The sequence below is a fragment of the Pelodiscus sinensis genome, chromosome 2, assembly GCF_052426305.1.
Source record: "Pelodiscus sinensis isolate ZL-2025 chromosome 2, ASM5242630v1, whole genome shotgun sequence".
In the NCBI taxonomy this organism is placed as follows: domain Eukaryota; kingdom Metazoa; phylum Chordata; order Testudines; family Trionychidae; genus Pelodiscus; species Pelodiscus sinensis.
In genome coordinates, this window is record NC_143053.1 from 108,097,972 (window position 1) to 109,251,404 (window position 1,153,433).

The 1,153,433-nt window shown below is 42.4% G+C and overlaps 3 protein-coding genes and 3 long non-coding RNA genes across 18 annotated transcripts; 3 read left to right on the forward strand and 3 right to left on the reverse strand.

Moving 5' to 3' along the window:
• Window positions 1–346: 346 nt before the first annotated feature.
• Window positions 347–17,680, forward strand: CD83 (CD83 molecule). Its single transcript, XM_075921201.2, has 5 exons — window positions 347–479; window positions 614–744; window positions 13,102–13,333; window positions 13,620–13,723; window positions 15,770–17,680. Exons 1-5 carry the CDS (start codon window positions 437–439, stop codon window positions 15,941–15,943), a joined length of 684 nt encoding a protein of 227 aa, XP_075777316.1. The 5' UTR covers window positions 347–436; the 3' UTR covers window positions 15,944–17,680.
• Window positions 17,681–17,943: 263 nt separating this feature from the next.
• On the reverse strand, window positions 17,944–194,374 carry LOC149525319 (uncharacterized). 3 transcript variants are annotated; one of them, XR_016348840.1, is made up of 5 exons: window positions 193,758–194,374; window positions 150,594–150,670; window positions 148,290–148,418; window positions 77,533–77,599; window positions 17,944–18,165 (listed from the first exon to the last, which is right to left on the reverse strand). It is a non-coding gene; the product is annotated as an uncharacterized LOC149525319 (long non-coding RNA). The 3 variants fall into 3 exon arrangements; XR_016348839.1 differs by lacking the exon at window positions 17,944–18,165 and having other exon boundaries at window positions 68,266–77,599; window positions 193,758–194,372; XR_016348841.1 differs by lacking the exons at window positions 17,944–18,165; window positions 77,533–77,599 and adding an exon at window positions 146,765–146,895 and having other exon boundaries at window positions 193,758–194,372.
• An 84,071-nt stretch (window positions 194,375–278,445) lies between these two features.
• Window positions 278,446–525,173, reverse strand: LOC112545567 (uncharacterized). 10 transcript variants are annotated; one of them, XR_016348844.1, is made up of 9 exons: window positions 516,575–525,173; window positions 482,391–482,603; window positions 479,004–479,086; window positions 457,676–457,786; window positions 433,243–433,333; window positions 429,917–430,029; window positions 335,603–335,745; window positions 314,091–314,173; window positions 278,446–282,173 (listed from the first exon to the last, which is right to left on the reverse strand). It is a non-coding gene; the product is annotated as an uncharacterized LOC112545567 (long non-coding RNA). The 10 variants fall into 10 exon arrangements; XR_016348848.1 differs by lacking the exon at window positions 433,243–433,333 and having other exon boundaries at window positions 457,676–457,783; XR_016348845.1 differs by lacking the exon at window positions 433,243–433,333 and having other exon boundaries at window positions 429,917–430,026.
• Window positions 525,174–525,280: 107 nt separating this feature from the next.
• On the forward strand, window positions 525,281–820,455 carry JARID2 (jumonji and AT-rich interaction domain containing 2). The gene is made up of 18 exons (XM_075921199.2): window positions 525,281–526,345; window positions 654,834–654,969; window positions 686,241–686,382; window positions 737,357–737,526; window positions 762,864–763,040; window positions 772,646–772,875; window positions 781,103–782,186; window positions 787,142–787,638; window positions 794,624–794,716; window positions 795,230–795,348; window positions 795,537–795,607; window positions 797,235–797,349; window positions 801,884–801,989; window positions 804,996–805,178; window positions 810,659–810,789; window positions 813,106–813,289; window positions 816,377–816,484; window positions 818,561–820,455. The coding sequence occupies exons 1-18, from the start codon at window positions 526,301–526,303 to the stop codon at window positions 818,732–818,734; spliced, it is 3,765 nt and encodes a 1,254-aa protein (XP_075777314.1). The 5' UTR covers window positions 525,281–526,300; the 3' UTR covers window positions 818,735–820,455.
• A 587-nt stretch (window positions 820,456–821,042) lies between these two features.
• DTNBP1 (dystrobrevin binding protein 1) lies at window positions 821,043–942,139 on the reverse strand. Of its 2 annotated transcripts, none has more exons than XM_075921200.2 (10): window positions 941,862–942,139; window positions 939,504–939,554; window positions 936,753–936,803; window positions 932,715–932,775; window positions 929,484–929,616; window positions 906,368–906,500; window positions 888,425–888,447; window positions 832,523–832,678; window positions 829,297–829,440; window positions 821,043–821,845 (listed from the first exon to the last, which is right to left on the reverse strand). In XM_075921200.2, exons 1-10 carry the CDS (start codon window positions 941,915–941,917, stop codon window positions 821,589–821,591), a joined length of 1,065 nt encoding a protein of 354 aa, XP_075777315.1. In that variant the 5' UTR covers window positions 941,918–942,139; the 3' UTR covers window positions 821,043–821,588. The 2 variants fall into 2 exon arrangements, with proteins under 2 accessions (XP_075777315.1, XP_089632498.1); XM_089776372.1 differs by lacking the exon at window positions 941,862–942,139 and adding an exon at window positions 941,112–941,440.
• Window positions 841,852–846,454, forward strand: LOC149525320 (uncharacterized). The gene is made up of 3 exons (XR_016348851.1): window positions 841,852–842,575; window positions 843,262–843,430; window positions 846,332–846,454. It is a non-coding gene; the product is annotated as an uncharacterized LOC149525320 (long non-coding RNA).
• Window positions 942,140–1,153,433: the final 211,294 nt, after the last annotated feature.

Below are 1,153,433 nucleotides of genomic sequence, written 5' to 3' on the forward strand. Positions count from 1 at the left end.
TTCCCCATATAGACATGCACTTAAAGCCAGAACTATGGAGTCACTCTGCTATTGCAATCTGAGGATTTAATTATGGTTTCTGAAAAGGCTTGTCCTTGGCTTCACTTGCACTTTACCATATGCAGCACCTGTTGCTGACACCTACTGTCATCAGTGAGTAATTTTATTTTCCTGTTCAGTTCAGTTAAGGAGAGGGACAGTACAGCATACGTCATCAGCAAAGACAATATGAGGAAGTGGGGCAACCCTAGCAGAGTTAACAGAGGAGGAGCCTTCACACTCCCACTCAGGGATTTTCCCTGTGTCTAGGGGACTTCAAACAAACTCAAACTATTTTTCTGGGCACACCACTAGAGCTATTTGTCGAGGGCTGGAAACAACAACTGCTTCATCTCTGTTCACACAGCTCCTCTGCAATTCAAGGCAGCAGCAAGCCATGCTTTTGACATACTACACTCGGCTTGTCATCCTGAGCAATGGTAAACATGACACTTTCATTTTTAATTTTACCACACTTGTTTCTGTGGGTGTGTTTTGTCAGTAAGTCTTCTGCTGGCAGGAACATTTAGGCTTCTCTTTATAAACATGTTTTGTGTGTACCTGTGCCTTGCAGTATGGTGTTTCCTTCGTGGGACTTCTGTGGCCATTCGAGAGGTTGCAGTGAGGTGTACAGAAGAAGCGCTGCTGCCCTGTGAAGCTCCTCAGGATCCACAAGTCATCTATGAGGCAGTGTCCTGGTATAAAGTAAGGAAATGTTACTGTGTTTTGTAGAAACTGTGTTTTTTTGTTTTGCTTCCCCACCTGCTTCTAACTTTCCTCATAGGAAATGCTTGGGTGGTTTATGAAGAAGCATCTTTGTGTCAGAGTAGTGGAGGCATGGATGTAGCCTAGGAATTGCCTGGCATGACTTGAGTCACATGCCATAGGCTATTTATGCACTGTTCTACGTAGACTTGAGCATGAATCTTAGGTGTCCCTTGCCTGTTTTCAGACATCACCAGCCTCCACTGTGCCAGAGTTCTGAGGATGCCCACGGGGGTCTTCTAGAGAAGGCTGCATCTGTAATGTTGCCCTAGCAACCAATGTTCAATCCATGCATTTACATAGGCCACCTCATCTCAGCGCCTCCCCCTCATACACACATCAGAAAAAACCAAGCCCCCAATCTGAGTGGTGTTGCAACCCTAAGCACCACTTCGCTACCCCACTCATTCCTGTTTGGCCCAGCTGCTTCTTCCATGACAAAAGAAAGTCTGGGCCAAACCTGAGGAGTGCAGGGCCATGTGAGTTTAGGGTGAGTGATTGGGAGCAAACAGTTTGGTGGCTGGGACTGGGAGGAGCCACTGTTCCAGGAGAAGAACAGTGGGTGAGTGTCACTGGTGAATGGCCAGGAATGGGGAGAAAGGGAGATGGGCTGGGGACAAGTTGTGAGGGGCTATGCAGTGAATGGGTAGTGTTGGGGAGCTGTGTGGTGAGGGACTGGGATATGGGGGGCTGTGACCAATGGCACTAAGGAGGAGGTATTTCAGGATGCCTGAGAGGTTGGTGGGGGCTGGTGGAGGGTTGTTGGGATACATGTGCCGTGGAAGGGGCATTGTGGGAGCTGTGGGGCTTTAAGAAATGCGGGGGAGGCCATTTCTCCATTTTCTGTACTCCTTTATAGGACAAAATGTGATGTTGTGACTTCCGAACACAGTGACGTTGCATCACATTTGATTCCAAAAATAGGGACTGGCACTTTTTTTCTTAAACGTCTAAATTAGCTATTGCTGTCCTTTTAAAAAAATTCCGAGAGGAGTGGAGAACACAGTGGAGAGCATGAAGCTGGGAAGATATGAGTGATCCCCCTGTCATCTTGTAAAAGGCAAATATTAGCCTCCCTGTTTCAGTATTTCCAGCTGTAAAATAGGAGGGCTACTGCTTGCCAGCCTACTTTCAGAAGTGCTGTGAGGAATGTATGTAAAGCACCTTGAAAATGAAATTGTTACAGAAAGAGAGGCAATATTGGTCAGGGGCTTCTCATGCAACTGTTTGACATTTCTTTGGGCCTGGTTTCCTTATCAAGTAAGCAGGGAATACAGTACTGCCAATTTCTCAGTTCTGTTAAGCATTTGGTGATGATCCTCTCATGAAAAATATAGAGCTATATAAAGTCTGGTATTATTTAAGTGCTATTGTATTAGGTTCTCTGTCCTGCTTCTAATTTAGATCCCACCCATAACAAAGAGATGCCTACATTAGTCAGAATTGTTCAGAGTTGCTCTACTTGTCCATCAATAAATCTAAAGCTTTTCTAACTTCACTTTCACCCCTGAGAGGCTGGGTTGAGTAGAAATGAGTGCTCAGAAGGGAATGTCTTCAACTTGATGGGTTTGGAGAGTTTCAGTTATGGAGAAAGGGGCAACTTGACCCTTTGTTGCTATCTGCTTTTAAACACCAAATAAGCCTATATTTTATGTATAAATATTTACTAAGCAATTAATACCCCATGTTCTATCTGTCTCTATGCACTGGGAGCCTGTACAATGGGGAAAATCCAACTATGTGATCTGCTTCCCTTGATTCCCACCCTGGAGACAAATCTCCACAAGGCTTGATCTTGTTCAGGTTTGTGGGCCTGAAGAAAATGGACAGAGGCAGGCTAAGGGTGGAAGAGAATGGGTGGAGAGACTGGCTCCCAAATCTGCATAGGAAAATCAACGGAAGTGAAAAGAGACTGAACTCTACTTGGTATTGCAGCTTCTCACATGGACAGGAACCCACCTATACCGGGTGAAGATCAGGAAATCAGCTATAGTCAGTGGAGCACATGGAAGCACAAATATTGCCTGAGCTGTGCTTTCCAGAGCAGTGGCTGGTAGAGCCACACAATAGAACAAAGTTGAGAGCCATCTCTGTGAGAGAAGAATTCTTGAGGAAAATTTGTAGGACTGATTCACTGTTTCCTATGGCTCTTATACCTTTCTGGTGGCACTAAGTAAAATCTGGTTCTTGATGAATATTGCTGTATGCTTTCCTTTGGTTAACTGAGTGTTACTCTCACCATCCAGACCACTTTATGGAGAACAAATGGCAAAGTGCAGCTAGGCAACCACATGTAGAATTAATCAGTTGTTTAAAAAACAGCTACCAAAGGATTAATCAATGAACAACACATACAGCCCCCAAAGGGCTAATTAAAAAGTAATTCCAATAAACAGTATGAAATTTCAGACTGTAGAGTTCAAACAGCTGTTAGGCTAAATCTTTTGTACGAGGTCACTTTGAACTGAGCTGAAACTGTGAGCAATTAATCTTTGGCTTCGGCTGTTTTTTTAAAAATGATGTTGATGCTGATAATGTGCCTCTTCCGTTTGTGCTGCCATTTGTGGGGAATTAATGATTAGATAACACACCTCCTAGGACATCATTGCCTTTTCTTAACAATTATTGGAGCACTTTTAGATCTTTTCTGTATGATGCTTTAAAGAAGATATTTTGGAATGTCAGGGTTTTCAAATGTTATCTTAATAAACCCATATTTAAAAAGTGGTGTAAGAAAAGGTTGAACTTTTCTAGTCTGGCACTCTCTGGTCTGAGTACGTCCTTGGTCCAGCATGATTTTGGTTAGCTGGATGTCCACTTATCAAGGATATGGGCAAGTTTCCCACGGTCCCACAAAGTTTATTTATAGCCACCAGTCCTGGCTCTCAGTACTCTGTGTTTTTATTTAGTTCTCATTTACTCCTAAATGTCTTCTAAGAGCCCAGTAAGCGGTGGAAGTGTTGGTAATGCTGCTAGACAATATTGACCTCCCATGGTCTGGCAAATTCTCTGGTTTGGCCCTGGTCAGGTCCCAAGGATGCCAGACTAGAGAGGTTCAATCTTTAAAGTCAATAGAACTACTCATGTGCACAAAGTTATACATGTGTGTAAGTGTTCATAAGCTCACGGTATAAGTGAGTTAACTCAAGTGCAAAGGTTTTTATTAAAAAATACAGTAATGAAGCCTAGTGGATCAGGCACTAGGTAGAGTCCTTGATGTTATTCCTGGCACTGACACAGATTTATTAGGTGGTGTTGGGTAAATTACTGAGACTATGCTTGTCATAAATGGGGAGCCCTAAAAAGGGGCTTGCATAAGGGTGATCTGATTTTCCTGGGATACTGAGCACCTACAAAAGCATTCAAGTCCCTACGATGGAAGATATGGGTGGTCAGCATCTGAACAATCAGGGTATTTTGATTTAAATGCCTCAAACTTTAGGGGACCAAGAATGGAAATTTTGCTTTTGATCTCTCAGTGTCTCATCTATAAAACAATAGTGTGGATAATAAAACGTTATTTACCTACCCTGTAAGGGTTCTGGGAGGCTCTTGTTTGTATAGAAATTTGAAAATGTGAAGTATTTTGTAATGGCTAAGAGACATTCTTTTACTTTCAGTTAATTTTAAACAGGACATGAAGGTATGCTAATTGAAATCCAGTAGATATTTGTCTATTTTATTTGTGCTTTCATTAGAAAAAACCTGATCTAAAAACAAGTTTTGGTAAAGGGGAAATGCTTTTATTTAGCTATGAGAAACAATCTTATGACGCATCTCTTTCTTGGAAAATGTCAAAAGGAAGTAAATTGCTTGGATGAGTATCCAAAATACATATCTGATAACATATTTAAATTAATTTTGTCTGATGATTTTAAATAAACACAAAGTCAGCAGTTATCCCCACTGATGGCCCAATTAGAGCCGAGCAAAAAATTTCTATCACAATCTTGGGAAAATGCTTTTTTGATTACAAGAAGTGGTTTTTTTTCTTGAAAAAAGGGTTTTCCTGGAAAAATTCTGAAAGAACATATTCAAACTCTTTCAAAGAATTTAATTGCAGTGGGAAAAAACACACACACACTTTATTTAAAAAAAATATGTCCCACTGGATAAAGGAGAAAAAAAGGGTAAGAGAAAATGTTTTTTTCCCTCCCAATAAAAGGAAATATTTCAAAATGTCAAAAAATATAAAAGATTTAATAGCAAATTTCAAATTAAATACAAATTTTTGTTTTAGAACGGAGTTAAAGTTTCACAAAATAGACTTAGCTTTTTGGATGAGGTCACGATTCAGTTGTGCCATGTGGGCATGACCATGCATTGGAGGAGGGGCGATGGAGAAGAGTACAGTGAAAGCAGTGGGGGGCATGTGCAAAGAGTAACTTACCTTCTCCACATCCAGGCAATGTGTGTGGATGGGCAAGAACAATGGTTCCATCTCATCCCAGTGCCTTTTATGTGCTTTGAACATAGGGATGGAGAAATCCTTGTGTTTCCGAAAGATGTGGGGGATGATTCCATTCTTTTCATCCTCACTCCACATACACACTGAGCACCATCGCAAGGCCTTGTCATGCTAGGTAAAGATAGTAAATTCAGAGTCCTACACAATAGTTCTCTTCACTAAGAATTAAATTATGCAAGGGGCAAGGAGCAGAATTCTCCAATGTATTTTAAAGTACTTTCATGGATTGGGTCCAGAGTACACAGCACCTTACAGAATAAAGTTTCATGGGCCAGAATCTGTGAGCAATGCTCGTGCTGAATTATATTTCAAAATCGTGGGGAAATAAATTCCTCCTCATAATTTTTATATTACAATCAACAGTTTATTTTAACTTCCCAAAAGTCAAGTTTGTCTGTTATTCATAATGAATTTTTAAGGGAAACCATTGTCTCAAATCATCCCACCTTCAGAAAAATATTAAGTTAAGAGTAATATATCCACCTTCATTATGACATAACTCTTGAAGCCATTCCATTTTGCATGTAATAAAAAGCTGTTTTTATGAGGAAAGGGGATTATATTGTCAAATTAATGTAGCGAGGAGCCAAGGTATCACCTAACTTAGGGAGAGTGCTATGAAAGAAAGCCATTTGATGAGTCCGGAGTGTGTATGTTACTTGAATAGCCATTTTCTTTCAAACATACTAGATAAAAATAAGTTTAGTTGATTATTTTTGCCAAAGTACAAGGAGTTGAGTGTAGATATTTTACACTGGATGAGCTTCACTCATGGTTAGTGTCAATGAAGAGTTTGTTTTCTAAAGAACAGCTAAAAAAACCCCTATTTTTTCAATGTGATCTAAAGAACAATTCTTGTCCCACACTGAGCTTGTTTGCTTTGCTGAAAGAAGGTCCATTACAAAATATTTGCTGAAAGTTAATTTAAAATTTAGAATCACAATTATTTTCCCCTGATTTCAAGAATTACATTCATCCAGTCAGAGAACAGAAACACATTATGTAACCTATATGTGCAAACAAGACTGACAAATGTTGGATATCAAATATTCACAAACAAGCCCCCGTAAACAAGTTACAGATCAAGAGCTATTTGTACAAATTATTTGTATACCCCAATTTAATAGTGTATACATTCGAGAATATGGACATCTGTATGGAAGATTCACTGATAGAAAAAAGACAACATTTATTTAGCAAATTATGCATTACAAATTATTTACCCAGATCTATTAATCAGGGGCGAAAGTAACTTAATTTTTTTACAAGTACTGTTGTATTGCCTTTTGTTGGGTGGGTGGGGCTCAGGACAGGGGGTTGGAGGGTGCAATACAGCAGTACCTGCAAGGGCAGGGTGTGTGTGTGTGTCTGCGCGTGCGCGCAGGCGCTTAGGACACGAAGTAGAGATGTGGGAAGTGCAGAAGTCAGGGCTGTATGTGGGGGATGTATGAGTCAGGGTTTGGGGTGTGAAGAGAAGCTCAGGGTAGGGGATGGGGATAGCGCAGGAGTCAGGGTTGGGATGTTTGAAGAGAAAATCAGGACAAGAGGCTAGGAGTGGTGCAGGAGTCAGGGTTGAAGGGTGAGGAAGGACTCAGGGAAGAGAGCTGAGGTGTGTGTGGAACAGTACAGAAATCGGGGCTAGAGGTATGGGGGAGTCAGGGCAGAGGGTTGGGGTGTGTGTGGGGTGCAGGAATGGGGGGCAAGGACACCCTTTAGAGAGGATGGAGGGCTGAAGCCCCCTTCCCCATTCCTAATGACACTGCCTGTTGCTTGCTCTTCTCTTTCCATTTCTCTCAGGAGTGAGAGGAAAGCACCCATGGTGGGTCACTCCCTCCTCTGACCTCACCAGTCAGGAGGGATAGGAATGCAGGGTTGCTGTGTGCTTTCCTCTCGCTCCCTGACAATGATGGCAGGGGAACTGCAAGCAACAAGAAGCATTGGTAAGAACTGGAGAAGGGAGGGGGGCTTCTCCAGGGAGGCATTGGGGCTTGGGCAGTCCCAAACCAGCGTAGCACAGCAGCCTACAGGAAAGCCCTGGGAGCTCAGCTGAGAGCACGTCACCTCCTCCTGTAGCCGAGTACCCCACCTAGCTCTTACTGGAGGAGCACACTTGGGTACGCCAACGTTCACCTCTGCTATTAACTACAAATTACAGTGAGGGCCTAATTTTTGGAGAAAAGTACTCTTTAGCTTATGATTTCTTTTCTTGCCTATCTCCAGAGAAAATAAATGTTCTCAAATTTTTCTTTCGGTTAAACTGGTGTAACTCCTGAATAATTCCACCAACATAATGGAATTAGTAAGGATTTACACCAGTGTAAGAGAGTAAATATTTGCCCTAGAGAATTATTTTAAAGAGGTAAGAAGTTGCAGCTCTTAGGCACTATGCCAGCTTCCCAGTTATGTTTAAGAACAGTTTTAAATTCAGTTCTTATTAAACAGTGCTTAAACATAGTATAAATGGTGCCAAGATATATGATAAACCATTTGAAAAAAACCTGATCTAGTTTAGAACATCTAAAGATGGTTTTAAGAGCATTCAAACATAACAGTAGACAACCTAAGAGACCCAGTACAGAGAGAGGCCCAAATCCAATGCACTGGGGTACCAATAACCTAATTCTAAAATGACTGCAGAAACAAAATTAAAGTCAATAAAGTTTGATATGTGCATTGGGGAAAGAACATTCTTTCCTTTTCATAAGTCATTGATTTATATTTATGTGCTGATTCAAGTTGTAATTGGGTTGATTTAGCAGTATTTGCTATTTCTCCACTTGAAAAAAAGTTATATTTTGTTAGGACTAAAATTTGGAATAAATGCACCCAGCTTCATGGGTGAAGCCCCATGTATTGATTGCCTCTTGTTTTGGCATTTAGAGCAGTGCATTTTTCTTCATCACCATGAAGGAGATGAAAAACCACAAAGAGAAAGCTGTCCGGATAACTCTGAAAAGTTGGAAGCCTGTCAGAAATGTTGCCCACAGGCCAAAGTAAACATGACAATAAAAATAAACTCAAAATTCTTTTGTTGTTTAATTTTTAATGGGTTATTTCATGCAGATAGGCAAAAAAACCACTCCAGCAGGGCCCTGTTTCCCAGCAAAATTCTTGCCTCAGTAATTCTCAGCAGTCAGCCTGCAAATGAGTCAATTTTTATGTAAATACGCTCAACATTATATATTTCTACAGGTTCCTGCACAATTCATAATGTGCCTTTTGAAACCCAGTAAAGGAAATAAAAGTGGTGTAGGTAAAGCCTAACTCCCTTTCATGACCCTAAGGATTTATGAAGAACATTCAATGAAATGTAGCTCTAGCGCTATCTCTAAAACATGATAATTGAAAAATAAACCTTGGCAGAAAACATTTTGAGGGTGATAAAGGAAAAAAGAACAGGATGGTTTGTAAGTATGTAGACTGCAGCCAAACTGACCTCATGTCAAATTAATTAGCTAAACCCTATGTCATCCACCTTATGCTGTGCAGTTGTAGCATCACCTGGAGGAAATTTGGCATGAATTAACATTGGATTACCATGGGAACCCTATACGTTAAATATTCTGTTTGGCAAAAGTCTGCTAAGCAGTATTCTCTGTAAGCTGTGTGTGTGGGTGGCCACCCAGGTGTCACCCAGCTGATTAATAGAGCACCTACAGTAATAGCATGTGTTTCTACTGGTGGTGCACCTCATCACATGCCTCGATGCACGTAAAGTTTATTCTGCACATGGATGGAAAAATTAGAGGGAACATTGCTTCTGAGTATCATTGGAGGAGGCAAAAGATAACTTCAGTTATGTTTAGGAAAATAAGTTAGTGATATCATAGACATAGCACAATTGCTGCATTCACTCTGAATATTTTGCTGACTTGAGTTCTACAGTCATTTTTAAAGACTGTAGGCTACACAGAGAGCCTATGCAAATATTTACATTCCTTCGGATGTTTTTCTGCTAATCTTACAATTAAAGAGGTTTTTAACATATACATAAAATAAAGACTGCAAGGAGAAACAATTCAGTTAAAGCATCAAAGGAAAACAAAAATTGCTGATGAAATCTATGGATGAATGTGGTGTCTTTTTATGCAAAGGCCTTAAAACTACCACCAGATGTCCCTGTAGCCTAAAACATGCAGTGATGCTGCTATCATGTACAATCAAATGTGAGTGACACCAAGAATTGTATTTTCCAGTATTGAAAAGGAGATCTCATGGAAATAAAGGAAATACAAACTTAATAAGTATAATGTAGAGATGGGCCCAAACTGGAAACATTTATGTGAATATTTCTTTCTCCCAAAATTTAGAGATTTGGATAAAACAAGACCTGGATCCAAATCACTATCAGAGTTTCCACAAATGAGGGAAGAACTGTAGGTGGTTAAGCTACCTGTTTTTGTTTTTTTAAGTATATTATGTATGTACAGACCATACATAGGGTATATCTTCACTGCAAACTAAACCTGCATCTATGAGACTGATTTTGTAGATCTGTCTGGTGTTTCCAAACCTGTGCTTGAGCATCCACACGTTTTGTTAGTGTTTAAGGCGCTGCTAGACGATTCGTTGTTTTTATGTTTTTCCAGTTACAGACTAAGTCGGCTACCCATCTGAAGCTTCTGAGCTTATAGTTGCTGAACCAGGTTTCACAGTTGTGCTAATGCAGCCATACTGCTTTATGCAGATCTTCTGATATGGGTCTGTGGCTTCACCTGCATCCACACGGCAAAATAATGAGGCTTGGAGCCAGGTGACAGCAGGACTTGGACTCTGACTCACCTCCCTAGGACATGGGTTCCAGAAACCTGCTGAAGGCTTGCTGACCCAACTCAGACTTATTTGTGTACAGATGGAAGAGAGATTTGGCCTAAATCTAAGTCAGGGCTCAGGTTTAGTGTACAGTGTAGACATACTCCATGTGCTTCGGTAGATGTAAATGGAAGCTCTCTCTCTCCTGCTCGCTCTAGTGATAATTCTATTGTTTTTGAGTTCTACAGTCATGTCTTACACCTGACCATCTCAAAGACCGTTAGAGCCAAAAGTAAATTCCACTCATGTTGTGAAGCAGAAAACATGATTATCAACATTTTATAGAGAGGAGGAGAGAGACATGGCAAAATCATTGGCTTAAGGTCATACTGAAATTTAGTGTCAGGTCAAGACTAGAACTCATGGGCTTTGCTTAGTTCTCATTTGCACCAGCTTTTGGTTAGCATAATTCCACTGACTTCAGTGACAGTACCCCTAATTGACACCAGCATGGGAAAAGAATCAAGCATTGTATCTCCTGGTTCCTCGTCCTGTGCCTTAATCACGAGACTTTCCAATCTTTCCATTCACTGTCGACTGTCAGAGAATTCACCAATTTACAACATGTCATATGGAAGCCTAGATAATGATCTGTAACTTAAATGTAAAATTTTAAAAGGAGTATCCTGGCTGGGTTTCTGAGATTCTGTGAGAATAGGACTTTTATTTTAGGGCAGAGATTGTCAGCTTGAGCGACTTTCTGTATTGCATTATGGATAATTTTGCATTTCATTAGAGAGCAAAGACCAAATGCAGACTTGATGGAAACCTGCCAATTCCATTTATTATACTGAAGTTGACCCACTCCCACCAGATCTGTATTTATTTCTGTACTAGAAGTATAGACCCCGATTCTCATATACTCCTCTCTGGCAGTAATACAAGGCCTTAAAATACTTACGCTCGTGTAACATGGTGAAGAGCCTATAGCCTGTAAGGGTATGTCTACACTACCACCCTAGTTCGAACTAGGGTGGTTAATGTAGGCAAATGGAGTTGCAAATGAAGCCCGGGATTTGAATTTCATTCCACGAGGAGTAACGATAGTTCGGAATAGGAAGCCTAATTCGAACTACCTATTCTGTGCCGCGTGTAGCTGTGGGCAGGGAGTCCGAACTAGCGGACATTTAAAAATGGTGGCGCCCGGCAATATGCAAATGAAGCCCGGGAAATTCAAATCCCGGGCTTCATTTGCAACTCCGGTTGCCTACATTAACCACCCTAGTTCGAAATAGGGTGGTAGTGTAGACATACCCTAAAAGATTAGTTGGTCCTCCTTTTCTTAGAACTGCTTGGGTGGAGTGTAACAGGAAGGGGAAGATGAGTCAAAGGAGAATTAGGGAGAAGGGGGTGCCTTCTTCCCTACTGCTGTTCAAATGGGGAAGCCCTTAGGAATTTTTGAAGAGTATTTTTCAGATGATTTCCTCTTTCATTTGTGGAAAATAAACTCTGAAGAAGGGGACTTAAAAGGACTGAGGTTTAGAGCTATTTCCATTCCCTGGTTGGTGAAGCTGTTCACAAACTGACAGCCCACTTAAGGTTCATTTACATCACCAGTGTATTGTAAAGGGACTATAAGTGTAAGTGAGGATCTCACCTATAGTCTTCTATGAATGTATGCAAAGCTCCCATATGTAAATGCATCCAAGGAAGACTAGATCCCTGTAGTCCCAGTATCATCATATTAATTTAATTTTAATAACCCAGAGTGTAATCCTGATGTTGCAGCATTAAATATAAAAATAAGCATCAATGCGTAATCCAGAAAGTGCCAGTTAGAAAAGTCATGGTTTAGATTAGTCATAGGTAGCAGGACTGAAAATCTGAGTTTTGAACTGAGCTCTGAAGGCTAATAAACTTTGGTTCTGACAGAGCCCACAGTGATTGATTTTCTTAACCAGGTTTCTTCATTGAGTACAACCTGCCTCCAGTCCCAAAAAGTGAACATCAAAGAAACAAATAACATAGTAGCTAATACAAGCCTTACATAATATTTCAGACTACATTAGCAATTGTCTGTCTTGCAGTTCCAAACCAATTTGCCATTGTCAATGAATTTCAGTTCACCCTATTGGCAGACTGCAAACTGGTTCTGGAATGCACAACATTCCTCAGGAAGGCTCTCAAACAATAGTGCTGTGTACATCTAACAAATGCAGCATTAATTAGGCTGTCAAAGTGCAACAAAATCTGCTTTTGACCTTCATGCAACCAAATCCAAAGACGTCAAATTGATTTTTGTATGTTAGTCACTACAATGAGTCGGGAGGAAAACACGTCTCTCAAGAGAAAAGAGAGTGTTGAAGGGTGAATATCACTGAAACTGGCACAAGGAGGTATACATTCCATCTCAGTGCCAGCAAGGTCCTCTCTGCTTGAAGGCGATTTCATGGCAATGGAGATCAATTTTTGTTGCCACCACTAATATTCCTCTTGTTGTCTGCATGAGAGGGCAGCTTTAATGTCCACCAGAGACTCCCAGAAATTCTGCTATTAGGAATCACTTTGGAAGGTACGAAATCTACTCAATGGCTATGCCTCCTTCTTGGCCAGTGTCACACTCCTGGTTGGAGAACTCCTACAACTCCCAAACACAAGGAAGTCTAGCTGCCACAGGCCTCCCCTCCCTCAATGAAGGACCTCTATTAAATCTCTATTAGCTTTATAGAGGGTGAATTTATCCCACAGCTTTCTCATACTGTAATTCCACTGGATATATGTCCAGATCAAGCAGATTAAGAAATCATGTTAAATAGTTGCATGTTTGTGTATATGCATGCACACATATTCTTAACCACTGGAAATACAGTTAAAACTCAGGTTGGGCAGGATCACTTCATTTGCAGGCAGAAAAAGATGATATATCATCTTCCTGGATTTTTTTCCCCTTCAAATATATTGTGCCTTTTATAAACAAAGCTTGTGTATGTATAAAACATGATTCCCCTAAAACTGAGGAGAACCAACAGACTATGTTCAGTGTAGCCCTATCAGTAAAATATGTTGGTGTCTTTCAGATTGTTGGAAATGGTGAAGAACTGGCAGAAATGGTACGGAAGAACCCTGAGAATGGTGTGGAATATTTCTATTCCAAAGAATTTAATGGATCCTTGCAGCTCTCCAGTGATACCTCCTATTCCTTGAGAATCACAAACACTACTAGGCACAACAGTGGGACATACAGCTGTAACTTGTGGGCACAAGATGGAAAATACAACCAAAGTGGCACAATCATATTAAAAGTAACAGGTACAGTAGGACCATTTGACCTTTTCATGTTTCCTATAGTAATTGAGGGTTACGGGGTTCGCACTAGCCAGCTTTTAAAAATGGCGGCGCCGGCTTTATGCTAATGAAGCCCGGGAAATTCAAATCCCGGGCTTCATTAGCAAGTTCGGGATGCATACATTACCCCCCTAGTTCGAACTAGAGGGGTAGTGTAGACATACCCTTAGAGATTAAACATGTGTTTTACTTTGAGATGAAGGGAGGTACCAATATATCTTTAAAACACTTGATTTATTTTATATTTCAGGTTGCACTGAACAATTAGATGAAAAAATTAAAAAATACAGAGCAGAACTTTTACTACTATCCTGCCTTGGGATCTTTTATTTGCTACTCATCTTTTTTACTTGTGTAAGTAATGTTTTCTACATGTTTGTCTTTGCCTTAAAAAAAATTCACTTACCAATAGAAGCTGATTTTCATATCTAATTTATGGCCAAATTCTGAACTACTTGGATATTCAAAACTTCTGTCAAAGTCACTGAGAGATTTAGTTGCACAAAGAATGTAGGATTGAATCCCTGATAGATAAAATATGTATTCACTCCATATACCTGTTTTACTCACTACATATTGTCCTTCTGGTACACCAAAGCTCTTATTTCTGTTCCCTGTTATGCCAAGTATCCATTCAGAGGCACATACCTACAGGATATCTGCACATTAAAATTCTGATACTTCCTCACTGAAATTCTTGAGATTTTTGCCTCGGTTTCCTTATCTGTAACATGGAGATAATACTTCAGAGGGATGTTGTGAGTCTTAACAGTTGCCATTATATATGTCTATAAAGCATTTTGAGATCATTGGATGTGAAGAAAAATAGAATATCACATACCAAACATAACAAAATCAGTGGTTTGCAACTGACCATGATTTACAATAATTTGAAAGCAAAATATAAATCCCTAGTCTTTGACCTGGCTATATACAAGACTACCACATGTAATCCCAACCCCAGACGAAAAAAACAAAAACAAAAAACTTGCACCAAAACCGCCCAAACCTGAAAAAACACAAGAATACTATGCAATGTAATTTTGGTCCTTTCTATTAGGAGTGAAGAGTGAGAGTGAAATATATTTTTCTCTGAACACTTAACTTTGAGATGGTTATTGGAAATGGAGAGAGAAGGCATGTAAGAAGCTGTTAAACAGGAATAGGATGAAACCTTATTTATGATACCAGTGAAGTCATTCCCTATGGCAGAAAAAACAGGAAGTCCATAGTTCATCACTTTAAGTTGGCAAGTGCCTCATGTTTTAAATGCTAATTAGATTTTTCAATAAGGGTTCCATATCCCCTACCCGCATTGGGACTCTTTCGTGAGAGCTTTGGTGTGTTTTACTGAAACCCCTAAACCCTCCACCATTCACTTTTAAAGTTTTCTTAGTTAAATTTTATTGGTGTTACTGTCATGTTCAATGACACAAATCATAAATGCTATCTGATTGGAGAATTAGTGGCAACTAAAAGTAGCTTTTCATATATCTTCAGGGAGCAATTAAACTCATCTCTCTCTGTTTTTTTTAGATTGACAATCTCTGCCAGTAATTTGTGCCATTCAGAATAAATTTTGACAAGATAAATCTTGTAGAAATTTGCTAAGATGAAAGTATGAAACCAATTATATCATCATTAAAAAAAGGTGCCCCCATTCTGTTCAGTGTCTCAAATGTGACTCATGCAATAGTAGGGAGCTTTGCCTCCCCACATATAATAACTGTAAATTCTATTTGCAGTTGAAGTGGAGGGGGACCATCTTGATGAAAAATTACATGTGACACTCCTCTAGTATGGGAGCCCAATCTCAGAGACACTAAATCAGCTTTTCTCAATGCCTTAATCTCAGCAAAGAACTTTACTATTTAATATGTCTGTTAAATTCTTATAAGCCTCATTATTCCTGTGCACATAATATCCATTGACCTCAATGGCAATTTTGTGTGTGGATCGATGGCAGGATGGGGACTTTTATAAGCTTTATAGTTGACGAGTTGAAGAAGATATTTCAGAGTTTAACTGGTATACAAGTTAGGTGAGAACAAGTTGTGATCTAGCACTAGAATGTCACTTTTCAAGAAGACCATCTACTTGAGGCCCATTTTAATCAAACTGGCATATTTAAAATAAGGTTCTATATTTCCCTATGGTAGCTAGGTCTTACTACTATGTACTGCTTTAGATGAGTGGGTAAAGCAAGATGGTTGAAAACTTTCCTTTTATTGGAGAGCCACAATTGGGTGAGAAATGAACAAACAAGGTGTTCCAATTAATTGTGGTTAACAATGAGCATGTATAAACTCTTCAGAGTAATTTTAATGTATAACCCTTACTTAGTTTGGGTTTTTTTAAATACATTTTAACTCAAATGATCTTTGTCTTTGCTTTTTTTAGACATGTCTAAACAAAGAGAACAATATTTCAGATTACCATAAGCACAGAAGAGAACAAAAACTCACACTTATCCTTGACAATGTGCAAGAAAAGAAGATTTTCCAGTATTTAGGCAGCAACAGCACTTGCAAAAATGGACCTAATTTGAGTTCTGGCCAAGCTGATATAGTTTAAGAAACCATGAGCACATTAATAAATATGTCATGATCATGGATGGTTGGGCAGAACAAAGAAGAAATTCAAGCTAACATACTGCCTCTTCAGAGTAGCTGGATAGCTTGGGTAATCTGTCAAATACCTGCTTGCGCTAGACAAGTCTTCAAAGAACATCTTCATACACTACAATAATTGTTGGATTTAAAGTGACTAACAAACACCAGTGCCACGTTGCAAGGCTACTATAATGTCGGCATGTGCTCCATTTTAATCCATTATACTTTAATCCATTATTCCGAGAGAGGCTAACTATCTCTACCATCTGAGTACTATGTTACAGAGAGAATTTGACAGTGTTAATTTAGGGGATTAAGTTATCGACTGAACTAATATCTCAGTTCTTTTAACCACCATGCACGACTGCTGTTGCAGTATAGTTTTCCAGAAAGCTAAGCATGTGTTCTGGCCAAGCTGAGACTGAGAGCTCTGGACTGAGAGCTCTGATTTTTGATAGCATTCTCCGCCATGATCGAGAAGAATGGCTACATGATATCTTGGAGATTCACCAAATCTGGCTAAATTCGTTTGTTTGTTTGTTTGTTTAATCTCAGTGTGATTGATGGACAGGGGTGTAAGAGAGCTAGACACTATCCTGGAAATCTTTCCCTAGTGTGCAGTCCCTCCCAACACTGCCAAAGAAGCGGGAGTGCAGAGGAATAAGTGGCCCGTCAGTGATTTCCCAAGAGCCTCTTTACTTCAAGGAACATTTATATATATATACTGCTAGAAAATTATTATGCTTTTTATACATACCACATCCGTGGAGAAGCATGTGCTAGTCAAAAGACTTTTCAACAGATGGATTTTTTTCCTATGGTTTTATAAAACACATAAGAGCAAATTTGTCTCTGGTTTAAATCAGTGGAGTTACACTAGGCAAATAGGGCCCATGGCTTATGAAATCAGTTATTTGTGTGTGCAGGAGGGGAGGGGGGGTTAACCTGTCTTTGGCATATACTGAGAAAGCCAAGAGACATGAACGGTGGAATAACTGAGCACCTGCTTTTGGCTGTTCATGGTATATACTGAGTATAGAAAATGAGGGTATGAGGAAAGCTAAGTTCAGGTTTCTTTAGGGCAAGAAGACATGTCACCTTGAACCAAAGGGAGCAAGGGACGTTCCAGACCTTGGATTACAGAATCTAAGCTAAAAGGGTTTCCCTCAATAGCTTGCCTGCATGCAAGTTCGAGTCAGAAGACAGTTTAGAGGGACTTTAGAGGTTTGTGCTAGAGATTAAAATCCATGACAAGAGAAGCATATCAGGGTAGATTTGCAATTGGTTAACAATACCATGACAATAATTTTATACAAACTGGATTGAATAATTTAAAAGCTAAGTGATTAAGTTGTTTAAAAAGGAGTTGTAATTCTAAACTGTGTAAAGACTTTCTTTTGACTGCATTGGAGGCTTGATGGGAAGAAAACACTTTGCATCACTCATCAATGTGCCTTTTGACCAATTAAAGCTCTGTACCAATAAAGTTTTAAGGGAATTCTGTCCAGATGTTGGCCAGAAAGACAGCAGGGGTGCAGGACTGAATGCGTTATTTATTTGGTGCATGCTAGATTACTACCACAGGTTTGCTTTTTGGCATTCAATTTTACATATAAATGTATGTACTGTAAGTGAAATTAAATTAAGAGGTAACCTACGTACCTGTATTCCTGTGTACCATGTACTAGAAATAAAACTAGAAATTCTCCATAACAGTTGTGGCTTATTCTACATCTGAACAATTAACACATTTAGATGCCTGACCTAGTCTTTTGGGTATGTGTATGTGACTGATTATTTTGTGTATTTCTAAGTGGTTACAATGATTTGTTGTCTCTCAAAGTTCAATTTTAGATACATGAAATCTGTTCTATTGTATTCCCCCTATTTTTACTCTACCAGTGCCCACTTTTAAAACACAGGGCACCAGTAAAAGTGATGTGAATGTGTAGGAGATAGAGTGGCTTGGACATGAATACATACAGATAAAAGAAACTGTTTAAACTTTCACTCTATTACCATTCCAGCTGGGGCTAGTTGCAAGCAGACCATGATATCAAATAAAGCCTCTTTACTGACCTTTCTAATTGCCTCAGGTTCCATACTTGGTGAACAAGAATGGTGACCAGAAGAGACCCAATGAGATATCCTTTAGGGTGGAACAGCAATTGCCCCACTGGACCTCTGAGAAAAAAAGAAAGCGTTATTCCATCTCTCCTGGCAAGGGCCAGCACACATGTCAACAAAACTCCACATTTCAAAGACACATGGTAGATCTAAAAGAATCAGTATGGACAATTGATCATCATCCCTCCTCAAGAATCAATAATAAATCAGCCCAGTTGATCATACTCTTCTTGAAATCTTGTCCACCTTTGGCTTCCATGTCTCTGTTCTCTCAGTTTCCCTCCTACATTTCTAATTGTTCCTTCAGCATGTCTTTGGAGGAGCCTCCTCATTCACCCTTCAACTTTCTGGGGCAGTTCAACAAGGCTCTGGCTGTGTCTACTTTGGCAAGATTTTGCACAAAAGCTACCACTTTTGCACAAAATCTTGCCACCTGTCTACACTGGCCACGAGTATTTGCGCAAGAACACTGACGTTGTAATGTACAAAATCAGTGCTTCTTGCGCAAATACTTTGATGCTCCCGCTCAGGGATAAGTCCTCTTGTGCAAGTGTTTGTGTGCAAGAAGCCAGTGTAGACGGGTAACATCAATTTCTTGCGCAAGGAAGCCCGATGGCTAAAATGGCCATTGGAGCTTTCTTGCACAAGAGAGCGTCTACACTGTCACGGATGCTTTTGCGCAAAGGCACATGCCAGTATAGACGCTCTCTTGCGCAAATACTTTTAACAGAAAAACTCTTCCGTTAAAAGTATTTGCACAAAATCATGCCAGTGTAGACGCAGTCTCTATGTTTAGTCTCCTTCTTTTCTCTCTCTACCCATTTGTGACGGGGTGGAGCAACCCCGCCACTCGGGCGAGACAGACGGGGCCGCCGCGGAGCCGGCAATCAGCGCGGCAGGCCCGAGTGGGGGCAGAGGGACGCGTCATCACGCGGCGCCGGGGCACGCCAGTGATGACGTCGGGGGAGCGACGCCAGGGACGGCAAGGGGAGGGGGGATAAAAGGAGCCGGGGAGGCCAGGGTAAAGGGGGCGGAACTGGCGGGACGGGCGGGACCGGTGGGACCAGCGGACCCGGCTGGGCCAGGAGGACCGGAGCCAGCGGCGGCGGGGCAGGAGCCGGCGGCGGCGGGACCAGGGACGCCAGAGTCAGCGGTGCTGAGACCAGCGGCAGCCGAGCCAACCGGAGCAGGGGCCCAGGCGAGGGAGGAACGAGCCGCGGGAGCCAGGCAAGGAGGCAGCGAAGGCGGCGGGGAGCCCGCAGAGACCAGCGGGTAACCAACACAGTGAGGGCCGGCGGAGTGGAGCGAGACCCAGGGCGGGCTGTGGAACCCGAGAGCGGGGGTGTTTTGGGGTACCAGCCCCCCCCCGCTACCACTGAGAGGGTGCCTCTCAGTGTCAGGGCCCTGGGTCGGGGTCCGGAGAGAGGGCGGGCCCGGACCCCCCACTCCGCCCGGCAGTCCAGAATCAAGGGGTACCTTGAGCGCGGCCTAGGGGCAACAGGAGAGGCGGCGGCCCGGACGGGCGGCCTCATGACACCATTACATTTGGGTAACCTCACCTACAAACACAAATTCAGCCTAATATAAGCACTAATAATACCTACAATCTCAATGCTGATGTCTCATAGATTTACTTCTCTGCCTCTAAAATCTCAGCTTGTCTTTCTGGCATCTCTTCATGGATGTCTAATCATCAGCTCAAGGTAAATGTGGCTAACCTACAACTCTTAATCCCCTCTCCCCTGCCCTCTCCTCCCCTTCCCCACCCCCTGCCTTCTCTGGCTACTTTCTTTCCTGATCACTGTCTACAATGCCACCATCCTGTTTACCAGTCAGTTTGTAAGTTGGGCATCAGACCTCTCTCTAGAGCCTCACATCCAGGCCATATTTAATTATGCTGATTCTTTTTACATAATATTGCTAAGAAATAGCTATTCTCAGCCGTCCACAGATCTAAAGCTCTCAGGTTCTCAGCATCTCACATCTCTTTACTGACACATATCTTTCCTCTGGACTTGACAAATGCTATCATACCCTGCTTGTGTCCATTCAGAATGCGACTGCAAGGCTCATTCTTTGAGTTTTTTTGCTTTGCCCATGTCATCCCTCTCTTTGAATCCTTCCACTGTATGGGTATGTCTGCACTACAGCATTAATTCGAGTTAACTTAATTCGAAATAGTTAATTCGAATTAAGCTAATTCGAAATAACACATCTATACACAAACTTTGAAATAGCATGTCTACACGGAGTGGATCGTGAACCAAAGTTAAGGCTGGCCAGAACCAGTGCCGGAAGAGCATCAGATTAGGACTTAGTGTGTGGGGCTACTGCCTGAGGCTATCTGAGCTCCGTGCTTAAAGGGACCCTACCCTCACCCCGGCCAGACAGTTCTCAGGGTTCCCCGCTTGCTTGTCTACCTTGATGAGGGACAGCAAAGCAGTCCTGTCTTGGAGTGCCCTGAGTGCCCGCACTTGGGACACCACAGCACTCGGCCACATGGAGCCAGAACTGCCCCTGGGCACACCTGTGCATCTTGTGGGGTCGTTGCCATCAGCCCGGTTGCACTTGCTGCAGGCTGCTATCCGGAAGGTCCATTGGGGGGCTGTCAGGATCCAGGAGACCCTGCGGGAGAGCATCCACCCCAAGGAGCCCTCAGAGCCACCCTGGCCCTCCCCACCAGGGGCTTGTGCCCCATTCCTCCCTCACATCCTTTCACTTTCCTCACCCTAACCCACCCTTCCTGATGTCAAACAAAAGACACGTATGTTCAAAAATAGAAACTGCATTTATTGAACCAAACTGGGGGGGATGAACTTCTGGGGAGACTGGGAAAAGGAGGTGGGGAAGGAGAGGGGGAAACCTGGGAGGAGGGAGCTGGAAGGAGGAAGCAAGGGGAAGAAGGGGGAGGGGAAGCTCAGGGCCCAGGGTTGGGGGTCTTGCCGGACCAACAGCTTCTGGGTTCACATGTGGCCTTTGGTGGCCAGGCTGGCAGCTATCCTGCCATAGACGGCCATGTTCCTCTATCTAGTACGGAGATCGTGGATGTTGGGGGCATCCCCCCAAACCTGAATAAGGTCCATGATCTCCACCCTGGACCAGGAAGCCACCCACCTTCTCCAGCCCCTGTCAGGCTCCTGGGAGCTGGCAGACTGTGCCTGGGGAGTGGTGAAGGGCTGGCTGCCAGTGGCTTGCTGGCTCATGTTTTGGAGCCGCTGGGTCAGGGGCCTCAGGGGCCACTGCTGGCTCTGGGCTGGCAGGCTTGGAACTGGCACAGGCACTGTGCCCAGGGTCTACCCCTTTAATGGCTCCGGGACTGGGGGAGAGGAAAGTAAGTTTTCCTGGTTGTGCTCAGAGTGGCCACCAGGGCTCCCTGGGAAGGGCTGAAGGCCCCCTATTTCGAATTAAGTGTCTACACAGCACTTAATTCGAATAGGTATTTCGAATTTGGCGTTTCTCCTCATAGAATGAGGTTTACCAAATTCGAAATAAGGGCTCCGCTATTTTGAATTAAATTCGAAATAGCGGTTTGCATGTATAGATGCTATTAAAGTTAATTCGAAATAACGGCTGTTATTTCAAATTAACTTTGCAGTGTAGACATACCCTATCAAACTAAGCTGCTTGTGTTCATGGTAAAGGTCACTGCCCTCTCCCAACATGTATCTCTCCTTCACTATTGTCTCCTGCCACCAATCAGCCCATGAGGCCAGCCTGAATCATCCACTTGATACATTTTCAAACAAGCATTTCTGTACTTTTTCTCAGGCTCCTCTTGACACTTGGGGGGTGCGGCCCTTAAACAGCGCAAAGGTGCTTCATCACCCTCAAATCCCTCCTCAAAACTCTCCTTTCCAATAATACCTACAAGAAACTTGACAGCACTTAGGTTGCTGGTGTGCAGAGGCCACTGCCCAGCATGCTGACCAATTGTTTCCTTGTTGTCTCTTGTGAACTTAGATTGTAAACTCTTAGAGGCAGAGACTGTCTTTATGATCTGTGTTTGTACCAAGTATGATGAAATCCTGGCATATGACTGGGGCTCCTACCCCCAAAATGACACTGTAAAAACTACTTAGCCCATTTTCTTTATTTTCTGGAGCAGCTTGTTTGGCATAGAAAAGTTTAGACCAGAGACAGTATTTGAGGCAAATCACATTTCAAACTCAACTTCAAGTCTGGTTGATTCTGGCGTTTTGGTTCAAGCCCTACTATAGTTTATGAGACATTATTTTCCAAAAGCCCTCTCATGTTTTTGCAGAGTTTAGAAGAGGCAAGGGGGGGGGGGGAGGAGGGAGAAAACTTTATGCTAAAATATTTGATTGTCTGAAAGACCCACAAAGCAGGTAATACATTAGTAACAATTTGAAACTGAATGAATGTACCAGTGCATCCAAGACATATACATGCACGCATGTATCTGAAAGGATAAAACAACAATAAAGGAGATCACAGCATAGGAGCCTAAAACTTGTCAAGCTACTAAGACTGAGGGCCAGGCAGACTCACAACCAAAACATATGAACAAAGATGGCAACGAGACTCAGAAAGATATTTTAAGGTCTCATCCGAAAGCCCCTCTTCCAGTTATCTACATAGTATTTGGTGTATGAATTTCAGAAGATTAAAGAACTGCGATCATTCTGCCGCAATTTGCAACTATGGCTTGAAAGGGGACAGTTATTTCAAACCAATGACAAGATCACTAATTCAGACAGTTGTGTGTATGTGTAAAAGAGGAATTTAACATATATAGCCTAGATGGTTGTGTGTTTTAGCATTGCATAGTCTCATAAGTGTACTTGTTTTGTGGGAACAGTTACTCAGTTGGGTATATTTTTTCCTCCTTTCCCCCAGGCTTCTTGGTTTGGATTATTTTAGCCCTGTGAGATAACAGTGGAGACATAGGAGTGTATGTATATAGCTACACTGCACTTATTATGCCTTTCACCAGAAGATTTCAAAGTATTTTACAAATATTAATGCATTTAATCTCAACACCCATGTGAAGTAGGGAAATAATATAATCCCCACTCTACAGATAGGAAACTGGACCATATGGAGATTAAGTAACTTGCCCTAATTACTAAGAAATCTGTGTCAGAACCAGGAAGAGAGCCCATAATACATGACTCTTCCATGTCTGCCTTTACCACAAGCACATCCTTGTTAATATTTTTAAATAGTGGTCTTTATTTTTCCATTGTGTTGTCCGAGTGTGAAATGGGTGCATCCAATGATGACAATTGTATTTTTTTCCCATTTCACATATAGGTATATATGTAGATGGAGCTTGTTCATCTTTGATCAAAATCATAGTACAGGAAAACACTGTCCCACACACAGAAATGTCTCTAGCAAGAAATTTCCATAATCATATGCTCACTGAAACTAAATGAATATGCAAAATTGCAAGCAGAGGAAGCTAAAAGAAATAATCTCTGAAATGCTGAGTGTATGAATTATAGCCCTTAGCTAAGCCTGATTTGGGTAACCAGCATTTATGCAGCAGATAACCCAGGCTGACAACGACCCTTGGCATTATTGCCACATTAATATTTTCAGTAAAAGGCTGAACTATTCTTGACCAGTTTCTCCTGAGTAATAGCTGTAAACATGCTTGTATTCAACATCATGCACCAAATTCAGCCCTGATGTAACTATGAATGATAGTGGGGAAGAATTTGGCTGCACTGACATGGATTGTTTTCCTTTTTTCTATCCCCTATCTTTTACAATATCTGAGCACTATGGACAATGTGTGAAATGCCATTCTTTCACTTGTGTATGAGTCCTCGTAGATCCCTCTTACAGGAGAGCAGAGACAGGCTCTTTTCCCAAGTCCATTTCACAACTGCTAGAATTTAATGTCCTTCTGCACCAATAAGTCTGCCCTTTCGGGAGTTGAAATTGATTTTCCTTACCTCTGTACATGAGGACAACACCTTTACAGCGTGTTATAGATGCTGAGGGCTGCTATGCATTTCAATATGCTCTGAAGCACATTTTTTTCTTTTGTACATACGAAAAGCTATGCAAGATGTCTAGGTATTAACAGAGTGTATGTGGAGATTTAAAGAGTTACAGGCAGTCCCCAGGTTACGTACAAGATAGGGACTGTAGATTTGTTCTTAAGTTGAATCTGTATGTAAGTCGGAACTGGCGTCCAGATTCAGCCGCTGCTGAAACTGATCAGTTTCAACAGCGGCTGAATCTGGACGCCAGTTCCGACTTACATACAGATTCAACTTAAGAACCCCAAGCATCCCCAAGTCAGCTGCTGCTGAAACTGATCAGTGGCTGATTCCAGGAAGCCCGGGGCAGGGGCTTCCTGTAGTCAGCCACTGGTCAGTTTCAGCAGTGGCTGACTTGGGATGCCTGGGGCAGAGCAGCTGGGGTGCTGCCAGGTTGGTCCAGTAGTGCCCAGAGCGGCGCTACGGGACCAACCGGCAGCGCCCCAGCTGCTGTACCACAGGCGTCCAGAGCAAAGCCGCGGAGCACGGGGGCAGCGGGACAGCCCAGATGCGCCATGGCTGTCCTGCTGCCCTCGGGCTCCGCGGCTTTGCTCTGCTTTGCTCCCCTTCTCCCTGGCCTGCAGACCAGGGAGACGGGGAGCAAAGCAGAGCAAAGCCATGGAGCACGCGGGCAGCAGACAGCCCAGACGCATCTGGGCTGTCCGCTGCCCGCGTGTTCCGCCGCTTTGCTCCCCGTCCCCCTGGTCTGCAAACCAGGGAGATGGGGAGCAAAGCAGAGCAAAGCCAAGGAGCACGCGGGCAGCAGACAGCCCAGATGCTCCACCGCTTTGCTTCCTCTCCCTGGTCTGCTGGAGACCAGGGAGACGGGCCTCGTTCGTAACTGCGGATCCGACATAAGTCGGATCCGCGTAACTCGGGGACTGCCTGTACAAACAAATACACTGCAAAACAAAATTGCCAGGGCCTTTACTTAGCTACCAAGTTGTGGGCAGCAGTGGGAGGAGGCTGTGTCTCCTACCCGGCCCTTCAGTTAACCTTTTACATCCTTCTTTCAAACCAGCACCTTGGACTCAGCCAGGAAACTTTTTAAAAGTCAGCCTGAACATTTGTGTTAGTCACTTTCTGCGTGACATACCACGCAGCAAGTAGGTAGCTGCATTAGTTTGCATTTCCAAGCTCTCCGGGCAGTGTCCTCACCCAACCCAGAGCACACTACAGCAGCACAGGACAAATGTGTGCATGACAGCACAACGGCCCACACGAGAGAGAAAATGTTACACTCTTCCGGGCAGACATAAGTGCAGAAATTGCGCTTGTCAATTCTTCTGGTTTCTTTCGCCCACTCTTCCTCACTACTTTGATCTTCCCTAATTATGACTCAGCCAGTTCATGCTCATTCTCTGGCTTCACAATGACATCATGTTGCTCATATTCATTTTACTGCACCATATGAATCTGTATGTCACCAGCTTGCTAACTACACTGCTGTTCACTAACTCTCCTGGTGGCTTTAGATATGTATTGAATCTAAGAGTGGCATAACTGACCTCATGATGGAAGAGCAATTGCTCAAAACCACCCTTTGAGACGTCTCACATAAGAATGAATAGAGCTACTTGGGAAACATCGGCCCTCAGCCAGTAATGAACAAATTTGTGTCACCAATATCTTGTGGACAATGGCATCAAAGACAAAGGACAGATGTTAATGAAATCAACATGAAAACTTAATCCTTGTCCATTGCAAAGAAAAGATCATTAAACAATACAGTCTAGTTTACAGCAAACCTGACTACTCCCTTCCTATTGGACTGATCTCTTAGCCAGATGATTCATACTGCATGACACCATCACAACTACCTCTCCTAGCTTTTCATCATATTTAGCCTTTCTGTTAGTTGCCAAATATACCCATAGACTGGAACATTCTTGTTTCCGTGTTTCTGAAATACTTGTATCACACCATTTAATAAAGGTACTGCTTTGCATGTATGTATCCATAGATCTGAAAGCACGTTACACTGAAATGTTTGTGGACAAAGGTCCAGACCCTCAAAAGTATTTAGGTTCCTAACACCCATTGAATTCAATATGAGTTAGGCACCTAACTACCTTTGAGGATCTGCCCCAAAGTAACTTGCCCAAATGCATGCTTGTTTTCTACAGCCATTTTGCACTCACTGTGAGATACTTGTCTTTAAGTGGCTAGGGTTAATGTACTTGAAGTGCAACATTATGAAAAGAGTCATCACGGTTGTGAATAAGTCAATGATGGTTGTCCCACACTGGGAGAAACTACTTGGCCTTTGTCCATACAGCTCCTATACTCCAGAACTGAATTGTTGCCTTACCAAACATTTTAACGGCAGTGATATTCTTTATCAACTTTTCTAGGCTTCTACATAGCAGAGGTGTCTGTATGTATCAGTAGGTATAAATCACTCTGGAGTACAAATTAATAGACTTAATTTCCAGAAACTAATAGAGACATTTAGCAAGGTTCTACAGAATTTCATTTAATGACCTGACAGAATTTAACACAAAACAAAATATTTTCTATAAATTTTGTACTCATCTATAAAATTCTATAGCTAGAATATTGTTTTCGGTTAAATGCTACAGGGTGATTGGAAAAGTCTGCAGAAAGGCCATTGCCTGCTATTAAACGCTACAAGAGGGACTCTCATTGGATACTCCCAATCCACTTTATCTCTGTATCACGTCAGGTTCTTCTTCTCTTCCAGGGGTGGGCAAGAGGGCCTCCGCAGGAAAGATTTGGCCCATCAGTTGGGTAGAGCTAGACTGCAGCCACCTTGCTGCTCCCCCGCCCCTCGGGCAATTAGGGCCTGGGGAGCACGTGAAGTCTCCTCCATTGCCAGGGGCATTTGGTTCTTAGAGGGAACTGTCAGCTGTTCTGAACAGCTGGCGGTTCCCTCTGGCGTGGGCAAAGACTTCACGCGCTTCCCCACCCCAGGCCACACAGGATCTGTGGGCAGGGGAGCATGAAAGTGTCCTGGTCCTGCCCTTTTCATCTGAGGCCCTGCCCCTTCCAGGGTGGCCCAGGGCCACTTCAAAAATTTGTGAAGTGGCTCCCCCAAATTATTGCCCACCCCTGTTCTATTAACCAGGCCTGACCCCAGGGCAAGGTGAGCAAGGAAGTTGCCTTGGGCCCCATGCCTTCAGGGTCCCACGCTGCCTGGCACCCACCCAGCTGCTTGCTCACTGCCCTGGCTAGGAGTTGCCCAGCTGCACAGAGCAGCCAACCACAGCGTGCTGCTTTTGGCCCCCACAAAGTCTTTGGCTTGGTTTGCTCTTAGCCCTTTCTTGACACGCCACACATACTTCTCTTGGCCTGTGAGCTTCTCATTTCCACTCATCATATAGGATTTGTCCTTACACAGCTTCCTTACAGATGGTCCACATGATTTAAAATGGAAACTAAGTGCATCATGTACTACATTTCATAAGCTGCTAACTACTGGCTCCTCTTCCATTGATAGCCAAAACCAAACACGAGCCACATGATGGTTAAAGTCCTGATGCATCAATGAGCCCTACACAAGAAGGGCCCTGTATGGATCCCACTGATTTCAAATGCTTCACAGAGAACCAGGTTTCCTGCTCATTGCACGACACAGTTAGCATTATGTGTTAGAAGTTTCCCATTAGGGGCCTACACTGACCAGTATTTAAAGGGATAGCACAGATTTAAATTTTAAAAATTCAGATTTAAATTAAAAATGTATAACTGTTCATACCACCAATGTTATGAGACAATTTGTGAAATAATTTACCTGTCAGTGTTTTAAGGATTTGTATTAACTGTGAATTTCCCAAGGTGAAACAGTGATATTAGACTCATCAATTTTATTTGCTGATTCTGAAGCACTAACAAAATGTTAGTGTTTGCTTTTCCAGCAATGCCCGTGAATGTTTCGTAATTCTTTAAAACTATAACTCTTTTCCAGTTAATTTCTGTATACATTTTATAACGTATTTGTGTTTATATTTAGAGTCATAAATTAAATCTAAATTAGTGACAAAACCTATGGTTTGAGCCTCAGGCATATGACAATACTCAATAATTTGAGATAGTGTTAGTATGGAAGGTGCAGCATAAAAATAAATTCTATTATGCTGTAATTAGATTTTAAAAGGAAATGTAGTGCCTTTACCCAAAGATATTGTGAGTAATTGCATACATACAAAGCTTTATTTGGCATTAGAGAAGTCATTACTCACGAATTTCAATGGCATTATATCATAGCTTTATCTGACAACCAAGATGTTGAACAGAAATAAAACCTATGTAATCACATACAAGTCTATGTTAAACTGCAGAGTATATCTTAAAACAATTTGGGGACTGGTGCGCATAGCAGGATGCACGCATTGCAAGCTGTAAGCAGGGGCCAAAACCTCCACCCCACTCCCAACTCTGTTTGCCATCAATCCCCCAGAGGGATAGGAACTGGAAGGGCATAGAATCATAGGATCAAAGAACTGGAAGTGATCTCAAGAGGTCATCTAGTCCAGTCCCCTGCACTCAGGACCAAGCACCATCTAGATCATCCCTGACAGGTGTCTGTCTAACCTGCTCTTAAAATCTCCAATGATGGAGATTCTTCAGTCTCCCTAGGCAATTTATTCCGGTGCTTAACCACCCTGACAGTTAGGAAGGTTTTTCCTAATGTCCAACCTCAATCACACACGTTGTAAGTTAAGCCCAGTGCTTCTTGTCCTATAATTAAAGGTTAAGGAGAACAATTTTTCTCTTTCATCTTTGTAGCAACCTTTATTGTACTTGAAAACTGTCCTCTCTCAGTCTTCTCTTCTCCAGACGAAACAACCCTATTTATTTTTTCAATCTTCTCTCACAGGTCATGTTTTCTAGACCTTTAATCATTCTAGCTGCACTTCCCTGGGCTTTCTCCAATTTGTCCACATCTTTCTTGAAATGTGGTGCCCAAAACTGGATACAATACCACAGCAGAGGCCTAATCAGTGTGGAATAGAGCAGAAAATTTGCTTTGTGTGTCTCATTTACATCACTACTGCTGATACAGCCCAGAACGATGTTTGCTTTTTTTTGTTTTGCAATAATGTTACAATGTTCGCTCATATTTTGCTTGTGATCCACTATAACACCCCAAATCCCTTTCCACAGTTCTTCTTCCTGAGCATTCTTGTGTAGGGACCAGGAATTGTGATCTTATGTTTTAGGTTCATCTGTACCACGTGACCAGATAATTCCTTTCAGGAAGAATATGCATGTGGTGGGCATGTAGCTCTGGAGAGCCACACTACAGGTTCAGAAAAGAATGATTCACTGGTTATGGTGCTTGCCTACGGGGGGACGGACAGACTTGCCAGGCCCCAGCGCAAAGCGGGCGCTCCATGCTCCCAGAAGGGGTGGGGCTGGGGGCTAGCATCTCCATGCTAGGCGTTCAGTGATGCCTGGGGCTCCAGCAATGATTTAAAGGGCCCAGGCTCTTGTCACTGCCTCAGTAGTGGCAGTCAGGAGCCCTGGTCCATTTTGCTCAGGAAAGCCAGGTTCAGTTCCCTGCCCTATCACAGACTTTCTGTCTGACCTATGGCAAGTCAGAGGTGTGATTCCCAACTCATAGGCACAGCTGTGTGAGCTCTCATTTGAGCTAGTATTCTAAAAACAGTAGGGTAGCTGCAATGGCAGAGGCTAGTTGCCCTGAGTACAAACTTGCCTACAACCTGTGGGTATGCACCCGGGGCTGCTAGCACAAGGCTGTGCTGCTTTTTTTTTTTTTTAATTGTGCTACTTCAAACGAAAGCTGGCAAGAGTATGTGAGCTAGAAATGACACCCCGAGCTCACCATGCAGACAAACCTTTAGTCTCTCTGGGCCCACTTTCCCATTTGTGAATTGAGAGTAATAGTACTTTCTTAATCTCACCAGGGTGTTGCGAGGATAAATGCATTAGGCATATATGTATGATGGATGGAGGCAGCTTGGTGCCATGGCAGAACTGAAAGCTTTGAATACTATATTATTCGTAAACAATTATCTTGGAGCAGCACCTACAAGGCAAACTAGGTTGAGACCCCATTGTGCTAGACTCTGAGCCAGCATACAGTCTGGTGAAGGCTAAGACTGGTTCTTAGCAGCTAAAAAGCTTCTTCTCTAAAACGTTCTTGCAACATTTCCTGGACTTTCTAAACAAAATTATTTGGTAAAAACCTCAACAGACCCAGAACAAGCAATGCCAAACTTTAAAAATATATCTCCTGTCACCTACACCGGTATCAAACCTCCCGAGTTTGTCATCTCACAATTTCTTTCCATTATACTCCATCTTAACAGCTGTAAATGACTTTGACAAACTGTGCTTGTACGTTCCCACTAACATTAGCAAAAATTATGTCAACTGCACTGACAACAAATTGTCGGCATACAAAGATCCTAATCTTTATACAGCATAAAGAACACAAGTCTGCACTACTTCTTCAGTGCATATCATACTGGTATTTCTACAACGCCCCTCCTCTGTTCTCAACTGCCCCTTCTCCAATCAATCAGCTTAATGCAAAACAATTCTATTCTTACATTAATATGTGCACATCACTGTATTCCCTGTCTTCCCAATTTGTGTGGGAAGCAGTGAACCATTTCCCTTCCTACAAACCCCTTAGCAAATAAATTTAGCTTGGTTTGCTGCCATCCTATACTGCCTAGGTCAGGCATGTCCAAAGTCCGGCCCGTGGGCCAATTGCGGCCCGTGTTCCGGTTTAATATGGCCCCCCAGGTAATTTGGCAATATCTATCTTTTATGGCCCCCAACGAATCCATATGTATTGAGATGAATACATTGTAAAATCTCAGTTAATGTCAGTTGGTCTAAATCAGTTATAAATATATTTGGACACAACATGTATACTTGCTGTTATGTTCCTGTTCATATTTTTTGAACTTAAAAGTTGACAGACAACCTTTGTTACCAATAATATGTAATGTACTTTACAATGTTCCTGACATATATTTCAGCTTCCTGGATTTTTTTTTCATCTGGCCTTCAGATATGAAAGGCAGAGTGATTTAACGCCTGTTTAGATTTGTCATCCATGTGACGAAATGAAAAGTATGCCGTTTGCAATAAACTTTGCATAAAATAGTTAATTTGCATTTAATTTTAATGGTTCAAAGAATGTCAGGCAAAATGGTCGGCCCTCACACTTGTTCACTTCATCAAATCTGGCCCTCGTTGAAAAAAGTTTGGGCACCCCTGGCCTAGGTGTTGCCTTTATGAGTGGCTGGGGAGTGCTCAACCCAGGGCCTCCCCCACTCCATACCAAATCCTCAACCCCTCCTCTTCCTTCTCTTTCCCATTCCTCCCCTCCCCAGAGTGTGCCCCACGTTTGCCCTTCCCTTCCTCCTCCCCAGCATGCTATTGAACAGCTGACCCATTGAGGTGCTGCAAGGGAGAGGGGATGAACACACTGGGGGGCTACTGGTGGGTGCTGAGCACCCACTATTGTTTTCTGTGTGCATGCCAGCCCCGGAGCACCCACAAAGTCAGCCCCTATGCCCCACTGAATGTCCTAGGTAACACAAAATAGTGTTGCATTCTATTTGCAGAAATACTGACATACATGTGAACACAGACAAGCTGTCTTGCCTGGAAGTACTCTTGGGTATGTCCGAAGGCACTGAAACTTAATCAATATTAAACACTAACACACTTGAACACACAGGAGGCCTCACTCAATGTATACTTTTCATCATATCTAATGTCGTTGAAAGTGTTAAATCTTTCTCTCTCTGTGTATATATATATCTATATATCTATATATTAAATTAGCACATTTAAAACGATTTCACTTGGGAGCAATTTTGGTAATTTTTTACAAAATGTATTATAAAACTCCCATAGGAAAGCAGTTTTTTATGATCAGTCACACTGGAAAAAAAAATGCATCAACACGTGGCAAAATTGCTTCATCCATAAATGTAAACATTCCTGCAATGCAGCTGGATTTTTCTTTTACAAAAGAGCATATGGAGGCAATTACCTGAATGTAAATGTGATAAAGAATGGATGAAATGTGAACTAAATGATGCCGTGTTACTTAATATAAAGAGACTGGTCTGTGAGATCAAAGTTCTATAACACAGAATATAATGGACACAACTAGAGAGAAATGTTGCTGAACTTTTGGTTTAAAACATGGCTACATTTTGATGAAATATTATGTAGACAAAACTGGGACGTGCTTAAGAGCTAGCCAGAACCAAACCTGATATGCATTAATATCTAAGCCCCACACCCAGAAGAGCAATTTCCAGATGCAGAGGGTTAGTAACAAGAAACTTCTCTCTGAGCAGAGATCCAGAAATCATGGCTACAGGATGGGAACACACTTTACTCTCACCTTTAAGAGAATGTCAGAAGTAATGTCTATTTTTCCCACTCTAAATCCATTAATCTATACTGTGCAACTTTTGCATCCTGTCATGCAGATTGTGAGAATTCTGGGGTAGGGCCTGGCTGTCATCTTTGATACATGTCTGTAAAGAACCTAGCACTTGATCAATGTACTGGGTGTTACTATAATTCAAATCAACAAACAAGAATCTCTGTAAAAGAGAGTGACTCAATGTCAGAGTAGCAAGCACTATTTTATTAAAAAAAATGTATTAAGAAAAGAAAATTGGGTCTTGAGTTCCTGAAAGGATTTTTAAAAGATCTGCTTTTTAAAAGATCACACTGAGAATTAATTTTGTGTACTTTCTACAGCACTGTCTTCTTGATGGGAATATCAATATGCAAAACTCCTCATTTCAGTTTTTGTTTTTTCATTCTTTTATTTTTCAATTACATTTGATAATATGGAACATTTTTTAAATTAGTCTGAATCTGATGTCTGTGGCAGAACACTTGAATGAATAAGATACATCAGCCTGTAATGAAAACAAAAAAAAGGGAGGGAGGGGAGAAAACTTCCTAAACAAATACAATAAAACAAGACACAATACCTTCATCACCAGCAAAAAATTAAGTATAATTTACTGAAATTACATTTTTATGTATTATTTATGCAATGTGCAAAGTGTTCTATATGGCTAACAGAGTCCCATCCCTGATTGTTTAGGAAGATTCTGATCCTGCAGACACGTACTATTTGGTTTCAAGGGGATTATTCCCTCTTCTGACACCTTGTGTCTGGTCCTTCAAGGATAAACCATGCCTCAGCTACATCTAATCCACTGTTTGATGATCGCTCATGGCCCTGTTTGGACAACTCCTTTAAAGAATCTTAATGTTACTTCCAGATGGCCAACTTCATGGGCACGAACAAGCTTCAAACATCACCCAGTGCCTATCTCATGACAAATCCAGTTGACCATTCCCTTGGTTTTGACCTTCTGTGCCATCTGTGGGCAATGCTCCATTATTTCAGATGTAGAGTGACTAGATAAATGCAAATAACTAGAAGTGGAGCCTACGTGACTCTCTCTTTTCCCCACTATAGCCCATTAAAAGATGTAGATCATATACTTGCCAGCTCTATCCATCAGCAAGAGCTTCCTGGTTCCCCCAGGGCTTTGTGCAATTCCTTTCCCTCAGCTATTGAGCGGTTAAGACATTTAGATTAACACGCTTGACTTGAACATCTATGCAAATGCAATAAAAAATAAAATGGAATATTCCCAGAAGCAGATGCTAGCATGACATTAAGTGACCAGACAACAACCTCAGACACAAACATTACAAGTTATAAGGCAAAAAGGGTGTGTGGGGAAGAGATGGGATTCGAAGAATAAGGGTAGTAAAGATGATGCCGTTTTCTTAGGTTAGTTCCATACTCATTCTGCATGCTGGTTTCCCTTGCTCTGATTTCCTTTCCCCTCCATCTTCCTTCCGTCTTCTGCCCCCCTTGCCTGGCAACGTTAAAGAGGGCAAAGACAGGGCTGTATGCAAAGGGGGTGCAAAGGATGCAAACGCATCCTCTCATTGCCCCCAAGTAAGCATGAGGGGGCTCCATTAGGGCAGTGGATCTGCAGCTTGAACTCAGCACCCCCCCTTTCCTTATGCAGCAAGGAGCCCATGCTGGTGCTCCAGCCTTGTCCCCCTTCCTGCCCATGAGATGGGAGCGACAACTTTGGCTTCTTGCTTGTGGGGGCGGAGAAAGTCACAAACCTTGCTGCACAATTTGGCTTGCATGGAAGAAGCCCTCTCCCTCCCACTCCCCCAGCTGGGGGAACAGTAGCACACAGGCATCCTGCCTGGTGGTTTTCCCTGCTTCTCCCATTGGCCAGAATCAGGGCAATGGGAGCAGTGCGAGGCAGTGCCTGGGTCCAGCGCAGGACACAAAGGCAAATAAGTGCCCCCTATCTCCTTGTGCCCAGACCCCCACACTCCCAGGCCCCTCAAACACACCTGGTGAGACCATGCACTCCCAACCTGCTCTTGAACCATCCTCTCTGGCCAGACACCTACCCCCACCCTGCTCCTGGATCCTCCTTTGCTCCTGCACCCTCCCTCCTGGACACACACTGCACCTTCCCTTACTCTTGCCCCCTCCCACTGGCCAGACACTCTACCCCCAGCTAGGACTGGCCTGAGCCATTCTTGCGCCCCGGGCAGTGTGTGCGCGGCATATGCATGGCCCTGCCCCGGGCGCGCGGCACCTGATTGACAACTGCTGCTGCTATAAATGAAGAAGCTGGCTCCAGCCTTTACTCCAAGGTTGGATAAAGGATGATTTGCAGACTGGATCCGGCCACAAGAGCCTCAGACAGCTCCCTGCCTGCCCTGCACCTGGTCAGCACTCCAGAGAGCTGGGTGCAGGGTCATATGTGTTTTTGTGAAAGCTGAGAGCCTGGAGGGAGGGGGCAAGAGGCTTCACATGCTCTCCCACCCCTAGTAGCTCCCATTGGCTGATTTTGGCCAATAGCAACTACCTGATTGCAGGACAGGCAGCATCTGAAGTGCCCCTCCTCTCTCAGGTTCATAGCTTTCAATTCAGAGCAGTAAACATGGCTCCTGCAACTCCCTGAGCACATACAGGGCTGGAAGGCAGAGACTCTGGCTAATGAACCTGCTCAGCTGATGACTGGGAGCCACGTAAGATCTCCTAGCCAGAGCCTCTCTCCAGCACCCCAGCCCTGCCCTCCCTCTGCCCCCCCACCCCATGCATCCCAAACCTTGTACACCCTTGGTCCAGCCCCACTGCATCCTACACCTCTCTTTGGGTCACAACCCCCTCTCAGACCTTGCATCCCAATCCACTATGCCTGGTCACGGCCCAAATACCTGTCACCCCCTCCTGCACTACTCCAGGTCACAACCCACTCCCAGGCCCTGCATCCCTTCTCACCCCAGTCTGTTGCCCCAGGTCATAATCCCCTACTTCTCCCAAACTCCCTCCTAAATCCCACACCCCAACCCCTTACCCCAAGCTCCATTCTGCATCCAAACTCCATCCCAGACCTCTGCATCTCCTCCATTAATATAATAGAAAAGAGTGGCCCTTGACCACTTACCAAATTCTTGGAGTGGCCCCCCCACCAGAAATTATTGCCTACTCCTTGTTAATGGTTTATGGTAAGAAAGAAAAAGATTCCTTTAACAGAATTTTTTTGTGTTGCAGATATCTTAAATTCTGATCTTAATGATTTTTTTAAAATCCCGTGTTACTAATTAATACATGGCAAACTGTACTGCATTAAGGCCAGATCTTTGCTATGTGTTAGAGTTCTGGCTCTTATGAGTCAGAAATAGCAAGTACTAGGTGTGATGTTAGATGTTTTGTAGGGTGAAACCTTATTTGCAAGATCTTTGAAACATGCATTTGTCTCTTAGGAAGGATGATGATACATGTACTCCAAGGTCTCAGGGGGTAGCTGTGTTAGTCTGTAACTAAAAAAATCTTAAAAGACAACAATGGTCCTATAGCACATTAGGCTAACAAAAATATATACAGCCACTCCCCGAGTTGCAAACGGTCGAGTTACGACCGTTCGCACTTATGACCAGAGCTCCCATGGAGTGGTCGTAAAGGCGGTCCCCGAGTTACGAACGCGACCCGCGCTTACGAACAGCACCGTCACGTGTAACTCAATGGGGTCCAAGTTACGAACAGATCGAGTTACGGCCAAGTGTTTGGTCCATTACTCATTCGTAACTCAGAGAAAGGCTGCAAATAGTATCATGAGCTTTCATGGGGGCAGCCCACTTCTTTAGCCAAGTGTAGCGTTAATTTTCTTTTTATTTGATTTCATATTAAATAATCATAAGCATTGCTCCTTGTTAATTATCTCTTATTTTAATATATTTTCTTCCATACCTACAGACTATTTAAAATATATATATATCTATGGGTTTTGTCTGTATGATGGGTGTACATCTGCACACAACCTCAATATTGGTGTTGCACATAAGAAATTTCAACCTGCCCAAATAAAAATTCAACCTGGCCAAGGATGGAAAATTCTAGAGGGAACACTGATGGGAGGGGCTGGTAGCAGTATGGCAGAGTCAAGGGAATGGTGCCCCCCTGCTCCATGAGGAGCAACCTGGACCCAGCACCGCTGGCTGGTAACGCTGCATGCACTCTCCCAGCACTGGCCTCACTGAGCAGGTAGAGCAGCAGCAGGTAGAGGTGTCTGGGGGGGGAGAAAGGGGCCCTGGTGGCCACGCTGCCCACCATAATCCCAGAAGGTAATTTCTATAAAACCTTTAATACTGTATAAATGTTTAGTATGTTACAACAACGTCATTTTACCAATCACTGTTTCCACTCACATTTTTCATTAACGTCTCTTATGCGCACTCATTGCAGGACTATTTTGAATTCCTTTTTATTTAAAAAAATTGCAGTCCACATTTATAAACAAAGCACCTCTCCCTCCTTCTCCTCCCCCTCCCCAAATTCCTGTGTATGGGCCTGAAAGAGGAGGAGGATGAAGGCCAGGAGCATGGGTAAATTGGCAACAGAAATGGAACAATCAATGGTAATGGCAATGCAAGAGGAGCAACTGCCAATAGCAACATCCCTTTGTATAAGCTGTAGCTCAGAGTTTGAAACTTGTGACCTTTATATTTCCATCGGATCATTTTTAATGTTCGCTATCAAATTCAGCTCAAAAACTGAACAAATGAAGGGTTAGAGACTTCTCCCATTGAAGTTAATAGGCATTTTGCCATTCTCTTTAATGGGGGCTGTTTCAGGCCTTAAACTTCCTACTTACAATAACTCTCATCATCTTCATTTGCTCACATGCCAGGGCTAATGGTCAGGTCAAAATAACTAGATGTCATGTGGGTCAGATCATTTGGTGCTCATTGTGTGCACCCCAGTGGACTGTCAGTTTAATACTTCATCAAGTGCTATCTCTTTAGAAAGCAACTTTAAATAATCACCGCCATCCTTGAGCTAACTTTAAAAAGCTATGTCACATTCACAAGGTATCATGAGATCAGCCCCATGTTATTGTGGAACCAATCTATTTCTACACTGTAGCTCTATTTAGAGAGCGAGAGTGTTTTCAATGAGGCGTCTGTCTTGGGAGCTTTCACGAGGTGTTGATCTCTCAGAATCTGAGGCTGTTAAGTTGCAGTTTGCTCTGCACAGTTTATCTGTTCTTTCAGGACTTTTCTGGGGGAGGGCTAGAAGGGAGCCATTAGTGGATGGAGGGAAGGGTTTGAGATTATTCTGTGTAGAAAGGTTTTGAGCCATGGCTGGAATACATTATGGATTTTTATTAATATAGATGACATGTACACACAGAGTCTGAGGCCAGTCTTGCAGGCAAAATTTCCACTAGCTTCTCAGTGGCACCAATGTATCTTTTTTCCAAGATTAACTCACCGCTTTGAGCTCATAGAGCCAGTTTGGGCTCTGTTATACATTTGTAAATCCAAGTAAAAATTCTGACTTCCCCCAAGTGTAACTATGAGCAGACTCTCACGCTCATCTTTGAATTTCAGCAGGATTGTCAGTAACCATCAATATCAAACTGGAGAAAAATTGAATTAAGCACACATCTGCCACATATGTGCTTTAGATAATATGTTAATCAATCAACTAAAAGATTTAGGCCTAAACTGTAAACATGTGTAATGATCCCAGTTGCCTCCATTTTTGTTGCCTAACTTCAGACATCTTCACGCATCTGAGGTTTAAAAGTGGATTATTCTGAATGTTCAGAAAAAAACAGATCCCTAATTGTCTATTTTACACTGCAATAGTGCTTAGAAACACTGAGGGGATGGGGGCCCGGTGTTCTAGGTACTATATGCACATACATACACAAAAAAGATGATCCCTGCCTCCAAAGAACTCATGATGTAAGTAAAATTTAAGCGGTCTTAATTGGCAATGCCTTAATTTAAGCATCCAAAATTATTAGTCACGTTTGAAAATATGGGACTTCAAGTACAGCTGTACATTGAAAAATGATTAGTAAATATAACACAGCAGAGGTGTTCATATGTGTTTCATAGTGTCTCAGTGACTCCAGACCAGCTTTTAATCTTAAAAGAGCATGCATATTCCTCCTTGCTCTGCTAGCAAAATTCTTCCCTTCTCCTCCCGGTCCATTCTCCACCCAGCTGCAGATGTTCAGCCCCGGAGGGTACTGTCTCTGGTGCAGCCCAACCAGGGGACAGCAACTCAATTGATTGCAAATGGGTAACATTTCCATGGGGCAGCTTCTTTCTACTGGAAATTTGTAGGGGGTGGGGTATGGGAGACAAACAATTTGTTACTATACTATTAGTTAGCAATTCAGTTGATTGTATGTGAACCAAAATAGATTCAATCTCTTGTAGTGTCTGTATTGTCTCTGCAGGGCTAGCAGGAGTGAAAATCAGTAAACACTTCGGTCAGTAAAATAAATAGCTAGGACTATCAATGCACACAGGGAATAGAGTAGCCAAGTTAGAAGATACCCCATACAGAGACACATTTTCAGAGCAGAATCACACTTCAGAATGTCTAAGTGTATTATACGAGTTAATTAGCACTCAAGGTGCCTGCTGTGTTCTTACTGGCTAGATGTTGTGGGAGCAGCTCAGAGAGGATACTAATGGACTAGTCAACACCCATGCTTAATTAGTTTGCCTAGAATCAGAGCAGGGCTGACTGGAATGCATGCTGGCTTCTAAACTAGTTAGATTGTCACATTGCTCTGTAGAAAGGCTTTGGTTTTTCCTTTCTTTCTGTTCTGTGTTAAATAAAAGTAAAGCAATAGTCTCTTAAGGCTATCCCAGAAAATGCCTTGTGTGCCTTTGTTACACAATACTTATTTTCAGTTACTCTTAGCTTCTTCACGAAAAGGGCCCACATATTAGAGCCAATGGTCAAGACAAAATAATTGAACGTAGAGTTAAGATCTGAAACTCAATGAAGTACATGCCATGAGGGTATTTATCCTTTCACATAACACAAAACCATGGGGGTTAACCAATGAAATGAATAAGCAGTAGGTTTAAAATAAACAGAAGGAAGTACTTCTTCACACAGTACAGAGTCAACCTGCAGAACTTACTGCATGGGGATGTTGTGACGGTCAAAGTATAACTGGGTTCAACACAAAAGTAGGTAAATTCATAGAGAATAGGTCTATCAGGAGCTATTAACCAAAATGATCAGGGATTCAATCCCACGGTCTGGGTGTGCTTAAGCCTCTGATTGTCAAATGTTGGGACTGGACGACAGAGAATGGATCATTTGAGAATTGCCCTGCTCTGTTCTTTCTTTCTGAAGCAGCTAACACCAGCCATTGTCAGACGACAGGATATAGAACTAGATGGACCACTGGTCTACCAGTATGGCTATTCTTATGTTCTTACTGTAATATCATTCCTCTCTAGGATTAGAAGTGAAATTAGAAAAAAAAAAGCCCTCCCTCTCCTTTTCAAGCATTGCTTCATGCAGAGTTAATCCTTATTCACTCGGAAAGTCACAATTTTATCTCTTTCTGAATTGGTTCTAAGTGCTAGTTTCTTTGGAAATAAAATAAATCAGCAAATATTTGATTTTGAGAGGAAAACAAATACCCCAGAGAAATGTGAGCTAACAGTCTGAGTGCAAGCCAGAGAGCCAGGAGCTCACATGTTCTTTCTTTGGCTCTAGCATTGGCCTGTTCTGTGGCCTACACAAAGAAAAAATTGCCACCTACATTTTCCATATGTTTTTAATTCTTTTTAATACTCATGATTTATATATAAGCACTTTTAATCTTGAAGGATCTCTCAGTGCTTAACAAAACAGTATAAATAATAAAATAAAGTAGAAAATACCTGCACTGTAAAACACAGTCATGACAATTACATACAACACATACTGCTAACCTACTGAATTACTCAAAGATCCTATTATCCTGATTCACTTTTATTGCTCAATTTTATGACCAAGTTATTTGGGCATAAGTAGAGGTTTTCCCTTTTTTAAGCAGCTCCCTACTGCCTAATTCATTCAGTGATGGCATAACCTTGTGTTTGTGACATTGTGGTCATTTCCATGATGAATTGGATTTGTCAGACCCTGGACTGTGGTCTCATAATGTGCCATATCAGTGCATTTGTTTGCATTAAGGCTCCAGTTAACTGAATAACCTCCTTGTATTTTATTGGAAAGAGTCCACAGCTTTATTAAGTTACATAATTTACAGCCAATAGTATAATCAATACAATTTTAACAAACATGTAACCTTAGACAAACCTTGTATATTGATTTATTTAAATATCGTAGAAGGTCTGCCTCTAGCTTGAAATATAGTCCCAGCAACAGCAGCTAATCTCAAAGACACACAGTGTAGGATAGAAAAAAAAAATCTATTTGGGGACACCTCAACCATCCTTTAAATTCCTCAACTGTATGCCTAATTGTCATCTCCTAGAACTTCAAAGGTCCAAATAGTAATTAAAGTTTTCTGCTCTCCCCAAACCTAATTTCAATGTACACCTCCTAATTTCATCACTCCCACAAATTTCAGAGACTCTCCCTGACTTTCTTTTTCTATCTTTGAGGATGGGAATATCTGGGATTCCAAGGACACATAAGGAAATTCATTTTAGTTCAAGTGTAGCCTTTGACTTTGGAAAAGGTCTGATGCTCTCACCCTGGCCTTTTCTCCACTGGGAAAATAGATTGTAAGAGAAAACGTATTAACTAACATGAAATTAAATATGCATTTACTCTTAGCATGCACAAGGGACAGTCATATTTCAAAATGTGTTAGCTGGTCATGATTAATTCTGAGGGCAAGAGGGTTAGACTCTAGACTTAATTAAAATCAGCTAACACATTTTAAAACAAGACTTGTCTCTGTCTCTACCAAGCCACGCTGTATTACCCCACCAGGCAACCTTGGGTGCCTTGCTGCAATAGTTTTCCCCTGGGCCACTCTCAGACAGACTTCCAGCATGGAAGCCACACCTGGAGTGCCTGGTGTAACTTCAATCTGACAGCCACACTTGGGTTACACTCTGACTTTTACCAGCCAGGTTTACATCTGCAGGGTGACATCAACATACTCCCAAGCCTGGACTACCCTCTCCCCGCAAAGATATGTTGTGTTCTACCTATCTCTCTCAAGCAATCCTAATATATTGAATCCATTGTTCCTTTAAGGGAATTATATACACTGACTTATCACCTTAAATAGAATTATGCAGAGACAATGTGGGTGAGGTAGTATCTTTTATTGGACCAACGTCTGTTGATAAGTGTGACCAACTTCCGATCCTCACAGAGCTTTTTTTTTTAAATCTGGGAAAGGTACATCTCGCATCACAGCAAAATGCTATAATTGCACTTTACACATAGGATTACCCAGACACTTTAACTCAAATAATAAACAATAACACAAGATCATTAATTACAAAGAGATCAATAGTATAGTAGCACTTTAAAGACTAACAAAACGTAGATGGTCTCATGAACTTTCGTGGGCACAGTCCACTTCTTCAGATGACCGGCTGTGCCCATGAAAGCTCATGAGACCATCTACGTGTTTTGTTAGTCTTTTAAATGCTACCAGACTATTTATTGTTTTTTAAGTTTTTACTGTTACAGACTAACTTGGCTACCCCTCTGAAACAAAGCTACATCTATACTGCACCTCTCTTGTGCAAAAGCTTATGCAAATGAAGCACAGATTAGCATACTGCCATGCTTCATTTGCATAATTAATTACGGGCCGCTTTTGCTCAAGAGGCTTTGGCGCAAAAACCCCCTCTTGTGCAAAAACTGTTCTTCCTCATTTTTTCAGGAAGAACAGCTCTTGCACAAGAGGGGGTTTCTGCGCAAAAAGGAGCCGTCTACAAAGCTTTTGCGCAAAAGCGGCCCCTAATTAATTATGCAAATGAAGTGCAGCAATCTGCTCATCCGCACTTTATTTACATAAGGTTTTGTGCAAGAGAGATAGCTGTTAAGGGAAAACAAGCAATGAGGCATAAGAGTAAGAAACAGATACAAGAAAAATAAAGATAAAATGCTTTCTGGTGCCTAATATAACAAAATTTGAAGCAATGTTTCTCGCCCCATGCTTCCAACAGGACTACTGACAAACCTCTAGGTCAAGATCCCTCCTCCAGAGTCTAGGAGCTGCTTCTTTTGTCTTAAGTGCAAAGAGTCAGATTTATAGGGAGAAATAAGAGGGGTGTCTGAGGTAAATGCCCCTCCTTTTTTATAGCTTCTTTCCTCCTCTTAAAAACCTTTCCAGCAGAGAATCAGCAGAAAAAGGATCTGTGTGGAAAGATGTTCCTTTTTCAAATTTTTCACGTGTGTATGCTCACATGCAGGTTTCCTTTTGTTTCTTCTCTTTCCCCTTCCTTCTTGAGGACTCTGTTTACTGATTAAATGCAAATTAAAGCAAACACACACTCCTTTCTTCAAGACAGGTTTGTTTGACCAGTTTGGTGCTATGTGAGGCTGACCATGCATTTTTAACATCTTACAGGATAAATTTAATATATAATTCTGCTACACACATTGTACCATGATATTACCAATGGGCAAATTATGAGTTTTGATATACCTCACAAGTCATATCTTCTACAGAGATTATTACAATAGCATGTAGGGGATGAAAACAGGGATGTTTTCCATCAGAGCAGGTAAGACTTTTCTAACATGATGTATCATATTCAATTTATTTTCCCAGGATACAAAAGGCCTCTGCTGTCCTGTGACACGAGTTTAGTGGATGGTATCTGTATGAATGCAGTTATGGAATTGATACAACGTAGAAAGCTAGTATTTTATTATCTCTAATTCCAAGTTTATGAAAAAACCCAATAGATAGTGTCTTCTAGGGAATCTACCTACATGATAGCAAGAGAGTGCTGTGTCAATGAGAATTTCACAAGTAATTTATATCTGGATAAGCCAGAGCACTAGAGAAAGCAATCTACATCCCACACTAGCATTATGCAGAGTAGATTATTTTATAAGTCTTTTCCTACTTCAATCTGAGTGGTTCTGTGAGTATTACTTGGGTGACATAAAATATTAGGAATCATTAAGATGAAGATGATTAATGTTGTTGGAAGCCATATAATATTTTATAACCATTTATTTAAAAAACTGATATAGAGTTTCCTTATAGAATATCACATTCATTGCTAAATGCTTTGAAAGGATTCATTTTCAGAAGAGATGCATGAGAGATGCTGGACCACAGCTTCCCAGGAAATGTTGGGGGTTAGTGTTCAAAGTTCCCATGGACCCTTTGTAGACTATTGTTCAACGGCCAAAACTACTACTTATTAGATCAGTATAAGACAAGTGCTTGGAGGGAGTCAGAAATGAATTGAATTCTTTAGATGTAAATGATTGTGTGGGACCATTTTGGTTTAATAGATACCCTGGAGAGGTATCCTAGTGGAACATGGGAACTTTATTATAAGAATAATTGTTTAGCTAGAGATTTTTATCTCGTTAAATTAATGATTCACTAGGGGCTTATGCTGGAAAACAAAGGGAAATTTTAGATTATTAGATAAAATGTTTTAATGGAGCCATGTACTGAGATGGTCAACAAAGATTTATAGGCTAGGGAGGTTAAATTGTTTAATATGAAAATTGCTATTGCTCTTTAGAGACAGGGCTGCCAGCAAGCTCAGAATCAGACCCCTTGAGTATCTCAATACTGCAGCTGGGAGTGAGCAGACCAGCCTAGGTAGACAGACTCACACTAGCTCAAATTGAGCTGGCTAAAAATAGCAGTGTGGACATGGGCAGAAACTCAGATTCGCAAGCTCACCTGACCCACTACTTTTAAGCTCAGGTGGCTAGTCCGAGCCTCTGCTGGAGCCACAATGTCCACCAAGCTCCTTGTAGCCTGCTAGATGGAGTGAAGCTAGCGCATATCAGTCTACCTGGGCTGGGAAGGCACATTCCCAGCTGCAATGCACTGCTACATGTCCTGCTGTTCAGCACTGTCTCCAATATGTACTTAAATGCAAATCACACTGTAACACTGAGAGTTTAGAGGCTGCACCCAGCTTTACACTGAAGAATATCCCTAGAGACAGATAATTCATATAACAGTGAATTGCAAGGAAAATATGAAAGTTATTAAATTTGGTAATATAGGCTAAATTCAATAGGCAGGCTCATTTTTTGCACTTTGTTAACAAGTATGTATCTCTTTTCCTTTTACAGAAGTCTCATCACTTTGGTCAGCACCACTTTTCCTTACAAAATATCCCAGAATGCATCATTTTTGTGACCCTACACATACCATGGACTCTGCTAGTCCATGGAGCCAGCATAGTGAGGATCTGTTACCTCTTGGATTTCTTTTAGAGCTGTTGATTAATCGCAGTTAACTCAGATGATCAGATCATAAAAATTAATCACGATTAATCACAGCGTTAATTGCACTGTTAAACAATAAACTATCAATTGATTACAAATATTTGCACTGTAAAATTAGAAACAAAACAAACAGTATTTTTCAGTTCACCTCATACAAGTATTCTAGTGAAATGTCTTTATTGTGAAACTCACAAATGTGGATTTTTCTTGTTACATAATTGCACTGAAAAATACAACAACGTAAAACTGTAGAGTCTAAAAGTCCACTTAGTTCTGCTTCTTGTTTAGCTGATCACTAAGACAAACAAGATTATTTACATTTATGGGAAATAATCCTGCCCACTTCTTACTTACAATGACAACAGAAAGTGAGAACAGGTGTTCACCTAGGACTTTTATAGTTGACATTGCAAAATATAATTGACATTGGATGGAATTGTTGTGTATAAAACTGGCCCTGTTTTTTCCTTAGGTTGTGGAACATACACACCCAAGGTTTTTAGGGTTGCACAAGAATCTTTTAACATTTGCAACAATGTGTCAGTGCTCTCAGCAAAAGGTTTTAGGCCCTCAAAAGGTAAATCTTCAACAGTATTTTATATTTCCTTAGGGAACCCTGAGATCTGGAGCCAGGATGTTTGGTGCATAACAACAGCCATTGCCAACAATCAAACTGCTGTATTTGTGAGTCAAGTGAAGCTTGTAACACTGTCTTGGCTATGAGGGAGCCCTTTACCACACTGGATTTTATTTTTCTCTCATGTCTGGCATTTGTTCAACATATGATGACATTTTATCAAACAAGTTGTAGGTGTATTTTGCCTGGAGTGCAGAGTACAGGTTGCACTCTAGAAACTGGAACTCTCTGGTCTGGATCCATGGTCCAGAAGGACCACAGATGTTCCATGCTCAGAGACTCCTGGCATGCTGTGGGAAAGGGAGGGGGCTGGGAGCCTGACATTATGTGGGAGAGGGAGGACTCATGACCCAGCTGGGCTGTGATGAGGGAGGCGAGAGCTAGTGTGCAGCTCAGCTGTGGGAAGGAGGGAGGGGGCAATGAAGTCCATGGGAGGGAGCAGAGTGGGGGGAGCTGGCAGTAGGGGGGGCAGAAATGACCTCCCCTGGTTCAGAAAAATCCCTTATCCGGGACCAGTCAGGTCCCTAGGATGCCAGACTAGGGAGATCCAACCTGTAGTTCACATTGTGGAATTGTAATGAGGCTGACGAGTACTCTCCAGGCAAATTTTCCAAACTTTTCCAGTCTTTACTATACAAAGTAGCTTTATACTAGGTCTGCTTTCCCTGATAATCTAATGTCTCCTCTAGTAAAGAGTTTGGCATTGGCTGTGCGATTAGGAACTCTGCTCCTTTGGCCAAGACAGAATACTTTCTCTCTGAGCATTTGCATGACGGTAGAATAGTGGTCTAGTAACTACCCTATTACTTTAGTCATGTCCATGGCAGTAGAATTGATTGGTAGGGTGATTTTGGCCAAGGGGGATGCCTGCAGTGTGTCAGTTTATGCTGAGTCTCTGGTAATTCTGCTAGAGAGATATTCAAAGAGTCTGCCACCCTCTTAAATAGGTCCTGAATGGACTTAAAGTCGTCACCCGGGGAGACTGGTGGTGGTATGATCGTCTAATCTGGAAATGATGATGAGTGTGGGTATTAGAGTGTCACCCACCTCAGCCTCTCCAAGTTCCTCTAACTCATCCTGTTGAGTTTCAGACAGCAGTGGAACAGGGTGAAGGAGGGAGGCTGTGTATCTGTATGGGCCACTGGAATTTTGAAGAGCATCATGTTTTGGCCTCAGTAGAGTGTCCAGGGATCTCAACATGGTACATAGGAAGCTCTGCCATTGGGGGTAGCATCCGAGGATTGCCAGATGTGTGCCAGTACTGATGGTGGTTGCTAAGGGTGTTTTAGTTTCGGAGAGGAATGACAAGGGGTATAGAAACTCACGTCCTCCCCTTCCTCCTCATCACTGGATAGTGGTGATGCTGAGCTCGCCGGAGTGGCTAACTGACTCAGCACTAAACAGCGGAGTTCCTCATAGGGACAAAAGAGCTAGGTCCACACGAGTGGTAAGTTGCTGTGGTAACAGGAAGCTTGGTGCTGTGATGAGGCAATGTTTAAAGCTGGGGGAACCCAGCATTTTGATGGGTTTCAGTCCTGAGATGAGGAGGCTGAAGTAGAATAAAAATTAATAGATTATTTTTAAATGGAAGGGAAATAAAACTGGCCCAATTACAGATGGGGTAGAGGAAAAAGAAGTTTAGGTAAGGAAAAATATGCTTATCTATTGATGAAAGGAAGATACGGGCACTGCTGTTCATTCTGAGCTAACTGTAAGGCAGTAGAGAAGAAACTAAGGGATGGTTGGTGGTGTGCACCAGGTAACTGCTCAGAGTGGTGCAAGACAGCTGCCATGCATGTGCTGCCAGCCAATGCTACCACAAATCTCCAACTATAGGTGCAAGGCACCAAGATACCTAAAGCAGAGCAGCCATAGGGACACTCCTAGAAGAAGTATCTGAATCACCATCCAAAATTTGAGAGGGACGAGGGGTGGAGCAAACTTTCAGAAATCTTAAAAGAGCAACACTCTGATGTGGAAACTATAAAACCCAAACTACCAAAAGAGAAAATCAATCTTCAGCTGTTGGCATCTGACTCAGATGCTGAAAATGAACATGTGTCAGTCTGCTTTGCATTGGCTTATTATTGAGCAGAGCGAGCCCACCATCAGTGTGGACACATGTCCTTTGGAATAGTGGTTGAAGCATGAAGGGACATAATCACCTGACAGTCCTAATATCCTTCAAAGTGTTTCCACATTTTTGCCATTTATTAAGTTACCATAGGCCAAAACATCCTTCCATTTACCTGAGTATGTGCACATCACAAACAAGTTCAGGCCATCATTTTTAATGGTAAGAGAACAATCTAGCAGAATACAATATAGCGCATTAGATGAATGCAAAAATAAGGATGAACTCATTTTACAAGCATCTAGATTAGCATTTTTTGGCACAAATGAAAGTCAACACCAACTGAAAGTCAACAGACAGTGTGTGGCCCTCATGCCCCTCTGTGCCTTTGACAATCTCCCCTTAGAAGTATAAAGTAAGTAAAAGACAGGATGCAAACACAGACTTCTTCACTTGGGGTGTGTCTAAACTACACCCCTCTGCTGACAGAGGGATGTAGATTAGGCACATTGCTATTGCAAATGAAGCGGGGATTTAAATATCCCATGCGTTATTTGAATAGAAATGGCCGCCACTTTTTGCCGATGTGGCACTTTCCTGGCAAAAAGCGGCAGTCTAGACGGGGATCGGTCGACAAGGAAAGCCTTTTACGACCGATCCCTTATGCCTCATGCAATGAGGTTTAAATCCCCACTTCACTTGCTATAGCGATGTGCCTAATCTACATCCCTCTGTCAGCAGAGGGCTGTAGTTTAGACACACCCTCGGATAGCAAGGTGCTACATCTCTTATTAGGCTTTGAAGATAACTTACCGGCAGAACATGGCAGGACAAAGAAAAATATTTAAGGTTGTATTAAGAGTCCTAGTGCTCAAGCTATACTGGAGGGGGTGGGAGATCTCACTCCTCTGCTGCCTGGCTGTAGCTGCAGAGATGCTTGTAGAAGTTAGGAGCAGGCAAAAAAGCATCCAGACATTCTATGCTGACTTGCTTGCTAACACTCTCCCTTTGTAAAGGTGCAGGATGTATTCTGGTCTCTCTGATGCTGGTCTCTCCAGTGCTCCTAGCAGAATTAATGTCGGTCAATTCCTTGCTTTCAGGATTTTATAGGCAGCCAAATAATGGATATTTCAATGGAATAAAAGGGTATCTCCTGTGTTTTCTTCTTCCTTTGCACACCTGTATTGAGGCAGACATCATTTGGTACTAGGCTTTAAAGGAATCTAGTCTGTTTTATTGTGAATGAGATGATCAGGCTAAATATCATGTCCCGCTATTGTACAGCTTCTACAATCAGCGTAATTAATCCACGTCCATGAGATAGAATGTAATGTAATGAATGCTCCAGTTGACATGGTGCTATCTACACCTGCAGTTAGGTTGGCCTAACTGGACCATGCACGGGTATGGATATTTCATATCCCTCAGTGAGGTAGTTATTATTCGGTAGGGTAGACCTGGCCTAAGAGATGGTATCTGCAATGCCTATTTTGGTCTGAATGGAAACTGAAGGTGCTCCGTATCTCTTGGGATCAGGCCTATTGTAAGTGACAGATAAACTGGATCAAACTCCAGCTCAGATCCTATGAAGACGTAAAAAGCTCATTGCGAGGAGTACAATACACACTTCACTTACTTTAGCTTCAGAAATAATGTCAGAAGAAGCAAATTTAAATTCCTCTAAATGCAATTAGAGTTGACAAGATTTCTCATGGTGAGAGACTGGGTTAAAACAAAAGCTAAAAGTTCCCATCCAGTTCATAAAGCCTTAGGTAGCTATTGGCAATATGAATTAAATTAATCAAAATGGGTAAAAGCTAATGATCCACTTGGGAACAAAATTAGCTCCTTAATGAAAGAAATGGAGTTAAGAAATTATAATAGAATATTAACAGATGTGCCCCTTGGAAATTATAAATTTGCAAAATCCCTTTATGTATATATTAGTTTGAGTCAAATTATCACTAAATCTGACCCTGGAGATGTGATATGAATTTATGCATTAGAATCTGTTCAGAGGAATGTGAATAACCTCCCTCAGGTGTTTTGACTGAAATAGGAAGGGTGTCAAAGAACATTTTCCTGAGTGAGAGTCTGAATATGGTTAAAAATATCTAACTTGTAATTGTATTTTGCCAAATTCTTTTAAATGATCCTTGATCTCTTCTTGTTGGATCCTTCAGAGTAATATTCCTACAATTCAAGCAGTTCAGATTTGAGCAAACCATAGAAGGCCGATCCTACTTCAAGTTTATGGAATCTTGCTGTTGATTTTAGCAGGATCTTATCTCCAGAAACTGAAGTGTAAAGATAATTTATCTATATGGATTAATTTAGTGAGGAACTACAGATTCCTCACAGATTAGAGAAATGTCATTGTTAATTATGATGAAAAATGCAATAAGATTCCTCAAGTTGTGTGAGTACAAAGAATTTATTTAAAAAATGTTATTGTTTCCAGACAAGAACTTTTCTCAGTCATTTATGGAAAACACAAAAGCCACTGGGAATTGCATGGGATAAGAATTAGATCCAAGACCTGCTTACACATGCTGCTCACATCAGTATACAGCTGTTTTTTGGCATTATGAGTCTGTGAAACTTTTAAGCCATTTATATATAACAGCATGTGATTTGTATGAAAAATAGCAAAGAATTTATTTTTATTTAAAAAAGTTACTTTTGCATACAGGCATCCAAAGGCCAAACTGGATATCTACATGCTTATTAGAGAAACAAAACGGGCGAGGCCATATCTTTTATTAGACTGACTTCTGTTGGTGAGAGACAAGCTTTTCAGCTTACACAGCACTCTTCTTTAGGTCTGGGAAACGTACTCTGGGGTATGCTTACTTTGCACTTAGATACCTGCAGCTGGCTTGCAAGGCTCAGGCTACAGAGCTGTTTAACTGAAGTACAGACGTTTGTTTCTGGGCCGCAGCCTGAGTTCTGGGACCCACCCACCTCACAGGATCCTACAGCCTGGCTCCAGGCTAAGCCCAAACATGTACAACCCCAAACAGCCCTTTAGCACGAGTGAGGTGGCATAGGCCTGCCATGGGTTTTTAATGGTAGTGAAGACACAGGCCAGGTCTCCAATATGTCAGTATAATTACATCTACATGAAAAATCCACACCCCTGAGTGTCACCGTTCTACTGACCTAGCCCACATAAGATAGTGCTATGTTGGCAGAGAGCCATCTCCCCAGATTTTGGGGAGGCGGATTAACTGTGCGGATAGGTGAAGCTCCATCAGTGTAGCTGTGCTGCTGAAGCTCTGTACAAGTAGCCAAGCCCACATCCTGAGTGTCACAGCGAATAACTAATGAACATATTTTGAGGGACCATTCATGGTAAAGTCATAGGGAGGAAAGAAAGGGAGGGAGCAGGAAAGGCAGCCGAAGGGTGTGTGTGTGAGAGGCGGGGGGAGGGGAGAGTGGTTATTGGGTTACAGATTGTTGTAATAAGTTATAAAGCCAGTATCTCTAATAAGTCCATGATTTTCAGTTTCTAGTAAAGTTATAAATCCAAGCTCCCAGGCTTGTCTTTTGGAAGTGTTGTGAAGGTTTCCTTTGAAGATGAGAACTGAGAGATCAGATACAGAATAATTGCTTTGTGAAAAGTATTTGCTTATGGCTTTTTAGGCTTTTATCATTGCCCGGTGTTAGTTCATTCGAGAGCATAGCGATTGTCTGGTTTCACTCACACAGCTATTACTTGGGTATTTAGTACACTGCATGAGGTATACCACATGTTGTGATAGGTATGTGTAGGACCCATGGATTTTGAAAGGTGTTTTGGGGGGCGAGGGGTTGATGATCAATGGAGTAGTGGGGATGTGTCTGCAGATTTGCAACTGGTGTGGTGGCAGGGTGTGACTCTCCTTTGAGATGGTATATCCTGGTCTGTGGAGAGCTTGCTTCTGATGATGAGCTTAGAGAAGTTGATGGGTTGGTTTTTCAAAGGGCAGAAGTGGAGGTTCAGGAAAGATTTCTGTCAGGATGTGGCCCCCATTGAGTATGGGTTGTAATTGTTTGACTCCAGCATGAGGTAGTAGGTGACAACTAAGGGTGTGCAGTCAGAGAGGTTTTTATCTCTGTATTGAAGCAGGTTCTCGAGGGGTATTGGGGCAGCTTGTACCATGATGGGATCTACTTTTCTGGTTGAGTGCCCTCATTTCTCCTTAGAACAGTCTGTGGTACAAGAGTACCTTGCTGTAGATAACAGGTTTCTTGGTGTGTTTAAGGTGAATATTGGCATGCCAATAGCTTGTGATATTTCACAGAAGTCCTGATGCTTAGAAGCAAGCCAAAAGAGAAATTCAGTCCAGTGTAGAAGTATTATGCATACTACATCCCCCCCCCCCCACAAGACACACATTTTGAGACTAAATGTTACATAGCCCAGCAAATGAGGCTTTTCTTCCATGTATGAGCTGTAGTCACGGCACAGGTCAGAGCACTGCAAGCTTCCTCACACTGCCTTGCCAGTGTACTTCATCCTTGTTAGACCTGCGAGAAGTCTCCAAACAACATTCAACAGACCGCCAACCATTATACAAGGATTTGATACAAGGAAAATTTGCTTTCAGGGCAAATGATTTCACTTCATACCAATTTGCATGAATCAAAAACAACAAACATAAGCTGAATAAATACAAACGGGAGGAGATAAAGCATGTCAAAGATAAACCGAGCAAAATAAAAAGGCCTCCCTTTGCACCTTAAAAACAGTGGAACTTCTCTGGGAAAGAGATATGATGACATCAAAGGCTGGCCAGGGACTGAGATACTGTAATAATGGGCAGTATATGATCTACTTGTTCAGGGAGGGTAGCCCTGGCTCCGCCCCTTCTGCCTCAGGCCGTGTCTGTCTCTCACCCCTTCCACTCCCTCTTCCCTCCTCAATGTAGCCAGAGGAGCCCATCCCAGCTGCCCCAGATTGGCTGCCCAGAATGCCCCCCAGCCCCTGGCCAGCTGGAATGCCCCTCACCTGTGGGTGGTCCCAGCACCAACCTTCCCACCCCAAAGCGGCAGGTGGCCTGAGATCCAGGTGACTCCAACTACCCCGAGTCCGAGTCCGAGTCCCACCCTAGCTCCACCCCCAGAATGCTTCAGGGAAAGAGGAGCTGCCTAGGCTGGAGTCATGGGGGGGAAGAGGGGACCCTGGAGTGGTGCATGGGTGGGACCACCTTGCTTTTGGGGAGGCTACAGTACACCCTGCCCATGATGACCATAATCTTAGAATTAATATACAGTAATTAGTGCTTTTTGTAGATAGATCTCACAGATCTTTATAAACATGACTCAATATTATAATCCTCATGTTATAGATGGGGAGACTCGGGCACAGAGTGGTAAAGAGACTAGTCCAAAGTCACAGAACAATTCAGCAAGAAAGCCAGGATTAGTGTGCTTGGGGACTGGAAATTCTGTTTTGCAAAGGATTTTTGAAATTTGGATTCATTCTGAACCAGAAAGAAAACTGAAAATGTAGAAAGTCTTCAAAAAGGATAATTTTGAAAAGATTTAGCTTCAGGTTGACTGAAACATTGCTTGACATATTCAAAATGGTTCATTTCATTTTGACTCTTTAAACATGTTATATATGAATTATAATATGAAATAAAAAAATTAGAAATAAACAATTGTTTCAAAATTTAAAACAAATCAAAATGGTACTTGTCAATATTGTCTGAAATTTCCCCTTCTTTTCTGTCAAAATTTAATTCCAGTGAAGTCAACTTGATTTCATAAAGCCTTTTTGATTTTCAAGGAATCATATATTCCAATGTCATATGATTCATTCTTAATTTCTCTGACCAGCTCTATCAGGAATATGACTGAGTGAATGTGGATTAAAAAGTATGGTAATATATTTCTGAGTGACAGCTGCCTTAGATATATAGAAATATACAAAGAAGTTCATTTTCATGCCATCACTAAACTATAATTGTCCAATTCATGGTTACCTCCAATATTAAAATGTACTGAATTATAAATACAGGATCTGATTATTTAAATTTAATACCTGGATTATTTTAGCCTAATTTTGTAACAGGTACATCTGCAACAAGCCATAGAGTTAATAATTGCAGTTACATTTTTCTGTCATTTATTGAAATAATTATTCTGTCTGCATGAAATGAGAAGGGATACATGCACCATTACTTTATTAACTCATACTTTATTCTCTTCATTCTTAATATGGAACTACCTTCTAGTCCTTATGTGTAAAATAAGAATGATAGTACTTTCCTACTTCATAGGTGTGTTTAAGAACGGATACATTAATATTTTTGAGGCATTCAGATACTAATGTGATGTGCACCATATCATTAAGTACCTATAGTAGAGAAAGAGTTTTTCTGAATTTGACTGCTACAAGGCATGTGTTTTCTTTGGCATTCTTCTTATCACAAAAATCCTCATTTGTTTATTGAATATGGAGCCTATTCACTCAAATGTAAGGACTAATATACTTATGAAAATAGATTTAGAACTATTACTAAAGTATTTCCACTCAATAATGAAACTCAGCATTCAAGACAAATTCATGCATAGCAGGGCGGAGTGAGCCTCATGGTATACTGTACAATGTTTTATTATTCTTACAAACTGCCTTTAGGGAATGTTAGAGTTTACAAAACTTAGTTTGAATTTTAGGTTTTACATAATGGTGTCCCTGCCATTTAAATACATGGAGTTGTGATTGAGGTGTACACAGATCAGAAGAGCTAGCTACACACACAGTTTAAGGCAGCAGTCCCCAAATTTTTTGAGGTTCATTCCTCCCCTTAACTGTCTGCACTCCCTGCTTTCCCTAAAGCCAGGGCTGGGCTGTGGCTTGGGGGAAGAGTGGGGAAGACATGGACAAGAATAAGGGGGCCAAAGCTGGAGGTGTGTCCGGGGCTGGGAGCAAGAATGCTGTCAGGGGCTGAGGCTGGGGGTGGAACCCAGTGTTCTCTATAAGCAGCCAGAAGAGGTTCAGGAGCTATCCAGATGACTGGCAGAGTGTCCACAGGTGGCAGTATGTGTTTCTACTGATGGTGCCCATCTGCATATAACTCAGTGCACATAAAATTTATTTTGCACACAGATCGGAAATAAATGTTGAGACTACTCATGGGGGTCATGAACGGGGGTTCTGCTCCTGGCCTTGCCCCCAGCTGTGGCCCACGACAGGAATGGAGCTGCAGCCAGCAGTTAAGTTTGGGGATGGGACAGGACCATAACTTCAGTACTTACAAGTGTCACTTGCTCTAAGGAGCACTAATGGTCTGTTATAAGCACGGAGTCCACTAGCACTTAAGGTCTGACATTGAGTTGCAAGGCCACCTGGGGGCTGTTTTCCCCAGCATCCTTTGTGAGGGGGACCCCAAAACCTAGTGACATCGTAATCTGGCCTTCTCTCAGTGTTTATATCCCTAGGTTCATGATTTCTCAGGGTATTCTCAAACTTTCAGTCTTCAACTTTTGTTAGAAAGGAGAGGGAGGGCTCAGTTTCAGAATTTGCCCCAGGTCCCCAAAGACCTCCATGCCACACTACTGGGCAGGACAAAGACAGTTAGAAAAACTCATTTGGATTGGGAAACATGTTGTTGTCTGTTCTCATTAAAACAATCTTTTTTTTTCGGGGGGGGGGGAGGTTAAAAGGGCAGATAACTTACAGATGCACAAAAGATAATCCATTCATGCCATTCTGTTCATTTGGGTACCCTCTGGGCAAAAAGAATCAAGGATAACAAGCACATTAAATACTAATTGGCACAATCTTAAAAAGTGACATGCATGATTAAAATATTTTTCAAAGCACTTTTTACATTTTATTAATAAAAGTCTCCTTATGAATACCAAAAGGCTATTTTTCATATAAAAAGGCAAAAATAAATGACATCTTGGCCTTATTTCTGGTGACCATGTGAGAGTTCTAACACCTGACCTCTATCTTTTAAATGCTAGTGATATATTTCAATGATTTTGACAAGAATATCAAATGTAAAATATCAGCATTAGCTGATAGTACCAGAATTGGAGAGAGACAGAATAACGAGCAACTAATGTAACTGGATATAGAGTGATGTGGATCTTTTAAGGAACTGGGCCAGTCAATAGAAAATGTAATTTAAATAAGGCAAATGTTACATAATAAATCTAGAAGCAATGAACCAAGACAGAGAGAGTACATTTTAAGTGGAACAGTAATTCAGAATGAGTTGACCAGAATAAGAATTTACTCTCGGGGTTATTTTAGTAAAAACCCTTCAAGTCATTAGGCCAGCAAATGGCTCAAGCACAAAAGGCAAATGGAATACTGGGGTGAATCAGGGAATAGAATATAAATCAAAAGAAGTGATATTATTATTGCACAAGGCACTGCACTTCATTTGGAACCCTGTGTTCAGTCATCTTTTCAAATGAAAAGGGCATTGTTACCCTGGGGTGGGTGTAACCTAGGACAACCAGAATGACTGCAGGTTTGGGGAAGATTTCCTATTAGGGAAAGAAACTACAAATGTGGAACTTATTCTCCAGAGGAGAAGAATAAGGCTGTTCCTACTAATACACAAACTATGCAGCTGCAAAGAGCACTATAAAATTTGGGACACCAAATTGCCCTAAATTCTATGGTGCCCTAGGCACATGCTTACCTTGTATGGGGTGATGCTGGGTCTGGCAGCCAGTCCCAACCCCACCTCGCCCCGCTGCTGGCTGCACCCACCAGCACAGTCCTTAGAGGAGTGTGGAGCCTGGGACACTCCCCCAGCTCCACCAGCCCTGCACCTAAGTTCCTGTCTCTGCTTTGACCCTTCCCACAAGTCCCCTCCCTGGAGTGACATGTCCCAGACCCAGAGAATTACAGTGGTTCTACTGCTGGCAGCAGGGCTTGGGCCCAGTTAGGGTTGCTAGATGGTTTCAACAAACATAGCAGACACACTTGATAAAAATTTGTCGACCAAAAAATATATATACATGATATGGGAAGTTTATTGATGACAATCTACATTACATCTTATATTTTATATTAGATTATGCGGCTTTTATCAATTTTTCAAAAACTCATCATTTGCTTCCAAACAAGCGAAAGGTATATTAAAAAACTCACAAAGTTGACTTCTTACTGATTCAACACTCAATCTGTTGCGTTCATCGGTCCATAGATTACCCATGACACTAAAAATTCTTTCCACACCGGCATTTGACACAGGAATTGAAACAAAATACTGAACCTGTTTTAATAAATTTGGAGCAGCAGGTTCTTTGCTGAAAAAATATTTCCACTTATCAAGAGATGTTGTTCCCTCAAGGGAAGTGAACATCATGTCCAAGGCACCAGCTTCCTCATAAAGAGAATTTGGAGGGAGCTCTTTTTACTACAGTGACAACATCCAGATTTGAATTACTTCATCCAAAGAATAAGATTTCTCATGATTAGCCAAACTCAGAGCATGATAAGGTGAATTTTCAAAAGGAAACGACTTCTCCAGATATTTGAGGGCTCTTGTGTACACATTCAGTGCTTCAGAGGTAAATTTATTGACTATATGAACTGGTAAATAGTCCTTTCGCAATGCTGCAGTCTTGAGCAAGAAAAGAAATGTGATGCCTCACTCCATGGTAAATGTGAGTCAACTCAGCAACAGTTACGTGTTCACTTTGTGAACTGTCTTTGATGACGAAGAAAGAGCTCATTCTCTGGGAAGCAGCAGCAGCTTGCAGTTTTCACATGTTTACAAGAGTCAGTGTGTTGTGTTAATGCAATCATATGCTAAAAGAAAGGATGCATTGCATATTTTACATCTGGCTTTAGCTTTATCATTGTGATCCATGACAACCCAAGAAAATTGGTTTTCTCAGTTTGAATTGTACTGGCATATTCTTCTTCTTTTCTTAGGTGTTGCACTTGAGGTTGAAGGTGTTGGTGTCTCGTTTATTTTCCTGTTGATTCTTGATTTAAGGCAGCCAGACTTTTTTGATAAAGATAACAAATATTCCTTACCTTAAAAGAGCACTGCGAGATATGAGAAAGATGAAAGCTAGACAAAGGACAACACTGTCACAAATCGTACATTTATAAAACGAAAATATTCAGCACTACTGCATAGTTGCATACTGCCTGGCTGGTAGACACGCTCACGCTTACTACGTACTGATACTCGTATCCAAGCGGCAAATTGACATAGTAGTGCATAGGCACAGGTCTAGAGAGTGAGCGAGGATGCTCACACACAAGTCACGTCATAACATGATAATAATAAAACTTAATTAGAAAATACCGGACATATAAATTGGGAAAATAACAAATTTTCTCAATTTGTTTCCTGGACAGAAAGCTCAAATACCGGACTGTCCGGTTCAAAACTGGACACCTGACAACCCTAGGCCGAGCCCTGCACTCACCGTTGGCAATGGGAAGCGGACCCAGGCTACTCCGTTCCACCAGCTCCCAGCTGTGATGCTCCACTTTCTGCCATTGGTGAATTCAGAGGGCTATTCCATCCCTTCCACAAGCCCTCCCCCCCAGGCAATGCTGGGAGCCAGGGAAGTGGACTGAACTGGCGTTGGGTTGCTCCAGTTCTCCTTACCCTCCAGTGAGTGGAGGGGTTGGACCGGACCCCTACTGCCTCCCTGCAGCTCTGGGCCTGCCCCCCACAACTCCTGCCCCTGCAGTCCTCCCCTACAAAGTGCCAAAACTTCAAGGGGCAGCTTAAGAAACCTCAGCTTGCTCCCATTGTCAAAAGCATTTTCTGCATGGGGTTACAGAAGGCTACCAACATCCTACCCCATAAGCAGATTTAAAATGGGGGAAAGTCCCTCATTTTGTGATAATCTCTCCTTATTGTACTACCTTAGGTGTGGTGGGATCAAAACTTCAGAGTTTTTTAAAGATTTTGTTAATACATTTAATATAAACATCTGAGAAACCCTTGGGAGAAAAGAGGCCTTTGTTAAAGAACCAATATATTCAGTTAAGAGCTGAAATTGCTCACAACTCACATCTGAGATCTCTAACAAGTCCAGGCAATGTAAAGAAATCTTTAAAAAGAAATCAAACTAGCCTCAGGCCCAGGCCTTCTTTATACTTGATAAAGAGGCATAAATCAATGTTTTCCTTTACCGGTCACCTTTAACTTTGCGTGTTGTACAATGTTGACACCTAACAACAATACAAGTGTTATGCGTTCCACTCGCCTACTTTCAGTGAAACAGCAATGGAATTATAATCAGAGAAATAATTAAGATTTTAGGACATACACACCAGTTTCTCAGACTCTTCTTCCCTGAAGTACATTAGTGTGAGAGTCACAAAGACCAAGGATTTATATTAGACCGTGGCCACACTAGGAAATGAGGGTGGAATAATTATGTTGCTCAGGATGTGAAAAATCCACCCCTCCTCCTCCCCTGAATAATGCTGTTAGACCTAACCTCTGAGGGGTATAGACAGTGCTAAGTTGACAGGAGAATTCTCCTATTGACCAAACTACTACCTCCCAGGTAGATGGATTTAGTATACTGTAGCCCATTGTGGGGGCTCATGGAGGGGTTCCTCCCACTCTGAATCAGTGGGCAGCCCCTCCACCCATGTCCACAGCGCCCGTGAGTCCTAGGCCCCAGGCCAACAGTCTGTTTGGACCGGTGCTTGAGTCCCAAGCCTTAACTCAGGTTGGAACGGCAAGCAAATAGAAAGTCTCTATTTAAGCAATCTCTGACCCAGCCTTGGGGGTAGGCAGGCTGTAGGCAACTAAGCAGTCTCTGACCCAGCCTTGGAGTGGGAGTGGCGGGGAGAGAGAGGGGACAGCAGGTAAATAACCAGTCTCTGGCCCAGCCTTACTGCAGGGAGGGGAAGTAGTCAAAGCTGCCGGACCTTCACAAGTAAGTACTGGCAACGGGGGGAGGTCTCCTTGTTCAGGCAGCTCTCCTGAGGTGAGATTGAGAGGGTGGCTGCCACCCCCTAGGCAAGGGCCCATCCTACTCTACCACTCCCTAGCCCAGGGCCCTAACCTCAGCAGTGCAATCCGCTGCTGAGCCAGCAGGGATCCCTACTGTTACACACTGGCCTCTAGCTGAGCTTCCCCTACACTGGGGCCACTTCCATCTCCCCCTTTCAGTCTATGTGGGGAGCTTATGTCAACTTAAATATATCTTTGGGGCATGGATTTTTCAGACCTCTGACTGACACAGATGCATCAGTCCCATTTTCTAGTATAGAGCAACCCTGAGTATGAGAGGATCTAGCAAGCTCTTTATAGCTGCTAGTGCTACCCACCCCAAGCAGAACATGGTGGGGAAGTTAGAACTGGTCACAAGACTTGATTCTAATCCTTCTAATTCACTGGCTTGCAGAGTTGGGCCGTGGGGAAAGTCGGGCAGTAAATAACTACAACCTGGAGCAAGAAGGGGAAAAGGGAAGGAACTATGGGTACGTCTAGACTACATGCCTCTGTCGCCACAGGCATGTAGATTAGGCTACCAGACATAGGAAAATGAAGCGGTGATTTAAATAATCGCCGCTTCATTTAAATTCACATGGCTGCCGCACTGAACCGACAAACAGCTGATCAGCTGTTTGTCGGCTCAGCGCGATAGTCTGGATGCGCAGGTGGCGACATCAAAGGTATTTGTCGACCACCCAGGGATACCTCATCCCAGGAGGCATACCTGGGTGGTCGACAAATACCTTTGATGTCGACACCCGCGCGTCCAGACTATCGCGCTGAGCCGACAAACAGCTAATCAGCTGTTTGTCGGCTCAGCGCGGCAGCCACGTAAATTTAAATGAAGCGGCGATTATTTAAATCGCCGCTTCATTTTCCTATGTCTGGTAGCCTAATCTACATGCCTCTGGCGCCAGAGGCATGTAGTCTAGACGTACCCCAAGACTCAGACTGTTCCTTTCCAGCAATCCAAATGGGAACATGTTGCTTCATGCCTCCCCATATTCAGTGATAATCGTAAGCTCTTGATCTAACCCTTTGTTTTTTTCAACATTAGTTACCCTTATGGACAAGTCCTATAGGATATAACAACATATAACAATTCAATGGATTTTAATAGAGAATTCTGTCTTTGTTGAAGAATTCTTTTGGATGCTTCCAGTAACATATAGACATATTCTAATATCTATTAATGTCTATAGGTTTTAAAAGAACTCTGTTGATTCATTCTCTGAGGTTTTGCAAGAAAACCCAATTTATTCTGAGGGTGCACACAGCTTGGTCATTTAACCTTTCACCATGACTTTTTCCCTCAAAATAATACTGGCTAATCTGGACTCCACAACTTTATTATTTATTAATATTATGTACTTTTAAATTAATATTGATTAATTATTATTCATTTTTCCTTTCTTCCTTTCCACCAAAGTGACTGTCCCTAATTCAGGATTCTGACACAAAAAAAAATATAAAGCACCATGATGCTGTTAGTATGGGCTAGAAGCCAAAACATTTTGTGCAGGTTAACTCTCTTCCTAGGCAGAGGACATATGCAGTTCAGACATATGTTTTAACAGCCAGCTACCTTGCCTTTCCCTTCCCAGTTTCCCTCCCCCATGATTCCTCCCACTCAAGCCTTCATGATCAGTCCAACTTGATTAAAATGTTTCTGTCATTTAAAAAAAGTCTCTTTCCTCACAGCAGCTTCCTCTGTCAGATGGCCAATTGTTTTTATACTGTTCCTGACAGGAAGCAGCAGTACTTTCTGGCTTTTCTTTAGTCTCTTCTGTTAAGAGCGCCTACACAGAGATGTTTCCACTCCATAGCTCTTCAGGAAAAATGTCCTCAAGCATGCTCTGTGCGAGTCCCTGACAACATCTTTTCTAACTGGCTGCTGCCTGTTGCTAACACACGTGACCCATTTTCAGAGCACATGATCTTACTGAGTGAAGACTTGTTCCTGTTGTTACTAGCCTGCAAGTTTCTAGGCTCTTAGGCAGACTCAAACAGAGGGAAGTCAGACATTTGTTTCAATTATAAATCAGATTTGGTTCATCCGTACAAAATTACACTGCCGTGAAGTAGCTATACTACTGGCAGACACAAGATGGCAATGTAATTCTGTTTGTTTATTACAAAGGCCAAGCACACACAATACTCTAATCTCTCTCATACTTATCTGAAGAAGAGCTCTTTGAACTGTAGCTTGAAAGCTTGTCTTTCACCAATAAAAGTTGGTCCAACAGATATTACTTCACCCACCTTGTCTCTAATATCCTGAGGCCAATATGCCTGCAACAACATTATAAACACATTTTTCTGATTAGTTTAGAAATAGGCATGAATGAACATTGCAAGTCAGAACGCCCATGAACTTTGAGAGTTTGTTTGAAATTTGAACGTGAATTAAAATGTGAAATACAGCTGGCATCTATCCCTAAAAGAGGTCCTACTCCTAAACCTTGACCCACACACTTCTGAACTTTTGGGGGAGAGGGAAAGATCGAAATTCTACAGATTAAGCCATCTGTATTTAAATTATAATGAACCCAAGTAAGTGATTCAGTTCATTGTCTTTTAGATTGATAATTCATTATTTGGTAACAACTCATATGTCAACCATCTAAACTCAGACAGGGGCTTCTATTTGATTAAGGCATGCAAAATATTGCATATTTATAAAAGATATAATTTTTTCCTACCAAGAAGAAAAAACAAACCAATGAAAGATTTGGGTTACCTTATCCAGGAAGCAGACATTGATTTTGGTTGCCTCAGAGACAATGGCACTGACCTCTTTTGAAAGTGTTGTTGCTGCCCAAGGTCCTGTCTCTACTACAAAAGAATTATGTTTAACAACAATACTGACTCACAGCTTACATTTCACTTAGGTCCTGCTTGCACTTCAATAATAACTGAATGAGAGGATCTGCTAAGCTCTAAGGCCATGTCTACACTACAAAATTATATTGACCTATCTTATGTCAGCACACAGCCACCACAGTTGCTTGTATACATGTGCCAGGCCAGATTAAGAAAGGGGTTTTAGGAGGTACAGCACTGGGGCCCAGACTGAGGGGGTTCCGCAAAAAGATCTCTGGGACACCAAAAGTCATAATCCTTTTGTGAGGTTCCCTTAGTTTAGGGCCCTGGTCTGTAGGCACTAAAGCCCCTATTCATTATTCAGCCCTACTTGGCTGGGAGGACATAGAAAAAAGTGACTCCACTCTCTGCCATTCCTCTTCTACCCCAGGCTAGAGTTGCTTCACTGTGAGCATCAGGGGGAGGCTCTGTTTGGTCCTGCCCTCACCTGCGAGCTCCAGCACTGCAGTTCCCATTGGCCAGGAATTGTGGCCAATAGGAGCTACCGGGGTGGGCAGAGAGGGGCAGTGCCTGTAGGCGAGCTCAGGGCAGCTTAGCCCATGTGTGGCTCAGTGACCTGCACCCCAACCCCCTGCCCAAGCCTTGATCCCCCTGCTGTGCTTCAGAAGAGTTAATTGAGCCCCGTGCATGCAAACTTGACTCTTCCTGTCAGCAGTGTGCATCCTCACCAGGAAACTTGTATTGATTATATTGACAATGTGGACCATTGTGTGACGGCTCCTGAAAGCCAGTAACAGTTGACATAAACAATGCAATATCTACACTGACACTGGATTGACCTAATTACATAAACTATGACTATATGCCCCTCGGAGAGGTAATGTTGCTAAATCAGCATACAGAGGCACTTATATTGGTGGGAGTCATATTTAAGTGAAGACACTGCCACAGCTAGGTAAACTCAAGGCAGTTTACATTGATTTGTGTTGAGTAAATCAAGCCTAAGTCATCAAATTCTCCCGCCATTGTAATATAAATGGAGCCTTAAATAACAGCACCAGGCTCTCTGAACATAAGTCAACTCTCTTTCCTTCAACTCTACACATAGAAAAGATGTGTCTACACAGCAGGGCTTAACTCGAAATAACCTACACAAACTGAGCTACATCAATTGCGTAGCTTATTTTGAAATAGCTATTTAGAAATTGGGAGTGTCTACACAGCACTTATTTCGAAATAGAGCACTCTTCCTCCGACTTTCCTTACTCCTTGTACAATGAGGGTTACAGGAGTTGGAGTAAGAAGTCCTCCAGTTTGACAGTATTTTAAAATAACTGCCTGCTGTGTAGGCGTGGGCAAGTTACTTTGAAATAATGTTGCTGTGTAGATGTACCCTAAAGCAGGTATCAATGTAATCTCTGTTTCCTATTAGTGGATGATCACATTCTTGAATGCAGTTGCAGCATAGTTCTGAGCCTGGATAGACAGGACATATGCATGCTCTTTCTCACCATCTCTTTATTATTTGTGTCTCAGCCCTTTCTGACTTTTATCCCTCTAAACTTCATGGACCTGGTCTCCCTGACTATATTGGACAGAGTTACTTAGGAATTTTGTAAGACAGAGAATCCCAGTTATATCCCAACACATGTTTAACAACAAGTTTAGGAGCAATTATTGCAGTATTGCTAGTATTATTGTAGCATATATGACCTACATTTTAAATGATTAGCAGTTTTGTTTGCCTGGTTTAAGAAACCCTAAATGGGGCCAGATTTTCAGTGACTGGGTGCTTTTTACTTTTTGAGGAATCCAGCTGCATGTAAGGTTTAGGCTACCAAAAAAATGGAGTCACTTAAAACCACTACAGACATTTGAAAATTTAGGTTAAAGGATTCTGTAGATTAGAAAGGACAGATTACAAAAGAATTGAGTCATTGAAGCCATCTTAACCAAAATAAAACCTTGAATTTTACTTTATTAATCTACTTAACTAAATACCCATTCTAGCGCTATTTAAATCATGTGCAGAGCTGGTCAAAATTTGGGATGTTTGTTCCCTTGGCAAAATGTAACATTTCAAAATTTGTTTTTGTTCCAAATGAAAATAACAAACAAATAAAAAACAAACTAAAAACTGAATATTCCTATGAAACAATTCCAAACAAAATATTTAACTTTGGGTCTATTGAAATGTTGTGTCTTGATGAAAGCAATATGTTTGAGTCCAATTTTGACTTTAAACATTTCAAAACAAAAAGTATCAAAGCATTCAATTGTGTTTATTTGAAGAGGAACATTTGAACACCATTTAAGCACTTTTCCTCCATTGGGTTTTTTTTTCCCCCCCAAAATAAATTTAGTCAAACTCTACACAGCCTCACAAAACATTTGGATTTTGAAGAAATGGCATTTTCTGGTGGAAAATTAATTCCATCTGAAAATTTGTGACCAGCTCTAATTATATACACCTGGGTTAGGGAAAGAACACATGTATCCAAGCTGACAGATAGATGGCCAAACTTCATGCTACTAAGACAGTGGTCACCAACCAATAGATTGGGATCTCAGGGCTGGCCTTACCATGAGGCGGCCGCCTGAGGTGTCAGACTGGGGAGAGGGGGTGCCACTAGAACCCAGAGAATTGAGACCTTTCAAAGTTTTGGCCCAAACGAGGGGGCATCATTTGAGCTCCCTGCCTCAGGTGCCACAATGTTGTGGTCCAGCCCCGTGGGATCTACTGATAGATCTTGGAGCCTTTGCCAGGTGGATCCTGACAGGTTTGACCAGGAGGCTGTCAAGTGCTGGCACTTTATCAGCACTGTTGTGCTGCTCCTGCCCTCTGCCTTGGAGCTGCTCCCCACCCCAGGAGCACAGGAAGAAGAGGGAGGGGTGCTGATGTCAGTGTGCCCCTCCTCTCACCCTGTACCCCATCTCCACAGAGCGGGGGGGGGGGGGCAGAAGGGCAGGGATGGAGAGAGTTTTCTGGCTGCTTTTGGGAGTGGTGCAAGGCTAGCATAGGGATAAGCCTGCCTTAGTCCCCTCCACCACCACCCAGAAGCCACCTGTGCCCAGCTGGAGCCCACATTCCAAACCCCGGCCCCAGACCTGAACCCTTCTACACCGCAAAGCCCTGCCCTAGCCCTGAGTCGCCCAACCTCCCTCCCAGAGCCTGCACTCTGAACCTACACCTCAACTCTCTGCCCCAGGCTCAGCTCAGCTCAGCTCAGAACCCCTCCCACAGCTATATTCTTTAGCCCAAGAGCAGAGTCTGCCTCTCCCTCCCTGTCCCCCGCACCCTAGCTCTCTGTCCCCAGCCTGATAAACGTGAGTGAGGATGAGGGTGGGAGGGAGGATGGAGTGAGCAGGGCAGGACCTCAGAAAAGGGGTGGAAAGGAGGCAAGGCAAGAGTGTTTGGGTATGAGGTAGATCCTGGATTGCATTTAAATTTAAAAAGTGATCTCATGCTTAGAAAGGTTGGAAACCACCATACTAGGATATAAAATGATTGATATATGACCTCCTGGAAAAGGGCGAATGGAAATACCAACTGACCCATTTCAGTGACACAGTGATGCTAGAATTACAGAAATTAATACCGATTAGAGGATGGATTTGTTCAAAGAATATTTGCATGGCACACTAATCTCTGGATATCCTGTGGGGGAAATCCTTTGACTCCAGTACCTAATCAATAAATCTGGCAAATGAAAAAACACTCCACAAACCTATTATTGAAATGTTATGCACCTGTTAAGAGAATACTGCTGTGCATTAGCTCGTGTGGTGCCATATCCTTTTTAAACTGATATTTGATATTGAAGTGAGCAAACCTGATACAGGAAACATGCAGCCTTCTTTATGTTACTTTGAGTGTGGTGTGACAATCTGTGACTTCCTATGAACCTTGATTCTTAACAGATTCTGAACATGTTGGGCCTGATTCACCACTGTGTTACTCTAGTTTTATGTCACCAAAACTTTAGTTCCTTTTAACTGCTCTGGGAGGCAAAGTAGTTTCACCCACTGCCTTCTGGATACACAGTCATTCTGAGACTTTTGCTTACACCAAATTTTCCCTAGTGTAACTCCACTAACTTCAGTGAAGTTACTTTAGATTATATCAGTAGAAGAATAGAATTTGAAACAAGGTATGGAACTAGATGATTATGCAGGTGCCACTTGTTAGAATGTAAATCAAATAACCTGAATCAGTGTGGTCTAGAGGATCAGCCATCAATCTGCTCTATGACTTTGGGTAAGGCACTTCCCTACCCATCTCTAGAAAATAAGGGGGGATAAAAATATTGTATTGATTATATTGACAATGTGGACCATTGTGTGACGGCTCCTGAAAGCCGGTAACAGTTGACATAAACAATGCTCTTTGAGATCTACCAATTAAAAGTACTGTATGAGAATTAGGTATTATTATCACCAATAAAGCAAGACAAGAAAGTTCACTGGAAGGAGCTACTTCTATGTGAACCGTAGAGAATATTAATGGAAACGGAACATGGTTTGTAAAATGGAATGTGTGCCCTGGAAATGTAAATCTAAGAATAATTTGTGTAATCAAGAAAGAATACCAAATTTAAAAAAAAGATCTCAAATTTCAAACTGCTTGTGAACAATCTACAGACCAAGAATTAGTCAAAGTACATTCTTTTCACCAAGTAACAAATGAATAAAAGAAAATCATAAACTGCTCATGGGCATCTCTTGAAAGAGAGGTCAAATTCATTGAATAAATTATTTAATATAAATCATTCACTCTGCTCCAATTAACAAGCATTATGTACTCAGCTTCATCTGCAGCATCTTAACAATCTGCCCCTGAGGGTCAGTGTCCCTGAGAAATCCATCCTTTTACAGTAAACTTCCAATAATACGGCACCTTTAGGACCCAGAGGGTGTTGGATTATCAGATATGCCGGACTATCAGAAGGGGGGGCTATGAGGGGTCTGGAGTGGGGTGGGGGAATGTCACCCCAAGCCCCTCATAGCCCCCCCTTCCAATAGTCCGGCTCTGCCCCAGGCATCCCTGATTCAGCTGCTGCTGGTCAGTTTCAGCAGCGGCTGAATCAAGGACGCCTGCGGCAGAGCAGCTGGGGTGCTGCCGGGTTGGTCTGGTAGTGCTGCTCCTCGGCGCTGCGAGACCAACCCGGCAGCACCCCAGCTGCTCTTGGGGACACCTGGGACAGAGCAGCCGGGGTGCTGCCGGGTTGGTCCTGCAGCGCCGAGGGGCGGCGCTACGGGACCAACCCACCAGCACCCTAGCTGCTCTGCCCCAGGTGCCCCTATTCAGCCGCTGCTGAAACTGACCAGCGGCTGATTCCGGGAAGCCTGGAGCAGACCAACCCGGCAGCACTCTGGCTGCTCTGCTCCAGGCGTCCGTCCCCAAGAGCAGCTGGGGTGCTGCCGGGTTGGTCCTGCAGCTCCAAGGGGCGGCACTACGGGACCAACCCAGCAGCACCCCAGCTTCTCTGCCCCCGGCTTCCCCGATTCAGCTGCTGGTCAGTTTCAGCAGCAGCTGAATCGGGGAAGCCAGGCGCAGAGCAGCTCCAATTGTCCGGCTGCCTCGAGCACTTCCAGGTTCCTGATGGTGCGTAAGAGGAATAAGGGTTATTTCGAGAGAAGGGTTTTGTCTCAAAATAACCATGTCTTAACAGCATCTGTTATTTTGAAATAGCGCCATAATGTGAATATGCAAATGAGGCACAGGATATTTAAATCCCAGCTTCATTTGCTATTTTGAATGTCTTCATTTACATCCCTCTCTTGAAAGAGAGTGCAAGTGTAGACATACCCTAAGGGAGTGAGGGGAAAGTGCTTGCATTCTATGCATGCTTTTTACACCTGGATGGTGTGTGAGAGGCATGCACAGAATGCAAGCACTTTCCCCTCACTCCCTTAGCATCCGGGGAATGGAATGAAAAGCTAGCCACGTCCTGAAGCTCACAGCTGCTGCCTCTTCTATCCTCCCAAAATTCCACCCTTGTGCCATATCTTCTATGGATGGGCAGGGGACGGAGAGGGTGGAGCTGAGGAAGCAGTGTGGGCCAAGGGATCAATTAACATGCTGGAATTTTGACTTTTCTAAATCATGTTTGTCCATCCTTACGGGAATCCCTATGGCATTTCTCAATTTATTGTTGTTAATTATTTGTATTATAGCAGTGCCTACAGGCCATAACCACATCTCAAAGTCCCATTGTGCTGGGCATACAGTAAGAGACTGAATAGTTTGCAAACTAATTAGACAAGACAGGCAAAAGGTTGGCAAAACAGATAGCCAAGGTCACAGAAGATCAGTGGTAGAACCAGGAACAGACAACTTGTCTCTTCACTTCAGGTCCCATGCTCTATCCATTGTATCTATTAGATCACTCTGTCCATATTTTCAGCAATGTTTAGATGCATATACATTAGCATACGTAGCTACCCAACCATCATTTAATTCTCTGTACAAATAGGCACTGTGATTGTACATGCATTTCTCTCTCTCTCTTTTTTTCACCGTGAAGGTGGACAGTTGTATTCTTTGACCTCTTTGCCTGCAGCTTGATAATACACTCACAGGTTCTCTCTTTCTTGTGCCATTTTTAACGTGGTGGAATTTCTTTCATTTTCATTGACCAAAGAGAGTGAGAAAGTCTGGCTGAGATTTAATAAAAGTTCATACAGCTAGATCATTTTCTCCTATACAATTACTCTGGAAACTAAATAAATGTCAGAATCTATTGGACAGAATAAAAAAAAACATTTGAAAGAATATTCTCTGAGAAAAAGGCACCCTTCTACACAGTAGTCAAGCTAAGGTCAAAACTATTCACATTAAAGTGACCATGTAATAGGATGTATAGAATCCAGTTAGATACAGATATCATTATACAAATACTTTCAGGTGAGGCACACAAAATTGTAGCTATGTAATTCTGCACTAGTGTCCCTGATAATATATATGATTAACTCATCTGGACGAGTATAAAGTATAAGTATCAAATCTTTTTGCCCTCTTACACCAGGGTAATTCTATTTACTATAGTGACATTATTGGGCAGTCACACCAGTATGAAAAGAGAATCAGGCCATACATTATGCAATTTATAGATCTACACAAACTCATATTTTATATGTAATTATTATTATTTAGTATTTATACTGCAATCATACCCAATGACCCGTGTCAGGACCATTGTGCTGAGTGCAATACATACATTTAAAATGACATGCTGACTGTCCAAAGGGTTTTATCATTTAATTTGAGTATGTTGTCATAAATAAATGGATAGAGGGAGTCAGTGGGGCATGCAAAATTTCCTCCTTTCAGGTGGACTGAAAGGCTGATTTTTTTTCTGTTACCGATGTGAAAGATAACGTGGGAAGAAAGATGTAGTCCGGGCCAAAATTGTCCCTGATTCAACCTTGCTGAAGGTACAAACCTAATCACAAGGATGATTTTAGCCCTATCATTTGTAAATGTGATCTTATTCCCATCTTGACAGCTCACTATATAGTCAGTTTTTCAATTTCCCCCATACAAGCTAAAGCTGATACTGTAGCTTGTATTCACATGAGTAATCCCAATGTAGCTGAAGAGACGGCTCAGTCATTGATAGACTCACACAAAGAGGCATGACTGGGCCCTGCATCTGTCAAAGATGTTACCTAAAATTTTGGATGTATATTTTCTTGTGAAACTGAAGCGGAGGGATTGCCAAAATCATGTAGTATCTGGACATATTCCTAGCTTGTGTTACAAGTGACACTTTAAGAGAGATTTGTTAGCAATGGAGAATTGTTCAGAAGGGAGGAGGGTTGAATCTTTTAAGTGACAAGCTTATTGGAGGTGGGTTGTCTTTAACTGTATTGCCACACTTAGGATATATTTTAAGTGATAAAAAGGGCACGTAGAATATAGGGACTGATGTGCCTTCCCTTTAACATGTCTATAAAATGAACTCGCTAATTAAATAAAAATTACTAAGACAAAGAATTTTATAAACTTTTCATTATTTTTGGTATTTGGTTACTTTTGCATTTCATGGTGTAAATTTGACTGGCTTGTGTTTCTTACTGCCCATTTTCTCTTCTTGTGGTTCTCATGTGCTAATAAATATACTATGGTATACACATACCTACCACTTTCCAACCTCTGTATAGTACTCAAGTTAAATATAAAATTCATGTAAACATTTTTAATTCACATTAGGCTTTGGAAAATTCACATTAGCTCTTTATTAAATTTTACTAATATATACTAATGGCTTAATCCAGAAGATCATCCCTATTTAGGAACTCATTTAAGCTGGTGCTAAAAATTAAGCAGCATGCTCAAGTGCCTTCCTGAAGGAATGGACTTAAGTATGTGCTTAAGTGTTTTCTTAGGACCCATGTGTATTAAAATGAGGATGATGACATCCTTCCTATTTTTAAAAAGCATCTCTTCACTGCTTTCTTCAGACTGGGAAATGGCAGTTCTTTCCTGAAGAAAAATTCTATTTTGTTCAGATCTAGAATGCCTATTTTTGAGTTTAGTCGTTAACTGTTTTCCAGTCCAAAGAAAGAAAGGAGTACAGATCAGTGATAGTACCAGAAGAGCTGGAATGCCATTCCAGCTTCCAAAAACATTTTAGAACAGCATTCCAGAGTGTTCTGGCAGGACTTGAACCATAGCTGTCAAATTCAAATGGGAGGGCTTCATTGCTTGTTCACAAACTTTAATGATTACTCTTGACATTCTAAAGAAAGAACTTCACAATATTAGGTATAGATAATTTGGAGAGTTCAAGTCATGACTTCTGTACATGTATTAATATGAATCTCCTTACCTTTTATTTCATCAGCTTGTTAAATATGTGGCCTTCATTATTCTATGTGATTTTGCATTCAGGCATATATGTTTTTAATATTGGCCACATTATAAAAAACTACAGTGTTAATAAAATTGTCTGGAAATAGACTCTACTCAAACTTTCATCTCAAATTCATAGGCGGAGGCAAATCTGCCCCTCCCCCTAGGGAATATTATCCAAAGTTAACACAGCTCAGTGACTGCTCAACAATTTCACTGCCCTTCTTTATATCATGATACTTGCCACAAATAAACATCCATTTATTGTTAGGCATCAAGATTATTAACTTGACTCTCAAAATAATAACACATGATTTTTAAAAAAATCAATTGTTCAGCTATGAACAATTTTTTTTTTTAAATCTTCTTGACAAGATGGTCCATTTGGATAAGAAAATGAAACTACAGAGTTGTATAATCTAGTTTTGTATGTTTTGGCCCAGAGTCAATCCCACGCTGAGATCTGCTCTATGTAATGGCAGGAAAAGAGACATCAGGGAACCAGTTTAGGCTCCCCTGATGCTGACCATTGCGAAGGTTAGATCAGTCGTGGGTGTAGCCTGGGGGTGAAGAATAATATAATTTATATGTGTATGACACACCAGTCTGACTAGAAGGTTCCAGGTCAGTCCTCCTACTTTAGGTCACAGAAGTTATGGGCTATAAAGCTCTATTTCTGGAGGTACATCTGGGGGCCCACAATAGCAGTCACGCTTACAATGAGAATATTACCAAATTAAAACACTTTTTATTATGACTGGTATTAAGATGGCGAACAAATACAAAACACATAGCATGTTTGTGTTTCAAAGTGGCAGCACTGCACAGCTGCGGCGCTGCCACTTTGAAGTACCCCTTTCTCCCTTATAGAGGCAGTGGTGGTGGTGGGGGGAGGGAAATCGACTAGTCGACTAGTCAAAAGACTGTCTGATAAGCAAATGCTTATTGGATAGTCGACTAGTCTTTAACATCCCTAGTCTATACTGTGCTGTTTCAACGGGAAATGCTCTCCTATGGACTTACCTTACTCTTCTCATACCAGTATAATATCAGAATCAGCTGAGAATGCTCTGCCATCAATTTAATGGGTCTTCACTAGATCCATCAAATTGCAGTAGTGTAGACATGGTCATAGAGTGGCCACATGGGAGACCTTACAGCAGTGCAGCTGCATCAGTACAGTTGTGTTGCTGTAAGATATCTAGTGTAGATATAGCTTTAGGTAATAAAATCTGTCGCAGTATGTTCTCAGCTTTATAGAACCAATCCTGCTTTTAGTTTCATGAAAAACAAAATGTGAAGAAAATATGTGTCAAAAACATCAGCATGAATTCCTTAAGACATGGTTAATTTGGTATTTTGAAAAAATTATTTAAGAAAAGTTGCCAGAAAGACTGCGGACAATTATTTGAAATTGTATAAACTGTTACACAGATTTACAATTACTGTTACTTTTTACTAGAAATGCAGACATTTTTGCACTGCTCTCAGTCATATCCTGCAGTAGACAATTACAAAATTACAATTACAAAATATGGTCAACATATATGAAACCATCTACTTGTTTTTGCTTTGTTTTGCTTAAAAAATCACATTAATATTGTACCTGTATACCTCAACACTGGAAGAGAAAATAATGGGACCCTGCAATATAGTGACTAGCACACAGGACACAGCAAAGCTGGTAAAATGGAGAGTTGTGCCCTCCGGTGGAAATCTCACAGCTTGTAAAGAAAACATCTGTAATCTCTACTCTATAGATGTAGTCTATATTTATAAAACAGATCTGCCCTTAATGTGTAATGCATCTAGTTCTGAAGAAATGCTGACATTCAGAGTATGATGGCAATGAAAAGTGGATAGATTGCTGTTTATTTAAAACTGCAGTTTCTATATAAACTTAATGAGAAGTGGATATGATGAAGTGGAATGGATCATAGCTGGTATTCTTCACTGTGAAATTCACCAAGCCTGAACAAAAGGGCTTTGTATGGAGATCTACAGGGTGGAACAGTAATCACAGCCTGTCTGCACCCCTACATTGTTATTTCTGGCTTCTAGATCCTCAGAGATGCCCACCTCATTGAATCCACTCTGAGTCAAGCTATTCAAAACCTGAGGCTCTGCTTTGGAACTTAAGTGGCCCCAATGGCTTTAAAATGGACCCTCTCTGTTTGAGTTTCACCCCTTGCAAGCAAGTAAGCTTTTTACAGTGATGCATTTCGCCATCCCAACTGCTCTAAATTCTTGTGATGGAACCCTGACTTTTCTATACAGAAAAGCAAGCTGTAATGTACAACTCCCAATTAATTTTCTCCTGCTTCTGTGGAACGTTTACATTGAAACTAAAGCTGAATAATTAATTTTCCTTTGTATTCTTGCACATTGCTCAGACCTGGTGCAACAAGTAAACCATAAGACCGTCTTCCATCAAGTCGCCAACGTAGTGTCGACATAGTGGCAATGTGCTGCTATTTTTCTCCACCTTCCCCTTTGCAATCCACTTTTCTGTTTAATCTGTCCTCGTATTATGGCAATTTATGTGAAACTGTGAAAGATGATTGCATTGTGAATCTTAGCTGCTAAAACTCTTCTGGATCTGAAACAAGAACTGATTCTTGTTGATTTGCTGAATGTTCTAACAAGCAGCAAATACTCGAAAGGGGGAGTTGTGATTGCAAAATATGAAATGGTGAATCTAATACATGTTGGCACTAAGCAAAATTAAAAGGGGGAATTACTGCTGATAAACATAAAATTGAGGCTGTGCACAGATGGCCTACAGTTCAGGCATTCACAAATGTGCAGAGTTTTCTAGGACTCTGCAGCTGTTGCAGAAGGTTTTTTATATGACAAAACCACTGCGTAAGTTGGGAGAGAAAAGGAAAATGTGTCAGTGGTCAGCAAAGCGTAATTTAGCACTTTCAGACTTGAAAAAGGCTCTTGTGACTGCTCCTGTCTTGGCCTATCTACTTCTAACCCCTTCTATACTGAACACAGGTGCTAATAAAAAAAGAAAAGTCTAGCAGCACGTTAAAGACTAACAAAACATGTGGATGGTATCATGACCTTTTGTGGGTACAACCCACTTCTTCAGATAAATGGAACATTAAAAGTCCAGCTCCAAGAATAAATAAGGGAAGGGGGAGGAAGGGAGAAGAAGAAAAAGTGAATTAGAGTGTTCAAGTTACAAGAAACTGATAAGAACAATTTGCACTTTGTCTAAGTACCCAGTGTTTAGTTGGTTAAGTCATTAGGATGTGGAAGATAGTGTGCTAGCCAGCCAATGTCTTTATTCAGGTGAAGCAAAATATAGGACTATGTAGCACTTTAAAGACTAACAAGATGGTTTATTAGATGATCAGCTTTCCTGGGCCAGACCCACTTCCTCAGGTGCTAATGTTTAGCATTTTGGGGACAGAATTTCACCTTGGCTATGGTGAGAATGTAGCTATAAAGTTGAGGTGTTACACAGGTGAATTCCCTAAGTTAACAAACTAGGCAGGGCCCGCCTCAATCAGCTGATACCTGAGACATTTTTAAGGGTTGCTTGAAAGGGACTCCTCCTGTGCTGATTAAAAGTCCATCAAAGGGTGGAAAAACCCAGTCTTCGATGGGACTAAAAGTCAATTTGGGTTGGTTATGTGTAAACATCTTGACAGAAGGACACTGTACATTTGCAGATAGCTGACCCTCTTTCTTTTTATGTTATTACTTTTTTCTGTTTGGGTTGGGTTATGGGGATGAGGAGCAACCCTAAGTTGGAGTGATGTGCTAGGTTAAACTTTGTTATGGTTTAAATTCATAGATCTTTATGATTGATGGGTGTGAATGCACCCTTTAATTAACATAACTGTAAGGATAAATTATTGACAAGCCCCCACTTTAGTCAAAAGGGGTATATGAAGCTGTCCAGGAGTTCTGAACCTACTCTGTGGGTGAACTTTTTTTTTTTGTTCATTTGGGGGTTTTTTGGCACTGAATATAGTTTTTGGAAAGAGGGGGAGGGAGAAAAGGAGAACACATGGAACATGACAGACATGGGAGAAAAACTGAAAAAACCCAAGCAAGCATGGTATGTCCCCAGAAGGCGCTAAAGACAGACCTTTTGGATCTTCTGCTGGCTAAGGAGGGTTAGGGCTGTAAGCTAAGAAATCACTTTTTCCCCCTTTTGGTTCTTCCTATGTTTTCAGAAGCAGAACTTGGTACATTCCCTATAAAAAAACCAGACTCCACCACAAATTTCTGCTCCCATCTAGAACATCTCCAGGGCTTCCCACTTTTGACTAGCCATTTGGGACAAAAGAGGCAACAATGATTCATGAAAGTAGTGGTCCCAGTTGTGGGACATTGAGATACACAACCTTTCCCACCTCCCCTGGTGAAGCCTGTATTACTTAAACTCATTTGAAGCCCATGTTTTTGCAGTAAATTTTCCCGAAGTGTCTATGTTTCCATCTCTGGGAGTGAGCACTTCTCTCTCACTCCAGGCTTATAGACACTTTCTTCCAGCCTAAGCCCCAGAGTGATTCACCTTCATTCTTAAACAGAAAGTAAGTTTCTAGCCCTCATGCAGGGGGGCCAACAGCTACACCGGGGCCCTCGAGCAAGGGAGGGACTCTATATGTTCCCCAAAAGGGTGGGACCTTTGGCAGAAGGGGTGAGACAGCAAGCCACCCCACGCCACCCTCCCCCCAGCTCTCAGCACCACGCAGAGCATGGCACATCCCCCAGTGCTTAGAGATGGATCTCTGGGCTTTTTAGAATCACCAAGCCCCGAAGCAATTGCACCCTTTACCTTCCCCCCATCAGCATCCTTGTGGCTATGAGAAAAGCTTCAAGTATGACCCCAGTGGACCCTAAAGGATCAAAAATCAGAAGACAAAGAAGAAGAACACACAATCTATTATTTTATATAGTCTCATGATCTGAAAGCCAAACTCATTATTTGGGGTGAGCCTGACTCATGTATTTTGATGACCATACTGCACCTCTCAAGAGAGTGGGCGCTAACTATTGAGCTGTGGGATAGTCTGCTCTGTACCTAAACTAGAGGGCTCCCTGAGTAGCATCCTGGCTTTTTGTGAATTAGAGTCTAAGGGACCTCTCTTCAGAGAATAGGGAGCCAAAGTACCTAAGTCAGGTTTGGTGAATTGCAGTGATTTTCTAGGTGCCTAAAAGTTAGATGCAGTGACACTCAGCTTCACAATGCCTAATTCGTTTATGGGTCCAGGCTTTTGATACTAAAGGAGTTGGGGCCATATGAGTGCCTAAGAGAGAAAACTCATTCCTTATATACAATCATATGGATTATTAGCCATTCTGATAGCCCTGGCAGCCTATTGACAGCTAAAACACAGCATAGACATTACCAGATTCACGTCCAATAGCAGCTGGATGTTAGCAGTGCACTGCAGGGCTGGATGGCTGATGGTAACAAGGTGATCCCTCAGAGTTATTAGTCAATGATTAAAGCAACCAACAGGAAAGACAGATAATGAAACAGGGATTTGAAATATGCAGTTGCTGGCTGCAGGCACTTTACCTCATAATGCTGTCAATTGATGCTGGAAACATTCTAAATTGACAGAGTGAACTTGTGTCCGTTGGAAGTATTCTATTTTGGGCTGCTTACCGTGATGGTGGGAATTGGCTTTAAAGCTCAGGTAATCAGTCACGAAATTGGGAAAGTAACCGAAATACTTCTCTGATGGACTGTTTTTATTGAGAGACAACCAATCCTACACACTCAATTACTGAGGGACAATTTACACTCATTACTTTATTTGCTTTGTATAACTAACTCTCTGTATAGCTTTTCATGAATGATGTACCTGAATATTTGGATGCTAGTATCTAAGCTGTATTGTTCAATTTATTAATCTAAATTTAGGTTATTGCTGATTATATATTATATCTATTGTATGACTTTTCAATCAACCTTTGCCCTTTTGGATAATTTAACACTATACCTACATGTGCAGACCCTACCTCCTTAACCTGTTTATAATGTTAACATTAGCTTTAATACAGTTTGTTACTATATTTTTGTCAGTGTGCACCCACCAACTCAAAGTAGGTTACAAAGGTAACCCGAGGTTACCGCTAAAAATAACACGCTATTAACTTGTGGCAGAGGCTAAAGGAAGTAGCATTATCCCCTCTTGAGTACCAACCACATATACTGGTTGTATGTGTATGAATTTTGATGGCAGTCATGACAGTTTGCATAAGATACATCACACACAATTCTATACAATTGTACTGGATTGTGTAAGAATGAGAGAAGGCCAGAGTGTTACATAGCAAATTATACCTGCCAGATGTTTTCTTGTAATATTTAAGAAAAGTATCGTGGCCAGTTGGTTGCATGCTGTTCTTCCCTGAAAGGCAGAGAAAAATGCCATAAATCAAAAACAATAAAGTTGATTATAAAAACAAAACAAACCACTCAAAACCAACAATCCCCTCGCCCAACCAAAACTTTCTCACATCAGCTCTGAAACAAGATGTTTCCAATCATGTAATGTCATCAACACACATGTACATAAGTCATTTAGTTAACTGTATGATATATGATATAAACCAGGGGTAGTCTCAACTGGTGGGCTCCAAACCAAATCTGGACCACCAGATGCTTTTGAATGGCCCGCGAAACCTTTTTCTTTACTTATCATTACTATTATTTTTTTATTTTCTTTGAAGTCTAGCCCTTGACTATACCTTGACAAAAAATAATTGACTGCCCCTGAAGTAAACTTTCCAAGCATTGTCTGCAGAGGCATCCATCTTACAATGACACAGACATTTCTTGCTACTTTCAATACAGACAAAGCTATTGAAGCTTCAGTTTGAAAATGGGGAAATGGGAAAAGATGCTTTTTGGCATAAAGTTTATTTAAAGTGTTTATGTTATAACAAATGAAGCCCAAGACATTTCCAAAGATTAATGACCAGCTGAGAGTTGATGATTCTAAGTAACCCTAAGCAGTCACTAATTCTTCTAAGTACCTCTGGAGGGAAAGATTAAAGGGGGAGAGGGAGCTTTGAAAGTATCTTTTCTCTGGCCATATGCTGTATTTTGCTAGATGTGCATGACTTGTGTGGTTTGACTTTCCCATTTCTGAAGAATTACCGCACAGTCTACTGGCCAATCATGTCTGGTGGATGCATTTCTAAACATTCCAGTTAACTTGTAACCTTATTTATTGCAGTTTGGAAACAGTAAAAGTTCCTACTAATGTATTTTCAGTAATGTAAATGCTATTTTGTGAAAAGCCAAATTTTGATATTTTTGGATAAGCTGCTAATAGAGTTAGAAGAAAACTGCACTGCTTTCTAACAAACAGTTGAAGTAGTGTTTATAGTGGAGATATGCTCAAGTGGACAGTATACTGGTCTGGCAGCCAGAATATCTGGATTATATTTTCAGCTCCACCACCAACCTATGTTATGACCTTGGACATGTAACTTTAAATGACTCTGTTTCCCCATCTATAAAATAGGAATAAAGATATATACACACCTTTACAAACCCCTGAGATTTATAAATGAAAGGCACTAAATATGTGCATGGTATTCTAATTTATATAAACATATAGATTAAAATATTTTTGTCAAAACAGCTTTTCGATACATATCACAGCTTCTAATTGTTCATAATTGTTAATGGTGCTAGTATCACTTAGGGGTTGCCTGCACTACAGTATTTTGTCAGCAAAAGTCAGCTTTCACCAACAAACCAGTGTTCCATCCTCTAACAAAATTTACTGGCTTGCCAACAAAAGAAAGCCACCTTAAGGAGAGGGGCACAGTGGTCTTTGAGGTAAAGTTATATTGACAAAGTGTCAGCGAAGACACTGCGCTTGTTATGTCATGCTGAATAGCTTCCAGAATGTGCCCCATAATAAACCTCATGACTGCTTTGGTCAGTCAAACTCCTCTGATCTTCACCCCATTACAAAGGCTTCTGCCCCCTCTCTCCTTTTTAAAGGCATGGGAATCATTGAAATTCTATTTCAGATTTGCTCCGTGTGGAGATCTCACATCACATCTTCCCAGGTGACCATGACGGCTCCATGCAACAAATGGTCTCCCACTTTGAGAATCCCTGAGTTATTAGATCTGCTGGCACTGTGGAGAAAGGAGACTGTGAAATTCCAGCTTTTAAAGGAATCCTCCAGAGACATCTCTAGACAATTTCCTGGAGGTACTCGCCAATCTTCTGCAGTAGGATTCTTTGTTCCTTTCCCCATTGTAGGAAACTTTCCTGCACCAATTGGCATCACTTATTTCAAGTTTATGGATAGTGGTGGCAGAGTCAAATACAGATGGGGAAAAATGCACGTCTGGCCATCAGTGCTATGTGGAAACCCAGGAGCACCCCCAGACTACAAATGTCTGACAAAAAGTGATGCAACCATTCAAATAGAGTGAGCTGAAATGATCCCCAACACAAACTCCAGATGCTTTCTTCAGCCTCCCTGAATCACTTCTATCTTGTTTGGATTTTGCTTTCATAACCCATTACTGTGTCGTGGCCATATAATAGGAAAGCTGAAAGACTGCACCATCCATAAGTGAGACAAAGAATCAGAGAGGAACATATTTGCAAATGAATGACTCCATAGAATTATTTATTTCAGTCTTGAGCGAGAAGGCTCATATATAGCCCATGTTGTCTAGGAAGAAAGACTGAACTGCACCTTGCATGAGACACTGCTTATGAGCTTAAATGACTCAACAGTACTATCTGCAGACTCTGTGATAGCCAATACTATCCTGCCCACCCAAGCCAAAGTCTTCTGACAAGTCAGGAAAAATCCATATTTAATAGATTCAAATACAGCTGAATAAAGGAATCAGCATGTAACCAGTGTTCACTGTAAGCTGAGCACTTGGGCCGCCACCCAGAAAAGAGTCAAATGCTGCCCAGCTGATTAGCAGAGTGCCAACAGCTCACAGAACCGGCAGCTTCTACAGGTGGTGCACAGAGCAAAATTTATTCTGAACATGGATGGAAAAAATTAGAGAAAACTCTGCATGTAGCCAGCCAATGTAGGGTAATTTTCACTGTGTACCAAAATCTAAATTCCAGATTTAAAGGAATCAGAGTGGTGCCAAAGTTGCTTCACCACAAACTTCTCAATGACCTTTCCCAAAAAATGAAGGTAAATGAAAAAACAACTGTTGGTGGCATTGTTGACAGAAGGAGATGATTTATTGAGTTTGGGCCTCACTCTATAGGGATGATGAGAGGGGAAAGTAAGCCAGTGCACTGTGGTTCGGCACTCCGGCAAGAAGCCAGCCAGCTGGGGCAGTTGGCTGCAGTGGGAGAGGCGGCACACTCCCAGCCTGGCTCCCGGGCTTCCTGCAGGTTTCTGTGCTAATCAGCAGGCAGCCAACCAAGTTAAAGGGGCTGGTTGGGGGTGTACCCCTCGCCATTGGATACTGTCCCAGTCCCAAGCCTCCCACCCTCTAGGAGCCCTTTAGGGAAAGTGTGTGTGTGGGAAGGGTGCTGCAGCTGAGCATGCTGTGAACTTTTCCCTCACTCCCTGATAGGGAAGGGGGAAGAAGAGCAACAGCAACCCAGTATGTGCAGATGCAGCCCCCACTCCCAAAATGGCATCTTGCGCTCCCCCCACTCACCCTACATACATGCAGCCCCCTGTCCTGACTTCCGAATCCCCCAATTGCCACTCTTTCCTTGACTCCTCAAACCTTCTGTCCTGAGCCCCACTCACATCCCCAACCCTGACTGCACTCCACATCCCCCATCCCTCTGTCCTGACTCAAATTTGTTTACTATATTATTATAAATATGGGTCACTTTATATTAAGCCTTTGCAATTACAGAGTTAATATTTTATTTGTCAATTGTTATGGACTATTGTAGAGTCTAATGGGTCCAAAAAGCATGGCTTATAACCATCTAAGGGTATGTCTACACTACCCTCCTAGTTCGAACTAGCGGGGTAATGTAGGCATACCGCACTTGCAAATGAAGCCCGGGATTTGAATTTCCTGGGCTTCATTCGCATAAGCGGGGAGCCGCCATTTTTAAAACCCCGCTGGTTCGAACCCCGTGCAGCGCGGCTACACGGGGCTCGAACTAGGTAGTTCGGACTAGGATTCCTATTCCGAACTACCGGTACACCTCATTCCACGTTCCACGAGGTGTACCGGTAGTTCGGAATAGGAATCCTAGTCCGAACTACCTAGTTCGAGCCCCGTGTAGCCGCGCTGCACGGGGTTCGAACCAGCGGGGTTTTAAAAATGGCGGCTCCCCGCTTATGCAAATGAAGCCCGGGAAATTCAAATCCCGGGCTTCATTTGCAAGTGCGGTATGCCTACATTACCCCGCTAGTTCGAACTAGGAGGGTAGTGTAGACATACCCTATGATACCTACGTAGGTCTGCAATATGATTATGTATAGCCATTAATCATTTACTAACTCTTTCTAAACGTAACCTCAGGATAAAGTGTGCCTCAAATAGTAACAACAGTAAGGGGGAGAGAGACAGACTATGAGAAGGGTCCCCATCTCACACAGATGTGTTGATAACATAATCAGAAATGTTACATGATGGAAAGGGCTTTGGAATGTTTAAAATAAGTTGAAATTGCCTGATATACTAATAGTGGTGTCTTATGCTAATTTAGAAACCCAGGAGAGAAAAGGATGATGATCTTTTCTAAGTATTTCTTACAATGTCTATTTTACAGGAACACCCTGACACACTATGGGGATATTATTATGTTAGTTGAATATTGGAAGTCACTCTGACTTCAGACTTGTTCTTTATAACATTCTTTAGGCAACAACTATTGTCCTTTAGAGGGCTTGAGCTCTGCACCACTGTAAAATACAAGAGTGGTTTGGTTTTCTTTAAGAGTAACTTAAATTCATATGAAGTTTATTTTAATTTTACCTTTAAAACTAACAATCTGCACGGGCCCCATGCCATAACATATTAATTTTAAAATACTACTACAGCAGTTACCCCAAATGCTGCAGTTACATTATTGTATTGCTGAAAACTGGTGTAAAACAAAACTATGCCTCCTTAATCATCCATAGAAAAAGCTAATCGGTGCTACACAAGGTGTCCTGTTCTTGCCAAGGAACACAAGCAGAAAACCCCACATCAAACTGACATCTCCCATTTTGCAGCACAGACCATTACTAATAAGCTGGCTCCAGAAGTTTACATTTTAAAATTAATTTTCTTCTCCCCAGGAGGTGCCACCAGTCTTAATGAGCTGCTCTTTTGTGTATTTAATTCAGACCATGGTAACTATAAAACATGCATAGGACATACCTAAGTAACTGCAAATGTGTACTTGTAACCCCTCCCGGTCCCCTCCTTTTCACCTCCTTCTTATTAGTTTCCCTCAGTTGATGCTTAAGGAGGTTGTGGAATCTCCATCATTTGAGATTTTTAAAAGCAGGTTGGACAAACACCTGTCAGGGATGGTATAGGTGAACATAAGAATGGCTGTACTGGGTCAGACCAAAGGTCCATCTAGCCCAATAGCTTATCTGCCGACAGTGCCCAGTACCAGGTGCCCCAGAGAGGGTAAACCAAAGACAATGATCAAGCGATTTGTCTCCTGCCATCCTTCTCCAGCCTCTGATGAACAGAGGCCAGGGACACCATTTCTATCCCCTGGCTATTAGCCTTTTATGGACCTAACCTCCATGAAATTATCTAGCTTCTCTTTAAACTCTGTTATAGTCCTAGCCTCCTCTGGCAAGGAGTTCCTCAGGTTGACTACACGCTGTGTGAAGAAGAACTTTCTTTTATTAGTTTTAAACCTGCTACCCATTAATTTCATTTGGTGTCCTCTAGTCTTTCTATTATGGGAACTAATAAATAACTTTGCTTTATCTGCCCTCTCCACACCACTCTATCATATCCCCCCTCAGTCTCCTCTTTTCTAAACTGAAAAGTCCCAGTCACTTTAACCTCTCTTTATATGGGACCCGTTCCAAACCCCTAATCATTTTAGTTGCCCTTTTCTGAACCCTTTCCAAAGCCAAAATATCTTTTTTGAGGTGAGGAGACCACATCTGTACACAGTATTCAAGATGTGGGCGTACCATAGTTTTATACAGGGGCAGTAAGATATTCTGGGTCTTATTTTCTATCCCTTTCTTAATAATTCCTAGCATCCTATTTGCCTTTTTGACCGCCGCTGCACACCGTGGAAGTTTTCAGAGAACTATCCACTATAACTCCAAGATCTCTTTCCTGATTTGTCATAGCCAAATTAGCCCCCATCATACTGTACGTATAGTTGGGGTTATTTTTCCCGATGTGCATTACTTTACACTTATCCACATTAAATTTCTTTTGCCATTTTGTTGCCCAATCGCTCAGTTTGGTGAGATCTTGTTGGAGTCCCTCACAGTCTGCTTCTGTCTTGACGATCCTAAACAGTTTGGTATCATCCACAAACTTTACCACCTCACTGCTTACCCCTTTCTCCAGATCATTTATGAATAAGTTGAAAAGGATTGGTCCCAGGACTGACCCTTGGGGGACACCACTAGGTGGTGCTTGGTCCTGCCATGAATACAAGCTATTGGACTCGATGACCTCTCAAGCTCCCTTCCAGTTCTAGTATTCTATGATGCTATGATATTTCTTCTCTTATATTTAGATCAAAAGTTCTTATGGGTAGGAAACAGGTTTATTCTGTCTGTGAACCAACTACAATTTTGGAGGGCTCCAAACAATAAATAACAACACAGTACTACTTCTGCTACATCATAATAATGGAGATTAATCCTCCTGTAGCCAGGCAGAACAGGACATGGCTGTCTTTGGAGCCACACAACACTACTTCTGAGCAGTTAAAAGGAGGGAAGGTGTAATGTAGTGATCAATGTGAGATACCCCTACCTCCTAGATCTAGTAGAATAGTAATAGAGATGTAGCTGTGTTAGTCTGGTATTGCTGAAACAAAAGAGAAGATTATGCAGCACTTTAACCATCTTGTTAGTCTTTAATTAGGTGATGAGCTTTCGTGGGCCAGACCCACTTCCTCAGATCAAATTATGGAAGAAAATTGTCATGCCAATTTTCTGCCACAATTTGATCTGAGGAAGTGGGTCTGGCCCACGAAAGCTCATCACCTAATAAACCATCTTGTTAGTCTTTAAAGTGCTGCATAGTCCCGTCTTTTGTTCCTAGATCTAGTTGTTGTACTTGTCACTATAGTGGCCAGGATGGTGACACCTTGGTTTGGTTCCCGATCTGGAAACATCGATTAGCTGAGAAGTTCATGGACAAGTGGTGGGAGGCAGAAGATCAGGCAAAATTCTCAACTGATCCATTTCAGATTAAATTTTCATTGTGAGTTTAGGGTTCCTTAGAACATGCTGTGTCCTTGTCAGTCACCCCGCCTGCACTCCCATCCATCAGTGACAGAAAGCCTGGTGCCCTAACTCAATGCTGTACAGTAATTGACAGCTGACCTACCAGTGACCTCTCCTATCTTTAATGGTGTCTCTTTGGTATCTTTGAGAAAGCAACCTGTCTGGAGGAAACTGGAACACAATGCAACCTGAGAATTTAAATCCTTTCAGTCTTACAAAAATCTGCATTAAGTACTGTCAGGGCAGTTGTTAATCGGAAGGATATTAATACTATCATTATTCATAAAACTATAACCTGACTATATAACTACAACTATATCAAAGCTAGACTTGACTGTATGTAAAATACAATTCTCAAGTCAATTTATATTTTAAAAAACCCCAAATCCTATTATAGGAATGTCTGCAAGACAAAATCTCAAATGATTTTTTAGTGGTAGACATAACCCTACAATGAGGAATATCTTTTCAGTGCCAGGAATTTGTAGAAAGAAGACTATACCAGTGATAGGGAAATCTTTCAAGGACACACACCTACCTCTTACCCCCAGTATTATTTTTCTTCAATGAGCTTTCACGTTCTTATTTAAAAAATAATGTAGCTGTAGGCGGGCCTGGAGTTTTATGGCCTAGAAATATACATGAAAAGTCAAGAAAGTTTTCTCGTCTCACAGCTACATGATCTGAATCCAACCTCCCAGAACCAAACTGTTAGAAAACTACAACCAACTCGTGAAAGTGACAACATGATTTGCATACTCTTATTTGAGAACTGGTATTGGTATTAGTGTGCTACCAGTTGAATCTTAAGTATTTGTTGATTTTTCTATAGTGACAATCTGTATCCATGTGTCAATTTTCTCTGCAGACAGAGCCAATTATTTTAAATAATATACTTAACACTCTCTGTTCACTCCTGAATAATCTCATACATTTAATTTTATCTCATGCTTTTTTAAATTGCCACTGATAAGAATATTTTTGGCAACTGTGTTGTCAGGCCTCATGCTAAGACTTCAGAAAAGTAATGGATGCTGCAGTTTGACAAAATGAGGCACAATAGCTTTAACTAGGCCTTGCAAATGAAGAAACACAGAGCTTTTTTAAAGTTCCATGACAGAATGATGAAAGCACAGGTGATGGCCTGTTCTGAATCACATGTCACTCAGCAGACTTAACTATATAACAACTGCCAGAGAAGCCCTTAAAGATGGCCTCCCTTCTCAGAAACTCTGCTCTAGCTCCTCTCACAACTGTTTCCTTCTTCCTAAGAGGCTTCTATGTGTACATAGACAAATTTCTGAAGCCTTCCCCATCTCACATTACCATTTAGTTCTCAGTTTTGTGACAGAAGATTTCCTCAGATTTTAAGTGTCAGCAATCCATTTCCCAAAGTACACCAGTGCATTTATTTAGCTACCAAAAATAGGACCAGAGAAAGTGACATTTCTTAAACTCAGTTCAAAACAATAATGCATAGCAGTGGCTTTCAACCAGGGGTATGCATAGATCTTCCAGCAGGTACCGCTACTCATTTATATATTTGCCTCATTTTACAACAGGCTACATAAAAAGCATTACCCAAGTCAGTACAAACTAAAATTTCATACAATGACTTGTTTATACTGCTCTGTACACTGCAAATTATTTTATAATTATATGGTAAAAAAGAGAAAGTAAGTGATTTTTCATTAATAGTATGTTGTGACACTTTTATGTTTTTATGTCTGATTTTGTAAGCAAATAGTTTTTAAAGTTAGATGAAGCTTGGAGGGTACTCAAGACAAATCAGATGCCTGAAAATGGTACAGTAGTCTGGAAAGGGTAAGAATCACTGATATATAGTAATGAGAAATTCTACTCACCACTCCTGTTTTTCTATTGTTTTGAAGGCCTATTTTGTTGCCCATTGTTCTTCAAACTGCTCATACTTCATTAACCTTAACCTTCTATAGCTTCAACAATGTCTATATCAATATAATTGTAAGAATGTATTTCATGTTTAGACTTTATGAAATGCTTGTACTACACTGATTAATCTTACTTATAACATCTGTATCCCATGTTATAAGGCAATATTAAGTGTTTTCTCTACTCTAAATCTGTTAAACTCCTATAACCAGGAAAGCAGCATTACCAAGTACCAGCTAACCATAAGAGTGCATAGAGGTGCAGGAAAATAAGACCTAGAAACCAGACAAATCATTGTGGAATATCAGTGAACAAAAGTCGTTGATTGTTTTCTCTACACCCATGACGTAGGATGTCCACAAACACTTGTCTCATCACAACTTGAACCCTCAGGGAAGGGAATAAAAATTCCTGCCAAGAAGAAATTGTCATTGCCATGTTGCTTGCAATTTGTAGGGGGGGCATAGTTCTAAGCACAAGGTAGGGGGTTTACCTTGGGTTAACTCTAAAGAACATACAGCATTTGCACATGACAGCAGCATCCCCTGTTCCCTCTAAGCTGTGTGCTTAGACAGCCTCCCAGGAGAGATTCAGATGCCACCCAGCTGATTAGCAGAGTGTCCACAGCTTCCCACAGCCCTCAGCATGTGTTGCTATTGGTGGTGCACATGTGCACATGCCTCAGTGCATATTACAAAATTTATTCTGCACATAGATGGAAACAATTAGAGGGAACATTAGCAGCTTCTATTACTTTTTGAAATCTAAGGCTTTGTCTACGCTGCCAGTTGAGTGACAAAACTTTTGTCATTTACAGGTGCTTAAAAAAGCCTTCCCTTTCCTCCCTCCTCCCGCTATAAAGAGAAAAAGTTCCATTAAGGGCAAGTGGCTGTACGAATGGCTCTGTTAGCAGGAGCACTCTCCTGTTGACAACATAAATCCCACTCATACATGGTGGAAGTATTTTGCCGACAAACAGAGATCATACTGTCAAGACTTTAGTGAGACAGACATGTTGACGAGGAATGTAAATAGATAACAAAATAGTTAACTGCTTAAACGATTAAAATTATATTGTTTAACTAAGTAGCTATTGGTGGGCACTGGGGAATTAGGGTTATGGGTCTTACTGGGCTTTGGTGGGGCCATGTCTGAAGCTGTTACAGCACAACTGGGGCCACTGCAGCATGACTGGGTCCCATTGGGGCCACTGCAGCATGGCCAGGGCCACCCGGGGCATAGCCAGTGTCCTGTCTGCCTTGCTGCAGCATGGCCGGTGGCTGGGTCCCTACCGGGCTGTCACAGCGTGGCTAGGGTTCCCTCCCATGTATTTTACTTAACACAGTTGCCAACCTCTCTGAGCTTGGAAAGAGTTAATTTTGTTTAACTAAGGGAAAAGGGAGAGAAACAAAAGAGATCACTGAGTGGAGCTGAACTCCAAGCACTAAAGCAGTTAAGATCAATAATACCGTTTACATTCAGTTCATTAAAAAAACAACAACAACAGATCTTCCAAGTATTTTCCATGGCCTTGTCTAATCTGAGCAAGGTGCTCTTGTGTTTGGTCACACTTGTATAAAAAGGGAGAGCTAGAGAGCAAGCAGGAACCTCACCCTGAAAAGGATTACAGCACGTGTAGCTTTATTTCATGGTCTGCCAAATGCTCCTTGCTGTGTCTCTGAATGGAAAATAGGATAGAAGAATGAACTGGAATTTACAGCGCTTTTGAATAGCAACTGGTGTCAGCATGTGCTCCAAATACGCCAAGTACTTCTTTCAATAGGGGGAGGCCTCTTCTGGCTTTTACAAGCCACATGACATTAGGCAGAAGACAACAAATATTATGCTGCCGTGACCCCTGCAGAGAGAGACAGAAATCTTCCCACATTCCACCTTCATTTCAAACTGCGGTAAAAATGATAATGGGTATGTTTGTATAATATGTGTGTATGTGTCACAGCAATGTTTTGGAATCCATCTCTTTTGTATTTTCTAAGACGCCTATTAAATTAAAAAATAATAATACAATTTGGGCTCTTTCCCTTTGCCTGTTGTTTTCTTAAGGTGCATGTGGGTTGTAAGGGACTATTAGCCCCATCAACACTGGCAGGAGCTGGCAACATTGCTGCTATTGATTACAACACGGTCAGGTTATGAGCTATATGGAGACTGACTTCAATTGGATTACACAGATGGAACTGAGGGTACAATTTGCCTGAGAGGCTTTAAAGCAGAGAACAGTTAAACATAAACAACATACAGTTCCCAGTGGAATACAAAAATTAATTCAATCAAAATGTCGAACTGTGATATCAGGAAGCTGTTGTGTGGCTGATGAACAGCAATGGAATTTGGATTGAATTATGCCTGATGAATTCATGGTGGGTCTGTACATAGTTACTCCTCCTCTGTACAATCTTTTTATAATTTTTGAATTATGATAATGAGAACAAAAATTTGAATTTAAAAAACAACTGGATATAGAAAGAAAATGTGCTAATGAAAGATTTGTGCTAATATGAAATAGATAGCTGGAAAACACAAATATCTATTACTGATGGCCTGATCCTGGAAGCTCTTGTGTAACTTTACTCATATGAATAGTTCCATGACTTTAATAAATAGTTCCATGACTTTAAGCATAGGCTTAAAAGGATTAGATATTTATCAGTAAACATTGATTTCACCATATACAGAAACCAACAAAAATATTTTTATCAATATTAACAGAAAATTACAGATCAGCAAGAAAAATGTACCTTGAGAAGTTAGTTTGATTTAAGGATATTTACTGTGTATGTTCTGGCACTGAAGTTTACAGTTTGTGTTTTAGCAGTTGTAAAGTTTTAACTTTTTTAATCTTAACTTCTGTTGCCACTAATTATTATTTGAACACCTGCATATAATGACCCATATCTGTGAAAATTCAAAATGATAAAAAGAAAAAGGAAATGCTTAAATTCCATAACTTTGCCTACTTGTGAAAATTTAAATAAGAAAGAAAGAAAGAAAGAAAGAAAGAAAGAAAGAAAGAAAGAAAGAAAAAGAAAATTTAAAAACATTGATGTTATTTGTCAAAACTACAGAAAAAATGAATTCCATCAAATGTGCATATATGGTGAATGCCCTGAATCTGAGATTAGTTACTGTAGTTTTAAAAAATTGTGAATGTACAATTTCTTTAATTTTTGGTATTGACACTTACACCATCAGTATTGCACTAATTTGTGTGCTTGAAAGGTATGTGCGTGCTTTAAAAAGGGCCGGGGGGGGGGGGGGGGATAACAAGAAAAATCCTAGTTGTAGCCTATGAAGTTGTAGCCCTGTGTGTTTTTACAAGATATTATATAATTATGCATTTTCTGTGGTTCTTCAATTATAAATAGGGTTGGTAGAATTCAATTTTTTAAAAATAATGTTAATGGTTAGTTCAGATTTTTTTCTATTTTTATAGATTTAAATTTTTACTGTTGCAGGAAAATAGAGGATTTAGACAATTATTTAAAGACATGAGATGTTGAAATTCAAACCATTAAAACAAAACTTGTCAGGATCACATGTCAAAATATGACAAGCAACTGTCTTAAATCAAACTCTAATAAGTTCTTAAGAAGCATTTTACTTATTTCATCTATGTTAGGCCCCACATATTCAAGACTTAGGTTTGTGGAGGGTCCTGAGAGTCATCACACTCCAATCCATCATCTGGCAGCTTCCAGTCAAGACCCTGACTCATGAAGCTAAACTGTGGTACAAATCCCACCCCTATACTATAATTGGGAAAGCTTCAAGGCTCCTGATTGCGCTGCTGCCTCTATGTAAATCAGAGGGCCAGACAAGAACTTGTCTGAATAACAGCCATGGACTGCTTGGACTTCTCTGGTGTTACCTGTTCCTGCCTTCTGATCCTGACCTCTGACTCAGCCTGACTCTTGGTAACTGCCTCCTAGCTCCTGTTCCCTTTAAACAGTTGCCTGCTTGTGACCTCCTGGTAACCTGCCTCTGCCTGCCTCCTGACATTTGTTTCTAACCCTGCAGCCTGGCCAGCTAAACTCTGGCCCTGATAGTTTGGATGACTGCAGCCTGCAGGAGTGGGTTCAATATCAGAAAAATGAGCTCACAACGTAGACACTGCCACCAGGAGCACTGGAGTTCCCCAAACGGGCCACCCACTTTCAGGCAACAGCTCAAACCCTCAGGATCGGGCCACACAGCTGGCCACAGGGAGCCAGCTACTTCAGAGATGAGTAAACCAGCTGCATGAGGATAATGGCAAAGTCATTTCAGCCATGACTTACACTGCCCTGCCCTAATCAGGGGCATATGACTCCTCCGATGAAACATTTTCATAAGCCCTGCCAGTGGTTTACAGGACTTATGTAAAGCTTGCCAGGGCTTTACAAACCAGTGTTGCCATCTGTTCCTGACATGCCCCAGATCTATGCCTCAGATCAGTCCAAAGTGAGCACCATAGTCAGACTGCTAATAGGAGATGCCTAAGCCTGAGGCTCCCCCCTGCTGGAGGACAATAGCCTGGTACAGTTGAATTGGAAAACTTTCCTCTGGTCTGTTTCAGATGACCTGCACCAGTCTTGAACAGCTGAAGCTGCTTTGAGAAGACTGTAGCCCAGGCTGACTGTAGCGGCTACCTAAATACCAAGTATTTAGAGTTCTAGCATGCGCACGGGGCTCTTTTTCATTTGATTGTTTCTCTTTAATTTCTACCTGTCCCCTATCAACTTCTGTACTCTCGTCTTTACTAGGATATAGATAATCCCTGTTAATAGATCCTCCCTCTACAAGTGTCTCTGTCCAAATTGTGTGCTCTTCTGCACCTTTTGGCCTCCCCTCAGCCTACAGTTTAAAAATCTATGCCAAACTAGAGAAGTGTGCATTTGGCCTGTCTTCTACAGAACTTCTGGGTTTTATCCTGACCCTCCAAGGAATCCAGATGAACCCCAGGCTGTCCATCGCTGGTCAATCCACCACACGATCTCTCAGCAATGCTTCTTAGGATTTGCCAATTTTATGTCAGCAGATCCTTCTACATTTCTCCAAACACGTTGAACCCTTACCTCTGCTCTCAAAAAAATGCTGGCTCTCTGAAAACCAGGTCTCATTCGATAAGCTGAAACTTACCTTTACCTTGGCACCCGTACAGACCCACCCATATGCCATGCAAACCTTGCTTGTAGAAGCCAATGCATCCAGCATGGCAATCAGGGCTGTATTCTCCCAGCAACATGGTCCTGAACAAAGACTACTCCTGTAAACTTATTATTCATGAAAGCTTACCCCCACTGAAAAGAACTGTGGGTATGTCTACACTACTGTGGAACGAGGTATACAGGTAGTTCGGAATAGGAAGCCTAGTCCGAACTACCTGGTTCGAGCCCCGTGTAGCCGCGCTGCACGGGGTTCGAACCAGCGGGGTTTTAAAAATGGCAGCTCCCCGCTTATGCAAATGAAGCCCGGGAAATTCAAATCCCGGGCTTCATTTGCAAGTGCGGTATGCCTACATTACCCCGCTAGTTCGAACTAGCGGGGTAGTGTAGACATACCCTCAGATATCCTGGATCAGGGACTCCTCACTATTAATGAGTCCTTTTGAAGAGTGATGACATTATTTGGAAGTGGCACACCATCTGGTACCAGTATAACCTGACCACCACGATTTGGAGAACCTGCACAGGGCAAAGTTGTTAAAGCAACAGCAGCTTCACTAGACTCTCTTTATGGTGATTCAACTTCACTAGCACATATTGGCCTGGAACCAGAAACAGACAAGATGAGACCTTGTCCTATAGCCTTTTTACTGAACCCCACAGCCAGGAAATCACAACCTCAAGCCTCACAACGTCCTGAATGCTGGTCTTCACCGGGATCTATTTGTACTGATCTGTTCCATCTCTGCCTCAGAAATTCTGCCCCATGAACTAGCTGTCATTGATAAGGAATCATACAACATTCAGGAGGGGATCAGATTTGGGAAAAACCATATTTGTGTTTCCTCAGATAAGGTGATTATGGCAGCCATGAATCCCCACTGGCAGGACATATGAAGACTTAGCAACTGATGTCCCGTCTTCTCTGGTGGCCCCAAATGCTCCACCTCCTAGCATCCCTTCCTAGCATCTTGTGATGTGTGTACTCAAGCCAAGCCACCATGCCATCAACCCTATGGACTGCTTCAACCTTTAGACATTGTCTTGGGCCACTATTGAATTATACTTTATTATGGAACTCCTAGGAGTCCAATGGATTTATGGTGATCATCACAGAGACAGACCACTTTAACAAAATGGCTTACTTTAATCCCCAAACTGGTCTACTCTTTCCTGAAGAAACAACAAATATTTCTGCAGCACTTTAGAGACTAACAAAAATGTACGTGGCACCAGGGGCGGCCCGTGAGCCTAGGCGAACTAGGTAGTTGCCTACAGCGCCGCTGGCCTGGGTGCCCAATGATGAAGTCACGGGGTGCCAGGGCGCCCTGTGATGACGTCACCACCATTGATGGCTGTGCGGGGAGGCGGGGGGGCCAATTGCACTGCCCGCCTGGGGCGCCAGCTGCCACAGCTGGCCTCGGGCCACTCCTGGATTTCACAACCCACTTCTTCAGATGAATGGAGTAAGGGGTTCAGGGTACCAATAGCAGAGAAAGAGAGGAGATGGGGAGGGAAAGAAAAGGAAAAAATAGGAAAAAAAACACTGTCAATTAGAGTGTCTGTGCTAAATGAGGCTAATAGAGTGAACTGTAAGTACCCGGTGCTTAGCTTTTGATATCATTAGGGTGTGGAATGTAGCAGTCCATCTTTGTTCAAACCTTGATTCAAACTTTGTTCAAACACCTGTTCAAACAGGTGTCAGACTTGTAAATGAAACCAAGTTCTGCAGCTTCTCTATACAGCTGGTTTTTAAAATTGCTTTGTAATAGTATAGTCACTTTTAGATCCATTAGTGAGTACTGGGCCATGTTAAAATGTTTTTCAGTGTTACCATTTTGAATACCTGATTTGTGTCCATTAGTCCTTTGTTGTAGAGACTATCTAGTTTGGCCAATACACATGGCAGAGATTTTGCTGAAGAGACAGCTCAGCTATGAATACTTTCCCATATTACTCAGTCCTAAATCTCCTTTGTCCTATGACAGCAGAGGTGTTTAACAGCCCACTTTTTCACCTTGGTTTGTTGCAGCATGTGTTAACCCCTTCTGTTTAACAATCTGTTCCACCTTGTATTTAGCTGTGACACTGTGGTTACCTTTCCTAGACCTATATTAAAAAAAGCTCTGTGGAACTTGGAAGCTTGTCTCTTTCACCAACAGAGGTTGTTCCAATAAAAGATATTACATTACTCATCTAGCCTCTCTTCTAATTTTCTATGATTTATATTATTAAAATTACATTGTAAGTTCTCAAAAAATAACCCTTTTTCTGTCAGATTCACATCTGGGCTTAAAAGCTCTGCCTTACTGAGAGGTGTTCTGTAGTATGGAATTGATGCAGTAGCCATGTTGTTATAACCAGTGGCATAGCAAGAACGTGCAGGGGGGCGGTTGCCCCCCGGTGCCACGTTAGGCTGGCACCAACTTAGCTGCCAAAAGTTATGTTAACTTTTTTATGATTATTTCCTATTTTGTATATATTCCAACAGTAGACTGTGAAAAGGTTTCAGCGAAACCTTCAAACAGTAAATAGGAAGTAGTTATGTTATACTGAAAGCGTTGGGGGGCCCGCAAATTTTGCCTTTTCCCCTCAGGCGCATAACACCCTCGCTACGCCACTGATTATAACTGGAAATAAATAAGACTAAAAATGGAGCTAAAGGGGATCACATTTCACTTGGAAAATCTTTTAACTGTAAAGAAATTTGATACTGCATAAATGTGCCAGGGTTATAATGTAAAGGATAGTGTGAAAGTGCAGAAAAGATAGATTCTTTGAAACAATTATAGCAAATCTTTGAAAATAACATGTCCTAACTACAACGATTCTTATTCCTGAAGCATCTCTATATGCCTGAACATATTACATATCAAAACGTATCTAATATAATATCTCTCTCACGCTATATAAAACATTTTTTGAAAACATGAGATCCATTCATATGTGTATAATTGCTATGACAAAATATCAATATTAATACATCATTTCTTTGAAATATGGAATGTAAGCAGACAACATTTCAAATAAACACAAATGAGAGAGAGGAGGGGGGCACTCAAATCTAGACTTCTGCAGACAAATACTGCAAAACCTTTCGAACTTTAAGTCTCTTATATTCCATGGTTGCTATCTAACGTTTACATAAACTCATCCACATTTATATCTAGCTTGAGTAGCACATGTCATAGTGTGTGTATTTATCTATCTATTACTACATATTCTTCAGAGATATTCCTAAACACTCACTCACATATATCCTATTACATGTTCATTGTACACATTATTTCCATAATTTGCTATTCTATAAAGTAAAACTCAAGGAAATGCCAATAACATGATGGTGCAATCCCTAAGAGAAATATATTTCCTCTTGCAGACAAGCTTTTGCTCTTTTCTTAATTAATCCTTAAAACTTTCAGGCCTTAAAGAGAATAATTAGATCTGACAGTTCTGAGCTTAGCGTATGGCTACAAACAACAAAATCTGTGTTCAGTTTATATGCTTCCTAGAGCCTGTTGAAAGACTAGTCTAATGTTATTTACAACAGTTTCTGTTAGGGTCCGGAAGCAAGGCTTGGACTTTAAATGTGTCTGAAGTTCCCCAAGGACAGCACTTCCATGCAGTGTGTTACTATAGTCCCTCCTTTGTGACTTTTGCTCCTTAACAAGCCATGGTCTAGACAGGACTAGGCTAGAAATTCCCATATTACCACTTCAGCCAGACTACATTTATCATCACCTTGAATGCATCGCTAGCTTGAAACCTCCAGGACTCTGAGTTTCAAATAATAAATTGAGGCAGCTAAACCTCTATTGAGAGCCTGCTGCACTTCAGTCAGTGTATGTCAGCTTCTGGAAAGACCTCATTTTATAGAATAGAATTCATTGGTCAACAGAGAAATAAAGTTTAAACTTTAAGCTGCATCAGGCAGGGCTCTTGAGGGGGGATGCTGAGCATTGTGTAGGAGCCTAGGTGACATATGTACACCCTCCCTCTCCCCCCCCCCCCCCCCCCCCCGGCTTCTGGGAGGCTAGTCTCCCAGCCCTGCCCCTTTCACCCAACAGTCCCCCTTCTGCTCCAGTGGGAAGAGATTCAGCCAAGTTGTCCCAAACACCAGCAGTGCTGCCAGCAGCCCAGCCTACCTGTACCTGCCAGTAGAACCCCCTGGGCTGGCCCAAGCCACTGGCCAGCTGAGCTCTGAGCTCCAGGTCACTGGCCTGAGCTGAGGCCCAATCACCTTCAGGGCAGAAGAGGAGCACAAGTGAGGAATCAGATCACAATGTGGGTGGAGTCACAGCAGGGGTTTAGCCTCCCTTGTTCTATTATATCCACCATCCTTGTGTAAGATGAATCCCTACCTTTAGCTGAATATGGCTTGATTCTTATCCCTTTTGTTATGATCTTATAGCTACCAATCTAGCGTGGGAGCATGCACATTTCACATCAGTTGTACATGCATTCTTGCGAGGGCACATCTTAAATGGGAAAGAAATAAAAAGCAGATTAGCCTAATTTATGTACAAAATGGCTAATATCATTTGTAGAAGCACCAGCTCTTCTTCAGAAAACAGGATTTCCTTTCCCCCTAAAGGATTGTGTTTCTTGTATTCATCAGAAAAGTGCTGACCAGCTCAGTCACTTCATCCATAAGAAGCACATTCACATACTCCAGGCTAAGAATAGTGTTTTACCATCCCGGGGGAACTATTCTGACTTGAAAACCTCTGCTGAAAGACAAAATTTTGACCAGCTTGATATAACAAGTGGGAGTCCAAATGATGGGCATTTTCTTCTATTCACTTTTCTTTGTGGAGACTTCCAAAATACAGCAATTACTGTATAATTCTGTGAGGCTCTGATATACAATAATTGTGATAATGCTAGCTTGTATTAAGCATTGACACCTCCTTAGTGACCAGGCCACACTGAGGCTGCAGAATAGAAGCAAAACAGTAAATCCAATAAACAGTTTAGGTTTTTATCAGCTTCATAAGTATTCCCCATAAACCTAAAGTCTCTCTTGGCACTAAAATAAGGCCTCATTATGTGAAGCCTGGAAGTCAATGGGAGCTGAGGGTATTTAGCATCTTACTCTATTGGACTCCTCTGGTAAAATCCTGACCTTCCTGTAGTTAGCTGGGGCTTTGCTATTAACTTTAGTAGTGTTCAGATTTCACCCCTAATCTCCATCACAGTCAGAGGCAGAACCTGGTGACGTTAGATTGCATTTGGAAATAAACCAAAACTCAGAATGCATTATCCTTCACAAATCAAAGGGAGAAAGAGGAAAAACAAAATAAAACAAAACTAGAAAACAGGAACCCTGGCCTCTTTAACGGCAGCAGAACACAGTATTTTTGTTTTAAAATTTCAATCAAGTACTTAAAATAGACTTCAAAGGGCATTTAAGATGACAGTTTTATTTTCTCAGTGAGCAGGACGAAAGATGGATAGCGCAAAGCCAGATCATTCTCAAGATAATTGCATCCTTGACATATCTAAATTTATTTGAAAAAAATACAGTGGCAGTGGATCTTATTAATTAGAGATGTACCAGAATTGTAATATTCTGTTATTCATAGGCTGCCTGCAGCTACTAAAATAAAATTAACCACTTCTCCAGGAAACCAGAATTTACTTCCCCAACCCTCTCTTAAAAAAATAAAATACTGTGTTTGCTTTTTGGGGGGAGAGGGAAGGAGGACAGGTAAGAGCTCTGTTTGTTTCATTTTTTTAAAAGTCTTCTGTGTGTTTTTCCCTTTTCTGTTTCACTGAGTTTGATAGATTGCACTGCCTCCTATAGAATAGGTTCATGTTACAAATGAATAAAAAAACAAGTATCTTGAAAAAAATATGTTTTGTAACATTATTTGTTAGTCCTTATGATTTTATTAGTGACAAGAAAAGGGAAATGGCAGTAGGTACTGGTTAGAGTTTCAATGCTTGTTTTTCCTTTTCCCCCTTCAGATCACATTTCCTTTATTATTATTATTATTAAGGGTCCTCTGTGCTAAGCACTCTACAAACTCATAATGACAGAAGGAATTTACAATCCAAATAGACAAGAGAGAGAAAGAGTGGGAGAGGAAACAGTGGCACCGTGTTGACTTGCCGATGCCCAAGGTCATCCAGTAAATCAGTGGCAGGGTCACTGACTGCCATGGCAGTGATCTACCCACTGGCCCTTGCCAGTAATTAATCTTTAAATGGAAGACAGTGATTGTTGATAAGTGCAGTTCTGTTCAGCAGGGGCAACATTTGGGTTGGCTGAATTTAAGCTTTATATGCATCTTCCTAGGCAAGCCCACTATCTTCTCACATCTTTAGATTTCCCAAGAGACCAAGTGAAAGTACTACATTAAGATCAAAATCATCAAGCGGCCATCAGATTTGAGTGATCAATGTGAACATGGCCAGTTGCCTGGTTTTTCACTGGAAAGTCCAGTCAAAAAGGAGACCTGACAGCGTCCAGTCAGATCTACTAACTGGACACCCAATGTCTGGTTACTACAGATGGGGAGGTGCCGGATCACTGGCTCCAGCTTATGTCTGCAATACCAGTGTACAAAGGTATTGTTTATTTAGGAAGGGCAGGCAAGATAAAAACGGAGGAGGTGTATTATACATCAAGAATATATACACTTGTTCTCAGGTCCAGAAGAAAGTGAGACAAGTTAAAGTCTCTGAGTAAAGATAAGAGGTACAAATAGGGGTAATGTCATGGTAGAAGCCTATTATAAATCACCAAATCTAGATGAGGGTGTGGATGAGGCATTTCTAATACAAATAACAGAAATATCTAAAACACGAGACATGGTAGTAATATAGGGGATTTTAATTCCCCAGACACATGGTGACAAAGTATTATGGCAAAACTCAAAATATCCAGTAAGTTATTGGACTGTACAAGGGACAACTGTTTCAGAAAATGGAGGGAGTGGGGGTTAGGAAAGGCGCAGCCATTTTAAATTTGATTCTGACCAACAGAGAGGAATTGGTAGGAAAGCTGAAGGATTGATGTGATCACAAAATGATATATTTCATAATTCTATAGAAAGGAAGGAGTGGGAGCAGCAGAATAAGGACAACAGACAAATAGATGTTAACAAACTCCAAGAACTTGTAGCAGCGGTCCCATGGGAAGAAACGTCTTAGGAATAAAGGAGTTTAGGAGAGCTGGCAGATTCTCAATAAGACAATATTACAGGCATATGTGCAGACTATCTTAATGCAATGGAAAGTGAGAAAGAATAGTAAGAAGCCAGTATGGCTACATCAGGAACTCTTTCATGACCTGAAAATCAAAAACAGTCTCCAAAAAGTAGAAACATGGATAAATTGCTATGAAAGAGTACAAAAGAATAGAGAAAGTATATGGGGATATAACCAGAAAGACACAAAGTCGGTTACACTTAGCAAGCCACAAAAAGATCCTCTAGTTCAATGGTTCCCAACTTTTCCAGATGGGGATCCATTCTGACAGTTTAGGAAGACTTGATGACCCAAGGCAATTCAAAAACGGGGGGAGGGGGGAGGAGACAGGAGGGGCAGAGCCATCTGGGGAGACACTTGGAGAACTTTTTGAAGAGTAATGGCAACCCATATTTGGGTCCCGACCCATAAGTTGGGAAACCCTGCTCTAGTTATTGCCTTTTAAATAGCTTAGGAGCAAGAGAAAGACAAGCAAAGAAGGAAAGTCAAATAACGGGTGGCATTAAGGAGGCTAACTTGTTCAATGCCTATTTTGCATCTTTTGCCCACACAATGTAGGTTGATGCCTTTGCACATCATTTTTGGGCAGAGGGATAAGAATTCTAGCAGCTTGATGTTGAACTGCAGTCCAAGGAAAGTTCTGAAAGAGCTTTGTTTTTGATTTACATTAAATAGGTAAAATTAACTACCTCTTTCAAATGTACTGAACCCATCACATTATCTCACACTCCTAAGTAACAAAAATTTGAATCAGGCACCTATGTATCTTCTTTTTCCTGCACAAGTTTTCTACGTTTCATCTTTAATACCCAAATTGTAACTTATTTGTGACCTTTTCTGTTTGGTTAAATGGTCAGCATAAATTTGCTGGTAAGAGCTTATCTAGCCATTTGTTGACTTTCTCTGTATCCTCCCTAAAATTCCCCAGAACCTGGGTGCCTCTCCTTTACAACCTCGGTGGTTATCACTCTTGGTAGGGACATTCCTGAGGTGGGGATGCTTTATCAACAGCAGAGCATTCACTTTTGTTTATTTCAGTTTTACTGGTTAACTCCCTGAGTTTCACCCGAGGCTGGTTTAATATATGGAGAGAGGTGATCAGTCCCAGGCCTGCACATCACTCTTCTCTGAAAAGGTTAATGGTGAATAGACACTCAATACACTTAATATTAACAAGGGAGGGAAGGAACACAAGCAAAAATAGGGAAAGACTAGGTTAATGAATATTTGGGTATGTTAGATGTATTCACAGGAGCAGGGCCTGATGAAATTCATCCTATGGTACTTAAGGAACTAGGTAAAGCAATCTTGGAACCATTAACAATTATTTACAAGAACCCATAGAGGACAGATGAGGTCTCAAAGCTTCTGATCTGGCCTGTCACGATCCTCTGGGCCACCAACATAGCGGGGCCCAACAGGACCCTCAGGTCGGCTCCTTGCCTGCTGTGCCCTGCCTGCCATTCAAAGCAGCGCTGTTTCTGTGCCATGTGCCCAGAAACTAGCCAATGGGAACTGCCTGAGCCATGCTTGCAAAGCAAGGCAGTGCATGGAATCCTCACGCCCCAACTAGGGACATGCAGCACAGAAACACACATAGCCCCAGCACTTGAGCCTGGGAATTATAGCCCAGCAAGCCTAACTTCAATACCTGGAAAGATACTGTAATATATTATTAAACAATCATTTAATAGGCACCAGACAATAAAAGACGTATAAGGAATAGCGAGCATGGATTTTTCAGCAACAAATTATGCCAAAGCAATTTCACTTTCTTCTTTGACAGAGTTACTGGCCTAGTGGGCGGGGAGAAATAGTTGACATGATAGATCTTGATTTTAGTAACACTATTGACACAATGTCCCATGAAATTCAAATAAGCAAACCAGAAAAATGTGGTCTAGATGAAATTATTATAAAGTGCATGCACAACTGGTTGAAAGGCTGTATTCAAAAAGTGGTTATCAATGGAAAGTAAATGTTAAACTGGGAGCGAGTATCTAGCAGGTTTCCTCAGAGGTCAATCATGGGTCTGGGTCTAGTCAATATTTTCATTAATGATTTGGATAATAGAGTGGAGTATGTGTGTGAAAGTTATGGAGGACACCAACCTGGGAGTGGATGCAAGCATTTTGAACATCTTTGAGATATTGGATAAATGTCTGGATCTATCAAGAAGAAGTACTATAATAAGTGGAAATTATTTCATTTAAGAAGGAAAAGTCAAATGTTCTACAAAATAGGGAATAACTGGCTAAGTGGTAGCACTGTTACAGGGATCAGAAATGTTATAGTGAATTATAGATTTAATATGGGTAAACAATTTGATGCAGTTGTAAAAAAACCCCTCACATTCTGATGTGTGTTTTCAGGAAAACTGCAGGTAAATTATAGGAGATAACTGCATCATTCTACATGGAACTTGTGAGGCCTCAACTGGAGTAGTTTGTCTAATGCTGGGTGTTGTGCTTTAGGAAAGATGTGGACAAACTGGAGAGAGTCCAGAGGAGAGCAACAAAAATAAAAGAAGATTTAGAAAACTTCATCTATGAGGAAAGAAAAAACTGGGTGCATTTTGTTTTGATAAAAGAAGACTGAGTAACAAACTGATAGTACATTAAGGGCTGTTTTAAAGAGGAGAGTGATTAATTGTTCCCCATGTCCACTAAAGGTAGGACAAGAAGAAATGGGCTTAATCTGCAGCAAAGGAGATGTAGTTTAGATATTAGAAAAACTTTCTAATTATAAGGAGAATTAAGCTCTGGGAATAGGCCCCCAAAGGCAGTGATGGAAACACATCACAGGTGGCTTTTAAGAAGAGCTGGGACAAACATCTGTCCTGAATAGTTTAGGTTTTTACTAGGTCCTTCCTCAGTGCTGGGGGCTGAGCTCAATGACTTCTCGGGATCCTTTCCAGCCTTACACTTCTGTGATAACGCAGTCCTTCACCCATGATTAATGGCTAATAATACAGGGACCAAAGGGGAAAAAAAAGGTATGTAGGGAGTGACATAAGATTCCATCCCCTTTGTGAAAACATGCTTATGATATGAATATGACACAAATGAAATAGGCTTTATGCAAGATTTTTCATGTAAGGTATCATTAGAAGGGTAATGACTTATTGAATATGATTATCCCATTTGGATGCATGTATCATTTTTGTATTTGAAGTTGGGACTCTCTATGTATCTGTATTTCATATCTGCTATTTTGGGTGATTCCCACTGCTGATACTTTAAGAACCACAATGGAAAAGCCACAGAGGACTAATGGCCCATCAGCAAGGATAATGGAGCTTGGCCTTCTAATGGTTGCTCCATGCTGTTACTGACTCATAGATACTACAGAGTCAGGTGACCCAGTCACCTGGTACTAACCACCACCTTGGTCTGTTGCACTTCTCCACCGAGGCGTGGAGGTATCAAACAAAGGGTTCCACCTCATACAAGGGCAGGGGAGGAAAACAATGATTGTCTTCAGTTTGTTTCACCTCTGTCTCCCCACCCAGAGAAATACGTGAAAATAGATGGAAATGAAAGGACTGTAACTGAAGGGAGGCAGGAGCGAGAGGGAGATAGAACTGCTGGACACAAGCTAGAAGAACACTTCTAGCCTGTGCAGGACTATCTAAAACAATATCTAGGATGAGGAATTATTATTTGTAACTGGTTTCTTTAGTGAATCTAGCTTAATTTGCATGTTTTGTGTTATTTTCTTAGTAATCTGTTTTGTTGTGTTTGCTACCCCTTAAGCCACTTAAAATACACGTTTAGTAGCTAATAACACAGTGGATATAATTTCTAAATTGGGGGGAGAGCTGTGCATATCCTTGTCCACAACAAGGGAGGAGACAAATTTCATATACTTTTGGATTTGCACTCAAAAGGTGGTGATCACCTGGGTGTGACAAATCTACTTCCCCATGGCTTCTGCCACCATGGGAAACGGGGGGGCCCAACCGTTGCTGCCATGCCAGGCCCCCCGGTAATCTCTGAGGCTGCGTCTCTCAAGGAACAGGGTACTATTGGGCCAGAGAAGAGCAAGGCAGGGAGAGGTGGTGGGAAGGGAAGGGAAGAAAAGGGGCAGGTTGAGGCTTGGGGGCTGAGAATGGAGATGGCCTGAGGTCCAGGAGTGAGACCCTGATCTACTGTTTGGCTTCACACATTTATATAGGTTTTGCAAAAGGTGGGAATTCTTTGTCTTCGTTTAAGCTTTTTTCTCACTTTCAGTGGAAAAACACAGCATCCGAGACAAATTCCAGAATCAGGTGACATGGTCACATGTAGAACCCACCCTAGCTCCATAGCCCCTCCTCCCAGGTTTACAGGAAAAACAAGTCTTTTGTCCTGATATAGTGAGGTGGCTGCTCTTCTCTGGCTGGAAGGGGTTAAAGCAGGCTGGAGGGAGCCTGTGCAGAGCCCTGGGGAATCAGAGAGAGACTTATAAGTAGCCAATGAGAAGGCGGCTTGCTGAAGTGGCCCTGCTATAAGGAGCTACTCAGCAGAGCAGCGGGCAGTTGGGTCCTGACCAGCGAGGGTGAAGGACTGGCTCCCAGGTAAGGAGAAGCACCTTGGACAGAGGAGTGCTGGGCAAGCTTAGGGGAGATAGAGAGAAGCTCCAGCCTGATACACCTCTGGCTGTGGCCTTGATACACAGGCTAAGAAGGTGAAGTGGCCCAAAGAACAACAAGAGACAGTTAAAGGGGAGTGAAGGAGGGCAGGACAAGGCTGCCACCAGAAAGTCCCTGGGTTGGGATCCAGAGTAGTGAGAAGGCTTGGGTCTCCCCATTTCCCCAGCACTGCACCTAGCCACACTGCTGACTGACCTTTATAGACTGTGGCTTACCCTTGAGGTGAGAGGCTAGACACTGGCTGCAGTTGGCCACAGTGGCAGGCAGAAGACTAAGGACTGCTGATACCCCTGGAAGGGGGCAAGAGATCAGAGTGGTGGGCACTGTTGAAGGACAGTGTCCTGAAGAGGTTGCCAGGTCCAGAGCTAGAGTGTGGGGAAAGTGCAGAGCAATGATGGGTGAGACACACCAGCCAGAAGTGGGTGCCTTGCTGAGGACTGAGCTAACTCCCAGAGTGACCAGTAGGAGTTGCTGTAGCATTGAGTTAAACCCCGCTTCACCTGAGTATTGGGCCATTAAGTTCCTTGTGTATTACTAATGGCCCTCACTTAGCAAGACTACACTAACAACACAGATTTATACTTCATATTTCTAACTTTAAGTAAAGGAATGCACATGCATACAAATGGGATTATTATATTCAGTAAATTACAACCTTTCCAATGATCTCACATGCAGTATCTCACATAAAGCATAGTCCAGTCATGTCATATTCATCGGCATAGTCCCATAAAGAATATGGAATGCCCGGTCTCTGTGGGGCTGAGGCAAATCACATAAATAGAGTCTTCCCGGATCTGATCTCAAGTGTCTATATCATTCTGCAGCAGGGATGTTGCCCTGTCTGTGAGCTGGGCTGGAAGAGGCTTGTGAGCCTGGCCCAGTAAGATCGGGTAGGGGGGACCTAGATTGGCAGAGTAGGCTGACCCAGTGGTTTCTCAGCTCAACAGGTGGCATCCCAGGAGGTCTAACCAGTCACATCAGGGTTGTTTTGGTTTTGATAAGCATGCAATCATTCTTTCCTTTGGAGCACAGACCGAAAACACTAGAGTACAGATTACACACTTTAGCAGCTAAGGTGAGAATTCAGGTTTCCTTCTTTTTCTAGAAGTCGGGCAGCAGGAAACTAACTGTTCTAGCCATCAGATGACATATGTCAGCAAGACAGAGAATAAACAGATAGGGCAAAGTGCAAATCCTTTGAGAAAGAAGGTGCACATTTAAGATTGAGGTACTTCTCTTTGCAAGTAGCACAAGAACTTTTCATCTGAATTTGTATTTGTTAGTCTCTAAGGTGCTACAGGACTACACTTTTTTTAAAGTTACAGACTAAAACAACTACCCCTCTGAGAACAGAATAGGAAATAGCTAATGGTCTGTGTATTGGGATTGGGGTTATCTTCGCTTTATTGAAATATTTAGGATTAGAGCTGTTACAAAACACTCCTTATGAACAAACTCACATTGTTTTCTATTTCAATTTGATTTTTAATGAAAAAGGTAACTCTGAAGCTCAAATGCTATCAAGCACCAGCTCTCCTGGATTTTGCAGTAGCCTTGTACTGTTGGCCTGATCTATCAGGAATTTAGCATGGGCCTATTAAAGGAAAAAGACAAAACATCAAAACCATCAACCCTCTTCAAGAGCAAGCTGGCTTTTTCCTAGTTCTGTTGAGTTGGGTCCTAAAAAGGCTCCCAAAATGGGGTCAGAGATCGTAGAATCATAGAGCTGGAAGAGACCTCAAAAGGTCATCAAGTCCAGCCCCCTGCTCTAGGCGGGACCAATCCCAACTAAATCAACCCGGCCAGGGCTTTGTCAAGTTGAGACTTAAACACCTCTAGGGATGGAGACTCCACTACTTCTCTAGGTAACCCATTCCAGTGCTTCACTACCCCCCTAGTGAAATAGTTTTTCCTAATATCCAACCTGGACCTCTCCCACCACAACTTGAGACCATTGCTCCTTGTTCTGCCATCTGTCACTACTGAGAACAGCCTCTCTCCATCCTCTTTGGAACCTCCCTTCAGAAAGTTGAAGGCTGCTATCAAATCCCCCCTAATCATTTTGGTTGCCCTCTGCTGGACCCTCTCCAATGCATCCACATCCTTTTTGTAGTGGGGGGCCCAGAATTGGACACAATACTCCAGATGTGGCCTCACCAAAGCCGAATAAAGGGGAATAATGACATCTCTGGATCTGCTGGCAATGCTCCTCTTAATGCAACCTAATATGCCATTAGCCTTCTTGGCTACAAGGGCACACTGTTGATTCATATCCAGCTTCTCATCCACTGTAACCCCCAGGTCCTTTTCTGCAGAACTACTACTTAACTGGTTGGTCCCCAGCTTGTAACTATGCTTGGGATTCTTCTGTCCCAAGTACAGGTCTCTGCACTTGTCCTTGTTGAACCTCATCAGATTTCTTGTGGCCCAATCCTCCAATTTGTCTAAGTCACTCTGGACCCTTTCTCCGCCCTCAAGCGTATCTACCTCTCCCCTTAGCTTAGTGTCATCCGCAAACTTGCTGAGGGTGCAATCCCTCCCCTCATCCAGGTCATTAATAAAGATATTGAACAAAACTGGTCCTAGAACCAAACCTTGGGGCACTCTGCTAGAAACTGACCATTGATCACTACTCGCTGGGCCCGGCCACAGAGCCAGTTACCTAATAGAAGCTAATCAGATTGGTGAGATGTATGTTTACTTTTCTAGTAAAAAGCACCACAAACCTCAGAGAATGTTGTAGTTGAAGAAGATCTTTTGAAGAGAAAATCCAGCCTGTTTTCTCTTCGGGCTAAGGGAGCAATGGACTCCATCAGATATGCTGGTGATGTTTTTGCTGGAAACAACAGTATAGTATCTTCTCCTGGTGCTTTTAACAGTATTGTTTCTGTGATTACAGTAACAGAGGTCATTTGGTATGTGCAAGTCTAGCTTTCCCATCAGGACCAGGAAAATCCAAACATGGCTCATAGAAGTAACAAGACAAGAGGTCAACTTTGTTGCACAATGACACTGCTTTCTGTTGCATTCCCTCCCTCAGTTTATTTGCATGTTGTCACTATAGGCCATAATTCAGGTAAACATTGAAGCATGTACTTAAATCCATCCATGTAAGAATGTGCTTGGGAGCCAGGACCTTAGACTATAAGCTCTTTAAGATCATGTTATTCTTGTCTGTACAGGTTGAAATTCTGAAATCTGGTACTCTGGTCCGGGAACATCCGTGGTCCGGCAGGTATTGCTGGACCAGAGAGCCCAGCTGGGAGTGAGGATGGCTAGAGTCAGAAGCACAACCTAGCCTGGAAGCAGAGGGGCTGGCAGCAAGGAGTACAACCTCGGCCAGGACCAGGAGCGGGACTGCTGGCTAGGAGGGGAGCTTTGACCTCCCCTGGTCCAAAATACTCCATGGTTCAGGACTACTCAGGTTTCCAGGGTTCTGGACCAGGGAGGTCCAACCTGCAAAAGTGCCTAGCTGAATTTTAGCACTCTATAAACACTTGATTTCAGGTAATGCCACTGAGCTATATAATGCAATTCCACATAATGACAATTTGTCCTTTTTCTGATTTTGTTCAAATAATGCAATAAAAGGCTCATATAAACAAACAGCAGAGTCATCTTCCAAATCAGTCACTGCTAACATGGCTTCATTTCAAGATTCGTTTGATCTCTGAAGCCACGCTTACTTACAGCTTTTATATATTGTATTTGTTTGGGGGGGGAACTAAAATTAAAACAAAAAATTGATTTGCCCATGTAAAAAAAAAGATGAACTGATAACCTCTTCCTCCCTGCAGAACTTTTCTGCCATAAAAATTCTGCTGAAAAGTATTGCATGGGGCTTTAAAAATTATGTTAATTGTGTGTGACCTACTGCACCTGTAAGGTCTAGAATGTTCTGTGCAGCAGTGTTCAAAAGACCTGTCTGGAATTGCCTTGAGGACTGAAGTCAAGAATGAAATGATGAATAATATAGCCTGGAAACAGGGACCTACTAGTGTTTTTCCCCTGGTATCATATGAAGGTGCGGTTTTGCTATGATACCGAATCTCCAAATAAGTAGATCAACCATGATGGGTCTGATTTTGGAAATGCTGAGAACCTCACACAATGATCTGAATGCATTCTCCGTGTTCATTGACATCAATGGGAGTGGAAGTCACACAATATTTCACAAGAGGTGCTTGACACCTTGCACAGTTAGATCCAATAAGGCCCATTTGCACAGTCCTGTTGTCTGGTGCAACAGCAAGAACAGATGTTATGGTGCAGTTTATATTCATTTGCGATTTACATTCAGAAATATCTTGTTATCTCATGAGTGAACCAGGATTCAAGCTCATATTCTATCACTGTTGAAGTGAGTGATGGTAATGCCATTCTGAAGCTATTCAGATAAAAGGTCAACAGTGAAATAGGATCTGTGGGTATTAACATACTTGTCAAGTCCTTCTTCATCAGTCACAATGAAGAGCTTCAGAATCAAAACTGTTCCCCCTCCCTTCCCTTCTCCTTTACTGACATAATTGAGCTACATCCCACTAAGGAAAGCTGGCTTACATCAGAAATTAAAAACATTAAACTTGAAGGATGTGCTCATTGTAAAGGAACCTCCAAGCCTTTCTAGAGTGCAACCTGTTCATTGAGGATATCACAAGACCAATGTCTCCTTGGCAATAGAATCAGTCACCATGGTAACTTCAAGATTGCCTACATCAACAGATTTTAAAATGTTGACAGTTTAGAAAGTGACTATTTAGGAATTTAAATTAGGGTCGATATTTACACATTGAAAGATACCAAACAGTTTAAAATAATCTAACACAGTGACTTTAAGCAATGCAAGAGTAGAAACTGAGCCCTAAATATAGAGGCCTGTTTAAAAAAATGGCATCAAAATGTCAGACAAAAGGGCAATTAATAATACTGAAACCCTATTTTTAAAAAGGAACTAATTCCCATACCATCATCCAATAAATTATACAAGCTTTCAATGGAATCATGAAGGGGGGTCAGATTATGGCAGATGTACTAGTCAGAAAAACATAAGCAAGACCCACATACTAAACAGTAAGATGGACCTAAATCCTTATGGATTCTGTGGTAATTTAAGATGTATTAAAAATGTAGGTTGTTAATTAAATATGAAATTAAATACAAGCATTTCAGTGGCTTCTGTAATTTTTTTGTTATTAAATACAATATGCCACAGATTTTCAATAAGCCATAAATATTGGTAGTGACACTGCACTACTGCATTAGAAATTGCCAGGGGAAAGATGGAGAATTTTGACAGCTAAGTACTAGCAGTTGGGGGTTTTATCACCTGGGGTGACATGGGAAGCCATTTGGGAGTGTGGAACAAACATACTAGCTGGAGTAGTCTGCAAATGGAATAGATAACAAAAAGCTGACATTCAAATGCTATCTCTAGGTTTTCAGATTTAACAATCCATTGAGCTGAATGAGGCAGTTTATACCTCGCAGAATTATAGTTTCAGGCTGTCTGAAGTCTCAGGAAGATAATACTGTCTCTTTACACTTAATTCAAGTTTTCAAGGTTTTTAGTTGCAATCATAAGAGCTAGAAATATATAATAGAAAGCCTGGCTGACTACCACCCAACTTCTCCCTCCTCCATGGAAGCTTGGCTCCTGGAGCACACTTTTGTTACAAATGTTGAATTTTGTGGCAAATTCTGTGCCTGTTAGTACATGTGGGCTCTTCCCGTAAGTAGGAAAATGAATAGGCACATGCACACTTGTTGCAAATATTATAAAAAAATTGTAACACATTCAAATGTAAACAAATCATATCAATGAGATCCTAAACACTGAACCAGGTGAACAACACCACTCAAAAAACAAAGTGAAAAGGCTAAAGGTCGTGGTTAATTTGGAGGCCTTGTCTTCCTTAGAAGAGAAACCCATGGTTTATAGAAATTTCACCACAGAACCAAGATGTACTCTAGTTTTCTCTTTTCAATAAGAATGTCTGAAGGACTGAAAAACATGCCTTATAGTGATAGACTCAAGGAGCACCATCAGTGTTGAAGGTTCGGGGTGACTTGATCACAGTCTATAAATATTTGCATGGGTCACATATTTCATAACAGAGGTTTCTTCAATCTAGTGAACACAGGTGTAACAAAATCCAATGACTGGAAGGTGAAGCTAGACAAATTCAAATGGGAAATAAAGTGTATATTTTTAATGATAAAGGTAATTAATGCTGGGAACAATCTATGAAGGGTTCTGGTTGATTCTCCATCATTGCTAATTTTGAACACTAATACTGGAATTTTTTTATTTTATTTTTTTAAAGATAGGTACTAATGCAAAAAGTTTTATTGCCATGTTACACAGGAGAGCAGACTAGATTATCACAATGCTCTCTTATGGATTTGGAATTATGGGGGACTCTGGATAAACTTGGAAATAAGATAATCCCAATGCAAAGTTCACTCTACTGTGCTTGAGAACTGTCATACTACAGCTGTACAGTCTGCTTATTCAAGGCAGCAGTCTTTACTCTTTATTCCAAGCACCACTTACTCACTGCTTGCCATTGTCAATAGGATTAAACAGAAAATAAATCATACACTGAAAGCTTGACTTGTACTTATGCACATGGCTATCAGCAAGATTGGAAGACACATTTACAGCCAAGTGAACCTAGTGTTTACACTACATACTTAACAGCATGAACACATTAGAAACACTTCAAATCTATGCTTTTTAATCACAGACATATTGCCCCATCTTTTATTCAGCTAACGTCAATCAGATTCAGCTACAAGCAAATCAGGGACACAAAACAGAGAAACCTTTCTGAAAACCTGCAAAAAATTGTCCTCTCAATTAACAATTACACAGCATTTAGAATACAAGGCTATTCTGTGTTCCAAGAAAAAGAAACACAATGAAAAGTGAGTGCCTTTATCTACACACAGTACTCCATTCATTGGTCAGGAGAGCTCACTACAAAAGTAAATGGTCAACAAACTACTTATTAGTCAATTAAACAACCCTTGCCAATGAATCATGACGCATGCAAATTTGTAGAGGTCTTCTTAAGCACTAACCTCTCATTTATTACACATCATTTTATTAGGCATCTCTTTATAGCATCTCTGAAAAGAATATCTTATTTCTATGCATATATATACAGTTCTTACACATTTCCCCATGGACACATCATGAAAATACCTTTAGTGTCTTGTGCAGTAAGACCATGTTTGCAGAATATTTTAGAAATGTCCCGTGCAATTTCCAAAACCTTGACAACCTTATGTCTGCTGGTGAAGTTGGAAAATTGTATCGGCAACTATATCTAATGTTTCAACTAGGATACATTTTAACAAGAAAACATATTAGGTGATAGTAGACATGGTAAATTGTATTGTAACGTGTTAGCTAATTGAAGGGAATTATAGGACTTATGATGTCCATATATGCCCACGCCAACCCGCATACACACACAAACACCCCCTCAAACTTTCCAGAACTGTCATAGTGGTTTGGCTCAGGAGAAAGCTCATGTTCCAAAAATCAGTCTCTCTTGACCATCACAGCTACTACCATTATTCCCATCTCCACATACTCCTATCAGTGTTCCATCCAGTCCCAAGCCAGTACTGTCTCCATTTCCCATATTTTACCCCCGAAATCCTTCACTTATTGTCATCTTTATTTGCTTATTTGAATGTTGCCATACCTTTGTTTGACCTCCCCACACAACTCCCATTGACACCGATGGAAAGCATATAGCTCATGCGGTATGCTTCTTCCTAAAATTAATTCAATTATCCAGTGACTGTAATAATAGGAAAGAGATCCATTCTTAGCTAAGAATATCAGCTTCTTATTTCAAGCACAGATGCGTAGTAACTGCCATACTGAATCAACCTTTTGGTCTCTCTATTTAGGAACCTATCTCTGACAATGGCTAGAATCAGATTCTTTAAACACTTAGGCTACGTCTAGATTGCAAGCTTCATTTGAAAGAGGCTTTTTTGAAAGATAATTTTGAAAAAGCCAGGCAGTCTGGATGCTCTGTTTCGAAAAAGCACAGTTTGCATTACATAGCGCCTTTTTTCAAAAAAAGGTATTATTCCTCGTAAAATGAGGTTTTCCACGATCAAAAAAACTGCCACATTCTTTCCATTTACTTTTGAAAGAACGTGGCAGCAGTCTAGACGCAGGGGAAGTTTTTTCGAAAAAAGGCCACTTTTTTCGAAAAAACTCTGTAGCCTAAACTACACCCCTCGGTCGGCAGAGGGATGGAAATAAGATGTATTGAAAGTGCAAATTAAGCTGGGATTTAAATATCCCATGCTTCATTTGCATAATGGCGGCCGCCGCTTTTTTTCAAAACAGTGATTTTTGAAAAAACCCAGCAGTTTAGATGTGGCATTTTCAACAGAAATGCCCCATTTTGAAAGATCCTGTACTCCTAAAATAATGAGGAGCACAGGATCTTTCAATGGGGCATTTCTGTCGAAAATGCCCCATCTAAACTGCTGGGTTTTTTTAAAAGCCCCGTTTCGAAAAAAAGCAGCGGTCGCCAATATGCAAATGAAGTGCGGGATATTTAAATCCCAGCTTCATTTGTACTTTCGATGTGTTTAATTTCCATCCCTCTGATGTAGCCATATTCAAGGATCCCCCCACAATAGGGTCAATTGGCATACTTGTAGTTTGAGATTGGTTTGAAACCCTAAAATAAGGTTTTATAGTCCCTTCCAAAAATTTTGTTCACATTTTACGCTGGATAGCTTTCTTATCCATACAAATATGCAATCCCTCTTTGCCTCTTGCTAAATTCTTGACTTTAGCAAGTTCCTGTGGCAATGAGTTCCACCGTCTAATTACATGTTTTTGACAAAATTATTTCCTTTTCTCCATTTTTTATTTTCCACCTTTCAATTTCATTGAACATTGTATTATGAGACAGGGAGAACTGAAGCTACCAATCTACCTTCCCTACACTCTTATTTTACATATACATTATATATATATACACACACACACACACACACACACACACACACACACACACACAGGGCTCAACAAATAATGTAATCTACTTGCCCATGGTGAGGAGTAGATTACAACCCGGAAGAGCCAGTGCAGAGTGATCTGCACATGCGCAGAGCGCAGAACTGCACAGCTGGTGAGCAGGGCTCGCCAACAATTGGCGAGCCGTGTGTGTGTGTGTATATAAGTGTGTGTGTCTGTTTGTGAATCCATTTAATCAAAAACTCCTCCTAAACTGTAAGATCTAGGGCCACCAAATTTGGTAGGCAGCTTCCTCTTACCCTAACTTAAAGCAAGGCTGGGGTTTGTTTGTGTCAAGAGAACCGGAAACCCTGGGAAAAGGACAGTTTTCCATAACATGAAAAGGGAGGGGCTGCTATTCGGAGGGACATGATATTAGTGGCCACTGGGGCAGTGAGCCCTCTGGGGATAACTATACTGCACAGTGTCCACTGGGAGCAGCCGTATCACAATGCGCAAGCCCCTTACCCCAGGTCAGGGGCAAAAAGATGAGCTGGGCCGGGGAGAGAATGAGCCCTGGACTAGTGGCCCTTGGGGACAAGCTGGCAGGTGGGGAGTGACGTCTCCATTGCCCTGGATCATCCCCAAGGAAAAAACAGTGGCCACTCCTACCACCTATCCTGAGCCTCTCCTCTCTCCCTGCCCTGATCCCTGCACCCCCATCCCTTGCCCTGAGCCCCTCCTCATCCGCCCCAGCCATCACTCTTGCACCCTCCCATGCCCCTGGCCTCCTACCCTGAGCTCCCCATATCCCCAAAACCCTGCCCTGACTCCTGCACCTCCCGTACCACCAAGACCCTGCACTGAAGTCTTCTCTAGGACTTTTAGAAACTGCCCTTTTATTCTAAAGTACACATTTCCAATCTATCATCAATTCAAGCACTTATTGTTATGACATACAACGTAATATGATTAGCATCATAACACCAGATACCTAAGAGATACTCTGGATGAAATAATATCTTTTCTTGGACTATCTTCTGTTGGTGAAAGAGACAAGCTTTTGAGATTACACAGAATAATATCCTAGGACCAATAGAACTATAACAACACTGCATCCAGATACTTGGCACACAGGAAATATGAAAAAGAACCCTGATTTTGAGCTCACAGCTTGCATTATCTGCCATAAATTGTAAGAAGTCAATTAAAAAGTTCTTTAGCTGGTATCAGTAATGTGTAATGGGAGCATTTAACTGATTGATAATGGCTGGGTTTACATGATGTCTCACAGCATCAGTTGTGAGGTTTGGAAGCAGCACAACATGAGGATCATGATTATCACTATAAATTAAATTTATGTTGATATAATTAGCAGTTACAAACTAATATAATATTTTTATTGACAGTAGTAAAATCAATGCCATACGAATGAAAACATACTCCGAAAGTTTATACAATGGCTCTGTAAAGTGATTCCAGATGTTTCCATGTCCCCAAACAATTCTCCTCTCTCCTGTAAAAACAAGCAAACAAAATTCCAAAACACCCAACAGTTAAGATTAGGCTATGGGGTTTTAGAGGAATAAAATCTGTTTTCTTGTATGAAATATCTTTGTGTGTTCCTGACAAAGGTTTTGGGAATAAATGAAGAACAGCAATCTTTATGAAGAATCATCCTGGTTTTACACAACAGAGGTGCAAGTGTTGGAACATAATATTTGTGTTTGTGGAGTTCTTTTCTGATGCATGCTTTTAGTCCTAGGTAATTATCTCTTAGTCTATTGTACATGGATTAATTAGACCCCCAGGAGAGCCTGTTATGTTCTCATTGGCTAGAAGTGTTTGGGGATAGGGAAAAGATGGCACACACTGTTGCAGCTAGCTTGCACCTGTGTTTAATTAATTTTCTCACCAGAGGGCTGTTTCCTGAAAAAGGATAGTTTGAGCTTTTATTGCTATAACTCCTGGAAAACATTTTCTGTAATAAAGCTTAAGTATTTTTAAGGCAATCCAAATGGGTGATTTGTTATTCTCCAAAACACAGTTAGACATTCACTATCTTTACTAATATTGGCAGGGCTGTACACTAAGTCTTGGTTTAATTGCAGGATGAAATATTATTAATTAACATGTATATCTTCGGGGTTCCTTGAGGTCCCCATCAAGTCAGTGCCCCATTGTTTCCAGATCTGTACACACATTGGGCAAATGACAGTCCCAGCATCATAAAGCTTACTATCTAAAATGCTAGTTATCTGGCATACAAAACTTCACATGCCTGCACTAGGGATGTTAGAGGTCTCAAGTTAAATTTTTATCAGTCTCTGCCCAACAGACGTCTGATGCCTGGTGAGTAGCTGCTGTGCTCATAAAGCCTCCCAACAGAGTGTGTAAGAGTGGATGGAACAAAGTGCTCTTGCAAGAACCAGCTATAGGGTTGTGCTGTTGGCTCACATCCTCAGAGGTACCAAAGTCTCTCTGAAATCCTTCTGGGGATCTGTGTCCTTATACTTCTAATAGGCAGAGTACACCCATGCTGCATTACAGTATGCCCCAGCAACAGATCATTAAATCACCTGACTACCAGCACTAATTCCATCACTTACAGATGCAAACATTCTAATTTACAACTGACTAACCTAGGTGAGGGTTTGCAGCAGTATAAGATTTGTCATCTCCTTGTTAGAAATAGCATGCCATGCACCCCCACAATCCCTCCACACACATTATACATTATATTAAAAAATAATGCAATATTAATCAATTATATTAAAGCAATCACAATCGGGAGAAGAAGGCCTGAGTAACACCTAAAAACCAGGGAGCTAAATTTTCTGCTGGCATAAATCCATAGGGGTCAATGTTATTCCAAGAGAGGATTTGGCTAAGGATCTCCAAACAGCAAAAGCAACAGTTCTTTACCTAAGTGAAAGCACAGCTATCTCGCTTATACACACCATTATTCCAGCTTCAGACCCTTCCTCTAGGTGAGCCCAAGTCCTCTCAAGAATTCACGACAACCCTAAATATCGGTGTTAATCTCTGATTCCTCAATCGATCAAATTAACGGGGCCAGCAAAGGAAATGGCATGCAACCAGAAAATAATTCAGTGAAAGAGAGTGTAGTCTCATTATTATATATACAAAAACACTGACATTACAGGGCCATACAACCTTTCCATCTGTCACTATTATATGAATAGCTGAAAGGGAATGGTATGGATTAATGGATATCTTCCACATTTGCTTATTTCCAGAACAATCACATTTTCCATTAGAATCTAATCCTTCACAAAAAGTGTAATAAAAATAATTTCCATGTTCCAAATTGCATTACACAATCTATACAATGAAGGATTTTTGCATGCATCTGCTTTTTCTCATGGGTAATAAATCTATTGTTTTTCTGTTATATTGCATTTTGGAGAGTTCTGGTTTTGTTCAGGTGTTTGGGGCTGTGCTGAGTATAGCATAACTGTTTTACGGGTTGGAACTGTTGTCGTTAATGGATGTGACCATTAAAAACATGCCTGTTTTGTGCAGCACCCCCTTACACTGTGCTTTGCTAATTTAAGATGATAAAAAGCAGTAAGGTATAATTTTCAATGCATGGACCTGAGAGCCAGGAGAGCGTCTATTCCCTACTCTGCCAACAACTAGCCATGTGACCATAACAAAGTTACTTAACCTTTCCAGGGTAGACTGAGTGGGTGAGAAGAAGAAGGGGCCTCAAACCAAGGGTCTTATAGCTCCTTCTACTTACTCACTCACAGTCTGTTGCATGTAACTCATGCCAGGGCCTGTCACAGCTCAGCCCCTGAGCTCAGGCAAGTGCAGGGTTTGCTTGTCTACACTGCAATCACAGCATAACTGCTGTTTGGGATAGGCATATCCCCCACACTAGCTTTAATCTAGCTAGTACGGCTAAAAATAGCAGTGAAAAGACAGCTTGGGCAGCAGCACAAGCTGACAAAAGTGCGAACTATCTAGTGTTCCAGACTGGCTTGTGCAGCCCATGGTGGGATCCAGGCCGACTCATCTTCACTGCTACTTTCAGCCATGCTATCTAAATTAAAGATTGGGTACCCAAATTGTATTCACGCCTCTTATTGAAGTGCAACATGCACTGTGGCTATGGCTATGCTAGAGAAATTACAGTGGGACAGGGAGCAACAGAAGCTATGTTGGCAGGAGAAGCTCTCTCACTGACATGGTGCTGTGCACCCCAGTGCTTAGGTCGGTGTAACTTACGTCACTCAGTGGGGGGACTTATTCACACCCCTGAGCAACTTAAATTATACTGTCATAAGTAGTGGTTTAGACACAGCCTCATGGAAAAGAAGAATGGCTGTAGTCCCACCCCTCCACCTAACCTCCTTCTCCTCCATGGAACAGGCCAACTGTCACCCTGTGCAGAGTCGCTACGGGAAAACAGTTGTATTTGTGGTCAGCATGCTAATTATATTCCCAGACTTTTCAAAACAACTAGCGTGTTAATAATATTAGGAATTTACTGGTTCATGATCCAGAGCATTTTACTTTTGCTCTTACAATGTAATCAGAGGAGCAATTCTGAGGCCTGTTAATCAGAAGGGGCCTTGTAAAGTGTCATGCTGTCAATAGGCAGCGGTGTGTCAGTGGAGTACTGTCAATATACAACTTTACCAAATTGTATTCCAAATGTCAGCTTAAGCCAGCTAACACACTGAACAATATTTTAAGCACAGTTTGGATTTTTTCCTCATTAGTGGAAGTGAGATAAATAACTCATGGCTGTCAAAGCTCAGGGTATCATTTTAGAAGAACTGGGGGAGGAAGGGTGTGGCAAAGTTGTAAGTTTTTAGAACATTAGATGGGATTATACTGTACTAGAAGATGTTGCTTGGGTCCTTAACAAAATAGTTTTTATTTTTCTTTAATTGAATCATTGCTCAGAGCACACTGAGAGGCGCACCCACACCTCTCCAGGCAGCTGTACACACTGCCTGGAGTGCACCACATAGTGCTTTGGTGGCCTTTTAAAGGGTTCTGGGCACCTTTGAATCACCAGACCCCTGGGCAATTGCCCCCTTTTCCCCTCTGTTGGCAGGCCTGGCTGCCCACCAGAGAAGGCTTGTCTGTCTACCTGTGTGTTCTCTCCTGTGCCCAGCTCATTTTGACTGGATGTCCCCTCTCTCAGGGCTGGATTACCCAATAGGCAGACTAAGCACATGCTTAGGGCACCAGCAAAGCAGGGGCACAAAAAAAAAAGAGAGATTTTTTTGGGGGAGGGGGGGAATTTGATATTTCAAAAAAAGCATCAAAGTAATCATCATGGGAAAAATCAGAACTCCGCAGAACACTCTTTTTTTCAGCTGAAAAGAATAAAACCCCCTCAGAGAACAACAATGTGTCAGTACAGACTTGATTCACTTTCCCTATTGTGTATGGAAGTGGACGTGCTTCGTCGAGTCAGCTTCGATGAACTTATCCAGAATGTTGCAATCAGAACATCTAGAAAGAAGCTATTTTAATTTCAGCAGACATGTAAGTTTTGTGACATTTCGAAAAATAAAATTTTCTTTACAGTATACAGGCAGTCCCCGGGTTACATGGATCCGACTTACATCGGATCCCTACTTACAAATGGGGTGAGGTAACCCCGCACTAGCTGCTTCCCCCCAGCAGTCCAGGGAGACGCGAAGCTAGCGCCCCCCCTCAGCAGACCAGGGAGACGTGGAGCGGCTTTTCTCAGCAGACACCTCAGCTTGAGAATAAAGGACTAAGGGAAGTGAGGTGTGGGAGAATAAAACTGAGCTCTGGAGAAATGTTTGGCTAGAGTTTCCCCTACAATATGTACCAGTTCCGACTTACATACAAATTCAACTTAAGAACAAACCTACAGTCCCTATCTTGTACGTAACCCGGGGACTGCCTGTAGTATTCTTTTTATTTTGAATTACATATGGGGGGCACCATAATCTTTTCAGTGCTGAGGGCCTCTAAAGGTCTTAATCCGGCCCTGCCTCTGGTCCTCTTCTGCCCTTCGCCCCGACCCTTCTGGGAGCACTGAGCCACCTCCCAGACCTTGCCCAGGGGCCCAGTTTGACTGTCAGCTCTCCTGTGTGCAGCAATGCAGCGGGAGGATTGCCAGAAGCAGAATAGTTCATTTTGAATGGTAATGTGTCCACATTTACATTGAGCATATTCACTTCTAAAGTGGATTGATTAATGCCGATTGAGAGGCAAAATAATACAAAGAAAAAGAAACCCTTGTGGATGCAGATGTTTATCCCTCCAAAATGAAAGTTAATTCAAAAATGTTTCAAGCACAAACAAGCCTTTAGACACTTTCACAAAAGGTCTTTGCACAGAAACACACCACTGATGATTCAGAGAATCAACCACCATGTGACTCAGCAGGTAGCCAGTTTTTGCTGTGGGCTGTAGTCTGCAGCACTCACTGCTCCCCATTTTTAAATGACACTTTGAACAGCTTGTTCCCACCCTCTGCTTATAACCAGAAAAGTACCATGACATCATGGATCATTTTTCAGAATATGGAACAGGACTAGTCATCATTATATCACATACAACTCCCCTCCTGTCTCTCGTATCTAGTAGCTACAGATACAGAGATCTGAACTGTGTATCTTAATTTACTGGATGAAGCCGCAAGTAATAAGATTAATATGACTGTCCTGACATATGGTGCATCATGCGTACATTTTTATATTATGACTATAATATTTAGTCATATTACTGAAGGTATGTCTACACTACAGCACTATTTCGAATTAACTTATTTCGAATTAATGCGAAATAAGCTAATTCGAAATAACGCATCTAGACACAAAAACTAATTCAAAATAGCATTTTTCTAATTCGAAATAGTGCATCCACATTGAGTAGACCCCGAATCAAAGGTAAGGCTGGCCGGAACCAGTGCCAAAGGGGCATCAGGGTCGGACTTAGTGTGTGGGGCTGCTGCCTCAGGCTAGCCGAGGGCTGTGCTTAAAGGGTCCCGACTCCCATCCCGGACAGACAGTTCTCAGGTTTTTCTGCTTGCTGGTCCACCTCGCTGAGGGACAGCAAAGCATTTGTGTCTCGGAGTGCTCTGCTTGCCCTCACTTGGGACACCATGGTACTCTGCAACATGGAACCAGACCTGCCCCATGGGACTCCACTGCATCTCGTGGACACATTGCCAGCAGCAGCTATAGAGAAAGAAAAGAAGTGGTCAGTTCTCCCTGGGGACACAGTGGATGATGCCCAGCCCCAGTCCCCCCACCACCACCACTCCCCCTTGCACAGAGGCCCTGGTCAGGATGTCTGGCTCTCTCCAGGACTGGGAGCTGCCCCAAGACCGCACCCATGCCCCTGTGCCATGTATAGTGTGGCCGGGGCAGGGAGGAGATGTCCCCTGCCTCTGTGTAGAGGTGGCGTGTGAAGGGAGAGCATCCTGCTGGGTCCCACCCCGGGATCGGGAGCATGTCAGGTCTCTTCACACATGCATGTGCCTATTGGGCCACGGCCCCTGGGTGTCACCCAGCTGGAGCCACCTGCCCAAGGGTGGCACGGCATGTGCTCGCACGTGCACAGGTGGCTACGTGATCCATGGGAGGCATGGCCCACGTGCACAGTCCCTGGTCTCTCTCTCCGCCTCCCCCCTGGGTAGGGGACAGTGCTGGCACTTACCTGGTATGGCCTCCCTGGACGACCCTGCCGATTCCGGTGCTGGGACAGCTGGCAGTGGCCCCTCTTGTGTGCCCAGGTCAGGGCTCTCCAGTCCTGGCTCGCTGCCTCCTAGGCTGGTGTGGACCACCCCGCCCCCCAGGAGTCGGTCAAGGGCGGGGAAGTAGGGACAGGTGTCAGCCTCTGCTGCGGCTCCACCCTTGGTGGCCCTGGCGTACGCCTGCCGCAGCTCTTTCACCTTCAGGTGCACCTGCTCTTGGGTGTGCCTGTGGCCTTTCCTGGCCATGGTGGCCGCTATGCGGCCGTAGACGGCCACGTTCCTCCACCTAGTGCGGAGATCATGGAAGTTGGGGGCCTCCTCCCAAACCTCAATGAGGTCCATGATCTCCGCACTAGTGCATGAGGGTGCACGCCGTCTACCGCCACTGGCTGGCCCCTGGGTGCTGGGGGACTGGGTGGGGGAGAGCTGGCTTGTACTGGCTGCCTGGCTCATCCTGGGGCCACTGGGTCAGGGGCAGAGACTGCTGACAGGCCTGGCTCTGGCAAGTGCCATCTGGCCAGAGTCTACCCCTTTAAGGGCCCTGGGGCTGGGGGAGAGGAGAGGAGTTTTCCTGGTTTGGCCCAGAGTGGGAAGGGCTGGAGGCCCCCTAATTCGAAATAAGTGTCTACACAGCACTTATTTCAAATTAGCTATTTCGAATTAGGTGTTATTCCTCGTAGAATGAGGTTTACCTAATTTGAAATAAGGGCTCCACTATTTCGAATTTATTTCTAAATAGCGGTTTGTATGTGTAGACAGCTATTAAAGTTAATTCAAAATAACATCTGTTATTTCGAATTAACTCTGTAGTGTAGACATACCCTAAATTAGTAAGAAAAAGCTGTAATGAACCCTGTTGCCCTTATATAACATCTGTAATACCCTTTCTATAGATTTCTGTCACGTTTGTGAAACTGCCCACGCTCCCTCTGACGGCTAATTCAATACTAAGCAGTTTGGTTTACTTTGGCATCAAGGAGCCGAGAACAGTGGTTCTCAACCTTTCCAAACTGCTGTACCCCTTTCAGGAGTCTGATTCATCTTGCATACCCCCAAGCTAAGTTGTTTTTCTCACTTAAAATCTTGCTTGCAAAAATCAGACATAAAATTGCATTAGTACTGAAAAATTGCCAACTTTCTCACTTTTTACCATATAAATATACAATAAATCATTTGGAATATAAACATTGTATTTGCATTTCCGTACATAATATATAGGTGGGGAAACTATTTTGGATTGGGGGTTGCTGACCCACAGAAAGATCAGTCGGGGGGCCACGCACAAGTGAGAAGTAAAGCAAGAAGCCCCTGACTGAGAAGGAGAAAGACAGTCCCCACATTACCCTTGCACACCAGAGCCCACAGGGGCCCAGGCTAGTAGCTTTTGTGTGCACCAGCCCCACAGGTGTGTGGCGGGGGGCCACCGCAGGCTCCCCATTGCTGAGCCTTGGGGGCTGGATCCAGGCAAGCTGGGGGCCACATCCAGCCCCCAGGCCTGAGGTTCCCCACAGCAGTATAAACAAGTCACAGTATGAAATTTGTAATCTGTACTGACTTTTCTAATGGTTCTTATGTAGCCTGTTGTAAAACTAGGCAATAACTAGACAGAGTTGATATTCCTGCTGAAAGAGCTGCGTGCCCCCAGGTACAAACATACTTCTGGCTAAGCACTGCTGCCTTAGAAACTCAGGAAAGTGACAGTAATACAGCAGACCTTGGGACTGATTCTTTTCTATTGCTATTGTGTTGCACTCTCTTCAGTGGGCCAGATTCTCAGCTGTCGTAAATCAGCATAACTTCACTGAAGTCACTGGATTTATATCAGCTCAAAACCCAGCTGACTATATTCAAGTACAGTATTAATATCTGGTTATGTCATAAATTCTAGTCAGTTATTTTTTTCTTAAACCAATCTAGTGTTATCTAATCCAGAACAGTTAACACACAGAAAAAGCTAAATTGGGGGATAGGGAGGGGAGGAAGACTAGTCAGAAGTTTACAGGTGTGATATGTACAACAAGAGCCAAGTCAGAAAAGTGTTAACCATTAAAACAGCCAAGTTAAACATGCCACAATTAAAGCAACAGCTTCCCTATAATCTCCCCAGGAGTTCCAAGAAATCTCAGGGGACCAAGTTAGCCCTAATTGTGTCTTGTTTAACTTGGCCAATTAAACAACAGACTCTTTTCTCAATTGGCTCTTTTTGCACATATCACACCTTGCTTACAGCTGACTCTTATTCACCTTTTGGCACCCATACAGCATATATTTTTATTAGACCTAGGGACATTTTTTTTAAAATCCCATTGGTCAATACTGATCACCTTCACATGAATAGTTTTTTAATGTCTGCTTCCCCCTTGCAACTGCAGTGACTAGCACATGGAGTTGTGATATCCTCATGCACAGACCATTTGAGGAGATGGCATTGACTGCTTTGGCAACAGGAGAGAGTCACACCTCTGAAAGGAGACAGCATCTGCAACAGTGGCTAGAACTGGCTCTGCGGCAGAAGGGAGATACTGGGAAGTGATGGGAAGAGAGACAAAACAGGCACTGCAGAGTGGCAAGGGCTAGCACCAAGGGGAGAAAGGCTAGAGCTTCAAGTTCCTCTGGAAGTGGGAGTGGGGGGGAGGCAATAAGGAAGGTGATACAGCTGTTTAGCCTGATAGATCAGCTGGAGCACTGAAAGGAGGGGATTTAAGGAAAAGTTTGTGTTTTAAATAATTGACGTTACATAAAAATCCCACTGATATCATTTTTCTCCTTGATTGTGGGGTGCTATTTTCAGACTTGCCCCTTGGATGATGAACTAAAGTCTCAGAAATTAGTTTTTCCTTTCACTCAAAATTTTGCTACTGTTTCCCCCCTACCCCGCAACTAAAAATCACCCAGTAGATAAGGGGCAGAGCCACAAACAGAAAACAGCTCTTTTGTGTCCCACTCAATTGCTATCTCCACTGGATAATATTCCCATTTCAGGGACCCTTTCTGCCACCAGAGCACTAGACACAGTGATATCCACACAGGGCCGCAATCAGAATGCAGTGCAGTCTGATGGAATAAGCCCGGAAATGGGACTCAGGGCAGCCTGAGTTTTCTCCCAGCTGTGCTCCAGACTTAGGGCCAACTCTACGCTACAAACTTACATCAGTATAATTTCATTACTGGGAGGTGAGAAAATCCACACCCTGAGTGACACAGTTATACCCACCTAGCCCCACTGTAGACAGCACTGTGTCAGTGGGAAGCCTTCTCTTGTAGACTTCACTATGCCAACGGATGGAAGTTTCTCTCATGGGCAAAGTAGTATGTTCACTAAAGTGCTACAGCAGCACCATTGCAGCTTTTAAGTGTAGACTTAGTGTTACTGACAAGCCACTTCGCATCTTTGTGTCAGTTCTCCGTCAGTACATGGGGATAATAATATTTCTTTAACTTGTAGGGGAATATTGGGATGAACATTTGTATCGAACTTTGAATAAATCAGATGTTATGCAACTTTTTTTGAGTTATTACTGGATAATAAAAGCAGACAAGTTAGTTTCGTTTTCAGTTCTCATGAACAGCTGAGAGCCCTCAACCCAATGCCCAGCACTGGTAGGATCAGAGCCACAATGAATTATGATGGATTAAGAAGCTCTCTCTTAGCAATGGCTTGCTCTCCATTTCCTAAAAAGCAGATAGAGTGATAGGCTTGTTTGTGAGAATATTTAGAAAATGTTTTGATCCCTATTTGTTAAAATCTCCCTTTGTATTAAAGTGCTAAAGAGTTCAAATGCCAAACAGAACAAGATGTATATAATTTAAGTCACCTTGATCTATCGATCCTTCTACCCTCATATAGTTTGCACTGATTACAACACATCTTTCATTCTTCTTATATCCTAGCCTTCCTTCTCTATGTACAGCCATGCCTTTTTGCAATAAAAGCTTCCCATCCCTTTGGAGGTCGGCTGAGTGGTCATTTCAGTTCTTGTGGGTGACAGCTGTAATCTGTTGATTGTCAGTGAGACTTACATTTTACAGTATCTGCTTTCAGCAACAACGTCCTGCATTCTACTCTGCTGTCTGGTTACTTCACTGGAGATTTAATTGTGGACTGAAATTCCTAGAGTTTTCTTTCCATTGCCCTCTCCATGACAGACAGTTGTTGCTCCTCTATCTTTGTGACTGCTTTACTAAATTGCTGTCTTACTAAATTGCCAGCAATGCTGTTGAACTGAATAGATTGGCACGTGTTGCCTTTTTTCCCCCATTGGAGGACATTTTGATAGAATTAAATGCATGCATGCCAAACCAGATCTGCACAATCCTACCTCAATGCCTCAAAGCAATGCAGAGATGACCCAGGCTTCTCTGGCAGCGATGGAAGCAGAATGTATTCTCCAGTAGGTCCTACCATGCTATGAAGGTATAAGACTGCCAACCAAGGGAAGGGACAGTTATCCTCCAGTTTGAGGTTGGGTAATAACTAAATTGAGAAGGTATACATGTCACTGATAGCATAGACCAGTGGTGCTCAACTTTTCATTTTTGTTGAGCAAAAAAATAATCCTCATCCAGGAAAAAAAAATGTGCCGAATTTGCATATCTTCTTTCGGAAGCTGCGTGTTGTCTAGATGTGCCCTGTGTAACCACTTGATCAACAATCTAATGGAGGAGAAGATAGGGACATCCTTGTTCATGGCACAATATGACAAAGAAAGGAGATGGAAGCAAAAATGGAGAGATGGAAGCACCATCATGCTGAGAAAAGAAGGTATGAGAACTGTTGGAGGATTTTATCATCATCAAGGAATGGTCTTCAAAAATTATGTCCTGCAAGTTCAAGTCATCACACTTTGCAGTGCTGCACCTTCAATCAAACAAGACTAGCATCCTCAAGATTATCCAGATCGTTGCTTCTACAAGTGCAAGATGAAAGAATTCTATCAGGAACATGAAGAAACTCTTGCTCAAAAATCCACATATATGCTTGAAATAGGAGACTTCAACACCAAGGTTGAAGAAGAGGGAAAGAAAGCTAAAAATTCATTTGAAGGTATGGCATCAGCACATAGAATTCACAAGGAGAGCGACTGGTGACATTGACTGAGGCAAAAGAAATATTCATCGGTAACACCTGGTTTAAGAAAAAGGCCATAAAAATGTAAACAAGAACAAGAATGAGATCAACTCTATTCTGGTCGATAGTTGGTGCACTGTACAATACATCTCAGTAATGCCGTCATTCAAATAGTTTAAATAACCAAAAATTAAATACTCTCTAACACAATGCTAAGTAAAATAATAATGTGTACTTCTATATTTCCTAAAGAAATATATATTTTGGGGGGCGAGGGGGTTCACCAGGTACTTCCATTACACATAATTTTCAATTTTTTTCTTAGCATACAAGCATTGTTCAATTTTTTGAAGAAATGCAGCATTGATAGTTTTGTGACACAGTTGTTTTTTGGGGAAGCTGTATCAAGCAGCTGGAGCGTTTGCTCTATGCCTTAACCTAACTAGAGTCAGTCCTTTGGGATGAACCAGTCCTTAGAAACCAAGCTCTGGTGTTCTGGCAAAGGATATTTTGAATGAGAGAACTGCCTATCGGCTGTTTGACCATCTCTGCACAATCAACATTAAATAAGTACTCAGACTCCAAGTCACTGAATAACTCTTCAACAAAAACTGACTTGCAAGCCCTCCATATCGGCTATTTAGGGTTGCCAACTCCATTTGCATCTATTTCCAGGATGTTTCATCTCCTGATATAATGGCATTGATGACTGACCTACTATTCTCTAAATCTCATTCACTACAGAGCCATTATTTTGCCTTAGGTGGAAATAATGAGAATCAGATGAATCACCATTTCACATTTTAAGCACATTGCACAAGTAAATAATATTGCAAAATCTCCACTTGTAATGTGAATCTTATCTTTAAATAGCAAGTACAGGTTTAGGTTACTTTGCTTGTTAATTCACGTTTAAATGTCTGTGTGTCTGTTTGTAATTAATTCCATTATTTGAAAATACAGAAAATAAAATAGCATACTATTAGAAAAGGACAGATACAGCAAAAGCTCGTTGATTAGACTTATTGAGTGGAAAATGCTGGACAACACAAAATGCATTCTGCTGTAAAATCACTGACTTTGCAAAGCCATTTTTAGTGTCAAGGGTCTTTACACATTCATCATTGTAATAACAAAAGTACTGTTTTCCTTTTTATGATACCTTTGGAGCCGCTATGCTTTGAAGAGCCCTTCTAGTGTGTGGTGTTTTGTTTTGTTTTTTAAGTTCAAGGCAGTTGCTGTGTAGCATTTACTAAAGGGACAACACTAAGGTGCCTGTGCGTGCATGTATATCAGTTATGATTCAAAGACTTTACATCATGGCAAAGTTGCAGCCACATAACGTAAAAGGATGCATGCACAGTGTGCAACTGGTGGGCAGGCAAATGCACATTACCATGGCAGTTTAAATACTGGCTGGAGGGACTACTGTATAAATTGGATTCAACATTCAATATTCATTTTCAGCATGCCCAATAATTTATCTCCCAAGCTGCTCTCAGCACACTCCTGGAAATTTATATTTAATTCCTGGAGACTCAAGGGCAATCTTGGAGGGTTGGCAACCCTGCTGCTACTACCTGCAGTGAGGTGATATATCTATTTATCCATCTATACTAAAAATGGGATGAACTGAGGCACAGAGACTTTTCCAAAGTCATGCAATGAATCAGCTGCAGAGTAAAGGCAATGTGAGGAATAGAAACCAGGAGATTCTCTAACAAATAACAAAAGTATCTTATTCCCATCTCAGCTGTTAACACCTACATATTCTAATAATAAATTACTCATTTTTTGAGTGAGAGCTCCAACTATGATTTATAATCACAGTTCCAGTAAATATAAAAGAGCTGCCAAATCTGCCTATATAATTGGCAATGATCCCATATTTTGTAATCAGATGTTTTAGAAAAAAAATAGAGGTCTCTTTTTTTATGCCTTGCTAATGTGGCATATTAGCAAAATGCTCTATTTTGAATTCTGCTGGAAGAGCAAGCATTTCAGACTCACATGTCTAACTAACCGTAATTAATATCAATGAAGAATTAAAGGAGATTTATAGAGAAAAAATATGTACACATCTGGAATTAAACAACAATTTGGCCTTATTACAATAGGCTTTCGCTTACTACTAATTTTATTCTTGGTTGCAAAGGTCAGCATTTGTTTGAACAAAGACGAAAAAGTAGCTGTTAACATAGTGCAAACGAGAGCGCAAATTGGAAGGACAATTATGTTAATGAGTATTTGAATGTTGCATAGTACCCAAATGCAATGAAAAAATACTATTGAAGACCTAATGATTATTTGGCAAGCAAATTAAGGCCCTGGTTCTGCAATCTGCTTTGCATGGATGTAGGGTTGTTTGCAGGATTGGGGCCTATGTAAGAACACTTTTTATACAGAATGTCATGCGCCTCACCCTGCCCTACCTGGACAAAACCAGGTCATTTCTATAAATCAAAGTTCTCTGAAAATCCTTTTCAAGTACCCAGTATTAAGCCAATGAAGCTTGAGTGTCCTACTTTCCCACTACCAAGTGCTTGGTCTCATAAGAGGAGAGAGAAGTTTTGTCCCCATGACAGTGAATTAAAGAGCCAAAAAAATTTTCTTCTGGGATCTATCCTTTAGAATAAAAAACTCCTAAATGGGACATGCAGCAGTAAGATGAACTATAAAGAGCTACTACACATAGGAAGCCATTTGCCATGTACAGCAGCAGATGTTATTGTTCCTACAAGAACTAGGAACTCTTTTACATGTTCTTGAGTTCTGTCCACTGACACAGTCTATATCTATGAAAACAATTAATAGAGATATAGATATAGATGTAGATATAGTTATAGACATTCTCATAACTAGGAGCAGCTCAGTCCTCTAGATTTCAGTGGTGCATGACAAGGAAAGTGGCTATCAATAAAGAAAATATGAAAGATCAATTTGCAGATAATGGATTAAATTCACAAAGCTGGTGAAGGAAAAAAATATGCAGATGTTAAAAGTTGCCGTAGGCACCTCTGTTACATAATACAATCAAAACAAACTAAAACAGTAAAAAAAACAACCACCCACCCCTCGTCAGCCTCCATAAAACAAAGGAGGGAGAAGGGCACAAGGAAAAATCTGTGATAACATCAGTCCAATTTATATTAAACACAGAAGAGAGAATAGCAATGTCTATATCAGCTAAAATAGAGAAACAAGTCTCAAATATCTGGTCTATCTGGCTGTAGTGGAGTGTGCCCAAAATACTTACCTGATACAGAACAGGAAACCCAAACTCTCCGGTACCCAATAAAGGTAGGTTTACATTATATACACCTCAGATACAGGCTTTGAGCAAGGGTGCAGCTCTGTGGGCGGAATGCTATAATGCAGGGCTATTCAACATGCGACCCGCAGCCTGCTTGTTTGTGGCCCGCGGTGCAGTTTGAGTTTACACAAGGCTAACATGCGGCCCGCAGATGGGAGCCAAAACAAAAAAATAGTCAATATAATGGTCTTCTGTTGATATGTGTTTTAGTAGTTAAATTCCTGAACTGTCATTGCTCATTGCAAGTGCTGTCACATGGGTGGAAATTGGGTAGTTATTGCATTTTATTAATATCAGCAGAAATTATTTAAATGGGTCCTGTGTGTTGTGTAGTTTTGCCTTAATCTTTGTATTCATGCCCACCAGTGTGAAAAAAGCTATTTGTATATATTTGCATATATATTTGCATGTATAAGCAACCACACTTAAGTTGCAGCCCTCGGCATGTGCTGTGAGTATCATTGAGTGGCCCCTAGAGCTTCCAAAGTTGAGTAGCCCTGCTGTAATGGAAACTGGTGGAAGCTTTAGCTTAATCAAAAGCCAAACATGTGAAAGGTCCCTTGGATTTGGTGTGTCTCAATCTGGGCGCACAAAAATTGAGGCATGCCAAAATCAGAGCACTTATGAAAATTCAGATAATGATGTTTTGGAAGCCATTTAAGTTCATTTAGGGCACGTCTACACCTCAAGCTGGACATGTAAAATTCCAGCTGGAGGAGTTAATCTCATGCTAGTTCTGATGGAAGTAACACACTAAAAATAGAGTATAGTTGTGATGGTGTGATGAATGGTAGGGACTAGCCATCCTGAGTACATCCCAAGTTGAGATACTATTGAGTGTGTAATCAGGGCAGCTAATCTCTTCTGCCACGTGGACCATTGAAACCATCCTCTATTTTTTAGCACACTAACATGATCAGAGCTACTACAGGTAAGACTGCGTCTAGACAGCATCCAAGGAACGCATCCGCTTTTCCGAAAAAAATGTCGGGAAAGCAGACACTCTTTTCGGCATCCCTGTAAACCTTGTTTTCCAAGGAAGAGAGGATGCTTCGAAAGAGGGTTTTTTTCTGAAATTTGGCCCCATGTAGACAGGCCAAATTTCAGAAAAGCCTCTTTTGGAAGTAAATTGGAAAAAGATACGCAATTTGCGTACTGCACATTGCATTTCTTTTTCCAATTTATCATTGTAATCTAGACATAGCCTAAGTCCCTGAGTGCTGGAATTTACAGCACCAGCTCAAAGTGTAGATGTTCCCTCAGATCCTGACCAAACTGGGATCAGAATCATAGAAACCACATTGAAACACAAGGGCAACTTCTGTAGGCATTAACTGTACTAACTTCAATCTAACCAGCTTAGGTACCAGAGAAGCAAAGCTGTTCCAGCACATGCTTCAACACAGGTGGTCCAAGGCTGTCGGCACCCCTGGGAAATTACTCACATGGATGAAGCATGCAGTGGCACTCAAACTAGTTAGAGTAAAGCTAGCTCAAGTACGTCTACAGATGCTGTAACCACCCCTGTCATTGCAGCATCGACATATCTAGCTTTACCTTCCAGTACAGATGCAACTGAACTGTATTTTAACCCTGTTCCAAGGTGTAGCAAAATTTGAATTCAAGTCTTGAAGAGAGAATAGGACAAAGCTAACAATGCCATGTGGAAGCAAGTCACTCTGGGATATAAGTGAGAGCTCTAATTCAATACTAGCTAAGCTTTGTACCCACCGAGCCATGCATTCCTTCGCATTCCGGCAGATGAGTTTATTTGTATGCTTAGTTTACATGTTTCTATTTCTGTCAAATTGCCAATAAAACGTTCTTGTTTTTGCAACACGCTCAATTGGGAACGGATTGGTTAGAGGGGACAGTCTCTGACACCTGCTTAGGGGAGAGAAACAGAACTCTGAGCTGTAGGAGGCAGAGACAGGAGCAGCTAAAAGCTTGGATTCCGGGTCTGAAATGTTGAAGTCCCTGACTGCACTGCAGGGATAACACATGCATGTTTACGCCCACCCGCTGCAGCCTACACAGGGCTGCTTTCCGTGTCCTCCCCAAATTCCTCCCACACATTCTTTGCATCTTCCTGGGCTGTCACAGTCCCACCATTTGCTGCCCCCTCTCCCCTTTTCACAGCTTACAAAATGATAGTGGTAGTTAAATACAGCTACGAAGTCTTCTTCACGAGACTACCCTTTCCACCAAGTGTTTTCTGTGTGGTGTTAATTGGTATTTAATAAAAACACACTCTCTGAAAGATAATCAATCTTTATTTGCTTCTTACACATGGTGGTTGCTGCCAGAGTTAATATACAGTGGCAACTGGAACATTTGCGGGCTACAAATCACAGTCAGGAAGCAATCCTCAAAATTTTCATGCAAGGTGGCAAGTTAACAAAACATGCCAGAGTGATTTATAGAAAGACATATTAATGGTGCTCATTGTCAAAATGGTGCTTCAAATCCTTCCTGATTTAATCCCCTACCCCTGTTGTGTGCTGGGTACCTGTCTACTCAAAATCAGCTGCCAGATGATCCACCTCCCATGCTCCACTCCAACTTCTTACCTTTAGCCTCACAAATATATGCTATAACCATGGGAGTATTTTCCTCATTTAGGACTAACCTGCCATAAAAGCAGTGCCAACATGCTTGTAATCTGCCACAGGCACATTTTACAGTCATTCTGTGCCTGCTCAGCCTATTGTTGAAGTGCTTCTTGCTGCTACCCACGTTTCTCGGGTAGGGCTTCATGAGCCATGGGAGTAGGGGCACGTTGGTCTCCCAGCATCACTATAGGCATTTCAATATTCCCCCACAGGAATCTTCTGGTCCGTAAGAAAATCCCTGCTGGCTGCTTTCTGTACAGGCTAGTGTTCCTGAAGATGCAGTCATCATGCATCTTCCCTGAGCACCCTACTTTCATGTCAGTGAAACAACCACGGTGAACTACAACCACCTGCAAAACCATAGAGAAATATCCCCTTTTATCGGTATACTCCATCACAAGATGGTCCGGGACAAAAATTGGAATGTGCATGCCATCTATTGTCCTGCCATAAGTAGGGAATCCCATTCCTGCAAAGCAATCCACTATTTCACACACGTTGCCAAGAGCCACAATCTTTCATAGCAAGATGCAATGAACAGCCCTGTATTAACGCAACCCAACAATGGACTTCCTGACTCCAAACTGTTTTGTGACTGACCAGTAGCAGTCTTGTGTTGTCAGCTTCCACTTCTTCTCCAAGAAGGCATCTCTCATTTTGGTGTCCTTGTGCTGCAGTGCTCAGGCCAGCTCCACATACACTTCCTGGAAGGTCACTTTTCACATCTGACATTTCTGAAGCCACTGCTCATCATCAAAACCCTGCATAACAATGTGATCCCACCATTCAATGCTTGTTTAATGAGCTCACCAGCTATTCCGTGAATGCCAAAAGTGATCTACTGTTGTTTCTTTCCATGGCAGACAACAGATCTGGCACCTCTAATTCCTGTTCAGATTGGGAGTTCATGATACACTGCATGACCAACCACAATGTGTTAGTAACAGTGGCCACAGTAGCAGAGAGCAGTGCGAGACCATCCTTTCACACAGAGGTGACAGGTGCATAGTAGAGAGGGTAAAATGGTGTAAAATGCATTTGGACACCTTGGAATGATGGAACAGAAAAAATGGATCTTGGGATGTTGCGCCCTCCGCCGTGATACAGAGATCGATTCTACCTTTTCCACATCTCCTAGCTGCAGAAGGTGGTGTGCAGCCCAGTGGGATAGCTACACACAGTGCACTGCTCTCACTGCCAGTGCTAGAGCAGTATTTCTTAAAGTGTTCCATGGAATCACTCTCAGAAACCCATTAACTGGCCTCCGCGGAGCCAATGGAAGCCGTGAGGCGCCGTGGCCATGGTGCCAGTAAATAAATAAACCGGGGCGGCCAGTTAATGTGCTTCTGAGAGTGATTCTGTGGAACACTTTGAGAAACACAGTGCTAGAGCACCAACTGGGGACATACTCTGCTGTCAGAAGGAGCACTGTGAACATGCAGAAGCGATGTCATTATAGTGTTTTTACTGTCGGTGTAGCTTGCTATAGTAAAGTCAAGACATTCATTTCTCAGCAGTTCTGTCCATGTAGCACAAAGAGTACAGCCTTTTCAGGTGATGTGCAAAGGGAAAAGGTAACCATGTCGCTGTGCTAAGTACCATGTATAAATCAGGATGCATAGGACTGTAAAGGTGTTTTAACTCACCTTTAAAATCACTTCTCTCTCTTCTCTGTGATATTATCATTAACTATTTGTATTCCTGAGAGGCCCCAGACAAGATCAAAACCATATTGTGCTAAGTTTTGTACAAAAAAACATTAGCAGCCATGATCTCTGCCCTGAATATCCTGCAGTCTAAAACCACCCAAGAAGGAAGAAAAGAGCAGAAAGAGGTAGAACAGAAACCAGAATGATGCTAGCCATGCATCTTATACATTCCATTTTTTTGTAGTAAGCCAACTGTCTCCAACTTCTGCTCAGCAAAGTTATGGCTAGTTTTATTATAATTTTCCTCAAGATTAACTATTACTCCAACTTAAATTGCAGTGGGACTTCTGATATATGTGATGTCTCAGTCACTGAACTAGGAAGGACCAAGAGGATTCTACAGAAGAATATGAAAATAAATAAATAAAATGGTTTTCCAAAAGCCAGTACAAATTTATTGCTATGCTCAATACTTTATCTGAAGCTCATCAGAAGAAGTGGGTTTTGCCCACGAAAGCTCACGATACTATATAATTGTTAGCCTCTAAGCTGCCACAGAACTACTTGTTTTTAAAGTTACAGACTAACACAACTACCCCTCTGAGACTCTCTCAGAGAGATTTGCAGCGTTGGATATTCATAATAGAAATCTAGGTTTAACTTCAGTTTTGCTCTGTAGTTCATCTTTGACAGTCGTTAGATGTCAACACATGAATCGTTCTTAGAGCTGAATCAGTACAAATGTCTCATAAGCAGAATGTAAGTCCCACATTAGGCTCATTGGGAAGCAACCATAGTATCAGTTGTGCAATTTTATGAAAGGGCAAGTCGGGCTACTTACAAAGTTTATATGAAATTATCAAGGAAGTAAACAAAAGGAAAGAGGGATGATAACATTCTCTTCAGATGTGCTTTCTTATAAAAGCTTATAGGAGACATCCTCAACATGTATTTATTTACTTATTTGGCTTAAAATATTTATACTTTTTCACAAGCAATTTAACAACAGATGAGATTCCCTTTTTAACATTTGCATGTCAGGCAGGCTTTAGCTTTATTTCCAGATGACAGGCTAGGTCTGGCCAGGGGCCAAATCAGAAGTAATGCAACATTGTTAGTGTTACTAAATTGTCCCAAGGAAAGTTTGAGTAGGTTTGTCTTTAAAGTATTAATTTCTAATAACTTGGCAACAAATCTTATTCGTGTCCTTGACTGCCTGCTCCCCTTGCTTCCTGTTAACCTCACTTGTTACAGGCTCCCTGTTGATTTACAACAGAACTTTGACATTTGATCTGTTACTTAATAAGGTCTTAGGCCCTTGCTCGTCTGAGAAAAAGGGGACTACAATTATGTGGACTAAAATAATATAGCTCTGTTAGAGTGGAGAGAGCAGAAACGCATTTCAAAGTCCAACAAGAAAAATGACACCATCAGAAGACTCTTTGTATTCAACAGGCATAAATCTCCTTTCTGTGATTCCTTATACCACTTCTAATTATTGGAAGCCCATGTATCATATGAACTTCAAAATGTTAGAACCAAAGCAAAGAAATACAGAAGAGGTGAGGAAGAAAAGGAGGGGCTTATCACAATAGTACGAAAGGAGCGCACATGCTGCGGGTCATTCCGCTGATCCTTTTAAAGCAGAGCGCTTATATTTAGTTATCCTTGTATAGCTGTTTCCGCCCTACATAAATCCTATAGTCCATGGTACAGCAAATCCTTTAGCTTTGTATTACAATTGCACCCATGTCCTTGAATAGTGAATCAGAAATGTGAAGTTAAAAAAAATGCACTCAAGAAAGAGAATCCAAAATGAAATAAATATTTCTCCACATCAGACTTACAATTCTCCCTGAAGCCCCAATGCAGAACATAAACCAACCTAAACTCTATATTCCCCAAATGAGAAGTGGGTAAACTCCATTTACTCATGTCTGCCCTTGACTACTATGTTTATGTCTCACTGAAATTAAGGGGAATAAATATGAGCTGAAGCACTTTCCTGAATGAGATGGTTATAAGCACACACTTAAGTGCATTGCTGCACTGGGACCTTAGGAATGTAATGGCTGAAAATATTTGTAGAAACTTTCCTAAGGGGCCAAATTCTGCTCTGATGGACAACCCATTGTCTTCAGTAGGATAGGAGGTATTTACAAGTATAGGCAGAATATAGTCCTTGGTTTTCATTTTGGGTTGTATTCTATTCACCTAATGAGTTATTTTTAAAGCAAGAATCAACATAATATCCAGGCAGTAATTCTTTCACTCCCTTTATGCTCTGTTACTTTCTTTTTTCCTCTGCATTCCCTATAATATATTAAAACAAGTGTGCCTCTCTGATTTAGCAGAGTTTTTTAATTGTGTCAACAAATAATGGCTAAAGAAGAATAGGATAAGTCTTTATTTAGACTTTCAAAATTCCTTTGACTTTAAACAAAAGTTCTTCCCAAAAGACTGTTAAGGAAAATAAGTCTTCAGGGTGGAGGGGAAAGAAATGTCATGGATTTCTTAAACACTGACCAAGAAACAAAAAACACAGAGTGCGAATAAATGTCCCATTTTCTACCTGGCAAATGTTAACAGAGGGGCTATGTCTACACTGCAGGGCTTTTCCAGGATACTGGAGGTATTCCAAAAAAGCACTGCTGCATCCAAGGAATGCATCTGCTTTTCAAAAAAAAAATCAGAAAAGCAGACGTGTTTTTTCGGCATCCCTGTATATCTCATTCTACAAGGAAAAAGGGATGTTCCGAAAGAGAGGTTTTTTCTGACATTTGGCCCCGTGTAGACAGGCCAAATGTCGGAAAAGCCTCTTTCGGAAGAAAAGTGGAAAAAGATACGCAAATTGCGGTTTGCAATTTGCGTATCTTTTTCCAACTTTTCCCTGCGGCGTAGACATAGCCTAGGTGACTAGGACCAGTTTAATCTAATAAACTAATCTATGATCTGGAAAGGGGGATGAACAGTGAGTTGGTAAAACTAGCAGACGACCACGTGTTATTTAGGTCTAATCAAAGGCTGGAGAAGATAATAAGGAACTTGATGGGGGCTGCCAAACTTGGGAAGGCCAACAGGAAACAGGGCTGGTCGTGGGGGGGGGGGGGTCAGGTGGAACGGGGCTGGCCGCGGGATATCGGGGGGGGTTCAGGGCTGGCCGGGAGGGCAGGAAGCACAGTGGGGATTTTGGGGCCACAAGGGTGGCCAGAAGGAGGTGGGGCAGCAAGCAGAGCTGGCGGGGGGGCAGCTGCGCTGGTTGGGGAGATCAGGAAGAAGAATGGCCCACGAAGGTGGCCGGGAGGAAGGGGGAGCAGGAAGCACAGCTGCCGGGGGAGAGGAGTGCGGCGCAGCGGCGCAGGCCGGAAGGAAGAGGGGGCTGGAAGCAGAGCTGGTGAGAGTGGGGAGAGGTGCAGCAGTGCTGGCCAGGGAGACAAGGAAGAGGAACGGGCCAGCAGGAAGCAGAGCTGGGGGGTGGTGCAGAGGGTCTGGCCAGGGAAAATCAGGAGTGGAAGTGGGGGAGAACTGGATGGCCAGGAAGGGGGGGAGTGAGCAAATTGGCCGGCGGGGAACAGGACTGACCTGGCACTTGCTGCCTGTCCCGTGCAGGCTCCCGGCGATGCAGGAGCAAGGAGGAGGCTTCCCCTCCTCACACTCAACCGACTGAGGGCTCCTGCAGCAATTGCAGCCCCGCCTCCCAGCTGGGACTCCCAGCCGCTCCCCCCACAGATGACAGGCTTCCGTCCAGTGCGCAGCCGGAAAAATCAGAAAATACCGGACATTGCACATGTCCAGTATTTTCTGATATTTTTTTTTACCGGACAGAGCGTGCAAATACCGGACTGTCCAGTACAATGCCAGACACCAGGCAACCCTACCCACTCCTCCTCCCCCGCGGTGGCCCGGCTGAGCGCGCAACACTAAGCCAAGTTGCCACGGAGGGAGGGGAAGGGGGCAGGGTGGTGATGTACATGGCCAGGGGTGGGGCTATGTACATCACCGCCCCCCCTTCTCCTCTGCTGTGGCGCTCAGCTAAGTGCTGGCCCCTCAGCCGGGCCGCCGTGGGGGAGCATCAGCACAAGGGGCCATTTGGGCTCCCACGCGGTGGGAGGGGAAGGGGGGATTGGGCGGTGACGTACATGGCCTCGCCCCCTGGCCGTGTACATCAGCACCCCTCCCCTCTCCCTAGTGGTGGCCCGGCTGAGCAGGCAGCACTCAGCCGAGCGCCATGGCGGGAGAGGAAGGGGAAGGGGAGAGACTGAGGGGAGGGAGAGGCAGGAGGAGGAGGAGAAGAGAAAGGGAGAGTGAGAGAAAAGAAAGAAAGAGACAGAGAGAGAGGCAGAAGGTGAGAGAGGCAGGAGGCGGAGGAGAGCTGAGAGAGAGAGGGGAGGCAGTAGGAGGACAGAGAGAAAGAGAGAGACGGCGCGAGAGACCGGAGGCTTAGGAGAGAAGACCAAGGTGGAGGAGAGACCTGAAAATCCCGTCTTATGACGGGCTAATTGGCTAGTTTGAAATAATGGCGAGCTGGAAGACTTCTTACTCCAACTCCTGTAACCCTCATTTCACGAGGAGTAAGGGAAGCCAAAGGAAGAGTGTTCTTCCTTCAACCTCCTGCTGTGTGGATAGTACCAAAAGTCGAATGAAGCTATTTCAACTTAAGCTGTGCAATTGACATAGCTGAAGTTGCGTAGCTTAATTCGACTTCAGCCCTGCCGTGTAGACGTGCAGTGAAAATCTCTCCTTAATGTATAGTATCAGCAAGAAAGAAAAAACAAACAAAAATGGTCAGTTGTATAAGACAGGAATGGTGATGAATATAGAAAAATACTATAGAGCTCTATTATATAAATCAATAATACACTCTCACAGCAGAGCTCCAGGCTGTACATTTCCTTGAGACCCTCTCAGCATTTTGATCTCTCCTCCCTCCCACCCCATTTTTAAGGTTCCCAGGTTCACTCCTTTCCCCCACTCTAGCTTCAGCTTCTATCTTCTGTCCCCAGCCTCCCTCTCCACTTCCCTGAGCTCTCTTTGCTCCTTTCCATCCTAGCACCATGAAATGACCTGTGAGCTAAAAATAATACTTCATGGAATAGGCCAGTCTGGCTAGGCTCTTACAAGAGACACTGTGGTCTTGCATCTGGGGATTAAAAATGTCACATTTTATAAAAAGTTTCTCACGACTAATTTCAACAGCAAGCCATAGGGTCTCTTCACTTTTACACTTATAATTAAATGGCCATTTTTTCCCTTTAAACTACCTGGGTCCCAACAAAAGCAACAAAGGAAATCACAGCTCTTTGGCTACAAAACAGCTCGTTAAAGAAAAGCACAGAGTTATGCAATTAACCCCACAAAACCAGGAATTTCACAGTTATGTCTAGCACTCTGGTTGACAAGGACTGGCTTTAAATTGCACTTCTGTTTATTGGCCCATCAGTATCAGTTAAGGTCAGGGTGTCACACCAGATTTAAGCCATAACCTTCTATTTCCTTGTTTTTGTAAGCTGAAAGTCGGCTCCGTATTGTGATTTAAATTGGTCCATTGGGTGCTTTGGGATGCAAGTTCCATTAAGCTGAAACAAAGAATATGATTGCTTTCAAGCGCAAATGTCTGCATATTTCCCTCTGTATTGTAAGTAATTCTGCAAGAGCTTTCAATAATGTTCTGCTGAATGTGCTATTGACATGCATTTTATAGCTTCATTTGAAGTTCTCATATGCCAATGGCTCTTTTATTCTTGCATTGCAAATGATAGCTGCATGTTCACTCAAGACTTTTTCTTCTGATGAGGTTCTCTTACTTTGCTTTACTTTGCTTTGCATGTTGTACCAGAAATATCTGCCATGTTTATGGAATTTTGCAATATAATTCCAGCAAGTCCAGCACATAAAACAAAATTTCTTACAGCGAATGTAGTGCTAATCTAGACCAGAGCTGACATTAACAATTTCCACTCCCCCCACCCCCCCACACACACAAAGTGGATGAGCAGGGTGCTTGCAACACCACTCTTCTCCAAGTCCTTGAATTACCAAGGATTTTTAGCACAAGTAGTCTTATTTAAGTAAAGGTCATAGGAAAGTGTAATTAGGAGGAATCCAGAGAGAGGGCATTTTCAGGCATATGCCTTGTTCCAGTGAACTTAACATGGGTATGTATTCACTGCAGAGTTCTTTATTTAGGCCAGGGCTACACTATAAACTTACATCGGCATAACAAGGTCATTCAGGGGTGTAATATCCTAACCACGCCTCGAAGCAATGTAGTTATACTAAACCTAACCACATATAGATGCATAGTGCTATGTTGAACGGGAAGGTTTCTCCTGTCAACCCAGGTACTGAAGTACCACCAACCAGAGAGGATTTAGGGCCTCCTGTTGCCATAGTTAGTGTCTTCACTGAAGTATTACAGAGGATCTAAGTGCCCTTTTACACTCAAATTGCTCCTCTCAGGTTAGCACAGCTCAAGCGAGAGGGGCCAGATTATCAAATAACACTTATGCTACTCTGTTTACACAGGTGCCACCGTGCACTCACTCAGGAGTGACCTAAGATTCTTGGGGCTACAACCCATGGCTATTTGTGCTGCAATCAGATGAAACACCCCTATTCTTTCCCAGTAAATTCTGGAAGAATGTAGCTGTCCTTTCTGTGCACGCAGGAGGAATTGTGGGAAGGACTTGGGGGACATTTGGCACCTGAGTGATGTAAACCTATGTTCACACTACAAAGTGGCTGTGTTAGCCGCTGAAAAATTGTGCTCACGTGGGTTGTAGCCTAAAGGCTATAGCCCCGATGGGACAGCCAACTTGATTTACAAGCACACCACATTCAAGTGGTAGGGTTTTATGTGAAGATGGGACTTTGAATTGGGGCAACACCACAGCTATAAGTTGAGTTATTTCTGCAGGGAAGACAAACCCTGAGATTTCATAGCTAGACACCTACTCATTCACTTTTATTTGGCCATCAGTATCCCTGACGCTTTCTGAGGACAGTCTGCTGGCAGGGCTCTCTAATCAGCAAATGGATCCTCTCCAAATAGTTGGGGGAAGCCAGCCATAGAATGAGGGACAGGGCAGTGTAGAAATTTAGTAGTAGATGCTCCCCAGTGCTTGTCTAAGTAATACATTCCATGCATTGATTGGGTTCTCTGAAGTAGCAGATGCTTCACAGGGAAAATGATATTTTAACACCCCTAATTCTGGCAAGGGATTGGACAGAACTGTAATGTAATTGCACAAAATGATACAGAACACAATTTCTAAAACTTGATCACCTAGCTGAGGGTGCCTATTTTTACATTTGAGCACTCAGATTGGCACTTACGTGCTTAAAATGGGCATTCAAGTGCCTAACTGCCTATTTGAGCATTCAAATTTAGAACTGGGTGCCTTACTTCAGGCAATCAAGTTTGAAAACTGGACTGAAAAATGACCTAGGTGTCTATCATTTAGAGTACAGGTTTCCGAGGAATATTTCTGTTGCTTACCAAATTGCTTTACAATTGAAAACCAGACAATGACCAGAATTTTAAAGGTGGAAGAAAACTATATGGTGCAGGACAATTTTCTTGATAAGATGAGCCACTAGGTGATAATTTGCATAATAATATTGTGGATTGAACATGTGCATGCTGTTTTTTAATTTTCTGTCTTTGGAATGCTTAATATTTATCTGTACCTTTGGGCTGATGCCAGGAAGCTCATCATCCATTAAGCTAACGAGGGGCTTCCTAAATTATTGTTATCTGCAGACCAGGGGGACGGGGAGCAAAGCGGCAGAACACGCGGGCAGCGGGACAGCCCAGACGCGCCGTGGCTATCCTGCTGCCCTCGGGCTCCACGGCTTTGCTCTGCTCTGCTCCCCCTCCCCCTGGTCTGTAGACCAGGGGGAGGGGGAGCAGAGCAGAGCAGAGCAAAGCGGCGGAACACGCGGCCAGCTGACAGCCCAGATGCGTCTGGGCTGTCCGCTGCCCGCGTGTTCCGCCGCTTTGCTTCCTCTCCCTGGTCTGCTGGAGACCAGGAAGAGGAAGGGCCCCGTTCGTAACTGCGGATCCGACATAAGTCGGATCCGCGTAACTCGGGGACTGCCTGTACATGGCAGAAAAGCATGGACAAAAAGTAGTGGATGGGTCCCCTCCAGGGAGGGAAACTGGAGTTTTTCTTACTCCTCCAAAATAGTGAAGTAAATATTTTAGACTTATACTCGCTAAAACACAGGAACATCTCTGATAGGGAAAAAGCAATAAGGAATCTCTGTGGCTTTCAAACCATGAAGAGCCAGGCAGTCTGTTCTCCATGAGACGGAGCTATGGCAACGTGAAGGGAAGAGGCACAGATGGGTCATGGCATTATGAACTATTAATAACTGTAGAGCCCAAGTTGCCAGTGCACTTTTGCTTTCAAATCTGTGTTGTCATAATGGGGGACACACACAGCTACCATTAGCAGCATTAATTTCCTCGCTTTTTATTAGGTTCAGTCATTCAGTCAAAGGGGGAGCTAGCAATGCAAATGGCTGTTGTTACCTGTTTCTGACTCTCTTTTTCACCTTTCCCCAGACCCATCAAGCTCCCAATCAGAGAACAAGTGCATGAAGGAACAGATTGTTGGTGTGGGGTGAGCATGCCACACACTGGCTCTGCTTCTCCCTAAGTCCAGGCCACGTATATGGAGAGAAGCCTACCTTAAGCATTAAATAGGAGACAGTGGCCAGAGAGCTCCTTCAGGTAATCCACATAGATTACTTCTGAGCACTGCAGAAGCAATGCTGCTCACTCTTATGATTTGTCAGGACTCATGATAATTATTGTTATCCTTAAAGCCCCAGCTCCTGGAGTCAAGTGGATGTGTGGTGATTTCTATCTTCGTTCTTAAAGAAAAAATGAATTTCTAGCCCTTGTGACTGAGGGAGAAACACAATGTGACCCCAGTGCACTCTAAGGGTATGTCTACACTAGCTCGGTAGTTCGAGCTAGGTAGGCAAATGAGGGCAACCGGAGTTGCAAATGAAGCCCGGGATTTAAATATCCCGGGCTTCATTTGCATCTTCCTGGGCACCGCCATTTTTAAATCCCCCTTAGTCCAAACTCTGTGCCTGCGGCTACACACGGCACGGAGTAGGTAGTTCGAATTAGGATCTCTAATTCGAACTACCATTACTCCTCGTGGAACTCCTCGTGGAACGGAGTTCAGACTAAGGGGGATTTAAAAATGGTGGTGCCTGGGAAGATGCAAATGAAGCCCGGAATATTTAAATCCCGAGCTTCATTTGCAACTCCGGTTGCCCTCATTTGCCTACCTAGCTCGAACTACCGAGCTAGTGTAGACATACCCTAAAGGATCAAAATTGAGAAAGCAAATAAAAGAATGCTCAATGTATTATTTTTCATAATCTCATTATTTGAAAGCCAGTCTCATGATTTCTGGCAAGCCCATCTTTTGGTTTTTGAACTTGTGGGGTTGGCAATACTGCAGCAGTCACTACTCTAAGGGCAAGGTGAGCAGCATTTCTTTTGTAATGGCTCCCATTTGGTGGAATGTCTAATTCAGTTATGCTAAAAGAAATCTCACTTGTCTTAAATGTGGAATACAGGAAAGTCACAGTCACAGAATTGACATTGCTACAAAAATTGGACTGACCGTTTTTAAAGGCATACCATGGAATTCAGTTTATGTAGCATTCATATATATCAATACAGCTCAAAACACATTTGATTTAAGCAGCTACAACGGTCATTAATAGTCCATAATATAAAAGATAATATAATTACTGCGCACCATGATGGAAATGTACTCAAGAATACAGTAAGTGTGCACGGGTACTTAAAGTTAGGTGAAATTGATTTAGCAAGTAGACTTGTAAATGGGCCCCAAAGCACCTGCGTATCTACTTTCACATCTAAATATGATTTTAGGAATCCAACTCTGTGCTCCCAGCTTTGAAAATCGATCTTTCCCAATTAGTTGAGAAATAGAAAGCAATGTGTTAATACATTCATCTTTCTATTCTAAAGATCCGGGTTGAATTCTGACCTCAGTCACACACACACAAGATCAAGTAGTCCTGGGGCACGTTAGAGACGAACAAAAATATAGATAGTATCATGAGCTTTGATGGGTAAAATCCACTTCATCAGATGAGCTGGACATAGAAAGAGATGAGTGGCCTGATCCTACTTTCTTGTGGCCAAAAACTTCACACACAAACCGCTATTCACTTTAGAACAGCTGGAGGCTTTCAGGAGATCTCTATAGCCATCAAAAGGGAGCTGCAGGTCAGGAATGAGGTGAATTGGCAGACCTTTGCACAAAATAATAGAAATTAGTGGCTAGTGCAAAGACAAATCAGGCACATGTCTTCCATGTAAAATTTTCACCAGAAAACTGAAATAACTGAGTCATATTTTTCATTGAATCAATTCTAACACTTTGATCTTCATATTGATTGTCTCCTGCATCCTCGGGTCCTTCTATGAAGGACACTTTATAAATGTAAATTTGATGGATGGGTGGGTACATTTATATTCATGAGAACTTAGCAGGAGCTAAGCAGGTTAGTGTTAGTTTACACTCCAGTTTTGTCAATAATAATCAGTAAGAGGAGGGATTAATCAGAAACAGGCAAATAGATGCGGTGTTATAATCTAATCATATACATGCTGTCCACTAACTCAGACAACATGGAATACATACTTTAAGACAGAGCCACAGCTGTAATATTTTTTTCAAATCCACAGCTAGCGTTTTGGTGATGTTTCCTGTGCATACATTCTTCACCTAGGTTTTGCCACACACATCTTTAAATAAAGCAGCACACATGTTTTTAGTTTAAAGGGGACAATGGAACTAAAACATTTGCATTGATCTTGTTGATTTGAACAAAAAAATAAACAAACTAGCTATGTGAAACAATAGTCCCTGATTTTGTATTACAGCAGAGATTTTCTTCTTCCATGGATGAATAATAAACTTTCTTACAATAGACACAAGTAAAATCAGAGAACAAACTGTAATGAATCCGGGCATAGGTACATTGTGGACATTACAGTGGGACAGGTATGACTACGGTAACCATATTTTCTGAACCAAAAATGAGGACATATTGGCCACGCCTACTTACCCCATTAACCATGCCGCAGACTCCTTATGCCACATCAACCTGCCACAGGAAACCCCACTTCTGGGAGTAGTACTTCTGGGGTCAAAATGGACCTTGATTGGACATTAAGAGTGTCATGTGATCCCTCTAATTGCTCCTCTCACCATCCTCTACCAATAGGAATGGATTTGGACCCCATAGGACCCTCCCCCATGCAACCATACTGCAATTACATTATCTCAGGCCCCAGACCTAGGGTCCCATGATAGTGTAGCACGAGGAGTCCAACCTTGATTCAAGATAAGATCCAGGATCCAAGACCTATTACTTTGCAGTGTAGATGCAGTGCTCTTTGATTCAGGGTTTGGGAGTCATCCAGAATTATCCCACAATTACATGGGACAATTTCCTTAGTCCTCTTAATGGATGATGCTTACCAGTTCCAATTAACTGGTAATCAGAGGGGGCTGGAGCAGCTCCTCACCTGCTGTGAGCAGTGGGCTGTTCCAGCTCAGCAAAGGGCACGCTGCAGAAAGGGGTTGGTCTCGTCTGGAGCAGTCCCCACTTCTGTGGGAACCTGGGGACTGCACCAGTGTCTGGAGCAGCCTCTCTCGGTGGGGGGTCCAGCTTGCTGTGGACACGGCCTGCTCCAGAGGGGGCTGGGAGCCAGAGGCAGCCCCAGTGTGACCTAACATTAACCACTTAACTGATGAATGGGAATTTACATCCCTAATGAGATGGACTGCAACTGCATTTTTTGAAGTTACTGCAAAACTATCCAGTGGCCTCAGTTTGCACAAGCCAGAATGACAATACTGAATTAACGATGACCATTACAGGATGGAAAAGACAATGTCACTGACCCTTACCAGCACTGCTTGAAAGGTACATTTCCCATGGAGGTCAATGGGGTTCAGTAAAGTTACTGAAAAATGCATATCTCAATTCCATGATGGCAATGCTTATATTATGTAAATAATAGCTAATAATAATTGCCAAATGAGACCACTTCCCAGCCTGCTTACAAAGGCCTGATCCAATTTAAACTTTAAGCTAGGATTGAGCTCAGGGCAATCTGTTGACATTATTAAAAAAGATCCAGTTAACATTTAGTCACCCTTCAAAAATATCAGGGACCAATGAGTAAAAGCCCCAGTGCCCAATAGAAGCGATCTTTGAAGAAAATTGGAGAGTCTTTGAATTAACTTATTCTGACAGCAGCAGTTTCTCTCACTGGTCTTGGGATCCTTGGCACAGGTTTCACTTTGTGTATGAAAATAACTCAGAAATGCGTTTCCACAGCTAACTCCATTCAGATCTAGGCAATATGCAGTCCAAAGACAAAAAGACAAATCCCTTTAAACTGGAAGTAAGAACATCTCACCTCTTCACAGAGCTTACAAAAGGCTTGTTTACACATAAGTCATGACAACCTTCTCTGGAAAGAGATGACACCCTGCCTTTCTGTGGCTGCGCCAAGTGTTTTCACATGGCATTTTATCATGCTGTTTTAATCTCAACTGATTTGTTGAAGAAGACTCACAAAAAGTCTGTCCATTATCCACACCGGAGAGGCACAGTGATTTTACCACCGTGGTAACAGACCCAGTCTCTCTCTGGGCTGTTGTGGAGCAGAGAGGAGCCTAGGGCAGTCTCTAAGCTGGGGGGAGGGAGGGCTTCTGTTTCAGTGGTTCTCAAACTTTTTAACCCATGGACCACCAGGCTCAATGTAAACCTTTCTGCGGACCACCAGTTGCTAATGAAAACTCACTATTAATTACACAATTACGCCCAAGCCATTTTGCTAGTGCTGCGGCGAGGGAGAATGGTTAAATTTAAATTATTAAACAGATTAAACATTTTAACTTTCTCCTGTTAGTTTATCAAACTTTAAGTAAAGTAAAGTATTAATGTATGTCCAACACAAAAAGGTTTCAATGTTTTCTTTATTTATGGCAGGGGTGGGCAACCTTTTTTGGATCAGGGGCCACTGATCCACAGAAAAATCAGTTGGGGACCACACAAGTAAGAAACAAAAAAACTCCTCCCCAAACCTCTGACCCTCACTGACGTGGCCCCCAACGGAAACACCTCACTCATCTGGCACTCCACAGGGCAAGCGGAAGGGTCAAGGAGGACTGAGGTTAACGTCTTCCTAATGGCCAGATTTGCTTTTCTGGTGGATTTTATGGACCCTCTCAGGTTCTGGGGTGGGGACAAAAATGAGGGGTTCAGTGTGTGGGACAGGATGGGAGGGAGATGGGGTGCAGAAGGGGGAGAGGTTGAGAGGGCTGGGTGGGAAGTAGGGTGCAGAAGCAGGCTGGGAGTAGGGCTGGGTGGGAGGTAGGGTGCAGAAGCAGGCTGGGAGTAGGGCTGGGTGGGAGGTAGGGTGCAGAAGCAGGCTGGGAGTAGGGCTGGGTGGGAGGTAGGGTGTCGGGCCAGGGGGAGGGAGCAGGAGTAAGGAAGGGTGCAGTGTGCGACCAGGAGGGAGGGTGCAGGAACAATGGTGGATGCAGGAGCAGGATGAGGGTAAGGTGTCTGGCCAAGGGGGAGGGTGCAAGAGCAGACTTGGCAGAGGAGTTGAATCTCCCTGGTTCAGCACCCTCGGGACCTGATTGGTCCTGAATGAGGGATTTTTCCAGACCAGAGGAGATCATTTCAGTCCCCCTGCTGCCGCCCCCTACCCCACAGCCCAGCTGAGCCACGCATCAATTCCCTGTGCCCTCTCCCTCCCCCGCCCCTGCAAGCCAGCTGAGCTGCACATCTGTTTCCTCACCTCCCCTGCAGCCCAGCGTAAGTACCTCTCTCTCAAGTGTGAAGTTGCATGATGCAGTCCAACTTAAGTTTTAGGCATAGACCAGGCCTCAGTTTGTACATGAAGTTAGATTCACTGAGTAATAACTGTAGAGAAAGAACCCCAGATTGAACAGTTTAACTGATTTCACACATTGACCACAAGGTTCAGTGTTTTTGGAATGACAAGTATCACAGTGGCTGGATCTGCCCTAAACTTTGCTGGAAAACCTTCCACAAGCCATGGCCACTATTACTTCTCCACTGGTGATAACACCCTTACGAGTATAGAGTAAGCAAGTACACTGACGTTTTCATCACCTAGTTGTCTAACCTTGCTTAGCACAAGTCTAAAGAATGTGGCGACAATTAGGTGATTGCTGTAACAGTAGAAGAGATCTCAAATAAGTCTAGTCTAGGCAAAGTTATTGGAGCATTGTAAATGACAATCCAGTTTTCAGGCAATTTACTCTCCTCCGCACAGATGTTTATCCATCCAACACGTTTATTTTCAAAATTAATTTGGAGCCTAATTCTACACTTGCCTTCAGACAATGGCAGAAATGCCATTAGCTTAACTGGCAGTAGAACGGGCCCCTTTGTTTTAAAAATAGCTTTAATCCTGTTCTTGTTTGATCTCTGCAGGCCTCTCATTGTGAAGATTTAATCAAGTTCTTGCTGTCGGAAACCAGCAAACTGATTCATAAAGTAACCCCCCTCCAAAGACTGGGCATTAACTTTCTACTATGGTTTAGCCGCTTTCTTTTATTTGCAAGGAAATATTACAGCCATGGTGCTAGCCTTGCAAAGAAAAGTGTGGGCCCGTTTTGTGAGGATTCCAGATTTGCTTCACTCACAAGCAAAAGGCAAAAATGGTAATGCCCTGTTTTCACAAGCACTCCCATAGTTACTACCACTCATGGAGACAGACCACAGGCAGTGGAATGAAGGGAAAATTAAAAATAGCTCTAGTGCAGATACAACCTAAAGTGACCTTAGCAAGCACGGTCTGTGACACAATCATCCTTGTACAGTTGCAGCTGTTCTGAACTGTTATATGCTGTGAAGGCAGACATAATTTTCCAGCAACACTCAAGCTAAATGAGCGGCTACCGTACTACATTAGCATTCCCAGATGCCCTGCCTTAGCTCAAGAAGCCTGGGGGTAAAAAGACAAGAAGCTCTGGGATGCTCTTAGGTTTCTGAGAACCACAGTGCAAATCACCCTAATTGTTTGTTAGATGAACAATAATCACTCTAACCTTCTAACTGACATTGTTAAAATTTGTTAAAAGGAAATTTAACAATATCTTAATTAGAAAGAATTTCTAATTTGTGATGTAGACTATGGTAAACAAACAAGATACCATTCTCCCTTTGTTTTTCAGCTCTGCAACCAGAAAGACTACATGATATGGTAGAACATATTCTGCATTTGCCATTTATCATTCTACATCCTTTACACACTTGTGCTGTATAATTAGTGCCTTAGCTAATTTTACCTGTTATTGTTTGCCCTGTAATTTGGAGAGAAGAGGCAATGTTGATGCTATGTGATTTAGTCTGGGGCGATCAGCTGGCTCTTTGCCATAGAACTGCTGCATACATGTGACTGCAATGAAGTATATTCACTGTAAAATAAAGAGAACCATTCAGTGTCTTAATGTAGTTAATTATATGCTATGAGATTAGCAGCTTTCTTCAATTATTTTTTCCTAAATACAATACATGGGCATCTATCCCTTTCAGGGTTCTGTTCTACTTCAAAGCCATTGTACATCAGTGGAAAGAAAACCACCCTCCCATTATCTATTACTTAATTATTAAAAAGTGTCTACTCTGTTTTTATAAATTATCTATGTATCCCAGTTGTTGGCATATGAGAGAGAGAGAGAGGGAAAGACCCAGACTTAGGAAGGTTACAAAGCCAATTATTCCAGACTGGAGAAAAAAAATCAAGAGTCTAAAGGGATCTAAAAAATAGTCTACAAGAATCATTTAAAAAAATAGTATTGGGAGTTTCATTATGAAAGGTCTTTAAAAGTAACACAGTGAAATCAGCACACTTGTCATTGTTGGCATTTTGCCTAGCAGAAGATTCCAAGCAACCTTTGAATAGAGCATATTTATATCATATTGCAAAAGCATATTTACTAGAGAGCAACATGAGATACTGATTACAAAGGGCTGTACCGATCTTTTTGGTGGCACTGACCTCTGTGCATTGATGGTTCCACACCAGGTCATGTGCCTTGATTATAATGAAATATGCCATCTTCCAATTTAAACTCTTATTTTATGCATATGAGTTTAAAGATTACCTGCTTTTGGTTTAGTCAGCATATAACTGGTCAAGTATCACATTTAAGATGTTGTATCGAGATTGCCCTACTGGATAAGGAATGACCTACTCTTTGCCTCTGATTCAAGTCCCTCTCAGACCTTTTCATCACACAACTATCTTGGGACTCCATTATATACCACCTTTTAGTCCTGACCATTTTATTCTTCTATAGAATCCCAAGAAAGAATCCAGTGTCTTTTCAATATAATTTTCTGTTTCAATGTTATTTCTAACCTTTCCTTCTTTATTTCTGGAGTAGGGGACTTCAAACCCCTCCTCGTTCTACCCCATCCCAACAATCTTAGTTTTGACTATCTTTTTTTCTCCACTTATCTCCTTTTCCCATATGTCCCACTGCTACATCTCTCAGTCTCATATACAACATCCACGATTGCCATGGACTGGAGAAGAAGCTAATATTCATATTTGGATGGTATTTATATTCAAGGGCAAAGTCAAACCCCTCTCCTCCATATTGCATATAGCAAAATTTTTGACCTGATATTCACCAGAAAAGTCAGGGAATGAGAGAGAAACTACCCCTCTCAGTTTACCTGCATGGACACTGTCTACCACATTTAGCTTCATGAGGGGCTTGGCAAGATAGGGTCTGACACTTCACAAAACCCCAGAAAAGTTTTTCAAAGAAACAGATGTCCCTCCCCTACTATCCTGCACATCCTTGCAGCAGTGATACCGAATACTCCTGTCTGGGAAGCCTATAATCTTTAAATCCACCTACATTGCAGGGGAAGTTTTTCAGTTGTTCATTCCCCAGACAGGCCATGCTGCCATTTTGGATTGCCTCAGGTAGCTGTTTGAATCCATATCAGCTCTTCTTCTTTATTCACGTTTTGGCGCCTTTTTCATGCAGTGGCAGGAACAAGTTAGTCACATAATAGACTAACCAGCAAACAAGACTATTTAAGGCCTCCTCCCCAGTCACTCAGGGCTGTCTGATCTAGAAGCAACAGTGAAGCCTGTCCATCCCTGCCCACACAGGGGTAGCTGCTCCCTGACAATCTTGTGGAGGCTGTGGAGGCTGTGAAGGCTAGGACTATAATAGAGTTTAAAGAGAAGCTAGATAATTTCATGGAGGTTAGGTCCATAAAAGGCTATTAGCCAGGGGATAAAATGGTGTCCTTGGCCTCTGTTTGTCAGAGGCTGGAGAGGGATGGCAGGAGACAAATCGCTTGATCATTGTCTTCGGTCCACCCTCTCTGGGGCACCTGGTGCTGGCCACTGTCGGTAGACAGGATACTGGGCTAGATGGACCTTTGGTCTGACCCAGTATGGCCGTTCTTATGTTCTTATGTGCTTAAAGTTGTGCATCTCAGCTGCACATTAATGGGAGGTGTATCTTACTCACATGCATGGGATAGCAGCCCCTTGGCTATCCATCCCTGCTCAGACTTGCAGTCAAGATTACAAAGGAAGGAAGAGAAAAAGAAAAACAATTTACCTGAGAAGTTATCAATCCAGGATCCAGCCCTTTACCTGCCTGTCTGTGTTTGGCCTTGCCAAAGAGGTGCTTCATACCTGCCAATGGGAGATGGTATGGTGAGAATCCATCACACTTAATTTTTACCTAGCTTACTATCTGAGGGCCTGGGCTTCTGGCCCCCAAATTACTTAGTAGCCAAAGTATTTCTCCCCTCTTGTTCACTGGTATAGGGTGTTGTAAATTTATCTTTTGCTTTGTCAATAAATGTTAATCTGTTAGCCACATTCAATTTGTATGTGTTTTATTCAGGGTATTAAATCCCAATGGTACATGTGGGTTGAAGGGGAAACAGAGTCCCCTGTAAGATTACGACATAGGTTGGAGGCTTAACAATATGAAAACGATAATCTGTTTTGTCTTCCTGATGATTTTACCAGCAGTTAGTTAAAATATCTGGCCATGGAAAGAATAGAAAAAGGTGGAGTCCCCTGACCTTAATTTTCTCAGCAACAGGAGAGCACGTAAGAGATGTAATCACGTCCTTCACGGCTCTTTCACCACTCTGAGGTGCTGAAGCAACAGCTTAATTGCAACCCCTTCAGGCAGCTTTGCATACAGTAAATGGCTTTGCATAAAATACATTCCATTCGGTCTAGATCTGTCAAGCTCTGCGAGCCAGTTTTTTGCTCTAGTCCCCCGGAAGACCTGGAGATGCTATTGCAATGGACACCTGGTGTGGCACTCTAATTGCAGTTATGATGGAACACAACAAACAAACAAAAAATCAAAAGGAGGAGGGTGAAACAAAGACTGAGTACAAAGAAAGGAATCTATGGCAAAAGTGAAAAGACAGTTCTGACTCCTGTTAATCTGAGTGTAGCAGAGTGCTCACCTCACTCAGGGGAAATAAGGATTAAAAACCCAGGAAGAGGGTTGGGACTGTGGGCAAATCAGAAAAGGGCTAGAGACAGCCAATCAGAGCCTGGCTAGCCCTATAAGAAGGGCTTCTAGGAGGAAGAACCAGGGGAGTTGACAGTATTGCCTGGCACCTGGGTAACGTGTGTGTGGGGCGCCTCCACACTCCCAGAAGGGGTGGGGCCTTGAGCAGAAGGGGCAGGGCTAGGCATCCAGCCTCTAGTGCTCCCCAGACAACCCACTCCCACCAGCCCAAGATCATGGTGTGGGGCTCTGGTGCACCAGGTGCGCCAGTGGCTATTCTGAAAGGTCTGATGCTGCTGTTGCAATAGCAGCAATGATGACTGTGAGCCCTTGGCCCTTTAGAATCACCAGGCCCTGGTGATTGCCCCACCCCCATCAGTGGGCCTGGGGGGAATACACACACACTTGCTCCAGCTGTGGAGCCAGAAGGACTTGGCTGCCTGTGAAGCTAGAGAGGCTACTTGAGGCAGGGCAGTGCTGAGGAAGAGCAGGCAGTTCTGTGGAGCTCTAACTGGGCAAAATCCAAGGTTGAGGCCTTGCTTACAAGGCCTGAGGGGTACTAGGGCTGCAGGAAGGCAGCCAGAGCAAGAGAAGGCACAACAGGTTTACACCCCATTGCCAATGAAGAATGGCCATTTCAGACTGCAGTTTGCCTCTGAGGCAGGAGCTAGATGATGACTGGCAATAGGTCACTGAGACAAGGTAATATAGGAAATTGGAGTTCTCTGGGAGGAGAGAACTCCAGAATGTGGAGGAACTGCTGAAGGGCAGTTCCCTGAGGGAAGAGTGCCGGGGTATGGAAGGGACACAGGGCCTAACGAGTGGTATAGACATTAACAGAAGACAGGTAAATGAGGATCAGACCCCAGCCAACAAGGCTGGAAGAGCTAATTCCTGGATAAACCAGCAGGAGGTGCCATGACCCCTTATACTAGAGATGAGTGCTTGATCCCTTACACCAGGGGTGGGCAACAATTTTGGAAGGGGGGCCATTTCACAAATTTTGGAAGTGGCTGTGAGCCACCTAGAAGGGGTGTGGTCTTGGGTGGAAGGGATGGGGCCTCAGGTGGAAGAGGTGGGATTGAGAACGACCCTGCTGGGTACAGTGACCTTAGTTTCTGAACCAGCCTCAGCGAGTCAGAATGGTTTAGTTATGAAACAGATGAAGCGTTTTAACTTTCTCATGTTAGTTTATCAAACTTCATTTAAATAAAGTAAAATATTATGTCCAACACAAAAGGTTTCAGTGTTTTCTTTATTTATGGCAGGTGTGGGGCCAGGGGTCACTCATCCACAAAAAAATCAGTTGGGTACCACATAAGTGAGAAGCAAAAAAACTCCTCCAAACCTCCCCAATGCTCACTGATGTTGCCTCAATTGAGACACCTCACCCCTCTGGTGCCTCAGCCTCACAAAGTGAGGAGTGAAAAAGCGGGGGGGACTGAGGTTTAAGGCTTCCTATAGATCAGATTTACTTTTCTGGGGTTCATGCGTTAGTGGATTTCCTTAGGTTCTGGAGTAGGGACAAAAATGAGGGGTACAGTGCATGAGACAGGGCTGCCAGCAAGTAAGATAGGGATGGGGTGCAGGATCTGGGAGGGAGCTGGGGTGCAGGAGCAGGCTGGGAGTAGGGTGCCTGGACAGGTGGAGGGAGCAGGAACAAGGGAGGGTGTCGTTTGTGGCCAGGAGAGAGCGTGCAAGAAGTAGTGAGGGTGTCAGAGCAAACTGGGAATGCCAGATCTTGGGAGGAAGGGAAGTGAAGGGATTGGGGGGGGGGGTGCCATGAGAGGGAACCTTAATTGGCTTTGTGCCCCCTTCCAGCAACAGCTGCAGACATGCTGTCCCAGCTGCCCCAGAGGGAGGCCCTGCTGTTATAGGAGCCATGCAGTCCAGGGATGGCCCCAATGTTCAGAGGCACTGCAAGCCAAGCAACCCCAGAGGCACCACTGCCGCAGTCACGCAGCTGTGGGTCAGCCCTGGAGGCACCACTGCTACAGCCACACAACCTAGGACCAGAGGTGCCACTGCCATGGCCATGCGGCCCCAGGCGGCCCTGGAGGCCGGGAGATACCTACTGCTGTGACCACATATCCCCGGGCCAGTCCTAGATGCTGGAGATGTTGCTGCCATGACCATGCGGCCCTGTCCTGTCCTCAGAAGCCAGATATGCCACTGCCACAGCCACGTGGTCCCAGGTCAGCCCCTCTGTCCAGAGATGATGCTGCTACATCGGTCTGGGGCTGGGGCTGGCCCCAGAGCTGCCACTACCATGGCCACAGGCTGCCCTGGAGGACGGAGGCGCTGCTGCCACAGCCACATGGCCTGGTGTCGGTCCCAACAGCCCCAGGCTGCCCCAGAGGCTGGAGGCACTGAGGCCTGGGGCTGACCCTGGAGGTGCCGCTGCCATGGCCACACAGCCTGGGGCTGGCCCCGGAGGCACCACGACCACACAGCCCCAGGCTGCTCTAGAGACCTGAGGTGCCACGAGCCAGGGCAGGGCCCAGAAGCAGCACTGCCATGGCCACACAGCCTGGGGCCAGCCTCCAGGACTGGCCCCAGACCACGTGGCTGCGGAGGCACTACTGATATGGCTATGCAACCTGGAGCTGGCCCCGGAGGCGCCACCCCAGAGACTGGAGGGGCTGTGACCCAGGGCCGGCACTGGAGGCACCTCTGCTATAGCCACGCGGCCTGGGGCTGGCCCCGGACCACATGGCCACGGTAGCGGCACCACCAGCCTCCAGGCGGCTGCGTGAGGGGAGGAGTGGCGGGGCTGAGCTCCTTCTCCCACGGCACATGTGCCACACTTTGCACATGCCCTTTGGGGGGCAGGGCCTGGAACCGCTTCATGGGCCAGATCCGGCACGCTGAGAGGCTTTTGCCCACCCCTGCCTTACACTGAGGGTAACATTTCTCTGAAACAAAGAACAAGCTCTTTAGAGTTCACCAGCAGTATGAGCCACCCTTTCTCTTAAGCTATATAGGGATAAAGAAGAGCGCATACATGTAATATAAGCTACTATCATTCGGCATTTTGGTAACAAGTAAGTTTCCACTGAAGTAAATGAGAGCTATTGCTGAACATCTTCTATGTAGATCAAGTTTAGTCAATTGAAACTGATTTCTAAATGATGGGAAGAAGTGAGCGTTGAAAGACAGAAGTCCTTGAGGTTTGGTGAAGTATTTATGGCTACCTAACCCCTCAAAAGTACTTCCAAAATAATCATTTTCTAAAGATGCAGGAACATTTTCACAGGCAATAATATATAGGCGCTGTTTCAGAAAAAAATACCCAACATCATCAAAATGTGGAAGAAATATTACTTAGAAAAATAATACATACTGTGCAGTTTACATATTGAAAAGGTTCGACTGTAAATCCCATTTTTGACATTCATCCCAGAGCTACTTTAAAGGCAATACACAGACTCAACAGGGAGACAGTAAATACTAAATCATAATTACCTTATAAAAGGGGAGCCTGTTTCTCTGACTGCTTGAGATCTGGGTTTGTTGCTCAAAAATATCATATATCTACCGGATTCTCTCTTGTTTTATTTAAAGCCAATTAGTGTTTGTATATTAAAACTAAATTAAACCAAAAAAAATTCCTTTCAAAGTTTGTCTTTAGTATAGTTCTGAAACACTGATTTGTCTGCTCTCATTAGAGTTGTTCATTAGAGGACAGCACGTACTGTGAACCTGAAGTCTTACATTTAACAGCGAATTATGGAAAATCTCTCCCATTTGGCAGCTTTTGCATTAACATTTCTTCAGCAATGGGATTTCTATTTAATGCTGTCTAGTGCTCCACACGTTACTGTGCAGTAAAAGAAAATATTTTTCAACACCATCTCAACTTGGTTTTAATATCCCACAGGGTGACATCTGACACTACACTGAGAGGAATAACGCCTCTCTGGGTAATCTTTCCAACAGAGCCTGAAAATGAACAGTCTGTGCCATTAATATGGCCAGTGTAATTAGCAGGAACAATATGACTGATGTTTAAAAAAAAATACACCCACACTTCCTGAAGCTATTTCTGCAACCCAAGTTACTCTAACCATTGCAGTCAGCAAAAGCTACACTTACTAGTGAGCCCAAATGGGTCACAGATTTGAAACACAGGTTGACAGTGTCAAAGATATTACAGAGACACAAAAATGGGTGAGATAATATCCTTTCTGGACCAGCTTTTGAGCTATGCCGAAGTCTTCTTCAGGTCTGGGGCCAACATGGCTACAACATTGCAAACATCAAAAGGTATAACAATGTCTGTCTGCCTTTGACACTGTTTCTGATTAAAGCTTTATTTTTTATCCAATAATAAAGGAGATTTGTAAAAGTACTACTTATGTTAAAAAGAGGCTTCCCAGTGATATCAGAGTGAAGGTTGCAATTAATTGTATAATATGTGGCCTGCATAGGAGTTCTTTGAAAGTCCCATGGGTGCAAGGATGAGAAGAAAAAAATTATCAGATAGCTAAAAGGCAAGATAGTCACATGGGTGCTCAATTTAGCACCAAGTATGCAGCTAGGTTCTGGAATTAAAGCACAAGAAAACAAATTCCTAAGATTATCATCCATCTATCTTCTGTACATTAAAGTGGCCTTAAGTCATTTGTCTAGTCTCTAAACGCCATTTTAGATGTCCAAACACAGATAAACATACACTTTTAAAATCTATCAAAACACACACATATAGCGCAAGTAAAAATTATAGGTTCTAAAATATTTTGCAAAGAAAAATGGCCTTTTTGAATGAAAACCAAGAAATGAAAATAATTGGCTTTTTTAATTAAAAAAGCAAGTTCTAGGATAAAATGAAAGCATTTTGTTACTTTCTATGTTCATGTAAAATATTTACCATTTTATGATCAGCTCCAACATGCACACACACTTGATATATTTGTCCTGCTATAATCAAGGTAACTAATTATGAGAGTCGGAGACTTTTTTGTGTATTTAAAATTTTCATCAGCACGTCTGGGGACACAGGTCACTTTACATTCAAAATGTAGCCAGTTTCTCCTGTTAAAATAGCCGAACTTTCCATTGTAAGGCATAAACGGAAAGTTCATGAAAAAGGAATGTTGTTATATTAATTGTCCTCTAATAGAACAATACCCCCAGATGCACATAAACACCTGTGAAAACAAAAAGGAGTGCCAGGAAATAATAAGATGGAGGGTCTGACATGGGAATATGTGCAAAGTTTATGTGGATATATCTGGCCTATGACGGGATTTCTTGGCAACATGAGAGTGAGTTCATTACCCAGTACTGAAAAGCAATCAGATTATGATGCTGAGTGCCAGCAGGTGATGAGGTGTATGTGCATGCTGCCTGGTCTACCCTGCTAGGATCAAAAAGAATAGGAACACTCTACTCTGAATCAGGCAGAGCAGACACTTAAACTTGGGTGTCCCCCACCCCAGTTCAATACCCTAACCACCTGCCAACACACACCAATTTTATCCCAAAACAGTCACTATGATATGATTCTGTTTTGGGGGAAACAACTGAAAGAAAGGTTTTGTCTTCCTTCTAGTGTGGGGGAAAACAACAATTTTGAAACCTCGAAAGATGCCACAAAATAGAATTGTCCTCCAGTTTGCTCTCATATTTGCTAGTCTGTGGGCCGATGGGCATCTCATAGTATCTTTTGTTAGGTACTCACAACACAATGTTGGCATGCTCTTTCACTCGCTCACATTTGGTACGTTAATTTAGTAGCACAAGAGAGTCAAGATTCCTGGCATGATGCCCACTGATAGCAATGAACAGATTAAAGTCTTCAGCCTCCAGGAGTTCACAATCAATAGGCTGTCAGTCTTATTAAGGGGGAGATGTTTGGATTTGGACAGGTTTTAGGTGGTGGGGTAGATGAGTGAACAGTAGAAGAATTTGCTCTATGCCTAGGTCTCTGATTAGAGTAGTTTCTTGAGACAGAATATCTCCCTGGGAACAGGGTACTGGACAGAGATTTCCTAAATAAGGGATTGTCTAAAAAAATATGCTATTTGACCATCATGTTTCAGGAATGGTGCATATACATAAAGAGAGCAGGTTATACTTGAAACACGTCAAAGCCCATGTCACTGATTTCTCCTTCAACAGAAATCATCCAGCAATGCCCAAGAATTCTGCTATCACTAGGCAGAGAGACAACACTGGTGTCGGAGAAGGGGCAACACTGCTCACTTTCCTCACAGTTATAAATCTTCAGTTAATGTTTGTAACATACTTTGAGAATGAAAAGTACAGCCACATACTCAAATCACTAACATGTGAGAATGTGTAAAAGATACATGAATTGGATAACTTTTTATCTATATAATTTCTTTATGGAACAATATCAGTATATTAGGAAGTACTATTCGTAAATTTGCTATGTAAGGGGAAAAAGCGATGCACAAATACGGATTCAGTACTTGGCCAGAAAAATTTATCAAGCCAATTATGTGCTCTCTTCTACTCATTGATCTATGGAGATAACTGAATGATGAAAAATGTGTTAGCAAATTAGTTGTTCAATAAAAATACCAAAACTCTTAACAAATTCACCTTTAATTTGACCTGTTCTACCCACTATGATATAATTGTCAGTAATACAAGGCTCTGCATACAAGCAGGTGTTCAATACCTACCACAAAATGAAATGCACAGGGGAAAATATTCACAACATTAGCTAATGGGCATAGAGCAGTAGCAGTTTTCAGGTAGATTTAAGTTGATTACTTAGAATGTAAATCCTTGGGGAAGAAACCATCTTTTTTGTCTTGGGTTTGCACATCACCCAGCACAATGGTGTCCTGTCCACAATGAGGGCTCCTGGACAGAAACTGCTCCACACAAAAAATTAACAAAGTAATTAATTAGTTGCAGGAGCAAGTCCTTATCTTGTTAGCAGATGGTTCTTGAAATGACCATTTTCATTCATATTTAACTGTGAATTTTGACAGTGAACATTGGAGCTTAATGGCCAGAAAACAAGTTTCCATTGTCTTTCTGAGGATGTAAACTTAGAAGAGTTTCATCTTTCAAATATAATGTACCTGCTAGGCTGCTTTCCTGGGTCAGAATTAAAATGAGAAACAATAGCTCTAGCCCTCTGAACTGCCCTCACTTGATTTCACTGAGGCATAAATTCTGAAGCATAGTTACAATTCAGTTGCCCAGATTTTTAGTTATTTCACTGCTGATCATTTCAGCAAAAACATCCAGCTAATATGCTTATCCATTCTGGCTGAATATCATGGGAACTAAAGCTGGAAAAGAACTACTAGTTCATCTACATCATATTTTCCAGAGTTTTGTCCAGTCCAGTTGTAGAGTATTTCAGTGATTGAGCTTTACACTACTTCCCATAGGAGACCATTCCAGAGTCTGACCAATTATTATGTATTTTGTGTTAGTACCTCAGTGAGGACTGCAGCAGGGATCCTCCATTGATGGCATTACTTAGCTATGCTGCTAGTGAGTCTTAAGTTTTGAGCATCCTCCCTTCCAAACTATTATTTCTCTTTGCACAGACTCCTCATCCACCCTTAGCCACACTACATACACAAAGGCATCTGAAACAAGCGTGGCTACATACTGAGCACAGCTAAGCTGTGCCTCCCCTGCTGCTACTGCAGCAACCCACTGCTGCTTATACTCGCACTAGCTCAATGAGAGCTAGCACAAGCACGCGTATGCAAGCAAAGAAATCACACTCTTAGTTCATGCTATCGATGTAACCGAAGATAGCATGATTCTTTTACAACATGGAACCTAGCTCTAGAAGTGGCTTGTGCTCACGAAAGCTACCTCTATTTTTTGTTAGTCTCTAAGGTGCTACAGGACCATTCATTGTTTTTTAGGAGAAGAGGGGTTGTTACAGACTAACATGGCTACCCCTTTGAGACTGTTTAAGGACAGGTATTGTACAACTACAGGAAAGTTGCAGCTGGGGGAAGTCTGACAACTATCCCAATGTTCTTTCAGATCAGGAGAAAGCCATTACCATAGTTTTGACAGATGTCTGGCACTCACTAGGGAGGTGAGAGAGAGAGAACAAGAGGAAACTGAATGCATGTCATACCTATTCAAACACAGGATTTTTTTTTTTTAAGTCAGGAAATTCAGGTGGGGAAAATATTTTATACTGACATAACATTTATCAAAATAAACTTTTCACTTTAACCTTGGCTATATTTCCCTCTCTCTGCCTCACACCATGTTTCCATTATTGTCGGCAGAATGAGCTTCATGCATGCCAATCAGGTCATTCATAAATATAGAACTAACGTCTGTCATGACAGATTTACTACTCTGACCACAGCATATCCCTTCTGTCTGTAAAAGCTTGATCCATTAGCGGGTGAGCTCCCAGAGTGCTAGGCCTTTACCTTAGCAGATTGGAGGTACAAAGCACAAACCTTTGTGTGTGTTCAATATTTATGGTACGATTTGCACTATGAAAGTGCAGGATTTGTCAGTCAATTCTCCTATAAAACTCAACTTTCTTAGGTACAAATGTGAAGGAAAAGGAAAACTTGGTGAACTTCTACTACAGTTCTGTGTAAGTAGAATTACTGCACCCAGGAGCACTTTGCCTTTGGTTCTCAATCCTGCACTTTAGTCACTGGATCATCCCTTACCTCAAAGCTGTCACACTATCAGCTTACTATTTTAGATCAGTGTTTCTCAACCAGTGATACGAGTACCCTTAGGGGTACTCAAGAGATATCTGGGAGGGAGTATGTCAATACAACTGAAATTTGAAGAAAACTGAATTTTTGTTTTAAATTTTACAGCACTTTATTATTTTTGTTTTTTTTACACCCAAAAATTTCATTGCCCGCCTGACTACAATTAAGTTGTTTAAACAAATGTACTGCAATGGTATGAGAGTGAAAAATGATCTAAAAAAAAAAAGGTTGAGAAACATTGTTTTAGATCATTCTTCACTCTCATTGTTGAACTTCAAAACAGCTTCATCTGTTTAGATGGAGTTGTACAGAGAGTTGTTCCAAAATACAGGATTGTAAAACACCAGCATTACTGGATTGCTCAGTTTAAAGCATAACCTCAGTGCTTCAAATAACTGATTTGAATACAATACCAAAGTGACAGTCAAGTATGACTTAAATCCTTGTGAGAAAATGAACACTGCCATTTTTCTCAGTAGTGCACAGGACCTGAACTCTACAGGCAAAAGGCAGTAGTGCCTTGACCCTTGGAACTTAATTCCGTGTGTGTGAATTTCAACCCTCCCCAGTTCCACAGTGTTTCTGTGTGGAACTATGCTGAGGAGTCAGTATGCAGCCCATCTGCCTAGTGCATACCTGTCAATCTTAGAGACCCGCATGGCAGTCTCCCTTTCCCTCTTATCGTTGTATTTAACCACTTTACACTCTTTAAAAGATATTTTATCTTCACAACACCCCTTTGAAGTAAAAACATTGCCATCCCCATTTATACATAGTGATAGAAATGTAGCCGTGTTAGTCTGGGGTAGTTGAAGCAAAATGCAGGACAATGTAGCACTTTAAAGTGCTACATTGTCCTGCATTTTGCTTCATTTATACATAGGAATCTGAGGTGCAGAGAGATTAAGTGATGGGCCCCAGATTACACAGGAAGCCTATGGCAGACCAAATGCCCTAGCCTAGAGTGTGCCCTAACTATTAGACAATTCTCCCATTCTGCACACACCTCTCCTTGCTGTAGTGCTGTGGCATGGAGTACTGGCTTTATGTTTTCGTGCACAACTGATTACTGTAACATCACATACAAAAAGATTATTTTAGCAGGTGCTCTAATTAGAGAGAAATGTCTGGCTAAAGTGTAGGGAAAGTCTTGTTTTATCAAAGAAAAAAAGAACAGGAAGAAAATGAAATCTGATTTGCATGAAAATCTGTATTCCTGCACTAGAGAACACATTTTGAGCTCCATTATTTTAACTTGCAATTCCCAAAAGGCTTGTTTGCCACCATGGAGAGCAATGCAGACTCTCCAGGGGACAAAACCAATAGCCTTAGATTGTCACAAATGCAATTAGCTGTAATGTTTACAGCACGTGGAGATAAAGCATCTGGGTTATATATTCAGGGTATCAAGGTCAAACCTTTGTGGGGTTTCACTTATTTGAGATATTTAAGGGTTTTATCATTTGAAAACTACATAAAGCCCAGCTGAAGTGTGTGATGTGATGATGCTGAGCCAGATTATACTCAAGACACAAAACTAGGACAAACCCTGCCACAAAACATTTGTGATCTAAGACTATGCCTACTCTTGCAGAGTTTTTGTGCTGCCAGTTTCACTGCTGGTTCGTGTTCTTACTTCCATTGGCATCAGAACGATGCAGGTTCACATTTGCAGTACTTCCATCACTGACGAAAGCAGTGCCCTGAATACAGCGTAACACTTCTATTTTGAGGATAAGTTGGGAGGGAGTAATTGTGAGGCATCCTGGGTCCCTGCACAATCCCCTTGTCCCAAACACTGCTCGGCTCCAGTAGCTCAACATTGCTTCAAGCAGGGGATGGTTCAGGCATTGTCACCTGGCCAGATAAGTGAGCACTTGCCAAGAAAACAGGAATGGGAGTTTCAGAGTTCCCAGGGCTTTATAGTGAGATGGGCAGACATCTTTTTACCTGGCACAAGAGCAGCAGAGCTGCTGACCAGAGTAGTCACTAGACACTTTGGGATATTGTCCAGACGCTAAAAGCTGTGTCTTCACTTGCACATCAGTGCAAAACCATCCCTGGTAAGAACTTGATTGCCTCTCATGGCAGTAGTTTTCTGTTTGTGGTGAAACTTGTGAGTTTCACTGCAAAAAGTCATTGGCAAGTGCAGACAGTCCTATGGTTTTTGCCCAAAAAAATGGACATTTTGCGCTCTGAACGGCAAGTATAGACATACCCTAATAGGCAGCAGGGGTGGAGAAAACACCATCCTGAGGAGTCTAGAAGACTCGGTCTAGGAGGATTTGATTATTTTCTTGTGGAAATGCCAGAAGCAGTACACTCTTCAATATGACTGTGAAAGAAGGAAGGATAATGGCTTGGCAAAGTGGGAGGGAGAAAATAGCCCATGGGGAGAGGGTGGTATGGAAAAAAGCATGGAGACAGCCTCTCTAGTGACCTGATAGCAGAAACAAATACTATGATGCACGGCATAGCCTGAAGAACAGACTTGATTTTCTTACTCCCCTTTAGTTCCTAGATGTTAGGAATTGCAGTCTGTATTGTGCTGTGGTCAATGGGAAGACATCCCTTGGCACTAAGATCTCCATAGTCAGCCAATTCACAGAGCAGCAGTTAGAGTTACATGATAGCAAACTGTTAGTATGGCCTCACAGATTCTACACCACAGTTATGTCCATCAAGGATGGCGCTTCATGGGAGTTTATCTTCTACTTGTGTCCTTTCACCCCCATCATAGGATTCTCTAGCATGGGGCGCATAACATGGCCGACTCTGTAGCCCTGCTGAGCTCATGCTTGGTTCCTCCAAGAGGCAGCAGATGATCCATGGTTTGTGTTCCACCACAATCACATCTGTTTGGGTTGTGGGAATAGACCCATTGGCTACGTCTACACTGGCCCCTTTTCCGGAAGGGGCATGTAAATTTCAGCAGTCATCGTAGGGAAATCCGCGGGGGATTTAAATATCCCCCGCGGCATTTAAATAAAAATGTCCGCCGCTTTTTTCCGGCTTTTAAAAAAGCCGGAAAAGAGCGTCTAGACTGGCCCCGATCCTCCGGAAAAAGCGCCCTTTTCCGGAGGCTCTTATTCCTACTTCAAAGGGCGCTTTTTCCGGAGGATCGGGGCCAGTCTAGACGCTCTTTTCCGGTTTTTTAAAAGCCGGAAAAAAGCGGCGGACATTTTTATTTAAATGCCGCGGGGGATATTTAAATCCCCCGCGGATTTCCCTACGACGACTGCTGAAATTTACATGCCCCTTCCGGAAAAGGGGCCAGTGTAGACGAGCCCATTTTGCATATTGACTTTTGACAGCAAATTTTTGTTTAGAGACAATTTAAATATCAAGTTGTCTCTGCTCCATAGTATGAACAGTCACGTCGTGGCCTCCGTCAGATTCTAAGGATCTGTGAACTCTACTGACTACCTATCACTACAATGTAACAACTTAGATGGAGTTAAATGCTTAGTTTTCTGTGAGAATGGAGGGGGAAGTTGAGAACAGGTCTCATCTGGATGTATTGGCCTCAAGGTGAACTAGCATCCTGGCTGCCAGGGAAGGAGGAGGGGTGAGAAATACCATTACTACAAAGGCCTCCAGGAAATGAAACACAAAATAACTATTTAAAAATAGCAAAGATATGCAATGAGCCAACCAAAGCTGAGCAAATCAAAGGCTACTCTCAGTGTTTCAAAAGGAGAGAAGGAGTAGTGAAGGACAGAATCTTTCAATGCCATAACATTATCTGTGAATGTTTTGAAAATTATGTAACCTTTTTATGTTCATTTGTTATCAGCATTCCTCCTTTGAAGTATACTAAACACCACTCAGAAGAAAGTTTAATTAAATGAGCTCATTTTTACCTTTCTAGGACTGGTATATATTTAGGATCCTGGATGGATCTGATGGTTACAGGATTGACTATAGCAGAGGGTTCCAGGCTGTGGTCTGTGGACCTCCAGGGTTCCGTGGACTATTTTCAAGAGGTCCATGAAAGACTTAAACTGAAAAAAGACTGAAAAGAATTCAAAACTGTAGATTTCGAAAGGGAGCTGAACCTCTATTTGAAAAATTTTAGGTGTTTGCAAATGAAAACCATTAGACTATGGAATTTATTTCACCAAGACAGAATTGGATACTGCCATGAATTGATGTCCCAGTGAAGTATCTTGGCTCAGATAACTCTGGAGCAGTATAGGACCATCTCACGATTATGACACCCTTGGGCCCTGCTGATGGGGAGGGGAGGCAATTACCCCAGAGCCTGGTGATTCAAAAGGGCCCAGGACTCTTGGCCCTTTAAATCACTGCTGGAGCCCTACACAGTGTGCTCCAGGCTGTGCTGACAGCTGTTGTGTCTGCGGGGGGGAGGGCAGGGAGAGATGGACATGGCGTGGTCCAGGCAGCACTGAGAATTGGCTGCCCCTGCCCCTTCTGGAAGCATGAAACCCCCCTCCCCCCCACACACATACTTTACGTAGCAAGACTGTCAAGCCCCCCTGCCAACCATTGTACTAGATAACATCTGGAGTCTTATGGAAGACAGATTCTTACAACCAGGGCTTGACAAACGGCGGCGAAAGCTGCTCGGCAGCCCCGCACTGCGCATGCACAAGAGCCGCATTGCGCATGCACGCGCCGCCAGTAAACGGGGCGCACGGCTGAAGTCTACTTGTCATGGGCGAGTAGATTCTATAGTTTGTCGAGCCCTGCTTATAACCATAGTCTGATTCAGCTGAATCTTTTTGTCACAAATAATCATTGTTATCTAACTTTGTATTCTGATTTAAAGGGATTTCCATTTCAGAGATAGCCATGATGGTCTGTTTCAGCAAAAAAACAACAAAGAGTCTGATGGTACTTCAGTGCTACATTTCCTTCTTATTCAGGATAACGAAAAATCCTAAGATCCACATCTAAAAAGAAAGAAAACAAAATGTGAAAAATTACACAAAAGCCTCATTTTGGACACCTGTGTTATTTAATGGCAGACACTTATGCCTATGTACATCTCTAGTCTAGCTAGATCTGCCATCCTTTGCTGCATCCCACAGTAATGCATTTCTGTTTCATGTTTTAAACATTTTGATAGCAACTTTGGCACTGGCAAAAGGCATGAAGTGAGAAGGGGGTAGCCTTCTGAAAACACAAGGCCTCCATGTAGCCACACTGTCCCACCAATGTGCCTCACTGTTGCAACCTGCCTGACCATGTCTAGGAGTGAGAGAGAAGTTGCCTGTTAAGTGCTCCACTAGGGTGCCATTTAAAGACAGCTGAGATCGTTTTTATGATGTGGGAACATTTGCCCAGAAGGAATTGGAGTGAGAATTGCCAACTAATTTCAGATGCTAATGACTTTCAGCCAGCCTCAGCCACTATTAGCCTAGGTCAGAGATGAGCCTCTGACCTTGAGGTAAAAGACTGTTACCCATTTTCAATCCCCTGAGCCTTTTAATCCCCTGTCATTTCTGAAACAGCTCCAATGGAGCATAACAGGCAGTAGAATGGACAGAAGTTATCAAATGCTAATGGTTCTATGGCTAGCAGGCCTCTCCATGTCTTAGCAATGGTAAGGGTCTAATAATACTTGCATCCAACCCCTGCATCCTGAAAGAACATACATTCAGCTAAATGTGTAAATATGCATATGTACACACATGTCTATTCAATGTGGGAGAAAAGGCTTAATGTTCTCAAGATTTCGGAGACAATTAATTTATACCTTTGTTGCAAGAGTGCTACTAACTAATGGGTTTGTTTGAACTTGATTCTAGCTGGAATTAAAAACAAGAAAAAGAAAATTGTGGTAAGCAGCCGGATGAGGCTCCACGAGAGAATTCAAGCCTGACAGATTTATGGAAACCTTGTTTCCATATGTATCAGTTTGTCTCCAGAGCTCTAGTCACAGCAATCAGTGAAAACAATGCTAGCTCCAGCCGATATCTGAATGTTTTAAAAAATGTTTTTCTATAGAGGCTAAATAAATATAAGAACAGAACTCCAGTGGATTCTTTGCTTGCCTGCCACTACAGACATCCCACTCTAGGGTATACAAGACTCAGATGTACAGCTGCACTAGTGGACGGCATCAAAAGAATGATCTGATTTAGTGTGTTATGAAACAGTGACATACCTGGCATGAAAATAGAAGGAGATGCATCCTGGGGGGAAAAGACAACATCATTAAATCTACAATCCATTAATTTCACAGTAAACTGGATTTACACAGAGGGTTGGGGGAACTCTTGTCATTCCATTGTATAACTATGTAGCAGCCTGTAGGGGCAGCCTATTCAAACACCTGGTAGCAATTGAAGTCATTAAAACACACTTCTGTCTCTGTTACAGTCAGTGTGTGTGTGTGTGTGTGTGTGTGTATTATTGATCTTCAGCAAATGTAAACCATGATGGAACAAAATTCAGCTGTGGTGTAAAGTCTACTGAAGTCAATGACATTACACTATGGATGAAGCCTATTTGAAAAGAAGATCTGTTTTGTTCTTCTGTGCTGTACATATTGGACAAATTACAGACAAAAATGGGCATGGCTGCATCCCTCACCCTCTGCTAAACATTTGACCTCATCTGAATCCAGCAGCTGCAAGCTTCAGAGGGGAAGGAAATTGCATTTCGATTGGCTAAGCTTCCAAGAAAGAAGGGAAATCTGCAACAGAAGCAGAGTATTTTTAAAAGGATAGACGTGAGCTTTACCACATCACAACTGAGCATAAGGAAATCAAATTGTAGGAAAATGTACAACTTATATTGGGAAAAGATCTCAGCTTACAGAGAGAGGTGCACCCTTCCGCCTATATATAGCTCTCTGATCAGGTTCCCCTCCCTACTCTTGGCATGTGCTCATGTCTTGTATAAACAGAAGTGCTGGGTCTTCCAATAACACTTCTTCCTTCTGATAAATTCAGTAAATTAACATGGCCCGCCACTTTCCTTTGAGAGTGTCTCACACAAGAGCTGTTGAGCCAGACTCTCTTTTGTACAAACAGTGACCCCCAAAGCTTTTCCACACAATGTTGTGGTAGAACACTCCTACATTAGGTCTGGCAAGCTGGGGAATCTGTAAATAAGAAAAGCAAAAGGAATAGTGTTCATAATGTATTGTTATCCCAGAGATATAATATATCGTGGATACACACAAGCTTACATTAATGTTATATAGTGCTATGAAGATGTAAAGAACTATATACTACAGATACTAACTAGTTATTACAGGTGGTTAGGAAATTATTTTTGCTCCTACAACACATTTAGACAACAAAAATTGTTTTCATTCAAATTTTTCAGGTTTTCCTGGAAAAAACCCAAATGGAGACTTTTTGGTTATTAAGTTTGAATTCTTGAAGGAACTCCCCAAAATTACTTTAAAATTGACATTTTTAAAAAGGGTATTGTTTTGTTGAACAAATAAGCAAAACATTTCAATCACCTACCGTATATACTCGAGTATAAGACGAGTTTTTCAGCACAGTTTTTGTGCTGAAAAATGCCCCCCTCGGCTTATACTCGAGTCAGCCTCCTGCTCGCGGGCGGGCTCAGCGCGTCTCTGCCGCCGGCCGGGTCTAGACGCGTGAGCCCGGAGCTCCGGCCCCCCAGCCCCTGCCCTCCTGGCCCTTCCGGCCCCTGCCCTCCTGACCCTCTCAGCCCCCCTGTCCCCTTGTCCCCCCCAGCCCCTGTCTCCTCGTCCCCCCAAGCCCCTGCCCTCCTGGCCCTCCTGGCCCCCATGTCCCCTTGTCCCCCCGAGCCCCTGCCCTCCTGGCCCACCCAGTCCCTGCCCCCTCGGCCCCCCAGCCCCTGCCCTCCTGGCTCTCCTGGCCCCCCAGCCCCTGCCTGCCCGGCACCATGGGCCCTTGCCGCGTGGGAGGAAGGGCGTTTGGGGCCGTTCGCCATGACGCTCGGGTGCAGCGCTGAGCTCGGGAACAGCTGGGCCAGGAGCCGACTCGGCACCGTGGGCGTCTGTTCTGGAAGCGCCCGGGAGCCCTGATCACGAGCTTGGGCCCGATTCTGGGGCAGGTGCACAAGGACCAGCCGCTGCTCCCTGCTCCCTGCTCCCCCTCCCCTCCCGTGGTAAAATCCAGCCAGCACCGGCACCCGCTCCCCCCACTGGCTCACTGGCCCATCGACGCCCGGCCCGGGTCTCGCACAGCCTCCCCCCCCACTGGCTCGTTTAGAGGGGGCTCGTTGGCAGGCGAGGGGGCCGGAATGTGGGGGCTGAGGGGCGGGGGCGGCGGGGGCTGAGCTGAGCTGTGGCCGTGCCTGCAGAACCATATTGTTTTTGTTGACCCCCTTTTCCACTTACAGAGCTAGGTTATTGTTTTTCTTTGAAATAAATATTCATGTAATTTTATTGGTATCTATCTTCATTTTTTACATTTACCAGTAGCTGCCTCATTTCCTACCCTAGGCTTATACTCGAGTCAATATTTTTTCCCAGTTCTTTGGGGTAAAATTAGGTGCCTCGGCTTATATTCGGGTCGGCTTATACTCGAGTATATACGGTAATTATATTTTCCTGATCTTCACACTCCGTGTTTTTACTCAAATCTGTGGAGAAGTGGGAACTCATGACTGATCTCTTGCCCCATACCAGTGCCCCACACTCAATAGGTAAGAGGGTCATAGTGAAAGAGTGACATTAACTGGCATCCTTTCTGGTAGCCCTATTCTCTTATTACAGAAGACAAATAACTTCCAGTATCTACAATAGGAATTACTTGGATCCTACAGAGGGGAGACAGCCTAAAGCTAACTTGACATCCAGTGTATGATTTGCTGCAATTGAAGTAAGTCTAAACCATTTTATACAAGTCTCTGGATCAATTCTCTTTGGCAGTGAGAAGAAGGACAGTGAGTTCAATGGTTAGAGGCACTGGCTTGGAGACAGTTGGGTTCAGTCTCTTGGATGAGGGACAAGCCACATAGTCTCTCTATGTCTCAGGTCTCCATCTGTAAAATGGGGATCAGAGCATTATCTTATATCACAGAGCATTATAGCGAGGACAAAATGAATTGAAGGACTGCGAGGTGCTCCGATGCTGCAGGGCCAGATAAGTACCAAAGACAGACAGGATGCAAACCAGTGTTATTTCTTTTACTCGAATATATTTGATCCATGAGGGGCTATGAGCATGAATAACTTAAGAACTCTCCACTGTCACGTTACACAAACAGGAAATCATGCAGTATGCTTTTCCCACTGTAACTTATCTGAATTCAGTCTTCATCTTCAATACATGCCTCTCATATACTGTTATGGGGTCAATGCCGTTCCCATCGTCACACAGAATCCTGCTTGTTTTACTGCCACAAGTGATCTCAGTGAAAGCCAAGAAACTAGGCATATGCAGCTGCTTAGGCAGGGATGAAAGTAGATGCTGGGATTTAATGATGCTTCCTCACTGGGCCTAGTGTCCTTAGCAAGGGGGGGGCAGGACTCCCCGCCAATTCTTCGTGATTGGCCATCAGGAGCCCCAGTGCTGCAGAGGTGAAAGCTGGGAACCCCTGTGGTGATTTGAAGGGGCCAAGCTCACCCAGCTGTTGCCACTCGGGCCTGCAGTTCATGCTGCTTCCTGCCTGGCACCTCTCACCTGCTCCCCCCTCCAGCCTCCCTGCCCTGTTCCTGCCTCAACAGCACTGGGTCTACCCTACACAGATACTGCCCCAATGACCTCTGCCTGCCCCTCTTTCCCCCCCACTCCAGGATGTGTGTGCAGGTGCTCAGGGCAACAGGAATCATAGGGCCAGCCCTGCCAAAAGAATCTTTGTTAAAAGTAAGATTTGTTCTGTATTTGGGAGAATATTACCAAAGTGATCTGAGTCAACCATATCACAATAAAAGATGGGATGAGACCAATATCTCAGCTCCAAACTTTGTGGAAGTTGGAAACCAGCTCTTAATGTTACACATTGGTGCCCACCCTAATCAGAATATTATTGGCACTTTAAAGGAAGTCCAACAGAGCCAATTGGAGAAACTTTAATGGAATCATATTTCATCAGAATATGCAGTTTCATTGAAATTGAAATACTTTGTGAAATGGTATCAATTTTACTGGAACTTCATGTCAGAAGAAAACCGTGAAAAATGGTTCAACATTATCAGGCTGGTTCAACATTTTCCTATTGAAACATGCAATATTTTGTTTTGAAATTACTTTTAATTTTGAAAGTTTTGAAAGTTGCTAGTATCTAACAACATAATACAAAATTAAAAATCAAAACTGAAACCAGATATTTCGATTGACCTTAATGGACTTCTTTTCAGAATGTTCTTTCACAAAGAATTTCAAAATAGTCAGGTTTTGTTCTGATTTGGATGGAAGTCAAATTTTAAATCTCAAAATTCTTTGTCAGATTGAACTTCTATCCTATACATAACTCTAAAATTAAAATAAAAAAGCTTCACAACAATTTGTACATATGTCCTATGTGAGTGCGCATGAGTATCTACACCTACATCTATATCTAGCTCAAAAATCATTTTCAAAAGTTTCTGGGACACAAAGTAAAAGATAAAACCAGCTTATGATGAAATCTCGTTAGATCTGAATGCAGAATTTTTGTACTTCTCTGAAGAAAGTAAGAAGTTTCATGTAGTTTTGTACACTGCACCGGCCCATCCACTCCAACTGCCCCAAGTACTGATCTGCTGGCTGGCCAGCCTACCTCCACTAATTCCCACTGATTTCAAGGGAGAAGTGAAGAAAAATCAGGAAGGGGAGTAGTGTACGAAGGGCGGGATATGGGAGTGGAATGCAGGAAGAGCCACAACCTGGCTGTTTTGAGAAGGTTTGGCCTCTACTGTCCAACTATATCAACCACCTTGAGAATTGTACTCAAATGTTATATCATATGCTCATTAAACAGAACGTATGTTAAATTTAAGGCAGAGGTAATTGGACTTCTTAAGGCAATATTCAGAATATCAGTGTGGTATTCCAGATATCCCCTTCTATTTACTCTTCATAACCCAGTATGATTAAATGCGGTATATCACAGCATATTAGGATACTTTCAGTATAGGTCACAGAATACATGCAGAACCTGTTCAGCATAGAATCATAGAACACTAGAACTGGAAGGGATCTTGAGAGGTCAAGTCCAGTCCCCTGCCCTCATGGCAGGACCAAGCACCATCTAGATCATCCCTGATAGATGTCTATACAACCTGCTCTTAAATATCTCCAGTGGTGGAGATTCCACACCCTCCTTAGGCAATTTAGTCGAGTTTTTAAGCTGCAATTTAAGCCCATTGTTTCTTGTCCTATCATCAGAGGCCAAGGAGAACAAGTTCTCTCCATCCTCCTTGTAAAACCCTTTTAAATATTTGAAAACTGCTATCATGTGTCCCCTCAGTCTTCTCTTTTCTAAACTCTACAAGCCCAGTTCTTTCAATCTTCCCTCATAGGTCATGTTTATTAGATCGTTAATCATTTTTGTTGCTCTTCTCTGGACTTTCTCCAATTTCTCCACATCTTTCTGGAAATGTGGTGCCCAGAACTGGACATAGTACTCCAATCTGAGGCCTAATCAGTGCAAAGTAGAGCAGAAAAATTCACTCTTGTGTATACATGAGAAAAGCTAGTTTGTGAATGAATGAACACACTCTAGCACAGACCCTCATCTGATGGGAAATGGAGTCACTGCATTTTACTTACCCAAAGCTACACCAGATTAAAAGATTCAGAGATTTTAAGACACACCAGTAGGAATAAAGTTCACAAGAGCAAATGTGAGTGAGTTCTCAAGGCTGCATAATTCTAATTTATATTGGAGCTGATTCTAATTTATATTGGAGGAGTTGAATAAAAATTGGTAAGTTTAATCAACCTTGTAAAATTCCATTCACCTCCCTGCCTGGGGCAAATTAAAAGCTTCTGCAGAAGCAAAGTTTTCATGTAAAACAAATTAAGGGCTTACTCTACTCTAACTCACTCTAACTCCTTATTGGCTGAAATAGAGCTCCACAGAATCAGAGTCAATGCAGGCATTGCCCTTAGGTTTGTAGCTCTTAAAACTGTGAAGATCATCTTCAAAACACAAACCAAGTCTAAGAGATGTTACAACTGCTGGGCAATATGAGAACTAAGCTGAGGCTGCAACATTGGCTGGCTTTTAAAAGGAGCTCCACTTAGAGCTCACCAGCAGAGCAGCTACAACGGCATCTGATCAATTCGTTGGGTGTCCACTGCTTGGATACCTACCACACTCAGTTTCAGGGGTGTCAGTAGTGAAGATCAGCATCTCCCTCTCTCTGAGGCCAGGTCTGTTCCATTTTCAACCCCCTGCGGGCTGAGCTTATGTTTAGGACACTGCTGACTTTTGTGACCCTAAAGCCTCCTGCCATGGTTCACCCCAACAGTTTTCTCCAGGCCTAACACAGCTCCTCAGGCTGGGACCAAAGAGTCTAACAGGTTTGAATGTCAGAAGGTAGAGCAGAACTACAGGGAGTGGAAAAGAGGAAATACAAGTGGAGAAACCAGTAGAAAAGTTGAGGTGCCTTCCACAACGGGAACACTTGAGGTCTGATTGTGGGATAGATACTGATGTGGTCAGAGCTGCGGGGGTGAGAACAAAAATGACTGGTGAAGACTTGGAAACCTGCCTTCTCATCACAGTGATAGATCTGATTGGGCACAGAAAAGAAAGGATATATTTTGGAAGTGGGGAGTAAAGGGGTGGGAGACAAAGAGAGTGGAGAAATTTGGTGCAGTGCAGAGAGAATTGATGAATTAGGAATGTGACCAGTTCATATTTGGAAGAGTGATAAGATAGAGAGCTGCAGGGAGTGGGCGCTAAGGAGCAAGTTAATGACAGAGAAATTTGTGAGAGAGAGTCTGGAGGGGAGGCAGGCAGGCAAAGAACATGTGCTGAGGTGTGTGTGGCTGCGAGGGAGTGTGGACCTGTGTGGGAGTGTATCTGTGGAGAGGAGTTGTGTGTATGCATGATTATGATAAAGGAGAGCTAATAACTTTATTGAGAATTTTGCAAGACTGTTTCAGCCTTATTGTGTGTGATGGAATTTCTCAGTGATAGAAGAATTCTGGCGACAAATACCATTATTCTAATGTATTTTACGCCCAAAAGCATCACTGGCACTAACTCTGCTGGAAACTGTCAACATCTTGGACACTCACTTTTTGATTCCTTTACACCATTTACCTTCAGCATTCCTATTCATCTTCTTGTCAACTACGTGGTGATTACCTCAGAGTGGAAACCACAGAACATCATTGTGACTGATAAATCGTGTGTCATATGACATAAGACTTTGAACACAGTTACACTGGTGTAAGACCAGAGTATAACCATAGGTTCCTAGATACCATATGATTAGCATACTTGAGAGCAAATAAATTAAATTACAGACTTCAGCGTAATTAGTTCTAATTTGTACGTTTTAATGAAATCAGAATTTGGCCTATGGTCTATGGAAAAATGTATCTAATAAAGGAAAATGTATATACATGGAAATATATCTATTCTTAATTAAGTACATGGAAAATAAATTAGCCAGTTTCTCTCCATAGTAGCATCTCTGATGCATAAAACCTGTAACATTGTTCAAGAATCACTAGTATCACTGAATCTGTGCAGTGTCTTGGAAAAATCTCTAAGATTATTTTTTTCCCCTTTCCTGCATTAATAAAAAGGACAGCTTCATCCAAGTTGCTTACCAAGTGAAAATAACGGCTGTCAACAACAGTCGAATATGGTTTCATTACAAACCAGCGACAAACGTCACTCCTTACATTTATCTGCACAGTAGCTTGATGAATGAAATTCTGAGTAGCAGACCATTGATGGCTGTGAATACCCATGGATTCCACAGCTATTGTGAGATTTGGCCTGGAATGTGAAGATAACAAAAATATTTTGCTCTGCCTTTTAATCACACGTGAGTACCTGATCATGAAATACAGAGGTAAGAAAGCAGACAGAATCACAATGCTTGCTCCTGCGTTGGCAGAGAAATGAAACAGATGGATTGAAAATATCTTTACCATTCCCTCACTCCTGTGATTCTCTGCTCAGCTGCAGCTGGCCTTTAATGTCCATGAGGCATGGTCATGCACCCCTCTTTATTTAGAGGATCTCAAATGTCCAGGCCCCTTTTTAGCTTTCTTTTTAAACAAACATGTTTTCAGCCTTTTCCTTTTTGGACACAACCTTGAGAGCACATGTACTATAATGAAAAGTTTGTCATCATGATTTTTACCAAAGGTTATAGGATATCTTGCGGGAACACTCTAACTCCCATATTCCTCATCTGTTTATGTGATACTGCAAATAAAGCATGCCATGTGAGGTATCAGGGAAAGCTTATGATCTGCTGAAAGTAATTTCTCTATCCATATATGTTTATCATTAACACATATGAAGTTATGAGAATTAAGTTGTATGGTTGACACAAAATTGGCAACAGAGACAACAGCAAGGAAAGTAACAACACAGGGGTGGAGTGTAAAAGAACCCATCAATAGTCATTGTCCAGCGAGGGAGTTACAATTCGGTGACTCACCTGCATGTGGCCACATGAGGGGAATTGCTTAGCCTGCCCTGGAGAGCAAGGCCCCCAAACATGCCAGGCCTTGCGCTCCCCAAGCACATGGGAGTAAAATCAAACACAATGGCCACATGCTGGACCTTTCTCCTTCATCTACCTACACTGCATGCAGCCAAACACAGAGAAGGCTGAAGATTCCAACTGAGGGAGACTATCACAGATTTCAATGGGAAAAATCAGTGGCTACGTCTAGACTGTCATGATTTTCCAGAAATGCTTTTAACGGAAAAGTTTTCCGTTAAAAGCATTTTCGGAAAAGAGCATCTAGATTGGCACGGACACTTTTCCGCAAAAGCACTTTTTACGGAAAAGCGTCCGTGGCCAATCTAGACGCACTTTTGCGCAAAAAAGCCCCGATCGCCATTTTCGCGATCAAGGCTTTTTTGAGGAAAACAAATCTCAGCTGTCTACACTAGCCCTTTTGCGCAAAAGCGGCTGATTTTCCGGAAAAACTGGCCAGTCTAGACACAGCCAGTGTGTATGGACTGCAATAGTCAGTGGGGTGAGAAAAATTGCTTGGTCTCATTGCTAAACAGTCTAATAGGGTTGAGAGTTTTGGCTGTGTTTATGTTTTATTTTCTTTTGGTAACTACTCTGACTTTTTGCCTATCACTTCATAGCACTTAAAATCCATCTTTTAGTGTCAATAAACTTGTTTTACAGTTTATCTTTACCAGTAAATTTGCCTGAAGTGTTTGGAAAATCAGCTCAGGTTTCTCAAGGGATGTCTATGTCCACTTTTCATTGATAAAGTGGTGAATCAATTAATAAATGAGATGGTATATTCTTGAGGTACAATGCTGGGATCTGGAGGGATTTGGCTGGTGCCTTTCTCTGTGTGATTCATGAGTGGCTCTGGGTACATTCATGCAATCTAGCTGGTTGTGGTCGCCACATGCCCTTATACTGAGTGGCAACAGCACCTGGAGGGCTTGCTGCTGGTCACTAGCAAGGCTTGTGAGAGACCAGCCCAGGCTGGAGACAGCTCAGGGTGTATAGTCGTCCCATAGTGCACCCCACGGGTATCCCATCACTGAGGCTGTGTCTACACTGGATCACTTATTCCGGAAAAGCAGCCGCTTTTCTGGAATAAGCTGCGAGCTGTCTACACTGGCCCCTTGAATTTCCGGAAAAGCAGTGACGATTTACTGTAAGAAATCAGCTGCTTTTCCGGAAAAACTATGCTGCTCCCACTCAGGCAAAAGTCCTTTTTCCAGAAAACTGTTCCGGAAAAGGGCCAGTGTAGACAGCACAGTAGTCTTTTCCGGAAAAAAGCCCTGATCGCAAAAATGACGATCGGGGCTTTTTTCCGGAAAAGCGCGTCTACATTGACCACAGACGCTTTTCCGGGAAAAGGGCTTTTCTGGAAAAGCATCCTGCCAATGTAGACGCTCTTTTTCTGGAAATACTTATAACGGAAAACTGTTCCGTTTTAAGCATTTCCAGAAAAAGGTGCAAGTGTAGACACAGCCTGAGTGTTTCTTTCTATAAACTGAGTTTGAGGATGTGGATAGGTACAGTCTGTCAGCAAGGGTTATTGCTGACAGACTGTACCTCAAAGCAGCACTCTGCAATCTCCATAGTCACCACTATTCTATGAGTATGATGGGGTTTGTATAACGCATGCTTTGAGAAGTGTCATTTAAGAAGTCTTGATTTGTTGAACCGTAATAGCCTCTTGAATTGTATGAACTATAGTTGTATATCAAGTCAGGACCTTTTGTTTACGTGTGTTACTGAAATACGTTGTGCAGTTGGGAAATGCCCACAGCCAGCCTTTCCGTTGCAACAAAGGACAGCCAGCCATCTCTGATAGTCCCCCAAAAAGAATCCACTATCCCAGAGGCTTCTCAGAGAACTAAAGGCATATATGCTGGGGAGGGAGGGTGTCAGCTAACCTACATCACAGCAAAGATTTTTCTAGCAGCTGGAAGAAGATATAAAGAGAAAGACAGTAACATCATCACCCCTCTTCTCCCAAACACACACCTCAACACCTGGAAGGTCAACTGGAACACAAAGACTGAGACAAAATGCAGGACAATGTAGCACTTTAAAGACTAACAAGATGGTTTATTAGATGATGAGCTTTCGTGGGCCAGACCCACTTCCTCAGATCAAACAGTGGAAGAAAATAGTCACAACCATATATACCAAAGGATACAATTAAAAAAATGAACAAATATGAAAAGGACAAATCACATCTTGTATAAAATACTTATCAGGTGGTTTCTTAAGAGGGTTCAGGCTATGCACAGAAGAAATGTATTCTGTCTGTACCATCTGTTAGGGTGGAACTCTTTGATTCAAATGTGGCTTACTCAGAGTTAGATTTCAGAATGTGAATTTATTTTTATTTCTAATGTAACCCACTTTGATCTCTCTGCCTGATACTTATAATTACTTACAATCTATCTTTCTATAGTTAATCAATCTGTTTTATATTTTACCTAACACAGTGCGGCTTTGTTTGAAGTGCTTGAAGAATCTCAACTCAAATTACAAAGGCTGCTGCATGTTCACTTTTCTATGAAGGAATGACAAACTTATTAATGAGTTTAGAGTGTCCAAGGGGATCATGAGCAGTATCAGGCAGTATATTTCTGGGGTGCAAGATTGGGAAGCTGGTGAAAATTAGTTGAAGTCTCTTTATTGATGGTTCATGAGCAGCTTGGAGACCATTCATGTAATTCAATTAGGCATGTCCCTGCCTGTGGATGGCTGTGTAAGTGCAGTGTCTGACAGAGGCCTGTAGCTTGACATAAGCATCAAAATGAGAGGGACAGCTCAGGTTGGCTAAGTCTGGAGTATTCAACCATCCCACAATACAGATGGCACCCTAGGGACCCTCTCACACCTTCTACATGACAAATAGCAGGGATATTCTCTTTTGAAACTCATTGTGAGGATGCTGATATGATTTGGAAGGGTTATTGCAGTGACTAGGTTGCATTAAACTCTGGCTATGGCAATGGTGGGGATCATTTTATGATGTCTGTCTTTTTGTTCTACAGTCTTAGTCTGGCTTCTGTGAAAGTCCCGTCCCCTGCAGATGTGAGTCTTCTGTTTGTCAATTGCTTAATTTTTCCAGTGGAATGAAGCTGTCATGTGAGGTCACCATTGCAGAAGGAGAGGCAATCTCTCAGGTGACTATGGCCAATACCACTCAGGGTTAGACAGACAATCATCTGTTCATCTTGTCTCATCTGGGATCTAATCTCAGGAGTAGAAGGCACTAAGTTAGCCTAGACATGGTCTTTCAGTTCATGTTACTTAATGCAAGGTCAGTGGGGCATAACATTGCTATCATCCATGTTTTAATTATAGATGAACCGCCCAGATTCGCATATAAGCACATTGTGGCTGAATGAGGCAGCTGGTCCTTTGTTTGTTCAGCTCTCCCCAGATGGGTATGTGGCAAGGCATAAGGCAAAAAAACCCAAACAACAACAACAACAAAACAGAAATCTTAGCTGTTTGCACATAATTTTAAATGTAGAAAACTCTCTTCCCCATACTCAGATGTATGGGTGCATTCAGCTTGCATTTGAGTTAATGCTGGGAATAGCTGTCATGCACAAGTTGTATCCCTGAATTTCTAGCTAAGCTGATTGAGGTGTATTGTCTGTCCAGGCATTGAGGTTACCAGTGTTTATTGTTCTGAGTATCTAATGCCCAATGAGACAAGATCTCTTCTGGGGCAACTTTGGAGCTCCAAAATTGGCTTATTGCAAGCGGGTACAGGTACGCATGAGATCTGGAACAGAGTCAGATTGGTGATTGGCTATAAGTGACTTTATGCTGGTCACACCAGTTCCTCCTATGATTTGGCGACACGCATGCTTTGCTTAAGGTGGTGAACCTACATAATGGTTCCCCCAAGAAGACTGATGTATCTAAGTGGGTTTCAGAATTCTCCCAGGGAAAACATGCTGCATGCATCCCATAACTGACATTGCTCCCGACCCTGGATGCATTAACCACTAAGAACTCAGCCATGCACATGTGCTCACAGCTCTCCTTAGTGCAGAGATAACATCAGGAAAAAAAATTGCTCCTATTGACACTATGGCTACCATGTTAAAGGACCATATCAAAATACTATCCATGGATGCAATTAACACACAGTTTATTCTTTCTGTGCACACTGCAGTGTACCATGTTTTATCCATACATCCAGACCATACTGACTTTGGCAGATCTCTGCCATGGACCAGGAATACATTTAAAATCTGGTTTGGTCTTGTGCTACTGTGTAACACCAAACTACATTTTAACCGTGTCATAGAAATACCATGTTTCAAACTAGTCACCATACATCAGGGGTGGGCAATAATTTTCATAGGGGAGCCACTTCATGAATTTTGGTCATGGGCTGGCTCCAGGTCCCTTGGAAGGGGTGGAGCCTGAGGCAGAAGCAGTGGAGCAGAGGCACTACGGAGAGAAATAAAGTGTGTGTAAGTGTGAAAGTAAAACACTGTGTGAGAGACAAACTTTGTGACACATACTGAGTGTGTCTGGTGCAGAGACTGGGAAAGTGTGTGTGACAATGTGTGTGTGACGCAAAGAGTGTGTGTGCTGGTTGCTGCTGGCTAAGTTTCTGAGAGAAGCCATGTGCTGTCTCTAAGACAGGGAAAGCTGTCCTGCTCTGTTGTCTCCCCCGTTCCCTGCTCTGCAGAGATGACATATGGTTGGGGTGTGTGTGTGTGTGTGTGTGTGTGTGTGTGTGTGTGTGTGTGTGTGTGTGTTCAAGAAAGAGAGAGAGAGAGAGAGCAGGAGCACTGAAATCTTGGAAACAGTGCACTGCCTATCAAGACAGGCTCTCCTATGAGAGCCACTTCCCATCCATGCTTCAGATTGGAGCAGCTACTCTCTGCAGAGGTGGGGACAGGAGCAGAGTGACACCCTGACTTCAGCACTCTGCTTTCCCCTCCCCTCTGTACAGCTAGCAGAAGAATCCTGGGAACAGCTCAGCTGCAGGATGAAATAAGGTTGGGGAGGGACAGCTGAAGACACCTGAAAGTATGCACCCTCTGCTAACCAGCTGGGCAGGCCAGAGACAAATGCTCAGCGGGCTGGATCCAACCCTCAGGCCTGATTTTACCCACCCCTGCCATACATGTTTTTTTCATGGTTATTTATGCAGTGTAGGTGGAAACTCAGAACATGGTAGTGAGAATGGGCTAATAATACGCAACCAATCCAATAGCTGTATTATTTCATCCAAAAGACCAAACATTGCAAATAATTCCATCATAAGATCTGCCTCGTTAATCACATGTTACAAACTACCATAATTAGCTCAGATGTCCAGGACTTGTAGCACAATGAAGCTTTGGAAAAATATAGTGGTGAGATCCCAATTCAAGTCACTTAAAACTAAAATGGAGGGGGAAAAACTGGAAAATACACTTCACTGGCAGGGGATGGACAAGATGCCCTTAAACAATATGGCTCTCTATTGCAATTTCCATGAAGGTAATTTACATCTGTGAAACATGTGTGAACAGTTTCAGTTTTCAATTCACAGGCAATCTCATCTGGAGAAACCAAATAAGAGGTAGTATCTACTACTACCAAATAGGTAATCCAAATGTAGTTGCCTGGTGCTTGGCTATTTATTTCATTAGGATGTGGAATGTAGCGGGTAATCCTGTTCTGGTCTTTGTATAAAGCTCTATTGCAGTTATCAAACTTGTAAAAGAAATTAAGCTCTGCAGCTTCCCTTTCAAGCTGTTTTTTTAAATTGGCTTGTAATAATATGGTAAATTTGAAATCCAATAATGAGTGCCTGGGCATCTTAAAATGTTCCCCAGAAGGTTTCTATGTGTTGCCTTTTCGGATATCTGATTTGTGTCCATTAATTAATTAACCGGCTACTTAGAACCCACTCTATCAACTTCATTTAGCATGAACATTCTTCCTCATAACCTCCCACCCTCCTTCTCCCACCCCCAAGCTTCAGCAATAGAAGCACATCTGACAACTATTGGATAAATGGTAAGATGGCTAGACAGTATAAAGTGTAAACTCAGGTTGCCCACTTACTGCTTTTGCTGGGAAATGTCAAGCTTCTGTTCAGAGAGAATTGACCTCTTCTGTCTCTGATATAAAAGGGATAAAAATCCTCAAAGGAGTAGCCATTTTATATATCTATACACACATACCAGCTTTTCTCTCTCTCTCTCTCATTCACTCACTCACACACTCTTTTTGTGGCCAAAACAGCTCGTCTGAAGAAGTGGATTTTGGCCTGCATCTCTGTAAACAATGTTAAGCGCAGAATAGTGAAAGTATATTGAGCCATTTAATAAAAGGATGTTTACAATAATAAAACAAAAAAATCTCCATTTGCACAGGAAACAGCTAATTGTACTCAGGAAAATAACCATCCAGTCTGGTTCTCACTAGAAAATTAATGGCGGATAAATTTAGATCAAATAAGAGGAAATAGTAACTTTAGCACAGCATGTGGTTAACCTGTGAAATTCAGCATCTCAGAGAGAAGTGCAGGCACCATTTCATTACAGTGAGTTTCAGATACATTTGAATAGTCTTTTGTTTCTTTCCTTTAAAGAGACAGGCCTGGGCTGTGAAGTCTGCATCTGTACCTGGATTTAATCAAGCTCTTCACTCAGTCACCCAAAGTTTGTGGTGTCTAGATTGAGGCTTTCACTTTGGAACATCAGAAAATGGGGCCAGCTGTAAAATTCAGAGCTGTGTCTAGATTCTGAATCTTCCCAAAGTTTTGGTGAGGGGATTTATGACTGTATGACTTATAACTGAAAATGACCCACTGGGAAAAAAACTCATTTTGTATTTCTTTCTTCGTGTTGTTATAGATTGCTTAAATTCAAGGCAAAAGACAGGATTATTATTTAAAGGGCCTAGTTTCGGAAAATATTAATTGATGTTCCTCAGTGCGAGTTTTCCTGATTAAGGCATAGTAAATTACGGCTTTAATATACAAGTGTATATGTTGCATTTATTTATATTTTGTATTACATCAAAAGTCTTTCACTCCAGCATTTATTTAAAAACAAATTTAAAATATTGCACTTGGAATTCAGAAGGTCAAAAATAAGATTCTATGTGGGACAATGAGGCTGAACAATTTTTTAAGCTTATCAACTTTGATGGGATTCTTTTCAGACAGGAAAATGGTCAGTCAGGGTCCAATCCTTCTGGCCTTCCCTGCCTGTTCTAATCTAGCTAATCTGCGTGAACAATCAACCACTCATTCATCCGAAGAAGTGGGTTGTACCCACCAAAGCTCATGATACCATCTTACATGTTTTGTTAGCCTTTAAGGTGCTGCTAGAGCGGGCAGGCAAAAGCCTCTGGGCAAGCCGGATCCGGCCCACCTAGGTTTATGAGCTGGCCAGCAAGGCAGTTCCAGGCCCCGCCCCCTAGGGCAGGGATGGACAACTTTTGGCAAATGTGCCACGTGTACTGATTTTCAGGAGTGTGGAGGAGGGCGCTCAGCCCCACCCCTCCTCCCCCCGCCTCAGCTGCCGGAGAGCGCTTCCTCCTCCCTGCAACAAGTTAGGCTGCAGTAGGAGGTGGCACAGCGCTGGGGCTGAGGCTCCTCAGCAGCGCCTCGGCAGGGACCAGGGCGCTGCAGTCACACGGTCTGGGGCCACATGCTGTCCTCTGGGTTCAGCCCAGGACCACATGGCTGCAGCAGCAGTGCCTCCAGCTCTGGGGCTGGCTCCAGGGCTGCGTGGCTGCCATGGCAGCGGGGCCTCCCTTTGGGGCAGCTAGAACAGTGTGGCTTGCAGCCTTTGCTACAAGGGGACATGAAGCCAGGTAAGGTCTCCCTTCATGCCCAGACATCCCCGCACACACCCAAATCCCTTCATTTCCCTCCCCCCCATGACTAGGGTTGCCAGGTATCCAGTATTGTACCGGAGAGTTGGGTATTTGCACTCCGTCTGGTAAAAAAAATTCGGAAAACACCGAACATGTTCAATGTCCAGTATTTTCTGATTTTTCTGGCTGCGCACCGGATGGAAGCCTGGCGTGGGTGGGGAGAGCGGCTGGGAGTCCCAGCTGGGAGGTGGGGCCGCGATTGCTGATGGGAGCATTAAATTGGTTGAGTGTGAGGAGGAAGGGAAGCCTCTTTGCTCATGCATTGCTGGGAGCCTGCGCGGGACAGGCAGCAAGTGCCCAGGTCAGTCCCGCTCTCCGCCGGCCTATTTGCTCACCCCCCGCTTCCCGGCCAGCCGGTTCTCCCCCACTTCCCCTCCTGATCTTCCCTGGCCAGACCCTCTGCACCGCCCCCCAGCTCTGCTTCCCGCCAGCCCGTTCCTCTTCCTGATCTCCCCTGGCCAGCATCGCTGCACCTCTCCCTGCCCCCGCCAGCTCTGCTTCCCATCCCCCCTTACTCCCGGCCAGCCCTGCCCCCTTCTGGCCGGTCCCCCCTCCACCGATATCCCGCGGCCAGCCCTGTTCCACCCGACCCCCCCCACGACCAACCCTGCTTCCCGTTGCACCCCCATCTACCCCAGCCAGCCTCGTTGCTGCCCCCCCGTTAGCTGTTTCCAGCCCCCCCCTTCCCTGCCAGCACCGCTCCCTTCCTGGCCAGGCTCCTTTCCCACCCCTCCAAAGAAGCGTGTTCGGGGTGGTGTGTGGGTTTGTCTTTTTGTTTTGTTTTTTAAATGATTACCTGGTAACCAGTAGCAGTGATCCAGTTTCTCGGAGGTTGTTTGTTTTTTTTCCTCAACAACTTTGGTTCCCCCCGCCCCTTTTTTTCCCTTCAACAAAAATTTTTCCCGATGATTTTTTTTTGCGGGGGGGAGGCGGGAGGGGATGTTCAGTATTTTTCTTTCAGCCATCTGGCAACCCTACCCATGACCTGGCACCCCCAGCTAGCTCTGACACCCTCCCTTATTCCTGCACCCTCTCTCCTGGCCAGACACTGCGCAATCCCTTGGCCCTGCTCCCTCCACCTGGCCAGATACCCTAATCCCAGCCTGCTTCTGCACCCTACTTCCCTCCTAGATCCTGCACCTCACACCATCTTACTTGCTGGCAGCCCTGTCTTGTGCACTGTACCCCTCATTTTTGTCCCTACCCCAGAGCCTGAGGAGGTCCATAAAATCCACTAACTCTGGAACTCCAGAAAAGTAAATCTGGTCTATGGGAAGACCTGAACCTTAGTCTCCCCTTCCCTTCCCCTTACCCCGTGTGGCTAAGGCACCAGAGGAGTGAGGTATCTTAGGCTATGTCTAGACTGCAGGCTTCTTTCAGAAGAACCTTTTTTCGGAAGAGATCTTCTGAAAAAACTTCTTCTGAAAGAGAACGTCCACACACAAAGGCACACAGAAAAAGTGATCTGCTTTTTTGAAAGACAGTGTCCACACTGAATGGATGCTCTCTCACATTTAAGTTGTGATTACTATGGATGGAGTGGCCATTAGGGCACCTGTGCTTTTTCCTCTTTCCTCGTCTTCTGAAAGAACTTCCTCTTCCCCATCCACACACGCCTATTTCTGAAAGAGCTCTTTGGGAAAAAAGCTTCTTCCTTGTAGAAAGAGGCTTGCCAATGCCAGAAAACCTCCTCTGTTCTTTAGATTTTTTTTCTCAAAAGAACGTGATTGCAGTGTGGACGTAATTGAAGGGGTTTTTTTTGAAAAATGGCTGTTTTTCCAAAAAATTTCTATAGCATAGACAAACCCTCCATTGGGGCCATATCAGTGAGCATTGGGGTTTTTTGGAGGAGTTTTTTGCTTCTAACTTGTGTGGTCCCCAACTGACTTTTCTGTGGGTCAGCAGCCCCCAACCCAAAAAGGGGTCCCCATTCCTGCCAAAAATAAAGAAAACATTGAAACTTTTTGTGTTGGACATACTATTTTACTTTATTTAAAATGAAGTTTGATGAACTAACATGAGAAAGATAAAATGCTTAATCTGTTTCATAATTTAAATCTGCCTCCTCTCCCCACTTCTTCCCCTGGCACATGGATCCGCAAATACATTAAATCTAAGAACACCACTTCTGAGAGGTTGCTGGCCCCTGCACTGAAAGGTAAGATCTGCATCTTAATTTATTTATTAATGAAGCTGCTGTAAGGAGAACTATTATTGACTTTAAAAAGTATCACTGGCACTCAGACCCATAAATAGAAGCTAATAAGTCAAATCTTGGCACTCCACCTCTGAAAGGTGCTGGCCGCTGCCCTAAAGCGTTGCCTGGGAGCTGGAGACACGCGAGCGCTTTCAACGGTTTCTATTTAAAGGGCTTATGCTTGCTGGGAGGCTGTGTTGCCTGGCAGCTGCCTGGCACATGCAAGCTCTTTAAACAGAAGCAATTGAAAGGGCTCGCAGCTCTCGGTCCCACCGGCCCGTGGCCTGGGAGCTGCCTGGGAGGCGCGAGCCCTTTCAACTGCTTCTATTCAAAGGGCTTGTGCCTGCCGGGTGGCTGCCAGGCAACAGGTTAGCAGCGGGGCCCGGAGCTGCCAGCCATGTTATGTGAATTCTAAGCCTCCACTCCGGACAACTCTGGGAGGAGGCACCCTCCCCTCTGCCCCAGGTCCCTTCCATTGGCCAGAAGTGAGGGGGCAGGGACCTCAGGCCAAGCAAAGCTACCGACGGGGTAGTTCTCAACCTCGCCCCCTTCCGCCTGGGGCCCTGCCCTTACGGGTTGGCCCACGGCCACTTCCGAAATTTGTGAAGTAGCCCCCTTCCAAAATGATTGCCCAACTCTGTGCTAGACTATCTGTTGTTTTTGACGTTTTACCTCAGATGGAGTAAATCAGCAAGCTCAATTGACTTCAAAGGAATAATGCCAATTCCCAGCTATGAATCTGACTCTTTATCTAACACACATACAAGATAGAGTGATGCCAATTTACAGCAATACAAATCTGACTATTTAACACACATACACAGGCTGACACTGGGACCATGATTCTTTAGCTCCAAAATACAAGTCTCTTCCACTAGAGTAAAAGGGGAACTTCTCTTGCCTAGCAATAGAGTGGGTTCTCTACTCTGCAGAGCACACATAAAGGGCAATTTATGCACACACACCAAGCCAGCACATTACAGTGAAATCAATGGGAGTCTTCAGTGTGCAATTATTGCAAGACTGAGTCCTTACTGAGAACAACAATGCATATAAAATAGCATAGCTAATTCACTATTTTTTTAAGTCAGCACTTTGCCACTTTTCTTTTTCTTCTTCCTTTTTCTAAAAACAGTGGAATTTCAATACTGGAGGAGAAGCTGAATATGAGGCTTCCTGGCACCCAAGCTACTCACAAGCAGCATGAAAAGGCAGGTGCACACTTGTTCCAAATGTAGTTTGTATAGGACATTTAGAATGAAAGATCTGTTGCTAGCAGCAAAACCTTCAAAAGTCTGTGATTTGGCATGCCTGGAGCTGTGAAGTAGACGTGATGCAGGCAAAAAAGCTGCAGAAGTTATGGGGAAGGAAAATGAAGGGTGCTAATTGCCATCTGCCAATGCCTGGAAATAAGTCTTTGTGATAGACTTTCAGTATGGGAAAATATAACAACAGCAACAAAGTATTTGGAAGAACACCACATTTAACAAAGTAAAGAATATTGAGATTTAAGAGACACTTGGCAGTGGGAAAAAATGTTTCTATAACTTTAAATCCACCATCAAGGCGTCTGTTCTCATGTGCTGTTACTTTTTATTCTTGGGAATCTGGTGATTAGAGGCTCCCTTTCTGAAACAAGACTGGTGATATAATAAAAGGGTAGGCTGCATATAACATATTTCCCATTCTTCTATCATTTACTTTAAAACAGCATTTTCAGCAAGTAAACAGATCTAACATAAGAATGGCTATATTGGGTCAGACCAAAGGTCCATCTATCCCACAATTCTGGCTTCTGACAGTGGCCAAAACCAGGTGTCCCAGAGGGAATGAATAGAACCGGTAATCATCAACTGATCCATCCTGTCGCCCATTCACAGCTTCTGACAAACAGAGTCTAGGGACACCATTCCTGCCCATTCTGGCTAATAGCCATTGATGGACCTAACCTCCATGAATTTATCTAGTTCTTTTTTTAACCCTGTTATAGTGCTGTCCTTCACGATGTTCTCTGGTGAGGAATTCAAGAAGTTGACTAACTGTTGTGTAAAGAAGTACAGGTCCTTCCTGCTGTTTGTTTTAAACCTGCTACATATTAATTGAATTTGGTGACTCCTAGTTCTTGTGCTCTGGGACAGAGTAAATAATTATTTATTCACTTTCTCCACACCAATCATAATTTTATAGGCCTCTATTATATTCCCCCCTTTGTTGTCTTTTTTCCAAGATGAAAACTCCAAGTCTTATTAATCTCTCCTCATATGGCAGCTGTTCCATATTCCTAATCATTTTTGTTGCCCTTTTCTGAATTTTTTCCAATGCCAAGATATCTTTTTTGAAATGAAGTGACCACATCTATACACAGTATTCAAATGGGTGTATCGTGGATTTATACAGAGGCAATAAGATATCCTCGATCCCTTTCTTAATGATTCCCAACACGTATCCATTTATCCACATTAAAATTCATCTGCCATTTTGTTGCCCAGTCACCTACTTTTGTGAGATCCTTATGAAGCTATTCTCATTACGCTTTGGGTTTAACCATCTTGAGCAGTTTTGTGTCAACTGCAAATTTTGCCACTTCACTGTTTACCCCTTTCTCCACATCATTTATGGATATGCTGACTAGGATTGTCCCCCATATAAGCTTCTGTGTGTCATCACCTATCTCCATTTTGAAAACTGACCATTACACCTACTCTTGTTTCCCCACTTTTAACTAGCTATCAGTCCACGAGAGGACCTTCCCTCTTATCCTACAACAACTTTGCTTACAAGCCTTTGGTCAGAGACCTTGTGAAAGGCTTTCTGGACATCTAAGTATACTATATCCACTGGATCCCCCTTGCCCACATGCTTGTTGACTGCCTCAAATGAATCTAGAAGATCAGTGAGGTGTGATTTCCCTTTACAAAACCCATGTTGACTCTTCCCCAATCAATTAAGTTCATTTATGTGTCTGACAATTTGTTCTTTACTGCAGAATGCCACCTGGCCCTAGTGGGTTATTACTGTTTAGTTTATCAGTTTGTTCCAAAACCTCCTCTAATGACAATTCAATCAGGGACAGTTCCTCAGAATTGTCACCAAAAGGAATGGCTCAGGTTTGAGAATCTCCCTCCCATCCTCAGCCATGAAGACTGATGCAAAGAATTCATTTAGTTTCTCCCCATTTACCTTATCATCCTTGAGTGCTCATTTAGCCTCTTGATTGTCCAGTGGCCCCACTGGCTACTTAGCAGGCTTCCTGCTTCTGATGTACTTTAAAAAATTGCCATTACTTTTTGAGCTTTTGACTATCTGTTCTTCAAATTCTTTTTTGGCCTTCCTAATTATATTTTTATACTTCATTTGCCAGAATTTATGTTCCCTTTCTTTACTAGGTTTTAACTTCCACTTTTTAAACAATGCCTTTTTATCTCACTGATTCTTTTACTTGGTTGTTAAACCATTGTGGCACTTTTTTTTTGTTCTCTTGCTAAGTTTTTTTTTTTTTTATTTGGGGTATACGTTTTAGTTGAAAATATATTATTGTGTCTTTGAAAAGTTTCTATGCAACTTTCAGGGATCTCATGTTAGCACTGTACCTTTTAATTTCTGTTTAACTAACCTCCTCATTTTTGTGTAGTTCCCCTTTCTGAAAGTAAATGCCACAGTGTTAGGCTGCTCCGGTGCTTTTTCTGCCACCGGGATGCTTAATTTAATTATATTAAGGTCATTCTTTCCAAGTGGTCCAGCTCTATTCAACTCTTGCATCACAGAGTGAGTCATACACTCAATATGTATGGCATAGTCCAGTTCTGATACTGTACTATAATGAACTGGCTCGGGTGCATGTGAACCACTGACCTTACAGGTTGGAATCAGAACTGCTGACCTGTGCGTCATAGGCCCCCTGCTTCTGCTAACAATGATTTGTCTTTAATACAGGTGGAAAAGATTGTGCGTTTGGAGCAAGAGGCTCCAAGGGATTTCTGTGCATAACAAACCTGCATCCATATAGTTACAGATATTGCTGGGTTAATGCTGCTATAGAACTTCAACTCAAAAAGTACATGACCCTGCTTTGAGTGTCAGATAAGTATAATTGCTGGGACCAGACACTAGAGGAAGACATTACCTCATGCACTAAATTAGTGTTATACAGAAACTCATCTTGTTTTTATAAAGTTCTCTCAAATAGCCGAGGTCTACAGGAGTTGAAGCCCTTTCCCAAATGCCTTTCACTAACAAAGAAAAACATGGCTACATACGTATGGACTCATGCAGAATCAAAACTACGACTTCCATCATCAACAGCACAAGCCTAAAGCCTCTACCAATGGAGCATCTGTCCAGGCCAGCCACTAGAGGGAGACATGATCACACACTTCTTGTCAATGGAGGCCACAATATGTTTACAGGAGGCCACAGTATGCAGTAGAGTATATGCATGAAGTCTTAGCTGGACATAAATTTGTTTCTGTATGGATAAGAATTTGCCAGTGTAGCAGCCCCAAGAAGGAATATGTTACACAGTCTAGTCTACTACTATACCACTCACAGGGATAACCTGTGTAATGTAAGAACTTGTCCAAATGAACCGGGTGACACAAACAGATGCTTTTTTCCTGGACCCAGCCAAGAGAGTATCTTTCATAGTCAAGCTGCAGGACAGGCTGATTACATTGGGATTATCTGGCAAAGCCGGATTTGTCTGTCTTATCTAGTGTTCATTCCAGGTTTTCTTGGTTGAGGGAATGGGACACAGGGGGCAAGAGAGGAAAAAAGCTGTTGAGATGCTCAGATGTGCATGGTATAAGAGCTCAGATAAATCAGATAAGATAAAATAGGGCAGATCAGAAAGCCACCGAAGAAGAGAGAGGAGCTGAACAAAGACTGGGAAATTAAATTCTTACCTTGGTTAAAGGAAAACAGCAATGTAATATATCTACACAGAAGACTAAGTCACTATGAAAAAATGCAAGTATCTTAAATATGTGAAAGAGTAGTAATTTACAGTCAAACCGGAACAAATCTTGGCAGTCTAAAGGAAATGCACCCAGCACCTGCATGCTTAAGACTTTAAAATCTGATGTAAATCAAAAACGGCCCAAGCTAAAGCCTGCCATTCAAACATTCCCAGCCCCCTCTTGAACTCTGAGTGAATTCTGATACAGAACCAACTTTCATGGTCGGTATATGGGACCTATGCTACTAATGGGATGAACTGGCGATTCTCCCCAGAATGATACAAACAATTGCCACTGTGATAACTGAGCTTCTGAAAGTTGGAAAAATTCATATCTGGAGCCAGACTACATGGTTTTGGCCCATCTTGAGTTATAAAGTCAATTCTATGTTTTAAAATATCAGAGAGGGGCCAAAGATTGAGTATCAGAGGGTACGTCTATACTGCATGCTTATTCTGAAATAAGCTATTCTGGAATAGTTATTCTGAAATAGTTTATTTTGAAATAGCACGACTACACTAGAGGGAAGCCTCAAAACTGGCCTGAGGCAGGCTTCCCTAATGTGGATGTGCTACCTCAATTTAGAACCCCAGGAGGCACTGGGGAGGAATAACTTAGTCCCTCACCAGGACCATTCTATTTCAAAATAGTAGCAGTGGAGCGTCTATACACGCCTTATTTCAAAATAGCTATTTCGGAATAGGCATTATTCCTTGTAGAATGAGGTTTACAGATTTCGGAATTAGCCAGCTGTTATTTTGAAATTATTTCGAAGTAACAGAATGGCTGTGTAGACGCTCGCATTATTTCAAGATAACGCTAGTTATCTCAAAATAACGGTGCAGTGTAGACACACCCTAAGGTCCTAAGAAGACTGAACTGCCTTCTCTTCCTCCATTTCAGAAACCAATTGTATTAGTCAATCTACTTCTCGTGGTGAGCAACAACATGCACATAATTGCAGATTCCTTTACATCTACCAGTGGTCTGTGAGAACATTGTCCACAATGTTTGGTGTGGAATATCTATAGCCCCTACAAGGTCCATTTTACTTTGGAGTAGCTTCCCCTATTTTTTTTTTCCTGAAAGACTCACAGATTTTGAGGCAAGAGGAAACATTAGATCCTCTAGTCTGAACTCTTTTGTAATAAAAGCAAAAGAATTTCACCCAGTTACCCCTGTACTGAGCTAATAACTTGTTTTGACTAAAGCACATCTTCTGGAAAGGCATCCAGTCTTGATCTGAAGATCAGAGGGAAGAGCTAAGCAATTGCTTATCTCCCCCAGGGGCTCTCTGAATTGGGATGCGCAAGATTTTTGACATCCTCCTGTTCCGTGGTAGGCTGTTAGGAAGGATTAGTGAGAGGACATAGATTGCACTCCTGCAGTCAAGAGACACTTGAATTAAAGCCCACTGAAAGTAGAAGAAATAATCAGCTTAACTTGAAGCAAGGGAGATTTGGCTTGGATATTAGGAAAAACTTTCTATCTACAAGGGTAGTTAAGCAGTGAAATAGGCTTCCCAGGGGAATTGTGGTGTCCCCATTACTGGAGATTTCTAAGAACAGGTTGAGGTCTTGCATTGGTGCAGTAGGCTGGACTAGATGCCCTCTTGATGTCCCTTGCAGTCCAACATTTCTATGACTCTAGGGCCTGAGCTTACAAACTAAAACAGGAATGGCAGACCAAAGGTAGAACGGACAGATGCCTTGTTATCTTTGCTTTACCGAGGAGAAACTGAAGCAGAGAGAATAAATGGCACTAACATATTTTGTAAAATTCCAGAGATTGGCACTGCTGTCATCACCACATAAATTTGCAAAGCAGAAGCTGGAGCTTTCCCTCACCTTCCGCTCTGCACATCCATTTGGAACCTTCTCCACAATCAATTTGAGGCTGAACTTACTGCTGCTTCGTTAACTCAAATAATATAGAAGCAGATTTCTTTTACATTTGATCTGCTTTTCTGTCCATTTGTTACACTTAAACCATTAAGCACATTTGTTAACTTGACTGGCATTTTAAAAATCACAATCCCATCAATGAAATGAGTTATCCCATACATTAGTTGCTCGTCAATCATTTAATTGGAACGTCTTTGTCTCCACCCAGATGTTGCCTTTTGGCTGATACTATTGTGTTTTAAAACTTTGGATAATTATAGTCCTGTAAATGCAGAGTGCAAGATTTGTTGGCTGCTGCCAGCTCCTCCCTCTGTATGTAATGGCTTTATTGTCTAGTAATTGTCTATTCACAATGGGAAGGGGAAGGGATCCATGTCCAATGGGACATTGATTCAATGTCATACCCCTCTGCTATGTAAACAACAGTGGAAGTATTGCTGATAACAAAGCCACGCAAGGTTACTGAACTGTGCAGCTAAATTTAACTTTGCTTTCCCTTCTTCCTCCTTCTCCCAAACGGGCCATATGAAACAGGAAGCAAGGTACCGAGGCTGTAAGCTTGTTCTCTAAACTGATTTATAGCATGGTTAAATCCTGTCTACACTGGACAGGAATACTTTGTCAGCAGTCTTTTAATAAAAACAGTGTTATCTGGGGACTTGCCTACACTGGCAAAAACAGAACCTGCAATTTCACCTCTCTTACACTCTATACAGGGTAGCACTGGTGAAAAATGCAGTGTAGATGGAAATTGGGCATTTTTACCACAATCCCACTCAGATCAGCTGGCTTCTCCTCTCCACTGTCCCATCATCATTAACTCTGTACTATGCAGCCCAAGCCTTGCTCACAGGAACTAGAGCAGGTCTGTTGTATTTAGGCTTTTCTGCTCTCATCAGATGGTCAGCAGGTGTCAGCACCTTGCCCTTAGAGCTGTTTCACTTGTCAGCATACAGAGTCTTCATCCCCTCTCATGCAGCATAGCTGTAAAAACTCTGAAGTACAAAATCTAATGTTAAACTGAAAAATTCGCCTCTGCTGAATTTGACAGAGCCAGTGAAAAGTACTGAGACATCATATGATCACTTAAAATCAGAGAGTTCATGCACACAAGTTAAACTATTTCTATTTAGATTTCTCAGCACCTTAAGAATTGACAGAGCACCCCAAGTAGTTTATCTTTAAGCCTTTAATTGCTTAAGGATATCTCAGTTAAAGGGAACCTATAAAGAAAAAAATTGTCTTCCTCATTGCATTAAAAAAATATATCTATAACTATTCACTTGAAAAATTAAAAATTAAAAAGTTACTTGGGGGTTTGTGTCTTTATTGCCTCTTAGTTTTCTGAAGAATTTCAAAAAGATTTTTTATGATATTAGTAATTCACATGTTGTTTCCTGATTTCCTGGAAGAGTCTATAGATGACTGGAGAAATGTTTGTTGACATCAGCTATACCATGCAAGTGAAATGAGAAGTGATTTTTATTCAGATTCTTAGTTTTTGTTAACTATTTAACATAAACACTAAATTCTTCAGAGAAATGACATCCATGTTAATGATTTAATGCTGCCATTGCACTTTCAGATATGGAATGAGAAACATCACAAGTAACCATTAAGACCTCTAAGTAAATACTAAAGAAGATCTGAATTGACATTCATGGTATCTCTAAGGTTAAAAAAAATGGAAACACCCTATAAACCACCTCCCTTTTATTTTGTCTTTTGAAAAACAAAACTTACAGGCCATGTTCAGACCTTACAAATAATGTTACAAAAACACAACTCGGTTTTTCCTTTGCTTCTTAAAATAGAGATGCCTCAGTAAAGGGCTGGTTTAGATGCTTTGGCTATACAGTTGCCAACTTTGTAATATTTAAAAACCAAACATTTCAGTAGAAGTGCCAGAACTTGCCCTGCCTCTTCCCCCCAAGACCTCCAACCCTGTTTGCTCCTCTTCCCCTTCCCCTCTCTCCACCACCCGTCACTTGCTACTATTCCTGTTTATCTCCTGCAGAGGTTGGGAGGGACTTACCTGTAGAGCTGGAGCTGGGACCTGTGGCCAGCAGACACAGGAAGGAGGCAGCCCAGGCTGAGTAGAGGCTCACATGGGTTGAAAACTGGCCACCAGACCACCTAATAGTGTAATCTAAATGGCTTTATACCGGTGCTGAAGCACTATCACTGTTCAGCAGCATTTTTTTTCTTTAACAAAGAAAGTTGAGTATGAAAAATAACTGCTAGGGCAACTGTCAGTTTTAGACAGTCAGCACAAGTCATGAGATTCAAAAATTAAGCCACTGATCCACAAAGACTTAAACGTGTAACTTTACAGAGATGAGTAGCCCCATTAAAATCAGTAGGACTACTCATGCATGTAAAGTAATGGAGGTGATTAAGGCTTTGCAGAATCAAAGCTTTTTTAAGGAATCTTCAACCTAACTTGCACAAACCTACTTTGCGTAGCTTGTGCTCACAACTCATGGCAGTAGGTCATACTGGCTATCCTGCCTTGGATCAATTCAAACACCAAGCAAAACCTTGACTTCTGAATGTGGGGATTTGAGTGTGCTGTTCTGTTCAGGTTCATATATCACTCTCATCAGCATATATCTAAACGCCATCCAGTAGTGCATTAAGCAAGATGACTAACATCTGTCACATGTTTGTTCTCTCTTCTTCTCCCCAAGGGAAGAAGCATGTGCACTGGAGTGTTTTGTTTCAGATTATATATATAAACATACACCCTGCTATATGTTTATTAGAGAAGGCAAAGTCAAAGAAATGTGCCTCAACTCTGAGCAAAATGTGATGAGATTTTTGATTTCTCAACTTTAATGTTGTTTTTGTATGAGTTTTTGCCTTTAGTGTGTATGTGTATATATATATAGTTTTTTCTATCAATCATTTTTTTTATATATTTTGTACTGTATTTTTATTCTGGATCTGTATTAGTTATTTATACCTACAGTAGAAAGAGAGAAAATGAGAGCAAGAGATCTTCGTTCATTGCTCCTGATTAAATCATTTGTTTGCATAATATGGAAGAACTGTAACAAAATCACTTACAGGGAAAATCCAAGCTGCTCCAAAACTGGAATAATTGCCTTTCAACTTAATCTCAGGAACTGCATTTAATTTAGTTGATTTAAATGGATTTACTTTGCCAGGAGTAATGTAGTGGATCATGTTCATGGCACATTTAGATAAAAGCACAAATGGGTTCCCTGTAGAAATAAAAAAAAATTGTTTATCTAAAAACAGTGCTTTATTATTGTTGCTTGATTAGTTTAAACAGCAACACAAATGAGTTAAATACAGTAACCTAACAACATTACACATTGCTTGCTACTTCTAAAATGTTAAAGTTTGTACGAACAAATGAATAAAATCAAAAGCTCCATGTTCTCTCAATAATCACCAATATACACAGGGCATTCTCTCTTAATGACTGAATTGTTCTATAACCAATTTAAATGTTATTATATTTTGAACATAGTAATGCTAGAATAATAATGTCAGTAATTAACAGCAGCAATCCAGGGCATTGGAAGCTGCAATAAAATTATAAATACATTTTTAATACATCAGGGTTTTTTTTTAAATAAAAAGCCATCTTATGTTTTATTTAACCTAATTTTTGACTGGGTTATGTTGCCCATTGAAAGTACAAAAAAAATTAATTGAGGTTATCATACACCATCATTTCTAGGTTTAAAGTACAGTCATAGACTGCCATTTCTCACACACCACTAAAACATGGGGCTTATTTCCTGCAGGATGAGATGTTTCTTTTTTGGTTATAATTATTTTAAAGGGATATAGTTCTTACACTGTATCTGATTGGGAATCAAAGCAAAACAAGACGATCCCAAGATACCAGTGCAGGAAACATCTCCGAAATGAAAGAGAAGATAATTTGCAGCCTCTAGCAAATGTGTGATTTTCCAGAGCAAACAAACAAGCTATAATATCCTTAATTAATAAGCAACTGTTTATTATCTAGAAGGAGAGGGATGGGGATTGCTGTTTCTTATCACCATTCCCAATGTGACGAACTCAGCACCATATAGGTTCATTATTTTGCACAGAGCCGTCCCGTCCTTAGGACAATTTGGAGTGGTCACACCAACCCCAAGCTTCTGGGGCCCCCCACGGAGGTTGTTCAACTGTCCTATGGGTAGGAGAGAGCCTGGCACTGCAGCAGCAGGGGTTCCCCCCACTCATCCTGTAGGCGGTGGAAGCTGCAGAAGACCAGCAGCCTGCTCCATCCCGCCACGCTGCCCTCTTGTAGCCTGCTGTGCTCAGCTTCTCTGCGGCCGTGGGAAGCAGAGTCCCCAGAGTGGTCTGCTTCCCGCTGCCATGGAGAAGCTGGGTGCAGCAGGCCGGGAGAGGGTGGTGCAAGGGGGTGTAGGGTTGCCAGATGGTTTCAGAAAAAATACCGAACCAAAACAAAAAACAAACAAACAAAAAAAAGACCCCAAGAGTTGTTAAGCAAAAAAGACCCCAATCAAACAAAAACAAAAAAAACCATCGTGGCCCCTTTAAGAAATGCGTGGTGAGGCTTTTTGGCCCTAAAAGGCTGCCGGTAGCCGCCCACCATCTTGCCTCCCAGTGCTGGGCTGGACAGCTCCGCTGCGGAACCCCCTGAGCACTAGGGTTGCCAGGCTGCCTCCATATTGAGCCGGACAGCCCAGGATTTTGCCTCCTGGCCAGGAAAAAAATCAGGAAGTACCCAACATTTTAGGTGTCTGGTATTTTCTGAATTTTTTTTACCCGACAAGAGACAAAAATACCGAACTGTCCAGTTCAATACCAGACACCTGGAAACCCTAGGGGGGCAGAGTAGGTGGCTGGGCTGTTCTGGCTCCCTCCACTCATGTAGTAAGGGGGGTCCCTGCCGTTGCTATGACAGAACCCTCATAATCTCCCAGGCCGAATTTCTCGTCGGAGGGGGCCTGGTCCACCAATGGGGGGGAGGAGCAAAGGTGGCAATTGCACTGGGGCCTGATGTTTCAAAGGGGCCAGGAGCTCCCAGTCACCACTGCTGCTACTGCCAATCTAATCTAGCACACAGACACAATGCCTCCTAGCTGCATTGCTCAGGTGCTTCCTTACTGTTGCTTCCATCTGCCCCAATACAGCTCATCCCCACAGGAGACATAACTGCTTCCTAATAATCAATGCCATAGAAATGAACAAACCTCAGAAAGTCTAGATGCTGTTTAGATAAGTCCCAAGGGCCCAGAAGTTCAGAAACTGGCCCAGAAATACATGAAGAACAGGTTTTCTTAACAGGAATTCATGTTAAAATTCGACACTTACCAACAAGGACTTAACAAGTCTTTGAACTTTCTCACCCATTACCAAGACAGTTTCCCCAATTATCACCTGTAATACCATTAACTCACAAACATCCCACTCTCCCTACCTTTAATATCAGCAATTCACAGACACTTACCTTCCTTCCTCCCCCTTCCGACCCCCCCGCATCCCCCTTCTGTTCTGCAATGTGATTTGTCCTTTTCATATTTGTTCATTTTTTAAAATTGTATCCTTTGGTATATATGGTTGTGACTACTTTCTTCCACTATTTGATCTGAGGAAGTGGGTCTGGCCCACGAAAGCTCATCATCTAATAAACCATCTTGTTAGTCTTTAAAGTGCTACATTGTCCTGCATTTTGCTTCAACTACCCCAGACTAACACGGCTACATTTCTATCAGGTTTTCTTAGGAGATTTCCAATGCATCTTTGGTGGGGCAGGGTTGTAAACTATTCAAAAATAGCCCCAGTTCCCCCTTTGTGCTGTGTGTTTCCCATCCAGTCTAAAACGGAGAGTGTCACGAAAATGAAACAAACAAAAAAAAAAATACACACACAGGCCTGTTTCTCTACTCTCTCACACCTCATGTGGTCACTTATACCTGCTGGGCAAAGCAGGTATAAAATACTACCAAGTTACAGTTTCCCACTCATGCAGATGGCAGCACATTACACCCATCACGCTTGGGTCAAAGAGTTACAAAATACGAAGCACAAAGAATCAGGCCCAATATTTTTTGCGGTTCAGATTTTGAATGTAAGCTTCATTTAAACTGATTCGTATCTTACTCAAACTGTCCATTTTGAGTATGTCTCCACTATGCAGTTTTTAGAGGCAAGGCTGTGTCAACACAGCTCTGTCACTAAAACTCAGTGTTTGTGAATGTCATTTGTCGGCATTTTTGCAGACTAGATACTTTTACTCCCAATGAGCTGGTTTCACTTTGTTGGCAGGAGAGGGCTCCTGCTGACAAAGCAGCATTCACACATCCTGCCACTAAATTGGTTGTTGGCAGGAGTGAGGGGGAGGGGGAAGCTGGGGCTAAGCATCAGTGAATGACAAAACTTTTGTGGAGCAAGTGCAAGTGTAGACACAGCCCTTAGCTCTGCATTTGGAACATCTCCTTCCCCTGCAGTTCAGTGGTGTGTGTGTCACAGTCCCACAGCAAACTGCCCCTTCTGAGATCCTTTTCCAATACTCTAAATGCACCTTTTTCAAGTAGCAGGCCTGTGCTGCTACATCTTTTCAGGGGTGATCCTGAAATCCAACCTTTCTCTGAGGCTTATACTAGTAGCTGCTGTTTTTCTAATGCTGAATCCGGTAAGTAGGTTGACTGAAGAGTTCTTCCATGAACCCCGTGATATCCAGGCCCACAACTGGGGAGCACGTGGGGGGGAGGGGAATAGAAGGGGGCAAAGAGGGCACTTGCCCAGAGGCCCAGCTATTTGATCAGTGTCACTGTTTAATCCATCGTTTGTTGTTTAACAACCCCTCTTTATAGGCCCCTTTGGGAATGGACCCAGGAGACCAAGTGATGCATAATATTCTTCAGAAATAATACAGACATTTTCCCAATTTGTCACAGTCTTGATCCGGGGTTTGAGTTGACTCATCTCTAATATTTACTGATAGTGTTCTGGTTGAGACACCATGCTTCTCTCTTTGGCAGACCCACATTTAAAAGGCTTCTTAAGCACAGCTGTAAGAAAGGCAGTAGCTATATCAATGGAAGAAGCCCGCCCATCAATACAGTGCTGTCTCCATTAGGCCAGTGTAATTTTCAGAGGTGTGGATTTCACACCCCTAAGCGACATACTTACACCAATAAGTCTGCAGTATTGACCTGGCCTTATATTGTTAAGGGCAGATTTCCAACTCTCTCCTATCATCCCCATGAAGTACTAGCTCTTTATTAGCGACATGGGAAATGAAACAAGACCTGTCTGATATCAGATTTCTTTGCATACCCCCACATTCCAGAGTTGCTGAGGGCTGCGAACCTCATTGTGATCTCGGGCCACGTTGCCCGCAGGACAATTTATGGTTTTGGACGGAAATCATGCACAACTCAGTGCATTTGGCAGAGCTTTGCTGGGAGTTTCGAGTTCACTTGAACGCAAAGCCTGGGAAGTATGAACCCTGGTGAACTGATAAGAGGGAACATGCACGATCCCATTAATGAGAACCATGGCAGTTTCCACTGCCATAGCCACGATTCCAGCTGTGCAATAATAAATATAAAGGGATAGCGACAACTTGCAAAAGACTGATGGCTGAGGCTTCAGGGAAACCTGGGCCAGAACTTTGCCTTGATGTAAGTTGCCATAGGCCAGAACTTTGCCATAGGTCTGGTGGCTTCTGAGATTTATGCCAGGCATCGATGTGCACAGATTTCTCAACCCTATTTTTTTTTCTATTTTTCAAAACATCCAGAACTTTTAGACCTTGTTTACATTGTGATCTGTTTAACGTCAGCAACCCCTCAAGGTAAAGGATGCTCTCTTTCACAAAAGGGGGGATAGCAGCCTTTTGCCCATATCCCCACCCTCTCAGACCCCCCCTCCCCTGCCCAGGACAGGTGGAAGGATCCAGGCTCACTGCTGGTACCCACACGGCTCTCCCTGACCCAGCTCTGGCAAGAGTGCAGGGGCTCAGTGCCATAGGCCAGCCATGGTGGTAACTACACGGGAAGCCACGTGTGGCACAGGACCTCCTCCTACACACAGTGGGGGATGGGATGCTGAGAACAGCCTCTAGCTCATGTTCCTGCACCCTAGGCCTTCTTACGAGGGCACATGGAGGGTCCATGGGACCCCACAGCTACCCACAGCACATCTCTTTATCATGACCAAGCTGAGGCTCCACCCTCTTTTTCAGGCTTTTTCAGAGCAAGGTCAGGCACAGAAGCTCCACCTGCCTTCGGATGGGTGAAGAGCCCAGGGTGCTCTCAGCTCCCCTGCACAGCTCCCACAACTGCAGGGCCTCAGAGGAAAGAGGAGAGGAAGGAGGTGGGGTGGTCTGCCTCAGTGAAGAGCGGACAAGCCAGGCCAGTTTATTTTTAAAAAGTGGGAGGGCCGTGGCCCACCCTTGGTTCCAGCACCATTGCCAGGAGCCACTGGCTTGTTGCAGGTGGTGTTGGAAGTCCGGGTTGGGCTGTGATTGCCGTGTAACGGGTGTCTTTCCGTTCTTTTATGGCATTTTTCTGCAACCAGGGCAAGGTGGATGTTCCCACCTGGCAAGCTACTGTCTTCCAGGATGTGGTGCTGATGCCACATCTCTTGATGTTTATCCTGAGTATGTCTTTAAAGCGCTGGTTATAACAGAGCCTCAAACAGTGTGTGACGATATTCCCTGAGCCAGGGCTGGCTACAGACTTAGCCAAGTGCTGGGCAGTGTGGGGGAGGGTTAGGGTCAGGCCCCCTGGAAGGGGCAGGGCATCAGGCATAAGGGGCAGGGCTAGGAACACCCATCCCTCAGCACCACACAGACTGCATTATGCCCCGCCCCCCGTGCCCCGCACGCCTCTTGTGCCACCTGGAGCTTGCTGTGCAATGCTCCAATGGCATTTTAAAGGGCCCACAGCTCCAGCCATTGCTGTGGTAGTGGCAGCTATGGCCTAGAGCCTTGGGCCCTTTTAAATCGCTGGACTCCAGGGCAACTTTCCCCTTTGCCCTCTCCTGTCAGCAGCCCTACCCTGAGCATGTTAAAGCCTTGGATTTAACACAACTCCAGGTCAGATTCAGGAATGCAGTTATCATGCAGCTTGGTTCTGCCCACACAGCGAGAGAGACTGGTGTTTTGAGTAAGTCAAAGAGTCCTTTGCATAATCACACCCCCATCCTGCTAATGTTGATATTTTTATTCAATGAATTTACTATCTCCTTATCCCCACCTAACACCACAAACCTTGAAAGGGTCTTACAAAACTATATGTGAAATGATAAAATGTCGCTTGCAATGGGGTTGGGTAGTTCTTATGTAGGAAAACACTCCCTCATTCTAATCTATTACACCCTTTCCACAGAGGAAATCAGTCAGCATCTCTGCTTCACAGACGTACTCCGTTATTCTCAAGTTCACATAAAAGGCAACCACAAGCAAGTTTTCAGTTCATATGCCCATTCTCAGCTCTGCTAGTCCTTGTACTGAATTGAAAAACTTGGGCTAAAGCTATTAGCTTTCGGTTTTGTCTGGCAAGTCATTTTATTTGTTTCCTCCAGTGACATTTGAGTGGTTTGCATGTGTACATATGTGCATGTGCCTCTGCTGCAGTTTGCCAGGAAACAGAGCTGATGTTCACATTCACAAGGTGTCATCTCCTCTGGGGCTGCTAGCTCCCCACAAGAAGTGGCTCACTACTTTCATCAGCCCATGCATCAGGAGAAACCTCCTTTGTAACAACAGGCAGAGATCCTAATCTCATTTCACAAGCAGCCTCTAGAAGACTATTTCTCTGAAAGCGAGCACTCAAGTTTAGAGATGTTGTCAAGAAGAACTTGTGGTGAAGTTATTTATAGTTACAGTAGCTTTTGTTATAGTAACTAGAAGAAGTGGCAACATGAAACCAAGCTAAGCAAAATTATTTTTCATTGACAAGTACAAGCCAGCTTTTTTGTATTATAGAAAACGAAAGGACTTTGACAAGAAGCTCAAGAAGTGGTCGGTTTTAAAACTAGATAATCTCTGGCTAGAATGCCTACATCTACTTTTGGCACTTAAATAAAAGTGGCCTGATTTCCCAAGATACTTTATGTCTCTGTTCCCATAATCAAGTGAGAATATCCGAGACACCTCAGAATTTGGAAGTGGTTGGGTCAAAATCCAGATGTAAGTCCAAATGTTGCCATTAGACCCTCTCTCTAAAATGTGTGAAATTCTAGCCCTGAACATGGCCATCCCTGGATGATGGAGATTTCAAAATGTTGTGAGACAGTCCTTTCTCTGATATTGCAGAGATTGGACTGGTATGAACATATGCCATTGCTTTCCAGTGGGTGCACTTAATATTTTCAATGGCATGTCATAGGTGCTCTACTGCTAACGAGTCAAGGAGATTGTTTAGCTCATGCAGCAGTGATCTGTTCTTTTGGAGCAGACTGACTGCAGTTCCAGTCCAGCTGCCTCCACAATATCATCAAAAAACAACAAACAATTCAAAATGCTCAGCTTTTTATTTATGGAGTATGGCTTGTTTTACTTTCCTGCCACATGCTAATGGCAGTTAGCAACAACAAAACATAGGAAATGTAGCTACATTTTGCAAAGATGGCTGACAAATTCATAAAAACTGTATATTTGTTCAAACTGATTTTAAGCTAGTGGGGCTACAAACATAAGATTGCAGGCTGTTAGCATCAGCTAATACATTATTAAACATCATTGTCTTGGCATTTAATAATTGATCATTTAAAGATGTTAACTCATATGTTTAAAGCAATGCACATTTTCCCAATCAAGACAAAGCTTTGAAAAGTTTTCTTCGCCACCGCAAGGACTAGAAGCATACTTTTAAACGGAAGCATAGATTCTGCACTGTCTAAATGCACCCTACAGACCACAAATATAGAGCATGACCACCAGCCACAGTAGGTTATAGAGTGTAGTTGACACCCTTATTCCAGAGTGTTTTCTAGTGTAATTCACTGAGAGAAAGTGAAGAACATAATTAGTAGATATTTAGTTCTGAAAATGGTGAAGTACAAAATCATTCTTCTCGCTTATGAATTATTTTCATAGTTTAGGCCAGGTTTACATTAGAGGAGGTTTTTGCTAGGATAGTTTATACCATTTCCGTGAATGAAATAAGCTATCCCTACAAAAGACTTCTTTGCCCAGAAAACTGCACTTACCCTAGGAGTTTTGCCAGTATAAAGATATCTTTAAAAAAACTCACACCACTAACAGACATCATTAAACTGGCAAAAATTTCCAGTGTACACCTGACCTAAGTCCAGATCTGGAGATAATTCTCTCTTTTATACTTTAAGGCCAGCAGGGTCTATAGACTCACCAGGCCCCTGGACAGGCAGCGGGTTCGGGAGGGGTGGGGGAGAATCTGCTCCACACCCCCAGAAGGGGTGGGTCCTCAGGCAGAAGGGACAAGGTTAGTGCTAGGCAGCAATTAGCACTGCACAGAGAGCACATGCTGTGCTTGGGCAGCGATGTAAAGGGCCTGGGGCTCTGGCTGGGACTGTGGCTGGGAACTTAGGCCCTTTTGTATTGCCGGGTCCCAGGGCAACTGCTTCCTTTGCCCTGCCCCCTTTGGTGCACCTGTTTAAGGCTTCCCCCATTCATTCAACAGCCATTGAAGCAATAGTTCACCTCAGGGAGGGAGGGAAGGAAGTGTCCCATGTAATACAACAAACAATCCCTCTAGCTAAGTAAGCAGTGGACATCTCCCCTCCCCTCCCTGGGAAATGTTGGACATTATGTAATGATGGGGATTCGACAATGAGAAAGCTCAGAAAACTAGGAGGCTCTTTGGGGATCCAATATGGAACCCATGCTTGGGATGGGACAGGGTCAATGCAACTGAACAATGGCTATTCAAGGACTCCCTTCTGCAGTGGGAGAAAGGATCTTAGAGGAAGAGGGAGGTTTCAGAGTGATGATAGTACAAAGAGATCCAGCAAAAAGAGACATGAGAGTCTGGCACACTGGGCTCTTACTCCTGACTCTGCCACTGACCTGGGGTGTGACCGCGAATAATCAACTTCTTTTTTTAACCTCTAGTTCCTCTTCCAAAAGATAAGGCTAATGACATTTATCTGTCTTTGAAGAGTTCTTTGACATCTATGACCAGGTTATATTTGAAAGGGCTCACTATGCCTAAATGTAAGGGATATAACATTTAGGACCAAATTACGTTTTTTTCTGTCTCCACATCAAGACCACATTATGGGAACCGTGTTCTACACCTGTACACTTTATTGAATTGGGTGGAATGTTTCCCCAGTACTTGCCATCTTCTCAGCCTCACTCACACCCTCCTCCAGCCCTAAGAGCAGTCCTTCACAACTCCTGAAAGGAAACAGAGACTGAGAGCTTGCCCATAAGAGGAAAATGTAAGTACAGAATTTAAGAAGACTTCTGGGCTATTCAGTTAATATATTTTCATATTATGTCATGTGCTCTGAGGTGAACAAATATACACCGGGGAAGAGAGCTACTAACAAGAACCCCAGGAACAGTGTCAATCTCCTTGGCTAATTTCAGCAGCAGAGATTATGATCATGTAATGGGTCCTCATAAATGCATTTGTTCCCTTCTTTGCCTTTACCCTTCCCTTGGGTAAGTCTTCACTGTATAGTGAATTAGCCTTGAGACTAGGAACCAGGGCTGAGCACCTAGACCAACCTACCTAAGGCCTGAACAGTCACACTGTAAAACACAATCCAAGAGACCTTGTTCTCAGAGCTGCTCTACTCAACTGCGTGTATTGGTAGAACTTCTGGGGCATATCCCATGGTTCCTTGTGCTGCAGTAATCTGAGCAGCTCTACAATTGATTCACAGTGAGTAGTGGGAAAACATCTCCTTCTGGACACACAAGGGAACCATGGGAAGGCATTGGAGGACAATCAGAGTTCAAGTGGTTTAAACCAGTAGTTTTCAAACTTTTTTTTCTCATTACCTAGTTGAAGGAAATTGTTGATGCCCACAACCCAACATAATTTGACTAGAGTGTGGGCTCTGGGGTGGAGCTGAGGATGAGAGTTTTGGAGAATAGGAGGGGGCGCTTCCTTCAGTGGATATTGGGGGGGCAGGAGGAGCTTACCTTGAGTGGCTTGCAGTCAGCGGTGCCGTAGAGATACTAAGGGAGCCTTCCTGCCTCTCCTGGCACCACAGACCAGAGGCCGCGCAGGCTGCTGGATACACCGCAGGCTGCTTCTGTGGCACAGTGCAGCCTGTGGTGCCAGGACAGGTAGGTAGCCTGCCTTTGCACCCCCACTGGTCACCTGATACCCCTGCAGCAATGAGACCCAGTGCCTGACCCTCTACGAAACAGTATGAATTGCCACCTGGAGTCTGAAAACCACAGGTTTAAACTGCATCATCAGCGCAAAGCGGGTGGGTAACCAGCTTGACTAAAGCAGAACTGGCTCTAATCCATACCTTCAGCCATGTAAACTAAAAGATTACATCTTTTTGAAAGTGTCAGGTGATTGACTGGTAATTGTGGACCTTTCTGGGTTTGGGAGGTTTTAATGAGACCCAATTCATAGGAAGTGCGTTTATCTACCCTTTAAAAAAAATCAGACTTCTTGAAGGGATCTCAGGTTGGACAACCAAAAACTGAAACACCCAAAGTAACATGAAATTTTTTCAACTTTGTTGTTTGCAACAACTTTGTTGTTTTAATCAGAACACCATCCTTCCTCCTAAAGGTCCAAGGGGGTAGGAAGAACATGGACCATGACATGGTCAGGACCAAGCATAAGCAAATCCTCAATGAATCAGTAATAAATCATCCACAGCAGTCCATCATCTAATATGAAGACATGGGAAATAATATTTGGAATTGTGGGTCCTCTGCCTTCTCCAAAAATACAGGCTTCTACCACTTTAGTTATAGGAAAATGTCTATTAATTGCAACCACTTTTAAAGGTTTTTCTATGTTTTTTTCAATCAGCTGCCCAGAGGGTGAGAGAGTCACAAAAGTTCATGCAGTTTGATTTCATCCAGGGGGAGGCAATGGTACAGAGCTACAGTCACCGGTGCACTGCAGTGTTCCAGGTTCTCTGGTCAATGGACCTCTCTGGTAGTCTAGGGCAGTGTTTCTCAACCAGTAGTATGAGTACCCTTAGGGGTACTCGAGAGAAGTCTGGGAGGTACGTCAACACAATTGAAATTTGGAGAAAACTGAATTTTTGTTTTAAGTTTTACAGCGCTTTATTATTTTTGTACTTTTTACACCCAAAAATTTCATCGCCCGCCCAGCTACGATTAAGTTGTTTAAAGAAATGTGTTGCAATGGTAGAAAAAAAAATTGTGCATCTGAAAACTGTAAGTAGTGGGGGTACTTATAATTTTTTTAAAGGGGGTACTTTATAAAAAAAAGATTGAGAAACACTCGTCTAGGGGAGCTGGCTGATCACATTGTGCAATCTACTCCCTATTTCCTGATGCTAATTTGCATTCAACAATTAGAATCATTTTCTAAGGTTACCTTTCCATAAAAGTGATTATTGCAGTTGTTACAGGGATATTGTATAATAAAATGGAGAGGTGGTCTGGGAAACAATCTTAAAAGGTTTGTGAATCTCTAATCAACAACATTTATTATCTATCACACATCCTGTGAAAATGGTGAATTCTGATGGGAGAAATCCCTTTAAGTAGAAAATGTAACTATTTCCTGTTTAGATAGCTATGAAATAACTTCTCCCACTATAAAATTATCCTCCTTTTCTGCAGTTCTAGTAGCTTTCATTTATTAAATCACATTTGTCCTCCAAGCAGCTGTGTTTTCACAGCAGGTAAGAAGTTTGTTTGAATTACTGATTTGCACTTCCATCAAACATCTAGCATAGTGAGTACAGTTTATGGTCTCATGAACTGAACTATGGTTGATGATGGAGTACCCACCACTGGAAGCATATTGGAGCTCATTCTAGGTTTTTTCTAGATGATGAGTCATAATGGATTATGTAAAAAGAGATGTGGGTTACAATGAAGCAACATAGAAATTGTTACATCTCTTGACTAGAAAAAATGTTATACATCACTGTTATAATCGGCTGTCCCATTAATCTTGCAAGTTTGTGTTCTTCACAGACGGGCATAGGAGACCCTTGGGATCACTTTAGAATCCCAAGTTCCTTCATCCTTGGGTTATGACAGATGAGGTGAGCTGTAAAAGCAGCCCCTTGAATGGGCCTCTGCAGTGACTGCTTTGGCTGATGTAAGAGCAGCTTAAATGACCCCTGAATAATGCTGGGTGGGAAAAGATTTTCCTGGCTCCTGAGACTTATCACAATTGTAACTAGTGTTCCTGTCCTGAAGCAAGACAAAAAGTCAAAGTCTCAAATACCATTGCAAATGGAAAATCCCCTCAAATATTTCAGACCAGGGTTCATACTGTTGTGTTCCAATTTTTTACTTTAAACAACATTTCAACATGATAACTGGTTCCAAACCAACTCACGGTACTTTTTGGTTCTGAAAATGTGGAAACGGAGTATTCCGACAATTCTGAAACTGTATTCAAAAAATGTTAATACTGGAAATTTTTTTAAACCAACTCTTCCTGCAAGCAGTTTCGGTCTCAGTGAATCAGCATTTTCCGATAAAAAACATTGTGTCAAAAAATTTCCAGGCAACTCTACCTCTGAACAGACCCAATGCTCTGTCTGAAGATGCATGTGATGTTGTCGTTTAATGGCTGGTCTGCAGAGAGCCTATGGCAATCTACCATTGTTAGCTAAAGTTCTGTTTGTTTCTTTGGCAGAGGTTTGTGTTTTTAGAAATGAAGGACACCAAGGGTCCAGTCTGAATTTTCCAGCTGTATGAAAAGTTTATACTGTGCATACAACAAAGTTTGGCCACTTCCTACACGTTTTAGTTACTGAATAATTCCAGTACTTACTTGTATGAGTAAGGAAAACAGGACAGGACCAATTATCTGTTGTCTGCCCATGAATTCATTACACAACAGCCAGCTCACCTCTGCGTAAGGATGGTTTCTACGATGTGGGGAGGCTTAATGAGAGGACAACATAAGATAAGGAAAGGATATTTTGGCTGGGGAATCCCTTATTCCCAGCCAAATACTCTCTATTATTATTTGAATTGTGGTAGCACATAGAGGGCCCTGCCTCTGTGACTCAGCTTTTTGCAGCAGTCATCCAACCTAAAAATTGTTATAATCAGGTGGGAAATGTTCTCTAGCTTGTGCTTATCAGTTTAAATCAATATAATTGATATTTTTATGGAAACCTCTACAATCCTGCCTGCTTTCACATTAGCAGCAGCAGCAAATTTACAAGTACTAATCCCAGAGCTGTGAACATGTTACTGTGAACACCATCAATAATTTACAAGGAATTAAACAAAAAGCAGCCCATGAGCCCAAGCAGGTTGGCCTTGGACACAAAAGCACAAGATAAAACATACATGTTTGCTCACTGTGTGTGTGTGTGTGTGTGTGTGTGTGTGTGTGTGTGTGTGTGTGTGTGTGTGTGTGTGTGTGTGTGTGTGTGTGTGTGTGTGTTGGGGGGGGAGCAGACAAAAAAGTGACCATGTGAAACTCTAAATTTTACATGGATTTTCATAAATCATCCCTTGCTCACTCAAAAGGTTCATGATCCTTCTTATCAAACCTTTCAGTGAACTATGTCTGAGTTTTGAGTTTGTAAAGAAATCTGAAATGAAGCAAGTTTCAAGTAATCTCATGTTTTGCTGTGAACATTTTGCTTAGCTCTGGTCAGTTTGCTCAGGAGTTTAGGCAAGTTTGACCAAGTATGCAAAAATCTTTTACAAATCAAATATACTATAAAAGAATAAAATTACAAATGGTCTTTCCCTGAATCTGTACTGACCTCCTGCTTTGTGTCTATTATATCATATTTGCAGTACCAAGAGTTATAGTTAAGGTTATAATTCAATTTTCATTTAAACACTTTTATCTGCTCATGATTTTCTCACTCTGGGATCTTTCTATGCTTGCTTTCAATACAAATATGAATTTTAAGTGAGTGCAATGATTTCAGCCATTTATGAAGACAGGCAAATGTAGGGGAAAACTTAAATTTTCCCATTACAAAAAATATTGAAGATTTTCTTAGCATTTGGAGAACTGAAATTGCCTTATTGTTTCCTTGTGCTCCCCAATCTTTCTGTATCCACCTATTCTCTCTTGTTTTATACTTAGATTGTAATCTCCTTGGGGCGAGGATGGTATGCTTGTCCCGTGTTTGTACAATGCCTAGCATGGTATCTTAATCCGTGCCTAGGACTCCTAAGCACTATGACAATAGTGATTAAAAAGAAAACAAAAACCAACCATCCACATTTGAACTTTCATGGGACACCACTCCGTCAATCTAAGCTAAAATAAGAGCTAAATTTTCAAAAGTGTTTTTGGTCACCTGATTTCAGGTGCCTTAAATGGAACTGATTTTGATACATGAGTTCTGAAAGACAAAACAACAAGAAGTCCTGTGGCACCTTAGGAATGTAGTCTAGACGCACCTGTTAGAGAAAAGAAACTGCCCCCCAGTAAAAAAGTTTGGCCAGGCCGCTCTTGACTCCTTGAGAGAAACCGGCCGCACCCTTCTTGCATACCATTGCCTTTAGAAAAGGGGAAGGTGTGAAAAGGGGAAAATAGCCTGACTCTCCCACCCGTCACCTTGGCATGAGAACTGCGGGGCTTACCTGGTTGCATGAAACCTGCACAGTTTCAGCCCTACCCCTGGGATACAGACCCCCCCCCCCACTTGGTGACCATTGGGCCATATATGGTAATATGCAAGCGCGGGAAAGCGATGTGCAGATTTGGGGATAAATACCCATCGCACAGTTCGCTCTAGGAGGTCTTCGCAACACACGTACCACTGTGCGTGTGCCTTCTCGTATACTTCAAAGCGCTGCCGGCCTGATCAACCGACCAGCCACCTCCCCCGACTCTCGGGCGTAACCAAGGCCTTCGCAACCGAACCGGTATCTGTGAAATGTTCCGTGTGATGTGTAAGTTGGTATGTATGATTTGATTTTTTCTTGGTGTATAAGCTTAGTGTTGTAGTTGTTTTGGGTAGTACATAGAGTTTGTAGTTATCACTGTTATTTAATTAGTGTAGCTGGATATTTTAAGATTAGAGACTATTCCCCTTGCCATTCCCATCCTTATATCTGACACGTTTAGCTAGAAATCATAGAATAAATATTATAAATACTGTAAATTCATTATTAACACGGTCTATTAAAAATCTTAGAATAAATACTATAAATTCACCACTGTCATAAATAAATATTTTTTATTTGATAAAACTGTCCACCTGGTTCTGTCCTTCCCCCCTTGGGTATTCATTATCGGACCTGTGATTCTCGCGACAGTACCTTTAGAGACTAACAGATTTATTAGGATATATGTTTTTGTGGGTGAGGCTTATGCTGTAATAAATCTGTTAGTCTCTAAGGGTACGTCTACATAGCAGAGTTATTTCGAAATAACAAAATGTGCATTTACACAGCAAGCCATTATTTCGAAATAATGTCAAGCTGGAGGACTACTTACTCCAACTCCTGTAACCCTCATTTCATGAGGAGTAAGGGAAGTTGGAGGAAGAGTGTTCTTCCTTCAACTTCCTGCTGTGTAGGCAGCGCCAAAAGCCGAATTAAACTATTTCGACTTCAGCGACGCAATTTATGTAGCTGAAGTTGTGTAGCTTAATTCGACTTTTGCCCTGCTGTATAGACGTGCCCTAAGGTGCCACAGGACTCCTCATTATTGCATATGCAGACTAACATGGCTATCAGACTATCTGAATGCCTGGTCTCTTTACGATGTCTGAAGTTGGGCCCCCCAAGATAACACGTTGTTTTGTATGAGGTAGGCTTTACGTAGTACAAAATTCCATGTTTTTTTAAGAAGAATTTTAAAGGTAGCAATGTATTTTAAAAATCTTTGGGAATTTGCCTGAATAGGATCTGTATAAAACCTGAATAAGAACCTCAGGATTTGCTTTCTTGGGATTAAATACACACACACACATACAAAAGCCTATGTTAATGCAGCATTATGGTTAGACATTTAACCAACAGAGTGAGGGAGATTCAGAAGTTATGCTTCTAACAGCAATATTCCAAGTCTAGATTTCAATGACCACATTGTACATGCTACATATACATTTTACCAGCACATGCACATACTTACAGTATCAATTATGTGCCTCAGTTAATATGGCTGATGAAATTTAAACAGTCACTTCCTGAATTTTTGCTCTGTTTATGTATCAATTGCCTTAACATTGCACTAGTGTACACTATGTTTTTTGCATATATTATTGGCAAGTGCCCCCTAAATGCTTCTTTCTGAAATTTTAATGTGTTTTCACAAGCTACTGGAGTGGCATCAACTACATTAAAATCACAGTGCCCCTTGGAATTCCCAAACACTTTATAGTTCCAGAAACGGGATGGCCGGGAAGACCTGAACAACATTCTGTATCAATAAAGAAGTAAAACCATGAGATGCTTTGGAGTTCAACCCAGCCCAGGAAAGGGTTATGATACCATGTGCACTACAACTCTATGCGTCTTAAAGGCTCTAGTGCTGTTGCTCAGAGCTGACACCAACAGCCAGCAGACAAACATGCCAGTCATTCACTGGCTGCTACGGCCCAATGACTTTTTACAGAATGATCCCAACACCCTCCCAGTCCTGAATTTCCCCAATACCATCTGCCAATGTGACAATGCCGTGAGGTTCCCAGAATTGTGTTACCCTCCTCAGAGTCAGCAAGTGAGAGTTTTGCTGCTGCTAGGTTGTTTGACTGCTCCTTGACTTACTAACTTGTCTGCCTATTCCAGCAAACCCTTCAGGACTCTGACAGTCCAAACCTCATCTTATAGGTACCAAACAATGAAGCCTACCTCTGAGTTCCCCAGAGACATCTCCCTGTCTCGCCCAGCCTTCTCCTGGAACGCTCACAGAAGTTATTGGTTGTTGCTCCTTTAAACAGACAATTCACAACAGCTCATACACTTTACTAGGGTTTGACCAACTCTTATTCCAGTCACAGCACTGAATTTGTTTTCAATAAAAGTAAAACAAGTTTATTAATCAAAAAGTCACAGGTCTGAGTGCTCCAAAGTGTAAGGAATAAAGATAGAAAAAGTTATAAACAAAAATAAATAAATAAATAAAACACATTTCTAAAATTGAAACTTAATTTCAGCAATTTACAGTCATTGCCTAAGCAGCCTTCATCACCCGTGTTCCGTTCCCAGAGGCACCAATCCCTCTGGCGGAAGGACCCAATGTTCTGGAGTTTCAAGAGCTCTGGCTCCTTGACTCCCTCATGTAATGGACAACTGAGGGGTGTTCTCCCCTTTCATTTTATGGTCCAGTAACCCTTTGTAATGTATTCTTTGAAAACTAACACCAAAGCTTCACTCTCCGGCTGGAGTGCAGATGCCAGGCTGCCTTCCTAAAATTCACTGACCATGTTTCAAGGGGCAGGATGCCTTCCTGCTGTTCTTCCTGCTGAATTCCTATTCCCCTCATAATTCGTATGTAAATAGGGCTTCCATCATTCGATTCTATAATGCTGAATTTACATTGGAGATAGTTAAATAGCTCCCTTTCCCCTGTCTGGGAGAAAATTGGTTTCTCTCTGGCCTCAGACTTTAAAGCGGCCAATCTCAAATGGTAAGTTGGGACTCCAAAGAGGCGAGTTTTAATGGGGTCACCGGTGTTGTCTTAGACTTGCTGGGGCGGGGCCAGAGTCGAAGGCTGAACACCTCCTCTTGGGGCCAAAGCCCAAGGGCTTCCACCCTGGGCTATACTACTAAGGTTACAAGCTCTTTGCTATGGCTCCATCCCTTGGGCTTTGTCTTCTGGCCCCCCTGCGTAGGACAGTAGGACTTGGACTCTACTCCCCACCAGCCAAGGTTGGGGAGCCCAAGCTTTGGTCACACAATAACTTTTGTTGCCAGAAGGGGGTTGCAGTGCAATGAAGTTTGAGAACCCCTGTTTTAAAGCATACGAACAGTAAGCATCCCTCACTCCTCAGGTAGTGGTAATGCCCACATATATTAGTGATGTTAATCGCTATAGTGTCTCAGATGTTCATAAAAGACCTTACTTAATACACTTGTATAGTACAGTCATATTGCATACCATCAATTCATTTCCATTACTTATCATTTGAACTTTAGCTCTCCTATCTTTAAAGTTAAAATAGAGTCACGCATAGATATCAACCAGAGTTAGCAACCTTTGGCTCTTGGCATATCAGGGTAATCTGCTGACAGGTTATGGGCCATTTTGCTAATGTGGACTATCCATAGGCATGGCTCCCTGCAGCTCCCAGTGGCCATGGTTCATTGTTCCTACAAAGAACCTGAGCCACTAGGAGCTGTCAGGGGTCATGCCAACCCCAGATGAGCGGCTACCAGGGGCCACAGGGAGCTGCGGGGAGCCATGCCAATCCTGGATGTAAAGCAACTGCCTACAAGGTGATATTTTAGAGGAGCAGTCTTTTGGGAACTTTCCACTAAACCCTACCTGGCTCCCTGTTGAGGCTCAGAAATAGTCAAAACAATGTGAGTAAGTATGTGGATTTAAGAGCAATTAGAAGAACTGTCTGTTAAACAATGAGCAAGACACATCCTCAACTTTAGCGAAGCTGGTAGTCTCCAATAATATTGAGTTGCAAAATCAGATATCTGCAGTGCACAAGAGGTTGCATTGGTTCTGCAAGGCCAAGGATATGCTGCATTTTCTTGAGTGACACCTTCTGGCACCTTACCCGTTTAACTACATATATTCAGACAGATTTCTCCTACAATAGATACTGAGTCCTGCTATTTAACAGAAATATAATCTTTTATAACCCTGTCTGATTTCATGTGCCTGGGGCCAGAAATAAACAACAGGCTCTTACCCGCATTCCTGTGTGCGCTACCACACCTATAACACACTGCTGGAATCAGAACATGAAAATTCAACAGGAAAAAAATAATTTATCTATTGCAAAAAAGAAAAAAAAAAGAAAAAGTGGTGGGGGAATTCTTAGGGGAGGAGGAAGTGTTTAAACTATTCATGTGTCCTCTGCTGCAGTCTGCACATTAGGGTTCATAACTTGACAATTATCTATAATAATCTCTTCAACCCTTTTACTGCAGTGGCAAGGATTTTTGTAATAGAATACTATAGTAATTGAAAAATATTCTTCTTTGACAGTGCAAAAATACCTTTTTTGAGGTAAATATCAAATTCCAAAGCTTAGGGGTCCTATGAAATGGGGAAAGGATGCCAAAGAAGAAGCTGCATCATTTGTTAAAGCAAAGTAAAAGTATAGGTGATTGAAGTGGGGGGAGGGAGACAACTGGAAAGAAGTCTTCTGTTAGTCATTCACCAGTTAAACCTACCAGCACTAATTAATTCTTTTCCTTTCCCTTCTTCCCCACGTATATAGTCCTCCTCTCTCACATATCACATCCCTTCAAATTAGAAACCATTCCCTATACCTAGGGCAAGAAAAGTGACAACTACCCAGTTGAAAGTTCAGCCTCTTTGCTCCTGTATGATTCAATGATATCACACATTCTTCTGTTCATTTCCTACCACTCAGCAATAAACTTCTAGCAGGATTCTGTTCCTCTAATGGCTGAAGTGGTAACATTTGCAACATGCCAAACTGTAGCTGTTTTAGCTGACCTCCCCTCCTGATATAAATCAAGTTTTTCAGTATTTATAAAGAAGAGAAACTCAGTGGATTTGAATAGGCTGCCTACAGGTACCATAACAAAAGGGGATGAAACAAAAAACAGGACTATGCAGCACTTTAAAGACTAACAAGATGGTTTATTAGGTGATGAGCTTTCATGGGCCAGACCCACATCCTCAGATCAAACAGTGGAAGAAAATTGTCACAACCATATGTACCAAAGGATACAATTAAAAAAATGAACACATATGAAAAGGACAAATCAAGAGGGGATGGAGAGAGAGAGTGGGGAGAAACAGGCAGAAGAAGTTGGAGAAATCTTCTGAAAACATTTTTGACAACACTGAAAATGATCCTCTGTCCATCCATCCATCTTTCAATATCTCCGCCAAGATAACACTCGAAGATGCTATGTGCAATGTTGGGTAAGTTTACCCACATCTCCTTGTATGTTAAGTTTGCAGAACTTCTTTCTTAGTTCAGAATATAAAAGCAGAATTTGAAAGCAGAAGCCAAGTCTGTACGGTGAGATAAAGGCAAGAGAGTTTGACAAAGTGGGAGAATGGAGGAGAAGAGGCAAAGAGGTAGAAGGGGAAAGGAAAGAAGCTCACAGACAACCTTCTGCTGGTACAGGTCATAAAAGAAAGATGCAAACAAGATCAAGAAACCATTTCCAAATGTTTTAAGACTGAATTTGCTATATGCTGCGCACCAACTGCAGAACAGAGTATAATAGCACACTCCCAAGGAGCATTACATTATATGGAGGAAAAAAGCTAGAAGATGAACTCAGACTATATTTTTACTATGAAGTAAAAATATTTTACATGATATCTAGCCAACCCCAAGTGGAGGACCCTGTCATTAAAGAATTTAAAAGTCCCCATGATTGCCACATTTTCTACTCCTATTTCCCACACGGTCACCTTTGCCTACATAGAAAGCGCAGAGATTCTGCCATCATCCACTCTCCTAGAGCCCTGCTAGCTGCCAATCTCAGACTCAGATGTCACACAACATAGTGAGAAATGCTGCAAAACAACAAGCCAAACACCTGGCAGATTTGAAAACCGGGATCTCTCTCTCCATCCTTAAAAATAAACTTTCCACAAGCCCGAGTAATAACACTTTAATTTATCCACACAAACGGCCTGATTCTCATTTTACAATTTACACAAAGACCCATTTACACTACCAAAGAAGCAAAGTGGCTGAAAACTTAATTTATTTCCATTTATTGCTAGAGATGAGATGGGAATTCAGTTTCCATGCTCAATCAATCCTTGACCTGACCTCCCTGCTGCAACTCCTGATAAGCATGCCACTTCGTATCAGTGATGGTGCCAGTTTTTATGAATTTGATGTGGGCACCTGCCAGCGATGAACAGGATTGAGACCTCCAGATTATAACAATTTTCATACACTACTATCATAGGCATTGATTTGACCATGCAACCTGGACGCACAACAGGTCAACTTACTAGCCAGCCAGCTAAATTAAGGAGGGGAGGGAGGTTTGCTGGCAAACAATCTCCTATATATGGTACCCCTTCGCTGCTTTAGCCCTGACATATTACAATACTGTGTCAGTTTTCTCCAGGGATCTGCTAAAAGCAGATGAAATATTGGGACTGGAATGAGGCCGACTGGCCCATTGGGTCTCTTTTTTTCTAATACCTTCATTCTATCAAAATTACACCTAATCACATTTTGGAACTATTGTTTCTAAATAAACGTACATCACTTCTCCCTTAGCAACTCCATCTGGTCAGTAACATTCTTCATACTGACTGCACTTGGGATAAAAACATGCCCACGGGGGCCTATTTTGAATTATTGTTCTTATTTCCTCCAAGCCCAAGCTCAGCTCTGTAGCATCCCTGACTGGTCAGAAAAAATTAAAGCCCTCTCACCCTACCACTCTACTAATTTCCCTGAAGTACCTAGACATATCTATTTATTTCAGGATTTCCCAACCTACAGGTTGGGACCCAAATATGGGTCGCCATTACATTTCAAAAGGGTCACCAAGTGTCTCCCCAGGTGGCTCTGCCACCCTTCCTGCCCCCGTTTTTTAATTGCCTTGGGTCACCAAGTCTTCCTGAATTGTCAAAATGGGTCCCTATCTGGAAAAGGTTGGGAACCGCTGCTTTATTTTAGATTTTTAAATCTTACATTCTAGGAATACCCAGTCTCACATTCCCAATATCCCTTCCAATCACTAAAACAATTGATTATTAAGTTGCAATGAACCACAGAAATCCACTACTAACCACCCATATAATCACTGTACATCCCCACTCTAAATTGTTTGATATGGTTAAGTAATATATTAACACACCCTGTAATTCCACCCCTCAAATGGCTGCCAAAATAAACCAGCCTTATAGGGTGCCCTGAAGATTAAATCACCAGATCACAAGGAGCACGTTCAAGGTTAAGGTGCTCTAACTTTGCCAGTAGCCACTTCTCTTCTATAGCAAAGGAGTCCAGCTTAAGTACCTCCACTGGTCAAGACTAGCAGTATGGTTTGAGGAAAGAGGCATTCTCAGGCAATATGGATCCAAATAATTTCATCCTAAATCCTGGAGTGAAAAAAAGCATGCCCCCTATCACCTTTTGGGTTCTCCCATTAAAATAAAACCAGAGAAGCCACTTCAAAATGGTTCCCCTATTCATTTCTCCTAGAGACACAGGCAAGTTAATGGCAGCTTCTGGTCAAAGACACCTGAGGAAGTTGTTCTCATCAAAATCCGGGAATGACACTCAAGCAAGGCTACTGGCACAGTCAACAGTCCCATATCCAATACTACTGTAAAGGCTGAGGCCAGCTAAGATGTTGGCTTCACAGTGGGGCACAAAGCGATCTGCATGTTTAGGGCCTAAAATGAAAACCCTCCTATCCTGGAGAAGTTGAGAGAAAGTGTGTTCATGGAAATAAGCTCCTAACCTCCCATGCTCTCTTGTCCTATAACCTTTCCCCTTCTCTTTCCTTGGCCATTGCCAGTGGAAGTCCCGATATGCCCAGAAGGTGAAAGATACAATTCTTTCTTGGATCCCAACAAGGGAGTAGGATCACCTCATAACTACAAATCTTGACCTCTAGGGAAAAGCTACCAACAATATCCATACACTTTTTTTTAAATTATTTTTAATTACCCTTTATGCTCTCTCCCCCAGGCAAATGTAGATTTTTAACAACAGTTAAATTGCTTGGAAAACTGCAGCTCTTAAGCCATTTTTGCTTTGCCCAACTTGTGTTTCTTTGTGTGTACCTGTCAATATTTACGGGCACCACCATTTCTTGGGTTATTTCTTTTCCCTGGCCTATTTCACTGACTGAATAATTTCTCTAGCATGAGAGCTGACAGTTTGTTGCTGATATCAGTCTTCATTAAGTTCACTGCTGAAAATATATAAGATGATGCTCGAATATGGGGAGAAAATACTCCTAGAATAGCTTGTTGTTTTCAGTGTCACTTTTTTATGGATTTTACTGACAGTCACTTTTCACTATTTTTTTTAAACACTAACAGTCAGTAAATTTACTAACAGTTGGCAACAGAGCTCCTGCCCCTGACACCAGGGAAGCAGCCCTACCCCTCTCCTTTCTGTTCACTCTTCTGTTCAGGACTGTGACAGGGAGGACTTTGGCCTAGAGGATTCCCTCATCTTGTTCCTGGCTGATTTCCAAGACAGAGATGTCTGACTGGCTGCAGCAATGTCTCTGAGCCTCTTTTAAAGGTAACCAGCAAAGGGAAACAATTATTTCTTCTTTAGAAAAAAATGCTAGTGAGAATTTAAATTTTCAACATTGTTAACTACAGGTTGAAACTCTCAAATCTGGGACTGTCTGATCCAGCAACATCCGTGGTCCGGAAGGAAGCACGAGCTAACTCGGAGTCCCATGGGTACTGGGGAACCCCAGCTGGGCTGGCAGGGGCTGGTCCTGTGGTTGCTGGGGAGTCCAGCTCTGGGGAGCCCTTATGGCAGCTGAAAGGAATCCCCAGCTCCAGCCGAGAGGAATCCCCAGCCCTGGATAGGAATCCAGGCACCAGCTGAGCCAGCGGCAGGTGTAGGGAATCCCCAGACAGGATCCCCAGTGGGAGCAGGCTGGTGGTGGCCAGAAGGAATCCCCAGCTTGGAACCCTAGTGCCAGCGGAGACACTGGGAGGCCCCAGCCCAGCAAGGAACCCCAGCGGAGAGGATCCAGCAGTGGCTGGGGGGAATCTCAGCCCAAGGAGTCTGACCCTGAGAGCCCCGGCATGGGGCCAGCAGCAGGGAGGGAAACCAAGGCTCTGGGGATGCCCATAGCTCAGAGAGGAGCCTTGACCTCCCCAGTCCAGCAAACTCCATGGTTTGGGACCACTCAAGTCCCGAGGGTGCTGGACCAGGGAGGTCCAACCTGTACTGCATTCATGAAAAAGAGGGATGATTATATTATGAAGGGCTATTCATACTCATTTAAGCAAGGTAACTTTTTGGTGTCATGTGTACCAGACCAAATCAAACCTCACCTCATCTAACTCCTGGACTGGAGAACTAGGCATATGCCAAAATTGCCAGGCATACGACATGTGATTTATCAAGAGGGGAACAAATTACTGTTCTCTGTTTCAGATAGTGACATGCTGCTAACTAAGGGCATTCTCAAAACTTTGCCATCTCAGTCAGTGAAACTCTCAAATCTGGGACTGCAACATAACCTGGGAAAAAAATCTTCTTTTTCTGCCTTCCCAAAAGTATTCATGAAGTGCTAAGTTCTTTTGCTCTCCTCAACCTATCGGTTTTGCTGCTCCTCAACATCTTGGCGCACACTATGCTTCCCATTCGGAGGCTTTCCTAACTTGCTCACAAGCCATGTCTCTATGACCTCCAACTAGAGGTCCAGCAAAACTAAGAAAGCTCAGAGTTCATAGCCTTACTATTTCTAAGATAAGAAAAGCACCTTTAAACACACCTTTAAAAACACCATTCATTGATAGCTCACTGGTCAGAAAAAAGGACGCTTTCCCATCCCGCTCCCCACTCCCTTTTGCAGTTCACCTTTCTTTCCTTATTGGACAGTGTTTGATCCTTGATCACAAACCCTCATTTGCCGTATGTGACTCTGGTTATTGTGACCATTAGAGAACATCCTTTCATAGTCTCTCTGTTCACTGACAGCTGTAGATCAGATGCTCTATCAGTTTATGTGTTACTCCTCCTTAACAGTGTCAATGAGTACTATGAGAGCAGGGGGGCCTACAGGCTTGCTGGGCCCCTGGGCAAGGTGGGGGCCAGAAGCCAGGCTCTGTGCTCCCAGAAGAGGGGTGCCTCAATCTGAAGGGGTTAGACTGGGGGCCAACCAGCCCTCAGCACCACCTACAGTGCACTGTGCCTGAGCTCCTCAGGCAGCCCTGGGAGCCACACAGAGCACACGGTGTGGCTCTCCAGTGGTGATTTAAAGGGTCCGGAGATCAAGCTGAAACTTTCTCCCACCTCCCCCGTCAGTAGGCCTCTATGGGTACATCTACACAGCAATACTATTAGTCCGCGTCCACAAAGCAGGCAGTTATTTCAAAATAATGTTGAAATACTGTCAAGCAGGATGACTTCTTACTCTGAATCCTGTAACCCTCATTGTAAGAGAAGTAAGGGAAGGCAGGGGAGGAGCCCTCTACTGCGAAATACGTGCTGTGTCAATGCTCCCTATTTTGAAATAAGCTACGCAATTGACATATCTCAATTTGCATAGTTTATTTCGAGTTAAGCCCTACTGTGTAGATGTACCCTATGGGAGTCTGAAAGCTGGTGGGCCTGCCCTGGCTTCCTTTTTTTGAAGCCCTGTAGTCACAATACAACTTGTTTGTTTCCAGTTTGGTACACTCTCAATCCAAAGTTATTTCCAAATTTTCTCTCTAGCCACATCTGCCGGCCTTAGATTAATTTTGTCTGGAGCAGAAGATTTGTTGCCTTTGAATCACTTGGGTTCATTTATCTTCTCTGCTTATTGAACTCTAGTTCAGATGGTATTTAGCTAACATCTACTTTTCAGTGCACTTGAGAGCATTCAGAGAGGTCTCACTATCACATCAGCATCTATATAATTTGCTTCTAAATTAAATGTCAAGGCCAAATCATAACTTGTTATTTATCAGCTGAGCACTTTCTGAGGCCAAATTCTTTCTAGTCATATACTGGATTATCACTGTGTAATCTGAGTTCCCAACCCCCAAATCGATTTGGTTCTATCAATGTAAAAGAGTTTGTTGTAACTTCGTTGTATCTTTTCTGTCACACATTTTTTTCTGTTACTGGAGACAGAAAAAAAAACCTACAGCCCAATATCTTGAGCAAAATTTTTTAAAAAGAGTAAGAAGTAGGGGGAGCCAACAGATTTTAAGTACTTTCATGGACACAAGGAGAAGAAATATTGTCCTGTGTCAAGAGGACTCTTTGGCAATGTTGGAAGAGTTGACAAAACCCAGGAAACTAATAATAATAAGAAAAAAAGAGAACAATGACGAGAACACCCTGATCTCTCAATTTTTCTATTTCCTTTGCACAAAATCATTTGGGGTTACAGAGAAAATAAGCAAAGAGAAAAAGAAAAGAAACGAAAAGAAAAGAAAAAGCAAGCACGTAATTCTAGATTTTACAACCCTCTAAATCAAAAGAGACTGTGAAATTCCAGCTGGACATGCTAACAGTGAGATTAAGTGGATTAGTCTACTGTACAGGAATCCAAGGAATGCAGTCCGCATGTGCTTTGTTGTGGATTACTCAGCAGCAACATTATGATTTAACATCTCCAAGAAACATATGGGCATCTGTACTTATGCGAACCAACAAGAAACAACAGTTCGCTGTCATGTCTGATTTCAGCAGATACAGGATACTGTGTTTTCAGAGAGAGCACATGCATAGCTAAATACTATTGCCATATCTGTTAAAAATAAAATGGTAAAATTATTCATGAGAACTACACACACACACATACACATATATATATATATGGATGTGCTTAATTTCCACCTGATCATCAACTATCCACCTTGGGTTGACAAACCCAAACCAAAATTCCTGCATCAGACAGCCCAAAACTTTTGGGAAGTTTGGATTCTGATCTGAATTTTGCAGCTGAGACCCAGAGAGAGAGAGAGAGAACACAGATTATACACACAATAAATAACACAATAAATCTATGGAGAAAAAACAACCCAAAGCAGACCAAGAAAATAAACCAGTGACTGGTAGATAAACAAACAATTACTAGCAAGAGTTAACAGTTTGTATTAGAAGCCAGGAATAAATAATATAGTGCAGGACATATAAAGTCACTGACATGATTTGTCTTGTTTGGCTCTAAATGGAACTCTAGATAACCTACTTTGAACAGTAATGTGTTCACAGTATGGGGGAATTAACTGCTCAATATAATAAGTACTATTGAATTTCACATCTCTGTACAGATAAAGGGCAACTGCCACCAAAATACAAAGTAATAACAGTAACTCAATGACAAAAAAAGCACACAAACCTGTTTTTCATTACATCCTTAAAATATTATAGGTTAAAGTAATCTTAAAGGGCTTAAAAAACAGCAATTAAGTCTTTCCATTTCAGTTTTCCAAGACTGCAGCTGAGAAAACGAAAGAGGCCTAAGTGCCACACCATGCTAGCCTTGCTAATAACTCTCTGTGAAAAATCTCATTAATTCAGTCTGGCTCTTCAGATCAGCCGCTAAGACCTTGTATTGTCAGTCATCCTCTGGCCTTTTCAGGATTTCCATAGCCTAACTAGCAGTGTCTCCATGGAAACCAAGCAGTCATGCTTTGCACATCCCCTGAACTTTTTGTTCCTGACAAAGCTTGAAAAATCACATGCAGCAAGGAGAGTTTAACATAGTGAACTAAATCCTGACCCACACTTATAAATGATAAACCCCAGCAAACCAGCTTTATTATAAATTATTTCCTTACAAGATACTTAACCATGCCAGCAAAATGCTGAACCAGACAACTTACTGGAAACACAGCTCTAAAAAGGGAAAATAAATAAATCAGACAAAGCTGAGATGCAGTTTCAGACTCTCTCAGCATCCGTCAAAAGCACTAAAAATATGGAAAAAAATACACCTGAGCAGGCATATGTTTAAAGTCTCATTTCCCTGAAAGTGTCATCACTTTATCCCTCTAAAGTGAGTTTAGTCATCTCTCCTGGATCGTACATCATGCTGGCACCAAGTTAGTTCTCTGGAACAGAGGCTGCTAACATACCGCCAGGACTGGCGGGAAAGAAAATTAAAGTGAACACAGGACTGGGAGCCAGGATTTCCCATGTTACTGCCTCTGACATTGAGATCTTAGGTGGTTAACTGAAAGATGTGATTTTAACCTAGTTTAGTTTTAAGCTGGTGCAAAAGGCTGCATGGATACTTATTTCAGTTTAAATTGGGCAACTTCCATTCAGCTTATTTCTATGTAAGTTAAACTATCTGAGTGGCCACTCCTATTTTGGCTGATTTTGGTTTAACTAAACAGTGAAAATGAGTGTACTGACGCACAGGGGTGATTTGGGCACATGATTGATCCATCTCTCTGACTTAAAGTATCTCCATCTTTAGAAGGCTCATAAGAAATAGTTACGCACTTCAAACAGCTCTTAGGAGAATAAGTTGTTGGCAGGTTGTTTCAAGAAAAGAACACCACTGTCTGAGACTGAGCAGCCCTGAGCACACACGTCCCCTTGAAGTCAATGGAAGTTACAGGTGCTCAGCAAAGAGTTCACACTAGTCAGAGATTAGTGTCTATAGAAAGCAACGTATTACCGTATTTTCCGGCATATAAGGCGACTGGGCGTATAAGACGACCCCCTAATTTTCTAGTTAAAAGATAGGTTTTCATCTTATACTCGCCGTATAAGACTACCTCCACTTAAGAGGCCAACCGGCAGCGCCCCAGCACCCCTCCGCCTCCCCGGCCTTGCTCCCGGTGTCCCTGGTCTGCTGGAGACGGTCCCCAGCAGACCAGAGGCACCAGGAGCAAAGCTGCAGCCATGGCGGGGTCCCGCGCCTCTGAGGCTTTGCCAGAGCAAAGCCTCAGAAGCGCAGCACCCCGCTGCCACTTCGACTTTGCTCCCGGTGCCTCTGGTCTGCTGGGGACCGTCTCCAGCAGACCAGGGACACCAGGAGCAAAGCCTCTGAGGACGCCGGCAGCGGGGCAGTCCAGGCGCGCCTGGGCTGCCCCGCTGCCAGAGCCCCGACGTGGAGCAGCTTTTCTCGCCCCGGAGTACACGGGCGGTGGGACTGCGAGGTCCCGCAGTCTGTGTCCTCCAGGGCGAGAAAAGCCCCGGCATATAAGACGACCCCCGATTTTGGGGGGATGTTTTTTAGCATAAAAAGTTGTCTTATACGCCGGAAAATAGGGTATTCTAAATGAGGAACTCTACTTACTGGCTGTTAAACACATGTGGAGAATAGGGTAATAGTCATGTGTGCAGTCAGTGGTGGAAGACCCTTGGAGATCACCAACAGTTTGTAAGGAGTTGTGAATGAAACCTGTTCCTCCTGGAGATTGTATTGCTGTGACCAGATACCACAGCCAGTAGTAAACATGCCTCCCTGCTACTTTTCCAAGAAACCAAAACTCTTGGTAAATCACTGAACAGCATTGCCCACTCAACCCTTGAAGGTTATGATCAGCTCTAAAAGAGAGTGAGCCACCGGCTGTTGCCCTTATTGTTGGATGCAGCTAACATGTACATTGCAGACACATATCCCTTTGGATAGCTTGCAGATCTATGGAAACTACAGCAATGATTTTTGGAGAGGGGTGAAATGAAAAGCTTAGCTTAGAACATCCAGACATTTGGGAACTGGCAAAGTAAGTGTAAAAATATCTACTTCTACCCCCTAAGACTGCATTCCCACCTCCCACCCACTCTTCTCTATCTCTCCCCATCACTCACCCTTACAGGCAGTAACAGGTGGGGCAGGAGGACATGTTCCCTCAGCTTCTCAATTCCATCACCCCCGCCTCATAGCACTGAAAACTCTCTGGGCTAATCCGGTGTTGCATTGACACAGGTTGGAGAGATCACCATCCTTTTGGCTGAAGAAAGGTAGATCATGAAGTGAATTGAGAGAACTGAGGAAAAAATGGGTGGGGGGATGGAAGAGAAGGAAGAATTCATTCCTCGGGGCTGGGGCGGGGGAGAAATAGAAAGGAAGTGTGTTCTCATAGCACACCAGAAAGCAGGTTTCTTGTGTAATTCAACACTCCGCTACGTCTAACAATGAAACAGACATGCAGGTTCCTGCATACCAAAACATAGCTGGAAGATCTAATTTTAGATCTAATCTCAGTCATGTTAGAGTCCCTATAACAAGGGAGGGTGTTGGGATTTTCAAATTTACACTCCAGCATACCCTGCAGTTTCTGTAGAGAGTTGCTCCTGTAATTAGGGCAAGGTGCCACCAAGTGTGCCTGGCATCCTAAAATAGGGTACTCACATCAATACAGGATCACAGGGCTGGTCTTAGGATAAGTCTGCACTATTAAACTATGTCGACCTAAGAACATTGACATACAACCATTGCAGTAATGGAATCGCTTATTCATTCCTTGTGTCAGCAGGGCGTGACCTCATCAGGAGAGTGAGGCAGCATGGGTCAGCTTCTGAAAGCCAGCAGTCCTCAATGTAAGACACACAGTCTCTACACTGACACTGCATCCACCTCACATTAACCTAAGCACTACAGCTCTTGCGGTGGTGGTGGAGATTGTAAGCTGACATAGCTGGTGAGTTACATGGGTTGGAGTGACATTCTGGTGTAGATGCTTACAGAGCTCGGTTAACCTAACTCCGTGGTGTACACCAAGGCTTAGTCACAACATAGTTCTCATATTTATAATCTCATGACACATCTTGCACACAATAGCTATTCCTCAGCAGCTCCTCAAAATAGAGTGGTGGGGGGGAAATCAGCATGCAGCTGCTGAGTTTGAAAAGGTTTTTATGGATTACTTACAGCAACATCATGACAAAGTTTCTCTTACCTAGCTCTAGGTGAGATTTCGGGAAACAAAGAGTTAAGTGTGTGTCTATATGTAGGGCTTGAATTCAGAGAAGTGCAGTAACCTTGTTAAACTAAATGTAGCGTGTTTAAGATACAAGAGAAGAGTTAGAAGGGGAAAGATGTTTTTCCTTGTTAGAATAAAAATTTGCCATTCAGACTCTATTTGTACTACGGTCTTGCAGCTGGGCGGAGGTGGTTTTGCAAATCCAAAACCAGGAGTGATTTGGATTTGGGTTCCATTTTAAATGACCTAAAAAAAATTGAGCAAGTCAGGGCGGGTTTCTGCCAAAGCTGTTGGTTTGGCCTGATGTTTATATTGAGCAAACTGGACTAGGTTCTCTCGTTCTGGGTTTGCAAAACCTCCTGGCAACTAGAATCACCATGGGAGGAATGGAATGATAATTATTTTATGTGACCCAAAAGTTCATATGGGTGGGGAAAGTGATTGAGGTAACAGGCTCCAGTTTTTGCCGCTCTCTAATTTGCATATTTATGAAATTTCCTGCTCCTGCCACTTTTTCCTTTATTTTCCATTTGTGGTCCTGATTCTTAATTATGTCTCCAGGATACTGCAGCCCTTGGAATTCTGGGTCCTGTCCAGGTTCTCCAGCCCATTGGCAAAATTTAGACCTGTTTTAAGTTACAGGTTCACTGGATGGCCATCTGTCAGCTGATCTAGTTCAGAGTAACCAGGCTGGAATGCACTCCAGCTAGAATCCAGCGTGCTCTGAGCCTCTACTCTATACTGAGAGGGGCTATACCAATGTATTGCCTTGCATAAAGGCAGTGAGCCAAATTCTGCTCCTGCTCTTGTCCATCAGGAGTCACTCCACTACAGTCAGTAGAGTTACAGCAGCATGACACTGCTGAGATATAAGCATTAGACTGAACAACACACCAACCAGCAATGACTAAGAACACTGAACATTATACAGCCGAGGTGGATAAAACACTGTTCCAAGATTGTCTTTGCGCAGTACATATTAAGGACAGAGACTTGAAAGGATTGATTTTTGTCCTGAATGATTCATCTGCATATTGTGGAAACAGGATAAAGAGAAGGCTTGATGTATAGCTGCAACACTAAGTCCAGCTCAGGGTTGTTTTAAAATGCGTGCATCAGACACTTCTCTAGTCTGTTCTCACTCTGCTAGGTACTAACTTGCTTGACTCTAAAGATCATCTCAAATATCTCATTCCTTCTCTTTTTATTTTCCAGAGGCATCTATCCCATCCTTTACGTAAGAAACCGACTGGATAATTTATGGAAACAAAAATAGTCTGCAACACTGACATAAAACACTTCAATAGATGGTATCAGGAATGAATGAAATAAAGTCTGTCATTACAGAGACATTCTCTAAAATTTTACAAAGCTTGTGTGTACATTCAGAGCAAACAGAAACATGAATGCCACAAGATAACAACAAATAATAAAAAAACACCCTTAGATTTGCCATATACTCCTGGGAGGCTGCAAGATCAAGCAACGTCTTCATCCTGTACAATGTAACATTTCCTAATTCAGTTCTAATAAACAGGAGCCTTCACGTAACAGTCTGTGTCTGCAGGTTAAATAATTCTTAAAATAGTCTGCAGGATGTGCTTTAATAAAAGCTGTATTTCAGCTCTGTTTTCAGCAAACTTTTTTTTTTAAGTTGAGGAATGATTTAATGCTGCTTTTTAGCAGCTGGGATCATCAATCTCACAATTTTCCAGATATAGCAGCAAACATTGAAAAGTATCTTATTCTTTCCATCTCCCCTGAGGAGCAATCTTCCGTATTTGAGCCAGCTTGCAAGTTTAGAAGTTCAAAGGGAGTGCCAAGACAGGCGTGTGTGAGGATCTTTTTCTATTAATGAGCTGTTCACTAACTGCTCTTCAAGTCAAACTGATTTTAAGGCTTATAAATATTTTAAATTGAGAGTTTAAACCAATCCAAGCTACTGTGACCTTTCTGAGCATCATGGTCTAGCCATAATAGAACCACAAAACAGATTGTTAACAAATTGTGTGGAATAAGGACGTCTGAATCAGTTTAAAACAAAGCCAGGTCCCAAATTCAGATACAGATTTTGAGCACCCAAAGTCTGAGGTGTTACGATCAAACCCATTGTAAATATAGGGGTCCCAAATAAGGATCCATGTTTTGATTTTGGCAAGCTTCAGTGTGAGGATACTGAGCATAATATCCAGTGAGGATATTAAGCAAAACTCCAGTCATTTGACGAAGTGGGCTGTGGTCACAAAAGCTCATGATCCCATCTACATGTTTTGTTAGTCTATAAAGTGCTACCAGGCCCTTTGTTGTTTTTTAAGTTTATAATAATACAAGTATGTCAGCTTTGTCTAAAAGACAGGCACACCAGACAGACATAGTCACTATTGTGAACTGGGCCCATTGCAGAAATACTCCTTTAAAATGCCTGCCTTTGGCAGGATTGTTCATTTCTGGGCATAAGCAAAGTCTATCTTTATTCAGGCTGTAGAACACTTAAGGAAATTTTCTCATTAACTTCCATGGAACTACTCACTCAAGCAAATGTGCAGCAACAGAAGTTAAAATTTACACCAGCAGCCCTGAATGAGTAACTTTCAGAACACAATTGTAACCCTTCTGCCAGGTAGGCCTGGCAGTAACCAGGGTTCAATATCTTGGGGTCCATCTCACACAGAACCAGCTTGAGCCCCCACCCACTAATCTGGGAAATTCACACACCCCTGGGTGATTCTGAGAGGCAATGCTTCCCCACTCACAAGCACTGAGTTTGAGTGTAGGAAAGAAACATTTAATGAAACAGAGAGAGAAGTCATACGGCATTAACTTGGGGAAAACACCACAAACAGAGTTCATAACCCAAACATGAGCTAAGCCCCGCTCCCAGTCAAGAATCACCTGAAGTCCAAAGAGTCCAACACCCCAAAAGTCTCTGTCCCTGGTCTGTGCCACCCAAAGTCTCAAAGTTCACCTGCCAAGTTTCACCTCCCAACCTGGGTAGAAATGGGGGTGGGAGGATAGATAGGGAGCACCTTACGACACTCCACCATGCTCCACCAGCTGTCTCATCCCACACCACCGGACGCTCCACTATTCGCCTGCCATCGCTGGTTGCCCTCCTCGCCTGCCACCACTGGTCACCGCTCCTACCAGCCACATTATGCCACCAACCAGTGATTCCCACCAGCCACTCTGCTGGTCGCCGCCACTTCACTGGCTGCAATGGGTTTGGCTCTCAGCCAAACCAGTGATTTCAGCTCTCAGTGATTTCAACTCTTTAGCCACCAGCTTCCACTGAGCTAGCAAAAGAAGAGACTCCTCAGGGAGTCTGCTTTAGGTCTGTCCTTAAAACAAAGGGGGCAGGTTGGGCCAGACCTACAGCTCACACCTGGCAGGTGTGAAGCAGGCTGACTCAAACCCTTTAACCCTCTCCCCCCCCCCCCAGCTCAGCTCAGCTCACTCAACTCTGGAAGGGGGGAGGCTTGTTCCTCCGAGACCTCTTACCATGATGGTGGTGTCTCTCCTGCAAGCACTGGTGGCATGTTTTACAGTTCCCACATTTAGGGGTAGCATGCTTAGTGACCCCCACAACAGTCCCAAATTATTTACAATATACCACATTCCATTCCAACACTGACCCTCCATCAGCCCTGGCTGAATGGGATTTACATAGCCACACCTTGTATTCTCTCCTGAGCTGTATTTACATATCAATAATTAACAGTTAATTACCTTGCAAAGCTAAGCAATTGTAGTGGGCACACCCACCCCTTTTAGCTGACTGATAGCAAGCAGCAGTTCAGCCCCATCTTACACAACATTAATGCAAACATTTTAATGTTACTGGCTAACAGATCAAAATCTCTCAGGGAGGACAAGGATATCCAGAGCCTTATGCATTCCATGATTTTGCCACAAAAAATCCACCCTTAGCAGCAGAATTGTGCCCCACTTTCATGTTATGTTTATAAAATAAATCTTTCAAATATGAACTGAGTGTAAACTCATGAGTGATTTGCACCCAATATTCTTCATGGATATATGCTTATGAATGTGTCATACCTTGAAGATGTTTTATGCAAAATGCTTCATGTAGTGTATCATTAAACAAGTTATAATATGCTGAATTATAATTTCTGTCCATATCGTTCACATATTTGAAGTTAGAAATATGAAGCAGAAACCTGTTTTACTACTCTAGACATGCTAAGTGAGGGCCATTAGCAGCACTCAAGGAAATTAATGGCCCAGTACTCGGGATAAAGATCTGTGAATAGTCTGGCTTTTCCTGTAAACCTGGACTATGGTTGGTCTTGCTAAGACATGTGGCCAGCTCACCTGATGCTGGAACCCATTTTGGATGCTGTACTTTTCCACTGGAAGTATGAAAAGTTTAAACTTAACACAAAGGATTCCTGTACTTGGCAAAAGAGATATAAAGATGGGAAACCAAACAATAGGGGCTGCAGCTAGACTCCAGGGCACCTCTGTTTATCATCTAGGATGTCTGCTGCAAATAACTGGAACTGTCAGAGTTGCCAGGTGTTCTACTGGACAGTCCGGTTTTTTGCGCCCTCTGTCCTATAACAAAAATTCAGAAAATACCAGACATGGATGTAAGCAGGGGCTGAACTGCTGCTTGCTATCAACTAGCTAAAAGGAGAGAGCTGCCCTGGGCGTGGATGTGCCCACTACAATTGTTTAGCTCTGCAAGATAATTAACTGTTAACTGTTGATATGTAAATACAGCTCATGCCAGGAGGAGGAAGGGAATCCGAGGTGTGTCTATGTAAATCCAAATCAGCCAGGGCTGATGGAGGATCAGTGTTGGAATGGAATGTGGTGAATTGTAAATAATTTGGGGCTGTTGTGGGTGTCATGGTTGAGTGAACTGAGCTGGGGTGAGGGGAAGGTTAAAGGGCTTGAGTCAGCCTGCTTCACACCTGCCAGGTGAGAGCTGTAAGACTGGCCCAACCTGCCCCCTTTTCTCCCTTTGTTTTAAAGACAGACCTAAAGCTGACTCCATGAGGAGTCTTTTTGCTAGTCCAGTGGAAGCTGGAATTCTTTGCCAGTCTAGGTGGTGGCTAAAGAGTTGAAATCACTAAGAGCTGAAATCACTGGTTTGGCTGGGAGCCAGACCCATTGCAGTCAGTGAAGTGGCGGCAGCAGGCGAGGAGTGGCAACCAGCGGTGTGGCGCAGCTGGTAGGAGCGGTGGCAGGTGAGGAGCAGTGGCAGGCAACCAGTGGTACGGCGCGGCTGGTAGGAGTGGCAGCAGGTGACCAGCGGAGCGTCCGGTGGAGTGGAACGAGACAGCTGGTGGAGCGTGGGGGAGTGGCTTTTGTTAAAGACTGCAGCAGCACCCTACGGAGAGGTGACCACGTAAGGTGCCCCTAGCTATCCCCTCGCTCCCATTTCTACCAAGGTTGGGAGGTAAAACCCTGCAGGTGAACTTTTGGACTCTCGGCGGCACTTTTGGGGTGTTGGACTTTGGGACTTCGGGTGATTTTTGGCTGGGGGGTGGGGAGCTTAGCTCATGTTTGGGCTACGAACTCTGTTTGTGGTATTTTCCCAAATTAATGCCGTATGACTTCTCTCTCTGTTTCATTAAATGTTTCTTTCCTACACTGAGAGGCTGTGTCTAGACTGGCCAGTTTTTCTGGAAAATCAGATGCTTTTCCGGAAAAATTTGCCAGCTGTCTACACTGGCCGCTTGAATTTCTGCAAAAGCACTGACGATCTCATGTAAGATTGTCAATGTTCTTGTGGAATTACTATGCTGCTCCCATTCGTGCAAAAGTCCTTTTGCGCAAAACTTTTGCGCAAAAGGGTCAGTGTAGACAGCTCAGATTTGTTTTCCGCAAAAAAGCCCCGATCGCGAAAATGGCGATCGGGGCTTTTTTGCGGAAAAGCATGTCTAGATTGGCACGGACGCTCTTCTGCAAAAAGTGCTTTTGCGGAAAAGCGTCCATGCCAATCTAGATGCTCTTTTCCGAAAATGCTTTTAACGGAAAACTTTTCCGTTAAAAGCATTTCCGGAAAATCATGTCAGTCTAGACGTAGCCAGACTCAGTGCTTGCGAGTGGGGAAGCATTGCCTCTCAAAGGCACCTAGTAGTCTGTGAATTTCCCAGGTTACTGGGTGGGGGCTCAAACCGGTTCTGTGTGAGATGGACCCCTAGATATTGAACCGGGCCCTGGTTGCTGCCAGGCCTACCCAGCAGAAAGGTTACATGTGCAATGTCTGGTATTTTCTGTTTTTCCAGCTGAGTGCCAGACGGAAGCCTGGCAGGGGCGTGAGGAGTGGCTGGGAGGCGGGGGCCATGATCGGCAGTGGGAGCCTCTGGTTGTGTGCAGAAGCCAGGTTGGGATGGGGGTGAGTGGCTGGGAGGCGGGCGCAATCAGTGCTGGGAGCCCTCAGCTGATTGCATCTGAGGAGGAGGGACGCCTTGGGGAGGAGGAGAAGCGCTGTCCCTGAGCGCTGTTCAAGCGCATTGTGGCACCAGGAGAGAAGCCTGCAGGTGCTTTGTAGTTGTGTTTAGGCGCCTTCCATGGGCTCTCAGCCAAAACTGACTGGGGTTGAATTTCTGCTTTTTCCCACTGGGACACCAGAAGACCTGGCTATGGGGGAGTCACCTTCCTACCCATGGTCACCTCCTCTCCCCTGCCCCGCCATTGTGTTGCCCCGGGGTCTGCCTCTCTCTGCTTTAGGTAGAAGGCGGCTGCTTTGCAGAGCAGGCTCTGCTGCCTCCCCCTTTGTTCCCAGCTTGGTGGCTCCTGCTAGTAGCCACACAGGATGTGTGTTTGGTGTGGGTGGTTTGTGTTTTTTCGTTTGTTTTTTTTGCTCAACAAATTTCTAGCCCGTGTGTTCGATATTTTTCGGGAGGCCATCTGGCAACCCTAGGAACTGAACATTAAGAAGGATTGAGCCCAGACTGGGAAGGCTACACATTCTGTGAAATAAACTGATTAGAAGAACTTGAGGGTGATATTTTATATGTAATTAATTTCTTAGTATATTAAAGCTTAGTTGGCATGGTCTGTTTCATTTTGCTTAGTAACTTACTTTGATGTCTGCTATTACTTGTGACCATTTAAATCCTACTTTTTGCACTTAATGAAATCACTTTAGTTTATTGATAAACCCAGTGTAAACAAGAGGGAAACAGCTGTGCATAGCTCTCTTTCATTGATAAAGGAGGTAACAGATTTTATGAGTTTGCGCTGTGTAAAACTTTAAAAAGAGTAAGATGGATTTATCTGGGGTTCTGGTCCCATTGGATCTGTGGACCTAGGTGCTATGTCAGGCCCCTGTGATTGAGCCTTCCTAGACCTGAATTGCTTTCAGAGTCTGTATTACTCTTCTGTAGGCTGTGACCCTAACTCTATGCCAATACTGGAGGAGATTGGAGGGTCTCATTCAGCAGGACAGGGTAGTGCAGCGTCCCAAAGGGCAGGCAGGCTCAGTGGTATTTCCAGCACATTAAGTGACAGTCCCAAGGGGAGCTCTGTGACCAAACCCGTCACACCATGAAAAATCTGCCTGAGTCTTCAAACAGCCTAAAACAATAGACATATGACCTATTCCATTCATATCAATAGGGTTTCAGCTTTGGAGCCTGGTGACAATCATTTAAATTTCAACACTGTAAACTAATTCACCAGTGATCATTTAAGCAGAAATATCCAGCTTGTATGTCATCACAAAGTCCCAAATCATTTCTTCTAGGTACTAGACATCTCAGCAGTAGCCTTCCCAACTGCCAAAATCTCTCACTTCACATGGGGCTCTCCTACATTGCTGTTATCTATTTGCAATTAAAAGTCTGCAACACAATGAAAATTTAAAATTTTAAAGTAGCATAAAACTTATGTCAAATAAACCAACAAAGAAAACCTGCATTGATTATATTATTCACTTCCATGTTAATTCAGTAAAACCCGCCTTTTAAGAGCATGGACAGATTTTACAACTTATTTTGCTAGGTATGCCACGGCATGCAGGCTGCCACAGTGCATGCAGAGTCTTTTAGCCTAGAGAGATCAGTGTGGGGGAGGGAGGAGGAGGAAGATTTTGGACATGTCAATAGGATTTCTCTCCCAAATCAGTATTTTCTCTAAATAAAATTTCCTATCCTGCTTTCCTGGGTAACGGTTCCAATCTTTTTTATAACTCATAGAAAACATACATCAAATATTTATTTTCTTATTAAATCAAACTAGCTTTGTTTCTGTTGGATCAAATGTTATAGAACGTCCTTGAAACCATGGGACCTGGACTGTAGCAAAATTTGCAGCTGATGGCAATGTAAACATTATGCCATCATTTTTGTAAAGGCCAATAGCAAATGCATCCACTTCTTATTAAAAAATATGATTGAATTACTGAGTATTTATATCAATTTAAATTTTGCAGTCTTATACTTAAGCACAAGAATGGAACATCAGACAGCTATAGATAAACCACGCCAAAATGGATAAGTATATTAGTCAGATGTTCTTAGTACAATGGTCAGCAATGAAGTGGTTAATAGTGACGGGAAATAAATGTTCATAGATAGGTATTAAAGTTAAAAACCCATTACTGCAAACAGAGGAAGTTCATAATTTTCTTGGTACTGTTCCATGTCCACTTATGAACTCAAAGGAGGAAAAAAGTGCTTTCTATCAAGTTAGGATAGTAAAGGTGTTAAACTGTGGCTATGCTAGGAGCTTAAGAGATGTTGACTTAACCCAATTTTAAAAAGCACCCATTTTCCAAGTCTTGATAAGGCCAGAAAGATAGCACTTATATATAAGGTATAATCCTAGGAAGAAAGACTTATTTTCAGTATTATATTCTGGAGAACATAGCAAAAACATCAGGAAGTCAGTGCATACAGATATGAAACCAAAGGAATTCTGGGAGTTGAACATAAGAAGAAAATGGTTCAAGCTGCAAAATTTGGGTCTAGATTTTTGGACACCTTGCTTTGTTTGGGGAAAGGAGTGGCTGGATCCAGATTTTTGGTTCAGCCTAATGTAAACCATGTGCAAAATTTGAATTTGCTTAAACACTTCTGATACGTATGCCTCATGGAATTTGGGAGACATAAGATCCAACGTTTGAGTTCAGACTCATCTCTAGCATGAAAGTACTTTGCAAAGGGGTAGAAAATTTGTGTTTGAAACTTTTGGGTTTCTTATGATCAGCACAAATAGTGGAGAGAAATAAGTTTGTTTTCTCTGATTTGCTTTTTACATTAAAAATATCAGGTCAAATGTTTCCTGGTTTCACTGGCGGTGCCCTTGGATAAGTATTGGACTGGTAGACAGTTGTGTGTCAAACCTATTCTGTGATGGAAAAATTAGGTTTTCTGTTGAACAGAAGTTTAATAGAAACCTAAGCATTTTTACTTGGAAATGCTGCCACGGTGCTTTATGAGAGTTGTAGTTCAGTTACCCTGTTCAACTGGACTACAGCTACCATAATGCGACATGTCCAGCGACTCCCTGATAGAATCTCTGCTCCTCAAGTGGGGAAGAGTATTAAGCATCGTAAAAGATGTGGCCTGTGGTAGGAGCCAATAATAGAACAAGTGCATGAAGCAGCATGCAGCATTTCTGAATGAAATTTTTTCTGTATTTTGGCTGATTTTTGTTTTCTATTTTTGAATTTCCTCTGGGAAAAAAAATGCAAATTTTCCCCAGGAAAAAAAAAATCCTTTTACCAGCTCCCTAGGCTGCCCCGGTAGTCACCTTGACTAGCTCACACACAGAAAAGCTACAATCGGCCTTGTTCACATAAGATTTCACATTGTGTTACATGAAAATAGTCCCAAACCCGCCATGCTATCCCACCGTTGGGGCCTCCTCATCCTGCGACCTATGCTGCTTACACGAGCTGCCTTTCCTGCTAGCTGTTCTGACCTACAGGCCAGAAAGCAGCAGGAGGGAGGAAAGAAGGTCACAGTGGAAGCTCAGATTGTGGTTTGAAGATTCATTTGGAGATGAAAGTAGGCAAATAGATCAGATGGCAGGGAAAGAGTAGGGAGGAGAAGGGGACCCGCTCCAGGGGACAGAATGCACTCCTTTGTTGTGGGAAGGACAGGAAGGACTTGAGGCTTATGTGTTGAAAGAAAAAGGGACAGCAATGGGATGGAAGTCTGAAGGGGTCACTCTTAGGAGAAGGGAGAGGAGAGGATTGTGCCGACAGTTCCTGAGTGTGGAAGACAGGGGACATGTTGGTACACCTCTTGTAAGAGGTAATACAGCTATCAAAAGACAACACTTCATGTTGTAAAAGCTACTATGAACGAAAACTTCAAGAGCACACACCAGTGCTAGCATGAACTCCAAAGAATGGGAGGAATAATATATTGTAAAGTATAAAATGATTAGGGTTGATGATCTACAGCTTCCACATTTTTCACACTTTTAAGTTGTTTATATAACAGGCTATTCCTGAGACACAACTCTGAAACACAAGGAGTTTTCCGCCAACTCAAGGGGCTGAAGGTAATGGATGCAATGAGAGCAGGAAGTGAAATTAGAGCAAACACTAGGCAGTCTACTATTACAACTGTCTGCATTTCTATTGATCTGAAGGTTTAGTCTGCATTCTGGCTTTATCTGCCAGTAGTATCATAACTGCCATCTATTCTCTCTCATCCTCCTAGCCTGGAAAGAACTTCTGAAGGCACTGAGAGACAGTTATCAAAGATCCAATGCCTAAAAAAAGAACAACATGCCTCAGACGAAACAGCTGCCTGGCACCTTTGAAGAAAGTTTCCTGACATTTTTTTTCTATTTAATTAAAAAAAAAAACCAAACCTCAGAGTGTGCAGGATGTTTTCCCTTACAGAGCATTTCAGAACTGTTTCTGACAGTGGCGGATTATAATGAATCTCTTATCAAGATGTTAACAGCACAAGACAGACAATGTGTGTGCATACGCACATGTGGGCACGCGCACAGACTCCAGTCTTGTTAACATCAGAGACTGAAAGGGACGTGTGGGAAGATTTATTGCAGGGAATTATCCAGACATAAAAAACAACACAAAAACAGTCGGAAATAGCCACCATGGAAAGGATTCAAATTGGCTTATAAACCCGAAGTACTGACCCAATGTGGTGGTGGGGGGGGGAGGATAACACCTGCAAAGGTCTCTTTACCTTTTGCATCTTTTCAATTGATTATTTGTTTTGTATAGTCATTTTACAGCAGCAGCAACAACAAAAGGCACCATCAACAGTACCACAGGGTATGTCTATACTACCCTCCTAATTCGAAATAGGAGGGTAATGTAGGCATACCGCACTTGCAAATGAAGCCTGGGATTTGAATTTCCCGGGCTTCATTTGCATAAAGCCGTCCAATGCCATTTTTAAATGCCGGCAGTTCGAACCCCGTGCCGCGTGGCTACACGGCGGCTAGTTCGGATTAGGCTTCCAAACTTAACTCCTCTCAGGATGTCATAAATTCAAGCTATGAAGTCCTAACGACCAAAAGATTCTTTTGCCCTTCAGGGCTTTTCTTTAGCCAACCCTCTGGGGCCTGTTCCTAGCCCCTAGACCAGGACCCATTCTCTGTGGTTTCTCTCCACTCTGGTATAGAGCACTAGTTCCCCAAACTGGATTCCCCTAGACTATCTAGTCTCCTGAAATGCTAGTTAGTTCAAGGCCTTCCACAGGAATCGACCTGATCCCTGGGGTTCCAACACCAAACTGATCTCAATCTCTCATCCACTTTATAAAGTCCAGCTGTTTACTAATCTATCACCTGATTCACCTTATCTCCCTGCCCCCACCCAAGGCTGGAAAATATCTAAGTATTACATCTTCCCTCAGAGAGGCTAGTCACCCTGTGATACCTGCACCAGAGCTTAAATTCCACCAGAGCTGCCAGGAGCAGATCTCCGGTAAATATTTTCAAACCCAAGAAGCCCAGAGTCTCTGGGCAGAAGCCCCAAGCCCTGGGGATCCGGGGAATACTCTGTGAGAATTGTAAGCCATGCCTGTGTCCCACCACTGCTCTGCGGGGCAGACCTGGCTAACTGTATTGCACATAGCAGCTTGAGAACAGCCGCCTCATGACTCACAGTACATATCTATAGCAACATGTTACCCACATGTACATCTGTTTTAAAAATGGATAAATAACCATCAAAATAGAAAAAACACAAAAACTGAATTGAAACAAATTTATATTAGCTATATGAAGCCTTAAAATGTATTACTCCAAGCAAAATTTGAATTATGGCAGGAGACCTAGAAAGGACCTAAAAATGCTGGGCAAGGAGTAAAGTTCAAGTATTTATAAATACAAACACAAATCACACTCAATTGAGTGGCTCCTATAAACACGAATGGCACAACTTACCATTATCTGAACTAACTCACTCAAGCAGGATTTGGTGCACATGAAAAATGCCTTTGTGTACAAATACTGGAATATTTCACATCTCTCACATTCTTCTGTCTAAGGTTCCTCTGTTGGACTCTATGAGGTGTATGAGCTACATAGCTTTTGCACAGACCTTTATATGCTCAAAATGCTTTCCAAATATTATTGAGTTCATCCTCGCACCACTTCTGAAGTGGAGAAATTTCATATTCTCCATATTTACGGCACAGGAAACTAAGCAGATTGTTTCTCAACCTCTTCCCAGATAGTGCCAGAGCTGGGATCAGAATTCAGGAGAAGACTAGGGGGGGACATGAGAACAGCTTTCAAGTACGTAAAAGGGTGTTACAGGAAAGAGGAAGAAAAATTGTTCTCCTTAACCACTGAGGATAGGACAAGAAGCAATGGGCTTAAACTGCAGCAAGGGAAACTTAGTTGGACATTGGGAAACAATTCCTGTCTGGGTGATTAGGCTCTGGAATAAATTGTCTAGCAAGGTTATGGAATCTCCATCACTGGAATTTTTAATAGCAGGTTAGACAAACACCTGTCAGGGATAGTCTAGAATAGATATACTTGGTCCTGCCATGAGGGCAGGGGACTACACTTAATGACCTCTAGAGGTTTCTTTCAGTTCTAGTATTCAATGATCCTGAGGTTTACAGGTTTGCTCTGAACTACCAGTTTATAATCAGCATAACTACATCACTCAGAATCCTCACCCTGAGAAACACAATTATATCAACCTAACCTCTGATGTAGACTGCACTATGTCCACAGGAGGGCTTCTCCTATAGACATAGCTACTGCCTCTTGGGGAGATGGAGTATGTATGAAGGAGCTGTCCTATCAGCATAGGTAGCATCTTTACTAAATTTTTCTAGCAGCACATCTGACCTGGTACTCCACTTTACAAGATCATCCAGATCTCCTTGTATGATATTCCAGTCCTCCACCATATTGGCTATACCTCCCAACTATTATGTCATCTGCAAATTTTATTAACACACACTGACTTTATATGCCAAAGTAAGTAATAAAAATGTCAAAAAAGATTGGTCCCAAGACCATTTCCTGAGGAGTTCCAATAGTAAACTCTCTCAAACTTGGCACTTCTCTCTCCATTCAGTATGACTTGTAATCTCACTTTTGACCCGTTCATATTAACCCTCATCTTCTCCAATCTAATAATTTCCCATGTGAAAACATATCACATGCCTTACTTGCACCCAAGTACTGTATATTTACTGCATTTCTTTTATATAAAAAAATTAAAAATTATATAAAAATTATATAAAAAAGATTAGGTTGCTCTGGCACAAACTACCTTTTGTATTGTATTTTGTTGTATTTTATCCAAATTATCATTCACCTCTATGTCCTTAGCTACTCTCTCTTTCAAAATCTGTTCCAAGACCTTGTAATACAATTGAGGTCAAACTAACAGGCCTGTAATTTTCCAGATCAGTTTTTCCCCTTTTTAAAATATTGGAAATATATTAGCAATTTTCCAGCCATAGGTAGACCCCTGTGTGGATACAAAATTTGTATCCTCATCCACATTCATATCCTCAAAAATGAGTTGCAGATATCTGTATCCATATCTGCGTATACAGATATCCACAGATATAAAGCAGATATCTGCATATTTGCAGAGCAATAGTCATAGGGTATAACCACCATGTTTAGAAACTCATTAGAAATCCTTGCTATTGGGTTTCCAATGTCACATGTCAGTTCTTTTAATATTCTTGAATGGAAATTATCTGGGCCTCCTGATTTAGTCCTATTAAACTGTTTAAATTTGACTTGCACCTTGTCTGTGCTAATTTCTACCTCCATATCCTTGTTGCCATTAGCCTTCTTGACATTACCCCCTCTCCCACCTCTTCACTAGCCTTCTTAAAAACTGAGGCAAAGTACTTGTTTAGATATTGGGTCATGCCAGGATAATCTTTAATCTCTTCCCCAACCTCAGGGGTCCTACTTCTTGTCTTGTTTTTGTTTATATGGCTATAGAACCTTTTATTACTGGTTCTAATTCCCTTTGCAAGATCCAACTCTGCTTGTCTTTTGACAGTTCTCACCTTGTGCCTACCCTTTCTGGCTTCCAAGAGGTAGTTTTCTTTGTTGATCCATCCCATTTCCCATTCCTTGTAGGCTCTCTGCTTTCTCCTAATCACATGTTTGAGATACTTTCTCATCCAGCTTTGTCAGCAGACTGCAACCCTTCCCTAAGTTCCCTCCATTTTGTTACCCAGGCTCCTTGCATCTGTGCTTAATTGTTGCTGCTGGTCTTAGCCCACATTCCTGATCCAAGTGGGTACAGTGATTCTACGGCCAATATTGCCTCACTGTTTAGCTTCAATGGTATCAATATTATTTTCCCTCTTAATGTTCCTTCTCCTGCCCATTGCTGGTTCTTTCTCTGTTGCTGGGTCTTCTCTCATTTGATTGTCCCTTTTCCAAATGTTAGCCGCCTTGAATATTTTAAATAGAAAGGTGGGGTAAAAATATTTAAATAAATAAATTAAATAAAATCAGGCACAGAGATTACATGAATATCTCCCAACTATTTCCCGAGTTCCTCCTTTAAAGTTAATTTGATCAGTTGTACCAAATTTTGATCCCAGAAATCTATTGCCCTCCTTACTCAGGGTAGTGGATAAATGTGTTTCTTCTCATCAGTGAACATGGAGGCTGCATTTTTCTGTATGTTGACTATTGACACTAAGATAATCACACATAAGTGGGTGGCTTCTCCTTTGGGTGGGGAAAAATCAGAAAGTAGGCCAAAAACAAAGTGATTTATGTATTAATTTAAAATCTCTTCTATTTTTTGATGTCTGATTCATGATTTTTGATGCATGAGGTAGGCGATATTGCTTCTATTAAAGGATCTCAAAACCTCTTACAAAGATTAATTAAATTAGTATCATAACACTTTATGAGGTAAACAATATTACATTCACATTACATTTGGGGAACTGAGGCGAGGGAAAGAGAAGTCAAGTGACTTGCTCAAGATTACACTGGATTTCTGTTGAAAAGATGATTAATATTTGAACAATATCTCCCACATTAGGGATCTCTATTTTGAATCTGGGTCAGTGAGGGCTTGTTTGCTAGTGTGTGCCTTCTCTCTCCCCTCCCTGCCCCTCAAATCCCCCCCCCCATTCACTTTTGGCTCTCAATTAATCATGAGAGATACCTGGGCTTGAAAGAGTCGCTGAGAAACAAATCACTGACTGTCCTTTAGCACGATGGGGGAGAGGGCATGAGTATTGTGGCAGATTCAAAGGAACAGCTTGAAAGCAGCTGGAGAGCTTGCAAAAAAACCCACGGAGAGCAGCTGCATGGAGAATGCTATGCACAATATTAATTATACCCATGTTATGGAGGGAAAATATTAAACATTGCTCATGCAAAGAGTACAGTTTGGGGACAGTCAGTGACACTATTTCACACTCCTCAACATACCTCCACTAGGGTGAGATTTCACCTAAGATTTCAGGGCTGTCAAACTGTGACAGCTTGAATAATGATAGAAATGTAGCCGTGTTAGTCTGGGGTAGTTGAAGCAAAATGCAGGACAATGTAGCACTTTAAAGACTAACAAGATGGTTTATTAGATGATGAGCTTTCGTGGGCCAGACCCACTTCCTCAGATCAAATAGTGGAAGAAAGTAGTCACAACCATATATACCAAAGGATACAATTTAAAAAAATGAACAAATATGAAAAGGACAAATCACATTGCAGAACAGAAGGAGGATGCGGGGGGGTGGGAAGGCGGAGGAAGGAAGGTAAGTGTCTGTGAATTGCTGATATTAAAGGTAGGGAGAGTGGGATGTTTGTGAGTTAATGGTATTACAGGTGATAATTGGGGAAACTGTCTTGATAATGGGTGAGAAAGTTCAAAGACTTGTTAAGTCCTTGTTGGTAAGTGTCGAATTTTAACATGAATGACAGTTCAGAGGATTCCCTTTCAAGTGCAGATGTAAAAGGTCTTTGTAGCAGAATGCAGGTGGCTAAGTCATTTAGAGAGTGTCCTTTCTGGTTAAAGTGGCAAGAAACTGTTTTCTCTTTGTGATCTTGTCTAATATCTGTTTTGTGGGCATTAATCCTTTGGCGAAGTGTCTGAGATGTTTGTCCAATGTACATAGCAGACGGACACTTTCGGCACATGATAGCGTAGATTATATTTCTGGATGCGCAGGAATATGTGTTCTTGATCTTATAACTCACTTGGTTAGGTCCAATAATGGTATCAGCAGAATGAATATGTGGACAAAGCTGGCAACGGGGTTTGTTGCAAGGGAAGGTACCAGGGTTGGTATTAGTGCAGTTACCTACATGCATCCAGCTCCCATCCAGAACACACCACACGATCCATCGTCTATAGCCAAGCCCTTCGATACAACCGCATCTGCTCTAACCCCACTGACAGAGACCAGAAGCTTCAGGATCTCTACCAAGCATTTATAAATCTCAACTACCCACCCAGAGAAACAAAAAAGCAAATTGAAAGAGCCAGACGAATACCTAGAAACCATCTACTTCAAGACAGACCCAAGAAAACCAACAATAGAACACCACTTGTCATCACCTACAACCCCCAACTTAAACCTGTCCAACACATTATCAAGAAACTACAGCCTATATTGGAACAGGATACCATACTCAAAGAGGCTCTGGGAGACAGACCCATAGTCTCCTATAGACAACCACCTAACCTCAAGATGATTCTTACCAACCACCACAGGACATACCACACTAATACCAACCCTGGTACCTTCCCTTGCAACAAACCCCGTTGCCAGCTTTGTCCACATATTCATTCTGCTGATACCATTATTGGACCTAACCAAGTGAGTTATAAGATCAAGAACACATATTCCTGCGCATCCAGAAATATAATCTACGCTATCATGTGCCGAAAGTGTCCGTCTGCTATGTACATTGGACAAACATCTCAGACACTTCGCCAAAGGATTAATGCCCACAAAACAGATATTAGACAAGATCACAAAGAGAAAACAGTTTCTTGCCACTTTAACCAGAAAGGACACTCTCTAAATGACTTAGCCACCTGCATTCTGCTACAAAGACCTTTTACATCTGCACTTGAAAGGGAATCCTCTGAACTGTCATTCATGTTAAAATTCGACACTTACCAACAAGGACTTAACAAGTCTTTGAACTTTCTCACCCATTATCAAGACAGTTTCCCCAATTATCACCTGTAATACCATTAACTCACAAACATCCCACTCTCCCTACCTTTAATATCAGCAATTCACAGACACTTACCTTCCTTCCTCCGCCTTCCCACCCCCCCGCATCCTCCTTCTGTTCTGCAATGTGATTTGTCCTTTTCATATTTGTTCATTTTTTTAAATTGTATCCTTTGGTATATATGGTTGTGACTACTTTCTTCCACTATTTGATCTGAGGAAGTGGGTCTGGCCCACGAAAGCTCATCATCTAATAAACCATCTTGTTAGTCTTTAAAGTGCTACATTGTCCTGCATTTTGCTTCAGCTTGAATAAGTGAGATTTGAAATCTGTCACTGAAACACACACTACAAAATCCTTTGTCACAAGCAAGGGAGACTTTAAAAAAGCTGCATTACGAAATGAATAATAAAATTAAGGGAGTGTCCCTAAAATAAATGAAACAAAATACAGGACTATGTTGCACTTTAAAGACAAGTCCTGCTACATAGTCCTGTATTTTGTTTCAGCTACACCAGACTAACACGGTTACATTTCTATCCCTAAAATAAATGAAATTTGGGAGGCTCTGATTCCATGGGAAATTCATTTTCCCCACCTCTTCTGAGTGAGATTCCTCAGCCATTGCCACTCTTACTGATCTTGCTGAGCAGATAGCCAATCTGTGTTTCATTTACATTATTCTTTCTGGTCTCTGAACTATCACTTTTTAAAAATAGCATTTCAGTTGAGACTGTAGTGAAATGACATTCATTTTACATATTTAAATGAAAAAGCAAAAATAAGACAGAAGGTAGATAGCAAGGGTCAAATTTGCTACATTTTATATATATATATATATATATATATATATATATATATATATATATATATATATATATATATATACATACACACACACACACACACACACACACACACCCACCCTAAGTAGAACATTTAATACTCATTTTGCTTTGTGGCTTGTTTCTAGATTTTTTCCTAAACTACACCAGATTTAATCAGAAACTATATTCATCATGTACCTTTTTGGGGCGAGGCATGCTGGCATGGCTTCAGGTTGTATTGGTCAATATCTCCTATATATTCTTAAGGCAGAGGACTAATGACTTGTGCTCTGTCATTGGTCTTCTGTGTGACTTTGGCCAGTTAGTCAATCTTTCCATGCCTTGGTTTATTCATCTAAAAACCAGATATTTATAAAGGAATTAAGCTTCATTTTTCATATCTAGCATTTCAAACATACCAAAGTGTTAAAAGGCTGGATCTGGTCATTTGGTTCAGCTCATTATAGAAAGAGGGTAGTTTTATGAATATCCAGATCAGATCAATTTTTGAGTGGAGCTGAAAGAGAAATTTTTGTAAGTATTCAAACCAATACTACCAATTTTTGTAAGTATTCAAGCCTGATATTTTCATTTCATTTCATTCTCAGGTGATATATGCATACTTTACAAAGGCAGTCTGTCCATTTTAATTGTTTGTATTATGCTTAGAGATTCTTCGATAACAGAAGTAAAAAGTGTTGTTGTTTAAATGTACCCTCTTCTAATTCAATGCAACTCACATCAGACCAAGGAGATAAGGACTGGGAGCTGACTATTTTAAGCGATTGATTTTACTGTGCAAACATCAATAAAGCAAGTGCACAGGGAGCATGGACATTCACAATTGTAACTGTGTTCAGCTGGTGCAAAATAAAAAGTATGTCTTCATATGCATTAAGAAAAGCCATACCTTTGTTATACAAATCAGCATAATGCACCTAAAAAGCCATCACTGAAAAAATTAATACCATGGGTTCCTGATTCTCTGTTGCCTTGCCCTACACATGTTGCTCTTTACCCATCTGACACAGCTACGGAACACTGCCATTCTTATCGGGTAGTGTTTTATGTTCACTTGGCAAAAGTATAAGTGATTAGAGATGATGTGCAGTTGTGGAGCATCCAGCCCTAAGATAAAGATAAGCCTGTGCAATCAAAAAATGTACTCCGATGTGCCAGCCAGTTACTTAGCAAGGACTCCAAGAGTCACATGTGCTGCCCAATTTTCATAAAGACTCCCTAGCATACCTTTAATATCAATGTTGCATTAAATACCATACACCAACTAGGTATTGGACTCTAGGCAGATCAACAGGCTAACCGATCAAAAAAGCACAACATAGCTTTTAGCACAGGTATCAGGAAGCCTTTCACAACAGTAAACTTGCGGCTAGCTTTCACCCATCACCATTCTCTCTTTTTTTAAAGCCCCTACACACTGTTGTTGCCTTATGGTGATTATTTTTGTTGCCAGCAGAGCCCTTTGCATATTAGCAGCCATTAATCCCATTGCATCAGATGGCTTAATTGGACTAGGCGGCTCTGATTCCCAACCTCTGTTTCTTTTTCCCTACCCCCTCTCCGTGATGTTTAAGGGATATACCAAATCTATAGTGTTTCTATATTTGAATGGAGCACATAAAGGCTACTTGGTCAGGTTTGGTTAATTGGGGAGACTCATGGTTTAGAGGTAAGGAACAGGCCTAATCAGGGATAGAGAAGGAAGCTGGGGAGGGAGGGGGGTGAGGACCCTTTTTTAATGAAAAAGTGGACCTCCCCACAGTAATTCCCCTTCAGCTGCTGCCTCACAGATGGACCTTTTAATTGAATTTTCTTACAGGCCTGAGGGAGGGAGTTCATTTCAGGTCAGGTGAGGCAATTGAATTGAATCTAATGGCTGTCATTTCTTTTCACTGGAAGCACAGAGAAGTGTGGTTTTGTTTTTTTCTCTTTCAGCTCCACTAAAAAGTTTCAATTAAAAACTGAAACACACATGGCGATTTCCAAGGGTTTGTTGTCTTCATTTCACCGCAAGCAGCAGCCAGGTCAGCAGAGGGAGAGATTTGAATCAGTTTGTATCCTGTTTTGGTGGTGTTCCCGTAGTAGTAAGGATGCAGCAAACACTATGTGCAATTAAATGTTTAAGTGAACGTAGGTGAAGCAGGACCCTAGGAATTTTTTTTTTTATAACTCTTCAAACCTGTTCATTTTGGATTACGAGTTATGCATATCTGTAGTATTCTAGTTATTACTTTTACAGCATTATAGATATGCATGGCATTTTACAGGCCCAGAGACAAATCCTCATCCTGAATACAGTACCAGCCTACATCCAAGGGTTTTGAGCATCCCATGTGAACTATGACTTTTGGCACCCTTCCCTCGCCCCCACATTCAATATGAAGAAAAATGAGAGTCTAGAATGAGTTTTTACATTTATTTACTTGGTATTCAAGATAAATAATATAAAAATAATTATTTTATTGATTTGTTCCACTTTTCATTAATCCTAACACAATTACAGTGTATAGAGTAAACTGCCCAGTAGCTAACGCTTTACAGTTTTAACCGTTTTGAGGTGTACACAGTCTTTCTGGTCAGTGCTATAAAGAGCTGCATTTTAAGTTGCAACTATCTTCCTTCCAAAGAAACTGATTTTGGGGAAGCTACAAAAATCTTTAGTCCTTGATACTGAATTAAGTCTGTTTCAGATGGTTTCTTTTTATCTGACATGGTGTTAATTTTCTGAAAAATCTGCAGCAATTGCTTCAACTAAATTATCAAAATAGAGAATAAGGATAGTGAAGTAGAATACTATTTACATTACACTAAAATATAAATTAATCAACGTTAGTAAGAATGATAAAATGTGGGGTAAGTAACACAGGGAAAGAAAAAAATGATGAATTTGAAATGCCACGGGACCATAGAGCATGTAGCTTCCAGAATGAAGCCCCACAGGAGAGGAAGATCCTACATGGGTCTGAAAGGAAACATTCATATCTTGTGAGCATTTGGGCTGAGACAAGCATAGATTAAAGCTACACTGTACAAGGCAGATACACCCACTTCCATCCTTCTCCTCGCACATTTATGAAGAACCATTTCGAGTCTTTTTCTGGGGAAATGACGCTTGGCATTTTGCTGTTTTACTGGTTCATCCTGCACCATCCTCCCTTCAAGTGCTGTGTTATTTCCAAGCCCTGTCTATGGAACAACCCAGCACTAAAACACCTGACAACCACACAACAGAAGCCTTATTATTATTATTAACTTTACACAACCCTATTTCAGGGCCCCAAATGGAAACAAGCCAAGAGAGCAAAGCCAGCAGCATCCTGCTGTGAGCAGAGAGAAGAGGACCATGGGGCGGGCAGAGGATAGATGCAATCATCCATGTCACAGCCGAGTGCGAGGGGCTAAAAGCACTGGTTTAGGGCCAGATGCTGTCCTCAGGAAGAAAGGGAGATAAATGTGCCTGAGATGAGAATTTCAGCTGCATTCTGTGCTATAAGCACAGCAGAGTTTACGCCAGATCCTCGCCTTTCAAAAGCACACAGCAGGGGTGTGTGGCTATGGGAATAGAACTGAAGAGCCACACTAGAAGGAGGCAGGCAGTGTTCAACTTTAGAGCCCTCTATCTGGGGCTAGCTTTAATTGTTTCTTTTGTTCTTATCCGATGCCTCATTGTGATTTCAAAACATACAGCAGGCTTCCTGATAATTTCCTTGTCTTCAGGTACACTGACTGTGGCCCTAAGTGGGACTGCTCTTGTATAAAACATACTTAATATTCAACCTAAAAAACACAGGATTGAATGGATAACCAGAAAGATTTTTACCACAAAATAGTTTGTCCTGAAAAGCCTTCCATGAATCTGTCTCATACAACAGTGCAGGTGCAAGATATGCGCACAGTGCTCTGCACCAAGCAGCCTAATATTCTTGTAACATTAATAGCAATATATTTTAGGATGCTTTAACACTACACCAAATGTGATATGCCAGCAGTATATGCAAGGAGTATATTTATTTCTACAGTATTATTTTTATCTGCACCATTCACCAATACGATATGTGCTTATTCAAAGGTTACAAACACAATTCAAATATACCACCTTTGTCTTCAACACATTTTTCCCCTGCTAAAATCTGTAGCTTGATCCTAATTCTTATGCATGCAAATAACTTTACTCAGGCATACGATGGATATGCACACTTCAGAGAGTAATATACTCATTTTGTTCATTTGAGAAGTTTTAAAAGCTTATGCCTAATTTACTGTCATTGTTTCTTTTCCTTGCAGCAATGCTGTTTATAGATACAAAGAATTATAGGAAACATTGCTGACAATTAGGGAAAATGTTGTTTATGAAAGCTTGTAAAATGTTTAACTTGAACACCAGGACCTACACATGCAACTTATAGTTATGCATGACAGAATACTGTAATTGTACCTGCGGCGCAACAACAGCATCAGCTCACAAGTGTGGTAAAGCAATCAGGAAGGAAGGGGAACATCCCAAGCTCGTTGTTTATAGCAAACTGATTTCAAGTGAACATCCATGGTCCAGCCATGAGAAAATAGTGGACTATTAAAGTTAATAGAGAAACACTGAAACAACTTGACACTGAAAAAAACCTCACCTTGGAAAATTAGGAAAGGAGCACATTCTCCTTACTTGAATAACCGAGGCCATCTCTATACTAGTGAGCTTAGAGCTACACAGCTATACCGCTGTGCCTCTGTAATATCGCTCTTGTAGAAGCTCTGTGCTGATGGGAGAGAGTTCTCCCATAGATATAATTAAACCACCCCCAACAAGCAGTGGTCACTACGGCAGCAAGGGGGTGTCAGGGAAGGACTGTTGGTGTCATCCTGCAAGGGGTAGGAGGCTGGTAGTAGCCAAGATGAGACATTCATACTTTTCAGTTAGCTACTGATGTCAGAGTGTGACATGGTAGGTTATGCCCTGACACCCCTTGCTGGAGGCTTGAAGGCCTTGCCACACCCTGCCCCAGGAAAGAGTGATAGAGAAGTCTTCCAAGCTCCATGGAGTGACTGTGGAAGAAGCAGCCAATCAGAGGAGAGCAAGCTAGCATAAAGAAAGATGCTGGGCTAGAGCCAGTTCAGTTTCTTGCTGGAGCTATAAGAGTGTGGCTAGCTGGCTGGCAGAGTCTCAGACCGGGCAATACTAAAAGAAGTCGGTCAAAGTGAGGAGAGAGCCCTGAGCTGGTTGCTCGGACTCCATTTGGACGAGGCCCTGAGGTAAGCATGAAGATGGTGCAGGGCTATGGGGAAGTGGCCCAAGGAATTAAAGCAGCAGTAGAACTTAAATGAATGGACAAAGCAGACAGCTGCTGCTATCTACAGGGTCCCTGGGCTGAGACCCAGAGTAATGGACAGGTTTGAATCCCTCTCCCCCACCCCCATTAGCCACATGTAGGGAAGTGGCCTGGACTTGGTGGCACTCCAGAAGACAAACCGAATTGTAGCATCCCAGCTGGAGAGCTGTGGTTAGAAAGGTCCTTAGAGGGCAAAGACATTGCCATTGCTTCCAGGGAAGGAGCCCTGGGGCACTGCTATATTCCAGGGACAAACTGAGACAGTAGAGGGCACTAAAAAAGACCCCTGTTGGACTTGTACCCCAGAAGCGACTTGCTTTAGCTTTCCTCACAGACAGACTCAGCCAGAGCTGAGAGAGAGAATATGAGTGTGACCCAGTTACACATAGCATTAAAGTACCTAAGAATACTGGGATGGTGGTGACAGAACACCTTACTGGTCTGAGCAATCTCAAACCATCACATTAATATTCACAAAAATCACTTAAGATTCAAAATCATTAATAAAGTAGAAAACAGGAATCTACAAGACTGAAATTTCAGCAGGAAAGAATCCCCTACTGCAAGAGATTCAGAGTTGTGGGTTGAGAAAAATGGGTAGCAGTTTCCCTTTACATGACAAGAACAATAATAGAGCAGGATTATATGTCATCTGTGAAAATAGTGTATTTATATCTCATTGTAATCCAGTCACTGGTTTATGGATCTGAAGTCTCCCGGGAGCATCACAAATCCACATAATGTCACTGAGTGCTGGATTTTGCATTAAGATCTTTGACGTAGCTGACAAATGTATAAAATCACATGCAACCAGATGAGTCCCTAAAGGCAGTAGATGCTAAAGAGAGAAAGTTATTCCACAGCTCAGGTAAGAGAAGTCCAAGTATTAGTTCACACCCAAAGTTTGTCTTCCATAATCTTTACCTATTTATGATGGCATAAATACTATTAAACAGAGTTCTGCTGGTTACACAGACCTTTGAGGAAAACATCCTATTTTAGAACCCCTTCTAGTGCAAAAGTGATGACACATAGATCTGAAAGTCCATCCTGTTAGACAGATAGGAGCTGATGCTTATCTGGGAAAACCTCCAAAACTCAGTCACGTCCCTCCTACTTGTACATAATGCAATCACCTAAAATTAAGTAACAATTTTAAATGTCATAACCAGGTTTATTTACACTTGGATATTCATTTCTCAGTATCTACATGTATACATGTACGTTTTAGGGTTTCCTTGAAATCTTTCTATAGTAATTATTTGGCTAGCTGATCATCTATCTTAGCTGATCATCAATCTGTTCCATCTAAGCAGCTTGAAATCTATAGTTTGCTTATATCCTCAACAACCCTGTGAGGTACTGAACTGCTATTTTTCCTGTTTTTGTGGTGGAGAACTAGAGATTAAGTGACTTGCCTAGGGTCATACTGAGCATGAAATTGAACTTGGCTAGTAAAAGTTCCCAGCAAGCATCCTAACCACTGGACCATCCTTCTTGTCTTCAAACACAGATGTGCACTACTGCCTACCTGGGGCATGGAGAGAGGCATCTCTCCCCACTGCAGCTCTGATCCCCTGCACAGAGCTTAATAAGCAGCTGTGCACTGCACTGAGCACCATGTTAAGTACAAGGCATGCTACTCAACAGGACAATATAGAAAGACAAACACTCACCGTGTTGTGAAGATCTAACACTGTAAGCCGGCAAACAGAGCAAATAGACACAAAGGGTATTGCAAGAGATGAACAGACGAAAGCACAGTGAGGAGGAAACAGCACAGCATTTTTCTTCAACTGACACCGCTCGTGGTAAAGGTGCTGTACCTTGGCCTGCCCTTCTAAAGGCAATTCCTTTTGAGGCTAATAATGGAGGTAGTCCCCTCTACAGCCTGGGTCCTCTGTCTAAACTAAAGACCACTTCTGGCTAGAAGCATTCAGCTTAAGTGGGGGATTAAAGGAGGAAAGAACTAAGGTGGGTAGAGGACAGGGAAATGTCCTCAAAGTTAAACAGAAGAATAGCAAGATCCCAAGGGGGCATTGCCAATGAGATAAATAACAATTACATTAGGTAACTAAACAATAAATGGTCTGGTAGCACTTTACAGACTAACAAATCATGTTTTGTTAGTATATAAAGTGCTACCAGACCATTTGTTGTGTTCTTCTGTAAGCGTATCTCTACACTACAATGTTATTTCAAAATATCTTATTTCGAAATGACTCGTCTACACACAAAATGCATTTCAAAATAGCTTTTTGCTATTTCGAAATAGTGCATCCACACTGAGTGGACGTTCAATCACATTTAAGGCTGGCTGGAACCAGGTCCGGCAGGGCATCAGGTCAGGAGTTACTTTGTGTGGCTGCTGCCTGAGGCTATCTGAGGCCTGTGCTTAAAGGGACCCCCCCACACACACCCCTGGACAGCCAGTTCTCAGGTTTCCCTGCTTGCTTGCCCACCTTGATGAGGGACAGCAAAGCATTTTGTCTCTGTATGCTCTGGTTGCCCTCACTTGGGACACCACAGCACTCTGCAACATGGAGCCAGAGCTGCCCCTGGGCACTCTGGTGCTTCTCATGGACATGTTGCTGCGAGCCTGGCTGCACTTTCTGCAGGCTACCATCTGGCAAGTCCATCAGGGGGGCTGTCAGTATCCAGGAGGCCCTGTGGGAGAGCTTCCACCCTGAGGAGCACTAAGAGCCTCCCTGGTCTGCCCCACTGGGGGCTTGTGCCTCATTCCTCTCTCACATCCTTCCACTTACTCCTCCTTAACCCGCCTTCCTGATGTCAAATAAAATACATGTATTTTCATGAACACAAACTCTATTTATCAAAACTGGGAGGGTGGAATGAAAATCTGGTGAGACTGGGGAAAGGAGGAGGGAGAGAGGAGAGGAGAACCTGGGAGGAGGGAGCTGGAAGGGGGAAGCAAGGGGAAGAAGGGGGAGGGGAAGCTCGGGGCTCAGGGTTGGGGGTCTCGCTGGACCAACTTGATTTTCATGCAAACCTGCTCCTGGGTTCACATGTGGCCTTTGGTGGCCAGGCTGACGGCCGCATTCCTCCATCTAGTGCAGAGATCATGGACGTTGGGGGCATCCCCCCCAAACCTGAAAAAGGTCCATGATCTCCACCCTGGACCAGGAAGGCACCTGCCTTCTCCTGGCCCTGGCAGGCTCCTGGGAGCTGGCAGACTGCTCCTGGGGAGCGGTGGAGGGCTGGCTGCCAGTGGCTTGCTGGCTCATGTTTTGGAGCCACTGGGTCGGGGCAGTGACTGCTGGCTCTGGGCTGGCAGGCTTGGAGCTGGCGCTGGCACAGGCACTGTGGCCAGAGTCTACCTTTCTAAGGGCTCCAGGGAGGGGGGAGGGAGAGGAGTGTTCTTGGTTGAGGCTGGAGTGGCCACCAGGGCACCCTGGGAAAGTTGGAGGCCCCCTATTTCAATATAAGTGTCTAGAGAGCACTTATTTCAAAATAGCTATTTTAAATTTGGTGTTATTCCTCGTGGAATGAGGTTTACCAAATTCGAAATAAGTGATCCACTATTTCGAATTAATTTTGAAATAGCGGTTTGGCTGTGTAGACGCTAGTAAAGTTATTTCAAAATAACAGCTGTTATTTCGAAATAACTTTGCTGTGTAGACATACCCTAACAGACTAACTCGGCTACCCCCTGAAGATTTAGTAACTAGTCTCCTAAAATAGTTTTTTCTGAGATTGAGGTGTTAAACCAGAAGTTTTTGAGTAAAAACTCAGGAACTATCCAAAGACAATATTTGTCTGCTATTGCCCTTAGACATAGCCAGGAATGCATTCAGGTACTGTAAAAGCAGAGATGTCGTCTACATGGCATCTCAATGACGCCCCACTCTCCACTTTAGTTTGGAGTTATCTGCACCAAAAAGATATCTGGTTGCTTCTGATTCGTAGTGTGGAGTTTTGTGCTAGAAATCACACTGGGAGTGTGTTTGGTTGCCCTGACTAACAGGGTTGAATTTGGATTTGAGAAGTGTAATGCTCTCTAAGCAGTGTTTGTTGCTCATAATTGCAATATGAGCAACAGTACATAAAAGAGAGAAGGAAGCAGGCTAGCATGACTGACCTCCTAATTAGGGAGATAACCTCAGCCCTGATCACGACATGCAAGAAAAAAAAGGTTATTTGGTGTCAGTGTAGTGTATTATATTTTCTCCTGATAGTGAAACCACGTACTCCCTAGTCACAGTCAAACATAGGCAGTGCAAAAGTCAGCAATAACATTGCATAATCACTTAGTGAACTGTCTCTAACAACCTACAGAAAGCAGACACTGAAGCAGAAATGTATCTATCTGTAACTAGTCACACTATCTGGATATATAATCCAAACACATATCACAAAGTAAAAGTTGCCATTACATTTGCCTTCCCCAACAAAGAAATAATCAACAAATGGCATAGCCACGTGTAAGTTAGTCATCTTTTTCCCTGTGAAGTAGTCCCACCAGACCTAGATCATCAAATTCTGTGTAAAATTAAGGGTGGCTAGGGATTAAGGGACCAGACTGAACCCAGAGAGTTCAACTCCTGACCTTGCCACAGAATTTCTCTGTGGCCTCAGAAGAGTCATATAATCACATTGCGGCTGGGTTCCCCATCTGTAAAATGGAGACAAGCACTTCCCCCTTCTTCCATCCTAGTCTATTAGTTTGTAAGCAACTAAGGACTGGGACATTCTTTCTCTGTGTGCCTAGCAGAGTGGGGTCCCCTAGTTCTATTATAACTATTAATCCCATTTTTTCCATCTGTAAAATGGGGATAATAAAGCTCAACTCATTTGAAGAGACTTTACGTTCTGCTGACGAAGAGGAACTGTTATTAATAAATACTAATGGGACATAGTTCATCACCGTCATTGTGTACAGAATGCCAACATGTGACAACCATTTGCAGGAGCACAGCATTCTGTGATGAGCACATTATGTGAGGACTTTGTAAAAAGGTTGCCCCAGTAAATGATTAACTAGAGTTATAAAGAGATGAAGGAAGTTGTTCAGGTTGCATTACAGAGCCTTTAACCCTCTGAAGCTCATGAGAGTCTTACCCTCCCCGCCTCCCCCAGGTTCCCATATTTTGAAAATAGTTTGTCACATTACCTAAAAGACACAATTAAAGTGAAGTTGTTGGGAACTGATCTCCGAAGGGCAATTGTAGGAAAGTAATTAAATACTTCTTTCACTCTGTGTGTGTAGATACTTGATTAGTCAATATAAACACTGCAGTAACAAACGCTATTGGCTGTAATTTATTATACAGCCAGCAGCATGAGCCTATCATGTTGAAAATCACATTACCTTTATTGTGCTGTAACTGAATGGACTCAAATGAAAAACAACAAAACAAAACCAAATACAATCTGTGATGCTGAAGAGATCATGCCTGCAGCATGCTTTTTTGGTCAAAAGTAAAATAAACCTCTCTACTATGATAAAGTAAAGCAACCCATACAATTGTTGGTATTTCTACTACCCATTTTTGTTCAGAAACAGCAAATCTCTGTCCATGCAGCCCAACTAGGAATAACTCGCTGTGCAGATTGATAGATGAAGCATTTGACTTTTACCTTGGGATTAAGATTCAACTCTGCTATCTTATCCCAAAGGCCCGAAGGGCAATGTGCTTTCAGCTCATTGTCCAGTTATTTACATCACAAAACTAGCATAGCCCCAGGCCTGGTCTATACTATCAGGGGCCACTGATCTAAGTCAGAAGTGGGAAAAATACAGCAATACCACTGGATCTGGCCCTCCAAAGTCCTGTGGCCCAGCAGGAGCTTCAGGCAGGCTCCCTAACTGTCACAGCCCCACACACCACTCAAAGCAGTTGGCTACAGGGGTCATGTGCATCTCTGCATGTCACATGCCGGGGGGAGAGGGGAAAGGAGATCTTTGCATGCTGCCCTGCCTCCAACACAATCTCAGAGCTCCCATTGGCTAGAAACCAGCCAATGGGAGCTGCCTGGTCCATTCTGGTATAACCCACACACACTTCTGAGTATGGTGTACTGTCCCATGTAGTGGCACTTAGACCACTTACAGAGAGAAAGAATATGTGTGCTCTACAGCCTTAGCAGAGAGCCAGCTGCCTTTTAGCTCAAGCAGTAGAGGCTCATGCACTAAGCTCCAGAGGTCCCAAGTTCAGTTTTGCCTGTCAGCATTACACTAGCAACACAGACAGCATATGAAAAACACTCCCCAACCCATCAAGAGATGCACAGCATGTATAAAGCACAGACAGGGAACTGCCTGAGGGTCCCAGTGGGCTGGGGGGTTAGGAGATGCCTAAGGTAAGCACCTCCCAACCAGAGCCTGCACCTGGCACACCACCCCCTCACACACTGCCAACACCCTGCCCCAGATCTCAACCCAAACCCCCTGTACTCCCACTCGTGCACTCATAATGCTCCCAGATCCTGCACCTCCATCCCCTGCCCCAGATCACAACCCCCTCCTTCACCTAAACTCCCTTCCATACCCCACAACTTCTCCTGCACCCCAATCCCCTAGCTAAGCATCCTTCTGCACTCAACTTCCATTCCAGACCCTGCACCTTCTCCATTATATTGCAGAAGAGTGCGGCTCTTGACCACTTAACCAATTCTTGGAGTGGCACCCCCATCAAAAATTATTGCCCTCCCCAGATGTAAGGTAAACAACTTCAGCTATGTGAATAACTGTGGTGTCTTCACTGCAGTAAGTCGACAGCTGGTGCTCTCACATCAATGCCACCAGCATTTTTCATTCCAGTGGAGTATCAGAATCGACAGGAGAAAACTTGGCGGTCAATTTATCATGTCTATACAAAGAAACAATAAATCAACTCCTACTGAATGAAATGCTGCCCATCTGGGAGTATTGTAGACATAGAGGGTGTTACCTCCAGCTGTCTTGATAAATCCTCTGATCGACAGCTGTACCCACACCTGTGGTTTGAAAATAAAAGGTCTTCAAGCTTCCATAATTGCCAGAAGATCCTTAACAAGAGGGTCCTCCACAGCATGTTACTGAGGGTATGTCTACACTACAAAGTTAATTTGAACTAACAGCCATTCGAGGGCGCCAAACCCCTGGATGACCGTGTCCGGGTCGGTGAGGCAGACCACCCTGCGGAGCAGCACCCGGTTGATAGCCTTGACCACCTGCAGAGAGACACACCAAACCGCGAATCACTGGGGCGCCTGGGTGGCTGGGAGTGTTCGTTCCCTGGCACTGCCCCTCGCCCCACTCCAGAAGCAACCTCCCGCGGGCGGTGTGTAGTACGGCCGGGACAGACCAAATCCTCCTGTGAGGGGCACTTTCGCCTCCTCCACCCCGTTTTCCCTGGGGCGGCCCATCCCCTCCTTGCAGCCCCTCCGGCCCAGTGGCCAGTGAGGCCATACCTGCATGAGCACTGCTCTGATGGTCGATTTCCCCACACCGAACTGGTTCCCAATGGATCGGTAGCTGTCCGGCGTGGAGAGCTTCCACAGGGCGATGGCCACATGCTTCTGGAGGGGGGTGGCGGGCCTCATGCGAGTGTCCCGTCGCTGCAGAGCAGGGGCGAGCCACTCACAGAGCTCCAGGAAGGTGTCCCTCCTTCATCCTGAAGTTCTGGGTCCACTATTGGTCTCCCCAGCGCTCCAGGATGATGCAGTCCCACCAGTCGCTGCTGGTGTCCAGATGCCAGATGCGGCAGGGCACGCTGGTATCCAGGCACTGCTGCAGCTCCTCCACGACCCTCAGGGAGGCCAGGGGTAGAGGCAGGGGGCTGACGTGCACCAGATGGTGCAGGCAGCCTCCAGCCATGAGTGGCAGGCTTGCAGCAGCAAGTCCAAAAACTGGAGCAGCATGCCCAGGGCGAGCTCTGGATCCATGGTGCCAACTGCGGCGGCGTCCCCAATGGGAACCACTGACACAGGCAGGCGGAGAGGAAAACGCTTTGCTGTCCCTCGGCGAGGTTGGCAAGCAAGCAGGAAAAGCTGAGAACCGGCTGTCTAGGGAGGTCCCTTTAAGCACGAGTCTCAGATAGCCTCAGACAGCAGCCACACAAAGCAACTACTGACCTGATGCCCTGCCGGAACCGGTTTCAACTGCCCTTAAATGCAATCCAGCGTCCAATCAGTGTGGACGCGCTAATTCAAATTAGTTTTTGGGTCTAGATGCGTTATTTCGAATTAGCTTATTTCGAATTAACTAATTTGAAATAAGTTAGTTCGAATTAGTGCTGTAGTGTAGACATACCCTAAGATATGTTTTCTTTTCAGAGTAGAACCACATTGTAAAATTGACTCTCTACTCTTAACTTATTACTTGTGGGAAAGAAAAAGAGAAGCAACAACTAGGGTTTGTTTGAATTCCCCAGCTTTTTTATTTATTCTCCAACCTAACTGTTTTCAAGTGAATTTAGTGCTTGTAAGGGTGGTAGACTGGCAACCTGCCAGTCTGAAGTCATCTAGCCACATTACACAGATGTCTGCCTACAACGTTTAGTCTTAATTCTACCATTTCACATAGGCCGCTCAATAGCCTTCAGACGATACATGTTACTACTTACAGACTAGTAGCTGGACACTGGAACCTGGGGATGGATGAGGGGTGCAAATGAGTTTGCTCAAATAGATAGTACCAGGAAGTTGTTACGATCAGATACCCATTTAGTGACTTTTGTGACATGAGTTCAGTGTCTCAGCATACTTCCCGGTGGGTGTCCACACCACAAAGCAAGCTGCCCCTCTGTGTGCAGGGAGTCTTCCTAGTGAGACAGAGGACTGAGTGGGTATAAAATTAATTATCTACTCGTGTGGAGATGGTGCTTGCAGGAAAGGACTGAGGCACTGTGGCAGCATGCTATAGAGCACTTCTGTTCTGAAACCACCAATGCAAAGCCACCGTTCAGATCTTAGAGGACTTCAGTTACCAACGTGTCATCCCAGCACCTTCCACAGTAATTAAACTCACTAATTAACACAATGGGCCAATCCTGCCAGCCAATTTGGGCAAAATTCACACAAAGAAGAACTGCCTGTCCTGAGCTGGATTTAAACTGGCATTTTAGGCACTTTACTGCCTCTTACCCATACCCCGGTTATGCAGTTTCCCTTGTTAAAACCTCAGCACCAACTCAAAAAGTTCTAAACATTTAACTTGGGGGGAGGGAGGGAGAGGGAGTGAGCACAAAGCTATAAAACACAAGGCACCATTATCCTTCCAGGATTTTGGGCAGGGATTTAGACTCAAGTATAATAAATACTTAGTTATGCCTTAATTAAACCCTACAGAACCAGCATCAGCTAGACTATTACCCTCTCATTTTGGACCAGAGCTGTAAACTGCTCTGAGCAACTGATGAGAAGAACCACAAACACACAGGGGCTCCTTCACAACAATAGTTTGATCTGAAATCAGCTTTCTTGCCACCCTCTGACATCTGCCTCACCTTTTCTTTTCTCCTTTCATCCCTGCTAATGAATTTTCAAATTCCTTCCCCCTAACATCCTCAGACCCCTCCTGGACTCCAACCCCTCATCCAAACCTCTTCCACCCCACTCCCAAATCTTCTATCCCAACCATAACAAACGCCAAGACCTGAACCCTTCTGCTGCTGAAATCACCCCTTGATCCAGTTTCTCTCCTGTTCTTCTGTTGATTTGCACCCAAACTACAATACAGTCTCCCTCCCAATCACACTCACTCTTTCACTGCTGACCAACACACATCATTCATGAGTGACTTTTAAACCTTCTGCTCAAGGCCTGCTGTGGAACACTCACTGCTCCTGACCCCAGTGATGAGCATCTCACTCCCAGAATTCCCAGTGTCTACATGTGAGATCCACCTGGAAATGGGCATTTTAAGGGATAGCAAGTGGAGCATTTCCACCCAGAAGTCTGTACTGGCTCCTTTGAAGCCATCAGTCTATTGTATAAATCCTTCCCCTAGTTTTGAGGATTACAGACCAATTACATTGTAATGACTCTGTAGCAGCCTATGGGGCCACCTTGGCTGCACTCTCTCATGCAATATGTCCCAAGTGACAACAGCCCAATCCCACTAAATGCATCTTTAAAATATGCTGTGTGCCAGTGAAATATCCAGATTCTTAATCTCAGGAAATTTAGCATTGGCTGGTTTATTTCTACAATACCCCAAAGCACTCAGATCACATTCTGGCTTAAAAATTGAGCTGATTTGAAGTTCAGATACCAAACTTGGAAGGGAAAATATTCAATCTATCGGTAAAACCTCACCCGTCTGTATCACTTCCATTAAGGATCTATCTTCGGGATAGATCATTTGTGTAGATGAAACTCAGTTCAGAGAAACTATCTTCTTTGCATCTAAACACAGAACACAAGTGACGTTGGCAGGGAACATATTGCTGGACGATGAGCTGGCAGGATTCTTGCCATCTGACACCCTCTCTGGGGTTGTCAGAACAACAATGACATGCACTTGAGGGAAGATTTAATAAAAGTATTTCTGTTTTGTTTGTGAATGTTTAAGCCACAGCCACGATTTCTCACACTTCCTTGTGCTACGACTCCCTTCTGTCAACCAAAATTACTATATGACCCTGGAAAAGGGGACTGAAGCCTGAGCCTCATTACCCCAAAATTTGAGGGCTTCAGCCCTGGGCAGCAAAGCTCAGACTTTGGCTTCAGCCCTGAGCGCCAGCAAGTCTAACGCATGTCTTGGAAACCCCGCTAAAATGGGTTCCTGATCTACTTTGGGGTCCTGATCCACAGTCTGAGGACCACTGAGCTAAACATTCAGATTACAAAGTCTAAATGGATCAAGTTGTTAGCATGCCAATATATAAATAAAACACCACACGTGAATTATTCCCAGCTGCTAAGGAACTTCCTGAAAATCTCCCTGAGCTCTGACTGGCTCTGGTTCTTTAGTTTTTAAGCAGAACTGCAGGGATATGAGAAGCTTATGGAGGCTAATTAATTTCATCCACAACTCAGCATGCTCCATCTTACTTGAGCCACCTGTTATATGAATGGAGATGGAACAAATTGGCTAAAGGTGTTAACATAACCCAGTCACTGTCTAACAATGAACAGAATTAAGCAAGATTCTCAGTTTGGTATACAGAGACCTCAGCCTGCTTATTACCATGGCGCAAACACCAGTCAAAATCCTTTTAACCTTCTATGATCAACACAGAAAAAAAGAAGAAACAACTGAAACATTTGAAAAAGTATTAAGGAAAGTGTTCACTTTAACAACATTTCTTGTTCCCTTTTGCTGTAGCTGAAGAGAGTTTTAGAAAGAAAAAAATCCCTTTGTTTGACAATCTCTTAGACAGTATTAAAGATGAGATGGTAAAATAATGATCCTTTCAGAGGAAAGAAAAGGAGTTACTTGAGCTGGTTCCTCTACTCCACTGATGATTAAAGCCAGAGTGTTCCAATATATGATGGGGGGTGGCAGCCATGATGAAGCTTGCTCCAGTAGTCTCTATCTGTTTTAATCTCCCCCCACCAAAATTCTCTTTCTTTAAGAACCCAGAAGAGAGTGATGAGTAGAATAGTCCATCCCCTCATTTTGTCCACCAATTAGGCCTAGTTTCCAACAAGCCAATTTGATTAATTAATTCCTAGTTCTCCATCATGGCTGTGTCTACACTGAACCCCTTTTCCGGAAAAGGGATGCAGATTAGACACTTTGGAATAGGCAAATCCGCGGGGGATTTAAATATCTTTCAAGTAGGAATAAGAGATTCTCCGGAATCTAGACTGGCGCTTTTCTCCAGCTTATCCCCAAGCCGGAAAAAAGCGGCAGCCATGTTAATGCAAATGCCGCGGGGGATATTTAAATCCCCCGCGGATTTGCCTATTCCAAAGTGCTACATTAGCATCCCTTTTCCGGAAGGGATGCCAGTGTAGACACAGCCCTTCTGTTTTCACCAAGCATGATTTCTACATAGTCCTTGAATCGTGTCAAGGTGGCCTTCTTTTGTTTGGATTAATTTAGATTCTCTGATTTTCTTGAATCTGTTAATAACATTCATTATTAAAAGCAACTTGACCTCCTGTCAGGGCTGTTGCCCACTCTGGCAGTTGGAGTGCAGAAGGTGGGGGCCCACAGAAGACCTTAAAAATATCTTTCCTCTATAGGTTTCTGCTTAAAAGCTCCCAAAGATCACAGATTCCCTGGCCTTGGGAGGTGGCTGCCACCATCAAGTGATTTAATCCCTGAAAACCAGGAAGAAACACTTGAATTTCTTCCCAATGGGGTTCCCCAAGCTTTTTTGCTACAAGAGAGCTTGAAAAAAACAAACACACACACACACACACACACACACACACACACACAGGAAACAAACTGCAGTTCGGATAGCTGGCTCTTCAGTCTAGGCAGGCACCCACACAGAGCTCCTGTTACCTTCCAAGACACAAATCAAATCAAATCATCGCCTTAAAAAAGGTAATTTTATTACCAAAACAAAAAGATAGACTTGATAAAGCATACTTGGTTGCTAGGTGTTACAGAACAACTAAGGAAAGATCAGATTAAAACATAGAGGAAAAAATGTTATCTCTGGGCACAGGTTGGGGTATAGTGGATTTCACACAGAGCAGTTTTAGCAAACAGCAAAATAAAAGAAAAATAACCTGATCGTGACTAAATATGTATATATATAGAATAACCTGATCACAACTAAATCATTTTGCCTCTACTCACAATCCATATTGACCCAAACCTCAAGGCCCAGTCTATTGCCATGCCAATATTTCTTGAAGGCATGGAAATTCTAGTTGATTATTTCATCTTGTTCCTCCAGCTGCTAATTTAGAACTCACACAAAGAGAAAAGGCCGCAGGATTTAAATTTCAGCACTGTATCCCAAAGGTTCTTCTGGCCCCCCGACAACACTCTTAGCTACCTGAGTTTAACCCTCTTATCCATCACACCTCTTATCCATCACACCTTCTTTCAATTGATCTTTGTTATTGTGAGTTATTGTAAAATTATATGAATATTCATATCCTTTTAACAATTAAGCTTAAAATTAAGGAAAATGTGTAGGTCCACTTATAGCATCAGTTTCTCCACCTTTTGTAGCCTTGAGTGAAAAGGTGAGAGGAAGACCAAAATACAATGTACATGCTGCAGTATTATTTGAAATAAAAAAGTTACATATGTGGATATTAACTAGCGATGGTTGAAAGTATATATCAAATACAACATTTTCTATGGCAACTTTTATTAGGTTTTTTTTTTCTGTGATGGGGGTCAGTTTTGAGAGAGTTCATTATCAAATGATTGCTTAGCTTAGTCATATTTAGAGGCTTTCAAAATTGAGTACTTGTTTGTAAAGATTTTCAATTTCATACCAGAAAAGGTTAATTTGGGAAAATCTAGATTTTCAAGGGGAAGTCTGTCTTAAAAAAATGTGCAGAGAATTTGGAAAAATGAAAAGTTGGTCCATTTAAAAAACCAACAGAAAGAAACCATATTCAAAATTACATACAAACTCTTACTGATGCTTGTACTAGTTCCAGTGTTCACACAAACAGTGGAAGGTGTCTCTGTAGTCAAATATGAAGATTAATCTAAAATAGCACATTGCCACCACAGATCATCTATAAATTAAAACCTGGACAATTTCAGCACTAACCTAAATGTGAAAAAAGTATCTTAAACCATTACATTTCAATTTTCTTTGTAATATGTAATTCTTTTCTTCCTTCCATCTAAAAAAAAACCATAACATTAACACTGATGGTGTGTAATTTTAAAAGAACCCAATAGATTTTTTTTCCAGATTCTCTTAAAAAAAAGAATGCTTCCCAAGCTGAGACTCAGAGCTGTTCCTAGAAGTTTTGGTGACCCCTGGATCTCCATGTGAGGGGAGAGGAGGAATGTAGTGCGGACTGGGAGGAGGTGGAGGAGGGGCAGAAAGAAGTGGAGCTGGGGTAGAGCAGGGACAGAGGCTTACGGGAAGGGGTAGCGTGTGGGTGGGATGAGGATGGAGCAGGGGCAGGGTGTGTCTTGGTCCTGGATCCCCTTAAGGACAGCCCTGCTAGGTGCAGCCTGAAGGAGGGCTAGCCAGGAGATGGAGCTGATCGCTGGAGCCAGAGCTGCCCCAATTAAATGATGCCCTATGCGGCTGTGTGTTTTGTGTACTGGTAGGGATGGCCATGCTGATACTTTGCCAAATCAGCTTCAAGGGACTGTTTACTAACAAGTTAATATCTTGCTACAATAACACCATAACAGCTTTATTCCAGTAGGGGAAAGTAATTCACTGAGCCCTGTTTGAAATCACAAAACATCCCCACTTCCTTTCCGCATTAGAAGTTTTACTTCAGGCGCTCTGTCTCCTTCTCTCTACAAGTTCCTGTAAAACAGGAAGCTTGGCCAAGTGGCCATAAAAGGAGGGAATGTTGTCCAGAGTTTAAGATACAGCACTGAGAGCTAGGACTCCTGGGTCTGTTTAAAGATTCCCCCCCCCCCATCCCCCTTCTGTTCTGAAATTTGATTTGTCCTTTTCATATGTGTTCATTTTTTTAATTGTATCCTTTGGTATATATGATTGTGACAATTTTCTTCCACTATTTGATCTGAGGAAGTGGGTCTGGCCCATGAAAGCTCATCATCTAATAAACCATCTTGTTAGTCTTTAAAGTGCTACATAGTCCTGTATTTTGTTTTACCATGGGCAGTTCATGTAATCTAAGGCTATGTCTGCACTACAGGTTTCTTGTGCAAGAAGCTTTTTGCGGAAGAGACCTTCCACAAAAACTTCTTGCACAAGAGTATATCCACACAGCAAAAGTGCATCCAAAAAATGATGCGCTTTTGCGCAAGAGAGCGTCCAGACTGCATGGACGCTCTCTCAAAATGAAACTCTGATTGCTATTTACGGAATGGCCTCCAGGGCACCTGTGCTTTTTTGATTGCCTCTTTAAAACCCCTCTTGCCCTTACACACACACACACACACACGCGCACACACACACACCACAACCAAGAACTCTTGAGCAAAAAGGAGTTATTTCTCATAGAAGGAGGAATAACTACACCGAAAAAAACCCTCTATTCTTTCATTTTACTTGTGCAAAAACGTGCCTGAGGTGTGGACGCTCTGTGAGCTTTTTGTGAAAATCAGCCATTTTTGCGTAAAAACTCTATAGTGTAGACCTAGCCTAACTGTGAAACTGAGTTAACAAGATCGCTGACTTTATATGGGTGCCACAAGTACTTTGAGATTCTTGGAAATAAAGTCTCCCTGAAAATTCAAAGTAGCATACAAAGCTTCTTTTTACATAAAAGAGGGACAAGAAGAGATTCTCAACTACACTGAATTCAGCCCTTCTTCCTTTCAGACTATGGGATTAAGTAAAAAACAGAAATTCAGTTCTCCCACATAGCAATAATACAAGCTACTTTGTTTTCAGAATGACTATAAACATTTCAATTTTTCCCTGGACAGGCAATTCCTTTTTTTAAAGATAAGTTCCATTATTTTCCCTGCTCCATCTTGCTGTACAATGGTTTTCCCTACAGTATGATGGCAGCAGCTGGCATGCTATTTTTTTCTGAGCAATAGTCAAATCCTGGCTTTTTGGAAGGGGACCCATTTTATCTCCTTTCACTGTACACTCCTTTTGATTAGGGTTGCCAGGTATTCGGTTTTGAACCGGACAGTCCAGAATTTGAGCTTTCTGTTCGGGAAACAAATTGAGAAAATATAAATGAGAAAATGTAAATGTCCGGTATTTTCGAAATAAGATGTAATGTAGATTGTGATGTAATGTCAAGTGTGTCCGGCATTTTTGTTGAAACCATCTGGCAACCCTACTTTTGATTAAAGAGTTCAATATTTTTTGTTTTTTGCAGTAATAGTTCAAAGGTCTTTTCCCCCCTCTTCTGTGTCTATTACAGGAATGACTGAATGATGGCAGCAAAGATAATACACCACAACTTTTTCTGGGCAGGGTTTGGATTTTTTTTCCTTTTTTACATTTTCCATAAGTCTGTGCCCATGGCTCTCTTTGTGGCCCAGAGTAGGAAACCATGTCCACACTAGAAGCTTCATCACAGTTCATGGCAACTGCAACCTGCTCCTACCTCAATGGTCCAAAAGACCAACTTGGGCTTCTGGCTCCCTCAGCTGTCACCTCTCTGGGGTGACATCATGTGTCTCACTTCCTCCTGATCAGGGCATTTCCAAACTGCATCAGTCCCTGCCTGCATGGTACATTCCCCAGCAAATCAGGTTGCCTAAGCAGGCCTTGTTCTCCTCAGAATCTATGGAGAGTGTAAGTATTCACCATCTGATAACATACCATGCAGCTTTCCTAGGGAACCACATTTATGCTTAAGGTGAAAGCACAACAGAGAAAACAAATTGAAACAATAGAAGACTCTATACACACACATGCTAATAAGGTTACCAGACATCATCCCAATGCCAAGAATTCCTATGGTAGACCTCAGTTCTTCAAGCCCTACCAACAGGGGGTTTTGTGGTTACAAGTTCATAAACGCCTTGGCCAAGAACAAGCCCTGCTCCCCCCCCGCCATGCATCTGAGTCATTCATTTATACAGTTTGGGCCTCTCATCTTGTCTTCGTGTAACAGGTGATCGGCAAACAAAGCACACTCCCCAAGGCCAGGCTTCCAAAGGCTGAACTCTAGCATAACGGGAAAGGGCATATTTGTAGACATCTTGTCCTAGGGATTTCCTGAGAAGACCACTTAGCTTTAAGAGCTCAGTCTTGGTACATTGTTTCAGATAGTCCTTGAAAGCTCACATTTCCCAGGCTATAAATGAGCCCTGTCTCCATCCTAGAAACATTACATACAATCCCACAAGAATACATAAATATTTGCATTTGTAAACAACAAATTACTCAGATACTTAAACTTAATTCAATAAGCTTTATCCAGGGTATTGCAGGAAATTGCCACATCTGTCGCAACAGTCTCCTACAATAACCTGTTGTTATTCAGATCTAGGGCTATGTCTATACTCGCGTCTTCTTGCGCGAGTAATATGCAAATGAGGCTAAGCGGTGAATATCGCCGAGCCTCATTTGCATAACTAATGAGCCGCCATTTTGCAGAAGAGGTTCTTGCGCGAGACGGAGCTGTCTACACTGCCCCTTCTTGTGCAAGAAAAACCCTCTTGCGCAATGCCGTTACACCTATTACTTGAGAGGAAGAACGGCATTGCGGAAGAAGGTTTTTCTTGCACAAGAAGGGGCAGTGTAGATGCTCCTTCTTGCACAAGAGCCTCTTCTGAAAAAAATGGCGGCTCATTAGTTATGCAAATGAGGCTCAGCGATATTCACCGCTTAGCCTCATTTGCATATTACTCGCGCAAGAAGACGCGAGTGTAGACATAGCCTAGGAGTTCCTATAACAGGTGAAGCTCTTTCCAAACACAAAAGAATGCATCTCTCTTGTCTAAAGATCTGAGACCTGCCTCTTACACTGTTATAACAATTTTAATTAGGTATTAATTGGTACCGATAGTAACCCAGTAGTGTGACCACAATTATACCAATATAAAGCAATTTTCTATCAATACAGTTTATTCCTCATAGCTATACTGATAAGGCACTTTTATACTGATCTAATTGTGTCCACAAGGGTTACAAGGCTTTAAACCTCTTACACTGTTATAACAATTTTAATTAGGTATTAATTGGTACCGATAGTAACCCAGTAGTGTGACCACAATTATACCAATATAAAGCAATTTTCTATCAATACAGTTTATTCCTCATAGCTATACTGATAAGGCACTTTTATACTGATCTAATTGTGTCCACAAGGGTTACAAGGCTTTAAAACTTTACTGCTCTATTACAATGGTCATCATAACCATAAATTGTGCCATATTCCATACCAATAAAACCATTTTGTTATTTTTCTGCAGGGTGGGATAGTTTTATTGAATAACTTCAAGTTCCACAATCTAGCTATCACCAACCAATTTTCTATAAGAATTCCAATTGAAATGAGCCTTTCGGGAGAAATTGAATGTGAAAAGGGGTCACTCAGGAAGAATGTTCTGCATGTAGGGGATGAGCTATGTTAAGGTGTGACATTTTGGGGATCACTCAGACAGGTCAGCCATCACCTGCCCTGTAAAAACTTATTTAGAGTAGCCTTTCATATGAAAACAGGGTCTGAATAAATGTTTCCCAGAGAGCTAGCTGGCAGGGAAGAGACTTTGGGTGCATTTATGTCAATATAATTTGCTCTTGCGCTGCCTTACATATTCATCAGATAGAGCAGGATCAAAGGGTATATCTACACTTGCACCCTAGTTCGAACTAGGGATGCAAATGCAGGCATTCAAAATTACTAATGAAGCGGGGATTTAAATATCCCATGCTTTATTGGCATGATCTCGCCAGCGTGCTAGTTCGAATCACAGCTGATTCGAACCAGGATGTACGTGCCGGGGCGCGTTAGTTCAAACCAAAGTCCTAGGTTTGAACTAACGTTACTCCTCAAAAAATGAGGAGTAACGTTAGTTCGAACCAAGGGGGTACAAATCTTACCCAATGGTCTTTCTTGCTGTGGTTAACCTGTTTCCCCTCACTGTTCAAAGAAAGAACTAAATAGGCTTCATTAGGAGCCTCTTTATGTTATATCAAATGTTCAAATCACAGCTGAACCATGTTGTGATAGGACTGTGTTCCCGCTAAGAGCTAAAAATCACAGAGTGGAAATCAGTTGAGCTGGTGCACTGTGTCTGCCCAGCCTGCAAAGAACTGAACATTCCTAAGAGAATGACGTGCAGAGGTCACATTAAAGGGCAGATGGCAGCAAAAGGTGACTGACAGCTGGTGAATAAGTCGCTGGAGAGGCAGAGACACAACAAGCAGCCAGTAGGGCAGCCATGGAGAAGTGTGATGAGTCGCTGGAGGAGATGCACGGTGAGCAGGCAGCCAGCAGGGCAGCTGGTGGAGAAGCACAGTGAGCAGGAAGGAGGGTGGCGGATGGAGATGTGTGGCAAGAGCAGCAAGCAGCCATCCATTTGGAACAGTGAGCAGGCCACCCATAGGAACGGCCAGCAAGGTGGCTGGTAGGGAGGGGCAGCAAGTAGCCCAGTAGCAGAGCAAGAAAGGTGCATCTTCTCTCCACCTCCACTAAGGATGGGAGGTGAACTCTGCAGAAGCATCTCGGAACTCTGGATCTGCACTAAGGAAGGGCAGCAACTGTAAGTGGGTGCAGAGAAGGGTCAGACACATGAAAGGGCATGGGCGCACCGTGGCTTAGGGGGTGGGGAAGGCTTTGTGTTCCCAAAACACCAGTCTGGCCCCGCCCACACTCCCCCCTCAGAACACCTGCTGTAGGCATTCTGGGGGCGGAGTGTTGTTGCCCCCAGCACCTGCCCCCCTGTGCTCCGGGGCTGAGGAGGCTGGAACCATGTGGCCTTCTCCCTCCCTCCCTCTGTCCTCCGGGGAAGCAGGGGAGCCATGCTGCATGCACGCCCTCCCTCGCCTCTCTTCCCCTCCCCCGCTGCTCCGGGGAGGTGGGCACACACACCCCTCTTCCCCTTCCTAGTGCTCCAGGGAGACTGGGGGACACTAGGCATGCTGCCCCGCCTCCTCCCCTCCCTGTGGGGGGCGGAGCTAAGGGCCTGCTTCCCCAACTCCAGCTGCACCAACTGCCCACGTGAAAGGGACTTTGGATTGCTGGACTTAAGAACTGGAGATGAAAAGGACACTGTCCAACCTATTTGGGGGTGGGTCTTTTACTTGTGGTTTCTGTTTATGAGCCCTGTTTGTGGTGTTTTCCCAAATTAATACCAAATTGCTCCCCTCATTATATTAAAAGTTTCTTTTCTATGCTCAGACCCTGTGCATGAGAGTGGGGAAGCATTGCTTCTCAGAGGCACCTAGGAGTGGTGTGTAAATTTCCCAGGTTACTGGGTGAGGGCTTGATCTGATTCTGTGTTGTATCAATGGAAAAGGATTCCTAGACACTGAACCCAGCCCTCGTTGCTGCTGGCTCCAGCTGGCAGAAGGATTACACATAGTAAAATCCCACTTCTACCAGCTAACAGCAGTTCCCATCACCATCACACTCCAGCCAAAGCAAGGTATGAAATGAAAGTTCAGAACAGGTCATAATCAAGGCACAACAAATCCGTTTATCTACTCGCCCGTAGCGAGTAGATTTCAGCTGGTCGCCCCGTTCACTGGTGGTGCACACATGTGCAGTGCGGGTATAGCGCACGCACAGTGCGGGGCTGGCAAGTGGATTTCGCTGTAGTTTGTCAAGCCCTGGTCATAATAATACTCACATGATGCTGTATTTACCTTCACTGATTGGGGTTGCCTCTTTACTCATAACAACTGCCAGGTCCAGGGGACGACAAGAGAATAGAAAACATGGCTACTCGCACCAAATGCAAATACATTCCATTTCCTCTGCATTGCACTGGAATGGGTTACCTAGGGAAGTAGTGGAGTCTCCATCCCTAGAGGTGTTTAAGTCCTGGCATGACAAAACCCTGGCTGGGTTGATTTAATTGGGATTGGTCCTGCCTTGGGCAGGGGGCTGGACTTGATGGCCTTCTAAGGTCTCTTCCAGCTCTATGATTCTATGATTGTTATTACATGTTTGACTCAAATGGTTCTTACTATTCATTCAAATGGTTCTGGCTCCTAGCAGCTGCCCTTTTTAGGTTCTCACTCTTAAGGCTCTCCAGCCTCGTCTTTCTTTGCGTCCCTCCAGTTTTGCCAGCTCACTGCTGCCTCTTCTGAACCTGGTTCTCTCTATACCCTTCTCTTCTGTCCCTGTCTGCACTGGCCCTAATTCTCTTCCCTGGTCCCCAATCTCTCTCCCCTTCCTGCTCCTCCCCCCAAAAGTTGCTCTTCCTGCACTGTGCCAAGAAGCAAATTAGTTTAAAAGTGAATGGCATTTGTGCATGGAGAAGAGTTTGCTATTCTCCCTACGTGCCTGTCGGCTGCCTGCGTATCTCCAGATATCCTGTGTGACCTAAGGAGTTTTATACTTCATATATTTCCTTTTGCCCCAGTGCATTCACAGCAAGTGGCACCTCAATCTCCAACAGAGCTGCCACTGCGAACACGTCAGTTTCATGATTTTCACATTTTTTGACTTGTGCATGTTTTCAAATCCAAGCAAAATCCCTAATCTCCTCAGCTCCCTGCCGAAGGCCACTAGGCTGGAACAAAGAAGTCCCCCAAATGTCAAACATGATGAAAACAGTGAGGGGGGAATTGCCATGGAGACATCTGATCACATTCACGGCTCTGGGTTCCGTGCTCTGGGAATAAGACAATTCCCCTGCTCTTAATATTTCCCTCCCTTTTGAAAGATTTCTGCAAGTTCAGAACAGGAGATACCAGTAGAACCCTCACTCTCTTTCTAACAGGTAGAAGTGTTTAAGTGTTCCAGTGTAAAAGGGCCTGCTTCTGTTCTGTCACTTTTGTGAGAGGTCCCCTCTTTCCTTTACCTAGGGCTTCTGTTCCTTTCATTTCACACACTGTTTCTGAGCAATCTCACCAGCTCACACAGATCCAGGTACCATGTGCATTGCTGGTGATGGCTGACAAATCCAGGGCTGTTCACCACTGACCTGCCTCTTTCCATCCTATCCCATATTCTCAGCCTCGTTCTCACATCTCTTGGATGTCTTGTCTCCAGCTTCAACCAAAGGCCCACCAGCACCATCTTCAAAGCTCACTATAACCCACTAAACCCTGCCTCTCCTACTTATCCTCCCTTGTCAAGTGTCATGTTCCCCCTCTCCTCACCCTTCCACCAGTGTTGCTGTCCTTGACCACCCACTTGACAGCTTCTTGCCTTTGTGCTTCCAAGCCTCCTCCTACACAGCCCACTATGTATGGTACAACCTCCCTGAGCTCCACAGATCCCCCTACCCTACCCACACTAAAATGTCTCAACAGCCCACTGCAGTCTCACTGCTCACAGTCAGTCTAGTTGATATATCTCTATCTGTCATTCCCTTAACCCTCTAATTGTGGGTCCGCACATAGATTGCTGCTTCCTCAAGGCAAGGCCTGTCCTTTCTTCAATGCCAAGAAAGCATTTAGCAAGTAATGGTTGCTACTACACAGAAATTAATGCCACTCCTATTGGCACACATTAGCTGGTAGATTGCCCATCAAAGGAAAACCAAGAGAACGTAAGTGCCAGCTTTTCAAATTACTGCACATGTATGCTCAAATCAACCTACTGATTTAAGTGAATCCCTGGAGCAGTGAGTATTTTGGAGGTCCATGACAACTGATGAGGTTCACATATGTGCCTGAAGAATGCCATGTCTCAGTGCTAACTGTCAACCTGAGAAAAGCAGTCATACTACTGAATACCATCCATAGTGTCAGTGGCAAGCCTCATTCTCTCTCCTTCACTGAGCAAACTGCTACAAGGCGTAGAGGAGCTGTTGCAGTGATAACAATTGTGAAAGTATTTGTGGTATGTGCAACACTTGGTGGTGGCAACAGTTCTTGGCGACATTTCAGAGGCAGTCTGATAGTCAACAGAATCAAGCCACAAATTGCTTGGTTTGTATATGTATATTCTTTCTCTGTGTTTCAGAGAAAAATGAAAAAGCAGAAGGATCCCACATACCCCTAGTCATGTGAGCAGTCATTAGAACTAGCCATGTAAGAAAGAGTTCTCAGAATCAGGCTATATGATTGCTAAAATACACACCCATTACAGAATCATGGTGAAGAATAGGAGAATGAAAAGAAATTGAATGACTCATTGCCTGTAACAAATTAACTGATGTACTAGAGAAAATGGGTTGAGCTAGTTAAGAGTAAAACATTGATAAGACTTTTTGAGCCATGCATACTACATCATATCGGGCCTTATCTTTGTATTTGACACCCTCACATCTAGTGCTTATGTGAGAAATTAACTTGTAGTGTCAGCAATTCTGCTGGTCTAATAAAATCAGGAGCTCATATGTCTTATGAAATGGTTAGTGAAAATACATTTCATCAACACTGGTTCAAATGTTCCTGTTATTGACTAATCTCTTCCAAAATGTGGCTTTAAATATTAAAGCGTTTCTAATGTATTGGCAAAATAAATCATTGTATACTGCTTATTTTTTATGTTTTTTATGTGTGTCACTCAAAAATAAGTGGTCTTCATATTTTATTAAAGAAAATACCTTGTGTTAAGTGTAGGTGTGGTTTTCGGTTTGTTAGCTTGTTTTGGTTTTTTTATGGCTAAGTTTCAACCTACCAAAAATATTTATAGCCAATTCCTAAGCTTTTGAAAACAGGATGTTATTAAAGGAAATGGTGAAGAATGTCTTCTTATTGGTAATGTTAACACCACTTTTTATGGGTGGCATTGCACCATCATGGGAGGCAGACAGAGTTCACTAAGGGTGGTTTCAGAAGTGAATAACTGCTGATTACATTTTCCATCTCCTCTCTTCCTCTCCAGCAGTTCAGTTAAGAAACATGCTTTGCTTCTCGTATCTCTCCTATTTTAATCTCCTTTCCTCTTCTTTTGCAGCAGAGGGGGACATTCTCATCCCTTACAAAGACAAACAATTCTGACACAACAGGAGTTACCTTAATTCCTCACCTGGCCAGTTTTGGCAGTAATTCCTCCATTTACTCAACTCCATGGCCCCATTTTTTCAGGTATCTGACAGACATCATGATCCTATTACTCACTCATGGTAACTATGGGTGCATGAACAAGTTGGTTATTTCAATACCCACCCACATCCGATGATAAGGAGGACAATTAGATTAGCTTACTGGAGGCAAAATCAATACCAAACATCTGTGGGGCAGATTAGCCATTGCTAATTAGAGCTTTTAGACATTAATCAAATCAAATGTCTGAAGCTAATCAACCAATGTGGAAAAAAAATCCATAATGTCCTAAATCTACCCTTGGTTTTCCAACCTGGTTCACCTTGAGACTGGTAATGCAATTATATGACCCCAAAGTAGAAGCAAAATTTACTACATTGGGAAATGAAGTATATTCACATATGGCTAGTCACTCCTTTATCAGATCAAAGGCGTTGCCATATTAGCCAGTATTATTATCATTAAAACCGAGCACTATTAGCTCCTAGATATGGAGCAAGACCTTGAAAGTACTTTGGAATTTACTTGAATAAGGATGACAGAATGAGGCCCATATAGCAAATATATTTACAGATTAATGAATTATATTAACTGTTATAGCTACTCATTTTATGTGTGTGTAAACAGTTATATAAAATTTTTTTTTTAATTAACAGATGCATGTATATATGAATATTGCTCATATTAGTCATTTGTTTATATCCACTTAAATAGTTCTTTAAAATGCAACAGTAATAGGACTATATAATATTTTGCAGCTATAAATACATAGTCCGTATATAAACTCTCAGACTGTACATTTTATCACTTTAACCTAATCCTTTCAGAATAGGTTTGAGCATATTATAGGTTGAACCTCCCAAATCCAGGACTCTCTGGTCCAGCAATATCTGTGGTCCAGTAAGGTCATGGATGTTGCTGGACCAAAGAGCCCCAGGAAACCAAGGTCTGCAGAGTCCCAGTTGGGCCAGCAGCAGCTAAGCAGAGCAACCCTGGAGTCAGTGTCTGGGAACCGCCACCCTGGCCGGGGAACCCCCTGCATCAGTGGGGTCAGGCGGCTGGGGAGTTCCTGGCCGGAGAATGCTGAGAAATCCCTGGAAGCAGTGGGACCACACAGTGGCTTGGGAGCCAGAATAATTTTTGTTGTTATTTTTCCACAGTTCAGCACGACTGTTCTGAAATTTCATTCAAATTTTTTTTAAAACCACTTGGTGCCAAAAAAATGTTCATTTTGGGGTCAAACTAAACATTTTGTTTCATCTAGAACTTTTTTTTCTACAACATTTCAATTTGCCAAAAATGCTTTAAAACGTTTGGTTCTGGTTCAAGCCAAAACAATTCATTTTTAATGTATGGCATTGCCAGCAAACCAAAACGCCTGTATCTCACACAGCTTTTGTTAACGGTTATCTATAAGTATTATCATGAGAGTGAGAACACTGAAAATTAAATATTTCTGGGCCCACCTGCCCCAGCTAACTCCCTTTGTTTTTCATACAGAAGCATCCAAGGGAAATTTTGGAAGTAGAAGCATGCATTTGACTGTCAGTCTGGAACACTGCCAACATGGAAAAGGTTAATGCTTCAGTAAAACTGCCAGATTTCTAACTGAAAGGGGATCTTTCAGTCCTTGTTTTTTTTAATTCATTGATCAAGGTGATGATGGGTCTCTACTGTAATTTAACTACTATTATTATTAACTAATTACAAATGGGGCAACCACTGGCCATCCGACCATTGTTAAGTATGGCTAAAATACAGAACTTCCTGGGGTGACTTGCATCATGTAGTTCAGTCAGTTCCCATTATTCTTTTGTCCCTCATATGTCTGACATGTGGATGAAACCCTCTCCATTGTGCCTTTCCTTTCTCTGAGAACAAAGAGAAATTGAGAATGAAGTGTCTGCCAGCCCATTGCCACAGTCCATATACTCTCACAGCTGTCACTACGTAATCAAAGCAGCCTTACCCAAAGAAAAGAATAAATGGCCTATCTGAGAACAAATGATTTGACTAGAAAAGTTATATCATATGTATGGTGTGTTTTTAAAAACCCCTATAGCTGCACTTTTGTTACAAGGTCTGAAAAGATTCTCTTATGTTTCTTTTCCAAGAACAATTTTTAGCAGACACTTAACCCCTCACCTGAAGAAAAAAATATGCAGCTCTTCCACTGCGTAGATTTATTGATTTATTAAATTAGAAAAGACTCATCCGGCTGAAGGCCATCAAATTGCTGCAGCAGAATACTTGTTTGCAGAAAGTGGAGGTTGTTAGAGATATTGAACATTCCAATGTAATGTAAAGGCAAATACTGTGATGCAATGAAATCATACCACACAATTCAGTTGCTGGAAATACGCAGTGAAGCAGCCAGGCCCCTGCTGTGGTAATGCTGCACATAGCTATGTGACAATCTGAGCTCAAGATCAACAAGCTCCACTAAGGTCCCCTCTTAAGCCCACCCGTCCTGCCCATCAAGGCCAATAAAGAGTGCCCAAGCTGTGGATTCATTGTTTCTGGTCTCCTGGCAGGTGACGAGTGGTGGAAGACATGCAACAGGAGTATCAGTAAATAATAAGCAGTACAGAGTGAAATCCCAGACTATACTTGTGACAAAATTGGTCACATGACCTTACAGGTAGATAATGGCAACTCGGTCAAAGAGATGTAGATTGCATGTTAAATTATTTTATGGGAGAGGAAGAGATATTGTGCTATACACATTGGATATGGACTCTAGAGATCCAGCTTGAATTCTTGATTTTGCATATACTGTCTGTGCGACCTTGGTCAAATCACTTAATCACCGTGTTTCAGTTTCTCATCTTGAAAATGGGGATAATATTTCTTTGTCTGTCTTGCCTCTTCTAAGCTCTTTAGGATCAGACATTGACTTTTAGAAATTGTATGTATGGTCCCCATCACCTTAGGATCACAGTCTCTGTTGGGCCATAGGTGCTATTGAAATACAAACAATCAACACCAACAACAAAAAACAAGGGGCTGGGTTATTTTATGGCTGCAAATGACATTTATAGCTAGGCAAGTTCAGAAAATGATAAAAGTAATAAAGTCATTACAGCATAAAATCAATTCACATGATGCTCAGGAAGGAAATTTTCCATGTAGAGGCCTATGCAAATTATCAAGTAAATTCTGAACAAGGGTGGCGAAGATGCCTTCTTTGAAAGCATCTGGTATGTCGTGTTGACCAATCTCAGTAACAGATTAGAGAATATGGGCAAAAAAAGTTGATTAAATCATCTTACCTGACAGCCTTTTACAACACCGGTCATTTTACAGAGTTATCTCTGTATTGAGCCCTGTAAACTTTTGTCTTGCATTCGGGATCCCCTCTTAAATGGGTCATTTATTTAATCTATTAGATAATGTCCCTATATAAAGGGATAAAAATGCACTTACAATTATATTACAGACCATATTATGCAGCCATCTGGGTTAAAATAAATTAGGCTAGAATATGAACCACGCTTATCTTTATCCCATAACTTAAATTTGCAGGTAAGTATGAACTTCAATTAAACATTTTCTTTTGCTTTTATTTCAGTATAGCTCTGCTCTTTCTACTTTGTTAGGCCAGGAAGGACTAAATTACCACAAATCGGGATTTAGATGTACCCTGATACAGGTATTTCCAGCCTGGGCCAAATGGAGAGGTACTGTAGCTTTTCTGAGCAAAACCTCATCTGGCCAAGGCTTCTAGCAAACAAAGACCCAGCCAACAACAATTAGAGTAACCATTGCCTGTTAGGGTGCTTATTTTAACTTCAGTCCAGGTCTTTTGTGGTACACCCACCACTATAATTATGGAGTGAGGCTAAGGAAACTAACATCCACTTTAATTAATTTAACACAACTTTTCTAAGTGTAAGCCTCTAGTTGAACGGGCTACGAAAGCAGCATTATGTGCTGAGATTCAGTTCTTTGACTGGCAACCCAACCCACTTCCATAATTATGCACCCATCGCTGCTCCTTCTTACCAAACCACTCACTTCCTCTCTATCTAGCCATGAGTTCACCTTTGCCCAAGACCCCTCTGTGGCACCTCACAAGGTACAGCTCTGGGTCTTCCTGTTTTCCCTTCCATTCTCCTTTTTTGGTACTTTGGCAATCAATTTACACACTTGCTGAAGATCTGGCCTCTTATTTCTATACAGGCCCGATCAGAGAGGGAACCAGGAGGGTCATTTGACCCAGGCCTCAGGAGACAAAGGGCCTCAAATTTTGTCATTTCTCTACCAAGTCATTTCCATTTATTATATACCTTGCAGTTAGAGACAACAGAAGCTATATATACAGCTGCAAAAAATTGATTTAAATCATTGTGGGACCTTGGGGCCTTCGCCAATTTTTCAGTCACATCCAAGTTTTCATCTGTGTGACTGGAGATGGAGTAGCTTCTGTGATTAGTGATTCTACGTTATAAAACACTGTTTACAGTCTTTGCATAGTTTAGAGGTTTTGAAAGTCGTAATGAATTCTGCTACTGTAAAGTGATTTTGCTTGGTCTGAGGGTGAGTTTAACCTTTAAATTAGATGTTTATCTCTCCATAGGAGATTTTTGTATTCCTGTTTTTTCTAATGCATCTCTGTTTACAATAATCATATCAGACTTAGCTGTAAGCTACCTATTGGTCCAGTTTTAGATTCACCTTTAAAGGCATTTTTTGTGTGATAAACTTTTAATTCTAGTTGTTTAATAAACTTTATATCTAATCTGGCTATCACCCCATATTCATATTGATAATAATGCACCAGTTATTAGAGGAATTTATTAGCTGGAACATGTTAGCAGACCAAATTTCACGACTTTGAAATAAAGCTCTAAAGGTTGTGGTAAATAACACCCCCAAACAATTATTATATAGTATTCATTGTGAAGTACATAAAATTAAAAATTTGTATAACCAATAGCCTTTAGCCAATTAATGTATTGTGTGTTCCTGTGTTTTAATAGAACCCCTTTATAAAAATGAAATGAAGATCTGAAAGTGGTGCAAGTACAAGATAGTGAAAGCAACAGAGTGAAGCAGCAGTTAAAAGTGTAAAGCCAAAAACATAATTTCTCGTAGAAATGACACATTAGCCATTAGACAGTGACTATACTAACAGTGACACTTCTGATGAAAACTTTGTATCCACAATTGACATTTTAATGCCACTGTCTCAGAATGAGGAGGTCATTAATTAAGACACAGAAATGCCAACTATAGCGATACAGAATCTACACTTGATTTAGAGCCTGTGAAGGCAGAAACTGAGTACCTCGGAGATGCTGCACAGCAAGAGCAAGAATTTATGACTAGCACAGGATACAGCACAACAACAGTGGCATCAGAACCTGATATTGGACTTCTTGATAAGAACAATGTTGCACGAATGTAATTGTTTCTCAAAGTTAGTGATTTTCAGATTCCAAGCAATATACCAAAAGATGCTGAAAATCACGTTTTTCCCACTTGTTTGCTGACGAAAACTCTTCCAAATGGAGAGACCTACACAAGAGACTGGCTCTGCTAAAGCATGGGAAAGCGGGCTCTGTACACTGTGTACCTTGTTTTATTTTTAACAATAATACTTCAAATGATCCATCTGGCTGGAGCATCAGTACAGGTTGGAGTAAGCTGAAAGATCAAATACCTTCACATGAAACTTCAGTATCGCATAAAGATAACTGTTACATGGAAATCAGCTAGAAGAGCAGCACTAGCTGACAGTTCAATTGAAAACTTACTCCTGAGTGAAATGAACACAGAAACTGATAACTGGAAAAAATTCCTTAAGTGCATATTGAATATCACTTTTTCTTTCTGAATAGCGATTGACTTTGTTTGGTTCCAGTCAATGTATTGGTGACTCTACAAACTGAGACTTTCTTGGTATACTTGAGTTTCTTAGCAAGTATGACCCACTTTTATCAGGACATGTTAAGCATGTTCATAAATCATAAGAGTGCAGAAAACACATGCAAATCCATTATCTGTCTACCAGAATACAAAATGAGTTTATTGAGCTATGTGGGACATTTGTGCAAACAATCCTTGAAGAGATACAATATGCAAAGTACTTTTCAATTACTGTTGATACAACTCCAGACTGTAATTTCATTACAAAACTGGAAAAGAATTCGCCACTCATGTTAGAAATTCTGGAAGGCTTCAAATTAAATTTTAATGTCTGCATTGGCCAAGCCCATGACAATGGATCCAATATGGCTGGGAAGTACAACAGAGTCCGAGCAGTCCTTCTTGAGCAAAAGCCAAACTATATTTTCTACAGTTGTGGCAACCACATACTAAAACTTGTCGGCATTGATTACACTCAGTCATGCAAGGAAGTAATCACAGACTTTGGAACAATTCAGCAATTGTATAACCTCTTCCGTAGTAGTTCTTGAAAGTTGGAAATTCTGAAGCAGAATCTGCCTGTTTCCCTTTATGGCATGTTGACAATGAGATGGTCAGCATAAACTGATGGTGTTAAACCAGTTGCACAGCATTTAGACTCTGTGAGAAAGGCTTTACATGATCTTGAATCTCTTGCTCTCACAGCACAGGGTCACACTGAGCTTAAGTCAATTCAGAGGTATACATCCAAATTTGAATGCATTTTAATGTCATCCATGTAGATGAAGCTGCAAAAAATGATCCACGGAACTAATCTTGTAATTGAAGTATGCAATGCTATATTAGATGTCGAGAGGGATAACACGGAATGACTTCTTAAAGATTTCAAAAGGTTTGTGATTAATGGGATGCAATCTTTTCTGAGTCCAGATCAGTAGCACAGGATATAGACATTTCATCTGAGTTTTCCACCAATCGCAGCCTAACTTCTCAATCTGATGCAGAAAGGCACTATTGAGTCAATTGTTTTTGTTATTGTTGACTCCATCAAATCTGGTCTTGAACATCGATTTGAGTCACTGTGACAAATGTATACACATTTTGGATTCCTTTGGGAGTTCAGAGAAATAAGCAGTGAAGATCAATATTCAGCAGCTGATCAGTTTCAATGAAGGTACTACAACAAAATTTCAAGAGATCTCTGTGACAAGGTGGTCTTTCTGAAACATATACATTCCACCAACAGAACTGCTTCAAGAAATATTCAATCTCGGCCTATCAACTGTATTTCCTAATATCACAATTGCATTACGTAATTTCGTCGGTCTCCCTGCATCAATGGCTTCAGGTGAATGCATATTCAATGTGTTAAAACAAGTAAAGAACCATCATACTTCTATAATGGGACAAGAACATTTGAATGGGCTCGCTATGCTTAACATTATCAGCGATGTTGCATCTAAATTAGATTTGTCTTTAATTATAATCGAGTTTGCACACAACAAAGCCAGAAAAGCATTCCTAAAATGAAGAGTTTTGCTTGCAGTGGAAATTCACAATTAAAGTTGCATTTTTAATATACATGCTGTTGGTATAATGACTTAATTTTTAATAAATAAATGTCTCAAGTGTTCATTTTCAAAATTCTTTTGGTTTTAGTATGACCCAGTGGATAAGATGTTATGACAGTGCTGTAGCATCAATAAGCCAAAGGAAAAGCTTTCATTCCTTATCACATGTTATTTAATATCAGTTGAAACAGGAAACCCTCTGTGTAAGAATGTTATCCTAGCCTACCCAAGCCCAGACCAAAACAGAAGCACAGACACAGAAACCCTCACCAGCCCTCATCTCCTGCAAAATATTGGGGGGAGGGGAGGAAAAAAATGTACATGTTCAGAAGGAATTGGAGGCTTAATTTGTTGTAAGCAACATGAGTGGCTTTGTGAGATACCTGTGGGGGGGGGGGGGGGGGCGGGGAGAGGGAATCACTAGCAGTATGAATTTTAAACCAGGTTAAATGCCTCTGCTCTAAAGCTTTAAAAAACACACATCTAAATGCATAGTGACATTGTTGGTTGTGAGATTGCTTCCAAAGAGCCTTAGCAGGCCACTGGGTTAAAAAAACAAAAATAAACAACCTTACTGATTGGAGCTATGCCAACTTACTCCAGCAATAAAGTATATTTATAAGATAGACAGCACTAATACAGTTTACTGGCTTGCATCATTTGTACAATGCATTTACAGTCCACAAGTTGATGAGTTCAGAATGGTGCTTCATTTGCAGCCTTGATCTGAATCCCTGGGCTTGTCACCAGCGGCTATGTTTTCAGTAACATGCATAACAGATATGACTCTCAGCTGGCATTAAGAAAAAATAAAAGTTGTGGAAATGTCCAATGAAACTAGCATGATGCAACTTCTAAGGAGCAAAATCAGGAAAAAAAGAAAACATTTATAGGAGTCTTTCATTTTCTGGCCCCAGGTTGGTTGTTTTTAAAGCTGTGCTTTATAAGCCTGGAGTTTTAAACATCCACAGAGGTCAAACAAATTGTTTGCATTTTTTACAACAAAAGGGTTACGGTGTAGGGGAAAAAAAGATGGTAAACTGGTTGCTGAGAAACAGAGTTTGAACTTTTTCAATAATGTTTCTCCCTTAACCCACAGCCAATAAAACTGCAATTCTGTGGCAGGTCTTTTAGTGGTCAGATCAAACTAACAACATAAAAACAAACCTCACCAGGAGCCACACAGGGTGAGAAATTATTCCCCAATAAAACTACAGAAAGAAGAACAATTGCTGAGCAGTGGTGACAAGGACTGTCGTCTGGTATCGAAATCGCTTTATAAGCCTGCTCAAAGAACAGAGCTGCAATTGGTCTTTGATGTCCTTGTTCAAAGAACTTTTCACACAGCTCCCACCAGCAATAAGAGAGGGGAAGGGTAGGAGAGAGGTGAAAAGAAATATCTTGTGGCACCCTTTTATTTCCTAAAATACTACCAAAAAGGTACCACAGCTAACAAATCACAGTTCAAATGTCAAACTATGAGAACAGGTGCAGCAGACTGCAATTAAGTTTGAGGTAGGCTCTTCAGATCTGGAATTTCTTGACATCACCCAGCAACTTTCCAAGAGGAAAAGTAATGAAAGGGAGGTGTAATGCTGCAGAGTTAATTCCAATGATCAGCATTTGGAGTTAGCCTAGTCAACCCAGGTGTGAGCAGTCCCATTGCCAAGTCCTATCCATATTGCTGTGTCTTCATGTATGTATGAGTACACCACCAATATCACTAGGGCAACTCCTAAGGTTCTTTGTGTTGCAGCAACCTTTCTGATTCTTTCCCGTTGAACTGTGGGAGAATTTCTCTCTCCTTCTGGGTACATGAGGGAACTGTGGAAAGACAATGGAGAACTATCAACACTCAACTGTCACTAATGTCTGTGTCCTCAACTCCAAAGAGGAGTTACCAGCCTGAGTGAAAGTAATACCCAGGTTTAGAGCCACATCCTCAGCCAAACCAGCAAGCCCAGATTTCAAGCACCACTCAGCTAAGGTAAAACAATTGTGTGCGGACAGGAAGGGAGTTAGAGACAATACCCAAGCAACAGGTTGGATTAATTCTGTAGTGAAATCATATCCAGGATGGATGAATGTGAAAAATAAGTATATAACGTGATCCCAGCGAGGTTCAGTTTGGGTAAAGGATTGAATAACATCTCTCGGACTTTGTGAAAAAGAGTCCACACCTTTATGGAGAGGATGACAGTGCATCCAATTAAAACAATCAGATCGTGGATAAAATTTTCTAACGTGCCTACATGTCCTATTTTCAAACTTTATTTAGAAATTTAAGTGGCCTAGTCACAGAAAATTTTATCTCATACCACACACACCAGAAACATCTGGAAAATGCAGTGCAATACACCAAAAATATTGCTGAGTTGGAATTTGTACCACTGTAGGGTAGGAACATGCATCTGCTCACATGAATTCATGATCAAGTAGAGAAGAACAAGTCATGTTTACCATCATGCCCACTAGTGCTGGTTAAGCACCATTTAACCAGAACATGGGTTTAAACTGTATTTAAGTGAAGTAACATAGGCAAGTTGAAAGTCTGTTATTCTTGCTTATATGCTCTGAGCTTGATTAGACAACACAGAAGTAATAAAGCCAGAGTGAAACTCCAATTGTCCAGCATCCAGTGGTCCAGCACTCCCGATAGTCCAGGTTCCAGTTGGTGCCGGAAGTGCTCCGGCCAGCTGGACAATTGGAGCTGCTCCGCGCCACTTCCCCAAGTCCGCCGCTGCCGCTGCTGAAACTGATGAGCAGCGGACTTGGGGAAGCGGCACACAGCAGAGCAGCTGGGGTGCTGCCAGGTTGGTCCCGCAGCGCCGCCCCTCACCCCGCTGCTCAGCGCCTGGCAGCACCCCAGCTGCTCTGCTCCACGTCACTTCCCCAAGTCCACCACTGTTGCTGCTGAAACTAACGAGCGGTGGACTTGGGGAAACTGCAGAGCAGAGCAGCTGGGGTAATGCTGGATTGGTCCCACAGCACTGCCTCTCTCCCCCCTACTCGGGGATAACTACTGCAGTCTTGGGAGTGGAGAGCCCACTCCCCTCCCGGAAACTCTCAGCAGCAGTGCGGGGCTTCCCCCGCCTTCCTGCAAAATGGCAGAGGGTTCGCCCCTCGCCGCACTGTTCCCGCCCAGCCCCCGGACGCAGTGCGGGTCCGGAAGACCCGTCAGAGCCCCCCCACCAGAGTACCTCCCGATACTCCAGCATATCTGATAATCCGGCACCACCTAGGTCCCAAAGGTGCCGGATTATCAGAAGTCTACTGTAACTGGAAGCAAAAGTGGAGCTGTATAAGAGTCAGGAGGCTTCTGACCTTGTACTGTGAGAATTAAGGATTTTTCCAAGTCCTACAAAACTGTCTGAGTAGCCAACAGAGTCAATTAAAATTAAATTAATACCTATATAAAACCACCCTCAAAGCCCTGTTCAAAATCATTGTGAAGATGTTGCCAAAACACTACCACTTGAATCCAAACAACCTGCATGAATCTTGGAGAAATAAGGTTTACAGGCACTGCCCTAATTAAAGGGGGACCCCTTTTACTCCTAAACTCAAATTCAGTCAATCTGTTACTAAAATCTTCAGAGGGGTAAGCAGAGTTCGTCTAACAGGAAAAACTGAAAACTTAACAAATAGACTAGTAGCACCTGAAAGACTAACAAAACATGTAGATGATACTATGAGCTTTCGTGGACACGACCCACTTCTTTCGATGACTGGAGTGTAAATAAGCATTCTTGGATCTGGACTTCTAACACTCCAGTCATCTGAAGAAGTGGGTTGCGCCCACGAAAGCTCATGATACCATCTACATGTTTTGTTAGTTTTTAAGGTGCTACTAGTCTAGTTGTTGTTTTTTAAGTTTTTCCTGTTAATAAAAAAACATTAAAAACAAAACCTTCGGTAAAGCTGTAAAATGCTGCACTTCCTAAACAATGTCTAGGTACAGCAAAAGCTCAATGACTCTGAAGAGGGAAACATACTATTTACTACATCTACCACAAGTATTGTTGGGGCCCTGCCCAAAACAATTTGTTCACAAACAGAGCACAAGATTACTTTATTCTTAATGACGACAGACGTTGCAAAGCTTTTGCTTATTCCACATTTTTCTCCCCCTGTTCAAGGCACTGGGAAGGAACCGTCATTCTCTTGAAAGTCAGTCTCCCTCTCTTCAGTCAGTTGTGAGTCTCACATGGTCAGATATGCACTGCAGATCGTGTTAGTTTTATGATTAGAGCTGTCTGCTGCGAGACACATTTTAAAATTCATGACCTTTCCTGTCAGGGTTCAAAACCAGACCATCCTGAAGATGAAAGCCTAGCTTTGTCTCCTGCTGCAAGCAGCGTTCCTCTTCCATCCTGCTCTCCATCTTTTCCCCTGCACATTTACTTCCAATTATTTTACAGTTTGTTTTGCCTCAGCGGTGGTTTTAAAATCACTAATGAATTGAGGTAAATTAAAGTTCATCGGTATCTGAACCAAACATGTGTTTCAACTTTACAGACATGCCTGGCTATCAAAGGTATCTTCCTTTGTCAGGTAGAAGATGCTCTGGTGAGGCTGCAGCTGGGTAAAAGAGATAGAGCAGAGTTTTGAAGAGAAAGAAAACAAGAGGGAGTGGGGGGTGGGGGAGGGAAGGGGACTGATATATTTCCTGGAGAACAAACATTTGCTGAAGGAGGCGATAGCTATAAAACCATTTGGGGAGGAGGGGAGCAGGACACCAGACATAGCACACTTGCTGGCACCAGCACAGCAATGCAGACGCTGCCAATGGAAATTAAAAAGGAATGTGTTGCTCCTTACCACAACAAAAAACAGCAACAGCAAAATCCCTCCTCTCAGTGGGACTGTTGTCAGGCATTTTATTGTATCATCTTCCTATATTCCTGGCGTTGGCCTTCTCTCAAGGAAATGCATGAGAATAAACACATATATTCCTAATTTATACTTATAGTCCAGGATGTTTCTGCCCTTTCCCAAGGCCCTGTCAGGATGGCAGGAAAATAACAATTCTGCTTCATAAAACATTTTGAGGTTTTGGAATGTGTTTTCATTCAGGTGTGAAACAAGAATGAGACTTATTGAAAGAGAGAGATGCTTTTCTCTCTCTCACTATGGCACGGTTATTAAAGATGGCCTGGTAGGCATTTGGGAAACGCAAGTTTGAGGTCCTTCTCCAAATCAGGCAACCGCCATATGATGTAAGTCTGAGATAGGATGGACCAGATTAATCAGTGATGTAAATAGTGAGATGTGTTACATGCCTGGTATAAACTGCTTACAAGATGAACATTGGTGGCAAAACAGTGCAAACACCATTCCCCTTTGGCATTTGGTGAGTGTGCAAATGAGTGTACTCTTATCAATTTAGCATTCCATGTGCACCTAGATCACGACCTATCATAAGCAGGAATAGCTCCACCTGAAGTCAATAGGATTGCAGATATTTGTCCTAGGACTCTGGAGATTTTTGCACTGTAAATCCAAGTAAAGGGGCCCCAATAACATTACGCCCTCTTATGATTTGCTTTCCTGCTACTACCCAAATGAAAATGTCCTAGAGAGAATGTAATGGAGAATGACTACTATGCTCTAGATATTTGAAAACAACCTATAGAGAATTTGATCCTTGCAACAGAACTCTATTCTCTAGTATTCTTCAGGGTAGTTTAAACTTTCTATAAGAAATGATCTTATACCCTACTCTATAGGATTAATAACTATTTTCATGGAACCCTGCTACAACCTCTCACTAGCTTCATCCCTGTTATGTCATACAAGTACCCAAAATCCCAGGCTGTTGCATGGGTGTGGCTGTTAGGCAAAGTAACCCACCATCTGTGCAGACACCAATGAAATTCTTGCATAGAAATTAGCTACAGAGAAAGAAGCAGCAAGGACAGTGCACTGGCAAGGCAGTTTTCCCTTTTCTTGTGTGTGCTGAGTTCCAGATGCCTCATGTAAAGCACTCTGGAGTCTAATGCTCTCTATCCACAGAACAGATGTTGCATAAGGCAGCTAACAGCAATACAAGCTTCCCTGTTCTGCCCCGGCAAGATAGTTCAGTCCGTTCCTGGAGGGACCTCTACTAAGGATCAAAAAGTGGTCAGACACCTCCGCCCTTTCAATCCTTGGACAGTCTGCTGAGCTGGCCAAGGATGCCAGTGAGTGCCAGTTGTTGTGATGTTTTCCGTGCTAGAGACACATCTGTTGGGGATGGGACAAAGATAAGTGCTTAGATCAAGTGGCAAGAGACAACATTTCATCTTCTCCTTGTGCGAGATAAGGATCTGAAAATCAATGGACTCTGAAAAGCAAGAGGAAAAAGCTATAAAAAAACTAAAAATATATGTTATGTTCCGTATTCTGCCCCATATTAGACAATACATTGAAATCTAATGCAATAAATATATAGGTTATGCATCTATGCATGCGTGTCTTGTCTCTTCCATTTCTTCTTCTAATGGATCGTGAAATGTTGTTTACTTCATCTTATATCTCTTTCACCACCAGAGACTCAATTTGGGTATCTCAGACATCACTAGCAATTGCTTTCCAGGGGAACATCTTTCCTGTTCTTTTTCCTCTGCTGGTCAGAGATTTATCCCAAGTTGCACATTGATCACTTGCATAGGCTTGTTTTTCTTGTTTGTATTGTGAAACTAAGCACAGCCTGTGCCTCATACAAAAAAAGGAAAGAAAAGGCTGCCTAAATTTAGCACGTTTGGTTTATCATCACCTTGTCTTCCCTTCTCAGTGTAACCCTCTATACCTCACCTTCTTAGAGCTGGCTAAATAATGCAAATACGTTTAATTGAATAACTTATTTGATAAATTAAGGCAAATGTTGGCAAATATGTTATAGATGGGATAATATTAAACCAGTTCCACTCATCCTTCAGAAACTTAAATGTCTCAAATTCATTTATATTTTTTGGCTTAAACTGCATCCCCCAGTAATTTATTAATATGACAGTAGCACTTAGCCCCAACTGTGCTCAGGGTCCCATTGTGGTAGATGCTATACAAACACAGAGAGAAGGCAGCACAACCCTAGCCATAAAAAGCTCAGACTCCAATGCCTTGTCTACATTTAAAAGTCTCTGTCACTATTGATATATTGCTGGAGATATACTAGCAAATTCCCCTAACAGAGATGCTAACTCATAGCAGCAAAAGGGTACATCAGTGTAGTTTAAACCAGTTCACTGAAAGGAATAAGCTATACAGAGGCAAAAGTTCTTTTGCCTATATAACTCTGTTTGTATTTGGGCTTTTGCCAGCACATTATATTGGTTTATTATTTTTTCACAGTGGGAACCCATAAAATTATTATGTAAGCAAAACTTGACTGTAAGCTAGCCCTAAAACAAGCAAAAGGCAGCAGGAGTAATGGCTTGATTGCCCAGTGTAACATAACTGGTCACAGGCAATGCTGGGAAGAGCAAACAGATCTTCCGGGTCTCAGTGCTGTGCCCTACCCACTGCCTCTACTGTTACTCCATATCCTTATTATTCCTTCAGGTTTTGTCTAGGCTGCAAGCTATGGGTGTGATTCACCTGCTTTGTATAAGTAATCCTGCTAGCTGGCATCAGGTCTACGGGCGGGGGGGGGGAGGAGATGCCAGCCTTTCTGGGCTCTGGGCTAAGGGGGGCCCAGGCTCTGCACTACCAGAAGGGGCAGGGCCAGCAGCAGTCAGCCTTCAATGCTGGCAGGAGCATGCTGCACCTTCTCCACCCCAGCTAGTCCTTTGCGCGCCAGCAGCAACTCCAACGATCTGGGACTTCAGCTGCCACAGCAGCAGCAGCTGGGAGCCCCAGGTCCTTTTAAATTACCAAGGCCTGGAGCAACTGCCCCTGTGCTCTCCCCCTCCCCTCCCCTCCCCTCCTCTCTCCTCCACACACACACACACGTACACACGTTGGTGGGCCTGTTTGCAAGAGTATAAATAGCTATTCCTGGGGGAATTCTGTGCCAAAAATTCTGAGCAGAATATTTTACAATTCTGCATATTTTATGTGTCAACATACAATATAATCACTCCACATTCAATTATTCTGGTCATTTATTTCAAAATACCTGTCAGCAAGTATGTCTGTAACAATACAGACAACAAAAAAGACTCTCAGGTGTTTTTTTTTTTAAATAGATTACTTGCTGGGCATATTAATACAGAACTTTGAATAACTCCGTTGAAGTACAATACAGAACCATATTTGCCAGACGCCTCAGAGGCAGCAGCGCAAAGGGTCAGGCAAGTTGTAGGTAATGGAGAAGCTGAGAGAGAAGGAAGTAATTGGTGGGCAGGAGACTAGGAGCGAACCTGGAGAGGAGTTGCGTGAGAGTGGCAGAAGTATGGAACAAGTTTGTGGGGTTTTTGTGGAGGAGGGATTCTTAGGGAATTCGGGAGCCTCCACATGCAGAACATGGCTGACCCTTAGTCTATCCCTTTCAGTCAGGCATATCTGCTCCTGTCCCCATGTGTCTATGTACTCCTCCTATCCCATCCATCCCTGCACCTCCACTCAGCCACCCTCCAGCCCACCCCCATGTGTCCCTGAACTCTCTGCCCCCCTCCCCGTTTCCCTGTGCCTCTGCACCCCACTCCCATTTAGCCCCTCAATCAATGCTGTCACCTAGCTCCTGTACAGAGGCAACACTTATGGAGGGCATGTGGGGTCAAGTGTTCCCACCCCAAGATTGGCCTGCTGGAGATTCAGGGAAAGGGGATCCCTTTTCAAATTGCATCTGCCCCACTGCACACACATCCCATCCCCAGCGTATGCGCTGGACAGGGAGTAAAGGGAGAAGTGGCTGCCTGAGAGATCCTGGCTGGGGAAGCAATGGCAGCAGGCTGCCTCTTGTCCTACCCCACAGATAGGAACAAAGTGCACTAGAATGCTCCTGTCCCTGTCCCCAGCACCATTGCGGCTCACTTGGCCCTATCTCCTGCAGGGGAGAGGACTGCTGCCACGAGGCTCTCTCGAGCAGCTGCTGCACTGCCGAGCAACTAGCTTGAGCCATGTGAAAAGTGGCCCTGTCCCGCTCTCCCCCCAAACTCAACTACCAGAGAGAGCAGCTCAACATGCTGGGGAGAGGAAGGATGCAGTGAGAGGAGAACAGAGCCACAACCCACAGGTAATAGGTGGTGGTCCCTGGCTCAGTGCAGGGCTGGGTATTTGGGCAGAGAAAACATGTGGGGCATGTATATCCTCCCCTTTAGACTGTGAATCATCCATGTCTGTACCCCACCTCAATCTGTCCCGCCACTAGCCTTTCTGAACCCCGGTCTATGTGACCTCTGTCTCGCAAGGCTATGAGTCCTGTTGCTGTCCATCCCCCCCATATGCTTTGCCTCCCACAGGCAGCATAGGAAGGCAGCCTCTGCCCCCACCTCCGCTGCAGCTGGCTGCTCTGGCCCTTAATTGGCTGCCCTCTCTTCTAGCACCATATAGCTCTTGGAGGGCAAAAGGTGTAATTGCAGTGCCTCCCCCAGCAGAATCTATTTTCTGCAGGGAAAAAATCTGCAAGGGCCATGAATACTGTGCATGTGCAGTGGTGCAGAATTCCCCAGAAGTAAACAGTAACCACAAAAGCACAGGCAGTGGTGGCAGCTGTACAGCTGAGTTGTGCCAATTACCTACCATGGCTACAGTGATATTTACATTCACACAAGCTGGATGAGCACTAGCATGAGCATGTAAACATGAGCAGAAGGATCCTATGCCTACTTCAAAATGTAGATGTAGCCTTAAACGTCAGTTATGCTAGCCCTATCTGGGTATCCAGCAAGGGTCAGATCCATGGGTGAAGGGTATCAGAAGCAGGGGAAGGCAATGTCTCCCCAAACTGCCAGCCTGGCCCTGCCTACATTCTGCCTCAGCCCTGCCCTCTTTCAGCATCTCTCCCCCAGTCTGCTGAGCCTGTCTGGACTTCAGCCCTGCAGAGGCTGGAGCTGTGCTGCCAGCTTTCTGGGGACTGGGGAGGCTGCAGCCAGGACTGGCCATGCTCCAGAACCAGGGGCTACCCTCCCCCCATACTCTGGGGAAGGCTGGGGCTGCATGTCACCTACCTTCTCTCCCTGTGTTCCCACCAACCACACACCAGCCTGCCTCCTTTCCCTGTGTGCTCCAGCCAGGGCCTGGGAAGGCTGGGGCCACACATAGCGTGCCCTCTCCCCTGCTCCTGCCAGGGCTGGGGAAGGTTGGAGCCATACACAGACCGCCCTCCCCTACCCTGGAGCCACCTTGGCCTACCCTTCTTGCTCCTGCCAGGGACAAGAAATCTGGCCTCCTTCCCTCCCCTCCTCCATGCTTCTAGGATGGCGCTGCAGTGGTCTGCCCCTACAGTAGAGGGAGGATGCTCGGCTCCCACAGGGCTCTGAGAAGCAGGGTGGGGCCTCAGGCAGCAGGGGTAGAGCTTCACCCACCACCCATGGACAGGCCGTAGCGAGCTTCTTTTCTGGGGCACGGTTGCAATCCTCGCACTCAGCAAAGCAGATGCTGCACCCTGACAGACCGTAGCCAAGGGACAGCATTCCCCGTGTACTCCCAGGAGCATACTGCCTGTAGGAGCACAGTGGAGCAGCACAACTCTGCAGGGCTCCATACCCTAGTGCTTGTACCCAAAATGGCACAAATGCAGCCCTTTCGATGAAGCTTCTCTGCTCCACTGCACATTTACACCTAGTTTCCTCGTTTTGACTTTATGCCTGACATAATACGAGAATGCTGTCTATCAGTCTCAGTGAGCCTATTAGAAAAAAACAAACCACCACTCCCTACATTCCCCGCCCATACCAGAGTCTGGGGGCCAGACGAGTCCTTTGGGGGGGACCAGTAGGGGGTCTGGAGTGCTAGCACAGGCTCCCTAATGCTAGGGGTGGGGTGGGCCTTGAGGCAACCCGGGCAGCTACATTCGGCCCCCAGGCCTGAGGTTCCTCACCCCTGTGTTAGAAAAAGTCCCCTTCCCCTCTACATGCTTATGTGAGTCTCTTGCATAAATGGTCAGAAAGTGACAGTCAGCACTTTAGAGTCCTCAAAGGAACTCTCAGATTGCTGTCTAAGGCCTAGTCTACAGTACGGCAGGTCATCGATCTATGTTATATCATTTCAGCCATGTGAGTAAGTCAACATACATAGAACTACTTACCGGGGTGTAGTCAATGGCAGATGCTCTCCTGTTGATTCCGCCTACGTTTCTCATTTAGATAGAGTAACAGAGTCAAAGGTAGAGTTCTCAATGATCAATTTAGATTAGATGCAATAAATTGACCCCTACTGGATTGATCACTGCCCATCGAATCAACAGGTAATGTAAACATGTCCTAAGAACACTACTTCCTGCCCTTTTTGAGAGGAAGGATTACCAACTTATGCATATGCTGAGATGACAGGTAACATTAATTGATAGAAATTCTTCTAGATGTTGCACTATAGACATCTTAATTATGTGATCTGTGGGGTCTAGTACAATGTGCTTAGCTGCATCAAAATTGAAAATGAATAGGAAATAGATCTTGCTGCTAAAATGTGTCAAAAATCTTTAAAGAGCATTAAATTATGGTAATAAAGGAGAACAGAACTAACATTACAAATTAAGGCCTAATAAATGTCTGCAAATTCATACATAACTTTTTTCAACAAAAATAACTGAAGAAAAGAGAGTAAGAGCTTAAACTTGAATTAACCAGAATCTAAATGAAATGCTACCTCCATGTAAATATTAAATAATAATATTATTTTAGAAAAATAAAAGCAAATTGCCATGAATAGTCACAGAACTCTTGGGAGTTACAGGTCCTATGGAATAGCCACTACTTAATATATATCTGCATGGCTAGTATGGATGAATGGATGGATGGATAGATGGATAGATAGATAATTTGTAGCATCATGCGGACAAAGTAAACTATAACTTCCAAATTGACTATTTTCTGGGAGTGGGGCAGAAATCTAATTGTACTGATTCAAGCTCTTGGGATGAAACCTACTGAATCTCCTGTATAAGGTAGATCAATTTATGTAATTACTTATCTCAAAAAGACCCCACCACATAGGGGTCTGGTGTGGGGAGTCCTGCTTGTGTACACATACTACAAACAGCAATGTAGTCCAGCTAAGCTGTGCTGACTACAAACCTGCCAGAAAACAAGTGAGGAGGTACTCAGCATGGCTAAGCTGTGCACATTCTTGTTTATTCTTGCACTAGCTTCTGAAGTGCTATCCAAGTTGGACAACAACTTGTGTAGGTATATCCACACGACTAGTATTAAAAATAGCATGCAGATGTGTCAGCATTGGTTGCAGCTACATGAATAGATACCCAGAGTCCCAGGGAGACTTGTACAGCCCGTGCTGACGCCTGTGGCATCTCATCTATGCTGCTATTTTTTGCTGTGCTAATATGGGTAAAACTAGTGCACAAGTATGTCTACCTGAGCTGTAATCACACCCTGGGCTGCAGCAGACACACCCAAAACACACTTTCCTCTACATAGAAACAATTCAGACTTGGGGGAGAAAGGCAAAAAGAATGATAGACTTGGCATAACAAAGATTAATAGAAAGTTTAAGACCAGATTTGAACAAAAAGACAGATTCATATGCAGAGGGTAGCAAGCTTTTCCGAACACGGAAGCAGCATGAAAAGGTGGTCCAGAGCCAAAAAACAAAAAAACTCAAACAACAATAAAAAAAACAAAGGGCCTAGTATGCTAAGAAAGTATAACTGACAGCTATATTTTCAAATACTGGTGTCTATGTTGTTGCACTCATGAAATATATGCAAGAATATTGCAAAACCTGTTCTCAAAATACACATTTAAACAAAAACGGGCAACATTAATCTATGGTCACAGGTACAAATATCTAACACTGACTAATTCATGCCTCACAAATACATATTTTGTTGCTGCATCCTTGGTTATGAGGTCTAAAAATCTGGCACAGAGACTCTTATACCACACATTTGTATATATAATGGAGATTGCCTATCTTGTAGAACTGGAAGGGACCTTGAAAGGTCATTGAGTCCAGTCCCCTGCCTTTACAGCAAGACCAAGTACCATCCCTGATGAATTTTTGCCCCAAATTCCTAAATGGCCTCTACAAGGATTGAACTCACAACCCTGGGTTTAGCAGGCTAATGCTCAAACCACTGAGCTATCCCTCCCCCTGCAAGCATTCTTCCACAGCTTTTCATGAATCTGAATGTGTACAATATTTTAGGACATGTCAGACTCTAGGTTTACCTGAAATGCAACACTAGTATCACAGTAAAGTTTATTGTGACAATGTGACTAATAAATCTATTTCAAAACAGTGAACCTTGGCTTTATTGTAAATGATTTAGATTAGAAAGCTGTACGTAGCTACGTTAATATGCAATCAAACAGCAAAATGCTACACACAGGGCTGGTAGCACAAACTCTTTTTAAGGTAACCCAACACCTCCCATTTTCAATTGCTTATAACTTTGCACAATTTTAATCTTTCTGAGTCACTGACCCATTTACCATGCTGGGTGTCTGCTTCAGGCTGGATTTCATCTGAAGAATCTCAGCCAATATGGTTCAGTTATTTCAAAAAAATGAGGGCAGGGGAAATGCATTGTTTTCCCCCACAATAAATTCTGGCAACCTTTTCTTCAAGAAGCTCTGGTGTTCCTCTGTGCTTTGGACTGGGTTTGTAATTTGTGCCTTTTATGCCTGTAAAAATCCACTCATGTTTGACCTAGTTATAAGTCTTTGAAAAATCACCAATTGCACATGCGCAACAGACACTTGCTAGAGCTTCACAACTTATATTCCTTTAGAAGATTCAGTTTGTATTGAGCCTGGTCCAGCCTGGGGCTGAGAAAAAAAATTCCCTGCAGTTCCAGTCCCTAACTGCTCCTCAGGGCTGTGCTGGCTCTAGGGACTCTCTCACCCAGGACAAAACTCATTCCAATGCAGATAGGACAAGAGCCAATCTGAAGAGGAGGAGGATGAAGATTGGAAATGGAGGCTGGCAGTGGGCAGGGGAGAAAGGGAAGCTGGGAACTAAGGTAACAGGGACACCAGGGAGCCAAGGGGACTTGGGAAAGGAGGCGGGGTGAGTAGAGAAACCTCTAACAAAGGTCGTGTATAGGAGAACTGGGATCAGGTGTGGAAAGAGCATATTAGGGAGCATTAAGAGGAGCATTGCCAGCAGATCTAGAAAAAGAGATTATTCCCCTTTGGTCAGCATTGGTGAGGTCACATATGGAGTATTGCATCCAGTTCTGGGTCCCCCACTTAGGGCCGGTCCAAGCCCCTTTAGTGCCCCGGCACACAGCGCCGCCCCTGGGTGCACAGCGTATGTGTGGGCCCGCCCATGGCCAGGGTGTGCAGGCCTGCCCCCGGGGCACACGGCACATGCACGGGCCGGCCATGGCCACTGGCACGCAGCCCAGAGCCCGCCCCCGGGGTGCAAGGCGCATGCGCTGCCCAGCCTGGCCCAGGCAGCGTTGCTGGCGCACGCGCCGGGCCATACAGGGCCCCGCAGCCGTGGGGGGAAGGGCGCTGCTGGCCGGCACCACGGGGCTAGTGCTGCGGGAGCCAGGCTCCTGATGGCAGCTGTAAGGGACACTGCTCACCCCTTACAGCTACCATCAGGTGCCCCCCATTGGTTGGCACCCTGGGCAGCTGCCCGGCTCGCCCATGCCTCTGTCCGGCCCTGCCCCCACTACAGAAAGGATGTGGACACATTGGAGAGAGTCCAGCAGAAGGCAACAAAAATGATTAGGAGGATAGAGCACATGACCTACGAGAAGAGGCTGAGGGATTTGGGCTTGTTTAGCCTACAGAAGAGAAGAGTGAGGGGGGATTTGATAGCAGCCTTCAACTTTCTGAAGGGAGGTTCCAAAGAGGATGGAGGGAGGCTGTTCTCAGTGGTGACAGATGGCAGAACGAGGCACCATGGTCTCAAGTTACAGTGGGTGAAGGGCGTGCAGGTTGGATATTAGGAAAAACTACATCACTAGGAGGCTGGTGAAGCACTGGAATGGGTTACCTAGGGAGGTGGTAGAATCTTCAACCAGAGAGGTTTTTAAGTCCCAGCTTGACAAAGCCCTGGCTGAGATGATTTAGTTGGGGTTTGGGCAGGGGGCTGGACTTGGTAACTTCCTGACGTTTCTTCCAGACCTAGGATTCTAAGAGACTAGGACAAGGGGTCAGGTAGAGGGGATGGATGTGGAGATTGGACCACAAGCCTGTGCAGAGAAACTAGGCCTGGGAGCTAGTTAGGACATGAAAGGTGGGTAAGGGGGTCATGAGTTGAGATTGCACAGGTGTGGGAGGAGAGACAGATTGGAGTGATACTGCATAATGTGGACTACAGACTGCTTTCTGAGAGGATTAGTTACGTGATCACGTCTGTTCCATGAGACACCTACCTCATTCAGTGCACAGAATGTACCTGCTCTGCAGGTGAATGCCCCCCGTCCCACATCCCTCTGCAACAGGGTCGACCTGGTACCCCTATCGGACTTAGAAAAAAGTCTGCCCTGTTCCCCTCCCTGGGGTTGACCTTGTGCCCAATCCATCCCAAGGGTTTACCTCATGTGCCAAAATGGACTTAAAAAATATTCCTCATTCCTCCCCACCACTATGTTTATCTGGTACCCTGAATAGACTTAAAAACATTTCTGCCCTGCTGCCCCCTCCCCACACCCACACACTCCTCCCCAGGGTTAATCTGGTGTCCCAGGTATCTGCTTCATTTGCTGCATAAGCTGAACTGTAGTGAATCAGGCACGGGATTAGAGAATGAGAAATCCTGGGGGACTGGATTCTATCCCTGTCTCTGCCACTCTGTCCCTGTGTAATGCTGGGACAAGCCAATTAACCAAACTTAACCTTCATTTTATGAGGGCACTTCTAACGCAGCAGGGCTAAAGCCGAAATAAGTTACGCAAATTGCGCTATGTCAATTGCGTAGCTTAAGTCAAACTAGCTTATTTCAGCTTTTGGTGCTGTCTACCCAGCAGGAAGTCCAAGAAAGAGCACTCTTCCTCCGACTTCCCTTACTTCTCATACAATGAGAGTTACAGGAGTCGGAGTGAGAAGCCCTCCAGCTCGACATTATGTCGAAATAACTGCTTGTAGTGTAGATGCGGATTATGTTACTTTGGAATAATATCAGTTATTCTGAAATAACGCTGCTGTGTAGACATAGCCTAAGTCCCTGGCTTCTTACCCTACGAGTCTGACTGGAAAAGTGCTGAACAGTTTCAGCTACCACTGGAGATGGTGTCTGGAACATACAAATGAAAGAACGGCCAAGCCAATGGTCCACCCAGCTCTATATCCTGTCTTCCAACAGTGGCCAGTGACAAGTGCCTCAGAGGGAATCTACAGAATGAGGCAATTATCAAGCAGTCCTTGCCCCACTTGTCCACTCAGCTTCTGGCAGTCAGAGGGTTAGGGATATCCAGAGGATAGGGGTCATGCCCCTGACCATCTTGACTTATAGCCATTGATGGACCCTCTCCCCCTATGGACTTATCCAAAATAAAGCACTGGAGAATGCTAAATTCTCTGAAAAATTAGATCCTAGTTGTCTCAAACTGGGTATTCCAAATGGGTGTACACTTTTGACCTTAATGTGCCTTTGCCTCAGTTACCAACTATAAAATGGGAATAATAAAACCCCTTCCTCTCACTGGGGTGTTGGAAAAATTTATTCATTCATGTTCATGAAGCTTTCAGATACTATAGTGATGAGTGCCATAGACAGTCCCATGAGGAAATTAATAATTCTGTCTGCAGAGCAGGATTTGATCAGCGTGCAGTAAATAAGGCCATGGGACACATACTGAACAAAGAGAAGAAAGCAAAATATTGAATAGCTGCTCATTAAGTGATAGAAGCAGGACTCCTGTGGGAAAAAACAATGTGAGATCAGGAAATAAAAGCCTGTCTCAGGGCATATGCACAAGGGTCTGAATTAAGGTTAAACAGGAACCTTAATTCTGGCATTAGCTAACCTTTGAGAACTGAACCTTAATAATGTTCTTCTAATATGAGGGTGGGTGAGGCGATTAATAGAAAGAAGTGAACTTCACTAGCATTATAACAAACAATGACTTTCCATCCATTGCTTATCACGTGATTTTAAATTTATGCCGGTTGGGTGGTTGGTTAAGACCAGTGCAACATTGTTTATCCCAGATTTTTTATGAAGTTTAATTATTTGAGTTTGAAAAACTGTCAAGAAATGAGAGCAGTTTACGCTCAATCCTAAAATCCATATGAAATCTCAACCAGGTTAAAAAGGGAGGAAGATGGTGGGGGTATCTATGAGAGGCTGGCTGCAGGACTCTCAACACAGGATTGAGAGCTAGGGTCTCTTTTCCTACCTCTGTCACTGACAGTATATAAATATTAGAAATATCTGGTGACACTTCATAAGACTACTACTACCGTGCATAAAAATGAGACACTTGGGGCTAAAATCTCCTCCCAATTACACCAGTGCACATCCATTGACTTAAAATGATCACAGGCATAACCACCGTTATGGCTTCTTTTTCTCCTCTAAAGCAAGGGCACAAGATTATGGGAAATTTCAAATTGCAGAAAAATATTTTTTTCACCCATCCCTTAATCCAACTATTCAATATAGACTATGCCCACTCTCCCCCACATACACCCTGACACATACATCTTACATCACTGAGCCATCCTGACCTCAAATCTGCACATGTTCAAGTATATTAATTACTACCAATATAATAAGCATTTATATGACACTATGGAGAAAACCTCAGCCCCATTTAAATCAATGGCAAAACTCCCATTGACTTCAATACGGCAGGATTTCTTCCAATAGGTTTTCATATATTGAAAGAGATGTTCATTGCTCTGGCAAGCTTATGGTCTAAGACAAAACGCTCACAAAAGATAAGACATAGGGCAACAGTTCAGGAGGGGGGAAGGTGAAGAAGTGAAACAGGATTGCTCAAAGAAGTTGGCTCTACGGAGGGATTTCAAGGAGAAGGGAAGAGGTTGCTTGGCAGATGAAGATGGATGGTCTGGGCAGATGAGGACAGTGAGAAAAAGGTGCATTCAGGTGGAAGGACAAAAGAGCTAGGCAGGGAGACAGAGGGAAATGAGATCTGAGCTGTAGGTAGAGGCAAAATCTCATAGGGCTCGCAGGGTAGAACAGAGCTCGTGAATTTGATGCAGTCAGTGTCAGACAGGACACAATGTGAGGATAGGGGAGAGTCCATGCAAAGCAGAGAATCAAGAGGATAGCTATCAGAACCACTTCAGACATGCTGAAGTGATGAGAGCCTGTGAGATCAGAGACATTTTCCTTTAATGGGAAATAGATTCCTTATAAAACAATCAGAATGAAACCAGTAAGTTCCTAAGGAAATGTCTTTAAAGGCCTACAAAGTTTGAGAGAGAATGGGATTCTTTGTAGATATTTAAATAATTCCAAAAAATAGAAAATTACATCCCTGCTATTAAATGTCATAGACTGGTTTCTGAAATCCTACAGAAAGTTTATTAGTAAGGACTTCTTAAAGTACTGTAGTCATAGTGAAACATAACCAGGTGCCAAACAAAGACTGAATCAGGCTAAACTCTTCTCATAGATGGAAAGACAGAGCTTTGGTGAACATAACTTTGTTATGAGTGTTGTGAATGGTGCCCCTCAATTATATTACAGCATTTGCAAACTTGATGATTAGTCAGCTGATCAACTTTATTGGATGCAACAAATCCTGCATCTTGACAGAGGATTCAACTAGAAGACTCTTGCTGACCCTTCTAACACTATGTTTCTATGCTCATTCACAACAGCCTCAACTCCTTCTTAAATTGTCCCCAAAGGCAGCAAGGTTTCTCCCAAGCCTTAACCTTTTGCATGACAGTGCAAAGAGCTTTTATCTAACCCAGCAGGTGTGGGACAATGAATTAACATCAGGCAAAGAGGAAGTAAAGCACTAGAAATTAGCACTAGTCATAAATAAATCATCCCAAAGCAAACAAACCCCAGGCCACATTTCCCCCAAACCTAAAACAGATAACTATTAACATGGAAAGAGTTGCTTTGTGTTTTCCTGTTAACATGTTCAAGTTTTAAATGCAGATATCAATGTTCAAGTTTTAAATGCAGCTTTCAATAAATGCCCATGCTTTCTAGGATGTGCACTTTAATTGAGGTGATTGTTACTCTTTGCAAATGACTAGGGAATTAATTAATGTAAAGCCAACTGGGTTATAAATGGCTAGCATTGGGAGCAGCTGGAGGATCATGTGGAGAGTGGTTCATGTGCACAGAGCGACATTCAGTGTTATATGCCAAAGACAGATATTTATCATCACAGCTGGTCCCTTTCCTAAAGTTTGCAAGTGCTGTAATATAATTGAGGAGAATCATTCACACCAGGAAGTGAAGTCAGTGCCCTGTTTCTTCAGGGTTTATTCTAAATCCTAATTTAAAAAAATCCAAAACTGTCTGAAGCTTCTAAAATGAGATTTCAAAACAGGAGCATGTTTTCTTCCAAACCTAGGTCTTAGCCCCAAAACAATTTTTTAAATAAATCAATTGTTTTTTACTGTATCTTCCCTGATTGCTAAAGCTTACCTCTCACATTACAGCTAATTACAGAAAACAGGTGCAGCATGGGCCTATCAAATAAGATTATAACCTATACATATCTGTGAGTGCTTGCCACCTCTGAAACCCAGGACTGATTTAAAAACAACAACAAAACACAAATGGTCTGGTAGCACTTTATAGACTAACAAAACATGTAGACGGTATCATGAGCTTTCGTGGGCACAGCCCACTTCTTCAGATGACCAGAGTTATGAAGACATGGGCTGTGCCCACGAAAGCTCATGATACCGTCTACATGTTTTGTTAGTCTATAAAGAGCTACCAGACCATTTGTTGTTTTTTCCTGTACAGACTAACTCGGCTACCCCTGAAGCTTAAAAACATCAGTGAGACTGTTAGCTCCTAGAAAACTACCCAATCATGGAGGGACTTAAATAAATCCCAGTTTTGGTTCCACAAAACTCCTGTCAAATCTAGTAGGCCCCTAAATTCACATAGCACATCAATTGCAGGATAAAAGCTCCCTAGATGCCCACGTTTCTGCCTTTGAGAAGAGACACTGTTGCCTCCTTCTTGGTGCTTGGACAGCCATCTCCTACCTCAGTCCCAGAGCGATTCCTGAACTAAGGGAGGATGAACCAAGTTTAATCTGAAGAAGTGGGTTGTATCCACAAAAGCGCATGATACCATCTACTGGTTTTGTTAGTCTTTAAGGTGCTGCAAGACTATTCGTTGCTTTTAAAGTTTTTTCAAGGGAAGATAGGCATTCTCCTGTGTAAGCGACATGTAGTGCCCGATCTAGTGGGTGACCTCTGAGCATTCAAATCTGTTGTGCCCACCTTCCAACTTTTAGTCCAGTGGTTACAACACTCACCTGCAATATGGGAGACTTGGGTTCCATTCACCCCCCTGCCTGAGGGAGAGGATCTCCTGCCTCTTAAACAAGCACTTTAATGACCGAGCTCTGGGATATTCTGATGTGAGGCTCCCTTACTCTCATCTGTTGATGCTGGATAATTAAGGATTGATTGCAGCAGGGGATCTGGAGCATGGATCTCCCAATTCCCAGGTGGCTGCTGAGTTATTCCCACTTTCTCTCTCATCCAAAGACTGTTGCACTGTGGAAACATACTTCAGTAGTCATTGGGCCACAGTGAGAGAGGCTGTATTGCCAGGATCCTGAGTCATGAACTGACTTCACCTAGCAACTCTCCCCCAACTCAGAGTTGCTCACCCTCAGTCCTGCCTGGCTCTAGCAAATGGGGAGACTGATGCACATCTCTCTCCAAGAGCCAAGTGGCCATGGTGGAGAGGAAAGGTGTCAGGGCACTGCAGTGCTGCAAGAAATGGGTGGCTATCACACATCCATCAGGTACTTCTATAACCCCTGTTTCTATAGTATCTGTGCACCTCACCATCTTCCTCAGAACTCCCATGCTAGCATGATCATTTTCCAGTGGCAACTGAGACGTGGAATAGAAGTGATTTTTGCATCACCACACAAAGTTCAGAATTGAACCTGCATCTCATGAGTGCAGGCTGGAGCCCTAGCCACAAGGCCAGCTTTGCTTGTGGATCTAGAAAGCAGGAGAGAGGAATGCCTTCACTGGTGGGCTGGGTTACCAGATTAAGGCCTGCACAGGTTACTTTGCATAGGGCTCCGCAAAACCATTGGGGTCAGCCCTCAAAATCAACAAACCCCTCTGGAGCAAAGGTTTCCTACATTACTCATGAACACAAACCTTTGCTTCAGGTTGGTAAATGGGGGCAAAGTCCAACCAGCACTTAAAAAAAATTCCAAGAGCTATTTAACTGCAGTATTATCAGAGATTTAGGAGTGTTAGAAGCCAGCTCAGCTGTGCCCTTGCTAACAGGTGTCCACAGCAGTGAAATACAGTTTATATAGAGGAGGTTACTAAGACAGGAAGAAGGGGGGGAGGCAGATAGGTCAGCCAAAACAAAAAAGCACATTAAAAGTAGTGGCTCATTTACAGCTAGCAGCTTGAGGAAATTTGGATACAAATAGGAACCATTCAGGGTCTAGCTGCATTTGCTACATGGCTTAATAATAAAAATTAAGCTTCTCACATTGTAGTGGTGCTGACATGTCAGTGATACCCTGCCTAGGAGCCAGTTAAACAAAAAAGCCCCAAACCAATGTGTGACATTTTTCTCATTCCTTTTTCTTATCTGAATGTTCTGGTCTTCTCTTTCCTTCCCTTCCCTTCCTTTTGATCTAGTTCTCAAGAGAAGAGCCAATCGTACTAATCTCAAAAGCACAACAGCAGTGGGAGGCCCATTAAATTTCATTTTCAGCTTGTCCTGAGAAACTGAGAGGAGGGAGCAGGCAAACAAGAGAATAGTCAGCATGACAGGTACCATAAATAAGAGAAAATAGAGGGCAGATCAAAAGTGAAGAGGTTATCAAAGAAGCATCAGTCCCAAGACAGAGATTATTAAAAAGGGAGAAAGGAGAGAGAACGCAATTGGTTTTCTCTGTATAGCAAATGTTTGTGATGATGGAAGTATGAATTGAAGGCCACAAGCTATACTAATGTAACGTCAAGGTTATAAATATGACTGCAAAGAGTTAGGAAACGCAAAATTAAGATCCCTCTAGAAAGAGTAATCCACCTTATTGCACATCTTGCATATAAAGATCAAAGTTGGACCAGAACGGGAATCTTGAATCCAAACCCCTTCAACTTTTCTGGTGGCTCAGAGGTTCACTTCTGAACCCAACCCTTCAGCAGTTTTAGTTCTCCAAAAACTAAAAGCTCAAAGCTGCCTTTACTCTGGCTTGGATTCAGATATGGCCAATCTCTATGAACCATTAAATTCTGTTCATGAAGCAGCTAAAGGGAGAGATGGGAAAAGGGTTTTATAGATTAAAAAGACTACACACGTTGCTCCTGGTCTTCAAGGCAAGTCTGGAGCACAACTGACCGACACATCTAGGGATGAACAATCCTAAAAGGGATTATGACTCTGTACATAACTCTGGCTAGTACATGTCTGAAAAAAAAGCATGATTGAGGCCAGATCAGCACTTCCTGTTCTCTCAAAGCTTCCAAGGCAGCTGATAGGATTTAGCAAATTCTAGTCATTAAAAAAACAGGTGGAACAACATAACACTATGACTCTGGAATTTAGCAGGTTTATTGTCCTGTGGGTCCTTCTAGACAGAGTCACACACTTTCCCTTTCATATCCCTAGTGTAAAATTCATTTTGTGCTACAGGAACTGAGAGTTTAACAGAGCAAAAATGTCACCCAAACTTACTAATTCATAAAAGAAAATGCACAGTTGGTGAATTTAATCATGTCCACCAGTTTAGTGAGAACACGTTAACTGAACAAAAACAGTGTAAACCATATATAAAACTGGAAGATTAAAGTAACTAATAGAAAACACATAAATAACACAATACTGAAATACACGAGGTTAGTAGAGAGAAGGTATACAAGCCAGATATAACTTGGCTTGGTTCCAGTTAACTATATACAAAAAACTGGCAGTTTTATGCGTCATAATTTAGTCAGTATTGGCTTTGATCAAAGTGGCAAGAGAGAAACATTTTTTTTCACACATTTGTCTGCACAACTTTTTTTCTCCCACTGATTGGCCTTCAGACAGCATTGAGACAGGTGCTTAATCTAGCAGGTTGTGTTTAATTGGAAGTGACTGGTTGTTACTGATATGCCTATATGAACTTCGGTTCTGACATGACAATCTTTTTGCCCTGTCCTATCCAACAGCAGATAACAAGTACCCAATCTCCATTTCCAATTCAACTCTCAGACATGCTATAAAAGGATTTGGATAAATAGAGGACTTCATTCTCCAGGACTGAAAGATAGAGTGATCTTGAAGTTCTGACACTGGCCTTAGATCAGTGGTCACCGACTAGTAGATCGGGATCTATTGGTAGATCTTGGAGCCTTTGCCAGGTGATCCTGGCAGGTTTGGCTGGGAGACTGTCAAGTTCCGGCACTTCATCTGCCCCTCCAAGCACTGCTGTGCTATTCCTGCTCTCTGCCTTGGAGCCGCCCCCCTCCATCCCCAGGAGCCTCTTGCTTGCTGTGCAGGGCACAGGAGGAAGAGAAGGGGGTGCTGATGTCAGGTTGTCCCTTCCTCCACCCTGTACCCCATCTCTACAGAGCAGAGGTGGGGGCAGGGATGGAGGGAGTTTGCTGGCTGCTTTTGGAAGTGGTGCAGGGCCAGGGGATTAGTGAGCTTGCCTTAGTCCCCCTCCCCCTCCACACCACCACCCAGCAGCCACCAGTGGTATAAGATGCCCAGCTGGAGGCTGCATCCCAAACCCCGGCCCCAGTCCTGAACCCCTCCTGCACCCCAAAACCCTGCCCTAGCCTGAGTCCCCCTGCATCCAAACTCCCTCCCAGAGCCTGTACCCTGCAGCCATCCTGAACCTCAACTCCCTGTCCCAGGCTCAGCTCAGAATCCCTGCCACACTCCAGACCCTTTAGCCCAAGAGCAGGGACTGCATCCCCCTCCCTCACACCCCAGCCCTCTATCCCCAGCCTGATAAAAGTGAGGGAGGATGAGGGAGGGAGGGAGGATGGAGTGAGCAGGGGTGGGGCCTTGGAGAAGGGGCAGGAAGGAGGTGGGGCAAGAGTGTTTTGGTTTGAGGTGGAGCCTCGACTACACTTACATTCAAAAAGTGATCTCATGCTTAAAAAGGATGGAGATCACTGACTTAGATATAAGAGACTTGGGTTGGATTCCTAGTTATGTCACCCACTTCCTAAGTTATCTTGAGCAAACCATTTAGTGTCTCTGTGCCCCAATCTCCCACCTGTTAAATGGGGATCACACCACTTTTCCCCAAGCTTTATCTGCCTTTTCTGTTTACACTGCAAGGTCTTCAAGATAGGAGCTATGTGTTTCTACATAAATGAGCCCCAGACTCCTTCAGGACCTCTACTGTGCAGCTAGTGTATTTTGTTGCAGAGTTCCAAGTTGCACTGTGTATTTCACAGATGCATATTATTAGTCTGTGTGAGTTTGCCCTTTTAAGGGCAATAGTGCAAGCCACTTTCCAGGGTATGAACCTAAACACAAATGCTTAATCTTAGTTGTTGTTCTGGGCTTCCCAAGACTACAACTTCAAGTGGTATGTCCCAGAAGCTGAGGTGCGATTGGTTTCCCATTGGAGCTGGGATGGAATTAAATCATGAAATGAGACAGAGTGGGGCTGGTTTTCCAATCTACCATTAGTGGGAAGATGCCCTTTCCTGCAGGCAAGATATCAATATACCTTCTCTGACATTTATATTATTCCTGTCCTGTGCCAACAAGAGTTTAATAAATCAAAACCACCAATCTCTTCAAACAGTGTTTGAAGACGTGACCTAATCAGACCTAAACTCAAGCTCTCAAGAGTAGAGATTCCATCAAGTCCACTAAGGGACTTCATTGTGATTGGCTACATTCAGAAGGTGATCTGACATGACAGTGAGGGTTAGCAGTACAAAATCCTAAGAGGGGAAAAAACAACAAAAGGTCTGGTAGCACTTTATAGACTAACAAAACATGTAGATGGTATCATGAGCTTTCATGGCACAGCCCACTTCTTCAGATGACCAGTGTTAGAGTGGGCTGAAGAAGTGGACTGTGCCCACGAAAGCTCATGATACCATCTACATGTTTTGTTAGTCTATAAAGTGCTACCAGACCATTTGTTGTTTTTTTCTGTAACAGACTAACTCGGCTACCCCTGAAGCTTCTAAAAAGAGGCAAGACACACAGAGAGAAACTGATTGTGGCACACTCATCAGGATGTGACATTGAGTGATCTGGCTTGGCCTTGGCAAATTTGCTGCAGTACTAGAAATACGGGAGCCAAGTGATGATACCAGCAGTTACCGTCAAATATTATCAATACCTCTTTGTCTTTCAGTTCTATCTTGTTAGGTTACATTTAATAAAGTTGTGGTGTCGTGACTCCACGAATGGATACCCCCTTCCTCCCTCTGAGAGTCAGAGGTCCCTGCTCACAGCAAAGGCTGGTATGGCAATTCTGTTTCAAGCCTCTATTTGTCAGATCCTGCTCATGCTCCACAGAAAAACACACACCTACGCACACACTCCCATACACCAGAACTCTGATTATAGCTATACTACCAGATGTATTTGCATTTAACAAGCCAAGCACAGCTGAACCCCACCCCCGCAAAAGTGTAAGCATTGACTGGCAGTTCTGTCCAAAGAAACAGTCAGAAATTGGTTACCAGAGAGAGTGGAGAACAGACTCATTGGCTGTTGGGGCTCTTTAGTTTGCTCCCTCTTGTTTCTCTTGGCCAACAGAGGAGCAGGACTACCAGGGCATCCTGACTGCTGGACAGCTTTTATGTCACAGGTATTTATAAGAAGCACAAATTATAGCTCATTTCAAAATCCTATGATAGGTTACTAAAACTGCCCAAGGTCAAAAACACAACCTAGCAAGGCCCAAAGAGTAACTGTCAGAAGGAAACTTAAAATTATCTACCTAAATATAGATATGAGAGAAACCAGACATTAAATAAGCATAAATTGTTGTCATAAATATTTGAGTAAGATACAAAGTGAGACAGTCTCTTTAGTCCGTTGGCTATAAAAATGCTGTTAAACATCCAAATCTTGCTCTCTCACTCTCTCTACTCATGGTTCTTTGCTCCCTGTGGCTTTTACCACACAGCCTTTACATAGAGCCTATAGTTACTGATGTTTAAAGCTCTTCCTAATTTGCAATAAAAACAAATGCAAATTAAGCCTCCCATTTTTAGTACTTGGAGATAAAAGTTAAGGTTGAAAGTTTACATACATACAGCAGCAGAGAGAAATGCCCTGTCAAAGCTACTAGCTATCATGTTTGGTGCAAATGATTTGGAGATGGCTCAATGAAAGAGGCTTCAATGTACAACCACTTCTCCCGGTCTTACTCATGATTGTTTTGCATACATACACCCATACCTTCTAGGTGTAAAGTCCATAGTATACAAGAGCCATGCAAATATGTTAGAGCAATGCACGGAACAAGTCACTTAACATTTTTATACAAAATGAAACTCAATTTAGTTGATGTAAGCTAGTTTCCAGGGAAGCCCTATTTTCATGAAAGAGCTGCTGCTTTTGTGCCTCCTTAAATCAGCTTGACAAAAAGACAAACACAGAAACATTATTACAACCACTAACGAAAAACATCAGAGACAAATTCAGTAAATAAACGTCAAACACATCTTGCCCACCCCAAAATATAGTGTCTGCAAGTTGCTATTTCTGGTAGGGACAAGAAGGAGAAAGTGTGAACTTGCTCAATTAAGTTGGAAACTAACTCAAACTTTCAGCATTTTCCCCAAATGAGAACTAGGAACACTAAAAAAGCACCTCAGCCTAAAACACAGCAGTAGAAACATCAGTAAGGATAGGTGTAAGAAAGTGTCACAGTGATTACTTATGAGAAGACCAAAATATGGACATCACTAAGGCCGTGTCTACAACTGCACTTTCTTCAGTAAAACTTTTGTCAATCAGGGCTGTAAAAACACACACACACACCCCACCTGAAAGTGTTTCCAATAAAAAAGTGCTGATGCAGGCAGCACTTAGTTTGTGGAAGACACTCTCCCACCAGCAAAGCTGCAGCCCTTCACTAGGGGCGGTTTTATTTTGTCAGCAGGAGAGTTCTCTCCTATAAAGAGCAGCTATGCTGCTTATCTTACAGCAGCACTGCCCTAGTGGCACAGTTATTCCCATAAAAGGTGCACAGAATAGTCATATCCTATGTTAATGCCTGTGTCAAGCCTCTGACCATGCCCACTGTGAACTAAATGTTTCCAGAAATCTAAGCAGATTCATTCTCAGCAGGATGCTTGTACAGCTAACAAAGTCATTGCACCTTCTCTCCCGTCCTAAGGAGCCAGGTCCCAAACCATTTACAGCTTTATAGGTTAACACCAAAACTCTGAATACCAGCCAGAAATTTATTGGCAACTACTGCAGATCTAGCCCATCAATTTAGCCTGCTCCCAGCATGGAACTCTCTTAATAAGTTGATCACTGTGTTCTGCATTGGCTTCAGTTTCTGAAGAGTCTCAAGGTACGGCCCCATGTACAGCATATCACGGTAACGTAATCTCAGGGTGACAAAAACATGCATAATTGCAGCAAGGTCTGTATTGAAGAGAAAATGCAACCTTTTTCTCACCAGGTGGGGGGTGGGGGAGGTATTAAACTTCTGACAGCCACAGTCATTATCTGTGCACACGGAAACTGTCCAATTGTGCTATAAACATTGGCGATGCTCTGTCAGCTACTTGTGACTATCATGCTTTAAATCACAGAAGTCCTCTGGGGTTATCCCCTGGTGTGCTGATCATGTCACTGATGTCCCATTCCTGTTCTCTGGGGGTACGTCTACACAGCAAAGTTATTTCAGAATAACGGATGTTATTCCGAAATAACTATGCAAGTGTCTACACAGCCATTTCATTATTTCCAAATTATTTTTTGAAATAACAGGCAGCTTATTCCAAAATCTGAAAACCCCATTCTATGAGGAATGAGGCCTATTCCAAAATAGCTATTTCAAAATAAGGCGTGTAGTAGACGCTCCACTGCTGCTATGTCAAAATAGCTCCTCACCAGGGCCAGTCTAAGGGTACATCTAGACTATAAGCCTCTTTCGAAAGAGATCGTCTAGACCTCCACAAGACTTTCGAAAAAGCGATTTGCTTTTTCGAAAGAGAACACCCAGGCAATCTGGACTCTTTCTTTTGAAAAAGCCCTGTTTGCATTCAAGAATGCCTTTTTTAAAAGAGCTCTTTCAAAAAAAAAAAGGGCATTCTTCCTCGTAAAATGAGGTTTACTGCTGTCAAAAAAACTGCCACATTCTTTCGATTTAATTTTGAAAGAACACGATAGTAGTCTTCGCCAGGCAGGTGAAGTTTTTTTAGACTGTGTAGTCTAGACCATAGTCTAAGTTATTCCTCCCCAGTGCCTCCTGGAACTCTTAATCAAGCACATCTACATTAGATAAGCCTTCCTCAGACTAATTTTGAGGCTTCCTTGCAGGGTAAACATGCTATCTTGAAATAAGCTATTTCAGAATAACTATTCCGGAATAGCTTATTTCAAAATTAATGTGCAGTGTAGACATACCCTGAGGCTCCCCATCATCTTGTCCCACTAGGCCAGATTCTTTGCTCTTCCCCAGCCAAGCACAGAGTTTAAGTTAATGCCCCCATGCAGAGCAACACCAACACTGAACCAGTTCAGCTTTGGGAGTGTTTAGCTATAAGGACTCAGCACCCAGGAAACCAACCCCCAAAAAAGACCAAAACTCCAAATAAATCCATCTTACTCTGTATAAAACTTTTACACTGTGAAAGCTCATAAGGTCATCCCACTTTAACAATGAGAGAGATGCACAGTGGTTGCTTCCCACTAACAATTATTTACACTGGGCTTGATAATAAACAAAAGTGTTTTCATTGAATATAAAAGTAGGATTTAAGTGGTTGTAAGTGACAACAGTCAGATCAAAGTAAGTTACTAAATTAAAATGAATAAAAACACTTAGCTAGTTCTAATCCACTAAAGCGTGTTAAATGCAAATTCTTACCCTAAACATCTGTTCTTATCTCAGGTAAGGAGTTTCAAGTTGGAGTTGATCTTTACTCTGGCCTGGATCAATAGCTTTTCAGAGTTCTTCCTTGTCAAGTATCCTCACTGAGTAGGCCAGGCAATTTCAAAGGCTAGCTGAAGACAAAGCACTATTGGCTTCCCATTGCTTAAACAGGCTTTCCTCCAGGCTGGGAACCATTTGATCAGCACCCCAACTCCATGAAAAAATACCAGGATCAAGATGGATTTCAGTGTCATGTGGCATAGTTACATGTCTTTCTAGACCAACCACAATTCAGACTTATAGAACAAACACGGCCATTCACAAGTCATTGATTTGTGTAGTGAATCATTACATACCTGAAGTACCACTAATGGCACTTATTAGCACATTTAGAATTATAAACAGATCCACACTTTCATATTTCTGACTTCACATACAAGAATTATACATGTACAAAAATAGGATATACATATTCAGCACATTCTAAAATTAAAATTAGTAGGTATTTTGTCTAAAATGTCTTTGAATTGTGCATATACATTAGCCAATTTTCATAAAGTATGGGTGTGGGGAGTGACAGTGACAATATGAATTCCTCCAATATTTCCGGCTGCTACCAACCAGCATAATCTTCATCTTGCCCAGATTTAACTACAAACAGCTAGCCCTCAACCAAGTTCCAATTCACGGGAGGAGCAGATGAAGATCTATAGGCATCACTTCAGAAGTGTGTTTTCAAGGAGTGACTTGAGGAGGAGAAGATGAAAGTGTGATGACGAGTTTCAAGAAAAAAGGGTTCCAGGGATGGGGTGCTGCAAAGGGCAAGGCATTGAAGGGTGTGGGAGGATGCCAGGAAGGAAACAAATAGTCATGAAACTTGAAGGATGAAGGCAGAAAGAGATGAAAATTTAGAGGTCAATTTTGCAGGTTAGGGCAAGGACCTGAAATTTGAGGCTGATGGCAAGAAGCAACCAGTGAACGATGAAAGAAAGGAGAGATGTGATCAGAAGTCTGGGCAAAGAGGATGATTTCTAAAGGCTGCATTTTGGATGAACAGAAGTCAGCGTGAGGGAGAGGAAATGGAAATGAGAGAGAAGAGAATGCTTTAGAACAGGAGTCGGCAAACGGACTTCCATGGACCAGATTCAACTCGCCAAGCAGGTTCATCTGGCCCATGGAAGCCCTGCCACTCTTCTGCCCCTGGGCCAATTAGGGCCTGGAGGTGGGGGGGGAAGGCACACAAAGTTTCCTCCACCCTGCCAGGAGCACACAGCGCTTTGAAGTGCCACATGCTCCTGGCAGGGTGGGAGGAGGCTTCATGTGCTCCCCCGCCCCCAGGCTCTGATTGGCCTGGGGGTGGCAGAGCACAGGAAGTATCCTCCTACCACCAGGGGCATGGTGCTTAGTGGGAAGAAGGACAAAGGGGCTTCCCCATCCCCAAACCAATCATGGTCTGTGGGTGGGGAAGCCCACAGCATCCTAGCCCTGCCCCTTCCGGTGCAGCCCAGGGCCACTTCAAAAAATTTTTAAGTGGCCCCCTGCAAAAAATTATTGCCCACTCCTACTTTAGAATGCGGTGGCACTTTTTTGGAGCTTCTCTAAAACATCTGAGAGGTTTGCATATCACACAGACTGTTTTCCCGTACTAGAGAACCAGTCGCGGTAGGTGCCACATGTTTAGTGTTCTCAATGTAAACTTTCCATGTGCAAAAGTAAACTTTCCACATGTATAATGGCATATTTGAATAGACCCTATAGAGTCTGACCTGCGGCTCTGTGACTAGCCATCTGAGATGGAAATTAATTTTTCTTGTGTATATTCTTGCATTTTAGCACTCTGGAGTTACTAATTGTGAAGTGAGTAATTAACTACTGCTCTAACATTTTTTAAAATATAAGCTAGGTGTCATGGGGCTTTCTATATTTTTATGGGACTTTGTTTATTAATATTAACATGACATAACTGGACAATGCTTTATGTGAGATATTTCAGGTGAGATATCATTAGAAAGGTTGTAATATACTGAATATGATTATCCTATTTGCATGCATGTATCATTCCTGTATTTGAAGTTAGAAATATGAAGTGTAAATCTGTTATTAATGTAGTCATTCTAAGTGAGGGCCATTAATAATACTCAAGGAACTTAATGGCCCAATACTTAAGACAATGATCTGTGAATAGTCCTGTTTTTCCTGTAAGTCTGGAGGAGCGGCTATTGTGTGTCCTACCAAAACATATGGCCACGTCACCTGGGATCCATCTTGGATGCTGTATTCTTCCACAAGAGCAGAGGGAAAGCTTACAATGAACACAAAGGATTCCCGCCTTTTGAAAAAAAACTACTGAAAGTTGGAGAGTGAGGTAATCCAGGTCATCAGTTCTCTCCTGGAATCCCCACTGAAGACTCCTGCTAGAAACAAACAATATTGAATGCTGGAAGGCTTTCCAGTCTATGAAAGAAGCTTATTAGAACAACTTCAAGTGTGAAATCTTATGTGATAGAGATGTAGCCGTGTTAGTCTGGGGTAGCTGAAGCAAAATGCAGGACAATGTAGCACTTTAAAGACTAACAAGATGGTTTATTAGTTAAATCCTACCTTTTATCCTTAATAAAATCACTTTTGTTTATTAATAAACCCAGTGTCAATTATTGTTACCGAGGGAAGGGGCAAGGTGTCTGTGCATCTCTCTCTTGACACTGAGAAAGAGGGCAAATTTCATGAGCCTAACTGTACTGATCTCTATATAGCATAAGAAAGATTTATCTAGGGCTCAGCTCCCTGGAGGGCTATGTACTTGAGTACTGAGAAAAGATCTTATAATGTGCTGCTTACAGAGTATGTCTGCAGACTTGGGGGTGTGGCCCTGTCCCTGCATCTGTGCTGACACAGTCCAGAGATCTGGGCTCAAGAAAAAAGGGTTACAGGCTGCTCAAGCTGCCAGGAAAAGCAGGCTCAGTGGGGTTTTGACACATTACGTAATAGTCCCAAAGGAGTCTCAATCCAGCATGCTAGGTTTGCAATAAAAACCTGAAATCCATTTGTTTTGAATGACAATCATTATTTGTAGATGTTTCAGTCCACTCAGCCTAGAAAGTTAAATGTGTAGGCTATTCATAGCTAAGGAGTGCCTCCCCTCCAGTCTTCTCAGTGCTGGACAGCTATAGCCTTGTGTCAATATTATTACAATAAAGTCTTTCATTACATGATCACTTGATTGTGGGCTGTCACATACTAGTTGGTAAACACATTGTGATGCATTAAAAAGGATATAATTCCTGGCTATACAAGTATGATGGCAGTTGTTATGAAGTGGGATTTTTTCTTGCCCACATCAAGAGTGGATCTGAGTTTTTCTGGACCCATACAGTATGGCTGTCTCTAGCCAGTGATTAGTAATCTTGGGCAGAGAAGAATTAATAGGGCTGCCCCTTCCAATTCTGGTGCCCTACACAGCCTGGGCACTTGTACACATCCTTCCATGGTAGGGGACACAATCAAAAGCTGTGGGACTATGAGGGCTGAATCTGTGGACGGCAGGCCCAAAGCTGCAGGAGCAGGGCAGAAGTAAGGCAGGGAGACTGGCTGACCTGACGGCCAGGGCAAGTGGCTTGAGCACTGTGCAGTGTTTCTCCTTCTGCCAGAAGGGGAAACAGCTGGTGAGCAGTGGCTGAGCAGCCCACAGGAGGCAGGGGAAATGGGACAGTGTGGGGGATAGGGCTGTTGGTCAGAGCCAGTACCAGTGTGCAGCACAGAACTGGCTAAGACATCACAAAATTTGGGGCAATTTGGTCCCCCAAACTTCATGGTGCCCTACACAGCTGCGTATTTTGCATATTGGAAGGGATGGCTGAGGGAATTAAATCTTGCAATGTGAAAGGCCTCTGACCCAAATGCAGATAGTTGGTGGACAACATGGTAGAGACGATATTGAGGAGCATTGTGCTAGAAATGTATCTGAGGCTTACCTGACTTTAGATTTTAAAATCTCAACCATACGGTTGTAATAGCGCATCTTCTCAACCATAACTTTGTATCAATAATTGACTGTTACCCTGCACTGTAGTACGACACTGGTTTTCAAATATTTAACTAATTTCTATTTTACCCCATAAATAACAGACAACCTGTGACCAAATTGAAATTTTCTTTGCAAGTTTCCTCCCATTGTTGCTTCCCCATGCTGAGCAATAGTTGTTCAGTATATTAGTACAAAGTCTATGTAAAAATTAAAGCTTCCATGAAGAAACTCCTTCTTTCCCTCCTTTGAGTTTGCTTTTCTACTTAGCTGTGCTAGCCTCCCAGACAGAAGCATCTGGAACTTGCTGATAACATTGGGTTTTAGTGGGTAGCCCAATAAACCAAAAGCTTACTGCCCATCTTACCAAGGAGTTGTTTAATTTAAAAGAGTAGGAGCCAGAGTGATATAATAAAATCAAAACAGATATTTAAAACAACATTTTCAACTATTTTGGAATTCAAAGATTACTCACTTGATTTGATTTAAAAATCTGACTTCCAAGTGTCTTCAAGAATGAACAACAGACTGGTAACTTGGTCTTTGGGACAATCAGGGCTATAAAAACATAACAGATAGTCATTGTAGTTAGGTTGTGTCATGGTGCAAATGATCATTATCCATTTAGTTCATATGGTCAAGTTTTCTGTATCAGATACCATTAAAAGATAAAGGAATGATCTATTGTATATGTACTACATTAGGCTCTTCATTAAAAGCAAGGCTAACCAATTTATGGAATTCATGAAGCAGTAAAATTATTACTATAACGATTAATGGTAAATTAACATACAAGAGTGCACTGACCCTCCTATCCATCTTCAGTAGCTGCAATTCATGCATATCTAAAGACAGACTGTGGTGGACAAGGACACTGGTCTCTAACTATTCATTGTATTTCAACTCAACTCAACTACAGTAATTAGTTCAGTTTAATGCAGGGTATGAATTTACTTTGTAATGAGGAACTGTACTGTCAACTCTAAGATTCCCCTGTAGTATGTGTAGGTAAATTAATACGTCTGTTAGGCATATAGATGAAAACAAGACACAAAATTAAGATTTTTTTTCAAACACAAAGATGTTTTGCAGATGCAGGGGTATGGTTTGGCCCATTGCAAAGAAATGGGTCAATTGCAAAATTCTGATTCTGACCAGTCTGAGATTTCAAAACCGATCAAAGTTTGAAGATGCTGGGAGCCAAGATTTTCATTTGGACCCAAGTTCAGTTAAAAATCAAAACAGAGTGAGCCATGAAGTATGATTATCATTAAAGTTCCAGTGATGGATTGTGCACAACACACAAGTCTCCTGGTTCTGTGGATGAAATCCATTTGAATTATACAAGTCTGCATATTTTATATTTGTTTAGCAGTTCCTCACCATGACTGCAACAATAAAACCAGAGAATCTGGGCTGAAGAAAATCTAAAAAGAGACTATCATTCTCTATGTAATTTCCCAGAACTTTTCCACAAGAGCTCTTTACCGTCTATTACTCTTTTCTCTACTCATTACTGTACTCCTGGCCTAAAATCTGTATGACAACAAGAGAAAGGAAGTGGAAAAATAGGTTAAAATGCATACCTATGGAAAGCATTGCACTTTGGAAAATAAATTTACTCTACTTCAAAGGTTAACTTCTTAGGTTTTATTATAAGAAAAATATCAAAACACTGTTCACTTAGTGTAGTAACCTCCTGCTTGCTGCTCTGTTTCTGGGTCATGTAAGTGTCACAGAGGATCAGCTCTACATTGCTTACAAGCCCAACTTGCTTAATCTGCAATCTTTTAAACATTTATGTAGCCGTTAAGCATTGTTACACAAAATGTCTTCAAAATTAACAAGGTCCACATAGGTTAGTTATAAGCACTAAGACAAAAGCATCTCAGTCTCACTCCACAGTATCCACTGCAATTATCCTCCTTTCTATAGCACCCAATTCCTGCCTAGTACAAAAGGAAAACAGTGTTCTCAAATGAAAACAAAATGGCATTCAAGAGGCAACTAAAGCTGCACGAAAGTATTTCTAAGCTTGTTAGCTTGGCTCTTTAATTTGGAAATTGGGCTAGAAATCTCACAAGAGATGAACCTGTTCAAATGACAGTATTGAAAGCTGTTCATATACAGCATCTACTCTTAACCCTCTTGATAAATATATTCTCTTCACTGTAAACCTAATCTTTACCATCCATTTTCGACTACTGGCTCTATAATCAAATGCTAGTAAATGAGGCATTAAATAGGTTGAACAGCAATATCCAGCTGTTTGACAAACCAGAAGTAATGCATCAAAAGCTATACGTTCTTACTGCATTACAAACAGGTGCTAGTTAAGGACATTCTTTCTCCCCTCTCCACCACTTCCTCCACACTTCTTGATGTGTCCGAGTTATTAAAAACACATGCACATTTGTATTTTTAAAATCAAGTTTAGCAATAATTAGCACTCTCCAACTCTTCTACTTCCTGCATTTAAATTTACCTTTATCTCACACAAATTAGTGCTATGTTGTACATTATCTATAGCAGAAATTTTAATTATATTGGCATATAAATACAGTTTTTAAAAAGAATCATTGACTTTTAATATAGTAAAGGCTCAATCCTGTGAGATGCAGAGTCCTCATCTCTCATTGAAATGAGTGGGTGTGTTGGTCTCTCGGCACCTCTAGCTCAGAGCACTGAGTGGTAACTCCCCACAGGTAATTGTGGTAATGCCAAAAACTGTACAATGATTAAAAAGCATCTGCTACTTCATATTGACAGTGGACAGTAAGTCTGAAGGGAATTGTCAACTCTAGGAGCACAGCAGATATTTGTGAATTACTCCATACTGTGGTGAGTTTCATCAATACTACTTTAAATAATAATGCTTATTAGGATAGAAACTGCACTTGTGGGGGGGGGGGGGAGGTTATATTTAGATGCTTGCTCATCACTTCTCAGATAAAGTAGGTGCCAAGAGTTAGAAAAAGGAATTTGGAATCAGAATTCAATTTCAGGTTCTGTTCTTAGAGTTTTACCATTGTAGCCCCTTCCACACAAAACCAGTTGCAACAGTGAAGTTCCTAGCCGACTTCGTGGAGTTTCTGGCATACTCTGAGTCTCAAACTGACTCCACTTGATCTCATACACATCCCTTAATGAACCTGTGCCAGTTTCTCCACCTGCATAACACTTCCCTACCTGAAAACAGCAGGCTTTGAGGTTATCAGATGAGCGGCGCTGGGATAAAAGTCAAAGTAGTTGTACAAAAAGAAACCTGCCTGCATTAAGCTTTTTCCTAGGAAAAACACTTCTGCAGCTCTACTGTGCTAGTGCTTGTGTAGACAGGACAAATGACTGCTACCAGCATTTTAAACTTTGCATTGAGAGCAACTCTGAGTAGGATTAAACACCCCACTGCCTGTGTCTTCTCTGCACTAGCTTTTCTACCTCAGCTACTCCCTGTAGAACTGGAGGGGGCACAGAGCTCTTGCTTGGGAAGCTTCATGAGCAACACAGGATCAGAGGAATTTATTCTTCAGACATCCTACTGTCAGTAAGGAATAGAGTCCTCTTAGGCCAACAGTGCCAAGCAGCGATCTCACCCATAATCTGGGCCAAGGTCTGCTTTGGATGAGATACTTCCAGGCTGAAGGGCATGGTGCGGATGATAAATCTGTACTACAAAAAGAAATTTTGGCAGTGAATGTCAGAGCCCAGATCTGAGATCCCCTGTCACCCATTCCCAGTTTCTCACAGAGGCTAAGGATACCATTCCTGCCCATCTCAGCTAATAGCCATTGATGGACCTATCCTATTCCACTTGGCACAAAGCCTACTCAGATAATTCTCCTCATCTTAACTCCCCAGCACACCTTTCCCTTACCTCAGAGACTCATAAATACTCAGCTGATCAATTAAGTAAATTCCCCTTTGGGAAGTCTGACATGCACTTTGGAATCTTTGAATATAGTTTACTATACAGATATCGGCTGAGTCTTTTGTACATATGATTAATTATCAAAAATTACAGATGATGGTGTCAGGCCTCGGAAACTGAGGACTAGATTGAAATGAAAAAGGAAAGGTATTTATGAAACAGGATTGCTGCTTCAGTATACCTCTCCACCATCACTTATCCTGACCAGCAATTCCACTTTATAGAATTCTTCCCCATCCCACACAGGACTGACAGTCCCTCACTTTTTTGTGGAAGGAAAGCATTAATATCCTCCCTGTAATTAAATCTGAACCTAGGACTTTAAACATCTTCCTTTGAACATAAGAAGTGGTTACCATTGTTTGGCTGTTTGCAATACCTATGTTTCCACATTTGGGCAATTTGATTCTCTTAGTCTGAAAGCGAATAAACCATATTTCTCCGTCGATAATCTATTGAGAGGCTCAAAGTGATTGCAGAAATTCCAAAAACTGAAAAGCGGGCAGCCTCAGGGCAATAGCACAGTGACAAATCCCCCATGGGTAGGATAAAAGTCTCAGAGAAAAGAAAAACAAGAAACAATAGATTCTGAAGTGGATCCAAACAATGATAGAAATATAGGCAGATACGTTTTTTTGTAAAATTGGTACTAGAATTTTAGAGTGTATAGAGATACTATAAGTACACACACACTTCCAAATCCATCTCAAAATTGCTGTACGTTGCAAACTGCCTCCCAAGGCTTAATAATAAAAAAAAAGGCTGCAGTATTTTATATTTCTCTGGATCTGTCCTCCATCACCAATATTTCACATCAACTGCCCAGAAAAATCAAATAAAAGGGATGAATTCTGCTTAGTCCCTCAGGCATTTGTTTTTAGATTTGTTTGGTTGGGGGGGGGGCTTGGTCACTACTAAAAAAAGAGCAAAAATGTTTTCATTCAAGCAATCAAATAACACTCACATCCTATTTATTTCAACTGCTATGATGGACTGCCAGCATTACCCTGTGGCAACACCAAAGTATAGAAACCATACATAAGCATAAGAACCTATTGGCTTAGCATTTCCTCTTATCGTCTTACTTCTCAGAAACTCATATACGTGGACAAAGGTTATACTACTCCTTCACATGCTAGCCCGAACATGCTTTTATTGCTTCCTGTGCCTATGAAAACGTGAACCGAAGTGCACTAGCGTTCAACCACTTCCTTGTTATATAGCACAAACTTGCATGGAACTGATTATCCCAGCCTCTTTTATGTTGTTTCTCTACAGACACGCTTTACAGGGCCATGCCGAGAGTTCTCATTTTTCTTTGCACAATGGGTCATCAAAACAGCTTTTCAGTTTGTCAGCAGATGCTGTGCATGTTTCATAACCAATGGACTGTACCTGTCAGACAGGGGAAAACACGGAAAAGATAAGATCAGTTTTCCTAGTAAAAAATGGCCCTGTCACAGAAAGCAATCACACCGATTAACTTAGAGGCTTGGGCCAGCAAACCATGAATGCAGACTCCTCCTCCTTACTATTTGCATCTTCTCCTTGCTTTTCTATCAAATATCTCACTAATCATAATAAGGTACAATGGAAACCTCTTCAAGGATATAGATTAAACATGAAGTGGTTACTTTTTGTAATGACAACTGTACATTTATTGACCTAATATTTTTACACCTCTTCCCAATTTTAAGTTTTGTATGCAATTTGTTTCCATAAGCATAGGGTTAAGTTTCTGACACATCTCAAGGTAGCTAGAGAGGTTACATGAGATCTGAAACTTTGAGCAATGAAGAATATTTTGTTTTTTGAAACCTTACTCTTTCTACAAAGCCATAGTGGCTTGATTTAGAAATTTCAGATGCGTTTTATTTACGAACCCTGAACAAAATCCAATGGACAACACTGCATCTGATAATGCGGGATGTTTTTAGAGCACTTCTGAAAGGCCCATCAGGAAGACAGTGGTGTTTATAAAGATTGACAAAAATGACTGACTTTATAATCAGTACTGGTGGCCATCCTCACTAGCATAATTTGTAAGCACAGCCAGTCAAGCTGCTTAGATTTATTGGGCTTCAAGTTACTTGCAGCAGGTCTGAGATATCTCAGTACAGAGCGTTAGAGTGATTAGGGCTGTCCAGAGGCTCCACAGCATAGTGGGTCTGTATTCAAGGGAAGGCTTTCAATCTCCACTCCAGTTCCTGTATAGATATGCTCTTTCCCAAAACTAGCTTTGATAGATATCACAACACTTTATTTTAATTAAAATGCAATAACCAGACAGATATTTCAGAAGGAAATGTTCCCAACAATAACAAACATCCAGCAGACTTCACTTGGGTCAGCTGTCAACCTCCAGTACAGTAATTCCTCATTTAACACTATAGATGTGTTTCAGAAAATGATCGTGTTAAGTGAAAACGTGTTCTGTGGGGTCAATTTTCCCATTGAAAATAATGGAAAAGGTGGGGGTTTTGTTTCAGGTGGTGGTGTCTGTTGGAACATAAGGTTGGGGGAGAAAGGGGACTGGATTACAGCAGGGAGGGGAGGTGTTTGGCTCTGGGAAAGGGAAGGGGAGGAGAGGGAGGCGGATTGAGTTGGGAGTATGTCCCTGTGACGGGTCTGCTGGGACCCGCACTGCGTCCGGCGAGGGGGGTTCGGCAGAACAGTGCGGTGAGCGGCAAACCCTCCGCCGCTTTGCAGGGAGGCGGGGGAAGCCCCACACAGCCGCTAGCGATGGGCCGGCTGGGGAAACCCAGCCGCCGGCCTGCAAGCGAGGGCCGGGAAGAGGGAGCAAGGCGTCAGGCAAGAAGGAGTCAGCGGGGAACAGCACAGCAAGTGGTGAACTCAGCGCAGCCACTGGCAATGGGCCGGCTGGGGAAATCGTGTTATTCCGGGGACGGTCGTGTAATTCAAAAAACGTTCCCTAAAAAAAAATCGTGCTATCGCGAAAACATGTTAAGCGGTCACGTGTTAAATGAGGAATTACTGTACTAAACTTTTTTTGGGAGGGACAAAGGAGACACATTGGCAGGCAGGAGTTTATATGATCTCCAAAATTTCTCTTAGAATTCACCTTCTTCTTCACTCTTCCCTGAGCCTGCTGCTTTTTTTCTTTTTTTTTAAACAGAACTATGACCCATTTTTGACCTGAGTAATTAGCTGATGTTTGGAGTCTAGCAGATTGTTGCCATTTGGAGAAGAAATTGATGGACTCAGGTATATGTTTGATGCAATCCTGTTTATTTACAAAGACTGGACATAAAGTCTCATGTCCCTAAACAGAACACAGAAAAGATGCTTTTCTCTTCAAGCAGAAAGAGACTTCTTTCCTCTCCCTTCCAAGACTCTCAGACAGCACTATGCCCAAAATCTCTCAGGCCCTCTCAGAGCCACACTCCCAGTGTTTTTACATACCCCACAGTTAATTTTTTCTGTCCACATATCTTGGATTTCTGATCAGCATTTCATGTGGCTTGTATTTTGGGTGGTAACTTTTATATTGTTTCAGCTACCTCATTCCATATAGAAGCTTAATTGCTTTTTTACATTTATCCTGAATAAATAACAGCTGTTACATCCATAATTTTTAAAGAAATTTCACTCAATCCCCATCATAACTAGATTACAAAATATGTACAGTACCTATATTTGAAGATAAAATATAGTGTGAAAAGTATCTGAAAGACCTCTCTTTGGTCGTTATTATATGGCTGCTAATCAGTGTGTTTTCTGAATGTATATTTCCTAATGAACACCACTTCACAGTATAAAAAGACAAAAATAAAATAATTCACACAAGAAACTGATTGGATCAAGCCCTCTCCCGCTTCACACAAGTGTGGTATTAAGCAAAGACAACATCAGACTTGCTGGAGAAAAAAATATAATGGCCAATGTACTTCTGAACTTGTTGCTTCCTGCTTGAAGTCATGCAAATATCACTGATATATTTTACAGATGTGCAAGTTATGTTTGGATCAAGGCTCCAGTATCTCACAGCTTTCAGCCATACATAGAGCTACAAAGTCAGAGCCAAAATAGTTCTTCTAGTTTCCCACAGCACTGATGTCATTCACCCTAGCACTGGTGGTCAGAGTTTCTCAATTCCCAAGTATCAAAAGGGCTCTGAAGTTTGTGTGCAATATCCCCAGTGATTAGGCCACATGTGGAAGAAGCATTTTACAAAATCTTGTAAGTTTAGGGAGTTGTCCAGCCTTTCTAAATATATTCCACAGTCAGGCTAAATTCCTTTGTCTTTCCTTATACCTGAAATAAACTATTAACATTCTAAGAGGCATTATCATAACTTCATTCAGAAAGCTTGCTTGTTTTCAGCTACCGTAGCTCCTCCACATTAACAAAGCGTAAAGCATATATTTATCTACATCTTCTACAATAAATATGTACACGAAACACCCTGACACAGCAATACAAAACAAGGGAAGACTAAACAAAATTAGATTAGATTTTCTTAGGCACTTCATAGGCAATGGCCAGATTTATCAACAACTGGAAGAGGTGGGGATAGGAGCAATGGGATGGGAGGATTTAAAGAATCCCTCATTTCAATGTCTCCCTCCTTTTTGGTTTCTGTGATCTCCATCACACAGTCAACCAAAACTCCAAAGAGGCGTCCCTCCACCCAGCCTTGTCCTCTCCCGGTGCTGTCCCCTATTAGCACACTGACTCTTTACACAGCCAGCGTGTGTCTACACTGGACCCTTACATCGAAATAAGCCATGCAATTTGCGCTATGTAAATTGCGTAGCTTATTTTGAAATTTGGTGCTATAAAAACAGCTCCAAATTTTGAAATAAAGAGCTATTCCAAAACGTCCCTTAACCCTCGTAGAATGAGGGTTACAGGGATGCTGGAACAACACATCTGTTATTGCATAGGTTTTTTGAAATAACAGGCGCGTTTAAAGACGCAGAATAGCTATTTCGGGATACTTCCCAATATCCCAAAATAGAGCCGTGGTCTAGACATAGCCCCAAAGAGCTGCTAACCAAAAAAATGCCTTTTTGAATAAAAAAGCTTGAAGTGCAAAGGCAGACCTTGGTTTGAGAAGGGCTAAGGAGAGGAGTTACTCCTCCTTGGGACATGTTCTCCTCTCAGGCTACGGCTAGACTGCCGCTTTTTTTCAGAAAAAGATACATAAATTGCATACCCTTTTCTAATTGTTTTTTCGAAGAGACATTTCTGAAATTTGGCCCATCTACATGGGGCCAAATTTTGGAAAAACCTCCTCTTTCAGAAGAGCCCTTATTCCTCATAAAATGAGGAATACGGGGCTTCCAAAAGAGCATGTCTGCTCTTCCGCAAAAAAAATGTCAGAATAGCAGATGCCTTCCCTGGACGTGGTGAAGTATCCTGGAAAAACTCTGTAATCTAGACATAGCCTCAGTCGTGCTGTGGTTGCATCAGAGGAAAAGAACCGAATTTGGCCCCTTGAGTGAATGCAATTACTGATGTCTTTAAAAGAGAAAGTAAGGGGTCATATCACAGGTTTTCTGAAGCAGTCTAATATACCATACAATCTCCTTGTCTCAGATGACAAAAGACAGGCTTTAGGTATAATTAAGCTTTGAGAGATACCTAACTTGAAATCTGGCCCTGTTAAAATGGGACACCCGGCACTGGCCACTGTTGGCAGACAGGATGCTGGGCCAGATGGACCTTTGGTTTAAGCCAGATGCTACGTTCTTATGGGAATACCATTGGTTCCAGATGACCTCTATTGCTCCAGTAATACCTCTGTAGATGAATAAACTTTTTAAATATGCCTGCTATAGTTAATTGAGAATGCAATTCCCTCCTTTAAGTCTGCAAAGGCTATGAAGGATCGGTGGATATCTCCATGGACTCTTGAGGCCTCCTGGCATCTTTGCCACAAAGGATGGGCTTAAAACAGCTCAAATAGTGAATGAAGTGAAACTACTGCCCATCCCGAACACTACTTTCATGAAAGTAGCACTGTTTCTATAATTGATTCTGCATGCAAGCACGGAAGCTGGCTGGTGGTTCTCCTTTCTAGCCTGATCCTCTTTAACCACTGCCTCAGTGGAGTCAAGATAAACCAGAACTTGCAGCAAGCTTGAGGAATCTAAAGAGTCTGCAGATCAAATCAGCCAATAGTGTCAGCTGCACTCATGAGCACTGAGCAAGCTGATATCACATGGCTCTGATATTAAATGAACTGAACTTAATTTATATTAAGCTGTATCTGTTTCTGCGTAGATGGGTTTCTGCCTTGGTCTGATTATCATTTAGAGAAAAGGAGCGAGAATACAAGCTGAAGCCATGGTGAAAGTGAGAAAAGATGGCCCTCAGTGATCAATGCAGCTGAGTGGGAGGAGATTGAGATTTTATCACTTTAATTTTATCTCCGAGTTGGCTGCTGCAAACTGAAGTGCGCCTATTCTGTCAATTGCACTGTAAGAGAGGCCTCATCTCTTACTCTTTGCCTGCTGAAAATCCTGCACATAGATCACATCAAATGAGCTGCGGTAACATTCCAATATCCTTAAAGTGAAAACAAAAACCTTAATTCAATTGCTTACCACCAACAGAGTTGCATCCACTTGAGAGAGTATGTTTGTCTGTCTGTCCAAGAACTCCTCCTAACTGGTTAGAGGTACGACCACCAAATTCAGTATACAATGCAGCTTCCTCTTATAACAAACAAGGTCAGAGTCTGGTTGTGCCAGGACAATGGGATGTACCTGGAGTGGGATTGCTTCTCATAAAAACAAACAGAAGACAGACAGACTCACCAAGAAGGTAAAAAGGGCTAGCTGAGACCCCCTATCTGGGACTTCCCAAGCCACCTATGCCCCAGGCACCCTTTAGGGAAGATGAGGGGGCTGAGGCTCTCCCCCGAAATTCATACAGGGCCATTGCTGACTGTTCCCCTTTGTCAGGAAGTGAGGGGAAAGTGCACAGTTTTTTGCATTCCTCACTCTGGCTGGGGAGTACAGGGGGCGAACGAGCTGTGCATTTTGCTCTGGCTCCCTGTCAGGAACAGGACAGGGAAGAACAAGCAGCCTTGGTACAAAACTTGGGGGTAGGAAGTGTGCCTTCCCCACACATACCCCTACACACACAGAACCTCCTGCCCGTAGCCCCTCCTCATCCCCAACCCAGACTCCTGCACCCCACACAACTTCAAGTCCCGGCCATGGCTCTTGCATCTTCCAGATCCCCACCCCTGCCTTGAGCCTCCTGCACTCCACCTTATCACAAACTAAGGATGTTAAGAAGCAGGTAACTGACTAATTGTGTACTTGATACGATTTGTATCGACTACACAATTAGTTGATAAGCGTCACCTTTGCAGTTTAAATGTTGTAGGAGCCAGTTCCGCAGGCAGCCCTGCTCCTATTACATTTAAACTGCAGAGCTGCAGCGGGAGTAGGTTCGGGAACTGGTGCGAGCCAGGACGCAGCAGTCCTTGCTCACGCTGGTTCCTAGACAGCTGCGGCTCTGCCTTTTAAAATGTAATAAGAGGCTTTTACTACATTTAAAAAGCAGAGCCGAAGTGGTCCCACAGGCGCCAGGTCCCCCGCTGCGGCTCTGCTGCCCCTGCCCCCGCTGAGACGGTGCGGGGGGGAACCTACTTTTAAGCTGGCTCACACCCCTGTCTTGCTGCCTATGATACAACAGGGGTAGAGGTGAAGCGAGTAGTTGAGTAGTGATTTGACTACCTGATAACCCTAAGCTTATCGAGTAGTCAGCTACCTGAGTAGTGGCTTACATCGCTTTCACAAACCCCCAAACTCCTGCACAGAGGGTCCCCTTGGAGGTGGGGGTACAATAAGACAGCATCTGTAAGAAATATAAGTTACTTTCACCCCTGGATTGAACCAAGATGAGTCAGAAAAATAGGATGAACCTGGAATAGGATTGCTTCTCAATAAACCTTACAGAAAAGAGATATAACAGATATTTGGAGCAGTGCTCTATTTTGGCACAGCCAAATCAATACTTTCAGTTTAAAAACTAGATGAAAATGTTATTGCAAACCACAGTGATTATAGCCCTTTTTTGTTAAAACATGGCAAATGATAACAGTTTCTAGCAGGGTTTTTTTGGGTTGGGGGCTATTGAGCCACAGAAAAATCAATTGGGGCCCACACAGAAGTGAGAAGCAACCAAACCCTCACTAACATGGCCCTTGGGGCAGGGGATAGAGGGGCTCCAAGCCTTAGGGGCTGGATCCAGGCAAGCTGGGGGCTGTATCCAGCCCCCCAGGCCTTAGTTTCCCCACCCCTGATTTATAGGGATCAAGAAAAAATACACTTGATGAAATTCCCAGTTAAAAATAATTCACTAAAAAACAATTAAACAGAAAAATTTTAACAATCCCCTTTTTTAAGCAATCCTAAATAAAAGTTAATTTCATAAAAATAACCTGGTATTTTTGAAAAACACAAACATTTAAATAAAACGTACATTTTCCTTTTATTTAAAAAACATAACTAATTAAGTTAAGGACCTGAGCAACGCCCTGTAATAGTGCCAGTGAAACCCACTCATGAAATCTGAAAAATAAAAATAAATTATTTTAGTCTACCCTTCAATTTCAGAACTATGGTCCCAAGTCAGCATGTGTTTAAGTCCATATCTATATTTAGCACAGCTCTTAAGTATGTATTTAATTATAAGCACATGCTTAACTCCCATTGACTTTAATGGAATTTAAGCACATGATTCAAGCTAATAAGTATGTGATTAAGTACTATGTTGAATAAGAATTGTCTGTTGAAACAGGACCTATCCTGGGAAATGAAAAAAGCAAGCAGAGATAAATTTATAAGAGTAGAGGGGAGCTGCCCAGTCTCTGATGAATAAGGGGTTAACTTCAGCTCAGCTTCTCTCTCCTCTATTGCTCAGATGACCAATAGATGTGATTCCGGTGCCTACCTACAGGAAGGAGAAGGCTTTGGTGAGTGTAGTCCCCTTACTAAAGGGGCCTCTGTTTTATTCTAAAAGACCCTGTGTGCTACAATCCAGACTACAATTCCCATGAGCCCTTGGAAAGAAACAGGAAGGCAGGACTCTGGGGGGAGAGAGGACTGCTCTCTCCATGTGCTTGAAGAAGAGGCCCAGCAGTCTGGGACTCTGCCTTGGAGTTTGGACCCAGAGGGGGAGCCAGGCTGCTGCCAAGGACATTAACCCAGTGCAGGGGCTGTTGGAGTGCAGCTACTAGATACCTGTTGGAACTGGGAACTAGCAGGCTGCTTCCTATAGGCACAGCATGAGGCAGTAAGTTTGGGCCTTGTTGGAAAAGTGCTGCCTGGGACAGAGCTGCTGTTTAGTCTGGACCAAATCCTCACTACAGCTGCAACATCAGCGCGCCAACGCAAGCACGTGTCTGGGACTGAGTCTAGGGGTGTGCACACTCTGGGGTGGGGTCACTGTTGTCTAGCTATATAAGCTTCCACTATGGTTATGTGTTTTGTTAATGCTATTCCTTGCTATTCTGTTAATCCCTGATTAGTTAAGTTAAGTAAAGATTGTTTATTTTAAAGTATTCTATTAGATCCAGCTTTATGTTGGAATGAGTATATTCCTGGATGCTCTCAAGGCACACCAGTGAGTGTGTACAAGGCCAGCCAGGTGGAGGCACCGCCAGCAAGGGACTGCAGCAAGGGGGTGGATAGGGCTTTCCCCATCTAAACACCATCACCAGTGGGGTGCTCAGGATCTCTTTTAGGTTAAAACATCTGGCGCCCAGGCACACCTGTGAATGTGACCTGCTCCCCAGTAACCCGGGAGGAAAAAGGGGGTTACATGAGTATATTCAGTTACAGGGCTCAGCTGAACCCCAAGCTAGAGGCATGGTTCAGTGTTTTTGCTCATGTAATTTATTTTGATTTCATATTTTAAACTGTTTGTTTGTTTTACAGTAAAGATCTTGCTAATGTGACTTTTCTTCTGCATCATTCCATCAGTTTACATACATGACTTTTTATCCCCTGAAACTCACTAATCACAAGGAGTAAAGTGGGACAAACGTTTTTGAGATTAGACCCTCTGTCCTAATCCTACTGATTTTTCTGTCTGATCTCAACAGTAAACAAACCAGCAGTAGAATAAGATACAACCACTGCAAATGAAGAAATCTCTCCAGCAAACCATCTGAGGCCACAGGGAATGTAAACCCTGGCTTATAGGAATGACATAGTCTGAGTGCTGTTCACAAGGCTGAAACAGTTAAAAGCAATTACCACCAAAGAAGGCAGCAGTTCTAGTGAGACCTGAGAAGTTCTTCATTTTAATACAGGATAGTGCTACAAATGACCTAGCAAAAGAAAATATTGTATTCACCCTGCATTAGGTACACAGGAATGGAAGAAGACTAGCAAAAATATATGGAGACTGGGTTTACAGGAATTTATAATTGAGCACTAGGGAGAAATCTTGCAGAGCTCTGCATGTAGTGCCTGCACTGACATTTATTGTAAGTAAGGATCAGAGCCCAATAGAGACTGTTCTGAGTGAGTTTCAGTAGCATTCATTTACAAAGACCTAAAGCAGTTCCTAAAGCAGAGCCCCCTGCTCAGAACCCAAACACCACAGTTGTGCATTCACACAACAGCCAAGCGGAATGCTGCAGACATAGAAATGTCTGATAGGGCCAGAAACACTATCACATCACTTACATTTTCCACTAAACCACACACACACATTTTGTTTCCCTGGCTGAGCCCAGATTTCATAGACTGACCAACATCTGAAAGAAGAGGAGGAACAGAACAAGAGTACTTAACCCAGGAAAAGAAATATTCAAAAGAAAGAAGCAAACAACATATTCTCAGGACCAAACAGCTTGTATGAGAAAACTCAACCATCACTAAGGCTACGTCTACGCTGCAAGGTTTTTGTGCAAAAACAAATGTGTTTGCGCAAAAACCTGAGCAGCGTCCACACCTCAAATGAGCATTTGCACAAGTAAATCAGCAGTTAAACGGCAGAACAGAGGACTTTTGCTGGTGTAGGTAAACCTCCTTTTATGAGGCATAACTTCCCTTTTGCGCTACAGCTATTGCGCAAAAAGGCAAATGTGGACGCTCTAGGGCTTTTTTGCGCAAGAAATCCCTATGGGAAAAAACACAGGTGCTCTGATGGCCATTCTATGAATGGCCATCAGAGCTTCTTGCACAAGAGCCTCCATGCAGAGTGGATGCTCTCTTGCGCAAAAGCACATCGCTTTTGCAATGTGCGTTGAGGTGTGGATGTGCTCTTGCGCAAGAAGTTTTTGCGCAAAAACTCTTGCGCAAAAGACTTCTTGCACAAGAAGCATGTAGTGTAGATGTAGTCTAAATCTGACACAGATGGAGAGAGGTTTGCACTCTGATCTTACTTTTCACCTGTTCCTATAAACATGCACATTGACCTGATTCGACCATGGGATGAGACAGTGGGAGGGAGACAGAGAAATGCCATTTTCATTTTAATTAAAAAATCTGCATCATGAGCCTGTAGAAGGCAAGTGCAGCACAGTAACACAGCATGGTGATGTGATGTGGTATCAGCATGCAGAAGTCTGAGGCAGTAACCTAAACCTGGGAGGAGCCCTGAAACAAATTATCAGGTGAGCCTTCAGAGAGGAAGGGTACAGTCTTGTTACCAGTAGATCAAAGGGAGTTTTGGAGTTGCCATTGTTGGGAATAGAATTTGGTCTTGTTGACACTAACCACTGTGTGCATACGTGGCCATCAATCTAAGCTGTAATAGTGTAGCTGAAGTTGACAGAGTCAGCACAGTGTCTTTCACACAATAAGGTTGGGGGGAGGGGCTGCTTTCCCGTTGGTTCCAGCTACTTTTCTCGTCCTGGTGGAGTACTGGAGTCAACAGGAGAGTGCTCGGAGATCAATCTATCGCATCTAAACAGACACGATAAATCACCCACTGGAGGATGAATCATTGCAGCATCAATCCATCATCTAATGGAAACGAGCTCCAACGTACCCGCAGAGTTGACAGGTTCAGTGTCCAGCTCAGGGAAGGTATAAAACAAAGCACAAATGTAGAGGTCAGAGAGAAAATGAGGGGCCTCCTTCAACAAGTTCATATTTGGCGAGAGGGTCAGTTAAGCATCAGAAGGATGAGATGCTTATGGAAATGACTCAGACTGTGAGAACCATACACATTTGAGTAACTGTACTGGAACTCTCAGGAGAAAGCCCTTTCTCATGAAACTTCAGGCATTTCTAGTTCCAGCTTGGCAAGAAGTAACATGAGAGCAGCCTCCCTCCTGGAATTTTGTATTTCTGGTTCCAGTCTAAGCCAGCAAAACAAAGTGGAAAATGGATTTGAGTAGAGACCCTTTACATTATCTGAGTGTAATAAACATCTGAATTTATTTCCATTTTTCTGACAACATGGCTTCCAGTATTTCAGACCACAGAGGCAGTAGTTTTCATCAATGTGAGTAGATTCTAGAGGTGACCCGATATGCCAATTTTATAGAGACAGTCTCAATATCCTAATATAGCTGCCAATTACCACCTGATTTTTCACACTTGCTAGCTTTTCACCCTAGTAAATTCACATAATGTACATTTTAAAATCTAGCAGCTGAGCATGGAAATGCCACGGAAATATGTATTTTATAAATCATGAGATAAATATCACATGGACAAAAGATTCTCAGAAAACTTTACTGTAGAAAACCCTTCTTACTGGTGTTAATGGAGACACATTATTGGGAGATATAGCCGACATCTTTGGAAATCCCTCACCTTTAACAGTAGGAGGGATACCTAGCATAGATGTGGAGCAAATACCAGGATTTTAATAATCACAGCAGATCTAGATAACAGTATAAAAAGCTTGGGTGACCAGCCCATCTAGAGTAGTCTGCCCAATCATTCCTGCCCCTAGTGAAGCAACAATGGTGAGAGATTTCAGGAAAAAAAAAGTCTAGTGTGGACAGAGTTCAGGAAGAGGTTAATACACTCCATCCTACTTGCTAGAAGAAAGAGCTATTATTGGGAATAGGAAGGAGGGGGAAACAAATAAAGTAAATCAACGGTTTCTGGAATGTAAGGCAGGATTTTACCTGGAGTCTGATTTCTGAAGAGACCCACAGTGGCTCAACAGGATAATTTTACAGTAACTCATATTATACTCACACACTTTTCCCATATTGCTAAAAGCAATTCACTCTATCAGCAGTTGACCATCGCCAAATTTTCCTCCTTTGTATCGGTCTTCCTCTTGGGGAGTAGCAAATAAAGGCCACGCAGCTCATAACTTTTATTTTTTTTAACCAATGACATTCTTATAAAAAGGAAATAAAACTCAGAATTTAATAGCCATTAACTGTTCCCAGCACAGCTATTGTGATCAGGAGACATAAAAAAATCCCTCCATGGCCATAGGGCAGATTCTCTAGTATTAAACGACTATGGCATGATTCCAGGTGCAGAAAGAATCATTGAGGTTGGTTCTTTCTTGTTGTCAGCTACTCCTCTCGTGCTTTCAGATCCACTGCTCCACCTCATGCCAGCAACACAGTTCCAAATAAGTTGCCCATCTGCCCAAACTCAGGTTCTGAACCCCGCTGTGCCAAGTGGCCTTGTCGCGTACGTTCACAATGACGCAGAAGCACACTACCATCTCACCCTCAATATGGACGTTCCAAGAAAACCAATATTAAAAACTGTGCCTGTGACTGTTACATCTGAGACCATATTTCTGCTATGCCTGCTTCTCAGATGGCTTTCCCTGCGCTCCCACTGCTAGCATTCAACATCTAGGTGAAACCTCATAGGCACCTACTTCAGCCTGGCCTTGCAGGGCACACAAGCGCTGACTTTTCTTCTTCCAGCTGGGTGTGCCGTTCCCAGACTCTGCCCACCCCAGACTCTGCCCACTCCACCTCTTCCAGCCCCATTCTGCTTCCTTCCCTCGGGCTCTCCAACCTCCCGCCAGCCACCACTACACTATTTTTTTCTGTGGGTACTTAAGCCCTGCAGCACCCACAGAGTCAGCCACTATACAGGTATGCTCCATTTCCCATTCACAAGAGCTCCTCCCTTGCCTCAAAACAATTTCAGACCCATCAGTCTCATTAAAATCAGGATTCATTAAGAATAAAGTGAGAAAAATGGATTAAAACAATAAACAAACGGATTGCATAACACATCTTGTGGGCAACTATGCCAAAGGACAGCTAGGTATGTACAATTTGCATTAATACTGTAGAAAATCACCTTACACTTAAAAGAACGCATCCTGTATGGTCAACAGGTCCTTGCCTTCTTGACCCTACTTCCTCAGCGAGAGACACTCTCTCCTCTAAGTAGCTGTTATATTTCTCTCACTAGAATAATTGTATTTTCCCCACCTACATGCCCTTGCAGATTCAATGGACTAGATATCCTTCATTTCCTTTCAAATTGTTATATCATGTTATTGTGCACTAGCAGCTTGTTGTATTAAGCTGCTACTGTATTCTACTACAAAGGAAGCTGCATTTCACTGTTGGGTGAAGTGATTACAAACTATAGAGAATATTCAGGACAGTGAGTTAGGGTCTTTTAGGATTAGAGGAGTGATGAAAATGTAACACATTTGTAGCTTTAGCTAGAGAGCTACCTCCTATCAGACAGCATAACTTTATAACTGTCGATATAAAGACCCTGAAATAGTCTACCAATATAGTCATTGTCACATACTAGAGATATATGAAGAGATTAACTACAGTCGGGGGAGGGGAGGGGAAGGACAGGGGACCTTCAACTACTGGGTAGACATATTAAAATGTAAAAGATAAAATGCCCTTATCAAAACCAGCATAATGGTTTTTCAGATCCTAATATTTTGATTTCTCAACATATTGCCTCATTCTGAAGTAGCCAAGATATGAAAGCTGTATAAAACTGGAGGTGGAGAAGACAGTGGGTTTTTCTCATGATCCAAACGTTGCCAGTGACTTTCCCAATCATTCATTTATTTCCTTAGTTGTCCAGGATGCCCTATCAAAAAGTTCTATTTCTGGAAGGGACACTGAAACACTGTGCCAAGAGAATGGAAGTCCTGATGTGCCATTCAAAGTCCCTGAAATATCACATGATTAATTTGTCAAGGACTTCACCTGAGCAACATACTAACTTTTTTCATAATCTGCAGAGATTCTCAAATAATTGACTAATAACTACTCAGCAGTGATTATTGCTATGCTACATTACTTTCTAAGAACAGCATCACAAGGCAGCTGCTTGTTACGTCTATGGCAGTTTTATGGATAATATCCACAAATGAAGAATAACTATTTTCTATTATTACGAGCCACTTATTTATAAGTCATGAAGGCTGAAGAAGCCTAGTGGAGGATTGATACATTCACCCTTCACCTCTTAGTTTAGCATGCTCCTTGTGACAATTAATTTTGGTTCAAATCACAAAATCAGTTCTCTGTAATATGACACAGTTAGGACACACTGGCAGCCCAAAATTAGAATAGCATGAGATGCCGCAAATCAGGATTCAGGTGCTTTGGCAGAGCTGTTTCAAAAGTATGCATCAAGCTTGACTACACTAGTTCTGACTGTAGCTAGAGTTCATCTCCTGCACGTGTGGGAAGACAAACATTTAGGGTATGTCTACATTGCTATTTCGGGATACCTGCGGTATCCCGAAATAGCTACCCTGTGTCTACACAAGCCTAAACAAGCCACCCATTATTTCAAAATATTTTCCAAAACAACAGGTGCACTATTTCAGCCTCCCAGTAACTCTTGTTCCATGAGGGTTAAGGGATGTCTCAAAATAGCACGTTATTTTGAAATTTGGCACGGTCTAGATGTGCCAAATTTCAAAATAAGCTATTTCAAAATAGATTCACAATAAGATACGTAATTTGTATAACACAAATTGCGTATCTTATTTTGAGTTTAAGGTGCCGTGTGGACGCACTCTTAGACACCAAATCACCGTGACCCAAATCACAGAAACAGCAAATCTTGAGATTATGTGAAGGAGTCACTTAGCAGCAACGGGATCAATTTAATACTTCAGAGAGAAGCAATCAGTTAATTCAGTACATATGTCTCTCCCTTCTCTTCTTCTTTCATATATGTCTGGTTCTCCTATCTGTTGCTTTTAGTCTTTTCTGAGTGAAACATATTAGGTGCCATTCTATAGTCATGTGTCCCGGGTCTGTCTGTCTGTCTCTCTCTCTCTTTTTTTTTTTTATTATTAAGTAAACTGTTTTATCTCCTTTGGTGACTTTTTATTGAATACATCTTTGAATACTTTTGGAGGCCATACCAAAAATGCACATATGGACCAGAATGAAAATGGATGTTCATATTTTAATACAAATATTTTCCTTATATTCACAAGGCCTTGAGTATCCCCTTCATCAGCTTTTTCTCTAGTCCCACCCTCCTCTTTAATCCAATTCCCTACAGACACACAACATACTGTCACAATTGTACCCTCCTGTCTTTGCCCATATGCTTAGACAGCTACTAATGTCACTTAGGGGACAAGGAAGTAAGGAAGTGCTCCAAAAACAGTGCAGGCAGAACCTCCCTTTCTCTTGAGCCAAGTGTATCGTTCTGCCAACACATCTGTTTCCCCACCAAGCCAGCAGTGTGTGAAGGTCATCCCTGAACCTGCACATGTACCAAATGGCAGTGCAGAATGCTAGGGGAGAGAATTGCAACAAGGACGAAGCTCCCCCCACTGACACCCCCATTGATTAGAAAATGAGATCACGCTATCTTAGAGAAATTCCACAGCAGGAGGCAAAATTCCCCCCGAAGATGGAGGCAAATTTCTTATCTTCCAAGGAAACCCATGTTTTTGAGGAAACATGAGGTCTTACTACATATGAACTCCCGGCCTGTTAAAATGCAGCACACATATACCATACAGATTTATTACAAAGGACAATGAAAAAGGAGAGTGTTTTCTATTCATAAAGCCTTCTTTCCACAGGAATTTTCCCGGGGGATCTGAACAAGGGATAGCATGCATAACAGGATGAGGCAACTCTCAAAATACATTCTCAAAAAAATTAGGTATATTTGCATACAGACAGGGGGCCAACAGACCTTCCAGGTCCCTCGGCAAGGTGTGGGGTAGCCAGCTCTGCCTCAGGCAGAAGGGGCGGGGCTGGAGGCAGCCAACCTTCAGTGCTGCCCGGAGCTAACCATGCCATGCCTGCCTCCCCCGGGAGCCCTCAGAGTCACCCAGACCGCACCAGGTGGCACTCCGGTGGCAATTTAAAGGGCTCTGGGCTCCAGCCACTGCTGCTACCGCAGTGGCCAAAAATCCCTGAGTCCTCTTATAGTGCTGGGCTCCTGACAGTTGACCGCTTTGCCTCCCCGTGTCAGCAGGCCTGCATATGGGGTCCCATTGATTCTCTTTGGGAGTAACCTCAATAATCTAAAGTGACTTCAAAGCTGAAATTGGGTTCTTCAAAGTTTATAAGCCACATCCTGAGGGCACACGAATGGTCATACTGGGTCAGTCCATCTAGCCCAGTATCCTGTCTGCCAACAGCGGCTAATGCTAGATGCCCCAGAGGCAGGGAACATAACAGGGAATCCTCCGTGATCCAGCCCGTCACCCATTTGTCCTTCATTTGTTTTTCTTTTCCTTAATTTGTCTTTACTCAGGCAACAATCCAATGAAAAAAATTAGTGGCATTTTAGTCACAGCATTCATTGGTCAGATTTATGGCAATGTGAACAGTGTCAGTTAAAGATGGTTAGGGTGGGCTGACAGAATACAATTACAATTTCCTATAATGGGGCAAGTTAAACAGACAAGCTCTCCTATCCTGAGGAGACAGAGACAAGAGGTCAGTCCGGAGGGCTTTGAACATAAATGCCTCTTCCCATCCCACCCCTTTTCACATGTGGCACCATAACAGTAGCAGACAGATGCTACACAAAGACAGACACACCTGATTAACCATGAATACAGCAGCTGTCATTTCCCCATTGCCACCACTGCTCACACCCCAGTCATTTCCGTTTTGGTTTTCCTTTTCATTCTGCTTTCACGAGGAAAGTAAAACCTACCATTAAAATCCAAGTGAGTGGAGGCGTAGCAGCGTCATGGGCCTTTGTTTCTTTCCTTGCAGACACGTAATAGGTACCTTCTGATTCGTCCTTTCATCAGAGGAAGGGGAGGCCTACTGCTGAGAACACAATCAATGCTTAACCTGAAGCATGAAAAAGGACAGCAGTGGGTGAGAGCTGGAGTTAGTCAAGTGAGAAGGAAAAATAAAGTTCACCAGGAGCAACATATTTTTGGGGCATGGAGGAGCACCTGGATCTCATAATGGACTCTCCCCCTCTTAAAGCCTGAAAAACCTATTCAAAACACTCACACTTTTGCTTTATTACTACTACTGTAATTTATTTGCCCAGGGAAAAATCAGCTGAGATGCAGCATCTGGTTTTCTGTGAGGTCCTGCTAATATGTGACCCCCTTTTCCAGCTGGGACAAAAAGAGTTATTGAATTATTCTGCCATGGTGGAGGTCGTGGGGTGGGGAACACATGCTCCCAACACGTGTTTTTTGGCCTGTATGTATTATTGCAAGGGGGAAAGTTTCCCATTCCCTTTCCATTGAGAAGCGAGCTGCCTGGTTAAGGTGTAAATGATGTGTAATTAACATGATTATAGCTAAGTTTGGGTTGCACAAACTTTTAATGAGATTCCTCCAGTTCATCAGTTTAGATGAAGAAACATTATGATGCATTATTAGACGTACCCCCCCCCCCCACTCCCAAAGTGCTCCGACTATGAGCTGTTTGCTGACAATGGCCCAAATCCTCCAACTATACTTGATGAGGCTCCACATGAGCACAACAGTCACCCAGACTGGAGTATATCTGATTGCCAGATCAGGACTAAATACACACAGGTCATTTTATCACTGACATGCGGCCCCCCCCTCTGGGGTGGAAAGCAGCAGTCTGAAACAAAGCACATACAACACTTTTCCAGACAGGAAGTGAAGACTTTCAAATTCAATTAGACTTACAGGAGACTATTTAGTTTTATTTTCAAAGAAGGCAGAACCTCACTGCACACGCAGCAGCAGCCCTGGCCAGCAGCGTATGCCGAGCATTTCACAACTGCCCAGCTCAGCCAGTGCTCGGCGCTGATCTCGCTCCCTGGCCAGCCCATGGCATGGACTGGGCTGGGCTCACCCACCAGGATCAGGGCTCTTCTGCCTTCTACCATTCTAGGAGCAGCACCCGGGAGCCCCTCACGTCCTGCAGCCTTCTGTGTCCGGGAAAAGACCCTGCCCCTGCTCAGTGCTCATTGGCTGAGTGGCAGGGCAGGACACGCCTCTCCCAACATCTGCGGTGAGCAGGGAGACACTGGGCAGTATATCCCTGCCCTGGCCCCCCAGAGCCACTGCAGCCTGCGGTTCGCAGCCCAGCACTGGTACACGGACCGGTGGTTGGGAACTGCTGCTGTAGCTTAATCTATGAGCGGCTTTTCAACTGGACTCTTATTCTTGATTTTGGAATCGAATTAAAACAATTCAGAATAAGACACAGGGAATTCATCTGGAATAGTTAATCTGCTTTAAATTCACACCCTGCCTTATTCTGGACAAACCCTCCCTTATTAGAAGGCTGAAAGGATTAAGATCATTCAGAATAAGGCACTCTTTGGCAGTTAATCAGGAATGGCTATTCCGGAATAACCCCCTCTATAGACAAGCTCCTGCCAGTTGGCCTACCAAGTGATAACTGCATCTAATTGGCTGAGAACTCTGCACAACTAGTGTTCGAAAGCATCAAAAGTATCTTTCACCCCTGCCTACTTGTTGATCTCATCCACTTGTTATGTTTTGTTTGTTTGAATTGTAAATTCCTTCAAAAAGAGATTGTTATGCAATGTACATTTGTACAGTACCACCTACAATGGGACCCATTCTGATTGATGCCTCTTGGAGCTACCCCCATATAAATACTGAAGAACAATATTTGCCTCTTATTTTCTACTAGCAAAAGCATATTTTTCACATTAAAAATGACAACATTCCCATGCTGGAATGAATCTTGGAATTTTTTTTTAAACACATTTACACAAAGCAGTTTTTCACTTGAGAAAATTTGCTATTAAATTTTTTTTTTTTTTTTTTGAGAAAGAGCCAAATAACTGATATGAAAAACATTTCGGCTTTTAAAAAAAACAGCAGCATGTAACAGGAAAAATTACAGCAGATGAAGTGGCCAAGGAACTTAGATGGTCTCTCATTAGGGACTGGGGGAGCGGCACAACCCCCAAGCATGAAAAAAATCAGACAGACAACACTACTGAGTCTCTTCATGCATTATGTCCTGCTGAATAACTACCACAAGGGAGACAAGGTCACTCCACCTCAGATAATGTGCCAATACACTAAACCCTATGGAAATTTAGGTTGGTTTGGGTTATTTAAAATGCCAACTCATTTCAGTAAAAGTCTCAATATGCAGAAAAATGTTTCCTTTGGCTACTCTTTTCCAGTCACAGATAGTTTTCTCAAGTACAAAGACAGAGGTAGGGGAAGGAGAGAAAGAGAGAAACAGACACTTTTGGGTGAATAATGCTCTGTGACTAATAGCTGTGGTTTGACCTGTCTGAAATAGCTTCATGTATCCCTAACCTTCTGAAGTGCCGTGCGCTAGAAACTAACCAAAAAGGCAACGTGTAATATGAATTCTCACAGTCCAGCTTATCAAATGGGCATTAGAATGAATAAAATGACAAAATAAATAAACAGACTTAATCTGAGGAGCAATCCACTAATATGCAGCAGTGGTTTGGCTGTAAGTTTGAAGCATACTGACTGCAGATTTACAAAGGAACTGCACTGACTTCATTTGAAATGACAACTTCTCATTAATCACACACAAATACTACATGTTGTTCCACTGCTCACAACAAATAGGAACGGCACTTAAGTTATGACCAAATTGCCAAGCCCTCTATATATCTCATTACATGATTTCACTAAGAGGAAGGGAAAGTACTTAGCCAATCACTGTAAACACCACATCCTTTGTTATCAACCTACATAACTTTACACAGAACACTCCCCGCAATGAAATGTAAACATCTTTAGATATATTGTGTTCTCCAAAAGCAATGCTGTAGTAAACTTCATTTTTTAAAATTTTTACGCCTCTTCTGTGAATAAATACCACCCCACCTATCCTCTCACGCTGAGATCTTATCAGATCTTACAAGCCTAGCAAAAGTAGATTAATAACCATATGCAGCTCATATGTAATGCTGCTCCATCCTAAAAGACATTAGTATCATTAATGCCACTTTACCTTTGGGGAAACTGAGACATGGTACAATGTGACTTGCCCAAGTTCACACAACAGATGAGCTGGGAATAGAATCTGGATCTCTCAAGTTCCAGGCCTGAGCTCTAACCACTAGGAACACTGACTCCCAGAGATAATCGCTCTTTAGGTGAGAGGACCTGTACCCGAGGGAAATACACAACAGTACAGGGGAGTTTGCAGTGATTTGGTACAGATGTTGATCTTGGTGTCTTGACCATTCTGCAACAAAGCCAGTTACATTTTGCTAATCTAAATTCCTCCAGTAGTTATAACCAGGGCTCGACAAATAATGCAATCTACTCGCCCGGGGCATGCGCAGAACGATCTGCAGATGCGCAGATCACCGGAAAACGCAGCTGGCAAGCGGGGCTTGCCACGTTTCGGCGAGCCCTGGTTATAACCAATATAGTAAGTTTCATTATCAGTTCGCGTGTTCCTTAAATTCCCACCAGTTTCCTGTGAAGAGAGTATTCTCCTTCTACCTGCAAGAAGTGTGCTTAGCTCCTAGAATGTCTGATATCAAATTGCAGGTAGAGATGACATATTCCATTAAACTAGGGATGGAGAACCTAAGGCCCATGAGCCAGACACAGACCTTGGCTTGCCTGGATGCAGCCCCCAAGGCTCAGGTCTCTTCCCACAGCATTGGGGAGCCTGCACTGGTGCTCCAGTCCTCCACCAGGCTGGAGCACACAAAATCTACTAGCATAGATCCCCTCCTCCCCCCCACAGGCTCTGGTGTGTGAGGGGAATGTGTGGACTGTCTTTCTCCTTCTCAATTGGGAGCCATGAGGACATCCTGGCTTTCCAGGTAAGGCTCGCTGAGTTCATGGTCCTGGCCAGAGAGACCATGGGCAGAGCCCAAGGGAAGTGGAAGGGCTGGTACGACCGCAGAGAGTGGGCCTACACTGGTCCCCTCAAAGCTATGCAGCAGCCAAACAAGGGGGAGCCAGCTCCTGCAGGGCACCGCCGTGGCAGGCCCAAGCCATGGGGAGCGCCAATGTCACTGCTGTGGCTTTACCCGGCAGGGGGCCCGAACTTCCCCAGGTCACAAGCGGAGTGACCCCGCTCAGTTTGCTTTCGGAGAGGGGAGAGATGTGACATAGTGGGGGTGCTGTCTGCTCTGTAACCCGGGATTCCCACTGACTCACCCACACATGTATTGGCCCAGACACCTAGTGCCAGCATGAGCAGTTATCAAAACTCTTCTCAGGGGGAGAGACAAAGGAAGGGAAGCGGAGATGAACACCTGGCTGGGTGGCCGGGTCTGCGAGCGAGGCAGTATCTGGTTGGGAAACATGAAGGGAACAGACTAAGCTGAGTGCTGAGGAGGCGATGGACCCTCTAACCCCGTGGTCACCAACCAGTAGATCGCGATCTACCGGTAGATCTCAGAGGCTCTAAGAGTAGCTCTTGAGCCCTCTCTGAACTGCGTGCCTGCGCAGTACATTTACATTAGATTTCCTCATTTGAGGAGCAGCTACTCACCGAGCAACAGTATAGGTGAGTAGCTGCGAGGAATGGTGGGAATTTTTTTTTAAAGTAGCAGTATAAGGATTGGGGATAGCAAGTGATGGAGAGGAGGAGAATAGAGAGGGCGGGGCTTCAAGGAAGGGGCGGAGCAGTAGACCTTGGCTTGGTCTGTCATTTAAAAAGTGATCTTGGGTATAAAAAGGCTGGAGACCACTGCTCTAACCCAAGGGGTCTGAGGCATCCTGGCCCTGACTCCTGTAACCACATCATGTCTATGCTGTGCTGTATCTTGGAGAAGCAATAAACCCTCTCTATACTACTGGCAGGTGGAGTCTCATCTTGCTGCTATGGGGGGCAGGATTGGGGGGTCCCCGACGCACCGCCCCATCAGTGTGAGGTTTAAATGTTTGTTTTTGGTTGGTTGGTTGGTTTCTTTTGCTTCTCACTTGTGTGTGGCCCCCAACTGATTTTTCTGTGGGTCAGTGGCTCCAACACAAAAAATGTTCCCCACGCCTGCATTAAATCCATACATCAAATTTCAAATCAGTGAGGGATGAGAGATTTGTTTGTATATATAGTTTATACTGTGCTTTGGGACAAAAAGACATTACAACCATTACACTATTATTAAAACCGAGTGAATCGTTCACAGAACACAGTTTATTCAATGAATTAATCCTCTTTCAAATCATGGAATAACCCCATGTAGATCACTATTTCCTACCTTTGATTGTTATTTAAGATCCTTTCAAAACTTTTTACTCTGAATTAAAGATGCACAACCTGCATTTCAACTTTGTCATCAAGTTGTAACGGGTCAGATATTCTCCTAGCTTTTTATTTCTATTTCCTGACTAGACAAGTGCACGTGCCATGCATTTCTGATGTAAATATTGAAATTCATTTAAACATTTATTGTCTCCAATATATCAATTCAGAAATCTGTGATTTGTTCCATGCGTAACACAAAGTTCCTACCAGTTAAGGGTATGTGCACTTTATATTTTAAAAGGTACATTATTACATAGCTGGCAAAATACACCAAGTTCCCATGAATTAGTTGTAAAGAACACTTGTGAGATTCAAAAGAAAGTGCCCAAACCACTAGGAACCTCTGAAAATCAGGCTGCTTTTATTTAGAGGACTAATTATTATTTAAATAGTACTTCAGTTAAAAATTATGGTCTAGAATAAAAAATAGTTGGGTTGGAACGAAAACTTACTATGTAAACACCACTAAAAACGATACAAAAGTCTGCAGCTGAATCCAAAATTTGTGCCTAGTCCCTATGTTTATAAAGGGAAACTCTGAAACCTTGAAACAAACCATTTAAGTTTAGGGGAAATTCCAATGCAGATATCAGATCATTCTACTAAAACCAAACTTATTTACATTTGTGATCAAACCTCACATTCACACAACAGGGCAAAACAAAGAAAAAGTTAGGGCATCCATACCATCAACAGAGGGATCATATAGCAATGAAGTAGAACTTGGAGTTATGACTTGAGGACCAGTACCAAACATCAAGGTCATGATGGCCCTGAGAAAGGTTTAACCACTTAAAACGTGAATAAACATAAAACCATACAGTTAAAACCATGTATAAATTGGGAAACTTTCCCCTCAGTGGAGATGGGCAAACTGGAGACTAGAAACTGTGAATGAGAACAGAACAAGTGTGATGCAAAAAAAAAAGGGGGGGGGGGAGCAGTTGCTTAAGGAAACACATTCACAACTCCAAAGTTGAGAGGTGACAGGGAAGATTCTGAGGATGGAAGCTGAGTAAACAGAAGAGTTCCACATAACACAGCTGACAGACAGAAACTGTTTGGATTTTAAATGAGCTCAGTGGACAGAGAAGGGGAAAGATCGTTGAACTGTTACCCATGAATGACAAGGATAAGAGCGGATCTCTGCGAAAGAGAAGACATCCAGTAAATTTGGCAGCAGTAGCTTTAGGAAGGTCTTGAACACGGACATCGCAGCAACTGATACTGCTCGGTCGTGACACATATCAAAGATGATGGAGAGGATAAATGGGAAAGTGTCTGACTCAGGAAGAGAGATGGAGAAGCAACAAGCACCAGAAGTCAAACAAGGCAGAAGAGGACCATAAAAGCCTGCTGATGAAGTGTTTATAATAATGATGAGGTGGTGAAGGAATCTCATCATGTCATTTCAACAGACCAGAGGCGCAGAAAAAAGCATGTCAGGATTGGAAGGTAGCAGAACAATCAGCAGAGCAGTAAGCATGATTAAGGGACTTGCTATAGGTACAGCGCTCTCAAGCAGGATACAAGGAAGCATGAATGCAAGTTATAGCAAACTCCATGGCTCTGCAGAACAAACCACTTTTAAGCAAAAATCTGCAAATGCTATTTCTCAGAACCAGATCAGTCCCTTAGTTTAAGCTTGATCTTGTAAATATTTCTGTCCATAGTGAGTGGCAAGGAAAGCTGGGAGGATAAAAGGGATCATAAGACAACCTGCTCTGTTCCTCAAAACTCCTGCTACTGCACGGAGGGATGGGGACAGATTTCAAATATGGAGCACCATGAAAGCCCATCTATACAGAGGTTGTCTACACTAGCAATTGAATTCGAAAACTTATGTTGATCAGAGGTATTAGCTGCCCCCAAAAGAGACAAAAATTTCGCCACAGCAAGTGCTGCGGTGAACAAAGCATTGTCAGCAGAAGTGCTCTCCTGCCAACAACGCGAGCGCCTCTCCTGGGTGCAGTATTTCATCCGTAAAAGAGCAGACGAACAATGGCTACACTGCCCGAATTTTAGTGGCACAGCAAAGACCTTTGTTCAGATCAGATGGTGCCACCTTGCAACAAGAGAACTAATCTCTTTTCCCTGTTAGCCATCTCCATCTTCTTAGATATTTTTACACCCCTTCTAAGAAACTTAAGGGAAATGCAAAAGGCCAGGGGTGCTGGAACAACATTTGTAGTGGTGGTGCTGATTGACAGACATTGAACCAAACTGTAGACCCTGCATATAATGCAAACCACTACAACAGAGGAGGTGCCACAGCACTGCCAGCACCTATGCCAACAACCAAACATGTTGTTGGCTCTCTAGGAGGCAACAGTTGACAGGACAATCTAAAAAAGTTCTCAAAAATTCTAGTGTCCCACTGTTTGCTTCTGTTTAAGTGGGATGTAAACAAATCTTTTGCCTCAGTGGGAAAAATTCTTCACCCTTTTTGTGAATTTTGAGTTGCTTTTCAGTTGGACCATTTCATACCCCTTTTTGTTATGTATGTCTGTTTGTCTTAGTCCCCCATTTATTGCTAACTTCTCCATTTTAAGATGCAGGTATTCGGTCTTTCAACTTCCTCCAACCTCTACTGATGCTCCAAATGGATGGATCAGATAGTGCTGATGCATTTGAAGTATTTCTGTTAAAAATGAAACAGGGTACACAGTACAGAGCCTGCTTTCCCATGCTCCAGCAGAGCCAGTCTCTTGTGAAGATTTCTCCATTTTGAACAGTTTTTGTCAGCAGACAAGTGGGAAAAGCATGATTGTCAGCCTCTTTTGGTATGTTACTTGGAATCTGAAAACCACTAACTTTGAGGAATGACTACATTTGAGCAACACTGTTCTTATCAAGAAGTCCAATATCAGGTTCTGACACCACTGTTGTTGCACTGTGTCCTGTGCTAGTCATAAGTTCTTGCTCTTGCTGTGCAGCATCCCCGAGGTCCTCGGTTTCTGCCTGCACAGTCTCTAACTCAAATGTAGATTCTTCATCTATTGCTACTGCTGGCATTTCTGTGGCTTGATTAATGACCTCCTCATTTTGAGGCAGTGGCAATGAAATGTCATTTGTGGGTACAAAGTTTTCATCATCAGAACTAGAAGTGCCACTGTCAGTATAGTCACCATCTAATGGCTGAGGTGTCTTTTATATGAGAAATTATGTTATTTGCTTTAAACTCTTAACTGTTGCTTCACTCTGTTGCTTTTGCTATCTCTTACTTGCACCACTTTCAGATCTTCACTTCATTTTTATAAAGGGGTTCTTTCAAAACACGGTAACATATAATAAATTAATTCTCTAAAGGCTATTGGCTATACAAAAATTGAATTGTATATACTTTGCAATGAATATTATATAACAATGGTTTGGGGATGTAATTTACTATGCTCTTATGGGTCTTATAGCCTTATTTCAAAGTCTTGACATTTCATCTATTAACATGTTCCCATTATTAAATTCCTGTAACAACTGTAACGTTATTATGAATATGAACATGGGGTGATTGCCAGATTAGATATAAAGTCTATTAAACAACTAGAATAAAAATTTATTATCACAAAAAAAGCCTTTGAAAGTGAATCTAAAACTAGACCAAGAGGGTAGCTTACAGCTGAGTCTGATATGGATATTGTAAACAAAGACACATAAGAAAAAACAGGAATACAAAAATCTCCTATGCAGAGATAAACATCTAATTTAAAGGTTAAACTGAATATCAGACCAGCAAAATTATTCTGCCTTAACAGAATTAATTACAACTTTCAAAACTTCTAAACTATGCAAAAACTGTAAACAGCATCTCATAACGTAGAATCACTAATCACAAAAGCTACTCCAGTCATGCAGATGAAAACTCGGATGTGAACAAAAGCCTGGCGAAAGCCCGAGATCCCACAATGATTTAAATCAATTTTTTGCAGGTCTATGTAGCTTTGTTTGTTATCTCTGTTATAAGCGCAACGTGTCAAAATGTGAGGCCCCTTTGTCTCCTGAGGCCTGGACCAAATGGCCATCCTGGCCGCTCTGCTGATAGGGCCTGCTTCCTGTTAGGTCAGCTTTAAGTCTCTTTTTCCAGTTGGAGTAAAAGCCAAGTTACTAAACCTTTCTTTTATAAGTATATTGTATAATTTTAGATTCTTAAGGGCTGGTATCATCTTTGCTCCTCCAGCTCCAATCTCACAGCAACTATTTCATGCCTCATATCATAAACACCAACCTCGTAAAGATAGATATTGAGGCCAAGTTAGTTTATTGTCTATATTTAAGTGACTAAACACACAACTGCAAACCTAAATTTAGGCTCCCAACTTTGAAAAACTTGGCCTAACGTACAATTGGAACATTTGGGCAAAAAGAATGCTGTAATATTTTTGTAATCATGACACTGCTAATGTCTCTTTCAAACTGCTAAACATTTTTTTTGAGCTAGCAGTTTTCAGAAGCATGAGGAGACACTATCTGAGCAGAGTGTAGTTAATAGAAATGACTAACAAACCTGCCCCAGTACTTGGTACAACATTATACAGGTTGAACCACTATAGTCTGGCACTCTTGGGACCTGACCAGTGCCAAACCAGAGTATTTTCCAGACTATGGGAGGTTAACAATTCCACTACTTATTTAGCTCTTAGAAGACATTACAAGTAAATTAGAGTTAAACAACAGCACAGAATACTGAGAGCCAGGACTGGTGGCTGTAAGCAAACTTTATGGGACAACGGGAAACTTGGCCACACCCATGATAAGTGGACATCTGGCTAACTAAAATAAAGCCAGACCACAGATGTTGCCAGGCCAGAGTTCACCACACTAAAGAGGTTCAACCTGTACTTTGCGTCAAACAAAAGAGTTGAACATCTCTCTCCAGAGGCAGTCCAGAAGGCTTGCTAGAAACAGTGTACTTCCTTCCCTCTCCAAGGAGCTGCACCACAACGCACACAGCATGCAAGTCAATACACCTTTTTTTCCCTTTTAATGACGTCTCTTAGCTTTATAAAGATTAAGCACCCTGTATGAAGAGCACTGGGAAAATGCAAGATGGTACTGTATCGTATTAATGTCACTTAATGGTAATTGTCAATGCTAGTGATGGAATAAATATGGAAAAGGAAATTATTGTAATTGATTGACATTCTGGAAGCTTCCACATACAGTCTAATGAGAGAGACTACAGCTATGAAGGCTATTAATGCAAATCATATGCACCATGCCTGCTCTCTGAATTATGCAATGCCATGTGAATGTCTAATCCGTTTCACCAGGCTTGTCTTTATCCAGAAGAAATATTCCACTGACATGCTGATTGGTATATTAAGAGAGTTTTAGAAGTTTGGCGCTAAAGTGGGTGCCATCGCAGCATTATTATTTTATTTGAGAAAAAGACAAACAGCTCTGTGCAGCCATCAAAATCACTACATAAGTCTACAAGATAACTTTGTCAAGGCTGATGGGATTTTACAGGAAAGCCTTGTGATATGTGGTAGGAATTAGAAAATATAGAAGGAGGATATCAATTTTCAAGGCAATAGTTGTTGAGGTCTTAGGAATGGTATAGAATGAGAGACCTACTAAGATTCTTGGAAACTCTTTCTGATGATATTTTATAGGTATTTCCAGAAAGAATATTGGGAGAATTTATAACAGAAAAGGAAGGGAAACTTGAGGGAGCAATTGGCATATTTATATTGTGGTAATGCCTCAACTATGCTTGGCTCTTTTTCCAGCTTGGAAAAGAGATGACTAAGGGGGATATATTAGAGGACTACAAAATCAAAATTGGTGTGGAGAAAGTAAAGAAAGCTGTATTATGTACTCCCTCTCATAACACACGAACTGGGAGTCACCAAATGCAATTAATAGGCAGCAGGTTTAAAATAAACTAAAGGGAGTAATTTTTTTTAATTATGCACAGTCAATCTGTGGAACTCTTTGCCAAAGAATGTTGTGAAGAACTAGACTATAATAGGGTTAAAAAAACCCCAACAAACTCATGGATGGCTACAGGTTGAACCACGAATGAATGGCTACTATGGATGGCTACTATGGTTAGGGGTGGTGTCCCTAGCCTCTGTTTTGTCAGAAGCTGGGAATGGGTGATGAGGAATGGATTACTTGTTCTGCTCATTCCCTCTGGGGCACCTGGAATTGGCCACTGTCAAAAAACAGGATACTAGGCTAGATGTACCTTTGGTCTGACCCACCACAGCAGTTCTTATCTTCTTACCAACCTGCATAAACACATAGGAAGATTGTGCCTGTTACAAAGAGCTTATAGAGTTAATGCAATTGTCTTTCAACTCTGAAAACCTAGCGTCAAAGCCTAATTAGGTTACTGATTAAAGTGATTTTGATGAGCTAATTCTAGTCCCTGGTGGGCATTTGAACACCTCACACAATTAGCACCCCAGTATCAGCTAAACGGATAAGCATGGGTTATAACGGCTCAGGATTAAGTTCAGGTATGTGAATGAAGTGGGCGTAAAACCTGCATTTGCTGTGTCTGGCTCAAACCAAACCATTTCTGCCACTCCCTCATTTTCTTGAAGAGAAAAGACACTCTTGGTTATAAAATGAAATCATCATCATCATAGGAGACCGTGGCATTTGCAGCTTTGTGCCAGATTTCTAAAACAGTCCTTTAACATATTTGAAACTTGGTATCAAATACCCAAGCACCCAAAGGCTAAACACTTGTCATTTATCCAGTATTCAATGAATGCCTAGAAATAGAGCAATTATTTTGTCACAAGCCTTTTTTTTAAAACATAAGTCAATAACTAACCATAGCAAAAAGGGACAAATAGCTCAAATGTATGAAGTAGCAAAAATGAAAAATGTCTTGAGTACTGCTTTGTGATCAATATTTGTTTGTAGTGTAGTTGTAGTTAGTCCCACGATATTAGAGAGTGTAGGTGGGTGAGGTAGTATCTGTTATTGGACCAACATCTCTTGGTGAAAAAGACAAGCTTTAGATCTACAGAGAGCCCTTCCTTCAGGACTTGAAATATGTTAATTACATTATTTGGGGGCCAAAGGGCTAGAAGAGGTAAGGTCAATGGAAAGAAAATCAGCTCAGGGCAAAGAAAGTCCAGTCAAAACTGCAGAAAGTTATTTGAATGTTCAGAGGTCTTAAGGTCCCTTTTTTGTCTGCCTCTGCTCCTTCTATCTGAAGTCTGCAGTTTTCTCACAAGGACACACCACAGTGGGGCTAGGAGGCACTATCTGGTTGCTAAGTGACTCCAACGTAAGGCGGATGAGCTCCATTTTACCCTCACCCCATCGTGTGCTGTTCCTTACCAGGACCAATGCCAGTTTTAGAAGTGGACCAGTGCTCAAGTAAAAGAATGACACAATATAAGACAATGGTTTACTTCTGAAAAGCACATTGTACATTCCTGCATTTAATGAATTAATCTTGTCACTCCCCAAAACACCTGCAAACCTTGAGAATGGGTATGTTGCAGAAGTGCTATTAAATTGCTCTGTAAAACATACACGAGTATGGAGAGTTCCAAGGATCCATATTTGATCAGGACTATCCATCATTACATTTGAAAATTGTTTCAGCGGTTTGACATCAAGCTCTTGATTTTTCTGATTTTTTTTATGTGTATAATGGTTACTCGTGGGGGGATTCTAAATCACTGCACATGAGCAGAATTCATGTCCCCCACAATGTTCTTTGTTTCCCTGCAGAAAAATGAATTCTGACGGGGAAGCAAAGAGAAGCTCCACCATGACACTGCAATTTAAATAAATTACCCACATAGTTGGAACCAGTCTGTTTGTATTGCAGAATTTTAAAATATTGTGCACAGAATTTTTTGGAGCAGAATTTTTTAAAATGTTGCCACAGAATCCCCCAGGAGTAAATGATTGCGCTGATCGGGATCCCAGTGCCGTAGACACAGTGCACACATGAAATACAAATGGGGGGGGGGGGGGAGAATTGCTAGGTCAGAGTTTGCCTTTTGGACAGACCAGCAACCCCCTCTTGCAGTACAAATACAAGGCCTGCCAATAGGTAGGGGGAAAGGGTTGAAATTGCACTGGGGTCCAAGGCTCCAGCTGCCACTGCGCGTTCCAAACAGCTGTGCGGGCTGCAAGGGAAGGGAGGCGCAGTGCGGCATGTTCTGGGTAGTGCTGAGGGCTGGCTCATCCAGGAGCGCACAGCAGCCCTCCCCTTCTCCCCCTCCCCCCCCTCCCCCCCCCCCCCCCCCGCATCTTGCCCAGTGGCCTGGCGAGGCGGTTAGCCCTGCTGACAGGTGTCATAACTTTAGGTGTCTTAAAAATGAAGTTGGGAATGGCAAGGCTTCTGTGGCTTCTTATGATTAATGTAGACTTCTGTACCAGCTGTCTGACTTTGACAGTATAAACAGCTCCCACGATCAATACGTTGTTGGGAGGCCTTGAGTCTCTTTTTATAACATTTTTGGAAGTGTGTGTTTAAAACCCTTCATAGTCATTTAGGGAAGAGATATATGTCGGACTGTGCACCTTCAATACTGCAATTTTTCGCCTGTTAAACCAATTCTGGGATCTTCAGCTCTCTATATAGCTGTATCCTCAAAGGGTTAAACAGCAGTGAGTATGCTAGTATAGCACATTCACATGCTCACTGGCATGCACTCCCTGCCCCAAGGTTTGTCTAGGGAGCCAAAGACTGTTGATGTTACAAGGAGACTCGTGTTGTTAAGCAAGGAATGTACCTTTAGTGGTTTGGCTTTCAAATGTTTTGAATTCACACCACAGAAGTTTATTAAAGTTTCATGGGGATTTGGAGTTCATTTGGAGTGGATGTGAGCTTTGTGCAGTTGGGTAGAAGGGTTCTGTGGGGCTCATAACAAACTGAGAAATATTCTTTGGCTTAGGAGGAATTGTTTGTTTGCAGCATTCGCGGTTGGGAAGGGGGTGTCAGGGCTCAGAGACTTGAGAAGATTGATGTTTAGAAACATTAATGGTTTCTACTCTACAATGAAGCATTTCCCAGGTGTTCGGCTTCCAAGACTTAGATTCTCTCCGTGTAAAATGGATTCATTTTGTGCATGCTTATTTAACAGGAAGTTTACTCTGAAACAGGACAAACCAGGAGCACAACATTTGGATCCAGATTTCAAATGCTTCCAAATTTCAGGCATATTGGGATTTAAACCCTTGTATACATAGAAGCCAGCTGTGAACCATCATATCTCCTCCAAAGATTTGTGGTGTTCAACTTTAGTGTTTTTGCTCTATTTCTGTAATCAAATTCCAGGAACACAGCTAGTATATGGTCTTGCACTTTGTACCAATGTGCAACTTTACTACACAGAGCCTTTTAAAGAAGGTGTGCTCTATTAACATTCCAATCAAAACAATAAAGAAGAGAAGAACTAGTATGTATATCTGGCGTCAACTCCATTTAGGGGGAACAGTAGCCACAGATGAGAAATAAGAAGCATCTGTATGGGAAAGCATATTTAGCTTTGATGCTGGTGTGGGAATATTGGCTTAGTCCTTATTTTCCCCAAGTGTTATGTCATCTCCTGTGTAATGTTGACACTTACAGAGATTACTTGTTAAATAATTCCTTTGCAAACAACAGGGAATAATTCTGGCTTTTGATATAGACAGATTACAATCTTGCAAAGATACTATAAAGATTTTATGTTCATATGAACAGGCTAAGCAGATTCTGAAACACAGAAGAAAATATACAAATGCAAATGATGGAAAAGAAACCAAAAATCCTCCCAATATAGCACAATTTTCACTTGGAAAACAGAAGATACCACAGAGTAAGTCATGCTGCATCAGTCTCAAATTTAGCAAAATATGAATTTTATGCCAGTCTCAACTTTAAAGGCTGATTTTAATTTAAACCTTCAATCTGAGTAAGGTCTTCAGAAAAGCAGAGGGTGTAAATATGGCCAAGCAGATATTTGTTTGACTGCATCCCCAAATCAGGTAACAGCCCCTACACAGGTAAACTGCATGCACAGTTGATAATCTGCCCTACCATTTTGTGGGCGCAGAGACCTCTTTAAAAATCAAGTTCCTGAGCAACCTGATCCCCTAAGTATCTCCTACCCCCCAAAAATAAAATAAATACAAAAATTCAAATCTCTTGACATTCACGTTACATTCACTGATGGTCAAAATAGCACAACATGAAAGAGAACACACTCATCTGTTTAAATCTAAGGCCTGCTCTTCATGTAAATAGACTTGCACAAGCCCCTGCAATTTGGAGGGCCCTATTGCTCTGAACATGTGCCTAGGATCATCTGACCTGCACTCCAGGGATACCACTCCTGAGAATGCACAGAGAAGGGTGAGGTTCTTCAATCAGTTGGCAAACTGCAGCTGGGCCCACAACCAATGCTCAGAAAGCTAGCATCTCAAACTGTGCATTTTCTTAAAAAGGTGTCTCGGGAAGTTTTAGGGAGTCTATCCTTGAAGCACCACAGTGGCACAGCTTCATGTCTGATGAAGATGCTTTGTGTGGACAGAACTCTCTCATTGGTATAATAAAATCACCTTTGTGGAAGGCAGTAGCCACATGGGCGGGAGAAACTCTCCTGCTGACACAGCACTGTCCACACCAGCACTTAGGAAGGTGTAACTTCCATTTCTCAGAGGGGTGGCTTATTCACACACTGAGCAATGTAAGTAATGCTGAAGTAAGTGGTAGTGTAGAACCTACGCTTTCACCCGTGCAGAATTAAGTATCTGATTTCCCTGTCCTGTTTGTGCTTGCATCTTCCTTAAGCAACAGTAATACTGTACCTTGTTGATCAAGTGACCAGCAATTGCAAGCATAGTACAGGCAGTCCCCGACTTACGCGGATTCGACTTACGTCGGATCCGCACTTACGAACGGGGCTTTCTCGCCCCGGAAGTCGGGGCGAGAAAGCCTCGTTCGTAAGCTGCTCCGGTGCCCCTGGTCTGCTGGAGACCGTCTCCAGCAGACCAGGGGCACCGGGCGGGTTCCCGCGCTTCTGAGGCTTTGCCAGAGCAAAGCCTCAGAGGCGCGGGGAACCGCCGCTGCTGCCGCTTCAATCTGGGTGCCTGTGGTCTGCTGGGGACCGTCCCCAGCAGACCACAGGCTCCCGGACTGAAGCCGCAGCCGCGGCGGGGTCCCTCGCCTCTGAGGCTTTGCCAGAGCAAAGCCTCAGAGGCTCTGCTCCCCGTGTCCCTGATCTGCTGGGGAGGGGGGGGAGGCAGCTAGTGTGCTCCCCCCCCCCCCCCAGCAGACCAGGCTTTTGTTTTGGACTCTGGGGCAGAGCAGCTGGGGCGCTGCCGATTGGTCCTGCAGCGCCCGCTCTGGGCACTACTGGACCAACCCGGCAGCACCCCAGCTGCTCTGCCCCAGGTCCTGATTCAGCCGCTGCTGGTCAGTTTCAGCAGCGGCTGAATCAGGACGCCTGGGGCAGAGCAGATGGGGTGCTGCTAGGTTGGTCCAGTAGCACCCAGGAGCGGCGCTACTGGAGCAACCCAGCAGCACCCCAGCTGCTCTGCCCCAGGCGTCCCCAAGTCAGCTTCTGCTGAAACTGACCAGCGCTGACTACAGGAAGCCCCAGGCAGAGTTGCTCTGCCCCGGGCTTCCTGGAATCAGCTGCTGATCAGTTTCAGCAGCAGCTGACTTGGGGACCCTGGGGTTCTTAAGTTGATTCTGTATGTAAGTCAGAACTGGCGGTCAGTTTCAGCAGTGTCTGAATCTGGACGCCAGTTCCGACTTACATACAGATTCAACTTAAGAACAAACCTACAGTCCCTATCTTATACGTAACCCGGGGACTGCCTGTACAGCTGATCAGCTTTATCCTCACCCTGAAGTCACTGGGAGAAAGCATCAAGGCTACAAGCTACATTTTAAGTGCTTCTGAGTTGTCTTCATCCCTGAGGTCACATTTAATAGACAGCTCCTAGTCCAATGATTATTGTGAGCTCTATAGCGCAGTAATACAATAAAACAGGACATACACTTCTTAGAAGTGCTTCATATAGACATAAGCTTGAGCGGCAGAAGTTAGAACCAAACTTCCCCAACGGGAGTGTTTGGATTCACTGACCACATTAGGACTGAAGCCAAACTTACTCAGAGTTTGGGGAGTTCAGATCCAGTGAGTGCTGTGCTTCCAGTCTCCCTCTGCGTTCATAGAAAGCTTGTGGAGAGATAAGGACTTTATGCTCTTATAATATTTTACAGCACATTTGGCAATTTTTCCTCCCGCAGTTCTGAATGCGCGAACATAAAGGGACAAATGGATCCCTGGCGTATATTCTCTTGACTTCAGTTAAATTACACCAGGAATTAATTTGGCACCAGCATTTTACTTTACTGTCCCTTTCACGGAGACATGTTTCCAATCTGTCTCCATCTGAGCATCTGTTATAAATGGATTCAGGGTGAATGACTGTTTTAAAAAAAATTGCACAAAAAAAGGAAACAGCGTTAATTTAATTTGTTTTCAGAAACTGCAAATCCTGTATATGCTGAGAGCAAATGAGGCATTAAAGCTGTGGAAATGCATTGAGGCCCTTCTACAGTATTTCCTTAAGTAGAAGGAGAATGGAAAAAGCCCCTTTCATACTGTCACATTGTCTTTTAAAACTGTTAGGTTTCTGGCCCTGGAGTTCTAACTCTTGGCACAGTATGGGGTTACTGAGGGCACTTGGCTACAAACAATTTAAAACTTTTACATAAATCTAAAAAACAAAGAGGCTTTTTATCTGGCTAGTGAAAAGAGTAAACTGGCAGTGCCTCTCCTCCCCACCTCCAAAGCCTACTGCAGGGCAGTGAGCGAGGTAATCAAGCTGATTGTCTGATGGCACCACTGGCAGGGGCAGGAATTAAAAATCAGTAAGAGAGATTTCCCTACCTATCTTGCCATAATGCAAAGAGAGGCACTGTTCCCTTCACAATACCACCCTGCTCTTCTCCACACACGCTGGCTGTTACTCCAAAGTCAAAGGACACTTCCAGATTTTCACGGCTGTAACTGAGAGCAGAATTTGGCCCCTACTTAGCCCACTCACTGAGCCCTTAACCTCACTATGTATTTAAAATAAAGCAAGCTAATAAAAAAATACTCAGAGAGGATCAAGCAGCAAAGCAAAGACAGAAGCAATTTTCCAAACTACAGGGTGCTTTGGGGGAGAGGGACTTACACGGCTGAAAGTCTGTAGACTGTTTTATAAAACAGTTATTTTCCCCCCAACAATGCTACTCTGTCCCTGACATGAATCAAAAATGTCACGAGGCAGTTTGGTGTCGCTGTGGATGTGAATGCTGGGTATTGAGCTGCCGCAGCTGCAGGCAGACTTTGTGGTTAACCCTGTGAGACTTTCACTGCTCCAGCTGGCTTCAACTGTGTCACTGCATCCGTGCAGCCTCTCATTCTGACTGTGTGCTGCTGCTAAATTTAATCAGGGCCTTATCTGTATAGCGTCTTCACTTCCTTCCACCTAATCGTCAGTGGGCTGGCTGAAAGGTGAACTGGATTTCAAATAAAGAAATACAAGAAAAAAACCTTTCCAAGGTCTTATCTACTAACCACTGCAGAATATTTATAGTAGATATAATTCTAAAAGCTTATTGTCCAAGTGACCTGGACCTGTTCAGGTTTCTGCCTCTCTCCAGCAAGAGTCAATTCACATAATAAATTCTTAAGTGCTTTGAGGAACAACTTTCTTGGCTCTACTTTCAGAGCTTCTCTCCACCAACAATTGGAAAGAAATAGCCATTCTTGCCTTTCCAACACAGACATCAGCAGTGCCATTTTTACCACTATGTAATCCAGTTCTGCACTGGTACCTCAGCAGTAGCAGGTGATTTTTCTAAAAACATCAGTATAAATGAAGCCACAGATAACCTCAACAGAGGTGGGACAGACACAGAAAGTATGTTGATCAAAAGGTATTAGGAACAATATTTTTCCCAAACATTTTCATTAATAGTTTTGAAATTTTCCAAATTTTGATCTAACCCCAAATATTTTCAGTTTTTAAGGGTTTCTTTTCCACCTTCTGTCTTCCTTCCCTACCCTCTTTCTCAGTGGACAGAAAAAGAAAAAAGGGGAGAAATAAGAGCAAGGGACAGAAAAAAGTTTGAACAATATCAAAATCAATTTTTCCATTTCTGAGAAAACTCTTTTTTATTAAAAAGACCTCCAAACAATGACCTGCTTGATCTACCAGCTCCTTCATGAGAAACGTGGAACTCTGAATGGAAGCTTTATCTACTATGGAAAACTTGCACCTGTGTCACTACATTGACTCAAAATAAATGTAATGACACTGCTGTAAACTTCTAATAGAGACACTCTTAAAGCAGTTTAAATCAGGGTTGAAGAAACGTAGCTTAAAGCCATTGGTTGCCTGCAAGGACTTAAGGGGTTGTTTGGCATTAGTGTAATTACATCCAGGGTAACAGATTAGATCGGTGTTTCTCAAAGTGGGCCACGGGCCTACTTTGGGAAAGCTGCAAATGGGCCCAGGCCATTTTGTTTACCAATAGGTTCCATAGCCACAGAGCCTCACAGCACCCATTGGTTCTGGTTCTCCTTTTCCAACCAAGGGAGCTGCTGGAAGTAGCAGCCCAGGTCATGCCACTTCCTGTGGCTCCCCTTAGCTAGAAATGGTGAACCTCCTTCCTCTTCTGGTATGCCTGCTGGAATTCCTTCATCTTGGCTCTCCATTGGGGGGTGTCTTGCTCCTTCTCACACAGGGCTCGAGAAATGAGACCGTACACGTCCCAGTTCCTACAGGTCAGATGCAGCTGTGACTGCACTGATTTGTCACCCCACACACTGATGAGATGCAAAAGCCCTGCATTACTCCAAGCAAGAGAGCATTGTGAGCAATACCCATCCCTGGTGCCCTGAGAAGATGCCACAAAGACCACTACACAATGAACCAGGAGCACTTCTACACAAGGAGCCAGGTATAAGGACATTCATTTTTAAAGTTCCCGGGGTTTGCCAGTGGAAGGGGCACATCTGCAGCAGAGTTCAAAGTGCTGCACAAAGTGGCTAATTGGGCATTGTGGGAAACACGCTGGAGTTCAATAAACTCTAGAAAAGAACCTGCTGCAGTTCATGCTGCATGACTGTCGACAGTAACAGCAAGTGAAGACACAAAAGTCTCCTGCAAAGGGGAAAGGTTTTTTGTTTGTTTGTTTGTTTTTTAACAAAACTTATATTTGTCACAACTTTTGTCACATTGCAATGCGAACACTTTCTGGCTTTTGACACCAAAAAGGGGGTTGGGGCAACAGAACTTGCAGGTGTAGACAAGGTCTTATTGCAACTATCATCTTTCCAGAACGTGCACAATGGCTGACTCTCATAAACATCCTCCTGAAGTCTCACATCAGCATAAATCAAAGGGGATTTTAGATGGGCCTCTCAGTCATTGAGGTTTTTACTCTTAGAACATACCCTCTTTTTGTTCTTCAACTGCACTGTTTTTAAAAAAGCGGCAAGAGGACTATACAGGCCACATTCACTTATACTGCTGGCAGGAGAACTCTGTGTGGGTTGGCATGACAGGCAGGAATGCAATAAAGGGCAGGGTATGATTCTCCTATCCATCATCACCCCCTATCCACTGCCCTGACAATATTTTAGCCTGGAGCATACCTAAGGGCTACAGCGCAAGCTGCCCAAGAGGGGAAAAGCCACATCAAAGGCATTATTTCATCATTAGGCCACAATTTGTGCTAATCTCCCCAAACTCTATGGGAGAATATGAGCATCTAGAAAAGAGGCTGCCTTTGAAGAGGAAAAATCAGGGTTGGAATTAGACCACCTGGTCATCATCTTTCTCTCTTCCCACCCTCATTTCCCTAGCCCCAAACACTGGCAAAAAATAAAGCTCCTTCCCTGATTCTACTGCCAGCCTCCGAATGACAGCAGCAGGCATGTTTTAATGAGCCCGCAAAGACTGCCAATTTGTGTTCACACACAAGACAAAACATAAAATCAAATCAAAAGAGAGGGAAAGAATGAAAGAAAGAGGAACTCTGGCTTGCGTGTGAATGGGCTGAATGGGAAGGTGGAACGTGGTACTATTGTCAAGTGCGCGGATCTGTCCTGAACAGTCAAAACAAACACAAAGTGCCGCCACGTGGGACTTCGGAGAGCCAGCCAGGAATCTGTAAACACCACTAAGCGAGACAGGAACGTCCATTTTCAGACAGAATGATTGGAAGGCGGGGGGGACACTCCGGAAAAAAAAAGAGAGAGAGAGCTACGTGCTTCACCGGAAGGATTTTAAGTGTGAAAGAAGGCTTACAAACCTGTTTAGGGGAAGGGTTGGAGAGCCTGGCACTATTAGTCACACAATTCTTCCCCAAACCCCCACAATGAGAAAGGAAGCCAGGACATCTGGCAGCATTCCAGGTCAAACCCATATCTGCCAAGTGAGTGTTTGGAGCAGAATGCAAAGGGAATACCAGGCAATGACACAGAAATCAACTTTTTTCCCCCCCTGTTCCTAATGATGGCCTGGCAAAGGCCACTTCACAGTTTATAAACAGTTCCAGAGACATGCTTTTGTGCTCTGGGGAGGTGTCAGCCTTCAGATAAGGGGCAAAGCAGAGAGGTTCTGGCTACTTGTGCGTTTAAAATATCCCACAACATTTTCAAAAAAGAGCATGGATGTTACTCTGTGATGATGGCCAAATTCCAGTTTGGGTAATTTGCTTTTTGCCACCTAAATTCTCCCTGCCATTTCAATTGAATACTTTATTCTACTTTGCTTTCTCACCAACTCTGTTCTGTTTCTCTACGCTTTAAAGCAGCTGGTATATCCCACTGCAGAGATGCAAAGTAGGGAGGGAAGGAGGGAAAGGGGGTGTTCTTTGGTAAAATTCCATAGAATCCCACACCTCAGTCAGTGTGCAAAAGCAAACACACTTATACTCATAAGAATACTTAAGAATATATTATTAATCATTAAGCACAGCAGGGATATTATGTTATCAGCAGAGCCCTGAAAGAGCTTCCTGCAGAGAAGGAAAAAGTGAACAAGTGCCATTTTAAGTGATACTGTTTGGTCCAATTGTTAGTATCCACTCTGCCTCTCAGCACAAGACTTTCTTGTCAGCTACCACAGAAATAATTCGATTGTAGAATATTTCTAAACATGCATTATTTTATTTGTCAATGAGATGAGGGCTTCAGAAAGGAGAAAGATGCTTGCAGACATGAAAAGATCATCTTTTTTGATCAGCAATTTATTATCATCACTGTTCTTTATGTCTATTCTACACTACAAAAGGTTTGCCATTATAGCTATACTAGCAACCCCCTAACACACTTTGTAGGTAGGGTGGGGGCAGGGCTTGGAAAAGTGGTAGAACGGAGACAAGGGTGGGAGCTTGGAGAAAGGGGTGGAGTAGGGGGTCGAGCACCCTGCACAGCTAGAGGGGAAGTGAGCACCTACGTACAAAAGTATGACCACTGTCATCTATGTGGTTTTGCAAAACAAACTCTGGTCTTGGCAGGTAAAACACTTTTCACAGTTTGCTTTAGAGAGTAAGTATGTAATCAGGAAACTGCTTGTGAGAGTGGACATAATCATAAGCTCTGTTACAGGGAACAGAGGGTTCCTAAATGCTGTCACAATACAAATAAGTAAATCAATAACAACAACAACAACAATAATAAGTATTATAGCCTCCGTTGAAGTCAATGATAAAACTCACATTGATGTTAAGAGTCAGGATTTCACTTCAACTGTTTGTTAAAAATCCTAATAAAGTACTCCTTTTTCACTTAAGAAGCTTGCTGAATTCTAGGGATAATACAACAGGCAACATTTCCTACACTACTGGTGATCACTAAATCATTTTTAAAGGTTGGGTTTGTGCCCTTTTTTGTTAAGGCCCAAAAGATGTTTTTCAAAGGAAAAAAAAGTTTCTACTCCTTTTTTACCTTAGGAACGTCAAGCTTAGGCTTGGTCTTAGGTGTCCATTATAGACTTTCATACCTTAACTGAAGGAACACAAGGACTGCACTTTCTGCTTCTCTGCCAGAAACTAAACTTGCTTGGAGAGATGAGATTCAAAATGGAGGATGGGGTTTTTATAGAGTAACTCCTCTCTCCACTAGGATTAAGCTAATTAGGTCCCACTGCTGGTAATTAGGGTATAATTTCAAACTCAAGTACTGTTAGTGTTTGGATAATTGACTATAAATATATCTTAGTTGTGAGCACCCCTTTGAAAAGTGAGTGAAAGTTCATAAAGTGTCATCAAACCATCTTGTTAGTCTTTAAAGTGCTACACAGTCCTGTTTTTTGTTTGAGGTGCAACAGGTAGTCAGAAAGACAGAGTATAACCAAAAAGACCTACTGACATAATTCAAAAACTATCTTGAGATAATGGGTAGCAAGGAAGTCAGGTTCTAGAAATCAATGAACTAAAACTGGTGTTGGAAATTAGACCTAATTGGTGGACTAAACAGTGAAGAGATGGACTTATTCCATGATTCCAGGAATCCTTTTTGGTGTTCTTAAAAAGAAGATACTTTTAAAGGAAAATTGGTAGCGATGTAGCAAAGGGGGACAATTTTGGACTGAAAAAGAGGGAAGGAATACATTTCACTGTCATAGCTATAATTTCCACAGTCTCCTGGACTGGACAATAACATCACTGAGTATTGTTGTGATCCTGAGAGATGTCCATCAGGGTTAGGGAAACTCAGATGACATTGCAAACTTTACTGGTTCTGTCTGAATTCCATATCCCACCTGGAATGTGAGACTTTGTCACGTGCATGTCTATCAGTGTCCGATTCCTATCTTGTTTTTCTTTTCTTTCCTTTTCCTTTTCCCTCCTGAAAAGAGTCTGGCTTAGCCATCCAAGACTGCATACTTTGCAACATTGCTATAAGCCTGTGACCAGAACCCCAACTAAAAACAATTTTCTATACAGCATAATGTTGGTTTGAGTTTTCCAAGCCTTAGAGTAGCTAATAAGATAAAGTATCACACCAGTGTTTTTCCAGCCGTGAGGTTGCAAGTAAGAAATGGAAGCTGCCATGCTGTTCTTTTCCTTTCCCTTCTTGGGTATGCTTGTCTTGTTTTGGTTTTTTGGCAACAAGATTGAGCTTGAACAAAAATAACAGCTCCAGTCCAGTGTCAAATACAGAGCTAACAACCACTGCTATCTCCCATTCCAAGCACAGTCCAGGAATGGGGCAGGACTGGAACTGGAATAAAGGGAACGTAGTATAGAGGCCCTGGTGCTGCATCAGCCCTCATCTGCACTTTCAGATCTATAAGGTTATTGCATCCTGACAAAAGTTAGAACAGCCATGAGGCTGCACTAATACAGCTCAGAAAGCTTGGCCTGCACAGAGTAGCACCAGGACAACCTTTTTACTTAAACACACATGCCCGAGCTCTGTGAATTTCAGCCAAACACCAGGCTCTATACTTTCAAAGCATTTTACAAACATGTAACAATTGTAAACCTCACAACACATCAGCAAGCCAGAGAGCCATTATCCACATTTTATAAAAGGTAGTGTGGGGCTGAGACACATACAACTGCAACGATTTGTCCAAAGTTGGTTGGAGGAAAGCTGGAAACAGAACCCAGATCTCCTGCCACTTCAGGGTTTGGTTTAGCCACAGTAACATCATTGCCTTCCTATACTGTATGCTAGCCCCCCGGGGGGCCCAAACAGAACCAGAGTTCTATTGTGCTAGGCAGTTTACAAGGGCTTGTTAAAACTCTGCATCCACCTTAAACAGCTTCTGTGGCTGTGTGTTTGCACAGAAGAAACAAACAAACGAAACAACAAAAAAGCAACCTGGATATAGGAACTGGCTGCACGGTAGCGCCTCACAACTGGCAAGACCTGAACAGTGTCTACACTGATATCACTAAACAACAAGAAGTCCCTTGGCACCTTATAGACCAACAGATTTATTGGAGCATAAGCTTTTGTGGGCAAAGACCCACTTCGTCAGATGCCACTAGTGTCCAAGATAGCAGAAAGAATCATCTTAATCCCAGCATCATTGATTCTCTCGTCTCAGTCATGTCAGGGAAGTCACACAACTCTGGACTCCAGTAAGTAAAGGAGGAATTCACTTGCAAGCATTTTGATTTCCTTGTACACATATTTGTAAATGTGGGGTTTATACAGGCAATATTGCTTCTCAGGGGGTGCTCTGTACATCTATTCCAAGGGTCTCCAAACTACGGTCCGCGGGCCGGATGCGGCCCGCGAGGCCCTCTCATCCGGCCCGTGGAGACCTTTTTGTCTACGGAAACAGTTTTGGCATCCAGGAAACAATTTCACCATTCACACTAATACAGGTGTTCATGTGTAGTGTATCAATGTGTTATTAAATAATAACTGAATAAAATAATATTAAATAAATAATTAAAAACAACATCCATGTTTTGATTGTTTTTTATTTGGACCTCAAGTGTGTAGTCGGCCCCCGAACTGCTGTTTGATAGTTAATGCGGCCCTCGGGCTGAAAAGTTTGGAGACCCCTGATCTATTCCATTGGAGATGAGGGTGTTCAATACCTGGTAGGAGCGAGAACTAGAGTCTAGAGAGTTTTACTATTTAATTACTTACCCAGGGGTACTTACCAAAGGACAGAATACAGGCCCCATTTTACCAGGTCTCTGAGGCTACATCTACACTGCAGCGCTATTTCGGAATACTAGAGGTATCCCAAAAGAGCTATTTGGCATCTTTTGAGTGCGCCCATTATTTCAAAATATGACAGGCTTGCTATTCCGATGTCCCACTAAGCCTTATTCCACAAGGAGTAAGGGACATTTGAGAATAGCAGGTTATTTCAAAATTTGGTGCTGTGAAGACAGCACCAAATTATAAAATAAGCTATTTTGAAATTGACTTGAAATAAGCTATGCAATTGGCGTAACTCAGATTGCATAGCTTATTTCGAGCTATAGGTGCAGTTAGACTGTCTACACTGCGGTGTTTTTTGTTTTTGTTTTTTGCGGAAGAGGATATGCAAATGGAGCACTCATTTGCATATCTTCTTCTGATTCTTTTTGCGGAAGAGGTTTTGCCGCTAAAAAGCCCCATGTAGATGGGGCCATTTGTCAGAAAAAAACCCTTTTGTGCAAGATCCCTTATTCCTCAAAAATCGAGGTTTACAGGATCTTGCAAAAAAGGGTTTTTTTTCCGACAAATGGCCCCATCTACACGGGGCTTTTTAGCAGCAAAACCTCTTCCGCAAAAAGAATCAGAAGAAGATATGCAAATTAGCATGCCATTTGCATATCCTCTTCTACAAAAAAACTGCAGTGTAGACATAGCCTTAGTGTTGTAAGTAAACTACCTCCATGAGGAGCAGCTAACAGCACCAGCAGGAGTGCGGCTCCCAGCACGGGGAGCCTGTTTACACTGGCGCTTTACAGCACTGTAACTTGCTGTGCGTGGGAGAGCGGGTGTATTTTTATACCCCTGAGCAAGAAAGTTGCAGCACAGTTAAGTGGTAGTGTGGCCAAGCCCTTTGTTCCAACAGAGTGAAGGGAGCTCGACATCTGGGGGTGTGTCTAGACTACATGGCTCCATCGACGGAGCCATGTAAATTAGTTTATTCAGCATAGTCAAAGAAGCAGGGATTTAAATAATCCCTGCTTCATTAAAATAAATATGGCCGCCGTGCTGTGCAGACAGTCAGCTGATCCGACACAGCGCAGCAGTCTGGACGCAGTGCGGTCGACAAAGGAAACCTTTGTCGACTGCTCCAGTATGCCTCGTGAATCCCCACTTCTTTCACTATGCTGAATAAACTAATTTACATGGCTCCATCGATGGAGCCATGTAGTCTAGACACACTCTGGGTGGGGAGGGAAGAGTCTCAATTTCTACCCTGGGCTGGGCGTCAGGGGCTCTCACCATTGTTACCCCCCCCTCAAATCCAGACAGCTCCCACCACTTCTCCCTTTTTCATTTTTCAAGACTGTGGCTTGGCGTTAAGAAGCACATTTCTGCAATCACCCCCATTTCCTACCCTCTTGCTCTGTGTTCTCTCCCAACCATCTCTCCCATTTTGCTCTGCCCTGATGCAGAGAGCAGGCTGGCTGATGCCTGTCAATAGGTTTCCTCACATTTCTTCCACATGCTGCAATCCCAGAACCTTTTTGGTTTCCTTCACCACACGCTGCAGTATTTACATCAGGGTCCCAGCAGCGGCAGAAGCGCATCCCTCTGATGACCAGCCCAGTCCCAGCACGTTTTACCACTCATTGTCCCCCTGTCATTGTCCTGGTTTTATTTCTGCTGAATGATCACAACAGCACTTTTCATCCTTTAAATGCTCCACACAAATGGGAGCACAAGTCAAACAAAAGCGGCAACTGCTCTGTTTACTAGAAAAAAGATCAATGGGCTTAAATGAAAGGACAGGAAGCTGATGTTTTCACTGTAATTTGTTAGTAAGATAGTGAATAGACCAATCCAAGCTGACAAAGGCTTTCCTTTTTAAAGGAATCTGATGTAGAGGGAAAGAGTAAAGTTATCAACAGGCCATGAAATGGGGGACCTCAGCAAGTTTTATTCACTTCCTTTGTTTTTTGAAGTAGAGTCAAGCTGAAACCTAACGAAACCTTTCCACCTCATCCATGAAAACAGAGATCCCACTAGGAAAAACAGGTGGGAGTGCAAGTTTGATAGATTTCCAGTGACATTTATTCAATATCCTTATAGCAATTTATTTTTGATTAAAGTTTAGGCATGTGGAATATCTCTGGGTTGAAAAGAGAGGTGCAACTAATGTGCACCTTTTGCTAATAGGAAGCAGCAGGGGGTAGTAAATTGGAGAGCTGACTAAAAAATCTCAGAAGGGTCACAGTGTTAGTCTGTAACTTCACAAACGAGTAGTCCTGTAGCACCTTAAAGACTATCCAAAATATATAGAATCATGAGCTTTTATGGGCAAAACCCACTTCATCAGATGAATTGGAGTGGAAATAACAGAAATAGATAGATAGATAGATAGATAGATAGATAGATAGATAGATAGATAGATAGATAGATAGATAGATAGATAGATAGATAGATAGATAGATCAGCAGAGGTACCTGTCAATTGGAGCACCCATGTCAATGAGGCTAATTACACTGCTCTACAGTCAAAATGCTTCTGAAATAAATGTAGTCAAACTTTACTAATTCTGGGTCACTGAGAACGAAAATGATACTTAAAATTGTTGATTGGCTCTAGTTTTCAAGATATGCTATTGGGTCAGTATATACGATCCTTGACTTGCAAATGGCGGAGGATAAGTGAGTTATAAAGGGAAGGAATCTCAATTTAAACCAGAAATGACTAAAATACATCTTTGACTGGATCTATGAATAAATCTATGACTGGGTTTGGACAGTACTTGCTTTTTAGGCAAAACAATGAATGATGCAATCTGAAGCTGGTATTGCATCATACATGATATGAATTGCATCATGTTATTCCTAGAAGTCATGGATGGCACACTTTATCTCTGAAGCAGACGACTTCTAAAAAATTGTAGACCAGTGTTATGTAATGTGTCCCATACAAAGTTTTTTATGTGGAAATGCAAAGGTTAATGGCAGGAATTTTTGTCCACCAAAGCTGATGATTGTATATATTTTGGTTAGTCTCTAAGATGCCACAGAGACTACTTGCTGTTTTCAGAGAGCCGACTGCAACTCACTGGGGGGGAATAGGAAGGAAGTTGTTTCACCTCTTCTCTGGTATGTCAGCATTGCAGCTAGGAGGTTCCCAGCACAGGTAGACAGATTTATGCTAGCTCAGCTCAGACGAGTGCTCTAGAGTAGACCTTACAGCATGGGCAGCCTGACCTTGGACGCGGAGGGTCAGGCAGGTTCAGGCTCAGACTCAGGTGGCTAGCCTGGGCTGCTACCTACACAACAAGATCTAGTTGGTGTGCTAGTTGGAGCCAACATGAGTCGGCCTACTCGTACTGGGGATCATGCCATCCAGCTGCAGTATAAACATACCCTTCTAGTGACACTGCAGCCTGGCCTATACCTGACAACTAGATCCAACCAGCTACACCACAGCATTGTACAAAATGCAATGCCCTGTGTAACATTGTTAGGTCAACCTAACCCCTGCCGTAGCTACTGCAAGTGACCTGGTTATCTCCTCTCAAGGGGGTGGGTTTATTACAGCGCAGGACTAAGCCCTTCCGTTCCTGTAACAAGTGTCTAAGCTTTGTAGTGCAAACATGGACTGGGAGCCTGGCAAATGAGACAGGGGAGTGGTGTCGAGACGTCTCCCTTCTTTCTCAGGCCCACCGGTCAAGTAGCTAGAGTCTTGGTTCCTAACCTTTCATATGCCATGCACTGCTAAACCCATTCACACATGTTTGGTAAAATTTTATTTGCATATTTGTGTATTCATTATGCAAACAATGAATATGCAAACATGCAAATAAAATGTTACCCGTCTGCCAAAATATGAACCCCAGGCAGGGCCAGCCTTAGAGAAAATAGTACCCTGGGTAAAATTCTATGTTGATGCCTTTGTCCCCCTACCCCAGGCATGGTGCCCCCCATTTCTCTTGGCTCCCATTGGGTAACCCACCCCTGGATCTCCATCCTGTACCCCCTTTGCCATTAACTCCTGCCTCTCCTGCATCTTAACTCCTACACTGTACCCCTAACCCCAACATTTTGTCACCTTCACCCCAACCTTGGCACTTCCCTCCCACCTGCAATCCCAGCTCCAGCGTTGCCAGTGTACCTACCACATGGCCTCCCTGCCCAGTATCATCCAACACCTTATGCCAGTGGCTCTCAAACTTTTTGGCCCGTTCTCCACCTGGCTCAATGCAAACCTTTCCTTGGACCCCCAGTTACTAATGGAAATTTGCTATTAATGACATAATTACGACCAAGCCATTTTGCCAGTGCTGCAGCTAGTGAGAACGGTTTAATTTAACCAGTAGTAAGGAAATATTAATTTAAATGATTTAACAGATGAAGCGTTTTAACTTTCTCATGTTAGTTTATCAAACTTCAACACAAAAGGTTCCCATGTTTTGGCAGGGGTGAGGAAACTTTTTTGGATCAGGGGCCACTGACCCAGAGAAAAATCAGTCAGGAACCACACAAGTGAGAAGCAACCCCCCCCCCCAAAACAAAACAAAACCCCAAGCTTCACGGATGTGGCCCCTAAATGAGACATGTCGCTCTCTGGTGCTCCAGCCCCTCCAGGAAAGGAGGAAGGACAGGGAAGTTTCCATAGTCCAGATTTACTCTTCTGGGATTCCTGGGTTACCGGATTTTGTGGACTCCCCCTAGGCTCTGGGATTGGGACAAAAATGGGTGGGTTCAGTGTGCAGGACAGGAATGGGAGCAAGAGGAATGGGAGTGCAGAATCTGGGCAGGAGGTGGGGTTCAGGAGCGGGTGAGATCTGGATGGGAGAAAGGGCACAGAAGCAGGCTGGGAGTAGGGTGTCTCGCCGGGGGGGGGAGGCTGCAGGAGTAAGGGAAGAAGGAGGGAGGGCGCAGGAGCAAGGGAGCGTTCAAGAGCAGGTTGGGGGTAGGGTGTCTGGCCGGGATGAGGGTGCAGGAGCAAGGGAGGCTGCAGAAACAGGCTGGGGTTAAGGTGTCTAAAAATCAGGTGTCTTCAAGTGGATGCCCAAATTCGCCTGTTGCCCCCATCCCTCCCTGCCTCAGTTTCCCCCATGGAGGTGACAATGGGTGATGTCTGGCTCAGGGATGGGGTGAGGATTGAAAGGGGTTAATGGTTGTAAATCATGGCTTTAAAACATGTACATGGGTTGTCTGACTTCCCCACCCCTACCAACTACTATAACTGCTAGGTTTGTCTTGGGGCAGGGGGCACAGCAGAGACATCTGTACAGCTGTCATGGGACTCCAGTGCCTATCTGTAGTGCACTAATTCCCTGCTTCTCTGGTTACCTAGCTATCTCGTTTGTACTTGCAATTCCTTGTGCCCTGTTAGGTCCTCACATCTTCTCTGGTCTGCCTGTCCTTATGCCACACCCAGGAAGAAGTGCTGTGACCCCAGCTGGACATACAGGGAACTCAGGAGCAGACTAGGGAGTCAAGATTATCAGAAACAACTCAAACCCAGCTGGTGGAGCAGCTACATTAGCAGCTGGAGTAGGGACCTTCAGACCCCAGTAACATCAGGAGCCTCCCACTCTACCCCCCATGGTTGGAGCACCAATGCTGGCTTCCCACTGTGGGGTGGAGAGAAAGCCCCAAGCCTTGCTCCACGATCCAGGTCCTGGGGAAGAAGCGCTGTCCTCTTCTCCAGTCGGGATAGGGGGAGGAGCAGCACTTCTTCCCCATGAGCTGGATTGTGGAGCAAGGAAGGCTCCAGGCTTTCTCTTCCACCAACCCCTGCAGCAGGAGGCCAATGTTGGTGCTCCAACCACATGGGGGTGGGAGGGCAGGTGGGAGGATAAGGCTGCAGTGCCCTGGAAACTGGCTGCTATGCGGCAGCTAAGGGGCCAGGGTGTACCCCACCCATGGCCCCGAGAGCTGCCGCAAACAGCCGGCTTCAGCTTTGGCAGCCCCTGCAGCCTGTCAGCCAGCGGTTCGCGGACCAGCACAGGTCCACGGACCATCAGTAAAGAACCACTGAGTTAGAGTACCCAGGAGCAGTCCTTGCCCTTCTTGACACAGATGCAGCTGCAATCTCAGCAGCCTTTATTGGCCCAGCAGTGAAATACATGGGGCATTACTCCTCCTTATCTGCTACATGGCTGAGTAAGAGCTGTGACAATGTAGCTCTCAGGGCCCAGTGAGAAACACTACACCTGCTAGTAAGAGTTTGCACAATCAGGCCCTTTCTCATAGATGCTTAGAGCACTTGGATACTGTGTATATAAAGATGTATGTGCACATAATGTTTTACACCTGACCTTACTATTCACATAGGCCCATAAAATGTGCACTGGGCTTTGCAGAACATAGACTGAGATACCTACACCATCGATGCTCAAAACAGCTAGATCTTTAGCTACAAATGTGCTCACTTGCTCTCTTCCATCTCCTCCTCTCTCTCTCTCTCTCAGATTTTTGGTGGAGAAATTAGCAGCAATATTTTTGAACAATTTATCATTTTAAAGGATTATTAATATGAGATCTATCAGCATTTGCTATTGATTTCAGTAGAAATAGGCCATGTATTATGTAATAAGTTACATGAACACAAAGTATATAGTATATCTGTGCTTTTGGCTTCAATGTTACATAGGGTATACCCACATATATCAATGTATTGCATGCTGTATATATATCATGTATTATATAACTCTGCTGGTAGAAGTTATAATGCTGTCATTACAAATAAATCATAGGGTTTTGCAAGAAACTAAAATCTTTTGGTCTCCCTTACTATGTCCTATGCATGAAATTTGAGATTTCACATCAAATGTGAAGCCTAACACAGGGGAAATTGTGATATTTTCCTAGAAGGCTCAAAAGAAAATTCAGGATTATGTTAGACATGAAGTGAGTTATTAGTAAAGCTGATCTTCAAAGGACCATAGGAACCGAGAGAACCAATGTCATGGGAAATCCCAGTAATTGGTTAAAAAAAAATTAAGAATTAACCCTTTCTTTTTCCGCTGTTCAAGAGGAATAGAAGTGCTGTAATAAAGACCTTCTTCCTGTTCGCTTTGGGATTTAAACATGCTTCATAATGCTCAGTACTTGCAGTGATTCTGATTTTGCTCCCACTGGAATGCTGATATAAAGCTATTGAAAAGAACAGCACAGTAAGCCTCCTGAAGCCAATGCAAGATGTACCAGCTAACTAAACATGGCATTACATACAGACTAGATCTTAAGATCTCTTGCTAACCTTTATTATAAATATAAGATAATTTTCCTACTTTCCATATCTGGGAACTTGCTTGTTTATATTTTTCTCACTATGAGCATATTTGCTAACATTTCTGGTATTCGCTTAAATCAGGGGTGAACAATAACACAACGACAGTTCACCAGGGTTAGCCCTGGTGGGCTGCTGCAACTATATTTACTTCCACAGCCCCAGGTATGGGCAACCACAGCTCCTGTTGGCCGCGGATCACCGTTCCCAGCCATCAGGAGCAGCGGAGAGCAGCACAGACCAGGATACCACTTCCTGAACTTCCCATTGGCTGGGAATGGTGATCCATGGCCAACAAGAGCTGAAATCACCCATACCTGCAGCCATGCAGGTAAATATAGGAGTGTGGGGGCCACCAAGAGCTAACCCTGTGGAACCAGACCTGGCCTGTAGGCTGATATTTGCCCACCCCTGACAAAAATTCTATGGGCAAAATGTGGACATGTGCCCTTTGGCCAAAATCGGAGCATACTTTAAAGCTGGAAAGGCAGTTTCACTATATGGTAGAATTCTGTGCAGCCTCATGGACAGCATCCATGCATGAATGATTCCCACTAGCAATGTGAGTACCATGATCTGAGATGTACAGTTTGGGGCTATAAACATACAACTGTGAGGTCCTCATGCCCAGGGCTGGCTTTAGGAAGCGCGGGGCCCAACTCGAACAATTTCGATGGGGCTCCACTGCAATTTTGGTTGAGGAAAAAAAACGCACACAAAAGTTTCAACGGGGAGGGGGACCAGACATTTTTTTGATAGAGCAAAATAAAAAAACAAAAAAATTCCCAGCAAAGCCCTTGAGGTAGCTAACACCCTCCACCCCCACTCCTGCGGCGCAGGGAAACCCTGCGCTCAATTCACACCTCCTGCGGCGCAGGCAGCCACTGCACTCCTCCTCCACAGCTGACATCCCCTCCTGCAGCACACCCGGCATACTTCCAGGTTCAGGGTGCAGGGCCCCTTTAGGCGCAGGGCCTAATTCAGGGGAATCAGACGAATCAGCCTAAGGCCAGTCCTGCTCATGCCCACACTCAGCACGTCCTTCTTTGGTACCTATGTTAGAGTCCTTCTGGAGTGCCTTTGCAAAGATGGTAGGCAAGCCAGAATTGAAATACACAAAGCCTGCCCCATCCTCCCCTGCAGGCTTTACAGCATATGCCCATACCCATGATCAGCCAAAATTTGGTCTTATGCCTAGTCATCCTTTTAATAAGAATTGACAAGCTACTGCCTCATTCTAATAGAGTGACTTGCTCCCATATGAAAGAATGTGTAAATCACACCGACTAAGACACACAGGACCCTTTTATGTTCCTTGTAATAAAAAGGGTTGCTTCTGCAAGTCATTAATTGCAACTTCCATAGTCACTGGATGTGGTCCTGGTAATACAGCACTTGAGGTTTTTCACTAAATATTTTCATAAACCAAAATGATTATTGTGAGTTATTTCACTGTGGCTATACTTGAGACTAATTTTTATTAGGACATGTGAGTGAATTACTGAATCTGGCTGTAATAGGTTGCTGAATTGGTAACAAATGTGTTATTCCTATAAGTAATCATGTTTCTTAAACCAAACCCATGCCTAAGTTGTTTAGTTTAGAGTCTGTACCTGGATTAATTTGGGGTAAAGACTTAGAATGTCAATATCAATACAAGAATGACTGCACATTTGCAACAGTGTAGGAGAACCATAACTGACTTAAAGATAATGTGTATACAAAAAATATGTTCAGAATTTAAAGAATGCCAGCCAATTTTAGGGCTAGAGTGTGACTTTATAATCCTCGAATAAGGACAAAAGCCAAGCAGGAAAATAACTGTTTCTCTAAAGAAACTGAAGAGCATGTGTAAGATTCTCTGATCTCTTCCCACATTACTTTTAGGGCAGCCCTTTATAAGTTACTAGCAGATTTACCCAGCATTGCTCAGGCCCTTAGCTCACCTGGGTTTTTTTTTTTAATAAAAGGAAAATGTAAATTTTTGCTGAAATGATTGTATTTTTTAAAAAAATACAGTGTTATTTTTATGAAGTTAATTTTAGTAATTTTTTAAAATGGGAATTCCATCATGTTTATTTTTTTTTCTTTATCCCTGTGATGGGGTATACCAACCCCACACAGACCTGGAGTGAGGAGGGTGTTAATCAGGCTCCCTGGGCTGAGAAGGCCCCTCCTCCATAGCCCTGCTGGGCATGGTCCAACTGCAGGCCTAGTATAAAAGCCAGAGGAGCAGCTCAGTCAGGGTTGACCATGGTGGAGGAAGGCGCTCCTGCCTGAATACAGGAACAACTACTTCCATTTTCACCTTCTCAATAGCTACCGTGGCAAGTGGATGACCGGGAGAGCAACTAACCTGGAGAATGCAGGTGGGGAATATGCCGGGTGGCTGGTGGGCTGGGGTAGGAAGTAGCCCAGGGTGGGGATCTGGAAATCTCCTGGCAAACTCAGCATGTTTTGGGTGGATTTCCTGCTGAGCCAGTGGTGGGATACACCTACCATTGACAGGGCCCTGAGGTGGGGCCTGGTGGAGAGGGAGGGTCCAGGCCCCCTTGCCCCTGCCATTCTTGATCTGCAGAGAGGGACGAATCTATCATAATCTAGACTGGGCCTAATTGCCTCACAGACTGGGGTCCCATAGCCATGGCCACTGGGCTTTACTGACTGAGGGTATTACAGACTAAGCCACTGAAACCTAATGCCTGGTCAACTGAGGCTACAGCCAGGGCCAGATTACGGGGTGAGGCACTCCACCCGGTCTCCCAAGGGGGTTGGGCTACCCACCCTGTGACAATCCCTATAAGCCCTTATCATTTGTTCTGTTTTAACAAATATGGGCTATAGTCAATTTGACTTCCAATATTTTTTCTAATTTTCAAACCTGAAGTATTGATTAACTGTGCCAAAACAGAGCACTGCTCCAAATTTCTCCATTTTATCCCTTTTCTGTAAGGTTTATTGAGAAGCAATCCTAGTCCAGGTTCATCCAATTTTTCTGGCTCATTTTGGTTCAGTCTCTTTCAACATTTGCTCAGTTATATCAATTTTGAAAACTGTGCTTGCTTTGGCGATTGTCTCTTTTCTGTTTGGTTTTATAAGAAGCATCACATTCTAGGCACATTCTGTTTTCCTGGCACAACCAAACCCTTACCCTTGCTTTAAGTTATGATAAGAGGAAGCTGTATGCCAAATTTGGTGCTCTTAGTATTTAGGAGTTCTTGACAAATAGACAAACTCTCTAAAATATATAGTAGGTGACAGAAATTAAGAGCTTAAGGGAGTAGGCACCCAACTAACACTGAAATTCAGGTTCCTCTGAAAATCCAAGCTGACTGACTTGCCCATGGGAGAATGTTAGGCACCTCTTTGGATGGCCTTAGAATAACTTTTGTGAGACTATCTCTCAGAGGCTATGTCTAGACTACACTGATCTGTCGGAAAAAGGTACGCAAATTACGCTCCGCATATTGCTGCCCCATAGTGTAGACCTTTTTCCGATAGTTTTGTTGGAAGAAGATTTTCCAAAATGTGGCCTGTCTACAGTAGGCCAAATTCCAAAAGAGGCGGCTTTTCTGAAAGAACCCTTCTTCCTCGTGGGAGGAGGAAGACAGGGCTTCTGAAAGAGCGTGTCTGCTCCTCCGCAAAACAAAAACAAATGAAAAGCAAACGTGTTTCTGGACGTGGTGGAGTTTTTCTGGGATACCTCTGGTATCCCAGGAAAACCACATCGTGTAGACATAGCCTGAGACTTCTTGGAGAGAGTAAAGTTTGATACTGACCATATAAAACTAAATGTCATATGGTTTGTAGGATAGTTTATTGGAAGCATATATTAGTACTCCTCCTTCACAAGTAACATTAAAGTTTGGGTTAATTTCATGTATGAAAATAGCTGGTGCTCCAGCATTTGATGCAGAAGTCTGCATGTGGTCTTGTTACACCAGACACTAGCAATTGAATCATTTCCCTGTTTAGCTTCATCTCTGAAAAAATCATTAACAAGTGAAGGGATTTAAAAAAGCTTTAGACCAAAAGAATTTTCACCCATGTTAATTGTTTTATTAACATATATTAAAGCTATTAAGTCTGCTTTTTGAAGAGAGTGCAGCACTTCTCAGTTCCTTGCAGTATAAGAATGTCTTAGATGCCTACAGGTAATGTCTACACAGCAATTAAAAATCTCCAGTGACCCAGGCCAGCTGTCTCAGGCTGTCTCAGGGATTTTCACTGCAGTGTAGACTTCTGGTTTTGGGTTGGAGCCTGAGCTCTAAGATCCTGCATGATGGGATGTCCCAGAACAGAGGCTGCAGCCCATACCCAGAAGTGTACACTCCAGATAAACAGCCCTGAAAGTCTAACTGGTGAGCAGACCTACTCTAAATCCCATTTAAACCTAGGACAATGGTGAAAATGGGACAGTCCAAGATAGTGCTCGCAGATCATGCCCCACCACATTTCTCTGGGATTTTTGGCTCAGTTGTTGCATTTATTCACTTTACCCCTTCCATCCCTTCTTCATGAGGCAGTGACACAGATCATTAGCACCAACGGACAAAGGGTTCCCCGTTTATTACAAGCAAATCCTGTCTCTGCCCCAGCAAACTCACTACACCTACTAAACCACTTGGCTGTGTCTACACTGGGCCACTTATTCCGGAAAATCAGCCGCTTTTCCGGAATAAGCTGCAAGCTGACTACACTGGCCCTTGAATTTCCGGAAAAGCAACGATGCTCTACTGTACAAAATCAGCCGCTATTCCGGAAAAACTATACTGCTCCCGCTCGGGCATAAGTCCTTATTCCGGAACACTATCAATAGAAAACCATCAAAAATTTTCAATCGACATTGAAACCACATGGAAATAAAAAGGAACAACATGGCTTCAGGAGTAACTCACTACCCCCACCCTTCTGACCCCCAAAGAAGCTTGCTGCCCCCACTCCCCAATTAGCCACAACCCAAAGCTCCATGGACTGTGACTCTCTCTGCACCACATCCCTGGAACTGAGGGAGTACTGCATCCCTCGCTGAATATTGTGTGTGTGTGGGGGGGGGGGGGGGGGGGGCTGTGCTCCTACTTGCGTTCCCCCTTGTGCATGCCCCGGGCACTATGTGAGATACCGGAGCAGGGTTGTAAGGTAAAACTGGTAAATGGGGTGTCCTGTTCCTTTGGGAACCAAGGATGGGGGATTTCTGTGAGTAGCCAGGGATCAGGGGCTGGATACCACACAAGGGGACACTACGGACTGACTCCGAGGCCAGAGTGCATCTGCTGGCTGCCAGCAGGGCTGGCATAGACTAAAGAGGAGTGATTGAGGGGCTGACTGGCCGGTTGCTCTAAGGCAGTTAACACAGAGCTGACAGGTAAAACTCCTCAAGTTGGAGGCAGGTGGCAACAAGGTGATTCCCGGCTGTGGGCGCCCCAAGAAGCATCAGAGAGGATCTGGCTAAAGTGGCATGTTAGGAATCATCCATGTCTCCTGCATAGTGGGTTCAACACTAGGCCCTAACAGGCCTGGTATTCTGTGGCCTATCATGGTGGGCCCGAAGGAAAAGCGACTACACCTGTGATTAGGATGATCCTCCAGCTCAAAATCTTTCCATACTGGGAACACAGATTAGAACAGGGTCCGCAACTCTGCACCCTGCCAGGGGCTACTACAACAATTGAATTCACTGCTCAGCACAGTTATGTGACTTAGGATTTAGGTGGCAAAGGGTGAATATAAATATCATACAGATCTATCTTATCAGGGATAACTCAAAATGAGGCCTTTTAAATTAATTTTCTCTTGGTGTATTGCCCTTCTAGGACATCTCAATCTTCCCCCCTCCTTTTCACTGCCACCAATACAACCCTGAAGTATTTATTCCAAAGGACTGTAATAAAGATTTATTTTCCTTTTCCAATATAATTTTGTTATCAGGACTGCAATAAACCAGGGATAGTATCAATAAAGTGGCATATTCCACACATGAGCACAGAAAATTGTCAGCATGGGTGTTGATTCTGTAAGGTTGACAGGCATTACCCATGCAGCAGAGAGAGATGTTCATTTCTCTTGTACTCCCCACCCCTCAAAAGTCCTCTCTCCTCTAATCTGCTCTTAAATGATGTGTTAACTTCCTGGTGCAAATGTCCCCTCGATGTTAAGCTTGTACAATCTCAGCATAACAAGGGATTTTATTTTATTTTTATTTTATTTGCAAACTGATGCGAAGCAACCAAGTCTAAATGTGCCCAGAAATTACTCTCTCGTTCACAAAATATGACACTACACCCGCTGTGCACATAAACCACTAACTTCCTGTTCCCAGTGCTGTTCCTAAGCCCAGAGAAAGAGACGTTTGGGTGACACAGATGATTTACAGGGATGACTTGCGAGGCTAACGTTGACCCTTGGAAGAAAAGGCCATAACAGTTTCTGCAATTTCATCTGAACTGGCAGTTTCATCTTCTGCTTATCATGGAACCATCATGTTCAGGATTCATCCAAATCTTCTTCTGCATTCAAAGGAGTCAGATTTCATGATGAAGATTCTTCCATAAGCCAGAGACCATAAGCCATAAGCCAGTGAGAAGCTCTTGGAAAAAATGACTGTCCTGGCCACAGAACTGGAAAGACTGAATGTTGATTTATGAGGCACAAAGGAGACATGGTGGAATTTGAACATCAAAAGTACAGCTCTGATTCACAGTTTAATTGTTGCATGCCTGTGATGCATCTAATAGGCACACTGGCATTGCTCTGGTTTGTCCCCAAGACTGCAGTCTGCACAACTGACTTGGTAGGTTTATTCTCCAGGCTTAATTGCTGCCATTTTCAATTTGAAGACTGGAAATATGGTAGTTATTAGTGCATATGGCTCCACATGATGAAGTACCTAATGCAGAAAGATGTCTTTTATGCCCCCTTTTTACACAATATTGAGTGTCTGCATGATACTATCTTACCTAGAGAGACAATTCACCGACTATAGCTAATTCTAGGAGAGCTGTAAAATACAACAGAATCTATGCAATTTAAGATCAATGGTGGTAAAACCAAAATTACGCATGCCTGGAGATGGCAATGATATTGTATGGGTGAATGGTTTTATCTATCCAGGTAGGGTTATCAGCGAGGGGCTCTATGACCAAAAGACACAATTGGGATTGGTGTTGTGTCAAGGGCATTTGCACATCTTCAAAAGACATCTGTGAGATAACGAAGATATGAATGGTCAACACAGCATGGCTGACAACTGTTATATGGAACAGAAACAAGGTAATTAAGAACAGCTGAGGAGAGGAAACTAAATAGTTTTCAATGTTAAAAGGTGTGGCATATTCTTAATGTACATTGATTTGATTTTTGTCACAAACAAGATGATACTTCTATGATCCCAGCAAGCTGAGGTCTTACATAAGTTGAGAACAAGATGACTGCAATAGTGGGGTCATGCCCATGGTGCAGAAGGAGATGCGCTTTTACAGAAGGCTGATAGAGCTGAGGTTGAAGGAAGTAAAGCATGAGGCCAACTACAAAAGAGGTTGGGTTTAAGAAGCCTTTATCCTCCCATGCTGACTTTTGCTGAAGGAAGAAGAGTCGCAAGGGAGCACTCAAGATGGAAGTCCATTCTAAACGCCACCATGACTACATCATTGCCACGTGAATCTGCTGTGCACAGAGCTTCATGAATATATGAAGGTTTTACCCCAAACAACTTGTTCTGGAATCTGCCAATGCTCTGAAAGTTGCAATTAATTGACCACAGCTGTTCTCTCCGCTCAGTGACTAGTCTAGCAAATGTGTGAGCTGTAAGGATGGGGATCTCAGTACAATGAAGCATAACGCATGATATATTGGTTTCTGAAATTTTTGTTTACTGAACTCAACATAGAGCTCAATGCATAAAAATTCTTCTGTTTGTGTGCGCAAGTTCCTTTGTTCATAAGTCACAATGGCTGCATCTAGACTGGCAGGTTTTTCCGCAAAAGCAGCTGCTTTTGCGGAAAAACTTGCTAGCTGTCTAGACTGGCCGCTTGAATTTCCGCAAGAACACTGACGATCTCATGTAAGATTGTCAGTGTTCTTGTGGAAATACTATGCTGCTCCCGTTCCGGCAAAAGCCCTCTTGCGCAAAAGCATTTGCGCAAGAGGGCCAGTGTAGACAACGCGGTATTGTTTTACACAAAAAAGCCCCGATCGTGAAAATGGCGATCAGGGCTTTCTTGCGCAAAACCGCGTCTAGATTGGCACAGACGCTTTTCCGCAAAAAGTGCTTTTGCAGAAAAGCGTCCGTGCCAATCTAGACGCTCTTTTCTGCAAATGCTTTTAACAGAAAACTTTTCCGTTAAAAGCATTTGTGGAAAATCATGCCAGTCTAGACGTAGCCAATAGGTTTATGAGAGAGGGTGGTGTCGGCATCTCAGACTGATTTGCATGGTAGGAATACTTCAGGATTGTCTGCCATGATGTAGGGCAGACAGGGATTCTCTTTATTGTCCCAGGAGAGTGCCTTGAGACAATCACAAGTTTTAGCAGTGGCAGTCCCAAGACTAGGTACTGTAGTTATAGTGGCCCTGATTACTCTGCTAATATTTTAGCACAATAAGTAGGGCGATCCCTACCAGTGTCGATGCTCTACGCAGCCCAGCACCGGCAAACCCTTCCCCGCCTCTCAAGGCAGAGCTGCCATTTTGCAGGAGGGGGCAATGGGAGCAGATACATGCAGCAAATGATGTCTGGTCCAGGAGAGTTGACAACCCTGCTGCAGGGTAGGGAGGGAGGAGGCTGCGCTGCCAGCTGCAGAGAGTCAGTGCTTTGAAGGAGAAACCATCACTTCTCTCTTGCTACCAGCTGCACCCTGTGCTTCTGAGTCTGCTGACCCATGCTCACACCACTTGCCACTGCCTGGTGAGCAGGGCACTGGGCACAGAGCCTGGGAGGGGAAGGGAATGGGGCTACTGACTGCCAGAGCCAGCACTGAACCCATGGGGGTGGGCATCAGAAGGAGTGGGGGCTTCTGGAGCCCTGGTGCTGAGCCCTGGAGGGGCAGGGCATACACAGCATAGAGCACCAGGTGCCCCAAATTTAATGGTGTCCTACACCACTGCATGTGTCTAAATTCACCTGTTAGCTCACTAGTTAGATCCTGCTAGGAGTCCTGTGCTAGAGGACACAGGAGCAAGTACAGAATCCCCCTGACTTTTGTGGATCTCTGCACAGGTGCAGGGAGCTGCCTGCATGGAGCTCCTTGGGGCCTAGCAATATTCACTGTAGTACCTGCGTTAGGGCTGGAGCTGGAGCCTGCTGAAGGACATGCTGCCCTTCAGAGGCTATCCATGCACAGATGGAGATGCTGGGAGGCAGGCTGCTGAATAGCTTGCCCAGGGTCACCCAGTGAGCCTGTGGCATTGGCAGTGTGGTGATCAGGTATCACGGCGATGAGCACAGTATAAATATCACAGCACAGGGCCAAGTCTCCTGATTCACAGTCCCCTATTCTAGTTACTAGACAACAGTTCTCCTTACGGCCATAAAGGACCCTCCCTCAAATCACTACCTCTCTCTTCTTTAGTGCAGTTGTGTCACCATCAGGCAGGGCTTTGTCCCTTTATCTCCTGGAACGCAGCAAAACCTTCTGAGCCACAATGAAAAACTCTGCTCACTCTGCTGCAACAGAAGCTGTTGCAATTAATCCTGTCACTCTGCGTGAACAGCACACAACAGAGGAATCGCAATAAGCACAAGGAGAAACAAAGCCGCCATATAAGGCTGCTCTTGCAAGCCAAACTTTTTTTTCTTTTCCACATGCTGGAGGTGTGAGGTTCAAAATCTGCTCAAATGTACTCTGGAAGCAGCAAAAAGAGCCAGTGCATCAAAGGGGAATTTGGACAGAGATTAGTTTATTGTAAAGATGTTAAAAACTAGTCAAATATCCAGTAAGCAAATGCTTATCAGATAGTCAACTATTCTGTTGACTAGTCACTTCCCCGCCCCCCGGGGCCTCTATCAGAGGAGTCCCCAGCTGATCCTGGGCTCCGTGCAGCACTTCCTCTTTGAAATGCCACAGCGATGTTTCAAAGGGGGCAGCGCTGCTCTATCAACCAACCAAATAGTTAATGCAAAAATGCTTGACTATTTGATTAGTGAATTACTCGATATTTAACATCCTTAGTTTATTGCAACGATTTTTAAAAAAAATAAATGGATGTAATGACATCGGATAAGGGTTTTTTTGTTTTTTTTTTTTCCTGGATTGTCCACCTTCTAGCCAATCAGCTTGAAGCATATTGCCTGCCCTTGGATTAATGTGTTCTAACACATGAGCACACATGCAGATGGGACATATGGCTCCCATACTTGCCATGGTTCAACAGAATAAAACATTGCACATTCTGAGTGCCTCTCTGATATTTGTGCACAGCACACGTACAAAGCAAGGCTCTACTCCTTTTGGCCAGAAGACAGAAATGGCCCTTTTATATTTACATGCCTCCTAAATATAGCACACAAGGGCCTTTAATGCAGACAATGCCAGTTAGTGGTTCTGGGGAGTACAGCTGTAGCTGACGTAGGGCGCCCGCTGTGCAGTAAATCTGAATTCCAGTGCAGGATGCTGCTGGGTGTTCAATTCTTTCAAGCTACTGAATAATGTGCACAGAGCTGATTCCCTGGCAGCAGCCCAAGAAAGCCATGCTGACATTACCGATTAGAACCTTCCCTCGCCTTATGTAACTGCCAGCATCATCTGGCTGTGTGCTGAGCTCCAGTGCCTAGAAGGGATGGTGCACAGACAAGATACAAACTTCCCTAATTTATCCAAGCAGAATTCATTAACTCGGGCTCAATTGCATTGGTGGGGTTCAGTGATGTGCAAAGAGCACTCTTGGAATTCACACCGTAGGAGTCACGGCCACTGCTCAACATGTGATTGAATTTTCTCTTTGCGACATGTGCGAGAGCAAAAGATTTAAAGGCCCAGGGTAAATCCTTACCTAACTGTACCATGCAACCTATAGATCAACAGCTGGCTTGGATCACTTTATAGTTCACAGAGAGGAAGGGTGGAGAATAGCATCATCAATACAAGTCAGTCATTAAAAAAGTTGTGCAGACTTAGAGCTAAAGATTTTATTGTGGCTTATAAGCCTGGGCAGAACTCTGCCCTGAGTTACACCCTGCAGTTACACCTTCTAAGTTCCCCAGAGAGATGTCTGGGAAGCAGCCATTAGGCAGGCACAATACTCCTCAAAGACCACCATGGGGTAAGGCAACTCTGCACCATCCTTAAAGGGAAATTAGGCTGTAACAGCACAAATCTGGCCCAATACCTTTTTGTTCATTTCCTCGGTGTTAACTGACAAGCCCAGGCCTATGTTCTAAAGAGCAGAAGTCAAAGTTCTAAGGTCAGGGTTTAGGGCTCTAGGAACTTCATAAGGGTTTGCAGCAATTTTTTTTCTGAACACTAAAACTTGCATTGGTTCTGCAAGGTGGACCATACACTGGTGTACACTGGCTTATTTCCTGTGGGTACGTCTACTCTGTGGCGCTATTTCGGGATACTTCTGGTATCCTGAAATAGCTATTCCGTGTCTTTGAAACAAGCCCGTTATTTCAAAATAGCTTTTGAAATAACGGACTCACTATTCTGATGTTCCTGTAAACCTTGTTTCATGAGGATTAAGTAGCAGTTTAGAATAGAGCTCTATTTCAAAATCGGGCGCTGTGTAGACAGTGCCAAATTACAACATAAGCTATTTCAAAATTACCTCCAAATAAGCTATGCAATTTGCATAGCTCGAATTGTGTAGCTTATTTTGAGCTAACGGTGCAGTGTAGATGCACCCAATGTGGGCTATAACATTTTACACCAGCTAATATTTTATTAATAGCTGACATCCTTCAGATCATTTTCTTGAGAAGGACAGAGGGTCCTCACTATAAGTCCAAGATACGTTACAAAAAACTTGGAAACAACTTAAAGTGGGAACTTTTTTTCCTGCAGCTGACTTCCATTTAAGCAAATTTGGGGGGAGTGTTTCGCATGACTTATAGCGGAGAATGGGAGAACTTATAACGCATCAGTTCCTACAAACATCAAGAACTTTAGTATGGAATTGATGTATACTGGGGCGACTTATAGCAGAGACCCTGGGTGAATAAAAGGATGAGAGGGTGGTAGAAGTGAGGGAAAAACAAATTGTGTTCAAAGGCCTAGAAAAAAGAGGGTGTCTGTAGTGTTCTTGTAGCAGTGCTGCTCAGACCTGAAGAAATGCTCTATGGAAGCTCAAAAGCAGGTCTCCTTCACTGACAGAGATTGGTCCAATAAGATATTGCCTCCCGCACTTTGTGTCTAGAAAAGACATATTCCAGGTGAATGTTTATCCTATATCTTTCTGTAGCATTCACTGCAAGCACTTGGGGTGTGGTGGTTTCCCTTTTGTGCTGCAATAGCATTGGATTCTGATCCTAAAGCCTGCACAGCTGGCCAGGGGGAAATCACAAAAGTGGAGAGAGATCATACTGCAGCCAAGAGACAGGTCACTTTCTCCCACACTGCTTCCTCCTTGCTGCTCGTGTGGATGCACAGCCAAGATGAATGATTGTGGGGGAGGTTGTATTAGAGGTCCCCCATCCCACACTGATTCCAAACTGCTGTATTGGGCCCTCGGGACCACTGGCAACCAGGGTAGTGTCATAGATTGCTCCAAGCTATGTCATGGGACTGATCCAGAAACTAGCCAACCCAACCAAGATCCAGGGAGTGCAAAGGCTTGTTTTGCATATGTTCTACTGTTCTATCTGCTTGACTATAGCCAGGGATCCAAGTCTTCCTTCTTGGTGGGAGTTTCAATTTCTTCTGCAGGCACACAGAGTGCTTACAGTGTTATCGATTGTACCATATGCAAGTTTATCTCTAATGAACCACAGTTCAGACGATGTAATTCAAACAGTTTTTGTTCTTGTCTCCAGGGAACAAGCCTACATTACCAAAACAATCCCATCTCTATTACTATCCTCACTGGCAGTCTTAGCAGGAAGATCAAGGACTGAAAAAGCCACAGGCAATGGACTTGCTTCTCACTCCTGGAAATATGGCCTTCAAATCCAGGTTGAGGCTTATTAACAAGGTACCATGGGCAGCTTGTCTATACAGGACACACAAGCATATAGAGCAGATTTCAGTCTGGTGGGCTGTCAGTCTGGTACACAGTGGTTGTTTTTTAATTGTCTGTCCCAGAGTTAAACAGGATCATCTCACTAGTCATCTGCAACAACACATCGACTGGAAACACAATGTTCCCTCATTGAAGACGGACGATTACATCATACAACGATTGATATGAAACACTCCTTGCAGCTGCCACAACCGGCCTCACCCTCCAGTCACACACACCAGCCCACACAAATATAATTGTAACAATAAGGGATCTATAATGTCATATGTTCTGCCAAAACCATATTGCTGCAACCTGAAGCAAAATGTCATACATGTGTGTATTTTCAGTACTGTAATATTTAGGAAGCCAAATAAGCTGGATAGCCCCAGGAAAAAGAAACGGTTTATCCAGCCTTTTGCCTCTAGGTCAGTAGCCTGAATCTGACCTGCCCCATAGATCCCACATGCTTTTACCACAGAATAGCTTTTTGATTGCCAAGATTTGAGGGTCTCAGTCCAGTTCCTTGTTAATAGTTGTCCAGCTAAATAAAACCTCATGGGCCTCCTTGTTGGTTATCTTAAACAGGCTAAGGATTAAACAGACAAGGAGATTCAAGTATCCATTGGCCAACCTAGGTGGTCTATCCAGATCAAGTTGGAGGCATGTTAATGGAGAAGCTTGCCCTGTTCTGCATCTAGTCTCCTGGGCTATAAGTCTGGCCCTTGTTATTGAGCAGCCTCAGTAAAACAATCCTTAAACGTGAAAAAAAATGTCCTGTAACATAACATCTGTTGAATAGTCCAAGCTGGAATGTCATTCAGTTGATCAGGCTAGTCAGAAATTCAGTTGTGTTTTTTTTTTTTTTTAAGACCAGTGCGTGTGAAAAATGATAACGCTTTGGACAGCAAAAGCTATTTAGACACAGAGCAAAGCAGCAAGTTTTCCTCAATGCTACCATGGAGAGAGCCCTAGTTTGCATTAGAGAGTTATTTCAAAATAACCTCCCTTATTTTGAAATAATAAGCAGAGCATCCATGCTATCAACCCATTTTTTCAAGCTGCCCCGCCCCACATCCTTCCTGCAGGCTCTGGCCTGGCCAGCACCTTCCCATGCCGGCTTACCCCTGAGCTATGGATGTAGTGATGCTTCTCTGGGACAGCTGTGCCCCTGCAAGAACGTGCCCGCTGTCTAGGCAACATACGGCCTTGCTCAAAGCACAAAGCAAACAGGTGGAACGGAACCTGGGACTGCTGGAGCTTAGTGCATGAGCCTCTACAACAGTGGTCCCCAATCATTTGACGCTACCAGGTGCCAGGGGGCCATTTGCCTGCCGGGCACCAGAGGGCGGAGACACTCATGCACCCGGGAGCGGGGCCGTACATACGCCATACCCCCATGAGCCACATTCCTGGGGCCAGGAACCCTATGCGCCATGTGGCTGCCTATTTGCAGCAAGCCTGGGGCCAGCATCCTGCAGAGCCATGCGCCCAGGGCCAGCACCCCCCCACAGCCACGCGCCCAAAGCCAGCACCTCCCCCCCCATAGCTACATGTCCGGGGGTGGGGATGCCAATTTGCCACACTCCCGGAGCCGGCACCCCCCATAGCCGTGCACCCGGGGGCCGGGGAGGCCAATTCACCATGTTCCTGGGGCCGGTGCCCTCATAGCCGCGTGCCAGGGGGCTGAAGCAGCCAATTTGCCGCGCTCCCGGGGCCGGCGCTCCCCATAGCTGCGCGCCCGGGGCATCTAATTTGCCATGCGCCCGGGGCCGGTGCTCCCCATGTGCAGCGCCCCCGGGACACAGGTGGCCACTTCACCGCGCTCCCGGGGCTGGCACCCCCCATAGCTGCGCTCCTGGGGCCGGCGCCCCCCATAGCCGCGCACCCGGGAGCCGGGGTGGCCAATTTGCTGCGCTCCTGGGGCCGGCGCCCCCCATAGCCGTGCACCCGGGGCCGGCGCTCCCTGTGCGTCATACGCCCAGGGCCGGCTACAGCACCGCACATGCGCCATGTGCCCAGGGCGGGGCCAGCCCTGAGCATTTGGTGGGCACACACAAATGCCCCGTGTTGGGGACCACTGCTCTACACCTTGAGCTAAAAGACAGCTGGCTCTCAGCAAAAGCTGTAGAGCAAACTTATTAGGTCTCTCTGTAAGTGGTCGAAGTGCCACTACATGGGACAGCGAACTACACATGGGACAGCAGGTGTGCGGGTTCCATCCATATTGTTCCATTGTCTCACAAAGAGCACTGAAAGATCAGAAGAAGGTTGGAAGCATTCTTGTGACTGCAACATGAGGTTTCACGTGTCAGCAGAGAATCCACAACAGTTATACAGTAGAGTCCAGATTATCCTACTTTCGGTAATCCGACATTCTGCTTTATCTGACCCTGCAGCTCCCAGGGACAAAGCGGCACCGTCAGGAGTGGCATCAGCGGCTCCTGGGTGCAGGCCAGTAGAATGGCCCCGCTCACTGCCCTGTCACTCTCCTGGAGCCGCTGATGCCACTCCTGCTAGCTCCCCTTCGTCCCCGGGAGCTTCAAGCATCAGCGGCTCCAAGGCGCAGGCCGGGAGAGCTGCCCCATCACTCTCCTGGAGCCTCTGATGCCGCTCCTGCCAGCGCTGCTTCGTCCCCTCCCGGCAGCACCCGGGGACGAAGCGGTGCCGGCAGGAGCAGCATCAGCAGGAGAGCCATGGGGCAGCAAGTGGGGTCGGGCGCCTGGAAGCTGCAGGGAGGGAAGGGGCCAGGGCCAGGCAGGGATGGGGACAAGTGGTGCCGGCTACAGTAGAGTCCCTATCAGCCAACATTTTCAGTAATCCAACCACCTGTCGGTCCCGTTTAGGTCGGATAATCAGGGCTCTGCTGTATTGTTCATGACATGCATCATGCCCATAAGCACTAGAAAATTCCCTTTGAGTTATTTGCTCAGGAAAATATTTCAAAGTTATAAAATCCCAGCATGTTCTTTTTGGATCTCTCACTTGTTGTTCCATTTTCTCTATCAACATAGGCTCAAGCACATCCTGGTCCTTCCGATCTGAAATTTCTCCTCTCCCACAATGGAATCAATCTTCTTGTCATGCTGCAGGGCAGCATGCCAAACATGAATGTGGTTCACCTTCCCACGCTCCATATGCTCTGATTCTCCACTTAGTCCAGACATCACATCCACAACCCCAAACTTCTCAGTAATCAGCTACTTCTTCATGTGAGCCTCACTGTTAGCAACCTTCACATCAATTTGCACATCCGAGTACCCTCTAGTTTTAGAGGGAAAACTAGGGAATCAAAGGGTACCTAAATATCCTATAGCAGATTCTCACATGTTCAGTAACAAACCCAGACATATCATGCATCACATACATGTAGATTTGAGTTGCTGGAAGTTCTAGGCAGTGATGTTTGAATGTAGAATAACGTGAATTTCTGAAGGGGACAAGTCACAGCAGCTGCATAGGACACTTGAGTGATAGGTATGAATGCACACGGAATTGTACAATAGACTTGAGCCTGTGTATTCATTCTGAAAATGCCACCACACTAGGGGTATGTCTCCACAGCAGCGTTATTTCGGAACCTTAAAGTTAAAGGCATGTGAGGTTGCTTTAGGTTAGACTTTGTTAGTAGGCCTATACTTTTGCTATTGAAAGGACCATAGAGAGCAGCTCTACTATTATTTGAAGACTGCAGAGACTAAGGAAGAATCACACTAATAAAGAGAGGAAGGAAGATGAGCTCAGACTAATAGAGACAAGAAGGTGTACAAAGGCATCAGGCTGAAACATAACTGTAGTCTTCATATTCTGAAACCAAAAATGGCATAAAATAGATTTACAATTAATGACCTCCATGTCCATGTCCCAGCAGCATTCACCAACATAACAGAAACAGGGTCAGGAATAGTCCTTGTAAGTATATACATAGCTAGATTAAACAGTGAAACAATAAGAACTATTAAATTGATCACTCCCATTACAACACTAGCCAACGTTTTTGAACAGATTATTGTTACTTGACTGGACAAATAAGGGAAAAATAGAGCTTGAGGGCCCTCTCTGAACCACAAGCAGATTGTTGTTTGCCAGGGTGTATAAAGTGAACAGTAAATATAAGGCCTGAAATACGTGCACTCTCTTATTCATTATAGTCAGTAAAATGTTAGAGCAATAAACAAATTGTACTCTGCATCTGGAAAGAAAAAACATGAATATTTTGCTGACAGTTCCATAACCAGTCAGACTAGTGATTTGGGCATTTAATAGCCCATGTTTGTAGTCAGATTTGTAATATTTACAAGCTCAACTATGGCATAAGAGTCCCAGTGAGCTAGGAAAGGAGATAGAGACACTGCCATACCTGAAGAGCATCATCCTATATGAGTAAATTGACACACTTGACAGTTCTTTAGGAAGGCATTAAGACACTAATCTTGTTACCACTGAAGTGAAATGCAAAGCTCCTATTGTGTGCAGGATTGGGACCCAGTTACTATAGTCTTATAGTTTGAAGGTGGTTTGATCTAGCCCCACAGATGAGACTAACCCATTTTGAAATACGTCGGGGGAGGGGGAGACTACTGTGTTATATCATGATGCTCGTCAGGGTAAAAACAGCATGTGCTCAGCTCCTGTAGCTATTGTTTCCGGCTATACTGCATTGCTTCACATTTGAAAGGTTTTCTTCATGTCCATACAAGCTTGGGGTACCACAGAATTTGGAGCAATTTTGGTACCCCAAATTTCGTGGTACCCTATGCAGTTGTGTATTGTGTTTATTGATAGAGACAGCCTTGGGTATTTTATTTTCCCCTGAGAGGCATTTTGCATAAAGACAAAGTTTTGATTAATGTTGATTTAAGAAAGATAGTTACTACCAAGATTTCAATTCAATTCAGTGAGGATCTCATGGTATGGTAAGATGCACAAATGTTGGCAAATGTCAAAATAAAGAGGTAAGCCATGTCCAAGAGTTTATTCTCAGTGTCCATTTGTCATCATTGTCCATTCCTGACACATTGCTACACACAAATCTGGTCACAAATACATATGAGTATATGGCTTTGCTTCTGAAAAGTCAAAAAAGCAAACAGAATGTTAGGAATCATTTAAAAAGGGATAAAGAATAAGACAGAGACTCTCTTATTGCCTCTATAGAAATCCACGGTATGCCCACATCTTGAATACCGCAGACAGATATGCTCACTTCATCTCAAAAGAGATACACTGGCTTTGGAAAAGGTTCAGAAAAGGGAAACAAAGATGATTAGGGGTATGGAACGGGTGTCATAAGAGATTAAAAAGACTGGGACTTTTCAACTTAGAAAAGAGAAGACTATGTCTACATTGCAACACAATTTTGGGATATAGGAGTATCCCGAAATAGCTATCCCGCATCTTCACAGCAACCCGGTTATTTCAGGCTTGCTATTCCGACATCCCTGTAAACCTCATTCTATGAGGAGTAACGGACATTTCGGAATATCGCTTTATTTCAAAATTTGGTGCTGTGTAGACAGCGCCAAATGACAAAATAAGCTATTTCAAAATAGCATCGAAATAAGATATGCAATTTGAGCTACGTAAATTGCGTATCTTATTTCGAGTTATGGTGCAGTGTAGATGCACCCTAAGAAGGGATATGATAGAGATCTATAAAATCATGACAGGTATGGAGAAAGTGAATAAGGAAAAGTTATGTACTTGTTCTCCCAACATAAGAACTATGGGTTCACCAAATGAAATTAATAAGTAGCAAGTTTAAAACAAACAAAAGCAAGTTTTTCTTCATGCAGCAGAGTCAACCTGAGGAACTCCTTGCCAAAGGATGTTGTGAAGAGCAGAACTTTAACAGGATTCAAAAAACTGGGTAAATTCATGGAGGTTAGGTCCATCAGTACTTATTAACCAGAATGGGTAGGAATGGTGTCCCCAGCCTCTGTTTGTCAGGGGCTGGAAATGGATGACAGGAGAGGGATCACTGAATGATTACCTGTTTCCGTTAACTCCCTCTGGGACACCTGACATTGGCCACTGTTGGACAACAAGATACTGGTCTAGATGGACCTTTGGTCTGACCCAGTATGGCCCTTCTTATGCTCTTATAAAGAAATAAGATCTAGATCCAGCTTCCATGAAAATCGATGGCAAAAGCCCCATTGATTTCATTTGGGACCTTCATAGCAGTTCAAATACCATTATTGTTAAATCAGCGCATTTACTTGTCAACTGTAATATCTATGAGAATTTTTAAATGGAGCATTTTATCAGTTTTCCCTCTTACATTTGCACTGCCTCAGACACTTGCCACCTTTTTTTTATTTAATTAGCATCACAATTGTATTAACACCACATTTTTTATTTTTAATTATGCTCCGGCAGTATCCCAGCTACATCAGCTTGTTTTGTGTAATTAGCTCTCTACTATAATACAAATTAATCTCACCAGAGAATGTCACCAGCCATAGAAAAAAAGAAGAGACCTAATTTAATGGAAATAACACCAAACAATGACACACATATCTATCCTTCGCATGCTGTTAAGCAGACAAGGTGGATGAGGTAATATCTTTTACTGGACCAACTGCTGTTGGTAAAAAAAAAAAAAACTTCTACATGAGCGCCTCTTCTCCAATAAAAGATTATTTCACCAGACTTGTCTCTCTGAAATCCTGGAACAGACATGGCTACAATATGCAAACACCATGCTTACGACATGCAAACACCATGTTGTTAAACATGTAGTTTTGGGGTCTGGTTCTGTAAGACATCCCATCAATTTACTTACATGAGAAAAACCTGCAGAACTGGATTTTTTTTAGTAACTTTATAATATCATGATTATTTCTCAATGAAACAGTCCAAAGAGTCAGCTTTGTCTCTTGCCATATCAGTCAATATAATCTGAAGAGAATGGAAGGAAAATTGGTTGGGGTAATAGGTAAGCATTCTTTTCACCATGCAGTTTAGGAGTACATGTAATAGGCCTTCCTCACTTTGGCTATGTCAACACTGCAGGTTTTTTTGCGAAAGAGGATATGCAAATGGCATGCTCATTTGCATATCTTCCTTCGATTCTTTTTGCGGAAGAGGTTTTGCTGCTAAAAAGCCCCATGTAGACAGGGCCATTTGTTGGAAAATCCCCCTTTTTCACAAGATCCCTTATTCCTTTACAGGATCTTGCAAAAAAAGGTTTTTTTTCCTGACAAATGGCCCTGTCTACACGGGGCTTTTTAGCAGCAAAACCTCTTCCACAAAAAGAATCGGAAGAAAATATGTAAATGAGCATGCTATTTGCATATCATCTTCCACAACAAAAAATGGCAGTGTAAACATAGCCTTTAACTACAGTCACAGGGAGTTTAAGGAGCATTTATATTATTTGAAGTGACTGGGTATGCAATCTTTATGATGTTCTGTTCAACTCCAGGATTTGTTTAGTGTTTCTCTCTTCTCCACATAAAAGGCAATGAACCACAAAAAAGTTAGTGAACTTTTTTCTCCGGTTTGCTCATGGGAAATGCAGCTAATTCCTGAAGGTGAGAAAAAAACAACTTTGCTTGTAATCCTTATTTGAGTCATGTACTTAGAAGTGAGCAATAATACAAATAAATGCACCCTTCTTTTGCAGATATATTTGAATGAGTTTTACCAGAGAAAATGTTTGTGGATAGAAAGGATGAAAGCTAGACACACAAGTGTTATAACGTGAAGTGGTTTCACATTCACCAAATCACAAAATAAAGAGACAATGTGGTAAGATTTATCTGACCATTCATTGTTAAATAAAACATCTTGATTTTTTAATAGTGGGCATTCCAGATTGCAAACATTATAACAAGGTATCTGTTGAATACATTAGAGACTATTATGGTCTACCTGCCTATCCCACAAGCAGAAAAATATGGCTCAACTTGCTGAATAAGTTATTCACTGGATTCTATTTAAAATCAGTCATTAGAAATAAAAAAGACTATTGAGTTATACACTTATTCTCTATCAAACCAGGAACATAACCTTGTTCCAAGTGCATTCTTGTATATTTAACTAGTGCTAACAGTGTGAGATTCTTACCATTGCCTTTTGGATACTGTTCTGCAACACAATAGACCTCTTCACTCACCCTAAATTTTCCTTTGTTCAGTTTCACCCCCGCATATTTCTTAGTTTAGTCCACTACTATTACCCTCAACCAGCCAATCTCAAATTTGATCCACCAACCTTTTCCTGGTAGACCTCAAAGGAAAAACAAACAGGGGAAACTGGGCATTTAGAAGAGGAAGGAGTCCTTGGAGGCATTCTATCTTGTATGAAGTTGTCCTAATGAAAGAGCTGGAAAACCACTGTGGTAAATAACAATTTGTGACAGCCAAACCTCAGAAAGTTCAGAAGTTCAGTTCAGATATTAATCTAAACTTCTTTGTTCTGCAGAATCATACTAGAAATTCTGTGACAACAAAATCTGAAGTGCTTCCTGCCCGAGCAGCAAGAACAGTTTTTCTTCTGCTATTGTTTTGTCATTTCCGGTTCTGGTTCTAAGTCACAGCCTGGAACATGGGAAACAAAAAATGGAAAATAAAGGGGAATAAACAGAAAAGTTTAATCTATAATTGAAAAAAAAGTTCTATAGCAGTACAGCTGGGCAAGTAATTTCTTTTTGTTTGGTGGCCAAGATCTAAATAGTTGCACTTCAGGTCCCATCAAAAGTAACTTCTTTTTTTTAAAAGCTACCTACATTTCTAAACAAAACATAATTTTAGAAAGAAAACAAATGAAAACCTTTAGGAAATGTAAAAAGAAAACATTTCCACTTTTAGAGTATTTTTTCTCCCTTTTCTTCCCCCATCCAAAACTATTTATTCACAAATGTGGTTTGAATTTTGCAGTTTCTGTTGACGTGAAGCTGCATGTTTTCAGCAAGAAAATTCTTTTCACTCATCTCCATATAGCAGATAACAAAGCCCAGACTGATGACAAACAGGAATGCAAGAGGTTAAAAAATCAGATAGACCAATTAAAAATACAAGTGAATAATATTAGTCCATAATCTCACAACCATCTGGAGAATTCTGCAGGGTAAAAAAAAAAATCAATCCAGAGTTAATACACATATGCAAATTGTTTAGATTTCAGCTGGCAACCAAAATGCCTCCAAGCCTTTACTCACAAGCCAATCAGTTTGAATTTATTGGGCATTTGACAACAAACTTTCCCTTGTACAGACACAAAGTCAAAAAAAAAAGTCAAAGAACTACCAAACACCAGGCTTTCCCTGACATTTTCAGGGTTTGGAGATAGTTAAACATGGTAAACTAGATTAGGAAGTAATCTTGTCATACCCCATAGGCACCATGACAAAGACAGCAGTTCTAGAGAAGAATTGACAAACTGTATTTAATTTAGTGAGTGATGGGTAAGCCTCAGAAGCTTCAGAGATTCAGTTCAGTGTGGAAAAGTACCTTAAAAGATGTTCAGTGGACAGCTTCAGCCATTAATTCTGCTGCCAGATATTGCCCTGAAGACACTTAGGAGCTGTTAGCAGCTGCTAAGGACTAGTGGAGAATTCCCCAGCACAGGCATCTCACTGGGCCACCACAAGTGCCCATATGCCAAGTTCTGGCATGGAGAATGTGCAGCCAGGAGGAGCACAGCTGTAATACACTCGAATGTGTCCATGCTAGCTTGTGCCACAAGCCATAGGCGGTAGGGGAGAGGGTTCTATCATTCAGAGCAGTGCCACTAGGCTAAAGAAGTAATACTCTGAGCTGGGGGAGAGGTTCTTCCTTTAGGCTATGTCTACACTACAAGGTTCTTGCACACAAAAAACGGCGGAGCGTCCACACCTCAAGCATGTTTTTGTGCAAAAAAAAAATACAGTAAAGTGACAGGACAAAGGACTTTTGCTGGTAGAGTTAGTCCTCTCCCCACGAGGAATAACTCCTTTTTGCGCTATAGCTCTTGTGCAAAAAGGTGTGTGTGGATGCTCCTGAGGGGTTTCTTGAGCAAAAAGAGCCTATCAGAAAAAGCACAGGTGCTCTGATGGCCATTCACATCCATGAAGTGTGGACGCTCTCTTGCGCTTTTGCAATGCACTTTTGAGGTCTGGATGCACTTTTGGGCAAGAAGTTTTTGCAGAAGATCTAGGTTGTGAAGGTCCCACAGCAGCTCCCAACAAGACTTGGGGATCCAGCCTGGATCCTGGCCCCTGAGTCCCCGTGAGCAGAAGCTGTGAGTCACATCCTGCTGCTGGGCCTGTCCCAGTGATCGCTTGCCCCAGCTCCTGCTGCAGCTGGGAGCTAGCATGACACTTCCATGCTGCATCTCTTTCCCAGAGGCCCTGCCAGCTGCTGCTGGGTCATCGCGCGACATCCCCGCCGCAGCCCGTCAGCCAGTGGTTCAAGGCCTGACACTGGTTCATGGACCAGCAATTGGGAACCACTGATTTAAGCTGCAAAGCTATCAGTCTCTTTGTCTTTGGATAGTGTGACACACCCAAAAGGATAGCCCATATCCAGGTCAGAGTAAAAGATCTTTTCTGACTTGAAGGCTTGCCTGAAAGTGGGCTGTGCCCATGAAAGCTCATGATCCCATGTACATGTTTTGTTAGTCTATAAAATGCTACCAGACCATTTGTTGTTTTTTATACAGACTAACTCGGCTACCCCGTGAAGTTGTGGGTAAGTTTGCAATAAGCTTTAGTGTATTGGAACTAGCTGTTACCTGGTAGAAACAATCAGTGTATACATTCTCCTTTCATTGTTAAAGGGGGCTTACCTAAATGAGCTTTCAATGTGCGAAACTCTCACTCAGTGAAAGACAATTTGGGGTTTTGATCCCATCTGGGATCCCATGCTGTGCCCTTGAACTACATTCCCCCAGAGCTGAAGTGATTCAGCGTTTGCAGTGCTCTTCAGGGGGCTGTCATCTCAGCTTTTTGCCTTGTCTGGGGGAGATCAGGGGGACAGGTTGAGGAGGAGCCCCACAGTGCAAGGCGAGTGTCAGTGGCTTTATGAGCACACTAGGAAACAGCCCCAAGAGGCCTTCTGTGACTGCACCCCGTCACAACTCCATTTTAAAGATTTCTTTTTAGTACGTTAAAAGCATTCTGAGCTAAAATACCGCTTAACACTCTTGTGATGGGGTGCCCCAACCCCACAATAACCGCACCCCCCCCAGGAGGCCAGGGAGATGTGGGGCGGCTTTCCCCACCACGAGGGAAGCGGCGGCGGAGGTGGCAGGGACATGCTGCCCGACTGGCGGCTTGGCCGGTGCTCCCCCGGACGCATCCGGAGAGGCTTTTCCCGCACCGGGAGAGACAGCGGCAGCGGCGGATACGCGCCACACAGGCAACATCAGAGCCAGTGCCCCGACTGACGCCCCAGGGAAACTCCGACGCCTGCTGATGTCGGCACTGGGGAGGACACTGGGGGGGAGCAGGGGCAGCAGGAAAGGGGGAGGAGCCGCCCGTGGGACGCCGGCGTCTCCACAAGGTAAAGCCGACAAAGACATTGGGACCAGAGAGGCCAGGGAGAGCGCCGGATGAAGGGGCTCAGGGCCTCGAGGAAGCAGTGTGAGAAGCACCCTGGTGAGCAGGAGTGAGGAAGCAGCCCAGGGCGGGTGCAGACAGTGGCCTGCGGGCTGATGAGTTGCGGCACATAGCCCCATCAGCCAGGTGAGGGGAGAGAGGATATTCTCCCCTGCCTTAAGGCCCTGGGCTAGGGTCTGGAGAGAAGGAGGTTCCGGACCCCCCTCACCTCCCTGCTTGGGGGATTGTCGGGGCGACCAGAGAGAGCAACGGAACCTCTCGATCCAGCGGGACAGGAGGAAAGCCGGAGCAGAGAAAGGGGCTGGGGAACATGACCAGAGAGGTCCGTGTCAGAGCCCCCTGACAACTCTCTACAGAGAAAATGATCACTTCAGTAACAGCCTGAGTTACTTTAGAGATTAATGATATAGGCTTCGTCTTCACTGCAAGGAGGTTTAACGGTAGTTCGAATTAGGAGCTTTAATTCGAACTACCTAGTCTGTGCCATGTGTAGCTGTGGGCAGGTAGTTCGAACTATGGGGCATTTAAAAATGGCAGCGCCCGGGAACATGCAAATGAAGACCAGGATATTTAAATCCCAGGCTTCATTTGCAAGTTCGAATGCCTACATTAGCCACCCTAGTTCGAACTAGGGTGGCAGTGTAGACATACCCTGAGAGTCTGTTTGTTCAAGATCTCCTAAAAAGTAAGAGGTAGTACCACCACATTTGCCATGCAGCTTCCTCTTATCATAACTTCAAGCAAGGTCTGGGTTTGGTTGTGCCAGGACAATAGGATGTGCCTAGAATCTGATTGTTTCTCATGAAACATAAAGGGAAGGCTCTGATTGTAGGAACAGTTATACCCCTGTAAGTACCCCATCCCAGGGAAGCAGCCACCGGCCAGGTGGCACAGCACTCACCTCCCTGTGCCAGCCCCGGGGAGCAGTCATTGACTGGCCAGCGTGGCCCTCATTGCTCTAGCCCAGGACTGATTCCTGCAACCCCCACACCCCCAATTCCCTGCCCTAAGTCCCTCATCACCCTCCAACCTTGATTCCTGCATCCTCTATACCACTAGCCCCCTCCACTCTCCCAGCCCCCTGCCCTAAAGGACCCAAGCAACACTAGGTAAATCTAGTAATAAATATGGGAAAGAAACCTATTCTTCAGAACATGGCTGCAGGAGATAAAGTTAGAATGACATGCAGAGGCATTCAGCAAGACTTTCTGCATAATCTGCATAAATGTACAAATCACAATACAAATTATGTAGTCAAGAAATTAATAGATGCTTTGCCACTGACTTTAAAGGAAGTGGGATCAGGCCCTGCCAGAACTAAGCTGTTGAAGAACTTCTATTACCAGAGGTGAACTGTGCACTGCGGGGGAGAGGTGTCAGGGGAGGAGGGGGCAGAGTGAGTTCACCCGACTTCAGCAATTAAAATCTAGGAAGATACATGACCTCATGCTCCCTTACATGTCACCGATGTTACTAAACAGGACATTCTGAAATTTCTACATTTGCTAATCAAAACAAAAAATTTTAAATTTCCTGGAAAACAAAAACCTTTTTCAAACACAGCCTTTTAGGTCAAAATTCTGCATTCAATAAAATCAAAATATTTTATTTCAGTTGCAACATTATTTAATGTTATAATTTGGAATACAACATTTCAAAATGAAAATAGGTTTCAAAACAATCATGAGGTTCCATTCCAACAATATTTTTACCTTATCAGAGCACTTCATTTTAATTTATTTCCCAAAACAAAATGTCATCAATATTGACATCTTCCACAGACCATTTTGATTTTGACAGATCAGCATTTTCTAATAGAAAAATGTCGCATTGGAAAATTTTTAACTGGCCCTAATTATGACATATTAAGGTCATCCTTTATATAATATATTTATATTAGCCTTTACAAAAAAGAATTAACAAGTGATTAATGGATGTTATAAGCATGTTACAGACATGAATAGTGTGTTTTATAGATGGTTAAACACATATAAATAGGAGGTCTTATGGATAGTATAAGCAGCTTATTGACAGCTCAGACTTTACAGTAACTATTTAAACTTAGTCTATTTGTAAATGTATCCTAAATCTAAAGTATGACCACTTACGTTTTATTTCCATAGTGTCACAAACTTGTAATAAACAAATAAAAACCTAACTCCAGAGGTATCCCGGAAAAACTCTGCAGTGTAGACATAGCCACAATGACCAGAGAGGGAGAAAAGTAGGGTCCTACCAGATTCGCAGCCATGAAAAACATGTCACACGCCATGAAATCTGGTTGTTTGTGCACTTTTACCCTATACAGATTTCATGGAGAGAGACCCGAGTTTCTCAGATTGGGTATTCTGACCGAAACGGGAGTTGCAGGAGTGTCACAAGGTTATTTTAGGGGGGTCGTGGTATTGCCACCCTTACTTCTGCACTGCCATCAGAGTTTGGTGGCTGGAGAGCAGCAGCTGGTAGCCAGAAAGCAGCAGTTAGGGGCCTGCCATCCAGCTCTGAAGGCAGCACCTTGCCAGCAGGATTGCAGAAGTAAGGATGGCAACATTATACCATGCCACCCCCACACATCCCCACACACCATAACCTTGCAACCTCCCCCACTCCTGTTTGGGTCAGGACCCCTATAATTACAACACCATGACATTTCAGAATTTGAACAGCTGAAATCATGAAATTTATTATTTTTAAAAATCTGATGACCATGAAATTGACCAAAATGGACCATGAAATTGGTAAGATCCTAGATATAAGTGTCAGTCATCCCCTTTCTGAGAGGAACTTGTCTGAGACATGCCATCTCCTGGTTACCTGCCTTAAGAATATAATTTTCAGTAAAAGTATATAATGTCTTAAATATTATCTGCACATACATTGTGTGATGATTATGATGACCGGTGGGTAGAGAGACCTCTTGTGCTCTTTTAATGAATTATTAAGCATACATCTGACCCAAGGGAGCCCTGTAAAACACTTGTGCCCTCTGCCAGTTGGCACCAAGGGTCTGTAGATCACTGGAGAGACATAAGTACATTTTTTTAAAAGCAAAAAATATAAAAAGCAGTGAGCATGCAAGCTTATGCACATCAGCTTGATTCAGATGGGCCAACACTAAGAAAGTAAAGCAATTCGGAATCTATGTTTATTTCAGTCGATGGATATGTCCTTACCAGAGTATCAATGAGTACCAGTGATGCTGGCAGCTTTTGTAATGTGGACACTATTAAAACTGAGACCATTAAATTTCATGTAGGTCTCTCAACAGCCAGCAGATGTCTGGGATTTTAATTTCTACCAAAGTAAGGTCTGATCATGAAAACCGCACACAAGTGGTCTTTGCTTACACAAGCTGGCCAATTGACTTCTGGGGCATGTGAACTGCAGGACTGGGCTTAAGATTTAAATTGCAACCAAGGCCCTTACAGGTGAACTGAGCTGTTTCCCCTTAACCAGTGCCTCAGCCGTCCAGACACCTTTTTTGAACCCTGACTTTGTTAACAGATTTCAGAACGCACAACAATGCTGTGTCCAATGTAAGATGCCGTATAACAGAATATAGGGAAGCTCTTCAGAAACTCCAGCGCTGCATGTGTAAGGGGACTGTTAGCCCCTTACTAAAACTCTGTGGGAGTTTTTGGTTCACCAGCTCCCAGTATCAAAAGGGGAAGGGTCCATGAGACTGACAGACCCCAGAGACAATGGAAAGCAGCCAACACTCCAGCTCAGCCTGATTGACAGGTTGGACAGGCCAGTGAGGAAAGTGAGAGGCCAGGCCCTGTCCTCCCTGTGAGCTGGGATTTTTCTGGGTATCTCTGAGCAAGAAGAGAACTGAGAGACAGCTAAGAGGAGCAAGCTGTGCTGAGGGGCAGTTTTGCAGCAACAGAGCCAGGCACACACAGCTCAAGGAGCGCAGATCCTGTGTTGAGCAGCAGACTGGCAGTGCTCAGAGAGCCAAAAGGGACAGAGAAGCAACGCAATGAGCCGGAGACTGGCAAAGCAGAACAGCCTGCAGCTGGGTGTGGTGAGCAGCTGGGACCAGCAAAGTGTGGGGAGAGGCTCTGGGCAGAGAGATATCACCAGCCAAGAGGCCCAGCAGGCCAGACTGGGAGAGGGGTCTGGCCACTTAGAGCTTGAGGCTGTGTGGTCACTGCCAGAGAAAGCGTGTCCAGCCTGCAGCCCCCCTGCAGCACATCCACGGCCTCTACAGGGCCTATAAAGAAGAGACTGTGAACTGTCCTTACACTCTGCAGACTGCTGTTTTGATGTCCCCGTGCTACAGAGCAGGACTGCGTGTTCTCATTTTACCATTTTCATTTTTTCTTATTCTTTTCTCTTTAATCAGTTGGGCTGTGTCTACATTGGCATCCCTTTCCGGAAAAGGAATGCTAATGAGACACTTCGGAATTGCAAATCCGTGGGGGATTTAAGTATCCCCTATGGCATTTGCATTTACATGGCTGCCGCTTTTTCTGGCTCAGGGTTTTTGTCGGAGAAAAGCGCCAGTGCAGACGCGATTCTCCGGAAAATAAGCCCTTTTCCGGAGGATCCCTTATTTCTACTTTCAAAGAGAGCTGAGAGACAGCTAAGAGGAGCAAGCTGTGCTAAGGGGCAGTCCTGCAGCAAGAGAGCCAGGCACATTAGCTTTCAAAGTAGGAATAAGGGATCCTCCGGAAAAGGGCTTATTTTCCGGAGAATCGCGTCTACACTGGCGCTTTTCTCCGGCAAGAACCCCGAGCCGGAAAAAAGTGGCAGCCATGTAAATGCAAATGCCGTGGGGGATACTTAAATCCCCCGCGGATTTGCAATTCCGAAGTGTCTCATTAGCATTCCTTTTCCGGAAAGGGATGCCAATGTAGACACAGCCTTGATGTTTAATAAATTGTATTTGCTTTGAACCTTATGAAATGATCACTGGGCCAAGAAAGCATGCAGTGTAAAGAGAGCACCTCGGAGTGGGGACACCCTAACTCCTGCCCCTAGTGACTACAAGGTCGGGGGTTAAGCCCCAGGAAACCTGGGCCCAGCCTTGTTGAGGTTTTGAGGACTCTGCTACTCAGGAGAGTGGAGATGGAGCCCTCAGGATCAGGGAAGCCATGGGGTAAAGGAAGTAGGAGTGGGGACTCAGATCCTTTCACTGGTCCATTTTACCGGGGTGGTATAGAAGCCAGGAAAGTTCCCCACAATAGCGGGACCATTCCCCCGCTTATTCATGTACTGGGTTAACGTCTTTTATTCATTAACATATACTGTGTTAACTTCTTTTATTAGATTTAGAGCGCCAGTAATATCCTCAAACATTTATGTATTTCTAATATGGAGCGCAAGCTCCCTTCTATCCCACTTTCAAATTTCCTATCATAACAGTGAAAACAGAATATCACTCTCTGCATAGCGGTGACTGTGATTTGAGCTGTAAAGCTTTGGAGACCGCAGAGGCTCAGTTGTTAAGAACACCAATTTCCTACTCAGGAATACAATGCAGAAAGAATGAAAGATAACCTACAGCACAATTTATTGCCCCAGAACAACCTTCTCAACTCCAGGCACAACTATAATTATTGGTAAGAAAGGCACTGTCTGTTAGCAGCATAATAATGATTTACAATGCCGTCCCCTTCACGATGCAAGGCCTCTTAGCAGTCATAAATACAGGGTGCATATATTCTGAAGTAAAGCTTGTAAGAACACAAGCAAGTTAAAGGGATGTTTCACAACAAGAAGTATGTTCTCTTCCATTATATTTATACTGTTCAGTCACAACACAAAGATTTTGATGCACATCAGGTTTAAAAACACCCATGGTTATGATAACGAGAAAGAAAAGAGTACATCAGAGTAGAAGTTTTATCATTGGCGATATCCCAATAATAGGATATAAGATAATAGGTATTTCTGGTTTACAGAATGAGAGAGGACTTTTCTGTATCAGCAATGTTTGATTTAACTAAATCAATTGATTTAAAGTAGGTCTTGTTGGTGAAAGTGGAGCTAATCCCAAAAGTAGACACATTTAAACTGATTCAAATCTTGCTTAAAATGGTTTAAGTTAGCAAGGCTAAATTAACAAATTTAGCAACACCAATTTAAGCAAAGGTTATAGCAGTTTAAGTGCATCTACACTGTGAGTTTGCTCCAGCTTGAAATTGCTTTATTTAAACAGTGTAATTTTTTTATATATAGACAGGGCCAGATTTTATAAAAGTGACTTCCTTATAAATCCCATTTCAAAACTGCCTGAGACATTTGAAATTCAGAGAGTTCTATTTACTGCTACAGATGTACAGGTTGTAAGAAAAATGCAGGACAATGTAGCACTTTAAAGACTAAGATGGTTTATTAGATGATGAGCTTTCGTGGGCCAGACCCACTTCCTCAGATCAAATAGTGGAAGAAAGTAGTCACAATCATATATACCAAAGGATACAATTAAAAAAAATGAACAAATATGAAAAGGACAAATCACATTGCAGAACAGGAGGAGGATGCAGGGCGGGGGGGGGGGGGGGAGGAAGGAAGGTTGTAAGAGTTTGTCACACTTTAAAGCAAGAACACCACTGTAGTATGGGCTGGTATCATAATAAAGAGGGATTGCATATTACATGAGATGCAAAACTAAAGCAAGAGGTATAGAGAAAATGTGTAGGGAATGGGGTCTGTGTTGTGACAGAGCACCCACATAGAGTTCCAAGTGAAACTGGATTCTATATTCCCATGTCTTGTCTATTTTAGTCCCCAGTCCTATAATTCGTCCATATAGGTGGACCCTGATATCTATGCTGGGCTCTGCTTACTTTAATGTGGCTTTGCACTGATCTGTCCACACTGATCCAGTTGTAGGATCAGGGTCAGAGTGCCAGTTTCTTTTTCTTTAAAGCACAGTATTAATGTAAAGCACCATAATAGTTATTTCTGGTAATAGTGTTCCATAGGCAGGGCTCGACAAATAATGCAATCTATTCGCCCGTGGCGAGTAGATTGCAACCCGGAAGAGATGGGTTCGGGCAATCTGCGCATGCGCAGAACGATTTGCGTATGCGCAGATCGCCAGACAGCTTGGAGAGCCCTGTCCATAGGGATATCTAAGGGAACTTTAATCCATTGGCCCTACTTACAAAAATGGTAGTTAAAGTGAGGAACAGATGGAGGACACCACAAGTGGTCAAAATATATTCCTATAAGCCAGCTAGGAAAGAAACATCTGTCAGGAGAGCTACCCAGTCCTTCCCCAGAAGCCCCCACAATCCTGAAACTCTAATTTTGAGGCTCCCTCCTCCTTGTTCCAACCCAAGTAATCTCAGAAGGGCTAGGATCCATCCATGGCCCGAGGACAAGTAGGCATTGGAAGGTGCTGGCCAGGCCAGGAGCCTGTGAGCGGGAGGGGGCAACTCAACTTCCTACTGTGTCCCACACATGCTGAGTCCGGCACTGGTGTCCCACAGAGAGAACGTCTATCCCTGCCCCCTGGAAGGGGGCATTTTGGGGGAGGTGTGTGTGAGCAGCAGATGCCACTTGCCAGAGAGTGTGCTACTGGGGTCCTCTCTTCTTCCTCCCCCTGGTAGGTTCCCATGCACAGGATCAGTCTCCTCTGCATCACCACTCTTGATGGAGAGTGAATGTTGCCTGAAGGCAGGTGTGAGCCTGTGCCATGTGTGGCACTGCTGTGTCATTCCATGACTCCAGACTCCTTAGTGGTGGCTTGTTGTGGAAGGTGTCCCACCACGGGGGCTGAAGTAAGGCAGGCCTCTGCAAGAACTTTGTGAGAAGGACCAAGGGGTTCCTGTGTGAGAGTGACATAGAGCTGAGCGCTCTGGACTGGTGCTCCATGTGCACACGTGCACAGGCTGTTGTGCGGCTCCCAGGCTGAGTAGGCTGAGGGCTCCCTTGGCAGCCCATTACCTTCCCCTGCATGTAGATAGGGAAAGTTATAGAACTCACCTGAAATGCCTTCCTCAAGTTCCTCTGAAGCCTGGGAGACATCCTGGGAGGGAGAAACTGGCTCCAGGATGAGGAGCAGGTCCTGGCTGGTGGGTATGGTCACCTGGCTGGCCTCCTCCCCCTCATCATCACTGTTCCTCCACCCCACTCTTCTGAAGGCTGACACTGGGCATATCCTGGCCGGACTCCATGACAATGGTGGGGAACGTGAACGCTCCCGCACCTCCCAGAATGACATCCAGCTGGTCATAATAGTGACAGCTGTGTGGTGCCACCCCAGAGCATCCGCTCTGCTCCCTGGCTTTGTGGTAGGCCTTTCAGAACTCTTCTATTTTCATCCAGCACTGGGCCAGTGTCGAGTGTGGCCTTTGTCGGCCAGGCTGGCAGCAATTTGGCCATAGACTTTGGCATTCTCTTTCTGGTGTGGAAATCATGGAGGCTGGTCTCTTCCCCCCCGGAATTTGATGATATCCAGGATGTCTGCACCAGTCCAGGCCGGAGCTTTCTTGTGTCCCTGGCCAGTGGCAACCTAGGGAGCAGCAGGAGTGCTGGCAGCCGTGGGAGGGTCTGCTGGAGCATTGGGGTCACTCATGGCTGCCTCAGTAGCTGCTGTATAGTATGAGGCTTTCACAGCTGGACATGTGGAACAAGCCCTTCTCCTGCTGCCAGGACTCTTAAGCTCCGCAGGAGGAAGGGAGATGTGGAAATGCCAGGTGTGGTCAGAGCTGCAGCTGCGAGAGGCCTCTGGGTGCCAATTATTTCAAATTAGCAGCACTGGAGCATCCACACTAATGCTATTTTAAAATAGCATTTTTTTTTAATAGGTCTCGTCTAGCCCTAGAATTCTATGATACTATGAAATAACTATTTCAAAATTAGCGTTATTCCCCAAGGAAAGCAGGAGTACAGATTTCAAAATAAGCAGCCTGTTATTTTGAAGTAACAGGCTTGGTAGTGTGGATGCTCCACTTGTAAATTCGACCTAAGAGGAGTTATTTTGACATAACACCCTAGTGTAGACCAGGGCTGAAAGGGTATAGAAAAAAAATAATCCAGTTTACATGGTCATTTTAAACATTTCCAGTTCCAGGGTATCTGTTGCTAAAAGCTGTTCAATATTACTGTAGGGCTTGAGAAACTCCTTAGAGCACACCCTTTTGATAATCCTTTAGGGCATGTTTACACTAGGAAATTATTTCAAAATAACTTATTTTGAAATAATGATTCCACGCTACAGGGAAGCCTCAAAATTAGTCTGAGATAGGCTCCCTTAATGTGGGATGCACAACCTCAACTTAGAGCCCCAGGAAGTTCTGGGGAGTAATTACTTCATTACTTCGAATGACTCTGGGGAGTAGTTATTTCAAAATAGTAGCAGTGGAGTGTCCATACTACCGCTATTCTGAAATAACCATTTGAAATAAGCATTATTCCTTGTGGAAAGCAGGAGTTATTATTTTGAAATAACCAGCCCCTTATTACGGAGTAACAGGCTCCATAATGTGGACACTCCACTTGTTATTTTGAAATAAGGGGAGTTATTTCTAAATAACTCCCTAGTGTAGACCAGGGTTAAGAGATTAAGTAACTCCAGACACATTTCCCTTAGGGCTGGGTTCCCTTTCAGTTTGGCACTGAGAACAGGAAGCTGCATTATTTATCTGGTAAGAGAAAGAGTGTTAACCATCTCCCTACTAGAAATTGCATGAGGCCCCAAGACATCCTTTCACAATGCATTAGGGGTCTACATTTAAAAATTAGATCAACGAAGTTATATTCTTCAGGACTATGAAAAGATTTGACACCGAGAGGACTGTAATTAGCCCAGCCTAATCCCTGGTGTGGATGCAGTCAGGTCAATAGAAGGATTATTCCATCAGCCTAGCTACTGCTTCTCAGAATGACTACCCACATTAAAGGGGAAAAAAACCTTTGATGGAGAAGGTGTCTAAAAATCAATGAGTTTAGCAAGTAGGTCTCTCAGTAAAAAGGCTGGCTATGCTTACAAAGTTCTGCCAGCACAGTTATGTTGGCTAGGAACATGAAATACTCCACCCTTCACCCCCTGGAGACATAGCTATGCCGGAAGAACTCCTAGCACTGAGGCAACAAAGCCAATAGAAGAGTACTTCTGTCAGCATAACTGATATCTTTCAAAGAGGTAGTGTAGATATGTGAAGGAGTTCTTCCAGCAGCATATACAGCAGATGTATCTACACTAGGGGGCTATGCTGGCATAAACTCTGTTGTGTAGACATGGCCAAAGAAAGCTTTGTTGCATCTGCTATGTAGTTTTACTGTGGAAAACATGAAGTCGTGATATATCTCCTTTTGCAGTCATTAAAGGCAACAAGGCACCTTCCATGATGGGTGCTAGAACTAGAGATATTGGGGAGTGCTGCCCCACCTCCTAACTGGAAGGGGGTCCCACTATATATAGAATTGATTGTTTGGTTCAGTGACTCTCAGCATGTCCACTATACAAATTGTTCCAGCACTCCTGCTTCAGGGACGACAAGAGAAACCAAAACATCGAGAAAATGGTCCCTGTACTCTCTGAAAGCGATATCACAAGCTTGGGGAGGGATAACCGGAACGTTTTGTAACAAACTGTATAGGCTCACTTGCCTTCATTAATGGATGCTCCAGTAGTATCCTTCAGTTGCCCTCTATTAGTTTTCTATTGGTTTCTGTTGGTTCCACCTGGAGAACCATTAGCTCTAGGGAATAGCAGATCAATAAACTTAGGAAGTTTTTTCATACAGAAATTTACCCATAGTAACACCCAGGTTACTGCTTTGTTTATCCTACAGAATATAGTGACTATTCTTAAGACTCTCTTTTGAGCTACCACTGAGTTCTTTGTTACAGGACGGCCTAGGTCTTTTAAGGTCAATTGTGCAAGCTTCAATCAATAATTTTCCTCTTTCTTGGTACCACTCCTATGGATTTAGATATGAGTTCTGGATATCAGCTAAGGTACCTTTAAAGCATCTTTGACTTAAATCAGCAGACAACTTGCTCTAACCCTCCTCAATTCTTTGGTAACTAGCTGTCAGACAAACCAGTCTGCAGATTTTATGAGGAAAAGCAGGAAGAAGCCGATGCAGCATGGAAAGGAGATCTGAGAGAACCAGTCTATTATGGGTGGTGTCCAAAGCAAAAGCTTTGTATATAACACTCACTCCAAAACTTGTCTCTGGCATATTCTAGGGCAAGAGAAGCATCTGCAACCATTTCAGAAATACGACCTGATCAACTCATAGCCATAATGAGCATCTGAAAGATGTGGCACTGAGACATTCCAGAAATAGTATGTTCTGTTACCAATAAAAAGTGAGGTCTGGTGTTTGCAGCAGCTAAGTTTAGTTTTTGCAGGTTAAACGAGATTTGAGTATTTGCTATGACGAACCAATCTGGTAGAGTTCTCAACGTTCACATTACTGCAAGTGGTGTGCAACCAGTGTCTTTAAACTTATGATTAACAAAAGATGAATTAGTCTGTGAATGATTTTTGTATTATGATTAAGAGGAGAGATATCACAGCTGAAATAAGGAAAATATGTACATGGAGCCTATATGTTTCCAGGATTGTCACTCAGTAGCTTATGTCTGTTGAGTCCATATGAAGTGATGAAAACAGCATGGCTGAGGTGGTTTTCTTCAGAATATCACAGCTGGGATCATCACTGGGATTAGCTGCCTGTATGACTATCAAGTTTTTAAATTCGCAACCATTTTTTAATATAAATACATGCGAGTTTATGAATTACACCCATGCAATAGTGCAGGCTTTCAGATACTAGTTGTATATAAAGTTTATCTCTACCACTGTTATATCAGAGTATTTTCTAATTAATTTACATGACTAATATATGTCACATGGGATTCATTCTTTCTCTCATCTTCTTTTCAGGGAGAGAAATGTAATGTTTCGCTTTGGTACGGTTTTTGTATGTGCATGCTGCTCAATATTTATTATACGTCACACAAGGTAATTAAGAATGAATAATATATATGAATATCAACCTTGTTTATTAGCATTAGCCTGGCATGGGTGCATATTTCTGTTGCAATACATGGTATCTTGTATACTTCAGATTTATAGGAAGAAATGAAACCATCCAATTTAGAACAAACACAGCCAAGATACCTTTTCCTTCATGTTTTACAAACATAGTTACCCATATCTCTGAATAATGAAAATAAGATTATTTTAAATAAAACATTAAGCTTGGATTTGTCTTCATTCTGTGCAGGATATGAATACTCCTGTTGAAGGCAGTGAGTTAGTCATATGCTACAGTAGAAACATATGGCCCTTGGCTTGTTGATTAGAAAATGAATACCGGTATATTAGTAGAGCAGTATTTTAAGATCATGTGAGTAAAATAAGCAGAATTTCTTTTCTGGACATCTACTAGTAGGCCCAAATGAGAATGGCTCTGAAAGGATCAGTTATGGTTTGTTGTGACTGTGACACATACTGCTTAACCATTTTTTCCATAGACTGTGAAAGGTAAGAGTGTGATTACTCAATAATTCTAACAAAAAGCTAGCAGCTGTCTACCCAGCAAACATTAGGTAAAGTATCTGCAAGATACTTATGTGTAAAAGTTGGACAACGGTACCCAATATCACATGCACTGTTGAAATTCCTGAAATTCTGAAATTCATGGTGGTGAAAAATATCAAATAGTTACAAATGAATATGCTAGTAATGATGTTTCAGTTATATCATCCATCCAACCTGGAGATACCATATTTAAATAGACTACACTTAGGCTGATATTTTCGCCAATGCAGAAGGCCAGCACAAGGTCCAAGTGCTTAAGGTTGAAATGATTCTCAAGTCCTTGAAAACCCAAGGAGTGAAATGAGTCCATAGGCCTTCTGCTGGTCCTGTGCAATAGAGTGAGTTTCATTCCATTTAGACTACAGATGCTTCAAGCATGGCAAGGACCATTATACTAAATGTATTGTCACGCTGGAGAGACTCAAATAGAGGGAGCAAAATCAAATGGTTCCCCAAAGGATTCTAGAGACTTCTGTGGAAAGCACTACCTTATCAAGATTTTCCTGTATCTATGCTTAAAATATAACATCCTTAAGTCAGGATTTTATAGCAGATAAATGGATGGGGAGAGCCTTAGTCTTTTGAAGAGAAATGGGAAGCTGACTGGCCTGACCAAATTTCCCAGAAGTGTCACAGTAGCAGTCAGTCAGGGAAGGATTTATTGCAGGAGGAGCCATTTTGAAAGCTAGGCCTGGTCTCCACTTACCGAGAGATTGAGAACGATCTCCCAAGGGGGTCGATTTAGCCGGTCTAGCAAGGATCTGATAAATCGACTGCTGATCATGCTTCTATAGACTCCAGTACTCCTCTGGGTCATGAGGAGCAAGGGAAGTCAATGAGAGAGTTTCTCCTGTTGACCCCCCTCCCCCCCCCACACACAACAGGGACTCCACAGAAATTTGAACTAGAAATTTGAACTAGAGCTACATGATTCATGTAGCTAGAGTGGTGTATTTTATTTAACTTTGCCCCCTGGTGTAGATCTGGCCCTGGAGTGTCACATTCTAGCTGGTTCCTTTAATGGTGTTAGTATATTTGTCCTGTTTTTACAAACTTAACACAGGAAAAAGTCCATTTTCTTCAGAAATACAATTGTGATATTTTGTGGCAAAGGGTTTTTTTTTTCATTTCTCAATGCTTCATTTGTTCCATCATCTCACAGTACTTGTTAAAGTGACAGTCACTAAATTTAGCCACCAATTCCACCCCACTTGATAAAGCCTGTGTCTTTTCTCATATAAGAACTATGACAGCAGCTATGCCTGTGGCTAGCACAGTACGCTTGTGTATACTCCCTTAACTGGCCATGAGCTTAGCCAACAAGTATTCCTGTCTGGCTCACACTTTCCCAAGTCCCCTCCAATATTAACATGTTGAGAGAGAGGAATTATGTGGAGAGAATGAATGGGAAAAGCCCACTTCACACCCCTCCAGCTGTTCTACACTAGCAGCAGGCAGCGGTGTAATAATAACACACTGACTGTAACTTTGAATCTTGATTGTGCATTGTTTGTGCACATGAAATTTTCATTTAAGCCAATGTAAATTTGAGGTCCATGAGGAATATAGACTGGGACCTTAACAACTATGTTTTCAAATGCAAGAGTCAAATTGCAGTAGCTGAGTTTAAGCCAAACCAGTTTGTACACTACAATATATAAGACACTTGCAAAATTTTGCTCTCTACATTACAGTAATATTTGTTTTGCATTAAAACAAGTACAATATTGTCATCCTTTAATTAACTGGGGAGAGGATAAACTCTCAAAACCAAGAACACAATGTATCTTAATTCATGTTAAAGAGTGTTTTAAACTATAATATGTTGAAACAGCCCTACACATAGAATTATACATATTTGAAATTTGGAAAAAACATAGGAGATGCTCAAGCATTTTCAGCTCAGTAAATTAATAAAATATTAGTCCATGGATGAACTTCAAAAACTTTGGAAGCTCCATTTCAGATAAGCAGCCAAAATATGCTATGAAGTATCCTGTGTCTGTAACCCACACACCTAGGCTATGTCTACACTCACGGCTTCTTGCGTGAGTAATATGCAAATGAGGCTAAGCGTGGAATATCGCCGAGCCTCATTTGCATACCTAATGAGCTGCCATTTTTTTCAGAAGACGCTCTTGCACAAGAAGGAGCATCTACACTGCCCCTTCTTGCGCATGAAAAACCCTCTTGCGCAATGCCGTTCTTCCTGAAAAGTAATAGGTGTAACGGCATTGCGCAAGAAGGGGCAGTGTAGACGCTCCTTCTTGCACAAGAGCCTCTTCTGAAAAAAATGGTGGCTCACTAGGCATGCAAATGAGGCTCGGCAATATTCCACGCTTAGCATCATTTGCATATTACTCGCGCAGGAAGCCGCGAGTGTAGAAATAGCCCTACTGTGATTCACTGTCCCATGTAGTGGCACTTAAGACTACTTACAGGGAGCCATAAGAACAAGGAAGCTCTACAGCCTAAGCTGAAAGCCAACTGTCTTTATAGCTCAAGCGATAGAGGCTCCTACACTGAGGTCCCACGTTCAAATCTGCCTGGTGGCAGTTATACTAACTTGCTATGAAATAGGATGTGAAGGACTAGTTGACTATCTATGCTTATCGGATAGTCAACAGGATAGTCAACTAGTCACTTCCCCCCTCCCCCCACCCTCTGCTACCTCTAGCAGAAAGAGACAGCAAGGGGGTAAGCGGAGGGGGTACTTCAAAGCTGCAGCGTCGCATGGAGCCTGGGTCCAGACCCCAGGCTCCTTGCGGTGCTACCCCTTTGAAACACTGTGGGGAGCCCAGGGTCAAGCTCCTCACGGCATTTCAAAGTGGCAGCGCTGCACAGAGCTGGGGTCAGCAGGGAGTCCCTCACTGACCCCAGGCTCCACATGGCGGTTTCATCTCTAAAGTGTAGCCCTAGGGCTGTTTCTACACTTCAAAGGCGGAGATGCCCTATCGACTAGTCGAATAGTCAATTACTTGCAATTTAACATCCCTACTATGAAACATCCAACTAACCACCCCTGTTGGTCAAATCAGACTTGAAACATGTGAACAATCTGTATTGTTAGAAATCTGTCTTTCCACCTGTACTACTAAAATGCTTGTGTTGGTCCAGTAATTCCTTCTTCCAAAAGATGGATCTAGGACCAGAGCTTTGACAGGGTCTGATGCAGCAAGGAGTGAATGAGGAATCAGGACTAAATACACCCTTTCTGTTAGTGGATGCAACTTCATTAGTCCCCAGTGAGTTGTGTTCACTTATCCCAGGGCTGAATTTGGCCAAGGGCTATCTGAAGAGGTAGACAAGAAGCCCATGTGGACAAGTGGGGCAAGGGGGAGAAGTTAATGCCCTGAGAAAGGACTGTGCCATGTTAAACAATTGTTCCACTGAATCCTCATCCACTGGCTTTCTACTTCACAGACACATAAGATCTCAGCTGGAGAAGGGAAAGGATTATAAGAAAGCAAGAGCATATTGCACAGCTGCCTCACCTCTCAAGATGGCAGGACTTGGGATTTCTAGTCCAGCCCCTTTCCATACTGTGTAAAACAAGGAGGTGATCCTAACTCCAGATACTTATCAAATCCCATCTCAGGGACTGATAATGAGAGACAACACCTTTTATTTCAAGTCATGAGTTCAAATCCCTTCAGCCATTACTGTATGATGGCTATTTGGAGCCCTGTAGAAGCCAATGTGCCCTTTCATCCTGATAGACATTCCCTTCATACCACAGTCAAAGCATTGTAGAGGAAGAGTAGAAAAGTATGGAGAAGCTTCCACTGACTGTCAACCATTCGATAGATGAATGCAATGAGATTCTGTAGCACAGTTAACAAGTAAGAGGGTGTGTGTGTGTGTTTAATCCCAGTTCATCAGTAATAGACAGATGGAATCCTTGCATTTCAGGTCAATTTAACACTCCCAGCATTCAAAGGTCCAAGTCAGCATTGCAGAATTTAATGAGGAGCAGTAACAATGTCTCAGCATTATTGAACTAATTACTAGTTTCCCAAAAGAAAAGAAAAAAGAAAATTCTCTGAACCGATAAAACTTTAATTAAGATGTTACTTATTATGGAACAAATGCCACTACAAAGTGGAAAATAGCCTCTAGGAGGAGAATAGATCTAATGAAAGGTGCAGGAGTGAATTTTAGTATTAACTTGCTTCACATATGTGGCTTTAAGCCTTTAAAATACTCAGACTTCAACGCAACAGCCAACACTAATCCTCATGATACTAAGTTTCTGTTTTTACACAGTAGACAATTTAGGAGGGTCATGCCCCTGCATTGTTCAGTAGCAGGTGGGTAAGGTAGCCCAGTTTGCTGCAATATGCATTTTCATTTCAGAATTGTGCACAGTGGGCAGTTTTGACAGCAAAACTCCAGCTTTACAGTTAAAATGATTATAAATGTGGTTGGCTTCTCAGATGCAAGAATCAGATATAACCTTGTCAGAAAAAAAAAATTAAGGGGGAAGATTCTGCTCTGAATTATAGTGTGTAACTCTTCTGAAATCAATGGAATTGCCTCATGGTTATACCTGTGTAATTAATGTCAGAATTCATCCCCAAATAAATGAACTAAATGTAAAGCTCTTGTCTGAAAATTAGCTCTTTCTCAATAAAACTCTTTCACACACACATACACGCACCCGCAAATATATAAGAAGGTCCATAACCTTCAGACTTTTTTCCTATAAGCTGAGAAGATTTATTGCTATTTCTATTTTTACATGCTTGGAAACCTCTCAATTATTACAGTCATGAGAGGCCAAGTAAATTCCCACAAACTGGATTAGATAACAATGAGCTCTGTGCATGCTTCCCCATCCTGTATATGAGGAGAACTCCATTAAACTATTCAGCCCTGTCTACATTAAGAAAATTCATATTGGTGTAACTACACCGATAGTTATGCCAATGCAAAACCCCCATGCTGATATGCTGGAGCAACACCATGCAGGATTTAAACCACCAGTGCAGTTTAATCTGGTAACACACTGAAGTAAACTGCACTGGTATAAGCGAATTGGGACATTGTAAACACATCTACATTAAGCATTTGCACTGGTGCATCCACATCTGTGCAGGAATATTCTGAGTGAATTTCAATGTAGACAAGGTTGTAGCAGGCTAATAACACTGGTCTACAATTTTTTAGAAGTTGTCTGCTTCAGAGATAAAATGTGCTATTTATTATGTATTTTGATGTGCTGAATTCAAATATGACAATTAAAAAAACTGATTGGCTACTGTTTCCAAGATATTTAAGTTTTTACATTTTACGTCTAGGTATATTGTGTAGATAGTAGAGTTTTAATCTTAAATTGTAAACCTAGGTCTTTTCATGTGTTTATGGTTGCTTTACATGATAATATTTCATCTGTCCTATTTATGTAACACTTTAAAAATCAGCAAAAGGGTTATATAAATAAAATTTATTATGAAACAAAAGGCAAAAAACTATTATGTACATAGTTTAATCCTATTCAGTGTCTACTCGGCGCTTCTTGGCTTGTCTCTTGTATTCATTAAATGGAGCATCTCTTGTCACTTTCCAGCAATAGTCTGCAAGCATTGATGGGTGCCATTTGCCCTGATAGTGTTTCTCCATTGTTGCAATGTCCTGGTGAAATCGCTCGCCATGCTCGTCGCTCACTGCTCCACAGTTCGGTGGAAAAAAATCTAGATGAGAGTGCAAAAAATTTATCTTTAGTGACATGTTGCAACCAAGGCTTTTGTATGCCTTGAGGAGGTTTTCCACCAACAACCTGTAGCTGTCTGCCTTGTTGTTTCCGAGAAAATTTATTGCCACTAACTGGAAGGCTTTCCATGCTGTCTTCCTTGCCACGCAGTGCATGATCAAATGCATCATCTCGAAGAAGTTCATGAATCTGAGGACCAACAAAGACACCTTCCTTTATCTTAGCTTCACTTAACCTTGGAAATTTTCCACGGAGGTACTTGAAAGCTGCTAGTGTTTTGTCCATGGCCTTGACAAAGTTCTTCATCAGACCCAGCTTGATGTGTAAGGGTGGTAACAAAATCTTCCTTGATTCAACAAGTGGTGGATGCTGAACACTTTTCCTCCCAGGCTCCAATGACTGTCAGAGTGGCCAATCTATCTTGATGTAGTGGGAATCTCTTGCACGACTATCCCATTCGCAGAGAAAACAGCAGTACTTTGTGTATCCAGTCTGCAGACCAAGCAAGAGAGCAACAACCTTCAAATCGCCACAAAGCTGTCACTGATGTTGGTCATAGTTTATGCATCTCAAAAGTTGTTTCATGTTGTCATAGGTTTCCTTCATATGGACTGCATGACCATCTGGAATTGATGGCAAAACATTCCCATTATGCAGCAAAACAGCTTTAAGACTCGTCTTCGATGAATCAATGAACAGTCTCCACTCATCTGGATCGTGAATGATGTTGAGGGCTGCCATCACACCATCGATGTTGTTGCAGGCTACAAGATCACCTTCCATGAAGAAGAATGGGACAAGATCCTTTTGATGGTCACGGAACATGGAAACCCTAACATCACCTGCCTGCCAGGAGATTCCACTGCTGTAGTCTGGAGCCCATCAGCTCTGCTTACTCTTGGGTAGTTCCAAATCTCTGACAAGGTCATTCAGTTCACCTTGTGTTATGAGGTGTGGTTCAGAGGAGGAGGATGGGAGAAAATGTGGGTCCTGTGACATTGATGGTTCAGGACCAGAAGTTTCATCCTCTTCCTCTTCCTCGTCTGACTCAAGTGAGAATGATTCTGGTGCATCAGGAACCGGCAGTCCTTCTCCGTGGGGTACTGGGCATATAGCTGATGGAATGTTTGGATAATGCACAGTCCACTTTTTTTTCTTTGACACGCCTTTCCCAACTGGAGGCACCATGCAGAAGTAACAATTGCTGGTATGATCTGTTGGCTCTCTCCAAATCATTGGCACTGCAAAAGGCATAGATTTCCTTTTCTTGTTCAACCACTGGCGAAGTTTTGTTGCACAAGTGTTGCAGCATATGTGTGGGGCCCACCTCTTGTCCTGATCTCCAATTTTGCAGCCAAAATAAAGGTGATAGGCTTTCTTAACCATAGTGGTTATACTGCGATTTTGTGATGCAAAAGTCACTTCACCACAAACATAGAAGAAGTTATCTGCACTGTTCACACAAGTATGAGGCATCTCTGCTCACTTTGGCTAAACAGAAATGTGTCCCTTTGCAAAATCAAACAATGACAAATAAGAGAGCACGACACTGTATGATTTCTAGAGCTGATATAGGACAATTTGTTCAGCAGAGTGATGTAAGCTTTGTTATGATTGCATCATCCATGACTTCGAGAAATAACATGATGCAATTCATACCATGTATGACGCAATACCAGCTTCAGATTGCATCATTCATTGTTTTGCCTAAAAAGCAAGTACTGTCCAAACCTAGTCATAGATTTATTCATAGATCCAGTCAAAGATGTATTTTAGTCATTTCTGGTTTAAATTGAGATCCCTTCCCTTTATAACTCACTTATCCTCCGCCCTTCGCAAGTCAAGGGTCGTATATACTGACCCAATAGCATATCTTGAAAACTAGAGCCAATCAAAAATTTTAAGCATTATTTTCGTTCTCAGTGACCCAGAATTAGTAAAGTTTGACTACATTTATTTCAGAAGCATTTTGGCTGTAGAGCAGTGTAATCTCAGCGCTAATGCAATCTTGCTAAAATCTGCAAGTCAAATCCTGCACTTACCTATTCCCCATTTGTTGAGCATAGATGTGGGTAAAGATCAACCCAATCAGATTGCTTGGGGCATAAATCAGCTGTGAATCTGGCCTGTCATACACTTGATACTTAAAGGAAGAAACTCTTAAAGTAATGAGTCATAGTCTTTGCCAATAAAATATAATTAACCTAAAGATGGGGATTGGAGGAAGCTATTCCCTCCACTCTTGAAAAGCTTTCCATCTCAGTGCTCATCTTTCCAATTAAAGTAGTTTGCTCTGGGAACAAAATAGAAAGCATTGTGCTGCCCATGCAAAAACGCAACAGCCTCCATGGATCAGAGCTACCCGGAATGCTGCTAAATTACAGCCATGGCTATCAGATGGACTCCAAATAAGATGATGTCATTGGAAGGCTGTATCAGTGAACTCTCCAAGGCAGCCTCAACTTAAGGATGTTAAGGACTAGTCGACTAGTCGATTCCCCCTCCCTTGCTTCCTCTATTAAATAGAGGTAGCAAAGGAGGGAGAAGAGGGGGAACTTCAAAGTGGCAGCACCACATGGAGTCCCCAGCTGACCCGGCTCCGCGTGGCATTTCAAAGAGGCAGCGCAGCATGGAGCCCAGGGTCAGCAGGGAACTCTGAGTGCCCTGCTGACCCTTGGCTCCATGAGAGCCCTTCCGCTTTGAAATATATAAGAGCCCCTGCTGGGGACTCTTGTACATTTCAAAGCTGGCACCCGTGCGCAGCCTGGAGTCAGCAGGACTTCCTGCTGGCCCCGGGCTGCACACAGAGTTCCGCACTCCTCCTTTGAAACGTACAAAAGCCCCAGCAGGGCTCTCATACATTTCAAAGGAGGAATGCGGAAGTGCCTATAGACTAGTCGAATAGTCGATGGAAATTCCATTGACTACTCAACTGGTAAATTACTCAATATTTAACATCCTTACCTCAGCTCTCTCAACAGCCAGAGCTGAAAACAGTTTCTGGGGGAAGTGGTTCATGCTGTAATAGACATCGGGCAATGAAGGTGTTGTTGCAGAGAGAAGCCTGTAGATGTCATGTCTAAAAACAATGCCTGATGTAGAGTCTGCGAAGGAGCATGATCAGTAGGGTGGTGTTTCAGTGCATTCATTCAACAGTCTCTCTCAGTAAAAACCTGGACTAAAAACTACAGTTGGTTTCATAATGGAAAACTAAAACCCTGAGAGCAGTGGCACCCGCACTGCTTTCACTTTTGGGGGGATGAATCACCCATACGGAGCAGGGAGACAAGCTGGTACACGGAACAGCGATGCACAGCTCTTTGCACTGGCTTTGTTGTACCAGGTGTGTCTACCTTCAAAGGTAACCCATGCTATTTCCCCACTAAAAGCACAGGTTATGAGTTCAAAAACAGTCCCAGAGAGCAGATTCAGCAATTTAACTGGTCAGTATCCACGTAATTGCAGCCTACCTTCATAGTTCAGTTAGCAGCCCATACCCCATTTCTACTTCAATATTTAAAAAACCTACAACATTAAAAAGATACAACAAGCTGGCATGTTTACCACACAAAGGATTTCCATGCTTCCTTGAGAGACCCAGTGCAGGGACAGCCCTGGCCTCTCAGCATCCAGCTGATGTAACCTGAACATATTCCCCAGAAGAAATAGCCTTCTCCAGATTAAAAAAAATAACAATCTTGGCAACACTGTCTGAGCAGCCATTCAACAGCAACTTCAGCTAACGGGAAGCAAACAAGAAGACAGGTAAACCTAGGCTATACAACAGGACAAATAAAAAGCAAGAGGCTACTCTACACTAAGTTGCAACTTCCATTCTCATACCCATTTCTCCTTTCATAATCTCACATGAAGATTTGTATTGGCATTAGTGTGCATGTCTGGTTTATATGTATATACGTAGTGGAGAAAGCAAAATATGTGACTGGTCTCCTCTTAATTGAACATGTTATTATCAGGATTAAAGCACGATAAAAATTATTATTAATCAGATTCATGCTATAAAATACTGATCCAGACCTCTCTGGCACAAAGCCTCAGTAGGGTTTGGTTCTAGATTTGCAGTCTTTGCAAAATTTGGACTTGTATCCAGGCTCTCATTTCAAACATCCCCAAAATTCAGGGATATTCAGATCTGCAACTGTTTGGATTTACATCCAGTATGCATTTCTTAAATTAATATATCTCTTACTATACAGAGAGAGGAAGAGGAGCAGGAAAGGCCTTATGAAGTAGATCAGAGAGATTTCTACACCCTGATTTACTTCAAATCCCTGAAATTATTTTACTGAAGTTACAAGAGCAACAATAAGAATAAAACCACTAAGTGTGGTCAGGGACAAAAAGCATTAGAGGGCAGGCTTTTCAAACAACCTATCACTCCTTGTGTGTTATTTGAGGATCCCCTTGTAAACTAGGATCCTGGCTCTGTTTTACCATCTGTCCTCTCCACTCCTGCCTAGAAATCCTTAAAGGATATTGTATATTCAGGTTCAATGAGACCCACTTTTGTAAACAAATACTCCATAAAATATGGTAGGGCCTGCTCTTTGAAGAATGTCTGTATTTATCGTAATAACCTATCAAAGCAAATATGTAATCTGGGAATAAACCTGGTAAATGAACAAAAAGTCCCATAGAGTAAAGCATAATGATTAGCAGATCCATTCAGCAAAAGGAAACATCTGCTATCTTCCAGTTTGCATCAGTGCAGTTCTCCATAACAATCCTTTTTAAAGCAGACACCAGTAATATTGGGGGGATGTACAACCTAAAAGGTGCGAAGACTTCTACTGCATGTCACTTGTTTTTGAAACATTTCTTAAGCCCATGTCCTATTACCTGCCAGACATAAACAATGTTATTTACAGCATGTATTGGTGATAGCTTACAGTCACGCAGTTAAAATTTTAAAAACTGTCAAAAAACCAACAAAAGTGACTGAAGCCCAGCATGGCATGCTGAAGCAAAGGTTAGAGTGAAGAACTTAAACTCAACACATGTGCACACAGGCACAGAGAAACATGTTTTGCTTTAAGCCAATTGATTAAGGTATAAAAGTGGAATGTATATAAAAGTAATGAGAGATACATCCGGTACAGAAATAATCATGGTGTATAATTAATGTATTTATTAGTATACGGTACAACCTTCTAAAATGTAGGGATTACTATTCTGTTTACCTTCTTGTTAACCATAGGTTTCCTTTATACATATAATATACAATTGTAACTAACTATATACACACTCTCCTCCTCACGGGTCTAGGAAGTAATCACGGGGGGCAGGGGAGGAGGTTTCCACACTCTCCTCCTATTAGTAATATTTTCTCCCATATTTTCCAGTGTTGGTTGCCCAACCTTCCCCATGGAATTGTTAATTAAAACTTCAGTCCCCACAGAAAGCGCTGGCAAAAGTTCCCACAACTGATGCAACTTTGGAAAGTATTGTACCAAGCACTGATGTAACCCCCTTGAGAGACCCAGAGTTACTCCCAGAGAGTATGTGCAATGGGAGAGGCTATCTTCTTTCAATCTGATTCCTGACTTCTTTTAATGAAACAAATACATAAGGCCAACATCTTATCAGGCCTTGTCTTTGCAGCTAAAAAAACCCTGATGTTTAAAAACAAGCAAACAAAGAAATACCACTCATGTAACTAATGTGCATGAGCTATCTCAAAGTTAAAAAACATAGCAAAGTCCCGGCACTTTAAGTTTACCACAAGATCAACTTAACAATGTCAGCCCTATCCCCAAAGAGGGCTGTCCTTGTGGTAAAACTGAAGTGCCTGGCCTTTATTGTGTTTTTACCTCAGAATAGCTCAAGTGTGTTAGTTATCCCCAGGGGGAAATTATTATAGTGAAGACAAGGCCTCTGTGTCCACTGGAAAACTAAAAGATAGGCATCCCATCTTGTTTCACATCCCCAGTCACAGCATAAAATACTGCACACTACTGCACTATTTGTGTGCTAATTGGCAAAACATGCATAGTAATTTGCTTCAACGTGTGCATTGAAACTGATATGTATCTTTTGCAAATTATTACCAGCAGAGACTTGCTGACTTGTATGCGTATGACACATATATAAAAGTTTAATGTATTCATATTGCTGCACTTACTGACACTGCCTGATGACATTTTAGTGTTTTTTATTGCTTTTTCATAGTTGACATGATTCTGATGGTACATAATTAAATATTAGACAAAGATTGGGTCTAATCCAACATCCTCTACTCACATGAATAATCCCATCAGTTTCAATAGCACTACTCACATGAATAGCAGTGGTAGGATTGGGTTTGTATTTTCCACGAAAGTAATTTTTTCCAATTTTCTATTGGGAGGTTTGATAGACTTGCCATAAAAATGTGTCACAATCCTTCATCATTATTTTATGCACTCATCTCTCCACCCCCATCTACTATAAAAATGCAAGTACACTGGTGTGGCGGTTATATTCTGGCAAAGGGAGGAAAGAAGTAGCAGTTTGTGTTTTGTCGGGGACTGAAAGACATACGGCATTTTCCCCAGTCTATATCTTACTGTGGTTTCCTGAAATGATGAAGGGTCTGAAGTGGGGAAAATTTTTCAAGAGTTTATTACTCACTTAAAAATGTTACAAATACATAAAATATTGATCTTACGCATTTCTTCTAGTTACATATAAAATGGGTCACTATCATAAGCTGTCATCAAGCTGGGTTCTAACATACTAAAGCAATCTTCTCCATGCAAATGTGCATGCACTATTTCCAGTTGAATTGACACATTTACATTTTCACAGGGATCTTTCTTTCAACAGACATTGGAGATGCAATTACAGATCTGGATCAGCGTGTGAGACCGTTGTGAGTTGAACCCATTATAAAGCAAGGCTCTAAATTCAGATTCAGGTGCAAGCCTACATCTACACCTACATCTACACTACCCAGGCCCACTGACGGGGTGGCAAAGGGGGCAGTTGCCTTGGGACCTGGGGCTCTTGGCTACCGTTGTTGTTGCTGCAGTAGCATCAGCAGCAGCCAGAGCCCGAGCCCTTTAAATCACCACTGGAGCACCACACTGCACACTCTGTGCAGTTTTGAGGGCGGGGGCGCATGGGGCAGCATGGAGACCTGATTGCCCCTGACCCTGCCCCTTCCAGGAGCATGGAGCCAGGCCTCCCTCACCTTGCCCAAGGGCACGTAAAGGCTGTCCGCACCCCCCTGTCTACTCTAGAGTGTGTTGCAATCTCCACTTTACATTTGGTCCCCTCTACTGAAACTCCCACAGCTCAGAGGAATTTGGGTTTGGGCCCTATTTTAAATAAAAGTGTGTTCAATCCCTTAGTTTATTTCTCCAAAACAAAACTGAAAAAAAGCCAAGGGAAGCTAAGTCAAGATTTACCCCACTCCCCAAAACTCCAGTCACATCCCATGCAGCTTCCTTTCCTGGGATCCTTCCATCTCTGCTCTCACTCTTTTACATCCTAATGTAGCATTCCTCCCCATTCTCCCTAGCGAGGGATGGATTCACTCCCTGAACTCAGCCAATGAGACTTTGTGCCCAGGCTACACACAGCTCCTTTTACACTTTATTCACTTCAAAGCCAGGGAAAATCCCATCCTCTGTATTCAGATAATAGGAGACAGAACTTTCTTATTGACCCTGACTCCAGTCAACCCAGCTGCAATGTCTGTGGCGATGAACTCAGACCAATCAGAGTTTAGACAAAACACTGGCCTTTAAAATGAAGGCCTAATGCACCATTAACACTATATGAAAAATGAGACATTACAAGCATACACCTAACCCAAAACTGTGAAAAACTAAATGTGTTCATGACATTCTACCTCCATAAAGGTAGACAGCAGGGGAAGGAGAGTGGAAATGACTTATTTTGGATTGTCAGGGAACTCCCCTCAACTACTAACTTTAAGAGTCACTAAATCAACACAAACCATAACATGAGATGAAAACTTTTCAGCAGACCAAGGGCAGAACAATTTTGGTACCCCTGACAACCATACAAAGCCCTCTCCCATTCCTGTTTACTCAGCAGGGGTCACATCACAGGGTAATCTCATTACATTTCAGCTGCTGCATGTTTGCAGTGATTTACTGCACTACAGTGGAGTTGTTTTAAAAGGAGTTAAACCCAAATATAAACTCCACTCACAGCAGCAATTGCAATTTGTGTGTGACCCACATTGAAGGGAAAAAGAAAAACAGTTGCTGAAAACTGATCTGTTAGCCTTACTATAAGTCTGTAAGGGAAGGCCAGAATCTGTTAGTTGTGTTTCATCTCTCTGGATGCTAATGCTTAAGCAGGCTCAGAAGTGCAATGTTGGACATGGGATGTGCCTTTCTAGAGTAATCACCACAATGCAGCTGTGTTCTCTTTGCCCTGACAAAGATTTTTTAGGATCCAGTTAGAACAGATTTGTGAAAGGCATTATCAGTCCATTTCTAGTTTGTCTCTATAATCTCTTCCTTCAATCAACTGAACTGACTAGTTTGAGAATGTGTGTGTTAAAATGAGACACCCATTTTATTCTCCCCACACTAAGCTTTAGCCAATTTTTAGAATTACTTTAATTACTTTTTAAAGGTTCTCAGATGTTTGCATAATTTCTTTTTTGAGCTGTTTGGTGCTGTTTGGTTGCATTCAAACTGTTTGGTTGCATTCAAGCCCAAATCTAGAAGTGCTAAAATGATAGCGGGTAAGGACAACTCATAAACCAAGATCTTTTGTAAGCAAACACTGTACTGTAATTTCTAGCCCTATGTGAAGATGTAAGACTTTAAATAATGTTAAGCTAAGAATCCAGACATACAGGTATTTTATCCGTAATAAAGCCAAACTCTGAACATTTGAGTTTTGCTCAGCACTGATTTTGAGTCTGTATAATATGACAGTATCACAAATGAAGATGAAGATTTTTCCCTCTCTTTGTATCCAGACAGGGTATTATCCATTTCGTTACAGCTGTTATCCAATGTCCCTATTTCATCGTTTGTAACATATGCATTAAAGCACAATGACACATCTATGATCATACACAAAGATAAAAAGCACATTCGCTTTTTTAACTTATTTGTGTTTAAATTTAACTCTACTTTAAAAAATAACAGAGAAGAACTTAACCTTTTATGTGCTTGGGAACAGATAAAACTGAAACTTCTACTTTCAGTGATCTTCTTTAAGTACATTCCAATCAGACACTGACACTCAGCTCAAATTCATTTTCTAAATCCAGAACACTACCCTGACTCTTATCCATTTTATTCTAACGATCTCTCCTCGCTTCTTTTCTAGAACATATTGTTATGTGGCTATCCATATTCTTTAGGAAAAATGTTAATTAATATGAATATGATATAACTGGAATATACTTTATGCAAAATACATCTTGTAAAGTATCATTAGAAAAGTTATAATCTGCTGAATATATTTCCCATTTGCACGTGTGCATCATTTCTGTATCTGAAATTAGGCACACTGACTAGAATCACAGACTCCAAGATAAGGAGAGGAGCCTTTCTGCAACCAATTGCTAAGAAAAGAGATGGGCAAAAGTAAAGACTGGAAAACAGACATGTGACAAATCCTTCCCCAGGACTGGCTACACTATAGCCCATGTTCCAAGGATGCAGTCTTGCTAACCATGGCCTGTGTGCTGAAGTGACTATGCAGTACTTTTCCATTGCTTGCATTTCTCCCCCAGTTTCTCAATAGTTGTTCATTGGAAGGGGTTTGTAAAAGATAGGAACAGTAAGACTTATCTTCTGCCTTTTTTTTTTTTAAGTCATGTTAGGAAACAAGTTTTAAAACCATTTTACAAGAAAGTATTATTCATCATGGAGGTTCCAGCAATGTGCAAATTACAGAGTTAAAGAGATTTTCAGAATCCATTCAAGACTTGGTCCCCATTAGCTTATTTTTCATCTAACTTTACTCTTCATAAATCAATCAATTTGAAAGCACCTAGAGGATAAAAGGATTATAAGGACTATCCAGCATGGATTTGTCAAGAACAAATCATGCTAACTTAATTTCCTTCTATTACAGAGTTACTGTCCTGGTGGAAAGGGAAGAACTAGCCGATGTGATATATTTTGATTTTAATGAGGCTTTGGACACTGTCCGATATGATATTCTCATAAAGAAATGTAATCTGGATGAAATTACTGTAAAGTGGGTGTACAGCCTATTGAAGATTGTACTAAAAAGTAGTTATTGATGGTTCACTGTCAAACTAGAACAGTGTATTTAGCAGGTCCTGCATGGTCAGTCCTGGGTTCAGTATTATTCTGTATTTTCATTAATGCCTCAGCTAATGGAGGAGAGAATGTGCTTATAACATTTGCAGATGACACCAAGTCAGGAGGGGTTGCAAGCACTTTGCAGGACTGGATTAGAATCCAAAAGGACCTTGTTACATTAGAGTTGGTCTGAAACCAAAAAGATCAAATCCAATAAGGATTAGTGAACAGTATTACATTTAGGGGGAAAAAATTTAAAAAATCAAATGCACAACTACAAATTGAGGAATAACTGGCTAGGTGGTAGTACTGACGAAAGGATGTGGGAGCTATCGGGCATCACAAACATAATGTGACTCAACAGTGTGATGCAGCTGCAAAAAACCCTACTATCATTCTGGGGTGTATTTAAAGAAGTGCCATATGTAAGATATGGGAGGTAACTGCTCCACTCTATTAGGCACCCATGAGGCCTCAGCTGGAGTAGTGTGTCCAATTCTCGATGCCACACTTTATAGGAAATAAGTAGATAAATTGGATAGAGACCAAAGGAGAGCAACAAAATGATAAGAGGTTTAGAAAGCCTGACCTATATGGACAGGATAAAAAAAAACTAAGCATGCTTAGTATTGAGAAAAGGAAACTATTTTCAGGTGCCTCCCTTTTCAATCCTCAAATCTGTTAAGAGCAGTTACAAAAGGGATGGTGATCAATTGTTGTCCATTTCCATTGAAGGTAGGACAAGAAATTATGGACTTAATCGACATCAAAGGAGATTTAGCTTGGATGTTAGGAAAAGCTTTCTAACGATAAGGGTTGTTAAGATCTGGAATAGGCTTCCAAAGGAGATTGTTTTAAGAACAGGTTGGACAAACACCTATCAGAGATGGTATCCTCAATCCTGTCTTAGCTCAGAGGGCTGGACTTTTGGTCCCTTGAGGTCCCTTCCAACTCTACTTTCCTAGGTTTCTCCCTGTTCTTGCCTTTCTTTTGTACCTTTTTCATTCTTCCATATCTCATTTGTTTCTGATCCCTCCATTTTTCTTCCAAATTAGGAAATATTTAAACATGGCCTCAGTATTGAATGCATTGTATGACTCATCTATTTTACAATTTTACACTTTAAACTGGGGGGTGGGAAACCTTTTTGGGTCAGGGGCTGCTGACCCACAGAAAAATCAGTGGAGGGGCCGTACACAAGTGAGGGGAAAAAAAGGCCTCACTGATGTGGCTCCTGACAGGAGGAGAAGAAAGACACTCCCCAAATTACACTAGCACACCAGAACCTATTGGGCCCAGGCTAGTAGGTTTTGTGTGCTCCAACCGCATTGTGGGGTGATGGGGTAGGGGGAACTGGAGCACCAGCACAAACTCTCCAATGTTGGGGAGGCAGCCCTGAATCTTGGGGGCTGAATCCAGGCAAGCCAAGGACCACATCCGGCCTCTGGGCCTGAGGTTTCCCACCCCTGCTTTAAAAGTTTGTTTAACTTAAGTAACAATAATCCTTGTTTCCTGCCCCCTTCTCTTTTTCCTCTCCCCTCCCTCCCTATTTATTTTGGGTCTGCACATCCTAAACTCATAACTCCGGTCATCTGAAGAAGTGGGTTGTACTCACAAAAGCTCATGATACCATCCACATGGTTTGTTAGTCTATAAAGTGCTACCAGACCTTTTGTTGTTTTTTAAGTTTATCCAGTATCACTGATCTCTCTTATACATGGTTAATTGTTCTTTTTTTGGAGTCAGCACACAGCTGGAAGAGTGACTTTTGACAAGTGATTTGAATTCACTGGGCCTCATAGTGTTCTTTGCTAATTTACTGCTTTGTGCACTATGAGTGAGTCATAATTAAGCGTGGAGGCCGTGTGTTCTGGTGGACAAAGTACTGACTGGGATTCAGGAGACTTGGATTCTAATGCTGGCTACATGATCTTGGGCAAGTCACTTCACTTCTATATCCCACCTCTCTTGTCTATTTAGACCAGAGATCTGAAACACTTGGCCCATGGGCCAGACTCTAGCCAGAATGATTATGCAATCCAGCTCAGGATTCCTGGCAAAACTGGGTACGGGTGGGGAGTTGTCCATTACTGGCCTCCAAATCCCACCCCTTACCACTCTCTCCCTGCCTCACAGCACCCATCCTTGAGGATGCGAATTTTGGGGGTCACTGGTAGGGAGGAGCCTGGCTCTGCATTGTGGCACTAGTCATGCCCCTACGCTCACCCAGTGTACCCAACTTCCCCATGGCTCCCGCTACCATTGGAATGCAGGGGTGGGGCACAACCCCCGCTACCATGCCATGCCAGGACCCCCTCCCCCTGGTGATCCCCAAAGCTGCTAACTTCGTAAACTTTTGGGGGGCAATGTCTCTCAATGTAATAGTACAGAGCCTGGGGGCCTTTATCTTGATTGGGGTCCTGAGGAGCTACTGTCATATAAATAAATAAATACATAAATAAATAAATAAATAGCAGTAGCAGCAACAGGCTAGGCATTGATTCAGTGGTGACTCAGCTTACAAAGGCCCCCGTTTTGTGAGTAACTCTGCTCACTTGCAGGACTGGCATCCTAAATCACAGCCCACCTTACTGCAGACTCTGTTTTCCTTCCAAAAATGTATCAGGTCCATCGCTGTTAAGCTTGTGAAATAAGATCAAAGCTGATGGTAAAAGCTTCCTCAGTTTTAAAACTTCCTGTGAAATCCTTCCTCAGTGTTTTCATTTGTGAATTAGTGTCTGGCTCCTAATCTTATGTCCACTGATTTCAGTGGGATTAGGAGTTGCTCCTCAGTGAAGGAAGAGGCTTCATAGGGATCCCAGCTGTAAAACTCTGAAAAACAAAGTAAGATTTGATCCGAGGAGGGGTTTTTTTTCCACCATTTTTCATCAAAGTTTTGTTTTCATGGACATTTCTGACCAGCTCTCCTGAAAATAATTAATAGAGGAAAAGATCAAGAAATGTAATTAAAAGGGAAACAAACAGAAAACAAAGAGAATGAATGGGCATGGGTCCTGGGGTCAGGAAAGAGAGAAGCAGCTGGTGGAACTGATGAGGGAAATGTAATGAACTGAGATTGATGTGACATAACCAAGGAGAAGGTATCTAATCCTAACTTTGCATCTGTACACATATGGCCTTACAATAACAAATGGGTGCCAGCATGGTAATCAATCCCTCAGCACTATATTTCAGATAAGGTGGGTAGGAAGGAAGGAACCAGGTTTTCTTTTCCGCCAAATTAACCTAAATCTATTTGCTTGTATCCATTTCAGCACTGTTTGAGTTAGTGTCTGTCATCTCTCAGCCTCACTGACACCACAATCAGAAGGTCTCTTTACGTACCAGCTCTGGAATTTAAGGTACTGATTCTATAGCATATCCCAGGTTCAGTGATTTCCAAGTTGTGATTGCAAGAATGAGCATTCAAGATGCATGTTGAGTTTTAATCAAATGCACATCACAGATTGTTTTATCCTACTCCAGAATACTGAATCTGCAGAACTGCCAAAAAAGAGCATCCCTATGGATTCCTGTCTCTTTCCATTGTATCATTTTAGCCCTCACTTGCTCATCGTAGAAGCACTGCAATTATATTCAGAGCTTTGTCTGTTATTTAACTGTTTAAACCAAGGGGGAAGTTAACTTGATTTTCTAAGCTTGTACTAAAAATGGATGATTTTATAATGGCTCACTAAATCTTTCTCTATATGGTTACAATACTAAGGCCCTGACGCTGCAGAGAGATCATTATGGTTGAACACTTCCCATGCAAATTGTACCAGGAGTCTGTCTACAGAGCAGTCTTTGCAGGATCAGGGCAACATTTGGGAGAAGATTACTCCAAGCTGCAAATAAAGGCCTACACTGTGGATTTTTTCCAAGATACCAGGAACATGTTTGCAAACATGCTCTTTTGGGGAGCCCTGTATACCTCGTTCTATGAGGAATAAGGGCTCCTCTGAAAGAGGAGGTTTTTCCGCCATTTAGCCCCATCTAGGCGGAAAAGCCTCTTCTGGAAAAGCAATTGGAAAAAGCCTATAGTATAGACCTAGCCCAAGAGTTTTTATCTTGTACAGAGCCAAGCACATCTGTAATAAAAATGTTGTAACAAAACATTTTAAATGATCAACTTGTGGACAACACACAAGATTGTGAGTCGGGAGAGGTGGTTTCTGTTCCCAGTTCTGGCACAGACTTCACATCGTTTGAGAGATCTATACATCAGTTTCTCCCATCTGTAAAAAAGCTGAATGAGTCTGGCCTACCTTACAGGCATGTCCAGTGAGTCAATTCAAGCACTTAACAAAATGTGATGGTGATCCTCAAATGGAAGGTGCTATCCAAAAGCTAAATGTTATTATTACCATTTATTGATATTGCAGTTACACTTGATACAAAAAACACAAATTTGTGACACCAGCATCATGTCTGTCCTCTTCCATGGAACAGACCCATGGAAATCCACAACAACTGATAAGAAGATCAACTCATTCAAAAGTAAATTCCTGAAGAGGATTTGCAGAGTGCATTGGAAAGAGCTCATTACAACATCAGACATGATGAGGAAGACAAAAATGGACATATTTAGGACATACTTTAAAAGATGCCACTAACATAAGTTCTGCATCAAGTGATAACAGGGACGCCAACTGGATAAAGAAAAAAAAACGGGTGACAGAGAAGCATGACATACAGCAACAAAGATGCTAATCTACCAACATGCTGGTCAAAGCCTGAACAGACCAGCACAAGATTGAAATAAATAGCAGAAACTGGTGACCATCCTATGCATAAGAGGATTAAAACAAAACAATTCCCCCACACACACCTCTTGAGGCGCCATCATGGACTAGGCCCCCATTATGACAGGTACTGTACTAATATAGAACAAAAACCATACCTGCCTCAAAAAGCTAATGCTCTAAATTGCTAATCTCTGAAAAAACAGGTTAAGAATTGGCTGTGGGGTCTACTAACTGGAGGCAGCAGCACTCCGAGGGAAATAAAAAATAGAACCTCCTCCTGCCCACAGCAGAATAAACCACGTTAAATCTGTCTCATTTGGAAATCATCATTGGCATGTCACACAGCCCATTTCAGAGTTAGGCTAATCCCAAATCTGTAGAGATGTCTGGCAGCAGCTTTTCCAATGAAAAGAACCTGGTTACTAGAACAAAAGTATTTCTGCCACAGCTACTATTTGAATAATGCATTTGCCAATTAAAATAATTCAAACAAATCTCTTGTATCTCGAGGAAAGGGCAGACAGAAAAGAAGAGTGTGTAGGCTTTACCCCCATCAAATCAAACCAGGGAGAACAAAGGAAAAAATTAAAACCATGTAATTATAGCAGAAGTTAAATTACTCTTGCTATTTATGGCTGTACTTGAGGAGTACAAGCTTCATCCAGTACACCTGTAAGTTTAAACATACATTTTCCTGTTTGTTGTGAGCAGTATGAACTTGTAGATTGATAACTCTCAAAATCCAAGTCCTCAAATTTCAATGAGCATTATCGGAATGGTTCAGGTGGGTACTCCAGACAAGCCACCTAACTAATTCTCTGCCTGCTTCGAACCACCCACAGTGACTGTTTCACCAGAGAGTTAACTCCTCCTTCTGGACAGGGACCAGCAAAGGTAAATTGACCAATGGCCATGGAATTATATTTCAGGCCCTAATGTGACTGCATCCAAAACCTTAGGAACAAAGTCTGGCAGCTATTGCTACTACACTGTTATTTGTAGCATGCTGGCTCAATGAGAGCTAGTATGGGTACTGTGTGAGCTTGAAATTATACCTCCAACTTCAATCATGTTAGAGAGATAGCACAGCTCAGCAGATAAAGCCCTAGCCTATATTTTAGAAGAACTGGGTTCTAGTCCTAACTTCTCATTCACTTGAAGTGTGACCTTAGACATTAATGACTATTTAGATGGTATGTTCTTTGGGTCTGGGACCGTCTCTATGTCTTTTTACAGTCCTAGCTCAATGGAATGAATCAGTCCCACTGGGTGCTTCTAGGTACCATTGTAATACAAAACAACCACCATTGCCCCACTGAGTCTATTGGCAGGGTAGAGTTGGGTAGGATAGGAAATTTGTACAGATGTTTATCATGTATACTTGTTCTTTGGAAAAATAGAGAATGCCTTTCTCCGAGGCTGTAAGCATGGCACTTTTCATGAGGCCTAAATTTATAGTGAGAAAGAAAAACAGGTCTATACAAATGGAATCAATTCCTACTACAGTCCCACTCTTGCTCCATTTGTCTTTAATCCTTTAGGCCATTTTAAATCTCTGTCAGATGTAGTCACTGTAGTACTGCCTCTTCCCGACTTACGAACCAGTTACGGACCAAGCAATTGGTCGTAACTCAGTTTGTTCATAAGTCGGACCCCATAGAGTTACACGCGACTGCGCTGTTCATTACGCAGATCACATTCATAACTCGGGGTCCGCCATTTACAACAGCTTTGGTCGTAACTGCAAACGGTCGTAAATCAACCGTTCGTAACTCGGGGACCAGCTGTACTTGATTCAAAAGAAGTACAAAGAGATGGGCCCTTCTTTTTCCCTGTGATGATTTGAAGACAGACCAAGGTATTTCAGTGCGGTAAGTACATAGTAGGAGGAGATTCTATGGTGATGTTCTGGGGGAGTATTGACTTGTACAGACACAACCAGCTGTCGCCTGTTTGTATGGGTAGTTTATAATTTTCACACGCAGGCACACACACTTAACAGGTTTATCATCATCTCCTTTATCTTCTCTGATGTGTAGCCTTTAAATACAACTTCTTTCTAACAATCCACTGACCACCACCCCTGCGCTCTCTTGTGATCCCTATGGGATAAATATAGTGTCATGATTCCCATGGATCACATAGCCCTTCTCATGGTTCCTCACCCCTCCACTAATCACCCCACAAAACAACAACAACAACAACAAAGAGGACAACAAAAAGGAACACATTTCTACAATATCTATCAGAGGAATAAAGCATTTATATGAAGTGCTACTGTCTGATGGTTGCTTTTGCTGTTTCTCACTCTCAGTTCTTTGTAATGGTCTATATAACATATATTCAATGGAGATTGGACCTGGGACCTCCAGCAGCTAAAGGAATAGATCTTTAGTGGCTAACACTAAAGGACTCCCTTCTATGTGGGCCAGCCACTACACGTGATCTTGAAATACTTAAGATGTGATACTGACCCACTTAAGTCAAGCGTTTTATTGAGTTCTATGGCAGCAGCACATGCATTAGCCAACATTACATTTTTCTATACTGCTTACCTCTAAGGTATCTCAGCTCTGACTGTTGCTTCTCCCCATTCCCTTCTCTGCCAACTCCTGAGTCATAGTGAGATCTCAGTGTGAATGCAAGTCTTTCAATTCAGTAGTTCCATCGGACCCTCGGAGATACTGATATTTTCTACTCACTCTTTGCACTCATCATGAAGAGCAAGCCCACTAGAAGGGCACATCAAGTTTCCCTAACTCCTACAGGACTTGGTTTGTGTTATCTGCATGGCCTCTGGAGTAGATGGGACCAGGCTCATAAATTCATTGGTTATGGCTCACTATAGGCAGATGCTGTTACACCACCACCAAAGGGGACAGCTCCCCCAGGCCCACTGAACCATGAGAGGTATCAGGTGTCACCACCAATAACCAGGTTGGAACTTTACATACAGATCAGAGCACTGTATTACCTACCTGCTCCTGCTGCTTGGGAAGGCAAAGAACAGAATTCCTGGAAGGCCATTCAGGGTTGTTTTGTGGAATATATGTCTGTCGGTAACCACTCCAGAATCCTCCCATTCCTCCTGCTAGCAAAGAGTTTGTGTAAGATTAAACATGCCAAGCAGATCTCTTTCATGTTTACTTTTCAGTGGGACCCGGAGATGGAGCATATGAACAATAAACAGGGAAGGGACTATGTGTCGACATGGGGCGGGAGGGGGAAGGCTGAGACCTCAGATCAACAGACTTGGTCTGGTGGGACTCACACTACAGGGCTAAAACTAGCAATGTAGAGCTTCCTACGCATTTTGGAGCCCAGGCTCTGACACCCAGCCCAGCCTATGCGGGGCCATCAACATTGCTATTTATAGCCTGTCACACCAGCCCAAGTCAGCTGACCCACACTTGTTTTAAAGCACCAGACATATCCCATGAAACCAGGAGGATAAGACATATAATCAGATTTTGACTTTAAATATTCAGGCCTTTCTCCTCTACTTTTCACCTACAAAAATCTGGCTCCAAGCCACAGAATTAGATATAGTAGTGGGGGAAAGAAGGGAATAAGGCTTAACTTTTATTTATTTTAGTACAGTACTGTCATTAGGATTATGTTGAGGGGGAAAGCATTGATGCATAATCTTTTCCCTATGCTACACAACACTAGCTGCTTTTAATTTGGAATTAAATTGAAATACTCCATTTGGAGCAGCTTTGAACAGCAGCCAAGGCATTTTCTTTCACTGGGTTAACAGCCAGCTAGCCCCTCCCCTGCATCTGCAGTGCCTTTTTCAGGCTAGTGGTAAAAGTTGGTCACTGCATTGAATGCTCTTGTCACACTTCCAGAACATCACACCTCTCCTTATCATCAAGCTGACGTGCCAATGGACTCAGAACACAGGTGAACTGAAGGGCTGGCCTGCAGAAATGTGTTTGGAGTCCCCAAATTGCACTCCAGCAAATAAAACTCCAAAGACACCAGCCAATACTTCTGCACTGATGGGAATACTGGATGAGGAGCATAAACTTTTACATTTATAAACAAAGGCAAGGACACGTTAAAAAGCATATGAAAGACTAAATAGTACCTTTTTTTTGACAGTGTGAGTATTTTATTATGGCTTGTTGCAAATGATCAGACAAGTTTAGACAAGGGGAATACAGTTTGTAGAGAGATACAAACAGGCCAAACTAGGTTGGGTGGGGCAAAGACTAATCCTATTAAATGAATGGATGATCCTGCTTTGATCATACTATGAGCCTGTTTCACAGGGTACTTACAAAACAGCTGAAGATGCCTCTGTCTCTCTCTCTTCACTTTACTACATATAAACACTAAATTTTTCTAAGGCTAAAGAATCCACCACAGCCTCCAGTCTTTTTCCTAATTATTAGCATTTACTAAAAGAAAGGGTGAGGGGGAATTGCCATTTTTTCAATGTGAATGTGAAGGGAGAGCTGCTTATCACAACAGGTGCAGAGGCCACTCACAAAAACAGAAGCAGCACAACACTGAAAGGCTAAGAAATTACTTGTTCTCTTTGTCAGCTGCTCACAGAAGCAGTGTTAAGCCTACTTGGGAGGAGATAGTGTGTCCCTGTAAAGGCACAGGGTGGGGGGAGGGACACAAAAGACAGAGCCTGCATGTTTTCAGACGAATTTTGAAGATACGTGCCAGAAAAATGAGACAAAAATACATCTTCTAGAAGCACAGAGGTGACCGCTACCAGTAGGTTAAATAAACTTAAATGATCTAGCATTTAATTTGAATGGTCACCAGTACAATAACTGATGAAAGCAAAACATTCCAGTTGCAGTGCCCTCGTAAAGAGGACCTATACAGGCCTTTCTGATGTCTCCCTCCCTCTAATTACGCTTTCTTGTGTATGGCAGTTCACAACCAGTTCCTAGTGTGTACTTGTTCCTTGTCAGACAATCGATCTGTACAACACACTTATCCAGTCAAAGTATTTTGTTGTGGGGCTTTTTCCCCCCTCCCTCCTTTATTAAGAAATGTCCCCTAGTGAGGAGCCTGGGTTTTGCAGGATTCTGTTTAGTTTTGTTTGGGTTTTTCCCACTCACTTCCCCTTTCAAGATAAAACATCAGAGTGGCTGAAACTAAGATCTCACTTATAACACCCCTTTGCTAATCCCTAGATCTCTCTCAAGTGCTGCATAAATTTCAGTCTGCCTTTCCCTCAGCCTGAATTTGCTTGACATCTGGTGCATTTTATTTTTCTGGAGAAGGATGGTTCTGTTTATTTTAACCAGGCACAGAATGATGTGCAAACCAGTTGCGCCTGTTAGACACTGATTACTCCCAGAACCAGATGGTCAAACCCTCCTCTTTAAAGATAGCTGACTCAGAGCCATAAAAGAAAAACACCAAAAATGAAAACAATCAGCAACATCAAAAACGCACCCTGTGGTGGTGAAAAAAGGTTGTCCTGCTGGCGCTGAGCAGAAAACCTTGGAATAAAGATTGCCCTTGGTCTCCAGACAAGAGAGGCCCACAGTGTGCTAGAAGAATTCTCTCATCAGGAAGTTTCATCAGTTTCAAACTAAAGGAATCTCCTAGCCTTGTGGAGGATGTTTTAGTGCATTCTGCTTTGCTGCCAGATGTAGTCTTTCAAATAAAATGTGTAACCAACATTGTGACCTCTTTAGAAGATCCCCATGCAAGAATTAAAGTGTTAGCCTCACTAAACTGTTTATATTTCAATACTCCTCCATTTACTTTGGAAGTACAGTACTCTCTTTCCGCCTCTATTACCCAGAATCAGTAATCCCATCTGTAATTCCTCCCATTATTGTTGGCAATCCTTTGAGGTCGAGGATGCTCTCTTTCACAGGTTATATTTTTTAGTAGTCCAATCCTGAAGCCATTGGCATATTGGCAGATGTTGCAGCTAGTGTTGGAAGTTAGTGGTTTGTTCTGTGACAGTTGTTTTTCCTTCCTTTTCTGGTATTTCTCTGTGACCAGGGCAAAGTGATTTTCCTCAAACGTGGATGTTCCTTTGCTAACAAGTCTTTGCCCGTTATCCCTATCCTAGTTATCCATGCCTCCCACTACACTAGGAATTGAATGTCAAGTAAGAGTACTAGTAAAATATAGCTATGTCAGTTGTTGCCCCCAGTCTTAGGCTCTCTATTATTTACCAGTTTCTCTTAGTAAGGGGTATAATGATTTAGGCCCCTGTCCAAAGTACTTAAACGTAACTTTAATCATATAAGTAATGAGTAATCACCTTGCTTAAAATTAAGCACATGCTTATGTGCTTTGCTGGACTATGACCTACCTTTGTGGCAATCCTTCCTCTAAGGCCTTTTTCTTCATACTAGTTTAAGGAAACCACTTCAGTCTCTCTGTGATACGTGCTTAGGTATTAGCTGCACAAAAACATGCACCAATATAACCAATGGTGTGATTAACAAACAGTTTACAATGGTTGGGCAAAGGGGACAGGCTAAACTGCTACAAGGCAGATTTAAATCAAGAGTGTGTCCACTTGCACAGTTTTAACTAACCAGGTGCAGAACAGGTCTACAGTTAAACAAATCCAACATCTGTGTGGAAGAAAGCCTGTTTTAGAGTTAAGAGCCACTTATTGGAATTGAGTTTCAACCTATTCCTAGTTTACTTGATCTAAACTAAAGTAAGAGTAACAACACAGCCATTTTCTCTAGTTTATGTAAATTGGTTTAATAATCATTCCTTAAGTTACACTGGCCTTAAGATAATAACAGTCCAGGGCCCCATAATATACTGTGCTACCAGAGGTAACCTTTCAAATAAAATGTACAGCCAAGATTGTGACCACTAGAAGTTCCTGCAGCAAGAATAAGGGTATGTCTACACTTGCACCCTCTTTCGAGAGAGGGATGCAAATGAAGACATTCGAAATTGCAAATGAAGCCGGGATTTAAAGATCCCAAGCTTCATTTGCATATTTGTGTTATGGTGCTATTTCAAAAAGCACTATTTTGAAATAACAAATGCTGTTAAGACGCAGTTATTTCGAGAGATAACCCTTATTCCTCATACAATGAGGTTTACCAGTTATTTCAAGAGAAGGGTTTTCTCTCGAAATAACCACGTCTTAACAGCATCTGTTATTTTGAAATAGCTCTATTTCAAAATAGTGCCATAACGCAAATATGCAAATGAAGCGTGGGATATTTAAATCCTGGCTTCATTTGCAATTTCGAGTGTCTTCATTTGCATCCCTCTCTCGAAAGAGAGTGCAAGTGTAGACATACCCTAAGAGTGTTAGCCTCACTCCTCTGTTTGAATTCCAGCCTGAGAAAATAGCATGTATGTACAATTGCTCCTGCAATTACTGTAGCCACTTCCTGTTCTGTAGTGTTGCTATGAACTATTAAACAGCTGTTATGTCCTTTCATTCTAGACGGGACTGCATTTCAGCAGTTGGTGAAGTGATAAGTTTGCAAATCAATTTGTAAAGTACTTCGAGATCTTTGGACAGAAGTCACTATGTAAAAGATTATTTATTAATATTACCCAGCAAATTCTTTCATTCACCTCACAGTACAGAATCACCCTGTCCAGCACATGGCTTCTTTTCAAGATACTGGTGCCACTGAGTCATTCTTTCTTAACTTCAGGTCAGCTTCCTCTCCTTTGAGCTTGGCTGGTCCCAGAGTTAAATAGGATCTCTCCAACATGAAAGCATGCCCAAAGCTTCCTGTTCCCTGCTCTGTAAGTCCCTCATCTTTCTATGTTTCACCATGGGCAGCTGGTTCCTCTGTTTTGCTGTGGTGAATTTTTCACTCTTCAAACTCTAAGCCCTTTACCAGGGGTTGAGAGAACTGGTTTCCTCTTTTGTTCTCCCCAGGTAAGTTCTATTCAAGTGCTCATAATAGTCCTTAGCGGTCTGCTTAGCCATGTATAAAAATGCCTATTGCCACCCATCCCGTTTAGCACCAGGAGCATGGGGCACTGAACAGTGTTTCATAGGACACAAGGAAACAATTCATAAAGTCAAACGGGAGTTCATAAATTGTACTCCCAGTCATCATAGGGAGTCTGTCCCTTTACTTCAATAATAATGCTGTTGGGATCCACTTCTATGCATAGTGAGGGCACCAGAGACAATCAGAAACTACCTCAGCTCAGCCCCTCTTCTGCACAGAAACATATAAGAGAATGAGAGAATAATTATGCATCTTAATTAACTATTTCGATGTGTTAGGATAATTTAAAAATAATTAACATTAATACATATGAAATACATTATCGCAGCATGCAAACAAGAGAAAAGCATGTAATGATGTTGACCAACTTTTTATAAATGTCTAGTGAAAACTGCAGTGCTTTACACGCTGTTTGGAACAGGAACTTTATTTACAATAGATTTGCACAGTACATAGGACAATAGGGCCCCAACCTGCTTGAGACCTGTGCATAAAAATGCCTATTGCCACCCATCCCGTTTAGAGATATAATATAGATGTTAGAGAATAACTGCTTGCTCGGTATACACAGTATTGAAACTTCAGTGTCTTGAATGCTGTTAAATGTTTTCTCTCCTAATTAGCAATAACAGCAGTTATTCACTGTAGAATAGCTCTTTTACAGACTTCATTAAAAAGCACTTAGCCATATTTGTATCAGACAAAATGCAAAACGCATTTGTTCCCCTTTGCCTTCAGAGGACAAATCTCACTGGAGAGTTAGAGTAGCTTCAGTAAAACAACGTGTGAAAGGGTCAGGCACTCCCTCCTGAGCAGAGACACTGCCTGCCAAACTTTACCTTCTTTACTTCTGAGCCATTCCCTTGAAAACAAGGGAGTTGTTGTAAATAAAATCTTGGGTTTAGGAGGCGCTTAAGCTTGTGCCCATGAGCGGCCAATAATATTGACAAGGGAAGGCACAGCCTTCCCAAAACTGCCTATATGCCCAACTGCCTCAGGCTGGGGCTACTGCCGCGGAAGGCTAGGGTCACGGCCCGGCAACCCAGTTCCCCCAGCCACCAGGGAAGGCAGCCCCGCTCAGTGGGAGAGGGATGGGGCCATGGCACAGCAGCCCAGCTCCCCCTGGCCACCAGGAAAAGCCGTGACTATGGCACGGCAGCAAGGCTCTGCCTGGCTACCAGGGAGGGATGGGGCTGCAGTGCAGCAGCCTCGCTTCCCCAACCGCCAGCGAGAGCTAGGGCTGCAGCATGGCAGCCCCAGCTCTCTACATGGCCAAGATGGAATAGGCTGGGAATAGGCAGGGCTTGGCTCCAGGGGCAGGGCTGGGCCTTACCTTCCCTAGCTGGGCTTTCACCTGACGCACATGCTTGTGCCTAACTCAAAGCATACTTCCAATTAGACAAACACTTAAATACGTCACTGCAAATGTTCCTAAAGGATTAAAACACAATTAATGATTGTGTTACCATAATGCTGCCGCAAATATATAGGAGGGTATATAAAGATGAAGATCCTGAGGAGCTGAAGTGGGGCAAATGCCCCACTCTGGAATAGAAAAGGTTAAAGCAGGCCATAGGGAGCCTGCACAAACCCCAGCCAATCAGGAATGAGCGTATTAGGAGCCAATCAAAAGGCCACTTGCTGGAGCAGCCCTGATATAAGGGAGTGCTCAGCAGAGCAAAAATGAGTATCTCCCAGAATGGCTAGGGAGAAGGACTGGCTGCCTTAGGAGCACTCAGAACAGACAGTGTTGGGCAAAGTCGGGAGAGGCAGATGGTGCTCTAGCCTGATAACAGCCAGATTGGGCTCCTGATATAAAGGACAGAGAGGGTGTATGGGCTACAGGGAAAAGAGGGAGTAGAGGGGAGTGGAAGAGGGCAGTTGGTGGCTCCACACAAGTGTCCCTGAGCTAGGGTCAAAGTTTTAAGGGGCCTGGGTCCCTTCCCTCTGCCCCACTGGCTGCTTAAGGCAAGGGCTACAGTTTGCCCCTGAGGGAGAGGCTAGACTACTTGCTGCAGTTAACCACGCTAGCGCAGGGCCGAATTGATAACTAATGGTTCCCCTGGAATGGTGGGGGGTCATCAGGATTGGGACAATGCGAGTCCAGAGAATCGAGGTAACTAAAACAAGAGTGATGACAGGTGAGACAATCCCAGAAAAAGGCACATGGTTGGACAAGTGGGCTAATTCCTAGAAGGACCAGCAGGAGGTGCTATGGGGGTGACTCTGTACTCCATTACAGGAGCATATTTTGAGAAACAAGAGAGTATGCATAATTACTAACACACATTGAGTAGTATAAGCATCTTTAACAAGATGGCAGTTTTCATATCTTCAGTCACCTATTCTAATGATTGTTTCCAATGACTTTAACCCATTGGTTATTATGGTAAAAGTCTAGAGCCTCCCATGTCTGCCTTCCTACCATTTTGATCAGGTTGCCCCCACATGGTATTTGTATCTTTTCCATGAACAGTGACTGCCAAAAGAACATTGTGGAACAAGGACATATCTATTATCTCCCTCCCTGCTGCAGCACAGTGTGTGCATAGGGTACATTTGGGGGCCATGTTTTTATCAGCATTTTTTTTCCTCTTTCCCCTCTCCTTCTTTAATGAAACTTGCATTCAGAACAAAACCACAAACTTTTAGCACTTCCTTCATGAGATAGGGACTCATCTAGAGCACATGAGGGAGTATGATTTTCTCTTTTGTTTGTTTGTTGGGAGAGCACGAAAACCAAGCAACATACTGTTCTGTAAAGTATGACAATATGCTCACTATGATGTGCTGCAACTGGCTGAACATTCACTATGAGCTGATTTTTCAATCATTATACTGGTGTTATGTCCACAGTAACCCCTGCTGAAGGCAACACAGTCACTCCTGATTTACACCCATGCATATCAGTGCAGATTTTGGTTATTCATTAGTCCTTTCAGCATCAGTCTCACCTCTCAACCCACCGAGCCATATTGCATACAATAGTACAGTGCAGCCCCATTACTCCCATTGCGCAAACAACCGTATGAGTCCACCCACCACACCGTCATAGAAGCAATGTTTCACTAACAACATATGCCACCTTTCCTGGAACACAAAGTAATGGGGGGGGCAGTCCTGATGAGTTCCCAGAGCTCTGTACTTAAGATAAAGATAAAAAATTAACACTCCTGAAGCCTCTGAGCATGCTTTGATTTTTTGTTGATGTTTCTCGTTTTGTTTCTATTTCCTTATAAAATAAATATATCTTTAGAATCCCCATGGCTGACACTAAATGCTTACAGGAGACCAGATGTTTGAGTTGGTCCACTTAAAAAGGCCAAATTCTCTGCTGGTGTTAAGAAGTGCAGCTTCACTGACTTTAGTTGAACTATGCCAACAAAAAAATTGACCTGATATCTATATCTAGACCAAGAAAATACATAAATACTTTGGCAGCAGAAGCTGTTTTAATAATATGACATTTCTGCTTTTCAAAGAGATTTTGTGAGGAAGGGTTAATGTCTTCTCCTTTGAAAGATGATGTTACAGCTGCGGATGACATCAGATTTTCTGCCATACTGGGTTGTATCAACACACAGGCAGCATCAAGGGAAGGCCAAGCACAGTTTGGAGCTATAATGAAAAGGATGGACAGAAATATCAAAATAAATGACATCATGAGAGATTTCCCCATCATATGGTTGTATTTAAAAATAGGAATATCTTCAGAGATTATTTAGAGAAGTGTAACAAGAGCACATGCTTTAAAACAGATTGAAAGAACAAAAAGTCCAACACCCTCTAAGCCAAATTGTAACCTCAATTATATGTAACTCTCTTAACATCAATTGAGGGCACAATCTAGGACTTTGGTTGTAAATGAGGTCTCTCTATCTTTATATTTTATCCTACAAAGCAAACCCAAAGAGAAATAGGTTCATTAACAGAGAAGCCATGTGTACATTTTCATTTTCTGTTGCATGTACACAAGGCTATTTAGTCTCACCAAATGTTACTATTAATTATTATAGAAAGAGTGACAAATAGCAATTTAGGAAAATTTATCTGCTCTTTTTCTGTGAACACAGAAATCCTGAGGTAATTTAAATTAGGCTCTTGAGTTGCAACTTGAACAAAATAAATTGGTTTCAACTCAGCATAACAATAAAAGATTATCATTGTCTATTTTAAGCCAGAACATTAGAGAAGGAGTATTGATGAGTTATTTTTCCAAGCAGAGACAAGAATACTTTTCAGTTAGCAATATTCCCGTTTGATCTCATTCAGTTAATTACCTGGAAGCCTGTTTTATTAACTCTCAGGGGGGCTTGCTTGATGCAAACTTTACCTTGCTTGCAACAGCTGCTTGCAAAACACATACCTGTTGCAGAGTTAGCACTAAGAAGTTGGCTTCAATCCTAACTAAGTAGTGTCATCCAATGCAAAATCTGGATTGATTAAGCAGCAGCAACTCCTACAAAAGTCTGTGGGCCAACAGTGACATAAAGGGAATGAAATTTGATTTAAAAAAACAGATGAAAATGGTAAAGTAATATCTCTTGAGATATTTGGGGGCTATGCAAAATGAATATAGATTTACATGCTGAAGGGCAGAAGATGGAGAGTAGCAGGATAAGCCACAATACCCCTCCTCTCATGCCTGCTTATATTAGGGGTTGTCTTCAATGTTAACAATGCTGTGTTTTTAACCTCATGGTAATCACCATACATAAGCTATCCTGAGGTAAAAAACCACAGTGAAGTCCAAGGTCAGGCCAATATCCTTGCCCCTGTTGTTTTTCCGAATAATTAACCCCACCCTTTCATGCTTTCTGGTAGGGACATCATTTGCTATAAGGTGAAAGGGAGCAGTTGTGCCCCTTCCCCTGACCTTGGTTTGCTCTCCCTTCCCCCGCAGATTTTTCATAAGTTTATATGCTTCCATGCTCCATTATGTCTTCGGCTATGTCCACACTACAAAGAAAAGTCGGAAAATTATATGCAAATTGCAAATCACAATTTGCGTATCTTTTTCCACTTTTCTTTCGAAAGAGGCTTTTCTGAAATTTGGCGCATCTACACGGTGCCAAATTTCAGAAAAACCTCCTCTTTTGACAAATCCCTTCTTCCTTGTAAAACGAGGTTTACAGGGATGGCGAAAGAGCACATCTGCTTTTCCAAAAAAAAATTTTGGAAAAGCAGACGTGTTCCTTGGATGCAGCATAGCTTTTCCGGGATACCTAAAGAGCTGCAGTCTAGACATAGCCTTCCACTCCCCAACTGACCCTCACAAATGTTTCTGCTATGACACACCTGCCTTCTGATAATATAAACTAACTTCATTTTGCATAATCCCTGAATAGCACAAATGATAGTACATAATCGCGATACCAGTTTTCTCCCACCAAATATTTAACTCACAGCACCTTTATATCATGGCTAAACTTGGCCCACATTGTGGAGGGAAATGCTGTTTTGTATCTGTTTCTGCTCCACAGGAAATCAGCAGTCGCCATTGACTTCAGTGGCAGCAGGATCAGGCTCTTATGCAGGAAATAAAGTCTGTTCATTGTACTTTTGACATTGTTTCCATTAAACAGATGTTGGAATTTACTGTTATTCTACTTTATATATATTATAGCAAGGACAGATCTGTGAGTCTGAACAATTAGAGAAACAAGGTGGGTCAGGCAATATCTTTCATTGGACCAGCTTCTGATGGTGAAAGAAACAGGCTTCCAAGTTCACATGGGGAGGAAGAAGAGCTCTCTGTAGCTTGAAGGCATATCTCACTCACTAATAGAAGCTGGCTCAATAAAAGATATTATCTCACTAATATCCTGAGACCAGCATGGCTGTGTTCCACAACACTACATGAAACAATACTCGAAACAATCAGGATTTAAATTTTTTAGTAGAGAAAAGTACATCAATGCGATAACTATAATTCCAACCCTTTAGAACAGAGATGGCAACTATGGCCCATGGGCCATATCCCACCCATCAGACCCTTTAGACCAGCTCCTGCCAGAAGCCGGCCTAAATCCCAGGTAGCTCAGCAAGCAGGGGTGGCTAGCCTCTGGCCCCTCTTCTTCTGCCCCCCCCATGCCTCATAACCTCAGCTCCCAATGCGTGGGCAGCACACTCACTGCGCCACCAGCCCCACTGCTGCAGGTGGTACTGCTGGGTGGGTGGTCAGGAGGTGGGGAGCAGTGAAGTTGGATGGGGGCTGTCAGGGGTGAAGAGCAGGAGAGGTTGGATAGGGGGCAGAGGTCAAACAGGTGGGGGGGTGGAGGGATTAGATGGCAGGGAGACTGGACAATGCCTGGCTGTTTGAGGAGGCACAGTCTCCTCCAGCCTTCCCTACCCAGCCCTCCATGCAATTTCCAAACATGAGGTGCCCGTCAAGTCAAAAAATGTGTCCACCCCTGCTCCAGAAAAACGGTGTAGCCACTGTGGAAGTATATCATCGATTAGTGGCCTTTTCCCCCACCCTCACAGCATGGACTATGAACCAATGTCCTGAGAATTTACTTCTAAATCTTCAGAGTAGTTAGTGCATGAAAGGGTTTGTCATGCAGCTCCCATTAATGTCAATGGGGGAAATCAGCTGCTAAATCTTCACACCCACTTTGAAAATGTCACCCATTACTACTGACCTGACAGTTCCAATTTGCAGAGTTTTTTTGGAGCTCTTAGAGCCCATTAGGCAAATAGAGAACATTTGCTTCGACTACAACATTTTTTTTCAACCTCAAGAGCAAGCTGATGAATACTTACTATTATTATTAGAGCATCACAGGCATTTATGGTACTTTTCAGACAAACTGAAAAAGGAGTAAAGCTAATTCCTGGCCCCAAGGAACTCTGAGGGCCCAATCACACTCTCACTAAATTCAATGGCAGAGTTCCAGGTGAGTACAATGGGAACTGGATTAGCTATCAATCCAGTAAATAAAGAGTGGGAGTAGGGGGTATGGGAGGAGTAGGATTACAACTGCAGAAGATCATGCAATGTTTTTTTGTTCTTACATAAATATCTCGGCCCTTTCTCTTTGTTTTTTAATTAACACTGAGGACGCTTCCCCAGGATGAAGGCTGGGGTGAAGATTGGCAATAGAACTGCCACTTTTGTAGTGGCATTAAGAAATCAGGCCTTCAGCTGGTTTTTGTATAGCTCCACTGATTTACACCAGCTAAAGGGCTTCCCCAAACAGCCAGGCATGGCCCAGTCCCTGCCCCCATGCAATCCCTCCACCCCCTAATTCCTGGGACCTCGGCTCCCTATCCAACCTCTTTTGCTCTTCACCTCTGACAGCCCCCCAAGCATATAGCCTTTTCCTATACTATAAAATGTTTCTCTTATTAACCTCTCTCTCGTGCTATACCACAGACATCACATACCCTTTGGACAGAAGTAAAGTTCACTCTTCTCTTTAATACTCCATTTCTTTGCACTCCCTTTCTGAGATATCCGGTAGGATAAGCATGGAGCCAGGAAGTTCTGAACTCCAAGCCCAGCTCTGCTACCACTGACTAGGACAAGTAACTCACATTGCTCAATTCTCCATTTGTAAAATAGGGAAAACATACCCCTCCCTCACATGTGTCTCGTGAGGATTATGCAGTGTAGTTGTAGCCATGTTGCTTCCAGGACATTAGAAAGATAAAATGGGTGAGGTAATATCTTTTATTGGCCAAACTTCTGGCAAGAATTACTTAGCTATTGTTTATAAAGCATTTTGAAAATGTCGTAGAATCACTGTTATCATAATATCAGAACAGTCACTTCCAGCTGTCCATGGTTTTTAATTTTTCTAATAAAAGAACTAACCACACCCACTACAGAACCTTTATTTTCAGGGCTGACAAAGGGCCCATGGAGCCATGAGCATGGGCATGGGCATGTATCTGGTGCAGTTCATGAACTCCCTGGCACATGTCCTTTCTGTGGCAAGAGGGAGACTCTGGTACACATCTGTGTAGGATCCATCAAGTTTCAGGTCCTCTTCTGGATTCTTATCTGCACGTCTCCCCATAACTCCTCATTTATGCATATTCCATTCATGGCTTCACAAAGTCACAAGACCTCCCTGACAACCTCCTTCTGGCACTGGCAAGGTGGAAATCCTGGTGTGCACCAGGAGGAGGACACTGGATGGGAGGGTGCTCTGAGATTGTGTGGCCTATTTCCGATCCGTTGTTCAGTCACACTTCTAAGTGACATTCCTCTGGGAGGTGTTCACTGACTCCTTAGGTGCCTCTGAGGAACAGTAGACGTTGTTGGGAGATTCTCTGCTTGAGAACTTTCTGGTTCCCTGATTTTTAATAATTCGCCTTCACTCCCTTCCCTGTATTTTACTTGTGTTCTGTGTTTAATGACCTCTCCCCTTAGTTGAGAGGGAAGGGTTTGGGTGGGCTTATGCCCCTAGTCTCCTAGCAACCAAAATAGATACAGAGGGCCCACACAATACACCCCTTAAGCCTGTGGTTCTCAACTCGTGGTCCATGGTGACTTTTTTGGTGGTCCACAGGAACATTGTCCAAAGTTACACAGTGTGTGATCTGTTAGTAAGAAATAAATTTCAAACCAAAAGGTTCGTTGTCTGCTCTTTTTTATCATGTCTCAAAAAGGAGGTGGTCCACGAAAATTTTTTGATTGGCCTAGTGGTCCATGGACTGAAATGAGTTGAGAACCACTGCTTAAGCCCTTAAAGAGCACATAAGGCCTTAGTCAGCCCTCATTTTTCCATAAAGTGAAGCACTCTCAGTCTCAACACATTTGTCACACACACAGCTGCTCATATACATTAGTCTTTGCTCATCTGCACCATCCACGGGGTAAGTCAGCCAACCACATTTTAATGCAAGAGGATTTTTGTGAGGCGAACCATGGAAAAATGATCAAGGAGCTGTTCTGAGGTATATAACAATGACATCTACTTTGATTAAATGTATTTGAAAACTAAAACATTCTTGGATTTGAAGGAATCCTTTCACTACTGAAATGATACTAGAACAATTTGTTTTAGCTTCAGGGGGAAACTCCCCATGTAAGCACAGTGATACGAGTTCCACTGCAGTATGGAGTAGACTAACACAGCAAAAATTCAACTCCAGTGACCCCTCAATTATTGAAGGAAGGCAAACAGATCAAAAGCCACAGAAACCCTTTTCTCTCTGAGACTCACATGTCTCACAGCTGGTCACAGAAGGTCACGAGTGGATGGGACATAGCCAAATGAAGGGGATGTAGATACTTTACATTACAATCATCTTCCATCAAACCCTGGAGAAATTCCTGCAGGGATTAGTCCTGACCCTGCATCAGCATTAACATCTGCAGAGTTCCACTCTGTACCTTTCACTTCCTCTCAAGAGAAAGAGTCTCATTCCCAGGGCCCATCAAGGAAGTGTTGGCTGTATGGACACTATGGACATTAAATCAAAATGGAGTCTATAGACTAAGCTGAAATCAAAATGGAACCTAAGAAGACCTGAGAGACTTTTGCCACCAAAACCATCAGTTGCACACAGTACTATCATGCTGCACACGGCACAAAGTCTGCACAAGGACTTCTAATTTTGCACTCAGGACGCTACTCCTTTGCAGTAGAGACATTTGGTGTTTTCCCACGTAGGGAGCTTTAAAAGAAAGGACCCCGAGAGGATCAGGTTGGTTCGTGTTCCTGTTCATTGGCAGTTTCCATCTGGAGGAGATTTGCTGTGCTGTTATCGGAGACAGTGGTGAAGGCCGGGACCAGCTTCATGACAAACCAGACCCCAACTCCACCACTGCCAACAGGGTGCTCCGGTTCACTGCTGTAGCGATTCCTCGGTGCTGTGGACCTTAGCTACCTGCCAGACCAAAGCCCACCACCCAGTCAGTCCTTCTCCAGTTATTGTGGTGAAGGCCCGCTCCGGAGACAAGAACTGTTCACCATCATGGTGTGTGTGTGCAACTTACCATCAGCTGTTGTCATAACATCGGCAGATCATTACTGGACTCCTCAGTGTTCCTCCCCTGAGGCTACCCCAAGCCAACGGGCAGAAGGTCCTGAGTCTTGTGCAGTCATCAGACATACTGAGTATAGAGTCGTCCTGTTTATTTTGCTGTTCTATCGTCTATTATATCTGGGGTGAGGGGCTGGTTTTATGCAGTGTTATAGCCTATGGTTATTGTTTGTTGTGCTATCTGTTGTATGCTACAATATATTCTTAAATTCTTACATGTCTCTGTGTTTATTCGGGCTGGAAAAATCCGCTGGTGATAGATATGGTGATTTCCAGGTCGGACCACCTTCTGGGACAAAGGCATTTTACACCAATTCAGATCAGGCCCCACTAAATTTAGCTTGCTAGTGTGCCTTTGCTAGTAACAGAAGCGATAGCAGCACAGCACTGTGCTTCTAGTTCCATAGAACAGTGCAGAAGGACCAACTTTCCCTGTGGATGCTCCAACATCCACAGTATTTCCCTGTCAGCCAGATGTCAGGACATCCGTGCAGCCACATTCCTGCCCTGTCTGCAAGATGTCAAACTCCTTCCATCCTGACATCACACAAGTACGAGATCACAGAGCTCCCCATATTTCTCTTTTCTCACCCCACTTTCTTCCCAAGAAAAGGTAATGATATAATCAGTATACTTCATAGCAGGCATTAGAGCTTTGAATTTGGCCTTGCACCTTCTAAGGTCAGTGGGAGATGTGCCAATGATTTTAATGGAACTAGCAGGCCATTTTTTGGTTCTCAAGTACTCTCTGCAAAATCATAGATCTAGCTTGCAATTAGTGCTGATTTACAGCTCGAGACAGACCAGTATTGGTCGGGCTGCCACAATTCATACTTGAGATTTGCCAGTAAAGGCAACAATTCCTTTGATCTTCCTAATAGAGAGAATGGTAGAGACACAATTAGCTTTCCATCTAATGGTTCTGATAAGTCTGAAAGGGGACTGATAGGACAGGAGAGAGAGAAAAGCTCTAGGCTTTGAACAGAAGGGTCCCTCAAATCTTGCTTGCCTCACACCATCAAAATATTTAAACTCTCCTGGTTCTGCTCCTAAACATGCTAAACATACATTGAGGCAGGCAGACCTTGATATAAGGCTGAACGAGTCCCTTCTTTGGAATGGATGGAGGCATACGATGAATAGACTTTTTTTTTTTTTTTTTTTGGACTGAGAAACAGCTTGACTTTCTATCGGATGCTTAGAGAGACAAGGTGGATGAGGTGATATCTTTTATTGAACTGAAGCTGGTCCAATAAAATACATTTCCTCATCCACCTTTTCCCTCTAATATCCTGGGACTCAGATGGCTACAACAACACTGCATACATAGGTAGTTTGTGCGTCCTTAGGTCAGTGATTAGAAGAACGTCTCAAGCAAAGGGGCCCGCTGGCCAAATATGACTCTATCATGAAAGGCTGTGTCTACTAGGTTCCCATCTGATTTGTAAAAAACAACAAATGGTCTGGTAGCACTTTATAGATTTTACAGTCTATAAAGTGCTACCAGACCATTTGTTGTTTTTTTCTGTAACAGACCTACTCGGCTATCCCCTGAAGCATCTGATTTTTAGTTCCTCTTGTATCTGCTCCCCAACATGGTTAAAACAGGGTTTGGTTTTGTGATGACTGAACCATGCTTGGCTTATAGGCTACCACCCCAAAGCATACAAGGTAGCTAGGGATGGAGAGTGCAAAGGTGGCCTTTGTGCTGCCTTGAGCTTGGGCCCACTGTGTGCTGATTTGGTCCTTCGGTGTAACTCAAGGTACATTTACACTGCAGACTAAAGTTGAGTTAAGATACACAACTTCAGCTACGTTAACTGTGTAACTGAAGTTGAAGTTCCTTAATTTGGCTTTTGGCACTGTCTACACAGCAGGAAGTCGAAAGAAGAACACTTCCTTCAGCTTCCCTTACTCCTCATGAAATGAGGGTTACAGAAGTCAGAGTAAGAAGCCTGTTATTTTGAAATTATTTTGAAATAACGGGCTTGCTGTGCACTCTGTTATTTCAAAATAACATATGAGTTTTTTAGAAATAGGTGTGCAGTGTAGACATAGCCTCAGAGCAATGCAATATGATTAAAAGATGCCAGCTACCAATTGCCTCATGGGACTGATAATGCAGCCACAGCTCAGCAGGGTGTAAAGAAGCTCCAAAACGCACTAGTTCCGGAACCTCCTTGACTTTCAGCAGCAGGATTGCTATGCTGGCATCCCCAGAAAGTGAGGATTTTTCTATAGTTTGCTAGACTATAGTTAAGCAGGGAAAAATTAATGACTGGCATCAAGAGGGTCTTTGAACTATAGACAATCACAGAACTAGTTAAAAGCTGTTGGGTGTCCTAAGCATCTGATTTGCAGGTTCAATTGAAGGAGCAATTAAGTCCCTTATGGCAAGGCCTAATTGGAAACTAAGGCCACTAAACTAAGGTCTACACTATGTGGAACATCGAATTAAGATATGCAACTCCAGCGACATTAATTACAATGCTGGAATCGATGTATCTTGTTTCGAGTTTCCTGTCTGCACAGCGGGAGGCCAACAGGAACAAATGTTCCCATCAGTTCCCTTACTCCTCACAGAAGCAGGAGTACCAAATCCCAATTGGGTCACCCTCTGAGTTCGATTTATGGAGTCTGAAATGTAAATGTGCCCTATCTTATTACTCTTTAATCATTAATCTAGGTTAGGACAAATTCACACAGCAGAGAGTATATTTACATTACTACATACAAAGCCTATTCAATCCTGTTGAGAACTGAAAAGATATATCAAAAAGGTAAACAAATGAATCTGTTCTCTCATTTAAAAAAAACACACAAAAAATCCAAATTCCAGTTTGTTTTAGTTATAATAATCTAGGCATAACATTTATATGAGAACATAACTATAACATACAGCTATAAGTAAAACAATATGTGTATTCTTGAATTATAGAGAAATAGCTTGCCAATAAGGATATATTTTAACCTAATGAAAGATGACCTGAAATTGACTTTGTAGTTACAACTCGATTACTTATAAAAATAGGAGGTGGGTGGTGGGAAGGCAAGAGAGGGGAAGCAGTGGTTGGGAATAGCTTATATCATGTGTCATATTGATGTATTTACTTTGAAAAGTTTTTTTTCCTTTTGATGAATAATAAAAAACAATACAGTAACAACTACTTTCATGCCAAGAAAGAAGATTATCTAGGGATTTTGGATCTCATATTCCTCTGTTCTCCAAGCCTTGCAGTGTTGGAAAGCCACATTTTAAACTGGTGAAACTAAAACAAATAGATTGAAAAAAGAACTGCTTTTAATTAAAAAAGAAAGGCACCTCGGAAAAGAAGTGCAGTTATAACAGAACATTGATTAACTCTAAGGCCGTAAGGCGGTGCATCATGCAGAAGGCAGGTTACTTCTGTGCTCACCATCAGAGCTAAATCATCTCTGAATAGACATTTTAACCATCTTCTCCATTTATTTATTTTAATTATTAAATTAAATTCAGTGTTCATGAAGGACTAATAGCCTTGTCAGTTGAAGTGATCTATTTGTTACGTTGGGCAAGTCACAACCTCCATGCCTCAGGTTCCCCTCCTGTGAAACATAGGAGGAGATGCCTCACTACTTTGTTGTGAGAATTTGTTCTGAATGTTTGCCAAATACTTGGAGGTGTCTGATGGAATATGATTTAAAAATATACAACAGGGAAGTGGCAATGCATGTTTTCCCTGCATCACCCTGCCAGCTTGCGCCAGCTGCCCCAGAGACACTAGCTCTAGGATTGAGACTCGTTTGCTCACTGAGTTCTTGCTCTTTGTTGAGACTGCCAATTGATGCTTAACAAGATGGTGTTTTCTGTGCAAGTTCATTCATCTAATCGGAAATAGACTGAGATCAAGAACTCATTTCACTGCAGCTTCTAAATGCCTTCAAAGTTATCCTGATGATTCACAAATATCTCCTTGGATTCTGACTTCACATTCCCCATCTAATTACCATTCTAATTTTGGCCTCTTCCCTGCCGTGGCCCCAAGAAATTTCTACTTGTGTACAGGAGAACAGGAGAATTCTTCCCTTAGTTCTCACATCCTCTGAAACTTACCTTATCCTATTTCCCAATCATTTCTCTCTTTTTAAATCTCAGTGCAAAAGATTCTCATTAGAGTATGGCTGGTTTGGTGACTGACTGACTGGCTGTCTCTCAAGGGTGCTGCATTTCTGCCTTTTCCATGTATGCTAGGGCACTTCCTTGAAAAAATACCCCAGCCAAATACTTTCATGGTTATGAGGCAGCCAGCTCATGGCTTGTCCTGGTTTCCAGTTAATCTTGAGACTTTTAGAAAAGCTCCCCGTGATATACAATGAAATATTTATTATACGAATTCGAGCAACATTTCATACCTTGAAAAAACAAGATTGATGTTTATGCAGTGCTTTCTTTCCAATATTCTTCTGCCACACAGTGTTTGTAATGGCATCCTGACAGCATAGACCCAAGTTCTTGCTTAACTTTCTCAGCTGGACCTGTTCACAGCATATCTCAGGACTAAGATTTACAGAACTCAAAGCAGCGCTTTGTTGCTTGCTTTTCTTAACTAACTCAATGAAGTCAAACAGTGAGGAGAGAAAGGAAGGACATATACAAAGCTAATACATGGAATCAAGCCTGATTATATAAGATTTGTTTATAGTTATTACTTTTATTGGAGAAAATGAGGTTTAAAAACTAAGATGAAGCTGCCAATGCAGTGTTGGCTAAATGTGGAATGTAATCAGCCTCCATCTTTAATAGAGAGAACTGTGTGCACTGAGAATGCAATGAGCCATGCAGAAGGCCACCCTTATCAAGATGGAGGCTTGCATTACTTGTTCGCTAGATTCACGTCTCATATAACTGCCTAAACATAACCCTCTCATCTTTCCGAGCTCATGTCCCTGTCCTTGTTTTGACTTAGATTAGACTTTTGGGGGCAGGAAATTCCTCTTCAATTTTATTATAATAATATGTGGTATGTACACATGATGTAAGTAATAACTAGCAATAATCACATGCTGAGACCTCATTCTGCTATTAAAAATGAAGACAGCTGCAATTTGTTCCACGTTGTAAACTGGGTATGGTCATCAGGAACCATATTTTTGACAATGATTTTCACTGGTACTTACATGCTTTGTTTTCAAAAACATTTTTGTTTTAAGATCACAGACCACATCTATTCACTCCATTTAATCATATGCTATTTTTACTGTATTTTCTTTTATAGGGAATGTTGGATTTCCTTATAATCTATTCCAGAAGCTAGTTCAGGCCTTCTAAGAGGGAAAGCAATAAGAAAACTCAATAAATTTCAGTTGTCTTCAGGCTATGTGCAGCTCCAACAGAACAAACCACTTCAGATTATAAACGCAATTTTCTTTGTTTTACCTCACAGTGGATCTCATGTAGGAAATCTGTTTAGGGGGAGCATGCCAAATACTCCAGTGTTACGGTGCAGTTGAGATTAAGTAGGCTGTGAGTTGATACTTTGGTCTTTCAATGGAAGAGGATGATCTTGGCAAATTTCTTTGTGAATAACAGATCTCAGAGCAGTCTGAAAACCCTATAATCCCAAGTGAAAGGAATTTCTGGTTGGACAATAATACATAGTGGGCAGTGTTCTCTCTAAGATTTTCCATCTGTGAGTGGAGTGAGTTTTGTCTTGTGCACCAAAAGTGACGTCCTGTGCACTTGTTTGAATGTGTGCCACCGTGGCACCCACTAGTTACGAACAAATATATATGTAACCCTTCTGCTGGGTAGGCCTGGCAGTAACCAGGGCTGGGTTCAATATCTTGGGGTCCATCTCACATAGAACCGGCTTGAGCCCCCACCCAGTAATCTGGGAAATTCACGCACCCCTGGGTGCCTCTGGGAGGCAATGCTTCCCCACTCGCAAGCACTGAGTCTGAGTGTAGGAAAGAAACATTTAATGAAACAGAGAGAGAAGTCATACGGCATTAGCTTGGGGAAAACACCACAAACAGAGTTCATAACCCAAACATGAGCCAAGCCCCCCCTCCCCAGCCAAGAATGGCCCGAAGTCCAAAGAGTCCGACCCCCCAAAAGTCTCTGTCCCTGGTCCACGCCACCCAGAGTCCCAAAGTTCACCCACAGGGTTTCACCTCCCAACCTGGGTAGAAATGGGGGTGGAGGGATATATAGGTGTCACCTTATATGAAACTCCGCCACGCTCCACCAGCTGTCTCGTCCCACGCCACTGAATGCTCTGCTGGGCGCCTGTCGCTGCTCCTCATCTGCTGCCGCTACTGGTCGCCGCTCCTCGCCTGCTGCCGCTCCACGCCAAGCTGCTGGTCACTGCTCCTCGCCTGCCTCATCTCCACGCCACACTACAGGTGGCCACTCCTCACCTGTTGCCACTCCATGCCACGCCACTGGTCGCCGCCACTTTACTGGCTGCAATAGGCCTGGCTCTCAGCCAAACCAGTGATTTCAGCTCTCAGTGATTTCAACTCTTTAGCCACCAGCTGGACTGGCAAATGAATCCAGCTTTCACTGGACTAGCAAAAGAAAAGTCTCCTCAGGGAGTCTGCTTTAGGTCTGTCCTTAAAACAAAGGGGGAAAGGTGCAGGCTGGGCCAGTTTTATAGCTCACACCTGGCAGGTGTGAAGCAGGCTGACTCAAGCCCTTTAACCCTTCCCCCCAGCTCAGTTCACTCAACTCTGGAAGTGGGGAGGCTTGTTCTTCGAGACCTCTTACCATGATGGTGGTGTCTCTCCTGCATGCACTGGTGGCATGTTTTACAGTTCCCACATTTAGGGGTAGCATGCTTAGTTACCCCCACAACAGTCCCAAATTATTTACAACTCTCCACATTCCATTCCAACACTGACCTTCCATCAGCCCTGGCTGAATGGGATTTACATAGACACACCTCGGATTCTCTCCTGAGCTGTATTTACATAACAGTTAACAGTTAATTACCTTGCAGAGCTAAACAATTGTAGTGGGCACACCCACCCCTCCTTTTAGCTGGCTGATAGCAAGCAGCAGTTCAGCCCCTGCTTACATATAGTTATGGAAGAAAAAATACTAAAACAAGGAATAATTAACAAGGATCATGACCCTGCACACACACCCCTAAAAACCTATCTTGGCATCCAGTCTTGCTCCCACCCAGCCTTGCTCCCACCATTCCTGCATCCATGGGCTCCCCAACCCCTGTACCCTCATCCTGTGCACCTTTTACCACTACCATCACTATTCATTGCTGGGCATCTTGAAATGGCATGTAGAAACAAAGCTGGAAGGAAAACCTCTCACAATCTTTCTCTCAACTTCCTCTAAAACTCTCGTATGAACTGCTCTCTGTTCAGGGCTCTTGAGTTTGCCTTGAAAGTGAACAAGTCTCCCCACTCTGCCCCACACCACCAGGGAGCAATTAACCACTCAGATTTCAAACTAGGCCGATCAAAGCTTCAAGGGTTGGAATCTCGTGACCTTTACGACAGCCCCAAGCAACAGATCCATGTCAGCTGCTTACCTAGATACCTATAACTCAGCTGTGCAGACACTATACAGAAAGCAAAGTCAAAGAACCAATAGCTAGATCAAATGCACCACACATCATGCTCTGCTGCTACCTCCAAGCAGAGATTCCACAGGGATACCCTCGGGAACACCTGCTAACTGTCTCTGTTCAGGTGACAAAGAAATACTCTATCTGCTCAGTGAACAATCACATTAGGTACCTTTGACAGAACAAGTGGCTTGGGATAGGTGGGCATGAGAGGAATCTCTGCATGGGATCCCCACTCAGAGCACCTGGGAAATGCGACTGGGTGGATAGCACACGGGTAGAGCCCTGCAAATCCTCGGATATCCACCTTAAATCTGTGGGTATCCACAGATATGGATGTGGATATCTGTGGCTCATTTTTGCAGATATGGATGTGCATATAAATGTTGTATTTAGAGCTCTACATATTTGCAGATAGCCACAGGCTTCCACATCTGTGGGAGCAGAGATCTGTGGCTCATTTTTGTGGATACAAATTTTATATCTGCTCAGGGCTGTTCACATGGGTGCAAATGAAAGCATTTTTTCTAGAGAATCCTTGCCTGCACAGATGGGGAACAAAAGGGGGGCCAGAGAGAGGGAGGTGGGGTGAGTTCAGTAAGTCACTCCCCACAGGAGCAGAAGAAAAAGGTGAAGGGGTGAGCAGGGGCAAGTGCAGTCTCTCTCAGGTCACCCCACTGGCATCTGGGAATGAAATCCCCACTCTCATTCCCTCGCCCTGGACTCCCCAAATCCCTGCCTCTAGCTGAGGCAACACACGCCCCTTGCCCTGGGCCAGGCGGCCATTACGGTCTTTGGGAATCGAGCTCAGCTACACCAGCATTCCACCGGTGAGATCTGAAATACCCGCTCCCTTCCCGCACAGAACATCCCACCCCACTAAACAATGACCGAGGTCTGCACACGCCCCTCCACTCCGCCTATGCAGAGGGTGGCTCCCCTCTCACAAGGACCGAAGATTAACCCGCAGTTAGTGATGGCACATCTAGAGGAAACCTGGAGAACTGCAGCTCCTGCCCTGCCCAGGGTGCTGTGGGGCAGTGTGTTGGCTCAGCTGTGTAGCACCAAAACCTACCCCCACCTCCCAGCTTACCATGTATCCTACACACACATAGAGGAAGTTCCCATCCACCACAGCCCAGTGGCCACTCCATTCCTCAGCCACACAGCACTGTTGAAGAGGAGGAGGAGAACCCTTTGCCATGTTATGAAAGGGGGGGGTGCTTAGGAGGTAGCTGCTCCGGTGACTGTCCCCTGTCATCACGTTCTGGAGCACCACCTGCTTGCTGCCACTCAGTCACCCTCTGGCAGATGGAAAGCAGAGAAGGTTCAAAGTGTGGGGAGTCGTGGAAGAAATAGCACAGCAGTGTTCCCTGCTCCCTCTCCCAGCCCAAATCAGGCAATTTCTGTGTGCTCACATGGGAGGGAAAGAAGGGGGGCTGTGGGGTTAGTGCGGAGGACCGGCATGAGGTACAGAGCTGGGGGGCTCAGCTCTATCCAGCTGGGTGTAGTTTGCGCTTCCTATGCAGGCCACATAGTGGCTGCCCAGCTACTCTTGGGGCAGGGCAGCTGTTACCCGCACAAATTTCTCTGTCCCTTCCACACTTTAGGGACACACCCCTTTACCCAGTTTCTAGGGCTCAAGGTGCAGCCCTGTTCATTTACACACCCACCCTTACCCAATTCCTAGGGCTCAGGGCGTAACTTCCTTCGTGTTTGAGGGATCTTTTGCCACTGAAAGAGCCTTACACAGTAACATTCTTATCCTCCATTTATTGACAATTCCCAAACAACTAGAATACCCATGCTAACCACACAGTGTCATGCTCACCAATCCTGGTAAAAGCAGGCAGACTTCCCTTGTTGGCCAGGCAAGGTCAGTCTCTCTGGATCTTTGGGTACGTCTAGACTACAGGGTTTTGTCGACAGAAGTTTTGTCGACAGATACTGTCGACAAAGCTTCTGTCAACAAAGAGCGTCTAGACTACATTCAATTCTGTCGACAAAGCAAGCTGCTTTGTTGACAAAACCCTGTAGTCTAGACACAACCCTACATGCAATAACACCTTCTGTCGACAGAACTCTGTCGACAGAAGGCGTTATGCCTCGTAAAATGAGGTTTACCAGCGTCGACAAAACTGCTGAGTTCTGTCAACATTATGTCGACAGAACTCAGCGGTAGTGTAGATGCAGGTATAGTTTTGTCGACAAAAGTCCACTTTTGTCGACAAAACTCTGTAGTCTAGACACACCCTTAGCTGCTGCACGTCACAGTCATGCAGAGGAGGTTGTGACTTGGAGGTGAGTTAATTCCTTCCTTCCTTCCTTTCCCTTTTGCTCTTCTTGCTGGTCTCCTTCTTGGATCCCTGTTTATATAGTATAGTGAAACTTGAGTCCTGCTTAGCTGTACCGTAACCAATTATTTTAATATAATTTTACTAACCAATCATAACATACTGTAACAGAATTACCTAACCAATCATACCCCGCCACCTTAGTTGATTTACACCTAGCAAAATTAATTATACTGCAGACAGAAACAGTTACAAACCAGGCAGAGATCACACTAACAAACAATAGGAAAGTGAGGACAATAATCATAGAATGAGGATTCCACAACCTCAACTATTGATAAGCAGTTTCTTACCAGACGAAATGCTGTTAACTAAGTTTTCTCTATCCATCTTGATATCTGTTTCTTTATCTGGTGACAGTGGGTGCCATTAGGACAAGGTCACCTTCTCACAGCCTACAGTGACACTATTTTAATGCAATTTAGATGGAATGTGAGTATGACACTGCAGGCTTTACAGTTAATGGCTGCTGCTCTTCAGTCTGGCTGCAGAAGGCGGCTTTAATTTAGGCTTACCAATATGGCTACAGGCCTTCCATCATGATTACAGAAAAATCATATTGTTACAGTGGACACTCAGCTCATAGTGCTCATCGTGGAGTAGAAGTCGGCTTTAGTTTAGGCTCTCCAATATGGCTACAGAAAAAACATATTGTTACACAGCTATCTGCCACACGGCCCCACTCCCATGGCTTTGCTGAGGAGGTTGGTGGGACATACATTTTTGGTGTACATCCACACAGGCACAAACCTTAGAGGGAACCCTGATTGTGGGTGTTGTTGATGGTAGATTCGTTATCTCTCTGTCAACAATGAAAATTAAAGCATTTCCATTGTGATGCAAAGTGGTAGGCTAGATGATTGGCTAGAAGTTTCTTTCAACTCAAATGATTCTGCAATAAAGATTGCAGAAGTGACAGTTGCTACAAGGGGGAAAAAGGGATATTGGGTGTTATGTAGAAAAGAGGAAGATGAAAGATGGTGGCTCTAGAGTGAAGAGATGAGCAATAGCCAACCATTGAATGTGCTGGGAGGAGACTGACACAAAAAGAGGAATAGGGCTTTTTATAGCAACTCTAATTTGATACAATTTCCTTCCTGCAGTAGGCTCTCTGGCCTATTTTGCAAGTACACAACACCATGAATGAACTTTCTTTCGTAATTTTTGGCATTCATGTTTAAACATTTTGTTCACTGTTATGTCTTTGCCTTCCAATGGTGTCACAACGCAACCACTCGCTTTTCTCTGCTCTATTTAAGCCTGTGAGGTTATGGCCAATACATTCTTCTTTTCCTGAGTCAGCATCTGTTTACTCTGGATGCTTTAATCGGGTTTGCTCTTTTGGCTGCAAATCTTTCTCTGTCCATTTCCTACGCCTGTCAATAATAATACCTCAGGAACTGGGCATCAATTATAGCTATCAGAGCTATGTCAAAAGATATCTGACTCTTCATTAGAGTTACTGCATTTTCATATCTGTTCATACTGAATTTCTTTAACTATCTACAGATTTGGGAGCATGTTAGTTCTAGAGAGCTAGCAGAGGGAAACGATCTTAAATATACTATGCAGCATATTGCTTGCTCCCTTTTAGCCATTGTTTAGTAACATTTTTCCATTAAAAATACATCTGTCTTTATCACACACATTGTTGCTTCATTGTGACAGATGTATACCCATATGAGGGAACCATTTACAACTGTGGTTATGAAAAGGCTTCAAACCCAATCCATTTCTCATAAAGATCCTTGGGATAAAAGGAGGATTAATGTTCAAAAGTAAGTTAAATGAAAAACCGAGGCTGCTCAGAGGGAGATGTTAAAGACTGACTGGCACAAAAAAGTTCTTTCTGGCAAACCTCTGGAAGTTCTAAAAGAAAGGGGTCAAGCGTCATCTGCTTAAGTAATGGTCTCCAAGGCAAAGTATTGGCTGGCCAATCTTATTATTACAATGAACTATTATATGTATGTTCTAAATGCCGAATGCATCAATTATACTGATCATGTGGTTTCTTAAAAATGCTTAACTTGCTTTTTCCTCCTATGCAGCATGATAAGATATATTATAAATTAACACAATGACATACATGAACATATTTTACACCTTCTCACCTCCTTTATTTTAGGCTTCAAGGTTTAATGATTTAATTAAGAATGATTTACAAGGAAACCTTTCAGATCTGAGGGAGCGCATGCCTTTCTCTCAGAGAGGTGCTAGTCACCAAACACAGTTATGCAGAGCTGAGAAAAAGGCATTATCAGTCAATACAAAAATAATAATTCATCTTAGACTAGGAACTAAGAATCTCAGTGCAATGATACTTTTAATAATAATGCATTTTTAAACCACCAACATTTATTGCATGATGTAAATCAGAAAGTTGAAAATGGTTTAGGCTCTAGTACCACTATCATACTATTGGCCAGGAATGTTTTGCTGATAATAATAATTAGAAGCAATGTTCTTTTATGGTGAATAACTTTTAACTGTAGTTCACGTGAATGTTCTGACAGACCAAAGTATTTATCCCTGTCTGATTATTTCCTCAGAGCCAGGAGATAATTGATGAGTATTTGGAGACCTTATTCCAGTATGACCTCAGCACAGAATCCCACATCTTCACCTATATTTACAACTGGATCCAACGTTATTGTAATTACTGCTTGAACACTAACAAAGTGTCTTCTTTCCATTTTCAAATCTAAGAGTGACATCCACCTTGCCTCAGATACATATGGTCTCATTGCTTTAAAAGATAAAGCTGTAGTACAGGCACCCACAAGTGCAATAGCAACAGAGCTTAACTGGAGAGTAGGGTTGAAGCCATAATGTTTCTGAACAACCCTGCTATACTAGTGGTGCTGCTCTGTACTCACCACTTCTGTCTCTTCCTGGGCTGCTTTTCTCCCCTTTGGCTCTTGCACAAGTGCGCAGAGGTTGTAGGACAAGAAGTTCTCTCCTCCCTGCATTGCATGTTGCGTGCCCTACTGGAATGGAACGAATAATCATTTAAGAACTTATTGCAATGAGGCTATCAGATTTAAAACAGAACATCATTACATTGTTTTACTCTGCAATACTCAGGTTCCTTGCTGGGAGGGACAAAGTACCCAGATTTCCCATGTGTCTTCTGTCCATTCCAGGAGGAGATGGTTTGCATTTGGAAGCTACTGCAATAGTAGAAGATAGGGGAAAACTGGTAGGGGGTTTTTTAAACTCCAAATGGTTGTGAAAACTAAGAAAAGCAAAGAATTATTGACTTTTTTTGCCACAGTGAAAGACTCCAGCAACAGGAGAGGGCTGAGGCAGCAAGGAAAAGCTCCAGCAGCTTTCAACTGCTGGAGTCTTTCCCTGCCAAAGGCAGCTACACACTGTTTGTGTACCCACTGCAATACGAGCACAGCCTGCTTTTCACTGTGGCATGTGGCTATACATACCCTGTATGGTACCGCCAAGCTTAGGGTATGTTTAAACTGCAGCTGTGAGTGAGCCCAAGTAGACAGACAAGATTCGTTCCAGTTTGAGCTAGTGAGCTAAAGTTAGCAATGTGCACACTGCAGCCTGGCTCAGGCGAGCTGCCCAAATTTGGATCCACGGGCTCAGGCTGACTTGGACCTGTGTATCTAGCCAGAGCTGCTGCCCACGCTGCAACATACATAGAGCCCTATGCAGATACAAAATTTGTATCCGCATCTGTATCCACAAAAATGAGCTGCAGATACCTGCATTGACATCCATGCATGTGGATGCCCACGGATATAAAGTGGATAGCCGCATGGATTTGCAGGGCTCTAAACATACGCACAGCAGTGAGGCTCACTACCTGGGCTGCAATGTAGACATGCTCTAAGTTGCTGTGCCATTATCTGTATCATGGAGATAACAGTACTTCTCTACCTCACAGGGGTGTTATGAGGGGTTCAGATGAGAGCCAGATAAGTGCCTGCATTAGGGATGTTAAGAAATGAGTAATTCATTAATCATGTAGTCGACAAAATTTTTGTCAACTACAAAATTAGTCAATAAGGGGTAGCATTGCTACCAGTCTATCCCAGCTCCTGCTGCATCCGGCAACTACCTCTCCTGCGGCTCTGCACTACATGCACTTATACTGCAGAGTGACAGCAGGGTTTGATATAGGGTCCTGGCATGAACCAGGACTGAACCAGCCTCCCTGTGTGACAGCTCAAAAATTCACTAGCGGGGGGAAGGAGGGTAGTGTTGCATGTAGTTGATAACGCTAACCGATAAGCACCCGCTTATTTGTTAAGCGTTTAGTTGAGTACACTGTTACATCCTATCTGCAATATGCATTAAGATTATGAGGTTTACTTGTGTTTTAGCTCAGCATGTCACAAAACATATCCCATGAAATCTCTTGTTGTGGTTTTGTTATTCCACTTATAATAGAATTGACAAGGGTGGCAAAGGCAGCCATTGGCAGATATCTAGGTCCTGTGTTCAAAAAGGACCTCTGAATTTGGGTGCAAGTCTCCAAGAATCCATCACAAGGAGTCTGGGAACAGCATAAAACTTTGGGAGCCAGTTCCCCTGATGAGAAAACAGGTTGGCCCTTGTCTCTCTCTGCCTCAGAACAGGCCCAAGGCACTGAACACTGAGCTGCAAGCTGAGCTGAAAGATACCACAGAACTGTGTCACTGCTGTGCCTTCTCCCACGCAGTCTGGAAGGCATAAAAAGGAGCTGCTGCTTTGATTCAGGAGCAGAAAGAAGATGCTGAAATACTCCCTCTCAAGTGGGAAATAAAGGAGACAAACCCTTACTAACACTTGAGGTGGAGGATCCCCTGCACCAAGAGATGAATATGGATAGAGACTCTCCTAGGTCATGTCTTCACTTGCCATGCTAAAGATTGCACTAGCACTGCCACTGAAATTATTCCTCCTCCTAGCAACCTATTCAATTTATTATTTCAATTAGTCCCCGCAGTGGAGCAATTACAATTAAACATACATGAGTTGGTGGCAAAAAAAAAAAAAAGCCAAAAAGGCTTGCTACCTATAGCTCATCTTATCCAACAACAAATGCAAGTAGAAAGTGTGCAAAAGGAAGTGGAAACACCTTGGTGGACAATCCCAGAGGATGTTACCCTACACCCAGTAGTCAAAAAACTTAGTTTAATTCTCATGGCAATACAAGCCATAACAATAATTGCACTAATGGGAAACAATGTTCCTTCTAATCTTTTTCATCTATGTGCAGAATAATTTTATGTGCACCAAGGCATGTGCAAATGTGCACTACCAGGAGAAACAAAAATCCTAGCAGTGGACGCTCTGCTAATCAGCCTGGCAGCATTTGAATCTCTCCTGAGTGGTTGTACAAGCTCTCAACCTTCAGGGAACACTGATGGGAATGTGTTGCTACATGCAATGTCGAACCAAAAAAGCCAAATTACAACACCAGGTTAAAAAAAATAAAACTAGCTATCGACACTGCCACTGTAATAAATAATCATTATAAAAATACTTATTAAAGTTTTAAAAGCAATTGTTTTTACTTAAATAGTTTGTAAGGGCTTTTGGACAGCTTTATTCCTTAAAATGCTGTAAGATGTGTCAAACCAAATGTGTCATGAAACAAGTGTTTAAGGTATGAACATATACACGTGTGTATAGTTATAACCCTGATCAAATGCTAGCTCATGGACCATTTAAGTATAAAGGCCTCCTTGTGTCACGCACAGGTTATAAAGCACAAGTCTACACTCCAGTGGTACTGGAAAAAAAATTAGGGTGTGGATGGTGAGCTACGCTCTCTCACCCACCTGCTTTACCTCGTCCACACCCCTCGCCCTCCTGGGCTGAGGCAAGATTGGGGATGGCTGCAGAGTCCTGGACACAGAGCCAATGGTAAGGACGCAGGGGCCTGAAATATAGCTGCTGGGTCTCTAGGCAGCAGTGCAGCCCCCACAGTGGATCCTGTGGGCCAGTGACCAATACAATCCCTGAGGCACCAGGGCCAGCAACCAGGACTCCATGGAGGTGGCAGCTGGGACTTCAGGTGGCAGTGGGCCTTTAAGCACAGGCTGCTGCTTACTCTCACAAGGAGAGGGAAGAAAAGTGTTGAACCCTCCCCCCTAATTCTCATAAACACTTTAAATAAGAAATGCTGGTTTCACGAGGCTTACCTGTGTCGATGAAGAAAGGCTTCTTTGTCGGGGCATCGCGTCCAGACTCTCCCGATCTGCCGACAAACAGCTGATCGGCAGATCGGGGCAGCCATTTAAATTTAAATGAAGCCGCGATTATTTTAATCGCGGCTTCATTTCCCTCTTCCGATCTGGCTAATCTACATGCCTCCGTCGACGGAGGCATGGAGTCTGGACACAGCCTACATGGGGCCAAATGTCAGAAAGAAAAAAAAACCTCCTTGGACGCAGCAGAGCTTTTCTGGGAGACCTCCGGTGCCCTGGAAAAGTGCTGCAGTTTAGACGTACCCTTACTTTGAGCTATTCCAGATTGTTGCTACATTTACACTGCAAGGGACACCTTCAGAATGGCACAGTCGACAACTCTGAGCAGTAAGCTGAATGTGACCCTAAGAGCGCCCCAAAGCCCAATGGCACCCTATTGTCATGATATATAGCCAAAAGGTGGCATGTAATATATCACTGGAAAACTGTTAACTGAGTGACCATTAATATTCTTGAAGAACATATGTACAGCAAACCCACAAAGGACTTTATAGCTACATGCCGGAGATATGTTTTTCAAATGTATTTGGCAAGCAATGGCTAAGCAACACCTGTTCCATACAAAGGGAATGTAGTCCCCACCTGCTAGAAAGTGTTTTCAATGTAAATTAAGAAGATGTGACAAAGATAAAGAAAGGCACATTTATATGCAAGGTGAACAAAGCCATCAGGAGAGCAAGCGGGAACAGGTGATCACTTAATAGTCTTGACAAGGATGGAGATTGCACCAGAAGCCTTCTTGCCTCTTGAGACAGGGTAGCTGAATTTTGGAAAGACTGCAGAACATCTACAAGCCCAGCAAGAGAGATGCTTTGTTTGGGCTCACTTCTCAAAGAATACATTTCAAAGGTTTATTTGGCAAAGTATAAAATGAAAGGGGAGACAAAACCCAAGACTTATCCGTCTCTTGATAGATCAAAGAAACCAGCACTTTGCTTCCTTTAAGAGTGGATCCTGGCTAGAACAGTCATGTTGGAGAAGTTGCTGTAAGTAGGGAAACTATCTTGAACAAGAACTTTAGCTGATTAAGTTAAATTTTAGTCTCGGATAATTTTTTTTTTTTTACTTTTGTTAGTTTATAACCATTTTCTTTCCATTCTTTGTGCTTGACCTCAATTAAACGTATGTCCTTTTGTTAAAAAATCTTGTTTTACTTTTTCCCTAAGCCAACCCAGTGCTTTGAATGAAATAGAGAATTTATCAATCCCAGTTATGTTAATAAGCTGCAGTGTGCTGTCTCTTTAAAGGAGCAGCAAATTTAACTTCTGCAAGTACAAGAGGACTGGACACTACAGGGCAGACAGTTTTGAAAACATTTGGGACTATGAGGATGTTGGGGTAATTCTGCAAAAAGTAACTAGGCCATGAAGTCAGGGTATGGCCTGCCTGCTTGTCTGCCAGCTGTTGGTGTCAGGGTTATAAGCCACCATTTAAGAAAGCCAGTTTCAGGGCATGCAGTGACATTACCCCTTTTGGGGCTAGGTTGAACCCTAAAGTATCACAGTGGGTAACCCAGAGCATTGCCCATACAGTGAGGATTCTTAGAAATCATCTAAAAAATGAAGCCAAACAGATACAATACCAAATCACTGAGAAGTAACACAACACTCGGGTATGCTAATTGATTATTGTGCATTGCAAGTGAGTCAGCCTATCTACATGACTTTCAAATGACAAAAGTCACATCTTTAATAGCCACTTTAAGGTTCTGGATTCACACAACAAAACTAGTTTTATTATTTGCAGTGGAAAAACTAAAATCTCTGTAATTTAAGAAAGAATCTTACCCATGAAATGGCAAAACTTAAAATAAGGAACTAATCAATGCTATCAAAATGGCTTCAACCTTCTTTGAAAGCTCTAATCTTTTCCATATGTTAACATGAGGATTGGATGTGTCTGGCAGCAGTTCTTATCAAGGTCTGCTTACAACAGCTACAATAAAACAATTGGTTATGCAGCATTGGCCAAAATGTGGTCTGTGGAGATTTGCAGTTTTCGCCGATCAAGATGAAACATTGTAAAACTACTTCAACTTCTGATGAAGGTTGCAAAAGAAGGCTGTAGCCATGAAAGTGATTTCTAAACTATGACAGAATTAGAGCTAATTAGAAAATTTTTGTTGGAAGTTTTGTTAGAAAATGCCATCTTGACAAAACCAAACACTCATGTAGAAAAACAGGGAAAACACGTTTTGAATTATCTTGTTTCAACATTTTGGAAATTATGTTTCGGTTTTTCGTTTAAAAATCACTGTATTTAGAAATGTACTTTACTTTATATATTAACAAATTAAAAGGTTGAAATTGAAATGAAACATTTTGATTGACCCAACAGTTTTCCCCTTTTCTTGTTGTGAAAAATGTCACAATTTTGGCTTTTATCTTGATGTGGGATGAAAATATTCTGAAATTTCAAAATTTTTGGTCAGACAGAAAATCTGTTTTTCAACCTGTTTTACCTCTGCTATATCACAAATTCAAGCAACTACCAGTACAAGAAAAGTATCCATAGTTTGACTTCATGTTGAAGATATGTTGAACACATCTGCAATTACCTTCAATGCCCATGAACTGGCAAATGTCACCAAAACATTTGTGTTTCTATGCAGCCTTACTTGTTCCCTGGCCCTTAAGCTACTTTTTCATTGCACAAAATGTTAATGGTACCTAAGGAATCAGCAATTTCATTGCAACAATTCTACTTGAAGAGTTGTAAGAAAATAGCACAATTTGTTACTCATTATTTGTGTGGTCAGATACATGATTCCACCCCATCCTTCAGTCTGGGGCTTCTTACACTTCCACAGAGCTCTGTCTCCTCTGGCTCTGGACAACTGTAGCCTTACTGGGAAATATGCTGAGAGTTCTGCTCCTTTCCCCACTGGGAGGGGCAGCAACGTGCAGGAAAAGAAGCAGAACGCTGGCAGCTCTTCCAGCTGCTGTACCACTTCCAGCTCCCCTGGCCCTGTTCTCCTGAGAGGCAACTCCATGGAGTGGCTAGAACAATACCTTTCTAGTACGCTGTACTGGCTATAAATAGCTTGCTGAACTGTACTAGCCACTTTAATTCCAGCACATCGTACCTGCCCATACTGGCTTACTTTCACCTCTGCCTAGAACCTGATTTTTGTCACATTTCTGCCCTAGAACCTGAAACCACCACATGCAACTCACCCAGTTTCATCACAAACTCAAGACTCAGCCCTAAAGTGACAAAACTTTTGAGAGAACCTGGTTGCTTTGTTGTTTCATGTTACAACATGAAGAGCTTGTTGGCTTTGATTCAAAACCAGATGAAATTCTGTTTGGATTCACTTGAGATTCTGGAAATTCAAAGTGCAACTCAAGACATACCCCCATTTGAACAGAAAAAGCTTCGCAAAGTCCCTGAAAACACTTAATTTCAAATAAAACTAAAGTACATCCACGCTACGTCCATGCTAAAACTGTGGGCCTTATACTTTTGAGGGCACTGCCACTTTCAGTATGAGGGATAAATAGGAGATTATACCAAAAATATATCATCATCTGGTATAAACTGGCCAAGATATAAAACAGTAATGGAGGTTTGGTGTCTTGAACAGGATACTGGGACTGAGAAATCTTGGTTTCAGTATACTAGCTGTCACTGACACCATGTAGATCATGGAAAAAACTCTGTGCCTTGGTTTATCTATCTGTACAACAGACAGAATATTTACATAGAGTACCTTGCTTATGTATTCTATGTATTAATGAGCATTACCGAAGTTCTTTCAGATCCTTGGATGAAAAATCTGTAGTAAGTGAAATTTATACTTTTCACATAGTACAACACCTCCCTATTTGGTATGCATTGCGCCTATTGTCTCAGCAATTACTAATTCTTCTGTTTTCAGATCAGAGACTTCCAGAGACTTTATCACAAACCAAACTAAACTAAACTAAACAGAGAATGGCATTCTGTGAATTCACTGTTAACACACCAAGGGTATGACTACACTGCAATGTGAGCACAAGGTTAGTAGAACCTGAGTTAGCAGACCTTGTGTTTGTTAATCTATGGCTTCAGGACCTATATTTATTTGTATCTCCAGGTTAGGAAATGATGAACCAACCTGGAGCTGTAGCATCTACCCAACATTATACACAGACCCAAGGCTACCAAGCCCCATCACAAAATGTGGCCCTTTGTTCGTGATGCAGTATAGGAAAACTTGACTGTCCAGAGAACAAAGAAATTAGCCACTGGGCGCATGAGTCCAATGGGGCTGTGTCTATAATGGAAAGCAATAGGGCTTGAACCGTAGGTCCCAGCTTGACTCAGGTTCAGATCCTCCACCCACACAGGATTCTGGGATCTTGGGTCTGTCTGATCCCTTAATGTGATTTTTGTGTAGACAGAAGGGAGGGTTAGGCTTGTCCCTGAACTCGAACCTTGGGCTTACATTGCTGTGTAAACATGCCTTTATACCACATGTCTGCACTGAAATAAAACACCTGCAGCTGGCCCAGGTTAGCTGACTTGGGCTTACTGGGTTACAAAATTCTAGTGGAGGGGCTCAGGCTGATCCTCCCCGCTTGCAGGGTCTCGTCCCAACAGGGGTCCCAACATACTACTATAATATATACTTACTTAACAACAATATAATAATCATCCTTATCAGCTAGCACTGGAAAAAGTAAATAAATTAAATACATCTTGTTCAGGGCGCATCTCACAAAATCCCTAATGTGGCTGGTATTAAGTGGAACCTACCTGGCAGTCTCCGCACAAAAAATAAGGATGGGTATTGAATTTCCTTCTTACTCTTACAGGTGGCTCCAGGACAGATTAGAAGATCACTGGCAAGGTGACATGGAAAAGATAGCAACATTACTCCCAAGCTGCTCATGTTTTGGGGACAGATAAAGGTATATATTCTTTAGGACTCTCAAACTTTCTTTCACACTGAACAGTCAACTGTGTTTGCACCTTGATCATATGACACTGAAAAGATGAAAGCTTACTTAAACCCTATAGCAAAGAAAGGAAAGACCCTACCAACCAAACCCCAACAGGGTGTAGGTCTGGGAAAGGAATCAGGACTCTTTGTCAAAGGGACTTTCTGAAAGTGAAACAAACAACATTTTATTTAAAAATCAGTAGCCTGTTATTGCAGTCACACTATGCACTGAAGATCCATTGTCATTTTAAGGTCAGAGCAGCTGAAGAAACTGCCACCCAAGTATGCATGTGCGGAAATCCTATTATGATGAGCGTTAGTGTGCATTGCTATGAAGGCTGAAGAGTGGATTAATTAATGGAATTGGATTTGGAAGGACAAACAAAACTGACATTCCCCTATGATTGATGTTCATTGATCTGACGCTAATTAGTAATTTTAAAAAATCTCTTAAAACACTTAAGTACTTATGTTTTCTTGGTTAGTCATGCTATTTCAGCATCAGTTGCCTCACATATTCAACTCCAATCCTCCCAAAACATTTAATTTTTAAATTGTTTTATGTATTCACTTTTCCATCGTAGAAGTTAAATATCTGAGCAAAATTAACTTCTTCCCTTGGCTTTGTTTTATTTTGTACAATGCATTGCATAATGGGACTTCATCCTGGGTATTAGGAAAATATACATATTTGACAACAACAGCAACCTACTTGTAGGATAAATTTCTTTTCTAAACCCATAAATTAGGGTCTTGCTTACGTATTTGGAGCAGGAAATTAATAGTCTTAATATTTTATCTTCTCTCATGTAACCATATATAACTTTTCATATAAATGTCTAAACTTTTTTGAATCCAACTAAGCTCCTGAAGATTACTGGAGTTCCATAGGTCAATTATTCACTTTGTAAAAAGTATTTCTTTTTATAAATTTTCAAATGTCACTGTCTTTTAATTTCATTGCATATCCTATTTTTATATTTAAGAAAGGGTAAATAGAGCACCAGATTAACCATCTGTACCACATTCATTATTTCACATCTATCTATGACCTCCCCACTCATTCATCTCATCTGTTAAACAGTCCCGGTCTTTTCAATCTGCTATTGAAACGGTCAGCTCCAGTTCTTAGCTTTCTTCCACAGTCATGTAAATACTGCTCTACAGAGCCACTCTAGAAAGATTCTGGCAACACACTTCAGAGCCAAAGGAAATTGTCTATCCATTTTAGCTTATTGAGATTGTGATTTGTCCCAATGTATGGCATTCAAGAGCAATCAGAATACAGATTTAGACAAGTACTGCCATCATACTGCAGTCCAAATTTAGCCTTAAGCTAACTGAATGTATTGGTTGTTCTTAAAAGAAATACACAAGAATAGTTAACAGTCAAGATAGTGACTTCAGACCTATCAGATAAGTAGTAGATATTGTTCCTAACTATATAAACACAAATGTGCTCCAGAATCTGCAGCTTTGCCCTGAAAAAATTAAACAGTGGAATTTTCTTTTGTAAATTACTCTAGCAGTGATGTTGCATTAGTGACTTGTGGCATCCAGTGCCCCTCATGTACCCTTTCAAAGCAGGTATAAAATAATTACATTTTTCTGGCTTTTTGGAACTTGTCTACTTTGAAAGCTTAGCAGAATTGGATACAATTCTGCCATGGAGTCTGGTAAAGACCTGTGATTATTTGGATTCCCTTAAATGATAAAATGAAGATACTATGCTTAGTTATGAGTTCAAATCCCTGTGCTATATACAAGGAACACTTGATTTGGTTCCTGTGGTGCAAAACAAGATGAAAGAACCTCAAGAGCAAGTTGAAGAACAGTGAGGGGTAATGCTGGTAATAACTGGTCTATATAATTACACTTGGTAATACTATGTACTTTGTTAAGCTTCGAATAGCACGGGATGAGCTGCTATACTGCATTGTATACTTAAAAGGATGCCTGTTTAAAGCAGCTTTAATTTTTTTAATTGTTTTCTATTTATTCCCTCCTCCTTCAAAAGAGAGTTTAAAATCTGGTAGTACTGATTTCTTCCCCTTTAAGTCTGAAATGAATGAATTATTTTTCTTCCATCCTTTTTCCCCTTCCCCTCTCCTATTTATTTTGGGTGTACACATCGTAAACTCATAACTCTGGTCATCTGAAGAAGTGGGCTGTGCCCACGAAAGCTCATGATACCATCTACATGTTTTGTTAGTCTATAAAGTGCTACCAGACCATTTGTTGTTTTTTTTCCCTGTAACAGATTAACTCAGCTACCCCCTGAAACTAATACTATACTCAGTAGTCTGGAAATGTAATGAGTTTGCATTGTGATGCTACTGATCTGTAGTGAAATTCGCCAGTTGGCTGACATAGAATTTATGTCATTGACCTGGAATGAGTTTTGGCTATCTTAACTTGACAGTCCTGCCTGAAACTTTTGTGGAGAAAAAAGCTTCATGGTTTTTTAAACTGTATTTAATGACTCCTGCTTTTATCATACAAAACTTAATCATTTTGCTGTTACTTCATCTTTCATCCTGTTTGCTGTTACTTCATGTACTCGCATCTGTCATAATTCAGGACAGTAATAATCTCTTTGTGTTGCATATTGCCTTTGTCCAAAATCCTAGGCAGTACATAGCACAATGGGGTTCTGTCCGGGTCTCCTCAGCTCTGTTTCAATATAAATTATACTAATGACTCCTTGGACCAACGTTCAAGATAACTTTAGTTACATGACATTGTATCACATGTACTGTGTGAGTGTAGGGTACATGCCAAGGGGAAGGAAAGGCAAGGGTGTAGCAGGAAGAGCCACAAGAGAGTGATTACAGTGTATTATATAGCAAGTCCCTTACTTTTTATGCTTCTGCAGTTCCTTTTTCCGTAACAACCATGCCCTTCCCCTTCCCAGGCTGTGAAGCCCTGCCCCATCTAACAGGGTATTTTTTGAGTTTCCTACCCTTACCAGGAGAGTCAGCTTCATCAGTCTTAGCAGCATGGCGTGAATGAACTGTTATTTGTGACTACTGTTTTCAGCCCTGCTCAGAGGAAATATGGCTAACACTGCGTTGATGAACTGGTGTTAGCAAACAGCAGACAATTTTTGGGAAAGTGCCCTTAGTGTAAACAAGGCCTATGCTACACTATCATAGCACTGTGTCTTCCTAAATAGGGCCATTTAAAATCTCCACTGGTCTGTTTTAATACAATAAACATCTCAGCTCTCTACAATTGACCTATTCTTTTTCTAACTATTTTTTTTTTTGCACATTGTGTAGCTGATTAAATATATACTATACAATGGTGTTCAGGTGTCAGATTTAGATTTATTGCTACAGTGGACTGTACAATTTGCCAGCAGTCTAGGACAGATTATATAATGTCTGAGAGCTTAATCCTTTAGTAGGAGAGGAATCAAGCCTTTTGTGTGTTATAAAACTTAAAACTATTCTTCAATGACATAAACATTTGATAATGTCAATTGAGCTAGGCAATGGGCTAAATAAAATAAAATAGCACAGAAATTCCCTACTCCTTTCCCCAAATGAACTCCTGGTTTTGTACATCTAGTGGAGAGAAACTACAAACTATGAGTTACTTTTAGATATTGATCAGTCCAGAAAGTTTTGATAATTTAGTGCCATTCATTGTTAGGAGATTACAAATGTGATGGACCAGATCTCCAATTGTTACAAATCATAAATTGCATATGATGTAAATACACCACTGAGGCCTGGCCTTCATATTTCAGGTTTGACTTACAGGAACTATTGCTAACATGTTGTTGGATAGTGGCTAAACGCACATTCTTTTAATCAGTAAGACTGTTGCATCTTGGGGCATGCCTGCACAGGGGAGTTATTTCAAAATAACTCCCTTTATTTTGAAATAACAAGGCGAGTATCCACACTACCAAGCCCATTATTTCCAAATAAGCTTTGGAATAAGCTTATTTTGAAATAGATATTTTGGGAGTTATATTTCAAAATAACCTGGGAGGGTAGACATAGCCTTGGTGAATGTCGATTTCTTTGGTCTTGCACAATTGAGAAGGTAAAGGACAAGTAGATGGAGGGAGTATACTTTTTATTTTCTCTGAACTTCACCCCATTTCTCTCCATATTTCTTTGTGATAGTGTTTACAAGGGCTGTAATTGCTATCAGTTTCAACATCAGTAAAATATATCATTATTTAGGAGAGATGCATCAAATCAAGAACATTTACAGGTATAAGAGGTCCCTCTGGCCTTTCTGTGGCAGCTCCATGGAGTGAATCCTCTTTTCCTTGCTCATTAGGACTCAACTATATAAAAAACCTAATGAAAATGAAATATGCATGTCCTGCATAACAGGGAAAGAATCAACTGCTAAGAAAACAAAACAGGTGTGAAATTACAGTGAAAGTGTGAGTGTGAGAGAGATGAGCCTTAGTTTCTCTGGAGAGAATTTGAAAGTGTATGAATATTTCCATTCACAAACTGCATTCATTGTAGGAATTTTTTTAGGGGAAGAGGTTACTAGAAGGGTGATAGAACATTTACATGTGAAACTAATATTGCTGGCATTAAAAATTTTTATGGAGTAGACAGGGCAGGAGGTTTGTGTCTATAAACTCAGCCCCTGTGTAAGCAGATGTTGCTCTGGTTGGAGTAAATATGAGTTGTTCCTGCTTAAACAAAGTCTGGCTCTTACTCCTGGTCTTTTCTTTCTGAAGAACTGAATTCATCCTGCTTGAGTCACAAGCAGAAATGAGTGGGTGTAATTTTTCATTCCAGTCCCTCCTGTCCATCTCAAGATCATGGAACAATTAAGTGCAGAGTCACATGAGGAGGAAAATGGCTGGATCATGTCTGACTGTGGTAGATGATCTCAATTTCTCACTCTCAAGAGAATCTAATTTATTTTTAAAGAGCATTTTAGTATAGCATAACAATATTACCACACATCTTGCTCAAGCAAAGACTTTTTCCAATCTGTACTCCTTGCCAGATAGAGAGACTGCAAAATGAGTTAGCTACTGTACCTTAACACTCTGCCTTGGCTGTAGTGACAGGAAGTTAATTAGACAAACTCCAATGGTGTCTTCCAGACCTCAATTCACATTACTTGAAAGGAAGAGAATTATCTGCTATGTCAGAGTTAATGCTTTTGGAACTTGTTCAATGAACAAGAAATAATGGGTGAAGTAGCAAAGACCACAGTCACGCTAGAGTTCAAATCAAGTTAAGGAACAGACTAGTGTTTAAACTCTGTTCCAGCAAAACCACTTTCCAACAGTCAGGAAACATGCAGAAAAATCAAGTTAGAAATATGTGTAAAACACATGCTAGACCAGAACCATGTGTAAAAATAACATTTCTAACATAGTTTGATTAATCTGAATTAGTGGAGTGGAAACATGTTTAAGAGTGGGGATGCTGATATCACCCCCTTTTCTCCTGTCCTCCCCACCCCTGAGACGAGGAGCAAAGCCATGGAGTGCAGTGCCAGAAGCCAGGACCCTGAGCACGGGGCTTGCAGTATATCCTCTGGAGCATGGGGAGACATCTGGGACCCTGGACACTAGGCAGAGAGGTTGGGGTGCTGCAGAATCCCCAAATCTCCAGTTCTCATGCCTATGATCTATACTATTCCTAAATTCCTCAAGCTAGATGGCACCAGCCCTGAATCGATATTGTGATCTTAGCTTAACTGATGACGCTTTTCAATAATTTACACTGATAGCACCCTATTCACATTTCTCAAGCTTGATTGACAGTAACAAATCATATTGTGATCTGAACCTTTGTACATATCAGGCTTCTCCAGGCCACAAAGCAAAATTTTGAAGTATGTGGTTTCAATTTTAAGGTTTTGGGAGGTGCAACCTGTATAAATGTCCTTGCTATCATACCCCTCTCTTTCCATTTGATGAGAAACAATCGCATTCCAGGCACATCCCATTGTCCTGGCACAACCAAACCCTGACCTCGCTTTAAGTTACGATAAGAGGAAGCTGCCTACCAAATTTGGAGATCCTAGCTCTTACCGTTTAGGATGAGTTCTTGAACAAGCAAACTCATGGACAGACAGACACACTCACAGAGGCAAATGCACAAAACTCTTTCAAATATATAGTAGCCTATTTGGGTGGGATAGATAACATTTAAAAGGAACATAGTTTTCAAAACTGTTTCCCTAGATATAAAGGTCCAGGGCCTTTGCTGATTACTGGTGTGTAATGGGATTGTGAGGAGCTTGAACCAAGACTTCTGTATCCCTAAAGGGGTGGCCCTGCCTCTAAGCCACTGCAGAACGTACCCTACCTGCCTAGTTTGAGAGTGTCCCTTATCCTGCCTTCTTATACTGGAGTCAGCTGTATACTTGGTGCCACCTGGAAGGTAATGGGAGGTCTGTGTGTGTGCCTGCCTAGCCTGAGGGGTCAGCTATCAGAGACACAGTTAGGTTTTTGTTTCTCTTTTCTCAAGCTCTCTTGTGGCAAAAGGGCTTGGGGTATCCCTTCAAAGAAATTCACGAGTTTCTTCCTGTTTTTCAGGGATTAAATCACTTGATGGTGGCAGCTGCCTCCCAAAGTCAGTGAATCTGTGATTCTGGGGAGTTTTTGTAAGCAGTGAAAAAAGTGTATGTGGTTGCGGAAGAGGGAGTTCTTTCGGAAAAAAGAAGCCTCCAGAAAATAACACAGGTGCTCTGCTGACCACACTGTCCACATTCATCACAACTTTATAGTTCCTGCCTCCTGGCAGCTCTGAAAGCAGCAGACACTGGGAACAGGGCTTGAGGCAGGAAGCAGGCCCAGAGAGCTTTCAGACACCATGCATCTGCCAGTGCCTGATGTCTGGCCACCAATGTCCCAGCCACATAGTCTTAGTGAACAGTGCATACGCCTAGACTAAGTAACCACATCAATCTATAATCTTTGTCCTTCATTACTCTCTCACTCCTATTCTATTTGTTATCCTTACTCATCACATTATGTGTAAAAGAAGACTGTAAACTCTTCCAATGAAAGGCCTAGACTTTTCATTTATTCTGTGACATACACACCATGGTTTGAGCAATGTGAGATGATAATAATCAGGGCTCAACAAATCTGTGTATCTACTCGCCCGTGGCGAGTAGATTTCAGCCGGTCGCTCTGTTCACCGGTGGTACGCGCATGCACAGTGCGGGTCTGGCACATGCACGGTGCAGGGCTAGCGAGTGGATTTCGCCATGGTTTGTCGAGCCCTGATAATAATCACATTAAAACATTAAGGTAAATATCTTCCAACAAAACAGCCAACTTACCAAGCCCTGGTGCTATATTCTGCAGCTTGTAATAATCAGATTATCAGGATGACCCTGGTTGATACACACAGAGGCTACTGCAGAACGACATACTGCCGATTGAATATGGAAGTAGGTGCAATACATCGCACGGTGATTATCTAGATTTGCAGATCACCAAAGAGATATACGCACTAATCTAACAGGCTTCTTGTATCCATCTGACTCTGAATCTTAAATAAGCCCTTTCTAATCTAAAAGAAAAAAAAAGTGTTTTTTAAAACACTCTATTGGAGATTTATAAATAATACAGCATGTAGGTTTATACAGAGGAGCAAGGATATATATAGTTTAATGGGACTCTTCACTTCTGTTTCTCCACTGGGCTAAATGGACTTGACCGTCAGTTTCAAACGCTAAGCAATTCTTCCTCACAGGCTTGTAAACTACAAGCTTAAAATGAGGAAGCTGGAGCATATAATAAAGATAGAATCCAAAGCCCTCCGAACACTGCTCTGCTTCTCCTCTTTTGAGAGAGCAGATGCAGGGACAAAGTTTAGCACAGCGTACTCCCCAAAATAAAAGTATGCAGTCCCACACTCTGCAGGCACTAAATACCACAGCCATACTGCACACTTCTGTTTCTATAGGGGAGGTGGGGGAGGGAGCTCCTTCACAGTTCAGCAGTCAAGGCTGGAAGCTATTTGGATTGGATGAGGAATTTCAAGTGGAAACCATCTGAGTATGTGTGTGCCTGTGTGAAGCTAAACTATATTTAAAGAGAACAAATGACTTATTATAGTGCCTCCACAAGGTCTTATTTGAAAGGGGCATAAGTAAGCCTCATTTTTCTTACCATTATAACCTTAAAAAGGATACAAGCTCTTTTTTATCCTCTTCTGAAAAGTGGTTTGTGCTAATCAGAGGCCAAACCCATGAAAGCAACAGTATGAATAAACTCACAAGATACACTGTAAATAACGTTGATGTTAAACAAAAAAAGAACATTATGTTGTAGGTCTTCTAATATCTGCCATCTTCCTCACACCCTTAAGATATTACAGGAACAATTTAAATGGATATCAAAAGAGTTAAAACAAAATACAGGACTATGTAGCACTTTAAAGACTAACAAGATGGTTTATTAGATGATATTATTAGCCTTTAAAGTGCTACATAGTCCTGTATTTTGTTTCAGCTACACCAGACTAACACAGCTACATTTCTATCACTATCAAAAGAGTTAGTCACTGTCAAGTCTTTTCTGACTGAAAACGTAGCGGTAGCCTCCACCTGCAGTCAAAACCACTCAGGGTGTTTCATCATTCCATTCCATTCAAATTTGCAACCCAACTGGACAAACGTTAACAGAAATTCCTGGGGTGTAATTTTCACAAGAGATTATTGGTCATAACAGAAGGGTTGGCAAGCTCATCTCACCTCACTGAATTTTGTTCATGAAGAGAGGGCAGACACAAGACCTTTTGAACCATCTTAAATACCACCTTAGAGCTGTTTGAGGAGCTAACACGGAAAGTCAGGATGGGGAAGCTGCAATTTCAGTACAAAAATAAAACCACCCTGTCAGGGGGTACGCCCCCGTCAAGGGGCTCGGCCCCCTCCGACCGGGCCTGTACAGCACCCCAAAGTCTCAATGCAAAAGTCCCGGCCCTTCTATCAGGGCATATACAGTATGAGAGGCCTAGCCGCTCTGAGAAGCCTCTCCTGGCCCAGGGAAGGGAAAAATGGGTGGTAGGGGGACCCGGGCCCTCCCTCTCCACCGGGTCCCAGCCCAGGGCCCTTTAGGCAGGGTCTGTGGCTCCTGCCGGCTCGGCGGGGGATCCGGCCGATACAGGCCGAGCCAAACTTTGTCTCCCCTGCCCTGGGCTGCTGCCTACTGCGCCCTGGTTGCCCCCGGGCCCCTTCGCCTCTCAGGCAGGACCTGTCGGGGTTGTGGGCGCGCTCCTGCCGCCCTGGGTCAGCGGCTGCTTCCTCCGTGTCAAGGTCCAGCGCGGGCGGCGACTCTGGTCCCAGCGGCTGCAAGAACACTGGCCCGGCCTGGTCTCCTCCTTCACCCTGGGGCCTCCCTGACTGCCGGGCTCCTTCTGCCTTTATACCCAGCCGCTGTTGGGAGCATGCCCAGCAGGGTCGGAGGGGCGGGGCCTTCTCTGCCAGCTGGGCCTGGGCTATCCCCTGCTCATCAGTGCGGGGCCTGTCCGCCCCGTCACACACCCCAATGAGAGTCTTTTTCCACCGATGTAGCAGTGAAGACTCTTATTTGCTTTTATCGGTCTAACTGCCCTCCAGAGCTATCTCACAATGCAGAGCAGAAGTGGCTGCTCTTTGAAATTCAACAGTCCTGTCTTCAGGTATATGCTCCTCCCCTTATGCTCTGTTCTGAGGGCCAGTGCTGTCACTGTACTGGGAGACAAATCATTATTGTGGAATGCTCCTGCTGCCTCTCACACTGCGAACAGAGGCCAGCAGAGAGAATGTGCTGTGCAGAGTCAAGAAGAGAGGCAAGAGATGAGCTCCGGGTGTCCCCCATCCTCGCCTGTGACTGGTTGCATCTGACACCGGTCACACGCACATCCACTTCTGCCACAATAATGATTTGCTTTATGTCCCTGAATGACACAAGCACTGCGCATATGTAACTATGTCCTGACAACTGTGGAAAACAATGTCAACACAAACAAGTGCTTTTTTATCATTGACAAAACTGTCCGCGAAAAAGCTCTGCAAAGAGGCAGGGGAAGGACCATTCATACTTATGGGAATCTGTGGCCCACACACACTACACAAGAGCATGGGTCAGGAGGAAACTGTATAAAGTCAGGGGACTCCTGTATATCAGTTGGAGACTGTATTTAGTAGCATCCCTTCCTTCTCAGCACTTTGCCCACAGAAATCAATTACCTGGTCTGTGTGGGAATGGAGTACATTTTGTAGCTTGAAACTGACAGGAATAGACTCACATTTCACTCTGCCAAAAACATTATTTTCTATAGAACTGAAATCCAGATATTGTTCTACGTCCATAGTGTTCTTCCATGCAAATGTTCATTTGGAGACCTTCACATTGGAGATCTGTAAAAATATGTGGTATTCAGGCCAAATACCATTCCCCAAAATGGAAAAATAATTCTATTCTTATAATTATGTCCAGAGGTTGCAACAGGTACATTTTATGATATAAAAATGTAAGTTAACTTTCACATGAACTAGCCAGTGCCAGGATAGAAGACACTTTTGTAATGATGTAATGTTCTGAGATTTTTGCCTCCAGATTTCCAATCAAAACTTGAAAATCAATCAAAGAGTTTTTCCCCACAAAAAATACACCATGAATTTTACCCTAGTACATGCTGTGGTACTGTATTAGTAGTGGAATATGAGTATTCTCATAGCATGCATAATCAGTGGAGCCATGCTCATTAAAGCTTACAGTTCTCCTCACTCAAGCCTTGGTGCTTGATTTAAGGAGCTCATCATTACCTAGCACATAAACATACTGTACTTAAAATGCTCATCTTTGGCAAACCATGTTTCCTTTTGGGAATCCATTAGCTCCAAAATGAATTTGATCTAAAAAGGTAGTCAGTATTGAGAAAAATCTTTAAATTCCCAACTATGCATTTCAGACTCTAAAATGGGTAGGGAACCTCGGGCGTACTAGCCACCAGCATTCCCTCTAAGCTAAGCAGCAGCACAGCCCCGTAGGTAACTAGGGGATGTGTCCCTACAGGTGGGAGACACTCGCTGCTCTATCCTCAGTAGGGAGCTGCTGCTGTTGCTGGCGGAGAAATGCCTCTTCCCACAGCCAGGCAGCTCCGTGCATGGGTCCTGAGCCCCTAGCTAGGCGGGTCTAATTGAGCAGCTGAGGGGCTGTGCGCCTATGCAGTTTAGAGCTGCAGGGCTCGGTTTATGCTCATGTTTATGCTCAGGTAAACAAACCATCTGGCAGCCTGGCCATATGTGGTTCTTCAGGGTTAGCCATTGGCCAGGCTGCCAGATGGTTTGTTTACCTGAGCATAAACATGAGCATAAACTGGGCCCTGCAGCTCCCAATGGCCAAGATTTGCTATTCACAGCCAATGGGAGCGTCAAGAAGCAAGCTAGAGGCTCCCCACCCCTGCCCTAAAATATTTATGTTACGTTTCTTGAGAGCTTGTCTGAGCTTTGCCCTGCAAGGGTGATAGCAGACATTTGCCCCTTAGTATTGAACATAATCATTGTTGGGCTTTTTGTTATCATTTTGTAAAATTAGCATTGTGGATCTATTTGTTAGGTGCCTCAATATTATGCAGTATCACGCTGCAGAGTATATCAGTGGTTACCATCTGGTAGTACAATCTCCCTGGCTCACCACAGATGAGAAGAGAGTTCTAATATGTTCTTGAGTTTGTTTTTCATGTGTTCTCGTAACTGTCCAGCTAGTGGTATCAAAACAATTTTCTTTGCATAGGGATGTTTTTCTGTTCAGTAATATACTTCCAAGAGGACCCACTTGTGAATATGAAGTTAGATAAAGTATTTGTGAATTCAATAGCAACTATGATGCAACATTCAATAGGAATCAGGAAAAGAAAATTGAAAACTACATTACTTAAATGCATCTTTAATCCATCTCTGCATCTTTTTTTCTTTTCAGCATCTGAGGAAGTGAGTTGTAGCTCACAAATGCTTATGCCCTAATACCCTAACAAATTTGTTAGTCTTTAAAGTACCACTAAACTCCTTGATGCTTTTGTAAGAACTATCTAATAGTTTTGATCATTCTGTTGGTAACTTTTGGAGAGAAGAAGAAGAAACAAACTACCATTCTATAAAAGCAAGGTGGGTGAGATTGATAACATCTTTTATTGGACCAACTCTGTTGTCAAGAGAAAACTTTGAGTTTACACAGAACTCTCCTGAGAAGTGGAATTGCCACTTCTACTTCTGAGAAGAGATCTGTGTAAGCTCAAAAGCTTCTCTCTCAACAAACAGAAGTTGGTCCAATAAAATATTTTACCTCACACCCACCTTGTCTCTCTAATATCCCAGGATCAACATGGCTACAATATCACTGCAAATATTCTTAGAAGTCACAGTCCAACTGATTTATCAACCATTGCGAACCCACAGAACTGTCTTTTGTTGTGAGGTGTATTTATCTCTTCAGTTCAGTTCAGTTCTCCTTTCCTTTCTCTAGAGAACTGAAAATTTGGTCTAGCCAACCCAGCTGGTTCCTTTAATTTTGAAAACTCACTCCTTTAGCATCGACAAGTACAGATTAACCATTTTAACTGTCAAGTCATGTCCTTGAGCTATTTAATTCTAGTTCCCACTTATCAAGTGGCAGATTCTCTATCCTCAGAAATTCAAAGAATATATATGTTAATACCCAACACCCTCCACCAAGCAGCTTCTTCAAAAGAAGCTAAACTTGAGCAATTAAGGCCTATATAGACCCTCCTCTCACTTCCTTGTTCAAAGCCATTGTGGAGATGCAGCTGAAACCTATTAAATTCAATTGAGCCCAAATGGCCCATAAGTCATGTGAAAACTTCTTTTAAATTCCAGGAGTAGATTAAATCTCTTTAGCTATCATAAAATAATTTAAAATGAGGAAAAAAAAACATGTATAGGGTTAAAAACGCATCAATTCATAGGGACAAATATGAAAGAACACACCCTGCACCATGAAGAACTTAATTTACATTACATTCTTATATTAATGTACTACATTCAATCATGCCAACCTTTTTTAAAAGCCTTGATAAGAAAAGAAGATTAATCAAATATTACCTCAGACAAGGTCAGAAATTGCTAGTGTCTCTCCATAATCAAAAATGCAGAAAAGGTTGTTGTTGTATGGAAAACATCAGGATCTGAAGAAAGAAAATAATCAAGGCTTGTTATTTTACTATTCATTTGTTCCATTTTTTCAAGCTATTTGTAAATTTAATTTCATGTTGGAACTTTTAATTGATGCTATATTTAGGATCAATTTATTCACCATATGATCACAAAACATAAGACTCAAAACACTGGAAAGTAAGACTGGTTTTGAATAATCATTAAGCTAACCTATTCCATAATACGGGCTTTATGCTCTTTAATGATTATATTCACTCCCGAAGAGCAGAGTGTCAGGTGAAGGCAGAGGTGGGCAAAAGGGCCTTCACAGGCCGGGTTCGGCCTGCCAAGCAGGTTGATCCAGCCTGCAGAGGCCCTGCCGCTTCCCCAACCCCAGGCCAATCAGGGCCTAGAGACCAGGGAGCGTGCGGCGCTTAGAGTCAACCCTGGCAGTTGACTAAGCGCTGTACGCTCAAAGGCAGGGAGTGAGAGACTTTGTGCACTCTCCTATCCCCAGGCTCTGATTGGCTTGGGGGCGGAGGGAGCGTGCAAAGTCTCCTCCCACCTTGAAATGAGCGAGGCGCTCCTAACCGCTGCGCGCTCCTTGCAGGACAGGAGCAGGGCGGGAGAAGACTTGGCCTGATTGGCGAGTATGCAGGGGGGAGTGTGCAAAGTCTCCTCTCACAGCCAGGGACAGACACACCTAGAGAGAACCGCCAGCTGTTCAAAACAGCTGATGGTTCTTCCTGGGGGAGAGGTGGGGGCAAAGACTTCATGCGCTCCCGCACCTCCAGAGCAATCAGGGTCTGTGGGTGGGGGAAGTACAGAAGTGCCCTGGTCCTTCCCCTTCCGCATGAGGCCCCACCCTTTTCAAGGTGACTCCCGGTCAAAAATTATTGCCCATCCCTGTCTTAGGCCAATATCACACTGAATTCCCATATATTCCTTATTTTGGGGTGTTAAATGACATATCAGTGCTACACAGGCTTTGTGCTGAACCTCTGTTCAGAGATGCTTTTCACCCGAAAGGTTTGGAATAACAAGAGGCCAAGAACTTTGGGGCTGCACATTTTTTTTTTAATTTTATGATTTTGTATCTAAATTTTTAGGTTTTTTTTTAAATAAAAGCTTGTATTAAAAATATCCTGCATGATTTTGTATCTTTGACATCATAGTAAGGAATCCTAGGAATTATTTGACAATGAAATATACTTTGTAATTACCAACTAATTCTTGATAAAAAGCAAACCATAGAATAAGTTACCTGAAATCTTGCATATCAAACACATGCCATCAAGAAACTAATTGCAATATTAAACAACTAATTACATTTTAAAAGAACTCTCCAGAAAACTCACACTTAACTCACACTCAGCACTCTGAAAAGTGCTTCTGTAAACATGGCATGCTGCATGGAGTTCCATATGTCTCTCTCATTCATATTCATTCAAGTGGGCTCACTTTACATGTTATAAAAGGGCTTGTTGTTGTTAGTTGTGTTTTCCCCCTTAAACGTGAGCTCTGCAAATTCACTCTGAGATCTATAAGAAGTTGGATTCGTCCTCCATAATTAAACGTCTGCAGGCCAAAGTCAACATTTGGTGATACTTGTGTTACCCCACTCCCAATACTGCACTTCTTTCCGCTTCGGCTCCTTGAATTGACAAGAGGCTAGAAAAAGTGCAACAATGATTTTTTCCCCCATTCTGGAAAGGTGTAGGTTAAATATGCCTTGGAATAATAACTTTTCCTAAAGGCACCAGATTAGTGAGGCAGGCTCATCTTGCACACATGTACATTCCATATAGCCGGGTTACCATGCTGTGACAGGGTGCAGTCACAGCACTTCAGTGCTTCTGAGAGTGCTGACAAAACACTGACACTTGCCTCCTTGTTCTCTAGGGCTTCTCACCACCCTGTTCTGCTGGGCCAGATCTTCTGGTCTCCTCCAGCCAAGCCACAAAGCTGAGATCACCACCCCCTCCCCAAGAGCAATACAGACACTGAGTCTTTTTAGGTCTGAGGAGAATGTAGTTTCAGGCCCAGCTTCCAGAAAACTGACTCCCCAAATGGGATCAGAACTCCAAATAAATCATTCAGGTAAGTTGCCTTTAACAATGAAAGGAGGATGTACACACTGATTGCTCCCCCAGGTAACAATTATTTGCACTGGGCTTGACAGTAAATAAAAATGATTTTATTAAGTGCAAACAGTAGGATTTAAGTGGCTGCAAGTGAAAACAGGCAGAGCAAAATAGATCACAAATTTAAAATGACAGAAAATGCATAGCTCGTTCTAACATATTGAAGCTTATAACAAACTTACCCTAAAAATCTTCTTATTTCTGCTAAATCTCCAAGCCAGGGAAATTCTGCTTTTTGCCCTTGGGTCTCTGGGGCTATGTCTACACTGCAGGCTTCTTGTGAAAGAAGCTTTTTGCAGAAGAGATCTTCCACAAAAGCTTCTTGTGCAAGAACACACCCACACTGCAAAAGCGCATTGCAAAAGCAATGCGCTTTTGCAGAAGAGAGCATCCAGACTTCATGGACACTCTCTCAAAAGAAAGCTCTGATTGCTATTCACAGAATAGCCACCAGAGCAACTGTGTTTTTTTTGATTGGCTCTTTTTGTGCAAAAACTCCCTGTTGCCTATCCACACACACCTTTTTGCACAAGAACTCTTGCACAAAAAGGAGTTATTCCTCACAGAAAGAGGAATACCTATACTGCAAAAACCCCTCTGTTCTTTTGATTTACTATAAATTTACTTGTGCAAAAACGCACTTGAGATGTGGACGCTCTGCGGGTTTTTGCACAAAAAACAACTAACCCTGTAGTGTAGACTTAGCCTGGTTCATTCTCTTGGGAGTGACATGCCAGCTAAAGACCAAGAGACTGCTAGCTTCCCACTATTTTATAGATTACATTTTGGGGGGTGGATGGGAATTCTCTCCCCTACTTTCTATGGAAAATTACCTGGCCAGACACTACAAGTTGGGATGGTCACGTGTATTCCTAAGACCAACCACTGCTTAGACTCAAAGGACAAGAGAGGCTGTTTACAGGTGATTACCCAGACAGACATTGAGGAAACACCCTTGATGGCTTTCATTTTCACATTTAAAACCATAAACCATTCCATACCCCGTACGTCTAACTTTACATGCAAAAATAATACATACACCAAAATAAGATGTATAGATCCAGCAGACTGAGACATTAAAATGGATAGGTTACATGAGATATTTTTTCCAAAGCATCTTCAAGTTATGCATATTGGTATCCATAAGTTAATTTCATAAAGTCGGGGAGAGGGGGCGAGGGATCATACATACATCCAGACATTGTCTCTTTTTTGATCCTCTGCCCTCTGTCCCGGAGGATTTTTCCAATAAGAGATAATGTTCAGTGTTTTTTTGTGTGGAGTAGATAGAAAGAGGAACAACTGATCTGGTTCCTAATTGGTTCTCATCTGACTGGTCCAGTGCAGGTCCTTGCTCTTACACATCCAGGCGTCTGCCCTCCAGCAGTGTCCTCTTTTTGGGAACCTGCAACAAGGTAACTCTAATTCTAGCAGGATATTAAACTGAAAAAATAACAGTATACGTTCTCCAAAACCCACCTCATTTTCAAACAAGTCCTTATTCTATTTTGGTGGTCAGGTGGATCCAGCCCTTCCACACTGAGTTAGTCAACACTAGGGGCTTCTCTACGGCCCTGCAGTATGGACTGTGGGCATGTGAATAGCAGTGTGCACCAAAAAGATTATCTGGAATTCCTCTCTCGTGACAGTGCTGGTGAAGATTTAAAACTCCTAGTTCACATTGATGTAGTCCTCTTTAAACAAGATTATATTAATGCGAACTAGGAACTCTTAAATTCATCCTGGTAATGTCCATCGAGTGAATTGCAGTGCAGCACTTTCATACACAACACTTTTTACAGGCAGCAGAGAGGTAGCCTAGGAAAAGTGCTCAAGATGAAAGTTAAATGTATTAATCTGTATCTAGGCTAATGAGAAGGAGTAGGTTAATTGGGATTAGCTAACATTTGTTAGCTAACAGCGATCTAACTTTGACCTCTTAGCCTAGTCTAAACAAACCTGCTGATATTCAGGATCTCACTCCAGAAAAGATGGACAGGAAAGTTTTAAAAAGCTTAAGGCTGGGCAAGTCTGAAGATTTTAAATAGACAATAAAATTCATAATTGTTGAGGGAGTTTGACAACGCTTGTCAAAATTGCCAACCTGTGTTTCAGAGAGTCTCCTTTATTCTCCTGTTTCTAATTCAAAAGTGGGGAAATTTCTTGGATTATTTTAGTCATTCTGGGACAAGAACTAAAACCGAGGAGGAAAGAGAGAGGCTGAAACACTTACTTGGAAGAGCCATGTGTCTGTTTATAAAAATGTCAGTATTGAGTTAAAATAGGTATTAGACTGTAGTAGCCTGCAAAAGTACATATAGGTTGCGTTGCAACTCAAATAATAGGGGGAGGAGGAAGGAAAAATCTCTTTTTTTATTCTGATTCCCCACTACCAGGCAGCAGAGAAGTAAAATGGTCTGAGAAATTAAGCATGCTGTAATCATCCTTCTGAGAGATAAAAGTTATCTGAGGACAGATACATCCCTGTGGCCGTTTACACTCACTCCCTCAGCTTCCGAGCCCTTCAAGTGGCAAGAATTAAATTCAAAACAACAGTAGACTATATTCTTGCTCTATAAAAGAAAATGCATCAGCATTATTTAGTCACTGCCACTTAAGTAGTAAGAAGTTTAACATACCATTAAAGCTGCAAGATATAGCTATTGTCTAGGGAGCCGGCCAACATCAAGTCTGCCTAGATCCATTTTATTATGGGGGTGAAGTGTGTGACCACTGGAGTAATAACTCTGAGATGCTGGCCTCAGGCACTGGCTCTCTGCAAGTGCTGCCACAATGCCCTCTGTCACACATTGCAGCTGCCTCACTGCTGCTTTTCAAAAGCACTGTCTTTCTAAGTGAGAGTGCTGGCTTCCATTTTGAGAAAAGAACTTGGAAAAGAGCTGATTTCTGGGAATTGACAGGAGTTTCCAAAAAGTTCTGAAAGTTCAAATTCTCTTCCCACAAGTCCCCTGAGATTCCAGAAAATGCCACTGCTTTCGCAAACTGTACCACGAACTATGAGGTAAATATCCAGAAGCAGAGTGCCAGTTTGGATGCAAAGCAAATCTGCATTCAAAACAGCATGACTAATGTGGACAAACTGATATTTACTGCTGATGCTATTCGACTAGTTCAGTTATTAATTCTTCAGTGCTCTTAGTGCAGACATAGCTGATGTTACCTTAAAAAAGAATTAACCCTAATTTAATTTTATACATGCTGTTAACTGAGAGGTTCCTGGAAGAAAGAAAACTATACCTCGGTACTAAAGAGAAAAAAGAAACAAGGAGGAAGAGGGATGTTCCCTTCGGTGGAAAATGTTGGGAAAGTTTTGAAGCTAAAGCCAGATATCTTGAGGACACAAATATCTCTTGTTTTAAACTCAATTCAGTTTTGTATTAATTCTAGTTTAGACCATAAAGTTATCATGTTTACAGAAAATGGTATTTTTAAAAGAACAACAGGATTTTATCATGGATGATGCTGTTATGGGGACTAACCTTCCAAGTTTTATTTTAGTACTGACCCTGAAGCAGTAGGGAAAAGAAAAGGTAGTCACTCTTGTGTGGTTTAGAAAGGGCAATAGAAGATACAGATACTTTTAGATTTCTAATTACTTTACTGTGTAATTCATCCTAACTTAGCAATTAGTGATAAAGCTCAAAACACTCATGCATTATCCTGATCCTGACAACACTTAATTATGACATTAGATACAGTACACTTCATGAGATATACAGCTTAGTGAGTAATAAGATATTTGCACATAAGGACAATATGTGGTAAATGACAGCACAATAAAAGTAAGGAACAACATGAATTTCTCAAGCTGCCATAAAAATGAAGCAACCGATGAATTTTATGTAATTTTTGTTATACCAAGATGCTGAAAGAACACAATGCTGACTCATTTGGAAAACTGAGAAATCTTAAAAAATTCTGAAGTTCTGTTATTACATATTGGTTTCCTGATTTTAAAATATTGTTTAGTTTTTAGGCAGTATTCATGTGCATTACATTAATAATTTAAGAGTAGTTCAACTCTAATTTATTTGTGTGGAATTGTGTTGCTTCCAATCTAAATATTCTATCTGAATATGACAAAATAGGAAAGTCACACTTTTGCTCTGATTACCGTAAGCATTTGGTTGTGCCAGGAAAATGGGATGTTCCTGGAATGGGATTACTTCTCATAGAACCAGCAGAAACAAGACAAAATCACCAAAGCAAGTACACTCATGAAAATGGACATTAATTGAGTGAATGTTGAAAGACTGAACCAAGATGAAGCAGAAAAATAGGATGAAACTGGAATAGGATTGCTTTTTAATAAATCTTACAGAAAAGCTGTTTTTCCCAGGGGCTGTAGCTCAGGAACACCTTTGTGAAATGGCTTGGATTACTGACTATATCCCTTGCCCCCATGAGGCACATCAAATTTCAAGGCAATCTGAGTAACCACATGAATTTTAGAGCACTTAGAACAGTTGAGATTTAAACAAAACAAGTCTCAACTAAAGCAAAGTAAAACTCAACATGCTTTTCAAGAACTATCACTAAATATTTTGCATGCATTATCTTGTCCCCCATGCAGCTTCATGAAAAACTTGAGTAAAAGTTTATTTTTCTAATTTGAAAGAGCAAAGTTCAACACCTATGAACTCCCTGAGCCTTACACTTATTTTTACTACTACATAAAAACAAATTGATGTTTGAGATAAACTTAAAGGAGGGAATTTGAAAAGTAAAAAAAAGTTATGCATGTTCTTCAGTGGAATCAAGGCACATTCCATTTATTTACTATGAACTGTTTTATTATAAAAAATGAGCATATCCCTGTTCTGTATATTTTTGTAATACTTGAGAGTTAATCTTTTGGGCTGTGTCTAGACTGGCAAGTTTTTCTGCAAAATCATCTGCTTTTACAGAAAAACTTGCCAGCTGTCTACTCTGGCCGCTTGAATTTCCGCAAAAGCACTGACGATCTCATGTAAGATTGTCAGTGCTTTTGCGGAAATACTATGCTGCTCCCATTTGGGCAAAAGTCTTTTTCCGAAAAACTTTTGCGCAAAAGGGCCAGTGTAACAGCAGAGATTTGTTTTCCGCAAAAAAGCCCCGATTGTGAAAATGGCAATTGGGGCTTTTTTGCGGAAAAGCGCGTCCAGATTGGCCACAGACACTTTTCCACAAAAAGTGCTTTTTTTCCGCAAAAAAACTTTTCCGTTAAAAGCATTTCTGGAAAATCATGCCAGTGCACCTCATTCCTGACAAGTGTTCCTTGATACATAAACTTAATACATAACTTTTAATCAGGAGAAGGTTGTGTAAAAAAATGCTGGTATTTTTAATGGAAACAAGGCTGAGACCTGCAACAAATTTATGGTGCCTGTGACCAAGAGTCTTATTTAAAGCCTAACTTCCAACTTTTTAAAAACTACTTTTTAAAACATTTTCCACAGATTTTTATTTTAAAAAAATCTCTCTTCGAAAAAATAATACCAACCAAAATCCTCAGTGGCAGATATCATTAGCTATGTAAGGCTAATCTACTATGTCCCATTTGATACATACAATTAATCAAGGATGGGCAATAAAAAAACGGCAGCCCACAGAGTTAGTCCCTGGAGGGCCACTGCTATTATATTTACTTACACCTCTGCAGATTTTCATTCGTGGCCAATGCAGGACCAGGATGCTGCTTCCCGACCACTAACATTGGTCACGAACAGTGATTTGCAGCCAATCGGAGCTGCAATCCTCTGATACCTGAGGAAGTACAGATAAAGATGCAGGTGGAGGCCATATAGGGACTAACCCTGCGGACTGGATTTGGCCTGCAGGCTGGAATTTGCCCACCCCTGCAATTAATACAGCATGTCAATAAATGCAATTCAAATCCAGTAACTTGATAAGGCATCAGAGTGGAAGGCAAGAGATCTAGGTTCTAATTCAAATTTTGTCATCCACTTACAGTGATGCTCTGGGCAAATCACTATATGTTAGTTTCCCCATTTACAAACCTTTACTCACCTTTGCTAAGCTCCTTGAGATCTATTATTTAAGTGCTAATTGTTACTGCAGTTAATAGTAAATAGACACTATTCTTTTGCAAGTCATAAAGGGTACAGCTAGACTATGATCTTTTTTAGAAAGGAGATATGCAAATTTGGCACTAATTTGCATATCTTCCAATCGCTTTTCTGAAAGTGTTTTTTTTTTTTTAAATGAAAGCAGTTCAGAAGGTTTTTTTTTAAAAGAACCCCCCTTTTTCAAAAGAATCCTGTACACCTCATTTTTTAAGGAAGAAGGGTTCTTCTGAAAAGGGGGGGTTCTTTAAAAAGAGATCGGAAGAAGATATGCAAATTAGTGCCAAATTAGTGCGAAAAAAGAATGTAGCCTAGATGTACCCAAAGAGAGATATGGAGAAAACCTATTAGACAAATATTTTCCAACGACTAATAACAACAGTCTGAATGGTATTTATGTTAAGAGTGGAGGAAGGTGTATTTTCTCATCCTTTAAAAAATGCATATAAAATAGATTACAATATGCCCCCCATTAAGTAGTGTGTTGCATTTATTACTATTTTACATGACACCTTGCTTCTCCTGGCAGGATATTGATTGAGCTGCCTAAAATGTCATGTACAGAAAGCTTTTTCTGTGGTGATGTTTCTATCACACTGAAATTCCTCTCTCCTTATCCAAGGAGAAAAATTGTTTTGAAGAAAAAACAGCAAGTTGTTCAGTGAATTAAGGAAAAGGATTTGACATTCCTTTCCTTTAATGCAGTTATTTCATTTTTGAGAATTTGATTGCCTATGTTATAACTAGAGAGAGCTCTAAATAATTCTATATAGTATATATACATATACAACTGCATTGAAAACATTAAGGTTACAAAATCAAGCTTTCGAAGATTAGGATTGCCTAAGGTTGCCCATGCGACTTTAATTCAGTTTTCTTCTGCATATGCATTATATGTTCACATACTGACTCCCCCCCCCCCCCGGATCTCTGCTTCATTCAACTCAGGATGGGCAGTACTCACTCAGGGAACATGTACACAGCAGGGCTAAAGCCAAAATAAGCTATGCAACTTGGGCTATGTCCATTGCGTAGGTGAAGTCAAAATAGCTTAATTTGGCTTTTGGTGCTGACTACACAGCAGGAAGTCCAAGAAAGAGCACTCTTCCTTCAACTTCCCTTACTCCTTGTACAATGAGGGTTACAGGAGTCAGAGTAAGACGTCCTCCAGCTCGACATGTCGAAATAACTGCTTGTTGTGTAGACACGTGTAGCAAAATGTATATTTTAGTATTGGGTATAAGACTGTAAGAGTGATGCATAATGAATTCATGTATAATGCCTTGCTTATACATTCAATATGCTTTTATTTCTCTCTCTGTCTCTCATAAGTAAATAATGTTTACTGTAAGACCTTGCTCCCTGTTAGCATTACAAATTAAGTTGTACCTCATGTCTGAAACACAAACTAAGTTTTCTTCTAGTAACTATTGATCTTGTCTGAAACTTTTACAATTGTGTGGTGTGAGTGGAGGGTGTGTGTGAGTGTAAAAGCCATCACAGATGCCCAGGTGATTAAGCACAAGTGGAAACTTCGAAGATAAGGAGGAAACATGCATTGTGTCTTGAGGCTGAATTAAATTGAGAGCATTGAAAACCCTGGAGACAGGCAGAGACCCTCCCGACAGTGAGAGACAACAATGGGCAGCCTGACAATCACCATCCAAGGATAACTCCCAAAAACACAGATTAACACCTCCTAAGGGTGGGTGATTGCAGCATGACAATATCCATAGACCCAAATGGAAACTTACATGTATAAGAAGAGAATCTCTTGCCATGGGATTCTGGGTTCAGTCCTGCAAGCCAAGCCTCAAAGGAATCTCAGAGGAACCCCGACTCCTTGCTCAGTCAGCCTTGCCTGGTCAGTAAAACTGACTTGAGCTACCATGGATTGGTAACTGCACCATCTACAGGACCTGTGTGTGTGTCAGGGGTGGGAGGGAGGGTTGTCTTTATAAAGCATATGCTAACTGCTTCTTTACTGTATTCTCAATAAATACAGTGTATTGCCTTTTCCCGTGAAAAAGATCCCGTGTGCTTCTTATAAGCATAACACATGTATTTTGGAATAATGTCAGTTATTCCGAAATATAGCTGCTGTGAAGACATAGCCTTAATAAGCAGTTCTTCAGAATTTTATCTTCACTGCTCAATATGTGACCCCATATCTTACTTACTACACACTATTGAAACTCTGCTCTGAATGTAATTATTAATTTCCCCATGGGCTTTTTTACAGTGCTCATCACTATATTATCTGAGAACTTCACAACCACTGATTAATCAATCTTTACATCACCCCTGTAAGACTGAGGAGGAAGGTGTATATGTCCATTTCACAGGATGCAGAACAAAGGCACACGGAAATTAGATTAAAAGTAGTCATTCATTTTCCTTAGCTTAGCACCACTATTACAAGTGCCCTACTAAATTCATGATCCATTTTGGTCAATTTCATGCTCATCAGATTTTTTAAAACGGTAAATGTCACTAGTTCAGATATTAAAAGCTGAAATTTCACATAACTGTAGGGGTCCTGACCCAAAAAGGAGTTTTGTGGAGGGGTTGTGGTATTGCTGCCCTTACTTCTGTGCAGTTGCTGGCAGCAGCATTGCCTTCAGAGTTGGGCAGCTGGACAGCAGTGGCTGCTGGCCAGGAATCCAGCTCTGAAGGCAGAGCTGCCACCAACAACAGCACAGATGGAAGGATGGAATGGCATGGTATTGCCACCCTTACATCTGTGCTGCTGCCTGCAGAACTGGGCCTTTAGTCAGCAGCCATCGCTCACTGGCCACCCAGCTCTGAAAGCAGCAGCACAGAAGTAAGGGCAACATGGGTATGGTATTGCCACCCCAATCTGAAAAATGCTGATGTCCCCTGTGGCGGGGTGAAGTAACCCCGCCCCTGCCATGAGTCAGCGGAGGCGCAGGACATTAAAAACACCGGCACCCGCCCAGAGCAAAAAGCGGCGGGACCGGCTTTGAAAACCCCAAGTAGGGGAAGGGGAGGAACTGGGCAGGGAGTCTGTACCCCGGGGGAAGCCGCCAACACGGCACAGGGGAATGAAGTCACGCGTCTGGGAGACATGATGTCAGACCAGCGCCGGGGAACCCACGAGGGGGAGAGGACCGACACCGGGGGAAGGGTGACATCTCCTGGCGTGGCTGGAGACGGGGATAAAATGGAAGAAGTGCAGGGAGGAAAGGGAGAGGAGAAGGCAGAAGGAGAAGGAGAGAAGGAGGCTAGTGCCGGAGGTGTCATTGGGGACTGAGTTCAGGGCCTCGGGGTAAGTACCCCGACAGCCGAGTTAGGAAGTGGCCCAAGGTGGGGTTGCAAAGCCCGCGAGCAGGCGTGTTTAGGGGCAACACCCCCATCTGCTATAAAGGGAGTCTAACTCCCTACATCAGGGCCCTGGGCTGGGCCCGGGAGAGTGGGTGTGCCTGGGTCCCCCTCTCCACCGTCGAAATGCTCCGGCCAGGACATTTATTCGTCACATGTGGCAACATAACCGTATTCCAGTTGCCAAAGTAGACTAATTGGGAGTAAGGGGTGCACAATCAATAAAAGGGTGGAATTTATATAAGACATGAGTGTGGACTCGTTACATCGTCCATGAAATGTGTATAGCAAAGGTAAAAGCACACAAAAAGCCAGTTTTCATGGTAGGACACCAGATTTCATGGTCCATGGTGCATTTTGCATGGCTGTGAATTCGATAGGGCCCTACCTATAATTAATATCTCCTGTGACAGGATTGTCTGTTTCTCAGTGTGATGGGGTGGGGCCCCGAAGCAGGCCCACCCCGCACGGACCCTGCGATCATGCTCTCGCTGTTGGGGACAGCAAAGCGGGAGCTGAGGAGCTGCGAGCAGTGCAGCGCCGCCTGCATCAGCTGAGCAGCGGGACAGCTGGCATTGCTAAGCAACGCGCCCCGCGCGCGGGGAGAATCATGGCGACCGGAAGTGACACCGAAGGAGGGGGGAAAGGAGTGACGTCAGACGCCCGGGGGGGGAGTCGGGGTAGTATAAAGCCCCCCCCGAGAGCACTGGGGGGGGGAAGGCGATTTGGGATAAGGAGCAAGGAGCACGGGACGAGGGATAGGGGGAACGAGAGCAGGTAGGGTGGAAGTAGCCCAGGGCAGGGCACGGAGCCGGCGCACCGGTGGTTAAGGGGCTAAACCCCTCCGGTGGGACAGGTCCGAGAGACTCTGTCCTTAGGGCCCTGGGCTGGGGTCTGGGAGCGAGGGTGGGCCCAGATCCCCCACCCTGCGCACCCGAAGCGCAGAGGAATTGAGAAACGGTTAACCACTCTCGGCACGCAGTTCAGGAGGGCTGCAAAAAGGGAAGGGGGGGCATCGGGACCCCCACACTCAGGAAGAGGAGAGCCAATACAACAATTCTGTGGATACATACCACAAAATAGCCAATCAGCACAGCATTAAGAGGTCCCATTCAAATTCAAGGCCTTTGATGACATGAAACAACAGGAATCAAATTATTTAAACCATATCATAAGTGTTCAAAACCAAAGCAGCATACCTAATGCAGCACAGAAACAAAAATAAAATGCCTAACATGTAAAGGAAATAAAACAGATCAATAACATCTTCCTTTCCACAATCCAGCATACAGACAACCTCACTTGTAAATGATTCCTTCCTTTTACCCGGTTTGCTAGCTCAAATGTGACCATAGCAAAACTACCTGTTGTCTTGGCAAGTGGTTGCCAGATATGTCCCTATAACCGTGGTCACCAACAGGTCGATCGCGATCTACTGGTCGATCGCAAGGCCTCGACCAGTCGCTCGCGAGGCGTCCTGTCTGCCCCGCCCCCATTTCCCTCCCACCCTCGAGACGCCCAACTACTTACCTCAAGGAGGGGTGAGTCAGCTCTGCGGGAGGCGCACAGGGGGTTTCCTGGTGCGCGTGTGGGGGGGGGGGGTTGGCCTCGGGGAAGGCGTGCACGTGGGGCTTCCCTGCACGGGGGGGGTTTGGTGCTGGGACAAGCGCGTGCGGGGCTTCCCTGCACGGGGAGGGGGGTCGGCCCCCTGGGCAGGCGCACGCGTGGGGCTTCCCTGCGCGGGGTTTCGGCCCCCTAGGCAGGCGTGCACGGGGTTTCCCTGCACCGGAGGGGAGGGGGGTCGGCCCCCCTCACAGGCATGCGCGGGGTTTCCCTGCGCAGGTGGGGGGGTTGGCCCCTGAGCAGGCGCACACAGGGCTTCCCTATGCGGGGGAGGCGTCGGCCCCGGGGCAGGCGCTTTCGGGGCTTCCCTGCGCCGCGTGGGGTCGGCCCCGGGGCAGGCATGGGCTGGTTTCCCTGGGGGGAGGGGAGAATCCTGGGAGGAGGGAGATGCAGGGGACTCTCCGCCTCCACTGGCACCCCACTCCCCAGCCCCCACTCTCCAGCCCCAGAACGCTGTCCCCACTCCCCTGGCCCCAGCCACAGAACTCTGTCCCCATTCCTGTCCCCACTCCCTGAACTCTGTCCCCACTGGCACTCTGTCCCCAGCTGCAGAACCCTGTCCTCTGCCCTCCCAGCACCCTGTTCCCTGTTCTCCTGTTCTGAGATTTAAAAAGTGATCTTGGGTGTAAAAAGGTTGGAGACCGCTGCCCTAGAACATTGCCAGCAGTAACTCCCAAACACATCTTCCTGTGGCTGTCATTCGTGTGGTAGTCACAGTAAAATCTTTCCTTCACAGGAGGACCATGCAGTTGTCCATGCTACAAGGCAGTGTGACACATAAGAGCATGACTGCTATTCTGCACCTTCTGCTTACCCCAAATTATATCCCCCTTTTTCGCAGCGCTGATGTGACTGACAACTGATTTATCTCAACATCAGCCTCATGGACATCGAGTGAAAGTCCAGCTGGGGAAGACAAGACCCAGCCCCACCCCTTCTCCCCGAGGCACAGCCCCTGGAGCCAAGCTCCCCTCACCCCAGCCCAATTCTGCCTGGCCAGATGGTGAGTCAGGGCTATTGTGATGCCCTGGCCCTCCCCAGCAGCAGGGGGAAGCTGCACTGCCCCCCCCCCCCCCCCCGTGGCTCCATCACAACTGGTGGCCCACGGCCGGGGAGAGCCGGGCTGCTACGCTGCATTTCCAGCCTTCCCTAGCAGCAGCCCCAGAATTAGCAGCTGGTCATATAGGCTCTACCTTCCCTTGCCTATATTACCGACCGCCTATGATCAGCCTTTATTGGTCTTTGTACCATATGTGTACATTTGTGTGTGTAAATGAATGTTCCATTCGGGTGCCTTTATTCAATACATTAGAATGTAGTCAGAGGTGTCAACAGCCTCAGGAGGCCTCCAAGCAAGGTTGGGGAGCAGCTCTGTGCTCCTGGAAGGGGTGTGGCCTCAGGTAGAAGGGGTGGGGAGGGTCAGCCAGCCCTCCACACGATGCTGGCCCTCCATCTGCCCTCAGAGCTGCCTGAAGTGTGCAGGCCTATGCTCCAGTGTCAATTTAAAGGACCTGAGGCTCTGGCCACTGCTACTGCCACAGTAGCAGTGGTGGCCCCATGTCCCTTTGAATCACTGGACCCTGGGGTAGCTGCCCCGCCCATCCATATATATATATCTCACACACACACACACACACACACACACGCCTGAATTTAATAGTATCACAACCTTCTTAAGAATTCTAGAGACGTTGAAAGTCTGTAATATGCAGTGCTTTTACATGTAGCAGGGCTATAAAATACTTTAGTTAATAATTACTTTATTTTTCCTTGTGGTAACTGCAGGAAGCACATAAACAGTTAATTATTTTTATGGAAATTAAAACCAAAACACTACACTTTTTAAGGTTTTTCTACCCTCCTTTTTAAACTCAAAAAAATATTTTTCAGCACTCATGGTTTCAACAATGTTCTGACATCTGTTCTTAAAAGCACAGTAAAAGGGATGCTTTTAATCACAAACACAGATAAAATAGAGTAACTCTCTTGTTTCTGTTCTAAGGAACTGCTAAGTAAGGAATTTGCATGACCACCTTCTGTTAAGCTGACACATGCAAACTTAGGAACAATCATTCATTCTACTCTGAAAACATTTAAAAGAGAAACACTATCTATCTTCTAGGATAGATGAACTCTATCATTCAACCGTATCAATTAGAAAACAGATATTTAATGTTGTGTTCTCAAACGAGATGTTTGGTAGCAACTTTAGTATGTGAACAAAAGGACAGTGAGGCCTTGACTATGGGTTTTTCAGACAACTCCCTCGAATCCTTCTATACACTTCTCCCCAGACCAGAATACTCTCCTGCACCCATGCCCCCGCAACCTTGTACCCCAAACACCTGTCCCAGATCACAACCCCCTTTTCCCCAAACTCCCTCTCAGTCCCCACACTGTCTCCTGCACCCCAGTCTCCTACCCCAAGCTCCCTTCTGCACCCAACCTTGATCCCAGACCTTGCACCCCCTCCACAGAAGTGCAGCCCTTGACCACTTACCAAAATCTTGGAGTGGCTTCCCCATTAAAAATTATTGCCCATCTCTGGTCTAGGCTCTCCATTAAGAAATAAACAAGCACTTTTATCCCGACAGTTAATAAAAAGTATTTTTCATTGATAATACTCATACCCAACTGCAAAAAAGTTTGGCCATCTATTGTCATCATGCAGCTAGCCTGCCAGCTTCCACGGTGTGATACGACAAATAAGGTGGATAACTGATGGTCTACTAGAGTGTTTCTCTAAGTGGTCCGCAAAACCACTTTGAGAAACCAGCTAACTAGCTGCCTCAGTGTACTTATCTACCGGCTTCCTGGTCACAGAGCCTTGTAGCTCCCATTGGCTCCATTTCACCATTTGCAACCAACGGGAGCCATGGAAGCGGCGGCCTGGCCCATACCACTTCCTATGGTTCCCTTCGACTGCAAACAGCGAGCTGGAGCGAATGGGAAGCCGCGAGGCTCCATGGCTGCAGAGTTGGTAAATAAACACATGGGAGCGGCCAGTTAGCAGGTTTCTCAAAGTGGTTTCATAGATCACTATGAGATACACTGGTCTGCTATATATTTGAAAGAGTTTGTCTGTCCGTCCATCTGTAAGTTCGCTTGTTCAAATACTCCTCCTAAACAGTAAGAGGTAGGACCACCAAATTTGGTAGGCAGCTTCCTCTTATAACTTAAAGCAAGGTAAGAGTGTGGTTGTGCCAAGACAATGGGATGTGCCTGGAATGTGATTGTTTCCCATAATAGAAAGGAAGAGGTCTGCTAGCAGGGACATTTTACAGTATAATGACCACAGGCAGGCAGCAAGGGGCCAAAGATGGGGACCAGTATAGCTATAACCCCATTGAGGCAATAGGGAGCAGTGACAGAGAAAGGGATAACTATCTACTATATATTTGAGAGAGAGAGAGAGAGAGAGAGAGAGAGAGATTGTGTCTGACAGCTGTTAGACATGCTCCCCAGCTGTGCCAGCTGCAGCTACAGTAGGCATGGACAGGTGCTTCTCACCTGGCCCCAAGCTGCTGCGGTGATAGAGTTGGCGTTGCTCTGTCTCCCTGGATTAGCCTACATACTGAACCCCTTATCCCCAACCCCACCGCAGAGCAACAATTTAAATGAAGAAAAACAAAAATGATTTCAGTTAGAGACCCGAGCAATTCCAGATAAATCTTCTAGTCGTATATACAGAGCACTTTTAGTTATAGGCAAAGACTGCCTCTGCAGTTTTGTACGAAAGGGAATTCATCTTTATTGCTGGAGTAACTTTGCTGAAGACAGTGGTACCTCAGGAATTAATTTGGGCAAAGGAGAAACAGTGTATAGTAGGTTACCCAGTTAACAACCATCCAGATACATGAATCTTTCCAGACACTGAACAAATGGTGCCCAGGGGCAACTGCTATCAGTAGAGGGATAAGAGGTTAAAAGTGAAGGAAAAAATCTGCTAGAATGAGGAGGTGAAATCATAGGTGACTCCTCAAAAATACTATGGTTGAATATGCAGTTTCATGATCATTTTAAGTTTCCCTTCTCTTCAGCATATTGAGTGTTGCTCTGGTACTGAGAAGTAAGAATTTTCTTAAACCTTATCAACAGTCAGAAAACCAATTGTCCACTCTTCAGGTAAATCCTTCCCTCAGAATAGGCATATGCTATTAGCCCCTTGGCAATAAGTGGTCCAATTATCAGTGTAGTTTGTATTGATCTTTGTCCTGAGAAATCCAGACATGTGCCCATGAGGAAATCAAATGCATAAGAAAAAAAAAATCTTCCTCTAGCTTAATGGCTTGGTAACATACTCTCTTACAACTTAACATTTAATAAATCATTTGTGAGTGTTGCAATGCAGCATTCTTTTGATCTTCCTATTGGGAGCACAGAGTGGTGGTGAGATCTTATGCACAAGATCCCATCATCTTACCATACTGGGAAGACTAAACTTAAGTAGCTCCTTCCAAAGCGTCCTACTACTGTGAAGCTGTTTTGCCTGTTTAAATTTGATATGTATTCTCATGCTCTTACCAACTAAACCTGCAAGAAAAATGAAAGTTGAAACTACAGCTAAATAAGCTCTAATAGTCCTAAGCAGAACAACATTGAAAAAAATTCTACAATGTAATTAAGAATTACAGCTGCTTGGCTGCTTGTAACATCGGACATACAGTGAACAAACGTAGGCCTTTAACTCACAGTTCTTTACTGTTAATCACTGAAGAAGTAGTCTTGCCATTTCAGAAATGCAAGGTAGGACTGATTAAAAATATGTACTGACTATTGCAAAGCAAACAGTTTTAAAAGACTTCCTTTTTGAAAATTTGCAGTTTCTTCTCATACGTGTGGATTTCTGTGTCTAAAACTTGGCCCACCAAACTCCATACTTCACATACACATTCTGATACCATCTCAGGTATAAACCATGTTTGTAATTTCATTGTGTTTAGTTAAGTTGAACTATGCAAAGCTTAGCTAATGGAACTGCTCACTAGCTACTGCCATGTTGTGAAACTGCCAAACTATTTCCTTTTCTCACTAGCTTTGCACCATACAGAGAGCCTAAGGAACCAAGACGACAGGATAAAGAGTGGGGGTGGATTCTGGGGAGAGATGGAGCTCTTAAGTCTCACCGAGGATTGTGGGATGAGCAGGTATATGGATCGGCACAGGCACAGTAAGTAGAAGTTCGGTGGCTGGGTTCAGCAGATCTGAGGAGAGAGAGTGAGATGCTTACAAGAAAAGTGGGAAATGGCAAAGGCATTTGTAAAAAGAAGTCCTAAGGTAGGAGAGCACGTGGCTGTTTGAGGGGGATGAAGTGAGGGAAACCCTGCCTAGTGTCTCCTATCTGAGACCTGTTGTCTCCCCTCCCCCACCTCCAGCACTGTGGCCTAGGGCTAGGAAGGGGGGGAAGGGTTTGGGGCAAGGGGGCTACTTACTGGTCTGCTGGCAGGTAAGATGGCAGAGCCTTAGCCCTGCTGGCCACTCCCTTGGTGGTGTGGCTGCCCCCAGGGGCCACTCTCCAGGATAGCTCCTCTGTGGGTTTACCGCCCCCAGTGTCTATTCTTATATATGGGCATGTATAGACTTGTTTTCACTTTCGAAAGATGATATGCAAATTTGCTCCAAATTTGCATATCTTCTTCCGATCGTTTTTTTGAAAGAGGTTTTTTTCGAAAAAGCAATCTAAATGCGATTCTTTTTTTAAAAAAAACCTTTTCAAAAGAATGCTGTAAAACTCATTTTTTGAGGAAGAAAGGTTCTTTCAAAAAAAAATTTTTTTTTGGAAAGACCCATGTCTAGACTGCTTGCTTTTTCGAAAAAACCTCATTTGAAAAAGCAGTCAGAAGATATGCAAATTTGGCACAAATTTGCATATCTTCTTTAGAAAGAAAAACGTGGTCTAGACATGCCCATATTGTGTCCCTCTAAAAGCAGCCTCTCTCTCTGCATGTTATGGAAAACTGTCCTTTTCCTGGGGCTTCTGGTTCTCATGATACAACCAAACCCTGACCTTGCTTTAAGTTAGGAGACGAGAAAACTGCATACTAACTTTGGTGGCCCTAGCTCTTACTGTTTAGGAGAAGTTCTTGAACAAATGGATTCAAAGACAGACACACAGATGCACTCTAAAATACACAGAGAGAGATGAACAAAAATCAGGAAACCTATTGTTAGCCATCTAATATGTTAAAAAGCAGAGCTCTGAGGGAGTTCCTGTATTAGTTTTGGTAGACTTCCAACAGGTTAAAGATTAGAATATGGACCTGGTATACATTGGATCCATTCCAGTATCAGCCCTGGCAATCCTGTATAACATGCAGTGTCCCTGACAAAGAATCCTTAATGACTAGTTCTTTTGACTCCATCCATGCTGAATTTTCTGTTTAAACTTATTTCTCAAAGAAAGTACTAATAGTTGAAAAATCTAGCATAGATGGAGGCCTTAAATAACAAGTTTCGACACAGCACACAAAAGAGGCTATGGTTATAGCAGGTGGCATGTTTACACAGACCAATTACTCCCATGGGAGTGCCTGATCATTCAGGAAATGTAACCACCAGGAAAAAAAAAAGTCATGTGATATAAGACTAAATTGTATGTCTATGCTGCAATTAAACACCTTTGGCTGGCCTATGTCAGCTGACTCAAGTTCCTGGGGCTCAGTGTGGCCATTCCCATTGTGAATACCTCCAGCAAATGGAATGGGGTTAAAGAAGGAATGAAATTTACATAAAATAAAGTTGTGAGGGTACACATTTTTGAAGAGTCATAGATAACATGTTCAGTCACTATCCAACATTCTAACCCTTACATTTCTCTCTATCACTGTACTTTTTCCCCTGCCCAAGCTTGCACCTTTTGTTTTCCACCTTCTTTTAGCTGTTCCTCTTTCCCTTACCAATTCCCCTCCCCTTCCAATAAGAAAGGCCGAAGAAACATCTAAGCCAGATTCATCTATGCAAGTATCGTCTCTGTCATTCATATATAGGGAATCTCCCTGTACCAAAATCTGAAAAGAACACCTTTTCCATTTATCTGTTTAACAAATTATTGTGGTTCTTATACCAACACATGCAAAGTTTCTGTTATGTCAAAGGGAGCATCTACACTGCACCATTTTTCTGGAATAACAGCCTTTATTCTGGAAAAACAATACTAGCGACCACCCAGCAATTGTGTTATTTCGAAAGAAAAATCAAAATACCGGAGGGCTTTTTCTGACGTTGGTAAACCTCATTCCATGAGGAATAAGGCCTCTTCTGAAAAAGCTCTCTCGGAAGAGGGAGTGTGTGGACGTCCACTGCTGTTATGTCGAAATAGCTCCTCCCCAGGGCCATTCTAAAGTTATTCCTCTCCACTGCCTCCTGGTGCTCTAAATCAAGATAGCACGTCTACATTAGGGGAACCTGTCTCGGACTAATTTTGAGGTTTCCCTGTAGTGTGGATGCTCTATTTCAAAATAAGCTATTCCAGATGATATCTTCCGGAATAGCTTTTTCTGAAATAAGATTGCAGTGTAGATGTACCATATATAGACAGACACATAGGAAAAACTGCAGGATATAGCATTCTATGTTCTATCAATGATAACTAACTACAACTTTGTCAAGTGACTACAAAAGTTCTTATAAACTGCCCTCTAACACAATACTGATAAATTCAAAATACTGATCCAAAATAAAGTACTGGAAGAGCACATGCAACTCCAATAAAATCAAAAGAATTGTATCCATTAATACCAGATCTGAATTGGACTCAGTTTTAAAATATACTTTCAGTTAACTTACATCATGTGAACTCTCGAAGGATCTCTCTTGGTTCTCCTTACATTTTAAAGTACTTTACTTGCAATTTAGATTTAGGTCACGTCTGCATTAAGGAAATTTATACTAGTGTAACCACACAGATGCAGTTTCACCAACACAGACTCTTAATAAGATGCAATACATTAAGGAGGAGTTTACATCAATGCAATATATGTCAATCAGATTAAGTTGCACCTATACAAGACATTTTTTCAGCCAATGCTGTACATCCACATTAAAAATTTACTACTGTAGCAGAACCAAACCTGGGACCTCTGGGGCTTAGTGCATGAGCCTTTTGAGCTAAAATGTTGACCTCACCTAGCTAAAACTTCAGGTATTATGACTTCACTTGAATGTGGAATTACAAAACATGCGTTATCCTGATGTAAAAATAAATCAGATTTCTGCAGTGATGACAAAGCCACTGATGTAGCTACACTGGTGATAATTTGCCTAACGTAATTTCTTATCTGAACACCTCGAATGCACAGTTCTGGTGCTGGAGGGAAAAAGCATTGGGACAGCATAACTCACTGAATGATTCTTAATCAGCACCAATATTAGGTGTTAATAACTAATAAAGGGGCTACTTAACCTGACTGCTAACACAAAGATATATCTGCCAGAGCTATTATTTAAACAATACATTTGACAATTACATTACTTAAAAATAATCCCTTGAAGGCCAACCAAAACACAGAAATCTATGTGAAAAATAAAATGTCTAGACTCACCCCACCACCCAAAATCATATTAAAGAACAAGTGGAAGTACGGTTATCCTTAATTTTTTTTTTTAAAGTGAATTTTTTTTAAATCAGAAATTAAACTCTTCTGGAACACTGAAATCTTGAATTTGTTGGTTGTATACATTTGGGTCTAATCGATCCTGTCACTGTATACTAAATAGTACAATGTTTTAATAAGCCAGATGCAAAAACAAACTACAGGACCACAGAGTCATAGTAAAGACATGGGATATCACAATTATTTATTTAGATGACAGACTATTGCCCAGGATTAGAATGTTTTAACTGAAAGCAGAACAGTTGGTAAACCGCCTAGATATGTTAGAAGAATTTTTGTCTCTCTCTGAAAGAGAGTTTAAAGAAATCTTACCTATAAATATTTTAGGCTGTAAAAAGGTATATTTTTATTGGGCAGCAAAAAGTTTTCAGCCACACAACTCCATCCTAGTTAAATTGGAGGAGACTGGTTAAAACCACATACCCTGATTTTAAAAATTTAACCTTTCACGTTGTAGAGATAGCAACAGAATTTTTAATTCTTGCCTTGCAAATGGTCCCTAACACACACAAAAATAAATAAAATGAGAAAGTAACATAATTTGTATCTTTAAGTACAAAATGGTTCACCCCATAAGTGTTTTATTTAACAAACTCACTATTTCCAAGTTAACTCCCCACTCCACTCCTTTCTGAAGGGTGGGAATGGAATGGAAGTATCTCTGAAACACATCGCCAGCACTAGGGACATGAACTTAGGCTCTGATCCTGTACTCAGATCTGATAATGCTTGGCACAGGGATCTGCGCTATTTAGATCAGACCCTCCTGTGGGCATGCCTACATGGCAGTAAAACACTTGCAGGTGGCCCATGTCAACTGATGGAGACTCACAGGTCTGGAACTGCAGAGCTATAAAATTGCAATATAGTTGCCTGGGCTTGGGCTAGAATTCAGGCTGTGGGGCTCTCCCCCCTTGCAAGCTGTTTTATTGCAGTGTAGAAACACCTGATGGGCCTCAGGGCCTTGGTCTGTTCGAACAGCAGTTTTGAGAAGTGACCCAACAGCCTGATCGGAGGGAGCAACTTGTACATCCCCATTACCCTTCCATGGAAGGAGAGACATTAAATAAGCATCAAAGGTTGCTATGTTAAAGTAAGTTTGACAAAAGGAGAGCTTTAGACCAAGTGTCCATTTCAGGGAGGGGAGAAATCAAATGGAAATAATTTCACTAAATACTCATAACACTTAGGCTATGTCTAGACTGCTTCCTCTCGCGCGAAAAAAATATGCAAATGAGGCAAAGCGTGGAATATTGCTGTGCCTCATTTTCATAGTTAATGAGGCTCCGTTTTTGCGCAAGAGGCTTTTGAGCAAGAGCTGTTCTTCCTCTTTTTTTCAGAAGGGGGGGGTTGTGCAAAAAGGAGCCGTGTAGATGGCTCCTTTTTGCACAAAAGCCTCTTGCGCAAAAACGGAGCCTAATTAATTATGTAGATGAGACGGCAATATTCCATGCTTTGCCTCATTTGCATTTTTTTTGCACAAGCAGGGACAATGTAGACATAGACATGGTGTTTAAATATACTGCTTCACTGCATGGAGCACTTGTCTTTAAACTACATACCAGAACCTAGTTGTGTCTACATATACAATAAAAACTTTGGAGCCAAACTGCATAACTGATTAAAATGATGTAAGCATTATTGTTACTAAAGCTGGAACCATTTACAACTAAGTCTGAATCTGAATCATGCATTTAGTAGGGAATGTAGGAATTTTTTTTCTTTTTGTGGGTTTAAAGCCGTCCTTAAACATTCTCTTAATGAAGTTTTGTTAAGTGAATTATTTATTAACCAGATACTCCCATTGATCAACATGCAAAATTCCCACTGAAGTCAATGGGACTTCTGAGTGCAAATCAATAGCAGCATGTAAAGAGATAGTCTTCCTTTGATGCATGTATGTAACTTACATTAAGGAGTTACACAAGTAATGTTCTAAAAAAGAGATGGTATAATTTGGGGGGAGAAGGGAGAGGATTTAAAATAGGTTAGGGAATTTATGATGGTTTCTTTCTTGTAGTTAAGCCAGTTCCTCTGTGCTTGCCTTGGGTAACAAACTGGAGATGCTTTGCAATATAACCTTCTGAATCCTTTACTGAATCATGACATTTCATGAAGAAACTATTGAGGGAAAACTGCTTCTTCATAAGACTGATTAAAAAATAATGGAATCTTCCTTACTAATTCCCAACATTCCCCATCTGCTTCTGTATGTCACAAAATTGAATTATGCATTGGGAATCTATTAGATAGGGTTAGAAATGAAAGCATGTGTGCTTTCATTGACACTTGTATACATGAAAGAGACTAAGGCCTGGTCTATACTACAGGCAGTCCCCGGGTTACATACAAGATAGGGACTGTAGGTTTGTTCTTAAGTTGAATCTGTATGTAAGTCGGAACTGGCGTCCAGATTCAGCCGCTGATGAAACTGACCGCCAGTTCTGACTTACATACAGATTCAACTTAAGAACCCCAAGTCGGCTGCTGCTGAAACTGATCAGCCGCTGATTCCAGGAAGCCCGGGGCAGAGCAACTGTGCCTCGGGCTTCCTGTAGTCAGCGCTGGTCAGTTTCAGCAACAGCTGACTTGGGGACCCCTGAGGCAGAGCAGCTGGGGTGCTGCTGGGTTGCTCCAGTAGCGCCGCTCCTCAGCGCTACTGGACCAACCCAGCAGCACCCCAGCTGCTCTGCCCCAGGCGTCCTGATTCAGCCGCTGCTGAATCTGACCAGCAGTGGCTGAATCAGGACGCCTGGGGCAGAGCAGCTGGGGTGCTGCCGGGTTGGTCCAGTAGTGCCCAGAGCGGCGCTGCGGGACCAACTGGCAGCGCCCCAGCTGCTCTGCTCCAGGGTCCACAACAAAAGCCTGGTCTGCTTGGGGGGGGGGCACACTAGCTGTGCCCTGCCCCCCCCCCAGCAGACCAGGGACACGGGGAGCAAAGCCACAGCGGCGGGGTGCCTCGCCTCTGAGGCTTTGCTCTGGCACGGGACCCGCTTTGCTCGCGGTGTCCCTGGTCTGCTGGAGACGGTCCCCAGCAGACCAGGGGCACCGGGAGCAAAGCCGCAGCCACGGCGGGGTCCCGCGCTTCTGAGGCTTTGCCAGAGCTTTGCCAGAGCAAAGCCTCAGAAGCGCGGGACCCTGCCACGGCTGCGGCTTTGCTCTCGGTGCCCCTGGTCTGCTGGGGACCGTCTCCAGCAGACCAGGGACACCACGAGCAAAGCCGCAGCCACGTCCCGCGCTTCTGAGGCTTTTGCCAGAGCTTTGCTCAGAAGCGCGGGACCCCGCCGAGGCTGCGGCTTTGCTCCCAATGCCCCTGGTCTGCTGGAGACGGTCCCCAGCACACCAGGGGCACCGGGAGCAGCTTTTCTCGCCCTGGAGGTCGAGGTGGCTGACCACTGCCTGCGAGCTCCGGGGCGAGAAAGCCCCGTTCGTAAGTGCGGATCCAACATAAGTCGGATCCGCGTAGGTCAAGGACTGCCTGTACTAAGTTAGGTTGACAAACTACCCTATGTCAGCCCAGTTGTGCATGTGTCTATCCTAAACATTTCTCCCACTGGATATACATGTCCCATTATAGCAACAAAGTAACACCTCCTTCCTCAATGATGTAGAGCCATGGGTTGCTGTGTTTAGCATAGTTGCTGCATTACTCACATCAACCCTAACCATCCTCCAGCAGCTGTCCCGAACGCAGGCTGCCCACAGCTGCCCAGAAGGCTCTCTATGACTCCGCTCCAAATGGGGGGCAGGGCCTCTGAGCTGCTGCACACCCATGGTAGCATGGACACTTCACTAGCCTGCAGTGCAGGGGTCCCAAAGAAAGCAGCCCCTGGCCCACGTCCTTACCTCCTCAGTCCCACCAACTGCAGGTGAAGGGTCCGCACGGCTCCCTGTACCTGACTTTGGCTGGGCTACAGCTCTGAGGCCCCAAACCCTCCAACTGGAGCCAGGTCAGAGGGAGCCAAACAAGCAACTGTGGGGAGCCAGTGTGAACAGCGAGGAGCTGCTGGGATGGGCGGGGAGCCCTGGAGGGCAGGGATACAGGCTAGTGGCTGTTCTCAGTCCCCTACACACTGTGGGCTCTATGCTGGCCTGACTGGGGGTGGGGCCTCGAGGGGAATAGGAGGGGAAGAGGAAAATGGCTGCCCTGGTAAGTGGGAGGGCCCTGCCTCCCTAGGTTCCAGCACCATGTAAAGAGGAGAAAAAGGAGATGTGAGGATGAAATATTTGATGAGATTCTGCAAGCCAGTGCTGCATCAGATCATGAGCACAGGCCCTGGAGGGTGAATATTTCAGACTGTATGGAGAAGGAAAAGGTGGACCGGGGAATAGGCCAGGAGTCTCAGCAGGAAAAGGTGGACAGGGGAATAGGCCAGGAGTCTCAGCAGGAAAAGGAGAGGGAGAAGTATGAGGATATAATGGGGCTTCTTCAGCAGCAAACAGATGCTGGAGACTCTTGTGGATCTATAGGTTCAACCATCACTGGCCTGAGAGAGCTACGGTTGTACATGTAGCCCAAATGGATACACATGTTCTTTTCCTTTGTTAAGTTCTATTCCATTTGGCTGTGTCTAGACTGGCCAATTTTTCCGGAAAAGCAGCAGCTTTTCTGGAAAAACCTGCCAGCTGTCTACACTGGCCACTTGAATTTCCGCAAAAGCACTGACGATCTCATGTAAGATTGTCAGTGTTTTTGCAGAAATACTGTGCTGCTCCTGTTCGGGTAAAAGTCTTTTTCCAAAAAATTTTTGCACCAAAGGGCCAGTGTAGACAGCTGTGATTTGTTTTCCGCAAAAAAGCCCCGATCACGAAAATGGTGATCAGGGCTTTTTTTGCGGAAAAGCGTCCTGCCAATCTAGACGCTCTTTTCCAAAAATGCTTTTAACGGAAAACTTTTCCGTTAAAAGCATTTCCGGAAAATCATGCCAGTCTAGACATAGCCTTCATGTAATAAGTTTTTAATAAATTTGTTCTTAATTGCACAGGTTTTTCTTTTCACTGGTTTTGTTGCATTGTAAAAATCTATTCTATGAATATAATTTATCGTTATTAGTTCACAGTATAAGTTGTAGAATGCCTAGTGGTAGTAAAAGCCACCCCTTTCTTGGTATTATACAATGTGACAACTCACAGTATCAGTGCCAAAAAGTGTAAATAATTATAAGATGTACAGAAAGACCACTAAATTAATAGGTGCCTTGGCAGTATTATATTCATAGATGCATACCAAGCACCACACAATTTACTGTGCTTGGATCCTACAGCTCTCCTTTGAGCACTTCTACTAGTCCTTGAGTCAGGCTCTTTGAAGTTAGTATAGAGCTGCTCCACCTCTGCCCTCCACCCAGGTGTCAGTTTTACCTGACAGACATTATACAGGGCACAGCAGCTAGCTATAACCATTACAATGTTTTTCCTCACAGAGATCCAATTTTGTGATCAAACCAATGCCACTGTCTCATCTGTCTACCAAAGCACACTACACAGTTATTCTGCACCTGTGGAGCCAATAGTTGAATCTCTCCATGGTGCTCTCAAGACATCTGGTGTATGGTTCCATGAGCTAGGAGAGCAAAGGGTGGTCCTCCAGGATCACTTCTGGCATTTCAACATCACCAACAATAATTTGCTGGTCAGGAAAGAAAGGCCTTCTCTGTAGCTTTCTGAATAGTCCTGTGTTCTTAAAAAGAGATGTGTGTCAGGCACTCATCTTGATCAAACAACACTGATGTCAGTTAAGTGTCCCTGAAGATCTACAGGTTGGACCTCTCTTGCCTGGCACCCTCAGGACCTGACTGGTTCCGGATGAGGGAATTTGCTGGACAACAGGAGGTCTCTTGATACCAGCTCCGCAGCCCACTGCCCCTCCCCACTGTCGGTTCTGCCAGCCTTGTGGGGCAGTTTGCAAGCTAACCCCAGCCTCAGCTCTGCTGCTAGCCAGGCAGCTCCAGCCCCACTGCTGAATGGTATGTCGCTTGATCAGGCTGCTGCAGCCCCAACCCCGCTGCCTAGCCGTGGCCAGCTTCCCGTCCTGGGCTGCCACAGCCGGAGCGTGGCAGGAAGCCCCAAACATGCTGCTGCTGCCACCTAGGCTGTTACAGCCCCGCCACCTCCCAGCCAAGCTTTCCCTCTTGGACTGCTGTGGTCCTAGCCCCATTGTGGGGTGGCAAACAACCCAGATCGTGCTCCGTCCGTGATGCTGCGGCCCCGCTGTTAGCAGACTTGCGGGGCTTCATGGGGTTTCTAGCTGTTGGTCCTCCTGGGAAGGGACTCTCTCATCCAGGAACATCTGTGGTCATGCCACTTGCATAAACATGGAAGAGAAGCCCCTCCTGTTGATGTACTTTGGGGGCTAGCATAAGGAAAACCCACAGCCAGAACAAGGCTGATCACTGTGAAGCCAGGACTCACCCATCCAATACAACCTGCAATCACTCAGCTCTCAGGCATGCAGCAGCATCTTATCCCTGAGCAGGGCCCGAATCAGATGACCACCAGGTACAAGTATATAATCAGAGATGCAAGTTAGTCCTGTTGCACACACTTCTTAGCCACAAACTACTCCTGCTGCCTTACAGTGTCACAGATTCCCTATGCTTCCAGCCTGTTTTTGCTCTGGTTTCTGTTCCAGCCCACTCCAGCCTTGTCCATGCCCAGCTCTGACCCGCTCTAGCTCTGCATCCGACTCCTGACCCTCAGACTCTCAAACTAACCCCAACCTGGTTTCAAACTTTGGCCTACATCTGGACTATGATAATGGCAGTGGTTTGGCTCTGTCTAGACTCTGATATTGGTACTTAGCCACAGCCTGTCCCTGGACCCCAGTTTTAGTGCTCCCCTTGACATTATCCCAAGCCCACCTCCAGCTTTGACCACTGCTCCAACCACCAGGCCTGATTGCCTGGAACCAGAGCCCAATAGCTGGTGCCAATATAGGTATATGCATGCCATCTACCATGCCACTGAAACTTGGGAATTCTGTTGCTACCAAGCGATCCAGTATGTTCTGCTCATTGCTAAGAATCACCGTCTCATGTAGCAAGCAACAATGAATTACCCTGCACGACATGGCCCTCACAGTGGATTTTCAACTCCAAACTGATTTCCTGCTGATTGGTGGTAACCCAGTATTGCAAGTTTTCACCATGCAATTGACAGTTCCTTCTTCACTGTCAGTGCAGCTGTTGTTCTGGTGCCCATGTGCTAGAGAGCTGGAGCACACTGAGCACAGAGATCTAGGAAAGTTCTGCAGCCATTGTTTGGTTTCCCATGCCTACATTATGATGTGATCACACCGAGGGCGCCATTTTGCTAAGGGATGCTGCTTCCTCTTCCCCTCATGATCAGGGAGAAAGAGAAAAGCACACAGCTTGTGTCATTTACTCCTCTGCCCCCTCCCCTCAGCAGCTGAGAATGAGAGGAGTGCACACAAGCTATGTGCTTTCCCGTTACTCTCTGATCATGAGTGGAAGGGAAGAGCTAGCAGTGTCTCAATACCCATGGCTGTAGCGCCCCTCCTGAAATGGCTCCCTTGAAATACACTGATTACTGTTTGTTTCTTGGGCCCAAAGGCAGTGCTCCACAGTCCGCAGCTACAGAATTGTTTTTTGCTATATCCCACAGCACTTTGTCCATGAAATTGTCATGTTCCCTGCTGATTCTGTTCTTCTTATAGCTTTGCAAATACTGGAGGATTGCATACCCCATGCCTGTAAAGCTCATGACAATAACAAGTGCAGAGCTATGCAGGTTCCATGCTTCCATCAGAGATACTGGACAGCAAGAAGGGCAGTGTGAGTTTGTGGTATTTTTAAACAAGGTGCAAAAATTAGGGGTTAAAAAGGACATTATAGGATGGAGGCAATTGAATGCTGGGAATTTGACCCTTTGCTCCCAGTCACTCCTGCACAACTTGTTTCTGACCCACAATATGCTGCTAAAACTTCCAAAAAGATTGTGTGGTGACAAGATGCATTCTGGGAGACCTTCCCATGGTGCACTGCACCACACGGTCACATCAGCACTCCTGGGGCATGTCTACACTAGGGAGTTATTTCAAAATAACTCCCAAAATAACAATTTTGAAATAGCCCTATTCCTCTTCACAAGCAGGAGTTATTTTGAAATAACAAGCCCTTTATTTCGAAATAGCATGTTGGTAGCGTGGATGCTCCGTTTCTTATTTCAAAACAACAACTCTGCACCCATAGCTCGAAGTAAGCTATGCAAATTGAGCCAAGTATATTGCACAGCTTATTTCAAGTTAATTTTGAAATAGAGCGTGATTCCAAAATGTCCTATACGCCTTCTGGAACAAGGTTTAGAGGGATGTCGGAATGGCAAGTTCGTTATATTTCGAAATAATGGGCTTGCTCAAAAGACATGGAATAGCTATTTTGGAATACTTCCCGTTTCCTGAAATAGCTCCTCAATGTAGATATAGCCAAAATAACTCTCCAGTGTAGACACGCCCCTTGTGACTATACGCAGCATGGACACACAGAACCAAGCATGGATGCACAATATAATAATTGCAGCAATTTTATATAGATGTAACTTGTGTTAATATAGTATAGATATGACTTATGAAAGTTAGCTGGGTTAAGCTGGATGTTACCTGTTATTTAGCAAGGGGAAATACCACAGTGACAGCTGAAGACTAGCTGCATTTCTGACCTCTTTCTGGTCTCTCTGAGGTCACACGTACATGTCTGGCTTTGTAACTTTATCTTATCCAGAATGGAATACTGCAATTCTCTCAACTTTTAGACAAAGCACTGGGTTAAAGTAGTATCCTGAAGGTCAGCTGGGTTTTTTCAGCAGATCTGAGTTCAGGTATATAAGGTTCCTCCCTTCTGGAGTGTGACCAGTGATGTACAGTAGAGATCACCAAGAATTTTCTGTCAGAAAGATTTTCCTTCAGAAACATATTCTTAGCTCCCCGGCAACCTCTTAGGCAGGTTTCTGCATGGCTAGAGCTTCCAGAGTCCCAACTCTTTGGGAGCCAGTCAGGTGGGCAGCTGAGAATTCTGGGGAGTGCATTTAATCTTAGAAACACCAAGATGTTCCTCCCTGCAGAAACATTTTCATATTTCCATGACAAATTAAATTGCTGGTTTCCCTGAAAATTTTTTTTGTGGAAATGAAATTTTGCTTCCCTATCAGCTATAGGGTACCATGATAAGGCAGCATTCTCAAAAATAAAAACATTGTTTTCAATATTTGGAACAAAGCATTTAGAGAAAACAATATTTAAAATAGTCTGCACACTCGACTATTTTACAGAAAGGCTTACTATCCCCAATGATAAGCTGGACAGGCCAAACAACTTCAGATACGTCAGTGAATGCTTGCCTTAGTCTGGACCTCCTAAAGAACTCCCCCACCTCTTGAGACAGGGACCTTTTAAATCCTACCAGAATTTGAGAACTGTCAGGCTTCCACCCTTCTCTTCCAAATTAGTGCTGTAGGCTCAGGGGGAAATCAAGGCAGCATTCTCAGAGTCAGGGGTCCAGACACTGTCTCTTAACAACTCTCAAGTGTTTGCTGAGGGGTGGCGTATCTTGAACAGTTATTTTCCATTTTTCTTGTTTGTCCTGACGGCCCCTTATTAAATGAAACCATTATACCCATAAAGCAAACCTCCCATTAGCCTGGTCAACATGCAATGCTCCCAAAATTATTACAGAGCCGCTTCATTTCTGTCACAACCTCCTATGTCAAAAATATTAAATCACCAGGGAATTGCAAAGGTTTTATTACTCCCATATTAACTAGAATAATTTCAGACAAGGCCAAGTTTAGTTTGACATTTTTATGTCTTTAAAGAAAACATTACTTGGAAGCTGGTTAGATTCCAACAGCATTAATGTTAATGACTGGTTCAAGTAACAAAAATAAGAAATGTATATGCTAAGCTGAAACTCCATTGTTCATCTATTAAGTTAATATTATCTTTATATGGCAGTACATATGCCATTCAAGAGGATCTGAAATCTAATTGCTTCCCCTATCCAAGTACAATGGAGTCAATTAAGAATATTTCATCTTTCAATTCAGAATTGTCTTGCTTTTGTAGGCTAGCATCAGACCCCTACAGCTGTAGGACATGGTGATCATGGCTTCATGATCTAAGATGATTGGGTCTGAAATACCTATACTCCCTGGAACCGTAAGTTCAAACATGGAATGGCTAATACAGCTACTGAGATAAAATATATTACAGTTCATGCAGTTTGAGTATTTTGGCTTAGATCTTAAGAACTGAAGTTTTATCTGTTCCACTTGGATGCTAAAGACTTGATTTTCCCGTAGCTAGAGCCTTAACTTTATGCACAAAGACAATATTTACATTAGAAAGTCATTCTCATAAACCTGTTATGGTACTTCTCATAAGGTTGCAACACTGACCTGGGCTGAACATCAGAGGTGCCTACAGGAAGCTGCATGTTAGTGGAGCTGCATGTATATTTTTTGTGAAGTGTTTTAGAACCCTAACCTGTATTGTCTCATGCTTTGATTATTAAATTTCTTCAGTGAAAGAGAAGTGTTTATGACTAACTTAGCAAAGCAAAATAATATAAAATATTGAAACAAAATGTATATATTTTCTGACCGTATGGATAACTCTCTTCTAAGAAGAAACTTCTGATTTTTCAGTCTGAACATTAATCAATTTAGTATCAGATCCTGTGTTATTTCCAGCTAAACTTTGTATTGCTGATGATAGGAAGACATATTTAAGGATATACTGACAAAAAAACTTATTGTAACAATGTTTATTTTATTACAAGAGCAAAAAATATATATATATAACAAAGGAATATATGAATTTTTCAAATTTAAATGAAGATTTATTATTATTCAGGAATAATCTGAATTTTGTTTTCTTTCTAAGACACTGGATTTTCACAAGTGCTTTGCAAAATCTGGGTAGGTGTGTCTCTTTTTCCTCTATAATTGTTTCACACAAAGTGCTATCAGGTAAGTAGATTCATCCTATTGTGATAAGTACTGTAGTATATAGCTCAACAGAAAAATTGCCCACAGTGGGTGTTTCTTGGTCAAAAATAATTTTGCTTTGACAATTGTTCTAACCATGTGTTATATTGTGTCATCTAACTTTGATTTGTCAGTTTGCTAGTATTTTACTATTGATGCTGTTGCTTGAAAATCTAAATATAATATTTAAAAAAAATCTGTGTTCAAAAACAAAATCTATAACTTCTCATACTGTGGTTAAACTATGAATGCAAATATTAGCCCTGGGTGAATTTTTAGAGCTTTGTTTAATCACGCTGAGAAAGGGGATGAGTCTCTTGTACAGTGCTACCAGCCCACATTACATAATGGACCTAAACTGTATGACAAATGTGCATCAATGCAGTTCTCAGCTGAATTGACTCTTACTTAGCTGTTAAGCAGGGAAAACAAGGATACTGCAGAACACAATAAAGAATCATGCAAACAGTCCCAACACCAACAACTGGGGTAGAAGCAGCTTATAAAATCAGTTTGGTCTAACCAAATGCCCATTTGTCCTGACCACCACAATGACCTTCAACTAAGGAGAGAACAACAGTTGGAAGCAGCAGACTGACTGTTTTATTTGTGAATATCAAATGTTTTATTTTTACCATTAAACATTTTCTTTTAAGTCTGTGATTAAATTGCTGTACAGTGCCATGCTACTACATTTAAGTAAACTACATTTTCAACTGTTCAGAGAGTTTCTCTATCCTGTGTTTAAGAAGGGTTTAAGAGACTTCTTAGTAGAAAATTGAAATTTCCCTCTTCCCCCATGTTGCGGCAATGGCACCATGTCATCTATACAGACTATTGGGAGCTTCTTGGTTTGACTGGCAAGAGAGGCTTCGCTGTGACCTGCAATTGGGTTAAACCAGGAAGCTGCCAGATGTCAGGCAAAGAATACCCAAGTCTGCCACTATAAAAGAAGGATGGTTCAGTACTTAAGGCACAAATCTAGGATTTAGGAGACATGGATTAAATTCCCTGCTCTGCAACAGACTTCTTGGGTGAGACTGGTCTCAAAGGTGCTAAAAGGTTTCTATGCCTCAGTTACCCATCTGTAGACCTTGCAGGACAGTGATAGAAAAAAATACAGTGAAGAGTGTGAGGTGCTCAGATACTAAAGTAATGGAGGCTTTAATAATGTACCTAAAATAGACACTAACAGACCAGGTCGCCGCTGCCAGAAGCAGATGGGACAATCCAGATCCACCTGGAGAAGCATGAGTGGGTGGGCGGGATGGGGAGACCCCTCTATTAAGGTATGTCTACATAGCAGGGCTAAAGTCGAATTAAGATAAGTAACTTCAGCTGTGTCAATTGCATAGCTTAAGTTGAAATAGCTTAACTCAGCTTTTGGTGCGGTATACACAGCAGGAAGTTGAAGGAAGAAAACTCTTCCTCTGACTTCCCTTACTCCTCATGAAATGAGGGTTACTGTGAGTCAGAGTAAGAAGTCCTCCAGCTCAACATCATTTTGAAATAAAAACTTGTAGAGTAGACACACTCTTCGTTATTTCAGAGTAACGGTAGTTATTCTGAAATAACACTGCTCTGTAGATGTACGCTAAGAGACCAACCTTGAGCTGTTTTATAAAACAATGTTTGTGCAGGAAAGTAGGCTGAGTCAAGTGACAACAATGTTCTCCTGAACAAACTGCAGGTGCAGAGGAGAGGACGGCGAAACTGGATGGGGGAACAGTACTGATGAAAACATAATTACAAAGTGGCAAAAAGCAGGGGAATATTTAAGTGATTAGAAACAATGGGTTCTGTAGAAATATAGACATAAGATAGGGAGTGTAAAGGAAAGACAAATATTTCCCACTGGAGAATGGAGCAGCGGTAGCAAATATTAGGAAAAAAATATAATTTTAAATTCTGAATTGTGGGGTCATGCGAGGTTTTTGGGAGTCATAATAAGTATAATTTTGAAGAGTATCAGGTCCAAAGGTTTAGAATATGTCTCAAGAACTAGTAGCAGCACAACTGCTGAAATCTACTACATTTTCCTTGTAAATAAAACTGTTTGGCTTATTCCCAAACAGCCAATTGTTTATTAGTAATTATTTTATTTTATTTTATTACCAGTCATCTGTGGTAATATAAAGCTGAAGAGGCTGTAGGGTTAACACCAATTGCTCTGTTCAAGAGATAATCAAGTGGCCAAAACATAGTCCCTTCACAACATAGCAGAAAAATCATGACACACTATAAAAGGGATGTGCTATATGTGCATTTCTCCCAAGGGCATAATCTAACTTTTGAGGAAGCTAAAGGCCTTTCCCACACTAACATTCATTTTATTTCTTCTTTTACACTGATTCTCAATAATAATTATAAAGACTTCCTCCCTCTGCCAGTTTCAAATGCCTTAAGTTTTCAGAAGTTTTTTTTAAATTGACTCATGATTAATAATAGCCCCAGGCTAGTCATACCCCAAAGACAAGTTCTCACACTCTGAAATGATAAAGCATTTCATCAGTTTTTTTTGGGAAAAAAAACCTACTACCCACAGAGTTGCAACATCACATTATTCGTGCGTTGCTGAATGTTTAAAATCCCACCGCATCCCCAACAATGATGTGTTACACAAAACAACATTAGAAGTCATTGAAGTGTCAGATAGTGATTTCATCGTGTGTCAGGCCTCCTACGAAAAAATGATTCATCTTTTAAGTACTGACACCTCAAAGAGTTATTAAGGCAGAAAAGAAATTCACAAACTTTAAACTGAGAAGTGTTTTAGTGTTACTTTACTCCCAGATAAAGAAAAGGCTTATGCAGGTACTGAGAATGCAGTGGAATCCTCACAGTATTAACCATTCATTCTTTTAAAATGTAGGTCTAACTTTGAAAAGTGACTTTATAAAAGCAGTATCATGGGGTTTCATGTTTATTACATCTCAGTGGCTTCCAAATCAATTGTGCTCAATTTACATCTAAAGATATGTTTTTTCTTACCACCAGCCTTGAAACTCAAATTGGAATGGGAGAATCAGGCTGTGTTTTCTGGTTTGTACACTACTACCAGTCCCAAAGATTATGTAGGTCAAAGTAAGTTGGCCCTTAAAATCTATTCCTTGATTACAATCCAACCCCCACAAAAGGCAATGGGAGCCATACTGACTATTTTAATGGAAACTGGACAGGGAAAGAATTTGACCTCCTTATACGAAATTACATAATCTTTCTCCGGTATTGCATGAGCCAGAATAGAATGCAGCTCTTCTATATCTCCCATAAATAATACTTTTTAGTCTTGTTAACCCTGCAGAGTGAATAAGCCAAACTCATTTTTGTTGCAAAAAATGGGCCTGGAAACATACAGAGGAAAGATGTATTTAACAAGATGGTACCATTTTTACCTAGTCACCTTTTCTTATCATAACTGCACTTTACAGCAAACACTGATCACTCATTTATAAAATACTTTCAAGCTACAATGTTATCATACTTTACCATCACTGGGGCCTAAGAGTGACACACAAAGACAATTTTATCTCAACTATGAAAAATCCTTAGGGTGGTAATCTTCCTCCAACACTGATCATGCTGGATGTGTCTACCCTGCACCATAGCTAGAAATAAGATACGCAATTTGAGCTATGCAAATTGTGTATCTTATTTCAATCTTATTTCAAAATAGCTTATTTCATAATAGTGTATGTCTAAACAGCACCAAATTTCAAAATAACCCGCTATTCGGAAACGTCCTTTACTCCTCATGGAATGAGGTTTAGAGGGATGTCAGAATAGCGAGCCCATTATATTTCAAAATAGCAGGCTTGCTGCGAAGACATGGGATAGCTATTTTGGGATACTCTGGTATCCCAAAACAGCATTGCAATGTAGATGTAGCCTCTATCAGAAATTACTGGGATAGCCTGAAAACTTCTGTAGCAAATATAAGCCCCAAACCCACACGGTCCTAAGCAGGTAATTAGCTTGCTTGTACCTTGCTTTGAATAAGAATTCCAGAGGTAATATTGTGTTGAATTTAAAAGTTAAAGAAAATAAAACACACACAAAAATCACCTAAATTCATATAATAAACCTATCTGTTCATATTGCATTCTTCCACACAATTTCAAAAGTATTACTTGGCTAATCTTGAGTATAAATGAAGTCCAATCTCTTCATAATTTCTGATTTAGCTTGACCTTTTCTCTAGGAGCAGTGAAATATAAGTTGTATTGTAACCCTTCCACCAGGTAACACCAGCAGCAGCCAGGTGTGGGTTCAATATATACGGGTTCTTCTCTATCCATCCATCCATCCATCCATCCCAGAACTGTCTCAAGCCCCCACCCAGTAACCTGGGAAATTCACACCCTTGGGTGCCTCTGTGATGCAAAGCTTCCCCACTCGCAGGCACAGAGTCTGAGTGTGGAAAAGAAACTTTTAATAAAAGGGGAAAGAAGTAACCTGACATTAATTTGGGAAAACACCACAACCAAAGTTCATAACCAAAAGCACAAGTAAACATTCCAGCTCAAGTAGGCTAGGCAATGTCCTTTTCCCCTCAAACTCTTAAGTCCAGCAATGTAAATGTCTCCTTCACATGCCCAACTCTTCTCTGAACCCCACTCACAGTCGCTTCCCTTGGTCAGGGCGGACCAGAGGTTATCTGCAGAGTTTATCGCCTATCTTAAGTCGGGGGAAGTAGGAGGCATTTTACTCACCCTGCTGATCACTCATCATCCACCTGCTCGCTGCTTTCTTGCGCCATTCTGCTGGCCATTCGTCATCCCTTGCTGCCGCTGCTTTGCTGGCTGTTCATCACGCCTCTCCATTGCCACCCTGCTAGCTGCTCATCACATCTTCTGCTGGCTTGTGGTGGATTTGGCTCTGGTGCAAACCTAGTGATTTCAATTCTCAGCTCAAAGCACAGTCCAGCCACAAGAGATCCAGCATTCACTGACGTAAATTTACATACAAATTTATGGAGCTTTTCTTTAACTCTATCATTGAAATACTAGAGAGAAACCCATTGAACCAGTCTCATAGCACAGGCCTGGAGGACATGCAGTCTGCTGACTCACCTTCCTCCCCAGCTTAAACTATAGGGCTCTGGAAGATGAGTCTCTGTCCTTCCAAGTATATTTACACTGACAGGGCCTCTCCTTTGAACTGAGTTAAACACAGTCTGACTTTTCTGCGTTCTCCCAATAACTGCAAGCATTGGTGGTCATATCTTACATTTCCTGCACTTAGTATTAACTCAGTTTGTGACCCCAAAACAGCCAAATTGGTTACAATGGGCAAAACACCTTCTCACAGATGAATATCTACCATGCCTAAGTGAACTGAGTGAGCTATATTTACATAAAATCATATTCTCTTTTCCTTACATTAAATTAGGTAGAAAAGTATGGTAACGTTAAAGCTTGAATCAAATTTAAACAAATTATTTTTTGTAAACATTACATCATTAAATGCATCATTTGCCCCTCCCCAGCCCAGTCCTAAATTATACTCCAATATATCTGGATAAGAAAAAGTGTGTATAAATGTTTATTAAACATGATAATTTCTTTTTAACTACATTAAAAGCTAAAATGTTATGTTGCAACAGTTGGTAAAAAAAAATTATGAAATAATCATGGGAATTTGCACAGCAAACATAATTCTTAGTGAGTTATTTCTTTACAAGCTACCTGCAACATTTTATTGAGCATTTAGGGGTTAGAATACTGTATGTCTCTCCAATGCTCTAGAAAGCATGGCACTGTTCTTGCAATTGTTTATATACATATAATCCAATGACGTATCAGGCCTCCTTTACACAGTACAACTATACTTTCATAATAGGTATGTGCCACTTTCATCTGACTAAATGTCAAAATACATGTTTGATTTGTATCCACTTCCTCTGGATAATTATCACAGCCAGGTATATCTGTGTTTATTTGTACACATTTACTATGCATCCAGAACCAGGTTTGTATCAGTGTGTTTTAGTAAAATCTAGGTTAGCTAACCCACAGTGGCTCATCAGAGGATACAATTATTGGAAGACATGCATACACACCTGAAGCATGTGGGACAATGAATTCTGGGATGATCCCCCCCATCTCTCCCCCTGGCCCATGAAGAGAGCTCTGGGAGGAAAATACGACAAACTGGTTACAGAATAAGGGGTTCTGTCTACATTGCCAAAAACCCACTTCCAAAAACCACAATGCAACAAATTGGTTATCATGACTACCATGTACTAGCCTGAGCCACTAGCAAGGGAGAACCACAGACAGATGCCAAAAACAACTAGCCAAGGATTAATCACATTGCATGTTCAAAGAAGCTGCTTTTAGAATCAGCCATGATATTATTAACTGGTTACAAAACCCGTTAAATATTTTTGTGAAATATGTTCAGTTTCCATTGTAGGTACTTTAGACTCCATATACAAATTGCAGAATTAACGCTCTTTTTTGCTTCTTCATTTGTGGGACAGTATCTGGTAGTATCCATTTTCTCTTCCTCTACAATCAATAATTTTTTTTTTCCTAAAAAGAAACAAGAGACTGCCCTCATTTTACAGTCAGTAATTATTATTCTGTTGCATTTGAACTACTATCCCTAGATGAATTATCTAGTTATAAGGAAGAAAATTAAGTTTGAGGGCTTCATTGCATAGCATACACTATATATCTTGGAAAACATGATTACCGCTATAAGCCATTAGGCAGGAGGAAAGTAGAACTTCCTTGCATCAGTCAGTTCTTACAAGGATATCAGGTATACAATACTAATAACCAGTTATAGTTTAGTGGCTTTTGCCATAACTTTTTTGCTTTATAGTATGTAAAATATATGTAGTATGGTTATAAAGATTATGTAACAAACACTTTATATGCATACATATTACACACAGAAAATTATACTGAAAGCACATTAAAGTTGCAATGTCAGACTCTCAAAAGTTAGGAAATGTCAATTTAGTTTGCTTGGGCAACCTTAATTTGCCTCCTTTGTGCATCTGCATTATGACACTCTTTAACTGCATGATCACATACTATTTTTCTCCTCAGAACCTTACTCATTCGCTGCACAAGAAGGCTGTGCTCTAGAGAAGAAACTGGGTCATACAGTGAAAGACACTGTAGTCTCCAGGACAAAATTCACCTGCTTTAACCATGAGACCATGCTATTCTTTCTGTAGTCCTCAGCCTCATTCAGTCCATGCCTTGCAGTTTCTATAAGTGAGACAAGTTTTAATTTGATGCGCCGATGCCTGGTGACACAGTACCCAAAATCAGAATGTTCACAGAGACTTGCTCAGAAATGATGACGGGTATAAATTAAAACCAACGTAGTTATATTGGTGTAAGTTTCTGTATATATAAAGCCCACATGGAGAGTTTCATGACTTCAAAAGTCCTTCATTCTCCCCTTTAGAAGTCTCCTCAAAGGTCCGCCTTTCTTCCCTGTTGAAGTCTGAACAGTTAGTTGACTCTTTGAAAATGCAGTTCTACTTTATCCTTTTTTGGTTCCTCAAGACAGAAGGACTTCAGGGACAAAATATACTATCAGGTTATGTCCACACTCTAGACGACAAACTCAAATGAGATGTTAAAGTAAGGAAAGAAAATTCTGAAGTTATAGAAGGCTACTGCATATAAAGATAAAAACTAACAAAACATGTAAATGGTATTACGAGCTTTCGTGGGCACAGCCTACTTCTGAGAGGAAGCCATTAAAAATAATTTTTCTATGTATAAGGTCACAGTTTTCCTATATGGTGTTTTGGGACCTCCCTGGATTAGAAGTGAAAGCTGTGCCCCAGTGGGAATCTGAAAAAAAAAATCACATTTTTCAATTACATAAAAGTTATTTCTAGTCTTACAGAAGCTTAAGATGTTAGACTCAAGTCATATCTATTTTAAAAAATGAGTTCTGTGGCACTTTAGGGCATCTACACTGTGGAGTTATTTTGAAAAACTCCCCTTATCTCAAAATAACAAGGCAAGCGTCCACACTACCAAGCCTGTTATTTCCAAATAATGGGGTTACTTAGAAATAACTCCTGCTTATGAAGAGGAATAAGCTTATTTCAAAAGTTATTTCAGGAGTTATTTCAAAATAACCTGGTAGTGTAGACATAGCCTTAGAGACTAGCAGATTTATTAGAACATAAAACCCACTTTATTAGATGAATTGGTGTAAAATAGGTGTATCTACTTTAGGTATAGAAAACTAATTTATTTTGGGCAGGCATAATTTGGGGGAATATATGCTACATTTGAGGATAGGTATCCAGAGGTCATTTGTATGAAGTGGTAATCGGCCATCTGTTCACATACAATCACAGATTACCCTGGATACAAGGTTCCTTTTATGGTTAGGAAAATTTGGCATCATGCCCTTTGTTTGCAGGCTGTTATCACATAAATTCAGTCCATGTACTTTCTGCCTCTCCTGTACGGGTTATACCAGTTTTCTGTTGAGAGAGAAACCAGAAAATGACTAATTTGGTCTGTAGATCATCTCACTGTGTTACTAGATATACCCTGACCCTACTCATTGGCTTCCTGAAAAATCTTGCCCCAGAAGAACTTTAAAAGTCACCAGTAAAAATTATGCCTGAATATTTGCCTTCCAAGTTCAAAGGCACATCAGAGCACATGACCCTCCCTGGCTGTGGTGGGGGAAAGAAAAAGAAATGAAGCACTTCCATAAATATCAGCTATGAATACTTCTCTTTTGGAAAGAGACACCAGTCCATGGATCTTTTTCCAGTGTTTCTGAAACAGATTTTGTCCATGCCAGGGCTGCCTTCAGTCATCAACTGGCTACAGAATACCATGCAGAATTCCTACTTCACAAACAAAGAATCTACTCAGTTTTCAATAGGATCCTTGGTATAATACTGCCCTATATGAGAATTAAAATATTTCACTATGGAAGAAAAAGTTACATCTGCCTTAAAGGTAATCAGATTATATTGGTTTTGCTTTACATTATAAAAATACGTTGCTTGCCAACTCAAAGCACTTAGATCTTGTAGGAAATTCCCATTTAGATTTGGTTGGATTTTCCAGTACCAAGCTGAGAGGAGTACCTTGACCTAGTTTTCACCCAGAAAGAAAATATTTTCTTGTTTTTCTCTCTTGCTCTGGGAACTTGTCAAATGGAATGTCCAAGACTGAAAGTACCATGTAAGCATTGTCTCAAAACAGTGTAGAGCAAATAGCTCATCTTGCCTTGCCTCCCTTGGGCTCCAGTTCAGAAAGCTGTTCTTCCTACAAAGAGGACTCAAAACTCATAATGTTTCCTGTATTTTGCATGCTCTTCTCTCCCTCCCCCCTCCCCCAAGTCAAAGCTATTGTACCTGGAATTATTCATTACAGAAGAATCCAAAGAGCATAAGAGTCTTCTCCTTTTGTATCTTGTCTTTCCAGAGACTAGTGCCATTTAAAAGGCATATCCTTCAGAAAGCAGATCTTATGCCTTGCCTGTGATTGACAGGTCTGGTTCTGCCACCAAGGTGGCAAGCAACAACAGAATATACTGATCTTACTGACGCAGAAACTCAACTTCACTTTCAGATTTCTGTCTGGAAGACAGAACAGCACTTTTGATAAAATGAACAGATTTGATCTAGAAATCAATGACACACAAACACAGGACTCCACAATGCCATTTTTGTCACTTTTCAAACATGTCCAAGGTGGAATAAGTTGATGATAGCTAAAACTAAGCTCACTATTAAGTTAAGGTAGCCATAGGAGCCCCAATCAAATTCAGTGGCAACCACTGATGTCAACAGCAGTTAAACCAAATACATGATATTGACTACATAATCACAGTACCAGTGTTTAATAAGTCATTTATGTAAAACAATCTATCTTAAGTCAGACAACATAGTACTGAGGTAGTGAAACATAGTGGGATAAGGGCAGGATTCCAGAACAACCATGGATGTGTAACTTCTCCCACAACAGCTTGTGAGAACATAACATAGTCTTCAGCAACAACTGCTCAAATCTCTACCAACTGAGCTAAAAGAGAAACCACAATAGCACTCTCTTATCTGTTATGTGGAACAGACACTAGCTGGAAACATGACACCTTGTGCCAAAGCCAAACACTAAAATTTCAGGGGTTAGCCAAGTTAGTCTGTACAGGAAAAAAAACAACAAATGGTCTGGTAGCACTTCATAGACTAACAAAACATGTAGATGGTATTATGAGCTTTCGTGGGCACAGCCCACTTCTTCAGATGACCGGAGTTCATATGAAACTTATTATTAAATTTAAATTGAGTTCATATGAAACTCCGGTCATCTGAAGAAGTGGGCTGTGCCCACGAAAGCTCATGAAAACATGTAGATGGCATGTTAGTCTATGAAGTGCTACCAGACCATTTGTTGTTTTTTTCCCCTTGCCTAAAAAGCAATCTGAAGGTGGAAAAATGGGTTAAACCTTCTATTTTTTTTGGCTTTTTCATGTTGTACCACAGAAAACCGGATAGATTTGTTTTAAAATGTTTTGATTTTTGATAACTTAGAAATATCAGGAATGTCTAGCCCGATTTAGCTGGAGGTCTCCTTGGAGGATGAAACATTATATGGAATAGGACCTTTTACAGTCCTTCAAGAGGCAGAATACTTTATCTTTGAAAAGTGTTTTTTCTTAAGTCTTTAAGTTGAATAAAAACCTTAATATAAACAACGGAAAAGTAAACAGTGTATAGAGAAATTACTTGTACATTAGTTAGATTGCAATTCCTTGTTTCCGATAATGCAATAATTCTACTATTTTTCAGTTTTCAATAGAACCCTACCAGAAAAAAAAAAGTAGTTGAGATCTGAATTTGTGAAGTAAAGCACAGAAAAAGAGACTTTTATTTTAAAAAAAAATAATAAAACCTAACCCGACTTGTACGCCCACTGTATACGTCATGAAGAACCAAAAAGCAGGCGTTTTAGCCCACTTCTAGCATAAGAACATTCTATTCAAGTGATGAGTAACAAGCCAGCTTATGAGTATATTTCTAATTTAGGATGAAGCGTGCTAAAATGAAGCTATCACTCCATTTGTGTATATAAATGCTATAAATAATCCTATGTGGCTTTCTATAGCTATTTGCAATGGAACTTAAAATGTATTTTTATTATGATTACAGTTTTTAACAGAGTTTATGTTGCATAAAGATAATTTTAAACTTTATGAAACTGAGAACTAGAACTTAAAAAAATTAAAAAGTGGCAGATTAGAGGAAACCCTGATATAAATAGCAACAAATATGGAAAAAGATTAAGGGAAAATTAGGATATTAAAAAGTAACCGTTTTACATTTAACATAATAAACACAGTTTGTGAATTAATTCTACAGGATGTGAGTAGATGTTCTCTTTTTAAGGGAGGAAGGATGGTTTTGTGGGTAAAGCATATGATTAGAGATCATAAGCTCTGGGTTCTATTACTGGCTCTTCTCCAGACTTTATGTGACATTGAGTAAAATCACTTAACCTCTTTGTACCTAAATTTCCATATCTGTAAAGTGAAAATATTATTACCTCAGAGGAATGATGTAAGACTAGATTACTATTCAGGAAGTGTGCTAAGAGCCTCACTTAGAAGATGTTATAAAGTATATTATTTGGTTGCATGGAAAGGGAGAAACAGCCAATGGTCTGAATACAAAATTAGTAACTAGAAACATCAAAGTCTTTCACAGACTTATAACATTAGCATAAAGTCACTCAAATTTCTCTATTCCTGTCACTGTTTCTCATCTGAAAACAGAAATAATTCTCTGCCTCTTAAGACCTAACTAAGGTGTTATGTTTGAAAACGTAAGCTTTCTTATCACTGTTTTCTCTCCACTACTCTTTCATAAAGAAATTAATGTATTTGAGCAATCCTCAACCACACACGCATTTAAAATGTGGTTTTAATAATAAATTTCCTAGCTTGTATACACTGCTATGTCCATTTATTTACATAATTAAATCAGGTGACCATTTGATTTTTGCTTACAAACAAGGGGAACCCACCCCCTTCAAACATTCTGGAAAAAGCAAAAGGCACAATAATTTAATGAAGACTCAGGAGATTAAAACATCATATACAATGAACTACAGTAACTGCTGCATTTACAAGAGTGTGTTTGTTTTCATTCCTGGGAAATTTACCTTGATCAAACATTACAAATCTTCCCCTTTGCAACACACCTTGGCACCAGCAAAACTAGGGAGGTTTTTAAAATCTTTCAAACTATAGGATTATTATGTGTGTTATTTTACTAGTCCTGCTGTTGCTGCCTACAAGCTCTGGCTCTTCAGACTAATCCAGTGCAGCAGCAGGGATTTTGCAGCATTACAGGAGGAGGGACAGCAGGGGAGGGAGAAGTAGTGACCTCAGAGTACCTTGAGCAAGTTTTATATAAACCAGGTAAGCTGTCCTGAGGTGACACTCACTGAAAAGCTAAGAAGCAGACTCCCAATAACTAAAAGGAAAGCAAGAGGTCCCTTTAGATAATATAGGTAACTTTCATTTTTACTGCAGTTTCCTAGCCCAATCCAGGCACACTAATCCTCATTCCACCGCAAAGGAAAACCGCCCTGCTCTCCCCATTGCGCCTGCTTCATCCCCACCCCCCACTTTTGTAGCTTGCCAAGAAAGCCCCATTTCTCCTCCCTCTAGCATATGGCTCCTCTGCCTGCTATAGCCTACCAAGGAAAGGTAGTACCTGCCTCCCCCAATAGCCTTCCTTTCCTCCCATCTCCACTAACGGTATCCCTCTCCCACTGGCTCTTAATTAAACAACCCCCCAGCATTTCCTCCTCCCTTCCAAGGTCTCCCAATTAAGGGCATTTTGGAGTTTTCCCTCCTCCCCAGTTCTCCAATGACAGGAAGAGCCCAGAAGGGCTTGAATGCAACCTTGCACCACTGCAGTCTCCCCGTAACAGATGCCATGCACCTTTTTTCCCCACAGGCTCGTGCATAGCGGGGCCCCCACTTCCTCCAGCCTCTGCTGCGCCTTCTTCCCCCCCCCCGTTTCCGAGCATTGCAGTTCCCTTCGCCCTCAACAGGATCCCACCCCTGGAGCCTCCCAGTCAGAAACCCCCGCTCCCCGCAGGCATCTGCAAGCGACAGCCCCGCGCCGGCCAACATTCCACGGCTCGCGCCCCGGCTTCCGCGCTCCAGTCTCTATCGAACGTCCGCCGCCCGCGGGCAGGAGAGAGTCAGGGATGAGGAGGGGGGAGACGTTCCACACGGAGCATCCTCCCTCCCAGGCAAGGCAACCAATCAAACAGCCCCGGCGCCTTAGGAGAGGAGGGGGGGGCGGGGCGGAGGCGGCTGAGAGAACGCGACGGCAGCGACACGTTCCTGCCCGCGCGGGGCAGACTGGGAAGTGTAGTTTCTCCTCTCCCAGCCGTAGCCATTTTGTGGTGAAGGGAACTACAACTTTCCCAGCGCTCCGGGAGCGTTCCAAGGGGGCACGCGGAGAACCCGCGGCGCGCTGGCCGGCGAGGCCCGGTGCTGGTGGCCCGGCGCGTGGGAATGTGACGGGGCGAGCGGCTCGCGGGGCCGGAGGATCATTCAAGAGCTTTGCAGACAGGCCGGGGGGGGGGCAGGCGAGGGGGCGACTGAGCGTGCCGCGCTAGGGATCATCGCCCAATTCCCCGCTTCGCTCCCTCGCAGTGGCCGCGGCGGCGGCTCGCCTGAGGCCAGCTTTGAATGCGAAAAGGGGGGCCGAGGTGTTTGACGTTTGCCCTGCACGAGGCGCTGTGCTGGGCTGGCTGCGGCTGCTGCATGCGGCTTGGCGGGGGCTTGCGGCCAGGGCCTGGGTGAGAATTGAGGCCAAGCCCTAACTGAGAGATTAAAAAAAAGCCCAGGTCCATTTAAAGTTGCTGTCGGAGCGCTGCTCTCATTGGTTAGGGGAGAGCTGGAAGAGCAGGGACACACACAGTGCGTGCAGCCTTCACTGCTGCTAGAGGAGCTGCTGCTGCTGGAGTTGTCTCTGTTGCTTTCCCTTGCTGCAGCAGCATAAACGTGACTTCCAACATTTTTATTTATCTTCTCTTTTCCACCCCTTCCCTTTTGCAAGATGTAACTACAGCTCAGACACTAAGGACCTACAGATCGTGGAGGTGGCTTGGGAAAGAGAAAGGGGGATTTCAAGGGCGTCGTTTTTGTGTTAGGGAGAAAATTTCCATTATGAGTGTTTCTCTAAAGTGATTTTTTTTTGTTTGCTTCGCATTCGTCTCTGGTTTTCCCCATTCCCCATATATCGGATTTATGGCAAGGAAAATCACATTGTGAGGAAAGAAAGTCGGATTACAAGATACTACTACAAACAAAAACTGGATTTTTGGGGGTATTTGAACAAAAAAATTGTTTCGGCTTTACTTCATGAAGCAAGTGTCCCCTTTTGCAATCAGAATTTGGATACCAGAATGAGTAAAGAAAGACCCAAGAGGAATATAATTCAAAAGAAATACGTAAGTGGTCATAACATATATCATTTGACTCCCAGTTTTAGGAAATGGCAGTGAATGTCAAGTTTATAGCTAATCTCGCAGCTATAAAGGTTTGGAACAAATGTTTAGTAATGCTGATTTTTATTGTGCTCAAGTGTGGGGGAGTTTTTTTTAAACCCTTTTAAATAGCAAAACCTGCTGACCAGTTTAGCTATAAAGCCAGATTTGTGTAGCGATACCTCAAGTGAATAAATGTATTGACCTCAAATGACACAATCATAATCTAGTTTTAGATGAAAGGCTGGGGCGGGGGGAGGGAGAGACACTGCTGCGATGTTACTAAACTCTATTTTCAAATGCATTTATTAATAATGCACTTTACATGGAAAATAATATTTTATAGATGTATATTTATAGTTCTGTTTAGTGAGGACACTATGGATGTTGAAAGCCCTTTAAGTTGAAATCGAATGTCTGGTTATGGCGAGCTTGTTTCTTGCACTACCACATCAAATGTAATATGTGATCGTTTGCTTATCTGACTTGCAATAGAAACCAAACCAGTTGGGGGTCATCTTACAGGGAATGTGTTTCTTCTTAGGATTGACTCTAATAATGGGGAAATGGCTTGGTTTAGTTTAAAAATGCATGATGGTGTCTCGAAATGCTGGAAGAATATGGTATAGTTCAGGCTGTACACCTACCTCTGTTCTTATTCAACTGCTTGTAACCAGATCCTTGTAATAGTCTAATCCTTTAAATATATACATTTGCAAGGATAGTTGGGTTTTGGTCCTGCTTCAGCTATGTTTTGATTGGCATAGGGGCGTCTTTAAGTTTGGAAAAACTGAGGGGATTCGTCAGATATGCTGCAGAACTAATTATTTTTATCTGCGCGTTTAAAAATAAAATATATTTCACTTTGTTCAGAAAATGCTTCAAGATATATTAGATGCAACACTCAAAAGTTGTATTATATATGTATTATATCTGGCTTTTTTCCGTGGGGGGCATATAGATGTATTTCCTTAGGGTGATGACCTTCGGGACCCTTTGCCTTGTTTTTAAATAGATTTAATAAAAGATAAAATAAGGCTTAAGAATCCTGTTTCTGTTGATGCTTGTCTCTTTAAAATATAATTTAGAGAAACGAGAGGCTAGGAAAATATTAAAAACGTAAAGGGTATTCTGCACCGAATTTACGAATTAAAAATACATCCGCATTGCAGAGGAATTGGGAGTCTGAAGCGGACTAGTTTAAAGTATTGTATCGAAACAGGAACATTGTCTAGAAAGTCTAACGAAACATGTAAGACGTGCACGTTTACCAGGCAGTGAAACAAAGCGGAATGGGGGACGCATTTGCTGTGTTTAATTAATAAAGTAACCTATTATTTTTAAAGCGACTCCACGTCTGGACGAGTGAACAATGGTACCTTCCTCTGGTTTTGCCTATAGTGCTCGTTAAAGAATTAATAAAACTACTGTCACCCCTCCCCCCTTTAACCCGAGAGGAAAGGTATGAGAGACACATGTGAGCGTGGTAGGGAGACAATGTATCCTGTGTTCACAAGTGTAACTCAGTGGAATGGAGGGAAATCGCTTTTTTTTGGGGGGGGGGGGAGGAGTGCAGCTTACTGTGTTCCTCAGTGTGTGTGTGGGGGGGGTGAACGTGGGTTGCTGCACTATTGCAGTAACTGGCACAGACGCAAGCATGGCTGCTGCTGCTGCTGCTGCTGCTGCTGCTGCTGCTGCTGTGGGCCGGCCTGGTCGTTTTCCCATGCATCCTTTAGAACTGCGGCAACAGGTTAAGCGGAATGTCAGAACAAGCCCCCGGGTTCCCGGCCACTCAGCCCAGTCGGGGCCAGGTTCTTGTTGTTCTTGTGACGTCACAAAGGGAAGGGCCTGGGCTCAGTGGAATCTTCGTCTCATCGATGTTGTGATTTCCCCTCCCCCTCCTGTGACGTCAAAAGTGAGGCGGGCCGTTTGGCTGGGGGAAAGGGGGAGTCACCAGGGCACTAGCTGCTGCTACTGGGGAGGATACAGTTCTGGCACCTAGCACTGTTTTCTCCAGGTGAGCAGGTGTACCAAGCATGGTGTACACAGCAACTTCTCTCCAATCCTTCTTCCTCTCCCCCATCCTATTAAGTGGAGTCTAAGCCTATTTAATTTGGTTCAGAGCAGGGAGCTAATCACCTCATCTTTGGGTAGGAGGCATATTTCCCTGATGCCCTTTAAGAAGAAATGGTTAGTCATTCTGCTTTTCCTGCATGGTATAACTTGATATGGAAAGGTAGAGGCACTCCTGTGTGTGTTGGTGACACAGGGTTGATGTTGTACCCACAGACCGTGGCACCTTTCTTTTTTTTTCTGATGTATTGCAGTCTCACAGTAAAGCATCCTTTAACATGCAAAAGTGTGCACCCACTCAAGTCTTTTTTGTCAGCATGTTTCAGATTCAGGCACAATCACTCACACCCCACATTTCAACCACAACTTTCAGAATGGGCCTCCTGCTCCTAGCCTCTCGTAAAGGTAGTTTTGCCTTTGTGCAAACTATTTTTTTCCCCATTAGCTTATTTCTTCATTTTCACGTAGTTTGGCTACCTGAACTTCCTGCCTCAGAGGGATGCAGTTTTATTGCATGCACAATTTTTCAAGCATTTCACAAATTGTAAGTCTGATCCACAATCCAGATGCTTTGGAGGTTTTTCTATTTTAGTGGAACTGGAAAATTTGTGTGTTGTACCTTAATAGGCGCTCATCAGTCACTACGCATTTTGCTGTGCTAAGCAATCTCCTGATCTCGCTCTATAGAAAAGCTGGTTTGTAAGGGATTGTGTGGCATTCCTGGACTAGAGTATAACAATGATCCTCCTAGTGTCATAAATTGCCTGTATTGCTGGCTACATATGATGCTTTACTGTAAGATAAGATGTTCCTACACCACCAGTCTGTGACACAAGGAGGCAAAGGTCAACTAATTGCCCAGTCAGTAACCAAAAAAAAAATATATATATAAAAAATAACCCCCCACCTGATCAGTAGACTACCAAGCTCTGGTCTTCACCACAAAGACTGTCACACTGCAACCAGAGCCTTTTGATGCATGCTGATAATTGTCTAAAATGTACTCTAAAAACAAAGAGACTCTGAGAACAGTGTTAAGGCTATTGCCTTGAGGCTTAACTTGATGTTATGCAAATAATCATCATTACCAAAAGTTTATTTAAACTTATGATGTACTACACTGGGAGTTGTTAATCCATGAAAAAGGAAACTTGTAACTTATTTTTAAAATGTTTTCTCTTAGATTTGTATGAGTTAGTCATGATTTTTGAAAATTGTATCTATCTTCTCTCTCCTCCTTCTCAAACATCTTTAAATATCAAATTAGTTTTTTGGCTCAAACCTCAGAAAACTGACAACATTGTAAAGCATCAGCTGTTAAGCCAGACTCTGTTCGCTATGTGGTTGGAATTAATAGTTCTTAAAAGCTTTGATGTCTTTAAATATAATTTCATAGGTGTGTTTTTTTTTCTATCCCCTTTTTGTGCTGTTAGAGCAAATCCAATGGTCATTGTGGTTTACTTTTTGCAGTAACCTTTATAACTGTAATGAAGTACACGCGTAGTTCTGCCTGGGTAACAGATGGCGAAATACAATTAAGTAGTAATGACACCACAGCATCCTTGTGTGATTTGTTTCTCTGTCCTTGCTGGGGTAAAAGTGCTGCAGCTTGCCATAAGGTGACACACTCCATATAACAGCCTATGTTTGTCAGGTCAGGGATTTAAGGCCTGTGGAAAATTAGTACTTGCTAGAAATCTGAAAAGACATTGATGTTTTTGAGTAATGCTTTGGATGATGTAATCCCACAATATCCTTGTGACATCAGTAGCAAAAAAAAAAATTTGCTTCATACATCATAAACATAGTCTTCTCTGGGATGGAACATGGCAATTGTGTCATAATGCACAACAATATACTGTGGCTTGGGAAGTATGGCATACTGGAGCCAACTGAAACTGCAGGGAGAATTTATTTAGGAATAATGTAGCTGTGCTGGATTTTGGCAAGTCAATAAGCATTACCAGTCCTGCACTCAAGTACTATGAGACTTCTAACTTTCTCAGTTGGGTGTGTCCTCTTGGGTAAGATACAGTACAGGATATTTGATTTGTCATTGATGTGGAGGACAGCGCTACCTTCTAAATTACTGGAACCATATCCTTCCAATGAAAGGAAGTACAGAATTGGATGAGCCCTGTAGTCTTGGGGGGATAGCTTTCACAAATACGGTGGGTTTTGTTGCCTTATTCCTTATTAGCTCCATCAATGCTCTGCAGATAGTCGGGCATGAAAAAACACGGACTTTTTTTTTTTTTAAATAGTTCTTACAACAATTTGTCTACCTCTTGAAACAACTCTGTCAGCCCTGAGTGGGCCCTGGGCTAGCATTGTGGAAAAAAGTGCTATTCAGTACAGTACCTAGTGCTGCAGCTACAGGTATTCCACTCTCCCTGCTGGGTCCTCTTTGTCTAAGAGGCCTCGTATCTTGGCCAGGAAAAAAAAATCACAGTATCTTTCTGCACAGAATAACACTTGTGAAGAGTTGTAGCTTCAGTTGTAAGGGTGTAACCCCAATGGAAAAATCTTTCACTCTTCAGGGGATCAGGTTGAGACCAGGCTCTGTTCTGAGCACTGTTAGGTCCCTGGAAACTCCTAATATAAGCCTCTGCTCTTCTAGGTTTGCAGACTTTCTTTTTGCTCACATTTGCACTTCTTACGCTCTGTTTAGACCTCTTTCTCAGATCCCTGGGAGCAAGGAGAGGATGGATCATAGGGCACACTGTTAGCATGCCTCCATGAGTTAGGGAGACATCACCTAGTTTACAGTCAACACTGGTTGTACACCTGTATTTAAGAAATGACTAGAAATCTGATGTCTTGCAAGTGACAGAGCTAATTTCTTATCATTACTCAGTGGGAGCACTTGCCTCTTTCCTCTGGCACAGCCCTCAACCGGCCCTGGGAGCACTCGCGCTGTGCTGGATGGAAGCCCACTCTGGACATTTTTTTGCTTGACAAAACCATCGGGCAATCTTAGTACTGGCACCTTTATTACAAAAAAAGCACTGGGAGGAAGTATTTAAGGAGATCCCTCTTATACTCTGGAGCAAAAGGGACTGTAGGTTTAAAACTTTGATTTTTGACATAAGAACATAAGCAGGGCTGTACTGGGTCAGTCCAAAGGTCCATCTAGCCCAGTAACCTGTCTTCGCAACAGTGGCCAATGCTGGATGTTCCAGAGGGAGTGAATAGAAAAGGTAATCACATGTGATCCCTCTCCTGTCATCCATTTCCAGCCTCTAACAAACAGGCTAGGACACCATTCCTACCCATCCTGGCATTTTATGTGTACATGTTGCTAATACCACCCAATTTATAAAACACTAAATGTGCTGGAAGGATATTTATTTAGTGTTATTTATATGGCTACTTTTTATTTCATTCAGCTTGGATGCTGAAAAGATAGTATAAAATACTAGTCACTTTCAGCTCTTATGCACTGAACAATTGTTCAGTATTTGATTTGCTATAATACGGAGAGAAACATGTTTTTGCTTCTTTATGATCAGGAGACTGTGTCTTGTGACTGTGCAGATGTGGAAAATAAATGCATTGCAGCAGAATCTAATTTTGCATTTAAAACTAGTATTTTTGTTCTAGGCCTTATGGCTGTGGAAAAAAATCCACATGTACACAGAGTTTAACTCTCTGCATGAGTGTTCAGGCAGCCTGAAACATAGCTCTGCTGGATTTGATTACTTTTCTTAATCTAAAGGGGATGTTAACTTTCCAGTCTAATAATGCAAATGTCTGTGTTGTTTTGCCTGAAATGCCTCCACATATTCCCAGAGATCAAGAGCCCCAAATATCTCTAGCCAACTACCCAAACCTTCATCGTTTCTGAAAATTGATTCACCTATACATTTTCAACACACAGTTCTGCAGCACATAAAACTTAAAATTTAGAGATTGTGTAAGATGAAATTAATATCAATTGATTAAACACCAGGGATCAGTGTACTTATCTCACACTTTCAAATTTAATTTGATTAAAAACAATAAAAATGATCTGAAACTGCCTCAGTTTGTATGAAATGTTCAAATTGCCTTTGGTAAAACTTAGTCCAGTTTTCTGTTTAGTAGTGCTTAGTGCTTAGTGTAAGGTGTATATAAAGAAGGTGTATAAAATATCTGGGGTTCCCTTTAGGAATACTGAATACTCTCTTGCCTGTTTTTTTTTTTTTTTTTTTTTTTTAAGAGAACTGGAGAACATTATTGAGAGCTTTCTTGGCTCACATTTCAGAAGACAAATGTACAGTATTTCAATCTTTCATAGAAGTGTTTTTTCTTAAGCATTTGTAGGTGCAAATTAGTTTTAAACTATCTGATTGAAAAGCTCTTCTTTCAGTTGCTCAGGTTTCACTTTTTCCTTTCTTGTAATGATGTTCTACTAGTTCACATTCAGGGTTTTCGTGTAAAAATAGAGCAGATGACACGTATTTCCCAGTGTGAGGATAGGAGGGGGGAGAGGAGGGGAGTGGAGTGGAATAAAACTTTTTAAATCTTATTTTCAGGATACTTATTCTAAAAGCTTGAAAACATTTTCTTCTTGTTCCTCACTTTAATATGCAGCTAAAGAGTCTGAGTTAGACCTCTGTTATGTCTGCATATAGCCACTTCAGTTACTAAAGTGTGTGTGTGTGTGTGTGTGTGTGTGTGTGTGTTGACTTAAGCAACACAATATGTAAAGTCTAGACTGATGTGTCAACCCAGTTACATTGGCCATGACTCTGTGGTTCTTGGGTAGGTGATGTTACTAAATCGGCATAGAGAGGTGCTTATGTGGGTGGAAGCCACATTTAAGTGAGGATGCTTCTACAGCTAGCTCAAAGCAAGGCTGTTTATGTTGGCCATAAACCAGGCCTGAATAACTAAGAGTTCATACCTGTGTGTAGTGGCAGTCTGCCTTTTAAAAATACAGAAGGGAACCTCAGGGAATTGAAATGCAGCACTGTAATGAACCTCACATGACATTCAATTACTTTTGACAGCACTACTTCTTCTTTCAAATGTTAGGAGTCTGTTAATCTTGGACACAAGTTAGCTTAGCATTCAAACCTATGAAATGTTTGTAATAATTTTTCAGTGGTTTTCATATCTGCTATCTTAACTCTGAATGTTCTGTTTTGTCCAAAGAAGCTGTTGTTCTAGAAGTTGCATTTGGGTTTCAAAAATTGCTGTGACTTAAACCAGCTTATATTATATATTAGTGTCTTTTGGTAAGAGAGTGTGTATATATTCAATGCATTACTTTCAGTTTCTTCCAGCATTTCTTCTCTTCTCTTCCTCTCCCCCCCCCCCCAACACATTAATGTTGTAAACCAAAGCTCAAGCTCTCCATAATACAAGTTTCCAGGCATGCTTGTCTACCAGATCAATTAACTCTTAGCACAGCTAGATGTTGAATAGAATTGCATATGCTTCTGCTTCAAGGTTACAACAGGCAGACCAAACTTGGAGTTTGCCAAGCTTTAAGCCAAATGAAGAGAGTATTTTCTGTTGTTGATTGTAAAGCTGTCCACTGGTCAGGCACATTCTTAACTGCAGTTCTTCTTTGATAGAGGAACAATACCAAACTAAGGGTGCTGAAGTGAATTTTCACTAAAGATAAAGATAGTATAGATATGAGTTGAAAGGGAGTGTGTATGTATTTCTTGCCTCCCCACTCCCCATGGTTATGAAACTATCATGGCTCATTACAGACATCTGGGATTCATCTTGGGTGATTAAAATATAAAGCAGAAGTTAACATGTTTGATTAATAATCATTTTAATAAATGATTGAAAGAAGAAAGAGTGTCTACTATTGACATCATTATCTTAGATTTGAAAAGCTTTTATCACAGTGCATTGTTTGCTTATTGTTAATTAATATAATGGGTAGGATCTGAAGAAGTGGGTCTGGCCCATGAAAGCTCATCACCTAGTAAACCATCTTGTTAGTCTTTAAAGACTACATAGTTTTCCCTTTTGTTTTAGCAAGATCAAACTAACATGGCTAGCTTTCTATTACTATTCATAATGGGCATCTGATATTTATAAGAGAAAAGGCTTTGTACCACTTTAAACCTGGAGATGGTTCTTATAGATGTGATGTCCGCTTATCTGATTAACATTTATTTCTTCCATTGTAACAAATCATATATTGATTATTGTCACTGGTAAGTAATTCTGAACTTGTCTTTTCCTTACTTCAAGTATTTACCTATAGCATGGTATCTTCATTTATCTGGCTATGGCTTTAATTAGGAGAGACAGACATCTTTTTAAATATAAAAAGGACTTTAAATAGTTGGAGAAAGATATGTCAAAGAGTGTGTGGCTCTAGGAATTTTTCTGCCCAGCTGGGTTTCAGTATGTGAGACTTGTTGTCTCCACTGCAGATAAAACACTCTTGGCTGGCCCATGTCCTCTGACTGGACTTGAGGCTCAGTCTTTGGGGCTATATAATTGAAATGTGGACATTTTGGCTTGGACTGGAATCTGCTTGTATGTGTGAGAGAGGAATAGTTATTGTGACAGTTTTAGCATCAAGATTCTCAAGTAATAGGGTGAAAGGAAAGGAAGAATGACTTTGTGGCAAAGGCCCAGAAATAGGAGTTGGAAAATTGTGTTAGCCAGTAAATGGAAGCCGATCTCCTGCTGATCCAATTTTATATTATTTGCCTTGATGTTAACTATTTCTTACTCATGCTAGTGCTATTTTGGAGGGAACTAGCTGTTTTGCAGTCTTCCCTATTCACTTGTCCCTCTTTCTCCCTTGCAGAGGGTATACTGCAGCACCTGCTTTCTTTTTTCTGCCGGCTTTCAAAGAAAGGCAGGGAACAGGGCCTTGGACTCATCTTTAGAGGCACTGCCACTATGAAACACATAGCTAAAGGAGAAAGCAGAACGTTTTATTTGCATTCCTGTCCTTCAGATGTGGCTCCAGATGTGATTCCAGAATTGCAAAGTGATAATATAATTTCCCCACGACTTGCATCCTTGCGGGATACCATTTAGAATTAAGTGAATGCTGCTAAGTTCTTTGGTCAATCCTTGTTCACTTAAAAAAATGGATTTGCTGTGGCCATGGTCACCCTTTTCATATTCATTTTATGAACACTACAGTAAAGTACCTTGGATATGAATGATTAGAGAAACTGAATTTCATAGACACGTAACTCGGGTTTTGCATTTTTTTTAGATACACATATCAAAGTATTGATTTATGCATCCATCGAGTCAGGAAACAAATAATAATCCTGTGAATTAACAATTCCAAGTGCGAGGATAGTTATGATGAATGGACTTGGAATAAGAAAGTCAATAAACAGTGGACAATAAAATCCACTAAAAGCTGAACATGGTTTTTAAGGACAAATTTAAGGAAACTGTGGCCTAGTTGTGGATATTTTACCAGCAGAAAGGTTAAATTATTGGAGACAAATATAACTCCAGAGATGAATGGACGCGTTTTAATATTTGATGCATACCTCAGGTATGCTTATCTGAGGCTGCCAGCATATTAGAGCTGTTAAATTGCATATAATCAGCTAATCAAGTAGTCAGTGGAATTTCTATTGACTACTCGATTAATGGATAAGGGGGAAACTGTAGTGCCGTAGCAGGAGATAACAGTAGGCTCTTAATACATTTAAAAAGCAGAGGCACAGCATCTGGGACCTGGCGCGAGTCGGGAATCAGCTTGTGCCAGGTTCCCTCTCTACACACCTGCCTCTTTTGGTGCCCCCCCCATGGTGTTGGGGGGGAACTGGCTTTTAAGTCAGCTTCCCCCCCCCCCCCACACTGATTTCTGCTTCCCCTTCCTTGCTGCCTGTCTCTTGATAGAGGCAGCAAGGGCGGCAGGGGGAGGGGGAAGCGACTAGTCCAGTCACTGCTGGATTATCGGATAAGCATATGCTTATTGGAATCGGGTAGTTGACTAGTTGCTTACATCTCTGCTGCATACTGGTATTTAGAAACATAGATCTCTTCAGGCAGGACTTTCCAGTTAGGTGCTTTTTCTGTTGAAAGAAGTCATTTGTCAAAAGCAGATATTCAGTCTTCTGGCAAACTGCCACAAACTGATTTGTAAAATAAAAGGTAGTTGTTAGTGTTTGTTTTTGTTGTTGTTGATGTCCTTAGCCCCCCCCCCCCCCCAAAAAAAAACCTGCATATAGTATGTATTTAATTTAACCTTTCTTTCATGTTACTGAAATTTTAAACTGAAACTAGCAAATGTGTTATGTAACAAACTTAAGTCTGGTTTTATCTGTGTTAAGCCCATGATGTAGTATTTATTAAAGCATTGTGGTTTTTTTTAGGTCAAATAGTTTATATCATTACTGCTTAAGGGTCTCGTGATATGCATGATACAAACGTAAAGAGCCTGTGCTTAAATAGAAGATGGAGAACAACGTACAGAGAGTGACTGACCTTGTCCGGGGGTCACGTACAGTATGTCTGTGCTGCATTACGAAACCTGCGGCAGTGAATGTCCAAGACTGGGTCTGCAATCTCTGGCTTCCCTAATGGTCCTAAAAACAGCTATGTAAACGTTCCTACTCAGACTCTGAATCCCATCCTTCTTACCAGGCTTCAAAACCTGAGCTCTCCTACTCAGCCCAAATGTCTACACAGCTGTTTTTAGTGCTGTAGCATGAGCCCAAGTATGAAGACCCGGGCTCTGAGACTTGCTGTTGTGGTTTTAAAATACAGTGTAGGTATACATATTACTGAGATGTGAATAAAACCAAGGTTTACAATGCTCTGTCCAGTGCCCTCTCCGCTAAACTGTCCTGGCTGCCAGTGAGTTTATTTTACATGATTCTCCTGTCCGGTAATTTAGAACAGGTTTAGTAGGAAAGCGAACAATTAATTGCATGCAAAAGTTAGGTAACTTTCTTTTTTAAAAAGCATATTAAAACATTCAGTTACATTTCTCTCTTATGGAACTTGTCCTACTGCTCTGAAAATAGGATGGCAGCTGATCCCTGGTTTTCATGTGAGGATATAAGAACTGGGGATGTAAAATCCTGTTTAATTGGTTAACTGGTTAAATGGAGGGGGAGGGAGGAGAAGAGAGAACGCCTCAGCCTGACTGGGCTGGAGCGGCCACTCCTTCCGACTGTGGCCAGGTGGAGCGCGCCCTGCCACAGACGGGAGCTGCTCCAGCCTAGCCAGAGCAATCTCTGCCTGTGGTGGAGGACTACTCCAGCCTGGGGGAGCAGGTAGGCTGCAGGTTCCTGGCCCCACGTGGCAGGCTGTGGGTAGGGGGCTACTCCTGGGTACCAGTTACCTGGTAAGCATCACCCTAGTAGGTGATTCTTATCAGGTACTGGTTAACTGGCTACCCATTCACGTTCCTAATAAGACCATCTCTTAGTTCACTGTTTATGAACCGTGTTTGTTTTTCCACATGTGCACCCCAAGTTTCAGGTTGTGTCACTAGTGCAGTCTCTCCCCCTGCCCCCATGGAACCTTCCAGAACTTTGGGCACTTGTGAGTCTAAAATGTGCTGGATAAGGTGTGTTTTTTTTTTTTTTTAACTTTTTGATACTTTTATCTTATTGTTAACAAAGGGCATTATGTGCAACAAAGGAAATATTACCAGTAGCTAGTGAACAGAATTGTTTCTGTTCTTCATGTCTTTTTCAGAGCTTGTAGAGTTTATCCTCTTGTGCTTAGCTTTTATTAATAGATTTGAAGAACAATCTTTCCTGCTTCAGCTCCCCATTTTTAAAAACAACTTTTCATAAACAAGTCATTGAATTACTTTAATTCACTGAGAGATTTTCTCTGCACCTGTAGAAGAAGCTACTGCTGTCAAAAATGATTTTGCAGTTCAACAAATGTTGGTTCCAAATTCTTAGCCAGTTGTTTCCACTATTTTCACTTTTTAAAAATATGGCAGCAAACAGCTGCTGCTAAATATGATTTTTGTTAAGCTTCAAATGATTTTAATAGTGAGCTTTTAATATAACAAGTTTATTTATTTATTTAACATGTTAATTTATTGCTAATCAGTATATGTAATTAAAACTAAGGATGTGACAGTGTACACGTTTAAATGGTTAACCGATGAGCCTGGGCTCATGGGTTAACTTTCAGTTACATGCAAAGGCCTCCGCCCCCATCCTCTTTGCTGTTGCCTCTGCTGCAAAGGCAGCAGCCTAAGGCAGGGGAGGCAGGTAGGAGCAGGTACACACGGGGGAGCCGGCTTTAAAAACCAGTCCTGTGCTTACGGGCTCCTGTGGAGCCACCTCTTCACCCCTCCTCCCCCCGACCCCCATATGTAAATGTGTAACCACTGAAAAATTCAAAAGTTACATGTTTACCAACATCTGCATTTTAACATCCCTAATTACTTTTTTTTTTTAAATAATTTTAAAATTTAATGTGCCCTGCTGTTGGGATCTGCTTGCTTATTCCAACAGGGAATTAGCAACAGCTTTGTTGAATTCCTGTATTTTTGTATCCTGCTGCCCCTTCTGGAATATTGTAGAATTGACTGTGTGGATCATAAATCAGTGCCCCTGTTGCAGAAATCAGAAGTATGCTTTCTTTGGAGAGCTTTTTTCCTATAATCATGTTCTTTTTTCTCTTGCCTCACCGGCCGCATGTACTTGGGCAATATTGTATCCTGGTTCAATGGGTGTAATAAAGGGTGTCCTACAGGAACTAAAGTCTCTGTGGGGGTAATTAATGCAAATCCCCATGGCAGGTAACAAGTCTGTGAAAGTTCCGTCCCCTGGGGAAATAGAGCATAGTGGTTTGACCTGTCCTCAAGAGACCTGTCAAACAGACAACTTGAAATGGTATTGAGTGATTGTCCTGACATAGGAAGTGGAATGCAAGAAGTGACATGAAACTGTGAGAGAGGCCCTGTGTGAAGGTCCTGCAGTACTTTATTCCGATCACGGTCTCCATGTGGATATGGGTGATAGCTGGTAAGCTGTACATCTGCATATAAACTTAACAAATGGTTTGGTAGTACTTTATAAACTAACAAAACATGTAGATGGTATCATGAGCTTTCGTGGACGTAGTCCACTTCTTCAAATGACCTTAGATTTGCTTATTGCTTTGCTGTATGAAAGTGAGGTGATCACTAGTTAACCCTGTCAGTATCTTCTTGTGAGACCAGGTCTGTAGGTGTTGAACTCAAGTCAGATCTGCTGAGGTAATCCTAGATTGCAGAGCCCTGACATTCGAAGTTCCTGGTCTGGAGGAAGAGGATTATGGGATATAAAGGTGACCGCTAGAGGCCTGATACCGAAGTGGAACACTCTTTGAGGCACAACAAATGAGTCAGAGGTGTAATTAATTCTCTAAATAGGAAAAACTTTCTTTCACATCTCTTGAAAGAGAAGTTATCCTTGTATATAAATCCTAGGTTTATAATCTTGTCGACTACACATATTTGCTTCTCCACCTCTTGCTGCATCTTTGTCAGAGGTGCAGGAGCTGGTGCTTGGGGGAGCTGGCTTAAAAGCCGGTTCCCCCCCAGCACCGGCTCCACAGTTCCGCCTTCCCCATCACGCCCACACTGCTGCCTCTATATCGGGGGCAAGGGAGGTTGCTGTGATGCAGCCTCTGCCCATGGCAGTCCTGAGCACTCTGCAGAACATCCTCTGTCTGTGGGGAGCTTGGACCCCCCCATGGACAGGGGCTGCTGCCACTCCATGGTGTTCCCTTTGATACAGAGGCAGAAGCACATGGTGGCAGGACAGCTCCCCAGGAGTGGGGCCTGGAGTTCACTGGCTGCCTGTCCTGCCCCCCTGGGACTACTGAATTTTTGCGTAACCACTAAGATTTCATCAGGGTTTCAAACTGTTAAAAGATGAAATAAAAGCTCCCTGAAAGGGGGGTTTGAATCTCTCCCTCTTTGTCAGTGTTACTATGATTTGCATGGTTAAGGCTGTTGCTGTTCTTTGTTCAGCCTGTTTTGCTATCTGTTCATGCAAGGAAGTGTATGTAGAGAGCTAGAGAACGATTCCATAGTGGCATGACCTTTACATTCAGGAAGATACGGATTTTAGCCTTCTTGAGATATAGCGCAAGTTTGGAGCTGTGTGTTTTTGCATTTACATGCTTTGGGTTTACTTCAAGCCATAGTATAGGGAAAACCCTTGCTCACACAAGTGGAGCTAGGGTTGCCAGGTGTCCGGTTTTGAACCAGACTGTCCAGTATTTGAGCTTTCTGTTCAGGGAAACAAACTGAGAAAATATAAATATGAGAATATAAATGGCTGGTATTTTCTAAATAAGATGTAATGTAGATCGTAATGTCAAGTGTGTCCGATATTTTTGTTGAAACCATCTGGCAGCCCTAAGTGGAGCCTGAACTTAATGATACGAGGCCTCATTAGGTCACCCTTTCAACTGATGGCTAATGTCTTTTTATTTTATGTCTATTTAAAGGTAAGCTTTCTCTTATCAAGTATCTTTGTGAGGCGATCAAATTGTTTAGACATGGTTTCACTACAACATCTTCATTTACAGTTCTTTCTGGATAAGGTAGTATAAAGATCTATTCCTGTTCCATACCAAAAACCCAACCCCATCAGGCTTCACCCAAACCAGCCCCATGTTCTTGACATAATTTTTTTCCTAGTTCTAAATGTCCCCTGGAAACACTAAATGCTCTGCAGGTTGAAACTTAATAATCTATCTTTGGCCATGGAAAACACTTACTGTTTCTTTCCTTTTCTATGAGAGTCACAAGAAGGAATATAATAAGATTGGCTGCTTATTGGGTTATGTCAACCATCTTTTGGGCTTAAATGACAGTTAGGATAAACCCTCTGAAGGCCACCCTACTGCTCACTTCAAGAGGTGCTGCCATATTCAGTGCTGAATTGTAACTTCTGTATAACAAGATTTATAGTAGTAGTGGGGTGTCCATTCATTTCTTCACCAACAATTATAAAATTGACAGCTTAGCATGAGAGAGCCCAGCACTCAAAAGCTGCTAGTCTGCTTTTATTTCATAGTAGTTGAGCAAAGTGTATGTCGGAGTAGGGAAAGGGAGAGGTTCCAAATCTTATTTTTTCTTCTGTTTTATTTCCCTTCAAACGCTTCCACTTCTGCCACCCCTCTATTCAGCCCTGAGTTTTTTGGTACTTTTATAAGCAATGGCCTGTGATCCAAAAATGTCATGTTTGAAAGTAATTTTAAGAAGTCTTAACCGTAACTTTGGTTTCACCTAATATGACTTTCACTTCTCTGGCCAAATCCTGCATTGAGGAGAAATAAACATTTTTTTAAGATGAAAAATGCAAGGCTCTTTCTTTCCCTTTCTTTATTTCCAGTAGATATGGTTTTTCTCTCTCAAATTAATCACTTGTTTTCAAACTGTCTCTTGTGGGTTCTTTCCTAATATTTTTTCATCAGTTGTCTATATATAGGTCTTCTAGACTCTCATCCTTGCAAGCTATCATATGACAGATCCATGCAGTTAGTTCAGTAACATGCCAGGATGAGGGAAATAAAGGTATGATTGAGAAAAGGTGCCTTTGGACCATGTGAAATGGGTAAGCAGATTGTAGCTTTAATGCGAAGAACAATTGTTGCTGTGCAATTGGAAATCATGATTACATATTTTAAAAAATTCAAAAACTAGTTTTCAATGTCAGTGTGACTACACCTTTAATTCTTCTTGCAGTTTTATCCACCCCATTTTTGAGCATGCATAATTACATATTCATGCCCAATTACATTTTTGCGTAGCACTTTCAGTCTTTGAAAACCTGTACAAATATTCATTTGCATAGTGCTCCTGTAAGCAAGCTAAATAGCCTCCTATTTATAGATGGAGAAAACTGCATGCAGAGGTTAATTGAATTGCACATAGTCACAGTGAGTCCCTGGTAGACTTTCAAGTAAAATGCAAAATTCCTGACTCCCAGGCAGATGCTCCATTCTAATAGAACCTTGTGTGGATAGCTTCTATTAGATCTCTCAAACTTTGTTTTAAGAATTTTGTTTGGTAATATGAAAGAATAGGCTACTTTTACCCAAGTTACTGTTAATTTTTAAACAGTAAATATTTCACATGAGAACTTGTTCTTTACATAATTCTTAACCCATCTCTCATCACACACGTGCACTATCTACTGGTCGACTGTGAAAAATCTATTCCAGTCAATATCTTGCTGATTGTTACCATTTTAATGCTGTTGTAAGCCCTGTGGCTTAATGCCAAAAGAATCTCCTAACAATGGTGCTAATCGGGGCTCACATACTTTTGGTTACTTACAAGAGTCTCCATTCCAAACTGCTTCTGGTCACAGGGTCAGTAATTCTGAGGGTCCAATAGACAATATTAAACATTTTGTTTTCTTTATGAACTTGTTGAGAGAGTTTTTTTGTTCATGAAACATTTTAGCAAGGTTATTTTGTAACTTTTTTCAGTTACACCATGTATTGCAATTATCCATTTACCTAAGCAAGCTGTCTATTAGCAATCAACATGGCATCCATATTTTTAAATGTTATGTCATAAAATTGCTTTTAGAGCTAATTTTAAAGGGCATTTCTATCTCAGTTATTTAATGTCATGCAGAATATTTTACAATAATGCCTAGGTTAACAATGATCGTCTTGCGGTATTGTGCAGAAAAAAGGCTTCTGTTCAGACCCAGCTGGGTTTCAGGCTTAATTCATTGCTCTATGGTGGGATCACCACAGCTGCTGTGGGGCCTTTACAAATGCAAAAAAGCTGTCAGTGTTTGTTTCATCAGATGCATACGTGATGAGGCTAAGTTGAGGAATCCATTCCGATGTGCATGTTTTAGACATTGTTTACAGAATTAATGTATTAGAGTTTTAAAATATTTGGCACATACCTCAACTTAAAGCAAACAGATCTTTAGGAATAGGACTGGTTTAAGGTTAGTCTAGCTTAGACTTTTCAACAAGACTTAACTTGAGTTTATAAAAATGCTATGGTGTACCCAGCTTTTGCTACCAAGTAATGTAGTTCCCCCTTCCTACCCACCTCCCAAAAGAAAAATCTGTTTGGATTTTAATTGTTGCAAGCAAGCACAAGATTAAATTAGCTAAAAAGTTTTAATTTAGATTTTTTTTTAACCATAGTCTGGACAAGATGCTCTATAAGTCATACAATCAATCTCTCTCTAGGGCCCCAGAAGTCACTGCTACCTTTTTTCCTTTTGGCAGACAGAGCTCCTTCTAGCCAATTAAGGAGTAATGTTGGTTAATTGGCTTCAGAGGTTGCTGTTTAACATGGCAAGGCATGCCCCCATGCCTAGGGGCTCATTGTACTGCCTCTGCGCCACTTCCATTTTCATTTGGTTGAGACAGTAGGACTATAGCCCAGAATAGACTTCATGCTTTGCACTAGGCTAGCATGGCATGTTTTTCAGTCTTAAATTCTTTCTCACTCTGTGCTCATCTGATCTTTTAATCCTACTGGAGTGTACTGACTGTGCATACACCACTTCTTTCTTTCTGTGCAACATGGCTTGCAGTTGTGTAGACCATAAGAAGGTATTTTAACCACTATGTAGTTTAAGCTCATATCAAGGTGACTAAGACCCTTTCTATAGTGGAGCTAGTTGAACGCTGAACAGTAGTTTTTCCCAATTATTATACAAACTGAATGCAAGTACTGGGCAGTGGAAAGTAGATCTTCAAACTGTATTAAATTATCTTTAGATTTGGAATAAAGTGTGTTAAATGATATGTCAGCTTGGTTCAAAAATGCTCCTTGCAGCTTTTTGAGAGTTCTGGCATAGAAATATGTATCCAATTAACAGTGAAGCATATTTGTAGAGCCATCCAAAAACCTGCTTGTGGATAGTGCTAGCCAGTGCTTTGATGGTGTAAACAGAGGTTAACATGCACTTAGCATGTCTTAATCTGATTTGCATACAACTTCATTTATGAAATTTATGCTGGTTTAAGACTGATGCACCCTAACTAGATTAAAACTTGATGCCTTAGCCCATGTTGGGGAGACCCATTGAGGGGAAAGGTAAGAAAAGATGCCTGCTATGACTTCGACTACACTATACAGTTCTGTGGATGACCTTGTGTTGATTTAGTTGTGCATGTGTCCATACTTAGATTTGTGGGAGACAAATGTAAGTGCGCTGTTACAGTGACTCTGTAATACCACTTTCCCAAGTGACATTGAGCTACGGTCAAAGTACTGAGGTTGACACAGCTTGAGTGGAGACACCGTATAATTAGGCCAACCCTAACAGTCATCTAGCAGCTGACTGATGTAGATTGCTTTGGTTACAGTTGTGAACACCATTGGTCCCCATGATCTCTAGGCAGAAGGCTCCCCTGCCATTCAAACATCTAGGAATGTTTTAAGTGCCTCTTCCTGATTCTCCAGCTTGGCAAACAAACCTAGCAACTTTCCCCTAGCAACTCTCCCTTGTTGTGTGCAACTGCCCAGCAGGCCATGCCAGCTACACACTTCACATGCTCTTTGGGTTGAAGTACACTTTAGGTATTGGATTTCCTGGGCCAGTGGGGAGAAGAGGCTGTACAAGCACAGCTATGGACCAGTTGTAGAAACATGAACATGTATGAGCAGATTGCACAAGGGATGTAGTAGGCGGAGTATGACCGGGATCAGCTGCAGTGCTGTGTGAAGGGGAAGGAACTGTGTCAGGCATATGAGAAGGCCAGGAAGGAGAACAGGTGATTTGTTGTTGATGTAAAAGAGCCCCATGTTACTTGGCAGACAGTCATGGATATCTCTGAGGAACCAAAACTACAAGCCCCTGGTGTGAACATCCAGGATGAGATGGAGGAGAAAGAGGGGTCAGATGGGAGACATATGACAGGGTGGTTCAGCTGGGTCATGATCCGGGATCTGTTTGAAGCTCCATGGCAATCCAGTCAGTCTCAGCAGTCAAGCATGGGGGAACCTAAGGTAGGGGAAGGAACTTGAAGTGTTAAGTATGAAAAGGGGCTCCACTGGCAGCAAAAACAGACGCTGGAGACGCTTGTGGTCCTACAGGTTCAACAGTCATGAGCTCTCCCTTCACATTCGAAGGCAGACTTCATTAAAGCACTACCCTGCACTGACCCTTCACCATCCCACGAGGCATCAGGGCTGCATCTCTGCACCTTTCCCTACCGCTGCATACCAGAGGACTAAGGACAACCACAGCTTAACATACAGCGACTATGGTTTCCATAGGTCATCGTCTGTGTAGCTAGAAAGGACAAGGATGTTCTTTCCCTTGTTAAGTTCTGTTCCATTAATTCATTTTTATATACTTTTAATTTATACATATTTGTTCAATAAAATTCTATTTGAAAAATAATTCATCTTTATTAAGTCATGTCACATACTCATAGACCTTAAGGTCAGAAGGGTCCACCGTGATCATCTAGTCTTACCTCCTCCTGTAATAGACCTCTAATCTCTGGCTGGGTTAATGAAGTCCTCAAATCACAGTTTTAAAGACTTCAAGTTAGAGAGGATTTACTATTTATGCTAGTTTAAATTGGCAAGTGCCCCATGCTGCAGAGGAAGGAGAATAACACACACAGTCTGCGGAGTGCCTAGCAATTTTGAAAGCACCCACTTCCTTGTTACTGTACAGGTGATGCAAGTCATAGAATCAGTGATGCTCTGTGTAATCAGAAAGGTACAGCAGGCACCCCAAAAATAGGTGCAGTGATGTATGTCAAGTACCACTCAGTTTCTAACAGGCCCCAAAACAGTGCATTTCTGTGGTTCATTTTTAAAGTGCTCTTTCAAAGCCTCCCTGAGATGTATAGTTCCACATTGAGCTTTTCTAATGGCCCTCTTCAAACTCATCAGACTGATGCTCCACCTCTGCTTTCCACCCAGATGGCACATTTCTTTCACAAATATGATTCAGGACACAGTAGGGATGTAAATGGTGTTTTAAAAAGTAACCATTCGGTTACACATTTAATGGTTAATGTGTTTATAATGCATCTACTCTCTCTCTGTGTGTCTATATAGAATGTCAAATGCCTTTAACAACAAAAAAGGCAGTCTCACCTAAAACCCCTTGTTTAATTTTTTTATATAATATCGCTGAGCCATCCAAAAACATAGGAAGTCCAATTAGGATTTCAACTCTACTGGTGATTTTTATTAAGAATGAATGCATATGTTTACATGCTCTGGTGTCAGTCTTGTGTGCAGCCAATTAACAGTAAGGCCAGCGTTCTGCAGGCACAGATGATCCTGCAACACACAGGTAATGCTTTGCATGGCTTGGAAAAATGGCAAAGTGTTGGGCATTGATCTACCCCCATTGCAATGGACTGCATTCCAATGGAGGACAAGGATCCCTGAAGTAATTTTCCAGTACATTTTCTCCTTTTTGGTATAATCTCTGCCTAAAAGTCTTGTACTCTCCCTCCTTCCTTTCTTCCTCTTCTCTCCCCTTGGTGCTGGCTCTGTGAGATCATCCAGTTCAGAGTGTCTCAGTTCAGCTCTGGCCCTCGGAAGTTCTTTTCTTTCTAACAGTGATGCACGTTTCAGAAGCTTTGATTTACCAGCGATCTGGACAACAAGCAAAAGAAACTGCATGTGTGTTATGGCATGCAGGAGGGAGTAAGTGCAGGTTTGATTATTATGGCAGGATAGCCGGGTTTCATGCAATGCTCAATAGAGGGATGAACAGCAGCTTTGAAATCATCAACTTCTCCATTTTCAACTGGAGGGTCACTTCTAAGGTGAATTTGGAGAAAACTCTTGCAAACTGGAAAAATATTATACAGTCCTGACAGTTGTTGCACACACAGGGTATGTCTAGAGTACATGCCTCTGCCGACAGAGGCATGTAAAATAGGCTACCTGACATAGTCAATGAAGCAGGGGTTTAAATATCCCCGGCTTCATTAAAATAAAAATGGCCGCTGTGCTGTGCTGTGCTGGCTCAGCTGATAGTCAGCACAGTGTGCGAGTCAAGACGTGGATCGGTCGACAGGGGAAGCCTTTGTCGACTGCTCCCTTATGCTTCGTTCCACAACAGAGGCATGTAATCTAGACATACCCACAGTGGAAGCATTTGGGCATCAGATAGCTCTATAACAAAAATAATCTGAAAGTTCAGCTGTTGTAACCCACCTTTGCTTACTGAGTCTTTCTCAAAAATGTCACATACCAAATTCCAGTGAGTTTTACATAACTAGATCAGATAGTGTTACCTCACCTGAAGCTGTGTTTTGGTTCCCTCCCCCCCCCCCTTTTTGGGTGCTTTTGCAGCCATAGTGCTGTTGTGAAAGTGTGCAGCTAGTCCACTTGCAGCTCCAAGAGCATAATCCATACTACTTGATGAAAACTCATCACTATGACTAGCTGCAAAATATGGGCAAAACAATTGACAGATTCCTGTGTAACATATCTCAGTGTGTTGACAAGAGCAGTTTTGCTTGCGTTGTTGTATACGCATGCCAAGAGACAGTCTCCTAGACCCCATCTTTTCACTGTAGTGTTAAGTTATTCAGCAAGGTTTTCCACTTTATGTAGTTCTGCCATAGTTCGAGTTTGTAAGACTGTGGATCAAAGCTCCTAATTTTCAATATAATGGCAAGTGAGCGTAATATAGCTTTCAGTAGTTAATGCTGACCAACAATCAGCTCTGAAAGCTACTTTAACAGTGTTTTCCAATTTTTCCAAGACAGACTTCACATAGTCTTCATAGCACTTCTCTAGTAATGAGGTTCTTGTGGGACAGACTATATACAGGTTCTACAAAACTCATCAATGCACAAAAACCTATGCCCTCAACAACACTTGCAGACAGCACATCTGTAGTGATCATGGTGCCTAATTCCGTTTTGTGTCACATTGTATATTGCATTTTCTTTACTTGCCAAAAACACTATCAGCATTTTGATTTTTGCCACATTTCTCACATAACACAGAGGGATGTTTCAGCTTCATATGATTCCACAATGCTGCAGTGCTGTTTGCTTACCTTGGCTCTGTCTAACACAGTTTACATTTAAAGGCATCTTCTGTTGGTTTTTGTGAAATGATTCTAGGCATTGCTCCTTTTTGATCGCTTCATCTTCACTTTGGTACAGTAGTTACCAAAAACTTGATAAACCTACATAATGTTGTAAGAGTCACAAGAATATCTGTGTGTGTGTGTGTATATATAACAAAATGTATGCATATGTATGAAACCTATTCTATTAAAGCAAAAGCCTTAGAATGCATTATTACCAAGACACGCACACGCACTTCCCCAAAAAACCAAAACTCCAACCCTCCTGTAAAGATGGCACCAAGCTCAGCTTAAGGTAAGCCAACTCCAGGTACATTTATTTAGGCTTGGGAACCTAGGATATCCCTGATGGCAGTGGGACTGGATTGGGCAGCCCTGACCGTGGAACATGGGGCTGGCAGAGGCGGGCAGCACTTCTGGAGAAGCCCAGGGTGTTCCCAGCCGCTGGTATGGCTCTAGCAGCAGCACGATGTGCCTGGGTGATCCCGGCCATGGAACCCCTGGTAGCAGTGGGGCTGGTGGTGGCTGGGTGGCCCCAACCCAGAAACCCTGAGGAACACTGTGAGACAGCTTGGCTGGCAGTGGCCAGGTTGTCCTGTCCGGGAACTCCAGGAGACGTTTGGGCAGCGTGTGGGCAACAGGATGGGGAGCCTGTGCCAGGCCAGCGTTAGCAAGGCCAAAGGCAGGGCAGGTAGCCTGAGGGGGAGGAGCCCGGGAGTGGAGCATCCAGCAGGGGAGCACTGACCTTCCCGTATCTGGCAAATTCTCTGGTTTGGGATTGCTCAGGTCCAGAGAGTGCTGGACCAGGGAGGTCCACCCTGTGTTTCAGTAAGGTTCTATCTAGGTATTCATTTCATGCTTATCACAGTAGTACAGTATTGGATGGCTGCTTTTGCTCACAATATTTAAAAACCTGAGGTGAAATTCTGGCTCTGATGCAGTAAATAACAAACCTCCAGCTGACTTCTGAGTCTGGATTTTATCCCTAAATAGTTTTACCACCTACGGTATGATCCACTGCCTATTCAAGTTAAAGGCAGATGTCCTTAACTTCAGAGGGTTTCAGCTCAGGCTCTTAGAACAGTTGATACAGCTTAATAAAGGCCTGCATAGGTTTTACTTCTGGTGTCTTAAATATTTTTCTGATTCAATCTTTTTATAATATTCTATCAGAGCAACTTGTGGCTCCGTGCAATCTGTAATTTAAACCTGTAAAAAAATGTTGTGGTTTTTAGCTTTCTAACCTGTAGAAATGCTTAATTATTTCAGGTTTTAATGTGGTGTTGGGAGTTATGAAACTGAAATTGAGAATAGCCATAACATTTTAGGGTAATGCAGGGATGGTAGAGATATTGACTACACTGTTTTGGTAGTGTAACAGAATGAAGAAGCTTGGTTATTCTACCCACCTTAGAAAAGAGCAATAAAATATAAATATACCTAACTGGTTTTCCCCCCCCACCCCCCAAACAACTGTAATCATTTTGAGTTCGTTGGTCTGTCTAATTCCTGACCTTTTATATGGCTCCACCATGATAAAGTAGGTCATTTACCAGCTGAGGCTCACTTAACCCTGTCTGTATCAGAGAATTAAAAATCCTGGTACTATGGTATTAACTAATACAGTGGTAAAAATGCTGGAGCCTTGTCTACTTTAGAAGCCAAGGTTTCACTTATGCAATACTTTGTAAATTTCACCGATTAAACACAGTTGAATTTTCTCTATAGGGGTTTTCCTTATAGGAGGGGTGGGCAATCATTTCTGCAAGGGAGCCACTTCACGAAGTTTGGTTCATAGTTGTGGGGCGGGGCTTCGGTCAGAAGGGGCTGTTCCCTCTAGGTGTCACACACCCCTGGCGGGGGGAGAGAGCTACCAGCTGCTTTAAACAGCAGATGACTTTGTGCACTCCTCAACCCCCAGGTCTTGATTAGCCTGAGGTGGGAGAGCAGCAAGGTGGGCCATGGGCCAAAATATATGGCTTGGCTGGCCGGATGCTTTGCGTTACAGGTTTCTAGGAATCCAGATGAAACTCTGTTTATCACTCTTGGGTTAAATTTTCATGTTCTTATAATTCCTTGTTACAACCCACCTTCAGTGACTGATTTAAAGCTGAAGGTAAAAAAAAAATCTTAACCTGCCTATTGTTACCACATCAAAATTGAGCACATAGTCAAAGAAATTAGACTGATCTCTTTGTTTCTGGTTCCCATGAGCTTACATAATGCTACAATATTTAAATTACATTACCATATAGGAATATTTTAAGAAAGTCCAAATTATTTTCTAATAATTGCTTTAAAACTTTGTTTTATAAAACCTTATTTTATAAAAACATAAATTGTTAGCCATAATCAATCTGACAGTTTGCTTAGTAGCCCTTCAACTACCAGTGTTTTTCAGAAGGAGGCTAATGAAGAAAACACAAGTTGCATATAATCTTCGGTGTAAATTATGTTAAATATGTAGTAGTAATATTTTGGCCATAAGCAACTTATTATTATTAATACTTTAACAAAAGTAAAGTGTTTTAAACTCTTAATGAGAAGGAGCCTTCATTTTCATTAAGACGGCAGCTTTAGATTTGTAAATACCTGCAGGGCTTAGCTTTCTGGAGGCATCCAAGAAAATTAATCCAAATTCATTTTGGAAATGAATTAAACTGAACAAAATTAAGACTGTATTAATTGTGAGTGAGGGTGTTCACACAGGGGTACAATTCATTTTAACATTAGTTAAAATGGTTAACCAGCGACCTCCGGTGGTGGCCAGCCTTACCAGCTTGGGGCCACCCCAGCTGTGGAAGTGCCAGTGGGCCTGGAGGCGGGATCCTGCAGTCGTGAAGCCGGGTAACGGGTTGGGCAGTGAACCCAGAGTTAAAACCATTAAATGAGTAACTTTTTTAACATCCCTACTTCAAATTCATGTGTCTAGATAATTTGGATTAATTTTCCTGGCTGTACTTGTGTAGACAAGCCTTCATTATCAAATTTAACACTGTCCGCATTAAACACTGAAGCACATTAAGAAATATTGTATCATGAGTACATTGGTGTGTTCACCTTATTAAGTGTCGCTTAATACAGTAAAACCTGTGTTATCCGGCATGCTCAGGGATTAGGGTGTTCCAGTGATCTAAAAACTCTAGTTAACTGAAGGTACCATCAACCTAGGAAAAACCAATGGATGATAATAGTAAAACTCAAGTTTTTAATATTGGTATTTCTGTAGTGTGAGGCAGTTGGTCTCATGTTTGTATTTTGAGTTAAAGATGATTAGTACTTCTTAATTTTTTATTTAAGCCAATCATGGTAAACCATGCCAGGCCTGTGCACCTGAAGATGTGACAGTATTGTGGCTTGGGAGCAATGCCGGTTAACAAAGTTTTCTGGCTGACAGAGTGTCGGATAACAAAGATTTCACTGTAAATGAGATGGCCATTGCTTAACAGAGGGCTCAGAAAAACCAATTTTAATTTAATTTGAAAATACAGCTCCCTTTCAATCATAGGTGTGCTACTTAACCACTGGGCCTCTGGCAGAGGTGGAGCAAAATGTGTGAAGTTCTCTTTTTAAACTTTACTACTACTTTAGTATTTATTGGGTAAATAGGAGGTGGTAGTGGGGGAAACCTGCAATATGTTTTGTGTATGGAACTAAAGAAACGTTGCTCCAAAAAGCAGGTGTCTAGTTATTAATGTTACATTGCATAGTTCTGTTGGAAGGATGGATTCCAGTTTATGGATGCTATGGTAATGAGGTGCCAGTACAAGAAATTCAATAAGGAGATGGAGGCGACATATTGAGCTTAGAGGGTGAGCACGGCATGAAGCATATGAAACAACTTGTATTTCTTTCCTTGGCATACATCTGCCTTTCCTTTCTTCCACCCTCATCTGCTTGCTCAGTTCTCCATTATGTAATTTTAACATAGGAGATTGTCTTTCTGTGCTTTAGTTGGCAGAAAGTTCATTCACATGCAACTGCAAAATTGGTGTTTCTTTTTCACAGCTTTTCTCACTTTAAAGACCTTGAGAACCACAAAAATTTCTGAACATGGAGATTTTTCAGAACTTGAAGTGTAATTTATTTATTTATTTATTTAGAGGAAGTTGAGGTTAGAGTCTCTTTGTTCGCTGGATCATCTTACTCAAATGGGTAACATAACCAGTTAGACTGCAACATGGAAAATGCAAGTGATTGTGTCTACATTAAGAAAATTTAATTTTTCATCTGTATTATGTTGAATATTCCTCCAGGCTGTTTGAATGAAGTCCATCTAGAGGTGTGCAGAGGTACATCTTATCACTTGACAGCCAGCAAGACGGTATGCTATGACTGGCAGACATATCTTGCCTTGTGTAACTGTCTGATCTTGTCATATGATGACAAATGGAGTGATGAGTGTATTAAACAGAAAAGTTCAAAGTAGCAGAAAGGGTCTGAATAAATCCACAAAATCAAAGAGATTCTCACTTGACAGCATGTCAGAATGTTGTTTTTATTTTGTTTGAATTAATGCTGTTTTAGGAAAAAAATAAAAATGTACAACTGTATAAAGTTAGTCGGTCTGTTGATCAGAATTTTTAGCTTAATTCTGAATTTACTTACAGTTGAGGGAACCAAGTCCCTTCAAATGTTCTTAAGAACTGAAGTGCAGTTTGAGTTTTTTAACATCACCCAGAGCCATATGTCCCAAAGGTTGGTAACTACGGTATATTTGTGCAAATCAGACTTTAGCAGCTAAGAGCTTATTTTGAAAAAGCGATGTCACAAGGAGGAAGGTACAGGTTGAACGTCGCTAGTCTGGCTTAGGGATGTGAGAGTAGTTGAGTACCCAATAAGGTTATTGGGTAGTTGAGTCATACTTGAATAGTTGCTCCCTCCGCCCCCCACACTTCCTCTATCTGAGGCAGCTAGAGTGGGAGCAGGAGCCGGTGCTGGGGGGAGCTGGCTTAAAAGCTGGTTGAGCACCATCTTCATGTGAGAAGGGAAGGGAGGGAGCAGGGGAGGCAGAAGCCCACAGCTCTTGCTACATTTCTAAAGCAGAGGTCCAGCAGGGATAGTGAATAGTTGATATGGGGGAGGGGGGGGGGGAGGGGAAGCACTCGAGTAGTCAAACATGAATTACCCTTTTAATTAAAATTTAATATCTCTAGTCTGGCACCCTTTGGACCCAGACCAGTGCCGAACCAGATAATTTTCCAGACTACGGGAGGTTAGTATTTTTCTAGCAGCATTACTAACACTTCCATTGCTTACAGGACTCTTAGAAGACATTTGGGGTAAATTAGAGCTAAATAATAGCACAGAATACTAAGAGCCAGGACTGGTATCTAGAAACAAACTTCACGGGATGGCGGGAAACTTGCCCACACCCATGCAAAGTGGACATCTGGCTAACTAAAATCATGCCGGACCACGGCTGTTGAAGCACTAGAGAGTGCTGGTATAGAGAGGTTCAATCTGTATTCGGAGGGGGAAAAAAATGAGAGCAGGGCTGAGCATAGCATTGATTTTTGAGGCAAATATGTGTGAAAATAATTTGCTTTATTTTTTGTGTATACTTGAACTGTTACCAAAGAGAATTCTTTTTTGAGAGTCTGAAAACTTTTTTTTTTTTTTTTTTTTTTTGTAACATCTGGAACTAAATGCAGTATAGCGATAGTTTGGAGGTTTAATTCAGCGCTGTGTTGCATCAAAACAGCTGCAAAGTATAGGCCAAAAGCTGAATTTTTCACAGGAATTGAGGCTGCTCATGAGTATGGTTAGCACTTAACCATGGGGGGGAAAAAAAGAGTCTCAAACTTCTTCACACCTTTTGTTGCCTGCAGTACCGCCAGTCTGCATTTGGTCATTTGGGGGCCCTTACTGTAAAGGAATTGCTGTGAAAAATGCTGCAGACAGTGTTAATTTAAACTTCCATTCTTTTCAGTCTTTATATCTTGAGATAGGAGACCAGATTTTCAGCAGATAATGACCGTCTGTGCTGCAGTTTGGGGACAATACAGAAGCCATTCCTTTGCACTTTTCATCCATAGGCTTTCTGGGGAATTGCCTCAATCCTGGGTTCTTCTGTTGGCTATCTAGTTTCTACACTTTAAATACTACTGGTGTATTCTGAAGAGAAGCTAACACTTTTAGAGCGGCTGCCCTGGAGCTTAGAAATGCCTGTGTGTGTGTGTGTGTGTGTGTGTGTGTGTGTGTGTGTGTGTGTGTGTGTGTGTGTGGCAATATACAAACACGGTGGGATGTCGAGAGTTCACATTTCAAAAGTTAACTGACACTGTGACTTTGCTTTTCCTAATGCTGAAGCACTCCTCCTATTGCTGGTTCCCTCCCCCCACCCCCCCGGTGTATAATATGAAATGGTAAAAGCTGCTTGTAATTTTAGTCTCTGATTTAAATTTTTTTTTTTTTTAGGCAGTTGGGTTTTTTAGTTGTTGACAGTGGTTTTGTCATTGATGCAACTAGTGGAAAAATTGCATTTTGCATGGAACTGTTTCATTAGGTGGATATAGCGGGGACTATGATTTTCAGTGAAAATGCATTAATGCGAAGTCCTAGTCAGAAAAGTGACTGTAAGAATGGCACTGCTATATTTCCTGAACGTCAGCCTCTACTTAATCAGTTGCATCTATTTAACTGCAGTAATTATGGTACATTTTTATTCCTCTTGGCACTTTGAAGCCAGCACAACTAAGGCCATGCAACGCTGGCAAAATGTTAGAAAACTTGTTAATTATTGTGTTAAACATAGCTTAGTTCCTGTCCACGCTAGGCACTTTGACCAGCTGATATCTTTTTGAATAAGGACATGTTTGTCCACAGAAAGGGTGAAATTGTACCTGACTCTCTTTAAATGTCCTCTCTTCTCCCCAACATTTTTAGGAATAGAAGTCTGATTATAAAAGGCTTGAGGATAGCTCTGTGCCAAAATGCATTTAGTGAATGTCTCCAATTGCTGATGTTTTTTGTTTTTTTGGTAATTGAATTCCATCTTAATTGTAGCAGAAAACTCCATCTTAATAGAATTGGGTAGTATTTGGTAACTACATCAGGACACAAAAGAAGGGAAACCTTTTAAAGACCCAGCGGTTAGAAGCAGTAGACAAGCCTAATATAATGTTACTGCATCTCCTTGTGGTGTTAATCTGTGAGATGACAGTGATTTGTGGTCTTGATGGATGGTTCACTTTTAAAAGGTGTGAAGAGAGACTGTTTTATTTTTATATATGGAAAGCTCAATTTCTGTGCCAATGGTCCATCTATACTAGGGCTATCTGTACAAGAGGAGCTGTATCTGTCAGTTACACCACCAGGTCTGTCAGCATGACCAAGTTGCACTGGTAGAACTTCATATATATGAAGTAAACAATGCAAAATGCTATGTGAACACACTCTTACTTTGGCATAAGGCCTGGTCTACACTAAAAATTTACAGCAGCATAGTTTTGGCATATGGACTATATATGAAAATGTCACGTATGTGAGCGCTGTTAGTTATGCCAACCTCATTTCTGATGCAGACATGGTTAGGCTGGTGGAACAATGCTTCTGTCAACCTAGCTACTGCTGTGTGGGAAGGTGGAGCTCCTTCAGTGACATACAAGCTGCAACCATAATTGTGCTTCTGTAGCACCTGTAGTGTAGACACTGCCTAAGAGTGGCTTATTTCAGTGATGTTAAACTAGTTGCTAATCCATTTGTCTTATCTTAAAGTAAGCCAAGATTGTCAGAATAAAAGCATCTGCTATGCCTCTTGTTCTTGTTTGACTAGATCTGTTTTAAAGTTGATGTATGTTATCGGTACAACTCTTCCATGTAAACAAGCTCTGCATATCCCCCTGTACAGATAAGCCCTAATTTATTGTGATAAGGTAAATCCTCAGGTTTAAGTGCTTCACTGGTTAATGATAAATACCTTTTCTAGACATTAAAGGCATCAGAAGTGCCTGGTAAATTTAAAAGATTGTATTGGATTAAAGATTATTGAAATAAGGCAAGGCAAATGGACTAAGGCTTGTATTCTCACATGCTCAGTTTTCAAAACTTAAAACAAACGTGTCTGATTAAGAAACTTGAAAATGTGGACTTAAATATCAAAAGCCTAATCATTCCATTAGTGGAATGTGAGCTTTCCCCATTGAAACTGATGGCTATGATTGCAACACAGGGGGTTAGTTTAAATTGGCCCTTTTTATTAATGTTGTGGAACATTGTGAAACAGAGAAACTGGACTGAATTTCTCTCCTTTCCTTTCCAAGAAAAGAGTGTGCTATCAGTTTAATCTTGTCATACTATTATTTGAATTACAGTTGTTGTGTCTAGGAGTCCTAGTTATGGACCAAGAGCCCATTGTGCTAGGTGCTGCCCAAACAGAGACCAATAAGATGGTCCCTGCCTCAAAGAGCTTATCTAAATATTAGAAAAGAGATGACAATTGGGTATGAACAGGGGAGCACAATGGAGGGATTGAAAGAAAGGGTGACATAATCAAAGGGGCAGGATAGGAGATTAATTGTGCAATCCAGGCTATGTCTAAATCTTGTCGATAATTTCTGTGTGGCATCTGCGTGGCATATACAGCCTTTCTTATCTGTACACGCAGCTAGAATTATACTGTCCAAGCTCTCATTTTATTGAGTCTCAAATGTATCATTGTGTTGTTGGGCCTTTAACAGATGCAGTCTTCCCCACCTACATCCTATTCAGAAAGCTTTTGAGAAGAGACTTTCTTAGCCTGCCACTCAGGCCACATCATCCTTTCTCTGGTTTCACCTTCAGGTCTCAGAGTAACTATAAAGCAGGACTTCTTGGCTGTGTGCTAAAGCCATTAGACAGCATTACCTTTATTTATAATTAAGACCGTGTCTAGAGACTCCAAATGCTTCTATGAGAAAGTGCTTACATGCATGACTCCAAACTAATTTTCTTCTCCAACATACTGATTCATGCTAGTTTCGCAGCATATTCCAAGCTGCTGTGGATATGATTGACAGTTCATGTGGGCATTCAAGCACTTGCTCTGCTTGAGTTAGTGCACTAAAAATACAGGCAGTCCCCGGGTTACGTACAAGATAGGGACTGTAGGTTTGTTCTTAAGTTGAATCTGTATGTAAGTCGGAACTGGCGTCCAGATTCAGCCGCTGCTGAAACTGACCGCCAGTTCTGACTTACATACAGATTCAACTTAAGAACCCCAAGCGTCCCCAAGTCAGCTGCTGCTGAAACTGATCAGCGCTGATTCCAGGAAGCCTGGGGCAGAGCAACTGTGCCTCGGGCTTCCTGTAGTCAGCGCTGGTCAGTTTCAGCAGCGGCTGACTTGGGGGGTGCTGGGTTGCTCCAGTAGCACCGCTCCTCGGCGCTACTGGACCAACCCAGCAGCACCCGAGCTGCTCTGCCCCAGGCGTCCTGATTCAGCCGCTGCTGAAACTGACCAGCAGCGGCTGAATCAGGATGCCTGGGGCAGAGCAGCTGGGGTGCTGCTGGGTTGGTCCAGTAGTGCCCAGAGCGGCGCTGCGGGACCAACCGGCAGCGCCCCAGCTGCTCTGCCCCAGGGTCCGGCAACAAAAGCCTGGTCTGCTGGGGGGGGGGGGCAGCACACTAGCTGCCCCCCCCCCCCAGCAGACCAGGGACACGAGGAGCAAAGCCGCAGTGGCAGCGGGGTGCTGCGCCTCTGAGGCTTTGCTCTGGCAAAGCCTCAGAGGCGCGGTACCGCGCCGCTGCTGTGTCTTCGCTCCGGTGCCCCTGGTCTGCTGGGGACCGTCTCCAGCAGACCAGGGGCACCGGGAGCAGCTTTTCTCGCCCCGGAGGTCGAGGTGGCGGATCGCTGCCTGTGAGCTCCGGGGCGAGAGAGCCCTGTTCGTAAGTGCGGATCCGACATAAGTCGGATCCGCGTAAGTCGGAGACTGCCTGTAGCAGAGTGGCCGTGAGGGAATAAACAGGGGCCTGAGCTACCCACCTGAGCTACTCCACTCTTACTCTACCTGTGAATTTATACTCAAGTAGCTATTCTAAGTCATTGCTTGTGCGCCAATAGCCACAGTACTGTTTTAGCATGCTCTCCCACTGAACCTGGGTCCATCTCTGTGTGTCCAAAGTAGTTCACATAGAATTTGTTGCTTCTGGTCATAATTCTCCACTTAATGGCTGATAAATAGAAGTTTGTCTGGCATTTTTGTCTAGTTTGACATCAAGATGCTGGATTGATAGAGTAGGGGGAATAAAATTCAATGTGTGGTGGCTGTGCTGCTCTACCGAAGGTGTATGTGCTCCCTTGTCTAGTAAAACGTTACTGTGTACCTTGTAAGGAAGAATGAAGTGAGTATAAACATACTGTTTTTCATGTTGCAGCACTTCAGTAGAATTAAAGAGAAGGGGTGGGAGAGGGAAGAAACTTCAAGGAGTCTGCCTATAGTCTGTCAAAGAAAATGTTGGCTCAGTATCAAGTTGTGGTAATATAGTGTTTCTCTAATTTTGTTTGAGTTAAACTAAAGCCAAGTAGAGAGAGAAATTTCTCCATCTCCAGTTCCAAAACACTTCAGTTTCCCTCAGTTTTCCTCTCCCCTTTAATATTAAAAAGCATCGAATGAAACTGGCTGGTGGAAATTGCCTAGGCTCCATCAAACACTTGTGGCAAAAAGATTTCTATTGAGCTTGTCAGTGGTGTAGTAAGTAGTGGTGTCTGAGCAGAAGGATTTTGTAGTTGTATATGGGATCTGCTAATATTGTGGTAAGGTAACAGTTTAATGCATATTATTTGGTGTGAAGAATGTGTGCTGGCATTAGTATCTGCCTCACTGATATTCCACATCTGGATTTACTTCTGGATTTGCAGGCATGAATTCAAAACGTCTGGATTTATGGCTTGGAGGCTCCACTGCTTTTAAAAATACATATAAATATGGAAACTGTTAATAGGCAGCTTCTGATACACATTGGGCAACTATTTTAATGAAGATGCTTTGCTCTTAAATGTGTGAAAGTGCATGCATAAGCTTCATTTCCTTTGTCAGTTTTGGAATAGGAGGGAGAAGAATCTCTTCACCAAATAAAAGAAATTAAAGGTTTTTAGAGAGATTCTTACAGATGAAGGTGGTGTGTTCTTTTTAATAAACTATCTTTAAAACATCAGCCCTATTCCTATTCCTCTTCTCTTCAGCCAGTTTAAAATAGTGCTTAGAGTGAGTGGCTTGACAAACTCTGACAATCCTGTTCCACTACCATTTTCACAGCTCATTATGGCTAAACTGGATGGGTTAGGGACTTGGGTGTAGGGAAAAAGGCAGAGACTAACCCAACAAGAGAACGTCAGGGCAAGAACTACAATTGTGGGTTGTTTTTGTTTTTTAGTTTTGTTTTGTTACAATGCAATTAATAATACTCACTTAATTAGACTGGAACACCAGACATAGAAACACACTTAATTCCTGGGTCTGGCCCACGAAAGCTCATCACCTAATAAACCATCTTGTTAGTCTTTAAAGTGCTACATAGTCCTGTATTCTTTCACCCTCTGTGGCAGGAGTGAAGATGAAGACACATTTCATCCACATTTTTGAAAAATGAAAACATGATTCAGGTGTCTAAACATGGATGTAGAAGCGTAATAGAAGGTTGTGGCTTTGGTCTTCATGATGAGAGAGAGCTTCTTGTAAAAATGGGACTCTCTTAAACCTGTTCTTGCTAATATTCTTGCCAGTGCTGCTAATTACATCTGCCTACCTAAGCTTTCTCTAATTTCATTTGGCTTTAGGGCCAGCTTTTCAAATAGTGTAAACTGGCAATTGGAGTCTAGCACTAACATGCCAGATTACATCTGTTGAGGACACGGGCTGTGACTCCAGTGGTGCTCTGGACTGAGCACCCATGAGGAAAAATTAGCAGGTTCAGAGAACCTGTTAGAGAAAAAACTGCCCCCCTTTCCCCCCCAGTAAAAAGTTTGGCCAGGCCGCTTTTGCTATAGTGGGCTGCAGTACTCCTTGGGAGAAACTGACCGCACCCTTCCTGCATACCATTGCCTTTAGAAAAAGGGAAGGTGTGAAAAGGGGGAAAATAGCCTCACACTCTCCCACCCGTCACCTTGGCGTGAGAACTGCGGGGCTTACCTGTTCGCATGAAACCTGCACAGTTTTGGCCCAACCCCTGGGACACAGCCGCCCCCCCCCCCCCACTTGGTGATCATTGGGCCATATATGGTAATATGCAAGCGCGGGAAAGCCATGTGCAGATTTGGGGATAAATACCCATCGCACAGTTCTTGCGAGGAGGTCTTCACAACAGACATACCACCATGTGTGTGCCTTCCCGTATACTCCAAAGCGCTGCTGGCCTGATCAACCGACCAGCCACCTCCCCCGACTCTCAGGCGTAACCAAGGCCTTTGCAACCAAACCAGTATCTTCGAAATGTTCCGCGTGCTGTGTAAGTTGGTATGTATGATTTGATTTTTTTCTTGTTGTATAAACTTAGTGTTGTAGTTGTTTTGGGTAGTACATAGTTTGTAGTTATTGTTATTTAATTGGTGTAGCTGGATATTTTTAGAATAGAGACTATTCCCCTTGCCATTCCCATCCTTATATCTCTGACACGTTTAACTAGAAATTGTAGAATAAATATAATAAATACTGTAAATTCATTATTAACTCAGTCGATTAAAAATCTTGAATAAAAACTATAAATTCATCACTGTCATAAATAAATATCTTTAATTTACTAAAATGGTCCACCTGGTTCTGTCCTTCCCCCCCTTGGGTATACATCATCGGACCTGTGGTTCTCGTGATAGAACCCACCAGCAGCCTTGCCTCCCTACTCCCTATTCTTCTCTCCCACAGGTAGTTGTGCTGGTCAGTTCCCCTCCCACTCCCCCTCCCCCTCGGCTTTCAGAATACTGCTGACAGCTGATTTGCTGTGCTTAGGAAGCTCCGGGTGGGAAGGGGAGGAAGAGCAGGGACAGGGCACACAAGGGGGAGGTGAGGCAGGGTGGAGTGTGGGAGAAGGGATGGGGTGGAATGGGGGGGTGTTGGCACCTATGATCTTCACTTTCTGTCGTTAATATATCAAGTATTGGCACTATGTAGTTAAAGACCCCTTAAATGTAGCAGCTTTTTGAGTGATTTATGGGTGTATAAAAAGTTTGCTAAGCACTTTTGGGATTGGTTATGATGAAGTATAGTATAAATTAATTTTACTGAAACTTTTAGCTCCGCATTAGTAAAACATTACTGTTTAAAAATCAATTAAGTGTAGCATGGAGGATTACCAGTAGTAGTTGGGTTTTCTCTTCTGTAGTGTTGGTAAATTTATGTGCTCCTTCCCAGTAAAACATGCCTATTCCATGTCTGTTGGTTTGGTCTTCTGCATCTGGGTACTCTGATTGGAGACAGGATTAGTTTTGGGAACCTCTGTTTTCCACATGTCACTCCACCATTCATGAAAAAGCAATCACTGTAACTCATAAATATGTGCTCTATATCTCTAAAGACATGTAAAACATATTTAAACTAGAAGGCTATATAAACATCAAGTAATTCTGATGATGACATGCAAACCACAAGGGAGGAGGTTGGCTTGATCTCTTCAGAACCTAAAAATGTTTGCATAGTCTTGTTGTTCACCCTTTTCTCTCTCTCTCTCCATCTCATGAAAGAATTAAACATGAGAATCCCATTCCTGAGTTGTGTAATAAAAGAGCCTCCGGCCTTGTGATCTCTCTCAGTGGGTTAAGAGACCCTTTGTCCAGTTTCTTGGGTTACTGTTTGATTCTCCACAGTTTTTCACTTTATGTGATCATTTACATGTGTGCAAAGTGGATGTAAAAATGACTTGGGGTGCAAGGGACATTGCAAATGCCTTCTGGTGAATTTTAGCGCTCCTGAGTTGGAGCTTGGTTGTGCTGGAAATAAACATTGGCTTGTTTTGCACTGCTTGTATTTGTTTTGGAAAACAAGTAGTTAGTCCCTTTTTTAAAAAAGGGTTTATCTCACCAAAAATAGCAATGTTACACGGCATGTGAAATGACAGGTGGATACTTTTTAAACAAAAACAAATAATTTGTGTTACAAACAAGACCAAAAGGCATTACAAGAGAAAATAAAAAAAACCCTTAAAGAATAAAAAAGTTTATGCTAATTGTTGACTGAGCTTGGACAACAAAAATGGACAAGATTAGTTGTACTTGTGTGTCTAATCTTTTTCAGGCTGTTGTACGCTAACACAATGCTGTATTATTTCAATTGAAAACAGCACAGGATAATTTTTGGGAACCTTCAGCTGAAGCAGGGCAAGCCCTCTTTCCTGATACTCATTTTGATCATCATGGAAACCATCAATCAGCATTTGTCAAGTCCAAATATTGTCTTTTTAAGGCAGCTCCTACCTACATTATCATTAGACTGGCTTTAAATATCCATAATTTTGCTGTTTTTCCATATGAATTATCTGACTCTCTTGAGGCACTCGTGATGCACTTGGGTCATTGTCTTCTCCCCTGGCCAATCCCCCCTTTAATTGGTTAACCAGTTCAGTGGATTTTTACTTTCCTAGTTCTGAGGGTACATTGCTTTCCAGGTAGCCTGAGTAAGGCAGGATCTTACCTGAGGTGTTCTATCTGTAGGGTGTTTGGGGCAAACACTCTGGGGCTGGCGCTTTGTGTCCCCTCACATTTTAGGGGGACACAGAAGAGTGGAGACAAGGTAACCTGGGAGATTAGCTAGTGGGCCTGGTGCGAGCACCAGGGGGTTGGGCTAGACCCTGCACTCAGTGGTGGCAGCAGGAAGTGGAGAAACCTGGCCTCAACCCACTCTGGTAGCTGTTAGAGATTGTTCCCTCAATCTGTAACATAAAACTTAAATTTATGATTTTTTTGAACCATAATTTGCTAGAAGAAAAATTTGCTTGCAAGTACACTAATTTGGATATAAAAATGCACCTATTGTTTTTTCTCTTCCTATTTGTAGCCATGTTCTTTCTCTGATGAAATACAAACAAATCCTAGATAAAATTCTGTGGGAGTGTATGTTAGGGATATCAACCCATGGTTGACTACACAATTAACTGACGAGCCCAAGCTTATTGGTTAATCTTGTCCACTACATGCGCTCTTCCCCTTCTCCCTGCTGCCTCAGAAGCAGGAAGGTCACGGGAGCAGCAGCTGGTGCCCCTGAGGAAACAGACCCATGTTCCTTTGCCCCTCCCACCTGAGGGAGGCAGGCTGGAGCTGATAAGTGTGAAGAGCTGGCTTTCAAGCAAGTTCTCCACATGTGCCGGCTCCACGAACCTAACTGCCCCCCACTCCCTTCCTGCCTCCTACAGAGGCAGTAAGCAGGGAGCAGGCAGGATCTAGTGCTGTGGGGGGAATTGGCTTAAAAGCCAGTTCTTCCGCAGCACCAGCTCTAGGGAGCCACCTCCTTTCCCCCCGCGCTGCTACGTATATCGGACTGGGTTCACCACAAACAGAGACTGGTCTGTGATATCAGCCCCTATCTGCAGGGGGTCTGAGCTCCCTGCAGACAGAGACTGCTGCCACAGACCAGCCTCTGTCCACGGGGAGCTTGGACCCCCATGGACAGGGGCTGCTGCCACCCCACGCTGCTGCCTCTGTATGAGAGGCAGCAGCGCAGCCAGTGCACTCCTGGATCCACTCCTGGGGAGTCCCTGTCAGCCCACACTACTGCCTCTGTATGAGAGGCAGCAACACAGGGTGGCTGGCAACTGGTCCACAAGGGGAGCTGGATTTTTGAATTGGCTTCCTTGACAGACCAGCTCCAGCCTGTCACCCCACATTGCTGCCTCTCATACAGAGGCAGCAGTGTGGCTGGCAGGGGGCTCCCTGGGGTGGGGCCAGGAGTGCACTGACTGACGGCCCTGCCCCTGGGGACTGTCAAATAATTGTCTAACAGCTAAGAATCCATGTGGTTACACCACTATTCAATTACACTATATGTAACATCCCTAGTATATGTTGCTGAATATCATGCTCCATAAATCCAGTCTACAGAGAAAAGCAATTAAAGCAAATAGTAAATATAAAAGCTTTAAGGAACTAAAAATACTCAGTACCTTCTGACTGAAGTTTTTTACCTTGTAATACAAAGGGGCAAATTACTATCGACTCCTTGAACAGAAGCAAAGCTTTTTTTGGTTTTGGCATTAAATGAGGAAGGTGCAATCAAGAGGAAGTGGCTACTGAAAGATGAGTGGTGAATGTGCAGAAGGTGACTGGCTGTACTGCTATTTTCAGCTTATTCTATGCACTCAGTTTTCCTTTTTATTAAACATTCAAGACATTTTCAGTGATCATGAAGGTTGTTCTCTGGCAGTTCCATGCTTAAGTAATAGGGGTTGGTGATGAAACATGAGTGCTATCTATCTCACTGTTGTTGTGTTCTTTTCCCCAGCCAGAACATACAGGGTGTGTCTGGTGTTCTGAGAGCTCCAAAGTGACAAATCTTAAGAACTATCCCAGACTGAGTAGGTTTTGGAACAAATTGATAAACTAACTAGTAATAAGCCAATAGGAACTGATGACAATGTGAAATTTCAGAATTACTGACTATGGTTTGTTACTTATCCTTTAAATGAACTTCTGAACTAAATGACTCGAGGCCAGATAACATGATCCCAGTTTTTAAAAAGAGCTCCAGAGGTGATCCTGGCAATTACAGGCTAGTAAATATAACTTCAGTACCAGACAAACTTGTTGGAAACTTACTGTAAAAAATAGAATTGTCAGGCAGATGCACATAATTAATTTGAGTGTCAATGTGGTTTTAATACAGGAAATCATGTCTCACCAGTGTGCTAGAATTCTTTGAAGGGGTCATAAAACATGTGGACAAGGAGATAAATTCTGATCAGAGGACATTGTGAAGGCCAATACTATATTAAGGTTAAAAAAAATAACCAGATGAAGTCATGAAGTTTAATAAGTCCATTAATGGCAATTGGCTAGGATGGGCAGGGATAGTGTCCCTAACCTGTGTTTGTCAGAAGTTAGGAATCGGTGACAGGATCAATCTCTTTATGATTAATTACCTGGTCTCTTCATTCCCTCTGGGGCACCTGATATTGGCCACTGTTGGAAGACAAAATAAATGGGATGGATGGGGCTTAGATCTGACCCACTATAGCCCTTCTTATGTTCTTACATATTTTTGAAATTCATGTCCAACATGGCGAAGCAACATCTATTTGGCTTTTTCTGTTAAGGGAAGAGTTGTTTTTTGGGGGAAGCATGAGTGAGTAAAAATAAGTGAATCAAAATACTGATGAAGGGGAAGAATTTGTAGGGAGTTGCTTGAGGAAAATGTATTGTAGTCAAGTGTTGAGTAAGCTTCACTACACACATTCTTTGTAGACTCTCTTACCTCTGATTTTCAGCATTCCAGATAAGCTGTACTAAGTATCATTTTGATTAGAAATTGAGCGTACTCCATTTCTACAACTTTTTATGTATCTTTGTCCTCTTGGATTTTAATCTTTTGAAGACAAGGTGATCTATTCCTCCTTTTTAGAAAGTATTTGACATATTTTGGGCACTTTTCTATTTCTAAATAATTTATAGTAAGATTATTTCAAACAACTTTTTAAATACTTAGTCAAATAACATCCTTTTCCTGCTTAAGTAAAGATACAGCCAAACTCTATAAGCTGATTTACTCCTTGCAGCAGATGAGGTATTCATGGAACCTTAATCCTCCATAATTGAGTAATATACTTTCAATGATGTCCTCAAAAGACTCTCTTTTCCATAAATGGAACATGTGCAATTTAGTGGCTGAATGTGTTTGACTCCCTTCCCACAATTGAATATCAAGAAGCAAAACCAACAGCCATAACATGCATTAGGGAACAGTTAGTGTGCACCAACAGGGTCTGTGTGGCCCAAATAATGTGCAATGTGTTTTGTGTACTGTGAACATTTTATGTCTGTAGTGCACATTATCCCACTGTAGAGACAAGTTCTCAGCTGTATTTCCTTCTGAGTGCTTATCCCACAGTTTTGAGCGTAGGTCTCAGACTGACTCTGGAGAGTCTAAAAGGTCAGTTGTACATTGTGGGACAAGAGTGGAAATACTGTTACATAAGAGACCTCCGTGAGTTCTGATAGCTAAACGGAGTTTTGGTATGCACCTGTATAACTTGGGCGTCTATTGTGTGTGGATCACATGCATTTTTAAGCCTGTTCGGAGTCTGTTCTTAGAACATTAAATTTCTCTAAAAAATGTCTTATGTCATTCAGCTAGTGATACACATACCTTTGGGAGTATGTAGAAGTCTTCTGAGGGTACATCAACTCATCTAGATGTTTGCCTAATTTTACAACAAGCTACATAAAAAGCATTAGTGAAATCCGTGCAAACTAAAATTTCATATAATGAAGTTGATTAAACTCTCTATATAATGCACACCGAAATGTAAATACAATATTTATATTCCAATTGATTGATCAATTTTATAATTGTATTGTAAAAGTAACACAATGATTTTCAGCAATAGTGTGCTGTGGTGCTTCTGTATTTTTTTGTCTGATTTTTTTATTTTATTTTTTTATTTAAGCGAACAGTTTTTGAATGAGGTGAAACTTAGGAAGATGAATCAGACTCCTAAAGGGTGTCTGGAAAAGTTGAGAGCCAATGAACTAGAGCTCAGTTTGGCCTTCTCCAATGCTAGCTAACAAAAGTCAACTTTTTTCTCTTTTAACTCCCTCTTTTCTTCCCTCTCCCCCCACAGACTTTCTGTTTGATAGCCTTCTGTTTCCTTGGTTTATGTTCTAGCAAGACAAAATAGTGTAAGTGTTTTCTTAAGATATCATCCACTGAGTAGGTAAATCTCTTCTCATGAAGTTGCTTCCTGGGCCTAAAGCTTGAAAGAATACGAACAACAAAACTCCTTTCACCTTGAATTGTACAGGCGCTGCGGGCAGGCACATAAGAACTTGCTGTGGCTATGTAAGAAATGCATTTGTTTTTCTCTTTAAGGAAGCACACGAATGAAGTGGCTGAATATGAATTGGCTGGCTTTTCTTCAACTTGAACTAGAATTCTGCAGTTTATGGTGAAACTGAAGCTTAACTGAAATCTGCTTCAGAGCCTTTAAAATCTCTGTTGTGCCTCTAAACTTAGGGAAAAAAGTTACAGACCAAAACGTGTCCATACTAATGGACTATTAGTCTGTGATATGTGTTGGTTAAATATTAAATACTGTATCTTCAAAACTGGACTTTCCATGACCTCCTACGCACATCTTCATTCCTCAGTAGATATTCCTCAGTGTGCATGTGGTGAAATCTTGAACTCAGTGTCTTTTGTCATTAATTTGTAAAACCTACTGCAGGTGGGCATTTTACTAGTTGTTTAAATTAGTCCTCAACTCTTGAACAATTAATGTCCAATATATCATTTAAAATAAACATTAAGCCTTGCTCTGAAATGAAGTTTGCTCCCCCCCCCCTAACATTTTCTCTATTCCCATTTTGGAATGAACTTGACAATCGTGGTCAGAAATTTTTGTTGTTTTTTTTACTAGTATTCAGTTGGAACACACACAGAAATGCAAGGAACTCTAATTATCTAGAAACACTTTATGTATCCACAGGGCTTGACAAGCGGCGGCGAGCCCCGCTCACCAGCCATGCAGTTTGGCATGCTGCATGTGTTCAGGCTGCGCATGTGCTGATTGCACTGTGGCGCCGTGCCGGGCTAAAATCTACTCACCATGGGCGAGTAGATTGCCCTAATTGTTGAGCCCCGTGTATCTACATCTGCCATTTGGTCAATAGATCAACTAGCTTTAGTGTGTGTGTCTCAAAATTTTCCTTCGGATTGACAGAATGACATCACTATGTCATCGTCATCAGCATCCACAGGCTCCCTGCTCCAGATACTGTTCAGGGCCCGGCAAAGCCGACTGGCAGACTCACCTGGGCAGGTTCTGCCTCCCAAGGGTCCTGTCCGCTCAGCTCTGGCTGTGGCTTTTTGGGCAGCCTGTCTCCCGGCCCAGGGGCTGCTTTGGCTGGTGTGAGGCCTGGGATGTGGCCCACTCATGCTGGGAACAGAGGCAGACTCCCAGTTGCCCTTTGGCTCTGTCATACACAGCCCCAGCAAGGGAACCGCTAAGGGTGTCTCAGAGGAGACCCGAGCCCAAACTAGCTCCCTCCTGCCCAGGCATGTTTAGGGCTGTAGCAGTGAGTGGTGCTTCTGCAATGTAGGCAAGGAGACACTTGGCAGCACTGACCTGCGGGTGCTTGGCTCATGCTCTGGGGCGGAGGAGACACAGGCACAGTGGTTGCTGCTGGTCGTGTACTGGGCCCTTGCACCCCACTCCTCAGCCTGAGTGGCCTGGCTGGCCTCTGGCTGCCTGAGTCTCCGCTCCAGCACCATTGGTTCAGGGGATGGAACTTGCAGGCAGCCATTGTTCCTGTGTGATGTGTGGAGTGGAAATAGGGGGAGAGATGAGAAGGAGTCCAGGCCCTGGCTTGGCAGCAGGTCTTCAACAGGGCCGTGCAGACGGGAGAAAGGGTTGACTGAACACTGGAGCAGTTTTAGCAACACTGGATGCAGGACCCAAAGGGAAACCCGAGTGGGTTCTGTTTCTTTGCTGGTTACGTTGCCCGTTCATACAAGGGGACCGGGTGTGAGTGGGCAGGGGGGAGAATAGGGTGTGTATGTGGATGGGTGGTGCGGTGAGGGGGCTATAGGAATGGAGGCAGGGGGTTTGGCAGTGTGGGGATGTGGAGTGGGAAGGGTTAGGGAAGGATGGGAGTGTGGAGTGGAGGTAGGTGTAGGCAGTGTGGGGAGGGGTTAGAGAGGAGGGGTGGATGTAGAAGTGGAGAATGAAGGTAGGGGTTAGGGATAGAAGGAAGTGGGTGGGCTGTGGGCTATGGAGCTCTAGGATAAGGATTTGCAGTCCAGGTTATTCCACGAGGCTCTCTTTCTGCATGACCCAAATCTCAGTACGGGGAAGGTGCGAAAAGCTGGTGGCTCCCCCATGGTTCCATTTCTTTCCATTGCGCCCTGTCCGCATGGAGCATGACCCAGCCTCGTGGTGGGAGCTCGCTTGCCAGCTGGAAGGGCACATCTGGCTCACTGCCACCCTACAAAGAAGGGTAGTAACTGGGTGTGGAGAGTGGGGAATTTTCTCCCCACCTGGCCACTCGCACGTAACCTCGCTCCTGCCCCTTGCCAGCAAGCCGGATGCCCAGGAGCACCCAGAACAAAGGGGATTCATTTGGCATTGGGCCCCATTTTACTGATTTTTGTTTGGTTTTAATTTACAGGTCAGGCCCACAGAGCACAGCCTTCCTAACAGGTCATTCCTCTGTAGCCCCATGTTAACTGCCAGGAGAGGCTCCGAACTGTGCACATGAATGAACTATTTTATTGTCAGGTGGGGCAGAAGCAGGAATGGGGGCTGGCTGGCAGTTGAAGAGCGTGATTAGGCAGGATGGGCAGAGAGCGTTTGGATAGAAGGGCCTGTCTGGGGTGTGGTGGGGCGGGCGCGGAGAAGGGTGCGAGTGACTTGGAGCCATGGAGAGGGTAGCCAGACTCACTGCAAGTTTAACAGTCTCTCTGGCCACAAAAGTGGCCAGCGAGAAGGCGGTTGGCGAGAGTAGCAAGCAGGGGGCACAGCCCCCTAGGTTTTTTTTATTATTATTAGTCTATATGTGACTATATGGTAGCTTTTCAACTTCTCTTCCTTTATTTCTTCCACCCAGTCTCTATTTCTTTCTAATAATGAAAGCTGCTTTTGTGTGTGTACTGAGTGATGTGAAGACCAGGCATGGCATGGAATTCCACTTAATGATACTGCTCTTTTGTGCCAGCAATGCCCCTCTGCCATATATATTGGCCAAACTGGACATTCCCTACATAAAAGAATCAACGGACGCAAATCAGATTTCAGGAATTGTAACATACAAAAACCTGTAGGAGAACACGTCAATCTCCCTGGACACACATTAGCAGATTTAAAAGTAGTCATCCTGCAACAAAAAAAATTCAAAAACAGATTTCAAAGAGAAACTGCAGAGCTACAATTCATTTGCAAATTTGACACTATCAATTTAGGATTAAACAAAGACTGTGAATGGCTAACCAACTACAAAAGCAGTTTCTCCTCTCTTGGTGTTCACACCTCCACATCAGCTGGTAGAAGTGGGCCGCATCCTCCCTGACTGAATTGACCTCATTATCTCTGGCCTGCCTCTTGATTGGCACGTCTTTCTTTTCATGTGCCTGTATATTTATACCTGCCTCTGGAATTTCCACTACATGGCTCTGATGAAGTGGGTCTTTGCCCACAAAAGCTTATGCTCCAATAAATCTGTTAGTCTATAAGGTGCCACAGAACTTCTCGATGTTTATGCAGATTCAGACTAACAGACTAAAAAGTACCCCTCTGGTACTTGCTCTTTTGTGCGTGCGTGTGTGTAATTATATAATATATGTAATATAATCAGTGCCCGTGAGATAACTGTTCCAATCCACTTCGCAAGAATTTGCATGGGAAGGCTTTTATAGGAGGGGTATGGCGTACCATAGTAATTTAAATCCAAGACTGTCTTCACCCTCTGTCAGTCTTCATTAACTGATGATTGATCAAGGAATCCTGTGTTTGCAAATCCTATTTGGAGAGATCCTAGTTGTACTTGACTCCATATGAGCTATAAAATATGCCACTAATTCAGTGACACCCCACATGGTTCCTTTTAAATGCTTGCAGCCAGGATACCAATGATAACATTTAAAAATACATAATAGTTCATTGCACGTTATGAATGAAATGTGTGAACCAGTCATAGGATAGCTGAGAGTTTGAAAGGCTAAGTAGCCCCATGTTCTCACTGACTTGTTCACGAGCTTGTAACTGTGAGATGAATCTTGAAGATATGAGGAGGGGGTATGGTTGAGATCAGAGTAGTCTTTTAGCATAGATTAAACACTAAACTCTTAATTTTGTTGTTCCAAATAAGAATTCTGTATTTTGTTTAAGTGGGTTTGGTGGTAGTGGTGGTTGTGAGGTGCTAGTACAGAAATATATTGTAATGCTGGTAAATTCCTCCAGTTGAGACATCTGACAAGATATTGAGATATTAAGTGAAAGGGACTTCACAGGGGACATCTTCAGCTGCAGTGACTTTACATTTATAGTTAGAAGTTTCTCATTTCAATATTTATAATACTGTTCATCAGGGCTTGTCAAGCTGCAGTGAGCCCCGCTCGCCAGCCGCGCGGTTCAGCACACTGCGCATGCGCTGACCGCACTGCATGGCTGTGCCGGCTTGTAATCTACTCGCCATGGGCGAGTAGATTACATTAATTGTCGAGCCCTGCTGATGATTATCAAGATTTAAGTTTCTGCATGTTGGGAATCATGATCCTAAAGAATGACAAAAAACTGGCATAGTATGCAACAAGGGTAGGGAATAAAATGGCGACCCGTCACCAGGATTAGCCCCTTATGGGCCACTACTGCTATATGTACCTGCATCTCCACAGGTACAGACAGTTATCTCTACAGCTCCATTGGTTGGGAACTGTGATCTGTGGCCAACAGGAACTGCAATCCCCTGTACTTGCAGAGGTGCAGGTAAATACGGTGGTGTGGGTGTCCTTCGATGGCTAGCCCGGGCAGACTGGATTCGGCCTGCATGCTGGTGTTGTCCACCCCAGTAGAGAATGAAGCTGAAATAAGCAAGAGAATTGCAGAATGCTGAGGGTGTGGTGCAATTGAGAGAGAGTTACTTCTAGTGAGAGAGAAAAAGTTAAGATTGGGGGGTAGGTGGCAGTGTTCCCTGGAAGCTGAGCACTTGGCAGCCACCCAGGAGAGTTTCAAATGCTGTCTAGGTGGTTAGCAGAGCGCCCGCAGCTGGCAGCATGTGTTTTTACTGGAAGTGCACATCCACGCGTGCCTTGGTGCCCCATATTAATTCCACGTGTGGATGGAAAAAATTAGAGGGAACACTGGTGGGTGGGTGCTTGTTTTTTTCCCTTCTAAAGATTTTTAGAAATGATCACATTGTGGCTTAGCCTTCACTGCTAGAAAGGGTAGGTATGTTTATACATTGGGGTAACAACTGCCTTTATAGCTTTTGTGAGATAAAAGACCTGGTGCTTCAGTTTTTCCATGATGTAAACTCAGTGAGGACCAGATGGGGAATAGGACTATTTTACCTCACAGTATAACTAAATGCTTGGTCTTCATTGCATCCTTTCACTGCATCCTTTACCTCAGGATAGCTATGAGTGGTTAGTTACCCTGAAGTAAACAACAGCCTTTCTAAGATGTAAAGAGAAGGCACTACATTGCAAACCTTCACTAAATACCCATTTCCAGTTCCTCATCAAGCCTTTCCCTGCTGTCTCTGACATATTTATAATGTCCTTGTAAGAAAACATAGTATCGTGTTCTCCTGAGTGTTTCATTTAAGGCTTACTCAGAATTTTCTTCATTTATAAGATCAGGCAATTCCAGGTTTAAAATGAGGGCATTAAAAAAATGCAACCTAAATTCTGTAGCCCTGTGCTAAACTAGTAGCAGATGGGTTGACCGATGACTAACTGGGTTTCCCCTCTGTTCTTTACAGCACTTTATAAATGCTGATTTTTTTTTCAGGCTGGAATTTGTTTTAACATTATTGAATTTTATTCATGCATTTTTGAATGCTTAAAATTGTGGCACATCTCCCTCCCCCTAATTTAGTTTACAGTGTGGGAGAATATCATTCTCATCAGATGTAATATTTTCAATAGTGTGCACATGATAGTCAAAGATATTAAAAAAAAATCAAATGGGAAGCTGCAGACAAAGGTTTCATGTAAATATTGTTACTCAGTTATTCTGTTACTAGTCCTTTATGAATCTTGATCAGTTGGATCTTTCAGGCAAATGCCTGACTGGCCTCTGTTTGGCTTAGTGATAACTAGAAAGCATTTGCAGATCAATCTTAGAACACAGAACATGCGTGATGGTTGTGCTTAACAAATCCCAGCTGAATATTTGGTCACCTTGTGACCATTTCTGTGTGAGGGGAGAACAGTGATCATTTTGTTGTTCCCATGTCTATCCCTCTCAGCTGATGAATATTCAGCTGGGATTTGTTAAGCACAATTTTAGTTTTTTTGCATAGCACTTGTGAATTTTAGACCTACTTTCAGAGTTTGCTTAAAATCTTTTTTTTTTAAATGTTCTTGCACATAACTTTTCACCTTCTGTTCTGCCTTTTATCAGTATGTCTCTTCTGTTACCCTAATTTGACACCCCTTACCACTCCACTACATCCTCTTTCCCAGTTTGGGCTGACACGCTGTTACTAATTTGATCTGTTCATAGACAAGTATCCTGTTTCTAATTGTTGTTAACCTTGTTGATGCTTTTCTGCCGAGTAGGGATGTTAAAAAGCATGTCATTCATTAATCATGTAGTTGACACATTTTGTCGACTTCACGATTAATCAGTAAGGGATAGCACTTAGTCCTGGCTCCTGCCAGGTCTGGCAAATACCCCCACTGTGCCGCTGAACTGAAAGTAATTTAGAAGCCGGGTGGGCAGGCCGGCTTAATCCTGGCTTGCGCTGGTCCTGGGAGTTCGGCTCGGTAAAAAAAGTAATTTAGGAGCCAGGCTCCCTGCCTGCCTGGGTCCTAAATGATTTTTTTTTCAGAGCTGCAGCAGGGTTTGCTCCTTAGACCTGACGTGAGCCGGGACTGAGTAAGGCTGCCTGCCTGGCTCCTAAATTACTTACCCCTCTGTAGCTCTGCAGGGAATCTCCTGGGACTCAGCACTAGCTGGGACTGAGCCATGCTGCTGGCCAGCTCTCTAAAAAAATGTACTGGAGGGGTAGAGGGGTAGTGTAGTCGATCACATTAATCGATAAGCTCTTGCGCTATTACATCCCTACTGCAGAGTGCAAAAATGAACACCATTTTGGAAGTGCTTTTTCTTTCACTTCTCTTAAGCCAGGGGTCTCCAAACTACGGCCCGCGGGCCGGATGCGGCCCGCGATGCCCTCTCATCCGGCCCGTGGAGACCTTTTTGTCTGGCCCCGCCTTCTTCCGCGTGCCGGCGAGATTATCCCTGAGGCGCTTGAGTCCGAGCATTGGTGTCAGCGGGAGAAACGGATTCGCAGGCGGCTGCGCGAGGCCCCAGCGCGCGCACGGGACAGCAGGTAGCCCAGGTCAGGGACGGCTCCGCGTGCCGCTTGGCCGGGCGGGCGGAAAAGGGGGGTCTTGAAGGCGGGCTCCGGATCAGACCCGGCGGCAGAGGATCGCGGGAAGCTGGACGGAGGGGAGGAAACCCGACGGTGGTTTCTCAGGGGCTAGGAGCGAGGGGCTACTTCTCCGGGGGCGGTGCTGAGGAGCTGGTGCCCATTGCAGGAGGCGGTCTGGTTGCTGTGGCACAGTGATAACGTGTCTGTTTTCAAACCAGCTTTTCCCATTAAAATGCATGCCCCTTGTTCCATGAGGCTATGTTACAAATTGTCACCTCATTCCCTGCATGATAGGAGAGCAATCACATCTCTTCAAGTGTGAGTGTCTTAGGCTGAACATATTGAACCACCCCCAATTTCAAACAGTGATTTCTAAAGCCAGAAATGTCTGCTATTTTGGCATCCAGGAAACAATTTCACCATTCACACTAATACAGGTGTTCATGTGTAGTGTATCAATGTGTTATTAAATAATAACTGAATAAAATAATATTAAATAAATAATTAAAAACAACATCCATTTTTTGATTGGTTTTTATTTGGACCTCAAGTGTGTAGTCGGCCCCCGAACTGCTGTTTGATAGTTAATGCGGCCCTCGGGCAGAAAAGTTTGGAGACCCCTGTCTTAAGCGAACTAAATTTCGCTTAAATCGGAGAGAGACTGGTCTTTTTTCACTAACGTAACTAATGACAGTATCTGATACTGTTCTAGATATATTACATTTGTAATATGTACAAACTCCGTGGTGCAGATGGAGAAAATGCATGAAAGCTTTTGCTATTCTTGTGGTATTTGTATGGAGTGGATAATAGATAGGGTTTGCTTCCTACATTTTTCTAGTAGTTTGTGCATAAGTTAAATGTATTTATACTTGGCCTCTTGTGGCTTGCAATTCCTCCAGTCTAGGTGGTCTTATAGGTTTTTTTCAGGAAAAACTGCGGTGTACATTCTCAGTTCTTACAATTATCCTTCTGTAGGAATGAACAGTAACAATAAGGCAGTTGCACCTGTTCACATGTCCACTGTCTTTCAATATCTTGATGAGGAAAGAAAACAGTTGTGCTGGAAAAATGTCTTCTAAAATACATGGTGGTTTTTCCTGCTGGGTAGATTAATCTAGATATTTCTAAATATATTAAAGATGATGCTGGTGTTTTCTGAATCCTAAACAGAGCTTTTGTCGATTCTGAAAACTTAATTGTTGGATGAATTTCCATAAATGGTCTGTACGTTGGAATGGAAATATTATCCCTACTAATAGAAATTGCATGAAGCATTAGAAGAATAGGCTAACTTCCAGGATTTAGGATGAAGTTCAGGAAATACTTTAGGTTGGTTGCTGGTAGGTCATGCTTCTGTAAAAAAAATTACACCAAATTTCCAGCCTTGCCATGACCTTTTGGGGAAGCAGAAATTCACTTGGGAATTGCTCTAGTGCAGAGATATATTAAAATATATTTATCAGTCTGGACAGAGCCATGATTTTATAGTGTAATGAGACCATGAGAGTCTCTAGTGAAATGAATCGAAGATGCCTAGCAAAGGAAGTTCAACTCTATTAGTAAATTTCCAGTCTACCCACAGCCTCAGTCGTATAGCCCCAGATTAGAGCATCTCCATTCCTTTTGGGCTATAGTCAGCTTTTGGTGCATGGGAAAGCTGCTTTGGAGGCCCAAAAGATAAATTTCACTTCCCTGTTTGCTTCCCAACTGAGAAGTGTTCATGGTGCGGGGTTGGTCCTTTCACGGTACTGCTGCTTCTGTGTGCATTGGTGGGGGAGTGAAGGCCCCTCCCCCACCCATAAGAAGACTAGTTTCTTAAGAGTTGCTAGCAGCAGAGGGTGAGCAGATGAAACATGAAGGAAGAAGTAAGCTTATTTTGTCTGCCCATATGAAAGGGTATGAAAGATAATAGTAATACCTAGCTTTTATATTCTGCTTTTCATCAGCACACCTCAAAGGAGTTGAGTATCCATTACCCCCACTTCACAGATGAGGAAATGGAGGAACACAGAGAAGGTGGTCAGTCAGAATTGCTGCATAGAACCAGAAATAGAACTCAGATCTTCTGAGCTCCAGTCCAGTGCTCTGTACACTAAGACTTGTCATATATCTCTGTGCATAAAATTTTAAAATTTAGTTAAGTCAACTGATCTGAGAGTAAAACAACTGTCCCTCCCCCTCTTCATTTAGTAATTGGCAAAAGGAGGAAAGTAGTTGTTGCCTGAGAATAAACAGATTTAAAGCATTCTGAGACTGGGAAACTTGCTTAGCTTTCCAAAATCAGTTTCCCTGGTGCTCTGCTAAAAACATAATTGGCTGACGTTTTGCATGTGAGAGATTTATTCTGCTGGCCCAAATTCAGTTACTTTGTGTAAATGTTTTTGTGGGGTTTATAAATTACCTCTTCAGACCATGTATGTGTGTGTAAACTCTGGAACATTTCTTGTGAGAGAGTAATAACTAGTCTTGTGGCTTTGGCATAGAGAAAGATTTAATGAGGAATTCAGTTTACACTTTTAGTTAACCAACACAATCCTTCATGAGGTTAAAAATTAAATATCTACTTTTTCTGTCGAATAGCTGTAACAAGGAGCTTGGCTTCCCCATGATTCAGAAAGGGGATGCATGCTTTATTATGTGTTTGAAATCACGATGGCAACTTTTCTTAACAATTGCAGTAGTGTTCAGATTCTGTGATGATAGATTTTGCATAGGTAATCAGATTTAATTAAAAAGTGTAATGGTTAATTTTCATATCTGAGCATTTAACAACTGCATTAGCACTAGATACATAATTTTATGTGTTGCTTTTAGTTTTGAATACCACCTTTGCCCCCATTTGGATTCATTCATGACACCGGACAAACATTTCTGAAGAGCCCAAGGCCCATTTTCAGAAGTTAATTGTCAAAATCCATCAAACTTCAGTTAGACTAATGGCCAGATTTTTAAAGAGATTTACATACCTAGCTGGATTTTAAGAATTACCTATGTCCCTAATGCCCATTGAAACCAATTCATTTTAGATATTTATGTGCTTTTAAAGGTCCCATTACTCACCTAAATATTTTTAAAAATCTGGTTTTTAAGTGCTTAAATCAATTTTGAAAATATAACTTCATCTCCTAAATCACATTGGCTAATTTTTTTCAAAATGCCTACATCTATTCTAGATTATATTTGTATTTATCAGTAAATAGTACAGCTTTTTGAATATTACTACACATCCCAGCTATAACTGGATGAAACATTTTGCACATGGATATTCCAGGTAAATATAATACTGTGTATTTCTGAACCAGTGAGCAGGAATGATGGGGTAGATTAGAATAGGGGAGGAAAACCAATAAACTTAGCTAGTATAATGTTTTTTCTTAGGCTTTTTGGCCACTTGTAGAAGCATGTGAATTGGTTCTCACTAGGGGTGTAATAGTATCGTTGATTAAACGTTAAACAAAAGCTTATAGGTTAATGCTATAGACTATAGGCATTTCCCTCCCCCCACCCTTGCCAGTACCTTTTATTTAGCAGGCTGACCAGCAGCCCAGCTTAGTTCTAGCTTGCACCAGGTCCAGAACCTATTCCTGCTGAGGCTCTGCATTTAAAGTGTATTCTGAGCATGGCTGCCTGGCTCCCTTCTGGCTTACGCTGTGTCCAGGAGCTCAGACCCACCTTAGACAGGGGCTGCTGCCACCCCACTGTGCTGCCTCTTTATCAAAGGCAGCAGCACTGGGCAACAAGCAGCTGGTCCCCAAGGGGAGCTGGGTGTTAAACTGGCTCCTCTCATGGACCAACTTCTGCCTGACACCCTGCACTGCTGCCTCTGATACAGTGGCTGCTGGCCCCGCCCTGGGACTATACAACAGTCGACTAACCAATAAGAATTAATGAGGTTACTCGATTATTATTCAGTGAATGAATATTCAACATGCCTAGTTCTCACTGCTTAATAGAAAGGAAGATCGGAACTTAAGTATTAATGGAATGTAGATAATTTCCATTCAGTTGTGGTTGTCTAAAGTATATTTCCTTGTTCTGTTCTTAGTATATGGCAATTAGCATTTTCATTCAAGCTTTAATATTCCTTGGACCTATGCCTAGGAAAGGACTGTGTACATTTAACCCAGGTGCTGTAAAAAGTTCCACATCATAGTAACCAGGAAATTTGCAGGTCCGCTTTTGAATTTGAAGATCTGTATAACTTACCAGTCAGTATGTATTCTTTTATTTAATGTTAGTTTTCTTTCCTCAAGCTCTTTGTGCAAATTGCCATATACTATCAGACAGGAATCTGTTTTGTACTACCACATGGATTTAATAATGTGAACAGGTACCAATTTTTTTAAGGTGCGCTCTCTTGTTGCTAATAAGTGGGATATATTTTCATGAATATATGTATGAAATTATGGTGTTAGAACTTCTACATTCAAGATCTTTATAAAACTGATGTTTTATTTGAATAACGTAGACTTTCTTTTTATTTGAGTAACGTAGTAACACATCTCCAATGATTAAAAGAATGCTTAAAGCAGTGCTTTCTGGTAGTCACGAAAGCTTATACTCCAATACATCTGTTAGTCTATAAGGTGCCACAGGACTCCTCATCGCTTTTTCAGTAACTTAATAATTTTCTGAATTTGCTTGTTGCTACCCTGAACGAACATTTTATGTAGTTTTTTGGTTTTTAATGTCTAAATATTTCAAATTGATTAGGGTAGTAGCAGAGGGCTATGCTTTTTCCAGTACAGCTTAGCAGATGGTCTGAACCAGTGGTTATAGTGGTCACCAACCAATGCAGGTACCACTCCTGCAGCTCCCACTGATCAATAACGGAACCGTGGCCAGTAGAAGCTGTGGGCTCAGTGCCTGTAGATGAGGGGCAGCACATGGCGCCATTGCCGTACATACCAGCTGCTTTCAGGAGTAGTGCAGGGCTGGGGTAGGAACCTGCCTTAACCTTACTGCTCCACCATCCAGAAGCCATCTCAGTTAAACAGTGCCCATCCAGAATCTGTATCCTGAACCCCTATCCCAGCCCAGAACCACCTCTTGTGCTCAACGTCCAGCCCCAGACGTGAGTTCCCCTGCACCCAAACTCATTCCCAGAGCTTGAACCCTGAAACCCTTCCTTGACCCCAATCTCCCACCCTAAGCTAAGCCCAGAGCCCCTCCCACATGCCAAATTCCTTGGACCAAGACCAGAGTCTGTACCCCAACCTGCTACCCCAGCTGGTAAAAGTGTGAGTGAGGATGGGGGAAGGAGGGGAATGGAGTGAGCAGGGTGAGGCCTTCAAGAAGGGGTGGAGCAGGGGCAGGGCCTCAAAGAAGGGGTGGGAAGAAAGTGGGGTCCAAGGGTATTTGGGTTTGAAGTAGATCTTACATTGCACTTAAATTGAAAAAGTGATCTTGTGGTTAAAGAAGTTGAAGATGACTACTCTGAACAGTTTCTGCTTGTTGTGTGTGCGCATGTGAGAATTTACGCATATAGGGGTGTTATATGATGGATTGCTGTAACACCCTCCATCAGTGGACCTTGAAATGTTTTGCAAACATGAATTAATTCTTACAACATTCTGGTCAGGCAGGAAAGACTGTTATCTTATTTTTGTAGATAATGAATCGGACACAGAGGGTATTGATCCCAGTCTCATACAGTCTGTGGAAGAGCAGCAGAGTACTTTCAAGCTTTCTGATTCTCAGGTCCTGAGCTTTTATTACAAGATCCTCTTTCCAGCAGTAGTTTAGCCTTATCAAACATGTATTCCATATTCAGTAATTTCAGGGGGTAGCTGAGTTAGTCTGCACAGGATAAACTTAAAAAAACATCAGTCTGGTAGCCCTTTAAAGACCAACAAAACATGTAGATGGTTTCATGAGCTTTTGTGGGCACATTTGAAGAAGCAGGCTGTACCCACTAAAGTTTATGATACCATCTACAAGTTTTATTGGTCTTTAAAGTGCTATCAGACTATTTGTTGTTGGTTTTTTTTAAGTATATTTTAAAATGTCATTCCAGCCACACAGTGTTGTTGTAGAAAGTTCTATTATGGGAAAGTCAGTCGTACTTCTGTACTGTGATGTATTTAAAGTTAAGGCGGGGAGCTATGTAAAACACAGAATGGCTTTTTGCAAGATTGTGTGGTAACATTGCAAATAACAAATCTGTCATTAAAGACAAAATTTGCTTTCCCCACCCTTTTTTTCAACATGTGTAAACATAAAAGGGAGTCGGGTTAAGAAATGGTTGTGCCTGAATAAAATGCCAGCATTTCACACAGATTGTCAGCTATTGACACTGGAACTTGTTGGGTTAGCAAATTTGCATGTGTCAGTGTTCTCTCTCTCCCCTCCTCCCTTGCCAAACTCCCCCCCTCATGTTTCTGAAATGCAGGGTGAATAGTATCAATAGTCTCTTGTTTTGAATTATGGTGATTTGGCATTGAACAGAAAGTGTTATGAGCAGGCCTACTCTGAGATGTTGTGGGAAGCAATAAAAAGAAGTTGCATGGCTTCACTTTATTTCTTGCAGAACCTTTTTTTAAAATGATTAAAAGCACTAAAAATAGCGACATCTTCTCTTTAAAATCTGCTGTCAAAACAGAAATAAAACATAGGATTCAAAGAAAACCAAATTCTGTTTATGTAACAATGACCTGCCTAAGTTGTCCACAGTGTGTGGTCTATGGACTGGATGTAGCTTCTGTTTAATTTAGAATATGCACAAACTCTGCAGAGTGCACTTTTTTAAAGGGGGGGGCGGGAGGGGAGAGAAAAGCCCCATAGAAGGAGGAGGATTAGAAGCAAACTGACAGTGTATTTATTACACAGTGTGTAATTTACCAAATGGCTTCATTTTTCATAGTGTTCCAGACTTGTCACTTCCATTTGGCAATCCTGATAGTAAAAAGTTTGAAAGCAGCTGTTATTGGCTAACCTCTGACCTCTGCTCAATTTTTACATAAATTTGGTGTCAGTTCTTTGTTCACATTTCAGAAAAACATCAAATATGGCCAGTCCCTAATTAAAACAATATTTATTTGTTACCTCAATAATAGCGTGCAGTACAGGATTTCCGTGTGTGTGTGTGTGTGTGTGTGTGTGTGTGTGTGTGTGTGTGTGTGTGCATGCATATATGGCAGGGGTGTCCAAACTTTTTTCAACGAGGGCCAGATTTGATGAAGTGAACATGTGTGAGGGCCGACCATTTTGCCTGAAATTCTTTGAACCATTAAAATTAAATGCAAATTAACTATTTTATGCAAAGTTTATTGCAAACGGCATACTTTTCATTTCGTCACATGGATGACAAATCTAAACAGGTGTTAAATCACTCTGCCTTTCATATCTGAAGGCCAGATGAAAAAAAAAATCCAGGAAGCTGAAATATATGTCAGGAACATTGTAAAGTACATTACATATTATTGGTAATAAAGGTTGTCTGTCAACTTTTAAGTTCAAAAAATATGAACAGGAACATAACACCAAGTATACATGTTGTGTCCAAATATATTTATAACTGATTTAGACCAACTGACATTAACTGAGATTTTACAATGTATTCATCTCAATACATATGGATTCGTTGGGGGCCATAAAAGATAGATATTGCCAAATTACCTGGGGGGCCGTATTAAACCGGAACACGGGCCGCAATTGGCCCCCGGGCCGGACTTTGGACATGCCTGATATATGGAGAGAGAGAACATAACTTTGCCTCAGACGTTTAAAGCACTTTTCTTATTCAATACCTCTTTTTATTCTACAACGAGGGTTGCAACAACTAATGGCGGACCAGTTATGTAGAAGGAAACTTTTCAATCTGAAAAATTGAGTGTAATGGTGATCGAAGTGAACAAGAATTACAATTAAATTCTGGGACTTTCCCGATTGAGACTAATCACTCCAGAGAGCAGTTAAAACCATGTTACAATATTTTCATAGTTGGATATCGCCTGTTAGGGTTCCTTCACAGCTGGTAGAATTCTCCTCAGTTTGGTAGTCGAAATTGCTCTGTTGAATTTCCCTCCGTCTGCTCACTCATTTACAGGATATTCTGTTTTGATGAAAGATGACCACTGCATAACGCCACAGTCCTGGTTCCCAAAGGCTTGTCTAGCAAGTCTAGTGTACTGGAGCAAGAAAGTAGCAAACTATTCTGTTAATTTTCCTATTCTTGAGAGCTATTTGATCTCCTGCCCTCCTTCATTCAAGTTCTGAGAAAGAAGGTCCTTCCTTTTCTGCTTACAGGCATAATTATTTTGGGCTCACTTTGCAGCAGGCAGGGCACCCTGTCATTTTGAAGGTGTGTGGGTTTGGTTTTTTCAAGTGCTATGCACTGAGCAGTACCAGTCGAAGCATGAGGGAAACCTGCTGTGTACTTGATTCACGACATTAGCTCCTGAACGCCTGTCAGTCTGTCTGCCTTCAGAGCTGAATCTCCTAACCAAAAGCAGTACATTGTAGCTCACAGTCATTCTTGACACTTGCACTTGTCTTAAAAATATGGTGAGAGGTGTATGTGTGGAATCAGATACACATACCTACTGGGGTTTATCACATTGTGTACTGATGGTTAGCTTCTTTTTCCTTCATTCAGCCATCTGGCCCCAGGAATCCTAGTGTCTTGGTGCCCTTTCCTGACCACTTTCCCTTCACCCCTGCATAAAGGGTACTCTTCCCTATTCTCAGGCATGCAGTCCCATGCTCTGGATGTTCCTGTACTTTGAATTGCCAGAAGCTGGCCTTGGATGACCGCAGAGGTCACTCAAAATGGCTCTCTTTTGAAGTATCTGGCAGAGTGAACTGTCAGAAGACAGGAAATTGGAGTAGGTCGACTACAGGTCTCACCCAGTATGACACTTCTTATGTTCCCTTTTACGCATCTGAGACACAGGCTCCTGATACGCCAGTGGCTAAGTGTCAGCCATGTGGGCTCTGGAAGACCCACATTTGTCTGATATATTTTTAAAAAATCTGTGGTTTGACTTTTCTATTAGATTATAAGGGGGTTCAGATTTCCATTTCCACCCCATCCCACTCTGGGACTTGCTCTGATAGAAAACTTCCTGTATCAATGATGATTTGCACAGGTGAATTGCATACTCCCATAAGAGGTCAAATTTTGTGTTGCATATATTGTACCCCCTACAGCCTGAAAGATCGAGGACCTTTCTTTTTTCTGTGGAAAGACTTAGATATATATTCTTTGCTTCCCTTCCTTTTACTACCAAGATAGTTAAGTAGGAAACTCAGAGTTTCCTATGTATTAATCATTTACCGTTCCTTTCTTTTAGCCATTGGTTCCCTGATTGTAATGAAGAGTCCAGTTGCAACTTGTGGGCCCTTCAGTACTCAAAGGTCTCCTATGCAAGGTCCTTAGCTCCCTCGGGAGCTTCAGACACTTCATTTAATGGCACAGAACTTGATCAGGAGTCTCTTGAGCTGGCAAACATACCGAAGTCTAGGAAAGCCTTTACTTAAAGAATGCAGTGAAAAACATTGAAAGGCTGATTTTTTTGGTGTGTAGTCATAGACTTAGATCCACGAGAATGACATTAAACATTCTAGTTTGTCTTAAGAGCCTTCTTTGAGGCCTGATTTATTCAAATATATTGGCACTATGCGCTGTTAACCTGTGACTTTTCTTTATCCATTTTGCTCCTCCATTCTCCCACTACATCATTCTTTGAAGGTAAAGAGAAGAAAACATTTTTTTAAAATTGGGCTTCTGCCCTGTTTGCTTCAACATCATGAAGAGACTTGTACTTTTTTCTGCCCTCTCATTTTTCCTAAAACCTTTCTTCTTGGGTGTCCTATTTGTTTCTGCTTTTTTAAATAACCAGCCATATTAGCAATGTCAAGCTGATTCTTCATCAGTTTTGTGGCAAGTGCTCATGAAAGGGTTCTGTGCTGAAGAATGCCCATACTTTTTATTGACTGAATAATGGTGCTGAATCATTAACCAAGACCTCTTTATTCCCAAGTTGTCATTAAGCATTGCAGTTCAATAAGTGTAAACAAAAGAGAGCATGGAGAGTTTTAACAGCCTATCTAAAACTCACCTTATTTCCCCTAATATATTTTTAGTCTGCCCTGTGATACCCTTTTAATAAGTATTTCATCACGTTTACTTGGTAAAGATGACCTGAAATTCTAATATGAAAACCCCCAAAATCCAGAATGTTTTGTAACAAGATTTCTTTCCAAACTATAAATAAAGGACACAAACCCAACTCAGTTGTCAAGAAGAGCCCTTCAGGGAAGTGATCTGTGCCTTCAGTTATTTCAGGGCAAAACAGTTCTCTGTCCAGCTCCTGGGTTTATCCTTACAAGAGCACAGACTTTCATTAGACCCAAAACATCTGTGCCCTAATTTTAAGCAAGCTGTCCTCCTGTTTAAGGCAGGGCTTATATAATCTGATTGTTAAAAGCTGTTCTACTAAATTTGTATAACTTCAGATAGTGGAAAAATACTGTTCTTTACACTATTTTGGGACGGAAATCATTTATAAAATCTGCATTATTTTAATACACTGCTAGCTTGCTTTGTAGGTATCTGGTCTATTTGCCATTAGTGTGTGTCGAAGATTGTTTGTTTCTCTCTGCAGATTGTTTCTGTGTGTGTGTGTGTGTGTGTGTGTGTGTGTGTGTGTGTGTGTGTGTGTGAAGGTTTAGTATGAAGAAGATTATAATATTGAGGTGGGGAGCAGTTTTGGTTTCTCCCAATGATAATGCTTATTGATAGGTGTGATGGGCCAGTATCCTCTTGGGACTTCTACCTGATGTGCTGTGACCCCGCTTTTCTTGATAGCCTGGGCACCCTGTAATCCTGTCCTGCTGATCCCAGCTCTCCAGCCTGTGTCACCACAGTCAGGGACAGGGACAGGGCTGCACCCTGAAGACACACTGTAAGCAGCACATTGAGACCTTTCCCAGTGTCATGTGTTCAAGATCTTGGATACAAAAGGAGCCAGTAGACACCAAGGACAAGCTCTACCTCTGCACAAAATAGTGAAGAAAAGCAATGCAAAGTTGCATATCTCTAGTCCAATAAATGGGATAGTTGGTACAGACAATATAATAACACCTATACCTAGGACACTACACAAGATATTCAACTTTAAGGATATGGATATACATGTACTTACTTCTATAAATCACGCACAGTCCAACCTTAGCAAACCTGCAACTGTCCGCCGGGAGATCGCGGCCTCTGTCTTTTCCCATGAAGAAAGGTGCCCACAGGTCCGACTTCTAGTTGCAGCAGACAAGGTACGTGGGGATACCTTGCCCAGTCTCTCACACTGATATCTTTTTTTTACACCTATATTTATACTAGTTTGGACTTTGTTGTCCATGACTATGATTAACACTCGTTGTTTAGAACAACTTTTTTTTTCATTCTACACCACTGATCAGCTTATCCATCACTGTTTTTATTTATGATACACTACTTTTGTAAATTGTTTACTTCTTCATGACTAACCGTTTTAGGACCGCCAGGTCATATTTTGTACTTCTGCTTATCTTTTAAAATGTTCCGATCTAGTTCATTGTGTTTGCTCGCTGTGGTCATGCTCTACCCAACTCCCTTAAAGCACAGGAAGCCATATTCTCACATGCGTGCTGCAGGCCTTGCCTGTGTGCACATATGCACCAGACTTTATCCAGGCCTAAGCTTACCTGATCACATAACTGTTCTTCAGTCAAGACAGGCCTATGCAGGCTTCCCCACATCCAGCACTCAAGCAACAGCCCTAGCCACACTGCTTCTTGTGGCTCCTCTTGGCTAGAAATGGTGAACCGGAGCCAATGGAAGCCACAAGGCTCTGTGGCTGCGGAGCTTTTAGATAAACAAAGTGGACCAGCCCATTTAGCAGCTTTTTTCATACTGTGACTATAGCCCACTTTGAGAGAAACTGCCTAGATAAATCTGTCTTATGCTATATAGAGATCTATAGAGTTAATCTCATGAAATTCACCCTCTTTCTCAATGTAAAGAGAGAGATGCACAGAATGTTGCCCCTCCTCCATAACAATTATTTATACTGAGTTTATTAATTAACTAAAATGATTATATTAACTATAAAAGGTAGAATTTAGTGGTCACTTTGCATGACTACATTAGTAACACAGGTTTATACCTCATTTCTATCTTAAAATACAGGAGTGGTTTATGCACACAAATGGGATAATCATATTCAGTAGATTACAATCTTTCCAGTGATATCTCACATGAAGCATAGTTCAGTTATGTCATAGTTATAAGAATATTCCAATAAGGTATATGGAATGCCCTGTCACAATGTGGATGCATTCTTAAGTTGTACAGTGACTAAAGGCTTGCCTGCACTACAGATTATGTTGGTATAACACATAGTGTAATCTACTCGCCCGTGGCGAGTAGATTACACCCCGGAAGAGCCCGCGTGGATTGATCTGCGCATGCGCAGAACGATCTGCACATGTGCAGAGCACAGAACTGCACAGCTGGCAAGTGGGGCATGCCGCCGCTCGGCGAGCCCTGGGTATAACTATGTCTCAATCCTGTGAGCGATGTGACTTACACAGACCTAAATGCTGGTGTAGCCAGTGCAATGTCAGCAGGAGAATAACTGGTAGGTAAGAAAATGGGGAAAAAAATGTGACTCCTATGGGTTAAAGAGCAGGAGCTCGTCTATAGAAATACTCAATTTCTAGCTTGCCCAGATCATACAGGGGACATACCAGTTCCCTTAACCTGTAGAAATACAAAAGCTGATGTGGCGCAATAGTTTAATATAGGGCCAGATTGTACTGTTGGACTGATGTAAATCTGTTTTTTTAAAAAAGTCTCACAAGTCAGTAGTGTTATTTCACTTTTAAGCTGCTGTAACAGAGAAGAAACTTGTCCAGAATGTTTGGCACAATATGAAACTGGAGTTCCTTGAAAGAAATTACTTTTCCAGTCATGCATCATCAAATCCTAACTTTAATACTTGCGGTAGCAACAATAAGCCTAGAACTTGTTGCTCTCATAATAAGTATAAATGGTAAGTTCACTTAGAAGTGATTGTAGGTAAATTTACAAAGTTTTTGAATTTAGATTTTACAAGAGGCTGGAATGAGAGGAATGTGAGTGTTGACAGTTTGCAGTAGCATTGCATTTGTCACAATGTGAGACAGTCAGTCACCTCCTCTGGTTGTGAGGTGTCTGAGCAGCCAAATTGCTAGTTCCATGTTGATGGCAGTGTTGCATGTGACATCAGTAGGAAGTAGTATCTGAAGGGTCATTCTAACTAGATGTATTTTCACTACTTGGTGAGTGAACTCACCAAAGTAAAATATTTGAAAGAAGTTATCCATAACCTCATCCCAAAATGGGACTTTGTTGTGGTGTTGCTCTTAGAAAGCTTTCAGTCCCATTTCTGGCGTGGGAATTGGGATTTTATTTCAAATTTGTCAGACCTGCCTGGTGTCCTAGACATGCTAGTCTTGAATGAATTAGAACAATTTATTTAAAATAAAACCCTGAAAATTAAAAAAGGAATATACATTATGGCCCACATGCAGGTTTTGAGTTTTGTTAAATTTGTCATTTTGAAATTTTTTACCAAAATATTATTTTTAAAAATTCACAAAAATGTTTTAACTTCTGTGGAAATTCTTTTGCAGAAAATAATTACCATTTTCTGACCAGTTCCTCTTAGCATTTCTTCAAATCTTGAGAATGATTTACAGATTTCTCAATCTACCAATGCGAGGCATGAAAATAGTGTTAATCTTGGAGGGAGGGAGGGAGGGAGAATATATATATATGTATGTATGTATGTATATGTGTGTGTGTGTGTGTGTGTCCATTGCCAATCAGTAGCGGAATCAAGTTTAAAACTGTATGGTTTCTGCCTTGCTGTCTTGTATGGAATCCCAGGCTGCCTTGCTCGCAATAGAAAATAACACTTTGGTCATATACAGCATATCTTCATGACTACTGCTGGTGGAAAAATGGGGATGGAGGGAAACCAATATATTTCCTTTAGAAAAAGCTGTATAAAAATATCAGTATTTTCAACCATGTCTAATTTTGATTTAGTTTTCATTTTCAGTGGCTTATAATAACTTGTTTAATATATCTGAAGGAATTTGTTTGCTTCTCTTCTTGAAGATTAAAGCAATGGTAAGTTTAAAGCCAAACCAGTCTTTGAAAAAAAAATGGAGTTATCCAAATGCAAAGAGGACTTCATTTTAAAAATAGCAATACAAAATGGTTTTCACATTCAGACAGTTGCTAACTTCAACACTGACAGAAACCTCAGCCTGAAAGGAAAAGGTCTTTTTATTTAAAGTCACCACGTGAGGGAATATAAATAAGGCTTTAGGTTGGAAACCTCTTTCATCCAGTGTCGGGAGTGGTTGGGATGACATTTATTCATGTCATGGCATTGCTGAGTTTGTGGCTCAAATTCCTTTGGATTTGAGAGCACAAATTAACTGAAACATAGTAGTTAAGGTACACCAGCACAATTTATATTTATAGATATTTTTTTCCTTTTTGAGGGGTATTTAACCAACAAGCCCCTAATTTTAAACAAAATTATTGCTATTCATCTCTTTAAACTGTGCTCCAGAAAACATTTTAGTTCTAGTATTATTAGAATTGGAAGAAGCTTTATATATATATATATATATATATATATATAATATAATTTATATTTTTTCCAGTACTGTATGTAGTTTGTTAAACACTTTTTTTTTTCCAACTGTAAAAGACTTGTCCCTCTCTCTGAGGGATAAAATATGACATTTGTGATGAAAGCAAAAACTTTAGAAGCCTATGTAATTTGGTTTTTAATTAAATTTTAAAATATCGTTGACTTTGAATTTTATGTGCTTTTTATACATCAAAGCACAAAACTTACTAGGTTGTGTCTGAAGGTTTGGATTCATAAAACTATTGGCCTAATTAGAAGGGGAAGTTAGGGCAGGCCTACACTGACAGCCAAAGGTCAGCTTAAGGGATACAATTCCAGCGACATAAATAACATAGCTAGTTGAGCTTTGGTGCCGTCCTCAAAATGCAAGGTTGATGGGAGAAATGCTGAGCCAGTCTTTTTAGGTGACACATCCAAGGAATTGTCCCTGATTGAGGTGGCATTAGAGGAGGTTTTGGAACAAATTGATAAACTTAAAAACAGCAAGTCACCGGGACCAGATGGCATTCACCCAAGAGTTCTGAAAGAACTCAAATGGGAAATTGCAGAACTATTAACTGTGGTTTGTAACCTATCCTTTAAATAAGCTTCTGTATCTAATGACTGGAAGATAGATAATGTGATACCAGTATTTAAAAAGGGTTCTAGAGGTGATCCTAGCAATTACAGACGGGTAAATCTAACATCAGTACCCTGCAAATTAGTCAAAACTATAGTAAAGAATAAAATTGTCAGACACAGAGATTAACATAATTTGTTGGGGAAACGTCAAGATGGTCTCTGTAAAGGGAAATCATGTTTCACTAGTCTACTAGAGTTCTTTGGGGGGGGGGTCAACAAATATGTGGACAAGGGGGATCGAGTAGATACAGTATATTTAGATTTCCAGAAAGCCTTTGACAAGGTCCCTTGCCAAAGGCTCTTAAGTAAAGTAAGTTGCCATGGGATAAGAGTGATGGTCCTCTCATGGATTGATAACTGGTTAAAAGACAGGAAACAAAGGGTATTAATAAATGGTAAGTTTTCTGAGTGGAGAGAGGTAACTAGTGGTGTCCCCCAAGGGTATGTCCCGGGACCAATCCTATTCAATTTATTTATAAATGGTCTGGAGAAAGGGGTAAACAGTGAGGTGGCAGAATTTGCAGATGATACTAAACTGTTCAAGATAGTTAAGACCAAAGCAGACCGTGAAGATTTTCAAAAAGTTCTCCTCAAACTATATGATTGGGCAATAAAATGGCAAACGAAATTGAATATTGATAAATGTAAAGTAATGCACATTGGAAACAAATAATCCAAACTATATGTACAATATGATGGGGACTAATTTAGCTATCACTACTCTAGAGAGATATCTTGGTGTCATTGTGGATAGCTCTCTGAAAACATCCACTTGGTGTATAGAGGCAGTCAAAAAAGCAAAGAGAATGTTAGGAATAATTTAAAAAGGGATAGAGAATAAGATGGAGACTATCTTATTGCCTCTTCATAAAACTATGGTACACCCACATCTTGAATACTGCATACCGATGTGGTTAACTTATTTCAAAAAAGATATATTGAAACTGGAAAAGATTCAGAAAAGGGCAACAGAAATGATTAGGGGTTTGGAACAGGTCCCATCTGAAGAGAGATTAAAAAGACTTGGACTTTTCAGCTTAGAAAAGAGGAGACTATGAGGCGATATGATAGAGGTCTATAAAATCATGACTGGTGTGGAAAAAGTGAATAAGGAAAAGTTATTTACTTATTCCCATAATACAAGAACTAGGGGTCACTAAATGAAATTAATAGGCAGCAGGTTTAAAACAAAAGAAAGTTTTCTTCATGCAGCACACAGTCAACCTGTGGGACTCCTTACTAGAGGATGTTGTGAAAACTAGGACTTAAGCAGGATTCAAAAAAGAGCAAGAGAATTCCATGGAGGGTAGGTCCATCAATGGCTATTAGCCAGAATGGATAGGAATGGTGTCCCTAGCCTCTTTTTGTCTGGAAATGGATAACAGGAGAGGGATCACGTAATAATTACCTGTTGTGTTCACTCCCTCTGGGGCATTGGGCATAGGCCACTGTTGGCAGACAGGATACTGGGCTAGATGGACCTTTGGTCTGACCCAATATGGCTCACTAAATTGAATGCCCAATATGGCCGTTTTTATGGCTTTTCTTGCGACCGCAAGGGGTACTGGTGCTGACTGGGGGAGCCCTAATTGTTTGATTTAGTGGGTCCATACTAGACTCACTAAATTGAATGCCAGAAGATCAATCTCCGGAGCATCGATCTTTTTGCAAGTATAGATGTGCCCTTACAGAAAGAAATTACTGTGGCAAAAATGAAAATACTTTTTTTTTTTTTCCTGGGCATTGTCTAGGTCAGCAACGGGCCACCTACGCTAGCAAGTGGGCCACATAAATGACACTCCTTCATTCGAGTGGGCTGCAAGATTGTTGTCACTAGTCTCCCAGGTTAGGGTAGTTTTGCTAGCTGCATGTGTGTATTTAGAATTTGAGGGGTATGCTATTTGAACCATGGAAGTGTTTTGGGATGCAGAATGAGTGCATGGTTCTCAGTCAATATTGTGTGCAACCACATGCACCTCACTTTACGTGCTCTTGCTTTGTGAGTGAGTGTGTGTTAATTTTGTAATACTGGCAGGAAAACAACTATGCAGATGGAAACCAGTGGAATTTGGCAACCCTGTGCATGGGTAACAGTAAATAAAATGTCTTGTGGGCCGCACACAATCATGATGGGCTGCAGGTTGCCCATGATGGATCTAGGTATTGACAGTAGACTTAGGGCAAGAATAAGAATTACTGTTGAAGTAGAACTCTGTGGAACCCCAGGAATGTAGGGGCCAATGTTTACAAAAATTTGACATTGTATGGAAGCTACACTGTTATTGGTGTTCTCTAGAATAGTGGTTCCCTGCAGTCTGTGGACCTCTGGCTGCCAGGTTGCGGTGGCTCTGGGGGACAGGGCTGGGGTACACCACTCCCACCCCAGCTGTTGGGCAGGGGCGGGATCTTCTTCCAGACACAAAAGAGCATATTGCTGCGTGACAGGAGGGTTGTGTGGAGCCTGCCATGGCAGCCTTAGAGCAGCTGTGACCCAGGCAACAGTGCTCAGCTGGCAATCCGGAGACTGTGCAGGGCTAGGGGAGGGGAGCGGGGTAGGCACTGGGGGCTCCGGGAGAGGGGCTAGTGCTGGGGGACTGTGGGGGTAGGGTTCTCTAAGAGGCAGGGGCTGACACTGTGGGGCTCTGGGGATGAAACTAATACTGGGGAGCCCAAAGGGAGGGGCTAAAATAGGGAGCTTTAAGGCGGGAGGCTGACACTGGGGGGCATTGGGATGTCTGGGTGGGGAGCTGGTACTTGGGGGAATCTTAGGGCAGAGCTAGCAATAGGGTGGGGAGTGCACTGAGGGGGTTGAGTGCAATGGAGCTCTGGGAACAGGAGGCTGGCACTGGGAGGGAGGGGAGTCTGGTAGTGGGAGTCTCTAGAAATTAGGGCTGGCACTGGGTGGCTGTGGGAGCCAGGGCTTTGCATATTCATTATTGGCATAACAACAAGGTTGGGAACCACTGTTCTAGAGGGGTAATACTGGTATAATGGTGTCCACATCTACTCTATGGCACTATAGCCTCATCGTAGGCTGCTGTAATCATCTAGTGTAGGTACAGACTAGTGGAATGGAAGGGGTTTTTCTGTTGCTATAGGAACTGCACTTCCTGGAGCAACAGTACGATGTTAACAGAGGCATTCCAGCTGCACCTCTACTGGGGGTTAGGTCAGTACAGTGTGTGCTAAAGCAGTGTTTCTCAACCTGTTTTAAAAAGTACCCCTTTAAAAAAATTATAAGTACCCCCAGTACCTACAGTTTTCAGACACACAACTTTTTTTTTTCTACCGTTGCACCACATTTGTTTAAACAACTTGATCAAAGCCAGGCAGGCGATGACATTTTTGGGTGTAAAAGTACAAAAATACAGTAAACTCCACTTGTTTGGCATCCAGTGTTCCGGCACTCCTGATAGTCGGGCACCAACTGGAACCTGAAAGTGCTCTAGCCAGCTGGACAATTGGAGCTGCTCTGCCCCTGGCTTCCCCAAGTCCACCGCTGGTCAGTTTCACCAACGGCAGATTTTTGGGAAGCCGGGGGCAGAGCAGCTGGGGTGCTGCCGGGTTGGTCCCACAGCGCTGCCCCTCATCTGAGCGGCGCTGTGGGACCAACCCGGCAGCACCCCAGCTGCTCTGCCCTCGGCTTCCCCAAGTCTGCCGCTGCTGAAACTGACCAGTGGCGGACTTGGGGAAGCCGGAGGCAGAGCAGCTGGAGTGCTGCCCACACTGCGCAGTTCCCCACCGACCCCCCGCCCCGCCTTCCCCCCATGCCCAGACCCCTCATAGCCCCCCTTCTGGTACTCCGGCATATCCAATAATCCGTCACCCCCTGGGTCCCAAAGGTGCCGAATTATCAGAATTTTACTGTAATACAGCGTTGTGAAACTTAAAACAAAAATTCAGTTTCCTCCAAATTTCAATTGTGTTGATGTACTCCGCAGGCTTCTCAGGTATCACTGGTTGATAACCATTGTGCTAAAGCATGTGGCTTTTTCACCTCTCCAGTGCTGTAGCTATGCCAATCTAAGTTATAGGTGTAGACCCCAGGTCTGTGTCAATCAGGAGTGTATTTGTTGTTTGATTGCTAGAAGTTCCAGTTGAAGTAGATTAAGTTTTATACTGGGGTGGTGCTGGTGTATTCTGGTATAGTTTACTCTGCTTTCCAAACCAAAATATGCCATACAAGTCAGTATAAATTTATGTTGGTATAACTATTTATCCACTATGGTATATAGCTAAAGCAGCAAAACTAACTAGCATCTAAAAGCCCTTCCATACAGGTTTGAGGTTAAAATTTAGAAGAGGAAAGAACTTGAATTACGTATGTAAGAGATGGAAATAATGCTGTGTAATATCTTCTGTCCCTTTTTTTATTTTTTAAAAAAACCCTCAGATATGTGAGATAACAGTGAAGAATAATAGGATAGGAAACATTGCTGAAATTAGAAGAAGTTAAAAACCTCATTGTCATCTTTGGTCTCAATTATAAGCTTTGATTTAGAGAAAAAGAGTATTACATGTGTGACTGCATAAAACCTGCTCAGTGGTTTTCGGTGAAACAATGAGATGAACTTAATATGTTTCTGACAAGTTATATGTGCTGTAATTTATTCCATGGAATTGAAATAAAAGGTGTTGATGAATGACATAAATGAAAGTGGACAAAGGCTTGTAAAATCTTCAGTGTAGAAAATGTGGAGACAAAATATACACAGAGCAGATTCTTAGAACATCCTGTGTTTTTTAGCAAGTGTTGGCATTTAAAGGGATAGTTGGAGGTGAGGGGGAGGCACTGTAATGACAAAGTGACTTAAAATGAGAGTTGCTGCTTTAGTATTATGCACCATCAAGTAACAAATGCTGTTGCTGGGAAATGAAGACAGACTGAGAAATGACACTCTCATGAATCTTTCACATTTGTAAATTAAAAACCCAAAACAAATTTTGATTTTTTTTTTATGCGACACTTCACATGTAGTAACTTTAAAAGGGAGACAGTTGACCTTATTTCTCTTTAAATCCTCCTGTAGCAAGTTGGCCTCATGATGATTATAAACTCATAAAGTATACCAGCTTCATTAAAAACAATCTGTTTTAAAAGAGATCTGGGCAGGAGGTAGGAAGCAATGCCTAGTGAGATTCCTAAATTGCTCAGGATGTTGTAAACACAAATGCCTTCTTTTGATCTTGTGAGGGGTCAGTGAGATGCAGTAGTTTGACCCAAGGATGTTAGAGGCAAGTGGCAAAAATCACATAGTTTCCGTTCTGCTTCCCATTTCACCCACATTTCCATTTATTTTTGCTTGCGGCTGGCATGAAGAATGTGTAAGGAAGCAGCCCAGACGAGCTTTCCTTTTGGCTTTTATCAGTAGCGAATTAGAAAATTTATTTGTACTTTTGGTCTGTTTTACCAGATGACGTGGGGTCATCTTGTTGCTTGTTGGCTAGCTTATGTCTCTTTAAATACAATATGTCTATTGAGGAAGGGAAAAAAACCCACATGAATAACAGGAGAAGCTGAAAGAGGAGATAATACTTCAAGATTGACATTTTTGTATGTGTGTCAGGAAGAAATGTATTCTAGTTACTTTATCCGCATAGCTGAGATAGGGAAACCTGACATCTCGGAGGTATGTGTATGTACCTAAGATAAAGATATAACACATGTATATGCAGCATTTTTTTAAAAATTTGTGTGTTGGCTCCCTGTTTCCTTTCTCTTCCTTCCAAATGCTTTGAGAAGACAAACATTTGGAGTTTAAATTAGGTTGAAACAGAAGAGGGATGTTTGCTTCACCTATGCTGATGATTTTTGCTGAAGCTTTGTAAACCTGATAACTTTTTCTCTTCTTTCACATCACCCAAAACCTAAACATGTTCTTACAGTATGTCTACACTACTCAGCTTTTAGCGACAAGGCTGTGTCAATATTGCCTTGTTGCTAAAAGCCAGCTTTGGTGAACATTGTTCTTTAGCACTAGAGATGTTAAAAAGTGGCTAATTAGGTAATCATTTTTTTTAAAAAGTTTTTTTTTTAAAAAAGGTTGCTCTTTACATTCTGTACACCCATCGAATTCACTGTTACATGCAGTTCGCTTCCCCTGCACTCCCCTGCCTGTACAAGTGTAACCAGTGAATTTTTTTTAGCAGTTACACGTTTACCTAAATGAATGCATTTTAACATCCCTAACTCCTACTGTATGTATGTACTGTATCTATATGTATTTATAACAAACCATGGGAAATACCATTCACATGTGTATACCTATATACAATGGAAATATTTTCACATTTGCTTAGGTTTGTAAATTCTGAAAAAAATGCTGTTTGCTTAATCTGTGTGCCTGAAAGGATGGGAGCAAAGGCTAGAAAAATGCTCTAGATAATTTACTAAGAAAAAATTATACATATAGTGATACAAAGCCAATGTTTTGAAGAAAGTTTGGTTTTGAAGGCTACTGTACTTTTAACTGTCTGGTGTGCATTATGGTGTGGCTGCTCAGCAACATGAAACTATGTCGCCAGTGACATGAAATGTTTCCTACTTTGATCTAATCAGAGGTCTGTTTTGAGCTGCTGGTTTAGATCTTCATCAGAAAATAGTATAGGAAACAAGGACTTAGTGTTTCTCTTTGGCAGTTAGCCTCATGAGCTCCATTATTACTTTTTCTATGGATCAAATGAGGTCAAGGGAAAGAGCTTCCTGCAAGAAGTCTAAGAAGTCAAAGTTAATGTCTCTGTTTATAGCTCTCTAATATGAAAATGAACATGGAAGGTAATCTAGAACCTGGGTAGAGAGTTGGGTATGAAAAGCAATAGCATGATTGCTTTAATCTTGCATATTAAATGAAACAGTTGTCTAGATTCCTTTGAACTAAAATACATGTTAGTGGCATTCTCAAGATTTGTGATCATGTTATAATATGCAAACTAGAGACCTATGAGCTGATTTGATTATTTCAAAATGATAAAAGTGGCAGCAATCTCAAATTTGAGCTAGTTTTGTGTTGTGATGTGATTTTTTGAGGATAAAACAGAAATTTGATAAGAAAAAATTTATAACTAGGAGAGTGCAAGAGCGAGATGCAATTTTCTCTATTATCTGAATTTATACTAGCTTGCATTGTTAGGCTTTATAAAGCTATGTTGCAGGAGACAATATGATTCTCATTCTCTCTCTCTCTCTCTCTCTCTCTCTCTCTCTCTCTCTCTCTCTCTCTCTCTCTCTCTCTCTCTCTCTCTCTCTCTCTCTCTCTCTCTCTCTCTCATTTGCATCTTTAAAAATAGCTATTTTTAAAGTCAGCTAAACGTGATCATCCAGTTCAGTTGCAAAGCTGCTGTGGTACAGTGTCAGAATGATGAAATTAAGATATTTTATGGGTTTTAGTTTTGAGTTCACATTCATTTCGGAACAGGTGACCATCTTCCATGAAACCTGGTGAACTTGAAGAAAGCCCCCATACAAAAAAGTGTTTTGTATGAAACCTGAAATCTGATTGTTTGTGTCACTGTAGTGTCTGTACATCAAAGTTAGGGAAGCGCTCAAGCTAGCTGAAGGAAGGACTTAGGTAAAGTGGGAGGGAAGAAGCCTCTATAATCTGAAACTAGCAGATAGCAGTCAGTGTAGGTTGTCCTAATATGAGGCCTTTTATTTACAGAGGTGGGAAGAACTGGAAGAAATTGGCATGCTGGTGTTGCCAGCTCCCATGATATTAGGTGATTTTCTTATCACCCCAGCTTCTGGAGTTGTGTTTGTCATGTGAAAATCTTTTTTTTTTTTTTTAAAGTTGGCTTCTAATCTTTGAGCATTTTTTATCTTCTCTTTTTCACAACCGCAAAATCCAGAAGACAAAAAGACATTACCAACCTATTTTTTTCCTCTCTGACTTTCTTTAAATAAATCTTCTTTTGGGCAGGAGGAGGGAGTTATGTGAAGAAAGCTTATGTTTTTGGTATGTTTAAATTTGGCAAAACTGGTGTAAATAACATAAAATATGAATTGGAGATCCAATAGAAAAGAGAAGAACACAATATGTTATCATGGTATCAGAATAAAAATCATTTCAATCTTGTATTTCCTTAAAGATAGCCTAGCACTTGCTGCTGAGGATTGTGGTTTTCTGATTAGCTGATCTTTAAGAAATAAGGACACAAAATACTAGGAGGATATTGTCTTCTGTCTCTGAATGGAAAGAAACTATTACTTTCATATGCACTGGTATAAATGTTAATTAAACTCAAGCAAAAAAAGCAGTGCTGACTAGACTAAAGCAAAATGCAGAAAGAAGCAGAAGAGTGGAGTGGGAGGGAATGGTGCGTGTGGAAGATAAGGAAACAATACTATTCATGTCTGTGGTTTAAATGTTTATATTCTGAAATTCTTCAGTAAAACCCAGTTTTAATGGGAGTGTAAATTTCAATGATTTACAATGTCAAGAAGTCAAAAGGTGGAAAGGAAATAAAATCAATATGGTGAGGAAAATATCCGGTAATGAAGGAAAGGAGAATTGTAACCACGGCTATCATGCTGTATTTTTTCTCCACTAGTTCGGATGACTGGCTTAGGAGACATGTGCAAGCAAATGTTCTTTAATTTTTGTTTTGGTAATTCCTTCTCCACACCCCTGGCTTTCTGTCATATGTGGCTCCAACCTCTGATTTATATGCATGGCTGCTTGCAATTACTGCTTGCAGGGGGGCTAGAGAAGTCTCCGGGAGGCACATCAGCTGGCAGTGACCATGCACAATGCAGCAAATGATGTAGTGTGGGAGCTGTCTGAGGCTTGGTGCGTCTGCAGATATGCTTTAGAGGGATAATTGACAGCATGCCTTATTCAGTACAAAGAACAATGTTTAAGCATGATTGCAGTGATGTGCTGAAATAAACTCTGTTATGATTATGCTGCTACATTCTTGGCAGGCTTATTGTAAACCACAGTGTGTGTGTTGGTGTGTACGTGGCTTTTTTTCTTCTTTCGGGTAAGCAGATTAGTTGATGTCTGCCTTTCATGAGCAGAAGCTTTCATTATTAATACTAGGGTAAAACTGAATTCAAGCTGTCTATATTCTATGAAGGTCAAACTACCATTTTGATTTCATCGTCTTGCATTAGGAGCTTGTACTAGAGTTCATAGCAATATGGCTAAATGTGTTCTTTCCCTTACTCTGTTTCAGTCACAGCTATTTTAATGTGTTTGGCATTTGTGTAAGAGGGCTTGGCATTGCCTCTGCTGCCCCCCATTTAGAAGTGTTAATACTTATGTGCATCTTATTACATATTCAGCTCTGAAATGAGCAAAGCAGACTTCTCTCATGTCCCTCCTTAGAATACCGTGCCTCGATTTTAATGAGTAACGAAATCCTGCCTATCAGACCTTAGCGAAATGGAATGTAGTGAAATTTCATCTCCAATAGCCTCTTACCTGAGGCCTGATGTTCTAAAGGAGAATTCTAATGAGTGTTCCAAGAATTAAATATGCTGTGTGACAAATAGACAGCCTTTTTCTTTTCTGCCCCCTACCCTCTTTTAATAGGGCTGCTTACATGTTATCCACTAAATGAACCATTTTCAGACTGGTTTAACATTCACCATATGGTTCCAGAACCAAATTAGAACAGTGCATTGTTTTAATTATTTTCTACTTGTGTGGTCAGGAGGTTATTTGGTCTGGTGAGCTATATACTTCAGGCCTTTTTTCTCATTAATACCACCTTGTGCACATCCTGTGCAAGTGCAGGAATGGATAGGTTATCCACTTGGGTGGCCAGCTCCTGATATGACATAATGGCCAGTATTTACAGTTACAAAAAGAAACTTATGTGACTTACTCAGTATTTTTTCTAATAATGCTCATTATTTTATTTTTTCACTCACCTGTAAGGAAAAGGTTTTGCTAAAATATATGTTGAAAGATTCCGTTATTAGAAACTAAATTTTGGTTGTTCGAGTTTATGAATGGTATTTATTAAAGAACCTGTTTTCTCATTCCAAGGAAGGCAACTCCTTGTTGGCTCTGAAAACTGATAGGCTTACAAAAACACAGAAGTTGATGGGGTAGAATCTACATATATTATATCAAGTACTGCCGTATCGGTGTTTGAGGATGAAAAGCCAGTTTTCACTCTAACATGATGCAGGTACTTGGGTGTTGAAAAATGGAAACTGGAGATACTGAAACTAGACCTTTCATGTGACTTGAAGTTTAATGCGCACAGTTGCACTGATGAGGAAAGCAAATCAACTAATGACATCCAGTTGGAACTCCTACTAGTTTATTTGAATATATTGCAGCTTTAAAAAATTTTCTCCTTCATGTTAGGTAGTGATGTAATTGCTAATTGTTGACAAAAGCCCATCAACAGTCACCAGTCGGACTGGCCTCAAGGCAGTACAGAAATCTGGACAGAGCATTGTTTTCTTAGAGTTTTTTTTCCTCCCTCAACCTTCAAAAGTACAGAAAACAAACCCTGAGGGAATATTAGTAGAAGAAAACTGCATGGTAACCTAGGACACAGCATTTGCAACTTTGACTGGGATTATGAAGCTGTGTCTGCTTCAAGACACTGCTGTAGAAGTAGCAGTCACCTTAAACAGCTTGTGTGTATCTTTAGAGATATAGCAGAACTGAAATGTTGACAGGGACGTTATACATGGATGAAAGGAATTTACATTGGGTCTTAGGAAGAGACATATATTGCATCTGAGAGCAAGAACAGCAATTCTTGGCATTTGTATGAAATTGATTTGCCTCCCAGGTCACCACAGAACTTCCAAAGTGTCACTATATAGAGAGTGAATATACTGTGGTGGTCATTTGAAAATTAATAATTCCTTCAAGTATTTCTTTAGCGCTGCCAAACCTAGTATTACATTTCACAGAATTTTGTATGTCTATAAACTAAGCAATATCAGTTATCGGGATGCCGTTACTTTCTAAAGATGAGAGCTTTACTCTTATTAATAGGTATATTCCTAGAAAAGTAGTAGTATTTGTTTCTATTGCCACAGTGCGTAGGAGGGTAGGCATGGACCTGGACCTAATTATGCTAGGTGCTGTATAAACACATAACATGCAGTCCCTGTTCTATGGAGTTTATAATCTTAACCACAGCTCCGAAGCATTATCCATATTGGAAATATGGAAGAAAAAAGACAAAGAATCCAAAAATCAGCAGCACAGAATATAAAAAAACCCTCAAACTGAGTAACTTCTGTGTCTTGGACAAGTGTCAGAGTCCTCTTAAGGTCCTAGATTATTGACCTCTGTAACGGTTAGCTGAACAAGAAATGGTGCAGTCTTCTATATATTTAATTCCTGGTCAAGGTTGTGCAGTTTGGTAATATAGCGCTACTTTGTACTCAGATATGAAAGGGTTTGACAGACAGACATCTCCTCCTCCCCCACCCCCCATCTTCTTAAAACTGAGATTGTTCTTGTTTTTTTTTTTTTGATGTGTTGAGAGGGTTTTCTAAATAATTCAGTATACTCCCATAAATAGCTTTACCAAATTACTTTGTAGTCTCATCACTGATCTTTTTATGGGGGATTAGAGAGTTTTTGTTGAAATGAGCCAATGTCATAATGCAGGCTGCCCCCACACTGTGCCTTCTTGTGGTCATGTGTGAGACCACTGTTGAGGCCTACCTTGATTTCCCTTCATCTGTCATATTAAAAAAAGGGCCCTAAAATCCATGGTCCATTTTGGTCAATTTCACAGTCATAGGATTTAAAACATAACGAATTTCATTATTTCAGTTAGTTATTTAAACCTGAAATTTCATGATACAGGCAGTCCCTGGGTTACGTACAAGATAGGGACTATAGGTTTGTTCTTAAGCTGAATTTGTACCTAACTCGAACTGGCTCCAGATTCAGCCGCTGCTGCTGAAACTGACCAGGGGCTGGCTACAGGAAGCCCGAGGCAGAGTTGCTCTGCCCCCAGCTTCCTGGAATCAGCCACTGATCAGTTTCAACAGCGGCTGAATCTGGAGCCTGGGACAGAACAGCTGGGGCGCTGCTGGGTAGGTCCCCCCCCCCCCCCCCCCCCAGGACCAACCCGGCAGCATCCCAGCTGTTCTACCCCAGGCGTCCACAACAAAAGCCTGGTCTGCTGGGGGGGGGGGCGGGGGGAAGGGGCGAATTATCTGCGCCCCCCCCCCCCCAGCAGACCAGGGAGACCCAGAGCAAAGCCGCAGAGGCGCGGGACCCCGCCACCTCCAAGGCTTTGCTCGTGGTGTCCCTGGTCTGCTGGGGACCCCCCAGCAGACCAGGGACACCCGGAGCAGCTTTTCTCGCCCCGGAGGACGCGGTGGTGGGACCACTGCGCGTCTGGGTGGTCCTGCCGCCCGCAAGTTCCGGGGCGAGAAAAGCCCCGTTCGTAAGTGCGGATCCGACATAAGTCGGATCCGTGTAACTCGGGGACTGCCTGTATTATAACTGTAGAGTTCCTAACCAAAAAAGGAGTTGCGTTTGCAGGTTAAGGATGTAACCAATAGTATTTCTAACGGTTAACTGCTGGCCTGCCGTGGATCCCTGCCCCACAGGTCTGGCAGCAAGTTTAACTGATGCCAATAAGCATAAGCTTATTGGTTAACCAGTTAACTGATTAAATACTCACATCCCAAGTGTGGGTTCAGAGGTTATTGTAGGGAGAGTTAAAGTACTGCTACCTGTACTTCTGTGCTGCTGGGGATGGTGTTGTCTTCAGAGCTGGACAGCAGGAGAGTGGTGGCTACTGTCCAGGAGTCCAGCTCTGAAGGTAGAGCCATTGCCAGCAGCAGCACAGAAGCATGCTATGGTTTTGCCACACTTACTTCTGCGCTGCTTCTTTCTGAGGTAGGTGCCCAGCCAGTAGATGCCACTCTCCAGCCACTCAGCTGTGAAGGCAGTGCAGAAGTAAGGGTGGCAATACATGTGCAACCGCCATTGTAAATCTCCTTGCCTCCCCCCCGCAACTCCTCCTTTTTTTGGGTCTTGAGCGGTGTTCCCGCTAAGATTTTTCCATCCGTGAGCAGAGTAAGTTTTGTCTTGTGCACCAATATTGACATCACGAGTGCCTGTTTGTGTGAGCACCACTGTGGCACCTGCCAGTTACTAATAAAATTACACACACTTGCATGTGCACACATATGCACTATATATAGTAACAATAATAACAATATTAATAACAAATAATAATAGCGGTGTACGTGCGTGCATGTGCACGCACGCATGTGTCGGTGCGTGTAATTTTGTTAGCAAGAAAAATACTAAAACATCAGCTAATTAACAAGGTGCATGACCCTGCATCCCCCCCCCCAATCCTGAAAACCACCCAGCTTGCTGGTCCCTGCCCCCAACACACACTGTGTGCCCCCCACTGCCTGTTCCCCATCAGGATCACATACAGCCAGCTGGTGCCTGTATAGGCCTGGCTAACTGACCCCTACCCCCATACCCTATAGTTGTGCCCAGCCTTGAAATCTGCTCCCCCCCCCATATGCAACCCATATATATATATATATATATATATATATATATATATATATATGCCAGGGCCTGGGCCTCAGGCCCACAACTCAAGCACCACTGCCCACAGACCTGTGCCCAGCCCCACATCTCACCTGCCTCTCGCCCATTGCCCAGAGACCTGTGTCCAACTCTGCACCTTGCCCTTCCCCCTCCCACTGTGGAATTTATCTGTGCCTGATAGATACCTCCCACCACCACCACAGACAGCTGGTGTCTTTGCTTCTCACCCGGCCAACTTCTGTGCCGGATCTCTGTTGTCCTTAGCCCCTTTGCCTCCACTGCTGGTACGACGCTGTTACGGGCTTCACTGTTCTTCCATCCAGGCTCCCTCATGTCTCCACCAGCCCTGGCTGCCACTGCAGTCTCCTGCCGCCTATCACGCGGCTGCGCAGCTCTGCATAGGAGGTGGGTGGGGTGGAAATGTAGAGGGGACCCTGGTCATGACCCCCAACTGGAGAAACACTGATCTCCCCCATGAAATCTGTATAGTATAGGGTAAAACCACACAAGACTAGATTTCATGGTCCATGACCTATTTTTCATGGCTCTGAATTTGGTAGGGCCCTACATATAAAGAAGTCCATGTAGGCTTCAAGTATTAAGGAGCTCCCACTTTGGCAGGTTTCATTTACTTGACAAACATTCACCACAAAGCACAAATGAAATCTTCATCCAGTTTCCTGTCTGAGAGAATGACTTTGTCCCCATCTGTTCCCAATCGTATCCACTATTTCCTGTCCTGTTCCAGACTCCGAGTTTGTGGAGCTCTGTCAAGGGCAGCTCTTGGATAGCTTGTAGTTCATGGCAGGCCAGGAGTTTTGCCACTATTTGGCCTGCTGAGGCCAAGTGCTGTTAGACATCTCCCAACTAGTAACTGAATTTCAGCTCTTTCTCTGGATCTGTCCTGTCTTTAAGAGCTGCCCATGCATTTATACCATTGAATTCAATGATAAAAGATCTTCTGGGATGTTTTGACCAGTTATAAGTTTTGTGCTTTCCTTGGTGACCAGGTCAGCAAGACATAAGCTAATAGCTTACTACAGAAATAATTTTTAGAACCAATTCTGTTTGATATTTACACCCAATTTTTCCCGGAACATGTGGATGGAAATGTATCTATGCAGATGACATGGTTCTGATAACAAACCACAGGATTTGCAATCCTAAAGGAGGACTCTCAAAAAGTAAGAATATTTACAGCTGAAACTAAACCCCACCATCAATGTGGGCAGACTGGGGCCCTAATTCCTTGTACAAGGCCAGTTGTCCTGTGACATACAAATTTTGGTTTATTACAATCTCTTTGTTTGCTTGCAAAGTAGACACTGCCTCACTAATAGAGCCCATGGTTAGCAGGGAGATTGATACATATACCTTTATTAGACTGTAAGGCTTGATTTTTCTGTTTGAGTTATTGATTCACTTGGAATCATTTACATAACTGAGAGGTTTCTGTATTTTTTTGTTGTTGTTGTTGTTTTTTAAGATCTGTTTGAGTCATACCTGCATGTTCCTATTACCAGGGCTTGCCAAACCGCAGTGAGCCCTGCTCGCCAGCCACGCTGTCTGGCGATCTGCGCATGCACAGATCGTTCTGCACATGCACAGATCGCCCGAACCCGGCTCTTCCAGGTTACAATCTACTAGCCCCGGGCGAGTAGATTGTATTATTTGTCGAGCCTTGCCTATTACTCCATTCCACCAAAATTCTAATTTTGCATCTTGAGTGAACAGTGCCAGCACAAAGGTTTCCCAATGAGTTTAGCTTTGGTTGTGAGAGCCTTTATTGAGTTTGTTTATCCTTGCAGTAGCATACAGAAATGAAGTATTTATCAATCCCTGGCTCAATAAGTGGCCGTGACAGAATGTCTACAAATGCACAGGGAAGCTTTGCAGCCGTTCTCTCTCTCCCCCCATTCCCCATGCACTGTTACGTACAAACTGACTATTCACAATTACGCCAAACAATTTTCTTTTGCCACCCCAACTTTGATTTGCTGTTTGAACCCAAGTTTCACCACATATGACTAGTTATAAAATCAGACAAAAAAATACGTAAGTGTAACAGCACACTATTACTGCAAAATTGCTCATTCTCATTTTTACCATATAATTGTAAAATAAATTAATTGGAATATAAATATTGTACTTACATTTCAGAATATAGTATCTAGAGCGGTATGAAATTTTAGTTTGTACTGACGTGGCTAGTGCTTTTTATGTAGCTGTTGTAAAACTAGGCAAATACCTAGATGAGCTAACGTACCCCCAGAAGGCCTCTGCATACCCCACAGGGCTACAGATGCCCCTGGTTGAGAACCCCTGTAGTGTAGCATGAGTGAGTGTGTACATGTGTAGATAGAGCCCTGCAAATCTGCAGATATGAATGTGAATATCCGGGACTTGTTTTGATGGATACAATTGTCAATACAAATTTTATATTGAAAACCCTACACATTTATATCCAAGGATATGGATATGAATGTCTACAGTTCATTTATGTATCAGTTTAGGGTTCTAAATATAGTGTGTATAATACAGGTTGTGGCTCCAAAATCCGGGACTCTCTGGTCCAGCAACATCCAAGGTCCTGCTGGAGCAGAGAGCCCCAGAGCCTAAGGGCGGGAGGGCCAGCGGGGTGGGACATTAGAGTGAGCAGCTTGGCTGGGGGCAGCCTGGCACTGGGGCTGGAGCCCTCCAGCAGCCCCCAGGAGTGCAAGGCTGGAGCCCTGCAGATCCCCCTAGCTGTGCGGTGCCCCAATGTCGGAGCCCTGCGGCTGGGGCTAGGGCTGGGGCTGTGCAGGGCTGGAGTCAGAGCCCCAGCCCCAGGGCTGCTCTTGGCTGCACAAGAATGGAGCCCTGCAGCAGGAGCCAGGTTGGGGGGGGGAGGGAGAAGGCAAGGGATGGTGAGGCAGGGTTGCCTGCTGAGGCAGCTTGCCAGGAGAAGATGACAGGCCTGGGGGCCAGTGGCAGGAGACTTCCCCTGTCCACCAAATTCTCTTGTTTGGGACCGCTCAGGTCCCAATGATGCCGGACCATAGAGGTCCAACCTGGGTAGGTCAGTATTAGAAATTACAACCTGTGCTCTCAGTTCTAAAGCATTTAAAAAAAATCATTGGCTGCACTGCTAATAACTCAGAATACCAAACCAGATCACTTGGAAAATCTTACTTGCAACTTGCAGTATTTCTGGTTACTTTCTGTGTTTCATGCAGGTGGTCAATGAAATATTCCATTTCATTTTGTCATCAGAGTCTTTTTCCTGTTGTCCAACACTAGGACAATTTTCATTCACTATGATTGGTCTACCAACACAGCACAGGAATGCTGTTTAAACGCAATCTAACAAAAAGCCCCCCTCCTTCCCCAGTTTTTATTGGTTTTAAATACTGTAACATCTTAATCCCCTCCCCTCAGAACTAAAATTTTGAGGTCAAATTTGAACTGAACTTTTAAAATTAATATTACAGATTTAACTACACAATTTTGGCATTTTTAAAAGAAATAGTTAAGGACTATAAACTTGAAGCATTCAAAAAAGTTAAACTACAAAGATTTTGTTCTTGTAGGTATAACCTGAACTAAATTTGCTTTTGACCTGAAATACTATGTAAGAAATTCAGCCTAAACATTTCCCCTCATCCCCAGTAGAGATCATAAAGCCTTCAAAATGCAACTTCTTATGAGGGCAATGCTGGCACAGTGCTAACTTTATTGCTACTACTGGCTAATCTGCTGTAGCATTAAAAAAATCCTGTTTGCCCTGTTGCTTTGTTTGCTTTGTAAATACAGCCTTGCTCAGAGTGCTTGAAGATTGACCCTTGATGCCCTTTGCAATTGGGTTCTTAAAGAGTAGAAGCACACACACATCTTGCTTTGGCTTTTTTCTTTTATGCAAAAGAATAGGAACAGGTGCCTTTGTCTAAGATTGGAAGTGAAAAATATTGTTTTTGTCTACATGGTTTTCCATTGCCTAAATCTCTGGATTTTTTTGGGGCATGTAGTAAAATTTGATTTACGAGCTTTTGTAGTCTTTGCAGTCAATAGAATTTAAAAAAATGTTTTGATTTATTTTCCAAATAATGTGTCCTCTCATGCACATTTATGCAAATGTATAAATTGACAAGCCAGTTTCAGAGAGAGCAACTGTTTTTTTCCTAACAATTGTGCAATTGTTGTGAAGTCTTTTATAATGCTCCATAAAATAGAAGAGTAAATAAAAATGTTTTACTTTCTTTTTAAGCATGTGCGTGTGACTGCTCTAGTGATGTTGACCATAGGGAAATTTCAAGATTTTTGGGCTCCTTTCTTTCATCTCTCTCTCCCCTCTGATTACAAGTGTGTTCTGTTATAGGATTCATTTAGTCTGAGATCAAGACTAGATCTTATCTTTTAAGTCTGTTACCCTTTCCCTTCAGGGCAAAGCCAAATCATTCACCTTACAAATCCTCTAAATCTTCTGAGGTGTTTTGTTTGTCTTAGTTTCTTAAATGGTTTGAGTAATCTCAGTAAGAGATGTCTGATAACCCAGAAAACCTTGTTTTGTTTGTGGTGTTTGGCTAAACTCTTTTGCCTCTGACTTGAGATCTTAGCCTAGGACAGTGTTTTTCAAACTGCGAGACATCTCCAGGGGCTCCACGAGGTTGACAAACTGGAAACATCGATAGGTACGACACATACAATCAGTGGAATGCTGGGGCTCCACATAAACTTTTACGCATGTAAAGGGCTCCCGAGCCCAAAAAGTTTGAGAACCGCTGGCTTTGGTAGATCCAAGAACTCACTGTTTTAGGCTTTGTCTACACTTGCAATTGAGGGACAGAATTTTTGTCTCAACGGAAGAACTTTTTTTGTCCTTCACAATTGTTAATTCCTTCTGCCCTCCCTATCCCTAAATAACATTTGGGGTGGAAATATGTTGTCCGTACAAGTGCGGACAGATAACATTTGTTACCTGACTTTTAGAGACATGACTGTAATGCTAAAAACTATGTAGTGTTAACAAAACCATAGTCTTATTTTTGTTGGCTTGTTTTTTGTTTTTTGTTTTAAATTCACTGGACTGTGCAATGGCTGTGACAGCTGTATCTGCAGGAATACTGAGATACAGTGGCTGAGTGTTTAATGTGCTTGACTATAGTTGTAAAGATTGTGGGTTTGAGTCTTTCTCGATCTATCACTGAAAAACAAACTGCAGTTCACCTAGCTGCAAAAAGGGTTACCTGATCCATCGGGATAGGAAAGCCAAAGGTAATAGGTATTGATGCTGGTCACATTGCTCCCATGCGAACTGTTGACTATGGAAGCGACCTGCCTTCACGGTATCTGTTGGCTAGGGGGAACTTTGACTTCAAGTGAATAAAAAATAGTTTTGACAAGACCGTTTAACAACATGAGCAAAACTGCCTAAAAAGTGTCATTTATGTCTAATTGCTTTGAGAGGGGCAATCTCTCAACCCTTTTTAGATACTCTCCTCAAAATACATAACCATCTAGTCTGCAGTCCTATAATTCTTCTTATAGGGCATTGGCTGCTCTTTATGTTTAATTCTAATATTGAGTAGCATTCTAAAAGAATGCTTTGAAACTTATGGTCTAAACTGACCTCTTGCTTTCCTTCCTTTCTGTTCCTATTGATAGCACCAGCCTCAGCCCAGTCATTCATTTGATCCTTGTTATCTGTGTCTTGTGTTAGCCTTCAACAGCCAGGCTATAGCAGCTTCTTCCTCCATATCATCCTTGAAATCTGGTTTTGTTCTCTGTCCAGGCCCTCACTTCACTTCTGTGGCCTTCCTGAAACTCATCTTGCCCCTTTCAAGTCTATTCTGTAACAATGCTGCTAAGATCTTCCCTTTCACTCCATTACACCTTTGTTCATATTGACAGTGTCCTCGAGCCCCTGCTCCTTATTCAAGTCTCTCCCTGGTTTCCTACTCTTCTAACACATCAAATTCCTTGTTGTCACCTTTTTAAGGCTCTATTTTTAGTCCTCCTGCTTATCTGAATATATAAATTATTATGGCAATCTGAGGCCCTAGGCACACCTCAATTTAGTGTAACTCAAATTGTCATAGATTAGATCTATGTATCGTGGGATCCACACCGTGCTATGTTGACTGAAGAAACTCTCCTGTTGACTTCCCTTACCCATCTAGCTTTGATGGCATACCAGAGTTGAAGGGATAGTGATTGGTGGTGTAGATGTGATAAATCTACCCCTTCTGGATTTATTGATGCCCTGTCAGTCAGCCAGTAGTGAAGACGTGCTCTCAGAGAAACAGGGGAGGTGACACGAGGATCCTTTTCCCCTTCCTTTGAGTTGAAGGAACCCCCAGAGTAGTGGCTCTTGGGCAGTGGTCTCCAACCTTTTTACACCCAAGATCACTTTTTCAATGACAGACCAAGCCAAGATCTACCGCCCCGCCCCCCTTGAAGCTCCGCCCCTTCCTTGATCCCCGCCCTCTCTATTCTCCTCCTCTCCATCACTTGCTATCCCCAATCCTTATACTGCTGCTTTTTTAAAAAGGGTTTTCCAACATTTGGAAGAGGTTTTTCAACATTTGGAAGTGGTACTCAGCCAGGGTGCACCACGCTCCACGTGGGCTGGTGCAGAGAAGAAGCTGCCTGGCCAGTTGGCTGTGGCCTTCAGCCCGGAGGAGGCTGAACCGCACTCCAGCTGATCGGGCGGCTTCCCCTCTGCGCCTGCCCACGTGGAGCTTGGTGCACGCTGGCTGAGCGCCATGGCCAGCTGGCCGGGAAGCTGCTTCTCCTTGCTCCTGCCCGGCTGCCCTGCGCTCAGCCCGGGAAGCTTGTTCCAGCACAGCTGGAGCTAGACTCAGCCTCTCTGGGCTGAGCGCAGCGCAGCCGGGCGGGAGCGAAGAGAAGCAGCTGCCCGGCCAGCTGGCCATGGTGCTCAGCCAGGGTGCACCAAGCTCCATGTGGGCAGGCGCAGAAGAGAAGCTGCCGATCAGCTGGAGCGCGGGGCAGCCTCTTTCAGCTGAAAGCCACAGTCACTGGCTGGGGTGTTTCAGCCCTCCCGACCTCCCAGCTTCCACCATTACTCGCAGCTACTCGCCTGTGTTATTGCTCGGTGAGTAGCTGCTCCTCAAATGAGGAAGTCTAATGTAAATGTACTGTGCAGGCGCGCAGTTCAGAGAGGGCTCGAGCTACTCTTAGAGCCCTTGAGATCTACCGGTAGATCGCGATCTACTGGTTGGTGACCATGGCTCTTGGGGATAACATACCATGGATGCATGAGGCTGTTCACACTTTTCGGAGCTCTTCTCTCAGAGTTTCTGTGGACTCAGGCAGACGTCACTATGGATTATGCTGGCTTTACATTCAAGACTTTTCCTTCACTACCATGAAGGCTCTCAACTTTATTTTTAATTGAAAACAGACACTCAATCTGTGACTTAACCTGATCTCTATCTTCTGTGCTCTTCCAGAGACGTTAGTTGTCAAACTTCAGTAAATCAAATCTTACTACAAAACTCTTAGTGTACGGTAGCTGTATTCACATGGCCATGGAATGAGAGAGCTGGTGCACTGTATATTATTCTAGTGTTTAGTTATCCTCACTACTAAAAATTTAATCCATATTTTTGGTCTGAATTTGTCTAGCTTCAACTCCAGCCACTGGGTCATATGATATCTTTCTCTGCTAAACTGAAGAGCTCATTGTTAAATATTCCCCATGTTAGCTAGATACAGCCTGTAATCGAGTCACCCCGTAACCCTTTCTTTGTTAGACTCAGAAATCTGTCTCTTTAGTTTACAAGGCATATTTTCATGCTTCTCCTCTGAACCCTCTCCAATTTATCGACATCCTTGTTCAATTACGGGCACCAGAGCTGGATAAAGTATTCTAGCTGTGGTCATACTAGTGCCAAATATAGAGGTGAAATATCCTCTATTTTGTACTCAGTATTCCCTTGTATATGCATCCCAGGATGACGTTCACTCTTTTGGCTGTAGTGTCACATTGGGAGTTCAGCAGATTATCCACCACAACCACCACATTTTTTTCCAGTGTTACTTTCTTCTTGGGGTGGAATCCTTCATCCTGTTGGTATGGACTATATTCTTTATTCCTAGCTTAGATTGTAAGCTCTTTGGGAGTAAGGACTCTTTCTTCCTACATATTCATACAGTACCCAGCGCATTAGGGCTCCAGTCATTATTTGGGTTCTGGGCTGTATTGTAATAAAAAATGTCTACCCTGATCACCATTCTAAATAGGTTTTCAAGTGAAGATGAATTTTATTCCTTTGCTTCTAAGCATGATTATTTTGCTAACTGGATATTAAATCTCATAAGCTTCCAAGTGTTTCTGTATTAGGTGGGTGTCTAGTAGCTTGTAAAAGAAAGTGTAAAGCTCATTTCTGTAAGTGTTGGGTTAAAATGACACTTTCACCTCTCTGATGATGTCTGTCAAAGAGTTCTGTAGTGTCTGAAAGAGGTGCTTGGCCTGTATGGAGGGAGAAACCACTGAAGTGACTAACTCGAGTGACGTTATAAATTACAGCTGCAGTAGTATCTACATTAAAACTGTTTTCAGCAACATATAACTTCCCTCAATATAAGTTCTTGAGGCTCAGTTGTTTTTCTTCGGAGTTCAGTCTCAAAGGAAGTCAGTTCAATCATTTTTAAGCTTGAAGTATGAAAACAGTGATTCACCTACTAAGAGAATTATTCACACTTTCTGTGTTCATAGCTCACTAAGTTTGCATTTAAAATCTTAAGCTTGGCAGGTGCTTAATATTCAGTAAGGAATCTGTACTTTGGAAAAATTTGCTAACACAAGTTATGAATGACTGAAAATTATACATAGTTAAAGTATTTCCCCTTAATTTCAAGTGTTCAGGGAGGACAGATCTATTTGTGTATATACAGATGTGTGCACAGAAATCTTCATCTTAAGGACTCTTCTATGTGACGCACTATTTTAGAAGCAGAGGAGAAATTATATCCATTTTGAGTAGCTTGGATTTTTTGATTCCCCGTTATTGCCACCACCCCAACACAGAAGGAATGGACTATCATTCAGTGTAAAGAGATGTAGGAATGATCACATAAGCTTATCTTTGGTATTCCTGGTCTCCTAAGATAGTCTTTCCAAAAATAAGTAGGAAAGTAACTTGATTCAAAGCAGCATTTGAACACAGCAAATCCTACTTTCCTTCCCCTGAAATATTGCACAGGTGTAAACTACAATTTTTCTAGGGTCTTCTCTCCTAGAACTCTTTGTTTTACAATATGAACTGGTGGTAAGTATTGGAGCTAGTATAGGGCTACTGATTCAAAATGTTTTAGTCGTCGGAAGTCTTCAGAGCAATCCATGGAAATCTAATAGTGCCCTGACTTTGTCAGTATTGAATTCTGAAGCAATGCAACTCATTCCACTGTGGACTGAATATAGCAATGTATATTGGGACATCATGCTGTAATTATTCTTATAATTCTCCCCAAGTTTGACGCACTTAGCTTGAGCCACATTCTCCTAGCTGCTGAGGGAGAGGAGATTTTGGTGATTCTGATCCTCCCCTGAGAGAGCAGAGCAGCTCATAGTGATGTGTTGTTGCTGCCCAGATTTGTTCGCTATGTTCCTGATAATTTTATGTGGGTAGAAGCCATATAAGGTATGCTGGTTTTGCTCTTTCTGAGATGAACGAAGAACAAGGATAACCAACGGGTTCAGTGGATCCCTGGTGTGGGTGTGGGTGGTTTGAGAGCTTTGAATTGAGCACCATGGGTATAGCTTGTCAGAAACACTACTATACCCTCTCTTCTACTTGTGCCAGTCCCACAAATTGAGATTCATAGAATTCTCTCTGCTATAAACTCACTCATTATGAGGTAGGATATCTTGTGGTGAGAGAACATTCTGAAAATGTCTTGTTTTCAACTTTGTTATCATGCTGTGACATCGTTGAGCTATGAAATAGTACCTAGTATGAAGCAGGGATCCATTTGGCAGCATCTTGTTTCAATCTGGATAGTGTTTTTGATTATGTTGAACACAAATTATGCACAGGCAACCAACGTTTTCCTTTTGCAGCTAGATAATTGTTTTTTTCCATTGAGTACAGAGTGTCTGCTAGAATCACCTTTAAGTGAGTAAACAAGTTTTAAATGATGCACAACAATCTGCTTTTCATGATACAGAGTACATTGACTCAAAAAAAACCTATTCATCTCAAATAAAACCCTCCATCCTCAACCGATCCCAGAATATCTGGATAAAAGATGTTCATTACCAAGAGTTGGGAAAACCAACATCTGACTGAAATTTGCTTCCTTCAATTGATGGGGCAGAGTTGAGCACTTTGCATGGAAAATGTGTTGCACCCAGAGCCAGATGTGGAAGCCTAGGAAAGGATTCTCAGCTTGAGTAGTTGATGAAGATTGTCGTTTTCAGGGCCCAAACCTTGAAGAGCCTTTAAGATTAAAACCAGCATTGTGGACTGCACCTGGCAAGAAATGGAAATCTGTATGATTTATGCAGCACATGGTTACCATATTTCCTGTACCAATAACTCTAAGCAGATAGTTAGTTCCTTTTTGCACAACCTGAAGGTTTCAGAGTTAAAATTTTCCCCTTCAACCGCTGTTATACGAGCACTTGTAAAACACTGTTGCAAACAATGAATAAATGTGTTGCGTCCAGACTCCTGTTAAGTTTGCCCAGGAGTATTTGGGAATGTGCATGTGAGCAGCTAAATGCACTACTATTAAATGGCTAAAAGAAAAAAGCTTTGATGTTAGAAAAGTATCTCCAAGATGGCTTGTTTGTATTCACATTGCAGCCAGCTAGGTGTTTTTATTTCAGTTCATGTTATCTAGAGGACCAGGTGATACAGAGAAAGCAAGAGAGCTATAATCTAGGTGTGTGTAACCTACTCACTGGTAAGATCCCTTGAGATTGAGTTTAATGTGGTATTAGGGAGGTAAAATGAGGTTACCTTTGTATATTAGTCTTGTAACAAGTGAGAGTCTATTGTCATTTTAAATACTGACATACTGGATTTTAACTTTTATGCCTTGTCACTTGGCCCTCCAGTATTTAGCAGATATTTTCTGAGTTGTTATTGCTCCTCAGTTATCTTTGACAGTAGCAGAGTCTGTTTAACATCTGAGGTTTAGACTAATGTCCATTGATCTTGCCAGACTGAACACGGACTTCCTGAGCTTAGTAGGCAACACAGGCCTCCAAATTGTTGCATTAACAAACCAATTAATTAATAAGGAGGAAATTGATGTAACCCCTGAGGCAGTAGTCAGGATACTGTTTGCTTATGTTTTAAAAATAGATGCTGCTTTTATACATAACATAAAGTACTCTGCATGTGGGCAAAGTCTGAATCCAGAAATGATTTTTCTTTTGTGATAAAATCAGGGTCTGAGCTAGTTGTCACTGGTGAAGATGTGGGAGAGAGAATGTGGTAGGGGGAAAGAGCTGTTTCTGGGCAAGTACCCATAGGCTGTGTCTACATTGGTGTGATCTTGCGCCAAAGTGGCTGCTTTTGCACAAAAACATGCTGCCTGTCTACACTGGCTGCGAGATCTTGCGCAAGAAAACTAATGTATGAAATCAGTGCTGCTTGCGCAAGAACTATGATGCTCCCACTCAGGAATAAGTCCTCTTGCACAACTGTTCTTGCGCAAGAGGCCAGTGTAGACAGGCAACATGAATTTCTTGTGCAAGAGAGCCTGATGGTTAAAATGGCCATCGGAGCTTTCTTGCCCAAGAGAGCGTCTACACTGGCACGGACAGCTCTTGCACAAAGGCACATGCCAGAGTAGACGCTCTTGCGCAAATACTTGAACGCAAGAACTCTTGCGTTAAAGAGTATTTGCGCAAGATCATGCCAATGTAAACGTAGCCATAGTGTTTCTCTGATTATTACAGGAAGTAGTTTCACAGATAGGGCAGTTTGTACTGCCTCAATAGAAACTGAATTGTTGCATTGTTTTTCTGCAACTTCATTGGTTGCAAAGCTGTTGTCACTTTTAATTTGCTTTCTTATGTTAAGCCATGACTTTGAAAACACAGCAGATAACTATCATACGAAAGGGGATATAGATATATGGGAAAGAGGCCATCAGTGAAGGGTAGCATTTTGTGAAGTGTAGCATGATTTTTCTTCCTCATTCTCCATAAGTTTCTGGGAGAGAAGTAGTGGTTTAATTCCAAACAGGGCTCTGCCTTTGGATTCTACTTGGTGGTTAAATTTTTCATTTTCTGCTTAAAGCTAGTAGGTGGCTGATAAACTTAAAAATAATACCCTTCACTCTCTCTATCTTTCCAACTGCTGGAGGGCATTCAGACTTTCAGTCTGACTGTGTACATTCAGTCAGATCCCTCTCATTTTGGAGGTAGGGAGTATTTGGGTGGGACAGCAGACAACATCAGGCACAGGTTTAGTATCAGATTTTCCCCTCTTGTGGTGTTTTTGCAACTCTGAACTGCTTGGGATTGGTCTGATCATTGTTGGATCTTACTCCATGATCCAAGAACCTCTAAATATTCCATGTCTTTTTATGAGGTATGGGCATCTCCTCCTTGTAAATTGGAAAAACAGATGAAGAGGTGGTTGTTAACATGACCTGAGGAAATTTCATCTGTATCCTTAGAGAGAATTTCTAACCACTAAGAGGCTTACAAGGGAAGGAGGGAAACCAGATAAGCTTATAGTTTAGTTTCCTTTCCTGCATCCCTGAACTTATTTTATTTGTAGTAACTACATAAAGTCCAGTGGTTAATTTCTACTGCTTACCTATTTCATCTATAGATCTATATCTATCTCAAGGGAGGGCAAATACCGGCCTGTGGGCTGGATTCAGTCTGCCAGGGTTAGCCCCTGGTGGGCCCTCACACCTCTGTATTTACCTGTGTCTCCGCTCTGGGCCAGTGAGAGCTGCGATTGCCTGTACCCGTGAATGTGCAAATAAATATAGCAGCATCAGCCCACCAGGGGCTAACCCTGGTGGTGAACTGCTACCATTTTATTGCCCACCCCAAATATGTATAAATAGGTGAGCAGAAGAAGTCATTCACATATATATATATATATCACACACACACACACACACACACACACACACACACACACACACACACACACACACACACACACACACACAAATTAGGCTGGCTTTTGTTTGTAATTTAGAATTTTGAGAGATTTTTGTAGTGCCTAAGCTCATTTTACCCCCACAATGAACTTAATTAGTAAGTCAGGTATTACACCTTTAAAGAGAGACTGTTTAGATTTATGGCTCTGGTTACATACTTATTTTTTTCTTTGTATAACCTGACCCAGAAGAATAGAAGTGTTGGAGAAGGAAGAGTACAAGTTATGTTTGCTTCTATAGCAATTTAATGACCACAAATACAGGTGTGTATGTTTGTAGAGTAAATTTCTCAACCAAGATTAAATTTAGGAGCCACTGATGCCTTTGTTTGAACTGTTTAGGGAAATGCTGCAAAACCTTCTTCAAGAGAGCCTTTACTTTGTAAGAATGACAGCTGTAACAATGACACCTTCCCTTTCTAACCACTCAAATCACTACTAAAACAAAAACCAAAGAATCTATTCCCAGGGGTAGGGTGACCATATTTTCCTATGCTAAATACAGACAGTTGGTAAAATTATTTATATTCAAGTGAGTTTAATAGCAATCAGTCAGAACTGTGTGGTACAAACATTCAAATTAACATGAAGTTGGCTGAGCCATCATTAAAAAGGAAATGCTGTGTAGTTGAACTCCATACCCCTTCTTCCCCGCTTTCTCATACATACCTCTCCTCCAGCCTTGGCTGGAAGCAGTTTGTCTATTCCTTCCTGCATAGTGTCAAAAGGCAGCTGGCACCTCCAGGCGGCTTCTGGCCACCGACATAACCCAGCTGCCTCTTGTCCTCTGGTTACAGCATGGGCACAGAGAACCTAACTTCAGGAGCTTCAGTGACCACAGAGCTCAGCCAGAAAGGTGGCTCAGCAGGGAAGAGTACTAGGGGTGACAGAGAAACCTTGCATTCCCAGGGGGTAGGACCCAAGGATGTGCATGTGTGAGAGGTGATTGAAGATGGTGCAAAGCCCCTGCCTGGGGAGTTTTGAGGGGAAAACAGGCTTTACTTCCCCTCCCACTCCCAAAGCGTAGCTGAGGGGTTAGTGCCTTGCTTTTGCCAGTGCTGTGCATATGCAGGGCTTGGGTCCTTCTGTCCAGGACCTAGGGCCTAAAAGTCTCAGGTTTTCCCAAGGCACCACTTTGGCTAGAGGCAGTGGGGGAAAGATCAGGCTGCTAGCGAGCTGAACACTCTGTCTAGAGTCTGATTCTCTGCACAGTGCTGGGAATGGGATGTGCCCCACTGGCGAAGAAGGGATATGGAGGAGCAGCAGGGCTGAGGAGGGCAAAGGAGGAGAGGAAAGACAGTAAGAGGGGGAGCATGTAAAGGGCCTACCGGTGAGCAGCTGAGGTGACTCAATTGACTGGCGCCTGCCCACGCTCACTGCTTGCTGCAGCTTGCATTGCACAGCCAGTGCTCTCTGAAAATGGGATGGGAGGCGGGGCCTTACTGGTAGAGAGCCTCATACCCTGGGGTCTGGGCTGATGGACCAGTACAGGGAGTGGCAAAGCCCTGCACGCTGCAGTTTTGCCCCACCAGCCAATGGGAGCTCTGGAGCCAAGGGTGGGAGCAGCACGTGGCATAGAGATTTGGTGGGGGTCAGATGAAATGAAGTGATGGCCTGGACATTCCCCACCCTTGCTCCAGGGATTTCATTAGTGCTAATGAGTTTATGGAAGTCATTATGATGATGGGTGGCAACATAAAACCCTTTGTAAGAATCATTTGCAACACACTTCAGTCTTGGTGTATAGATTGCAACTACATTAGAAAAGTCTGGATGAGGAGGAGGAAAGATCTTGATGGGGGGCGGGGGAGGAGGCCCTGTGGGTGTACTGAGAGAGACAATAACAGAGTACAGAAAACTTGGTTGGGAAGATGAATGGTGAAATGGCCTCTGTACTCTTCTCTTTTCCTCCATTCCACCTCCAGTTGTGTCTGTAATTGATGACTTAGCACTGGGCTAGGAGAGCTTTGTCTTAAACAGCTAGCATCTGAAAAGGAAAGTCAGTAGTATTACAACAGAGACGTTTAAAATACGAGGAGGCTTGCAGAACTTAATTTAGAAAAAGTTGGAATAGGATTTCATACGCTGCCTAAATAAGGGGGCCATTTACAGTTCACACTAGTGATAAATGTTTGACTGTTTTGTATTAATGCTCTAATCTGATTTCGCCCCATTAATTTTAAACTAGCAGTGGAGGTCGTTAAATCACAAGTCTCTCTCTCTCTCTTTTTGTGTGGTGGTGGTGGTTCTAAATGCTTGCATCTCCATGTTCTTTTAGCTTTCAGAGATTCTGGCTCTAATTAGAGTGGTGATGTGGTTCATGGCTTGTCAAGCAGATTAATGTGCATTTAAAATTTGTTTTCTTCTTCCCCCTCAGTCCTTTGCTTGTCTTCCTGGCTTTTTTGGTTGTTGCTGCACCTGTATACAAAGTGGTGTGAAAAGGTTTTAGCTCCCACTGTGCAGGCTTGGGTGAAGTGTAAAGAGAGGGGAACAAGAGGGAATCTAACACAAATCTCTTACTTCACAGAATGTCACATAAATTCCAGTTTCTCTCTGAATTTGCATCCCTCGAGTGACAGGTGCATGCTTTTCTTGTGTTTTTAGTCATTGTAGCTATGAAAGGTTTTAAAAACTGATAATTTAAAAATCAATTTTTATCAGAAAAATACAGAGATTAATTTGCTAATTCTTATTGCAGTGGTGCATAACTTTTGCAGAACCAGGGACTGGGTTGGCAATTTGCCAGGTGGCCTGTGGGCTGCTATTTACATGTCAATTTGCATAGGATTTTAATTGGAGATAAATGATTTTTTTTTAATTTATAGAGCACTGTAAATGTAGGCAGTGCTTTTTACACGCACGCGCACATACACGCTCTCTCTCCCCCCATTTTGAGCAGTGCTTGATGATTATTAAATGGAATGTTGATCCAGTCCAGACGAAAGACACCAGCATATCAATTCTGTCCTCCTTTACTCCTGGATGTAAACTGAGTCCATGAGTCTCTTGCTGGTGCGGGTATACAGATGCTGTCTTGATTCATCTTTGCTTGTGATGGGATGTAGCTTGTGATGGGATGTAGTTTATTCCTACTATCTGTAGGAATAAACTGTTGCTTCTCTGACACCAGTTTCACATTGAGGTGGCCACACACAACAGCTGTTTTGTTGTTGGCCTTCAACATTTTTAGCACCCACGCCCAAGCACCTTACTTCCCACCTGAACACAGCTATGCTGCTTTGGTGACATTTGGAAGCTCCATGTTATAGATTGGAGACCAACTAAATCTTTTCCTGGATGTCATCTGTGATATGCAGCCATAATGAGCTGGGTGGGAGCCCTTTGGGAATTGTTGAATAATGTAAGGTAATGCATACTGGAAGTGATAATCTGAGCAAGGCATATAGATGGGCTGGTTAAGAAGTTAACTGTAACCACTCAGGAAACAGCTCACTGAAAACCTCTGTGCATCAGCAGTCAAAAATCAAAATGTTGGATGAATGCACAAGGGAATGGAGAACAACACTGAAGATATTCTGATGGCATCCTATAAAGCAATTGTGTGCCCTTATTTAGAAAACGGTGTTCAATTTTGTCCAAATTTTGGTGTCAAAAAAAGATTTTGCAGAAATAAAAGGGGTCCAGAAATGAATGGTGAAAATGAACAGAAGAGTGGAGTGAAAAATCCTTATATATGATGAAAGACTGAACAGATTAGGACCACGAGCAGCTAAGTCTCTCCCTCTCCCCCCGCCCCCACAAGCACCTAAGTCTCTCTCCCCCACAAGCACATAAGAGACACACACACTCCCTACCTTGTTCCCCAGGCAGAAATAACATTATTCTGTGTATGGGAGGAAGGGATAAACTTGCATGGTTAAAAACGTATAATGCTATCGCTGGAGATGGATATGTGTGAAACCAGTTACAAAAAACATTGTTTCATATTTTCTATGCCATCTCTACCCTGTGAATATATAGTATTTGCTCTGAATTTCAGATGCCTAAGGCTGCAGCTTTCAAGTATCCCTTTTAAAGTCTAGTTTCTCTCCAGCATGTATCTAAGGCCTGGTGTAATTCTGGTAGAAATCTGAGATCCTACGGAGGCTTGTGAACTGGCCATATTCAGCCCAATTTCTACACAATTCCTGGCTTTGTCAAAGTTAATAGCCAGTCTGAAAAAAAACACTAACATTTTGATGGCATGTGCTGGTGTTCCTATTTCAGAGGTGAATAAATATTGAAATAAGGTGACTTGCATTGTAGGGCTGTTCAATATCGGTTAATTGAATAGTCGAATAAACTCGTGAATTCTTACTCGTTACTCACTCCCAAAGAGTCCCCTGTCACTCTACTCTGCTGCCTCTGTATCAGAGGCAGTAGCTTAGGGTGCTAGGTGGGAGCTGGTCCACGAAGACCAGTTGAAAAACCAGCGTCCCTTACGGAGTGGCTGCCTGTTGCCCAGTGCTGCTGCCTTTGATAAAGAGGCAGCAGTGTGGGGTGGCAGCAGCCCCTGTCTAAGGGGGTCTGAGCTCCTGGAACCTGGTGAAAGCCGGGAGCTGAGCCGGGCTGCCTGCCCGCCTGGCTCTTAATACAGTTTAAATGCAGAGCCACAGCAGGAGTAGGTCCTGGACCCATTGCAAGCCAGGACTGATGGCTGTTAGCTTCAGCAGGTGTAAGATCAAGGTTGTAGAATTACTAGAACCTTCACTGGAAATCCACTTAAGAAACTAAATGTACTGATAATGCGGATTGTTTCTTTGCTTTTGACCTTTCTGGGCACAGAGAGACAAATCCAATCCTTTGAACATGGATACGAGGGCTGGAATATTTGAATATGGGGTACATTGAGATCTATTTCCATCTGTCGCCTGGAATTCATTCTACTAAATTTGCTTTAGCACTAAAGAAAGTAATTTCATTTTAATTTGACCTTATTCTTTAATTTGGATTTCACTTTTTGATGCAATATGTAATGTGATTCTCAACCATTGTTTTACTGAAAACTGCCTTTAATTCTTACAGTATTGAATAGTATACAGCATTTTTCTTTTCAAGGCAGCTGGATAAGTAAATAGGTACTTATCAGCATGAAACTTGTAGAATACTATGTACCTCTTTGTTTTCAGAGATTTTTCTTCTCCTGCTTGTATAATACTTTTGTTTGCTAGACTGTGAGATGTCCATATGCTGTCAGATGCCTTTTTGTTCTATTTAGTGAAATACTGACAGGTTTTTTTAAATTGAGCTTTTATTACCATTAATAGAAAATATGGTTGATTAAAGATTCACAACATGTTGCTCATCTGTGTGTGATATTTTTTTAGTTATGTTGGTGTTGTGTTGGGCTAGGCAGCAATACCTATCTGAAAGGACTTCTAATCTGAGAGTGAAGTGTTTTTTTTTTTCTTTGACTCTTGGAAAATGTGTGTAGTTTCTTTAATGTAGTAATTTTATTGAACAGTTTTATACAGAGTTCATACATGTGTATTATATGTGCACACTTGTGAAACAAAATTGTATTCCTTTCCAGAAGGGGAAAGAAATAGCTAGGAAACACATTCAAGTTGAAATACTATTTTCCTTGGGGACTTTCATAGCCACTGATGTAATTCTTTCTCTGTGTTTTGTGTCTAGTACATCTGTCTCTTTTTTTTTTCTTTTTTCTTTAAAGGCAGATAGTTTCCATTATGTTCTGCATTTTTAAAGCCTGATCCTGACGTGTGTGTTAAGCTAAATATCCCAAACCTTCTGAACACTTGCTTGTTTCAACTACCTTGGTTATTTAGCCTTTTCTAACTTGACTGTGTGTTTTCTCATTGTTCTTTAGCAACTTAATAAAGACAGTGGTAAATATTCCATTATTTGAAGACTTTAAATGGAGACTGGCTAATTTTCTCCAAGCTATGCTATGAATGTGAGTTTATTTGCATGAGGCAGGGATGACTGGGTGAAATCCATGGCCTAGTATGTTATGTCAAAAGGCCAGACTAGGGGTACGTCTACACTACATGCCTCTGTCGCCAGAGGCATGTAGATTAGGCTACCAGACATAGGAAAATGAAGCGGCAATTTAAATAATCGCCGCTTCATTTAAATTTACATGGCTGCCGCGCTGAGCCGACAAATAGCTGATCAGCTGTTTGTCGGCTCAGCGCGGCAGCCATGTAAATTTAAATGAAGCGGCGATTATTTAAATCGCCGCTTCATTTTCCTATGTCTGGTAGCCTAATCTACATGCCTCTGGCGACAGAGGCATGTAGTCTAGACGTACCCTACGTGATCAGAACAGTCCCTTCTGGACTTAAATTCTATGGGAGTATGAACCTCTGTGGAGCAAACTGTGGTATTTCACCATGAATCTACTTTTGGGAAGAATAATAAAAATATCAAATCTGGCAGATTCTTTATACTTTTATTTAAAAAAAGTTTTGTTTTTAAAAATTCTGAGCTCTTCCAGACTTCAGCAGCATGTTGCAGAAGAAAGTGAAGCTGAATAGAGATGAGAAGCAGCTGTAGTAGAAGTGGGATGGAAAATCTAGCCTTGCTAATGATAGTATCTTCACGGCTGAGGTCTAGATTTAAGGGACATTTACCATCACTTTCAAGTAAATGTAAACAAAACATATGTTGTATACATCTTTGGGGAGTGGAAGATAAAAACTCCATAGCTGACAAATGTGGGATGCAAATGTTGGGTATTGCTTTAAAAAGTGATTATTTAAGAATTCAGGTTTTTTTTTTTTAAATTCTTGCTTCTAATAGCATTTGCTATTAAAACTGAGTATCCTCTTTTTTTTTTCCTTTTTTTTTTAAACTTCCTTTCCCTTTATTTGGATAATGAAAATGATAATGGTCCTTTTTCAGTTCTCATTTAGTTCATAACGCCGTAACATCTTATTTAAATGTGTTACAGGAGAATGTTTTTAAAGCCATGTCATCACAGCAGCCTATATTTCCTAGAACAAAAAGTATAATGAAAATGTTCTGAGACAGTTCACAAAAAATAATTAAAATCTAAGATTTGAGCGTAAAATATCTAGCTATGTATCCCATGACCCAGTGAAAGAAACCAAGTGGATATGTACTGTATGGTTGCATTTGCAAATTAGTCCAGATTTACTAATTAATAGGTCTTCAGAAGGTGGGTGGGGGAAGTCGGGGGAGAGAGAGAGAAAAAACAAACATAAGATTTCTCCAATGTCTTAGTATAACCTGATTTAGGAGACTGCAGGTTTAAACCTCTGTAAACCATGACTTTCTGGTCCAGGAACATGTTGAGTCCCTGTTGAGGACTGGCAACTGGGTGCCCCACAGTGGGACTGCTGGGTGTAGCAGGGAAAGAGGGCGGGGGGAGACTGGCAGGGCAACAGGACTGGCAGGGGAGGGAGCTGGCCGGGAGGCTGGTGGCTGGTTCAGGGCTAGGGGGTGAGGTGTTAGCAGGGGGGCCATATATGACTTCCCCATGTCTGGCAAAATCCCTCATTCAGGACCGATCAGGTCCTGAGGATGCTGGATCAGGGAGGTCCAACATGTACTGCAGCTTCACTTTTCTGTTTTGACCTTGCAGTTTGTGTTGCTTCAACATGAACACTCCAAGAAACTACCCTTATACTATGATTTTTGGCTTAGAGACTCTGCAGCATTGTAGCCCAGTTGATTTATTGACAACAAAAAAAGTTTGAAACTGGAGTCTCTGGTGACCTAAGCAGAATCGTGCCATTGCAGAAAAAGTAAGATGGAAGGTGAGGAAATGTAAGGATTGGTTTTCAGTACTTTTTAGATACTAGCATCTGGAGGTGTACTGAACTAGAAAAAAGTGATAAATTCATCTCACTTTGAGAAGAAAGTTGGTACAAACTCCAGATGTCTTTACTTTTAATCCTTTCTTTTACCTAGTCTAGCAAGCCATGCTTTTCTGCTCAATTCCTTGTAAAAGCAGAACAGCCGGGTCAACCAGAGGGAATTTGGAGCTAAATAATTTTATTCATTGAAAAATATTCCTTTTCTATTTCTAGCAAGCTATTTAATCTAGTGGTAAAGCAAAAATGTAGAAGTAAGTCTGAATTCTGGCATTGCAAGCTTTAAAAATGTAGTTTTGGCCAAAGTTAGTTGATATGTTCTGGCTTGCAGACATGAGAGTAGCTCCTGGAGAACAGCTGAATGAAGGGAAGGATACCATAAAGGGAAATTAAACTTGTGAAGAAAATGCCAACATTTTATTCTTTAAACTGCAGTTCTGTATCAACTAAACAGTGGAAAAAATCAAGTATCTGAAAAAGCAATTTTCATTGTGGAGCTCTGGTTTTAATCTTTAAACATCCTTCTGTGTGGTGTTATTTTTTTTGCCAACTGCTAAGGATGACAAGTATGTGCAGAGTTTCCAGTGATTGTAATTCTATTTTTACAAAGCTTTATTGATGGGATGATGCTATTCACCAAGACGAAAACCATAAATAGCTTTCTTTGTACTGAGCCCTCTCCTCCTCTTTACTCCCACATGCACTTCCCAAGGGGCAAAGGAACTGGTACGTTTGGATATGAAAATGTGATGTCATGGCATAGCTTTATGTAATGCCACCAAGCATCAGTGGGAGCAATTAAGGCACACAGTATGTTGTGAGCAGTGAATCTTAACCAGATGCATTCACAACACCGTGTTCCTTGCTTCATCTTCCTGTTGGTAGTCATGCTTCTGGTTAGAGAACAAAATTGTCATCTCTAAAATGTAATTTTTGTTCTCTTAACGTCATACTTGTCATTTTGGGGGGGAAAAAAGTAATACCGAGTAGCAGACTTATTAGAAATTAGAAAAAATACTGTTACTTGGCTCTTTCTGCTTCCTTTTGAACTACAGTCTTTTTCAACCCACACTAATCTATTTCTGCTAAAGTGTAGAAGCAGTGCACAGTATTACAAATACTAAACGTTCAAAAATCATGTCAAGCCCCCAAAAGTGCAAGATTAGCTTTAATATCATGCCGGGGGAAGAGGGAAACCTGGCCCTATTGAATGAATGAGAATTTTGCCATGGACCTTAAATCGGGAGGTATTTCATCCTATGAAATTACAGTACTAAATGTATTTTTAAAATGGCAGAATTATTTTGATTTACCTTCTGATTTTTAAGTGTCTTTGGGTTCTAGTTTTACTCTTTCCCCCCTTTTTAAAAGCCTGCTCCCTGTGTGCACTGGCTCTCTGGGAGCCATCTGTTATCCCACATGTAACCATGTAACTGCTGAAATTTTCGATGGTTATATGGTTACTTAATTTAACTCATTTTAACATCCCTAGTAAGCAGAAGAAGTGTAGAGGACTAAGAATACTTCAAATTATTCAGGTGATAGTTCCTATCTGCATTAAACTTACAAGGCAAATATTGGGTATGGTAGAACATTCCTTTAATCTAGATTGGTATGAGTGAGGTAGGAGAAACAACATCACTGCTAGGCGCAAGAATTTTTGTGGGTTTTTTAAAATTATTATTTTAGAAACAGGATGTCTATATTGCTGTGTAACTATAAGAGTACTTTCTTTTAGGGTGGCAAATCTGTTTTAGGTTTTAATATTTATCAATAAAGAAAATTGCCATATCGCTTTTAGAAATAGGTTTTTTCCCCCTTAATTCGCACATCTTCCTTTCAGGAAGCAGCAGAAAAACATCTGTTTTTGGCAGTTGTTACTTGGCTTTAAATCACGGTCTTCCTTGCTGTCCCTTTTCTTGCCCTTCACTTCCTCCTGGAAGAATCACCTATATTACTATCCCAAAAATTGTGTAAGAAGTAGCAAAGCTAGTACTAATCACTGATTGTTCAGCTTTGCTTCTCCACATACAGCCCCAACAGGAATGGCAGAATTAAACCAGCCAGTAAGTTGCTGGTTTCGTTTTATAGCTGCATGGGGGAAACATTATATGGTCAAGAGTGAAAGATGGTGGAAAGAGTAATGGGTAGGAAGGAGCATCTTTAATAAAAGATGTGAGATGAAAAACACATACCTTTTCCTTTAGAATACAGCCTGTCTCATTTTCCTCTTGGCTATTATTTTAAAGTTGTAATTAATTGATTTGGTAACCAGAAATTCAAATATCTCTTTACCAAGTGTGAAATGAGTGCATTTAAAAAAAAAAAAGACATATTCATTAAAACTGTGCAACAGTTAGGGTTGCTAGATGGTTTAAAAAAAATACTGAAACACCCCCTTCCCCTTCCCGCTCCCTCCCAAAAAAACCCAGGAAAAAATTCTGTTGGGGGAGGAGGGGAGGGAAAGCCACAACAACAACAATAATAATAATAATTAAACACACGCAACCCAGCAAAAGCAGTTGAGGGGGATGGGGAAAAAAGGGCGGGGGGACTGACCAGGGCCGAAATATAGTCACAGCCCCTTCAATTCTGAGCCTGCTCCATCCTCCCCCAGCCCGAGCTGCACTGCGTCTTCCAACCGCCCTTCCGTTGGATGCCCGAGCCGGGAAAAACAGTATTTTCTGATTTTTTTTTTTTTTTTTTTTTTTTTTTTTTATTGGACCGAAGGCACAAATACCCAGTTGTGTGGTTCAATCCTGGATACCTAGCAATAGTCCAATGTCAAATCTATTTTTACACAGCGGATAATAAGAAACATGTTATGGTCTGGACACTGATCACTGTGGCTTTCAGTTAGTTGGTTGTAAAATGAAAATCTACTTTTAAACAAATTTTTAAATAATTTTTAGAGTGTTTGAAACTTTCCAGGCTCTGTTTTTATAAAGTGTATTGCAATATTAAAAAGTATTGCAGAAATGAATGCAAAAGTTATTGTTTTTGAAAACAGTTTTTTGGTGGGGAAGAAAAACGTAGCACTTCTTGGTTAAAAAAAAAAAAATTATTTCCATAAAAGTTTCATTTTCAAAACCAGGTAATTTTTTGTTGAGAAACTTCACCCAATTCTGCTTTCAGTGCTTCAATTAGAGGTATGAAATTCTATAAATCAGCATAGAAAAGGAACCTCCCACTGTTTTGAATAGGTTTTAAGTTACTTGGAAAACTTCTGTGTTCTGAGAGAGGGTGAGTAAATGCAAACACCACCCTTGCTCTTTCTAAGTTGTTCTTCCAACTGTTTGGCTGCAGTCAGAGTTCTGATTTCACTATAATGACCCAGACCTGTTAAAATGAGCCTACAAGTTGTTTGGGGGAAGACAATAAACATGAGCACCACCACTTTCTCTGAAAACTTGAGACTTATTTGTAAATGGGCAATAATATGCCTAGGTCCTTTCAACAAAGAGCTGTTTAGTAGACAGGACTTCATGTTCGACCATAGCTAAATATTACTACCTTCCTTCCTGTATAATGTTTCTAAGTTCTGTCTTTTCTTCTTTGTCCTCACTAATAAAACTCTGTTCATGTCCTTCATGTTTACATTTGACTCCTAGTTCTTGTGTTATGGGAAGGAGTATATATATATAACTCTTTCTTACTCACTTTATCTATAGCAGTCATGATTTTATAGACCTTAATCATATACTCCCCTCCCCTTAGTTGTCTCTTTTTTCTAAGCTGTAAAGGTCCAGTCTTATTAATCTCTCCTCATATGGCAGCTGTTCCAAATCCATAATATTTGCCCTTTTCTGAACCTTTTCAAATTCCAATACCTATTTTTTGAGGTAACCAGACCTGCACACAGTATTCAAGATGTGGGCACACCACAGATTTATACATAGGAAATATGATATTCTCTGCCTTACTATGTATATCTTTCTTAATTATTCCCACCATTCTGTTTGCAGTTTTCAGAGAAATATCCATAATGACTCCAAGATCTATTTTTTGAGTGGTAACAGCTAATTTTATATATATAATTGGGGTTATATTTTCCAGTATGCATGACTTTGCATTTATTAACATTAACATTCATCTTCTATTTTATTGCCTAGTTGCCCATTTTTAAGACAGCCTTTTGAAGCTCTTTGCAGTCTGCTTTGGTCTTAACTATCTGAGCAGTTTTTTTCATTTGCAAATTTTGCCACCTCATTCTTTACCTCTTTCTTCAGATCATTTATGAATATGTTGAATAGAATTATCCCAGTAGGGATGCTTGGGGGACACCACTAGTATCCTCTCCATCTTTTGTTTTCTTTTAACCAGTTACCAATCCATTAGAAGACCTTCTCTCTTATCCCATGACACCTTACTTTGCTTAAAATCCTTTGAAAGACTTTGTCAAAGACCTTCTGAAAATCTAAGTATACTATGCACTTGATCCCTCGTCCACGTGCCTGATGACCCCCACAAAGAATTCTAGTTGATTGGTGAGGCGTGATTTCCTTTACCAAAACCATGTTGACTCTTCACCAACAAATGATGTACATATGTGTGTCTGACAATTGTGTTCTTTATAATAAGTTTCCAATAAGTTTGCCTGGTACTGAAGTGAGAGTTACTGGCCGGCAATTGCCAGGATTACCTCTGGTGCTCTTTTTAAAAACTGGCATCACGTTAGCTGGCCTCGAGTCAATTGATAGCAAAGCTCATTTAAAGGATGTGTCACAAACCATGGTTAGTAGTTCTGCAATTTCGCATTTGAGTTTTTTCAAAACACTTGGGTGAATGTCATCAGATCCTAGTGACTTGTTACTGTTTAGTTTATCAATTTGTTCCCCCATCTTCTGCTCATGGATGTTTTATTCCAACAAGCTCCAAAGTCTTTTTTTAAAGCAGATCTTACATCAGCAAGGAAACGAACACGTAGCAGATCCAGGATTAGGTAACAATGGAAAGGTTTTATGAAAGTAAAAGACTGATAGAAGGAAATACTGGGTCATCTGAGGTGGGTTCTTCTTCCCCATCCCGTCCTCAAGTCCTCACCCGTATGTGAAGCTGGAAGCCACCAGAGTGGGCTGACGCTAGGTTGCTCTTCTTACCACTGCCACTGGCAAGTGTAGGAGTTAACCCAACCCATGGTGTTGGTGCCAGGCTCCCTTGCTAATCTCCCAGGTTATATGTCGTTCCACACTTCTGTGTCCCCCTGAAGCATGGGGACTCCCAAAGTGCGGGCTAGGGATGTAATAGTGTAGTCAATTAACCAATGAGCAAAAGCTTATAAGGTTAATGCTGTAGACTACACACATCCCCCTCCCTGCCAGTAAATTTTTTAGCAAGCTGGCCAGCAGCCTGGCTCAGTCCTGGCTCACACTGGCTCTGCATTTAAAGTGTATTAGGAGCCAAGCAGGCAGCCCAGCTGAGTTCTGACTCATGCCAGGTCCGGGAGCTCTCTCCCCTCCCCTGGACAGGGGCTGCTGCCACCCCGCGCTGCTGCCTCTGTATCAGAGGCAACAGTGTGAGGCGACAGGCAGCCATTCCATGAGGGGAACTGTTTTTTTCAAACAGGCGGCCCCCCTTGCAGACCAGCTCCCACCTAGCACCCTGCTCTGCTGCCTCTGATTCAGAGGCAGCAGCGCAAAGTGGCAGGGAGCTCCTCGGTAGTGGAGTTGGAATGCACTAGCTGCTGGTCCTACCACCAGGGATTATACTATAGTCAAGTAACCGATAAGAATTCATGAGGTTAATCAACTATTCAATTAACTGTTATTTAAGATCTCTGGTGCAGGCTCCAGGCAGTTGTCCCAAACAGTCCTGCTGAAAGGCACCTCTGAGGAAAGATCCTGCCTTATGCAGCCTGACCAGAAAGCAATGTACACTCAGAACCTACTTAGGAAGCACAGGGGAAGGTCACAAAGGAATCAGACACTATTCAGGAGATAGCTATCCCAAAAAGTGTTACGGCCTTTCACTACAACTTCCCCTTTACAACTCCTGCTAGACTGTTAACTAGTTTGCTGATTTTCACTGCTATTTACCTATATGCATTCCACCCCCCATTTTCACAGATTAGAAATTACCAATACAATAAAGCTCAGAAGAAAGTCCTTTCTTTCAGCTACCAAATCAAGCATGTGTGATGCACACGAGGGGACTCCTTTAAAATATGAATATGGAATCCATTTACGAAATGTTTGTCAGGTGATGAACTAAGCTGCTCTCTTCAAAGGGCAGATCCTATTCTCAACAGTAAAGGAGATTTGAACTGATTTATTGTTCCTAACAGCATAATACAATACAGTAGTTGGAAAATTGTCCAGACTCTTGTAATAATCTGGTGGAAGACTAAAGTCAATGCGGTTCAAATGCACTCCAATTGAATCTGACTTTTTTTTTAAGACACTATATAAACACCGTGCTCATATAATCAGCTAAAGTGCTGAATTAGTTTAGAAAGGCAATGGGGAGGAGGGAGGGTAAAATGTTGAAATAATTTCTGTCAGTTTCTCTGATAGTTGTGGTCACGAGAGTTCAAGATTCAGTCACACTTTTCAGCACAAAAGGACAGGCAGGCCAAATGTTGCCCCATATTCACATTGTGAAAGAATATACGATATGTGCATGCGGAGTACTTATATATGCATGAATATGTATGTTTCTAGTCCTCATGATTGCAGAGGAAAGCTTGAAATTGTAACCCAAGTGATTCACAATGTGACTACTGCTGTCTACTTTCTGGCCGTTTTAAATGCCATCTTACTCCCTTTTAAAGCAATTCAAAACCCAGATACAAAGATAAATGTCCTGACTCATTTCCCCAGTTATGCTTTCTATTGTATCTTCCCCCCCCTCCATTCTCTGCTATCCACTTTATCAAGTTTGAACCGTGTCTTCATTTATAAGGTCTTCTTTCATATCCCCATTCTACCTACTACACTTACATGCTATCAAATTGTGCCTCTGGCCCTTCCCTGCATCATTTATCAATGGTTGATTGAGTTTTTCAAGAAAAAGATTTTCTCCCATGATGACCATTCCAGTCCTTACACCAAACAGAAGCTTTCTGTAAAGATCAGCACCATGTTATCCTCCTTTGAAATTGCCTCTGGAAACTCACCTTTGTTGTGATACCCATAAAACACTTGGAGTGCAGTGATCACTGCTAATTACACTGATCATAGTTATCTTACTGATACATGATACTCCCTACTTCTATCAATTGTATCTGTCCTCTATTTCAAGTGTATGCTTTTTGGGGCACTGACCTCTGTAGTTGTTTCCCTGGGGAAAGGTCTTAAATGTTAAGCCTAACCTGGGCTCAGGCCTACTGGACCTGAGGCCAAGAAGGTTGAGTCGTTTTCTGACCAAACATTGTCCCGTTGTCTCCTTCCCCCCAAACCTGAGCCATCACTGCTGTCTCCTGCTGTGTTGGCATCTCATCTCCCCTCCTCTCCCAGGCCTGGGCTGCAAGTACAATTTGTGTGCACTTTGAAAGCCCCACCCTAGAATGCTAACCAAGGATGTTATTTTATATTTTTATATTCTGGCTACACAGGAGGAGAGGACAAAATGTTAAAGTTAGGACATGTTTATTTAAGGTAACTAGCTTGTTGGCATGTGTCTCCAATAAATTGTTTGAAATTGAACAACACAACACTGCAAACCTGTCAGTGTGTCAGTTTGACTTCTTGAGAAATCCCTCTCCTTTCTTATGTCAACAGAACAGCATCAGTTTAGATATTAGAAAACATTTCTTTACGTTTACAAAGATGTGAAATCCTGGTTATGTTATGAAGGCATTCAACATTTCCATAATGTGGTGAAGCCTCCTGTAAATATAAATGGTTTTCTTTGTACCTCAGAGAGCATATGATGAGTTCTGACATACAAATCCTGCACCCATTTGCCACTTTTTTTGGTTCAGTACATTGAAATTGAACAAGAGTCCCCATCCCCTCCACAGGGAAAACACTTTATATAAAGAAAATTGGTTAAGATTTCTTTAATGTCTCTGACACTCTATGTATTTGTGTGGGGGATATGGTGCAATTTGCAGTTTTGAAAAGAGAGTGCCTAATAACTGCAGTTATGAAATCTTGGACAACTTGTAATAGAGATGGTGGTCTCTAAGGATGCGTCTACAGAGCAGAGCTAAAGTCAAATTAAGTTATGCAACTTCAGCTATGTCAATTGCATGGCTGAAGTTGAAATAGCTGAACTTGGCTTTTAGCGCTGTCTACACAGTAGGCAGTCGAAGGAAGAAAACTCTTTCTTTGACTTCCCTTACTTGTGAAATGAGGGCTACTGTGAATCAAAGTAAAAAGTCCTCCAGCTCAACATTATTTTGAAATAAAGGCTTGTAATGTAGACACGCTCTATATTATTTCAGAATAACATCAGCTGCTCTGTAGATGTACCGTAAGAGTCAAGCTAATCTTACTCCTATACACTGTTTATATGCAATATCTCTCTGGCACACTGAGTCAATTTTCTATTTCTATCTGGACTTCAGAGTATTATGCAAAAGCTATTTATTTGACCTTTAATCTTTCCTGCCCATTTCCACTCTCCCAAAACTACATCTTTTAATTTTTTTCTTAACTCCCCACAAATAAACATGTAAAATATACCTCAGCAGTCACTGCTGACAACGAGCGGGAGAAGAGCTAAAAATATGTGTGCGCGCATTCTTTATAATTTTGGGGTATGTTCAGACACAGTGATGACTATGGCTTACAGGAAATCTAGGGTGTTGTTTTACACAAGTTTTGTATAGGAAACATATCTTCATGTGGAAAGAAGGATCTTGTTTGGAAGAGAGAATCTTAAGATATGTAAACTACATTCAAAGGCATTTGGATTCTATGGTGATGAACAGGATTCAAAACTTAGCTGTGCTTGCTCTATTCTTCATGAAGGAGAAAACACTGGACTAGGGCTAATCAATAGGAGGACTCTGGGCAAAATCTGGATTGCTAGATGCTTTATTTAGTGTGGATCCCACCATCTTATTACTTACTTACCATTATTATGGTTTATTATTTTCTCTGGAAGCTGGGTCTTGACTATCCCACGACCAGGAAATCTGGACCTTGACAAAAAATAAGTGACTATCCTCTCCGGGACTGGACATATGCTGGAAGACGGCAAGGGTGTTAATAGGTAACGAGTTAGATATGAGGCTGTTAGTAATGTTTGCAGCAAAAAAGGAAGCTGCAGTTTTGGTGTTACAAATATGGAGGTATCACAAATATGGAGGTATTAAATTGCAAGAGTAGGTCTACAAATATTCATAACTATACAGCATTTAGGAATATGAGAGGTCAAAATGTGAAGACAGGAGGAGAATGGTGCGTATTGCTAAGAGTGGTATGGCGAAAGGGAAAATTCCAAACGCATGTTGGAAAAACATTCAGCATTCAGATTGATAAGGGCGTGGTATGGTTTCCCAAACGGAAATAGAGGAAGCCCCTTTTATCTGGAGTATTTTATAAAACAAGACAATGTACTACAGAGAACAATTTTATGCTCACAGGGGATGAACAAAATGATTTAAAGTCTCCTCTCTTCCCTAATTTTTGTGATTCTGCAAGCTCTCCTCCCACGTTCTCCCTGTGCCTGGTGTTTGCAACAATTATGCAGGCATGCTGTTGTGCATTTGTGCATCAAGAAGAATGATGAATGCTGCCATTGGCGAAGATGTAGCTGCTTATGGCTTCCTTAAAGTTTGTCCACTGTGGGAACTGAGATGCTTGCCATTGCTCCAGAGCTTGATTTACGTGGCATTTGTAACTGGGTCCTTCGTGCTCTGCTGAGAAGAGAGAAAGTTGGTACGTTTCAGGACTAAATTAAGGTGATTTAACCTGTCCTCAGGGGCATGAGGCAGAATTGGGGTAAGGCAGGTAGTAAGAGGTGGAGGAAAGGGGGATAATTGGCTGCTGCTGAATGCAGTGTGTAAGATTAAAGCGTTCTAACACATGATACCTAATTCTTTTTATTAGGTCACAGTGTATGAACGCTGTGTAAAATACATCTTTTATTAGTCTCTCACATGATGATATAGCAACCACAGAAACCATTACCAATTCGTCACATATATTGAATGCTATTTCTTTTAGCAAGTGGAAGGAAAAAAAACACACAGTTTTCCAGGGGAATGTATGAACCTGTTTCCAGTAAGCCAGTAAGTAAGTAAATAGCCTCCATTTTTATTGCTCAAATGCAACAGCTAGCCACCAATGAAACAACTGGCATAAATGGGAAGAGAGGGAGAGACATATAGTGGCTCTCAACCTTTCCAGATTAATGTATGCCTTTTGGGAGTCTGATTTATCTTGCTAATCCCCATGTTTTAAAAACGACTTGTTTACTAACTCTGATATAAAAATACAAAAAGTGTCACCGCAAACTATTTATGAGAAAAATTGCTTGCTTTCTCATATTTACCATATAATTGTAAAATAAATCATTTGTAATATAAATATTGTACTTACATTTCAGAGTGGCGTATATAGAACTGTATAAACAAATCATTGTATGAAACTTTGGTTTGTACTGACTTTGCTAGTGCTTTTTATGTAGCCTGCTGTACAACTAGGCAGATATCTAGATGATCTCATTTACCTCCTGGAAGACCTCTGTGTATCCGCAGGGATATGCATACCTCTGCTTGAGAATCCCTGCTTTAGGGAGCCAAAGCAGTCTCAGAGGGAATCCCATTATGTTACAGATAGTGGCAGTCAGGCTAATGCTGAATGTTTTCTTTGTCCCTTAGGAATTAATGCTTATTCCACCAGGAGGCTTCTAAGATAACGAGCGTTGGCTGTTATGCTATCTTTTAAATAGTACAAGCCTACTAGTCACAGCTCTTCCCCATATGTCCACCTCATCACCCTTCCAGAAAACCAGCACGTGGCTGATAAAATGGTTACTTCACAGGTTATATCCGGTCAAATATTGTGTAAATCTCTGTAAAGCTGCTTTTTGGCTTCTTTTTGTGGCTTTTGCTAAGCACTATAAATTAAATATTTTGGTGTCTGTGAAAGCTTCTCATGATAGGAGATGTACCACAGTCTGTAATGTCTGAATCAGTTTCCTGAGAGCTTCTCTAGTTTTTTCTCATTGCTTCTCTCCATTAATCTTATCCTCTCTGTTCTTTGCTCTGGACACTTTCCTCAATCATTGTATTCACATCTTTCACTTAACGGTTCTGTATATGCTAAGAAAGGCAATATCAAAATGTTCAACAATAGAAGTAGTTCCTAAGATTGTGGTATTTTGCATAAAACAAAAGACTTGTAGCCAGGGGTGAAAACAACTTAAGTTTCATACAAGTACGGTCCTGTTGCATCCCTTCAGGGCAGGGGGATCGGAGAGGTTGTGATCTGACAGTACTCTTATGAAGTTTTACGGCAGGGAAGGGTGGGCTCAGAGGAGGTGGGGATGTATCAGGAGTCACAGCTGGAACTTGGGGTTGAGGAGGACCTAAGGGCAGCGGTCTGAGGATGTGTGGGGTGTAGGAATCAGAGTTGGGGGTATGAGGAAAGGCTCAGGGCAGAGGTTTGGGGTGGAGAGTCAGGCAATAAGCTGCAGGAGTCAGGGCTCAGGGCAGGCACCTGGGTGAGTGCAGGGGGGGCCCAAAGGGACATTTTGGGGGGCTGCAGCTGCACATACCTGGTCTCTGTTGCTTTTTTTTTTTTCATTCCCTGAACTGTAAGAGAGTGAAGAGAAAGTGCACAGCACATTCCTCTTGCTCCTTGCTGCCCAGGGAAGGGACAGAGGAGAGTGCACAGCCTGCTGTGTTTTTTCTCCTCACTCCTGACCGTCTGGGGGTAGGGATGATGGGGTACAGTTGAATAAATGATTAACCGATAAGCCTTGGCTTATCAATTAATCCTATTGACTACATGCACTCTTCCCCTCTCCCCCCCCCCCCTTGAGGAGCTGGCTTTAATTAGGCTCCCCATGAGCACCAGATCCGCCTGCTTCTCCACTCCCCCCCCCCCCCATAGCAGTGTGGAGGGTGAGGGGGAAGGCGGGAGCAAATAAGCGCAGGGAGCCAGCTTTCAAGCCATCTCCTCGTGGGTATCGGCTCCTGTGGACCCGCCTGCCCCCCACCCCTGCTACCTCCTACTGAGGCAACGAGCGGTGCTGGGGGGAGCCATATTGAAAGCTGGATCCCCCAGCACTGGCTCTGTGGTGCCACCTGGTCCCCTGCACTGCAGCCTCTATCAGAAGCAGCAGCATGTGGGGAGGGGAAGGGAGGAGAGGCTGCTACAAAGCAGCCTCTGTCCATTGGGATCCAAGCTCCCAGTGGACAGAAGCTGCTCCACATCCCGTGGTTCAGAACCCAGTGGACAAGAGCTGCTGCTGTCGTCCCCTGTATCAGCAGCAGCAGCGTGGGGTGGCAGGCAGCCGGTCTGTGAGGGGAGCAGCTCCCCTCATGGACAAGGTCCCACCTGCCACCCCATGCTGCTACCTCTGATAGAGGCAGCAGCGTGGAGTGGCAGGAGGCTCCCTGGAAGTTGGGCTGGATTGCACTGGCTGCCGGTCCTGCCACCAGGGACTATAGAATAGTTGTGTAACCGATAATGTTTTATGTGGTTACGCAGTTATTCACTTATATGATATTGAACATCCCTAGTCTGGGGAAGGAGAAGAAAAGCAACAGGGACCCCGTCCTCCTGGAATGGCACATGGGGTGAGAGGCTTGGGACTGGGGCAGTTCCAGACAGGGTGGAGGGAGCTGCCTCCAGTCAGGCCTTTTCAGCTGCCTGCTGCTTAGTGCAGCAGCCTGCAGGAAACCCTGGGAGCTTGGCTGGGAGTTTGCTGCCCCTTTCACGGCAGCTCCAGCGGGCCAGCTTCTTGCTGGAGCACTGCACCAAGGCGTGCTGGCTTACTTTCACCTCTGCTCACAGCAGACATTCCCCTTCTTTGCTATTTTCCTCAGTTGTATTCAGGTTTTGGTCTTATTTGTATTCTTTTCTTATCTGTGTGAGGCAAGAGATGCTCTTTTCACAGTATTAGCAATTTTTAGGGGGGAGAGAGAGAACAATTTCTAGGATCCCTTTTAGAGCCCCCAACCTTTATGGCTTGGCCTTTCTTTTGACCACTGGTCTCTGTAAGCTGAGCAATTGGGCAGTCGCTCAGAAGAGATTGAAATGCCGCCTAGAGCTAGCTTTTTTTCCTACTGGTGGTGCACATTCATACATACCTCGATGCACATAGAAAACAATTATTCTACACATGGATGGAAAGGATTAAAAGGAACATTGCTTTGTACTCTTCCTGTTTTCCCTTTTATTTTGCAGAAGTAGCTTTCAGAATGATAAAGGTCAAGGAGCCCTCTGTAACATGGGTAGACTAGGGCAGGCTCTGAAACTGCTCCCTCTTCTTCAAATCTGTGGCCTGGACCTATTTCACGCCATAGTCTGCTGCTTTGGATAGTGATTACAGAAGGGAACTTTTCAGTGTCCACCCCACAAAGGAGGAAAGCAAAGAAGACTGTAGTTACCAGACTTTGTGTAGACCTCTTCTTGCTGTTCATGTTGAAGTCTGTGGTGACATTTGTCACATCCTGTTCCTTCTATTTGCACGTGCTATTGCCTGTTTGTAAGGTCATAGAAAACATTTAGTTGTGATCTTGGAACTCATTAAAACCAAAGAGGTTTAGTGTAAAAATTGTGTGTGTGTGTGTGTGTGTGTGTGTGTGATTCTTACGTCTAGTTGAAAAACAAGGAAGGCCATTCACTACTTGTTTTTGTTTGTTTGTTTGTTGATTTTTTCCAATCGAAATACAAAATTTTCTAAACTGTAGAAATTAATTTTGATCACTTTACATGTTGACATTTTATCACCTCGGCCGGCTGAATGGTGATCTAGAAAATGTGGATTTGTGTCCTTCAGCATGTGAATTAGATATAGCGTTTTTTTTGTCTTTAGACACCTGATGCAGGTTACAATTTTGTACTTTTTAAGCTGTCCAAAAGTGGATAAAAATGTTAAGCAACACGAGAGGAAAAAGATATGAGAGCACTTTTTCAGTAAGCTTTCAGGAGAGTTTGGGGGGAAGGGTTTGGCAGTTCTTCTTGATAGCAAAGCCAGAAGAAGCTCTGGGAGAGTGAACATCCAGGGAAGAAAGTAACCAATACACCATTAAAAATTAATTTCTGGGAAGTAACATTTACTAATGGGAAATATAGATTGTTCTGTGGTGGCAGAGTGCTTGCTGTCATTCAAGGCTTTTATTGTCCATACATATAAATTATCAGTGCATTGGTGAACTTTAAAAGAAAACTTTTGGTGGTCAGGGGAGAAAGACAAAACACGGTGCTGTTGTGAGACAAGTTGTTCTGAGTGAGCAAACTATTTGTGACTGTTCAGAGCCCTATTAATTTTTTCAGGAAGACCATGTGTGGATGTAAGACACTGGAAGCCTCGTTAGCTGCAATGACTAATGGATACAAGACTGTGTGGAAGTGCCCTGTATTGAACAGTCTGTTACTTGCTTTTCTTTTTAGTTGGGGCCCAGGGAAGAGCATATGGTGCCTTGCAACAGAAAAGTCAGATATCCTGAGTGAGCAAGTTTTTTTTTTTTTTTTTTTTTTTGAGTAACAAAGAATATTTGTAGGAGCTTTTTATTTCCTGGTATAATACTATTCATATTTATAATCAGAGGGATCTTCTGGCTAACTTCTATTTGTACTTTGTTGTCTAACTTCCCAGATGTTTTAAAAAACAGTCAAGCTATAAATTGGTATGTAAGGTTAAAAGCTTGTTACCAAATGAGGAGGATGGCTGTAAAAGGAAAATGTTTAATCTTTCATCCTTACCATTTTTTAAACTTGAAGAAGTTAAGTGAATTTCTATTAAGAAGCTTACTTTGCTCTCTTATCACGTACTGAGCAGACAATTGATGGCATATTTCCAGCTGGCAGAGCTGTTGAAAGGTAGCATGCAACTTCAACTCTGTCTTTTCAAACGTATGATTGTGCAAGTCTGACTAAACTCGCTGGAGAGTAAATATTCATTCAGTACACAAAAAGAAGAGTAAATCTGCAAATTGGATTGAGAGAGTAAACAGTGTCACACTACAGTTTTTTTTTTTTTAAACACAGCAACAGGTGCAGTGGGCTTACAAATTTTCAAAGCTGATGTGATGTTCACCTAAGGTACTGACTATTTGTTAAATGAAGTTACTTTTCACCTTTTTCATTGTAACTCAGTAGATGCAGCTGATCCATTTTCTGACGCCGAGATGGAAAAATATTTAAATTCATTTTGATTGTGTTCATTTTTATAAGCAGAGGAAAACAGGATTTGCTACGTATTAGTGGTTTTGTCTGATAATATTTTGCACTTACACAGCATTTTACATATTGATATTTTGCATGTAGAGATATTAGCTACTTCTCACAATATTCCTCTGAGGTAGGTAAGGAAATAATAGAGTGATGAGTCTAACCCTGTGAAGTCATTGGCAAAAATGCCAGTTGATTTTCAGTAGAAACAGAATTTCATGCACTCCTCTTAAACTAGGGCAAATTCTGACCCCAGTTATATCTATGAAACTCCATTTTGCTCAGTGAGATTCAACACTTGTCACTGCAAACAGAATTTGGATTATTATGGATGGATGAGGCAACCATTAAATGAATTGCTATGTTTCAAGTTTGGGTTTAGATATTTAAAGTTCCTGGCTTCGCCATCGTAGGATGTACTATTGGGAATGCCCTACGTCGCCCGCAAACTTTTGACATATTGGGAAAGTTCAAGAAGGGTAAAACAGAGGTAAAGTGACAGAACATTGGTAGCACAGTGAAGTCATTCATGTCATTTGACCTTAAATTATGGAATTGCTAATTATGGGCTCTGGCACTTGCCTTGTAACTGATTCCACATGGATGGATGTGTTTTCACATGGAACACTATTTAAGTTAATGGTGCTCCATGCTGCAGAATTGGGGCCAAAAGGCCTATTTTTAAAGATTAAAGGTTACATATGTTGCTCATTTGTCTTGTATACTCTGCTGCTGTTCATGTTCAAGTGCACTAATAGATTATTGCAAAATATGCTATTATATATATTTATATCTAAGGAAGGAACATTTAAAGGGAAAGTAACTTCAGAAGTGCATTTCATCACAGAATTTTGTATATGCTGTACTCTTGGTGGGTAAAAGTACGGTGTGACTGAGCAGGGAAGATACACCTCAGAGAGATGACAATGTACAGTTCACAGTGGTGATGCAACTGTGTAAGTCTGACTCATGCAAGAGCAGGTGGTATTGAGACTTGCTGAGATGGGATGCAATTCTATGGATACTTCAGATGCTTGTGCAAGGTTAGAAGCAATCTTGATATAAGCTAGCAGTTTTATGATTATGCACTCTGCTTTTATGATTATAATCTGACATTGAACTCCTGCTTTAGGAGTTGAAAAGCTTTGAGGAACACAGGAGCATGGGCATAGCAGTCAATCTCCTTTGAGTAGTGTGCTAGTTAATTTGAATTATATACATCTTGGATGCTTCACTGACATTGTTGGATTCATTTGTGTGAGAAGCAATCTATTTTCCGTTCACATTGTCACAGAGCAGAACTAATATTTAATCTTCATTATAGTATTTGAAGCATAGAGGGGAAACATTCAATACAACTTCAATAGAAAAGGTGCTTTGTCTGTTCAAAGGGGGGGGGACATGGATATTTGAACTACAGAGAGTATACACTATGTAGTATGATGTCATCACTTGGATCCTAAAAACGAGTCTCTATTTCCACTGTAGTTACAAAAACATAGTGGTTTTGTGTGTGGGGGGAGTTTGAGGGGGAGTTAGGTTTCGCTACTCCATAATTTAATCAAACACCTTTCTATGATAGGGTGGAACAGGCATTTGCCTTAGACCTATGGTAACTAGCTGCAGCAGCCACCCAGGGTCAGTGGCTGGGGAAACCAGTGAGAATTTGATTTCCAGAAGTGGAAGGGCTAGAAGCAGGCCAAAGCCATTTGGGGTTGAGCAGGTGAAATAACAAGGGTGAAGCTGGCACAGGGGGAAGGATCTCCCTTATCTTAATCTAGGAGGCCTAGTCTGATTAAGGCTCTACCTCTGAACTGCACTGTTTTGGTTGATCCAGCAAAGGATTGTTGTTTTATGTTACATAATTAAAGCCTCTTGTGGCAAAACTGATATTTAACTCAGGTTGCAGCTGTACAGTTAAGGCAAGTTGACTTTTCGATATATTCCAGTGGGTCAAGAAAACTTGACAACTTCTTAAATACTAGAACCTGAATGCTCAATTAATGGCTTCGTTCCTGTGTGCCTTCATTGTGGTCGGTTTTTTTTGAAGGGGGGAGGAGGTCCTGAGGTGATGGCTCTAGGTGACAGAAATTTTTCTGACTGAAGGCACATCAAAATCCTTCAGTGGCTACCTTTAGCATATGATACGAGTCCTATTTCATTTAAGCTGGCCTTTATTTTTTTCATGTCCTCCACTATAGTATCTTAGAGCATACTAAATAGGAATGCATCCAAGGGAGGGTGGGACTTTCCAGGCATACTGGGTTTGCCATGTTTAATAGTTTTTGTTTCTGTCAGGCTGTGTATTGTATTTGCCTGCTGTTGGATCCTCAGTGTTTTTTATTTGATTTCTGCCGCACAGAATATAAACGCTGTCCAAAAGACATGTTTTGTGCTGAGATTCTATGGGTGTAAGAAAGACGAGAAAACCGTAACATAGATCTAAACATGAATTAAGTAGTTAAAACCCATATTTTAATGTATTTTTAACTCCCTGTTCTAAATACCAAGTTTGAATATGTTTTGTTCTAACAGAAAAAGAATACAAGTGTATAAATACCTAATTGTAATAGAGTAACTGGATCCCAATCTGCAGTAGTTATTCAATGGAAGAGCTCCTCTGAACTTGGAAGGGCTAATTAGGCGATTATGGCTATGATTGGGTCCTCATAGATTATGTATTACACATCGGTATCCAAAGACTGGAATTTTATGCATCTGAGATAACCGTATTGTGCTCAGTTATTATGACGAGAGTAATTTGGATCTTATGATGATGGGCACAATAGGCAAACCTAAAATAGACTAAACTCAATTTTCCTGGTGTTTTATTTTGACTTATAAAGCCAGACAGACCAACTAACGAACCAAGCAAGGAAATGAACCTGTAGGTTATTAACATTTTTTTCCACATTGCTCTATATGGTTCACAATATACGGGAGGACTGTTAAATAATGAAAATAGCAGAGCATAGCTTGCAGTTTGACGTTTGGCAGCAGCTGCATAATTCATTGAATTTTAGGAGCTTGAGAATTATAGCTATGATGCTGTTTGCAACTTTTATGGAAAAGCCGTTAAGTTTGTGAAATGTGTCTTAAATTTTTGAAGTACATTATATTTTGTAGTTTGACATCATCTGAAATCCTCTCACTGAGAGAAGATTTTGAAAATAACCCTCCCTTTAAAATGTGGAGAATTCCAACAGGAGTTGAAGCAAGTTTCTTCTTAAATTGAACAATAAAGCATAAAGATGGATATAAAAGGTATTTGTAAGTGACAAAATATCCACCAATACACTTAAATGTGGGGATGTAATAGGATAACAATTTACACGGTTACATGCAAGCTTCCACCCCGGTCTTGGGTAACAGGCTGCAGCCTCACACTGCTGGCTCTGTATCAGAGCCTGCAGCATGGATGGGCAGCTGGCTCTGTATGAGTGGGGTGGGAGCCAGCTTTTAATATGGCTCCTGGTGTATAGCGGTTCTTGGGGAGCAGCCTGCAGGTGCATGTAACTGCTGAAATTTTCAGCAGTTACACAGTTACCCAGTAGCATCCAACATTCCTACTAAAAGCTTAGTGGTTGTCATTAATGTGCTTTTCATAACTTTTTATCAGACGGGGAAAGGGAGAGCGTAAGAATGATAATTAATCAATTCTTGTCAGCCTGAGCAATTTATTTTGCATTTTGTGGTCTTAACAAAAGCAGGATAGGAAATATTTTCTTCAGACATATTGTGTTAGATGCAGGTTCTCTTTTAGTCTTCAATTTCCCAAATAGCAGAGTTGGTTTGAAAAATGCATTTTTTTAAAATAAAATTCATTGACATTTTAAATGTTCCAGAAAGCATGCCTAGGTCCCAAAGCTTGTTGAAAAACGTGAAAAAAATCTTTATAGGAAATTTAAAAAAATAAAATAGTTACCTCTACCAAATAGCCATTTTTTTAATGAACTATCTATGCACTAAACTGTCTTTCCAGGCAGATAGAAGAACCTATTCCCCACAAAGTTTTATAAGAAAACTAGGGGGCACATCCCCCTGCTTGCTAAGCTCACCAGCCCACCCCTCTCTGTGGGTAGGCAGCCCTGGCTTTCCATCAGCCATTGGGGAGGGCCAGGCTGAGGCGTGGCAGCCCTGGCCTCCCCCCACCCTTTTGGCCGCTGGTCCGAAGCCAGCCCAACCCCGGTTCCCCACCCCTCCACTGCCGAGGAGGGCAAAGGCTGTACCAGCACTGGCTCTTTCCCTGTCCGCCAGCTGGGGAGGGAGAGACAGACTGAGGCCTCGCCAGGTCCTGCATTCTCCCCCCACCTGGTGGGGAGGGAAGCCCGAGACAGCGGCACAGCAGCCCCGACTCTTGAGCACTGGGGAGGGACAAAAGAGGTGGTAGGCGGGATGCAGAGTGACGTGATGACATCACTTTGTCGTCCCGCAGGACATTTTTTTTTCTATATATAGAGAGAGATTCGTCATCACTCATCTCACCACTTCAGCTGCCTCAGTGATGCCTGTGGCTAGCAGCTGCTCCTGCTACCATTGTTTCTAAAATATATTTTTATCATTGCAGATCACATATGACACTCTCTAGTGTTGAGGAAATGCATATGCATTCATCAGCTTTTCAGACATCCAAATGTATGGCCATATACCTCAGCATATTTCAAAGTACTTTAGCTACAGCATACCTAGTATGCTGCCGTAAGTGCAGTGCTAGGTATGTACCATGATAACATTTTAGGCCAAATTAATTCAAATAGATTCCCTGCCGTTAGTCTTGAAAGTTACTGAATAGATTCAGGAAATAGTAAGTAACAAAAAAGAAATTCTTCCATGGTTCGTTTAGTTATTCGTTTTCCTAGAGCACTGGATAATGGTGGTTTGTCTTTTGGGAAGTTATTGGATGTCAAAACACAACTTTGAAAGTAGAGACATTGCCACTTTGCTGTTGGTGGGTGCAAGCCCTCATTGCCCGAAAGACAGTAAGGGGGTGTGTGACAGTTGGGAAAAAACCCACATTTAGTTGCAGAACCTGGGTCAACTGACTTGGGCTCATGGTGCTTGAACTGCAGAGTTCTAAACAGCAGTATAGGTCATCGCTGGGTTTCAGAGGCTAGGGTCAGCCCAAATGTTTACATAGTTGTTTATAAAGATGCAGCGCAAGGTTCTCCAGCCAGAATCGCTTGACCCAGGCTCCACCCTGTTGGGTTTTTTTTTTATGTTTTTCTTTGCTGTGTAGGCAGACCCCTTCCCAGCTCCATATACAAGGCATGGTCTTCATACAGAAGTGCTTTCAACTAAATAGTTTAAATATTTTAGCCCACTTTATGTAGCTGGTCTGAAATTGGTTTGAGTAGTTCATGTTGATTTAACTTGGGTTGTTACTAGCCCTACATTCAGTCATCTTCTCCAGTGTGTTTTCAAAGGCATTTGGATACCTAGGAACATGGAGAAGGCAATAGATTTTTAAACTCAAGAAATCAGTTTACTAAATTAACTGAATATTAACACTCTCTCTCAAACCAGTGTAAGCATGTCCACATAAGGAAGCTGCATGACTTCAACTAAATCAGTTTAGAAAACAGTTTAGTTATATTAGTGAAAATTTGGAGTGTAGACAGGCCTCAAAATCTTAAGAAGGGAGATACATCAGAAGTAGTCTTGGAATGCTTTAGTTAACCCCCTGTAATTACCTATAGTAGGAGAGAAAGAAACAGTAATCTTAATTTTGGGGATTGGATGAAAAAGATCCCATGGACTAATTGGAAGGCAAGAAGCCTAATCAAACATTTCTAGGCCAACGGAAGGAATTTCTTGTGGCTGATGTAGGCCTGGTGTACAGAAGTTTTGTTGGCATAGCTGTCTTGGTGAAGGGTGTGAAAAAACATGCTTTTTTAAACAAGCCAGTTTTTAAAATTCAAATGAATGCCAGATTTGTAAAATGAAAACCCTGCTGTGGTTCTAGGCCTTTTATGGTGTAATAAAAATTGTTGCCTCAACAGCTGTAGGAGGTTTTACCTCTGTGCTTAATGGCTTGCACTGCTTTATTCTTGGATTTTATTCTTCCCTTTAAACATAAAGGTGAGTAGAGCTGTGGATGTCACAGCAAATGTGGATGCCTTGACTACTGTCTCATACACCTCAAATTCCTCAGCTTCTAAGAGCTGAACTGGAAGCTCCCCAGCAGATTTTTATAAAGACACGCTAGGTGGTCAGAGATTCAGGCTGTCAGAGCTGTTACACAATAAATTATTTTTCAGCAAATGATCATAATCTGATTTCAGATGTAACATTTTAATAGGCTGTAATCAAAGATAAAGTATGCATTATTTGATGGTGTTTTGTAGAAGTTAAATGTGCTGTGTAGAAGTCCCCATTATCAGTTTTATTTTAAACTGAACACTCTATATTGGAACTGTTCCTTTTCCAGAGGGAGGGAAGGAGAGAGGGAGGGACGGAAGAAAAGAGTCTGTCCGTCCATCACAAATGACCCATAACCAAAATTCAGTAAGGAACTATAACAGAGCTTTTGATAAAATATCAAATAATTTCCAGAAATAAGCCTGTAAGATACTATACATTGTGCTAAACACGATTTTTTTTATATGACTAGCATTTTGGGGTAGTATCCTTGGTTACAAATTTTAAAAGTTCTCACTTTATATTTATTGTAAATTTGCCTAATTCAGCCACATTTTCTGAAGCTGTATCAACATTACCACGGCGCTGTTACAGTCATTCAGCTAAGCTGCTATAACAATGCAGTATAGATGCTTTCTGCCTTGGTGGAAGGGGGCTTTCCATGGATGTAATTAATCCGCCTCTTTAAGAGATTTTAGTTGGTTTCACAGAAAAATCTTTCTGTCAACCTTTTGTGAAGGATTCTTCTGTGAAACCAACTATCATCTCTTAAAGTGAATTAATTACATCAATGTCTATGCTAGAGATTAGATCAACTTTACTACAAGCATTCAGGCCACAACATTTTTCACTGCCCTGAGTGACCAAATTAGTTCAATCTAATTTTCATTAAAGAGCAGGACCAAGAGTGTAGGTTTCTAGGAATCGTAACACTAATAAAAAAAAGATGTGAAATGGTGTTTCCTTAGGCTCAGGTGGGCAGACAGAAAGAAAGATTTCCCCCCCCTTTTCCCTCCCTCTTCAGCAATCATGAAAAGATGATTTTCCTCCAGATAAACCCTATAACTACTAACCCAACAGGAGCCTCATACCATAAGTTCCTAAAGGAAAAACTGATGCATTTTTTCCCCCCGAGAAAATTTCCTGTCTAAATACCTAAAGCACTAAATGCTAATCATACCTATAAGGAGAAATCTGCTCCCCCCCCCCCATGTTAGCCAACACTTATTTAAAAATGGCTTTGCACCTAACATAAACATGGTTTAACACCTTTTCAACAATGTCAGTTGGTCATGAATGACTCTAGCTGTTAGTTTATTGAATACATAAGCCATTTTTAATGTCAGACTGTTAGGTCCAAAATCATATTTGATTGTGTGCTAGGTGACATTAAAAATGTTAGTTATTTTCCTACATTAGAAAAGCCGTTAGGTTTCTCAACAGACCAAAATCTGAACCCATAAAGATAATTCTCATCAATTTAACTCCTTCCCAAGGTTTTACTTTCTGCATTGTATTTATATAAAACTTAGTTTTAAATGAATAACTGTTGCATCCTCTGGATAGATAAACTCACTGAAAAGGTTAACTCTCCCTCCCCCCCCCACCTGCACCAAGACAGTACTGGGGAGAATTGGCTTTTAAGCTGGCTCCCCCCAGCACTGACTCCTACTCTCACCCTTGCTGCCTCTGTTTGATAGAGACAGCAAGGGGAGGGGGAGGCAAGTCGTCGAGTCACTAGTTGACTATCCGATAAGTATTTGCCTATTGGATAGTCGACTAGTCGCTTACATCCTTTAATGCATAATAGTAAAATAGTGCACTCTCCCATTAGATTCTTATTGCTGTTGAAGATTACTGAATTAAGGCTCACAAACACCTGCATATAAGCATTATAATCCCATTACACAGATCAAAAATCTGAAGCACAATGAAAACTACTCAACTTGCCCAAAGTTGAAAATTTGTGGCAGCATTGGTAATAGAAGCAAACCATTAGACTGTCCTTCTCCTCTTGTCTTTTAATGTGTATTTGTTGTCTTCACTGAGTCTATTGAAGGGTTCCATTTATTTAGTCAACAAATAATTCTGTTTTAGCCCAACTATGGTGGTGGATGGGAGGGAGTGGTTTACAACCAGCTGTTCTCCGAAAAATTTCACTGCACTAATCATGCAGAAGGAAGAGTCTTTCTTTCTCAATAAAACTGTCTTTTAAATAGTTCTTCTTTTAAAATATCTCCAGAAAAGGACTAAAATGCATGGCTTATTTTTCCTATTGCTTCAGACTGACCTTCTTACCTCTGTGGGGTGACCCCCTTGGGGCTGCTAAACCATGAATGCATATTCATTTAATGCAATGGCTGCCATGGTAATCTTTACCAACTGCTGGCTCCTGTGCTGGGCTTTGTTTATTTGTTTTTGTTTGGTTTTTTTGATTGGATTTGTTTTGTTGAAGTTTTGCTGATTGCAACTTGGCATGAGAAGTGAGGTCAAAAAGTGCTTGCTGGGGAAAGACCCAAGAGAACTGGAAATGTGCCAGATGTATTGAATCATAACATACGTGCTTATAGCTATCTTTGTACCCTATGAACTCTTTAAATAAAGTCATTCTTGCTGTAAAGCTATTTACAGAAAGCAAAACACATATCCTTTTGTGTTACATGCATTTGCCCTTGCTTCAGCTGCTGCTTTACCCTGTGAACTATTTGCTAAAGGCTACACCAAGCTTAAGAATGTAGTAGCAGTTGATGAATGAATGTAGAAGCAAAAGTAACCTTGATTTTTGGTGTGGGGTTTTTTCCCTCCAAATCAGCAGCATTCAAAGAGTGGGTGAAATTTAATCCCTGAGAGGGCCAATTCATCACTTTATATTTTTTGAAAAGGTGTTTAAGTGGGTGCATAGTCCTTCTGCACGCTCTTTGAGCACGGTTGAATTTCAACCACGGTGAGCAAGTTGTAAGCAGTGGTTGGGTTGTAAGGTGCAAAGTGGCACAGGTAAAAACAACTTAACATAAAACCACTTCAACCTTAATTGTGACATTAGCTTGTCACTTAGCTCAAAAAAGTTAGTACAAAATTTTACAAATACAGAAAAAAATTACAAACCAGTTTAGCTTTGAATGGTTTTGTCCCTGCTGCGTTTAGCAGAGCGCAGTGTTCTATAGAAGCTTAATAATCATTGCTGGCGGATAGAGGGTTGTGTGCCAAATTATAGGAAATGGCGTGTGTGGTTTTTTTTTTTTTTCAGACTGTATCCAGCAATCTGTCACTAGCATGCACTTTGGTATCTGATGTTTAGATACTAAATGTGTGATGTAAAGTTCCCTCAAACTGTTTAGCGTACAAAAAATGTTTGTAACGATTTTAAAAGAAATATTGCAATTAACATTTTTTAACTCCTGTGATCTGTTGGGATTTCTCCAGATTTTTACTTCTGCTACTTGAATAATAAGTAAAATTAATTCATAGATTATAAAATCAGAAGGAACCATTGTAATAATCTAATCTGACCTTTTTAACACAAGTGATAGAATTTACACTGATTTAATTTTTGTTTGAAATGGAGCAATTTATTTTAGAACAACATTTAGACTTAATTTTAACATGTCCAATATCACAATGCTTTGTAAGTTGTTGTAATGGTTAGCTACCCACCTTGTTAAAAATGTTCCCCTTATTTCTAGTCTAAATATGACTAGGTTCAATGTCCATCCATTGCATTTTGTTGTACATTTTTCACTTCTAGATCTATTGTAGCATTTCTGTTTTTGTTACTATTAGACTAGGATCAAGTCACCCCTTAGCCATCACTTTACTAGATTGAGCTCCTTGAGTCTTTCACTATAAGTCATTCCAAAATAGTGCATTAAAAACTCTTTTATCAGGTGAGCTAATTTAACTGAATTGATTGGAGGCATATCTTTCACTGACACTTTGAGGCAAAAAAGTTGTGAGCTATGCAGTTGTAATTAAATATGTCAAGAATTGGAACTTATCTGAAAGAATGAAGTTGAGCTCCAAATCACTGCTTTTACAGTGGATGCCTGAGGGGAAATGCAGCTTAAGGTGATGCTATATGTTTATTACTTTTTAGATATGGATATGTGCAACCTGGTTATTGGCAATGACTTTGTCCCTTCTTTTGTTGTTACTTAAAGACTGTATATTGGAGATATTGAAGTGGGGTGACTGCTTTGTTATGGCCTGCTCATACTTCATTGTGGGTAGGACTCTAGGCAAGTGGAAGTTTTGGTTGTGAAGAGAACGTCCTTCTGGGACGTATCAATTGCAAGTGCTGTTATGGTGTGAAGATTAAGCCAGTGTGATTTGTCTTGGTTCTGCAGTTACACAGAGGAAAAGATGGCTCTGTAATAGTGTGAAATGTAATCTTACACCTGTAGTGGTTTCAGAGAGTTATCTTTGTAGCTTGTTTTTGGAACCCATTTGTTCACTGATGCAGCTCTTGCTCCTGCTTTAAAAGGAGTAAAGTAGATTAGACCTGTCCCTCCATTTACGATTTTTCTTTACTAGTTCCTCTTGACTGGGGTCAGTAACTCAGATTTTCCAGAGAATATACTACAGGTTGAACCTCCCAGATCCGGGACTCTTTGGTCCGGCAACGTCTGTGGCCTAGAAGGAAGGACCATGGATGTTGCTGGAGAAGCGAACTCCAGAGGTGAGGAGAACAACTCAGCTGGGAGTCCCACAGATGCTGGGGAGCCCCAGGTGGGCTGGCAGGGGCTGGTCCTACGGGTCGTGGGAAGTCCAGCCCTCAGGAGCCCCTGCGGTGTCTGAAAGGAATCACCAGTCCCAGCCAGGAACCCTGGCAGCAATGGGGCCAGTCCTGACTGGGTGGAATCCCAGGTCCCGGCTGGGAACCCAGGCAGACACTGAGCAGTGGGTGCAGGGGGGAAATCCCCAGCTGAGAACCCCGATTGAAGCAGGGCCAGCAGTGGCCGGGGGAGTGGGGGAAGAGTAGGAATCCCTGGTGGGAGTGGTGGGACCAGCAGGAAGCCCCTGCCTGGCTGGAAGCCAAAGTGGAGAGGGACCCGAGGAGGCTGACCCTGGGAGCCCCAGCATGAGCCCAGCCTTGGGGTAGGAAGCCCAAGCTCCAGGGTCGCCCACAGCCCAGGGAGAAGCTTTGATCTCCCCTGGTCGGGCAAACTCTGTGATTCAGGACCAATCAGGTCCCCAGGCTGCCAAACCAGGGAGGTCCAAGCTGTATACATTTCATAGGTTACTAACTCAGGTGTAATCTGCTTATTCATCAATGTGTGCCAAGAACATTTTCAAGAAAAGTGTCAGCAGATTTCACTCGAATGGGCATTCAAACAAAGGATGCTGCCAAGTCCTTTCGATAGCAGTCAGCTTCCGTAGCATGTTTAAGTGCATTTCAGTAGGATTTCTTTAATTTAAACAAGCTGCGTTCTTAGCAGCCAGGATTAGTGTAGGCCCTTATTGGAGTTTTCTGGTAAATTTCAGGTCTTTGGAGGCATGGAGTGTCTGTTCCAATTGCTTGGGAGAGGAAAAAAGTGTGAAGTAGGAGCCAAGCGATTTTTACGAGTGGTTTCTCTGTTAGGGTCGGTGGATCTAAAACAGAAAAATGTCACGGAGTTTCTTGACTTAATTATATAGTTGTATTTGTTTCATACCAGTAGTTGAAACAAAATATGTAACTGTGTAGGGCAGTGGTCTCCAACCTTCTTAGCCGTAAGATCACTTTTTGAATTTAAGTGCAATGTAAGATCTACCTCAAACCCCAATACTCTTGCTCCACTTCCTTTCTGCCCCTTCTCTGGGGCCCTGCCTCTGCTCTGCCCCTTCTCCGAGGCCTCACCCTGCCCACTCCATCCTCCTTCCTCCCCATCCTCACTCACTTTTACCAGGCTGGGGGAGGCGGTTGGGGAGCAGGCTCTGGTCTTGGGCCAAGGGGTTTGGAGTGTGAGGGGGGCTCTGGGCTTAGCCCAGGGTGGGGGATTGGGGTCCAGAAGGGGCTTCAGGGTACAATCTCTGGGAAGGCAGTTGGATGCAGGAGGAGGTTCAGGGCTGGGACAGAGGTTCAGGATGCAGGCTCTGGCTGGGCACTGTTTAACTGAGACTGCTTCTGGGTGGTGGAGCAGTGGAGTTAAGGGAGTCTTACTCCTGTCCTGGCCCTGTTCCACTCCTGAAAGCAGCTGGCATGTACAGCAATGGCTCCATGGTGCTATGTGCTGCCCCTCATTTACAGGCACTGAGCCCACAGTTTCTACTGGCCACAGTTTCCTGTTATTGATCAATGGGAGCTGCAGGAGCATTGCTGTTTTTTTCAGGGGCTGCAGGGACATGCCAGCCACTTCCAGGAGCAGCATTTAGCATGGGGATAATGACTCCAGCCACAACAGGTTAGGCATTTTAGAACTCACTACTCAAAGAATTAAATTTAAGCATAAAAGAGAAATGAAAATGATGAAATGCGCAGACCAGTCAGAAACAAAAAAATAACACACTTGGCAAACAGTAAAAAGTAACAACAGTCCCCCACATGTGTGTTTGCTATGATGGAAGTTGCTATTTAAAAAAAAAAAAAAAAGGTTAGTTTAGCTAATCCTTATGGTTTGTTTAATTAGTTAACCAAATTTTGATTCTGTCACCCAAGTATGAAATGCAAAAAGCTTCAACAAGAGAAATGTAGAGTTGCCAGTTGCCACTGAGTGTCTCTTCTTCTTTTGTATTGTGTAATACATGCCTCTTAGTTTGGAACATCATGGTCACAGCCCACAATGGTGATCCCCATAAGTCTGTTCCCTATTTTACTTCATGCATAAATCAGCTTTTCCAAAGAAATCCCCTTCTATACTTTTTTTCAACAGAGCTTAAGTGGTTATTACCCACGAAAGCTTATGCCCAAATAAATTTGTTAGTCTTTAAGGTGCCACAGAACTCCATGTTTTTTCCAAAATTAAGTGCACCGTAAACAGAGTCAAGCTCTTTTTGGTAACTTGGAATTGGAGTTGCATCAAAATGACAGTGGGAGTGGGGAAGATAAGAGCTAATTGTAGAAGTTTTAGGGACATCATACATGTAGTGCTCTGAGGACTTGTCTGTTAGAATTAAAATTTGTAAATTTAAAAAAAAAGTCATCTGGCAATTCAGGAGATGCTGCAATTGCAAATGTGAAACATTCATGTAACATTTAAGATTTAGCTTAATAAAATAAGTGGTGTTGTGTTTGTGTGTGATTTAGTTCTTAGTATTCCTAATACAGTGCTGCTGAACCTGCAGTTTGATGCAGGTAATGAGCATTATGTACCATTTCTGAAATTAATAAAAATCAAGTTATCTAAAAATACACAAAGCATACCATTTTAGATGTTGTAAAATGCTTTTCTGAATTGTAAGTTAACATGTTTTAGTAATCAGATTTGCACCGTTGTTTGAAGAAATATGTGAGGGAGTATCACTAGGAAACTTGATTTAAAACAATTATTTTTATGGTGATTTCGATTGTGATTTAAAACCGTAATTTAAATCCGTCCACCCTGATTGGCAGCGAAATGGCAAACTGAAATACAATTTGTGTGAACATCTGTTGTCAGCGTTCAGATCACCATTCTCTTTAAAGTACTTGCCTAGAGAATATTTCCATTAATGTTTCAGTTCAATTACAAAGTCGGCTTTTTTGTCTTGAACTTACATATATTTATTCCAAAGCTATCTGCACATAGTTCTGTGTGTGTTTGTGTTATAGTAGTATGTCCCTAGTGTGAAAGGAACATCCTGCTGTCATTGCCAGGATACGAACTTTTGTTTGGCCTTCATGTATCTATGTATTTTTGGTCAGGTAATCAGTAACACAAATGGGTGGAAGAGATATGTGTAGTGTTCAACAGCCTCCCCTCAGCCTCAAATATCACACTGGAGTAGGTAGGAAAAGGTGTTGATAGTCACCGTAAAATAAGTTTATTTTTAAAAAGTTAATGTTATTGGTCACTTCTCTCATACAATGTAAACCGTTTTGCCCTCTGGAGTGGCTCATTGATAGTGGTGTTTTGGTTTCTCAGTGAAGTGTGACAGCGCAGAGGGGTATGCTTACCTAAACAAGGGCTGTCCAGAAAACTCTAATCTTCTCACTTGGCAGCGACACAGCCCTTGAGGAATGCTAGGGCTAGAAACCATAAATAATGATGGTAAGAATCCTGAAACGACAACAAGGAAACTAGAGCATAAGAAAATGAGATGTAAAAAGACTTACCTTACTCCCACATGCACCCTTAGAACAATTTCCTAACTATACTTACTTGAATGCTAAAAGCTTTAGGGAAATAATTTTACAGGGAACTAATCTTTTACGTAAAGCAACTACCAAGTATTATCTATTCTATTATTCCTTTTTGCAGTATAATACATGTGTTTGTCTCCTAGAAGTAGCAAAGAAAACAGTATGCTCCACGGGAGAAATTCCATGTTTGCTTTTCTCTGATATTAAACCACGGTATTTTTATTGTAGTCAAATATATTGTATTACTAAATCCAGGTACGCTACTATACCAGAGAGCAGATGATATTGCTTCAGTATATAAAAATCTTAAGGAAATCTCAAGACACAAAAATGCCAACATGTTATGTTAGTACAGTGTATTTACTTAAATGTTTTCTGCTGCTTGGTTCAGTGTTATTTCTACTTTAACCAGGTTCTGAGCTTGGGGGAATATTTCCCAACTGTGATAAATTTCTCTATGCAGTAGGGTTCATTATAGGGATTTATAGACAAATTTTACTACTTCTGTAGTACCCAATATTGGCTCTTGCTAGGTGCAGAATAATGGGATTAGATCAACTAGTGGTCTGATTTTTTGTGATCCTGTCATGTGTTGATACCTCTGATGTTCAAATTATATAAGGTTTGCATGCTACTCAGCTTTTATTCTTTACCATTTCTTAGTCTTGGTATAAGGTATCTTTTGAACTCCGGATTTGTTTAGATCCTTCCGATAAATGTTTCCTTTCCATTATCCTTTTCTCTAGGATGACAGTGATGGAATCCCATGGTCAGAGGAGAGGGTGGTACGAAAGGTCCTTTATTTATCTCTAAAGGAGTTCAAAAATGCACAGAAGAGGCAGCATGGTGATGGCATCACTGGGAGTCTCAAGACTGTGAATGGTAAGTCTTTCTTTTCTCTGGTACAGCTGGAAGAGTTCTGTCATTTTAAGTGTAATGCTAGGTTGGAGAAGCAAACAGACAATGTGCATACTGGCAAACACGTTATCTTTTTGATATGCACAGTTCAGGAGAACATGGTTTTTGAATACTTAACCTGTACTGACTCATTTTCCCCCACAAACTGTGTTGACCCAGGGTGCAGTGAAAGTAGGATACTGGGGCCAAGCCTACACTACAAACTTTGGCTGACACAAGTTAGTGTATAGCTGCCAAAGACAGCATATTGCTGATGTGCATGTGTGGTTGGCTGCTTGTGCCAGTGCTTCATGTACTTGCAGGAATGTCAATACGAAGTGTGGTGTCCTGTAGTTAGGTAACCCAGTGTGCCATGTGCCACCGACTGTCACAATGCCTTTTGGGAAACATTAGCAATTTGTCATGGGACAGAAATGAATGACGCAGGGATCTCTTTGAGCCAGGGATCATGTTCTCATCTCGCAACTTTCTGCACCCTATAACGGAGGCAACTGGGCAGGAAAGGGATGGGGAAGAGGGGAAAATAGAGAAGTGTTGCTGAGATTGGAAAGTTTATTTTTTCATCTTCATTCAGCCCTTTAGCCAATGAAGGAATGGTTTCACAGTCTCGCTGTACTCTTGCTCTTTGAGTAAGAAAAACGTGATTCTAAAATGTAGCTCTTTTGGACTCCTTCATTGACAGATGACACTTCTGCAAATAGCCGTTATCATTCTGGGTGGGAAATGAGGGACAATAATTAGGTTTCTGGGCAAGTTGTGTTTTTCTCTTCACTGACAAAAGCTGATGGCTGTCTTTGTAGAGACTTAGTGCAGATGTTTGTCAGCATATGAATAGCTGTTCATGTGCTAATACATTAAAGCAACAACTGGCTGCTTACTTGGTAGATTATTCATATTTTTATGCAGCTTGCATTTTTGACATGGTGTGTCAAATTTCACTGCAGTCTCTGTGAAGCTGACTTATTCTCGAGGAGGCAGACACTAGTGGAATGCCTGGATGCATGGATATAGATAGTTACAGACTGTGTAAATCTATATTATTGCATCTGATACACAACTTTAGCCTCTCCAGTGTGATTAAGGAATACCCTCTGACTTCTGAGTTTGGCAATAATATCAAATACTAATCTGGAGGGAAGGGTCACTCTAGCTTTAACCAAAAGCCACTAATAAGCTTGAAGGTGTATGCAAAACAGCATTGCTATCTTTTTCTTGAGCACCTCTCCAACATTTATCATTTGTCAAGTTTTTTTTTTTTTTTTTTTTTTGGCAAATTTCTTATTCCATTGTGGAGGAGTTTTCTTTAGTTAAAGAAAAAAAAACTATAGGCGTGAAGCACAATAATTGTGTTAGAAAGCTTTGATAGTGTGCCAAGTTACAGGATGACTGAGGTTTTTATGGTGTCTGGTTTCTCCAAAGGCAGCCTAGATGAAAACTCAGTTGGCTGGGAATGCTGTGTCAATGCAGGCACCAGACATGGAACATGCCATAATCTTCTCTGGCAACGACATGGCCTATGTCCTAAGCATATGCCTCACTAATTTGGTATTTCATAATATTATCCCTTCCCTCTACACACATGGGTGACTAAGGACATGTCTATACGGCAGCTGGAGTTGTAAGCGCTGCTTAGATAAATGTGTGTATTGTAGCTTTGATTGAGCTAGCTTGCTAAAAAGAGCAGTGTAGCTACAGTGGTGAAGGTGGTAGCAGGAGCTAGCTAAACCTAGGATCTTGGGAAAGTGTTGTACTCTAGTGACTAGCCCATACTGCCACCCATGTCATTGTGGCTGCACTGCTATTTTTAGTGTTCTAGTTTGATCAAAGATAGTGAAGGTACGTCTGTTGGAGTTGGAAATTAAAACTTCAGCTGAAGTATAGACATGCTCTTCTTTTTTTCTGAGCCAGAAGAGTTCCCTTTTTAATTCTTTCTGACCATGAAATGTTTCACAAGGTGCCCAGCTGTAGAACGGGTTGAATTTTAAGGAAGACCACTGTCTTTTATGTGATATGTTTAATCAGCACAATTTAAAAGAAGGCTGGAGTTTGGTGGAAGGGAGAAATGATCTCATATGGAGGAAAAGATATTTAAGAAAACATTCATAACATTTGTTTTTAAAAATATGGCCACATTAATTAAATTTAAATCTCTTACAATGTGGGAAATAAGGAAATTCAGATCATACTTAATTTTCACCAGGTTGCTATGCGTTGGGGAAAAAAATGGTGTAACTGCATTGGAGAGAAAAAGCCTTAGACATCTTTGAGAGTTAATTGGGGTTGTTCAAGAGTTGTGTGGCATAAGTCCTATATGGGACAGAATTTGATGTAATTTTTTTTATATGGATGAGACAGAAATTTCAATCTTAAGGACTGTAAATTGGGGACCTAAATGAGGTGCTGATTTTACAAAGATGTCGAACCCTATCAACACTCAGTGACTTCAGAGGGAGTTAGACATGTTCAGTGTTTAAAGAAAGGAGCCCCCCTTATTAAGTACTTAAACATTGTTTTATGTACTTAAATTCTGGGATGCGTGTTACACGTTTTAGCCATGACTTATGTGCTCCATTCCAGCAGTGGGCACATTCGAGGGAGACAGCTTTTGCTTCTGCATAATAAAATCATATTGCTCTTACCAGATGTTGCAGGCAGTGGAGAGCATCCTCCAGCAAACTGCAAAACTCATGTTTTTGAAAGTGGAAAGTGACACTTATACTGTAAGCTCAAGCTCTCAGCTCACTGTAGAGCAACAGATTATCATCAAGCACTTCTAGGTCTTCTGATTTCCATCCCATGTGGAGAACCCCAAGTTAGATTTGCATACCAGTGGTTTCAGTGTCCAGGTTGCCAGGAGATATCTCACTATTTCCTTTTCTTTTTAGAAATAGGGTATGTATGGTGGAGGAAGAAGCAAATGAAACGTTCAATAACTTCATGAAGCCACTGTTTCTAAAACTTTTTTTTTAATGGGTTACAAATAGTTAGTCACAAACAAATCCTCAAAAAGTATTAAAACCAGCTTGAGCTATAGTCTATGTAATGTTTTGGCAGCTGGAACCATTTTAGCTTACTGTGTGAGAAGCAGATCTAGTGGAAATGGCTCCATCTATGGGAGCCTATTACTGCAGTAGGGCTTCTACTGGTTCTGTCTAGAGGAAACAAACAGAAAATTAACTGGGCTTTGCAAGTATAATAGAAGACTCTTAAATGAATACATTGATGTAAAATTGTATGTTTAAAATAGTCTTCAAAATACTGAAAGTTGAATTATATTAACTCTCTATCCTGCCCCTACATCACTGGTTAAAAAAAAATTCTTGGTGGATAGTTATTCCTAAAACAACCCTAGCGTTTTCATTTTGTTGCGTAATAGTGATGTTTGTCTGCTCCTGGGCAGTGTTCAGTAGTCTCTTTGAGGACTTCCTTGCTTTTCATACTGTTTTCTTTTGGCCATGTAATGTGCTACTAACAAGTAATTTGTTAAAAATATTTTGTGTGCTCAGTGTTTGCCTTCATGCACTTCCTATAATACTCCCATCCCCTGGTATTTAACCAGTGAGCTTTCTGAGGGAAGGATATAGGAAGCTAATTCAACATAGCCGCTGTATCAGTATGTTTGAGGACTCTCTAGATATTCAGAGTATATAGCATGTCCCACTGTCATTTTGGTACAATATGCCTTTGTTCAAGACGTTGTCCTCCAACACATGGGAACAAAAATTTAGAATGGGATGTTTCAATAAATTGTCAGGACACCCTTTGTAGAACTAAATAGGATAATTTATATCAGATTACGGTAACCAGTTTGCATGCTGGAAAACCCAAAGAAGACCTGTACTGTGATTTTGATGATGATTGCCTTTCATTTGGATTAAGATTATAATGATAGAGACTGGTGTGGATTGAGACACAAATTTTCAGTAGTCCCCTTACAAGAGGAAAGCTAATTCTCATTGAAATTAGTTTTTTTTATGTAGCCTTAAATGTGAAATATGGCTGTAAAAGAAAAAAACAATGCAATTATTGCTTGCATTGTGTTTACAAGAGTAAATTTAGAACCCTCAAAAGAGCAGCTCATGAAGCAAGCTTTTATTCTGTTTTACAAACTTTCTTTTTTAGATTTATGGTAGCATTATCTTCATAAACTATAAAAATGGCAAATTTTTTACTGTTAATCTTAAGATGATCAGTATTAGTCTCTATATACATTTTAGAATGCATCTGTCTGTCTCTGTGATTGTCTGTCTGAGTCCGTTTGTTCAAGAACTGTTCCTAAATGGTAAGAGTTAGGACCACCAAATTTGGTATGCAGCTTCCTCTCCTAACTTAAATCAAGGTCAGGATTTGGTTGTGCCAGGAAAACGGGAAGGGCCTGGAAAGGGATTGTTCTCTATAACATGTAAAGGGGCTGATCGGAGGGAGAGCTATATGCAGAGTGGTCACTGGGGGCAAGTGCCGGGGACAGCTTCACTGCACAGTGATAATTGGAGGCAGTCACACCAGCAGGGAGTAGGCGGATGGGGCTTCCCATGTTGCTACTTCTGGAGCCAGCCAGTGTAGCCCAGCTCGTAACCAGGAGATGCCAGGATCAGGAATGGTGGCCAAGCTGCAGATCAGCTGCAGGCCCTTTCATCCCCTCCCCCTCCAAGCAGCTGCGGGAGTGGAGTGAGTGAGGGAGCTAGTGGCTGGGGCTGGCCACAGGCCAGCTGAAAGGGATGTGTGTCTGTGGGGGAGGAAAAGAGGCTGGAGGCCAGAGCCAGCTGCCAGAGGCCTCCAGACAAGTTCCAGGGAGGAGGCTGGGGCAGGGGGCAGCTTCAGCCAGAGACTGACACACCCTAGGAGCTGCTGGCCTGGGAGCACAGCCCCAGGAGAAACCACCCTGCCACCACCTGCCCTCACTGCAGCACTCTCAATCCCCTTTCCTAAGCCCCCCACCTCCCAAACCCTTGCCCCTCCCCACAAGCACCAGCTCTGCCTGTCCCAGTGCCTATGTTGTTAGAGCTGCTTCCCCCTCTTCTCCCCCTCCTCCCCCCGGCATGTAAACGTGTAACCACTGATAGTTTCAGCGGTTACACACTTACAAAAATCCCTGCTTTTTAACATTCCTAATTTCAACAACATTGGCCTTTATTTCTTGGAACACTGAAATCTTTGGCTAAGAGGTGTCAAATGAGCCTGCAGCCATATGTTATTACAGGGCTTTGGAAGCCTCAGGGGCCACAATGAAGCTCACAGCACATGTCGAGGGCCACAATTTAAGTATGGTTGCATATATATGCAAATAGCCTCTGTCATACTGATGGGCATGAATACAAAGCACTTCCCACAATGCCCCGGCGCTCCCGGCACCTTCTCCCTGAGGGCTCGACACCCTGTACCCATCTGTTCCAGCCCACCTGTCCGCTTGCATCTTTCGGTGCTCACCCCACCTGGGGGAGATACTCCACAATGATGAGGTATTTCCAGTGGAGGTAATGTTCAAGGATCCCAGACACAGGCCACGTGTTGAGCCCTGTGTAAACCCAAACTGCACTGCAGGCCACAGACAGGCCACGGGCCACATTTGACCCGTGGGCTGCATGTTGAGTAGCCCTGTGTTATTAGCTTGGGACTTTCTTCTTAATTTCTTCTTATCTTGGATACATTTGTGGCATCGTCTGTGACCAACCTTCATACTAGACATTTGAATTTTGTTGTCACTGTTTTAGCTTTTACTGCTGCTACTTGTAAGTATTCTTCTGTGTGTGCACTTTCTGAGGTATTGATCATTTCTGTAAGGAAGACATTCCCTTCTTCTGTTGTCACACAAGTACACAGGATCCTTGAGGACATTGCTCCACCCATCTGGTTAACAATTTTACTATTTAGAGCTTTTGCACACTGCTCGGTTTCTCTTTCATACACGTTATCCAGCAATTAACCATGTTAATAAAGTGTGGGTTCTCAATCACTTGGAAAGGAGAGTTTGTTACATAAACAAACTGGGCAATTTTTTCCACCAATTACCTCTTCTTGTAATCTTCTGCTTCTTATCACAAACTTATCTATGGTTGTTTCTGGATGATGGGATTTTTTTTCTTTTTTCTGAAGTTGAGGTGCTGTGACTTACATGATGTGACTGAAACCCTGCCATTGGCAGATAACTATGAAACTATAGTAAATTATGGTGATTTTGAAGGTGATAGTCTTCTGAATCCTGTGCATGGAGGATGGATTTTCCTAAACAAAATAAGTCAACACAGTTTGTTTAATTATTATTACCATTTTGCTCATTTAATATTACTCCTTGCATTATTGACACCCAGTACTACTTTAAAGGTGAAATTGTGAAATCAAGAGATCTGCCTATTTCAGCAATTTATTTTTTTATCACAACTGTATCAACTGTACCATAGAGCCATAACTTTTTTTTTTTTTGCTCAAACATGAGAATTCAAGAACAGTCCAGAAGGAAGACCGACAGTCCTTAAGAAAGAAGTATGAAATATAAAAGTTTACCAACCTGAAGATCCTGCACATTCAGACATGTTCCTTTCATCATCTTCAATGCAACTTCCTTCTCAGAAGGAACACTTCTCATGATGTTGTTTCATTCAGGCAAACAGGCCTTGCATTTCTTGGTTGTGGTGTTCGCATTTTGCACGCGGCCCTGTCTTACCTAGAGTAAATATTCCCAAATTGGGTCTCTTATGGCCTGCTGCCATTATTAGTTTTCCCTTCTAGTGAGAGAATGGTGTGGTAGATCTCAAATCAATTAGACAAACCTCAAGTCTTATGGAATATGCTGCTTAAGCAGTTTCACTTGTGTGTCTACTTCCTGTCCCACCCTTCTCGCATTTATCTCCAGTTCTTATCCTTGTCCGGATCTATTCCTCCCACAACAATCTTCTGTTCATTGAACTTTTTGCAACTTTAAACTTTTAGAGAGAAGTAAGAGATTGACTCTGTATGCAACTTTGCAGAGGGACAGTAGGATGAAGGTCTGTTTTTTCTTGACACTCTATATTTATTTATTTAAAATATTTTGTATGTTAACACGCATGTTATCTCTAGAGAGACAAATCCATAGTTTGAGAACTGCAAAACTAAGCATCTGTGATGGTATCTTCTAAACTAAGCACTGAGTCCCATTGAGTAAAAGAAAGATTAACCTAAATAGTCCATAGAGAAGGTTCTGGAACCCCATGAGATTGGCTCCCTAATCCATGAACTATTGGAACTCATTTGCAAAACTTTTTTTAAACATTACATGAATATATTGTCTCATAGTATAGAATTAAAATTTATAATCCTTGTTCCATGAGTTGTCTTTTAGCTATAATGTATCTTAATCAAAATGATCTTTAGATGGTTTTTTTAATCAAATGCTTTCGAGGGGGGGGGGGGGGGAGAAAAAACCTCGATTTTTAAATTAAAAAATGTGATTGTTTTGACTTTTTTCAAAAAGTAATTGATTTTTATCCACCTTGCCTCCCTGTTGGCCTCAGCAGAGAGCTGCAGTGGCTGAGAGAGCTTTGTGCAAGGCCAGTGGGAAAAGGTCCCTCCCCGCCAGCCACTGCAGCTCCATGCTGGAGGGGCCCTTTTCCCCCCTACTGGTGCAGCTCTTTGCTGGTTGCATTGGGAAGTGGCTATTGCAGCAGGGGGACCAAAGGGCTCCATGTGCTGCAGAGCCTCATGGCCTCTCTTCCTCCTGCAGCTGGGTCTGCTGGCTGCTTCCAGGGTGCAGTGTGACGTCTCAAGATAGGCAGGCACCAGAGACAGCCTGCCTTAGCGCCGCGGACCAGGAGCCATCCCAGTAAGCCCAAGACCCGACCCACTGCCGCACCCTGAGCCTCCTCAGCCCAGAGCCATCTCCTGCATCCAAACACCTCATCCCCATGCCCATCCCAGAGCCCTCACAAACACTCCTGTACCTCAGCCTCCTGCCTCAACCCACAGGCCCCTCCTGCATTCTGAATTCCTCTGCTGCACCCTGAGTCTGGAATCTCCTTATGCACCCCAAATCATTCAACCCCAGAGCCCCTGTACCCCAACATTCTGTCCCAACCTAGAGCCTACACCCCTCAGCAGAACCCCAAGCCTGAGACTCCTCCCACACTCAGAATCCTATGGCCTTGCTCTGGTCATATGAATTTTGTTACGTGACCAATATGAGGGTGATGTGTTGAACATTACTTCCACATTGCTGCGCATAACAAAATTCATTCTGCTTTGGGATGGGAAAATTTAGGGAGAACAGTGGTGCTGGGGCACAGTCTGAGTCTAGTACAACATGAAATGTATGGCAGAATGTAGTATGGGTAAAATAGAATAGGAGACATACAATTCTTCCTCAGGAGTTTAGTCAGAAATTTTAATTAACATATTTTATTAATGAGAGTCATCAGCATAAAAGTATGTCCTCTGGAGGGTGGCAGAAAGACGAAGGGTTATACGAATGTTTAGCATATATAGCACATAAATACCTTGCAGTGTCAGCTACAAAAGTGCAATTCAAACTCATATTTTCATTTTCAGATGATGATGTAAATAAGAAACAAGCGGGGTTCTCTCCTGTAAATGTAAACAAACTTGTTTCTATAAGCAATTTAGGGCATTTTGTAATTGAAAACAATATGTTTGAAAATGTAGAAAAACATCCAAAGTATTTAATAAATTTCAATTGATATTCTGTTTTAAACAATGATTACAGCTGTGATTAATCAGTTTTGATTTTTTTAGAATTATGATTAATATTTTGGTTAACTGCGACTATTTGACAGCCCTAGAGCAAACGTTGACCTATTTGATGGAATTTGTGATCCTGAGAATGAGTTCTGGTTGATGCTGGGTTGGGAGATTCAAAACCTTCATGTATTTTTTGTTTTAAATTTTCAGTCTGGTTTTTTGATTCACTAATATAGTATGCCTGCTGTTATGTTGGAATATTCATTTGTCCCCTTTATATTAATGGTTGTTAGACAAGCTGTGCCCCAAAGAGCTTGTTATACGTGCACGTGCATTTGTACATCACCCAATATAAAGAGGTCCTAGTCCCGATGACCTTCTAGGTGCTACAGTAATATAAATAGTAAGAATAAACATTTAAATAAAAATACAACATTATTAATGCCCAAACTTAACAGAAGTGCATTGGTACAATTCAGTGTAATTCACTGTCAACCAACAAGACTAGGGATGTGAGTAGTCAAGTTGCTCTCTCAGCCCCCTGCTGCCTCTATATCAGAGGCAGGAAGGTGGGGGGAAACAGGAGCTCTGGTGCTGGGGGGGAGTCAGATTAAAAGCCGGTTTCCCCCCAGCACTGTCTCCATGGTGCCATCTGCCTCACCCCGGTACTGCTGCCTCTATCAGTGGGTGGGAGGTGGGTGAGAGGAGGCTGCTGCAAAGCAGTCTCTGGCCGCGACCAGCGGCTAGGGCTGGCTGCCAACAGGAAATACTGACAGAGCGGACTCTGTTTGTGGCAGCTGAGGCTGGCCTCGGACAGGGGTTGCTAGACCCGGGGTGACCCAGAATGGAGCAAGCGTGGTTTAGTCCCAGCTCATGCCAGTCCAGGACTGCTGCAGCTCTGCATTTTAAATGTAGTAAGATTTACTACATTGAAAATGCAATTGCAGCGGTCCTTGCTCTGTCGTGGCTCACCCCAGTCTGGAACCTAGCCCTGCTGTGCCTCTGCAATTTAAATGTATTAGGAGCCAACTACTAATTGTATTGATTACACAGTCAATTTACCCCCCTTCTTAACGTCCTTAAATGAGACTATGAAGCCTAGAATATTGTGTTTTCTGCCTACATATATAGCCCTCGTGTCGGGTCCAAGAATCAGGATACACAAATAGTTTAGTGTTACAAATAATTTGGGATTCATTTATTTCTGATAATTTTTTTCATGTAGACTCTATGTATGCAAACTCTGCAAATGCAAGAAAGGTAGTATAATAAAAGTGAAGCACAAACATATTCTGTTTATACTAGGATTCTTTCGGGGGCAGAATACTGCCTAATAAGGATGATCTCTTTTACTGGTTTCTTAATAAACTATGTATGTTTTAAGTGATAATTACTATTAAGAAATGCATTATAGTAACTTTGTATTTCAAAATCCCTTCCTAATGAATAATAGTTACTGTGCAGTTCTATTTTGAACAGTTTGGGTTTTTTTAATTTTTAACAAATAATGTTGGTTCCCATCTTTGTCACACTAATTTAATATCACATCTGCTCAGTTTTTAAAGGTGCAATTATTGTTCTAAATGCCAAGCTCTGTACACTTAATTAGGTTCTGAGAATCTAGATGGGTTCTTCCTGTGTATCCATTGTCACCAATTATGAAGATCCTCTGGGCTAAACCATGATGTCCAACACACTAGTCACATGTGGCTATTTAGCCAGTTGAGTGTGGATAGTTTGCTGTAGCAGTAGCCACTATAGTGGCTACTCCTTCAGAACTGGTTGGACTGGGTAGGACTAAATTAGGCCCTTAATGGCATTGTGGAGGTGTCACTGTATTCAAATATTTCCCCTGCTGCAATTTCATTTTTATGAGTTGTGGCTATGCAAGGAAATGATACTTTTAAAAAATATCCTCTGCTAATCCCCCACCCATTTTATTCTCCCTTCCACACCTAAAAGGCAGAGAATACCGAAATTCCATAGCTCATCTCTTTCTAATCTTGAAACCTTGCATAGAACTTAGAAAGTTAGCTGCTGTTTTACTTCAGTGTGTTTATAGTCAGTGATGCTAAAAATATCACTTTACTGCAGCTACCTACTCCCCAGAAGGGGGATCAAACCCATCAGAAGTTGGGCCTTTGAGAAGAGGCCTCTCCATGTAACTGGGTAATCTTGGAGGAGTCCTTTGTGGCTTCTCAAGGTGTACCCGCTCCCAGTTATGCACTTAGCATTTCTGTAATGAAGCAACAGTGACACTCGGGGAATGGGATGTTAGTGTATAGTTGTGTAAACAATTAACTGATAAGGTTGGGCGTATGGGTTAATTCTAACTACACATACTCCCTCCCCCTTTAGTCTCTAATACAGAGGCAGCAAGGGCTGGGGAGGTGAGAGCCTGTGTCCATGGGGAGCTGGCTTTTAAGTTGGTCTCTTTTAGAAGCATGGAGGGTGGGGATTATGGTGTATAAATTTTAAAGGTCTAGCACAATGGATGGGGGCCTAAATTAATAAATAATATATCTTTCAAAAAATGTGGGAGAGGCAGAAAAGAGACCAAAGGATAAGGAAGAATAATACACCACGTTTCTGTTTTGGGATGGCACTGCCTTGAAGAGGAAGACAAAAATAAAGAGCTGCTAACTGGGTAACAGGAAAGTGGCCCAGGGCTGAATCTCCATAACCCAGATGTTGTTTAGATGGAGGGTGTCTGCATTGTAGTGTCACTGAAGGGATGAGTGAGAAAATAAGGGATGGGAAAGCAGGAACCTTACAAGACAAAGGGCTTTAAATAAAAAGTTTGGGAGTTTTACATAGATATCTGTGTGCTGAAGAAAGAGAAATATGTGAAAACAAAGGAGAGGATAATTAATAAAAAATAAAATAGCAACCTTCAATGAGGGTGGAAGAGAGCACAAAAGCTAAAGGTATAGAGGAGAGAGCTACCCAGAACAGTTACATAAAGAATGTCGATTTGCTTAATTTTTAGGCTTCAGAAACTTTAATTTTTCTCTAATGGTACTAGTTAATTGATTATCAAATGTTATACAAATGAATCTTCCCTGCCCACAAATGGCAGAGCAAAATCTACTATTTCAATTTTCAGTTTTTTAAAAAGTGATTATTAAAAACACATTTAAATTAGATTACAAAAAAGCCTATTTAAATTTAAACATTTATGGTAATCTGTTAGCCCTAAACCCCCACTATAGTTTATTAAAATGGTTTAATTTAAACAATTAAGCTGTTCCTGTCTAGTTGCCAAGTTTTAAAGAAAGTCAGACCACTGAATTGGTGGAAACCACTTGGAACCAGAGTTAGTTGAAGTGCTAAATCAGCTTTTTGATAGCAATAGCCTCTTTTGCAGGAGCAGAGCCAGCATTTTCTTCGTTTTAGTTTATTCAACTAGTTCATTTCAGAACTGGTTGATGGGAGTTGGAAGAAGCAGGAAAGTTTGTTTTTCTTGCAACCTATGAATTAAAAAAGGTAAGAAAGGATAAGAGCTACTATTTCAAAGATCTTGAAGTAAAGGTAACCAGAAACAATCAGTTCAGTTCACTGACTGTAGATAATATTTTCTTTGTCTATTAAATCAACTAGTTTAAATGTAAAACATATTTTGGTAAAGCTTTTCTTATGTATTGTACACATTGAAGGTAGTTTAATTATTTTAAAAGGTAGGTGGTTCATTGTTAATTGAATTTTAAAAATCACCATTTGGTAAAATAAGAAATGGCACCATTAACTATTTTCTAACATAGTAAAACAATTACAAATTTAGAAACTGCTAAATGTAAATAAAGTTACATAATTTATAAAATCAAATGTGTGTTAGGCACAGTTGATTCTGTTCTCCTGTTTAGTTAAAAGAAGCACCACATTTAATGTAAAGCTGATCTTTAGGTGCAAATCAGTGTTTTTTTCAAGATTACCAACTAATGAGATTCAGCCTTTCTTTAGGAAAATAACTGGAAAGTACAAATGTAAAAACAGATTAACATGGATGATTTAAATCAAGGTTTCCTGCTTGTTGATTTAAATCAGGATTAAAATTGGTGATTTAAGTGGCTTGGATTTAAATCAATCCACCATTGCACACAGCAGAAAACAAAAGTATGTTCTTGATTCAGGTTAATATGTGCTTCAGTTTACTGCCTAAGACATTTTTGTCTGATGCTGTCAGCTGCGCAGGACGCTGTAGTCTAGGGAAAAGCAAATTATATTCCGTTCTGCCTCCTGTAACAATAAAATTGCCAGGTAAATTCAGATTGTGGAATCTTTTTATAGCTGATGTATGCAGGAGGAAAAACACACCTTACATTTTCATCTATTTGGCAGAGCTTGCAGTGGTGTCAGAAATCTTATTCTCCATCAATTTCTGTATATTATGAGCTTGTTTTAGAATCAAAACAAGATATCACTTCTCCTGTAGATTTTCTTTTCTGATTACTGTCCTGCTGTCCATTTAGCTCTGTATCTAGATATAGATACATCCCCTCTATTAATAGATATAGATAAACCCCCCTCAATTAATCATACAAAGACATTTTACCATAGGTAATTACTAGATAATCTGACTAGTTAACTTCCTAATATATTGGTCTGGAGAACACCCATTCTTCTGGATGCAGATAGCTCTGTTTTATACAGATTGTGGGTGACTGGGTTCCATTAGAATATTGACATTTAAAAGGACTTGCTTAGAGCAGTGATTCCCAACCTTTTTCCCATGGAGGAACCCCTAAAATAATTTTTCATATCCTGAGGAACCCCTACCTATAAAAATGTTTGCTTGGCCAGAAAAAGTTGACAGAGGGGAGCGCAATTCAATTACTGTTAAATTATTGTCAAGAAAATGTATTTGTAAAGAGTGTGTGTGTGTGTGTGTGTGTGTGTGTGTGTGTGTGTGTGTGTGTGTTTACATTGTAAGAAAAAAAATTATTTATATGTTCCACAATTTCTTGCAGAACCCCTGACAATGGTCTGTGGAACCCCAGGGTTCCATGGAACCCTGGTTGGGCAACACTGGCTTAGAGCATTAGTCTTCAGTTTTTGACAATTTGGGATCTATGGAATGCTTTCTGGTAAAGTGTAAAGCACTTGGACAGTCTCATGATGCTGGCAGTTTTTCTTTTATTCCCAGGTGCTAAATTGCATTAAGAGAAACCAAATTTACTTGCTGCTCATCTGTTCCTTCTTCTAAAGAAGTGTAAACATTTATTCACATATCTGTTTTATCACTGTTGCAGATTTACAGCTATGTGAGAGCAGAATTAGTCCTACTCAAAACTGAATAAATGCAGATTTTGCTCTCACTTTATCTGATTCTCTTTTCTACCCATCCCCAATGTCTGAGTCATGCAGGCCCGGCCCAGGAGCAGCAACCCTCCCCGCCTGCTACAGGGTCCCCGTCCCCCCCGCCATGCAGTCCCAACCTCCGGCGGCAGCGACTCGCCGTCACGCAGTCCCAACCCCCTACGGCAGCCGCCTGCCTTGCCATGCGGCTTCAGCCCTGGTGACAGCTGGCTGCCAATGCAGCCCAGCCACCAGAGCAGCGTCTCCCCATGGCGGCCCTGGGCCCATCCCCGCCAGCCACATCACTCACCTTTAGGGTTGCCAGATGGTTTAAACAAAAATACTGACCCCCCCCCCCCCCAAAGGGAAAAAATTCCGTTCAAGGGGGAAAAAAGGAGAGGGGGAGACCAACGTTGTTTTTGGCAGGGGGCGGGGGAGAAGGACTCCAAGTAAGCCAAAAAATAAAGCAGCATTAAAACAGCATGTCCCCTTTAAGAGTTAGTGCGGGGGTAGTAACGGGGGAGCGGTTGAGCACTAAGACCCAGGGTCTTCCCCTGGGTCTTTTGGCTGGCAGCCAGTTTGTGCCAGCAGCCTTGGGGAACCAGGAAAGCATGGGAGCTGGAGGGGTTCGAAGGCGGGGAGGGGGAAGCCGGGAGCCAAGTGTTTGTAGGGTTGCCAGGTACCCGGCATTTTTGCCTCCTGGCCAGAGAAAAATTCAGAAAATACTGGACACTTTAGGTGTCCAGTATTTGCTGAATTTTTTTTTACTGGGCAGTAGCTGAAAATACCGAACTGTCCGGGTGAATACTGGACACCTGGCAACCCTACTCATCTTCCAGATCCAACAGGAAGGTGAGTGGTGCCTCGCAGTTCTGAGAAGTAGGTGGGCGGGCTTAGAATTTTTTGTGAGTCCATGCAGGTGCACACCTTAGAGGGAACATGGTTGTGCAGTCTAAGGCACATGCACACAGAAAGTCCTGCCCCCTAGGACACAGGAATCAAATCATAATCTCAAAAAGGTGATTTTTTTTTAAACAACAACAAAAAACGAAACACACTTGGTGAAACATTACTTGCTTGCTAGATGTTACAGAGCAACTAAAAAAGAGAGAGAGAGAGAGAATTAAAACACAGAGAATTACTTCCCTGATGTTTCAGTTTGGAAAAATGTAGTAGAAGAGGATAGTTATGTGTGTTCAGCACAGAGAAGTCCAACAAACCTGACCACATCTGACTAAATATTCCCTGTTCTACTCACATGTCTGTTGTTCTAAGATTTAGTCCTTACTAGGCATGAATATTACTGGGTACTCCATGCTTGGCTTCCTGACTAAATTCATGTCTCCCAGGCTCTCCTCTGGTCGCACTAACAGGAAGGTCACTGCTTCCAGTCCAAAAGCCAGCACTCTGTTTCCATTGGCTCTCCTGGCCTCCTGCCAACGCGCTTCCTGCTTCCCTAACATTCTTCACTAGGACTCTCTAAAACTCATTGTTTATAGTTTTAACTCTTACAGGAAAGACAATTATGCCTGGATTCCAAGAGTTAACTGCTGGGATAGACCTGAGTTAACTGAATGGCTGGAATGTCCAGAAAAGGATATTACCACTCTTATTCATCACGCCATCCATGACAGTGTTCCAGTCATGTGAGTTACCCCAACAAGACTCTGTTGTTCCTAACATGTCCTAGTTCCTTGACAATGCTGGGATTTCCAGATCTTTCTTTTTGTTTCCCAGGCTTCTTACGTTCGTGTACAGGCACCTGAGATAACTAGCCAAGTGTCCTACTTTCTCAGTGTGAATGAGGAGGCTTTCCTTGTTGCACTCTCCTCCTTGTGTTTCCTCTCAGTATTTCACTTCCCCACTTACCATAAGGCTTAGGTTCTCCAAGGGATGGTGACCCAATTTAAAACCCTTGTCACTATGTTAGCAAGCCTGCCTGTGAAGATGCTCTTCCCTCTCTTTGTTAGGTGAATCCTATCTGTTCCTAGCATTTCTTCCTAGAACAGTATCCCATGGTGAAAGAATACAAAGCCCCTTCTCTGACACCATGGGTATGTCTAGACTACATGCCTCTGTCGGCAGAGGCATGTAATCTAGACATACCCCATCTGTTCAACTACACATCTACCTCTACAATTTGATGGTCTTTACCTAGGCCTTTTCCTTCAACAGGGAGGATGGACAAGAACATGACTTGCACCTCAAACTCCTTTATCCTTCTTTGCAGAGGCACAAGGTTTGCGTTTTTGCTATTCCTGTTCAATCTCCTCTCTTTCTAAGTTTTGGCCTGTCTCCTCCATGCATTGACTATATTCCCTTTCCTCCTTAAACTTATGGTCTGCTTAGTGAAATTGCCCAAAATTTGTGTGTAGGTCCAGCCTACCTGGGATACAGCATTGCTGGTCATAGGCCTTTCTGCAAATTCTTTAATCATCCTGCCTAGGGTAAGAACAGACTGGTCTTAAAATTTGGAAAGCGTCTATAGTAAGAACTGGTAGCATGTTGGCAAGAAGCATTAACATTCTTTATGCACTCAGCCACAGCATTGACTCTACATTAAATCTCTGGTTTGCAATGTTTCTATATTAGTTCCTTATAGAAAATAAAATTTATTATAAAATACTACTTATTTTAGAAATATCAAAAAATACAAGACAGTAAAAGCTTCATCCTATTACGCTTTTACCCTTCAGAAGCACTCCCTATCGCAACACCCCGATCTACATTCTCTTTGCCTTTTCCAAGAGACAATGTGTGGATTTCAAGTTCCAGAGGGGGGAGAACATTTTTTTTGCATGTATTAATGCATGAAGTTTGGGGTAAGGTAATATAGCCTTTATGTCTCCAATAATTATGCACTTTACTTCTTTAAAATATTTCTCTATTGTTTACAAGGAAGAGTTAATATTGGGAAAAAATTAAATTTAAAAAACGGATTTTTCACTCTCATTCCCTGGCAAATGTACTACTTTATTGTAGGTGTTTGCTGAGCAGTTCTGCTGCTGGTCCTGAATTCCCTTCCCACTAACATCCTGCTTTCTAGCTGGGATCCGGTAATTCTTTTCTTTCCCCCTGTCCTGCTTTAGTGGCAGGCACTTGGCACTCTGAGTGTTTGCTTTTTGTGTTTGATTCAAAAAGTAAGCTTAGTGTTCACATTCATTATTGCAGTTTTTGTAACCACATTTTTCCTAAAGTCCTTGTACACACTGCCCAGTTTAAAGGTTTGTCTTTAATTCTTACCTAACCCACAAGGATTGATTTTGCTGATTGATACCACCACAGCAGTCAGGGTCATGACCTGGTTTCCCATCACCGTATATCTTCCCCAAGCTATTTAGCACATGCTGGCTGTGGAAATATGTCATTTCAAAACATACTGTGGGCCAGGTATGGTGTAGCTTCCAACCTGATCCATCCTCCCCTCTGCCTGAAGGATGGCTCTGGTAACTACTGCATCTCGTGGACCCCTGTATCTTCTTCATCCTACCACGTGTGGGTCTAGCTCAGGGTGAGCAATAATTTTGAGAAGGGACCACTTAAGAAATTTCTGAAGTGGCCCCTGGCCACTCTGAAAGAGGACTTCCTAGGGGCCCCGGGTGGAAGGGGCGGGGCCAGGAGACTCCTTGTGCTCCCCCCCCCCCCCCCCGACAGACACATACATCCTGATTGGCCTGGGGTAGGAGAGTGTGAGAAGTCTTCTCCCTTCCTTCCCCAGCCCGGTCCCTAGAGAGAAACACCAGCAGTTTTTAAAACAGATGGCAGTTCCTAGGAGCCTAGCGGGAGCAGACCTCACATGCTCTCCCTGCCCACAGGCCAATCAGGGCCTGGGAGTGGGGGAGTGCATGAAGTTTCCTTGCCCCCGCAAGAGCATGCAGCAGTTAGAGATGCTCTGGGTGTTTTAAAACAGCCAGCATGTATCTTTAGCTCCTGTGCACCCCTGGCAGGTCAGGGACAGGATGTGAGAGACTTCGCGTGCTGTCTGCCTCCTCCCCCCTCCTTCCCCCCCGTGCTTCCTGGAGCACGGTGCCCTTGCCTCCCTAGGCAACCCTAAGAGCTGCTCAAAATGCAGCGCTCTAGCGGCGATTTAAAGAGCTTGGGGCTCTGAGTATCACTGTACCTGGAGCAGCGGCCAGAGCCATAGGCCCCTTTGGCTGTGTCTACACTGTGGGGTTTTTCCGGGATACCAGAGGTATCCCGGAAAAACTCTGCCACATCCAAGAAGCATGTTTGCTCTTCTGCCTTTTTTGTGGAAGAGCAAACGGACTCTTTTGGGTGGGGAGCCCTGTATGTCTCCATTCCACGAGGGATAAGGTCTCTGCCGAAAGAGGAGGCTTTTCCGTCATTTGGCTGCGTTGAGACCAAAGCCTCTTCTGGAAAAGCTATCGGAAAAAGCTATGCAAATTGTGGAGCGCAATTTGCATAGCTTTTTCCAACAAGGGACTGTAGTGTAGACCTAGTCTTTGAGTCACTAGGCCCCAGGGCAGTTGCCCCCTATGCCCACTATCCCCATGGCTCGCCCACCCACATTGGTGGGTCTAGCAGTGTTTATAACTCCATTTTGGTCCATGGGATAGTGCTTTGAGGTTACACAGGGATTGCATTGTGGTACATTAAAATGGGAACTTTATGGGGTCAAAGGCAGTTTGTCTTGACTGATTATTCCCCCTGAGCAGCCCCTGCCTTCCTGTTTCGTTAACTGACTTAAAATATGCAGAAGACCTCCAGTTTTTGTTTTTCCATTTTTTTCTTTCATTGTAATTTCCTAAAACAGTTGAGTTTAATGGGCTTACCTGAATGCCAGCTACATACAGTTAAGCCTAAATCCATTGTTTCAAAAGCAACAATAAAAAGGCAAAATTTGACCCACACAGAAGCTTTTGAATGTATTTTAATGTTTCATTTATTGTTTACATTCTGCATTTCCAGAAAAAACAATTGAACTGAGTGGTATATGCTGTAATTTACAGTGTGTTGCATGAAAGGGAGATGCATTCTGCTGAAAGTCCTTTTATGTAAACCTTGCCCTTTTCAGTTTTTTTGGTTTTAAGAATATATGCACCAACGTTTAAATGGCAACTGATACTATGTTACCTAATTTGTTTAATTAAAAAGGCAGAATCTTTAAATATACATTACTGAATCTGTTGGCAAGTTATGTCTATTTACTAAGCAAGTGTTTTGATTTAATGTGTATTACCTCCCTATCTCTCCTGAAAACAAGTGCACAAAAAAGCTTTTTTTTTTTTTTTTTTTTTTTTTTTTTTTAAAATGTCAGTGGGTTTTCTTTAAATCCTCAGGCCAGGGTAAATCTCCTCAGAACTCCCTTCTGTAGTGTCAGGTTTTAAAATCATTGGCCTCCTGCTCCTTCCCCATATATGTTCCCTTTATGATTCATCTATGGCGCTCTCGCTAAAGGAGCGGTGAGAGTAAGGTTAAGCAGTTAGCCACAACTTCTACAAATAGAGATGAAAATTGCTTGGCAAAGGCTTCCTTCAAAAGTGGTGAATCAATGGAAGGGCATTTGCTTTTATTTCAGAGGATTTTATCAATCTACATAGGAATAAGTCAGATCTACTAAATAAACTTGGAATACTCTGTACACGTGTTCTTTTTTAGCTCTGGAGCAGTCTGCTGCAGTTTATATTTTTATTATCCAAAGCCTTTCCCTTTAAGCACGTCACTCTTGAGTCGACCTATTCTTGATTCCCGTGATGAGACTCTCAAAGATTAACTGACCACTGAGCCTGGGCTTCTCTTTCTTTGTTTCCTCATCTGCTCTCAAATCACCAAACACATTATTGTCAACTGATACTGCAGTGCTGAAGCCAACACTGGACCTCCCAGCTATAAATTTATTTCTTGATGTGTTCTTTGAATTGCACATGCCCTGTAGGTAGACAGCAGCTCTGGATCAAAAAGACATCAGACACAAGCCCCTCCCACTGCTGTCAACATTTAGCTGTGGATCTCTGGAGTTTTATGGATGTTCATTACCATAATAAATATACTTTTATCAGTTTACTTTTTTGTAACTTATGAGACAAAGGATATCCTTGAATGGCTCTGTTACTTATACCCTTCTTAAAATTAAGGATAGTCTTTATTTTGGAAGCTGGGGACAAGCTGGAAATAATGCACTTGAAGGTAACTCAAGTCTAGCACTGGCGCTATTTAAACAGAAGTTTTTCTGTAGTTGAGGAACAGTTGCTTCCTCTGAAGAAGGAAAACTAAAGCCTCTGCACTGGATAGTTATTTCCGCCAAATGGAAATGTTCACCTCCTGTGAAAGAGCCACTGTTACATTTGTCATGAAAAAAGCTGCCCTTACACCCTAGGAAGGCAGAATAAATGTAATATTATAGACAAAGGATTGGCATAATACTTGAAGAAATTAGAAATTTAAAAGCTTTATTGGAAAATGGACATGAAACACTCAGGGTACATCTGGACTGCCAGGCGGTATCCTGAAATAGCTACCCTGCATCCAAGGAACGTGTCCACTATTTCAGAATAATTTTTGAAATAATGAACGCATTATTTTGGCATCCCTGTAAACCTCATTCCACGAGGAATAAGGGATGTCTTGAAATAGTTCCTTATTTTGAAATTTGGTGCTGTGTAGATGTCAAATTTTGAAATACTTGATTTTATTTCAAAATAGGCTGTCTTGAAATAAAGTTGCGTATCTTTTATTTCAATTTTAGAGTGCAGTCTAGATGTACCCTCAGTGTCCTTCATGTCTTCACCCCTGTTGGGTAGGAGTATTTTGCATGCTGGCCAAGAGTCTAGTGGCAGCACTTCATTGAGGTTCAAAACTGATGTTTGCGGTCCCACTGTGGCAGGGAATTAGAAACTTTGCATCATGCGTCACACATCCATTGGTGTGTGTGTAGGGAGCCAAGTGTCTGGCAGTGAGCCTTTCTTCTCCCCACCAAATGCAAGCAGTTATGTTTATTGTTGAGTTCCAGAGGAAGCCACATCCCACATGGTTGAGACAGAAACGTGGGATCATTGTTGCAGAATCTTCACAGTTTTTGGAAAGGAGGTTAATCTGACCTGGAGGTCCTTTTCTAGGTGAGGAATGAAGGGGAATTCTTGTCTCTTGTGCATCTCTTGTTTTCTCTACTTGTTTTCTCTACACCTCTTTCTCTCTGCATTTTAAGGTTCCTATTTACAAGTATATTAACTTAGTAATAAGTGTTATAGAATTACTATAGCTTGATTTATAAGGTTGGTGAGAAGTCTAGTAAAAAACATTGTTTTAAAGTAAAAAAGCGGTAAACATCATTGGGTTCATAATTCAAACATTTGGTGAAAAGTGTAAGATGAAGAAGAATAACACACCATATTTCCAAAAAACGTTTTAATTAGCTAAAAAGGTTTGATGGATAGACCTTGTATCTTATCAACAAGTTTAAGGATGTTAAGGACTAGTTGACTATCTGATAAGCAAATCAGATAGAGGGAGCAAAAAGGGGTGGGGGAGAGAAGGGGTGCTTCAGAGCAGCAGCACTGCACAGTTGAGCTGGGGATCAGCTATGAGGTGCTGCCCCTATGAACACCGTCTTAGGCTGCACACGGAGCAGGGGCTCTTGTACATTTCAAAGGAGGAATGCTGAAGAGCCTATCAACTAGTTCAGTAAATTAACCGAGTAAATTGAGTAAATTTAACATCCTTAAACAGGTTACCTCAAGACTATGTAGGGATAGTTCACTTTTAAAAAAAACTTTGAGTGAAATAAATTAGAACGGTTCCCGTCAAATCTTAGTTATATTTATTGGCTGCAATTTGAGTGTTCTTTTGTGGATCATTTAGCCCAACAGTTTCTAGGATGGAGTAGAATTTCTATGCAAACCTCCCTCCCTCCTCTTTAACTGAAAGCCAATATAACTACATATGCAATTAAAAGGGCTTAAATCAATATTCATACATTCATTGTGTGGGCGGGTCAGAACTACATTACCGGGTCATGTGTAACTACAGTAAGGGTGATCTTCAAAGTGTGCACCACATTGGAAAAACATTTCTTCAGTCTTTCTGGAGGGCTGCCCATGCTCCTGGCAAAAAACATGAAAGACAAACCCTCAATGAATCACATTACAATATCAAATGAGGCTATACAATTGGAAATATGTCATTCAGCATTTGCCTTTCATGGCTTCTCTTTTTTGTCTCACACAGGCAGAATTATAGTCAATTAAATAGAGAGTAACCTCCTCAAAAGGTCGTTCTGACACCTTTGCCCTCTTTTTCAAAGTGTATTCTATTGCTAGGATTCTTTCTCATCCTTAGCTGGTGCTTTGCTCGCTTTCTTCCTTCTCCCTAAACGTCTGTAACTATATCTATATCCTCTTGTGTTCTGTAATTAATGCAGCTGGACATACTTAATGAAATATGTAATTCTGAATACCTTTTCTTGCCACATACAGATGATTCCCTTCCACAGAGGGGAAAAATGTGCACTAATTTGTGCTTCGTCATGTTGTATGGGCACCTAATTTTACTTTTGGAGTATTGAAATATTGGGTCCTCTCTGCCAGCTCATGTTTGCTTCTGTTAGGGATCTAATGGAATCTCTCTCAGGCCTTCACTTCTTGATATTTAAATCACTTCTTCACTTCTTGATATTTAAATCCCCCGCGGATTTCCCTACTACGATAGCTGAAATTAACATGCCCCTTTCGGAAAAGGGGCCAGTGTAGACGAGCCCCAAATGTTCTGTCCCTTCTCCCCCCTTGCCAGTATCTTCCCCCCCAGCTCCCAAGGCTCAGGCCTAACATGCATACTAGGTAGCTGGAATATTTTTTCTGAGCATTGGTTGCCGAGGCCCATGAATGAATGATACTAATACTCAGATGCTGTTGAATTTAACACTCAAAAAATCCCAGACAAATATTTGTTTTAATGATGAAATGCTCTTAATTTCACTCAGACACACCTGTTGGCACCATTTATGCTCATGTGCAAAATATAACACATAATATGCAACATCCCATATAATTAAATCACATGAATGCTTTTGTTGGGTTGCTCAATCTTGTAGCCGTCTTGGCTGGAGGTAAACAGCTTCCCTCAACTTGCATTGTTAACCTAATTCTCTTTGGTGAGCTCTTCTTTTGACAGGCTGACAAAAACATCTTATGCTGTAATGTCATTCATGCTTGGCTTCCATCGTAATGATGTATATCTACATATAAAAGCACTGTTCTTTTCATTTATGAAGACCGTAAAAGCTATTTGCTAACAGTTTTTGGCACAACAATACCACTGCGTACATATGCTCTGCTATGTCCCATAATCAACTTAATGTCCAGTGGTTTATCATCTGAAAAATCTGAGTACCATTAGGGAATCTTATGGTGGCAACACAGAACCTGGGGTGGCATAGATGCTGACTTTAAGTAAAAACCTTCAAAATCAGGCATAATTTCAAGATACTGTTGTAGCTTTAGATGCTCACTAGAGGCTGGAAGTGCATTTTGTTCACTATGAAGTCGATGATAAATACACAAGGATGGGATTTTGTCCCAGAGAAAAATGTTTTTAAAATTATGCTTATTTGAAAGCAGGGTTTTTTCAATCTCTAAGGCAACTGTGGGCCTTACTTTTACAGCTTGCTGTCTAATACATGATATGATACTGTTGTCATAAGGCGATTGATAGCATTTGCACAATAAAACTAAATTATGATCTGTGCATAGGTATACAACAGCTAAATAAACTATCTCTGTACAATACTTATTAAGACTTACAAGTATTTTAGAAACATTAGAATGTTTTAACTTGACATTAAAGGATTCACAATTTTTAACATGCCTACCAGATGTATGGTAATGTGCACATAGCACAATTTTTTTGTAGCCGTGTCACAATTCAGTTTACATCTGTTTGTCTTCTACTAATGGAACAGGGAAGAGGTCTGTAAGATAAAGATAACTAACAGCAAGTAAACTTGTGGATGAAACTGTCTCATAATACACTGATAAGTGAACTGTGTCTCGGGCTGAAAAAGCAAAGGCAAATAATTTAAACTCCATAATTTGTTTGACTGGTCTTTAATTTCATTTTTGAGGGAAATGTCACCTTGAATGTAAATATAGCATATATTCTATAAAATGCTTATTTTTAATCTTTACGTGATATTAGTAAAACTATTGAAGTTTTATTGTTACCTTGTTTTTCTACATTGTGTATATATAGGACTCATTTTTGGCCTCCTACAATGCAATTCCTATATAAGTTAGTTGCACTTGTATATACCCACAATAATCTCAGGTCAAAAATGGGTCAACTGGGATACACTTAAGAGTTTAACTTGTGAGTGTATTTTATTTTCAAATGGACGTGGTTATGGGATAACAGTAATTTGTGTACTGTATTTATTGACTTGAATGTTCACATTTGTAGCATTACTGTCACACTAAGCTTTTATATGCAGATTTGTTATAAGTAATAATGAAAAGAGAATGAAGTAAATTACTCTTCTTTCCAAGTAACTTGACTGTATACTTCCAAAATCTCACAACTAAAATCCTGGACAGCTATTGTATCCACACGTCAATAGGAGCCCTGAGCTGTGCCCACATAGTCAAAATCGGCTGTTGTGTATTTAGAATTACGACACTGTTATAGGACTGTGGAATAATGTAATGTGGTGAGAATATTGCATTGTATGTAAACCGTCCCCCTCCCAAATATTTGTAACTCTGATATTTAATTAAAAATTACATCGGAAACAAGGCATCATGTCAACCTAGGTTGTTTTCAGTTTGTAATGTTCAGTTAACGCACAAAAATGGCTCAAATTGGCTTTATAAGACAGAGTATATGTGCTTGTGAGAGCAAGAAATATGAGGGCACTATTTATAATTTTTCATATTCTAGTGCACAGCTAAACAGCAGAAGATATGTAATCTCTTCTCTTCTTTCCAGCATGTTAACTATTCACTCCACATTGAAGATTATGAATATAATTGTGACAAAATTTTCCTGTGTCACTATTGTTTAGGTCTATTTATGCTCTTAATATATTTGGCTTGTGTTCTACATTGTTGACTATTATTAATGCTATATCACAATCACTCTTGTCAGCTGCTTGTGACCGCAGGCACTGGGCTGGAAACACAAATGCATCTATTTCAACCTTCCAGGCTTTCTCAGTGCAGTGAAGTGAAGTGTGCACAGAAATCTTTACTATGTCACTGTCCTGTTTCAAGAAGGAATTGGGAACTTTAATTCCAGATGCCTTATTAGTTTTAGGATGAGAAATGCATGTAGTGAGTTATAGAAACATTATACAAATCCCCTTTCAAACATTTTTATTATTTTTTTGGCTAATATTCTGCCATTATGATCTATTTGGATATTTTCATGGCTGCTTCAGTGCCCAATCACTTTTTTGTAATGAAAAATAAATGAAAGATTATACTCTTAAATGAACTTTGAAAACAAAACCCAAACTTTTCCAACAGCTTTTCCCTGTCTCCCATTGTTGTCACTGTACTGTTTTCACTCCTAATCTTCAATCCTTCCAATCTGATAATTCTTGTGTAGAGTCCATATATAATTGTAGCTTGGCTATACTAGAAAAGTCCAATGGTTTAATTCAGGGATAGGGAATCTCTTTTGGGTCAGAGGCCGCTGACCCACAGAAAAATCAGTCAGGAGCCAAACACAAGTGAGAAGCAAAAAAACAAAAACAAATCCTCAATGACATGCCCCTGGACTGAGAAGGAGAAAGATACTGCCTACATTTCACTCGCACACCAGATCCTAGTGGGGCCCAGGCTAGTGGATTTTGTATACTCCAGCCCCGCGAGCTCCCCAATGCTTGGGCGGGGGAAGTCCTGATCCTCGGTGGGCTGGATCCAGGCAAGCCAGGGGCCTTAGGTTACCCACCTCTGTTTTAACAGGATTGATTTTTAAAATTCATCTAGTTAAAATGGTACAAATCTCTAGTGTAGACTCACTTAAGCTGATTTAACCCTTGCTTACTCTCAGAGCTAAGACAGGGTATGGTGGTTAGTGTGTATAGGTCAATGAAGACCTCAACTCAAGATGTGACTGGTTCAAACATCAAACAATGTTAGAATGCTTCCGGGGTGGGATAGAGAATACTATGGACAATATTAGATCACTATATAAACTCATAGTATGGCCTCAACTAGAAAATTGCTTGCAGTACTGGTCACCTATTTAAAAAAAAATATATTGCAGATTTAATAAGAGTTCAGAGAGGGGCTGTAAACAATTAGGGACATGAACAAATGTTCATGAAAAGAAACTGAAAAATTTAGAATATTATAAAATATATAACTATGAATGCTGCAGAAAAGGTAGGTTGGGATTTTTGGTCTCCCTGTTTGAGGAAGAAAGAATGAGGTGTTCAGTATACCGTATATACTCGAGTATAAGCCGAGTTTTTCAGCACATTTTTTGTGCTGAAAAATGCCCCCCTCGGCTTATACTCGAGTCAGCCTCCTGCTCGCGGGCGGGCTCAGCGCGTCTCTGCCGCCGGCCGGGTCTAGCCGCGTGAGCCCGGAGCTCCGGCCCTGGTAACCGAGGCGCTCGGGGCGGGGGGCGCTGCCGGGAGCGGGCTGGGCTCCGTGTGTCGGGGGCCGTCGCTGCGCGGGGCGCTCGGAGCCTCTGCCGGCCGCTTGGGTTGCAGGTGCGCCCGCAGGTGCTGCTCGGAGCCAGCGGCCTCGCCCCGGGGCCGCCGGCAGGGAGGCTCGGGGAGCAGCCGAGAGGGGCTCTGGCCTGGGAAAGGTCCGGGCGGGGGCGGCGGGGGCTGAGCTAGTTGGGCCGAGTGTCCGAACGTCTGTTCCCGTGTGTGACTGGTGCTGGCGCTGGGCGCTTTCTTGCAGGCGGCCCTTCAGGGGCTCATTGGATTGGCGGGAGGACTTTGAGCGGGAGTTACGGTATTTTTGATACCATATGGTTTTTGTTGACCCCCTTTTCCACTTACAGAGCTAGGTTATTGTTTTTCTTTGAAATAAATATTCATGTAATTTTATTGGTATCTATCTTCATTTTTTACATTTACCAGTAGCTGCCTCATTTCCTACCCTAGGCTTAAACTCGAGTCAATATTTTTTCCCAGTTCTTTGTGGTAAAATTAGGTGCCTCGGCTTATATTCGGGTCAGCTTATACTAGAGTATATACGGTAATGAAAATGGCAGTGGTAAATCCGTTTCACTCATGTATTTGGACTGTGTCACTCATTGCCCCAAAATTATTTTGTGCCCATGAAATTAGAAAGATTCAAAGAGGCTACCTTAAGTTCTTGGATGGAGCATTATTAAGCCTCATTATTTCAGGATTTAAGTCTGTCCCTAGTTGCTAGATATTAGGATGCTGCTTTGAATTTTCTTTGAAGCAAGTGCTGTCAGAGAGAGGATGCTGGATGAGATGGACCCTAGGTCTTATCCAGTACAGCAATTCTTGTGTTCTGTGTTCCTAACTTAAAGGGTAAGTTATCAATAAATGGTGATTTTAATAATTTTTAATTGATTTAGTTAACTGGTGCATGTGTCTAGTATAGATAAGGCCTTTAACAGTATAGATAAGGCCTTGCCTTATTTTTGGAGCAATAAATTGCCATCCACCATTCTACCACTATAGGAAAGGCAGGGAAACTTGTTTTTGGGTCAGAGGTTCCCAAAAAAGGAACGTACACCAATGAATATTGCTTCATTGCCAGCCCCGACGCTGCTGTATGTATGTCATATTTTCTAACTTGAATGATAAACAATAAAGTTACTGCTTTGTATTTCTGCTAGCTATTCAGATCTCAGTACATCTGATTGTAGATGATCTGCATTCTATTCCTTTTTCTGCTCCAATGGAATTGTTAACTAAGGCTGTATCTTCACTACACTCCTTACAGGGGCACAATTGTACCTCTGTAAGGTATCTGGTGTAGCTGCTCTATGCCATTGGGAGAGAGTTCTCCTGCTGGCATAATTAAATTACCCTCAAGGAACAGCAGGTGAAGCACTGTCTACACTGGCAGGTAAATCAGTATAGCTGCATTGTTTGCGGTGTGGATTTTCCACACCTCTGAGTGATGTAGTTTTTACCAGTGTAGGTTACTAGTGTAGGCCAAGCCTAAATTTCAGTTTACTTCTGTACAAACTCACTAAAGGCAAAGGGATTAGACAGGGGACCCTGAGGATATTGTCTGAAGAAACTGAGATGACATAGGTGTTACGGGGGCCACATTTAGTCTGCAGCACTTCTTATTGATGTTGCTTTATGTAAATGATGCAGGCTTGTGTCTGAGGGACCAGGCTGAGATTGGAGGGCTGGCAGTTAGGAGGAAAATGTGTATCCTTATTGTTTGTAAACTTATTCAGAAATAACAAGTGGCAATAAACTCCACAATGCCGCCGTTAATTTATCAATCCGAATCTTATTTGAGTGTTGTTTTCCGTTTGCACTTTGCAAGGAATATATGATTTTTCCTGACAGCTGTCTACTGTGGACAGCAGTCATCTATGTCTTTTGTCATTTTTGGACCAGATTTTATAGTACAACATATACTTCAAGAGATGCGGAAACTGATGGTAAGTTTATTTAGCAGTTTTATACTGGAGCTGGAGCTGATCTGGCTTTGATTCATTTCAGGTTTTAATTTAAGGTGTTTCATTTACTTTTGCTAGCATTGGTTATCTGATGTATTGAGTTTTTTATGATAAAGAACTTAGTATAAATGGGGTTTGTTGGAATAGTAATAGAGCCAATATTTTTTCTAGGAGGGAAACATATCATACTCACCTTCCAAATACAATAATGGTTTGGCAGGTTAGAAGGATGAATGGAAATCACTTTCCAAATGCAAGTGGGTTGACAGCCCAGGAGGTGATTTTCTTGACTCCAACACTTCAAGTTCCTGGTAGTGACATATGGCATCTCTCCAGGATAAATATTAGTTTTGGAAAAACTAGTTGAATTCTTTCATAATGGTTAACTTACTGAAAATCTGGCCCCAAATAATATGTTTAATTCAGACTTCTCTGGAGTTTACAGACTGTAAATTTTATCATTAGCATTTTAAAGTTAAAATGCAAAGTGAAAATTGAAACGGAATTAAAGCCACATTTCTGTGCTGAATGTCTCCAGTGAGGATATTCTGCATGTAAATATAATCTAATTTAAGGTTTTAAAATATTTTCTCCTCCGTGTGACGTCCTTTAGAAAGAAAGATGCCAAGTTCTGTACCGCTCTACCAGCCTCCTCCCCAGCAGTGCTTGCTGCAGGATCTGCCAACAGTAAACTGAAGTTTCTGAGGTTATGCAAAAACTTTATAAATATGTAATTTGTGTCTCAATAATTTGCATGCCCTGTCTCATGCAGAGGCACAGAAAATTTGGCAGCTGTGTTTGAATCTTGCTGAAGGGAGCCCAAAATGCATAATTTTTTACATAAAAAATGCTATAGGTTGCATACATTGCAATAAGATTGTTATTTGTTGATGTTGCAATTTAAAACCTATGGCCCAGAAAATATTAAAGGGATTTAGTAACAAAGGGAAGTGAATATTTAAGCATAGTTACTTAACTTATTTCTGTGCTGTATCTACCTTGAAGACTATCTAATGAGAACATTAAGCATATAAATCTTAAGTGTAACTCAATTTACTTGTGCAGTTTCTCTTCACAAAAAATCAGAGTATCCGTCTTAATTAATTTTCCCCAGAGTAGAATTCAGGCTTCTGTTTTTATAAGGGATGTTCAAAAGTAGTGTTTAAAAATATCACATACACACAACTGCAGCTCTCCAGCTGTAGCCACCATGTCTATGCTTTTGATCCCATGAAAAATGTAGTGTGATCTAAAATGTAATGACTAAGTGTAGGCTTTGGAAAAAAAAGGCAGGTGGCAGTATGAGGGAGCCCTTGAATTAAGTTATTTTTGAAAGGGCCAGCTATAGCTGCTAGTGTGGAGTCAAACATCCCAAAATATTTGAGAGTCTAATAAGAGATGTCATACCAGCTCACAATGTCAATGTGAACACTGAATAAAAAGTGCGCAGGAGAGTAAAGGGCCTTTTGTCCCCTTTCCCATCTTAATGCTGTTCATATACAGCAGGTTGAGTGGGGATGAAAGTTCCTTCCTGACAAGCTATTTACAATCAGAAGCTGCTTTGAAGATGTGCAGAGTTGAAAACTAAGCAGTGGGACTATTGTATATTAGTAGTTCAGCACTATGCTATCTTGGCAATGGCAGTTTTAAATGGATTATTACCATATAATGTTTGTGATTAGTTTTGAAGTGTTGCTGTTGAGGTAATCACCAGTGCTGCTACATGGTATGCAGAATGCTGCTGCTACCTGCTGCTTGACATATCTTCAAGGGGGACAGATTGAAGTAGGAGGCTAAAATGACAATGGGGAAGGGTTGTTAGATTGAGGGAAGAGTGCCGATAGTTGCATAGTGGAGACAAATATCTGGAACAAAACTGTTTTTGCCACAGGAGTATATTGTTGGCTCGCAAAAAAGCGGAAGCATTCTTCCAGTCAAAACTGGAATTTCTATAGTGATCAGTTCTTAAAACCTTAAATAAATACTGACCTGATAGCATCATAATTTTTCCAAGTTCTTTTGAAAGGTATCTGTCACTGTTCTACTGCTCCTTCTCAGCATCAAGCTTCTCAGCATGCTCTTATGTGAGTGAGAAGCAAAATTTGATAGTTAATCTACATATTTGGCCCCTTCTCCACATACATAGCTCTGCTGTGTAGGACGCTCTTGAAATGGAGATACGAAGTCACAGAGGGGAAAGGCAGTTGTGGTGTATTCACCATGTCCTTGTGTAGCTTTCTCTCCTCTTCTACAGCTGTTGTAGTTAAGTGGAACTTGGAAGTCAAAGGAAACAAACAGTATGTTACCACACCTTTGGGACTTACCAGTGCTTAACACATCATAAATTGCAATGATTGGAAACAGCAGAATGAAGAGGAGAAATAGAAATTTTTCATATAACTTATTTTTACATCGATGCAGAAGTGTATACAAATTATTCCTGTTAATGCCAAATACAGAATTTATACGAATAACTGAGATTATGCCAATAAAATTATACTTTTTTTTAAAAAGGATGGGAAAAGATTTTTCAGTGTGAACCAAATACTTTTCTTTACCGATTGTTGTACATCGATTTGGAATGTGTTTGCTGTTGGTATCCTGTGTGAATGTTCTCTTGGCCTATTCAGTATTTGTAATACACATTTCAAATACTCTATGCTGTTTTTGTCTACCCTTTGCAGGACTTCTCACTAATGGCCCATCAAAGGGATTGGGACCAGGATCGGAGCAGTCAGAGAATGAGAAGGATGATGCATCCCAAGTGTCCTCAACTAGCAATGATGTTAGTTCTTCAGATTTTGAAGAAGGGCCATCAAGGAAAAGGTTAGTGGTGGTTTAGAACTCAAGCTTTCAAGAGTAGCATTGTTGCCCTACGTAAATTATAATTAAGTCAATTAATAATGCTTGATGGTGCCAAAATTTCCCGTAGTATAAACAGATTTTCAAGTGTAGAGTGTTTCAAGCAGCTGTAAAAAGTATATGCTTGCATTTTGGGTTCACTTTGACAAAGTGGGTGCTCTAAGTTTGCCAGTTTTGGTTGGACATATTCTTGGAGGTTCAATGAACAATCTTTAATTAAAGGTCTTTAATCTCAAGGGTAGTCCCAGAGGGGTGGTAAGTCTAGGTAGTTTTTTAGTTTAGTGGCAGAAAACATGGCAATCTCACTGTCATTTTGTTGTGGTTGGTTGATTGTTAAATTAAATATTTACTCAGTATTTTGGGGGGCTGTCAATGCAACATAACAAAATTTCAACAAACAGGTTTTAATAGTGTAATTAAATTAGAATTACTTTTAGATTTATTTTGAATATTAAAATTGCTGCATGTTCTATACTAACATGATTTTAAAATACATAGCACCTCTGAGAATAGTGGAATTGTGAGCCTCACTATGAAGATGCGGGTTATTGTCTGTGAAGACTGCTCTGAGATAATGCTCCGGCAATCTGACTCCTATTCCTTAGCAGGCAGTTATGAAATCCGTGTTGAACTCTGCTACGATGCCGGCCAAATTCTAAATGTGTAAAATGTAGGTTAAAATTGCAGGATTTCTTTTTTTGGTAACAAAAATAAAGAAAGTACAGGCAAAGGTCGGTTTTTTCCCCCTCTCTTGTATAAAATAAGAACTAAAATTAACTGTTTCAGAAATGTCTTATAAATAGGCTTGTGGTAAAATTTGATTTTTGTATTTTGTGCTATCATTGGATAATATTAATTTGTATTGTTGGGTTTTATTTTCCTCGGTTGTGTGAAATTATGGGTTTTAAGTACTTTATTTTTTTAATTGATTTGAATTTTCATGGTTTTGGTAAATTAAAGGGGATCATTGGGTAAGGTAACACTGACTGGGCTCTCAGCGCTTCTGAGTGCAAGGTGTAACAGTAGCTGAGGTCCTGGCTTGGCAAAAAGAGACCCCTAGATAGGGTGACTGGGGAAGGATGAATCGTTGAATGCAGGTGAAGTTATCCTTCTGCTGAATGGCTCCTGCCCAGGGATAGCTCCCAGCTATTGAGTGAGAGAGTAGGACTGTGATAAGGGGCTGAAGAGCTCTCTGAATTGCATTGTGGCTGGCAATGACCCTGGATTCCTGCAGTCACTAAGGCTATGTCTACACTACAAGGTTTTTGCACAAAACCAGGCATTTTTGCGCAAAAACTGGTGGTGCGTCCACACCGCAAGCATGTTTTTGCACAAGAAAATTGACAGAATAGAAGGCGTTTGCCAGTAGAGTTATTCCTCTCCCCACGAGGAATAACTCCTTTTTGTGCTACATCTCTTGCGCAAAAAGACAGGTGTGTACGCTCCGAAGGGGTTTTTGCACAAGAAACCCCCATCAGAAAAATCACAGGTGCTCTGATGGCCATTCTGTACAGTGTGGATGGTATCTTGCGCAAAAGCACATTGCTTTTGTGATACTCTTTGAGGTCTGGACATACTTTTGCTCAAGAAGTTTTTGCGTAAGAACTCTTCCGCAAAAGGATTCTTGCAGAAAAACCCTGCAGTGTAGGCTAAGCCTCAGAGTAGGGGAAGCAGCTTTTTCTGCCTGTTACATATTTTTTTTGTCTTTTTCTACATGTTAGGTGAAATCAACATTTACCAAGGACTAATTATTTAAATTTATAATCCTTCATAGAAATCACCCCCCCCCCCAATCCAGAATAATCTCCTATTAACACATTCCTATTAACACAATCCCCTTAACATTTGTTTGGGGATTTCTTGGGTAGTCTGAGAAAAGCAGAAAAGAGAATGGTCCCCTCTAAAATTAAATGAGCAAAGTTTGGATATGTATATATGCTTCTGAATGTTCCATGACAAAATTAACATTTATTATTTTGCATTGATAGAAATGTTGCCAAGGCAGGTTGCACCGTAGAAGGAGACCTGCAAAAGAGAAATACAGGCAGTCCCCGACTTACGCGGATCCGACTTATGTCGGATCCGCAGTTACGAACGGGGCTGCCCCGGAGTACACGGACTGCGGGACCTCGCGGTCCCGCCGCCCGTGTACTCTGAGCGGGAAAAGCTGCTCCGTGTCTCCCTGGTCTGCAGACCAGGAAGACACGGAGCAAAGCCCCGGAGGGGCTCGGGCAGCGGGGCAGCCCAGGCGCGCCTCGGCTGCTCCGCTGCCGGCTTCCCCGAGGCTTTGCAAAGCCGCAGGTGGGGGAGGGAGGGACAATGGGGCAGCCCAGGCGCACCTGGGGTGCCCCGCTGCCGGCTTCCCCGAGGCTTTGCAAAGCCGCGGGGGAAGCCGGCAGCGGACAGCCCAGACGCCCCGCGGCTGTCCCGCTGCCGGCGTCCTCAGAGGCTTTGTTCCCCGTCTCCCTGGTCTGCTGGTCTCCAGACCAGGCTCCGCCGCTCGCGTCTTCCTGGTCTGCGCAAGGGGGGGGGGGGGGGCGCAGCTAGTACCCCCCCCCCCCCCCCCCGAGCAGACTAGGCTTTTCTCCGGACGCCTGTGGCAGAGCAGCTGGGGCGCTGCCGGTTGGTCCCGCAGCGCCGCTCTGGGCGCTACTGGACCAACCCAGCAGCACCCCAGCTGCTCTGGTCCTGATTCAGCCGCTGCTGAAACTGACCAGCACTGACTACAGGAAGCCCGAGGCAGAGTTGCTCTGCCCCGGGCTTCCTGGAATCAGCTGCTGATCAGTTTCAGCAGCAGCTGACTTGGGGACGCTTGGGGTTCTTAAGTTGATTCTGTATGTAAGTCAGAACTGGCGGTCAGTTTCAGCAGCGGCTGAATCTGGACGCCAGTTCCGACTTACATAGAGATTCAACTTAAGAACAAACCTACAGTCCCTATCTTGTACGTAACCCGGGGACTGCCTGTATGCCTTTTATTTCCACATTGTTTTAATGTGAGGTATAAAGAAGGCTGCTTAGAAATTTTTGTATCATATTTTTCCTGGGAGACTCAGCGTGAGATTCAAGAACCAGTTGGATTGTGACATGACAAGTACTAAGGTAGTAAAACTGGACAATTGAGAGGATTTTAGAAATATTAAAAACTTTTTTCCAAATACCTATTTAATGCAAACACCTGATACATCATTGGGAGGAGAGCTTTGTGAATGGTTCAACAGTACCACTATTTCCACATCCCTTAAAAAGGGATGTGGAAACCCCCACTCCAAATTTTTGGGTCTCCAAGGAACAAGAATAAGCAACTTGAGATCTTTGAAACTTGTATCTCTGTAAAAAAAAAAAAAAAGTCAAGCTGAAAAATCCCTAATTTTTTGCTTTTATGGAAGTGAAAGAAACATTTCTGTTTTACTTTACATATCACAGAGAAGTAAACCTCCACACCAAAAACCCCCCAAAAACCAAACAACCCTACACAATCTTTTTTTGTCTATAGAATTGGCCTTTATATAGAACTTGACTGTTTTTGTCTTTTACAAACCCTTTTTTAAAAAATCGACTTTCCTCATCTCCTGACTCTCTCTCCTCACATTATATGTCTACCTGATTTTACTCTTCTGCTCTTTGTGCTTCTGTCCCCTACCTCCAACTAACAACATTTCCTTTTTTCCATTCAGTGTTATATCTGGTGCCATTTTGTTCCTGTGTTTCTGAGCTCATGACCCTTTAGGAAATTCTACCCCGCGCGGGCCAAACTTCTCAATGTTCCTTTTCAGCTTTTAAACTTGACTGATGGTCCTTGTCATCTGTAATACCCATTTAAACGATCAACATGCCAATGCTAGACTACCCACAGTTTTCTCACTCCCATAATTAGAATGTGCATTGTTCCTGGTCCTCAAAAAATGCCATGCATTATCACTAGCCAAATACACATAGGGGAAGACATTTAAAAGTTTGTATAGATAGAAAAGTATACACCTTTGGAATCTGTGCTATTTAATAATGTAAGCTTCGTGTGTGTGTTGAACTATGTATGTATGCAAATCACAATTTACCCCTCTGTAGATGTGTTGCAGAGGAGGGAGGTTTCAGGAAGCTTCATCCATCTGCTATTCAGTGAGGGGTCACTTGTACACGGCTGTTGTCTTGTAGCATTTAAGTAGAGAAGAGAATGCTAGTTGGCTATTGAAATTAATATGGACACCTGCTGTAAGATTTTCTGGTTATATAGTTTAGTAATCTAAGAAGTCTTTCTATATGAATTTCAATTCAAATTTGTTTCTTAAAAGATTTCCTCTTTTCCCAACCCCCTATCTGAGTATTCTTACAATTCTATTGTTTATTTTGCGTTTCTTATTGAAGTTGAAATAGTCTTTGTTACCTGAACTGCACTGCACTTGCTGATAGTTCAGGGTATATTTGGCAATGCTTTGTATTCCAGCTGGTGTTTATACATAAGGTATAAGCAGGAGACTAACTGTTTAGAAAAGGAAATGCTGTTTCACTTGCCCAACCGCATATTTTTGGGGGATTTTCTGAGGACTTCCTCAAAAGTGTGCAGAAGCTGTGGTCATGAAAGCATAACATGAATGGAGATGCAGTATCTGGATTTGATTGATGATCATAAGTGTTGTCATAATGAAGGTCTGGAAGTGACTTTTGGAAGTCATCTAGTTCATCTCCTGACAGGTGTGAGTTTCACCTTTTCTTAAAAACTTTTGGTGAAAATTGCACAGCTTGCTTTGAAAGCCTAGTACTTAACAATCCCTATTCAGCATTTCCCCTAATATTTTAAACTGAATTTCCCTTTTTGCGAATTATTATTTGTGTGATATTCAGTAGATGCAGACAACAGTTGATTACTGTTCTTTTTATAACAGCCATAACATATTTGAAGACTGTTACTAGATTCCTCTTCCTTTCTCAAGACTAAGGTGGCACAGTTTTTTAAACTTGCCCCATAGGTCAGGTTTTCTAAGTCTTTTATCTCTTTGTCCATATTTTTCCTTCAGTGTATGACCGAGTACACAGTACTCTGGCGAGGCCTCAGCCTGTGTGGAGTAGAGGGGAATAGTTATTTCCCATATTGTGCGTACAAGGCTCCTGTTAATATACCACAGGCTGATATTGGGCTTTTCACAACTGTACCACTTAGTGTGCCTAAGGCACTGAGCCACCTTATTAGGTGGAAGACTTTCTTGTGGTAGCTGGGTGTTGCTGCCTGTAACACCAGCCTGTCAACAACTTAAGCATTCTCCTCAGGATTCTGGTGGTCCAACTTTGCGTTGCAGATTAATATTAGGTGCATCACAATCTTTGATACCCATTGAAGAGTGTTTTCCTGTACAGGCAGTCCCTGGGTTACCTACAAGATAGGGACTGTAGGTTTGTTCTTAATTGAATTTGTATGTAAGTCGGAACTGGTGTCCCCGATTCAGCCGCTGCTGAAACTGACCAGCGGCTGACTACAGGAAGCCCAAGGCAGAGCTGCTTTGCCCCTGGCTTCCTGGAATCAGCCGCTGATCAGTTTCAGCAGCAGCTGACTTGGGGACACCTGGGGTGGAGAGGCTGGGGTGCTGCCAGGTTGGTCCCCGCAGCGCCGAGGTGCGGCGCTGCGGGGACCAACCCGGCAACGTCCCAGCTGCTCTGTCCCAGGCATCCAGATTCAGCCGCTGTTGAAACTGACCAGCAGCGGCTGAATCGGACACGCATGGGGCAGAGCAGCTGGAGTGCTGCTGGGTTGGTCTGGTAGCGCCGACCCTTGGCATGGCAGGACCAACCCGGCAGCACCCCAGCAGCTCTACTCCAGGTGTCGCCAAGTCAGTTTCTGCTGAAACTGATCAGTGGCTGATTCCAGGAATCCTGGGGCAGAGCAGCTCTGCCTTGGGCTTCCTGTAGTCAGCCACTGGTCAGTTTCAGCAGCGGCTGACTTGGGGACGCCTGGGGCAGAGCAGCTGGGGTGCTGCTGGGTTGGTCCAGTAGCGCCGCACCTCGGCACTGTGGGACCATCCCAGCAGCCCCCCAGCTGCTGTACCCCAGGTGTCCTGATTCAGCCGCTGCTGAAACTGACCAGTGGCGAGAAAAGCCTGGTCTGCTGGGGGAGCGGGGGTGCACTAGCTGCACCCCACCTCCCCAGCATACCAGGGAGATGTGGGTGGCGGCACTGCCGAGACATGCCGCAGTCCCGCTGCCTGCGTCCTCCGCGTCTCCCTGGTCTGCTGGGGGTCCCCCCCAGTAGAGCAGGGAGACGCGGAGCGGCTTTTCTTGCCGCGGAGGACGCAGGCGACAGGACCGCCCAGACGCACCGCAGTTCCGCTGCCCTCGTCTTCGGCGGCTTTGCTCCGTGTCTCCTTAGTCTGCTGGGGGGCCCTCCCCCCAGCAGAATTGGGAGACGCGGCGCAGCTTTTCTCGCTGTGGAGGACGCGGCGCGTCTGGGCGGTCCCGCCGCCCGTGTCCTCCGCGGCGAGAAAAGCTCTGTTCGTAAGTCAGATCCGTGTAACCCGGGGATTGCCTGTAATATCCAGCCCCTGTCATTGGGCGCACTCAGAAATTATCAGGCAAGCTGCTTCTTTAAGAGATGGTGAACATGCAGTTTGAAGGTTACAACTTGGGTTTCCTACTTTGCCTTATACTAGAGCACTGAGATGTATTCCTAATAAAACAAGAATGTAATCTCATTAACAAAGGTAGGGATTTAAGAGAGAATGAGTGATGATAATGGAAACAGAAATTGTTACCAATAGAACGAAAGTATCACAGTCCTTGTCTAAAGCATTCTTATCTCACCTAAACGTTCTCTTGCAGTGTTTCATCTGAGCTTGGTTGAGATCCTGTTTCCACACTGCCTGGTTGCTTCCCCCCCCCCCCCCCCCCCCCCCCACCAATACAGGATAACAAGGCATCAAAACTCCTCTTATACCCCCCAAATCCACCATTTTTTGACCCAGGATGACTCCTTGGGATTCCGATTCTGATGTGCTTTTCCCTATTGAGTTTACATCCTCTTGTCTACCTTTTTTACATAGAAATGGGGCTTACTTTGTGTTGGATTTACAATACTTAATTTATATGGGAGACAAGGTCTATAGGACATTCTATGTCCCTTTGACTGGTAAAACCTGTTTGTCTACCCTGCATGGGACATAGATTCTAAAAGTGTGTTTTCAATACATAAATACAACTTCTTAAACATCACCCATACACAGATCCCACTTATTTGAGTACTTATTTCTCCAACCCATTGTGCATCCACTTTATATCAATTTAACCTTGTCTGTATCTTCCTAGTTTGTTTATTAGAATATTATGGGAGTTTGTCAAAAAGTTTACTGAAGCCAAGATAAATCCATTCTGGAGTTTCTTACTTGACCACTGGGCCAGTAACACTATTCAAGAAAGAAATTAGGTATGTTTGATATGATTTATTCTTGACAAAACCACACTGGCCATTATTTATCACTCACTTGTCCTCTAGGTGCTTACAAAATGGCTGGTTAATAATTTGTTCTAGTGTCTTTCTAGGTATTCGACTTACGTTTCGGTACCTTTTTAAAAGTAGGCGTTATGTTTGCCGCTGACCTCAAGTGCTCACCAGAAGATAATTGCTAATGGTTCAGCTAGTTCTTTAACTGTCCAAGGACCAATTTATCAGACCCTGCCAACTTGAATACATATAACTTCTGTAATTTTTAAAACTTGTTCTTTCCCTGTTTTGACTTGTGGTCCTTCCCTTTGTTAATATTCTGTTAAGCATCTGGTCACCATTAACCTTTTTAGTGATGACTAATGCAAAGTAGATATTAAACAGATTAGCCTTCTTGATGTCATCCTTTATTAGCTTTCCTACACAGCTAAGTAATGGGCATACATTTTCTTCCATTTTTTTCTTATTCCTAATGTTTTTCTAAAACCTCTTTTTATTGTCCTCTGTGACCGTTACTGAGTGTAGCACATTTTGTGCTGTGGATTTTGTGATTTTATGCAATTCTTTTGTGTTCATCCTTAGGAATTTTTCCATGTTCCCACTTTTTGTAGGATTCCTTTTAATTTTTTTAATCATTAAGAAGATTGGTTTCTTCTTATTCTTTCTATCTTTCCTTCACATTGGGATAGTTGTCTCTTTTGCCATAAATACTGTCTCCGAGAAGCTCCTAGCTCTCATGAACTCCATCTCTCAAATTTCCCTCCCATGGTATCTAACCTATTAGTTCTCAGTTTGTTAAAGTCTGCTTTTTGTGGAAGTCTGTTGTCCATATTCTTCTGTTCTCACTTCCTCTTTTCCTTAGAATCATAAACCCTTACATTTCACAATGACTTTCATTTAAAATTATCAATATTTTTCAGATTGCACAGGGAAAACCTTGCATGAGTGTGTCCAAGGCCTGCTTTTCATTGTCTAGCTGTAATAAGTGGGTTACCAGCATTTCCCAGCAGTTATTCTTACACTGTACTCATATAGTGGAAGTGCAGATTTTTGGGGGGCAGGGGGAAGATTGGGAAATCGATTTTTTTCCAAAAGGATGAATAGGAGAAAAGGCTAATCATGTTGCTGCCAAGATGGCATGACAAAATTTTGCTTTAAAGAACTAGTGAGTTGCTCATACTCCAGGGCAAAAATGAAAGAGGGAAATCATAAAGGGTGTCTAAAACAGAGACTCCAGCTAAGCATTTTTTAGGCCTTGTCTACGCAGTAAAGTTCCGCAAGTTATAGTAGTAACACTGCTCTTTTCCCCACCAATGTGGACACTCTCTAGTTCTTGTTTAAGGGAGGCTCCAGCCTACCTGCCTATCTTAAATCTTTTCCCAAGCAATACAAACAAAAAAGTCTCATGGAGTGGAGGGGAAATTTAGCAATTATCCAGGTTTAAACTCAATTGATGTTCCTCAGCAATATTACCCCAATTAACCTTTGAAGTTATTGCCTCAGTAAGGTAACTAATATCTTTGCTGCAGATTGGATGGAGAGTTTTCTATATAGCTAGATTAACCGGGAAACAAAGAAATTTGTCTTCACTGCGCGCGCGCACACAGTTGGAACTGTTTTGTGTCTGTTCTGAGGAACATTGCAGAAATTGTAGGAAAAGGACAAAAATGTAGACCTTTGAATTTTTTAATGCTACAATTTTTCACTGTTTCAACTTGGTGTTAGGAAAGGAAGGAAATCAATGTAAAGCTCAGGGCTTATAAAAATCTGTTTTAAAATGAGGAATTCTTTATATCACATTTTTATTTCAATTACATTTTTAATTTGCATTATATATTTTGTATTTAAAAATATGCATTTTAAAATTAAATTTCAAATGTTAAGGCCTCCAATTATTATCCCCTAAAACAATTTAAAGTAAATTCTCAAAATAATATTAAGCAATACATGTTTTCTGCCATGTTCAAACCACTGAATTGGTGGAAATCACTGGCTAGGAACTGTGAAACCAGTTTTTGAATAAACTGAAATGAAGAAAATGTTCTCTTTGCACCTGCAATAAAGACTAGTATTGTTTCAGTCTGTATAAAGCCTAAAAAATATACAGTAGTCTTGGTTGTCCTCCTATGTTTACAGCACATTTCAGGTATTTTTATTTTAAATAAACATAAAATAAAATGCTGGATGTGAATATTTTCATTGAATTTCAGTTTCAGTCTGTATAAAGCCTAAAAAATATACAGTAGTCTTGGTTGTCTGACCTAAACGGGACCGGAGGATGGTCGGATAACCGGAAATGTCGAATAATAGGGACGGCAGCAGCGGCAGTTAGGGGGGTGGGGGGGAAGCCTCCCAAGCGGGCTCCGCTTTTTGTCTCGGGGACGGTTGGTGCATGTGCTGCCCCCTCCCTGGAGGCAGCGGCGGATTTGGGGCAGGGTGAGCGGGGCGGCTGTCCTGGGCCCCACGCCCCAAGACATGGGCCCAGCATACCTGAGCACCGGGTGAGTCTGCAGCACGGGCGTGAGCTGCCCTAGGCGTGGGGTGGGGAAGTAGGGTTGCCGAGCCTGCGCTGCGTGCCATTGTGGTATGAAGTGTCCTTGGAGCCCTGTGCCATCATGTGACCGACGGCACTGTCTGATAAAAGGGAAGGTCGGATTAGTGAAAGTCGGATAACCGAGACTTTACTGTAAATACAAAAGTAACCATCATCCATTAAATAGGAAATACACGAGTTACTATTTTTTATAAAAATTAAAAAAATAAAAAATCTGAATAAATGTAAACTAAACTATATAAGTTCTTAAATAAATGTTAATTCATCTAGTGGGTCCTCCTGATTAGCAAGAAGCAGCGCTACATTTCTCTCCCCGTGTAGGAACGTTTTTTTCCTGCAGGATGATAGTGATGTCATCACGTTACTCTGCATCTCTACAGCCCACCTCTGTCCTCAGCTACTGGCTATGGCCAGCGGCCCCAGCTCCCACTTCGTGCCTCTGGTCCCTCTGCCTTCCGAGCCTGACATCCCTGCCCCTGGGTCGTGCCTCGCCCTGTCCCCTCCACCCATCTGAACCCAATCAGTGGTGAGGGTGGGGAGGAGTGCTGGGGCTAGCGCGGCCTCTGTCTGGTGGCGGGGTAAAAACTGGGGCTGGCGCGGCCTTGGCCTGGCCCTGCCCAGTGGCCAGGGGGAGAGCCAGGGCTGGCGTGGCCAGGCCCCTACAGTGGCTGTGGGAGGATGGGGGGAGAGCGCAAGTGGCTCAGCCATTCCCAATGGCTGGAAAGGGGGGGGGGGAGGAAGAGCCCAGTTGGTCAGAGGTGGGAAGAGAGAGCTGGGGCAGCCCCAGCCTCCTTACTCGTACGCCGCTCCCAAGCCAAGACCCCACATCCCCAGCCCCCTCACTCACCATCTTCCTCAGACCTTGCACCTCCAGCCCCCTCACTCACCACCCTGCTGAGACCTTGCACCCCTAAGCCCCTCACATACACTCTCCCCCAAGACCCTGCACGCCCAGCCCCTTCACTCACCCCTTTCCATTGACACGCTGCACCCAGAGGGGGGGGTGTGTTGGCGAGCGTAGAAAGCAGGAATCAGAGCCCCCAGTCGTGTATGGATATTTAGTTGCAAAGAGGCATGTTTTCATGTTTACCTCCTAATGTGAATCAACCTTTCTTTAGAAAAATAATTAAAAAGTATAAATGCGAAACACAGTTAAGGTAGGTTATTTAAATCAAGGTTTCCTTCTTGCTGATTTCAATAATGATCAAAACCAGTGATTTATAGCACCTCAATTTTTAAATCTACTCACCCTGGTAGAACTTTACTCATAAGGAATTTAGACCAATTTCATAATTGGAAATTAATTTATAGCAGAATAAGAACATGGGATCATACTTTTAAAATATGGTAACTTGTGCATGTGGTGATCACTCCAGTTTACTTGAGAGTGCCTGTGTGTTTGTATGTTACATTTGCTAAACCTCATCATTTTTGCCTCCTGCCTGAAAATGTATAGAAGTAGCTGAGTTTTGTGTGCCAAGAGAGGCTGGGCTGAGTCCATTTTGAAAAGCATGACCCATCTTGTATTTCTAGGTACTTAGAAGTTTTTATTATCTTCAATTTTGTGACATCTGGCTAAATTACAAAGTTTTTGTTGGTCTTGCCAACAAATGTATAGTTGGTTTCTTGAATGGGTTATTAAAGGGACCATCTGCATGTGGATATTTTGGTTTACTTTTGGTAATAGCTATGTCACTTTCCAAATGTATATGAATAAATAGGTATTGAAAATATTATAATATTTTGGCAGCAAAAATATGTCAATGAAGTATTGCTTTTGTCCTTGTATGTGTTAGGATTTTTGTTAAACGTTTCAAAATGCTGTGTTAAAACACTACTTCTATTGTTTACTGGGTTGCATTCCAGTTCCCATGTAAGCAGAGGCAATTTTGGCCTCTTTCATTCTGTTGGTGGAGATGGTCTGAAACCCTGGCAAATGACTAAAGGACAGCAAAATACTGAGACTCTTCATCTGTTGTGCAGGACCATCCTCACAGACTCAGACCTAGAAGTCTTAAGAAAGCTGCTTCTTATCACCAAGGGAGAAGAAAGATAACTTGCATGAGGTTTTGAATCCTGTTACATGGACGAGTGTCTTAATTTCAGGCAATATTGTAGTTCTCAGTTGAGGAGGTTATCGAGTATTGTTCAAAGTAGTATGACCAGTCATGTCGTGGCAGATGATGATGTCTTCATCAGATAATTTAAAAGTAGCTTTAGGAATTCATGGGCTTCTCAGTGCATAGCAATGCCCAATGGTGACTGTACACTTTCTAGTAACAGTAGCTCTATTTAATTAAAAAGGGAAATATGTAGAGGAAGTTTGCAATGAACGGCACATCAATCCTCTGGGTCTTGGCCTTGTTTTATGTTAGTAATCAGGTGGTTAATCATTTACTTGGCCTAAGCAAAACACATTTGTCGAAAATTGCCAAATGTATTCATGCATTTATTTTTTGTGCAGCACTATTTATAAAATTAATCCACATGTTTAGTAGACGTTTGCAAGATTTTTAGTTTTTCTTTCAAATACTTACATAAAAGACATTGTTTCTTTCTTTCATTTAGAACAAATACAGTCTTGTTTGTGGGGAGAGGGAAGAAAAGTATTATGAAAGTTTAAGCTAAAATTCTGGGGAGGAGAACTAAAAGCATTCAGCAGTCACTAATTTCATGCCCCATTGCATTTCCAGTAGGAAATGCACTTTTTGTGTATATTAAGCTGTTCAAGTTGCACTCTTCAAGCAGTGCTTGCAATTTTATTTGACATGGCAGAAATGATTGTGCATGCTGGTTTATGAGCGGGACAATCTGACTAGCCAACATATTTAATGTTAAAATGAATCACAGGAAGAGTAGAGTAGCTAGTGCACTGGACCATGTTTGAGTGCATTCTGAGTTTCCTGTGTGCAGATGTAATATCATTGGACTGTCCGAGTTGTATTTGTCGAATTGAAATGAAATTGTGGTTGAGGGCTCTGGAGGGAAGGGAAGGGGTTTATGTGTGTAACACAATTGCACAAGTAGTCAACCTGGTGGTCTTCATTTCTTTGGGACTTACAAAGCTTTTTACTTACACAGAACCTTTCCTCTGACAGATGCAAAGCACTTTACAGTTAATAGATCTGGTGATGGTAGGTAAGTATGTAGGCATTGTTCTCCCAATTTACAAGGTTTTATTTTCTTTTAGCGGCTGATGGATTTGTATTTAAATACTTAGCTTGTTGTGAGAAACAGTTCAATTTAACAAAGTAATATCCATGAGCGTTTGGGATGAACTGTGTTCCTAGTTAAGGATAAATAGTTTCATTAGTGCGTTGCTATTAACACCACACACACAAACCATAAATGAGGGTTAATCTCTTCAAGTGTCTGTCATTATTGATGTGGAATGTAGACAATAATAAACAATGGGCAGCGATGCAATGGATCTCAGTACGAAAGGGAGGGAAAATTCATAATACCTCAGGTTTTCTCTTTTTTGGACAGAATAATTCATTCACTAGTGAAAGCAAAAATACAAGATATTTTTGTTCACCTTTTGCTCATTGCAGCGTACTGTAATTCTTTTTATAGATCCAGGTGCCTTTGATTCTGAGAGTTATGCAAAGTTGTTTGCTTAGGTCATTTATCCATGGGAGAAAGAGGAATGGAGACTAAAATCTCTAGATACTCCCCCCCCCCCCCCCCTCCGGAAATCTTGAAATGGGTAGAATTTATTTAATGTAGTTCTGTGACGGCGCGTTGGGGTCCCCCATCTCCTGCACCCCAAAATGGCACGAACACACTCCACCAGCCAGTAGAATGGAGATAGTTTATTGCTTCTCCAGGATATAGCACAGCACAGATGTAATCTGGTTACAGGAACTGGGGCTAAGAGGCCTCAGTGCCCCCCTTGAGATAGGGGAGTCCCAGCCCCCCTCCCCAGCTCCTTCTCCCCTGCTTTCCAGACAGGAACTAACTCACTTTCCTCCAGCCCTGCACCCCAGCCAAGGCAGCCTTCCACCTTCCTTTATTCCTCTCCATGGGGGTTAGCTGGTCGGACCGGTTGAGAGATCCCTTTGCATAATGACCCATCCCTGTCCTTCTGGGCTGTGGTACCGGCGGCAGCCAGTGGGGTTACCACAGACCCATAGAAACCAGCAGGTTCCCCCCCACTACGTCACAAGTTCATATATATTAAAATAACAAATTGTATAAATAAAACAATTGGCTGTTGGGCTGGATTTCCATGAGGATGATTAAAGGAGTAAAGAACGTGCCTTTTGGTAATGAGCTCAAGGGGCTCCATCTATTTAACTTCACAAAGCGAAAGTGAAGGGGTGACTTGATCTCAGTCTGTAAGTGCCTTCATGAGAGGCAAATATTTAATAATAGAGAGCTCTTCAATCTAAGACAAAGACATAATGACATCTAATAGTTGGAAATTGGAACTAGACAAATTCAAGAGCAGAAATAAGGGTCAATTTTTGTTTAACAGTGAGGAAAATAACCATTGGAACAGTTTCAGCTCTGTGGTGAGTTCTCCGTCACTAGCAGTTATTTTTAAAATTAAGATGGGATGTTTTTGTGATATCTGTGCTCTAGTGCAAGCAGGATACTTTCAGGGAAGTTCCGTGTCCTGTTTTGCAGGAGGTCAGACTAGAATGGTCTCTTCTGGGTTAAAAATAAATGGACCTATGATTCACAGGATATAAAACCTGTAACTGCCAGCTCATTTGAATTTGCTTACTCCTCCTCCGTCCATTTTCTTTGCAAAAGCCTGAGAGAACAGACAATTTTTTTAAGAGTGTCTGAAATGTTGCCATCTTGCACTCATCCAGATCAAACTTGGGTGGTTGGGAAAAGGAGCCAGAGGTGTTTCTCCAAATATGTGTCATTGTGGATCCCACTACAGAAATGTGTACACGTCATGCTCTTGAGATCAGAACCTTATTAACAGCTGTATGTGTTGCTCTGTGCCTGAGCATAAAGAACAGACCCATGTCCAACTTGCTACCGTCTCAAGTGCTTCAACAAATGTGTTTTCACAAAGAGTGTAGATCATAATTACAGGATGGGGAATTCTCTGCTTGTGGTTGTGGTGGATAGTCAACTGTACATGAACTCCTAATGTGACACTGTGGCCAATATATCTAATGTGATCTTAGAATGCATAAACTTGGGAATCTTGAGTAGGAGGAGAGAAGTTATGTTACCTGTGTATTTGGCAGTAGCGTGACTGCTGCTGGAATACTGTGTCCAGTTCTGGAGTCTACAGTTTAAAAAGAGTGTTGATTACCTGGAGAGGGTATAGAGAAGAGCCAGGAGATAGACAAAAGGATTAGAACACATGCTTTATAGACTCAAAGAGCTCAGGTGTTGAGTTTAACAAAATGAAGGTTAAGGGAAACTTAATTACAGTCTGTAGGTATCTGCATGGGGAAGAAATTTTTAATAATGGGCTTTTCAGTCGAGCAGCGAAAGATGTAGCACTGTCCAACGGATGGAAGTTGAAACTTAGCAATTCAAACTATAAATAAGGCATACACTTTTTAAAGAGAGGGTAATTAACCCTTGGAACAATTTACCAAGGGTCAAGGTGGATTCTCCATGACTAAGAACTTCTAAATTAAGACTGGATTTCTTCTAATAGATCAGCTATAGAAATTGTTTTGGGGAATTCTATGGCCTGTGTTATTCAGGGTTGGGGTTGATGCCAAGGATCATGGCTACCCCAGCCAGGCTGAATTACCCCCTGCCCATGGGGAGCCCCCTGAGGCTGGAGCAGCCCTCTGCTTGTGGCAGGTAGGGAACTGCTCCAGGCCCCACCAGTTAACTGGAACCAGTAAATCTCACTTGTTAAGGGTGAAGCTTACCAGTTAATCATTCACATCCCTATTTCAGACTCATGGGGTTTTCATCTGAGCCGCTTTGACAATGGTCCTTACTTACCTTACTCTGAAGACTGCCACCCTAGTTGCTATCGCTTTGGCCAGGGATAACATGGTATTGAAACTTTATCCCAAGTTCATCCCTGCTAAAGTGTATTAGGGATGTAAGCAACTAGTCAACTACCCAGTAAGCAGAAGCTTATTGGATAGTCGACTAGTGATGTGACTAGTCGCTCCGCCTCCTCCCCCCATGCTTGCTGCCTCTATCAGACTGCTTGAGTCCCCTCTTGCCTTGTGTTTCCCGCTGCGCTTCTGCCTCTTAAATGTACTAAGAGCTGCAGGCAGCTCTTACTGCATCTAAAAGGCAGAGGTGCAGCCGAGATAGTGAGCATCCCACCTCTCCCTTATTGACTAATCGAAATGTAACATCCCTAGGATGCATACCGACTAATACACCTCAAAGAACACAGGTGACTTGAGGGTAAATAATAGTTCTTTTAGAATAAGCTTGTGACTGGGGTCCCAAGAGAGCCACACAGTGGTTACTTAATTGGGGAAAACTGCAAAGAATGGGGCAGACAATCCCCAAAGCTGGTGGTTATTCCAATACTTAGATTTACCAAGCTGTCACAAAACAGCATCTATATCTTACTGGTTACTCAGATGCCAACAACATGGTCCCCTTAAAGCTGTCGTGTCTTATGCAGGATGTGTATGCATGAGCCTGGGGGGCAGATCCAGGCAAGCAGGGGCTACATCTGGCCCCTCGCCTTAGGTTCCTCATCTCTGTTTTAGATCTTACCTAAATACGAAACTGCCAATTCTTACCAACTAACTTTCATTTTAAAAGAAGAGAGTACCTGTTTAAAGGTCAGAATTCATGCCGAGATGAGTACAGTTCTTAGATTAGATTCATAGCAGAGATTGTGAGCTTTGTAATTGCAAAGACTTCTTACAGAATTAGTCCAGAGAATATAGTCCATTGCCCATATGCAGGGTGTTCCAGATGGAACAAGAGATCTAAGCTTCTCCTGCATGAAGCATCAGGCAGATTTGAGATGAAAGGATCAAGACAGATCCAGAAAGGATCAAGACAGTTCCTACTCTTGACAGCTCAGAGTTCTTAGGCGAGCCACAGGTAATCATGGTGTCTGTGAAGCAGACTTATTTCCTAATCAGTTGCCCATTTTCCGCCATTCACAGGTGATTTCCTATACACTTCGAAAGGAGATGAACGCAATATAAACAAAAAGTGTTTGATTACATGGTTAACCTTTAACAATATGTGTGTGTAAACACAACAAAAAACATAACCTACCAGTATGTCCCTATAGGATGAATTTGGGTCGTTTATTCTGCAGGATGCTTATCACTTTCTAGATATGTGTCACAATGTCTGCATTGCAATAAAAATCCTGTGGCACCAAGTCTGAGTTCAGGTCAGCAGCTGTGAAGCTGTAAAACAGGGGTGGGGAACCTTTATTGGGCTGGGGGCTGCTGACACACAGAAAAATCTGTCGGGGACCACATATAAGTGAGAAGTAAAAAAATTGAAAACAAAACCCAAAATCTACATAGCCCTCACTGAATGTGGTTCCTGACTGAGAAGGAGAAAGACACTCCCCACATTTCCCTCACACATCAGAGCCTCTCGGGCCTGGGCTAATAGATTTTGTGTGCTCCAGCCCTGAGAGCCTTAGGTTCACCACCCCTATTGTAAAACGCGTGTAGATGTTCCCGCTAGGGCTGGAGCCAGGCACAGGGATCCTCCTCCCTCATGGTGCGAGCCTAAATGACTACACAGGAGTTTGAGTCCTGCCAGACCATCCCCATCAGACCAAGTCAGCTGACCTGTGCCCCATGTCTTTTATTGTAATGTAGATATTCCCTAAGAGTCTTCACTGTTAGCATGGGGGGACACGAAGAACACATAGAAGAGCTGCATGACTACAGGTAGATAAGGTTCATAGCCAGCTTTCCTCCCACAAAAATAAAGGAAATACAGCACAGGTGAAAGAAGAATGAAAGGATTTGCTCATTCACTCTTCCCTTCCCAGTCTGCTGAAAGTCAAATAAATGAGTGGTCAAAGAGAAAAAAATCCCCATGGAAATTGTATCACACACCCAAGATAGTCATTAGAATATGCACGTTTCCAATATGTTTAAAAGGAAGGAGATTAAATACTGACTTGTTGAAAATGAACACAACCCTCGTAAGGATTTTTCATTACCGTATCTTCTTCTTACTTAGGGGAGGAAGAGGACATGTAAGAAAGAAATCCTTGTTACATCCTAAGCATAGATCTAGCTGTCATAATTCATCCAAATTCATTCCATTTTCTAAAGGTGATCGTTATAAAAGCGGCACATTTTTATTGTTCCATAAAAATAAGTCTGGCGGAATGCTGAAATCCCTATTAAAACAAAACAAACAACCCCCCTCCCCCCCAAAAAAAAACCCTATCCGAGATTTCACTCAAGCAACACTTACTTGGCTATAAGAGGTAAAGGAAAGCCAGTTATTAACAGAAGTCTTAAGCGTTAGGAAATATAGAGGGGGATATGACGTAGGAGCGTCAGACATTGGGTATTTTCTTCTCTCGGGCAGTTCTGAGGAAAAGGATGGTCCAATGGTTAGAGAAACTGGTCAGGATGCAGGGGGCTGAGGAGTCAATCTCCTTCTTTATCATAGGCTTCCCATGTGATTATGGGCAAATTACTTAACAGCTCTTAACTGCCATTCCCTATGTGTAAAATTAGGGCCCAGGAAAGAAGACAGTCAGTGCTGGGATAAATTATGGTCCTATGACTGAGTCAGTCACAAGACATGGACACATACGCACCTGTGCATCCTCAACTTCCCTCCCCCAATATTGGAATTTTTAACTCTGTCTGGCAGTTAGGAGTCCAGTCCCCTGCCTTCACAACAGGACCAAGTACCATCCCTGATGAATTTTTGCCCCAAATGGCCTTCACAAGGATTGAACTCACAACCGTGGGTTTTAGCAGGCCAATGCTCAAACCACTGAGCTATCCCTACCCCTAAGAGTGGTGGTGGGAAGATGATCGGGCCTGGAGACATAGAACTACTGCTCTTTGGCAATGTGCATTAGTAAATTCTGGCTCCTTCTTCAATAAGGCTATGTCTACACTCGCGGCTTCTTGTGCAAGTACAGCGGTTCTTGTGCATGAACCCACAGAGCATCCACACTGCCCGCCTGCTCTTGCGCAAGGAAATTTACAGTACAGCGTGGTAAGAGAGGGCGTCTTGCGCAAGAGCTACGCTTATTTTCTAACAGGTGTAGCTCTCTTGCACAAGCCTGTGCACCGCGAGCCCATATAACTCACCGCCCATGGAGACTTGGTGTAATATAATAGGGGGAAAGCTCAGGAAGGAAGGGAGACAGTGATGATTGGAACAGCTGGTAGGATCAAGGCTGATGTGTTTCGTGGTAGTGGAGAGCAGGGCATAGTTCTAATTTGAGGAGACTAGACTAAAAAAGGAGCGTAAGGTTGAGGATGAGGACTGAGGTATATTTGGGTTAGGACAGAGAAAGGTTCCCCGCTTTACTAAGTTAACCAGCTAAAAGTTATGCAAAACTGATGTTTAACTTGCTAACTGATTAACCAGGATTTTACATCCCGAGCCAAAGAGTATTCAGTTTTTATTTTTTGTGGCTGGTTTCGAAGCTACTCAGTATTTGTGTGAACAATTATGTAGCTGGCATGTACTTTCAGTTTGAAAGCAGGGATGTGAAATTTTGCTGAGTCAAGAAAATAGCTTTAGTTAGCCTTTTAGTACCCTACAACAATTAAGAAGTAACCCTACAAATTTTGAATTGAAGGAGGTTGAAACGGGGGGGAGGTGATCTCAAATGACTTGATTGGATAACGTAGAGGGGGACAGGGTCGTGGCCATATTAGTGATTTTTGGATCCATCAACACAAACACCAGGGGGATTTTTCTATTTTTTAAATTCTGATTCAGAGCCAGAATGATGATATAAATGTCCATTGTGGAATCTAATCAGGTTTTAAATCACAGGTGTCTGATATTAACATAAAATAATTTTGGAGCTGAAAATAAATGTCCCAACCTCAGCTGGTGTAATGATTCTGTTTACAAATCTGTTGGGAGGCTGCCTAATGGTTTATGTCTAGGAACACTATTTCCTAATAGAAGCTTAGTGAAGATTTTGCCATTTTACTGTGAACGCCTTTCCCTACTTTATGGTAGGTTTATTGATAAATCATTTATGCCATCAGTGGTGGTGCTTTGTATTGTTGTCTTCACTGTGTGTTTTACTTCATCACCTTCTCTCCATTTATGCTTTAGTTTGATTTAAATAAGCTGAGACTTTGGGGAATCATTGCTTGTGTGGCCTCCAGTTTACCACCCTCTGCTGGTATTTTATGTTGTGGATCAGCATCTGCCCTGCAAGTTCTGCCTTGTATCCTTAACTGTTACCATGGAGACTGCTAGCCACTATTCTCCCTCCTCCTCCTCTTTCCTTTACCACCAGAGCTCCTTCAGCAGTTATCTCCCTTTTCATTAATGTCATCATTTTTGTACAAATCTTGTTTTCCACTGTCCCTTCAATTGAAAAAAAATGTTTGTGGCCACAGTTTACTAAGTTTATATTTCTGAAATGGTATAGATGTACATTTTGGTAGCACGCAATTTTTGTTTCTGATTATGAGGTCGGAAGTCCTTAAGTGGAGGGATATTTTCTAAACTGTTCTCTGGTTTTCATTTATATTCATGGCTGAGTTACTTACTAGACTTATGTTTTATTGTAATTTCAATTGACCTGTGCATTTACCAAAAGAAATCAAATACGAGTGTGTTCGAACCCAAAATAGCCCTAGAATTGAGATTGGTGATGTGTTTGGATTAATTATATCAACTTTTGAAATTTTGTTTAAATATGCCCTTGTGCAAATCAAATTTTTCATCCAGAGAGATGAAAAAGAGCCAAATCTGTTTTATCCTTTTAAAATCTGAGGTAGACTTCTTTCACAGTGCACACCATTTAGATAGCTCCTTGTACACGGTTTTTTAATTTCAAACATTTTGGCATGTGGCCGCTGTCTTGGTTGCCTGCCTTCCTGACCTGAATAGAGTAGTTTAACTTGTGTGTACCCATCACCTGTGTATCCATTTTATTTCCTGTTTTTGGGAAATGGTGCCCTAATTGAAGTTAGCACTTGATCTACTGATGCTTGGAGGGACAGCCTCAGAAACTCACTCAGGATATCCACACTAGCTGTGTCTGAGTAAAATAGTCTAAGATTTTCTTCATTATAGTAAATGGAGATGAAGCTGGTGGATGTTGTTACCTTATTTTATTAGGAGCTTCATATGGGAGCAGTTGCACTGTTTCTTTAAGTACTAGTGATTCCAGTGTGGATGCATCCTGAGAATTTTGCCTTTGCAATCACTGGGGGAACGGGATTGTGCCCTACATGACTGACTGACTTGAATCTCTACTTGTACTTGGCTCACAGAGCAATATATCATTGTAATTTTTCTAGAATCTAGAGCTTGTGGTTTGCCTTCTGTGTGTGCATGAATATCTCATCCAGGGCTATTTGTTGCCTTTCCGTCTATTAGAAAGCTGTTTCATCAGAGATGTTACACAAATATTTCAAAATATTACCCTGCTCCTCCTTTTCCTACTGTAAAATGAATGGGTATTCACACTTAAGCCAAAACAAAAATCTTCTCGTCAAACAGTTGTTCAAATATTTACTTTATCTGCAAAGCTGCATTGGCATTGATTTAAAAACATTATTAGTTAATCCTGAGTCCACTGAAGTCCTTGGCAAAACTCCTATTGATTTCTGTGGATCCAGTTTCACTGTAGGTGTTTAATGTCTTACGTGAGTGTATGCCATGTTAGAGCAGCGCTGCCTGATCTGGCAGTAATGATAGTGATTTCTCTTTCTATCTTCCAGATTCACCAATGAAGATAAGTTGATGATTGTTTCCTGTCAGTGTCTGTCTTTGTTGCCCCTGCCTGTTGCAGTGTGAATGTGGGTTCCCCATTGGGACTGGAACTTTTGTCCACTAAAAGCCATAATGAAGGATTTGCCCAATCATGTGGTACCTGAGGGATTTCCATACAAATCTGTTTTCTCTTATGCCTGGTTTTTACATTCATTGATGCTGGTTAATAATATTGGAGAGAAAGCAAGTCTGGCTACCCATATGGCTTTCAGCTTTCTTGGTAGCTGTTGAGACAGCCATAGCATTGCCTTTTGAGGCTACGTCTACACTGTAGCATTTTGTTGGGAGAGGCAATGCAAATGAAGCACTCATTAGCATTTCTCGAACTCTCATTTGCATAATTTCTTCTGATCCGTTTTGCAAAAGAGGTTTTTGCGGGGAAAAAAGCAGTGTAGACGGGGCCATTTTGCGCAAAAAAAAAAAACCCTTTTGCATAAAATCCCTTATCCGTCATCCCTCAAAAAAGGAGGTTTACAGTATCTTGCACAAAAGGTTTTTTTTTTTTTTTTGCTCAGAATGGCCCCGTTTATGCTGCATTTTTTTCTGCAAAAACCTCTTCCACAAAATGAATCGGAAGAGACTATGAAAACGAGTGTGAGAAATGCTAATGAGCGCTTCATTTGCATTTTCTCTGCCGACAAAATGCTACAGTGTAGATGTAGCCTGAGACACATTCCTCACATGCTTGTATAAAGTGTGTGTCAGTCCTTTCCAAACTTTGATTGTGTCCCGATCGCGTTATCCTTATTGAAGTTATTGTGCCTTACAGGGATGTTAATGATTAACTGTTTAACTGGTAAGCCTCACCCTTAATGAGCAGCCCCTTGTCTATGGTGGAACTGACTTGCTGCAGGGGGAGGGCTCCAGCCCAGCTGGACTGTAGCAGTTCCCCTTCCCCACCCTGCTCACCCTCATCTAATTGGTTAACTAATGAAATGGGGTTCTAACTCCCTAGTGCCTTACTCTGCGTACAGGCCCCCTGGGATCAGTGGGAATATAAGTGGAGTAAGGCCCTGCTCAGCCTGAGTTAGGGTAGCAGAATTTGTCCCTTTGTCTTTTACTTCGTGCTACAGTGTAATTCGAACAGTTTAGTTTTCTAAAGGGTAGTGGTAGATCTCAAGAGCAATTGCAGATATATTGGGTTTCTGTTTCCCACATTAGAACTACATAGTGGAACTTTTTTTTTCATCTCTTGGTTCATTTCTTTTGCTTTTTACTCTTTACTCATGTCTCATTGGATTTTGTATTCCCCCGCTCCCCCCCACAACCTGTTTGTCTTAAGAAATATAACGGCTCTCATTATTTCTAGCTTCTCTCACTCTGGTGGTGGTGTGCAAGATCTTCAGACTTCAAACCTTTGGCCTGACAGCTAACATAGCTTATCTGTTTGTGGTGTTACATACTGCTAATGCAAGAAGAGTTCAGCCCAGTTTGTGTGCTTGGTTATGCATCTGCATGCTAATCACCCAACCTACACTAAACATTCCCAGGTCAAAAGCCTGAAGAGTCATCTTACAGGCCACCAGGGAGTGAGGGAGTGTGCTGGGCTTGGGGAGAGGGAGCAGGATAGTGAATGGCCCTTAGCTCTGGTTTACGTCCATATTCTTTTTTCCCCCCAAGGCTGAGCTGTCATGTTTGAAAACTCCACTTTGTTACAACAGTTCGTAAAATTCCAGATTGCAAGTGGATTTGTCACGAAGAGCTAATTTTCTAGCCTTCTAGTAGAAAGTGTTAACATATGATACAGTCCATTTTCATAAACCACATGTTTATATGCTGACATTTAAAAGCATTTTCAGGTTTTAGGTGAGGCATTTCAATAGGGCAGGCAGCTCTACTTCTAGATCTGGGCAGGTTTACAGAACTTGGTGCCTGGTTGGTGTTCGTGTCTTCTCTGCCCCAAGCAAATGCTTTCATGCAAGACCCTTGTGGTTTCTGTTCCTGTGCTAAACAACATGTCCTCTAGGTTTGTTGGATGGAGTGCTGAAGCAACAAAATTATTGAAATGGTAGCTGGAGGAGGCATATTTTCCACAACAGCCTCTTTTCAGGAAGTGGAATGTTTGATAGACTGATGCAACTTTTTGTGTGGAAACTCAGGGGAAGTGTTTCTATTAATATAATTGCCAGAAGGTAAGTCCATTCCCCTACCTAGCTGGTGGTGGTATTATTTAGTGTTTGAGGAAGGTAGCCATCTCAAATGGATTTATTACAGAATGAAAGTTTCCCAGTTTTAAAAAAAAATAGTGGGCGAGAAAATATTCCCTTGTTTTGGGCCTTGGATTTTTTTCAGGGTTGGCTGTGATAGAGAGAAGACCCTTTTATTTCCCCCTACCTCTGTGTGAGCACTCTATGGGTTCAGGTTTCCATGCTTAGTATAATGGGAATGATGGTAGAAAGTTACCCCTAGCTTTATATCCTCTGGCTACAGCTGTGCTACAGAGGGCTCAATGCTCTGAGATCCATCCTCCGGTGGTCAGTTTAGTGGGTCTAGAGCAGGGGTAGGGAACCTTTTTTGTGTTGCGGGGCTACTGACCCACAAAAAAATAATTTGAGGGCCACACACAATGACAAGTGTGGGGGGGAAGCCTTTACTGTGGCCCTTGACTAAGAAGGGAAGGACACTCCCCACATTCACCTCACACACCTATGGGGACCCAGCCTAGCAGATTTTGTTCACTCTTGCCCCTAGATTTTGTAGATCACTCTGGAGAAGGTGACCCTGTACTCTGGTCCCAATGAGAAGAGTAAGTGAAGTCAACGTGAGAGTGTCCCCCTCTGACTCCTGAGATGTAGTCCTCACAATAACTCTACTTATGCTACATCAACTCCAGCAATGTTATTCACGTAGCTGGAGTTGCATACCTTAGGGTGACATTCTGCAGTAGTATCGACGTAAGTTCACTTTCTTGGGGCTGGGATTGTAATTTGTCTTTTATTTTTAATTACTGGTGTGTTGTTGTGGCTTTGGACCATCTGGACCATTATACTTAGTTTTTTTTTAAAACTGGGTCCTTGTGGGGAAGAATCTGTTTTGTTTTCCAATATTTGCCTTAATTCATCCAATAAAAAAATAGAAATTGTGGAATTTCCTGGGTTTCGGATCAGCTTTTTAGTTTGGTTAGAAAGGACTTGGGAGTAGGGAGGATAGAAGAAGAAATGCACTTGTCTTTACCTGTCTGATGCTATTGCCAGTGAAGGATTCTATAACTACATTTAGTTTGATGAATTTGGTGCGCCACATTTTCGAGGCATATGAGAGCTCTTTATCCTTAGAACGCTCTGGTTTATTCCACTAGTTAACCTCCTCCCAAATTTCCTTATCTCTCACACTAATAAATAGCTACTAACTCCATACTCAAAGTACTAATTTAGAAGGTTCTGAGTCATGTATACGATAGAACTCTTTAAAGGGTAGAGGTGGGGAAACCCACGCATAAAAAATCATGCTAACTTGAGCCCCCTAATTATTTTAATGATTGTAATAATACAAATAAAAAAACTCCCAAATGCTGCAGGGAAAAGCACCGTGCCACAGCAGCTACTCTTCAGATTTGGGGGGAGGAGGGATTTATGTGAATATTTCAGATAAATTAGCAAGGTTGATGAAACATGAAGAGTCCCACGAACTGGTTGTATTCAACAACAGATCTCACTAGCTGTAACAGCTCTTGAGAATTATTTCATATCTAAATCAGTTGTATGTTGCTGATGCAGTAAAAAACCTGTAATTACAGTTTTCACCTGCACTCCACCAACTTGATAGGCTGATGTTTGAGTTTCATATCATGGGTCAGCACAAATGCTTATCCGGAGAATGGATTATGCACTAATGCTCATGAGGATTTTAGGAGTTATTGGGGTGTCGGGAAGTGCCAACCTTTCCAAATGTATGTAGTATTCTGATCATCATTAATTCTTTCTATAAGACATCCACAAGTTAGTTGGATCTGTGTTATAGCCACCATAAAAGATGCTGCTGAATGCGTAGTGACAGGTTGCATGCTATCATTGCATTACAGAAATGTAATCTGTTCATTGCTCTGGAAATGTCATTATGCAATACAACATGGTATTTCACATTCTCTGTGCATGTAGCGTCATTCTGGTTTGAAAAAAGGGTACAGCACTAAGTTGGATATTTTAGAATAAACTCTGCATTGTTTAATAACGACACTTGATAAATTCAGTAAAATGTCCCATCACTTCATCTGTTTAGTTTTTCTGGCCTCATACAATGAACATCTCCAGGGATAAGCTTCATTCTTCAAAACCCATTACTATATACACCTATAAATATAGACAATATTAACAGAAAAATAATACTTAAGCTTGAGAAATGCCATGCCGGAAAAGTTAGGACTTTTGCATATTGCAGGAAATACCAAGCATATGAAAACTGGGAATGTTCCTATCAATTTATAGCATTAAGAAAAACCAATATCCAGCTAATGTGTGTGTCCATGGTAGGGATGTTAAATTTTGTTTATTCGTCTACTCGATTAGTTGATAAGTGGGGGAGCTGCAGTGGAGGAGACCCAGTGCGAGCCAGGAATCAGCTATCCCATCTTGGGCTGGGTCCCCCCAGCTGTGCTTCTGATCTTTAAATATATTAAGAGCCAGTAGGCTCTTAATACATTTAAAAAGCATAGGCGCAGTGTCTGGGATTGGGCGCAAGCTGGGAATCAGCTGTGCCCGGTCCCCGCTATCCCCCTGTGGAGATGGTGCTGGGGGGAACCGGCTTTTAAGTTGTCTCCTGTTTGTCTCCTTGCTGCCTCTCCTAGAGGCAGCGGGGGAAGGGGGAGTGACTAGTTGAGGAGCTAGTCAACTGTCCAATAAGCTCTTGCTTATTGGATAGTCATCTAGTTTCTTACATCCCTAGTCCCCAATTTGAGGCATGATGGTCTTCATGCTTCACATGACAGACAGAATTTTTGGTCCTCAGATTCCTCTTTCTATTACAATTCTGACCATTTCTTCAGGCTCTTTTACAGGTGGTCAGTTAATGTGGGGATAGTTTACTTAAGATAAAAGGAATCAAAGAAATGGCTACCTCTTTTTTAGAGTTGGGGTGATGCAGAGTTTGGGACACTCGTACTGTATAGATGAAAAGTTCTGTTCTAAGCACTGAAGAAGGCCTGATTATGTTACCCAGCAATACAAGCGGCGGGATCTCCCTATGCTATACAGGCTCTATACCTCCAGCATAGAGACTATGGCTGAGGAAAAATTGACATAGGAAGTGTTGTTTTTTAGCCTTTCCTTTCTTGGCTGCTGAAATGGTCCCTTTGTGTCAGTAGGCAGACAAGTTAAAGTTAGAGCAGCCCTGTCACATTTTCCAAGGGGACTTGAGGTGGGTCAGTGAATCAGGCACCTTGTCTGTGGTGTGGTAGACTTCCATGTGGTAATGGAGGCTACTTTAAAATGGAATGCTGCAAGTAAACTAGGACTCTCTGGCTGTGTCCAGACTCAGGGTTTTTTTCGAAAAAAGTAGCCTTTTTTCAAAAAAACTTCACCTGCGTCTAGACTGTAGCCGCGTTCTTTCGAAATTAAATGGAAAGAATGCGGCTTTTCTTTCGACGGTGGTAAACCTAATTCCACGAGGAAGAACGCCTTCTTTCGAAAGTGCTCTTTCGAAAGAAGGCGTTCTTGAAAGCAAACAGGCTTTTTAGAAAGAGAGCATCCAGACTCACTGGGTGCTTTCTTTCGAAAAAGCGGCTTGCTTTTTCGAAATTCCGCGTGCAGTCTAGACGCTCTCTTTCGAAAGAGGCTTGCAGTCTAGACATAGCCTCTGTAAACTGGGACTCTTTGGTTCGGCAACATCCGTGATCTGGCAAGACCACGAATGTTGCAGGGTTAGAGTGTCCTGGTGCATTGTGGGGGCTGGGTGGATCCTGGAGCCCAGTGCAGGGGAGGTAGGAGCCCACTGGGGCTGCATGTGTGTTTGGGGGGGGTGGGTGGAAGCCAGTGCATGGCTCAGCTTGGGGAAGAGCGGAGGGACAAGGAAGGCTGGTGCCTGGCCCAGCTCGGCTGCCAGAGGGTTGGGAAGCCCAGTGGCTTGGTAAGGCAGGGGTGGGGCTGGCAGCAGAGGGAACTCAAATGTCCTCCCTGTCTGGCAAAATCCCTTATCTGGGACCACTCAGTTCCCGAGGGTGCTGGACCAGGGAAATCCAACCTGTAGTGCATAAATGCATACACTGAACTTACTGAGGCATAGTGTTACTTCCATATGCTTTTGAAATAATAAAATTATACAGTTTAACAACTTAATTGAAGCAAATCCCCCACTAAGAGGAGACCATTGGGACATTTATAATGTCCCTACTGCTATATACTGTGGTATATAATTTGCTGGTCCAGTTGGACTCTCTCGTTCCTGGGCCATTGAAATGGTAGGAAAAAAATCATCCCTCGAACTAACATACGTCACAGAAAGGAGTAATGGGAAGTTTTGGGCACTCAAGTTGTGTGCTGATGGGTGGGAGAGTGTGCTGGCTGAGAGCTGGTACAGGGTTGAAAAATTAGGTAACAGTCTTATAGAGACTGGGAATAGGGCTGTGTTTGGTGCTGGTTGAGGCTGGCTGAGGCAGTTGCTTCTCTTTTTCCATCCTCCCTTTCCTACGGAATGCGCTGTGAGAAGGAGGAGGTGAGGAGAGGGAAGGCTCTGTTATCGCTTTGGGTTGAGGCAGGAGAGGGCAGAGAAGGTTCAGTGGGAAATTGATGTCTTTCCCACCCCACCTCTGCCCTCACATTTGACTTAGCCCACCCTCTGCTGTGATAGAGGTGAGATCTGAGTGGTCCCCCAACCCCATGCGGTCATTTCCAATAGCTGGGGGCGTCCCGGAGAAGGCAGTGCTATACATGTGCACTGAGTACAGATTAGTCAGTCTGGGCCTGAGCAAGAGTGGAGAAGGAATGAATTGCAGCTTCTTTTCTTTCCCTACTTTATACCAACAAACACAGGATTTTTTTTTATTTTTGTCTAGTGGAGGTAGTGTGACCTGCTGAGAGCACCCTTGCGACTTACCTGAGCATCTCATTCCAGGAACGGAGAAACTCTGGGTCTATTTTCTCTGGAGGTGGTGGGTAACAAGGGGAGGGATCATGTGAGGATTACATGTTGTGATCTCTCCCTCTGGGGCATCTGGTATTGGCCACTGTGGGCAGACAGGATACTGGGCTAGATGGACTTTTGGGTTTGACCCAGTATTGCCATTCTTATGGTCTTATTCCTTTGGCTGGCTATTTCTAATATTATGAAACTTTGTCTAGCCTACATTTTCTTTATTTAGCTTCTGTCTTTGTTCAGCTGTGTTCCGAGACCGAATGGATAATTCTGTCTCCATTTGTATTATTACCTTGAAGTTAATTATAGACTGATAATATCTCTCCCTGAATCTTCTTTTCTAAAGTCTGTAAATTTAGTTCCCATAGTTTCTTTTCACATGTCTTATCTAGGAATGTGACACATCTGAGGGCTGAGGGTCAGGAGGGAGGAAGGTAGTACAGCGTTTATTTAAGTTCTAGATTTTCTTCTCTGTTTTTGAGGAATGGAAGATATTTAATTGCGATCATTTTTAATATTGGTGGATCCCAGGGTTGGGTTTGGTTTTTTGTTTTGTTTTATATCTATCCTGATCCATTCCACAAAGCAGTTATTTAGCTCAATCTAATGTACTAACAGACTAATGTTCTGCTCTAGTGCTAATCCAAAGAGGGCATATTCTGCTTTATTAATTTACATCTGACGGTGGTGAGCACTGGTGCTGCGTTAACTTGCTAAAGGACCTGGAGAATCCCCTATCATTAGCTGTGGAGGGGAAATTTCAGCATTGAGAACCAGCCTGACTACTTGACCACAGTGTCTTGAAAAATTTGACACCCAGTAGCAGAAGGGTGAAAATACCTAGAGATGTAGGTACAGAAAAAAGGATGGGACTTCAGCAGTGGGGTCCACTTATGACTTGATGAGATGCCCAAGTTGTATTCCTTCACCGCACAACACCCTCAGCAGCTGACAAGAGCTTCAGTTTCTGCCAGTATGCTATCTCTGGACCCTGTTTACTTTGCTGTATAGGAGGAACCTCAGGCGAATCTGTTAGCTAAAGAAGGCCAATGTGTTTGTACATGTGACGGTCCACAGGGAAGAAGCTCTGTCTGTGAGAGCCCCTGGCCACTATGAAGTTGGGAGATTGACCATTCTCTTTCTAATTCGCTTTTCTGCTGACTGACAAAGCTATGAGCGCCGAGGAGCCGCGCTACTGGAGCAACCCAGCAGCACCCCAGCTGCTCTGCCCCAGGTGTCCCCAAGTCAGCCGCTGCTGAAACTGACCAGCGGCTGACTACAGGAAGCCTGAGGCAGAGTTGCTCTGCCCCAGGCTTCCTGGAATCAGCCGCTGATCAGTTTCAGCAGCAGCTGACTTGGGGACGCCTGGGTTTCTTAAGTTGAATCTGTATGTAAGTCAGAACTGCCGTCCAGATTCAGCCACAGTTGAAACTGATCAGTTTCAGCAGTGGCTGACGCCAGTTCCGACTTACATACAGATTCAACTTAAGAACAAACCTACAGTCCCTATCATGTAAGTAACTTGGGGACTGCCTGTATATATAAGGAAGTTGCTTGTGCTAATGAAGTTAATCAAGGCAGGATTTAAGTGGGTCACTCACAGCATTTGGTCTGAAGAAGTGAATATTCAGAGAGGGGAAATTGCCTTTGTAATGCTTCAACCAGTTGAGATCTTTATTCAGTCCTAAATTGATAGTGTTGAATTTGTAAATGAATTCCAGTTCAGCTGTCTACCTTTATAAGTGGTTTTTTAGATTCTTTTGTAGAAGGATGGCTACTTTTAAATCAAAAAGTCCAGGGAGGTTAAAGTATTCTCTTAAAAGTTAGTGTTTGTTCCTGTTGTCTGATTCGTGTCCATTTATCCTTTGACATAGAGAATGTCCGGTTTGGCCAAGATGCATAGGAGAGGAGCACTGTTGGCACTTGCTGGCACAAGTCAAGTATCACATTAGCGGTTGTGCAGGGTGATGTGCTTAAGTCCTGTGATGGTGTTGCTTGTGTAGTAGATGTGTGGACAGAGTTGGCAATGGGTTTGTTTCAGGGATAGGTTCTTAGGTGAAGGTTTCTTGGGTGTGTTGTGTGTGTGGGGGGAGGCTGTCTGTAGGTGAGGACAGGCCTGTTTTCCAAGGTCTATGAGAGAGAGGGATCATTTTCCAGGATAGGTTGTAGATTGTCAATGATGTACTGGTAGGGTTTAATGTAAGTTGTAGGTAATGACCAGTGGTATTTTGTTGGGCCTGTCCTGAAGCAGGTGACTTCTATTTGTTTGTCTGGCTCTGTCAGTCTGTTTCTTCATTTCCCCAGGTGTGTTATTTAAGTTCTAAGAATGCTATGTTGAAGAGTAGTTATGAGTTACTTTTTTAAGCTTGTAGGCCTTGCTGGTAGTAGAGAAAGAATATAGGGATATACGAATGTAGAATTACTTGACTTAATACTGAAATGTGTATTCAGGATTCTGGTATCCTGTGGAAATCAGCTATTTTTGCTGTCTCTTTTTGCACTCTGATAGCTACTGTTATGTATTGCCAAGTTTGTCTCTATCCTTCTGAAACTCTGGGGACCAGAACTGTACACTCTGTTCTACCTGTGATTGCGCTATAGCTATAAAGAACATTTCTGTTACTGCCCTACTTTCTTTCCAGTGCATCTTGTCTGGACTTGTAGATTTATGTAAGAAGGCCATCTAGGTGTTGAAGAATGTAGCTGCCTGCCTCCTAAGTGGGGAGGGTGTTTGAGTGACGATGGAAGTCATCTAGGGATGTAAAAACTCCTAAAAAATGTAACCACATAACCAATTAAAATTAAATTGGTTACATGGTTAAACAAGACAGGCAGACTGCCAGCCTTGGGTGCTCCTGGCCCCGTGGGCGTTGAACCATTAACTAGAACAGATAAGCATTAGCTTATCTGTTAACCAGTTAAATTTTTTCATCTGCAAAATTTAGATCTAGATATTGAACCCTTTGCAAAGTTGGTACAGGTTTTTAATATGGATCTTTAGGGCCATTGATATATTTGTATCCAGATTTGAACTCTTAATCAACACCTTCTCCAGAATACAGGAGTAGTCATATCTGGAATTTAGAGTCAGGCCCATAACTAACGTAAAACCCATGTTCAGCTCTCTGTACTGAGAGAACAGTTATCTGAGATCGTTAACTGCTGGTGTATAGGAATTCTGGGATGCAGGAAGTTTCTGCAGTTAATTCTGGATTTAATGGTCCAGGATCTTGGCTAGGCAGGGTTTCGCGGGGCTTGTCAGTGCATATAGTTGCATCAGTTTAATTGAAGATGTGCTTTTTAAAGCAACTTATGTAAACCAATGCTACAGGCTGTGTGGACATTATATTTTGGATTAGTTTAAGCTGACTAGAAAAACAGGTTTAAGGAGTGTCAAAATATTACTCAAATGAAAATAAGAGTATCCACACAAGCATTTCCACTTGTTTAATTTATTTAATTTAATTGGTGCATGCTTAAGTGCGGACAAGGCCTAGAGAAAAGCCTTTCCTTCTCTGATTTTTGATCCTTCATTCCCTTGGCAGGATGAAAGAAAATTGTTTTTATTTTTATTTTCGTTGACTGTTTACAGTATTCATCCCCTCTGATAATTAACATCTGAGTGCAACTAATAGCTGTCACTCAATGTTGCTCATTTTGGTTTGCCTCTAGACTAGGGAAGTTAGCCTTTAGTTGTTTAAATGATTAACTGATAAACCTAGGCTTATCGGTTAATCCAGATGGAGCAGGATCTCCCCTTGAGGACCGGCTTGCCTGCCACTCTGCGCTGCTGCCTCTGCTACAGAGGCAGCAGTGCTGGATAGCAGGGGGCTCCCCAGGAGTGGGGCCTGGAGTACATGGGCTGCCAGTGCTGTCTCTAGGGAGCATTTTAGTAACCATGTAATCCAGGGGCGAGGAACCTTTTTGGGGTTAGGGGCTGCTGACCCACAGAAAAATCATTTGGGGACTGCACACCACACAAGTGAGAAGCAAAACCAAAAAACCCCTCACTGCCATGCCCTCCCCAACTGAAAAGGAGAAAGACACTCCCCACATTTCCCTCCCATGTTAGAGCCTGAGGGTGGCCCAGGATAGTAGATTTTTGTGTGCTCCAGCTCCACGGTGGGGCAGAGAGGACCTGGAGCACTAGCGCACACTCCCCATGCTGAGGGGGAATGCGGGGGGCTTTAGCCTTGGGGGCGAGATCCAAGCAAGCTGGTGGTCACATCTAACCCCCAGTCCCGAGGTTCCCCACCCCTGGTATAACCGATTAAATTTTTCATGGCTACATGATTACTAAAATAAACATTATCTAACATCCCTATTATAGGCAGTACTCCATTTTTTTTTTTTGAGCGATACCATCTTTGCTTACCCTTTCTCAGGGTTTCCCCTGTGGTTGGCTAATTTACCCTCTTTCTTAACAAGGCTTCTGTATTGTTTCAGTATTCTCTTATTGGAAAACTGTATGCAACTGTTGGCCATTTTGGAAATTTCATGTAGTCTGTTTGCGCCTATAGTGCTTCTATTTTTTTTTAAGCATCTTCTCCTTTGGTGATTATATTCGTAGAACTTTTAAATTTAATTTTTCACTTATGAGCATTTCTTTACTTTATCATTTTGCCCAGGTTCATGACAGCTTAGTTTATAATGGGTGGGGAACGTCAGGTCCAGGGGCCAGATACTGCCCCAGGCCTGTCTGGATCCAGTACCCAATACTCAGAACCCCCTCCAGCATTGGGGAGCCCAGCTGGTGCTCCAACTCCCCCCACACTTCCACCCCTTGCCCCACGGCAGGGCTGGAGCACACAGACTCTACTAGTCTGCCCTCCTTCCCCCCCATAGCTCTGGTGTGTGAGGGGAATATGGGGAGTGTCTTTCTCCTTCCCAGTTGTGGGCCACATCAGTGAGGGGTGGGTTTTTTGCTTCTCCCTTGTGTGCGGCCTCCAACTGATGTTTCTCTGGGTCAGTGGCTCCTGGCCCCAAAAGGTTCCCAGCCCCTAGTTTATAACATCATTCCAGTTTCCTCTGTTTTTCATTTTCAGACTAGTTCTTTGTTGCAAACAAATTTCACAAATTTTTGTTTTTTAGCTGCATGAGTTTTTAAGTTTGTGTTAACCTAAGATTTTACCCTAAAGCTCTAACCTTATTTCTTTGGATGAAAAACACTTGAACTTGTGCAAATAGTGACTCATATTGCTATTAGGACCTTACTGTTGTGGGCTATTTAGGGTACTTAATATGAAGTGGTCTGCACTATTACAAGCAATAGTTGTCGCATTTGTGCTGACTCAAGCAGACCATAAGGGAGCATGGCGGAAAGGGATCTAGGGGTCATAGTGGACCACAAGTTGAATATGAGTCAACAGTGTGATGCTGTTGCCAAAAAAGCAAATATGATTCTAGCTTGTATCAACAGGTGTGTTGTAAGCAAAACTCGTGAAGTCATTCTGCCGCTCTACTCTGCACTAGTTAGGCCTCAGCTGGAGTACTGTGTCCAGTTCTGGGCGCCACATTTCAAGAAAGATGTGGAGAAATTGGAAAGGGTACAGAGAAGAGCGACAAGAATGATTAAAGGTCTAGAGAACATGACCTATGAAGCCAGGCTTCATGAACTGGGCTTGTTTAGTTTGGAAAAAAGAAGATTAAGGGGGGACATGATAGCGGTTTTCAAATATCTAAAAGGGTGTCACAAGGAGGAAGGAGAAAATTTGTTCCTCTTGGTTTCTGAGGACAGGACAAGGAGTAATGGGCTTAAAGTGCAGCAGGGGAGGTTTAGATTGGACATTAGGAAAAAATTCCTAACTGTCAGGGTGGTCAAATATTGGAATAAATTGCCAAGGGAGGTGGTGGAATCTCCCTCTCTGGAGATATTTAAGAACAGGTTAGATAGACATCTGTCAAGGATGGTGTAGGTGGAGCTTGGTCCTGCCTTGAGGGCGGGGGGCTGGACTCGATGACCTCTTGAGGTCCCTTCCAGTCCTATTATTCTATGATTCTATGATAACAATAGCAGTTATATAGTACTTTTTCTGTTCAAAATACCGTACTGACATTAACTAATGAACTCACAAACATCACTCAGAGAGGTTGGTAGGGGTTACTATTTTACATATGGGGAAAACAGACAAATAGGTGAAGTGATTTGCTCAGAGACACTGCAGATTAGAAATGAGGCCTTCCTGGTTTTCAGGCTTGGCTACCGCACACAGAAAACATTCTGTGTATTGGAGAGAAGCAAAGAATTCAACAGTAGGCACCAAAGGGTCATTGTATCCATTGGGGAAACAGGATGTTTCTGTTGATCTCTTCTTCCTTCCCCCCCATTAGCAGCAAAAAAATTTTGCTGACTGCCTAGTGCAGGTGCAGGTTGTCAACTCCATCAGGATTTGAGCATTGGGCATGACCATCTGGTCAGAAAGAATTAAGGACTGGACAGGAGCTGTTGCAGGGAAACTTGATAGATACACAAGCTTGTGGAGAAAGTGTAGGCTGGGCTTCATATTTGTTATTGACTTATCTCCTTTTGGTTTTGTTTTATTGATACATTTGAATTTATACAGTGTGTAGTAAACTGTTTAGATTAGGGGATGCCGCTTGCTTGTGAGGCCTTAACGTAGTGCTTTGGTGGAATATCTTTCTGTGCAAGAATAATTGATTTTTTGGAGCAGGGAGAACAGCAGTGTATGTATAGAGTGACTGTGGGGTGTGAGGTAAGAATACGGTGAGCTTTTGCTGATCCGATCTAGTGCTGGGCCTATGTTGTTCCTGAAGATGGATTTCTCTTAGGCTATGTCTACACTGCAGGGTTTTTGCGCAAGAAATCTTTTGCCAAAGAGTTCTTGTGCAAAAACTTCTTGTGCAAAAGCACGTCCACACCTCAAAGGGCATCGCTTTTGCAATGTGCTTTTGCACAAGAGAGCATCCACATTGCATGGACACTCTTGTGCAAGAAAGCTCTGATGGCCATGTGCTTTTTCAGATAGATTCTGTTTGCGCAAGAAACCCCTGTGGAGTGTCCACACATGCCTTTTTGCGCAAGAGCTGTAGTGCAAAAAAGAGTTATGCCTCGTTGAAAGAAGTTTACCTACACTGCAAAAAGCCCTCTGTTCTGATGTTTTACTGTTGATTTACTTGTGCAAAAGTGCGCTTGAGGTGTGGACGCTCTGCGGGTTTTTGCACAAAAACCCTGCAGTGTAGACGTAGCCTTTGAGTATGTTTAGAGTAGCGGAGTCACGGCAAGTTACCCTAACATGGGGCTGCATGTCCTTGAAAAGTAGAAATGCCACTGTTGCAGTTCAGTGTTTCTCAACCAGTGGTACGAATACCCTCGGGGTACTCGAGAGGAGTCTGGGGGGGTACATCAACACAACTGAAATTTGGAGAAAACTGAATTTTGGCTTTGTTTTACAGCACTTTATTCTTTTTGTACTGTGTACATCCAAAAATTTCATCACCAGCCCAACTACGATGAAGTTGTTTAAACAAATGTGTTGCAATGGTAGAAAAAAAATTGGTGTGTCTGAAAAATATATAGGTACTGGGGGTGTACACACACACACACACACACACACACACACACACACACACACACACACACATATATATATATTTAAAAAAAGGGGGGTACTTTATAAAAAAAAGTTGAGAGACACTGTTGTAGTTACTCATTTGAGCTGGTGAAATTGATAGCAGGCTAACTGAGCACAGCTGTATGCTATGGACCACTCCGAATGGGCCTGTTGCTTGCTGGTACCTTGTCGTCTCCTGCTCAGTTGAATATTTCGCTATGCGTAGGAAGTACCTGCATCAGTGACTAGACTTTTCCTTAGTCATTTTGCCTGAGAAGTGAGAATTTATTTATAACTGGGCACAGAATGATGGTGTGTGTGTGGGGGTGTGTGTGTGTGTGGGGTGTGTGTGTGTGTGTGTGTGTGTGTGTGAATCTGTTTCTGGGGTGAAAGAGGAGAAACCAAGGACACAGCCTTTGTCTTTCCTGCCCCGCAAAAGTGTGGTTTTTTTTTTTTTAAAACCTTGGGATAACTAATACACAGTAGCTATACTGCTGTTAAATCCTAGTGGAGACAAGGCATATTAATTTTCCTATTGTTTAAAAGCCCCCTCTTTGCAGTGAATTATGTAGGCTAAGAGTAAATATTGGGAAGGTGGATTGGTGCCTTTTTACCCCAGCTGACATAATTTCCCTGTCCACAGATCTCCCCAAAGACACTCACTTTTGCCATTTCGCTGTTATTTCTTTTTACTTTGAAGAATCTAGTCGCCATAAGTGGTTCCCTCCCACATACGGTGCTTTACACACACATTTCAATATCATCTTGTCAGAATTTCTGCATATTAAGCAGAATGGAGGCTTGCTTCAAGGAAGAAAAACATCCTGAGCTTACTGTTGCAGGTAAGGAAAGCGAGTCTGCGGAATGACTGTGGATGGCGATGGCATAGGATAGGTTGCCATAGTTTCCATACATATCATTAGTTTCTGACTGCTTTATCCAGCAGTCAGGGAGAGCAGGAGGAGAGCCTGCTCAGTCAACCTAGCCATCCTCTTCGTAGAGCTTAATGTGTCTCAAAAGGGAGGTGTGTACAGGGGGAATGGCCTTTTTTCTTTCCAGGATAGTTTGGTTGGTGTTGGGTTATGACACAGCTTGAAAAGAAAGTTAATTTGACAATTGACTGGCTGCCTGGATTGATTCACAAGAATAGGGTGTTGTCTGAGGACGGAAATGAGGAAAAGGTAGCAGTCCCAAGAAAAGGTTTAATAAAAGTGATTACTCTAGTTTAAGAAAAGAAGGGTGACCGACCATAGCATGTGACAACTGCTTAAAGGTGGCGTCTCATATCAGATTTGTACAAGGAATAATGCGGGTTTATTTGTTGATGCTGATTTCATAGCCCATGTGTGGGGTTTTTGTTTGTTTGTAATCTTTTTTGGCAAAATTGTGAATGTGGTTGGTTGGCCTTGTATGCAAAATAGATCATTTTGCTGCTTATCAGAACATAAACATGCAGCCCATACAGTGTGTTTTGTGTCTGTCTTTAGCTTTCTTTTACTGCAGCATTAGCCATTTTAGTTTCATAAAAGACTGTCAAGCAAGTGTTGGCAGCCAGATGGTAGCGAAGCTTTCAAAAGGCACAATGAGTGATGCAGGTTTCTGGTTTCTAGTGTGCTTAGGCTGTAAGCAGCAACCTTCATGAGGTTAAACTGCCCTGACCCAGACTGACATTGCGACTTTTATCACTTCCTGACAACAGAGAGAGAAAATTTTACTCAAAACAGTTGGGATTAATTAATGAAGAAGCTAATTAAATAGGAAGTATTTCATATCTTTAGATGGTGGCTGAAATGAACTATCCACGGGGCACCATTCTTACTTTTTATCTCTGGCATCCTGGCTTATGTTTGGTTGATTTGGGGGTGTCATGGTAAAAGAGGTGTTTGGGATTTGCATCTCTTTAATGAAGAAGAAAGCAAGTAACTATTCAAGGGATAGTCATCTGGGTGAATGGAAAAGTCAGCTCAGGAAATAAGAGAACTTGGTTTTTTTTAGTCCCAGTGTTCTGGTCATGCACCCTCTGCTTCGTTAGCAACAATCCAAATTGTTAGGGTGTGATAGCTATTGCCCTAGTGTGAGGTGCTTCCGATATCATCTGTGTTACCTTGCATCTCATATGAATATCTGCAACCATCCTGGAGAGGACATGTGATCTCAGATGGCACTGAATCTGTACTTGCAATTTTACATTCCAGGAAGAATGCTGAAGCCATGTAGTCTTATGATATGAAATGCTTGAGAACAGTGTCTGACAGCCCAAACCATTTTAGTTTTGTTTAATTTCTTCTGGTTAAGAGGAAACTGCCTTCAGCCTGCAGGTGTTCCAAAAAAATCCATCACACATGTGAGAGTGCTGAAAATGACAACAGAAGAGTGGCTCAGTAAAAAAGTGTTTGCGCAAAGATTAGCGTGTTGGCCTTGACAGTAATTAAATGGAAAAAAAAAAGTGAAGTAATTTTTCATAAAATTGATAGCCGTGCTTTTCTAGGCTGAAATATTATTTCCTGAGCGGTCAATCATATGAGTATTTTTAAGTCCTCCTCTTATACCAGTGCATACAGTAGGCCATTGCCAATACCTTGCCAGTAGATGGGAGACAGGGCAAGTGATCTTTTCAGTGAAATCTTCCTTCTCCTAAAGATGGGACTTGCCAGTTCAGAATCTTCCATTGTGTATTTCCAACAGGTGGAATGATGCGGTGTTTGAAAAAGAAATACATACCTGTAATTTTTCTACAGCAGAAGGGCCCCCAGAACGTAAAATTAATTGAGGTCTCCATAAGATATTATTTTAAAAAAAAGCCCCAAAACAAAAACCCCTAAAACAAAACCGTGCAGTACCCCAGCCCCCAGGTTTTCCCCAAAGAGAAAACTCACATTCTGTGGATGTGACAGTGTCTGATTCTCTCGCTTTATTAATGATGAGGGGATGAGTGGTTATGTGTTCGTTTTTTTTTTTTTTTTAATTCTTGCTGGTCTCACTGACTGATGGGGTGGGTGTGAGAGAATGTAGGGAGGCATGAATGTAGCATTTTTTTCACTTAATACTGAAATGATTAGTATTCAGGGTTTTTGGTATCCTGTGCAAATCAGATATTTACCATCTCCTTTTGTACTGTGTTAGCTACTGTTTATGTATTGACAAGTATGTCTGAATCCTTCTGAAATTCTGGGGGCCACAAGCCAGGACAGAGCATCTTTCCTTATTGACTAATCATGTAGTTTGATACAAGTTGTATCAACTACACCCGTGGTCACCAACCAGTTGATCACGAGGCGTTCAGGCAACCCCATCCCTGAGAAGCCCCACTACCTACCTCTAGTGAAGTGCCGGTTTCCCGCGGGGTGGACAGAAGTCCTGTCTGAAGCCTGTGTCACTTCTGGGGGTTCTGGAAATGGGCGGGCTGCTCCCCTCCCACAGCTCTGTTGCGTGCTGGGGGAGGGGGTGTTGGCCCTGACGGAGAAGTGAGAAGGCTTCCCTGCGCCGCCGGCACCAGAGGGGTGAGTTGAGCGCAGGGGTTTCCCTGCGCCGCAGGAGCGGGGGTCAGCCCCGGGGTTTGGCTGCACTGTGGTAGGGAAGGGAGTTGGCTGGGCCACGCCGCGCCGCGGAAGCGGGGTTTGGGCCCGGGGTAGGCGCACGCGGGGGTTGACCGTGCTGCGGCGGGGTTGGCCAGGCCATGCTGTGCCGTGGGAGGCGGGTTTGACTCCAGGGTGGACGCCTGCAGGGGTTGGCCATGCTGCAGGAGGGGGTTGGCTGCGCTGCGGGAGGAGAGGGAAACGGGGGGATGGGCTGGGCCCCACCGCGAGGGGGGGGGGTTTCTCTGGGGTAGGCTCCCACGGGGTTTCCCTGTGCTGGGGAGGAGGGGTTGGGCCCGGGCCTGGAGGAGGCATGTGCTGGCTTCACTTGGGGGGTGGGGGAAGAATCCTGGGAGGAGGCAGATGCAGGGGACTCTCGGCTGCCACTGGCACCCTGTCCCTCTGTCCTCACTCCCCGCTGCTCAGACCCCACTCCCCTGTCCCCAGCTACAGAACTCTGTCCCCACAAAATGTATAATTATAAATGCTTCATTTTAGATTTAAATCGCATGAATAATAAACAGACCATTTATTTCATAACTATAAACACGTGATTTTAACTTTATATATCACATAATTTAAAAATAAACTGTTTATCAGTGTGTGTAAGTAAGAGCTGGGGATAGCAAGTGATGGACAGGAGGAGAATAGAGAGGGCGGGGCTTCAAGGAAGGGGCGGGGCGGTAGATTTTCGCCTGTTCTGGGATTTAAAAAGTCATCTTCGGTGTAAAAAGGTTGGAGACCGCTGAACTACACGATTAGCTAATTACCCGCCTCTTTACATCCTTAGATAGGCATCATCTGCAGAATTCAGGTCTAGATATTGAACTTAAGTGAATCTTTTGCAGCTCTAGAGCTTCCATTCTTGAGTGGTATGAGGCTGTTCTAATGGGTGCCCCAACATGGTAGATCCAACAGGCCAAAGGCAACTTCTAGAAGATGTGCCCACTATACAGTAGGACTATAAAGGGGTAACTTTTTTTGCTCAATGACACTTTTTCCCCTGCCATGTTCAGGATTTTTGGTGGAAGTATCTGGCAACCCTACAGTTAACTGATAAACATAGTTTAACTGATTAACATTTTAAATGGCATTTTACATCCCTACTATACAGCCCTTAGATTAGTGGTTAACCATTTACTTACATTGAGACAGGAACACAGACCTAGATATATATTGGGGGAGGGGAAAAGAGTAACTTCATTTAGAAAGGGCTCAGGAGTGGACCAGTGCAGTCACTCCTACTGTAGTGTTATCTCAGCTTTCCTGGATTGTATTGTCAGCCTTGTGCTCTGCTGATATCACAAGCTAGTGCTAAAGCCACTTGTGGTAGATTCATGATAAACTTCTTGATATTTAGGTGACAAGAGGACTGTGACCGCAGATGCTTACCATGCACTTAAGAGTCCTCTCCAGAACTGCATAAATAGACTCATATGCAATTAAGAACTAAAACAACTTCTTGTCCCTCCCTTCTGGGTTAGAACTTCTGGTAAGTTTCTTAGCTCAAAAGAGTCTACTACAAAGTAGGACGATTCTAGGAATTGTCAGAGAACAATGAAGGCTCCGTACCCCTTCCCATGATGTTCAGAAGGATCTCTTCTGCCATCTGTTGTTGTTTACAGGTCAGCACAGGTCCTTATGGAGGAAAGAGAATTACTCTCTAATTCCAGTTTCTAGGAAATTGGAGAGTTTAGATTTTAAAAATATTTTGGGGACATAACTCTTGAACAAATGCACTTCTGATCTTTCCGCTACTTATGTCAAACATGCTTTAAATTTTCCCTTTTTATATATTGCTGAATCTTAATCCTGCAATCTCCAAAGAGATCTGATACTGGATAAATTGGTGTAGTTTGAATGCTATAGTGTCTACCTTTTTGTGGCCAACAAATTTTGCTCAGAAGTCTGTAATTTAATCCCAGGAGTTATGGGAGTCACATTTAGTGTTTAGTACATATGTACAAGTATTCAGTTGTGGTTTTAATTTATCAGATGGGGGTAAGATCAGTTACTTTCATTTGATCTAATTTTCAGACACATTTTTTTTCCATAATTTTATCCCGAAGAGAATTTTACAGACTTGTGCTAATAGTGATTTCTCTTTAAAAGTAAAATTAAACATGACTCTTTTTATGTTTGAAGGTTTAGAGCAAAAAATAGAATTAAATAAGCATTCATTTAAAAATGAAGGCTGTTTGCATTGTGCAACCAATTAGATTATGTGTACTAACTTAAGAGAAAAGGCTTATGGTGAAGCAGAGGAAGGATACTTGGATAACAAAAAGCTGCAGGGATAGTCAGGAGGAGGAGAAGTAAGAATTTCAGAATTGGTTTCCTGTTAAATTTTACTTGAAGGTTTTAAGTACTTTAAATCAGTGTAAACTTGTATTCCAACATACAATAAAATTATTTTTGTCAGTAATATATGTTGAAAATACCATGCTTTGTTTTACATGGCTATTATGAGGCGAGATTGTGATCCAGGATATTTTGTCTATGTGGGCTATCTTCATCTTGAATGTGCAGGTGCATTGAATTAAGTTGGGTTCATGCCCTCTTACTTCCTCTCCTGAGTAAGTAGATGGGGAGGGACAGGAAATGGTTAGAACTTTGAGGGTTTTTTTCACCTTCTACTTGCTGACCCTAGATGATGATGATAGAAAAGGATGTAATGCTGGTATAGGCAGGTAATTAATTGTTATCCATTGGAAGCAAGAAGGATGCAGGAGAGAAAATGCGACTCAGAGGAACGCTTCAAGGTTGTGTTCACTGCTTTAAAGTTCATTCCCCCCCCCCCCCCCCCTTCATGGTGACCAATGTGCATGAGTTATCCCAAGGTGAATAACATAAGTGAAGACAAGGCATTTGAGTTTTAGCATGAGATAAACTTGCTGACTTTGGCCTTTTTCCCCCACCTAGGGATGACTTGAGTTTACCTCGCAGTGAAAATGAAGAGAATTGTCTTTATTGTGTTTTTACCTCATGTGGTTCATGCACATTAGTTATCCTGAGGTAAAAAATAGCTTTTTAGCAGTGAAGAAAAGCCCTGAAATTATCCAGACTGCCCTGGGGAGAGAGGACTTGGGACCAGGTGAGAGGTACTTCTCCAAGGCTCTGGCAACTCTAGCAGGCTCAGGAGCACCTATTCCCAAGCTGCTGCAGGTGCAGCCATTTTGTATGTATGTTAAACAAGATTTTTTTTTTCAGATAGTCTTAAAACAGAAGGTTTATCCTCATGAATTAGTAATTTTTACGTATTCTGTGTGTCTTTTACATTATCATTAACAGCAGTGAAGATTTATTTTGATAGGATTCGCTGCCATTCTAAACCCCTGCTTTCATGTGCTGATAATGTTCTGAAAAAAAATTACCCTTTAGGCTGAGGATTCCATGGTTGTTCTCAGAAAGGGGTGAATATTTTTGGAATATGTGATAAAATTCCATACAGCCACATTTGTGTGTGAAAGGCCGAAAGAAATCTTCTAGTTGTCCTGTGAAGAATGATACCTCCACTGGCATGTTTATTGCACTTGCCATGGTCTTGGCCCACAACGGCTGAAGTAAGTAGAAAATAAGTACTTGAAATAAAATGTGAAGTGGTGGATTATTTGAAACCATTTTACACCATGTTCAGAGGCTCTAGATATATTCAGGTGTCATTATGAAATGCCTGAAGAATCTCACTGGCAGGTGCACTTATTGCAATAAGTGACCTTGTGTACATTAGTGGTTTTTGTATAAATGAATATTCTGCACTAGTGTGACACTCACATTCTATGTTGAAACAAACTTGAGGTTTGTGTCACATTTGATGGGCTTGAAGGACAATGCAATTTCTGCCTGTTCTGGAGCAGCAACAGTTAAAGATCAGTGTAGGATCTTTTACGTAGTCAACAAACGGTTAGATTAAGGAAAGAAATAGCAACAGGCAGACACATGGACAAAAATTGATATTAAACTTTTTTTTATATAAGGTCAAAATGAGGTGAACTAGAATTCTTGGCTGTTGAAGAAACACTTGATACAATAAGCATTATTGAAACATGTTGGAATAACAAAAATCAATGGGATATTTTAATGCTTGGCTATAAATATAGATTATACATTACACAGGAATGACAGATTAGGATTAAGAAATTGACAGGTGGTGGTAGATTTAAGATTCCATATAGAATCTAGTGAGATGACACAGTTGAATCTGTATGGCTGCAAATTGCAGGCTGTAATAATGCAAGTGTGCTTTTAGGTTTAAACTACTACCCTCTAGATTTAAAAAAAAAAAATATTGTGTGTGTGTAATACTGAGAGAGATCAAAGAGACAGCAAAGTCTAACCAAGCTGTAATGACAAGGGAACTCAACTATCTACACACAAACTTGTCAAATACCACAATGGAACAAAGTATGGGGGAAGCAATTTCTTGACACCTTAAATGATTGCTTCTTGTAACAGCTACACTAAGAACGCACAAGAGGAGAGGCTTTGCTTTATTTAATCCTAAATAACAACACAGGAGTTAGTTCAAGAAATAACAGCAGCCTACTCACTAAGCAATGGTGACTATAATGTAATACCTTTAAATATTTCAAAATCCAATGTTTACAACAATATACAGGAGGGAAGAAAGGTAACAAAAACTAACTCAGTGACACTATACTTCAAAAAGCCAGAGAAGAAAAATCCATAGATTTGGCATGATTGTTTTTACACACAATCTTGACCCAGTAACAGAATTTCAGAAAAAAATAAGAATTATGCCAGTGTGGCTAAATGGGATAGTTCAAGATGTTGTCTGAGCCAAACAAAGAACCTTCAAATTTTGGAAATCCTAACTAATCCCAGCAAAGTCAATAGTAAGGAGCATAAATTATAGTGGAAAAAGGCAAGAAGGAAATTAGGAGGGCTAAAACTGAATTCAAAGAGCAAGTAGCTAAAGTATAAAAACCAACAGCAAGAGACTATATACATATGTATATCTCACATTTCCTGTTTCAGAAAGAATAGGTGAGTCCTCTGGGTCAGTGGTTCCCTTTTTTTATGCCACAGACCGGCAAACCCATTCACGAACTTGGGGGGGGGGGGAGAGGGGGGTTGGTAACATTATTTGCATATTCATTATGCAAACAAAATGTTGCTGCCCACCTTGCCCCTTGCTTCCCAGTGCCTAACACTCTTTGACCCCCGCCCTTACAGGCCATGCCAACATCCTCTTGCCCGGTGACCCCACCACACTCTCACCCAACGCCCTTTTGCCCCCACCCCACCCTCGTGCAGGGTGAGGCTGCCCCCTCTAGGGAGCATGGCTATTATTGCCGTGTGGGCAGCAGGAGTGGACCTCCTCATTCACACCTCCTCCCTTCCCAAGTGCGTCTTGCACCCTCAGGGTGGGAGGGGAGCATGGAACCCTGGTCAGGCCGCCTTACCAAGGAGGGAGGGATGCGCCTCCTGCTTCGCCGCCTCCTGCTGATTATTTCATGGTTGTATTTTTTTTAAAGCAATCTGGGTAGTAGTAATTGCTAATTTGCATGTTTCTAGTTGCATACATTTTATACAGTGCCTATTTGTATTTTTGACGATTTTCCCTTTCTTCACCCAGTGAAATATTTTTGAGAGTATTTTTCCAGCTCTGTAATGTATCTATTTTGGCCTATAGTGGAAAGGGTAATTATTTTGGAAATAGAAATGGCATTTTTTTTCTTTAAATTGACCTTTTAGGAAATTGGCAATTATCAGGAATTTGCTCTTCTAACTATTCAAAGAGGGGCAACCTTGTTGGTCATTTGGTTTTTACCAAATGCAAAATAAAATGTCTTGCTCTGAAGTGAGCAGACCACTCATTCTGTCTTTGTTTAGAATTGGTTTATAATCTAAATAATTGGATTTACTACTTTATAATTTTTCATATTAGAAAGTAAAGTTAATAAGATTAAATACATTAATGAAATTAAATCAATAAGGAGCCAGCTTCATGTTATCAGTGCTTTGGCTTGTATTGTACATTTTGGTTTTCCCTGGGCCATATTCTGAAACTTTGTCCTTTTGGTAATCTGTGAAATTTAGGAAGGAACCTGATTTTAAACATTTAATCTAGAATCTGTAATTCCCACAATATTAAAACTGCATGACATACAGATATTAGTCCCTATCTGCCATATGTTGACCTAGTCATATACTCTCACACCATGGTCCCCAACCCAGTGCCCGCGGGCGCCATGGCGCCTGCCGGGCCCTTTACGTGCGCCCGCGGAGCAATCTGGTCTGGCCCTGGCCCGGGCCCCGGGATTGCGGCACATGCCGGTGCCGGCTTCGGGTGTGCGGCGCATGCTTGGCCCCGCCCCCAGTCACGTGGCCTGTGAGCGGCCCCGCCCCCGTACACGCAGTGCGTGAGCAGCCCCGCCCCCAAGTGCCCGGCAGCCCCAAAACGTTGGGGACCACTGCTCTCACATATCAAAACTGATGCCTCTGGAACCCAGGCCAGCTCATAGATAGTTACAGGCAGTCCCCGACTTACGCGGATCCGACTTATGTCGGATCCGCACTTACGAACGGGGCTTTTCTCGCCCCCGGAGCTCACGGGCGGCGGGTCGCCACCCGTGTCCTCCGGGGCGAGAAAGCTTCTCCCGGTCTCCCTGGTCTGCTGGGAGGGTCCAGCGGCTTTGCTGGACCCCCCCAGCAGACCAGGGAGACAGGAGCAAAGCCACACGGACGGCATCCCGCCGCCTATGCGGCTTTGCTCGGGGACAAAGGAGCAAAGCCACACGGGCGGCGGGGTCCCTCCGCCTGTGCGGCTTTGCTCGGGTCTCCCTGGTCTGCTGGGGGGGGGAGGGAGCGCAGCTAGTGCGCCCCCCCAGCAGACCAGGCTTTTGTTGCGGGACGCCTCGGGTAGAGCAGCTGGGGTGCTGCCGGGTTGGTCCTGTGGGAACCTACCGGGCAGCGCCCCAGCTGTTCTGTCCCAGGCTCCAGATTCAGCAGCTGTTGAAACTGATCAGGCTGATTGCAGGAAGCTGGGGGCAGAGCAACTCTGCCTCTGGCTTCCTGTAGTCAGCCCCTGGTCAGTTTCAGTGGCAGCAGCTGAATCTGGAGCCAGTTCTGACTTACATACAAATTCAACTTAAGAACAAACCTATAGTCCCTATCTTGTACGTAACCCGGGGACTGCCTGTACTTTGGAAGCCCCACCAGGTACCAGGGTAAAAAAAGCTGTGGGCTTCTTTGTTTTAATTCACTGAATTGGTCTGGCTTTTAGTTAATAAAACTTGACCTTTTGGACATTGATTGTCTGGTTCCCTGGCCAAGAGGTGGTGCACGACAGGACTGAGAACAAAGCAAGAGAGAACAGGGAATGCCTCAGAAGTAGTGCTAAATTCTGCATATCAGGAAGAGAAGGAATGAAGGAAGAGTGGTCATTGAGATTTTGTCACTGTATGATCAAGTGTGCCATCTCACCTCCTCTGGTAATAACAATGATGTCTTCCAAATGGACTGGCGGAAGAATTTCAGCTCTAAATTTCATAATAGATAGAAGTGTTCTGCTGGGGTTGGGCTGTTGTGGGGTAGAGTTGCCAACTATCTGGTTTTCAGCTGGATCAGTGCAGCTCCTGGAAGTGGCCAACATGTCTTCTGGCTGCTAGGTGCAGAGGTGGCCACAGGGGCTCTGTCCACCGTCTCCACTCTGTGTACCAGCTCCACAGCTCCCATTGGCTGGGAACCGTGGCCAGTGAAAGCTGTGGGGTGGCACTGGTGAATGGGGTGGCATATGGAGCCTCAAGATTCTTCTGTACTTAGGAGCCAGAGGGACATAGCTACTGCTTCTGGAAACTGCCTGAAGTAAGCGCTGCCCAGAACCTGTACCCTGAACCACATCCCCTAGCTGTGAGCCCCCCTCCTCCCACACTCCAAACCCCCAAGTCCCAGCCCTGAGCACCTTTTTTCACCTCAAACCCCTCATTCCTGGTTCCTCCCACACCATGATCCTTTCATTTCTGGCCCTCTGGACCCCGCACTGCCAGTTGGAGCCCTCACCACCTCATACTTCAACCTCCTTAGCCCAGTACCCCTCCCACATTCTCCATCTCCCAGCCTGGAGCCCCCTCCTGCAACCCAAACCTCTCATCCCTGGCCCTGCCCCACAGGAGCCCTCACCTTCTGCACCCAAACCACCCGCTTCAGACTGGTGAGAATGCGTGAGCGAGGGAGGATGGGAGAGAACGAGCGATGGGGTGATGGAGTTGAGAAGGGGCAGGACTTTGGAGAAGAAACAGAATAGGGGCAAGGCTCAAGGGTATTTGGTTTTCTGCGGTCCAAAAGTTGGCAACCTTCAGGGTGGAGCGATGATGTTACTACCTGGTGACTGGGTGAGACTGGAGAAATGTAGTACCCAAGTCAGAATATGGGGAAAGTGTGTGCACTGGAATGGAACAAGGACGGGACAAAAAGCCCAAAATATAAATGTCAACACATTTTGAAATGTACTTGTACTTTACTAATTCAATAGGCATTCGTTTTTAATATAAATATTTATATTTATATTATAAACAATATAAATATTTAATATAAATATACTGGGTATCCACCACTCCCTCGTCAGCACCTCACATGCTGAAAATATTATTTTGCTCCTGGGATGGGAAATATTGAGTAGGGACACTCTGACTCATATGATGGTAGATTGTGCTGTAAATAACCAGATGAGCAGTCCTTAATGTAAAGGGTTAACATTAAATCTTAGCACAGGTTTCAAATGTGCATTTCTTGTATTTCTGTTCAGGTGCCCTTAGTGTGGCTTTTTATCTGAATCTCTGGTTGGGGGGAGATGTGAATAGGTAAATTCAACAAGCATTTGCCCAATTTAGTGACTAGATCAGGGTTGGGGAGCCTAAGGCCTGGGGGCCAGATGCAGCTCCTGGCTTACTTGGATCCAGCCGCGAAGGCTCAGGGCTCCCCTCTAGCACTGGGGACCCCATACTGGTGCTGCAGCCCTCCTGCCATCGCCCCTGTAGGACTGGAGCACACAAAATCTACTCTCCTGGGCCCCCCCTACGCTCTGGTGTGTGATGGGAGTGTGGGGCACGTCTTTATCCTTCTCAGTCGGAGGCCATGCCAGTGAGGCCCTGATCTGAAAAAGGTTCCTTACCCTTGGACTAGATTATTTTCAACCGTATGCTTGAAAGATTGAGTACATCCTTTCAGGGCAGTCACTCTGTGTTACAGAAGCAAGCAAGGTTTTTATCCCACGTAACCTTAGTAGTCTGTTTTTAGAGAGCGTACATTTTGTGCAAAACAGAATCCATAATGAAAAATTACTTGTGGCTGCATATGTGCTTTTGGTGATGATAATATAACCAGTTGAAATTAAAATCACATTTATCTTCTGCAAGAGCTCAGAAATCAGTACTAAATCATGAAGTCCACACTGGTTTGTATCTAGAGTGTAGAAAGCTCCACGCTTCTCGTCAAGCTGGTTTACCTAGAGCACAGCAACTGCGGATCTAGTGCAATGCTAGTGAACGTTAAGTACCTTGCTAGTATTGAACATTTCAGAAATTACAGCGGGGGGGGGGGGTGAAAAGAGGAGGGAGTGCTTCAAAGTGGCAGCACTGTGTGGAGCCCTGGGGCCAGACACCGGGCTCCATGTGGCACTGCTACTTTGAAATGCTGCTTGCTGCTCTGGGCCAGCATGTGGCATTTCAAAGTGGCAGCACCACGTGGAGCCTGGGGTCAGCTGAGGACTCAGAGTACCCTGCTGGCCCCGTGTGCCCCACAGCGCTTTCTCCTTTCTCCAACCCCAGGGCTGTTGCTACACTTCAAAGGCGGAGGTGCCCTTATTGACTAACTGAAATTTTACGACCCTATACTGAACCCACTTTGGATCTCACCTACTTTAGCTCCAACATTTTTAGTGAACTGGAATAAGTTAGAACCTTCAATTTAAAAATGCTCGATTATAAAGTAAGTACGGTGTTAACTAGGGTAGAACCAAAGTAAACAAAAGTCTTTGTGCCTTTCTAAGGGTATGTCTACACTACCCCGCTAGTTCGAACTAGGAGGGAAATGTAGGCATACCGCACTTGCAAATGAAGCCCGGGATTTGAATTTCCCGGGCTTCATTTGCATAAGCGGGGAGCCGCCATTTTTAAATCCCCGCTGCTTCGAACCCCGTGCAGCACGGCTACACGGGGCTCGAACTAGGTAGTTCGGACTAGGTTCCTATTCCGAACTACCGTTACTCCTCGTGAAATGAGGTGTACTGGTAGTTCGGAATAGGCACCCTAGTCCGAACTACCTAGTTCGAGCCCCGTGTAGCCGCGCTGCACAGGGTTCGAAGCAGCGGGGATTTAAAAATGGCGGCTCCCCGCTTATGCAAATGAAGCCCGGGAAATTCAAATCCCGGGCTTCATTTGCAAGTGCGGTATGCCTACATTACCCTGCTAGTTCGAACTAGCGGGGTAGTGTAGACATACCCTAAGAGAGTTTTTCATAAAGGAAAAATAGCAGATATTATTACGTGGTATAATTTAATTATATGGAATGTGTGAAAATGATTTGAACATATAACATGATAGCCACACTTATGGATGAAAATGTTCCTGTTTGCTATACTGATTTGCTGTAAGCAAGGTAAAAATCACCTAGAAATACTTAAGATTTCAACAGATACGTTAAGATAACTGGTACAACAAATTTTCTCTTAAACCTAATGCATTATAATTTTTATACTTCAAAAATACTTTGCAGACTAGGAACAACTAAGGAGGATGTTATTAGTATTTGATTGATCCCTCTCTTCTCTCAGTGAATTGTTAAATTTTACGTCTCTATTCTTGGTTCTGCCTAATATGCTTGTGGTGTTCTCTTGTTTTCACAGGCCAAGGCTGCAAGCACAAAGGAAGTTTGCTCAATCCCAGCCAAACAGTCCCAGCACAACTCCAATAAAGATAGTGGAGCCATTGTTACCCCCTCCAGCAACTCAGATTTCTGACCTCTCCAAAAGGAAGCCCAAGACAGAAGATTTCCTTACGTTTCTCTGCCTTCGAGGTAGGACTCTTATAGCAGCCTGAGGGAACAATCTCTGTAGTTCAGTGAACAGGCTGCAGTACCGCACAGTACAGCCTACCTGAACACAGTGGTGTTGCACTTGAACATATTGTACACATTTCCTACTCAGTAGCCTGACTGTATACACAAAAAAAGTCTCAGAAGGGTAGCCGTGTTAGTCTGTAACTTTAAAAATGAGTAGTCCTGTGGCACCATGAGAGTAGCTAAATGCTCGTGTTTCATGTGCCAGAATGGTAGCTCTTACCATTGCCCTTTCCTTCCTGTAGCTTTGTTGAAGGATTGTGCCTTCATTACAGATAGTCCCTGCCCTGCTGGCAGACTCCTTACGTGAAGAGCTAATCCCCTGAGCTTTGCTTACTTTTGCCTTACAACTACCACTTTGCAGATTCCTGTTGCTTTTCTTAGGGTAGAGTTCCCTCACTTGGAAGTGAGCTGACCAGTATCAGTCCTAGCTGCCTGGCTTGGTTTTCTCCTCACAGTACAGCATGGTTGATTTTTTTTTTCCTCTTCTTATTTACTCTGCTGCTAATGGCTCAAAACCAGGCTGCCAAGTTCTCTGTTTTGACTCTCATCCAATATGTAAAGTTCTTATGTAATGGGTAGATAGGGATGGGAGGTTCAATTTTTTTATATAGATTGTGAAAAGTAGTATCCAATGGAGACTAAAATGCAGATTCAATCCCTGGCTACATTTCTGTGCATTAGATCTAATTTGCTGAGTGGCAAATTGCTCTGTATGTTGGCAGCATGCTGCCAGAGTGCTCGGGCCAACTGATGCATTTTGTTTGTGGGAAAATTCAGTGTGTGCATATGGGTGTATTCGTAGAGCTATATTTTCTGTATCATACATGTGTTTTTAAATATCTCAAGACCACCACACCTATGGAGAAGTGACTTGAGAAGGGGTGTAAACCCTCCTTCCTCACAATCTGGCTTGACTAAAACAATATGAGATACAGGCATCTTCTCCTGACCCAATGCTTCATGCAACAAGATTTTTTCTCTTAATAGTGAACATTTGCATGTTTTGTATCTATAATTTTCTTTCTATAGATATTCTGCTGTAAAGTAATAGAAGTTTTGTAAAATTCTTGAAGGTCTGCAATCAATTCTGAAGTTCTTCAAGATTCAGAAATGTAGGGTTTTTTTTCAAATAATACACCCATGTAAACAGAAGATTCTTCTTCAAGTGATGTCTCTGTGGATGCTTCACTGTTGATGTCAGGGTCGATCTGGCATCACAGATTGGAGTTTTTCCTAGCAGTATCTGGTCAGGTCGCACATGTGCAGTAGGGGCACGTGTCGTTTGCGCCTTTGCAGTTCGCATTCATGGCCTGACTCCTCTCAGTTCCTTCGTTACCACCCTTGATCGCAGATGGAGCTCAAATCCCTCTCCTCCTCTTCATTTACCTTTAGATATGAAATTGAGTTAGTTTTAAAAATGGTCTACTGTTGTTCATCGTCTATTAGTCGTTAGTTAAAAAAACCAACCTGTTCTCAGTATAGGTAATTAGTTAGTTTTAAAGGTTCCTGAGGGACAGCGCTCCATGGGCATAGGCCAGGCTGTGTGTCCTTCGGGCCTCTAGTTCGTTTTTAAAAAACAAACAAACCAAAAAAACCACAAAACAGGGAGAGGATAGTGGAGGATAAAAAGCCAGCAGCGGCAACAAATGGCAAGACAGAGACCATAAAAAAGCCTCAGGCGTGGCGGAGCAGTAAGCTTAAAAAAAAAAAAAAAAAAGACAGACAACAAAGTACTCAACTCCCTTGGTTTTAAGAAATGTGACAAATGTCACAACCCGATGCCTGCCTCACATGGCCATGGGTCTTGTATTAAATGCCTTGGTGAGGCACATGTTCCTCAGAAACGTGTGCACTGTCATAGCCTCATGGCCAGGAGGCTCTTAATAAGTTTAAGAACCAACTCTCTTTTAATACATTTAAAGGCTGGTGCACAGAGGGGGGACCCAGTATGAGTTGGGAATCAGCTGTCCCGGCTTGTGCTGCGTACCTCCTACTGTGCTTTAGCCTTTTAAATGTATTAAGGGCAAGGACCTTGCGTGAGCTGGGAATCAGCTGTCTTGGGTAGTGCCGGATCCCCCCTGCTGTGCTTCTGATTTTTAAATGTATTAAGAATCACCAGGCTCTTAATACATTTAAAATGCAGAGGCACAGCATCTGGGACTGGGCATGAGTCGGGAATCAGCTTATTCCCGGCTCGCACCTGGTCCTGCTACTCCCCTGCCCGCTGCGGGTGCTGGGGGGGGGAAACCAACTTTTAACCCAGGTTCCCCCAGCACCGGCTCCTGCTCCCCAAGTGCAAAGGCGGGGGAAGCGACTAGTCGAGGGACTAGTTGGCTATCTGATAAGCTTTTGCTTATTGGAGAGTTAACTAGTTGCTTATATCCCTAATCAGATGTCTCTCCGACCTCCTTACCCACTTCTGAACCACCCAGATCTCGTCAGAACGGAGGCACCTTACTCCATCCTCAACCATAAATGCCACATCTGATGGCGTAGCTTCTCTATGGTTCTCAGAAGTGGAGAAAATATGCTCACAAGTAAACAATATCTTACTCCAGAGTAGAGGACAGGCCACTTGTAATACTTACTTTTATAAATGGAAGCACTTTAGAGCCTGGTGTGTGAGTAGCAGGATCCAACCATTTACCGCCCTCTTCATATGATCCTCATCTACATCATACATCTGAAACAACAAGGTTTGTCAGTTACCTCTCTGAGTACACTGAGCTGCGCTGGCAGTGTTTTCATCCCCCGATTGATGGGTTCTTGGCATTTGCACACACTATTTTCAAGAAGTTCTTCAAAGAGCTACATAACCATAATCCTCTGTGTAGACCTCTAGTCCCCCACGTGGTATTAGGAGTTTAGTACTCAACACATTAACTGGGCCACCATTTGAGCCCTTGGCTTGTTTTATTAACAGCAAAAATAGTGTTTTTAACACATCAGCAAGGTGAGTTAGTGAGAGTACCACTCTCACAGCATCTTAGCCCTATGCTGTATTTCATAAAGACAAGGTTGTCCTGCGACCCCATCCCTCTTTTTTTTTCCTAGAGTCTGCACAGACTTCCACATTGAGCCAATCATCCTCTCTGCCTTTTATCCAAAGTCTCATGCTTCTCAGAAGGCGGCTACTCTACATACCTTGGATGTCCTAATGGCATTATCATTCTATATTGACCGCACATGACCCTTCCGGAAATCACAGCCATTATTTGTTTCAGTTACTGAGTGGTCTCGGAACGCCACTTTCGTCGCAACATATTTCCGAGTTGATAACATCTTTCATCATCCAATGCTTCTCCATTCAAAGTAGCCCACTCCCTGTGCCCCCCAGGGTGTACTCCATAGAAGCTGTAGCTGCATCAACCACTTTTCTGAAGGGAGTCCCACTTGAGGATGTCTGCTACGCAGCCATTTGGTCATCCAACCACACTTTCATGAGACGTTCTGCAATCTCCACATGACAGGATCAGCTGTTGCCAATGCAGTCCTTTCATCCATGCATAAGCGCTAATCCGAAGTCAACCTACCAGTTTTGGGGTACCACTATGTAGTCACCAACAGTGAAGCACCCATGAGGACATCACCTGAAGAAAAGGAAGATATTCACTTTGTGCAGTAACATGGTTCTTCGAGATGTGCATCTATGTGGGTGCTCCACAACCCTCCCTTCCTCCCCTCTTCTTCAGATTGACTTTTACGCAATAGGGCGTACATGAAGAAACTGAGGGGGAGTTGGGCTGCACGTGTGAACATCAAAGGCACAAACTGCACACACCCCCTACTGCGCATGTGTTGCCCGACCAGATACTGCTAGAAAAACTCCAATCTGTGGTAATGGGATGATCCTGACACCAACAGTAGAGCATTCGTGGGGACATACACCTTGAAGAACGGTCATTACTGCACAAAGTGGGTAACTTCCTTTTATATATAGATCTCACTCTACCTAATCCTGGAACTACTAGGATAAAAATACAGTATTAGGATTTAAAAAAAAAAAAAAAACCAGTACACAGCTCCACTGCTACTTTATAGGGTCTGAGAACAACACACAGGGACTCGAGAGGGTGAATTCGTTTGGCAAAGGCATCGCCTTGGATTGTCTTCAACAGGAACATGTCAGGGGTAGTAGTCTAAGGCAGAAAGGGACCATAATGTGTGTCACTATGTCCATTCTGGCTTGTGCTTCAAGCCAGAGGGAGCACCAGGAGTATGCCATAAATTAGAGGATCCAATCTCCTTTGAATTATGCTGGGCCCATTTCAGTGCAGATTCTGTGTATCTGGGAGACAACAGAACTTAGGGAGATTGAGCATCAAATCTGGCCCTTAATGCATGTTTTACACCTTCATTTTCATGAGATTTTTTTTGTGTGCATTGATTTTTTTAATCTATTTTTTACACCTATAATATTAAAAGTTACAGAGAGAAGAGATTTGACAAACACTTGGTTAACCTCCAGTGGAGAGTTAGAAAACTTAGATTAGGTATCTCAGAGGGGTAAGCATGTTAGTCTGTATCTGCAAAAACAATGAGGAGTCCTGTGGCACCTTAAAGACTAACAGATAACTATTATGAGCAAATGAATTCATTCTCTAAGGTGAATTCATTCTCATTGTTTAAACTAGTTGGTGATTATACTTGTGTTTTTCCCCCCCTAATAAAATCTTTCCTAAAGTGACAATGATGGGTTACAATTTTTACCTTTTAAAAAAAATTCTTACTTGTGTCACTAATAATCAGAGATCCTAGTTTTCTGTGATTAATCCCCCTCCAGCTTATCTGCTTTAAAAATAATAAAAATCCGTGTTTTTCTTCAATTGGAATGAAACGCTGAACTTTAGTTTCCCTCACCATAATTAAGGCAACTTTTCAGTGTCAGATATTTTTAATAAAAGTCATGGACAGGTTATGAGCAGTAAACAAAAATTCACAGCCCGTGGTCTGTCCTTGCCTTCTAATATACATCCCTAACTGCAACTTGAACTGTGAGTGTTCTCTGGGGAACGCAGCGGGGGGGGCCCTCAGGTACTCTCTGGGGCGGGATGGAAAGGGCCTATGATCTTTGCTGATGCTTTAGAAGTGGGGAGGGGGTAGCAGCAGTACATGGCCTGAGATCTACACTGGTGCTGAGTCAGGGAGGGAGAAGGAAGATTGGTTGAGCTGTCCTGCTTTGTACAGCTCCCTGAAAGTGGCTAGCATGTCCCTGCAGCTCCCGGGGGAGGGAAGACTGGGGGGGGGGGAGGGGAGGCTCCTCTGCACAGGCTACCTCTGCCATGACTTCCAGCTTGGCAGTTTCCATGGGCTCCTAACAGGAACTATGGAGGCAGAACTTGTGGTTGGGGGCAGCATTTCAGAGGATCCCTCCCCCCTGGAACTTCAGAGATGTGTTGGCCACTTCTGGGGAGCTCCCCTGAAGTAAGCACCATCCTACACTGCAACCCCCTTCTCTAACCCTGAGGTTTCCCTCAACCCTGGTGCAGCTGGCCCAGGAGCTACCTGATCTGCTTGGGCAACCTTGGAGCCAACCACACTGGTTGCTGCAAAAGTCATGGAATCTGTGATGTCCATGGCAGACAGACATTTTGGCTACACTCTATGTAGGCTTCATTTGAACATGTTTTATTGGTATATTGACAGTATTTAAGCAAGTCCAAAACCTGCCAGTGCCATGATCTATAATAATAATAATAATAATAATCAAATGTATAGAATGATCCAATCACAGTGCATAGGTTCTTTCTTCTTGTCTTGTTCCTCTTCATCCAGTTTATGTAGCGCACTCTATTTGTTCTACAGATGTCTGTCTTCAAACGTAATCTACGGAACCAACAGCAGGTTACCATCAACATGAAATTTGTCCTTGCTAAATTCAGAGACATAGTCTTTAGGGAGATAATGTGTAAAGTTTTCTGTGTCTTTTTTCATAACTTTAATTATTCAGTGAGGCTGAAGTGACCTTTGAGATGTCTTAAAACATCTACCTTTGCATGCTATTGAGTGATTTCTATTTATGACTGAAGTAGTTCACTGGAATATGTTTAGCTAAGTAACTTTAAAGCATATTTAAAAAGTCTACCACAAGAGGGCGAAGTTGCATGCATTGAATAAGTGACACTAGTACTTTAAATTCAATCTAGCTAATAGTTAATATATGTATTTATTTGTTTAACAAAATGTAGAAACTACGTATTCTCAGTAAAATCACAAATTCTGCATTTTTCCATGTTTTTAGAGGCAAACAAATTGCAAGGAGCCTTGCTTACTAACAATGATTATTGAATCTAAAATCATTTTAAAAATATTACTTGCTTACCTTTCTCATTTTATGTAGTCTTGTATATTTACTTTTTAGACAACACGGACAATAATGACATAATGGAAGTAAAATTGAAATCCACCTGTCAATTTCTGAGTAGCTCTCATAATGCCTGTAAGAGTTAAACCTAGAGACAGTGGATCTTAGAGGGTCTCCAGGGAGTGTTGGCAGGGAGCCAGGAGAGTCAATGAGAATAGTGTAAGTGTTGAATTGAAGCAGGACCTTTCTACTGCAGTTCTTGTGTGATCAGAGCAAGAGTTAGGAGAGATGAGTTAATCCAGGAACAAGGCATGGAATTTCCAGTGATACCCTGCTTAAGGAAAGACTAAACCTTGGAACAACAGATATGTATGTAGAACAGGGAATGTGTAGTCAGATGCGATCAGGTTATTTTCTTGGGTTTGGTCAACTCTCCTGCCCCCGTACACTGTTACTTTTAAACTGAATTCCAGTAAAGCAATTATCTGTGTTTTTTAATCTACCTTTTTTCAGTTGCTCTGGAACACCTAGCAACCAAATATGCTTTACCAAGTATATCTTTTGTTAATAAAAATCACTTTTTAAAGACTATGATCCAGTTCCTGTGTCCTAGAAGGGAGGAGGTTCTGTGTGCACGTGGCTGAGACTTGAAAGGTCAGCTATTAAGAAATTACAGTCTGTTTTCAAATGCTCTCCAGAGGGAGGATTAAAGAGTGTGACAATACCCCTGCAGGAAGAAGTTCCCATGTGTCTTCCTGAGTTCTTAAAGGGGTTTTGCATTTAGATGGTGGCAGCATACCACCCAAGGTCAGGGAATCTGTGACCTCGAAGTTTTTAAGCAGAAGCCTTTAGTGGCAGGGTATTTTAAAGTTTCTTTCTGGCCCTCTCCTGCACTCGCACAGCCAGAGTGGGGAACTGCCGTGACAATGCCAGATTACAGTATTCTGAAAATGAGAAAGTGTTGCAAGATAATTTTCTTTGTTTAAAAATAACTTTTCTTCATTTTCTTTTAAATTTCTAGCCAGTCTTGTTGAAAACATGTTGTAGAAAACCTCATTCTTAAGCCATCATGTAATATCCTCTTAACATTTGGTAACCACAGTTTTCAAAAAGTTTAAGAAATGGACAATTTCCCAACATACTACAGTTGTGATCCACAATGTTTTCCCTATGAAACAGTTGAAGGTTAAGGTTGGCATACATTTGTAACACTATTTCCCTTCAACGTTTTTCTAAATAAAATTGAGTTGAACATCATTTTTCAACTAAAGTTTCAGAAATATTAAGGTTTGATATGATGTAATAGTTGATAACATAGTACCACGAGAGGCTTAAACATTTATTCAGGTCTTTTGAAAACTGTGCAATGGATCAGCTAATGACTCAGTCCTGCACGTTGATCCAATTGAGTAGATCCATGAGCATGTACATAGTTCTGTTGATTTCAGTGGGACTTTTGTCACTTTGCAGGACTAGGAACTAGTTTGGCTAATAAGTAAGCAGTATGGGTATGTCTACACTACCCCGCTAGTTCGAACTAGCGGGGTAATGTATGCATACCGAACGTGCAAATGAAGCCCGGGATTTGAATTTCCCAGGCTTCATTTGCATAAGCCGGCCGGCGCCATTTTTAAATGCCGGCTTGTTCGAACCCCGTGCCCCGGCTACACGCGGCACGGGCTAGATAGTTCAAACTAGCAAGCCATTCCGAACTATCTGTACACCTCGTTCCAACTAGCGGGGTAGTGTAGACATACCCTATGAGCTTTGTTGGCTCAGTGATGCAGTCTGCTCCATGATTGCTTGACCCTTACAGTGGGATACTAAGAATGTATGGCACTCTGTAAATGTTTGATATGTAGGTCGCAGCAATCCCTCATTCTGAGAGAGGTTTACCACTTGAACTAAATTAGACCAGATTCACAGCAGTGGAGTTTTACACACTTCTGGCATGCCTCGAAGTGTTGCTGTTCTGTGGGCTGGAAAGTGTATTTAGAATAAATTGTATGCTATGTCTCATCTATTTCATAAGACAGCGGGGAAAGGAACCCTATTGGGTTTCCTACTCAAATTCCTTTTACAGATGGAATATCGAACATTGATGTTAAATTCCAAGAGGATCTAAACTACAGATTTGTGTCCCTTCACACGTCTTACAGTCCTTTAAAGTATTGAACAAATGTTCGTATAAAGTGAATGTTCCCTGACAATAGACGCTAATGAGCTAGTTTTATTTCTCCATGAAGCTGATCTTTTTCTCTCTCTGAATCACTTTGGGAAGATGCATTGAGCTTTGTAAACTTACTGCTATTTATACTTAATCCTATTTATACTTTATGAAATGAACATTTATGCCACAATTTCCCCTTTAAGTACAGTCATTTAAAAGTTACAACAACAGCAAGAACTTTACTCTTTCTCTGTGAGGATGGGAGGTTTTTCTTTATGACTTTTAACATTCAAAAATATAGCTGGAAAGTCTAATTGAATTCCAAGAACATGGAATATTAGATACAGGCCATTGGTGGAAGACAGTGGGACTCCACAAAGGGAGAAGCAGCCCATGCTTTGAAATCCCTTTGTAGTTATTCCTTATTTCTCTGAAAGTTTATAGACTCATAGACTCCAAGGTCAGAAGGGACCATTATGATCATCTAGTCTGACCCTCTGCACAGTGCAGGCCACAAAATCTCACCCACCCTTCCTAGAATAATCCTCTCACCTATATCTCAGATATTGAAGCCTTCAAATACTTTGAAGACCCCAAGATGCAGAGATCCTCTAGCTGTGATCTGTACCCCATGCTACAGAGGAAGGCGAAAAACCTCCAGGGCCTCTGCCAATCTACCCTGGAGGAAAATTCCTTCCCGACCCCAAATATGGCGATCAGCTGAACCCTGAGCATGTGGGCAAGACTCACCAGCCAGACACCCAGAAAGTTCTCTATAGTAACTCCTATCATCCCTCCATTGACCTATTTCCCACTGATAATGAATGGTCAACTAGATACCAAGATCCTGTTACCTCATCAAACCATCCCCTTCATAAACCCATCTAGTTTAATCTTGAAACCAGATCGATCTTTTGCCCCCACTACTTCCCTTGGAAGGCCGTTCCAGAACTTCACTCCTCTAATGGTTAGAAACCTTCATCTAATCTCAAGTCTAAACTTCCTACTAGCCAGCTTATATCCATTTGTTCTTGTGTCCACATTGGTATTAAACTTAAATAATTCCTCTCCCTCCCTGGTATTTATCCCTCTAATATATTTAAAAAGTGCAATCATGTCCCCCCTCAGCCTTCTTTTGGTTAAAGTAAACAAGCCAAGCTCCTTGAGTCTCCTTTCATAAGACAGGTTTTCCATTCCTCGGATCATCCTAGTGGCCCTTCTTTGTACCTGTTCCAGTTTGAATTCATCCTTCTTAAACATGGGAGACCAGAACTGCACACAGTATTCCAAATGGGGTCTCACCAATGCCTTGTATAATGGCACTAACACCTCCTTATCCCTACTGGAAATACCTCGCCTAATACATCCCAAGATCGTATTAGCCTTTTTCACGGCCATATCACAATGGCGGCTCATAGTCATTCTATAATCAACCAGGACTCCGAGGTCCTTCTCCTCCTCCGTTACTTCCAACTGATGTGTCCCTAGCTTATAACTAAAATGCTTGTTATTAATCCCTAAATGCATAACCTTACACTTCTCACTATTAAATTTCATCCTATTGCTATCACTCCAATTTACAAGATCATCCAGATCTTCCTGTATGATAACCCGATCCTTTTCTGAATTGGCAATAGCTCCCAACTTTGTGTCATCTGCAAATTTTATTAGGACACTTCCACTTTTGGTGCCAAGATCAGCAATAAAAAGATTAAATAAAATTGGCCCCAAAACTGATCCCTGAGGAACTCCGCTAGTAACCTTCCTCCAACCTGACAGTTCACCTTTCAGTATGACCCGCTGTAGTCTCCCCTTTAACCAGTTGCTTATCCACCTCTCAACTTTCATATTAATCCCTATCTTTTCCAATTTGACCAATAATTCCCCATGTGGTACTGTATCAAATGCCTTACTAAAGTCGAGGTAGATTAGATCCACTGCATTTCCTTTATCTAAAAAATCTGTTACTTTCTCAAAAAAGGAGATCAGATTGGTTTGGCACGATCTACCTTTTGTAAAACCATGTTGTAATTTGTCCCAATTGCCATTAGCCTCAATGTCTCTAACTACTTTCTCCTTCAAAATTTTTTCCAGGATCTTACATACTACAGATGTCAAACTAACAGGCCTATAGTTACCCGGGTCGCTTTTTTTCCCTTTCTTAAAAATCGGAACTATATTAGCAATTCTCCAGGCAGATGGTACAACCCCTGAGTTCAGAGATTTATTAAAAATGTTTGCTAATGGACTTGCAAGTTCATGTGCCAGTTCCTTTAATATTCTTGGATGAAGATCATCTGGGCCCCCCGATTTACTCCCATTAAGCTGTTCAAGTTTGGCTTTCACCTCGGATATGGTAATATCTACCTCCTTATCCTCAGTCCCATTTGTTAACTTACCATTATCCCTAAGCTCTTCATTAGCCTCATTAAAGACTGAAGCAAAGTATTTGTTCAAATATTGGGCCATTCCTAGATTATCCTTAACCTCCACTCCATCCTTAGTAATTAGTGGTCCTACTTCTTCTTTTTTTGTTTTTTTCCTATTTATATGGCTATAAAACCTTTTGCTATTGGTTTTAATTCCCTTTGCAAGGTCCAACTCAACCTGACTTTTAGCCTTTCTCACTTTATCCCTACATGCTCTAACCTCAATAAGGTAGCTTTCTTTACTGATCCCTCCCATTTTCCACTCCTTATATGCTTTCTGCTTTTTCTTAATCACCTCTCTAAGATGCTTGCTCATCCAGCTTGGTCTAACACACCTGCCTATAAATTTTTTCCCTTTTCTAGGGATACAGGCTTCTGACAGCTTCTGCAACTTTAACTTAAAATAATTCCAGGCCTCCTCCACTTTAAGATCCATAATTTCTTTAGTCCAATCAACTTCCCTAACAAATTTCCTTAATTTACTAAACTTAGCCCTTTTGAAATCAAAAACCCTAGTCTCAGATTTATTTTTGTTTATCCTTCCATTTAATTTAAACTCAATTAGCTCATGATCACTCGAGCCAAGGTTGTCTCCTACAACCATTTCATCTATGAGGTCCTCGCTACTCACCAAAACCAAATCTAAAATAGCATCCCCCCTTGTTGGTTCAGCAACTACTTGATGAAGGAATTCATCAGCTATCACATCTAGGAAAATCTGAGCCCTTTTACTATTACTAGCACTTGTTCTCCAGTCTATATCTGGAAAGTTGAAATCTTTCATGATTACACAGTTTCCATGAGTATTTACTTCATTAAAAACATTAAAGAGGTCTCTATCCATATCCAAATTGGATCCTGGTGGTCTATAACACACCCCAAGCAGTATCCCAGGGGAGGATCTGATAGTTTTCTTCCCCAATGTGATTTTTGCCCAAACGGACTCTGTCTTTTCCATTCCATCACTTTTTATTTCTTTACAATCTACCTCATCTTTGATATACAATGCGACTCCACCACCTTTACCCTTATTTCTGTCTTTCCTAAACAACACATACCCTTCAATACCTGTACTCCAGTCATGCCTAGTATTCCGCCATGTTTCTGTTATTCCTATAATATCTGGCTTCACTTCCTGGACCAATAGCTCTAGTTCCTCCTTTTTGTTACCTAGGCTCCTTGCATGGGTGTACAAACATCTTAATTTTTGCTGTTTGGCCTCATTCACATTCTTTACCCAATTTGGCACAGACGTTATACCTCCAATATGACCTATTAGACTAGTATCCACCCCACCCTTCCTCATGTTCATTCTCCTATCCCCAGCTATACCCTTTCTTACTTCGTTTTCCTCCCTCTCAGTGTTAAAATCTGGCGTAGAGATTACCTTGGCATCTCCCAATCATCTCCCCCAAATTCCTAGTTTAAAGCTCTCTTAATAAGTTGAGCCAGCCTCCATCCTAGAAGTCTATTTCCCTCCCTACTTAGGTGAAGTCCATCTCTAGAGAACAGTCCTCTGTCCATAAATGCCTCCCAGTGACCATACATCCCAAAGCCCTCCTTATAGCACCACTGCCTAAGCCATCTATTGATCATCATAATCCTGTCACATCTTTACTGTTCTTTTTAACCATATTCTAAGAATTTACCTATTCCTACTTCCTTTTGTTATGACCAGTTGTGAGGGATATTTTTGAAACTAGTATTCATTTCTTTTTTTCCAAACTTTTCACTTGAAAATGAGTATTAATGGACATTTTACATTTTTTTAAATCTAGCTAAGATGAAAAAAAAAAAGCCCTCTAAACAAGTGTGTGTTTTCAAGGTATTTAGAATACAGGATTGACCAGGGTTGGCAGAATTCCCATTCACTTATTTTTGGTTTTTAAATCATGCCCCACAATTTCCAACATGAGAAGGAATGCAGATACATCTGAAATGTTTGCCTGCAGTGCTCTTATCTTTAAATAGATTCTTTGAAGGAGCCCTTGTGTCCTTTTCTAGAGGCATAATTAGTATCTTTCAGAAGTGCATGTAGAGAGGAATGTGTCATCTTCATGCTGTAGTACAATGGCCTGTACTTTTACTGTATTTTCTGTGAGTGAGCTCACATTATTCTTAATAGCTGCTGTTTAAGTTTTCTTTACCTCTCCCTACAATTATTTACAGGTTAAAAATGTTACAAGTGAAGCAATAAAAGTTAGAGAGATGGTTTTCTCTCCACTCTTCCTCCATCCTTTAGATGAGATGAGTTCTTCAGGGAGTGTAATTGCAGCAAAGTCTATGATTAGTAGCCAACATTAGAAAACTTTCCCAGGGTCCAATGTCAAAATAAGCTGGAAGTCTGGGAACAATGTTCTGTTGACTTTTTTTTCCTTAAGGATTCCTCAATAGAAGCATCTCAATAATTAAGGCCTCAGCTTTCAGGCGGTGCTAACTTTTGCCTTCTCGTAACACAAAACTCTTCCAGGTGATTTAACAATTTCACCAATTTTATGGTGTAGCAGTGTTGCAAAAATGTGTGCAAACAGCACCTCTACCTCTGTGATTTCCCCTTCATGCATCTGGCTAAGTGTTTTTACTCACAAAAGCTTATGTCCAAATAAATCTGTTAGTTTTTACAGTGCTACAGGACTCCTCGTTGTTTCAGTAGTGTCCACTGTCACTACAGCAAATGTGCCTATGTGTCCAAATTTTGGCACCTTTGCAGTGATCCAGTTCTTCAGAGATGACCTGCACCTGCTGATAGTGGGGTGGGACATCATTTAAAGATTCAGCTTGAGTCGCTCCTGCCTCCTCCCCAACCTCACCTTCAGTCTCTGATTTTGAACCTAAACTTGTTGCCAGTCAGTTTACAGCCATTGGTTCTTGTATGCACATTGGAGATTAACTTAAATAACTCCTCCGCTTCCCTGGTATTTGGATCTCTGATGTATTTATAGAGAGCAATCCTATCACTTTATAGTCTTCTTTTGGCTAGGTTAAACAAGCAGAGGTCTTGAGTCTCGTCTAATAACAAATAAGGTAGGTTTTCCATTACTTGGATCATTCTAGAAGCCTTTCTGTGCACCTGTTCCAGTTAGAATTTAATTTCTTAAACGTGAGAGACCAGAATTGCACACAGTATTCCAGATAAGGTCACACCATTGTACAGTAAACTTCCGATAATCCGGCACCTTTGGGACCCAGGGGGTGCCGGATTATCAGATTTGCCGGACTATCAGAAGGGGGGGCTATGAGGGGTCTGGGTGGGAGGGGGATGCCACCCCAGACCCCTCGTAGCCCCCCCTTCCGATAGTCCGGCTCTGCCCCAGGCGCCCCTGATTCAGCCGCTGCTGGTCAGTTTCAGCAGCGGCTGAATCAGGGACGCCTGCAGCAGAGCAGCTGGAGTGCTGCTGGGTTGGTCTGGTAGCTGCTCTTGGGGGCGCGTGGGGCAGAGCAGCTGGGGTGCTGCCGGGTTGGTCCCGCAGCGCTGCTCCTCGGCGCTACTAGACCAACCCGGCAGCCCACCAGCTTCTCTGCCCCAGGTGTCCCCAAGTCAGCTGCTGCTGAAACTGATCAGCGGCTGACTCCAGGAAGCCTGGGGCAGAGCAGCTCTGCCTTGGGCTTCCTGGAGTCAGCCGCTGGTCAGTTTCAGCAGCGGCTGAATCGGGGACAGCAGGAGTGTTGCCGGGTTAGTCCTGCAGCCCCGAGGGGCAGCGCTATGGGACCAACCCAGCAGCGCCCCAGCTGCTCTGCCCTGGCTTCCCCGATTCTGCCACTGGTCAGTTTTAGCAGCGGCTGAATCGGGGAAGCTGGGGGCAGAGCAGCTCCAATGGTCCAGCTGCCTGGAGCACTTCCGGGTTCCTGGTGGTGCAGGACCATCAGGAGTGCCGAACCATCAGATGCCGGACCATTGGAGTTTTACTGTATAATGGCAGTAGTTGTTTCTCTTGGAAATACCTCGCCTGATGCATTCTATGACCACGTTAGCCTTTTTTTCCACAGCTGCATCACATTGGTGATTCAGAGCCCTACTATGATCAACTAGTGCTCCCAGGTCCTTCTCTTCCTCTGTCACTTCCAAGTTCAGCCTTTGAGTGACTACATAAGAACTATAGAGACAGGTTAAAGAAAGCCAAAATAAGATCATTCCAATCAAATGACAGGTTTACCAATATAGTTATGAAAGAAGGGCATTAAAATGGTGACACTTTGGGAAAAGAAGTTTTTTAATTGCTTCATATTCTTGATTAGTTTAATTCTAAAATACAAGGAATTGCAACATGAAGACTTGAAGTGGTTTTAAAAAACTGGAAAGCGATTTTCATAGCTGGTTTGCAGTACAAAATGGTTAGGACATTTGAAATTGGGCATTTGGCATGACAAGAAATAGTAAGAATTAATCCTGTATCCTTTGTGTAAGCTTTGAAGTGAACAGATTTAAATTGCTTGAACTATTCCATTAGTGATTTTAAACTTGTATGTGACAACCTTTCATCCCAGGAAATCCTTATGTAGTATAAAAAATAAATGTATGTCGTATATATGCGATCACTTCATCCACCGGTGAAATACAGTGCTATACACTGTTAACAGAGGTTTAAGACAGGAAGTAACGAATAAAGAATTGATTTATGCTGTAATGGTAGAAGTGTAAAAATGTACAAAGCACGCATAAGCCAGAAGAACATATACAGGATAATGGTGGAAACTATAAAAGTGAGGTATGAATGATGAAAATCTACTGGCCTTCCTCCTTCTGCAGGTGATGGATCTTCTGCTAGGATGCTGCCCTTGAATCTGGTTTACAGACCTCTGTCTTCCATACCAACCTCTGACTAGTAGATGTTTGATAAACTGGTAATAGAGCTAGAAGGAAGAAAGCACTTTTCTATTTTTTTTTCTTCTACTTTATAGCCTCCCGAGTACTGCAGAGGAGTCAAGATTCTCCCATGCACTACTCCCCATTCTGCCCTCCAGTGCCTGTTTCTATGGCTGTTACTATATTGCTGCAGCAGGATGAAATTGACTTCATTCTATTAACAATAGGGGGCTGGTCTTCTAGCTCTTCTCCTGTCTGTACCATTGATTCCCTGTGAGACTCTAGGCCCACCAATTAGGCTTTCAGTACCTATTTGTAAAATGGGGATAATATTTCACTACTTTATAGTGGCATTGATATCACTGTGGTTTCGACCTTGGGAAGCCCATATCTGAGAGCCCTTGGAATTTTTTTTTTTTTTTTTGTAATTCTAGAAGTTTTATGACTATTTTTTACTTTCACTTGAAAGAAACAAAAATGTCGCTCCCATCATGCGATGACAGACCTGAAAATGCAAACCGGGCTCTAGGGTTTGATGTCTATTGTCAGTGTGAAAATGTTAGAAAATACAGCAGTGCCATGTGTGCTGCTATTAATGGTGCTAGGGCTAATACAGATTTACTCCTTCTGCCATCTTGATGCTGGAAATAGCTTTTCTGCTGAGCAGCAAAAAGGAGCCTCTGACCCCAAAGGGAAATAGTTTAGTCACATAAAAATATGGCCTGGTGAATAAGCACAAGAATGAGTTTTAATTCTAAACTAATCCGAGTTCTTAGACTTGTTCCCTCTGTTGCTTTGGTATGATCAAGTCACTTACTCCTTCTGCCTTCGTATCCCTGTTTTTAAAATGGGGACAGGGGCTAATGCACCTGCATGGATTCTGTGATGAGTAGCTAGTAATAGTTTGTAGAACAGAGAGGAAATACTTTGGGAAGGCAAGGGGAAGTTGTAGAAGAGAGTGCAGGAAATAAAGGGGAGAAAGTACAAGAAAGGAGAGCAAAGACAAGATAAGATATGAATGGGGAACAAGTGGAAGAGCTGGCTGACTATAGGGTGAGTTGTTTCATCTCTGAAGAGTGGCAGTGCTGGTGTATACCAGGAGATGACAGCATTTTATCTCCATGCTGTGGAAGGGAAGCACTAGGAGAAAATTTGATGCTATTTTTCAGAGACGGAGAACAGTAAATAGAAATGAGAAAAGTTATGGTACATTATACCAGCAAAGTTCTTGCTGCTTAACTGTGGCAAGTGTGGCATGGGTTACAATATGTCCATGCATGTTGCTGTCTGTACGATAAGTCCTTGTTTGAGATTGTACTCCCTGAGTTTTGAGGACACTCATATTTTTAAGGTAACGAACACATGATTTTATTGAAAATAGAGCATGTGCTCCTCCCTACTCCCTTTGGGTATGTCTATACTACCCTGCTAGTTCGAACTAGTGGGGGTAATGTAGTCATCCGCACTTGCAAATGAAGCCCGGGATTTGAATTTCCCAGGCTTCATTTGCATGAAGCCGGCTGGCGCCATTTTTAAATGCCGGCTAGTTCGAACCCCGTGCCGCGCGGCTACACGCGGCACGGAGTAGCTAGTTCAGATCAGGCTTCCTAATCCGAACTAGCTGTACAGCTCATTCCACAAGGCGTACAGCTAGTTTGGATTAGAAACCTAATCCGAACTAGCTACTCCGTGCCGCGTGTAGCCGCGCGGCACGGGGTTCGAACTAGCGGCATTTAAAAATGGCGCCGGCAGGCTTCATGCAAATGAAGCCCGGGAAATTCAAATCCCGGGCTTCATTTGCAAGTGCGGATGACTACATTACCCCCGCTAGTTCGAACTAGCGGGGTAGTGTAGACATACCCTAAGTTATATAGTCAAGGCCTATGTATAAGACAACCCATGATTATAGTGCTGTCAGCTGAGGGTTGCCAGGTGTCCGACATTCAACTGGGCAAAAAGAGACACTGGTGGTATCCGGTTGCCTGCAGTAACCAGCCTTTGCCACTGTGGGAGAAAAGAGCTGCAGCTGCAGTATGGAAGAGGAGTGGAGCACTCAGTAACGGCTCCAGCAGAGAGGTCTTAGTGGTTCCACTGTCCTGCTTCGAGCACCGCTCTCCCTGCCCCACTCAACCTTCTGCCCCACCCTTGAATGTGACTCTGTCTTGCCTCTCTCTGCCCCACTCACCACAACCCCTTTGAGGCATGGCTTTCCCTTCCAAGCCCCGTCCCAGTTACCCCCTGAGGACAGCGCTCTCTCCAACAAACTGCCCAGTCACCACACCACCTCTAGAGCCCTGATTGGCTGGCAGAGAAAGGGGGTGGAGATGCTGGCAAGTGACAGTGGGGGTGGGGAGGAAGGCGTGAGGGTCAGGATCTTGAGGGAAAGAGGTAGAGGAAGGGATGGAGCCTCGGGGGAAGGCATGGACGAGGAGTCCGGGGAGGTTCTGGCACTCAGCAGCCGTTTCCCCACAAATTAGAGCAAACATATGCCAGGTCCTTGTATACGCTTGCATTCCCACTCTGCCAGGGTGGAGCTGAAACAATGGCAACAATGACGGGAACATTTTAGGGGTTGGGAAAAAGCAAGTGTGGAGAGAACCTGGGCAGACAACCTGAAAAGCTTAAAAAAAAATCCTTCCTACATTATAACAAAGCAAAAGAAGACACAAGCTTAGTTTGTTTCACTGATAGGTCACCTGTACCACTGGCTGTTCTGGAGTCACTAGTTAAATAAATAACCTCCTGTTCATGAGAGAGTATCCCTTCTGGTAACAGAGGATCCAGTAAATCATCAGAATCCCAACATTGTTGAATTGTACCTTGGAGGGGAAAATGTTGGCAACGGTGCATGATTTTGAACCAGGCACAAGCAGCTGCTATGCACCTTTGCCGTGAGAGAGGCTGGTGACAGAACAAAGATGCCTCCTGTATAAAAGGAGTCTGTTAATATTTGTGTAAGTCTGAAGGAGAACAATCTTTGTGGTATTGTAACTGAAATCCAAATCTTGTTCATCGTGAACTGATCATGGTAGGAGTGTTAAGTTGTGAATGTGTGCATGAGATTGCTCAACACTGGAGCAGAATTGCTCCAATTGCTTTGAAAGCCTCAGACACAAAATCTTATATAATAAGTCCCCCTATTTGTTTTTACCATCCAGTCAGTATCTTATTGCCTACCCTGTGTCTGTGTGTCTCTCATCTACCAGAAAGATGAAAATTATTTTTGTTCTGAAAACTCCCATTGATCGCCAGCTTTCCCTTCTCCTTCCCCCAAAGGATAAACAATTGTCCCATGCTCTGCTGCTTTCACAAGCTGCTTTAAAAGGAAAAAAGAAGAAATTGGGCTGTATGTCATAGCTGTAGCACCAGGCAGTTCATGGTCCGATGATGATGGAAGGAGTATGATTTGAAGGGCAGTGTGTATGTGTGCTCCTTGCTTTGCTTGCGTACTTTGGATATACACTTCTCCAAGTTATTCAAGCACCAGAGAACTCTGTCCCATATGATTATTCCGCCATGTGGAGTTAAATAAATGAAATATAGTTGCTCTCTCCATTAGATCTTACCTATCTGATTCTCAATAAGGTTCCATTATGCCACTCTCACAGTGTAAAGGGGCCATGAAATAGGGGTATAAATTAAGTTTACTCCCTTTTCAAGGATCATTTACAGTGCCTGCCAGAGCAGAATAAAGGGGCCTTATTGTAAATGAGAATTGGGCCCTGTATTTTTAGCACAGAGGTGCAGGCATGTCATTCCTATTTAGAAGGCAAGATTTTCCACCTGTATGCAGCCCCAAAAGGGGGCTTTATGTCAAAGGCAGGGAAAAACCAAAGGCTCCACAAAAGGCTAGTAGTGAAGTATTTGGCGTGCCACATATTTATTGAGTAAGACTTAAGGCGCACATACCTTGACCTCCCTCATTCTTAAATCACTGTGACAGCTTAAATTGTTTTAGTGTTTTTCAAAAGCACAGCTGGGCTATGTTTAATTGTTTGAAGAAATAAGAGAAGGGGTTAAGGGGGAGTCTGTGTAAATAATTCAGGAAGAAGAATCCAATTTTATAGAAACCGCAGCCCGAATTAGAGAGAAAGTTGTTGGATTGAAATGATTTCTGTTGTGGTTATAACATACCACAATTTGATTTCTGTCCAGATGAAAACATTTGGTTTCCACTTCAGTAAACATTGCAGAAACACTGCCAACTAATTCTGAACAGTAACAAAATACTGCTTTTGGCAAAACACAGACTCTTTCCATACTCCTGACTCCATAGTTCTGACCCAAATTCATGGGGGTTCACTTTGTTAATGGTCTTGTCTAATTTGAGATGAAAAATGCTTATAATTTCAGAAGAAACAGTCTCTCATTTTTTTTGGGGGGGGGGGGAGAGGCGGAAAGGAAGGTGATGAACTAAACCTTTGGCAGATCAAAAATATTAATCCTCACATTGTCCACTAAACTTGCCAAAAAGAGAATCATTTTATTTTATTGTATCAGTCACTTTCTTCTGAGCTTGCAGCGTTGGTGTATTCAAGTAGTGTAGGCGGTAGTTGCCTGAGTTGAAAACCCCCTACATCACCCGTATACTGCATTATATGCAAGTCTAAGTTTTGCACATGAAAAACTCACATTTTTTTCTGAGATGATTATTAAAGGAAATCCATCAATTTAACAACTCACCTCAATCTAACTTTATTCCTATTATTATACAAATAACACTTAAGATGACTAACTGAAGAAGATTAAATAACATTTAGCTTTATGCATTAGGCAGCATTTTGTGTGTAGTCAGTTTCGTTTGGTAGATCTTTTTCACAATATCAGAGAAGAGGAAAACACAAGAAAGACAAATTTAATTGTGAAACCACAGATGTTGATGGGAGGTTACCTGAAAATATGCTTAGCTGATATTTAATAAAAGAACCAGAAGAGATGGATTCTCAATTATCTGTTCCCTGTCAAGAAAGAGTCACTGTAAAAAAGTCACCTTAGAGCACAGTGGTGGTCAAAAATGCTCACAAAATGCTACTTCTTATCTGTGTACAATCTTGCACATAGATAAACTGTTTTCCTTAAATTAGTGCAAACTTTGGTGTGGGCATTATTTCGTTATAAAAGTGGTTTATCTCAATGCAATTTAAGCTGATTCCTAATACACCCAAATAAAGTAAACCTAATTTAAATTTGAATAAGGGTGGTGGAACAGCCATTTGTATCTGTTTAAGTAAACTGATTTAAAATCACACCTTCAGTCAAACCAGGACAACCTTAGATGTAGTAGAGTCCATGTTTTCTAGGCTATACAGAACTTGAAGGTTTAATGTAAACAGAAAGCAGGGAAAAAACCCAACCCTTCCTAAATTTAAAAATAAAAATCCCAATCAGCCTTCTCTATGTATATTTAAAAGTGCATAAGGTCTTCCTCCTTTTTTTGAAAGGCACCTTAATAAATCTCTGGTAAAAGGTGGAGGGGGCACTAGATTTTCTGTGATGCATTATACTCCTGACTCGTTAGATTAGTGAAGTGAGAATTAGTGCAATTCTACCGCATGATTTGGAAGCTGCTAGTCTAATTTCCCTGAACTGGAAATATACTCCCCCACCAGTTCCAGCTGTCAGAGGAATGTGGTTTAACCCTTATTGTTCATAGTTTGCAACTGAAAATAATTTAAAAAGTATTCCGACGAGAGATGGCATGTTTCTGGGATGAATGCGGCCAAGAAAGGTGGCTGGCTGTTGCTGTGCCTTCCACTGGGTTAGCCCCTCCATTCTTTTTTGAGCAAATTTATACTGTACTATAACATGCTCTGAGCTAAAGTGTGTGTCTGTCTGTCTCAGCTTGGTTTGGCCTGCTGTGCCACAGCTTGGTACACTCCAGCCCAGGCAAGTATGATGCACTGTGACCTGGCCTAACTTGAGTCACCCCTGTCTGCAGCAGGCTCGACCCAGCATGGCTGGAGCAGCCTGTGCTGTAACATTTAACTGGTTAATTGATTAAACGGGATTTTATATCCCTAATTGCTTGCTTGAGACAGTTACTGCAGAAGAGATGGGCCAGTCCAAAAAGAATAATTTATTTTCCACCCAGCTTGGGTGAAGAGATGCCCCGATTTTATAGGAACAGCTGTGATATATTTGGGAGGTTGTCTTACATACCACCTATCCTGGTTTTTCATATGTGATGTCAGCTCACCCTACTCCTAAGCAGTTCTTCCCTTCCTCAATGATTGCGTATGGCGTGACACAAGTTTCTCTCCTGCAGAAAAATGCCCTGTTCCTTTTTTGTTAGCTGGTTCCATTTTCATGCCTTGAGGCACATCTGAAATCCTGTTCTTGTTGATCCTCATTCTGTAGAAATGCGATGGTCAGCGTTTGTAATAGACCAATGTAGGTGTTTGGGTGTGTGTGTATAACATATTATAATTTAGCAAAGAAAAGCACCATCCTGTGTTGCGTGTTGCTGGTCCTATCTACACCGTGCTGATGGTATCAGGGGACAGCACTGGCTGCCACTAGGTAGAGCTTTAGCTCTTGCTTCTAATGGCAGCCTCAGCCTTAAGGAAGACGTGGCCTCACCTACGTGGTCTCTAGTCTAGCAGATAATTGCCATGCCTGCCGGAATAGATGCAAAGCTGCGTATGTAATAGTGATGAAGTGGAGAGGAGATGGGAGTATAGGGGGAATGATGGGAGTATAGGGGGAGTGAGAAACTGAACCCATTTAACTGCTTCTGCCTGTATGGTCCTATGGAGTAGCCTTTGACCTGAGGTTCTTCACTTGGCTACAGGTCTTTACACACTGCAGGAGGGTTCCCTCGCTGTCTCTCTTTTTCTTGTGTTAGGGGTGAGTGTGCGGGAGAGGAAAAGAGGTAGCTGCTTGTTGCTCTCCCACAGCAGACCCAAAGGTTGCTGAAGAAGCAGAGGACAGAGACTACTACATGTGGTTAGAACCCAGGTGTCTTCAGTGCCCTACTTGAGAGCCTCACGTTCTCCACCTGTTCCCCACGTGAGCAGCTACTCCCTGCCCCTTAGCTCCTTATCTGTTTGGGGGAGAAGGCTGGTTCTTCTTCAGTTTGTCAGAAATATTTTTGGGGGGGATACGGTTGGCAGGCCCCCTACAGCTCTTCTTAGGGCTACTGGAGCTATTGAAATCAGGTGTGTCTTGCTGCTATAGCTAACCCAGATGACAAGGCCCAGGAGGGGAAATAGGGTTTCTTCTTAGAAAACAACTTGCCTTCAGGATCGCAAAGCAGCCAGCTCCCCAAAATTGTTTTGTTTTGTTTTTTGTTTAGTTTTATTTTGTTTTTACTTCTGAGGAGACCAGGGTTCAAATGCTAATCACAGTGACCCTCACTGTGAGGTTCATATTCTAGCCACTATTCCAAAGGGGTATCAGATAATATGTATAGGTTCATTACCCTCTGCCAGCATATTTTTGTGGTGAGAAACACTTTTCTGATGTCCAGTTGAACCAGGAAACATTTAAACTCAAGGATTAATTCAAACTGTAAGGCTACATCTATACTGCACCTCTCTTGTGCAAAAGCCTATGCAAATGAAGCACAGATTAGCATATTGTCATGTTTCATTTGCATAATTGATTAGGGGCTGTTTTTGCACAACAGGCTTTGGCGCAAAAAGGAGCTGCGTCGAGGGCTCCTTTTTGCACAAAACCCCCTTCTCGTGCAAGAGCCGTTCTTCCTGAAAAAGAGGAAGAACGGCTCTTGCGCAAGAGGGGGGTTTTGCACAAAAAGGAGCCATCTACACAGCTCCTTTTTGCGCAAAAGCCTCTTGTGCAAAAAGGCCCCTAATTAATTATGCAAATGAAACATGGCAATATGTTAATCTGTGCTTCATTTGCATAGGTTTTGCGCAAGAGAGGTGCAGTGTAGATGTCGCCTTTGTCTTTATAACAATGCATCATTTCTATAGTGCAGAAACTGTAGGGGTAGCAACACACAGCAAGTCACAGCAAGTGAACACTAAGGCACCAGAAACATTAAACAAGTGTAATAGCTGCTCCAAAGAGTTTACAGTTAAAAAGGTTTGCAGCGAAGCTCTCATACCAAATGGCAAACTCCTTTTTGAAGCTCTGTAGACCTCCCAGTCTTGATTAGCAATAGGACAGTAGTGTATTAACAAGCCCCATTTCCAGGAAGATATATTTTTTTTGAACATCAATAAACCGTTCTGTGTATTAAAGATGTTAAATGGCATTTAATCAGCTAATTAAGTAGTGGATGGAATTTCCATTGACTACTTGATTAGTTGATGAGAAAGGGGTGCTTGCCGTGGCTCTGCAATTTAAATGTAGTAGGAGCTGGGTGCGCAGCAGCCTGGTCCTACTACATTTAAACTGCGGAGCTGCTGTGGGGATGGCTCCCGGGGATGCTAAGTAGTCCCAGCTCACGCTAACGTCACTGCGGCTCTGCCTTTTAAATGTAGTAAGAGCCCAGGGGCCCCCCCGAACATCGACTTTTGCTCCTCCCTCTCTCTCCTCCCCCGACAAAGAAGCAGAAAGGTAAAGGGCAAGCAAGTAGTTGACTCAACTACTCGATAAGCATATGCTTATCAGGTGGTCGACTATATCCTTACAGCCTCAGTGTGTATACCTTCCTAGAATAGTCTTTGGGTATCTGTCCCTGATGGGATCAAACAGAACACTCTCTTGACTAATACTCATACCTTTAACGCATGAGACAGAAGATTGTTCTTCAGGTGTCACTAATATTTGCCTTTTACTAGAGTGAGATGATGTATCCTTGAGAAGTACAGGAAAACCCATGCACTCACATTAACAAGGAAAGGAATGTGCCAGGATTTTAAATTTTAATATTGGCTTATTATTCACTGCACAGCTTTTGGTTTCTCATATGCCCCTAACTGAATTGTGCATTTAAAAATACTTGTCATTTTGTGTGCAAGTTAGATGAGATGGCACATCTTATTACATAAAGGAGATCTGGGAGGGGGCATGTCTAGAGGACTGGGCACTGGACAGGGAATCAGGACACCTTGATTCTGTTCTACCCTCTACCACTGATCTTCTGGGTGAACTTAGGCAAGTTACTTAGAACTTTGTGCCTAATTTTTTGTTCTACTTTTGTAATGGCGACATTAATCCATCTGTGTAAAGTGCTTTGAGATCTGTGGCGGGAAAGCACTACAAATACTAAGTATTATTACTTTAAGATGTTTCTGGTTTGTAGGTTAGCTTATTCATACTCTGTTTGGCCCCAGTTCAGCAAAACATTTAAGCACATGCCTAAGACCACCACTGTCCAGCAAATCACTTAAAGACATGTTCAGTTTTAGGCATGTGCTTAAATGTCTTGTTGAATAAGTAGGACTGCTAGTCAGGGCTTCTAGGAAGATTTTTTTTGTTTTGTTTAACTTAGTAATAGAGTCTGGAAGTGTGGCCTTTGTATACATCCCTTTTGTAATAGCATTACTGAAACTGAAGGCATGCATTAGTCTGACCTCTCTTTCTGCTATGTTTAACACTAAATTAGGTTGTGATTAATGCTGGTAGCGCAAAAGAATAATGGAATGACATTAATGAGCCTTTCTTCATAATGATCAGGTTCTCCAGCTCTGCCCAGCAACATGGTATATTTTGGAAGCTCTCAGGATGAGGAGGAGGATGAAGAAGAGGATGAGGAGACAGAGGATACAAAGGCAACCACAAACAATGCTTCATCTTCATGCCAGTCAACCCCCAGGAAAGGAAAAACACATAAGCACGTTCCAAATGGGCATGGTAGGTTCTAAATCATTCTGTCTGTCTTCCAGCAGTGTACAGTTGAGAAGAGAGGGTGGGGGTTGCGGGGGACGCTGCCTGCTAAAGAATTCTAAGAAGTGAATTATATTCTCAGCCCTGCAGAGACTTCACATCTGTGAGAAAACTGATACTGTCCATGCTAGGAAAATGGTTAGCATCTTCCCTTTTATCCAGCAGCGTCTGTCTAGAGGCGGCAATTCTTTTTGTTTATGGGAGAAATACAAACGAACAACTAAGAAGATGGTTAGAGCGACATAGTGAAAATGGTTTTCCTAATCCCTAATGCCATTGTTTGGCATTTCCTAGCTGCCTTGTCTTAGCTATTTAATATGGAATGATTTAATGTTGTTGAAGTTAACTATAAAACACAAAATAATCAATAAATGTCACCAAAATATATCCAGGACGGAGCATTTTAATTTCTGGTGTGAGATATTGCTAGCATATTGGCCAGTGAGTTTCTAAGCTGCAGTTTTAGCCTTGTCTGTAGCATAGGACTCCACCCCTACATATGATGTTTTTGTGCAGATCATCAGAGCTTCATTATTTGCAACCTGTCTTATTCCATATGGTCTTCGTATCATATCCAAATAAATTAATCAGTGTGTGTCACCACACCATTTACTCAACACTTACTAACCTCGAGATCTTACTAGCCAGGGTAAAGAGAACCTGAGTCTCCATGTCCCGTTACCACCAAAAAACATAAGGGATAATTGACATCAACATCGTCAAAATCAGGGGTGTTCACTTCAATAACCAAATTCTGTGTTCCCCTTATCCTTCCACAATATCTCTTTGCTGTTAAGAGCTGCATCTGCAATGTCTGCCAGATCCTGTCCCCTCCTTTCTTCAGGAGGGTACAGACTGTTTGTCATAACCAGCTTTCCATGGAAGATGGAAGTGGCTTTGCTGTCTGCACCTGAGTTTTTTGCTGTTTCTTTCTTCTAAGGAAAACACGAGGAGATCCAGGCTTCTCCACTGTCTCTTGCCTCGTTTACATTTTGCACAAGTGTTTTCATTATGTGGAACGGTTTGTAGTATCATTGCCCCTTTTTGACGCAAGCAAGCAGTCACAGTTTAGGACTCGGAGGAGATTCTATTTGGAAGTAGAAGTCGATGGAGTCTGGTACTTTGATGCAATTTGATTTATTTATAAGGAATATACAAAATTCTGCTTCTCCAAACATAGGAGGAACCAAGTAGAAAAGGAACAATTTTGTAACTTGCCACCCAAGCCTCTTTAGCCAACATCACACCCTAAAATGTTTGGTTTTTTTCCTAGCTCTCTTTTCTGCTTTGCCACTGTCTCTCTTTTCTGTGTATTCTCAGTTTCTGTTTCTTCTGACTCTCCTCACGTATACATCCACCCGCCTGGTCACAATACTCAGTCAAATCTCAACTCCCATAAGGCACTCGTTTCTGGGTAAACTCTATGAAGTCTTTTATTATGTGTGTCATTTAAGGTGTTTCTTACATGACAGTGCATATTTATTTCTTTGTTTTGGGTGCCAGTTGCAGAAAAATAGAACGGAAGAGGATACCTGGCAATACTATAGTTCAAGGCCTGAATCTTAACATCGTTGATTAACTTGAATCAAAGTCTAGAATTTACAAGTACAGAATTATGTGTCGCACAAATGAGACTCTTGGCTTCGTAAGATTCAGGGCTCTGAATGCATGCTGCATATGTTGTGCCTAAAGGGTTACTGTACATTAGTACATTTTCTTTGAGAATGCCCTGAAGTGCAGTCATGTTGAAATTAGCTTGAAACTAGACACACCTGAATCCTCAATTGGGGGTAAAGTGTTAATTATTTTCACCCTTAATAATGACTTGATATGCTTCATCACTAATCAGAGTCAATATAAGTGAGGCTTATGCATTAGCAGTTATGCTGAAGACCTTTATACAGTACATGAGGGATTAGGTGAAATGCTTTGTCAAAGGTGATGAAACAGAATCTCCCGCAGAAGGTGCTTTGGGCTTTAAAAACTATCCTGCTTGAGAGTACCTTAGATTTCCCAATGTCTGTCATATTTGTTGGCAGCCAGTAATGTTTTTGATTCCTGTTGCGTAAAGCAGGTTCTGGTTTGTGTGTGTCTGTTTTAATGAGACCACATTCAAAAGCAGACAGGGATGGCTGCTCCAATTAAGCTTAATCTAGCATGAGAGTCAATTTTTAATGGACCAAAGTCTTTTTATTTTTACAGTACTATGTGTTGACAAACACTATGGGCCGGAAAATGTTAAATATTTGCTATAACATAAAACAACAAAGGTTCAAAGCTTGATCAATGTCATTAGATAACGTCAAATTGCTTCCTCATAAATACAGGAAGACGTGTTACATTTCCAGGATGGCATGAACATTTACCAGGATGATGGCACTGGCCTATAGCAAGTAATATGATGTGCTGTTGGAGTACCCCATTCTTACATGCTTTTTGTGACCTCTTGAGCCTTTTGTTTGGTGGTTGCCTAACTAGAAAATAGACACACATTAGAAACTTTTATACATTTGAATTAGAGATATAAAATTCCATGTAAATTGTTAACCGGTACAACTATACATTTAACTGGTTAACTACCTGCCACGCCGCGGATAGAGAATGCTGGAGCTTGGGAGGGGGCAATAATGTTCCTGCACAGATGGGTTGGAGCATGCTAGGCATGGCGGGCCCAGCTGGGCTGGACAGGGTCTGCTGCACTGCGTGCCATGGGCGCGGGTGGGAGGGCTGTGCTGGTTAACAGTTTACCCAGTAAGCACGATGATAAGGCAATGCTTACTGGTTAACCAGTTAAACTTTTACATCCCTAATTTTAATTAGCTGCACTTATATAAGAGAAATGAGTGAATTGACTTCTCTCCTCCTGCCCTGCTGTATTCTCAAAGATAATTACAGCATTGCACTATTACACATATCGTTATATTCCCACGTCCTTGGTATTTCCAGCATGCCGTGAGTATCTATGTACAATATAGAGTAGGAGAATGTAAAGGGAAATAACTATTTCTCCCCCCCGCCCCCCAAAAAAAACACCTCTCATGCTAGAGTGGTAAAAGAAATATGCAGTGGTGTGGTAGGCATTGTCCCTGATGCAATATCAAAGTTCAGGCAGCAATAATTTTGTGGTTAAACTGTTTTCTGAGAGATTGCTGCAGTTGCCATGAAGGAAAATGGTGGAGCTCTACTTTTAAAAATTGGTGCCATATTGCAATCACTGCCATATTGCAGTTCATTAGTGGATAATGTAGCAGAGTTAAATGAGTTAAAATGAGTTTGCAGTAGCCCCTGTTAAAGGCTTGGATGATCTTAATGAAATCTTTTCCAGGCTTTTTGTCTTGGTCAGACATTAACATTTGGTTGAAAAAAAAATTAATATCTACATCCTTTGTACACTGTTTAAGGTTTATCTTGTAATGTGTCGCCATACACACCAGATCTAGCTTGTTTTAGATTTGTTCATGGGAACTTCAAATAATTTTGCTTTCTAAATTATTTTCAAATGTGTAGGAGGCAAGATGAGCCAGATAAGAAAGCAAGCTGGTTAAAATGAACTTAGCAGCATTTCTTCTAAAGGAAAGTATTTGTAGCTAGCTGCTTGTGAACAGTACCATAGAATAAAAGTGATAATTCTTGTATCTAGCATGGTCATGGACTAAAGCACAGACAACAACAAAATTCCAAAGACTTTTCCCCCTTCATTGTGTGAATCTTTCAGGGGAAGGGAAAGATGAGTAACCCCTAAAGCTAAATGTGGCATTGAGCTCTGAGTGATTTTAATTGCTTAAGGATTCATACCAAGGTTAAAATGGTGAAGCTAGAAGCTAATCAATAGAATCCCTTGGTTTCCACTCTGCAGCTGACTTCAAAGGCTATCTTACTAGCTAAGAGGCGATATGAATCTTTAGTAAGAATATAAAAAAAATCTCTCTTGCTGTTATAGTATTTTAAAACTGTTTAAATAGATTTATAGAACATGCATCAGGCATCTCTCTATTCTTTTAAAAGCATGTGATTGCCTTTTAACTTCAAGTTTCCTGCTACATGTTATAAAAAGTTTGTGGTGAATTTCAGCATTAATTTATGGAAAACAGAGCACACTCTGTGTTGCACGAGTTAGAACAGAAGTTCTGGAGGCTGGATTTTAATCTCAAGTGAACCATTCACTCATTTTGACCTTGAGCACATACCTCCATAATTGCCAGTGCCTAGATGTGCATTGCATTTAAAATGTCTGCCAACTCCCCCAAATGGGAGAACCATGTCAATTAGATTGTGGCAGACTAAGAAGCTTAAATGATTGGCTAATTTCTTATAACATGAAGGTTTCAGGTTCCCACATTTTTTTTACAAGGAGGTAAAATCCTATTTAAAAAATTAACCAGTTAAACGGGGTCCTGTGGCTGGGGAGCCGCTTCAACCCTGCTGGGCTGGAGCAGGCCTGCATCTTGGCAGGCCTGGCGAGGCTGGAGCAGTGCCCTGCCCACAGTTGGCTGGACTGGTCTAGCCAGGCTGGAGCCAGACCCCATCCATGGTGCAACACAATGAGCCTGGCCGGGCTGATCTCACCAAATGGCGGTTGGGGGCTGCTCCAGCCCACCCGGACCCTTCTGCACCATGGGCTGCTCTGATCAGGCTGGGCTGAGCCTGGTGCACCACAGGCACCATGGGCTGCTCTGCTTATGCTGGGCCCACTGCACTGTGGGCAGCAGCTGTTCCGATTGGGCCTGGCGTAGTTGGTCCAACTGGGCTGAAGCACCCAACTGCTTGCCCGGTAAGCATCTCAGTGTGCTTCAACCATCCCAGGTAGTTTTTATGGAGAATAAAAGTCTATTTCTTTTGCTAGTGAAGATTGAGGCTAACCGCATCAGAGATCATTATAAACTATTTTTTCTGAAAGATGTTCTCTAGAAGGTGGTTTGTAAAACTTCTGCTGTTAGGACTTTTGCCTCTAGTAGGCAGAAGGAAAGAAAAAAACCTGTTATTGTAATGGCAACATTTAAAAACATTTCTGGCAAATACATTTTTACTCTAACGTAGAGCAAGCCTTCAGATAAAGCAAGGAGACATCACCGCAAATACTATATTGGATTTTAGTGCAGCCTGCTCTTAGAAAAATAAAAAGTGAGGAAAGAAAAACACTGAAGAACACTTCAGGTCTCAATTTGCAATGGGTAATTTAGCAAAATGATTCTCAGTACATACACAGAGTTGTAGAAACAAATTCCTTGTGAGAGCTCGGGGGTGGCTATTATTCTTCGTTTCAGTGTATTGGTCATGTGTGCTATGCCATAAGTAGAATCACTTATGCATATCAGTGTTTCTGAATGTTTGCATGGGAATCTGGAATGTATGGTTGAAGCAAATTATGCTACTCAGTTTTATTTTGCATTGAGTTTGATATTTTGGGATATATGCATGAGGTACAACTGTCACATCAAACTGGATTTGTCTTGGCAAGGAAAAAAACACAAAAGCGTATCTGCTGTCCCCAGCTACAATGTAGAACAAGAATATTTTAGAGGGCATGGTGCTAGCCTAGAAAGTAAGTTGCCAATTATGTCTGTGATATGCAGCCTTTTGTTGAAATATCATAAAACCAGTAATTGTTGCAATAAACATATTTTTGCATGTGTAACTTTTCTGCAAAAATATTGATAACATGAAAATTACCCATTCTGCAGTAATTTGCATATCCTAAATGCAAATTAGACAACACATTTTGGAACTCTTGAGGATTTTCTGTAGCTGAGATACCTGACCTGAGGAACGGAGTAGAGGAGCCTGAAACCGAAAAAGAATGGAATTGAAATCAGAGTGAAAGACTTATTACTTCACATGGGCTAGTTTTATATGGACTGACTGCTCTGTGAAAGACCTTGCTTACAATAGGTGCCAGAATAGAACAAAACTCTGCATTTTAGCTTTGAAGGCTTGCAAAACAAAAATATTTTAAACCCATAATATTCCTCGTCTCTCACAATACATACTTGTTTACCCATAGTTTTAAACTACCGGTTGAACCTTTCTAGTCCAGCATTCTCTGGTCCGGCAACATCCATAGTTCGGCATGATTTATTTAACTGGATGTCCATTTATCATGGGTGTGACCAAGTTTCCCACAGTCCCATAAAGTTTGTTTACAGCCATCAGTCCTGGCTCTCAGTGTTTTATACTGTTATTTAGCGCTAATTTACCCCTAACTGTCTTCTGAGAGCCCAGTAAGCAGTGGAAGTGTTGATAATGCTAATAGTCCATATTGACCTCCCGTCCTGAGGGTGCCAGACTAAAGAGGTTCAACCTGTACATAATTGGTTGCAAGAAACTTACAGCATAAACCACTGTAACTGCTGTCTAGCCCACAGAATGGACCAAGAAATTATGTACCTATAACATCAGCCAGTGTAGACAAAGCCTTAGTAAGCAAACTGCTATACGAAAAGCAGAAATTTGACTAGCGGGCTGATGAGAGTATTTCTGAGAATGCAGACACTGTCACTATAATGACCAAACATGTATATTCGAGTTTTGTTGAGATCAGCTATAAATGTGTGACCTTCCTACTTTCTTAAACAGTCATAGCTTAAGTATTGAAGTGCTAGTAGGCATGAAGGGAAGTGGAATTCACTGCATATGAGCAAACCACAGGAATTAGTAGCTGTTTGTTTTAAATCAGATTTAGTCTTAGTTTTATTTCAGTTTTCTTTCCCATAGGCAAGTGCGTATTGCTTTCTTTTAGCCAAAGACTCTTTGGCATTTTGATTTTTCCCTTAATTTTTTGCTCATCTGGTGAGACATTTACCATTTCCTTTTGTCTTCAGGCCTGAATCTTATTTCACTTACACCAATTTACACTAGTGTAACTGCATTACTTTAAATGAATTTACTTTTCACTTTCATTAGATGAAATCAGAATCAGGATTTTTATGTTTACTGTAAATGTTTGATTTTCTGTAGCGTTAAAGCCCAATGTAACTGAGAGGTTTGTATACAAATATGTGTATTTTCTTGTATTCATTATTATAGCAGTGTTTTATATATGGGCATAATATGAGTTCTAAGTGTTGTTCCAAGTAATGAATAGTGATCTTTAAAGAGGCTGATACCAATTATTGTTTTAATTAGGGCTGGTGTGACTAGGACTGCTTTGCATCTAGTTTTCTCTCTCTTTCTTTTATGTTTTCAGGGTTTAAGCTTTTCCTGTGAGACTGAATACATTTTTCCTCTTCTACTTCTCCCTTTCCCACTTTCAAGAATCTTACAAATTAAGACAAAAGATAATTACTCAGAAGGGTAAAACTGGCAGGGTTCCCACGACACTTAAAATTAATGAGCCATTGAGTACAAAATATACCTTCTCTCTTGCTCACACACACAGTTACATATATACGTATAGCATTTGACTTTTTGGCTATGTTTTTGTTTATATCTGCAAAAACATATATATAAAGTGGCAACTGGATCCAGAATATATATCCTCTGACTTATGGTCTGTGCATGCAGATCTATTTATGCAGTGAACCCAATTACCCAGTTTCCCACTGACTAAAAATGCACTTATATCCAGTGATAAAATATGTTTTTAACAAAGGTGTCACTCATCATTTATCTATAGTGCATCTTATTTTAAAAAACAGTATTTTTGCACATTCATCCTCAGTTAATAACATAGCATTTTTATTGTGCCGTCTGTGTGATCTTAGTATTTCATTACAAGTAAAAATAAATTTATCCTTCTGATGCCTCTTAAGACATAGCGATATATTATCACTCCCACTTAACAAATAGGGAGACTGAGGTACAGACTCGAGTGGATTTGCCCAAAGTCATACAGGAAGTTTGTGGCAGAACTGGGATTAGAAATCGGGTGAAATCTTGGCTCCATTAAAGTCAGGACAAAACTTGCAGTAATTTTGTGGCAGTCTAGATTTCATCTCAGTCCTTGTACATCTCGCTCTGATGCTGTTAATCCTGAGATCATCCTTTCAGGGTTTTCTAGCATAAGAGTAGCTTCCACTTGCTCTGTGCACCAGGAAATGGGAGGTGCAGGAGATGTAAGAGTAAAGTTACGCAACTCATCTCAGTTTTACAGTCATCTTCTTCACCATTACCGCACAACTCAACTTGGTAAATAATCCAAATAACCACTCCATGCTTGATGTTTTGAACAAATGCTGGGAGGGGGCGTAGAAGAGGGGAGAGCGAGCAGTCAGCATTGAGGCAGTCTCTAGGGGTGTGTCTGATCTACAAGGTTATTTTTGAAAAAAGTGGCCTTTTTTTGAAAAAACTTCCCCTGCATCTAGACTTCCGCCGTGTTCTTTCGAAATTAAATTGAAAGAATGCGGCATTTTTTTTGATTTTGGTAAACCTCATTTTATGAGGAAGACTGCCTTTTTTCAAAAGTGCTCTTTCGAAAAAGGCGCTATGTAATGCAGACAGGGCTTTTTCGAAAGAGAGCATCCAGACCGTGCTGGATCTAACAGAAAGCATGGCAAGCATGTGTGCCATGTTAACAGAGTAGAAGCATTTCATTTAATTCACCTAGACAAGTTTTTCAAACAGGTATCACTCCTAGTAGTTATGGATGTATACCTAGAGTGTGTTATAAACCAAATTCAAAATAGCATCTTTGCGAAGTAATTCATTTTCTCGTGTCAATAGTAGGGAGGTAAAATCCTGTTTAATCAGTTAACCGATTAAGCATTAGGTTAGACTGGTTAACCGATTAAACAAGATCCCGGGTGGGGAACTGCTCCAGCCTGCCTGGAACAAGTTCCTAGTCCACAGGGATGCCGGCTCCTGGCCCCTCATGGGGCAGCTGGCTCTGCCAGCCCCATGGTGGGTGATACTTATTAGGTAATTGGTTAACTGATTGCCCCTTAACATCCCTAGTCAATAGTATTTTTTTTCTTTCTTAATAAGGCATCTTTTTCTATTTGCAGCATATGATTGCTTTAAGAAAACACATTAAAAGAAAGTTGTTGAACCCATTTGGGTTAACAGGTTATTTTTGTTGTTTTTGTTACTAGAATGTTTTCCAAAGAAACCCTCCCACAATTTTTAAAAATTGCGGTGGAAACGTTTCTTTTTAAACCAGCGCTATTCTCTTGCTTGTCTCCCCAACAGCGGAACTCCAGAAAACAGATTAGAAATTTACTTTAAACAAACATGAAATTGGTGGGTCTGTATTTATTCAAACAATGAAAACAGGAATATACCTAGGGAACGTTAATTTAAATTTTAAACTCTCTTTGTTTTGGTAATCTCTAAGATTCTAGCTGTTTCCAGGAAATCTGTTTTGATAGGTAGACAAAATGTAACCTGACAGTCCTGCTAGTGTTTCTATTTCTCTTTATGCTGATTTGTATATAATGAGGTACCTACTAAACACCAAGTGCTGACAGTAGCTTGCATTTTGTGTAATCTTTTTCAATGAAGAAGCTAGTTTTAAATATATTTTGGGTTTTTCTTTTGTGTAATCTTTTTCAATTAAGAAGCTAGTTTTAAATATATTTTGGGTTTTTCTTTCTCGCACCCAACCCATCTCTCCCCTGCTTGCCCTTCTCAATTCCCAGTCTTCAGCGGGTCCAGCAAATCGTCGAAGGAGAAAGAGCCTACCCAGAAACACAGAAACAAAGAGACCACACCAGGAAAGGAAAGGAACAATGAACACAGGGCTGAGAGCCGAAAAGACCAGGCTGCTGCTAATCACCATCATACTACAAATACTGGCTCCTCAACGAAAGGGCTTACTGCTAACAACCACCACACTCTTCATAAATCGGCTCAGGACTTAAGGAAACAGGTAATGTGTTGTACTCTCGTTTGGGCACACACAAGGCGTGTGCTCAAAGTGCTAAACCGATTATGCTCCCTCCCCACTGAGTTAACTTTTGGAATCTTTAATGTGTGATATGAAGAAAGCAGAGAGTTGACTTTGAGAGAGAGAGATAAGTGAGAGAGAGGGGAAAAAAAACATTATATAAAAGGACAGACCTCCCCCCCCATTACAATATAGTACACGTTATTACTACAGCTTTGGATTGCACAAGGGTAAAGTTGCAACATGCAGAAATTCACATTTAGTTTTATGAAAACTTGCACCCTTTTGGCCTCTCTGTTGATATTGCCAAGGTTGGCTGATCATAGAAGCATGATCTTCTTTCTACAGATGGCCCTTTCAGGTTATGTTTGGGAGTCTTCAACATTGTAGGGAAGTTTGTGTGTTTTCATTGAGTTTACTGGCCAGTTGAAACTCAAGAATCTGGTAGATTCCTTGGAGCTCTTGGAAAATTATCTCCCCCTTTCCTCCATCCAAATATGACATTCCAGACTGTCCCTACGCACAATAGTGGTACGACCATGCTCTTCCTATGGCAGCAGGCTTCCTGGCTTTCACGCTGGAGACGTTTTAAAGGACCAGTGGCCTGGTAGTTGTCACTTGTCATTGACTAGCATTCATTTTTGGCAGTTGGAGAGGAGACCCTAAAACAGCAATTTTCAAGTAATGTCATTTCAAAACCTGGCTCAGTGCCCTTTTGAATCCTCCCATTGGTTGCTGCATGTAAATCAGTCTAGTCTTAAATAGGGATGTGAATGTTAACCAGAAAAAGCTTCGCCTCTAACAGGTGAGGCTTACTGGTTAAAGTTAATTGGTGGGGGCTGGAACATGGGAGGTTGGAGCGGGGGCCCCACTGCTGACAGAGGTAGCTCTGGCCCACCTAGAGCAGTCCCTGCCTGTGGAGCACCCTGGCCAGTCAGTGTTGCCCCTGCCTGTGGGGGGGGGGGGGGGGGGGGAATGGTAGGGGAAGGAGACCTGTTCCGAGTGGCGCCTGCCACCCCTTTTAATCAGTTAACTGGTTAAACAATATGTTTAACTGGTTAACCCATTAAATGGGATTTTACGTTCCTAGTCTTAAGGACTGCTGAAGGTAGAGCATGGGCTGAGAGTTGTGAAGCACAAAGAATTTGCAGCTCCTACGGCTTAGTTTCTTTTTTCTCTATGGGTTCCCCATTTCAGGGACAAAGTATGTTTGTTGGTGTTTCCAGGTTTATTCCGCTGGTTAGACTGGTCTCCTGTAGAGCTACAACCTGGGTCTTGCATGGCCCTGAGACCTTGGATGGGCACCTGCTAGATTGGGCTATTAGTGTTTTGCCTTCTATTGTTTCTGGTATCTGTGCCAAGAAAATACCTTCTTGGCGAAATGCTATGTTCCAGTGCCTCTTAAAATAGCTCAACCAGTTCCCTATTGCCTCCTGAATCAAATTCAAATTCCCCATTATTGCTTTCGAGGCTCTTCACAATGTATGTCCCTTCTAGCTCTGCTCCTGTTCCTCACCACCTCCCCTTACATGTTTTAGCTCATCAAGTGCTTCTTGACTGAATGCCCTCTTCTTCCTTTGCCTTCTTCCGTGTAGCTATCTATTACCTCTCTGTACTCAGACACCTATGTTCCTTTCAAAGCTTATTGCTTTGAGGCATAAATTGTGTGTCTATGACTCCATCTGCCTTTGTAACCCTTTAGATATTTGAGCTAGGCTGCAAACCAGTTGTATGATCATTTTGTGTTTTCCTCCTCTTCCTACTCATACCGCCCTCCCTACACACATACACCACGTCTCTGCTGCCATGGTCTCTTATTTTTACATTAATTTAGCTAATAAATTCTTTGGGGGCAGGCTTAGTCGTTATCTTTCTGCTAGCATTATGAATATCTAATGATATATACAAGTAATAAAAGCTACAAGTTGCTCTCAATGTCCTGCATATGATACATATTTCGATTTTTAAGGTTTGATTTTTACTTGTTCTGAATGAACACTTCGCATATTTACACTTATTATCAAAACTTGATAATAGCAATACGAACCAAATGCATACTGACATACTATTTAATCTTTGTACAGTACAAACATCTAATTCGTATTCTTTAATTTCATTATAGTAAACTTTTTATATTATATGAATAGCATTTGTTTTGAATCACAATAATTGTAACTAAAATCAGATTTTTATAGTGCAGAGTTTGAGCCCAATATGATTGACCCAATATGATTTTAACAACAATAGGGATTTTGACATAGATAATGGTGAAATACTTTAAACTGCAGTATAAAACAAAATTAATAGTAGCATCAGTGTTATTCCTAAAGCACACTATTGTTACCGAGGAAAGTAACTCTGATTCTGAGATTGCCAAACAGCACACAATGTACACAGACAGTAAAAAGTGAAATACAAATGTGTCCTATACTACTATGAGAAATAACTTCCTCCAGTATTCAGTATATTTTTATTTGAACTGAGTAGTTGTATGCATTCAAAATAATAGACACTTTGTCATGCTAAATAAGGAAGACACACATTCTAAAAATAATTTATTCCTCCAATGTTCATAGTGCTATGCAAACATAATGTAAACTGCCTCAAATATAGTGATTACATTAAAATTCAAGAAAACACAAGTGGCTCAAAGTTGAGGGGTTTTTGTGAGTTTAAAATTAAATAATTAAAAAAAACCTTAATTTTCATTCCACATCCTAAAATTAGAAAACACTTGGCTCCCTGTTTTTATGAATGTTGGCAACTTAACTGTTACTTTAGGTACGTCTAGACTACATGCCTCTGGTGGCAGAGGCATGTAGATTAGGGTACCGGACATAGGAAAATGAAGCGGCGATTTAAATAATCGCCACTTTATTTAAATTTACATGGCTGCCGCGCTGAGCCGACAAACAGCTGATCAGCTGTTTGTCGGCTCAGCGTGATAGTCTGGACGCTCCCCTGCCGACATCAAAGGTATTTGTCGACCACCCAGGGTAGGCATACCTGGGTGGACGACAAATACCTTTGATGTCGGCAGGGGAGCGTCCAGACTATCGCGCTGAGCCGACAAACAGCTGATCAGCTGTTTGTCGGCTCAGCGCGGCAGCCATGTAAATTTAAATGAAGCGGCGATTATTTAAATCGCCGCTTCATTTTCCTATGTCCCGTACCCTAATCTACATGCCTCTGGCGACAGAGGCATGTAGTCTAGACGTACCCTAAGTGAGCTATTGTAATAGAGCTGGTTATTCTGTATAGCATATACAGTGATTGGGCCTCTTGCAAAACATTGACCTTGCCAGTTAGCAGGGACAGCATTAAATTTCTGCTTCTGATGAATCTTGGTTGAATTCTCTAGTGTTTTGCCGGAAAAAAAAAAAAGGAGAGTTGGTTCATTAGGTGCCAGTCACAGGGCCATTCTATTTTCAGCATGGTTTTGCTGGTGGTGACAGCGGAGGTTTGTGATAGGGTTAGTTGTCCTCTAAGAAACAAAGGTAGAGAGCATTATAGGCACACAGATGTTTCTCTTTCTCTCTCTCTCTCTTTCTCTGATGTTCAGTTGAACTCTCACTGCCTTGTTGTCTTCCCCCAACCTCCTCCTCCTCCCCCAACTCAAAAGAAATTGTGGGGAGAAGACATGTAGTTTAATAGGGCCCTCTGTTGGTCTAATAGGGTAAGTTAGCTCAGCAAGACTTCAACTCTGCCAGTGGTAATAAATGCATAAACAAATAATAAAGCTTGACATGTTATGGAATTCACACAATTAAAATTTTTTCTAATAAGCTTTTTTAAGAGCGTGTGTGTGTGTGTGTGTGTGTGTGTGTGTGAGCGAGAGATTATAGTAAGCTTTTTTTAAGAGAGTGTGGGTGTGAGGGAGATTCTAACACTTTTTTAAGTGTGTGTGTGTGTGTGTGTGTGAAAAATATTAATGGAAATCTAACAAACAGTCTTGAAGGAATACTTACACTCTTTGCTCTTTTATTTATTTTTTTTGAGAGGGGCCCTGTGGAATCCTTCAGGATTCTGCATCCATTGATGGCTCCTCCGATAACTAAAAGATATTGCTGCAAGACTGTGTGATGGCCCTGTACAGTTAAACATTAAAAGAGCTAACAAAATTTCATGTGGTAGGAGAGTTCTTTGTCAGTACTGTGAACAAGAATGGTGTGAGGAATAATTATATACATCTCAAATAAAACTTAGAGGGTAGCTGAAAACTAGAGACAAGTATATTGGTATGCCTGGTTTCACTGTAAGCACAAAACTTTTAACGAGTGATGAAGGCTAATGTCAATCACTTTGTTACTATCTGAATTAAATTGACTTCTTTCTTATGTGCTCAGTGTAAGCACTGCCTCGGGACGGAGCTGTGTCACTAGACCTCATATGGTGAACCTGAGCAGCTGGGAGCGCGGTCAATTTATTAGGCTGACTCTCAGTGTGTGTATTTTTGATTTGGCGGTTATTGGGGGGAGACATGTCACCTGTAGAAAGGTAAGAAAACGCCTACCACAATTATTTTGTTTTCTTTGGTACCAATCATCTGTTGGATCCTGAGAGACAAATACAGGCAAAGGAAGTTTAGGTGGGTGCTAGCTGGACAGAATTTCACATCTGCCTGTGTGAAATCCTGAATCCACCAAACACTCTGTTGATGACCATGACCACGTTCTTTGTTCCATGTGTTCCCACTTGAAAGAAGCTTGTTGCAGCCTAATACAGTTTAAAGTGTGGTCTATTCTGGTCCATAAATATTTCTGTATGTACATACACACAGTGCATGGCTTTTCTTCACACGGGAGGGAACTGTGAGCTTCTTGGGAGGGAGGACAAAAGAGTAAATGAAGCAGCTCAGAACCATAAAATTGTAGCTAATGTAAAAAGGTGACAGTTTAGAGGAAGTTCTCTTTAGTTTCATAGGGTTGGCTTAGTGCTGGGGAATCTAGAAGATATATGCATTTTCAAATGTAGAAGACACTGGTATATTAAAAGCAGCCTGAATCCTCTTTGAAATAACTTTGTTGGGTGAAGCGGGATTTAAAGTGTTGTGCACAGATGTAAGGTGGAAGGTTAGATAGCATTAGGTGTATGAATCTCCTCAGCTTCATAGCTGGCTCTGACAGATCTATGCTCTTGCTATGCTGAGGTATTATAATGGCACTAACTGGTTACAGAACATTTCAGTTTTCATGGTAAACACAAATTTCCAGGGATTTATATCTTGGTAGTTTTAATTCTGGCCTAAAACTCACAAAGGGGTTCAAGGGTTTTGTACCCCAGGGAAGGGGGATGGCTTATCAAAGTTGTCAGGGCCCGTCCATTCTCCTTCCATATGTTTTTCTGAGACTACATGTCTCGGCTGCCCTCCTAAATGATTGCCTAGGATTTTCTTTGGAGATGCTACTGTTTATAAAGCTAAAAGAGACACTTGAGGTACATCCTGACCATCAGGGGTGCCTTGGAAGCTCTCCCAGCCACAGCTGCTCCAGAGAGTGAGAAAAGAATTGTACCCAGGACTCACTTTCAGCACTTCCCAGGTCACAGGGCAGGCTTGCAAATGCATGTTTAATTGTAAGGGGTTAGTTTTTATACATGGTAAAACCCCCATTTATGTAGAATGCTCACAGAGAAGCCTGAAACCATTAGGTAAGTGGGTTTTCCATAGAAGAGGCTGGTGTTTGGTTTCTCTAATTGCTGGGGCCATGTGAAGAAGAGAATGCCAGCAGGTTTTAAAAGGGCACCATTCCAGCTCCAGACTCTGGAGAACAGTAGGGAAACTGTGGAGCGTGCGTGTGTGTGTGTGTGTGTGTGTACGTAAAGTAAAACTCCATTAGTCCGGCATCCAATGCTCCGGGACTCCTGATGGTCCGGCACCATCAGGAACCCAGAAGTGCTGGGGCAGCTGGACAGGCTTCCCCCATTTAGCTGCTGCTGAAACTGACGAGCAGCTGAATCGGGGAAGCCGGGAGCAGAGCAGCTGGGGTGCTGCCGGGTTGGTCTCGTAGCGCTGCCCCTCGGGGCTGCGGGACCAACCCGGCAGCACCCCAGCTGCTCTTGGGGACGCCTGGGGCAGAGCAGCTGGAGTGCTGCCGGGTTGGTCCCGCAGCGCCAAAGGACGGTGCTGCGGGACCAACCCGGCAGGACCCCACCTGCTCTGCCCCAGGGGTCCCTGATTCAGCCGCTGCTGAAACAGATCAGCTGCTCTGCCCCGGGCTTCCTGGAATCAGCCGCTGATCTGTTTCAGCAGTGGCTGACTTGGGGACCCCTGGAGCAGAGCAGCTGGGGTCCTGCCGGGTTGGTCCCGCAGTGCCCAGGGGCGGCGCTGCAGGATCAACCCGGCAGCACCCCAGCTGCTTTGCCCCAGGCGTCTGGATTCAGCTGCTGCTGAAACTGACCAGCAGCGTCAGTTTCACCAGCAGGCTGAATCCAGACGCCTGGGTCAGAGCAGCTGGGGTGCTGCGGGGTTGGTCCCGCAGCCCCCAGGGGCAGCGCTACGGGACCAAACGGGCAGTACCCCAGCTGCTCTGTCCCAGGCGTCCCCAAGAGCAGCTGGAGTGCTGCTGGGTTGGTGCCCTAGCGCCGCCCCTTGGCACTGCAGGACCAACCCGGCAGCACCCCAGCTGCTCTATTGTAGGCATCCCCGATTCAGCTGCTGCTGAAACTGACCAGCAGCAGCTGAATCAGGGACGCCTGGGGCAGAGCCAGACTATTGTAAGGGGGGGGGGGGGCTATGAGGGGTCTGGCGTGGCATCCCCTCCCACCCCACTCCAGACCCCTCCTAGCCCCCCCTTCTGATAGTCCGGCATATCTGATAATCCGGCACCCCCTGGGTCCTAAAGGTGTCGGATTATCGGAAGTTTACTGTATATACAGTACAATCCAAGGGACATAACTAAGAGAGAGGCTTATGTTAGAGAGGCTAGAGCAGCGGAATGGGAATCAAAACTCCTAGGTTTCTCTTATTTCATTGTGACCACAGCAGTTCACTTAACCTTTTCTGTGTCTCTGTATATTCAGTAGTCAAGTAGAGATAGTACTTGTCTTTATTACAGAAGAATTATAAAGTTTAAATATTTAAAAATAGTTTAGAAATCCTTGGAAGAAGTACATGATAGGCTATGTCTAATCTACATTCCTCTTCCAAAAGAGGAATATAAATGAGCCCTATTGAAAACGCAAATGAAGAGCAGATTTATAAATCTCATGCTTCATTTGCATAATTGCGCGAGAGTGGTTTTTCGAAAAAGAGACCGCAGTCTAGAAGGGGTTCTTTCAGGGGGGAAAAACCCCTTTTTTGAAAGAACTGTACACCTCATTTTTTTCTGGAGTATGGGTACTTTGGAAAAGGGTTTTTTTTCCCATTAGAAGCCAATGATTGCTGCTGTTTAAGCTGTTATTTTTAATTTCCTAACTGGGTGTAAATGCACAACTTAAAGCACTTGAGTTGGATAATATGATGCAATTAAATATCCTGTATAGAAGTAAAACTGCCCAGATATAAAACTCAAAAAAAGTATCTTTGCGTCTCAGAACTACTGTACAAACTTGTAATCTGTATCAACAATTTTAATAGAGTGCCTCCGAGAACTCAGTATACATGGTAGACTGGATCCTTCATGGCCATCCTGAACTGTCGGGTATATAAAGGGTTTCAGATACATAGATAGACAATAAATATGAGATTTGTAGATTTATAAATCTCAGGTCAGTGAAGAGGGGAGTTGGGTGGGTATTCTGTGCACCTTCCAGTGAGATTAATCAGCCATGTCCGTCTCACTAGGTATAGTAGATACAATACAGTGGTTAATTCTTTTTTTGTTACAAACTCAAGCATCTGTCTTCATGATGCTGTCAGGGACTTGAGGGTAGATAAGAAATGGAGTAACGTTCTTAACTAGAGCTGCATGAGCCGGGTGACCCTCTCCTTAGGGCAAAGGCACCTGTCTTATACTCCATGAGAGCAGACTTGACTATTTGTTTTCAGTTCTGGCTTTATTTTAAAAAGTGTCCAGATCCTGCTCTTTGGGTGAAACCCATGATATGGAGATTGCCCTCAGGGGACCATATCCTGCAGCCTTGCTTAGGAGTCAGGACTGCATGATTTGGTTCTTTGTGTGTGTCTCTATTCAAAAACTTTTATTAATTTACTTTTTCTGTTTTCTATTTTCTTCCTTCTGCTTCCTCTACAACACTTCCGGCTTCCCAGGTTTCTAAGGTCAACGGAATCACTCGAATGTCATCTCCAGGTGCAAATGCAGCCAGTGCCAAAAAGATGAGAGAAGTCAGACCTTCACCATCCAAAACTGTGAAGTACACTGCAACAGTGACAAAGGGAACCGTCACATACACCAAAGCCAAGAAAGAACTGGTTAAGGAAACCAAACTAAATCACCACAAACCCAGTTCACCTGTTAACCATACAATCTCAGGGAAAACAGAAAGTAGCAATGCAAAAACCCGCAAACAGGTGCTATCCCTTGGAGCGTCCAAGTCTAACAATATTGCTGTTAATGGTGTCAAGGTCAATGGCAAGTTGAACCAAAAGGCATGCACTAAGGAGGTGGGGAGACAGTTAAGGGAGGGGCTGCGCAATTCTAAGAGGAGGCTGGAAGAGACTAATCATATAGACAAAACACAGTCACCCACCAAGAAAATGAAAGGGGCGGTCAGCTTGACGGAAGGTGCAAGCAAAAAGGCAGCTGTGGAAAAGCCTTTGCTGAATGGACATGTGAAAAAGGAAGTGCCAGAGAAGATTCTGGAAAGAAATAGGCCGAAAAGAGCCACTGCTGGAAAGAATACGCCAGGGAAACAAGCACACGGCAAAACTGAAAATGCCTCCTGTGAAAATCATTCTACCTCTCAAACAGAGTCCTTGCACAAGCCACATGACTCAACAGGAAAGCACGAAAAGGGTAGTAGTAGTTGTAATAGTAGTAGCAGTAGTAGTAGTAGCAGCAGCAGCAGCAACAACAGCAGCAGCAGCAGCAAGTCTGGGTGGGCAATGATGGATGAGATTCCCATCCTTCGGCCCTCCGCGAAGGAGTTCCATGACCCATTGATATACATTGAGTCAGTCCGAGCTCAGGTAGAGAAGTATGGGATGTGTAGGGTGATCCCTCCTGCAGACTGGAGGCCTGAGTGCAAGCTGAATGATGAAATGCGGTTTGTGACACAGATTCAGCACATACACAAGCTCAGCAGGCGCTGGGGACCCAACGTACAGCGACTGGCCTGCATCAAGAAGCACCTCAAATCTCAGGGCATTACCATGGAGGAGCTCCCTCTCATCGGTAAGGGCTATGGTTCCTGTTGGTCTTTTGCTTCAGTTTGTAAGCATTGTGCAGTAAGCGTTGTACTTCCTTTGATGTTGTGATTAATTGTATCCCTGTGAAACTGCAGGATGCTGGATTGTCCTCTGTTTATGCATTGACCAGGTGCCAGGCAGGTGGGTGCAGTGCAGGCTTCTCCATGCTGATTCACTTAAGTACATCAATTCTGCCTGATTCTTCTTTGATTTTTACCTAAGGCAAAAGGCTACATAGAGCTCTGTACTCAAATTTCAAGATCCCATCTGCTTTCCCTCCCACTTACTTGTAAAATAATAAATATAAATATTATGATTCTTGGTCTAACGTTACACTGGAAGCTTTTAGGGGTTTTCAAAAGAGATATTCTGTTACAATTTATGTAGTGCTGCTAAACTAGTAAATGAATCTTTCTTTTCCCATCTCCAGGATTCCTTCTTTCAAAAGGGTTTAAGCAAAACAAAACAAAAAATCAACCAGCCAAACAAAAAAGGTCTTCTGTTTGGATCACCAGACACTTAAGATCACAATTTTCTAGTAACCTGCAGACATTTAACAACCATTAAGTGTCAAGAATAGGCAGTAAAATGTGGTTCATTGCAAAATAGTAGTTTCATTATTTCTCCCAGCAGGTAGCTGCCATGGCTAATGCCTGAGTGAGAGTCGGTTATTTAAAAGAATTCTTGGTTTATGATCTGTTGTCAGATATGACACAAGTAATAGAAATGAGACAGTGGTTTGTAAAGAACATACATACTAGTTAAGAGAAACATTTTAATCATTAGGAAAATTATCTAAGAATACTAGAAAATAATAAATGTATCTTGATGGCTTCAAAGGTTTATTCAACACTTTTTTAGGAAATACTAACCAAGTTAAAATTTAGAGATCTTTAACATTACAATTTGAGGCTCCTTTCTTTCAGTCTAAAGGGGGCTATGATAGAGGTCTATAAAATCATGACCGGTATGGAGAGAGTGAATAAGGAAAAGTTATTGTTTCTATAACATAATAACTAGGGGTTATCAAATGAAATTAATAGGTAGCAGGTTTTAAACAAACAAAAGAAAGTTTTTCTTCACGCAGTGCACACTTAGCCTGTGGAAATCCTTGCCACAGGATGCTGTGAAGATCAGGACTTTAATAGGGTTCAAAGAGAAATAGATAAATTCATGGAGGTTAGGTCCATCCATATTTATTAGCCAGGATAGGTAGGAATGGTATCCCTAGCCTCTGTTTGTTAGAGGCTGGAAATGGATGACAGGAGAGGGATCACTTGATGATTACCTATTCTGTTCACTCCCTTTGGTGCATCTGGTATTGGCCATTGTCCGAAGACAGGATACTAGGCTAAATGGACCTTTGCTCTGACCCAGGATAGCCAATCTTATGTTAATCAAAAGTGTGCACAACATACTTTCTACATTAAAACTTTTATTTCAGTTTTCACAACATAAATACTTGAAAATGTAAGAAAACAATGGATTCACAGGTGTTGCAAACTCCATAATTAAATGAGCTCTTCTGCAACGTGCAATACAATATACCAACAGGATTTCAGAAAAAGAATAATGATTAGTATTCTGAAGTATACTGCCTGAAGAAAAATCAAGCTGCTGTACAACTTAATTTGTGAGATCAAATACAGGTTGAACCTCTCTAGTTCAGCACCCTCAAGACCTGGCTGCTGCTGAACCAGAGAATTTGCCAAACTACTTGAGGTCAGTATTCACTAATAGCATTACCAACACTTCTGCTTCTTACTGAGCTCTTTAGAAGACATTTAGGAGTAAATTAGAACTCAATAAAAGCAAGAACACTGAGAGACAAGACTAGTGGCTATAAACAAACTTTATAGGGCCATTGAAAAATTGGCCACACCCAGGATAAGTGAACACATTCAGCTAACTAAAATCATTCTGGACCACGGATGTTGCCAGACAAGAAAGAGAATGCTGGATTAGAGAGGTCCAACCTGTACCCAAAAGTTAAGGGAATTCCAAAAGGTAAGATTTCTCTAGCAGCATTAAATTGACTTTTTGGTATTTCCGATAGCTGTATGTTAAGTAGAAGTATTATATTCATGTTTACATTGTCAAGGGAAAGAGGAAGATCATACATATGTGCAATATGGCAGAGTTAATAATCTGCTGATACAATGTTAACTTTTTATGACATTTTCTGGTTTTTGTGTACCTGGTCTCAGCTTTAAGATTGTTACTCTTAGGAAATTAAATGGGTAAAGATTATGTATGTTAAGTTTAAAATTAAAACAGAGTTGAGGGGAAGATGAATCTTAAATCCTAGTGCATGGATTAGAGACTTTACATTCTTTGAGCTAACAAGTGACACACGTGCATCCTGCTCTCAGGATCAAATCCCATTTCCACTGGAGATCATTCATTATGAGTGTTGCTGTTGACTTCAGTGGGGCCAGGATTTAGCCTTAAATGCTAACCTGAAGATTTTTTTCCACAAAATTTGCTCAGTGTGCAATTTTCAAATAATCCCAACACTGTCACATTGTCAGCCATTTGCTTTGATCCCTTTTTTAAAAGAATAAAGGGTTAACATTTTTTCATAACATTTAAAATATATATTAACCGGCAGGCAGAGACCAACCTTTGAAAGTTTCACCCTAAAATGAGAGCTTCAGAAAGTTATGACCCATATGAAATGGGGTTGTAATTGAAACCATTTAACACTCTCTAATGAGGGCAGGTGTTCTGGAGCACCAGCTGTAATATAGCATACTTACTGGGTGAAGGAACTTGAGCTCTGACATTCCAAAGTAACTTCCATCTTATGCTCGAGAACATTAACAATTTTAAGTGTGTGATAAAATGTTTTGAGATTGGTGATTTAAACTGAGCATGCAGATATTTGTTGTATTACAAAACTATTTAATACGAAACTGAGCCATTAACAGTCTTTCAGAGTTGGAGGGTTGTTACTCATGCAGACCACATACCTTCCATTTGTTTGTCAGCTGTGTGCATGAGTAAAAAAGCTGTGTATTGCTGGAGTGCTGTTTTATATGAAACATTAAAGGTAGCAAAACTTAAGCTACCTCTCAGATTTGTTTCCTTTCTCCTGTTGTGCTGCTCTCACCATCCCTGTCCTCTGGGCTGGAAGTTGTACTATTTCAACTAAGAATGATTGCTATATAGGACAGACTTTTTCTGCACTTTGACCTACCCTAGGGCATTTGTGAAACACTTGGAAAATTGTTACCTGTTGTTTCAGCACCAGTACAAACTCTTCTGCAGTCTAGGGAGAGGCATTTTTATCTTCTAACCAGTGATGCACTATTCACATTTTAATAAGGGACTCTCCCCAAAATTGCAGCATTGTTGAAAAATTGCACAAACTTTCCATGTGCCTCCAGGTATCTGAGCCTCATTACTGAGTTTGCCTCAGTAGAAGGTGCTGAAGTTTTGCAGTGGGGGGAAGACTCTAAAGGAAGAGAATGGAGGAGATCAGAAATCTGAAAGTGGCTATGAAATACTGCAAGACAGTATGATTTATTTGCAGGGGATGTACACATCCAGCCACCTGCCATTTCTCAGATGCTGTACTATTTCCAAGCTGTATTAAATTAACATTAAGAAACTTCTAATCTTTAATGTTTCCATGACTTTCTTAGGATGGAAAGAAGAGATAAGGGTGACTTTGGAACAGTGCTGATGACAATAGTGTTGTGGGGCTTTTTCCCTATAGCAGTGTCCTCCCTATTTATAAGCAGTTTTTGGTCAGTTTGTTTACCTTTTCTGTTGATAATTAATTCTGGCCTTTGACTAAGCATGATACTGAGATTTTCTTTAAACATTTTTTTTATTTTTGAATTGAAAGTTTATCATTAATTTGACTCTTTATGCTGCCATTTAAGTTTGTATAGTCTTCATTTTTTTTTTGACTAAAGTTTTTCAGAGTGTAATGTGTAATTCTCCTGGTAATTTTAGAAACTGTAAGATTAACACACAGTGTAAAGTGCAAAAGAGCATCTTAAAGGGTTATTAAATTACTAGAAGATGCCACTCTCTGATCTAAAGTAAAAAGCTTTAGATGGGCCCAAACAAATGAAATGTGTGACTGAGTTGACAGAAACATATTTGTGATGCTGATGGAAATGTGAATCACCATTTTCCTCATTTTTACCTCCTAGTTTTCTCCTTGTGTTTGTTTACTACTGTAGAAAAATGGTTAATGTTAATAGTAATATTTAGCTCTTATATGTTTTATATTTTGAAAGTTTTATATAGACGTCAAACTCTGCACTACATCTATAAAAGGTGGTTAGGAATTTGACACAACTGATTGGGTTTGTGTCGGTGTAAAAAATGCTGATTTTTTTTTCAAAACCAAAATGTTTTGTGGAAACTAATTTTTGACTAAAAATTCACTGGGAAGGTTTCTCAGGTTCAGGAATGAAATTTCAGGGAGGCTGGGAATGGGACAAAGAGAGAGATTGGGAGGCATGCTTTCAGAATAGCTGAATACCCATTAGGATACCCATCTGGAATATGGGAGACCTAGATTCAACTCCTTGCTTTTAATAAGGTAGAGGTGGGACTCAGACTTGTCAAGTGACAACAGATGGCAACCAAACCTATAACAGAGGCAAAAAGTACATGTGGGGAAGGTTAATGTGAAAATCAAAATAAGATCTCCTTTATTAATAATCTTAGCAATTCAGTTGTATCTTAACTTGAGCAATACTTGGGTTACTTTTAAAATGGAAATACTGAATATATGACTGGTCTATTGTTTTACGTATTTGCATTATTGGGGATATTGTGAGAACGGAATGTCCCAACTGAACAGAATCTGGTATTGTACGAGTATTGAAGAAATGTTCAATGCAGTCTGCCAACAATTTTCCTAACGGCTCCCTGTGTTTCCCTCTTTCCTCCCCACCCTCCTCCACACATGGACTCCAGGAGGCTGTGAACTAGATTTGGCCTGCTTTTTCCAGCTGATCAATGAAATGGGCGGCATGCAGCAAGTAACTGACCTCAAGAAATGGAACAAACTGGCAGATATGCTGCGCATCCCCAAAACCGCACAGGACAGGCTAGCAAAGCTGCAGGAAGCCTACTGCCAGTACTTGCTCTCCTATGACTCCCTCTCCTCGGACGAGCACAAGAAACTTGAGAAGGAAGTCTTGCTGGAAAAGGAGATCTTGGAGAAGAGGAAAGGTCCTTTGGAGGGACATTCAGAAAATGCCTATAAGTTCCATTCCTTGCCCCGGTTTGAGCCCAAAAATGGACTCATCAATGGTGTGGTTCACAAAAATGGCTTCCGTAACAAGTTGAAAGAAGTTGATATCCCGTTGAAAACGGGCAGGCGGCGACTCTTTGCTCAGGAAAAAGAGATTGAGAAGGAGGAGGAGCAGAAGAAGGGAGTGCTTAGCGACTTACACAAGTGTATATACAAGGTAGTAAAGACCACTTCTGCTGATTTATTTTTATTTTTTTCTTCTGTGAAAGCATTGAAGCAGATGTTCTCTGAGCTGCATGTGCCAGTCAATGGGCCACAGTGTTATACCCATATTAATTGCTGCAGGTACTTTGATGAGGAGGTATTAACTCCCTCCCGATCTTACTGGGGCTTGACAAATTGGAAACTGTTAGTTTTGTGGATGTACTACCGTGGAGTTGGCTCTTTGTAAGCAATATACTAAGCAATTACCCTAGCAGACACAATGTTTATTTTCATTTTTAGTGAAAATGTAATTTTTTTTTTTTTAGTTTATAGTAACATACCACTCTTTCATGTTTGTTTCTTGCCAGTTGCTCAATGCGCAGACAATTGCTCCCCTGATAGACCCATCAAAACAAATGTAGCTGAAAATATACAAGGTTTAGAAAGTGCAAATTGAAATGCAAATATTTTCAACTGTGGTGCCAAATTTTGCTAAAGACAAATAGTCATAATTTTGTTCCTCCAAACTTTAATCGTATCCATTGACAAAGCATTGTCGTCTTTTTTTTTCATTGTAGTTTATTCGCAGCCTCCCACTTTTGAGCAAGAATTGGTGCAACAACTTGCAGTGCATTTTTTATTTAGATTGAATTGTTTAGCAGTGCTGAGGGAGAAATACAGTACTTACTATTTATGCCTAGTAATCTGTTATACCTCTCTTCCCTGCCCATTTTCACTACTGTCATTGTGAAACGGATAATAATACTCCCAGTGTTACTATCCAAAGTAATGTTTGTTAATCTGTTTAGAGACTCACTTAAAGTCATGAATTTCATTTCAGAAAGTTAATTCACATTTCTTCTACACAGCAAGGCATTTGAATTCGTCAGCTGAAGAGCTTTCAGTTCTGGGGCATCTCTGTTAAAAAAATCTGTTAATGGTGTTTTTGTTCCACAAAAGATTACAGGCCCATATCTAATGGCAGGTACACTAACGATACTCCCTGTACATAGCTAAAAGGCCTTTTTTGTATTTAATATACTGAGTTTAATAATAAATGAAACCTGAATAGAACATACTGAGCTGCACATATAACCTTAAGAAAAGGGAGAAAACACCTCCACACTAGCATAAAGTCCCCAAGTTACATTGTAGAGGGAGATGAAAGACAATACAGAAAAAAAGTGAGTCTATTAAGAGAAATGTTCTAACCAGCCATTAGAATTAGGAGAAGTCCAGGAACAAACGCTCTAATAATGAGCCTGAACCTGCTAAGTTCAGAGTGCCTCCAGCAAAGTGCTAAATCCTTTGAAATGCTCATTGATGCACTTTCAGTACCTTGTGGAAAGCTTTAACTACTTTGCACTATCAGACCCAGTATAGAATCTAAGAAACCTAGGACTTGAATGGTTCTTGAAAAGGAATTAAATCCAGTTCCCAAAACTGGCAGGGCCACATACAGGTCCGATGAAGTTCAATAAATGTACTTTACAATATACACATGCTATTTAGCATGTATATTGTTAAATATTAGTGAATTTCAGGGCTGACATTATTCACACGATCTCCATCTAGGAAAGGCAGCCAAACTGTAAGACCCAAACTAGACCATGAAGCCTTGAATGATAGGGTGATACCATAAGCAACATTGCAGTGTGTTTTCTGCTTACAATCAAACTTGCAAGCTTCCTTAAAATCTCAGTCAAACCTATGTGAAAATTAGTAAGGGTCGGGGTAGAATATATGGTGCACATTTGGGAATATGGGAAGGAAGCATGCAGTGAGAACTGTTGTCTAGCACTGAGAACAAGCTCTGTAAGTTAACTTTTTTTTTAAGGTTATATTTTGTTCTTAACTGCAGAATGAACAATTAAGAGTCAATTGTAGCTCCCAGTTAAAGTGTACAGATTCCTTAGCTGAGCTGTGTTATTCATAGATTAGAGCTAAAGTTGTGTGCAGGTCTCCTGACTTGCATAAGAATGATTGTTTGAGAGTAAGGGGAGGGTGGCATTTCTTGTCACGCTAACGTTCTTTTGAGGATATGTGAGAAGACCTGAAGTGAATAATTCATATTTGAGTTTTGAAGTCCTACGTTCCAGAGGTGTATAGGAAAGATCCTATTATGTGACAGCAACCTTAGCTCCATGTTAAGAGAGGTTTTTTTCCCCTAAGGGTACGTATAGACAGCAACCTTCTGTCAGAATAAGCTACGCAGATTGTGCTACACGTAGCACAAATTGCGTAGCTTATTCCGAGTTTAAATTGAAAGAGCTTATATAGAAATTTGGCGTTGTCTACATAGTGCCAGATTTCAAAATAAGGCACTATTCCAACAAATCCCTTAACTGAAGGTTACAGGGATGCCGGAATAGCACTCCTACTATTTTGGGAAATAGTGGGTGCTTTTAAAGATGTGGCGTTGCTATTTTGGGATACTTTCAGTATCCCAAAAGAGCAACGCAGTCTAGATGGTACCCTAAGTAGTCAGAAAGGATCAGTGTGTTCATGTCCTTGCCAATGTTATGCAGGTCACAGAATTTCACTCAGTAATTCCTGCATTGAATATATTATCTTGTGGTGGTATTGAGGCCTATTTTTAGGAAGAGACCACCAGTTTTCCAGTACAGTTCTCACCAGTGCCATATACAAAAATAATAAAATATTTTGATAAAATACTTGAGTAGTCATTGGGCCAGGGAGAGAACATGTGTGACTTGTGGCCTGGTAGCGCATTCACCTGAGAGGTGGGAAAGGCCAGGGTTCGACTCCATGCTCCAATTGCTAATTGTTTATACAAAGTGAAACTGCTTCAGCAAGAGATATTGGTACCACCTCCTCCCATCCCAGAATAGACAACAGTCATCTGGTGGTTAGAGTACTCATCTGAGAGGGGGAGACTGGGTTCCAGTCCCTGCTGGGTTTCCCACACCACCGCTATCTTTACATGTCTAAATCCCCTGGTGAGTGTACCATGGAAAAAAAAAATCTGGATTGTGTGTGTGTGTGTGTGTGTGTGTGTGTGTGTGTTTAAAGAATGAAAAAACAGTTCATTTAAATCAAATCAGTTCATCCAAAATGGCACAAATTCATTAAATGTTTGGCTGACCTGGATTTGTCAGTTTTTATCTGAAAAAATTCTGATTTTTCTGAGTTGGTCTGAAAAATTTCATCTAGCCCTAATCTTGACACTCCTGACCTGAGTTCACTTTCAGTTTTTTCAGAACTCTTGGATTACTGACCTTTCCCTTTTTTCTCCCTAAGAGTAGAGTGAAGTATCATGATATAAATTTCCCATTCACTCTTCTTCTGTAAAGGCTCTCAAAAATTCTGCTTCATATTTCTAAGTTTCTAGAGAAGGCTTAGTATAATTGTTCAGATCTTCTCAGTGGGCCTCAAAAGATGTTTTACACTTCTGTGGTAATTTTGTATTGTGAGCCTGTTTCCAGCCAGCTCCATTTCAGAGCACAGAGCCTTAAAATAGTTTTGCTCAATGATCTAGAAAAAGAAAACCATGTCAAATTTTTCATGTAGAAATCTCTTCAGCCCTTCTGACCTTCAGGCATAGACTGAAAGATGTAACCTTTTTTATTGAGAAAATCAAGAACTTTAGATTTGCAATGGTTCTGTCTACTGATGTACAGAGATGTCTTCCCTATGAGAGGGCCACCCATCTCAGAATTTGGAGGGCATAGTTAATTTTGGAGGATCAGCCCTGAATTCCATTCTCTTTTGTATGACAAAGTGGCAGGCACGCCATCTGAAGAATCATTACAGAGCATTTGTTAGCAGCTGGCTATCAGGAAGGTGTATGTACAAATTTGAAGGCTGTTGGTAGGAAGCAGAACAATTTAAGGATTTGTTTTAACAGCCTACCTCAATAAAAGATTCAGAAGGGCAGTAAAAATGAAGGAAATTGCTCATTGTATCACACAGCAGCCAACTCTGACATTTGAATGCCTAAGGCCGTGACCATTTTACAAACTTCTTGTAGCAGCTAATTGCCCTGCATTCAGTTTAAAACAAAAACAAAATGTTAGGACCCTAGTTTACTCTTGGGTAGAGTTCTTGCTAAAAATAAGCATAAACACAGTCTATTTAGATGATCATGTTTCACCATTTAAAAAAAAAGATAAACAAAATTCTCCAACTAATTAAGTGTTCTTTTTCCAGCAGTTTAGATCCTACGGTGCTGGGTTTTAGGTTTTTATTTTTGAGGGGGAAAGAGTTGGCAAATGTGAAGGAAGATAGTTTGGTGTCAAGAGGAAAGAGAGATAGATATGGGGACAAAGGATAAACTTAATGAAGTTTTGTATATGGCCTGGCCTATTAAAATCTCTGTATACCACCTCTTGCATGGTTTGATGGCAAAAAGGCTGTCATCCTTCACATCCCTTAGCTTTTCAAGGTTATTTTGTCTAGAGTGATGGAAGAACTTGAAGCATCTAAATGTAGGCTGCATTTTCACCAGAGAATACAGGCAGGTTCCCATGTCCCCAACCTCCGAGCCTTAAAAGGCCATGTTTCCTGTCTCCATACAGTCTCTTTTCCTCTGAGCCTTTAATTTGGCCTCAAATAATAGTATCATAACGATACTTTAAGACTGTTTTCCAAATTTCCAGCTTTGGGTCATATGCAGAGAACTTGACCACCACATTTTACTAAGATCTTTGGCAACTTGGTTGCAGATACATGAAGGGCCTGTGCTGTCATCTTCTGGGTCGTTGCGTTTGTGTTGTTGTTTTATGCGTGTAAGCGCATCTAATAATAGAAGAATAATATACACATGCAAGAGACTATTCAAAAGTTTGCTACGTGCGATATAGAAACAAAATAAGATGGTTACTTGTCCCATCCAGCTTACAATGTAAAGGACATTATGCAAACAAGGTAGTTGGAGGGCTGAATCAACATATATTTTACTATTTTTGCTTTTGTAAACACCGTCAATACCAATCCCTGGCCTTAATGTTGTTATGGTTTTTTTGTTGTAATATACACAGTTACTGAATATAAAGTATAATATAGCTCCAGCTCATCCTTTTTGTGTCCTCCATATAATGCATGTTCTCTTCTGGACAGCATGTTTTCCTAAGCTAATTTAATCTATTTTTCTATGCAAAGTATTTTCACAAGTAAGGCCATAAAAATGAAACAAACTTGGCGCAAGTTTTAAAATGTAATTGGGTCAAAGAACTTTGTTGTCCCTATTGTTAGAGAACATTCTGTCCGTTCCCCTCTCCCCATCTTGGGCTGAGGAAGGTAAGGGTACGACTAGACTACATGCCTCTGACGACAAGGCATATAGATTAGACTACCCGGCATAGGAAAATGAAGTGGCGATTTAAATAATCGCCGCTTCATTTAAATTTACATGGCTGCCGCACTGAGCTGATCATCTGTTTGTCGGCTCAGCGCGGTAGTCTGGACTCTCCGCAGTCGACATCAAAGGCATTTGTCGACCTAAATGAAGCGGCGATTATTTAAATCGCCGCTTCATTTTCCTATGCTAGGTAGTCCAATCTACATGCCTCTGTCGCCAGAGGCATGTAGTCTATACGTACCCTTAGGTTTGCACAGTGAATAACAAACACTAGGAGCAAGGGGTGTGGTTACCAGTTTTATTTTAGTCCTGGGGGAGTTCTATGCTAACTAATTTTACACCAAAAAATGAAAAATTCTGTACATGATATTTTAAAATTCTGCATATTATTATTTTTACTATAGTGCAATGAAATCATACTGGTGTCAGTTATTTTGGTAATTGTATTTAAATTACAGTACAGTGGATGGAGAATGGAGTTGGGGAGCATTAGAAGAAATCATAGAATCATAGAATAATAGGACTGGAAGGGACCTCGAGAGGTCATCGAGTCCAGCCCCCCGCCCTCAAGGCAGGATCAAGCTCCGTCTACACCATCCCTGACAGATGTCTATCTAACCTGTTCTTAAATATCTCCAGAGAGGGAGATTCCACCACCTCCCTTGGCAATTTATTCCAATATTTGACCACCCAGACAGTTAGGAATTTTTTCCTAATGTCCAATCTAAACCTCCCCTGCTGCACTTTAAGCCCATTACTCCTTGTCCTGTCCTCAGAAACCAAGAGGAACAAATTTTCTCCTTCCTCCTTGTGACACCCTTTTAGATATTTGAAAACCGCTATCATGTCCCCCCTTAATCTTCTTTTTTCCAAACTATCCCTAAACCCCCTTCTCTCTAGAAGTAATGTAGTTAGTGCTGACCCTTTATTTCTAGTTATTAGTCAGCACATCTGTGCAGCCATGTGCTCAGTGCTACACCATTGGCAATGGGAGAGCAAGTGAGGAGTGGGGACTCAAAACTCACAATTTATACAGGCTACTGACCATCTCCAGAAAGGTCAGTGTCAGATAGTTAATGGACCCCATTTTGATAGGAAATATTTTCAGTCAAAAAATTTAGACTAATTCTAATGACTATAATGTACCATAAGTATTTATAAGGGCATGCTGTCCTTTAAAGTAAGGCTCCTTTACACCACTCTGGTAATGTAAAGGAGCCTTAAAATATTTATATCTGTTTCATACTCCTAGGGAAATTCACTAAGATTAATGAGAACTATTCACTAAGCAGGCAGGCTTAGTGCTCTGCCTGAGGGGACAGAGCCTGCCCCAACACCTCCTCAGAAACACCACAAAGCTCTACCCCTCCATGCCAAGCATGCTGTGAGCGTACACCCGTGGCCTGTCCCAACTCCCCAGCATGATATTACGTCTTCACCAACTGCTCTGGGTGTCCAGATTGTGCTACTGGGGAGTGACCGGTGACCGATCTTTTGGCTTTCCTTTATTTGCTTGTCAGAAATATAAATATATAGTTATTTATTTATTTATTTATTTATTTATTTATGGGGAAGCAAAGAAATCTGCAGGGGCCATGAATTCTGCAAACATACAGTGACGCAAAATTCACCTAGGAGTATTATTTTCATGGGTTAATTGTGCTCTTATCTTTCACAGGGTAGGTCTGTTTCTTTAACAACCTTTTACCGGACGGCAAGAAACATCATGAACATGTGCTTCAATAAGGAGCCTTCAGTAGCCGAAATAGAGGTGAGGAGCAAGGGAGCACGTAGGCATGCAAAATCTTTTCATATGGAGAATTTTGGGATGGCTCTGCAAAGTTAAATCGCAACACAGTACAGTAGACTGTTTGAAAGTATCTGGAGCAAGAAGAGAATGAAGATGTTTTCAGGTTTTCTTTCAGACATTACTTAATATCTTCAATAAAGGCACTGACTAGTTAAAGACAAGCAGGAGGGTTTAGCTGAAGCACCAGCATGGAGTCAGGGGAGCCGAGCTCTTTTCTAGTCTCTGCCAGAGTCTTCCTGTGTGAAGACTTTCCATCTGTGAAATGGAAATAAAGTGTCTTCAAAAAGGGATGTTGGTCTTAATTCACTGTTATTTTTAAAGTTCTGTATACCCATCTCTAAAAGGAGGTGTTTTGTTGGAGCGTAATAGTGCACCAGAGGACTGTAATCTTCTGTTGATTAGTGTTCATTTAAAGGAAATTTCTCAATCTGTTCATTGGAACAAAAAATTTACAACTGCCTTCTTCTGCTATAGCAAGAGTACTGGAGGTTAGTGGAACAGAAAGATTGCCATGTAGCAGTGCACTGTGGGAAAGTGGACACCAACACACATGGGAGTGGCTTTCCTGTGGGAAAATCTGAACCATTCTCAAGGTAAAGTTACAAAAATTATGAGGATTTTATAGAATTTTGCATGTTATGCAATAGTTATTCTGTTCAGTGCAGAATCAATACAAAACTATAGGTCAAAACAAGGACTACAAATGTTTAGATGTGGAGCAACTGTAAGACCAGTTTGCTTTTAATGTTGACCCATAACAATGTTAAATTTCATTCAACAGGCATGGGTGGAACCTTACAGTCCTTCCTAATAATACAGGATCCATCCTGCGACATCTTGGTGCTGTGCCTGGTAAGCAGTTAATTTTTTTTCAGCGTTGTGTGTGGTATTAGCAGTCAATAGTTTTGGCAGTGCCTGAAGAGGCCACAATGCATGGTCAACTGTGAACTCTTTGCCAGAGGACATTGTGAAGCTCAAGACTATAACAAGGTTTAAAAAAAGGACTAAATAAATTCATGTTTGTCAGAAACTAGGAATGGGCAACTGGATGGATCGCTTGATGATTACTTATTTTGGTCATTCCCTCTGAGGCACCTGGCAGTGGCCACAAGAACAAATACTGGGCTAGATGGAGCTTTGATCTGATCCAGTTTGGCCGTTCTTAGTCCAGTCTGTCTAGATTCATATTTCCTGATTTCACATAACTCTGGACTATCTGTGAGCATGTTAAGGGGTTATGTAGCAACCATCTCAACTCTCTACTGCAAGATGTTTCTACATTCTCACACCCCAGATTTGTATGAAAGTTGGAGAACCTCCCCCTCCTTGGGGGGGTTAAATATTGTTCTCACAGGATTAATAGCTCATTTCTTGGATATTTTGCCATGTGTTCTTTTTCATCTTTTCATAAAAACAGCCCTCCTGGTAATGAGAACATCAGCCAGAAGAGAGAGGGAGATACAAGCATTCATGTTAGGGCCCCAGCATATTTTTCATAAAGACACAGGGTATTATTGAGACTTCACCTTAAGTTTTTACCGAAAGTAATCTTTCATTTAAATCACATTATTCTCTTGCTGGCATTTTTGTCCTATCCAAAATACATTAAAGTGAAGGTGAGGTAAAGCTTCACACTCTAGCTGTCCTAAGAGTTTTCATTCTCTATAACCTAAGCCATTTAGGGTATATCCCCTAGATTTTTCATAACCAATGAAGACAGAACTAAAGGATAAGTCATTTCAAACAAAGACTTCCATACACATTTCTATAGATTGGTAAATATAGCTCCATCAAGGAAGGTCACAAGCTCACTTAAGTAAAGCACAGGTAATCTCAGTTGCTTCTTTGAGAAACATTCCCATCCTAGATGTTTTATAGGGCAGCTATTTTGGGAGTTCAGTGCGTACATTTATCCAGTGTTATTCTATTACAAGAATTTTGACAGAGTTATTCTACACTGATTTTTTTCAGGTAGAATGAAGTTATCAACAGTACAGAATATACGGAACTGCATGCAGTTGGTTTAATTATAGTAATTGCTTCTTTGAGATGTGTTTTCCATATATAATTCCTCACGGTCTTTGTTTCCTGTTGCTACAATGTCTGATAATATCTGAATTGTGTATAGATGAAGGAACTGCAGGGTAGTATGACTGCCTTGTCTGTTCTGCTCTTGGTGGAAGGCACAAAGACATTAAGGGTGCAGCATGGCCCCTACAAACATAGTTGGCCAGAATAATACAGACTCAGAATGCACTCAGTGTACCAAGAGTAGATTATATGTGGACAAAACACCTTGAAGAACTATAGTTAATGTAATGTTAGTGACCAAGTCATTTAAAACTCCTGGATCAGCTCAATGGAGAAGCAGGCTTTTGGATGAAAGGTGCTCTAAAATTGTCATTTATTTATTTATAATTCATAGTAAAATTATTTCCTTATAATCCATTAACATTTATTTCTAATTCCTATATTTTAGGAGTGACAATTCCTTGGCTAAATATTGGCATGGTCTTTTCTACCTCATGCTGGTCTCGAGACCAAAATCACCTTCCATACATTGACTACTTACACACTGGTGCTGATTGCATTTGGTGAGTATCCCAGTGGTTTGTCCCATTACTCTGAGCTCCATTGGCTCTAGGTAGGAGGTTGGAAGCTATTGCAATGTGGCTACTGCATTTTGCCCAAATCAGTCACATCAGGAAATGGAGTTTCTGTGATTACGAATTTATGGGGAAATCCATCACATTTCATGACAAGTGGAATAGTATAAACTTAAGTGAAAAATCTATTCTAAAGGAAAAGTGTTTAATGTTTCTTCCATTCTTTTTTAGGCTATTTAGTAGCAAACCATTTCTGTCTTGTGTAGATTTCACTCTGCAGAATGTTTCTGAGCACCCAGCATCTAAATGACAGCTAGTCAAGGCAGATTTCCTTAGACTGATGGTGTAGAGAGATTTTTTTTCTAGACAGCTCCATAGTCTCATTCCTTAGGTGATTGTTCCCATCCTTCTGCTAAATTGTCCCTAATCTTCTACTTCAATATTTTGAGACTCTGTAGATATCAAACCACATACATAATTTAATTTGTACCCAGTGATGCTTGCCTTTGAAACCACAGCCTTCTAACCTTTTGCTGTGGATGGTTTAGAGTCTGCTCCTTATTGTTGTCATCACACAGGACTGCTCAGATTGTTGTGGAAGAACAAAAGCTGATAGTGGAATCACAGGAAGCAGATGCTGCCAGCGTTTAATATACTTACACACCACTGTGTTCTTCTGAAAGGATCTGCTCTCCAATAAGAACAGTAACAAACAGCTAAATTGTAGCCCTTGATTAAACAAAAATGTAATAAAGTAATTAAGAAACCCCCCTTGATTATAAAATTTCCACGCATGGAGGCTGAATTAGAATAGCCAATGATACTTGCACATACCATACATAGTTCTTTTAAAATGCTTTATATGATTTCAAGAAAACCAAACATACAAAGTTACCCTCTGAATTACTTATTAACATTATTTAAACTCTTTATCATTTTTAATGCAGCTAAACTTGAGGTGAATTTTGTCATACCTAAATGTCCCTATCAGGATCAAAGTCCCACTGACCTAGGTACAAACTTAGAATAAGAGGCTGTGGGATGAAGAGTTACAGTCTATGACAAGTCAGATCCATAACTGGGGAAAGAAACCGTATACAAAGCAGTGTCAATTGTAGTGTCTTGCAATTCATGTTAATTCCATTTTTAAAACCTGTTTTAAGGGGTGAAGGGTGAGAGGAAAAAAGGATTTGGTTTTTTTTTTAATCATTTTATTGTAGGCAGGGCAGGTGACACGCTCTCTACAGTTAAAGTGGCCTAAGATACTATTTTGTGTATAACTTTTATAGTTTTAACTGTTTGGCCTGATATTTTCGATGCTGACTGTCTGCCACAAGGTAAATGTATTTGAAAGGTTTCAGCAAAAGCCACAAAGATGCTCCTGAGAGTGAGATTAGGGGAAAAATACATTGTTTAGTACATTTTTTAAAATGTTACAATTTCTTATTTTGGAGAAGCGTTAGCACCTCCCCGCTGCTTTTGACCAGGGATTTTATATTTGGCAGGGCATAATCCTGATGTTGGGGACATGCCTGTTGCTGTTCCCTTGAAAAACCACCTACCTTGGCTGAGTTGTAAGCCTCTGAAAACTGCTATTTGTACATGCTTAAGCTGTGAGGGGCTGCAGCTGCTCAGGAGGATAGGGTCATAATTCAAAATGATCTGGACAAACTGGAGAAATGGTCTAAGGTAAACCAGATGAAGTTTAATAAGGACAAATGCAAAGTGCTCCACTTAGGAAGGAACAATCACTTTCACACACAGAGAATGGGAAGCGACTGTGTAGGAAGGAATACTGCAGAAAGTACAAGCTAAATATGAATCAGTGTGATGCTGTTGCACCCCCCAAAAAAACTCCACCGCAAACATGATTATGGGATGCATTAGCAGAGTGTAGTGAGCAAGACATGAGAATTTTATCTACACAGAACAAACTCCAGGCCTAGACTGAGGACTTGATGATCACCCTGTTCTATTCATTCCGTTAGAAGCATCTGGCATTGGCCACTGTTAGAAGAATGGTATTGAGTTAGATGGCTATTGGTCTGATTCTATAGCTAAGCCTTGTGTTCTTATAAGACCCATAACTTACACCAAAGACTGTTCTGTACAGAAGAAATTGGAGAGTATGTAGCTGTAATTTCACAGCTTTTCTTCCCCTCTGAAGGTACTCCAATGAAGGAAGCATTTGGATCTTTTAAAAATCATCCATTCTGAACTTGTCATCTTCACCAGAGGTGTTTCAACTTTTTGCATTTATGAAAATGTCATTGATCACATTTCCTGCATCTCTCTTAGGGCTTTAATTTCAATTTTGCCTGTGAAGTTTTTTGGGGTAGGGGGATTAGGTATTCCTTATGCCTACTCAGGCAACAGGAAAGCCACACTTCTTTTGAGGAGGAACAGGGAAGAATGGGTTGCCGCAGACAGGGCTTGGAAAATTTCTATACAGGTGTGCCAAGACCACAGTTTATTATACCAAACATAGTTTTCACTATTTCTTTATCCCTCTTCCTGTTTGTTTTACACCTGTTATTTCATTGTGATACACTAAGATTGTAAACTCTTTGAGGTAGGAGGTGGCCTTTTATTGTATGCATATACAGGCAGTCCCCGACTTACGTGGATCCGACTTATGTCGGATCCGCACTTACGAACGGGGCTTTTCTCGCCCCGGAGCTCTCGGGTGGCGGATCGCCACCCGTGTTCTCCGGGGCGAGAAAAGCTTCTCCCGGCCTCCCTGGTCTTCTGGGGGGGTCCAGCAAAGCCGCTGGACCCCCCCCAGCAGACCAGGGACACCCGAGCAAAGCCGCCCAGGCGGCGGGAGTCCCGCTGCCTGGGCGGCTTTGCTCTTTTCCCCGGAGCAAAGCTGCCCAGGCAGCGGGACTCCCCCCGCCTGGGCAGCTTTGCTCCTGTCCCCCTGGTCTGCTGGGAGGGGTCCAGCGGCTTTGCTGGACCCCCCCAGCAGACCAGGGAGACAAGAGCAAAGCCACACAGGCGGCATCCCGCCGCCTGTGCGGCTTTGCTCGGAGGCAAAGGAGCAAAGCCGCACGGGCAGCGGGGTCCCTCCGCCTGTGCGGCTTTGCTCGGGTCTCCCTGGTCTGCTGAGGGGGAGGGGGCGCAGCTAGTGCGCCCCCTCCGCCCCCAGCAGACCAGGCTTTTGTTGCGGGACGCTTCGGGTAGAGCAGCTGGGGTGCTGCCGGGTTGGTCCTGTGGGAACCTACCGGGCAGCGCCCCAGCTGTTCCGTCCCAGGCTCCAGATTCAGCAGCTGTTGAAACTGATCAGGCTGATTCCAGGAAGCTGGGGGCAGAGCAACTCTGCCTCTGGCTTCCTGTAGTCAGCCCCTGGTCAGTTTCAGTGGCAGCAGCTGAATCTGGAGCCAGTTCCGACTTACATACAAATTCAACTTAAGAACAAACCTATAGTCCCTATCTTGTACGTAACCCGGGGACTGCCTGTAGTATCTAGCATGATGAGACATTGATTGGGGACCCCGAGTGGTGCGTGCTACTTCAATATAATAACAATCATGATAATATCGATGTTTCTTTGCTGCACTTCTTTCCCCTTTCCCTGTATGGTGAATGTGTCTTTACTCCTTCCCCTTCAGTCTTTATCCAGCTCACACCTATACATCTTGTACAGTGCCAGTTCCCCAGCTTTATAAAACTAAAATAAGGTATCAGTTTCATACCACTTCTGCTGGGGAAAGCACTAATGGCCATGAGCACAGATGGGACTGTGCATAACTTTTCTACTTTGGTGGCTAGCAAAATATGGGAGGATGTGAGAGATTATGGGATGCCTGTAATTCTGCACCCAGTATAAACCTCTCTTCCTGCGCTGCCTGCTGTGTTTTAGGCATTTGTGATGGCTTCTGTTGCAGGGAAAAGGAGAAAAGGTGAACTTAAGACTCGTCAAGTAAGTGAAGGAAGAAGATCTTGGAATATTTTGTTTTTATTAATCAAATATTGCTAATGTAAGTGCCAAGATCTGTATTCTGTTGCTGATTTGGGGCCTCAGACATCTGTTTTTATTAAAGAAAAAATGTGGCTTACCGATGCTTAAACCAGCGTAATATGTAACAAACGTTGTCATTTAAAGTAAGGATTAGTGTGGCTTTATGTAGTGTAGGGTCTGAGAAGATGGAAACCTCTGATTGCTGATGTTCTTGGTACTGTAGATATCAAGCTGTTGTTAATTCTTTTTCTGATTTTGTAGACTAGTGAGTAGTTACATGTTCTGACTTAGGAATAGCTTGTCATCATTTCAACTTTCTTTTCCTGTGACTGTGGTAAATACTGTAGGTTTTGAGTCGAAATAAATAACTCCATGAATCTGAAGTACTTTGCCAAAATAGCTGGGGGTGGAGGGTGAGGTAGGCATGGGGGCCTTTTTATTTTTTTCCCACTTGTGTGTTGCTTTGGAGCGGATTTGCTCAGCCCTTCTCTTTGCTGCACAAATTGGAGGAACACCATTTACTACCTAGTAAGCACGCTATTTTCTCTTTCAAACAAACAGGTATTGCATTCCTGCTGCAGAGGAGAACAAACTTGATGATGTGGTACATACCCTGCTGCAAGCCAATGGCACTCCAGGGCTGGAAATGCTTGAAAGCAATGTAATGGTGAGTTGAATTTTGTTTTGTATCTGATTAGCACTGCATTCTCACAGAAGGGTGTTCTATTGCTTTTGATTTTAAAAAATAAAAACAGTACCAGTAAAGTCTGGACTCTTCCTTTGTGCAGGAGCATTTACCACATACTATTTCCAGTATTTTCCAATTGTGTAGAATGCGAAAATGCTGAAATAAAGGTGAACCCTGCAGTGCAGTAGATGTCCATTCTTAACAAAAGCATCCACAATCCCTTTAAAACATGTAACACATACATATGCCTAACATGTTTAGTAATGAAATCTGTCATGGCAGATGAGTTCCTGTTGTTTTTTACGACTGGAGTCCTGGATATGAGAAATTAGAGGTGAACATGGCTGAAACAATTGGTAAAAGTGACCATACGTTTTAACATCCCTGTGGAGAAGATTATACCCAAAAATCACACCAGAGTAGCATTACATTTCAGAAAGGGGAACTACACAAACATGAGGAAGGTAGTTAAACAGAAATGGAAAGATACAGTCCCAAAAGTGAAGTGTCTACAAGCTGCAAGGAAACTCTTTAAAAACACCATAGTAGAGGCTCATATTAAATGTATACCCTAAATTTATAATAATTTGAAGAGACACCAAGTTGTAGGATCACAGACAGAGATGTTCATAGCATGTTGGAGATGATTTGATTGGTTCAAGAGGCGCTTTCACTTGCAGAATATCAAGATGTCTGATGAGTCTGCTAGTGCTTATATTGTAGCAGCTAAAAATTCCCAACCATCTCAAGAAAATAACTGAAGAAGGCAGCTGTTCACCTAAGAAAGTCTTAGATGCAAATGAAATGGGCCTCTACTTTGGAGGAGGATGCCAGAACAGACTTATATATCCCAAGAGGAGAAAACAGCACATGGATTTAAAGTAGTTAAGGACCACCTAACCTTGCTTCTAGGTGGTAATGCTGCCAGAGATATGAAGATGAAGCATGATAGTGTATCAATCCAACACATGAACTCTCAAGGGATTTTCAAAGGAACATGTTCCAGTCACTGGGGGATCCAATAAGAAGATAACTGGAACTATTTTTTACACTATGGCTGGCTCTCCGTGCCATCTCTGCATGGAAGCAATACTACTACAAGGAAAATCTTAATTTCAAGATTTTATTGCTTATTGATAATGCATCGATTTATCCAATCATCCTGGGAGACCTGTGAGAAAATGTCAAAATTGTGTGTCTGCCACCTGACACCACATCACTCATCTAATGCATGAACGCTGGAGCCATTGCTGAATAGAAGGTGTATTACTTGGATCTTATTTTCAACCACCTCATCAGATGTACTGATGGAGAAGGCAAGCACATGTTTTGGCAATATTGGTGTGACAACAACATCCTCAAGTGCATCAATAATACTGGAGAGTCCTAGAGTTCAGTTACTCATAAGAACATCATACTCGATGAATGAATGGTCTGTAGGGGAAGTTGTATCCTGAATGTGTCAATAATTGAAAAGGAATTAAAGATGTCCCTGCTATGAAGAAAGACATCCTCAGCTTGGCCACGAAAGCAGGTTTAGATGAGATGGAAGAAAGTGACGTTACATAACTTCTGCAGTCACACAGAGAGACGAGCTAAAAACGATGATCTGATGCAAGTGAAGGTGATGAGAGCCATGGAGGAAGATGGCCAAGAAGTACAAGGAGAACCAGCTCATTGAAATGGGATGGCCAAATGTTTATCTGAAGCTTTCCAAATGATTGAAGCTGGCTTGCAAATCCTTAGTTATGCTACTCTTAACAAGGAACTCAGCTCCAAAGTGATTAGGGAAATTGGTCATGAAATGAACTGCTATAAAGAAATTTACCAAAGGGGTGGGGAGCAAAACAACAATCCCTAGATTTGTTTTTTTTTTTAGTTGGAAAAGTTCAGCAAGAGGAGTAGCCTGATAACCCATCCTCTGACTCTACAACCACAACCAAGCTTCACAATCCTTGCTGAGCACAATATTAAACTGCTTGTTCAAAATTGTTTAAAACTTATACTTAGTCTTTTAAAATTTATCCTGTATATGTATATAATATCTTTTGTCTGGTTGTTAAAAAATCTTGGGAACCTACCCTTCTCCCATTTACATTAATTGTTATGGGGAAATTGGATTCACTTAACATTGTTTCACATTTTCCAAGAACATAACTACAACATTCAGTGAGGAGTTACTTATATATTCAGCATACATATAAATGATCTTGAGAGAGAACAGTGAAGTGCCAAAATTTGGAGATGATACAAAATTACTCAAGATAGTTAAGTTCAAAGCTGGTTATGAAGTGTTAAGGGATCTCACAGGTGTGTTATTTTGGGGGCCTTGTTTGTTGAAACCAGGAATTCTGTGTAATATTAAATTCCTTAACTCAGGGGTTCTCAAACTTTGTGATATCGCAACCCCCCTCTAAGTTGCTCGCGACCAAGCAGGGGACCCATAGTTTGAGAAACGCGGCTTTAACTCTTTCCTAGCTTCCAGCATTTAACATGTCTGTCTTAGCACATATATAATATCAAAGGCTTTTAGATGCTAAATACGTATTATATATAAAATAGATCTGCTTAACCTTTAAAAGGCAGATTTATTAGCTGACAGTCTTTAGAATGGCTTACATATTTCAAGAAAGGCAATTGTATTTTTGTAAAGAAAAGCTAGTCACATGAAGTGCCAAACTTGCTAGTTAAATCTCAGCATGTTTTCATGTCATATGGCTGAAGCTGTTGGCAAGTGGTATTTTAAAGTGGTTACACCAGTGAGGGCTTTATGTGAAAGTACTTCACCTCCACCCCAATGCTTGACATTCAGTGCATTGGCAATTCAGTGTTTCATATTGGGCATGATGGAGGAGGTAAAATTAATGAAGTATCAGTATTTTATGTGATCACCCTTCTATAGCAAATACTGCGTGGCGGTGCCTAACAAAGAGGAGATCTAACTGCAAGAAGGATTCAAACTTTTCCTATTTTTATTCTCTCTAGATCTCCCCAGAGGTCTTGTGCAAGGAGGGGATCAAGGTGCACCGTACTGTACAGCAGAGTGGGCAGTTTGTCGTCTGTTTTCCAGGATCTTTTGTGTCTAAAGTATGTTGTGGCTACAGTGTTTCTGAAACTGTGCACTTTGCTACCACCCAGTGGACAAGTATGGGTTTTAAAACTGCCAAGGTAAGTCAGAGGAGTAGCCGTGTTAGTGGGTAACTGAAAAAACTTTAAAAAAAACAATGAATTAATGGCCCTGTAGCACCTTAGAGACTTCAAACAAACAAACAAAAAAAAAAAAAGTAGATGGTATCATGAACTTTTGTGGGCACAGCCCACTTCTTCAGATGAATGGAGTAAGAGATCCAGAGTACAAATAAATAACAGAGCGAGAGGGGATAGGGAGGGAAAGAGAATGGGAAAAAAAATAGGAAAAAACATTGTCAATTAGAGTGTCAGTTAGCCTCATTTAGCACAGACACTCTAATTGACAATGTCTTTTCCTATTTTTTTTCCTTTCTTTCCCTCCCCATCCCTTCTCTTTCTCTGCTATTTTGTATCGTGGACCCCTTACTCCATTCATCTGAAGAAGTGGGTTGTGCCCATGAAAGCTCATACCACCATCTACATTTTTCGTTAGTCTCTAAGATGCTGCAGGACCATTCATTGTGAAAAATGGGTTTAAAAGAGTTCATAATCGTATCAGTATCCAAACCAAGCATTCCAGCATGTACTGTGCACAACGATACAGTTCTAGAGGATTTGCAGATTATTTTAAGACCTCTATTTCTGAAATGTATGTGATACTAAAACTGTATCATCATTCCAGAAAAGAATCCAAAATTAATTCGTAGTAACCAAAGACTATGTAGGTCTGAAAGTGGCATAAGATTAGTTTAGAGGTAGAATTGTAATAATTCACAAGGATACTTTGGAAAATTCCTAAAGAGCTGTCAACACTATATTCTATCACGCTTATTAGATCTGTTTAAAACAACTTGTCCAAGGACAAATTTGACTCAAATATAAATGATAAAATATGGCTAATTTGGGGGTTGAGGAGCAGGCAAAATCAATTAGTTTTTAGTTACGTTATGATGCTTGTTACGTCTGTTTGACCCAAACTTAAAATTCCTAGGGACACTGACCAACACATCTGAACTGAGACTGAAAATAAAAATGGCTTCTTGTGTCCTGTTCATATCTCTGAGTGACATGCCATTGAACTGCGGAAACAAATGGTCAATGTGTATGCCCCGCATGCTGTTTAGCTAAATTTCTCTTTGGCCTTCACATCATCAGTTTTTGGGAATGAGAATGTTTTTACTAATTCTGTCCTTTCCTGAAATGCAGTATGGATTACCTATGTATTTTGATAGTATTTACAGAGAAGCCGAGACACATCTTCATTTTCAGTTTCAAGTCAAATGGTCAGGGTACTCATGCTTTTCAGAACAGCAACATGATTATCAGACAGTACATTTCATTTGTCCAGAACAGACTTTAATTCTTTTGTGGTCTCAGTAAGTAGCATTCTTGTCAGTCTGTTTTACATTAAATAGATTATTAAAGTAACCTTTGAAAGTAACATAGTGGTATGATGAAAGCCATCTCGCATTTTTTTTATGTGAATGGAATCGGATCCTGATATAACCAGTTAGTGACTGGAACAACATCAAGTGTGCATTGACTGTCAGTTGTGAAAAAGACAGTGCCCTAAGGGATAGAGATTGTTACTTAGGGATGTTTGAAAATCTCTGCTTGGTGTCTCCAAATCTGAAGATTGGTTTCTTTTGATTAGTGAGCTTGGCATTGGATGAATTTAACTTGATTGAAAATTCAGCAGATTCTAACTGTGATAACCTACCTTGGAATCTGATGATATGCCTTTCACAAGCTTTAAAAGAATCTAGATATATAGTATTATCAAAATAACCTTGGAAACCTACTTTTTGTTCCCTCAAACCATGCTACCTTTTCAACTCCTTTTAAAGCCCTGGAAATTCCTCCTTGATTCTTTCACAGTGAGGAGACATACTTTGCCACTTTCAAAGACCAACATGGTGCTTTTCAGAGGTCTGTTATGTAGGTATCAAAATTTCCCCTTCAGATTGTTTAATGAACTGACTGACAGCTATATGCATATCTAGTCATCTTACAACTCTGGACAATAACACTGATAGTTTGTCATCTCCTTTGATTATTTTTTACTTTGCTTTTATTATTAACTGTGATTTTATTTGATATATATTGCACTGAATAGCATTGGTAGCTTGTTCCACATTCTGTTTTGGCTTAATTCCTCAGAAATTTCGAAGGGATTAGATTGTGATCTTTGACTAATCTACCAGTTGTTGTGAAGCTGAGAGAACCAAAATCAGCATCCTTCTCTGAACTAGCAGATTTCATTTAAGGGAATCTGGCATTGAGAGAGAAGAATCTGCTTGAAATTTTTGTCAGCTGGTCTGACAAAGGATTTAGAAGTCCAGTCCTTCATCTTGTAACGGTCCTGTGTCGCAAACCACACACTGTAGGACTGATACTTCAGCAACAATCTATGGAACTGTCATTCCATCAATTGCAGATCAGTCACAACATATGACGACTCTATCTTCCTGTTCTCCTCTTTCCAATTCAAATATGGCCTCTTCTTTTCAATCAAATATGTTTCACAAGGTGGACCAGTAACTGAATAACAAAACATGTAATACTTTCCCCTCCAACTTCCAGCTGAAAAATATCTGCCATACCTCACAATAAAGAGGAACTCAATCGCTTCACTAACAGTATGTCTACACTACATGAGCTACAGTGGCACAGCTGCAGCATTATATCAATGTCACTGTAGCACAGACACTTAATAATGGAAGAGGTTCTTCACTCACTCTAAAGCACATGGATTTACTAGAGATGGTAACTAGGTTGATGGAAAAATTCTTCTATTAATATAGCTGTATTTACAGTGGGGTCAACCTAATTGAATCATACAGGATGCAAAATTTGCCACGGCCATGAGCTATGGCTCAACTTGTGGAGCTCCTTGCCAAAGGATGTTGTGAAGACCAGGAATTTAACAGGGTTCAAAAAAGATCTAGGTAAATTCATGGAGGTTAGGTCCATCAATAGTTATTAACCAGGATGGGTAGGAACCGTGTCCCTAGCCTCTATTTGTCAGTTAGAGCCTGGAATGGATGACAGAAGAGGGATCATGTGAGGATTACCTGTCCTGTTCACTCCCTCTGGAGCATCTGGCATTTGCCACAGTTGGAAGACAGGATACTGGGCTAGAGGAACCTTTGGTCTGACCAAGTATGGCCGTTCTTATGTAGATCAGCCTAAGACGCTGTTTCTCAAAGTAGGCCATGGGCCCGCTTTAGGAAAGCTGCTAGTGTTCCCATGCCACTTTGTTTACCTTAAAGATCTTTAGCCATGGAGCAGTGTGACTCACAGTGTCTCCAGTTTGCCATTTCCATCCAAGGGGAGCTGTGGGAAGCGGCGTGGCCGGGCTGCCATTGCCTGCAGCTCCTATCGCTAGAAACGGCAAACCGGAGCCAATGGGAGTCGCAAGGTTCTGTGGCTACGAACCGTTCAGGTAAGCAAAGTGTCATGAGCCTGCTAACAGCTTTCCCAAAGTTGGCCCATGGCCCATTTTGAGGAAAACTGGCCACAGAAGAATGGCCTATATGCCATTCCTACCAACATGCTCATCCCAGCTATACTCTGACTCCAGCATAGAGAATCTGGTTTAACAGGTATTTTTCTCATTGCTTGAATTGAGTGAATTTTAGTGTTTCCATGCTCACTGAAATTATCCCAGATAGTGTCATTACTCATATGAGAAGTCTCACTTGAACCATGCAATCTGCAATATTTGTTCTGCATTTTGGGGTAATTTCAGTGAGAGAGCACCAAGAGCATTTGCTTTAGGGTAGGGTAGGAGAAGGAAGAATTATTAAAATTAAATTAACTTGTATTTTTTTATTGCCCCATAGATAGGGTAGTGATGACATTCAGCAACCAAACCCGGGTTTAATTCTTTTTCCATTTTTGTTTTGCAGTCAGCCTGTAAGCTATTCCTTATTGGCCTAAATCAGAGGTTTTCAAAGTTTGGGTCGTGGCTTGTAAGGGTAAGCTGCTAACTGGCCATGAGACACTTTGTTTACCTCAGAATCCACAGGTATGGCTGCTCTCAGCTCCCAGTGGCTGTGGTTCATCATTCCTGGCCAATAAGGGCTGTAGGAAGTACCGTACTGCTTCCTGCAGCTGCCATTGGCTGGGAATGATGTACTGTTCCCACTAGGAGCTGCAAGTGGCCATGCCTGCAGATGCTTAAGATTTAAAAAAAGAAGCATCTTGTGTCAGCTAGTGACTTACCCTTACAGGCTGTGACCCCAAGTTTGAAACCCCCTGGCCTAGATGATGCCAGTTTTGTTACTCTGTATCTTAAAAATGTTGTTCTGTCACAATCCTGTATTGTATGAGATTCTCTTAAGATCCCAAACATTCCCTTTCTGCAAAAGGAAAAAGGAATAAGCCTGCACTGAGATATGAAAAAGTTTCAGCTATCAAATGGCGACTTTGTTAGCCTCCTGATCACAAGAATCAATGCAAGACACTCTCATATACAATAGTATCAAAATTCCTATTTTGTGATTTGACTTACCGCTCCTCTTTGCTCATCATTCTCTCCTTTCATTCTGTTACTTACCTGAATTCCCATTCATTGTTTTGTATTTATTATTACATGCTTGATAGTACGAAACTCAAACTAATTTGGGTCCTGCCCAAGACGACAAGAAATGGGGAATATTGACCATACTAGGGAGCTCAAAGGAAGGAATATTTGAATGATACAGTTTGGGTTCTTGCTAGTGGCCACTGCAGAACAAATGTATCTTTAGGAAAGGGTGTTCATTTAATGACCCAAGATGGATTTTATATTATTCTGTGCATAGGGGTCCGAATCCAGATCCTAGTAAGGTCAATAAAAAGATTCCCATTGACTTCAGGAGGTAATACTGTGATTTCAGTGTCTCTGGCCTTCTTTTTCTCAGTTTGTTGACATCTATATCCACTCTTCTTCCTGCTAATTTCTTATAATTTTCTGTATCTAATAAGATGTGTGCTTGAAATGTGGGAAAAGCCAGTTGGCACTGGAGTATCTGCCAAATACTTTAAATATTTTATTTCTTTGAATAAATTTATCCTGGATGGATTTTGTCTAACTTAATGGCTTCTGTATTAAATTTGAATCCTTTATCATTAAATCTAAGGGGAAAAATAAGTAATAAAAAAACCCAACAAACTTAAGACTGAAGACTTAGTGGTAAAGAGCATTATGTTTTACAGACACATTCCTTACCTTGTATTAGTCATCATTAGTTTCAAGGTATATAAAATTCAACCACTAGGATTTCTCTGGAGGGAACACCACTCTATGATACCTTTTTTTTGTAGCCTTAACCTGGTTTAGGCTTTAGTGTTTTGTTCTGTGGCATTGCTTAACCTAGAGCAGGTACAGGAAGTCTTCATTCACAATCCATAGAAAACCTATAGCCTTAGAAACAACCAAAGAAAAATGTAACTTTGTTTTGAATCAAATTTATCCAGATTTTTTTTTCAATTTAGTTTTATTCAAGAACTAACTTGGAAATCTTTTAACTCAGGAAATGAAGCGGCGACATATAGCCAAACCATTTTCAATGGAAAAGTTGCTTTACCAGATTGCAACGGCAGAAGCAAAAAAGGAAAATGGACCGACTCTCAGTACAATATCAGCACTTCTTGGAGAGCTCAGGTAACAGAAAAAGGAGCCTGTTTCATGTATCTTGTGTTTCACAGAGAAACTCTGAAGATGATGGTTTAAGTAACAATCTGAGTCAATTCTAGCTGTTGCCGATCCCACAAACCTGTTTGAGTACAGCCATGTGTTGAAGAAACAACTTCCTTGGTTGTCTTCAGTGTCAGAGTGCCAGTGGTTAAGGAATCTTGCTGTAAAATATTTCCTACTTCTGGCACCAACCAGGATTTTAAAAAACGAATTTTAATCTTTTATGTACGTATGTATGTATGAATGTATGTATGATTCTTGTTGCTGAGAGTTGAAGGCATCCTGACGTGCTAATTAATGTAAGATGCGCCTGGTGTCAAAGGGTTAAGCCTGTCTTTTAAAGTACTTTTAATATCTTGGCACCAATAACCTTTGTCAATCCATTAATGGATTTTGCATCAGGAAGTCCCTCTTGTAGCATCAAGGGGTTTATATATACAGCTGTAAAATATGCCATTGGGCAAACTCTTTTTACCATTGGATAAATCAGGAGCTTGTGTACTCATCGCAATGTGTTGTGCACTAACAGTTGGATGGGAATAACTACACACTCCTTAACCTTTTTTCTCCCTACAGTGATTAAGAACCATATTTAGGGTTTCTCTTGAGGTAGGAAGGTTTAAGAAGGGGGGAAAAGGAAACATGATACGATGTCACCTGGCTTCCTATGTAATGATCTTCTCTTTTGTTCCCTACCATGTAGTGTCGCTACCTATCTTTCAAGTATGACAACTGGGTAGTACTGGTCGTAGTACATCGAGTACTCAAGATGTCCATAGAAAGCTTTGATGTCTGGAATCTACAAATTGTATTTAACAAACTAATATTAATAATGTCACTGGAAATTTTTCCAAATTAAGGGGTGAAAATCCCCATACACAGTTACTTGTACTAGTGTTCAGAGTGAACTGCAAAAGGGAAATTTATTTTCAGGTGTGCTAGACATGCCTCCTGAAGCCTGTTCCCCTGTGGGAATAATAGTATCCACATGCATTTTTTTTTCCTTGAAGGGAAGAAAGTCTGCAATTGTGCAATGGGGAATAAAAATGTTAGTGCTTGCTGTTGAAATGCCATGTTGATCTTTATCAGAGTGGTTCTCAAACTTGTGCATATTCTGGATAACTTCTTAAGGTCAGGATCCTTTGGAGGATCTTTGTCATTTCTGCATCTGCTTATGTGAAAAAACAAACCCAACCCTAGCGGCTATGTTTACTCTACTGCTGGGAGTGAGTTTCCCAGCCTGCGCAAACAGACTTAGCCCTAATTCTGCTTGAGGTGTAACATGCTAAAAATAGCAGTGTAGATGGTTTGACTCTGACAGCAGCTTGGGCTCTCAAGCCCATTTGACCCTTCTGGGTCTGTACTTGGGTTACTAGACTGTGTCTTCACTGGAGTTGCAACATCTCCAGTGCTGTTCATAGCATGCTAGCTCAAGTGAAACTCGTGCAAATCTGTCTACCCGGGCTGCGAGGCTTGTTCCGAGCTCCAACCCAGAAATACCCAGGGTCTCCTGTTTGTCCTGGTTCTGGGTTTCTTGTTGCTCCATTCTCCTGATTGCTCAATCTTCCCATTGGTTTAGCTTAGCTCTAACCTACCAAATAGCGTAGCTGTCTCTGTACCTGTGCATAGTTTCTTCCTCTGATCACTCCACACCTCCTCTTCTCACTCAAACACAGCTCGGACCACCTCAGTGCTGCACAGTTCCGCATAGGAGGTGTTGCATACCTTTTTACAGTGCCTTCATTATAAATGCTAGTCACTTTCTCTTTCCCCTGGGTGTACAGCAAGATCTTTATCTTTCAGCACAAGCAGTGGGCCTGCTCTCCCTTTCCTGCCTGAAAGGCTGCAACTCCCTGACTCATCTCCACCTCCTGTTGAAGGCAGCTATGCTATTCCCCCTGGCAGTTGTGGCTCCTCCTTATGGTGGCTCTTGGCAACTTTAGGAAGCCACTGCTCCTGACTTTTCCTGTGAACTTGCAGCTCCTGACCAGACTTTCAGGCAGTGTTGTACCGTCCCAAGTTTCTGTGTATCAATTTGAGAACCACTGAGCTGATACAATGATTGCTGTTAAAATCTCTGGAGCTGCTTTTGCAATTAGCCATTCTGTGATGTTGGCTGCATTTCCCATACCAGGTACAGGGAATAGCACCAACACTGAGATGACGCAAACGGTTTGGCTGTGTGTGCAAGGTTTCAATGGTGATCATTGTTAGAGATCCGAGACTAGCTTTGCAGGATCACGTAGGAGATGCCAGCTTGCTAACTTCATAAAATATTCACAGGGACACAGAACTGAGACAACGGCGGCAGCTTTATGAGGCAGGCCTCCATTCTTCAGCCCGCTATGGGAGCCACGACAGCAGTAGTTCGGGGATGGATGGAAAGAAAAAGCCTCGAAAGTGGTTGCAGTTAGAGACGTCGGAGAGGAGGTGTCAGATTTGCCAGCACCTATGTTACCTTTCTATGGTGAGGAAACACCCTTAGTATGCCTATAGCACAACTGCCTCGGTAAACATTGCTTCATCTTCAACCTGGGTTCTATTATACTGTAAGCCTTAGACAAACAGACACAATGGGCTTCTCCTCATGGTCCAGTGAAAGGATGCAAATTTTAGTGCGTACTATCATGTTGCATGCAAACTGGTCCATGAGGACCCTGCTGGTGTGCATTAAAAGTTCCCTTCTGTACATTAATATAGTCCTGTTGCAAACAGTACTCTGATAACATGTATTAGGGAACTTTTAGTGCTCACCAGCAGCTTCAACATAAGACTGCTAATGCATAATTTACTAGTGTGCCATAGAATTTATATTCCTTGGGTGTGGACTAACACTCCATATAGCCGAGTCCAACAGCTACTAAATACCAAAAAGAATACTGCAATACAAATAGCCACGTCCAAAGAAGATCTAAATTTAATTTTTCCTAGAAAGTATTTGAAACCAGGGTTGCTAACTTAATCTCTAATGAACAGTGCATTAGCCTCAGCTCACTTCCTCCTCCCAGTAAAGGGCTGTAATTGGACTGAGTATGCAAGAGAGGGTGACTATCTCTGTTAGGATAACATTCAGTATTGTCAATGCAGGTATTAAAAAATAATTTGATTGGCTAAAACATTAGGTTGTTAAAAATAAATTTAGGAGTCTGGAGCCCTCAGGGTGCAGTCATGTCACATTCTCAAGCTTTATCCCTCCTGGAGGTGAAGAGAAAACTTGTAGTGATAGTTGTTAAATTGAGCTACGTTTCTCATGTAATCCTGTGACTACAGGAGCTAAGACTTAACAATGCCAAAGTCCCAGGCAAGGTCAGAGGTGAGGCAGAACCCAGAAATGAGGAAGTTGGTTCTCCTTTCTTGTTTGGTTTTGTTTCTTTGAAGGAAACAAAACAGTCTGTTGCTATTTAAAAATAAGGTTTCTTAAGCTGAACATGTTGGGGTTTTTAAACTCCCTGGCTGCGTCTAACCTGGCATGATTTTGCGGAAATACTTTTAACGGAAAAGTTTTTCCGTTAAAAGTATTTCTGCAAAAGCACGTCTAGATTGGCAAGTGCCTTTGCGCAAAAGATTTGCTTTTGCGCAAAAACATCCGTGGCCAGTCTAGACGCGATTTTGTGCAAGAAAGCCCCGATCACCATTTTAGCCATCGGGGCTTTTTTGCGCAAAACAATTCTTCCCTGTCTACACTGGCTCCCTTGAGCAAGTATTCTTGTACAAGAGGGTTTTTTCCCAAGCGGGAGCGGGAAAGTATTTGCGCAAGAAGCACTGATTTTGTACATTACGAAGTCAGTGCTCTTGCACAAATTCAAGTGGCTAGTGTAGACAGCTGGCAAGTTTTTGCGCAAAAGAGCGCAAAATCTTGCCAGTCTAGCCGCACCCCCTCTGTACAAGGACAGGGTTGTTGTTGGGCTAAATCGTGTTTAAGGAGAGTTAGCCTGAACTAGCTTTGAAGAGCAATTTGCTCTGAAAAATTACTGTGTAAAAATAATACTCTTTCTTAGCAGATTTCCCAGTACATATTCTATCATAGCAATTCAGTTAGAACAACAGAAATGCATTTTCTTCTGGTAGCACCTGGATAGCCAGTAGATCTGAGACAGTCAACTCTAGTTCAGGGAGCAGCAACAAAATATTTAAGAACTAAGTTCTAGTTACAGGCCCAAATTCTTTCTTCATTTAGACTTGTCCAACCTCACTGAAGTCAGTGAGGTTACGTAAGCATATGTGAGGGAAGAATTCATTTTGCAGAATTTTTATTAATTTAAGCAAGAACCCAGCTGATTCTCAACTGCAAGGCTGACTTTGAAAATACAATGATGGTTTTATAACTGCTAGCCCTGCAAACTGAGCAGCTTTTATCTGAACTCAGTGAGGCACACTAAATAGGAAACCCTCTGATGCTGTTTTTAGTTATTTTTTTTTCAGAGCAGAACTACAGCTTAACATTGTGTTTAAAAGTAATGCCTCTTTTTACCCCCATTGAAGAGATGGTTTGAATTAATGGCTGAACTACCGTTCGAAGGAGCTGCCCTGCAAGAAATCATGAGGATTAAATGCAAAATGCTGATAGAACTTTATTACTCATATTGTAGCGTCTGTCTGTTCATTATTACTGCTGTTTTATTATTATTTAGATTGCTAATGGTACCCAAAATGCAATAGGCACTTTTCCCTTCATCTGTAGCTCATCCCATCCTTTATATTATCTATTACTATCCTGCATACCAATGGCAGAAGGGTAAGCAACAAAGAGCTACTTTGTCAGGAGCTGAGCTGTCTTGACAAAGCTCTAAGAGTATCTTATAATTCTGTAGCACTTTCCATCCAGAGATCCCACAGCATCTTGCAACTCAAGCCTGTATTCAGAAATATACCTCTGGACCGAATACATCAATAGTTTAATACTAGGAAACATTAGAATGCTAAAGTGAACACTGTTCTTTCCTATTGAAACGGTAGGGAGAATTTAAGTAGATTCAATGTAAACAAACACCAGAGTTTGTAAAGAATTTCCCTTGGGAAAAGGGCTCTAATAGAACTCTCTCAGGAGGACCAGGTCTTACGTTATGCTTCCTCCCAACGACTGATTCCTGCCATAGAACAGTATCCATTAATGGGATACTGGGGGTTCAGGACATCTGAAGTGGAAATGCTGAGCTCTGACCCACATGGTGGTGAGCATTTTGGACAGCCCACTTACTCTGTCACTTAAGGCATGTTCTTATAGTCTCCCTCTCTCCATTTGATCTTAAACTAAGATTGTCTCATGAAGAATGTATACAAAATACAAATTCATAATTCTTAATTTTCTCCTGGTCACCCCCAAAGGTTTTTTTTTTCTGTGGTGGGGGGAGCATTGTTTTTTCCTTATCTCTTTTTTCTTCAGTTGCTTTCTACCCCTATGTGTCAGGTTTAGTCAATGGCAGAAGAATATATTTGTAGAGGGATCACAGTCTTAAATCTTTTTCAAGTTCAGACATTATGGATCACAGTGAATTATACCACATGTGACTGTGATTTAACTGAGATTAATATTTTCTATCTGTATTTTTGTTAGGTCGTACAGGAGAATGAAAATGTTGTCTTCTGCCTGGAATGTGCCCTACGGCATGTGGAAAAACAGAAGACTTGTCGGGGACTGAAAATGATGTATCGTTATGACGAGGTCTGTACAATATAATTTGCATTCTTGAGGTTGATGATGCCAAATGCCCTCCAGAGTTGGGTATTTGAACCTAGACTTGGCTTAGTACCTGGAGCGTCTGTGAGACGACGTAGGAGCCAGGAACTAAGAGAGTTTATTTGTATGCAATTTTTGTAGAGTGGGAGATTGTTTGCTGCTGGTATGTTGGCCATCAAAACACTATAAATAAAAAGAGAAAATACAGGATCATATAAAGAGAGAGCTGTAATTCATCATCTATAAAGCTGATCATTTGCAGGGGAGGTATTTTGGGGGGTTGGGATGCTTGTAAATTATGATATACAGTAAAACTCCAGTGGTCTGGCATCATCTGGAACCCGGAAGTGCTCTGGACAGCCGGACAATTGGAGCTGCTCTGCCCCTGGCTTCCCTGATTCAGCCGCTGCTGAAACTGACCAGCGGCTGACTCGGGGAAGCCAGGGGCAGAGCAGCTGGGGTGCTTCCAGGTTGGTCCCGCAGCGCTGAGGGGCGCATCTCCCCCATTCCACCCCAGATCCCTCATAGCCCCCCCCTTTCCGATAGTCCGGCATATCTGATAATCTTGCGCCCCTTGGGCCCTAGAGGGGCCAGATAATCGGAAGTTTACTGTACTTTAATTTAGTGAGCACTTCTCCTGAAGTTACTGTAAATTGACAAACAAAAGTAAATTTTGACTTACCCTATTTCCAATCTGAAACTTTATTAGGGTAATTCTGTAGTGTGGGTGGACAGAATCACAGTAGTGATTTGAGGCAAATTAGAAATCAGGTCAACTCAACACAGTGCAATTCAGCAGTTAAAATTACAGAACAATATCCACAAATGGTGCTTTCTGAAATCCCCCGTTTGTTCCTGGAAACTAACAGTGGCAGCAGCAGAGTGGACTGCTGGGATAGTAAGGATATTAAATATCGACTATTTCACTGGAGCCCGGGATCAGCTGGGGACTCCATGTGGCTGGCTATCAACTAATCGAATAGTCGATGCAAAATGCTTTCTAATAGATGCAGCAAGGGGGGGAGGGGAAGTGACTAGTCAACTATCCGATAAACATTTGCTTATAGGATAGTCAACTAGTCCTTCACATCCCTACTGGATAGAGGGAGAAGTGGAAACTGTACTCGGTCATACATCAGGAGGAAGCAGTTTGTTAGCAAGACCTGTGGGTTGGCAGTAGCAGCTGCAGGAGCAACTTGTGTAATCCATCTTGAGCCCAAAATGCTTGGAACACTATCTAGACTATGCGGAAGATTCAAAAGAGGATATGCAAATTCTGTGGTAGAAAGTAGTAAAGACGCGAGGTTTTTTGGCAACCCCACCCTTTTTAGAAAAGCCACTTTTCCTCAAAAAAATGAGGTTTACGTGGCTTTTCGAAAAAGGGGGAGGGGTTGCTGAAAAAGTGTCGACTACTTTCACTTTCAAAAGCGAGATCGGAAGAAGATATGCAGAATCCTGCGGAATTTGCACATCCTCTTTAGAATCTTCTGCATAGTCTAGATGAGCCCTTTGAGAGGTAGCTTTGAGCTGTTTCTAGTTCATTGTTAGGGCAGCATGTTTGGCACAGTCATGAAAATATCATAGGTAGCGTGACTACATTTTTGAGTCCGCTGGAGAGGGAGCTTGCAGTGGTGGCTCCTGTCCTGAGTCTGGGCCTGGCTCTCTATTTCAGGCATTTGTGCCCCTGTGCACCAGGGTCTGTGTCACTCATTTGGCCAAACTGGGACCAATAAAGAAACTGACAAGTACTGAGGTTTCCTCTCTCAGCTCATGTCTCTTTACTTTGTTGCCAGATTCTCGACAATCTACACGCTGTATTAATAGCTTGAAATTTTGCGCAATCTCGCCTTTTTCATCTCTAAGATTGTCTTTAAGTCTGAGGAGGTGCTAAGACACCAATAAGACTGTTTGAGAACCTTCTGAACCCTCAGTTTTAAGATAACAGAACCTTGGCAGAGATGTTAGATTCATTGTTAGGATTGCTTTTAGAACTTCTCTCTTAGGCAGTTAGGGGAAAAAGAGATAAGAGGATAACTTTGTTGTTTTTCCCTCCCTAAACAGGAACAAATAATCAGTCTAGTCAGTGTCTGTGGGAAAGTCTCTGGTAAAAATGGCAGCATCGAGAACTGTATCAGCAAGCCTACACCAAAAAGAGGACCTCGTAAGAGAGCAACAGTCGACGTGCCATCATCTAGGCTTTCATCCTCCAGTTCATCCAAAAGTGCTTCAAGTTAATCCTGAAGATGCCAACACTCATTTTGTCGATTTATATATATTTTTTTGTAATTATTATACCATAGTTTGAAGTACTTGCTGTAGAATACAAGCTGTCTTTGCACTAGCTCTAAAGAAGATTTTCTTCTGGTTTTAGAGAACTAATTTTGTTTTAGCATTAAACTGTTGAATTTTTTTTTTGTACTTAGGATAGTTATATACAGCAGTCAAATTTTTTTAAACTGCTGTATGTTCACTGTTTTAAAATCGGCAAGGGGCTGATAAAATATTAATTTGTATTGTCCCTATGGCTGAAAAAAAGCCTTTTTTGATAATGGTGAAAAAAGGCTTTTAACCCATTTTTGAATAGGTTACAGTTTGATGTGTTTTATAATTTGTTCTCCAGTCATGTGAGCAGATTTTCTAGAGAGAAAAGGGATAGGAGACAAAACTTGAAAGAAATTGCTTTACTTTGGCTGTCTTTTATTCTGTCACAGGCAAGATAAGTTTTGTAATTTTTTAAATTGGAGAATACAAACTTTCTTTGGGAGGTTATGGCAGCTGAAGATGGACTTTGTTTCCTAACCATAAGCAAAATGAGGAGATTTGGAGTAAATATGTTCTCTTTTACCAGCACATCACTATGCATCTGTTTGAGGGAGGGGTTGTGGGTGGGGGGGATGGGAAGGAGAGATGGAAAAGAAAGACTGCCTGCCTTGAGGGAGTCAAATGAGGGAAAACTGTGCCTGATTTCATTAGGAAATCCATTCTGTTATTTTTTGGTGCTGTTGGCTACTTTATCAAAAACCCTTCAATAGCATCCTTTAAAAAAATAAAAAAAAGTGATTGAAGCCATAAGTGCTTCTTTGTCATAGACGTGCAATCTTTCTAACATTCCATTTCCATTCCACTGCTGTTTTTCACATCTCCACACAGTCAGCATTAAGTTTTGTTTTGAATTTTTCATTATATGATCACATTTAGAGCCACTAGCAGGTCTGCATATTTCTTTTGAATGTGAAAATGCATTTGCTCTCATCTTGTCTATTTTTTCCTCTTCATATTGTAACAAAAAAAATCACATCTTTTGTACATATGCCTGTAAATTGTTTTAAATACTTGAGCCTTTTCTTGGGGTGGGAGGGGTGGGGTGGTATAGAGACAAGATGAAGAAAAGCCTTACGTTTCACTTTCTTCATCGGTTGGATTGGATGCTTACAGGGTTTTTCTTGTAACATTTATAAGTGCTGCTTACATCACTGAACAACAACAAAAAATAATAATGGAGTAGCTGTTGCCCTTTTCTGGTTGTGTGTACAGTATGTGTGGAATAAAAAAGGGAAAATGTTTTCACAAACTGTTTTGTTTCATAATTGAATTCAACAATACCGTAGCTACCCATATTGCACTGAGCTTGCCAGTGGTGACTGTCAGGAAAGTCCTATAATACAATTTGTTGGTTGTTGTTGCAGAAGACTGAAACTGTTTTGGAATATTTAACAATAACATAAACAAAGTCAAGTGTTTTTTAAATGTGGTTGTCTGGTTTTTATGGCCTTGCTGTGTACTTTTCCCTCTTGACAGTAAACTTCTGACAATGGCTTACAGTTTGACATTTAATTTATTAGCGCTGCTCTGCTCTCTTTCCTTGTAAGGAAAGACTTCATGTTGTTTATTGCCAGTTTTTGTTTACTTTTCAGGTTTGTACTACAAGGTTTAATAAAAACAAAACTTTTTTTGGACATTTTGTCTGTCTTCTGGGAGGTGAGTTTAAAAGCCAAAAGAAATAGCTTATTTATCTCAAACTCATGAAACTGACAGTTTACCAGGCAGAAGATTATTTCCAAATTTAATTTCACTGAGGAACTGTTCTATGAAAAGCAAGCAAAAAAACAGCTGAATCCTTGGGAAACAGGGCAGCAACCAGCTGGCTGGATGTGGGATCTACCCCAGTCCAAGCCCCCTCACCGCCTTTTAAAGGTAACTTCTGTCTGTTCCCAATCTCCTTTTTCTCTTGCCAGGCTAGATTTCCCTGTCCCTCAATGCAGGCACAGCTCTTCTGTGGTAAGCAAAGTGAAGTTCTTCAGCTCTTTTTGTTAGGAGGGCAGACACATTCAGATGTTTAGCGTGCTCCTTCCATGACTTTAGAGAAGTCACTTTCTCCCTACAATCTTCAGTTTGACCACATCTTGATAACGGAAGTGACATAAGTACATAAGACTAAGCAACAAAGCAAAAGCTGCATGATTTGGGAGAATCATTAAGGGATTAGAAAACCTAAACAAAATGGAATCGCAAAAATGTTTTGATATAAACAGGAAGACAAGGCTGGGGTAGAAATACTTTATTAAAAGAAAGGAGCATGCTTCAAGTACTACCATGGCTGCTCCAGCAGAAAGGTAAGATTTCAATATGCAGGGCCCACCTCCTGGAAAATATCTGTTGTTTGTAATCAATGCTACCCGGAATAAATTCAAAACATTAGGAAAGTAGACGATGCTGCATCAGTGTCTTAGGTAGCATGTAAGGTTTTGTTTGAATCTTCTAAATATAGCTCAAACATGCAGATAAGGAACATTGTAACATCAGTTTTAAAGAATTTCAAATAAGGAATTTAAAGGTTAGTCAAAGTATCCAATCTCCTTGTTAGTTTTATACACAGTATATACAAAGCTTGACTGCTCCAAAAAACCCCAATACTTTATTATTAAAGTGTGTAGTTTAGGCAATTAAAAAAAATCAATGACCGGCAACACTGTAAAATGTTATAACCTAATAAAATGATCTGGCTTGCATGATTAGTTAAACTAATTCCTACAACACGGGTGAGATTCATTCAAAAGTCAAACATTCATAGAGGATAGGCTGGCAGGATTCAAATAGTCTGAGAGTCACTTTCATCACTGACATCTGAAGTACCTTTTCTTTCAGTATTTGCAGCAGCAGCCAGGGCCATGTCCACTTGAACTTCTTCCTCATCAGACTGGATGACAGGGGACTCTCCCACTTCAGTGGCCTCCTGGTTGGCAGAGTCAGTCCAGGTTGATGATAATGAAGACAATTTTTGCCTCAATTCAGACTGGCTTGGAACTTGAAGGCTTATTTCATTCTGACAGGTTTTGGATTCAGGCCCTTCAAATAGAAAGAAAAATAAAACATTAAATCCATCTGTTGAGCCATAGTTTGTATGATCTTGATTGAGGCGGCTTATACTGCTTTTAAGGTTAAAATGGATCACTATTCAGCAGAGTGGTTAACATGTTAGCTGTGGACCACCTCTTAACTAAGCTGGTCAGTAATTGCAATAATGTCTCTGTACTCGTACATCCAGGCTAAGGCATTTTACACATCCATGCTATAGCCCGAAGTCTCCATCCTAAATGACACCTAATAAAGTGCTGACTCATAACAGCTTCAGAGACTATTTCTTCCCATCTGAATTGTGCAGATAAGTTAAATCAAGTGTCACAGATGAATCTTTGTTTTGCCTGCTAAGCTAACTGTACTCCTTTAATTTTCCCTGTAATGATTAGTGATTCCAGTATTTACTTTGATATTAGGGCTGTCAAGTGATTATACTATTTTGGATGTTTTCTATATTTTCAAATACTGATTTCATTCAATTGGAACTGAAAGTGGTGGTGCTCACTTTTTATGGTGCAAATATTTGTAATAAAGTATTTTTCAAGCCACATCATAGAAGTACTTCTCTTTATTGTGAAACTTACAAATGTAGATTTTTGTGTTCTGTAATTGGACTAAAAAAATAAACAATGCAAAACTTTAAAGTCTACAGATCCACTCAGTCCTATTTGGCAAATTGCACGAGATAAAATGCTTCCTGCTTCTTGTTAATGTCACCCGAAAGTGGCATTTGCAGGGCACTAAGGATGTTAATTTAGTTTAATCAACTCATCGACTGGCTCTTAATACATTTAAAAGTCAGGGGGAGAGGGAGGTTGGAGATCAGGTGCAAGCTGGGAATCAGCTGTCCTGGCTCATGCCAGGTTCCTCTGCTGCACTTCTAATTTTTAAATGCGTAAAAGCTGAAAGATTCTTAATACATTTAAAAAGCAGAGGCACAGTTCCTGGTCCCTACTGTCCCCTACCTCCTGCGGAGACCGTGCTGGGGGGAAATCAGCTTTTAAGCCAGCTCCCCCCAGCACTGGCTCCTGCTCTCCCCTCTTGCTGCCTGTGTGGGGGAAGCGTCTAGTTGAGGGACTAGTCAACTATCCGATAAAGTTTTGCTTATCGGATAGTCGACTAGTAGCTAGCATCACAAGGTTTTACATGCCAGATGCACTGAAGATTCATGTCCCTTCATACTTCAACCACTATTCCAAGGGGGATGCATCATGCTGATGGCAGGCTCTGCTTGACCGTATCAGAGTGTCTGCTTTAAGAATTTTGAAAGTATGCTTCATATCCCTCAGACTTAGGAATCTGAAGGGTTTTCCAAAATGGTGGGTTGAATGTTGTAGCAATCTTTAGATATCTCGCATTTAATAAGGTACCAATCTGCAATGAAAGTGTTCTTAACATGTAGAGAGTTATCATCCAAGGTTACTATAACATGAAATATGGCAGAATACAGGAAAAAGGAAGCAGGAGACATAGAATTCCTCCTCCACAGAGTTCAGTCACAAATTTAATTAACTAGTATTTTATTAACGAGCATCACCAGCCTGGAAGCATGCCCTCTGGGATGATTGCGCAAGGAAGAGGTTTATCATATCTAGCGCGTAAATATAAATACCTGCAATGTTGGCTACAAGAGTCCAATGTGAACACCTGCTCTCACTTTCTGGTGACATTGTAAATAAGTGGGCAGCATTATTGCCCATAAACAAACTTGTGTCTCTTCGCAACTGGCTGAACAAGTAGTAAAACAGAGTGAACTAATAGGCTGTCAGGTTTTGCATTGTTTTGGAGTGCATCTACATTTGTAAGTTGCACTTTCACAGTAGGGATTATATCGTAATTGCAGACAACACTGAGCTCGGCACCATCTCCACAGCAGGAGGTCAATGGGAGAAAACACTCCCATCAACTTCCCTTACTCCTCGTGAGTCAAAGAGTACCAGCATCGGCTCAGGGTGCCCTCAGCGTTCTCTTTGGCAGGTCCTTACTAAACCTGCTAAATGAAACACCAGAAGATCAATCTCCAGTGTGTTATAGACTTGGCCTTGCTGTCTCAAACTAATCTCACAGAATTAGCACAACCAAAAAATGAGAAAATACATTTTACAGTATCACCTGGAAGTTGCAACAGAGAAGTGGAGGCCATTTTGCCAGGGACTAGGGCAGGAATTGTGTGTCTGTACAGAAAGCCTGTACTCCAAACTGACAAGACAAAGGATAGGAAGAGAAATGGTGGCACAAACCGTGGAAGTGATTTATCAAACAGCATGTCACTGATGAACCCAGAGCTGCATACTCCTCTGCCAATATATCCTATTCCTTAGACCACACTGCTTCTTCACACACTGAATTTTTGCTTATTTGTTTGAACACAAGCTGACTTAGATAGTAGCTGGAAAAATTACACGCAGCATGCATGATGTTCTGGAACAGGCTCCCAACAGAACTTAAGGGTTCCTTTGCTTTTGGTTTGTCTAATAATAGGTGGCTGGTTGTTGTTGTTATGCTCCAAATCTAAATGATTCAGAGTCAGGAAGGAATTCCTCTCACCCCCCTGGTCAGACTAGCAGATACAGGGTGTTTTCCATCTTCTGTAGCATCTGGGTATGGGGTCACTTGCCAGGATCATCTCGTTTTTTAGTGCTTTCTCATGTCCATTCCCATGTTGGTGTGTGTGCACCATGTCCATAGTTGCCAGAATATTTTTCCCCTCAGTGGTATCTGTCAGGCCAGCTCCGATGGAGTCACAATCTCATGGTGCTATACATAAGGGCCCGCTGCCTTCTCCCCCCAGTTCCTTCTACTTGTGACGGTTGCTGGAACTCCTTGCTCTTGCTCTCAGTCCATCTAGAGGCTTCCTATCATTTGGGGATACAGAACATGTTAGTGGATCATCTCAGCAGATCCGTCTTCAAACCACAAATGGTCCACTTGCCTAGATATAGTGAGGGACATTTTCCAGAGGTGGGGAACTCCCCAGATAAACTTGTCAGTGACAGAGTACAACAGGAAGAGTGCAGTTCTGCTCCATCTTTTCTTTGTATTTCCATTTCACTCGTAAACAAACTCTTGTATGGCAACAGGTTGAATGTGTGATCCTCATTTCAGATAACCCTGAGAATCTCCAACAAGTGCTTGATGTCACCAACCAGGCTGCCAACTAGATGGGGCTCTATTCAATGCCAGGAAAATGTGCATCTCTACATATCAAATGCAGTAAAGGGTACTGAATCCAGGTGATGCTGTTCCAGATCGGAGGGGAACCCATGATCTTCGAGGTTGGACAAGCATGCTAACATCTTGGCATATTCACAGGTTTCCACATCCAGTAGACACCTCAGGATACCATTGTCAAGGTCCTGTGAGACATGGCCAAGATTGCCTGTTCCCTATTGGCTCTGTGGCAGAAGATCGACATCTTCAACACTTCCCAATCCCCAGTATTTTACTTTATCCTGAGGGGTCCTGCCATGGCAAAGATACCCTCTTATTAAGGAAGCCATCACCAGACAGCTAGTGAAGAAGTGGATGTTTCTTACCCAAAGAGCCAGCAATGAACTGGTGTATATCTTGCAAAGGCAGGGTGGCACTAATGTCCCTTGAATGGGTGATCTGTGTGATGTTGCAGTGATCACTTAGGCCTTTTGATGTGCCCAGATGATGTGGTGAGGAACATCATGAAGAGTGCTATGCATGATGGCATTAGGAAGCAAATCACCAGGACGCCTCCAACCAAGACGTTACAACCTATGTGAGTGGTTCCCTGGAAGACAAATTTGGAAGAGGTAGGAGAGACTTTGCTTCACTCTGGACTCCTGCCACGTCAATCCCTGTGCCTGGGACCCCAGTGATGAGTAAGTGTTGCAAGAATGCAGAACTGATCAGCAATAGCCTTGGTTGATGTGGCAACTCACATTGTTCGATATCCCTCAAGCACCTAATGGCATCTATCCAAAACACATTGGCTATGTACAGTGCAATCAGGAGAGAAGAACTGGAGTGTCATCAAGAAGTTAAGTTGGAAGTGTATCTGTTACTTTCCCCGATGGATTGTATTTTCTAAGGGACAAGCAATCCTAAATTCTCAAATACTTTAGATAGTCTTTACTTATAGCTATATTTACATCCTTCAAGGTACATTTAGGATATCCTTTATGAGTGAGGTATCCAAATAATTAGATGCTAATATTTTAATTGCATCACAAATTATTAACCTTGATTTGGGATATTGCAGATTACATTCTATATGTATTTTATGAGTTTCAAACCAACCTTTTTACTTTTGGATAATTTACTCAGCTTTACAAACACTCTTCCCTTAATCTGCACATTATATAATCTTAACTTTAATTTTAATAAAAAAAAGTGTAAATCTGTAAGTACTGTCTCTACTAACCATGATTAAATGTAAATAAATACACTAAGGATGTTAAGGGGGATACTTCAAAGTAGCAGCACCACACAGAGCTGACCCAAGGCTCCATGCAGCACTGCCCCTTTGAAATGCCACTGCACCATTTCAAAGCAGCAGCACTGCATGGAGCCTAGGGTCAGCTGGGGACTCTGCAGCTGATCCCGGGCTCCAGCGCAGCATTTCAAAGCACACAGAGCCCCGGGTCAGGTGGGGACTCCCCAGCTGACCCCGGGCTTTGCATGGCATTTCAAAGCAGCAGTGCAGCATGGAGCCTGGAGTCAATGGGGAACTGAGTCCCCTACGAACCCCAGGCTCCATGAGGGCGCTTACCCTTTGAAATGCACAAGAACCCCCACTGGGGACTCTTGTACATTTCAAAGCTTGCACGCCCCATGTAACCTGGGGCCAGCAGGAAGTCCCCAGAGGGGCTCTTGTGCATTTCAAAGAGTAAGTGCCCTCATGGAGCCTGCAATCAGCGGGACTTCAACCCGTGCTGCACGTGAAGTTCCATATTCCTCCTTTGAAATATACATTTCAAAGGAGGAATGCGGAAGTGCCTATCAATTACTCAACTAGTAAATTAGTCATTAGTTAACATCCTTAAAATGCACAGATTAGATGATGCTTTATAACAGGACCCTGTGAATTAAGTTTTAGCAATAAGAATTCAGATTCTTCATACTAAGTAACCCTGTTATAAGTAAGTATTTTTCATATCCAAGGCACAGCTAATCTTGATAATTAACCGTAGCAAATTTTATTTTATCCTCCTTCCCCCACCCACACACTCTGGTTTGTGACAACTTATACTCAGATAGAGGATGGTTTCAAACAATCTTTTACTATCAATGCATTAAGTAAAACACCTACTTTCCTCTGAAGATGCAGTTTGAATATCATTAGGTTTAAAGACAGTTATTCTTGACACCACTTTTCTTAAGAAAATTCTAACTGATTTCTTTTGTGAAATGCATCTTGGTATAAGAACAAAGATTTTTTTACATTTTAGAATAAAATTTTACTATAGAGCAACCAAATATCAATAGTCTCCTAAAACCAACAGCTTGACTGCACAGACATGTTACTATTTGTCAAAAATCTAAGTTGGGGTTTGTTGATCACAAAACTTGAATTAAGTTATCAGATATTCCCAACAATAACAAATATCAGATTTAGTAAGAGGTCCCAGTATATCTCCGTATGTCAAAATATATTGAGAGTATATTAAATAATACTAACAAATTTCAGAAAGTATATAAAGTAATGTAGTTGCTTAAGAATACCAAGTTAGTGCCTGAAAAGCAAAGAGAAATTGAGTTTTGATTTAAAAGTAGGAATGACAGCATTCCTCAGTAGTTTTTAAAGAAAAGTTTATAGCACTACCTGTAAGATGGCTCAGATCAACATGGATCAAAGAACTATATTTTATAAACTACTTAACTCTCTGAATAAAAATTGAGTACAAGTTGAAGAGTACCAGATCATGAAAAACAATTCTGAATGTCTCTGTCTTAATGTAAATTATTTTCTTCAATTAATAAAGTAATATACCTGAATACACCAAGGTACAGAAACTCTAGAAAGGCAATACTGAGTTCCAGCCCAACCCTCTTCCTGTGAGTTTTGACAAACACACTACATCTTTGAGCAGATTCTGTGATGCAAGTGGTCATAGCTTGCTTTTACATGCCAAATTGAAAGCGAAATATGGGGAAAGTAACTAAAGCTGCTATTGCTGAGCTCTCTGCGTGTATACATATGTACATATAAATATTATATACTAGCAGAAATACCAGGCGTAGCCCAGGGAATATATAATAAAAGGTGTGATGAATGAACTACGTCAATTACATTAACATAGCATATTTTATTGGAAATACTTTTCTTATATATTACAGTAAAACTCCATTAGTCCAGCATCCAATGCTCCGGGACTCCTGATGGTCCGGCACCATCAGGAACCTGGAAGTGTTGGAGCAGCCGGACAGGCTTCCCCCATTCAGCTGCTGCTGAAACTGACCAGCAGCTGAATCGGGGAAGCCAGGAGCAGAGCAGCTGGGGTGCTGCCGGGTTGGTCTCGTAGCACTGCCCCTCGGGGCTGCGGGACCAACCCAGCAGCACCCCAGCTGCTCTTGGGGACGCCTGGGACAGAGCAGCTGGAGTGCTGCTGGGTTGGTCCCGCAGCGCCAAAGGACAGCGCTGCAGGACCAACCCAGCAGGACCCCAGCTGCTCTGCTCCAGGGGTCCCCGATTCAGCCGCTGCTGAAACAGATCAGTGGCTGATTCCAGAAAGCCCGGGGCAGAGCTGCTCTGCCCGGGGCTTCCTGGAATCAGCCGCTGATCTGTTTCAGCAGTGGCTGACTTGGGGACCCCTGGGGCAGAGCAGCTGGGGTCCTGCCGGGTTGGTCCCGCAGCGCCGAGGGGCGGCGCTACGAGACCAACCCAGCAGCATCCCAGCAGCTCTATTGCATGCATCCCCGATTCAGCTGCTGCTGAAACTAACCAGCAGCGGCTGAATCAGGGACGCCTGGGGCAGAGCCCGACTATCGTAAGGGGGGGCTATGAGGGGTCTGGAGTGGCATCCCCTCCCATCCTACTCCAGACCCCTCATAGCCCCCCCTTCTGATAGTCCGGCATATCTGATAATCTGGCACCCCCTGGGTCCTAAAGGTGCTGGATTATCGGAAGTTTACTGTACTTTAAGAAATTAACATAGCTAGTGATGTGCTTACAACACACATTTACATTTAACTCATTTCTTGATAATAAAAGGTGTGGAGAATGAACTATGTAAATTACTTTAACAACATTTAAGTAGAATTTTTTTCTTTTATCATAGGGAAAGAATCTCCCAACATGACTGAGATTCTGTAAAACATGCTAACTTTTAGAGAACAGATTAGTAAAAATTATAAATCTATACACAGTGTGAAACAATATACATTATATATTAAAATAATCCTGTGTTATATTAGTGAAAGTACAACTATATAATTTGAAAGGCATTCTCTAACTGTTCATTTCATACCCAATAGGGGAGATAGCATACTATCGTCCTCTCCTCCTGAGTTCAAGAAGACATCTAATGCTTCTTGGTCAGACATGTCCATCAGGTCCATTTGTTCCAGCATGTCCACATTCACCTCCATGGAAGACATACTTCCTATTGGCTCTGCAGCAATAAAATATGAACGAATTGACAATACAGTACATATGCTAGGCAAAGTCCATCAACTTTGTAATGTTATTGCAAAGACTTCCACAATTACCACATTACTATATTGCATCTTTGAATAATAAACAGCTCTTCACAAAATGTAAATGTTGAATATACTGTTAAACAAGGAAACTTGACTATTGATAGGAAACAGCTTTAGTAGTCGCATAGGCTACATCTACACAGCGATCTATTCCAGCATCGCAAAATAGCTATTTTGCGTCTTAAGTGCTCACTGTTCCAAAATCCCTGTAAACCTCATTGCATGAGGTATAAGGGACAGTCTGGAAAAGAGCCTTATTTCAAACGAATATCGAAATAAGCTACACAATTTGCGTAGTGCAAATTGCATAAGTTTATTTCGAGGTAAGGGTGCTGGATAGACACACCCTTAGAAACAAAACAAGGTATAATCTTGATAAAGCAATATCAGTTATATATATAACTTTTTTATATTAACTCTACCACTTTTGATGAACATAGGAAGAGGTCTACCACTTGATCATAAAATACCTTCTCAAAGGCAGTCTCAGAACCTACAAAAGCAGAAAAGAGTTTTCTTGCTCATTGTTTGGGAACGGGCTGCTTTCATTATCTTTGCAAAAAGGTATTTTATCAGCAGTAATATTTGTATTGCAGTAGCTCCCAAAGCTGGGGAGACAAGGATCAGCATTCACATTACACTCTCCCTCAATATCTGCCCATGCAAGGGAAGCTAATGAGTCAAACAGCAGACCAAACTCTGTGATGAATCCTGGTCACATGCCACCTGAAGGATGTTGCGCATATGCTAAGATGACGAAGCCACAATGGAGATCAGAACCCTGTCATCTGGGTACTATAGAAATTCCTATGAAGAGACAGACCCTGTCCAAAGGTGCTTACTATGCAATTTTTCCCCTCCCTGTCACAACTCTATTCCCCACCTCCACAAACAAAAATCTCAAGAAAGAAAAAGTACATGACCAGACAACATATAAGTATCAACGATTATACTTGTGGAGTTGTGAAAGTTGTGAAAACACAAGGAAGAGTTGTAATTCATAGAAGGCAGGTGTTCTTTCTTCCCCCTCAGCCCACCACTATGATCAATGGTAGCAGACAACAGTGCATAGGTGGTGGCCAAAATTACCGACCCTCTGAGTCACATACGGCGATCTTCAGAAGATCAAGAGCACGGCAAGCAGGGCTTGGGGCATCAGCCCTTTGACAGACACCTGCTAGGGCTCAAGGCATCAGCTCTGTGGGTAGAGGGGTCTCCGGGCTTTAGCTCCACTCCTACTGAAGCCCTGAACCTGAAGCAGGTACACGTTGTGGTCATGTGCCAACCCACAGTTTTTGCCAGGTGTGCTGGTCACATTCAGGCACTGGGTCCCCTTCCTGCATGGCAGCTGCTGAGGCTGGCAAGGAAGGAGCTGTAGCCCAGTCAAGGCAAACAGCTGGGAGCTGCAAGGAGAGCCACTGCCACAGCTGCTGCCTCTCCCTGTGGAGCTAACGCAGTGGCCCCTCCCTGTGGTTCCCTTTACATGTGGCACTAACACCTGGGAACTGCAGGGAGGGGCCACTCGGGTAAGGGGAAGGTGTGACTCAAGCTGTTGGGGGCAGGAAACCTTTAAATTGTGTCCTCCAACTCTCAGGAGGAACCAGTTGTCTCTGTCAGAAGACCCTATCCTCACCATATAACCACTGCCTCCCCTCTCCCCCGTAGGTGGACAAAAAGGAAGGGGAAGCCCTGCAAGTCACACTTAAACTGTAAAAGAGCTGTTTAGCCATCCTGACCTAGACAAATGTCCAATGTATTGCCCCATATGGAAATATTAAAGGAAAGTACAAACTTTTTATCAGAATCAGTATAATGCCAACAGTTAACGATGGCACCAAATTTTCAAAGAAACATCTTTCTTTTAACAACATTTTAAAATGTTCAGGTACTCGCAGCTGCCCCCAAAAGAAGTTTGTGCTTTAACTCTGCCTCAATAATAATACCTCAAATAGCATCAAATGTTAGTAATGACTAACATTATCATTTTATAGCTTCATATGAAATCTTATTTACTCTTTGTTTTGCAATAAAACTCAAGACTACCTGAAGTATGCATATTACTACAGTCTCAAACAATACTGATGTTATTAGGAGGGATGTTAAGGACTAGTCGACAATCCGATAAGCAAATGCTTATCGGATAGTAAATCGACTAGTTGATCCTCCCTCCCCTCCCCCCCCGCTGTCTCTTATCGTATAAAGGAAGGAATGGTAAGGGGGGGAAGAAGGAGTACTTCAAAGCCTCAGCGGTTCAAAGGGGCAGCGCTGCACAGCTGAGCCCGGGATCAGCTATGTGGCTGTCACACATGGAGCCCAGGATCAACTGGGGACTCCCCAGCTGATCCCGGGCTCCAGTGAGGCACCCAGCTGACCCCAGGTTCTGGGGAAATGTTGCATGGAAACTGCAGTCATCTGGGGAGTCCCCAGCTGATCCTGGGTTCCGCTGAAATGCCACAAAGAGCCCGGGATCTGCTGGGGAATCCCCCACTGACCCTGGACTCCATGCTGCGCTGCCACTTTGAAATACACAAGAGCCCCCCTAGGGACTCTTGTACATTTCAAGGGGGAATGCAGAATTGCCTATCTACTAGTCACTGGAAATTCCAATGACTACTTGACTAGTAAATTAACCATTACTTAACATCCTTAGTTAGTATGTGAATGGAAATGCAACCTTACTCCTTCCTTTGATCAATTTGTTTTCCAAGTACAGCATATATACCCATCTTTCACATCTGCAGCACAGTAAGATACTGTACTCAGCAATAATTATGTTGTTCCTTGACTAGCGTTGGTACTGCATTAGAAAACAAAGAACAAAAAGATATGCCCATTTCGCTCGCCTAATACATTGCATTGCAACATTTACTTACCATGCACTTTACCAATAACAGTGTCAAAATAAAACCAAGTGCCAAAGAAAACAGAAACAATCCTCTTGCTACTCTTCTAGTTGTGGGTCTATGGATTAAGTGGGGGCATTTCAAAACTTGCCTCGTCTATCTGCTATCTGCAGGTATCCTGTAGAAAGGTATTGCTCCATGTCCTGCTGGAAGGCTTCTTCAAAGAACTTCTGACGCTCCTTTAGCTTCATCTGTTGGGTATGCTCCATATCCAAAACCTTCTGGGCATGCTCAGCATCTAGCTCAGCTGAAGACAAAGAAAAAAAGAGATACACCATTAATAATGTAGAAACTTTTGTAAGTGTGTCTCTTTTCAGAACTACCTGGACATATATTGTGTAAATACGTCTTCTGAATCATACAGAGTCATATTTAAGAGAGTGTGACTATACAATAAAGGTATCTCCTCACCTTGAAACATTTTCTCTAACTTTCTAGGCAATTTGTAAAGTACACATTTCTTATTCAATTCAACAGTTCAAATTAAATTTACCTTATCTGCCACACAACTGATCACTCATCATCATAGTCATTGAATTGTGAGACCTACAGGTTACACAGGTTTGAATCTTGATATACAGTAATTTATAAGGGCAATAATGACAAGATGTTATAGCATCATTTCTGCACTTCCTGAGTATTTGAGAGGCTGTTTTCAAAATCATAACTCATCATCTACATAAGTCAGATATGCTATGCTACAAGGTACTACAACCAAATGCCCTTTACTAAATTGACAGTATCACTTCAGATTTCTTAAAATGAATAAAGCGCAAGAATTATTGAGTACAGACTTCAAGTAATGACAGTGTCAGAGTACTGCTGAGGAAAAAAAAATCAGCAATGATGGCGGCATTATGCATATTTATTAAACAAATTAATGCCAGGATGTTATAGTCATAATTTTTGTGTCTGCAGAGTGGATACAGCTGTACCCACTTTGAAACTTCAAGGTAATCATGCTCACATGAAAAAATAACCCATCCGCTTACTCCCCATTGTAACAGGATAAGGAGGTACTCTTATTATAATTCTCGTAACAAGAACTTAGCTCAAATATTGATGGATGAGATGACTTAACTTAAAATATCAGTAGAAAGTAATATAATTACAAAGAAAATTTAAAGGTTTAAAGACTGAGCACTTTTCACACCAAACTTAGAGAAATCTTATAGGAAGTCTAGAAAATTAATACTACTTGTCACCAGTGCTCTACGTGTGCTCAAGACTTGGAGCAAATGGAAGAGAGATGCTTAAAACATCCCAAATTTCCAAACATATAGGTACTTTGAAAGATATGTCTAAGAAAGATATGCATGTGACACACCATGCAAAAAGGCAGTTTAATGTGCCCATCAGAAAACAAACAACCTCTTACTGTACAACTATGGAGAACCTTCATGTAGCAAATCTCATTTTTCCACTACACACAGAGTGGATAAGAATAGGAAGAACCTATGAAGATGTACAGACCTGGTGTACTTTGGAGCCAAACTATATGAAGGCTGAGAGTTACAATGCATTGTGTATTTGGACACAAAAGGTAAGGGAATTACATAGCATGGAGCCTTTCCCCTACTCATGTTGAGTCCAAGTGATTCACAGTCCATCCTACGGCTGAAGTAGCAACTACAGAGTTCAACTGAACCAATGAATGGTCAACTGCAAATGTGGAAAAAGTCTGTTACATTCTGACCGCTACGTACAAAGTATCTGAGAATTCACACCTCAGTTGTTTCAAGTTGCCTGTTTGCAGTGCAGGCTCGGGGGGGGGGGGGGGGGGGGGGGGGAGGGGGAAGGGAATGACATATTTGTGAATAATCTCTTAAATGTAAGGACTGGAAAAATAATCTTACTATACCTATAAAAAAGTTTTTCCTGCAGGATGACAGAGTGACATCATCTTGTCACTCTGGCATCCTATCCCTCCCCTTTCCCCAATGCTGGCTGCACACCATGCCTCCCTACTCCCCTGTAGTTGGTAGCTGGGAGGAGAGTGTGAGGCACAAAAGGCTTCAGAGCAGCTCCCCCTCTGACAGCCGAGAGGAGAGCACGGGGCATGCGAGACCTCAGAACAGCTCCCAAGCCCCCGGGGGTTAGAGGCAGAGCAGAGCCTGAGGTGGCCTTGGCCTGGAGAGGGAGGGTTAAGATTAGCCTACAGCAGGGTGGGGGGAGGAGAAAGGGTGTGGGATAGTGTAGCTGAGGGAGACTGGGGAGGGAGGGGGAGAGAAAGGGCACTGGGCAGTGCAGTGGGAGGTGGTGATGGGGGAAGGAGAAGGGGCCTGGGTTGGTGCGGCCAGCCCAGCCCTCCTTGGTGGCAGGGGGGAGAGCATGGGGCCTGACAAGGCCTTGGAGCAGCCCCTCTCCTGCTCCCTCCAAGGCTAGAAGGAGAGAGCCAGAGTAGCACAGCCCTGGCAGCCAGGAGAGGGGGGAGAATGAGAGGCCAGGGCTACCGCAACTGCCAACCCTCTCCCTGCCTACTGGTGAGCATAGTGAGCAGTGGGCACTGCCCCATAGTGTGTTAATTAAAAAACTGGATTCAGCAGAAACTGTTGGGTAAGCTCCCTATTTTTCAGGAAATTTTTCTATTTATTAGTAGAATCATAGAGCTGGAAGAGACCTCAGGAGGTCAAGTCCAGCCCCCTGACCAAGGCAGGACCAATCCCAACTAATCAACCCAGCCAAGGCTTTTTAAATCTCGGCTTGACAAACCTCTAGGGATGGAGATTCCACCACCTGTAGCCAGACACAAAACCCCATCTTGTTTTTCCACGAGCCCCATCTTGTTTCCCCCCGCCCCAGAGAGCAAGAGAAAGGCAGTCAGCCTTTGATGCCCTGGGAACACAGGTTTGCTGCCTGTCCCTGACTCTACCATAAACAGAAACCAGACAGTAAATGGGCTAGCTGACGACCCGGGGCCTCCCGTCGCCCTGATGGCTAGTACCAGTAATTGACACGCCTGCACTGTCCCAGAGAGGAATCTTCGCCCATCACATACTAGAGGTGCCCATTGTCTGCATTTTCCCAGGTGTAAATTATGCTTTGCACCCTTCGTGGGAAACTTGGCATTCAAAGCCATTTTTCCTTAATGGCCACTTGAGCCCAGGAAGAAGCCTACATGACCCAAGGGGTATAAAAGAGGTTCAGCAGCCCACCCTATTGGAGCTCCAATCATCTATACCTGCTGGCAGGTATTGATTGTCTCCCGAGGTCTGTGGGACACCCAACCTCGCCCTACTTCTTCCCGAGGGATTGAGAGAAAGACGCTGGCCACGCCAAGTCTGGAACGCAGGGGTGAGAATATATACCTGCTATGTGTCTATTTTGCATGCATTTAATAAGAGCTCAGAGAACCAAAGGGTTTCATGGTACCTGTAAGTCTTATTAGTGTAATTTCTGTCCTGTCCTTTGTAGTGTCTGTGTTATCTGTAACACAGTAGTAGCATTTAACAACTAAGTTTACCCTGTAACAATAAATAGTAACTGTTTAAGCTTTAACCTGACTCCTTCAGTTGCTGTAACAGAACCAAGCACAATTTAAAAGAACTTCAGCCGGTCATAAGGGACTTACTGCCCTGACCGTCGGCTGACACCACCTCCCTAGGTAACCCATTCCAGTGCTTTCCTAATATCCAACCTAGACCTCCCCCACTGTAACTTGAGACCGTTGCTCCTGGTTCTGCCATACGTCACTCCTGTGAACAGCCTTTCTCCATCCTCTTTGGAACCTCCCTTCAGGAAGTTGAAGGCTGCTATCAAATCCCCCCTCAGCCTTCTCTTCTGCAGATTAAATAAACCCAAATCCCTCAGTCTCTCCTCAAAGGTCATATGCTCCAGCCCCCTTATCATTTTGGTTGCCCTCCGCTGGACCCTCTCCATATCCTTTCTATAGTGGGGGGGGCCTAGAACTGGACATAATACTCCAGATGTGGGCTCACCAGAGCTGAATAAAGGGGAATAATCACTTGTTTAGATCTGCTGGCAATGCTCCTCCTAATGCAACCTAATACGCCATTAGCCTTCTTGGCTACAAGGGCACACTGTCGGCTCATATCCAGCTTCTCGTGCATTGTAATCCCTGGGTCCTACTTAGCCAGTCGGTCCCCAGCCTGTAACAATGCTTGGGATTCTTCCATCCTAAGTGCAGGTCTCTACACATGTCCTTGTTGAACCTCATCAGATTTCTTATGGCGGCTGGCCCAATCCTCTAATTTGTCTAGGTCACTCTGGAACCTATCCCTGCCCTCCAGTGTATCTACCTCTCCCCCTAGCTTAGTGTCATCTGCAAACTTGCAGAGAGTGCAATCCATCCCCTCATCCTGGTCATTAATAAAGATGTTGAACAAAACTGGCCCTTGAACTAATCCTTGGGGCACTCTGCTAGAAACCGAACGCCAACCTGACATCAAGCAGCTGATCACTACTCATTGGGCCCAACAGTCTAGCCCAGCGTTTCCCAAAAAATGCCGGGCCTCAGCGTACCTGGTGGCTGCCGCCCTTAGGCCGATTGACCCATCTGGTCAAATCGGGCCCCGCGCCCCTGCACCCGGAAGTGCCGGCGAGTTAAGAGCCGGGCCCTGCTCCAGCGCTATGTGGAGCTGGGTCTCTCCCCAGCTCTGCCTGGAGTGGGCCCCGCCCCCAGAGCGTCCCCTCGGCCCCGGATGTCTCTGCCACGCGCGGCTCCTCCTCGCCGCCCATGCGTGGCGTTGCACGTAGGCGGGGAGGACGTGACGTCACGGCCTGGGGTTTTGAAACCCGCGCGAGGCATGTGGCAGGGCCTGACTGGCTCCGGGTTCGGCCTCCGGGGCCTGAGCGCGGACCCCGGCCCCGCAACGGGGAAAGAGAAGGTGGGAACCGGCTCGTCCGGCGGCAAGGAAAGGAGAAGGGTGGGGAGAGGGGCGGAAGGAGAAGGGGCTTGGGAGGGAAAGGCACCAAGGGACAGGGGTGCAGGAGAGAGACACAAATGCCAGGGGGCCAAGTGCAGACCATGAGGGAAAGGGCAGGAGGGGCGGTGTCAGTGGGAGAGGGGACATGGTGATGCTGGGAGAGGAGAGGGGAAGGGCACTGGGGGCTGGAGGGGGAGGTGCTGGGAGGAGGCTTGAGAGAAGGGATGGGCATGAGGAAAGTCAGGATGGAACAAATTTTGTGTGAGGGCACAGAGGGGCAGGAGGGGAATGGGGCAGAGACTGGTGAGGGGGTGGGTATTAGGGGGAAAAGGAGGCACCAGGAGGGTGCAGGGCTATGGGAAGGTGCAGGTGCCAGGGGATTCTGGGGTGAGGAGGAGGAGAGAGCTGGCCACCGGAAGCAGAACTGGACGGGGGAATCAGGGCAGGCTGGGGATATTGAAGGGCCGGTGGAAGCAGGGCTGCCGGGGGGTGTGAGGTTGGGGGCAGGGAGCTGGCCAGGTAAGATGTGGGCGGGGTGGGAGAAGTGGCCGCTGGAAGGAGGGCTGGACGCAGGCAGCGGGGCTGGCCAAGGGGGATTGGGAGGAAAAGCTGGGGAGAACTGGCTGCCAGGGAGGGGGTTGGGGGAAGTGGGGCTGGCCAGAGGCGCAGCAAGGGGAGCAGGGGGGAGGAATGAATCAGCCTGCAGGGAGTGGGACTGACCGACCCCGTTCACCCGCCTCCCCACCCACAAAGCACGAGTTAGTCTGGCACAGGGATTCTACTGTCGTCCCCCCCCCCCACACACCCACACACACAAACCCCTCGAGTAGTTGTGAACTATTTGGCTGGTAGACACACTCATGCAGCCTGAGCACATTTACCAGCCAGGCAGTTTGAAACTACAAACTGATACATCTAGTAATAATACAACTTACCTACTGAGAAAATACCAGCCATGTTATATGTCTGGTATTTTCTTAGTTTGTTTTTCATGTGTTTATATTTTTGGGCTGCAAAAAGCAGAACTGAAAAAAAGGTTTCCAATTAAAGTAAAAAGTTTGAGAAACCCTGGTCTAACCAGCTTTCTGTCTGTCTTACAGCCCATTTATCCAATCCATATTCCTTAACTTGCTGGCAAGAATATTGTGGGTGACCATATCAAAAGCTTTGCTAAAGCTGGCACTGGGAGATTTGGGAGAACCAGAAGCAACTTATTTGAATATTCATAATTTGATTAATGAATATGCAAATATGCAAATGAACATTGCTGGTCCTCCAAAAGTTTGTGAATGGAGTTACTGGTCCCCGTGTCAAAAAGTTTGGGAACCCCTGGTCTAGCCAGCTTTAAGTCCATCTTACAGTCCATTTATCCAATCCATACTCCCTTAACTTGCTGGCAAGAATATTGTGGGAGTCTGTATCAAAAGCTTTGCTGAAGTCAAGGTATATCACATCCACTGACTTCCCCATATTCACAGAGCCAGTTACCTCATCATAGAAGGTAATCAGATTGGTCGGGCATGACTTGCCCTTCGTGAATACATGAAGGTCAAGTCTGAGTTGCCATAACAAAAACCATGGGGTGTCTAACATCTGTTAGGAGGGTGCTTGAAAATACAGTGGGATAGCTATCTTGCAGCATGATTGTGGATGAGGAAAAGGTGCTCCCCAGATTGTACAGAACCAAAACAGAAATTTGTAATTTACCTAACATTAGTGAGAGGGATCTAAGCAAAGGATCAAATACTAGTTCCAGATGTATTAGATGGGGTTTGGTTTAGTAACAGCAGTTTGTAAGCTAATATGTAAAGTTTTATCAGGGTCAGTTGGTGTCTGATCTGCTTAAAAAGTAAAAGACGACAACAAAGTTGTCAAGGAAATCTTTAAAATTATAAGTAAAGCTATGTGGAGATAAAAGGGCAGAGGTGAAGTGCACGCAGGAAAAAATTACAAGGTAGCTTTGAATTTTCATTTAAGTTTAAACAAAAGACAACATTACACTGTCATTTTGTATGATAAATATCACTCAAGCTAGATTCTTTGTCTTGACATTTCTTCTCTTTCAAACAGAAGATTCTGCTGGCAAAGGGTGTCAATTCAGTGAGTTAAACGTGATAGCACTGATGCTGTTAAACCAGGTGCCAGCTCTTGCCCAGTCTGTAGGGGTAAGCTGAGTACTAACAAACTCAAAGATAGAAACCAAACCAGCTCTCTTATACGTTAGTTTTGTTCAGAACAGGCATTAGTCTTATAAAACAGTATTTAATGTTTAAACTCTATGCAATGCTCGTAAATTGCTCCATGCATTAATCCCACTTCTCATATCCATATTCCATGCAAAAAAAAAAATTAAAAAATTTGCATTGCAGCTTTGAAAACATTTGCTTCAAACTTCTGAATCCAGACAAAAATTATTTGTGCCCCCATCCATTCAGGAGACCTATGAAGATTAAACAGCTCATTAAGGAACATCATCATGATACAAAGGATTGGTGAGTGACCCTATCACACTTTTGGAATGCTTCAGGCAAAGGAGTTATGAAACCTTTTGCTTAAGTGATCTGCCAAACTGTCCTGGGCTTTTAGTTCGATTCGGTGAATCAACAGAAACGACAGAATCATCATTCCACAGATTGCTTCTTGACATATAGGAGAAGGTCTTACACCCTCCCCCTCAGCTTATATAATGCATCGGTATTATATTTTAAAATCTGGGTATTGGTGTCCAAAAGCATGGACTGGAATGCCTTACAGGCTAAACACATAGCTTTTAATTCAAACCTATCTATGTATAACCAAGACTCCATCCAAGATCACATGCCCTGAATCCAGACAACCCATAATATTTTCTGACATTTTTTACTCTAATGGTAATGCAGGGTTTCATTTTGTACTTAAAATAGAGAAGTATCCAAGCAATAAATGACATTTACGCAACCTCTAATGATTTCAACTTTCCAGTTTTTCCTCTTTGCCTGAACTGCACTTCTGCTGTTTAAATCAACACTGATCAAAGCTAACAGTCACATGCAGCAGTGACTTAATTCTAATATTTTTCCCCAAAAGGGAAGAATAAAATCAGAACATTTTAGTTGAAGTACTATAATAAGCCTGTTCTCTAAGCCCAATTACTGAGAGTTCACTGTAAAACCTTCTGATGTGATTTCACACTTCTGCCAGTTACAATAAAATTCACCTAGGCTAAGCAAAAGGAAACTGCTGCACCAAAGATTTGTTTGTTTTCAATAATACTAGTGATGCATGAAAACATTCAGCAAATGTGGAACAGAAAACACATGCATTGTTCCCTTTCCAAAACCATTTTGAATCCAGTTTGCATCTTATGGGCTGTACAAAAGCAATTTATAAAAGAGCTGAGTGGAGCTGACATTCACCTTTCAAATTCTTATATAAAGAAAAATATGGGTCATATATTGCCATAGATCCATACATGAACTCCCACTGATGTTTAACTCATGCTTCTTTAGAGATTATGGCTTCTTTTTCTCCACCATAAAAAAAGAACAGTACTTTAGCATTATAATTCCCAGCAATACTTCCATGTACAGAGAAACAAGATGGTACAAACAAAATACTACCTTGTAATTAGATCCAGGCCTGCAGAAACCGTAAGTTTAGAACAAAGGCAAACAATTACCAGTGCAATTGTATTACCTAGTATGAGACACTGTTTATGATTCTTTTTAATTTGCATTTCTAATATCCTTTAGGATTCTGAACATATGGTTTCACTTTCACTATAAAGTTAAAATCTTTGCAACCAAGGCTTTCAAGACTATTTTCTGTTTCATGCTATTAAAAGCTTTCCTTACAATTGAGCTCCATTCCTAAAAAGTATAATATATATCCCAGTGCTTTGAAGAGTTCATGATTGAAATGGGAAGCAGCAACTACAAACATTCCACACAGCTGCTTATCCATCTAGCAGGAGATCAAATGCATCTTTATGATACCATATCTCTGATTAAGAAAAGTTAGTTCTATTTCCAAATTTCCAACATGGCAGCCCAGTGTTCTATGAAACTAATAAATGGCTTTAATATTTCTGACTTCAATTTGTAAAACAAAACAAAAAATGTTTGACGTGAACACCTCTGAGAGCATCCTGTTCTCAAGGTTGTCAATATGCTTCCTCTTATCCCTATTAGGGAAGTGAAAAAATATCAAGCTACCAAAATAGTAGAATTTCTACAATGCAGAAAAAGACAAAAGTGTTTAATAAATATTTCTGTTCTATATTGGGAAAAAAACAAGATGATATTTCATCATACAGTGGTAGGTAACACACTTTCCATTCCATGAGTATCTCCAGAGGATGCTAAACAGAAGCTACTAAGTTGGACATATTAAAATCAGCAGATCAAGATACTGGCATCCAAGCATTTTAAAAGAGCAGGCTGAGGAGCTTGCTGGACTATTAATGTTGACTCTCAATAAGTTGTGCAGCACTGGGGAAGTTCCAGAAGATTAGAAGGCAGAGTTACTTAAGGCATTGTTTAAAGATGGAGAGATAATACAGGCAGTCCCCGGGTTACGTACAAGATAGGGACTGTAGGTTTGTTCTTAAGTTGAATTTGTATGTAAGTCGGAACTGGTACATATTGTAGGGGAAACTCTAGCCAAACATTTTTTTTAGTTTTGGATAGCATAGGGAAAGGTTAACTCCCCTCTAATGTTTGTTTTGCTGTCTGTTCCCCTGTTCAGAAGATTTCACATCTATTTCTGTCCCTGTGACAAACTCAGGACTAAAGGAGTAACTCATCAAATACCAAACAGCTCTGCACCATGCTTTGAGCTAATCGCTTTATTTCCACACACCACCCAGGGTTCTAGGAGGAGGGTCCTTTTTTTGCTAACACAATGAGGCCAGCACTTTGTTTGTTTTGGTGGAGTCTTTGTTTGCCCAGGGAGCCCAGCATGTATAGGGGGAGGAGGGGAAAGGTGGGAATAATAGGGGGCGGAGAGGCTGCTTTTGTCCGCTGATTTGGCAGCCTGTTGCCGGGGGCAGCCAGGTTGCTGGGGGGAGGGAGGCAGCTTGTTAGTTGGGGGAGGAGGGCACCTTGTTGCTGGGGGAAGGAGGGCATGCAGGCTGCGAGGCCGCAGCAGGCATGGGGAGGCACTTTTCCTCCGCTGGCAGCTCTGCGGGACACCTTTCCCAGTGGCCAGTTGCTGCTGCAGGCAGAAGCCAGAGCCGGAGGAGCCAGCCAGAGGAGGAGGAGGTGGATCCTAGGATCCAGGTGAGTGAGCCTCTGGGATGTATAGAGGGGGGGTGGAGAGGGAAGAAGGGGGGTGGAGGGGGAAGACGGGCTGAGGCTGGCCAGCGACGGCCGGGGGGGGGGGGGGGGCAGGCTGCGAGACCGCGGCTGGCAGCGGACTTGGGGAGGCGCGTTTCCTCCGCTTTGCAGGACCCCATTCCCTACGGCCAGTTGCTGCTGCTGCACCTAGGCTCCACGTGTGAGCGAGCCCCGGCATGTATAGAGCGGTGGAGGGGGAAGAAGGGGGGTGGAGGGGGAAGACGGGCTGAAGCTGGCCGGCGACCAGGGAGCAGGCTGCGAGACCGTGGCTGGCAGCGGACTTGGGGAGGCACGTTTCCTCCGCCCAGCAGCTCTGCGGGACCCCATTCCCTAGGCCAGCTGCTGCTGCAGGCGGAGACCAGTCAGAGCCGGCAGGAGGAGGAGATGGATCCCAGGATCCACGTGAGCGAGCCCCGGGGATGCTGCTGCGCATGTGCGGCAGTTGCCTCACCCCCGTTCGTATCTAGGGATCCGACGTAAGTCGGATCCACGTAAGTCGGGGACTGCCTGTATATAGCAAAGGGAGGAGGCAGCATAGAAAGGAACAGTGGAGTGTACTGGAAAGAAAAAGGGTAGACATTATTTAGTACACACACAGCTTCCTAGATTCCCCCATTCTTTTGCCACAGATAAACTGTCTTGGATTCTGGATGTGGAAGAGATCCTATCTAGGAATATTTTGAAGACATTCTTTCCCTGGGTAAAAAAGAAAAACGTATCAAGTGTAAACAGTGCAAGATGATGATGCAGAGGCTACCTGCAAGAATGATCCATCATAAGAGAAACTACTTATTTAAAGTAAATGATGTGCATGATGATGCAGATATGTCAGGAGAACAACATAGATCAACTTAGCAGTGTATCACTCTTCAAGACACTCTTTATGCCTGTGGTCACCAACCTGTAGAACACGATAGACTGGTCAATTTTGGGGGTACAACTAGTTGATCACGAGGTGTTCCAGCCCCCCCCCCCCCATTTCCTCCAAAAAGGAGCCTGTGCTGGCGCTACCTCCTGGGAAAATGGAGGTAGCACTGGCTTCCTGCAGCACGGGGGGGGAGCGGGGTAGGAGGAGGAGGTCGTCCCTGGCTGCACGCCAGATCCAGCGTCTTAGCAAGTGCGCATGCTGCTCCTCCTCACCCCAAAACAGCCGGCATACTTCCTAAAAAGCCGGATCTGGCATACAGCTGGGGACTTCCTTCCCCATACTGCCTGCCTGCCTGCACCAGGGGGAGGATAAGTCTCTGGCTGCGCGCCAGCTCTGACTTCTCAGGAAGCGCACTGGCTGTTTTAGGGAGGAGAGGAGCACTCGCGCATGCCACAGGATCCCCAGGTACTGGCCAAGCTCTCCCTGCCCCCTTCCTGTGGCCAGACCCCGCAACAGCACCCTGCCCCAACCCTCACGAGTACCCTTCACAGGCTCCCACCAGCAACCTGAACCTTACCCCCTGCCCAAACCCCCACCAGCACCTTGACCCTTGGCCAGACACACACCAGCACCCTGATCCTGCCCCCTCCCTCCTGGACAGACACCTACCCCCATGCTTGCCTCTGTACCCTATTTTTCCACCCAGATTCTGCACCCCACATCCCTATCCCACTAACTAGCAGCTCTGTCCTGCACACTGGATCCCTCATTTTGGCCCTACCTCAGAGTGTAGAGAGGGCCCACAAATTCCACTAACCTTGGAACTCCTGAAGAGTTAATCTGGCCTGAAACTCAGCCCTACCTACCCTACCTACAGGACTGAAGTGCCAGGAGAATGAGGTGTCTCAGTTGGGGCCACATCAGTGAGGCTTTGGGGGTTTGGGTTTTTTTTTGCATCTCACTTGTGTGGTCCCTGACTGATTTTTCTGTGGGTCAGTGACCTCTGACACTAAACAGGTTCCCTGGCCCTCTCATAAATAAAGACAATGCTGAAACATCGTGTGTCTGACATACTATTTTATTTAAAAATGAAGCCTGTCCAATAAGCCCCCATCTGGCCATAGCATCTTAATACTCCTGCACACATACCCAGACTCTGAGCCTACCATACACCAGAACCCCCTGTCCTGAGCCTCTCACACCCCCAAACTTCTGCACCCCCACATCCCCAGTCTTCGGCCACAACACTCCTGCACAATCCACAATTGCAAATCTGTCTCCTGAGCCCATCATACTCCCAACATCCCTGCCATGAGCCCCTCAGATCCCCCCAACACAAACTCCTACACCCTCACATCCACAAGCCTGTGACTTGCTCAGTACCCCAACCTTCCACTTGAGCCCAACACTCTCCAGCCTGGAGCCCCCTCCCTGAGCCAGCATTCCCTTCTCCACTTCCTCCTCTACCCAAATTCCCTTCCAGAGCTTGCACCTCTCACCCCTTCCCACACCCAAATCCCTCATTCCCACCCCAGAGCCCACACCTCCTGTCAACCTAGTGAGAGTGAGTAAGGGCTAGGCACAGCAAATGATAGAGAGGAGGGAGACAGAGAGGGCGGGGCCTCAAGGAAGGGATGGGGTAGATCTTGGCTTCCCCTGACATTTAAAAAGTGATCTTGGGTGTAAAAAGGTTGGAGACCACTTCTCTAAGCCTTTTAGTATAAGTGTAATTTAATAAGTAAATTCCCAAGCTATTTGCTATTTTGGATGTTGCTACAAAAAAAAAGTTTAGCTTAGCTAATTCTTATGGCTTCTTTAATTATTTAACTAGATTTAGAATCTATCACTCAAGTGTACAGTACAGAAAGCTGCAGTAAGAGAAATCTAGAGTTACCAGTTGCCACTCAGTGTCATTTTCTTATTTTATATTACAAAATACATGCTGCTTATTTTGGAACATCATAGCCACAGACCGTAATAATGATGCCGTAAGTCTATTCCCTATTTTACTTCAAGCACAACTCAGCTTTCCCAAGAGAACCCCATCCTACACTTGTTTTCAGTTGGGCTTACTTGAAAATTAAGTGCATTCTAATCACAATCTTAGCTTTTTTGGCAACTTGGAATCATATCTGCATCAAAATGACAGTGGGATTGGGAAGATAAGAGCTAATTGTATACGTTTTAAGGACATAGTACATTTAGTCCTGGTCTATGCTAGGAGTTTAGGTCGAATTACACCACATAAGATCAATTTTCTAAACAATGAGTCCACGCTACCAAGCCTATTCGGTTGACATTAAAGGCCGCTAAAGTCTATTTCAGTACTCCTGATTTTTTGAGAAATTAAGCTAAATTCGACCTTGTATGGTCAACTTTATGGGAATATGGACCAGTGTGGCAAAAGTCAACATTCTCAGCCTCCAGGAGACATCTCAGTGCCCCACTGTAATTGCTCTGGCGAGGACTTGTGACTCTACTGCTCTCCAGGTGAATAGGAAAAGCCCCAGGAAAATGTAAATTTCACTTCCTGTGCATGTAACCGTGTAGCTTTAGACAATGTAATGTGCTTCAGTGTACCTTACCAGCTATCCTTTCTGACTTGCAGAAAGGTACAGCCTTGTGTTGCTGGTAAAGATGCATTAAGAAGGCTGTTTGTGTGGGGTTTTTTTTATTAATATTAAACCAGAAATAGACCAAAAGGGTCTATTTGTCACTATTGTCACTCTTTTACCATTAGGCTGGTTTTCTTTTTTTAATGTAAGAATAGGTTTTGTACTAGACCTGTTTTTACAAAAGCAACAATGTAATTTTTATTTGTGTGAGTGCAGAATGAGAGCCGTATGTTAAAAGATAAGTGTGGAGGCTATCACTGGACCAGATGTTTAAAGGAGGAGCCAAGGACAGACAAAGGATCCAGAAGATTGTTGTATATGCGTAGTGAGATGCAGATGAAGGGCAGATTGATGACTATAAAAGATAAGGTAAGCACCTATCAATTGGGACAAGATAGCCATGATATAAGACCATCTTAAGAAAACAAGCACTCATCAAATGGTGATTGATTACAGCATGATGATGTAAAACTTACTGATCCCAAAGAAGGAAAACTGCTATAAAAAGGGGATGCTTTGCCAGTTTTTGTGTCACATCCTGCCGAGACTGGAGCATCGATCCAAACTAATAGAGCCCCTCTCCTTCCTATCTGCAATCAACCTAGTTGGCCATCCGGACTGTAAACTGGTAAATATAACATCAGTTGGTGGGATAGCATGAGCATCCGTCTGTGTAACCATATGCTAGCTGCTTTACTATTGCATTCTTAATAAACACAGTGTATTGCCTTTTCCCCTAAAAAGGATCCCGTCTTATATATATAACATGTCAGCAGCATGGAAATTACACCTCAGAGCAGACAGCACACCTGACCATGAGTTCAAGTTCTGTTAGCTCATGGGCTCCATGGCCTAGGTTCATAGACATTCACCAGCATGTAGCGTGTAGGAGACCCTGAACCTCACTGGTGTGTGGGGAGGGGAATCTGTTCTCATGGAGCTAGGAATCAGGAAAAAAAAAGTGAAAAGTGGACATTTATTCCAAGATTGCAAAAGGTGTGTTAGAGAAAGGATACATAAGGGATGCCCAGCAGTGCCACATTAAAATAAAGAAGCGGAGGCAGTCCTACCAAAAGGCAAAGGAAGTTAACAGACAGTCTGGAGATTCACCATGAACATGCTGCTTCTATGACTAGCTATATGAGATCTAAGTGGGGGGGACTTGATCATGCTCCCAAGCCAGACCATGGATTGCTCCCAAGATGCTCCACCAGCTGCAGTGTGGAGAAGAACATAGATGAGGAAGAGAAGAATCTGCTGGTGACTGGGGCAACCGATTTCTCTGGGAGCCAAGAATTTCTCATAACTTTGGAGACAAACCCCTCCTCCCAGAACGTGTCTCAACAATTGGGCATTGATCCCAGAGATAGCACATCTGGTGAGTTCATGTTTGTACAAGAAGGTTAAGGAAAATGGGTGTGAGGAGGTGATCAAGACCCTCTCTTGCCTGCAGAAAAGTGCTCTGGCATGTCCCTTATCACCTCTGCCAACAAATCGAGTCCAACTGCTCCCCTAAGAACTTTGTTGTGTACCTGCTGCACAGTGGTCACTTAAAGGCATAACTGTGGTCTTGCACAGAATACATCCCCATTGTCTTTAAAGAGGCCCTCACTGTATGTTAACAGAGCAAGTTTTACGCTCCACAATGTATCTCCTGAAAACTCTGCTGTTCACTTTGTTACAGTGGAAACAGCAGGGAGTTTGCTGCACTCTCCCCTCTGCTCCGCCCGCTAGCTGTCTGGCGCAAATCTGCAGGTGAAAATGGACAAAGGATGAAATGCTCAAAAACCAGGTGCAATCCACCTGCATGGACAGGGAGTGATTAGGAGAATAGAGGAACACACTCCTGGAGGAGAAGCGCACTGAACATGAGGACAGGGGAGTATGCAGGGACCGGGAACTGAGGGCAAAAACAACCTCAACTCACTGAGTTTTACTGTACCACTCATTCCTCCTCACCCCACTCCTGCCCGGAATTACTTTTCTATTTGTGTTCCCAAAATAAAAATGCATAATTACGAAACAACGGTATCTTTATTGCCTTTTTTTGAGCTGGGGGAGACAGGATGAAAATGCAAGCACACTGAACGCTGCGGTATCTCATTAAGAGCAACCTGCATGACACTCAAAATCTGGCCACTCAAAGCCATCTTTCAGCGTAGCTCTAATTACCATTGTTCCTTGCTAAACTCTCCTTCTTGCCCTGGTGTTTAGTTGCTCAAAATCTCTGGCTAGGTGCTCTTCCTCAACCCCCCACATTCATAAATTTCCCCCTCGCACTCACAAATATTATGGAGCACACAGCAGGCTGCCACCACAATGGGAATTTTGTTTTCACTGAATTATAACCTAATCAATAGACTGCAGCACTTTCCCTTTAACATCCTAAATCACATTCTACCATCATTCTGCACTTGCTCAGCCTGTAGCTGAACTGCTTCTTGCTGTGGTCCTGGCTGCCCATGTACGGCTTCATGAGTCACAGGAACAAGGGGCAGGCTGGATCTCCCAGGATCACTACCGGCATTTCAATGCCCCCAATGTTAATTTTCTGGTCTGGAAAGAAAGTTCCAGTTTGTTCCTTTGAACAGAGAGGAATTCCTAAAGATGTACGTGTCATGCATCTTTCCTGACCATCCCTTGTAGATATCTGGTGAAATGGCCCTAGTGATCCACCAGTGCCTGCAACACAATTAAGTACCATCATATGCAGTGTATGTACAATTTGGCAAGGTGAACAGGAACCAAGGTAGGGATGTGCGTTCCAGCTATTGTCTCACTGCAGTTGGGGAATTCCAGCTCGGCAAAGCCCTGTACTATGTCTTCCACGTTTCCAAGGATCATTACCCTCAATAGCAGGAGAGTATTGACTGCCTTGGCCAATTGGATCATGACAGCCCCCACTGTATATTTCCACACTAGGAACGGATTTCCAACTGACCGGTACCTGTCTGGTGTTGCAAGCTTCCAGGAGGAAATTGCCACATGCTTCCCCTTCAGGTCTCATTCTGGCTTTCTTGTGCTTCAGGGCAGAAGAAAACAATTTGCAAAGTACCATGAAAGTGGACTTATGCATGTGGAAGTTTTGCAGCCACCACTGTTCATCTCATACCTGCATTACAATGTGATCCCCCAAGTCTGTGCTTGTCTGATGGCAGCAGAAACAGCGTTCCACTGTGTTCAAAGGATCAAATACCTGAGGCATTTGCAAGTCGCTTAACTCAAGTGCTTTGCATTGGAACATTGATGCACTCTGGATATACTCCAACATAAAGTACATGATGCTTACCATCGTTATCACAATGCTTTGCAGCAAAGCACATTCCACTGTGAGGTCCATGCTTGTCCTGCTATGGTGTCTGCATGGATAGGCAGATAAAGAAAAGGCACTAAAAGAATGTTTGCCATTATAATAAAGCAGGAGTGGGTTGTGTAGGTGAGTGCATTATGGGACTCTGACAACATATACCCCTAACCACCCACCACATGGTTTTGGTCCCAGTGTCCACCGGGAACTTAACTCAGAATGCAAAGAGGCACAGGCACTGTGGGATAGCTACCCACAATGCATCACTCTCAAAGTTGACGGTAGCCTCCAAACTGAGGATGTGCTACTTTGAATAGCACTGAATTCTCTTGCGCAGTGGGGACACACACCTTCGACTTAACAAAACTGGGTGGTAAGACACAGACAAATAAATTCAATCTAATGTCATAGTGTAGATATGATCTTAGTGTTCTCTAACAGACAAGTCCTCAGATAATAAAATCTGAAAATAATTTTAAAAAATTTCAGGGACAATCATCAGCTGGAAACTCAGAGGACTGCTACAATTGCAAATGTGAAATATTTTTGTAACATTTAAAATTTAGTTTAATAAAATACGAGTGTGTGAGTGTATGATTTAGTTTTTACCATTCCTAATGTACTGATGCTGCATCTGCAGCTTGACACAGGTATAGTATGTTGCGTTTCCTAAATTAATAAAATCTAGTTACCTAAAAATTACACAAAGTAAAAGTACTCTGTCATGTTATAAAATGCTCTGAGTTGTAAGTGAGGTCTTAGCGATCAGATTTTCACTATTGTTTGAGGAAATGTGTGAAGTAGTATCAGTAGGAAATTTGATTTAAATCAATGATTTTTTTTGTTGATTTAAATCGCCTTGATTTAAATCAATCTACCCAGTTACAATATATTTATAGAACTATACATGACCCGATTCATAGCACATTTCATTTGCATCACTGAACCATTCATGGGTTCTTTTAACTCCTAATTCAAAAGCACTTGTCATCACAGCAAAACAAAATCATGTATTCAGGAAAGCAACTATTTCATTTAAATATCTTGTCCTGAAATGACATGGTAACAGTCATGTAGAACAGGAGAAATGTCTTCATTCACAGCATTTTTCAAGACAACTTTGGAGCATCTCTCCCCCCGAGTCTCTTTTCTGTTATGCAGTACAATGGCCATAAAGTAGAATGAGAAAAGAACTTGCAGTATGATTTAAATTTCAGAGGGGTAACCCTGTTAGCCTGTATCTGAAAAGACAATGAGGAGTCCCGTGGCACCATAGAGACTAACAAATTTATTACGGCATAAGCTTTTTGAGAACTTATACCCTAATAAATCTGTTAGTCTCTAACATGCTAGAGGACTACTCAATGTTTTAAGTTGTTCATCTTCCATTTGCAAAGAGATGTATTTGTGGCTTTTTCTACCAAAAGTGGAACACACAAAAATGAAGAGGGAAAGATAATCATTCACAGGTAGTCTATAAAATGTTGCAGAGGAATCAATATGATCTGAACAACTGGCATCAAGTAGGTAAGTGGTTCTTAATCAGGTTGTAAATTGGGGTTAAATTTTAAACTCTTATCTTTTAGTACAGAAGCTACCAAATAAGTACTTGATTCTGTATGCCAAAAAGTGCATGCATTGGCCAAAGAGAGAACTGGTACTGATCAAGCCTAATCATAATCTATATTGTATAGCATTCACCATACAAATCCACAGAAGTAGATTATGGCCTGCACTAGCTTTGTGTTGGGGGAATTTACTTGTGAAACACATACATGGAGAATCCTCCTCCTGATTTCCTTGGAATTCAATCCATAATACCCAGTCATACTCCTAATCCCCCTTCCATGCGAGCATCCTTCCCACTGCTTTTCCTGTTTTCCACTGGACCCAGACTCAAGATGGTCTGGATTGATAAAGGGGACACTGGAAAGTATACATATAATAAGGTTTATAGTTTTAGGAGAAGTCCTACCCAAGACTAGCCACTGCACAGCTTCCAAGCTATTTTTATAAATAAAATCTCAAAAGGTCCACTGACTTTTTCTTCATTTAAAAAAAAGCAAGAGAGGCCTCAAATTAAAGCAATGCTTGAAAAAAATCACTGAATTGAAGTTAACAATGTAAATACACACACACACAGGAACATAACTTTAAATCAGTACATTTTAGGCATGTTTTTTACATCTAACTGAAATACAGGTAATTCACAGTTATGGTCATACTCTCAAAATTCAAAAGTAATGAAATACAAAGTTAGTGTACCCCAAAACACCATCTCTCTCCTCTTACAATGTAAAGCACTTAATTTACAAATATAAAAATAAGATGAACTATAAAACATCAGTTTTTAAACTGACAAATGCCTTTCATTTAATAGAGTCCATAATCCAACTGAGGATCTCTATAGTTGGAAACAAATGATAGGCAAGTGTACCAGACAAAAAACTCTGAGGTCACAGAAGGCATATTCAGAAATGCGTAATTTCTTTAGTAAATGCTCACAGTTAGTGAATCATAGACAACAGTCAGTATGAGCAAATTGAGAGAAGACTGAATTATACAGCACAGTTGAAGTAACAGATGTTAAGGCTTGGTCTATACCTAAAACTTACGTCAATCTAGGTTACATTTGTCTGGGATGTGAAAGATTCTTACCCCTCTCTGAGAAACACAGTTAAGCCAACTTAATCCATAGTATAGACACTGCATGTTCTATGGAAGAATTTTTCTGTCATCCTATCTACCGACTCACAAGGGATTAACAGACGGAAACTTTTTCTGTTGCTGTAGCTACTGCCTACACTACAGTGGCATAACTGCAGTGATTACATATTCACAGGCTATGTCTACACTTAAAACACTGTTGCAGCTCACGAGCACTCCAGTGCAAACACTCAACTACTGCAATGGGAGGGGTTCTCTCACTGCTGTAGTTAATCCACCTGCCCATGAGGTGGCAAAGCTAGGTAAATAGAAGAGTTCCATTCACCTAACACTATCTATACCAGGTGCTGGATCAAAAGAGCTACATTACTCAGGGGATGTGTTTTTTTCATAACCCTGATAGACATATGAATAACTATGTTAATTTTCAGTGCAGACCAGCTCTAAGTCTCAAACTGGATCATTTTGTCAGTTGCACTGTGCTACACCACAGTGAGAATGTTTGATCTTTGAACTAGGAACCCATCTGAGAGTTGTGATGAATGTCTTCACTGTTGGGGAATTTATAGTAGTAACACTCACACATTTTGTTTGCAAAAGAAACAAGATGCAGATAATTTAACTGAAATCAAAGCAAAGGTTTAAAAATACCTTTCACCTTTTCTAGGATCCATCTGCTTTTTGTATGTCTGTTATGATAGGACTAATAGGACCAGGGAAATTAGGACCAGGGAATACTTGAAAGAGGAGAAAAATTTAAACTAAAACCACTATGCCTTTCCTGTAATTTGTGTTTCTCTTAATGTTAGTAAAGATATCTGGGTTTGAGTAAAAGCTTTCTTCCATACAAGCTAGCTTTCCAATAGAACAGAATTATGGCAGTCAGTCACATATCTGTAGCCAGCTATTCTAGAAATAATTGAAAGTCACACAAATCAAAATGATTAATTCTTTAAGCTCAAACAGAAGAACTAAGAAATTCTCTTCCTAACAGTCCCCTCTTTGATACAATAAAAGCTCACAAATTTGTACTTATAACTGGAAGACTCATGGATTACCCAAATTTTAAGAGGTAGCAAGTAAGCAAACATTACAAACAATCTAGAAGAGTATACATGAACATATATTATGAAAAATATATGCTTAGTTTCATGTAGTTATATTTGATGGTATACTATCAAGTATACTGGGGTACGTTTTGAAAAAAGTAAATCTCAGTAACAGGAAACCTCACATAGCAATGTTCTGTTGTATCTTCGCTAGGAAGTAGGTTGAAAAATAAAAAAGTTTCAAATTTATGTTCAAGTGTTTAAACACTGGTACAGTAAAACCTGCACTATCCGGAACTCAAGCATCCGGAAAACTGTATAAACTGGCAAATTTCTGACACCGGAAAAAGCAAAAAGGAAACTGGCCCTTTAAGTGCCAGGCCACTTCTCAGAGGAGCATGCAGCACATATCTGGGGGAGGGGCTAACAGCAACTGGAAGCAAGCAGCAAACATATTGGCTCCCCCCACAGCTCCTGGCACCCCCAGCAAGCCAGCACCCCCCCCTCCCCCCCCCGCAACTCTCCTTCCCCTCCAGCAGGCCGCCCCCACCATCTCTGCTACCTGGCTACATCCTGTCCCCCCACCCCCTCTGCAGCTCGTGGTCCCCCCCCTCTCCAAGCAGGCCACATCCCAGCCCCCGCATGGCTCCCATGCCCCCCCCACCCCCATAGACCCTGGACGGCTTCCGACCCCCCTCAGATAACCAGAATTTTTAGTTTACTAACACGCCATAATCCCAGGAGGTGCTGGATAACACAGGTTTTACTGTATTCCGTTCTACTCAAATGTCAGCTTCCTTGCCAAAGGAAAAACACTGATGACAGGCAGAGCCATTTGTATAGAAAAAACTATATGCAAATTAGAAGTATATTGCATGAGCACTTTAAAAGGCCTCAAATTTCCATCCAGGTGAAAAGTTATTCTACCATTTCACAAGCAAATCTCAATTACTGATTACCTGACCAATTTCTTTTAAAAACAGTTAAAATATAAAGTACAGTGAAACTAGAGTTCCTATATTTACTTCTAGTCTTCGGAGATGCTTATTAGTGCAGAATTATGCCCTTAATTATCAAGACTGGAGAAAAACAACATGATACCCTCCTCCTTCCCATTCTTCCCAGCTAGTATCCAAAGCAATAATTCTTAATAAAAATCTTCTTACTATACAAGCTAAAATTATCTTGCAATTGTGATGCTATTAACATAGGCAAAACCAAAGGGAAAAGAAATTAAAAGTGGAAAATAATAGTGCAGCAAAGATACTGATCAGCTGCATAGAGACACTCAAAATTACCAGGCCAGCAACACAAAGAAATTCACTTACCTTGAGAACATTGCTTAAAGAAATATTCTGTTCAGAGGATGTGTTTGCTAGTGATGATAACTAATCTAACCAAGTCACAGAACACACACCTGAAAACAACTGATTTTTTTTTCTATTAAGATTTAAAATTTTGCAGCTGGAGGAAAAGCTGCTTCCTAATGAACCACAGGAAATACAGTGTTAAGAGTCACATGGAACCCTTTTTTCTGGCTTTTTCACAATTGACTTGCAGGAAGTTTAGAATTTAGAGACACTAAAGATATGCTCTGCAGAACAGCAAACATCTGAACTAGGTATTAAAAGACCAAAATCTCACACAAAAATCAAGACAAGCTTTAAAAAAACCAACAACCTATATTTCCTTTTGGATCTTGCTGAGACACAGCACACTGGTCTACCACTGTACATGACAGAAAAGCATCTTACGTGCAGATTGATGGTTAGCAGCTGCTGTCTGCTCCCAGAACCTTAAGGACACTTCTGATGGTTAGTATAAAAGCTATAAGGCAACTGTACATACAAGAACTGTCACAAGCCAACAGTAAACAGTCTTGAGATTTCCTTTTCCTATGCCTTGGCCAAATGCAGTTTGTTGTTTCTGCAACAAATCAGGTAGAAAATATTATAGAAAAATACCACTAACACAGCATGTATTAAGGATGTTAAGGACTAGTTGACAATTCGATAAGCAAATGCTTATTGGATACAGGCAGTCCCCGGGTTACGTACAAGATAGGGACTGTAGGTTTGTTCTTAAGTTGAATCTGTATGTAAGTCGGAACTGGCGTCCAGATTCAGCCGCTGCTGAAACTGATCAGTTTCAACAGCGGCTGAATCTGGACGCCAGTTCTGACTTACATACAGATTCAACTTAAGAACCCCAGGCATCCCCAAGTCAGCTGCTGCTGAAACTGATCAGCGGCTGATTCCAGGAAGCCCGGGGCAGGGGCTTCCTGTAGTCAGCCACTGGTCAGTTTCAGCAGCGGCTGACTTGGGGACGCCTGGGGCAGAGCAGCTGGGGTGGTCCAGTAGCGCCGCCGCTCCTCGGCGCTACTGGACCAACCCAGCAGCACCCAAGCTGCTCTGCCCCAGGCGCCCTGATTCAGCCGCTGCTGAATCTGACCAGCAGTGGCTGAATCAGGACGCCTGGGGCAGAACAGCTGGGGTGCTGCCCGGTTGGTCCAGTAGCGCCCAGAGCGGCGCTACGGGACTAACTGGCAGCGCCCCAGCTGCTGTACCACAGGTGTCCGGAGCAAAGCCACGGAGCACAGGGGCAGCGAGACAGCCCAGACGCGCCGTGGCTGTCCTGCTGCCCTCGGGCTCCGCGGCTTGGCTCTGCTTTGCCCCCCCGTCCCTCTGGTCTGCAGACCAGGGGGACGGTGAGCAAAGCGGCGGAACACGCGGGCAGCGGACAGCCCAGACGCGTCTGGGCTGTCCGCTGCCCGCGTGCTCCGCGGCTTGGCTCTGCTTTGCCCCCCCGTCCCCCTGGTCTGCAGACCAGGGGGAGGGGGGGGCAAAAGCAGAGCCAAGCCGCGGAGCGCGCGATCAGCTGACAGCCCAGACGCGTCTGGGCTGTCAGCTGGCCGGGCGCTCCGCGGCTTGGCTCTGCTTTGCCCCCCCCCCCGTTCCCCTGGTCTGCAGACCAGGGGGATGGGGGGAGTGCGCAAAGCAGAGCCAAGCCTCGGAGCGCGTGGGCAGCGGACAGCCCTGTCCGCTGCCCATGTGTTCTGCCGCTTTGCTTCCTCTCCCTGTTCTGCTGGAGACCAGGGAGAGGAACGGCCCCGTTCGTAACTGCGGATCCGACGTAAGTCGGATCCACGTAACTCGGGGACTGCCTGTATTCAAGTCAACTAGTTGATTCCCCCTGCCTTGTTGCCTCTATAGACAGAAGCAGCAAAAGGGGGAGGTGGAGGGGAGGTAGAGGGAGAGAGTTTCAATGGGGCAGTGCTACACAGAATTATGTAACAACTTTTCAAATCCTTACTCAGAAAAGTTACACCAGTTTAACTAAATCTATTTTAAATTAGACGGCTAACCCAGTGCAAAGCACTCATGTAGACACACTTTTAAATCAATGTAACTCTGGCTTAAATTGGTTTAGCTTGTGTTAGCACTGAATTAAAATTAAACCAATTTATCAAGTCAAAGTCGGTTTAAGTGTAGCTACAGTAGTCATCTGCACCAGTTTAACTAGACTGATGTAAATTGGATTTAGCTAAAACCATGAACCTTTTCTATTGTAAATAAGCCTCAGATTTTGATAACTTGAGAAAACAGCATTGTGCAAATCTCACAGTGAAGCAATTAAATGTGTTCATAGGTCATAATGAATATGCAAATAAAATGTTACTGGTCTGTCAGACTCATAGACTTTAAGGTCAGAAGGGACCATTATGATCTTCTAGCCTGACCCCCTGCACAGTGCAGGCCACAGAATCTCACCCACCCCCTCCTAGAATAATCCTCTCATCTATATCTCACATATTGAAGCCTTCAAATACTTTGAAGACCCCAAGATGCAGAGAATCCTCCAGCTGTGATCTGTGCCCCATGCTACAGAGGAAGGCGAAAAACCTCCAGGGCCTCTGCCAATCTACCCTGGAGGAAAATTCCTTCTCGACCCCAAATATGGCGATCAGCTAAACCCTGAGCATATGGGCAAGACTCACCAGCCAGACACCCAGAAAGTTCTCTATAGTAACTATCATCATCCCTCTGTTGACTTATTTACCACTGATAATGAATGGTCAATTAGTTACCAAGATCATGTTATCTCATCAAACCATCCCCTTCATAAACCCATCTAGTTTAATCTTGAAGTTTGTGAATGGGTTTGCTGGTCTGTGGTAAAAAAAAAAAGTTGGGAACCACTGACCTAAAGGATCCGCAGCTACAATTGCCACTCCCATTGACCCAGGCCACACCATTTTCCACGGTTCCCCTTGGCTGTAAACAGTGAACTGGAGCCAATGGGAGCCACAAAGCTCCACAAGCAAACAAAGTGGCGTGGGTCCGCTAGTGGATTTTCCAAAGCAAGGCCAATGGTCCACTTTGAGAAACACTGCCCTTCGGCACTAAACGCTGTGTGAAATTCACGAAGAGCTATCACAGTCCTAGTGAATGCCACACTGCTAGCAGAACTGTGGGACAATTACTACTGTGAAAAAATATGGGGAGACGGTACAAACAGCATATTTTCTCCTTAAGTTGTTGGAGCATCTCCGCAACAAGAAATGCAAAGGAAGATATAAATAGAAAAGAAATGGTGAAACAGGAAGGAGGCTGGAAACTAAGGAGAGAAAAGGGTTATTGACAACTCAGATCAGATGTTGAAAGAACTTGTAAATAAAATATGCCTCTGCTATTCTGGATTTCTCCAGTATAAGATTAAGGCTCTGAGCAAGATATCATGTTTAACCTAAGGAAAACAATGTACTGGTCTCTATGGTCTGATGTTATCTCATGGAACACTTCAAATCATTTTGACATCGTAAAGCTAAACACTGAAAAAACAATTCTTAAATTCACTAGCAAATAAGATTGAAAGCTATTGAGAAAATATATACCACTAAAAATACTGAACTGCACTAGAAAAAAAACTGTGGGAACAATTACAGAGCTATCTGATGAGAAAAGATATGAGTGAGAAAACATATTATATTGAATGACTGGTAATGTACACTATGCCTTCTGTGAAAAGGACCAGACAACTTCTGGCTATTATGCAATATCCGTTATCTTCCTTTTCTCCTGCAGAGCTTGTATGCTTCAAAATAAGAAGTGGGAATGGGTGGGGGACAGAAATTTAAGAAGCTGAAATTGTTTTAGTATTTCGTATTGGAAGTAATGTAATTAGGAATGTGGCTCTAAAGACTTATCAGGTCATTCTTTCAACTGACTTCATTTTAAAAAATCTACTATTTTTTAAATTTGTCTTTATAGCACTAAATTGGAAGACCTAGCTTCAGGTTTTATTTAAAGCCCTCTTTCTGGAAAATCATCCCAAAGGGTACTTGGGTTTCTGATGCGGTCTACCTCTTAAGGATCACACTTTCGTGTCTTAGGTCAGCATTCAATCATGTTTTTTGTGGTGGATTCTGGGATGTTGCATTCACTCCTCCCCCAGCATCTGGGTAAGCCAATTTCAACACATTTTTAAATAGTTCAAACATTTTTCCTCAAGCATTTTAGCTGGATTAATGTTAAGACCATGTATAATCTCTTCCTTTTTCATTTCATGTGTTTAGATCCCTCTAATTTTCTCCTTTAGATTTTACCTTTTTATGTATATTACTGTTAAGTATTTTGGCATCAAATAGTCCACGGTATCAAACCCAACAATATGCATTTGGCTTTGCTGACAAAGAAAGATAGGGTATGAAACAAATCTTAAGTTAAACAACTGCTTAACTGATTGCTCATACCACCTTTCTTAGAATACTTTTAAATTTGATTGCTTCACTAACATAAAGGACTTAAGAGATTATATTAGCTTTATAAAATTTTACTAAATATCCTTAACAGAATCAACTAATGGTATATATCTATAAATATTAGAGTGTATCCATCCATCTGTGAGAGTCCTTTTGTTCAAAAACTCCTCCTAAACAGTACCAACTAGAGCCACCAAATTTAGTATGCAGGTTCCTCTTCTCCTAACTTAAAGCAAGGTCAGAGTTTGGTTGTGCCAGGACAACTGGAGTCCCCAGAGAAAGAACAGTTTTCCACAATATGCAAAGGGAAGGGCTACTGTTTGGAGGGACATGATGTGAGTGCGCCCATCGGGGAGGGGGGGGAAGAGGGGAGGCACAGTGAGCCCCCACAGAGAATGGGGGAGAATAGGCTCCTGGCAGATGAGGGAGGGCCTGGGAGAGAGAGAGAACGAATAGGTGCCTGGCAGGAGGCTGGGGGGATGAGAGAGAACAGGCCCCTGGCCTCATGCACATTCCTAAGGCCCTACCCTGAAAGACCCAGGCAACACTGGGTAATTCTGCTAGTAAGATATAAAAGGACCAACACTCCCTTCTCCCATTCCTCAGTATTGGATAATGATTTGATTAACAAACTAGAAAAATTATCACTCTCTCTCAGAATCACATCACACAACCAAAACAGAAAATACTTATCCTCAATCAGTACCTTGTGAAGGTGACTGGATTTTTGAAAATCATTATCAACTGCATTGTTTCACACACAACAGAGGGAGGGAATAAAGCTAAAGCATAACACAAGTTGGTCAACTACTTACATGCCAATTCACCAACATCTCCTTCCAAATGAACATACTGTAATAGTCAACCTTTCTAACCTACTTTTCCACAAATTATATTATCCCTGGATTCAACTACCAGTCCTATGACAAACTGTATAGGTTTAGCGCAGTTCAATAGGCTTTTATAGTAGGGTCCATTTTATGTTTGTATGCATATAGAACTTGAAATACAACACAAAACCATTTACTATGGTAGATACTGTTATTAGAAAAGATTGTAGAAAGTTACTTATAACTTGGTCCAAAGCTACTTTACAACAGTCTTGAGTGGAATCTCTTACAAAACACACACTAAGTTTGTGACAATATTTAAAGCCCATACACAAGCAAGTACATTTCCATTCTAATTAAGTACCCAGCTCAAGGAAGTGGTCTATTGACCGATCTAGGTCATCACTCAAGAGAAAAAATTCACAATGTAAATACAGGTGGCGTGAAGGATAGACAAGACAATAGTGTTCTCTGAAAGCAGACAGGCCAAATTGCTAGAAAACAGAAAAACAGTTAAAGGTGACTCTCTGAGATATGTATTTGATGCTATAATCCCCCAAGGCAGTCAGTCCAGGACCTCAGTCTCTTCTCTTCTGGATCTCTTTGGCTTTCAGAAAGCAATGTGCTGAAGGAGACAGGCCACATGATTCCATTTCTGCAAAGTGGACCCACCTGGTTTCTCTTCTGTGACGTGCAGGCAGGACCAATCAGATGGTGATTTATGATTCTAATGAAGATTCAAAATGTCCAATCATAATGAAAATAGTTCCATCCAATCAGGGAACTAAGCATCACTTCTGAATTCTTGCAGCTGGGGCTGAAATTTTCCAGTCTTCCTTTGCAATGTATTTTACAACAAAATCTGTAATACAATCTACACCACAGCTGGTGGTACAACCATCTTGGGACCTACCTTGAACACTGACCATATAGTTTGCTCCAGTCAGCCATTTGACTTTACAGATTGTTTTCTGTGGGCCCTTTTGCAACACATCCCTTGGCCAATTTTGCAATTATGATTGCTCAGGTTACAGTTTCTCCATCAACATTCTGCTAGCTGCTGAAATGTCCAATTTAAAGTTCATTTAATTTATACAAAGTCCATCCATATTCTTTGATGCTCTTTAAATTTATCAAAGTACAATGCTAAATTATGTCAAGCACTGCTTTTCTCCAACAGACCAGAACGGCTGTGTAAATCTTTCTTTTCTGTCCTCGTTTTAACAACAATGGTGGCACCTTGCTACGTAGTTTGTACATTATTAATCAAAGTTACACTTTTGTTGTGCCACTCTGATCAAATGTCTTTATAGATCCACTATTTGGTTTCAGTTTCATTTCGTTACTTCCTCTGTCATCACAGATATATTTCACTAACCCGATAGCATAAGTATGCTTGAATGCGAATACTAGCCTTACTTCTTCACTTTGTAACTTAAAAAAACAAAAACCCTAATATAAATGTACCCCTCCCTGCTTTTTGTTTGTTTGTCTAACAGGACTGCCTACGATGTAAACCCCATCTTTAAAGTTTACAATATCTTGTTCAAAGCTTTATCACTTACAATTGACTTATTTTATGCATAAGGTTGGACTTAATTACAGGTTGGACCTCCCTGATCTGGCACTTTTGGGATGGATTTGGCCAGACCAGAAGAAGTAGTCATATCTAGCTCCCCTGCAACCAGCTCCCCCCAAGGCCTGGACCAGCCACCGGCCTCCTAGCTGACTCCGCCTTGCCACCAGCCTTGTCCTGCCAGTCCCCTCATCTCTTTCCCTGCTATGCAGGGCAGCCCAGCTCCCTGTACACGGGGCTCCTTACCCCTCCAAGCAGACCCGCTACAGCACACCTGGATATTCTCCTTGTTGGAAACAATGCTCATTGGGAGAAAAGAAATAAAATAAACTTTTTTTAAGGGAAAAGAAACAGCAACAGAAACCTACCACCTAAGAAGAAAATGTGAACAAAAACACTAAGAATTATTATGATACCGGATTTCTAAAGTCTCCGTGAAAAGACTGCATAGGAGAGGTTGAGAAGGACTTGAGGATGGTTCACTCCCACAGTACTACTTAGCCTCCAGAAAGGTGGGGGAGAGGAATAGAAGACAGCGCATGTTGTAGTTGAACAGACACTGCTATCAAAGATGTCCAATCAGAAGCACCGACACACACGAAAATCTACAGTGGAACTCCCAGAGGGACTCTTTTCAAAGAAAAATCTTCAGTTGCTCAATATTTCTGTGATGAGCCTAAGTCAACAGGTCACAACTATTATACGTTTCAGGAGAAGTGCTTTCTGCCACACTGAATTGTACACAGAATAGGAATGGTAAATTTTGATTAATCTGCTACTCTGATAAGGAGGGCACTTGCTATTCAGCTGCGCTGCCTGCACATTTTAAAGGAAGAGGCGCAGTGGTGAACCTATATGAGCAGGGACTGCTTTGGTCCCCACTCGTTCTGTTTCCCCCACTGCACCTATGCCTGCCCTGCCACCCCACAGAGACTCCTGCTCCCCTCCCCTTAGTGCCTCTGATATAGAGGCAGCAGAGAGGGCGGGGGAAGAGCGACTAGTCAAGTAGTGACTCAACTACCTAATAAGCCTAGGTTTATCGGGTCGTCAGCTAGTCACTTCTAACATCCCTAATGCAGAACTAAACTGAAAGAGTCTCTTTCACCATGTTTCACTCACTCCTCCAAGTTCTCCTGCCTCTACTTCGCTCTCTCTTTATAGGATCTCTCAGATTTCTTGAGAGAAATTTGATAAAATACGTGACCATCCCTCTCTCTCTGCTTGTCTGTCCTTCCCACTTCCTCTCCAACAACCCTCTTGCTCTTTCTCCTCTGTCACAGATACACAAGTTTCAAATCTGCTCACCTGCACCAATTCCTCCACTTGTTCCAGTGATTTCATCCTAACTCCTCTTTGAGGCAGTGTGGCCTAGTGGACAGAACACTACACCGATACTCAGAAGATCTGTGTTCTATTCCTGCATCTCTCACTATCCTGCTGGGTGACCATTCTGTGCCCTCAGTTTCCCAATGAAAATGGTGACAATGCCACTAAACTCCTTTGTAATCTATTAATGAAAAACATTATATAATAGCTGGGTATTATCTCTTCCATACTCTCACCTTTACTCTTCTCCAATTTTTCCCTCAACATAAAATGCTGTTGTTACCCTCACCTTAAAAAGCCTGCCCTTTGGAGGCTACCTGTCTCTTCAACTACCATCCCATCTCTTGCTTCCCTGAGCTCACTGAATATGCTATTTACAATCACTCTCCAAAGTTCCTCTCCTCCAATTTCATCCTACACTAGAAATGCAAAGATAATTTTAAAAACTGTTTAAATGATTACAAATATTTTGTTTAAACAGTTAACCAATTAGAGAAAGGGTTTGGCTAGGGTTCAGCCAGCCAATGGGGCCAGGTCCACTCTGGACAGTGAGCTGGCTAGAATGAGACTGTTGGGATTGGTAGGCCGGCCAGCTTGCATGCTGTGAAACAGCTGATCTGTGACTGGTGGAAGACACTGGGAGAGATGGAGAGGAGCTAATCAGCAGAGCTGCTGGCAGGCGGGAAGTGGTGGGAGGAGGGGAGTAGCTTACTGCTAGTAGGTGCTAAGCACCCATTGAGTCGGTGTGTATGCTTTGGAGGATTCTCCTCCATCTCTGCCTAACAATGTGGTGTTACACAAGATTTTGTTCCCCATTCTTCGCTTTACTGTTGGATAATCTCATCTTCAAGCACAAATTCAAATACTGTCTCTATGCTGATGACTAGGGATGTGAACGTGTACACAGTTAACCAATGAGCCTGGGCTCAATGGTTAATCCTCAAGGCTACATACAGCACACATACCCTGCCCCCGCTACCTCTGTATCAGAGGCAGTAGAAGCTGAGGAGCCCATGCATGTGGGGAGCTGACTCCCAAAGGCCGCACCCCCCCATGCCTCTGCCTCTAACACAATTATGCTTTTTGGAATAAGACAGAGTAAATAAAAGATCTAAATTAAGGAAGAATATTTAAGGTAATCCTAATAAGATAAACATACATTTGCACATCTATACAATAAGCATAAACACACCTGTAACATTGTAAGTTACAGCTTTTATATGCAGAGCCAATTACATAAAGTATTATTTCAAGGGCTATTAGAAACTGGTATTTGTTTGGCTGGAGTATTTTTCAAAACACCATTTTCTACCTGTTACTTGAAACAGGGTATTTTTTTATATTACATGTTAAAAAACCAGGAAGTGTTATTGTTTTTATCAGGAATTGAAATTAGAAGTAGTATTTGAATATATACAGGATACAGGACATGATCACAATACATAAAGAAAAAGTCTGAAAACAGTTAAAGATACCAATGGAACTTTAGCTAAATTTTCTGATTTTTAAAAAACTCAATATAAAATTATGATTACATAAATGCATTTTTATATTAAATATACATCATATATAAACACAGATTATTACATATTACACATAAAAAGAGCAATGAAGAAGATATACACAACAGAAATGTCTGCCTTTCAAATCTAATGGGAACAGAGATTTAGATTCAGTGCCCTATATGCTCTGAGACAAGGTGAATATAATATTTTGTAGCAAGACCCCTTGTTTCTAGGGCATATTAATATTGCATCGAGCTAAGCTTAAAAGAGAATTTAAAATAAGTCATTAACTGAATTAAATATGAAAATGAACATTTGATCCAATGATCATTTTTATATTAAAAAACTTTATATTGTCCTCAAATCTTTATTTTAAAAAGGCTGTCAAATTGTATATTTATAATGTACAACTGCACTATTGAATTTGTCAGAGGAGAAGCTAGCTCGTTTGACAGCTGGAAAAGGAGTATTTGTAATCTAAGATGACATGTACAATCATTTTGTTTTTTGGTACTCAAGAGGTTGCCAATTCTTGTTAAGATCACAAATCTTCCTTTTTCTTGACCCTTCTAAGTGACCTGTAATGTTTGGGACCTTACATTCTGAGTTCTGTACAGCTAACTCTGACAGCAGCCTACTTGTCATGTTGCCCTCCACACCCGTATCAGCTATTACATCAAATAATGATGGGCAAAGCACATTAAATGAATATTTCTGTTAAAATGAGCAAGTAGTGAGGAGTAAGTAAAGCTGAAAGGTATGTAAATATCTTCAGATTTAAGAGCATACCATTTGAGATAAATGGAGGACATGTTATGCTTCACCTCTGAGCTATGATTTCAGGCTGTCTGAAGATATACAAAACTGTGAATTCAGAAGGCTTTCACAAGAATAAGCTAGAAAAGAATTCTTTTCCCCATCTGTAAAAACAGCTTTTTACAAGAGTGGCTCCCCCTACAGCCACAGAGGCTGATGACAAGAGATGACAAATCAGAAGAAACAATAATTTCCCATGATAAATGATCACTGTTACTAATCCACACGGGAACTAAGGAAGCCTCTTCACTAGAATTAACACTATAACAACAGGTCAAATAAACAGTATAGAATAACCAGATAAGCATACTGATTATTTATGCTACTTTAACAAACCAATTGTACTGGTAGAGAAAATACAGCAAGTAGCTCAAAGAACAGTACCAATCTACCTAACACAACCTCATGGCTTTTTATACAGCATCTTTATTACATAAGAAAAGCTCTTGGAATGCAACAAGCTGAAAGCTGCTTCCCATAATTTGGGTAGTTATTTTCACCTTTAGGGGTTTAAAATTGCTGATTCTAAATTATAGTAGTGCTGAAAAATAACTATTTGAAGCCAAACAAGTCTAATAATTTCTAATCATCATGAGGGGTTGATCTATATGGTGAAGCTTGTTTTTTTGTTGTTGACCATATCAGTGACCAAGGAGGCCATGTGTATACAGGAACTCTGACCCTTAGCAGGAACACAGTACTTCTTATCCACTCTTTTGCAGGTGGGGGTATGGTAGTTAGTGTAGTACAAAGAAAACCTGAGATCTAAGCCCTTGCATGAGGCAGGATCTGCTCACAGAACCTGGCAGGAACAGGGCCAGTATTGTAGAAATACATTTTGATATTAAGTGGAACTAGAATATTCCAATATTAAGGCTGGTACAAAAACATTTTTCTAAAATAATGGAAACACACAATCTTTTTAAAAGATAAGGTCAGAATGACAATACATAATAGAGATGTATGATTGAAACGACGAGTACAAGGCAACGTTAAGAGGCAGCAACTGTGTCAGAAGGGCAGTACTAATTCATTTGTATTGCATATAAAAATGTACCTCAGAGGAAGCATTTTTGTCCACCTGCCATTGACTGTGTGCATGGTCATGGGCATACACGTTCTAGTATCCTCATAGTGTCAGTCAAGTGCCATTACCGGGCTTCCTTGACAAACATGGCCCGGTGCAATCCTTCATGAAGAGATCTTGTGGTCACTGGGTGGTTTGCTCAAGGTCTTCAATACCAGCTGTCTGGGCAGAACTGGGGAGAGCACACAGAAGGAACACACTTGCAGTCTAACATGTATCATCATCTCACCACCATGATGGCACTTGCAGGTTCAAGTGAAGTCTCAACTATAAGCAGGGTTACCCTCCCAGAGATGGCAACTTAAGTGTCAGCCCTCAGAGCTACCTGGAGCAAGCTGCATGGGGCTCAGGCAGCCATTTAAAGGGACCAGGCTCCAGCTGCTGCCACAGTGGAAGTTTTCCCTTTTGCTCTATCAGCAGGTCTAAAGATAAGGGGAGGCACCCATGAATGTTTAGACCAAAAGAAGCGTAGAATGACCAATCCATCTGAGGATTACCTTATGGACAAGGTTTTGATAGATGCAGCATGGATTCATAACTAGGCAAGTCTTGAACACAGATCTAGGAGTCAGAGAACAGCATTCATCATAGTTGGGGGTGAGGGAGAGAAGATGATGGTGCAGCTGAAATAAGTAGTTTGTCCATACGAATGGATACCCAAGAGCATGTCCATGCTGGAAATCACTAGTTACAGATTAGAACCAATGTTCCACTATTGTCAGCTTTTCAGCATCCATCAGTAAAGATGATTTTGACTTCTCCAAAGCCTTTCCCCTCCCCCGGCCAATCTTTGAAAAATCTAAAAGCCTCCAATATCAGGTAAATCCATGCAGGAACCTGGTGAGGTATAGGACTTGCAGGGTAGTGGTACGGTATTGACTCTGACCTTGACCAGGCTGGACCGTTGTGGTACAGTTTGGGATATTGCTGGTAGTGCAGGAGTCAAGGACACTGAAGGCAGTCTAATCAATGAAGAGTGCTTAGAATGTCTAGCATCATAAACCTGCTTGGAAGATACTGATCCTAGCTTATACAGGCAGTCCCCGAGTTACGCGGATCCGACTTATGTCGGATCCGCAGTTACAAACGGGGCTTTTCTCGCCCCGGAGGATGCGAGCGGCGGGACGCCCAGATGTGCTACGGTCCCGCCGCCCGCGTCCTCCAGGGCGAGAAAAGCTGCTCCATGTCTCCCTAGTCTGCTGGGGGGGAGCCCCCCCAGCAGACCAGGGAGACGGGGAGCAAAGCCTCAGAGGACGCCGGCAGCGGGACAGCCGCAGTGCGTCTGGGCTGTCCCGCTGCCCGCATGCTCCAAGGCTTTGCTCCGCGGCTCCCTGGTCTGCTGGGGGGAGCCCCCCCCCAGCAGACCAGGAAGATGCAGAGCAAAGCCAAGGAGGATGCGGGCGGGACTGCGGCGCGTCTTGGCGGTGCCACCACCCGCGTCTCCCAGGTCTGCTGGGGGGGGCGCGCAGCTACTGCACCCCCCCCCCCCCAGCAGACCAGGCTTTTCCTCGCCGACGATGCCTGGGGTAGAGCAGCTGAGGCGCTGCCGGGTTGGTCCCGCAGTGCCGCTCCTCGGCGCTACTGGACTAACCCAGCAGCTCTCCAGCTGCTCTGCCCCAGGCGTCCCCAAGTCAGCCGCTGCTGAAACTGACCAGCGGCTGACTACAGGAAGCCCGAGGCAGAGTTGCTCTGCCCTGGGTTTCCTGGAATCAGCCGCTGATCAGTTTCAACAGCGGCTGAATTTGGACGCCTGAGACAGAGCAGCTGGGGCGCTGCTGGGTAGGTCCCTGCAGCGCCGCACCTCAGCGCTGCGGGGACCTACCCGGCAGCACCCCAGCTGCTCTACCCCAGGTGTCCCCAAGTCAGCCGCTGTTGAAACTGATCAGCGGCTGATTCTAAAAACTGCTAATTTTAAAACTTACAGTTGTACTGAATACTTACATTAATAAAACAGAAGGTTTATGTTACAGCAAACAAAAGATCGAGTCTTAGTTGGGGTTTGCAAGCTGCAATTCCTAGGCCACCAGTGGGCCATGAGCTCGTCAAAACAGCTATATGTAAAAGCAAAGCATACAGCAGAGTTATCATTGCCATCACAACCAAATTTGGTTGATCAAAAAATAAAAATAAAAATAAAAAAAGCAGCCCCTTTAATTGTTAGGTTGCTCTCCTGCCACTCTCACATCCCTGCCGCATATATATCAGGTGCTGAGCTGGGAAGCCACGGAAAGCGGCCAACCGGACCCAAGCACTGCCACTCCCCAGGAAAGAGTTGCGCACTAATGATCTATACTACCTTAAGATAAAATCTACTGAACTCTACTTCAAAAAAAAAAAAAAAAACACAGACATAATGGAAGCAAGGACTTCTACTAGTTAAAATGATCATCAGTTAATTTTATTCAGCATTACAATCTCCCATTATAATATTTTTATATATGTATTTTACAGTAAAAATCATATAATTCAGACATATCTATAATTCAGCAGTCATGCACATTATAGGGTGAAATTTCTAAAGTGTACTAACTTGTTGCGCATTAATCGATCTGCTAGACCCAGCTGGTACACACTAAAATTCCCTAGTACACTTTAATATAGCACAGTTTTAAAAAGCATTATATTAAAGCACGATTTGGAAATTTTAGTGTGAAACAGCAGTGCCTACACAGTCCAATCACACCCGATACTGTGCAAAGGTGTACTGTAATGCACAGGGCTCGCCAGCCGTGCTGTCCGGCGATCTGTGCATGCACAGATCACTCTGCGCACGTGCAGATCGCCAGAACCCAGCTCTTCCGGGTTACATGCAAATCCTTGGGGGGGGGGGGGGGGGGGGAAGAGAATTACAGTACAGAATCTTTTTGTGACTGACTTTTTAAAACTACATCACTAGTTTTGAAGTATTTCATTTTTAAAGGCATTCAAATTCACTCTTCTGGAGATTAAGCTTTTGCTGTGATCATTTGTGCAACTATTCTCTACAGATTAACAAACACTATGTATCATGCTAACCAAGCTCTTCTATCTAGAGACTGTATTTGTACATATATTTGAAACTTAAATAAATAGTAATATTTGAACATTTAAGACCATGTATCAAGACAATTAAAGCTGTCCTTAAATCCATCTAACTATTGTTCTTATCTATGTCCAGTTAGCTAGAAGACGGGAAGCATATATCTACTACCTATTTTGAGGTCATGCTATATGAAAAGAGTAATTCATTTCTAAGAACTACTACTGAAATATTTAAGAAACACACAGTACTTCTATCTCTGTGATGCAGGCATAAGAACTATACTGTATTTTTTTTTATGGTGCTACTATGAATATATCAGTCACCATCCTTGAGCTGATAATTAAAATATACATTTATCTATAAGTTCACCGTTGCTCTCTGGAGGTCCGCTATATATTCATTCATATGTTTAACTTTCTAAAATCAATTAAGTAAGCAAACCAATAAAAATAATATTGCATTAGATAATTATAATGGTTAAAATGAATTTTAAATATTTTTTTTACACAATGGGCTCACAGTCATTTACAATCACCTATAATTTCATGTATTTCAGCCTTGCAAAATGTTACTTGCAAATCGTACCATAGATAAAAATATTCCTCTACCCCCATTAACTTCTAGCTGTTAAATTACATGCCTATCACAAGTGGTAGGCTAGTCATTTTCATGAATATATAGCAGCCCCATCTCAGTTTTGCAAAAGGTCATGTATTTGTACTTCAATTTTTGCAATATAATTTGAAAAAAAATCAAGTAAGCACCCCTTACATACAACAGGTATGCTCAAATTTGGTTTCCAAAATAAATACAATACAGCTAGAAAGGGGTTTCTATTTCCTTTTCTGAGGTAGTTGTGGAAGAATTTGATAATACTTGGGACTGCATATCAGTAAATGCATTGAGATTTCATGTTCTAGTCCTTGGAGACTCCAACTTAGTTTCCAATTGTTTAGACCACATAGGTATGAATAAGATAGCAATCCTGAGTTTCAGGATACTATTATCTAGGATGGAAAGAGTTTCAGGAAGACTGAAATTAGAATTGGGGGTGAGGGAGAGCTTATGATACATTTCAATCCAATCCAACAAAATAAGATGAGGTATTTTTGAAGGATTAGAGGAAAAAGAAAGGTGTTGTAAACTGGATTACACATACAGTAAGTACATATGCTTTTGTTAACCTGGCACAATGTTGTTTGCAATGCTGCTATCATAAGAAACTCATGTAATGACACATGGGATAAATTCTGCCATCTTGAAACAAGTAAACAGTCAACTCATCTTTTAAGTTTAGAGGAAAGCAACGTATCCCACAGAGCAAAATATCTGCTGTCAACCTGAATTTTTACAAATTTCCCTCTGCCACATTAACAGTTTAAGGACAAAATTTTCTATAGCAAGTTTAGCAGTCATGTAGTGTATATATCAAACCAATTTTACTGGTTATATTTACAGTAGTAATCTGATTAAAGCATATCCTTTTGTCGAACAAGTGTCATTTTTAAAATGGCAGTTTGATGCCTAGGGCTGAAAGACTGGAAAACTAAAAGGGGGGAAAAAAGGAAAAATTCCAACTGTACAAAATAAAATCCAGTCAGCAGCAGATTAAAAGAATCAATAGCATGAAAGTAATGAGTGCAGTTATTTGGTTTGTTTTAATTTTCAAATTGCTAACGTACAAATCGCACCAACTTAGTTAAAACTACTCAGTGACATAAAATGACTAGTCACGATTTACAGTGCAATTTCATATGGTACACAAATAGCTCACATTAGACTGCTTTAATTTAAAAAAATGTAACTGAACTAAAGAAGAGTAAATGTTAGCATTACAAACCTGCATCCAGAGAAACTAATTCATTACTAATACTCTTAGCACTATCTTTTCATAATACATCTCTCTTTCTCTGTAGGAATGTTTTAATATTAGAGAGAAAGGTCTGTGATTAATTTAATCCACCGAGTGGTAATATGGACTCTCATAACAGTGAAAGCCCTTATGTATCCGTGCATTTGTGCTCTTTCATTAGACTTGATTCACGAATGCTACCTCATGAATATTACTTAGTTAATAATACAAAGGATCAAACAACACTCCTGTGAAAACTGACATTCTTTCTGACCCCATTTCATTCTGTTTTGCCAAATCAAGTCGATATCTAACACCTTATTCATAGCAGAAACAGTACAAGACAAGCTATGGTACTTCAATGCAAATTATTAATCGATTTAACTTTAATTTTGTTTTGTATTTGAGTTAGCGTTCAAAATGAGCTTGACTGATGATAAAAATAAAATAAAGCGGCACCTACAAGAACTCCTTTGATTATTCTCGGTGGCTCCTGGAGATGACATGGCAGTGAAAAATTAGCAAGTAAACAGAAGCACAATGCTGGTCAAGTGAGACATCCAGTTATAAAGCAGCTCCACTGATGTGTATCTTCAATGATGCAGAACAAAGCGTTGTTATAAGCCCGTTTCTTCAAAGGAATAATACCGAGCCTGCCAATTTTCAGTTTGGTCACTCATACATAGATACACAGACATTGACACTAACTCACTGCCTTTCCAAAATCTTAATGCAAGCTGTCAGGAGCCATGGTGTACCAGGATGCGATCATGTATTTGGGAACATACCACATGCTGTTCAAGAAAGGGGTGGTAAGAACAGTGTGACACTACAGATTTTTTCAACCCAATAACTCAATTTACACTATACATTTCTTTGACAGAGGATCACATTTTGAAGCAAGACGGTGCTTAAAAGGATTTCTGCTATGTCTCTGATCAAACATTTATATAGTTCTACCCTTCATATTTTTGCTTAATGTATCAGCTCAAAAATCCTACACACCAGATTATATACAATAATTTTAATTCAGAACTAAAATAGTAATACTTCAATATGATTTTTGAACAAATGAGAATGAAACTATTATTAATTATGAAACTACAATAATGTATTTATGCATTACAAATCCAAATTACTATTAGACTGCATGTATATTAAAAATAATGCTAATGTTTCTCCCTATTCCTAACTACACAGCAAATTTACAAAGAAATGAACCTTTTTACACTGCCCACCAAAAATGCTGCACAACCTAAAATTTTCAGGATATTTTTTAAAAAACATATTTAAAAACTTCATTTTAAAGGCTTTTATTGTAAACAAACATTTAAGATAATTTCATTCTTTATTTTGAATACAGCATACAATTACTATCTCAGTTTAAGAGTGCGGGAGTACTTAATGATACCATGAATCAAAACAGCAATAACCACTTAAAAACTCCCTAAACATATTGTAGGCTTCGATAAAGAGTTCTGATATTTTCTAAAAACCTGTTACAGTTAAGTAAAGTCACAATTTTAAAAGAAAAATATATTTAAATACTGCATGTTTTAAAAAGCCTCAATAGTTGTGTAACTCCTTTGGCATATGAATTTTTATTTTTAATTAAGTGGTGCGAGCTAGGTCACCACTTCCTGCAGCTCCCACTGGCCAGGAACGGCAAACCGCAGCCAGTGAGAGCAGCAAGTGCCCATGCCTATGGACATGTAGATAAATAAAGCGACTGATGACCTGCCATGGGCAACCCTGATGAACTGTGTCTGGACTGCAGACTGCATATTGCCCACCTCTTCTCTCGATACTCAAACACACTTACAACTGCTAAAATAAGATCCGTAAATGCTTTAACACAAAATAATGACAAAATGTAGAAAGTATTTCCTAAGCAGAGGCGGGGAGCCTCAGGATGCGGCCCCTAGGTTGCCTGGATCTGGCCCCCAAGGCTAAGTGATACCATCTCCACCAGGACTGGGGAGCCCATGCTAGTGCTCCAGCCTCCCCACCATCCCACCATGGGCTGGAGCACACAATCTACTAGGCTGGGTCCCCCTCGGCTCCGGTGTGGGAGGAGAATGTGGGGAGTATCTTTTTCTTTCTCAGTCAGGGGCCACGTCAGTGAAGGATTTTGTTTGTTTATTTTTCTTCTCAATTGTGTGCAGCCCCCAACTAATTTTTCTGTGGGTCAGTGGCCCCTGGCCCAAAAAAGGTTCCCCACACCTGTTCTAAAGGCAGAAATCCTTTGTTTATCAAAATGGAACTGGGGGGGGGGGAGAGGGGGAAGCATAGCAATTCCAAAATTCCTTAATGTTGTCAGATATAGAGTTTCTATTCCTCATTAAACATGTCACTTGAAAAGTCTAGTATGCATCAAATAATAAATCTATGTCTAGAGGTCTTGAGGACCTTGAAAATAAAAGTATACTCATGTGACTATTATATACAGGCAGTCCCCGGGTTACGTACAAGATAGGGACTGTAGGTTTGTTCTTAAGTTGAATCTGTATGTAAGTCGGAACTGGCGTCCAGATTCAGCCGCTGCTGAAACTGATCAGTTTCAACAGCGGCTGAATCTGGACGCCAGTTCTGACTTACATACAGATTCAACTTAAGAACCCCAGGCATCCCCAAGTCAGCTGCTGCTGAAACTGATCAGTGGCTGATTCCAGGAAGCCCGGGGCAGGGGCTTCCTGTAGTCAGCCACTGGTCAGTTTCAGCAGCGGCTGACTTGGGGACGCCTGGGGCAGAGCAGCTGGGGTGCTGCTGGGTTGGTCCAGTAGCGCCGCCGCCCCTCGGCGCTACTGGACCAACCCAGCAGCACCCAAGCTGCTCTGCCCCAGGCGTCCTGATTCAGCCGCTGCTGAAACTGACCAGCAGTGACTGAATCAGGACGCCTGGGGCAGAACAGCTGGGGTGCTGCCCGGTTGGTCCAGTAGCGCCCAGAGCGGCACTACGGGACCAACTGGCAGCACCCCAGCTGCTGTACCACAGGTGTCTGGAGCAAAGCCACGGAGCACGGGGGCAGCGGGACAGCCCAGACGCGCCGTGGCTGTCCGCTGCCCGCGTGCTCCGCAGCTTTGCTCTGCTTTGCCCCCCCCCCCGTCCTCCTGGTCTGCAGACCAGGGGGATGGGGGGGGGGGCAAAGCAGAGCTAAGCCGCGGAGCGCGCTGACAGCTGACAGCCCAGATGCGTCTGGGCTGGCAGCTGGCAGCGCACTCCGCGGCTTGGCTCTGCTTGGCTCTGCTTTCCCCCCCCCATCCTCCTGGTCTGCAGACCAGGGGGACGGGGGGGGGGGGGGCAAAGCAGAGCCAAGCCGCGGAGCGCGCGATCAGCTGACAGCCCAGACGCTGTGGGCTGTCAGCTGGCCGGGCGCTCCGCGGCTTGGCTCTGCTTTGTCCCTCCCCCCCCCGGTCTGCAGACCAGGGGGACGGGAGGGGGAGGGGGCGCAAAGCCGAGCCAAGCCTCGGAGCGCGTGGGCAGCGGACAGCTCTGTCCGCTGCCCACGTGTTCCGCCGCTTTGCTTCCTCTCCCTGATCTGCTGGAGACCAAGGAGAGGAACCCCGTTCGTAACTGCGGATCCAACATAAGTCGGATCCGCGTAACTCGGGGACTGCCTGTAGTTACTGTTCTAATCCTCCAGACAATTATAATATTTGATCTACCACAATACTCTTTTGGTACTGCCTCAAGCCTTATGAAACTTATTTCTGAATTACAACAAATATTTTGTACAAAACCATGCTTTCATGCTATCTTTGCTTTTATTTAAGCAACATCAGTTTCCCAACTCTATTCTGTGAGATGCCAGACTAAGAGCTGCCTCCTCAGATCTGTACTCTAAGGTTAAAAAAGAATGACTCATGTTGGATCTCACTTGCTTAAAGCATTTAAATAAAAATAATTCAGAAAACTCAAAGGAGTATTAACGGCTGACTAAACTCAATTGCATAACAAAAACTAGTAAATAACCAGGCAAATACAGACTAAATTTGACGCTTGTTACAGAATCTATGGAGAAACAGACGGCATAATTCATGAACCCATTTACAGTACCACACAAACCTTAGATTTAATATTAATATTGTGTCTTGCACCCATAAGGTGAACTACAAGCTTATTGAACTTTACAGTTAGATACTGAATTCCATGACACTTGGTAAACCGCATTTCAGGACACTAAATTTAAAAATATTGTTAGTGTTTCAAATCTCCAAATAAACAAAAGTGATCATTGGCTACTCTATTACAGCGCCATAGTGTAGAAGTAGGTATTAGTACACAGTCAGCCAGCGATGTCACAACTACTGAACATTAAGGATGTTAAATTTAGATTCATCAACTAATTGAATAGTTGATGGAATTTCCATTGATTACTCAATTAGCCGATAATGGCCCCTCTGCCTTTGAAATGTACAAGAGCTCCGTGGGGCAAAACATTCAGGGAGCACAGGGCCAGCAGGAGGCTGCTTGACTCCCTCTCTCGTCCTGTGTTCCCTGCAGCACTTCTGCTTTTGAAATGCAGCAAGAGCCCCGCTTTTGCTATACAGGCAGTCCCCAGGTTACATGGATCCGACTTACATCGGATCCCTACTTACAAACGGGGTGAGGCAAACCCGCATTAGCTGCTTCCCCCCCAGCAGACCAGGGAGACGCAAAGCTAGTGCCCTCCCAGCAGACCAGGGAGACGCAGAGCGGCTTTTCTCAGCAGACCCCTCAGCTTGAGAATAAAGGACTGAGGGAAGTGAGGTCTGGGAGAAGAAAACTGAGCTCTGGAGAAATGTTTGGCTAGAGCTTCCCCTACAATATGTACCAGTTCCGACTTGCATACAAATTCAACTTAAGAACAAACCTACAGTCCCTATCTCGTACGTAACCCGGGGACTGCCTGTATTTTGAAGGCGGAAGCACCGCCCGTTCCCTGCTGCGTGTCTGCCCCCTCCCCTAAGGAGACAGTGCTGAATGGAATCAGCTTTTAAGTCGGCTCCCCCCAGCACCAGCTCCTGCCCTCTCCCTTTCCTGTGCTGCCTCTCTCTGATGGAAGCAGCAAGTCAGGGGAAGCCACAAGTCGACTATCTTATAAGCATATGCTTATCAGATAGTTGACTAGTTGCTTACATCCCTACTGAACATTACTAGAGTTTGGAGACTTAGGGATGTAAAAAATTGTTTAAAAATGTAATTGTGTAACTGCTAAAAATCTAGTGGCTACACGTGCTGCAGACTGTGCAGCATAAAGTTTACAAAGCTGGGAGTGGGGCCGGCAGACGGGAACCAGTGTACACTAGGAGCCAGTTTATAAGCCAGCTCCTAGCCCTGCTTCTAAGCAGCTGGCTTTGCTGTGAGCTCTGCAGTATGAGACTCCTAAAACACATTGGCTCCTGTATACCGGCCCCACTCCCAGCTTTATAAGCTTTATATTGCATAGACTGCAGCATATGTAATTGCTAGGATTGTTAGCAGTTACACGATTACATTTCTAAACTATTTTTTACATTCTTACTGCTGAGGTGATCTGCTAGCATATTCTTGACACCAAGGAGATTCCAAGCTTCCAAATGGATGCTGTAGCAGTGCAGTCAATGCAGAAGTCCCAGAGACAGAGTACATCATGGCAGAGAGCCAACAAACATGCTCCTCTTGCTTCTTGATGTAGAGCACCAAGGCTGTGTTGCTTATGAAGACACTGACCACTTTATCTGACAGATGAGGCAGGAAGACCTCACATGCCAGGTAGGACGCGCTGAGTTCTCTGATGGTTGTGTGTAATGTCTACTCCAGGGACAACATCCCTTGGATCTGGAGACCTTCGATATGAACACACCAGCCAAAGTTCAAGGCATCTGACACCAATTCTATGGAGGAAGAGGCATTGACAAATGGAACTCCCTCCAGGACCTTCTCAGGATCCATTCACCATTTCAGGAAGGCATGTACTACCAGGGGCACAGTGACAATTTTTCCCAGCAGATCCCTGGACTGGGAATAAGTCCATGCCAGCCATCGTGAGGGCAGGGAGGAGATGGTTTGCCATAGGGCATTATTAATTTTCAATACCCCTTCATGCAGGGACAAAGCCATCATGGTAAGCTGATGTGCTCAGAGCAGCCAATGGTTCTCCAGTTCCTCTGCTTGCAGCCCTAGCTTAAAGATGACCTATTTCAGGAGTTCTTTATTTATCTTTCTGTCACTTTGTAGAACTGGGTGAGGGGTACCCATAATAGCCTTGTTCGGTGACAAAGAAGAGGCCAGGGCTGCGAGCTCTGCCCCTTCCTCCTGCAGGGTGACAGGCTGCTCTTCTGGAGCCACCTGAATCTGGGGGTTCTTTTCCTCAGTGGCTTGCACCTGCTGGGGAAGATGGGACACTGAAGCTGATGGCCTTTCTGAAGCTTTTGAAACCAACCAGGTGACTTGGGATGACTGAATGAAACCTCAGGGATTCTATGGATATCAGGGGACTGGACACTGCACATGCGGCCAGGAAGGAAACTACTGAGACAAAGTTGAGGATGATCCCGGTATCCATGCCTGCCCCATTGGCAGGGAGTTTAGGCTCAGTGCTGGCCACCATACACTGGCATGCTCACTGTATGATGATCAGGAATTGGACTGGGCTCGGTAGGTGGACCTGCATGAAGGAGACGGTGACAGCTTGACAGTGAAGTCGGCAACCATGCTCGAATGGTCTCTCAAGCAATGCTGAGGCCACCTGAAAAGAAAGAATTGCCTCTAACCAGGGGCTGCATGTGGAGGAACTTGAGACGAGCTTAAGGAACTTGAGGTGTGAGCCTCGACAGGTCTGTGCCCAGATTCCAGCAAGCTGTATCCTAAGTCTCACTTTTGGTGCCTTGAGTCCAGGGACTGAAAGGGCGCCCACGAAGCCTGCATCCCAATGTCCAAGTTATGGACACTTCGCTCAGGGAACTGCTGGTGGAAAGGCCCCGTATAAGGGGAGCAGGGTCTCTGGGGAGGAGATGCCTGAAAGGAGCAATGTGGGCTCGTCACAGCACCATGACACTGCCTGGGCCAGCGAGGCTGGTAATGGCAAAGACAAGATGTCCTGCACCAACCACATGGCCTTGGAGATTGAAGGCACCTCTAAGTGCTGGAGGCCTTCATCACTGCCTAGCATGGGAAGGGCTGGACTGCTAGGTGTGAGCTGGGACCTAACACAGAGATGATGATGAGCTGCCCACCATAGGTTTTGGCTCTCCTGCTCTCCTTTCCATCTGACATCTTTCTTTCATTGATCCCTTTGGCTTCTTGGTCACAGCCGGAGTGGGGGGAATGGTGTTGGCTTGAAGCCAGCACCAGCAGAGCAGTCTGCACTGATGTTCTAATGCTTGGGGCTGAGTTCAACCTCTGCTCCGGAGCAGAGGGGTTAGTGCAGATTCCATTAGAAGTGCCCTGAGGTGAATGTCCTTCCTTCTTTGTCTAGGGTTTAAAAGACTTGCAAATGCAACACTTTAAGTAATGTGCCCCTCATCAAGACCCCTCAGGCAACTATTGTGCAAAGTTATTAATTGACATAGGCCACTTGCATGAGTCACAAGACTTGAAGTCTGGGTATTTCGGCGTGCCATCCTAGACTCAGTACCATGCAGGACAACTAGCAAATTTACAGACTAATAATTACTATGCTCAGGTAACTATAAAACTGTGCACCCTATGAAAGACTTCCATTCTTAAAAAACGAGAGAACAAAATTGGCCAAACCCACAGAAATCCCATGCAGCACCACTGGCAACAATAAGGAAGTAGGGGGAGGAGAGGAGAAGCCACTCCAGAGAGTTGCCAGAGCCTATGGACACTGATGAGAGAAAAATTTCTGGCACCTGTTCTTATGGCACCCTGCTAAGCAAGGGTGTGAACTAAACTTCAAGGACCAGCTTTACAAATCTCTGAAACTGGGACATCTCAGAGATTCAGCAGATGCTGCCTGGATAGAATGAGCCCCAACTTGCTAAGGCAGGTCTAAGTGGGACAGCTCATAACATGTCTTAATACAGTCAGACTCATTTTGACAGTTTCTGAATAGAAATAAGTTGTCTCTTCATTCTGTTAGCAAATTCCGGGAAGAGCCTTGGAGAATGCCTGAGCAGCTTCATTATGCTCAGATAGCACGAGGTGCACCTAACATCATCCAGAGTATAAAGCCTAGCTTCTCTCTGAGTAGTGAGAGACTCAGGGAAGGAGAAGGTAGGCGAATTCTGATCTGATTAAGAAAGTCAAGAATCTCATGAAAGGCCTCAGCCATCTTGGCCTTGTGCAATACTATGTAGCGAATAGTGCTAAATAAACATTACTCAAAAATATTATTTTGATCATCCTGAAATCACTGATAAACTCAACAGAAATTCACCAACAGTTTCAAATGAACTGAAAAATAAAAAAATGTTTAGCAAATGCTGAATCTGAACAGTATGATTCAACATTTCCAAAACAATTGAATTTTTGGACTACACATTGACAAAACAGGTAGAAGGGGGAAGTGGTACCCTCCTTATATAATGTAACTCACTAATTAAGGCACTCTCTTGGAATGTGAGAGACTTGGGTTCTATACCTCCTCTACCTAATGTGGAAAAGGGATGGATGTGAAGTTAGACTTCCCACATTGCAGAAGGGTGGGCTGGACACGGGCTACGGGATAATCTGGCTTGGGTCTTAACACCTTTAGCAGGGGCTATTCCACTCTTCATCAATAAATTGTCACTGGAGTCAGGGACTTGAATTTGGGTCCTAGCTGAGTGCTCTAGACATCATGCCAAAAAGTCATCCTCAGTCTCCATGGCCTAATGATTGTTCATTATTATTCACAGGGAAAATTCATAATCACTGAATGGTATATGTTCAGCACCTCTGAAAGTTATGCCTTTAGTGACTGAAGAAAATGACTTATAAAAATTATGTGAATTTTCCAAGTGGTACAATGACCTAATGTTTGGCAACATCTGATCTTCATGAATTAGAGTTGTTATGAATTAGCCCATCTAAACCATTTAGAACTTTTGCCTTTTGTTTTTCTTCTTTGATTACTATTGCCTTCACTTTGTGATATAAACTTTTCCCTGCCACCTTTTGTTACATACTGACAAGTAAAAAGGCCAAATTATGATGTAAACAAAATGTCTTATTAAACACAGTAAACTACTATCTGAGAAACCAAGGCCTGAACTCCATTAGATCCACTCTTAATAGGATCCAGGATTATGAATGGATCATTGTTATTAAATTAGCCAGTGTGCCTTACATCAACAAACACCCCTAGCAGCCAAGATACAGTAGAGCGAGAGACTTGAGGTTATATATTAATGCATGTAGGCATGTGAGTGCTTTGTTAAAAGCTTTTAAACGCAAACAAACACCACCTATTAATTATTTCGTACTGCCAGAGAAGACTCAGGAAATACCAGGTTTCACTGCAGCTGAATGAGGCAAAAAGCCATTGGCAACAACTATAGTGGAGTTGTGCTTTCTAGAGCAAGATTATTTTCCCCTCAAGTCACTATCAATAACAATGCTTCTGTGACTCAAATGGCTGCAAACGTTTTAGTCAAAATATAAAAATATATAGCTAAATGAATGAACTGTTTTAAAAGAATTATTCAGCTTAATACTTGGAATCTTTGAGCTCTTTTAGTCATGAGCAGGATTGTTCTGCACGGGATCTGTGAAGATGGAAAGAAGACAGATAGTGTGTGTTTTAGGGACTGTAGTTTTATAAGAATGCACAGAAACAAAGGGGGAAAAGCCACTCTTCCAAGTCAAATGAATATACAATGTTTAATACCAGTAAGAATAAAGATAAGGACAGACCATGTTTCAATTGGCTCAAACTTTTAAAAGCAATTATGCAAGTTGAGGAGTCATTCCTATGATAGTTTCCAGTCAACTCACAAGCCAGGTACTGACCTAGTGACTCTTTGGATAGGTTTATAAACAGCACAGGAGGAACAGCAACTCAGTCTAATCAACTCATCATTCCAGAGTTTGGAAATCTCTCATGTCTGAAATCAGCAACAGAATCCCTAAATCTAAGCCAGCTCCTTACTTGCTCTTGCTCCTGTCCTGTTCTTAGTCCCACTCCAATTCTATTCTGGACTCCCGATTCTGGCTCTGACTCTTACACCTGGCTGCCACATCTCCAATCATTAGACACAATCATCCCCATAACAATTTGACACCTGCTTATTTATTTAACTGAAGGTATTACCTTCAGTAAGTTGGAAATGCTAGTGGATTCAACTGACTTTTCAATATTGCAAAAAAAAAAATCAAAACAGTGTTCAAATTCCTTCCTTATGACATTTGGTAAACTATGGAAAATATGTATAATGGATAAATAAATTATTGCTCAGCACTTTGATAAAATAAAAACTGTTCTGATTAAATTCTTTACATTAGCTATAAGAATGTTTGCGGATTAGGATTTCCATAATGTTTTATTTGTCTTTACTTAATGTTCTTAATAGAGGGACATATGGAATAGGTTTCAGAGCATAAGCATTTGTTCTAATGAGCTATACATTGCTCTCAAGTGCCAGCAATGCCCCTCTGTCATGTATATTGGCCAAAGCAGAGAGTCTCTGCAACAAAGTCAATAAACAAAAGTCAGACATCAGGAATGGTAACACAAACCTGTATGGGAATACTTTAACCTACCTCAACATTCAATAATGGATTTGAAAGTATCCATTCATCTGGCACCAATGTTGGCATTATTTCAGCACCAGGCCAACGCCACCCTTTTTACTCACTTGGACTCTAATAAAGATATATGGTTGTGACAATTTTGGTATATATGGTTGTGACAATTTTCTTCCACTATTTGATCTGAGGAAGTGGGTCTGGCCCATGTAAGCTCATCACCTAATAAACCATCTTGTTAGTCTTTAAAGTGCTATATAGTCCTGTTTTTTGTTTCATCTACACCAGACTAACACGACTACATTTCTATCACTATTCTAATAAAGATATTAACTGGTTAACTCACTACAAAGGCAGTTTCCTCCACCTTTGATATTTGCATTTCCACATTGCATGCTATGAACGGGACACATCCAGCCTGTCTTAACTTCATTAACACTGGCCCTGCAACTGATGGGTAACTGCTTTTGCTGTTATATATACCCTGGATTCTGTAATTTCCACTCCAACTCATCTGATGAAGTGGGTTTCACCCACAAAAACTCACGATCTAACATACTGATTGGCCTCTAAGGTTCCTTAGGACTACTCTTTGGTTTTATAGTTATATAAAAAGTTAAGGATGAGTCCAAATTCAGCATCTGTCCTCTTTTACATGAGAACTCGTGAATTAAGGAAATCAGAAATTACATACATGCACTTAAAAAAAAGTCATTAGTGCATACATGCATGCAGGATCAATGAAAAGTCACCTTATTACAAGGTGCCAACAGACAAGACTCCTGCCAGTTTTGATCTTACTCACAATTTTTAGGATAAAGAGGATGGGCAGGGATGATATATTACATTGCATGACATCATACTTGATGCTTTTTTTTATTCATGCGTGTGGCAGGCTACTCTCGCCTGGCCCTTCCGCAGGACCTCTTAAGGTCAAGGCCCTCCAGCCTGAGTCCAAAACACAGTTCAGGGTTGTGGCGGGGACGCACCCTAGGTAGGGGGACCTGGGCCCACCCTACTCCACCAGGTCCAGGCCCAGGGCCCTGTGAGTGACCAGATAGCGTGTCACTCCCTCAGCGAGGCAATCTGGCCAAAACGCGCTGAGGGGCGGCATCTGCTCCTACACTGGGCCACTTCCTACCTGGTTTGCTGGTGTTCCTTCCCACGTACTCGTCCAGCCTGCTGCACTCTCTGGGCTGCACCAGCTCGCCTCCACGTCCCCACCTGCATCTGAGTCTCTGGTGGCAGCTGTGCAGGAGCTCCCACCACAGCTCCTCCTCCTCCAGCTGCCACCCGACTGAGTCCTTCCCCCGGCTTTTATAGTGGAGCTACAGCCTGGGAATGTTCAGTAGGGCTGTGGGAGAGGGGCCTCTGCAGCCAGGTAACCCTGGCTGGGCCCTGCAGGCTCAGTGCGGGGCTGCCTCGCCCCGTCACAATGTGCCATCATTAGACAAGGAAGCAATAATGTTATGTAACTATGTCACCATATATTTAAATAATTCTTTTGAACAGACTAAAATGGTATCTTGATTATATGGCATGATCTTTTGACACCAAGTTAGTTTGAAATCAGTAGAAAAATTAGGCCTCTAGTTTTAGGACAAGATTTTAAAAAACCATTCATATTTACAATGAATTGTGTCAAGTATTTTTACTCATCTATCAGGGTGGTTTTTTTTTTTTTTTTAAGGGAAAATTACGAATTGTTTTCAAATATAAAATTGTTCATTTATAGGAATCAAAACACACAAAAACAGAGCAACGTGTTTTTAAAAAGCATAAATACAGATCTTAAAAACCTTTTAATTTATGGTGTTCTTCTTCAGCTACTGTCCATTCACTCTTGGAAGCTCCATGAGCTTGTAATCTTTAGCATGCAGTATAAACTTGGGTAAGGTATTCACCTTCACCCCTACACAATGTGCTCTAGACAAGGGCATGGCTCCTAACCACTCCTCCTTTCTTTCCAACTCCTAAAGGAGTGGTCCCCAACATGGCACCCACTGGGGCATTTATGTGTGCCCACCGAGCGACCAGGGCCGGCCCAAGCCATTCTTGCGCCCCGGGCTCTAGGCATGCGGCGCATGCACGGCCCCGCCCCTGGGCACCCAGCAGCCCCAAAAGGTTGGTGACCACTGTCCTAAAGTAAAAACCTCAGATCAACTAGTGGTACACCTTAGCAACTTCTGTCAGTTTTTAGTCTTTGTTTAGCTAGCTTTAAATTTATCATTTGACATCATATCTCACACAAAAAACAAAAAACAAACTTTCTTGTACTTCACAACTGAGTTTTGACAACTGACATCCAGTTGGGATGTCCCACTCTCTCTTAGTAACGCCGACTGCAGATACGTTTTGCATTCTATATTATTTTGGCCTGAATGCAGAAATATCAAAATATTTTTAAACCCCTGTAAATTGTGGCCATACTGTCCATTAAAAAAACAAAGACAGTGCACTCCTTTTATAAGAATCATATGCATCCTAGATTATTCAATTCTTATAAGAGGTTGATTCTTACAAGCTGAGCATAGAAATGATTTTGATCACTATGTGGTCATATAATCTGTGATTCTTACAAATGGAGTGCACTGTACAAAGTATCTGAATGAAGGGCACAGTATGGAGAGTTTTTACACATCTTTCCTTCACTGTCATGATGCAGAAAAAACCTGAGAGAGAAGCCCCAAATTCCTGTATACTGAAGAGGATTTCTAGTGTCCCGTCAACCAATACAATTGTAAAGCATCTAGAGTCATCAATACAAAAGGGTACAGAGATGCTGAAAGTTAATGGTGAACACCCAAAGTAATACACCAAAATCTTATCAGAGGCTTTATTAGGGGATTTTAATAATGCAGAGACACAGAGTGGGTAGTTGCCAGGACCTGGCTCGAACTGGGTCTGAGCCACCTGTGCATCAATTCTCAAAATGCTTCTAATGCAGAACTGCAGCAGGAGTAGTTGGTGGGCCTGGCTTGAGCCAAGACCGAGTGCTTTCAATGCTACCCCTTATCAATTAATCAGGTAGTCAACAAAATTTTTGTCGACTACGTGATTAACAAATTACACACTTCTTAACATCCCTACTTCCAAATCTGAAATGATGTACACTGATTGCTCAAGCTGGTGTAGTTTGGTTTGTATATGCATTGCCTTGTGAGTTCTCAATGAGAAGTAAGTACACACCTCAAGCTTATTATGGAAATGACTTTCCTTAGACAGAAAAGGCATCAATTATGCCCCTTGACTAGGGAAATGAGCATGTGCATGCCAGACAGGCTTTAAATCTGGAAGGCATGGGTGAAGGGGAAGAAGGTGGAAGGGAGTCTTAAACTTGTCTCTCGCCCTATGTTTTTTTTTGCATGTCAATTTTAAAAATGGCATAAATAAGTTGATGAAAAGATTAAAGAAAGAGTTCTTAAAAGAACAAGTATGGAAGATGAGTTTGAAACTTAAGAAAAACAACAGGTCACACACTTGACAGGTTGCATCAATTCAGGAAGAAGAAACTGAAGACAGGCTAAGGTCACTGCATTCTTTACACTCCCACACAAGAAGGTACAGAACTCAAACTTACCAAAACAAATCCAATTTTGTACATTAGGCACATGTCCAGTTGAAGTGGGATCCATATTGACACATTCAAAGAAAAAAATTCACCTCTGGTTATATTTGAATTAGTTCAGGATTGATTATATTGCTGAAAAATATCCTTTACATAATTGGTAACATTTATATATCACTTTCAAAATATAAAGTTTATTTCACAAACTGATCAAAGAATCTCTATTTTACAGACTGCAAAGCAAAGAGGTAAACTGATGTATCCAGGACTACACAGCAAATCTCTCAAAAAGAGCTTAGAACCTTCTGGAATTCATTCCTTCATGGTACAGGTTGGACATCTCTTATCCAGCATCCGGACCCGACTGATCCCAATCCAAGGAATTTGCTGGATTAGAGATGGGAGGGTGGAGGGAAAGAGGTGGAGAGATGCCCTCCAGCCCTTGCAGGGCTGCCTGCTGGGTTGCAGACCCTGCTGCTGCTGCCCCAGCTGGAATGCCTGCCGGGCTCCAGTAGCCCGCTGCCATATGCTCCAGCCCTGCGCTGTCATGGGCTGCTGGTGCTGGCTATAGCCCTGGTCAGGCTGTCCGGGACTCTGGCCTCACACTGTCATGGGCTGCTGGGGCTTTCTCCAGCCCTGGACTCGGGTCCCTCTGCCGAGGGTGTGGGCTCCTGCCCTGTGGCAGCCCACAGGCTCTAGTTCCTCTTCCAAGGGCTGTTCGTGGTTCCCAACCCCAGCACAGGTCCTGCTTCCACAGGTTGCTCAAGGCTCTGGCATTGGCCCTGTGCTGACATGGGCTGTCGCTGGCCTGATCTTGCCCCAACCAGGTCCCATTGTCGCAAGCTATTGGAGGCTGCCACTAGCTCCTGCCCTGTCCTGCTGCTTCAACCCGACCCCTCCTGGATTGTCCTCCTGCCACTAGGCTACCAGGGCTCTCTGATCAAGAAACATCTGTAGTCCTGCCAGACCACGGATGTGGTCAGACCAGAGAATTCCAATTTTGGGAGGTGCAACCTGTATTCTGTTTTACATAAGCATGCTAGAGTTGGTTTGAAAACAAGTTCTTACCCCTTACTTAGAACAAACTAGATACTACTAAAAATCATTACACAAAGGATACAAAGAGTAGCACTCATACTGCTTGTATGACTGAAAAAGCACTAAGGGTATAACATATATACTGATATGGACAGTAACATTACATAAAGTTTATCAAAAGGCATTTAGAGCTGTTCAAGACATAACAGAAGCTGATCCTGCCTGTTTTCCATATCTAAATGAGGGCTCACAAAAACAGAGATAAAGACACTTTATGCTGTTTCAATTACCAAATCAGAACTAACGTAAGCTGTAGTAGTTAGTCAGGTCAAAAACTTTTTCATTAGTAAACATGAGCTAAGAAAAATAAGAATCATGCTGTCACGTAGTGGGAACTGTTTTCACTTACGTGCTGGGTGATTCCTATTGTCCTGTATTGTTCTGTTGTAACTATGTGTGTGTGCCTCAGTTTCCCTGGGCACTGCACTGGCTGGCGATGGGAATGTTGGGTGTGGTTCTCACTGAGGGGAAGGCTGCCCCAGACTCCCCATCTTAGCACATACACAATAACAGCTCAGGCTGTCTGGTAACTTGAGCCTGGGTGGGGGGAGCAACCAGGTGACACCTTGCCCGGAAATCTGAACAAATGAGGAGGCAGGGCTGTCTAGAGAGGTAGGACCAGTTTCTGGGTGCATGAGTTAGTAGTTTTTCGGATGGCTTAGGGAGAAGGGAGTCTAGCTGGCTTAGGGAACTTATCTCCATGATGGATAGTACATAATGTTCCTGCTTACTGTAACAAGAAGTCTATGCTATGCTGTGTCCCTGCAAACCAATACAACTTCTGTTCTATACTTGATGGCTGAGAGTAACATTTGACTGTGAATGGGGCTGCAGAGTCCGGTGACTCCCCACACTACATAACACATGCCTTAGTATCAAAATGAAAAATTATTCAAAGTTAATTTTTTGTGTCTGCATCTGCCTTTTAACTAGGTGCATACAGCTAACGAGTCTGAAGAGTAATAATAGATGCAATGGTAAATATGAATGTCTCAGAATTTAATCAGTTAAATCTTTTGCACTCTATGCACCTGAAAGCACTAGAAAACTTCCAAGACCACATGGCAAACCTAAGCAACCACCTCACTGATTCAATGTTTACAAAATAACTCCAGAAATCACTTCAGCATCAACACAAATAAAGAGAATTGTGTTTTTCAGTCTTTATGTGAAAACATGGTATCATAAAACTAACTGTGCTGCCTTGGAACAGAATCAATTTGGCATTGTCTGGCTATCTACTGAGTCAGTCTGCGCTTAAAGCTGTCAAACCAATGAAAAGAACTGTAGTATAGCACTGCAGAAGAGGTGACACTTTACATAATCTGTGTCACTTGTTGTCTGGTAATTTTAACTTGATTGTGGTTTTTTTTTTCCACATTATATAATAAAATAAGCTAAGAACAAAATAGGCAAAGAGTGCATTCTGCAGAAACTTTCAAACATACTTTAAACCACAAAAGACAACTAACTTGTATGACTCAATAAACTTAACTAATAGCTTACCACTTGTATTTTACCAAGATCAAAAAGGTATAGGTAATTTTAAAACTGACCACACATTTAAGATTCTTAAATAATAAATAATAAGTCCCATGAACACCAAAATCCTCTGCCAGCTTACTACAATGATAAAGCACTGTCACACTATGTGAAGTTCCCAACCCCTTTGTATTATGTTGGATTGACATATAGTACAATCTTGTTGCAAAACAAACCTAACTGGGAGTAAGGGGAAAAAAATAAGCTGTCAACCATCGCAGTCTTCTCTCTGATATAGTGGAATATAGTGAAAACTGTCACAATTCTGCATAGCTGTTTCGAGATAAAGTGTTCATGGAACATGTCAAAACACAATACAATTTGAAAAAGACATCTTAACTACCCCATGACATGAAATCTTTCACTTTTAGATAACCCTCCAGAAGAGAGACTAGGTTTGGAAGCTTTGAAATTTAGCATTTCCCTCAATACTTTCAGAAGAAAGTCTCATCTGTGTTTCTAAGATAACAGGAAATGAAGTAAAGAAGTTAGTAGCAGAAGCAGTTCAAGTAACGGAGTAACAAATCTGTGTTAGTCACATAAGATGAATATTATCCAAAATAAAATACAAAACCTTTACCACTTTCACTATTAATATAATAACTGAGAAAATGACAGCAATTTTGAAGTATAAAATTAAATAGAGAAATTACCTTTGAAGGTTTCAAGTTCCTTCCTGTAGGAGAGAAATCAAAATAGAGTCTCAGATTAAAAACAGATATGTTGCATACATTCAAACTGCAACTGGGATGGTCATGTTTTGTAATGGTTTAAAATGCAAGAAAAGTTGACCTGCAAAGGATTTTTGAGTATTGTGATATTTTTAGGAACTTGGTTAATGGAAGCTTCTATATAAATATATAGAGCTTGAAAAATTGCTTTTAGTGGAGCAAGTGAGTGATAGTTCAGTTCCAAAGAAATCAATTTCATTTTACAAATATACATTACAGATTTATGTATATTCTCATTCTGTATTGATCTCATTGCAAAGATAATATGAATATGAACCAAGTACAATCAATTAATAAATGAAAGCTTCTTAAATCCACTGTCAGACAGTAAGACATCCCTGCTGCCTCAAAGCTTTGTCAAGCTGTAAGAGTGAAAACTGAATACTGTCTTGCCAGGTTTCAGGACTGACATTCAAAACCCTATAGTTAGCAGTGAAACAGACAAAAATCTGGTAAAATTCACTGTGCTGCTTGAGAAATCTCCAAAGGCACAAGCTAGATTTTAGAGCTATACCCTGAAGCAAGAGGATTCAAAAATATGGAACGAACAGTGACATTCCAAAACTCTGCAACCTGGAAGAAGACAGATTGAGCAGCAAAGAACACTCACTCATCCTCTCATACACATACGCTTCTCTTTGAGAGGGGAGTAACAATAATCTAACATTTTCTTCCTTCTAGCTACTGAGGTATATGGGGGGGATTTAAAGGAGTTGTGTCTTAGAATTATTAACTGATTAATTATTTCAACTTAGGTCCTGCCTCCTGACCTGCTGAAATGATGGCATAAGAGGAGAAAAAGTAAATAGGGCCTGCAAAATATTATTCAATGAGTATTTTAGATTAATTTCAACTATATTCATAGGATAATTTGACAAATATTTTTATATGTTCTGTATCTGGTCAAATACTACGACAAACATATTATTCAGTACCAGTGGTATTTAATGAACATATTCAAATATTTTCCTATTGACCAGCCCAAATACAGTAGGCTTCCGATAATCTGGAACCTTTGGGACCTAGGTGGTGCCAGATTATCGGATATGCTGGACTATCAGATGGGGTTTTTATTTATTTTATATATATATATATATATATATATATATATATATATATACACACACACACACACACACACTAAAGTGTTTTTAACCCCTTTTATTGTAGCACAAGCACTGTCCAGCATTACACAATGCCAGTGGCAGACTGACTCGGTCCCGTCCAGTTTCGCTCGGTTCACCTGCTGCCTTATGACTCGTTTTTTGCAAAAGCTCACTCACAAGGCTCTTGCCATTTTGATGCCGGACTATTGGGAGTGCCGTACAATTGGATGACAGACTATTGGAGTTTTACTGTAGTAAGTTATAATTTTAAGACTTAAATAAAGAAATATTAGAGACAAGAATATTACACAATATAAAAATATATTTGACAATGTCACAATTAGATACAGCATACAAGTGTTATTTCTTTAAACTGTCAGACTGTAGCAACATAGGCATTTAGTCTGTCTGGTAAGCTTATTTGAGTCTAATATATTATGTGTAAGCTTTAAATCTGCATTTTAGTTTTTATGAATAAAAACATCTTCATGCTATTTTTTAAAAACAATTAAGAAACCTATTTGAAAACCAGGGCGTACTTCTCATAAGCTCCGTGATATCACCCTTGTTCTTCCCCTATAAGTGATGGGGAGGAGGAGGGAAACGTGATTCAGCAGTAGGAACTCAGGTTACTTATTCATATACAAGTGATATATTATTAAATTCGGTTTCCTCAGTTACATAGTAAGAGAAAGCAAGTCAGAAATGTAAAGTTTCAAATGATAAATAAAATACAAAGCAAAGGTCACTTGCATTTTCAATAGGACAATTAGGATTTGATTAAGGAATGCTTCTTGCATTTCTTTTAAAATATCTCAAATAAGTAAAAATTATTTTCAGTTTCTATACCTTTCATCCACAGAGCTACTAGAATCATTTTAATTGTCATGTAGTAAATTACTTCTTTTGCAGGAATTACAGTCATCAATTACAAACAATTAATTATATAAAAATTATCTACAGACCAATAAGAATGTCCTTCCATCATGAAATGGTTACAGAAGAGGTGAAAACCCAACATGAAAAGTTGATTACAAAGCCTTTTTTACCCTCTAAAGTACCAGGTCTAAAGACATTTCTGGTTCTCAAAAGGTATGTCTACAATACAGTGTTATTTATTTCGAATTAGCTTATTTTGAAATAATGCATCTATACACAAAATGCATTTCGAAATAGCTTTTTGCTATTTCGAAATAGCGCATCCACATTGAGTGGATGCTGAATCGCATTTAAGGCCGGCTGGAACCAGTTCCAGCAGGGCACCAGGTCAGGACTAACGCATCTACACACAAAATGCATTTCAAAATAGCTTTTTGCTATTTCGAAATAGTGCATCCACACTGAGTGGATGCTGAATCGCATTTAAGGCCGGCCGGAACCAGTTCCAGCAGGGCACCAGGTCAGGACTTACTATGTGGGGCTGCTGCCTGAGGATATCTGAGATCTGTGCTTAAAGGGCCCTCTCCCTCCCCCGACAACTAGTTCTCAGGTCTCCCTGCTTACTTGTCTACCTCAATGAGGGACAGCAAAACATTTTTGTCTCTGCGTGCTCTGGTTGGCCTCACTCGGGACACCACAGCACTCTGCAACATGGAGCCAGAGCTGCCCCTGGGCACTCTGGTGCTTCTCTTGGACACGTCGCTGTGAGCCTGGCTGCACTTTCTGCAGGCTGCCATCCGGGAGGTCCATCAGGGGGCTATCAGTATCCAGGAGGCCCTGCGGAAGAGCTTCCATCCTGAGGAACACAAGAGCCTCCCTGGTCTGCCCCACTGGGGGCTTGTGCCTCATTCCTCCCTCACGTACTTCCACTTACCCCTCCCTAACACCCCTTCCTGATATAAAATAAAATACACATTTTAATGAACACAAACTCTCTTTATTTAACAAAACTGGGGGGAAAGGAATGAAACTCTGGTGAGACTGGGGAAAGGAGGCGGGAGAGGGGAAAGAGAGGGTGGGAGAGGGGAGGTGGAAACCTGGGAGAAGGAAGCTGGAAGGGGGAAGCAAACCTGCTCCTGGGTGGCCAGGCTGGCAGCTATCCTGCCATAGACGGCCGCGTTCCTCCGACTAGTGCAGAGGTCATGGACATTGGGGGCATCCCCCCCAAACCTGAATGAGGTCCATGATCTCCACCCTGGACCAGGAAGGTGCCCGCATTCTCTGGGCCCTGGCAGGCTCCTAGGAGCTGGCAGACTGCTCCTGGGGAGCAGTGGAGGGCTGGCTGCCAGTGGCTTGCTGGCTCTTGTTTTGGGGCCACTGGGTGAGGGGCAGTGACTGCTGGCTCTGGGCTGGCAGGCTTAGAGCTGGCACAGGCACTGTGGCCACAGTCTACCTCTAAGGGTTTCAGGGAGGAGGGGAGGAAGAGAAGTGTTCTTGGTTGAGGCTGGAGTGGCCACCAGGGCACCCTGGGAAGACTGGAGGCCCCCTATTTCGAAATAAGTGTCTACACAGCACTTATTTCGAAATAGCTATTTCAAATTTGGTGTTATTCATCATAGAATGAGGTTTACCAAATTCGAAAGAAGCGCTCTGCTATTTATTTCAAAATAGTGGTTTGGCTGTGTAGACGCTAGGAAAGTTATTTTGAAATAAGGGCTGTTATTCTGAAATAACTTTGCTGAGTAGATATACCTTAAGAGTGTGTCTACACAGCAGGGCTTAATTCGAAATAAGCTACACAAATTGAGCTCTGTCAATGGAGTAGCTTATTTCAAAATAGCTTATTTCAAAATTGGGAGCGCCTACACAGCACTTATTTCAAAATAGAGCACTCTTCCTCTGACTTCCCTTACTCCAGCTCCTGTAACCCTCATTGTATAAGGAGTAAGAAGTCCTCTAGCTTGACAGCATTTTGACATTATTTCAAAATAACTACCTTCCGTGTAGACGCGGACGAAGTTATTTCATAATAATGCTTGTTCTTTTGAAATAATGTTGCTGTGTAGTTGTACCCTCAAACAGTAAGCCTGCTCTCCCCAGAAAGCAGTTTTTGAAGCTTGATTTGTAAAGGAAGCCAGTGTCATCAATGTATCTTAAACTGAATATAATGCAAGTCTCTGCTTGTTCATCTTGTGAAAGCCAGGAATTTCAATGTCAATCAAGAATTTGAATCTTGCCTCAGGAAGAACAGAGCTGGAGGAACACAGACATTAATGTAAAGTAAAACTGCATTTTGGAATCAATATAAAAAATAACCAGAACTAGCAAGCAATCAGCAACTCTTTAACAAGAACAAATATTGAATATGGATGGAAGTGAGAAGGATATGCTATAACTGATAGAATCATGGTGTTATCTAAAAAACATGCACTCACTATCCACAAACTAACGTCAGTGTCTTGATTCTCCCCCCATATACACCATTTAAGTATAAGCTATCCTGCAAGATTTCTTCAGCTTCTAAACAAATGACTGATTGGTGAATTCATTCTTGCACGAAGTACTGCAAATTCCTTTATATTTGAATGAATATAGAAAGCAGTCCTATAATGAAGGTCAGAGAACACACCCAAGTTCCATGGCCAGTCCTAAAACTATTTTGTCCACATACAGCAATGCAACTGTGCCACCAAATGAGAGACCTGGATTTCCAAATATTCTAAACAAATTCAGAAACACTCCCTCAACATTACCACAGGCAGTGAATTCCGTAATACTATGTGATTTAAAACACAATTAACAGGAAAGGAAACAAACATTTTCCAAAGACAGAAATAAACCTATGCAGAGGAAACATCTTGTAAAGAATTTTTCCTCTTATTTTTCCACACTAGCTGCTCCTAAAATTAGGAGCATGGATATTGCAGATGTCCAAAAGGAAAGCAGCTAATAGCTGATGATGGCTATAGTTGGATGGATGTGGAGGCAAAGCAGGATACCTTTTCTTGGAAACACCACTCACTCTTGTCTAACACCTGAAAGTATTACTCACTTAATCCACCAACTCTTCTAGTTGGTCCACGAAAAATTGTGTCTGTTTCCAATATGAATTAGAACAGTTTCAACCTCCAGTCATAGGTTCTTATCACATCTTTCTCAGACTGAAAAGTAATGTATTATCAAAGTACTTTCCCACATATAGGTAGCTATAGTAAGAAAGTCACTCTTAACCTTCTCAATACACTGCACTCCTTAATTCCCTCTCCATAAGGTAGACTACCCAATCTTGTAATCATTCTCACAGTTCTTTTCAGAACCCTCTCCATTTTATCAATATACTTAAGTGACGGCACACAGTATTCCAATAGCAGATGTACTAATTGCAAATACAGGCAATATAATCCTCCTATTATTAATCAGTGTTCCCCTACTTCAAGGATCACTGTAACCATGCCTTCATGGATAGCTGAGAAAGCAAAATTCAGATCACACTGCTTAGAAACAGAGTACAGCTATTACAAAATGCTAGTGGTTACTACACATAACATAAAACAAAACAGCCACAAAGAGCTACCACAACCAAGCTTTGCATGGGGTAACCTTTCCTCCAGGAAAAGGTTTTTTAAGGTACTTTTGGCAGTGCAGGGAGAAGCGGCTTCCCGGGGGAAGCGGCGGGGACAGTCACTCACTAAGGCTAGCGGTGGAGGCACAAGGGGAGGGGCAGCGCTCCGAGCAGCAGCTGCCGCACTCACCTCTACCAGGCTGTTCCACTGCACAGGTACATCCGGGGCAGGGGAGCCCCCTCCTCCCTGCCACCCATGATGTCACTCGGCCTGGGCCCCTCTCCTCCAGCAGCAGCCGAAGGTTGCCGAGTGGCGGGCTGGAGCTGGCGGCCGCCACTAGGGGGCAGTTGCAGGCGAAGCAAGGCGAGCCCAGCGGGGAGGCAGCAGTGCTGGGAGAGGCCTTGGCTCTGGTGCAGCTTCCTGTTCACGTGGCGGAGATCCTGGCACCTGCTCACTGTGGCCCACAGGAGAGGGGAGCCCACGGCACAGCCCCATGGTGCGGAAGGTAGCGGGGCGAAACTTTCGGGGTGGATGGTGGGGTCATTACCCCCCACGACACCTGCAGCACCAGGTGCGAGCTGGGCCACCCCCGCCCACTATAGGTCCCGTGCTCGCCCTCTCCCGCTCCTCACACGGGGCATCCCCAGCAAGACCCCACCTCCCGCCCCGAGAAACTCCAGCAAGAGAGAGAGAGAGAGAGAGAGAGAATTAATATGAAAGAAATGTGCATGTTGAAATTGGTTATAGGAATCAAATACATACAGACATAAGTTAAGCTTTACGAGAAGATTCACAGAGTTATTGAGCTTTGCAGTTGCAGACTGATTTTTCCACATTATTCTGGAGTTATTAGGTCAATGTCCATTATAGGAGCACCAGGATATTCTAGGATCTCATTCTTTATAGCTTGCAGCTTTCCCCATGAACATCCAAGCAGATATGTGATGAAAAAGATCGTGTCCAAAGGGACTTTGTATTTTATTTCCAGCAGCCTCTTAGCTTGGGAGAACAATAGGCTTTCGATGCAACCTTCTGTCTCCCAATCACCATGACAGTTAGAATAGGATAATTTATCCATTAAACAGTTCGTATACAAGTTACCACAACTTTCAAAAAGAAAGACTACTAGCTACTTCAATCAAGTTTTATCATAAATGTTAATATTCCTTTTTGATCTTCACTCAAAGCTATATACAATAGACAAGAACTGATTATTGACATCACAAAACCTGAGAAAACACCTACCACTGCAATGGTCTGACCCATGCAGGTTTGCATTTCAAAGATCTACTCTAACAATGTAATAACCCAACTAACACTTACGTATCTTCCTAATGAGTCTTCAGAGGTTGATCCTGTATCAGCCAATGAGTTGGATAACCCTTTCTGGCCATCTGCCACATCTTAAAACAAATGTCTAACATTTCAATCAGAATGTCACAATCACATTACCTATCATTTAGCCTCAAGGTCACTCTCAGGAGCTCATGTTCAGTTGATTATCCACCAGGACATCCCAGTCTTTTTCAGAGTTATGGTTTCAAAAGATAAAGTCTCCCATTTGTCTGTACAGCATAGATTCTTTGTTTCTAAAAATGTACGAACTTATATATGGTCATATTTACACACAATGTATTGCTTTGTAAGATGGGTGCAAGTAAACAATCTGTGTCATCTGCAAAATTTCAGTTTTTTTTTTAAATTGCTGATAAAAACATTAAATAGCAAAAGCCAAAAACCCATCCCTGTAGGACCCAATTAGAAACACTGCTGCTATCTGATGACACCCCTTTTGAAATTATATGGTGAGACTAATCATTTAACTGTTTTAAATCCATTTAATGTGTGCCACATTGCTCCTGGATTGTTCTAGTTTATTAATGAAGATGTCATGCGGTATCATGACAAATGCCTTCGATTTCTTTAAGTGATTGGGACAGTGAGCTTGATAAGGGAAGTGACGCAACCAAGATGTCAAAAAGCACATATGATATTTCCTAAATGACCAGGGTTTTTATATTCACAGTTATTGCCACACACCTTATCAGGACCAGACCACAACATTTTGGCACCTGAGGTGGGGAGCTCAAATGACACTGCCATGCCCCCTCGCTTGGGCCAAAACTTTGAAAGGTCTTAATTCTGCCTTCTTCCTGTTCTACTCCCCTCATGGTACTGCAGAGAGAATATATATGCACCAGCAGCAGATACAACTTTCTACACTCTGGGTCCTAGTGCCCCCTCCTCCCCAGAGTCTGGCACCTGAGGCAGCCGCCTCAGTTCGCCTCATGCTAAGGCCAGCCCTGCACACATTAGAGATCCTGCAAGCCCCAAATAACTGCTAGATAGGAGCTGGTTTGACTGTCTTGTCCAGTGACAATAATTCATTTACAAGACTTTTTAAAAAATGGTTAACTGGGATGGGTATCAGACTTGTTGGAGGTATTTGCCTGCAGTTATTAACTGATAATATTTCAATCAGCTACTGTGCAGAAAACCCTTATCTACAGAAAAATATTGACCTGATAGAGACGATTCCATGAGGGAAGGGTCCATCACAGCTTATAGGCATGCACATAAGTTCTCTGTCTACATCAACTTCTACTTTTGTTGAATAATGGCTTAAAAAAAAATCAAGGTAGACAATACTGTTGACCTCTCTCAAAGACTGAATGGTTGAACTACCAAGGAAAAATTTCAGCCAGGCTCACTGCAAACTTCTTGCAACTTTTTAAAAATAGGAAGAGAAGCCACAGCTGCATGTGAAACATCCTACCTAAAGACACCTACTTTGAAAAAGAACTAAGGATTTATCTTCATGTTAAGACAACTTAATGATATACTTTATGGCTGTGTCTACACTGGCCTCCCTTTCGGAAAAGGGATGCTAATGTAGCACTTTGGAATAGGCAAATCCGCGGGGGATTTAAATATCCCCCGCGGTATTTGCATTAACATGGCTGCCGCTTTTTTCCGGCTTGGAGATAAGCCGGAGAAAAGCGCCAGTCTAGACGTGATTCTCCGGAAAATAAAGCCTTTTCCGGAGGATCTCTTATTCCTACTTGAAGTCACTTGAAGTAGGAATAAGAGATCCTCCGGAAAAGGCTTTATTTTCCGGAGAATCACGTCTAGACTGGCGCTTTTCTCCGGCTTATCTCCAAGCCGGAAAAAAGCGGCAGCCATGTTAATGCAAATACCGCGGGGAATATTTAAATCCCCCGCAGATTTGCCTATTCCAAAGTGCTACATTAGCATCCCTTTTCCGAAATGGAGGCCAGTGTAGACACAGCCTGGCTACGTCTACACTGGCATGAATTTCTGGAACTGCTTAAAACGGAATAGTATTCCGTTTTCAGTTTTTCCGGAAAAGGAGCGTCTACATTGGCAGGCTGCTTTTCCGGAAAAGCCCTTTTTCTGGAAAAGCGTCCGTGGCCAATGTAGACGCGCTTTTCCGGAAAAGAGCCCCGATAGCCATTTTCGCGATCGGGGCTTTTTTCCGGAAAAGACTACTGGACTGTCTACACTGGCACTTTTCTGGAACAGTATTCCGGAATAAGGACTTATGCCCGAGCGGGAGCAGAATAGTTTTTCAGGAATAGCGGCTGATTTTGTACAGTAGAGCATCGTTGCTATTCCGGAAATTCAAGGGCCAGTGTAGACAGCTCGCAGCTTATTCCAGAAAAGCGGCTGATTTTCCGGAGTAAGTGGCCCAGTATAGACACAGCCCCCTATGAGTACAGCTACACTGCAGCTCAGAGTGTAATTCTCTGCTCAGGAGACAGACAAGTACTAACTCTGCTTGAGCAGATCCACTAAAAATAGCAACATAGCTAGGCATAGCTCAGGGAAAGCATCCGAGTACAAACCCACCTGCATCTCCTGAATACATATTCGGGCTGCTCTTCTGAGCCACCACACAAGCTACCTCCAGCTATGCTGCTATTTGTAGCATGCTAGCTCAATGCAACATAGTGTAACAACTTATTGCCCAGCATGCTTGAACCCTTTCCCATGTAGCCACACCCAGACAGGGAGCGGGCCAACACTGTCTCCCAACCCGGCTCTCAGGTATAAGTGGCTCCATCCTGTTCCCTGCCTAGCTGCCAGGGAGAATGGCCAAATGTCACAGAGAGAGGGGCATGCACACATAGGAAGATAAGGACAGAGAGCTCCCCCCCCTTTAAAATAATGTGGGGTGGGGAGAGTGCTGCAGCCCCAGGCTTGGTGGAGGGCAAGAGTCATCATTTGGCAGAGTAGAGGCACTGGGAGAAAAATACAGAGCCTGCCACCCTCCCTACCCCCCGAAAGGCCAATGGAAAGTATTTCTTTCCTCTGCCCCTCCTCCCCCCATGTCCCACCTACAAGTCACCTGTGATTTGTTATATCAAAATCCTTTTATCTGGCCATTCATTTTTACTGATCAACTATTTTTGCTGTTAAAACTTTTCCACAATTTTCCATATCTGGTCCACAGCTCAGTCACAATTATTTGACCATCATCCCACAATTCAAGTAGGGCTTTGTTATTCTTAACAACTCTATAGTTGGACATTTCCCATAACTTACAGTTGTGATTTCAATTTCAACTCTACTTGATCCATAAGTTCTATTATATCTGTCACAGGATGAAGAAAAGAGGGCATTTGATTCTTTACCCACTCCTTAGCATAACTAATTAATGCAAATACAGCTCATCTTGCCTGTCTAGGGAAACCTGGAAGGTGGAAATAGTGTAAACTTGACATACTTGTGCTGAGCACTTAATAGGCTTCATATTTAAATTAAAATATACATAAAATGTTCATAAGCTAAATACATGCTTGAGATGTGTAATTTTTTGGAACTTCAACTCAAACATCCCTTTTAAAATTATACAGTTCTTTTAACTTGGATTCCAAAAGCAATGAGAATAATCACTTCATTATATTTGATGCAAGAGTTCAGTGTGAAATGGTATGTAGCTGTAGCACTTCCAAGGATTAAAGTACTGCAAGCAAGCATAAATTTTACTATTCAACAACTACATTGCTAGGAAGCAAGGCTGTATTGGAAAGACCTATTAAACTGATATTTTTGTGCTAAATTTTCAAAGATTTCCTCTGTAGACTAGCTCATTATGTAAATAAGACAAGAGAAAGCTGACTTCTTTAATGGGATATATCAGTCACCGGAGGAATAATATTAAATTGAAGAAAAAGCTAAATCCCTGTTCATGTTGCAGAAACACAACCTGGTATTCTGGCCAACATCACAAAGATGGCAGAAACATAAAAAAAAATTACAGAAACGCTTTGGAAAACTTCTGGGTCTATTTTTATAGCATAAGTCATAACTGAGTTCTCCAAAATGAAAATATCTACTTACTCTGAAAAAATGTTCTTCCCTTTCCCTCAAAGACTACCAAAATACTTTGGAAAAGATCCCAGTACATTTTATGAAAAATGCAGTGTCCTATGAGATTCACTTCATATTCATATTTATTGCTTCAAAAGCATTCATGTATTGTCCAAATTAAAAGCCTGCAGTTTTTTAAGTAGAACAGGTCACCAATTAAGTCCCCTGTCTACTAACTTACTAGGCCTACACTCTTACTGTCTTTGGTAAATATATCACTATTTTGTTTGCTTTCTTAGCATCTGCAGTATTACAAAATTTCAGCCAAACAATTCTGAATGTCCTGAAATATTCCTCATGTTGAGAGGGCTGGAGAGAAATGCACTTTTCTTAAAAACGGACAAATCTTTGAATTCATCTCTTTTGTTGTCCATGATTTACTTCCACATTTTTTCTGTCAGCTTGATGCAATGAAATGTGATGCAGTCTCCATAATTTTCTCTGTATCCTTGAATGACAATATTTGCAATGTGGAGCACCACTCTGCAAGGTTTTATTCCAGATCTAGAAAAAAAGAACTGAATAGAAATACATTTTCCCCCCTATATCCGTACTTATCATTCTGAGGTGAACTTCCATGTTCAACTGACCATCTTTGTTTCTTTTCGTTCTTGTTTTAATTTTCCCCCTTCCTAAAATGTAACACAGTTGAAATCTGGAAGAATACATGGAAGGCAAAATTGTTCAATCATCTTTAAATTGCTAAATTGAAGGGAATACTATAATTTCATGTAACAATTTTATTAGCAGTAGAACTCTGTGTAAAAAATAAAAATTGTTCCTGAATTAACTGATGTTGCAAGCTACTGAAAAGATGGTATAGGGACTTTAGAATTATTTATGTATATGTTTTGAATATCCATAAAAATAAAAGATTTCTCCTCCCTCGTAGGCTCATTAATCTCCTATCTTCTACTTCACCAGACAAAAGGTTCTACATTTGATCTTGAAGAATCAAAACAACTATTTTCTGCATCCTTTGGGAGAAGAGATTAACATGAACCCTTTTCTGCTACATACATCTCGATTTTTGAAGTTTACTTTGGAGAATTCTTTTAATTACGTCAGTCGATTCCATCTCATTTACAGTATTTATGTAAGTACTTCAAAGTGTCATTTGAGCTAAAAAGAAAATTAGACCACACGGGGGGAAAAAGAGCCCACTGTGATCTTCTTCGAGGAAAAAAACAAAATATTTTTTCACAATCCTGTCAAATATTTCCCTCCACTGAAGAATCCTGGTTGGCAAAATACTTTTAGAAAGAAAGGATGGATGATAGTCATGGAATATGAATATAGAAAACACATCTCAAAGAACTCCAGCTACTAAACAGATAAGTAACCTTTCTTTCTTTGAGTGATTCCCAATTCCACTTCCAGTGTCGCCCAAGAAATGGACCATTGCAATGAAGATGGAAGCTCAACAAAACAGGGAATGCAGAACAACCTTCATAAATACAGCTTCTGATCTGTAGGCTTCAATGATAGCACCACACTTTGTGGAAAGAACTAGGGGTGTAAGAGTATAACCATTTAAAAAGTTAGATAAACCTTGGCTTATCGGTTACCGTTAACAGTTACATGTGAACACCCACCTTGCTCCTGAGGAGCCAGCTAAGAACCTGCAGTACTACCTCTGTATTTAAGGATATTATGGTATACTAGTCATAAAAAAATAAATAAAGCAGGAAAATGAGAAAAAATAGAATGGTAAATAACAAGGTAAAAACGTATTCAAACCGAAAGAAATCCTTCAGAAACTGAAAATCCAACGCTCCTGAAATCAATGAAAGTATAATTTACTGTGCAAAATATAAGATGGCTATTAGGATATAGAGGAGGGAGTCTGGCAGACAAATAGCCAAAATAAAAAACAAACAAAAAATTGTTTAAGTATATTAGTATATTTTGTGACAAATACAAATCTAACTTGAAAACAAATTTCAGTTTTCAAATGTATTATTTTTAAAGCTATTTTCCCCTTAGCTAAATGGACTTGTCTCTTTAAATGTCTGAAGACCAACAATAAGTTATTCTACCAAAGATTTCTATAATCTTAAATGTCCAGCTCCTAAAAAGATCCCTCTACCAACAATAAAACTAGAATTTTACATTTGTTCTAATCAAGAATAGCCTCCTTTCTTCATCTTTTTGCTGGCTCTGTTCCTGTGACACTATATTTAATTGTATGTGTTACATTAGCCCCACCTGATTTTGGAAAAAAGCTAGGAAGCGATCATAAATTTTTTTAAAGAGAAATGTGCAAATGTATGTAGTGTGTGGTGGTTATATATTTATATAAGTACTTCAAAGTGTCATTCGAACTAAAAAGAAAATTAGACCCCAACCTCTGGAACTTCTAATAGAAAATTAATGTCAGCAAAACCTTTGAAGTTTTCTTATTCCTGGCATTGCTACTGACTTGTCACCTAAATTTTACCTGATTTCACCAGTGATCAAAATTGTGCGTTTTTCTGTATGGTTATTTCTGGTTATTTTATTGCATTACTATTTTATGCCTTGAACTTGCAGCTTGTTGCATGTAGGTATATTCCTATGCCTACATGGAATCAACTGCAGGATCAGGGCCTAAACAGACAAAATAGTTATCCATTAGAATGAAAACTTCAGAGAGCAGTGCTCTGATAAACTAATCAGGCTCTGAAATGCATTATAACATAACATTTAAGCATCTTGCTGGAGTAGTGAACTTTGAAACAGTTACTCAACACACAATGGCAAAACATAAGCCATTTGTTTGGCATGGACTACATTTGCTCTATGAAAGAAGTCTATTTATGAGACCATTCCCCCATAATTACAGTTAAATTAATTTTAATTATCTAAAGCATTGCGTCTTTCCATTCTAAATGTTATATTACAGTGGAATCTTCCGAAAACATACATTGTGCATAATGCAACTCATCATTTAAAAATTGACTATATCACTCATCAGGTATAATCTATGGTGTTAGTTTTTTTCATTTTGGCTACAACTGACCAAATAACTAACTTCATTTAATCATCTAATATTAGCAAACTAACCAACTTTGGCATCTGATGAAGTGGGTCTTTGCCCACGAAAGCTTATGCTCCAATAAATCTGTTAGTCTATAAGGTGCCACAGGACGCCTCGTCGCTTTTGCGGATTCAGACTAACACGGCTACCCCTCTGATACTTGACACCATGCAAAGCAAGTTAAGCAATTTATAGAATTAATTGATGGCTGCTTAGAAAACTTGATATTTAAAACACCTATCAAAATTAATGACTTCCAAGGAAACTTCTTTGAAAAATACTTGGATGCGTCAACACACACACTGAATAAAATACTACCTGAATGCTTCCGAAGAAGAAATACACTTAACTGGAATCAATAATCTACTCCTTTATATACAAGATTTTGAATAGCTGTGTGCTAAATTAATTCGTATCTGGGAATTATTAAAGACTGACACTATTCGGCACTATACCTGTGCCAAGCAGAATGCTGATAAAAAATATTGAGTATGCAATGGACAATATGGTTCCAACAGAGAAAAATGTAGGGCTGTAAATTAAAAACAGTAACTCCATTAATTAATGCAAACCAAATTAAAAAAATTACTCACAATTATTTGCCGTTTTAATTTCACAAATAATAATAGAACACCAATTTGAAATTATCCATTTTTGGAACTTTTCTACATTTCTCAAAAACAAAAAAGTCACCTAAAAGGGAGAACAAGTATTTGCATGGCACTATGTACCTGGGGTTGCAAAGTATATGAAAGCTAGATACCCTAATCATATTCCCCTTCATCCTTCAACCACCATTCCAGAAGACATGCTTCCACGCTGATAACACGTGCCAAAAAAATGCATTAATTAAATTTATGACTGATATTGCAGGTAAGGATGTGAAGGACTAGTCAACTAGCTGCTTACAGCCCAGGGCCAGCTGGGGTGTCCCCAGGCTGCATGCAGTGTTTCAAAGCAGCAGTGTGCATCGAACCTGGGATCAGCAGGGGTCTTCCCCACCGGTCCCCAATTCCGTGTGGTGTGCTGTTTTGAAACGCCGCATGGAGCCTGATGCTGGAGGCACCCTATCAGCTAATTGTACAGTTGATGCAAAATGCATTGGCTATTGGATGAATTACTAGCATTTAACATCCCTCATCTCCTGCTCCGTGGTTTTTACCCACATTCTGACATATATTTCATGATATGATAGTCCTGGATGATAAACCAGCATATGTTATTCGATTTCCATTGCAGATTTGAAAAAAACAAAACAAAAAAAGATACCAATATGAGATTTCTAAAAATAAATACAGTCTTAAATCTCAGTGTGATTAATCTGAAGTGACTTCCAAAACCTGAGATGGACGAAGTGTGAAACATACCAGCAGAAGTTTTAAAAGAACACTACTCTCATGTGTAAAGTATAAATGTGAACCACCTCAAAAAAACCCAACAAAACACACAGTATATTGGTGTCATCTTACTCAGATAATGAAAATGAACATGCATCAGTGCACACCATATTAGATAACTATGAGCAGAACCCACCTTAACATGGAAGCATGTCCTCTGGAATGGTGGTTGAAGTGTTACATTGTTTTGGTTTTGAGTGTAATTATGTTAAAAATAACTATATTTGTTAGTTGCAATTTCAGATAAAGATACTGCACTACAGTACTTGTATGGGGTAACTGAAATATACTAATTCTTTTATTCTTTTTATATGAAAGGAGATTGTTAAAATGTCCATTTAATTTTTATCAGTATTTTTTTAAATGGGAATTCCATCATCTCTCTCATCATTTACAGCTTTGTCCACATAGTCACTCTGCTGATACCATTATTAGACCTAACCAAGTGAATTATAAGATCAGGAACACATATTCCTGCGCATCCAGAAATATAATTTATGCAATCATGTGCCAAAAGTGTCCGGTCTGCTATGTACATTGGACAAACGTCTCAGACACTTCACCAAAGGATCAATGCCCACAAAACAGGTATTAGACAGGATCACAAAGAAAAAACAGTTTCTTGCCATTTCAACCAGAAAGGACATTGTCTCAACGACTTGATTATCTGCATCCTGCTTCAAAAGCCTTTCAAGACTGCACTTGAAAGAGAATCCTCTGAACTCTCATTCATGCTTAAATTTGACACTTTACGCTTAGGTTTGAACAAAGAATCTAATTACCTTACCCATTACAAAGACAGCTTCCCCAATTATCACCTCTAATATCATTAGCTCACAGACATTTACCTTCTCCCCCTCCCCCATCTGTTCTGAAATTTGATTTGTCCTTTTCATGTGTGTTCATTTTTTTAAATTGTATCCTTTGGTATATATGGTTGTGACAATTTTCTTCCACTATTTGATCTGAAGAAGCGGGTCTTGCCCATGAAAGCTCATCACCTAATAAACCATCTTGTTAGTCTTTAAAGTGCTACATAGTCCTGCTTTTTGTTTCATCATTTACAATGTTTTTATCAAAAAAGGAATACTATCAAGTGGTTTCCAATAACATTGTCTTCTATTTTTCAAACCCTGAGCATTGATCTAGCTGTGACAAAACAGAACTGTGCTCCAAATTTCTCTGTTTAATCTCTTTTCTGTAAGGTTTATTGAGAAGCAATCCTATTCCAGGTTCATTCTATGTTTCTGGCTCATGTTGACTCAGTCTCTTTCAACATTTACTCAGTTATGTCAGTTTTGAGGACTGCACTTGATCTGGTAATTCTGTCCGTTTCCTGTTTGGTTTTATGAAGAGCAATCACATTTTAGGCATATCCTGTTTTCCTGGAACAACCAAACCCTTATCTTGCTTTAAGTTATGATAAGGTTGTTTTCATGTTTAAATAGACTTTTTAGATGCTCACTTGAAAAGACACAAAGACCAAGAAAGAAATTAGTCCATTTCTAATGGGTTTCTGTTGTTGTTAAGACTCTGCACACTCTTAATGCTGCAAGTGTAAGTCTATAGCTGGGGTTCTCAAACTTTGTGATACAACGACTCTTCCCCCCCCCCCCCAGTTGCTCGTGACCCCCCGGGGAGTTGGGACCCATAGTTTGAGAAACGCGGGTCTATAGGACTCTGAATAGTCTTGTGGCACTTTAGAGACTAACAAAATATATAGAATCATGAGTTTTTGTGGGTAAAACTGACTTCATCAGATGAACTAGAGTGGAAATAACAGAAACACACACAAAGTCCCCCGCCTTCTCCTGCCCCCTCCCACACCACACCAGAAGTACCTGTCAACAGTCTCATTAACACAGGTCCTATAATTGATAGGTACTACTTCTGCTCTATATCAGATGAATTGGACTGGAAACAACAGAAACCAGGATAAAGTGGGTTTTACCCACAAAAGCACAATGATTCTATATATTTTTGCTAGTCTCTAAGGTGTCACAGGACTACTTGTTTTTAAAGTTACAGAGTAACATGGCTAACTTTTGAGACTCTCTAGGACAGTCAATGTAAAACAGTGATAAGTGAATAGTGGTATCAGCAATATCCAATTTGGAAGAATATTTATTAAAGGCAGAGATGGAAGAAGGATAGGAAGAAAAAAACAGTCTCTGCTTTGTATGAGCAATACAAGTATGGGATAAAAACCAAGAACTTTTTTTAAAATGACAGTTAATTGAATGTTTTCTTATGCAGCCTTTATTCTTACTGTGTATGGCAAACAACTGAAATTCAGAGGTATCATTTTACCCACATCTAAACACTAATTATACACTGTATGCAGAATATAATTATGCATACTCTGCATTTGTCACTAACAGCAAAATGGACCACATTGTAGATAAAGGAAAAGCACCAGGATCATTTTACAAGAAGAATTAATTTATAAATGAATGACTTTACAGCTATTTTTGTGTTTTTATTCAAATCATTTGTATTTTAATTACCTTTTTGTTTTCTTATAGTTTTCCAGCTGCAGTATGTGCATACGTTTGTACCTTTCCAGCTCACACTGTCCACATAGGTGTTCAAGATGCAACAGATGATTTTCCATTTCCTTAAAGTTCACCTCTAGTTGGGCTGTAAGAAAAACAAACATATATGAAGCTTGGTTAATTATGAAACATATACAACATTTTTCCCAGAGACAGTGAACCAGTTGCAAATATAAACGTTTAGTAATATGGTAAAATTATGCATGAATTTGATTTCATCATCCTTTTCTGGGTTAAATTCCACTTCAGGTAAACAAAAGAGGCACAATGAACGAATTAATAGATATTACAGACATGATTAAGTTGCTCCTTGTGGTCAAGATGCCAGGCTGCTACATTGGATTTAACCTTTGGATTCCATGTATTTTAAACCCAATTTCCTAAGCGTACTACAAGGGTCCAAATTGTTGACCATGTCCCGGGACCCGTGCTGTTCTAACAAAGATTTCCCAGTAGTGTAACACCGTGCCCTCAACCGCATGGACATTTCTATTTACAGTTTAATTCACTGTGGACCTTGTGACAGCTAAACCAAATGGAATACGCAGACTTTTCAAAGAAACTTCTAAAACCACAGTTTACTTATTAGACAAAGCAAAAAAAATACAAATCTAATCTAAAAACATCTGCACATAATATCCATCTTCTCCTCTGTCCTCACCATTCAAAGACCTTGTTGGGTTTTGGTTAGTGTTCTTTCAGGGGTTCCAGGACCTTCCTGCATCCCACACACCTATTTAATCTTCTCTTTCTGTTCAACAGATGGCCCATGACAGCCACACACTCAAGAAGCTCGGCCCCTTGAAATTCTGGACACTTTTTTCAGGTGACTTTCCAGGCAATTTCAAAACCTCAGCCTTGGGTTCCAAAATGAGAGAACTAACTCCCCTGAACTCCAGCAAGCCTAATGTAATAGGGTGGACACATTTGAATGAAGGATGACCAAGGTTGAGGGCTCTTGCTGACTTTCCCATTGTCATTCTCTGTGAGGGGAAGGGATTTCTTCCATAACCTCCTGGGTGCTCCAGCCCAGGAGAAAAGCTACACTGCAGAAGAGAGGGTAACTCACCTTGTGCAGCAGCTGAGGTTCCTCATAATGGTTGTCCCTGTGCATGCTCTACCTTAGGTGTTTTCGGCACCTCTACACCTTTAGTCAGTGATTTACGATAGCAGTGCCTCTGTAGGCTGCACACATAGGTAGCCGGCACGTGCAGTTTGAAATAGCTACTGTGTGTGCACAGCCAACTGACCCCCTTAGTTGCTTCTCTGCCCAGAAACAAAGGAGTTCTGAAGCAGAAGGGAGGAAAAGTGGGTGGTGGAGCACCCATAGGGACAACCATCTCAAAGAACATCAGTTACTGCACAAGGAGAGTAACCCCCTCTTCTTCTTTGAGACGTCTTCCTGTGGGTGCTCCATCTTAGGTGATTATGAAGCAGTATTTTTGTCTGATGGAGGGACCTCTGGTAAGTCTGTATGTACTATGGACAATATAGTATGTCCAAACTGGGTGTCAGTAGCTGTATAAGAGTCTATGGCATAATGCTGCGTAAAGGTGTGGACAGAGGCCCATGTGGCAACTCTGTAGATGTCTCTCAGAGGTACATTTTTGAGGAATGCAGTAGAAGCTGCCATTGCTCTGGTAGAACATGCCCTTATATTTGTTCGGGGCTCACGGTTAAGTAAAGAATATGAAAGGCAGATCCAACCAGATATCCATTTGGATAACCTCTGTTTGGAGATGGCCATGTGCTTTGATCTTTCTGTAACAAATATAAAAAGTCTGAGAGTCTTCTAAAAAGGTTTGGTTCTTTGTAGGTAAAAGGCTAATGCCCCACAGACATTCAAGGTGTGAAGCATGGTTTCACTGTTGTTGGAAGCTTGGGAAAGAAGACTGGTAAGTATATGGACTAGTTGCAGTGGAAAGAGGTAGGTACTTTGGGGAGAAATGTAGGGAGTAGGCAGAGGACAACCGTGTCGTTATGGAATATAGTGTATGGGGGCTCTTTCATCAGGGTGTGCATGCTGAAGGAATACCTACTAAAAATGGCACCTTCATGGGTAAGTGCAATAAGGAGGATCTGGCCATGGGTTAGAAGGGCTTCCCCATTAGTGCTCTTCGCACCAGGTCAAAGGCTGGAGTTGGAACTTTAATTAGAGGGTACGTATTTTCTAGTCTCTTCATAAAATGTTTAACTGTGGAGTGTGCAAATACAGAGAATTAGTTGATTGTTGGCTGTAACGCTGTAATTGCCATAAGAGGCACTGTTCTAGAGCTGAAGGAGAGCCCTGTGTCCTTGAGTGATGATAAATATTGTAGAATTTCAGGCAGGCTGGCTAGCGAGGACAAAATGATGTGCAAATCACACTACAGAGTGAATCTATGCAACTTATAGATGTATGTTTTTCTTGTTTTCTGGTTTATGAAGATTTAGTAGAATCTCCTGTACAGGGGCTGAACATGTTGATTCTAAGGGTGTTAGCCAGCAATGAGCAATGTTTGTAGGTGAAGGTTCTGGATACTGGGATGGAGAAGCTTGCCCCCATCCTGTGAGAGGAGACTGGAGACCAGAGGAAAACACCACAGAGGAGCCTGAATCATCTGAAGCATGTAAGGGAACCAAGCCTGTGTGGGCCAGTTGGGAGCTGTCAGGATAACCCTGGGTCTGTCCTGCTTTATATTGAGAATTACTTTGTGAAGCAGGGGCAGTGGTGGGAAAAAGCATACATCACTGTGTCCCACTTTATAATGAACACGTCTCCTGGGGATTGGAGGCTGAATTCTGCTCGGAAACAGTACTTGATGCGTTTGTTATTTGAGCAGTTTGCAAACAGGTCTATAGTGGGGTATCCCCATTGTTTAAATGCCAGTTTCAACATACTTGGGTTGATCTCCCATTAATGGTTTAGAGTAGGCCTGGGCAAAATACAGCCCGCGGGCTAGATTCAGCCCACCAAGCCACCAGATCTGGCCGACAGACATTGCAGGGAGCCCCAGGTAGGCTCCCCACTTGCCTCGCCCCACCCACATGCTGCTCAGACACGCAGCTGAGAGAAGGGTTTTCTTTAAAAACTGTGAATCTAGAAGGGAAGGGGGAAAGCTTTAGGAGTTGCTCCCATATCCAGCACAATCCCATTCTTTCCAGAAACTGGCCAAACTGGCCAATGAGAGCTGCCTGTTTCAATAATAGGCAGCCACGAAGCACAAGGGCTCCAGAGCACATGGCTGCAGAACTGTGCAGGGGCAGGGCAGGCAGCAGTGTTCCCTGTAAGCTGCGGGGCAGCACAGCTTCACAGGTGATTAATCAGCCCCTCCCAGTCAGAGACTCAGGGCTTTGTGCATGGAGCTGACTGGGTAGGGTTGATTGTGAAGCTGTGCTGCCATGCAGCTTAGAAGGAACATGGGCGGGCAGGCAGGGATGCTGATTCAGGAACAGTTGCTAGCTGGTAAGTCTCCCAGTCAGAGCCTGCCTCTGGCACTCCAACCCCTCCCTTCTCCAACCCCTCCCTTCTCCAACCCTCTGTCCCCAACTCCACATAGCCAAATCCTCTGCTCCCTCCTGTGCCCATATCCCCTCTCATATCTGGCACCCCAATCCCCTGCCCCAGATCACAACCCAAATCTCTGCACCCCAGACCTGTGCCCCAGGTCACAACAGCCTCCTTCACCCCAAACTCCCGCCCTTACCCCAAGCTCCCTTCTGTACCCAACCTTCATCTCAGACCCTGTACCTCCTCCATTAATATCATGGAAGAGTGCAGCCCGCGACCACTTTCCAAATTTTTGGAGAGCCACCCCCACCCCATCAAAAATTATTGCCCACCCCTGGTTAAGAGTGAAGTAAACAGCCTGCTGAAGTTGTCTGCCAGGACATTGTCCTTGCCTGGGACATAAGATGCCTTGAGGGTGATGTTTCAGGAATGCAGCACTCAGATGGACTGCTTCTCAACATAGTGAATAAGATCAGGTTTTGCACTGGCGGTTGATGTAAAACGTTGTTGTCAAGTTGTCTAAGTATGTGTACTGATTTGTTGTGGATGAGATTGGCAAATTGGTAGCAGGCATCGTGAACCACTCCAAGTTCCAAGAGGTTGATGTGAAGTTTGGACTCCTCTGGTGACCACCCACCTTGAATGACTTGGTGACTGATGTGAGCTCCCCACCCTAGTAGTGACACATCCATGGTTACTGTCATCGACAGCGGTATGTGATGGAAGGGAACTCCTTTGCAGATGCTGTCCAACTCCGTCCACTAGCAGAGGGATTCTTTCACTATAGGTTGGCGTGGATAGACATTTGTTCACGTGTGGTAAACATGTGGCTTGTAGACAGTGTGGAGCCATGCTTGTAATGGCCTCATGTGGAGGCGAGCGTGTGGTACTACAAATGTAGCTACCTCCATATATCTCAGGAGCTGGAGACAAAGTTTTGCTGAGAACCTTGGGCTGTGTTGAGCCTTGCTTATCAAGCCTGTGAGCACTGTCGCTCTGACCAAAGGTAGTGACGCCACAGCAGTTGTACAGTTGAAGTGGACCCTTATGAACTTGGAGTCAGCGAGCACTTTTGAAGGTTGAGTTGCAGACCCAGTTTGTGGAATAGTGCTCTCGTTAATTGACACTACCCATTGTGCATCCTGAAAGAGAACCCTCTCAGTAGGCAGGCAAAGTATGGAAAAATGGTAACTCCCTGTTGAAAGGTGGCACACTCACCCGTCCTCCAGGGGGAGCCTGTCGAGTCCCTGGGATTTTGAAATCACGCCGCAAACCCACGTGTACTGTAACTCAACTGCTGTTCTAAATAGTGATGCAAGTGACTAGTCGGGTAGTCAACTACCAGATAAACCTAGGCTTATCAGGTAGTCAAGTCCACTACTCGCATTCCCTCTCCCCACCCTTGCTGCCTGTGTATCAGAGGCGTGTGCAGGGGCGGGAGGGGGGGGGGGGAAAGAGGGGAGAGAAACAGGAGCCAGTGCTGGGGGGAGCCAGCTTAAAAGCCGGTTCCTCCCAGCACCATCTCTGTGGTATCGCCTGTGCCCCATCCCATGCTGCTGCCTTTAGGCAGTAGCACAAGGGGAGGCTGCTGCAAAGTAGTAACCCCCAATCAACAATAAGAAGCAAGGAAGAGGAAAGAGAAGTGGTTCAAAGGCAAAATCTCCCTGTGTTTTTGGATGCTCAGGCAAAAGAACCATCAGACTGAAAATGCATCCCTATCTTCTTGTTTGGCTGTCAGCTTCATTTCGGCTGTATTAAGCTGGGAACTATCTTGGGATATACAAGCTTTTCAATTTTCCTGGCTGTCACTCAGGCAGAAATTGAAGGTCCCAATGCCCACTAGCAGAGCCAGAAGCTACCATTTCACAAGCAACTCACATGCATGCCATTTATGGCAGTCAGACTCTCATGTTCAGCATAGCTTCTGCCCCGACAAAGGAGTACGAGAGGGCAGTCACTGGCTCTGCTCAGCAATCTCTGAGGAAATCACAGGATTCAGAGCTACTGAAATGTTCTGCACTGCTGCTGTTACCAGCATTAGGAATTGATAACTTGTGAAAGAAAGCCATTTTCTTTACACTATATGTTTGTATGTACATTTTTAAAATCTTGCTTCATTAGGAAGACAATTGTTACAATTGGAAACCTTCATTCTAAAAAAACTATATTGTTGAACATTTATCTGTCCACCATACAATATGCTTATATTAGGGATGTCAATGCATATCTGTGCACACAGTTAACCAATGAGTCTCTGTATCAGAGGCATGGCGGGGCAGAGGGAACAGGCAGGAGTCTGTACACAGGGGGAACTGTTTAAGCCAGCTCCCATGGAGCCCTGTCTCCCATGCCACATGGAAGAGGAGAACAAGAGCCAGTATGTGCGGGGAGCCGGCTTTTAAGCTGGCTCCCCACAAGCACTGCTCCTGCCTCCTATGCCCCATGTAAACTCTGAAAGTGTCAGCCATTACTTGTTCACAAAAATAAACACATTTTAACATCCCTGACTAATACATCCCTATGCTTCACAAAGTATATGGCATGTATATATGGTGCATGTGTTCAAACTAAGTAGCCTGAAAACCTATTTGTGCATCTGCAGGCTCCAATAAGCTTTGACAGTAATATGCGTCAAAATAAAAAATAGAAAATATACACAGTATTTATGTAGGGCATTATTTTCTGAAGCATGCAGTATATCACCTTGCAGTGGCACCCTGGGAACAAAAGCAAACGAGGGGACTGTATACTGACCTCTCATTTGTTCTCTGGAGTCTCAGCTTCCATTTCTCATACACACACACAAATCAGTCTCTAGTTCTTATGGTTGCAAATAATAAAATGAAATAAAACCACCCCACATCAAACATAACCCAAGGAGTGTTCCCTCTAAACTATGGGACAGCACAGCTTCACAGGTGCCTCTGACAGGGCGGGGCTGATTAATCACCTGGGAAGCTGTATCACTGATATCTGTCTCAGTTTGCAAACAGCCATTCCAAAACCAGTTCTGAAGTGTCAAAGTAGTGGGGAAGGTAGGAGGATCACAGCATGTACAGGCAGTCCCTGGGTTACGTACAAGATAGGGACTATAGGTTTGTTCTTAAGTTGAATCTGTATGTAAGTTGGAACTGGCGTCCAGATTCAGCCGCTGCTGAAACTGACCAGCGGCTGACTATAGGAAGCCCGAGGCAGAGCAAGTCTGCCTTGGGCTTCCTGTAGTCAGCACTGGTCAGTTTCAGCAGCGGCTGACTTGGGGACGCCTGGGGCAGAGCAGCTGGGGTGCTGCTGGGTTGCTCCAGTAGCACCGCTCCTCGGCGCTACTGGACCAACCCAGCAGCACCCCAGCTGCTCTGTCCCAGGTGTCCTGATTCAGCCGCTGCTGAAACTGACCAGCAGTGGCTGAATCAGGACGCCTGGGGCAGAGCAGCTGGGGTTCTGCCGGGTTGGTCCAGTAGCGCCCAGAGCGGCGCTGCGGGACCAACTGGCAGTGCCCCAGCTGCTCTACCACAGGCGTCCGGAGAAAAGCCTGGTCTGCTGGGGGGAAGGGGGGGCGCACTAGTTGCGCCTCCCTCTCCCCCCCCCCCCCCAGCAGACCAGGGAAACGTGGGCGGCAGACCGAGACGCACCGCAGTCCCGCCACCCGGGTCCTCCGCGGCTTTGCTCCGCGTCTCCCTGGTCTGCTGGTGACCAGCACGCGGAGCACGCGGGCAGCGGGACAGCCCAGATGCACCGCGGCTGTCCTGCTGCCGGCGTCCTCCGAGGCTTTGCTCCCCGTCTCCCTGGTCTGCTGGTCTCCAGCAGACCAGGGAGACGGGGAGCAAAGCCTCGGAGGACGCTGGCAGCAGGACAGCCGCGGACCAGGGAGACGCGGAGCAGCTTTTCTCGCCCCAGAGGACGCGGGCGGCGGGACTGCGGCGCATCTGGGCGTCCCACCGCTCCCATCCTCCAGGGCGAGAAAAACCCCGTTCGTAACTGCAGATCCGACATAAGTCGGATCCGCGTAACTCGGGGACTGCCTGTATATGTAGAGGCTGCCCTGATAGAATAGGCTGTTACCCTTGAATGAGAACAGACCTTTGCTACATCATAACTAAGCTAGGACCAAACAAAAAACAAATGGTCACTGCTTGTCCTGTTACCTCAGTTGTTTCTATGGAATGCATTTTTGGCTCAGAGCCTGACACCAGCAGCATGTTCGCAGCATAATGACATCACCCTGACTTCACATCGCAAAGAACAGTTACTGTACAGGTAAACAACCTCCCTTAACCTTCAGATGACACTGCACAAATATAGTCTGCGTTAAACTCTCACCAATAGTTTCCCTGCAGGTGGTGGTGGGGGGGGGGGACGACTATAAATTATTTGAAGGACAACAGTATAGACTTGCCAAAGTTCCCTTTTTCCCAGGATACTTTTCTAATTGCATAGCATCTGAAGAAGGTTTGCACCAAGCTAGTCCTTTGCAAATGTCCACAACAGGTATTTTGCCAAAAAGCCTGCCCACGTAGAATAAGCTATCATCCTTGGGTGAGAAAAGACCTTTAATACATCACAGCTTAGCCTGATCCAGTCAAAAATATGCTGAGCTGTAATAGGTGGCTCTTTAATCCTTTATGAATAGACTACAATGAAGTCCAGGAGAAAATCTGAAAGACTTCATATGGTCTTGGTTAAATGATAGAGCCCTTCAAACATCCTAAGTAGGAAAAAGTGTTCGGCCTTGCTAGAAAGAGCACTGGAAGATGGTTGGTTTAATTGAAGTTGGATACCAAAATAACCTACAGCACAAACTAAGGGTGTGGCTTAAAAGAGACCTGGTCTTTGTAGAAAATCATTGGTTTGGCCAGGCAGAAGCTATAAGGATTAAGATTGCCTTGTCTCTTGGCTTCCTAATTAACCTCAGAAGAGAACTAAAGCGAATGTATATAGTAGGTTACTCAACTAGGGAAGAAATGAGCATTTATCAAGGAGCCAGGGCTGTGACCTGCCCTGAAGCAGAACTTTGGGCATATGTTGTTCAGGATAGCTGCAGAATAGATCTACTACCCGTTATCTTCAGAGAAAAAAAATCTTGGCAGAATTTCCTCCTTTTTCCGACGACTGATGTTCTACAGAGTGCCTGCTGAGGGTGTCCGTTATACAGTTTATCACTCGTGAGAGGTGAAATGCCTTTTGTGATGTGTTGTCCTTTTATACAAAAGTTCAACTCATTTTTGCCATGAAGTGATCCACTGTTGACCCTGTGCCTCCTTGCTTGTTCTGATAAAACACAGCAGTCTGTCTTCAGTAAAAACTTGAATCACCCGATTCCCAACGATAGAATGAACTCTCACAGGCCTAATGAATGGCTCAAAGACCAAACATATGTTCACAGTCTATGACCCTAAAAACTTGCCACAGATGGGCAGCCTACCACCCAGTGGATGGATCTGTTACAAGAGTAATTGCTGGCTCTGGTAGCAAGAGCCCGTTTGCAGATGTTTCAAGGATCTATCCACCAATTAAGGAACTGAAGCACTTGTGCAGGTGAGCAAACTAGCATGCCCAGACAGCATGTGCTTGGATGGTACATCAAGTGAAGCTCAGCCTGTGGATACCTGAGGTAAAATCTGAAACCTTAACATGGAGACATCCAAGGCCATATGGCCCCCAAAAGCTGAGAACAAGAATGCACTGTTTTTGGGTCAACTTTAAGGTTTCACACAGGAAGCCTGAAATCTGGCTGTTGAAAGGAAAACCACCATCAGCACGGTGTCAAGTTATCAGTTTTTCCGCATTCAACTTTAGCCACTGATGAGAATAAATTTTTGGGAAGGATGCTGTTTTGAATATTTGCATTTGACATTCCTTGTTCTAATTATTCATCCAGTCAGGAAAATATGTGCACTCCAAAATGATACATATGGGCTGCTACTAGGGATGTAAAATCCTGGTTAGTCAGTTAACCAGTTAAACCTTAGGTTTAACCAGTTAACCAATTAAGCTAGCAGCCCCATACACTGGAGGAGGGGGGGGGAGCTTAACTTCTGCTTCCAGCACCACATGTGTGAGGTTCCTGGCTACCACTACCCCCCAGCATGCAAGGCTCAAGAGGGGTGGAGGAGGGGGGGGAGAAGCAGGAGCCTGCAGCCACACATGTGGAGACTGGTTCCTGCTCCTGGCCTCACCACATGGCTGGAGCCACGGGCAGGGGACTGATCCCGGGTACTGGTTAACCAGCACCCATTATCTGTTCACATCCCTAGCTGCTACTACTGTCATATGCTTGGTGAACATTTTCAGTGTTGAGGACAGACCACTGGGTAGCACTATGTATAGCCAGTGCATATTTTGAACTAGAAATCAAACACTTTTTGTGGCTTGGATATACTGTCAAGTAATTCACTGAAAACGGCAGGAGAAGAGGAGGGAAATAACCTAGGTGAGGTAATCCCTCCTTTTTGGTGCTGAGCACCCATTGTTCAGACTCCAACCTTTGTAAAAGAAATAAATGCCATAACAATTTGGCGTTCATCCAGATAAATGAAAAGGATAGTCACAGCCTGTCCTGTAACCTCAGGTGTTTCTGTGGGGTACAGCTTTAACTCAATAGCCTTACACCAGCAGCATATTCCCAGCACAAAGGTATCACCCTGACTTCACTATCTTGGTTACTTCCTGCCAGGTGACACTAACAGCCATTTCCATCTCAAAACCATCCAATCCCTCCTCACTGAATCCTCACAAAAGTCATCAAGTTTACTGCCTTCGAAGAGACAGAACAGAATGCACATCAGATTTGTAGTTTACCTCAAGATTGTACCCCGTAGTTCAATATACAGAAATAAAATGATTTTGTAAAAGTAACACAAGTTTATCAACAACAGTATCTAGATTTCTATAACACCAAGTAGAAAGAATAGGGATAGAAATGATTACAAACAAAAGTAAAAATATGATTCAAAGACTAAAATACAACTGGAGCCTTTTGTTCCAAGTAGTCTGCTAACTACAGTCATTGTTCCAGCGTGGCTGGCCAGTCTTTAGAATCAGTCATAGGGCTAGAAGGACAACAAGGGCCATCTAATCTAAGCCACTATCAAGATTCAGGAGGTTTTTTTTAGCCAGGATACACCACAGAACCTAGTGCTTGAAGTTTCTTGTCGTCTCAGGTGACATCGGCCAATAGATTTATCCCAAAGTTAATTTGTGACCATGTATATTGAATCAAGTTACATCAGCAAATAACGCTGCAGTTAGAACATTGTCTATATTTGGCCTCTGGTGCTGTGGGTGCATAAGCTCACCAGGAGGGCTTGTGTCATTGCGCAGCGCTGTATCCCATGAGTAGGTATCTCACTCCATCCAGCACACTGTTTTATGGGGATTTTGGCAATGCATGATGTGGCTGAAACAAGTCATGGGGGCAGGTGACTTGTCTCCATCTTATAATGTTATCTGCATACCACTTTTTTCTTCCCCAAAACTTTTGTAGCCATCTTCACTGCCCATGATGTCCAACAAAAGCAAGGAGCCTACACAACTCCACACTATTGTCATGAGCATTGCAAGCACAGTGCATAATATCAGGAGCATTGGCAGAGTCATAGAAAAATCACCAAATGAGTGGAAAACACGATTCCTTGGAGGACATAGAACTATGGAACATAAGTACCAAATGAAGGTTACTTGATGGCATTCATGGACCTGCTGCAAATGGTAGAGAAGTATTTCTGGATCCAAGAAACAAGCACTGACTGGTGGGATTGCATCGTAATGCAGTCTGGTATGACAAGCAATGGCTGCAGAACTTTCAGGTTTGCAAGGCCACATTCTAGAATCTGTATCAGCACACCCTAGCCCTTCAGTACAGGTACACCAAAATGAGAACTGCACTGACAGCAGAGAAGCAAGTGGCAATTACACTGTGTAAATTTACAATGCCAGATTGCTACTAGACAGTCAGGAATCAATTTGGAGTCAGGAAATCCACTGCAGGAGCCATTGTGATACAAGTGTGCAGGGCTCTTAATCACCTCCTGCTATGCATAACTATGACTCTTGGCAACATGAAATACATAGCAGATGGATTTGCAGCAACAGGGTTCCCAAACTGCAGAAAAGAGACTGACAACTCATATCTGTTTTGGCACAAGAGCACCTTGCCACTAAATATATCAACAGAAAAGGCTACTTTTTCTATGCTTATACTAGTGGATCACCAAGGATGCCTACTGACATCAATGTGCACTGGGTAGGGAGGGTAGGGTGCCTGATAAAAAACAGGATTATTTAGAAAGTTGCAAGAAAGGATTTTCCTTCCCAAGTGGCAGATTACTATAGGGAATGCTAAAATGCCAGTAGTTACCAATGGCAATCCAGCCTACCCCTTGCTCGCCTGGTTTATGAACACATATACACCTGCCACATCAACAGCACCAAGGAATGTGTCTTGCACCTGCTCAATGGATGCAAAATGACAGCAAATGTGTCATTTGAAGCAATACCAGAATTATTTACTCACAAGACTGGACTTCAGTGAGAAAATACCCCAATAGTTATAGCTCCTGCTGTGTGCTGCAAAAGGTAGTATTGTAATATTTCTGTGAAGCAAAGGGAGAGATGGACTCTTCTAGGATGTGTCTACCTAGCAGTGCTTAACTCAAAATAAGCTATGCAAATTGAGCTACGTCAATTGCATAGCTTATTTTGAAATAACTTATTTCGAAATTGGGAGTGTCTATACAGCACTTATTTCGAAATAGAGCACTCTTCCTCTGACTTCCCTTACTCCTCATACAATGAGGGTTACAGGAGTCGTAGTAAGAAGTCCTCCAGCTTGACAATATTTTGACATTATTTCGAAATAACTGCCTGCTGTGTAGATTCGGACTAAGTTATTTCATAATAATGCTAGCTATTTCAAAATAATGTTGCAGTGTAGATGTACCCCTATAGGACTATACATATATACATCTCTAAAAGCTTCACAAGAAGAGGCACTCTATTTTACAAACTTGGGAAAACAGAGTTTTTTCCCAATGAATTGCCCAAAGTCACACAACAGGCCAGAAGCAAAGTATTTATTTATATTAAAAATATTATATTTTATTTTATCTTATTGTAACATTATCCTCCCTTTCTCTTCCACCTCCATCCTCTATTTGTTTCAACTCACCCCTTATATCTTACTTTTTAGAAAATAAGCTATTTGGGGCAGGAGTGTCTCTTACCTAATGTCTGTACAACAGCTAGTAAAACAGATCCTATCGTGGCTGGATAGCACTAAGGAACATCTTCAGTAAAATGCTTCTCGGATTACAAAGTTTTGCCTGTGAATATAAAACTATTCACAGCAGTTTGAGGAGTTCCTAGAGGTGCCCGAAACGGAAACACTCCCACATAATATTAGGTAGTACTTAGTGTGGTCAGGAAAAAGGGATGGTAACAATAAGCATTCATGTATAAATATGGAACTTCCAAAGGTTCTCTGGTGTTTGAGACAATAATTAGGTATCTGAAGGATTTAGAAGATTGAACTTATTGAGACAAGCACAACCAAGATAGTCTGAGGACACCGTTTCATGATTCAAGTATTTTTTGGTCATTTTTAAAATCAAGAGACACTTTTCAGGTACATCTGAAGGCTGGTACATTAGGAGGCAGCACAACCATGTCTCAGATCTGTTATGATTGTTGTTCCAGTAGCGAAATAATGTTGTTTCTTGCTATATGCAAAGAAATTACAGTGATGGGATTAGAAATGTAACTGGTTAACCAGTTACCAGTAAGCATCATCCTTGCCGTGTGATAACCAGTTAACTGTCGGCTTGGTTTACATATAGGGATGTAAAATGCCATTTAATCAGTTAACCATTTCATTTAATCACGTAACTATTTAACTGGGATCCCGTGGTGAGGGACAGCTTCGGCCTGGTCCAGGCCCCTGTCCGCAGGATCCCAGTTAAGAGGTTAACTGATTAAATGTAAGGGTTAACTGATTGAACGGGATTTTACATCCCTATACTGGATTATCTGAAAGGCTATTCTTCCATTTCAACACAGGACTGAAAGACTTAAATTAACCATTTTGTTTTTTTAATGTAAAAGGTTATTTCAGTCTTCTATGATTGAAGCACGCTACACTGAAAGTTATTTATATCAAATGATTTGTTATTTACTTGTAAAGACCACAGCAATTATGCTTGAAATTTAAGTTGTTATATTCTACTGCATTCTTCAGTGAAATTGAACTCATTAGGTCTCGTTGTTAGAATTCAATTATTTGCAATACTATACAGGCAGTCCCCGGGTTACGTACAAGATAGGGACTGTAGGTTTGTTCTTAAGTTGAATCTGTATGTAAGTCGGAACTGGCGTCCAGATTCAGCCGCTGCTGAAACTGACCGCCAGTTCTGACTTACATACAGAATCAACTTAAGAACCTCAAGCGTCCCCAAGTCAGGTGCTGCTGAAACTGATCAGCGGCTGATTCCAGGAAGCCTGGGGCAGAGGCTTCCTGTAGTCAGCCACTGGACAGTTTCAGCAGCAGCTGACTTGGGGACGCCAGGCCCAGAGCAGCGCTACGGGACCAACCGGCAGCGCCCCAGCTGCTGTACCACAGGCGTCTGGAGCAAAGCCGCGGAGCACGGGGGCAGCGGGACAGCCCAGATGCGCCTTGGCTGTCCTGCTGCCCTCGGGCTCCGCGGCTTTGCTCTGCTTTGCTACCCGTCTCCCTGGCCTGCAGACCAGGGGGACGGGGAGCAAAGCGGCGGAACACGCGGGCAGCCCAGACGCGTCTGGGCTGCCCGCGTGCTCTGGGACTTTGCTCTGCTTTTCTCTGGGCTGTCCGCTGCCCGCGTGTTCCGCCGCTTTGCTTCCTCTCCCTGGTCTGCTGGAGACCAGGGAGAGGTCCCCGTTCGTAACATAAGTCGGATCCGCGTAACTCGGGGACTGCCTGTACACAAATGCAGATCATGAACTGCACAGAAGCCTTATGTTCAAGGAGAATTCAAAATCCTAAATATTTTTAAAATATATTCATTATTAAACCAAGCAAATGTATAGTTATTTTGGAGTCATGATCACACACCCCACACACCCTCTCTTTTGCTCAAAAAAAAAAATCATCATTCTAGTTTTACAACTTGTTAATGGTCACCAAGTCAAATACATCTAAATGTTAAGACTTTTAAAATATTATTTTATTCTGTGAAGTATCACAGAAAACCAAGCAAGATTTTCAATTCTAAAACCAATATAAACATTGATGAAAAAGTTTAGTGTTTAAATGATTTATGGTAACAGGTGCTGGTTTCCATTTTTGCAAGCAACAGCTTATAATTTTAGAAGTCTGCAATGTACAGGTAAGATGTCTGATCTTTAGTAGTACCAAAGGCTCATCATACTGATTTTGTGCTGTATTATTTCAGGAATCAGCACGCTGAAAACAGTTTAAAAGTTAAAAAAAAAAGGGACAACTTAACTACTTAGTCGTTAAGAGACTTAAGCTTGCTTCAGTTAAATATATCTGAAATTGTTTATGAACTAAATATGTGCAATACCATATACCTTTCACCCTAAGAATATAGCAGTAATATATCAGGATGTAAAGGTTCAATTTTTAAAATTTAAATCACAATATATGTAATCATTTCATTTTTTAAGTAGACATGAAAAAAAAGCCTTTCCTTTTTGGCATTCTGGCCATTTCAAAGTATAAAAATTACAAGATACATTGCATTTAAGATGGAGACAAGAAGCTGCTAACCACAGAGTACATTTATACTATATACATCAGACAAAGGCCTGCATAAACATAATGTCCCTTTTACTGGAACATAATTTAAAAAGTCTCATTCTTGTAGCACTTCCAATGACTACTAGTTTTTTTGCTTATGATAGGAAAATAAAAACTACTAAAACACAGTTTGTTAGTAGCTAGCAGAGTTGATACTAAATATAGCTTTAAAAGTTTTGTCTATTTTCCTAAAGTTCCAGGATTAAATATTTTATATTTGTGTCACTAAAAAAGCTGTGTTTAAATTTTGAAATTCATGGGAATGGTGTACATAAAGTGCCCTATCTTGAGTGTTTGTACATGACCTGAATAAAACATACAATTTCAACTTCACATACCAACATAAAATAGTTTAAAAGTAGAATTTCATTATTCCACACATTTTATAATACTGCAATAAGTAATCCACCCTATCACCTAGCAAAGATTTCAAAGACACGATCAAGATATTCTTTTATTTCTCATAACCCTTTTTATTTTGTGAAACCCATTTCCAGTACTAGCTCAAGAAGCATAATGAACCAATTTTAAAATAAATCAAAGGACACTGGTGCATTAACTTGTTTTTTAAATTAACTGTTCATTTACTAATTCACAAAATTTACTAACATAACAGGTCTCCCACAGTGTAATTTAGACTGGGTACTATTTTACTAGTATTCTTCCTGAAGAGGAAATCACGTAATAAAACCAAGCAATTCAGATTTCACACTCTCTCCTTTCTTTCCAGTTCAGGTTCAGCCAGCCACTTCTGAGTAGCTGTATTTGAGCAGCCTCTAGTGGGAGCCTAGAAAAAACAACTTATTTACTTGACTAAAGAATAGTGATTTTATTCTTAATCTTTTAAATCCCAATTAGAGCTCTTTAGAGGACAACAATTCAGTTTTGCAGCAACTTTCAAGGCTTTAAAATTTGTATACATGACACACTAAAAGTAAAGCAAAAGCTTTTGACCTTTTTTACAAAATCATAATCAGGAGGAGAAAAATTCTATTGTTGAATGGTTAGGGCACTGATCTGGGATTAGAGCTGTCTGGGAATTTTTCAACCATGAGTTTTATCACATGTCAAATTCTGAAACCGCTTTTGTGAAAATTATGTTCTCAGGTCCAAGAGGGAAGGAGAGGGAAAGACAGTGAAAAAATTTCACTGACCTACCCCAGAATAGCCAATGAATAGCCTGGTGGTTAGGACACTCATCTACAATGGAGGAGACCCTGATTAAAGTTCCTACTTTGCCTGATTGGGAGCAGTTATTAATCATGGATCAGAACTAGGCACTAACCATCAGGGTAAGGCATCAGAGTTTCTGGGTATGTCCACACTGCAATCAAAAACCACCACAAATGTTGCAAAAGTGTCAGAGCTGGTTTAACTCATTCAGACTTATACTATGGGCCTAAAAATCAAGAAGTGTAGATATTTCCACTCGGGCTGAAGACAGAGCTTTGAGATCCATTCCTCCAGCCCCCAATCCTCAGGTTTCAAATCCTGGGCAAACATCTACAATTCCCATTTTGCAGTCTGTTATCCCAAGTCAGTTGGCCTGGGTTCAGCTCTGCCGATTTTGTTTGGTTGGTTGGTTACATAGATGTACTCTCTCCCTTTCATAAGCAAGCAACCAAGCACATGCAGACCCTGAACCAAAAACATTAAAAAAAAAGTATAAATTGTTAACATTTTATTTTAGTGAAAATATTGCAAAACAGCTCTAATTCTTATCCACAGGGTTGCCAGATAGTTTCACAAAAAGAGAGTCACGTCCCCTTTAAATCCTCACACGCTCCCACACTCCCACCACCCCATCAGACACAGCGGGGGAAGAATGTCCTATGCAGCCTTCCGTCCAAGAAAAACAGAAAATACCGGACATTTTACATGTATTTTCTGGGTTTTTTTTACCGGACACATGTCTCAAATATCGGACACCTGGCAACCCTACTTATCCACCGTAAATTCTAGTAAATCCATTTTGCAGTCACAGATACCAAACAGTTAATGTTCTCTTTGCAGTGCAATATTCTATAGACCCGAAATATAAATACTAGGGATGTGATAGTGTACACATGTGCATGATTAACTGATGAGCCTTGGTTAACCTTCACGGTTACACACCCGGACCCCTGCCCCTGTACTGTGCCTCTGTATCAGAGGCTGCAGCATGAGCGGGGGAGGGGAAGGCGGGAACCAGTGTACGCAGGAAGCTGGTTTTTAAACTTGCTTCCCATGTACCAGCTCCCAGGGAGCCACCAATCACATGTAAATGTGTAACTGCTGAAAAGTTCAGTGGTTACACATTTACATAATACACACATTTTAACATCCCTAATTAACACCCAACTCTCGCGATCCTTTTAGTTGGCTCCATACCTCCAAATGCTCTATTTGCAGTTGGGCTCAGAAGAGGAAGAAAAGAAGGGTCACTGAGTCTCCATTGATAGAATACAATCTAAGAACAAGAGCTACTGATGAAAAGTAAACCCTTTTTCTTTCTTGCCTTCACCAAGTCTTACTGTCAGCAATGAGGTGCAGCTTACCAGAGGAGATAAATAAGGAACTTTTCAAAAAAAAAAAAAAAAAAAAAGGGTTGAAATAGTACCTATGATGTAGTGTAAAAGAATACTGAATCATAAAGGTGCAAGCTAGATCATCATACAGCATCTCTACAAACTACACAAAAGGTCAGTGCACGTACATGCTATTAAGGTTGCTCAGACATATCAGCTGGTTCCTAATTGAGATGGTTTATTGTTTAGGTATTTGACCAAAAGCCATAAATAAATCTCACATTTGAAACTGAAAGGGTTATAATTGTTCATACCTCAAAACTCAGGCCATGTATCTTACCTCACATAGTTCAGTGGTTCTGAAATTTTTTGGCCCACTTGGTTCAATGCAAACCTTTCCATGGGCCACCAGCTGCTAATGGAAACTCGCTGTTAATGACAATTACCCCTGAGCCATTATGCTAGTGCTGCATCTAGGGAGAATGGTTTAATTTAACCAGTAAGAAAGAAATATTGATTTAAATCATTTAACAGATTAAGCACTAACTTTCTCATGTCAGTTTATCAAACTTAATTTTAAATAAAGGAGATATTTTTGTAGCATTTTCAAGCATGTCAGCACAGAATTTGCCCATGTGCCAGCAGGTAGCAGGAATTTGAGTGCCCACATCTGGTTAGGAGTTTTGAGGAGAAAAACTTGAAGACAATGAAGAAACAAAGTTAATTTTTTACAAATCTTCTAAAGGCTCTCTTACAAAGGGAGACTTATCTGTCACCTGTGCCATTTCAATGCAAAGAATTCAGAAGCATTCTTCCTGAGGAACAGTCTATGCTCAGAGCACAGCTTTAGTCTGCCTCCCTATGGAAATGGGGAATGCCCACTGTGAAAACTGACATGGAGGATACTGAGAATGAGTTAGTTCTAAACACCTATAAACTTTGAAATACACGACAGTGGTAAGTAATGCTTGCTCAAATTTACAATATGAAAGAAATACTGTACAAACCCCTAGGAGGCAGAAGAGTTGCATTTATGAACTGCATTCTATATTTGCCTTAAATTCGGAAACGAAATAGACAAGAAAACTGTGGCAAAACTAAATTCGGTATACTATTTAAAAGAAGAATGCTCTCTATATTAAAGATGTTACATATCAGGTAATAAAATAGTCGAGTAACCACATGAATTCTTATCAGTTACTCAACTATTCTACAAAAGCAGCAAGGAGTCCTGTGGCACCTTATAGACTAACTCAAGTGTTGGAGCATAAGCTTTCGTGGGCAAAGACCCACTTCGTCAGATGCACGAAAGACCCACGAAAGCTTATGCTCCAACACTTCAGTTAGTCTATAAGGTGCCACAGGACTCCTCGCCGCTTTTGCAGATTCAGACTAACACGGCTACCCCTCTGATACTCAACTATTCTATAGTCCCTGGGGGCAAGGTCGGCAGCCAGTGCACTCTGGCCCCAGGGAGTCCCCTGCCACCCCACACTGCTGCCTCTGTATCAGGGGCAGCAGCAGCAGGGGGTGGCACATAAGAGCTGGTCCGTGAGGGGAGCCAGATTAAAAGAGCTTCCCACAGACAGAGGCTGCTGGGAGGTAAGGGGGAAGCTGCCGTGGAGCAGCTTGTGTCTGCGGGGAGCTCAGACCTGTCCCAGACAGGGGCTACTTTGCAGCAGGCTACCCTGCCCCCCTTCCCCGCTGTACCTCTGATAAGAGGCAGCAACACAGGGGGGCAGGCAGCACTGTGGAGTTGGTGTCAGGAAGGGGTGGGGGGGGGGGGAAACCGGCTTCTGATAGAGGCAAGGGAGAAATGCAAATAGTCTACAAGATTTATCGATAAGCCAAGGCTTATTGGTTAATTGTCTAGTCAACTACTCATTGACATTCCTACTCTATATTGTATTGTTTATTTCCTAAGACTCTTCTAATTCTCCCTTTACTGCAAGCAGTTTATCAGATGTCCTTTACAAGGCATTAATTAGAAAGCTGAAGCACAAACAAGTTTTTCAAAAATATCAGTCTTCAATGTTGATTTTTCTTTTCTAAAACACCAAAGATCATAACTCTCTGAGAAACAAATACAGACCACATATATTCCAGTACAGGGCTACTCAACACGTAGGCCATGGCCTGTTTGTTTGCAGCCCGTGGCACAGTTTGGGTTGATATGTGTTTTAGTAGTTAAAGTCCTGGACTGTTCTGAAGCCAAAACAAAAAAAATAGTAAATATAATGGTCTTCTGTTGATATGCGTTTTAGTAGTTAAATTCCTCGACTGTCATTGCTCATTAAAAGTGCTGTCACATGGGTAGAAATTGGGTAAATATTGCATTTTATTCATATAAACAGAAGTGACTTAAATGGGCCCTGTGTGTTGTGTAGTCTTGTCTTAATTTTTGTATTCATGCCTGTAGGTGTGAAAGAGCCATTTGTATATATATCTGCATGTATATGCCACCACACTTAAATTGCGGCCCTCAGCATGTACTGTGAGTATCATTGTAGCCTGCAAAGCTTCCAAAGTTGAGAAGCCCTGTTTTAGTACATAGTTATTTTCTGAATTAGTGAGAGTACACTCTAGTGGGCACAGAATTCTGCCCATTTCACACTGCCCAGTCTTCCTGTGTCCTCCACAACCCATCCCTGTCTTGCTCCTGTCTATTCCTGATCCTGGGATTCTCATCCCAATCTCAGTCTCCATTCCCCAGTTTCTGTCCAGAAATCCTAATTTTACTCACCCGGTTGTTCCAATTCCCCCTCCAAATCCCATTGTTCAAACCTCAGTTCTCCATCCCCATCTCTTTATCCAATCTGTGACTCCACCACCATTATGATATGTTTCCCATACCTCTGACTCCCAGTCCTAATCTCCCACCTCAAATTCCCTTGTATCTCAGTTCCAGCATCCACAGTCCCAGTGTATCCCCTAGTTACGTGTCCCAGTCTCTTTGCCCAGCCAGTCTCATTTCTTCACCCCACCCCAGAACTTGTTGTCAGATGCATTTCTCTGCTCACCCACTGGTCCTCAGTAGCGATGTGAAGGACTAGTCAACTATCCAATAAGTAAATGCTTATCGGCTAGTCGACAGGATAGTTAACTAGTTGCTTCCCCCTCCTTGCTGCCTCTATCAAATAGAGGTAGCAAGGAGGGTACTTCAAAGCAGCAACTCTGCACAAAGCCCAGCATCAGCTGCTCTGTGAGGTGCTGCCGCTTTGAATGCTGTGGGAAGCCTGGTGTCAGGCTCCTCATGGCATTTCGAAGAGGCAGCGCCGCATAGAGCCCGTGATCAGGTGGGGACTCTCCAACTGATTACGGGCTCCACTTGGTGCTGCTGCTTTGAAATACTGCAGGGAACCCAGCTTCGGGCTCCTCACGGCATTTCAAAGCGGCAGCGATGCAGAGAGCCTGAGAGATCCCAGGCTCCGTGTGGCACTGCCACTTTGAAACGCCGCCACCCTAGGGTTGTTGTTACACTTCAAAGATGGAGGCGCCCCATCAACTAATCGAATAGTCGATGCAGAAATGCATTGACTATTTGATTAGTCAATTACCCAATACTTAACATCCTTAGTCCTCAGTACCACTCTCTCTCCACACCCTCATCTCATCTCTCAGTCTCCATCCCTCTAATACACACCTATTTGGTCCTATCCCACCCTCACACCATTTCTTTCTCTGGCTCCCAATCCTTGCCCAGCCACCACCACCACCCCACCAAGTGCACAAAGTCATTCGCTGTTCAAAGCACCTGGACGCTCCATCCTCCCACCGGGGTACAAGATGCCTAAAGGGAACCACCAGCCATTCTGAACAGTCAATGATTTCATGCACTTCCCTGCCCCAACATCCCAATTGGGCTGGGGGGGGGAGAGCACATGAAATCTCCTCCCACATGAGGGGCACGCAGCACCTAGAAGGAACTGCCAGCTGTTCAAAATGGCTGGCGGTTCCCTCTCAGCGCTGCATGCCCCTGGCAGGGCGCGGGTGAGTGGGGCAAGAGACTTCACATGCTCCCCCATGTCCCAGTTGCCCAGGGGCGGGGGAGTGCACAAAGTCTCCTCCCCTTCCAGGGGCTCACACCAAAGGGAACCGTCCCTTCTGGGGACCAGAACCGACACACAACCCATGCACCAAAGTTTGTGAAGTGCCCCCCCCCCAACAGATTGTGCGCCCCTGCAAAACTATTGCCTCTTCTGCATTTGAACCAGGCAGTTTCCTCCTCCACATCGCCTACTTACCAACAGGAATGTCACTGACATGACAGAAAAAGAGTTTTCCTGCTCTCACTTGTGTTGCCCAGACAAACTTGGGCCACAGAAGCCCCAAGCTGCAATTGCTGAAAGTCCTGCTTTGTTTTAGGCTGCAGCATGCCCAGTACAAACAGAATCTTTTGGGGAATTTAGTTGATAAAACGTATTAAGTCTCTACTGAGCATGTACAAACTGTACTTTTTCTAAATGCTTATAAACTTGACTGAACTTCAGCAGATTTTAAGGAGGACAACGTAAAGGCACATCACTGAATCAAAAGCTACTCTCCTCCTAAATTTCAATGCCTGGGAACACAAAGAGTTTTTTTAAAGAAAAAATTACCAGACTTTTTTAACTTGATCAAAATTTATTTTTCCCTAGTTATATGCCTGGAAACGGGTGAACGACTTTGTCGGCCACATGCTGAATATCTTGAAAAAAAATGAGCTAGTCACAGAAAACTTCTATGCAAAAGGTTACTGTTTTGAAAAGTTGTAAGAAGCTGAAAAACAGATAAAAGGGCATTGTTGGACAACCTTAATGATAGGCAGGGCTGGAAACACGGCTTATGATAAAACCAACACCTTTCAAGAAAGCCATCCCTACACTCCCTAAGTGTCTTAGCTACTGAAACTAAACCCACAAATTTTGTAGCTATAGCAACCAACAACAACGTACAATTAAAAATACTCCTGCTTTTATTTTAGCTATCAACTGAAGTGTTCCAAATTAAGGAAGTCTTTCAGAAATGCAATTTACAGATAACACAAATTCTCTAAGAGTATACAGATTCAGTATTCAAATATACTCAAATTATATATGGCTAGTTAGTTAGTTTTCAGGCAACCGTTACAAATGTGTAAGGATTTAAGCAATAGAGACCGTCAATAAAACAGTGAAATCATTTTAGTAGAGAGTAAAAATAGCTTTATAATTACAATTCTCAGAACAGCTGAACTCTAAAAAAATTAGTCAGTAACAAAACACTGTTTTTTACTCCTGTTAAAAAGAAATATCACACACAGCTTACCTATATTTGCTGTCATGGACTCCAGATCTGCCAAAAACCCTGGAACTTGCTGGAGCTGTTCCTGCAGCTCTATTAGACTATTCCTCTTCTTCTCCCAGTGTGCAGAAAGCATCACAACTTCACTATCCACTAGCTGTAATATTTACAATGAAGGACAAAACATACTTTATGTTTACTTGCAAAAGTGATTATTAACTTATGAACTTCAGCCTTATGCATCCACAAAGTCTATGACTAGACCAATGAAGTTTCAGTGTTGAGAGAGAAGATGTTCAAAGTATGCTTTAGTAAAGGTTATGGGTTTTTTTAATGTTTAAGTTCAATATGCACTAACAAGAAGTTGCCATAAAATGTATCTTTTGCCATTTAAAATCAAATATTTATTTCTACTTATTTCAGGAATAAAAATTTACAAAACATCTTCTCTGTGACAATTCTGGCCCTCTTCTCCTCCAGTTTACAATCTTTTAAGATTCTTAATACCCTGTCCTTAAGGGCAGAATGATTTAAATAGAAGATTTTAAACCAGTATTTAAACCAGCATTTTATATTAGGGATGTAAGAGTGTAGCCATTTAAACAGGTTACCCAAAAGGCTACATGATGCCAACTTCCTGGTCCAACTTCCAACTTCTTGGAAGCCACCTGCGCCACATGCTGCTGCCTCGCGCCAAATCTGCATATCTTCTTTTGGAAGTCGAGGGTAGTCTAGATGTGCCCTGATACAGAGATAGCAGCGCGGGGCAGCAGGCAGGAGCCGGTAGACATGGGGAACTGGCTCAAAAGCCAGCTCTCCACATGTACTAGCTCATAGGGAGTCACCTTCCAGGGAACTGGCTGCCACCCCGCATGTAACTGCTGGAATTTTCAGTGGTTACACGGTTAATCAATTACACGCATTTTAACATCCCTATTTTATATATGTACTTTATTTTTCTCTCACTGATTGGTAACCATTAAAATAAGTTGATTTGCAACTAAATATAGCCTTTACACTAAATTGTGTTTCATTTTTCTTAACCAAGAGAATATGCTTTATCTATACAGATTGATTTAAGCAATTATATAGCTCAACATACATTTATTCAGATTCATACTTTTCCTGATAGAAAAAGGTGAATGATGCATTTTTTATTTGAGTATGTCAAGGGCTACTTCAATGAAATTTCAAGTTCAATTAAAATGGACAAAAACAGCATTTAAAAACTTGTATTATTTTACTCAGAAAAATTCTGCACCATTGAGCACACACAAAAACATGCCCCACCCCCACACAGATTCTCTTTGCCTTCTGTACAGAAAAAAGATTTATGTGGGGGAAGCAAAGAAATGCTATACCAATGCTCATTCACCCCTCCTCAGTAGAGATGGCACATCTCTTTGGATACCCGGAGCAGCCAGGGGAAAGGTAAGTCACCATAGAGGTAAGTCTGGGCATGTCCCTGCCACTTAGAAGCATTAGTCCAGCTGGAGGAGAAATACAAAAATAACTGAAAATGGTTGTAATTATTTCAAAATACTTGTCAGGAAATAATTGAAATGATTTAATTATATTGTTTTATTTTGCCAAAAATATTCAGAATTTTTATTTCTTGATGCAGAATTCTCTCAGGAGTATTAAATTAAATAAAGCTACCCTAAATGGCCTTAACAAATAAGAAAAGGTTTATCAAAACAAGTTCTTCTTTTTAAACGAGCTGATTTATTAATCAAAAGGGAGAAATATCCATAGTAAATGAACTGAACAAAATGTTTCCAGACACTACATCCTTCAAAATTTTATAACCAGCTGATCTCATTCTCCTACACTCTATACATAGATTGGAAGCAGAAAAGGATTCCCTGCTTTTTCAACTGCAACCGGTTACTTAACTCTGAATGAACTAGCTGAGTAAACCAAAATAAGAAAAATTTTCTTCTGTGGGTCTTCAAAAGCTAGCACTTAAATTTTGATTTCAGATACTTAGCCAGTGATTTCCCTGAGTGCAATGATAGACTCTTTAAAACCTGGCAACAAACATTTGCTACTTAGTATTTTTATTTAGTTTACATTATAATGTATGGCTTTAATTTAACTGTAATAATTTCACTTTTTAAAATCTGGATTTAATTTAAATTTTAAAAAACTGGATAATTTTTATTTATTTTTTTAAAACAGTAATTTTTATTTGCCCTGCTGCCCTTGCAATAAAGAGCTAAAAGCTCCCAATTCACATCTCTGGATCCTCCAAAGAAGTTCTTAAGGAAAGATAAACTTGAGATTCCAGACATTTATAAAGTTAAAAATTATGCTGCTCTAAGGGGGGGAAAATTTTTAAGTCTTTCAGAACTCTGTAAATATTGTAAAGGAAAAGAGGGCACAAAATTATCACCAACTGACCCATATCATCTTTAAAATATAAAGAATAAAATGTTGCATGAACACAAATATTGGAATTAATATTTGAAATTAATACTAATATGGGAAACTACTGAACATTAAATTATTCACAGATTACTTTATTAACATTCAAAGGCCAAATGGTTCTTATATAGGAGTCAGGGATGTAAAAAAATCACCCAGAATGTTTAAATGATTTGCTTAACTGGTTAACCACTGACTGCAGGCAACAAGGGTTGCCCCAATTCAATTGTGACTGCACCATGGGCAGCAAGGACTACTCCTTCCCAGCACACTGCCACCAGCAGTGGGAGCTGCTCCTTCCGCACCGCCGGGCCCACTGCGGCCCTGTTGGTTGATCCACCGGAGAAGGGAAAGGCTCTGGTTAAATGTAACAGAACCTCATAGTTATGAACACCATAGTTATGAACTGACCAGTCAACCACACGCCTCATTTGGAACTGGAAGTGCACAAACAGGCAGCAGAGACACAGAAATAGCAGACACAGTATTGTTTTAAACTACTAAAAACAATAAAGGGAAAACAGCATTTTTCTTCTGAATAGTAAAATTTCAAAGCTGTATGAAGTCAATACTCAGTTATAAACTTTCAAAAGAACAACCCTAATATTTTGTGCAGAGTTACAAACAGCCTCCATTCCAGAAGTATTCTTAATCTCTGAGATGTCACTGTATCGGATTAAACCAAGTAAAAATAGTCGAGTCCAATTTAACAATTACCCAACTGTAATGTAATTTGAGTATTTTTTCAAAATACTTATATATATATTAAAATTTTTGCAAGTTTTGCACAGTTCTTCAGTTATTTTAACTGATGTAATTTTTTCTTACCTCTCCAGCTTTTGCACATTCCTTAGCTCCTCTGTGAAGGGCTGCCCAAGAGTCTTCATACCTCAAAAGAATAAAAAAAAAAAATTTGTGGTTATGCTTACCATAAATTCAGCTCCCAATTCAAAACAAAGATTATGAATGCTGGTGTTTCATCTTATCTGTATATATCTAAATGTAAGTTCCACATTAGTAGAATATTGTCCCAGATGAAAACTATGCATTTGCCGTTTAGTGCTTCATGGCTTTCCTAAATTGCTAATTAACGTGGCTAGAAAACACAGCCAAGTAAAACTGTACAAAGAGACAACTAAAACATACTATTGGAAATAATAATCCCAGGAAGAAAGCAATAAAACACTAACATTACAGCTCTTAGAATTGTATATAACACAAATAGCATTCAGAATAGAATTTTTAAACAAAGTATTTGGGCATATGGCATCTTGCCCTTAAAATACACATATCCACATAAACTCTTACTGGAATATTCAGTAAGACCACTGACCCCAGAATTTTCTAAGTTCTTCATATCCATACAGTGAGTGTTAATTAAAATGCCAGGTGCACTTCCAGATGCTGCAAGCTATTATTTTTTATTAATTTATTTAGAATAGCATCTAAAGACCCTTAGAGGACTGAGGCCCTACTATAGTAAATTCTTTTGGATCGAGATACCTAAGATATACAAGTAGGTGTAAAACAAATCAGAAGACATTATGGAGGTACAATATACCTTTGCATAGTGCAGGGTGGACTGATTTATATCCAAGTGATTTAAAGCACCAATTTTAATCATGATTTAAATCACAGAAAATCTTGATTTATATCAATTTGTATTTTAGTTATTTACTTACGAGATCAATTCTCATTGGTTGGTAGCCATTAAGCCATGTTGACTTACAGCTAAATACAGTATTGCCTTTACCTAAATTTGGTTCTTTGCTAACCTGGAGGATACATTATATCTATACACATTTATTTAAGCAGCTATATAGCTCGTGTTAGAAATGGTGAATTATGCATATTTCTTATGAATTCTTTGGAATTCATACACACACACTTGTCAGTTCTGTGAAGCTGCAACTGGATGAGATTTAGATTAAAATGCATAAACACAGCATTTTCTAATAATTAAATTTAACCAAACTAAGTTAGATATGCTAGACACATATGAAAAAAGAAGTTGATCAAAATATGTTCTGCATTTAAAACTAATCAATTTATTAAACAAAGGGAGTATCTGTAGTAATGAACTGAACTGATTTTTTCTAGTCTCTGCCCAAACGCAGAGAGAGACTTAAAGTACCTCAGTGTGGGTTTAGTGCACCTCTGTGACTCTCAGAACTCTTGCCTAACCTCTATTGGTGACTAAACTCACAAACACAGATGTTAAATATCAGTTAATTGAATAGTCGATTAACCTCATGAATTTTTATCTATTACTCAACTATTCTATAGTCCCCGGGGTGTGGCCAGCAGCCAGTGTGCGCCAGTCCCACTCCTGAGGAGTCCCCTGCCACTCTGCACTGTTGCCTCTGTATCAGAGGCAGTAGTGCAGAGTGGCAGCAGCCCCTATACCGGGAGGTGGGAGTGGGGAGACGCGGAGCAAGCTGAGCTCCCAGACCTGGCATGAGCCAGAACTGAGCCAGGCTGCCTGCCAATACACTTTAAATGCAGAGCTGCAGTGGTAGGTCCCAGACCTCGTGAAAGCCAGAACTGAGTCAGGCTGCTGGTCAGCCTGCTAAAAAATTTACTGGTGGGGGAGGGAGGTGGGGAATGCATGTAGTCTATAGCCGTGGTCACCAACAAGTCGATTGCGATTGATCTGTCGATTGTGAGGCCTCGAACCGTGGCGCGGCGAAACCTACCCGGCAGCACCCCAGCTGCTCTTGGGGACGCCTGGGGCAGAGCAGCTGGGGTGCTGCTGGGTTGGTCCCACAACGCCGCTCCTCGGTGCTACTGGACCAACGCAACAGCACCCCAGCTGCTCTGCCCCAGGTGTCCCCAAGTCAGACACTGCTGATACTGATCAGCGGCCGACTCCAGGAAGCTCGAGGCAGAGCTGCTCTGTCCCAGGTTTCCTGGAGTCAGCCGCTGGTCAGTTTCAGCAGTGGCTGAATCGGGGACACCTGGGGTGCTGTCCAGTTAGTCCCACAGCCCGAAGGGGCAGTGCTAGGGGACCTATCCAGCAGCTCCCCAGCTGCTCTGCCCCCGGCTTCCCCGATTCAGCTGCTGGTCAGTTTTAGCAGCAGCTGAATCGGGGAAGCTGGAGGCAGAGCAGCTCCAATGGTCTGGCTGCCCGGAGCACTTCCGGGTTCCTGATGGTGCCGGACCATCAGGAGTGCCGGACCGTCAGATGCCGGACCATTGGAGTTTTACTATAGCAATGCTTTTGAAAGAAGCCTGTGTCAGATATATACATTCAGAAACAAAGGTGTACAAACATAAAACTTTTCATACACTAACAACTACTTCTATTTTAAGAGATAAAACATTGTCACATTTGGACTACTTAAACATAGACCAGATGAATGCAGTGTCCTTTTCATCCCAATTTCAAAAACTATGCAGACCAATGTTGACGTACAGTTTATGTTTGGCATTTACTAGACAATCTCAAAGTATATCAAACAAAGCTCTGGGGAAATAAACAGCTGAACAAAGAACACTAGGCAATTTATGATTTTGGCAACAGCTTCCAAAAATACAACATGAGCAAGAACAACAACAATCATTTTCAGCAGTTACACATTTACTTAATAAAATTAATGTTAACATCCCTAGTTTATACCAGGCCAAAGAGTAAGACTCCCAGGAAGGTATGCAGTGTACCTGCACAACTGCCATGCCAAAATGAGGCTCAGTCAGACCTGGATTCCAAACTGATATTAGTACTGAATAAAATACATGCACAGAACTCCAGCTAGTATAAATCTCCAAAAGTACAAATCTCCAAATTAGAGATGTAATAGAAACACACCAATGAAACTGCCTTACTTAGCAGAATGACCTTCAAAACCCTTAATTACTGTCATCCTACCCAAAAAAATTCTCAATCAACATCTGAATAGTTGTATAACAAATAGTAGTCCCTCTATTTTCATAGAGCGGAAAGTTACAAAAACAGTTGATGAACTTTATAAAAATCATAGCCTAGTTTTTAAAAAAAGGAAACGGTAGGGGTTTGGTATCCCCCGCTGCCTCCAAACACACACACACCCAGGACGTATGGAACATCTCTTCTTCAAAGACAGATTTGGGGAAAGAGTAAGAAATTAATGGCTTACTTAAGAATAAACTTAGTTACCACTTACTGAGACAAGATTTCAGAATCACTTCATACTAAAAGGAAGGAAAGTGACTTGAGATACTGTAGGTTAATTTAAAGCTTTCAACTAAAAACTTTTTACTTTCAAAGCAAACTCCTTTTATAGGGATTTCTGGAGCAGCTTCTAATAAACTGGTTTTGAAAGGTGGCATGGAAGCCTGATTTGGGGGGGGGGGGGGAGAGGAGCTGTCCCTTAAATAACTGGGACCCAAAGAATTAGATTGAGGGGATATTAATTGGATCATTGTATAACTATTGCCATCTAATTCATGGAACCTAAGTATATATTTACACAGAGATAGGTTAGAAGAACTGTTGGATTTGAAATATAGTAGAATGAATATTTGCTCTTGCAACCTTAAATTAGGAAATGCTAAAATTAAGGTTGCCTGGGCAATCGAATTTTATGAGATTCTTATTTAACATAATTATATGATCACATAGCATTCCCCCACCTCACAATATTCCTGCTTCATTCAGTGCACAGGATGATCTGTGTTTGAGGCACCTGTCCCATGTATCTGTCCTCACTATTCAATTAGAAGCACATACATACTTGCTGTATTTACTATATATCATTCAGAACCTGCAATCAATACAGAGTTTTCATTTTCTTATTATCTTATTTACTACTTGTTCCTTCTGTAATATTTTGACTGGAGAAAGAAACCAACTGAAAAATACATTAGATTAAAAATCAAAGGACATACCTGCTGAGCAATTCCAATCCAGCAGAAAACTTTGGCAAATACTGAACACTTCTGTAAATAGAATCATACAATTACACAAGTTAAAAATGGAAGAGAAAAAGGTCATCCAATCCATCTCCTTGTCAGTGCAGGATTAATCACTGCCTATTTGCTACCATTTGGTCTAGCCTAGTTCAAAACATACTAAGCAATCTACTTTACAAGAACATAAAAAAACAAAACTACAAAATTTCACTGCCAAGCTGATATCGATCCAACATTTTCCTTTTTTCCCCCACTCATTATTGCATTATACAAGGTGGTAAGTTAAACTAGGCATCTGTTTATAGAGTGGCTGTTTATAAGGTGCACAGCATTCACTGTTCAAGGCACTTAAAGTTTAAGTGGCATTCTGGGAGCTCATCTCCTGTGTAAGATGTTCTGAACACACTGCAAAACTATGCTTCCTGGGAAAGATCGATGTATTTACTCTTTCCTTTCTATACTGTTAATACCTTGTCTTTTGACAAAAAAAAAAATCTGACTTAGCTTGGTTATTAGATTTCTTAAAGATTTTTAATATTGAATCACAAGTATAGTCAATTAGTTGGCTATAACTTTTAGCCAATAGCTTAAGTATATTTTATCAGCAAGAATAAGCTTAATATGAAAACAATGATAGTTACAATGCTTCTAACACATACTAAATATTAGCAAGACCACACTTTGTAACTGCATTGTACTACATCACAGCTTTCCTCACTTCAGATCCTGAGACTCTCAGAATGGACTGAAACAGCAGTTATACGTTTGAATGATGGCATATGTGATGTAAATAATATGACAACAGTTGCTTATTAGTTAGACTCAGAGACCAAGCTGATTAGATTTGCTTCAGAATCTGGCCAATAGGGAGAAAGCAGATGCGGTTTAAAGTCATATTTGTGTTCACCTGGCGAGAGACTAATATAGCTTTAAGATTGCTCTAACCCAGGGGTGAGCAAAAGGGCCTCTGTGGGCCAGATCCGGCCCGCCAAGCAGGTTGATTCAGTCCATGGAGGCCATGCCACTCCCTCACCCCCAGGCCAATTAGGGCCTGGGGGTGGGGGAGCATGCAAAGCTTCCTCCTGCCCTGAAGGACCATACAGCACTTTGAAGCGCCATATGCTGCTCCCGGACAGGAGGAGACATCACATGCTCCCCTGCCCTCAGGCCCTGACTGGCCTGGGGACAGGGGGAATGTGTGAAGCCTCCTCCTGCCCTGCGAGGAGCATGTGGCACTTTGAAGTGCCGCGGGCTCCTGGGGGTGGAGGGAGGGGAGAAAGGGAGGCTTCTCTGCCCCCAAACCCTGATTGCCCTGGGGGTGGGGGAGCATGCAAAGCCTCTTCCCACTCTGCCAGGGGCATGGGTGCCTAGTGGAAAGGAGGGGCAACGGGGACGTGGAAGCCCAGAAGCATCCTGGCTCTGCCCCTTCCAGTTTAGGCCCTGCCCCTATCAGGCAGCTCAGGGCCACTTCAAAAAATTTTGCCCATCCCTGCTCTAACCCAATGTTTCTGAAAAAGTGAGACCTGATCTTATGTCATAGCAAGTACTAAAAGACTTAGCCAGCATTGCCTGGGTCCTTCAGGGCAAGGGTCTGGCGGCATAAGTGGTACAGAAGTCAGATCAGGCCCCTGGGGATATGGGAGGCACTGCACTCCACTCTTGGCTAGGAGGCTCCACTCCTGGCTCCGCTCTCGGCTGCTAGCCCCACGGGCTGCCCCCTGCCAGATCAGCTCCACTCACAGCCTAGAAACTCTGCAGGTAGGACTCTCTGGTCCTACCTGACCATAGGTGTTGCTGGAACAGAGAGGTTCAACTTGTATTTGTACCACTATAGCACTTACAAACAGAAGGGAGTTTCCTAAAATTACTAACTGAACCTTCCTCCAACAACATATTTTAGCCTTGGCCGACATTATGGATAACTAACTTGCAAATTTTTAGTTATAAAAAAACAGATGTTCCAAATGTTAACTTCTGAATTGCAAGAATGCAACAATTAATTTAATTGGTTTAAAAGTCCTCTGTTTGGGTTTTTAAAGGAAATTTGTAACACTCCTCCCTGAACGAAATACAACCAAATTATATTTGAGATGTTATTAACTATAAAGCAAATTATATTTTTCTTTAGTTGAATATTGTACAAATATGCCATTTGTTCACACTGAAAACAGTGACATTTTAAAATGCTGACTTGAGAAACATAATTGAAGTTATTTTCAACTATACTGCAGAATGATTTATGATTTCTCTTCAGCAATTATCATCCCTTTGTTATTTTTTTAAGCAACCAAAGACTCTTACTTCTGTTCTTATACTTCAAAACATAATATAGGAAGAACAATTGTGGTACTTGGCATTCACATATAGAAAGATAATAAATTGAATATAAATGTTTTGGCCACTGATACTGTATAATTTACTATATTATAAAGGACAATATAATTTAGGCACAGCAAACATCAATCTTTATACTGAGTTTTGAGAACCAAAAATAGCTACTTTATAAAAATGGGAACAAGAGAGTTCTATGAAACTATAGGTTTTGGATAGTCCTCTTGTCAATTAGAGCAGCAGTATAGTCTCCATTAAATGTCTGTGTTATGTAAAACAACACTGAAATAACGTATCACATGAACAGTTTTGCCAAAGTATATTAGCTATATTTAAACAATGGTTTTTTATAAATAAAATTATGACAAAGCTGTATATTTGAGCATACAGAAATACCTTTGTTTGCTTATTTTTGCATCCCTTGATTTGTCGCCCAAAGTCTTCAACCTATAATTCAAAACAAAACTATCAGGCCTTTGCTAACTATCACAACTTTACCAGAAAAACAGCTTGACACAGTAGGTGTTTAGGGTGCATCCAGTGGTTTATAACGGTCAATTCTGATTCTGTTCCTTTTGGAAGTGAAAACTGTCTCTCCATGTATTGTATGTTTCAAAACTATTATTCAAAGTGATTTTTCTATGGATTTTATTCCTCCGTTCCTTGTCTCCCACAGTGCTGTACAAACAGCTGCATATGGGATTTTCAATTGCACCTGGTATGATTTAGAGGTTCAAGTCCCAATAATGCCTTTACGGTGGGACTTATGCTCCTGAGTCACTTGCATCTTTTCTACACAGGAAAGTTTCACCTAATTGTACTTGTATAACTAGAGTCCTGTGCAGACACAAAATTTGTATTCACATCCGCAAAAGTATGCCACTGATCCCTGCATCTACATTCATGGATGCAGATACCTGAAGATACAAAGCAGATATCTACAGATTTGCAGGGCTCTACGTATAACTCTTGTGTGGAAAGTCTTATATAAATAAGCATGATTTTTTTTTGGTTTAGCTTAAACTCTTTCTAAGTATAGGTAAAACCAAACAAATTCACTAAATCATAAGGGGAGGGGGATGTTACCAAATGGAATTAATACACAACAGGTTTAAAAACAAAGAAAAGAATGGTTCAGTATCTGTATTGATGCTAGCTTGACCTAATTACATTGATTGTGATTCAGTGCCACTTGTACAGACACTGAAGTCAGGGGGAGCCAAATTTAAGTGAAGACATATTTATAGGTAGATCGAAGCAAGGCAGCTTATGCTGGCCTAACCATATAGTATAGACCAGATCATTGTCTTCACTTAAATTTGGCTCCCACTGACTTCAATGTCTCTGTACAAGTGGCACTGAATCACAATCAATGTAATTAGGTCAATTTAGCATCAATACAGATACTGAACCATTTATATCAACTGATACTGCCTATCAAGAGCTGTTCCACAATTTCCCACATTGACAATACAATCAACACAAGCACTCTTGGTAAGTATGTACACCCTGCAATTTAACAACTGAAGTGGCTATACGTGAACTTAAGTCAGATTGACATAATTTTGTAGCATAGGCGTGGCCTGCGCTATTGAAGATCCTCCCGCTATAGTCATATCAGCATAGCTCCTCTCGTGTACATGCAGAATAAAGTATGTTAAGGACTGACCCCGTGCTCCGCATGGCATTTCAGATGAACCCCAGATGAGCTGGGGAGTTTGTTGGGGCTCTCCATGCAGTGCAGCATGGAGCCCGGGGTCAGCAGGGGACTCTGAGTCCCCCGCTGACCCCAGGCTTCATGGCTTTGAAATGCACAAGAGCTGGCACTGGCGAACTCTTGTACATTTCAAAGCAGGCACCCACATGCAGCCCATTCCTCCTTTGAAATATACAAGAGCCCCAGCAAACTGGGATAGTCAATTAACTGCAATTTAACATCCTAAATGCAGAAGGGCTTTTTCCCTTATCAAGTTAGGAACACAATCTCTCCAAATGATGACATACCTATGTCTACATGAGATGTCACCTCAGCACAGCTATGTCATCAGGGTTTTGGGGGGGTTCTTTCAAGTGTAGGCCAACCTTTTTGCTCCTACATCCCACAGACGTTCAATGAGATTCATTTATCAGACCGCGAAGCGGCTGGGTAAGTCCACAAGATGTAGCCATAAGTGAGGAACCACGGTGAATTATAAAATTCTGCTAGGAAGTGGGGTCTTTCTTCAGTAAAGACGATGCAGGGCAGATTGAAGTGCTCCGCTTTCTATTTTTGGTTTTCCTTTCCCACTCCTTAACGCACAGTTGGAGCCCTTCCTTCCTCCCCCAGGACAGTCACAACTGCTCCGTCCAGAGACGGCTCGCAAGCATTTAGTGAGCTGGGTAAGCTACGGGGCCACTCAGGAAAAGAGTCACCTTCGACTTTGGTCCGGCAAGTTCTGCGGGGCAGGGCGGGGCAGGGCGGGGCAGGGCAGGGCTGCCACCCCGCCTGCCAGCGCGTCTCCCTCCCCATCTCCCCCGCACCCCACGACATGAGCACGAGCGGCATCCCGCCCCCACAGCGCCTCCCGCCGCAGCGGGGCAGAGACCGGAGCTCGCTCTGCACCCGCCCCGGGGAGGGGCCGCGAGTCCCGCCCGGCTCCCCCAGCCCGGCCTCGCTCGCCCCGCTCCTCGGAAATGACTTGGCGGAACTTTCTCTCTCCCCCCGCCTCCCCCCGGCTCCGCGCGCGCACGGAGGGCGACACCGGCCCCACCCACCCCGTGGTGAGGTCCTGCTGCACGCTCAGGAGCCGCTCGCGCAGAGTCTCCAACATCTTCCCCCTGCCGGCCGGGCACCGCGTCTCTTGCGCGCGCGCGCGCTGCTTCCCCCCCACCCCGCGGCACGAGCGCGGGGCCGTGCTAGGGGGCGGGGCCGCGCGCAGAGTGAGGCGGCGGTAGGGGCTAGGTGGGTGGAGCGGGAGGATACAAGCGTCTCGCGTACGGCTGGGAGGGATAGTTACTTCCCCCTTCCGACTTTCAGGCTGTCAACGGAAATCCCGCCCCAAGGAGCGGGGGGGGCGGGCACTGAGAGTCCCGCCCCTTCCGCCTGCGTCGCTGGCCGCGCAACGGTGTTATGACGTAGGCGGAGGAGCGCGGGGAGGCCGTTGCCAACGGGCTTCTGCTTGTGTCGCTGCGGTCGCGCGTGCGGCCTTCCCGAGGGGGGGGGGGGACGCAGCGTCACGCGCGGGGCTCGGGGGGGGGGGATTGTCTGGCCTGGCGATGCCTTGTGGCCTTAAGCGCGGTGCCGTGATTGGCCGCTGAGAGGCGCAGGGTCTGGTCTGTGCCCCGCCTTATCCGCCCCTGGGATCTGGCCGGTTCATCGGCCCGGGTCGTCTCCTCTGTTGGGAAACCGCCAAAGAGCAGCATGTTGCGGGGGGAGGGGTGGTCCCCTCTCTCGGCGCGCTCCCCAGGAAGCTGGGAACAGGTGGCATTTTAAAGCACCTGGGGCATCAGTGAGGTGCTTGCACTTTGGGGGTGTCATTCAGAACTGAGGAACTGGCCGGATTCCTTCTGAAGGAGCAAGAAAAGCAAGAGGAGAATGAGAATGGGGAAATGAGACAGATGGTACAACCTGGGCCTGCTGTGCTGCCATAACGCTCCAATCTGGACTGTGGCCCTTCAGAGGTCAGCCAGTGACAAGCAGCAAACCCCTCCAGGTGCTGTGATCTGTCAGTCAGCAACATGCAGGGACATACCCAGCTAAATTGTATGCATGCCCTGCCACTCATGAACTCTGCAGAAGAAGCACATCCTGTCACTCTGGCATCCCAGAAATGAATCCTCTTACACTGCTCAAGACCTTCTCTTCCACAAGACAAGTTAACTGATGAAGTGGTGAACTAATTAAAGGTGGACATGTAGCAGGCTTTGTAATCTGAGCAGATTTCCCAAAAGCTTTGCTATGTCTACACTCGCGGCTTCTTGCAGAAGAAATATGCAAATGAGGCTAAGCATGGAATATTGCTAAGCCTCATTTGCATACCTAACGAGCTGCCATTTTTGCAGAAGAGGCTCTTGCACCAGAAGAAGCTGTCTACACTGCCCCTTCTTGCGCAAGAAAAACCCTCTTGCGCAATGCCATTACACCAATTATTTTCAGGAAGAACGGCATTTTCAGGAAGATAGCTTCCCCAATTATCATCCCTAATGTCATTACCTCACAGACATTAACCTTCCCCCCTCGCTCCCACTCTGTCCTAAAATTTGATTTGTCAATTTCATATGTGTTCATTTTTTTGATTGTATCACTTTGGTATATATGGTTGTGCCAATTTTCTTCCACAAATTGATCTGAGGAAGTGGGTCTGGCCCACAAAAGTTCATCACCTAATAAACCATCTTGTTAGATAGAAGAAAAAAGAGGCCCTGGTCTGATGTCATAGACTCCAGTTTATAAAGCCCAAACCATAGGCATGGAAAGATATCGTCTTAAACATACTTGGTGTCGCATGCTCTATGTGCCCTGTTGAGACTCTGGAACTCCACTGTCTGTGCTTTGGGAAGGATCTCCTAGGAGAGTGGATTCTGCAGGTGAGTCCTGAACCACACGGCTCTCCTGGGAACTGCAGCAGTTACAAGAGCAAAATGTGGGGCCACCAGGTGGCTTCATGCTGGCAGCTCCTCCAGCATAACTGTTTCAGTACCACCCTGACCCCACTCCAGCCCTGTCTTCCAGCAGGGCTGTACAGATATCAGGAGACATAGCTGCATATAAGGGCTGGAGGAGATACAGTCATGCAGGATGAGCTGCTACCAGCCCCGTGTTCTCCTTTTGCATTTGTGTGCTGAATATTCCCCTGCCCCCAGCATCGCAGGAGGGGATGTGGACCTTCTTGCCCCTCCCATGTGTTGTCTGGAAGAGTTTTCTAGCTGGCATTTTTTTTTGTTTGTTTTTATGTTTTTGCTCAGTAATGAAGCCTGGAGATCTGAAGAAGGTTGGTGTTCCAAAATCACTTGAGCTGACCAGTTGGTGTTTTTTTGCTTTTGCAATAGCAAAAACAAGATGTGACATAGAGCCTGAAATTACCATAAAATCTTAAGTGAAGTGAAAAGGGCTTCTAGTAGTTCACAGAATTTATAACTTGCGTTGGCTTGTTTGCTTAGAATGAAGCCAAAAAGATTTTTGCCATTGTGCCATATTTAATTTAGTGTCTATGGATGACAGAACAATGTCTCAGCTTGCTTGCAGCAACTGTTGTCAACCTGAGCAAAATAGAGCATTACATTGCTCTAATTTAAATACATGCTCTTGTTTTACAATGAAGGCATAAGCTTAAAACAGAAAGACCAAAATTATTTTAATTTAGGAAAATAAGGTTGGAAATCTAAATATATATTTGGTCACATGTAAATGTAACTTGATCTCTAGAGAGAGCAGCCACAATATGGACTGATTTTAGAAATTATTTAGGAAAAGCGGTCAGTGTGTGCTTTTCATTACACTCAACATTGGTGCGATTCACACTTGCATCTTACACTAACCAGTCACCTGCAAGATTCTGATATCAGTCCTTTAAGCTATTATGAAATCTTTGATACTAGAGTATACCTTGGGCAATTCATTTCACCATTTACTGTCTCTATTTCCCCATCTTTAAAACAGAGATGATAATATAGATTTCCTTTTAAAGTGTTTGAGATCTACAAAAGAAAAATGCTACATAGGAGCTGTGTTTTATTATTTATAGACTTCTGATATATGCTTAATAAATATTGTGCATGACTTCTGCATGAACTTTCCCTCGCTTTTCTTAATATTATCTTTGCCTGCACCAACACTATAGAATTATGTCTGCGGTTTTGAAAACAGCCTGAGGGATTTGGGTGTTTACCTGCCTTAGGCTCTTTTGAAAATTATAGCCTAAACCATAAGTAATTGAACAGCAACCTACTTGGTGTAAAGATAAACAAAAAGTTCACTTAATAAAAAAACACGGATTCACAGATAAAATAGTAAGGAAAAACAAATATAAGTTACACAGAAAATAAAGAGACAGATGCAGCATCAGACTTTACACTTCGGGTACATCTACACAGCAAGTCAAAACTTGAATTAAGCTATGCAACTTGAGCTTTGTCAATTGTGTATCTTAAGTCGAAATAGCTTATTTCAGCTTTTGGCAGTGTCTACACAGCAGGAAGTCCAAGAGAGTACTCTTTCTCTGACTTCCCTTACTCCTCGTAAACTGAGAGTTACAGGAGTCAGGGTAAGAAGTCCTCCAGCTCAATATTATTTTGACATTATGTCGAAATAAACTGCTTGTAGTATGGACAAGGAAATACTCCGAAATAACACTGCTGTGTAGTAGGGATGTAAGTGACTAGTCAACTTATTGGGTAGTCGAGGTAGGTACTCCACTAGTTGCTTCCCTCCCCCCTTGCTGCCTCTATCAGAAAGAGGCAGCAGGGGGAAAAGGGGTATGAGCTTAAAAGGTGGTTCCCCTCCAGTACCCTGTCCGCAGAGGGCAGCAGGGAAACAGGGCGAGTGGGGATTGAAACAGTCCCACTCTTACCAGTTCTACTGCTGCTCCTCTCTCTTTGAAATGTACAAGAGCCACTTGTGACTCTTGTACATTTCAAAGGAAGAGGCACAGAGGGGAACCTACCAAGTAGGAACTGTTTCATCCTGCTGGCACAGGTTCCCATTGCCTCTCTCCCTTTGAAATATACAAGAGCCTCAGGCAGCTCTTGCACATTTCAAAGTGAGAGGCCGGGAGGAATAGCTGCACCTTATCAATTAATCGAGTAGTCAATGGAAATTCCATCAACTTCTCGATTATCTGATTAATCTATTTTTAACATCCCTACTGTCTAGCTGTACCCTTCTATAGTAGCTAAATTCCCTTTTTTGATAGACGTTACCTTTTGCCTCTGAATAGTTTCCCAGAATAATCTCATGCTCTCATAGAGGAGCTCCCATATTTCCCAGACAGCACCCCAGTTTGATGCTGGACCTCCATTTTTGGATAAAAAATCCTATGTTGCCTCCTTGGTCTGTTTGCAGTCTCTCCAAAGCATAATATCATAATGTATCCATGCTTTCACATGTTTCATCATTACCTACATTTCACAGTGATTAATGTTCAGCATGTTGTTACTATCCAAGTTATTTATTACAAGATGCCTTTTTATTAAATATCATCATGTCTGAGGTGTACTGAACTGGTCAGACCAGGTGAGTTTTACTGTTACATACCAGGGAGCTCTTTGCTGTTTGGCACAGTTACTCATAGGGTCAAAACTGCTCAGAGTCCACTAATGGGGACATAGGCAAATAAGCACCTATAATAGACAAAGATGTATGTAAGATGTTCAAGGTTCCCCAAGGTGAAGGAGTAGTTTTGCAGGAGTAGAGCAAGCACCTCACATGCATCCAATGGAAGAATGCAATTTGAAATTCAGAGAATTGCCTCTGTTCTGATCAGGAGCTCTTGCAGTAGTGTATTGTACTTTAGGAACAGCATTTTGATAATTTTAATGGCTTTTTTAAAAAATTTCTGAGCTTTCAACTTCAAAGACTACTTTCAGAGTTACGAACCTGAATCTGTTGTAGCCCTCTTACATTTTTAAATGCAGCCCAAATCTCTCCTAGTGCAGACAACTCTTGCAATTTAATCCCATTGCACAATTTATTGGTGTGTTTTTTAAAAAACCCATAGCCCCTGAAGTCAGGAAATTGCATGTTGACTTTAATATTTTTAAATTTAAATATTTAGGTCTCATGGTTGCAGAGAAAAACTCGAAAGTTTTAATCCTAATCTCCCCCAAAACTAGAAAGAAAATGAAAAGAACCCAGCATTTTTTAAAAAGCTCATCTCAGCCAGTATCATGATTTTTTGGGGCCTGTCTCTGATTTTTTCCATTTTTGGCATTACCGATGGTGTACTCCTCAAAACATTTTTACTTTTACAGACAAGCATTCTATCTTACCTTCAGAATTACAATTTTTTCAGTATTCTTAGGTGGCATAATTTCTATGAACAGTAGATTTATAGGTGTATAAGTAAATCTATATGAAGTTTTATATTGCATCTGAGATTTCACCAGAGCACTGCTTTTGGTACAGAATAAACAAATGTTATATACTGACACATTTATCAGGTATTTATACGATATTGAGCACTACCATCTGTCATTAAAACTAGTGTCTTTTCTTAAACAATAGCTTTTTTGTAAATTGTCCAAATAATTATTTTATTTTACAATTTTATTTATATTGGGTTTTTATTATTTCTAATATTTTCTCCTTCTTTCATTTTCTCTATCCCTGGGAAAAATTATTCTGATGAAAATATCTTAGACATAAGGTAGATATGAGAGGTGAGATTCATATACAGGTTGAACCTCTCTAGACTGGCATTCTCTGGTCTGGCAACACCCGTGGTCCAGCATGTTTTTAGTTAACCAGATGGCCACTTATTATGGGTGTGGCCAAGTTTCTCATGGCCTCAAAGTTTGTTTACAGCCACTAGTCCTGGCTCTCAGTGTTCAGTGCTGTTATTTAGCTCTAAGAGCCCAGCAAGCAGTGGAAGTGTTGGTAATGCTGCTAGACCATATTGACCTCTCTGGTTCAGCACCAGTCAAGTCCTGAGGGTGCCAGACTAGAGAGGTTCAGACTCTATATGCATACTTTTTAAATCCTAATTCACACTCCGAGGGCTCAATTTTCAGCAGTGTTGACATATCAGCATGTCCCCACTGATATGTCCTAGTGATTGAATTATGATTTTTCTTTTTGCTAAGCAGCTTAAATTAAATTGCTTAAATGAGAAACACTTTATCTTTTGTCTAACAGCTAAGGCCACTAGAGGGCACAGCAGTGTGAGGAAAAACAAAAAAAAATATCAGGGGAAAAAAATCACATCATTTCTGGAAGCAGCTAAAAGTTATTTGTAATATGTCAAATACTGTTCTTGCAGTACTGCAGCATAAAACCACATTGAAAAACTTTTCATTTCAATGATAGTGGTATTGGGCCCCTAGTAAATAGAATAAAGTATGTAATAGCCCCACCATCCTTAAGTTGGCTTGGGCAAGAGCATCCCCTCTAACCCTTCATGCAGTGCTCCTTTCATAAGCAAGGGACCAAGGGAGATGCTGAACTTCATATCATCATTCCCTGATGAGCCGATAGATATTCTAGCAGAGTGATAGTTTATTGCTGCTTCAACTCTTTTTTGGTTTTCTTTATGATTTCTAGTGAGCAGACAATGGCTGTGTGACTTGAAGATGAGCCATGCTGCTACAGATAGGACAAAAGTCACAGCGTTGTAGGGAGAAAGTATCCATGCAGGACAGCTTCTGCCTGTGTTGCTCTTGAAATGTCCTTCAAATTCAATCCCCAGTGCATCTGTAGATGACCCCTTCTTATCAGATGACTGCATGAATCCAAAAGAGTGCAGGATGGGGAAAGTGTGTAGTGTATTCATAAGAAAATCAGGGAAATGTATTAAATGAGTGGGTATTGAACAGTAATAACGAAACAGTACAGTAATTCATGAATTTGTGTTTCAGCTGCCAATTCTGTGGTTTATATTATAGTGTAATTACTTAAGTAAATATTACATCATTTGGCTTTTCTGGCATCCTAGACTACACACTTCTTCCATAAATGCTCTGTAAATATCATCAGAATATAAGATGTGCCATGAAGAACAGGGTATTGTGTGTACAGTTAAATATATATTTTCTCCAGTGTTAATGATTTATACCAAACTGTTCTATTTTACTTTAACCTTCTCCCACTTCTCTTTCTCTACCCTCCTTCCTTCCTCCTGCACACCAATAACAGCCAAAGTCCTGCTCCAGTAGAATTCAGAAACATGATTCAATGGGAGCAGGCCCACACATTTTGAAGGATAAATGAAGTACCAGTCAGTTTTACTGATCAAAGACAAATTATTGCAACCAATTAGGTCAATTTTAGTTTTATGTACAGAAATGTTCATTATCCAAATGGGATAATGACAGAAAGGGGATTGTGACAGAAGAAAGTGACTTCCATCTTCACTGTTAACATTTTTCTAAGTTTGTGTTTGGTATTAAGCTGCTAATTGGTTGATTTCTTACATTAGCTGCTGGTCTTATTTTTAAAAACAAGATTTCGATCACCTGTCATTGTCTTTTTTGTAACAAATATCCTCTCATGAGTGAATTTTAATTGCCTCTTTTGCCATGAAATCCCGCCTGTGCTGTTTTCATACTTCAGGGCAGCGGTTCCCAACCTTTTCAATACTGTGGATCAGCAAACTCCATTCACAAACTTTTGGTGGACCAGTAACATTTTATTTACATATTCTTTATTTGCATAATGAATATGCAAATAAAATGTTATCAGTCCCCAATTAGCCCCGTCCCTGTGCCCCCCTGTACCTTCCCACTACTAGCCCCCCCTCAAAACCCGCCAGTGTCAGCTCCCCACCCAGGATACCCCAGTGTTAGCCCCCACCTCCTAGAGCCCCCAAACAATAGCCCCACCCCACACCTACCTAACCCTGCGCTGCCTCCCAGCTGCCTGCTGAGCACTGCTACCCAGGTCACAGCTGCTCTAAGGCTACCATGCCAAGCTCCGTGTGGCCCTCCTGCCATGCAGCAAACCACTCTTCCGTGTCCGGGAGGAGACCCCGCATCTGCCTGGTACTAGTTGGCTGAGGGATGGGACAGGACATGCGTCTCCCAACAGCCACAGCAGAAGGGGAGGTACAGAGCAGTGTATCCCAGCCCTGGCTCCCAGAGCTGCCGCGACCTGCTGGCCAGTGGTTCACAGCCCATCACTGGTTCTGAGCCTGATGGTTGGGAACCATTGCTTAGGGAATTTCTACTGAGCTAGTGTGGTGAACTGCCTAGCACTTGGTTGTTATCTTTGTGGAGTTGTCAGCAGCACTCTGTTTAACTTTTTAAAATGGAATTGTGTATCCTCAGTCTGTACAGGTCTTCTGCTTACTAGTCCATTATGCAGAATAGCTAATCCACTTACGTTTTAAGCAGCTTGGAGACTTTATTTCATTTCGTTCAAACTGAATTATACTCAATAAATAAAACATAACGTGATCAAAAGCTAGTCAACAACTCTCATATTGTTGCAGCACTTTATCAGTGTTTGTCAGTTTAATTTATTTTATCTACCCAGCAACAACAGTATTATATTACTAGTTATTGTGAAAGTGAACTTGTCCCCTTGAAAAGTTTTCTAAGTGACACAGTCAACTTCAAGAGCAACAAGTGATTTATAGGTCACGTCTAGACTACGTTTTTCTTTCTAAAGATATGCAAATTTGGCACGAATTTGTATATCTTCTTCCAGTTGCTTTTTCGAAAGAGGTTTTTTTCTAAAAAGCAATCAGTCTAGACGCAGTTCTTTTGGGAAAAAACCCTTTTTCGAAATAACTCTGTAAACCTCATTTTTTGAGGAAGAAGGGTTCTTTCGAAAAAAGGGTTTATTTTCTCGAAAGAACCCATCTACACTGCTTGCTTTTTCAAAAAAAAAAACCTTTCGAAAAAGCGATTGGAAGAAGATATGCAGATTCATGCTGAATTTGCATATTTTCTTTTGAAAGAAAAATGTCATCTAGTCATGCCCAAAGAGATCTCTTTTCCATTTCTTATAGTAAATGTTATTTATATATCTAACCCCCTCTTTCTTTCCTGGGTTACTCAAGAGCAAGCAATGCTCACCTGGCACCTGATGTTTTTAATACTAAAGGAGATCCTGACTATTCCTGTGGTGATGTGGGATAATTGGGGATCCCATATTCATCTCTTTGCTGCAGTCCCTTTCTTCTAAAGGAATATAAAATGGCAGTGCCTCCACCTCACTGGCCTCTGTACACACTTAATAGTGTGCCTTGGGAACCTCCAGGAATAAACTTATTCCAGTAGTAATTTGGATCTCACTCCAAAACAACAATTATAAATAATATACATCTAATTGATTAAATTAGAATTAACACACCTTCACTTAACAACTTAAAGAAAAAAGGTTTAACAGACTAAAATTGAGTAAAACAAAATTTAAAAGTACACAGAAATAACTGATACACTTATCTGACTGCCATTTACCCTGCCACCATTTAGCCCACCTCAGAGTGTGCATTCCGCTGGATCGCAGAGTCCCAGACGCTTGCATGAGCACACTTGAAGATCTTCACTTGGAGTGGAGACAGCTCTGTGCAGGTTCTGTGTGTGTCAATCCAAGCAGGCAACAAACTGCAAACTTCCTCTGATGCTGGAGCTGGCCCCACCAAATGTCAGCAGCTCTGGTTCACTGGGCAAATCACTCGCCTCTCTTCGGACCCAGAGTCAGTCTGTCTTCTGTGCTCCATCCCAGACAGCGCTTTCCCAAACAGCCACAGTTACTTCTATGCAGGCCCTTCTCCGTGACAGGCACAGCCAGGGTCTCTCTCCTTCAGGGAGAATCATGAACAGCCCTCAAGCAGGCTCTAACTTCCAGCAGCAGCTTTTTGATTGTACAAGGCTCCATATCAGCCATCTGGCTCCTCTCTCCAAAAAATGGAGCCCACCCTCTCTCTCTCTGCACTGTCTACAAGAGAGCAATAGTTTCCCTCCTTTTTCCCAGGCCATTCTGGGAGTCATAGGGTATGTCTACACTATCTGGCTCCGTCAACGGAGCCATGTAGATGAGCTTTGTAGACATAAGAAAATAAAGCGGCGATTTAAATATTCGCCACTTCATTTACATCAAAATGGCGGCCACGCTGTGCCAATCAGCTGTTTGTTGGCACAGCGCGGTAGTCTGGACGCTCTGCAGTCGACATCAAAAGCCTTTGTCGACCGCCCCGGTAAACCTCACAAGGCATAACAGGGCGGTCGACAAAGGCTTTTGATGTTGACCACGGAGCATCCAGACTACTGCGCTGTGCCAACAAACAGTTGATCGGCACAACACAGCAGCCATTTTGATGTAAATGAAGCAGCGATTATTTAAATCGCCGCTTCATTTTCCTATGTCTACAAAGCTCATCTACATGGCTCCGTCGACAGAGCCATGTAGTGTAGACATACCCATAGTATCTAGGGCTAGATTGCAGCATAAAGGATCCTCCCAGTAAGTCACAGCCCTGGTCTACATTAGGGAGATATTTCAAAACTCCCCTTATTTTGAAATAACAAAGAGCGTCCATACGACCAAGCCCAATATTTTGAAATAAGGGCCTGGTTATTTAACAATAATAACTCCTGCTTTCCATGACAATCCACTACTGCTATTTCAAAATAACTACATCCCACAGCCATTCAAAGTAATTACTCCCCAGCACTTCCCAGGGCTCTAAGTCTAGTTAGTCCGAAGCAGGCTCCCTTAATGTGGATATGCTAATTTCAAGGCTTTCCTGTAATGTGGGCACACTATTTCAAAATAGTTATTGTGGAGTTATTTCAAAATAACTTATTCTGAAATAATTTCCTAGTGTAGACATGCTCAGAGGCTCCAATAGTAAAGGGGGCCTATATATATAAATCATATCTCATTCTAGGCACTTGGAGTGTTTTGAATTAATAAGTAAGCTTTATAAAGATTTTTTAAAATGAAATACAAAGACAGTATAAACTGTTCATACTTCAATGACTATATTTAAGGCACCTAAATAAATGGCCCAATTTTAAGCCAATGGGAGCTGTGAAAGCTCAGCATCTCTGAAAATCAGGCCATTTTATTTATGTGCCTATCCTTGGATTTAAATGCCTAACTTTAGGCACCCAAGATTGAACATTTGGTCCCAAGTATACAAAGTCAAATAGTGAAAGTGTGAAAGTGGGGCCAGTCCTTTGGTGAAGTACTGCAATTAACTTTAGTATCATCTGCTCTGGTTGTGTAGGTTTTCCTTTATGGTTTTCACTTCCCACATAAGAGGAAGGATGATCAATGGTCTTCAGACAAAAAATTTGCTAAGAAAGGTCTGATAACTAAGGGTAGCTTCAATAAAAGCTGAAAAGGATAAGAAATGTTATCATTAAGAACAGTTTCAAATTCATTCCTGAACTCAGTATTAGAAAAATAGCTGCAGATCACAACAGAGGAGGGAAACAGATGGTAGCTTACCTTGAGAACAAAAAAACCCCAAAACACTTAGAAATATCTTCCAGATTTTACTCACAATGAATAGATAGTCTTTTCTAATACAGTCTTTCAAGAGCTGCAGAGGTGTCAGGCATCCTTTTTTAATGTGAAAAAATGATAAAAATAATACTAGACAAAAGTTACCAATATTTTCAATAAATGAAGAATTTGGATTAATTAGAAAGCATTGTCCATTTTCTCAGGTATCACTCACTCACTGGCAATGTGTTTCAAAGAGTTCCACAAATGCACTTCCCACCATTTTCTTAAAAAACAACAAATAGCACCATAAAGACTTAACAAAATATGTAGATGGTATAAGGAGCTTTTGTGGGCACAACCCACTTCTTCAGATGACCGGAGTGTCCTTGTTTTTCATCATCACCAGTGTTCCCTCTAATCTTTTCCATTCATGTGTGGATTTTCTATCCTTTTGCAGAATAATTTTATGTGCACTGAGGCCTGTGCAAATGTGCACCACCAATAGAAACACAAAACCTAGCTGTGGGCACTTTGCTAATTAGCTACACAGCACTTGAATATCTCCTAAGCAGTCGCACAAGCACACAGCTTACAGGGAACACTGATCATAGCTCTTATTGTATATATAGCAATATTATTATATGGCAGTAATGTGTGTGTGTTGATCACTTAATTCATCTGTTCCTGGTGTGGGCACTTGTCATCTTTCAAGCGCTATGTCAAGAATTGCGCTGATATGTCCATGTTTTTAATGTTGCTTTATTGGATAACTTCATTTCTGTAGAGCATTTGTATTAAAAAGGTGGTAGGGTGATATGAGTTTACCCAGCCATATAGACTTCTGTCAGATCATCAGGACAGAGTGGAATTTTACAGTAAGAACATAAGAATGGCCGTACTGGGTCAGACCAAAGGTCCATCTAGCCCAGTATCCTGTCTACCGACAGTGGCCAGCACCAGGTGCCCCAGAGAGGGTGGACCGAAGACAATGATCAAGCGATTTGTCTCCTGCCATCCCTCTCCAGCCTCTGACAAACAGAGGCCAAAGACACCATTTTATCCCCTGGCTAATAGCCTTTTATGGACCTAACCTCCATGAAATTATCTAGCTTCTCAGTAATGAAGGTTTCTATCTAAGATAGATTTAAACCATGTCATTATTTTGGACTGAAAATTAGATCCTTAGTTTTTTAGGCATTTTTGTTACAGCATTGTTTTGTATTGGGCAGTCTGCATGGTTCTCTTGCTTCCTGAAAATCTACTGTCTCAGGTAGTAATTTGAATTGATCTCATTCCGTATCAGTCTTGAGATTTTAAAAGGTTTACTGAATATTAATGAGCACAGATTAAATACATATGAACATGAAAGTGTTTTAGTTAAACTTGATTTTATTGCATAACTATATATGAATATTCAAGCTTGAAGACTTGTTAAAATAGAGTATTAGTCCAGAGGAATACCTCTTATTCAGCTGTCAGTGCTTTATAAAATATGGAAGCACTCTTTACATAAATATTTTTATCAGACAGACTGTGAAACCTAGCCCCATTTTAAAAAGCAGTTTGAATTTTAGATGCAGTTTAGTTTCTCTGACTAGAAACTGATATAATTACATTATCAGTTCTCTCATATTTGGCATCTTTACTGAAAAGAAGGAAAAATCCTACTCAGCTGATTTATACTGGAAATACTAATTGAGCTTATCACAAAATATACTTACTATTGTGGCTTGATCTATTGGTTCTGTGCTCATTGTATTGACTACTTAAGAATTCCCAGTTAGAAGACTAAGGTTCGCTAGGTTCTAATCCCAAAATCAGACCCAGCGTTAAAATTACTGTTAAGTGGAGAACTAAGATGCACATGGTTGCAGAGTTCACACTTTGGAAGAGCCCTCTGTATTTGCATTAGTTTTATGAATACAGTTAGCAACATTACACTCAAACCCGGTAAGGAAGGTAGAGATAATCTAACATGAGCATCCATATACTCACATCATCCCTTGCAGAAAAACCTTAAGGGTGCATCTAGACTGGCAAGATTTTGCGCAAAAGCGAGTGCTTTTGCGCAAAATCTTGCCGCCTGCCTACACCGGCCGCCAGTATTTGCACAAGAACACTGACTTTGTACTGTACAAAATCAGGGGTTCTTGCGCAAATACTCTGATGCTCCCACTCAGGGATAAGCCCTCTTGTGCAAGTATTCTTGCGCAAGAGGGCTAGTGTAGACAGCCAAGTTAATTTCTTGCACAAGAAAGCCCGATGGCTAAAATGGCCATTGGAGCTTTCTTGCGCAAGAGAGCGTCTACACTGGCACGGATGCTTTTGCACAAAAGCAAATCTTTTGCACAAAGGCACATGCCAGTCAGTATAGACGCTCTCTTGCGAAAATACTTTTAACAGAAAAAGTTTTCCGTTAAAAGTATTTGTGCAAAATCATGCCAGTCTAGACACAGCCTAAGTGTTAATCATCCTCGGCACTAGTGGCCATAATCCTGCCATCTTCTAAGGCACAGGATGCCAGGACACAGCTTTTATGTTGTGTTTACAGTGATGCCACTATCCTAATTAATATTCAGTAGAGGGTTCAGCCCTTTTCCTTATTAGAACTTCCACACCCCATTAATATTGGGGTGCCCTTCTCTCTGCATTACTAGGACTTTTACCTCAAGCTTATTAGCATATATATCAATTAGTCTAATGGTTACCTGTCAGAAGTTTCATTATTACAGCATTCTGTCTTGTGATATCTTATAATCCAAGGCAGTGGTTTTCTAAACTATGGGTTGCGACTGAATACTGGGTTGTGGAATGTCAAGCACTGGGTCTCATCGCTGGAGGGGTATCAGGTGGCTAGTGGAGGTGGTAAGGCAGGCTACCTGCCTGTCTTGGCACTGCAGACTGCACTGGGCCCCAGAAGCAGCTAGCAGTAGGCCCAGCTCCTAGACGGGGGAGGGAGGAAAGCACACATGCCTCTGTGCTCTAACAAGCTGTTTGAATGAACAAAAATGTATATATCATAAACTTTATTGTCATAGCAAGTTAGTAGTATATCTGAGCTGCAATCTGGTCCATTATTTCCACTTCTTTGTAGTTCTTCATATTGCATTTTCTCAGAAGTGGTCTCTGATGCTGACATCTCATTAAATCATGCAGTTTATTTATATCTTAAGAATATTAAGAATAAGAGGGTTACTAGTGATTGGATTAAAGTCACATTCCCGCTAGCATCCAAAACTAAGCAAATCTTCTCCCCGTGGAAATCACGTTACTTGTAATGCTTATTTTATGTTTTTAATCAAACTCATCTTCCTTATTAAGATCTATAATTATGAAGCAGGAAGGCATAACAAGATTGGCTGATTAGAACGCAAGGAGCCCAGTCAAGTACTTTTAATACCCCAAAGGATGTAGCTCCCTGATGATGGCCAGAGTCCTCTTAGAGCTGCTACACTGCTATTTTTAAACATCTTTATTTTGAAAGAATTGTTTATGGAAGATTAATTGTTTAGTTTAGAATGCTTAATAGCGTTTATTGTCATTGTTTTTACATTCATTTGGCATAAATGTTTGCCTCCAGAATTAAAAGAATGAAAATCCTCTTGTAAACTGGATCAGCTTCTCTGATGTTTCTACGATTGCAGTTTATGAGTCAAATCTTGTAAATCTTTACTGAGGTGATTATTCTCACTGTCTCCAATGGGTCAGTTCACATGAATACAATTTGGAATATTAGACCCCCTAATTCTTTTCTTCCCCTTCTTTTGATCATACAAATCTAGGTGGTACTGACTTCAAAAACAGTCTGAAATTTAGATCTTAGTGACTGTCTAGGAAGCAGTACTGCAGAAAGGGATCTAGGCGGTCATAGTGGACCACAAGCTAAACACGTCAACAGTGTGACGGTTATAAAAAAGAAAACATGATTCTGGGATGCATTTACAGGAGTGTTGTGAGCAAGACACGAGAAGTCATTCTTCCACTCTACTCTGCACTGATTAGGCCACAATTGGAATAGTGTGTCCAGTTCTGGGCACCACATTTCAAGAAAGATGTGGAAAAATTGGATAAGGTCCAGAGAAGAGCAACAAAAATGATTAAAGGTATAGAACAAAATGAGCTATGAGGCAAGGCTGAAGGAATTGGGCTTGTTTAATTTGGAAAGAGAAGACCGAGAGGGGACATGATAGCAGCTTTTAGATATCTAAAAGGGTGTCACGGGAAGAGGGGAGGGAGGCCTTTTCTTGACCTCTGATGATAGGACAAGAAGCAATGTGCTTAAACTGCAGCAAGGGAGGTTTACCTTGGCCCACAGAAAAAACTTCCTAACTGTCAGGGTGGTTAAACACTGGAATAAATTGTCTTGGGAGGTTGTGGAATCTTCGTCGCTGGAGATATTTAAGAGCAGGCTAGCTAGACTTCTATCAGGGATGATATAGACCCTACTTGGTTCTGCCATGAGGGCAGGGGACTAGACTTGATGATCTCTCGAGGTCCCTTCCAGTTCTATGATTCTATTATTCTATGAGTCTGCAGCATTGGCAGTTAAAACTAATGCATATTTTTGTAAACAAGTACTGTTATTTAATATGGAATAAAATTCATATGAAAATTGCATTATGTATACCCATCATCTTCATTTCCATTTCCAAGAGACATTGAACAGATCTAAACTAGCAAACCAGAGACTGTCTACTCAGTCAAGGATTTAACATGAGAAAGGAGGTTAATTAACATCCTCTCCTCTCAAGGATGTAAAACATTTCAATGAATCTATTGTGTCTATCAACCAAGTTTTAACAGACAACTCTGCATTGCATACCCCCTTGAATGGATTAGGAAACAACACTTTGTGGACGGAAAGAAAGGCTATCTGATAGGAAAATGAATCAGTTCAAGTGGATACACATGTTTAGTGACAGATTTCAGGTACAATACACTGCACAAGCCCTCTTGATCATCACTGGACTTCTCACTTAACACATGCCAATGAACTGATATAGGTGGGGGGAGATGAGTGATATGGGTCAGACAATATATGTACACTGCAATTAGAAGTGTGATTTGCAGCTTGTGTAGACACTACCTTTAATCTAGCTAGCTCACTAAATATAGCAGGAAATACACAAGGGTGTAGGCTTAGAAACATGAGTATGCACCCAGAATTCCAGGTGGTTTTCACAGCCTGTGCTGAAGCCCTGCCACCACTCCTTCACTGCTATATTTAGGTTAAACTGAGTGTCAGTATTTCTGCTCATGTGGAAATCACATCCTCCAACTGCAGTATTGACATAACCTAGGACACAGGAGAGAGTGCATCCGAGACTGGCCAGAAGAAACCATGAAGAACTGATTTCTGGAAATATTATGTACTCTCTCTTTTACTTGAACTGTAACTAAACTTATTTTAAGGAGATTTCTTCCTCAAGTAAGTTCCGGTAGGAGTATTACTCCTCTAAGGAGAACCAATGACTGGAACTTTGCCCCCCTCAGGATGTGAAACTGAAATGCACCAGGCCCACCAATGGGGAGGAGGGGTGGGCAGGGATAGACAAAAGGAGTGGTTGCTCTGGGCCTGGAGATTCAGAGGCCCAGGGCTCAGACCACCACCGCAGAGGCTTGCAGGGGCTGGCAGCCCTGCTGAAAGGCACAAACTAAAGAGTATTCTTCTCCTAGGGTATGTCTACACTACCCCGCTAGTTCGAACTAGGAGGGTAATGTATGCATACCGCACTTGCTAATGAAGCCCGGGATTTGAATTTCCCGGGCTTCATTAGCATAAGTGGGGAGCCGCCATTTTTAAATCCCCGCTGCTTCGAACCCCGTGCAGCGCGGCTACACGGGGCTTGAACTAGGTAGTTCGGACTAGGGTGCCTATTCCGAACTACCGGTACACCTCGTTTCACAAGGAGTAACGGTAGTTCGGAATAGGAACCTAGTCCGAACTACCTAGTTCGAGCCCCGTGTAGCCGCGCTGCACGGGGTTCGAAGCAGCGGGGATTTAAAAATGGCGGCTCCCCGCTTATGCTAATGAAGCCCGGGAAATTCAAATCCCGGGCTTCATTAGCAAGTGCGGTATGCATACATTACCCCGCTAGTTCGAACTAGCGGGGTAGTGTAGACATACCCCTAGAAAGTATGTTATGAGCAGAGGTGTGGTTCTGGTGAGCACAGTGGGGAGATGCCAAAGGATGAATTCCTGTAGTACCCATTTGCCAGGCACTATGAAAATGCAGATTACTAGACAGTCCCTGTCCTGGAGAGTGAAGAGTTTAAAGACAAGACAGGCACAGGTTAGGAAAAAGGAACATACTAGGAAAATGATGGTTACAGTGGGACTGTTACTGCCATGATTTTTCCTCCCAGGGAGGGTTTTTTTGTTTATATAAATTCAAGGGTTATGTTAGGAGAGGATGAGCTAAATAGACAAAGGAAGGGAAACGGGGCTGGAAGGTCAGAGAAGATGGGGGCAGGTAGAATAAGGCTGAAGTGGGAAGGGCAAGAGAGGGGTTGCAGCAAATAACCAGCCAACAGAGGGGAGATAATGTCCAGATTCGGACTTTAGAAAGCAGCCTAATTAATGATATCAGCGTGGTCCCTGCTGCTGAGATTGTGCCTGAAAGCTTGAACTGGCTCAAGAGCATGGGCATTGGGTGAATCCCTGCTTTGGAGAAATGAGCCTGCTGGCCACACCCAAGGTTCTTCCCCTAGCCCTTCCTCCTCCCAGTAGCTTGAGCTGTGCCAGCACATCCCAAGCCACCCCAGAGGCCCATTCCCCACCAAGCCAGCCCAACCTGCCTTCCCAGCCAGCCCAAGTAGCTTTTGAGTGCCCCATCGCCTGGCTGAGACCCAAGCTCCTGGCCACAACTAGAGCTGACTCCCGCTGGTTTCAGAATAAGGAGGATGGAGCATGAGCTGCCTGGGCCAGTAGCCTTCCCTGGCATATGATACCCACTGCCCCTGCCTGAGAGAACTGAGTTGGAGAGGAGAAGTTGGTATGAGAACCTCAGGAAATAAATCATTAGACACACACACCACAAGAGGGGGAAAAAGAGAAAAATCTTGGTTTATTTTCTGATTAGAATAAGACTAAAGCTTGGTCTATACTACACTTGGATTGATGTAAGATAACTTACATCGAACAAATTATGGAGGCATCTCTACTACACTGTTCCTCCTGCCTCCTGGCAAGAGGATAATGCTTAGGGTAGAGACAGGGGATCTCAGAAAGGAGTGAACAGATGTGGGGCTCAGGGGAATGACTGCAGAAGAAGGGGCAAACTGGGGTAACAGCCCCAGGGTGGCCCTGACCAAGCTCTCAGAACTCCCCCACCAGGGGCCATTGGGAGAGAAGGGTCAAACTCTCAGCTCTGGGCCTCCCCTCATGCTCCAACAAGGACCACGGGGAGTAGGGACGCATGCTGAGGGTAGTGAGTAGGGCTGCCACCTTGACTGGAAGAGGTAGAGCAAGGGACTAGTCTCCTCAAGGAGAAGCTTCAGCTTCTGCCCATGAGTATAGTGATTGGTTCCACTATAGTAACTGGACTGGGTGAGGTAGACCATGTTGTGGTGGGCATGTGTAGGATCCATGGTAGGGATGTAAAAGTGTAACTGGTAAGCACTGCCTTACTGGCAGGCTTTCTGGGGTAACCAGTTAACTGGCACTAGGCCTGGCCAGGCCCTCTGCACCACACTACAGGGAGTGCTCTATCCCATGTGGGCCAGAGCAGCTCCCACCCATAGTGCAGAAGACCCTGCCCGGCCCACTTTACCTAGTTGCTCTCCCACTCACAGTATGGTGCGGCAAGCCCCCCTTGACACCACCTGAGCAGTCTCCCACCCACAGTGTGCTGTGGGCAGGGGGCTGCCCTGGCAGAGCTGGAGCACTCCCCGTGCCACGGCACAGAGGGCCTAGCCCTGCCTAGCCAGAGAAGCACCAGGCCCACTACACTACGGACGGGGGACTGCTCCAGCATTTAACCATTTAAACCTATAAGCTGTGTCTATACTGGCCAGTTTTTCCGGAAAATCAGCCGCTTTTCTGGAAAAACTTGCCAGCTGTCTACACTGGCCACTTGAATTTCCGCAAAAGCACTGACTTCCTACTGTAAGAAATCAGTGCTTCTTGCGGAAATACTGTGCTGCTCCCATTTGGGCAAAAGTCAGACAGCTGAGATTTGTTTTCTGCAAAAAAGCCCTGATCGCGAAAATGGCGATTGGGGCTTTTTTGCGGAAAAGGGCGTCTAGATTGGCCACAGACGCTTTTCCACAAAAAGTGCTTTTGCGGAAAAGCATCCGTGCCAATCTAAACGCTCTTTTCTGAAAATGCTTTTAACGTAAAACTTTTCCGTTAAAAGCATTTCCAGAAAATCATGCCAGTCTAGACGTAGCCATATAGTTTAACCATTTAACAATTTACACAGGATTTTATGTCCCTAATCCATGGATCTTGAAAGATGTGTTGGGTAGAACGTGATGATTGTGATCAGTTTAGCAGTGGATATATGTCTGCAGGTTTTGCATCTGTTGTTCTGACAGTATCTAGCATCAGCTTATATTACCTTTCCCAGATCCAAAGAGCCCTGTGTGGCTCAAAAGCTAGTATCTCTCACTAAAACAAGCTGATCCTATAGAAAAAGGCTTCTCACTTACCTTGTCCCCCATTGATGTCCTAGGTTTTTGACCTCCTCCTCTGCCTATTTTTATTTTCAGCATGATGTCCTAATTTTTATTTAGTTGGCTTCCGAATGTATTCTTAATAATCAAAGCTATCTATATTATGTGCTTCCTTAAAAGACAGTGCCAAAGCAGATAGCACAAAGGATTCTAAGATGTCAGGCCCAAAGGTATCTGTTATACATGAATTAATGGAAACATAACATCTCGAGGAAGAGCTTTGTTAAGCGGAAATCCGTCCAACAAAGGTTACCAATTTGAGTGGTGACTATGACAATCCTAGGATTATTCTGACACTCTCAGAAGCCTTATTTGTATAGTCTGCCTATATTTCAAGAATAATTCTATCAATACATTCCTAAAAAAGTCTTTGAAGATAAAATACAGTATTCTAATTTTTGCATCATAGAAAAGAAATGTATGATACCTTAAAGAGCTCCTTTAGGTTCCAGTATTTCTGCTGATGGAAGCCTGTGAATTCAATCTATCTCCTGTAGGTTAGTTATTTGCCAGCAGCCACATTATTTGCACCATATCAACCTTTGTGAAAATGTATATTATCAGGAATAAAATCCCATGCTCAAATAATGTAATAATTCACTGGCAACTGTAATTAATTCTGCTTGTTATTTCTATTTCTTTATGGTAAAAAAGTTAATGCTTCTATTTGGCAATATCTTCCAGAAGATTTGCTTATAAATTAACATATTCTGCATCTTTTTCGTCATAATCCAATTTTATTTAGCTAGCTTTGAGTCTGCTCAGGACTTTTGTAATATTGAAAGATTATTTTATGTCAAAGAGCTTTCAAAAATTCAGAAGCCAGGATGCTTTGTAATCTCTTCATACACAAAAAATTCATTTGATCAAAATCAAACAGAGCTATTTTCTTAAACAAAATCTTTTTAGCCTGGATAAACATTTCCACCATCTTTTATATTTTCATATGGTTCTCTTAGAGTATCAGTGATAACAAGTGGCCTTATTTTCATGAAAGAGGCTTATGGCTGCCCTTTCTGCATTTTTCTGTTCACTGCAAGTGAACTAATTCCTAGACCTATGGGGAGAAAAAAATGACATAGTGAAAATTCAAAATAATTTTTAGAGCAGATTTTTTTATAGTTAGGTAGGTTTTAATATTAATAATTGAATATAAATAATTACCAGAAGATATTTAGAAATGTTTTATAGAGGAATTTTTAAAAACAAATTCTAAATTAATATTGTCAGGATAGTCAAGTTTTATGTAGACTCCTAGCTTCCAGTAGATGTATTTGATTGACATAATTGGTGGATCAATTATGCAGCCTTTAACGGGATGCACTCACCTCTTGTTAGTGCTTGCTGGTCAAGAGTGCATGTGTTCATTCTCTGTTTCTGGTGGCTCCTCAGTGATTTACCCCTCTAGCCAAGTCTCTCACAGTCTGTATGTGAAATTAAATGAAGCAAACAACTTCCAGATTACAAGTCCAACTGGGGCCTCTCTCAGTGCCTTCTGTAACATCTCTGTTTGTCCTTGCTCTGGAATACAGTGGTGCCTCCAGGGAGGCAAAATCTTCACCCTTTCATGGCCTTTCTTGTCTCAGCTCGTCAGTTTGGTCACTGTAGTTCAGTTCCCCTCTCTGGGGTGCCTCACTGTCCAGGCTACTTCCTCCAGTGACTCCTACATGTCTGTCCCATCCTCTACTTTGGGTTCCAGTTCAGGGACCCTGTAGATAACATCTGTCTGCAATGTCCCTTTAAATAACTGTGTTGTTGCTATAATTCTCTGGGCCGCTTCTCCATGGCTCTAGCACATTCTTCTCTCTTACCTCAGGGTTTTGTCCTGGTGGAGTCCCAGCAGCAAGCCCAGAGCACTATCTGCTCTCCTCCAGCTTTAACAAGAAATTGAATTCATTTTGGCAATATAGTTCCTCTTAGTCTACACTGCTTGACCCTGATTGGCTGGGTCCAAGACTCCACCTTTTCTGGGATGGGATGGGGTGTGGCAGGGAAACAAGGCCTCCAGCAGGGGGCCTCAGGGCTTAGTTCCCTCCACACAATGGAATGATACATCAATAAGGTACAGTGATTCCTAGCTATAAGCTATGTAGGAAGATTAAGCTGCAAGTGACTATTTAAGGATAATTTATTATCTTAAAAAGAGATCCTAGATGCTGCCCAAAGATCATTAGAGTAGAAGTGACCACAGGCCCGATGACTGAAGAGTTAGGTTTAATTTCCTAAATGATAATGATCCTTTAGCAGTAACTAATTGTTTTAAAAGAAAATATTTTAAAAACCAAGAATGTGATCAATCACCTGAAGGGTAAATAAAAAGATATCTAAACACTACAGTCAGCGTGCCAATTTCCGATGTCAGATACTTCCTTGTAAATCCAGAGTAACCCCTTTTAAGGTATTAAAGTTACTTCAGTTTTACATGGATATAACCAGCACTTCATCTTGAGGCTTTTTAATGAACTGTATTGCAGTCAGAATGTGTATTTTTAGCAAAAGAAAGTCAAAAAAATAACAGGAGAAGAGCACTCACTTCACACAGGCTTAAACAGCTACAGAGAGTGCTAAGCACTGGGGCAGGGGGGGAAGTCAGACCTATAAAGTGCAAACATGGAATTTTGAAATGGGCACACTGTAAAAGTGTCTTTATGTAATTCATACTCATTTCTCCCTTCCACTGAAACTACATATAGATATAGATATAAACGTTTTTTCCTGCCGGGCAACAGAACATTCCTCCCAGATGACAGAATGACGTCATCACATCAGCAGCATCAACGGGCTCTCTCAGGAAAGCAAAAGCAGCCAGAGAGAGGGGGTAGGCAAGTGTAGCGAGCAGAGGGTACAGCCCCTTAGTAATTTCTAAAACACCAAAAGCCCTAGAATATAATTAGTATATACTATTTTGTTCAGGAAACACACATAGGCTATATTAGAAAAAGCACTCTTGTTGGGATAAGTTACACTTGAGAGTTTGGTAGTATAGCTGTATCAGTATGGATTTACTGGCAAGTTACTTCATATACTGCTTCAATGCTGAATCAAGTTATTTTAATGGCCTCATTATATTTGTATTATCCAGCCTTAAAATCACTATGTGGTGTCAATAAATAACTTCAGAGTACTTACTATCCCCTACAATATAAATAAGAATTAATTAAGGATAATTGTGTCAATCATAAGCATATTGGAAACATGTTTAACAATTAGAACATGAGCTTCAAGCCAAAACTGGCAGTTGCTTGATTGCTGACTAGAGCTGGGATATTTTATAAATTCATTGCTAATAATTCTAGCATCACAAAGCTGAATAATCTATTTGTGAAATATGACTCTTAAGTGTCTTATCTGTTTGAAATGCATTATGGGAACATTTACCCTTATTAAGGAACATAGCAAGACCTATCACTTTGTTACTGGGAGGATAAAAGTATTAGTGTAAAGTAGACTGTTTTATTGAGCTGTTATAATGCAATATAGGAAGGGTTACATAGAAAAGAAAGGGCAAGGAAAGTTACCTACAAACTATTGGTGTAAAAATCTACAGCTCTTATTCCCTCAGCTCCTATTTGTCCTATTAAACTTGGTGTGTTACTTGTTTGTCCTCTGCGAGTGGCAGCCTAGGAATAAAGATGCAATAGTTTTCCAGCTCAGTTATTGAAATAACATTCAAATTATTTTGTGACAGATTGCCCCCCTTGGGATGCCAGCTGATGTGCTGAGATACCACTGAACTACCACAACTTCCTGTTGTGAAAGCCTGGACACCCTTTCTGCTTGTCTTGCTGTGCAAGACTATTAAGCCTCCTCCAGAACACACACATACACACCCAACTGTAGAACGACAGACACTGAGATCAGCTCTGGGAAGACTCAGTTTAAGGAACTTACCCCCGCACTTAGATATCCATCTCCTTTCAACTACAGAACCAAAGATATATTATGAAATCTGCCTCCTCCCTCAATGTGGAGGAAGGTATGCAAAGTCTCTCACCCAGGGACAGGCAGCTGGATCCAGCCCACTGAGCCACCAGATCCAGACCAGACCCCAGCAGAAGCCTCAGGCAAGCTCTCTGTCTGCTCCACCCTCGCACGCCACTCAAAACATCCAGCTGTGGCAGCCATATGTTTCTCTGGGTGCCAAGAGCTGGGGGTGAGGGAAGTATCTTTGAGCGCTGCCCCACCCTCAGTAAATCTCCACCCTAGCCCCTCCTCTCTTCAGACCCTCCATTTTCATAAAAAATATGTAGTGTAATGACATACCCTTTGTCAAGGTTGATCCCCACTTGAGTGCAGAAGGTGGGGGCCCATAAGAGATCTTAAATACACCTTGCATCTAGAGGCTTCTGTCTTAAAAATGCCTCAAGATTCCTTGACCTTGGGTGCTATGCTGCCACCACCCAAGTGCAAAGCCCCTTTCTTTTTGAACCCAGGAAGATTTACTTGTGAACTTTTTCCTGTGGGGTATCCCCCAAGCTCTTTTATCACAAGAAAACTTGAAAAAAACACCCTGTAATCTCTTATAACTGACCTCTCAGTCTTAGGCATGCATACACAGACCTCCTATTAACTTCCAGGACACAATAATCAGATCATAGACTTAAAGATGATTTTATAAACAAAAAGATATTCTTGGTAAAGCACACTTGTTGCTAGGTGTTATAGAGCAACAGAGAAGAAAACGGATTAAAGCACTGAGAATTGCTTTTCTGGGATCCAGATTTAGTTACTGTGTATGGGAGTGACAGGACATGGACTCAGCACAGTGGAATTTGACTAAACTACAAAACAAAGAAAGTAAACTGATCATATCTAGCTAACCTTCTCTACCATTTATATATCTATAGCTTCAGAGTCCAGTCCATTTCTAGGCATGGGTATCCTTGCTTGGTTCAATTAATCTTTTCCCCTCAGCTTCTGGTTCAAACTTACAAAAGAACTGCCACAGGCAGATTCCCTTTCCATTCAAATCTCAACACTTTCTTCCCACTGTTCTCCTGTCTCCCTGCCAACACTTCCTGGTCACCCACTGTCCTGGGTTTAACCATTTAGTTACTGAATGCTGGGATATTTAGAAAAAGGGTAGTACTCCTCCCACTGATTACATGTCTCCCAATTACAGACAATGCTGGGCAGGCTGGTCCACTCTGGCTGTGATTTCTTCTTGGAGGATTCGGAGAAAACATAATTAACTCAGACCAGCCCATGCGAGGGCATGAAGGAGGAAGGAGGGGCAACCTCCATCAGCCCTATGGAGTGTCCCATTCCCTGTGGTAAAACATGGTCACCCTAGCTACTTTCATTCTTATTGTTGCAATTAAGTTGTGAATTGTAGTATGGATTTAACTTTCTCCCAGACACCAATGATTCTACAGGTTGAACCTCTCTAGTCTGGCACCCTCAGGACGTGACTGGTGCTGAACTAGAGAATTTGCCACACCACCGGAGGTCAATATTGTATAGCAGCATTACCAATACTTCCACTGCTTGCTGGGCTCCTAGACGTTCAGGATAAATTAGAGCTAAAGAACAGAACACTCAGAGCCAGGACTGGTGGCTGTAAACACACTTTATGGGACTGCGGGAAACTTGGCCACACCCATGGTAAGTGGGCATCAGGCTAACTAAAGTCATGCCGGAACATGGATGTTGCTGGACCAGAGAGTTCCAGACTAGAGAGGTTCAACCTGTAGTATTTTACTGTAAACCAGCAGTCCACTAAATCATTTAGTTACAATTGATTATTTTGTTAAGTTTTTTGTAATGGAATATTATAAACATCTAGCACCATGAGCTCTCTTTGGCATGTTTGCATATACCTTAATAATGTTTATGTACAATCATCTGCTGTCGCTAGCTATAATGATCTCTTTTTGTTGTGAGAAAATCAGGAGGGGGGAATCTAAGATTAAAACAGATTTGAACCCTTCCTATTCCACCCATCCCGCATGAAATGATGCATTTTTTCTTTTCAGTATGAGTAGTCAGAATTTGTGGAATTGTGGTTTTATGGCCCAAATTCTGCATCCAATATTTCCAGAGATTTGTGGTTCTATTTTTTTCAGTCTAATTTGTTTGCCAAATCTTGGCCAGAGTAATGTTTAATGTTTTCAGCAATCTAAGCATGCATGCATTATGCTGTTTAAAGATGAGCCAAGAGCAAAGCTTTGCATCCAAACAATCTTGAGCTTTAAGAAAATTTGGTTTTGTAGTCAACCTTCATGGGCCTGTTCTCTCTCTTCAACTGTTACTCCTGATTTAAAAAAATAAATAAAAAGGAGTCAGGTCCTGCAGCTCAGGACTATCTTTAAGGCCTCGTCTACACCAGAGTTTTGTCAATAAAAGTCAGCTTTTTTGTCAAAATAGTGTAGGTATACACACTTCAATGCTCCTTCCGCCATCAGAACTCTAGAGGTGGTTTTGTTTTGTTGGCACAACACCTCAACCAGAGACATAGAGCTTTTTGCAGCAAATTTATATTGACAAAGTGTTAGTGTAGACACCATACTTGGTTATGTTGCTTTAAATGGCCTTCCGGGAGTATCCTATGATGCCTTTCTTGAACATTCTAGAAAGCAAGTCAAACTCCGCTGCCCTGCACCCAGATACATACACTTCTGGCCCCCCACCTTTAAAGACCTGGGATTTTTTGAAATTCCATTTCCTGTTTGCTTAGCATGGACAACTCACATCTCATCTTCTCAGCTGACCATTGCAGCTCCATGCAGCAAACATTCTCCTAGTTAGAGCAAACTTGGCTGGTTGGATCTGCTGGCACTGTGGGGGGGGGGGGGGGGGGGGCTGTACAGTCCAACACCACTCCACCTGTAGGAACTTCGATACCTACAGTCATATTTATCATATCACAGATATGACACACCTCAGTGCAGAGCAAAGATACAAACGGGGCACACAACAATGCCATGAAAAGATAAAGCAGAAAAGGTAAGCATTACAGGATGGGGGATATTTAAACTGGCAGGCAAATGTTATATAAGGAACTGGATGCCATGCTCAGCAACAACCCTACCTTCACCTCCAAGAGCCCCATGGATACTTTAGTAGGGCTGGAGACAGAGGGGCAGTAGACTCAACCCATGTACAAAGTTGTGGATGAAGAGGTCAAGTTGGAAGATGACGTGGAACACACGAGTTGTCTGATGGCACAGTGAATCAGGATCTCTTTTCCACTCTGGAGGTTTCTAGCCAGTCCCAGCAGTCCATCTCTGATATGCATAATACAGGAGAGAAGAGATCTAGTAAGTGATCTTTTTGAGCTGATGTTGCTCACTTATATGAGGTAGAGCTGTCCTTCTAGAAGTGGGCAGGGGGATAAAAATGTACAAGACTAGCTGTATTTGCATGTGGTACACGTTCCCCTGTGCAGCTAAGCAGTACAACAGATTGGTGTACTGATGCACACGGAGAGGTCACAGAAATCCTCCAGAGAGATCTCTAGAAAAACAAAACACTCCTGAAGGTACTCACTAATCCTCTGCCACAGGTTCCTTGGCAAAGATGCTTTGTTCCTTCCATCAGTGTAGAAACTTTTCAATGTCAATTAGCAATCACTTGTACAGGGACCAAAGCAGCACCCAGGCAAGCAGCATAGGGACCGGATCTGAAGCTGCATGCATGCAGGAGATGCATCATTTTGTACTCTTAAGAATAAGATTTTGGTTTCAATGACCCTGGCCTGTAGAAGTTGGTGGAAAAATTCATAATATTGTCCTTGGTTGCTTACAGTGATTTCCTTAAAAACCACCAAGATCCTTTGTCCCATTTGGAGTGCTTCCCCTGCCCCCCCTCCCAAGTTGAACTTGCCAAGTTTAAGGTGTTCATCAAGCTGTCAAGAGACAGCAAGAAACGGATTTTTTTTTACAAGGTGAATTTTACTACAATGATTTGTTGTGCTGTGTGCACTAACAATCACGCTTCTGTTTGTTGTTTCTTCTGCAGATGTGGCCTCCAGTGAAACCCCTTCCATATTGGCAGAGTACCTGTGCCAGATAAGGAAGTGACAAAGGCGGATATGTTTAGAGAGCTGCTCCAATCTTCATAGGTCAAAAAACAAGAATGCAGGACATGGAGAGTAACTTTAAGAAGAAAGTTAAACTAGAAGGCAGAACAAAAAGGAGAGCCAGGAGTGAATTTTAAAGGGCCAAGAGCAGATAACAAAAGTGATAGAGGAGCAAGTAGAGATGTTGTAGGCTAAATTCTAATGCATGTAGGCTGTAGGCTGAATAATGCTGTAGGCTGAATTCATGCATGCTTGTCCCTCTCTACAGGTGATATAGAACTGCTTTCTATGCCCTCCCCTAACTTCTCTCACACTTTCCTTGAATCTTCTAGGCCTGTTGCAGTTCTCTGTTTCACAGCTTTCAGAAGGATAGCTTGACTTACATACAGCTATAAGAACCTACACTGCCTTTCATTATTATCTCCCTTCCCATCAGCCTTTTGTGTGTGTGTTGATAATACATCTTTCTTATAAATATTTCTGGAAGTTTGTTTGTTTCTCCCGAAAGATCTCAGAAACGATAAGAGCTAGAAACACCACATTTTGAATGGATACTACTGATTTCCTAACTTAAATAACTGGATTGGTTATATCTTAAATTGTTTCCCTCAGAGCCCCAATTGGGCCACTAATTAGCTTTTATTAGTGCCTGATCATAGGCATTTGCTGGACTCTTCTGTTGAGCGTGTCACATAAACTGCAACTACGAGATCCTTTCCCTATGATCAAAGAAAAAGTATTTCCAATAAAATATGTTATGTTAACATAATTTACGTAGTTCATTCACCACACCTTTTGTTATCAAGAAATGAGTTAAATGTAAATGTGTGCTGTAAGCACATCACTAGCTATGTTAATTTCTTAAAGTAATATATAAGAGAAAAGTATTTCCAATTAAATATGCTATGTTAATGTCATTGATGTATTTCATTCATCACACCTTTTACAATATATTCCCCGGGCAACGCCGGGTATTTCTGCTATTATTTAATAAAAACACTCACAGAAAGATAACCAATCTCTATCTCTTGCCCACACTGTGGGTACATCTACACTAAACACTTATTTCAAAATGCTTATTTTTATTTTGGAATAAAAACTGCAAAATAACTTATTTCAAAATAGTGGATCCACACTACAAATTTCATCAAAATAGAGCAGAACTATTTCAAAATAGAGCAGCCACACTGATTGGAGCCTGAAGCACTACAGGCAGGGCATCAAGACAGTAGTCACTTCCTATAGCTGCTGCCTGAGGCTATCTGAGACTCATGCTTTTGGGGACCTCCCTGTCCAGCTGTGTCTCAGGCTCTTCATTTTTGCCTACCTCCTCAAGGGACAGCAAATTCTCACTGCATGCTCTGGTTGCTCTTGTGGACACCACAGCACTCCAGCCATGGAGCCTGACCTGCTGGAAAGCTCTTAGACCTGCTGCCGCACCTCCTGTTACAGTTACTGCAAGCTGCCCTCATGGCACTGCCAGAGCAGGACCCGTGACTCCCTTGCAGGGCACCTCTCCTCTCTCCATGTGCTGCTCATGCAGCACAGCCCCTTCTGCCCTCCCCTGCACACCGTGCACCACCGCTTCTGGTGTCAGGACATCAGTTCCAAATGGTGGGACCAGATTGTCATGGAGTGGTGGGATGACCTGCAGTGGCTCCGGAATTTCCGCATGCAGAAGGACACCTTCCTGGAGCTGTGTGAGTGGCTCACCGCTTCCCTCAGGTGATGGGACACTTACATGTGACCCGTCCAGAAGCAGGTCACCATCGCACTTTGGAAGCTCGCCACCATCGGGAACCAATTTCTCATGGGGAGCTCAACTGTCGGGGCTGAGCTCATGCAGGTGTGACTTGACTCTCTTGCTATTGTCCCAGGAGAGTGGTGAACTTCTGGAATGGGCTCCCCGATGGAAGGGGGATGATAGAAGCTCCCTCTCCAGAAGGTTTGTCAGTTCCGTTTTCACAAAGTCCTGCTGGGGATGGATTAAGTTGGTGATGGGCATGGTGTGTGGGAAGGGGACTTGGGCTCAGGGAACTCCCAAAGACTCTGGCAACCCTGTGGTTATCTGTGTCTCCTTCTACAGGAGTGAGGGCCATCAATATCATCCTGCTGTGCAGAGTTGCTGTCCTGGGCGACGTGAACTCCAATGTGGCCGTCTTTGCTGACAGGGGCTTCACCAACTACAGGGGGCATTGACAGCACCCACACTTCCATCCGGGCCCTCGATTGTATCAACTGGAAGGGGTACTTCTCCATGGTCTTGCAGACCCTTGTGGACCACCAAGGCCAGTTCGCCAACATCAACGTTAGGTGGTCAGGGAAGGCACATGATCTTTCACAACTACGGCCACTGCCCGAAGCATGCCGGCACTTTTTTCCCCTGACCGCACCAGGGCTTGTGAAGCCCTACACAGGACACCTGGACCAAAGCAAGGTGTGTTTCAACAGCAGGGCCCACATCATTGTGGAGGGCGCCTTCAGCTGTCTCAAAGGGAGATTCCACTATCTCCTCACCCGGCTGGACCTTGGCGAGCGGAACATCCCCCATGTGGTTGCAGCCTGCTGTGTCCTCCATAATATTTGTGAAACTAAGGGGGAGACATTCCTGCCAGGGTGGGGACCAGAAACCATGCAGCTCGCAAGGGCCTTTGGGCAGCCATACACCGCTACCATCCAGTAGGCCCACCAGGGGGCTGCGTACATCCGAGAGGCTCTGAGGGAGAGTTTCAGATTAGGACACCAGTAAGATTCTCCCCTGGGCCTGCCCACAAGGGGCCTCTGCAGTGCCCCGGTGTGCCTATCCTCCTCCAGCCCTCTCTCCCCACTGATAAAACAAGCAAGACTTTGTTTTGGAACAATAAACTCTGTAATTTTTAATTGGGGTAAATATTACTGGGGAAAGAACCTGGGAGGGGGCAGTGGGAGGTGAAAGGGGGAGGAGAGAGCAGGAAAGGCTCAGGGATGGGGCTGGGCCTGGCACCTGCCTCGGGCAGTCTCACCGCCTCATGTGCAGGGCCCTGCATGGTCATGGGGGGCTAAGGGGAGAAGCCAGAGGGGCAGGAGGACGAGCAGGAGTGGGTGTGAGGGGGTGGCTGCTGGACCGCCCAATTGCAGTAACCAGGCAGTTGGTGGCAGTGCCGAATGCTGTGCACATGCTCTGGGCCTCCTGGGACAGCTCCTGCCAGGTGGTGTGATGCAGCTCCCAGTCATCATGGTGCTCCTCCAGGTCCACATCCAATCTCTAATTCTGCCGCTCCAGGGATTGCTGTAGGGAACAGCACCTTCCTGCAAGGGCACAGACATCCCAGCAAGGAGTCTCACTACCCCCACACCTTGGGGACAAGCAGGCATGGTGCTGGCCAGGCCAGGAGCTGGGGCGGGAGGGGGGTGACTTTGCTTCTCTCCATGCTGTGCACATTCCAGGTCCAGCAGTGTCTGCATCCCACAGAGAGAGGACTTGTATCTCTACCTGCTGAAGGGAGGGAGGGGAAAGAGTATGTTGGAGGAGGCATGTGTGAGTGCAGACACCACTTGCTGGGAAGGGTGGTATTGGGGTCCCCTCCACTTCCTTCTTCCCAGCAGGTTCCCATGCAGGGGCTCAGTGTCCTCCATCTCGCCTTGCTTGACCCGAGAGTGTGGGCATGCCAGTGTGCCATGTGTGGCACTGCTGTGTGTGTGCCCATGACCCCAACCTCCTTAGTGGTAGCTTATGGTGGGAAGGTGTCCCACCACGGGGTCAGGAGTAAAGCAGGCCTGCACAGGAACCCTGTGAGCAAGAGCTCAAGGTTCCTGTATGACAGCATACTGTCCACACACACCCTATTTTGAAATAACTATTTCAAAATAGGCATTATTCCCTGTGACATGACGGTTACAGATTTCGAAATAAGAAGCCTGTTATTTCTAAATTATTTTGAGGGAGCGCTCCAGGGTCTGGCCAGGCTCTGGGGTTTGCTCCCTGCCTTCAGCAGCCCCCTCCCCCACCACAGCCTGTAGGCAGTCTTGGGGGGCAAGGTTCCAGAGGCTGCCCCTGGCCTGCAACACATCCTTCATGGCCTGCAGGCTATCTGGGAGGCAAGATCTGAGGGTAGCTTCCTCCAGTGGGGCCCTCCCTTCATGGCCTGCAGGCTGTTGAGGTGGAGGCGAAGCTCTGGAGCCAGCCCCCAGTGGCTCTGCTGTGGCCTGCAAGGTGTCTGTGGGGACAGGCTCCATGGGATGCCCCCCCCTCCAACTGCCTTCTGCAGTCTCTCCACGGGGGGGGAGGGGGAAGGGTGCAGGCTCCAGGTTTTGGGGCAGGGGAGCTCCTTATCCCATCGCAGGCAGGATAGCATAGCTCCAGCCCTGCTGGCTATTCTCTTGGTACTGCAACTGCACTCTCAGTATCACATCCCTCCTCTCTGCCCCTTCTCTTTCCATGTTATGGAAAACAGTCTCATTCCCAGCACTTCCCATTTGCTGGGCATAATCAAACCTTGGTTTAAGTTAGGTTAAGAGGAAGTTGCATACCAAATTTGGTGGCCCTAGCTCTTACAGTTTAGGAGTTCTTGAACAAAGAGACTCAGAGAAAGATCTTCAGGGTCTTATTTCTACTTCATTTTTTTAAAACACATTTTTCTTAATCTAACTCTAATTCCTTAACTTAATGTTTATCCTACAGTGCACAAGTTATTCTCAGAACTTAGTTTTGATTGGTTCTTTATATAGCTTACAACTCTTTTTTTTTTTAGTTTTGTAAAGTATTGGGTCCCAACTTATAGCACCCTCCTCCTACTGGACCAGGTTTTGCTGTTGCTGAGCCAGAATTGCCTCAGGGAGTGAGCTACCTGAGCTCAAGGAATACAGGGGAGCAGCTTCCAGCAGGGTTAGTTTTTTTAAGCCTTTTTATCAAAACAATCAAAGACTCACCCGGATTCTTCCTTCAAAAGGTTTTGCAACCTAAGTATTCCTTTGCCCCTCATATGTGTAACATAAGCAGCCCTTCATTTCTTAGCTCTTAAATCCTTCTGCTGAGGCTCTGAGGTGAACCACAGCATTGCAATCCTTCCATTTCCAGTTATCCTCTTTTATAAGGGTCAGCTAATTAAGTTCCTGCTCTAGCTGAACTACTGCAGGAGGGGCTAACCAGCCAACCATCTTCAGGCCCCTACCCCCAGAGGAATGATATCCGTTATGCCTTCACAACTCCCTCTTGTATTTCTGCGACTTCAGATCAATTTTTCCTCATTCTAACACATGAACCTCTAGTGCTGATAAGAAAATATTGGAACTGCCTGAGCCATTTCACAGTTAGATGATTATGAATCAGTACAGAAATGTCTGGCAGCAACAGTAGCTATGAGCTAGTGCATTCAAAGGACTATTTAGCACGAACTGCTTCATGCAGCTACTAACACACAAATGTATTTCTTCCAAATCTATAGTCTCTGAATAATATGAGATAAACTTTCAGAACTGTGTGTTATGACCCCCCCCCCGTGTTTTATGAAAATTGGCAGTTATGTTGTCATATGATGTGCCAAATGTCTTAGCTTCACTGTCAATGCTGACATATCGTTACAAAATGAAAAGTGCACTACAGCCACTCCCCAACTTACGAACACCGACTTATGACCATCCGTACTTACGACCAACCTCCCATTAACCCAATTACAATGTTTTCGAGTTGAGAACTATGTACATCAAGCTTTTCGAACAACGTGGGCAGCACGTTTAAGGGTATTAAGGGTATTTCTGACTTACGACCAAATCGAGTTACGACCAGGTGTTTGGAACGCAACCCATTCATAAGTCGGGGACTGACTGTATAGTAAAAATGTGACCTCAGGCGTCATACGTATCTGGGGCCTGGCACAGATCCAAAACAAGCACATTGTTATTGTATAACAGGATACCAGTTCTAGAAAAACATCATTTAAGATAAAATATGGGAAACCTAATGATAATATGTTGTGCTATAGGATTAGAAACAACAAAGTATCAATAATGCAAGGTATAGAGGAGGGATTGCCAGTTTACTGATCAAACCAGTCCTTCATATTCAGCCTCTTCCAATGGCAATAAACAAATATGGGAACATGTATTAGAACGGGGCATCTTGTTTCCCATGACTATAGACATCATTGCCTTTTGCAACAAATGGAAATAGTAAATGAAGACATCATCTAGCAAACAATACAGAGAACCTTTAATTGTTGTGTATGTGTCCCGGTGACGGCAGACCTGGTAGTAGGCTTGGGGTACAACTTTATTTCATGCAATTCACTTAAAACCAAAAAATAATTTTTGCCTGAACTAGATGCTGTCCTGTTCTGAGTGGGAAAACATCCAAAGAATCATCTTCATGTTATGTGATGTTATGATCTAAATAAGGTCCGTTTCCTCATATAGGCCCAAAAGCCATATGCTCTGACACACAGTTACCAACTCTCATGATTGTATTGAAACTCATATTTGGTATTTCCCTTATAGCCCCAACTTCTGAAGTAAAATGACTATAGTAGAATATCAACTTTCATTTAAAGAAAAAAAAACAATTTCTGGCCTTCATGGGTTAGATAAAAAAGTTTAAAAACATAACCTAAGTGCTCCCTGAAGGCCCAGATACTAGAAAGCAAAGGAAAAGAGCCTAAATTTGTTTAAAGAAACACCTGATTTTAAATGCCAAACTTGTGATTTTTGAGCTTTTAGTCATAAAATTTGACACTTAAGTTAGCAATATGACACTGTATTGTATTAAATCCTTTACATGGGCACTGTGGTCTCGGAGGAACATGGGTCCTCATAGGTGGTGGAAATAGAGGGGTAGGTAACAGCAGGGAAACACTGCCCAGAAGGGGGCACTCCAGGCTAGAAGAGAACTTATTCTCAAGACTGGACAGCTGGAGGTGCCAACCTGACCCTGTTTAATTCCCCTCTCCTCCTTCCATTAGAGCTTATCTGAATTCCCGAGGTGGGCTGCCTTGTGGCACAGCTAGATCTGTATATCACTGACATCTGCTGGCAAGCCAGGGAGGGAATTTACAGGCTCTACCAGCTACTGTCGCAGAAAAGGGGGTAAGAAAGACAGCTGGGTAATAGGATGCTATTGAAACAAGCATCTCAGAAACTAACTCCAGCAGGCCATTGAGACCCCTATCAAACTAGGGGAACTGGGGCCAGATCCTGACTTCAGTGGGAGTGGAGGGTTCTCAGCATTAGATGCCATCAGTGAGATGCGATATGTGTTGCCTCAGGGGCGTAGGCAGGTGGGAAACATGGCTGAAGGAAGAGACCTGAACCACAGAAGTTCTACCTAAGACTGACAACAGCTGGACAGTGGGATCCCAATAGAAACAAGGTCCCACTTTTGAAACTAACTCCAGTGGCACAATATATAAAAAGTTGCCTTTCTTTGAGACTCACACTGCCGGGCAATGGGATTCTACAGAAAGAAGCTCCCTCCTCTGACTGACTCCAGTTTAGATGATGATTCTGTCTAAACTGAATTAGGAAAAGATACGTGCAAAAGTGCCAAGGAAATTTGGCTCTTTTATGTCAGAGCCCAGCTCTGTCCTCTACACCAGGAAATCAGCCCGTCCATGGGGCTGTCAGCTAGTGAGGGGGCAAGAATGGAGCTTTTGAGACACATAGAGGGAAAGATCCCACTGTGAGGGCTGGGTCAGGATCAGGGACCAAATGGAAAGGACTTCCAGGGCGCACAGACCATAAGGGTCGCATGATTTCTGTGATAAATGGAAAATATCCCCACTAAAATGCCTGGTGGAGACACTGTGATTCCATTGGGCCATGGGTGCTGTGAGGGTCCTGGCCAGAGTCCACCCCGCAATGGAAACAGAAGGAACCAGGCAGTGAACCCAGAATGGCAAACCCCACAAATGTGTTTCTTTCCCAGGGCTGCACATCAGAGAGGCCAAAGAGCTGTGGTGTCGGGAAAGGTTCCAGGACACCAGGAGCTTTGGCTATAGGAATATGCTGTGGGTGAGGGAGATAAGTACTCTGAGACAGTGCATTGCAGGGGTGGAGCCTCTCGGGGAAAGTCACTCCTATTCCCTCCCCCTGTGCCTGGCTACAGGACAAGAGCCTGCTACTTATTTCTAGCTGGCAAAGTTCAGCTGTGAAAGGCTGAGGTCCTATTTTGTGGCCCTGCTAATGACCCTGGTTTGTGTGTGTTATATGGATCCATTGCTACGTGGCAGCAAAGGAATGCCCCAGGGAAGATTAAGTTAAGGCAGCATTGTATCTGGAAGGAACTGGCTCTACTCACTATCTCACGACTGACACCTCTGGGTCAGTGAATTGGGACGCTCAAACCCAGCAATTGCCTGACCAGATCCTCATAGGATTCCCTGCACCATGTGGAAACACAGGCAGGGTGTGTGGGGTTTGCCCCGCACCACTGCAAGTCTGGAAGCAGGAAGCACTTGCAGAGAAATTTTCTAAATAACTAGTGCCTGTTTTCCCCTTCTCTCCTGGAGCCTCTTAGAAAGCTGTGTTACACAGGGCCACTCCTAAGGGGCATGAGGCCTTGGGCAACCCCACAACCAGTGCCTTTGGCGTAGGGTAAAAGTCGCCTGCCCCATCTCTGCTCTGAGGCTCCAGAGACCTCCCACCCTATCCACTCCATCCTCCTCCCAAGTCCCACCCCTGCTCCACCTCCTTGCTCAAAGCCTCTTCCCACAAGCAACATGAGCCAGGGGATTACCACACAGCAGGGCTCTGTCCTCGCCCCCCATTCACCACTGTTGTGGGAGCTGGAGTGACCTGGAATCCTGCTCCACTGCACCCTACCACTCACTTCCAACCTGCTGCTCTCTGCTTCACTGCAGTGGTAGGAAGTAGAGTATCCTGGGGCCAGAGGTAGGACACTCTGCTTCCTGCTGCCACAGTGAAGCTGAGCACAGTGGGATGGGAGATGGGCAGCAGGGAGAAGTGGAGCAGGCTGCCAGGTTGCTTTGGCTCCCGCCACTGTGGTGAGTAGCGGGAGACCGACCCCAACTGCTGCCTCATGCCATACCCCCCACATAATCCCTTTGGCCACCCTGGAACCCACCTATAGTTTGGTTAAGGCAGCTGCTATGGGGTCCCCCAAAGTGCGGGACCTGGGGTGGCTGTTCCAAGGTGTTCTGTGGACAGGACGGCTCTGATGTTACATTTGCAGCTGTACTGTAGACTAGAGTAGAGTGTGGGAAAATGAGAAAACGTCTCCCATCAGTTCTGGCACCTCCTTGGCATGTGTTTTTCAGGTCCCAAAAGCTGGCAGTATCAGTAGCTCATATATAAAAGCCATAAAATACAAGATCCTTCTTGCAGTATTGCGGCTGTATCCAAAAACTTTATTTAATCCACATAAAATAAACAACCCTGAAATGCCTGCTACCCTGTGACACAGAATGTGACAACAAAAATTGCAGTCAGAAGGAAAAATGCAAGGTGATTGTGCACTTTAATAGTGGAAAGCAACTGAGATACTTCTGTTTTAGCCTTAGTCTTTCAGCACAGGAGAAAAGATTGTATCCATTGTAGAAAGGCCTAGCAGGCTAGTTATAAGGGTTCTTTTGCATACCAAACACTTTGCAAGCATTTGAATCCAATTGCTTGGCACGATGGTTCTTTTATCTTGAAGTAAGTATCCATCCTCTATTCCAGACTCTGTGCTTTTATTAAACAAAAGTCTCTAGCACTTACAGTTCTGATAATCATCTTCAAAATCTGAGCCAAGTGAAACTAGAACAGTGATAACAAGGAGTTGGGTGACACCGTAAAGACTAGGAATTTTATTATGGCATAAGATTTTGTGAGTTGCAACTCACTTCATCAGATGCATGAACAAGCCAATATAGTAGCCTGTCTTCCCATCTAGTGTTCTCTTTGCAATATGGAGAGATCATGTCCTGTTGTTTCCAAGAGAGTGGGGCATGAGGCGTTCTATCCTCTTTTTCTCCCATTGTGCAATAGTAAAGTTGAAGACAAGTTTTAATCCCAAGTTTGAAAAAAAATCTGTGTATCACTACTCCCCTGAGGCTGTAACATCACTTGTGCATGCCATTTTTTACTCCACCTCTGCTGAAATCTTCATCCATATCTTCATCTCCTGTCTGCTTAACAGTTGCAGGTGCTATCTCAGTAACCTCCCTAAGCTCAGCTCTCCAGACTTCAACAACTGCAGTATTGCAGGCTTTCTAGCCTTAGGGTGCTCCAATTCAAAATCCAACTCAGAACTGTCTTGTCCTCCTGGCTTTCTGAACTATTCCTCCTGGACTATCTACCATACCATGGGCCTTATTTCTTTCCTCTTTCTCCTCCTTGTTATTTCTTCACACAATCTTGCCACTTAAGGGTATGGCTAGACTGCGAGGATCTATCAGAAAAAGATATGCAAAATGAGGAATGCATTTTGCATATTTTTTCCTATATTTTTGTCAGAAGAAGTTTTCTGAAATTTGGCCCAACTAAACTGGACCAAATTTCGGGGGAAAAAAACCCTTTTGAAAGCCCCTTTCTTCTTCGTGGAATGAGGAATACAGGGGCTTCCGAAAGAGCTCATTTGCTCTTCTGCAAAAAAAAAAGTGGAAGAGCAAATGTGTTCCCTGGATGTGGTGGAGTTTTTTTGGGATACCTCAGGTATCCCAAACCCCCCCGCAGTCTAGCCGTACCCTAACAGTGCAAGCACCTTTTCATCTTAACTTCCTGCCATGTGGAACAGACTGTCTCCATCTCTCCAATTTCTCTTTTCAAATCTCAGTTGAAAATATGTATATTCTCCCTAGCTTATAACTCTTAATTTCCATCTTTCATCTGCTATTGGCCTTATGCTTGAATACGTTAATTCATTCACCATAGAATAGTTTTACATCACTGCATTCTATAATGTAGAATACTTTCTTGAATTTAGTTCTAAGAGACATTTTGGGCTATATCCTGCATGACAAAATCAGGATAAAATATAGCTGCATTGTATTTTTTTGATCTTCCTATAAATCAACATATTTATAACAAAGTCATTGTACAGTATATGCTTAAGGTAAACTCTTGATAAACCAACTTCCTTAGGATACATACATGAAATTAGATTGTGTAATGAGCATTTCAAATAATCTTTGGAATCAGTGTAGCTAATAGACTGTGACCAAGGAGCATGCTCAGCATGAGAGGTGGACTGCACATTGAAGTATATGCAGAGGAGACAGGTGGAAAGGATGGATGGGAGAAGGAGATTAATGAAGATCAAAAGAAGAACAACTGATTGATATTTTTCATAGTGGAAAAAATATCATGCTAACAGATAAAGACATCTGCATGCATCATAATATTACTTTTCCATTTAAGCCACTGCTGTATTTGTCACAGATGTTGTGTGACTGTGAATGGGAGGTACTCACTCCACTAAGATATGGTCCATACCTTAAAAATGTGAGTGAACTCCATGCCTAATGCATGCCTTCTTGTTTTGTTACATCCTCATTGTCAGAAAAAAGGCTGATTTCGCCTATGGAAAAACAAATTTTGTGCAACTTGAATAAGACAGGCAAGTCTAGTCCCCAGACCAGTTCTGCTGTTCATTTGAAAGCTGTTCCATGCAACCGCTGGAACAATATGCCCTATCATTTTAATACTGTATTTACTATTGAAACAAAAATATTATTAAAACAGATTCAAATGTTACATAACGTTGTAATACATCAGTTAGAATTGAATTACATGTCATCTATTAGATAGAAATGTTAAACTTTCTGGGAAAATAATTTCCCTTTTGATCACAGTGCATTAGATACTGCCTTAGCCCTGAGTCACCAAGGTAACACAAATAATCCATCATGCTTAGAATGTTCTAAAGCAGAATCATATAAACTTTTATATTTTTGTAAAACACCATGCAACTGGATCAAATTTCTGACATTTGTTAATGTTCATGAGAAAGGAAAACGTGCCCCCAGCAGTTTTTCACATTAATAAAATATAGCAGTGCACAGCCCTGAGTACACACAGTGTTGTACATAGCAGTGACAAGTGACATGTGAGTTGACTGAAAAAAGTCCAGGGGAATATAAGCAGAATCCATTTGGCATCTGAGAGGATCCAATTGACCTTGTTGTTTTGCAGTTAAATTTTATTTGTCATGGAAAGAAGATTCATGTCAGGAATATGAGATGAACCACTCTGAAGGCTGGCATGGTCAACACAAGCCAGGGATTGAGCTAGAGGAAGAAAGAATGCCTGAGTACAACATGTTCTCACCTTCTCTGAGCTGCTATTTTATTTTCCAAATGCTCAGATTTCGTTTAAAACCAAAAAGCAAGTCTCTAGTCTTTATGGTAACAAACAAAACAAAAAATGAGCACAATACAAAAAGTACTTTCAAGATATGAACAGAGAGCAAGTAATGATCCTAACCTCCTGACTTGGCAGAGAGCCTTGAAACAATAGCTCTGGGAAGATGAATAGTTCCATTAATCTCAACTGAATTTTAATGCTGAGGCCCAGTAATAATGATTTAATCCTGTCTGCATTGACTATTTCCTACTTACTAAAGCACATAAGGAAGGAGTGAAAGGATGTTATTGTGAAGATCTGTACAATGGACCTGAAGTGACAGCTCATTTTAGTGCCATGTGTGACATTTGAGAAAGTACCACCACTTATTTCATTCTGTAGACAAGGAGCCCAGTGCAAGAAGCCCTGAAGAGCAGCTGAAACCCAATAGAAAGCCAAGTCCAAGGAGTCTAGTTAAGATTATAGGTTTAATACAGCTATGGGCAGTGTCACGGGGCGTGACTCATTGAGGCAGCACCTCCTGCTTGTCACTCCAGAAATTAGCTCAGTCCTCATCAGGACACCTCCTTCTGAGACCTCCTTCTCATGTCCAGCTTACCAAGAGGATCCCAATTGCTCTGTATTAGTGGTCTGTCCTCTTCATTGTTTATCATGTCCCTATATTTGTGTCATCTGCATATTTTTTCAGTAATGTTTTAATGTTTCTTTCCCATCTTAAATAGCATAGTTCCAAGAACTGATCTCTGTGGGACACTACTGGAAACATAACCACTCAGGCTATGTCTCAACTACAGAGTTTTTTTTGGGATACCTTTGGTATCCCGGAAAAACTCTGCCGAGTTCAGGGAATGCGTCTCCTCTTCCGACATTTTTTGTGGAAGAGCAGATATACTCTTTCGAAAGCCCTGTGTTCCTCATGCCACGAGGAAGAAGGGCTCTTCCGAAAGAGGAGGTTTTTCCGAAATTTGGCCCAGAGCGCAATTTGCGTACCTTTTTCCAACAGAAAGTAGCAGTCTAGACATAGCCTCAATGAAGATTCCCTGGTTACAATTACATTTTGAGATCTGGCAGTTAGCCAGTTTTTAATCGATTTAATGTATCATATTAATTCTACATTGTTCTTCAGGGGATTTTAATCAAAATATCATGCAGTGCCAAGACAAGCACCTTGCAGAAATTCATTTAATCAATATTTTGACCTTAACAATCTAATGTGTAATCTCTTCTAAAATGAACGAGGGGCAGAGGAGGAACGCAGCAGGCTCTGTACTTTCCTCCCACTGCTTAGTCAGAGGAAGCAGGAGGCAGGAAGCAGGACAAGCAACAGTGACAATGTATGTGCAGCTGCAGCCCCTCCACTCCTGCTTCCTAAAATGGTGGTATGGGGGCAGCTCAGGGATGGGGCAAATACCAGAAGAGGAGGCATGCTCCCAGCCAGCTCCTTTAACCAGCCTGACTGCCTACTGCTGAGCATGGTAGCCTGCAGGAAGTTGGAAGCTGGGCTGGGAGCGCCCTGCCCATCCCACTGCAGCTGAGTGCCCAAGCTGGTCACCTTCTTGCCAGAGCGCTGCACTGGCCTACAAAAGAGGCGCAAGTAAGGTACATGGCTGGGCAACTGCAGTTCAGCTGCCCTTCCCCTCACTGCCATGCTGGCCCTGCCCTCTGCTTTGGAACTGCTCTAGGAGCCTCCTGCTTGCGGTGCTAGGAGGAAGAGAGAGATGCTGATGTCAAGATATCCTCCCAATCAACCCCTCTCCCCCGCTTCATACTCCATCTCCACAAATCAGGTTACAAACAGCTACAGATTCCTAAGTCTAAACTTCCTGATCCAAAGGACTCCTGTGGCATCTTAAAGGCTAACGGATTTGTGAAATTTAAAAGGGCAGTGTACTTAAAGGGGAAATGCATCTCACTTTCTCTCTCTCTCTCTCTCTCTCTCTCTCTCTCACACACACACACACACACACACACACACACACACACACACACAGTGTCTCTGTCTCTCTCACACACAGCCCTTGGCACTGTGCAGCTGTGTATGTTCTGTCTGGAGGAAAGAGTTGTGCACTCCAGCAGGACAGTGTGGCTATGCCTAGACTGCAGGTTTCTTTTGGAAGAAGCTTTTCCGGAAGAGATCTTCTGGAAAAACTTCTTCCGAAAGAGAGCATCCACACTGCAAAAGTGTATTGAAAAAGCAAACTGCTTTTTCAAAAGATAGCGTCCACACTGAATGGACATTATCTTGCATTTCAGCTGTGATTACTATGGATAGAGTGGCCACCAGGGCATCTGTGCCCTCTTTCATCTTCTTTCGAAAGAACTCCCTCTTCCTCGTCCACACACACCTTTTTCCAAAAGAACTCTTTTGGAAAAATGCTTCTTCCTCATAGAATGAAGATTACCAATGTTGGAAAAAATCCTGTGTTCTTTCAATTTTCTTTTTGATTGGCCAGGGCTCTGTGCGGGCTCCCTCCAGGCTAGCTAGGAGCTGCGTGGGTAAGCTCTTCCTGACCTGCCTCTGGCACTCCAGCCCCTCCTTCCCCAACTCCATTCCAGACCCTGAACTCCCTCCCTTAAGTCTTCTGCCAGGCCAGAATCCTCTCCTGCACCCATGCCCCTTCCTGGACCCTGCATCCCAATCTCCTACCCCAGGTCACAATCTAACCCTCTGCACCCTCCTCTCCCCATGTCAGGTCACCCCCCCCCCCCAAATCCCTCCCTCAGGCCAGAATCCTCTTCTGCATCCCTAGCAGCCCCCACATCCCAATTCCCTTCCTCAGGTCACCCCCCCTCCTTCACTCAAACTCCCTTTCAGACCCCACACTTTCTCCTGCATCCCAGACCTCTACCTCGAGCTCCCATCTGCACCCAACCTCCATCCTAGACCCCACAACCCCTCCATAGAAAAGTGTGGCCCTTTACCACTTACCAAAATCTTGGAGTGGCCTCCCATCAAAAATTATTGCCCACACTGACCTACCCTGTACTTGTCTTCCTCTTGCTTCTAATATATTTGTAGAATGTTTTCTTGTTATTCTTTATGTTTCTAGCTAACTTGAACTCATTTTGTGCTGTGGCCTTTCTAAATTTCCCCTGCATACTTGTATTATTGTTTGTATTCATCCTTTGTAACTTGACCTAGTTTCCACTAGCATACACTAGGGCATGTCTACACTGAGATTTATGTCAAAATAACAAGGCAAGCATCCACACTACCAAGCCTGTTATTTCAAAATAACAGGCTTGTTATTTCAAAATAATAACTCCTGCTTGTGAGAGGAATACGCTTATTTTGAAATAGTTGTTTCAGGAATTTTAATTTCTAAATAACTTATTTTGAAATAACCTTGTAGTGTAGACATAACCATATTGTAGGCATGATAAGAGATCCTAGTATTCAGTATGAGCAACCAAGAGGGAGTGAGATGGAGAACACCTGCAGGATCTTGTTTGTAACTTCACAACTCCAAGCAGCTGTAAGAAATGCAAATCAAATGTATTCCATAGATCCTCTCACACCCAGATGCCTCTTTTTGCCTTTAAAGAGCACACAATTAATTTTACTGCAAGGCAACAGCATTCTTTTGTCTAGGTTTGCATAGTAAATTTTAATGCATTCATACTCATACCGGCTGGCTCCTATATCCGCAGGTCCTGGTTAGCTAGGCAATCAGCCTTCTTCATTTAATTCCTTTTCTTAGAAGAAATGGGTTGCAGATTGGCAGGTGAGTAATTGTGGCCTCTATCAACCTGATACATTGTTAAGCTAGTGGCTAACAAATAGAACTGTAAAGCTATCATTCTGCCCATTGTGAATCTCTCAGTGAAAGTGGTTAGCATGACAGCTTATGCTCCTCAGTGATTATTCTATTCATGGGAAGATATTTAAACAATATCGATCATCTTCAAAAGGAACAATTTACTTTAAAAATGTGTCAGTGCCTTAGGGGGGAAAATCCCTTTTCTCCATTTGATATTAACAAATGGCATTGCTATATGCTCAAATTTTTTAAATGTTTTAATTTTTAATTTTTGCCAAAAGGCAAATGGATTGAAGAGACTGTATGTAACTTTTTAAATGGGCTTAAATTGTCCCATCTTTTTTATCTTAGTAATAATTTCTTTGGGGAAAAAAGTTTGAATTTACTGAAACAGAGACGGAATTCTCAAGTTAGTGGGTAGCTTTCTGGGTCACTCAGGCTATGTCTAGACTACAGGCTTCTTTTGGAAGAACCTTTTTTCAGAAGAGATCTTCTGAAAAAACTTCTTCCAGAAGAGAGCATCTATGCACAAAAGCGCATTGAAAAAGCGATCTGGACACTATCTCGCATTTAAGCTGTGATTACTATGGACGGAGTGGCCACCAGGGCATCTGTGCTTTTTTCTCTTTCCTCTTCTTTTGAAAGAACTCCCTCTTCCCTGTCCACACACACCTTTTCCCAAAAGAGCTCTTTCAGAAAAAGGCTTCTTCCTCATAGACAGAGGATTACCAACACCGGAAAAACCCCTCTGTTCTTTTGATTTACTTTCGGAAGAAAGCCATTGCAGTATGGACATAAATCAGGTTTTGTCGGAAAAACAGCTGTTTTTCTGCCAAAACTCTGTAGTGTAGACATACCCACAGATGCTTTTTTTAAGTTGATAAACATTAGCATTATTTAAATCCTGCATTCAACACAGAAGGATGTCTTGATAGCTATCATTTCGGACTTTTTTGTCTGGATTAATTGTATATTTTTATTCATATTAATATTAATTCATATTAATCCATGGAATGACAGAAGACCCTATTCAATCCTAAATCTACCTGTCTGCTAGAGAAGAATTGTTCTCTATGGTATGTTCTCACCTTTATTTCTCCAGTCACCTTAAAATGTCCCAAAATATTAGGCTTTCCCCACTGCCAGTTGGAGACTATCCCACAAATTAAAGTCCTGATCCTGAAAACACATATCAGATCCTTGATTTTTATGCAAACATTGAAATAAACAAAACTATTCACATGTGTAAAGCTAAGTAAGTGTGTACATAACTGCTTGCAGGATTGTGGCCTGGCAGATATTAATGCTAGGAAGACTTCTTGATACTCAGTCCATTCATCCTCAATATATTACCCTAAACTCCTTTCCCTTTTTGGCATTTTCACTCACCAACTCGTGGGAAAGACACTTCAAAACAAATGACCCTTTTCCAGCACAGATGTGTGAATCTACTGGAAATATGTAAAATAAACAAACTAAGGGATTATTCAGTTGAGATTTAACCTCAACTGTTTTTAGATTTTAAGTAACTAGAGGCAGGACCCACATTCCCTATATTCTGTTGCTATGCACAAAGAGTGCATCTACACAGTTATCTCAAAATAACAGCTGTTATTTCAAAATAACAAAGCGAGCGTCTACACAGCAATTCCATTATTTCAAAATAATTTCAAAATAACAGATGTCTCATTTCGAAATCTGTAAACCTCGTTCCATAAAAAAACAGCCAAAATAACGATTTAGAAACAGGGCGTGTGTAGACGCAGCAGCTGGAGTTATTTCAAAATAAGGGGCCTCCAGAAAATCCCACAGGTGCCTTGCTGGGCACTCTATCCACACTCATCAGGGCCAAAAGCCCTGGCTCCCAGAGCTGCTGCGAGCAACTGGCTTCAGGTCCTCTATCCCCTCGCCCCTTAGAGCCCCCCCAGTGCCAGCCTCCTGTTTCGGTTCACGCGACCCTGAAGCCCCAATCTCCAGCGGCAGCCATCACCCACCATGCAGCCATGGCCATGGCAGTAACCGCCCCTCAACACGGCCATGGCCCCAGTGGCATTCAGAGCAGCCACTTGGCAATGCAACCCTGGCTCCAGCCCCATCTGCCAAGTGACCCCACCCCCAAGAGCAGCTAGGGCCACAGCTGTATGGTGGCTGGGGCCGGGACCATAATACTAAAAAGAGCACCATGGCCCAGGCTCCAGTCCTGGTACATGGGGCATGCTGCCACGTGTGCCGGGACTGAAGGCACAGTTGTGGTGCTACTTTTAGTACCACGGTCCAGCCCCAGCAGCCGCAGCCCCAGCCCCAGCTGCTCCCGAGGGCAGGGTCACATGCGGATGGGCATGGAGCCAGGAGTGAAGCCAGGGCTGCAGTGCTATTTTTAGTACCACATTCCAGGCTCCAGCTCTGGCAGCCCCCACATGGGCTGTGTAGTGGCTGCCCATCTAATCCTGGGTCAGGGCAGGGTGGCTCTGCTGAGGGTGTTGGTGGGGGAACCCAGACCCCAGACCCGGCTCTCAGAGCTCCTTTGGCCCAGCATCCAGTGGTTCATGGCCTGGCGGTGGGCCATAGACTGGTGGTTAGGAACCACTGCCCTGTCCACACTCTGTCCCCAGAACACCTGCTGTAAGCATTCTGAGGACGAAGTATTGCTACCCCCAGGACCCGCTCTCCCAGTGCTTTGGGGATGGGGAGACCAGGCGTGGCCGTGTGGCGCGCTCTCCTCTCTGCCCTGGTACTGCAGGGTTGGTCACATGGCAGAGCATGCCCCGCTGCCTCACTCCCCCAGTGCTCAAGAGGCTGGGCTGGGCTCGGCCGGGCAGGGCCATGCAGTACAGTGCACCTTCCACCGGGGCTGGGGAGGCTGAGGTGAGCATGCACCCACTTACCTCCCCTCCCCATGGCTGGAAGGGGGGAGCACATGCATGGTGCACTGCCCCATCTCCCTGTGGCAGGGAAGGGGAAGTCCCTAGCAGAAGGAGCAGGATTGGAGGTGGGGCTGGAGGCTTGCTTCCCCCAGTCCTGCCTTGACTGACTGTCCATGGTATGGGAGGTGGTGTATGCACTGCACTCGCAGCTGGTCCAGCTGTGAAGAACAGAGAGAAGGGCAGTCATTCTAGGAGACAGTGTGCCTGAAACTTAATCCTGACACCGAAAAGTCTAGGTCCACATGATGGTGATGCACCTCAAGGAAGGCCATTTGTGGCCTAGACAGTGGGCACTTTCCTGCAAGGGCACAGACGTCTCAGCAGAGAGCCTCGCTACCCCCATGCCTTGGAGACAAGCAGGCCTGGGAAGGTGCTGGCCAGACTTGGAGCCTGCAGGCAGGAGAGGGGTAACAGGGCATCTCACCTTCCCCCCCATTCCATGCACATATTGGGCCTGGCAGTGTCAATGTCCCACAGAGAGAAAACTTCTATCCCTGCTCACTGGAGGAGAGCTGGGGAAGGTGTTGAGGGAGGTGTGTGAGTGGCAGACACCGCTTGCCAGGAAGGGTGCTGCTGGGGTTCCTTCCACTTCCTTCCTCTGGCAGGTTCCCCTGCAGAGGCTTGCTGTCCTCCGCCTCACCGTGCTTGACCAGGAGCGGATGCTACCCCAAGAGTGTGGGCATGAGGCTGTGGTGTCTGCAGCACTGCTGTGTGTGTCCATGAACCCAGCCTCATTAGTGGTGGCTTGTGGTGGGAAGGTGTCCCCCCACAGAGTTGGGTGTAAGATAGGCCTGTCCAGCAACTTTGAGAGAAGGAGCAAAAGGTGCTTGTGTAGAAACCTCATGCAGATATCCTCTCTGGACTGGTGCTCCATGTGCACCCACATGCATGGGCTGCTGTGTGATCCTCAGGCTGAGAAGGCTGAGCAAGAAGCGCGCAGCCACTTGCTGTCCCCCTGACTATCTCTAGGGACAGTAATGGAACTCACTGAATGGCCCTTCCCCAGCTTCATCCAGTGCCTCCTGACTGGCAGGCATTGTGTCCTGGCTGGCCTTGTCTTCCTCCTCCACAGTCCTGACCTTTGGGAGGCTCACAATAGGTGTCTCCAGGCTGGAGTCCATGGTCGGGGGGGATTGAACCCCCACCGTCCCTCATGATACAGTGCAGCTGTTCGAAGTAGCAGCACAACTGGGGTGCCGCCCCGGAGCAGGAACTCCATTCTCTGGCCTTTGTGTAGGACTGCCTGGGTTCTTTAATTTTCATGTGCACCTGCTCCTGGGTGTGCACGGGGCCCTTCTGGTCCAGATTTGCAGCCATCCGACTGTACACATCGGTATTCCTGCATCTGGTGTGGAGATCATGGAGGTTAGCCTCCTCTCCCCAGATCTCAATGAGATCCAGGATCTCCACACCAGATCAGGAAGGGGCCCTCTTGTTCTGCCCCTGGGCAGGGGCTTGGGAGCTAGCTGCTGGCTCGCTAGCAAGCCTGGGGGGCTCAGTGGGAGCTAATTAGCTCTGGGGTCAGCCATTGCTGCAGAAATGGGTCCTGCAGTGTACCATAGAGCTGTCAGGGCCTGTGTTGTGCAACAAGCTATTTCCCCTGTGGCTGCAGCTTTAAAGCCTGCAGGGGAAGGGACACTATAGAGTTTTGAGGGGTGTGGACAGAGTGGCCACCAGCACAGCTGTGAGAATCCCTGGAGGCCAATTATTTCAAAATAAGCACAGCTGTGCCATCCACACATACTCTATTTTGAAATGTCTATTTTGAAATAGGCGTTATTCCTTGTGAAATGCGGGTTTATTATTCCAGCATAAGAAGCCCATTATTTTGAAGTAATTTTGAAATAACGGGCTTGCTATGTGGATGCTCACCTTGTTATTTTGAAACAAAGTGAGTTATTTCAAAATAACGCTATAGTGTAGACATGCCCCGAGACAAGAAAGAAGGCAATGGGCCAGATTCTGATCTCTTTTACACCAATATAAATCCAGAGTAGCTCCATAACATTCAGTGGAGCTCTTGATTTACGTATTTGTATCTGAGTTTAGGGTTTGGCCCAATGTCTCCCAGACGTTGGAGAGCGTAGAATCAAATGGACCAATCCTGCAAGATGTTGAGCATCTTCTGAGAGGTGCTCAGAACCCTCAGGAATGTGCTGTGATCAGAGTGGGGGTAGAGTTTGGGAAATGGGATATGACCCAAAGTAATGGGAATGAACAGTGCAGAGTTGGGTACATCATAGCAGTTCCATGATCATCTTCTATTATGTTGGTGAAGTTTTAATCATTAAAGGCTTGATCAAAAATTCACTGCAGCCAATGAGTGTAGAACTGAATCCTAATTAGTTAACACTCCTAAAGAGGGAGGACTGGTGTTTGGAAAAAGTATGCTTTTAGGGAAGGATGGAAGCAGGCAGTGCCGTGCCTGGAGGGAATGGGTTTGTGTGTGCAGGGCCTGAGACAAATCAGCCTGTACTGGCCACCCCTTAATATGTGCTGAGGGGTCTCAGAAAAGGGAGGGTCCAGGACAGAAGGGCAATGGATGAAGTTAGTCTGGCACTGGCATGTTCTGGTGATGCTAGGACATTGGTTGCTGGTGCAGTGGCAGACAACGCTGGGAGTAGGTGGGGCGGTGCACAGTGGGGCAGGCTGGAATCACTGCTGCCACTGCTGGAGACTAAGTTTGAGCCCTATGCAACACATATATACTGAAGCAGGGAACCCCCAAAGCATGGGGCCCAAGCAGTTGCCCCAATTTGCCATACCCAAGGGATTACTCTGGAAGCAGGAAAAGGCTGGGCCGGAGAAGAGGGTCTAGGAATAATCTTTACATATAGGAAGGCCCATAGGTCCTAGGGATTCATATGTGAAAAGAGAGACACAAAAAGGACCACTAGTCACGTGGTTTGGGCAGAGCCCAGGGTTTGAATATAGGAATGTTGCGTAGCACTGAGCACTATGTGGGTTCTTATCAAATAAAATAAGCCATTGTTTGGATGAGATCTGGCTGTTTATACATATGTCTTCACTATTCTCTAGTTTTTATCTTGTACTTAAAGCTGTCATCAGAATGGGAGGGAATTGGTTGTGTGAATAAGAAATGTGATTGTGGTTTCATACAGGCTGCCTCTGCAGCAGAGAAGAGAAAAAAGGAACCTGAATTTTGATAACTGTTTGAAGGCTTTCTTTAAATGGGCATAGACCCCTGCTAAGAAAATCTCTTTATGATTGCATTCACAGAAATATGAAAGATGAACATGGAGCGAAAGAAAACCTAACAGGGGAAAAATAATCACTGGTATTATTGGAACTCCAGCTGCCAGGATCAATTAAAGAGATTTGCCTCGAAAAGCAGAGAAGGCTGAAGGAGGAAAAGATCAGGTATGTAAAAAGTGCAGATTTTGAGGAGAAAAAGATGTCTTCCCCATCTCAAACCCCTGCATGGAAGCCAAGCATAGTAGATGACTGCGGAATGCAGAGTCCATGCTGTGTTAGTGCTGCCAAAGGCATCTGCCTGCCTGAAGGAGGTGGAGAGAGCTGAGTTGTGGGGCTGTTCATGAATCTGTCATCTGGTTGGTGGCAAAGTTATGGTGAGGGGGCTCCGCTATTGAAAGCATGGTTGAGCTACTGCTGCAGCCTAGGCTCTCCTCAAGTCCCAGGAGGAATTCTGAGTAGCTCTCACTGGAAGAATTGCCCTTCCTGAAGGAAGAACTGTGACTTGAAAGCTCCGTCTAGCCTAGGCTGGTCTTCTAAAGGCATGGCTCTGTGTTATGTCTATTTGACGGGCAGGATGAGACAGGAGAGGCCAAGAAATGGATGAAGCTCTCAGAAAATACACATTGCAACAGCAGATTCCGTGCAGTTTCTGGGGGAAAGAAGAAGGGGGCAGAGACTGTTTCACTTACAAAGTCATAACAATAATAGAGGAAATAATGAAAACATTCTGGGTCAGGGCTTAATGTGCATACATGGTTCAGGTGCATACGAGGGATCTTATTAGAGCTTTAAAAGACTTTACCTCAGCAAGTTCCATGCTCATTCAATCCCCTGGTTTATCATTATAAAGTATATTAACTTTCCCACATTTAATGCATATTTTTGTCCTGAGAGAGAGCAACAAACATCACAAATCAGTTCCCTGGGAAAAGAAGGCAAGAGGCAGCAGAGCACCATTTACACTTGCAGCTGATTGTTTTTTTTTTTTAACTGTTCTGAAGTTCAAAATGTGAAAGGCCAGATTTGATAATCTTCTGCCTTTTATCATAGGGCTTCTTCCTTTTTTCTGAACAAAATGGATTTTCTGAGATCTTTTGACCATCATTAGGTAGTTTCACCCTCTGGAAGAGTCAAAGAGGAAAGTAAAAGGTAGCAATACTTACTCAGAGTCATATTTGTTTACTAACTCCCTGAAATAGCTGAAAATGCTAGCCCAGTACAGGCATCCAATGAATATTTCCTACTGTACATACCATATAAGAGATGCACCCATCTACAACACTGAATCACATTGGTGTGACAAAAAGCTTCTTTTGCCTTTGAAAGAAATAGGTTAATGACAATCGTGTCATACGCAGGACACAGGAAGTTGTTTCCCCCACCCGATACTTTTTTCCCCATAAAATACATGATGTTCCAGATTTGGGCATCTCCTGATCATATGCTGCTAACCACATTCCATCTTGGAATAATGAATATTGATTTTCTGATGTCAACAAATTCCTGTTGAGGACTGGAATTAATATTAATTCATTTGATCTAATCCAGATTTAAACCCAAGGGAAAAGCTAATATATTATTTTAGAGCGCTATAGTGCCTAGTCTTTGTAACTAAATTATTCTCAGATAAACTCTTTGTTAGCTTTGACTTAATTCAATACTTAACTATTCATAATTGGGTGTCTAGAGTAGAGGACTCAAAAGTGGCTTGGTTATTCAGAAATATCGAGCAGTTGCATTTCCCTTTGGCCTAATGAGTACATCTTCTATGACAATAACACAGTGCAGTTGCTCTATAAATCTAGCCTCAGCATCTGTGGAATTTGCTCGTTGTATAAATGTGTCATGGCAGGGGGCAAAGGAAAGGTTGTAATGAAATGTAGTATAGCTGGGATTCTGAGTCAGGGTGCTGTGTGCTATACTAAAATTGCCGTGCAGGAAGTACAGCTATTTTGTGTAGAGAAATGGAGGAATTTCTGAGTTAAAAGTTTTACTTTACAGCACTTTCTCCATGTGAAAATAAGCTCTTTAAAAAAAAGCAGGCATGCTGTAAAGTTAACACTTATGACTGATGCATGATTGATGATTCCCTAAAGGCACTGTGTGAGAGAAAATTACCTCCTTCCCTCATTTAAGGACATTATTAGAAGACTCAGTGAGTTCAAAGCTCATGAAAGAATGTTAAGAGACTGAATCAGTCTTTTAAAAAAATCAAGATGAATTATTTGCTCAGCATTTCAAGGGCAAGTTTCCTTTAATGCAGTGGGAGAAGAAAACTTTTCAACACACCGTTACACACTATTCATTTTTTAACTCTTTTGTCAATTATGATTTACTTGCCTGTGTAATATTCTCACCCTGTACCAAATGGGCCATAATTTTGAATAGATGTGAAATAAATCTGCCATTTTTAGTATTATATCTTGGGACCTTAAATGTGAAAAGCCACCATGTTCTGGTGACACCTGCAAAGAAAGGTATTTGACATGCTGGAAAAGAACGGTGTAAGGTAAGCACTATTTGCAATATCAATATCTTCCCCTTCCCCAGAAGGTTCACAGAATACTGGAATCCATATCAGATAGTGTCTTAAATGTTTAGGAGAAAAAGAAAAAAGGAAAATAACTTTAAATGGTGCTAATTAGCCTCCTTAATCGTGGCTTTGCCATGAGCCCTCTGTGTGGGACAGGGTTATGTTTCACTGATTCAGACGCAGATCAAGAAACCATAGAGTCTTAATCTGTCTCTGTATTCTTAAGCTCTGTGGGGTATGTAATGGGTTGGAGCAGAGAAATCCCTTTGAAGTTGTCACCCAGTGTGCTGAACAAGCCATTGAGCCCACCTTCCTGCTCTCGGGGGATCCCCATCACCCTGTACTGCTGGGCCAGAAGCTCTGATCATTCCCAGACAATGCATAGAGTTGGGGTAAAAGCCCAGCAGAGCAACAGAGATACTGAATCAGTTCAGCTCCGGGAGAGTTCAGCGATAGGGACATTGGGAGCACCCAGGAACTCAATCCCCAAAGGGGACAAAGAGGGCCCATGCCCCCCAAAAAATCCATTTTACTCTGTGTAAAAGTTTTACACAGAAAAAGTTCATAAAGTCAGTTCTCTTTATCAGTGAAAGAGAGATATGCACAGTGGTTGCTTCCCCTTCCCTTCTTGTAACAATTATTTACACTGGGCTTGATAATAAAAAGTATTTTTATTAAGTATAAAAAGTAGGATTTAAGTGATTACAAGTGAAAACAGGCAGATCAAAGTTACTAAGCCAAAATAAACAAAACACGCCAGCTCATCCTATTACACTAAGACACTTGTTACATGCAAGTTCTTACCCTAACAGTTGTTCTAATTATTTCTTTCACAAGCTAAGCAGCCTCCTAGCTTGGGCCCGATCCTTCCCCAATTCAGTCTGAAATGTTTCCAGCAGGTGTCTTAGGTGATAAGTGAGGGGGCTCCTGGCATCTTGCAACTCATCCTCTGTTGTTTGTTTTCCCCCCTTTATATCCATTTTGCCCACAGTGGGAATTCTTTGTGGTCAGTTCAAATTGTTCTCACCTTGAATGGAAAAGTACCAGATCCAAAATGGGTTCCAGCATTAGGTGGCATGGTCACGTGTTTTGATAGGACCAACCACAGTTTGGGTTTACAGGAGAAACAAAACCATTCATGGGTCATTGACTTGATCACTGAGGGATTCAGTTCCAAAAGTATTACTGTGACAGGGCGCTCGCCCTGCACTGGCCCTTTAGGGGCAGACACCGGCCTGAACCAGGGCCGGGGAGTTTAGCCCAGCTGAGGCTGTACTAGTCCATTAGGGCCCAGCTGGGAGCTATAATAGAGGATAGGCTGCTGCTGTGTGGAGGGGAGCAGGGAGAACCTGGCTGCTGAGGGAGGAGGGGGCTCCCTGGAGCTAGGGCAGGGCCGGGGGAGGCCAGGCGAGCTGAGCTCTGGCCAGCAAATCCTCAGACTGCAGGGCTTGAAAGAAGGCCTGATGAAGGAACATTGACCCCCAGAAGGGGGGCTCAGAGACAGACTTGGGCACTGCCAGAGGGCAGTGTGGCGAAGAGGATGCCGCAGCTGGGAGTAAAGAGGGGAAACACCACCCCAGAGAAGGCACCCTACCTGCCGAGGGAGCCAATTCCTGAGGACAGACTGCTGGGGTGCTACGGTTGGTGAGTGAACCCCCTCACAATCACTAATTGCTTTTATGAGAATACCTGGACTAATAAGACAGGTTCCCACTTAATATTTCTAACTTCAACCCAAGACAGATATATGCAGAAAATAGAATATGCACATTCAGGAGATCATAGGCAACAATCGCTTACATGACCCATTTTGTATAAAGGAACTATCAGTTACACAGATGCATATTCATAAGCCAATTTTCATAAAGCATGGGGGCATGATGGGGTTCATTGCCTATGCCAACACGGTCCCTGGCAACAATATCCCTAGCACTGCATACATCCATTAATGAGCTATAGTGTCTCCATCCATTCTTGCCCGTAAGAATGCAGTGGACGTAGCAGCACCTTACCCACAAAACTATCCAAAATATAGGGTAGCCAGTGTTGTTATTCATTTTACAGTATAAACTGTCAGCCTGCCTTGCTTTTTGTAATACCAGCTTGATGAGAACTGTACCCTATTTTATTGGAACCTTTAAAGTTTGGGGCATTAAGACAAATGGTCCCAACTATTCTCCATCTCTGCTTCAGATAAAAAGCTCAGAACCTTTCGAATTAAACATTGTAAAGGCCCAAGAGATCTACTCTCAGCTCAGTGTGCAGTAATTTACATTTTTAATTTCTGTCAGCATTAACAGGAGCTGTGCACACAAAACCCCACATGCTGAGATGACAAACAATATACCCTTTTATCTGCCCTTGGACCACAATGGACTTCCAGCATGTAGCTACTATACCATAGTGACTTGACTTTTGTAAAAATGAATCTGTGAGCTACTTTGAAGAGTTAGAATAACACATTTGCATTCACTGCTGAGTTTTCCATTTAATTTTTTTTAAAATTCCTACCAGCAAAATAGCATTAGTAATTTATGTTCCATTAAATCTCTCCTAAACAACTCTTAGCCTGTCTTCACTTCTAAAAAAGTGTGTGTTTTACTATGGGATAACTAACAAGCATTAGCTATTCTGCTATAAAAACTCAAAGTTAGGTTATGTGAATCATTGGAAGGAGCATGCTGACCTTGCCCTACCTGATGGTAGAAACTGCTAGTGCTATTCAGAATATTACAGCAAGATAATGAACATGTGAAAGTTATCTATATACAATCCTCCTCCTCATCTGTGATCCATTAGTACTCCCAAGTAGGGTAACCAGATGTCCTGACTGTATAGGGTCAGTCCCAATATTTTGGGCTTTGTGTTGTGTAAATGCCTATTTCTCTCCCAACCCCATTCCAATTTTTTGGTCACTGGACTCCCACGTTACATTGAAAGTTACTGTAAGAAGGCAGTGTCTTGCTTCACAAGAAACATTATCAAATGGTAACTTATGACCCATCTCACAAGGTACAGTGTAAACTTTGCTGGTAGGAATGATGTACTTGAGGCTCACACTGAAGTAAGAGTTAAAAAAACATTAGAAGTTATTTGAGGGAAATGTCTGGTTCAGGCACTGGTGAGATACAGAACCATACACTTTTCAGTCTCTGGTTAAAACAGCTCTATAGCTGCCACAGAGGGATGCTTCCCATTTGAAGTCTTGTCTACACAAAAGGTTTGTCTACATTTACAAATGTACCAAAAGAGCTATTTTGGTACAATTATTGCGCTTGCTCTTCTTTGGAGCCAGCCAACCAAATATTTAGTTGTGGGCATGTGTTTTAAGAAGCCGAGAGAATACTTGAAGGGGAAGAGGGAGCAGAGGTTTGATATTTGTCTTGGTTTCAGACTGTAATAATATTTTCAACACTTCACAATTCCATGGTAAAGAGGGTCAGAAGACTGAAATAGTAGCAGGCATTGTAGATCTTAATTCAGGGGTATTGACAGCACAGCGTGAACAGAATCAATGCATGGCGTGACTGGTTGTAGCCAGTTCTGTTAGTCTCTCAATTTCCTGAGTGCTAAATTCTGATCCTTAGCTGGCATAAATCAGTGTAACTCAGTTGAAATTAATGGTGCCAATTTGCACCAGCTGAGGATTTGGCCCTACAATTTTAAGATAATAGCATTAACATCATAATCTATTAATTAGGGGTTCATTTAATTCTGCCAAAAATGCAATATTCCTCCAAGGACTAACCATTTTGAAAGCAAGTTCTCAGACAGAAAGGTACCTGTTTGCTATGGCTCTTCACATCTACCAGGAAGAAAATAAGTTAAATTGCGTAAATCTGCACCCCTTATTAGTTACTGTTTTAATAATTGTGCTCTAACTATTATATAAACAAATTACATTAGGTGGGAGAAGCATTGTACTGCATTGACTCTCATAAGATTTTACAAAGCCTTCACACACTTATGTGTGTTGTCGATGGTTCTTAAGTATTAATAGTGTACAAAATCCATTTGGAAGCATTTTAAATGACCCTTGGATATGTTATTTTTCAAGAGTTCAACAGCAAAACAAAATGGGAAATTTGAAGGTGAGACTATAGAAACAAATAGGCCACAATTCCTCCAAAGCACTGAATGTGAGAGTCAATACAAGTTTAGATTCAATTTTTTAAATTACAAACATGAGCAGGATAGCTGTGAGTATTCAGACATTCCTAAGTCAGGGATAAGCAGTATCTCTACTATCTGTTTGTAACCTGATGTCCATTATGTTTATTTACCTGTAGGATTGTTATAGGGAAAAGGGTGGTGGTGGGTTGTTTTTTCTCTGAGCTGTCATATTTGCATGATTGCCAAAGCTCTAATGGATCCTACATCTCCTCTAAAGCAGAACTAGAAGCATGTTTTTCTTACAACTCCCTTGTTTTTTGTTTTGCTTTTAGCTTCTGGGGCTCTGATTCACTCACTCCACCCAGAAAACATTATTTGAAACAACTCTCCTGCTAACCTACCTCAAACTATAGCTATTCATTATGTACCTGAATGTCTATAGATCTTTTGGAAGGTAAGAAGGAGAAATGCATACAATCTCTTGCATGTAGTGCATAATTATAAACTAACCTAGGAAAAATATCATCCAAGATCTAACATTAACACACTTCAGTGCCTAGGATTAAAACAACTAGCCTGAGATGAAATTAAAATAATCAGCTGGAAATGAAAAATACCACTACCTAAAGCTAAAAGAGATAGTGAGGGTGGGCGCATTCTCTTTTCATGTACCAGTGTATATCATAACTAGTCTTATGTGACTTACTTGTATAAATTGTAATTAAGGAGAAAATCAGGTCCATAGTATTCAATACTGCTCTGATTCAAATCAATTAGAATTTTGTCAAAAGACATTGTGGGAACAGGATTGGGCCTCCTTTGTGTTAAATTTGCAAAGGTTGGGTACCCCTTAATTGAAAGGCCCTATACCCCATACCATAGAGGAGCTGTGAAGCTTTTCTGTGTAGCTTACACCAGTCCAGTAGTTGAAATTAACCTCTGAGTTATTACTCACCACCTGCACCATGAGGGAAAATTTGTGTAACTGTAGATTGTCCAGCTCATCCTTGCCAGACGCCCCTTCCATCTTCCCCTATTGCTGTGCAGGGAGCTTTGTGTGAAGGCAGCAGGGCTCCATGCCATACAACTAGCACATGTATGCTGTGTGTGCCTCCCCACCAATCATCCCTCTTTTGCAAATTCCTATTGCCTTCTGGGCCTGCTAAGCAAAAGTGGGTGGATTTGCTCCGTAGAATTAGACCACACCTCTGGTGTGCACAGCAGTGTACAGGACATGCCAGGCTAGTTCTGGACACATCCTCCTTTCATTTGTCAGGAGATCAGTCTTTTCCAATAACCTCTGTTTATGCTAAAATGCCCAAATATCTGTGACAGATAAAACATCCTACCAGGAAACATCTTCCTTAGAACCATGCCATTTGGCTACTTCACACTTTAATTATTCTAGACTGATAAACACAACAGGAGGATTCCAGAGGCTACTCAGTGGAATAAACAGTGAGTTCTATGAATTCATATAAGAAACAGCCAGGCTGATAGGAACTGGGGTATTAGTCACTTTAAGTGGCATTCAGCCCATGATCCTTTAACTGAGATGATGCATTATGGCACAACGTATTCCATTCTTGGCTTTCCATTAACTTTCATATGACCTGTTTCTTTACCTCCTGACAGGTTCATCTCTCTGAGAACCTCCCAGGACAAAATAATATTTTCCTTATCTCCCTGCAAAACTGATATTTGAATCAGATGACTCACATTGAATATAAAAAGTAACATGATAAAGGTGTTAATATGGCTTCATCCCTCCCCCCTTTTCTCTTACATTTTCTTCTGTTTTTCTGTCTTCCTTTCTTAACCTTCCTTCTTTTGAAGCCTTGCATTTCTCACAAGGGAGAAAAAGCTATGCAGTTGTCATTCTTCACAATGCTTCCCTTTTTGACTGGTTAGAATAGGAGAGTTCACTTGCACTTGCTAATTTGGAGAAATAAGAGAAAGCAAGCAGCACAGATAATACAGTTTTTGTAGGTCTTAAAAAGGATACAGTACCTTTAAAAATGTTTAGCATATTCTAGTCATTATAACCAACAGCTTTTAGGGCCATGAAAATAAAAATATCTTTTCCTATAAAGTTTGTCCTTGCCTTTATCCTTGATTCCCATTTTAAATCCAGGGGATTACAATTTGCTGTCTTCAGGAAGTAAATATTATTTTTAGATTAATTTCACAATGTTCTTGCTTGTCTAATCATCCTTAAGTGAATGGGAACTCTGCCTAAAAAACCCTATGGGGAGTTCCTGTTGAAACATCTCCCCTGGTCCTTATAGTTTCCATTTGAGGAGCAGCCACCATGTGCCTTCAGTTTTAAGGCTCAACTTTCAGAGTCTTGCAGAAAAAAGCTAATGATATAATATAACCACAGGATTTGGAGCAGAATAATGGATTTGTCTGGAAAGCCAGACCTACCCTATTAGTTTATGGACAGTACTTTATATATATCAACTCTTCAAGGCAAGGAGCCGGGCTGTTTAATTTGTTATACATCTATGGCACTATCTCAACTGACAATAACTTAGGAAATAGATATGTTCCTCTGTATTTCTTAAAGAAAATATGACAATATGGCTCTTTTATTTGCCACATGGATTAGACATTGTTACCTTCAATGAGGGCAATGACTCTGAGATTAGAGTTTGCAGATACCTATTTGATTGAGTCTGCAGTAAAGTTCCAACGCTGATATTGTACATGAAAACTGTCATTTAAAAAAGATATTGAAAAAGTGAGGATTTTTTCCCTTCAGAATAATATTTTTTAAATGACAGGACATTCCAAACAATTTACATCCACTTTAAGGTAGGCCATGTTCAAATGTGAAAATGTTTCTTTGAAATAAAACAAACATTTGTTTTGTCAGATTGAATTTAATTTGGTTAAAGTTTACAAAAAAAATCATCTCATGCTTCCAAAATGAAAATCACGATGTGCAAAGCAGTAATACAGTATCTGTCATACTATTGAGATCTGTGCTTCAACAGATAAATGTAGATGAGTAGAAAATCTTGCATAGTATGACAGGAAGAAGGAAAGGGTCATCTGATTATGCATAACACGTTTTATTTATTTCACAAATTCACTGGGTTTTCTTTCTTTGCAGTAAATTATAGTTAAATCTGTCGTATTGCTCCCATCCTGGGAACAGTTTATCATACCTTAAATAGCACATCTTTTGCATAAACTTAGTCACTGTAAATTGTTATCTAATGTCTCATTAAGAGAAAAGCTGGCTATTTACCCTTGGTTGTGATGGTTCCCATGAGCTAATGGAAAGATTACATTACAGTGTCAAATATTGTACTTTGCATTCTAGTCCTCCTAACATGTTCCAGAAAAAGGATTAATTGTATCCTCTGTAACCTTTTCATCTGTTTCCTAAGAAACAATCAATTTAAATTCCCAAATTTAAGTAAAACAAAGACTAGTGGTGGCTAGCAGATTTTTCTTGGACATCATTTTCTCCTTTCCTTCAATACAGGCAGTCCCCGAGTTACGCGGATCCGACTTATGTTGGATCCGCAGTTACGAACAGGGCCCTTCCTCTCCCTGGTCTCCAGCAGACCAGGGAGAGGAAGCAAAGCGGCGGAACACGCGGCCAGCTGACAGCCCAGACGCATCTGGGCTGTCAGCTGGCCGCGTGCGCCACAGCTTTGCTCTGCTCTGCTCCCCCTCCCCCTCCCCCTCTCCCTGGTCTGCAGACCAGGGGGAGGGGGAGCAGAGCAGAGCAAAGCGGCGGAACACGCGGCCAGCTGACAGCCCAGACGGCTTTTGCTCTGCTCTGCTCTGCTCCCCCTCCCCCTGGTCTGCAGACCAGGGGGAGGGGGAGCAGAGCGGAGCACGCGGCCAGCTGACAGCCCAGACGCGTCTGGGCTGTCAGCTGGCCGCGTGTTCCATCGCTTTGCTCTGCTCTGCTCTGCTCCCCCTCCCCCTGGTCTGCAGACCAGGGGGACGGGGAGCAGAGCAGAGCAAAGTCACGGAGCCCAAGGGCAGCAGGATAGCCACGGCGCATCTGGGCTGTCCCGCTGCCCCCGTGCTCCGCGGCTTTGCTCCGGACGCCTGTGGTACAGCAGCTGGGGCGCTGCCGGTTGGTCCCGTAGCGCCGCTCTGGGCGCCACTGGACCAACCCAGCAGCACCCCAGCTGCTCTGCCCCAGGTGTCCCCAAGTCAGCAGCTGCTGAAAATGACCAGTGGCTGACTACAGGAAGCCCCTGCCCTGGGCTTCCTGGAATCAGCCGCTGATCAGTTTCAGCAGCAGCTGACTTGGGGATGCCTGGGGTTCTTAAGTTGAATCTGTATGTAATCAGAACTGGCGTCCAGATTCAGCCACTGTTGAAACTGATCAGTTTCAGCAGCGGCTGAATCTGGACGCCAGTTCTGACTTACATACAGATTCAACTTAAGAACAAACCTACAGTCCCTATCTTGTACGTAACCCGGGGACTGCCTGTAATCTCAGACACTGAGATTGTAAGAGTGTCCTTCATTTCCTCCCTTCATGATCTTTACTTTATTTTATTGTAGCATAGACTCCATCATAGTACTGTACCTCACATGACCGGAATATAGCTAAGTGCTGCCATTTTAATTTACATATACCCAAGATAAGGAGTCTCTGTGGGTTAGTTTCTGTCCTCTTCTATATGGGTATATCTACACTACAGAGTTTTTTTTTCAGAAAAACAGCCATTTTTCGGAAAAAAAAACTTCAATTACATCCATACTGCAATCGCATTCTTCCGAAAGAAAATTGAAAGAGCAGAGGGGTTTTTCCAACATTGGTAATCCTTATTCTACGAGGAAGAAGCCTTTTTGTGAAAGAGCTCTTTCGGAAAAAGGTGTATGTGGACAGGGAAAAGGGAGTTCTTTTGAAAGAAGAGGAAAGAAGAAAAAGCACAGGTGCCCTGGTGGTCACTCCTTCCATAGTAATCACAGCTTCAATGCAAGCTAGTATCCACACTGAATGGACACTATCTTCTAAAAAAGCAGATCGCTTTTTCAATACACTTTTGCAGTGTGGACACTCTCTTTGGGAAGAAATTTTTCCAGAAGATCTGTTCTGGAAAAGTTTCTTCCAAAAGAAGCCTGCAGTCTAGATTTAGCCTACGAGTGCACAAGGACTAGGAAAGCTCTTTTCCCCATGTACAAAGAGTAAAGCAGCAACTTCCTTTGATGGTTAAAAGTGCTAAGAGAGCAGTCTAGGTGCTGCACTCCCAGGTATGTCTACACTACAGAGTTTTGTCAGAAAAACATCAATTTTTCTAACAAAACTTGACTTATGTCCACACTAAAATTGTGTTCTTTCTAAAGTAAATCGAAAGAACAGAGGGGGTTTTTCCGACTCTTCTTTCTACAAGGAAGAATGCCTTTTCCAAAAGAGCTCTTTCGAAAAAAGGCATGTGTGGATGGGGAAGAGGGTTTTCTTTCGAAAGAAGAGGCCTCCAGGAAATAACACATGTGCCCTGGTGGCCACTCTGTCCATAGTAATCACAACTCTATAATTCCTGTCTCCTGGCACCTCTTAAAGCTGCAGGCACCCTGAACAAGCCTTGTGGCAATAAGCTGGCCTGGGACCAGCACCTGACTGTGCGACTCTCCCTGCCACAGGCCTGCTGACCCATGGCAAAGCCACAAACTCCCACCGAGAGCCCCTGGCTCTCGCAGGGAGCAGCCCCAGGGGTCCCAGGACCCACCCAGGGGGACCAAGAGGTGGGCACCCTGTGACGGACCGGGCCGTGTCTGGGCACAGCTGAGGGCGTCCGCTCAGGGCGAACTGCTCGAATCCGGGGCTACTTACAGCCCCCGACTGGTGACCTCTCCACACAGGCCACAAACCAGTCCCACAGAGCGCTTCAGCAACCTGCCTGAAGCCTCCCGAGCAAAACCCCTCCGACACCCCAGCAATATCCGTGCCCCAGATGGCCCCGGGCCTCATACACAGGTGGGGGGTCCTAGCACCCAATCCCACCTACCCCGAACAAGTTCTGTCCGGTTCCAAGAAACCAGCCACAGATCCCTGGTCAATTTACCCTCTGGACCTTACCCACAAATCACGCTGGGCCAATCCTTTAGAATCTATATCTAAAGGTTTATTATTACAAGAAAGAAAAGCATGAGAGTAAGGTTATTAAAGTACAGTACATTACATGCACCGAATCTCCCAGTCCTCAATGCAGGCTCTAGCAGAGATGTTGCAGCTGCTGGTTTAAAAGTTCTTATTACACATCCTACGATCAGGATGGGTTCACAGGTCTTCCTGGCTCTTCAATCCCTGCAATGCTGCCTCTGGGATGAAGTGCTGAGCTGAGAACAAAATGGCATCGACCACATGGCCTCTTTATACCCCCTTCCTGGCCTCTTCTGGTATGCAGCAGGTCACCTGGTCCTCAGCCTCTCTCTGCTGGCCGCTCTTAGGTGTCCGCCCTCATGCTTTAGGTGTGTCTTTGGGCCATCAAGTGCCATTGTTCCACAGGGCTTCACTACTCAGCCTGTCCATAGCAATGCTTAACCACATTCAGAGAAATATTCAGCTTCCACACAGATTACAGATCTACACACACAGACATTATATACTCACATAAACAGTGTACACAGGATCAGAAAACAACAAGCTCCCATTCAATACCCCACATGGCTCCCTTTCATACCAATTTCTGGGGCCAACACCCCCACCTAGGGGTGCAGCAGCGATCTGGCTGCTTCCCTCCATTTCAGTAATGTGACACACCCTCCTGGTCCAGAGCAGAGATCCTGCCTGACATTGTAGGATCTCTGCTCCAAGCACCACAATGCTTTGAGCGCATGACCAAGTTCCTGGCGGAGAGCGGACACCCACCCTGGACCTTGGAAAGAACTCTGTCAGGGATACATCAGGGCCAGAGAGCACAGCTCACGCTCAGGAGCAGGACCCCACACTAGCCCCTACTACTGCACCGACTCCTGGTGGGTGGGGAAATGTCTTCCCCATCTGTCATTTTGGACTCCGACTTGGAGATCCCTGTCGTTGCCCAGCCAGTGGTCACGGTGGAAGAGAAGGACCAGAGACAGCAGGAGGAGAAGGAGGCAAACACCCTGTCCCTGGAGCCAGTGCCTGTCAGCCCTCCTCTGGCCCAAGGATTGTTGGTTGCTGTTCATAGAGGAGGGTCCAGCTTCAGGGACAGTGTCTGCATGGATGATTGACCACCTCTCCCTCTTTGTGTTCTCCACAATCGGACGAGTCGGAATTAAAGGGTGAGCCATGCCACCCATGCCAGCCGCCAGAGCCCGGGGGACCTGAAAGCACACCAGAGGCCAGGAAAACCTCATGCAGCAGCATGTCAGCATCCTGCGTGACATGCTGTAGACCCTGGTGCAGAAGATCCACGAGGGCGCTGAGTTGTGGAACCGCGCCTTGGACCAGCTTATGCAGCCATGTGATGGCACACCCAGCTGCTGTCACTGCTCCTGCCTACCACTCTCCTGTCCTCTCTGCTATGCCCCCCTCTCTTTGGTCCCCAATCAATGCCTCTGCTCCTTCTCCAAGTGATGCCCGTGCCCCTCCCCAGGTGATGACTATGCCCCCTCCCTGCCATCCCTGACCACACTCCAGCACCCCCTCCTGCCTATCCCTCTGTAGTCCGCAGACCCACCCAACCCAAGTCCGAGAATGTCCCCACACCCAAGAGGCACATCTAGTCATCCCCCATCCCACTCTGACCCCCTCCCCCTCTAGGTTATGAGCTCTCCTCCTCTCCCCAGGTTTTTGTAATGAAAGATTAATACAGATTTTGTTTTGTTGAAAACCAAACAGGTGTTTTTATTGAGAGTTCAGGGAAGAGGTGAAGAGAGGGGTTGTGGTGGGAAAGGGATAGTGCAGCAAGCCAGAGGCCCCCACTGCAGAGGCCCTGGGGAGAGTTACTGGGGTCCTTGAGAGAAACTCTCCCTCAGGCCCTCCCAGATGTGCACCCCAGCCTGATGAGCCTGGTGGATGGCAGCTGTCTGCAGCTGCTCAAAGGGTCACCCCTCATGGCTGGCATCTATCCCCCACCCCAAGAGGAAGGCCTCCCCCTTCCTCTCCACAATGTTATGGAGGACACCACATGCTGCAGCCACCTCAGGGATGTTGTGCTCCGCCACATAGAGGCAGGTCAGCAGGCACCTGAAACACTCCTTGAGGTGGCCGAAGGTGCACTCGACCTGAATCCTGGCCCGTTTCAGGCGGGCATTCAGTTGGTCACTGTTAGGGTCTGTCATGATCATGAGGGTTAGTCAGCATCCTGGGGACTAAGGGACATAGTTAACCCCTTAGTCCCCAGGATGCTGGCTACCCTCATAGGACTCTCTATATATATCTGTTACGGTACTCCATGGATGTGGAGGGATTTGGGTTGCTTTTCATGTATTCAGTAGTCTAGTCAAGTGTGCATGTACTTATTTACTATGTCTTCTCTCAGACCTCCAAGAAGAAATCACAGCCAGTGTGGCCAGAAGCTGTCCAGCACCGTCTGCGATTTGGGAGTGTGTGTCATGATCATGAGGGCTAGCCAGCATCCTGGGCACTAAGGAGTTAACAGTGTCCCTTACCTAAACCAGGTGGCAGGCAGCCAATAGAAATGTGGGTAGGAATTTCAAACGGGAACAAAGGAATTTTTAGGTTTTTTCCCTCCTTTGTCCTGGGCAGTTCTTCTCCAGCTACTGAGAGAGACAGACATGTCTCTCTCTCCAAGAAACAATTCTTCACTTTCTGTAAATAGGGTAAAGTTTAGATAAATCCATTAGGTTTTATTTTTTTATGGTTTGGGAAATGGGATCTGATTTCTGTGCACTTCTAAAAAATGTTTTGGCTTTCCTTTGTAACTAAGTTCTAGGCCCATGGTGGAGTTTCTCCATGAGTATATTATTTTGTTACTTTTCCATTATGCTCGCAACAGGAATATTGTGGTGATAATAAAAGTTCTTTCTCTTTTATTTTTATTAATCTGGTATTGGTTAATTTTTGTGTCCTGGTTTGTACTTTAGGGGTGAGATTTCCCAAGTGATCTCTCCCCTGGTTTTTGTATCAATACTTGGGTGATGGCAGCGGAGTTTTTATCCCCAAAATCTAGGTTGTTAAGATTTTGGGGGGAAGTTTTATACCAAAGCCTGGTAGATAAGATTTTGGGGTACTTTTGCTGGCCCCCACTTCTGCATTTATCATGCCAGAGTGGGGAAGGAGACATGACAGGGTCCAGGTGCATGAGCCACAGCATGAGGGGGTAGGTTGTGTTGCCCATGATGCACAATGACATCGGCACCTCCCCAACTGCTAATTCACAGCAGGGGAAGAATATGCCTGCCTCCAGGTTCCCGTACAGGCTAGAGTTCCAAAATATGGGGGCATCATGTGCCCTGCCTGACCACTCCACAAAAATGTCGGTGAAGTGTTCACGGTGGTCAACCAGGGACTAAAGTACCATTGAGAAGTAGCCCTTCCTATTAATATACTGGCCCACTTGATGCTCAGGTGTGCGGATTGGTATGCGGGTCCCATCTATGACTCCAGCACGATTCAGGAACCCCAGGGCAGCAAATCTGGCCATGATTGGGTCCACGTCTCCCAGGCGGATGACCCTCCACAGCAGGATGGAGTTGATGGCCCTCACAACCTGCAGAAGGAGACAAACAAACACACAATACTGAGAATGTGAGACGGGGTTCCTGAACCCTTGGGAGAGGCCGGTTCCCCTCCCATCCCATTCCCCCCCACCCAAACAGCCCCAGAGAAGCCCCCTATGAGGCCACCACCCAGCAGCAGGGCTGTGTGAGGGTGGGACAGCACAACCACCCCCGGGGACAGGGCTTTCCCCTAACCCCCCATAGTCCCCAATCCCCCTTTCCCGAGGGTCCCCCTTTTCCTGGACTTCCTTCCCCTTCCTCCCCCCCCCCATGCAGGGACTGCAGCCCAAGAATGCCTTACCTCCATGAGGAGGGCCCAGACGGTGGACTTCCCCATGCTGAACTGGTTGCCCAATGACTAGTAACTATCTGGGGGTATGTCTACACTCCCCGCTAGTTCGAACTAGCGGGGTAATGTATGCATACCGAACGTGCAAATGAAGCCCGGGATTTGAATTATTTGCATAAGCAGGCTGGCACCATTTTTAAATTGTGGCTTGTCCGAACTATCTAGTTCGAGCCCCGTGTAGCCGCGCTGCACGGGGTTCGAAGCAGCGGGGTTTTAAAAATGGCGGCTCCCCGCTTATGCAAATGAAGCCCGGGAAATTCAAATCCCGGGCTTCATTTGCAAGTGCGGTATGCATACATTACCCTGCTAGTTCGAACTAGCGGGGTAGTGTAGACATACCCTGGGGTAGTGAGCTTCCAGATGGCGATTGCGACCCGCTTCTCCAGGGGGATGGAAGGCTGCAGTTGGCTGTCGCATTTCCGGAGGGTACAGGCAAGCCAGGCACACAGCTCCAAAAAGGTGGCCTTCCACATGCGGAAGTTTTGGAGCCACTGCTGGTCATCCCATTGTTCCATGATCAGCCAGTCCCATGAGTCGGAACTGGTATAGAGCCTCCAAAAACACCTTTCCACTGTGTGGTGCGGTTGCCAGAGTGTAGCTCCCACACCCAGGGAGAGGGCCCCCAGAATGAGCTCAGGGTTGAACTCAGTCAGGACCAGGATGGCAGCTGGCACAAAGTGCTGCAGAAACTGCAGCATGGCTGTGTGGAGCCATCGCATGCCATGGGGCAGCTCCTACTCCATGGCACAAATGAAAAAGCTGTGGTGTCCAAAAAAGCGGAGCAACCGCAGCACACACTGCTGATGCTGATGCTCAAAGAGGTAGGAAAGCAGGCAGCAGCAGAGAAACAGCTGACCAGGGCGATCCTTTTAAGTACGTGTCTCTTCTGCTAGGCTCTGGCACCAGCACTCGGAAACAACTGGTGACCTAAAGCCCTGGCTGAAGTGATTCCAAGTGGCCTCTTATGCGAGAGAGCATCCAATCAATCTGGACACTCTCTTTTGAAAAAGCAGATCACTTTTTCAATGTGCTTCTGTGTGTGGATGCGCTCTTTCGGAAGAAGTTTTTTCAGAAGTTCTCTTCTAAAAAAACTTCTTTTGAAAGAAGCTTGCAGTCTAGACATAGCCCCAAAGGGACATTGTTTCTTTATAAGGGGAGTGCTATACCAAATTCAGGACCCTACCAAATTCACGGTCCATTTTGGTCAATTTCACAGTCATGAGGGTTTAAAAATGGTAAATTTCATTATTTCATATATTTAAATCTGAAATTTCATGGTGTTGCAATGGTAAGATATTGCTGCCCTTACTTCTGCACAGCTACTGGCAACAGCATTGCTTTCAGAGCTGGGAAGCTGGAGAGTAGTGGCTGCTGGTCAGGAATCCAGCTCTGAAGGCAGAGCTACCTCCAGCATCAGTGCAGATATAAGGATGGCATTGTATGATATTGCCACCTTTAATTCTGCACTGCTGCCTGCAGAGCTGGACCCTTAGGCTATGTCTAGACTATGGAGTTTTTCCGGGATACCGGATCCTAGAAAAACTCCACCACGTCCAGGGTGGTGCTTCTGCTCTTCCGAAATTTTTTGCGGAAGAGCAGACATGCTCTTTTGAAAGCCCTGTCTTTCTCATTTCATGAGGAAGAAGGGTTCTTCTGAAAGAGATTTTTCCAAAATTTGGCCCAGTTTAGATGTGCCAAATTTTGGAAAAGCCTCTTCTGAAAAAACATTTGAAAAAAGGTATGCAAATTGCGGAGCACAACTTGCGTACCTTTTTCTGACAAAGTGGCAGTTGGCAGCCACCACTTTATTGGCACCCAGCTCTGAAAGCAGCAATACAGAAGTAAGGGCGATGTGCGTATGGTATTGCCATTCTTACTTCTGCACTGCTGCTGCCAGGATGTGGCCTTCAGAGCTGGGCACCTGGACAATATTACATTTACCACTCTAGCTGCCCCGCTCTGAAGACAGCACAGAAGTAAGGGTGGCAATACCATAACCCTCCTAATATAATCTTGTGATCTCCCTGCAACTCCCTTTTGGGTCAGGACCCTTAGTTTGAGAAACACTGGTTTTTCTTGTGAATTCTGTATAGTATAGAGTAAAAGCACACAGAAGGCCAAATTTCACAGTCTGTGATGCATTTTGCATAGCTATGAATTTGGTAGAGCCCTACCAATATGTCATTACAATTGCTGGAAGTGGATAGATAGAGAAACAGATATAATAACTTTCTGCAATATATTGGATCTTATTGAATTAAGCTTAAGTATCTTGGGAGTTCATTGTATTAAAAATGGAAACGTGTATTATGGGATTTAATGTAAGGTTTCCAGGGATGAACCTGACTAATGTAAGCCCTTGGAAATGTTCTGAACTTCAAAGGACTATTTGAAACAATGTGAAACTCTTAAAATTAATTGGGTTTCCCAGTAATTCCCGGGAGGGGTATGCAAAAATAGATCTTTGATTATGCAAGAAACCAGCCTTTTGAAGCTATTCCCTAGGGAGGAGAACTTTCATCTGGCTATATTCCTGCTCAGGGTCACTTCAAAGTCCCAGATTGGTTAAAGGAGTGACTGTCATGAGTATGTGTTCTGAGTGAAAGCTGTTACGATCCTCCAGGTGGGGTTTGACTAGTCATTGACCAAAGCCCTTGATGGAGAGGAGATTTCTGGTAAACTGATTAGCGCGATGTAGGTTATTCATTATCTTCCTATGTTTTTCTGTCATATTTTTGCTTAAAACTTGCTTGGGAGGAGCTGTGTGGTGACTTAATTGTGGAAATTACACGGTTTACTGTGTCCGAGGAGAAAACAAAGGAAGCCTGCTTAGGCAATCTGACTTTGCTGGTGGAGTCACAGTGCAGACTGCACTGCTTCGAGTTATCCTGGTCAGGAGAAAGGGATACATGGGTCTGTGCCCAAGATAGATGTCCACTGAGGAGTCTTGGGCCTAGAGAGGGTGAACTTGCTGGACCGTATAGGCAGAAATATAGGTGCTGTTGTCCTGAAGTGTGACAAGTGGGATTAAGGATAGTGCATAAAGAAACAAGCACTCCATGGAGATGCTATAGGCTTTGTATGTTTTTGGCAAAACTTCCTGTGGATCCTCAAGCTTGGGAGATTCCTATGGATCTTTTTTGAACAAAATCCATCCTTCTGGGAGAAATATGTCAGAGCTCTATGAGCTGAAACTGAATAAATATTTCTACTCTCAACTCCCTTCCAGGCATTTGATTTGAAAAGGAACAGTTTGAGCTTAGGGTAATATTAACCGTATTATTCTGTAATAATTGAATACATCAGCACATTCAGAATATGCATATCATTTTACTGCTTTAGGCCCCACATAGCCCATTAACTAATGAGTCCAGGGGTATATCTACACTAGCTCCCTAGTTCGAACTAGGGAGGCTGAGGGCAACCGAAATTGCAAATGAAGTGCGGGATTTAAATATCCCGTGCTTCTTTAACTTGTTCTCAGGCGGTCGCCATTTTGGAAACTGACTAGCCCGGAATAACTGCCCGCGTCTACACGCGGAAGAGAAGGGCGATTCTGAAATAAATAATTCCAAAATAAACAATTCCGAAGTAAGGGGTTTATTTCGGAATCGCCCTTCTTTGCCGCATATAGACGTGGGCAGTTATTCTGGGCTAGTCAATTTCCAAAATGGCAACTGCCCGGAAACATGCTAATGAAGCACGGGATATTTAAATCCCGCGCTTCATTTGCAATTTCGGTTGCCCTCATTAGCTCCCTAGTTTGAACTAGGGAGCTAGTGTAGACATGCCCCAGTAGAATTAAAACTATTTTTGATTGATTATTCTCAAAATCCAAGGTGGAAGATGAATTACAAGCACATACAACATCTGATTTCCCATTGTGACATTTATTTTAATTTCCCTTCTCTATGCTGTCAGTTCACCAGACCCTGAACAAAAGAAATTATATACTAAAGGCACAGGGCATTTCACAAGACCCAGGATCAATTATATTTCAAAATTAGTAGCTCTTCTGTTATTACCTGCTGGTTTAGACACACTAGTTAAGAAAATGCAGTCCTTAATTGCAGATACACAGCTGTGAATAGCTCAACCTGTATTTCTACTGAAGCACAGCAACAGTGACATGTATTCTGCTAGGACTCAACAACTGCCTATGTCCCAATGAGCTCCTTTGCATTCTGTCCTTCCAGCAAATCACATTATCTATTTTTAGAACAGGATCGATTCCTCTGGAAATCAGACCATCAGTAAACATTTTTGATGCTTTGCTTAAAGGATCCAGACCTCTCTTGTAGTTTTAAATGGACATCAGGATGCAGTAGTCATCCCAACATTGCTGTATGGACCTGAATCCTGGGCTTTCTTGGAGATGACATATTAAAGATCAGGAGAAATTCCATGAAAGGTGCATGAAGAGAATATTGGGCATCACGTGGCAGGACAGACAGACCTACGTTAGAGTCCTTGCAGAGGCTGATTCTTGCAGCATCGAGGCAATAGTCGCCCACAGGCAGCTACGATGGTCTGGTCAGATGGTCAGGATACCTGGCACATGCTTGCCTAAACAGATTTTCTATGCTCAGCTGAGGACCTGGACAAAGTCTCGTGGTGGGCAGTGCTACAGGGATGTCTTTAAGAACACGTTGGTAAAGTACAGCATTGACGCTGACACCTGGGAGAGGCAGGTGGAGGATTGGGTAACCTGGACGACCACCATCAAGAACAGTGTACAACACTTAGAGATCAAGTGACGTCTCCATGGAGAATATCAGAGAACCCGACATAAGGAGTGTGCCCAGGCCCTTATTGGTGCCACTGGTGTCAGCGCTGCTGGAGACCTCAAATGCAGCCACTGCCAGAGAGTGTTCCTTGCCAGAATTGGCCTAATTTCTCATCTATGTACTCATCAGTTATAGGTGTTCAAGGGGAAATCTTACTCAATACAAGGGATTCGAGAGGGAGAGAGAATGTACTGGACTGTGTGTGTCTAGTATGCCACAAGGAGATGAGTTGCAAAATGGCAGGTGAAAAAAAGGGGCAGATCACAAGTGGTCATCAGTTGTTACATTTTTTTAAGTATAGCTGTATATTAAATGTCATCTGTACATAGGAAAGTACATGGTGGGTATTTGAAACAGCAAAGGTATAGTGTACAACTGTCTGCTGCCCATCCCTGCATTTCAGCCTGCATAATTTTGTAGGGGGAAAACTACTTTTGGGAAAAAGAAGGAAATGTTCTTGCAGAAAGATAGATTGAAAAAAAGTTAAAGAAGCTGCTTAGAGATCTGAAATGTTAGACTGAGTGAATTGATCTGCTTCTGTGAAACTTTGGGGGAACCAATTTCCTTTGGGTGACATACATTACTTTCTTTCATTTATTTTACTCTTTGACCTAGCCAGTTGGCAGAGTCCCATTTAAGTTGTGAATTTCCATTATGAGCAGTATACTATAAACTCAACTACATCTTTTAGTCTGCACATGGGTACTTTAAGTCTCACTTTTCTCGCTGAGAGTTCTCGGGTTAGGATGGAAAATTGCTTGCCTGTCCCAACGGTTCTCCTAGATGGGTTTCCACAGAGTCCTGTTCTGTCACACCTCTTGTTAATGTGTTATATGGGGCCTAAGTTCTTAACCTCTAAGGATAGGATAAGAAGCAGTGGGCTTAAATTACAGTCAAGGTGGTTTAGGGTAGACATTAGGAAAAACAGTCAGGTGGTAAAGAACTGGAACAAATTGCCTAGGGGATTGTGGAATCCCTAACAATGGATTTAAAAAAAAATGGGTTAGACAAACTCCAGTCAGGGATGGTCTAATTATTACCCAAGGTATGTCTACACTACCCCCCTAGTTCGAACTAGGAGGGTAATGTAGTCATACGGAGTTGCAAATGAAGCCCGGGATTTGAATTTCCCGGGCTTCATTTGCATGAAGCCAGCCAGCGCCATTTTTAAATGCCGGCTAGTTCAGACCCGTGCTGCGCGGCTACACGCGGCACGGACTAGCTAGGCACGGAGTCCAAACTAGCCGGCATTTAAAAATGGCGCTGGCCGGCTTCATGCAAATGAAGCCTGGGAAATTCAAATCCCGGGCTTCATTTGCAACTCCGTATGACTACATTACCCTCCTAGTTCGAACTAGGGGGTAGTGTAGACATACCCTAACTTCTTAATCACCACCCACTACTTATCTGCCTTCCATAATTATCAACATAAGATAGAGCTACCACCTTCTTTGGTAGACAGCTAAGTTTTCACCCTCGTGTCTTTAAACCACCTTTGAAAATCAATTTTTCATCTTCAGAGCAGTCCTGCAAACTTCTGTACTTTCAACACTATTTCATGCATTTCTTGCCTCTCGAGCCATTCAGATATTGCTCCTCCTCATCAGCTTGCCCCTTGCGCTAGGTGCAAAGAGCATTGCTATTCATGTTCTTTATCTTCTTAATTGCATCTTACACTTTCAGCTTTTCTGCCTCAGATATCTTAAGTATTAATCACTTCATGGTCACTAGTGCTAATTTGTACTTCTCTATCTTATCTGTCTTTCATCAGCATAGCAACATGCAATGATTAAATATCTGAATGCAGGTAGGCATGCTGCTTTTTTATTATGTCAGAAACTTTCTCCAAAGTGCACCACCCCAATCTCAATCTTCTGTTCATCTCTTCTGTCCTTTGTTGTACTAAGGTACCCCAGAAGGTCATATTCATCAACATTTTTCATGAAATTACCAACAACTTCTAAAGTAATTTGTATCAACCCTCTAAGTCCTTCTCATATCTTGTTAATCTTATTTTTCATGCTCCTCTCTTCTGAAATAGCAACCATCTCCTGACCTACTCTCCTAAATATTTTTTAGCAACATGCAGTTTGTGTTTTTTCTTAGTGATACTTGTTTTCTAAGCAAACCATGTGGCAAAAAGAGCAATTTGAGCTCTTACCAGGAATTTGGAGTAGTGGCAGCTTGCGTAAGTATCTGCTCTAACTTTTACATTGTTATTCAAGAGGTTAGACTTGTCAGGCCAAAAGCGTGAGTATGCTATGCTCATTCCAGTCTCAGTGCTATAGTAGCTTTTGGAGAAACAGATAAGCAAACTTTATTAAAAAGATCAGAAAGACTCCTGGAAGTTATTAAGATCATGACTGTATAAACTAATAACCTGGCCAGTCTGCATGTGTACCATTGCCATATATATTGCCATATATATATACCAGCAGATACCAAATTCTCTTAACTCAGATGGGCGGAGGCTGTGTTCTTAGAACAGGAAGAGCTGAGCTCTATCTCCACTATCATCATGAACCACTAATTGCCTGTGACAGTCAAAGCATTAATAACTCTGACTGCTTAGGTAACCATGGTGACAGTCATGTGCCTTCAGATTGGCTAAAGTTCTTCACACGGTAAAGGAATTTTGCCCTGCCTCCATGTTTTCTGTGGCTACTTTGTCCTTTTTAACATGATTCATTGGAATCAACTTCACAGATGTCTTCTACCTGATATGTTATGTATTCAGTTTTCCTATTTGTATGTTCTAGGCAAGGCTGAAAGTAACTTACATTTCTTACAGGTATTGTACCGTGTGTGCGTGTGTGTGAGAGAGCAGGAGGGGTGTGTGTGTGTGTGTGTGTGTGTGTGTGTGTGTGTGTGTGAGATGATAGTACCTATGAGAAATTTAAGTGTGGAGTGGACTGCAGGGATTCAAGGCAGGGAATTGGAGAGTGTTGGGGTTGGGGGACTCAGTGCAGAGGGTGGGGATGCGCAAGTATGCAGGAGTCAGGTAGGGGACTGAGGGTGCAGGGAGGCTCAGGGCAGGGGGGCTGGGTGTGTGTAGATGGGGTACAGGGAGAGCAAGGAGGTGCTGAAGTCCCCCCTCCCCCCACAATATTTGGACACTGTTTGCTCTTCTCTTTCCTGTCACTATCAGGAAGCAAGGGGAAAGTACACAGCTCATCTGCCCCCTGCTCTCCCCAGCCAGAGTGAAAGGTATGCAACAAACTGCACTTTCCCCTTCACTCCCTCACAATGATGGGTATGAATTGAGGGGAGGGGGTTTTAGCCCCCCCTGCTCTCCCTAAATGGTGCCCTAGGAGGCTTGGGGCTAGGGCAGTCCCAGATCAGTGGGGGGTTTCCCACAGCCAGCCCCTTTAACTTGCCTGGCAGTCTGCTGCTTAGTGCGGCAGCCTACAGGAAAGCCCTGGGAGCCATGCTGGAAGCATACCACACCTACCCCTGCAGCCGAGCACCCTAGCCCACCTGCTCTTTCTTACTGGAGCAGTGTGCCGGGACATACTGGCTTACTTTTGCCTCTGGTTCCAGGTCAACTAGAGCGTTGTATTGACAGATCCTATTCTGTGGAATGTAGGCTGAAACTTCAAAACCTATTCTTGAACCCTATGACTGTAAGGATCAGGTCTGTCTCTGTAGCCATATTGTGAAACCTATAGTCATATTTGAAGGCCTAAGGTCTTTGAGTCTGCAGTCAGATTAAAAGAGGAGTGTCAGCCATTAACTGAGAAGCAGGAAGTCACATCCTCACAGTTCATCTCAATGACAATAAAACTAATATCATGCTGTTAAGGAGGAGACCCTGTCCTAATGGCCCCTGCTATCACTAGATAAAGAAACAGATCGGTTAAAGAAAACTTTCTTTGATAGCACTCTGTCTGGCAAGAAATCACTTATCAATAGTTGGGGTTGTGAAATCCTCATTTCTTTATTGTTCTGTTACTATGGTACCCACTGCCTTGTTTGTCTATACGATCTCTGTCTGGTTCTTTGCTCCTTTCGGTCTGTTACATAATTAATTTTGCTAGGTGTAAATCCATTAAGATAGTGGAATATGATTGGTTAGATAATTTTATTATACTATGCCAGGATTGGTTAGTAAAATCATTGGTTAAGGCAAAGTTTAAGCAGGATTCAAATTTCACTATATAAACTGGGGTCCAAAAGGAAATTCTTTCGGAACCAACTTTAGCTCCAGGACATAGCTCCAAGATCAGAGCTGCCAGACCTCAACACCCACCCAATGACACTATGCAGAAACTGGAGTCCCGCAGATAGACCTGATCCTGACTGGCCATCAAGAAAAGTTCATCTGTCTTACTGGGAGTGATGAGCGTTATATGTGTAGTGTGTGCATTCTGTTTTCGTGATTGATAATAAATAGAGATTAAATAGGATATTATTATATAGGGTTCTTTCAATGGAAAACAGTCCTGCAAACCTGCAGAAAGTTATGCCTTGAGCCCTAAGAACTGGGTAAGAGTGGGTATTTAAATTAACAGGGTTTCGCCTGAGCCCTGGTAAAGGGTGAGTGTCAGTGTCTAATATGGGAGTTACTCCTTGAGCCCTAGGAACTGAGTAAAGGTGGGTGCTCCGGGAGTGTGTGTAACATAACTTTGTGCGGGTAACATGACAAAGCTATTCCTGTGGCTGATATAAGGGTGTATCTTTATTTTGCATTTTTCCCCTTAACATGCTAGTGGTCAACCAGTTATAGTGGTATGTCTAAAAATGAGATGTCTAAATATTGGGTGACCAAATGACTTAAGGGACTGCAGATGGAATCTAGAGCATTTTCTCTTGTCAAACACATTCATTGAGAGTATGTCAGCAGTGACTGAAAGTGATTTTCTAACTGTTCAGTCACCTCTCTCTGATTTCATGATTTCAGTCCCTCTCCTAATGAAAAGGTGTACAAAAAAACAAACAACAACCCCAAAAAACCCACCAATGCAGATGGCACTGATGCCCTTGTAGAGAGTTTTACTAGAAACTTTATGGATTGAATGAGCTTCAAGACTTAAAGCACTTTCAGATCTTAAAAGGATCTAATTAGTACAGGGCTGAAGCCTATTTGTGGGATAATGTGAGGAAACTTGTGCTGCCCATGCTGTAACTATTTCATGATAAACAAAGGGCTTCACTCTCAATAACTCTCATGTTACCTTTCAAGAGCCCTAGGCTGTGTCTACATTGGCGCGATCTTGCACCAAAACGGCTGCTTTTGTGCAAAAACATGCTTGCCTGTCTACACTGGCGGGGAGTTCTTGCACAAGAACACTGACGTTCTAATGTGTAAAATCAGTGCTTCTTGTGCAAGAACTATGATGCTCCCACTCAGGAATAAGCCCTCTTGTGCAACTGTTCTTGCGCAAGAGGCCAGTGTAGACAGGCAACATGAATTTCTTGCGCAAGAAAGCCCTATGGTTAAAATGGCCATTGGAGCTTTCTTGCGCAAGAGAGCATCTAAACTGGCAAGGATGCTCTTGCACAAAAGCACATGCCAGTGTAGACACTCTCTTGCACAAATACTTTAATGCAAGAACTCTTGCATTAAAGAGTATTTGCGCAAGATCATGCCAATGTAGACATAGCCCTATAGTATATGAAAAAAACCTTCACCTGAAATGGAATAGTGTAATATAATGCAAGAGGCACTCTTGTAAATACACATAGATTATTACGCTTCCTGCTCTTAAAAGATCAACAGATAATCCACTGCTGCCTTATGGCTTTCATATATTCTGCTCCTTTATTAAGAGTGGCTGGCTAGACTGCACAGCATATAGTAGATGGCATTGTTTGGCTACACTTGAAAAGCAAAATATGATGTACATATTTATATGCCACACACACCAAATGTTTATGTTTATATTTGTATAGGAACATATAAAAGAAACATTCCTAAATACGTAGACCAAGATTTTTATCAATAGCCAAGCCCCGCCTCATGACTGCAGTGCAGCAGACTGAGGGGCGGCAGAGATGGGAGGATGCGGCGGCAAGGTGGGGTTGGCAAGCAGGTGGCACAGGGGACGGGCACAAAGGAGTGGTGGGCATGGGAAGACCTGGGGGACACTGGCTGGGGGGAGCTCCAGAGAGGGGCGTGTGGAGTGTGGCAGGCAGGGATTTACTGCTAGCCCCACTGCTCATAGCATCTCCCGCTTTTCTTTGTCCCTGGGCATGATGTTCCACCTGAGAAGTCATCGTGCCGCAGCAGCGTCTGCTCAATGGACTGCAAGGTGCTGCCTCCCGCTGTGCTCTGCTGCCCCCGCTGTCCCCACCTGCCAGACAGGCTGCCCCAGGGTGCAGGAGCAGCACAGGTCTCCTGCCCACAAGTCACCCACCCCAGCAGGCACAGGTCTGCATGGTACCACCACCGCTGCCAGCTCCCCACCACACTTGCCGGCCACTTGCTGGGGAGGTGCTGAGCCCCATCCCAAGCCCCACCCCAAGTCCCCATCAATGACAGCCTGAGGGGTGGGGCCCCAGCCGCACTCATCACTTCTCACTTATTCTGGCATTTTCTAGAAACTTCACAAGTCTTCTCAAATGTTCTCTGTGACAGACGGTGTGACAGTCGACTCTCCTTTTATAATAGTAGAGTCTGGGTTAGATTGTGATCTAAGCTGCACTGCTGCAGGAGTAGCCCAGGGAGGCACTCTGCCTCAAAATTACATCTCTGAATCACATTGCCCCTCTTGTTTCTTCCTTGCTTTATAAAGTTACTGCTTGCCTTTATCTAACATTGGTGTAGGCCAGCCTTAAATTACTACTCACCCCATGCTGGCTCAGCTATTCAAGCTGGCAAGAGGTTCAGAGCCGAGGCACCCTTAGTCATCCATGAAATACATTGTTATTGTTTGGTGTTTGTATTACAATAGGATCCTGAGAGTTCATTCTGAATTGTGGCCCTATTGTGAAAGGGCGCACACACACACACACACACACACACACACACACACACACACACACAGAGGCTACGTCTACACTGGCCCCTTTTTCGGAAGGGGCATGCTAATTTTGAAAGTGGGAATAGGGAAATCCGCGGGGGATTTAAATATCCCCCGCGGATTTAAATAAACATGTCCGCCGCTTTTTTTCCGGCTTGTGGAAAAGCTGGGAAAAAAAGCGTCTAGACTGGCCCGATCCTCCGGAATAAAGCCCTATTCCGGAGGATCTCTTATTCCTACTTGTGAGAGTATGCATATACAGTCTGTTCTGGCTCAAAAACAGAAAGATGCAAAACTTGAGACTGTGGTAAACAACTTATTAGTTCAGTAACTATAGCACTGATACTTATGTAAAGTTTGTTTATCTTCATAGTGAGTCATGGGCATTCATCTGAAATATGACTCACGCTAGGATTTCCTAAATAGCAAAAACTAAACTAAATAGCTGAAAACTCAAAACTCCGGTCATCTGAAGAAGTGGGCTGTGCCCACGAAAGCTCATGATACCATCTACATGTTTTGTTAGTCTATAAAGTGCTAACAGACCATTTGTTGTTTTTAAAGGGTTCAGTGTTATCTACTGAATATCCAACTATAATGCTTCTGTTTTTTTTCCTTTATTAAGGAAATAATGGTACTAAACTGATGTATGGATGAAGCTATTAAGTGTATTTGCTAAATTATTAAGATAACTCCAGGGTAGTAGTAAACATTGATCAAAAGGTGGGGTTTTAATTCATTAATTGTACTTTTATCTTTATATCGAGTCTCTGACCTGATGATCTAAAACTGATGTACAAAAACTAAACCACAGTACCCCTTGGAATAGGTAAATATTACAGAATACTCCATGTTACAAATGGTGAACTAAGTCAGAGAAGTTACATAAGAACGGCCGTACTGGGTCGGACCAAAGGTCCATCTAGCCCAGTATCCTGTCTACCGACAGTGGCCAGCACCAGGTACCCCAGAGAGGGTTGACCGAAGACAATGATCAAGCGATTGGTCTCCTGCCATCCCTCTCCAGCCTCTGACAAACAGAGGCCAAGGACACCATTTTATCCCCTGGCTAATAGCCTTTTATGGACCTAACCTCCATGAATTTATCCAGCTTCTCTTTAAACTCTATTATAGTCCTAGCCTTCACCGCCTCCTCTGGCAAGGAGTTCCACAGGTTGACAACACGCTGTGTGAAGAAGAACTTTCTTTTATTAGTTTTAAACCTGCTACCCATTAATTTCATTTGGTGTCCTCTAGTTCTTCTATTATGGGAACTAATAAATAACTTTTCTTTATCCGCCCTCTCCACACCACTCATGATTTTATAGACCTCTATCGTATCCCCCCTCAGTCTCCTCTTTTCTAAACTGAAAAGTCCCAGTCTCTTTAGCCTCTCCTCATATGGGACCCGTTCCAAACCCCTAATCATTTTAGTTGCCCTTTTCTGAACCCTTTCCAAGGCCAAAATATCTTTTTTGAGGTGAGGAGACCACATCTGTACACAGTATTCAAGATGTGGGCGTACCATAGTTTTATACAGGGGCAGTAAGATGTTCTGGGTCTTATTTTCTATCCCTTTCCTAATAATTCCTAGCATCCTATTTGCCTTTTTGACCGCCGCTGCACTCTGTGTGGAAGTTTTCAGAGAACTGTCCACGATAACTCCAAGATCTCTTTCCTGATTTGTCGTAGCCAAATTAGCCCCCAGTTAAGGGTAATTTATTTCAATAGTGTTTGCCAAAAATTAGGCACCCAATTCTATATTCAGACATCTAAAATATAGGGTCTGCTAATTAGAAGCTTGCGCTGATGTCAGTTGAGAGCTGTGAGTGTTGGCACTTCTGACAGGCCATTTTTATTTAGGGACCTAACCAAGACTGAAATACATTATTTTAGGCACTGTAAGGGTATGTCTACACAGCAGCATTATTTCGGAATAATTTTAATTATTTTAATTATAAGGAACTTCTCTTATACAGCATGATCTTTCAAAATGGAGGGAACAGGATAAATATGACTACTATATGATGAGTTTCCTATGAATAGAAGCAAAATAATAGAAGTAGCATGTTCCAAATGTCTGGATTAGAGAAGACAGAAAAGGCTTTTTCATTTTGAATAAAATTCCTCACACAAATACTGCTTCTATTGCATATGGTGGTGTAACCTAAAGAGATATTCCTCCTTAATCAATATACATGCCTGGAAGAGACAAACTATCTTGTACTCTCCTGTGAGGGATGTTTTAGAATTGGTTTTAAGACTTCCCATATAAGATGCAAATATATTTAAATTTTGTGCAAACCCTGAAAAATATGTGTCTTATTTACAAAACGCATGCTCCATTCAAAAGATTATGTGAAAAAAATTAGGCTGACTGCCTGATTTGTAAAAGGAAACACATTTCAGTTGTAAATCTCTTCTTATATAACTGATATATGGCCAGTGCCAAGACAGATACACACTCTCAGCTTCTTAGTACCAACTTCATTGTTTATCTGAAGTCAGTGGTTTTACTCTTAGTCAAAACCTACAGATGTACATAGTGGATTTGATCCTACAATTCCTGCTTGGGCAAAACACTCTGTTGAAGTGAATAGGGTGGGGAAGGGGAATTATCTGAGTAGGGTTGTTAGCACCTGGCCCCATATTTGAAGAGCAGGTGGCCAAAATTGTCAGCCTTGCATGTCTAATTTTAGGCTTGTGTGTTACTCCATATTTAACCATGTATGTAATTAACTTAATTTTTTTTGAAAGAACTGAGTGTCTGCAGTTCCCTCTGAAGTCAATGGCTATGTAAAAGCTTTAGATATACAGGAACACACAAATTGCCATACTGGATCAGACCCATGGTCCATCTAGTCCAGAATCCTCTTTTTGACTATTATCAGTGCCAGATGCATCAGAGGATGTTACGTGAAACCTTGCATTAGGCAAATGGGCCTCACTATGGGTTTGTCTACACTATGGAGAAGATTGACTCTCTGGAGATGGATCCTGTAGCATTTGATTTAGCTGGTCTAGTGTAGACCCCCAAATCGAATGCTGAGGGCAGTCCCCACCAGCACTGTATACTACTCATTCTGTGTGGAATAAGGAAAGCTGATGGGAACATGTGCTCCCATTAATGTAGACCAGGGCCACATGCGGCCCACGGTCCATTTGTTTGTGGCCTGTGGTGCAGTTTGTGTTTACGGTGTGGTTTGGGTTGATATGTGTTTTAGTAGTTAAATTCCTGGACTGTTGTGAAGCCAAAACAAAAAAATAGTCAATATAATGGTCTTCTGTTAATATGTGTCTTAGTAGTTAAATACCTGTACTGTCATTGTTCAGTAAAAGTGCTGTCATATGGGTGGAAATTGGGTAAATATTGCATTTTATTAATATCAGCAGAACTACTTAAATGGGGCCTGTGTGTTTAGTCTTGCCTTAATCTTTGTATTCATGCCTGTCTCTGTGAAAGAAACTATTTGCATATATATTTGCATGTATATTCAACCACACTTAAGTTGCAGCCCTCAGCATATGCTGTGAGTATCATTGTGGCCCCCAGGGCTTCCAAAGTTGAGTAGCTCTGGTGTAGGCACTGTGGTGGCTCCGCTTAATGTAAGCCAAATTCACCTATGCACTTTGTGTTGTTGGATGGTGTACCTCAAGCTGACCTGCCTGGCCTAGTGTAGACCTAGACTAAGTTAGGTCTCCTAATCTATATTAGTTAGACATTGTCTTAAACTTTGAAGCATGAGGTTTAATCTCTGTTCAGAATAACTATCATGCAGGGGAGCTGACAGTCACACTGGCTCCTTAGACAAGGAGTGAGAGTAAGTAAAATGCCATAAAACCATGATGTCCAACCAGTTCTGAAGCAGCAGCCATCTAGCCAGTTAGCTACACTCAGCTAGCCAAATAGCCACATATGGCTAGTGTGTTGGACACAACAGCCATACAATAACTTTGATACATTTATTAGAGTTTTTTTCATATAATCATAGAAGTTAGGGACATTCTTGGCAGTTCCCCTTCATCAGGGAATGAGAGGAAAGTGCACATTTTGCTGCATTCCTCACTCTGGCTGTGGAGAGCGCAGGGGACAGATGAGCTGTGTGCTTTGCTGTTGCTCCCTAACAGAGACAGAAAGAGGAAGAGCAAACAGCCCTGGTATGAGTTTTCCTTTTTTTCCCCCTTCTTGCCCCTCCCCCAAAAGTTTAGGACCTGAGCCACGTTAAATAAATAATGCTAGTTCCTTATAATACACTTATTGATGTTTAGTCTAGATTTAAATGTTCCAAATGAAAGGACTTCCTCCACTTGCCTTGAGTAACAAATAGTTTGCTTTTAACATTTTCAAAGTGGTATTCAAATATAACTAATTTTCACCACACCCTTTGCATGTATATAAATCTCATTTTGTAGCTGGGTTAATTTGTCCAGATTATGTAAGTGATCAGTGACAGATCCACAATTACATTTTGTAGGGTCACAGCACCAGCCCAGTTCTCTGTCCCTTAAGACACACTGCTCATAATGATGCTGTTCTAGACCTAAAAGAGCTCCCCAACATTTTTCCCTGATTTTTTTAGTCAAAATTTTCCATTTCTTAATTTATTCTCATTAATTCTACCTGCATCTTTTCTGTTAATATTTAAAAGATGGGAAAGTGCATCTGTAAAACCACAAATGTTGAGAGGCAGACACTGAGGTAAATATAGTAGGTGAAACTACTGTTGACTTTTTTTAATTTGACTTAAGTTTCAAGTGGGACTAAATTCCTCTAAAGACGACCTCACACCAGTCCCTGTAGTATCCCAGTAGACGCTTCTCACTAATTCATTACATTGCTGTTTGTCATGACCAATTGGTTATGGTTTTTTATACAGCCCTGCACAATTATAAAATTTGTATCTGCATCCAATCCACCATATGCAAAGATATCTGTAGATTTGCAGGGCTCTAATTATTAAACCAGATGTTAGTTCTTACGACACTTTTATTCAAACAAATTTGAAATAATTTTAAATGAAATTCTGAGATGATGCTAAAATTGATTATATTGCAAACAGTGGCTTTTCTGTTGAGATAAAAAGTTACCTTTATTCATTCTGAAAGATTTGTTCTTTATAATGTCTACTACTACTAATTGCTGTTGATTCTATCATCCTGGGTGTGTTGTAATTTTCTTCAATATTTCCTCCATTATTTGACTGGGAATTGAAACTAGACTTAAATTTCCTAAAGGTTAGGTCCATAAAAGGCTATTAGCCAGGGGATAAAATTAGTGTCCCTGGCCTCTGTTTGTCAGAGGCTGGAGAGGGATGGCAGGAGACAAATCATTGTCTTCAGTCCACTCTCTCTGGGGCACCTGGTGCTGGCCACTGTCTGCAGACAGGATACTGGGCTAGATGGACCTTTGGTCTGACCCAGTACGGCCGTTCTTATGTTCTTATGAGTGAGCAGCTCCCAACATCACCTTTAGCATACTACCCTGCCCCTCCCAGCCCTGGTACAGCACTCCAGCAGCGATTTAAAGCGCCTGGGGATCCAGCTACAGCTGTAGCAGCAGCAGCAGCAGCAGGGGCTGGGAGCCGTAGGTCCTTTAGAATCACTGGGCTCCAGGACATTTGCCCCTCCCCAATCAGAGAGCCCACTGTTATGACTCTGGGTATTCTTATGGTGAGCAATGGTGTTGCTTGGAATTTTTTAATGGATTTTTTTTTTTTGTCAAATTTTGTCAAAACCTAACTGTGTTGTAGAAACAGCTGTCTCAATAAAAAAAATTCTCACTTTAATGAAGAGTGCCCAGAATACCAAAATAGAGAGAGAGATCTCACAAAGCTCTCAGAATAGCCTAGCAGCTGGTGGTAAGGGTGTTCCTCTCAGATGTGGAAGACCTAAAGGCTTATTTCTGCTTTCAGAAACCACTGGTTTCAACCTCAAAGCTGCCTTGTGCCTGCCAACATTCCTATACCCGTATCAGATGGTGGAAAAATCAATCTGCACAACCAAAAAATAGTTTTCCTCAGCAGAACAAATTGGTCCAGTCCAAACATATGGTAGAATCTATAGCAACCCTCATATAGGCTATATTATTGGCTGTCCTTTGCAGGAATTATATGGTTCATTACACCATCCCATCTAACCCAAGAATTAAAAAGCACCCTTTGTCATGTTGAAGATATTAACGTAAGCCATGTAAAATGCAAACATATTACATTAACATAGGGTAAATCCTCTTGTGTAGCGCCTTTAAGGTAGGTGGAGAATTATCCAACGCTATGTTTGCAGTGGTGGTATAGCCATGTTGGTCCCAGGATATTAGACAGACAAGATGGGCGAGGTAATATCTTTTACTGAATTGACTTCTGTTTGTGCAAGAGACAAGTTTTCAAGCTATACCGAGCTCGTCTTCAGAACAGAAGTTGGTTCAGTTACAGTTGTTACCTCAGCCACACTGTCCACTCCATACTATGATATAGACAGCCGGCATAGCACAGCAAGCCTCTGATTAGCATCAGAATATATTTTGAGAGGTTATCGACACATGACTTTAAAGGCTTTTTTTTTTTCAAAAGGTAGAAAAAAATCAAAGAGATCACATTCCTAGGGCTCATAATAGAATATAATCAATACCAGGTCTAGATGGCATGGCCTAGAGATGAAAGCATGTGCCATGCAGTCCTGCTTACAGCAGCAATTAACAGAACAGAATTTCCAGTAAGATTCCAGCATAAGGCCCTATATCTGAGTGTTAGTCACTAGATTAATAAACAAAAGTGTCCCCAAAGGAGCTCCTAGAAGTGAAGTGACGAATAAACACAATCTTTGCAATTATCTAGTAATCACTAGCACATACTCAGTCACCACTTTAGTGACCATAAAAAACACCTTGGGAGCTGTGCAGCCATTTGATGTCTTCTACAATAAACTGCCATCAGGTAACACTGCTCAGCCTGGTAATTAGAAACATCACCTACTGGACCTGCTGCGCTGAGTTGCTTATCTGAACCGGAGGCATATTAACATTAATTTTGCCCACATACCAACCATACTGATTGTCCTACCATGGAAACAAGCATTTCGTACACTCAGCACTGCTTAATGAGTGATTTTCCCAGTACAAATCATGGCTAGAGACTTCTTGCTGTGATGGACACAAAAATTATAAACCTTTCCTGCTGTTGGAGATTCTGTGGGAGCAGGCAAATGAGCATCATGTCCTATGTCCTCCTTAGCATAAATGTCCATGCCTGCCTGCACTTTAAACAAAGACAAAGGGAAGGCCTTCAGCCCATTATCTCTTTCTGTAATGTGTCCATCACCATGATTTCTGAATATCTGACAAAATGTAAATGTACAGAATACGGATTTTTCTCCTTTCTAGACCCTTGTCCAAAGGAAGAAAAGGTTCTTTAGAGCTTCCCTCTTCCTGGCTCTTTTTTACTCTGTGCTGATATAAACCATGTCATTTGGTTTTAGCCCATGTTGGGAGCAGTGCAGTAGTGTCTGGGGGAAGGATTGTACTTTAGGGATAATCTCAACCTGTGTATAGACTCCAAGTCCGGAAGGGACCATTGTGATCATCTTGTCTGACCTTCTATATAACACAGGCCATAGAACTTCCCCCAAAATAATTCCTACAGAATACATTTTGAAAAAATTCCATTCTTAAATTTAAAAATGGTCAGTGATGCAGAATCCACGATGATCCTTAGTAAATTGTTTCAATTACCATTGTTAAAAATTGTACACCTTATTTCTAGTCTTCACTTGTCTAGCTTCATCGTTCAGTGACTGGATCATATTATTCTTTTCTCTGTTAGATTGATGAGCCCATTATTAAATATTTATTCCCCAGGTAGGGACATACAGACTGCAATCAAGTCAGACTTTTCCTTTTTTTGCTAAGCTAAGCAGATTGAGCTCCCTGGAGTCTACTTCTGTAAGGCATGTTTTCCAATCCTTTAATCATTCTCCTAGCTCTTTTTTAAACCCTTGCCAATTTATCAACATTTTTTTTTGAATTGTAGATTCCAGAACTGGACATAGTATTCCAGCAGCAGTTGCTTCATGGCCAAATAAAGAAGTAAAATAATTTCTTTAATCCTATTCAAGATTCCTTTGTTTATGTATCCAAGGATTGCATTATTGCTTTTGGTCACATTTTGAACTAGGAGCTCTTATTCAGCTGATTACCCACCACAAATCCCATATTTGTTTTGGAGTTGTTGTTTTCTAAGGAAGTCCCCCATTCTGTAAGTATGGCCATGTTCTTTGTTCCTAGATGTATGCATTTATATTTCACTGTCCTAAAACACATAGTTTGATTGCGGCCAGCTTACTAAACTATCCAGATTGTTCTGTATTAGACATGTGTCCTTTGGACCAGATGGAGTTTGAGATGTATCTTACAGTTTTCATGTTGAGGTCCTGGGATTGATTGGAAAATTCTAGGTGAGTGGAACTCCTGGTATTTTCCCATCAGATGATCAGTCTGCTCATCCTTGTCCATCTCCAGCTGTGAAACATGCTCCCATGACCTCTTACTGATGGTAGTTATGCCTTGTCTGGGCACCTCAAGTGACTTTGTCTCTCTTCTACTCCGTCCTGGCCATTTCCTTTTTCCTTGAACCTGGGATTGATTGTTTCCCAAACCTGGTTGTCCAGGAATGCCTCGTCTTCTCTGATTCTCAGCGACATAGCCACTTACATTGGATTAAAAGTGAATCCTTGTGGGTGAAGAGAAGGAACATGCTCTAGTTTTAATCATTACATTCTCAATGGGCTGTACTGATGGTGATGGGGTTTTATACAAGGATTGAAGTAATTGTTCATTGTAGTTGACAGTGGATCTCTTGTTCAGTGTTTCTGTCAAGTAGTCCTTTTGCTCTCTCTACCAATTTGGAGGCTATGGAGTTGGGTCAGACTTTTGAGGTATGTTATTCCACTGGATTAGTGGCTCCAAGATGTCCTTGTAAGGCTCACAAACAGCAACTAGAGTGTGTGAAGTTCAGAACTTCTATTACCACTGCTATGCCTGGCTGTGTCTAATGACTCTAACAGGGTCTTTGCAAACTGTGGCCTGCCCGACTGGTTGTAACAGTGGTGCAGCTCCTGCATCTTTTTTCCCCAGTAGGCATGTATTATTTCGAGAAGCTCCAAGATATATACTTCTTAGCAGTGGCAATCAGGGGGCCAACAAACTGGCAATAACATTCTGTTGTCATGGGGATTCAGATAGGCTGAAGTGGGGTCAGCTTGTCTCAAAATGGAGATGCTAACCTTCTACCACCTTCTGAAGGGAGTAGCTTCCAAGATGAAAACAACCTGGTCCAGAAACTGGCAAGTGCAAGCTGGAGCACATCAGCAGAAGTTTTATGGCATCAGTGATGGCTCTGGTGTACTCGATAGCCAAGTACTGTGCACTGGTATGGACCAGAAGTAGCCTCACTCAACTTGTTGATGTTCAACTGACCATTGCAATGGAACCCTAAAGTCGATGCCAATACCTTTGGCTGCCAGTGCTGTTGCACATTGCTCCCCCATCCATTTGTCCCAATGCCACAACCCTTCCAAAATTCCTGAGGATCATGGAAAACAAACATCTTTCCAACCATCAGGACCTTAACAGCATCTCTCACCAAGTCCTTTTGGATCCATGCATTTAGCCTTCACCAGTGCAACTTGAAATTTGATGAAGCTTGGAAAGCTGAATAAAGTTTACAGGAAGTTACAAATAAACATTTTGTGAAAGACCGGATGCAGAAGATCCCTGACTTTAATTTCCTATGAAGTTCATGGGGAACTATGAATCATATGCGCACAAACCATGGCAGATGTGGATACTTGTTTCATAGTGGAAAAGACTCTGCAGTATGTGATTGTGGTCACATAGCCATAATCATATAGAAGTGATATATATTGGGTGTCATGTGGCATACAGGATGTCACACTAGCTCTCTCAGAGCATGTGGAACTGAGACTCCAACAAAACCATTTTCATGTAAGTGAACAGGTTCATTATAGGGAAGGTTATGTCAAAATGGTAAGTTTGGGGATTTGTTGAAGTGATCCCCAGACACACAGTTACTGACCTGCATGTTGCCATTTTTAGGCAAAAAACCTTCAAAAACAGACTGCAATACAAAACTGCTGAGCTGGAATTCATATGCAAATTTGATATGTCAGATGGAGTCTGAATAGTGACATGGAGTAGCTCTCTCATTACAATAAGTCATTTCCCCATTAGGTACTCTCACGTGCTCATCACTGTTGGAGGTGACCCTTATCCACCCTTATTTAATTAGCACTGATGTTACACTGCCATCTCTGTATCCCTGCCTTTCTTTCACTTTAAGCAACTGAGGAAGTGAGTTTTAGCTCACAAAAGCTTATGCCCTAATAAATTTGTTAGTCTTTAAGTTGCAACTGGACTCCTTGTTGCTTTCATTTTTATATGTTTATGGGATATTTTGTAAGTATACCTTGTGTAATATTATGTGGAAACTCACAATCTTCTGAACATTATTATCCTGGTGAAATGTGGCAACTTTGTATGTGAAGTTATGAGACTCTACTGTATAACAATGATTTTACTGTAACATGTTACAAAGTTCAGGAAAAATATTAATTCAGTATTTTATGGTGCTCATTGGTTTAATTGGTGATTCATCAGTACGAGAGTTGTAAACAAAATATTTACAATTCATCTGCAGGACAGCTGGCAGAGCACGTGTGCAATAGAATTGCCTGACCCAATAACCTAGCAAAGATTTTTCTAGTACAAAGATCAATGTGTAAGGAGAATCTGTGACCTACTCCTCACCACTCTTCACCCATCTTTACTCACAGCAATGAGATTGCTTAAAAGAGAATAGCAGCATCAATGAGTGGGGAAGGTGTTACCCTAAAGTCTCAGTAACAAACAGAATCTTTTGAATAAATTTAGAATTTAGGATAAGGGATCTGATTGATGTTAAATGCTCTGGTTACCAGAAAGGAGGCCCCTCACACTGTATCTGATCACCGGTGATTTCTCTCCAAAAGAAACACACTTGCAGTCCAGATTAAAGTTCACTAATATATTGTAAGAATTTAAATTGACAAGTGCATGAACAAGAACCCACCCCAAAACAGAAGAGAAGAAAGACAGAAAGATCCCCAATCCAGGTAAGGTATTTATACGTTATAAAAGTCTCTGTTGCCAATGGTGGTACTGCTGCGTGTGACCTTTTACCTTTGGGCTCAGGTCAGCCCTCAGGGAGGAACCACAAGTGATCCCTTGCAGATGGATCAATTGCCCTTGGTGTAATCCTAGGCTGTTGCCACAGGAGCCAAGGCTGATGATGAATGGTGGTACAGTTCTGGTACGATTCTCGTTGGGCCTTCACCACAATGGAGTGTTTCAGGGATGGTGACAATGTTATGGTCCAAAGCGGGTAGAGATCAAATACCTCTGCTTGGTGTCTCCCAGATCACCAGTGCTGAGCCTTCACCACAGCGTGGTGTGGGAACCCACTGCAGTTGTGAATGATCCCTATGCCTTTTCCCTCTGTGGCGCTGTCAGGCTGGAACACTACTCTTGAAGGGTAACCGTCATTGGATCTTGATTCTTTGATACAGGGAAGTGGGCCCTCAATGGCGTATATGCTCCCTCTCTGACACACGCTGTCCTCACAGACACAGACGGAACACTGACCACACCCTCCCTTGGGGTGTAGTGCTTTTGTAGAACCTTTGGCAGGAAAACTTGTGTAGGGCGGTGTGCACAATTATGGGCTGGGTGCAAAGGATCTGCGTGCCTGGTACAAGCCTCTTCATGCCTTGTGCATAGCTTTTGCGTGCCATGTGCATAAGTTGGTAATGAGTGCAAAGATTTCTGGCGGGAAACAAGTCCAGATCTTTCCACAGAGTTCTGATGGTAATCTCCATTTTGTTTTCCAGTCACTGATGACAATCGCCATTTTAAGTGTGCATCTTACCCAAATTCTGTACACAATTGCACTATAACCATTATGAACAGATCAACATTATAACATTACAGTCCCTCTAATAAAGTGGAGTGGTCCTAACTGAAAAGATTTCCAGTTAGTATGGATTGATGAAAGTTTTTGGATGTGAGAAATCATTTTGTTTTCAAATTTTATTTAGCTTGGTAAAGTTTGGAAATTAGTTTTGTGTTTTTATCCTTTTATTTCTTGTGTAACCAGTTCTGACTTTTATGCCTTTATCATTTATAATCACTTAAATCTCCCTTTTTTCTATTTCATAAACTTGTAATATTCTTTTACCTAATCTAGCGATCATTTCAATTGAAGTGCTTGAGGACTCCACTTGAGATGACAAGGCTGGTGCATATAAACATTACCCTTTGTAAGAATGTCAGAGTAATACAAGTTTATCCTGCACAAGGGTCTACTAGATGCACATTCTTGATGTGTGAAGCTGGGGATGAGGAGTTTGCTGGTGTTTATGAGTGTCTGGGAGAGCATTTGTGTAACTTTGCAAGGAGAGACTTTGCATGTTGATGACTTTGTGGGAGCAGAGCCCAGAAAAGCAGCTTGTCACAAGCAGAGCAGTGTAAAAGGCACCCTGGGCTGGAGAATTAAAGGGGCACAGGGGTCTAACACTCCAGATTGTACCCTGGGGGATGTCACAGCTATACTGGAATAGATTTTTCAGAAAAGGTCAGTACTCAGTGTGCTGTTCTCTTCTGATAATCTTGCCATAAATGTCACAATGGGAGCCGAGCACTTTGGTGCTCAAGTTGTGTCTTCCCCTGAAAATGCTGTGCTGGCACAAATACCACTTGTCCCTGTTATTGCAAATGCCTGAGATTGTGGGCACAAAACCTTTGAAAATGTGGCCCTCAGAAGGGCAGTCCAAAAGGTACACAGATTCTAATTGAGCACCTGAGGCAATCGGACAACATAACTGGGTTTTTATGGATGACATTACAGAAGTGATGATAAAAAGAGATGATTGTATTAAGATATAGTGAATCATGGATGAAACTAAATCTAAGCCAGGTGAATCAACTTAATGATATTGTTGTAGACAAGGTAACTGTTTTGGAATTAAATACATTAAAGGGAGCTCTTTTGAAAAACGATATTGTGCTTGGGGTGCTATTTTCAGGGCCTATAATAACACCACTTTCATTTAACAGACTATGTCAGCTTAAACCAGTCTGAAATCCGTCTAGCTGTTTAATGTTGCTATCATGAAAAGTTTTGGAACAATGATAAGCTAACGAAGATAAGGGGTCTTCACAATAGCAACAAACGATTGTTTGTAGCTTGAAATAGATATTCAATTCAAACAGCAGTCATACTGACCAGTCAGAATATGCAACACTCACAGAGTTCCATACTTAAAACTAAGCTAATAAGAGAAACCATTCTCTTGACTTCTCTCATTGTGAGTTTCATGCCTTTTCATAGAAGTGCCCTAAAGTTACTGAGATGGCTTTCACATACTTCTTTTATTGAAGTAATCCATGCATTTTATAATCTAAAATATTGCAGTTGGTACCTTCTACTGAAGTCTGGCTCTTTGCTTTTGGGTTCAGAATTGATTTTCTCACCTCTTTCATAGAGTGTTCCTTTTTGCATGCAGCTGCAAGATGATGAGTCATAATTGAGGTTTATTTGATTTATTTTCTTTGATCAGAGCCTAGTAATTCAAGGGATAGTTTGTTTTGTCAATTAAACATTGCTCCTCTGACTTAACTCACATCACACAAACAACCTTTGTTACACACTTGCTTTCATCACTGCACTAATTGTTGGGTTGCTGCTCAGCATTCATGTATAGATAATATCTTACTACCCAATTCTTCACCAGAATCTGCTCATTTAAGTCTAGTGAGTGGTGGCAAGAGAAAAACATTGACAAACTCAGGAGATCAAATTCAGAATGAGCATAAAAGGGCGCAGCTTCATTGACTGTTTGAATTCCATTCATTACTATTTAGGATGGGTACACATGAAAATGTTTAATAAAAACTTGGAGATGGTAGAGATGATAGAAACCATATTAGAAAATGTTTACTTTCGTTAACTGGACATGCAAAGTGCCTGGTGTAATCACTTACTTGTAATTAGGCTGGTGAAGGGAGGAGGCTGGAGTCCCTTTATCCAATTCTGACTAGATGCACAGGGCTAAGGAGAATCACAAAGTTCATTGGTTGGAATGTCTCCTGTGCAACAGTTACTTATATGGGCATGGTTCCTGCCAGCAGGTGGCACAACTTTGAATGTGTATGGCTCATGGAAAGTTCTTCCTGGAATCCCTTGGAAAGGGGTTGGCAGCAGGAGTCCAATGAATTTTAAAAATAATATTTTCAGAACAGGAGATGTACAGCTACATGGACAAATATGTACATTTGTGCACTTAATGGCATTTTCAATTTGTTGTTTTTATTTTTTCACAGTGTGTATTTTCAAATTAATCTACAAATATGCATATACATCCACAAATATCTGAGCAAGGTTCTGGGAAATCTGACCTTTAACAGTGAAAGAGAATTAAATGTGTAAAGCAGACCCTACAATGCCATCTTTTAAAATACAAATGCACAAAATTAATAACTGTCTTTGCTTTATCCAAGTCCTATTTACTACATTTGCTATATATCTGTGTATCCATCACTTTATCTGTTTCCAGTGCATCAGCAGAAAGATGGCATCTTTCTATCACATGCTTTGCTTCATTATAAGATTGCATGGGATATGCCAGATCACACACACAATATTAAACACCACAAGCAGGCTTTGTGGAATTATATATACAACAATCTATGAACAGCAAGCAAATACCTTATCTGGCACAACCCTTTTTTCTAAACCATGAGGGCATCTCTAAGTGGACCATGCACAAGGGAACAAATATTTAATTGCAATGCATATTTACATATTCTATTACCTCTAAATGTCACACACAGAAGAAAAGAGGCATAATCATATTTCAAAAGTTTGGCTTATCTTAGAGGAGAATCATAACCCTAAGCCTATCTTAAAGAAATAGTCAAACTTGTTAATTCAGAGGGTCATACTGACAGCTTGCCGGGAGACCGGTTGCACCAGATTTGCATATATACTTGCATAATTTTAGAATCTAAAAATGTTCTTGTATTAGTGTCTTATTTGCTAGATGAGTAGAATTTGCATGTTCAACAGCATCAGAAAGCTGCATTTTTGCCTTCATCCTGCAGCTGCAGTGCAGGGATAGCCATGGGCTATATTTTAGGAACTCATGACTTTATATTTCCTCTACCATCTGCAGCATGTTGGTCATATTATTAGCTGGCTGTATTGCTATCATTCATAACCGGAATGTTTTTCCAGGTCAGGATGGATTGTGTGGCAAAGATTTTTTCATAATTCAATAAGTGTGTGCAGGTTTCTTTTTGTCATTTTAATGCCAGTTCTAATCCAGTCTTCTCATTGCTAGAAATCACAGTGAAGAGAAGAAAACCTTGGAAAATCTCTGAGCTACTCAGTGACATATGGGATAGAATGGCTTTATTATTTCATTATCTGTTTTCACAGACCACATCCACCGGAAATGTGTCCACAATCATTTTGCTTATGGGTGATACCTCAGGGATGAGTCTGATAGGTTATGTCTACACAGCAGGGCTAAACTCGAAATAAGCTATGCAACATGAGCTACGCTAATTGCATAGCTAAAGTTGAAATAGCTTATTTCGAATTTGGGCACGTCTACACAGCACTTATTTCAAAATAGAGCACACTTCCTCTGACTTCCCTTATTCCTTATACAATGTAGTTTACAGAAGTCTGAATTTATTTCAAAATAACGGTCTTGCTGTGTAGATGCTCAATACAGAATAACTGACATTCCGAAATAATGTGTAGATGTACCCATAGAGTTTGAACCACTTATTAAGTCAAAGGTTCTAGTCCACCCTCTCAAATGATTTTTCTGTATTACAGACTACTGAGGCTGTATCCAGGGACACAACTTTCCTTAGCAATAGATACAGCCCTGCTTACTTTCAGTTTGTTATGGGACTGGTGTGGTATTATTTTTGCCTAGATTCTGGACATAGTGGAGCATGATCTTCAGTGAATGCTAAAGCTTTTGCTGTGGCTTGCAATCTACACTATGAAGAGAATGAAACTCATCGAACTTAGAAATGGTGCCATCCATTTCTTCTTTGAGATACAATCTTTGAGAAAAGAGAGCAGTAGAAAGCTCTCCTTTAAGGCCTGAGGAAACTCTTTTTCAAAGATGCTGACAGAATCTCTTAAAAATAAAAAGCCCTTTTGGAAACTTCTCAGTCCAGCTGCCTCCCAATTATTTTCTATGGATTGCATCTTTGCCTACAAATTACAAATTGTGACATCTCCCATTCCCTCTTTAAATCAGAAAAGAGAGAGAGTGAGAGTACTGGGAAGATGGGTCATTGTTTGTTTCTGCCCTAGGAAACTGGTGCAATAGACTGCATTGTCTTACATACTGAACGCTTAGAACAGGGGTGGCCAAACCATTAAATAAAGAGAGCTGAAACAGCGGCAGAAAAAATGCGAAGAGCCACACCAGAATTATTTTTGGAGCCATTTTTGTTAGCCAAAAAAAAAAAAAAGGAGCTCCCCATGAGCCCCCCCAGAATTGAGCAAAAAAAGAAAAAGGATTTTAAAAGAAGAGACAAGGCTTTTTGGCAACATCAGGCTCCCGTTGGCTGCCGCCCTCTGCCATAGGTAGCTGGGGAATGGGGACCATTTCTAGGGGCACAGGGGTAGCTTCGCAAGCCACACTTTAAGCGGGGGAAGAGCCACATGCAGCTCGCGAAACGCAGGTTGGCCACCTCCGGGTTAGAAGGACACTAAGGCCAGGTTTACACTAAAGGAGAAGGTCGAATCAACATACTCAATTCCAGCTACATAGCTGGAGTCAACATATCTTGTTTCAAGTTTAACAGCAGGAAGCTGATGGACACAAACTCTCCTGTTGGCTTCTCTTATTCCTCACAAAAGCAGGAGTACTGACAGGGGCTCCCTCTGAGTTTGATTTAGTGGGTCTTAACTAGACCTGCTAAGTCAAACTCTGGAAGATCGATCGTGGCAGGTTCAATCTTCCATTTAGTGAAGATGTGGCCTAAATATTCTAAGATATTTAGACAACTAAGTTCCATTGATTTCAGTGGGAGCTAGCCTCCAGAATACTTTTCAGAATCTGGGTCTACATGTCTTGTGTTACTTATTGCAATATGCTAAGGAAATCTGAAGGTCATCACCTGCTTTTCATTTACATACTTACATCATTTTGGGCACACACTTATAGGAGCTACTAAAAACCACATTAAATATGACTCTTTATCTTTCTCTGATGTCAGCCCCATCTGCTTGACCTCATCTCATCCATATTCATGCTGACTTTAAATACTTCTCAATAGCCTTTAGGTAGAAGCACAGAGATAAAAGAATCTTCCATAATCATGGAATACATGATAAGGTAGCTCATAGTTAATTGTTGTTTGTTAGGGACTCTCCACAAAGGAAAAGCAGTGAATTGTACATTCCTGAGTAGAGAAGGAACATCTGCAAAAACTTGAAGAGAGGCTAATTCCCCTTGCTGTCTGCTTTTACTACTGTATTTTTTTTTACCAGCAGCATTAATTTCATGTTCAAGGACAGGTGTCTTTTTTGAGTATAAAGCATCTGTCTTACCCATGGCTGTAGCAAGAAGAATTATATAGTGTAATGAAATGATTTAATCATTGTAATACTTCATTTTATAGGACTTTTGCTCTTCAAAGCATAACCCCCATGGCACTCCAAATGGTACAAACTCAGTAGGTATGGGTGTACTTTACCTACTGAGGGCCCAGGTCATGCCACTAATGTGGTTCTCCCTGCTGTACTCATGACTCCTCACACTAATTATCTGGATTTTTCAAAATGGTACTTGGAAAGCCGTGCTTCCTCGGAAATAATGGGCAGCCCACCCTAGCAGCGGATACTGTACTCCTCTCACCACTAAGTACATTGTTCTCAAATTACCAAACCACTCCAATCTATATAAGTATATTTTAGAGCATTTGTACATCTACCTGTCTGTCTGTGAGTCTGTTTGTTCAAGAACTCCTAGTAAATGCCATGAACAAGAACCTTCAAATTAGGTATGCAGCTTCCTGTTATCCAAACTTAAAGCAAGGCCAAGGTTTGGTTGTCCCGGGAAAATGGGATGTGCCTGGAATTCAATTGTTTTCCATAACATAGAAAGGGAGAGGTCTGATAGGAGGGACAGTTATGCTCCACAATGACCACAGGGGGCAGCAAGTGTGGGGGACAGTTATACAGCTGAGTGATTATAGGGGGGCAGCCACAGATGTGTGCTGACAGGGCTGCAAGTGGCCCATGGGCTGCAAGTTGAGAAACACCGGTTTTAACTTACATTGGGATCTAACCCTACTTCACAAATATATTATTGCATTCTAGCATGGTAGAGCAGCTTTCCAACCAAAGTTGTGGGTCAAGTCCCACATCTGCAGTTTAGACTCATAGCAGTGTTGACAAGAAATCTTCACTACTTGCAGTCGATAGAGTGGGAGAGATGATAAATCAAGCTCGCTGAAAGTGGCAGATACAAGGTAAGGACCAAATTCTGCTCTGATTTGTCCTTGGCCTGTACAACACTATTGAAATCATGCTTTGACCTGAATGCTCTCCAGCCATCCCTGTGATGTCCCCAATCTTGGGCCCAAAGGCCTGAGAGTCTCCAGGCAGCTGCCACTCCCTGGCCACCATCCAATGGCTACTGAAACCAGGTGAGCTAAGAAGCTACTAGGTCTCTAGCCTAACCAAGACACCACCCACAGCAGCTTTGATTAGAGGACTGCCCAACTCCACGGATTGGTCCCACTATGCTTATTTATGCTTGGAAGAGAAAGTTTGTTTGAGCAACAAGATACTGTAGTTTTGTGTCATGGATGCTTTGGACCCTGCTTGTTCCTGCCTCTTGAACCCAATCCTGCTCTGCTCAGGCCTTAATCATTCCTTTGTTCCTGATCCATGCTTGATCTTTGCCTCTTCTTCTGCCCATATGCCCTGCCTCCAATCCTCAGTGACTCTAGACTCTGACTTCTGCCCCTAACTCTGGCTTGGCCCCTGACTCTGGTAACTGGCAGCTGACTCTGGAATTGACTCTTGGTTCTATTTCCCAACTTGTATGCCAACTCTGCCTTCTAGACCCAACTCCTGCTCTGACTATTAGGCCAGACTGCCTACATTCCAGGCCATAGCAAGTCCCTTGCCTGTGCAATTGTCCTATATTATGTCTTTGATCTTTAATTCTTCAGGAGGTAGAACATGTTTCACTCTGGGTATGTCTAGACTGCACCCCTCTGCTTGCAGAGGGATGCAGATTAGGCTGGGCGAAATTGCTAATGAAGCGGGGATTTAAATAGTCCACACTTCATTAGCATAAAAATACCTTATGCCTCGTAAAATGAGGTATACAGGATCTATCAGAAAAGGCTTTCTTTAGCGAGAGATCAGCCTCTAGACTGCCGCTTTTCTCCGACAAAGCTCCATGCCAAAAAAAAAGCGGCAACCATTTTTATGCTAATGAAGCACAGGATATTTAAATCCCCGCTTCATTAGCAATTTCACCCAGCCTACTCTGCATCCCTCTGTCGGCCGAGGGGTGCAGTCTAGACATACCCTCTGAGTCTGATCTTGCTGCAGTTGAAGTCAGTGGAACAACTCCTGGTGACTACGGTAGGAGCAAGATTGGACCCATATTTGCAAAGTGACAAACCATTTTAGATAGCTGATAGTAAATTGATATAATTAACAATAGTGGTAATTTAAAAAAATTAAAAGGGAGAATTTTTGTGCTTTGGCTAGTATAACTGTGCTCCATAAAAACAAATCTAATATCTTGGGCAGTGTGTGGGAGAGCTACTGTGAGTATATAGTGGTAGCTGTGTTTTCCTGTGCAGTCGCTGCATTATTATGGCAAGCTTCAGAACTAGAACTCAAGAATTCCTTGCCACTAAACTGTTACACTGCAATAAATACAGAGTATCCCAACTGCTAAAAGTGGAGTTACTCTGGATTTGCACTAGTGTAGATAAGGTCAGAAACCCTTTGAGGTTTGTCCATTTATCGTGGACTTTCAGAACCTTAATACCCAAGTGCACAGGCCCTGAGTGTACTACAGCTGAGAGTATTATAAAAAGCACAACATTTGTTTAATTACAATTGATAGTAAAGAAATATATCCTCCATAAAAGTCCAGAGGGTAGTGGCAGCTACCCATCTACTGGCCTTGCAAAAATGTTTATTTGAGGCTATACACAAATATATATAAACTGGAGAGAAAAACATATCCTATTTATTTCTTTGAGCTAGCACAATTATTGGATATCACATTAGCAGGCTTCAGCCAACACAACATCCATTATGTGCTGTATTGTACCTCTGGGAAGCATTTTGCATGGTAAAACAATGCATGAACTTGTCTGTTGATTGTGCCTAATGCCGATGCTTAGCCATTCGACACATAGTGCTGCATCTTGTCACAAGCTGCAAAGTAGAAAGGAATGGGTTAAGCACGCTGCCATGTCTTTCTGCAAGGATGCCATAATGAAACATAGACTTGCGCCCTCTTTTGGCGTAAATAATATTAATCAGGCTGCATTTTTTTTTCCTGGATTGCTCCAAAACAGCATTCTCCTCCTTCTGCTCTTCTAAAACCATGAGAACCCCTGTGACTGGGCAGCACCTCTGCTTCACTCAGGAGCTGACAAAAACCCCAAATGTCTGCTCTAAGGACTGGTCTATGCTAGAAGCACTACATCAGTTGGAACATAAAAGGAAAATGTCATGCTTCGTTTAAATGATTGTATAGTTCAAAAACAGGAAGCGAGAGCAAAGTGCACAGCTCATCTGCCCCCTACACTCACCAGCCAGAGGGAGGAATGCAGCAAACTGCACTTTCCCCTTGATTCCTGAAAAAGAGGAAGAGCCAACAATGTCCTGGGGAGTGGGCTTGGGCAGTCCCGGACAAGAGGGAGGTGCCCCCAGCCAGCCTCTTTCACCTGCCTAGTGATTCTGTTTCTTTTCTGTTTGGTTTTATGAGAAGCAATCCCATTCCAGGCACATCCCAGTTTCCCAGCACAACCAAACGCTTAAGTTGGATTTCAGTTAAAGAAGCTGTAAACCAAATGTGGTGGTCCTAGTTCCTACTGTTTAGGGGGAATTCTTGAACAAACAGACAAACTCTCTCAAATATATACTAGATAAAAGCAACAACCAAAAAGCCTTAATCTCAGTGACTCCCCTGAAACTATCCTATTTTCCTTTCCTCTCTAAGGGTATGGCTAGACTACACGTTTTATCAGAAAAAGGTACGCAAAAAGCACTCCACATTTTGTGTACCTTTTTCCATTTCTTTTGTCAGACACGGGGAAGTTTTTTTGAGATACCTCTGGAATCCTGAAAACCCCCCATATCTAGCCATACCCTAAGGGTATGTCTACACTGCATGCTGATTTTGAAATAAGATATTCCAGAATAGTTATTTTGAAATAGCACATCTACACTGCAGGGAAGCCTCAAAATTAGTCCGAGACAGATTTCCCTAATGTAGACGTGCTACCTTGATTTAGAGCCCCAGGAGGCCCTAATAACTTAGAATGGCCTTGGTGAGGGGCTATTTCGAAATAGTAGCAGTGAAGTGTCTACACACACCTTATTTCAAAATAGCTATTTTGGAATAGGTGTTATTCCTCATAGAATGAGGCTTGCAGATTTCGGAACAAGCCATCTGTTGTTTTCAAATTATTTTGAAATAATGGAATGGCTGTGTAGATGCTCACATTGTTATTTTGAAATAACACTAGTTATCTCCAATAAACGGTGCAGTGTAGACACACCCTAAATTCCAACTTTCTTCCACTACAACTTCCTTACCTCTGGCTTCCTAGATGTCCACGTTATTCCTCACAAGTAAATCAAAAATGCTGCTGCCTAACATCTCATCCATCCTAAATTACTGATCCTGTGTCCTGTCAGTAATGGCAACTCCACCAACCTATTCACTTCCTTCTCCCACTTCTATTGCAGGATATTCTTACACACTGCTACCTCAGGACTTCTAGCCCCTCTTTCCTCATTCAAACTCTTCCTCTGGACTCACTGACTCAGGGCCCTCACATATGAGGACATTTCAGTCCTCTCCCCTCCGGACCCCATTGTTATGAAAGATGTAGGGAAAAGTGAATGTTTAAAGGCAATAGATAACAAATTTTACCTTGCCACCTTCTCTGGGGCTGTGTCCAGACTCCATGCCTCCTTCGACGGAGGCATGTAGATTAGCCACATCGGAAGAGGGAAATGAAGCCGCGATTAAAATAATCGCGGCTTCATTTAAATTTAAATGGCTGCCCCGATCTGCCGATCAGCTGTTTGTCGGCAGATCGGGAGAGTCTGGACGCGATGCCCCGACAAAGAAGCCTTTCTTCATCGACACAGGTAAACCTGGTTTCACGAGGCTTACCTGTGTCGATGAAGAAAGGCTTCTTTGTCGGGGCATCGCGTCCAGACTCTCCCGATCTGCCGACAAACAGCTGATCGGCAGATCGGGGCAGCCATTTAAATTTAAATGAAGCCGCGATTATTTTAATCGCGGCTTCATTTCCCTCTTCCGAGCTGGCTAATCTACATGCCTCCGTCGACGGAGGCATGGAGTCTGGACACAGCCTGGGTCTCCACAGAGTCTTTCAGTTTGTATGCTCTGCAGGGTAGGACATGCGTTTATATGTCTTGTGCAGCACCACATAAGTTAGTGTTTAACAAAGGATTAATGGTAATAAAACTAAAAGGCTCTGTTCCCTTCCGTTGATTCATCAGAATTGCTCATATATTGTGGCTGTGTAATCAGGCTCCCATCTCAGCAGTCAGTTGTCAGACCCTCTCTCCCCTGTGAGCAGCTGTGAATGACTATGTATTAATAATGAGCTATGAGGTGCTTGAGATTTTCATTTTCTAATTAATTAGAAAAAGCCAAAGGAAAAGAAAGTAAGTGATTCTTGTCTGAGGTGCGGCTAAGATGGTAGTCTGGTGCTGTTTTAATGTGTGCGCCATTCTTTTTGCTTCACTTTGTACCTTGTGGGATGCTATTGTGGCATGTGTGGGCAGGGAGGGCAATGGAGAGGCAGGTGATTTAGTGCCCATTCCTGGAAGATGCTGATATTGTAACTGAGAGTCCAATTTTCAGTAAGTGTTTCAACCTTGACACTAGTGGGGATTTCGCAACTGTGCTCTGCACCTCTCAGGATTTGGGCCTCAGGTACTGAACCTGTGAAGCACCTGGCTTCCTCAGAGTTGTTGAAGTCTGTGGGAACAGGAAAGCTTACAGACTCACAGGACTGAGCCTCCAGTGAATAATTCTGTCTCAAAATAGTTTCATTAAGATAGTTTACAAATGGCTCTGGCTGAGTGAAATGAACGTATTGCTTCTCAGAAACAAATCATTCCAAGTAGAGGAAGGCCAGAACTTTAAAACCTTGCCCTACTAGATGTCAGGACAAATTGAGAGGTGGCTTAAGATCAGATCCAAAAGCAGAAGGGGCTTAGTTTCCACCTTTGGATTTTACACAAGATTACAGGACAAGATAGCAAAAGTATCATATAATAGCTGATCACATGAGATTTCCATTATTCTTCTCATGAAAACAACTTGCAAGATCAAGGCATTATCAACCCAAAACCTTAGTATCAATATAGCAATAGAATTGCTTGGCTCCTCACTCACATCTCTTTCAGCAATAGATAATTTTCCCTGCATTTCTTAAGGACACTGAGTGTTATTCAGAATACAGGAAGGGAAAACAATCTGTCTAAAATGGTCTACAGAGATTGGCTTCATTCCTCCCTGTCCTGCATCTTGTATAGCTATTTACACCAATTTAAAGTAGGTGCAAAGTGCTGACATTCTGTTCTCATTCTTTTAGGATTCAGTTTGTTAATGCCATCTGCAGGACTCACATGTTGTTTGAGCTCATAACACCAGCGAAGATCTGATATCTGAAGGTAATTTCCATTAGCTTTGATCATGTACCGTGGTATCTCATGCCAACAAGAGGGGCAAAAACAAATTAGGAAATCATGTCTAATGGTAAAACCTATTACTCTATCAAAGGGAGAGTGAGAACCTTTTTTCCATTGTGGCTCTTTTCAAAAATCAAAAGATAATATGTTGTTACTTAGGCTGGTGAGTGAATTTTCTGCAGTCTCACACATATGAACCCCCTTGAGATGCTGAACACATGCTTTTACTGATAGATATTAACATGCTTTGTTTCCCACGCACAAACCCTAATGGGAATAGTTGCATAACACTGCAGGCAAGCTGGAGAGAAAGCACTGCTTGGCTAGCACAGGCTGTTTACAACCCCATAATCAGCAGCACTAAAGTGAAGGGATGTCTCTAAGTTAGTTATTGGGAAAGAGTTTCAAGACAGTCAGGGTGCTGGAATGGAACTGATAATAAAAGTTGCCTTTCTGTCCCCTGTAAGCTGATTAGCTCCATCAGAATATACTATGTTACAATTAGCATCTGAAGCTCATTCATACATAAACTGACAAAGACAATGTTCTCCATGGGGGACTTAATTGGAAGAATTCTTCTTCTTCTCTCCTGTTTATAACTTAGTTGGATAGTAAAGGGTCTGATCCTGTAAGAGAGCAGAGCCTTTTCTGCAATCTGCTGAAGCCACTGGAAATTGAGTGTACTACATACCTGATAGGACTGAGAGCTACTGTTCTTTTGTTCTGTGCTGAGTGTGGCATTCTGAAATGCAAGGAAATCCTTTCCTGATAACTACACCTACTTGGGAATTTGTCATCAAAATGATTTTTTGACAGATGATGCCCATGCATCGAAACGGAAACTTTTTAGGGAAGTGCAGCTGTTTTGATGGGAAGGTTTTTTTCTCAGGTCCAGGATCGAGCCAGGGGATAAAAAGATCAACCCATCTCAGAACAGCCATTAGCCTGGGGGGTTTGGCATTTGCCTGCATGTGTTGAAGACTGTAGTTTAAGGGTCAGCTCTGCCTAAGTCAGAGCATGGTTTTAATTTGGGTCTCCCCTATCCCAGGGCTACGTCTACACTGGCATGATTTTCCAGAAATGCTTAAAACGGAACAGTTTTCCGTTATAAGTATTTCCGGAAAAAGCACGTCTACATTGGCAGGATGCTTTTCCAGAAAAGCACTTTTTCCGGAAAAGCGTCTGTGGCCAATGTAGACGCGCTTTTACGGAAAAAAGTCCTGATCATCATTTTCGCGATTGGGGCTTTTTTGCAGAAAAGACTACTGTGCTGTCTACACTGGCCCTTTTCCGGAACAGTTTTTCCGGAAAAGGACTTTTGCCCAAACAGGAGCAGCATAGTTTTTCCGGAAAAACACTGACAATTTTACAGTAGATCGTCATTGCTTTTCCGGAAAAGCAAGCAGCCAGTGTAGACAACTCGCAGCTTATTTCGGAAAAGTGGCTGCTTTTCCGGAATAAGTGGCCCAGTGTAGACACAGCCCAGGTGAGTTCCCAAACACACAATCATTCTCATTTGTTCTCGCTGGACCACTGAATAGAATGTGGAAGACACGGGTTCAAGTACCTGCTCTGAATCAGGCAGAGCTGTGACTAGAATGTTTTTCCTTGAGTCTCCTGCACAATAGGTGAATGATCTAACTACCAAAGTATTGACTATTCAGGTGGTTGTCAGGGGTTACTTCGCTCTGGCTGTTATGGAAAACGGGTCTCTCTCACTCTCTTTTTTTGTGAAAAAATGTAAAAGGTCCTGGCTTTGTTCCAATGCAGAGCAAAAACAAATCTCTAAACCTTGACCCTGTTGTTAACCAACTTAAAATCATGTTATTGGGCAGGATTCAATAATTATTGAAGCAGTAAAATGTGCATTAAATGCAGACTGTTAATGCAATTCCAATGTTATCAATTTAACTACACATAAATCAGGAAATGAAAACATTGAAGACCTATAGTAATAGTAAAATGTCCACATAGTATATAGAGTGTTGACCACATTTAACTATCTAACTAGTAATTGAAAATAGAATGAATGGTGGTGAATTACTCAAATCTTTCTCACTTGCATGCATTTAAATATATAACCTTAATATTGCCTTACTTTATGGTTTTGCATTTCATTTCCACTTCTAAAAAATGAAAACTTGAATACAGCTCTGGATCTACCATATGTCATACTGTCAGGAAAGCATTCACAAAGCTGAGGGATACCTAAATTTTCCCTAATTGAATACCAAATTAACAACTTGCCAGGAGTAAAAAATAAAACAAATCAAAACAAAAAACACTACCTATCCCCACCCCAACAAAAATGCATAAAACAAGCAGATGCTTCCACCTTCATTTTTTTCATTCCATGCTTTGATTTAGGAGACTGCAGGTCCCAGTGTGCGGTATTGTATTTTGAATGGTTAGAATATACATTCTAGGATCTGTTACATTCATTCAGGGACACCATCTCTATATTAGGGAGTATCCATGGGCAACATTGTAGAACTCACTGGGCTTCTCAACAAAGGGAACAACTAAGGGCTAGATGCTTTCACGCTGAAGGGGATAACTAAGGACAGACTCTGCCCTGAATTTTTATTCTTCAGAAATATATCCTGAAATTTAGCTTAAATCTTTTCCTTCCTTAGTTTACTTCCTTAATATGCTTCCTTGCTCCAGGATCTATTGAGAGAAGTTAATTCCCTTCATACATTTATATACCTCAGTTATGCGCCATTAAGTTTTCTCTTGTCTAGATCATATAAACATAGCTCCAATGGTCACCCTCAGATTTGCAAAGCTTACTTCTATGCTGTTTGTTAGCCATTGCTTCCTCTCTGTTTTTTCTATAATTGTTTCACATATGCTCTGACATCATTGCCCCTAGGATAATATCTCATTGTTATTTCCTTAGCTGTATATTTGGCCACTCCAAAATATATGATACATTGGATAATAGCACTTTTTAAAAAATGTGGCAGTGGCATCACACTGAAAGTTTGCATTGAGTTGTGTAGCTTTAGCCCTGAAGAAGGTGTGTCGGCCACCACTTTCTAACCTTTTCAAAGCTCTCTGGAGAATTTAAAAATTCTTCATTTCTCCCACATTCTGTCCTGTCTATTTAACTGATAAGCCCTGTCACTTAGGGTACGTCTAGACTACAGGCTTCTGTCGACAGAAGTTTTGTCAACAGATACTGTCGACAAAACTTCTGTCGACAAAGAGCGTCTAGACTACATTGAGTTCTGTCGACAAAGCAAGCTGCTTTGTCGACATGGTAGTGTAGACGCAAAGGACAGTTTACATGCAATAACACCTTCTGTCGACAGAAACTGTCGACAGAAGGCGTTATGCCTCGTAAAATGAGGTTTACCAGTGTCGACAAAACTGCTGAGTTCTGTCGACGTTATGTCGACAGAACTCAGCAGTAGTGTGGACGCAGGTATAGTTTTGTAGACAAAAGTCCACTTGTCGACAAAACCCTGTAGTCTAGACACACCCTTACTATGTGTCTATACAACAGCTAGCACAATGGGATTCTAATCATTGTTGAAGTCTAATAGGATGTACTGACCTCACACTAGCCCACCCTCTAAAGGGTTAACAGAGAGATGAGCTGACATCTCTGATTGGTGTCCTGTAGCAGCTGAGGAGATAAAAAGGCTTCCAAGAAGACAGAGGCACACCTGACAGAAGCAGCCTTCAGTGGTGGGATAGTAGGAAGTCTGAAGGACAAAGAAGCCTGAACTCCAAGCGGCTTTTGGTAGGATTACCATTGGCCTCCAGAATATGTATCACCCCAGGAGGTGCGAGCCTATTGGTGATCCAGCTGAGGAGTGGAGCCTTAGCAAAGAATGTTTAGAGACAGGGCAAAAAACAGTAATGTGCTGAACAAAGGGGAAACTGAAGCAGACTGTCTCTGTTATCCCCTACAACTGTGAGAGGGCATCACAGACTGATGCAGCCATAGGTAGGTTCGGTAGGTGCTTCTTTAATACAAATATATATTAAGTGAAGGTGATAGAGGCTGAAAATCAAAGCCAAATGAAAAACATCAGACTGCTGGAGGGATGGGTGAAAGGCCAAAATTGTAGGTGCAAGAGACAAGGCCCAATGGATCCAATGGCTCCTTTTCTGCTCTTCGCCCATCAATTTATGCCCTGTTCTCCTGCAAAACATACTGGCGACGTCTAGACTGGCATGATTTTCCGCAAATGCTTTTAACGGAAAAGTTTTTCCGTTAAAAGCATTTGCGGAAAAGAGCGTCTAGATTGGCATGGACGCTTTTGCGCAAAAGCACTCTTTGCGGAAAAGCGTCTGTACCTATCTAGACACGGTTTTGCGCAAGAAAGCTCCGATCACCATTTTCACCATTGGGCTTTTTTGTGCAAAACAGTTTTTAGCTGTCTACACTGACCCTCTTGAGAAAAAACATTTCCGGAAAAGGGCTTTTGCCTGAATGGAAACGTCAAAGCATTTGCGCAAGAAGCACTGATTTCAGACAGTAGAACGTCAGTGCTTTTGCGCAAAATCAAGCGGCCAGTGTAGACAGCTGGCAAGTTTTTGCGAAAAGCACCTGCTTTTGCGGAAAAACTTGCCAGTCTAGATGCAGCCACTGTGCAGAGACATGGAGGTTATGAAGGCCCCAGGAATCTGGACCTAGTGCATGCAGTGAATGATGTTTCATCAATTGTGGTGTTCTGCTGGGTGTGAACAATCCATAGAGTCAAAGGAGGGGGCAGGATTTATTCCTGTGAATCTGTAATTCATTTCTTTGCCCAGTTCCATTTTAAATGACGAAAGCAATGAGGCTTCTACTGCTTCCCTTAGGAGATTATTTTGCAGTGTAACAGATGGCTAGGATATTTTGCCTGACATTATCTGGCTTAAATTTCCCTTTGCTCAACTTCATCCCATTAATCCTAGTTACAACAATTCCTTTGTCTCATTGGATTTTATATCCTCTAAATACTTTTCAATGGTTATTGTAGTCTCTATTTAGTTGTAATGTGGCATAATTTAGTTTTTTCTTCTTGCAAACTAGATGTTGCTCTTAATATTGGATGTAATTGTATGTTTGCACTTTGAAAATAATAAAATTCTATTTGAATATCATTAATTGAGAATTTATTGGAAAAACATAACGCTCCTAAAGATAGAAAAAGAATCTCATGCTTGCCATAAACTAGAGGTCCAGGTCTCCTTACATTTACTCTGGTCTTACATTAGTGTAACTCCAATGGCTGTGGAGTTAATTAAGTGTTACAGTGGTGCAGGCTAGAGAAGACTAAAGCATTTACATATATGCTTAATGTTTTTGCGATGCACGTTCTTTCAAATGTCAATGTATAGCTTAGTATCTTGCACTAGGTTTGACTACTTCATGGCTACTACACAGATTGTAAATTTTAACTGTTATTAGACAACAGTGGTAATTGTGTTGAATGATTTTTATTTTCTCTTTTCCCTTCAATGTATGTGTTCAGTATGGAAAAAAAGAATACTGAGAAGGAACATGATAATAGTTTTCAAGTACATAAAAGATGGTTACAAAGAGAAGGGACAAAATTATTGTAAATTATACTCTGAGGGTAGGACAAGAAGTCATGAGCTTAAATTGCAGCAAGGGTGATTTAAGTTGGACATTAGGAAAAACTTCGTTAAGTGCTGGAATAAATTACCTAGGCAGGTTGTAGAATCTCCATCTTTGGAGATTTTGAAGAGCAGGTTAGACAAACACCTGCCAGGGATGATCTAGATGATGCTTGGTTCTGCCATGACCTTGAGGTCCCTGTCAATCCTACAATTCTATGATTAGGAGCTTCTCACACTCCTCTTTGGAAGACTTCTTTCTATCTAAGTGATTAGATGACTTGCTCCTTGTTCTCTTGTCTTCCTTCCGCTCCTGAAGCTCTGTTTTAACTGCAAGTTGAATGTATGCACTGAACCATTGTGTCCTGTGAATTACTACTGTGTTTAGGCCTTCTCTAGTCATTGAGCCTGGATCCCAAGACTCTGACCTTCAGTCATGTACAGCTGCGTATGTCGTTTGTTACATTTTATTTAATCTAATACTTTGAATAAAGAATGGTTTTGTTAGTTTGCTATGTATTACTATTTCACTTTCCTCAAAACAAGAACTCGATAGAAGCATCTTGATAAGGGAAAAGTTCTCTAGTTTTCCTGGAGCTGGCTCAGCAAAGCTGTGCAGTGTCCCTTAGTGCAGCATTTGGCCCAAGGTCTGTAAATAGCTCTGTACTGTTGGCTGAAATGCTAGTTTGTAACATGGCACAAACACAGTGAACCACAGCTGAAAGTCTATTCCCTATAGCATCAGCAGTACACTGCTGGGACAACCATTCCTGTTACACTCCATGCTAGAAGCATTGGAGCGTCATAAGGTTTTGCTCTGTCAGGGAGTTAGCCCTCTTAACTTTGAAAGGATCTAAAAATAGGTGCATTTTATCAGTACCAGCTCTTCAGACCTAAATAGGCAGAAGCTAATTTGTTGTTTTTTTTTCTATTCTACTGAGACTTTCCAAAGCTATTAACCTTCTTGTTTTTTTTTTCTTTAGTTGCTGTGCTCTATATTTACAGCCTGGCTTTTGTTAGTGTTACAATTTCTTAGTTTCTGTGCCCTGTGTTTGAATTTACAGGAAATGTCTTTCCGTCCTTCCCAGTTTCTTGAGTGAGGGCCTCATCCTGCTCCCCCCTGAAGTCAAAAGAAATATTCTTCTTTATTTCAGTGGTGCAAGATGAAGTCCATCCATATTACAAAACTGCTCTCATCCATTGCACCATCCATCCTACAAAAACTCTCTCATCCATTCATGAGCCTTGAAGTACTATCACTTCAATCTGAGGAAGAATTTTGAAAGCACTGATACTAATAATATTTACCAACATTTTCACCTGTGCGTATTTATAAACACTGTCATTCTGAAAAGCTACACAAACTATAGGATTACGCATAATATGCATCCACTTACCTCTTCTAAGCAACTGAAAATCTAGAGTCTTTCTTAATATCTGTTCACCTAAACATAGGGTTAATGTGCTGGGTCAATGTTGATGACATTGCAAGAACAATTTGATTGATTCTTGTCCTTTGAGATGTTGAATCTAATAGCCTTTTAATCTCAGTCAAAAGTCTGATAAAATTCACAGCAGATTTGCACTCAATAATACTTCAGTTCATTTTAATAATATTTTATTGGTAGAACATGTTAAGCAAAAGTGGCCAAAGTGTAAAAAGAAACAAAGTTTAGGTGTTTGGCCAGAGGTAGATACTATATTTAAAGCATCTGCTTAGGACGGAGATTCCCAGTTTTTGGGAGTTAACACACAAATTACTTGTTTACGGTGACCAAGTTTTGATGTAAACATTAACACGAAAGACCCAAATCCCTGGTTATTGCATGAGATGCTCTCGGTTCGCCCTTATTCATTCTCTCTGTGTTTAGATATGATTTTAACAAAAGCCCTTATTGGAGATGTGTATGAGGCAACCTTTCTTATGGCCACAGGGTCTTCTTAGCAAATCTCAAAGACCACTCCTACCAGATTTCATTGTTTTAGGGCTATTCTCCTCTCCTGGTTCTCCAAAACAACATTTAGCAAAGCTAGTGATGCTGGGTGCCAACTTGAGACCCTTTACAAGGGTGAAGGTAGCGGCTCAGCTTCTCTTGAAAATCCGACTCTTTAAAGGCATCTCAGTTTGGGCACCTTGAATTGTTAGGCCCTTTTGGAATTCTTGACCTAAAATCTTTTGATTATTAAATATTATAAGATAATATATGTTGTGCCCTGTTCCTTCGTACCTGCATCATTAAACACAGCTGCAGAATTCCTCGAAGACTGAGCAGTTCTGTGCTGGTGGAATACATTCCGATAGGCCTCAGTATTCAAAGACAAAATTTAGCAGCAGAATTGAAAAGTGCACAGCTTGTAGCTGTTCTAATTCACAATGGAAAAGGAAAAACTCCAGCTATAGCAGTCTGAGGTGACTATAGTACATTTCTCTGAAGATTTTCTATGACTTCAGAAGAAATGGTATTATGTAATTACCGCATGAGCACATGGAAAAGCCATTGGATTGTAGCATTACAAACCTCACACATAAACTATTCCACCAGCAGCAAAAATTCCTCATAGCTTTTTGTTACAGGGACATGGCTGAGGTGGTTTGGAGCAGTCTCAATCCCTCCTGGAGAGGGAAAGCCAAAAGCCATTTTACAAGAAAAGGCAACTAGAGCGTTACACCTCAAGGGGACAATTTTACAACCATTTGGCTTCTGCTCTCAGACAACAGCCAGGGGTAGTTTTCTGTAACAACCTTTCTGTTATAAACACAGCCAGAATGGAGTGCTACAAGACTAAGTCAACATATCATTACATGAATGTAATTTCTCTCTCAAACCTCTCTATCCCTTTATAAAAAATGCCCGTAGGCCCAGAAAATACCTCCTGAGCTGATTCTTGAGGCTACTGTCTGGTTCATATCTCATATAAAGACAAATTGACAGAAACTGAATGTAATTCAATAGTACAAAGTACAAACTTATGCACTTAGGAAATAAGCATTTCTTCTACAAGCTGGGGAGGGGGGTTCATTCAAAAGGAAGTGTCAGAGCAGAGAGAAACCTGGAGATGTGGGTTGATCACAGGATGACTATGAGCTACTGATGTGATACAGCTGTGAAAAAGGCAAATGCAATGCTAGGAAGTAGTGGGAGATGCATTTGCAGTAGAGAGAGAGAGAGAAGCACTGGATTAATGACATAGTACATGGTGAAATCTCATGTGGTTTACTGTGTGCAATTCTGGTCAACCATGTTCAAATATTATTAATTTAAACTGGGACAGGAGCAGAGAAGAGCTTATAGTAAGACTGGGAGAATGAAGGGCTGATCTTATGAGACTGCACAAAAGTCTGAGAAGGGATAGGGTTACTCTGTATAAATGCATTAAGATGGAAAGTACCAGGAAGGGTGGAGAGTTATTTTAAGCTAAAGGACAATATTGGCACAAGAATAAATGGATATAAACTGTCCATGAACAAATTCATGCTGGAAATTAGGAGGTTTCTAACCATCAGAAAGGTAAGGTTCTGGAACAGCCTCCCAACAAGAGTTGTGGGGAGAAATAATTAAATTTATTTTAAGAGAGAGCTGGACAAAATGCATGAATTCATTTGTATGATGTAGTTGTTTGGAGGGGAGAAGTGAGACAGAGCTCAACAGGTCTGGTTTATATCTCATGTTATGATTTATATCTTTTGTTCCTCAAACTTCAGTTTTATAGCTTCACCTAACCACCAGCAGGGGCAAGGGAGCAATTTTTTTTTCTCCCTATGAAAGATGAGAGGTTTTTTTTTAATTTCCTTCTTTTGAAGGAGGAGGAATGGCCACAACCCGAGATGGGCTACTAAGTAGGGTGTGCCAGGGCTCCGAGGTGGCACTGAGCAGTCTGTCTCAGGTTGGTTGACTGGCTGTTCTTGTTTGCATGCTCATGATCTATCTGATTGTCATATTAGCATGGGAAGGGATGTTCCCACAGGTCTTATTGGCAGTGACCTGGCATTCTTCCTTTGCAGTGTATGGATGCAGATCAATTGCTATGATTATCTGGGTGTACTTCATGTAGTCATTTCCCTTCAGTTTCCCTTGAGCATAGATGCACTTTAATCCCTCCCCATTCTCTGTTAGTGGAAAATAACAGTCCAGTTTCCCATGGGTCTCATTTCAGTTGTTAGGTTTAGTGTGAGGCTTTTTGTGGCCTGTGGTAAATAGAGGGTCAGATTAAATAATCTTCTGGCCTTAGACTCTCTGACACCTATAAGAAATTAACCACCTAGTGATTGTGAGAACCAGGAACTGGTTGGTACTCACCATTTGTCATCTTAGGCTCCAGTCCTGCTAGAACTTAGAACATAAGAATGGCCATACTGGGTCAGACCAACAGTCCATCTAGCCCAGTGTACTATCTGCTGACAGTGGCCAATATACCAGATGCCCCAGAGGGAGGGATCACAACAGGTAATCCTCACATGATCCCTCCCCTGTCATCCACCTTGAGAGAAAGAGAGTCTAGGGACACCATTCCTACCCATCTTGGCTAATAGCCATTGATGGACCTTACCTCCATGAATCTATCTAGCTCTTTTTTGAACCCTGTTAAAGTTCTAGCCTTCACCACATCCTCTGGCAAGGAGTTCCACAGGTTGACTGTGCACTGAGTAAAGAAAAACTTCCTTTTGTTTGTTTTAAACCTGCTGCCTATTAATTTCATTTGGTGACCCCTAGATCTTTTATTGTGTGCATAAGTAAATAACTTTTCCTTACTCACTTCTTCAATACCAGTCATGATTTTATAGATCTCTATCATATCCCCTCTCAGTCTCCTCTTCTCTAAGCTGCAAAGTCCACGTCTTTTTAATCTCTCTTCATATGGGACCCCTTCATAATTTTTGTTGCCTTTTCTGAACCTTTTCCAATGCCAATATATCTTTTTTGAGATGAGGCGATCACATCTGTACACAGTATTCAAGATGTGGGCATCCCATGGTTTTATATTGAGGCAATAAGATATTTTCTGTCTTAGTCTCTTTCCCTTCTTTAATGACTCCGAACATTCTATTTGCTTTTTTGATTGCCACTGCACACTGAGTGGATGTTTTCAGAGAACTATCCACAACAACGCCAAGATCTTTCTCTTGAGTAGTTGTAGATAAATTAGTCCCCCTCATATTGTATCTATAGTTGGGAATATTTTTTCCAATGTGCATTACTTTACATTTAACAGCATTACATTTCATTTGCCATTTTGTTGCCAAATCACTTAGTTTGGTAAGATGTTTTTTAAGCTCTTCACAGTCTGCTTTGGTCTTAACTATCTTGAGCAGTTTGGTGTCATCTGCAAATTTTGCCACCTCACCCTTTACCCCTTTCTCTAGATCATTTATAAATAAGTTGAATAGGATGGGTTACAGGACAGACCTTTGGGGGACCCCACTAGTTACCTCTGTCCATTCTGAAAACTTACCATTTATTCCTACCCTTTATTTCCTGCCTTTTATCCAATTTTCAATCCATGAGAGGCCCTCTTATCCCATGATAACTTACTTTACTTAAAAGCCTTTGGTGAGGGAACCTGTCCAAGGCTTTCTGGAAATCTAAGTATACTATATCCACTGGATCCCCTTGTCCACATGTTTGTTGACCCCTCAAAGAGCTTTTGTGCATATAGTTAACTTTGCACGTTCTGGGTAGGCCCATTGGCTTCATTGAGAAATAACAATCAAACCTATAAGCTTCCAAACTGGGAGAAAGTTGCAAGTTCCACCCAGCTGCTTTTCTTTAGGGAGATAGTCCAGTCTCAAATGGCTGAGAAGCTGGTAGCCCAGATAACGGATGGTGCACTATAACCTTTTCCCTCATACAAACATCTTATGCTCCCAGTTGCTGGGGCTAGTGTCTACCGTGCTGGGCATACAAACACCATATTCTAAGGATACACCTTATCATTCTCCCTGTTGAGTTGCAAAGGCAGAGAAGAGAGAAATGCCTACACCTTCAAGCAAAATTCTGACTGGGGAAAGATGAGTTTAATAAATTGAAATACCATCCTGTGTAACTGCACTGGTGAGTGTGCCTTACACGTTCCCTTCTGTGTCCAGTCTGAAAAGGATGTGAAGCCTAGACCGTCAGAGCTATTTAGACACCTAACTATTTTCAAAGCATGCAGACTAGACGGGGCAGGAGGAAGAAGAAAAAAAGGAATTGGCCTATATTCACCCAGCCCCCAGCAGAAAACAGATTGCAGGGTCTCAGCACTGGAAGGACTACCAGAAGAGGATGTAGGAAATGGTCCATTGGTGCAAGCTGCCTGCAAATCCCCCACTCCACAAAGGAGACCAAGATATGATTGGTATTGCCCACAAAGTGGATGTAGTCAGCTTAGCATGGGTAGAGTCAAGCTGCTCACTATGGATTTGATTCAGCACATTTCTTATGGAGATCCAGAAGGGTTTCTTATGTAGGTGCCAGAGAAGGAAGTAGTGCTGATTTCCCCCTTGAGCACAGCTGCCATCCAGTGAGCAGAGAGGGGCTGTGTAATGTTTGGCCTCGGCACTGACAACAGGATAACAGAACCTGATTAGCACTGGGCCCAAATTCATCTGTAGCGAATTGAGATAAATGTGTTTACTCCTGGGGGTGGAATAATATATTTCTCTTCCTTCTGCCTCTTTCATTGAGAAAAATGTTTTCTAAAGCCCAGGGTTTTTTTCATCATTTCCTTTTCTTCTCTTCTTCTCTCTTGGCCTGGAGAACCAACTCTTGATGCTTCATCTGAGATACTTAAACTAAAACACCTAAAACCTTCCTCCTTAAAAGGGAATATAATATTATGTGTATAATTTTTAATTGGCAGTAGCAATTTATAAAATCATATCCCACTAGTGAATATCTGTTGCATTTTCTACCATCCTTACCTTGCTGGGAACAGACAGCAACACTGGAAGACAATGATAATTTATTCCTTTTTTCTCAACGTTCACACCTGCCATAGGAAAAGCTGCTGCTTCTGAACAGGAAGTGTGGGCATTCTCAAAATACCCACATACATTCCCATTACAACCCCTGCTCGTGATAGCAGCCCTTCCAGTCTAGGATGGTCAGACATTTTGTGAGTGAAAGGCCATTAGAGGGAATCTCTTCCCTCCAGGACCTTTGGTGTTCACTGCTCACAAGTTCAAATCCAATCTGGTAGACAGACATCATCTGAAGCTCATTTGGCATTTTACGTAAAAGGAATTTGTAGGTCTAATACATTTCTAAGTAGACTGCTGTTCATAAAATCACCTGCACTGCCTGGCACAGAAACTGGCAGTCTCAACAGACAGCTTGTTGAGCATAGAAGTTCACCCTCTTCAAATAGTCCCTCTAAGCCTCCGTGAGCTATATTGACTGCTGCCCCTTCCAGGAGCATGGAACCTGGCCCCCTCCAACTTGCCCAGGAGCTCAGCAAGGCTCCACTGCTTTCACTGAACTTGGGATCTTATTAGAAAAGGTATTAATTAATTCTTTGGGTGGAGTGTTTAGATCGTTTGTTCATTCCTTGTTTTCCAATCAGACACAGTGATACAGCATCCTTCTGACAAAGTAACCAGCAGGTGAAATAAGTTTCTTCCTTTGGAGACTTTTGTTGTGGATATGGTTCATCCAAAGCAGCTATTTGTCTGGCTCTGATAAAGGTTGGAAAATCTGGCCCTGAGTAAATGTTACATTGTAAAGAATTAAGAATATTTAAGTAAAACATGTGGCTGTACTGTTGTTTTACAAAGTATTTTCACAAAAAGTTCAGAATTATCTTTGAGTCTTGGATTACTGCATGAATGACCAGCATTATTTGAACTGTTTTGGATTTAGAGTTCTAAAAATCAGGATAAAACCATCCTTCCACCAACATAATCCTATTTACAGCATTAAAAACTGACTGCATTGCAGGAGAACAAATTTCAGCTGACAATCTTCAAACATAAGGAAAAGGCTTTAACCTTTTGTGCATTAGAAAGGGAAAAGAAAAAAAGATTATGGCAGCCAAATTATAACACTTGCATTTTGAATCATTTAAACAGCTTCAGGCATGTAGCTGTATTTTTCAGAATTTTGTTGGCTTGTTTCTTTTTTTGTACACACTGGAATAAAACTTTAAAGCAGTTCAGCAAAACAGCCCTAATTACACTATCAGGATGGTTTTGTTAAAGAAGATTAACAGCATAATTTGGCTCATGTTAATGACCTAAATTACCATATGGTGACCAGTTATTCTGGGACTTCGAATTAAAGACACCTTAATGGGGCTTCATTTTCAGAGGTGATCAGCACAAGTTGCACCCCAAAATAACTAGCTACATTGTAAACCATTATGTCTAATAATCACCAAGAATATGCACTGCATCTATAGGCTATGCCTAGACTACTCTGATCAATCAGAAAAAGGTATGCAAATTGCACTCCGTCTACACTGGACCAAATTTTGGAAAAGCCTTCTCTTTAGAAAGAGCCCTTCCTTGTGGAAGAAGGAAGACAGGGCTTCTGGAAGAGTAGACGTATTCTCTGGATGCGGCAGAGTTTTTCTGGGATACCTCTGGTATCCTGGAAAAAACCCATAGTATAGACATAGCCATATTGTGCTTTGAAACAACAACAAAAGTAGAAGATTTAGAAATGTTGGAAAAATTAATGACTAAATAGGATAATTTCACTCTTTTTGAATTTGTCAGTTACTATTAGAATATTGACATAAACGTAAGCATGAAAATATTATTGAATACCAAATCCAGGTCACTTGCCCAGAACTTTTGGGTGAGTAAAGATCAATGCTCCCTCTAATTTTTCCCACCCTTGGGTGGAATGAATTTTATTGTGTGCACCAATATGGAGGTGATGTGCAACACATTACTGTCATATTGGTGTACAAAACAAAATTCATGTGGTGGGGTTGGAGCCAAGGAGTTCTGAGTATGGGAGTGGGCTCAGGCTTGAGACAGATGGTTGGGATGTAGGAGTGTGAGGGTTTTGTCTGGGGTGGAGCTGGGGATGCGGGGTCAGGGCTAAAATAAAGAAAGGGCTATGCTGCAAGGCCTCTGTCTGGGGATATGAGCTTTGCGGGGAGGCTGGGGATGAAGGACAGATGGTTGGGGTGTAAGGGCAACAGCTGGGAGGATGAGCGCTGGAGTGGGGCTGGGGCAGACAGTGTGGCGCAGGAATGTGAGGGAAAACTTGGGGCCAGGACACACGAGAGGGGCTCCAGGACCAGGTTGCTCTGGCTGCAGCAGAGGGCCAACTGGACCAAGGAAGGGAGGGCTGCCTCAGCCATGTCAGGGGGTGATGGGGCTGGGCCACAGTTGCCTTCAGTCTGGGGGGACACTCCGGGTTCAGGCCGTCCCCCATCCCAGCCAGCAGGCTGCAGGCTAGGCTCAGGGTGAGGCAGTCCTCCTCCCCTCATTGCACAGGTGCCTTGAGCATCTGTACGGCCACGCAGTTTACAAGGACCTATGGTAAAGAATTCAGCATCTAAAAACATCCCTCTATCTTACTCCCTATTCTCCTCTTCAACTTTCTGTTACTTACATGCCTCCATCTCCATAATATCTGTGCGCCTCATAATATTTATCCTTGTAATACCCTGTGTGACAGGAAATTACTATTACCCCTAAGGGTATGTCTACACTACAAAGTTAGTTCGAACTAACAGACGTTAGTTCGAACTAACTTTCATAGGCGCTACACTAGTGCTCCGTTAGTTCGAATTTGAATCGAACTAACGGAGCGCTTAGTTCGAACTAGGTAATCCTCATTCCACGAGGATTAAGCCTGGTTCGAACTTACTAGTTCGAATTAAGGGCTGTGTATTCGAACTAGTGGGAGGCTAGCCATCCCCAGGTTTCCCTGGTGGCCACTCTGGGCACCACCAGGGAAACTCTTCTGCCCCCCTCCCGGCCCCGGCCCCCTTAAAGGGGCACGGGCTGGCTACGGTGCCCGTGCCAGGTGCAAGCCTGCCAGCACCCAGCCAGCAGACCCTGCACCTGGCACGGATTGAGCCACCCACCCGATGCCCCCCAGCCCTCCTCCTCTTCCTGGGACCAGGCTGGCGGCTCCCGGGAGCTTGCCCAGGACCGCAAGAGGCGGGCACCTGCCTGGGCTAGTGCAGACATCATGGACCTCGTCCACGATCTCCGCACTAGGCACAGAAAAGTGGCCGGCTAGGGCAGGAGAGCTGCCAGCCTGGCCACCCAGGAGCAGGTGTGCATGAAAATCAAGGTGGTCCACTGAGACCCCCGACCCTGAGCCCTGAGCTTACAATGGCCGTCCTGGGTCAGACCAAAGGTCCATCTAGCCCAGTAGCCTGTCTGCCGACAGCGGCCAACCCTAGGAACCCTGGAGGGGATGGACCGAAGACAGTGACCAAGCCATTTGTCTCGTGCCATCCCTCTCCAGCCTTCCACAAACCTTGGGCAGGGACACCACTCCTACCCCCTGGCTAATACCACTCCATGGACCCAGCCTCCATGACTTGATCTCACTTCCCTTTAAACTCTGTTCTAGTTGTAGCCTTCACAGCCTCCTGCAGCAAGGAGTTCCACAGGTTGACTCTTTGCTTTGTGAAGAACAACAACTTTCTCTTACTAGTTTGAAGCCTGCTACCCATTCCTTTCCTTTGGTGTCCTCTAGTCCTTCTATTATGGGAACTAATGAAGAACTTTTCTGCATGCACCCTCTCCACCCAACTCCTGCTTTTAGAGACCTCTATCCTGTCCCCCCTCCTTCTCCTCTTTTCTAAGCTGAAAAGTCCCAGTCTCTTTAGCCTCTCTTCATATGGGACCTGTTCCCAACCCCTGATCATTTTAGTTGCCCTCCCCTCTCCCTGCCTCTCTCTTCCCCTCTCCCACCTCCTTTTCCCAGTCTCCCCCAGTTTTGTTCAATAAAGACAGATTCCATTTTTGAACACAATTGTCCTTTATTTTGTACATCAAGAAAAGGGGCTAGGGAAGGGTAAGTGGAAGGAGGTGAGGGAGGAATGGGGCACGAGCCCCCGATGGGGAGGACTGGGCTGGCTCTGTGGGCTTCTGGGGGTGGAAGCTCTCCTGCAGCCCCCCAATTGCCCCACTGAGTTCCGGTTCAGATCTGACCATTCGAGCCTGGTGAAGAAATTTGCTTTCTCAGTCAGCTCAAGAAGTTTGGGTTTAAATCCCAATTTGAGCTTCTCCAAGGTATAGGTATAGAGGAGGGTGTTTTGGATCTATCATTTCACTTCAGTCTTGCCTATGGGGGAGTGTTGGTTTCATAGTTATCTGGGATGGTTGGGACAAAAAACATAATAATGCAAAATGTATCTACTCTAATCTATCCAGCTGTATGTAAAGATACCCAGCACCAGAGTGGCTGAGCAACACTGGAAGGTTTGTGCTTCACTACAGAAAAAACATTAAGATAGGACCAAACAACCTTCATGAAGTGCCTTAAATTTGGAATTTGGTTGTATCGGTTTATTAAATATTCTATTGGCTTGCACAGCATCTGCAGATCTTCTGGCCAGTACTAACTAGAACCATTATCCCTTACCTCCAGTCAGGCAGAAGAGGTCTAAGAACCTGAACAAAATGAAAAAATATGAAGTGAGGAGAAAGTGTTCTTTACGTTTCCCATGTGCTTGCGTTAAAAGTGAAATCATTGAAGCATGAGAAATGCCCTCCAATCCCTTCCCCAGTCTTGTTCCTTTCCTCTGAGATTAATAAATAAAACAAAGGCTATAGAGGAACATTTGTATTTTCCAGGTTGATTTTTATTTTGTTTTATCCTGGGAGGCAGATGCACATAGTCTGACAAGAGGCATTAAGCTCAACAAATATTTTCACTTCACAGACTTCTCCCTATTGAAGTGAAGGACTTTAAAAAGGGGCAGGGAGAGGGAGTGAGCCTCTTATGGAAATCCTAGCAAAACTTGTGGTCTTCATAACACTTCCTGTGTTTCTTATGAAAAGAAAGCATCACCTTTCATTAAAGGTGAGAGGCAGATTATTACAGGATCTAATTTATCTTTTGATTCCAGCAGATAATACACTTATATTAACATGCTTAGCTGCTGTGCAGCTCCAGGGCACAGAAAAGCTACATCTACACTGTGAAGCTATTTCAGGATACCAGAGGTATTGCGAAATAGCTATTCCACGTCTTAAGAGCAAGCCTGTTATATCGAACTATACCAGGCTTGCTAGTCCAATGTCCCTGTAAACCTCATTGCACGAGGGTTATGGGATGTTTTGGAATAGCATTTTATTTCAAAATTTGATGCTGTGTAGACAGTGCCAAATTTCAAAATAAACAATCTCAAAATTACCTCAAAATAAGCTACACAATTTGCATAGCTTATTTCAAGCTACACCCAAAGAGAGACCACAGGATGGTTAATAGTAAAGTCCCTGGGAGATATTTGGACCTTCCCATTTCCATCTGAGACAAAACCAGGAAGCTCAGGGAAAATGAAAACACACATTTGATGCAATTTTTATTTAACCGCAAAGAAGGTCTAGGCTCATCCATTTGGTTTGAAATGAACCTTATTGATTCCAAACTGGTTCTCTCATTTGTAATAACACAAGATCACAAAGGGAAAGTTTACTCCTATTAGGTCCTGATCCTACCAAGTCAGTTAGGAAGACTAGGTCTTAACAAGCATGAAGGTAAAATAATGGACTGTTTCCAAGCTTTAAGCACCTTTGTGAAGAGGTATTGTTTGATTTAAAAGGATGATTACTGTTGGGGAAGTTGGTCTGTTACTTAATCCAGATGCTCATATTCTGTCCTTAGTCATATGCATTGAACCCCAATGCTTTCAGTGTTGAGGCATATGTGTATAACTGTGCATAGCATGAAATGCAGGAAGGTCTAATAATTGAGGCATTATTTCTAGGACTCAGGAGGTCTGGGGTCATTTTCTAGCTCTGACACAGATATCCTGTGTTACCTTTGGCACATTACCTAATTTCTGTGTCTCAATTCTCTATCTTTAAAATGTGGATGATAATAATAGTTCTCTATTATACAGGAATGATATAGGATGAGTTCAGTGTTTGTGTAGAACTCAGATACTGTGGAGGTGGGTCTGTAGAAAAGCCTATAAAATGAATATCTCACTAACAAGTCACAGTAAGGCTAGATAAATAGCAGAGTGCATTCAATTCTTGCATGTCTTATATACAGAATGGAAGACTGGGAAGTATGCTATTCATTTAAATCTGAATTATCCCAACCAAAATAGCACTGGAGAGTGTCTCTGCCACAGACCAAATTTATGTTCCCAGGGAAATATATTCTCTATTACTAATCTTCTAGAGTTCTTTGAGGGGGTCAGCAAACATGTGGACAAAGAGGATCCAGTGGATGTTGAATACTTTGATTTCCAGAAAGCCTTTAACAAGGTCCCTCACCTAATGCTCTTAAGTAAAGTAAGTTATCATGGGATAAGAGGGAAGGTCCTTTTATGGTTTGATAACTGGTTAAAAGATAGGAAACAAAGGGCAGGAATAAATGAAAAGTTTTCCGTGTGGAGAGAGGTAACTAGTGGGGTCCCCCAAGCGTCTGTCCTGGGACATCCTATTCAACTTATTTATAAATGATCTAGAGAAAAGGGTAAACAGTGAGGTGGAAAAATTTGCAGTTGACATTTATGAACATTAAATTTCATTTGCCATTTTGTTGCCCAATCACTTAGTTTGGTGAGAGCTTTTTGAAACTCTTCACAGTCTGCTTTGGTTTTAACTATCTTGAGCAGTTTGGTATAACAAAAGAAGGGCCTTACTTATCAAGTGTAGGACCAGTATTAATGAGGTCAATTCAATCAGGGTGGATGTGGCTCACTCAAAATGGCTGATGGGGAGGTGTGAATACCAAGAGAAGGAAAATTGCCTTTGTAATGAGATAACTAGTCTAAATACTTATTCAATCCTAATGTGATTGCAGTAAATTGGCAAATGACTTGTAGCTCTGCTGATTCTTTTTCTAGTCTGGTTTTGTAGAAGGATGGCCACTTTTAAATCTCTTACTGAATATCCAGGGAGGTTAAAGTGTTCTCCTACAGCAGGGGTGGGGAACCTTTTTAGGGTCAGAGGCAACTGACCCATAGAAAAATCAGTTGGGGGCCCCACACAAGTGAGAAGCAACCCTCCCCCCCCAAAAATCCCTCACTGATGTGACCTCCAACTGCGAAAAAGAAAGACATGTCCCACATTCCCCTCACACACCAGAGCCTTGGGGGGCCCAAGCTAGTAGATTTTGTGTGCTCCAGACCTACTGAGGAGTGGGGGGTGGGAGAGCCAGGGCTTGAGCCTTGGAGGTAAGATCCAGGTAAGCCAGGTGCTGCATTCAGCCCCTGGGCCTTGGGTTCCCCACCCCTGTCCTATAGGTTTATGTATGTTAACTTTCTAGATGTCTGATTTGTGTCCATTTATCCTTTGGTGCAGAGACTGTCCAGTTTGGCCGATATCTACTAAGAGATATATGCCATCATGTGCCAGCAATGCCCTTCTGCCATATATATTGGTCCTGGCGGCATTAAAAAGCTAGTTGGATTTTTTTTTTTAGACAATCTGGTCTCATATCATTGTTTTGGACGCCCCTAACATTACAATATTTTATATACCCACATTGATGCTTATACTAGACTGAGCTATCCAAGCCAAGAGTCCAGTTAGGTCAGCATTTCTCCAACTGAGCTCTTTTAGCTCAGTTTAGTTGTCATAATCTGGCAGCCACAGCACATGCTCAGAATGGGTAGGGAAGGGTAGGACTGGACAAGTATCCAGACAAGTTAATCAGTCCATTAAGGAGGAGATAACTTAATAGGGAGCTGATGTATCCTGTGCAAACCAAACCTTCTCTCAAAGCAGCTAAGTGAGCAACAGTCATCTTAGAAAGTCAATAGTTCAAAGCTTTTCTGGGCTACAATTAGGCGCTTTGTTGCTGACAGTCAGAGCTGTGTAATTAGAGTTTACCAAAGATGAGTAACTTGAAGAAAAGGGCTTTTATCATTTGTTGATATCTGCAGTGCTGGTATGTTGAAAGCAGGCCTGCTGACAGGGGAACAAGGGAGGCAACTGCCCCAGAGCCCAGCAATTCAAAAGGACTGGGAGCTCCTGGCTGCCACCACTGCTACTGCAGCAGCAGAAGCGGCGCCACGCTGAGCCCTTACAATCTCTGCCAAAGTGCCATGTGTTGCTCTCTGGGTAGCACTGAGGGCTGCCCCATACCCACCCCTTGCACCCAAGACCCCACCCCTTCTGGGAACATGAAGCCTCCCTCCCACCTTGTCCATAGGCCCAGTAAGTCTGTCTGCTTCCCAGGTTGAAAGATATAGTCATCTGCAGAAGAGAGCTGTCAGTTTTGGGTGAAAGTTGCTCAGAAGTCAGATTCTGGTAACCAAAGCATACGTCAGCCTTACTATTCCCCATCCCCAAACTAGCTCATTCATACCACAGCTCCACAGGAAGAAGGTGACATGTGGAGAGGAGACCAGCCATACCTCGGGTGCAGTGACTATCAACATTTTACAAAAGCAGCTAGAAATGGAAAGGGAAGTAATAGAAATGTTGAATTATACAGCCGATTTTGTAACATGGTACAGATATCATGTACTGCTGCCATTTAACATTTTTAATACAGCTGTAGCAATGTGAATTTAATCTTCCTTAAAAGGCAGTCTCAGAGGTGAATGCTGTGTATTATAAGCTTTTAAATATACTTTGCTTTTCTTCTTATGATTTTAACTAAAGCGAAACTTGGGAGGCTGACAGCTCATAAGGGAGACAGCCATAAAACAAAGCTGAATTTTACTTGAAAGGCTGAAGGGTATTCCTTAAAAGCTTGAATTGTACTTATGTGATAATAAAAATTATGCTGTGGTTTTAAAAACACTTAGATATGTGACTGGAGCCTTATGGGGGTACGAATTGCATCTTCCCCTGCATTTGTACTATGTCTAACACAAGGGACCGCAATCCTTATGGGAATTTTTGCACATACAGCAATATAAATGACAAATAAACCTTGTGATATGAATTGATTTTAATTTTACAAAATGCTATTAATACACCTGCCTACTTTGTTTTACCTTTTATTTAAAAGGTAATTGTGCTGCAAAAAATTGCTGACCCCACTAGTTACCCTTGAGGGAGGTGAGACAAAAATGGGAAGTTATTCTTTTATAACTTAGGCGTGGCCTAGGGGATAGGGCTCCTGCCTGGGGAGGACAGGGTCGCGTGGTGTTTTAATATAAAATCTGACAATAAATCCCCAGGGAGATGCAGTGCATAAAGTTCCCTGTGTACCAGTTGTGTGTATATAATGTGTGTCTTATGGACACTTGAATCCAGCTCTGGTCTCCTGATATCGAGTGATGCTGCGTCAAGGTAATTCTCAGTGATCATATTGGAGACCTGGCCTGATCCAAAGCCCAATGAAATCCATGTGCCATTTCATTGACTTCAAAGAGTTTTGAATGAGGTCTTTAAGGCTACATCTACACTGCACTGTAGTTCGAAATAAGATATGCAATTTGAGCTATGCAAATTGCATATCTAATTTTGATCTTATTTCAAAATAGCTTGCACAGCACCAAATTTCGAAATAACCCCCTATTCCCAAGCATCCCTTACTCCTCATGAAATGAGGTTTACAGAGACATTGGAATAGTAAGCCTGAAATAACGGGCTTGCCATTAAGATGCAGGATAGCTATTTCGGGATACTCTGGTATCCCAAAATAGTGTTGCAGTGTAGACATAGCCTAATATAGCAAAGCTGATGCTATATGTGGATACGCAGATCAACATTTAGGACAGTGAGTATTTTTAATAAATTGTCTAAAACACAGGTTATACTGTACAGTAATAAGATACTAAATGCTCTTCTCATTTTTGGGGCTTATCCAAAAATATTGCTGGCGTGTAGGCTGAATTTTTTAAAAAATTGCAGGTCCCCTTTAAATGATGAAGGTAAATCGTACATGATATAGTGGACAATACATCTTTTGTTGCTAAGTGGTTAAGCACAATAATTGAAACTATTTAGCGGGTAATTGGAATGCTCTATTTTACAAGGCAATATCTGGTTTCCAAGGGGACTAACCATGAGGCCCAAAGCTTGTAGTTTATCTCAGTGCAGAGATTGAATCATTACTGTGAAAAATAGAGCAGCCATCCAATTACCACCATTGTATTACAAATGTAAATGCTTGAATTGTATTACTCAAAAAAAAGTTTTTCTCCCTTCCACTTCTTCTCCACTTGTCACTCTGGGTACTGAGCAAGGTCACATGCTGCCATGTGGTGTTCCATAACTGGATGACTGTACCCAGAAATACTGGCAGAGTGTGCAGTTTGTTCCAATAAACCACATACAAATAATGGTAATTGATGATGATGGTGTCACAGAGAGCTTTGTTTTGGTGGGACTGAAGGCTGGACTGGGGTGCATTGGTTGTTGGACTATCTACTTTTGGGGTTTCCTATAGGTCAGATGAGCAATGTTCCCTCTAATTTTTTCACTCATCTGCAGAATACATTTTTATTTGCTCCATGGCATGTGTGAATATGTACCACCAATAGAAACACAAAACCTAGTTGTGGGCACTCTATTAATTAGCTGGACAGCACTTGAATTTCTCTTGAGTAGCTACACAAGCACACAGCTTAAAGGTGAACACTGCTACTGATGTATCCACCTCAATTTTCAGAGAGAAGGAACAGATATTGGGCTGCTGTTTGTTTCATTGACTATGACAATTTGTACACCTTTGACTGGGCTTCTTTTCACCTAAAAATTCTGGCTTTAAATGTTATGGATCAAATCATCTGCTAGTGGGGTTCACTGTAAAGATGTCAGGCTGTGCACTTTCCCTCCTGAATAATGGCATCCTCTCGCTCCTCCTAATGTGGGCTTTTTCATCAAACCACAATCTCCAGTGGTGTACTGTGATCTCACCTCTCACCATGCTGCATGGTACATTACAGGGGAAGTGTCACATGACAGAGGGTGTATCATGGGACATGTAGTCCAGCCAGGGAGCCTGGTCCCCTGGGGAGAATAGGAGCATGAAGCACCCAAACTATAACTCCCATGAGTCACCAAAGGCAGATGAAGTTTAATATCAAACTAATTCAAAACTAAATGTTTCAATTCAGTTCAGCAAACCAGCATGCACTGTATCATTTCAAAGTTTCCAAATTAATTTTTGTTAACATTTTTTCATCTCGATTTGGGATGAAAACAAATGTTGAAAAAACAATTTCTCATGGGATGGAAATTCCATCTTGTATTCAGTTCTATCCCATAGCTATTATAATCAATTAAAATTACTATGAATACTGTTACTGTACTGCTATTACTATATCATTTTTTCCTACTCATGACATCTACATAAAAGTATGAAAATATACATTACAACAACAAAAGAATATGCAAAGAAACCCAACCAACCAAACAAAAACCTCCCAGCTCCAGATCCTGCAGTCCTTACCCAGGTTACATGCTCATTGATTAATGCCTCATCAACAACATGGGCCTAATTCACCACTCACTTAAGTCTGTTCTCCACATTCAGGAATTGCACCATTTAAACAAAATCATATTCTAAATCAATTTAGTTAAATTGATGCAATGTGTTTAGTGTAGACATTCAGATTGTTTTACTGAATCAAGCTACATCAATACAAGCCCCTCTTAAACCAATTTAATAGAAGGAAGGAGTTCCACTAATTCAACTAAATTGATTTAGAAAATGATTTGCTTAAATTCATGCTGTTTTTGTAACCCTATACAGATTTAATTCAGAAGCAATTCCACAGAAGTCAATAAGTATTGGTATAAAACTGGTGTGTGTGTGACACAAATCAGGAATTATAAGTGCAGCTGTCATTTTGCACTAAATCCTAACAAACATTTATAAACTGGCTGTGACATCTTCTGATTCAATTAAAACAAATGTGGTGGAGCTTATTTCCCAACATAAACTTGTGCCAAACACCCTTCATCCTGTCAAATTATGTTTTAGACAGTGACTTCTGAGAAAATCTAGGCAGCCATTGCCTTACCACCTTGCAAAGTACCTGGAGGAAATGCACACCCACCAGCACCAGTGACACATATGCTAGTGTGCTTTGGGATGTTTTGCCGTACAAAGAACAGAGATAAAGGAAGATCAGCCAACTCAATTACACTGATCTGGTTAGGGAGGTGACTCCCCTCTCCACAGCAAAACAGGTGTTACAATCTTATTAATGGAATAAAAACATGACAGCCTACTGAATGTGTTAATTAAAGACTCCCAGTAATTTATAACTGAGTAATTGCTAGGTAGCATATGTTTATTGCTCTATTTTTTTTCCATTAAAAACTTCAGTGCCAGTACTGTTTTCAGTCAAATATAATAAATTACACTTGCTAACGTATGGACAGGTAGTAAGACAGTTTTAGCAGACTTAGTCCAATCTGGTAACTGGACAAACTATTAAGAAATGCAACTTCAGCTATGTTAATTGCGTAACTGAAGTCAAAGTAGCTTAACTCGACTTTTGGCGCTGTCAACACTGCAGGAAGTTGAAGGGAGAACACTCATCTTTGACTTCCCTTACTCCTTGTGGAAGCAGGACCACCAGCATCAACTGGAGTGCCCTCTCAGTTCAAATTGGCTGTCTTAACTAGACCCACTAATTCGAATCGTGGAAGATTGACAGCAGCAGCTTTGATCTACTCTGTATTGTAGACATGCCTTTAGGTGTCTGGCCACCTATCTCCCGCCTAAGCTCCAGAGCAATTGATAACTCATGGGAGAACAGATGCTCAACCACCTTAAAGTCATTGGGCCAGAGAGAGAACGGCTCTGTAGCCTGGTGGTTTAGGCACTCACCTGGGAAGTGGAAGACTCAGGGTCCAGTGACTCTCTTTTTAATTATTTATATACAACAGAACAGCTTCAACAGGAGAGATGAAGGAAGTGCCACTTCTGAATACCCCATAGTCAGTGGTTCCAGCCACAGCCACTAGCTTCCTCTAGGTCCCGTGGGTGTTCAGCCCCCTACTTCCCCAAGCCCTGCCCGCACCCAACTCTTTGCCACAAGTGCTCACCCTACCCTGCCCCTGTTCGACTCCTTCCCTGCCCAGTTCTGCCTCCTCCCCAAAGTATGCCCATCCTCACTCCACCACCCAGCACCTCCTGCATGCTGTGGAAAAGTCATCACTGCAGGCTGGAGGCGCTTGGAGGGAGAGGGGGAGCTGATCAGAAGGGTTGCTGGTGGATGAGAGACACTGGGGACTGGGTGGGGGGATATGTCTGTTTGTGGGTGCTCAGCATCCACTACATTTTTTCCTATTTTTAATTTGATTTAGAGAAGAATTATACCCTGGGCAAAGTCAGAAGGTGTTTGTTCTTCTCTTTTAATGTGGCAACTACTCTTCTTATTGGATTCTTGTATCTATAAAGCCAACAAATATAATGACTTATTCTCTTTCCCAATAGTTACTTTGAAGGCAGCATGCACAGAATCAAGTCAACTGCTAGCAATATCCCTATTCTCTAATTATTAGTTTCCATCAGAGTTTGGCTAATTCAATTTTCGTGGCACAGAGGATTATTGAATATCTGGCTGATATAGGTGAAAATGTTTTTTGTAGAACCTTAAAAAAGAGCTGTCCAGATGCAGTATTTTGGTCTACATTCACCTGAGACAGACACTTCAAAGTGTCATATATATGTAAGATTTGTCTGTTTTGGCCCTGAATGCCCTATGCTCTCTCTTTACAGTCTGTTATCTGTTAATAATACAAATTATTAAACAGGAATATCTACTATATATCTGAGAGAGTTTGAGTATGTGTGTCTGTCTGTCCATTTACCTGCCTGTGAGTCCATTTGTTCAATAACTCCTCCTAAACGGTAAGTGTTAGGACCACCAAATCTGGTCTGCAACTTAAAAAAGATCTCACCAAACTAAGTGACTGGGCAACAAAATGGCAAATGAAATTTAATGTGGATAAATGTAAAGTAATGCACATTGGGAAAAATAACCCCAACTATACATATGATATGATGGGGGCTAATTTAGCTACAACTAATCAGGAAAGAGATCTTGGAGTCATCGTGGATAGTTCTCTGAAGACGTCCATGCAGTGAACAGTGGCAGTCAAAAAAGCAAACAGGATGTTAGGAATAATTAAAAAAGGGTTAAAAAATAAGACAGAGAATATCTTATTGCCCTTATATAAATCCATGGTACACCCACATCTTGAATACTGCATACAGATGTCGTCTCCTCATCTTAAAAAAGGTATACTGGTGTTAGAATAGGTTCAAAGAAGGGCAACTAAAATGATTAGGGGTTTGGAACGGGTCCCATCTGAGGAGAGATTAAAGAGACTGGGACTTTTCAGCTTGGAAAAGAGGAGACTAAGGGGGGGGGTATGATAGAGGTACATAAAATCATGAGTGGTGTGGAGAAAGTGAATAAGGAAATGTTATTTACTTGTTCCCATAATATAAGAACTAGGGGTCACCAAATGAAACTAATCGGCAGCAGGTTTAAAACAAATAAAAGGAAGTTCTTCTTCACATAGCACATAGTCAATCTGTGGAACCCCCTTGCCAGAGGAGGCTGTGAAGGCTAGGACTATAACAGGGTTTAAAAGAGAACTAGATAAATTCATGGAGGTTAAGTCCATAAATGGCTATTAGCTAGTATGGGTAAGGAATGGTGTCCCTAGCCTCTGTTTGTCAGAGGGTGGAGATGGATGGCAGGAGAGAGATCGCTTGATCATTACCTGTTCGCTTCACTCCCTCTGGGACACCTGGCATTGGCCACTGTCGGCAGACAGGATACTGGGCTGGATGGACCTTTGGTCTGACCCATTATGGCCGTTCTTATGTTCCTCTTATCATAACTTAAAGCAAGGTCAGGGTTTGGTTATACCAGGACAATGGGATTTTCCTGGAATATGATTTTCTCCTAAAATGCAAAGGGAGGGGGTCTGCTTGCAGGCAGAGTTATACTACAGAATGACCATGAAGGGCTGGCGCACTGGTAAGAGAGTGACCAGCTGGCGGCAGGGCCATGGGGGGTGCAGGACTCAGGGCAGGGACTAAGGGGTTCAGGAGTAAGGGCAGGGGTTTGGGAGGTGTGGGGGGCACAGAGGAGAGGGTGGGGGTATAGGAGGTTGGCTGATCCCCAGGGGCTGTACAGCCTGGCTCCCTGTGGCTGGCTGGGACAAGGGGAGGGCCGCACTGCCCAGGCTCCAAATCCCTAGAGCTGGCCAGGGCATGAGAGGCTGTGCTGCCCAGGTGCGGATTACGGGTGTTGGTTGGGACGGGGGTGGGGGGAAGGGAGCCGTGCTGCCTGGGCACCAGATCCCTAGAGCCAGCCAGGGTAAAGGGGGCTGTGCAGCCCAGGCATGGATTCCCAGGGATGGTCAGGACAAGAGGGGGAGCATGCTGTCTGGCTAGCAACTCACTAGCAGGTGACCCTGACCCTTCAAAGGTGGCTGGCAACATCCAGAGCCCTGAGACGCTCTGAAATTACCTGAGGAATGCCGAGTAAATGTGCTAGTTTGTTACAACTTGGGTTAGAGTAACATGGGAACATATCACAGCACAAGAGATCGATGAATGAGGTAAGACAAGTTAGTTCCAAAATCTATACTGAGCTGAAAAACAGTCCAACTGTCTACATTAGTTGTACATTACGCCACTGCTCAGAAGCAAGCTTAGTTCCAAGGGTTCTGAAAGATGATGCACAAGAACCATTGCTGGTGGTTGCCTTTGAGGGTGGTTTCATACTGGGAAGCTTTACCATCCGTCTTTGTGCAATTCTTTTAGTGTGTAAATCACCTTTGCACCCCATGGAACTTTTGGTTGGAAATTTATAATTTATGAAGTTTGTACCTTGACAGTCTCATTTTTTGTAGCACAAAAAATGTTTCTCAAAACATTGTTCCCACACTGAAAATCAAGAATTTGGGTGTCCTGTTCACGGAGAATTAAAACAAGCAAGAATAAAAAAATTAAATCAACACTGAGTTCTGAAGACCATTTCTAAACTTTCTGCCTGAAAGCACAGAAAAAACGATGGACTGAGGCATGACTGAATTAACCTTGAAATTATCCCGTACCACATAATCCTTAGCAAGTTTCCAGGAGCACAGAGAGAGGTTTCTTACTTTGGAAGGAGACAGGATGGAAATGAAATCGTCTCTTTTTAAAATTGCTTTTGGGTAAAGAGGATTAGAAACAATGGACTATCACGAGAGGTTTTATGCCTATGGTGATAGAAAAAGAGTGTTTTGTCTGACAGGTTGCTGTGCTGTTGTACACCTATGTCCTTGGTCCTTTTATTACTCAAAGTACAGTTTGAATATGTGTATTGCATGTACTAATTTATGCCAATGAAATAGTATTTTTAAAATCCCCATTTCTGGATATAAATTAACATGGGCAGATTCAGTCTTGAACTGCAAATGGACCTCATTTGCAAAATTTGAATCCAAAGTTCTCCAGAGTTAGGGAATCTTGAATCTGAAGTTATGGTTCAAATCCCTTTCTCTTTTTACACACACAGACTGATGTAATTACAGCATTTGCTGGGGCAATTAGAGGAGCCTGCTGAGAATTTGGTCTGATATGCTCCCCAGGCTTTACTGAACTATGAAATGCAATAAAGAGCTCTTGCAATCAAACACCTTCTGAAGCCAATTTGGATTCCACCCTTAGAGAAGCATGACAGAACATTTCTAGTGATCAGTCAGAGGATTCTGAATACTAATAATGCAGAGGATATGCCCTCTTACACTTTTCACAAATTAGCAGAAAATGGGCAGACTTCGGTCTCCTAGTTCTAGAAAGGCACCAGCATGCTGAATGTCTCATGGCATGAACAGAGTAAATTAACTCTATGGAAACTCAAGGTCTAACTGGTTCACCTCTTGATGTTAACATTTGGCAGGAAATAAGTCTGTTGCTTCAATTCCTGGGGTAAAGAGGGTGCTGTCCCCTGATTCCTGAGATTCTTCATTTGGTTTGTGTTTAAATATTGGCTTCTTTCCATCGATTTCAGGTAACTCTCAGCATCACACGAAATCAGGATGAACACAATATGCAGTGAAAACTTTCAAAACTATGAATAGTCCTGCAGAACCTTAGAGACTAACAAAAATGTACGAGATATAAGTAGCTAAAATTTCTGGAAACCAGACACCAGTTGCACACACATGGGTGATGTATTTCTGCTGATTCCATTTAAGATCCTACTGTGCGCTCTTGTAATCCAAAGCAAATAAACTCTAATTTATTATATACCAGCTCAGTTCCTGGCTGCCTTTCATCAAACTACTACTGAATGCTGCCCTTAAAGTTATTGGAGATCATTGTAGTTTAGGGGGATTCTCTGTTAATCTGTTATGGCCTAATGACTCCATACCACTACCACTCTGTTTCTTTTGCAGGGGGTTTGGTCAGAACTTCCCCATACCATGCAGATAATAGCTGTTCTCTCAGTCCCTGGGGAATTTGGCTAATGGTGTAAATCACAAACACCTTCAGACTGCTCTATATTTGGCTGTGGAACTAGACCTGCAGGCAGTTCACCCAGGATGGAAAAAGCTCATAAGTCACCCATGTGCCTGCCCTCCTAAACTGCACTGTTGGCCCCTTGTCCGTAGTCCAGGTCACTAGGTCAATTCACAGGGAAGAACATTTTCCAGTTACTCATTACCACTGCAAATGAACAATATACAGACCTACTGGGAACATTTTTATGGGGGGAGGGGTGCTGAGAGCCCTTGAACAAAACTGTAAACCCTGTATATGATGGAAACCATTCACTTCCCTAGTTCCAGCACCTATGACAATATATTGCTTTTAGTTTGTTTATATCATTTTAACAAGTCAATATTCCTTATGACAAGACTGATGTCTCTCTTAGCTCTGAAGCTGACTTCTGCAGAAGTCAATACTTTCATTGATGTCAATGGGATAAGCATCAGCTCCTCACTTAACACAATAAAGTGTTGTGTACAGGTTGGACCTCCCTGGTCCGGCATTGTCGGGACCTGACCGGTCCCATACGACAGTATTTGCTGGACCAGAGGAAGTGTCCCTTGTCACCGGCCCCGAGCTAGCTGGCCCCCTACCTCTGGCCCCCTCTACCCTTTCCCATGCTCTGCTGCCACCAGCCCTGGCCCTGGGCTGCCTTTGGCAGTCAGGGTTCTCCAGACCTGGCCCACATGCAGCCAGATTTCCCCAGCCCCGTGCTGCTGTGTGCAGACAGATTTCCCCAGCTGACCCGGTCAGGGTTCTCTGGCTCCGTGCTGCTGTGGGCTGCCACAGGCGGCCAGGATTCTCTGGCCCCTGACCCCGCACTGCCATGGGCACCCGGACGTCTACAGCTGCTGGCCCCATGCTGCTGCGGGCTGCTGGGATTCTCCAGTCCATGGCCCCAGCACTGCTATGGGGCTCCTCCAGCCCCACTATCTCCGGCCCGAGCCGTGCTGCTGGCCCTCCTGCCATTAGGCTCCAGAGTGCTCTGGTCCAGGAGCATCTGTAGTCCTGCCACACCATAGATGTTGCTGGACCAGAGAGGTGCAACCTGTAGTAAAGTTTGGAGAGGTCTATTTCTGCCCTTCCTGTTCAGTGTCTCCATTTCTTCTGATTTCAGAGACAGTTGCATGCCTGTCAGAATTTTGCCCTAAAATACGGGTTGCTCATTTTTGCTCTAAAGATGCTGGGTTGCAAATCCCAGAGCAACAAGAGCAGCCTATGTGTTCATGCAATCGCACTGGAACAACTTACCACTCTGAACCTGCTTGTGACTGCACTTAGGACTTCTTGCTTATCTGTTAATTGCTTTGACCTTTTTGTTTACTTCATACTCAGGAATCTCAGAATTTGCTACATTAAATTGATCCTAGGACTGAAGCAATGAACAAACAAACATTGACTTAACCTTTTCTGTTACTCTGTCAATACAGTCTATACAAATGCATGTGCTATTACACTGGTGAAACCTAGGTTATGCTTGAAACTAATGTTCTTTATTTAATACAGTTGTGTAGTGCAGATTCACAAAGCACCCACTTGAATGTCTTTAATAAAATATCTCACTCCTATTGAAAAGGACTTTTCCCATAGGATGACAGATCAAAAGTCTCTCCAATTTTAGAAGGACTGTTCCTTCTTTGTTAGCATTCTTCTCACCACAGTGTTCTCTCTCTTTCTAAAAAATCCATTACCATGCAAGTACAAACTGTGACACCAGTTGCAAAAATGTACAACTCTGTTTGATCCCAGCTATGGCTCACTACTCAATAGAAGTCATTAGGTGTTTTAACTAACCCATGTTTAACCTTTTAGTTGCAGAATTAAAACAGTGCTCAGAGTGCATCTCTAACAGGTATAGTTGAACACTTAGGAGCTGTGTACACTGCCACTTCTTGTGCAAGAAAAACCCTCTTGTGCAATGCCACTACGCTGATTATTTTCAGGAATAACGGCATTCTGCAAGAGGGTTTTTCTTGCTCAAGAAGGGGCAGTGTAGACAGCTCCTTCTGACGCAAGAGCCTCTTCTGCAAAAATGGCAGCTCATTAGGTATGCAAATGAGGCTCGGCGATATTCGACGCTTAGCCTCATTTGCATATTTCTCACGCAAGAAGCCACGAGTGTAGACATAGCCTTAGGAGACACATGCCAGAGTGGGTTATGCGCTAGAAAGCTTTAAGCTTGCTAGATTGTTCATGGTCCATATAACTGCATTCTGTAACAACTTGATCATCAGTGGGTACAGGGGATAAAGAAAATAATTTAGAAACCCTAAAATAAATATCTTTGAAAGACCTCATTTTATAATTACAATGACTACATTATTTTATAGCAGCTCTTTAAGTTTTCTATTTATTCTGCCACAGTCTGTATTTCTTCCTTATTCCCCATGGATTTTATTATACCACTTACTATTTATGGATGCTATTTGTAAAATGCTTTGGGATCACTTGACTCTGAAAGGTGCTATGTGAAACAAAATTTGATTCTATTTGTTTGGTCTGGAGAGCAATCAAGCAAGCTAAGGGATCAAGAGCTGTTTACATACCAACTTCACTTAATGTCATTTTTGGATACGTTTCAGGTTCAGCATAGTTCTATGCCTCATTTTTTTCATAGGAAACAATTGAAAAGCTTTCCCATTTATACTTTACATAATATTCCTCTGTATTAAAGAGATCATTTTCAAAGGTGTTTGGATCAATATTTGACATACTACTTGATGCAGTCTTGAAATATGTTGCTTTCCCTCTCTCCCCTCAAAAAAGTCTTGGTGGTTGTTTTTTTATGCTCGTAGCCTAGAGCACACATGAACATCCCTGCAGTAGCAAATATGTCAGTGTGAGACAGAAGAGGAAAAATATCAATAAAGAAAAAATACTTTGGTTTCAGATTTCCAAATTTATAAGAAATGAATGGGGGGGCAGAGAGGGGGAGAGATGAAGGCTAGATAAAGATTGGTAGAGAACAGTTTTGTTTTCACAAAGTTATGATGTTCCCTTTTCCCCCAAACCCTACTTTCAAGAGCCAGGGAGGCCCATGGAGTTTCTGGGCTTAAAATAGATTTGGCTGGAAAGTTTGCTTCTCTTCCTACTCTTCTAATTGAAACATCATGTTGTCCGAGCAGGGACTGTGCCTTCTTATGTGGTTGGAGCTTATTGTAAGTGCTAAAGCAATACAGATAACATCCAAACACTATGAGTGGAGTAGGAATTAAAATGAAATGGGACACAATGAATCAGATTACTAGTTGTTAACTAACCTCACATGTTAAAATGGGAATGTTTTCTATTTTCCCTTGCCAGCAAATATTCATTTCTTTGTTTTATTTTCTCATAGGCTGCCAGGGAGAAGGACTGCTGTCCCCGGTAAATGCTTTTTATAGTCTCAAATATTTAATTCTGTGCCCCAGTTCTGTAAGCTGAAACCAAATGGGGAATTTGGGTTTGACAGTGAAACTCTGTGGGCCAGTCCCAGGTTCTGTTCAGACACAGTAAAGACTCAGAACTTGTCTTCACTGCTAAACAAGATGTATATTTTATAAGAGTAACTATGCCCATGAGCTATCTTGATATGAAAACATTGTGAAAACCTGGCACTTTATTTTTACCATGAGGTAAGCTCCCCAGGGTCTGCTATTGGAAGGGGTTTAGGGTAAAACTAAAGTGCCTGCTCTCCACTGTGTTTTTACCTCAGGATAGGTCATGAATGTTAGTTTCCCTGAGGTAAATTTTTAGCAGTGAAGACAAGTCCTGCTGAAGTTCAGTTTATGTGGTAATGGGACTGGGAACACTATAGAGAACACAAGTCCCTCATATCATTTTGCAGCCCCTTAGCTGAGAAGGAAGCAGCTTTTGTGGGCTTTGAATAAATCCCCATCCAGCTGTCTTCAGGCAAGAAAGAACATGGGCCCTTGAGGGAGGAAAACTCCTCCGATGAGGATGAGGGACGGAGGGAAGGGAAACTTTCCTATAAGGACAAACTTAAAAAACAACAAATAGTCTGGTAGTACTTTAAAAACGAACAAAACATGAAGATGGTATCATGAGCTTTCATGGGCACAGCCCACTTCTTCAGATGACAAATGCATGAAAATGATGTCCATGCTAAGCTGTGTAGTAGATGAAATTTATGTGCTGCACCTTTGTTAAAAAAGTCTTAAGTCAACTCCTTTAACTTAAATCTTCTAGATTTCTCTCAAAAAGCCTATGTTCCTTTCACTGATGCTCCAAACCTTCCTATTTGATTCAATTTGATGCATTCAGTCTCTATAGAAACAGCAGCAGATCCCACAGGTAACTGGGAAAGGTCACCTTCTGTTCCTTTAAAAAACAAAGTAAAAGGAAGCACATGACAACATGGTGCATTCACCCAAGGATTAAAAAGTTCTTTTCCAACTGTGAACATTAGTGCAAGACCAAGCCATTCAAGTTTGTTGACCACCCTGAAGCAAAAGGAAGCATTAAGTGCAAACCAAATGTAACCACTGAACTAGCAGGAAATTCAAATTGCTCTCAATTGTCTGAGGGTCAGGAAAGCTAATGGATAGCACCATTTCTAAATGGTACTTCAGGATCATTGTGTGAGGGCTTGTTTACATGCAAAATTACACTGGTTTAACTAAAAGTGTGATTTAAAATAAATTTAGATAAATGAAAGCATAAAGGTGTATGTAAACTTTTCAAGAGATATCAACTAGTCTTATATCAGTTTAGTTTAAAACTGGTTTAAGTTAAGCCAAAATAAGCCACTACTGTCTACTACCTGAAGTTGTAGACTAACTAAATTGGTTTAAAAAACAATGTAAGTTTAAACCAATGTCATTTCTGTGCTTTAAATGAGGTGACAGTCTTAATAGCATGTGTATTAATGTGAACGAGGCAAGTCCAGGACCAAAATAATGACTCTGGAAGAGAAATGAAGAGAGTGTATATTGATGCAGTATTTAAAGTAGCAACAAATCACATGACTGTAAATAGATAAACGTCACTGATAAAGAACTGGGATATAGTGATGTTAAGGGTCCTGGATATTATCTCTGCATTTTTTTCAATTACAAATTGCATTTCTTTTTCCTTGAGCTCTTTGTATAGTACATTTGTCCTTTGAGGGGGGAAAAATGACTTTGTAAGTGAAAGTCATTTCTCCCACACAAAGTGGATCCTGCACAGGTGAAGGGCTGGTGAGTTGAGGAGGTGAATACACATCCTCCACTCTGTGGTCAGATAGTAGGGCTGCCCTGTAGATAGCATGCAGCTGCTATTTCAACCTTTTTGTGGTGTTTGGATGTAAACACAGATCCTGCCTGTTGTTTTCCCCTCAAGCCTGCCCAAGCCTTTCCTTCCTCTACCCAAGATAATACTTATTAGCCAAAATGGGAAAGAGTGGTATCCCTAACCTCTATTTGTCAGGGGTTGGAATGGATGACAGGAGAGGAATCACTTGATGATTTCCTATTCTGCTCACTCCCTCTGGGCCATCTGGCATTGGCCACTGTTGGAAGATAGGACACTGGCTAGATGGACCTTTAGTCTGACCCAGTATGGCCATTTTTATGTTATGTTCTCCGATTCCAAGATGCACTTTGCATTCTCATCCTCCATGCAAGTGTAACCACCACCAAGGTGGATTTGAACCTGGGACCTTAGTATAGGAACCTCTACTCTCTGAGCTAAAAGCCAGCTGGCTCCCAGCCCATCCTCTAGAGGTCGCTTGATCTTAACTGTTGCAATGGTCTAGGTGCCACTTGCAGTACTCAGTAACCACACTAGGTGTGTGGGTTACACAAGGGCACAGATTTCCCTTTTATACAGGGTGTGCTGCTATTCAGCACAGACACACTTTCCTCTAACCCTAAATCCAAGCTGAAATAATACAAAAGGGCCTGGCACTGTTGGCCCACACTGCGTTGATTTCAACTATAAGATATCCTTTGCAGTTTGAATTTTCACCTTAGTTTCAGAAAAGTCATTTTAGCCCCTGAGGCTACGTCTAGATAGCAGCGCTATTTTGGGCTACCAGAAGTATCCCGAAATAGCTATTCCACATCTTTATATGTTATATTTCAAAATAACGGGTGCGCTACTCCCAAGTCCCTGTAATCCTCATTCCACAAGGGTTAAGGGACTTGTCAAAATAGCGCTTTATTTCAAAATAGCATAGCTTATTTCGAGGTAATGATGCAGTGTAGATGCACCGTCAAAGTGTTTTGAACTGACTTTCAATGAGCATTAAAACCAAGTTGATCTTGAAGAGCAACTTTAAAACACAGTAAAAATCCAGACAAAATCAAAATGCCACTAGGTATTCCCAGAAAGCCCTTGGTTAAATTTTTCTTGCAACAGTGCCCTTGCCTGGTACAGCTCCAACCCCCTGGCTGCCCCATGAGTAAGCCATTCTTTTCTTTCTATGGGTCATGTTTATAGTGTGCATTCTGACTCGCATATAAAAGATTTATGACTAAATTAGTTCTGTCTGTATGGTGATTTTATAATACAACAGACCTTTCATGAATAAACTGGAAATTGTATACCAACAGCAAGCCACTGAGATCCACTAGATGCCAAGATGAATGAATGGGAGTAAGAAGACAGCACCATGCTGGGGACCCAGTCTCATGGCAGATGGTTCTAAAACTGAGAGTATGTCTACACTAGCCCCCAGTTCGAACTAGGGAGGCTAATGTAGGCATTTGAACTTGCAAATGACGCCCGGGATTTAAATATCCCGAGCTTTATTTGCATGTTCCCGTCCGGTCGCCATTTTTAAATGCCTCTAGTCCGGACTAACTGCCCGCGGCTACATGTGGCAGTTAAACGGTAATTCGAATTACCTTAGTTCGAATTACCTGTTACACACTCATTCCTCATCCTCAGAGTGTAAAGTTGCATCTTGTGATCTGTATTATATCTATGTGAATCTAGTATTTCCCAGCAAGGGGGAAGGTATGCCCTACATGTCTAGGAAGCATCAGGCTAATTTGAATCTGTGCAATTCTTCTTTCTCATTTAACATTATGTTTTGCTTTTTTACTGGATGTACAAGAATTGCCCCAGAAGGGAGGGTGCCCATGTCTTATTCAATCCTCACCATTCTAAAATAGGGACTACTAAAGCTTTAACCCCTTTCATCTTTTTTCCTATTAAAAAAGATGCTATTGCTTCTGGTCCCAGTCTACAGCTACTGAATGGGTGCACAGGCAAAGGGATGCAATGTGCAGCCCCTCAAATTACAGCTCACCAGCTCTGTTCTCGCTGGCATTCTGAAGACATCATTTCTTTCTAGAACTGGTGGTCTTGGAATAACTTATTAAATGGCATCGAGTTTAAATCATTGATAGGACAACAATTCTTCTAGCACTCAGACATGCTGAGCAACAGTCCCAAATGTATTGTGAAATGGATTGTAGATAACCCTGCTACAAGAAATATATTTCAGTTTAGTATAATTTTATGCCTTTCCATTTGAGGAGATCTCTGTCTTTGAGGCTGGGAAATACATACAGTTTTCTTCTACTAAAGGATTCAGTGGAAAAACCAGATTAGCAACATTTCAATAATACCCAGTTCTATCTACCATGCCCACAAGATATTGACCAAAAGTGTTCAGAGTCTGTAATAAGTCTGTAACCTTTTCCAGATTCTACTGGGATAAGTGAGCCCTTAAAAATGTCAGTGTCTATCATACCATGGCTGCAATAGATGAACCAAGTGAGTGAGGAGTTGGTAGCAAACCATAAAAATAGAAATCTCAGTTAGGGTGCCCTTTTATTAGAGGCTAGGGACATGACTGCCTTTCTCAGCAGTGCAGAATTTAATGCTAGAGCAATTCATGAGCAAAACTAGAGCAAAAATTGCTAATGAATTCTATTTGTAACTGAGATTAGTTTTGGTGGGAGGTAGTATTTCAGTGAGGCAGGTATTAGCAAAACATGTTGAACTAACATTAGAAATCACTTCTAAACAGATCACTGATGCTGCTATCCTACCACCTGGTTGTATAAATACTCCTGGTTGTTGCAACTGGTTCCTGTCTTTTGTGTGGCAGATTCTCTGGAAGCAAACAGGACATGTGGCATTGGAACCTTCAGGATATTATGGTGACTGTTAAACGGTCAACAAAAGCTTAATCCTTTCTAGCACAATAAGAAAGATCCTATTTTGCTCTAGTAGAGGGAGTTGACAGAAAAAAAGCTAGCTTGACAGCCCTGGAGACTGAAATATCCTGTGTGTCACTAAAAAAATATGGAATATTTAATAGCAGTAAAAGCCACCTCGCGTTGCACCCTGCCAGCATGTTTTAGTTCTGTTCTGCAGAGAATGCCTCCAGAGATGAAAGGATAATTCTAGCCCTATTTAGCCATTCATCTTTGTGCTGATTTTTCTTCAGTGATGCCAGTTAGTACCAAGTATACAGGTGGATTGGTGATGTGGGCAGCTGTTCCCTAACAACTGGACGGGGGGGAGGGGTCATCAGCTCATCTCATATGTGACATCAGTAATAAAACCCTTGCCCTATAAGTGATGCTAAGAGAAAAATTTCAGGAAGAAGCTTGTCTCAAAGCAAAACCCAGGAAATATTGTGCCACGTGGCTATTCAGGGAAAGTATCTGTGAAAAAAGGCAGGAAATATAGCTAAGACCGGATCTACACTCGGGCTACGTCTACACTGCACTATTTTGCACAAGAAATATACAAATGAGGCAAAGCGTGGAATATCACCGTGCCTCATTTGCATAATTAATGAGCGGCCACTTTTTGCTCAAGAGGCTTTTGTGCAAAAAGGAGCCGTCTGTACGGCTTGACAGGGTCAGGCCAGGGAGCTGCTGAAGAGAAGGGAAAAAGCAGCCCAAAAAGGGAAAAACCCTGTGGGAAGAAGCAGAGAACTGCAGCTCAATTAGATGCAGCTGGGAGGGAACTGGCTCAGGCAAATTGGGGCCAGCTGACTTCTCTGCTGTCTGTCTGAGGGTCTTTAAAAGCCTCAGCAGTTGGAGGCTGGTGGGGAGAGTGAGAGGACGGAGGGAGGGAAGGAGAAGGAGAAGGAGAAGGAGAAGGAGGAGGATTTTGACCAGCATTAGGTAAAGGCAGCTAGGGAGGGAGACTGTGGGCCCCTGGCCGGGCTCCCTACCATTGAGACCCACTGAAAAACCCCCAAACTTGGGGGCTAAGGAGAGGAGGCCTACACAGTGGTGGCTTGGGGAAGAGGGACCCTTGCCACAGGCTCCTTTTTGTGCAAAAACCCCCTCTTGCGCAAGAGCTGTTCTTCCTGAATATAAGTGGAAGAACGGCTCTTGCGCCAGATGAGGGTTTTATGCAAAAAGGAGCCGGGTAGACAGCTCTGTTTTGCGCAAAAGCCTCTTGCTCAAAAAGTGGCCACTCATTAATTATGCACATGTGGCACAGCAATATTCCATGCTTTGCCTCACTTGCATATTTTCTTGCGCAAGAGAGCGCAGCGTAGATGTAGCCTAAGAAGTTTAGGTTGAATTTTAGCCACATAAGGTCAATATTTTAAGTAGGGAGTCTACACTACCCAGCCCTTTCCATTGACTTTAAGGGCCACTGAAGTTGATTTTGATACTCCTGCTTTCCATGAGAAGTAATGCAAAATTCGATCTTGCATGGCCACATTTATGGTAGTGTAGACCCAGCATTGAGAGAGTCAACATTTTTGGCCTCTGGAAGGCATCCCACAGTGCCATGCTGTGACCAGAACTTGCACCTCTCCTGCTCTCCAGTTGAACAGGAAGAAGCCCTGGGAAAGTCTGAATTTCATTTTTGGTGTGGCCAGTGTTGCGAGCACACCTCAGAGCATTACTTAAGCAGCACCAGGGGCGGCCCGTGGACGTAGGCAAACTAGGCAGTTGCCTAGGGTGCTGCTGGCCCGGGTGCCCGATGATGACATCACAGGACGCCGGGGTGCCCTGTGATTATGTCACGGCCGTGCAGGCGGGGGCGCCAATCGCGCCTTCTGCCTAGGGTGCTAGCTGCCCCAGCCAGCCTTAGGCCGCTCCTGAGCAGCACACATGGCTATGACTTCCATGAGTTCAAATCCCGTGAGCTCCAGTTCCTAGGGTTGCAAAAGAGTACCAGCATGGAGTGTGCAGGAGTTTTTGGACCTTATTGAGGCATGGAGAGAGGAGCCCGTTCTCCCAGAGCTCCAAAGCAGCAAAAGAGATACTGATATCTGTGCAAAGATAGTGAGGTGCATGGTGGAGAAAGGGTACTCCAGGAACTCCCACCAGTGCCATGATAAAAAAAAAAAATGGAGCTGAGGCAATCCTATTACAGAACAAAGCAGGCAAACAGACAGTCTGGGGCCTTGCCGCAAAAATGCAGCTTCTACCACCAGCTGCATACGATCCTAGGGAGGGACCTAACCAGATTCCCAACCAGATCGTGGAATCCGCCTACACAGGGCAGGGGGCCCAGAACAGCTTGTTAATGTGTCTGGAGGTGGAGCAGGAATCCTCCCTGCTTATCTCCATAAAGCTCTTAAAAAGGAAGTTTTTGATCCTTCTCACAAGGTTTCTGGGGAGGCCTTATTCCATCCTCCACGGCAGGACACCTTCCCACACCAAGCCAGAAGTAAGTGGTCTGGCATCATTGCAGAATAACACCCAGGTTTCTGGCCACATTCAGTCAACACCAGGTTCCTATTACTCTGTGTGATTTGGAGAAGATGGATGCCTTGCATGGCAACCTTGATGAAGGAGGAGGGGAAGCTACTAGCAGCTGCCTCTGCTGCTAGCATGGCTTCAGCCTCTGGCACCATCTCCCTCCCTGCCTCCTCCCCTCCCATTGCAGGCTCCTGCAGGATGGAAAAGTAGCACTTTCCCAGGAAGTGGGGTGTGGCAGAAACAGAGGAGGGAAGCCGTGTGAGCCACTGTCCTACCCCACTGACATGACTGGACCCCTTATCCCCACTCTGCCCAGCTGCAGGATAATGCCTTGGTAGGCTGCTTACCATGCCTGCCTCCAAGTTGTGTGAGTCCAGATGTTCCCTTGAAAACTCTGTTAGGGTATGTCTACACTACAGCGCTAATTCGAACTACTTAGTTCGAATTAGTTAATTCGAACTAAGCTAATTTGAACTAACGCATCCAGACTAAAAAACTAGTTCGAATTAGCGTTTTGCTAATTCAAACTAGCATGGCCACATTAAGTGGACCCTGAACTGGGGTTAAGGATGGCCAGAAACAGTGCCGGCAGGGCATCAGATGAGAACTTAGAGAGTGGAGCTGCTGTCTCAGGCTAGCCGAAGGCTGTGCTTAAAGGGACCCGACCTCCACCCCGGACAGACAGTTCTCAGGGGTGCCCCGCTTGCAAAGCAGTCCTGGCTTGGATTGCCCGAAGTACCCACACTGGGCACATCACAGCACTCGGCCATCAGACCGGCTGCACTTGCCGCAGGCTGCCATCTGGGGAGAGGCGGCAATTGGGGGGCTGCAGGAGAGGTTCCACCCCCAGAAGACCGCAGAGCCAGCCCAGTCCTCCCCATCGGGGGCTCGTACCACATTCCTCCCTCACCTCCTTCCACTTACTCCTCCCTAGCCCCCCTTCCTGATGTACTAAATAAAGGACAATTGTGTTCAAAAATAGAATCTTTCTTTATTGAACAAAACTGGGGGAGACTGGGAAAAGGAGGTGGGAGAGGGGAGGGCAACTAGAATGATGAGGGGTTTGGAACAGGTCCCATATGAAGAGAGGCTAAAGAGACTGAGACTTTTCAGCTTAGAAAAGAGGAGACTGAGGGGGGATAGGATAGAGGTCTATAAAAGCATGAGTGGGGTGGATAGGGTGCATAAAGAAAAGTTCTTCATTAGTTCCCATAATAGAAGGACTAGAGGACACCAAAGGAAAGGAATGGGTAGCAGGCTTCAAACTAATAACAGAAAGTTGTTCTTCACAAAGCAAAGAGTCAACCTGTGGAACTCCTTGCTGCAGGAGGTTGTGAAGGCTAGAACTAGAACAGAGTTTAAAGAGAAGTGAGATAAAGTGATGGAGGTTGGGTCCATGGAGTGGTATTAGCCAGGGGGTAGGAGTGGTGTCCCTGCCCAAAGTTTGTGGCAGGCTGGAGAGGGATGGCACGAGACAAATGGCTTGGTCACTGTCTTCGGTCCATCCCCTCCAGGGTCCCTAGGGTTGGCCACTGTCAGCAGACAGGCTACTGGGCTAGATGGACCTCTGGTCTTACCCAGTACGGCCATTGTAAGCTCAGGGCTCAGGGTCGGGGGTCTCAGTGGACCACCTTGATTTTCATGCACACCTGCTCCTGGGTGGCCAGGCTGGCAGCTCTCGTGCCCTAGACGGCCACTTTCCTGTGCCTAGTGCGGAGGTCGTGGACAAGGTCCACGATGTCCGCACTAGACCAGGCGGGTGCCCGCCTCTTGCGGTCCTGGGCAAGCTCCCGGGAGCCACCAGCCTGGTCCCAGGAAGAGGGGGAGGGCTGGGGGCATCGGGTGGCTGGCTCGAGCCGTGCCAAGTGCAGGGTCTGCTAGCTGGGTGCTGGCAGGTTTGCACCTGGCACGGGCACCGTAGCCAGCCCGTGCCCCTTTAAGGGGTCCGGGGCCGGGACGGGGGCAATAGAGTTTCCCTGGTGTTGGCCAGAGTGGCCACCAGGGAAAGCTGGGGAGGGCTAGCCTCCCACTAGTTCGAATTAAGGGGCTACACACCCCTTAATTCGAACTAGTAAGTTCGAACTAGGCTTAGTCCTCGTAGAATGAGGTTTACCTAGTTCGAACTAAGCGCTCCGCTAGTTCGAATTAAGTTCGAACTAGCGGTTTGCTAGTGTAGCGCCTATCAAAGTTAATTCGAACTAACGTCCGTTAGTTCGAATTAACTTTGTAGTGTAGACATACCCTCAGATACTTGCTCTACAGTGGTTGCCTTAAAGCATAACTTTGCCCTGGCACAGAACACAGCTCCATTGTTTTTAGAGAGCCCTTCGTGTATGTTAACAGATTAAGTTTTAGGTTTCACAATGTCAATCCTGTAATGTATGATTTTGCAACTTTTTGTTACTGTGGGATCAGCAGGGAGCTTGCTGCCTACCCCTCTGGCTCCAGCAGTCATCCAGCTTGCACAAATCTGCAGGCAAAAATGGGCAAGGGAAGACATGTTTCAGGAGTGGAGTGGAGAAATACTCTCCTGGAGGAGAGGATAGCAGATCAGCAGGAAAGGAAAGTGCAGGGAACTGCAAGCAAAGCAACAGGAGAATGTCTTTTCCTCCCTGACGGCTGTGATGGAGTGCCTGGTGGTGTGCTTGCAGAAGACTCCCCACCAGAACTCCTCTCACTCCGTGCAGAATAACTTTCCTCACTCAGTTCTGTAGCCTCCACCCCCAGGTTCCCCAGAACATGGGAGAGGGGGGACTCAAGGGAAGCCTCACATTCAACCTCTAGGATCTTGGGAGGCAAAAGGCTGTCATCAGATTTCTGATCCCCCCCCCCCCTTCAGGTTCCACCGTGGACTTCTTTTCAGTCCCTACGGTCTTCCCTAAATAAAAACGCATGATCTCTGAACAAGAGTTTCTTTATTGCTTATATTGCAGGGATCGGGTAGGAGATTACAGGCACACACAGGCTGTGTCTACATTGGCCCCTATTCCGTAATAGGGATGCAAATATAGCACTTTGGAATAGGCAAATCCGTGGGGGATTTAAATATCCCCCGCGGGATTTGCATTTTCATGGCTGCCACTTTTTTCCGGCTTGTAGATAAACCGGAGAAAAGCGCCAGTCTGGACGCGATCCTCTGGAAAATAAGCTCTTTGAAAGTAGGAATAAGAGATCCTATTTTCCGGAGGATCGCGTCCAGACTGGCGCTTTTCTCCGGCTTATCTACAAGCTGGAAAAAAGTGGCAGCCATGAAAATGCAAATCCCATGGGGGATATTTAAATCCCCTGCGGATTTGCCTATTCCAAAGTGCTACATTAGCATCCCTATTACGGAATAGGGGCCAATGTAGACGTAGCCACACTGTATGTAGGGCATCTCATTAAGAGCAACATGCATGATTTTCAAAACTGGCCATTCATAAAACTTTCTTTCAAAACCTCTCTGATTTGCACTGCCCCACACTATGCTATCCTTGTCACCCTGGTGTTTGGTTGCTCAACATTTCTGGCTAGGCCCCTTCTCTCCCCCTCTCCCCCCTCCCGCCAACTGTGCCAGATAACTTTCCCCCTTGCTCTTAGAAATATTATTGAGCACACAACAGGCTGTCACCACAAAGGGAATGTTGCGTTCACTGAGGTATAACTAGTCAGTAGACTCCTAAACCTTCCCTTTAAATGCCCCAAAGCACATTCCACCACCATTCTGCACTTGCTCCGCCTGTAATTGAAATACTCCTTACTGCAGTCCAGGCTACCCGTGAATGGTTTCTTGAGCCACAGGAGCAAGGGGTAGGCTGGCTTACCCAGGATCACTATTGGCATTTCCACCTGTCTGATTCTAATTTCTGGTCTGGGAAAAAAATTCCAGCGTGCATCTTTTTGAATGTGTGCGTCATGCACCTTTCCCAACCATCCCATGTTGATGTCAGTGAAACAGCCCTTGTGATCCACCAGCCCCTGCAGCACTACTGAGAAGTACCCCTTGCAGTTTAGGTACTCCTTGGCAAGGTGGTCAGGGGCCAAGATGGGGATGTGCATTCTGCCTCACTGCAGTTAGGGAACCCTAGCACGGCAAAACCCTCTGCTGTGCCATCCACATTTCCCAGAGTCACTACCCTCTGTATCCGAATGATATTGATTGCTTTGGCTACTTGTATAACAACAGTCCACACTGTAGCTTTCCCCACTCCATATTGATTCCCCCCTGACTGGTAGCTGTCTGGCATTGCAAGCTTTCACAGGGAAATTGCCATGCGATTCTCCACTGTCAGAGCAGGTCTCATTCAGGTGTGTCTGTGCTTCAGGGCAAGGGAAAGCCATTCGCAAAGTTGAATGTTTCACAAAGTTTCTGTGGTTGGGTTTCCCTCATGGTGGGGTTGCCTCCTGGTTAGGTCCCAGTATTAGCTGGCACAAAACGGGTGTGGAAGCCCGCCACTGGTGCCCTGGCCTAGAAACTCTAGCCCACTATATGGCTACGTCTAGACTGGCATGATTTTCCGCAAATGTTTTTAACTGAAAAACTTTTTTGTTAAAAGCACTTGCGGAAAATCATGCCAGTCTAGACGTAGCCATATAGTGGGCTAGAGTTTTTCCGTTAAAAGCATTTGCGGAAAAGAGTGTATAGATTGGCACGGACACTTTTCCGCAAAAGCACTTTTTGCGGAAAAGCGTCCATGCCAATCTAGACGCGGTTTTGCGAAAGAAAGCCCCGCCATTTTCGCGATCGGGGCTTTTTTGCACAAAACAATACTGCATTGTCTACACTGGCCCTCTTGCGCAAAAGCATTTGAGCAAGAGAGCTTTTGCCCGAACGGGAGCAGCATAGCATTTCCGCAAGAACACTGACAATCTTACATGAAAGCCATTGTCGACTGATCCCTTATGCCTCGTGAAAGGAGGTTTACAGGATCAGTCCACAACGGCTTTCTCTGTCGACCGATCTGTGTCTTGACTGCCGTGTTGTGCTGACAATCAGCTGAGCCGGCACAATGCGGTGGCCATTTTTATTTTAATTAAGTGAGGGATATTTAAATCCCCGCTTCATTGACTATGTCAGTATGTCTAATTTACATGCCTTTGTTGGCAGAGGCATGTAGTCGAGACATACCCTAACTGAGCCAGGCTCCTTCCATTTATCCTCCCTCCAGGCCTAGCATTGGCTACAGGTTAAAGTGGGGTGGGGCTAGCTGGGCCAAAAGGCTTTGTGTAATCCCTGTAATGTCAGGCCCTCCTCACAATGGTCTTGCTCATTCAAAAGTTTTGCAGCCACTGTGAATTGTCCTATCTCTGTAGCACTATGCACCAGCACCACCAGTCTGGATTGCATTCTAGAATGTGACAGGTGCATGATATGCTGCACTGTCAAACAGGGATAGAGCAGGCATGCTCCCATTGTGCTCCATAAAGAATTAGGACTAAGTATTTGTTCTATGGAAGTTCTCATTAGGGTAACATACCTATGCATGTGCCTATATCTTCTAATGAGATATAAGTGTCACAAGCACAACAGAGCCCTAAAGGATGAGGTCATGCAGCCCTCCTATGTAATTTCCTCTACTGTCTCTGTTGGAATTCTGTGTGTCTATTTGCAAGAGGAGACCCAAGTTCTGTAACATTATACTGTGCAGATGATCAACATTTTTCTCTTAATTTGACCCAAAGTATTACATTACAGGGGAGATGTACAACTAGTCTTATTGTCTGGGGACCCCTGCTATATCTACCATAAGGCTAAAGGTCAAATACAGATATAATAGATTACAGTGGGTCAAACGAGGGACAGAAATTTAAAAAAAAGTTTGAGTTTAATAAAATCACTCTGGTTTTTAAAAAAATTTCTACACATAAAATAAAATACAAATACTCTATTGATTTTCCCTGGCGAGCTCATGTTTCTGATATGTCAGTCACCTCATTTGCATTTTATTGAATCTGGTGAATTATTCTTATTAAGCATTCACTTCTGGCTCCTGCAGAGTCAGTGTTTACTGTGAATGCTTATTACTAATAGCACTGCAATCAGTATTCAGAATTCATAATGGGGAATGAATTAATTGGGTTTATGTGCTTATTTCATTCAGTGTAAAATTGTGAAGGAGAAGTTAGAATGAATGGTGTCAATATGTATACACAATAGCATGCATTTAGCAAAACGATTACCAAAACTCTTTATGGAAAATACACACTGCAAATATTTTGTAAATACTTTTTGATTCCAGAACACTAATCATACTCTAGTGATATTTGGAGTCTTTCTAGTAAAGTCTTTTTAAATAATATACTTTCTTCAGTCTTTAATTTGGCATGTCTTGGACTCTGAACTTGCAAATGTTTAAGCATGCTTAGTGGTGAGCACATGCTTAAGCATCTGCACGGTTGAAGTTTGGCCCCGATCCCACAAAAATTGCATCATAAACTTCTACAGTAAGACAGAAGGGAGGATTATAATAGAAATACTGACTTTTCCCTGTGGCCAGGTACAATAAAACCTTTTGTGACAGATTTGGTCTTTAGGTAACTGTTGCAGGTCCTTCCTAAATGACCAGCATGTGTAACAGAAGGCAGTCTTTCTTTTGTTCATTGCTACTGTATATTTGGGGGTTAGATGTATTTTGGCCAGTTATCCTTGTGAACATGAATGCAGAAATGATTATCCAGTTAAGATTAAATTTAATCAAATATCTCTGGCTTCCACATTGTAAATTACCTGGATGTTTCTTGTTTTGTCCTTGTGTAATCAGATTATTATTTGAAGTTCATTCCACCACAACTGATTTGCCTTATAATGTATTAAATTAGTGTGATGTACAATCTTGTAATGTCTTACAATGCTTTTCCCGCAGTGCTACCCTCGATCATTAAGTCAGTGTTTTGATGTGAAAATGCTACACAAAGTCGCACTTGGATTTGCTGCTAGTTGTATTCAAATAAAGAGAGCATCCTATGGTAAAAATGGACAAATCAGACACAGTTTTAGTATGTGTTAGAAATGATGCTATAAGCCTATTTTGTTTCTCATTATAGCTGCAGTTTTCAATAGCTCTTTAAAAAATAAGCCTTGTCCAACACCTGAGCTCTCAGCCCTAGCATTCCTTCTGCAGATGCTGTCAAGTGAGGATTGATTTTTATCATCAATATTCCAATGCAAAATAAAAATCAATGCACAAAATAAATCCTAGGTTGACAGCATTATGTGAGGAATCTCATTCTAGAGATGCTAAAGAGAGATCAGGTGCTGGACTTGAAATTTTCCATTTAAATAGCAATTCAGTATCAGGGCCTGACGGCAATTGGATTGGCTAGAAGATCGGGTACAATGATTAATGAAACAATGCAAAGCAGTAAAGGTATGAAAACCTTCTCTTAACTATGCTTTGAATTTGCGAGGTTCATTCTCGTTATTGGGAGGGAGTGCTGGAGCTGCAGATGCTAAACAGAATGGTTTATGATTTGTATAACTCCTTTGTCTACAGAGCCATAGCCCATCCTTCAATGCACCCTATATTACAGGTTTTTAAACGGCTGTATTTGAAGTATTTGGAATTGGATTACTCAGGGAACTGGTAATGACATAATATGCTTTTTATCCCTAGGTAACAAGATCTCAAGCCAGCAAATGGCCGGCAGGGCAGCTGATGCCAAAGAAAGTGCCTAAACATCAGAGTGAGCAAGGGTCCCGATCTGCTGTGGGGTGGGAGTTGAGCTCATGTGGATGTACCCGTGAACTCTGGGTTTTCACTCATCAAGGATAACAGCTGTGAGTGGGGTGTGGTGGAAGAAGAATGGGAGGGGGGGCATGGTAGCTGGATTTAAGCTGAAGCAAAAGTACAATGCCCAACATACTCTGTTGTGGCTCATGGGTTTTTATGAATCCTATGTTTTCCCAACTTAATGCTGGGTGACTTCCCTCCTTTTATCAAAACTTTTGTTTCTACATTCAGACTCTGTACTTGCAGGAGGGGAAGTATTGCCTTTTAGAGGCACCCAGCAGTGGTGTGTAATTGTCCCAGGTTACTGGCTAGGGGCTCGAACCAGTTTTGGGTTGTATTGTTGAAAAGAAACTCCTTGATATCGAACCTGTCCCTTGTTGCTGCCAACTGCCACTGGCTGAAGGGCTACATTTTATTTACTGTAATAGCTTGTTTTATGTTTTGAGTACACAAAGTGTGTAGTAAACTCCAGTGGCCTCCTCTGAAGTGAGGCTAATTGTTTAGCCTAGGATCTCCTTTGGACTCCGTGCTGAGGTTAAAAAAAATGCCATAGCATATAACAGTAAAGGTGCAAAAACCTGGAGCAAAGCTAGTAAAGGGCATATTATTTTCCCCATGACTGAAGATTTCCATATACAGTATATTATTGGAAAATGGTATTTTCTGTGAGAAATTTAGAAAGGAACAACTGTAAAAAATGCTGACGTTTTCCATAGAAAAGAATGCTCATGTACCTTACAGTAACTGAGATGTGTTGTCCTCCTGGATTCCACTCTTGGTGTGTATGCGCCCCAGGAGCACAAGATCAAAATTTTTTGGCCAGTAGAGACAACTGGAGCCACTTCTGTACGCTGGATGACGTGCACCTCCCACAGCAGGCATATAGGGCAGAGCAAGTCCTATTAGCCTTAATTTCCTTCACCAGTACAGAATCCAGGTGGTACAGTACCCCATAGTAGTTGAGAATGTTGGAATATAATTTATCGGTTACTGTCATTGTGTGCAGAGTCTTTGTCTAGAGTGGCATTGTGACTGGTCTGATTTCTCTTAGGGGCTGGCCTATAGATTCCCCAGTAACAAACACTGGCTCCTGAACTTTTCAGGGAGTCTAGGACTTCATTGGTTTTTACATTAAATAGGTCACAGCCTTAGAATGGGAGGTTCCTTCTCTGGACCTCCTCCAGTATTCCTCACGACTGAGACCAGGGCTCTATGTACATGGTGAATGAGGTGACCCCTGAGTATGCTGCAGGATCTGACACATCAAACACAGCATGAAGAGAAGAGGAGGTGCATGAACCCTTCCTCCCCTGTGCCCCTATTCAGGAACCAGCCACAGAGTAACTGAGGGCCACAGAACTGGGCATACCAATGGCCCCTCGCATTGTTAGCCTCCCCAGAATGGAGAGATCTAATTGGGGTGCATCCATGGCTCTGCCCCATCTGATCCTGGCTGAGAGTAGAGGAGAGCACTTGGTACTTGCCAGGAATCCCCAGAAGGAATGCTGTCTGGCACTTTTTCCATCAAGCTCCCTCAGCCCTAGGGCAGCCCTCTGCACCTGCCTCTAATGCGACCTACAACTTTCTGTTAGTCCAGCTCCATACTACTAAATTAGCGAAAGTGGCTTGGAAACATGAGGCTAGGATAGCTGAACTTATCTCTGTGCCCATTTTGTAATTTTCTCTGTCATCTTTATATCACAAGCTGGGAGAGGTAGAAAAAAGTATAGTGATTGCTGTCCCTTATTTCACTTCACAGCTCTTTGTGGATATTTTTTTTTTTTTTTTTGCTATTTCAAACCTCTGCTGCAAATGGTCTTTGAAGGAGTTTATTATAGCTCTTACAATCAACACTGTACTGAAGTCTTCCTGGAACTACAAAGCATAGGTGCTCGAATTGAAAAAAACATTCAGGCAGTATAATAACTATTTGCTTTGCTTTGTGTGGGGGAGGAAGAGAGGTCCCTACTATTTGCCTCTGAGCTGAGGTTTTTCCTTTTTATTTGCTTTCCAAGGGGCGAGGATGCATGCACTAAATTAACAGGATGCATGCTAAACGTGAATTATTTTTGTTTTAAAAAGCTGCCAGTTGTCTTTGTGCTCAAAGCAGCAGACAGTTCAAATGTTCACATTTCTTGATTAATGGAAAAACTGAACTTTGTTTTCCAAAAATGGGTGTATTTACACGAGTGGTTTGATGATTTTACTTGTAATTGAGAGTTTATTTCCATGGATAAACCAACTTTTTTCCAGAAAGATAAATACAGTAAAACTCCAAAAGTCCGGCATCCAATTGTACGGCACTCCTGATAGTCCGGCATCAAAATAGCAAGAGCCTAGTAAGTGAGCTTTGGCAAAAATGAGTCACAACGCAGCAGCAGTAGCTGCTGAACTGAGCAAAAAGGGTAATAAAGGATTAAAAAAAATAAAACATTACAGTATAATATATCCAGTATGTACAATAAAAAAGGGTTAAAACACTTTATATACAATATATACTGGATACAATATATATATATATAACCAGTTTATAGTACCTCCTGATAGTCTATCATATTTGATAATCCGGCACCACCTAGGTCCCAAAGGTTCCAGATTATCGGAAGTCTACTGTAGTGGGATTATGTGGCTATTCTTTTAATAAACTGAGAAGTGTCAATCATTAGGTAAAATAAAAGCCAAGTATCACTGTCTTGCTCATGCATACATATAACCACCAGATGCTCTGATATGTCTAAACATTATTAGTCTAGATATGAATTGCCCCATTCATGGACATTTGGATTATTCCCCTCTCTCTGGTCACCCCAGTAAGTTTTGAAATACAATGAGCTTCGCCATGCCCTGAGATTGTATTTAAAATAGTGTACCCAACTACGGTAACTGGGTTAGACATATCAGTCTGTAAGGCATGGATTCTCTAATGGGTATAATGTCTTCAACAGTGTCCCTTAAATATGAGGCAAGGTCAGGCAACAGAGAACATTAAAAGAAAACCAAAATACATACAGTAGTCAGTGACTGGGATTTATTTGATAAATACAATGGATGGAACCACAAGTAGCAAATAACTCTTAAAGTTATGGTGTCCATATAGCCATCGCTAAGAATGTGAGAGCTGACAGAGTGCCAGCCAAAGGTAGCATTGTTGTTAAAGAATCCTGTTAGCATCCGAGTCTTCCTGAATATCCTACTTTTTAGGAGCTGATGTGACCATGTTTCCCTTCATTGCCGCTGAACTTGGGCTCTTTCCATTATTGTCTGTGAGGACATGGATGAAAGTAAGAGCGACTATGGTCTAGTAGAGAAAGGCAAGGCCTATGAATTAAGATATCGGGGTTCAAGCACTTGAAAAGGTTACCTCAGGAGTTGCGGAATCTGTATCACTGGAAATTTTAAGAACAGTTTGAGACAAAGACCTGTCAGGGATGGGATGGGTATACTTGGTTCTGCCTCAGTGGAAGAGATGGATTAAATGACCTCTTGAGGCTCCTTCTGGTTCTAACTTCCTGTGACTCAGTTATTCTAACCCTGATTTGCTATGTGGCCCATAACAAAGTCATTGAGGTCTCCAGCAAAGAAAGCACTTAAGTACATGCTTAACTTAGAGCACATGAGTAGTCGTATTGAAGTCACTACGGGACTGAACATGTGCTAGCTATAGTCTTTTTCTGGACTGGAGCCTGAGTGCTCAGCTCCTTGCAGGACTAAGCACTTAACCGCTCCGTGCCTCAGTTTCTCCATCTGTAAATCATTTCACAGGAGCATTGTGAGGTTAAATTCATGAACAATTGTGATGTGCTTTGAGACAGTAGCAATATAGGTCTGCAGTGTATTCTTATTATTTATTAATAAGGATCAGTTCCTGCCTGGGGTCTTTTCATTGGCTCACTTAGGTTGTATGTACCCCAGAAGACAAGAAAGCGATGAAAAACATAAATGACTAAGGGAATTCATTATAATTTCTTCTTTTGGTATATGGCTCTCATTCAGCAGTCGTGTATATTTCTTTGATCTATGCAATAGAAATACAAGACCAAATTCTGCATGCATTGAAGTGAATGGGGATGTTTTGTTCATTGACTTTGGGAGGTGCAGAAATGGGCTCAAACTTCTTTTTTAAAGAAGATGCTAACCTATATTTAAAAACCCGAGCTTTATTCAAACTTGTAAATCACTTTACTTTAACTTCTGCATAAAATAGATTAGAGTTAATGAAGGCTGATCCCCTTATGAATTAGTCTGAGAAACATAATTACACATTAACAGAGCAGCATGCATAGTAACAGAGTTGCTATTAAGGACAATTGGTATAGGAAGGTTCTGGAAACAGTGGCAGTTTTTATAAAAGCATTAGAAAACCTATACTTTTGAGCTTCTCTTCCCTGAGAAATTTTCCTGAGAAAGGCCTCTAAATGTAAATAGCCAATATTGCATTGAAATGTGTTTTCTAAGCTTAGATTAGCAGTTATATATATTCAGAAAAACAAAGCTTAAGGAAAATGACCGGACTAAAGTGAATGTCAGTCTAGTCTAAATCATGACTTGTAATAGAAAAAGAGCAGCCAAAGTTGTGATCTGACTGGTGCTTTTTAGAAATACTCTTTAATTGTGTTGGGTTTCTGACCAAGTTCAAAAGGGGAATTGAAGAACATCTTGCTTTCATCTTCCTAAATATTTTAGTAACTTTCAATAAGCTTTCAATTGTTTCAAAAGCTTATGCCATCTCTTCTTCCAACTGCTGTTCATAGCAAATGTCCCATAGGCTTCATTTGAAGAAGAATCAAATACTAAAAGGGGATAATGTGTTATAATGTAAACTGCAAATACCAATGGTAAAAATTAAAACTATATAAAAGAAAATACAGTTGAAAAATTCAAACATTGTCAATGTGATGATTATAGTTAAACATCCTTTTTTAGTGGCTAGGCTAAAACCCAAATACACCAAGATTTACATGAGCTACTCGCTATTCAAAGGTCAGAATTCACACCAACTTCTAATGCTAATGAATTGTTCTCTGCAATTATTTCCCACAGCTGCAACCAGTTCTGGCTCCTACCACTCCATATTTGAACTGGCTAGCCTTCACGTGATATAGAAATCCATTGACATTTCACATGCTTTTCACAGCTATATGACAATTCATTTCTGCTTGATTCCTTAGGGTTGTTTGGGGGCTTTAATTAGTAAGATTCCCTACTGGTGTAGTGCTTTCTTTTTCTTTTCAAAATGATTATGAGCAGGGAAAGTGAAAAGTGGCTGGCTTACACAATGCATCTGATTGCCTACAGCTCACTCATCTGGAACTTTCCGGTGGAGGGGTCAATTTCCAAACAAACTTGGGGAAACAGAGACGAGGCAGGGACTCCAATTATCTGATGATGGAAAGCAGTGTGTGTAAAGCCCAGTATATATACAGCCCCTTTGTACAGCAACCTCCCATACTTCCCCCTAAATATTCTGGACCAAATTCTGATCTCATTTACGAAGTGAAGATTTATACTATCTTCAGTGAAATTTACTCCAGATTTATGTTGGCATAACTAAAATCAGAATCTGGCCTATTGATGTATTTATCAAATGTGCTCAGGCTACAGATAGAAAGATTTTTTTTCTCACTGCCAGGTCTGCAAATTCAAACAGTGTTCTGGGGATAAAGCTGAGTTTTTTACTTCCCATGCATCATCAACTGCTGTAAAGATTTGGCAGGCCAGTATTTTATGTCAATGACAGCTATGCAATTCCAGTGGGTTGGAACATAAGGAACATAATAACCAGTTCTTATTAAACGACCTGGGCATCATTTTAGGCAGCTCAATGAACAACTACTGCTGAATGTGCAACTATTGTCACAAAGCAAACAAAATATTGTTTTCCATAAGGAATAGGATGGCAGCTGATATGAAAAAAAAAACACTTTACAATGATAAGAGATAGATATTCATGTGATATCCAGGGGTCACTTCTTCCAACACAGATGTACAGTTGCTTCATCAGATGGAGCTCAGTCACTATAGAACAGGGCTCCGCAGATAGCTGTTTGGATTAAAGAGCCAAGTAACACTTCAGGGTGAATATAGCAGAACATAATTATATAAACTGGAATTTGTATGCCTCCTAACCCCATATTGTGACATTGGGTCAATACCAATTCAAAGGAAAGAGTGCTTACCTATGGGATAACCAATACCATATTCAGCAGCACCTACTGTAAGTTAGGCATTTGCTGGAGGTGTCCATATAGCCATCGCTAAGAATGTGAGAGCTGACAGAGAGCCAGCCAAAGGTAGCATTGTTGTAGACAGGCCACTTGCCATTTGTAAAGATTGTCTTCCTATTTTTTCCCATATTGTTTGCCCATACTAGAAATTCCTCCACACAGTTTGCCATAAGCAGAGCTAACAGTGAGATGCTCTTTGGTTCTTTGGGAGCCTCACTTTGCCTAGTACAGATCTCCTGCGCTTTCAGTCCCCGCAAGCCGTCTGTCAGCAGTTATTTGGGAGGGCTTTTTAAAGAAAGCCTCTTTTTAGAAAACAGTAGTGTAATTTTACCTCTGGACTGCTGACAAATGACAGTCGCAGATATACATGGCAGCACATCTTTTGTGCTGTTGAACTTAGCAGGTATGGCCCTGCATGTCATTGATTTTCTATCTATAGTACAGTCAAGGAATTACAAAACAGGACCTGTAGTGAAGGACCTAACCATATGAAATGATTTATGCCAGTCTGTTGCTTCAGAGAACTTGGCTAAATTGGGTGAGCAACACAGATTTCTCTCTTTGGGTACGTCTACACTACATGGCTCCGTCGACGGAGCCATGTAGATTTGTTTATTGGGCAAAGGGAAATGAAGCGGCGATTTAAATAATCGCCGCTTCATTTAAATTCACATGGCTGCCGCGCTGAGCCGACAAACAGCTGATCAGCTGTTTGTCGGCTCAGCGCGCTAGTCTGGACGCTCCCCTGCCAACATCAAAGCCCTTTGTCGGCAGCCCCAGTAAACCTCATCCCACGAGAAATAACGAGGCTGCCGACAAAGGGCTTTGATGTCGGCAGGGGAACGTCCAGACTAGCGCGCTGAGCGGACAAACAGCTGATCAGCTGTTTGTCGGCTCAGCATGGCAGCCATGTAAATTTAAATGAAGTGGCAATTATTTAACTCACCACTTCATTTCCCTTTGCCTACAACCCTTATCTACATGGCTCCGTCGATGGAGCCATGTAGTCTAGAAATAGCCTTTATGTGTCCCACACTCATATGTTTGTGATCGTGTTGATCAGCATTAATTCAGAGAGTCCGCATAATGGGATTGTTTTCCATGTCTATGATTGATCATGTGAGCTCACCATATTTCCCTATGCTGAATATGGGACAGCTGGTAAAATGACTTGTATTCAAGCGAGTTCATCAGCAATCAATACTATGCCATATAAATATTCAAATTAAAATCACATTGACTGAGTCCCCATTATAAAGAACTACTGCCCAGCTGGATTCTTTTATTGACCTTCTTTAATGTTTAAGGTGTTAGGCTTCACACGGGGAGGTTTCACACACACATTCCTATACACCTCTCTCAAACAGAGAGTAGGGGGAAGTGACCAATTGACTCAACCCTCCGTGCCTATCCTTCTCTTCCTTCCATGCTTGGCTGGGCCCCCAGGATGGACCCACCTCTCCTGTTACCTGCTGCCACATCTTCCCGAGGCAATGTAGGCAGAGGACATGCAGTGTCACATTCTCCCACTCCCAGATTTCTGCCAGGGGTTCATGCCAGAGTATGGCCAGCAGCAGCTTTTCGGCACTGTGCAAGTGCTCAGGAATGGGAGTTGCTTCCAGCCATGGGGAGGAGGAAGGGAGGATGACCTGGCCCATGTCTTTGCAGAGCTCATCTCTTCTTTCTCTTCCCCTTCACCTTCCCCCTTCCAGTGGCTGGAAACAGCTTGTCCTTCCTGCCCACACAGTGTTGAAAGGCAACTAACACCCCCAGGCTTTTATTGGCCACTGACATAACCCAGCCACCTCCTCCCCACTGCTACTCCCATTACATCACAGTGCAGGCAGGCAGGGCTTACGCCCTAAGGATGCAATGTGCAACAGGGCCCAGGGCATCAGAGAGGAGGCTCATCACGGGAGTGTGCCTAAGGAATGGAGCAGCCCTGGGTTCCCTGGGGGCAGGACCCAGAGTGGGGCATGGAGATAAGAGGGTGCTAAGCCCCTGTTGTGGAGCCTGCATCTGCAGGGCTCTGCTCCTCCTGGCTAGCAGTGTGGACTTTCTCAGGGCACCGGCCCCGCCAGAGGCACTGGGGGAAGAAAGGAGCCTCCTGACTGCTCTGTCCAGGGTCTGGCTCTCTGCGCAGCGCTGGGAGTGGGACGTGCCACACCAGTGGGGATATGGAGGAACAGTGAGCCTGGAGGGGCTGAAGACTTTGCCATTAACCTTGCACACCTACCCCATCATCAGCTACTGGATCCCCCCCATTCACCACTGATGGGCGGGCAGCTGGGGAGCAGGAATCCTGCTAGTAGCAGGCCCCACCAGAACCTATGGAGGGGTGGAGGAGTGGGGAAGACAGAAAATACAGGACAATTTGCCATTTTGAAGAAAGTCTGGACAGTCTGCAGGAAGGCCTAAATACAGACTGTCCCTTTAAAATTAGGGCATCTGGTCACCCTACGAGAGCATGTCAGTTGTGGGGGGAGGGGGCATCAATTCCCTTCTCCCACCAGGCATAATTAGCAAGGAGAAGTAAGAAAACTGGGACTGGGAGTTAATCAATCATGTCTCTAGCACTGAAAGGTAATCAATCACCTAAAAGCCTCTGAAAAATCAGGCAGATTTATGTCCAGATTCTTTCAAGCTGACACCTGCCATGCCACTTGACTGACAGCTGGAAGTCCCTCTCCATTTGACACAGCCAGAAGTATAGGACTTAGAGCCAGGTCTGTTCTGGAAAGCTGTCTCTTACCCCTCGTTAAACACTCCTGGCTGTGTCTAGACTGGCCAGTTTTTCCGGAAAATTAGCTGCTTTTCCAGAAAAACTTGCCAGCTGTCTACACTGGCCGCTTGAATTTCCGCAAAAGCACTGACTTTTTGCGGAAATACTATGCTGCTCCCGTTCGGGCAAAAGTCCCTTTTGCGCAAAACTTTTGCACAAAAGGGCCAGTGTAGACAGCTGAGATTCATTTTCCGCAAAAAAGCCCCAATCGTGAAAATGGCGATTGGGGCTTTTTTGTGGAAAAGTGCGTCTAGATTGGCACGGATGCCTTTCTGCAAAAAGTGCTTTTGCGGAAAAGCGTCCGTGCCAATCTAGACGCTCTTTTCCGAAAATGCTTTTAACGGAAAACTTTTCCATTAAAAGCATTTCCGGAAAATCATGCCAATCTAGATGTAGCCTCCTGGGTATTGCGGCCCAGCAGCATTCAGGCATTAGAACGCTGAAAAAATGCCCAGAATGATTGTTTTGTCTGTTTTAGGGTTCATGGAGAAAGCTGTGACATCTTGTGTTCTGTACCTTTTAAAATTCCTTCTGCAAAGTACAAGAAGCTGCTCTGTCGTTTGGCTAATCTGAGCCCTGTGATGTATGGAGGACAGTGTGGGAAACAGAGGGAGGTGCTTTTTCCTGTCCATGCTCCAGGTCCCCCAGCAGGGAGGGGCAAAAGACGTAGCTGCCCTGGGACATGGCAATTCAAAGGGGTCCAAGGCTCCTGGCTGCCACTACTGCTACTATGGCAGTGGCATCGTCCACAGCCCTGGGCCCCTTTACATTGCCACTGAAGACCAAGCTCTGCACACTGCACAGCTCTGAGGGCTGGAGGGAGGGGTTTTTATCAGTACTGTAGCCCAGGTGATGCTGAGGGCTGGAGCTTGAGTCTGCTCTGTCCCTGCCCCTTCTGCCTGAGGCCCTGCCCCTTCCGAGGGCTCAAAGATCCCTCCCCCTCTCGCCCCCCCCCACACTTTGCAGCAGAGTCCGTTTGAAAAGAGCCAGTTTAAAGCAAGGTGGGATGAACTGTGCCTCTCTGGTTTAGGGAGCAGCCTGGTTGGGGGTTCTTGAATCATCAGAAATTAGGCAGGGTTATGTTGCAACAGTCTCGGAAGTGTACTCTGTGCTTTTATCTAATTTCTGTTTGCATCCCGGGATCCAGAACAGTCATTAAAGGACATTGTTTCCGGGCAGAGCATAAAGCTTGAGTGATGGCTGCTACCATATGTGCCAGGGATTGAACCATGGACTTCAGAGTATAAGCATCTCCTGCGGAAGCTAAAGAGGTGGGCTCTGTAGCGATGGTCTGCTCTGTAATGGGGGGGTCTCAACTTTTGTCTTTCTGAGTCCCCCGTAAAGTGCTATAAAAACTCCATGGTCCAGTTGTGCTTCCACAACTGCTTTTCTGTATATGAAAGTCTCAGGGATAGCATTAGAGAGCAGCAAGAAGGAGAATGACCAGGGGCCCCACACCAAAGAGCTAAGTTACTCAAGCTTCAGTTCCAAATGGTGCGGCTCGGGGCCCCAAGATGCAGTCCTGTGCAGTGGGGCTTCGGCTTCCTGCCCTAAGCCCTTTAGAGTCTTATGTTGGCCATCCTTGGCAGCTACGCTGAAACCAGCTCGAAGCCCCCCAGTGAGGACTAGATCCCTAGTTGAAAACCACGGGTCTACAACAGCCTCCCACAGCACATGTAATATAGCTTTAGGGTTGCCCACCTGCCAGGATTCTCCTGGAATCTCCAAGAATTAAAAATGGATCTTTAATTAAAGACTGTTGCATGATAAAAGCTCCAGAAATACATGCAACCCAAACTGGCATCTCTATGCCTTAAACTATTACTGTTTCATCTATCTTCTTCTGTGCCATGTTGAAAGTTTCCCCTCTTTTTATTTTCTCCTGTTCTGAAATGATTCATAATAATAATTAATATTAATTAATAACAAAAATACTCTGTTTTGGCCAAGCAGAAATGGTCTAATATGTGAAACACACTGAAAGCATTTTTATTTTAATTATCCTGCAGCAGACTAATGCCAAACATGACCTGCTTAATAATGAGGGGGGAAATTGCATGACTGATGTTCTGTGTGATCTGCAAGTTTCATTGGTTTATGTGATTAAACGCTAGAGCTGACTTACATCGTTGGGGTCAGCTATGTAAATATAAGTCTGCAATGGCTGAGGAAGCCAAGCTATATGCAGTAGGCAAGATGTGTTCTGGGTGCTAGAGGGTAGGACAGAGCTGGCAATGACACTTAAAATGTGATGCTAAACATGAGACTGAAATTAAATATTCATAATGAAAAATGGTTATATTCTTGGAAAAAACAGTTGGAACCTTGGCAGCCCAATTCTGCCTTGATTTACCCTCTGTGCAAACCTAGCCAATCCTATAATCAGTGTGGAATATCTCCCGGAGAGCAAGATCATCTAGTTTGACCTCCTGCACATTGCAGGCCACAGAACCTCACCCCATATACTCCTGAAATAGACCCCTCACCTCTGGTGGACTAACTGAAGTCCTGAAGTCATGATGAAAAGACTTCACGTTACAAAAAATCTAACATTAAAGCAGATCAATACACTTACCTCTCTCTCTATATAAAAAAGTTTTTCCTGATGGGCAACAGAATGACGTCATCACATCATCCGTGTCATCAGTGTCAACAGGCTCTCTCAGCAAAGCGAAAGCTGCCAGAGAGAGGGGGGAGGCGAGCATAGCAAGCAGAGGGTGCAGCCCCATAATATATTCATAAAACCAATATATAATAAATTGCCCTCACTGACCAGATCAGATCATATACAGAATTCATAAAATGGTTATGTCTCAGTATTCTTAGATTGTTGCATAGTAACTTCTAGAGCAGTGGTGGGCAATAATTGTTGTAGGGGGGGCCACTTCACCAATGTTGATACTGGTCGTGGGCCAGCCCAGGAAGGGGTGGAGCCTTAGGTGGAAAGGGTGGGCCTTGAGCAGAAGGGACAGTTTCCTCTAGGCACCACAAGCAGAGGAAGAAGAGATCTTGTGCGTTCCCCAGGGGGTGAGGGAGCACTGGAACTCTCCTTCCCTCCCTCGCCCCGCCCCAGCCTGCCGGGATGCACAGCACCCAGAGGGACCTGCCAACCGTTCTGAACAGCTGACTGTTCTCTCTGGTGCTACACACACCTGGCAGGGGGAGGAGACTTCACGCACTTCCCCTGTCCCCAGGTCTGAAGTGGCCTGAGGACGGGGAAGCAGCAGGGTGGCCACGGGATGGATCAAATGGCTTGGTGGGCCAGATCCAGCCCCTGGGCCATCACTTGTCCTTTCCTGCCCTGGAGTATTTATATCGTTATTATTTTTCATCTCCAGTTATGACACAAGGTTTCTGGCATCTCTTTACTTAAACTACAGACTAGCTTGACATTGAGTGTAGCCTATTAACAATGTTCAGCCACAGATCATGAAAACATTTCTCCTTCTTTTTCATTTTCTTTTATGAAGCTAAATTTGTTTAATGATGTGGTTCTGGAGCAAAATATAACTTGCAGAAGTTTCTGGTCTATGTAAAACACTTTGTTCATCATTGCAAACTCCAACCATGCGTACAATCTGATTTTCCTGGTATGAAATTTGTTTCTATGAAACTGTGACTGAGGAGTTTTGCTGCTCATTCAAATGACCTAGCGAGACCTGTCATATCTGTCATTCTGGTGATTCTTATTTAAGTCTCTACTGTCAGCGGGGGACTCATCCATAGCCAATGTAGGATCCCTTACTGAAAGATCCAATTTCCCTTCTGAGAGTGTGAATTAGAAGTTGCTCTTCCTCTGCTTTAGAAGCGCTAAACCTCTTGGTATCCCTTTCCATCAAGAAAAACTCCCAGGAAGAAATTTTTGGTGCTCAAGGAGAAAAAAATGTCTGCATTATAAGTGTATTAGTTTGCAAATACGGTGCATTAAAGTGCTTGCTATTTCATTTGTTATTTCTAAATAAAATGTGTGTAAACAGGTTTCTTTTTGTTGACTGTCTCCTGTACATAAGGAGAATTAGTTGTTAAACTAGTCACCATAATTTATGAAGTGCAGCAAGAAGAGTGAACCTTTCAAAGGTTAATCAGTTATTAGGACCAAGTGGCTCTCTGATCTCCTCTTACTATTTCTTGCACAGCAAGGTTGCAATGAGCTACAGGCAGTCCCCAACTTACGTGGATCCGACTTATGTCGGATCCGCACTTACAAACGGGGCTTTTCTCACCCCAGAGCTCACGGGTGGCGGGACCACCCAGAGTGCAGCGATCCCGCCACCGCGTCCTCCAGGGCAAGAAAAGCTGCTCTGGGTCTCCCTGGTGTGCTGGGGGGGGACTCCCCAGCACAGCAGGGAGACCTGAGCAAAGCTGCACAGGCGGCAGGACCCCACTGCCCGTGAGGCTTTGCTCCTTTGCCCCGGAGCAAAGCCGCACAGGCGGCGGGACCTCTGCGCCTCCGCGGCTTTGCTCGGGTCTCCCTGGTCTGCTGGGGGGGGGAGGGGGCGCAGCTAGTGCGCCCCCCCCCCAGCAGACCAGGCTTTTGTTGCAGGACGCCTGGGGTAGAGCAGCTGGGGTGCTGCTGGGTTGGTCCCGCGGGGACCTACCCGGCAGTGCCCCAGCTGTTCTGTCCCAGGAGTCCAGATTCAGCCGCTGTTGAAACTGATCAGCGGCTGATTCCAGGAAGCCGGGGGCAGAGCAACTCTGCCTAGGGCTTCCTGTAGTCAGTTGCTGATCAGTTTCAGCAGCTGCTGAATCTGGAGCTTGTTCCGACTTGCATACAAATTCAATTTAAGAACAAACCTATAGTCCCTATATTGTACGTAACCCAGGGACTGCCTGTACTTCAGCTACTATTTCTCCCCATCCTACAGATACCTAGGGTCCTGCCCCCTCCCATTACCTTGTACTTAATTTCATGCCCTGAATAAAAAGAGCTAGTCTAGATTCTTTCTATTTAAACCCTCTTCATGTCTCTGAATCAGAACCAAACAATAGTTACTTGCTAGAAAATTAACAAAGTGAACTATCATTACTGTATTTCTATATTAGTTCCACTTAACACAGTATTTTCCTGTGATGTCTGAAAAGAGATGGAGAAAGGCATTTCCATGTTTAATTTAGGGGGGAAACAGTGTTTTGTGATACATCCATAGTATGCCTTTAAACCCAGTTCTTAGATCCTGATGCCAGTTTCTTGAGATTAGCTTCAACAGGAGCAAAAAGGAGAGATGGGGCCCTAGACCAAGATTAACAAAAATGACATAGTAATTTGGGTGCCTCCCTTTTTGGGTGCCTGAGCTGAGACATCTTAAAAGTTGAGAATTCTTTTCAGAAACTGGGTGCTTTCTGGAAACCAACCCCACTTGAGGCATCTCAAGCAGGGCACACAAATAATCAGGAGTCACTTTTAAAAATCTAAGCCACAGACTTTGTTTCAAACCATATTTCCTTTCAGTTGCTGATTATGCTTTAATCTTCACATTAAACGATGCAAAGAAGTTTTCCTTATTGGTGTATGGTAACTGTACCTACATGGAATGGAAACTAATATATATGGGTATGTCTACACTACCCCGCTAGTTCGAACTAGCGGCGGTAATGTAGTCATCCGCAGTTGCAAATGAAGCCCGGGATTTGAATTTCCCGGGCTTCATTTGCATGAAGCCGGCCGGCGCCATTTTTAAATGCCGGCTAGTTTGGACCCCGTGCCGCGCGGCTACACGCGGCATGGACTAGCTAGTTGGGATTAGGCTTCTAATCCGAACTAGCTGTACGCCTCGTTCCACGTTCCACGGTCAGTTAGAAGTTCTTATAAGATATTTGTAACCTATGAGATAATACTTTGCACTTCTACAGTGTTTTTTGTCTGAGGAGTTCAAAATTCTTTATAAGCATGAATTAAGTTATCCTCACAAACCCCAGTGCAAAGTATAACATCCCTTATAGCTCCATAAGTGGAGAAACTAAGGTACAGAGAGGATAAGAATCATACGTATCATCAGGAAGATAGTAAATAGCAGATACAAAAATACAACTTAGAAGTCCTCATTTAAGGCCCCTTCCCTAATAAAAATGGACATATTGTATTGCGAACCGGTATGAAAAGGTTGGAATAGTTTTTTTTTTTTTGTCTTATGTCTTTTACCTATTTGCTAACTAGTGTCACTGAGGTGGAAAAAAGACAAATGCTACTGGACAGAATGAATTAACTAACCTGACCCTAGGGTGGTTAGCACATTTCCTAGTTGGATAGGATTTTGCAAAGCTTTCATGAGCTTCCAGTACCATTTCTCCCAACTGAAACCTCCCTGAACCTCCTTGATTGAATGCAGCTTTTATTTCACTGTTTCTGTTTGGAGAAGTACAAAGAATTCTTGTGTTTTTTCAGCACAATCTCTGCCAGAGTCTGAGGGATTTGCATATACCAGCCTCTAGAGTTTAAATAAGAATGCCCCAAAATAACAAGGATGGTTTTAGAGTTTCGGGAGAGCTGTCCACAAACAGAAAGCATCTTTGGCAGCTTACACTGTAAATGTTTCTTTATTTACTAGGCAAATCAAATGAAACTGTTGGTGAGTATAAACTGTAAAGAAAATACTCAAAGGAAAGTGCAGATGAAATCAGTGTCTGTGTGATGGGACTGCTGCCAGTTTTTCATTTGACCACTTTTTACTTAGCTCCTTTAAACAAATCTGAATCCTTTTCACTCCTAACATTTCAAAATAACTCAGCTTTATGCAAAATAATGAGAGCAGAGCACCAGAGAAGGCTCATGTGAACCTTGCTCTGTTTTCAGACAGCACCAGGCGTACAAATACTCTTTTCAGTCTCTAGCTACATTTTGGTAGACATGAAACAGAGAAGGCCAGATTCCCTTGTGGGGCTTGTCTGGATCAATAACCATGGTTGGTTCAGAAAGGTCTTCTTTAACTTCTGCGGCCATGCTCGGAGATGACATGCTGAGGGAGAGAGGCAACAGTTTGACAGGGGACAGCTTTATTTGCACAAAGCTGCCAGGCTAAAATCAGCTGAACTGCAAAATGATGTGCACTTTGTTCAGACAAAGAGATGGAAAGTTACAACAGGCTGTGCATAGTGATTGCTATTTTATGGACTTTTTTATGCCACTCATCATTCTAATAACTGGCTGCCATCTATATATTAATGAATTTCTCCTTGATTCACTTGTGTGCAGTAGGGAAATATAATTAATCCCTACTTTACAAATGGAGAAGTAGGCACAGACTAAGCTCATGAGTTGTGTAAGGCCATACAGGATGTTTGGAGTAGAACCCAGATTTTATAAATCCAGTTTTTAATCACAAGCCTGCCCTGCCTTCTAAATTGATCTATTAGAACATATGTTCTCTGCCTACTGACTTCAGCAAGAACAAGATCAAATCCTAAATAGGTTTTCATTTTGCTCCTCCAACTTCAGCTATTTAGGCCTCAATGAGCACTGCTGCCCTGATTGTTATTTGGTTGTTGTTCCCACCTGTATGGCACCAGGCATTTGGATGTGGTGAAAATCATTTATCTCGACTTTTCTGCAATGTTATTTGTTATTGTTGATGGATTTTCCAGAATGTGAATTTTGATATTTCTCCCCTCATAAGCAAAAGCAAGCGTCTCTGAAAACTAAAAGATACATTAGCATATTGAGCCCTGGTCTACACTAGGACTTTATTTTGAAATAACCCCCCCCCCCCCGAAACCAGAGGTCAAATTTATAAGTGGAACGTCCACACTACCAGACCGGTTATTTCAAAATAACAAGCTGCGGGATGAGAAATCTGTACTCTTGCTTTTCATCAGAAGTAATGCTAATTCCATAATTCCAAACTAGTTGTTTCAAAATAACAGTAGTGTGGATGATCTGGTGCCACTATTTCAAAATAACTACTCCCCAGAGTCATTCGAACTAATTACTCCCCAGTGCTTCCAGGGGATCTAAGTCCAAGGTAGTGTGTCCACATTAATGGAGCTTGCCTCGGACTAATTTCAAAGCTTCCCCATAGTATGGAAATGCTGGTTCAAATTTGTTAAATCAGGAGTTATTAAGTTGAATTTACTAATTTTGAAATAGTTTCCTAGTGTAGACATGGCCTTAGAGATATAGCTGGATCTGGATGCCCATCCTAAGTCCAAAATTCTGTACATGTGCTATTAGTACAGGCTGCCTAGAATTCTGGCTCTGCAGAACTAACTTAGGTAGCAGTATTAAAAAGGGACATTGGGTTCAGGGATAACCTTGAACAAAAATAATATTTATATCAAAGCAATTGACTTTGTTTTCCCCAGAGATATACCCGAGTTAAGACATAACTTTCAGATCTGGATCTCACATTTTCCCAGAGTTAAGGCAATTCAGAGCCAAAGTTTTCCAGTACTGGTCAGTGATGCTTTTTGATTAATTTTGGATCTGGAGTGTAATTTCCCCATAGTTTGAGTGTTCTTTGATCTTGACTTTTGGTTTGGGACTATGTCTGCCCAGAGTTGACCATATTGTCATGCTCTATGCTGAACTGAGATTTTCCTTTCCAGTGCCCAGCTTTTCCTTTAATTTTTTCCTGCACTAAAAGTTGTGGTCTTCTATGATTTCACACATTAATTTTGTGGAACTTAGTAGCTTGCTTTAAAAAGAGCAGTATGAGTTCACTGTTGGATCAAAATGGAGGAGATCGTGGGCTGTGTGAAAGGTGGGGAAATGAAGCCTTGTTTAAACAAGGGTATTTTGGATCAGTTTTCTAGCCACTTTTGATAATTAAAACAATTATACAAAAGTGATGGGGTTTTCCCCTTTTGAAAATCTCAGGGAAGACACTCTTGGGCATGGTGGAACAAAAGAAGACAAGCCTGTGAATGTAGGCTAATGGGCCTAAGGAATGAATAATCTATTGTACTGGGAACCCCCTGTTCTCTTCTGATTTGCATGATCAGTGTCCACAACTATTTTTCTGCTGTTGCTTTATTATTTCCAGGGGCAGGTGATTTACTGTGGCTGTGGAGAGCAGGAATGAGCACCAAGGCCAGGTCAGCTCTATTCAGACCAGCTATGAGCATGTAAAGGTGGGCAGATGAGGAGGATAAGGCTGTCGGTGCCAACAAGAAAGCTAGAGATAGTAGGTCCTTTGGAGGAGCAAGAGGAAACAGAGGCATGAGGGGAGGTATTGCAGATAAGCTTATTTATTTCTGCTATCTTGATGCAGTGTGGAGAGGACGACTTCTCGGTGTTCCAAGAGTTTAATCTGAGATAACTGAACCGTTTGCTTAGCATGGACATTGAGTTCAGGGGCACGTTCACTGGAATTCAACTAAACTGATATGGTAAAAGATTATTAAATCATGCAGCAGCTCATCACAGAAAGAACCCCAATAAGCAATATTTCTAAAGTGCTTTAAATCATATTGTTGTTACCCGGTCATATTTATGAACCAGAAGAGATTCTTGCTGCTTTGCTGTTAAACGCATGAAAGAATGGCCTGTTTCTGTCCAAGTGAGTAATGCCTTTGCATTGGAAACGACACAGCACAAAACCTGAGCACAAATGCCAGGTTCTCTTGCTTTCTAATTCCCATCTGAAATTTTACAGAGTAGCAGCAATAAAATATTTAAGGGAGTATCTTGAAGACTTGCTTTAATTCACAACTTTGCCCTTTCCTTCGTCATATATCTCCAGTGTATCTATTTCCACCCCTTCAGGCAAAGTATCAAACACTGCCTATCTTATGGTATCAATTCACTCCCATGTTCTGCCAGCCTCTGCCAGTAGAAATGCAAAGTGCAGGACCCTGGTGGTTTACATTGTACACAGACCACAGTGGAAGTTCACAGTGGAACAACCCTGCTTCTTTAAGAGGTCCCGAGATGGAAAGCACTGCTCCAAAACTGGTTGGTACTCACTGGAGAGGACATGGCCAGGGCACCAAAGAAAGATTCTCATTCAGGACATCTGCCATGCACCCCCAAACACTTTAACATTGCTCTCCCTTGGCAGAACTCTAGGGTACACGTGCCACTGCCCTTGCCCAGGAATGAATCACCTTCCTCTTTTGGACACAGCTGCTGGCACTGAGGGACACAATTTGTATTCCCTCTGTCATCTGTGTTGAACACAATGACTGCATATGTTAGAACTGTTGCCAAAGACTATGGCTTAAAAGACTACCATTGAGCTCCTCCCAAATCCTCTTTGCTTCCAAAGTTTCTCCAATATTATCTCTGAGGCTCACAACCCCAGTATCATTGTTTAACTTCTCCCTTTCTCCCTACATCCACACACACCTACATGGATTCCAAAATATGTATGAGCATGCACAAAACTGAAACTGTGTGTGCATGCAGCTATTTGCTTGCAGCATCTGTGTGTGCATGTTCGTGCATATTTTGTGGATACGGCTATGGGATTATGTTAGAAAATTTAGCCCACAGGATTGTGGCCATTGGGATCAGAGACTGTAATAATAAAATAATAATAGAAAGTTTGCTCCTTCCTCCAGTCAATTATCATCTAGTTCATGAACGAAGAAACAAACAAAATGGGAAAGTCCACTGTTTCTCCCAATGAGTAAAAGAGATTTTTGCCAAGAAAAATTCATGTACAAATCAGAAAATGTACAAATCAGACAAGTAGCATGGGGCTGGATCTATTGAAATCAATGGAGATAGCAGTTGTTCAGTTCCTGCAAGATAAGGCCATGAAATGCAAGATTTGGAAGCTATAATAATTTAACGTTTGAAATCATAGCCCAATCATGTCAATATGAAGAAAGCTGACACATTTTCTGCCCATCTTTCTTATGGCTCTGTCTTTTTACAGCCAAATAAAGTAATTGTTACCTTCTTAGAGAGAAACATGTCATTTAAAAATAAGTACTAAACTGAAAGTTTTAAATTTCCCTGTTTTCACTATTTATTAATAAGATGGTGTCTAAACAGTTAGAGCCCAAATGTAAAGCTTTTAAAATCTTATTAATGCTACAAATGTTTTTATTATAGATTTGTAAACATAGATGTACACACACAAATGAATTTGTTCATGTGATTTCTGAGTGCATATGTGTATAAATACATACACAAATACATCCATAACCATATCTTTAGAAAAACATCACATTAAAAGAACATGAAGGTTGCAAAGTCAAAATTTGAAAACAACAGAACTATAGCTGCTTGTGCAACCTTAATTCTGCTATCTTGTGTCTATGAATTATGATACAGACTTTACATTCACGATCACTACCATTTTTCCCACAGGACCCCTCAGTGTACAAAATGGCCCTAGATGGGAGATGAATCTTGGTTGTGTATATTGAAACCGGCTGTTGCCTGTAGGATTCCTGCCTCATTTGTTGCTGAAGCTAGAAGGTATCTAGTAAATGAGCCAGAGGACTACAGGAAGAGAAAGGACTAGTCTGTCCTGGTCTATACTAGGGAGTTATTTTGAAATAACGGGCTGGTTATTTTGAAATCTGTATTCCTGTTTTCCTTGGGGAATAATCCTTATTTTGAAATAGTTATTTCAAAATAGCATCCGTGTGGATTCTCTGCTATTGCTATTTCAAAATAACTACTCCCAGAGTCATTTGAACTAATTACTTGCCAGTGCTTCCTAGGGCTCTAAGTCAAGGTAACGCATCCACAATAACAGAGCCTGCCTCAGACTAATTTCAAGGATCCCCCATAGTGGGAATATGCTATTTCAATTTTGTTATTTTGGGTGTGTGACGGGTCCACTGGGCCCCACACTACAGCCAACAAAGCCTCCGCTGCTTTTCCGGCAGGCTGGGGAGGCTACACGGGGAGGAGAGGCCGCGCTGCCAACCAAAGGCACAACGCCCGGATGCACGGGCTATGGGGGTTGGGGGGACTGAGCTGGGGAGAGTCCAATATGGCAGGACATCAGGACACTGGCACGGTGGGATGTCAGGCCGGTGTGTCAGATGCTGGGCCCCTTCAAAAGGGCTGCAGCCCATGGAGTGAGGGGGAGGCAGGAGAACCGTGGGACTCCCAGAGAGACGGAGGGACACCCCAACCCAGAGACAGACTGGAGTGATGGCCGCCCCTAGAGGACCGCGGCTACATCGAGAGGGAAGAAGCCTCAGAGACTCCAGTAGGAACCACGGGAGGGGAGTGCAACGATAAAGACAGTGAAGGGGAAAGGAAGCAGCCCAGGGCAGGCCAGTATTGGTGCCCGTGGGCTGACAAGTTTCTGGAGAGCACCCCGTCAGCCAGGTAGGGGGCTATCCATCTCTACCCCTTAGGGCCCCGGGCTGGAAGCCAGTGAAGAGGGAGGGCCTGGGTTCCCCTTACCTCCTTCCAAGTGGAGGGAGTGCTCTTGCCCTATACGTTCGGGCAACAACCAACCTACCATAACAGACTATTGAACTTTATCCCTACGGGGAATGGCGAACTCACAGGAGTTTGGGATGACTTTAATGGGGTAGGTCACCCGGGACGCTGCCCAAACTCATGAATAGGGGCACCTGGCCAAACTGAACTGCCACTGGGTGTTATTATTTCTAATTTACTTATTCCAAAATAATTTCCTAGTACAGACATGCCCTCTCATGGTTAAGAGAGCTGAATATTCTCCTGGGGAATTTGATTTGATTCCTGCCTTTGCCACAGAATTCCCATTTGGTGCTCTTAAAACCAAACTCTTCAAAAGGGATCAGTAAATGTGTACTCATTTTTTGGGTGCCTGACTGAGGCCCTGGGTAGTGAAGTTTTGAGCACTCACAGCTGTAGCAGAAATCAATGGGAGCCACACTTTGATCATATAAAGTGCTGTGTAATACAACATATTCTAAAAGATCAGGCTTTATTTGGGCACCCAAAGTTGGTGGATGCTTTTGGTCTTTGATTTATAAAATGGGATAATAATACCCTTCATCTTACAGGAGTGTTGTGAAAATAAATTCATTCATATTTGTGAAGCACTCAGATATCAGCCTGATGAGTGCCCTAGAAAAGCCCACAAGGATATTAATAATTCTGTCTTCAGAGCAGAGTTTGGTAGGCAGTAAATAAGGCCAGGAGCCACACATTGAACAATGAGGGTATGTCAAAATATTAAATTGCTGTTCATTAATAATTTATCAGCCTCCACTCTGCATACCGGATGAGGCAGGGGTTGTCTGGAAAAAAAACAATATGTGATCATGAAACTGAGCTCCACCATACACCAGGGCTGGGCAAGATACTGCCGGGGGGGGGGGGGGGGGTGGATCTGGCCCACCTAAGACTTTGATCTGGCCCCCAGACTGCATCTGACCATTTTCTATTTATATCTTGCTGCCTGTGCCACTGAATTACCAGGCTTAGGCAGCAGGACCCTATTTAAATGGCTCACAGTCATGATGCTACCCTGGCAGCGTCCGGAGCCACAAGTCTTTGAAACAGCCACAGCAACTCCAGGCAGCTGCCAGGCAATGCAGTAGCAGTGGGGACTGGGAGTCGCAAGCCCTTTTCTGTGCTTTTAATTCAAAGCCGCCAGCCCCAGACAACTCTGGGGGGAAGGCTAGTTCCCAGCTTCACCCCTCCCCAGGCTTCAGCCCTTGCGGAGGTGAAGCCAGCCTGTCACCCTGTAACAAAATTCATTAAATGGCCCCCCTGCAAAAATTATTGCCCACCCTGATATACACACAAAAGGGGGACAAATTAAAGTTGTACAGACAGTCTTAATTCTGGCATTTCTTAACCTCTCAGTATTTCACCTTGCAACCTTAAGACTTTTTAAAGTTTTTGTCTGTGATTTATTATAGACAATATGTATATGAACAAGTGTCTGTTTATGTGTGTGTGTGTTAAATAGGTTTTTTCATATAGCTCCTTTGTCTGAAGACTTCTACGGTGCGTCTATACAGCATCTGAAACAAAATACAGGACTATGTAGCACTTTAAAGACTAACAAGATGGTTTATTAGATGATGAGCTTTTGTGGGCCAGACCCACTTCCTCAGATCAAAGAGTGGAAGAAAATAGTCACAACCATATATACCAAAGGATACAATTAAAAAAATGAACACATATGAAAAGGACAAGCCAAATTTCAGAACAGAAGGGAGATGCGGGGAGCGAGGGGGTAAATGTCTGTGATACCATTATCTCACAGACATTTACCTCACACCCCCCCCCCCCCCCCCGCATCCGCCTTCTGTTCTGAAATTTGATTTGTCCTTTTCATATGTGTTCATTTTTTTAATTGTATCCTTTGGTATATATGGTTGTGACTATTTTCTTCCACTCTTTGATCTGAGGAAGTGGGTCTGGCCCACGAAAGCTCATCATCTAATAAACCATCTTGTTAGTCTTTAAAGTGCTACATAGTCCTGTATTTTGTTTAAGCTACACCAGACTAACACGGTTACATTTCTATCACTATTATACAGCATTTGAAACTCAAAATAAGATACGCAATTTGCACTACGCAAATTGCGTGGCTTATTTCAAGTCTATTTCAAAATAGCTTATTTCATCATTTGGTGCTGCCTACACAGTGCCAAATTTTGAAATACAGCTCTATTTCAAGCCATCTCTTACTCCTCGGACAATGAGGTTGACAGGGACGGCAAAATAGCAAATCCTCTATATTTCAAAATAGCGGACGTGTTCAAAAGGGGTAGCTGTTTTGGGATACCTTTGGTATCCCGAAATAACTTTGCTGTGTATATATACCCCTAATGGGCTAACAAAACCTAAAACTACAAATTCAACAAGCTTTAAAAATAAGGTGATTTGGGTTAACTAGAAAGCAAAAGAAGAGACATGGAGGCTGGGAAGGAGAAAGAGGATGTTGCCTCTGCTGTCCAACAAACAGAGAGACCTATAATTCCTTAAAGAATAAAAATGAAAATTAAAAAACATACACAAGCTGGAAAACTGATCTGAAATATGAGAACTCTGTCAGCACATGATCATCTACCTGATAAGCCCAGCCTATGCCCTTTGTGGTGGAGACCTTCAGAGCTCACCATTGCCATAAAAGGGCACAGGCAGGGGAAAAGGCAGACTGCAAAGAGGGACATAATATGGCAAGGGGGAAATAGCTGTAGCTGACAGGAGAGTATAGGGAGCAGAACAACTCCTATTGCCACCAAGGTGTGTGAGGGCTGAGAGCTATGGAAAAGGGTCTATATAAGCTTAAATTCATGCATTAGCCACGTGCTTTAGAACCAATTAAAATGGGAAAGTGTTTTCTGGAGAAGTTTTTATAGCGAGCTGGGCTGTAAAGGAAAGACCACTGCATGGAGAACGTTTGTTTAATGGTTAGACCTGCATGTGGTGAAGAAGGGATCAAGTCCTAGTTCTGTCACTATCTTGCTGTGTGATTTTGAGCAAGTAATTTAGGCCAATTTTGCAAATAGGGAGGCGTAAAGTTACACACTAAATCCATTTAGGCTCTTAATCAGTAACCTCGTATTCAGAGAGGCCATTTTAGGGTACTTATAGAAAGTCACTAGGCCTTGTGCTCCTAAGTCACATAAGCACTTTCGAAAATCCTACCCTAAGTGTCTACATATGGAGTTAGCAGCTTAACTTTGGGCACCCAAGCCTGAAACTGGTGGCTTTTAGCTGTACGCTCTCTTTGTGTCCAGTTTCCTAGCTAATGGATCTACTTCTCAATGACTTCCCAGGTTATTCTGTGAATTAATTGTTGTTGTAAAAAAATTGGAGGCAGCTGCAGGACCTCAGACCAAATCAACCTGATTTTAAGCCATTAATAAAATGCAGATAACCTTACTCCCAGCCCTTCACTTTAACCACTAGCCATTGCTTCTTTCATGTCCAGATTTATTTCTCTCTATTGCACTCCAACAGTTCAAATTTTTTATTTTCCTATAAAAAATGTACTTAGCAATGTCAACTTTCAGCAAGAATTCAGAAAAAAACCCTAAAAAATGAGCCACCAACAAAATGATGATGAAAGTAGGTCTGAGCAATACAGTACCACCAGATTCTCCTAGCAGTTGAAATTTACCTTATACCCCCACGCACCCTCCCCCACCACTTTGAGAGGGCAAATAATTGCAGGTGACATTTCTTGCCTGTTGAGCTTGATGCATCTGAAAATGTAATTGGTTTCATTAGGATATAGAAAGCCCTGGTTCCTTCCTAACTATTTGCAATTAGAAGTAACAGTACCAAGTTCTACTTGTTTACTCATCTGGGATATTTTTTGTAATGCATGAGTCATTATATTTTTAAATCATCATCCCGTTAAAGGGAGGGGCAAAATAAACAGGGATAGATGCAGCGGTTACTAAGTAACAAATCCTTCACCCATTACTTTCCAAACCAGTCCATGATCATTGATAGTTCCCACTCACAAAGGACATTTTGACCAGTACTACTTTGCTGTCCTAATTACTTCTGGTTTAAGCCAGTGTGACAGAGCAGGTGGGATAGAGCAGGTTAAAGGGCTTGGTGGAAGGGGAGAGAATTGAGAAGTTTAGAGAGCGGAGGAGTTTGGAAAGAGAGAAAGACACCTGAGAAGGAGACCAGAGGAGCCAAGAGAACAGCATTGGCCTTGTTAAAGACTACAGGGGGTCAACAAACCCCAAATCAAGGCAAGTGAGCCATATACTGTGACTCCTAGACTGTGGGACAGTGGGCTGAACAGGGGTCAGGGGCCCAGGAGTGGGACTGACCCTGCCACACCAAATTTTCAGGGCATAGCACTCATTGGTAGACACAGCTTTGTGCATGCTCCCTTCTGTTCACAAGAGATGGTGCTGATTTGTGCGAGTCCCAGTTGTGCTCACAATAAGCACAACTCAAGCCTGGATAGTCTTTTTGCAGACACAAATTGCAGTTGGAAAAACTGTGTATTCAAGTGGTTGCGTGCACCAACCTGTGTATGTACATGCAGGTACAATCTGTGTTGGCCCCAAAATGGATGGTCAAGACTCCTCTGAAAATATGTGCCTCCAGGCTACTTTTACCCCAAAGTTTATTGTCACGAAGGACTAGATTATGGCATCTATGCCCCAGCTTTGTATCAGGGTCAAAGCAGTGCTGCACTGCCCCAGGACAAGTATGGGGGAGATCATGTTATAAGCATGACATGGTCTCTCTAAGGATTTCTTAGCACGCGTGTGTAATCTGGTCCTTCCTTAGACTCTTCCCTTGTGCACCAGTCCCACTCCATGGACTGGTGCAGTGAGTAGAGCCATACTCCCCTCTTTTCCATCCTATTTTCAGCTTCTTGCCCCCTAGGATAATAGCAGGAGAGAATCATTGCTGGTGAAATTGCTGTTGTGAGTGGTCCTCGCACAGCTGTGCAAAAGATGGGAAGAGGCTCCTTGCATGCTCTTGTGCATTCATACAAGGGCAGAGGACAACCTAGGGCCCTAGCAGAGATGCCTCTCTCCCCCTGCATTTCTGTGCAAAGGAGATATAACAGACTGATGTATGGTAACTGTCAAACCTGAGTTTGAATTCTTGTTCCCTTTTGCACTTTCAAAGGTTTAACCAGCTCTATGCATTCTCCCTTTGCTCATAAATGATTCCTACAGGCCTGCTGCTCTGCTGCAATTCATCAGTTCCATGCATGTTGCCCAAAAGCATCCATTTGTTGTTGTCATAAATCTGTTGTGCAGCTTGGCCTTCTTTGTGTGATGTTCTCTGGGATACCTGCGAGATCTTTCCTGAGTCACAATATACAAACAGAAAATAGCATTGAGGGCCTTTTCCAACCATACCGCACATTAACTGCATAATTGTGGATCAATGTTTTTTCAGCATGTGCACCTAAGTGCCTTTCCTGCTAGCAGCTGTAATTAATGATCAGTGCACCTGTAGATAATGTTCTCCAGAAGAGATGCAGCTTGTGATTTGTAACATGAGATCCAGGTTAGTTAGTGCTGTTCAAATTGATATCATCTACAGTCTATACACCTTTTAATTAGGACTGCGTTCACCATTTGTCACTTTTCTACAGCAGATGTTGCCTTAGAGTCAGGTTAGAATAGAGAGTAAAGGCAGAAGCAGTCCTAGCTCTGTTACTCACTTGCTCTTGGAGCTTGTCTGTGCTTCAGGTTTGCCATCCTTAAAATGGGTATAATAACTAGGTGCAAAGATGGAAGTGTGGTACTAGTTTATTGGCACCTTTGCATTGTGTTCTATGCTCTAGTGGTGGGGCAGCTTCCCCATTTGGGCCATGGAGGGGGAACAAGGTGAATCTTTGCTTTGGCAAAACATGCTGGCCTTTTTCTTTTGTATCCCTCAGTTCTTGATCAAGTGGTGTTCTTCATCAAGTGGGGGCTCCACTTCAGGTGGCAGTGCAGCTCAGTACCATTGATCAGAGATTTTGCTACCAGTGTCCGGTCAGCGTGCGTGTGTGCAGTAGCTGTCTCATAAGAGTGCTGATGTTTCTTCTAGCACTAGTGTCTCTACCCCATAACAAAAAAAATTTAGATGTAAAGATTTAGGATAGTCCTTAAGTGAGTTTGGTAGCATAGTTTAAAAAAAGTCTCTTTCTCCCAATCCCCACAATCCATGATAAGGGATGAAAACAAAGATGGCTGGCTCACTAGCTTCTCCAAAGTGTGTGTCTTGCGAGGATACCATGCCCAGCTCAGAAGGCTATTTACTCTGTGTCTGCTGCCTGGGGGAATGGTATATCCCTCAGAAAATGTGCTCCTTGTAATAACCTAAAGGCAAAAGCAAGGGGAGATAGAGCTCTCTTCCTCAGGAAGGAAGCTTTGACTGCCACAACAGAATCCAAAGAAGGGCTCCTCAGGGACCATATCAGTAGACAAAGTGAGTGTGTCCTCCTCAGAGCACCAAGTAAAAGAGCCTCATCCACGCCAAGCCGAGCACCATTAAAAAAGAAATGGTCTCCAGCAAGATCCATGGCCTTACTACTGATCTGCATTACAGTGAGCACCTTCGATCAACCAGGCCCCTACAGCACCATGCACCAAGGATTGCCTGCCGCCTAAGTTAACGAATCAAGTAGCAGGCACCGTTCAGGCTCCTCCTTCTGTTCCATGGCACAGACAATACCTTCAAAGGGAATGGCACCGCGTCGGGAGCTACAAACCATGGTACCTCCTCTGGCACCGATGATAACAGCACAGGGCATAGAACAACCTATTCAAGACACCATGGTGCCAAGAAAGGCCACACAGATGTTACCGGCAGGGGAAGATGACCGTTTTGTGGGGCCCAGGGCAGCATAATCTTGCGGGCCCCCCCTTTGCCACGGTGCATGCGCGGGGCTTTTTGAAGCGCGGGGCCCGGGGCGGCCGCCCCGCTCGCCCTGCCGTATATCCGCCCCTGGTTACCGGCACCAAATGAGCATACCCTACTCCCCCAGTTCCTTCTCTACAGTGGAGCAGTTGAGTCTTACTCCGAAGTAGAGGGGAGGAAGGGTGAGTATTGGAGCACCCACAGAGGCTATGTTTACACTTTTTTTTTTGCAGAAGAGGAAATGCAAATGAAGCGCTCATTAGCAAATTGCATGCTCTCATTTGCATATTCTCTTTCGATCCTTTTTGTGGAAGAGGTTTTCGCGAAAAAACCGCTGTGTACACAGGGCCATTTTTTAGAGAAAAAAACCCTTTTGTGCAAGATTCCATTTTTTGAGGAATAAGGGATCTTGCACAAAAGGGGTTTTTTTTTGTTTGTTTGTTTGTTTTTCAAAAAACGGCCCCGTCTACACTGCATTTTTTTCCCCACAAAAACCTCTTCCGCAAAAAGGATCGGAGGAGAATATGCGAATGAGAGCGTGAGATTTGCTAATGAGCGCTTCATCTCAAAGAACCTCAGTTACTGCACAAGGTGAATAACCTTCTCTCCTTTGAGTAGTAATTTTGCGTGCGCTCCACTTCAGATGAACGTGGAGCAATGCCCTCATGCAGATGGAAGGTGCCACTTGGCCTAAATTAGTGTCTGCACGTGAGCTAAGCGTGATTGAGTAATGGTTGGTGAAAGTGTGTGCGGATGTCTGTATAGCTGCCCTGCATATGTCAAGAATGAGCACATTGTGCAGGAATGCTGCAGAGTTACTACAGCCCTTGCTGAATGTGTTCTGACGTCATTGGGGCTTTAGTGTTGCATAAGGAGTAGCACAAGTGGATTGTTGCATAAGGAGTAGCACAAGTCTGATATCCATTTCAACAGACTTTGAGTTGATATAGCTGTGTCTTCCAACCTTCAGTTGTTGATATGAACAGTCTGGGGAGATGTACAAAAGGTTGTAGTCCTGCCTAAGTAAAACACCAGGGTGCAGCAGACATCTAATGTGTGTAATGTCACTTCTTGAGGGTGGTTGTGTGGTTTAGGGTGGAAAGTGGGTAGGTGAATTGGCTTGTTAAGGTGGAATGATGATATTTTGGGAATGAGTTTCAGGGGAGTCCTCAGAGTCACTTTGTCCCTGCAGCATATTGTGTATGGGAGTGAGCTATCAGTGTCCCAATTTCATTCAGTCTTCATGCCAATGTAATGGCTAGTAGTGTTATTTTCATTGATAAATGGAGCATTGATCAAGATGCTAATGGTTTGAATGGTCTTTTGGTTCAGCATTTGAGTACTAGGTTTAAGTCCCATTCTGGAGTGGGTTCACAGATGTCCAAGCACATGATTTATAAACCTGTTACAAATTTCTTTGCAGTTCAGTGGACAAATACTTCTGAAGCCAGTCCTCCTTTCTTTAAGTACAGTGTGTACTCTAGGATCAACAGGAGTGGGGTTTGATTTCCCAATATTTGTTTCTAAACCAAAAGGAAAATGTCTTTCCTTTTTGGAGGTAAGATACCTTATAGATTGTAAAGCAGTGGATCCATATGAGAACCTTAGATAGACAGTTGTTATAATGAAAAATGGAGACACAAAAGGTTTTAATAAATTGCTTTGGAGTTTGCATACATCTCTCTCTCTCTCTCTCTGTGTATATATATATATATAAAATATTTTCACATGTAAATGCCCAACAATGCAAGTTTTGTTTATCACTGATCTCACATTAACTGTGAATTAAAGCTTCACTTCTATAAAGATTTAAAGAAAGAAATGTAAGATCCTATCTTATGTTTAGTTTACAGCATATGTAACCCAGGCCTCTGAGCCTAACCATGGCATTAAGATCCCACAGTTTCAAAAATAAGCACACGTAAAAAAAAAAAATCTTGACAGGCTGTCCAAAGGAATACTTTAGAGTACAGTGGGAGAGTGAGGGGGTGTTGTGGTTTGTCTTTCATTTTGATGGACTGCCTAGCAACACAGCAGTACCACTCCAAGTATCAAAAAGTTCTTTGTGATACAACTGTTTCCACTGTGGTTCTCATCCTTTGGTAACTCTAAGGAAGAGGCGTGAGGGAGAAAGGAAATCAAGAACTGAATGGCATCCAGTCTGACTATACATTATTACAAATCCCACATATGGCTTAGACTGTAGGGGGATAGGAATCTAGCAAGACCTTCTTCTCATCACTAATAATATCTTCTCTGATAGGAGAGAAAATGCAAACCACATTCTGTGAGGCAGAATTTTGGGAAAGGTCTTGATGAATTTTTAGTTACCATAATCTTTAAGCAAAGTGGCAGCTAAATTTCTAACTGCTCTGCAGTGGTTCTCTCTCTTTCTGTCTCTGTGGTTAGAGTGTATGGAAAACCTTTAAACTGCTATGCTTAGTAAGACATGCTCCAAAGATAAGCACTCTTGACATGTTATTGGATTAGAGCTAGGTGCAGTTATCTGTCTACTCTGCTATGAACTCTTGCTTGTGAGCCTTAGTGCAAAGTCTGTTGTTATGATGGAGTTGGGCAGTCTATTGTAGGCTCAAACCTGGCCTTTGGGCAATTGCTTAGCAGATTTCTACATTGCTCTTGTCTCCCCGTGTGAAAATTACATAATCCCTTGAAATGATTCCTTCCACATGACTGCTAGCAAAGCAAGTCAACTACATGTTTCCCCTCTTTCCTAGTGACCAAAATTATTCAGAAATCCATGAATTGTAAAGCAGTGTGATCAGTGCTCAACAAATAAACACAATAGAGCTGGGTGAATGATGTTCATTAGCAATTAAATGTTAAAAGATTGGGTTGGACTGAAACAAAAAATATGACAAATTGAAATGTAAAAAATTGTTTCAGGTCAAACTAAACATTTTATTTTGACAGAAGTGAAGCCTTTCATTTTAATTTTGACAATTCCAACACTTAAAAATAAATTAAAGAAACTTTTGACACAAAGTTGTGGTAATCAAAATAATTGTTGTTGTTTTTGTTAAATGTCAACATAACGTAGTCAGATATTTTTGTCAAGAGGAGCAATTCAATAAAAGTGAGATATTCATAAAACGTGGTGGAGGTGGTGAATCAGTACTTTTTGCCAAAAAAAAAAGTTTCAGACCAAAAATTTTGCCCAGTTTCACTCCCTAATCCTTTGTTATACTATTATGTTGACTACTAATTGAAGACAGGTTTCCAGAGTGGTCTAGTTCATTACTCTGTTAAAGACTTGTATGTTAGCTCTTAGAATAAGGGATAGAAACTTCATTCTGATAGAAGTGTATATATAAGTCAAAATCATGAAATACTAGGGATCCTGGATTTTAAAACTTTCATTAAAATAAACAAGGAGATCTTTTATAATACATACGTATAATAAATACAGATTCTAAGGCCAAATCAGATTCTATTATTCTAAGGCCAAATCAGGTGAAATCAATGAAAGTTGCATCTGTCTAATAATAGAATTAGCCCATAAGATTTAGGTTTGAGGGTGAAATCCTGTCTCTAGTGAAATCAATGGCAGATGTCCTTTTGACTTAAGCAGAGCTCAGATTTCACCAGAGTAGCTTCGTGAAATTCATTTTGGTTTCCCAGACTCCATGTGATCCGTTTCCCCCTGTTCGCTTCCCATAGAATTTTCCCCCCTCCAAGTTTTACTTTGAGTTTCAGATTTGGATCAACAAAAGCAAACCAAACCTCAGCGGGTTTGGAGTTAAAACCATGTAAAGCTCCTATGTTTCATATGCTTTCAATCCAGATCAAAACAGTGGCTCAAGGTTTGCTTGATATTTTTGAACTGCCATGTCTAAAATAAATAACATTGGGATTATATTTCTGCAACACTTCCCGCCCTTACATTTTTTAATCCCCCCCTTCCACCCCCATTGCATAAAGTCTTAAATCACAATGTAAGGAAAGACTTTCAAAGTCACAAAGGAAATGTAGGTGATCATCTTTAAGTAGGAGTTGGGCATCCAATGCTTGTTTATGCCCTTGAAAATCTCCCCCTTCCCATAATCCTTCGAGATAAATCAAGTACCTGTTTTGATTTGGGCAGTAAAGCACCTACACAGTCCAAACTGTAAAATAGCAATAACATAATGAATAACTTGTATTTTGAACACCCCAAAGTTCAATGCTCCTGGATTTCTGGGTTTTGATAATTGTTTATGTGTATTCCCCCATATAGTGTGCTAAATGCTATACAGACAAACAGGAGACAAGGTTCCTGACCCAAAGTGCTCACCATCTAATGGCTAAATTGCATTCCCCCGCATGAGTGAACAAACGGGAGAGGGCACTGAAGGCCTCCTTCACACATCAGGTGCATGCACTGAGTACATTTAATTCTTACATGAAGCTATCAATCCTAGCACTTCTAAGCATAGGGATGTGCAAGAAAACTGGATCTGGTCTGTCTCCTTCCCTATCACACCAGCTGAAAGTACTTACCAGGGACTTAATCCAAAACCAATTAATAATCCAATTAATGGGAGTTATTCCTTGACTTCAAGGGGCTTTGGCTCAGGCCCCAGTCCCAGTAAGGTTTGTATTTTGTGCTTTTGTCAAGGGAGGGCTATTGATTATATTGCCAGGAGAGCTCTGAGAGGAATTATCAGGAGCTGTACATAGATAGGAGGAACAAAAGCCCAGCTAGAAGCCAGCAGGACCAGAGTCTCTGGGCATGAACCTGCAGCAGAGCTCCCCCCACACACACATTCACCAGCAGTGGCAGGCAAAGTGGCCCAGCTTGATCTGGTCTCCTGGTACATTGCTTAATAGAGAGGACAGGACTGTCCTTGAATTAACCAGCAGGAAGTGGAGTGACACACCCAGGGGAGCAGAGTGAGTTGGAGCCGCATTGCTCCACTTCCCCAACCCCGCTTTATCCCCTGGGTTGCATCGCTTGGGGGAGGGAGTTGGGAAAGGGTGGGCAGGGGGTGGAGCAAGGACCGGGCCCTGGGCTAGCAGGGGCAGTCACATGATCAGTGATCCCTGAAGGTCCCCCTCACCAGTTGCCCCTGGGATTTATGATGCTCTCGACTCCCACAGAAATGAAGCATTTGTGTCCCACTCACCTGACGAAAGCCAGTGGCCGTAAATCCCACTGCAGTCCTAATCAGACAATGTAGGTAAGAAGTCAAACCCTTGTAAAAAAAAAAAAAGTCAATGGGTGCTGCAAAACATAATGTGAGTGAAGGGTGACAATTAATTCACATCTTCTTCATTTTACCAGGAATTCTTTTTGTAAAGATATTTTGCCAGCTGTTTTGTTAACAATTCTTTAAGTTGAGCACAAGGGCTTTTAAGCCACTTTAGGATGGGACAGAGTGTTTTCACATACACTGCTCCCCCATGCGGCTTTAGCCCACTACAAAGATAAGGGAACTTAGTAAAATCTCAGAAATGGCTTCAGGATGTAATTGCCCTGAATGTTTGGAGGTGCAAACAACTGGCAGTTGAGGCACTGACCTTGCAGGGAGCTTCATACATATTAATTCTTGTATCTGTCATGAGTTCATCCCAGGATCAGCTCTAGAGTTGGGTTTCATCACAAAAGATTTGCACAGATTCCCCTCATCATCACAAAAGTCTAATCCTCCTTCTTGTTACCTTGTGGAAACTAATTGTGACTTTTAAAAAACATCTGACCAATTTTAAAAGCTGGAGACATTGAGCATGTCTACACAGCAACATTATTTTGAAATAACTAGAGTTATTTCAACATAACTTAGTCCACATCTACGCAGCCAGCAGTTATTTCAAAATAATGTCAAAATTTTGTCAATCTGGAGGACTTCTTACTCCGACTCCTGTAATCCTCATTGTACAAGGAGTAAGGGAATTTGGAGGAAGAGAGCTCTATTTTGAAATAAGTGCTGTGTAGATGCTCCCAATTTCAAAATAAGCTATTTTGAAATAAGGTATGCAGTTGATGTAGCTCAATTTGAGTAGTTTATTTCTAGTCAACCCCTGCTGTGTAGACACACCCTTATAAAATAAACCAATTTTAATTTTTTTAGAAATATATTTTTATGGGAAATAACACTGAAATATTCCTTCAGTTAGGTTCACTACAAGAAAAATTAGACAAAATAATTTTTCATTTTGCTTTTGTGATGTAGTTGGTGTGAAGTGATTTTCAGTCTAGTCACAATTTCCAGGCAAAAATTACAGACTATGTGATGAAAATGGATCTTTAGTGCATGCCATAAAAACAAGTCTTTTAAATGGAAAAACTCCAACATGATATGAACTGCAACCAGTCACCTTCACCTACACCTTCTTTAATATCTGTAACCAAGCAAAACCAAACAAATAAGCCGGAGGCTTCCTTGCAGTCCCATGAATGAAATTAAATTGGATTGAAGATAAATACAAAGTCTTCAAAATTCAAACACTGTGTTCTCTGCTTTGTACCAGCACATACTAATTGTCATGAAATTCACATGTCTATATTGCCACTTGACTGTGCTGCAACTTTCTTAAAAAAATACACCCTCCTCCCTTCCGAGCACGGCAAACTACAGTTTTGTTTACCTAGAGTGCTGGAAAGTATTTCCACGACTGCACTTTAAACTTTCAAATGTAGATAAAGCCAGTATACAGACTTCTTGCAAACACAATAATTCCATTGAGTCCCAAGTAGACAGTAATAATAGGATTGTATTTTTTGGCAACTACATTCAAGTGTGTTGGAATGACAAACATAATTATGTAGCAATAATTTAATAACAAAAATCAGACAAATTAATAAATATTACTTAAATATAGGGAAAGAAAAAACCCCAGGGATTTTAGCACTATGTTGTTCCATGCCTCTCTCCTTCTGGAGGGGACTTAAAACCATAGTTTTCAGCACCTGTAAGAATTAAAGATTCTGTGGTCCTTTAGTAAAAGTAAGTGGTATTAACTCTGTTATATAGGCCAAGTTCCACTTTTACCCAGTTTCGTTTTACCTATCTAAATTTCCTTTATAGTTTCTATTGGGCAAAAAAGTGTTTAGTTTCTAAACTCATCTAATCTGGTATGGAATGTTGTAATGAAGTGTAGAACAGTTGCACAATTCACTTGGAGGTGACTGAATTTCAGAGGTGGATGATAATATCCTTATGTATAGTTTGTACAGCAATTGAAATATGCAATGTAGTATGTTTCTCCACATCCAGCACACTAAGTGATTCTTTTCTTCTGTGTGATCCAGAGAAGCAAGAGATTGGCACAAAATCATAATGACTCAAATCTTCACCTCTAAGGGTATGTCTATACTGCAGAGTTTTGCCGGAAAAACAGCTGTTTTTCCGGAAAATTACACTTACGTCCACACTGCTGTTGCGTTTTTTCGACAGAAAGTTGAAAGAATGGAGGGGGTTTTCTGACAGTGGTAAACCTCTTTCTATGAGGAAAAAGCCTTTTTCTGAAAAAGACGTGTTTGGATGCGGAAGAGAGTGTTTTTTCAAAAGAAGAGGCCTCCAGGAAAAAACACAGGTGCCCTGGTGGCCACTCCATCCACAGTAATCACAACTGAAATGCGAGATAGCATCCAGTCAATGTGGATACTATTTTTTTAAAAAGCAGATCACTTTTTCATTGCACTTTTGCTTTGTAGATGCTCTCTTTTGAAAAAAGTTTTTCTGGAAGATCTCTTCCGGAAAAGCTTCTTCTGAAAGAAGCTTGCAGTCTAGACTTAGCCTAAGTCTCAAAAGTACATTAGAACCTTCAAAAGTAGAACCTTCTACCGCTAGCCCAAAAGTGGCATATAGATACCTCATGTGATTTGCTAGCCATGCAGAATTTCTCTGTCTACTTCCTTAGTGCTGAGGAAGCTGAGCCTTCTGAAATCAAGAGATTGGTGGCATAAGAGGGGCTGGAGTTGCATAGTAAGCTTTCTATATGTTAGCCAATGATGCAGGGTAGCAAGCTCTATCCACACCTGGCTGGTTTTTCACTGTGGTTTTTTACACTAGTTAAATCCATGAAAATGATATGCTGCCTGCCATTGTGTCCTTCGAAGTGTTGTGATCCAAGAAATCAAATTCTCCCTTGATGTGTTCAATTCAACCTATTTGGCAGCCATTAATTCTGTGTCTCCCTTTTCATTACTTATCAGGTTCAGTATTCTTTTGTGTGTGATGAAAAACTTAAGTGGCAGTTCTGATGAAGCATAATTGCTGACATACACTGTGACAGCACAATAGAGATATGCCAGATAGTTATTTTAGATATTGTGGATATCCATATAGAAATTTCATTTAAAAAGCACACATTTAAAAAGTACAGTGTTATTACTTTAATTAGAGTTCACAGCAGACATAAAAATGACACGGCTGAAACAGCAACTACTGTAGCTAGCTGCAGAGAGGAAGTTATGTTCATTTATTTCAAGAACAACTATGAGGAGTCCTGTGGCATTTTAAAGACTAACAAATTTATTAGGGCATAAACTTTTGTGGACTGCAGCTCACCTTATTGATGCAAGATACAGCTAGTTCACTATTTTAGGTACAGTATATGGAGGAAATATAGTTTGCTATCAAAAACAAGCATTTTCTTCTGGTTAAAGCACAGGCCTAATAGAAAAGGTATCTAGGTTCTACTTGCAGTTTTGCCACTGACTTCCCTTGTGAACTTGGGTAAGGGTGTGTCTAGACTACCTAGTTTTGTCGACAAAAGTGGACTTTTGTCGACAAAACTATACTAGCGTCTACACTACCGCTGAGTTCTGTCGACATAACGTCGACAGAACTCAGCAGTTTTGTCGACGCTGATATACCTCATTTTACGAGGCATAACACCTTCTGTCGACAGAACTCTGTCGACAGAAGGTGTTATTGCCTGTAACGTTGCGTCCAGACTACGGAGTTCTGTCGACAAAGCAGCTTGCTTTGTCGACAGAACTCAATGTGTCTGGGCGCTCTTTGTCGACGGAAGTTTTGTCGACAGTATCTGTCGACAAAACTTCCGTCGACAAAACGCGGTAGTCTAGACGTACCCTAAGTCAGGTAACCTCGCCACATGCCTCAGTTTCCCCATCAGTAAAATGAGATTATTAATACATTCCCTACTTCAGAGAGACCTTCTAAGTTTGTATACAAACCTTTTTGAGATTGATGAGAAATGCTATAAAAGTACAAAATATTAATACACAATATGAGTAATCCTCCTCACTGCCTCTTCACCTGCTGCTGCGGCTTTTTCAACAACTCCTGTTGAGGAATACCATTTTGACATCCTTTTCCCCTTGCCATCTTCTTGGTTTTGCTGCTCTGCTAGGGAACAGCACAGTAAATTGTTTCCATTTCAATAGGATCATGTCTCTATCTCTTCTTCTGACCTTCCCCTCCCTCCATGTTGTCATTCTCATTTCGCTCCTATTGTGGTTGAAATGAAATTACTAGAAACATGTTAAGCCTGCTATTTGCTGACAGCACGCCTGGCTAGAGCTCTAACATTAAGCAGAGTGTGCAGATTTTGTTTTAGAAACAAACTTTTTACGAATAGGACCAATTTTTTTAAAATTATGGGTATTTTCCAAAGGATAATCACTACTGACTATGGTTAAGAGATGTTTGATCCCCAAAACATTTTCATTTTGACCTATTGTGTGGGGTTATAGCATTTCATTTTGATTACCTCATGGTACACTGCACCCTCCATAATATGAAATACTGTATTCTAAAGCCTGGATTTTATTTTACAAAACTAAATCAGTGATGTTGAATGAAATAACTAATATTAATGCATTGTTAAGATTGATAAATTGAGTGCTTCAAAGTTAAATTCCAAAATTTGTTTCTATCCCAATGTTAAGTTGATTATGTTGCATATCCTGCATGTTTTATATACAGTAGTTTTAATAATAGGGTGTGTCTAAACTACATGGCTCTGTCGATGGAGCCATGTAAACTAGATTACCCAGCATAGTCAATGAAGCGGGGATTTAAATAATCCCTGCTTCATTAAAATAAAAATGGCCGTCGCGCTGTGCCGACGATCAGCTGATCCAGCACAGCAGTCTAGATGTGGATCTGTCGGCTGGGGAAGCCTTTGTCGACTAATCCCTTATGCCTCGTGAAAAGAGGTTTACAGGATCGGTCGTCAAAGGCTTCCCCAGCCGACAGATCCGCGTCTAGACTGCCGTGCTGTGCCGGATCAGCTGATCGTCAGCACAGCGCGGTGGCCATGTTTATTTTAATGAAGTGGGGATTATTTATCAACGGAGCCATGTAGTCTAGATATACCCATAAAGACTAATACAGGAAAGTTTATATCTAACAAGCATATAATTGTTTATTGTACAGTTAACAAGGATGAAAGTAACTTAAATTTCTTACAGGTGCTGTCATATTGCAAGTCCCCCCCCCCCCCCCGTGGAAACAAATGACAGGACTATGCAGCACTTTAAAGACTAACAAGATGGTTTATTAGATGATGAGCTTTTGTGGGCCAGACCCACTTCCTCAGATCAAATTGTGGAAGAAAATTGGCATGACCCCCCTTATAGGTGCTTGAGGCAGGGGATTGACGGGGTGGGGTGGGGGAGGTTGCCATATGGCACTGCCTGTAAGAAATGTAAGTGTGGACTGGAATGGAGTGGCTCAGAGCAGAGGCCTGGTGTGTGGAGGGGTGCAGGAGTCAGACAGAGGGCTGGGGTGAGTATGTGTAGGGGGCATCAGGGTTTGGGCAGTCCTGGTTGGTGACCCTGTCCCATGCTGATCCTGTTTTCAGTCAAATGGGAGCAGTGTGGGGGCAGCATCCATAGGCATGGGATGGGAACTAGGGATGCGGAGAATGGGGGTGCTACAGCACCCCGAGCTTCTGGCGTAATGCATGGGTTCCTGGTTGCTGCCCTCCGCATCCCGTCTGGGGTTTTGTTCCCAGTCTCAGCTTGGGGTGAAGGAAGGACAGAGGTAAGAAGCTAGATCAGAGCCCTGGCTTCAGCTGCCACTTACTTACTGGTGCATTGCAGTGGGGCACACCGGCTTATTTTCACCTTTGGCTGTTCATAATCCACCATGGTTTTTTCACTCTGAAAAATTATCTTACATTTGTAAGATAATTTAAAAGTCTTCCCTATAAGGAAGGTAGTCGTGTTAGTCTGTAACTTAAAAAAAAAAAAAAAGCAACTTAAAAATAACAATAGTCCTGTAAGGTGCTATGGAACCATTGTTGCTCCTTATAATGAGACATTGTCTCTAGAGAACATTGAAAACATTATGGGCCAGACTTTGATCTCAGTTACTGCATTGTATATCACTGGAGGTATGCCACAACTAGATTGTTGTAACTGAGATAAAAATATGGGTTACTGTATGTCTCTACATTTAAACAAGGAAATCAGTAAAAGAAAAAAAACATACACACATTCTCTCCTGCTCATTTATGGTTGAAATACCATTCTTGAATTCTTTTACTCTGAATAGATTTTTCAACATGAACACTGCACTAACATTAGTTTTTGCATTTATTTTTCCCTACCTTCTTTAAAGAAAAAGAAACCAGATTAAGAAAAAGCACTACAAAATTGCTCTGAAGATGCTGAAACACTTTGGATCAGATCCTCATTTGCTGAAAAATTGGCATTGCTCCATTTATGCCATTGACTTCAATGGAGATACACTAATGAGGTTCTAGATAATGATTAATAAGAATACTTTTTATTTATACTTTGGTAATGCCTTTTATCTTAAGCTCCCAAATTGGTTGTCAAACATTCTCTCTGGCTTGTGTCACTGAATTAACTGAGGAACTCACAAGCAATTGTAGTTCAAAACAGTTAAAACCATAGTCAGCTCTGGAGGATATAAATTTCATTATACACTTTTCCACAAATGAGTTGCAAATGTGACAGGTGACAAGAGCAAGCTCAGACCACATTGTTCACAAATATCTCCTCAATCTATATAAGACATATTGGAACTGGAAAGCAGCTGGTGTATACAACACTCTGGCTCACTAAAGAGAAATTGAGAACCATGTGGAAAGTGGAAACTGTTGGCCAGATACTATCTTCCAAAGGGACATATACAAGCTGTTTCTTACCCCTGATGACCAATCTGCTGATGTACCTGATAGGTTAGTAAAAAGAAGGCAATCAAGAATATTTTCCCAATTTGTCATATCATTCTTCATTTTTGTGCTGTATATGAATTGTCCTTTCAATCCCTAATACTCAACAGATTGTTTATATGGTTATATTTCTTATCTCTTTCCACATCATATAGACTTGTCATTTTCCCCTGTTATCACTATGGCTATGTCTATACTAGGTGCTTTGCCAGAAGATGCAATGCAAATGAAGCATAGATTAGCATTTTCTCATGCTTCATTTGCATAATCTGTTCCAATCGGTTTTTGCACAAGATCATTATGCCTCCCCGGGGTTTTTGTGCAAAAGGGTAACGTCCACACTGCTTGGTTTTTTTTTATTCATGTCTGAACCACCAGGCTTTTAGGCATGCAAGGGGCTACTGCATCTCTCCGGTTCAAGCTGCTTCATGTTGTATAATTACATATTATTTGGGCCAGAGAGAAAGTATGAGTGAAAATTACTTTCTAACCTGGTGGTTAGGGCAGTTACACAGCATGGAAGAGGTTCAAGTTCCAGCTCCAACTGAGAATCTTGTCTTTAAAAAGCTAGCCAAGGTTTTGGGCCCTGCCAATGTTCCAGCTGGAAGTAGAGGTTGATGGAGTTTGGTATTTTCTTTGATGCATCTTGCTTATTTATATAGACTGTATAAAGTCCTGCTTCTCCAAATGTAGGAGGAACCCAACCCAAAAGAAACAGTTTCTGAACTTAAACCCAAAGCCTCTTCAGCCAACAGACCTCAAAGCTACTGCTTGGCTTTATTGCTTTTTGCCTCTGCTTCTCTGTGTCCTTTGCACACATGCTCAGAGCGCTGCTACCAGAGCAATGCCTACTCTTACCATTCCCCATCACAAATTGTGTAGCTTATTTTGAGTCAATTTCAAAAGAGCTTGTTTAATAATTTGGCACTGTCTACACAGCACCAAATTTTGAAATAACCTGCTATTCCAAAATGTCCCTTACTCCACATGGAATGAGGTTTACAGGGACATTGGAATAGCAAGCCCATTATATTTTGAAATAATGTTGCTTACTGTTAAGACGTGAGAAAGCTATTTTGGGATACCTCTGGTATCCGGAAATAGCACTGCAGTGTAGATGTAGTCTAAGAGATTTAATTTTAAATTGATGGCATGACTACTTAACAATACCCATTTTAAATACTTTGTGTTCCTAGGCTGGAGTATATCCATTTTGATGTAGCATGAACACAGCCTTTCTTATAAGCACAGAGTGAAAAATCAAGTAACTTTACACCAATAAAGTTTTAATGCAAAAAAGAGAGAGAAAAAGTGGCAACATCTGTATTTGTATGGCACTTAGAATGCTGGAATCTGGGTCCATGCCTGAAGTTCCTAGACGTTCCATTAATACAAATAATTTTTTAAAAGGCTGGCAATTTAATAGGAAGCACTTTGTAATCTGTAGAATGCTCTGGTTGGCAGATTCCTAACACATGCTCCAATCTGAAATCATCATAAAATATTTATTAAAAAGGCCATTTAAGCTTGTTTCTTTTAAACAAAAACCTTCATCTGTCCGATAAACTCTGATATCTGAAGTAAGTAAACTCAAAGTCCCACAGCAATCTTGCTGTCACTACCATATTAAAGCGATGAATAATGTATGATCCAAATCTTTAAAAGTTAAATTGTGTATGCTGTGCTGCAGTAATTAACTAGTGTTTTATACATTTTACCATATCTTTTAGGGCACAAAGAGTGCTCTAGTAGAATTGCAACATTTTCCAAGAGAAATAACATCCATTTCAGAATCACTGCTTGCATTTTGTTTTTTTGACATTGGAGCCCTTTTGTCCTAGTTTGTTAACTGATCTTCACTGAGGACTTTATCCAGCGGCTATTGCAGATCTCATTGTTTGATGCTCTGTTTCTATTTGTCCAAGAACTAGCTAAAGTTCTGGTTGAATATGTGGTAATTCTACAGAGGCATGGCATGTTGGATCTGGAAAATGCTACTTCAGTTATTGTTTTGCTCTAAGAAAAGATGCAGGCCTTGATGTTTTTAGATTTCGCTATCACTATAAGGAATAGAGAGACAGAAAGATTATAAAATGATTGTTTTGAAGGGGTCATTTTTAATATCCCTCGGGTTCAGGGATCTTATCGGAACTCTCTTGCTGTTCTTTGATGTACGTAACAGTGCATTGGTCCTGGAGCACATATGCATAACTTAGCATCCTGTTTTAAGGATCTGATTGTCGAGTTGAGTCAGTTGTCCAAGGGTCACGTGACAGCTCAAATTCAGCACTTCCTATAAAAGAAAACCTGCTCAGAGAAAAGTCCGGAGAGTTTCAAGAAGACTACCAACACCAGAGGGAGATTCTGGTAGGAGATACCCACAGGGAGCATGGGCAGAAGTGTTAATAATATGAGGCTTTATGAAAACCCTTGCAGCCAGTCATGTATTTTAGGAAGGAACAACAATTTATGAAACATGTGTCTTTAAGTTGATATTGAACAGTTTTACTAATAAACAAACCTGAAGAAAAGGACTGAAAATCTGCTCAGTTGGATAGCCTTATTCAATGTACTGGCTGGCTAGTGAACTCACTAGCTTACAATTTTGGACAAGAAGGAGAGGAAATGTTGTCTCCACTGAAATGGAAAAATATGTTGATTATAAGTATGTAGGAGGACGTTGAAGAACTGCCTTGGATGGAAAGAAATTGATAAATGCTTTTTAGATAAATGATATGGTAAGTTTGCTTGCCTGATGAAACAAAGTAATGCCATATTGAAGGTTGCTTTATTAATCATAATAAAATAATAATAATGCCTGACCTTGATTAAAAAAAGCAGCCCTGGGTTAGTAAGGCATTTAATCACATACTTGACTTTAAGCCTTTCCCCCAAAATTCCTTTGATTTTTAATGGCATATAGGCATATGGTTAAGGGTTCTACTGCATAGGTATGGACTTGCACACATGCTTTAAGTTAAACATGTGAGCAGTCACACTGAAAGTCCAGAAGGTTCCTGAAAAGTTGATGTCACACACAGATGCATCACTGTGCTTTTGTTCTTTCTTGTTTTATTGTTTCCCTTTGTCTAACACAAAAACTGTTCAGTCTAAAATTGCACACTTACCGTTTTGTAAATGGAAATGCCTAACAGAGTTGAGGACAGCTGAGGTCTGAATCGCTTTAGGTAAGCAGAAAAAAAATTCTATTGGACCTGTTGCAGATACAATGAAATGGCTAGTCTCAGAATGCATCTGATTAAGTGGGTTTTACCTACACAAACTTATACCCACATAAATCTATTAGTCTTTAAGATGCCACAGGACTCCTCGTTGTTAGTGAAATGGCTGTTTCTGATGCTGCAGGTTAGCATTGTGCATGGACTAATTTATAGGCATACCTATTATTTTCCTTAGACTCTTGAGGTAGGTGTCAGTGACAAATCTAATAGTCTTCCCAAAGACTCTACAAAAAGATGCTATTTACAGGATGCTGGGTGTAGTGTGTTTGGATATCACATTACCTTTCCCAACTCTGAAGCAAATTATTTTCCTAGCTAAAGCAGAACTAGAATAAAGCTAAAAGGACAAGTGACATTGCAAGACACTGTTGCACACAAAAAAGAAAGGACTGAAGTTTTCTAAGATTTGTTTTAACACACTTAACTTTGGCTTAACTCAAAGCATGTGTTAAAACTACAACAGACAGGCTCTACCTTTAACAATACATAATTCACACTGACCATGGCAATGGCATCAGAATCTTTCTTTAAGCTATGCTCTTTCTGTTTGCCTTCTAGAGATTCTTGGATTCTTTTAATAAGCTGCAAGATATAGACATTAGTTTTGGGGACTATGGATCAGTTATATGCCTTGTACTTTTGCTTCTTAATATTTTTAACTCTATAAGTCTCTACAAAACTTTCAATATACAGATACTCCACATCAGCCGTAGTTACCAGAGACTAAAGAAATGACATGATTCAGTTAGATTTTGTCATTTTGAGAGTCTGAACATTTTTACCTTTTCTTCTTAATGTTTAAGGGCTAGATTTGGCCCCACTAATTTACTTTGGGTCAGTATCTTATTCCATGAGTCATCCCATTAATTTCAAAATCTGATTTTAAAGAATTAATTCTCCGGAGTAATTATGTTACCAACTTTTTCATCTTCAAACACTCTTCTGGAACTGAAATATCATTAGCATTAAGATTTACAGGAGAAATAGGAAACAGTGTTTTTTGTCCTCTTTGGAAGAATTGGATTTATTTAGAAGAGTAGTCTTTTAAATCAAAAACACCCTTGAATATACAAGGTGTGTCACATAGCTACTACTGTCTTTCTTTGTCTTGAGTAGTTTTTATACTCGTGCACAGTTTTGCTCAATTTTGATTACTTGTGTGAATAAATACTACTCATCTTAAGAATAATTTACGGATTAGAGCCAATAGGAAATACCATTAAAATAATCCTCTTTTATAGGCTGTATCTGGTCAAGGTTTTCAAATAAAAAAACCAACTTGTTTCTCAGCCCATAAACTAATCGGTCTATAAACTGATGATTTTTACTGTGAAGCTTCAGAAATCCATCTGTGTTTTGTCAATACTGTTTCTGAATTTTACTGTCATGTGGTTCATACTCTTGCACCAGGAAAAAAGAACTTACAGCAATTTCTGTTTGTGAAAAGTAAATTGTCTTCATGAAGGGACTATCAAGCAAATCATGCTCGAGTCTAGTAGATATCTTTCATCTTGTTCCATCGGTTCATTCACTAGGTTTTACATATTTTCACAGTGTGTTTAGTAGTTTTACACATTTCCATAGTATGTATCAAGTCAGTGTGTATTGATTTACATTTCTATATTGTATAACTGTGATATGTGTGTATGAAGGTGATGGATAATACCACTCTCCCTTTGACACGGTGCATGCGCGGTGGTGCCACGGTGCATGCACAGGGCTTCTTGAAGCGCGGGGCCCGGGGCAGCTGCCCCGCTCGCCCTGCCCTATATCCGCCCCTGAGCTGGAGAATCCTGCACGATGCTATGAGCACGGGCGTGTACTTGGCATGGTTCGCCTCCATTCCCAACACTTGCCCCTTCTGTGGCATGAGGGAGACGCTGGCACACGTCTATCTCGAGTGCGGCAGGCTACCGCCCCTCTTTCGGCTCCTCCATAACCTCTTGTTGAGGTTCTGGCTGCACTTCTCCCCTCGCCTTTTAAGTTACACACATCCCATCCATGGCCCCACAAAGTCGCGGGACCTCCTGGTCAACCTCCTCCTGGCTGTGGCCAAACTGGCAATTTACAAAACCAGGGAGCAGAGGTTGGCCGAGGGAGGGGCCTGCAACTGTGGGGCCTATTTCCGTTCGTGTATCGGGGCAGAGTTCCACTGGGCAGCATCCGCTGGCTCTCTCTCGAGACCTTCGAGGGGCAGTTGGCGCTGTCTGGGGTTCTCTGCTCGGTGTTCTGGTCTGGTTCCCTCGTTTTAGCCCTTTGACCCTCACACCCGTCCCTGTTTTCTCTTTATTTGTCCCAAATAAAGCTGGTTTTTCTGGGTTCTGTGGACACCTCCCCGTAGGCTGGCGGGAGGTCCTTTAGATGTGGGCGATCTGGCGCCTGCCCACCTCCTAGACACCAAATAGGATGTACTACCACCAATAAATAAAATAAAATAAAATAAAAAACTATCAGGCTCTTTATCTTAGCTTTTAAGGTCATGTGTAATCCTTCCCTCACCTACTCCCATTTTTTTTTCCTATTCCTTCTAATGTGCAAAGCAAAAAATTCAACCATTGTATTGAAGGGTCAAGGCTGGGTCCTTTGCACTACTCAAGCCAGAACCCTGAGCAAAGAAAGCATGCACAGGTGCTTCAATGACCCCTGAAAACTGTTGAAACTATTTTTGCACAAGCCCCTTGAAGGGCAGCAATGGGTCTGAGCTATGGGATCTGCTGTCATCACAATCACATGATGCAAGTGGATGGAGTGGATGGAGCTGCAACTCCAGCCTACAGGCTAAAGCAGTGGCCATATGACCCTGCTAGGTGCATGTGTCCTATCTCTCAGGATTTTGATGGCATAATCAAGTGATGTGACAAGTTATTTCTCTCAGTTCATTGACTGGTTAACAGGCATGTACAGTAAGTATAGCACTGTTCAACTAACCATTGGGTTTTTAATAGATATATATTTTCTCAAAAATCATTAGCACATGTTTGCAATAAACACACTGTTTCTCACCTCTGAAAGGTCTTCACTGACTCCATGAAATGTTACTCCTTTTTATTGAGTCCATCAATTCAGTAGGATTGCCAGTGTTGCAAGTCAGGAAAATGTGTGAAGATAAATTCACAAATCTCCTAAACCACGGTCATTTTCATGAGTCTTGTATGAGCATAACAAATTTGAGAAACTGGAAAGTGTCTATTTCATTGACTTGTGTAAATTTGAGACAAATGTTTTAGAAAATCAATAGCACTTTACTGGATTCATGAAACCAGCAATCTTTCCATTGATTTCATGCAACAATTAATTTGAACCATTTATTGTACCAATTACATTGTGAGTCAACTAACCCTTCCCTGTCAGTGAATATTATGCAAAGCCCACAATTAAAATTAAAAGTTATCTAAGTGATAAAATATACGTATTGTAGTCAAGCTTTTTTTCAAAATATGCTGCCTATAACCTAACAGTTATGGCAGTTTGAGCAACCAGACTCTGTGCTGTGGAGATGCTCCAGGGCTGTGAGGGAAGAAATCCTTGTGGGGCCACTCCACAGCAGAAGAGTTACAATGTACCTGCAGAGTGGAGTAGCCCTTTTATCACTTGCATCTTCCCCTTCCATGGATAATGGCTGATGGGTCTGCATAGTGACAGAGCCACAGCTCTACCACCAAATAATCACTACGCAGTGGCATTTAGGGAAAACGCTTGGCTTGATTCCTCTATATTAACTCCCCAAATACTGTACCTCTGAATAGCTGATCTGCAGCAATTTTCTGCAAAATGAGGGCATCCTTACCCACAGAGGGGGAAGCAAGGTTTCCTTTGACAGGTGTGAACTATTTCTGCTCATTTCACTTAGACGTTTCTTTAATTTCACTTCATTTTAATTTTTCTTTCATTTTAATATTAATTTACTGTACTTTAATTTTACTCCTCAATGTATATGGAATTTCCAAGCTTCATCAACTGCCCCTCTTTCTCTTACCCCATACTTTATGCACATCTTGAGCAATAGCTGTAAGCAGAATCAATCTTTTGGCTCATGACCAACTATGAAATTTCTCAGGAGTTAGTTGTTGTTAATTTTGACCTTTTTTTAAAAAATTGCAAATTACGAAACCAAAAAATAATCAAATTTACCATTAAGTATTACCATGATATCTTAGCACTTTCCTGTAAACTGAGAGCCTGACTCTTCTCTTAGGGTATGTCTACACTAGGGATGTTAAATATTGATTAATTGAATAGTTGAGTAACCTCATGCATTCATATCGGTTAGTAGACTATTCTATAGTCCCTGGGGGTGGGGCCAGCAGCAGGGCTGGGTGCCAGGCAGGAGCTAGTCTGCAAGAGGAACCAGTCTAAAAACCATCTTCTCTTGTGGACCAGCTGCTTGTTGCCCTGTGCTGCTGCCTTTGATAAAGAAGCAGCAGTGCAGGGTGACAGCAGCCCCTGTATGTGGGGGAGCAGGCTCTGAGCTCCTGGTCCCGGCACGAACTGGAACTGAGCCCGACTGCCTGTCCACCTGGCTCCTAATAAACTTTAAATGCAGAGCCACAGTGGGGGAAGATCCTGCACCTGGCATGAGCCAGAACTCAGCCAGACTGCTGGCCAGCCTGCTAAAAATGTACTGGTTGGGGGAGGGCGAGGGAAATGTGTGTAGTCTATAACATTAACCCAGGCATGTCCAAAGTCCGGCCCGCGGGCCAAATGCGGCCCGCGGTCGGATTTAATACGGCCCCCCGCTTCTCCTGGCTCCCCGGTGCTTTTTCTAACTGGCGCGCTCAGCGCGCCGCTTCGGGCCGCCGCTGCCACGGTCCCAAACCCTGCCCCTGCACTCCGCTTTGGGGCTGAGAGTGCAGGGACAGCCCCCGCTTCCTCCCCCTCTCCTGGCTCCCCGGCACTCCTCTGACTGACGCCGCTTCCGGCCGCTCTGCCGCCGTCCATGGCAGCCGCTGCGGTCCTAAAGTCCACCATGTAGGGCACGTCCACAGCCCTGCTCCCCCGCTTGGCTACGGGTTCGCCCTGCCCCCGGGCCGCCGTGAGGCCAGCGTGCCCTGCGCTCTCCACCCGCCTCTGACCCTGCAAGCCCTCTACCTTGGGGCTGAGAGTGCAGGGACGGACTCCGCAGCTGCTGAGATCAGGGACGGACTCCGCAGCTGCTCAAGCTCAGTATCTGCGATTGGCCCTGCGCACTGTCAGCTTCCTGGCGGGCTCAGGCACGTGGAGCTCATCATTAGAGACTTCGCCACAAACAGCCACAAAGGCAAGAGAATTCTTGTTGGGCAGTGTATTAGTGCAGTGTATTACTTGGGCAGTGTATTAAACCTCTGGCACTGCGCTCACATGATCCCTTCCCCTTCTGGTCAATTTTAAAAAATGGCGACTGTAAATAAGAGAAGGAAAGTTGACAGTGAGGGCCGCCGCTTCCAGGACAGGTGGAAAGTGGAATATTTCTTCACTGAAATAGAGAATCACTGTGTTTGTCTGATATGCCAAGAGACTGTGGCTGTTTATAAGGAATTTAATGTCAAGAGACACTACCAGTCGAGACATAGCACATACGATAAGCTTACAGGGCACGACCGCAGTGAAAAGTTGAAGCAACTTGAAGCTGTTTTAATGTCACAACAGAAATTTTTCATAAGAGCCCGTGAGTCAAATGAAAATGCCACAAGGGCGAGCTATGAGGTGGCAACGTTAATTGCTAAAAATTGCAAATCTTTTGCTGAGGGTGACTTTATCAAAGAATGCGTTATGAAAATGGTTGAGAATATCTGTCCCGAGAAGAAGCAAGAGTTTGCCAACATTTGCCTGGCTCGTAACACTGTAGCACGGAGAATTGAGGAGATTTCATCAGATATTAAGAGACAGTTGACATCCAAAGGAGTGGATTTTGACTTCTTTTCAATAGCCTGTGATGAAAGCACGGACCTATCTGACACAGCTCAGTTGCTGATTTTTATGAGAGGGGTGGACGATGAAATGAATGTGACTGAAGAGCTACTTGACCTCCAGAGCCTTACGGACCAAACAAGAGGAAAAGATTTATTTGTTTCTGTTAGTTCCGCCATAGATGACATGAAACTGCCTTGGAACAAAGTTACTGGGATTATTACTGATGGGGCACCTGCCATGGTTGGTGAACGAAGTGGATTATCAACCCTAATCTGTAACAAGGTGATCGAAGAAGGAGGCAAAGCTATTAAACTCCATTGTATCATTCATCAGCAAGTTCTCTGTGCTAAACATCTCAAATATGATCATGTTATGAAACCGGTGCTAAAGACTATTAATTTTATTCGCTCTAAAGCCCTGTGCCACCGCCAGTTTAAACAGTTTCTACTGGACATCCAGGCTGAATACGAAGATGTTTTATATCACAACGATGTAAGATGGCTCAGTCGGGGGTCTGCACTGCAGCGTTTCTACTCTCTCAGAAAGGAAATCGGAGAATTCTTGGAAACAAAGGGACAACCAATGCGAGAACTATCTGATCCTATTTGGCTGGCTGATTTGGGGTTTCTAGTTGACATAACAAAGCATCTGAATGTACTGAACACGAGTCTTCAGGGGAAAGATGCAGCGGTGAACCAGCTTTATTCACACCTCAAAGCCTTTGGGACAAAGCTGCAACTTTTCATAAGGCAGTTGTCACAAACACAGCCCAATACCATACATTTTTCAGCGTTGCAGGAAATAATGAACAGTTTTCCACAGGACAATATCAGTGCGCAAACGAGCAGGTATGCAGCAGACATTGCATCTCTGGCTGGGGAGTTTAAACGGCGCTTTCAGGACTTTGCAGCTATTGAAAAGGAGATCAGCCTTTTCTCCTCTCCATTCTCTGTTGACCCCGATGATGCTCCAGATCAGCTGCAGCTCGAGCTCATTGAGCTGCATTGTGACAGCGAGTTACGCAGTCGTCACCAACAGCTCTCTCTTGTGAACTTTTACCGCCAACTGGATAAGAGCCGGTTTCAAGAGATTCGAACATTGGCTAAGAAAATGCTGAGCTTGTTTGGCTCAACATATATGTGTGAGAAGACATTCTCTGCTATGAACTGTAACAAGAACCGCGTGAGGACAAGACTAAGTGACTCTCACCTGCGTGACATTTTGCGCATCAAAACCACTGCCTTTGAACCAGACCTAGCCTATGTACTGCAGTCCAGATCTCAGTTTCACCCTTCACATTAGTGTAGGCAAGTTTTTTTTTCAATTGAGATGAATACATTGTAAAATCTCAGTTAATGTCAGTTGGTCTAAATCAGTTATAAATATATTTGGACACAACATGTATAGTTGGTGTTATGTCGTTTGCCGTTTGCAATAAACTTTGCATAAAATAGTTAATTTGCATTTAATTTTAATGGTTCAAAGAATGTCAGGCAAAATGGTCGGCCCTCACGCATGTTTACTTCATCAAATCTGGCCCTCTTTGAAAAAAGTTTGGACACCCCTGCATTAACCTATAAGCTTTTGCTTATCAGTTAATTGGTTAGTCAACTACACTATTACATCCCTAATCTACACTACAAGGCTAAAGTCAAATTAAGCTATGCAGTTTCAGCTATGTCAATTGCATAGTTTAAGTCAAAATAGCTTAATTTGGCTTTTGGCACTGTCTACACAACAGGAAGTCAAAGGAAGAACACTTCCTTCAGCTTTCCTTACTCCTTGTGAAATGAGGGTTACCATGAGTCAGAGTAAGAAGTTCTCCAGCTCGACATTATTTCAAAATTAAGGCTTGTTGTATAGATGCGCATTATGTTATTTTGGAATAACGTCAGTTACTCTGAAATAATGCTTCTGTGTAGAAATTCTCTTACTTACTAGTCTAAATCAGAAGTGTTCACAGTGAAACTTCATTGGAGTAAGAATGAGACTCAGAAATGTAGAGCTAGAAGAGACCTTGAGAAGCTGTTAAATCCAGTGCTCCATGCCATGGCATAACAAAGTAAATTTAGAAAGTTACACTGTCCTGAAACTGGTGTAAGAGTAAATCAAGACTTCTGTTTGTGTAAATCTATTCACAGAAAAAATTAATGGCATCAGGTAATTCTGGGACTACACGGAACTAACTTTGTTATACTTTTGTCCCTTTTTTTTTTTTTTGTAATCTTTTTAACTAAGGTTGAGAATAATCTACTCCCAATGTCTTGACTGCAGATACACTACTGCCATGCTACTGGAGCTATCAGAATGACTTAGTGCAAAATATTCTATAATAAAGGCAGAGAGATCAGTGTTTTGTGTTCATGTGAATGTTTGTCTTTTGTTTGCTAAATACTGGGATATTAATTCCTAGTCTTTTAAAGCATAATGACTAAGTCTTTCTAGGCTTTTGTAATCTGTATAGCCAACTGCCTGCGAATTTAATGCCAACTCACACCAGGGCTGACACAGTCAATTGCCCCAATTCCCTGTTGTTATAATCTGGTGCCATGTGTGATCACTTTGCATATGATACCTTACACTGGTCACTCACATTATTGCATAATGTACATACAGGTGATATATAAAGAATTCTAAGTGTACGCTGGAAATATATTCTTAAAATGTGTTAGACTGGATTTATGAACTGCTTGCCAATCTCAGACAAGGCAATGTTATTTCACAGGCTTCACTGTATCGCGGAATTAAATTGAACAAGCTGAGTCCTGAAACAATAGATGGTCATTTGCACAAAAGGTAAACAAATCCATCAAGCTAGCAAATGGGGGAGATGGCCACTTAATGATCACGATGGGAGATGGAGGCAGGATCCTCTTGAAACAAAGACCATGGACGTTGGGAAATATAAGCAGAAACAAAGTCATGTTGGCATCCATCTGACACAAGAAGCCAAAAACTCTTAAAATCTTAGAAAAGTGGATTTCTCTGGGAACTGACTATAGGTGAGAAACCTGCTTAGACAGAGATTGTAATTTGCTGGACTTAAGGTTTAGTCACTAGAAAGTGTGTTTTGTTTGTAACCTTTCATATTTTTCACTCTAACTTGAAGTCACCATATTATTTATGGAAATATGCTTTGGATTATAAATATGTTTAACTCAAATATGCTTTATGCAAAATATTGAATGTAATATATAAAAATTATAAGCTGCTGAGTGTGTATATTCTGTTTGTGTGCAGTATCATCCATGTATTTGGAGTTAGAAATGTGAATCATAAACCAGATTATTAATCTAGACCTGCTAAGTGAGGGTCTGGTATTTAAGGAATTTAATGGCCTGGTACTAGGGACAATGAACTGCGAATAGCCTAGTTTCTCCTGTGAGCCTGGACTATGACTGGCCCTACAAAGACATGTGACCAAGCCAACTGATGATGCAAACCATTTTAGATCCTGCACTTTTCCACTAATATGAGAGAAGTTTGAACTGAACACAAATTATTCCTGCCTTGGGCAAAATCTCTATAAAGGCATGAAACCAAACAACAGAGGCTGCTCCAGATGCCAAGGGACCCCCTGGTTACTCCTAAGATGACTGTTGAAAACATCTATGACTGAACAGGGGGAAGAACCAGTTCAAAACTGGCAGACTGCCTAGACTGTGAGGAAAAAAGAATTAAAACTACAGTTAGGGTAAGAAATTGCATATAACAAGTTTCTTGGGGTGCTAGGCTTAGTTGGCATGTTTTGTTTATTTTGGCTTAGTAACTCACTTTGATCTGTCTGCTATTATTTGAAATCATTAAATCCTACTTTTTGCTAGCTAATACAATCCCTTTTGTTTATTAATAAACCCCGTGTAACTAACTGTTACCTGGGGAGACAACAGCTGTGCACATCTCTTTCATTGATAAAATGGTTGGACAACTTGTGAGTTCCCTTTGCATAAACTTTGAAGTAGGAATAAGAGCCTCCGGAAAAGGGCGCTTTTTCCGGAGGATCGGGGCCAGTGTAGACGCTCTTTTCCGGCTTTTCTAAAAGCCGGAAAAAAGCGGCGGACATTTTTATTTAAATGCCGCGGGGGATATTTAAATCCCCCGCGGATTTCCCTACTACGATAGCTGAAATTAACATGCCCCTTCCAGAAAAGGGGCCAGTGTAGACGTAGCCAACGCGTAGTGAGATGAATGTATCTGTGATTTTGGTCCTATTGGGGCTGAGCACCTGGGTGCTGTGTCAAGTACCTATGACTGAGCCTACCTAGAGCTGAGCTGATCTCATTGTCTGTGTTGCTCTGCTGTTAGCTATGATGACCCCAACTCTGCCTCTGCTGGGGGAAAGATCAGAGAGTTGGTAGGTGGGTTCAGTTGCTGCATGATCAGTACATCAGGTGACAATTTCAAGAGATCTGTGATCAAACCTGTCACATCTGTTCTGTATTAATAAAACAAGAATTAGTTTATTACAAAATCATCTCAGCGTTGTCATATTGCAGTGTGGATCTTCAGCCAATCTAACAGGATGATGAGTCTCTTTAAAAGCAGTGAACTGAACTGTGAGTGCCCAGTGAGAGGGAGGGACACTGCAAAAAGATGTCTCTGGAAAACTTGGGAATTGAGGTTCACTGATTGTTACTTGCAAGGCAAAGTTTGGCCTGGCAGAGTCCTGAAGAGTTTACTAGAAAGGCAGACAAGCTGGTGTGTCAGGGAACTGACACATGGCTTAGCAGCAGCAACTCACACTTGCTGAGGCAGAGAAGTAACACAATAGCTCATAATTCTGGCTGACCTGATCAGGGCATCACAGCTGTGTCTTCTCAAACATTATAAATAGCCTTCAAGTGGATTTGACATGCAATAAACAATAGTGCTCTGTGCACAGAGATGTATTAATGAGGTAGTTTCCCCTATTTTTGTTTTGGATCATGCTGGTACGTCAGTTGATGTTCTCCACACTAAGAATAGTATAAATTGATTTTTTTTTACTGGGTTTTATGTTAGGTATGATCAAAGACCTAGATTATGACATTAGATATAATACAAATGTTTTATGCCCCACTTTACTTTGTTACTTGAGGAAACAACTCTTAGAAAACATCTCATGTTTTTAACAAGATGTCCATGTGTAACATAGAAAGTGACAGGCAAAGAAAAAATAAGAAAAATGGTATTTCTTGGATAATTCATAGTTGTGAAAAAAAAATTAACTTCTTTCTTTAAAAAAGAAGTCAGGAGCATATTGCTATTGAATTTAATGGCAGAAGACAACCATTTCTTTTCATGAATAGTTCACTCTGTGAGACAAAATTATTTAATGAATTTGACATAAAAGTGTATTTCTGAAAGTAAGTAAGTAGCTCTTAGAACTCACATGTCAGAAGAATAGAATGTTGTTTCAGGATAAGGAAATTATTATAATATAAATGGGGCCTTTCATCCAGACAAAATGTACGGTAAAAGTTACATGACTCCTTTCTTTGTATCCACTGTTCAGATAATGCCATACCAATTAACTAGTCACAAAAGCTTACAAGTTCCAAACACAAATGGAAAACTTACTTCTTGTTTCAACAATAATCAGATTGTCTTGAAATTCAAGGGGGTGACAATATTTGTTACCTACAGTCTGATTACCCACTGAAAAGGAACATTAGAAAAAGCACATATTGGTTCCACGTTTGTATCTCATCAGCGGTCATAACAAATTCACTTAAAGTACAAGGAACAGAAGGCTGGCTATACAACCTCCATCCTGCCCCTTTAATCTTGGTATTTCCTAAACTATCAATGAATGACTCTGCAACTCTAATATCATGTATTTTAGCATAGGTCTTTTTATTTGTGAGTGTGGGAAACCTTTATTAGGGAATTAATGAACATACACTCACCAGTCAGATTAGTAAAATGTGATTGCCTGGCTAGAAATATGACTGCAAAAATATTCCTTTGCCCAGTAGATCTCTGGGTGTCATATTGACTCACTTTAGTGACAAATATGATATTACTAATTATTGGCCAGTCAGACACCAGTTTATCCATACAAGGATGGCATAGGCTTCATAAACTACTTTATGGATTAAATGTTTTCTAAATGGATGAAGCACTTAAATTATGTAATCCAATTAAAAAGCAGTAAAAATACACAATCAATCAGTAAGCCTGGGCTTTTTGGTTAATCTTATCAACTACACGTACTCTCACCACTTGCGCTCTCTCCTTGCTGCTGCACACACTCCTCCGTTTTAAGCTGGCTCCCCATGAGCACCAAATACCATGGAGCCACCTGCCCCTCCCCAGCCTCATGCTGCTGCCTCTGATAGAGAGACCTATTGGAGGGTGAGGGTGGGCAAGAGCTGGTACACGTGGGAAGCTGGGTTTCAAGCCAGCTCCCCATGTGTATCTGCTGATGTGAGCCACTTGCCCCTCCCCCCTGCACTGCTGCCTCTCTATCAGAGGTAGCACCATGTGGGGGGCAGGTGGGAGCCAATATGAGTGGGAAACTGGCTTTTAAGACAGCTGTCCTCGTGTGTACTGGCTCGATAGAGCCACCTGCTTCTCCCCTTGCTACCTCCCAAAGGCAGTGAGGGGGAGCAGGCAGGAGCTAGTGCTGGTGGGGGAGTTGTGTGCCCTTCTCCCCACTGCCGCACTGCTGATTCTATCAGAGGCAACAGTGGGGAGGGAGAGGAGAGACTGCCACAGAGCAGCCATTGCCCGCAGTGGGCCCAGGCTTGCTCCGTGAGCTGCTGGAGCAGCCTCTGTCTGCGGGGAGCTCAGCCCCCCCTCCCATTGGACAGAAGCTGCTACCACCCCATGCTGCAGCCTCTGTATCAGAGGCAGCAGCAGGGGGAGGCAGGTGGGAGCTGGTCTGTGGGAGAGCTGGTTTTTAAACCGGCTCCCCTTGGGGACTGGCTCCACCTGTCACCCTGCGCTGCTGCCTCTGATACAGAGGCAGCAATTCAGGATGGCAGGGGGCTCCCCTGGAGTGGGTTTGGGAGCACACTGGCTGCCGGCCCCACCTCAAGTGACTATCGAATAGTTGTGTAACTGTTAAATTCTGATAAATGCTCGAGTCCTTAGCTCAAATAGGGTTTTTTTACTTCATTTAAATCATTGTTGTGGGGTGGGACTGGGGATGAGGGGTTCATTATGCAGGCTGCCTGGAAGAGAGGACAATCCCAGCCCCCTCTCACTATAGCAGTTTGGGGCCAAGCAAGAAGAATGTCCATGGCTGCTGCAGCTCCAGTGGGCACAGACAGGGGAGGTGGGCATGTCCCCCAGCTGCGGGGTTGACAGACACACAAACAGACAAACTCCCTGAAATGTCCCTTTCTGCACCCTGGCCCCGTGCTAGCCTAATTGAACTATAGCTGTCCTGGTCCCCATCTTTGGCTCCTTGCTGCGCCCCTGTGGTCATTCTGCAGTATAACTCCCTCTTGTCAGACCCTTCCCTTTCCATTGAATGAGAAACAATCAAATTCCATGCACATCTCATTATCCTGGCACAACCAATCTCTGAACTTGTTTTAAGTTATGATAAGAGGAACCAGCATACCAAATTTGGTGTCCTCGCTCTTACCATTTAGGAGGAGTTCTTGAACAAATGGACTCACAGACAGACAGATACACATTTCCAAAATATATAGTAAGAAGATTATGACCAGAACCATCCCATCCATTGGATGATTTGGAGTCCAGGGTGGCCTGGTGCTGGCAGGAGGGGTCAGACCTGCCCACACATTCACCAGCAGCAGGAGCTGTGAGAAGTGGAGTGACACACTAAGGGTCTGAACTAGAGTTGCACAGGCAACCCTAATTCTGGTATTTCCTAAGTTTTGAATGCTTGACTTTGCAGCCTAGTTTTTGAATGTGTAAGTTGAACTTTGCATCAGTCCTATGAAACCAACAGTAAAGAGCAATCAAATTGTAGCTCAGCCATAAAACAATTCTGTCTTATTATCATCTGGCTGTACTAGTATTACATAAACTGAGGCTGAAAGCCACATGTCTTTTACAAACTTGAAGAATTGAAGTTACAACCTTAAAACTCATTTCTTAGTGCCTTGTTGCTAGTATATGGAACCATATAAGAAAGGAAAATAGATCTATGAATTTAATGGACACTTTAGAAATATATACTACGTTAGCAGGATTTATTAGCAGAAAATTAAGAGGCTCCAACACCTATCATGATATGTTATCGTGACTTGTAGTTTAATAAGCTGATATCTGGGTTTTATAAAGTTAGTAATAAATCAAATAACAATGTTATTTGGAAAATTGTTTTAGCAGTGCACAATCAGCATTGAAATATCAACTCAAGTATATTACAGCATTATGATAGGAACTACATAATTGAAATGGGACAACCAACTTTGCTTATTGAAAAGTTTAAAAACAATGTCAAACTGAAAGTGGATATACGGCTAACATAGATACAGGTCGAAGCTCCCTTGTCCAGCACCCACAGGACCTGAGTGGTCCCAAACCACGGAGTTTGCTGGACCAAGGCTCCCTACCCAGCTGTATGCTCTGCTCCTAGCTGGCGCTGTGCTCCCTGCCACCTGCTGCTGCCTCCAGCCCCGCACTATGCCAATCCTGACGGGGGCTGCATCCCCCACCGCACCAGCCTTGAACAAGGGCCGGCCCTGCTGCTTCCATCTCCATCCGGGGCTTCGCCCCCAACAGCACCAGTCGAGGCTGCATGCCCAGCTGCTGGCCCTGCTGACTCCAGCTCTGGCCAGGGCTGCACTCTCCACCATGAGCCCCAGTCGGGACTGCACTCCCAGCTGTCAACCCTGCTGCCTCCAGCCCAGCTGGGCCTGTGCTTCCTGCCGCCAGCCCTGATGGGAGCTACGCAACACTCCTCCCCCTCCCCCCACACCATGCCAGCCCAAAGTGAGGCTGTGTTTCCAACCACACCAACCCGAGGCAGGGCTGCGCTCCCCAACTCAGCAGGGCTGAACTCCTGGGTGCTGGCCCCACTGCCTCCAGCCCCGGCTGGGTCTGTGCTCCTTGCTGTCAACCTTGGTCAAGGTTGTGCTCCCCACTGTGCCAGGACCTCTGGGGATGCCCTCCCCATCACCAGCCCAGTCTGGACTGCACTTCTGAACTTGGCCAACTGTGGCTCTCTGGTCCAGCGATATCCATGGTCCTGGATATCCATGGACCGCAGATGCTGCCAGACCAGAGAGTCCTGGATTTTAGAAGTTCCACCTGTATCATGGAAGCACAACTGGAGCCTAAAGCTTTCTGCCTCACCGCTAGAAAAAGATGCAACAAAATCGAAAGCAACATCTTGCAAAAGACAAGTATAACATAAAACTGGCCATAATTAGTCAGACCAAAGGTCCATTTTGTGCGGTATCCTGTCTTCCAGTAGTGGCAAGTACCAGATGTTTCAAAGGGAATGTACAGAACAGGGCCATTATCAAGTGATCCATCCCCTATGGTCCAGTCCCAGTTTCTGGAAGTCAGAGATTATGGGACACTTGGAAAATGGATTGCATTCCTGACCATCTTGGTTAAGCACCACCGATGGGTGTATCTATTGTCTAATTATTTTTTAAACCTCATTATACTTTGGCCTTCACAACACCCTCTGGCAATAAAGTTCCACAGGTTGACTCTGTGTTGTGTGAAAATATACTTACTTATGTTTGTTTTAAACCTGCTGCTTCTTAATTTCAACTGGGTAATCCCTGGTTCTTGTGCTATGTGAAGGTATAAATACTTTCTCCACACCATTCATGATTTTACAGATCTTCTATCATATTTCCCCTTAGTTTTCTCTTTTCTAAGCTGAACAATCCCTGCCTTTTTAAATTACATGTTACTGAAAACATCCTTCTTCTGCTTCTACACTAGTTTGCTATGAAACCTGCTTTGCCATTAGATTTTTGAACTTTTAACTTTTATCAGTGAGTGTGATTTTACTCAAACAAAAGGTGAAGATGGCTAATTAATGGACTTCACAGGGGAAACAGTGAAAATTATTATAGAAAATAATGTTCTTATCAATAAACTAGGGAAATACAATCTAGATGGGGCAACTATAAGGTGGGTTCATAACTGTCTGAATAGCCATTCTCAGAGAATAGTTATTAATGGTTCACAGTCATGCTGGAAGGGCATAACAAGAGGGGTTCTGCAAAGGACCGTTTTGGGACAAGTTCTGTTCAATGTCAATCAATGATTTAGATATTGGCATAGAGAGTACACTTATTAAGTTTGCAGATGATACCAAGCTGGGAGGGGTTGCAAGGGCTTTGGAAGAGAGGGTCAAAATTCAAAATGATCTGGACAAACTGGAGAAATGGTCTGAGGTAAATAGGATGAACTTTAATAAGGACAAACACAAAGTAATCTACTTAGGAAGGAACAATGAGTTTCATGCCTAGGGTACAGCTATACAATGCCACATAGCTATTTGCATAGCTTATTTCAATATAGTTTATTTCGAAATTTTGAAATAGACCACTATTCCGACAAGTCACTTAATCCACATGGAACAAGGTTTACCAGGACATTGGAACAGCAAGTCCATTATTTCAAATATATTTCAAAATAACGGGCTTGTTGCTAAGATGCAGAAAATGCTATATCAGGATACTGGACGTATCCAGAAATAACACTGCTGTCTAGACGTACCCTTACAGAATGGGAAGCGACTGTCTAGGAAGGAGTACTGCAGAAAGGGATCTAAGGGTTATAGTGGAACACAAGCTAAATGTGAGTCAACAGTGTGACACTGTGGTAAGAAAAGCAAACATGATTCTTGGACGCATTCACAGGAGTGTTATGAGCAAGATACCTAAAATGATTTTTCCGCTTTACTCTGTGCTGATTAGGCCTCAGTTGAAGTATTGTGTACAGTTCTGGGTGCCACATATCAAGAAAGATGTGAAGAAATTGGGGAAGGTCCAGAGAAGAGCAACAAAAATGATTAAAGGTCTAGAAAACATGATCTATGAGGGATGGCTGAAATAATAGGATTTGT

Bases quoted from the DNA above. Each gene is read 5' to 3' on its own strand.
- CD83 (XM_075921201.2), top strand. From the start codon at position 437: ATGCTTTTGACATACTACACTCGGCTTGTCATCCTGAGCAATG. The intron at 745-13,101 runs GTAAGGAAATGT...GGTGTCTTTCAG, and splicing joins AGGCAGTGTCCTGGTATAAA to ATTGTTGGAAATGGTGAAGA. The intron at 13,724-15,769 runs GTAAGTAATGTT...TGCTTTTTTTAG, and splicing joins TACTCATCTTTTTTACTTGT to ACATGTCTAAACAAAGAGAA.
- JARID2 (XM_075921199.2), top strand. From the start codon at position 526,301: ATGAGTAAAGAAAGACCCAAGAGGAATATAATTCAAAAGAAATAC. The intron at 772,876-781,102 runs GTAATGTGTTGT...CCGGCTTCCCAG, and splicing joins CTCAGGACTTAAGGAAACAG to GTTTCTAAGGTCAACGGAAT. The intron at 805,179-810,658 runs GTAAGTCAGAGG...CTTTTAACTCAG, and splicing joins TGGGTTTTAAAACTGCCAAG to GAAATGAAGCGGCGACATAT.
- DTNBP1 (XM_075921200.2), bottom strand. From the start codon at position 941,917: ATGTTGGAGACTCTGCGCGAGCGGCTCCTGAGCGTGCAGCAGGACCTC. The intron at 932,776-936,752 runs GTATGTCCTTTG...TATTCTTTTGAG, and splicing joins GGATTGGAATTGCTCAGCAG to GTATGAAGACTCTTGGGCAG. The intron at 829,441-832,522 runs GCAAGTTTTGAA...TTATTGCTGCAG, and splicing joins GCAGATAGCAGATAGACGAG to AGCCAATAGGAAGTATGTCT.